Raw genomic sequence first — 1,153,433 nt, forward strand, 5'->3', positions numbered from 1 at the left:
GCCTTGCCCTGCTGGCCCTACACTCATAGACTTAGCCACTCTGCTCACACATGCAAACCCAGAAGAACAACCTGGTAGAAAAGCAAGAATATATCAACAGAAATAACTTGATACTGGAACCTTAACACCATGTTCCACCCAATGGTTCTTATGGATTGAGCCAAAAAGATCTGTGACCCATCTACACCACCAATTTCTACTTACTAAGGGAAAGATCTCAATGATGGAAGAAAGGTAAAGAGAAGCACGAAAAAATCAAAATGGTAATAATATCTCAGTAACACTAAGGTGAAACATTAAACAGACATACATCCATAAATTTTAAAATATACTCATTATGGAAGAAGAGCAGCAATTGAAAACTAAAACAAATCACTTCAAAACCTCACTGATAATGCACTGATAACAAGGCATCCTTTCCAAAAGCTGTGGAAATTTCAGCTCTTTGTGGGTAGGTCCAGTGGGAGTTTTGCAAAATGTCAAATATTCCATGGCAACAAAAATTCTTATATAATAGTGTTTTGAAGGAAATACCAGTAGCCCTTCATAGCTTGATTATTGTTTTATTTGTAAAGTAGACCTTAGACAAAGGTAAAAACCAAAGCATTCTTGGTATATAATGCTTGCCTGCAAGTTCAAAAGAAAGGAATTACATCTCTGTGTTAACCCATCAGGAGGAATGGCCTAAACTTGAACGCAACTTTAATCTGCCAAGGTAAAAGCCTCTGACAACAGCCTCCCATAGATCACACAACAGGACTTCTGTCCTCAAGGCTCTGAAAATTTCAGGGCAGTGTAACTACCTCTCAACACTTGGACTTCAGACCTGAGATGGGAAGGCCTTGGACTGATGGTCAGGGTACTCACTCTAAATCCTGCTCTATTTGGGCTTTATGTCCATACTGAACTCTCTACGGTTTTCCTCTGGCATCTTCCTCAAGAGATGGGCTATCCTGCACAAGTCTGCTGCTCTGAACTCACCAGACACAAAGTGAGTGGACATCAGACAGTCACCAAGAATCCTTTATGAGAAATGTGATGCTCAAACAGCCTTAAGAAACAAACTGATGCCTTTCTTTCTACATAAGTAAAGACTGAAACTCCTCAGAATCTTAAAAGGACTGCCTATTTTCTTGGTGATCATTTCAGTTGAGGGTGGAATCTGTTATATTATCTGATCATCAATCCCAAACAATATCTGATTTTTTTTTCTACTTATTTTTAAACCAACTGCTTTTAATGAAAAGTTCATCTAGATAGAAACTGTGATTCGTTATGCTATAGCCATGGAGAGAACACAAAAATAACCAGGAATGAAGACTGGGCTTCCTGAGAGACGGACAGAACAATGAACAACAATGTCAGTGCTGATGATAAAAAACACCAGCTACGCGTTTTTAGGCTCACTTCCAAGCTGTTAATTATTGCTACACCCATCCTCATGGTCTCAAAACAAAATCTGGAGCTTCTGAAATTAATTCATGCCACTTCCCATATGGGCTGGATGTGGCTGGGGCTCTGTGAACAGGATGGTGTGTAAGAGCATGGGCTCTTAATCCAAATCACCTGGGTTTACATTCTTCTCTCACTGTGTGATCAGATCCAAGGTATTTAACCCATCTGTGCCTCATCTACATTCTTAACCTCTAAAATAAAAATACACACCTGGGGTTCATGTGAGGATGAACCATAAGGTGAATGTTTAAAAGTCTTCAAACATAGCTGCCACATAGTGAGTGCTGGTTATACACTAATGAATGTGATGATGGTAATGGCCACACACTGGAAAAGGTCCCTGTCACCAAGTACTGCTACCTCATTAGCCTTTTCAGACCCAACCCACAGAAACAGGGTGTAAATAAGCAAATGAAGATGTGGGATCACTCAGACCACTACACTGAGCAGTTCAGTACAAAATGGATGAGGGTTGTCATTCTTTTATCTTTGTTGCCCTTTACCAAACAAAGAAGACTTAGAGACAGAAGTGGGGGTCAGAAAGCACCATACCCCATCATGGTGTGCTCGTGTGCTTTCTCTGTCTTCCTCTGATAACCCACTCACTTGATTTGCCACTCCTGTATCTCTACCTAATGGCTTCCCCCACAAAAATGGAGGTTTCCAAACTGTAGCCCTCAAGCTTGATCAGGAGAGAGATGGAGGGTTCTTTCTGCTCACACTTTGCCAAACCCAAAGGCAAAAGAGTAGATCTTGATCCAGGGATTGGCAGGATAGCAGGTACTCATTCCTGCCCAGCTTCCCACTGAAAAGAGTTACAGTGAACTGCTCACCAGTTACCTAAGATCCATGCTACCATGCTGTGATGGGAACTGTATTTTTTCTAGAGACACTCCTCACCACCATCTGCCATCTCATACCAGGAAAGGATGTACTTCCTGTGAATGTGGCTTTGACTCTGAACTACTCCTCATGAATATTAGTTAATGATGGCTTCCCCAACCCTTTCATAGGGTGGGTGGGTTTGTGTGTGCATAGGTGAGGCAACCTCATCTCTGATCTTCACAACGTTTTATCCAAGAGGAAGAAATGGTGACTCAGAGAAGGTAAGTAACTAGCACAAGATCACAAAGCCTGTTGTAACCCAAGTAAGCTTAAAGTTAAACCCTCTGTTTTCTCCACAATAACATGCTGCTTCCCCTACATGACATTTGAGAGTAAAAGCAGAGCCCATCAACTGTTACAAAACCACTTGTTAATAAAATCTGCTGCCTGATTTCCCCAAGAGTTAATTCCCTTTACAGACACAGACTTTACTCACTGAATTGCCAACAAAGAAGAAAGACATGGAGAAGGGTCCAAGTTTGGGAAGCCTCCCAGCAGCTTTTCAAATCTCTTAGCCAAACACAATGAGCCCTGACTTGCATTGTTCTTACCCAACAAGGGAATGCCAAAGTGTTTGTCCCTGACTTCATTCTGAGAAGACCAATTTGTCCTCCTAAACACATCTGTCATTTCCTGAGGTTTATCTCTATTTCTAGTTTTCAGTGTCAGACTTTAGGGCTTCTGCACCCTGAAAATGCCCATGTTCTTCCCACTGCCTGTCCACACCAAGAGTTTGGTTAAAGCCAATAGAATATGCAGTAGTGAGAGGAATGTCCCCTTGTGACCTCAAGCTCCCTTCTTGGCTCAGAAATAAGCTGTGCTCCAGCCAGGAGATACTTTCTTTTCTTTTTCTTTGCTTTTATAAATTTTTTTTAAGTTTGAATACAGTAAAAATCAGTTATTTTTGGCTTACAGCTCACTAAGTTTTGACAGAGTTGTGTAACCACTGAAATCAGGATACAAGGCCATTCCTTTGCAAAAAAAATCCCTGGTGATGCCCACTGGTTGTCAGATCCTCCTTTCACTCTTAACCCCTGGCAATGCCAACTATCCTCTGTCCCTGCAACTTTACCTGTTCCAGATATCACCTAAAGGGAACCATACACTATGGAGCCTTTGGAGTCTGGAAGTAGAGATTTAGCCAAGCCTTTTTCATATGAATAGTTTGCCTTTTCTTATTGCTGAGCACCACTCTGTTGGATGAACTCCCCACGGTTTGTCTATCCATTCCCAAACTGAAGAACATTTGGATGGTTTACACTTTCAGGTTGTTGTGAATAAACCTTCTCTTACATAATTTACAAATTTGCATACAGGTTTAATATAAACCTGTTTTCACTTCTCTGGTGCAAATACCTAAGTGCGCAATTGATAGCCATATAGTAAATGTATGTTCAATTTTATAAGAAATTGCCAAACTATTTTCTGAAGGGTTGCATAATTTTTATGTCTCTATCAGCAATGTATGAGAGTTCCAGTTGCTCTACATCTTCACCAGAACTTGGTTTTGTCAGGTTTTCTCTCTCTCTCTCCCTCCCCCCATCTCCCTCCTTCTCTCTTTCTCCTCTCCCAATAAGCCAATGGTGAAACTACTTATACAAAGATACTCTTGTGAAAAAGGTGAGTCTCCATGGACCTACATAGGCAGTCATAGGCTCGGATAGCCCAAAGCAGTTCACAGGGTCAGAAATAGCAGAGTTATCTATATAAGGTAAGTGAAGTCACTCAGTCGTGTCTGACTCTTTGCGACCCCGTGGACTGCAGCCCACCAGGCTCCTCCATCCATGGGATTCTCCAGGCAAGAATACTGGAGTGGATTGCCATTTCCTTCAGGGGATCTTCCCGACCCAGGGATCAAACCCACATCTCCCGCATTGCAGGCAGATGCTTTAACCTCTGAGCCAAGTTATCTATATGGCCTCAGTCAAAAAAACCAGGACCCACAGGTTATACAATTCAAAAAGAGTTGCAATTTGAAACTCTCACAACATATGAAGTTAGGGATATTGCCTTATACATTTATTCACATAATACCATGCTTTATTCTTAACATACAACTAAACAAATGCATTCACTTCGCTTTATGAACTTTCAAATATTCCTCAGAGCATGTGGGCAGCCCCACTCATAAGGACTGTGTAAATGGACAACTTCACTGCAGAGATGGTCAAAAGCCTTAGGCACACTCCATGAATAGTTGGAGCCAAGGCAGAGTGGCTCAGAATGTACAAATTCCAAAATGCTGGTTACATATTTTAAGAAAGTTGTAAACCTATGAGCATCTTGCGGAATTTCTGGGCCCTACTGCTAGAAACAGACTTTATTTTTTGGGCTCCAAAATCACTGCAGATGGTGACTGAAGCCATGAAATTAAAAGACGCTTACTCCTTGGAAGGAAAGTTATGACCAACCTAGATAGCATATTCAAAAGCAGAGACATTACTTTGCCAACAAAGGTTTGTCTAGTCAAGGCTATGGTTTTTCCAGTGGTCATGTATGGATGTGAGAGTTGGACTGTGAAGAAGGCTGAGCCCCGAAGAATTGATGCTTTTGAACTGTGGTGTTGGAGAAGAGTCTTGAGAGTCCCTTGGACTGCAAGGAGATCCAACCAGTCCATGCTGAAGGAGATCAACCCTGGGATTTCTTTGGAAGGAATGATGCTAAAGCTGAAACTCCAGTACTTTGGCCACCTCATGTAAAGAGTTGACTCATTGGAAAAGACTCTGATGCTGGGAGGGATTGGGGGCAGGAGGAGAAGGCGACCACAGAGGATGAGATGGCTGGATGGCATCACTGACTCGATGGATGTGAGTCTGGGTGAACTCCGGGAGTTGGTGATGGACAGAGAGGCCTGGTGTGCTGCGATTCATGGGGTCACAAAGAGTCGGACACGACTGAGCGAGTGAACTGAACTGAACTGAACTGCTAGAAAAGTGAAAAAATAATATAAAAAGAATCCTTGAAGTCTGTCTATGACCTTACAGTGGTCTATGATCTTAAGTGGTTAAGAACCACTGTCCAAAAATGCCCATGGTTTTTACAGGTAGGAGGTCATTTCTATCAACATCCTCCTCTTCTGAGCTGAAGAAAGGAACCCAAGAATTGGTTACTAGTGAAACCATGGAGAAACAACAGCTGCATAGCTTTATCAATTGTATTAATTTTATAGGGCTGCCATAGCAAGGTACTACAGACTAAATGGCTTAAACAATAGAAAGTTATTTTCTCACAATTCTAGAAGCTTAAAGTCCAAGATCAAGATTTTGGCAGAATTGGTTTCTTCTAAAGAAAGAAAGATGGCTTACATATGGCCATCTTTCTCCACTGTCTTCACATAGTCTACCTTCTGTGAATTCATGAAACCTCACACATTATAAACACATGTATCATATTACAGTTGCTACAGAAAGCTCAGAATACATTTATGCATCACTAATTTGAAATTAACCACAGTTGCTAAACCCACTATCATATAATGCATTAATGAAGAAGCACATATATTGCTATATTACATTTTTTAACTATATTTCAATAAAAAAGTATTCTCCTTTGCAATCCTACATACTTTAAGTTTTTTTTTTTTAATTTTTTTTCTTAACTTTATTTTATTTTTAAACTTTACAGATGATCCAGCAATCCCACTGCTGGGCATACACACTGAGTTTTTTTTTTTTTTAATTTTTTCTGAGAAGGGTACTGTAGGCTCCTCCAACTGCTAAAGGGTCCACAGCATAAACAGTATGATTGCAGCAATACATGGAATATGGATTTATTTACCTCCAACCCTCACAACTGGGCCACTTAATCTTCACTGGTAAGGTCAGATCTATCCCAAACTCTCAGTTCAAACAGGCTCAAAAGAGAAAATGAGAAGGTCAAGAATTCATCAGTTCGGTACAAGTTGACTTTGTTGCAAGTTCCGTTTTTCCCTTGAATTATGTATTTCCTGTGACTACAGGCAGATCTCAGAGATATTGAGGGTTAAGTTTCAGACTAACATGATAAAGTGAACATCAATAAAGGAAGTCACACAAAAACTTTGGTTTCCTGAAAGAGGAGAGTGAAAAAGTTGGCTTAAAGCTCAACATTCAGAAAACTAAGATCATGGCATCTGGTCCCATCACTTCATGGGAAATAGATGGGGAAACAGTGGAAACGGTGTCAGACTTTATTTTGGGGGGCTCCAAAATCACTGCAGATGGTGACTGCAGCCATGAAATTAAAAGACGCTTACTCCTTGGAAGGAAAGTTATGACCAGTGTAGACAGCATATTGAAAAGCAGAGACATTACTTTGCCAACAAAGGTCCATCTAGTCAAGGCTATGGTTTTTCCAGTGGTCATGTATGGATGTGAGAGTTGGACTGTGAAGAAAGCTGAGTGCCAAAGAATTGATGCTTTTGAACTGTGGTGTTGGAGAAGACTCTTGGACTGCAAGGAGATCCAACCAGTCCCTTCTAAAGGAGATCAATCCTGGGTGTTCATTAGAAGGAATGATGCTAAAGCTGAAACTCCAGTACTTTGGCCACCTCATGCGAAGAGTTGACTCATTGGAAAAGACTCTGATGCTGGGAGGGATTGGGGGCAGGAGGAGAAGGCGACCACAGAGGATGAGATGGCTGGATGGCATCACCGACTCGATGGACATGAGTTTGAGTGAACTCCGGGAGTTGGTGATGGACAGGGAGGCCTGGTGTGCTGCAATTCATGGGGTCACAAAGAGTCGGACATGACTGAGCAACTGAACTGAACTGAGTGCACATAAGAGTTACATTAACACTACATCAGTTTATTCAGTGTGCAATAGCATTATGTCTAAAAAACCAATGTATATACCTTAATCTAAAAATCTTCTGGCTAAAAATATGCTAACCATTATCTGAACCTTCAGCAAGTTATATTTTTTGCTGTTTGAGAGTCATACCCCGTGCTGATGGCTGTCCACAGATCAGGGTGGTGGTTGCTGAAGGCTGGGGTGGCTGCAGCAATTCTAAAAATAAGACAACAATGAAGTATAGCTCATCAATTCATGACCAATTTCTCTGTAGCATGCAATGCTTCTTGATAACATTTTACTCACAGTAGAACTTTTTTTTTAAATGAGGGACAGTCCTCTGAAACCCTGCCACTACTCTATCAACTAAGTTTAAGTCATATCCAAAATCCTTTGGTGTCATCTCAACAATATTCACAGCACCTTCACCAGGGGTAGATTCCATCTCAAGACACCAGTTTCATTGCTTATCTGTAGTAACACTCCTTACCTGCTCAAGTTTGATGATGAGATAACAGCAATTCAATCATACCTTCAGGCCCCACTTCTAGTTCTCAGGCTATTTCCCCCACACCTGCAGGTACTTCCTCCACTGAAGCCTTGAACTCCTCGAAGTCACGCAGGATGGCTGGAATCAACTTCTTTAAAACTCCAGTTAATGTTGATATTTTGACCTCTTCCCATGAATCACAGTGTTTTTAGTGATGTCTAGAGTAACTAATTCTTTCCATAGGGTTTTTCAATTGACTTTGCCCAGAACCATCAGAGAAATGACTATCTATGGCAGGTATAACTTTACAAAATGTATTTCTCAAATAACAAGACTTGAAAATCAAAATTACTCTTTGATGCATGGGCTACAGAATGGATGCTGTGTTAACAGGCATGAAAACAATCTTAATCTTGTTTTACATCTTCATCAGAGCTCTTGAGTGACCGGGTGCATTGTCAATGAAAAGTTATCTTTTGCAAGGAATCTTTTTTTCCAAAGCAACACATCTCAATAGTGGGCATAAAATGACCAGTAAACAATGTTGTAAACAGATGTGCTGCTATCCCAGCTTTGTCGTTCTATTTATAGAGCACAGGCAGAATAGATTTAAGATAATTCTTAAGGGTCTTGGGACTTGGGGAATGGTAATTAAGAATGGCTTTAAGTCAGCAGCTTCATTAGGCCTAATAAGAGAGTCAGCCTGTCCTTTGATGTTTTGAAGTCAGACATCAACTTCTCCTCTCTACCGGTGAAAGTCATAGATGGTATCTTCTTCTAATAGAAGGCTCTTCTGTCTACATTGAAAATCTGTTCCTTAGTGTAGCCACCTTCATTCATTATATTAGCTAGATCTGGATAACTTGCTGCAGCTTCTACATCAGCATTTGCTGTTTTATTCTGTACTTTTGTGTTATGGAGATGATTTCTTTCTTTAAACCCCATGAATCAACCCCTGCCTGTTTCAATTTTTCTTCTGCGGCTTCCTCACCTGTCTCAGCCTTCAAAGAATTGAAGGGAGTTAGGGCTTTGCTCTGGACTAGGCTTTGGCTTAAGAGAATGTTGTGGCTGACTTCATCTTCTATACAGACCACTACAAATTTCTCAGTGTCAGCAATAAGGCTGTTTTACTTTATCATTCATATGTTCATTGTAGCAGCACTTTAAATTTCCTTCAAAAACTTTTCCTTTGAGCAGAAAAGGCGATGGCACCCCACTCCAGTACTCTTACCTGGAAAATCCCATGGATGGAGGAGCCTGGTAGGCTGCAGTCCATGGGGTCGCAAAGAGTCGGACACGACTGAGCGACTTCACTTTCACGAATTGGAGAAGGAAATGGCAACCCACTCCAGTGTTCTTGCCTGGAGAATCCCAGGGTCGGGGGAGCCTGGTGGGCTGCCGTCTATGGGGTCACACAGAGTCGGACACGACTGAAGTGACTTAGCAACACAGCTTGCCTGACTGCTTGGTTCAGGAGGCCTCATTTCTGGCCTATACCAGCTTCCAACATGCCTTCCTTGCTAAACTTGGACGTTTATAGATTTGATTTAAAGCAAGTGATATGCAGCTCTTCCTTTCCTTTGAACACTAAGAAGCCACTATAGTGCTGTTAATTGACCTAATTTCAATATTGTTTGCTGTGTTTCAGGAAATAGAGAGGCTCAAGAAGAGGGAAAGGCCAGCCAGTGAGCAGTCAGAACACACACATTTATCATTAAGTTCATGGTGTTATATGTGTTTTGCGACACCCCAAAAACAATTACAATAGTCACATCAAAGATCATGGACCACAGATCACCATAACAAACAGAATAATAATGAAAAAGTGTGAAATATTGCAAAATGTGACATAGAGATATAGAGTGAGAAAATGCTGAGAAAACTGGCACCAACAGACTTGCTCGATGCAGGGTTGTCACAAACCTTCAGTTTGTGCAAAATGCATGATCTGTGAAGCACAATGAAGTGAAGCACAATTAAGATGAGGTGTGCCTGTAGACTGCTGCCTGGTTCCACAGTTTTTCTGAGACTGAAACCCAGAAACCTCGAACCCCAATCATTGAGCCTGTCACAAAAAATGTAAAAGGTCTCCTGTAAACTGTAATAGCTAATGTTTCTAGCTTAATGAATTAAGAGACTAGTGTTCTGCTCATGTTTTCTTCTATAGAAAGTTCTGAGGTTGAATGGCTGCCAGGAGACAGTTCATGAGGCACCGTGGGTTAGATTATTAAATGACACCCAAATTTCCTATGTGAAATTTCCTTCTCCTTTACATCAGGAAGGTGTTTTTTTATTGACCACGTTCACAAAGAGGACTGGTCCTTATCATGTTTAGTACTAGACTCCCAAAGGAATCGAAGTTGTGTGAAGGAGAAGTTCTAATGCACTAATATGTCTTCCTTCTCCAAGAGTATCTGAGGGATCAGTTCAGTTTAGTTCAGTCACTCAGTCATGTCCGATTCTTTTCGACCCCTTGAATTGCAGCACAGCAGGCCTCCCTGTCCGCCACTAACTCCCGGAGTTCACGCAGACTCACGTCTATCACGTGAGATAGATTAGTGTAATTCCTAGAAGAAAGGCTGGGAAGAGCTGTAAAATGACCTCAAAACTTCTAAAAACTGCTAATATGGGTCTGAAGAATTAAGGCAAAGAAAATGACAATCATAAACATAACAAAGTAGAAAGGGAAAATAACTTAGTTACCTCAGAAACAATCTGGAACTTAAAGCAATGAAAGAAGTTGTCCACTGAGGAGAAGTTCTTATTTTCCATAGAGACTTTCTTCTGAAGAAACCACCAGTTCTGAAGTTGTTCTTAATGATAAAACTCTAAGACTTTCTCAATAGCATTTTAGTAAATCTTTGAAGGAATCAAAGAAAATTCAGGAGTGGGATAAAGCTAAAAGGAGAGAAGTTAGGTGTCATGTTCGTGACCAGATTTGTTCAGTTCACAAAGAAGCCTTCTCAGACTTTCAGTCCTCTCTGGTACTCTCTCCAAGAGCCACACTGCTGCTGGATTAACCTCTTAGAGTATGGAAACTTAAGCAGATGTGTTTTGGTTTTACTTATTTCACCAAAAAAGAAAAAAAAAAAAAAATCACATTTGGCTCCAATAGAGGTAACTACAATTTTCTTTCCTGTAGAGTTTATACAGATTTTAAGAGTAAGAGTCATGCTACCAAGTAAAATCTGGGCTATTGCACAGTTGCTTGGCTCATTTCTCCAGGCAGGCTAGAATTAGGAAGTAGAGAATCTGAACATATCACACTCCATGTTCTGGGGTACATATGGGGTCCTGCTCTCACCCCCATTTCCTCAGGAACTCTGATCCTGCAAATAAACCATTTCTAAATTCGCCTTTAAGCAATGTTTTATTTATTTATTTAATTGGTTTTATTTTATTTATTCACTTGATTTGGCTGCATCTCACAGCATGTGGAATCTTAGTTCTCTGACCAGGGATTGAATACACGCCCCCTGCAGGGGAAGCAGAGTTCTAACCACTGGACTGCCAGAACAAGCCCCACTGAAATGAGATTCAGACCCTCGAAGGTACATTTCCTTAGTTTCCATCTTCTCCACACACAGAGGCCACTTACATGGAAAACAAATCGCTTCCCCTAGAGATAGTCCTTTTTTGTTTTGTCCCAACTGCCACATTAGTGAATAAGCCTGCAATGTAGGATAGTAATCGCAGGCAATTATAGTAATGAATGAACCCTTCACCCTAAAGGGTGTCCAGGAAATAAACATGAATGCACTCCTGAAACACATATGTATAGGAGTCCATTCTGCAATAACTTGCCAACAGTAGAATGTATTTTTAAGAACTCATCAGTTATCTGTGGTCCTCTTGGAATCTGTGATCTGGAGCCTAACCAATTTCTGAAAAGCCCCAGTGGTTTAGAGCTGTGGTTCTTAAATTTAGCTGCATATCAGAATCATTTAGAAAGATTTTTTTTTAATTTTTTAATCACTGTCCCCTGAACACAGCCTAGACCAAATAAACCAGAATATGTGAGTGTCTGGGCATCACAGACAACAGCCAAAAATAATCTCCCCTGGTTACAGATTCCCAGGGCTGAGTGCCTCAAGGTCTGGAGAGTCCTTGTCTGGGCCGGATGTTTTAGGTGAAGCCCAAATCACACAACAGGGGGATGGAGAGACAGAGGCGAATCTGCCTGCTGAGGATGAAAAGACACCTGAGGTTTAGTATTTATCCTTCACAATCGGTTCAGGACACTAACCAAGGTCGCACCATGGCACCTTTTTTCCCCTCAGCATTGCCCTTAATACGCATTGTTGCCCAATTTCACACATATAAGCATATACATATAGAGACAGAAGCTAATCATTTGCCCCAGTGCACTGCCCTGGAATAGTCCTACCCTAAGACATAAATCTGCTTAGATTCAAGCCAACCAGATAACTTTAAAGGAAACCACTCCTCAAACGACAAGTCTTATATTTCACATGCTTTCAAATTGCTCGAGCAATGAAAAAGTAAGCAAAACTAACCTAGACTCCCTTCCCTTCGTGAGCTGAAAATAGCTCAAAGTATTTTTCAAGAATGAAGGATGAAGCACCAACCCACACAAACTGCTGACTGGTGTCTGTGGCTGATTTGCACAGCCATTTAGAACACTAGATGAATGAGGGTCAGGTCCTAATCTCATTTTTGTTCTGTTTTGAGGCCTCGGATTTTATACTAAGCCCTAGCTACTGGTTCAGCAAAGATAAGATACTCCCTTCATGACCAAGTGAGCCAACACATGCCCAGCCCTCTAGAACATACAGTTAAGTCATTAAAGACACTAGCTGAGGACCTAAAATGCAAGGGGAATTGCCCAGGTAAATAAATCCTTGTTCTTTTAAAGCATATATAAATACAAGGATAAAGCTGAGAGTAAGAATCCATGATCTAGAGGAGGGGGAGGTGAGGACAGAAAAAATTACATTTTCAGTCACCAGTACCAGCTCGTATAATCCTCTTTTCCCTTTTAAAATAGTAGAAAACTCCCCTCGGGACTTCCCTGGTGGTTCAGTTGTTCAGACTCCAAAGCAGGGGACACAGGTTCAATCCCTGGTTGGGGAGCTAAGATTCCATGTGCCTTGCCAGCCAAACAACTAAAAGGTAAAACAGAACCAATATTGTAACAAGTTCAACAAAGACTTTGAAAAACGTTCCACGTTAAAAAAAAAAAAAAAGTGCCCCCTTATGAGGTTAATTCTTCCACAGGTGGTCTGGGACCTCCCCTCTCCCTCTCAACCCAAATCCCCCCATCAGGTAGCCCTCTCACAGTTTAACTTCTCCCCAGGAGCTCCTTCTGGGTAACATATAGATTCTCTCAAGTCTCCCCTAACTAGAAAAAATAAGCAGAAAGAATAAAGAGAAGGAGAAGCCTGCTCTCTTCCCTTGCCCTTCTAACTACTGCCCTGGCTTACCACCCTCACATCCTCCTCTACCTATTCACCTCCCACCAGCCCACAGAATCGGGCTTCCCTCAGCACTCTTCACTTATTGTCAAGATAAACCACCCCTTTCGTAAAACCCAAAGGAAATTTTCAATCTCTATCTCTTTCCCTTGACCCCCAACTTGCACTAGACACTTTTGACCACTACCTCCCTGAAACCTTCCCTTCCCCACCCTCTTGCATTCCACTTCCCCATCCTTCTCCTGCTTCTCTGGCTTCTCATTCCTGTTTCCTTTGGCTGTTTCTCTGCCCTTGCCCATCTGACCTGTTATATTCCTCAGAGATCTGCCCTTGGTCTGCTTCTCACTCCACTCCTTCTTAGTAGGTGAATCCTCATGGCTTAAGTGACCACCTATTTGTTGATAAACTTCCAAATCTATATTTATAGGCTTGATACGTCTGCAGAGTTTCAGATTTGAATAGCCCTCTGTGTATTCAACATCTCCCTTTGAGGAACTTCCCTGGTGGTTCAGTGGTTTGGACTCTGTGTTTCTGTTGCAGGGGGCAAGGGTTTGACCCCTGGTCAGGGAACTAAGATCCTACAAGCCAAGTGGCAAAAAAAAAATATGAAAGAGAGAATCAATATAACACCTCCCCTTGATCTCAGAGACATTTCAAGCTCAATACATCCAATTACATACAACGCAATTCACTCTCTCCACTAAACCTGCTCTTCTTCTGCTCCCTGTGCCAGTCAACAGCAGCACCATACAACTGGTTGCTTAAGTAAAAAAACTTAGCATCTTCCCTGTTCTTTCTTTTCTTCAGTCTGTCCGTCCAATAAATTACTAAGTCCTGTTCATCAGAGGAGCCTGGCAGGCTACCATCTATAGGGTTGCAAAGAATCCTACACGACTGAAGTGACTTAGCACGCACAAGCATGCATTGATTCTATCTGCTAAATAATCTTTTCAGTCTATTACTCCTTTCTATTTCCACTGCCAAAGTTGAGGCCACTATCCCCTTTTAAACTGATCACAGCAACAAATCCCAAATGTCCTCCCAGCTTCCAGACTTACACTCTTCCAACCTATATTCTTTGTTGTCACCAGATTGATCCTTCTAAGATGAAATGCTGACCTCCCTCCCCGATTACAAGCATTAAAAATCCTTAGTACATTCCCCAGTACATCAGAATAGAATCCAAACTCTCCACAATGGCATCAGGTCCTAGGAGATGTGGTGATCTGGCCTTGCCTCCCCTCTATAGCCTCACCTCATGGCCACAATTCATGGACTATAGTTTCCCTAAAAAGCAATTTTCTTTATCATGTCCATCATTGTATTCCCAGCCTTTCAACAGTGTCTGCAATATAGCAAATTATTAATAGATATTTTGCTTAATCACTTTGCTAATACTTAAAGTTTAACATATTAAAGCTAAAAGAAATGACAAGTCAAATTTGCAAAGTTTCTTCCTGGCAGGAGTTATCAGTATATTGCCTGGGGCTCCACTGCATAATTATGAGGCATCAGGGCCTTCACTAAATATGCTAAGGAGCTGGTGACCACTATTTGGCAAGGAGGCTTCATAATGAAAGGGACTGTATCTTTTTCCACTATGCCAAAGAAGACCCATCATAAATTCTATTTGGACATAACATATGCTGCAATGAGAGGGAAGTATTCTAAGAAATGAAAAAAAATATTTCCCAGATGTCTCAAACTGGGTTCAGAATTTCTGTCTTCAGATCTTAGACAACAGGGAGAGAGGTAGAGGCAATTGGTCATCTTTAATTGTACCTGCTACCAGTTGATGGCTGAAAGGAAAAGTCTAAGACTGCTTCTGTGAATATCAGCATGGAACCCAGTTCAGATATTTCTAGACAGTATGGAGGTTTGGGGAATAACTCACAGACATGTAGCCTTGGACCAACCTCAGAAGCAAACTGTTTATCATGAGTAATGTAGAGATTCCCAAGGAATGTGTGCATTCATATGCGCATGTGGTGTGTCTAAGTGTGCATGTAAGAATGTGTGAGTATGTGTATGTGATTTATTGAAGATCAAAAAGTGAGCTGAGATTCCTAACATATCCAATTGGCTTATAGCCACTCCCATCTCTACACTAGGACCATCACCATATACACACACACATCACATATTTATATTAAATTGGCCAAAAAGTTAGTTCAAATTTTTCGTATGCTTTGGCAAAACCCAAACGATTTGCATTGGCCAATCCAATGCAAAACTTACTGAGTCCATTTATATCCTTAACTCTTTGGTTTTCCGGAGAAGGCAATGGCAACCCACTCCAGTACTCTTGCCTGGAAAATCCCTTGGACAGAGGAGCCTGGTGGGCTGCTGTCTATGGGGTCGCACAGAGTCGGACACGACTGAAGCAACTTAGCAGCAGCAGCAGCGGTAGCTTTGGTTTTCATTGTATCTAGTCCTCACAATGGAGAAGGCAATGGCACCCCACTCCAGTACTCTTGCCTGGAAAATCCCATGGACGGAGAAGCCTGGTGGGCTACAGTTCGTGGGATTGCTAAGAGTCAGACGAGACTGAGCGACTTCACTTTCACTTTTCACTTTCATGCATTGGAGAAGGAAATGGCAACCCACTCATTGTTCTTGCCTGGAGAATCCCAGGGATGGGGGAGCCTGGTGGGCTGCCGTCCATGGGGTCGCACAGAGTCAGATACGACTGAAGCAACTTAGCAACAGCAGCAGCAGCAGCAATCCTCACAAAGGCCCTGCAAGTTTGAGGTTTTTTTATCCATTTTACAGACATTTAAGCTGAGCACCTGAAGATCTAAGATCCTTCAACAAGTTAAAAAAATAAAAAAGAAAGAAATCAGAACTTGAACCTTGGTCCATCCAATTCCAAAGCCAGCCACCCTGTCATTAACACTTTTCTCCTTTGAATTGTCACTCTCCTTGTACTGGTTATAAGAAATGCCAGTGGGAGTGGCACTGCTTTACGATAAACCACCCAAATAAAAATGCTTCAGTGATTATTTTTGAGATGTCAAGTTGAAAATGTACAGATTTCCCAGGACAAACAACCTGCCAAGTTTGATTGCACAATCAAAGGGCTGCAAGAAACCAAGGAAGCCAAATGTGTGTTGGAAAGGCTACAGATGTCATTTGGGAATGCTCAGCACTTCGAATTTTCAGGCTGAGACAGCCTCACTTCCACCGGAACCACAGCCTTATAAGGCTAAGCCCAGGCCAATGACTTCCTCAGCTGAAACAACCTGACACATACCGCCTGTTTTCTTAGCTCACTGGGATTCCACTGGCAGAGCATCAGCCCCATCATGGAAAAAACACCATCGCCGGGAGGACTGAGTGAACTGGATCACAAACACCCACCTTGTCATATGGCTGCTATGAGACTTGCAGTGGGAAGATGGAGGATGCAACAAGCTGGGGTCAGGAGTGGAGATATTTACCCTCCCAAGAGAAATTAGTCACAAGTCATTCCTTCATCTCCACTTACAGCCATTTTGGGGAGCAACAAACTCTAAAAGCATGAAAAACAAAGTCCGCCTCCCACCCACATCCAGCATGTGCTCTGAAGTTCACAGGAAGGCTTCTCCTCATTTGTTCTGGGGCACACAGGCTGCCTGTGAACAGCTTTGCCTTCCGATGGACAAATTAGACAGTCAGTGTTCCAGAAAAATAGTGGGCTCTGGGGAATTAAATTAGCTATTCATTTGATTCTTTTCCATTAAACCTAGTCCCATTGTACCAAAACTCTAGGAAAATAAAAGGAACTTAGCAGAAATCAGCTCCACAAATATTCACAAGGAGAACTGCCTGGTTCTGAGAAGCCACCTCGACCAGAGGTTGGGAAAGAGTGAAAAGGTTTGAGGCTTCAAAGTTGAGCACATGAGCATGCTTCCAAAAATGGAAAACTAGTGCCATCGCCAAGTAACTTCCCTTCCAGTTATCATTACTCTCTACAGATTATGGAAAATATTTGTCTGAGATGTTATTTCAACTGCTCTCATTCTCAGTAAGTATAGTAGGACTATCATGAAGCATGTGTTCATCATTTCCCCCCAGAAGTAAACTGTTGATCTTGAAATGTCAGGTTCTAGGGAAAGGATGAGGAAATTTCCAGAAGAAACCCAAAGGTCCTTCTAAGGGGAAAGACACTGCAAGTCCAAGTCTTTGAGATTCTCCTTAGTGGAACATCATCAGGGTGGACTTTGGTGACTACCTCCCCAACCAAAGCCCAGGACAAGAAAAGGCTACCAGCCCCTTTAAGAGGAAACATCGTGGTAGAAAGATATTGGGCCAGTGGGAAGACTTATACACCAAGATTCATCTCTGAGACAGAGTAGTGCTTCTGGGTCTTTAAGGCTATAACCATCAGGACTAGTACTGACCCAGCCCCATTGAGCAGAAGCTTGTGTTCTAGGGAAAAGACATAGGGGAATCAAAAAGACATGGACGAGCTTTTGAGTGACTCATTCTTGGGTCAGGAAATACTGGAGAATCACTGTTGCCAGGGTTGCTGCTGGAAGGAGTAGTACCCTCCATTATCATGTCTGTGTATCCACTTTATTTGCATTTTCCTGAGTGAGAGGCCTGATACCAGCTCTCCCACCTGGCAGCCTGGTACCACACTGCAAAGCTACCAGCTTAAGGGGTGGTTGTAGCACGATCTAGCCTCACGGAGTACAGCAGCCATGAGAAGGTGTCTTGCAGACCTTCTTCTACTGGGGATGGAATCGACCCAGGGCCTCAACTACAACACTTTTAAGTCTCTTGCTGTGTTCGCACCATAAGTCCTCTTTCTGAGAGCTGCTCCCTGCCACTGATGGGGACTCCATTCTGGGTGACAATATACCCTTTTGTCGGTTAACTTGGGCACAAGAACTTCCCAGGTGCCTCCTCAGACTACAGAGCAGTGTAGCCAGCTTCTACCTATCCTTCTCTGCTGATCCCTTTCACCAACTCAGGGTCACATTGTGACCTGACTGCTAACCCCAGCTTTTCCCTCCCTAAGTCCTTTCACACAAGCAATCCCCCAGGAAAATCTTTGCAATGTGTAACATTATCTTGGCGTCTGCTTCTCAAGTACCCTAACATAAAAAGAAACATTTGAATTGTGTCTACAGGAACGAAGTGGAAGAGGCAAGGATTATTGCTCGGATATAAATTAAAATAGCATCCTGAATATAAAACAGCACCCTGAAGACTTGTTGAGGTTATCATAAGTACGGAAGCCAGGGAACACTATGCTATGCTATGCTAAGTCACTTTAGTCGTGTCCGACTCTGTGTGACCCCATAGACGGCAGCCACCAGGCTCCCCCGTCCCTGGGATTCTCCATGCAAGAACACTGGAGTGGGTTGCCATCTCCTTCTCCAATAGACAGGTTCAAATTGATCAATTGTATTTGTGACTTAACTTGTAGCCAACACTTTAAATAAATATCTGCTATGCAAGTTTAGGCACAAAGGGAAGCATCAAAGCAAAAGGCCGTTCCCTACTCCGTAACGGAAGGGAAAGCAAGAAGAGATGACATGTACCAGGGAGAAGGCCAAGGTTGCTTGGCCATGGTGCCCTCCCAAATGAGCACTCCTAATATCCCATTGTAACCTGCAAGCACAGCCTGGCTTCCATGTGTGGAGAGTAAGGGAATTTCTCCAGATCCCATTTATTGAACCCAACACCATCAAAGCCTAATAACACTCTCTAAATGATGATACATCCATCATCAGCCCTGGGACCCTTCATGTTCTGTCTGGTTCATCCAGAAGTAGAAATGATAACCCTCCCCAGAGAAGATCTTTCTACTCAGTGCCAATTCACATGTAATTGATAGCTGGAACTTCAATCCATCAAGCGCTCATTTTGTACCAGTCATTGCACAAAGCATTTTACATTCAGTCATGTTATCCAGCCATTTATTCATTCAACACATCTGTTGATGGTCCCCAGCCCATCGCTTTAAGGTCCCCAGCCCCAAGACTAAAAAGTCCCAGCCCTCATAAAACTAGTGCTCTAGTGGGAAAGACAGAAATAATTTTTTAAAAGAAAGAAAACATAGATATATGTTTTAAGTAATGATAAATACCATAAAGACAACTAAAGCAGAGTAAGGTGCCAGGAAGTTAATAGATAGAAGGATAGACTGCATTTTACAAGGAGTAACAAAGAACTCATGTAAGGAAGCAATATAATGGTAGAGATCTATAAGAACTGGGAGAGCTAGCTGGGTAATCAAGGGATCAGTGAACAGTCCACTTAATCTCCTTTAATCCACACCTCAAACGTGTGAAGTAGATGGTGTGCATGCATGCTAAGTCACTTCAGTCATGTCCAACTCTTTGCAACCCCATGGACTATAGCTTACCAGGCTCCTCTGTCCATGGAATTCTCCAGGCAAGAGTACTGGAGTGGGTTGCCATGCCCTCCTCCAGGGGATCGTCCCAACCCAGGAATTGAACCCATGTCTGTTATATCTTCTGCATTGGCAGGCAGGTTCTTAACCACTAGCACCTCTGGGGAAGCTCCAAAGTAGAAGGCATTATCCCCCTATTATGCAAGAACCTTAGAGAGGTTACATACTCAAATAAGTTTCATTCTAAAGTCAGTGTTAGCATTACACCTCAGCCATCAAAGTGGGCTCTAAAATATTCCCACTTATATTCTAAAGTCAAAGAGAAAGCCCAGGCTTTATGCACAGCCTATTCCTGCTGACACACTTGTTGGGTTACAGAGAAGACACTTATGAGACGACAAAGAGCTGGCTGTGCTTGGGAAGTTCCTAGCCCAGTGCTCTCCATCACACACAGACACACGCACAGACACACACACACATACAGTCTGCCAGGTCTGTAGCAATGCCAGGGCATCCTTGGAAGCATCGTAAGGTCTCTCTGCCTCTGCCTAGCAGAAGGCTGGCACTGCCTGGGGACCTTAAAGCCTGAGCAGTGGACACTCAGTGGGAACAGAACCACAGGAAAACTGGCCAGGTCCTGTTTTCTCACAAATGTGTTCACTACACAAATGAACAAGGAAATGTTCAGGTCGAGCAAATGGTGGTTTTACTTGAGCTTAAACATGGAATTTTATGAAGTTATCAGCATCGTGTGTGAAATAACAATCTTATTAAAGCTTATAATAGAAAGATATGTCATCAGTAGCTGCCACCGTCATAAGATATGAACACAAAGTTCACACTCAGAACTCTGTTTCACAAACTTTTTCTTCAACAGCCCTTGACACATAGTAAATCCTCAAAACGGAAGCTATTATTATTATATTCATTAAACAAAATCATTATTATAACTCTTTATCCTATCCCACAGTCCTGGCAGCTGGGAAAGGAGGTGTTAACAAGGATCCCAAGAAGCTGTACTTCCCCACATGGGTTCACCAGTTGGGGTGGAGGTCCCTGTGGGAGATTCTAAAATCAGCCTTCAGCAGGGAAAACAATGACTCAACAAACTCATAGATATTTATGTTGCTCCTGCTTTAAAGAGCATCTTTTCCTCCTGGGTAATAACTGAGTCCCATAAATAGATTCTAACCTTCTACCCATTCACCAAAAATAAACTTGGAGGACTTTCACGACATGCCAGCATGACACACTATTAGCTCTACTGGCTCATTTGATTTCTGCCTTCTTCTCAACACCTGCTTCATTTGAATCCCAATCTAACCCAGAGGTCCATGTAATAATAAAAGATCCAAGCCTATGCATTCATGGTTTCCTGAGCCCTGAATAACCAGGATTCTCTTCCTGTGTTACCAGTTTATTAGAGGTTAGGAGTTTTTTATTTTGTTTTTTCATGAGCAGACACTCTTTTACCACCTTCATTTATGGCACATGACCTAAACATCTGCTTCACTGAGTTTTTTCATAACAACCTGGGTGTCTCTAGGGTGTTGTCTATGGGGTGATGGACATTTTTATGTAAATCTTCTAAGCTGAGACCTAACATAACCCCAAGGACAGGGATCCTCTTCTTCAGTCCATACAGAAATCCACATAACGTCATCCTTAATAAAAGGTAACTATAATTTCTTTGACAGTGTGTAATTACTAGCTCAAAATGTTTTGGGAGTAATATTTATACACATTTATTTTCATTCAATCTATGAGACAACTGTTGATGTACAAGTTGGGGTTCACATCTGATAAAGACTATATATAAAAAGTATACCTTGGAAATTTCATTCTCTTCTTGATTCTCTGGTGCTCATAGTCAAGCGAGTAATCAAGTTCAATGCCTGAGAAACATTGTGTATTACCTCATGTAAATGTGGGCACTTTGAGAATGGAAACTCTCTTTGAACTCTCAGTCTCTCTGTAGCCAAATAAATCTGGTAAGCTCTAAGAAAAATTTGAGGGAGCTGCAACACACTTCCTGCAAATAGATCTACTCCTCTTGGTTTCCCAGGCGTGGGTTTTGATAGAATGCATCTTCTTAGGTATGCACTATATGTTTGATAAGGGCTAAACGAGAGGCCAGGCACTGATCAGAAATCCTCCTAGAGTTTAAGAGATGGACTATATCTAACGAATAAAGTAGTGATTTATCAGGCCAGATATAATAAACTATTTTCAGAATGTGCTTCATTGTGGTTTTACTCCTTTTTGTGAAAAAAAAAAGAACTGGACATGCAGGAATTAACCTGTGAACCAGAGCCAGGAGAAGAAATCTGCATAAAACAGCCAGTCAGTAAGACCTCAAGATCCTTTTTTCTTTGTGGTCTCCTGCCATTCTTATTAACCCAAACAATGGTGTTTCCCTTTTTCCTCCTGACTCTAATGTCTGCTATCTCTGACCTTGGCTTAGAAATCTCTGTTAGAATTGTAATCTCTCATGGTTGTATGCATGCTTAAGTTGCTCAGTCGTGTCCGACTCCTTGAGACCCACGGACAGTAGGCCACCAGTCTCCTGTCAGTGGGATTCTCCAGGCAAGAATACTGGAGTGGATGTCCATTTCCTTTTCCAGGGAATCTTCTGGACCCAGGAATCAAACCGAGGTCTCCTGCATTGCAGGTGGCCTCCTGCATCGCAGGCAGATTCTTTACCATCTGAGCCACCACAGAAGCCCCAATCTCTCATGGTTGGAAGGTAAATAAAGATGGTGTAGTTCAAGCCTCTACCACTTCCCCCATCACCCTTCCAGGGCAGGAAATCTCCCTCCAATGTCTGAGCAATGGTCACAGACCCTCCATGATGGAGACTGCTGATTATTAAGAATGTCCTCCTTAGACTGGGTCAATTTTCCCTCTCTGAAAATTTCATCCTTTTATGTTCATCCTGCCTTCTCTTCGCTTTTCTACACACTTGACACTTCCTCTGTCTGGACACATGCTCTGAATTCTTCCCAAGGGCCCACTGCTGTGTGGAGTTTGCAGATGTACAAGGCTCTGAGTGCACCTCTCTGGGTGCTCTCAAGTGTCAATAACTTAAGTGATGCCCATGACAAGGGATGATTCTGGTTATGGTCTTAAAGCATGGTGAGACTGTTTTGTGACTGAGACAATATCACTTTGTCTATTTATCCATAGCTCAGAAAAGGAGTGATAACATACAAGCTGAGTTTCAACACTAACTGGTGTTGGGAAATGTAATGAATTCCCGTCTTTTTCACAAGAATTCCTCTCAAGCAAGCTCACCCCCGTGTATTGACGGCTGTTTACAATTGGCTGATGATAAATGATGATTTCATGAGAATAATATACTTTTTAAAGGGAAGTAACAATTAATAGTAAAAAAAAAAAAAGTATAGCAAGTCTTATGCAGAGGAAGTTCACTGTGTCTCTTTTATCATTTCAGTTATGTAGACAGAAAAATGTTTGTTCTTAAGAGCTTTCCAGAATATCACCTTAGTTCCTGGTCTCTTTTGCCACTTCCAGGTATATTTCCTGGCTGTGCTGAGATGTGAAAGTAAGGAAGCAGGATATGGGAGAGTCACTGCCCAGAGAATAAAGCAACCTAGATTTTCATCTCAGCTCTGCTATTAATGCTGGAAGATGAGATTAATTAACCATTTTGAGCATTAGTTTTCCAACTTATAAAAGGAGGAGCCAGGTTTAGATAATCAGCTTTGTTGCATACCAGTGAGAATCTGTTTGGAACACGTCACCATTAAAACACTGCTAATCTTTCTGGGAGGGCCCACTGAGTCCCCACAGGGGAGCCAGCATAGCTCTGCCCACTGGATGGGGGATGAGGAGTCAGGGAACCCCGCTCCAAAGCAAAGACTCGCAGCTCAGAGACATTCCTACACCTGGCTGGAGGGAAGAAGCCATCCTCGCTTCTTGATAAGGCCTGTTATTCAAAGCAGATGGCACACACCTGCAGCGACATGAAGGGACCTAGAGATAATCACACTAAGTGGAGTAAGTCAGACAGAGAAAGACAAACACCATGTGATATCACTTACACGTGGAATCTAAAGCATGATACAAATGAGCTTACTTACAAAACAGAAACAGACTCAGGGACATAAAAAACAAACTGTGGTTACTAAGAAGGAAAGGGGTGGGGGAGGGATAAATTGGGAGTTTGGGATTAGCAGATACAAACTACCATACATAAAATAGATAAACAACAAGGGCCTATTGTATAGCACAGAAAAATATATTCAATAACCTGTAACAAACCACATGAAAAAATATATTCTATATATATAACTGAATCACTTTGCTATACACCAGAAATGAAAATATTGTAAATCAACTGTACATCGATTCTTTTAAAAAAATCAGATGGCTCACGTAGGCAGTCTATTCCTACACCTGCTCTACCCTTCAAGTGCTCTGCAAATATTAAAGGCTTTTCCTTACACTTCTCAGATCAATATAGTACTCAAACTCATGTGGACACTAAAGCAGGAACATTAACCCAAAACTACTTTTTACTACTTCTCATATTAAAAAATAATTTTGTTATCCTTAACATGTGACATATGTACATTTCTTGTTAAAATATAGGTAGAAAAAATGAAAACGTTCCTTTAACCACCATTCAGAGATAATCAGATTGTGCCCACTATTTCAGATTATATATATACACACATTTATTAAAGTAGGCAACACCAATAATGTTTTGTGATCTACTTTTTCACTTGATAAGATGTCATGGACATTTTTCCATTCCCTCATATAGTCTTCCACAGTTCAACATTCTATTATATGAATTAGCCACTGTGGTTTTAACTAATTCTATGCTGCTGGACATTGAGGCTGCTTTTCTGGAGGCTGCTCTTGGACTGGTCAGTGCACCTTGCCGTGGGTCTTGGCAGCTTTTCACATTATGATTGTTGATGCCAAGCGATAGAAAAAGGGGTTGTACCTTAGTGATTGCCTGGTTCAGCCCCTCTCTTTTTGCACAGATGACACTGTAGTTCATAGAGGGTAAGGAATGAAACCAAGGAAATACATCTTACAGACGGAAGTGCCAAACTAAAATCCAGATCACATCTAACCATGGCCAGTACTTTCTCACTACTTCTTTCTTTAAAAATTTTTATTGGAGTACAGCTGCTTTACTATGCTGTATTTGTTTCTGCTGTATGGCAAAGTGAAGGTCACCATCGTCACTACTTCCTACATAAATATATCCTTAAATATTATCCATTTCTATTTAACTCTAAACTGTCTTTGAAAGTTCTGACTATAAAAGCCAGAGCAGACATTAAGAATCTTAATTTCTGTAATCAAGTTATTTGATTTCTGGTTTTCCTGACAGACTGATTCCTTCATGCACTGTTAGTGGGGAGACTTTGGGGAAGACAAAAGTCTTCCTTAATAATGGAGGCTAGGTATCCAACATAACTGTGGGGTGGGAAAATTAGGATTCCAGGCCCACTTCTCTGCTTTTTATTGTTGTTCTGTTTGGGGATGGTTACCATTGCAAATTATTAATTGCTCAGTTGTGTCCAACTCTGTTCGACCCCATAGACAGCAGCCAACCAGGCTCCCCCATCCCTGGGATTCTCCAGGCAAGAACACTGGAGTGGGTTGCCATTTCCTTCTCCAATGCATGAAAGTGAAAAGTGAAAGTGAAGTAGCTCAGTTGTGCCCGACTCTTAGCGACCCCATGGACTGCAGCCTACCAGGCTCCTCTGTCCATGGGATTTTCCAGGCAAGAGTACTGGAGTGGGTTGCTATTCCCTTCACCAGAGGATCTTCCCGACCCAGGGGTTGAAACCAGTCTCCCTCATTGTAGGCAGATTCTTTACCATCTGAGCCACAAAGGAAGCCCATTGCAAAAGAGTCTAAATTACTTCTACAAAAAGTGATTCATAAATTATTTCAAACTAGATATCATTGACTAACAACTGAATAGTGACTCAGATATGGAAGGCACTCTGGAGATAACCAACTCAAGCTCCTCATTACATAGAGGGGAAAGAAGATCTGGAAAAGGGATACAACTTGTTCAGCTAGATATTGATGAAGCTAGAACACTGCTAGGACAGGACATCCTCTGTCTCTTAATTCAGTATGTTCTTACACTATACCTGAGACCAATTGTGTGGCTGAGATGTGTGAGGATGTGGGGGTAACAAGGACACTCCAAGTTCCCCATGTCATCCATCCTCCCCCAAGCTCTAAGAGCTGCCCTCATGATTTAGATCAAAGTCAGGAAGGATACAGGCTTCCCAGGTGGCTCAGTGGTAAAGAATTCACCTGCCAATGCAGGAGATGTGGGTTTGATCCCTGGGTCAGGAAGACCTCCTGGAGAGGGAAATGTCAACCCACTCCAGTATTCTTGCCTGGAGAATATCATGGACAGAGGAGCCTGGTGGGCTATAGTCCAGGGGGTCACAAAGAGTCAGACACAACTGAGCACGCACAGTAAGGAAAGAACTAAAGCTCTTGAAGTTTCCTCAGTGTCTCATCCGAAGTGGAGAAAACATGATCAGCTCCTCTGGAGAGGGCAAATCTGGAGCTGCATTAAGTTATATTTATTTAAGGGTATATAACTCAGCAATAAAAAGGAATAAACTACTGACACACACAGCAACGTGGATGACTCTTAAAAATACTGTGTGGAGAGAAAGAAGCCAGACATGAGAGAATACATTCTGCATGGTTACATTCATTATAAAATCTAGAACAAGCCAAAAATCTATTGTGATCAGAATAAGAAATACATAGGTGCCAATGTTTGTAATTATTATATATTCCTAATGGAGAAAACTATTATCATTTTTAAATGTCTCTATTTCAAATAATAGTTTTGTCTTATAATCTTTTCATGATATTACTATAGTCAATTCTCTTATGGCCACTATTTGCATGATACGCTTTTTCTATCCTTTTACCTTTTACTTTTCTCTTTCTTTTTAAGTAAGTTTTTCAATTGAGGTAAATTTACTTAAAACAAAATGCAGAGATTTTAAGTGCTCAGTTCAATGACTGTCAACAATTATACCGAGCAATGTGTCCAGCTCCCAAAACAAGATATAAAATCCCATACAATTCTCTCCTTGCACTTTTCCAGTGAATTTTCATCCTCTCCTTTGGGATAGGCAGAATCCCCAAAACACATGAAGCCAAAGCTTCAGGGAGATTTGCAGGGAGATTTAGAAAACTCAACAATTATAACTGAGGACCTTTCAGTAGAGAAGAGAAAAATGGAGCAGAAAATGAACAAAGACAGAGAAGGCTTCAACAACACTATAAATCAAGTAGACCTAACACATCTATAGACCACTCCATGCAACAGAAAAATGCACATTCTTTTGAAGTGAAGATAGAACATTCTACAGAAATAAGTGTGCTAGGTCGTGAAACAATCCTTGATAGATTTTAAAAGTTTGAAATCATGTAAATTATATCTCTAATCACAGAAATTCAATTAAAAATCAATGACAAAAAGAAACTTGGGTAATAAGTGGAAATAAAACATACTCCTAAATAACCAACAGGTCAAGGGAAAAAAATCACAAGGAAAATTGGAAAGCACTTGAGTGAAAATAAAAACCAAAAATACCAAAATTTATGGGATGTGGTTAAAGTCATGCTTAGCAGGAAATTTATAGCTCTTAATGATTATGTTTAAAAAAAAAAATCAATCTACTATCTAACCTTCCACCCTAGGAAACTAGAAGAACAAATGAAACACAGCAAAGAAAAGGAGAAAAAATAAAAACTTCAAGTGTAAACAAATGGGATGAAGAATAAAAACAATACAGAAAATTAATTAAAATCAAAAGTTTTTTTTTTTAAAGATAAACAAAATTAACAAACTGTTAGCTGGACTGACCACAAAAAAAGAGAGAGAAGACTCAAATTACTAACATTAGGTATGTAATGATAAACTTTACAGAAATAAATCTTATAGAATCTTATAATCTTACAGAAATAAAAAGTGATATAAGGGAATAATATGAAAAACTTCAGTGCTAACAAATTAGATAACTTAGCTGAAGTGAACAAGTTCCTAGAAAGACACAAATTATCTGAACTCAAGAAATAGAAAAATCTGAATAAACTTGTAACAAATAAAAAGATTGAGTTAAGTAAACAAGAAATTTCCCACAAAGAAAAGTGGAGGTCTTTACCAAAGCAGGCTTCACCAGAAGTGCAGCTTTTATCAGTAAAGTCTGCCAAACATTTAAAGAATTAACATGAATCCTTCACAAAATGTGAATAAGAAGAAAATAGAATCAAAGGGAAAACTTCTCAACTCGTTCCATGAGGCCAGTTTTAGCCTGATATCAAAGCCAGGTGAAGATATTACAAGGACAGAACTGCACGTGAATATCCTTTATGAATATAGATGCAAGCTTCCTTTTAAAAAATATTAACTAACTGCATCCTGCAACAGATAAAAATTATTATATACTACAACAAAGTGGGATTTATCCTAGGTATGCAAGGTTTAACATCGTAAAATCAGTTTATGTAATATACCACATCCAATAGAATAAAAATCACATGATTATTTTAATAGACTCATAAAAAGCATTTGATAAAATCCAACACTTTTATGACTAAAACACACACACACACTTAGACACAAAGACTGGGAACAGAAAGATACTTCCTCAACCTAACAACCTGCTAAGTCGCTTCAGTCGTGTCCAACTCTGCGACCCCATAGATGGCAGCCCACCAGGCTCCCCCATCCCTGGGATTCTCCAGGAAAGAACACTGGAGTAGGTTACCATTTCCTTCTCCACAACCTAACAAAAGACAGCTATAAAAACGTCTATAGCTATCATGCTAAGCTGTAAAAAACCAAATGCTTTCCTTTCAAGATAAGGAATAAGACGAGGATGTCTACTCTTACCACTTCTATTCAACTCTGTACTATAGACTCTAACCAAGTCAATCACACAAGAAAAACAAAAATCATCCAGGCAGGAAAGGAAGATGTACATCTATATCCAGATGACATAATCTTGAATATAGAAAATCCCAAGTAACACACTAAAAAACTATTACAATTAAGAAATGAGTTTAGCACCACTGCTGGATACAAGATCAAAACACAAAATCAACTGTATATCTATACACTAGCAATGAAAAAATCTAAAATATTTCTATTACAATTAGCATCAAAAAGAATAAAATTCTTAGAAATTTTATTTAACAAGATTCCTTAAATTTAACAAAGTATGGACAAAATTTATATACTGAAAACTACAAAACACTGTTAACAGACTAAATAAGATTGAAATAAATAGAAAGACATCCTATGTTCATGCATCAGAAGATTCAATATCGGTAAGATGGGAAAAATTCCCAAATTGATCTACACATTCAATGTAGTCCTTACCAAATTTCCAGCTGACTTTTCTCACAGAAATCCATAAGCTAATTCTAAAATTCATATGGAAATGCAGTGAACCTACAATAGCTGTAACAATCTTGAAAAAGAATAACAAAGTTGATGGGCTCACACTTTCCAATTTCACACCTTACTATAAAGCTACAGTAAGCATAACAATATGGTACTGGCATAAGGATAGATACATAAATCAGTGGAATAGAATTAAGTATCCAGTAAACTCTCACATTTATGTTCACTTGATTTTCAACAAAAGGACCAAGATAATTCAAAAGGCAAAGAATAATCTTTAACAAATAGTTCTGGATAACTAGAAATTCACATGCAAAAGACTGCATTTGTCCCCCTACCCCACATCTTACATGCAAATTTACAGAGACAGAAATTGCAGATGTATGAAATATTCTCCCACCCTCTTCTGGCCTAACTGTCCTACTCAATCCACCTCAAAAGCCACCTCCTCAGTGAAGCCTCCCCTGATTCCTGCCATATGTCAAGTCTAAGTGATAAGTTCCTCTTTTACGCCTTCACTGTGCGTGCGTGTGTGCATGCTTAGTCACTCAGTCGTGTCCGACTCTTTGTGACCCCCATGGACTGTAGCCCACCAGGCTCCTCTGTCCATGGGATTCTCCAGACAAGAAAACTGGAGTGAGTTGCCATTCCCTTCTCCAATGCCTTCATTGTAGCTTGAACCTATTGAAAAATTCCCTTATAGCAATTACCTCACTGGTTTAAATTTAAGATGGAAATATTTCCTGAGAGTTGGCCCAGAATTCCTGCCACATACAGCATTTCCTTCACATAAAAAGTCATACATTTGCAGGGGACTATGTTTACCCCATGGATTGGGGCCGACAGAATTTTCCAGGCAAGAATACTGGAGTGGGTTGCCATTTCCTTCTCCAGGGATCTTCCTGACCCAGGGATCAAACCCCAGTCTCCCTCACTGCAGGCAGAGGCTTTACCTCTGAGCCACCAGGGAAAGCCTATGTTTACTTCATTCCTTTTCCCATCTGCTTACCACAATAGAACCTTTCACTGACCCTGGTGACACCATTCAGTCTTCTCAAGACCCTGCAGCAAATACTCACTTCACCACCACTTCACAATAGCCAGACCAATGGTCCTTTCCTTTCTTTTACACAGAACAATATTATTTCTCTATCAGTTAGCTCTGACTGGCATCATGGTTATCACTACTTTTATTCTCTGGGCCTGATAGAGTACCAGCTGTGTTCAACCAATCTAAGAAAAGGGGTTTCCTGCCAAATGCACAACTAAGATTATTGCTGAGAATAGATATCCCATGGAGCCCAATGACAAAAGAACATAAATGAGGAGTAACATTCTGGCTGCTACAAATAGAAGATCTTCTGACTTCAACGAATATCAAAGGCTCACACAGAGAAAACTAAGTGCTCAGTTGTACTATCTGGGTCAAGGGACCCCAAGAAGATAGCACACTGCCCTCAGAAAGGTGGCGGGGCCCTGACCACCAAGGGCTTTGATACCCGACACCAGAGATCCTCAGGACCTCTGCAGCCTCTGCCTTGGGACTTCTCAGCCACCACAATACAACCAGATAATCAGCCGGTTATTACTTACTCTCTCAGACATTCTCTCACTACTCCCACACACACACTCACTGGACTTGCCTTGTAGCAGAAGCGTTAGTGGTGTTTTATTAAAAACAGACATGAGAAGCAATCATGTCTCATCTCTTAACAGGACTAGAGAGAATGCCATCTTCCTCCCTCGCCTCCAGACCCAACCCTTCCAATTCACCTCAGTGCTGCTGCCAAGAGCAAAGTGCAAATGGGATCATGTGACCTATCTCATTTAATACTGAGGCTAGAGCATTCCTGGCAGTTGATTGAAGTCCAAACTCCTGCTCAAAGCGTTCAAGGACTTTCACAATCTAGTGCCAATCTACCTTTGCAGCAGTATCCTCAATAGTGTCTCCTCATACACTGGGGGCTCTGACCTCCCCAGACAGCTCACTGTCCTCTTGAGATGCTGCATATCTTCATCATATATGATTTTCCGTTCACTATTCTATTTACCTAGAATCTATCCCCTCCTCACTTTGTCCACCTGATGAACTCTCAGTGATTCTTGGAGAAGAGACTCAAATGTAATTCATCCTTCTGATCCTTTCCCCAGCCATCCCAGGCCAAATTAACCACTACTTCTGCACCCCTATGAGCTACACTCATAATGGTTTTCTAAGGTAATAGGTGGCAAAACCAAGACCCAAATCAGGTCTTCTGACTCTAAATCCTAAGGTCTTTCTGCCATGCCACACTGCCAAAGGAATCATGCTTCAATTTGGAATCCGTAGATAGCTGACCAAAGGTGGGTACCCAGTAAACATGCCTTGAGTGAATGAATGATACCCTACAGGTACTTTCCAGCATCTACCCACATTCTATCCTCCAAAGTAGAATGTACAAAGGAAACTTAGCTTTTCAGATGCAACCAACTCCTGAGGTACTATGAGTCATTAATCATGCCCCAATTTAGTGACACCACAAATATATGCCATGTAATCATATAGGTCCTCCAATGAAGCTCATGGTGCTTGTTTAGCCGGGGAAAAGGGAGAGAAGAAAAAGATAGCAATGTATAATGTTTAGGGAGAGCCCTGGCCCAAAGAAGCATTTCCCTTTCAACTGCCTAATACACCTCTTTATATAGCCACTGAGCATTTGAGCTCTCCAGGGGCCAGGGGCCAAGTCTGAACTGAAAGTATCACATGCTATTTGGAAGAATGAAGCCAGGGTGTCCACGATAATATAAACACAGAGACAAATAGGACAAGCAAGCCCTAAGAAGAGAGGCCAAGCCCAAGACTGTCAAAGGATTTTGGACTGTGAATCTACTCTCTTGTCAAAGGGGGAAAAAAATAGAACATTTAATAAAATAATCAACTCCTTGATTTTACCTTTTCACACCAAAAATCTCTCTTTAAGAAGTGGCAAATAAATTCATCCCAACTAATTGGGTGCTTAGTAGAATGTTGAGATACCAGCCCTTAAAGGAAGAAAGAACAAGCAATTCAAAACGGGCTTTCCTGCCCTAGGCTGAGAGTCTGAAATTGTCTATTTTGCCAGTGTATTCTGTCTGCCAACCTATCTGCAAAGAAAGACACGATTTAAAATTTCACATCCACCCAAGACAGCTGTCATACAAAACCTATACTCACAGGCTCCCCTCAAAGCCTGGTAAGGAATAAAGAAAGAAGAAAAACTAAGGAAATACTCTGGCAGGTCTTCTGGACTTTACAAATTCCATAAGCAAAGACTTTGTCAAGATCTACTTGACGGGATTATAGATAGTTAATAAAGCAAGGGTTTGAAGAAATTCCAATTTGTAAGAACCATTCCGTGGTTTTTTTTAATTAGTGTAATTTAAATGTAGGTATGATCATGATCTATTAGAGATGTGATATTATGGGCTATTCTCACACATGCACATCTGGAGACTTCCCGGGTGGAGCTAGCAGGAAAGAATCCACCTGCCAATGCAAGAGATCCAAGAGATGTGGGTTCAAGCCCTGGGTCAGGAAGATCCCCTGGAATAGGAAATGGCAACCCACTCCAGTATTCTTGCCTAGAAAATTCTTTCCTGAAAATGGAAAATTCCATGCACAGAGCAGCCTGGCAGGCTACAATCCATGTGGCTGCAAAGAGTCTGAGGCGACAGAGCATATTTCTAGAAAAATCACTATGTCCAGAAGGTTTTCAAATTAACGTACTTTGACTGTAGGTATGATTATGATCTATTGGAGATGTGATATTATGGTTTATTCTCGCATGTGCACATTTGGAATGGCCACAACTAAGGGCCATGAATTAAAAGGCTGATTTAATGCAATATTGTCACTCCACAGTGGAAAAAAGATGCCAGCCAACGAGACACAAATGGTGCAGCCTGAGGAATGGGGTTGGAGCTGGTTTTCAAAGACCCTATTACTACTTAGATTCTAATCTTGGACAGGAGGACTGAGTTTCTTTAGGGCCCACCCAACACCTAGCATGCTGTAAATCCTTAATAAGTTTGCTGTTGAGTTTGTTTCTTTTTGTTGTTTAAGAAAAAAAATGACAGTGTTTAACTTCTCTTTTATATCCAAAACACAGTACAAATCAGAGATTTGCTAACGTCTTGTTTATTCTTTTTCACTTAGTAAAAAAAAGTGGCACATGGAGGAGAGATCAAATGGATCCTCGAAGCTGTTAAAAAGAAAATTGCGTCCTCTGCTTTAAACTTGATCACAGCCTCGGTGAGGACTTCAGACACGGGTCCTGCTGAGTTTCTCAGATTGCCATGGATTAATACAGCATAGGTAGGAATTGCACTCTTTTAGCAAATAGTTACTGAGCACTCCCACTCTTAGCCAGTCATGGTACTTTGTGCTGGGGATGCAAAGATTAGTAGGAAATGCACCCTACTCTCAAGGGAGCCACTAGGTGAATTTCATCCAGGCTGACCAGCCATTGCCCTTAGGCTAATGCCTAGGATCCCTGACTTCTGCTCTTCTCCCTCCACCCTTACATGTCTTGATCTGTCACCACCACATTGATGCCCCTTGGATCTATAAACTTGACCCGGACTTCCAACTTCTGTCAGGTTATATCGATTGACCAAAAGGTACATTTAAATTTTTCTATAAGATGCTGGAAAATCCCAAGTAAATGTTTTGGCCAACCCAATATATACCCAACCATTGCATATGTATATCCTGCCACTGCTCCAGGCATGAACTGATCCAGGCACCTTTCTTTCCCAAATTGCTCATCTATGCAAAATAGCTCCTCTTTCTAATTGTCCCCTTCCCTTTAATATAATACTAACCCCACTCTTTTAGTTTCCCAGACTTTACTTTCCACTTCTTTTTTCAACCCTTTAATTTTTCTCACTAGGTCCTAGCATCTGCCCTTTAGGATGGCTTTGAGGTATATTTCAGCTTTCATCACCTAGGTCCCTGCCTCACTAGCCCACAAATGAAGCAAATGTCCTCTTTGATCCTTCCAACTCACTTTTGTATAAACTGCAAGATATTTTTCCTAAAAGTATTCATTATTATTTTCCTGTTCAGAAACTCTTGGCTCTCTTTGCCTGTCTTGATATACACTCTTTAAAAAAAAAAAAAAAAAAAACCTGTCTATCGTCTGATCTTTCCCTAACGATGCAATGTTACTTTTAACCACCCCTGTAATCCCCATCATCTCTTCTAATCAAGCTAAGCCATCTTGGTATCTTTGTTCAAACTGGCCCCCATATCACCACATCACAGCCACTGTCCACATGGACACAATTCATTTAATCAAGTATTCACCAAGTACCTACTGGGTAATACACACTGTGCTGGCCCTTAGGGAACAGCAGAGAACATGACAGGCTCATGTCTTGTCTTCACAAATCTTGTATTTCGTTACAACAATTTAACCTCCTGAGAAAAAGTTGGATCATTTTCTCATACTCCATACCTTTAAAAATCTTGGTAGAGAAAATATTTTCAGGTATTTTTAAATGAAAGTATTATAAATTTAATGTGTACTTTCCTGATTAAAAAGATATCCAACAATAGGTTTCATATAAATGAGAGTGTGTGAAACTTCTTTATAATCTCATCACTCCCTCAAGAAACCTTGTGAATCTATTTGTCCATTACAGAATTTTCCTTCTTTAAATATCTATGTTCCTTAATGTACTCCAAACAAGGACCCAGAGTTTTGCCTTATGTTTCTTTCATAACCCTCATGACAGTAAGAAACTAGTAAACTTCACAAGCATACCAGAGTGATTGACAAAGTATCCAGATTCAAATATCCACATTTAAAAACAGATCTATATAATTTAAAACCTCAGAAATCCAAAAATTCATTATAGTGAGCTTTAACCACAACAGCCAACCATACCTTCAACTAGAAGAAAATCCATCTCTTTTGAGATGGACCTCCTTTTCAAGCCTCTTCAGTCCAGAGGTATGAGGACATGAAAAAGGAAAGGGCAGAAAATAAAGAGTAATTAGAATGTGAATGATAATATAAAGAGTCACTTCTTTCTCCCTCTAAATGATATTTTTATCTTTGGGGACTGAAATGAACTTGTCACCAGACGTCACTTGAGCTACTGGAGCCAAAACCTCCAAAAGTGTTTGACAAAACTCTTAGTTTCTGACACAGCTATTTTTAGTGAGAGAACATTGTCTTAGCTTCTGCAACATTTCCCAGAACAATGGTAAGTCTGAGATCAGACAGAAGAGAAGTTTATTTTGATTTAAACATTTACTCAGTGAGAGATTGAGCTGACAGCCATATTACGTGCATGAAAGCCACTCCCTCCACCCCCACCAAAAAAGCAGAAGTGTTTCAAAGGGAGTCATATTGCACTAAGTTCTTCCTTGGGAAAGCAGTCCATCTGGACTGGAAAATTGGGACCAAAAGAGATAAGTTGGCTTGATTCTGAATTTCTAACTTGGTCTTTAAGAACTAGAGTGCTGGAACTTCACTTGTGGTCCAAGGGTTTATAATCTGCCTTGCAATTTGGGGGGTGTGGGTTCAATCCCTGGTCAGGGAACTAAGATTCAACATGCCACAGAGAAACTAAGCCTACACACTGCACCTACTGGGCCCACACACCCCAGGGAAAGATCCCACATGGCACAGTAGAGACCCTGAGTGCAGCAACCAAGACCAGAAGCAGGTGAATACATTAATTAGTTAAAAAAAGAGCTACAAAGCCTTCTGATCCACTCTAAAGATCAGAGAACATTATGAAAAGCAAGTCTCACCTGGACTATTGCCTTTATGTCTCTGATCTTTCTCATAACTTCCAGGTACATTCTGGAAGGGCCCTTTAAACCCCCCAAGCTGAAGTCAAACTGGAGTGGAAACTGTAAACTCTGTAACTACACAAAATCTTATTACCATTCAAATTTTTCTCATATTGTTTTCATTACATGCAGCTATCTATTTGCATACCTCTAGTTTCACAACTCCAAAGAGTATTTGTCTACAACTGAATAAGCCATAGTGCAAACTGGTTTCAAACTTCTCCCGAATAGTGCAAAATTAAATCCATGAGGTTTTTCAACAAATGTTATCTACAACCTAGAAATACATTTCCAATGTCATATAAATCAAATATCAAAATTACCATATTTTGCCCTTCCCCAACCATATCTGCAGTGTTATTTTTAAATGCATCCATGGATTGCCTGCAACACTATCTCCGATAACCGGGCTCAGAACTCTGAGCTTAGCCTGTAAGTGATCTCTCAGAAATATTGAACTGGGAAAAAGAAACACTGAACCATCGGACCCTGGGCACAGATCTGAGGGTGTGGTGACTCAGGGTCAAGGGGGTATTAAGGACCATGGATAAGCTGAAGTCATGGGAAGTCTGGCCAATGGGAAAAGAAAAATGGACTTGATGCACAGAGAAAATCGAGGGCATCATAAATGAAAGACCATAGAGCCTTCATTCTCTGAGAACTGGCTGTACTTCATTGCCTACTCCTGGATTCCCAAAAGTATGTTCTGTGTCCTTATAATAAACCCATCTATCCATAGATTAAAATGAGTTGGTCTCTCTTAAAGGCAAAGAGATGAAACAGGAATCACTGTTGATACTGTGGAAGAAACTTTTATACTCTTTGTAATAGTGGAGAAAATCAGTTTCCTCAACCTGTGTAGTAACAAAAATCACTTGGCATGTTCAAAATACAGATGATCAGGCAGCTTCCCTGGAGATTCTGACTCCAAAGTTCTGACTCAGGCCCAAGAATATGCAGAGAATTCTGGGACCAACCAAGTTTGAGTCACGCTAGATTAGGTAAATTCCAAGATACTTTCCATTGCAAGGTCAACAAGTATTAATATGAACCAACCACTTCTCTATACACATTAGTTGTTCAAGTGTACAGATTTGGAATCGAAGTCATAGTGCTTGTCCTTAGGGAAAGCACTCAGAACACACTCAGTTCAGTTCAGTCACTCAGTTGTGTCCGACTCTTTGCGACCCCATGAATCGCAGCACTCCAGGCCTCCCTAGGTCAATCAATAGAGGAAAGCCTTAGAGACAGAGAAACAAAGCCAAGCCATGTGAGTATATGCATTTGTGCCTGCGTGCACTTTGATCTAATTTTAGAGATTAGAACAAATTCCTTCAAGAAACATTTGCACTATGTCTGCATTACATAATTAAACCCATATAATTTGGTAAATACATGGATTCTATCTCTTCAACACACAGAGCTAAACATTACATACTGACATGTTGCAGGGAGGAGCATGATTTCCTTGAAGACCAAGAAGAAAACAGTGAAAATACGGTCAGTGAAAGGATTTGAAAGTCAAGATTCTAAAAGATGGTGCAGACCTTCGTTCATTCATTAGAATTCTACAAAGGGGCTGTGAAAGTACTATATCCAAATTCTAGGGAAAGTGTATGCAAATCCATAAGAAATGCCCTGTGTGGCTTTGGGAGAATAAACAAAAACTTCAGGTTGAGTTGAGCCTTTACTTTGAGCTCAGCCTCTAGTTCTAATAGGAACTACAAATAATTCTATGACTTTTTTAGAGACATAAGTCTCTTTTGAAAGTAATCTAACCTCCTACTTAGAACATAGTCCTTCAATTCCTGGAGGCCCTGAGATAGGCAGTGTTCCAACATGGTTAGGACCTTAATACTTGAATCAAATGCTTATAGATGGACTAAATCTTAGTACTTGTGTGACTTTGGTGGGCAAGATATGCTTTCTCTGAGTATCTGTTTTCTAATCTATAACATTGGGCAAGTGATAGTCACTCAGCTTCATCATGTCCAACTCTTTGTGACCCCATGGACTGTAGCCCTCCAGGCTCCTCTGTCCATGGAATTCTCCAGCCAAGAATACGGGAGTGGGTAGCCACTCCCTTCTCCAGGGGGTCTTCCCAATCCAGGGATTGAACTCAGGTCTCCTGCATTACAGGCAGGTTCTTTACCATCTGAGCCACCAGGGAAGCCCATAAGATGGGGAAGCCAACACTCAAAGACATGAAAATAATTCACCTGAAATGATGTAACTGGTAGATGATGAGGCAGCACCTTAAGGTGAGGCCTCTGTTCTGCTCTGCATCTGTGCCTGAAAGCCAATCATGGAGCCAATGGAGAGGCTCCTAATACACCAGCCTCCTGCCTGTCAAGGGGTAGGATTCTCACCTAGGAGCCTGCTGCCAGAGCCCCGACAGTGAGAGGGAAGCGTCTGCCCCTCCCTGCATGCTTGAAAGACAAGCCCAGCATTCTCAGAATGCACATTACACGGTGAAAGTATTTTTAATGACTTCAGCCCTACAATGCTTCAAGGTTCCCCCTTCCTCTCCAGGAAAACACAGACACTGAGCTTCCAAATGTCTCCCTAGAGAGAAAATAAACCTCATGCTCTTGTTTCTTCCAAAAGAGACTCAATTTCTTCTTGGAAAAAAAATTAATCTCTTTCATCAAAAGATTAGATTTAACCCATATCCTTTCCCTGTCCAGGTTTCCTTTCAGTTTGTTTCCCTCTTAAGCAAAAGCCAGGGAACATGCCCCTTCCAGCCCCCACTGAGGGCCATCAGTGGACCTTAATCCTACCCTTCCTTCCTCCGTACCGGGGCTGTGCAGCCCCATCGGCCAGTCTACTCAGGCACAGGTGGGCCAGGGGTCTCTCACCCAACAGAAGGGGCAAAGCAGCAGCTCTGAGAATTTCACTTAAGGCCAGATGCAAAGAGAGACGCGGTGACACAAGGGTGAAGAGTGGTGGGAGACACCAGGACTCCAAGATTACAGCCCGAGGCTCCTACTCAAGAGTCCCTCTCAGAGCTTCAAATGTCCATTTGGCCGGAGGTTGTGGCCACTAAAGGGGACCCCGAAGGCTCACTCAGACCCACTGGGGTGGGAAACTCGAACAAAGACATGCTGAGCCAGGTGCAGCCTCGTATCTCGGCTCAGAAGTTTTTATTTTCACTCATTCTCTTGAACAGGATTATAAATACCATTTGCAACTCTTCTCCTCCAAGGTTTTGCAGAGGCCCTTGGTGTGGTCTGAGGCAAATATTGTGCCAGTTTTATAAGTAACGAAGAAGAGGCTGACAGGACAATGACAGGCTCAGGACTTCTTGTGGATTTTCTCAAAAAATTATGAAAAGAATTTGTGTTGAACCAGGTCATTCACTGTGGAATCAGGAGTTTAGGTTGGAATCTGAAAACTACCATTTGGGCATTAGTTTACTCCCTGGTGAAACAGGACTCTTGAGAACACTTGCCTTAGAAAGACATTGTTAGGATTCAATGAGGTGATCTGGTAAAAGGATGGAGCAGTCAGAGTCCCATCAGGAGACAGAAACCCCATGGTAATATGACAGAGAAGGCTAATATAAACCATCATTAACTATCTACAGGGCATTAGCTATGAAAAGAGGATAAAAGAGAACTGTAAACCACACCCCAGGTGTAAGTGAGAGGACCTAAAGGGATTCTGAGGCTCAGTCCCAATGTGGGGCAAAGCGGTTTCCTCCATACCAGCAAGCAAGTAATTCTCAGACACCAGTTGGTGGTCCTACCGTTCCACTCAATTCTGACACTCTCTACATGGAGATATAATCAGAGTTCAGAGGTTAAGGCTTAGTCCTACAGGACTGTTCCCCACCCCTACCACTTCAGACCCCAATCACAAGTCCAGGTTATCACTTGTGCTTCTGACCTACCAGCTATAACTCAGAGGCCCCCACAGCCCTCTCCTTAGGTTCAAATAATTTGCTTGAGTGGCTCAGAGAACTCACAGAAGCATTTTACTTACTAGATTACCAGTTTATCATAAAAGGATATAACTCAAGAACAGCCAGATGGAAGAGACATGCAGGGCAAAGTGTGGGGAAAGATTGTGGAGCCTCTGAGCCCTCTCCAGGTGCCCCACATCTCCATGTGTTTACCGATGCCGAAATTTTCCTAATACTGTCCTTCCGGGTTTTTACGGAGACTTCATTACACAGGATTGACTGATCGAGTCATGGCCATTGGCAATCAATTCAACTTTCAGTCGCCCTCCCCTGCTGGAAATCAGGGGATGGGACTGAAAATTCCAACCTTCTAGCCAATGTGCGTTCCCCTGGCAAACAGCCTCCATCCTTAGGTGCTTTCTGAAAGTCACCTTATTAACAAAAACCCAGTTATTGAAATGGGCCTGTCATGCATAACAAGACTCCCATATTACCTTTACGACTCTGAAGCATTTCAGGAATTGAGGACAAGAAATCAGGGTTTGGGGAGCTGTGAGTCAGGAATGATGGGTGAAGACCAAATATATATGAGAAATATATTTTGATCCCTGGAATGGCCAAATATCTACTTCTTATAAGTCACAATATTGCAGAACCAAAGGAAAGAAGGATTTTGAAGGAGCAGACCCTTCCCCAAAGTTGAGGTTCAGACCTCACTGGAGAGGGCATGGCTGCCGACCATGGATGGGGTGGAAGCTATTGACCACAACTGCCAATGGTCAACAGGCAGCAGGGCAGCAAACCACGAGAAGGCAACCTCACTCCTGATGAGATGCTGTCAGCTGGGGAACCACGAGCTGGAAGCTAGGTACGTGTGGGTTTCTAGATGCTGTCTTAGGAGCAGTCCAAAAATAGCACGCCAAAAAGAGAGAAGAAAGCCAGTGCTCTCTGGCAGCTAGAAAGGAAGAAATGTTCCAATAGGACAAGCAGGACCATGAACAATGGATTTGGAACTGAGTGGTAATAAAGTGATAACCGGCCAAGAGGGCTCATTATCATCATCATCATTATCCCCAATGCCATCATTCCGTCATCACTTCTCTCGTGGACTCGTTTGTCAAAGTGAAGTGAAAGTGGAGATGGAGGGATGGAGGCCTTGATGGGTGCCCCACCTCAAGTCTCTGTGAACCGAGCTCATTGGCTAAGCTTGGAGACAAGAGCAGAGGGTTTGGAAAATGGCACCAAGAACTACCGAAAGTCTGGACCTTTGTGCTCGCCACACCAGGACCTGTGAGGCTCTCTCTCCTTGCTAAGCTCACCCACACTCAGGGAAAGCTTCCCTAACTATTAGAGTCACTAATTGCCCTTCCAACAGGATTCACCCAACTCCAAGAGCTATGTAAGCAACACAGAGACCCAGAAAAGCACTGGTGAAAAAAAAGAAACCTATTCTCTGATGTCTGTCTTCCCACCAGAGGGTCCCTGGTAGCCTTTGTAAGCAACATGAGAAGACAGCCCTACATCATCAATCCCGAACACGAAGGAATATGACGCTGACCCACCTCGAAACAAGGAGATCTGAATTACTCATAAAGGAAAATGTTCACAATTGTATGAAGATCATATTTGGTTTGATATCATCTTGGAACAGCTACAAAGACTCCTTTTTAAAATAAGATACATTCTGATGGCTTCAGCATCACCCTGCTTGTAACCCCTGAAGGTATTTTCTGCTCCCAGCTCCTACAGGGAGGTGACAGCATGTGCCACAGTTTGGATAAAATTGAAGGCAACTTTAGAGGGAAGGCCCTGAGGGCCTCAATCATAATTCCCTTACCAGCATGTGCCAAGGACAGGCCTGGGAGGCCACAGCACTGGGGGCCCTGAGTGGGAAGCCATTGGAGGCCACACAGGAGGCAGTAATAACCCATCAACATTCAATAAACAATCCCAGGACCAAAATAACTGGGAAATGATGACATTCAGAAATAAAGTAACAGGCCTGGTGTTCAGAAATTTCCCTTTGAGGAAGAGAATGAGGGGCCTCCTATCTGACTGTGGGATTGGCAGGGAAGGAGGTGTGTGTTTCAGCACAGCATGTACAGCTGTGCTGCAGGCCAGGCTCAGCGGCAGGTTTCCATCTACATTTTTGGGGCACTTTCAATTTCTTCCAAAAGGACATTTCTCAAATAACCTGCCTGCAAACCCCATTGCCACTCAGGACATGCTTTTCTTTCTCAAGGAGGTGCCACCAGCAAGCTGCCAAGGGCCGTGGTACTCAGCCAACCTGGGAGAGCCTGGCTGAAACCTTCATTGGAGATTTTCAGAATCACAAGGCTCGTAGGGCAAGGTGGGCTGGGTTCATGTTACAAAGGAATACCTTTAATTCAACAGCTTATCTTCACCCCCAGGGCTCTGTGTGATGACAGGACTGTCTGAAAACACACTGTGGGTTAACAATAAGAAGTGGATCTGGCATCACCTTCTCCCTCACCTCAGGCCCAGCTTCCTCCCTATCCCACACTGCATGCAGATACCTAAGAAAACACTCAGAGCTTAGTATCCAGATAATCTTGTGTTTTGCCTGTCTGCTCTGTGTCCAACCAGTCATGAAAAATTGCTTCAGTTGAATAGGGTAGGGGAGGAGTTGTGTTAGAATGATGGCCAGGGTTAGGGCAAGGGGGAGAGTCTAAATCAGGATGACGGTCAACAAAGTAGTCCAGGAAAATAAATGGACACCTTTCCCCAATGCATCTCAATTGTCATTTTCACCTGGCCTGTCCTAAAACTATTACTCCTTGCATATTAATGATATGAACAAAATTAGTAGATTGGAACATAAATTGACAAGCTCCAAAAGAAGAGCATGTATCTTAGTCACTTTGCAGTCTCAAAGTACCAAAGCCAGTGGCCAGTGTGCATCTGTCATGCATGGCTGTGTCACAAACCACCCCAAAATGCTTAAAGGAATACCCATTTGCTTGCATGCAAATGCAATTCAATTCATCCCACCCACTCCTTCCCACCCTTTCCTTCCCTGCTTATGTCCACAAGTCCATTTTCTACATCTGCGTCTCTGCTTGTTGCTGTTATTCAGTCACTAAGTCGTGTCCAACTCTTTGTGACCCCATGTACTAGAGCACGCCAGGCTCCTCTGTCCATGGGATTTCCCAGGCAAGAATACTGGAGTGGATTGCCATTTCCTTCTTCCTGCATCTCTATTCCTGCCTTACAAATAGGCTCATCAGTACCATTTTTCTAGATTCCATATATATATATATATATATATATATATATATATATATATATACAGTAATAAATGATATTTGTTTTTCTCCTTCTGACTTACTTCACTCTATATGACAGACTCTAGGTTCTGAAGGACAGGGAAGCCTGGCATGTAGCAGTTCATGGGGTCACAAAGAGCTGGAATTGACCTAGCGACTGAACAACAAGGTTCACCCACATCACTACAAGTATGACCCAATTTCCTTCCACTTCTTAATGAAGAGCAGCAAAATGGAATTGTAAAGAGTGTGGACCAAGGGAGGCGGGGTCCCTTGTTGGTCAATTTCTACAATTTGCTCCATGGTGCTTATCACAGGGAAGGACAGTTTGGTATAATGGAGGGGGAAGTAGACCCAAGAGCTGGTGGTGAGATGTGAGTGTATTCTCTGCCTCTTGAGTGTGGCCTCAGGCAAGTCACCTCTTGAGCTTCTAATAATAAGGAACTTTCCTCTTCTCTATGCCAGCAAATTTGGAAAACTCAGCAGTGGCCACAGGACTTGAAAAGGTCAGTTTTCATTCCAATCCCAAAGAAAGGCAATGCCAAAGAATGCTCTAACTACCACACAATTGCACTCATCTCACATGCTAGTAAAGTAATGCTCAAAATTCTCCAAGCCAGGCTTCAGCAATATGTGAACCGTGAACTTCCCGACGTTCAAGCTAGTTTTAGAAAAGGCAGAGGAACCAGAGATCAAATTGCCAACATCCGCTGGATCATGGAAAAAGCAAGAGAGTTCCAGAAAAACATCTATTTCTGCTTTATTGAGTATGCCAAAGCCTTTGACTGTGTGGATCACGATAAACTGTGGAAAATTCTGAAAGAGATGGGAATACCAGACCACCTGATCTGCCTCTTGAGAAATTTGTATGCAGGTCAGGCAGCAACAGTTAGAACTGGACATGGAAAAACAGACTGGTTCCAAATAGGAAAAGGAGTTCGTCAAGGCTGTATATTGTCACCCTGTTTATTTAACTTATATGCAGAGTACATCATGAGAAACGCTGGGCTGGAAGAAACACAAGCTGGAATCAAGATTGCCGGGAGAAATATCAATAACCTCAGATATGCAGATGACACCACCCTTATAGCAGAAAGTGAAGAGGAACTCAAAAGCCTCTTGATGAAAGTGAAAGTGGAGAGTGGAAAAGTTGGCTTAAAGCTCAACATTCAGAAAACTAAGATCATGGCATCCAGTCCCATCACTTCATGGGAAACAGAGGGGGAAACAGTGTAAACAGTGTCAGATTTTATTTTTCTGGGCTCCAAAATCACTGCAGATGGTGACTGCAGCCATGAAATTAAGAGACGCTTACTCCTTGGAAGGAAAGTTATGACCAACCTAGATAGCATATTCAAAAGCAGAGACGTTACTTTGCCAACAAAGGTTCGTCTGGTTAAGGCTATGGTTTTTCCTGTGGTCTTGTATGGATGTGAGAGTTGGACTGTGAAGAAGGCTGAGCACCAAAGAATTGATGCTTTTGAACTGTGGTGTTGGAGAAGACTCTTGAGAGTCCCTTGGACGGCAAGGAGATCCAACCAGTCCATTCTGAAGGAGATCAGCCCTGGGATTTCTTTGGAAGGAATGATGCTAAAGCTGAAACTCCAGTTTCAGCTTTTTCAAACTTTGGCCACCTCATGCGAAGAGTTGACTCATTGGAAAAGACTCTGATGCTGGGAGGGATTGGGGGCAGGAGGAGAAGGGGACGACAGAGGATGAGATGGCTGGATGGCATCACTGACTCGATGGACGTAAGTCTGAGTGAACTCTGGGAGTTGGTGATGGACAGGGAGGCCTGGCGTGCTGCGATTCATGGGGTCACAAAGAGTCGGACACGACTGAGTGACTGATCTGGTCTGATCCTCTTCTCTAGCATAGGAATAGGATAGAGTGACTTGGTTAGAAAAGACAAATGAGATAACTAAATTAAAAACACATTGAGACTGCAGGGTATGATGTAATTCTAACCATTCTGAATCCAAATACTAACGTTGTGTGAGTTTATTGATGCCCCCCTTCCTCTTAAACATTCAAGGCAAACAGTGGGTGGCTGCCAGGGGGCATTTTAAGAGTCCTAAGAATAGCTGTCTTGTCTAACAAGCTGAGGCTTCAAGCCTAGCTTGGCCACTTTCTCATGAGGAATCATTTGATCTTTCTGACTTTGAGTATTTCAAAATAAAATTACATTTTTGTGAGGATATGGGCTGTTTTTCTTGATTTTTGTCAAGATTATCATAAAATGCGCTAGCACAATCAACACTACCATTATTATTATTATTCAAACATTTAGATTATGACCAAAAATAAAATCTGAAACTCATAACTTGAGCAGCCAAAATTTCTAGAAAAACAGAAGTTTAGTCTGTGCCTGAGCAGCTTTTTAGACCTAGTTTTTTGGTTTTTGAAACAAAATCAAAACTAAAACTTGTTTTTTAAGTTGGAGTCATTTCTTCTTTAAAGACAAAATGCTATTACCTACATCAGTTTCTGTGCCTGGAAACCCTAGCTGCAGGCAGAGAAATCCCATCCCAAGGATGAGAGCTCCTGGGCCTTCGTGGTGGCCTTGCCTGGGGCTCTCTTCTACCCCCAAGAACTTGGCCATCTGGCCTCCACCCTCCAACCAGTTGCCAGGGCATCACAGCTGGGTACTTAAGCCCAGGTCTTTAGCAACACTGTCTGACAGCTCACTCAGGAAAGATGCAGTTGGGGCTGGGGGTGTCCTGCCGCTCCCAGCACTTGACCTGGGTGTAGCTGCTCTGTTATGCTTTGCTACAGTTTTCTGGAGCTTGGATAGCTTGAAGCAGTCTTCCCAGTTAACACTGAGTGCAAACCCCCACTTTCCCTCTAGCCAAGTTCTCTTCTGCCTCTGCCTGGACCTGGGCTTGTAACCAGCACTGAAGTCAGCTGGACCCGGCTGATCCCATAGATCCATATGGCTGGCTCTGAGGACCAGGGTCCTGGGAAAGGGAGTGAGGTCGAGAGGAGTGACTAGTGAAAAAGGAAAGATCAGGACAAGCTCAGCTTCCTTTAGCCAAGAAGAACCTAATCTTGATTAGAACTGAAGGGATGGGCTCCTGAATAAAACTTGCACCAGATGTAGATGGTTTCTATCTGATCTCTGTATCCCAGGGTACTTTAGAGCAGTTAATGATAATAGAGCCACATGGAGGGTAGATGGGGGTGCTGACCTGCCTGAGCAAGTGCTGGTGGAAAGGAAGAATATATCACAATGAGACTCTAATTCTGGCTCTGACACTTATTGACTGTGTAAATACATCAATTCCCCTCAGTTTCTTTATCTGTAAAATAAGCATCTGACAGATCAGAGGTTTTTAATCTTGTGGATCAACAAGATATTGTTGACGTGGATCAACAATATGAGCCCATGAGCCTGCTGAAATGGGGTTCCAAACTCCCCCTAATTATCATTCTCCATGTAAATAAATGTAATCCAAATGGTCTAGCTGAATCCAATGTATAACCATTTGGGACATTTTCCCATCCCACTCAAACATACATCTCAGTATTTCTTAATCTAGGTGGGGCCTTCTCCACTTACAAACTTTCATTCTATATTGTTCAGCCAGCTTGAGCATCTCTTGTCAGCATCCAAGCTCCAAGAGGAGACTGTAGGGTATCATCAAGGAAAGAAACCTAACGTCAGTATTAAGTTACCGTAGGAACTGCAGAAAATTCCAATAAAATTACACAGTTTGAGAAGAATCTGGTTTGTGTCGTCACAAATATATGGTTCCTGCTGAGATAAGTGGTGGCCGTGGAATTCCTATTTGGGAAACAAAATGTTCTTTGCAGACAATTTAGCCATTCCTGCCTCAGAGAAAGTCTAAACTAAATAATCACCCACGAGAAAGCAATATAAATAAGATAGTAATATCACTTGCTTAATCCAGTGAAGGACCCTTCTAAACCCAGGCCAGTTAGCACTTGCTTTAAGCAAGCACCATTTCTCAAGAAAAAATGAGTCATGGTGATGTAACAGGATAGAATGAAGGCAGTCAGTCATTTCGGTCATGGGGTGACACTAGATGGGGGGCAGGGGGAGAGACAGCCCCAGAGGCTGCCTGGTAAAAATATCCACACTGAGGTCAAGAGGTAAAGAAGGCAGGTACCCTGGACTAACCCACTGGGCTTCTTTCAGAAGTTACTGGCAATGAACTGAGGAAACTGTGAGACTGGGAGTTCTTGATATTCCTCCATTGTCAAAATCCTTGCTTTTGGTGATGAAACAAATTGCCAAGAAAGCACCGAACCTCTCTCTGCTCTGGACCAGAGAAATTTGTGCCCCCCTGAGGAGAAGGCAATGGCATCCCACTCCAGTACTGTTGCCTGGAAAATCCCATGGACAGAGGAGGCTGGTAGGCTGCAGTCTATAGGGTTGCTAAGAGTCAGACACAACTGAGGGACTTCACTTTGACTTGTCACTTTCATGCATTGGAGAAGGAAATGGCAACCCACTCCCGTGTTCTTGCCTGGAGAATCCCATGGACGGAGAAGCCTGGTGGGCTGCAGTCCATGGGGTCGCACAGAGTGGGACAGGACTGAAGCAACTTAGCAGCAGCAGGAGAAACAGGCTTGGGATGCCCTGAATGTGGGTTCCTTTCCTTCCTTCCTTCATTCCAGAAAGACCCCATGAGTGCCCACTACCTGCCCAGACAGTCCAGGCAGGGAGATTACAGAGACAAGAAACTCAGAGTCCAGGAACCTGAAGAGAGCACAGACCCCTCTGTAGCCCTGGGATAAATGCAGATCATCTCCTGAAAAGTCAGTGAAGAAGCTGAAAAGTAGCCACTGGCTTTTGTGAAATGGAGATTTTAAAAATAAACAAGAGGCTGGCCCTCGGTCTGCCTGGCAGTCATCAACCCTGATCATCAGCTGGCAACAATGAAGAAAAGCAAACTAGTTTTGCCTTTTTTTTTTTTATTGCCAACATGAAACACAAGCAGGAAAAAAATTTACCACAAAAACACTCAAAAATCCTGCCTTCAAAACACAACGGGTCTGTGCTGTGATAAACTAGGCCACAGCTCCCTTGAAAGTTGAATGTACCAAAGAACAAAATGTTTCTCATGTGCTCTCACCCCAGAGACACAGGCCTGCTGTAGTTGAAGAGTGAGAGCTCAGAGGAAGTGGGCAAAGAACTGTAGGTCATAAATAGCTAACATGTACTGGGGGCGATTATGTGTCTGGTGCTGTTCTATACAGTTTATATATATTTAAGCCTCACAATAACCCTATAAAATGGGTTCTGTTATTTGACAGTTTGCAGCAGACACCTAAAGGTTAGGTAAGATGTCCAAGGTCACACAGTTAGTCAAAGGCAGAACGTTGAATTGAACTGAGCCTGTGCAGGGAGCCCTAGGAGCCTAGCTTTCCCTGAACCTCCAACTGTGTTCATGCAAGAGGGTATTTGTATTTCTCAGCAGTCTAACCTATTAATAAGACAGGAGCTTTGGACCATATTTGGGGGGGGGGGGGGTGAGGCTCCAAAATCACTGCAGATGGTGACTACAGCCATGAAATTAAAAGATGCTTGCTCCTTGGAAGAAAAGCTATGACCAACCTAGACAGAATATTAAAAACCAGAGACATTTGCTGACAATGGTCCATCTAGTCAAACTATGGTTATCCCAGTAGCCATGTATGGATGTGAGTTCAGTTCAGTTCAGTGTCCGACTCTTTGTGACCCCATGAATCGCAGCATGCCAGGCCTCCCTGTCCATCACCAACTCCCGGAGTTCACCCAACCCATGTCCATCGAGTCAGTGATGCAATCCAACCATCTCATCTTCTGTCATCCCCTTCACCTCCTGCCCTCAATCTTTCCCATCAGGGTCTTTTCCAATGAGTTAGCTCTTCACATCAGGTGGCCAAAGTATTGGAATTTCAGCTTCAACATCAGTCCTTCCAGTGAACATCCAGGACTGATCTCCTTTAGGATTGACTGGTTGTACATCGTTGCAGTCCAAGGGACTCTCAAGAGTCTTCTCCAACACCACAGTTCAAAAGCATCAATTCTTCAGCGCTCAGCTTTCTTCACAGTCCAACTCTCACATCCATACATGACCACTGGAAAAACCATAGCCTTGACTAGATGGACCTTTGTTGGCAAAGTAATGTCTCTGCTTTTTAATATGCTATCTAGGTTGGTCATAACTTTCCTTGCAAGGAGTAAGAGTCTTAATTTCATGGCTGCAATCACCATCTACAGTGTTTTGGAGCCCAGAAAAATAAAATCAGCTACTGTTTCCACTGTTTCTCCATCTATTTGCCATGAAATGATGGGACCAGATGCCATGATCTTAATTTTCCGAGTGTTGAGCGTTAAGCCAGTTTTTTCACTCTCCTCTTTCACTTTCATCAAGAGGCTTTTTAGTTCCTCTTCACTTTCTGCCATAAGAGTGGTGTCATCTGCATATTTGAGGTTATTGATATTTCTCCCAGTAATCTTGATTCCAGCTTGTGCTTCCTCCAGCCCAGCATTTCTCAAGATGCACTATTCGTATAAGTTAAATAAGCAGGGTGACAATATACAGCCTTGACGTACTCCTTTTCCTATTTGGAACCAGTCTGTTGTTCCATGTCCAGTTCTAACTGTTACTTCCTGATCTTTTTGATGATCCAGCAGATGTTGGCAATTTGATCTCTGGTTCTTCTGCCTTTTCTAAAACCAGCTTGAACATCTGGAAGTTCACAGTTCATGTACGGCTGAAGCCTGGTTTGGAGAATTTTAAGCATTACTTTACTAGCATGTGAGATGAGTGCAATTGTGTGGCAGTTTGAGCATTCTTTGGCGTTGCCTTTCTTTGGGATTGGAATGAAAACTGACCTTTTCCAGGCCTTTGCTGAGTTTTCCAGATTTGCTGGCATATTGAGTGCAGCACTTTCACAGCATCATCTTTCAGGATTTGGAATAGCTCAACTGGCATTCCATCACCTCCACTAGCTTTGTTCATAGTGATGTTTCCTAAGGCCCACTTGACTTCACATTCCAGGATGTCTGGCTCTAAGTCAGTGATCACACCATCGTGATTATCTGGGTCGTGAAGATCTTTTTTGTACAGTTCTTCTGTATATTCTTGCCACCTCTTCTTAATATCTTCTGCTTCTGTTAGGTCCTTATCATTTCTGTCCTTTATTGTGCCCATCTTTGCATGAAATGTTCCCTTGGTATCTCTGATTTTTTTGAAGAGATCTCTAGTCTTTCCCATTCTATTGTTTTCCTCTATTTCTTTGCATTGATCACTGAGGAAGGCTTTCTTATGTCTCCTTGTTATTCTTTGGAACTCTGCATTCAGATGGGTATATCTTTCCTTTCCTCCTTTGCTTTTTGCTTCTCTTCTTTTCACAGCTATTTGTAAGGCTTCCTCAGACAGCCATTTTGTTTTTGTATTTCTTTTTCTTGGGGATGGTCTCGATCCCTGTCTCCTGTACAATGTCATGAACCTCCATCCATAGTTCATCAGGCACTCTATCAGATCTAGTCCCTTAAATCTATTTCTCACTTCCACTGTATAGTCATAAGGGATTTGATTTAGGTCATACCTGAATGGTCTAGTGGTTTTCCTCCACTTCCTTCAATTTCAGTCTGAATTTGGCAATAAGGAGTTTATGATCTGAGCCACAGTCAGCTCCCAGTCTTGTTTTTGCTGACTGTATAGAGCTTCTCCATCTTTGGCTGCAAAGAATATAATCAATCTGATTTCGGTGTTGACCATCTGGTGATGCCCATGTGTAGTCTTTTCTTGTGTTATTGAAAGAGGCTGTTTGCTATGATCAGTGTGTTCTCTTGGCAGAACTCTATTAGCCTTTGCCCTGCTTCATTCTATACTCCAAGAACAAATGTGCCTGTTACTCCAGATGTTTCTTGACTTCCTACTTTTGCATTCCAGTCCCCTATAATGAAAAGGACATCTTTTTTGGGTGTTAGTTCTAGAAGGTCTTGTAGGTCTTCATAGAACTGTTCAGCTTCAGCTTCTTCAGCATTACCAGTCAGGGCATAGACTTGGATTACCATGATATTGAATGGTTTGCCTTGGAAACGAACAGAGATCATTCTGTCATTTTTGAGATTGCATCCAAGTACTGCATTTCGGACTCTCTTGTTGACTATGATGGCTGCACCATTTCTTCTAAGGGATTCCTGCCCACAGTAGTAGATATAATGGTCATCTGAGTTAAATTTACCCATTCCAGTCCATTGGACTATAAAGAAAGCTGAGTGCCAAAGAATTGATGCTTTTGAACTGTGGTGCTGGAGAAGACTCTTGAGAGTCCCTTGGACTACAAGGACATCCAATCAGTCCATCCTAAAGGAAATCAGTCCTGAATATTCATTGGATGCTGAAGCTGAAACTCCAATAGTCTGGCCAGCTGATTCGAAGAACTGACTCATTGGAAAAGCCACTGGTGCTGGGAAAGATCGAAAGCAGGAGGAGAAGGGGGTGCAAAGGATAAGATGGTTGGACAGCATCACTGACTTAATGGATATGAGTTTGAGTAAGCTCTGGGAGTTGGTAACAGACAGGGAAGCCTGGCGTGCTGCAGTCCATGGGCTCACAAAGAGTCAGACACAATTGAGCAACTGAACTGAACTCTGGACCAGATTTCAGTTCATCTTCCCTGATGGCTCAGATGATGAAGAATCTGCCTGCAATGCAGGAGACTCAGATTCAATCCCTGGGTTTGGAAGATCCCTTGGTGAAGGGAATGGTAACCCACTCCAGTATTCTTGCCCGAAGAATCCCATGGACAGAGGAGCCTGGTGGGCTACAGTCCAACAAGTCACAAAGATTCGGACAGGAATGAGTGACCAACGACACTTTGGACCAGAAAGCCTGAGCTTGAATCCAAATTCTGCCATTCAGTGGTATGCGATTTAGGGTAAATTAGTTCTTAGGTCACAGGATCCTCATTTGTCAAAAGGCATTAATATCTCCTTAAAGTCTATTGTGAGGATGTGAGGATTAGGTGAAATAAAAATAAAACCCACACAGAATTCCATGCTTAAAAGAGAGCAATTCTGCCTGACTATGGTGTAAGTTCCATACGCATGAATTTCCATCAAGCTCATCTAAGAAGTTGCAGGTTGTCCAGGGATGTGTCAATGCAGTGAATAATCACACATTAGTGGGTCTGATATGTCCACACTTTAGTAAAAGTCAGGCAGTTTTGTTTTGTTTTTTTTTTCCCAGAGCATCTGCTTAATTTGTAATAATTTATTTTTAAATACTAGAAAGTACAGTCATTCATTTCAACCAAGGAAACTAGCAAACTGTGTGACTACAATTGTACAGTGATTTGAGGAGCTGTTGCCTGTAATATGGCCAAGAACACTTCTAGGAACATAAGTCTCACCAGTGTCCAAACAATGGCTAAACCCCATGGTGGGGTATAAGAGTTCACACTGGACTGAGCATATGTATAGTACACAAAGCAGAAAATTGTATTACTTAGCATTTTCACAAATGCTTTAGAACTGGGAACAACTGTTTAGAACAATTTACAAGCCCTAAATACCTCCGAATCCAACTACTCACTTCATGCTTGAGATGGTTCAATGAAATAAGAGCTGAGGATCCTTTCACCTTAATATTCTATGATTCACTAATAAAATATGTTCTTTTTTTACAGATATTTTCAGCACTCAATCATCTACACTGCTATCTGCTTGATACTCAGTTAAAATCTAATCAGTCAATTCTGAGACTTTCCTCAACATTCAAAAAATTAAGATTATGGCATCTGGTTCCATCACTTCATGACAAATAGATGGGGGGAAAAATGGAAACAGTGACAGAGTTTGTTTCCTTGGGCTCCAAAATCACTGTGGATGGTGACTGCAGTCATGAAATTAAAAGATGCTTGCTCCTTGGATGGAAGGAGCAACCACTCCTAGGTTGTCTATGAGCAACCTGCTGCTGTTGCTGCTAAGTCACTTCAGTCGTGTCCGACTCTGTGCAACCCCATAGATGGCAGCCCACCAGGCTCCCCAATCCCTGGGATTCTCCAGGCAAGAACATTGGAGTGGGTTTCCATTTCCTTCTCCAATGCATGGAAGTGAAAAGTCAAAGTGAAGTCCCTCAGTAGTGTCCAACTCCTAGCGACCCCATGGACTGCAGCCTAACAGGCTACTCCATCCATGGGATTTTCCAAGCAAGAGTACTGGAGTGGGGTGCCACTGCCTAGACAGTGTATTAAAAAGCAGAGACATCACTTTGCCAACAAAGGTCTGTAGAGTCAAAGCTATGGTTTTTCCAGTAGTCATGTATGGATGTGAGAGCTGGACCATAGAGAAGGCTGAGCACCAAAGGACTGATGCTTTCAAATTGTGCTGGAGAAGACTTGGACAGCAAGGAGATCAAATCAGTCAATCCTAAAGGAAAACAACCCTGAATATTCATTGGAAGGACTGATGCTGAAGCTGAAACTCCAATACTTTGGCCACCTGATGTGAAGAGCTGATTCATTGGAAAAGACCCTGATGTTGAGAAAGACTGAAGGCAGAAGGAGAAGGGGATGACAGAGGATGAGATAGTTGGATCTATCTTATAGATAGATCTTATAGATATAGAAATATCTATCTTATAGACTGGAGAAGGCAATGGCAGCCCACTCCAGTACTCTTGCTTGGAAAATCCCAGGGATGGAGGAGCCTGTTAGGCTGCAATCCATGGGGTCGCTAAGAGTCAGACACGACTGAGCGACTTCACTTTCACTTTTCACTCTCATGCATTGGAGAAGGAAATGGCAGCCCACTCCAGTGTTCTTGCCTGGAGAATCCCAGGAACGGTGGGCTGCCGTCTATGGGGTCGCACAGAGTCGGACATGACTGAAGTGACTTAGCATAGCATATCTTATAGATAGTTGGCATCACTGACTCAATGCACACAAGTTTGAGCAAACTCTGGGAGACAATGATGGACAGGAAAGCCTGGTATGCTGCAGTTCATGGGATCACAAAGAGTCAGACATGACTGAGTGACTGAACAACAACAGCAAAACCTGATGCAGAAAAATCAGGAGTTCAACTCTGAGTCAACGGCTTGAACACAGATGGGCAGCATTCACCCTCCAACATGAAAAAGAGTTCTCCTGGACATTCCTTGGGTTTTGTGTTTCAAAGATGAGAATCAGTAGTTCACTTTATGGTTACCTCTTACATCTGTTCATAGCACATTATTTCATCCCTAACTATAGACATATGAAATACTAGTAGTAGAGTAATAAAAATACAACAGATTTGGTGTCAGACAAACCTGGGGGCAAATTCAAATTTATAATTTCTTACTCGAATGCCTTGGACAAGTCATTTAACCTCTCTAAGCTTCAGCTTCCTCACCTGTAAAGTAAGGTGTTAATGCCAACCATATAGGGTTGCTCTGAAGACCAATGAAATAAACGTACAGATCATAACCCTAAATTTGGCCGAGGATGTAATACATACTCAACAAACGCTGAAATGAAGCTAGAAAAGAAGTGTTCTTATCTTACGGAAAGCCACTGAGAGTAGATTAGGACTTACAAAGGTTATTCAGCAGCAACTACAAGGGTCTCTTGAAGTCTGAGGGGAAGGATTTCAACAGATATCACAGTCTGGTGGGTAATACAGACATCCATTCATTCCAGAAATATTTGTCGAGCACCACTACTTGCCAGCAATACAGCGATGAGTAGGCAAACACTAATCAAATAACCATACAAAGGTCAGACTGAAACTGTGATAAGCACTCAAAAGAAAGGTTACTGACACCTGGAGGTTTTATAATAGTGAGGAGTCACAGAGGCATGGAGGAAGGGATGCTTGGCCTGAGATCTGAGGGCTGAATGAGTGGGTGCCCATTAGGAGAAGGTGAAGGAAGGGAATTCCAGGCTGATGATTTTGGTTGAGTTGGAGATTTTGATTCCTGAAGGTTCTGAATGAAGTACTGAGGCAAGGGATAGAATATACTCCAAACATAATGCAAAATGATCAAAGGAGGTATTCTGAAACTAGTTGCATAATCCTTTTTTTTAACCCTTCACCCTCTCTGAAAATATAAACAGGTCAGGGTTATTGGAGATGAAGTGAGAGATTTTGGAGATAGTTGTGGCATGCCATGAGCCCTGCCTCACTCCATGTGGGTGGGGGGTCCCTCCCCTCAAACCTAAGAAAGGAGGTTTCCCAAGGCAACTTGGAAAGCTTCATCTGAGTCCCTGTAGGGTTCAGGAAAGAGTGAGGACTGAGGTCTAATCCAGCTGAGTTGTCAGCTAGCTGCTCTGACAACTAGAGGTTGCCACTGCAGGGGGGTCAGCCCATACTCCTGGAAAGATCCTGAGAAGCAGAGCCCAGACCAACCTAAGACCCCCAAGCTCAGGGACTGGACTGCCTGGCTCCAGGAGGAAGACAAAGGCACAACTGGGCCCCACTGAGTACAAGAGCCTTACTAGTCTCTCAGAACTTGCCAGAACCAGAAAAGATGTCATTTCATCAATTCTATCTAAAGCTGTCTCATATAAGCCCAGCTATCTGAATATTCAGGAGGGTAAAATTGCAACAAAGCACGCAGTCATCCCTGGGCAATGAGACAGGACTATGATGATACAGCTAGAGATGCTAGAGATATTTTAAGGTTTGGGGTGGGTTTGGGGGCAGTATTATTGTAGTTTTGGTTTGCTTTTAAAACATCTACCAAGGAAGGGGTCTTATTTATCAACACTACTAATTTCTACACAGCAACCAAGTCAAAGGAGACGGGGAAGGTTACACTGCGAGGAAGATTCACAAATTACTCCTGCTTTTGCAAAAACATCCAAATTGAATTTGCATGCCACCTCTGTCCCCAAGAAAGATGTCTACACCTCAAGAACAGCTAATATGGATCTCTTTAATACTATGATGATAATATAGTATTAATTTGTCATTTGCCATATGCCCAGCATTGTTAAGCTTTGGTGTGTGGTTCTTCAAAATGGTTTTTGTTAGGGAAAGATGGATGACTCTCCTGTCTGCTGCCTTTTTACCCAGTGCTATTTTCGGTTTATGTCACACTTGTTACATTTTGGTACCCTCATGAGTCCTGCCTTCAAAGACAAATTCTCTTGGCTCCTCTTCCTCCCCATTCTCCCCTGGAGCTCACCCCCAAGGCTGTGACCAAGAGCTCCATGCATCCACAGAGCAGACCCAGCTTTGCAGCCTCTCTGGTCAGGGTGTTCAGTTAGCTACTGCCCTGTGTTCTGGTGCAGACTTCAATATATTTGTTTATATTTGTAAGTAGAAATATCCTCCAGATTACCTCTCATTAACTATACCACCTTACACACACACACACAACCACACACCACCAACTATCCTCCATGTTTTCCCTGCCCAGGGAGATAATCCAACGCCCCATCCCATTGCTCAGAGCCCAGACTTGCTCGAATGGTAAGGAGGCTGCCTTCCACCCTCTGTCTCCTGCGTGTTTCACAAATTCTTCTTCCTTTATCCACCCCTGGGATTCCATCTTTGTCCCAATCTTCTTCCCATCTACATGTTTTCCTCCCTCTCCATGGTTTTGATCACATCTCTTTGCTCACACCACCCAGACCTATGGCTCCAGGCAAGATCTCTCTCCTGAGCACCAGGTTCTACACCATTGACTACTTCATCTCCAATGGTTCCCCTGATTTCTTAACTGGATCATGAGGTCCTCAGAGATAAGAACCAAGCCTCGTTCACCAGCATGCATGCTTCAAGGCTTGCACTTCAGGAAACACTTAGTGTATTTTCCCTATGATGCAGAAGTGAGTGAAGAAATACATGGATCCTATGAATGTCTATGTAATGAATATGAAATTAAGGTAAAAAGAGAAAAAAATGCCTCCAAAGGAATATCCATGTGCAGCTTTGTCTTCTCACCAAGACAGAATGTCCTGGAGAAGAGACTGTGGAATGCTGTATTCCATAAGCTGAAACATATGTGCCAGAAAGTGGCATGGTCAAATACATCAGATAAACACTAGACTTTTAAAATGTCAGCAGGATTCTCTGATCCTCTAATATGCTGATGTGCAGTTCAAATGTCCAAAAGGCGGTGCTTTTCAGCCTTTGTCAAATATGTTTGAGTGTACTTCTATTTTGGTTTGTGTGTTTAATGTAAACTAGGTGTTCTGCACACTGAGATTCTGTCAATAATCAACTGGGGAAAATGAAGTCCTAGAACATCAGACCTTTAATTTGTACACTATTTATAAGATCGTAATTTTAAAAAACAACTTGAGTTCAGTGGTAGTATTGAGGAATATTGGATTTTTTTGGTAAGAACAACTCAGCAGATCATGTAGACCACTTGGATTCAAAAGAGACTTTGGGCTCGGCCTGGTGTGGACTGCATCCCAGAGGGTTAGGGTGGAGACGTGGACATGCTTCAGGGTCACATTGATTCTCTATCACTCAGGCTACCCCTGTTCACCCATTTGATATGCTGAAAGCCACTTTTGTCCTGCCTCCCCAAGCAGAGTCATCTTCGGGTTGCGAAGCCCACACACACTGGCTCTCAATGGCTGTTCCTCTCTAGGGCCTTGGGGCGGACTCCTCACGCTATAGCAGCTGCAGGAAGTGCTGAGTGATATCACCTCCCACTAAGCCAAGAAGCCTCCACAAGGTCAGGCCTGGAGCAGCCATGTATAGACAGAAAACACACAAATAACCCACCTCTTTCCGCCCTTGGGAATGAGCTCACAGCTCAGGGGATCCCAGCTCTACATGTGCCAGGTGATGTCAGGATTAGTGTCCTAGCGATTCTGACATGCTGCAGGTGCTTCATTCACGGGACACTACCCAGTCTGTACCAGATGGCAGCGTGGGAGATGGAAGTCCAGCTCCAGACTTTCCCTTACTCTAAGTTATAAGGCCTTTGGGGGACAGACTCACCCATTTTCTTGGACTGGGTTCCATGGATGTTGGGCCAATCAGAATGGGAATAGGGTGGAGATGGAGAAGAGGTTCTCTAGAGATTTCTCTACAAATAAAAATTCCTGGCAATTGCCTCCCAATTCTATCGCCAACTGTTATTCTCTGGGTCGTGGAAAATCCTGAATTGTTGTTCATATAGGGGATATAGTAGGAAGAGTTCAAGGAAAGCTGATTGGCTCACAGACAGGTAAGCAGAGTCAGAGAACAAGAGAAATGTTCCTGCAATGAGTTGGACATCCTGAAACACCTAACCTGGGCTTCCCTCTTCCCTACCCTGCCAAAGCCAAGAGGCAAAGAGAATTCAACATCAGCCTACCTTTTAGTTCCATGGGAGAAAAAAAAAAGTTTCTCTACTGTTGTTTATGTTCAACTACTGTTCTGCTTGTCCTGGTTATACCCTGCTTTCTCATCACAGGTAGAAAATGGGCATAAATAAAACCAAAAAAAAAAAAAAAAAGAGGTCCTAGTTTGATGTCCACGTCTCAGTTCCCTATAACTTCCTCATCTTTTCAGTGCTAAGCCTTTTCCATTTAAGGGGGTGGTATTTACTTGCCTGATGGGATGAAGTCCCAGGGACCCCACAGGGTACTGTGGAAAGATGTCCCCTTCAAAGGAAGAAATCCCTTCGCACCTTGAATGTCTACACCTAATCTAATGATTAAAGCAGATGGAGGGAGCTTATCAAGGAAATGAAGGAAACAGGAAGGGAGACAAAGAAATAGGTGTAAAGAGGAGGGAGGGGGAAGAAAGGAAAAGAGGGGCAAAAGGAGTAGGAAAGGAGAGGAAGAAAACGGGGGCTGATCAGAAGCCCATAAGATTTTATAAATAAGTCAGCAATAAATAAAGGAAGCAATGAAACCTGACTCTTCTGAAAATGGGAGAGTGAAAAATCCTCCCTGCCTTCCCCGTGATCTGTGTCCTGGTTCAGGAAGCCTAAACACTGAGGAGAGCTGGGCGGCCATCCAAGCTCCAGCCCGCAGTCCTGACGGTCTGCATGTTGGAGGCTGCACTCCAAGTGGGGCTGCTTGAAGGACCCTCTCCCCTGGAGAGTCCACCACTGCTGGTCACGAATGGCCCTCAGGAAGCTGAGTGAGCTTTTTGGCCCTGCTCACTCCATACCACAGCATGGCACTGGATCCAGGGCACCCGTGACTAAGGAAGAGACTCAAGTGGGGGGTGCAGAGATGACCCAGCCCTGAGGGAAAGCCTGGGTGGGGCAGTGATGGCCACTGCTGGTGCTTTGTCAGACAGTGCCTCAGAAGCCATCCAGATCTCTGATGGTGGCCTCTGTGCCATAGCTGGTCTCCTGACACAGGCTGAGTGTCCATGCAGGCCCCCGCCAGCCCCGAGGGCAGTTCCACAACAAGGCAGAGGAGGCAGGGGCATGATCTGCTGTGAGGGTTAAAGGAGACTTGTACCAGAGGCTGTGTCTCAGTGCCATGGACACCAACATGGGTAGCTCATCAGGTCTCTGTCTACATGTGGGCCCTATTTGCATCAGCACTCCATTCCTCTGAGGCAAAGATCCTGGTGCAAGGAAAGGGAAAACACACACTTAGAGGGAACAGAGCCAGCCTGGACTCAACCCTCAGCAACTCTGCTCAAGCAACTTGGAGTCAGACCGCCCCAATCCCTAATAGGGCAGGACAGCCACAGAGCATAATGGAGGTCTCACCTCACACCTGGTGCTGCTCTAGCCTCTCCATCTCCAGCCTGACCCCCTTCCAAGGCAATAGGTAAAAGTGCACACCAAAGGCAGTGGACATAGGCAGTCCATCAGGGGCATTGCCACATGAGAACATACCTTTAAGACCACAATAGATAACTAAATTCATATGAGAGGAGAAAGTTAAGCAAAACAAAATGGCAAAATACTACTCTCAACTGAAAAAGAGGAAACTTTTGGGAAAAAAAATAGAAATAAACAATTTACCAGATAAAAAATTCAAAACATTGCTAAAATAATAAAAATGTTAACTGAATTAGGGAAAAGGATTGCTATAAACTGAATATTTTAACAAGTAATTAGAAAATATAAGAAAAGATCAATCAGCAATGAATGATGCAATAGCTGAAATAAAAAACACATCAGAAAGAATAAATAGCAGACTAAGTGATACAGAAGAATGATAAGTGATCTGGAAGATAGAATAATGGAAATCACGCAATCAGAACAGCAAAAAGAAAAACCAAAAAAGTAAAAGCAATTTAAGAGACATCTAGAATAATATTAACATACCAACATACCCAGGCATACCAACATTCGTATTGTGGGGATCCCAGAAGGAAAGAGAAAGAGGAGATTACAAATGTATCTGAGAAAATGATGGCTGAAAAATTCCCCACCCTAGAGAAGGAAACAGATATCCAGCAACAGGAAGTACACAAGCTCTTAAACAAGACAAACCCAGACAGACCCACACCAAGACATATTATAATTAAAATGGCAAAAGTTAACTACTAAGCGAAAATTCTAAAGACAGCAAGAGAAAAACGAAGAGTTGGAGTCCCCATGAGGTTATCTGCTGATTTCTCTGCAGAAACTTTGCAGGCCACAAGAGAATAGCACGACATAGTCAAAGTGCTGAAAGAAAAACCCTGTAACCTAGGACACTCCTCAGACAAGCAAAATCTAAAGTCGTCACTTTCTCAAAACTAAACTTGCTCTTAAAGAAATGTTGAAGGGTCTCCTCTAAGTGGCAAAGAAGGCAGAAGCTATAAGAAAGGGAAAATCCTACTAGGAAAGGCAAATATATAGTGAGGACTGAGGACAAACCATTTAATAAACCAGTACATAGATTAAAAGAAAACACTGTAAAAGCAACTATAAGAGTTAAGAGAGAAGCATGAAAATGTAAAATATGACATCAAAAACACAAAATGCGTGGAGTAAAAAATGTAGATCTTTTAGAATGTGTTTGAACTTAAATGACTACTAGTTTAAAACAAATAGATATAATTATAGGTCAACACATATAAACCCCATGGTAACCACAGATGAAAAGTGGTACAATAAATACACAAAAAATAAAACTAAAAAGAAAGAAACAAGCACACTAATAAGGAAAATCATCAAACCACAAAGAAAGAATCAAAAGGAAGAAGAAATGAACCCAGAAGAACTATAAAAATGACTGGAAAACAATTAATAAAATGTAATTATTTTAAATGTCAAGGAACAAAACACTCTGATCAAAAGACATGGAGGGGGCGCTGATTGGATAAGCAAATAGACTCTTCAATAGGCTACCTATCAGAGCCTCACTTCAGGGCTAAAGACACATACAGACTGAAAGTGAAGAAATAAAAGATATTTCATGTAAATGGAAATAACAAGAAATCAGGGTAGCAATACTCATATCAGACAAAACGGACTTTAAAACAAAGCCTATAACAAAAGACAAAGAACAGCATTATATAATGACAAACGGGAAAAATATAGCACCTTAGTTTGCTCTTCCTCATATAGCAACCTCTGGGCTTAACACAGCAGTTCAGAGTCACTGTTCCAGGCAGTTTCTTTTATGATTCATCTCATATTCAACTCAAGAAACCATGACCCATCCTGAAGATGGGAAATATACTGTGTCAGAATCTCCTTAGTCATAAGGATAAACTGTGCTATATTTGGTTTTCATCATAGGTACTGACTTCAGAATCCTCATGTAAGATGAAATTCCACTATATCTTTTCTAATTTTCAGAACAAATCCATGAAATGGTTGAGGCACGTATTATTATCTACACTTGACAGATGAGGAAACAGAGCCTGAGTGATGTTGTGACTTGCTAATAAGGAACAGCTTCATTCCAAGAACCCATGCCTTCAGACAGCAAGTCTAGGATTCCTTGAACTGTATCACCACCTCAACGTGCTGCCATTTTGCTCACAGACAAAAGCATTACTTATGGCCTAGATTTGCCTCACAACAACTCTTAAGTTATTTTCACAGCGCAAGCAGAAGTCCCTGCTAGTTAAGTCCTAACTCCTCCTCAATATTGTCTATCCTCCTAGTTAAAAAGAAAATGTTCAACCAAACATGGTAGCCTTGTGACTCCTACCTGCCAACCACAATCAAAATTTACTTTAATTCACCACAAAGATGTCAGTTAGCCAACCTTTTGGGGAGAAGGGAACTGATGAAGCAGCTAAATTATGATGACATCATTCTACAAACAGAGGAACCAACATCCTGGGAGAGTTCTTCAATGCCTAGAGGCAAAGAGAAGGGTCTAAAACACATCTTAACCTATCATGTTATGGCACTCCTTGGACATCAATATACATTCTGCCATATGGACACATTCTAGCTGAAGCCCCTAATAAGGGCTGATGGATTTCAAATAGAAGATACCCTTTCTTTTAGGGTATCTAAATACCCTAAAAGAATATCTAAATACTCTAAATAGAGATTACCCTTTCTTTTAGGCCTCTTAAAGAAAACATTTCTGCATAGGGAGGTGGAGAAATTGGATACAATCACCTCCAAGGATAATTTTCACTCTAAAACTCTAAAAAACTGTCCCCAATCCATTTACCAATGCATGAATTGCCTCCAAAACTCATGTTGCAAACGGGGGTAAAAGTGAGAGGGACTCTGGCTACTGTCCATATCTCCACTGATGAGGCTTCAGCCTCAAACAGATTCAAATTTAACAAGTGCCACTATCTCAAGTGTAACAGCTAGGATGGAAACCATTCCCTCTCTGACACAGATGAGAAGCCCAGAGACCACTACCCCAGAAGTTAGGAAATATGCTCTGAGAGTCATATTTTCTATAGGGACCTATTTCCTATCTTAAATGAGTTTTCATCCTATAAGAAAACACAGGAGTTCAGCAGGATCTGTTCACACGCAGCTTCACAAATGTCATAGCAATCTCAGTTACTCTGAACTGAGGCCGGAAAGTTCCATGAGCTCCAATGTTTGGGGCTGCAATGCTTATGCTCGTCCATCCTTTCACTGAACTCAGCTGCAACATAGAAAGAGGCTTTAAGAATTAGGGGAAATCAGAATACCTGAGCTCACCTAGGTCATCGGTCAGAAATGTGATAAGATGTGCTGATTAAGAGAACATGGAATGCTAATTTCCCTTGTTGGCTCAGTAACACTATGCCACAGACAATTTGTGCGCTCAATCACTCAGTCGTGTCTGACTCTGCAACCCCATGGACTGTAGTCCACCAGGCTCCTCTGTCCTTGGGATTTCCCAGGCAAGAATACTGGAGTGGGTTGTTATTTCCTCCTCCAGGGGATCTTTCCAATCCAGAGATTGAATATGCATCTCCTGCATTGGTAGGCGAGTTCTTTACCACTGAGCCACGTGGGAAGCCCAGACTCTTGTCCAATAGGTGCCAGGCCTGATTATGTGGCTTTTATTTGGCTCAATTATTGTCTTTTAAAATCCTTCCACCTATACCTCCAATTTCCTCCCTTCTGTCTGGCAGTGAACCAGGAGCATAACAAACAGGCCACTAACACTCTACAGATGGAAGAACCTCAGGAAAGTAAACAAATTTGCTTTTCCAGTTGCATTGCTTTCCTGAAGGGAGGAACATAAGAAAGGAAGACTCAAAACTAAACTCAGAAATTTCCCAACAATACTTAATCTCAGCAGTTCCTGCCAAAGATGACTGGCTTTAAAAATGCTTTTCGGGCCTGAGCGTGGGATAGCTCGAAGGCAATCCCGCTCCATGCAGAGCTGCTATTGCATTTTTTCAGCTGTTTTCCAGCTGCCTGAAAGGGGTAGGGAGTAAAACACAGAGCACTCACTCGCCTGGGCCAGGTGGGAGGAGCAGAGAGAATGAGCAGTATTGTTCCTTACTCAAATGTGCTTTAAGAAAAAGAAGAAAACCTTTCCCTAGGGCCTAGGCTGCTGCTAGATTTCTCACAGAGCCTTGGATGCAGACACTTTGTGGATGGGTCTCTGAATAGGGGTGATTAGCAGCAGGTTTCAACTACTGGAGGCCCTGCATCACTAAGAACTCCAATCACTGGCAAAAGCAGTTCAAGCTCAGCTACATTTGACCAAATGCGCTGCCTTCTCCAAAGCCAAACACATTCTGTACATGGAGAAAGTGAGGTCCAGACAGCACAGTGACTACCCGAAGCGTTGCTTTCAACATGAGTCCTAGAGCCAAGACAAGACCCCCTGCCTTCTAGACCACCAAGACAAACCGACTCTTGAGCATCTCATCCCAGAAACAAATTGAGGGGGAAAATATTCTATGCAGGACTTCTTGGTATTTGAGAGGTAAACTGGCTCATGATCCATTCCTATGATCCATTGTTAAATCATCTGTCATTTGCTAAGGCACAAATGTGAATGTGCCCCCTGCACAGGGGGATAGCAAAATGGGGTCTAGGTGGAGAATGAACGGATCCCACCAGAACAGCCTCCCTAAGAGCAGTTTTATTCATCTCCATCTCTCCTCACCTGTTAAATTGACCTGTAAATGCAGCAGTCAGGGGCTCATAGCTGTTCAAGAGCTACTGGGTGAAACACTTTGAATTTCATTATATTCTACCTAAAAGTTCACTTCTTCCAAATGTCTGGATCTGGACTAGACTGACTTGCCACCCAGAATGCAGGAGAGCTGGCAGGTATTTTTCTGCAGTGTATCCTGCAAGCCAACCAGCAGCTGAATTCCTATCTGGGCATCCACCTATTGCCAGTGGGCAGCAGTGATGGGCAGCTACCTCTTCTGGGGCTATGCTGTTCTTTGTCTAACTTCATCTATCAGGTATCTCACAATACTATTTAAAATAAGGTATAGCTGGCAGCATTATCAAATAAAGACTGGCAAATGAACTCAAGAATCGCATATGATTCTTCCATTTAATTTAGATCCCAAAGGTCTTGAGAAAAAAGAAAATTTTTTGTAATAGAAGGTGCATTTGGATTGTGAAAGGACAATTTATAAGTTCATGCCATCAGTATACTTATTTCTGATTCCCTGAGCCTCAAATACCTGGAAAACTTGGGCTCCCTTAGAAAATTCAGCATAGCATGGCCTAAGTGCTTAGACTTTGTCTCATAAGAAAATTCCTGGGACTTCCCTTATGGTCCAGTGGCTAAGCTTCTGCACTCCCAGGGCAGGGTCCCGAGTTCAATTCCAGCTCAGGGAACTAGATCCCATATGCTGCAACTAAAGATCCTTCACATCTCAAGGAAGATCAAAGACCCCGTGTCCACAAGGAAGACTTGGTGCAGCCAAATAAATACATAAAAATAATAAATGTTAAAAAAAGAAAATTCCTCATTGGATAATAGTATTCAAATATGATTCTGGTCACAATGGTGGAAAACAAACAATAAAAGACCACTTACAAATTCTCTTTGTGAGAGACATGTTTACTACCTTGGAAGACATAACATTTTTGCTGGGTTAAAAACAGGTTTTCAGAAAAATATCTGCTGTTTCAAGCTCTTTTAAATGGGTCCAATATTCTCCTCTAGGTCTGTTTCTAATGCCTAAGTGAAAAGATATTTCAAATTCATGGGCCAGTGAATGTGACAACTTGAATGCTGCGTTAGGAAGAAAGAAATTTTATTATTAAAGAGGAGGGGCACATGATTTTTTAATGTTTTTGATTAATGCTTACACATGTTTGGAAGCAAAAGAAAATGGTCTTACAATTGGATTCCAGGGCCCACACACACAACCCTTCCACCTAGCTCATCTGGTCACATATCAGGTTGCTCTCTAGAAGTTATCTAGAGATAGCAACTGTCTATCCCTCATTACTCTTTCTTATCAAAGGAGACTATTAGTTCAGACTTTTTATCAACAGTAATAAATAATGACTGTGCTCCTGACATGTGTGCAGGACCTGTGCCAGACCCTGTGGTACACAGGTAAGAAGACAGTTCTAAGGGCCATGTAGTCTATGGAAATGTGAAAGGGAAAGTGTTAGTTGCTCAGCCATGTCTGATTCTGTGCAACCCCATGGACTGTAGCCCACTAGGCTCCTCTGTTCATGAGATTCTCCAGGCAAGAATACTGGATTTGGTAGCCATTCCCTTCTCCAGGGGATCTTCCCTATCCAGGGGTTGAACCTGGGTCTTCTCACATTGCAGGCAGATTCTTTACAATTTGAGCCTAACAGCTGTTCAAATAGACAACTTACAGCACAGCACGAGGCAGTCTAAGCTAAAGGCACGTGCAGGATACAGGCAGAGATCCTCCAAAGAGGCCTGAGGCCCCTGGAAGGGGGTCTGGAGGAAGCCTTTGTGACCTTAAAAAGAAAGAGACACTGATGAAACCCACCACAGCAGAGGGGGTCTCGGGTTGAGGTGGTGGTTTGATGATTTGAACAAAGGTGGTGGTTAGAATACACAGTGTAATTTGAGGAAATAATGCAGACCATTCCACAGGATTAATGGATTTGCAGAGGACAGACCTGGAAGGTGAAGATACAGAGGCCAGAGAAGGCACAAACTGTAGAAGTTGTCAAAGCCAGGCTTGTGTGCACCAAGTCTAAACCAGAGGCTACCTTGTTAAATTTCCATCAACCTTCTAAAAGATAACATTGTTGCAAAATCTTGGTGGACTGTTTCACTTCTTTGGTTTTATGCTTACTGCTAATATTTTTTTTTGGCCATGTGACAGGCGGGATATTTGTTCCCCAAACAGGGATTGAACCCACGTCCCCCCGCATTGAAAGCACAGAGTCTTAACCACTGGACTGCCTGTAGGTTTTACCTTAAGTTCCTACTGTGTGAGCTTGATATGGTCAGCAACAACAGAAAAATAGATTACAAGTTGTATAGCTGCTACTGAAGAACAGAAGAGGAATTAGAAAGGCTTAATCACATGACAAAGCAAGAACACAACTCCCACAAACAGGTAAATCAAAGAAACAGTAACTGAATACTTTTCTAGACCACATGAGGCACAGATCCCATACTGGCTCTATTTCAAGTTGATATTTTTTCCTGATAATCTGCTCTTTTAACTGGTCATTTTATGCTGATCCTGAGAGAAATATCTAGTGGATTAGGCACCTGCCTTTTGGGTGTGGAAATAGCTTGCTTATATTCGCAGAGAATTTTATAATTCGCAAGATGCTTAGCTGTGTTCCTTTGACCAGCTCTACAGGCTCATGGGGTAGTCAGGACAGAGGCATTGTTATCACCCCCGTTTTACAGACAGAACATACTTTACTTAGTGACCTACTCTGTGACACAGGGCTAATCACCTGACATCTGGAACTTCATCCCAGCATCAGTAAAATCAAGGTGGGGGGGGGGGGGGGGGGCACATGATTGCTTAGATGTCATCTGACACCAAATTTGCTTTTCTGAGTTTCCACCCTTTCTTTCTTTTGAATCAAGAGTCTCTATCTACTCTTTTAGTGTTACTTCCTCCATCAGCAAGATTCAGGAGAAATACTCAGAAAACTCAAGAAGCCACAGAAGCACTGGGAAGAGAAACAGCTTAAGCTCAGCTCTTGTGGAAGCAGATGGCCAAGCAGAATGAGCTCCATCTTGGATATACCTGGAAGTGGCCCAGTCATCACACCAGCATCAAGCAGGCATCCCTGGGCAGAGAGTTTCCAAAGTTCACATTTCAATATTTCCCTGGCTTTCATAATGGCCTGAGCACCCTTTATGATGGGGAGGGTGATGTGGGTCACATTTTCACTTAGTATCCCTCTGGTTAGCTGCCAAAACCTGGAGAAGCATTGCTTTGGACCTGAGATCAAACTACTGAGGCCTGTGGTCCTGCCAGCCTGGTTAAGAAATATAAGAGCACGGATCTGATTAAGGCAGAACTTGGATTAAGTGGAAATCATTCTAAGCCAAAACAATGATAAATAAATTTTTTCATAGAGAAGCCTGGTCCTTCCTAGTCCATCCTAAATTACTTTGCTCAACACATATGAATAGCATCAATCTCTAGCTCATCCCAGCCCTCAAAGTTTCCAAGGAGCTCTACCAGTGAGTGTCAACAACCAATACTGACAGAGAATTGACGACTAGAATTTGGAGGACTGCTTAACTCACTAGGGATGAAAACAAAACAAAACCAAAAAAAGAAGTCAATTCCTCCTATATTAGTTTTCCAGGGCTGCGGTAACAAAGTACCACCCGCTGGGCAGTTTAAACAACAGGAATGCATCATCTCACAGTTCTGGAAGCTACAAGCTCAAGGTCAAGGTGTCGGCAGTGTTGGTGCCTCCTGAGCACTGTGAGGGAAGGCAGTTCCAGACCCCTCTCCTTGACTCGTAGACGCCGCCTTCTCCCTGTATCTTCACGTCCTCTTCCCTCTTTCTGTGTCTCTGTGTTTAGATTTCCAACTTTTTCATCCCATTTCATAAGGATACCAGTCATACTGAATTAGGGCCTATGCTAATGACCTCAATTTAACTTAATTACCTCTGTAAAGACCCAAAGGCCAAATAAGGTCACATTCTGAGGTGCTGGGGGTTAGGATTCCAACATGTCTTTCTGGGTGGGGGCAGTGGGAGCAGGGACACAGCTGAACCCATTACACCTCCCTTTTCACAAAAGATAGCTCCGAAGTGGGAGAACACCAGGATTAATGACAGCTCATGGACGTAGCACATGGGGGCTAAGGAAGGGATGAAGTCAGAGAGAGCAGGATAAGCTCTGGAGAAAATCCCATCTGCTGAGAAGGTCCTAGGCAAGCCTCTGAGGGAAAGGAAGGTGCTAGACTCTCAACAGAATATGACGTAGCAAAGAGCCAGACCCGGGCTTCATCAGCTGCTGGTTCCACGATACTGGAAGGCCACCAGCAGTAACAGGCCCTGCACAGGGACCCAGGACCAGACCATCTCGTACTTGGCTGCAGAGGGCCAAAAGGACCAGGGTCACGGCAAGTCCACTGGCATGCATCTGAAGCCCTCCCCTCACCCATGAGCCCCCACCACTACCTTGTTGGACAAGGAAAAAAAAAGTAGGAGTAGAGATCTAAAAGTCTGAGAATTTGCTTCAAAGAACCGTTCCACTAAAGGGCACTGATTTAAACTGAAAGACACCGTTCAACCAAAATGGTCTCAGGTACTTTAACTGGCAAGTTAAACACTAGGAAAATAGGTTTTTTTCCACCTAACTAGGCAAGGGTGCTGGAGCAAGATTAGATCCATCGTGCATGCATGCATGATCAGTCGCTAAGTCATGTCCGACTCTTTGCAGCCCCATGGATTGTAGCCAGCCAGACTCCTTGGTCCATGGCATTTCCCAGGCAAGAATACTGGGTGGGTTGCCATTTCATTCTCCAGGGGATCTTCCTGACCCAGGGATCAAATCCATGTTTCCTGCATTGGTAGGTGGGTCCTTTACGTCTCAGCCGCTGGGGAAATCCCTTAGACCCATCATGGAATGTTAAAAATTACACTGTCATTGCACATACAATTAAAAAGATAAAATCATCAACCGCCATTCCTATGACAGGAGGAGGAGGAGTTACAGAGATCAAGTGAGGAAATGTTCGGGGAAACAGTTGAAAATCCAACCCCTGAACAGAGGAGGGGATGAAATCGAGCATGAGATGCACACCCATGATAGGTGGATGAGTGTTTGGGGACTGAGAACATCTGCACAGACGTGAGGCTGTGTTTCCATGTGCATGAGAAGATACCTTCACTATGACCCAAACCCTGTGTAACATCTCAACTATGTGGCCGTGGCAAGACTGGCCAATTTCCCCCTCCCTGTCACTTTCACAAGTACTCTCTTATGAAACCCAAGTCCACTGTGGTTTTCCTCCTCAACCTCTCCCCCTGCCTCCAGATTTTCCTCACTCATCTGTGCACTCACTCTTTTAAGAGCACGATCTTAATGCACTCAAAACCACCACATAGTTAAAGCTTTCTCTGAATGATAGTCCATTGCTCGGGAAGGGAGCTTTCTATTAGCACAAGAACTAGGTGGCCTCAGCTTTGGGGAAAGTGATAACATCACAGTTTGATGGTGGAGCTCATGCCAAATTTCAGCAGAGAGCCCCAGGGAGCAGAGTCACTGAAGTGACTATGTCCTTGCCTTGGCCTGAGTGTCTTCACACCACAGAACACTGTTTATGGAAAAGCAAATGGAAGTCATCAGACGAGTAAGACAGGACAGCAAGGGGACAGCTGCAGGTCTCAGCTCAGCTGTGAAGGCAGTGCCCAAGAGCACTCACCTCCATGAACGCATACCTCCAAGGGCGCTTACCTCTAAGGGCACTCCCCTCCATGAACACTCACCTCCATAAACGCTCACCTCCAAGGAAGTGCAGTATAGCAAGCACTAACCTTCTACCATTTTCATACCTAATATTCTTCCTCCCACTCTAACAGGGGGCTGAAAACAACCCTTGAGTAGTTCAGTGTCTTGCCTTGGCTTACATCTTGAGTGTCCCGGCCTCCCCATTTGCCCATGTGGAGCCTGTGGACTGAGAGGTCTGTGGTCCCTGCCTCCCACTCCTGCCTTCTCCAGGGCACACACCCTTTGCCCTTCAGACAAGGTCCTGCTCCTGGGCCCTGTGTCAGTCCAGCAGGGATCCCTGCGGCAATGACTGGAGGGTCTGCAGCTGCAGAAGCTTTCACTCCCTGCCAAAGCCCACCTGGCCTCTCTGGTGAACAGCACTGGGGCATGGAGGCAGGGGTATGTCTCTGTGGAGTCTGCACACCTGCTTCTGAGTGTGAATGTCTAACGTTCACCTCTACTGCCTCACTAGGAAGGGAAACAGAGAAAGAGAAGGGAGGAACAGGAGCACCAGGGAACCAGAATACCAGTGGCCAGGAACCCAAAAAGAAAGGGACCTGATGACAGTTTGCAGACTTCATACTTGTGCCCAGGGACAGCCTGGCCTCTATCACTGCATCTCAGCATAAATTTTGTTGTGTGCGTCTGGCTCCCCTATGGCCCAGAAGAGCAACTCAAAGACAAAGAGGGCACTTGTTTTTCTCTGGATGTCCAAAGTCAAGCATTGTGTGGTCATGGAACATACATTGACCACCCTGAGAGCTGATGCATCACAGGCACCTTTATATGACAACTAGCTCTCAGGGTCCAGCCAGCCTGCTCAGATGCCCCTGCTATTAGATGACAGGCAGGACCCTTCCCAACCTCTCCACCCCAACACCTGTCACAGATGGCACCTCGACTACAAGTGAAAGGGCAGAGGCTCTGAGACACTATCCCAGGACCTCTGTGCAAAGAGAAGTGTGGAGGTGACAGCTGCTTTCTGCTTAATAAGGGGATCTCCTTCCATAGCTTGCATCTCCTGTTCATTAGCAAGGGGAATGTTAGGAATCAAAAATGTAAAGAACAGTTAGGCTACTTCAGGATGATAAATGAAACTCATTAAGAGGAAACAGAGTCATCCTTAAAAAACTAAAAATAGTTATCATATATCCTGCAATCCCACTCCTGGGCTTATATCCAGAGAAAACTCTAATTCAAAAAGAAACATGCACCCCAATGTTCACTGCAGAATGATTTACAATAGCCAAGACATGGAAATGTCCATCAACAGATAAATGGATAAAGAAGATGTGAGATATGTATCTACTTACCCATAAAAAAGAATGAAATAATGCCATTTGCAGCAACATGGACAGACCTAGAGATTATCATACTAAGTGAATTCAGACAAATACCATATGATATCACTTATATGTAGAATCTAAAATAGGATACATATGAATTTATTTACAAAATAGCAACAGACACATAGACAAAGAAAACAAACTTATGGTTACCAAAGGGAGAAGGGGGTAAGGGAGGGATAAATAAGGGATTTAGGAGTAACACCTACGTATTACTATATACAAAGTATATAAAGAGCAAAGGCCTACTGTATAGCACAGGGAACTATACCCAATATCTTGTAATAACCTATAATGGAAATGAATCTAATGAAAAAATGGAAAAAGAGAGAAGACAGAGTTAGACCATGGCAGGGAGCAGGTTCCTACAAAAAAGTGACTCCTGACTCTCAGTTAGAGAATTCTAGGCCCCCAGAAATATCCCCCCTGGCCCAGGGCCACTCTCTGCTGAGCTCTACCCAAGGGGCAGCTGTGCCAGGACACCATGACCCAGGGATGCAGGTGCAGCCATGCAGGGAGTCCCCCGGCTCCCAGCAATTCTGGGCCTGCTGCTGGCAGCTCTGTGACTGAGGCCACAAAACAGCTGAGCCATCCCAGCGTCCTCATCTGCAGAGAATGGACTGGGCTGACCCAAGTCATCATTCCAGGGCTTTCTGACACTGAAGTCCTAAGATTGTAATGCTAAAGTATAGCAAGTCATCAGCCATCAGCTGTCTTTGGCGTTTCTACTGCAAAGGCCATTGTTTTATGTTCTAGGGCCTCAAAGACCCAGGCCTGAGCAGAGGAGTCCCTCTCCCTCCTTCCCTCTCCCCCTCTCCATCACCCTCTCCCCCTCCACCATTGAAGGCAGCCCAGCAGAGGGACCAGTCCTCCCTGAAACTCTCCCTGCCCACACAGCTCTTCCCCAACTGCCCACCCTTCAGCACTCGGCAGCCAGGCCTCAGCTTACCGTTCATCATCCTTTCAGTTCAGTTTAGTTCAGTCACTCAGTCGTGTCCGACTCTTTGCGACCCCATGAATTGCAGCATGCCAGGCCTCCCTGTCCATCACCAACTCCCGGAGTTCACCCAGACTCACGTCCATCGAGTCAGTGATGCCATCCAGCCATCTCATCCTCTGTTGTCCCCTTCTCCTCTTGCCCCCAATCCCTCCCAGCATCAGAGTCCTTTCCAATGAGTCAACTCTTCGCATGAGGTGGCCAAAGTACTGGAGCTTCAGCTTTAGCATCATTCCTTCCAAAGAAATCCCAGGGCTGATCTCCTGAAGGCTCATTATTGTACTCAGTTAAGAATCTATGAAATAAATCAACGACAAATATCGTATGATTTCACTTCAATGTGGAATTTAAAAACAAAACAAATGAACAAAAAAAGCAAATCTATAGATGCAGAGAACATATTGGTGGTTTTCAGAGCAATGTGGGTTGTGGGGTGGACAAAATGAGTAAAAGGGGTTAAGAGGTACAAATTCCCAGTCATAAAATAAGTAAGTTATGGGGACGTAATGTACAGTACGGTGACTATAGTTAGTAAAATCATATTGCATTTTTGAGAGTTGCTAAGAGAGTACATCTTAAAAGTTCTCAACACAAGAAAAGTGTAACAAACAGTTTATAACAGATTTGGTAATTAGCCCTATTGTGGTGGTCATTTTGCAATGTTTACAAATATAAAATCACTATGTTGTACACCCAAAACTACTACAGCTATATGTCAATTACACCTCAATTTAAAAGAAAAAGCATCTGTAACTCTGCACGGGAGGAGGCAAGTTCTTTTGCTCCCTTTGGATCAGAGCCCAGTAGGTGATGCACGTTGAATGCACACCCTTAACACCAGGCAGCTCTAATCACATGAAATAGTCCAACCTGGGCCCCCTCCAAGGATGACAGCACCAACTGGCAAGAGGCAGATAGCCAGCTGCCATCTCTGGAGGAAGAAACCCAGGGAAGCTGGCCGAAGGACTCCGCTGACATCACAGAAAAGCTCAAGAAGGAAGACGGGAAGACTGAGCTCAGGGTTTTCTGAATAGGAGCCCATTGTAGGCCACAGGATTTCCCTCATTTCTTAAGGAATGGGCTGTCAGATGAAGGTCTTCCCAGATTTTTGAAACTTGGTAGGCATAATCCTTTACATGGAAAACTGGTCTACACTGCAATCTGAGTAGCTTAATTTATTTATGAAGAGAATTTGACAGCTTCAAAAGGTATGCCCAAAGGAAATGGTAAAAATAAAAACTTTATCACCAGTAACCTTTTCTAAAAGCTCAGATATTCACCAGCCAGGTGCGCTCGGGTGGAAGAAGAGAGGCAAAGCAGTTGTGTGACCTTAGATGTGTTACCTCCCCAGTCTGGGCCTCAGTCTCCTCTATGTGAAATACAGGGACTCAATTTGGATGATTTCTAACGTCCTATGTTAGCATGTTGTATCCTTCTAAAGGCTGAGTCTTTCTTTTCAAAGCCTTGCAATAACTGCTGCTGCTGCTGCTGCTAAGTCGCTTCAGTCGTGTCTGACTATGTGCGACCCCATAGAGGCAGCCCACCAGGCTCCCCCATCCCTGAGATTCTCCAGGCAAGAACACTGGAGTGGGTTGCCATTTTCTTCTCCAATGCATGAAAGTGAAAAGTGAAAGTGAAGTCGCTCAGTCGTGTCCGACTCTTAGCGACCCCATGTACTGTAGCCCACCAGGCTCCTCCGTCCATGGGATTTTCCAGGCAAGAGTACTGGAGTGGGGTGCCATTGTCTTCTCCAGCAATAACTGCTACAATCCCAAAATTTGATGGCAAGCTTTCTCAAGGAGCTGGATCCATAGTCCCATCAACTAGAAATGTATAGAAAATTTCAGAGAAAACATAAGAGAAGGTAATACAAGCAGGATGGAGAACTCTGCCCTGCAGGAGGTCCTTGAAGTTGCTTTCTTCCATTTTATTAATGAACTCTTTGAGCCTACTCCCATCAAGCTGTCACCTCCAGTTCTCCACCCAAAATGGTCTTCCCAAGGTCACCAAGAAGTTAGCTTGGTTAGAACCATGGCATCTTCATCTTTCTACATCTCTCAGCAGCATACTCTGCAGATGGCCACTTGCTCATCCTTGAAATACTTTCTTCCTCTGGCTTCCAGAACACACAGAGGTCTGGTTTTCTTCCTACCTCTCTGGCCATTCGTACTTGGTCTCCTTTGCTTGGTTCTCCCTGTCTCCCCAACCACGTAATGTTACAGAGTCCCTGGTCTGTTGATCTCTTTTCTCTTCTTCCTCTGTCATTCCCCTAGTGATCTCACCAGTCTAGTGACTTTACCCTCACTACAAACCCCCAACCATACATCTCTAGCCCTGACCTTTCTCTGCTACAGTAACCTTTGGGGTTACTTGGGGTGCCAAGTAACCCCAAACAGCTGGAAATGCTCTAGATGGAGGGGTTTGTTCTCTTAGTACAGTAGGGATAAAAACCATCTTGAGGCTAGTTGTTTTTTAAAGCTTTCTTTACAGAGAAAGATGGATACTTGCTGCTTATAAAACAGGCAGCATGTTTGGCAAAGGTCACAAAAACATGAGGAATAAGGCAATACTCTACAGAGAACTAGTTCTGTGTCAGGCATATCCATTCACGCACATATTCGATCATTCTGTGCACAGGAACAATAGCCCACAAACCTGAAGGAACCACCCCCTTGGGAAAAGGCCAGGAGACCTTGTCCTTGGGGTACTTCTGACTCATCACTGCAAGGAGGGAAGACGAGGGAAGCCTATCAACCAATATGTCATGTTTGCCAAATGAGTGAATGAATGAAACAAAGAAGGCATAGTTCTGAGCTGGTTAATGAACCCCAAAGCCCATTAAAAGGCAATAGGAAGTATTCAGCAATTATATTTTGAGGACCAGCCATATGCATGAATCATGGTAGGTTTCTGCATGGTATACAAAGCTAAAGTCACAGCCTTCCCCAGGCTACTTGTCATATGGGTAGAAAAGACCCAAATGCTCAAGGACAAGCGGGCCAGGCTTTCACACTCTGAAAAGCCAGAGCTGGCCCTCATCATGGGCCGCCGTCCCCATCCTGCGAGCTCCTTCACGACCAGTGGCCCTCCGATCTCACAGGTTTATTTGTCCCCATTTGTCTCTATTGTTCTGAATATGTATGTTTTCCCCTTTCCATTTGCAGCCTTTGATAAGCGAGTTTGTAAACAAGCAGGGAGCAAAGAGTCTCATCTGGAAACTTTCTCAGAAGCCCTTTTTGGAAACGAGTTTCTAGCTCTGCACTGCTTTCACAGGCTGGAGGAAGACAGGCAGAGACACAAAAGAGAGACCACGCTCCCAAGAGCATTAACCTCGGATTTGACAACACCGCAATAAAGCACCAAAGCTATCCTCTTTGGGGAGGCTTCTGAAACATGGAGTTCCACCGGGATTTCAGCTGACAGACCTCCTAATGCCCTCTTGCCTCCCAGGCCACACGACACAGAGATGACGAGCACCCCAGGCGCGGAGGCACACGTTCCCCCACCACCCCAGCCAGTGAAGAGCCTGGCTGCACCATCAGCAGCAGCAGGAACTGACCGGGGTCCATTCTCCCACCTCTGACCTGGGGGCTGAACCGGAAATCCCCAGAGAGGCCCAGGCCCCCCTTGCCTCCTGCTTCCTGTGTTGAGATCCCATCAGAATTAAAGACTGAAAAGGCCTTTTCATGGAAGCACTGGCAAAACTTGCCTTTATATTTTTAAAATCTCTATATTTCCTCATCCTTTTACAAGCAGAAAACCAAGCAGGAAAAAGCCCATGATAGTTTTATCTGCTCTCCTGTTCAACAACGGGGCCATGCCTTCCCAGCTCCCTCACTCCTGTTTTGGAAATGGACACTAGAAATTTTTCCTGTTCGTGACTGAGGCTGTGGTCTGTTTCCAATTACCTTGTTGGAGGTCACATGGTCAACATCCCTTTTCTAGTGGAAGGAAAACAAGCTAATGCATTCCCACTCCAGTCCAGCACTGGCCCCTCCGAGAGCAGCTGACATACATTCCAGCCTGAGGTGGGTTCCCCCAGAGGGTGACTGAGGATAGAGTGCGACCAGAGATGCGAAGCAAGCTAAAGCGGTATCCACAGGATTAGGAGCCTTCTTACAGGTGGGGAGCAGGCTGTCTGACACACCAACAGAAGGGCACTCCAAGGCCAGGTCCTGGGCAGCTGAAGAACAGGGTAAGCCAGAGGGGCAAAACCTAGGAGTCATCCCGAAGTAGCAGGACTGACCAAAGGATGAGTGAAATCTTTAGCAGCATGAAAACCCACCTGGAGGCTTGCTAAAATGCAGATTTCTGGGCTCAACCCCAGAGATTCCACTGGTCTAGGGTGGGAACCAGGCAGGAACATGCATTTCTCCAGTTTCTCAGTTAGTTCTAGTAGAGATTACCATTTGAGAAACACTGATGAAGAGTGACTGCCGTCAGACTGCAAAGACTGGCCGAAGGAAACTACGTGGAGAAGATGTACTTACTCAAAGTCCTGAAGACAAATCCAAAGTCAGAGGCTGAAGAGATGGAGAGGAATGCACTCCCAGCTCAGAGGTCAGGCCTAGAGGCCCAAAGAGAGCACAAGTCCAAAGGTCTAAGGCAATCACTGGGGTGAACAAGCCTCAGAGGAGCTTCTGGAAGCCAGTGGTATGGCAGGTGGCACATAGCAAGTAAACCCTACATGCACAGCATTCAAGGCACATCCTAGAAAATAAGGTGAGTCCTGAGTAAGTGGCCTGGCTCCTCCACATCCAGAATTTCTCCACAGTTCTTCATAAGTGTGGGTACCATGGTATGTGTGATGGGGGGAGGGTAACTTCCCTCAGCAAAAATAAGCACAGGGAACCACAGGCTGATGTAATGAAGCCATAGTTCAACTGTTCTGCTATCTGTTATTTGAGCATGGAGGATGCTAGGTTCCGCTAGAGATTCTAAAGAAGATAACATAACTCCATTGCCACCATTAGGGAAATACAACTAACACATAAAGCACTTAAGAAAAAGCTGGCTGCTTAAGCAGTCCACGGTATTAGATAAAATTGAAGTCACTGACCACAATCTAGAGTCCAAAGGGCAAAGGGGGTCCACTGCATCCAGGAAGAAGTTCCCAGATCAAGCAAAGGCTCAGGACTAAGCATTGAAGTCATAATCCTGTCTGCTGGGCCCCCTTTCCAATAGGCCTGACTCTGTTATCTACAGTCCAGGTTATGTGAAATTAGACCTCAGAGCATCAGTTCTTCCCTACTTGCACCTTTGGGGACCTACATTTGATTTCTCATCCTAATCCTTTTGACAATTCATCTTCACTGTGAGGTCTTGCCATACCCGTGAACCTGACATTAGATATCACTCCAGTTTTGACTTTTGCTATCCTTTCTCCTCATGCTCAGATTTGCAAAGTCCCTCTAGCCACTCTGCTATTGACCATCCTGGTTATAAATATGTACGCTGACCCAACCCAGCCCCAGATCCTTGCCTGCTTTTACACTGGCATAGGCTACAGTAGCTCTACAGGCAACAGTTCCTCTACAGAGTTTTTCCAACTTCAGAAGAGAATTTACACACTCATGAAACAAGAGAACAAGTGGGCTGAGTATGTAGGGACAAAGGAGAGATGGCAGTTAAGAAGCAATAATCAGAGAGGAGAGTCCACATTTTGAGATCAGTGACAACATTTTCTCCTTCAATTAGAATATTTCCTAACCTCAGCTACTCAGTTGAGAAGGGAGAGATCGATTTTTTTCTAGAGTCAAATAAAGATAATGTTTGCCTTGAAGCATCAGCCAACCCTAATCTTCTCCATCTTGCTGGAACCCACATGGAAAGGTGGAGTCAGAAGCACAACTGAGATACAAAGGAAATCTGATAAAATTGTCCATTAATAGAAGAACTTCAGTTCTCTGGCCTGATCTGGGCCAAAGCTGGGCTGTAGGAGTCTTGTTCTTGCTGAGTTTCACCTGCAGCCTCAAAACCTTTGGGAATTTAGAATCAATGAGGTCTAAATATATCAACTGGCAGTTACTGGGCATGGTCCAATCCATGGAGGTTTAGGGATTTGTAGCCTAGAACTATACCTTGATCAGATAGGATGCAGTAGTTAGGCAAATAAGGATCGGTGAGGATTATCTGTTATACTCACTCTAAAACTAGAAAAGACATTCTTCCCTTCCCCAAGAACTTCTCATTGGTAAAGATTTGCAGAGAGTGTTGGTTTGGGGTCCTCCATTGTTTCCTTCACTTTTCATAATGAATCAGCTACAGCAGGACCCTTCCTCACTCAATATCAGCAAAGCTCTTGGGAGAAAACTCATAGGTCTATGGCTCTGCATCCTTTACATGATTATTACAGGTCCCTAGAGACATTTTTCACTGGGGCTTGCTGAGGATTTGGGCTGATTCCACTGCATTCCAGCTAAGGCTTAACTGAAAATCTTATGGGAATAGAAAGCCCTCTAAACAAGAGAGAACCAACATCCTCATTCTAAAATGGAATGGCCTTTTCTGGTCAAATAGTCTCTGATATGTCTTTTGTGAACAGGACATGTTACTTCTCCCAGAAAATATTGATTCAAAGTGTTGCTCGGATAAAAAGAATTGTAGAGTAAAGCTGGCCTTCAGATTTCCTAATTTTTTTGTCCCGTCAACAATTTGAGGGAACCAAATACCACCTCTTCCCAAAGAGAATAGAGTCTGCCATTCTGGTAAACCAGGTGTGATACAATCTCAGAAATAGGAGAAATTTGCCTTGTCTTGGGTTAAGGGCAACAGGGTCAAATATAAAGGAAAAGAAAGAAAGATACTGCATTGTTGAACTGAGTAGCCACCCAAATATCCCAGAGAATGAACTTTAACTTTCTCAACAGAAAGGCAACCGCATCTTGGCAGCGCATGGAGAAAGTTCCTTCATTAATGTGTGACCTTTACAGCATTTAATCTTCACATAGAATTAACACAGGGCTGAAAGATGTGTGTCTTTTCCTGTTTTGTTTTAACGGCAGACCCGGAACACAGGGTACAGTTTTGCTTCTGTCTTGAGAGCTGTCCTCGCCTTGCCCTCCACGGCCTGCAGCCAGTTCAGTATTTTTGGCCAGACAGAAACATTCTCCGGTCCCAAGAATGCCCAAGAACCAACAGAGTTAGGTGGTTCCTAAGCTTATTTCCTGTGTTCAGATTCTGGCATAGAGTCCCAGGCTGGCCTTGCTACAGACACTGGAAGGTAGAAAAGGTGAGAAATTCTCTAAAATGTTTCCAAGTTTTCTATTTACTGGATAGACAACAAACCAATAACTGTTTGGAGCAGCCAGCCTGCTGGCAGCGATTTTCCAAGAATTTCCAAATAGCTGTGCATACCCTAAGGGAGGGAGGTACCAGGAATGGAGTAAGAAGGGAGGAAGGTTAAAAAAATGATTTATTGATGCCCTTGGCTATTTAAGGTTAGAGTGGAAGGCACAGCTAAAATGTAGCTTGCTACTGCAGAAGGGAAATTAGCAAAGGGTGGTACCCTTGGAGTTACAAAGGATGCTAATTGCACAGATGAAAAAGAAAACTTTACTTTCCTGGAGATACACAATTGACCTGATACACAATCCCTGTGAAAAACTAACATCCTTCTCTTACTTGAAAAAAATACAAGGGTCTCCATCTGGCAAAGTGACATGGTGTCCCTCAGGATCTAGGCACATCTCTTTAGTTCTGGCTACCAGGAAGTCACATTGAAACTAGCCAGGAAACCGCTAGGCCTCCAAGGAGAGGAAAGAGACCATACCCCAAAAGGGCCACAGGTCCCAGACAACATTCAACAAGGGGAGTGGAAGATAAGTGTGAATAAGAGAGAGAGATCATTGCATATGAAAGCACTCTGTCTTATGAGCACCCACGCAGATGCTATTAACATTCTGCTAGAATGGCTCTTGGAAACTAGAAAAAAGTAATGGTTCACATGTGTGCATGCTAAGTTGCTTCAGTCATGTCTGACTCTTTGCAACCCTATGGACTCTAGTCCACCAGGCTCCTCTCTTCATGGCATTCTCCAGGCAAGAATACTGGAGTAGGTTGCCATGCCCTCCTCCAGGGGATCTTCCCAACCCAGAGATCAAATCCCCATCTCTTAAGTCTCCTGCACTGGCAGGCAGGGTCTTTACCACTAGTACCACCTGGGAAGCACGGTTCACAGTAAGTAAAACTAGAAAGCCAGACCACGAGGATATATTATGGAAGAAGAAATCAAAGGCTCAAAGGGGTAGACAAGAGGTGGGGCAGACAATGGAAGCTGGAAACAACCAGCAGATTATATACTGCAGGAGGCAGGCTGGGACCACACTGCATCTGCCAGTGATGAGGGATGTGCTGGGAGGAGCAGCAGTAGCAAGAAGCAGCTCAGTGGTGCTGTTGTCTAGGCTGGGCCATATCAGTGCTATTACAGGGCTGGGCCCCCAGAGACCAATGGAGATCAAAGGAAATAATAAACACAATCGAGGCTAAGTGACAGCGCTTAAGTGTCAGAAACAAAATGAATGCAATAATTGTACTGGGCAGAAAAACTGGAGTGGGAGCCAGGGACATCAGACATGCAGGGAGCAATGGAATGGTTAATAGAACATAGCATCCCTAAGAGCAGGAAAGATGGGCTGTCAACAAGAGTGTTTCTCAATCTGGATAGTCCAAGACTGAATGATCAGGAGGCTAAGGGCAATCACCCAATAAAAAGTTGTGATCCCTTGCCCAGTTTCCAGAACTAAACCAGCTATCAGATGCCTCACCTTCTGACTGAAGGAGAGGCCAAAGTACTCAGAAGGAGCAAGCCTGCAATGGCTCAGCAGGTGTGTAAGGTAGTGATGGCCTTAGTCTTCTCCAAAGGGTCCGTGGCTATCTATTCCAATAATCATAAACTGAGGAAAAGGAAATGTCCCAGTACTTTGAAGACTGGTGGATACAGAGCCATTCACCTCTGGTGCACCACATTTAGCTGCACAGAGGTTCCTGATGTCCAGCTGATGGAGGAGAAAAAATGTCAAATGTTGTTAACAAATGAGTCAGCTTGATGTATAGATGCAAACCGGAAATGGACTTCAGTGTTCTCAGTCCTACTCAAGAATGACCCTGAGAGAGAGAAGAGAGGGGATTTTCTCCCAGTGAGCTTCCGGTGATGCACAGAATCACTCACTTTGTGAAATACATACAGACTTATGGTCAGTGGTCAGTAACTCGGCTGATTGGTTAGTGGCCTGAAAGGAGAGAGATTAAAAGATGAGGGACAAGAGGTTTAGGAGAGAGCATGGAACTGGACGTTAAATGTGAGATCTCTGGACCCCATGTTAATGTCCACCAAAGAGCACTCATCATGAAGAGGCACTTTACAGTCAAGTGGATGGAATAACTTGGCCAGTTGATGTCAACAGCCTCTCTCATTTGCCATACCCGCGCTGGTCTTACAGACATTTGAACAAAGAGGTCACGATGGCAGGGATGGAGGATAAGCAAGAATCCTGTTTATGAAAATGTTGACCCATCTCCTGCTGCTGCTAAGTAACCAGATTGGCACAAACAAAGATTACTGCCAAGCCCCTGGTACAGAACCATTCTTCAAGAAGATCAACCAGCTACTCTGTGGTGCGCTAATTAATTTGAACCACTTTCTCTATGGAAGGGCCAACAATCCATCTTGAATGAAATCAACACATACTCATTGTATGGATTTTCCTTTCTTGCTCATAGAGTCTTGTCTGGCACCACTGTGTAAGGGCTTACCTCATGTTTAGTTCACAAACACAGAATCCCACATAGTATCTCATCATACTAAGGAACCTAAAACAAGGGAGAAATAGTATTAAACACAGGACCATGGGCTCCACTATCTTGTCTCATACTGCACCACAGTATGAGAAGCTCTTGACTTTACAGAGTGAAAGAATAGTCATTTGAAGAAGCTACTGAAGGCAAAAGGAGAAGAGGGTGGCATAGGATGAGATGGTTAGATAGCATCACAGGCTCAATGGACAGGAATTTAAGCAAATAGGAAGAACAGGGAAGCCTGGCATGCTACAGTCCATGGAGTTGCAAAGAATTGGACATGACTTAGCAACTGAACAACAAATCACTGAAGCACCACATTAGAGGTAATACTTAAGGATATGGTGTCATGCTGCAGAATGCAGTGAACCCCCTAATCAATGTGAATTGTATAGAACTGTGTCCTCTCTATATAGAACACATGATGTGGATAGCAGTAGGGGTAATCCCACTTACCATCCCATCCAGTGAGTTACTGAGGGAATTTCTTTCTTTCAACTCCAAAACTCTGGGCTCTACAGAGCTAGAGATTCTGATTCCAAGAACAGAAATACTCCCACCATGGTCACTGCAAGAATCCATTAAACTTTAAGCTACAGTCGCACTTTGGACCTCGTGTAACAAGAGTTCAACAAGCAGAAAAATGCATCAGCATCATCCTTGCAGGGGTAATTGACTCTGGCCATCAGAAGAAGGTTGGGCTGTTGCCACACACTGGGAAGGAGAGGAGTACGCATGGCACCAAGAAAGACCTATGTGGCATCTCTTGCTAACCTCCTAACCAACTGTAATGATAAATAAGTAAGAGCGGTAGTCATGCTTGAGAAAAGAGCACAACGACCAGGGGCTCAGCTCCTTCAAAGATGAGTATCTGGGTCGCCCACACGGTATGTGCCCTGAGCCAGCAGACCTGCTAGCGAGGGAGGAAGAGAATCAGCAGTGGGTTGTAGAGAAAGGATTCGATGAACCTCAGGTGTGCTGAGAACAGCTCTATGGTTAAGAGCTGTAGTTTGACCCATTAAAATTTCTCTTGTACATTTCCCAAGGAAAAGAGGCTAACCAGAATCCTATGGGCTCTATTCCCAGGTAGGATGAATTTTTTTTAGAAGAAACCAGGTGTGCAGAAAGTGCAAGGGATAACTTCGGTGGATGCTGTGTTGCACCACCAGATTCTCCCCTTCAGTTCTGAGGACTCATCCCCCAGCTGCCAAGACTGCTAGCTACCCTCAGCCTGCAATTGAGTCCTTCTCTAGGAATTGCCCTTGGCTAAAGGGAGAGACCTCACCTAAGAACAACCCTACCCACAAGAGTCAACCTGTAGCCAATAAGTGGTCAACATAATGGCACAAAGGCTTGGCCCACTCGCCTCAATCTGAGACAATTCTAAAGGGATCCCCAAGTTCCAGAGCTCCCCAGGATGAGCTGAGGTCATTATCAAAGTGCACTACAGCCCCACTGCTTCCTCTGCCTTTCCTCTTCCTTCTGCTGGCCCTCTCACAAATGTTGAGGGTACTCAACTAAACTTTCTGCACACAAACCTCTATGTCCTTGAAGCAGCATGTGAAACACAATATACCTTAAAATCCTAAATGTTTTAGGCTGTTAGGATTTCTCATTTTCACACACTTTGATGCAGTAGTCTCAAGTCTAAAATAACCTAAGGAAATAACAAGAGATGAAATCAGAATTTGCTGTTGTGACAGTATAATTTTAAAAACTAAGAGGGCAATACAAATAATAATAATATGGAACTCTCTGCAGTCATTACAATGCACATTTCTGAAAAATATATTGTGACATAGGCAAGTGTTCACAAATACATTTAGTAAAAGCATCAGAATACAGAATGATAAAAATATACATGGTTCACAAACATGTTACTTACAGAACTGTCAAGCCCGAAAGAAATTAGATGATCAATTGGTAAATTTGTGAGGAAAAGCCAGGAAAACAGTCAAACTTTGATTTATTGAGTAAAAATTCTATCTCATGGTCATACTGATTTTTAGATAAAAGATGGTGAGTTTCCCAGCACTGGATATTTCGAGAATAAAGTGACCACTTGGCAAGCTTGATGTAGAGTGGAATTTAGTATTAGTTTACATTTTAAGGTACTGTGTGGCCCTCTGGAATTCCATTCCACAGTGAGTAAGTATCAGAGCTGTGCTTTGGGTCTGCTTGCCTTTGCTTTCCCTTGGTTTGCTTTGCTCTGCTTGGTTTTTCTGAGCTAACAACTTAACTCTTGAAGACTTCTGATTTCTTTGGCTGTCTTTGACAACTCAGTGAGAAGGAATTCACTTAATAATGCCCACCTCAAAACCCTATAGTCTTTTATCACAAGCATTAGATTAAAAGAATTCCAATAAAAGAAACTCACTTCAGAGGATACCACTCAGAATCTCTAGGCAATAGGAAAGAGTAACCTAGCCCTAATACTGAGGAAGGGGTGTGCTCTTTAAATATAAGGCTTTACCTTATAAACTAATTGTGAGGCCAAATTATGTTTCGTGGTTAAGTAATCCCCTGTGCATTTTCTCTCACTTTCAACACAGCCCAAGTGCACCAAAGAAGTTCAGAGGCTCTGACCCCCTTCCACCGCCAAGCCCCATTTTCTAGGTCTAAATAAAGATCAAACATTCTCATTTTCCCAGGTTTTGACCCCCACTCCCCAAATAGTTCAAACACCTGGAATGAATAATTTGAAGGTTTTAAAGAGCAAATGGCAACACACCATCCCTACCACTACTCCACACTCCCCAGACTACAGCCTGTCTGTAGGAGACACTTGAACTCCAAGGAGAGATAAGCTCTGTCTTCATCTTCTTTATGCCCAGCCTTCAGTGAGGGGGATTCTGCCCCTGCCCTGCCCTTTCCAACCAAGGGTGCCCTAGCCTGGCCACAGGTGAGGAGTTCCTCAAAGCAGATAGGGCCTGAGATTTTTTGTTCTCAAAAGTCACCAAGGGATGCTGACCACCCCTCCTTCCTTTTTACCTCACTTTTTTCTATCGCATGATTAAAATGCAAGAATATACCAAAGGAATTGGTTTGAGAACTCAAAGTGACAAAGGGACCCTCAAGTGATCATGTGGTAAAATAAGAAAGCTAACAGTGGAAAAGAAGAGCGGTATAATGCATTTGAAAGTGAAAGTGTTAGTCTCTCAGTTGTGTCTAACCCGTCAGTCTCCTCTGTTCATGGGACTCTCCAAGCAAGAATACTGGAGTGGGTTACCATTCCCTTCTCCAGGGGATCTTCCTGACCCAGGGATCGAACCCAGGTCCCCTGAATTGCAGGTGGATTCCCTACTGTCTGAGCCACGAGGGAAGCCCATAATGGATCTAGATCCTCTCTATTCTGCCTGTAGAACTAGAGATAGCTCTCAGATGTAGAACCATTGAAGAAAAGCCCATGTGGAGCTAGAACACTTGTGTTTATTCAACAAATATTTCAAAAGCATTCTCTCTGTGTCAGGCACTATATTAGGTCCACCCCACCTGCATGGAGATCCTATTCCAGCAGCTCGGAGATTTATTAGAAGACTGTTTCACAACACCTGGTAGGCCAGACAACACTGTCAGACACAACACTGCTCTGAGCTCATCCATCCCTTTGTTGTTCTCAGAAGTGCTGAGAAAGGGAAGTACTAGCCAGAAATATCCCGAGAGAAGGATTACCTGGGACAACTCAAAAACATCTCCAGAGCTGCAACTGCCTCCCTCTCCTCCTCTGCCAAGCACGAAGATGAGATTGGAGAGAGCAGATGCTAGGAACTCCAAGGAAGTGCTGCTATTTCAGCTTGAACAACAGCCCCAGGTGCTACCGCAGCTCTGGGCAAAAATGCAAAGCAGGCGAAGTTGGTCTTACAACCGCCCCAATTCTTCTTGCCTCATTATCAACCTCCCAGACACTACTTGCACTTACGCTGCTTGAAATCTGCCCCCAATCCTCCAATAAGCCTAGACATGCCATTAGACTCCTGTCTGATTAAAAATGCAAATAAAGTTTAACCTCACCAGGCGTGCCTCCACAGCCCCTGGCCAAGACTCCAACCAAGACCGAGACCGGCTGAAGTGGTGTAATGGGAAAAGCATGGGTCTGGGGCCAGAGAGACTTGGTTTCTCCACCCTCGTTCCACCACTTACTATTTTGTGACTGCAGGCAAGTAACTTAACCTCTTTCAAGTTTCAGTGTTCTTGGCCATAAAATGTAGATAGTAATGTCTGTCCAAGTACATTTGGGGAAAGATTAAAATACAAATGAGCTCCTCATTTCTTATCCTGTCCTTCCTCATCTTATAAAGGGAACCTATAAACTCAACAAAAATAAACTAGGCAGTGGCTGAGACCCTGTGCTGCACAGGGACCTTTGCCTGCAGTTTGCCATCGTTGGTTGCCTTGGCCGGAAGGTAAGAAAGGGGTCCTGGGGCAAAGTTCAGTGGCCCAGGGGATCACAGTAACAGGAGCCAGGCCACTGGGCAAAATGGCTGAAAGAAGTCGTCAGTATTATAATCCCCTTAAGAAAGGGCATGAAAAGCAAAGTGCATTCTTAATGGCTTCAGAAAGTTCTGGGTGTTATAATATGTCCTGGAAATAATGACAAGAATAAAGACTGGGCTTTATTTCTGCAGGTGACATCATTAGATTTGCAGCCTCTTTCCTGGCAATAGCACAGGCCTGGCCTCCATTGCTGCTTCCGACATGAAGTCAAGGCCCTGACCTACATCCAGCCTGGACGGCCACTGCTCCCCATCAGGCAGCCCCCACTCAGGTCCATCTCGGCCAGCTCCTCCCTCACCACCAGCCAGCTCCTGCTTCCCAGCCTTCATGTCATTCATCCTGTTCTTCTCTCCACCTAGAAAGCCGTCCTTTCCTATCTGCCCTTCACCTTCCCCCCACACCCACTCACATGGACTCACACCCATGTTCCGGCTCACAGGGACCCTCCTCCAGTGATAGAAGGCAGAGTCCAGGATCCGGGTCCAAGGACCAGGGCCTCATCTAGACCCTACAGAACTGGGCCTCACTCTGGAATGTGGATCTCAACCAGGGGCCCTTAAAATTCAACTAAGGAGCTTTTAAAAACATGCAGACACCCAAAGTCCACCCCAAACCTACCCACTCAGAAGACCTTGTGAGGAGTATAGCTGGGCACCTGTGTTTTTAAGTTTCCACCCTGGAGTCTCATGTGCAGCCCTAGCTCAAAACCACTGCTCTCGGATAAAGACTTTTCTAAATAAAAGAAATTGGATACCATGGTATTACTTCAAAGACTCTACAAATAGAGCTGACGGAAAATAACACAAAAAGCAGTGGTTGGACAACCTGAACATTTACAAATCAAAGGGCGCAGGTAATAAGTAGTTTGGGATGTTCAAAGACCTGGGTAAGAAACCAGTGAAAGGTTTCATTATTTCTCTGAATTTATAGAGGGGTGGAAGGAGTCAGAACTGAAAGATCTGAACATTTATCCTGAAATTAAGCAGCACTTGTAGGTCTGTAATTAATGAAGTAAGGGTAGTGATGGTTTAAAATATGATTTGTAGATACATCCAGGGCAGTGGAATTCTCAAGAAATAACCAAAAAAACTTGCTTAAGGACAAAGAATGCAAAACAACATGATATCTTGTTTTTTTTGTTTTAGAAAGGGTAACCATATGATAGGAGAAAAGAAACACAGCAGATGTTGCATTTTTGGACCCAAGTTGCAGTATTTCATATAGCAACTCATGAAATTTTAATTGCTAACATGGTTCAGTTGGCAGGGAAAGCAAGTTACATGGCTTGAATATGAACAAAAGATTATGAAGGAAAGGTGAATTTGTCAGACAAGTCTTCAGTAAGAGGTGCTCAGCAGGGTGTCCCAAGGTCAGTGCTTGCTCACTTTAGATTTCCTTGTGCATTTTAATTAGCAATGTGGGAGAGACAAGAGACCCCTGAAAGTGATCTGAAGAAGACTTGCAAAGGGGGATGTTGCCAAACCCCAGGAAGAAGTCCAAATTGAGATAGATAAGCCCACAAGGTTTAACCTATGGATGAAATAACTGAGGGCTGAGATTATTTATAAAGAGGCAAACAAGCTCATTGGAGGGACATTAATCAGAGCTCCTTATACTACAGAAGCAAAAGGACTCATATCCCAAAAAGGTTTCAACTAATAGAGTAAGAGCAGACACCACCATGAGGAGGTCAGGCTGTACTGGATCCAGTAAGCCTGCCCCATCCACCTCATCCTACTCTGCCTACCTATCAATATCAGCCAGAACATGGGCAGAGGCAAAGCCTGTCAGTATATTGATGACCAGCATATTGATGGTTTCTGTCTAGAAAAATAAAATGTTTAAAGAAAATGCAGCCATTGTTAGGCACTAGCCATTATTAGGCACTAGCACACAGACCCTTTCACTGTGGCCCAGCCAACAAGCAAGACTCTCCATAACATAGATATTTATGATTTCCACTAATCCCCATGCCCCTCTCTCACTACTCAGCCAGGGAAGGCAAAGATCGCCTTCTCCTGGGAGTCCCCCTGCTCCTTGGGAATGTTTCCTGCAGAATTCTGTGGTTCTGACTTTTAGAAGATGTAGAGGTTTTTATGGCTCAGTTTTATTAAGAGGACAGAGTCAATCTCCTCAATATAAAGTATAGGTAAATTGAGAGCTGAGTATCCCTCAAAACATCATAAAAATTAAATTTTATGTTATTGCTAGCTAAATTCTAATTGTTAAGTTTTAGGAAGAACAATTTGACAGAGAAAGAGAAGGGGCTTTGAAATTGAGGGATGTTCCATCGAAAAGCCAACTAATTTTGGGAGGGATGTGTCCTTGAAGGATCAAATCTGAGACACATACCCAGAGTTCAGGCAGCAGCCCATCCCTGGATCAGGAGTTCAATGTCTCAATGTGCGCTGTGAGAGAAACCAAACAGGACTAAGGGGAAACTGGAGAGTTGAGCTCCCCGCCTTTCTCCATGGAAGCGAAATGCAATCTGCTTGTTGGATCCAGGTGAAGGGACCAGAAAGACAATGCCCGGCCCTCACCTGGAAACTGCTGGAATGTAACCTGTCAGCATGGGCTCTCCTCTCTGCAGCTACCTGATGCTCTACCTGCCTCCAAACCAAGAGTCTTTTCCAGTTTGTTCTACTGGCATTTGTTGACTGCCTAGTGCATACTCTAGGAAGGGCAGGGAATGATCCATTTGTCTAGCATGTGTACACTTGTCCCTCCAGGGCAGTGTCCAGTCTCATACTGAAGACAAGAAGACACCTTCAAAGTCACCTGTAGAATTTTAAAGAACAATAAAGGAACAGAAATTCAAAGTACAGGAACTGGAAGCACCAGCTACTCACCCATGGGTTGTATCCCAAAAGTTTCTTTTTAAATTCATTGCTGAGAGGTCCAAACATATTTGTTCAAAGGACAGGGGCCCAGTCTGAACTAAAGAATTCATAATGCAGCTAAAACCATGCTGCACAATAAAAACAGGGGAAATACTTCTGTTCCATTATTATAACTAATTGCAAAATAATTTAAAATAAATACTAATTTTAAAAACTAAAAATCATTTAAACAAAAATATTTAAGAGTTTTCTTTAGTGAGGACAGCCCCAGGAAATAAAGTTTAATTTGAATTTTATGAAGAGGAGGAGGTATGAGAGTATGAGGAAATCCGGACTCAGGGGAAGTTAGATTCTTATCTCACATTATTATTTAATGACATTTTCTGTTTATAAAAATAGTACATGTTTGTCATGGAAATTTTGAAAAATACATTAAAATTAAAAGCAAAAAATATAAATTATTCATGGCCAACAGGATATAACTATTATTGACATCCTAATATATTTCTGTACAGGTGTTTTGTTCCAAATATATAGGCATGTATTTTTTATTGCAAAATAGAAACATTTTTGTCATTGGCTTTTTCACTGTTTACTATAAAATCATCCTTCTTATTACAATACCATCACTGTGTGTTATCTTTCTTCTTAATCCTTGCCAAATTGATAAACCGATTTCTATTTATTCTGTCACTAGTGAGATTGGTCTTTGATTTTTCCTTTGATTAAATGGTCATTTGTATTATTTTATATGTAAATTATCTTTTGTGTCTTGTGTCTACTTTTCTGCTGGATTACGCACAGTTTTCTTTGAGTTGAAAAGATTATGAATATATATTAATATCTCCTTGGTCATATATACATTACAAATATTTTCATTTAATTTTTACTTAATTCATAGCATCATTTAACACTTGGAATCTTTTTGTATATAGTCAAATCTAAAACATGTCTTCCTCTTCAGATGGCATATTACTGAATTTTTATCTTTTGTAAAGATGATGCATTTACATGATTACAAGACCAAATCTGTACAGATAGATATACACAGAGAGGTCTTGCCTCTATCCCCACCTTCCTCATTCAATCATACTGTCTTGTCCTAGTGCTTTTTATTGCAAACTTTAAAACAATGGTTTATTGATCCTTCTGAATTTGTACAGACTATTGCATTTTGAAAAGGATTGTTTTTTCCCACTATGCTAAGTCACTTCAGTCGTGTCTGACTCTGTGCGACCCCATAGACGGTAGCCCACCAGGCTCCCCCGTCCCTGGGATTCTCCAGGCAAGAACACTGGAGTGGGTTGCCATTTCCTTCTCCAATGCATAAAAGTGAAAAGTGAAAGTGAAGTTGCTCAGTCGTGTCCGACTCTTAGGGACCCCATAGATTGCAGCCTACCAGGCTCCTCCGTCCATGGGATTTTCCAGGCAAGAGTACTGGAGTGGGGTGCCATTGCCTTCTCCGTTTTTCCCACTAAATTTTCTAATTGGCAATGGTTGATAGAAAAGAAAAACTGTTGACCCCTGAACATTTATTTTGAACACATTCATCTTGTTGAACTAATATTTTTCCAGTTGATTGTCTTGGATTTTTAGATTGACACATAATCTTTCCTATTTATACTCATAATTTAATCCTCTACTTTCAAGTAGTATACTTATTCTATTCAATAGTATACTATTCAATAGTATACTACTATTCTTATTCTATTTTATTTTATCTAAGTAAGCCACCATTTTTCTTTGTGATATAATTGTACTACTTAGGCTTTTTAATCATATGAATCTTTTCCAGCTCTTAATGTGAATGAGCAATGCAACATCTGGGGTTGCTGTCATCATTTATATTAACTAGGATGGGCTAAGTTTTATGGCTTTAGAAAACAACCATAAAATCTTAAAACTGTGGAACAATGAAGACTGAATTTTTCACTTAGGCTCTAAGTTTTTTGTCTCAAGGGCCCATTTCACAATCCAGTGTCGTCCGTTATTGTTGCTTGGCTTAGGGGCAGGAAAGCTGGAAATTTATGCATGGGTTCTTACAGCCTCTGACTGCAAGGGACACACATCATTTCCCATCACAGTTTATGGGTCACATCAAGTCATACAACCATGCCTGCCTTCAAAAGGACAAAGAAACTCTATCCTACATTTGCCTAAAAGGAAAACGACTTGGAAGTATGGGTGGACAGCACTAACTACCATATCAGTCTAAACACACTGTACACACACCGACAGTATGTGCGAATAGATTTTCCACTGTTGATGATAGCTTTTCAAATTTATCTTGGTTTTCTGGAGGGTACAGAAGTGATTCAAGTTAATTAGATGATTCAAGTTAACTAGATGATTTTCAAATAGATTCTCTAAATCCAATAATGCTCACCTTCCAGTAAGATTGGAATCCATGCAAAGATCAATTTTTTAATTTATAAATTATTAGGGCTTATAGTTACTTATTCCCTTCCCCTTGTGTGTGTACTTAGTTGCTCAGTCATGTCCAACTCTTTGCAACTCCAGGGACTGTAGGCCACCAGGTTCCTCTGTCCATGGAATTTTCCAGGCAAGGATACTGGAGTGGGTTGCCATTTCCTACTCCAGAGGATCTTCTCGACCCAGGGATTGAAACCGTGTCTCTTGCATCTCCTGCATTGGCAAGCAGATTCTTCACCACTGCACCACCTGGGAAGCCTCTCTTCCCCTTAGAGAGTCTAAATTAATTAGAAGTTACTATAATTTATTGGTGGTTGATTTCTAGATTTAGATCCATAGTCATATACAGCACAGCTAGTAATTACAAATTCAAGTAGTTCCTAGGAGGCCATAGTTTACTTTCAAATCTTACACATTTCAGAAATTTTGGGTAGTCCAAGGAAGGACTACTATTGAAAAATTACCACCAACTGGGAGGCTTAAGCAACAGAAATTTATTTCTCCCAGTTCTGAAGGCTGGAAGTCAAAGCTCAAGGTGTCAGCAGGGTTGGTTTCTCCTAAGGACTTGCTCCTTGGTGTGCAGACAGCTGCCTTCCCATCTCACCCTGCTCACATGGTCTCTCCTCTGTGCCTGTGCATCCCTGGCTCTGGCTGTATATCCAAACATCCTCTTCTTACAAAGACACCAGTCATATTGGCTTAGGGCCAGCCCTAATGGCCTAATTTTAACTTAATCATCTGTTTAAGGCCCTATCTCTAAACACAACCATTTTCTGACGTTCAAGAGTAAAGTCCAACATACGAATTTGGGGGGAACACAATTCAGTCTTTAATAATATCCTAATTTTACCCAATATTTATCTTGCTAATTCATGCCATGATTTTCATATTAAAAATCCATCTCTCATTTTTATTATGCTTATTAATAAAGTCTTACCTCTTTCTTTGTATTACTAACTTCATAGTCAGTCAGGTACAAGGGCATCCAGTTGACAGCCTAGTAGCAAGGGTGACTGGTGTGGTGAGTTTCTGTCTTTTATCCTGGGAAGTGGGGACTCCTGTAACTGGGTTCTTTTTTTTGGCAGTATCTGTATTCCTCTCCATATTTCAGCATGCATGGTGTAATATGTGTATGCCAGCTTCAACTCTAGGGGCAGTCAGTTACCTCAATAGAAAATCTACACTCAAGGGTTAGCTATTTGGCAATATTCAGGAGATAAAAACAAATGTTCCAGCTATCCATAATCTGAGCAGAGTCCTTACCAAAGCAACCTTGGGTGGGCTTTGGCAACACTACATTATTTCAAATAGTTCTCAGCCTTCCAGAGAGTCTGTGGGTTGCCTTATAGATCATTTTTGTGACAAGTCCCTTTTCTGCTTAAACTAGCCAGAATCCATTTCCTTGCTGTCAAGTCATCTTATACTCTTTTTATAGTATACAGTATATAGTACATAGTATTTCTAGAAACCATATGTAGTTTATCTCCTCTCACACAACTAAGTCACACGTTGATCAGCTTACCTGTCTACATTTGAGCATAGTAGACCTAAAGCAGCAAGGGGAAGAATTAGAGAAAGATATCATGTCAGAGGGGCTTCTCTGGTGGCTCAGCAGTAAAGAATCTGCCTGCAATGCAGGAGACTTGGATTTGATCCCCAGAGCAGGGCATGGAAACCCACTCCAGTATTTTTGTCTGGCAAATCCCATGGACAGAGGAGCCTGGTGGGCTACAGTCCATGGAGTCATAAAGAGTCAGACACGACTGAAGCAACTTAGCATACACACACACACACACACACACACACACACACACACACACACACATCATGTCAGAACTAGAAGAGACTGTAGCAATTATCTAAATGCAGATCAAGAGACAGAGCCCTAGAGAGAAATGATTGTTCAACGCCACACCTGTTCTTGTCCTTACTGCCAAAAGAATTGTTTAACTCCTGTAACTCATTCCATAATTCTCAGCCTAAGGATTCTTTTCATTTAGATCTAATCTCTAAATCTATCTGTGTAAGCCTGAAAATATGAATACAGTAAGTGTTCCTAGTTGTTGGGGCTGTAACCTAGAGAACAATTTTCTATTTCAATTTAGACCCATAACCCAAGGTGACAGACAAAGACACGGAGAAAAGGAAACACAGCTGGGTCTTTACTAGATACACACCCGAGCGAGGAGTGTTACCTGTGTCGCCCTTCACCTTGGCAGGCTTCAGGTCAGATTCTATTAGGTGGCCATGGACACTTCCCTGACGGGCGCTGAGAGGGGAACAAGGTCCTGGTACCTGAACCTGGCCTTCGTACGTTCCTTAACCAGGCCAGGCTAGCCAGAGGGAGCACTGCTCTTTTTATGGATGTCATCCGGGGCCATTCACTTCTCTGTGTTGGTCATTCAGCTGTATCTATGGTTGAAGGGTTTTTGTTTTTTCCTTTGAGTTTTGTGTGTGTGTTTTAAACCTATACTGTTCAAAGAAAATACATTTTTCTTGGACCACAACAAAGCATGTTCTCTGAATTAGATGACTTTTCACAAAGGATTAGTCTTTAAACCCTTATGAGCTTAAAAATAGACTGAAAACTACTTCCTAAATCTCTTTTTGAAATGTATAGTGTTTCTGTGAGTGTGTATAGTTTTTGTGAGGGGAGAGAGAGGGGAGGAAGGTTAGCATAATTAAGCAGATTCACACACACACAAAAAATTATTTCCCACATTACTCCATGCTCTGAGACTTATTCCTATTTTGTTTTGTTTTGTTTTTTTCTAAGATATTTTAAATGAATACTTTTATCTAAATGAAGGTATTTTAAAAATGAAAGAAAATAGAGCTTATTATCTACTTTCCTTCTGGGAAAGGGTTTTCTAGGCAATTTTAAAAATTCTATAGCATTTTCTTATTTTGTTTTTTTTTAATTTTTTTATTTTTGGTGTACACATTACTAAATGAACCATGAGTCAAAGAGAAAAGTTCAAGGAAAATGAGGAAATATTTTGAATTGGCATTTGTAATTTCCCCTTCTTGTATTTTCCCTACTCAGTTTTGTAGAGTTTTATTAATTTTTGAGACTCAGTCCTGTTGATACTAAAACTTATCCTGGATATGCATTCCTACATTCATTCCTCTTTTATTCTTAAGAGTTGACTGTGTACCTTCCGATTCAAGGCTCTGTGCTAAGAGAAATACACAGGAAGGAACCTGGAGTATTTAAGAGAAGGATGTTGATACACATACAAATTGAAAGTACCATGATTTGAGCTTCTGAGATTTTGGACTAATTAAACCTCAGGAAATGCAGCGTCTATGTTGCTGGCAAAGCTGCCAACAAAGGAGATATTAAACAGAACAATCCACAGTCGATTTCATCAGCCAAGAAACCTCAATTCATTATGTCCATGGAAGGAGAAAGTTAATTACTGGCTTTGGTTAATTGCTTTCCTGGCTCTGTAGTATTATCTTACCACACAAGGCAAGAGAAGCCAAGAAAGAGTTGAAAGAATTGCTCTTCCAAAATACACCGGGGAGAATAAAAAACACAGATGTTCCTCTCCAGGGCCCTTGGTCAGAGCCTCCTGCCCAGATTCTAAAACAGTTTAGTGAAAGCAAAAGTGGTGGCTGTGAATGCCAACACATTAATTGGCCTTTCCTCTTTATCCAAAGACCCAAGTCTTTCTGAACAGTCTTCTGAGACTAAGCTTAGATACCATTTCTTCATGAAAAGCTTCTGTGACCTCTCCACCCGCTACCCCACTCACACAGCAGGCCAGGAGAGGCCCCTTCTCACTCCCATGCCTCCTTGCTTTCCCCTCACAGCTCATCCCTCAACGTCAGGGTTGTGGGTCTGTGGGTCCCCTCCCTCACAGGCCTGGTGGCCAAATGGCAGGTCTTTGCCACAAAATAGGCACTTAAAAATGACACATACTTACATAAATGATGAAATTTTCAGAGCATGCATTTACAGGAAAACATAAAAGAAAATACTCATTGTGTACATTTAAATACTACACTAAGGCAGTTTGCATTTGTAAACAGAACAAAATCTGGCACATAGAAGATAAAAGAATGACCTATCCAACAGGGTATATGTAACTCACACCATCTTCCAAAATGCCTAAAAGGAGAAGTTAGCCTAAAGGCAACTCTAATCACTGAAGACGTAGGGTCCATTATTTTTAATAGTGGAAAGCATTTCAGAACAGGATGTTGACACATAGGCACACTGAAGGCATCATGAGTTCAGCTACAGAAATCTTACACCAAGGAAAGCTTTAGCTGTTGGAGTTCACTCATCAAACTTTACAAGATTACTGCACGTAGAGAATATGTGAGGTTACAATCAAATAAAGAAGTTACATGGAAATGTGAGTTGGTATATGTAATTATTATTCTGCTCCACAATAGTTATGTATCAGTGGTAAGTAATTCATGTAATTATTATAATAATTAGCACGGCTAAATTGTACTTTCCTTTCCCCCTCTGGCTTAATTCGTTCGCTGTGTGGAGAAGCGCCAGTGTCTGCAGTGGTCCTGAGTGTCTGCAAGTGGTCCTGAGTGTCCACAGTGCCTACCACACTGCACACGGGCGCAGACACCAAAACACAGACACCTGTGCACCCAGCCCTGAGTGTCTTTCACAAACTGGCCTGATATTGTTCAGTGTGGTGGTCCTCATTTTTCTCCCTATCTAGTCTCCTTCTTATGCCCCTCAACCAGGGAGGACTCAACTTAGGTTGGGCCTGAAAAGTATACAGTTTAGATGATTTTACTTAGTTAAATAATATAAAATTTCAAATTCAAAGGTAAAAATGAATAATTACTTAAAATGAGAAAAGTCACAACAAATTAGAAAATACTTCAAGTAACAAATGCCACAAAACATCACAAAATAAAAAAAATTGTATGATACATTCCTATAACACTTTTCCATACTGACTCCATACATGTCAACATTTGTTTCTTCTTCACACACATCCACATCAGACACTACATATGCCATGATACTACCTTTAAGCCTACACCTTCCTGTTAGATACCAGGTGGGCAATAGGAATACTCACGGAAGCCATCAAAGGGCAAGGACAGCTAGTCATTACTTCACTGTATGTAGAAAGGACTGCAAACCATATAAATAGATCCCTCTTCTATGTCCCTCTTTATTAGATCCAGAAAATTCCTGCAGTCACCCTAACTCTTCAACATGAGAGGGAGAGTGAATGAAACAAATTAGAATGGAAAATTCAGTGGACTTAACCAATTGCAGTTAAAATATCTTACTTTAATAAATGCTACCAAGCATATGACCATGTGAACATATCAGTAGGGCCCCTCTATGGCCTTGGAAGGAACCCAGGCACATGAGGAGCCCTGAAACTTAAGTTCCATTAATTTGTTTGTAAAAACACCTCTGCCCTCCTCCCATGCCCCATCCCCCATGGAATCCAATTCCCAACCTACCTACAAGGCCATGAGGCTCAAGACACCCAGTACCATTCTTAGAGAAGGACAGACAGACCAATAAGGGAATCAGGAAGGGTGAAGCCACATAGGTGCCCTCTGCCTTGAAGTCTTGGAACAATGAGGGACAGAGGGAGTGGTCATAGAGTTCCAGGGCATTGAATAATGGTGAACTAAGTGCTTGCCTGGTGGCTCAGATGGTAAAGAATCCACACGCAATGCAGGAGACCCGGGTCTGAACCCTGGGTCAGGAAGATCTGGAATGGCAACCTACTCCAGTATTCTTGTCTGGAGAATTCCAAGGACAGAGGAGCCTGGTGGGCTACAGTTCATGGGGTTGCAAAGTCTTGGACACGACTGAGCCACTAACACTTACACTTGCAAGTGCTTTCCGTGTGTTACTGCAGTTCGTCCTCACTAAATGCCTAAGGAGAAGTGGAAGAAAAAAGGAAGAGGAGGAGAAGAGGAGGAGGAGATAAAATAGGAAAATGGAAAGGGAAAGAAAAGAGAAGAAAGGAGGCTGGGGAGGGGGGTGGAGAAAGAGAAAGATATCCTCCCTGTACACCTCTTTCCTGGGAAGCAATAGTGCTTATCTTTGGTGTCATAATAAAATTAAAAGCTTTTTCCAGACTACACACTCATCCTCTTAAATTAGAAAGAGTGACAATTCCCTTGGCTCAGTTCTACAAAATGCAAATTGTCATGATCTCACTATTAACAAAGGGACCGGGGAAAAAACAACCTCCCAAGAGATGGATATCACTTAAAACAAATGCCTGGGTAACCCAGCCATTTGGGTGCTGGCCACATTTCCCAGTGCCGTGTGAGTCTTTCATCCAGACTGAAATTGGATGCCAATCTCCATGTCACATTTAATCTTCAAAACTCTTCACACAATAGTTGGGGTTTTCTTTATTTGTGCCTGTCTTACCCTTTTAACTGACACTCATAATTTTCTTCCAGAGGGCGAAAAAATAACAATAGAAAATTTGGAAATATCACTTAATCTTGACTGCACATGGGATAACTGTTCAGAAAATTTGAAAAATTATCATTAATAAATGGGTGGTGTGAAATAGAACCTCAGAAAAGTTAAATTCTTTAGGAGGAATGTGTTTCATTAGCGTCAGAAGCCAACTCCCTCATAGCAGTCCTGGAAACTCCATTGTGTCAGAGCCTGGCAGACTCGCAGACTTCCTCAGTGACAGGGACCTCTGGAGGTCATTCCATTCCAGATTAACTACCAAATCCATACTATGGGTGAAGACAACCAGAAAACATTTCACAATCTATCTCAGGAACATTCTGATGCATTATCATTCTCACTTTTAGGAAATCCTTCACCATTTCCAAAGAAGCTGGTATTGCTCCACATCCTTCGTGAAAGTAACAGGATCAATACCTTTACAATTTCAGTACCAAAAAAGGCACAGAACTCAAGCACATTCTACTCTTCTGCAAGCTAACTTGCCTATTTTTTTTTTTTAATCTTTAACCATCTCTATGGGTCTAATACACAACCAAGGTGCTCCCTGGGCCTTGCATTTGTGGTCAGAACGACTAAACATCTCACCCTACAAAAGATTAGGTTGGTACTGGGCAGAAGGATTATTTGACAATTCCTAGAAACCCCGGAAGACCAGATGCCTCAGGTTCCATAAAACTTGCTTGAGAATCAAAGTGATTCTTCATTGTGTCCTAGGCTGGGTAAATCTGAGGTGATATCATGTTTCTAAACACGCGTTCTGTTTCTAAGGCAATTGACAATCCTGACTTCAAGCCAAAGTGTAACACTCTCCTGGGAGCAGCAGTAAGCATTTCAGTCAACTCAGGAGTGGGGTCCAGGAGGATTGGGACTCCACTTGAAGGGAAGAGAAGGGAATACGTAGTGCAGGTGGGCCTTTGGTTAACAAACTAACATCAGTTTCTTCTGCTGTCTTTCCTTCCTCTCTCTTGCCTAGCCCTCTTTAGCCTCCCACCTCTCCCAACTGTGGGCACATACCTTGCTGTTAACTGGAAAATTGGGAAGCATTTCTGATTTACTACTAAAACATTTTTGAAATCATATGAAATGAATTTCAAAGGGTGAAGCCCTATGAAGGTCAAGACTTTAAGCTGGAGGTACGAGCACTTGAATTGTTTTCTGGACTTCCCCCCAATCAACACGCTCAAAAGTCACTTCACGTCCTTGAACCAACCTCTTCATCTGTTAACTGAGAAGTTGGACCAGAAGGCTCTTTCTGGCTTAAAAAAGTTCCAAGGTTTTATTTTGGAGGAACTTGAAGTCCTGGTGGAAAGAGAAGAAACTGGGATGCAGGAGGTATGCTTTGTACGCATTAAATCAAGTCTGTGGTACATATACACAATGGAGTATTACTCAGCCATTAAAAAGAATACATTTGAATCAGTTCTAATGAGGTGGATGAAACTGGAGCCTATTATACAGAGTGAAGTAAGCCAGAAGGAAAAACACCAATACAGTATACTAACGCATATATATGGAATTTAGAAAGATGGTAACAATAACCCTGTGAACGAGACAGCAAAAGAGACAGTGATGTATAGAACAGTTTTATGGACTCTGTGGGAGAGGGAGAGGGTGGGAAGATTTGGGAGAATGGCATTGAAAGATGTAAAATATCATGTATGAAACGAGATGCCAGTCCAGGTTCGATGCATGATACTGGACGCTTGGGGCTAGTGCACTGGGACGACCCAGAGGGATGGTATGAGGAGGGAGGAGGGAGGAGGGTTCAGGATGGGGAACACATGTATACCTGTGGTGGATTCATTTTGATATTTGGCAAAACTAATACAATTATGTAAAGTTTAAAAATTAAATAAAATTTTTTTTAAAAAGTGAAAAAAAAAACCCACTAAAAAAAAACAAAAAAATCAAGTCCCAAAGATGACTATGCTTTCCCAGCTCCCTTCCCTATTAGTAAGTACCTATGGATGTGTAGTCTTCTTGCAGGGTGACAAACAATGAAAACAAGTTTCTACAATGAAACTCAAACCAGCCCATCCTTATTGATGCCCTGAGGGGCATTAAGATGATAAAACATAAAAAGTTGAATAGAGAATAAAGTTTGAGGATCTAGTGGATAAGACAGTGACTGTAGTTGATAACACCATATTGTATCATTGAAATCTGCTATGAATAGAATTAAACATTTTCTCTCACACACAAAAAAAGGTAGCTATGTGAGGTGATAGACGTGTTAATTAACCCATGGATGGAATACTTTCACAATGTATCATATCATCACATTGTATGCTTTAAGTATTTTCCAAGTTTATTGGTCAATTACACCTCAAGGAAGCTGGAAAAAAGTTGAATAGAGAGAAGAGTATGAATGGGGAGTCAGAGAGACTGGTCTCAAATGCAGGGCTTTCCATCACCCACCCTGGCTAGCCCTGCACCCCTAGGCTCGGGTCAAAATCTCATCATTTTCTTTCTCCATCCTCTTGCCCCATATCCTCAATTTCCCAATAGATCAATTTCCCAACTCCTTCCCTCTGATAAGCTTATTCTGGATACTCTTTCCTGAACGCACTGGACTATACCTCCCAGTTCCCCAAAGAAGGGATGCAAAGACACAATAACATCAGAAGTCATGCTCTGTCTCTCCAGTCAGCTGTGAGTCATGCTTGGGGCTAGCAGGGCCTGCTGGCAAAAGGACAGGGAGAGAGAGAACAATGCAACCTTTCTGGAAAGCACCTTAATAATATACGTGAAGAGTCTTTGAAAATATTTTTATCCTATGACCTGTTCTTATTTCTCTTACTCTAAAAAATTCAGAGGAGGTTAAAGCAAAGTGTGTGAAAAGACAACCTAAGCAGAGGGAATTTAAAAGCCTCATGAGTTACAATATTTGCGGCTCTAAGTAACAGAAAAACAACAACTTGGCCTAACTAATAAGCTTCCCTAGTAGCTCTGACAGTAAAGCATCCGCCTGCAATGCAGGATACCTGGGTTCGATCCCTGGGTCAGGAAGATCCCCTGGAGAAGGGCACAGAAACCCACTCCAATATTCTTGCCAGGAGAACTCCATGGACAGAGGAGCCTGTCTGGCTACAGTCCATCGGGTCGCAAAGAGTTGGACACAACTGAGTCTCACACAATCACACACATAATAAGCACATATCCAGAGAAATCTGGAGGTATCATGGCTTTTAAGGTTGGCAGCTCAAAAATGTGCTCTGACTTACAGTTCTGTTCATCTCCCTGCTCCTCCTTCTCCAGCATTGGTGTCACATTAAGTCTGGTTCCCCTAGCAGCACCCAACACGGCTTGCCAGCATTCACACTTAAGTGGAGATGGAGAGAACCTGACTTCACGTGGCTCTTTCTTTCAAGTAAGAATGTTTTCCCAGAAGCCTTCAGCAAAACTCTCATTGGCCAGAAGTGGGTCTCATGCTAATCTCCAAATCAATCTCTGGCTGGGAAGAGGGAGACGGAAGCAGGAAACATAATTACCATTAAAGTGATAGTCCTACCTCTTCCCACTAAGATCAATTCCCCAAGAGTATTGCTTCAATTCTGTGGGGAAGGGGTGCAATGTTTTGGGGGGTCTGTCACCTCATCTACCCCAGGAACTCAGGCATAACTGCAGGAAATGCTGGAGCTGGTCTGAGAGCTGGTGAGTTTCCAGTCTTTCTGGGCCATAAGCTGAGTATAAAGGGATTTGGAAATTCCCAAATATTGGAGCTCTTTCCAAGCCCAAACCTTTGGATACTTACATTCTAGTCCTTACACATTTGGAAATAAAATCGATTTTGAAAAACTAAAGAATGGAGGGCGATGAGTAGTGTGGTAGAGAGAACACATGTTTCCAAAGAAGAAACAAGTCAATTTAAAACTGCAGGAGAACATCTCCTGAAGGAGAGGGAAGCCTGAGTTGATGTTTGATTGAAAGATAAGAAACACCTGTTGCTAACTCCCCTCTGGCTCGGACCATCCAGGTGGCTGAATTAAAGCAAATTCTGAACCGTGATCTAGGGAAAATACACAGAAGGAATGAATACCTGATGTCTTCATTTCAGAGATGCTAGGATTTTGGTCCATTCTAGAATACAATAGTTGGCTGCTGTTCACTTCTAGGAAATTACTAATAAAAAGGCTGAACATTTCTAGCATTTTTTAAATTCCTACAAAATCACAGCACATCTTGCTTCTCTTTGCTACATAAGCAATTTTTTCCTCAATTATCCTGCTCTTTTTAATCACGTGTAGTTTTTAAGATAGATATTACTGACAGTCCTGTTCCTCCTATTCATGGGCAATGGTTTTAGATCAATTCCATATCCAATTAGGAGGAACTTATAAAAAATAAAATCCTATAGAAAAATGTCATATACTTAACAACTTTATTTTAAATATGTAATCCTCAATGATAACAACTTAGCAAAGCAAGAACCAGATCCTGTCCCTGAAAGGCCCGTCCCTTGAGTCCATGTCAGATTATTGGCCTGAAATCCCAGAACTTCCAGGTCGAGGATACACACACACAAGAGGGAAATATCATCCATATTAAAGGTATAATTTTTCTTTCCCCTTTTGCCATCCTGCTTCTCCAAGAAGTATTTAGGTTTCTGAGGAATATTTTCAGCACACATTGACTAGCAGAAATGTGGATGTGCTCCTATCAGTGACCCAGCCACCCTTTTCCCTGTGATCCTTCCTTTCCACCAGAAAAACTGGAGTACCACAGCTTGGGCAAGGCCTCTGTTGGACGGCCTCCATGAGCTTTGTCTGGCAGGAAAGCTCTTCCCTGCTACCGTACAGATCACCTTGCTATTTGCAGGGTATATAACAGGTTGTAGATTTCTTCTTTTGTTGGAAGAAGCCACGTTCCAAGAGAAGTCCAGAGGAATGCCTACAGTCCTTCAGTCCTGGAAGTGGCCCCCCTGAAGGGTCCTTCCAGTAAGCTTCTGCTCTGTCCCTTCAGCTAAGCCTATAGGAGGAGATGATCTAAAAGGGGCAATGTATTCTGCTTTTGTGCGCCTCTTGTGGCCCCCAAACCCTCCATTCATCTATATAAAATTAACAAGTAGGCCAGAGGAGCAGGAGACCATCAGGCCATCTTATGAAACTGTTCCTAAGTACCTGGTATTATCAGTAGCAAGTGAAAAAAAAAGAAAAAAAAGAAAGAAAAATCACCTTTCAAGGAGCTAACAGGATGCTAGGAAGGAGAAGGAAGGGGAGGGGAGTGTATGGCTGCTGACTCTGGAATTGTCAGATCTGTTTGATGAATCATTACCTATGACTTTCACGACAGGAATCTGATTTGACTAATCATCCAATAGAGGTTTTTATTTCTGTCTCCCAGCATGTGAAATCTATCTGTCAGGTTTAGCAACTACTTAAGCAACAAACAACTGTCTTAAGAACATACTTGTCATCTTCTAGAGGTGTTTGCTGTGTACTGAGTAACTAGTAAATACTCCATCACCCACATGCCCCTTGTCACACAACACTCCCACACAAGAAAAGTGAATTGCCAGTTGGATGAATGTTTACACACGTGTGGGTGTTGGGAATCTGGCCAGGTGTGAATGCTAAGGAGGGAAGTGAACCCTAGGGATTCCCCTGTCCGGTGGCTGAGATCCTTATTTGGTGAAGCTACTACCTGCGCCCTGGGTCCCAGGGCCAGCCTGATAGTCTGGGATCACAGCAGGGGAAGTGCGGCTGCTGACGTCCCAGCCGAAGAGATGAATGGAATTCCAGGCAGCTGGAGTCATGCTGGCTTGGGACGGTGGCTTGGACACCAAACTTCCAATGACAGAAGCATTAAGCAAGCGGCAGCACTCATGGCAGTTGGTGCACCCACAGAAATGTAACCCACACCTCGGTTTCGGGAGCCTAAAAATGAAAAGAACGTTCAGGGAGGGGGGAAAAAAAGGAAATAAAACGATAGGAAGAAGGTAATTTATTACTCCATGAGTCCATTCTGTAAATAGTTCAAGACTCTGGAGCCAGATGGTGCTGCAAATCCTCCAACCAGAAGTCACGTTAAGCAGCACGAGTGGGCACAAAAAACTGTTTTTCAAGACACAATTTCCAATTTGGCTTTAGGAAAGTCGGTAAGAATAAGTACGTTTCCTTAACATTCCTGACTAGAAAGAAGCTGTCCGCTCGCATCCCCTTGATCAGAATTCGCACATCGCCCCCAAGCGGCCAGCCGTGGAAGCGCCGCAGCACTTGGGGGAATGGCACTTTCCCGGGAACTCGGGCGGCAAGCCCCTGCGGAAAGGCTGCCCTGACACGCGTGGGAAGCCGAGCCGGTACCCGCACTGCTGGCCAGTGCGACACCCACTCACGTCCATGGAGGACAGGCGGAGGGCAGGCGTGGGGCGAGGGCAGGGGCGCGGCGCTAAGCGGGTCGCGTGGTCCCCACCCCACCTGGATGGATGGACAAGGATCAACAAGTACCCAAAAGGGAACTCCTTCAACTACTGATTCCCTCTTGGTCCCATTTACCCCGTTGGGCTTATTTTTTTCTGTACAAACGGGTTCGCTCCCCAAGTGTCCACCCTTCAGCCGTCGCGCAGGCATTCAAGGGGACGAGTTTGCCTGAAAGCCTCTCTTAAGGGTCTTGGGTTGGGTGGCTTAGGGCCTGTCGGCTCGGGATGCGCGCACAGGGCTTGGGGCCGCTCGGCGCCAGAGCCAAAGTGCTGAGCCCGTGAGCGCCAAGGCCGCGTGGGCGGGCACCTATTTTTCTGAGAAGTTCCAGTGCTCCTAGGCCCCGACCCCCGCCGCCCCCCTTCCACCTTCTAGCTGGAAAGTTGTGCGCCAGGCAGCGGGGGGCGGAGAGAGGAACCCAGACTGGCCCCCCTCCCGCTTCCTGCCCCGCGGCCTCTCATTGGTCAGAGGAAACCCCAGGAATGTGAGCGCCCCTTTAAAAGAGCGCGGCTCCTCCGCTTCGCCAGCCACTCCACTCGGGCCGGCCGCTGAGAGCCCACCCTGGCGAGCTCTCCCAGCCGCAGCCTCCGAATCCACGGCCTCCACCCCGCGCCTCTACAGCGCTCTATCCCGTCGCTGCGCCCTTGTCGCCAGCCCCGGCCGCTGCATCCGCGTCCGCACAGGTAAGGACTCCCGGACGGTCGCCGAGGACGAGTGCTGCCCTGGCCAGCCACCTGGAGCTCCCAGGCTTCAGCGCCTCCGGAACCCCGGATCTCAATACTTTCTGCCTTCCCCATACTATCGCTCCCAGCCTCTGGGGGACTCTTCTTGTGGAAGGGCTCCAGAGCCATTCTCTCCAGCCTTGGGGTTCACAGACTAACCCACCAGGACACCCCAAGATTTTCTTCTTTTCCCCGAGTCCTATCAGTCCTCTAGAAAAGGACTGTGCCTCCCTGCGCCCCTAAACTACATCTCCTGGTCCAGTGTTTACCCTTAACTCTCAAGGAAAAACACCTCCTCAGTGGTTGGTCTTGCCCCCAACACCTGTTTAAAGCGGTAATCTCCCCTCAACTCTTACTTTCTTCCTGATGCTCTCTCCAAAGTAAATACGGTTGCCCCTCCTTCCAGCAAATGTGGGCCCAAAGGGGGATCCCCAGGGATCCCCAGCTCCAAGGCCAGCCGGATTTTGCCCACACTCCCTGCTTGGCAGCCTCTGACCCTGGGCTCTGTGCTCCTTGCTGCAGGCTCCTTGCTGGGCACAAATAGCTCCACCATGGGGCTGGCCTGGGGACTCGGTGTCCTGCTCCTGTTGCATGCCTGCGGCTCCAACCGCATTCCAGGTGAGTCTGTATAATATCTTGTGTGGGGGGAGGGAAGAGGAGGAGGTCGGGTTACCCCAGGTGCGCTTCCCTCCCTGTGCACTCCTCTCTCAGCTGCTTCTCCCCTGAGCCCTGACCAAACCTCAGGATGCCGGTTGCCTCTGACCGTGCCCTTTATTTAGCTCTTCCAGTGGCTGTCAAGAGCTTTCATTCCAGCCCTCTGCCTCACCTCCACCCCCCAGAGCTGAGCCTCCACCCCACCCCCAACCCAGAGCGCTCACCACGTGTCCTGCTCTTGTCTAACAGAGTCTGGGGGAGACAACAGTGTGTTTGACATCTTTGAACTCACCGGAGCTGCCCGCAAGGGCTCTGGGCGCCGACTGGTGAAGGGCCCTGACCCTTCTAGCCCAGCTTTCCGCATCGAGGATGCCAACCTGATCCCCCCTGTGCCTGACAAGAAGTTCCAAGACCTAGTGGATGCTGTGCGGGCGGAGAAAGGTTTCCTCCTCCTGGCCTCCCTGAGGCAAATGAAGAAGACCCGGGGTACCCTGCTGGCTGTGGAGCGGAAAGACCACTCTGGCCAGGTCTTCAGCGTGGTCTCCAATGGCAAGGCGGGCACCCTGGACCTGAGCCTGACCGTGCAGGGGAAGCAGCATGTGGTGTCGGTGGAAGAAGCACTCCTGGCGACTGGCCAGTGGAAGAGCATCACCCTGTTTGTGCAGGAGGACAGGGCCCAGCTGTACATCGACTGTGAGAAGATGGAGAATGCGGAGCTGGATGTCCCCATCCAGAGCATCTTCACCAGGGACCTGGCCAGCATCGCCAGGCTCCGCATTGCCAAAGGAGGTGTCAACGACAATTTCCAGGTGAGGCCGCTTTGATTCCTGATCCACGGGGTCAACTGCTAGGCAGCTTATGACCAGGAGTGTGATAACAAGAGAGGCAGGGGTTCCAGTATAGGAAATATTGCCTATGCACTAAAGCAGTAGTTCTCACACAGTAGGGAGCATCAGAATCACCTGGAGAGCTTACTAAAATGTATACTGCTGCATCCCACCCCTAGAGTTTTGGATTCAATAGGTCTGGGATGGGGCCTGATAATTTACATTTCTAACCAGTTCCAAGGTGAGGTTGGTGCTGGTGTTCTAGGGGTCAGACATTGAAAACCTCTAAAGGAAACAAGAAATGGTTTTCCTGTAACTGCCTATTCAAACCTTAAATACTCTTTATGCTCTTCTCAAGAAAATAATTTCAAATGCATTGCACCAATTATAATATTGCTTGAAGTGGATACTTTTTATGAGCAGGATAAATACCACTTGGCTATTTGCTTCCTCATGGGGATGTAACCGATCCCAAAGAAAAGATTAAAATAGTGGCTATTTGCTGCTGCAGTGTCTTCCTTGCTTAAACCTCTAGATCTTTCCGTCTGTGGCTTTGAAACTCCCACATTTAACTGTTTGACACTGGAGAGTGTCATTGTATCCTCTGGTCTCAATATCAGATTCCATTTCCTGTATCCCCAAGTAGGCCGATAACTGAATTCTTTGTAAAAGACTGCAGACTTGGCAGAAGAGACAATTAAGATTTTTGAAGTTATTTTGCAATTCCCGTGAATTTGGCAATTCACCAACAGTTACTTGGTGTGTTATTTTGACACGGTGATCTTGAAAGGGAGTTCTTTTCAAATGTTAGAACATCTGTTGTGTGCTCCTTCTAGCGTAAACAGTCCCCCCTCCCACCGACCCCCCCGGCCCCCACCAACACTCTACAAACACTGTATATCCTCTGCTCACAGGGGGTGCTGCAGAATGTAAGGTTTGTCTTTGGAACCACACCAGAAGACATCCTCAGGAACAAAGGCTGCTCCAGCTGTAAGTATCCCTCTGTTTTTAGGGCATATGGGGAACTGAGGGCATTCCACCCAAAACAAGCTGAGAAACTTAAGCAATGGTGATTGTGCAAAAATTACCCCAGGTAACATAGTTACCTTTATATAAAGGTGACCTCAAACAGTTTTCCACACTCAACGGTCCCCTCCTTTTGCCTCCCTCACCCAAAATGAAATGTCTTTTACACTTAGGATGCCCAGGGGATGGCTGGTGGGAGCATCTACTTGAAGATACTCTCCTACTTTCCTCACTGTCTTCCTTTGTTCCTTGGCAGCTACCAGTGTCTTTGTCACCCTTGACAACAACGTGGTGAATGGGTCCAGCCCTGCCATCCGCACCGACTACATTGGCCACAAGACAAAGGACCTGCAAGCCATCTGTGGCATCTCATGTGACGAGCTGTCCAGCATGGTCCTGGAGCTCAGGGGTCTACGCACCATCGTGACCACGCTGCAGGACAGTATCCGCAAAGTGGTCAGTGGCCTCCACCCGCCCCCTGTTAGCAGGAGCCCCTGCATGTGTATCCCTGATGATGCTGAGGGACTGAAAGTGAGGCTCGATGCTAATAACCTTTCTCCCCCTTTTAGACCGAAGAGAACAAAGAGCTGGCCAACGAGCTGAGGAGGCCCCCACTCTGCTACCACAACGGAGTGCAGTACAGGACTGGCGACGAGTGGACGGTGGACAGCTGCACTGAGTGTCGCTGCCAGGTAAGGCTCTCGACGGACTGCGACACGAACGGATGGCGCACTCTCTGAAGAGACAGCCAGATGGCTGCAGAGGCTCTGTTCATGTTCCATGGCTGGATACCCAAGTGGTGTCTCTTTCTTAAGATGCAGTTATGACATCTATAAAATCGTTTAAATGCTCAGAGGTTTTCAAAGTCTTAATTATACCATAGGCTAAGAGTAATATCTAAAAGAATATATCTATTTAAATATCTCGGTAACTTACCTGCTTTAGTTCAAAAGCTAAGTGTTGAATATCAGGTAAGTAAAACCGAGTTGAACTTTTCTCCCCCAAACCTGATTCATATTCAGCTATGACATGGAGATTCTTTAATACGGTACTGACTGCTGTTCAAATCACTTAGCCCAACGTCGTTAGAACTATCCACTTACCTCAGATGGTACTGCCTGCAGCGTATGTGTCCTTCTGGCTCACCCGCTACCTAACGCCAGGGGCAGAGGGATTTGGGGGGTGTTACTGGCTCATTGAGCAAAGTCAAGCTTAACTACAAATCATGGATTGCTGGATTTGGGAGTCACCTTTACTAAATTCCCATTCTTGTCCAATATTATATAAAGCCATATTTATATATGAGAAAGTAAGATGCTCATTGATCTTCTTTTCCCCATAAAGATGTAATTAAAAAATTTTTAAGTCCTGGCTGAGTTTCAGGAGTTTGACTTTAGACACAGAGTAACAGATCTGACTCATGATATTAGGTGGTTCCAATTGCATAAATTCATGCTGTTCTGTGCATGAAGAAGTGACTAAGTGGCAATTAAGAAGAATTCTAGAGGGATGGAGTGACAAGTAAGCAGCACTAGAACTGTCTCCACAGTACTGGTGGCTGCCAAAGACAGGCAGATCTTCTATTAAAATCATTCCACTAGAGCGTTTATAGCCCAGACAACATTTCAGCTTGTAATTGAAATGTTGCAGTATGTAAGCTTCTGCTTGCAATATGCTTAGTACCCATTTCTCCTTCACTGTTGCCCTGCAGAACTCGGTTACCATCTGCAAAAAAGTGTCCTGTCCCATCATGCCCTGCTCCAATGCCACAGTTCCGGATGGAGAATGCTGCCCACGGTGCTGGCGTAAGTTCCTAAGATTGCATAACCATGCTTCAGCGACTGGATCAATTGTGCATAATGCTGGAATCCCAGTCCCATCTCTGTCACGTTTTCATTCAGTTTCTTGCTGCAGCATCTGGTTAGCTGATGGCTTGTCTGCTGTATAGAGCCAAAAAAATGCCATTATGACTAAACTTAATTACCCCCCTGGATTATGGTGTAGACAATAACCTTAGTATAGTTTATTGAGTATGATTCTGTGCTTTGAGAAAAGAAGAGATGAATTGGTAGCAGCAATAGCTTTAAGTTAACTGGATTTAGAATCTGACCTTATGGCCTAGAGTCAAGAAAAATCTGCTCACTGGAGAAATTGATGGACTTAACTGGGCCTGAAAGTTCTACCCATTTTATCTACAGGCATAGGAGACCTAAGAAAAAATAGTAGTTTGAGTCTCAGGGCTCTGTAAGAAATTGTATTGTTTCATGGTACCCAATCTGGTACTGGTTTTGCTGACAGTATAATTAATCACTTTGCTGAGACACTGTAGTAAGTACAAGTCATAGAAATGATTTATCACAACTAAGATGCATAAAACAGGAAAGTAGCACTCACCCTTCACATCCACACCCCCCACACTCCCCGTTTCCTACACACACGGATCACAGCTCAGAAGAACCAATTCCCTTCAGAGATATCAGTGACATTGGAACTGTCATAATCATTTGTACATTGCTTTCTGTTCAGCATTCACTTCAGATGTGGGTTAAAGGGAACAAGGCTAGCTAGGGGCTAGCAGAGCACTGAATTTTGAGTCAGGAATTACTAGGAAAACTTCCAACTGATGGCAAGAGAAAACAAGTTCTATCTCCTGTCAGATACAGAACGTGATTGTAGTCATGGCGCCTGGGCAGATGGTAAACAAACACACTTCCCTCTTATGAAAATATGTGCAGAAAAGGCCCCAAATGCTAGGGTGAGAGGAGCCACCCGCTGACTGACCTTATGACTGATCCAGGGCCAGAGCCAACAGCGGCTCCGCTGCCTTCAGATTCATCTGCCAAACACATGGGCTCTCCTGAAAGTCAGAAGTGACTCCTATAAGTTGCCTAAAACCCAAGTATTCTTGGAAGCCTGGGGCTAGAAATGCCTACCAAGACATCTTAAGTCAAAAAAGGGAAACTCATTTTAAATCCAGACTGGAAGAAGGAGGCGAGGATGACTAGAAACATGTGGGGGAAAGGTTCAGCTATACCAACCCAGGCAAAGCATGCAATTACCCCAAAGCTGTGCACAGAATGACCACTTGGCCATTGGCCTAACAAATATATTGCTTTTCACTCTCTGGAATGGGAAGAAAGTCCTGAGCAGAGCAGTCCAAAGAATAGCTTGTTTTCATGATAACACACTAAATGCACCCATTTGCTCAGCAGCCAGCGACTCTGCAGACGACGGCTGGTCCCCGTGGTCTGAGTGGACCTCTTGCTCTGTGACCTGTGGCAATGGAATCCAGCAGCGTGGCCGCTCCTGCGACAGCCTCAACAACAGATGCGAGGGCTCCTCTGTGCAGACGCGGACCTGCCACATCCAGGAGTGTGACAAGAGATGTAAGTGTTTGGCCACTTGGGGATGTAGAGACCTGACTTGTCCCTGTTGTCACCAATAGCAACTCCAGAGCACAGAGGTTGAGGGCACAGGTTCTAGGCTCTGATCTAATCCCAGTTCTCTGCCTTATCTGTGAGCCCCTGAGCACAGCTTGTCCTCTCTGAGGCTCTTTCCTTATCTGTAAATTGGGGGTAAAAATAGTTTAAAGATTTTTAGTTTGGCGAGTTTGAAGATTTGGTTTAGAGGATGCATTTAAAGAGTTAACATAGAGCTTGGCTTGTGGGAAGCACCATATAACCATCAGGTTTGTCCTTTAGTTAAACAGGATGGCGGCTGGAGCCACTGGTCCCCATGGTCATCTTGCTCCGTAACATGTGGAGACGGTGTGATCACAAGGATCCGGCTCTGCAACTCCCCCAGCCCCCAGATGAATGGGAAGCCATGTGAGGGCAAAGCCCGGGAGACCAAAGCCTGCCAGAAAGACTCCTGCCCCAGTAAGTGCATGCATCCCCCGGCATGATGCTGGCAGCTCCATCCTGCTGGCTGCCTGGCATCCATGAGTCACGGATGGGGGGAGGTTGCCTCCTAGAGAAACAAACAGAAGCACAGCCCTGCAGGGCACAGCAGCTTCTTCTAACGACAAATAGAACCATTTCAGACTCACCCTCTTCCCAGACATCCTTACCATGTGTCAGGGTCATGGAGGTTTCTTGAACACACTCAGGAGAGTCTCCTATGAAGGTAAAGTGTTTGAAAATTGGTCTTAGCTTTGGCCTGTGGTTCATTTTCTTACAGTCAATGGAGGCTGGGGACCTTGGTCACCATGGGACATCTGTTCTGTCACCTGTGGAGGAGGGGTACAGAAACGTAGCCGGCTCTGCAACAACCCCACACCCCAGTTTGGAGGCAAGGACTGCATTGGTGATGTGACAGAAAACCAGATCTGCAACAAGCAGGACTGTCCCATTGGTAAGCCACACAGCCCAGGCAGCCCAGGACAAAACCACTTAATGGCATGGTCAGCTTTCATGGGGGTTCAGTTTGGATGGTCCTGAGTGGTTTGATTAAAATGCCAGATGGACAACATAATCTCAAAAGTTAGCAGTTACACAGACCTTACAATATTATACCCCCATTTAAAGTGACCAGAATGGCAGTAACAGCAGCTGAGACCCACATTTGCCTGTCACTCTTATCTCAGACGGATGCCTGTCCAATCCCTGCTTTGCTGGTGTCCAGTGTACCAGCTACCCTGATGGCAGCTGGAAGTGTGGTGCCTGTCCCCCAGGCTATAGTGGAGATGGAGTCGAGTGCAAAGACGTTGATGAGGTGAGGAGCTGGGAGCTACCAGACCTAGGAAAGCATCTCATCTGCCTTGGTCACTTCTTGTGGCAGTATTCTCTAAACATGAACAAACCTGTTTCTTCCACAGTGCAAAGAAGTCCCTGATGCCTGCTTCAACCACAATGGAGAGCACAGGTGTGAGAACACAGACCCCGGCTACAACTGCCTGCCCTGCCCACCGCGCTTCACTGGCTCGCAGCCCTTTGGCCGGGGCGTGGAACATGCCGCCGCCAACAAGCAGGTAGAGCAGAGGGGACTAGTAGATGGGAGTTGGGGGGGGGGGCATGAATGCAGGGAATGTCCTCTCACACCCTTCAGGGAAAGTAGGGAAGGGGGTGAGTGTCAATCTGGCTTTTAGAAACAGGACTAGAAAATGAATTGTTCATCCAGCAGAGAAAATTGGTCCATCACATTTGACCATGCTGCTCTGGAGTGAGTTGTGAGTGGATGGATTTGTAAGTGCCAGGGTGATGTGCAAGTTCAAGGAAAACACACATAAAGCCATGTCAGCCTATAACCTGGCATCGACATTCCCAGGGGAGGATGGGGAGGACTCGCACTCTTCCCATGGATCTCTGTCCAGAGGCAGTGGGGAGCTGGGGACCCTCCAAGGCTCTGCCTTAACTTGAGAATGTTGTGCCTTCAGGTATGCAAGCCCCGAAACCCCTGCACAGACGGGACACACGACTGCAACAAGAACGCCAAGTGCAACTACCTGGGCCACTACAGCGACCCCATGTACCGCTGCGAGTGCAAGCCTGGCTACGCCGGCAACGGCATCATCTGCGGGGAGGACACAGACCTGGACGGCTGGCCCAATGAGGACCTGCTGTGCGTGGCCAACGCAACTTACCACTGCAGAAAGGTAGCCCGCCCTCACCCGCCTCCAGAAACCACATCAAGGGGATGAGCTGAGGAATTGCTTAAACTTGGGGAATGGAACTGAAAGATCAAATCATCCAAAGGCAGAGGAACACTAATTCTTATTAAGTCACTTCATGCCAAGAACATGAATGGGACAGGCCCTTTGGGCAATTGTGTTCCACAGTCGATTATGTTGTCCAAAAAAAGTTCATTTCTCTACCAAATGCCAGCAGAGCATGACCCATGTTCCCAGCATATATAAAGTTTAGAACATTTATACAAAGTATTTGTGTGTGTGTGTGTGCGTGTGTGTGTGCGTGTGTGTGTGTGTGTGTGTGTGTGTGTGTGTGTGTGTGTGTATAGCTCCTCCAAGCAAACTTTTTTGTCTTCCCATTGAAAATACTTGCTGTCACAAAGTAGTATTCAGTTCTGTCTGCAGTGTTTCGGTGCACGCTTTAGTGCATGAGCTGAGCAAAAGGCTTGCAAACTGCAGCTGCAATGTGTCTTCTCTTTCCAGGATAATTGCCCCAACCTTCCCAACTCAGGGCAGGAAGACTATGACAAGGATGGAATCGGCGATGCCTGCGATGATGACGATGACAATGATAAGATTCCAGATGACAGGGTAAAATTGTTTTCCATTCCTCTTTCAGCTTTTGTGTTCAGCAACAGCCTGTAACCCTTAAGATTCAACAAAATTACTGATATCTAGTCATCAGAAATTATTCATTGTGATTCTGTAGTTTTAAGATATAAATGTTGCCAAGAGAATTTTTAAATGAGGGTTTTATTTTTCATCATAGCTTGCCTTTCCCCTAGTTGGAGCAAAAAGTTACTATGTGTGAGCAAATGACACTTTGCTCCCCATATTGGTTTCAAATGTCTTTAGGTCACAGTAAGGTTTTCTCTGCTTGCACCGGAGAATGGAGATGTTGAGTTTCTATTTACATCTCACTGACTCATAACCAACAGAAATTCATTTTTCATTCATTATGTCCTGGCTTTTAACTTTTGCAGTGATCATTTTACAGGGGACTTAGTATATCCACCAAGTAGAAAATGATTGTTGCAGATTTTCACGGTTTTATATATATTATGCATGTGATTTGAGGCTAGTTTCATGGACCAAGTTGTACAATGCTCTGCTTCTTCTCTTGTCAGGACAACTGTCCATTCCATTACAACCCAGCCCAGTACGACTATGACAGAGATGACGTGGGAGACCGCTGTGACAACTGCCCCTACAACCACAACCCAGACCAGGCTGACACAGATAACAATGGGGAAGGAGACGCCTGTGCAGCTGACATTGATGGGGACGGTAAGGCGCTACCTGATTCCAGCCAGCCCGTAGGCAGCTGTGACGGCATTCAGCTCTCAGCCTTGAACAGCGCTGGCTGTTAGTGTGCAGTCTGGTTGAAACAGCTGAGGCTAAAGATTCCAGCTCTTATCTGTCCCGTGTTCTCTGCAGGTATCCTCAATGAACGGGACAACTGCCAGTATGTCTACAATGTGGACCAGAAAGACACTGACATGGACGGGGTTGGTGATCAGTGTGACAACTGCCCCCTGGAACACAATCCAGACCAGGTACGTAGACTCCTTTCAGAATCTTTCAGTAAACTGTTAGAATATCCCTTTCTAAACCACTTTTAAAAATAGAAGAGTTTAAGTTCAAAAACTTTCACTACCACGGCTGTCAGTGATCTCATAGCCAATTACAGCATTTTCATGTGAACAGTTTGCCTGACCTAAGCTCTTTGCAGAGTTCCATAGGTCTTTAGCATGACAGTCTTGTAACTTCAATCTTATCCTCTATAAGAAGCCCACATGATTTGCTCAGTGGAATCTACCATTGTTAAGATAAATTATACAAAGCAGAAATCTGTGACTGACAACTGTACAGAAATATTAATCATGTCTGAAACTAAGAGATGGAAGAAAATATCCCTAAGCAAGATACACAGCCATTTTCATGGCTCATGATATAATCTGACTGCAAGAAAATAAATCCAGGGATTTCTTTGTCATTCTTCAAGTGTTTTGGCATTGCAAACACATAATTCTGTACCGGTGCTACGGAGTGCTGCAAACAGACATAGCCAGAACAAGTTCCATGTCTGAAGGTGTTTCTTTTCTGGTATAATCGCTCATCATTATTTTCTCGGTGTGAAACTTAGGGCTTTTTTTTTCCCCTAAAAGCCATTATTCTGGAAATTTAGAAACCACCTTTTTATAAATGCAAATATTTTTTAAAAGATTCAAGAAATGATAAAGCCAGCTAATTTCTGGAGGAATCCAGAAACTCTCCTACTATTTGCTCTACGACTTTCTCTAAAACAAAAAGCACCAGGATGAACTGCTTTGGGGAAATAGAGGAAAGCATGAATGATTTGGGATAGCATTCTTGATCAAAAGGCATTGAGGGTCATCTGTTTTGAATTTGAGTCTTACTGTAAATTAAACCTCAGTGCCATTTAACCTCCCTGGATAAGGTGTTGGTTCTTCAGATGATAATAAAATTTATAACAATTCATCATGTACAAATCTTAATGGCAAAGAGCATAAATACTGGCAAGCAAAATTGTAATTTCTGTATAAATAATCTGTAAGCATTCCATATGTAATGAATAAGGTAAAAAAGGTACTCTGAGAAATATGGTTTTGAAAAAAATTAGAATTTTGACTTTACCTGAGCCAACACTGGACAATCCTTTTGGACTAGATGTGTAAAACCAAATACCGAAAAGAGAACAAAATGATTTATCCCACCATACAGGTTACCCAGTATGTATGAAAAGCAGCGCATGTTGCCATGATTTAATGACCTGGAGTAGAAGTTGACGTGTCAACAATTTCCTAACTGAAAATTTGAATAGAACATAAATTGTACCCAGAGCATTCAATTCATCTATTAAGATATAAGTAGTTAATATGGCATTCTATCCTTAGTGATGAAATGATGCTTTCTATTTAATTTTATTTAGAAAGTTTTCTATTTTAAAAGAACTTTCAAATATCCCTTTAAAAACTGTCTAATACATACAAGGATCAAGAATAAAACATTTAAGATTTGTTGATATAGATGTGAAACCTCACTGGTCTTATCAGACACTGGAGAATCTCCGTAAGTTTTCTTGAGCATCAGCGATTCACGTTCCAACTCACCCTCTGGCTCTTTCAGCTCGACTCTGACTCGGACCGCATTGGAGACACCTGTGACAACAATCAGGATATTGATGAAGACGGCCACCAGAACAATCTGGACAACTGTCCCTACGTGCCCAACGCCAACCAGGCTGACCATGACAAGGATGGCAAAGGCGATGCCTGTGACCATGATGACGACAATGATGGCATTCCTGATGACCGGGACAACTGCAGGCTGGTGCCCAATCCTGACCAGAAGGACTCTGATGGTGAGTCACTGGAGCCACCTTTAAAGCGAGTAACTGAAACCATGGCTGTCTGGATTGAGGAAATAAAAACAAAGCTGAATACATTTGAGGATGAAGAGACTGAATGTTAACTTTGACAAGACAGGGAATTTCTAGCACCAGTAATGGTATTTTGGAATTTCACTGAACTCTTGCCTTTCTGCCTTTAGGTGATGGTCGAGGTGATGCTTGCAAAGATGATTTTGACCAGGACAAGGTGCCAGACATTGATGACATCTGTCCCGAAAATGTTGATATCAGTGAGACTGATTTCCGCCGATTCCAGATGATTCCTCTAGATCCCAAAGGGACATCCCAGAATGACCCTAACTGGGTTGTACGCCATCAGGGTAAAGAACTCGTCCAGACTGTCAACTGTGACCCTGGACTTGCTGTAGGTGAGTAGAGAGTTCTTCAAACGAAAGGCCAGTGTGTACAGGGGAAAGAAGCCAATGTAAAAGCAGGCAGTTGCATGTGTCCCCATGCGTGCTAAAAATGGCTGGGAATGTGACAGAGAACCTCCTGAAGGCTGCAGGTTTTAACCTGGGTGTGGCCTCCTCTTCCAGGTTATGACGAATTTAACGCCGTGGACTTCAGTGGCACCTTCTTCATCAACACCGAGAGGGACGACGACTATGCCGGCTTTGTGTTTGGCTACCAGTCCAGCAGCCGCTTCTATGTTGTGATGTGGAAGCAAGTCACTCAGTCCTACTGGGACACCAACCCCACGAGGGCTCAGGGGTACTCTGGACTTTCCGTGAAGGTTGTAAACTCCACCACGGGGCCTGGCGAGCACCTGCGGAATGCCCTGTGGCACACAGGAAACACCTCTGGCCAGGTGAGAACAGCACCCTGCAGGAGGGGAAGGGAGGCTGTGTTTGGCCAAGCCTCCCACCAGGGAGTCTTAGACATCACGTTCCCAGCATCACCAACTGTAGCATTAAGCTCTGCATTGCAAAAACCATCCTAGCGTCTGAGAGGGTAGCTCACTTGAAATCAAAAGGCTCAAACTGTTTGTTTTAGCCTCTTCAAACAAACAAAAATGTCAACGTCCCTTCTCTTTGCTGATATGCACATTCAAGGTTACATAGCCAATAAAGCCCTTGGGGAAAAAAATCCTACATTGCAGCCCTCTAGTTTAGGTCAACTCAGTACCTTTTCAAGTACCATTTCAAGTACCATTCCATTTCATGGAATCTACCATAAATCTTATAATGAAGCTGTTTCAACCTTTGCTTTTCCTTTTCCTCCAGGTGCGCACACTGTGGCATGACCCTCGTCACATTGGCTGGAAAGATTTCACTGCCTACAGATGGCATCTGAGCCACAGGCCAAAGACAGGTTTCATCAGGTAGGATTGCTCTGATTAAATATCCCTTAAGTCATACTGACAGGCAGGGAGGAGGGGACCAAAGGTAAGGGGTGGCACTAAGGTGATTTCCTTTTTTCCCGCAGAGTGGTAATGTATGAAGGGAAGAAAATCATGGCTGACTCAGGACCCATCTATGACAAAACCTATGCTGGTGGGAGGCTAGGCTTGTTCGTCTTCTCTCAAGAAATGGTGTTCTTCTCCGACCTGAAATATGAATGCAGAGGTAGGAGCAAAATGACAGTGAATATGTAGGTGAAATCCCTAGTTCAGACCAGTATCAAGAACGTCGGTCATGCAAGAGGCTGATATAAAGGCTGTGTAAGACACGGGGTTGTTTCTATCTTGCTGTTGAAGACACAGTGATAAAAAATGAAATAATGAAAGCCCTAGAAAGCAGAGCATAAGTTCTGGAAGGTTATGCTATATCAAACACCTCGCAATGGTGTTCAAACACATTAATGTGTAATTTTATAAACTACCAATCTCAAAATATACCTTTGCCATTATAAAAGTAGAGCTGTGCCAAGGTTGTTAATGTATTAGTGGATATTAAGATGACAGTGCCTCAGTGAATTAGTTGATATATTTATGTGTTTATATATTTATTTCACAGACTCCTAATCATCAAACTGTTGATCAAAAGACTGATCATAACCAATGCTGGTATTGCACCTTCTGGAACCATGGGCTTTAGAAAACCCCCAGGATCGCGCCTCGCTGCCTGCCTTTGCTCTCTGCTTGCATGAGTGTGGACTCCTAGAACATGTGACTTGCCTCAAGAAAATGCAATTTTCCAAATCAGACCCTGCATTCAGCCTCTGACTGAGAAGAATCTTCCAAGGAGACAAACAATGACTTTGGTTGGCTTTTGCAAAAGCAAAAGCATCCACATGCTTTGGTTGGAAGGTGCCTGTCCCACTCTGCTTTTGTCAGAGCAGAATGCGACTGTGAGGCCAGCTCTGAGCAGTGGACTCCAAAATGTTTTCAGGCATGTGAGAGAAGGGAGGACTCACTAGAATTGACAAACAAAACCAGCCCTGACCTACTCCCTCTGGAATGGGGGCGGGCGGGGGGGCCAAAGCCCAAAGGGGAGGATGCATACCCAAGAGATGATTGTATGAAGAAAATATGGAGGAACTGTTACATTTTTGGTACTAAATCATTTTCAGGGGATTGAAAGACTATTGCTGGATTTCATGATGCTGACCGGTGTTAGCTGATTAACCCACATAAATAGGCACTTAAATAGGAGCAGGGAAGGAAGGAAAAGACTGGCTTCTGGACTTCCTCCCAGATTTCCACCCCTTAACACATCACCTGTAGTGACCAGAACAGGGAGTCGGAGTTAAACCGACACAAGGCAGGGCCAGCTGCTGCAGCTTGGTTCTATTGAAATTGTCAGTTGTATTCCAGACGTAGCTTCTGCAGATGTAGCAGCAAAATAAGAATACCCACCATCTCAGCGAGCACCAGGCTGTCTCCCAAGGGACGGGCAGCCATGCTTGTATTTTTATGGTTAGAAAGGCACAAAATTATCAACTAAGACATTCCTTCTTTCTCTTTTTTTCCTGAACATCATGGAGTTTTCCAGTTGTCTCTTTTGGACTGTAGTTTTTAGTGTTTTAAACAAACACTTTACAATGTAAACTATTTATTTTTTACTTATTCTGGGGGATCTGTCTGAAAGACTATTCATGGAACAGGAAGAAGCGTAAGGACTATCCATATCATCTTTGCTACAAGTCATTATGACTGTAAGATTGTAAATACAGATTATTTATTAACTCTGTTCTACCTGGAATCTAGTTTCATATGGAAAGTGTTTGAGAGCAGGTAGTTGAGATCGATCAGCAAATCTTTCACAGGAATGGCACAAGGAAGCCAGCATAGCCAGCTGCTCTTCACCTTGTGCTTAGACTGGATGATTTGGAATTCTTTTTTCCTTTTTTTTTCCCAAGTGGAATTACTTGGTTGTCCATTTGCAAGTGTTTTTAGTTTGCAAAGAAAGCCAAGAGGCCATTAATACTGTCTTATCCCATCCCTTGTGCCTATTTCCAGGGAGATGAAAAGCATCTACATTTATTATTTTTGCCTTTTTCCAAAAGAAAAAAATGACAAAGGTGAAACTTGTATACAAATATTACCTCATTTGTTGTGTGACTGAGTAAAGAATTTTGGGATCAAACAGAAAGAGTTTAAGTGTCTAACAAACTTAAAGCTACTGTAGTACCTAAAAAAAAAAAAAAAAAATCAATGTTGTACATAGTATAAAAATTCTTTGCAGAAAAGTATTCCCAGTAAGGAAATAGCATTGAAATGTTATATACGTTTTCTGAAAGTTGTTTTTTTTCTATCATCTTGTATACTGTTGCTTTATTTTTATAAATTATTTTCTCAATGCCTTTGGAATAGATATCTCAGATTGTGTAGATATGCTATTTAAATAATTTATCAGGAAATACTGCCTGTAGAGTTAGTATTTCTATTTTTATAAAATGTTTGCACACTGAATTGAAGAATTGTTCGTTTTTTGTTTTGTTGATTTGTTTTTTGCTTGTTACCCTCCTCCCTGTTTTTACTATTTGCCAATATTTTCTAGGAATGTGCTTTTTTGTACACATTTTTATCCATTTTACATTCTAAAGCAGTGTAAGTTGTATATTACTGTTTCTTATGTACAAGGAACAACAATAAATCATATGGAAATTTATATTTATACTTACTGTATCCGTGTTTATTTGATTTCTGGCCTTATGTTATGAGGTATGGGTAAACTGTATCCTTAAGCCAATAGAGCATACACAAAAAGAAATCACAGTTAACAGTAACGTTCACAGTTCCTTTACAATTTAAGACGCAGTTGCTTAGATGACGTATTTGCTGGATTTGTGGAATAAAAGAACAAAATAAATTAGCCTATCATACTAAAAACAAGCAATGAGAAATGACCACCCCCACAAGATGTGAGACTCAAAAGGATATAAGTTTATATTTTACTAATGTCACTAAATGTCATTTATCGAATCCTTTTCAAAGCCCAGTTCTGTTCCTGAAAATAAAAAGGAAAACAGGAGTGAAGCACATACTCACAGCTACATCTTCCGACCCATGAATGAGGACACCAGGCTGTGAAGAAGCTTTAGAAATGTTAGTGAAAGACAAAGTGTCCTTGAAAAGCTGGGTCAAATTCTATAGATACCACATTTTGGAGAGTGACTATGCCTTTGGTCAGAAAGACGACTTAAGAGAGGGAGAATTGGGAATAAATCCTAATATATATATACACATACACACACACACACATATATGTACACACACACACATAAAATATCAACTTATTTTGTGAAGAGAAAGCCAAAGCCTTACAAAAAGCAGAACCTGAGCTTCAGGTGCACTAACCATGAATGTAGAATACCATCCAATTTTTAGTTTTAAAAAGAATTTTTAAAAATTTTAGAATAAAAATTTTTATGACTAAAGATCTCCCTTTGAGGTCCATTACACAAAAAGGACAGGCTGAGTGAGACAGAATCTTTTTTCCCCTTATTGACTTTTCTCTCTCGTTCTAGAAACATAAATAAGTATAAATTGTATAGTCATATATAAGTATAAATTGCCAAATCACTTTATGGTATCTAGGTGAAGAATCAGGAACTGGAAGGTGTTGGTTATAAACTTTGGAAAACTGATTTGAAAGAAATATTCTTTGAAACATGACACCATTCATTCTCAGAGCAGCTCAGCAGGTGAAGTCTTGGGAGAGAATTTGAATTCACTTTTAAGTAACGAAACAAAAGTAACTGATAGTATCAGGATGGGACAGAAGACACTGGGACCTGGAGCTTTCTGACCAGGAATGCTCCATATGCACTCCAAGACTGACCTTCGAATCATGTTGTACTGAAATAAAGGACTTGTTAAAAATTTAAACTATGCCATCAGGGTGATAGCTCTCTCCTTCTGTAGGAGTTTATTGTCATGCGTTTCAGAGTTGGACTGAAGGGCAATAAACTCTAGGTCCTATGGGAATTTACAATAAAGGTGGTGCCAGTAGTTTTCTTGAGGAATCATAAGTAAAAAAAAAAAAAAAAAAAAAAACTCAAATTTTAAGATCCTAAATTTATTCCTGAAATGAGTTAGCTCTTGCTCTTTCATACTTTTTCTCTACCATTTCTGGGGGCAAACACTCAGGTCTAGAGGGAAATTTAAAATAAAAACACTGCTTTTTAAAGAACATTTTCTTTCTTATCAAGGTAATCTTTCATTTAATTCGGAGCCTATTGAGTATATTATACAAATTCAGCTTGCCAGCTCTTTGTTAGAGGTAGGTACCTTCAGTTTACATGCTATGGAAGGGTCTCATTCCTTTCAAGGGTAAAATTAATTACGTAATCATTCTGCTTTCCTACCCTCTGTTGAACTTTTGTAACATAAAGGTCCACTATGCCCCAAATACCATTTGGAGAAATATACTATAAAGCCATAAACTATCTCCTCGCCATCTATCTCCCTCTCCTCTTTTCTCCCTCCCTCTCCCTCTCTTTTTCTCTCTCTCACACACACACATACTTATCAATCAAATATCAGAAGCACATCGTTTGGAAAAGACATAAAATGTTCTCATAAATTCAGGTTACTGACTTGTAACTAACAAACCCTCTCTCTTAAAATAGTAATACAGCTTTTTTAAAACCAGCTGATCTTTATTTGCTGAATTCTAAAAGGTAAACTCTGAAAGACGATAACAAACTAAACGTCATATATTAAATAATTCAGTCAAACTTCTGCTTATGAAAAGTACCACTACTAATAAGATAGTAAGGATAGCCTAACATTGTTTTGTTGGGAAAAATCATTTCTCTTCACAGCAAGCTATACTTATTTAACAGGCATAGAGAGAAGGAAAGAAGGGAAATCAGGGCAAAACTACAAGTCATGGTCAACAAACCTGTCTAAACCCCAACAAAGTAGTAATGTGTAATATCAAATACAAAACAATCATAAAATTTCAACTAGTTTTACCATAGCACACATACATAAAATGTTGGTTTCTATAATGCAATAAAAAAACAATTTTCCTGGGAATTTCAATGAGGAAAAACCAGTGAGCAATTTACCACAAGTCTCAAAAAATACCACAAAATATGATCCAGAAAGAGAGAATCTAAACATTAAAATCGTCATTTGAGGAATAGTCTCTATAATGCATTCACTGAATTAAAAGAATTTGGAAAAAAATGTGGTTTAACTTAATTTACCAACTCTCTTAAAAGCACAACCCAGCAAGTCAGTGCTTAAGATTCTTTACATTCTTCTGTCACATCTTCAGTCTCCTGTTCATCTGCACATTAAAAAGAATAACCAAATTTGTCAGATACCTGCGCATAATTAAGAAAAATTATCAGCCTATGTTTTATAAACATTAAACCCTTTTACACATAAGACGAGTCACATTCTCATTTAATATTTATTGTACAAGCACCACTGTAGAGCAAATATTAAATTTATTTTAATATTTATTGAATATTAAAATCAATATTCAAAATATCCAAAATCACTGCAGACAGTGATTGCGGTCATGAAATTAAAAGATACTTGCTGACCAACCTAGTCAGCATATTAAAAACCAGAGACATTACTTTGCCAACAAAGGTCCATCTAGTCAAAGCCATGGTTTTTCCAGTAGTCATGTGTGGATGTGAAATCTGGACCATAAAGAAGGCTGAGTGCCAAAGAATGATGCTTTTGAACTGTGGTGCTGGAGAAGAATCTTGAGGAGCAAGATTCTTCAGCAAGGAGATCAAACCAGTCCATCCTAAAGGAAACCAGCCCTGACTATTCATTGCAAGGACGGATGCTGAAGCTGAAGCTCCAATACTTTGGCCACCTGGTATGAAGAGCTGACTCACTGGAAAAGACCCTGATGTTAGGAAAGACTGAAGGCAGGAGAAGGGGACAACAGAGGACGAGATGGTTGGATGGTATCACTGACTCAGAGAACATGAAGGACCAGGAAGTCTGGTGTGCTGCAGTCCATGGGGTCACAAAGAGTTGGACACGACTGAGTGACTGAACTGAACTGCACAGTCACCACAAGCTGTACACAAAATTTATAAGAAAAAGTGAAAGATAAGGGGCTTGCCTTCACTGAGCTTAAGCTATGGGATAGTTTTTTGGGTTTTGAACTAAAATGGTTATGAATTTGGAGACATACATCAAAATGATTATTATCATTATTATTTGATTTGTACTAAGATTCCAGGAAGCTGGGTGAAACAAGAAGTAAACGTGACAGTTACGGTAGATAAGAACTGATCGCCCTTCATTTCTTCAATGTTAGAAACAAATTGAGACACTAACTGCAGTGGAATGTAAAAATTCTTCTAATCTTAGTAAGAAGCTTTTCATATAAGGCAGAATTGACAACAGCACCAAATAAAAGACAATAAAAGAGAATCAGGAGAAACTGGGACCCTCAAATACTGCAGGTGGGAATGTAAAGGAGGCAGCTGACTTGGGGAACATCTGACAGCTGCTCGAAAGGTTACCATAGACCCAGCAATTCTACTCCTAGGTATGTCCCCTAGAGAAACATGTTTGAGCTCAATCCCTCAGTCATGTCTGACTCTTTGTGACCCCATGGACTATAACCCACCAGGTTCCTCTGTCCATGGGATTCTTCAAGCAAGAATACTAAAGTGGGTTGCCATTCCCTCCTCCAGGGGATCTTCCTGACCCAGGGATTGAACCCACAATCTCCTGCATCTCCTGCACTGCAGGCAGACTTTTTTTTTTTTTAACTGATGGCTGAGCCATCACAGAAGCCCCAAATGAAAATATGTATCTACCCAAAAACCTGCACACCATGATTAATAGCAGAATTACATATAACAGCCAAAAAGTTAGAAACAACTCAAATGTCCATCAGCTAATGAATGGATAAGGAGAATGTGGTAAATTCACACAAAAGAATATTATTCAATAATAAAAGAGTAAAGTACTGATACAAGCCACAACACGAATGAATCTTAAAAACATTATAATAAGTAAGGGGTCAGACACAAAAGGCCACATATTATATGATCCCATTGATATGAAGTGTCCAGACTAGGCAAATTCATAGAGTCATAAAGTAGGTTAGTGATCACCTAGGGCTGGGGGTTGGGGGAAAATGGGCACTGACTGTGAGTGGGTATGGTATTTTTCTCTAGGATAAGGAAAATATTGTAAAATTGATAGTGGTGATGAATGCAAAATTCTGTGAACATTCTAAAACCCACTGAATTGTATGGTATTGTTAAAATGTTACCCCAAAAAGGTTATATCCACATCCTAATCCCTGATACCTATGAAAGTCATCTCACTTGGGAAAAGCATCTTTACAGATATAATTAAGGATCTTGAGATAAGAGCATCCTGGATTATACAAGTGGGACCTATATTAATGAACAAATGTCCTTATAAGAGACAAGCAGAGGGAGATTTGAGACACGTGCAGAGAGAGAATGACAATGTGAAGACAGAGTCAGAGACTGGAGTGATATGGCCACAAAGCGAAGAAGCCAAAGAATGTCAACAGCCTGAGACAGTGGGAGAAGCGAGGAAGCATCCTTCCATAGAGCCTCCAGGCAGAGTGTGGCCTTGCTGACATCTTGACTTCAGACTTCGGCCTCCAGAACTCTGAGACGATAAATTTTTGTTGTGATCATGTGCTGTGGCAACTGTAGGAAATTAATGCAGGTGTTTTGGAGAAGGCAATGGCACCCCACTCCAGTACTCTTGCCTGGAAAATCCCATGGATGGAGGAGCCTGGTAGGCTGCAGTCCATGGGGTCGCTAAGAGTCATGACTGAGCAACTTCACTTTCACTTTTCACTTTCATGCATTGGAGAAGGAAATGGCAACCCACTCCAGTGTTCTTGCCTGGAGAACCCCAGGGACGGGGGAGCCTGGTGGGCTGCCGTCTATGGGGTCGCACAGAGTCAGACACGACTGAAGTGACTTAGCAGCAGCAGCAACGCAGGTGTTTAGGGTAGATGTCGATAAAGCGATTACTTTAAAAATCAATCTAATATTTAACAACAAATTATTTGGAGTTTCAGAGTACAATGAGAAATGTAGTGACACTGTCAATGCATGGAGAAGAAATATTAGCATGGACAAGAAGGTGGGATGTATGAGAAGTGCACCTCCGTGTCTCACGTGTGAGGTGAGGATTGATAAGCCCTCGGCACCACATCTTCATAAGTGCTAGTCCTTCCATCTGGAGTGCTCTCCTTCTCACCCAGTAAGTGACCACTCATCCTCAGAAGCTCAATTCAAACGCCACCTCCCCATCTCTCCAATCGTTCGTCATTCCCTCTAGTGTTGCCAAATACTTTGTCCAGAAGCTCTTATACTTAGCCCCATATGCTGAGATTGTCTACTTTAAGTGCCTGCCTTCATCAATATCCTATGAAATAATTCAGAGCAGTGATCATGTCCTACTCACCTGATAACCTAGGAGCAGCATCCTTAATGAATGAATACGATGGAACCCTGGAGCAGGTTTTAGTCATAACTAAACAACAGAATCACCCAGACCCCATCCTCAGAAACTGGCTTTAAAAAACACAGATGCCCAGAGCCAACCCCTAGAAATTTATTTAATTCTGGAATGGAAACAAGGTATTAACCTGTTGTTAAATATTACCTGATGATTCTAATGTGCAGAGATAAGAAGCACTGTCTAAGGGATAGACTCAGTATAGCTTTACATGCCAGGCAGACCTGAGGCAGATGCCAAAGAGAGAGGTCTGAAAATCAAAAGTACACAAAGTACAGATGATCCCATACCAGCTAGGTATGTCTCCAAATAAAATACTAGCCATGAAAAAGTAGTAGAGAGCTAAAGAGTAGGACTAGCTTGCTCTCAAGGAGAAGACAATGGCAGCCCACTCCAGTCCTCTTGCCTGGAAAATCCCATGGATGGAGGAGTCTGGAAGGCTGCAGTCCATGGGGTCGCTAAGAGTTGGACACGACTGAGCATCTTCACTTTCACTTTTCACTTTCATGCATTGGAGAAGGAAATGGCAACCCACTCCAGTGTTCTTGCCTGGAGAATCCCAGGGACGGGGGAGCTTGGTGGGCTGCGGACTATGGGGTCGCACAGAGTCAGACACGACTGAAGCAACTTAGCAGCAGCAGCAGCAGCAACAGCTTGCTCTCAGTGGTGAAGAAGAAGGTTATACACAAGAAGGAAAAGTGGGATGGGTAGGGAGGTAAAAGGACAGTCTGGAGAAGGCAGTGTCTTCATTAAAATGAAATTCAAGAGGATAAAGCAGGGCTAGAGCAGGCAGGAAAAGAAGATACTTTCTGATATTATTTTCACCATCACCACATAGGCTATTTTTTTTATAATCCTAAAATAGAGAGACTAGTAAACCATCTAATTCAGATCTCAAACTTCAGTAATGGAGAAGGCAATGGCAACCCACTCCAGTGTTCTTGCCTAGAAAATCCCAGGGATGGGGGAGCCTGGTGGGCTGCCACCCATGGGGTTGCACAGAGTCAGACACGACTGAAGCGACTTAGCAGCAGCAGCAGCACACTTCAGAGTGCATACACCTACTGCAGGGCATCTTGTTAAAATGCAGAACCTGATATAGTAGGTCTGGGACTCTGCAGCTCTAACAAGCTCCTGAGGGATGCCAATACTGCTGGTTCATAAATCTAGTCTACAGTCATGATCTTCAGTAACTCATGTTTTCATTTTATTCAATTTGAATGATGCAGTGGAATCAGAAGTTCCCAATACTTGACAAAGTGATAAGTTCATTACAATTAAATATCAAAACTCTCCAACATACCATTGTTCACTTTATACTACTAAATAAAACAGTAGAGAAAGTGTTATTTTATGATAGAGAAAATAACCAGGGGGAAAATATTTCTATGAAGTCTACCCCAAGAAGAACTGAATTAGGGAGCTACAGTCAATAATTTTTTAATAAACTATAATGAAAAATAATTTCAAAAATAATATATGTGTATATGTATAAATGAATCATTTTGCTATTTATTTATTACCTTGCTAACCTGAAACACTGTAAATCAACTATACTTCAACAAAATATATATTAAGAAAAAAAAGAAAATTAGTTGAGAGTAACTTGAAAAAATAAATTCATCAGATACGAATTTACTATATACTAAGGTCTTACATAAAACGGGAATTAACACTGAGAATTCCTAATATGCCAACTGTGATATTTTGATTAAAGAAACTTTGGAGGGTTGGCTTACTAAGAGCATCTGAGAAGCAATTAGTAGACTTGGAAAAGTAATTTTACATGATAACTAGGAGGCCTGAAGGCACACACTATTTGAGAGAAAGAGAACTCCATCAAAGCAATGATGAGTTGAACATTACCCTACGAGCAGGACAAAATATTTTTATTGGAAAAAAATCAGCTAGGAGTGGTAGTAATTTTCAGAATCTCACTGTTCTGCTGCAAACCAGTAAGACTATAGTACAAAAATATACATATACATTGTTGTATATATAGCACAACTCTCTCAAAACAATCTAATTCCCTTCAGACTGTTCAGGTGGTAGGAGCAAGGATATACACTCACTCACACCTCCTTCAAACCAACGAAACATCTTCCCCAAACCCAGTTTACCTGCACCCAGGCCCAACTGAGCAAGTTGCAATCAGATCCTTTGATGGGGAGAATTTTGAGATGAAATGTATTTGGACTATAAAGTTGTCATTATTTATCTTCATTACCTCCACCATAGTTTGGCCCCAGGTAAATAACAGAGAGGGAACACAGCTCCACCCATCAACAGAAAATTGCATTAAAGATTTACTGAGCATGGCCCCGCCCATCAGAACAAGATCCAGTTTCCCCTTCAGTCAGTCTCTTCCATTAGGAAGCTTCCATAAGCCTCTTATCCTTCTTCATCAGAGGGTAGACAGACTGAAAACCACAATCACAGAAAACTAACCAATCTGATCACATGGACCACAGCCTTGTCCAATTCTGTGAAACTATGAGCCATGCCATGTAAGGACATCCAAGACTGATGGGTGGGTCACGGTGGAGAGTTCTGACAAAACATGGTCCACTGGAGAAGAGAATGGCAAACCACTTCAGTTTTCTTGCCTTGAGAACCCTATGAACAGTATGAAAAGGTAAAAAGATAGGACACTGAAAGATGAACTCCCCAGGTTGGTAGGTGCCAATATGCTACTGGAGATCAGTGGAGATATAACTGCATAAAGAATGAAGAGAGGGAGCCAAAGCAAAACACCCAGTTGTAGATGTGACTGGTGATAGAAGTAAAGTCAAATGCTGTAAAGAACAATATTGCATAAGAACTTGGAATGTTAGGTGCACTTGGAATGAAACAAGACAAATTGGAAGTGATCAAACAAGATATGGCAAGAGTGAACATCAACATTTTAGGAATCAGTGAACTAAAATGGACTGGAAAACTCAATGACCACTATATCTACTACTGTGGGCAAGAATCCCTTAGAAGAAATGGAGTAGCCCTCATAATCAATAAAAGAGTCTGAAATGCAGTACTTGGATGCAATCTCAAAAACAACAGAATGATCTCTGTTCAATTCCAAAGCAAACCATTCAATATCACAGTAATCTAAGTCTATGCCCAGACCAGTAAGGCTGAAGAAGCTGAAGTTGAATGGTTCTATGAATACCTACAAGACCTTCTAGAATTAACACCCAAAAAAGATGTCCTTTTCATTATAGGGGACTAGAATGCAAAAGTAGGAAGTCAAGAAATACCTGGAGTAACTGGCAAATTTGGCCTTGGAGTACAAAATGAAGCAGGGCAAAGGCTAACAGAGTTTTGCCAAGAGAACACCCCGGTCATAGCAAACACCCTCTTTCCACAAAACAAGAGAAGACTCTACACATGGACATCACCAGATGGTCAACACTGAAATCAGATTGATTATATTCTTTTCAAGAAGCTCCATACAGTTAGAAAGAACAAACTGGGAGCTGACTGTGGCTCAGATCATGAACCCCTTATTGCCAAATTCAGACTTAAACTGAAGAAAGTAGGGAAAACCACTAGACCATTCAGGTATTACCTTCATCAAATTCCTTATGATTATACAGTGGAAGGTAGAAATAGATTCAAGGGATTAGATCTGATAGAGTGCCTGAAGAACTATGGACCAAGGTTTGTGATACTAAACAGGAGACAGGGATCAAGACCATCCGCAAGAAAAAGAAACCCAAAAAGGCAAAATGGTTGTCTGAGGAGGCCTTACAAATAGCTGTGAAAAGAAGAGAAGTAAAAGGCAAAGGAGAAAAGGAAAGATATATCCATTTGAATGCAGAGTTCCAAAGAATAGCAAGGAGAGATAAGAAAGCTTTCCACAGTGATTAGTGCAAAGAAATAGAAGAAAACTATAGAATGGGGAAGACTAGAAATCTCTTCAAGAAAATTAGAGATACCAAGGGAACATTTCATGCAAAGAAGGGCTCCATAAAGGACAGAAATAGTATGGACCTAACAGAAGCAGAAGATGTTAAGAAGAGGTGGCAAGAATACATGGAAGAACTATACAAAAAAGATCTTCACGACCCAGATGATCACGATGGTGTGATCACTCACCTAGAGCCAGACATACTGGAATGAAAAGTCAAGTGGGCCTTAGAAAGCATCACTACGAACAAAGCTAGTGGAGGTGATCGAATTCCAGTTGAGCTATTGCAAATCCTAAAAGATGATGCTGTGAAGTGCTGCACTCAGTATGCCAGCAAATTTGGAAAACTCAGCAGTGGCCACAGGACTGGAAAAGGTCAGTTTTCATTCCAATCCCAAAGAAAGGCAATGCCAAAGAATGCTCAAACTACTGCACAATTGCACTCATCTTACACACTAGCAAAGTAATGCTCAAAATCCTCCAAGCCAGGCTTCAACACTACATGAACTATCAACTTCCAGAGCAAGATGGATTTAGAAAAGGCAGAGGAACCAGAGATCAAATTGCCAACATCCACTAGATTATCAAAAAAGCAAGAGAGTTCCAGAAAAACATCTATTTCTGCTTTATTGACTATGCCAAAGCCTTTGACTATGTGGATCACAACAAACTGGAAAATTCTGAAAGAGATGGAAATACCAGACCACTTGACCTGCCTCTTGAGAAATCTGTATGCAAGTCAGGAAGCAACAGTTAGAACTGGACATGGAACAACAGACTGGTTCCAAATAGGAAAAGGAGTACATCAAGGCTGTATATTGTCACCCTGCTTATTTAACATATATGCAGAGTACATCATAAGAAACGCTGGGCTGGAAAAAGCACAAGCTGGAATCAAGATTGCCAGGACAAATATCAATAACCTCAGATATGCAGATGACACCACCCTTATGGCAGAAAGTGAAGAGGAACTAAAAAACCTCTTGATGAAAGTGAAAGAGGAGAGTGAAAAAGTTGGCTTGAAGCTCAACATTCGGAAAGCTAAGATCATGGCATCTGGTCCCATTACTTCATGGGAAGTAGATGGGGAAACAGTGGAAACAGTGTCAGACTTTATTTTTTTGGGCTCCAAAATCACTGCAGGTGGTGACTGCAGCCATGAAATTAAAAGACACTTGCTCCTTGGCAGAAAAGTTATGACCAACCTAGACAGTATATTAAAAAGCAGAGACATTACTTTGCCAACAAAGGTTCATCTAGTCAAAGCTGTGGTTTTTCCAGTAGTCATGTATGGACGTGAGAGTTGGACTATAAAGAAAGCTGAGTGCCGAACAATTGATGCTTTTGAACTGTGGTGTTGCAGAAGACTCCTGAGCGTCACTTGGACTGCAAGGAGATCCGACCAGTCCATTCTGAAGGAGATCAGCCCTGGGATTTCTTTGGAAGGAATGATGCTAAAGCTGAAACTCCAATACTTTGACCACCTGATGTGAAGAACTGACTCATTGGAAAAGACCCTGATGCTGGGAAAGATTGAAGGCAGAAGGAGAAGGGGATGTCAGAGGATGAGATGGTTGGATGGCATCACTGATTCAATGGGCATGAGTTTTAATAAACTCCAGGAGTTGGTGATGGACAGGGAGGCCTGGCATGCTGTAGTCCATGGGGTCACAAAGAGTTGGATGTGACTGAGTGATTGAACTGAACTGAACTGAGAACTTGTTCTATCTGAGGACCCTAATAGGATAATGTAATTAGTTTTCTTATATATAAACTGAATGCCATATTTCTCAATATGCAGGGCAAAATCGGTCACTTGCATTAATTTGACAGATTGAGCACTCCACACCAGGGAGCCTGATTTTAATAAGTCTGGCTAGTACCTTGGCTGCTGCTGCTGCTGCTAAGTTGCTTCAGTCATGTCCGACTCCGTGCGACCCCATAGGTGGCAGCCCACCAGGCTCCCCTGTCCCTGGGACTCTCCAGGCAAGAACACTGGAGTCGGTTGTGTAAAACAGACAAGTAAAAAAATTCCCAGATGATCTCTACATTCATCCTGGTTAGGAATAATGTTCTAGTGGTTTGTAACAGAGCTTCTCAAACTTCACTGTAATTATCACAGGGGAGCTTATTAAAGTGCAAATTTTGTTTCAGTAGGCTTGGGGTGGGGCCTTAGGCCCTGAACTTCTAACAACGCTCCAGTAATTGGACAATATTCTAAGCAACAAAGGCTTATAACATGGGATGGATATCATATGGCCCCAAAGGGTCAAGCACATGAAGTAGAGAGGGCCAAATGCGGCCACGTTTTCTAGCAGAGTACATGCTCCTAAGGGGAATATTTGCTATCCGGCTCTCCTCCCCAAGTGTAAGACCTGCTGATTTGCTAGAAAAGTCAGAAATCTAGGCTTTTATGAGAAATCTGATGAAATGTTAAGTACTATGTAGGCCAGCCAAGTCCAATCACTGCACTAATCATTTTATGTGAATTTTCTCATTTGATTCTTATTACAATCCTAGAGGATAAGTACTAAAGCCATTTATCTTATAGATAAGGGAACCAAGGTAGAGAGGAGAGAGAGATTAAGTAACTTGCACAAGATCATCTGTTAAAAGTCAAGCAAAGATTCAAAAGGAGGTCTGTCTCACTCACAGCCCATATTCCTAACCCCTAAACCAATCATGCTGGTGGGTGGTTGAGCCAGACATCTCTGCTCATCCTGATACTTAGCTGGACTCTGTTAACTTTATCCTTTGAGTAATTAATTTTCTCCTTGATTTTATGTTCTCAGTTTTAATTTAGAGTGACCAACCTTCCCAGTTTGCCAGAGATTGAGGGTTACCCAAGACAAGGGACATTCAGTGTAAAATCAGGACACTCCTGAGCAAACCAAGACAGTTGGTCTCCTTAGTTTTCATTTAATGGTGTTATGTTAAAAATAACCCTATCTGATTCACTGTTACATTTGTTATAGAAATTTTAAAAAACATTATTCAATAAATGGGTCCGTCCTATGGGAAATTTCAGTTTCCCTTGAAAAATTAGTGTAGTCTTGTCCCCCTTTTTTACTATGTGATTGACTTTGTGTCCTTTTATGCCTTACTCTATCTTTGTTATTTGCCAATCATATTTTCCTCTTAGTTACATGAATTTGTTCATAAGCAGCTCAAGCGCTTGATTAGAAAAAAAAAAAACTGTACATGCACAGATGCCTTTTTGATTATCTAGAAGTCAATTCAGCATAAGAAGCTTTGATTAAGTACTAGACTAACCACAGACCTGCAGCACTAGCGTACCTGGCAGTGTCTCCATGGTTGATGTGATCAAAGACCACTTACTCCTCTCACACTTCCATGTGGGGGAACTTTCAGTGGGGATGCATCCAGCTTCACCCCCACCATGGGAAAGAACAGCCAGTTATCTGACTGGTGAGTCTAGTGGAAGAAACAGTATGCTCAACTCATTCCTCTCTCCAAGGGGGTCACCATTCTCTGCCAGGGTGCCCTTTGCTCCTCTGTACTACTGATCCACATGGACAGGTCTCCATAGGTGAGGCTTGATGATTTTCACCTTTGCCAGAGTGAGTATGTAGGTTTATCTTGAGGGCATAACATCCAAAAGACCATTTGGCTACCTACCCAGGTGGCATCAATCCCCTACTTTTCATCAGCAATAAAGCCAACCTCCTAATCTTCATTTGTCAGAATCTATACATCTCTCAGTTGGTTTGATAGGAGTGGGGAAGAGAAGACGCTATTTATCGGTCTTCTGAAACCCCAACAGTAGGTGAGTGTAACACTGAATTTATTAGACATTATATCCAAAAAGTCAAATAACAGTAGTTACCACTAAGCTTAAAGCGCAGAATGAAAAATGAAGTATTTCAGGAGGGGGCAAGCAAGTGAAAGGACAGAAAGGCAGAGTGAAAGGACATGAAGCTCACAAACACGTCAAAAACACATCTAATGTGAAACAGTTCTCTCTGAAAACAAACTGGCAGGACTCATACAGCCAAGGCTATAAGAAAGATACACACAGAATTAGGAAGGGAAGAAAAGCAATCGGGACAGGACCTGGGCCCCTGGGAGAGGATTCAGATGAAAATGGAGATTACTCAAGCAGACACCTGCCCTGGAGAGTGAGCAATTCAAGCAATAGGTCGGGTGCTCCAGTCTGGGGTCTTACAGAGGGGAGATAAGCCCCTTGGCTTGTTGGAGGACCTCTGGAACAATTAGAAGGGTTGTGGGAAGCTTAGACTGTTCATATAAGGAGTGCATACACACTGGCTAGGCCTAAGGCAGGACAGAGAGACATTTGCTCTAGGAGCAGCTGGTTTTCCACACCTCCCTCGCCATGTGCCCCAGCCGAAGCTCCAGCCTGCTCACCCCATGCCACACCATGGCACTGAATCTGAGGTGCCCATGACCAAGAAACAACTCAACTGTAGGACACAGAGGTAACCCAGTCCTGAGGTGGAGTCTGGGTGGGACGGCAGTTGCCACTGTTGGCATTTACTCAAATGGAATCTCAGAAACTGCTCAGATCTCTGACAGCAATTGCTCCACCACAACTCACCTCCTGATACACATCAAGACTCCACATGGGCCCCAGTCAGCCCTGGAGAATGGTTCCACCACAGGGCAGGGGTGGTAGAAGCTGGGGGCAGTGATCAGTTGTGAGGTACAAAGGTTACTAGCACTCGAGCCTGCATCTGAGCAAAGACACGGTTGCCTCCATAAGTAGCACATCAGACTTCTGTCTGTGCATGGACCTTACTTATTTCAGCAGCCCCCTTCTCTGGGGCAAGAGTTTTGAACAGGGAGAGGGAAAAACAGACACTTAAAAGTAGCAGAGTCAGCTCAGAAAGGAGGAGATAATAAAAATCAAAGAAGAAATAAATAGGGGCAAAAAATTAGAAAAGATCAATGAAACCAAGAGCTGTTTTTTTATAAAGATAACAAAAGGGAAGGGAAGAAGTAAAAGTCATATTTGTAGATGACATGATACTTTATATAGAAAACTCTAAATTCTCTACCTAAAACCCATTAGAACTAATAAATAGATTCAACAAGAGAACAGGATATAAGGTTAATACACAGAAGTCTATTGTTTTTCCATATACCAATAATACTATCAGAAAAAGAAAATTTTCCCTTTTAAAACCAATCTCTTTTAAAATCACATCAAAAAGAATAAAATATGTAGGAATTAACTTAACCAAGGAGGTAGAAGACCTATACTCTGAAAACTATAAAACATTTATATAAGAAATTGAAGAAGATACACAGAAATGGAAAATTATCCTGTGCTCTTGGATTGGAAGAATTAATATTGTTAAAATGGCCATACTACCCTATGCAATCTACAGATTTAATGCAATACTTATCAAAATGCTGCTGCTGCTGCTGTTGCTGCTGCTAAGTCGCTTCAGTCGTGTCCGAGTCTGTGTGACCCCATAGACCGCAGCCCACCAGGCTCCCCCGTCCCTGGGATTCTCCAGGCAAGAACACTGGAGTGGGTTGCCATTTCCTTCTCCAATGCATGAAAGTGAAAAGTGAAAGTGAAGTCACTCAGTCGTGTCTGACTCCTAGCGACCCCATGGACTGCAGCCTACCAGGCTCCTCCATCCATGGGATTTTCCAGGCAAGAGTACTGGAGTGGGGTGCCATTGCCTTCTCTGACTTACCAAAATACCCATGACATTTTCCATTTTCCACAGAACTAGAACAAATAATCCTAAAATTTATATGGAACCACAAAAGACCCCAAATTGCCAAAGCAATCTTGAGAAAAAATAAGAACAAAGCTGGATGTATAACCCTTTTAGACTTTAAACTATACCACAGAGCTACAGAAATCAAAACAGCATGGTACTGGCAGAAAAACAGGCATGTAGATCAGTGGAATGAACAGAGAGCCCAGAAATAAACCAATGCACCTATGGTCGATTCATCTATGACAAAGAAGGCAAGAATATGCAATGGAGAGAAAAATCTCTCTTTAATAAGTGGTGCTGGGAAAACTGGGCAACTACATGTAAAAGAATGAGGTTACAACATTTCCTCACAACATATACAAAAATAAACTCAAAACAGATTAAAGGCATAAATGCAACAACTGAAACCATAAAACTCTTAGAAGACAAAATAGGCATAACATTTTTTGACATAAGTTGTAGTAACTTTTTTTAGTCTGTAGCCTAAGGCAAAAGAAATAAAAGCAAAAATAAACAAACAGAATCTAACTTAACTCCAAAGCTTTTGTGCAACAATAGAAGCCATCAGTGAAACAAAAAAACAACCTGCAGAATAGGAGAAAATATTTGCAAATGATATGACTAACAAGGGTTTAATATCTAAAATATATAAACAGTTAATATAACTCAATATCAAAAAAACAACCCAATCAAAAAATGAACAGAAGATCTTGATAGACATTTTTCCAAAGAGGACATGCAGATGACTAACAGGCACATAAAAAAGATATTCAACACTGTAATTGTCAGAGAAATGCAAATCAAAACAAAATGTGATATCACCTCACAACTGTCAGAATGGCTATCATCCAAAAGTCTACAAATAACACATGTTAGAGAGGATGTGGAATAAAGGGGCCCTTGTACACTGTCTGTGGGAATGTAAATTGGTACATTTACTGTGGAAAACCATATGTAGTTTCCTCAAAAAACTAAAAAGAGAACTACCATATGATCCAGGAATTCCACTCCTGGTTCTATACTCAGGAAAAAAAAAAAAAAATATGAAAAGGCTAATTCAAAAAAACACATGGATCCCAAAGTTCTTAACAGTACTATTTACAATAGTCAAAATATGGATGCAATCCAAGTGACCATCAACAGAAAAATGCATAAAAAGTGACACATCTATCTACCTACCTACCTACAATGGAATATTGCTGCTGCTGCTGCTGCTGCTGCTAAGTTACTTCAATTGTGTCCAACCTTGTGCGACCCCATAGATGGCAGCCCACCAGGCTCCCCCGTCCCTGGGATTCTCAAGGCAAGAACACTGGAGTGGGGTGTCAGTTCCTTCTCCAATGCATGAAAGTGAAAAGTGAAAGTGAAGTTGCTCAGTCGTGTCCAACTCTTCGCAAGCCCGTGGACTGTAGCCTACCAGGCTCCTCCATCCATGGGATTTTCCAGGCAAGAGTACTGGAGTGGGGTGCCATTGCCTTCTCCAATAATGGAATATTATTCAGCCATAAAAAGAATGAAATTCTACCATTTACAGCAATACAAATGAACTTGGAGTATATTATACTTAAGTCAGAGAAAGAAAGACAAATATTGTATAATATCAATTCCATGTGGAATCTAAAAGATAATACAAATCAATGTATACAGCAAAACAGAAACTGACTCACACACGGAGAAAACAAATTAATGGTTCCCAGAGGGGAGAGGGAAGGGGAAGGGGTAAGTTAGTGATATGTGATGAAGAGATACAAACTACTACATGTAAAATAGATAAGCAACAAAAATATATTATATAGCACAGGGAATTCTAGACATTATCTTGTAATAACCACTAATAGAGTATAATATGCAAAAATATTGACTCACCATGCTACACACCTGAAACCAATATTGTAAATCAACCACACTTCCCCCAAAATGAGGTACTTCACACTGGAAACCTCTAATACATCTGTGAAGCAAATCCTTATCTTCAATACCACAACTGAAATCGGTCCTCAGTGTCACTAGATGTGGACCCCAATGCGTTTGAACTGTGGTGTTGGAGAAGACTCTTGAGAGTCCCTTGGACTGCAAGGAGATCCAACCAGTCCATCCTGAAGGAGATCAGTCCTGGGTGTTCACTGGAAGGACTGACGCTGAAGCTGAAACTCCAGTACTTTGGCCACCTGATGCAAAGAGCTGACTCATTTAAAAAGACCATGATGCTGGGAAAGATTGAGGGCAGGAGAAGAAGGGGACAACAGAGGATGAGATGATTGGATGGCATCACCGACTCAATGGACATGGGTTTGGGTAAACTCCGGGAGTTGGTGATAGACAGGGAGGCCTGGCATGCTGCAGGTCATGGGGTCACAAAGAGTCAGACATGACTGAGTACTGAACTGAAGTTTTATCTGACTCTATCTTTTAGAAGCAGAATTTTAAAATTCATAACAGACCTCAGTTCATGTAGGAAAATAAAACAATATATTTGCTACTTAAAGAGAAAATGATGAATGATTCTTCTTATTTTCTTCCTGTCTGCTTACAGAAATCTCATCTGAATCATGTATTCACACATATCTATTTCCTGAGAAAGAGAGGGAATATAACATAACAGCTGAATACACTGTAATTTCTCATTATAATTACATCTTTAAAAAACTTTTTCCCAGGAAAACTGGTTTTAGCATTTACTTTTGGGGTTCACTTTTGCATAAATCACATAATGTCCAATTTGGTATTTTAGAATAAATTGATTAGCAAGTTATTTTAATAATTGTAAATATTGAGGTCAGTAAAAGAAAAATTCCCAGGTTCCGATAGGCTGACAAGCATCCAAAATAATAATGTAGGATTTATTCCTTAAAGTTTATCATGTAATAAACAGAAAGTAAAATATGGTTCATATATTCACATCTATTCTATCTTAAACCTCCATAATCACAAGGTTGTTTTAGTAAAATACTAGGAATATCTAGAGCCATCAGAGGCATGTTTTCAGAAGTTAAAGGTAAATCACCATAACTTCTTTCCATTATGTCACATTAAATTCTGCTGCTGCTGCTGCTAAGTCACTTCAGTCGTGTCCGACTCTGTGCGACCCCATAGACGGCAGCCCATCAGGCTCCACCGTCCCTCGGATTCTCCAGGCAAGAACACTGGAGTGGGTTGCCAGTTCCTTCTCCAATGCATGAAAGTGAAAAGGGAAAGTGAAGTCGCTCAGTCGTGTCCGACTCTTAGCGACCCCATGGAATGCAGCCTACCAGGCTCTTAAATTCTAGTTCATTCCATATTTTCATGCTCCACTTGGCGACAGATGTACATCAGTGTGACTGACATTCACATGGAAGTAGTGTCATATCCCAGTAAAATACTCTTCTCAACCCCCACATACTGATTCCATGAGAATGAGACCCCATACACAATAAATCATCATACCCACCTGAATAAGTTTTGATTACAGTTGACAAAAAAGAAATCCCAATACTTTCTTCCTAATAAAACCTTTTTGTCCAAAGAGAAAAATACACTGCAATTTTAGAGTAGAACAAAGTTTTTACAGTCTATTTGTTAAGTGAAGAAGGTTAGTGGGAGAAGACAGCCCACACTCATTTAACTGAATTATCTGTTGTAAGTAAACTCTGTTGCTAGGTAAAAAGAGTATAGTTTGTGGAATTTCACTAAAAAAAGAAAAAAGAAAAAAGTTCCAAATCTTTATATAGAATATCAGGCTTGCATAATTCTTAAGCAATACCACGTGCTTTCATTCATAATGCGAAGAATAAATTTGAACTGCATTTTCAGTGTATTATACTAAAACTAGGGATTCCCAGATGGTGCTAATGGTAAAGAACCTGCCTGTCAACGCAGGAGATGTAAGAGAGGTGAGTTTGATCCCTGGGTTGGGAAGATCACCTGGAGGAGGATACAGCAACCTACTCCAGTATTCTTGCCTGGAGAATTCCTGGAGCCAGATGGGCTACAGTCCACAGTGTCTCAAAGAGTCGGACATGACTGAAGCAACCTAGCACGCACTCACACGTCTAAACCTGGATAATTTAAATTCCTTTATTTATTAAACAGGCACTTGATTTAGACTCTTAAGAGTCCCTTGGACTGCAAGGAGATCCAACCAGTCCATTCTGAAGGAGATCAGCCTTGGGATTTCTTTGGAAGGAATGATGCTAAAGCTGAAACTCCAGGACTTTGGCCACCTCATTCGAAGAGTTGACTCATTGGAAAAGACTCTGATGCTGGGAGGGATTGGGGGCAGGAGGAGAAGGGGACGACAGAGGATGAGATGGCTGGATGGCATCACTGACTCCATGGACGTGAGTCTGAGTGAACTCTGGGAGGTGGTGATGGACAGGGAGGCCTGGCGTGCTGCGATTCATGGGGTCGCAAACAGTCGGATACGACTGAGCAACTCAACTGAACTGAACTGATGTAAGGCAGCACGTTGGACATCAGAGAAGATTTAACAATGAATCAGAAGATAGGACCTCTGTCCTCAAAAAGGTTACATAGTTCTAAGGAAGAGTATATGGGTGTGTGTGCCTAACAATGTGAGACTGTGTATAAAATGATGTGATAGGGGACTGATACCCTTGGACATTCAGAAGAGAAGTAAAACTTTTAAAAGAGAGGAGCAGGGAAGGTTACATTGACAGGCTGGGGTTAGAATTCAACTACCATTGAAGGTACACCTGCACATTCCTGAGAAGAAATAGACTTGAGCAACATAGAGAGCACTGTACCTCCTGAGCCCAAATTAGCTATATAACCTGAATAACATTTAAGGCACTACATAGAGACTGGTTATGAAGACAACTTCAGGTCAGATTCTGAAGGCCTTGAACAGCAAGTAAAGGAATGCAAATTTCATTAACAGACAGAGGAGAGCCATGGAAGCTTTTTGAGCTGGAGAGTATGTTCATCAAAGTTGTACTTTGGGGGAATAAGTTTAGGTGGCTGACAATGGCAGGAGAAGAGACAGCAGAGCAGGCATACCTGATCAGGTTCCTGCACTGATCCAGCTGAGAGGGCAGGAACAGCAAGGGAGTGATGGACATGGGAGACAGTGCAGAAGCAGAACAAACAAGATTTGAAGACTGGAAGTGGGAAGCGAGGCAAAGGGAAGAATCAATGATGACTCACATTTTAAGCCTGGGTGATTGAGGAAATGGAAGTCAAGAGCAAAATCTGAGTTGAGAGGGAAGGATGAGGAAATTAGTTTGAGTTCATATCCAGATGGCAGTTAGAAATACAGGGCTAAGGAGTTAGTTCAGAATTAATAGATTATAGATTTAATAGGTAATAGGAAATATATTTTAACCTACATGAGAGCAAAAGTTGAAGCTATTTAACTTCAAAGTTTGAGTTTATAAACTCAACAAATATAACACAGACCATGTTAGACCTGTAACATAAGTAATTGAATATTTGTTTATATCCAAAAAACTGCCCGTAGTATTGGTATTTTGTACCATTGGTAAGATGCAACACTCGATCAAAAAAAAAAAAAAAAACCCTGACAATATACAAGTAGCTGGGAGGGGAAGTTTGTATACCAAAACTAACAAAACCACAATGATACACAGCATTCCACGAATTCATTCCTCGGAACAAATATTCACCACTGATATCTGGAAGCTAAAATACTAAGCAAATCTACTCAAATTATTTGTAGCCATTCAAACTAATTTCTCTTTTCTTCTGAAATCAACACTGCTTTCTGGATAACCATAACTACCATAACTAATAATGGCATTAGTTATTAAAAATAACGTATTTTGTAAAAGTACTAATCCCAACAATGATCTGATAGAAACATTAAAAAATATGTTCTTATGTTAGCATGCTCTTAATTGACCCATCTGTGACATTCAAGGATACCTCCTTATCCTACTATATTTTGAACTGTATTACCTTTATATTGAGGTTTTAGTAAAGATTATTTTCAGCATATTCTCCAAGCCTCACCTGGTTTGAGTTTCTCTGGAGGGCTGAGTTTCACATGTTGGTCTTCAGATGAAAGGCTCACACTGATGCCATACAGCGAATCGTCCAAGAAAGAGGGCCTTTTCAGTCTCCCGATGCCCAGAGTCTTAGACATAAAGTAGTCTTCTGCATCACTAATAACCTTGTCCTCAGAAAACTGAAGGCATTTCACATTCTCTGCTTCAAGGAGAAGAGCTGGTGACATGTGATGCCCAGTCAAGGCTTTGGTGAGAAAGTAGCCTCTGGATGTTGCACATTCTACATTCCTGGGCACATTTATGTCCTCCACTTCAGTGCTTCTAACCTTTGTTTTTGACCTGTTTAATGACTCAGAGAGACTAGATCCAGAAAGTTGGGGGAACTCAGGTATCACATCCTCAATGTCTTTCTCTTCTTGTTCTGGAGACAGTCTAACTGTGGATTTTTGTTTGAACGAGCATTCATCCAGAAGACACCTTAACTGTTCCTCAGAGAGAAGTGATGTTGAATCTAACTGATAAGACAAACCAAAAGTTTTCAGTTAGTTGAATGAGTAAACACATTTATCTTTGGTAAGCTTTCAGTAATACAATATAAATGCAAGTAACAGAAAATCCTTTACACAAAACACCCAAATAGTACAATCATTCATTTTAAGCCATTCAAAATTGCAGGGGAAATGTACAACACACTTAGAGAAGAAGCTTAGAATCAATCACACATACTAAAATCCAGGAAAAGTCCCATGACACTGATGGAAACAAATTACTGCACCAAACTAACCACTAACACTTCACATATAGTAATAACCTTGGGCTGAAATGAAGATATTAGAAAAACCCTTCAATTTTTTAAGTCTTGGGGCATCAAGCAGGGTTAGTAAGTAACCACTTCTTTGATAGAAAGCAAGAAATTCTGCCACAATATCTAGTTGGTGTTTCTCTGTTTCCTCCATTTCTGGGTATGAACCCTATCACCACCCAATTCCTTAACTCAGGCAAACAGGGTGGATTAACCTGCCCCTGGGGATTCACCACTCCTATGTCTGTCTACAGCTTTCAGTGGACAATACTACGGAAGACAGAGAAGGAAGGGAGAGGGGGTGATGCATCCTGAGATGTGCAGTGGCTTCAGTGCTACAGGTCTAGACAGAGGCCAGGGGCATCCCAACAGCAGTGCACTCTGGGAGGAGGATTTGATCATTTATCTCTGTTTGTAAACATTATCAGGATTGATTGTTTCAAACAAGATAGTAAAGATTTCAAAACATTTTTTTTCTCTTCCAGTAATGTTCTCAGGAAACAAAATTAATCAAACAAAATTATAGAGCTATGTGTTCTACAAGAATTCAACTGAACAGCATGCCACCTGAATTGCAACAACGATTGGAAAGGAACATGATTGAAATATATTGAAAGACACTGAAAAAAATTCTCCTTCTTTAAAGAATTAGCACTGTACCTGATTTACATAGTGATTATCTATGATAACATTAATCCTCCTTTACAGGGGAGTGAATTATCTGACAACAAGAAGTCCCCATAAGAAAACCTAATCATGACTTGTAACGACTTTAACTTTTACTTCAATAAAGTAAAACAATGTTATTGGTCTAATCTGTAGTACACAGTAAGAATTAACCGAATATTCTGCATTTACAAAGTATTGGTGGGGAGCTATCATGGAACTAGTATAGTTAATTCCCCATAACTGTGTAATGCCTCTAATGTAGCTAACAAAAAGTAGCATGTAAAAAGAACTTCATATCGTTCTTTTAAAATATATCATGTTTTAAAATTATATTTAACTTCCATATATTAAAAACCAAGTTTCATACTGGCAAGTACCATTAAGAGTTTAAAAGTAACAAGAAATTATCTGGGAATATATTCTTAATAATCATCTGGGATTCAAAATTCAGGTATTTCACCTTAAGGCTAATGTGCATGACAAAAAAAAATAGGAGTTGTAGCTTTTCTAAAGAAAAAAAAGAGTTGTATCATATATTAGCAAATCCTACTTTTAATCACTAGACATTTCAGGTATCCAGATGTAGTACTTTATCCATTACTAGCAGCATTTCCTTCACCCAACTATGTGAAGCTAGACAGCTAGAAAATGAAAGCAGTCCTTATATGATACCAGATAACTAAAATACACCTTCAAAAACTGCTTATATAAAATTCCTTGCAATGCATAAACAATTCGCTAGGATTTAGAAATGGTCCACTGATTGTTATCCTCAGCAAACATCAAACCAAAGGCTTAACATATGAAATTTCCAGACCTTAGAATAAAATCAGTCCATCCTGGAGCAAGAGGGTGAAGGAATATGGAAGGAGGTCTCTGGGAGGAAATAAAAAAGGGGGCGGTGGAAAATTCGTAGATTATCTGATATGTTTGACCACGTCCCAAAATAATATTGATAGGATAAATGCTTAGAAGTTCCAAAGATTTATTTAGCTAGATACACAGAAAATTAAGTCAAAGGAAAAATAATTGTGAACTCTGAAAAAACAAGAAGCTATATGAAAAGAAAGGAAAGGTAGTTTTTCAGAGAGATTACAGAAAAATAAGCAAAAGAAAATAATATATTTATTAACTCTATGACAAACAAAAAAAGTTGTACAAGAAAGGATACTATACAATACTACTTACAAGCACTGAAATTGGAGCTGTGATCAAAAATCTCCCAAAAAACAAAAGCCTAGAACTAGATGGCTTCACAGGATAATTCTATCAAACATTTAGAGAAGAGCTAATGCCTCTCCTTCTAAAGCTGTTTCAAAAAACTGCAGAAGAAAGGAACACTTCCAAACTTATTCTATGAGGCCACCATTACCCTGATACCAAAACCAGACAAAGACAACACAAAAAAAGAAAACTACAGCCCAATATCACTGATGAACATAGATGCAAAAATCCTCAACAAAATTTTAGCAAACAAAATTCAGCAACACATCAAAAAGCTCATACACCATGATCAAATTGGGTTTATTCCAGGAATGCAAGGTTTCTTCAATCTACACAAATCAATCAATGTGATATACTACCTTAACAAATCAAAAGGTTAGAAACCATACCATAATCTCAACAGATGCAGAAAAAGCCTTTGACAAAATTCAGCACCCATTTATGATTAAAACTCTTCAAAAAATGGGCATAGAAGGAACCTACCTCACCATAGTAAAGGCCATATATGATAAGGCTACAGCAAACATTATTCTCAATTATGACATACTGAAAGCATTCCCCCTAAGATCAGGAACAAGACAAGGGTGTCCACTTTCACCACTATTATTCAACATAGTTCTGGAAGTCCTAGCTACAGCATTCAGAGAAGAAAAAGAAATAAAAGGAATCCAGATCAGAAAAGAAGAAGTAAAGCTCTCACTGTTTGCAGATGACATGATACTGTACATAGAAAAGCCTAAAGAAAGTATCAGAAAATTACTAGAGCTAATCAGTGAATTTAGCAAAGTTGCAGGATACAAAGTCAACAGACAGAAATCACTTGCATTTCTATATAGTAACAATGAAAAATCAGAAAGAGACATTAAAGAATCAATCCCATTCAACAAAAAGAATTAAATATCTAGGAATAAATTTACCTAAGGAGACAAAAGAACTGTACACAGAAAATTATAAGATACTGTTGGAAGAAATCAAAGATGACATAAACGGAGAGATATTCCAAGTTCCTGGGTAGGAGAATCAATATTGTGAAAATGACTATACTACCAAATGTAATCTACAGATTCAATGAGATAGATCCCTATCCAATTACCAATGACATTTTTCACAGAACTAGAACAAAAAATTTCACAATTCATATGGAAACACAAAAGACCCCATATAGCCAAAGCAGTCTTGAGAATAAAGAATGGAGCTGGAGGAATCAACATTCCTGACTTCAGATTATACTACAAAGCTACAGTCCTCAAGACACTATGGTATTGGCACAAAAACAGAAATATAGACCAATGGAATGAGATAGAAAGCCCAGAAATAAACCCATGCACCTATGGGTAGCTTATATTTGACAAAGGAGGCAAGAATACACAATGGGGCAAACACAGCCTCGTCAATAAATGGTGCTGGAAAAACTGGACAACTACATGTAAAAGAATGAAATTAGAACACTTCCTAACACCATACACAAAGATAAACTCAAAATGGATTAAAGACCTAAATACAAGACCAGAAACTATAAAACTCTTAGAGGAAACACAGGCAGAACACTCAATGACATAAATCAAAGCAAGATCCTCTATGACCCACCTCCTAGAGTAAAGGAAATAAAAACAGAAGTAAACAAGTGGAACCTGATTAATGTAAAAGCTTTTGCACAGCAAAGGAAACTATAAGCAAGGTTAAAAGACAACCCTCAGAATGGGAGAAAATAATAGCAAATGAAACATCTGACAAAGGATTAATTTCCAAAATATACAAGCAGCTCATGCAACTCAATGCCAGAAAAACAAACAACCCAATCAAAAAGTGGGAAAAAGACCTAAACAGACATTTCTGCAAAGAAGACATACAGATGGCTAACACATGAAATGATGCTCAACATCGCTCATTATTCAGTTCAGTTCAGTTCAGACGCTCAGTCGTGTTTGACTCTTTGTGACCCCATGAATCGCAGCACGCCAGGCCTCCCTGTCCATCACCAACTCCTGGAGTTCACTCAGACTCATGCCCCTCGAGTCAGTGATGCCATCCAGCCATCTCATCCTCTTTCGTCCCCTTCTCCTCCTGCCCCCAATCCCTTATGCAAATCAAAACCACAATGAGATATCACCTCACACCAGTCAGAATGGCCATCATCAAAGAGTCTACAAAGAATAAATGCTGGAGAGGGTGTGGAGAAAAAGGAATGCTCTTGCACTGTTGGTGGGAATGTAAATTAATAGAGAGAGCCCTTATGGAAGATGGTATGGAGATTCCTTAAAAAACTAGGAATAAAACCACCATATGACCCAGCAATCCCACTCATAGGCATATACCCTGAGGAAACCAAAATTGAAAAAGACACATGTATCCCATTGTTCACTGCAGCACTTTTTACAATAGCTAGAACATGGAAGCAACCTAGATGTCCATTGACAGATGAATGGATAAAGAAATTGTGGTACATATACACAATGGAATATAACTCAGCCATAAAAAGGAATGCATTTGAGTCAGTTCTAACGGGGTGGATGAACCTAGAACCTATTATACAGAGTGAAGTGAGTCAGAAAGACAAATATCATATTCTAACGCACATATATGGAATCTAGAAAAATAGTACTGAAGAATTTATTTACAGGGCAGCAGTGGAGAAACAGACATAGAGAATATGGACATGAAGAGAGGGGAGGAGAGGGTGAGATGTATGGAAAGAGTAACATGGAAACTTACATTATCATATGTAAAATAGATAGCCAACGGGAATTTGCTGTATGGCTCAGGAAACTCAAACAGGGGCTCTGTATCAACAGAGAGGGGTGGGATGGGGAGGGAGATGGCAGGGCATTTCAAAACATAGGGAATATATGTATACCTGTGGCTGATTCATGTTGAGGTCTGACAGAAAATAGCAAAATTCTGTAAAGCAATTATCCTTTAATAAAATATTTAAAATAAAATTAAAAATATTATACAAGGAAAAAAAGAGCTGGTTGGAATTTCATTTTAATATTTCAAATTATTATTTTTAATTTTATTTAAAATTTTGAATAGCACTTTTATTTTTATGTTTTAAGTTACTTTAAATTTTCTCAAAGTAATAAAATGCTAAAGAAATAACTGTTTAAATGTTTAAGCAAATATGGTAGCTCCTTGTCCCCTGTGTCCCCACTCTTTAGTTTTGTTTTTCAGAGTCAACCCCTTTTAATTCCTTAGAAGTTTTCTCCTGCCATTGACTTCATACTGTTTCTTAATAGTTTTCTTTCCTAATTGATCAGTTTTGTGTCAATACCTCACATTTCATATCAATCATACAATGCTACTGTATTATTACAGTAGCATCGTATTATTACATCAATTATAATTGTAATAATTGTAATAATTATTACATCAATTATATGCTGACTTATTTTAACAGTAGCCAAAGATTGAACTTTGTTACTTCAAATATCCCTTCTCTTTCCTACCATTTTACCAAAACAGTCAAATCACAATTTTTGGTTACCCTGGTCATCACTATTTATATTAAGACTTGTGTTTCCTATTAATTTTCTGTTTTGATGATCTGTCTCTTGGTGCGAGTGGGGTGTGAAAGTCTCCTACTATTATTGTGTTACTGTCAATTTCTCATTTTATGTCTGTTGGTGTTTGTCTTATGTCAACCAGCTATATCTTTGGGTATCAGAAGCCTATCCAGATTTCAAGGAGCCTGAAATTTATATAATCTTGTAGCAGGGGAAAGGTACTTCTTTAAGAAAAACAATACAAAAATACAAATAGAAAATAGGTACAAGAGTGAGTTTCTTTTTCTTTAGAATGTGAAAAGATCACAGCAACTTAATGGAGGCTTGGAAAATCAAGTTCATCTCTTATGTTATCTCTTTAGATCATTTACCAAAAATGCTCATATAGAAATGTTTCCTGATTACAACCTAGCTTCCTCTCCCCACTCAAGGTTCATACAAGAAAGGGGCTCTGGAGCTTAAGCCTCACTGGGTCCATAGTACATTTACTCCTGAGTGCTCCAAGATAAAGCACAGAAATGTGGAGGAGGGCATGGCTATCCACTCCAGTATTCTTGCCTGGAGAATCCCATGGACAGAGAAGCTTGACAGGCTACAGTCAACAGGGTTGCAAAGAGTTGGACATGACTGAAGTAACTAAGCACGTGCATATACAAATACACACACACACACACACACACAAATACACACACACACACAAATACACACAGATAAATAAGCTCAACTACAATCACCCTGATCCTCTGGGAGAAGCAGTTTGATGGGAAAGAAAACCTAGAAGACTAGAACTTGGGCTTTAGTCAAAGCTTTCCCACCTTGTTCATGTCACTTAAGGACCCATTTCATGCAGCTATGAAATAGGGAACTGAAGAACTCTGCATTAACTTTCAGCTACAAAAGTGCTTTCTGTGAATAACTACTCCAAAATTAAAAACAAATATGAGATGTTCAATTGTACCTCAGAATATGACCTGGATAGAATTTATGAAGACAAAATATCACAAAAAGAGAACTTGTATTTCTTGAATTTCTTCACAATACCAATCTTGAACTCAAAAAATAATGAAAAATCCTCTAGTCTCAAAACATTATAAGTAAAAGTGAACCAAGTATATTAAGCCTGCAGATTAAATTAAATTCATCACAGTGTTTCGTAGTGGTAATTATATCAGACACAACACAAGCCATCACAAGCCATCTTTCTCATCTTTTGATTCTCTGCAGAACCTTGCCCACGATCTAAGCTCAGTAAATCAGTATTGTGGGAATCAAATGAATTAAGGCTGCTGAGTTTTTGAAATGGCTAAGTACTACATTAATATAAGTTATTTACAAATGCTGAATGGGACTAAACTGGGTCTTATAACAAATATCCCTGATGACCCTTGATAGTGCAGGGGCCATAATCCATATCCTTCATCCAGTTTGCTTTGAAACTCTGACCTAAAGAGCTCCATTAGCTGAATGACTCACTGTGCAAGCACAGTCAAGTAACCATCTGTTCAAGTCCTCACCTCAAAGTATTCATCTTTCATGCCAGCTCTAATTTTCCAGTATTTCATAAACAAGTTATTTATTCATGCTATTCCTGTCCTTTATGAAATTCACCATAGAGCATTTCAGTCTTCATTTTTCCAGACCAGAGCCCAATCTATTTTCTCTCCTTCTATGAAAGCCCCTCTTTTCCCATCCTCATTTTAGTAACCTTTTTATGGATCTTCTTTCTTGTTTTAGTCAAAACAGACACACTCCAGAGTCAATGAGTAAATGTATTCGATTTTCTCCTTAGAAAAAAAATACTACAGACCACTTGTGGTCTTAGTTCTCACGCATCTTGCTGGTCTTGTTGGCACCCCAGGTGATGTCTTACAGAATAATAACCAGCATTCACTAAGCACCTACTTTGGGCCAATACTGCCCTATGCACCTTACATGTATCAATTCCTTAAATCTTCATAACAAATCTATGTAGATACTATTGCTATTCCCATTTTATAGATGAAGAACTAAAGCAATAAGAAATTAAGAAAACTGTCCTTGGGCATACAACTAGTAAGTAGTGGAACTTGAATCCAAGTAGTTTGGGTCCACCTACATATTTAACTACCAGGCTACACAGCCTCTCACTATAAATGAGTTCTCCCTCTACCATTCTCTACATGTCCTTTTCCAAACTGAGCTTCATTCTTCAGTCCATTCCCTCAGATATTAAAAACTCTTCCTGTAGATTATTTCACTTAACTTTGGACTTTATTACCCACACTAGCTTAGTATCTTTCCCAGATTTATACAGTGTCCTCTCCTTCAGTTCATTTCAGGGAGGAAAAAAAAAAAGACAACCTCAGCTCCATTCCCAGGGTGCCCACTGTTTACACTTCTCCACCCATACAAACACCAGTTTGATGTAGGAGCTCAATCTGATGGGGAGTGCAACTTGTAATTGCTGGAGAGGGATCACAGACTGTGGATTACCTCACCCTCATCCCTGCCTCCCATACTATGCTCTGTAACTGGATTTCCCCAGCCATAAAAATCTCTACTCATTTCACACTGGATTTATTGACAAGGCAATCAAGATTACATCTCTGGTGCAGATAACCAGAAAGTCAAGCATTATAAACTAGCAAAGGCAATTTTGTCCTTTGATGTAAGCTTATGTCTGATGTGCATTTTCCCGCCCACAATGTTAAGTTCCTGAAGACACACCCTATAAAGCCAATACAATGATCACAAATGAGAAAAGGGTGGAAAACTGGAACATCCTAAATGATTAACAGCAAGAGTATGGATGTAAACAGCTTTAAATGACATCAAGTTCTACTTTAAAAGAAGCAACTAGAAAACATTCCACCTTTTGCTTAATTACCAATATATAAGTTTACAACTCTTTGTTGCAGCCATTGCTGGCAACACCTAAGTAGTGGTGTAATCAAAGGTTTTTAGCCACAAGGAACAGAAATCCTTATCTCAAAAAAACAAGGTAGGGAATGATGAACTAATCCTTTAGCTTTTGCTTGCCTGGAAAACTCTTTATTCAGGCAGTAGAGGTGAGTATTGATGAAAGATCTAAGAAGTCATCTCATGGATGGTTTGCTGAAGTCATCAACAAGCAGGAAATGAACTATCAACAGGCCTCTTGGGGTCTGGAGCTGAGAAGCCCCCAGGAACCAAAGTCATCTTCTTCATCTTGTTCTCTTACTAAGTCCCTGTGGTCTCAACTGCTTGTTCGATCCAACCTCCTCTCTCCAAATGAGCTTTCTCTGTTTATTAATGGTTTCTGCTCTCTCACAACCTCAGTTTGACCAGGTAGCATGAATTAACTCTTGCCTGCACTCGACATGATGTTGAGTCTAACACCCACCAATGACTGACCATGGTCTTTATGTCCATTAGCTCAAATTTTTAAGCAAGATAACTGAGTTGGTCATTGACCAGGTGACAGACTGACCCATGTCAGTTTCAAGTGTTCAACCACTCGTCCAATCACCTGTGGTGAGGGTCACATGGTATGAACTTGGCCATTCAAGTCCATGTTTTGGGGTAAGGGGTATTTCCCAAAGAAGAAGGCATGAGCAGAGAGGGATCTATTGATCATTGTGCAACTTTTGAAATTGCTATTAAGTAAATAAACAATAGAAGGGACCTGACATTTAATAAAGTGTAAAGGATTAAGAATCAAGGTGTTGCTGAACTTCACCAATCTCATTCAGTCTGAGCATTCATTGAATAGCTCACTGAGATATAAAAGCAGAATTACTTGTCAGAAAATAATCACTTGGGATAGAATAGTAAGACTTATAGTTGGACTACAGAACAGCATTTGCAAGTTGACATACCACCAATCTGCTCACATAGGCTCAATAGAGTCATATCACTAGTTGAGGCTCTTAAGAGTAAAGTCTAAAAAAATGGTGAGGGTAAGTGATTAGTATTCTGTTTAATGTCTGCATCAACCAGGATGCACTGCCAAGGAATTCACAGAAGGAGTGAACTTATTCATCACCCCATTCCAGTACTCTTGCCTGGAAAATCCCATGGACAGAGGAGCCTGGTAGGCTGCAGTCCACGGGGTCGCAGAGTCACACATGACTGAGCGACTTCCCTTTCCCTTTCCCCTTAGCTCCTTTCCTCTTTATCCTATTCCTCCCTCTTTCTCTCTTACACTGAGACTGCCCCAACTGCATAGAGGCAAGTCTGGCAGGTACAACACTCTTCAGGAGGTCACAAAGGTCCTGGGGACCAAGCAAGATCTGGCATATTTTCACCCAGAATACTCAGAAGTAGTCCGGCCAGAGGAGAATCTGAACTCTAGTTAAAAGGAAAGCAAAGGTCATTGCCAGAGAAACTATGTAAAACATTAGGAATGAGGGCTGAGGCAAGGTTGTAAACAGGAAAATGAGTCAGCCCTCAGGTCAGAAGCCGGAGAATCTGTGGACAGAATAACAGAGTGTGAAACAGGTCAAGACAAGTGGTTCCGAAGTGAGTTCACGAATGTTGCAGTGGTGTTGGAAGCCTGATTTGACGCAAGGCCTGCATGTCAAAGGAACTATGTAGCACAGGACACTGCCCTTGCCCAGGCCACCTATCTTCCCCAAATGGCTGGGCGAGGCAGGGCCTGGGAGGGTTTGCCTGATGCGTTTGCTCAATGAAAGGCTGCTGTGCCCCTGAGCGCTCAGTGATGGTTTTTTCCCAGCCTCGGTACCAGAGCTGCTCTCCATGAAATCAGGCTTTCTGTTTCTAAGAGGATGAGAAGGGTGGGATGCCAGCAGAATCCCAGTGTATAAAGGAAGGGTGGGCATGGATGGGAGGAGCTAGAACCAAGGTATGGGATTCTCCATTCATCCAATTTGAAAAGGGGCCAAGAACTGAGCTTTAGTTGGGGACATAGTCAGAAGGGTGCAGATGGAGAGCTAGATCGACTTCACAACTTTGGTTCATAAAACAATGATGGGGAAAGGGAGCTCTCATCTTTCCATTCTGGGGGAAAACTATCATTTTAGGATTGTCAGCAGTTGCTATTTTCTAGGATAGAAACAGTAGGTCCACTTCAATCAGATTCCCTTTGCACTGAGCAACACATTGGAATGGCCCCTCTTTAACACATCTGTCACTTTCTTTGAAGAAACAAGGCTTGGGATACAACTCCACAGCTGGAAAGAGCCTGGCACTCCTGCCCTACATTTTCCCAACAAAACAAAGCTTAACCAGGACATTGTTGGCAATGAGGTGGACAAGCCTGCACACAACGCATTTTTTTCTGGTCACAGGGGGCTGGACCACCCACCCACCCCCCACTCCCTGGAGAAATAAATCCTGCATGTCACTTTTGAAACAACCACGTCTCACTGCTAGGCAAGATTGCTGATTTATTGCACAGTAACAGTTGTGAAAATCATTTGCATGGTTTTCTCTACTCTCAGTTTGAAGTTTATCTTTACTATGTAGAGATAAGTTGGGTCAGAGGAAGTCATGATGGGGTCAGAAGTCAAGACGGCCACTACCTACTTAAATGCTTAAATGCGGGCCAGAGTCCAGATCAAGCCTCACCCTTTTGTCAGAGGTCAGCCGGGACTTGAGTCAAGTTAGAGAAATTTGGTATCATCAAAATAGATAACCAATAAGGACCTACTATATAGCACAGGGAACTCTGCTCAATACTCTGTAATAACCTAAATGGAAAAAGAATAGATGCATGCATAACTGAATTACTTTGATGAAACCTGTACATGTGAAACTAACATTGTTAATCAACTCTGCTGCTGCTAAGTCGCTTCAGTCGTGTCCGACTCTGTGCGACCCCATAGACGGCAGCCCACCAGGCTTCCCTGTCCCTGGGATTCTCCAGGCAAGAACACTGGAGTGGGTTGCCATTTCCTTCTCCAATGCATGAAAGTGAAAAGTGAAAGTGAATTCGCTCAGTCGTGTCTGACTCTTAGCGACCCCATGGACTGCAGCCTACCAGGCTCCTCCGTCCATGGATTTTCCAGGCAAGAGTACTGGAGTGGGGTGCCATAACTCCAATGAAAAAAAAAAAAAAAAGCCCAAAAAACAAGAACCTAAAGAACCTTTGTATGCCCACAGGGCTGCCTCCCTAAAACTTTAAATACTTCTCTTGACATCATCTAAACTTCCCATTAAGGAGAAGGTGATCTTAGAACCCTGTCTCTGGGATCTTCAATATGCACTCTCTAGGCTAGCCTGCAGGCAGAAGTGCTGCGGTCAGTACAGGACCATCCCCAACAAGCGCTCCTATAAGGTCAGGGGGGTATATCCAACAGGTGTTGAGGAGGATAACTGACCACCACTCACGCCCAGCCCACAAGACCACAAAGGAGGCTATCTCTAGGGGTGCTGAAATAAGTGGAGATACAGCATGGCCCTAAACGTAGCACCTGGCCGCCTCACACGGCCTGTCAATGGGTTGAACAAAGCCTACAGGCTCTGACCAAGAGGACTTTTGCTTTCCAGAGAGAGCGGCCATCAGTGCCACATTCATCAGCTGCTCCGAGAACAGCTCTTCTGCCTTTTGCTGTGAAGGATCTCATTATGGCAGTATTATTTAGAAAGCCCCAAGCAAAGAGAACACTCAGTTGGACCCCACCGGTCACCAAGCAGGACCCTATGCAGCCTTCCCAGACAGCCTTCCCTCCCCCATGTCCTCTGCAGGTCTTCTGTCTGTAGAAAAACTTTAGTCAAAGATTAAGTTTAATCAGAGAAGTGGAAAAAAAATGCAAAGGCAAAAGAAAACAGTCAAACAGGACCAAACAGTAATAGTTTAGCCATTAAACAAAGTCAATCTAATATTCTGAGCCACGTCCTTAGAGCAGTTTTGCAGGTGCCGACGCCCCCACCAGGTAGAAGACGTGAACTGTACTTTGACACAAGCAAAGATCTCAGACTGACTAATCAGAAGACTGATGATGGTGACTTCCTATTACCTCCCCTCCAACCAGTCAGAAGAAGGTCCACGAGCGGATCACATACCCCACAAACCCCCTCCCTCACTCTGCCTTTAAAAAACCTTTCCCTGAAAGTCTGTGGGGAGTTCAGGTCTTCTAAGCACAAGTTGCCCCAGACTGCTTGATGCCGTATAGTGAACACTTCACTTTCCTTTATCACAACCTGCTGTCAATCAGTGGCTTTACTGTGCCCCAGAGAGCAGACTCGAGTTTGGTTCCATAACACAACCCACACGTGTGACATCCCTCAGAGAGATGCCCCAACCCTGGGAACTGGAAAGGAAAACTATTTCCTTGAATATACAAGAAGTTTCCTAGCAGCACGGACAAGCCCAGGGACCAAGTTGCACTGGCATTAAAATGCTCCAGTATGACTGTATTCAGTTTATCCATCATTGGGAGCTGTGCACCTGCCTGAAGCGGGGCGGAGCGGATCTAACAAGGCTTGTGTGCCCCCACAGCTACAGATTCAGGCATGCTATTGATGCCACTGCCACACCCCTCCTGTCACCCTCAGGCACACCGTGCCCCTCTAGCCACTCATCCAAGGCTGTCCTCCTGAGGCTGAGTTGTGACTTGCTAATAAGGCGGGAGATGCTCAGCTGGCCACTTCCACACTTGTGCAGATTGGTTGGCCCTTTGAGTAGATTTTGACCAAGAGTGGAGAACCAGTGAATAAAATCCTTTCCCTTCCTTCCTCTGGGAGGACTGCCCTAATATGTAGCCCCCATATGGATCCCCTCTGAAGACATCCCTCAAGATGAAACAATCAACTAACTATACTTGCTGTGGCCAGCTTTATTGCCTCCACCCACTTCCGCTTTTCTGGTGCTACTATAGTCAATTAAGTGACAGCTTGTAAATTTCAGGCTCTGCTTCTCCAGACTGAGACAGTCACAATAAGCCACAGCTTCCAAGTCTGGGCAGGGCTCTGGAAGTGGCAGCTTGAGCTGCTCAGGATCAGCCTGGGAGCAGTGGGGCAGCAGCTCCGCCCCAATCTCTACAAACTGGTCAGAGGCTTGCAAGGCAGAGCTGGCTGGGGACAGACATTGCCGAACTATGGCCAGCACTGTCAAGGTCACAGGAGGCAAAGTAATGCTTTGGGATCCTTGGGGTTTATGGCTTAAAGCTGGTTCCTACTGCCACAGTACAGCACTGCCTGAGGGATCAGCTCAAAGGAGAAAAGCCCTTGGAGTCCTGGGAGGACATTTGCCCGGGGCAGTCAGAGATAGCGAAGCTGGAGGGAGAATATGAACTGGAGCCAAGGCGAGACAGCTGAGGTTTGAGTGTCAAGATAAACAGAAAATGACCAACACAAGCTGTAAAAGTGGCCATGGAATGGTGTTCCGTACAAAGTCACATTCACTGCCAAGACAAGGGAGATCTGCCTTCATTCTGGGTGGGCAGAGTTCAAGACCAGGCTCGAAAGAGAGTTAAGCAGAAGCAAACCCTTTCTTGTCAGCAGTTACTGATGGATCAACACAAAGTGCTGGGCAAGTTGTGCAAATACGTGGCATTTGTCCTCTTCTTAAATGCATCTCCAGCATCCTTTCTCCGTGTTGTTTTCCCACAGCTGTTGACATTCCATTTGGTAAAGTGCCCCCAAGTGAAGTGTTCTTAGGCTGCATGCTATCTTTCTGCTGGGGGTGGGTGGGGATGGGGGGAAGCAACAGAAATCCCCAGGAGGAGAAAAAACACCTTTAACAGCAAGAGTAGGAGCCTGAGGCTGCTGTTTCTGAGTTTAAACCCCAGATCTCTCATTCCCAGTTGTTCCATTTCATATTGGGCAGAGTACTCGATTTCTCAAAGCCTCACATGTCTAAACTGTAAAAGTGAAACACTATCAACTCACTGACTCCGAACATCTGGTTGTGAGGAGTACTAACAACCAATAATAGGCAATGAGAAGGAGATACAGGTGTGAGGCTGCTGGCATTGTGCCTGACGCAAAGTAGGACGGATTTCAATCAATGTCGAAACACCGGGAGAAACACTAAACTTGACTTGAAAAGCAGGGGCTAGATGACCCACTTATGAAGTTGCCTACTGAAATCTGCACATCCCAACTTTCAGTGGCCCCTACCCACTGATAGTCTGTCTGGAGTACCAGGAGTAGAGCTTTTCAGATTGTGTCACGGTAGTTTGCAAAGAGTGAACTGTCCTCTAATGTCTTCATATGGGGCTACGGCAACCATCAGATGTCAGGAGAGGACACACGCAAGCAAGAGGTTGAAAGTGAATCTCCATCACCCCTGCCAAAGCTGACACTTCAAGAAGATGCTCTAAAGTCCTCAGTACCAGAAAGCACCGCAGTAACCAAAAAGGACCAGAGAGGGGATGGTTTCATGACACTTATATCAGTACTCAAAATAATCAATGACTCAAGATGACTTTTGTGAAGTATAGGAATGTAGGTGAAATAGGCTTTTTCCTGCAGAGGACATGTTTCCCTCTCACCAATGTCCCCTCCTTGCTCTGCTCCCTGCCCTAAGACATCTAGAGACCCTATGGCTATCTCCTCAGCCCTCTCCCCTGAGCACATGCTTCTCAAAAAGTACATCAATTCCAAACCTTTTTAAATGTCTCACCGCCCTCCCATCAAAACTTACCTGTGCTGAGATGTTTCCTCATTACTCCCCCTCAGACAAAGCAATCTAGGTCTATGGATAATCTTCGCAAGGAGCAAGCTCTTCAAATAGAATGACTTAGTCTGAAGGGGCAATTTTAGGAATGGGAATCCAGGCCCCACAACTGCACAGTAGCAGATATTTGGGAGATCCCAGTTTTAGCAGCCTCAAAGAAGTCACACAGTGAGGCCTAGTCTAGCTATGAAGTGGTCAGTCCTGTCTAATCTCATCAGATCTGATTTTCCTCTTATGTGTTAAGTCTAGGGCCAGAGAGTTAACTCCATGTTTAACTTGATAATCAAGGAGAGTTTTTTTCTGGTCACAAATGGGTGGCCTGTAGCTTTTCCCAGGGTTTCAACAGTGCTCCTCAAGCTTTACCCTGTCTAGACATGTATCTGAAACATCTAATTACCCCATACATTCTGCATGGCACACAAAGCCCGACATCATTACATAAACATGAAGCTCCCTATTAATATTGCTGCTCAGTGAACTGTCCTTTTACATTTGCCAATCTGAAAGTGAAGTCATGCTACCACTGAGACTTAGGATAATGTGCTGGGAACAATAACTGCTAAGTTTTGCTATGACCCAAATTGTGGGAGCTAAATTCTCCAGAAAGTAAACAAAAAAATCCATGTAGTAAACTGGATCCAAATTCATAAGAATCTAAACTGTTTGATGCATATTCTCTCTTAAATGATGAATTTAATTGTCCCTTCTACACAGAGCAAGAAGCCATATTAAAGGGATAACTCTTTCCACCTCTCTGGCCATTGAGTCCTACGTTAGGCAGGTAACTGTTCCAGCTCTGGTCATTAGTTAGTTGCACTAGGGTTGGGGTGTGGAGTTGGGGTGTGGATAGAGTTTATATGAAGTCAAATACTACTGTTGGTATGTACCAAGAATGCTGACATAATTATTCCATTCCATTCTCCCAAATACCCAATGAGGGAACTGGGAAATCATTCTTCACATTGAACAGATAAGGAAATTAAGGCTCAGAGAAATTAAGCATCTTGGTCCAAGGTCCAGATGTAATAAAAAATGAAGTCAGAATATAAACCCAGAAATTTTCATAATCTTACTGGGCTTCCCTTGTGGCTCAGCTGGTAAAGAATCTGCCTGCCATGCAGGAGACCTGGGTTCGATCCCTGGGTTGGGAAGATCCCCTGGAGAAGGGAAAGGCTACCCACTCCAGTATTCTGGCCTGGAGAATTCCATGGACTGTATAGTCCATGGGGTCGCAAAGAGTCTGACATAACTGAGTGACTTTCACTTTCACTGTCTTCACACAGATGCTCAGAAGAGTTGGTGAAGCTCCATTTTCCAGGGGAAGCACTCGGGCAGTAGTATGGTACCATGACATGTCCCCTCCACACTCTACATCTGAAAACATTATACAACAAAACAGCCTAGTAGAGCCCCTTCCACTTCACAAACCTGAAACACAAGTATGATCAAGAACCTCCTTCCAGTGTCTGGCAGTTGCTCCCTTCTTCCCCCAAACCTGCAGTGCCAGGTTATATCAGCACAGCACCCCCTTCATCTGCCCTTCCTGATAGATGTTAAGTTTCTCAAGACTGGGACTAGATTCTTCCCATCTCTGTGTTCCCACGTCTGTGGCACAAAACAGACACACGGCAAAGTTTTATAGGTTACCTGAGACCTTCTCTGGGTGCTCCTTCACCTTCCACAGTAGCACTCACTCTAAACTCAACTCAGTGGCTTAGCCTGTCCCCCCAGGCCTTTCTCACCCCTATGTCCCGCTCCCTCTGGACCCTGCTCACTCCACTTGACTTTGGAAGGTAAGGTTTTAATGGATTAATGAAGCTTCACTTAACTATTTGAGAAGACCAGATAACAAAGCTTTAACTCCTAAAGAATCCCCAACATTTCAGATGTCGCCAACAGCAGACAGGCAGACAAGTTGGCTGAAGGGAGAAGATACTTCTGGTATTCTCTATATCACCCATCACAGGCAATGACTCCCCCCATCTATGGATGCCCCCTCATCCCCACCATCTCCATACCCACTGACCAAGAAAAAATGTTTCAGATTCACAAAAATTTTCAAGTGCAATAAAAAGCCTATATTCCAGGCCTATCTCTGTGATATTCACTACATGTTTGACATAGAGGTTTAATTCGGTCTGCCATGAAAATAGAACTGAATAATAATCACAGTCTTTGTGGTTAGGTTTAATTATGGAAATCTGCTCATGTATTTATATAGAAAGCCTCACACGCACAGCAGAAAACCATTTCTTTTCATAAGTATTTATAGGAAAAGAGCCTTCTAAAAAGGTTGTTTATTAGGAAGTAAATACTTTAAATAAACAAGGCAAAATAGAGTCCCCACTTTTCACAGGATATATTTTCTAATCATGTCATGTTAACATTCTCTCTTTTGATTTCCAGGGGTGAGCAAGGATTAGCTACAGCCCCAGCTCCAGGTGGGGGTGCTGAGTCACTTATTTAGAATGAAATATGCAAGGTATCAAGACAAATAAGTACAATCCATGTTCAACATGGTGGTGTTGGAAACATCATCTAATTGAATGTGTTAAAATTATCTTCCAGAAAAAAATAGGGAAAAAAAGAATAAAAGCTTTAAATCTTTGTATTTTCTGATTTTATGATACAGAAAATACTGTCAAATCAGACAAAATAATGAACAGCCTTTATCTCCTTTTAATAAAATTTCAAATTAATGTTTTAACTTCAAGTATGTGTGGTAAAAACACAAGTTGCCCTAAAGCAGCTAATAATAATTAATTTTAGGGTGACAGGCTAAATACAAAATGCATTTGGAAAAAAATGGAAATAAAGGGAAGTTTCACTAGAAAAATGGTCCTGAAGAATTTACTTACCGGGTAGCAATGGAGAAACAGACATAGAGAATAGACTTATAGACATGGGGAGAGGGGAGGAGAGAGTGAAATGTATGAAAAGAGTAACATGGAAACTTACATTACCATATGTAAAACAGATAGCCAACGGGAATTTGCTGTATGGCTCAGGAAACTCAAACAGGGACTCTGTATCAACCTAGAGGGGTGGGATGGGGAGGGAGATGGGAGGGAGGTTCAAAAGGGAGGAGATATATGTATACCTGTGGCTGATTCATTTTGAGGTTTGACAGAAAACAACAAAATTCTGTAAAGCAATTATCCTTCAATTAAAAAAATAAAAAAAAATTTTAAGTAAATTTTTTTTTAAAAAGGGAAGTATATTCAAATAAGCACTTCCGTTTGTTGGGTGTAAATTCTCTTACTATAATTATCATTTTTTAATGTCCAAAATTTTTCCCACATAGACCATCCTTATAAAATGCCAAAACTATTAACTTAATAAGTCCAGTTTTTTAATTATTAAAATGCATTTTTATCTGAATTCACTAGTTAATTTGACTAACTTGTTAAAATTAATTTTGTATTTATAAATTATAACTCTATCAACCTATAGTATAATTATCATGTCGTAACTAACATACCATATTAAAATTAATAATATATAACTATAAAGCCAGTGGAAATGAAAATCTTTAGATTGTAGTAAATTATTTTAATAAATACATGATATTGAAGATTCATCTGGGATTTTAATGCTCTGTTTCTAACCTGAAACCACTGCACATTATCAATCTAATTTATTTCAAATATATTTCATATTTAAGAGCTAGATATTAAAAGATTAGATGCCAGCTGCACCATCTCCAACTACATGTAATCTGAAACACTACAGTTGGTCACCATGTATACTGTACAAAAAGTGGAAAAAAAAAAAAGTAACAGCAAAGTAGACTATCGTCATTCTGAAATGATCTGAGACTCTCACGCATGTATGCTCAATCACCTCAGCTGCGTCTGACTCTGCAACCCTATGAACTACAGCCCCCAAGTTCTTCTGTCTATGGAATTCTCCTGGCAAGAATATTGGAGTGAGCTGCCATTTCCTCCTCCAGGGGATCTTCCCAACCCAGGGATCGAACTCGTCTCTCCTGCATTGCAGCCAGATTCTTTGCTGCTGAGCCACCAGAGAAGGCCCAACCTGAGACTCTCATGACCCCCAAATCTGCAAATACATAAACACATGTATGAGTTCCTGGCTTTCCCCTCAGTTTATCTACAAGCTCCACCACCCCATCTACCAGAATCTCTACCTCTTGCCCTGCTGGCCCTCGTCATCACTGGATGAACTCTCCATGCTTTTCTCTGTAGCTAACCCCTTCACTTGTACAAAGAGATGACCCCTTCTTGCCTACTCAAAGTCATTGTTTTGACAATTCTCCCCATCCTCTTCTGCATCACCATGTTCCCTTCTCCCTCCTGAATTATTCCTATGAGCATACAAAAAGTCTGTTGCTCTTCACCTTAAGAAAACACCCATCTTTGACCCTGTATCTGTCTCCACCCACCACTCCATTTCTCTCATTTTCTTTACAATGAAATTTCTTTAAATGCTCTTACTGTCATCAAATCCCTCTCCCTCTAATGTCTCTTAAGCCCATTCCTAATAGGATTTAGTCCACCACTCCACCTAAATTGCTCTTGCCCATGGACCAATGTCCTCCACATTGGTTATGGAGGACATAACCAATAGGTCTGTCCCTATCTAACCAGACCTCTCAGCATGTAAGACAGCTGATGACTCTTCACTTGGCTTCCAGATCACTGCTCTCTCCCAATTTTCCACCTTCTTCACTGGTTGCTCCTCCTCATTGGCCCCTTGGCCAGTTTTTCCTGATTTCCCCAATCTCTTTACCTTGGCGAATGCCCCAAGGCTCAGCCCTTGGATCAATCCTCTTTTCTACTAATCTCACCACCTTGGTGATCCTGTGCATCTGTACAAGGCTGACTCTCAAATCTCTACCTCTTGGTTGGAGCAGTCCTCGAACTTTAAATTCTTCTGTCCCACTTCCTACTGAATATCTCCACTTAGATATGCAATAGATCACAACAAACTGTGGAAAATTCTTAAAGAGATGGGACTACCAGACCACCCTACCTGCCTCCTGAGAAATCTGTATGCAGGTCAAGAAGCAACAGTTAGAACCAGACATGGAAAGAGAGACTGGTTCCATATTGGGAAAGGAGTACATCAAGGCTGTATATTATCACCCTGCTTATTTAACTTATATGCAGAGTACATCAGGCAAAATGCTGGGCTGGGTAGAGTACAAGCTGGAATCAAGATTGCCAGGAGAAATATTAATAATCTCAGATACACAGATGACACCACCCTTATGGAAGAAAGTGAAAAGGAACTGAAAAGCCTCTTGATGAAAGTGAAAGAGGACAGTGAAAAAGTTGGCTTAAAACTCAACATTCAGATACTAAGATCATGGCATCCAGTCCCATCACTTCATGGCAAATAGATGGGGAAACAATGGAAACAGTGACAGGCTCTTTTTGGGCTCCAAAATCATTGCAGATGGTGACTTCAGCCATGAAATTAAAAGACGCTTGCTCCTTGGAAGAAAAGTTATGACCAACCTAGACAGCATATTAAAAAGCAGAGACATTACTTTGCTGACAAAGGTCCATGTAGTCAAGGCTATGGTTTTTCCAGTGGTCATGTATGGGTATGAGAATTGGACTATAAAGAAAGCTGAATGGTGAAGAATTGATGCTTTTGAACTGTGGTGTTGGAGAAGACTCTTGAGAGTCCCTTGGACTGCAAGGAGATCAAACCACTCAATCCTAAAGGAAATCAGTCCTGAATATTGATTGGAAGGACTGATGCTAAAGCTGAAACTCCAACACTTTGGCCATCTGATGCAAAGAACTGACTCCTTGGAAAGGACCCTGATGCTGGGAAAGATTGAAGGTGGGAGGAGAAGAGGATGACAGAGGATGAGATGGTTGGATGGCATCACCGACTCAATGGACATGTGTTTGAGTAAGCTCCGGGAGTTGGTGATGGACAGGGAAGCCTGGCGTGCTGCAGTCCATGGGGTTACAAAGAGTCGGTCACGACTGAGAAACTGAACTGAATTGATGCACCTGAAGTTTAACATGTCCAAAGCCAAATTCCTGATCTTGCCCTTAACCCTGCTCCTCCCACAGTCTTCATGTCAGTTAATAGCAACTCCAGCTTTCCAGCTGCTCAAGTGAGAAACCATGGAGCCATCCCTGGTTCCATTCTTTCTCTCGCACCATGTCTACAATGTATCTGGAAATATTGGTTCTACCTCAAAATATATCCAGAATCTAGCTTATTCTCACTTTTCCATGCTATCACGCTAACATATCATCATTTCCCACCAGATTGCTGCTTGTCCTCCAGACTGCGCTGCTTCCCTTGGCTGCCCTATTGAGCATTCTCAACCCTGAGAGTCCTATCAGAAATGTACGTTAAACCACTGAGTGCTTTTCTACTTAGAACCTTCCAATGGTCCACAGCTACCTGAACATAAAAGTCAAACTCCTAGGAGTTTGGTTCCCTTATCACCGTTGTGTTTTAATCTCCTACTTTCCTTTCAGTTCAATTCCTCCAGTCACACTAACTACCCTTCTGTTTCTTGAACATGAAGGGCATGCTCCTGTCATAGGAATGTTGCTCTTGCTGTCCATCTTCCTGAAACGGCCACCTCCCAGATATCTTCACAACTTCTTCTTCCATGTCTTTCAAGCATTTGTTCAAATGTCACCTTCTCATGGAACCCCTCCCTGACCACTCTACATAAAAGTACAAGAGCGTCCTCTGTACTTCCACTCCTGGTGTCCCTTCCCTGCCTTATTTCTCTCCATACACAGGACTTCCCCTTCTTATATCTTCTATAATTTTTTGTTGTTGTTTCCTGCCTCCTTCCATTGGAATGCAAGCTCAAAGGGGACAGAGATGTTCACTGATCATTTCATGACTCTATCCCCAGAAAAATATTTTGACGTAGTAGGAGCTTAACGAAACTTGGCTAATGAATGAAATATTTTTTCTTAGAAAGGGACGTGCTACACCTGGATGTTCTCATATCATGACTTGAGCATCCTTTTTTTATTCTCCAGTAAAATTTGACCTCCTACTTGATGAATGATACTGGCATTATTTGTAATCTTTGCTCGAATAATTTGATAAATCACTTTTTCTTACTTCTGTAACCAATATGTTTCTTTTGGATGGTCTAGTGTTTTTAATCTTTTTTAAAATTTAAATGTCTTCAAGAAGAATGTAAGAATGTGTATATTCTCTAGTCTGCCAGAACAACTCTTCTCTGTACTGTCCTACCCTCATCTATACATTTAAGTAACCTTCTCACTCTTGGAAGGAAGAACACTTAGCAGTACCTGCATAGAGCATATTATAGATTTCATAAGCTAGTGCCATTTCTACTTTAATTTAACCAACAATTCCATTTTTTGGCCAAGAACCATAACTTTCTCAAACTACTTTTTCCTTTATTCATTTCCATCACCACACCAGTATATGATCTTTTCAGGATTATTTCTCACAGCAAAATAAAGTATCCATAACATGGTGAGAATTACTCTGTCAATGGTCAGGGACAGAGAAAGGAGGTTCACTGTTGTATGGATGGCAGCCCGCTGCCTGGACTGTCTCCTTTATGCTACTACACATGTGTCTTATACCAAGATATCAGTGGTACCTGCTTTATCCTACTCTCCAGATCCTATTAGCAAGTCAAAATACACTGGACTAACATGATGTCCTGTGTGATGGTCAACAACTTTGTGGACAAAATGGTGACAGTGCCAAAGGAGATATCACTCACTCTGAGGCAAGGCAGTGAAATTATTCTGCTTCTCTCACTAGATAAAAGCAAATTATTTCTAGAGAATGCTCTGCTTATTTGCCCAGAGGAAAAAGCATTTGCCAGGTAAATAAATGCACAGCAAATATCAAGGAATGAGTTGGTTGCTTCAATAAAGAGATTCTAATAAATATGCTCAGGTCTCTTTTGTAGGAAGTTCTTGACCTTGCTTCCACTGAAAGGATGTTGGGCTTATGAACAGATATCTGTCTAGGAATTAGGTGAGAGCCCAAACCATCCTCCTATAAAAATAAAAGTCAAACAAGCCTCTGTTTGCCCAAGATGCTGAGATTTTGGTTGCAAGAACCAAGGAGCACAGCTAAGTATCTATTTCAGTCACAGGGATCCATCATCAATAGCTATTCCCAAAGATCCCTGATTGTCATTACATTCAAAACGCCCATCCTGCTGCCTGTTATGGTAGCCATGTTTCCCATCTTGGCTTCTAGTGGTAAAGTGCTGCTACTTAAGCCCCATTATGTGTGTGTGTTCGTTGCTCAGTCGTGTCCGACCATTTGCGACCCCATGGACTGTAGCCCACCAGGCTCCTCTGTCCATATTATTCTCCAGGCAAGACTACTGGAGTGGGTTGCCATTCCTTTCTCCAGAAGCTCCATTATATCACGATCTTAATATCCCTAGTAACATCAGGGAGCCCCATTTCAGCTTGAGCATATTCTACTAGCACCACTGGCCTACACAGAATGACCACTAATTTTTCTCCCAAAGATGTGAGTAGGCCCTTTATCACTGTATCTCTCAAGCTTTCACTGAGGAGTTTCATCAGGACACCCTCAAGGGATTCAATACCAATGACATATCCCCACTGTTGATCTTATCTCCCTAAGTGTTTAGATTCCTTACTTCTACATTCCATAAAGGAATTTCTAGCATCTCAGTGGAGTCACATCCCAGTTTTTGTCAACCAATCCAGGAAACAATTAGAATCAATGCTGCCTATTCAGACTAGCACATTGAATCCAGAACCTCTGATTAAGTGCTCCCACAGAGTTTTCTCTCTTGGACATAGAACCTTCAAAATCCATTTTAACATTTCCTATTTTTTTCAATATTAACTGGAAAAATTTTACAATTTTTTAGCACCCTAACCTATTTCCTCCTAACATTGACTTTATTATTGGCATTCTGAGGTATGCTGGGATCCAGGTTTAGCTGTACATCTGTGAATTGGTCATAGGCACACAGGGAGAACTGACTTGGTAATGCAACTCCTTCAGGTGTCAGAAAATTCAATCAAAAGAGGAACAGACTCATCAAACAGGAAAACAGGTGGTACTTCAGCTGGGAAGGGTGGCTTGACGACTCTAAGGATTCAAGGTACCCCAAGTTCACCAAATCCTGCCATATCCCCTGTTCTAATTCTCAGAGTCCCACCCTTTCTCTCTCAAAGCCCCAGCTTTAACATAAGAGACCTAGCTGTGAATTCAACTGACACTAATTTGGCAACCTGCATGGTTGCATTTGGCTTTTGACCTTTGCAACCAAGAATTACAAAAGAAAAGAGATTCTTTTACCGTAGTCATGGAAAGTGCCTAGTTTTTAATCCATGCTTAGAGAAAAACATTTTGGAATTTGAGCTCAAATTCTCTTTCTTTAAGCTGTCCAGCACTGTTAGAAGCAGCTACCACACCACCCCAGTCCTTGAAATCCTCATCCCATCACATTATTTTATGGAAGTTCCTGCTTCCATAAAGGTTCCCAAAGACCTTTTCTTTCAATGACTACTTAATTTTAGTAGTTCACAAATGCTCTATCTGCTGACTTGCCCCTGAATGTTATTGTATGCCAGGGTTTCAATCCTTATGCAGCTGGACTTTTATATTACCTTTAGCTCCAACTAAACCAGACAACCAATCCCAGAGCCCCCACCACCATCCAATTTCTCTGCAGTTCCATTTTTTGCAACCGTTTCTGTTACCAAATTTCATACCTCCGGGTTCTTAGTTGCAAACAATAGAAATAGCAAAACTGAGACTGGCTGTTTTAAGTAGAAACAATTGATGGAAATGATGTTGGATACTCTCACATAATCACTGAGAAGGTTTAAGAAGGGTTTTGGGAAACAATCAGGACCAATAGAAGGCTAACCACCACCACCAGAATCACGCCAAAGAGTTCAAGGCTGCCGCTCCACTGGGCCATTCAGCAGGTTATCACACCACCGGTGCTGCACTTTGCCTCAGGAAACTGACATTTCTATCCCCAGTGGTGACGTGGAGTGGATTCTCCACTCTTTCTGCCCCAACCATTAGTTCAGAGTTGGATGGATGGATAGGCTAGGTCTTATGTATGTCCTGTGGCAAAGGCCACTACGAAACTAAATAGTGAGACTTCCCAGATGCTATAATAAGAGGGGCAGATCTGAATCCTACGATTCATAAAGTGGGGACTTTCTCAAACAAGGGAAGAGGAATCATATGCTAGGCAGTCAGAAAAAAGAAAATGAAAGGAAAGGAGGGAAGGGAAGGGAAGGACATCTCATACAGGTATCCCCTTTATATTATTGGGAAGCATCATTACAGCAGAAAAAGACAGGAAGATAAGATCTTTATGCGAACCAAAGTTGGAAATTTTCAATGCTAAGGGGAAAACAAAGTGTTGCAAAAGTTTCACTTATCTGTGGGTATTTGGCATCTGTGAAGGAGAGGAATATCTTTTTTTAAAACTTCTTATTTTATATTGGAGTATAGCCAATTAACAATGTTGTGATAGTCTCAGGCGGGCAACAAAGGGACTCAGCCATCCATATACATGTATCTATTCCTCCCCAAACTTGTATCTTATAATGAAAAAAAGGAAGCTGGTAAATAGTAAAAGTTCCCTTGAGTTTGTCCATGTAAATTAGAGAATCTGGAAATAATACTCTTCCCTCATCCTTTTTTCAGTTCTCACTTAAACCCAATTCATGAAAAGGTATTTAAAATATCTGCTAATATTTTCTCAAGAATGTTTTAAAATTCCACAAGGACCTACGGGAGAACATTTGCTACCAATCTGAATGGATACAAGCATCAAAGAAGAGAAAAAATTCTTCTAACTTTATTCCATTCTTTTCCTTAAGTGTGCTTAAAGCACATTATGGAACAGCATGTTAAAGACATCTGCTTTCCAACAAGAACTAAGAAGAGAAACAAAAGAAGAAACAGAGCAACAATGGAGAACCAGAAGTCTAACTGGATGGAGAAGGGGAGGCAATATGTGACTTGGCAAAGGAATTAGTGAGTACATGGCGATCTTAGAAATTTTGCCATTGGCAAAGAGCAGGGCATTTTTTCTCCATATTAAGAAAACGGAAAATATAGAAGCTACAGAAGTACACAGTGATCTCTTATCTTAAGCAAGGATCTGTCCCTCCCTCTAGCTATAAATCTCCTGACCATTATTTAAGTAATTTAGCCTCTTGTTAGCATGAGTGGTTACACAGATCTCACTATGTGTATTTTCATTATGGACATCAAGAAGACAAAATACTTCATAAAAATGTAGCTAGGTGGACCACAGGAAGAGTGAAAGAGAGAAAAGAGGGAAAGGGAAACAGCGAGGAGGAGACAAAGGTAAAAGTGACTACTCTACTATTCCCTATGTGTGTTTATATCTGTGTGTATGTGTGTGGCTTTGACTAGCAAATTTGCTCCATTTTAATGGAAACTTTAAACTTCACAATTCTGTTTTTATTATTTCTAAGTATAAGGGCTTCCCTTGTGGCTCAGCTGGTAAAGAATCCACCTTCAATGTGGGAGACCTGGGTTCCATCCCTGGGTTGGGAAGATCCCCCTCGAGAAGGGAAAGGCTACCCACACCAGTATTCTGGTCTGGAGAATTCAATGAACTGTATAGTCCATGGGGTTGTAAAGAGTCAGACACGACTGAGCGACTTTCACTTCACTTCACTTTTCAACTTCACAATTCTGTATTTATTATTTCTAAGTATAAAACTAGTGCCAGCTATTAACAAAAGTCAAGACATGGAAAGGAAGCTAAGTGTCACTGGATAGATAAGTGGATAAATATACACATACCACCACCACTACCACCAATGGAGTATTATTCAGCCTGAGAAAGAAATCCTGCAACTTGTTACAAGATGGATGGACCTTGAAGGCATTATGCTAAGTGAAATAAGTCAGACAGAAAAAATAAATACTCTATGACCTCATTTTCACGTGAAATCTAAAAGATCTAAACTCAGAAACAGAGGAGAATGGTGGCTGCCAAGGATTGGGGAGGGTGGGGAAAATGGGGAGATGTTGGTCAATAGGTATAAACTTCCAGTTGTAAGATGAATAAGTTCTGGGATCTAATGTACAGCCTGGTGACTGTATTTAAAATACCATATTATATACCTTAAACTTGCTAAGAAAGAGGATCTTAAATTTCTCACCACCAAAAAAAGTAATTAAGTGAGGTGATGGAGATATTAACTGACCTTATAAGTCATAGTAATCATCATACAATACAGACCTATATCAAATCTTCTCACCGTACATCTTAAACTTATACCTGTTATATGTCAACTATATTTCAATAAAGCTAGGGGAAGAAAGTTCAGGTCAGGTCAAGACCCAATGCTATATGCTGGGGAAAATTTAAAGGTGTATCCTCAGATTTTAAAAGTAGTTTATGAAGTCAGAGGGATATTGTGAAATCACAAGTAATACTGGGGAAAGAAAAAAAGAAAAAAAAAAAAAAAAGAGCAGATAGCTTCAAAATATGAGGTTAAAAATTTACCAAATTCTCTTAGTCCCCAAGAGACACCTAAGGCCAAAGTTCACCACTTTACTTTCTTCTGAAGCTAAAGCCATAGCAGTCACGGCCAAAGTTGGAAGGTCTGTGGGGGATCCAGAGACATTTAAGAGGAATGACTGAGCCCTGGAGGTGATGAGGCAGGGAAAGTATTTTTTCTTATTTCTCTGGCAACATTTAAGTGTTTTTAACATAGCTCTCCTAGGTCTCCTTGAAAGTCCTTGTGAAAGTTTGTGAAAAAAAAGCTAGGAAACCACAAACTTGGTCTGTAATTAAATAAACAATCTCAGTTAAAGGCAATAAAAGCTGTCAGAACAAAAAAGAATTATAAGTTAGTATACAAGACTCTACAATTATGTTCTTGAAAAGGCTGTAGTCAGGAAATGGATAAACTCTATTTTATATTGGAACTTTGTGATACAACTGAGCATGTGAAGTTTTTTTCATGAGTCCTATGATTGTCAGATTTTTTTTTTACTCCAAGTAATCCTTTGACTCTCTAAACCCACAAAATACAGCAACGTATGGAGAGCACCTTTCCTGTTTGAATCACAAATGCAAACAAGAACACACTATAAAAGTTCAGTGAATATTCAGTTGAATCCTCAGGATACCCAAGAGTGTGATATAGAAGAGATAGAATTATTATTTCATATAAATTCTCACTAATCCATGAAAGGAAAAGAAAAGGTTCACAAATAAGTAACAAGCAATTTAATCTAGTTATAAAACAGTAGTTTCAAATTCCTCTCAAAATTGAAACAAGAAATTGTATTTTATTTCCACTGGACTCTAAGTACCATTTGGCAAGCGTAAATTTCCTCTTTTCACTGTTGTAATGCTGGCATTTAACAGGGTACCTGACATAGAGAAGATGCTCAAAACATATATCTTGAAATATGTATAATATCATATATGAAACGAGTTGCCAGTCCAGGTTCGATGCACGATACTGGATGCTTGGGGCTGGTGCACTGGGACGACCCAGAGGGATGGTATGGGGAGGGAGGAGGAAGGAGGGTTCAGGATGGGGAACACATGTATACCTGTGGAGGATTCATTTTGATATATGGCAAAACCAATACAATAAAGTTAAAATAAAATAAAATGAAAAAAACATATATCTGAATAAATGAATATTCAATATATAGAAGAATAATTCAATGAATATTTGTGTTAACTTCATGTATCTACTAAAATATACTTAGTCCCCAAATAATGTCAACTAAGAAATAAGCAAAGGAGGGTCTTGCCTGGCAGGCCAGTATGCTCCCAGTGCAGGGGCCCAGATTTGGCCTTGGTCAGGGAGCTAGATCCCACATGCTGCAACTAACAGTTTGCATGCTGCAATGAGGAACCAGCACAGACAAATATATATTTATGTATATAAATAAGAAATAAGCAGAAGTGGAAAAGGTGAGAAAATGAAAGAATGAGAAGCAAAAACAAATAGAGAAAAATATCACCTGCCTTTGTAAAATCCTATTGGCAGTCAATGGCACCTTGAAAACGCTCATCCTTCAACTAATAGAGCTCTTCAAATGGAATAGCTCAAGGAGCCACCAAAGAGATAATACTGTTCCGGGCATAATTAATGATCCCCCCACACCATTACACCTAATAACGTAAAATGAAGTCTCGTCTGGCTGTACAATTACTCTGGGGATCTGTTGTCATGTCATAGAATCAAGGAACCCTAGAGCTGGGAGGAAACACATGAACCATCTAATTCAACCTCAGTAATTCACAGATGAAGAACTTCCCAGAGGCTCTAGGTACCCTGGCCCAGGGCCCTGGCAGCAGTGTGAAAACCTGAACCTCCGTCCTTCAGAGTCCTAAAGTTTGACACAATCAAGATATTTATTAGCTTGTATTCACCGGAGTTTTAACCATTCATTAAGAATTCAAGACCTTTCAAGCCACTTCTAGGTTTGAACTTCTTCTCAGTTCAGTTCAGTCGCTCAGTCATGTCTGACTCTTTGCGACCCCATGAATCGAAACACGCCAGGCCTCCCTGTCCATCACCAACTCCTGGAGTTCACTCAGACTCACGTCCATCGAGTCAGTGATGCCATCCAGCCATCTCATCCTCTGTCATCCCCTTCTCCTCCTGCTCCCAATCCCTCCCAGCATCAGAGTCTTTTCCAATGAGTCAACTCTTCACATGAGGTGGCCAAAGTACTGGAGTTTCAGCTTTAGCATCATTCCTTCCAAAGAAATTCCAGGGCTGATCTCCTTCAGAATGGACTGGTTGGATCTCCTTGCAGTCCAAGGGACTCTCAAGAGTCTTCTCCAACACCACAGTTCAAAAGCATCAATTCTTCGGGGCTCAGCCTTCTTCACAGTCCAACTGTTCTACTTCCATTCTAATAGCAATGTGACACAGTCATTCTCTACAAAACTCACGGGCTGACTGAGTTCCAATGTGGCATCAGGATGCATACAGGATGGGTGAAAACAGCTCTAGAGCAAATGTTTAGATTTCTAGGCTCTCATTTCCCACTCATGAGTTAGGCCTTTTCCCACCGTACCTCTGGCTTTTAACCTACAGTTAGGGAAAATGTAAATAGGCAAATGTATTAAATTGTCTTGATAATGACACCAGGACCTCTAAATCCAACTGGTAGTAACAGGACTCAAATGCTTCAAAAAAGGAGAGGTGCTTAACAACCTCACTGGATCCTCAGGGGAAGTCTCAAAAAGTGGTCCAAATGAAGGGTGTGTGTGTGTGTGTGCTCTGTCACTTTGGTCGTGTCCGACTTGTGACTGCATGGACTGTAGCCTGCCTGGCTCCTCTGTCCATGGGATTCTCCAGTCAAGAATACTGGAGTGGGTTGCCATGCCCTCCTCCAGGGGATCTTCCCAACCCACGGATCCAACCCATGTCTCTTAAGTCTCCTGCATTGGCAGGCGGTTCTTTGTCACCAAGCCACGAGGGGAGCCCCCCAAATGAAGGCTACACGAGAACAATAAAGGTGGGAGAGCCTATGTGTAAAACACAATTCTCCCACATTCCTCTTCTCACCTGGTACAACAGAGAACTACGAGGGATGGCATCCACCAAGGTGCTGCAAAAAAGACTAAATGGTTCAGATGTTTATTCAAACTTTTTAATCCCAAAAAGGCTCAAACAGAAACGATTCATTACTACATGTAGGATCTATTAGATGCTTGAAAATCTTTGGAGACAAAGATGTCTCATATAGCCACAGAAGGATATGAGTAAGGAAGATATACACGTTATATATACAAATTTTTTCCATTTCTAATTCAGACTGAAATAATTTTTTTTTTTTAATTCCCATTACTCTCAAGAGAGAGGGAAGCAGTTTCTCTCTACAGTACACATCTCTTCAGTCTAAGAGATGTGGTACCACCACATTACCTACCACTGGGGCATAAGAACAAATTTAGGCCCTCATTTTTATAATCAGCATGGGTGGCTGGCAACGCTCAATTGCACCAATGGGTAAATACATGCATACAACTCCCCTGGATGCCTGTCGTTTTTCCTCTTTTCACATTACATGTAGTAACCAGTTTTTATGCTAATGCTAATGCTAAGTCGCTTCAGTCGTGTCCGACTCTGTGTAACCCCATAGACGGCAGCCCACCAGGCTCCGCCGTCCCAGGGATTCTCCAGGCAAGAATACTGGAGTGGGTTGCCATTTCCTTCTCCAATGCATGAAAGAGAAAAGTGAAAGTGAAGTCGCTCAGTCGTGTCCGACTCTTAGCGACCCCATGGACTGCAGCCTACCAGGCTCCTCTGTCCATGGATTTTCCAGGCAAGAGTACTGGAGTGGGGTGCCATTGCCTTCTCCGACCAGTTTTTATAAGCAGGCAAAAAATCCTCAAAACTGTTTATTGACTATAATTAACAGGATTTATGGTATTTGAAATCAAATAAGCACTATGACTAATACTATAAAATATGACATATAAAAATGAGATTAAGCCAATGTGGTGTTCTATTTGACTTTCCAGTGAATGTAATTTTTCTGGTTTCCCTGATGAAATGTTGTTTGGAGGTACAGTGGAAGAACTATGAGTCATGCCCCCAGTCTCTATTATCCACTTTGCCATTTACATGATTTAAAGCCAAAATCTGCTCTCCTTCCTATGTTATAACAAAATTACACAGCATTAAAACGCAAGTCCACCACCCATGTTCTAGGACATTTGCATCAACAATCAGATGTAAAATAGGAAAAAATTCAGAAGTCTGAATAGATCACCTAGATGCGAGTATAAATGCATAGCAGCTTGTAAGCCTTAATAATGTTCACAAAATTATTGAGCAGTCCTTGATTAAAAGGTGCTATAAAAATGCAAATTGTAATCATAAGAATAGGATGTGGATTGGGACCTTTGAAATCAACCTTCATTTTTTTTTACCTCACATGTAATATTCTGCTACAAAGCCTCCAATTTTAATGTTATACTTGTCAGAGTTAGTGAAACTGAAATGAATCACAGACAATATCTATCCCTGATCCCATTATCACAGTTATTATTATATCAGTCAATACTATAATATCATCATTAAATAATACTATAAGTATTCATGGTACAGAAGCAGAATACTACAGGATAAAATACCTTATCTGCTGATCCTTTATTATAATGAATAAAGCACTGAGCATTCTTGCTAATTTTGATAAGACAGAAAAGTTTCAATGTAAGCTCCCTTCCCCCACCCTTATATTTTATTTATTTTTAACCTGCTTGGGGTCCAAGAAACCACTGGCGTGATAGACATTTACTAATGACCTTTCCAGCAGGGCTCACATATATGAGTAGCTTTCTCCAGCTCCCTCGCAGACTCAGAGACTCAGGGTGGCTCTCAACAACCCATTTCTACCTGAGGGTCTTTGTATTTAACTGAATTCTTTAGTGACAGTGATCTATGGAAGAAAGAATGCTGCTTTGGGTAGGAATGCACACACGTGTTTTCAGCTATTTTATATTCAGGCCTGCTGTGACTCAGCTGGCAAGTTCAAAGTTATAAAGTCATTTTTCATTTCTTGGAGGAAACCGTCTCAGTAAAAATAAGAAAATTTAAGAAAATCCAGAGCTTTTCTTTTGAAGGGAGATGTAGGATAAACTTTCAAAATGATTTCAGTTTGTCTCAGTAATGGTACAGATCATGAAATGACAACCATGAAGGTCCATTTAACGAAATCTAAGATAAATAAATATGATTAAATAAAATTTAAAATAACATGCAAATTAATTCCTTTGGGAAAGTGAATAATTTTGATGTTTATTATCATTGTACTTGTCGACCTTCATGGAACGTATCTCTAAAATAACTTTGTACTATGATTTTCTCCCAGGAGTTGTAGTGAGAAAATAAAATTTCTCTAATGGAGAAATTCTTTACACAATTGATTTCATCCTTGAAAGCAGTTCATTTTTAGGATGTACTACTGAATCAACAAGTTCATATTCAGACTTGGCCTTGGAGAGAATCCTGTGGCTATGTTATTAGTCCTTTGCACCTGAGGTCAGAAGTGTGGCAGAAAAATGGCACCATTTTAGGTATTGGTAGAGGAAAGTTTGATTACACAGTGGGAAAGAGAAAAGAAGAAGAAGAAGAAGAAGAAAAAAAAAAACAGGTCCAATACATGAAGTGACTGTTATTTTATTAGAACAGTAATTACAGGTATGAGAAAATATTTAAAAGACAAGCAATAACAGTGAAAATCACAAAATTTTTGTTTTCTTTTTATGGATTTCAAACTGAAGGCATTAGAGAAAGTTAAAACTGAGTTCTTAAGTGTTGAGAGTAATTCTGGAAAATATTTGCCCATACAAATCCTATGCTCCTATGTGGAACTGCCCAAGTAGGCTAATTTGGGTCTTATCAAATCCTGAGGCACCTGGAAGGAAAGATCTGAGAAACACTGATTTAAAAAAAAAAAAAAAAAAGATGTGGAAAAAGATGAAAAGATGAACAACATAGCCTGTTTTCTGATCTGAAACAAGCTTGCCCACACCCATGAGAAAATACTTAACGCTTGTAGGTCTCAAATTTGTTTGTATTTATTCTGGGACTTCTGGATATATTTGGAAAAATCTAGATGATGTGCTTCAACTTTAGTAATAAACAACGATTGTTACCTACAACAAGTGGGATTATTAAGTCTGGTCCTTATTTCTGGATGTGCCTGCAATTTGGTGCATACTTTACAAACTGCCTCTGCAAATATTCTTTCACAAGCAAGTTCTTTAAATTGGATCTAAGCTTCAACAATCAATGTCATATTTGTCAACCTTCCAGTGAGGTATGATTGGAAAATTCTGCAAGTGTGCCAACCATAAATTGAAATAAGGTCTGAAGGGGTGACCATGTGGCTACATGATTTACAAGCCTGCCGTGCCATGCTAAGTCGCTTCAGTCGTGTCCAACTCTTTGTGACCCTAATGGGCTGTAGCCCGCCAGGCTCCTCTGGCCATGGAATTCTCCAGGCAAGAATACTTAAGTGGGTTGCCATGCCCTCCTCCAGGGGATCTTCCTGACCCAGGGATCGAACCCACGACTCCTGTGGCTCCTGGGTTGTAGGCAGATTCTTTACTGCTGAGCCACCAGGGCAGCCCAGCTTACAAGCCTACAAAAGATCTAATGTCATGAAGTGTATGAATAACAAACCTTGGTGACAGTCATTTTCCTCAGCTGAAACTATTAGTCAAAATAATCTGTGAGACGTCCTTCTCCATCTTTAGATGTTTCATAAGGCTTTTGTTACTTTAAAAACTCAATTTCTGAAACTCCCTCCATACACTTGACCTCTCCAAGTGCACCTTCTCCTGGAATTTCATGCCCATCACAGCTGACTGCCTGTGAGTATCCAAACACTTCCCCTGCCTACAGGAAAGTACATTAACCTCCAGCCGTCTGGCTGTGCCACGTTCCTATCAGTTAGGTTTGAACATTTAAAACAGCTGTTCCAGAGGTGATTAATGACTGGAACTTTGCAACCCTTTTGTGTCCCTGTGGACAGGTCACCCCAGACCCTCTGTCATTGCCACCTGTCAAGATGTCCTGACTGCACACCATGCATCCCCCACCAGTGCTCATTTATCAGTCAAATCTGCCAAAATGATTCTTTTCTGGTGTGCATCTGAGACACAAACAAGAGAGACCTGTTTAATTGCTCATGACTTGCTTTATAGCCTCTAAGAACTCAAGAGAATTTTGCAAGCAGTTTCAAATTTAGAAGCTGAGAACAGTATTTCCACTAGAGCTGAAAACCAGCATCTGGATGCATGATGTTCAAAACCTCTCTGGAATGCACTGTGATTTATAAGTACTGAAAAACTAAACTTAGCAGAAAGGATGATTTAAACACCTAACTAAAGGTACAACTATTTTATAGTTAGTTTCTATTTGTTCAAGAAACTCCTTTCTCAAGATGTGCTGCTCTCAAAAACTGAAAAAATTATTTAATTCAAGCTTTCAAATTGCTTGTGTAAAATTGTATAATTCCATTTCTCATCCAGGCATTGGTGAGATGAATAATCATCAGGCAGTTATACGAAAAAAGGTTTTCAGAACAAAGTGGCCAGGAAGAGGGATGAGAACAAAAGCCCTGAGGATGCATAATTTGGGGTTTATTCCCTAACGTTGAATATGTGGCTTTGTCTACTGGTAAGTGGGCCTCAGGTATTGATCCCACCCCTTCCTGCCCCGGGCACACCACACCTTTGCTCTTTCCACACCTTCCTACCACACCCCCAGGCCTCTCACAGGGTGTTGTTACACACTGGTTTGGGTGTTCTCTAACACACGTGGGCCATGGGACGATAATTTATGGGTAAAATTTAAGAACAATCATTCCAAAAATTATCCCTCAAAGGCTGAAAACACACACACACCAAGGATGGGGGGATGATGGGAAGGACTGAGGGTAAAGGGAGAAGCGGGCAGCAGAGGATGGGATGGGAAGATAGTGTCACTGACTCAGTGGACAGAAATTTGAGCAAAACTCTGGGAGATAGTAGAGGACACAGGAGCCTGGCATGCTGCAGTCCAGGGGTCACAGAGTCTGACACGACTTAGCAACCAAACAACTACAACAAAATATTTCTTAAAAGACTTCTTTTTTTAATTTCTAATTTCCAAAAGAAAATGCGTGTTTAAGTGTTCCAACAATATCTGCTAAATAGGACATACAGTATATTGCACTAGTAGGCTGAATTTTTTAAAACCAGGATGATAAAGTCGGAATCCAAAAGTGAATTTATCATCACTAGATTTTACCCTTGAGTTAATTAAAAGATGGTCACCAGTGATCTTTCGGAGAAGGCAATGGCACCCCACTCCAGTACTCTTGCCTGCAAAATCCCATGGACGGAGGAGCCTGGTAGGCTGCAGTCCATGGGGTCGCTAAGAGTCGGACACAACTGAGCGACTTCATTTTCACTTTTCACTTTTCATGCATTGGAGAAGGAAATGGCAACCCACTCCAGTGTTCTTGCCTGGAGAATCCCAGGGACGGTGGAGCCTGATGGGCTGCCATCTATGGGGTCGCACAGAGTCGAACATGACTGAAGCAACTTAGCAGTAACAGTAGCAACAGTGATCTTTAGAAAATTGTTACCAAAAAATAATAATAATAAATTTGTCATTGTACTGGCAGCTTGAAATTTCCTAAACAATTTTCATTACCTTAATATAAAGCATTTACCATATGTTAATAGATTTTCCTAGCACCTACTCAATACAACATAGTTTTATGATTTGGGTTTGGTATAAACAGGGGGTTCTACAAATTATTCATGATCTTAGAGGGTGAGACCTAAGCATCAGAATGCTTAGAAAGCTCTCCAGGTGAATCTTATCTTTAGTGATTGAGAACCACTGGGGCAGAGCAGTGATCTCCAAGACCTGACTCCTTAGGAAAAGACAGATGCAATGATTAAGAACCTGGAAGAAATAAGCACACAAATAGAACATGCTAATTATGTAAATAAAATACTAGCTCTGTGCACAAAAGTAAAAGTAGATTGGAAAGCATAGATGTAGGATGTGGTAGGTGGTTTAGGGTCAATGGTGCAGGGTTGGGGGTACTTCTTACAAAAGGCACACTATAAATAAAAGTATAACAGCCAATAGAGTCACTGAACGTGGAATAAATGAGTAGGCGTTTCAAGACCACCCCTTAAAACTATCTGAGCATTCAAGCCACCAAGCAATAATGGCTGTGATGTAACTTATCTTTATGTAACTGTTTAGAAAGGAATGCTATTTAAGACCAGGGGGTGTGTGTGTCTGTGTAAAGTTTTTTATTTTGGTTGATTCTGGAAAATATTTCACCCGAAAGAGAACTGAACTCTTTGTCTAGCCTAAGAGCAAATGAAAGAGAATTAAGCAAAGCAAACAGAAAATAACAGCAAAATGAAGACAAACAGGCACATAAGCATTTCACTGAACACTTTTAGTTTTCTTTCTTTAAGAAAGGGAAAAGGAATTGTGTTGAGAGTCCTAAGAGTTTTCATAAGATGCATAAAAAGAAATTACTGGCCTCTTCATATACACAATTTTGCAAAATGAGGACACAAAAAACCCTTGGAAAGCCAGTGTCTAACCCACTTCAGGAACTCTGGCTGGTGACATTTTCTGATGGAATATTTTATCCTGAATTTTGCACCTTGCTAGCATAATAAGGACAAATATGCATTAGTAATAGATATACAGATATTATATCATATATACATACCACAAGTTTCCTGTCTCCAGGGACATTTTTCCTACCTATTATGATAATACTTCACTATCCCTGTGTTCGTCAAGATATCAAAGATGGTTGTGATGGAATAGTCTAGCTTACTTCTTATATTTAAAAAGGTCTCCTGTTTTTGCTATTACTTGGGTATGTATAAAAACCAGTATGTGACCTACTTTTTAACCACAGAGCTTAGATCACTTTCTAAGGCTCCTTGCTCTTCACTGTGGCTTTGGTCTCTTCGCCCCTACCTGGCCCCACACCACCCTGGGGTGTTCTTCCCAAACACTGCTTTAGTGTTGTCACCCTCTGCTTAGGAACCAACAAGTGTTCCCTGTTGGATCAAGTCCTGAACGTTCAGCCTGACCCTCAAGAATCTGATGCTGCTGCCTCTTCCCTTTGGGTCCACCTCTCAATTGTTTATGCCAATCCAGCTGATATTCAAACTGCCTTCCATGGAAATCAGATTTTCACTCATACACTCACTCAGTTAACATTCATTGAGCACCAGCTGAGTGCTGGGTCTGGTAGTCATTCCTGGCCCCACACTTTTGCTCATGCTTGTTCCTCTCTGTATATTCACACCTCACCCATTCTTTAAAGCCTGGTTCATACACCCTGCCCTCCACAAAGCTCTCAATTCTGCTCACCTGCCACCTGCCTCCCTTATCCTCAGAATCCCTAAATCACACATTTCTCAATCTGGGTTTATAAAACATTGGCCTAGAACACTAAAAAATTCCATCCCTCGGGCTTCCCTAGTGGTCCAGTGGTTAAGAATCTACCTGCCAATGCAGGGAACACAGGTTTGATCTCTGGTCCAGTAAGATCCCTCTGCTAGTTTAAATGTCAGTTGGGCTTTCCTGATAGCTCAGTTGGTGAAGAATCCGCCTGCAATGCAGGAAAGCTGGTTTCAATCCCTGGATTGGGAAGATCCCCTGGAGAAGGGAAAGGCAACCCACTCCAGTATTCTGGCCTGCAAAATAGTCCATGGAGTCACAAAGTGTTGGACAGGATTGAGCGACTTTCACTTTTCAGGAAGATCCCACATGCTGCAAGGCAACCAGGCCCCTGTGCCTTAACTATTACTGAGCCAGAGCTCTGGAGCCCATGCTCTGCAACGGGAGAGGCCATCACAATGAGAGATCTGCATACTACAAGGAAGGGCAGCCCTCACTCCGCAACTAGAGAAAGCCCATATGCAGCAACGAAGACCCAGCACAGCCAAAAATAAGTAAGAACACTCCAAACTACCAAAAGATGCCATTAAAAACTCCATTCCTCAAATAAAATTGAAAATTCTGGTTTAAACAAGGTTGAATATGTTTCTCTACTATAGGAATTCTCAGAGCCTTTATAAAAAGTTAACATCAGTTGTGAATTCCTAAGAAGGTATAAAGGAGTCAGCATTTCACAAACTTACTTGGACAAGGAGGATAACTTCTTTATATTTCTACCGATATTCCAGGGAAATCCTGCTTGGGAAGTGTTGTTCATTGGTATTTAAAATTGGTACCAATTTAAAACTGCTACATGACTTACCACTTAATTGTTCTGGCTCTCTGGTATTATCCTATTATTCCTCTGTCTTTCTATGCATCTTAACACTTTTCCAATATCCAAACTATTAAGTCCTTCCACCCTTATGACTAAAAGCAAAAATAGTGTTTACTCAATCCTTGGTAAAAGTTTTTTAAGACACATGAATCTATATCTATGCCTTAGTAAGCAGCATAATGAACAAATCTCTGATGGCCAAGGCAGGATGAAATAATAAAATAGCACCACTCTTAAAAGTGACCTCTTGTAGACCACCTCCCTGGGCCTCAGTGTCCTCATCTAAATAATAACAGGAACCTCCCAGTTCTGATGGTCTGTCTTCCAGCATCTCAGTATTCAGTTCAGTTCAGTTTAGTCTCTCAGTCGTGTCCGACTCTTTGTGACCCCATGAATCGCAGCACGCCAGGCCTCCCTGTCCATCACCAACTCCCAGAGTTCACTCAGACTCACGTCCATCGAATCAGTGATGCCATCCAGCCATCCCATCCTCTGTTGTCCCCTTCTCCTCCTGCCCCCAATCCCTCCCAGCAGCAGAGTCTTTTCCAATGAGTCAACTCTTCACATGAGGTGGCCAAAGTAGTGGAGTTTCAGCTTTAGTATCATTCCTTCTGAAGAAATCCCAGGGATGATCTCCTTCAGAATGGACTGGTTGGATCTCCTTACAGTCCCAGGAACTCTCAAGAGTCTTCTCCAACACCACAGTTCAAAAGCATCAATTTTTTGGTGCTCAGCCTTCTTCACAGTCCAACTCTCACATCCATACATGACCACAGGAAAAACCATAGCCTTGACTAGATGGACCTTGTTGGCAAAGTAATGTCTCTGCTTTTCAACATGCTATCTAGGTTGGTCATAACTTTTCTTCCAAGGAGTAAGCGTCTTTTAATTATTATCCCTTAAATGAGTATTCACTGTATGGCCCCATAAAGGAAAGGACAAAACAATCATATAGTAGACTGAACTCATCATTCCCAGAACATTCTTAAGAAGTCTTTGTGCTTTGTGCTCTGCTTTATCATTATTCTAATGTTATTTTATTTTCTTATTATTTGCCTCCTTTAAATAAAAAACATCCCTGTTAACTGAGGCTTCTTGTGATTTGAATTTGAGTTAACCAAGGTTTCATGAGACAGAGAATGGGATGCCTCTCAGCTATAATAGTGACAGCAACACCCCAAATGCTCTTTAATTCACGATATACATCTCTGGTCAGTCAGACAGAGTCCCAAAGGGCACTGTCTATGATAAGGAAAACTTGTTTAAAGAGGAGGGTGGCATAAACCTCTGAAAAACAACTGAAGCAAGTCCCCATGTCTAGTGATAGCTCTAGTTCTATGGTTTAACAACTAAACAAACAATGCATTTCAAAATTTAGGAATTTCTAAGTTAACAAATCGGAGAAGGTGATGGCACCCCACTCCAGTACTCTCGCCTGGAGAATCCCACGGACGGAGGAGCCTGGTAGGCTGCAGTCCATGGGGTCGCTAAGAGTCGGACACGACTGAGCGACTTCACTTTCACTTTTCACTTTCATGCACTGGAGAAGGAAATGGCAACCCGCTCCAGTATTCTTGCCTGGAGAATCCCAGGGACAGGGGAGCCTGGTGGGCTGCCATCTATGGTGTTGCACAGAGTCGGACACAACTAATGCGACTTAGCAGCAGCAGCAGCAAGTTAACAAATACAAAATTTCTTATGCTTCAAGAATCCATTTGAAAAAAAAAACAATCATCATAAATCCAAGATTCCAGAAATGGTGACTGTTAATCTCTATTCCATTTTTCTAATGAATTTTGCAACATTAATTGATTTTCTCCTAATATACTGCAAAATGATAAGCAACTCAAATTTTCATATTTTTTCTTCTAACCATCTATAAAAAAGGATGTTTAGTTCAAGCTATGGGAACTGCATTATTTTTTTCAAGAAGCTTTAAAGTATGTGACTTGGGGCAAGTTAACTTCTCATGCCTCCTCATTTCTTCATTCACCCCTCCTCAAAGCAGAGATTACATTATAATAATATCTACTTCTAGGGTTGTCATAAGTGTTCAAGAAAATAACATATTAAAACACTTGACACATCATTGTTGCTATTGTTATTACTGTTGTTTTACTACGGTTGTTGTCATTGTTTGTTATTATTAGTAGTAGTAGTGTTCTTTCTTAAATGACAGAAAGGATTCTATGAAGCCTCTTGAGGAGATTACATCACTTTGATCTGAAAGCCAAAATTTTTTTTGCACTCCTCTAAATCAACCTATAAAAATAGCCAGATCCCAAGTGGGAAAAAACCCAGAAAATCTTTTTCATGTGATTTCTTTTGCCTTTAACAGTTCCCCAATCTCAACCACTAAGCATCTGTCTCCCCCAATTCATGTCATCCAAGAAGCTTAAAGCAATTAACTGGGGGAAAGAAGTAAAATGAAATTGGATGAAATTAGACTGAAACAGCTCAATGCTTGACGCACAGATTGGAGGATGAATTAAGGAGCAAAAAGAAGAGATTGTTCCTCCCCAGGCAGAAGGCACAACTTGTGCCCCCATAGCCGACTCATGTCAATAGACAGCTGCATCACTGTGAGTAGGTGGGGAAATCACTGGATTAGATGACCTCGGTGGTTCCCTTCCAACTCGAAGGCAGCCTCAAAGGCCACACTGTTGCTTTCTGGAAAGTCAAGTCTGAAGGGGAGGATCAGTCTAAATATTATCATTTTAAAAAGAAGCTCAGTGCTATTCAAGAATGAAGCATAACTCCGTTTTGACGAGTACAACCTCAACTCATTTACTTAAATTCTTACAGTGCAGATTAAGACAACATGAAGTGATGTTTGGGTTAAAAGTTAATTTCTAAATATTTGCTACATTCAGAGTTAGTATCAATACATACTTAGTCATATATGAGTTTAACAGAAGCAAATGCTACTTGTATAGGACTAAGCGATGCTGAAAAAAAGAAATTGTCGTCGATTTTCCACATGCAGATTAGCAGCGAAAAGATTTCATTTACTTAAACCTTTCCTTCTATTTTTCCCCTCTTAATCTTGGATCCTACTTATCTAAGGGTTCCTTTCTGCTGGAAGAAACCAAAGGAAAAGTAAACTTACTCTATGATATTGCTCAAACATTTTTTTCTAAGACTTCAGCACATTTTATTTGTTATAACATTTAATAATTATTAACTAATGGAAGTTCTTTAAGCAGACAGTACCTTCCTTTGGACTGAGTCAAACACCACGAACTAAGAATATATTAATCATTAACTATATGTTGTGCTAGCTATTTTGGGGAGAACAAGGCTACTTAGAGTCCCCACCCACAGCAATTTACAATAATTAACCTGGATGATGTAGATGAGAAATGCAGTGAAGTTCAAAATATTCCATTCTCTTTAACTTGACATGAAAAGAAGCATCCTAGAGGTTACTAAGGACATTACAGAATCAAAAGTACAGTTTCTGGTCTCTGGAAGCTCACCAAATAGAGGGTTATAAATGTCAGATTCTAGATACAAAGACTTGTACTTTTTTAATAGTGTATTTTCATTTCTCTGTGTATAGTGTGTGGGCTTCCCTGTGGCTCAGGTGGTAAAGGATCTGCCTGCAACGCAGGAGACCTGGGTTCAATCCTTGGGTTGGGAAGATCCCCTGGAGAAGGGAATGGCTACCTACTCCAGTATTCTGGCCTGGAGAATTCCATAGATAAGAGGAGCCTGGAGGGCTATATAATCCATGGGATCACACATGAAGAGCAAACACAGACCAGAGACTAACACTTTTACTTTCATAGCATGTAACAATTTCCATTTTCCCAATTGTTCTACTCTAATTCCAAATTGAGTTTGGATATATAGATTAGCAAGATCTCATGTGTAAAACACGTCAAGTTTCTTGAAAAACTCTGTAGAAGTCCAAGTATACCTTTGGGAATGTGAAAAATGAATGTGCCTAATGACCAATAAATAAAGGTATGTGTTTCTCATTGCTTTTTCCCCTCTTTCCTCTGGGTTCCACAAACTACTTTCATATGCATAAGAGGTTGAAAGTGTTAGGCACTCAGTCATATCTGACTCTTTGCCACCCCATGGACCGTAGCCTGCTAGGCTCCTCTGTCCATGGAATTCTCCAGGCAAGAGAACTGGAGTGGGTAGCCATTCCCTTCTCCAGGGAATCTTCTTGACCCAGGGATTGAACCCAGGTCTCCTGCATTGCAGGCAGATCCTTTGCCACTTGAACCACCAGGGAAGCCCAGAGATTGTCTTGCTAATTACAAAGGTTTCTATCACTAGAGGAGAGATTGTATAAATCACTAAATTAAACAGTGCAATAGATAACAAGACCATCTGTTCTACACCAGTTGTTTAAGCAAACCTTCTAGGGTGCCTAATAATGGAGGAGAAGCTGTCCTCTCATGTGTCCATGCGTCCAGGAAATGTTCTCAAAGTCACATAAATTGCAAGAAAGACATGTTTCTTAAAGTTAGTCAGAAGAACTGGTCTTGTCATTTATTAGATTAGAAAATTATGACCTCATATTTATCACCATAAAGGCAGAAAATTTCAAAAGAACAATAGATGAGAATACTGGATGCCTGAAATACTACAACTGAAGAGAAATTTTAAAGAGAGCATCTACAGAGAAAAATTGCTAGAGCCCTTTGAGAGAAAATCATCCAACTCAGTCTGCGCAGTAGAAAAAGACAGCCCTTTGGAAGTTTCAAAAGAGGAGGCAAGAGCGAATGTTCTCTCAGACATAGCAAGTGTATCCATGTTTCACCAGTCTCAAGGCCTGCAGGCTCACAAAGACACATCAGTCAGGAAGACCTGTGTGACCAATGGCTCTCATGACTAATGGGCTAAACAGGGGACAAAATTCCACAGCCCCCAAGTCTGGTGAATGATGAATGACAATGAAAATAGTTGCCTGTTCCAACCATGTAAATTCCTTTCCTTTACAGGAAGGCTGTTTGCCTAAAGGCTTAAAGGTGAATCATGGAACTGCACATGTTCTGGAAAAAGACACACTAGCTGATAAAAAGATGGCTTCTCCAGTAATACACGAAAAACATCAAAACCTTGATAATGACGTGCTATTGCTTAAGCTGGCATTCTCTCTGTCTTATCAGTTTCACCAATCAAAATGTATCAGGGTATGAGCGTTTATATAACAAGTACAGAAAGATCCCAAGGAAATTCCCTGTCATCTGGGTTCCCCAAACTACAGTTTTCCCAGCACCTGTTTTCTCCTTGTTAGCAATGTGAGAAGGTATACTGTCTATAAAGAGATTTAAGACAGGTCATGAACTAAGTTACATGAGAACCTGTCCTTATGGAAAAGAAATTTAAACATATAGGGAATCTTTTTCTAAGGGTCTTCATGGATATAGATGATCCCCCAACCCCCCGCCCCACCAACAGTTGCCATTTAGGCTCAAAAATATTGAACTAGAGATCTGTTATATTAAAACAATGTCTCCATTCTAGAATTTTTTTCAGAGAAACAAGCCTAAGAATGGATATCTTCTGTTCAGTTGCAATCATCAACCAATTCTTCTGCTGATCTGACATTTCAGCTGACATTAACAGACTGACCATCTATTAATTCATCCATTCATGTAACAAACATTTATTGAATGCCTATCACAAAACCCATGTTGTAATGTGTGTCTATGTGTGTGCGTGTGCGTGTGTGTGCTTAGTCACTCAGTCATCTCTGGCTCTTTGCAACCCCTTGGACTGTAGCCCACCAGGCTCCAATATCCATGGGATTCCCTGGGCAAGAATACTGGAGTGTGCTGCCATTTCATTTTCCAGGGGATCTTTCTGACCCAGGAAGCAAACTCACATCTCTTGCATCTCCTGCATTGGCAGGTGGATTCTTTACCATGGCACCAGCTGAGAAGCCCCCATGTTGGAATAATGCTCTAGAAATCTTGGCTCGGAAACCCAAAATCTGTGTAATCTTGAGTAAATTTCTTGAACTCTCAGTGTCAGTGTCTTGTCTCTAAAATACTGGTTGCTAGTGTGTAACTACTTTTTAAAAGCCAAGCTAGAGAAACACCATCCTCCTTACTCAGATGCCATCCAATCCCCTGGGAGGGGAAGTACATGGACCAACCTAAAGGGAGACTACGATATATTTTATTTGGGGATTCAATTCACAATCTTGGGCAGGTTGCTCTGGATCCTTCCACCAGTCCAAGAACAGGATCAGTCACTGAGACACTGAGTGTCCCATTCCCGTTGCATATGGATATATGTAGGTCTATATATATACATATACATACATACATACATATATGTATGCATATATATATGCATACATACAAGCAGCTGAGATGAAGAGATGCTGAAGGCATCAATCACAGCCAGTGTTCAGATGAACCCCCACTTTGTTTCTGGAAGTTAGTCAAGAAGGCACTAAGATGCAGAAATTGAGTGTAATATGACAGGAGTGCCCCTAAATCCCAGAAACCTCTGAAAACAGTAGCTGATTGTGGGAGTGAATGGAAGGCAGGGTTATGTCACCCTTGGCCTGTTGCTACCAGCATACTCCAAACTGGAAATGCCTTGTGCAAGGACTTCTGTGATTTTAAAGACAGAACTGCTCTTATTGGCTTGGAAAAAAACAGTTGACTCAAAACTTTCCTGATAGTCTTGAAGTATGTCAGGTCATTTCAAATCTTCTTTTGTGCTGCTACAATGATAGCAAACAAATGGCTAATAAGCACATGAGAAGATGCACAGCATCACTAACCACTGGGGAAGTGCAAATCAAAGCCACAAAGAGATACCAATTTGCATATCCATTAGGATGATTATTATTAAGAAAGAAAAGAAAAGAAGTTTTGGTGAGGATGCAGAGATTGCAACCTTTGGGTACTGGTTGTGGAAATGTAAAATACTGCAACCACTACAGAAAACATCAGTTCCTCAAAAAACTGAACATACAATCTGGTAATTCCATTTCTAAGGTATATACCCAAAAGAACTGAAAGCACTTGAACAGACATTTATATACCCATATTGATAGTGGGATTATTTATAATAGCTGAAAAGTAGAAGTAAACCAAGTGTCCACCAAAGGATGGATGGATTAACAAAATGTGGTATATTTATATACACACACGCAATGGAATGTGATTTAGGCTTAAAAAGAAAGGAAATTCTGACACATGCTACAACATGGATCACCCTGAGCACATGATGGTAAGTGAAACAAGTTAGACACAGAAGAACAAGCAGGAACAAACACTGTATGTTTCCACCTACATGGGGCACCTAGAGTAGTCATATTTATAGAGACAGGAAGTAGAATGGCAGCTTCCAGGGTCTGGGAGGAAGGAGAACTGGGGAGTCATTGTTTAATGAGTACTCAGGTGTCAGTTTGGGAAAACGAAAAAGTCTTGAAGATAGATGGAGATGATGGTTACAAGAAAACATGAATGTGCTTAACACCACCGAACTGTGCACTTAAAATGGTTAAAATGTAAGATATTGAAAGGGTACATCATGGTGATTTGATATATAGATAAATTTTGAAAGGATTCCCACCATCTAGCAAATTACTATATACCTCATATATCTTACAATTTTATTTGTCAATTATATCTCATCAAAGCTGAAAAATGGTTAAAATGATCAGTTTTATGTTACATGTGTTTCATCACCATTAAAAAAAATAGGGGAAAAAGATTGCTTCTGCTTGGAGTCTTATGGAAAGGCTTGACATTGGGGTTCACTGACCTTGGACTACAAGGAGATCCAACCAGTCCATCCTAAAGGAGATCAGTCCTGGGTGTTCATTGGAGGGACTGATGTTGAAGCTGAAACTCCAATACTTTGGCCACCTAATGCGAAGAGCTGACTCATTTGAAAAGACCCTGATGCTGGGGAAGATTGAGGGCAAGAGGAGAAGGGGAGGACAGAAGATGAGATGGTTGCATGGTATCACCAACTCAATGGACATAGGTTTGAGTGAACTCCGGGAGATGGTGATGGACGGGGAGGCCTGGTGTGCGGCAGTTCATGGGATCGCAAAGAGTCGGACACAACTGAGCAACTGAACTGAACAAACAGAAGTAGGAAATGGGGGATAGGGGATGTCACCAAAGGCACTGAGTAATTATCTGAGGATATTGGGAGAAATTCAGTAGAGAACTCCATGTCTAGAATAAAACTTAAGAGATCTGATGAGGCTGAAAGGACAGTTGTGTGTAGTTGAAGGACTTTGAATGTCAGGCAAGAACATCTGTACATAGAGGAAGGCAGGATATGAATAAGTTTGAACTCTTAAAAAGATGCCTTTGTTAGACCAGACTGGAGCAAGAAGTGTGTGGAGGCTGGGGAGCCAGTGAAGTCTGCTATAACAGCTCAGAAGAGAATGTAAAAATGAAAGAGGCTTCAAAAGCACAGTGCCTTACCACAACACTTCTCATGCCTGAATATAGTACACAGCCTGCTTGTGATGATTTTTCAAGTTAAATTATCATTATTATAATGTTACTTCAATGTGTACAACACAGAATTAGATATAAATTCCTTATACCTATAGCTCCATGGACTGTGAAGACAGCTGAGCGCCGAAGAATTGATGCTTTTGAACTGTGGTGTTGGAGAAGACTCTTGAGAGTTCCTGGGACTGCAAGGAGATCCAACCAGTCCATTCTGAAGGAGATCAGCCCTGGGATTTCTTTGGAAGGAATGATGCTAAAGCTGAAACTCCAGTACTTTGGCCATCTCATGGGAAGAGTTGACTCATTGGAAAAGACCCTGATGCTAGGAGGGATTGGGGGCAGGAGGAGAAGGGGATGACAGAGGATGATATGGCTGGATGGCATCACCAACTCGATGGACGTGAGTTTGAGTGAATTCTGGGAGTCGGTGATGAGCAGGGAGGCCTGGCGTGCTGTAATTCATGGGGTTGCAGGGAGTCAGACACGACTGAGCGACTGAACTGAACTGATAGCTCCTATGAAATTAAAAACCAAAACAAAGTTACCAATAGACAGTCTTGTTCTAAAGCTCATCCTTTCCTGCTACTGGACACATGTCAAGGATGTCCAGCATCCTTCCTGGGGAATGAACAATTGTCTGAGGGTGTGAGCCTGAAGCAGAAGACCTGAGTTCAAGTCCTGACTCTGCTACCTGCTGGAGACCTGGGCAAATTCTTAATGTGAACATGAATTTTTACATCTATCAAGTGAGCAAAATAACCTACCTCACATGGTTTTTTGAAAATCAAGAGATAAGTGGAAAGTACCCTACTATCTATAATGTATTTTCTAAGAAGTTCTCACTGTCACAATCTTGTGGATTTGTATTAATATCCAATAGATAACTGAAATTTGCTGAATTAAGTGACATTTTTGGAAATTCTGAACCATTTTGAGAGAATCATCAAAGTTTACATTTTTTTGAGAAAGAGGTAATCACTTATTTTTTTTACTAATTATACTCAGGAGATCGTGTGTTCCTCCATCTAGCACCCTCATTTACAGAGGAGAAAAGGCAGACAGGTTGAGGGCCCTCTTGTGTTGGTAACAAAGGCAAATGAGCTCAGGCTTCTTGGATCCCAGATCCTTTCCCCAGTGATAAGCCAGAAGGCTCATCATTAATGCCAAGAAAAAGCAAAAAGTAACACCTTCTGTGGAAAGCATACCTGGGCACCCTTCCATGACTCCCTCTTCCATACATGGGCTAAAGTGGGTCTCAGAGAAGATTCAACCGTTCCCAAGGAGGATTGAGGGTCATCACTCCTCAGGACCCTCACCAGTGCTCAGGGTAAGAGCTAATCCTTCACCCCACACATCACGCAGAGGAAGGGCACTATCCTAACCACCAATATCTCTGAATGTCAACCCATGTCTTTCCTCCTGATCTGACAGGCAGCATGACACTATATGTGCCCCTGTGCGTGCATGCTAAGTCCCTTCAGTCATGCCTGAGTCTTTGCACCCCGATGGTCTGTAGCCTGATAGGCTCCTCTGTCCATGGAATTCTCCAGGCAAGAATACTAGAGTGGGTTGCCATGCCCTCCTCCAAGGGATCTTCCCAACCCAGGGATCAAACCTGTGTCTCATGTCTCTTGCATTGGCAGGTAGATTCTTTACTACCAGTGCCACCTGGGAAGCCCATAATGCCCCCAAGTCCGTGTAATTCCCTTTTCCAGAACAATTTCTCTGAGTCATATTTATAACTCCTTAAACACAGGCTTACCAGACCACCTGACCTGCCTCTTGAGAAACCTATATGCAGGTCAGGAAGCAACAGTTAGAACTGGACATGGAACAACAGACTGGTTCCAAATAGGAAAAGGAGTACATCAAGGCTGTATATTGTCACCCTGCTTATTTCACTTATATGCAGAGTACATCATGAGAAACGCTGGGCTGGAAGAAGCACAAGCTGGAATCAAGATTGCCGGGAGAAATCTCAATAACCTCAGATATGCAGATGACACCACCCTTATGGCAGAAAGTGAAGAGGAACTAAAAAGCCTCTTGATGAAAGTGAAAGTGGAAAGTGAAAAAGTTGGCTTAAAGCTCAACATTCAGAAAACGAAGATCATGGCATCTGGTCCCATCACTTCATGGGAAATAGATGGGGAAACAGTGCAAACAGCGTCAGACTTTATTTTTAGAGGCTCCAAAATCACTGCAGATGGTGACTGCAGCCATGAAGTTAAAAGACGCTTACTCCTTGGAAGGAAAGTTATGACCAACCTAGATAGCATGTTGAAAAGCAGAGACATTACTTTACCAACAAAGGTCCGTCTAGTCAAGGCTATGGTTTTTCCAGTGGTCATGTATGGATGTGAGAGTTGGACTGTGAAGAAAGCTGAACGCCGAAGAATTGATGTTTTTGAACTGTGGTGTTGGAGAAGACTCTTGAGAGTCCCTTGGACTGCAAGGAGATCCAACCAGTCCATTCTGAAGGAGATCAGCCCTGGGATTTCTTTGGAAGGAATGATGCTAAAGCTGAAACTCCAGTACTTTGGTCACCTCATGCGAAGAGTTGACTCATTGGAAAAGACTCTGATGCTGGGAGGGACTGGGGGCAGGAGGAGAAGGGGACGACAGAGGATGGGATGGCTGGATGGCATCACTGACTCGATGGACGTGAGTCTGAGTGAACTCCGGGAGTTGGTGATGGACAGGGAGGCCTGGAGTGATGCGATTCATGGGGTTGCAAACAGTTGGACACGACTGAGTGACTGAACTGAACTGAAACACAGGCTTTATCCTACTCTTTTTCAAAGAGAAGTCCTTTAAGAGCAGAGTTATTAGCACCAATGAAACTGTGTACTTTCCAGAATCATATGAATTATTAGATTGTATAGGTTTTGTTTTTCAAAACATTGACCTTTTTTAAGTTTTGCACTTGTAAGTCAACTTTGAAGAACTGTTGTTTTTTGTTTTTTGTTTTTTTTTAAAAAAGGCTAAACACAAATATTGCTGTCTTTTTTTTTTTTTTTTTAATGACTCCCTAAGAGAAGTCAGCAGAGCCAAATCTGCTTTCTGAGGTTTGGGCTTTGCGCTTTGCTGGCTGCACTCCGACAGACCACACAGATGCAGGACCAAATGTATCTGGCACTTCCTGAAAAAAGCCATCAGCACCGATCCTCAGAATACTGGTTGTGCACCTAAAAACATGCACTACAGCTCTCACATCCTGGATCTCAGTACTTTGAGCCAAGATGGCTTGAGTTTTGAACAGTAACAGTTAGGATTAGTCACGCTATTCCTCTTCACCAGTGACTCCATTCTCTTCTTCAACAAGCACTGTGGCTGTTATAGTAATTTCTCAGATCTACTCAGGGGAAGATCATGTAACAAACTCTAACAACTCAGTGAACCTCAATAACTGACAAAGTTGTTAAATCCAAGAATGGGTTCTCTGCAATCCTGTATGAAGATCACAGGGGGCATCTGCTAAACAAAAAATGTAGTTTCTGTGACTGCTGAAATCAGACAAGTGTGAAATTGGAGGAACTTAACACAAAATGCATTATCTTGACTTTCTTAGCACAAGGAAAAAGTAGAATAAATGGAAAGCTATCAAGTACAAATAGCAAATATCAGAAAAATCAGCATCCTTTAGAAAGGATGAATGTTGTGCATGAAAATAATTCTATAAACCTCTAGTAGCCCTCATTATATATTTAAAGAATTCTCCTACTCTGTGTTTGTGTGTGTGTGTGTGTGTATACTCAGTTGCTTGGTCATGTCCAACTCTTTGCAACCCCATGGACTGTAGCCCCTCAGGCTCCTCTGTCCATGGAATTTTGTTAGAAATAACTGGGAGAACAAAACCATTACTGTAGGTCCCCCTGTGATGAAAAGTAACAAAAGAGAACTAGAGTAATGAAATCATCAAGAAGTAAGAAATGTGGATTTTCAAATGCAGATTTGGCCCAAAATTTCACAAAATGTTTATGATATGCAAAACTTCCTCTTAAATGGAGAGAAGGGGAGCAGTAACCTGAATCGGGATCAATGAAAAGAATTACCGAAAAGCATCAACCAACAGGTACTTCCTTGGTGGTCCAGTGGCTAAGACTACATGCTCCCAATGCAGGGGGCCGGGGTTCGATCCTTCGTCAGGGAACTAGATCCCACATGCCCCAACTAAGGTCCTGCAAAGATCCTGCAATGCTACAGTGAAGATCAAGATCCCATATACTGCAACTAAGATCTGGCATGGCCAAATAAATAAATTTATTTTAAAGAAAAAAGAATCAACCAGAAGCCTTCTATGTAAATCAGTTTCATACTCAGAATTTTATGTCTTCAATGTGGAGAAGAGTTTATACATAAACACAGGGACAAAGTTGCACAACTTATAAAAGTGGATCATAACTGATCCACATCACCACTATGTTCAATCGATATAATGAGAAAAAAGTACTGGCAAACAAAAAATGACATGTTTCTTTCTGCTGTATTAACCTTAAACAAAAAAGCTTTATTCTGCCTTTTCTGTTCTTGGAGAAAAATTGAAACACCTTTAATTTAGTAGTGAACGTCCTGTGTTTTGGGAGGTTCAAATTATGCTTATAAATAGAGCAAATAAGCTTCTAACATATCCAAGATGGCAGAGTAGAAGGACATGCGCTCATCTTCTCCTGCGGAACTCCAAAATTACAACCCGCTGCTGAATAACCATCAACAGGAGAATGTTGGATCCCACCAAAAAAAGATACCCCACATTGAAGGGCAAAGAAGAAACCCCAACAAGATGGTAGGAAGAGCAAAATAGCATTTAGAATCAAACCCCATACCCACCAGAGACTCTCAGAGGGCTCAAACAAAACATTGTGTGCACAAGGAGAACCCACAGAGACTGGGTTTGAGCTTCTCCCACAGAGGTACGGGTCAGCAGTGGCCTGCTGCAGGGGCAGGGGCTCTGGGTACAGCAGACCTGGGTATGGCACAAGCCCTCTTGGAGGAGGTCGCCATTAACCCCACCATTAGGAGCCGCCAGAACTTACACAGGACTGGGGAAACAGACACTTGGAGGACACAAACAAAACCCTATGTGCACCAGGACCCAGGAGAAAGGAGCAGTGACCCCAAGGAGACTGACCCAGACTTGCCCATGAGTGTCCAGGAGTCTCTGGCGGAGGCGTGGGTCAGCACTGGCCTGCTGCAGGGCTGGGGGCACTGAGCACGGCAGTGCCTGCACAGGACCTTTTGAAAGAGGTCCTTCATTATCTTCATAGTTTGGCCTCAAGTCAAACAACAGGGAGGGAACACAGCTGCATGCATAACAGAAAAGATTTACTGAGCATCAGAACAAAACCCAGTTTCCCCCTCAGTCAGAGGCTTCCATAAGCCTCTTATCCTTATCCATCAGAGGGAAGACAGAATGAAAACCACAATCACAGAAAAATAATCAAACTGATCACATGGACCACAGCCTTGTCTAACTCAATGAAACTATGAGCCATGCCGTGTAGGGCCACCCAAGACGGATCATGGTGGAGAGTTCTGACAAAACGCGGTCCACTGGAGAAGGGAATGGCAAACCACTTCAGTATTCTTGCCTTGAGAACCCCATGAACAACAGCATGAAAAAGCAAAAGATATGACCCTGAAGATGAACTCCCCAGGTGGTAGGTGCCCAATATGCTACTGGAGATCAGTGGAGAAACAACTCCAGAAAGAATGAAGGGACAGAGCCAAAGCAAAAACAACAGCCAATTGTGGATGTGACTGCTGATGGAAGTTAAGTCTGACGCTGTAAAGAACAATACTGCATAGGAACCTGGAATGTTAGGCCCATAAAGCAAGGCAAATTAGAAGTGGTCAAAGAGTGAACATCGAAATTTTAGGAATCAGTGAATTAAAATGGACTGGAATGGGTGAACTTAACTCAGATGACCATTATATCTACTACTGTGGGCAAGAATCCCTTAGAAGAAATGAAGTAGCCCTCATAGTCAACAAAAGAGTCTGAAATGCAGTACTTGGACACAACCTCAAAAACGACAGAATGATCTCTGTTCATTTCCAGAGCAAACCATTCAATATCACAGTAATCCAAGTCTATGCTCTGACAAGTAATGCTGAAGAAGCTGAAGTTGAAAGATTCTTTGAAAACCTACAAGACCTTCTAGAACTAACACCCAAAAAAAGATGTTCTTTTCATTATACGGGACTGGAATCCAAAGGTAGGAAGTCAAGAAATACGGGGAGTAACAGGCAAATTTGGCCTTGGAGTACAGAATGAAGCAGGGCAAAGACTAGAGTTCTGTCAAGAGAACGCACTGGTCATAGCAAACACCCTCTTCCAACAACACAAGAGAAGACTACACGTGGACATCAACAGATGGTCAATACTGAAATCAGACCGATTATATTCTTTGCAGCCAAATATGGAGAAGCTCTATACAGTCAGCAAAAACAAGACCAGGAGCTGACTGTGGCTCAGATCACGACTTCCTTATTGCAAAATTCAGACTTAAATTGAAGAAAGTAGGGAAAACCACTAGACCATTCAGGTATGACCTAAATCAAGTCCCTTACAGTTATACAGTGGAAATGATGAATAGATTCAAGGGATTAGATCTGATAAACAGACTGCCTGAAGAACTATGGACAGAGATTCCTGACATTGTACAGAAGGCAGTGATCAAGACCATCCCCAAGAAAAAGAAATGCAAAAGGGCAAAATGGTTGTCTGAAGAGGCCTCACAAATAGCTGAGAAAAGAAGACAAGTGAAAGGCAAAGGAGAAAAAGACATATACCCATCTGAATGCAGAGTTCCAAAGAATAGCAAGGAGAGATAAGAAAGCCTTCCTCAGTGATCAATGCAAAGAAATAGAGGAAAATATTGGAATGTGAAAGACGAGAGATCTCTTCAAAAAAATTAGAGATACCAAGGGAATATTTCAGCAAAGATGGGCTCAGTAAAGGACAGAAATGGTATGGACCTAACAGAAGCAGAAGATATTAAGAAGAGGTGGCAAAAATACACAGAACTATACAAAAAAAAAAAAATCTTCATGACCAAATAACCACGATGGTGTGATCACACACCTAGAGCCAGACATCCTGGAATGCAAAGTCAAGTGGGCCTTAGGAAGCATCACTATGAACAAAGCTAGAGGAGGTGATAGAATTCCAGTTAAGCTATTTCAAATCCTAAAAGATGATGCTGTGAAAGTGCTGCACTCAATATCCCAACAAATTTGGAAAACTCAGCAGTGGCCACAGGACTGGGAAAGGTCAGTTTTCATTCCAATCTTAAAGAAAGGCAATGCCAAATAATGTTCAAACTACCACACAATTGCATTTATCTCACACGCTAGTAAAGTAATGATCAAAATTCTCCAAGTCAGGCTTCACCAATACATGAACCATGAACTTCCACATGTTCAAGCTGGAGTAACCAAAGATCAAATTGCCAACATCCATTGGATCATTGAAAAAGCAAGAGAGTTCCAGAAAAACATCTGCTTTATTGACTCTGCCAAAGCCTTTGTGTGGATCACAACAAACTGGAAAATTCTTCAAGAGATGGGAATATCAGACCACCTTACCTACCTCCTGAGAAATCTGTATGCAGGTGAGGAAGCAACAGTTAGAACTGGACATGGAAAAATGGACTAGTTCAAATCTGGAATGGAGTACATCAAGGCTATGTGTTGTCACCCTGCTTATTTAACTTTTATGCAGAGTACATCATGCAAAATGCTGGGCTGGAAGAAGCACAAGCTGGAATCAAGATTGCTGGGAGAAATATCAATAACCTCAGATATGCAGATGGCACCACCCTTATGGCAGAAAGTGAAGAACTAAAGAGCCTATTGATGAAAGTGAAAGAGGAGAGTGAAAAAGTTGGCTTAAAGCTCAACATTCAGAAAACTAAGATCATGGCATCCAGTCTCTTCACTTCATGGCAAATAGATGGGGGAACAATGGAAACAGTGACAGACTTTATTTTGGGGGGCTCTAAAATCAAGGCTATGGTTTTTCCAGTGGTTATGTATAGATGTGAGAGTTGGACTGTGAAGAAAGCTGAGCGCTGAAGAATTGATGTTTTTGAACTGTGGTGTTGGAGAAGACTCTTGAGAGTCCCTTGGACTGCAAGGAGATCCAACCAGTCCATCCTAAAGGAGATCAGTCCTGGGTGTTCATTGGAAGGACTAATGCTGAAGCTGAAACTCCAATACTTTGGCCACCTCATGCAAAGAGTTGACTCATTGGAAAAGACTCTGATGCTGGGAGGGATTGGGGGCAGGAGGAGAAGGGGACGACAGAGGATGAGATGGCTGGATGGCATCACCGACTTGATGGACATGAGTTTGAGTGAACTCCGGGAGTTGGTGATGGACAGGGAGGCCTGGCATGCTGTGATTCATGGGGTTGCAAAGAGTCGGACACGTCTAAGCGACTGAACTGAACTGAACTGAAGCTCTTACTTTGCTATTCCTCCTTCTTGAAAATAAAAAGTTCAGTGTCAAATTCTACTCATTCTTTCTTTTACTGATAAAACAGACACTTTGGGGTCACCCACAATGTGCCAGTACTATGTCAATCCTAGGGGACATAAAAATGAAGACAACCAAAGTCTCTACCTTCTGACCACGAAATTAATATTAATACAAAATCGTAGCCAGCAGACATTCAGTGAAGCAATTTCATCCAAGAGTAAAAGGAGATACAAAAAATTACTATTTGTGGGTAAAAGGGAATTTATCACAAAAAGAGATGACTGTAAAAGTTCATAGGAAAGATTTTAGCAACAAAAAATTCTGAAATGCCTAATTAGGATTTTGGCCATTCATTCAAGAACAGTGTATTTAGTAGAACCAGTGATGGTTAGCACAAAATCATTGGGACATTGATTAATTTGAAATTTAGCAAAAGAGTATTGGCTATGTACTTTGACATAAAACTACTTATTTCATGCTATTTTACTCCATCCTTTTTTAAAAAATGAGGACTCTGTTAACATTAGTTATCAGGTTACCATTTTAAACAATGAAATATCAAGGCAAATTAGCCAATATTCTACAAGGAAATTTGATTCTTCTTTTAGCTTCAGCAGACATGATAATCTATTCCTTCAATCAACGTAACTCATATAGTCAAACAAGTCTCCCTAAATTATCTATAATTACAAAATAATTCAGTGCATTAAAGTATGATTTTAAGTTAGATTTTGCAATACAAGTTTATCCCAAATAGATAATCTAATTCCAAAATCTTGCTTATATCTGACTGCTTCCTATTCAGAAGTTGCATTAAAAGCCATAGATTCCTCGAAAAGCCAAGCATAGAGTTGCCCTATGACCTAGAAATTCCATCTCTAAATATACATCCTAGAGAATTGAAAGTAAATCTGAACAAAAACTTATATACGAATGTTCACAACATCATTACTCATAATAGCCAAAAAATGGAAACAATCCAAATGTCCATCAACTGATGAAAAAAATATTCCATGCACTGAAATATTATTTGGCCATAAATAGAAATGAACTGATACATGATACAGAATGGATGAACCACAAAAACTATGCAAATGAAAGAAGCCAGACATAAAAGACCACATAAGATTCCATTTATATGAGATATCCAGACTATGCAAATATAAACAAAGAGTATTGGTTTGGAGTGGTAAGAGATTGGTGATGGTTAATGTGTACAGGGTTAGAGAAATCTTCTGGTATTAGATAATAATGAATGATGCACAAGTCAGTGAATATACTAAAAACTACTGAATTTTCACTTTAAAAGAGTGAACTTTATACTATGTGAATTACAACTCAATAAAGCTGTTAATGAAAAAAGAAAAACTAATGGCCTTTCAATGCTCTCTAAAATTTGTCACTTTTTACTCTTTCTTGTTACTGGTTTATTTCCTTGTATATAATAAACAAAAGTCCATTACGTGAATAAATCTGAACACTTTGTCAGTGCATGCAACATTATAGTATTCTGATTCTGGAATTTTTACTGCAATTTTTACATCTAAAATTGAAATGCTATAATGTAAAAAATTCAGTGTCATTGGGTCCTCTTATGATAGCAAGAGTTTAGTCATAATTCTAAAATCTTTTCTAAATATACAGTATCTGAGACCAAAAAATATTTCAAAACATGAAATAACACAAACCTGTTTGTGACTTCCTCCTCCCATCCCTCCCCACAATTCCCACAGAATCTGTACCTACCTATGGGGAAAAGAAAAATGGCCAACTCTGAACTGCAAGAGCAAGAATGGCCAGCCTTCCCCAGGATCAAGAGAGGAAGAGAGAAAGAGGAGCCCACATCTGCCTTGACAGCATCAGTTCAGTTCAGTTCAGTCACTCAGTCATGTCCAACTCTTTGTGACCCCATGGACTGCAGCTCGCCAGACCTCCCTGTCCATCATCAACTCCCGGAGTTTACCCAAATTCATGTCCATTGAGTCGGTGATGCCATCCAACCATCTCATCCTCTGTCGTCCCCTTCTCTTCCCACCTTCAATCTTTGCCAGCATCAGGGTCTTTTCCAATGAGTCAGTTCGTCACATCAGGTAGCAGCAAGTAAAAACCAGCAACACTTCTATCCTCAGCTTGAGCCAATCAGTTGAGCAGCCCCACCTTCCTCAGGGGAAACCGGAGAGAGTGAAAAGAAGGACAGAGTGTCCTTGGCTTCCCTCCCCCTTGCTAAGCATGGAACACAGGAAGGGCAATCTGCTCCCATACAGAAGGAAGAGCTCATAAATGTCAACCATTTTTATATTTTCTTCACCCCAGACACTGTGCAAATGGAGCTTATTGTGGTCTTTTTAATAACTTTCAAGAAATGTTAGTTGAACTCATTGAAAAAGTTTAATCAGAAAAAAAGGAGTGAGAGAAGAGATCATTGGGTATGTATGACATTATTAATATAATAGTTTACATGGAATATAAACCAGTGTATTGATTCCTCGATTCTAAATCCTAAAGTTAGATTTCTTCCATCAGAAAGTAACTTTGGGCATATTTTAACAAATAACTAATCTAAACAAAAAATGGCTAAGAAAAGTCTTTAAAACATACAGTATGTAACAACTTACTGGTTTATAACAAAAGATTATTTGCTTAACTTAGAGAAAAACTTTATTTATAAGAAAGTTGAAATTAATCTTATATAAATTTTTAACATCTGCATTCTAAATCTTAGTGAATTTTCCTGTGTGAAATAGAAACCTTATTTCAAAAGCAATCACTGAGAAACTGAAGACTTCTCTGGTGAAAAACATTCAAGACTGTTGGTATGCAAACCAGGAACTTCAAAATACTAAGGAACTAAGTATCCCCCGTGGAATTTTTTCTCCCATTTATTTTCAAAACCAACTCTCTTTCAACATATAGAACAAGGATAAACTTCTAGTTAGGTTACATCAAAGTCATGAGATGGCTAAATAATAGGGAAGCTGAGCTGCTGCTACTAATTTTGACACTTCTGAGCCTGTTTTTGCAAATGCAAAAGTTTCACACTTAAATCAATCCCAGATTATTTTGTACAATCTAACTACTCGGATATTTTTCATACTCAGGTCTAATTACATGATTATCCTGAGAAAAATCTGAATAATATGAAGATGAGAAGACAATTCCAAATAGATTTTGCTTACTCACAAGCTTCAAGATGGTATATTTTTTTCTAAGCACTGTTGGTAAAAATTCACTGGGCCCCAGTTGCTGAAAATGTGACAATCTAGACTCAGAGTGCTATGGATTTGGTTACAGATGTCAGAACCAATTAACTTATTACCTTATTCCTTCCCTCAAGTCACACACCAGAGAAAATTTGACTCTGTAAGCAATGTAACTTTCTAACCTCAAATATTAATTTTTAGGTCATATCTAGTAGAGTTCTGCCCAGCTGGAAATCACTCTTTTTTTCCACTAAGATTGCCTGGTTTTAACATTATTTCAGGATATAAAAATATTACTTAATCAGGCATTCAGAAGCCTGCTCTCCTTCATTCCATTAACACCTTCTAATACAGTGTAAGCATTGTTAAGGTTATATTCTTAAGACAGGTCAGGATGTCTTTGAAAAATTATTAGATCGCCCCCTAAGGATACTGTAACCCAAATGAATGAGTAATAGGACTAACTGGAAGAAGGGCTGGTATCCAGTTTTCAGAAATACAGTTAATGATAACATTAAAAGACTGTCTTTGATTCCATGTGCAACTGCTCATCTCTCTGTCTAGCTGGAGTGTGGATTGGTGGGGGAAAATGGTTGTGAGGAGGGGTGAAGGTCATTATTCAAATACATTCAAGCAAATACTTAGGCAAGTTGCATTATTTTTTAACTTTAATAAAGTTATGTTGGTTAGCAAGAGTCTAGATGTGCTATGCCTAGAATAGATTTAACTGCCTTGAAATATCAGCTATAAATATAAAAGTCAATCAACTCTACTTCATTTTTTTTTAATTTAGAAAAGTTGAAAACCCAGGACCTAAAAGGCCCTTTAGAAGATGAATTATCGTGAGGGTCCCAGTACCTACTCAAAAAGGAAAGATTTAGCAGGTAAGATGTTCTGAAATAACAGATGCTGTGCAGATTAAAGATGTGTAGTCATACACTCTGTGAATCTTTCTCAGTTAACTTGCATAATATTACTGAAAGAAGAATAATGAAGAGGATACATTTATAGGCAGTCAGGTGTTCTCCAGTCTTTCATACTGAACAGTACAGGGAAATGAAATTGACTTCCTCAGTTAGATGGGGATAATTATCTTAACATTCAGCACTAGGCTGTAAGGTTAAGAAAAATCTATTATGCTGTAGGAAAAATAGAATACAATCAATGCTTTGTATTAATTGATTTCCTTAAAAAGCCTATTAATTGATAATATAATGCAACTGCTGTTAAATAGTGCTGAGGAAAGCTAAGCAATTCCCTGCTAATTGCAAATCTGGTTAATGGGACAAAAGAAGAGACCATAATTCAAAACACAGCCAAAGGATTACTGTTTCGTGTGCTCTATACATTTTCTCACTGGAAAAAACTTTATCCAGCAAAAATACAAAATGATATGTTTAAAACATAATCTTAGATAACATCCTTGCCAAACTCAACAAGTTCTTTTGTTAAAATTTGCTTTGATAAAATTAATTCTGCCAAAAACTTGAAACATTCATGATATGTAAAGATTCCTTACAAGTTTACACCAGTGTTCTCAAATCCCCTAGATGCCATATAATGGTGACTAAATTTAACACAACTCTTTACCACCTGAAAATAAGTAGATCACACTACTATGCCCATCTGTGCAGAGTTTTTCAACAAAACCTACATATATACACTACACAATGAATTTCTAAATACACCACAAATAATTGCTATTGCAACAGAAGTAATTTACTCCCCAGGGTATAAGTAAATATACATATACATTTGATTTTGTATCTCAATAGATACTAGTAATTTCTATATTTATCTGTTTATTTGTGCTCAAATCTAATATTACAATATCCAACTTAATATTCAGTCCAAATTAAATTCTAATGTAAAGTAAGGAGAGGATAATGAAAATTCACTCTTAGGTCTCTATAGTAGCAGTAGTTATATTCAAATTAAAATAAAAGGAACTGCACTTGGCACACTCATAATACATCCTTACAAGATTAGGAATGAAAATGGACTAAACCATTTTCATTGAAGGGAACTTGAGCAGAAGTAACAATGTGATGTATTGAGAGAAACAAGATATGAAACAAAAGGGGTTGCAGAATTAATTTCCACGATAAAACATTGTTCAGGGGCACAGAAAAAGGAAATAGAAGTCTTAAAGGGATAACTAGGTTTTAAGAATGTTTCTTAAGGCTTTTTTCAGTGATCCTACATTCTATTTAAACTCTACTTCACTGGCAAGAAAAGAATTTGATGGAGATAGATATTGTGCAATGGAATGTAACAAAGCATTGTTCAAAGGCATTGTTTATTAATTTCTGTCACTGATTTTGGATCCATTCCTAATGGTAACTAAAAGCTTTTTGAATTGAAAACATTAAAGGGCTGTTAGAAACAAAGGCAGAGAAGTGCAGCCATGAAATAACCTGCAAGGTTTGAGGCAGGGAAAAGGTCTTCACAATTAGAGAGCACTGGGGGAAGGCAAGGGTTTCTGTGCTACTAAAATTATGTTATTCTTCAAAAATTAAAAAACATTCCACAATAGCAGTTTCGCCTGACAAATTTACTCCCTCTAAAAAAGCAAGCTAATGAATTGACATGGCAACTGAAAAGGGTGGGCCATATTTAAATGTCAAGCTGTAAAAGTCTTTATGCTCAAAAAGAATTAGAATTAAGAAATCTGTTGCCATTTTGGCTAAATGAGCCCATTTTAAAGAATTTTTAAAATATGAAAATTGGTCAAGAATCCATCTAGTCATCAAATTTATTGCAGTCAGTCAACACCTCAGCCCTAGATGAACTCAGACATCAAGCTGTAGGCAAGGAGCTGAATATTAGTAGACTATTAAAAGAGGAAAATCAAGCAGATGGATTTTGTTTTCTATTTACGATTGCTCTCCTCAGCGCTGCCCAGAGTGCTGCTACATTTCTCTTAAGTGTGCACTCCCACCTCAGACAACTGTTCACACTGCTCCTCTCTCCTTCAACCACCTCAAAATGACACCTGACCCCAACTTCACCTGATGACCTCACTAAACTCTGTTGGCAAAACAAAAGCCTGTACAAAGAGTTCTTAAAAATACCACCATCAGGTACAAACCTCTGCCTCAATTCCCGTTTTCCCTTTCTCCGTCCTATTACCAAGTAGAGGTGCCCCTCCTTCAACCAAGGCTAAGCCCCCAACATGCACTCTTGACCTTCCACAAAGCATCTACGACCCATTCAAGGGGAGAAAATGCAGAAAAAACTTCCCTCCTCTCTACCTTTGAGAATACTATTTGTCAGAAATAGCTACTGATATGTCTTCCCACTAGAAGAGAAGTTCCTAAAAGCAGATGTCTTGTTCACAATGGCTCTCTAACATGTACAAGAGTGCCCATATATAGTGGGTGTGCAAAAAGGATTCCTTGAATATTTTTGGAAAATCACAACCTCTTCTACCACCACTCTCAATCAAGTAGCAACCAACTACTGGAGGTTTCCCAGGTGGCTCTGGTAGTAAAGAACCCGCCTGCCAATGCAGGAGACACAAGAGACCGGGTTTGATCCCTGGGTCAGAAAGACCCCCTGGAGGAGGAAACGGCAACCCACTCCAGTGTTCTTGCCTGGGAAATCCCATGGAGAGAGGAGCCTAACAGGCTACAAGTCCATGGGGCTGCAGAGAGTTGGATACGACTGAGTGACTAAGCATAAGCACACACAAACACAGCTACATCCAGGGAAAATTAATTGCTCCCATACATTTGTATGCCTCCTACAACAAAGGAGAAACTTTTTTTTTTAATCCGGTACTTTCCAGGAAGGACTAGCTGAATTGGTGGAAAAGCCCAAATTTGCTTTTTTAAATAATTTCCAAGTTCCAGCTCATAGTTATTCACAAAAAACATGTACCATAAAGTATTTTATGGATAACCAAAAAATTTCTTTATTTGCAAGTCATTTAGACATAAAGTTGACACACACAGAATCACTTTGATGAAAAGATAGTCTAAGTCTGTAATGAGAAAACTAAAAACTGATCATGTTTTTCCCCAAAGATTAACTCCATAGCAAAGTCAATTAACTACACTTTATCTCACCAACACTAAAAAGAGCTTTCATTTTCCATCAATCCACATCCTCAGACTTCAAGATTTCTATTCTTATGGAGGTAGTGGATAATTTTATCTTGCCTATGAACAAAGGCAGAGTAAAGTTTTAATTAATTAATTGTATTAAGTAAACCACATAATGGGAAGCAACGATTAAGAACAAACCAGAGTTTTTTCTGGGCCATTCCACACAGAGCTAAACAAAAGCCACTTTTAAAAAACTCCCTGAGAGCACAATAGCTATTTTTCTGTGTGGATTCCTACAAGATAATGATTATGCAAGAAAAACACACACAAAAAAAGAAAAACACACACAAAAAAAGAAAAACACCTAATTTCCTTTTTTCTTGAATTCTTGTGTTTCCCAAGAGAGTTTACATCCACAGTGTAGAAACTGATGCTCTTTGAAGAATCTCACATACTTATTAACTTCATTAAACTTAAAAATTAAATAATATATCAGCAGTTTGGAGCTTCTGGTTAATCATGAAAGGAATAAACAGTGAAACAAGAAACTCCATGCTTATCAACTCTATCGATCTATCAATTCCTATTTCCTCAAAGTGAAAATGGCAGACTGCACTGAAGAATAAAATAAGATAAAGCTATATCTGTGCAACTAAAAAATTCAGCCAGCCCTATTCCTGGTACAATTAATGTGTATGGTAGAATGACATGGCCAAGACTTAAAGAGACTAACATTAACTAACTATAAATCTGTAAGCTTACAATTTACAAGAAGTCATTTTAACAGTAATTTTAAAAAGACAAGAAAAAGTTCCAAATAGTTACTCTTGTTATGATTTCAATATTGTTATTTGCATGAATGATTCTGAACTATTTTTTAGTCCATTAGTTCTGGCATTCATATATAGGGACCACTGGAATGTCAAAGATGCGACAATTAAAATACCAGTTGCTTTAATTTATTCAAAGTGAAAATAAATATCCATATGGAAGGTTTTATAAAGAAAATGGTTTCAAAATAAAACATAAAGGCAAAATGGCCAGTTAAATTATACTATCAAAGTGAATGAAACACAGATTTTCAAATTTTTCAAACTAAATATACGTAGTCTCTCATTTTCAGCTGAAGACACAGTATTGGACATGAGTCAATCATGTGCGATTTTTAGGATGCCTTTAGAATTGAAGTCTGGGACCACAACTAACAAAAAGCAAGCACTTGGCAGCTTCACAGCAGGATGCAGATTCCTTTTTCTCAGCAGAATTCCAGACATTCCATGTGTTTCCTATGAAAATAGAAAATGTCCATCTTAAAGTAGGCCAGCCTGAACTCAGACCAGCATAAAATGGCCAAGAAATGCACTTATTAAGAGAAGGTTTACATTCCCTCTTGTAAGCAAACTACAGATTTCCACTCTTCACTTCCATCTTACTCTTCCTCCAGTTCTTCCTACAAAATACTTGATGCTGTAAAGAGGTAAGTTTGGGGTCCAAGAAAACACATTAGATTGGGAGGGCTTTTAGGAGAAAAAGTGAATACAGTGCTTGATCTTCTTCCCCCTCCAAAAAAGAGTCCTCTAAAAAAAACTGGTTTTAATAATAATATTTGAAGATTATGATTTCTCATAATTCAGTGACTTAAGAAAAATAATTTTTAAAATCAAAGTACCATATCTTTGAACCTGCCATAACAAGCATACACTAAAACATGAAGAGTACCAGGTTTAAGCAAAGATCAGAATTTTTTTAACTGCAGACATCACAGTAAAGGTTTGGCTCCTAGTCTTTGTGGTAGCAAATATACAACTTCATATGAGTGGGATTTACACTGGCACATGTCCATCCTTAGATGGCCCCAGCAGTGAAGTGTGAAGCACAGCTGGTTTGGAGAAGATTATGCGAGCCTTTTAAGTCCTTCATTCAAAAACACTCAATGAGTCCCTACTCTATGCCAGGACTATGCTTGCCAAATGTGAGCCAGAACAGACCTACTTTCTCATGGAGCTGTACTCCAAGGAGAAAAACAGACCATCTCACACACCTAAATAGATGTAACCCAGCAGGACCCCATAGAACCTCCCCAGTACAGGCCCTCCCCAATACCTGCTTTAGCTCTTCTCTGAAGAACCTAGATAATAATATCTGAATCACATTTCCTGAGTTGTTTTACAGATGCTCAGTTCAGTCCTGTCCAGCTCTTTGCGACCCCATGGACTGCAGCATGCCTGGCTTCCCTGTCCACCAACTCCCAGAGCTTGGTCAAACTTTTTAAATTGATTAAAAACCATCAATTCTTCGGTGCTCAACTTTCTTTATGGCCCAACTTTCACATCTGTACATGACTACTGGAGAAACCATAGCTTTGACTAGACGGACCTTAAGTCAGCAAAGTAATATCTCAGGTTTTTAATATGCTGTGTAGGTTGATTATAGTTTTTTTTTTTTTCCAAGGAGCAAGCATCTTTTAATTTCATGGCTGCAGGCACCATCTACGGTGATTTTGGAGTCCCGAAAAATAAAGTCTGTCACTGTTTCCATTGTTACCCCCATCTATTTGCCATGAAGTGAAGGCACCAGATGCCATGATCATAAATTTCTGAATGTTGAGTTTCAAGCCAACTTTTTCATTCTCCTCTTTCACTTTCATCAACAGGCTCTTTAGTTCTTCACTTTCTGCCATAAGAGTAGAGTCATCTGAATATCTGAGGTTATTGATATTTCTCCTGGCAATCTTGATTCCAACTTGTGCTTCATCCAGCCTAGCATTTTGCATATAAGTTAAATAAGCAGGGTGACAATATACAGCCTTGACGTACTCCTTTCCCAATTTGAAATCAGTCTATTGTTTCACGTCCAGTTCTAACTGTTGCTTCCTGACCTGCATACAGATTTCTCAGGAGGCAGGTAAGGTGGTCTGGTATTCCCATCTCTTGAAGAATTTTCCAGTTTGTTGTGATCCACACAGTCAAAGGATTTGGTGTAGTTAATAAAGCAGAAGTAGATGTTTTTCTGGAACTCTCTTGCTTTTTCAATGATCCAACGGATGTTGGAAATTTGATCTCTGGTTCCTCTGCCTTTTCTAAATCCAGCTTGAACATCTAGAAGTTCATGGTTCACATACTGGAGCCTGGCTTGGAGAATTTTGAGCATTACTTTGGTAGTGTGTGAGATGAGTACAATTGCACGGTAGTTTGAACATTCTTTGGCATTGCCTTTCTTTGAGATTGGAATGAAAACTGATCTTTTCCAGTCCTGTGGCCACTGCTGAGTTTTCCAAATGTGCTGGCATATTGAGTGCAGCACTTTCACAGCATCATCTTTTAGGACTTGAAATAACTCAACTGGAGTTCCATCACCTCCACTAGCTTTGTTTGTAGTGATGCTTCCTAAGGCCTACTTGACTTCCCATTCCAGGATGTCTGACTCTAGGTGAGTGATCACACCATCGTGGTTATTTGGTCATGAAGATTTTTTTTTTTTTTTTGTATAGTTCTTCTGTGTATTCTTGCCACTTCTTAATATCTTCTGCTTCTGTTAGGTCCATACCATTTCTGTCCTTTATTGCGCCCATCTTTGCTGAAATGTTCCCTTGGTATCTCTAATTTTCTTGAAGCGATCTCTAGACTTTCCCATTCTATTGTTTTCCTCTATTTCTTTGCATTGATCACTGAGGAAGGCTGTCTTATCTCTCCTTGCCATTCTTTGGAACTCTGCATTCAGATGGGTATATCTTTTTTTTTTCTCCTTTGCCTTTAGCTTCTCTTCTTTGTTACGTATGCTAAGTGAAAGAAAGTGAAAGTGAAGTCGCTCAGTCGTGCCCAACTCTGCGATCCCATGGACTGTAGCCCACCAGGCTCCTCCATCCATGGGATTCTCCAGGCAAGAGTACTGGAGTGGGTTGCCATTTCCTTCTCCAGGGGATCTTCCCGACCCAGGGATCAAATCCGGGTCTTCCCCATTGGAGGCAGACGCTTTACTATCTAAGCCACCAGGGAAATGCTAAAACCATCACCAAATGGAAGAAATAAACTACTTGATGATCATCAGCAGGTAGCCCCCAGACCTACTAGCGCTAGGATTGATGATGTTCACCCCAGTGACACCACCCTGTTACTTCACCATCAACCAATCAGAGAATTGTGCATGAGCTGATCACACACTCTGCGACACCCTACCACCACCACCTCACTTGGCCTTTAAAAATGCTTTGCCAAAACCTTCAAGGACTTTGCGTTGAGTTCAGGCTTTTGAGCACTAGCTGTCCTGAGCTCCTTACTTGGTGCCCTGCAATAAATGCTACACTTTCCTTCACCATAGTCTGGTTTCAGTAGATTGGCTTTACTGTGCTTGGGTGAGCAGACCCAAGTTTGGTTTGGTAACAAACATGTAACTATCTGCTATGGTCAGTGTTAACAGGGAGTAATAGAGGAGGAGGGGAGAGCCCAGTCTAGCCCAGGTATTAGCAAAAGTGTTCCCAAAGGAACTAATGTGTACATGAGAAGTTAGCCAGGTGGAGAGGGAAAGGGAAAAGAGCAGTCCAAGATTAGGAACCAGCATGGGCAAAAGGGGCAAAGCCCATTGGAGGAGTTAGTGAGGGAAGAGGGACGGGCAGAGGGAAGGGCATAGGTTGTGGATTTGGGTTTGGAAATGTAAATAGTGAGAGGTGAGGTTGATGAGCTCCAGGCAACAGTCAATGCCAAGTGTTTTTGGCTTTATGAAAGTAGGAAATGCTGTTCAGAATTCCTGTAGAGTGAAGAATGGGTTGTACGGGGGCCTACAATAGATAGGTGGACAACAGCTGCCAGCCTACTTCAGTAAACCAAGGATAATAATGGGAGACTAAACCCAGAGAGTGGCAGTGGGAAAGGGAGACGCAGGAAGTTTATAATGATCTCAGATCTGTTACTTTTATTAATATCCTAATGAACTATGTTATTCAAATTTTAAGAAGGCCTGGTACCCAGTAAGTGTCTCCACGAATATCTGCTGATTCAGCCAATCTTTTTCATTCCATGTTTCTTCTCCTTTTTTAAAAAAGTACCCTCTCGTATCTGTCCAAAACGACCCCACAGAGCAGCAGCAATTCTCCAGAAAAATAAGTCTGTTAATTCATTTCCTAATTCCTCAACACTGAAGGCGCAAGAGAGATACAAAAGAAAAAATTAGGGAGAAAAAGTTCTCTCTGCCTTCAGGTTCAAATCTTCATTTCTTTAACAACATTTTACATCTTGTTTTGGGTATTTAAGACCATAAGTGAGTACTGTATGTATTACCTCCTATAAGCACCAATACTATGTACTTTCATCTAGGCTATTTAGTTGATACATCAACTACATTCCTTTTATTAACGAACCAAAACCCAAAGGTGAGAGTGACTAGGGACGTGACTTTCACAGAGCCAGACAGAGCATGGACTAGGACAACAAGTCAGCTGGAATCTAAACCTGGGCCCTTCCTTGGTCACCACACCAGCTCTTGAATAGCTATACTTTCTTCCCCTCACTTTTTCCTCACTTACACTGACCACCCATTTAAAAATAATATGTCCATTGCAGCATGAGGTCAGTTTGCTGAAGGCTAAGAGAGTAGGACACACACAAGTTATTCTTTCTAGCTTTGTCTAGAATTATCCATAAGATCTTAAGCAAACTGTTTGGTTTATTTTTTTCACTGGTCAGATGAAGACAATAATATAAGTGTACAACAGATAAGTATTAATGCTAATAATAATGAGAGCCCCATATGGTAGAGCTAAGTCCTCCCTTAAGAAGGACCTTCTGCCCGGCTGTGGGGAGTGTGGTCAGCAGGCAGCCTCTAGCAAGCAGCTCTCTGAGTGGCCTCAGCTGCTGAAAGACTCCTGCCTGAGGCCATATATTTTCCTGGATGGCCTTCGTTCAGTGATGGAGTGAGGGGATAGGAAGGCCAGCCACTTCAGTCAACACAGGACACTGTGGATTGGCAACCCTCAGTGGGTGGAGGCTCTCCAGGTCTGTGGGCAGTTCAGCTTCTCCCTCTGCCCAAATATGCTTCCTCCTCCTCTCTTTTACAGGTGAGGCTCCTAATAAACATCTTGCACCTCAAACTCCATTGACACACCTTGGCTAAAGAATCCAAACGGCCACATTCTACTGACTGGAGACACTTTCTAGGCCAAGGTAAAACTTAACTATCAATACATATTTGAAATGCCAAGAACAGGCCTGTTGAGTAATTTGACTTGAAATTGTTCTATTCATTAACAGAGGATATTTTTATTTCTATTTTAAGTAAATTGAATCCTAGCTGATACTTAAAAAAAAAAAAAAACCCTCAAGTTAACTTAATCATAGGCCAAGTTTGAACATCTGATTTTTTATTTCAAAAAACTTTGGAAAAGAGTGATGAAGCTAAAAATAAAGGTGTAAAACTTCAGTAGCGTGTCTAACGGAATGACAGCATCACTGCACTGATGCTGCCATAGCACCGCTACACAGCAGAGATCTACTACATTAAAACTAGATGATATTCCTTCTGTAATAAGTATGGAAGAGAACTTTCGGCCTCTCTGCATACTTAATTAATATAATTAGGGGCTTCAGATTTCCCTTCAGATCATATGTGACATCAAAAAAATGTGTACTTCAAAAAAAGCATTAAAACGCGCATTCTCATTATAATACATTATTTCAGGTTATCATTCAAAGGACCTGTTGTTTTACCCTTACTGAACACAAACTTTCAACTATATCTCAGCAAGTAAATTCTGAAATATACGAAGTGAATTAGTAACATCAATAGGGTTATTTTTACATGTGCACATGCAATTCCACGATGCAAAAGAGAACAAAGACAAATATAATGACCCAAACGTGATACCCTTCAGTCTAGTTTTCAATGTGCTACAAAAAGCTGGTTCTATAACTGCTTGGCATCAGTAAATTAACAATCAGCATTTTTGTCAGCAAAACATGTATATAAAGCCAACAAGGGAGAGAAGATCCACTCACAAGTTACTGCCAAGGCTTAATACAACTAGAGCCATTTAATTTTAGTTCTCACTTACAGTGGAACCATGATTAATCTACAAAAGTCTTTTTTCCAACACTCTTGAAAGCCAGAATTTAATATATTTCCCTGCTTAATTATAGCCAATGCCTCAATTTTACTTTTATCTAAATTTGAAGGTGATGTTTAAAGACTGGGGTTTTAAACTATTCAGGTAAGGATAATTTATATTACACAGATAGCAGTGATATAGAAAGAAATGTTCACTCTAAACCGTTAAATATATGACCACTGAATTAGACATGCAGAGAAGCCCAAAGGTCCCTGCATTCAGTGTCCCGTATTTATTCATTCAAACATTCCTTACTGAGTACCTACAATGTGTCAATCAATATTTGGACAGGTAAATCTATTCCAGTAGTGATCATTTCTTTTGGTGAACAGAAATAGGAATTCAGGAAACAAATTTGGCTCCAAAACACATGAAAAGGGCAGAAAACATACTTCCACATATTAGGAGTAAATTAAAGAGCCATGTATTAGATGAAAACTAAAGAGTATTGATTATTACACTTTCTTTTTTTTAAGTAAGCATATTTTAGAAGCCCAGAGAGTTTTATTTATTACTGTGTGGCATGCAGGATCTTAGTTTCCCAGCCAAGAATGGAACACATGCCCCCTGCGGTGGAAGCATGTATTTTCAACCACTGGACCGCCAGGGAAATCCAGCTCTCTTGCTATGCTATGCTAAATCACTTCAGTTGTGTCTGACTCTGTGCAACCCCATAGACGGCAGCCCACCCAATGATGTACAAAAGAATACTGAAGAAAGGTCAATTGATCAATTGCTTGTATGTTGCACCTAACTTCTATCATAGGCAGAAATAGCTGCTATCTTAGTAAGGCTATTCAAACAGAAATCCTAATAGGATTGACATGTTATACTGCCTGCTAATCAATGCTACCAATAACTTAAATACACTAAAAATGCTGAATATTGAGGGATGCCATAGAAATTCTTGGGAGTCACAAACTTCTAAATGTATTGTAAGCATGTTTGAAACATTTTTACAAACAGAATCTGAGTGTTATTTTTCATTTTAGAATCCAATCCTATTCTTTGAATTCAAAAACCAAGCCAAATATACACTACTTAAGCAAAAGGGAGGCTGCAAAAATAGCACTTTGACAAACTGACAGAAAAATGTCACCTCCTGCAGAGAAACAGAGGTGTTGAAACAAATCAGGTTGATTCTAGTTTTTATTAATGTTTAATTATTTACAGGACATATTTCATTAGCAATGAAAATACTTGTTGATCAAGTTGAAAGATGAATGATGACTGCTTTCTGAGCATTTTAATATTAACTGGGTCAAGGCACAGAACTAGCAAAAGAGCAAAACATAAAAATTTAACAATTCTTCCTAAAACTTGGTGTCAGTTTTTTGGTGTGCTGGAGAAGAAAAGGCTTTAAATGGAAATTTTTTTTCTTTTATGCTTTGGTTAATTACAATTAATTAAACACTTGGTAAAAGTAGAAGAGTAACTAATGTTTTAAGTTGAATTTCTTTTTCAAAAAATCAGCTGTCTGATGGAATGAAGGAATCAGGAATTCATTCTGTAAAGACTGTGTTAATGTTTAACTTGGTTGTGTTTTAAAGAACTCCAAGGCTCCTGCAGACTGTTTTCCCTCTACGCCCCTACCTAGTGCTGGACACAACCACCAAATTTTAGTGCTACCGCCATAAAAGCCAAGGGAGTAAGTTTATTTTTCCCAAGGTCCAACAGAGATCTCTTGTGCTTAGTGTGAGGGCAGTGGATTCCTGCATTAATGCATATTTTTATTAAACTCTCACTTTATTTCAGCATGCTACAGATATTTTCCAAAGACTTTTATAAACCCTCTAGTTTTCTGACTTAAAAATTCAAAATATAGCTATGAAGTTCACATATCTAAATATTCATACCCAAAGTGAATAATGCAAAGTCTCTCAAACCCACCAGCCTCACCATTGAACGTTTTAGATTGAATTTTTAGTAGAAAATGGCCAGCTAGCCTCCAAAGATTCCAAAGCCTCTTTTGCCTCAGGTAGGGGCTGGCTTCCCAAAACAGCACAGAGAATCCAACTATCACCTACTCAGCAAATCCCACTGAGTTCTGGGCTCCACATACTTGCAAGTCAGTATCCAAAAAAATGGAATATAAAAATTCTCCAGGAAATAGCATCTGGATAGGCAGTGGTTACGAGTGTGGGCTTCGGAGTCATGAAGACCAGGGGTGCCTCCTGGTTTTGAAAATTACTAATTGCATGACACTGGGCTAGTTACTGAACCTCTCCAAGCCCAACTGCCTCATGTTTAAAATGAAGTGAAAAATCTGCTTTGGGGAATTGGGTAAGAATCTAGTGAGATGCTAAGAGTAAGGCATTCAGTACAGGGGCTGTTGAAGAGATGCTCCCAGGAGCATTAATTGCTGTTAATATTGTTCCCAGCATTGAGATCAGCCCAAACACCTCCATACATGAGCTCAGCTTAGAAAAGGCCTGTCTCCACAGACACAATAGAAAACAATCACTGGTTGAAAAGTAAAGATGAGGATATTTTGGCACTGCAGTTCTTTTCAGAATTTAGGGAATAAAACAACTGGCACTTTTAGCACACGTGAGGGAAAAACCAGACCAATAACTTGAATCTGCATCCAGTATACTTGGAGATACAAAAATTAGTTATATATGATGGTGATATGACAATAATAATAATAGATGCAGTTTAACACTCACAAAGACCTTGATGAAGATGTCATGCAAAATTTTCAGATAACTGATGCTCAGAGTGGTTATTAAATTTTCTAAAGACCACACAGCTGGTAAAAGAAGAGCCAAGGTTCAAATTTAAACCCATCTCATTCCAAATGCTCATAATCACTTTGCTGCTGCTGCTAAGTTGCTTCAGTCGTGTCCAACTCTGTGCGACCCCATAGACGGCAGCCCACCAGGCCCCGCCATCCCTGGGATTCTCCAGGCAAGAACACTGGAGTGGGTTGCCATTTCCTTCTCCAGTGAGTGAAAGTGAAATCGCTCAGTCGTGTTCGACTCTTAGCAACCCCATGGACTGCAGCCCACCAGGCTCCTCCATCCATGGGATTTTCCAGGCAAGAGTACTGGTGGGGTGCCATTGTCTTCTCCATAATCACTATAATATATCCCAAGTATCCACCCCATGGCCTTTAAAATCAAGAACAAGAAAAAGAATGCCCATCATCATGACTTCTATTCAACACTGTCTTGGAACTCCTAAACAGTATGAGGAAAAAAGGCAAAAAGAATGGAAAAGAGGAGATAACAATGTCAACTATGACTGTATACATATAAATGCCCAAAAAAATCTACAAATAACATTATTTTTTTAAGAAGCAAGTTTAGCAAGATGACTGGATATAAGATCAATATAAGACCAACATAAGATCAAAAGCTAACTACATTTTTATAAACCACCAATAAACTGCTTAAATACAAAATTTTAAAAACATGGTTTACAATTAGCATTAAAAATATCAATTCAGTTCAGTTCCGTCGCGCAGTCATGTCTGACTGTTTGCAACTCCATGAATCACAGCACGCCAGGCCTCCCTGACCATCACCAACTCCCGGAGTTCACTCAAACTCATGTCCATCGAGTCGGTGATGCAATCCAGCCATCTCATCCTCTGTCGTCCCCTTCTCCTCCTGCCCCCAATCCCTCCCAGCATCAGAGTCTTTTCCAATGAGTCAACTCTTTGCATCAGGTTGCCAAAGTATTGGAGTTTCAGCTTCAGCATCAGTCCTTCCAATGAACACCCAGGACTGATCTCCTTTAGGATGGACTGGTTGGATCTTCTTGCAGTCCAAGGGACTCTCAAGAGTCTTCTCCAACACCACAGTTCAAAAGCATCAATTCTTCAGCGCTCAGCTTTCTTCACAGTCCAACTCTCACATCCATGCATGACCACTGGAAAAACTGTAGCCTTGACTAGACAGACTTTGGTGGCAAAGTAGTATCTTTGCTTTTTAATATGCTATCTAGGTTGGTCATAACTTTCCTTCCAAAGAGTAAGCATCTTTTAATTTCATGGCTGCAATCACCATCTGCAGTGATTTTGGAGACCCCAAAAATAAAGTCAGTCACTGTTTCCACTGTTCTCCCATCTATTTGCCATGAAGTGATGGTACCAGATGCCATGATCTTACTTTTCTGAATGTTGAGCTTTAAGCCAACTTTTTCACTCTCCACTTTCACTTTCATCAAGAGGCTTTTTAGTTCCTCTTTACTTTCTGCCATAAGAGTGGTATCATCTGCATATCTGAGGTTATTGATTTATCCCAGCAATCTTGATTCCAGCTTGTGCTTCCTCCAGCCCAGCGTTTCTCATGATGTACTCTGCATATAAGTTAAATAAGCAGGGTGACAATATACAGCCTTGACGTACTCCTTTTCCTATTTGGAACCAGTCTGTTGTTCCATCCAGTTTAACTAGGAATAAATATATTTTAAAATAGATGCCAGATTCAAACAGGGGAATGTTTTAAACTTTATTGGGAAACATTAAAGAATACCTAAATAGACTGTGAGATATATCAGGTTCATAATTAGGAAAACCTAACATCATAAATATGACATTCTTTCCAAATTAACTTAAAAATCCAATACAATGCTAATTAAAATCCTAAGAAGGTTCTTCATGAATCTTTAGAAGCTAATTTAAAGATTTGTGTGGAACACTAAGTCTAGAACAGCCAAGACACTTTTGAAACAGAAGAGCACAGAGGGGAGTTGTGCCCGATCCAATATTAGAACTTCTTAAGAACCAATTAAGAGACCATGACTCCAGGCAAGGATAAACATATTGACCTATGGACTAGAAGAGAGCTCAGAAGAAAAGTCCCAAATACATCTGTAACTTTAATATATGACCAAGATGGTGAATTATGCAATAAAAATGAAAGCTGAACCTCTGTTTCACATCATACGAAAACTAATTCCAGATGATCTGGACTAAACATATCAGATGCAAAAATTTTTTAATTTTAGTGGAAAATATTTTTTAGTTCTTTCTGACCTTGAAAGGAAAGTCTTTCTTTAAAAGACAGAGGGTGACACATGTACACCTGTGGCTGATTCATGTCGATGTAAGGCAAAAACCACCACAATATTGTAATCAGTCTCCAATTAAAATCAATAAATTAATTTTTTTAAAAAGAGAAGTATTCATTATAACACATTAACAAGTTTGACTATTAAAAATAAGGATGTCTCACCATTAAAAGTCACCTTAGGGAAAGTGAAAAAACAAGTTACAAACTGGGAGAAGATATCTCCCACCTACAAAATCATCAAAGAATTAGTATCAAGAATATATTAAAAATTCATATAACAATATAAGAAAAAATGAATCAATCCAATTTTTAAAACTAGGCAGAAGACATGGACAGGCATTTTTCAAAAGAAGAAATACATATGACAATAAGTATTTGAATAAATATTTAACCTTAATAGTGATCAAAGAAATGCAAATGACCATTATAAACTCACATACTGACCACAAATTTTAAAGTCTGATAATACCAAGTGTTCAGAGAGAATATGAATAAATATTTCCTAAGTATTGCTGGTAGGAATGTAAACTGGTACAACTAGTTTGGAAGGCATTTGGATTATCTTGTAAAGTTGAATATTCAGATACCCTAAAATAGGAATTCCACTCCAAAGTAGTAAAAACTAGAGGAACTTTTACACATGTAAGGCAGATAACACAGACAAGAATGTTCATGACAAGAGCTTTCATAGTTTAAAAAAAAAGGTCTGGAAATAGCCCAAATGTCTACTTATAAGTCATCGTTGTTGTCCAGTCACTAAGTCGTGTCTGACTCTGAGACCTCATGGACTGCAGCACGCCAGGCTCCCCTGCCCTTCACTATCTCTCGGGGTTTGCTAAAATTCATGTCCGTTGAGTCCATGATGCTATCTAGCCATTTCATCCTCTGCCATCCCCTTCTCCACCTGCCCTCAATCTTTCCCAGCATCAGGGTCTTTTCCAATGAGTTGGCCCTTCGCATCAGGTGGCCAAAGTACTGAAGCTTCAGCTTCAGCATCAGTTCTTCCAATGAATATTCAGGGCTGATTTTCTTTAGGGTTCAATGGTTTGATCTTGCAGTCCAAGAGACCCTCAAGAGTCTTCTCCAGCACCACAATTTGAAAGCTTTTAAGAATATGTATAAAAAAATTTAAGTACGTTCCCACCATGTAATGTTACACAGCCCTCAGAAAGAGTGCTTTACTGATGCATGCAAAAATATAGATAGATCTTGGCAACATAGTAAAGCCTGGAAAATTTAAGTCCCCAAAGATTACCAGATACCTTTTATCAAATATAAACCCAAATATAAAACTTGAGGGTATATTAAACCAGGAATCCAAATAATAATCAAACTGAAATACCTACCTCTCTAAAAATGTATCCTAAAAGAACAAATCTTCAGAAGTTTCATGGTGTATTATGCAATCTACTTCACGTACTTCATTTGCTAAATAAAAATATGTGCTTCATCAAGATCAGATGAAATACAAATGGATGAAACTAAGAGTGTGCAGTGATAGATGTGATGCCAGCCCTCATTATTTATTAAAAACAGCATATTTACTCATTTTAGGATGGAGATCATTCACCCAGTCATAAAGACAGCCTCAAAGAATTCCAGTGCACCAGAAAAATATTTTTCTAGTCAAAGCTATGGTTTTTCAAACCCATCTTCAACCATCTAGCCAAAGCTATGGTTCCTCCAGTTGTCATGTATGGATGTGAGAGTTGGACCATAAAGAAAGCTGAGTATCAAAGAAGTGATGCTTTTGAACTGTGGTGTTGGAGAAGACTTGTGAGAGTCCCTTGGACTGCCAGGAGATCCAAACAGTCCATCCTAAAGGAAACCAGTCCTGAATATTCATTGAAAGGACTGATGCTGAAGCTGAAACTCCAATACTTTGGCCACCTGACTCATTTGAAAAGACCCTGATGGTAGGAAAGACTGAAGGCAGAAGGAGAAGGGACAATAGAGGATGAAATGGTTGGATGGCATCACTGACTCGATGAACATGAGTTTGAGTAAGCTCTGGGAATTGGTGATGGACAGGGAAGCCTGGTATGCTGCAGCCCATGGGGTTGCAAAGAGTCAGGCAAGACTGAGCCACTGAATTGAACTGAGAAAAACATTTTTAGGTATATTATTATGAAAAGATATGTTTTGGAAAACGGCTCAGTCACATAATTTTTCTTGCCACACTTGGTATAGTATCCATCTGCAGCCATTTTTGAGTGAATGGGGAAAGCCATACATTTGCTCAAAGATCAGTCTTGAGCCCAGTAAGGAAATCTCTTTAGCTCCTAAATTAGAAGCCAGAGGAGCTTGGCAGCCTTCACATGTGGGAAACCTATCGAGCAGTGAATAGGATCATTATTCCTGAGGACTGCGTGTTCTGAGCATGGGACTGCAGCCCAGTGCTCCAAGAAAACCACACTTAGACTCCCAACTCTCAGATAACATTAAAACCATGTGACTTTTCCCTCCTTAATGTCACTAGTCTATTCTGATGACAAATAATTGCCTTTGACTGCCAGATAGTTAACATACTAGTTATATGAATACAACCAGTAAACCTATTGTCCTGAAAACTGGAAAATCTGCCATTTTTGTGCTAAATTATTAAAGCAGTGCTTAATAGGTATCAGAGACCCTAAGGGTAAATACAATAGCATTATCATGAGTTTACACTGCTAGAGTCATTTAGATTTCACTCTTACATGCTTTGTCCATATTTATAAAGAATACACATAAAATAAGGGTCTTTCTTCATTAAAAAGGAGAACACAATTGTGGTAAGATAGTTTTAAGCAAATGGGTTCATTATCAACCATTTCAAGTGTCAGAGCAGTGTTCTACTCCTCTGTGGCAGTGGCAGAAAGTTGCCAGGACACTGGGAGAAGGTAGGAAAGACCTCATAGAGCTATGGAAATGAGAACACAGCACAAATGTAGGCAAATACTTGCACAGAAATGAGGATATTGAAATGGATTAGGTTTTCTAACTCACTAATGTCAAAAATTATTAGGTATGTGATTCATGATATGCACTAATCAAAACACAAATATTTCCTACGATGTATTCCATGATGTCCTAATTTCAACAGAACACATCAACACATTCCAAAACTACTTGCATATATCAGTATGTAAACTTCTGGAGAGCATGGACTTAAGCTTAATCATACACATGTCTAACCCCCAACTAGACTGTGAACTGATAGTTGGGACTGCCTCATTCATTGCTGTATCCTAATAACACAACATATTATTGGTGCTCAGGAAATATTTTTTGATTGAATGAGGGAACTCAGAATTATGTATAAAGAGTTTAAATTTTTTTCCATATTTCATTAAGCCTGTTAAATTCTTAAATCTAATAGAACTAACTTCTTTAATTCTATTCCTAGGAATTTATCCTAAGGAAATCATCAGAGCTACAAAAATAAATATATGGGGCTGTTGGTTGCAGAATTTTCTCTAATAGAACAAAATCTAAATGTTCAACAACAAGAAACTGGTAAAATGTGGTATATCACAAAATGTGATGTGGTACTAGGCGGTTATTTAAAAGTGATTCACAAAGCATAATTATTAAAAGGGGGATTTTTACTACATAACATTATTGATATACTATATATTGTATATTTATATATTATATACATATACACAAACACACATATACACATACACTTAGATTCTAATTTACTATATGGGTATGGATGAGTAATTTATATACATAGAAAAAGGAGTTGTGGAAAGGGAATACACTGAAATGTTAAAAGTAGTTAATACATTTTACTAATAAAATTTAGTAATTAATATATTTAAAAACATAAAAATGACAAAAAATAATTCTTTATAAATGAAATATAAATATATTTAGTTAACAATAACCATTCTTTTTGTGTGTGCGTTCTGTGAGCTACCCAACAACTACACAAAAAAAGCAGTTGGTATTTAGTCTTATAAGTCAGAAACGAGACATTCATAAGGAAGAGGAAAATATGTAAATACAGTTTAAACACCACAAGAGCAACTCCACCAAAATGAGCACATGCTTTAAAAATAGTTATGCAAATAAAATATCTCATTGGAAAGGTAAATATCAGAGAATATTTTATTTAAAATATAGAAGCATTCATATGTAGAGTAATGATAACACTGAAACACACCTTACAAAAATACTCTAAAAACTTTTAAAATAATAAATAGTTATTTTCAAATTTTGCTTTCTAAAAATAAAATTCTGCTACCAATTATTATCAAGGGTATGATTGTATATTGATCATATGATTTAATATCAAGGGTATTACCAAGGGTATGATTTTCTTTCTTTAATGTCATTTTATGTCATCACTACATAAAATCAATGACGATAACAGATTTCTGGTTCCATCCACTGGAAACCCTGCATCCCTGCAGGAAGGCAACATGGATCACAGAGGCTGAGTCTGCCTCCCAGAAAAAACTGCCCACACCAAGCCCCCAAAGCTGTAAAAATTTTACACTAGAAACCAGATTCACTGCTGACTGATCAAAAGACTGTTAGGCTTTTCAGTTCTTTGGGTATTCTGTTGTTGTTGTCTTTTGTTTTTTCAATCCAAGAGAAGTCCGCTCAGTAAAAATCTCAAAACAGAATTCAAAGGCAAAGGTGGATCTTATCTGAGTGTTGGGCTATTCATACTCAGTTTCCTTCTTCAGCCAAGTTTGCTAAGCTATTTAATGTCTCTGAATTGGTTTTTCTCATTGTTAATTAAAACAAGCTAAATTGATTTTCATGAAATTTTAGGAAGTTCTACACTCAAATAACTGACATTAGGTTTTTAAGAAAGATGGAGAATAGTTCACTATAATCACTGCAGTAGCCCAAAAGTCCAAAGTAGGGTAAAAGCTAAGCAACTAAAAACCCTGAATATCTTAAATCAAGCTTTAGAAATCAAACAGATCTGGACAAATAGTGCAAGTCCATGTACATCTTTCTGAACTGTGGCCCTGGAAAATTGGTCTGGGAAAAGAAGGTCTGCCCCAAGTAACACCCAAATTTTGGTCATAGTCTCAGCTACTATTCTGCTCAGACAAGGCTGAAGTCTGATTTAAAAGTAAGAGTTCTGCTATATCTGAAATGACAGATGGAAGTTACAAGGGCCCTCCCTATTTGTAGGTTCTACATCCATGGATTCAACCCTTGAGGAACCCATGGATCTGCAGGGCTGACTGTATTACTGCCATTTCATATAAGGGACTTGAGTATCCACAGATTTTGGTATCCATGGGGGATCCTGGAACCAATCCCCCGTGGATACCAAGGACTAGGAGCAACAGAGAACAAAGAACCTGGATCTTTGTAACTGTGGAACCTGGACCTTCTATCCAGACATAAATATGGGAGAGGAAAAAAAGTTCTCACTGCCACCCCAATAGAATAAAACTTAAAGTCATGCCATAGTCACACCAAACAGTCGGCAGTTTGTGGTCTTGGTTTTTGAGTTTTGCTTTTGTTTTGGAAGGAGGTTATGGAGGACTTTTATTTGTTACTTTTGAAGATTTTGTAACCAGTTAGCACTACTTTTATTATCTGAAAAAAAGAGTAAAAATTTCCCTTAAAATATGTCCCAGGAATTTTTCTGTTTGGAATTTTATCATTTAAGAATATGTAATTGTCTAAATTACCAAAAGAAAAAGCAAAACAAAAAGGCAAAGTGCTAGGAAAATGCAATGATGCAGATAAAGTGGTCAAAGAGATCAGATTTATAAAAGTCTATTTCCAACTATATTTTTCCAATATGGATATTCAGCAACTTATAACACTACAGTTTATCAAGGGAAGAGAGTTAAGTGAAAAAACTTCAGCAAAACTAAAGATGAAAGAAATAAGATGAAAATGATAGTGTGCCAAATGCATAGGCTAAAGTCCCACAGCCTTGTTAGAATGGGCTGAAAAATCTTTTTCTGAGCTTCCTAGCAGACAGGGCAAAAGGAGCTCAGTGTGTTGATCAGATGATAGAAATGAACATATGAGAAGGAAACACGACTAATTTGGGGACCAGAACCTACTGAGATGCCTTCTGTGGTGAGACCATGGAAGGAAGGTACTTTTTCACATTAACACTATGTCTCCAAACACAGATGGGATTTTTGAAACTTTGGGGCCCAGTTTCAAGCACAAAAGTTTAATAATTTTAAGGCCAAAATTTAAATATAACTTGAAGCTGTGAAAGACGTGCATATTATATAGAAGCTGAAACAGAATGGTCTCAATATGGTTGCTGAGCTAGTTTCTAACCACCTTCTCCTTTGTATAAATGATACACTGTCATTTACTTTCCATACTTTACTTTCTTTGCAGATACTAATATCTTAAGTATTAATGACCCATTTTTTAAATATGCAGCACTAAAATCATTATGGCCTGACATTTTTATATACTTATAAAACATATTTTGTTCCAACTGTTTTTATTAGAAGAAATGTGGCTTGCTGAAAACCAAAACCTACATATTTTACTTTGAAAAAAAATAGGCAGCTGGAAATATAAAACCCCACACATTTGCTTTTAACACTGCTTGGGAACTAAAACCTATAATGTGAACTTGACATCTATTAATGGTTTGCTCAAAGAAACTGAGACTATGTTTTAACAGAAAGCAGAATTCTGAGCTCATGCCACAATCCATGGCATCCTCACCGCTCCCCAGGAAGGGGCAGGAGGGGAGGCCCTGTGCTCCAAGGCTCTGCGGATGAGGGCTTGCTTTCACAGGGATCTCTGCATTGCTGTACTGTCTCCAGACTCGAGAATACAGAAACAAATTCTTTGGAATTTAGCCCCTGGGGAGGCAAGCAAATTATGTTAACCACATGCAAACATTTATATTACTCTCTGGTTTGTTTCCAGGACCTTCCAAAATAAACTACAATCTAAAATCAAATCTTAGAGGACTATATATGACAAGACATCCATATTGTTTTCTTGTCTCATGAAAGGATGCTAAATAATTGTGAAAGCAATTCTTTAATATCATGTAAATTTTAATGCTCTAATCACAGATGTGTTTAAAGTAGATTTTTGTTTCTTAAAATATCATTTATCCCCAAACTCTTCTGCTATAAACTAATTATGCCAAGCACAGATGGAGGAAGTAGATGCCTAGAAGTGGTCAACAGATAAAAGATCCTGGTCTACTAAAGGCAAAGAAAGAGAACAAAACCAAATATATGTACATAGACGCGGGTAGAGGCAAAGTACGTAAGCAGCAGAGGCAGGGATGCTTTCTGGGTGGGTTCTTGGCAAACAGGTCAGCAGAATAGCAGCAGAATAACAACACAAATAGCCAAATGATTTCCAATGTATCAGTCCAAACACAAGTCTACATGTTCTCTGCTAGTTGTTCCCTTATCAAACATCTTCAGCTGGAACTTCAAAACCTGACATGAACCTCAACCAAGTAGATTCATCATGGGAATGCAACTCTAGCTCAATATGCAAAAACCAACCAATGTAATCTACCAGAGTAGCGGTCTACCAGAAAAAAATTATAATAATAATCACATCAATTGATGCTGTAAAGCATTTGACAAAATTTAATATCCATTCTTGACTTTAAAATTTGCAGAAAAGTAGGAATAGAAGAGAACTTCAACTGAATAAAACCTGCAACTAAAACCATACTAAACAGTAAAAGATTGAATGCTTTCATCCCAAAATTAAAAACAAAGCAGAAAAGTTCACTTTCACCATCCCTATTTAAATTGTACTGGAAACTCTCACCAGTAAGACAAAAAGGCAAGGAAAAGAAATAAAAGGTATATAAGACTGGAAATTAAAAATAAAACTATTCCCATCCCAGACAAGATGATTGGCTATGGAGAAAACCCCACCGTATTAGGAAGGAAAAAAAAACCCTCTTGGAACTAATAAGGGATTTTAGCAAGTTCACCAGATACAAGTCAACACACAAAAATTCATCATATTTTTATATATACTAGCATGGTATAAGTAGAACTCAAAAACCATACCATTTAGAATAGTTCTAAAAAACAAAATACAATACTTTGATATGAGTCTAAAAATGCATGTATAGGATCTATATTGGAGAAGGGAATGGCTACCCACTCCAGTATTGTTGCCTGGAGAATTCCATGGACAGGGGAGTCTGGCAGTCCATTGGGTCTCAAAGAGTCGGACATGTTGTATTATATTGGGGTGGCAGTGAGAACTTTTTTTCCTCTCCTTTCACTTCCACTTCCAGGATCTATACACTGAAACTTCATTTATCTCAGAGAAATGAAAATTGACATTCGCACAAAAACTTGGATACGAAGTTTATAATAGTTCTACTTATAACTGCCAAAGATTGGAAATAGACCAAATATCCTTCAATGGATAAAAGGATAAACTATGCCACATCCATACAATGAAAAACCACTCACTGTATTTCATAATTCACAATGGAATATACACAAAAGGGAAAGAACTTTAGTTATATGCAACTTGAATGGACTGCAAAGGCATTATGCTGAGTGAAAGAAACCAGATACAAGACTGCATGCTGCCTTACTCCATTTATGTGGTGTTCTCTTGCAGATGTGGGAAGAGGGTAACTATAAAAGGACAGTATGGAGAGTTTGGAGAAGCAATGGAGTTGTTCTGTATTCTTACATATGTTAAAATTCATAGGACTGTACACAAAAAAATGTCCATTTTCTGCATGTTTAACTAACTTTCTGTATGTTAATTTAAATTTTTTCAATTTTAAATATCCTTGAGATTATTTAATATTAAGGAATTATTATTAATTTTGTTAGGTGAAGAATGACACAGTGGCTATATTTCTTAAAAACACCCTATCAATTAGAGACTCATACTGAGTATTTATGGATGAAATGACATGATGTATTGGATTTGCCTGAAAATAACTCCAATGGGCATAGGGTCAGGATAAGGGTCATAGACCTGATAAATGTTGAAGCTGAGGATGGGTACCTGAATTTTCATTAGACTCCTCTGAATACATTGTGTTTGCAATTTCTCACAATCATTGGCTTTTTAACATAAACATTTTTTAAAGTTGAACATGAGGAATCCAGACAGGACACTTAGGCACATGGGGAACATCACTGAAAAGGTTAGAGAACAAAAACTGCAGTGATGATTCTTATCTGCCTCACTCCCCATTGGATCCCCAGTACCAAGCACAGTGCCTGGCACAGGAGACACAATCCATAAATTGTTGCTGAATGAATGAAAAACAAATGGTGAACAGACATGAGGAGAGGGTGATTTTGTCCTTAGCAGTATAAAAGGAAACAGCATCAAGAATCATAATTCTCCTCATTTGAAACAGGAATGGAGAAAATGGCTTAAGATCATTTTTTAATGTTCAAAACTCAGTTCTTTCATTATTCCTTCCTTTCCAAAATATCCTAGCCGATACCGGTATTTCTTCTGTGAATCATTCTAATAAGTGGTCCTAACAATTTCCTACCTGATAAAACACAAGGTTGAAGTGTCCTCTCGTCTATGGTGCCTACGCTTTGGCTTCCTCACCAGACGGTAAGAGGAGAACACCCAGTGTTTGAGTTTCCCCATCATATGCGGAGGCACTGTCCTAGGCACTTTCCCTTCAATCCTTTGAGGTCAGTTCCTACTATCTCCACTCACAGAGGGAGAAACTGAGGCAAAGAGAGGTCGAGTAACTTTTCAAAAGTCACACTACTAGCAAGGGTAGAGCAGGGACGCAAACACAGGCAATCTGGCTCCACACTTGTCTCAACAGTGCCTCTCATCAGAACCTTGAGAACACACTCCATCATACATACTTCCGTAGTCTTCTCAGACATGACCCCGACACAGTGCTGGGCAGGCAGTAGACACTTTACAACCTAAGTAACTGGTGTATTATATGGGTTGTCTTTGCAAATTCAGAGGGCATCTTTAGGAGAAGTGTTTAGCTAAAGGCTATGTTGTTTTGAAACGCTCTCCTGTTTCTTTATCTTATTTAATTCCACCATGAGAATTCCTTTGACAAAAAAAAAAATTATTCAGTATGCTAATAATAAAGACAAAATGTTAGTACCTAATCAGATGTTAAGATTCTTTGTGCAAATACTGCCCAAAATGGATACCAAACCAATACTAATAAAGTAAAAATCATCCTGAGGAAATGTATTTTATATCCCAATGAAAGTCAGTTATGATAAATGCATCCCCTCCTCCCATCTGTCCAGCCTGTAACTCCCTCCCACATCAAACACACACATAGAGGAACCTTCAGAGATCATCTGTCACTGAGAACAGAAGCTATACCTCTGGGAATCTGATCACTCTTAAGATCTCTATCACCAAGTTTGTTTTGAAAAACTTCAATATTTGACACTTCTGGAGTACACGGATTTAAGGGTAAAGAAAAGAAATTAGTATAGTCAGCTGTCCCTGGCTATCTTTCTAATGAGCTATGTACTTGCTGAATTAACATAGCTAATCTGAAAAAGTATTCTAAAAGGTGAGTTCTCCCATTGATCTTTTTCTTCTATGGCATTCTTCTAAAGAGAGATTAATCCTAAAAGAACAAGAAAGACTTTTAATGAAATCTCACTGCACCTGGCCATCATCCAGAAGTCAGTTAGGTCTTGCAATGCACTCCAGACACTCTACATGCCTTCTGCATATTCAAATATGAGATCATTTCAATGAAATGGTAAACAACCATGAGCTGTGATTTTCAAGTAGAACTCAAATCTTGCTGATATAATTAGCTAACATTAGAGAAAAGAATAACAAAAGCCATCCAGCTAATAAAACTAATTTTAAATAATGAATTTGGAGCAGAACAACTTTAGTGACCATAACACAGAGGTAAAAACATTATCCTACCAAGGACAACAGTATGCTAGTAGATTCACCACTTATATCTTAAAATGACTCTCCAGGAAACAACTCTACCAGGCAACCCAGCAATGACACCCAATCAGGGCTGGCAAGAAAGAGAATTCAGACATGATGATGTGACCACTAGGTGGCACCTCCACACCGTTTCTCATCTCAAAACATTATTTCCTCCTTTACTATGGCCCGAAATACCAGCAAAGCAGAATACAAACACAGGTGCCTCATTTCAACAAAGGAAACAGACAAAGACTCACAGAGGAGTGAGTCTTTGTTTAGAAAACATAACTTTGTCTGTTTAGAAAACGTAATTTAGAAAACATAACTTTCTACATATAATGCTTTGGTTTATAGTCATCAAAGAATATCTCACCAAACTGTTGATTATGAATTAGTATTCTGTATCCTTCTCTCTTTGGTAATATATCATTCCAATATCACAGCATACAACTGGAACATATTTTTTTTTTTTTTTGTCACAAATATCATATAAATACACATACCAGGAATCTTTTCTGCTCCTCCCTGTATAAGATGGTTAACATTAAACATTATGTCTAACTGGGGGGAGGGGTAAAGAGTGACTTCTGCTGCTGCTGCTGCTAAGTCACTTCAGTTGTGTCCAACTCTGTGCAACCTCAGAGACGGCAGCCCACCAGGCTCCCCCGTCCCTGGGATTCTCCAGGCAAGAACACTGGAGTGGGTTGCCATTTCCTTCTCCAATGCATGAAAGGGAAAAGTGAAAGTGAAGTCGCTCAGTCACGTCCGACTCTTAGCAACCCCACTGACTGTAGCCCACCAGGCTCCTCCGTCCATGGGATTTTCCAGGCAAGAATACTGGAGTGGGGTGCCATTGCCTTCTCCAAGAGCGGCTTCTAATACTTCTCAAATCTCACTTATAAGATAAAGAAGTCCTAGAGATGTAAAAATGTGATAAATATAATTAACACTCCTGTATATTATCTCTGGAGGAGGGCATGGCAACCCACTCCAGTATTATTGCATGGAAAATCCCCATGGACAGGGGAGCCTGGCAGGCTGCAGTCCACATGGTTGCAAAGAATCCGATACAACTGAGCAACTAAGCACACAGCTGTATATTATATATGCAAGTTTTTAAGTGGGTAAATCCTAAGAGTTCTCATCACAAGGAAAAAGTACTTTTCATTTTGCATCTATATGATATGATGGATGTTCACTAAACTTACTATGGCAATCATTTCTTGATGTATGTAAACCAAGTCCTGTCAATGGACAGGACTTACCAAATGAAGCCCAAGGGAATTCACCCTTAGCCGGTGACCTCTGGGCAGCGCCTAGTGACTAAGAACCTCTGCTTCAGATTTCCATGCTGAATGCTCTCCTTTAAGAAGTTAAGTTTCAGATGAGTCTCTGACCTTGACAAGTCAAGGTTCTTTCTACCCAGTCTCATCTATTAAAATCTAAATATTAAAGAGGAGAAATCCCAATGAGGTAAGTCAAGACAGCACAGAGGATTAATGGGTATACAGTTTTTTTCATAGCAGAAAGGGGACAGTGGACAGGAAACTGATATATCTCTCAACTGATATGGTTCTTACCCAGCCCTTTTCTGAAAAGAGAAAGTCTCTGTAGTTCTCTTACCCACTCTGAATAGACAGTTCTCAAGGGAAAAATCATCAGACTACCTTCTTTATAATTTTCTAAAGATGCTTAAAACCAATTAAACATATTTTTAAAGCATAATTGTTCAAAGAAACCAGAATAGCTAAAGAGTAAAAAATATGGTTTCTTATTTTATGTGAAAAGTGTAAGTGTTAGTCACTCACTCATGTCTGACTCTTTGCAACCCTTTGGATTGTAGCCTTCCAGGCTCCTTGGTCCATGGAATTCTTTAGGCAAGAGTACTGGAGTGGGTAGCCATTCCTTTTTCCAGGGGATCTTCCTAACCCAGGGGTCAAATCGAGGTCTCCTGAGTTGCAGGTAAATTCTTTACCATCTGAGCCACCAGAGAAGCCCCTTCTTATTTTATGGTATGAGTAAAATGTAAAATTTTGCACAATACTCACAAGTGGTTCTCTTGAAACTACAAACTGTGATGATTTTCCACCAAGCCTAATAAAAAACAAATAAATAATGCTGGTAGGAAGGATCATTTCATCAGGAATTTTGTAAGTCTGTTAGCTTAACATTGGGGGAATCTTCCAGTAAATAAGCAGCATAAGGTGGGAGGAAAGAGCCCCCCAAAGCCAGATAAGTCTTCTAACACCAGCTATGCTACCAATTAACTATGTGGCCTGCAGCAGTCACCTCATATGAATTCCTAAATTACCCATGTTGAGGGTTATTACATACCAACAAGATAATTTACAGGGGAAATACTTTGCAACTATAAACCGTTATTCATCTGTGTTATAATTATGTCCCAACAAATTGTGGTTATTAGTTCACATCCCAAATGTACCTAAACATCAAATACCATTTTACAAATTGTAAAAGGACATTGCAAAGTTTGAATTACACTCTGGCTAGAAGAAAACATAGAGTTCTTCAGGAAAAAAAAAAATAATGCATCATCCACATCTTCAACTCCAAGTCCTAAAGGATTTAATCCCATCACATAACACAGCAAAGCCTGTTATCCCATAAAAGGAAAGTACTAAACCCTCAATTTAAGGACTAGTTACAACTGATTATAGTAAGGATACTTATAATTTAGTGTGTAAGAATGTATGCTGAAATATAATTAGTGCCTCTGAATTAAAGCAGGATGGATTAGGCTAATTCATGGAATGCTGTTGGAGAGAAGACACTGGGTTAAAAAAAAAAAAGAGAGAGAGAGAGTGAGTGCGAAAGAATGATCCTTGTGTTTGCACAGCAGCTAAGCAGCTTAATCAATCTGAATGGAAAGAAAGGGGAGGTGGAACCCTCTCCATCGCCGGGGCCCCCATTCTGCCTGCTTGGCACAGCAGCCCTCTCAGTGTGGGTATGAGCAGAAGGGGCCAGGCTTTGTGCCCTCCGCTCATTTCCCAGCTTAATTTATATGGTAATTAGAGCTCTGCTGCCAGAAGGGAGAGCATCTGCCAAAAGTAAAGTCCTCACAATCACAAAACTGACATCTGCTGTGATATGGCCAAAGTGCTGAATAAGAAATTCTTTTATCTCCTTTTGAAGCCATAAAGTACTCTTCGTGTTATTATTAGCTGGGAATTTTTAACAGTCTTGCATTGACAGCAATTATTTAACACATGCACAAAACAATAGAGTTTCACACCACTTAATAAACCTTTGAGCTCTGGGACTTCCAATGCTCTCACTGGCTGGATTTTATGGTCTAGTGGCTCCTGAACAGTCAAGTATACGAGCCACAAAAAACAGTATGAAAATTATTTAAAAAAACCTCTCTTTGTGCCCCTACAGATCCAGGGAATGAATGAGGTAAGCTCCATGATCACGGGCTAATTAAAAGATTTGTCTGGCCACTTGATTCTCCACTCTTAACCGCTGCAATAAATCTTTGCAAAGGAATCAAGCTGAGTGCGTGGCTACTGACCTATTCCTATATCTAATTTTTTCAAAACATCTGCCAGAGTGGAGCAGGTTTTAACAATCTATTTAAAGTAGAGCTGTATTATTACCTTTCTTGGGAAAAAGAATTCATTCAAATATTTGAATACCAAATCCACTAAACCTGAAACAGTATGGCCCCTACAAAGAAGAAAATTAAAAGCATTGCTTTCCGATACCATCTAATTAGGGAGTTATGATCAAATAATGATGACAGAGGCTATGTATGTTTCAAGAATTCTTCCAGAAGTCAGGAGATATGGATTACAAGCAGGTCACCTAAACCCCATGTCTTGATGTCTCACCTGTAACAACAGAGGTAGTGATGACTATACCTACCTCCAAGGTTGTTGTGAAGATCAAGTCACACTGCAGGGACAAGTACTTTCCAAACTATAATGCACTATAAAAACAAAGGCAATGATGATGCTCTGCAAATGTCACTGAGTAGTCTTTATGTTTTTCATGCTAATTCAAAGATTTTAGTATGTAGCCATCTTGGCCTCTGAGGCCTTGTGATCTCATTCAACTTACTATGAGTTATCACTGGGACTTTCTGAACCCAGTCAAGAATATGGAAGTCAGAATATCAAAGTTTTAAGAATTATGAAATTTGTGGAAATGGAATATTCCCTCATAGCTCAGTTGGTAAGGAATCCGCCTTCAATGCAGGAGACCCCAGTTCGATTACTGGGTCGGGAAGATCCACTGGAGAAGGGATAGGCTACCCACTCCAGTATTCTTGGGCTTCCCTTATGGCTCAGCTGGCAAAGAATCCACCTGCGATGTGGGACACCTGGTTCAATCCCTGGGTTGGGAAGACCCCCTGGAGAAGGGAAATGCTACCCACTCCAGTATTCTGGCCTGAAGAATTCCATGGATTATACAGTCACAACTGAACGAACTTCATTTTCACACTTTCTTTCTGGCTAAAACCCAGAAAGCATTATAAAACAAAGTCAACTTTTAAAAGATCCAAATTATATACACAAAATTCTTTAAAACTGTATCAGTTCATGTCTTTATATATTATAAACAAGGTGTCAATTACAATGATGCAGTTTTCAAAGGTATTTTTAGTCAATTAATTAAATAATTTAAAATGTACATAATGTGAGTTAGGTTCCATTGAAAAATCATAATGAATTACACAGTCTCTCTTTCTTAGCCCATTTACTTTTTTTTAATTTTATTTTATTTTTTAACTTTACAATATTGGTTTTGCCATATATCAAAATGAATCCGGCACAGGTATACAAATTTGTAGCAGAGATGCATTGTCAGTGAGGTTTACCTTTGCCCAGGATACAGACTCAAGCCACAGGGTTTTAGAGTGCTCTGTCTTGCTTTCACATACATTGTGCTTCTCTCGTGTGTGCATCTCATTTTACCCGTTTTCTTAGATTGCCTGCAATAGTCATGTCAAGACCAGTATTTTGACAAAGTTCTAGCTGACTATCTGGGGATAGTGCTTGACCCCTACATCAGGATCCATTGTTAGTCGCTGCCCTTGTTATTCTCTGCCATGTCGCCCTCCACAGTTGCCACTCCCATCCATATCCTTGTGGCATCCAGCTATGACTCCTCTGCTTGTCCCATTCCCCTCCTTCTCTGTGAATAACTCAAACTCTGCGGAGGTTTCTCTAACACTTGCCAAAGCATCAAATACCACCTTCTATACTTCATCCTTCAAAATCTTTATTGTTTACATTCTCCCACTAGTTATGTATTTATTTGTCTCATGTCCTCTATTTAATCTTAAATTCTTAGAGACACAAATTTAATACATATTATTAGCTTTCATCATCAAATTTAATATTACCATGTTATTTTCACACTCAAAAGTGTAATAGTAGCTAAACACATCAATTAGTGGGTAAACTTTCCAAACCATGAAAAGCTCTGTGCTTTCCTAAGTGTTTCAAAACTTTTGTGTTCTCTAGCTTTACTGAGATATAATTAACATATATTAACAACATTGTATATGTTTAAGGCATACAAACATATTGATAGATATATGTTGCAAAAAATGGTTCCAGCAATGGCATAATCTACTATCTCCATTCTGTTCCTAATTATTACTTCATTTTTGCATGGGACTATTCAACATTCAAGTATATAATACTGTATCAGTTAACAGATATTTCAAATCTTAATACATTTTTTTAAAATTTACTAACTGCTGCATGTTGCTTGAATAATCAGCTCATAAAATATTCTGAAGGGTAATATCAGATCATTGATGTTGACTGTGTGTGTTTTCATATAATGTAGAGGTAGAATAAAAATAAAAACCGTGTTGGCTAATTCTGTTTATAACGTTAAACTAAAATATTAAAAGTAGACTCCCTGAAGACAAGAACTTACATTCTTCCATGTTTCTACTTGCCACTGCTTATCTAAAACTTAGATCCAAAGAACTGTAGCTAAGAAAAGATTAGCAGCAGACTTCAAAGTCAGTAACAGACTTTTTAGCAGGAACATAATTTAGATGGTGATTCCATGGCACAATTTACTCAAAACATATTCCAGAAAAGATATAGGGCTTAGGCATGAAAGGATATAAATATTTTTGATATACCATTTCAAGAAACATAAAGCAAGTTGCAACAACCCACATATACTTCTCACAAATGACACCACATGATAATAAGCTAGAAAAACAGCCCCTTGTAAACTTCTTTAATACTGGAAAATAGTCAGTATAATTTAACACTCTGGAAAAAGTTGGGTCTATAATATGTAACAAAGAGAATGTACTCTAAATATATAAAGATAGCTATATATTAAAAAGAAAAACACCTTAATTTTTAATATATATAAATAGAAAATTTACCAAATAAAAAATACAAACTGCCAAAAAACATTTGAAAACATGTCCAAATTCACTAGTAACCAAAAGATGCAAACTAAAGCAGTGATACCATTTTAAACTATCAGAGTGGCAACAAATTTTTTAATGGTAACACAACTGACATAGATCTAGCACTCTGGAACACTTGGTGCATATAAAAATTAAACATCATCTTTGGAGGGTACATTGACAACATACAGCCAAACTCTTTCTACATATACTCTGACTCAGCAATTCCACTTAGGAACTTATCCTAAGAAAATAACTCAACAAATGCATAGAAGAAAGATGCTCACTCCATCATGGTTTATAACAACAAAAATACTGACCATAACTAGAGATGAACAGTTACAGGACTCGCACAACAGAAACACTCATAAACTCATCATAATAGCATATTACTGAAAATGATGAGATTAGTATATACTTTATTAACATAGGAATGTGCCTATTAATGGATGTTAAAGGAAAGAACAGGCTATGAAATATCTGTAGAATATGAATCCACTCTTGTACAAAAACAAAGAAACCCAGAAGGAAAGCAAAGAGAGAAAAGGGGAGGGGGTTGTGTGTGGTGGAGAGCAGCATGTGAATAGGAAAAATGTCTGGTAGGGTACCAGCCACGGGTTAACTATGGCTGTGTTATTGGTCATCTTTTCAGGAGGTGACATTATGGGTGATTTTTCCTTTCTTCTATATATCTTCTGGATTGCTTGAAAAGCCATTTTTGCTAACCAGGTTTACATAATTACTTTATTATTAGAGAAATCTTTCAACAAAATCTCCTTCATTGTCTTTAGAAGCAATTCTCTCTCACAGACATAGAGAACATCCTATGGTTGCCAAGCAGGTTGTGGATGAAGGAGGGGTGGATTGGGAGTTTGGGACTACCAGATGCAACGTTTCATATAGAATAGATAAACAATAAAGTCTTACTGTATACCATAGGGAACTACATTCAATATACTGTGATAAACCATAATGAAAAAAATTTTTTTAAGAATGTATTTATGTGTATGCTGAAGCTGCGATGGGCGCGCCAAAGCGCAGGCGGCAGCGACGGGCGCGCTAAGTGCGGCCAAGAGGAGCCACCCTACGTTTGAGGTCAGGGGCAGAAGCCAGGAGGACCCCATGCCCGAAGGGCGGCGGCCAAGAGGAGTTACCCCACGTCCGAGGTCAGGGGCAGCGGCCAGGAGTACCAGACTGCGATGGTGCAGGAACGGCGGAGAGGAGCTACCCCACGTCCGAGGTCAGCGGGGGCAGCCGAAGGAGATACCCAGCATCCGAGATCAGGGGCAGCGACCAGAAGAGTTACCCCATGTCCGAGGTCAGGGGCGGCGACGAGAGGAGTTACCCTGCATCTGAGGTCAGGGGCAGAGGGCGGGAGGAGCTACCCAATGCCCCAAGCCCAAGGGCGGCGGCTGGCAGGAGCAACCCCACGCCCGAGGCCGGGGCGGTGGCTGGGAGGACCAACCCCACGTCCAAGGAGCCGTGGCTGAGCGGGTGCAGGAGGGCCTAGAGCTATCCCACGTTGAAGGTTAGGAAGGGCGGCGGTGAGGAGATACCCTACATCCAAGGTAAGGAGCAATGGCTGCGCTTTGCTGGAGCAGCCGTGAAGAGATACCCCACGCCCAAGGTAAGAGAAACCCAAGTAAGACGGTAGGTGTTGCAAGAGGGCATCAGAGGGCAAACACACTGAAACCATACTCACAGAAAACTAGTCAATCTAATCACACTAGGACCACAGCCTTGTCTAACTCAATGAAACTAAGCCATGCCCATGGGGCAACCCAAGACGGGCAGGTCATGGTGGAGAGATCTGACAGAATGTGGTCCACTGGAGAAAGGAATGGAAAACCACTTCAGTATTCTTGCCTTGAGAACCCCATGAACAGTATGAAAATCCAAAATGATAGGATACTGAAAGAGAAACTCCCCAGGTAAGTAAGTGCCCAATATGCTACTGGAGATCAGTGGAGAAATAACTCCAGAAAGAATGAAGGGATGGAGTCAAAGCAAAAAGAATACCCAGCTGTGGATGTGACTGGTGATAGAAGCAAGGTTCCATGCTGTAAAGAGCAATATTGCATAGGAACCTGGAATGTCAGGTCCATGAATCAAGGCAAATTGGAAGTGATCAAACAAGAGATGGTGACTGAATGTCAACATTCTAGGAATCAGCGAACTGAAATGGACTGGAATGGGTGAATTTAACTCAGATGACCGTTATATCTACTACTGCGGGCAGGAATCCCTCAGAAGAAATGGAGTGGCCACCATGGTCAACAAAAGAGTCCGAAATGCAGTACTTGGATTCAGTCTCAAAAATGACAGAATGATCTCTGTCCATTTCCAAGGCAAACCATTCAATATCACAGTAATCCAAGTCTATGCCCCAACCAGTAACGCTGAAGAAACTGAAGTGGAATGGTTCTATGAAGACCTACAAGACCTTTTACAACTAACACCCCCAAAAGATGTCCTTTTCATTATAGGGGACTGGAATGCAAAATTAGGAAGTTAAGAAACACCTGGAGTAATAGGCACATTTGGCCTTGGAACATGGAATGAAGCAGGGAAAAGACTATTAGAGTTTTGCCAAGAAAATGCACTGGTCATAACAAACACCCTCTTCCAACAACACAAGAGAAGACTCTATACATGGACATCACCAGATGGTCAACACCAAAATCAGACTGATTATATTCTTTGCAGCCAAAGATGGAGAAGCTCTATACAGTCAGCAAAAACAAAACCAGGAGCTGACTGTGGCTCAGACCATGAACTCCTTATTGCCAAATTCAGACTGAAATTGAAGAAAGTAGGGAAAACCACTAGACCATTCAGGTATGACCTAAATCAAATCCCTTATGATTATACAGTGGAAGTGAGAAATAGATTTAAAGGCCTAGATCTGATAGATAGAGTGCCTGATGAACTATGGACAGAAGTTCGTGACATTGTACAGGAGACAGGGATCAAGACCATCCCCATGGAAAAGAAATGCAAAAAAGCAAAATGGCTGTCTGGGGAGGCCTTACAAATAGCTGTGAAAAGAAGAGAAGCAAAAAGCAAAGGAGAAAAGGAAAGATATAAACATCTGAATGCAGAGTTCCAAAGAATAGCAAGGAGAGATAAGAAAGCCTTCTTCAGTGATCAATGCAAAGAAATAGAGGAAAACAACAAAATGGGAAAGACTAGGGATCTCTTCAAGAAAATCAGAGATACCAAAGGAACATTTCATGCAAAGATGGGCACAATAAAGGACAGAAATGGTATGGACCTAACAGAAGCAGAAGATATTAAGAAGAGATGGCAAGAATACACAGAAGAACTGTACAAAAAAGATCTTTACAACCAAGATAATCACTATGGTGTGATCACTGACCTAGAGCCAGACATCCTGGAATGTGAAGTCAAGTGGGCCTTAGAAAGCATCACTACGAACAAAGCTAGTGGAGGTGATGGAATTCCAGTTGAGCTATTCCAAATCCTGAAAGATGATGCTGTGAAAGTGCTGCACTCAATATGCCAGCAAATTTGGAAAACTCAGCAGTGGCCACAGAACTGGAAAAGGTCAGTTTTCATTCCAATCCCAAAGAAAGGCAATGCCAAAGAATGCTCAAACTACCTCACAGCTGCACTCATCTCACACCCTAGTAAAGTAATGCTCAAAATTCTCCAAGCCAGGCTTCAGCAATATATGAAACGTGAACTTCCTGATGTTCAAGCTGGTTTTAGAAAAGGCAGAGGAACCAGAGATCAAATTGCCAACATCCGCTGGATCATGGAAAAAGCAAGAGAGTTCCAGAAAAACATCTATTTCTGCTTTATTGACTATGCCAAAGCCTTTCACTGTGTGGATCACAGTAAACTGTGGAAAATTTTTCAAGAGATGGGAATACCAGACCACCTGATCCGCCTCTTGAGAAATCTGTATGCAGGTCAGGAAGCAACAGTTAGAACTGGACATGGAACAACAGACTGGTGCCAAATAGGAAAAGGAGTTCGTCAAGGCTGTATATTGTCACCCTGTTTATTTAACTTATATGCAGAGTACATCATGAGAAACGCTGGACTGGAAGAAACACAAGCTGGAATCAAGATTGCCTGGAGAAATATCAACAACCTCAGATATGCAGATGACACCACCCTTATGGCAGAAAGTGAAGAGGAACTCAAAAGCCTCTTGATGAAAGTGAAAGTGGAGAGTGAAAAAGTTGGCTTAAAGCTCAACACTCAGAAAACAAGGATCATGGCATCCGGTCCCATCACTTCATGGCAAATAGATAGAGAAACAGTGGAAACAGTGTCAGACTTTATTTTTTTTTGGGCTCCAAAATCACTACAGATGGTGACTGCAGCCAGGAAATTAAAAGACGCTTACTCCTTGGAAGGAAAGTTATGACCAACCTAGATAGCATATTCAAAAGCAGAGACATTACTTTGCCAACAAAGGTCTGTCTAGTCAAGGCTATGGTTTTTCCTGTGGTCGTGTATGGATGTGAGAGTTGGACTGTGAAGAAGGCTGAGCACCGAAGAATTGATGCTTTTGAACTGTGGTGTTGGAGAAGACTCTTGAGAGTCCCTTGGACTGCAAGGAGATCCAACCAGTCCATTCTGAAGGAGATCAGCCCTGGGATTTCTTTGGAAGGAATGATGCTAAAGCTGAAAGTCCAGTACTTTGGCCACCTCATGCGAAGAGTTGACTCATTGGAAAAGACTCTGATGCTGGGAGGGATTGGGGGCAAGAGGAGAAGGGGACAACAGAGAATGAGATGGCTGGATGGCATCACTGACTCGATGGACGTGAGTCTGAGTTAACTCCAGGAGTTGGTAATGGACAGGGAGGCCTGGCCTGCTGCGATTCATAGGATTGCAAAGAGTCAGACACGACTGAGTGACTGATCTGATACATGTGTATAACTGAATCTCTTTGCTGTATAGCAAAAACTAACACAATATTATAAATCAACTATATGCCAATTTAAAAAATAAAAATAATAGAAACAAAACAGAAACAGTCATCTATTATTTCTAATTGGGCACAAGAGAATCCCTTGTCTTCATAAAGTGTGTCTCTCGTCATATCAAAACAAAACAAACTAAAAAACTTCTTGTATGTCTAAAAAAACCTTTTTAAATGTTGTCTAGTACTTCCAGCAGGAGGAACTTCATTGGAGCTGGGCCCTACTGAAACATCAGACTCTTTGCTACTGGTGAACAGAGTATCTGATGCTGGTTGATCAAAAAGAGAGTAAGGAGTTAAATACTCCTTGGAATATTTGATTCATTAAATGAACTGAGATAAATAACAATTACATTAGCAAATATTATGCCCAAATAAAGATTGTTGAGATATTCTAACTTTAGGAATGAAATTGAGTTGATATGAAGTTCAATGACTATAATAATGAAATAATAAAAGCCTTTCCTGTGTTCCCCAAATTCATCTTCTCTCATCCCTTCCAATTTAAGAAGGAAAAGGCTGTAATAACAGAATGGTAAAACAGGCTAAATAAATTCCCAACATTTTAGCTAGACATTGTGAATAATTGCAAAAAGACACGAATAAGTTTCCTACTTCTTAATATATCCTAGAGGTGAAACTGAGAGTATTTTTTCTACTTCCAAGATTACACACGTGGTTTCAATAAATCTTTTAATTTTCATTTCTTGGTCATCTTTTTTTTAGATCATATCTAACAACCAAGGTCAGACTCACTTTAAAAAGATGGTTGGACAATTTCAATAGGACTTTTTCCTCACTATTGTTAGATTCTCCTAGAAATTAATTTATGCATATTTCTTTCTACCCTAGACAATTAGAATTTTGGTGAAAAAAATTTTTAGAATAAACCAATGTATTTCTATAGCATACAAATCACTTTGTTCTACTCTAAAACTGCCATGTCCAATACAGTAGTCACTAGCCATATGTGGATACTGAGTTCCTAAAATGTGACAGGTTCAGATCAAGACATGAAATGTTAAACATTTTGTATCTAACTGGAAGTAGGATACCATATCAGTCAGTATTGCGTTCATTAAAAAAGAAAAAAAAGACCTGCCCAAAGTAGCCAAGGCTGGCTAGTTCTTCTAATTCAAGAGATATGTCAGAAGTGAACAGACGAGGGCTGATAAAGTGGCTTCATGATGGTATAACTGTCGCATGTTCCTTTATCTTTCTGCTCTGCCCCCTTGTGGCTCAGACGGTAAAGAGTCTGCCTGCAATGCAGGAGACCCAGGTTCGATTCCTGGGTTGGGAAGATCCCCTGGAGAAGGAAATGGCAACCCACCCCAGTAATCTTGCCTGGAAAATCCCATGGATAGAGGAGCCTGGCAGGTACAGTCCATGGGGTCACAAAGAGTCAGACACAACTGAGCGACTTCACTTTCTGCCCTCATGGTCTCAAGATGCCTCCTGATGGCTCAAGAAATATTTTTATGCTTCAACCAAGAAAAAGAGAGAGGATGAAGAGCAAAGGGCATATGTCAGCTGAGTCTTTCTCTTTTTATTTAGGGCATGCCTGCTTCTATCCCATTGCCCAGAATTGGCACACAAGGACACCCATCGATATTAAGGAAATCTGAGACTGTGAGGTGTGCTTAACTAGGTATATGGCTGTCCCAGAGTTTTATCAGTTAGGAAGAAGGGTAAATGGACTTGGGATAGGCAACTCATGATGTCTACCAAAGACATCATGTTATAATCCTAACACCATGTTATAATCCTAACAAATATGATTGCAATTGTTCCAGAGAGATAGAAAAACTACCGAAAGAGATGGAGATTACAGAAAAATCCAACATAACCTACAATCTTAATGTAGGGTACAAAATTAGGAGACTAGAAGCCTTGAGAGTATAACAAATATTATGGGAAACTTGCCTGTTACTCCATGTATCTCTTGACTTCCTACATTTGAATTCCGATCCCCTAAGATGAAAAGGACATCTTTTTTGGTGTAAGTTCTAGAAGGTCTTGTAGGTCTTCATACAACTGTTCAACTTCAGCTTCTTCAGCATTAATGGTTGGGACATAGACTTGGATTACTGTGATGTTGAATGGTTTGCCTTGAAAACAAACCAAAATCATTCTGTTGTTTCTGAGACTGTACCCAAGTATGCTTTTTGGACTCTTTAATCGACTATGATGGCTACTCCTCTTCTTCTAAGGGATTCTTGCCCAGAGTAGTAGATACAAAGGTCACCCGAACTAAACTCACCTATTCGCATCCGTTTTAGTTGATTCCTAAAATGTTGACGTTCACTTTTGCCATCTCCTGCTTGACTACATCCATTTACCTTGATTCATGGACCTAACATTCCAGCTTCTTATGCAATACTTTTCTTTACAGCATCAAACTTTACTTTCACTACAAGACACACCCACAACCGAAGGTCGTTTCTGCTTTAGCCCAGCCTCTGCATTCTTCTGGAGCTATTTCTCCACTCTTCTCCAGTAGCATACTGGGTACCTACCAACCTGGGGGGCTCATCTTCTGCTCTCATACTTTTTTGCCTTTTCATACTGTTCATGGGGTTCTTGAGGAAAGAATACTGGAGTGGTTTGCCATTCCCTTCTCCAGTGGACAACATTTGTCAGAACTCTCCATAGGAAGTCAGGAGATACCTAGAGTAACAGGCAAATTTGGACTTGGAGTAAAAAATGAAGCAGGGCAAAGACTAACAGAGTTTTGTCAGAGTTTCGACCAGTGTTATGACATTGGTCATACCAAACACCCTCTTCCAACAACACAAGAGATGACTCTACACATGGACATCACCAGATGGTCAACACCAAAATCAGATTGATTACATTCTTTGCAGCCAAAGATGGAGAAGCTCTATACAGTCAGCAAATACAAGACCAGGAGCTGACCGTGATTCAGATCATGAGCTCCTTATTGAAAAATTCAGACTTAAATTGAAGAAAGTAGGAAAAACCACTAGGCCATTCAGATATGCCCTAAATCAGATCCCTTGTGACTATACAGTATAGGTGATGAATAGATTCAAGGGACTAGATCTGGTAGACTAAGAAGAACTATGAACGGAGGTTCGTAACATTGCACAGGATGAATTGACCAAACCATCCCAAAGAAAAAGAAATGCAAGAAGGCAAAGTGATTATCTGAGGAGGCTTTACAAATGACTGAGAAAAGAAGTGAAAAGCAAAGGAGAAAGGGAAAGATATACCCAACTGACTGCACAGTTCCAGAGAATAGCAAGGAGAGATAAGGCAGCCTTCTTAAGTGAACAATGCAAAGAAATAAAGGAAAACAAAATTGGAAAGACTAGAGATTTCTTTAAGAAAACTGGAGACACCAAGGGAACATTTCACACAAAGATGGGCACAATAAAGGATAGAAACGGCAAGGACCTAACAGAAGCAGAAGATATTAAGAAAAGGTGGCAAGAATACACAGAAGAACTATGCAAAACAGATATTAATGATCCAGACAACCATGATGGCGTGGTCACGCACCTAAAGCCAGACACCCTGGAGTGTGAAGTCAAATGCGCCTTAGGAAGCATTATTATGAACAAAGCTAGTGGAGGTGATGGAATTCCAGCTGAGCTACTTCGAATCCTAAAAGATGGTTCTGTGAAAGTGTTGCATTCAATACGCCAGCAAATCTGGAAAACTCAGCAACACTCATAGGACTGGAAAAGGTCAGTTTTCATCCCAATCCCAAAGATGGGCAATGCCTAAGAAAGTTCAAACTACCATACAACTGTGCTTATTTCACATCCTAGCAAGATTATGCTCAAAATTCTTCAAGCTAGGCCTCAGCAGAACATGAACCAAAAACAGATGTCAAGCTGTATTTAGAAAAGGCAGAGGAACCAGAGATCAAATTGCCAACATCTATTGGATCACAGAAAAACCACAGGAATTTAGAAAAACATCTACTTTTGCTTCATTTAGTACGTTAAAGCCTTTGACTGTGTGGATCACAACAAACTGGAAAATTCTTAAAGAGACAGAAATACCAGACCACCTTACCTATCTTCTGAGAAATTTGTATGCAGGTCAATAAGCAACAGTTAGAACCAGGCATGGAACAACAAGCTGGTTCAAAATTGGGAAAGGAGTATGTCAATGCTGTATATTGTCACCATGCTTATTTAACTTACATGCAGAGTACATCACATGACATGCCAGACTGCATGAAGCACAAGCTGAAATCAAGATTGCTGGGAGAAATATTAACAACCTCAGATATGCAGACGATACCACCCAAATGGCAGAAAGCAGAAAGGAAATAAAGAGCCTCTTGATGAAGGTGAAAGAGGAGAGTGAAAGAGCTGAATTAAAACTCAACATTCAGGGGGAGGAGCCAAGATGGCGGAGGAGTAGGATGGGGAGAACACTTTCTCCCCCACAAATTCATCAAAAGAGCATTTAAACGTCGAGTAAATTCCACAAAACAACTTCTGAATGCCGGCAGAGGACATCAGGCACCCAGAAAAGCAACCCAACTCTTCGAAAGGAGGTAGGAAAAAATATTAAAGACAAAAAAAGAGACAAAAGAGGGAGGGACGGAGTTCCATCCCGGGAAGGGAATCTTAAAAAGAGAGAAGTTTCCAAACACCAGGAAACCTTCTCACTGCCGAATCTGTGCCGAGCTTTGGAAGCACAGAGGGCAACATAACAGGGAGAAAAAATAAATAAACAATTAAAACTCGCAGATTGAGAGCCCTACGGTAACTCCCCCAGCGGAGAAGCAGCGCAGACGCCTGCATCCTCCATTAGCAAGCGGGGGCTGGGCAGGGAGGCGCGGCGCGGGCTGCATCGCTGAGAGTAAGAATCTGGCCTGAATACCCTGAGCGCTATCTGAGCGAAATAATTTGGGCTAGCAAACCAGACTGTGGGATATCTACCACGCGAAAAGCCAGCCCTAACCTAAGACCGCCAGGCCTGCGCACGGAACAAAGGACTGAACAGAGATAGCCGGCTGCAGACCTTCCCCCTCCGGTGACAGGCAGCCAGAGCCGGAAGGGGGCAATCGCAGCCCCAGAGAGACATTATCTATAAAACTGTAAGCAGGCTTCTTTGCTAACTAAAACTTCTTGGGGGTCGGGACGGTCAACATCTGCCTGAGAAGGTGCGCCGGTTTTACACCCAGATAACCGAGTGGCGGGGAGGCGATAAGTCACAGCATTGGTGCTCGCCAAACACCTCATCACCTGAGCTGCTCAGACCTGGGAAGAGCACAAAACGCAGGCCCAACTGAGTCTGCGCCTCTGAGGACTACCCGAGTGCCTGAACCTCAGCGGCTTGGACCTGGGAGGTGCATGCAACCCAGGGCCAGCCTCGGATTGTTCCCAGCGGAACAACCTAGAGCCCGAGCAGTGTGGGCAGGGTGGCTACACGCGCCGTGAGCGGGGGCAGACCCAGGGTGGCTGAGGCACTGCGAGCCCACGCCAGTGTTATTTGTTTGCAGCATTCCTCCCTCCCTCCCCTCAGCACGACTGAACAAGTAAGCCTAAAAAAAAAAAAAAGTGTCCTCCACCGTCCCCTTTGTGTCAGGGCGGAAACCAGATACTGAAGAGACTAGCAAACAGAAGAAGATATAACAGAGGGAAACGCCTTGGAAGCTACAGGCAATAGACCAAAACCCTGTGGTTACTCACCACACAAGGGCCAATAAGTTCCAGGGCAAGACATACCAAGCAAATTCTCCAGCAACAAAGGAACACAGCCCTGAGCTTCAAGATACAGGCTGCCCAAAGTCACCCCAAAACTATAGACATCTCATAACTCATTACTGGACATTTCATTGCACTCCAGAGAGAAGAAATACAGCTCCACCCACCAGAACACCGACACAAGCTTCCCTAACCAGGAAACCTTGACAAGCCACCTGTACAAACCCACACACAGTGAGGAAAAGCCACAATAAAGAGAACTCCACAAACTGCCAGAATACAGAAAGGACACCCCAAACTCAGCAATTTAAACAAGATGAAGAGACAGAGGAATACTCAGCAGATAAAGGAACAGGATAAATGCCCACCAAACCAAACAAAAGAGGAAGAGAGAGGGAATCTACCTGATAAAGAATTCCAAATAATGATAGTGAAATTGATCCAAAATCTTGAAACTAAAATGGAATCACAGATAAATAGCCTGGAGACAAGGATTGAGAAGATGCAAGAAAGGTTTAACAAGGACCTAGAAGAAATAAAAAAGAGTCAATATATAATGAATAATGCAATAAATGAAATTAAAAACACTCTGGAGGCAACAAATAGTAGAATAACAGAGGCAGAAGATAGGATTAGTGAATTAGAAGATAGAATGGTAGAAATAAATGAATCAGAGAGGATAAAAGAAAAACGAATTAAAAGAAATGAGGACAATCTCAGAGACCTCCAGGACAATATTAAACGCTACAACATTCGAATAATAGGGGTTCCAGAAGAAGAAGACAGAAAGAAAGACCATGAGAAAATACTTGAGGAGATAATAGTGGAAAACTTCCCTAAAATGGGGAAGGAAATAATCACCCAAGTCCAAGAAACCCAGAGAGTCCCAAACAGGATAAACCCAAGGATAAACACCCCAAGACACATATTAATCAAATTAACAAAGATCAAACACAAAGAACAAATATTAAAAGCAGCAAGGGAAAAACAACAAATAACACACAAGGGAATTCCCATAAGGATAACAGCTGATCTTTCAATAGAAACTCTTCAATCCAGGAGGGAATGGCAAGACATACTTAAAATGATGAAAGAAAATAACCTACAGCCCAGATTATTGTACCCAGCAAGGATCTCATTCAAGTATGAAGGAGAAATCAAAAGCTTTTCAGACAAGCAAAAGCTGAGAGAATTCTGCACCACCAAACCAGCTCTCCAACAAATACTAAAGGATATTCTCTAGACAGGAAACACAAAAACAGTGTATAAACTCGAACCCAAAACAATAAAGTAAATGGCAATGGGATCATACTTATCAGTAATTACCTTAAACGTAAATGGGTTGAATGCCCCAACCAAAAGACAAAGACTGGCTGATGGATACAAAAACAAGACCCCTACATATGTTGTCTACAAGAGACCCACCTCAAAACAGGGGACACATACAGACTGAAAGTGAAAGGCTGGAAAAAGATTTTCCATGCAAATAGGGACCAAAAGAAAGCAGGAGTAGCAATACTCATATCAGATAAAATAGACTTTAAAACAAAGGCTGTGAAAAGAGACAAAGAAGGTCACTACATAATGATCAAAGGATCAATCCAAGAAGAAGATATAACAATTATAAATATATATGCACCCAACACGGGAGCACCACAGTACGTAAGACAAATGCTAACAAGTATGAAAGGAGAAATTAACAATAACACAATAATAGTGGGAGACTTTAATACCCCACTTACACCTATGGATAGATCAACTAAACAGAAAATTAACAAGGAAACACAAACTTTAAATGATACAATAGACCAGTTAGACCTAATTGATGTCTATAGGACATTTCATCCCAAAACAATGAATTTCACCTTTTTCTCAAGCGCACATGGAACCTTCTCCAGGATAGATCACATCCTGGGCCATAAAGCTAGCCTTGGTAAATTCAAAAAAATAGAAATCATTCCAAGCATCTTTTCTGACCACAATGCAGGAAGATTAGATCTCAATTACAGGAGAAAAACTATTAAAAATTCCAACATATGGAGGCTGAACAACACGCTGCTGAATAACCAACAAATCACAGAAGAAATCAAAAAAGAAATCAAAATTTGCATAGAAACGAATGAAAATGAAAACACAACAACCCAAAACCTGTGGGAAACGGTAAAAGCAGTCCTAAGGGGAAAGTTCATAGCAATACAGGCACACCTCAAGAAACAAGAAAAAAGTCAAATAAATAACCTAACTCTACACCTAAAGCAACTAGAAAAGGAAGAAATGAAGAACCCCAGGGTTAGTAGAAGGAAAGAAATCTTAAAAATTAGAGCAGAAATAAATGCAAAAGAAACAAAAGAGACCATAGCAAAAATCAACAAAACCAAAAGCTGGTTCTTTGAAAGGATAAATAAAATTGACAAACCATTAGCCAGACTCATCAAGAAACAAAGGGAGAAAAATCAAACCAACAAAATTAGAAATGAAAATGGAGAGATCACAACAGACAACACAGAAATACAAAGGATCATAAGAGACTACTATCAACAATTATATGCCAATAAAATGGACAACGTGGAAGAAATGGACAAATTCTTAGAAAAGTACAACTTTCCAAAACTCGACCAGGAAGAAATAGAAAATCTTAACACACCCATCACAAGCATGGAAATTGAAACTGTAATCAAAAATCTTCCAGCAAACAAAAGCCCTGGTCCATACGGCTTCACAGCTGAATTCTACCAAAAATTTAGAGAAGAGCTGACACCTATCCTGCTCAAACTCTTCCAAAAAATTGCAGAGGAAGGTAAACTTCCAAACTCATTCTATGAGGCCACCGTCACCCTAATACCAAAACCTGACAAAGATGCCACAAAAAAAGAAAACTACAGGCCAATATCACTGATGAACATAGATGCAAAAATCCTTAACAAAATTCTAGCAATCAGAATCCAACAACACATTAAAAAGATCATACACCATGATCAAGTGGGCTTTATCCCAGGGATGCAAGGATTCTTCAATATCTGCAAATCAATCAATGTAATACACCACATTAACAAATTGAAAAATAAAAACCATATGATTATCTCAATAGATGCAGAGAAAGCCTTTGACAAAATTCAACATCCATTTACGATAAAAACTCTCCATAAAGCAGGAATAGAAGGAACATACCTCAACATAATAAAAGCTATATATGACAAACCCACAGCAAACATTATCCTCAATGGTGAAAAATTGAAAGCATTTCCTCTAAAGTCAGGAACAAGACAAGGGTGCCCACTTTCACCATTACTATTCAACATAGTTTTGGAAGTTTTGGCCACAGCAATCAGAGCAGAAAAAGAAATAAAAGGAATCCAAATTGGAAAAGAAGAAGTAAAACTCTCACTATTTGCAGATGACATGATCCTCTACATAGAAAACCCTAAAGATTCCACCAGAAAATTACTAGAAATAATCAATGACTATAGTAAAGTTGCAGGATATAAAATCAACACACAGAAATCCCTTGCATTCCTATACACTAATAATGAGAAAACAGAGAGAGAAATTAAGGAAACAATTCCATTCACCATTGCAACAGAAAGAATAAAATACTTAGGAATATATCTACCTAAAGAAACTAAAGACCTATATATAAAAAACTATAAAACACTGGTGAAAGAAATCAAAGAGGACACTAATAGATGGAGAAATATACCATGTTCATGGATTGGAAGAATCAATATAGTGAAAATGAGTATACTACCCAAAGCAATTTATAGATTCAACGCAATCCCTATCAAGCTACCAACAGTATTCTTCACAGAGCTAGAACAAATAATTTCACAATTTGTATGAAAAACAAAAAACCTCGAATAGCCAAAGCGATCTTGAGAAAGAAGAATGGAACTGAAGGAATCAACCTACCTGACTTCAGGCTCTACTACAAAGCCACAGTTATCAAGACAGTATGGTACTGGCACAAAGACAGAAATATAGATCAATGGAATAAAATAGAAAGCCCAGAGATAAATCCACGCACATATGGACACCTTATCTTTGACAAAGGAGGCAAGAATATACAATGGATTAAAGACAATCTCTTTAACAAGTGGTGCTGGGAAAACTGGTCAACCACTTGTAAAAGAATGAAACTAGAACACTTTCTAACACCATACACAAAAATAAACTCAAAATGGATTAAAGACCTAAACGTAAGACCAGAAACTATAAAACTCCTAGAGGAGAACATAGGCAAAACACTCTCTGACATACATCACAGCAGGATCCTCTATGACCCACCTCCCAGAATATTGGAAATAAAAGCAAAAATAAACAAATGGGACCTAATTAACCTTAAAAGCTTCTGCACATCAAAGGAAACTATTAGCAAGGTGAAAAGACAGCCTTCAGAATGGGAGAAAATAATAGCAAATGAAGCAACTGACAAACAACTAATCTCAAAAATATACAAGCAACTCCTACAGCTCAACTCCAGAAAAATAAACGACCCAATCAAAAAATGGGCCAAAGAACTAAATAGACATTTCTCCAAAGAAGACATACAGATGGCTAACAAACACATGAAAAGATGCTCAACATCACTCATTATCAGAGAAATGCAAATCAAAACCACTATGAGGTACCATTTCACACCAGTCAGAATGGCTGCGATCCAAAAGTCTACAAATAATAAATGCTGGAGAGGGTGTGGAGAAAAGGGAACCCTCTTACACTGTTGGTGGGAATGCAAACTAGTACAGCCACTATGCAGAACAGTGTGGAGATTCCTTAAAAAACTGGAAATAGAACTGCCTTATGATCCAGCAATCCCACTGCTGGGCATACACACTGAGGAAACCAGAAGGGAAAGAGACACGTGTACCCCAATGTTCATCGCAGCACTGTTTATAATAGCCAGGACATGGAAGCAACCTAGATGTCCATCAGCAGATGAATGGATAAGAAAGCAGTGGTACATATACACAGTGGAGTATTACTCAGCCATTAAAAAGAATACATTTGAATCAGTTCTAATGAGGTGGATGAAACTGGAGCCTATTATACAGAGTGAAGTAAGCCAGAAGGAAAAACAAATACAGTATACTAACGCATATATATGGAATTTAGGAAGATGGTAACAATAACCCGGTGTACGAGACAGCAAAAGAGACACTGATGTATAGAACAGTCTTATGGACTCTGTGGGAGAGGGAGAGGGTGGGAAGATTTGGGAGAATGACATTGAAACATGTAAAATATCATGTAAGAAACGAGATGCCAGTCCAGGTTCGATACACGATACTGGATGCTTGGGGCTAGTGCACTGGGACGACCCAGAGTGATGGTATGGGGAGGGAGGAGGGAGGAGGGTTCAGGATGGGGAACACATGTATACCTGTGGCGGATTCATTTTGATATTTGGCAAAACTAATACAATTATGTAAAGTTTAAAAATAAAATTAAATTTAAAAAATAAATAAAAATAAATAAATAAATAATAAAAATAAATAAATAAATAAAACTCAACATTCAAAAAACAAAGATCATGGCATCCAGTCCCATAACTTCATGGCAAATAGATGGGGAAACAATGGAAACAATGACAGACTTTATTTTATTGGGCTCCAAAATCACTGCAGACGGTGACTGCAGCTATGAAATTAAAAGATGCTTGCTGCTTGGAAGAAAAGCTATAACAAACCTAGACAGCATCTTAAAAAGCAGAGACATCTCTTGGCCAACAAAGGTCTGTATAGTCAAAGCTGTGGCTTTTCCAGTAGTCATGTATGGATGTGAGTTGGACCATAAAGAAGGTTGCGTGTCAAAGAATTGATGCTTTTGAGTTGGGTGCTGGAGAAGACTCTTGCAAGTCCCTTGGACAGCAAGGAAATCAAACCAGTCAGTCCTAAAGGAAATCAACCCTGAACATTCATTGGAAGGACTAATGCTGAAGCTGAAGCTCCAATACTTTGCCACCTAAATGCCAAGAGCTGATTCACTGGAAAAGACCCTGTTGCTGGAAAAGATTGAAGGCAGAAAGAGAAGGGGGTGACAGAGGATGAGATGGTTGAATGGCATCACCATCTCAATGGACATGAGCTTGAAAACACTCTGGGAGATAGCAAAGGACAGGAAAGCCTGGAGTGCTGCAGTTCACAGGGTCACAAAGAGTCAGACAAACTTAATGACTGAACAACAACAAATGTGAAAGGTTTTATTTTACTGAACTTATTGTTTGAATAGTCCTTACAGTTACTTTCAGCATCAACTTTGTTGGTCATGAAAGTTCAATTAACACACCAATGAAAACTTTCCTATAAGTTCAATTCAGGTCATAGGAAAGAGCTGATCATACAATTTTATCATAGCCTGCCATTAAATATCACCCTATTCTATTTTTACAATTTTCCTCTGTTCCCTTCCAGTCAAGCTAGATACAAGTAGACCCTTGATCACAGAAAGGGTTTTGTCCCAAGTCATTTGCAAAATTTCAAGCTCCTGTCCCAATCCAAACCAACAGCAAACTCAGAATTCCACCTCCACATTTATCTGAAGCAACCAGTGTCTTTGCCCTCTTTGCAAATCTCAATAACCACCACTAGAAGAGCTTTTAAAATTACACAAAACATAGAAACATTACTTTTAATATCCACAAGCTTTAAGGTCCATAGGAGCAACCCCATGTCCAAGGAGCAGTGTCTGCTCAGGCACAGGAGGGCCGAGAGGAGCTACTCCATGTTCAAGGTCAGGAGGGGTGGCAGCAAGGAGATACCCCTCATCCAAGGTAAAAGAAACCCAAGTAAGACGGTAGGTGTTGCGAGAGGGCATCAGAGGGCAGACACACTGAAACCATAATCACAGAAAACTAGTCAATCTAATCACACTAGGACCACAGCCTTGTCTAACTCAATGAAACTAAGCCATGCCGTGTGGGGCCACCCAAGATGGGCAGGTCATGGTGGAGAGGTCTGACAGAATGTGGTCCACTGGAGAAGGGAATGGCAAACCACTTCAGTATTCTTGCCTTGAGAACCCCATGAACAGTATGAAAATCCAAAATGATGGGATACTGAAAGAGGAACTCCTCAGGTTGGTACATGCCCAATATGCTACTGGAGATCAGTGGAGAAATAACTCCAGAAAGAATGAAGGGATGGAGCCAAAGCAAAAACAATACCCAGTTGTGGAGGTGACTGGTGACAGAAGCAAGGTCCGATGTTGTAAAGAGCAATATTGCATAGGAACCTGGAATGTCAGGTCCATGAATCAAGGCAAATTGGAAGTGATCAAACAAGAGATGGCAAGAGTGAACGTCAACATTCTAGGAATCAGCAAACTAAAATGGACTGGAATGGGTGAATTTAACTCAGATGACCATTATATCTACTACTGCGGGCAGGAATCCCTTAGAAGAAATGGAGCAGCCATCATGGTCAACAAAAGAGTCCGAAATGCAGTACTTGGATGCAATCTCAAAAATGACAGAATGATCTCTGTTCGTTTCCAAGGCAAACCATTCAATATCACAGTAATCCAAGTCTATCCCCAAACCAGTAACACTGAAGAAGCTGAAGTGGAACAGTTCTATGAAGACCTACAAGACCTTTTAGAACTAATACCCAAAAAAGATGTCCTTTTCATTATAGGGGACTGGAATGCAAAATTAGGAAGTTAAGAAACACCTGGAGTAACAGGCAAATTTGGCCTTGGAATACAGAATGAAGCAAGGCAAAGGCTAATAGAGTTTTGCCAAGAGAATGCACTGGTCATAACAAACACCCTCTTCCAACAACACAAGAGAAGACTCTATACATGGACATCACCAGATGGTCAACACCAAAATCAGACTGATTATATTCTTTGCAGCCAAAGATGGAGAAGCTCTATACAGTCAGCAAAAACAAAACTGGGAGCTGACTGTGGCTCAGACCATGAACTCCTTATTGCCAAATTCAGACTGAAATTGAAGAAAGTAGGGAAAACCACTAGACCATTCAGGTATGACCTAAATCAAATCCCTTATGATTATACAGTGGAAGTGAGAAATAGATTTAAGGGACTAAATCTGATAGAGTGCCTGATGAACTATGGACAGAGGTTCATGACATTGTACAGGAGACAGAGATCAAGACCATCCCCATGGAAAACAAATGCAAAAAAGCAAAATGGCTATCTGAGGAAGCCTTAAAAATATCTGTGAAAAGAAGAGAAATGAAAAGCAAAGGAGAAAAGGAAAGATATAATCTGAATGCAGAGTTCCAAAGAATAGCAAGGAGAGATAAGAAAGCCTTCTTCAGCAATCAATGCAAAGAAATAGAGGAAAACAACCGAATGGGAAAGACTAGAGATCTCTTCAAGAAAATTAGAGATACCAAGGGAACATTTCATGCAAAGATGGGCTCAATAAAGGACAGAAATGGTATGGACCTAACAGAAGCAGAAGATATTAAGAAGAGATGGCAAGAATACACAGAAGAACTGTACAAAAAAGATCTTTACAACCAAGATAATCACGATGGTGTGATCACTGACCTAGAGCCAGACATCCTGGAATGTGAAGTCAAGTGGGCCTTAGAAAGCATCACTACGAACAAAGCTAGTGGAGGTGATGGAATTCCAGTGGAGCTATTTCAAATCCTGAAAGATGATGCTGTGAAAGTGCTGCACTCAATACGCCAGCAAATTTGGAAATCTCAGCAGTGGCCACAGGACTGGAAAAGGTCAGTTTTCATTCCAATCCCAAAGAAAGGCAATGCCAAAGAATGCTCAAACTACTGTACAGTGGCACTCATCTCACACGCTAGTAAAGTAATGCTCAAAATTCTGCAAGCCAGGCTTCAATAATACATGAACTTCCAGATGTTCAAGCTGGTTTTAGAAAAGGCAGAGGAACCAGAGATCAAATTGCCAACATCCGCTGGATCATGGAAAAAGCAAGAGAGTTCCAGAAAAACATCTATTTCTGCTTTATTGACTATGCCAAAGCCTTTCACTGTGTGGATCACAATAAAACTGTGGAAAATTCTGAAAGAGATGGGAATACCAGACCACCTTACCTGCCTCCTGAGAAATCTGTATGCAGGTCAAGAAGCAACTGTTAGAATGGGACATGGAACTATGGACTGGTCCCAAATTGGGAAAGGAGTACATCAAGGCTGTATATTGTCACCCTGTTTATTTAACTTATATGCAGAGTACATCATGAGAAACGCTGGACTGGAAGAAACAAGCTGGAATCAAGATTGCCTGGAGAAATATCAACAACCTCAGATATGCAGATGACACCACCCTTATGGCAGAAAGTGAAGAGGAACTAAAAAGCCTCTTGATGAAAGTGAAAGAGGAGAGTGAAAAAGTTGGCTTAAAGCTCAACATTCAGAAAATGAAGATCATGGCATCTGGTCCCATCACTTCATGGCAAATAGATGGGGAAACAGTGGAAATGGTGTCAGACTTTATTTTTCTGGGCTCCAAAATCACTGCAGATGGTGACTGCAGCCAGGAAATTAAAAGACGCTGCTCTTTGGAAGGAAAGTTATGACAAACCTAGACAGCATATTCAAAAGCAGAGACATTATTTTGTCAACAAAGGTCCGTCTAGTCAAGGCTATGGTTTTTCCAGTAGTCATGTATGGATGTGAGAGTTGGACTATGAAGAAAGCTGAGCGCCGAAGAATTGATGCTTTTGAACTGTGGTGCTGGAGAAGACTCTTGAGAGTCCCTTGGACTGCAAGGAGATCCAATTAGTCCATTCTGAAGGAGATCAGTCGTGGGCGTTCTCTGGAAGGAATGATGCTAAAGCTGAAATTCCAGTACTTTGGCCACCTCATGTGAAGCGTTGACTCATTGGAAAAGACTCTGATGCTGGGAGGGATTGGGGGCAGGAGGAAAAGGGGACGACAGAGGATGAGATGGCTAGATGGCATCACCGACTCGATGGACATGAGTCTGAGTGAACTCCGGGAGTTGGTGATGGACAGGGAGGCCTGCCTGGCGTGCTGCAATTCATGGGGTTGCAAAGAGTCGGACACAACTGAGCAACTGAACTGAACTGAACTGAACTGATTCTTACAAATGTAGGTTGTGTCTAATTATACCTTTTTCTTTCTTCTGCCCTAGATTTCAAAGACTGATGTACTGTTCTAGAAAAGTTACATGATAACTTTTCTTTGGCTGGTTGGAAAACACTGGTGGTGTTCTCAGTAGAGGGATGATGCAAAACTTTAGAGAAGTTACAGAAAAATGAGGGGGAAAATAAGTGTAAGTGCCAGGATTCTGAGAAAAGATCAAGGAAGGTCTCATTCCAAGAATTTCCACTTTCACTATATTTTCATTTCTATGAGTTCTTATTGGTTCCATTTCAAATCTTCCTTTGCCATACTCTCAAAAGTCTCTTTGATTTCTTTAAATATATTAAGCAGACTTACTTTACACTCTGAAATAAACTATTCCAAACTGCAGTTTATGTGGAACTGATTCTTCAGTATGTTTTTTCTATTAATTCATCCTTATGGTGGCTTATTTCCTTATGGTTTTTTGAGGGGAGAAGGGGGTCTTTATTGTGAATTCATGGAAATTCGGCAAGAATTTAAACTGTATTCTTCTAGATGAGATTTCCCTTTCCTTCTATCAGGACTCAGGAGTACTGCCAACCTAAGACCACTTTCAACTGAACATTTAACTTGGGCTTTCTCAGGCCCTACAAGTAGTGTGAACTCAAACCCAAAACCTACCTTCATGCAGGCTAGTAGTTGGAAACTCATGGAAGACTTTTTCTCCATTCCACCCACAACCAAAGCAGAGATAGATATAGACAGATAGATAGATAGATAGAGAAGGGCAGATACATACATACACACACACATACACATACATACATGAGAATGCAAGGTCTCTACCACTCCCCCTCCAGAGCAAGTTTTTCCTCCTTCACGAGTTATTAATCATAAGGTTGCCAGTTCCTCAGCCTCAGGCTCTACGTCCTGAGCCCCCTACACATGGCCTGCTAAAACGCAGGCTTTGGGTCACTGGAGATCATTAGAGACCTCAAGGACAAAAGTGGGCTCCAGTGGCTACTTCCCCCTGCTGATTCATACCGCCCTTTCATCTCTGTCCTCCAAGACAGTTCCTTACGTTTCTGCCAGCTCAGCAATGCTTTTAAATTTACTTTTCAAACAACACATCTTATCCAGCATACTTAGGTTTTCCCTACTGAGCAGATGTTCTCTAAACTCTAGTCTGCCCTATAACTAGAAGTCAAATCCACCTACTTGGAGACCTGGCACAGGGACTGACTGACTGCAAAGCTATTGTTTTCCCCTGTTTCTAAGGTTAAAACTTTATATGATTCCAGTCAATATTTCTCACTTTGCTTCAGCTTTTTCAGCGTCCTTCCATGGCTGTCTTCCACATGGCCCAACTGGTTCTGCTCTAGCCCCAGCTGCACAGAATGAACATGGTTCTGTCCCCAACCTCACGTGGGTCCCTCTGGCCTCACCAGAAGAGGTCAAGAATGGCCCTGCAGTCACTGTTCCTCCGAGAATGGTCTGCTGGCAATGCCAGGCCTCAAACTCATTGTTAACGTCCTGCTAGGGGAGAAAGAGATACACCAGAATTTCAATCAGCCATGTCACTAAGCGAGCTTTTCTTGATGAAGTAAAAAAAAGTATACAGATTTATGTTTTGGTCACATTTCCTTATCCCACCAGTAGCAAACAGTTCTCTGACCATCTACACTGAGATCACTGCTTTAGATAGTCCCTGCTTTGGCCAGAGGGAGTCTGAGATGGTAACCAGAAGCAGGGCTAGGATCTGAAGGTCAAGTGAAAAACTGTACCAGCTGTAGCTGGTTGAAGAAATAATAAAAGGACTAAAGACTATCTGTGAATGCTAATAGGGGCTACCCTGCTGATTCAATGGTAAAGTATCGGCCTGCGAATGCAGGAGACCCAAGAGATGAGGATTTGATCCCTAGGTCAGAAAGATCCCCGGAGAAGGAAATGGCAACCTACTCCAGTATCCTTGCCTGGAGAATCCCATGGACAGAGGAGCCTGGCAGGCTACAGTCCATGGGGTCACAAAGAGTTGAACACAACTTAGCAGCTAAACAACAACAACAACAGTGAATACTAATAACATTTTCATTAGGAAAGAATCATTCATTCACTTAGAATTTAATATACTAAAAGAATGATACTAAAAATTACCTTAGGTGTTGAAAAATAAACAGTATTCCTACTCCAAGTTAACATTCAAGTAATAGGCTTAGTTTTAACGTATAAAATTGTCATAATTTTTATCTATGCATTCTAATTTTATATTGACAAATGCTATACTGGTTAACGAAGATCATGGCATCCGGTCCCATCACTTCATGGGAAATAGTTGGGGAAACAGTGGAAACAGTATCAGACTTTATTTTTCTGGGCTCCAAAATCACTGCAGATGGTGACTGCAGCCATGAAATTAAAAGACCCTTACTCCTTGGAAGGAAAGTTATGACCAGTGTAGACAGCATATTGAAAAGCAGACACATTACTTTGCCAACAAAAGTCCATCTAGTCAAAGCTATGGTTTTTCCTGTGGTCGTGTATGGATGTGAGAGTTGGACTCTGAAGAAGGCTGAGTGCCGAAAAATTGATGCTTTTGAACTGTGGTGTTGGAGAAGACTCTTGAGAGTCCCTTGGACTGCAAGGAGATCCAACCAGTCCATTCTGAAGGAGATCAGTCATGGGATTTCTTTGGAAGGAATGATGCTAAAGCTGAAAGTCCAGTACTTTGGCCACCTCATGCGAAGAGTTGACTCATTGGAAAAGACTCTGATGCTGGGAGGGATTGGGGGCAAGAGGAGAAGGGGATGACAGAGGATGAGATGGCTGGATGGTATCACTGACTCAATGGATGTGAGTCTGAGTGAACTCCGGGAGTTGGTGATGGACAGGGAGGCCTGGCATGCTGCGATTCATGGGGTTGCAAAGAGTCGGACACAACTGAGCGACTGATCTGATCTGATCTGATACTGGTTAAATGTATTTTGTGAGTATACATTACAATTTTAATAATATTTATTTTACTTTATAGCTCTCCCTTTAGTTGCTAAATCATGTCCAACTCTTGCAATCCCATGGACTGTAGCCTGTCATGCTCCTCTATGCATGGGATTCTCTAGGCAAGAGTACTGGAGTGGGTTGCCATTGCCTTCTTCATTTACTTTATATAATTATATTTAATTATATCCTTCAATGTGTTATTGTTTGCTTATTCCTTGAAGTATGTCCATGCATTGGTCCCATCCATGATACATGGCCTCAACCAGTGAATTCTGAAAATCAATTCAGAAAGCAAAATGTGTTATGCTAAAATCTAACTAGCTTTATTATCTATTCCTAGAGCCTCTCTCAATAGTAAAGCTTTAAGGAAAAACAAAGTTTTTCAGTATTATGAAACAAAGCTGCCATCAAAATTTTCATTTTGAAAATGACTTTCAAGATATGACACATTATCATTCAAAAAAGGCACCATACCACACCCAATAATAATATCAAGTCCGCATTATCATAATACATGTGAACAGTCAAAAACCAGAAGAAAATATCCTTCATACTTATAAAAATACTTTTGTTATACAAACAGAATACAAGATATATTTACAACTCTTCTTGTTCCAAAATGGATTTAAAACTGAAATTACTAATGTATTTTATAAATGGATTAAAAATGATAACTGAAACAAAGTAAGTCAATGAAAAAACATCTAAGTATCCTTAACATTCTATTTCCAAAGCACTACCACTAACTGTTTTCAATTCATCCTACACTATAGTCAAATATCACATGTAACCAATATCTTTTCAAAGGTTACTGGCTCATTTATTCACTCCACAATAATTTCTGAATATCAGCCATGTACCTATAATTGATACATGCTATTTCTCAACCATTAGATGATACTATTCAGTTGCAAGAAGTTTTGTCAAATTTCTGCATTGTTATTTATATATATATATATATTTGTTCATGCACACACACAAATATATATGCCAAAATTTTATGTTCTACTTATTTGTTTCAAAATATGTTTCTCTGTCTATGATTATGAGAACAAACTTTTTATGTTCCACTTGTCTCAAAATGTGTTTCTTGGCCTATGATTAAGAGAAGAAAATTTTTAAGATTTAACTATCAATGTGTAAATCTCACTCTCAAAATTTCTCAACTAAATATTTTGCATCATCATTGCACATACCTGCCATCACCTACAGAAGAAAAACAAAGGTTACATATGCTATAAAAAAATACCAGTTTTAATGTGTCAATGTTATTTTATCCATCTTCCTAAAAGCTATTACAAATGAAAATATAAAGATTAAATGAACCCTACAGTTCTGAACAATGACACCAAAGAAAGAATGTAATTACTTTTCCAACTCGGGCCTTAATTAGTTAATGTATAAATACTATACATTAAGCTTACTAGTTAGTCTTCTAGTTTAACCACAAACATGTTAGGTTTGTTTGGAGTTCTGTTGAACTCAGAAAAGATGTATAAACAATGACTGCTTAATAGTTTAAGAATAAAGCCCACATTTGTGAGTAGCCCCAAACCTTAGCTGAAAATTGACTGAACTATACAGGAGTGACCTAGAGAGGTTGGGTTTAATGAAATGTCCACAGGTTTAAGTGTCAAAAGAATTGGGGATTGGCCCAAGTCTATCAATAACTAATTGTGAGTCTTTGAAAAATCCTTTAGCTGTTCAAGGCACTGGTTTCTGATCCATGGAACTGGCCCACGTGACCTCTTAGGCCCCTTCAGCTCTCACATTCTATAATTCCGATTCTATGGCATGTTTATAGCAATTGAAGGTAGATCCTCCATCCATTCACTGAGCAGAAGAAACCCTCCAGTCTTCTGATTGGGGTCTGTGTATTCTTGTACTAGGTTAAGTGGCAAGAGCATGTCGAAATAAGAATCAGAACACAAGGATTTATCACCCTTTGTGAACTGCATTCTTATCTTCAATGCTCAGCAACAAGACTTCAAGTACTAAACATTTTGATGCAATCATGACAATGCAGTTCACCAGACAAGGTCAGGCTCAGTGGTTTCCAGGAAACCAAAAAGCAAAAGAATGCAGAAAGAAATAGTAGAGACTTCCAAATGATGAAAAAAATGAATTCAGTTCAAACTGAGATTTGAAAAGAGACACAATAAAGACGTAAAAAGTACGGTCAGTGTATTTAGAATGAATGGAACCGTGGAAAGCAGTTCCTGACAATAGTAACAAAACATCTTTGAGAAAATTTTATCATTAAAGGAGTAAATGAGATAGATTATATTGACTACTCTTTCTTAGAAAATGCAAAAACTAAAATTGAATTCTTTTGTGAAAGCTAGAATTATTATGCAACTTCATTAAAGGAATTTTTATCTTATCCTAGAAATTAAAGATGTTCTTTATTTTTTAAAACATCCTCTTAGTTTTATTATCACAATGGAACACTCAATACCTCAGAAAAATAAGACCAAACATGAATTATTTCTTTAAATTACCCAAAAAGTTCATCATTACGTTAAAGGATTAAAATGTATATAAATAAAACAAGAAAATTAGAAATTGCCTCAATTATGACTCTTTCTTTAGGAGTAAAGAAATTTTAATACAAAGTGGAAAAATAAAGCTAAGCTATTAATACATGTATTTCCCTTCAGACAACTGTCAGTATATATACATATCTACATTACATAGTTATAGCTGATACTTAGAATCCATCTAGAACTTCTTTTAATAATTTCATTCTCTCCATTTATTTAATTTTTGACTGTGCTATGCAGCATGTGGGATCTTAGTTTCTTGATTAAGGAACTAAAACTCTGCACGTTGGAAGCGCAGAGTCTTAACCTCTGGACCATCAGGGAAGTCCCTAGAATTTTTATGTTTTATAGCACTCATTTCCAATCAAAAGTCCTTTACTGAAAAAATCTACATACTTGTTATTTTATTAGTCCCATGATAGTATTAAATGGGTTAAGGTTGTATAAATGCTTTAACATTCTATTTGATAGCATTTAAGTTATTTCTTGTTTGGTTTGGTTTGGGTGTTATTTCTTCAGAAATATTTCTAAAACATTCTTTAGAATTATGTAGGTCAAAAATATAAAAAGTATATTAGTTGTTGCTACAACAATTGAACAATTGCTTTCCAAAAGGAAAAGCAACCAATTTAAAAAACTACTTATGAAGTTCAAGGGCTTCCCAGATGGCACTATTGGTAAAAAAAAAATCTGCCTGCCAATGCAGGAGACATAAGAGACAAGAAGATGTGGGTTCAATCCCTGGGCAGGGAAAATCCCCTGGAGTAGGAAATGGCAACCCACTCCAGTACTCTTGCCTGGAAAATTCCACGGACAGAGGAAACTGGTGGGCTACAATCATGGGGTGCCAAAGAGTTGGACACAACTGAGTGACGGAGCAATGACGTTCAACAGACGTTCACACCAATGACATTCAAATATTCCTGTACCCACCTCCACACCTCTCTATAGTAACATGATCATATCACATTTACCACTGTTTTTTCTGGTCTGATAAATGTAGATAGTGCCTAATGGTTGCTGAAATATGAACTTTAATCACTAGTGAAGCTGAACATTATTACTTGTGATGACCCATTCTATTTTTCTAAATGTATAAATACCACCTATTGAGGGACAGTAAGTAGCAATCTTTCATATGCATCAATGTGTTCCATATTTTTAGACATTTATTCTGTTTACAATTGCAATAAGCATATAAGTTAGAACATAAAAGTATGAGAAATAATATAAAAATCACTCAGAAACCCAACAAACTTTTCCCTTTCAATAGCTTATGCTATAGAAAGTGAATTTCCTTTTTTACCTCCCCATCTGTCCCATCCACACTAAAAGAAAAAAACACTCTTAAGCACTTGATATATACCATCCTAGGATTTTTCCATGGCTTGGCTTTGTTTATAAAAATGGAATAATACTCATCATTGTCTTATGCAACAGGCTCTTTTTCCTTCATATGGTATCATAGACATCTTTCCAAGATATATAGATCTACCTCATTCTTTTGACGGCAGTATAGGATTCTCTTACACTAAAGATAACTTATTGAAACCAGGTTGAAGAAGGCAAAGGGAGGCCAGCTGCTATCCATGGTGTGTGTGTGTGTATACATATATATATTTGTTCCTTTATTTATTTTTAAAGTTTTTATTGAATGTGTTACAATATTGCTTCTGTTCCATGCTTTGGCTTTTTGGCCTTGAGGCATATGGGAGCTTAGCTCCCCAACCAGGGTCTGAACCTGTACCCCCTGTGTTGGAAGGTGAAGTCCCAACCACTAGACTGCCAAGGAAGTCCCATGTTTATTTTTTTTTAATTTTAGTTGTGGTCTCATCAGATCAGATCAGATCAGTCGCTCAGTCGTGTCCCACTCTTTGCAACCCCATGAATCACAGCACACCAGGCCTCCCTGTCCATCACCAACTCCCAGAGTTCGCTCAGACTCACATCCATCAAGTCAGTGATGCCATCCAGCCATCTCATCCTCTGTCATCCCCTTCTCCTCCTGCCCCCAATCCCTCCCAGCATCAGAGTCTTTTCCAATGAGTCAACTCTTCGCATGAGGTGGCCAAAGTACTGGACTTTCAGCTTTAGCATCATTCCTTCCAAAGAAATCCCAGGGCTGATCTCCTTCAGAATGGACTAATTGGATCTCCTTGCAGTCCAAGGGACTCTCAAGAGTCTTCTCCAACACCACAGTTCAAAAGCATCAATTCTTCGGTGCTCAGCCTTCTTCACAGTCCAACTCTCACATCCATACACGACCACAGGAAAAACCATAGCCTTGACTAGACGGACCTTTGTTGGCAAAGTAATGTCTCTGCTTTTGAATATGCTATCTAGGTTGGTCATAACTTTCCTTCCAAGGAGTAAGCGTCTTTTAATTTCATGGCTGCAGTCACCATCTGCAGTGATTTGGGAGCCCAGAAAAATAAAGTCTGACACTGTTTCCACTGTTTCCCCATCTATTTCCCATGAAGTGATGGGACCGGATGCCATGATCTTCGTTTTCTGAATGTTGACCTTTAAGCCAACTTTTTCACTCTCCACTTTCACTTTCATCAAGAGGCTTTTGAGTTCCTCTTCACTTTCTGCCATAAGGGTGGTGTCATCAGCATATCTGAGGTCTCATGGGTACCTCCAATTCCCTTGGCCTCCTTGATCTTCCAATGTAATCACCCAACCTCTCCTCAACCCTGCTCAATTCACAACCTATTTTCTCCATTTCTGGTGGACTACAGAGGGCCATCAGAGAAGATTCAAAGTCTTACTAGCAGGTACCATTTCATAGCTAGGGTTTCCAATCTCAGCTGGGCGGTCATCATTATTCACTATTGCTTCCTTCTCAACCTCACAAGGTCTATTCCCATCCTTTCCTACCCTACTTCAAGGCCCTATACCCATTCTACCTCTTATCCTGACCATATGGCTTGAACTCTAATTTACAGAGAACATTCGGGCATGATCACTCTCATCTTCTCTTCATCTCTGAACCTCCTCTTCTAGGCCATCCTTCCCTGGTTTCATCCTAAGTCAGGAAAAGGGTATCTTGATTCTTCTCCAAGGCTTCTCTCTCCATCTTCAATTTCATCCTCTATACTATATCTGCCTCATCCTTATCATAGAAACAAACTTATGTAAATGCCATATTAATAATGTTAATAATAACAATAATAATAACAACATTTACATAGCACTTGAAATGTATCAGACCCTGTTTGAAGCATTTTACATGTGTTAACTAATTTAATCTTCCTATCAGCCTATAAGTTAAGTATTAACTAACACTATCCCCATCTCACACATCTAGGAACTGAAGTGCTGAGAGGTCAAGAGACCTGTCCAGGGTCACACAGATACTAAGTACAGAGTTGAGATTCAAACCCAAGTAGTCTGGCTTTTAACCACTATGTCCCACATATAGAAGTTTATTTACTGTGACTATAACCCAGGTAGGTAATGTAAAGCAAAGTTGGGTTAGAAGGCAGTGTGGGCAGAGAAGCCTGCAGAGCACCAAAACAAGGGAAAGGGACTCTCAGAGCTAGATGGGAAAGTCAGAGATGAAAGGTACCAGAGGGCACCATATGAAAAATGATGGAGAGGGTACTTTTGGCATTTGTTGCCTATTCTATGAATATGGCTAGTTCCATTTCCTCCTGATTGCATCATCTTAAATTATCTTCACACAAGTAGTCTGCCTGACAGATCACGGCCAAAGCCAGTGGGAATCCACTAGATGAGAGGTGAATGGCTCAGCACAAATCTTCCCCGACATGTGAAAAAGAGCCCAAAGCACAGCACCTTCACATACTCACCATATACAAGCCGCTTGCTTGTACTGGAAAAACTGCCTACACCATCCACATCCAGCCATCTTTTTATTTCACTGAAGTATAGTTGATTTACAATGTTGTGTTAGTTTCAGGTGTACAGCAAAGTGATTCAGGTAAGATATATACTCTTTTTCAGGTTCTTTTCCATCACATACTATCACACAATATTGAATATAGCTCCTGTGCTATACAGTATGTCTTTGTTGTTTATATATTTTATATATAGTAGCATGTTTCTGTTAATCCCAAACACTTAACTCATACCTCCCTTCCCGCCTTTCTCCTTCGATAACCACAATTTCATTTTCTTTGTCTGTGAGTCTATTTCTGTTTTGTAAATAAGTTCATTTGTATCACGGTTTAACGTTCCACATGTAAGTGATATTATATGATATTTTTCTTCCTCTAACTTACTTCATTTAGTGTGATAACCTTCAGGTTCATCCATGCTGCTGCAAACGGCAGTATTTCATTCTTCTTCAGATCAGATCAGTTCAGTCACTCAGTCGTGTCCGACTCTTTGCAACCCCATGAATTGCAGCACGCCAGGCCTCCCTGTCCATCACCAACTCCCGGAGTTCACTCAGACTCACGTCCATCAAGTCAATGATGCCATCCAGCCATCTCATCCTCTGTCATCCCCTTCTCCTTCTGCCCCCAATCCCTCCCAGCATCAGAGTCTTTTCCAATGAGTCAACTCTTCGCATGAGGTGGCCAAAGTACTGGAGTTTCGGCTTTAGCATCATTCCTTCCAAAGAAATCCCAGGGCCGATCTCCTTCAGAATGGACTGGTTGGATCTCCTTGCAGTCCAAGGGACCCTCAAGAGTCTTCTCCAACACCAAAGTTCAAAAGTATCAATTCTTCGGCGCTCAGCCTTCTTCACAGTCCAACTCTCACATCCACACATGACCACAGGAAAAACCATAGCCTTGACTAGATGAACCTTTGTTGGCAAAGTAATGTCTCTGCTTTTGAATATGCTATCTAGGTTGGTCATAACTTTCCTTCCAAGGAGTAAGCATCTTTTAATTCCATGGTGGCAGTCACCATCTGTAGTGATTTTGGAGCCCAGAAAAATAAAGTCTGACACTGTTTCCACTGTTTCCCCATCTATTTCCCATGAAGTGGTGGGACCGGATGCCATGATCTTCATTTTCTGAATGTTGAGCTTTAAGCCAACTTTTTCACTCTCCACTTTCACTTTCATCAAGAGGCTTTTGAGTTCCTCTTCACCTTCTGCCATAAGGGTGGTGTCATCTGCATATCTGAGGTTCTTGATATTTCTCCCGGCAATCTTGATTCCAGCTTGTGTTTCTTCCAGTCCAGCGTTCTCATGATGTACTCTGCATATAAGTTAAATAAACAGGGTGACAATATACAGCCTTGACGAACTCCTTTTCCTATTTGGAACCAGTATGTTGTTCCCTGTCTAGTTCTAACTGTTGCTTCCTGACCTGCAAACAAATTTCTCAAGAGGCAGATCAGGTGGTCTGGTATTCCCATCTCTTTCAGAATTTTCCACAGTTTATTGTGATCCACACAGTCAAAAGTGGATGAGTAATATTCCGGTGTATCTCATCTCCTTTATCCATTCATCTGTCAAGGGCCATTTAGGTTGTTTCCAAGTGGGATGCATGTATCTTTTCAAATTAGAGCTTTCATCTTTTCCAAATATATACCCAGGTGCTGTGCTCAGTTGGTCTGACTTTTTGCAACTCCATGGATTGTAGCCCACCAGGCTCCTCTGTCCATGGGAATTCTCCAAGCAAGAATACTGGAGTGGGCTTCCATGCCCTCCTCCTCCAGGGGATCTTACCACCCTGGGTGTCAAACCCAGGTCTCCCTCATTGCAGGTGAATTCTTTACTGTCTGAGCCACCAGGGAAGCCCCATATGCCCAGGAATGGGACTTAATACTAAACCCTCTGTACAGCTACCCAGCAAGTGTTACTCAAGCCTAATTTGAAAACCTTGCCCCAGATAGACCACTCCCACTGAGATCACTCTGACTTTCTTCCCTAGTATTTACCAGGAATCTGTGGCATTATGGCTTCCCAACTACCGTGTTTTCTTTTTCCTACACTACAAAGAAGAAAACTAATACTTCTAATGTCAGTCCTTCAAATCTCTTTAGGAAGTTATCATGTGTGATTTTTCTACCAAACCATTCCTCCCCTCCTTCCCACAACACACACACATGAATACATACATACATGAATACACACACACGTGCATGCATATCTTTCCTTCACCAGGCTAAATAAATACATCCAGCTTCTTCGACAATCATAATATGACCTGGTTTTAATATCTTCCTTATCTTTGTCACTCTACTATCCAAATGTGATCCATTTTGCTTACCTCTTCTTTGATGTGTAAAACAGAAGCAACAGTATACTGCTAACCTATACTGCTAAGGCTGCTGCTGCTAAGTCACTTCAGTCGTGTCCGACTCTGTGCGACCCCATAGACGGCAGCCCACCAGGCTCCCCCGTCCCTGGGACTCTCCAGGCAAGAACACTGGAGTGGGTTGCCATTTCCTTCTCCACTGCATGAAAATGAAAAGTGGAAGTGAAGTCGCTCAGTCGTGTCCGACTCTTAGTGACCCCATGGAGTGAAGCCCACCAGGCTCCTCTGTCCATGGGATTTTCCAGGCAAGAGTACTGGAGTGGGGTGCCATTGCCTTCTCCCTGACTCTTATTAGGCAGACCTAGATACCCTTTAAGTCTGAGCCAGTGCTGCTGTCCATGGCGGCAAATAAGAAGAGCAGTTCAGCTGGACATGACCGTGAGGGGTGAAGAACCTTGGTCAGTATTGGTGGACAGTCTTGAAGAGCTCTGAGGAGATCAGAATCTAATCAAAGTCACTTACCTGATACTTACTCTCATGGAACAGCTTATGAAATGGAATACGAGAGAAGAAAGTGACAAGATTATAAGAGGTTAGACAGGAGGTAAGGATGCTGAGAGAAGGATGATACAAGTAGGGACAAAAAAGAAAAGATTTTCAAAAACTCAAAAGGAACAGTGGTAAGACAGAGCCACAAATAGAAGTACTGGTTAACACTTAAAGAGGCCTGAAGTTCACTCAAGACAGTAGGATTTAGTAGGAAACAGAAAGTAAATACGGCTGACAATTATGATTGACCAGCCCTGGGAGACGATGCAGGTAGACTTGTAAGTTCAGCCTTGCCATGATTCATTTTAGGTTAAAAAAAAAATTAAACATGCAGCCAAAATTCAGAAACATCCAATGGGTAGCTGGAAAAATCACAGTATTACAAAGCATTTCTAACAGTCTTAAAATTAAGTTGATTTAAGAGTTTCCTCTCATCAGCAAAAATGCATCTTTAAGTGGCAAGCAATTAAAACATGAAATAGGCTCAAGATGGATTTAGGATGTATTAATATTAATGAGTATTAATATTAACTAAGATCATGCATCCGGCCCCATCACTTCATGGCAAATAGATAGGGAAACAATGGAAACAGTGACAGACTTTATTTTGGGGAGCTCCAAAATTACTGCAGATGGTGACTGCAGCCACAAAATTAAAAGACGCTGCTCCTTGGAAGGAAAGTTATGACAAACCTAGACAGCATATTCAAAAGCAGAGACATTACTTTGCCAACAAAAGTCCATCTAGTCAAGGCTATGGTTTTTCCAGTAGTCATGTATGGATGTGAGAGTTGGACTATAAAGAAAGTTGAGCACCAAAGAATTGATGGTTTTGAACTGTCATGTTGGAAAAGACTCTTGAGAGTCCCTTGGACTGCAAGGAGATCCAACCAGTCCATCCTAAAGGAGATCAGTCCTGAATATTCATTGGAAGGACTGATCCTGAAGCTGAAACTCCAATACTTTGGCCACCTGATGTGAAGAACTGACTCATTGGAAAAGACCCTGATGCTGGGAAAGATTGAAGGCAGGAGAAGGGGACGACAGAGGATGAGATGGTTGGACGGCATCACCGACTCAATAGACATGAGTTTGAGTAAACTCTGGGAGCTGGTGATGGACAGCTCAGCCTGGTGTGCTGTAGTCCATGGGGTCACAAAGAGTCAGATATGACAGAGCGATTGAACTGAACTGAATATTAATGATTAATAATATATTTTTATGAACCAAAAGTGGGAGTTATTTGAGCTTTAAGTTCAATATGTAAAGATGATCTTATACAGAATAACTACCAAATTTTTCCACACAAAAAAAGAACAAGTATGTCTCTTAAGACACAGAATATAGGCATATGGATCCTTATTCTGACTTCAGATAATATTTCACAGGTTTATTTTGTCATATTAATTAATTATAACACTACTTTATGTTCTATGAATTACAGTTTTAGCTTTTATTCAAATCCTTACTGACAAATCCCCATGTTTTCCTGACTGATGTAACACATAAAAACAATCATGAATTAGTCAAAGGAAATTGGGACATTTTAATACAATCAAATTGTTACTTTAAATAAAAAAAGACTTACCACATTTTCCTTCATCTTTCTTAGCTTTTCATCTATCTCTCTCAACCGATTCTGTTGATCCCGTTGTTCTTTGGTGTTTTGAAGAACCTTTTCTCCTGGAGCTACTTCTGTATTTCTATCATCACCATTAAGGTCAGGTTTCTAATTAAAAAAAAAGAAAATTCATACACAGGCTGAAACTGTACCATCACACATTTTTCCAGAGTAACTTAGCCTTGAAGGTTGGCTTTGCTTCTCATACAATATTTCTACTCTTCAAAATAATACTTAGAAATAATTTTCTAATGTCTTCCTATTTTGGGGGGAAAGGTCCAACTGTACATCAAACAAGAGGTGGTTGTGCAACAATGAGAAGAGAATTGGGCTTCTCAAAGTCAGGAGTTTTGAACTCTGGCTTTTCCTGGTTCCTGACTAAGATGGCCTTAGGGGAATCAAAAAACCTCTCTGAGCTTTAATTTCATCATCTGCAAAATGATAATAACTTTAAGATCTAGCCCCAAAGTTATCACAGTACATCACATGCATGCAGAAATCTTAATAACTAACAAATACAGGCTGAAGATATCCTTTGAAAAGAATAAACATTATGTAATGGAAGTATGGCAACCCACTCCAGTACTCTTGCCTGGAAAATTCCATAGACTGAGGAGCCTGGTAGGCTACAGTCCTTGGGGTCGCAAACAGTCGGACACGACTGAGCTACTTCACTTAATGGAAGTATCTCATTAGGCTTCAGTACTATCAGTAATATTTGAATTGACAGAACCATATTCTCCCAAAGTTAGTATTATTTCTAGATCATTAAAATGGATATTTCTTGACAGAAATCTGGTCTTGTATCTATAACTAAACTTCCTACATTTCCCCCACAGATTTCCTACTCTGTATTGTCATGAGGTAACAGGCAAAAATGACATTTTTTAAGTTGCCTTAGGCAGAATCTGCCCACATTCTCACTCCTTAAACAAGAGTTGGTCACCATTTCACTTTCAATGCCTTTTTCAATGCCTTTTTCATCAAGGTCTTTCTCTCTTCCTCACTGCCTCCTCATCATTCACTTGAACTAGTAGTTTTCAGACTCCGGTGTGCTTCAGGGTCGCCTCCAGAGCCCATGAAAACATTCAAAGGCTCAGGCTCCACCCTGGAGACTCTGACTCAATAGATAAGAACTAGGGACACCTGAAGAAAAAACTGCTCAAAAATTTGAGAACTACTGACTTAAAGGACAAAGTCCTCACTCCTTCATGGCTCTTTAGGCTCATCTCTTGTTGCTTGGGTCTCAGACTCAAAACTTCAGGGATATTGCCCACTGCTAGTTCTCCACTCTCAATGCCTCTTCCTTCCAACTCCTCATAGAGACTCCTAATTTTCTGAGCTCAGCACAAACATATTTCCCTAAAAAATATCTCCTGACACACACAGTAAAGGCAATTTCTTCCCCACTCATGCCACATGTTCCCTCACTGCACTCACTACACTGTCCCTGCCCAGACAGGGATCGTGACTGGTCCCACCCTGTGTCCCTGAACCCAACACAAACCTGAAGCTGATCAGCACTGCCAATAGACTGTAATTTCGGTTCTCAGAACTCTGATCACACCAATGTCTTAATGAAATTCATATTGCATAAAGCTCTAATGAAGAGACTATTAAAAGAGTATCTCAATTTCACGAAGTGACTCTCTTACATCTTATTTCCCCCAAAGGGGACTCACTTCTGGTAGCTCTAGAAGCATCCACTGAGTAAATTACAAGCGACAAGATCTTTAAGAAGGAAACCTAATGTTAAGGAGGAGTTTGTAATAGCTGGTACCAAGGTCTCCCTGCAGCTCTATGCATCCAGCATTTTATGGCCCACTTTGAAGTTAAGATACACAATGTCTCCATCTGTTTGAGCTGCTATTATAGAATACCACAGATAGGGTGGCTTATAAACAACAGACATGTATTTCTGACAGTTTTGGAGGTGTGGAAGTCTAAGATCAAGGTGTTGGCAAATTTCATATCTAGAGAAGGCCTGCTTCCTACTTCCTAAATGGCCATCTTCTGGCTACATCCTCGCATAATAAAAGGGACACAGAAGCTCTTTGGGTCTCTTTTATAAAGGCACTAACCCTATTCACCCCATGACCAAATTACTCCCAAGGCCTCCCCTCAAAATACAGTCACACTAGGGATTAGATTTCAACATATGGATTTGGTGTGTACATAGTCAGTCTATAGAATATAATGACCTGAAAAACACCCAAACTGGATTTCATTTTTAAATAGAAAAAATATCTTTTAAAGGACATTATTTTAAAAAAAATCTACAACCGTGATTTTCTAAAAATCATTGGATAGGCTAAAAAAGAAAAACAGAAAAAAAACTGTAAAGCAGACTTCATCAATATTTTTAAACTTTACTTATCCAAAGCCACCACTAAGAAAATAGACAAACCACAGGCTGAGAGAAAAATATGACACATAAATATGACACAGGATTTGCATCCAATATATACAAGGAATTCACACAATTCAATAAAAACAAGAATCAATTATTTTTTAGAATCTAGTTTTAAAATGACTTGAACAGATACTTCATAAAAAAAGATAACATAAATGACAAATAAGCACATGAAAAAATCCTCAACATCATTAAGTCATCAGAGAAATGCAAATTAAAGTCCCAATGAGGTCATTACATAGCCACTGCTGCTGCTGCTGCTGCTAAGTTGCTTCAGTCGTGTCCGACTCTGCGTGACCCCATAGACGGCACCCACCAGGCTCCGCTGTCCCTGGGATTCTCCAGGAAAGAACACTGGAGTGGGTTGCCATTTCCTTCTCCAATGCATGAAAGTGAAAAGTGAAAGTGAAGTCACTCAGTTGTGTCCGACTCTTAGCGATCCCATGGACTGCAGCCTACCAGGCTCCTCCATCCATGGGATTTTCCAGGCAAGAGTACTGGAGTGGGTTGCCATTGCCTTCTCTGACATAGCCACTAGAACAGGACAAAAGAAAAAGTTTGTTAAAATTAAACATTGGAGAGGTATGGAGCAAGCAAACTCTCACACGTTGTTGGTATCAGTATATAATGACACAAACATTTTAAGAACTGCTTGACAGTTTCTTAAAAAATTAAAATTAAAAAAAAATTTAAATGCTTGTCTAATCCTATGACTCAACAATTCTACTCCTGTGTCTCCATCTAAGAGAAATGAAAATGATGACTAAAACTTTGAACATGAATATTCAGAGAAGCTTCATGCACTTAGTCAAATGCCTACTAATAAGACCAGAATGATAAACCATAATGAACATTTGATGTAAGCTGGGACACTCACTCTTTCTCCCTGACCTCTGTCTTGTGGTTAGGTTTAGTCAATGTTGAGAAGGAGTGTTAGAAGGTTGGAGGGCAGCAAGAAAAAGAGTTTGGGGTATTCTCCCCTTCCACTCCCTGCTTTGCCACTATGATTTGGGCAGTAATATATCCCTGACATGCCCATTAAGGGGATTTTCTTAGATTCAACTGAATATTCATGTTCAAAAGCAAACAGAGGGCACACTTGGAGCCAGTCAGTTCAGAAAGATGAGCATGCGTGCTCAGCTGCTTAGTCATGTCCAACTCTTTTCAACCCTATGGACTATAGCCCACCAGGCTCCTCTATCCACGAGATTCTCCAGGCAAGAATACTGGAGTAGGTTGCCATTTGTTCCTCCAGGGGATCTTTCCAACCCAGGAATTGAATCCATGTCTCTAGCATCTCCTGCATTGGCGGCCAGATTCTTTACACTGAGCCACCTGGGAAGCCCCAGCTCAGAAGGCTATAGGACAGGAAACACAGTGTCAGGTATCCCTGGCCAATGGGAGTTTTTGCTGCAGTCCACATCATAACAATATAGGTACAAGGGGCAAGGAAGCCACCCTGGCTTAAATATTTCATATCCAATAGAAGCCTCATCTGTTGAAATGACTCCACAGGTACATTATCTGGGTCTCAGCAAGGGACATTCCCAGCCACAAGAATCACTGCATTTATGGCTTCCCCTTCAGGTCTCTATAATTCTTCCAATCCAGAGGTCATTTTTAGCATAAGCAAAGTTGCCCCCTATCATTGTTGACATTCCAACTTTCATCAGATTGCCACAGAAACAGCTCAAATTGTCATGCTGAAGAGGGAGGAGTTGGTTAATCCTCTGCTCATGCCCAATATGCTTACAATTTTGGATGGCAGATTCTTCTACCACAACTCTAGCCTCCCCAAGTTCCAGTACAATTTTTCTTTTCCCTAACCCCTGGTGCTAGTCTCTGAGTATCCCAGCATCCCTTATTGACTCCTTTCTTTTAATCTATGAATAGTTCTTTCATTTCATTATCTTCAAAATCCAACCTGGGTCAATTTCTGTTCCTTGCCCAGAACTCTGTGTATGTATGTGTGTATGTGCACACACTTGTTGAGAAATAGACTGGAAGGAAATTTAGCTTGATGGTAAATGGTAAGGTAAGGTAAAAATCTTGATTTTACCTTGTTTTTCTTAGACGCTTCTGTATTTCCTGAATTTTCTACAGTAAACCTATAGTGATTTCATATGCATAAAAATTATTTTTTATTTTTAAGAAAACAAAACATTACCAAGCCTATCTTCATTCTGCCTTGACAACATGACTCTCTTTACCAAAACATACTGGTCTTAAGGTTAGATTTTAGCTGAGTTCTGCAAGTCACTTTTTCTTTCCTGGTCTCAACTTCTTCTGAGAAAGTTTCTTCCAGTTCTGAAAGCTGAGTCTGCAATTCACCACAGTTAAAGCCAAGGATATATAATATCTTTCCTCAGTCTTTGTCTCTGATAGCAAAACCATATAGTACAAATATTTGAAAGACAGCATGTGATGAAAGCAGAGGCCAAGAAAAGGTAATCATCTGTTCTGGCAAAGATTGCATACTGGTATATTCAAGAAGCTCTGTGGTGCCAGGAGAGGTTCTGTTGTCACATCCAAGTGCCAATCAGTACCGTCTGTTTTCCTGATCATCAGAAAGATCTTGATTTCCTCTGGGTGAAAGTTTTTAGCAGATTTTCTGACCATGCATATTGTTTCTCTATTTCTTGAGTCATACAGAAATGCCTTTATTCAGTTAAAGTAAAATTCAGTTCCATAAAAATTCAGCTCTCTATAATATGCACAGAACATCTAAGGAGCCACAAGAATAGAACAGATCATGAGGTCAAGATATTTGCCGATTTGACTAATTGATTGCCTAGGGATTGTAAGTTCATGCTTAGAAAAATATCTGTGATGTTGACTGAGCCAACAGGGGTCTTTGAAGCTAAGTAAACCCATTTCTAAAAGCCAAATACAGAGGAAATTACTCACGCCTTCATAAGTTATCTGATATGAAAATAAGGCATTGAGTTAAGGGCCAGAAAAATACAAACCTGCCTAAACAAAGCCATCTTGCCCTGTGTTTTCAAGCTAATGGTATGCTTTTCCACAGGCTACTGCTATTTCCTGTCATCAGATGGATCTTTTGCCTGGCAGTACTAAAACTAAAGAAAAAAATCTTTTAGCCAGATTGTTTTTATCATTTTAAAATACTTCCATGAAATGAAAGAAATCTTGAGGCTTAGCATAGAAAAACCAAGAAATATAAATATAAACTTCAAAGTAATCTGTAAAACACAGGTAGCAAGAATTCCACAGATTTAATTGGGAATGTTTGCCACGTGGCGCAGTGGTAAAGAATCTGCCTGCCAATACAGGAGACACAAGAGATGCGGGTTCGATCCCTGGGTCGGGAAGATCCCCTGGAGGAGGGACCAAAAGGAGCCTGGCAGACTATGGTCCGTGGGGGTCACAAAGAGTCTGAATGACCAAGCTTGCACATGCACATGTTTGCCAGGTTAGAGGCAAGGATGTCTGAATTAACTTCCTGTTTATTCCTCAATCCACAAACCCATGCTCTCTTGGCATACTTCTATATTATTTTTTAATGAACAGATGGTCAATAAGATTTCTGTGCTTGTGACTAACATACCTAAAAAAACTCCTCAGTTCCTGACCTTGATCAGCATGTTAAGTAATTTGAGGTCAAGTGAACAGGATGGCCATTATTGGAACTCTGCAAATTCCTGGACTCAATAATAAAACATCTTTTAAGATTACACATCAAACCATGTTTTATATTTCCTCAAGGTTAGCTAACATTGAAACAGAAAGAGATCGAAAAACAGTTAAATGCTGGTCAAAATTTTCTTGGCAATAGAAGAGGTAAATACAGCTACAATTTTCCTCAATCAAATGTTTGTTAATATTTGTTGGTCTTATCAAAATCATATACAACTGAATCAACAGTTTAAGAACAAGAAAATAAATCGAGTTGAGGAAAACCTTTATAGTCAATTAAACTAGCTGACTTAAGAACAAAGAAATTCCTCATACGTCAATGAGAGCCATTTCTGAACATTCTCTCCCAACCAGGAAAACAAAATCTAATGATGAACTGGAATGCTAGATTTAATAAGACTGATTGCATGAGAGATGAATAAATTACACTTCTTTACAAGAGCCAAACTGAATAGAATTTATTATTGAATCCAGTTGCTAAGGACTTAAACTGAGTGCTTACATAACGCCTATATCTTGGATATTTCCGGAGAAAGCTGGAATGTAACACAGCTGCAAATAAGAAATACAGTAACTAAATTATAGAACATCACTCAATTTTATGGTGGGATTTACAGTACGTGGAAAGAAATAACTGATTTGTTGGAGGTTAGGGGATGGATACAAAAAGGTATGCACAGTTAAACCGCAGATCCTAAGGAAAAAAATTGCTTCAATTAGTTCTCTTTTGCTATGATGAATGAAAATAAAAAGCAGATGTAAAACTGCAACCACATGATATTACTCACATTACAGCAACAGCAGCCATTCTTTCTTCTGAAAGTGACCACAAGCTTTGTTTTACACTAAAGAAATCAGACATGTGAAAGCCAAATGCTGCTTTTAAAACATCTCCATGAAGCTAACAGCAAGGGCACCTACATGAGAACATTGTAATCCATAAGGAAGAGATTCCTCATCTGCCCCTTTCACAACAACCAATACTTCCTTCATCTCAGAGTCACCTCTCTGCTGCTGCTAAGTCACTTCAGTCGTGTCCAACTCTGTGTGACCCCATAGACAGCAGCCCACCAGGCTCCCCCGTCCCTGGGACTCTCCAGGCAAGAACACTGGAGTGGGTTGCCATTTCCTTCTCCAATGCATGAAAGTGAAAAGTGAAAGTGAAGTCGCTCAGTCGTGTCCGACTCTTCGAGACCCCAGGGACTGCAGCCCACCAGGCTCCTCCATCCATGAGATTTTTCAGGCAAGAGTACTGGAGTGGGGTGCCATCGCCTTCTCCAACTCTCTGGAGCCCCTCAAATTATTGATTCATCCTGGGCTTATGTGCCTACCAGTTTAGCATCTTATTGTTTCCACAGTCAGGTAAGTCAGAAACCCTGCGTGTTTCAACTTGTTTGGGAACTTATTTTCTTGATCAAAATTTTAAAACTTTCAAATGAATTTTTAAAATATCACTCCTTATTAAAATACCACTCCTTCATCAAACTTTCCTTTCCCTGTGTTCCCCAAGCATATGTTTTCCATACTTCTCATAAGATAAGTTCCCATACTGTGGTACTTCTTTCACTGAATGGTCGGCCCACTGCACAAATTGGTCTATGTTTATATGTCCTATCCTCTAGTACCCTACAAGCTGCTTTAAGGTCAGAAGTAAAGCCACATACTAATCTGGATACTCAACTTCCACCACCACGTCATCTCTCATGAAATAACAGGCATTCAAAGACGTTTTGATGGCCTGGGCAGGGGCTGGGCAAGTTACTTAAATGCAAGAAGTAGGCCCATGTTTTGTAGGCAACACAATATGGCGTGATGGATGGTGTAGCAAATTGGAGAACTTGTGCTTCATGGAAAGCAGCAGTTGCTACTCAGCTCAGTCCTATACTTTGTCAATCAGTGCTTCAAGCCTAATGTTGCCAGATTTTCTAATCTTTCAAAAGAAACTAGAAATCTGGACTTTTTATATGAGTTCACCCATTTTCACCAGTTTTCAACCTCATGCTATGTGATGGTGGCCTTCTCCAGGGACTCTGACCTCCTCTACCTCACTCACTGGTTTCTCTTCCTCCTCCTATCCCTCACTTGAAATGAACTCTCTTGATATTCCTTACGGATGAGCTTTCTCCCTCTCCTCTGAACCAGCAAAGCACTTTGCTCATAGCCTTCTATTGTTCTTACCTATGATGTCTTGTACCACAGTTATCTATATATATTCTGTGCCTCTCACAAGGCAATAAGTTTCTTAAGTCACTTATTATATTAATAATAACATCTTTTGGGGTCAAACACTGTGCTAAGTATTTTACACATATTAACTTATAACTCACCTACACTTTAAAAGAACCCTCAGGAATAATATTATCATGACTATTTTACAGATGAAGAAACTGAGGTTTAAAGTGCTTCTAATTAACACCCAAGTCCTCAGAGCCAGTAAGTGGAAAAGCCAGAACCTGAAACAAGGCTTTCTCACCCCACAGTTCTATATGTGCCTGACTCATCTTTAAACGCTCTACAATTCCTTGCATACAGTGAGCACTTGATTAACATTTGTTTAATTGATTGTTGAAAATAGAAATTTATATTCCACTTAAAAGACATTTTTTTCTTAAGGAACATGGAGAAAAATTACTGATGAGTTAATGGTTTGCAGAAAGCTTAAAAAACCATGACTGTGCGTTATGAATATTTGTGTTCAGCAATAGATTGGAGGCCATTCATCAACTGAATAGATATGCAGGGTTTATCCTGAGATACTTTTCAGTGTATTATTCAAAGAGAATTCCAATCCAAAAATAATATCCGTAAAGTAATCTGCCATGCTAGCATTTCTAGCCTGAAAATTCAATGTGCAATACTGGTTTTAGTTAGAAATGAGGAAATGCCAACAGGAGATTTAATAAAAGCTCAAAAGATTTTTTTTTTTTTTTTTGCATACAAGGAGCATTAATTACCTCCTTTCAATAACTAGGATGTTACATTTCTGTTTCTGCATCCAGTAGGAGTCCCAAAATGCAGTTTTATCTTTTCTCTAAATATAGTTTGTTTCACATAAAAATATATAATATCAGTATGTTACAACTAAGTAATGTACTGGTTTTCCCTTTTATTATTTTTTAAATATTTTGTTTAAATCATAAATGCTAACTTTGAAATGTGATTTAGATGACAATGACAGCATCTGATCATTGTCATCTAACAAATTTCTAAATTCTAAGTTTCTCTTTCAAGAATAACATTTGATGATTGTGAAAAAGACATTTTCTGTATTTTGGACCATTATCCAGCTTTGAGATCTCAGCAGCCTTTGAAATCTAACAACAATAACAACAACAAAAATCAGCTATAACAGAGAAAGAACAAAGAATATCCCTGAACAATTTTATTCCCCTGTCCTGGCTTCCTCCTTTTGGGAATGGGTACCCAGTAAACATAAATAAACTAGCAGCAAAAATGCTGATGTGTCAAAGTCCTGGGGTATATTTGGGTGAGGACAGAGATTCTATAGTTCTTAGAACTCTGCCCCTAGTCCAGAAAACAGTGGTTCCCACTACCACCACCGAGCTGTGTAAAGGGCTCAGAGGCAGCTGTGCCTGGTCCTTAGGAATGTAATTTAAGGAAGCTGTGATGACTCCATAAAGGTTCCCTCACAACCAAACTTTCTTGGGAGCATATTAACACTGCTCCCTTCCCTTAAGGTAGTTCAACTGACCCAAATCCAGATCCCTAACCTTCAACTGACAGCTTGAAGAAAAGATTCACTATAAATAAGAATTATTACCTATAGACTACTGATATTATTTACATTTTTAAAAAAACAAGTAAAATCACATGCATCTAATATCGTAAGAAAATGATTTGGCGATATGTTTACAAAATTGATGGAGGATTAGTAGACTAACAAATGACCAGCCATTTTCTCTTCAGGCAAAATTACCACCCAACTGCAAACTAGATCCCACAAAATACTGACACCTAGGGCAGGAAAAGAATTTACTTTTCCAAAGATGCTGCCATTCTTCTGCTCTTCTTCACCTTCCACGAGCTACATAAAAGAATATCTGGGGGAACTATCAAGTGAAGAATCCTCACAGGATAGAGGTCATCAGCATGGCGAGCTTCGTTGTTTAGTCACTCAGTTGAGTCTGGCTCTTTGAGACCCCGTGGACTGTAGCCCAGCAGGCTCCTCTGTCCATGGGATTCTCCAGGCAAGAATACTGGAGTGGGTTGCCATTTCCTTCTCCAGGGGATCTTCCTGACCCAAGGATTGAACCCACATCTCCTACAAGTCTCCTGTACTGCAGGCAGCTTTCTTTACCACTGAGCCACAGGGAAACCCATATGGTGAGCTTCACTGCTTGTTAAATTAAAGGAGCTAGAAGAATGTGGCAGAGTAAGGGACAGGTGACTATCATTGCTAACTCCTAGAACCAAGGAACAGACAGAAATAAAGCTCTCAAAGGAATGAGTACTGCATTGATTCTCTTCCCTCTCCTCTCCTCTGTTCATGATCAAGAATTAGCTTAAGTCATAAAGATATTAAAATAAATATTTCCTCAGTAACCCCATCCTAGCAAATTATCAACTGAAAGAACAATGAACAGAAAGTCAGCCAGGGAAAATACACACTGCTGTGGAAATCACTATCACTACAATTATAGTCATGGGAAAAGCAACTGGGAAGAAATCTCTTTAGTTAACAAGAAGATTGTCAAACGATGTGAACTAGCGTAGGTACATACAAACCTGAAATCTATAGGCTCTTGAATCAAATATACCTTATCATTCTGATGTTCTGGTCTTGGAGAAGAGCTGAAAATTGTTGGGTAGGTGGCAGAAAGTTCTTGGAGTTTTGTATCAATTTCAGCAAGCTGCTGATGCTGGGTGACTGCAAGCGTGTATCCTTCTCCTGGGACCAGCCAGCCACACTGACCTCCCTAAAAGGAAACAAGGGTCACCAGGTCATTCTCACACTACATTTTTCCCAAAATATACCTTTCAAACAGCCACATCAATGCTCCTCACAAAAACAAATAAAAATTTTAAATTAAAAAAATAGAATTAACTTGGGATAGTACAAGAAAAAATTAAATAGTTTAAGGTTTCATTATCTGCCAACTCTGCATATTCTTATATTTTGCAGGGTTTTCCCACTATGGAATAAATCTCTTAGCCTCAAAGTCTGAGTCTCATAATATCCATATTTCTCCACTCTGGAAAAGTGGTTTGTTGAATAGGAAGAAATCATGTTTACACTATAGTGGACATGTTATTTTCAAAATTTGTCCCTGAAAAGTAATTGAGTCTATAAACTCAGTTGTTTGGGTTTCAAGATCACAACTGGCCATTCAACCAACATTAGTTTCTCTTTTTTATTTTTAGTTTTATAAATTAATTTTTATCAGAGTATCGTTGCTTTACAATGTTGTATTGTTTTCCACTGTACAGCAAAATGAATATATGTATATGTGTACTTTGGCCACCTCATGCAAAGAGTTGACTCATTGGAAAAGACGCTGATGCTGGGAGGGATTGGGGGCAGGAGGAGAAGGGGATGACAGAGGATGAGATGGCTGGATGGCATCACCAACTCGATGGACATGAGATTGAGTGAACTCCGGGAGTTGGTGATGGACAGAGAGGCCTGGTGTGCTGTGATTCATGGGGTCGCAAAGAGTTGGACACGACTGAGCAACTGAACTGAACTGAACTGATACCTATATCCCCCCCTTTGGATTTCCTTCCCATTCAGGTCACAACCGAGCATTAAGTAGAGTTCTTTGCTCTATATGGTATGTTCTCATTAGTTATCTATTTTATACATAGTATCAACAATGTATATGTGTCAATCTCAATTTTAGTTTCTTCATAGGTTAAAAGCCATTCATAATATTTCATTCAAAAATCCCCTACTGGACATATGTATACCTATGGTTGATTCATGTTGATGTTTGGCAGAAAATAACAAAATTCTGTAAAGCAATTATCCTTCAATTAAAAAATAGATTAAAAAAATTTTTTAAATCCCCTACTGTGGGGAGGCCTTATACTGGGCACTAGTGATTCAATATGAATCTCACACATTCCTGCCTTTAGGAGTTCTCAGTCCCTTGACAGCAAAGATTTTAACAAGGTGTGAAAAGTATTGGTAAATCCAGGGCTCCACGGGGATCAGGGAGGGTCAACTAGCCTCTCTGAACAGGAAAGAGCAAGGATAAAAAGTGTTTGGAGAAGGCTTCCTAAAGGAAATAATCAATCTTAGTAACATCTTAGAGAAACAACACAATTAGCTGTGCACTTTAAAACTGGAGCTGGTGAGGGTGAGATGGTAGGCAGAAAATCCAGTTAAGAAGAAAAAGCCACAATCTAAAAGAAAAGTGATGAGTGTCTGAACTTGGAATGTTTCCTAGGAATGCAGAACACAGAACCAATTCCAGAGATACTTAGGAAGCAGAATGTACAGAATCTGGAAATAATTTGATGGAAGAATGAGGGAGGAGTATGAATCAAGAATAAAAACCAAATTTCTGATTTTTATCAACTAGGGGGATAGTGGTCATATGGATCAAAATAAGGAATATCCAGACACACAGTAGGTTTAAGGAGGCAAATGATAATGAATTCTGTTCGGGGCCTTTCAATATTCACAGATATCCCTAGGATATCCACAGATTATGTCAGATAGTTAAATATGTTTGTCTGAAGTTCAAGATAGAGACTTGGAAATAAGTATTTTGGACTCACCCATAATTCTATAGTGATTCAAACCCTCAGAGCATGGGAATGGGTGAGGTCACAAAGAGAAGCGTGAAGACAGAAGACCCATGAAGAACACTAACAACAAAGGGGCAGATGGAGGGCAAGGAAGCATGAGAATTTCATGCCCTTTGGTTTCATGACTCTAAAACCAGGGATCAATCCCTAAGTGGTAACCAGAAAAAGTACATGCAAAAACTTATGCAGAAAGACTTAACATGTGTCTCTCCCTGGCCCCAGCATCCTATCTCCGTTCCTGCTTCAGTGACACTAATACTGCATAAGCCTCTCTAGGGAACAGGTCCCCACCAGACACTCCTTCTCCCTACCCACTGACATCAAGAAGACAAGCAAATGAACTAGATTCAGTCAATTGGAAGTAAACACCCTGCCTGGACTTAGACTGTTGAGGGAGAGAGAGATTCAAAGATGCCAGGAAGGTGGGAAGAGATTAACCGTGACAGCAACAGCAGCGAGGAGCCAGTGTTGGAGCAGGGAAGGCGGCGGCAGTGCTCGCTAGCATGGGTGTCTGGCGGCTGGCGGCTGCAGTGCAACCCTGAACCAGCCTGCTTCTGAGGAGTTTCTAGGGCCATTTTTCTGTCTATTTTTTCTGGCCATTTGCTTGATTTCTGCCTGGTTTACAAACTTGGTCCTTCAAACTTTCCACTGTACCTTTGAGGTACCCAAGTCTCCCAAAAAATTCATTTTCTCCCTTTTTTAACCAAAATTTGCCTCCATTTCTGGCAACCCAAAACACTGAATTTTTTTGCCATGTTACTTATAATAAAGGATAATTTCAAAAAGTCTGAAAATAGGGAGAAAGTGAGATTATACTATATCCATATAAGATATACTATAGCAATAAACATTTAAAATATACTTGCAAGTTGGCATATGAAAATTATACATAATTATAAAAAATCTAATTAGTCATAAATAAATTCTGATCTTTTTTCCTAAGTAAAAGTGATATAAATACTGTATGACCTAAGAGAAATAAGAATCTGACACACACACAAAGTAAAAACTATGGAATCAATGATTAAATATTGGTTAATAAATTTTAAATTCTTGTTTGAATGGAATTCTTTTTAAATGACTGAAGTAAAAGAAACTGTTCAACTAAGTGCAGCAGAAATTGAAATGTTTCATGTTTTATACTGTAACAGAAGGAAATTGTGTGTTGTTGTTTAGTCGCTCTGTCATGTCTGACTCTTTGCAACCCCATGGACTGCAGCACGCCAGACTTCCCTGTCCTTTACCATCTCCCAAAGTTTGATCAAAGATATGTCCATTGACTTGGTGATGCCCTCCAACCATTTCATCCTCTGTTGTCCCCTTCTCCTCCTGCCTTCAATCTTTCCCAGCATCAGGGTCTTTTCTAATGAGTTGGCTCCTCTCATTAGCTGGCCAAAGTACTGCACCTTCAGCTTCAGCATCAGTCCTTCCAATGAATATTCAGTGTTGATTTCCTTCAAGATTGACTGGTTTGATCTCTGTGCTGTCCAAGGGGCCCTGAAGAGTCTTCTCCAGCACCACAGTCCAAAAGCATCAATTCTTCAGCGCTCAGCCTTTTTTATCATCCAGCACTTACACTGTACACGACTACTGGAAAAACCATAACTTTGACTATACGGACCTTTGTCAGCAAAGTAATGTCTCTGCTTTTCTAATTCACTGTCTAGGTTGGTCATAGCTTTTCTTTCAAGGAGCAAGCATCTTTTAATTTGATGGCTGCAGTCACCATCCACAGTGATTTTAGAGCCCAAGAAAATAAAGTTTGTCACTGTTTCCATTGTTTCCCCATCTATTTGTCATGAAGTGATGTGATGCCATAATCTTCATTTTTTGAACATTGAGTTTTAAGCCAGCTTTTTCACTCTCCTCTTTCACCTTCATCAAGAGACTCTTTAGTTCCTCTTTGCTTTCTGCCTTAAGGGTGGTATCATCTGGGTATCTGTGGTTATTGATATTTCCCCTGGCAATCTTGATTCCAGCTTGCGCTTCATCCAGCCCAGCATTTCGAATGATGTACTCTGCAAATAAATTAAATAAGCAGGGTGACAATATACAGCCTTGATGTACTCCTTTCCCAATTTGGAACCAGTCCATTGTTCCACATCTGGTTCTAACTGTTGCTTCTTGACCTGCATACAGGTATTTAACATGTAGTAGATGATGTTGGAGAAGGCAATGGCACCCCACTGCAGTACTCTTGCCTGGAAAATCCCATGGACGGAGGAGCCTGGTAGGCTGCAGTCCATGGGGTCGCTAAGAGTCGGACACGCCTGAGCAAGTTCACTTTGACTTTTCACTTTCATGCACTGGAGGAGGAAATGGCAACCCACTCCAGTGTTCTTGCCTGGAGAATCCCAGGGACAGAGGAGCCTGGTGGGCTGCCGTCTATGGGGTCGAACAGAGTCGGACATGACTGAAGTGACTTAGCAGCAGCAGCAGCAGATGATGTACGTGTTTCTGCCTACACTTGCAATGTGTAGGAATCTCGCCTCCCTAAGACAGAACCCAGAAAATGCTTTTCACCACCTGCTTTACAGCTAGGATTCAGGCCAGAATGAGGGTCTACAATCAGATTCACCCGTCTAGTATTGATTTAGATGTGAGGAATTTAAGATCTGATGCAAAACCCATTTTGCTGGGAAGGGTGACAGCAGAGGCTTCCGGCTTTGGGGAAAGTCATTAGTAGTTGTGAGTTCCCAACACAGGGAAAAATCTTTAACAAATTCAAAGTATCCTAGACAAATTGAAGAGAACATTACATCCATGGAATGAAACATGCCACTGTAAGGAACAACCAGCAGGCATGAGTTCTGAGGAATTCAAACATAATTACCATGTTAGTCATCTTTATGTTGGATTTGTCAGAGGTGAAGTGGCAGAGCACTCCAAAAGGACATACAGATACTTGAAAGAATACAGCAAATCCGAAGCATGGCAACAAGTCTGGTACCGTTTCAGGAAACAATAGATAGATCAGTCCCTTCCTCAAAATGGCAGTCCCTTCCTGCCACATTCACGTCTTCCTCCTCTGATCTCTATTCCATCATGTGTCACCACCTATCCGGCGTCATAGAATCTCCATATAAAATATCTCCCACATCAGATAATGAAAAAGGACACCTTCTCCTCAGAGGACTTGCAGAAAGAACTTTCAGCAAATATTAGTTTAAAAAATAATAATAACTGTAAAAATAGCAACAATCTCAAAAGAGGGCTGCACAAGCAAAGTAAGCAAAATAGAGATGTTTGAAATTCAACTCAGAAAACTGTAAAATGAATGTAGATGAGCAAAAGGACAAAAAGGATAAAGATTATGAGAAAAATACTTGAAGGCCTGGAGGAGAGATCCTGGAGGAGATTCTATACCCATGTATGGGCTTGGTACATAGACTGACCTGGTCCCCTTTTCCAATGTCCTCCTCCTTCACCTTTCTCTGCTAAAATAACAAGAAGTAAAATCCTTGGATCCCCGGTCTTGACTGCACAGCTGTATGAAATGAATGACCATGTGCAGTCTTAGCTTGGCCGGTGAGGTGCAGGTGGAAGTCATGGGGAGACCACAGCTTCCCAAGCGAAAAGGCAAAGCTTCAGAGGTATCTCTTTTACCCTTTCCTTTCCCCCTTTCTTTCTGCCTGGAAAATTTACACATTATCTACAGATATAGCAGTCATCTTGCATGCTGAAAAACAAAACACATTAAGACCATGAGTCAAGAAGATCAAAAGACACTAGCTACTTACACTTGGATTTCTTGTCACAAAAAAAAAAAAAAAGTAGGTTTCTTATTTAAGTCATGGTTTTTAAAGTTTTCTGTGACTTGCAGTTAATCCCATTCCCACCTGATACCCACTTTATAGGAATCCCAAAAGGAAAGAAAAAGAGATGACAGAAGAGAAGAAATAACAGAAGATAATTTTCTGAACAGATGAAAAAATTGAACCTTCATGTAAAAAGTGCCTACATAGAAGATGCCATGCAAGACAAAAATATTTTTAAAGATGTACACAAATAAGTTCTGACAAAATTGGTGAACTCAAAAATAAAGAGAAAAATCCTACAAGCTTCCAGAAAGGATTTTACATCTAGAATTTAGTTAACACCATTTAAAGCTACCATTTGAAGCCATCATTCAAGGGGGAGATATGGGCTTCCCTGGTAGCTCAGCAGTTAAAGCATCTGCCAGCAATGCAGGAGACCCGGGTTGGATCCCTGGGTTGGGAAGATCCCCTGGAGAAGGAAATGGCAACCCACTCCAGTATTCTTGCCTGGAGAATCCCATGGACAGAGGAGCCTGGTGGGCTACAGTCCACGGGGTCACAAAGAGTTGGACACGACTGAGAGACTTCACTTTCACTTTCACTTTTCAAGTGGGAGAAGAATTAATTTTTGAATATGCAAACACTCAAAAATTATCTACACACCATCATATTTAGGGGAATTCTTTTAATTCCAGAAAAATAACTCAGGAAAAATGATTTTGACCCCATGGACTATAGCCCACCAGGCTCCTCTTTCCATGGGATTTTCCAGGCAAGAATATTGCAATGGGTTGCCATTTCCTCCTCCAGGGGATCTTCCTGACCCAGGGATCAAACTCACAACTCCTGCCTCTCCTCCATTGCAGCCAATTCTTTACCACTGAGCCATCAGAGAAGCCCCAATAAACAATTAGTTGAGTTTAAATACACAGGTAATAAGGCGGTTTTAAAATTTGGCTACTGTTGAGAAAGATTCCTGAAATATAAGAAGCATACTATTTTTAAAAGGAAAACTTATAACATCCTGAAAAGGAAAACTTATAACATCCTGGAACTAAAATTCCAAGTGATTTCAATGCATTCTAGAGAAATGGGAGAAGAGGGAAATCAAAGCATACCAAAGATCCTGCCCTGTTAAGACGTAAGATTTTAGAAATTAATTAATTATTGAAGAACCTCTAGAAAGGAAAGCAGCCCACTGCCAACACTCTGATCCTAGTCCAGTGAGACCATTTTAGATTTCTGTCCAGGAGAAACTGAGCTGAGAAGACCTAACTTTCTAAGGTGACAGAACTGGGAAGTGACAGATCCTGCTTTCTAGCCAGTCTGCCAAAGCCAGCACTCAACCACTCTCCTAAACCACCTCCAGTGTCTGCAGATCCATTTTCCATTTCGCCAGAACACAGTGTCAGCTGTGAATACATAACCTGGAGGAATATACACCAGCCTTTCTTGGAGTGGGAATTATAGAGAATTGGTTTTTTTTTAATCTGAATTTCTAGTTTCTCTTGACAAATTGGAGGATCCAGGCAGCCCTGGGCAGGGATTTCTAGGCAGCAGCAGCCACTGACTGGCATACTGGCCCAGGTATTGCTGCACATGCACTGCTTTTTAGCCAGAGCTAAAACTGCCCTCTGAACCTACATGTCTTAGGCTGGGTTCCCTAGACCCAGAACCTGAGGCAGAGATTCCTGTTTAAGTGACTTAGCGGAAGAGTGCTTTCAGGATTAGAGGTGTGAGGAAAGCAGGCTAGGAACAAGGGAACAAAGCCAGACAAGGGTGTTGTCTCAGCTGAAGACCGACTGACCCCTGGGGAAGCTCTGGAGGACAAACTGCAGCACACAGCTCATCCTATTTCAAGGTGAGGAAACAAAGGGGCCGGGCGGGGTCGGGGGGGCGGGTGCCATCCTTTCCTGGACTGGTCAGCTCCCATTTGGCCCAGGACAATTCTCCAGAGAAGGAGTCACAGCAGGGGATGGATGCACAGATGTGCTAGGTAAAAGGCTGCTCCAGGGTGTCAGCAGCAGTCACCGTATTATCTCTATTAAACACAGGAGAATAAAAATTAGATGACAGCGCTAAGAGTTTCAAGGAACACAGGACAATGTATTTCTTTGTGGAAGTAAGAACAGAGCTAGAAGTTTAGTATGCAAACAAGTGCAAATGTTGAGCCTGCGTTACTCACGTGACCTGCCCAGGCCCTGTAAATACTCACATTCACACCATGGATTCACTCCTCAGACTCAGCCTGTGCTTGCCCCAGACTCTTCAGGGAACTGAATACCCAACATTACCTGGACAGGAGCTGGATGGTGCTCTTAAGGATTACTAAAGATTACACTGAAATTATGTGGAATTGGTTTAGGGATAATAAGAAATGTCCAAAAAAAAGGATCCAGAGAAACATATCTCTATGTCATCAATGAGCAAGCCCGTCACATCACAGGCAGAGGGTATTATTGTGAAAACCAACGTGTAGGCCACTCTTATAATGCCATAAGAGAGTCAATAATGAATCAACAAGAATAAATTGGAAAATTTTGATAAAAATAAAATTGTAAAACAGGATTTTTTTAAGTTAAAAATATTGCCTCATAATTTGAAAAATTACTGCAATTTTTGCTATTTGATCAACAATATGATTTTAAAAATAAAAATTAAGACATGTGGAGCCTGTAGAATATCAGAGTTTACTTACCTCAGAACTGGACAGCCCTGAATCACTATCGTCTAAGTCCTTCAAAAGTTCAACCAGCTTTTCCTTTTCTCTGTCAATCATAACCACAGGTTTTCCTGAATTCTTGGCCAACTACAGAATGTATCAAAAGAAAATATTAAATACTCAAAGCAACTCATAGTTCAGGAAAAATTAAAATGGAATCTGAGGCTTCTACAATACAGATTCACTAAGGCAAAATTTGTTATATTAGGCATTTTCATTTGCTGGGTAATTTTGTTTTATTCTAAATTTTGGAAGAGCTCCATTATCCAAGCAAAGATATTCAACCATCTCAACAAACATTTTATATAAAAAATAAAACATGGGCAGTTTGCAAACCTCTCTTTATATTAAATGTATCAAATGCAACATACTTGCTGAGACATTTGGGAGGAATCTTACCACTTTCTATGTGATATATATCCACTAAATGAAACGGCTTTTAAGTTTCAAGACTATCACATCAGGAGTTTAAATAGGATTCAGTTACTATTGATAAAAGGAAAAAGGAAAATCTATGGTGGAACTGCTATCTGTGTCAGCAAGAACTTGGATGTGGGGAAAACCCTACTGCTCTTGGAAAATTATACATTAAGTCAACAAACAATGAGCCAGTGCAAAAAGAGCAAGCTGGCAAAGGTTTCTTTCAGATCATAGGAACATGGAGCACATAAAAGTCAAGAGTCCCAGAGGCCAGTCCTGGCAGTGGCAGGCTGACCCATGAATCCAGTCTCCCTGGAAAAGACATGCTAATTGTGGAAAACATCAGGCTTGAACTATGAAGAATTACTTAACTCTCTCCTCTTAAAACGTCACACTTATCAATGTAGCTTTCTAGTGACTTAACTGCCTGAGTGGCTTGCCATGAACCTTCTGTTCACCATACTTTTATTTCTTGCTATAAATTATTTCACATTCTGGTCGAATACAGGAGTCCTTGTGCCCTTGGTTAGTCTAAGTCTGCCTGGAGGACAAACCAAGTCAGACTGCACAGCCTTTAAAACCAAGTTAAGCCTCTATATCAGTGAGCTAATCAAAGCAAGAGACAAACAACAGGCTGCTCCAGGAGCTGGGAGAGGAGAGGCAGGGCCAGTAGGCAGACAACCAGTTGACCTCTCCACCTCTGCCGAGAGCATTTTCCACTCAAATTTCTAAATGCACCAACCATAAAATCAGTCCCATTACTTTAAAGAAAACCAATTTTATTAATATGCAATTTAAAATCTGGGAAACAGTACATAAAACTATTATTTAAATAAATGTTTTTCAAATTGCAGGAACCAGATTCATTTCTGGGCAATGAAACAAATGTATTAAGTTGCAGCTAGCAATTTTTAAGAGGGTAGGATGAGATAGAATAGGCTAGGATGGAGTGAAAATAGTGAAATTAAGCATTGGTTCATAAAACTTCTCTTACAGTTATATAAATTGCTTCAATTACATATACATGTATCATGGTCAAAAAAAATTTTTTTTAAGACAACGAACATAGCTATCTCCATTTTTGCAACTCATTTAGTCCCACATTCTGGCTTCTAAATTTCTAGGTACATACCTCAATGTTTCGCTTAATAAAATCCTGGCTGTGTTTACCCCTGAGTTCAATCTTTTCTGTATTTGAGAAAGGTTTATTTTCTGCTTTGATCATTGACTCATTTCTTTCCACATCATAGGTAGAATCTAATAATAAAAAAGTTCAAAATTTTTTCAGAATTATAATTGTCCATTATGCCAGAATTTACCTTAAGCATATATTGAAACATATAAGAAATAAACACACGCAGAAAAGGTCCTAAATTTCAGATCAGAAACTTAAGACACACAAACATTTATTCTTAAAAAGATAAATGTGCTACCATAATTTACAATGAAGTTCTCATAAAACTTTTGTTATTATCATGTGTCAAACTTCTTGCTGTTGATTTCTTTGGAATCATGGGAGATATGAAAAGAACTTCAAGCAATATACATGAAGGAGAAATCGCTGATGTCATGAGAATTTTAACATGTATTTTATTTTAGTATTTATATGACATAAAACTTACTCTAAAGACCAGAACCATTACCTACTACTCACTGATTCGCTATTATCTTAGAAAAATAAACTTCTTGTTCAAACCTGTTTTTTAAGCCAGGTCGGGGCATAAGTGTTCTGGATGTCCCTCGTCCTATCTGCACAAACCCCTAAAGCCCATCTCAGTTTGTCAGTTTTTCTCAACCTTTGAAGAGCTTTGCATCAGCGTCAATTGTTCAGACCCTGAGTGCTCAAGACAAGAGCAAGAAAAATACTTGTGGCCTCTTATCCCCTTTATAAAATATCTTGGTTTCACTGTAGTCACATTTAAAGCATTTTTTAAAAGACCATGCGAATCCTTCATTAAAGCTCTAAAAATATGCATAAAAAGAGTCTTCCTAAATGACAAATAGAGTCCACCTTACAAAACAGGATAAACTGCCGTATTAAAGTACTAGAGAAAAAAAAAAAAACACTAGCCAGTAGCTCAGTGCAGACAGGCTTACTTAAAAGTTATCTTTGTTTTATGAGAGGTAACCTCAATAAAAAGGATTCAGGGAGCTAGTCAATTGGTGTTTTGTGGCTCATTAGCAAAGATTCAGTACAAATTTAATAGTTAAAGAATAAATTTTAATTACACTAGTTGGAAAGACCAATAAAAAGTGTTAGATCTCTGAATTTAATTTCTTTTCAGACTAAAATAAATTTGAGTAAAAAAACAACAACAACAAAGTTTTACTCAAATTTAAGTTACACATTTCTAAGCAAAAAAAAAAAAAAATCTACGCTTTATAACTGAGATTTCATTCTTTAATCAATCTGGTGTCTCAGATGGTAAAGAATCTGCCTGCAATGTGGGAGACCTGGGTTCGATCCCTGGGTCAGGAAGATCCCTTGGAGAAGGAAATGGCAACCCATTCCAGTATTCTTGCCTGGAAAACCCCAGTGACAGAGGAGCCTGGAGGCAGTCCATGGGGTCGTATAGAGTTGGACATGACTGAGTGACTTACAAACACCAATAGTTAAAGTATGAGTTATTTTTTTGGTGAGTGGCCTTCTTAGATATAAAATATATAACTCTTTCCCATAATCCAAGTTGTATATAGTCTTTTTAACTGAAATCTGAAGTTTATTCATTCAGCTGAAGTTTCATATTCTCTTAAACAACACATTAAAATAAATCAAATTATACAAAGTGTTATATACTGTTACATTATACATATAAAACTTTTATTCATGTTGATGTATGACAAAAACCATCACAATATTGTAATTATCATCCAATTAAACTAATTTTTAAAAATAAAAAAATAAAATAAATCAAATTAAATGCATCTTTGTCTACATTTATAATAGTTTCTTTAAAATACACTTTTAATACATTGTAGGAAAAAATCTTAGATAGTCTGGTAAAAACTATCTGCCTAGAAATGTCCTCTTCTCCTCTCCATCCTGGGAGTGATCCAGGGTAGAAGTTGCCATGTCCCGGTAGTAACCCCAGCTTTTGCTAGGTTGGATGAATTGGTTGGACCAAGGGTGGGCACCTAACCCAAGATGGATCAGTTGGTCTCTTCTCTAGGATTATGGAATTGAATCACCCTCTCAATGACTAGCGAAAGGATATGATCTTAGGAATCAAAGAAGCTATCTACCAGGAGGATTCTTTTCATAAATTTTCTTTTTCACTTAAACTAGATTTCCATCACTAGCAGCCAGATTTAACTGTTTATTATACAAAATTTCAAATGTTCTAAAGACGACTATTATAATGAACCCTCAACAACTAACTTCAATAATGATTAACTCGTGACTAATCCTGTTTCATCTAGAACCTCACCTACTTCCCCTCACCACTGAATTAAATCACATCAAATCATTTCATCTGTGAATATTTGTATATATAGCTAGTATCTTCTTGTGACAATATATAAAATCACATACCTTGTTTGACATTCTGTATATGATTTTCATAGTTTTCTGGTGGAACTTGAGTGTGAAACACGGAGAAAAAGGTATCTTCATGCTTGTTACAAGAAGGATCTAGTGATTTAAACATCATTTGTTCAATATCATATGTTAACATATATATATGGAATCTAGAAAGACGGTACTGATGAATGCAATTGTAGGGCAGCAATGGAGATGCAGATATGGAGAACAGACTTATGGACATGGGGCAGCAGTAGGGGGAGAAGAAGGTGGGACAAATGGAGAGAGTAACATGGAAAAAATATATACACTGCCATATGTAAGACAGCCAGCCAGTGGGAATTTGCTGTATGACTCAGGGAACTCAAACTGGGGCTCTATAACAACCTAGAGGGGTGGGATGGGGTGGGAGGTCAGAGGGAGGTTCAAGAGGAAGGGAACCTATGGCTGCTTCATGCTATTATATGGCAGAAACCAACATAATATTGTAAAGCAATTACCCTTCAATTAAAAACAAATGAATTTTTAAAAAGCATTTGTTCAATACATACAAAATAAATAAGGAATCGTTTATGTGGACAGTTGTTTTTAAAAAACAGATAAGATCTAATAATGTCCTCTGCAATATTCCTCAACTTCCTCTACACGTTTCTTAAGACAATGTCACTTTCAGATAGAAATGATATTCATCTTTGTACACATGAGCCACTGAAACCGAGAAATCAAAGCCAGTCAACAGTTTCCGTAGAACTTCTGTGCAAGAAGTATGCACCAGGGTGTGCTAAAATATCACATGAATTACCTGGATATAATATACCAAATTCTAACATTCATAAAACAGAGAACATGCACACTGAATAACTTTGTGTTTCTACTCCTTATTTTAGATCCACAAGGTGAGATTTCAGATATATGAGCTGTTATTAAAATAACAGAATGTGTTTGAGAGAAAACTGGAGAGACACTTGGCAGTTAGCTTTCCTTTTTTTGATTCTCTTGGGATACTACACATAAAAATTTAAGAAACTGTGTTTAACTCTTTTTGTTTAATTTAATTTGTCTTATGTTCCATTAAGCTAATTTAGACAATGTATATTTACAAGAAACAGCTAACATAAATAAATATCACTTTGCCTTAACATGAAAGAATCTGTCAGGCTGTGGCCCAGAAATGTTTTTGCTTAAGAAAACATGGCATGTCTTGAAGATATTAGAGGATTCACCACCTACCTCTGAAACAAACCTGATTCAAGCACCTGCTTGGAGATGATATGGGCAAGATACATTCACCATGACACAAACACCAACAAATTCAAAACATACAACTTCTGATAGTAAAAACAAATTCATCAATTCAAATTCCCTAATTTGGAATTCATAATAATGTAGCGTCGCATCACCAGGACTGACAGTACAACCATAATCCTTGTTCATTGTTTGATGGGTTAATCTAGCAAATTAGTGGTATAAGCCTTACAAGAAGACAGGTAAGCTACTTAGCAGGCAAAAAGTTTTGAAGTTCTTTTCAAACTTTAATTTTTTTGCAACCATTGTTATTAGGGTTCTTAAATATTCATTGAAGCATACAGCAAGTCAGCAATTTGGCAACATTCTGTTATTGGTTTAAGTTGCATCATATATCCAAAGTGGTAATATATTTTTGATCACATAATTCCTCTTTAATAGCAGTTTCACTTAATTTTATACTAAAGTACCTATAGACATAAAAATATGAAAACCTGCAAATCAAAAAACTATTATAGCAAGGTGATACTGAAGGTTTTAAACCAAGGAGTTTTTCTTAGCTGAAATCATTCATGTGACCCTATGGCTCTTCATGCATAGTCTCAGGATATAATTGCCTCAGACAGAATTGGTACAGCTAGGGTACAGCCCTCAGAGAAGGCAATGGCAACCCACTCCAGTGTTCTTGCCTGGAGAATCCCAGGATTGGCAGGGCCTGGTGGGCTGCCATCTATGGGGTCTCACAGAGTCGGACACGACTGAAGCGACTTAGCAGCAGCAGCAGCAGCAGGGTACAGCCCTAACACAAAGGTCTCATAGCTTAGCCTTGAGTTTAAAAGACAACAGTTGTAAAAGAAAGATATTCAACTGTAGAAACTCAACTTCTTAAGAGGAAAAAAGCATTTTCTAAATTACAAAAGTCCTTCATTAGAAAGCTCTTCCTTATAGTAAAAAGCAAACCAAAAAATCTAATTCATGTAGAAAAAATGATGGAATTAGAAAATAATGATTTGATAAACACCATAATAATAACTGACTCAGGTAGAAATTAATGAATAACAGGATAACAGCCCCAAAGTATCCTCCCACAAGATAATTTAGCCAGTGCAAAAAGGAAAACTGTAACTTTACAGTGGAGAAACCTAGCAGACACCACCTTAACCAAATGATCAAAGTTAACATCACCAGCGATGGAACAATCGACATCACACACTTCCTGTTATGATTCATTGAGAATACAGTACCACTTCTATGGGGTTTCTGCCAAAAATACATAACCTGAACCCAATATGTGGAAACATAAACAAACCCAAACTGAGCAACTATCTACAAAATAACAGACCTATAGCCTTCAAAAATGCCAATGTCATAAAATACAAAAAATGACTACAGAGACATGACAATTAAATGCAATGAAAGGGCTTGAATTTTCTTTTGGTAGAAGGATTTAAGTGGGACAACCGGTGAACCATGAATAAAGCCTGTTGATTGGATCATATTATTGTATCAATACTAATTTCCTGATTTGTGTGTGTGTCCATCTGTAGAGAAGACGACAGAAGATATGGTAAGATGCTAGTACATGGAAAATCTGAGTAAAGGGTATTTGCGAATTCTTCATACTTTTGAGACTTTCAATCTGAAATTATATCAAAATTAAAAGTTAATAGGTAGTTTTTCAAATGTCCTCACTACAAACATTTAGCTAAAGGGAAAAAAGAAATCTTCCTTCAGAGATCAAGGGTTGAGCACAATTTTTTTATTAATTTTTTATTGAATGAAAGATTCATTAAATTCTACAGTGTTTTACAAATTTCAATACGAGTCTTGAAAGAGGAAGATTGGAGGGTTGATTTAAGTTGCTTCCTGTCACCTAGGGAAGAAAGCCCATCCCAGACAATGGGAAAGACCTAGAAGAACATCACTGGGATGAGTTTAGAGTAGACACAAGTGACTCACAAGTGAGACTGCTCCCTGGAACTCACCCTTTTGGAGGTGAAATCCTGGAGTTAGGTTGAGATCATCAAAGAAAATGGGGAAACCAGAGCACAGGGGGCTCTGCCTCACTGAACACCTGGAATTCTAGGAGACTCCACTCACAGGGCTCACACCTACTCCTGATGCTCCAAAGCACCAATGGCAGTGGGGCACGTTTTAAGGGAGGCAGGGCATGATATAGTCACCCTTTCTTTTTCCCTATCTCTTTTTCATTCTCTCCCCAACTCCTAATACACACACACATGCACAGAAACATATGACATACAATTGCATGGCTGGCCTGGAGCATGGACGAGAACCAGGAGGGCTTGCTTTCCCCTAAGAATTAGAAACAGACCCCTTCCCAGCGCACATCATGACACCAGCCAAAAATGCACACAGCCAGGGACTTCGCTGCGGTCCAGTGGCCGGGGCTGCGTGCCCCCAGTGCAGGGGGCCTGGGTTCAATCCCCAGATGGGGAGCTGGAGCCCATATGCTGCAACTAAAACTTGGCACAGTCAAATAAATAAAATTAAATAAATAAAAACAAATATTTTTTTTAAATGCACACATCCAAATGTCCCATGCAATTAAGAACCACCCTGTTAGACTACAGAGAAAAGTTCAATAAACTCAAAATATCAAAACAATGCCCACAGTATTACAGATTTCTATATTGGCTTTTAAAGCAGAGGGCTTATAAAAGATTCTGGAGAACAAAGGAAAAGCACCATTTTCTAATTAACTATAAGGTCAATGAGGAAATAAGAGTACAGTAACAACATGTAGAGAATAATGATAATGACACATAAGAAAGAATGCAGTATAGAGCTAAGTCTATATTTAGAAACAAATTCATAGCAATGATGCCTTTATCACATTGTTAGGGACTGAACTCTATGCCCCCAAAATTCATATGTTGAAGCCCTAACCCCTAGTGTGGCTGTACTTTAAGGAGATTAAAGTTAAATGAGATTATTAGGTAGGGTTCTAACCCAGTAGAACTGGTGTCCTTACAAGGAGAGGAACAGGTACCAGAGGTGTCTTCACCCTCACCTCTTCTCCCCCTGGGCCCCAAGAACAGGCCACATGAGGACACAGTGAGAAGGTCCATAAGCCAGGAAGCGAGCTCACCAAAAATGAGTTTTCCAGTACCTTGACCTTAAACGTATAGTCTCCAAAACTGTAAGAAAATTAACTTCTGCTCTTTAAGCCACTCAGTCTGTGGTATTTCTTTAATGGCAGCCCTAGCAGACACAGATTTTAAGAGAAAATAAAAAGAACTTAACTAATTTAAATGAAGAAATTAATTTAACTGAAGAGAAAACAAGTTCAAGAAAAGAAATAATCAAGATAATCACTAGAGTTAACAAAGAAATTCAAAATTGATTTACAAAAGTATAAAAAGACATATCCTCGAGTATAATTTTAAAAAGAGAAAACACTCACTGCTATCAAAGTGGCATGGTACTGGTAAAAGAGCAGCCACAAAGACCACTGCAACAGAACGGAGGGTTCAGAAACAGACCCAGAAAAGCCTACTCAACTTATCTTTATTTATTTATTATTTAGTGACTGTCTCCTTTACATCCATTATTTTGCTGAACATTCATAGCATTACCACAATACAGAGTAGCATTACCTCCATTTACAGATGAGGTAAATCAGGCTCAGAGAGGCAAAGTAATTTACTCAGAGTCATACAGATAAATGGAGCTCGATTTTTGTGGCTTAATACTCCTCCTTGAGAACTATTCTGAGCCTAGCATTATTCTGAGCCTATAACTGTGATTTGTTGTTGTTCAGTTGCTCAGTCTTGCCTGACTCTTTGCAACCCCATGGACTGCAGCACGCTAGGCTTTCCTGTCCATCACCAACTCCCGGAGCTTACTCAAACACATGTCCATTGGTCAGTGATGCCATCCAACCCTCTCGTCCTCTGTTGTACCATTCTCCTCCTGCCTTCAATCTTTCCCAGTATCAGGGTCTTTTCTAATGAGTAGGCTTTTCACATTAGGTGACCAAAGTATTGGAGCTTCAGCCTCAGCATCAGTCCTTCCAATGAATATTCTGAGTTGATTTCCTTTACTGACTAGTTGGATCTCTTTGCAGTCCAAGAGACTCTCAAGAGTCTTCTTCATCACCACAGTTTGAAAACATCAGTTCTTCAGCACTGAGCTTTCTTTACAGTCCAACTCTCACAGCCATACATGACTACTGGAAAAACCATAGCTTTGACTAGACAGACCTTTGTTGGCAAAATAATGCCTGCTTTTTATTTTTTTATTTTTTTAATTTATTTATTTTAATTGGAGGCTAATTACTTTACAATATTGTAGTGGTTTTTGCCATACATTGACATGAATCAGCCATGGGTGTACATGTGTTCCCCATCCTGAACCCCCCTCCCACCTCCCTCCCCATTCCATCCCTCTGGGTCATCCCAGTGCACCAGCCCTGAGCACCCTGTCTCATGCATCAAACCTGGACTGGCGATCTGTTTCACATATAATAATATACATGTTTCAATCCTATTCTCTCAGATCATCCCACCCTTGCCTTCTCCCACAGAGTCCAAAAGACTGTTCTATACATCTGTGTCTCTTCTGCTGTCTCACATATAGGGTCATCCTTTCAACTTATCTTAAAAGAGCAAGACTTCCGAATAGCAAGAGGATAATCTCTTTAACAAATGGTGCTGGAACAACTGAATGTTCACATGCAAAAAAAAAAAAAAAAAGGAGCCAGACATAGACCTTACATTTTTCACAAAAATGAAATCAAACTGGATTATAACCCAAATGTAAAATGCAAAAGTATAAAAATAGGATAAAAATCTATGTGAATTTCAGTTTAGTGATGAGTTTTTATAAACACCACCACAAGTATGATCCATGAAAGTAAAAATTGATAATTTAAACTTTATTAATATTAAAAACTTCTGCCCTGCAGAAAAGACAAGCCACAGGCTGACAGAAAATACTTGCAGAACACATATCACATAAAGGACCTGCATCCAAAATAGACAAAGAACTCTGAAAACTCAACCATAAGAAAACAGACAACTCACTAAAGAAAATATAGATATGGCAAATAAACACCTGAAAAGATGCTGAACATAGTTTGCCATTACAGAAATATAAATGCAAATTAAAACAATGAGATACCAATAAACACCTATAAGAATGGATAAAATCCAAAAACGTGACAATACCAATTCCTGGCAAGGATGCAAAACAACAGGAACTTTCATTTTTGCTGGTGGGAATGCAAATGGTACAGTCAATATGGAAGACAGGCAGTTTCTTTCAAAGCTAGACATTTATCATATGATTTAACAGTCCTGCTCCTAGATATTTAACCCACAAAATGGAAATTTTATGTCCACACAAAAACCTGCACACAAATGTTTAAGAAGCTTTATTTATAATCATCAAAAACTGGACACAATCAAGATATCATTCAATAGATGAAGAGAAAAACAGTGATACTGTCCATAGAATGAAATGCTATTTAGTGACAAAAAGAAATTAGCTATCAAATCACAAAAAGATATGGATGAATCTTAACTGTATACTGCTAAATCAAAGAACCCAATCTGAAAAGGCTACTTACAGAGTGATTCCAACTTTACAACATTTGGAAAAGGTAAAACTAGAAAGACAGTAAAAAGATCAGTGGTGGCTAGGGGTTTGGAGGAAGATGGGCAGGTTGAATGGGGATTCACCCAGGGGATCTTTAAGGGTGGTAAACCTATTCTGTATGATACCGTAACAGTGATTACATGACACTGCACATTCTTGGAAACCTGTAGCTTCACAGCACAGAGAGTGAACCTTAATGTATGCAAATTATCAAAAGATTATTTAGGATGTAATAAAATCCCAGGACAAAATACAGAATTTGGTTAAAAAAAAAAAAAAACAATCTGTGTTACTAATGTACAAATTAATTTCACTGAAGAGGATGGAGGGAAGAATGTTCACTTTTTAAGTAAACTGGAAATGAATAGAGTCTGCAAGACTAGAGGCAATAGAAATTGCATCTGAGCTTTTTACTCCAGTTGATTAGGTTATGTCCTCAAAAATTCTGATATCACTACACACGTACAGTAGAATTGAACAATTAACTAAATAGATGGCCGATGGTGAGAACCAGGTTTTTCACTGTTGGAATGTAGGTTATACACGAGCAAGAGGAAAAGTCAAGAATGATCCATGTGGTAATAAAGTCAGAGACATCAGTATGAACCTATATTTAGCTTAATATAGAGAGAGATGGTTATACATAGAAATATTTACAGATATGTGTATAACAGGTTAGCATACACACAAATACTTTCTTTCTCAGAAGCAACAACTCCCCAGTAGCAACAAGTTGATCAAGCATCTAGATCTGGTTTCTAATATCATTCTCCAATGGGAGGAACCAGGGCTTCTTGGAGAAACAGCTGATTTTCTAGGACTTACGTAGGAAATATAGAAGACAAATCTGAAGCATCTTACAGTGGCAGAGAGTAAGGGAGTGTACACAACAACAACAAAACTCACATGGAGGAAATACGACAAAGGGGCACAAAAGCCAACTGAACGAGCGCCCAATGGCCAAACGCGGGAAACACTGGAGCAATAAAACAAAGCAGTATTGGATTATAACCCAAAGTAGAAAACAAATACCCACATCTATAGTGATATAAGAAGAAGGCAATGGCACCCCACTCCAGTACTCTTGCCTGGAAAATCCCATGGACGGAGGAGCCTGGTAGGCTGCAGTCCAAGGGGTCGCTAAGAGTCGGATACAACTGAGCGTCTTCACTTTCACTTTTTACTTTCATGCATTGGAGAAGGAAATGGCAACCCACTCCAGTGTTCTTGCCTGGAGAATCCCAGGGACGGGGGAGCCTCGTGGGCTGCCGTCTATGGGGTCGCACACAGTCGGACATGACTGAAGCGACTAAGCAGCAGCATAGTGATATAAATAAATAGGGAGACTAGATGAATGGGAGAATGAATCTGTATTCCCACACTGAATAATTCACAATAATTTATGTGAATTCTCTGCCATCAAAGAAGTGACACATAACATCCACACTCCTTAAGTATGAGATGTGCATAGTAACTTTCTTCCAAAGAAGATAGTAAGGAAAAAGGGAAATATTGGGAAAATTTACAGTAGAGAAATCTGACAAATATCAATACTTCCTTAGCCAGGTGACCAAAGTTAATATCAACAGTAATGTTATACTGGTAATACAATGTGATGTGATGAAAATGGCACTTTAACTCTGTGGTCTTCCTCCCAAGAACATACAACACAAATATAATCATGTGAAAACCATGACATAAGTCACAACTGCCAGAAATTCTACAAAATACCTGACCAGTATTCCTCAAAACGGCCAAGGTCAACAAAAACAAGAAAGTTTGAGAAAGTGCATAGCCCAGAGTAGCTTAAGGAGACATGAGGACTAAATGTAATGTGGTATCCTGAATGGGATCTTGGAATAGGAAAAGGACATTAGGTAAAAACTAAACATCTGAATAAAGTATGGACTTTAGTTAATAATAACCAGAGATCAAATTGCCAACATCCACTGGATCATCGAAAAAGCAAGAGTTCCAGAAAAACATCTATTTCTGCTTTATTGACTATGCCAAAGCCTTTGACTGTGTGGATCACAATAAACTGTGGAAAATTCTGAAAGAGATGGGAATACCAGACCACCTGACCTGCCTCTTGAGAAACCTATGTGCAGATCAGGAAGCAACAGTTAGAACTGGACATGGAACAACAGACTGGTTCCAGATAGGAAAAGGAGTACGTCAAGGTTGTATATTGTCACCCTGCTTATTTAACTTATATGCAGAGTACATCATGAGAAACGCTGGGCTGGAGGAAGCACAAGCTGGAATCAAGATTGCCGGGAGAAATATCAATAATCTCAGGTATGCAGATGACACCACCCTTATGGCAGAAAGTGAAGAGGAACTAAAAAGCGTCTTGATGAAAGTGAAAGAGGAGAGTGAAAAAGTCGGCTTAAAGCTCAACATTCAGAAAATGAAGATCATGACATCTGTTCCCATCACTTCATGGGAAATAGATGGGGAAACAGTGGAAACAGTGTGAGACTTTATTTTGGGGGGCTCCAAAATCACTGCAGATGGTGATTGCAGGCATGAAATTAAAAGACTTACTTTTAATTTCCTTCCAAGGCTTACTCCTTGGAAGGAAAGTTATGACCAACCTAGATAGCATATTCAAAAGTAGAGATATTACTTTGCCAACAAAGGTCCATCTAGTCAAGGCTATGATTTTTCCAGTGGTCAAGTATGGATGTGAGAGTTGGACTGTGAAGAAAGCTGAGCGCTGAAGAATTGATGCTTTTGAACTGTGGTGTTGGAGAAGACTCTTGAGAGTCCCTTGGACTGCAAGGAGATCCAACCAGTCCATTCTAAAGGAGATCAGTCCTGGATGTTCTTTGGAAGGACTGATGCTAAAGCTGAAACTCCAGTGTTTTGGCCACCTCATGCGAAAAGTTGACTCATTGGAAAAGACTCTGATGCTGGGAGGGATTGGGGGCAGGAGGAGAAGGGGACAATAGAGGATGAGATGGCTGGATGGCATCACCGACTCGATGGACGTGAGTTTGAGTGAACTCCGGGAGATGGTGATCGACAGGGAGGCCTGGCATGCTGTGATTCATGGGGTCGCAAAGAGTCGGACACAACTGAGTGACTGAACTGAACTGAACTGAATGTATCAATATCAGTTCATTAATTTTAACAAATGTACCATACTAATCTTAATAAAAGGGAAACTGGTTATGGGTATATGGAAAATCTCTATACTTTCTATATTTCTAAAATATATTCTATATTTTTCCTATAAATCCAAAACTGCTAAAATTAAAAATTAACTTTAAGAAAACTCTAGATTAAAAAGAGAAACAAACACTTAACAAAATTAGAAGAAATGGGGCATGTAAACAATAAGAAGGAGAATTATCATTTTTAAACACTAATGGAAACTTTAAAATCTCAGTGACATGGACATATTGCCAAAATTGACTCCAGAAGACTAGTAAACTGAAATACAATAGTAAATATGAAAGACACTGAAAAGAGTCGGAGAATCGCCTCCAAGAAATTATTTGAACCAGATGGTTTTTTCCAGTGAAATCTTTCAAACTTTTAGGGAACAGAAAATCCCCATGTTATACAAACTGTTTCAAAGCATGGAAATAAGTAGACAGCTAGTTCCATTCATTTTATGAAGTTAACATAGCCTGAAAAAGCATAGACACAACCATTACTAACGCCCCCACTACCTGCTACCCCATGACATACATACACGTGGGCACACACACACATACACACACACAGAGCGAATCTCACTCACCAATATAGTTGTGAAAATTCTGAATAAATTCAACCATTCATAGCTGGTACTAAATTAAAAGAATAATCCTCCATAATCAAGAAATTCATTGATCTAGTAACAGAGTAATTTAGTAATTAAATCTATTGATTTTGAAACATTGGTTTGTCAAGAAGAAAAAAGTTTACAATAATTTAAATAGATATTGAAATACATTGCATAAATCCCAACACTTAAGTCTTTACAAGGTTCTCAGAATAGGAATAATTATTGAAAGGACAAAAAAAAATATGTATTATTTCCAGGTGATTATAAACTAACAAAACTCAAAGCAAACAACTAAAGATAATTAGGATAAATAAAATAATTATCACTGAGGGCCTGAGAAAATCAAACAGTAAGGCAGAGAGGGCAAATCTTCCTTTCCTCTACATTTTAGTTCCACTCAAGCTTTCAACTAACTGGATGATGACCACCCACAATCTGGAGAGTAATACACTCCACTCAGTCTACTAATTCAAATGCTAGTCTCGTCTAGAAACACCCTCACAGACACACCCAGAAATAATGTTTAAACAGACATCTGGGCATCTTGTGATCCAGTCAAGTTGACACATACAATTAGCCATCACAGACACTGGGGGATGATGAAACCATCAGTCAAGACAGAGAAAATATACAAAAGAAGGAATGGGATGTAAGGAGAGGGAGAGGAGAGCCAGCAGGGAATGATGAATCCAGTAAAAATGTTACTATCTGATGAGTGGTCAACTGTGTCAGATGCTACAGAGATATCAAATAGGATAAAAATCAGGAGTAAGTCACTAGATTTAGAAGTTAGGAGGACCACTGATAAAGTAGTTCCTGTAGTGTGATAAAAGAAAATACAGTTGGGAAGTAAATGGAAGTTGACCAGGTAGCACCAGTAGGTGCAGACTATTCGCTCAAGAAATCTGACCCTAAGAGAGGAGGGAAACAGAGTGGTACCTGTTCGGGAGTATCATGAAGAACCGACGGAGGAGGTTTTACACGCATGTTTAGTTGATTTGGGGCTTCCCTCATGGCTCAGCTGGTAAAAGAATCCGCTTGCAATGCAGGAGACTTGGGTTCAGTCCCTGAGTTGGGAAGATTCCCTGGAGAAGGGAAAGGCTACCCACTTTAGTATTCTGGCCTGGAGAATTCCATGGACTATATAGTCCATGGGGTCGCAAAGAGTCAGACACGACTGAGAGACTTTCACTTAGTAGATTTGAGGGCTCTTTGATTCTGTTTTATGGTCAAAAGATTTAAATGTGGTTAACTGAAGGGAAGGACCCAGAGGAGATGAAAGAGATGAAGGTGGTAAGAGACAGAAAAACTGATGGGTCAGGAGCTAGGGGCACAGTGAAAAGCACAGGATATTATTGACTTCGGCCTTGGAGAAAAAGAGCACGCATCCTCATTTAAGGGAAGAGGGAAGAGGGTGGAGAAGCACAGTCAGAGTGCAGTTTAAAGGCAGAAAGTAAGAGTGGACCCACCCAGTTGATCCATTTTCTCTGAACACTAAGACTGCCTGGGCTAAGGACTTACAGAAGAAGACTGGAGGTTAAGCACACAGTAGTAATTCAGAAGAGCCATACTGGAGAATATAAGAGAAACCGCTAAGCTATACTGAGAATCCAGCAGAGGTTAAAAAAGAAAACACTCCTTAGCTATACCAGTGAGCACAATTATGTGATTTTCTCCCCCAGTCCTCTGCAAATCAGAGCAGAAAGAGAATACCAAATTTTCTTGGAATATTTCATCTTAACATCCGAGAGTAGAAGCAACAATTTCCTGAATTTCACAGAAAAGCACTCTAAAAGAGGTATTTGCAAATTTTGAGAAACCTAATTGATTAAAATGTCACTGTTTTGTATTTACACAAACTTGTACATTTGGAGCTGGAAACACAAGTCACAAATGTAACAGAGGCAAAAAAGAATAACCTTTGTCCAAAACACCGGTAACAAACAATCCCATCACTAGATATATTTGTCTCAGAGAGTAGTGAATTTTATCTCTATCTGTCAGATAAATGCTATAAACTAAGGGAAAACTCCTAGTTCAGTAATTTCATATTTCTCTAGAAAAACTTTAAAGTGATCCTTCAAAAACATGGTGAGACAGACTTTTAAAATATTTCTGAGACGTCTAGAAAGTACAATACTGTCCCTTTCAAAACCTCAGTATGGGTTATTATCTCACTTATAAAGCTAAAATATGGTTTTAAAAAATTAATGTGGTTTTTATCTTTCTGTTAGACCCAAGTCCTCATTTGTGTTCAGTACCTATAAAAAATACACAAGTAACTTTTCTTTTTACTGTTGGTTATTTGTGATGTTAGAAAGGGACTACAGTGAATTTTACGTTTGGGGGGCTTGAAAGCAGGTTGGAAATTGCCATTCTGCCACTAGCCTGAAGTCCTTTGAGTTACTCTTAAGTAAGAAGTTCAGGAAATGACCAGGGAAAATAAAGAATACTCATTCTAAGATTTTTCCTTTAGTTTAAAGGGGAAAAATTAAAAGAATGGTAAATAGTAGGTCTGGATAATTGTAAATGTGTGTTTAAAGTTCAAGTCTAAATAAGCCTGGCTCTAAATTCAAGAGGTACTCTTAAAGCACTATTCTAACTAGATGCCGCCACCTACTGGACAGTTTACAAGGGTTTGCGCTTTCCTGGTAACAGGAAAAAATGACCGTGGAGGAAAACAGAGCAAACGGTTTCCTGTTTTCATAATAAGCTTTACAGGAACACTTTACATTTTATGGCTATACATAGGTTTGATGAAAATAATTGCTTAAGTTTTAAATTTTTTTACATTTTTAATTAAGAGGGGATAGCTGAAGTTCAGAGAATTATCTGGGAAAGAAACTACCCTCAGGATGGAACAGATACAAGTAGTGTCACACCATTTCATGATATGAGACTATGTTGTAATAGTAGAAATATGAGACTGTCAAAATTAGTGTCATGTGGTCAAATCGGACTCTTGCTTTTCTGTTCATTTCTTTCACATGTGCTAATAATACATTTCATAAACTGAAGATTCCAAAAGTTACCTCTTTTGGAATAAGCTAATAATTTATGTTATGTAAAGTGTTTCAAAATGTATAATTAGGCTAATAACATAATCTATAGTAAATGCTGGTTTCCCAGGTGGCGCTAGTGGTAAAGAATTCGACTGCTAATGCAGGAGATGTAAGAGACGTGGGTTCAATCCCTGAGTCAGGAAGATCCCCAGAGAAGGGAATAGCTACCCACTCCAGTATTCTTGCCTGGAGAATTCCATGGACAGAGGAGCCTGGTGGGCTATAGTCCATGGGGTCACAAAAAGTCGGACACTTAGCACATACTAAATGTCATCTCTTCTGGGTTTTAAGATTTTTAAAAATCAGATATGTGTGACTACTGAATACATGTCTATGATGAAAAGAGCCAGCAAGAAGCTACAAAGACAGGAATATAGATCAATGGAACAAAATAGAAAGCCCAGAGATAAATCCACACACCTATGGACACCTTATCTTTGACAAAGGAGGCAAGAATATACAATGGAAAAAGACAATCTCTTTAACACTGGTCAACCACTTGTAAAAGAATGAAACTAGAACACTCTCTAACACCATACACAAAAATAAACTCAAAATGGATTAAAGATCTAAACATAAGACCAGAAACTATTAAACTCCTAGAGGAGAACATAGGCAAAACACTCTCTGACATACATCACAGCAGGATCCTCTATGACCCACCTCCCAGAATATTGGAAATAAAAGCAAAAATAAACAAATGGGGCCTAATTAAAATTAAAAGCTTCTGCACAACAAAGGAAACTATTAGCAAGGTGGAAAGACAGCCTTCAGAATGGGAGAAAATAATAGCAAATGAAGCAACTGACAAAGAATTAATCTAAAAAATATACAAGCAACTCCTGCAGCTCAATTTCAAAAAAATAAACGACCCAATCAAAAAGTGGGCCAAAGAACTAAACAGACATTTCTCCAAAGAAGACATACAGATGGCTAACAAACAAACACATGAAAAGACGCTCAACATCACTTATTATCAGAGAAATGCAAATCAAAGCCACAATGAGGTACCATTTCATGCCAGTCAGAATGGCTGTGATCTAAAAGTCTACAAGCAATAAATGCTGGAGAGGATGTGGAGAAAAGGGAACCCTCTTACACTGTTGGTGGGAATGCAAACTAGTACAGCCACTATGCAGAACAGTGTGGAGATTCCTTAAAAAACTGGAAATAGAACTGCCATATGACCCAGCAATCCCACTGCTGGGCATACACACTGAGGAAACCAGAAGGGAAAGAGACACGTGTACCCCAATGTTCATCGCAGCACTGTTTATAATAGCCAGGACATGGAAGCAACCTAGATGTCCATCAGCAGATGAATGGATAAGAAAGCAGTGGTACATATACACAATGGAGCATTACTCCGCCATTAAAAAGAATACATTTGAATCAGTTCTAATGAGGTGGATGAAACTGGAGCCTATTATACAGAGTGAAGCCAGAAAGAAAAACACCAATACAGTATACTAACGCATATATATGGAACTTAGAATGATGATAACGATAACCCTGTATGTGAGATAGCAAAAGAGACACAGATGTATAGAACAGTCTTCTGGACTCTATGGGAGAGGGCGAGGGTGGGATGGTTTGGGAGAATGGCATTGAAACATGTATATTATCATATGTGAAACGAATCGCCTGTCCAGGTTCGATGCATGATACAGGATGCTGGTGCACTGAGATGACCCAGAGGGATGGGGAGGGAGGTGGGAGGGGGGTGCAGGATGGGGAACACATGTACACCCGTGGCGGATTCATGTCAATGTATGGCAAAATCAATACAATATTGTAAAGTAAAAAAAAAGAAATTCGCCTCCTATAGAAGACTAGGCATCAAAAAAATCTAATAAATCTGAAGAACAAGGAATACAATAATAACGTCTCTTCGTTCTGGTGAACTGGTCAAGTGTGAACTAATCAAGACAGACGACATCAAGAATGAAGAACAACAGACACTTGCTTACCCAAAAGTGTCTTTGATCCCATTTCCTTTTTTTTTTTTATTTTATTTTATTTTTAAACTTTACAATATTGTATTAGTTTTGCCAAATATCGAAATGAATCCGCCACAGGTATACACGTGTTCCCCATCCTGAACCCTCCTCCCTCCTCCCTCCCCATACCATGAAGCAACTGACAAACAACTAATCTCAAATTAAACAAGCTGGTGCACTGGGACAACCCAGAGGGAGGGTATGGGGAGTGAGGAGGGAGGAAGGTTCAGGATGGGGAACACAGGTATACCTGTGGCGGATTCATTTCGATATTTGGCAAAACTAATACAATATTGTAAAGTTTTAAAATAAAATAAAATTTAAAAAAATATATACAAGCAACTCCTACAGCTCAACTCCAGAAAAATAAATGACCCAATCAAAACATGGGCCAAAGAACTAAATAGACATTTCTCCAAAGAAGACATACAGATCCCATTTCCTTTTATACTGACCCTACTTTTACATCTTATCTGCTCTGCACACAACAAACACTGCCAATACATAATAATCAACTAAGAATTCAAAATCTAAAAACTGAAACTTTGAAATAATAATATTTAAGCAATGACTTTCTCTGGCTGTAGCTTCTAAGCCTCTAGTAACTCCAGCTTTCAGCCCATGAAGGCTAAAAAGATTCCATGTTAGAAATGTAAATGTCTAAGGGTCTACAGTAGTCACGTAACTCCAGAGGTACAACTGTGAACTCCATGTTGTTGTTGCTGTTCAGTCGCTCAGTCATGTTTGACTCTCTGTAAACCACACGGACTGCAGTACACCGGGCCTCCCTGTACCTCACCATCTCCTGGAGCTTGCTCAAACTCATGTCCATTGAGTCTGTGATGCCATCCAACCATCTCATCCTCTGTCATCCCCTTCTCCCCCTGCCTTCAATCTTTCCCAGCCTCAGGGTCTTGTCTAATGAGTCAGGTCTTCACATTAGGTGACCAATGTATTGGAGCCTCAGCTTCAGCAGCAGTCCTTCCAATGAATATTCAGGGTTGATTTCCTTTAGGATTGACTTAACCATATAGACCTTTCATGGGCTTTAAAAATTAAATATATTTGATAGCTCAAATTTGTGAAGAAAGGCCAGATAAAAACAAAAGTCTTGCCCTCCAGGGCCAAAAGCTCACTCAGTAGTGAACCCTGTGACCAAAAAGGCTGATGTTAAAAGGCTACAACCATGGATTCCCTTATGGAGTGGCCTGACTTAAAGTCCTTGCTCCAGAGTCAAGCACAGCAAGTGTGACCTCTTAGAATGCGTTAGTGGATAAATCAGCATTTAACTCCTGCATTCTAGAATACAGATTTTGATCATTGTTGTTCAGTCACTAAGTCATGTCCAACTCTGTAACCCCATTGACTGCAGCACACCAGGGTCCTCCGTTCTCCACTATCTCCTGAAGTTTGCTCAAATTCATGTCCATTGAGTCAGCGATGCTATTTAACCATCTCATCTTCTGCTGCCCCCTCCTCCTTTTGTCTTCAATCTTTCCCTACTGAACAACAAAGGAAACCATCAACAAAACGAAAAGACAACCTACAGACCGGGAGAACATATTTGCCAACAATGTGACCAACATTTCCAAAATGTACAAACAGCTCATACAATCCAACAGCAGAAAACCAAACAACCCAATAAAAAAATGAACAGAAGACCTAAACAGACATGTCTCCGGAGAAGACATACAGATGGCCAATAGGCACATGAAAAGATGTTCCATTACATCACTAATTACTAGAGAAATGCAATTGAAAACCATAATGAGGTATCACCTCACACCATTCAGAATGGCCATCATCAGATAGTCTACAAATAATGAATGCAGGAGAAGGTGTGGAGAAAAAGGAACTCTCCTCCACTGTTGGTGGGGATGCAAATTGGGGCAGCCACTATGGAGAACATTAGGGAGCTTCCTTTAAAAACTAAAAATAGAACTAACATATGACCCTGCAATCCCACTCCTGGAAGCCCTACTCAGAGCCAGTCTAATGCCCAAGCAATACTATATGACCAATTTAGATGATGTAGCTTAAAGGATTTAAAAAGTGTTCTGCCAAAAAACACCAACTCTTCCCAATCACTAAAACATTCATTACTAAGAAGGTTAAAATAAGTTATATGATTCACAGCACTTCTGCAGAAGAAGAAAAAGAAAAGAAGGAAGAGGAGGAGGCAGATCACAATATACAGTTGATTCCTGAACACTGTAAGTTTAAATTGCACAAGTTCACTTATACACAAATTTTTCTCAATAAATGTGTACTACAGTACCACACAATCCTTGACTGGTTCAATCCACAGACTTAAATTGAAGAAAGTAGGGAAACCACTAGACCATTCAGGTATGACCTAAATCAAATCCCTTATGATTATATACTGGAAGTGAGAAATAGATTTAAGGGACTAGATCTGATAGATAGAGTGCCTGATGAACTATGGATGGAGGTTTGTGACATTGTACAGGAGACTGGGATTAAGACCATCCCCAAGAAAAAGAAATGCAAAAAGGCAAAATGGCTGTCTGAGGAGGCCTTACAAATAGCTGTGAAAAGAAGAGAAGCGAAAAGCAAAGGAGAAAAGGAAAGATATAAGCATCTGAAAGTTCCAAAGAATAGCAAAGAGAGATAAGAAAGCCTTCCTCAGTGATCAATGCAAAGAAATAGTGGAAAACATTAGAATGGGAAAGACTAGAGATCTCTTCAAGAAAATTAGAGATACCAAGGGAACATTTCATGCAAAGAAGAGCTCGATAAAGGACAGAAATGCTATGGACCTAACAGAAGCAGAAGATATTAAGAAGAGGTGGCAAGAATACACAGAAGAACTGTACAAAAAAAAAAGATCTTCACAACCCAGATAATCACAATGGTGTGATCACTGACCTAGAGCCAGACATCCTGGAATGTGAAGTCAAGTGGGCCTTAGGAAGCATCACTACGAACAAAGATAGTGGAGATGATGGAATTCCAGTGGAGCTATTTCAAATCCTAAAAGATGCTGCTGTGAAAGTGCTGCACTCAATATGCCAGCAAATTTGGAAAACTCAGCAGTGGCCACAGGACTGGAAAAGGTCAGTTTTCATTCCAATCCCAAAGAAAGGCAATGCCAAAGAATGCTCAAACAACCATGCAATTGTACTCATCTCACATGCTAGTAAAGTAATGCTCAAAATTCTCCAAGCCAGGCTTCAGCAATACATAAACTGTGAACTTCCAGATGTTCAAGCTGGATTTAGAAAAGGCAGAGGAACCAGAGATCAAATTGCCAACATCCACTGGATCATCAGAATAGCAAGAGAGTTCCAGAAAAACATCTATTTCTGCTTTCTTGACTATGCCAAAGCCTTTGACTGTGTGCATCACAATAAACTGTGGAAAATTCTGAAAGAGATGGGAATACCAGACCACTTGACCTGCCTCTTGAGAAACATGTATGCAGGTCAGGAAGCAACAGTTAGAACTGGACATGGAACAACAGACTGGTTCCAAATAGGAAAAGGAGTACGTCAAGGTTGTATATTGTCACCCTGCTTATTTAACTTATATGCAGAGTACATCATGAGAAACGCTGGGCTGGAGGAAGCACAAGCTGGAATCAAGATTGCCGGGAGAAACATCAAGAACCTCAGATATGCAGATGACACCACCCTTACGGCAGAAAGTGAAGAACTAAAGAGCCTCTTGATGAAAGTGAAAGAGGAGAGTGAAAAAGTTGGCTTAAAGCTCAACATTCAGAAAACTAAGATCATGGCATCCGGTCCCATCACTTCATGGGAAATATATGGGGAAACAGTGGAAACAGTGACCGACTTTATTTTTGGGGGCTCCAAAATCACTGTAGATGGTGACTGCAGCCATGAAATTAAAAGACGCTTACTCCTTGGAAGGAAAGTTATGACCAACCTAGACAGCATATTAAAAAGCAGAGACATTATTTTGCCAACAAAGGTCCATCTAGTCAAGGCTATGGTTTTTCCAGTGATCATGTATGGATGTGAGAGTTGGATTGTGAAGATAGCTGAGCACCAAAGAATTGATGCTTTTGAACTGTGGTGTTGGAGAAGACTCTTGAGAGTCCCTTGGACTGCAAGGAGATCCAACCAGTCCATTCTAAAGGAAATCAGTCCTGGGTGTTCATTGGAAGGACTGATGTTGAAGCTGAAACTCCAATACTTTGGCCACCTGATGGGAAGAAGAGACTGACTCATTTGAAAAACACCCTGATACTGGGAAAGATTGACGGCAGGAGGAGAAAGGGACAACAGAGGATGAGATAATTGGATGGCATCACCGACTCAATGGACATGAGTTTGGGTAAACTCCAGGAGTTGGTGATGGACAGGGAGGCCTGGCGTGCTGCATTTCATGGGGTTGCAAAGAGTCGAACACGACTGAGCGACTGAACTGACTCGTGGATGTAGAACCACAGAGACAGGTGGCCAATACACTTATACTTGGATTTTCAACTGCACGGGGGCCAGTGCTCCTAAATACCATGTGTTCAAGGATCAACTGCTACATACACACAAGGGGAGTAGAAACACGTGCACAGAAGTAACTAGCTGGTCTCATAAAGCAGGACTATGAGAGAACAGGAAAAGGACAAATCAGTAACAGATTTTTATAAAAGGTTGCAGAGGCCTGAGTGAGAAACCCCATGGGATGTCGTCACACAACTAGGGGACTGTGAACATAAACTAGGTGTCTAGAGGCATCCAAGAGGTACAGCAATTACCGGCAAAGACATGCTTGGTCTACTTCCTGATTTTTCACTCCTTGTTTCCTCATCTCTGAGCAGACACAAACCCTAGAACACAAACCCTAGAAGACTCTGAAATGTACTCAAATTCACCATAGTTTCATATTGTGCTACCTAACATGATGGTTTCTCCTAAAGAAAAATTAAACTCACAAAGAAAAAGAAAACTGAATTGAGAATTTTACTTTAATCCAAATATTCTATGACTCTGAGATAAAAATAAAGATGAATCAATTTTACTCACCAACAGTTTCTTCTGATGCAGCAGTCAAAGCTAGAAACTTTTTTGTATTTTCCATCTCCTCATTACTTTGCAAAACTTCATCATTTTTTGCAGACTAATAAAAGAGAATAAAAGCTTAAACATGGGGAAAGAAGGCAACTGTATTCACTGATATATTTTTTTAAATTCTAAGATGGTTTCCAATTCTGTTCATAAATACAGGTCATTTTTACTCCTTCAATTAGGAAATCTGTTCATGTTTCCTATACCCTCAAAATTCTGTCAATGAGCATTCCCAGTTAAGAGTTGGAATATGTCTATCTCTATATGATAATTACCTTGCTTTAAGTTTCTGTTTAATAATAAGCAAGTTTCATACATTTCAAAATTGGTATTATTTTATTATGATTCCAGTTATAATTCATATTTCCAAGCAAGTAAAAATTTGCTTTGAAATTCAACAGAGGTAAGTGATAGACTAACTTTTCCTGCTAAAATGTATTTTTCTAGCTTAAAGCACTGCATTTTATATACTTACTTTTCCTTCCCATTGGTCTTCCTGGGAACCCTGTAAAAATGTATTCTTAACTACTTTACTGTTAATTCACATCATTGCCTGGGAAATTTCCTAGGAAGTCAGTCAACTAATCAAGGTAGAATTTATAAAAAACAATCCATCTGTTGTTATAATGGTCCTTATCTTAAAAGTGCAATAGCTATACACAAGTCAGTGCCAACATCTGGTCAACTTCCACCCCTCAATACTACAGAGAATAAAAGGTGCAAGAAGGCTAAGGAGAGTTAATCAAGCATTAGAAATTCACTAAGACAGAAGTATATAGAGCATGGTCACAGACCACAGGCATTTTACAGCTTCCCAAAGAGATCTTGACCAGCATGTGAAATAGTCAACTCCTCGCTTGCTTGTCACAAAAGTTTACTCAAGTAATAATGGTAACCAGGGGGTTAGATTTTTTTGTTTTTGTGTACTGATCTCCAAACTGTAAGCTTGCTGAAGAAAAAGCTGACATACATAGCTGATGAACGTAGGCACCAAATTCCTTTCTATTCCAGATATGGAGGAACCCAGGCGCCCAGGCCAGACACTGGAGAGAGAAGCCTATTGTGCTGTCTGTCCACTGGTGAGAGAAGCCTATTTTGTTGTCTGGGGAATGAAGACGCTCAGGGCAGTGCCCGAAATCTGGAATCCTGCAAAATCACCTTCTCCAGTTCCAGAAAACTCTCTCTCTCACTGCTCCCTCACCCCATACACACATATAAACACTACTGCCCTATCTCCACAAAATAAATTAAGGCAGACCACACTAGCACTACCAGAGGCCATGCTATTTCTACTTATTAGAGGAAGTTGCTTCTCACATGTCAGCATAAGATTATACAATTCTTACCTTAAGTTCCTCCCACAGCTTTATTCTCATTTCTAGACCTTGCTTTTTAATTTCTTTTTCTTTGTATTGTCTCTTCACCAATATCTTGTCAAGCCTCTTCATCTTCTGAATTGCATCCTGAAGTTGAAAATCTAATTCTTTTAATTCAAATTCATCTGTATTATGTTGAAAGTAGGAATGAGCATGAAGTTTATTAAAATCATAAAGCTTTTTTTTTTCTTGTTTTACTTTTACTATTTGTTCTTTCATTCAACAAATGTTTATGGTTGGTGTAATAACTAACATTGGTGTCATGTATCTTAGTTTGGAAAAAAGTGAAAGTGTTAGTCACTCAGTCGTGTCCAACACTTTGCCATCCTATGGACTGTGGCCTTCCAGGCTCCTCTGTGCATGACATTTTCCAGGTAAGAATACTGGAATGAGTAGCCATTCCATTCTCCAGGGGTTCTTTCCAACCCAGGGATCAAATCTGGGCCTTCTGCTTTGCAGGTGGACTCTACCATCTGAGCCACCAGGGAAGCCTGCTTTCGCTTTTTTTTTTTTCATATAATTATCTAACAACCTTGTGAAACAGACATTTAGTTCTCTCTTACAGTTGAGATAACTTAATCCTTTCAAATAACTAATAAATTATAGCACTGAATTCAGAAGTGGGTCTCATATGATTTTAACCCCAAATTCTTTCTCCTTCATTCTGCTATACTTTCTATATTCATAATTAACAAAGAATAAGACAAAGACCCTATCCTGCAATTGCTTCAGACTAACTGAAAGAGAAGTCACTTACACAAATAGCTATAGTAAAATATAGCATGTCAGAGACACAGAGTAATTCCACCATGTCAGAAACAAATTCAGAAAAGTACACCATGTAACTAAACACCTTTCATCTACACTCCTTCCTGTTATCCCATTTTCCTGAAACACCTTAAAGTAAAAGTGAAAGTTGCTCAGTCATGTCTGACTCTTTGCAAACCCATGGACTATACAGTCCATGGAATTCTACAGGCCAGAATACTGAAGTTGGTAGCCTTTCCCTTCTCCAGGGGATCTTCCGAACCCAGGTCTCCCGCATTGCAGGCAGATTCTTTACCAGCTGAGCCACCAGGGAAGCCCAAAACACTCTAAAATGTTCTTGAATTATGGATAATTGATAGTTAGGAACTATTTAGAACTCCTGTTATTTAAGTTTTCACTTATGACTATGATTAATAATAATTATAAATGATTAATAATAATTATCATTATGATTAATGGTCATATTAATAATAGCAGCCAACACCTCAGACAGTAAAGAATCCTTCTGCAAAGCAGGAGACCCCAGTTCAATCCCTGGGTCAGGGAGATACCCTGGAGAAAGGAATGCCTATCCACTTAGTATTCTTGCCTGGAAAATCCCATGGACAGAGGAGCCTGGCAGGCTACAGTCCATGGGGTCACAAAGAGTCAGACGTGACTGAGAGACTAAAACTATCACTACTACTAACATTTATACATTTACCTGATAGGCACAGTGTTAAATGCTTTATTTACATTCATTATCTTGTGTAATCCTCACCATAAACCAGTGAGACGGAATAATTATTGCCCCTATTTTACAAATTAGTAAACTGAGGCTAATTTGTAACTGAGTTAAATACATGTCCAAGATCTATCATCTTATAACTAGTAAAAGGCAGAGTCAGTCTCTGCCCAGATCTGTGTTGACTCCAGAACTAAAGCTCTTTACCATCAGGAGATAATTCCTCTGTAAAGTCTGATGAAAGATGATAACCTGGCAATAAGCATAGGTGTTCAAGTCCTAAAGTCTCAGCTACGCCAGCTTAGATCATCAGAAATGTCATATTATGCAAAGAAAAGCCAAGTTTTGCAACTTTTGAAAATACAGAGTCCAATGGTGTTTCCCTATAATGTATATCACTTTCTCTTAAAGGAAAAGGAGATATGTTTAGAGGGAAGAAGCTTACCCAAAAAGAATACTGATCTTACTAATAAGGAGACTCTACAAATTGTATTGCTCACATACGTCAAACGCAAAAGCCTCTAGTTCTAATTCCAACTGGCAGCCCTAGCATTCTCAAGCTCCATGTATACAGGTGGTTTATCCAGCAGGCATTTTTGAAGTTAACTCTTGCTACACGGAAACAATATAATGTAATATAATATAAACATTACAATGTTTACATTGTAATGTAAATATAATGTAATATAAACAATACAACGTAAATGGGGCCACTAGCTAGTCTCAACTCTAATACCTCATTTCCTGATAACTGTAATCCTGAGTCACCTGGTCTGAGAGCTGATCTCATGCCAAACACAATTTAAATCAGTTCTCAAAGTTTATGAGCTTGTTACTGAACCCAAACTCATTCTGCTCACCGCATGACAGGCCAATAAATCAGAAAACAAGCTGTTGGAACAAGAAATGACAACTTGAGTCAAAAAACTAGCCGACTGAGAAGATGTCAGACTAGCATCTCAAAAAAACATCCATCTCCCCGTCAGTCCAAATCTGGACTCTTTTTAAATATACAACAGGGGGAGGAGGAAGAACCCACTGTGGCACCAACCAATGGCTGAGCAGGGCTACTAATGGTTACTGATTGACAGTTGATCATTAACAGTCACTTGCTTGGGGGAGGGGCCCACTGTGGCACCAACCAATGACTGAGTAGGGCAACTATGGCTGGTGTCTGCCTCGCTGCTACTGCACCCCAAGCTGAAACGTACAACTGCAGAAAGCAGCCAGGTCTGAACTAGCACCCGGCCGCTCCAGCAACATCATTCTTCAACCCATAGTGCATTAGTGGCCATGTGGAGATGGCTGACACACCCATCAACCAGAACCATTGTCTGAGGCAGTGGGCACTGTGAGCACAGCCCTCTGCTGGCCATACCAGCCAGCCTGTGACCCTCAAGACAGCCTCAAAGTTGGTGCCCCCGGAGTGGAGCTCCGAGCTGGCTGTTTGTGCAGTGGGAGCCAGCCAGCCCAGTGAGCTGGTCAAGGCCTGAGTGGAGAGGGGCAGCTGAGCAGCCCCTGCCTCAATGGAGCCCACAGGCCTGTGCCAGAGAGGGAAGAGCCCATCACGCCTCAGGTTCAGGCTGGGGAGGCCACCACTACAAGCTCAGCTTTCCTTTATAGTTCATAAATTATGGAAAACCCAAAGTAACTTTTGTTTATGTGAGTTATGTCTGTGGATAATTATCATATTAGAAATCAAAATTGAAGAATATTATAAATATATATTTATTCATTTTTAAATAATAAACATGGCATTACTTATTACATTTTAACACAAATATAACACTTTTATGACAAATAGCTATATTTTCCAAAAAAATTGTTGAGAAGAATAGTGATATTTTCAATCTTTTGTACCTGGATTAATAGAAGACAGCTGGATTCACGTACCTGCTTCAAAGTCAATCTACTGTAATCTGTTGCCTCAGTTAAAGTATATGAAGAAAATTTGGCCTTACACAGTAGTTGGAAAGGGGAGGAGAAATATCCTTTTCAGATAATGGTGGATATTCTTCTTTAATACTAATATTAAAACTGGACAAGAGGTAGTTTCTTAAAGTTTAGTTATAATGTGAAATCTGTAACCCTAGTTATTCCATAAATCCATGGATCTATTTTTCATGTTAAATGGATCTTTTATCCTGCATTGGTTATTTGGAAGCCAGTGGTTCACTGAAGTAGGCAAACCTTCAAAATATTAACACATTTCAATATACAATATCAACAAATCACATTTGTTAATATTGCCACTGATTTTTATCAGAAAAGTCTAAGTACTAGGAAGTTGTAAAGCTCATATTGACATACACAAATTTTCTAAGATTCTAAGTTTTTACTTGAAAGCTCAAATTTTATCATTGACAAAAAATACTTTCAGTTGTTTTCCCGAATTAACAGGTCCCTTTCAATTTTTACAAAAATGTCTGCCAAATACTTAAGTCCGAACAACAGTAGTTTGTCTGCCACTTATTCTTTCAAGTGAAAATGGAGTCCCATTAAAAAAGGACCAGTTCAACTCTCAAATTACCTCACAAACACTTTTCCTCAACACAACCTTCACATCTTGGCATACAGCAGAATTTCTTTATATGTACCTCCCAATTTACCACATAGGTTATAAAAAAGATGTGTACTCAAAGGTCAAGATTAATTAGAATTTTAAAATTTTACTGCTCCATCAAGAACATTCTTGAGTGACATCGGCTATTTCTTTCTTCTGCCTATGCCAGGCCTTAAAGAACACAATGACTATTAGTACAGTTTGATGCCATTCATTGTCCTGATTCATGTCAAAGCACCAGCAATTTTACCCACCATTGCTTTTGTACCATCACTGAAACCACTCAGTGGGCAAAAAAGCAAACAGAATCATTTCAGTATTATAATGAATTATATTACTGATATATCAGTATTACAATGAGACTAGTTTTTACTCTGCAGAGTTCCTAAAAGGGCCTCAGAGCCCAGGGCTTTGCAGTCCATGTTTTGAGAACTGCTGTTCTAATTCACTTTGACCAGTATTAATAACCATGGGAAAAGAAGGAGTTTTTTGAAATCCAGAAGGTATTAAAATCAAATGAGATTATCCCTTAAAAGGCATTTATATATTACAGGATACATTTTATCATATAATTTTCAAAAAGATCAATAAATCATGTCATAAAATACAGAAATACTTCCTACTTGATTAAAATGATCACAGTAACAATTTTATTATATGACATATTATATTTCTACATGTACTTAAGAACTCTTAATATTCTTGTAAATAAAAACTTGGTGATTTGCTTTCTCACAAAAAAAATGTATCATTATTTCTACATAATAAAAAATAAATAATAAAAAACTATGTAATTCTAATATTTTAACTATAGCATCTGTAATTATCATTAGCTAATTACCAAGTAATTATCCTACCTGAACATTCAGGGACTATCTGATGTTGACCCAAGTTCGAATCATCATCTGACCCCTCTTCAGGCAATTTTATTTTCTCAGAGTAGCTTTCCCCTTTATTATCATTACTGTTTCTACTTTCCTCTGTATTATTGCTTTCTGAGTAGCCTTCTTTACCAGAGTTCAAATTGATTGCAGTATCAACCTAAAAATTATTTCCAAAAAAATAGTTTTCAAAAATAATGTTTTTTATTTTAAATTTCTAGACTAGTTTAACTCAAATATAAGTATATGTAAGGACATGCATCATACAGTAGTGTTAAATTATTCTAATAATATAACACTTGATAAAATACAATTTACATACACAATTGAATTTAATAACATTTGCACCAAAGTAATATGCACCACTCTCCAGCAATTTCTAGCAATAATAGAGAAGAATCTGTCCCAAAGAGAATCTCTCTCTGTCAAGCTCTGAGGATGAGGCACAATGGTCCCTGCTGCCTGAGCTTACTTTCAGATGGAGAGTCAAGGGTCTAGGGCAAGCTAATCAACACAGTAGTCACTGCTCACATGTGGCTACTGAACAGCTGCAAAGTGAATAGTCTGAATCACAGTGTACTTCTAATGGAGGTCTTCAAATCAGAACCATGTGCTTTGGTTAATCATTTACTCTTATACTAGTCACAGCTTTTCTATCTCATTTTGGTTTCTCTTTCCATTTTAGCAAAGTTCATTTGCTAAAAACTGGTGAAAACATCAGTTTGGTGCAGCTGTGTTTTCCTGAGAGAGGACAGGAAAAGACATCCATGGCTGCACGAAGCAAAAACAGGGATCACAGGGCTTGAAGGCTCTGCTTGGCAGTAAAAGTCACCTTGGAAATTCACACAGCCCACAAGAGGGCAAAACCTCAGGGAGAGTGGAGACATACCTTTCCCCTCCAACGGAGGGAATGTCTGCTCCAGCCCTGCAGGACCCAGCCCTTGGAGGCTTTTATGCTCCTGGTCTACACTCCATCATTGCCATCTGGGTCCCCTTGTGAATCTCCAGGACAGAAGGCAGGTGGTGCTGAGAATTAAACTGCCAGGGTTTAATTGCTTACATGACTGCACAAGCTTACACGAGTGCACAAGCATCTCTCTTCACCTGAACTAGGACATAAGCCCCAGGAGAACTGAGCTGAGTCCGTAGTATAAAAATCATAACTGACATTTACTGAGAATTACTACTGGCCAGGTCCTGTGCTGAGTGCTTTACACACACTGCCTCAGTCACGTCTCACAATGACCCTCTGGGATAGGTATTACTACCCCAATTTAACAGAGAAGAAAACAGGTACATTATGGACTGAAACTAGTAGAGACCTAATTTATAATAAGCAAAACAATGCTTACTTTATGTGATCTTGGAAGTGTTAAAGAGGGTTTCCTGTTCAAAAATATTCTTCTGTGAAAGGCCAGGTTAAAGCCTAAAATTCCATAATATCCAGTAAATTCTTAAGGCTGCATAGTTTCGTGAGAATGCTGAAATTGCTAGAAGTCACACAAGCCCTGTCAGTAATTTAGATCTTGGCATAAATGAATCAAGCTGATCTTTCCCTGAGAACGGGTTTTTATACAGGGGTAACATAACTAGATATTAGCAACTACTCAGATACCACATTTCAGTATACACAAAGATCTTTCACACGTGTTACCTCATATGATCCTGACGCTCAGAATGAGCAGGAAAAATGAGACAAAAGACATGAAACACAACAAAAGGCAAATACTGCCCATTTCACAATTTTACCCACAGTTTCCCATCCCAGTAGCACCAACCATCTCCCCATCCCACTGCCCATGGGCCTCTCTCTTCCCAACCCCTCTGATCGTCTACCTTGTGGCCTGTTTGCTTTTTTTACTTCTTCATTCTCAAAGCCACATTCAGCCTCCACTTTTCATTGCTCCATGTACCCTACTTCATCTCCACGTTAGTCCCAAGAAAGGTAGATAGTCTATAAAAACACTTCCAAACAATTAGATACCTACCTGAAAGCCATGAGATTTTTACACCAGTTGCAACAATTGGCTCCTTCAAGAAAAATATTCAGAAGCAACAATAAACCAAAATTCTAAGACTGAGAACTATACCATTACTACAGAAATTTCATTAAAATTCTAGCATTTTAGGGACTTCCTGGCAGTCCAATAGTTAAGAATCCGTGCTTCCACTGCAGGGGACACGGCTTCAATCCCTGATCAGGAAACTAGATCCCACAAGCTATACAGCATGTGGCAAAAAAAAAAACAAAAAAAACCTCTAGCATTTTAAATTCATTTTCTGCCACTCAGAAATTTTTGCAAGAAATTAATAAAAGACAAATGAGCAATAAAACTAATCAAAATACTAAGATTTATTATTCTGACAATGTAAAAGGGCTTACAGACACTTAATCATTTGCAGTCAGCAGTCAACATGCAGCATACCTGTGGATTTTCTACCCCAACCCCAGATGAACCTTACTAATTTTCCACGTAAATCACAACTTTTACAAAGTCTTGCCTTTGCTATAAGTATCAAAGTCCTCATTGGTTAATAAATATGCTAGAGTTTGTTTTGACCTATAGCTTAGTGGGTTCAAATAAAATATGCCTGGAATTAATTGCTGATATATTTCTTTTAAATAAATTTGAATGAGGTAATATTAAGCTATGTTTTAAAACATGCGCATCAATATTGTGAAGTTGCTGCTTTAGAAAAAAATCATCACCTAGGAATATGTAAGCAGAAATACTAATCCTTTGCTACTCTAAAATTTGTCAGGTCTTTGTAAATATATTATCCTACCTACATAAAATGGTAAATTTTTCATTCTAAATTTGTTAAACACAGTTATGTGACAGCTACTATGTGTCTGACTTTACACTGAATTTCATGAAAAATAACATAGGAAGGACTGACCAATTAGGTTAAAGAATTAAGGCCAATTAGCTAAGATGTACTGAGTACTTACTATATGCTGCTACTAAGTCGCTTCAGTCATGTCCAACTCTGTGTGACCCCATAGACGGCAGCCCACCAGGCTCCACCATCCCTGGGATTCTCCAGGCAAGAACACTGGAGTGGGTTGCCACTTCCTTCTCCAATGCATAAAAGTGAAAGTGAAGTCGCTCAGTCGTGTCAGACTCTTAGCGACCCCATGGACTGCAGCCTACCAGGCTCCTCCGCCCATGGGATTTTCTAGGCAAGAGTACTGGAGTAGGGCGCCACTGCCTTCTCTGTACTAGGTGCTGCTGCTGCTGCTAAGTCGCTTCAGTCGTGTCCGACTCTGTGCGACCCCATAGACGGCAGCCCACCAGGCTCCCCCGTCCCTGGGATTCTCCAGGCAAGAACACTGGAGTGGGTTGCCATTTCCCTCCCCAATGCATGAACGTGAGAAGTGAAAGTGAAGTCGCTCAGTCGTGTCCAACTCCTAGCGACCCCTTGGACTGCAGCCCACCAGGCTCCTCCATCCATGGGATTTTCCAGGCAAGAGTACTGGAGTGGGGTGCCATTGCTAGTCACTTCTAAAAATTGTAGATATTTCACTCATTTTATCCCCAAAATGCCGGGAGCCGGCATATTGCATATTGAGTGCAGCACTTTCCACAGCATCATCTTTCAGGATCTGGAATAGCTCAACTGGAATTCTATCACTGCCGGGAGCCAGCGTGAGGAACTCCGCCCATGACAAAGGTCATGAGGAAGGAGGCTCGGCATACGCAAACGCGGGATCGAGTCTCAGGAGTCCCCCATCTACCCCCAAAACCAGAGTCTGCCTACTTTCTGCTTTGTGCTTTCACCTACACCTCTGACTTTACAGGGGGCTGTCCCCCACTACCTCTCTCTGAAAGAAGAGTTAGCTTACAGCTCCAGTTAATAATTCCTGGGTGTGACAGTGTTTCAACCTACAAACTCCTTTGGAAATCCTCTAGCCTGCCTGAATAGGTTTTTCTGGCCACATGTGATTGTTCAGAGCCTCCCAACTGTGAGAGGCAGGAGATGTTCTAAACCGTGTAAACACAGATTCTTTTGAATAGTTAAAAGATTGATTAGAAATTGTATTGGTGAAGGGATTTTCACTTGTTGGGCCAATGTTTGCTGCTAAGTTTCCATATCCCTTACCTGCTGTGTCCCTGGCAATGTATTGATTAATATAATTGGTGTAAGTAGCTTTAATGTTTGTAACCTGGGACCCTTGAGTTAATTCTTTTTCTTGTTATAGCCCACCACACCTTTGCTCTGTAGGAATGCAACTTTATCTAATGCTTTTGGAGGGTGGCTCCTGACCAATCACCTTTAGAGAAAAATAAGTTTTCTGAAGAAAGGGTCTTAAAATGTTAACAGGCCTCCGGGCCAGAAGATGATGCAAATCACCTAAGCTTTTGCATATGATAAGTTTGCAGGAAGAAAGCCTGGCTTGCTGCATGACTCTACCCCTTCCCCCATTATCCTCTATGCATAACTTAAGGTATAAAAACTACTTTGGAAAATAAAGTGCGGGCCTTGTTCACCGAAACTTGGTCTCACCATGTCGTTCTTTCTCTTACCTTCTGGCTGAATCATTCAGCCTCTTTTCTCCACTGAATTTCCTCACTGAGCTATCCTTATTTCAGCCTCTTTTCTTCACTGAAATTTCCTTACTGAGCTATCCTCATTCTATTACTCTTTATATCCTTAATTAACGTTTAATTAAGCAATTGTTTCCTGATCCTCGCCGACGCCATCCCTGCTTCGAATTCCCTGGATCCACTGGGGCTGGACCCCGGCACCAAAACATGCCTAAGAGGTGGACAGTATTGAACAGATTAGGAAACTGACACAGAGAGTCGAAGTATTAATAATTTTCCCAAAATCACATAAAATGTGGTCAGCAAAGCCTATTTTGAACCCATAACTCCAGAGTTTAGGTTTATAATCAGTAAGTTTGAGACTAAAGAGTCTAAAATTGTTTTGGGCTATTGGAATCTAAAATTGTTTTAGATTCCACTTTAGGCTATAGGGAAAACCGAATAAACTGAAACTTTCCATCTACTTAGAAATGAATAGTTCTAAGCTCACAAGAATACTGGGGAAATTGCCAGTCAACAGAAATTAAAAGGAAACTAAAAGCTGAGAAACCTGTATGCAGGTCAAGAAGCAACAGTCAGAACCAGATATGGGACAATGGACTGATTCAAAATTGGGAAAGGATTACATCAAGGCTGTATATTGTCACCCTGATTATTTAACTTATAGGCAGAGTACATCATGCAAAATGCCAGGCTAGATGAATCACAAGCTGGAATCAAGATTGCCAGGAGAAAATATCAGCAACCCCAGATATGAAGATGACACCACCCTGATGGCAGAAAGCAGAGAGGAACTAATGAGACTTTTGATGAAGGTGAAAGAGGAGAGTGAACAATCTGGCTTAAAACTCAACACTCAAAAAGATAAGTTCATGGCATCGGGTCTCATCACTTCATGGTAAATAAATGGGGAAAAGATGGAAACAGTGACAGACTTTTATTTTCTTGGGCTCCAAAATCACTGCTCCAATGCAGACAGTAACTGCAGCCACGAAATTAAAAGACACTTGCTCATTGGGAAAAAAGCTATGACAAACTTAGATAGCATATTAAAAAGCAGAGACATCACTTCCCCAACAAAGGTCCATATAGTCAAAGCTACACTTTTCTCAGTAATCATGTACAGATATGAGAGTTAGACCATAAAGAAGGCTGAGCACCAAATAATTAATGCTTTCAAACTGTGATGCTGGATAAGACTCTTGAGGGTCCCTTGGACAGCAAGAAGATCAAAACAGTCAATCCTAAAAGGTATCAACCTTAAATATTCATTGGAAGGACTGGTGCTGAAGCTGGAGCTCCAACACTTTAACCACTGATGCAGAGCTGACACATTGGAAAAGACAATGATGCTGGGAAAGATTGAAGGCATGAGGAGAAGGGGATGACAGAGGATGAGATAGTTGGATGGCATCACCAACTCAATGAATGTGAGTTTGAGCAAACTCTGGGAGATGGTGAAGGACAGGGAAGCCTAGTGTACTGCAGTCTATGAGGTTCCAAAGAGTCAGACACAACTTAAGAGACTGAACAAGAACAACAACAAAAACTGAAATAGGAACCTTTATAAATCCTTAAAGCAGATGACCTGGTGGGGGCTGGGTGGGAGCAGAGTATGTGTGTGTTAAGTTGCTTCAGTCATGTCTGATTCTTTGCAACCCTATGGACTGAAGCCCACCAGGCTCCTCTGTCCATGGGATTCTCCAGGCAAGAATACTGGAGTGCACTGCCATGCCCTTCTCCAGGGGATCTTCCCAACTCAGGGACTGAACCTGCATCTCTTATGTCTCCTGCATTGGCAGGCAGGACTCTTTACCACCAGTACCAGGACAGGTAAAAGAAAAATATGCTGGCCTCAGAAAGCCATAGCCTTGGGCTTTACCACCTACACAGAGCTAGGAGACTAGGACTTGGGCTCATGCAAGACAGGATGGAGAAGACCCTTCCCTCTCCTGCTTCATGAAGCTGGATCCCTTAAAAAGGTGCCTCCTCAGTGACAGTGCAGACTAGAAAAATATATCTATCCAAAAGCACAGGATACAAACAAAAAATGTGTCTGTGTCCCTGGAGGAGGAAATGGCAACCCACTCCAGTGTTCTTGCCTGGAGAATCCCAGGGACGGGGGAGCCTCGTGGGCCACTGTCTATGGGGTCACACAGAGTCAGACACAACTGAAGCGACTTAGCAGCAGCAACAGCAGTTCCAAGTGGGAAACAGTCTTCCCTGAGAATGTGCAACCATGGGGTCATGCTTTATGTGGGTTTGAATTCCAATTAATATTATTCATGAGCTCTGGAATGCTTCAAGATGAAAAATTAGCCAAAAAAAAAAAAAAAAAGATTCATGCCAGTGGTATCTCTGAGCCATTTGGTAGAAGCAAACAGAAACTTGCTCTGGAAGGTACAGCTTCAAATCAGGCTCCATAAATTTTCCAAAATTAAAACTTACAATCCCAAAGTTCAAAAGCCATGAACACATGACCAACAGTAAGCAAGAGTCACAATAAACAAAAGAACTTAAGATATTACTATAAAAATCTGATAAAGATTTATGAGTATTAAGATTTAATGAGTATTAAGAAAGAATCCAAATAATACAAAAAGAAAAAGATATTCTTTTTAAGAATTCTCCAGGCCAGAATACTGAAGTAGGTAGCCTTTTCCTTCTCCAGGGGATCTTCCCAACCCTGGGATCAAACCCAGGTCTCCCACATTGCAGGTGGATTCTTTATCAGCTGAGCCACAAGGGAAACCCAGAAATATTGGAGTGAGTAGCCTAACCCGCTCCAGTAGATCTTCCCAACCCAGGAATCGAACCAGGGTCTCCTGCACTGCAGGCAGATACTTTACCAACTGAGCTACCAAGGAAGCCCTAATAATAAGCAAGATTCAGAATAAATAAAAGAACTTAAGATATTATTATAAAAAGCTGATAAATAGTTCTAATGAGTCTGAAGAAAGAATCCAAATAACACAAAAAGATTAAGATAAATTTGAAAATAAATGACAAAGAACTTCAAGAAATTAAAAATATATCATTAAGATTAAAAATTCAATGGATAGATTAAAGAACAGATTTGACATAGTATTAGAAAGAATTCCAAGAAATATATATTAAAAATTCCCCAGCATGATGCACAGAGAAATAAATGAATTTTTTTTTAAATTTTAAGAGACATAAAGAATAGAAGAGAAAGGTTCAAAAGAAATTTTACTGGACTTCCAGGATGTTAAAATAGAAAAAAAAAAATGCAGGCAATATTTGAAACATATGAAAATACAGTGGCTAAGAAGTTTTAAAAATAAAAATAAAAAACACATATCCTTACATTGAAGTAGTACTAGTCTTCGGAAACACAAATTAAATAAGTCCATACCTAGGGGAGTAATAATAGATATCAAAAACAAAGGGAAAAAAAAAAAGTGGCCAGAGAAAAATATCTAAAATAGACAACCCACACTGGAATGAATAGTGGGCTTACAAAAGCCTTCTCACTGGCAACAAAAGAGGCAAGTATCTAAATGCAAAATACAGAACTATAAAACTTTCAGAAGAAAAAACAGGAAAAAAATATTTGGGAACTTGGGTTAAACAAAGGATTCTTAGATACAACCAAAAAATACAATTCTCAAAAGAAAAAAAGCATGATGAATTGCACTTAAAATGTTAAATGTTCTTTAAAAGACACAGTTAAAAGAAAGAAAAACCAAGCTACAGACTAGGAGAAAATATTTGCAAATAATATATCTGACAAAAGACTATTTACTTACTATTGACTTTTCAGAGTTCTTTATGTATTCCAGATAGAGTCTTTTGAACATAAACTTTCCAAAAAAAATATGTGAATTGTAAATAAGCACATAAAAACACAACATTATTAGTCATCAGGGAAATTTCATTTGCACCCTCAGTGAGATATTACTTTATACTTATTGTATATATGCAAATATTTACAGCAGCTTTATTCATAATCACCAAAATCTGCAAACTACCCAAATGCTCCTCACCTGGGGAATGAATAAGCAAACTGTGGTTTACCCACACAATGGAACGCTGCTAAGCGATAAAAAGATGTGAGTGAACAAGCATCAACATGGATGAGTCTCAGACTCAGTGTGCCAGCAAACAAAAGCCAGATTCAAAAGCTACATTTTTTTTTTTAACTTCATTCATTTGACCTTCTGGAAAAGGAAAAACTAAAGGGACAGAAATCAGATCCAGAGTTTCCAGGGATTAAGAGTAGGAGAGACTATTTATGACAGGCTAGCATGAGGGCATTTTTGAGAGGTAATGATGGAACTGTTCTATATTGTGATTGTGATAAGATCACTCCACACATGTGCCAAACTCAAAATTAAACACCAAAAGAGACTGAATTTCACAGTATGTAAAATGTTTAAATTAGAAGCAAAGAAGTCAATGAGATGCTATGTAAATAGATGGGAAGATTTACTATCATAAAGTTAGAAATTCTCTCCAAATTAATCTATAAATTCAAAGCGATTTCAATCAAAACCTCAACAGTATTTTTCATAGAACTTGAAAACTGTTCTAAAATATAAAAACAACAAAAAGCCAAGTACAGCTAGGACAGTCCTAGAGGAAAATATGATGGGGAGACCGATCTCATCAGATATCAAGAACTATTACAATGCTGTAAGAGTTAACACACAGTAATGATGCAGGATTAGATGAAAAAAACATAAGAGTTAAGCTAGAAACTGTATTTTACAAAGCTGCTTGCAGGCTGGATTCTGGATATGTGTTAGTTTCATCCAATTAGGTGCATCTGCACAAAATTTATACCACAGAAATGAGGTAGAAGCCATCTTGCTAAGCTCCTGATATGCAGCTGGTCTCTTTACTGACTGAGCCACCAAGGAAGCCCTATATTATTGACAAGAAATATCAAAGGCAGTCACCTCTGCATGTCTAGTCACCAGTTTTATGGTTCTGAGAGAAGTGTAGAATATCAGAGGCAGCAACAGCAGCAGCTTTCAGATCTCTGGATTTTGGATACGGTGGTGTGACTGGGCTTCCCTCGTAGCTCAGCAGTACGGAACCTGCCTGCAATGCAGAAGACACAGGAGACCGGGATTTGATCCTTGAGTAGGGAAGATCCCCTGGAGGAGGAAATGGAAAATCCCACGGACAGAGGAGCCTGACAGGCTACGGCCCATGGGGTCACAAAACAGTTGCACGTGACTGAGCATGCACACACAGTGTGATCTGGGAACCAATGATCCAAGAAAAGTCCCCTCTGTGATTTCCTTTTCAGCTGGCCCTCAATTGATTTAGGAACTGAATTTCTTGTATTCAATCTGGAATACATTCTAGGCTGGAAATGCCTAGAATGTTTTCTATTTCCAGCATTAAATCATGATAGACACTCCTCTAAGAGTTTTGTAATGCAGTCTAACCCATAAGTCAAAAGAATACGTGAGAAGGGAGTCATAAAACTGCAAAGAAAATTTTCACCATAAGCTTCAAAATTTTTGTTTCCCACAACCTTAAGACAAATAAACTGCCCCACATCACAGAGAGAAAAAGATTCTTTAAAAAAAAAAAAATATTGAATTAGATATTTTGAGAAAAGATAGAAAGACTAATAAAGACAATAAAGGGAGTCACAGCCGGGTAATGTACCTACTAAATATACACCATGTGGTCTTGATCCAGACTCTGTTTTTTAAATTAATGAATCTTTTTCATAGTTAAGAGTCAATGGTGGCATAGTAGATATTGGAATACAAAGCTTTTTTATGAAAGAAGAAAAGTTAACAAATGAGCATTATCAAAGTACAACTATGGAAAATTAAGCCATACTCTATCCCCCCTACCCCCAAAAGAGGGGAAAGTAAAGAAGGAAAGAGTATTTTCACATAAAAAGATCTAAAGTAACAAACAAGAAATCTATGAGTGCTCCCAGAACACACCTTTTAAAGAGGAACCTTAGAAGGGGATGTTAACAACAGCTCTGGTTCACCAATTGCTAGAGATTGAAAGAAGTCGTTTATATCATTTCTAAACAGCAAAGTACCTTGAAGGATGCTGGTTCTGGTGAGAGCACCTCCAAAGAAGCATTTGAACTTCGGCTCCCAGGACGTGTTCTTGAATTTGAGGCTGGTTTTGAAATTTCATCCAAGTTTCCCTTTATAATATCCATTGATATCCTGAAACAAAATTTTAAGCAAGCTGTGACTTGTATGTTTAAATGTTTCATCACTGTTAACATTCAGTTAACTCAGAGCCTTTGTTACAAGGATTATGTTGCTACCAAACTCACAGGACCCTAACTTCATCAAAAGATGTCTATGTCCACGGATCATTACATTTTACATCACTGTAAGTGGAAAAAACATGCTGCCCAGGATGTTAGATTCTGAAAGTGGCTAAAAAAGTGCAGAAGTGAATGCCATTCAGTGGCTTTCTGCATCTCCAAGAGAAACACTTACTGTGTCCTAGGCCTTAGAAGACACTTTCGGAGAACCACACCTCTCAGCCAAGACTCATGCTTCATTGTAATAACTTCCCAAAGCCTCTACTTGCTTTTGGTTTTACTTTCCTTATTCTAGCTCAGCCTTCAGCCTGGGCTCCCTCTCAGCTCTGATTTCTCCTCTCTTCCTTGGTACCGAATCTTCATGGAGTACCTGCTGCTGCTGCTGCTGGTAATCACTCTTCTATCAACCCTGCCCTTCTAAGACCCACAACTCTACTTCTGCCCTGAAGCAACAGAGAACTGAACCTACTCTATCTAGCAGAGGACAGACTTTCATTATCTGGATACACATTGCCAATCTCCTTAACTATTTTTCAGGTGACACCATCCAAAGGCCTTATACCAGTCTGGCTGCTCTATTCCCAGGACTGCTTCCTAAAGCAGGAGATATTAGGCAGGGTGGTTTAATCTAATGAGAAAACTTGAGTATTGCCAGCACCTTGATCCTGCCAAACTGTGCCCTTGATCAGGACCATTCCAGATTTGTTCAGTAATGCTGGGGTGGCATACATGCCAAATAAAATGGAAGAAACAGAGAGAATTTCAGAGTTTGCCTTCTCAATACTTAGCTTTACATATGTGTGACTGGATATCTTCCAACAAATCCTTTCCTAAATTCCTACTGGTTATGAATCAAACCATTTCTCTCATAAGAGAATAAAGGCAACTGCCTCTGGCCCAGCAAGTGAAACAATGTCCTTTTCTTACCCTACAAAATGACTCATCTATCTTTCTCTTTTTGAACAGGGAAGGCAGAGTCCAAGAAAGTTCCGGACACAGGAGGAAGCCCAAACATGAACAACCCCATGCTCCTCCAAGGCACACAGAGGGATAATATGATTTAGCTCCCAACCATTCAATGTACCGAGGCGTCAAGGACCAGTAGGTCAACTCTTTCCATCTCACCAAATGAAAAAGGCATTGATCTCAACATTATTCAACTCTGTAAAAGGGTTTTTGGCTCACTCAGGAAGGCACTGACATTATTATTGTGGGATGACGGATCACCCTGGCCCGTCACATCACAATCAAAAAGCGTAAGTCACTGAAAGGCCAAATGTCTTGTAATGCCCTAAGCAGCCTGTCAAGGGAGACTTATTGCAGTGCACAGAGGGAGCAATGAGATGGAAGCCTGTGCAGAGCCCGTATAATACACGTCAATAAGGGGAGGGGCACAGGGAACCACCAATGGCATGGACCAGCTAAGAGGCTCCAGAAATCTCTCCATTTGCTTTAGAAATAGGTCTGTTCTTTTATGTTTGCTCCTGAAAATCATAAATAAAACACACTTCCCAGGATGGGTAGGGATATAACTAACAATCTTATGATTTGGCCATCTAGAAAAAAGTACGGGTAAAGGGCAGTGAATTAGGAACTTAGAGATGTATCTGAGTGTATTAGAAAACAATCTCAGTAGCCACAGAGAAATCCCACAAGAAAAATAAAGCATTGTGCAAGAAAGCAAACAATCAAATGATAATTAAATACTTTTAATTATATAAGCACTGAATATTGATTTAACCAAATACTGTGCCTTAATTATATTGAGTGTATGTGAGAAGGAGTATGTAAAAGGAAATGTATAAAAAATCTAACCTGTCAAAATAGGAAATCAAAGAGAATATCCAAAACTTGATAAATCTAAACAATAGTTAAACAAGCATAATGTTTACAAGTTCAAGATATTTGTCCCTGAAGGATGTGACATTTTTTTCCACTGTAAATATTATACTGTATTTTGACATATTTTACTATATTACTTTATTAAAAGTTTTTTTGCCTTCTCCTTTAAATTGCTTAATAATAAATAAATATAAAATATGAAATCTCCAAGGGACTGGAAGGAAACATACATCTAATTTACATAATAATGAGGTTTTTTGTTGTTTAGTTGCTAAGTCCTGTCCGACTCTTTTGAAACCCCATGGACTACAGGTGCCAGGTTCCTCTGTCCATGGGATTTCCCAGGCAAGAATCATGGGGTGGGTTGCTATTTTCTTCTCCAGGGGATCTTCCCCACCCAGGGATCAAACCCACATCTCCTACTCAGCAGGACCTGGGAAGGCACTTTACCACAGGTTCAGTAGTAAAGAATCCGCCTGCCAATGCAGGAGACACAGGTTCCATCCCTGGGCTGGGAAGATCCTCTGGAGGAGGAAACAGCAACCCACGCCAGTATTCTTGGCTGGAGAATCCCATGGACAGAGGAGACTGGTGGGCTATCAGACTCAACTGAGCATGCACGAACACACCTGGGAAGCCCAAAAATGAGGTTAGAGACTTACCAAGCAGGACATCAAGAGCATAAGTCAAAAAATAAGAGACTAATAGATGTGATCACATAACACTGACTGCTCTTGAGTATCAAACCAAAAAGAAAAAAAAAAAACTCTAAATTAAAAGATAGATGAGAAACTGGAGGAAATATATGCAATATAGATAATATACAAAAGATTAATACATTTACATATTTAAAGAGCTCTTATCAACAAGGAAAAGAAGCATTCCAATAGAAAACTGGCAAAGGGCATAGACAAGAAAGGAAGGCAGGAAGCAGGAAGGAAGCAAATCAATATCCTGTTTAAAAAACAAGACCAATTTCTCTAATTAAAGAAATATACAGAGAGGGACCTGAAGGATGATCACAAATCAAAGAAGTAACAATGGTGGGTTCTGGACTAGCAGGTTCATGGGTGTTCTTGTGTCTTCTTTTACCTTTTGCTTATCTCTACTTGCTGGTTTTCTAGTATTTTAAATTCATAATTAAAGAATTTATTTATTGTAGTAAATTTTCTGGAATACATTAAAGTCTATTCAAAAATAAATAAAAATCACCCAGTATTCATCACCCTGAGCTAAACACTGCTGGCACATTTCTTTTCCATTTTTGCTTTTCATATTTTTTCAACAAAATTGAATCCATGTATTTCTCACTTAACATTAAGTGATCAGCATTTTCTTATTACATTAAAGATAGTTCTAAAATAGAATACTATTCAGTTCTTGATATTCCATTAAACAAAAGGATATATGACCAGATTCTAACTTGCAATAAATCACTGTTAAGAGGTACAAAGTTTTCCTAACATTCATTTCAAGTGAGATTAAACTTTTTCATATAGGCTTGTGAGAAATGCAACCACCATGAATGATTTAAAACCAAAATGGGGACACTGGGCCAATGTAATTTGATGTTTTGGGATGAATGAAAGAATAAAAAGAAAATTAATCCTCCTCTGTTTAGTTACAATGAATAGCCAGCCTTTTTAAAAAGTTGAATTACATTTATTTTCATGATTTTAATGTTTAAAAACTATTTGTGGTGTTTTTTCTTAACTTTCTATATTTGTTTATTATGTAAGAAATATTTGCCTATGAGAGGGGAAAAAAGGCAAATAATATAGAACAATATAAAAGTTTTTCAAGTTCAACTTACCCTCATCCCAAGAAACACAGTTGATAGATTTTTGTAGGTCTTACTTTTTTAGGCATATGCAAACTTTCTATCCTGTAACTACCTACTCCTACCCAACACAAACACACACAAATGGCATGGTACTTCACAACTTGCTTTTTCATACTTTATGCATTTCAGAGACTTTTCTGTAGCACCACACACAAATACATTTCATGCTTTCAAATCATGGCATAGTACTCTATTGCATAGATGTAGCATTTTAAAAATCAGTTTCATTTAGCTTATATGGAAGATTTGCTATAAAAAGCAAAACAAAAATTTACTCAAAATTGATCACAAGCCTAAAAGAAAAACTCAAAACTATAAACTTTCTATAAAATATGTGTGATCGTGGGCTAGGCAAAGATGTCTTAGATACAACATCAGAAAGTGAAAAGAAAGTGAAGTCTCTCAGTCGTGTCCGACTCTGCGACCCCATGGACTGTAGCCTACCAGGCTTCTCCATCCATGGAATTTTCCAGGCATGAGTACTGGAGTGGGTTGCCATTTCTTTCTCCAAAGGATCTTCCTGACCCAGGGATTAAACCCAGGTCTCCCGCGTGGCAGGCAGACGCTTTACCATCAGCCACCAGGGAATCCCTTGGCAGACAACATCAGAAGTATGATTCATAAAAGAAAACACTGATAAATTGGAATGTATCAAAGTTTAAAACTTCCACTCTTCAAACAACACTACTGAAAAGGAAAACAAAAGTCAAATATTGGAAGAAAATATTTGCAAAACACATAGCTGACAAAGGACTTACATCTTGAATATATAAAGAAGTATCAAGACTCAATAATAAGAAAGATTTGAGCAGACACATCACCAAAGATGTATAGATAGCAAGCTAGCATAAGAAGATGGTCAATATCATTAAGCCATGGGAAAAATTCAAATTAAAACCATAATGAGATACTGCTACACATTCAAATGGTGAAAATTACTTTTTTAAGAAACTAACAATACCAAGTGTTGACAAAGTTGAAGCAATTGGAACTTTCATATATTGCTGATGAGAATACAAAAATACAAAATGGGATAGCAGCGTTGCAGAACCACTTGCCACTTTCTTACAGTGTTTAACATACACTTACCTTACGACTCCACAATCTCACACTTGGATATTCACCCAAGAAATGAACATTTGTAATCACACAGAAATCTGCACATAAAGGTTTATAGCAACTCCATTAACAACTGCCCCAAACTAGGAACAATCCAAATGTCCCTCAACTAGACAATGAATAAGCAACTGTGGTACAGCCATACAATGGAACATTGCTCAGCAGTATAAGAAAACAAACTACTGACATAAAACTTAGGCAAATCTCAACTATATACCGCTAAGTTGAAAGAGGCCAGATTCAAAAGTCTCCATAGTATTTGTTTCCAATTATATGACTTCTAGAATAGAGAAAACTATAGGGACAGACGGAGAAGGCAATGGCACCCCACTCCAGTACTCCTGCCTGGAAATCCCATGGACCGAGGAGCCTGGTGGGCTGCAGTCCATGGGGTTGCTAAGAGTCGGACACGACTGAGCGACTTCACTTTCACTTTTCACTTTCATGCATTGGGGAGGGAAATGGCAACCCACTCCAGTGTTCTTGCCTGGAGAATCCCAGGGACGGGGGAGCCTAGTGGGCTGCTGTCTATGGGGTCACACAGAGTCGGACATGACTGAAGTGACTTAGCAGCAGCAGCAGCAGCAGCATAGGGACAGAAAATGGATGACTGGGCATAAGGAAGGGTTAACTACATAAACCGGTATAAGGGGATTTCTGGGAGAATGACGAAAGTGTTTTGTATCTTGACTGTGATGGTAATTACATAAACACAAATTGTATGCGTTTGTCAAAGCTCACAGAACTGCAATATTAAAAGGGTAAATTTTACGGTATGTAAAGAATACCTCAATTTTAAGTTAACCTCTTTGTACAAATTTTTGCTTAGTTATGTTTATATGTCCAGAATATAAAATTGAATTGCTAAGTCAAAACAAAATTGCAATACAACCCAGAAATCCCACTCCTGGGCATATACCCAGACAAAATTATAATTCAAAAGGATACACGCACCGCTATGCTCATAGCAGCACTATTTACAATAGCCAAGACATGGAAACAACCTAAATCTGTCCATCAACAGATGGACATCAACAGATGTCCATCAACAGAAGAGGCAAGGAAAAAGTGAAAATGAAGTCGCTCAGTCGTGTCTGACTCTTTGTGACCCCACGGACTGTAGCCTACCAGGCTTTTCCGTCCATGGGATTTTCCAGGCAAGAGTACTGGAGTAGGTTACCATTTCCTTCTCCAGGGGATATTCCCGACCCAGGGATTGAACCCAGGTCTCCTGCACTGCAGGCAGATGCTTTACCCTCTGAGCCACCAGGGAAGCCCAAAGACGTGGTACATATATACATTTAGCCCATTAAATACATTATTCAGCCGTTAAAAAGAATGAAATAGCACCATTTGCAGCAACATGGATAGACTTAGAGATTATCATACTAAGCAAAGTCAGTCAGAAAGAGAAAGACAAATACCGTATCACTTATATGAGGAATTTAGTACAACACAAATGAATATACATAAAACAGAAACAGACTCACAGATACAGAGAACAGACTTGTGGTTGCCAAGGGGGAGGGGAGAGAGGTGAGGGGAGGAATGGGAGTTTGGGATTAGCAGAGGCAACATATTAAAAATAGGATGAATAAATAACGTCCTACTGTATAGCCAGGAAACTATATTCAATATCCTGTGACAAACCATAATGGAAAAGAATATGAAAAAGAATATACATATATATATATGTATGTATAACTGAGTCACTGCTATACAGAAGATATTAACATTGTATATCAACTACACTTCAATAAATTTTTTTAAATTGTTGAGTCAAAGAACACTTGGATTTCAAATTTTGGTAAACTACCAAATTGTCCTACAACAAAACTGTACCAGATTACATTACTACCAACAGGGTATGCTGAGATGAAGGCGTCTGTTTCCCCATCAGGGCCGATCTGATTATGTCAAAGCTTTTCACCTTTGTCAATCTGGTACATGTCAAGAAGTATCTATGAGTTACATTTCTTTAATTACCAAAGAAGTTGTCTCTAGTCAAATGTTTACTGCCCACCTTTTTGTTTATTCCTGTGAAATACCTATTTGCATCCTTTGTCACTTATAGACTATTTTAAATGGCTGGTAATTAATTTGTAACACAAGTTCTAGATCTTATGGGCTACGACAGTGGGAGTCCTTGGTACTAGGTCTTACGGTCAGGAACTTTTGCTACAGTGTCCAGGAAATCCTGGCACAGCCTTCGAGGAGACTGAAGCTTCTCCGAGGTCAGACCCACCGCTCCCTCCCAGGACTCCGGGCCGGCCCCCCGCTGACACCGTCCGCCCATCCCCAGCCCAGCAGCCAGATGGGACTCCGCTCCACTCTGACTGGATTGTAGTCCGGCGACAGAGCTCCGCTGCTAATCTGTGCGGTCCCTCACCTTCTGGGCGAAAACCAGTGTCCAGTCGTCAGAGCATTGACACTCAGCGTCACCCACTGTCCCCCGAAAGGGAGGGGTCTTTTCCCGCCACCGCAGTTTCTCTTTCTCTACAGGTGGAAGAAGCGACGGGTCCTAAGCCCTCTAGCCTCTCAGAACGCCGTTCCCTTGGCAACCAAAAGCGGACGCTTCCAGTCTCGCGATAGGAGAAAAGGACAGTACCATCTAGAAACAAGACATGGGAGCCCAAGAACGGCTGGGGCACAACCTGACGAAACCCTGAGACCTGAGGAACCTCTACTGTCTCCTCTGTCTTTTGGGTGGACGGCGGAGGGTGTGGAATGGTTTGTTCGTATTTAGGTTGAACTCGGAACGAGGATGTATGAATGTTTGTATGCCTCTGTCCTCACTATTAATATGATGCTCTACAGGTCAGCTTATCCTCTCCGAGTTCAGTTTGCTTCTCCGTAAAATGGGGTAATAATGATTGCTTCCTCACAACATTGTTGTGCGCTCAAAAACATAATGTTCTGTGAAGTTCTTAGTAAATGTTGGATGGCATGTAAATAAAAAATATTAATTTTGCCCAGATTGGACCACAATCCAAAGAAGGTAATAATTGCTATTTGCACTTTCTTTCTTTTGTGATTCTAAATTCTCAGCACATGAAGACTATTTCCCTGGGTCCTCAAATTGACTTTTCTTCATCCTCAGTGCCATCAAATATCTGCTTCTTCCAATATAAGCAGCATTTTACAGTTTACAAGACATTTTCAATACATGGACCTTTTAGCCTCATTGTTAGGTGGTGAGGTATGTATTCTGTAAGTATTTTTCAGAAGATCAAATAGATAAAAGTGATGTGTGCAGAACTAGGGCAGTGGTGGGTGTAAAAACCTGACTGTAAATGTCATCCATATACTTCTACATTCTGCATTTCTATCTCCAGCTCTGAAATCCACATGCTTATCTGACTAAATGACGTCGATGTAAGAAGGACCTCAAACTTAAGATGTCAAAAAACTGAACTTCTCCACAGTCCCTCCTCCACCTCACCTTCTTACCTATCTTACCTAATCAATAACTGCATCCTGCCAGTCTCAGGCCCTCCTTGGGGCCTGAGATAATAATTGCTTCCTCAAGGTCCTCCTTGTTAGTGTTTCTACTCAAGAATTTCTTCCCAGCATTTCTCAGAATCTTTATATGTTTTTCCAAATTAAAAGAAAGTCAGTTGAGAAATCAGGAAAATTGGACAGAGAGTTCTAATTCTCCTGCAAGAATTAAACCTTAGCAATCAACATAGAGATCGACTGATGTCAAGATAAATCAAAAGCAAGGGCAGGAAACACTGTGAGTCAGAAGCTGAGATAAACATTTCAGGAACCAGGACAGGAGCACCTAGGAAGGACGCGATCACAACTCAACCAGTCAATTTTGCTTGCAATTAGTGTGGTAAGTGTGTGTTTCTGCACATTAACTGTCTTCTAATAGTCATTCTTGCAAGTAAAATAAATGTTAATAAGTTGATACTTATTGTATACTTTACACAAATTCTATGAGTGATAGTCCAAGGAACAAGTTTTTATTCGAAATAAGTTCTTAACTGGGCAATTTCCAACCCATGATGATGTGAAGCACTGTTAGCCTTGCTTGGAGATTTGTGTGTTACATTATTCAAATGGTACCCACCCAATAATGTTCTCTGTGTACTCCAATATTTGAATATTTGCTACAGGCTACGTCTCATAAATGCTTTTAATAGTTCTTATTTTTTAAACAAGTGCTTCATATAGCATGATAATGAGTAAATAATATGAAGAAGGTTGGAAGTATTTTAAGAATAACTTAAAATTTGGAGAGCTCCTAGCAGTTCTGATTTCTTGTTTATGCATGCCAAATATTAATATCTGTTGGGAATTTGGAAATACTACTCCTTCTCCTTGTTGTTCTTCCAATATGAATAAACACACATACAGACATACACACTCACACGCATTGCCAGACACACACACTCACACACATTGCCTGGAACACAGTTCCCCAGCCTTCCATATGGTTGTTTCTTCTCTTCCTTCAGGTGTCTGCTTCCTCAGGTGGGTTTTTCCTGACCACTCTATATTAAATAATAATTCCCATCTCTGCCGTTCTATTTGGCAGGGAGCTAAGTGGTGTCCAGCTCTTTGTGACTTTGTGACCATGGACTGTAACCTGCCAGATACTGTCCATGGGATACCCCTGGCAAGAACACTGGAGTTGGTTGCTATTTCCTTCTCCAGGGGATCTTCCTGACTCAGGGGTCCATCCTGGGTCTCCTGCCTAGCAGGTGGATTCTTTACCTCTGAACCACCATGGAAGGCCTACTCTGTTCCCTTGACACTCTTACTTTTATATAAAGGGGAGCGATGCCACTGTTTGGATTCTGATACTAAATGGGCTCCCCTGGTGGCTCAGATGGTAAAGAATCTGCCTGCAATGCAGGAGACCTGGGTTGAGATCCCTGGGTTGGAAGATTCCCTGGAGGAGGACATGACAACTCACTCCAGTACTCTTTCCTGGAGAAACCCCATGGGCAGAGTCAGACACTGAGTGATGAAGCACAGCACAGCACTAAATAGCTGGGTGACCTTGGGTAAATCCATAAGTTTTTATGGGCTATAATTTCCTCATTCTGTGCTAATTCTGTCAGGTGGAAGCCAAGACTCCAACAGGCTCCCAGGTGATGCCAATACTTCTGGTCCACAGATCACTCTCTGAGTAGCTACAGACTAATCTCCAAATGCCCGCACAATGCTGGTATTTCATGAATAAAGGCTATTCTTTCCATTTTTATTTTTGGTAATCAATGGTGCTTCTTCAGAAAACAACACATTTCAGATTTCTTGGGGATGTGAGGGGAAAAAACAACTAAGAAAAACCAGGATTGTGTCCAGTGCTCATGATTAACTTATCATTTTTTTAAAAACTGTTGCTTACACAGCATAAAATACATATAAAGCAAGTGAATAGAAAGTTCAAATTCAGTAGAAATGTAGTGTCCATTTACTGTTTGTAACCTTTCAAAATAAGTCCCCACTGATAACATTTTGCATAAAACTCACCTCATCTTGAATTGCTTTCTATCATTCTCATTCCCTTTATTTACCTTCTGCTGCTTCCCTTGTATAGATTGTTGAGAGACAGTATGTGCCTTGAGGGCAAACTTTAATAAATTGTATTTGTTGTGTATTAGTACACAATAAATTGTGTCTTTGTTTTTAATTTCCTGAATTACTTCTATGCCAACCATTGCAATTATACCCTCAAAACAATTCACAGTCAAATATGTTAGAGCACCAAATATGTTAGAGCTGTGTTCATACCCCACCCCCAAAATATTCTAGAAAGAATTATGCCTTTCAAAATAATTCATAAAGATTTCATCTACAGTCAAGATATTTTAAGCTAAAATTTCCCTGGTCTCATTCCAGGTTGGTGACATATGGCAGCGTTGGTTTCAAAGCTGGTTTTTGTTTTTTGTTTTCAGTCTCTCTCTGTTCCTGACATTCTCCTTCTGAGTGGAGTCAGATTTGAATGAATGAATGAGCCCACGTTGTATTCCATCTGGACTCCAACTATCATTCCGGCCTTGTTGTCCCAATTTCCTTTTTCTCACCATGAGCTTCAGCCAAATGTAACACGGTACTAGGAGAGAAACCTCACTAAGAATTGTATCATAGATTCTACAAACTAGATTTAACAGTCATTTCTTTGATGGGCAATTTAAAATGTGTGCTACTGGACAGTTCCCATGACGTGTGAATCTATCTATGGCTTAGTTATTAAAAAGTAACATTTACTGAGGGTTTAGAACATGCCTCAGATACGTCATTCCATGTCACTTCATAACACCTATGCAACAGCACTGTTATTACCCAGATGGGTACTTGAGAAGCAGAGCACGGCGGTTAAGTGGTTTTGCCAAGTTCATTTGGTAACTAAATGGTACTTGGATTCCAGCCCAATTCCGAAGCCTGTTTGTTCTCTTCACCTTCTCACTGGACTGAATTCAAGAAGAAAGTTTACTTGTGTCCACTAGATGGTGCTGATTGCCTTCCGTTAAAAACAAAACTCCAAATCCGCTTTCAGAAACTTAATTTCCTTGGATTTTTAGGTGTGATCCAAGAGGCTACTGAACTGAAATATTCTGTTTGTTTGAACTGTGCTTGGGTACGTCTTTAAGTGGGGCTTCTCAGGTGGCTCAGTGGTAAAGAACCTACCTGCAGTGCAAGAGACATGGGTTCTATCCCTGGGTTGGAAAGATCCCCTGCAGAAGGAAATGACAACGCACTCCAGTATTCTTGCCTGGGAAATCCCATGGACAGAGGAGCCTAGTGGGCTATAGTCCATGGGGTCACAAAGAGTTGGACATGACTTAGTGACTGAGCATGCACATATATAATAGCCATCCAAATAAGCGTGAATTAGATACCAAAAAAATCAGAGCAGATTATTTTTTTAAATCTTAGTACATATTATAAATATATAAATATATGTATGTGCTCAGTTGTGTCCACTCTTTGCAACCCCATGGACTGGAGCCTGATGAGAGCCTTAACGGATTTCCCGGGCAAGAATACTGGAGCGGGCTGCAATTTCTGCCTCCAGGGTATCTTCCCCACCCAATGATGGAAGCAGCATCTCCTGCATCTCCTACATTACAGGCAGATTCTTTACTGCTGAGTTACCTCAGAAGCTCTCCATATTATAAAATTGTTATTGGTCAGTCACCAAGTCGTGTCCGACTCTTCGGGACCCCATGGACTGCAGCGTGCCAGGCTCCTATTATTTGATACCTAATATCAAATAACCACTGATAATTTTGAAAGACTAAAGTTCTCACCTATTTGTATTCCTGTAAAACCTGCAGACTTTCTATAAAAGTCCATGTTTTATTTCATATACCCTTTTACCCAAACTCCACTCTCTCCTGTTCCTCCTGGTCCTGCTTGGCCACAGCGCTACCCATGTAATCAAGAGGCAAGACCAGGGAGTAAATCAAGGCTTAAACAGCAAAAAGCAAGTTCTGGAACAAGTAATCCTATTTTTATTCACAGTAAAAATGCATTTAGTACGTGTTTAGTTCTTTTTTCAGTACTTAAAAGCTATGAAATAAATCTGCTAAAAATGGGTTCTCAGATTTTGTTGTTCATAAGGATCATTTCAGATGTTATTTAAAATGTTGATTTTTGCCATTTGCAGCAACATGAATGGAACTAGAGAGTGTCATACTGAGTGAAGTAAGTCAGACAGAGAAGGAAAAATATCATATGTAATCCCTTATATGTGAAATATAAAAAGAAATGATACAAATGAACTTACTTACAAAACAGAAAGAGACTCATAGAAAATGAACTTGCCGGTAGGCGAAGGGATGTTTAAGGAGTTTGGGAAGGTCATTTACACACTACTATATTCAAAATGGATAACCAACAAAGACCTACTATATAGCACATGGAACTCAACTCAAAGTTACGTGCCAGCCTGGATGGGAGAAGAGTGTGGGGGAGAATGGATAAACGTATGTGTACAGCTTAGTCCCTTCACTATTCACCTGAAACTACCATAACATTGGTAGTTTAACATTGTAAACTGGCTATACCCCAATGCAAAATAAAAAGTTTAAAGTTTGAAAACTAAATAAATAAATACAATGTTGATTTTAGTCCCTATTCTCTGAGTTAGGAGGTCCAGGAATCTTCATTTTAACAAACACTGGTGATTTTGGTGCAGTATGACGATGAGCATGCTTTGAACAACACTGACTTCAAGTTTGCATTTTAAAGGATAAATAGTGATGAGGTTGCTGCTCTGAAAGGAACCAGAGAGACCCCTGGATCTGGGCAATCCAGGGGCTCTGAACACAGACATTCAGTACTCCCTTTGTAAAGAGTAAGCTAGAAAATGAGAATGTTCTCGCCTCCAGCTTCCTGGATTCTGAACCCTTTCCTTACTCTGTCTATTACGCAATTGTGTAGAGAATCAGGGGCTTCCCCAGTGGCTCAGTGGTAAAGAACCCACCTGCAATGCAGGAGACACACAAGACATGGGTTCTATCCCCGGATCAAGAAGATCCCCTTGAGCAGGAAATGGCAACCCACTGCAGTATTCTTGCCTGGAGAATGCCATGGACAGAGGAGCCTGGCAGACTACAGTCCATGGGGTCGCAAAGAGTCAGACACGACTGAGCAACTGAGCGCACACACATACAGAATCAAGTGCCAGTCAGAGGATGGCCCCATTTTAAAAGTCCCTATGGGTTCGAGGGAAGCTTGCTACTTCACAGTAGCTGGTAGCCCCAGTACATAATGATACCCTTTGATTTTTTAAGTGAAAAGAGTAAACCCAGCACTGTCATGTGATCATGTTTAACTTGTTCAAGTGATATGAGTGTCAGTGTGTGCTGGGAAACTGTGCCAGGATGCTGTGGAGATGCATAAAGATCAACACACACAGTGCAGCTATACATTTATGGCCCAGAAAGCCAATTTGATGTCGTGTCCTCAAGTCCTCCTCTGTCCATGGAATTTCTCAGGCAAAAATACTGCAGTGGGTTGCCAGTTCCTTCTTCAAGGGATCCTCCCTCCTCAGGGACCGAATTCTCATCTCCTGCATTGCAGATGGATTCTTTACCACTGAGCCTCCTGGGAAGCCCCCAGAAAGCTAACAGGTGTTTGTATGGTAAAATAGGGACTCCCCCAGCGACCCAGTGGTTGAGATTCTGACTTTCAATGCAGAAGGCGCAGGTCCAATGCAGGGTGTGTGGCTTTGATCCCTGGTCAGGGAAGTAAGATCCCACAATGCCACAGGGAGTGACCAAAACTTTTTTTTAATTATTTAAAAGGTAGTAAAATAAAGAGAATAAAGATACATTCTAAAATCCAAAAAAAAATTTTTTTGGCCAGTGGGGTTGGGTCATCTCAGTTCTGCCCTCAAGAAATCAGCTCTGCTAAGTGAGTCATTCTCACCAGAAAGGGAAAATTTCTCTTCTTGGAGAATCCCCTCACAGTAACAGACTATTTTACTCTCTGGTTTATACTGCTGGCTCCACAGTTTGCTCACCTCAGGCAATTCTGTACCTGTAAAGATTTAAAGAGTTGCCAGAAGTTTCCCAAGGCTAGCTGCAGTCTCCTTTGCTGGATGCCAGTTGAGATTACACAGTTCTGCTTCTGGCATTTGGCCCCCGCCAGGAATATGGACGCGAGACGCTGCCAGTGGATAATGGCTGGAGAGAAATTTAGTAATTTCGATGTAACAATTAATCCTGGGCAGAAACTCATGATTTCAGAACACAGTCCAAGGACTGGGTGTCATGCTTCATGCTTGTCTGATTCCAAATCACTTCTGAACTGAGCTAGGTCTCTGACCCCATAGGGTATTCTGTTTGTTCATTTTTTGTGTTAAATTGGGTCTCTGTATAGTAAAGTGTATTCTCAAATTAAAATTTTATAAACTTTATTATTATAGAAACCTTTTGATTTATTTTTTGGGGCTCCAAAATCACTGTAGATGGTGACTGCAGCCATGAAATTAAAAGACACTTACTCCTTGGAAGAAAAGTTATGACCAACCTAGATAGCATATTGAAAAGCAGAGACATTACTTTGCCAACAAAGGTCCGTCTAGTCAAGGCTATGGTTTTTCCAGTGGTCATGTATGGATGTGAGTTGGACTATGAAGAAAGCTGAGCACCGAAGAATTGATGCTTTTGAACTGTGGTGTTGGAGAAGACTCTTGAGAGTCCCTTGGACTGCAAGGAGATCCAACCAGTCCATTCTGAAGATCAGCCCTGGGATTTCTTTGGAAGGACTGATGCTAAAGCTGAAACTCCAGTACTTTGGCCACCTCATGCAAAGAGTTGACTCATTGGAAAAGACTCTGATGCTGGGAGGGATTGGGGGCAGGAGGAGAAGGGGACGACAGAGGGTGAGATGGCTGGTTGGCATCACTGACTTGATGGACGTGAGTCTGAGTGAACTCCGGGAGTTGGTGATGGCAGGGAGGCCTGGCGTGTTGCAATTCATGGGGTTGCAAAGAGTCAGACACGACTGAGCAACTGAACTGAACTGAACTGAAAGAAAGTTAAACAAATTTACATCACACATTTGAAATGTATTCAGATCAAACTTCAAAGGTCTTCAGTAACAGCAAAGAAAATTTTTTCTTCTCTGAGTTAACATCTCAGAGATAAAGAAGACAAAGGTGAACAATCACAAGGGGTGTTCATTAGTCAGCTCTCAGGCTGCCATCCTGATGTTCTTAGGGTCTCACTTAATCCTCACACATATTTTCTCTCAGTTCAAAGTAATGTTTCTATCTGAACAGATAATAAGTTTATTAGACTAGGAACCAGTCACCATTTTGATGACTATTGGCTTTCTTGTTTAAATCCTTTTTATTATTTGATTATTCAATTACTTATTTAACTGAGATTGGTTTATTTTCTCTTCATTTTATCATCACAAACAAACTGGAATTAATATACTAATTTGGATCAAAATTTATTATATAACTCCAACACTGGCACACAAAACCATTTTAAATTACACATCTCTGCTTTCTCAGCCAGAATCTTCAACAAGCTGACCTGGTCTCTTAATTTCTTTCAATCTGTTTCTCCATCTAGTAAAATAAGGGGCAGGATAAAGATTTCTAAGCTTACTTTCAGCTCCAAGATTCTGTGAATATCTGACATAAGCAGACTTGGCTCTCTTTGGAAACCACCTGCTCATGTGTTCCAGTCTGAACTTCCACAGTATTCATACCGGTATAAAAAAAAATATGTTCATCAAGCAGATAAGCAAGAATTGCCATCTGGACAGTGGTAACAGCCATCGGTCTTCTCATCTGTGATCTACAAAGTATTAAACAGAGCAAACCACAATCAGCATGCCCTATTTTTACAGCACAATGCAATAGAATGAATTGAAAAATGGTTTAGGTTTATGAGATTTGCGTTTACATCTCCCTCTATTGTTGATTTAGGACAAGCCTCTTCACTTTTCCAGGCTCCAATTTACACCCATCTATTAAATAATGGGAAGGCAACTTCTGAATACTTTTCCTTACTTTGTAGAAATAGAGAAATTAAAATGTTCTTGTGATTCTGTATTGAATGTTTTCTTGCAACTGTTAATAAAATGAGTACTTGTGCTTCAAACAAAAGCAACCTTCTAATCTATGTTGAAGAATGAAAAAGGTGAATTATCAGGTTCAATTCATACCTGTCATCCATTAAATGCTCACTTATCTTGTATATTTTGATACAGGTAACTTGGTATTTTTGTGGAAACTGCGAACTATTTTTTGTTATGTATCTACAGGTCATTCAGTTCAGTTCAGTTCAGTCACTCAGTCGTGTCTGACTCTTTGCGACCCCATGAGTCACAGCACACCAGGCCTCCCTGTCCATCACCAACTCCCAGAGTTCACTCAAACTCATGTCCATCGAGTCGATGATGCCATCCAGCCAACTCATCCTCTGTCGTCCCCTTCTCCTCCTGTCCCCAATCCCTCCCAGCATCAGAGTCTTTTCCAATGAGTCAACTCTTCGCATGAGGTGGCCAAAGTACTGGACTTTCAGCTTTAGCATCATTCCTTCCAAAGAAATCCCAGGGCTGATCTCCTTCAGAATGGACTGGTTGGATCTCCTTGCAGTCCAAGGGACTCTCAAGAGTCTTCTCCACCACAGTTCAAAAGCATCAATTCTTCAGCGCTCATTAACTTGGCCCAAATTTATGGGAATTTTGTATTCAGGTGGCACACTTGCGTTCCTGCATTCATTTGTCTACCTTTATGTTGGTCATAAAGGTAGTCTTTATGACCTTACCTGAGTCAAATCCTCTAGCAAGCTATTTCTGAGCAAGTGAGCTTTTCAGCCTTTCTCCAGTCATACCTAGTTGGTTGGAGAGCCTGTCAGAGGCAGGTACTAGATGGTCATATTAATCCCCTCCAACTCCTCCCCACCACTCATTTTAGACAGCAAGCATCAGAAGTAAGGGGGATTTCTGAGTGCCAATATGTAGTAGTTACCTATCTATTCATGGTAAGAGCAGGAAGAAAATGGAAGGCATTAGTTAGAGAAATATTTCATCTTCTTGGTGTCATGGAAAAGACATTTTAAAGCACTGGTTTCCCCTCCACACATCTTGCTTATGGATTAGGCATTTTTGAAACTCACGAGTTCTGGTCCACGGCCTTGAAAAAAATTGCTTAATCTCCTGGGCATCCATTTCTTCATATTAAATTACAGAGGTGGTATATAACTAGGCTAAGATCTTCCAAATTCTAAGTGCTATGAATATATGAAGTAAATGGGCATTTTATGGAGGAAGAAATTTCCTGGATTTAAAGAAAAATTTGCCGTCCGTGAAAACAAGATCCCTGCGGAAGATGCACACTCTCGGTGAAGGATAATTTTTATTGTTCCTCCCTCTGCACTTTTGTCAGCATTTGATCATTTACTGCTCTGTCTCTTGTGGGGTTTTTTTCTCCCTTAAACTGCGCAGAGGGCAGGGACCATGTCTCAAACACATATTCCATTACAATAATGTGTGTTAAATGCAACAACAGTTACTGTTATGAATGAAAGAATCTTGTTAACATTTTATATGCCTGCATGGAAGAGTATGGTTGAGCATTGGGTGAGAGTGATGTGAAGGCAATGACTCTCAAATTAAACTAAGGGTAGAGACTAAAGGTAGACTCAGAGCTTCCCTGATAGCTCAGTTGGTAAAGAATCCGCCTGTAATGCAGAAGACCCCTGTTCAACCCCTGGGTTGGGAAGAGCCCCTGAAGAAGGGAACAGCTACCCACTCCAGTATTCTGGCCTGGAGAATTCCGTGGACTGTATAGCCCCTGGAGCCTCAGAGTCAGACACAACTGAATGACTTTCACTTTCACTTCTTTCAGACTCAAAATTAACAAGGAGGACCTGAGGCAGAAGATGACAACTCTGAGTACTCTCAGCTGAGTGATCTCAGTTTTGGCATTCCAGTAAGTTTCTTAACATTTATTTGAACTGAATGACTCTATCACGAAACAGGAAATCATGAAGCGGAAGGAACTTTGGGGAATAACATTGAGAAAAACAGCTGTCAGGCATTAAGACTTTTAATACAGTCTCCAGCATAGTTTAATAATATGTGCCAAGTGGGTATTCAAAAAATAGTCATAATAATGAGAGATGATAATGATCATCCGTGCTTTGGAGGATGCAGTGGAAGAGCTGGTTCTTAGTACCTTCTGTACTGTTTTTAGCTCTGTCTCTAATTTGCTTCATCTCCTAGGGCCATCTGTGCATCTAGTTTTCCCATCTGCAAAATAGAGATCATATCATTTCCTACAGAAGTCTGTGGACTGTGCTTTAATATCCTACAGTGAATCATATATAAATACAAACCAGGCAAAGAGAAGCCAAATGCTACCACAGGAATAAACTTTGAGGCAGAGAGAATTATAAATTAAAATTAATTAAGATCTTCTAATACTCTAATGATCTGAAGTAGTTATTGCAAAGAAATTTATATTACCTTCACTTTAGCTTCTTAAAGTATATGGTTAATGATAAATAAATACAATTCTAGAATAGTTTAATCTATTACATTTTATATTTTATACCTATTTATCTATAATATGATGGGGGTTTTTAATTAATTTCTGAAGCAAACTAGATTATTCTGAAGCCTGAAGCAAACTTACTCTTAAAAAGCAGTAATTCTTAAAAGTACTTTAATAAATACACCTTCAACTATACTCCAATAAAAACTAAAAGCTAGGGTAAGTGAAAGTGTCGCTTAGTCATGTCCAGCTCTTTGCAATCCTATGGACCGTAGTCCGCCAGGCTCCTCTGTCCATTGGATTTTCCCGACAAGAATACTGGAGTGGGTTGCCATTTCCTACTCCAGGGGATCTTCCCAACCCAGGGATCAAACCGGTGTCTCCTGCATTGCAGGCATATTCTTTACTGTCTGAGCCACCAGGGAAGCCCCTAAAAGCCAGGGAACTCTTCTCAGTACTTTGTAATGACCCATACAGGAAAAGAATCTTAGAAAGAGTGGATATATGTATAAGTAATTCTCTTTGATGTACAGCAGAACCTAACACAACATTGTAAATCAACTATACTCCAATAAAAATTGTTTTGAAAAAGAAATATTTCTTCTTTGTTATTGAGAAGATATGGGGGGGGGGGGTGGGGAATGTAATTCAGAACAGCCTACAATTGCCTAGCTTATACAGCCAAACCAAAGGAATTAACTGAGTAAATTGACATCATTTGACATATCAGCAAAAAGCCATGGGTCACTCTCACCCTGAAGGCCTAAATGTCCTTATTTTCTCAATTCTCCTTAAGGATACATATGGTTTCTTGTTTCTTTGTTCAGTCTGATGGTGCATGGCAAAATTCAGAAGCTTTTTAAATAGACTTTTGTAGGTCTCACTTTATAAAGTTAATTTGTATTTTTATATTTATACATGGATTAGTCTTAAATATAGCAAGAAGTCTCCTCTAATCATAATCTCCCCTGGAGATGGGATAGAGTAGACATTATGAAGAAGGAAGGAAAGTGGATGTTTAGGAAATGGATGAAGGCATCTGCTCCAACTTATGATGTGTTCACGTAAATGCACTCTTACATGTTCAAACAGTCTTCACAAGGACAGAATGTATTAGTCTTTCTCAAAGTCAACTTCCAGTTAACCATTGAAAAACTTGAACAAAGTTTTAGGTACATTTTCTTTTTCAATGCAGTTCCAATTTTCTCATTTCTCTAGACCTGTAGTCATTATTTCATCTATATTTAAAATCAGGTAAAGTCCTAGTATTATCTTTCAAAAGCTGTGTTTGAGAAGAAAATTATCCCTTGTATCATTTGCCTTTTAAATGATCATGAACTTAGATTAAATGTTTCTCACAGAGAAACAGCCCAGAGGCAGAAGGTTTGAGTCCAATTCTTCATGGACTTTAGGGTAGTAGTATATAAATAAAACCTGTTTACACCAAATTTCCTCCATAAAAACCACAACGAAGAAAATGCAAACAAGAATGAGAATTTTGATAGAGGGAAGTCAAAATAAACTAGAAAAGATTTTTATAACCATGTATTTCTGCCGGGAGCCATCTCCCGGCATATATCATATTGAGTGCAGCACTTTCACAGCATCATCTTTCAGGATCTGGAATAGCTCAACTGGAATTCTATCACTGCCAGGAGCCAGCGTGAGGAACTCCCCCGTGGCAAAGGTCATGAGGAAGGAGGCTCGAGCCTCAGGAGTCCCCCTGGAAATTCTCGAGCATCTACCCCCAAAACCAGAGTCTGCCTACTTTCGGCTTTGTGCTCTCACCTACACCTCTGACTTTACAGAGGGGCTGTCCCCCACTACCTCTCTCTGAAAAAAAGTTAACTTACAGCTCCAGTTAATGCAGTTCCTGGGTGTGATAGTGTTTCAACCTACAAACTCCTTTGGAAGTCCTCTAGCCTGCCTAAATAGGTTTTTCCGGCCACATGTGATTGCTCAGAGCCTCCCAACTGTGAGAGGCAGGAGATGTTCTAAACTGTCTAAACACAGATTCTTTTGAGTAGTTAAAAGATTGATTAGAAATTGTATTGGTGAAGGGTTTTTCACTTGTTGGGCCAATGTTTGCTGCTAAGTCTCCATATCCCTTACCTGCTGTGTCCCTGGCAGTGTATTGATTAATATGATTGGTGTAAATAGTAGCTTTAATGTTTGTAACCTGGGACCCTTGAGTTAATCCTTTTTCTTGTTATAGCCCACTACACCTTTGCCCTACAGGAATGCAACTTTAATGCTTTTGGAGGGTGGCGCTTGACTAATCACCTTTAGAGAAAAATAAGTTTTCTGAAGAAAGGGTCTTAAAATGTTAGCAGGCCTCCAGGCCAGAAGATGATGCAAATCACCTAAACTTTTGCATATGCTAAGTTTGCAGGAAGAAAGCCTGGCTTACTGCATGACTCTACCCCTTCCCCCATTATCCTCTATGCATAACTTAAGGTATAAAAACTACTTTGGAAAATAAAGTGCGGGCCTTGTTCACGGAAACTTGGTCTCATGTCGTTCTTTCTCTCACCTTCTGGCTGAATTATTCAGCCTCTTTTCTCCCCTGAATTTCCTCACTGAGCTATCCTTATTTAACCACTCTTTATATCCTTAATTAATGTTTAATTAAGCAGTTGTTTCCTGATCCTCACCGAAGCCGTCCCCGCTTCAAATTCCCTGGATCCACCAGGGCTGGACCCCGGCATATTTCTATGTCAAATAATATACTCAGATCAGATCAGATCAGTCGCTCAGTCGTGTCCAACTCTTTGTGACCCCATGAATCGCAGCACGCCAGGCCTCCCTGTCCATCACCAACCCCCAGAGTTCACTCAGACTCACGTCCATCGAGTCAGTGATGCCATCCAACCATCTCACCCTCTGTCGTCCCCTTTTCCTCCTGCCCCCAATCCCTCCCAGCATCAGAGTCTTTTCCAATGAGTCAACTCTTCGCATGAGGTGGCCAAAGTACTGGAGTTTCAGCTTTAGCATCATTCCTTCCAAAGAAATCCCAGGGCTGATCTCCTTCAAAATGGACTGGTTGGATCTCCTTGCAGTCCAAGGGACTCTCAAGAGTCTTCTCCAACACCACAGTTCAAAAGCATCAATTCTTTGGCACTCAGCCTTCTTCACAGTCCAACTCTCACATCCATACATGACCACTCGAAAAACCATAGCCTTGACTAGACGAACTTTGTTGGCAAAGTAATGTCTCAGCTTTTGAATATGCTATCTAGGTTGGTCATAACTTTCCTTCCAAGGAGTAAGCGTCTTTTAATTCCATGGCTGCAGTCACCATCTGTAGTGATTTTGGAGCCCAGGAAAATAAAGTCTGACACTGTTTCCACTGTTTCCCCATCTATTTCCCATGAAGTGGTGGGACCAGATGCCATGATCTTCGTTTTCTGAATGTTGAGCTTTAAGCCAACTTTTTCACTCTCCTCTTTCACTTTCATCAAGAGGCTTTTGAGTTCCTCTTCACTTTCTGCCATAAGGGTGGTGTCATCTGCATATCTGAGGTTATTGATATTTCTCCTAGCAATCTCGATTCCAGTTTGTGTTTCTTCCAGTCCAGCGTTTCTCATGATGTACTCTGCATATAAGTTAAATAAACAGGGTGACAATATACAGCCTTGACGAACTCCTTTTCCTATTTGGAACCAGTCTGTTGTTCCATGTCCAGTTCTAACTGCTGCTTCCTGACCTGCATACAAATTTCTCAAGAGGCAGGTCAGGTGGTCTGGTATTCCCATCTCTTTCAGAATTTTCCACAGTTTATTGTGATCCACACAGTCAAAGGCTTTGGCATAGTCAAGAAAGCAGAAATAGATGTTTTTCTGGAACTCTCTTGCTTTTTCCATGATCCAGCGGATGTTGGCAATTTGATCTCTGGTTCCTCTGCCTTTTCTAAAACCAGCTTGAACATCAGGAAGTTCACGGTTCACACATTGCTGAAGCCTGGCTTAGAGAATTTTGAGCATTACTTTACTAGGGTGTGAGATGAGTGCAATTGTGCGGTAGTTTGAGCATTCTTTGGCATTGCCTTTCTTTGGAATTGGAATGAAAATTGACCTTTTCCAGTTCTGTGGCCACTGCTGAGTTTTCCAAATTTGCTGGCATATTGAGTGCAGCACTTTCACAGCATCATCTTTCAGGATTTGGAATAGCTCAACTGGAATTCCATCACCTCCACTAGCTTTGTTCATAATGATGCTTTCTAAGGCCCACTTGATTTCACATTCCAGGATATCTGGCTCTAGGTCAGTGATCACACCATCGTGATTATCTGGGTCGTGATCTTTTTTGTACCGTTCTGTGTATTCTTGCCATCTCTTCTTAATATCTTCTGCTTCTGTTAGGTCCATACCATTTCTGTCCTTTATTGTGCCCATCTTTGCATGAAATGTTCCTTTGGTATCTCTGATTTTCTTGAAGAGATCTCTAGTCTTTCCCATTCTATTGTTTTCCTCTATTTTTTTGCACTGATCGCTGAAGAAGGCTTTCTTATCTCTTCTTGCTATTCTTTGGAACTCTGCATTCAGATGTTTATATCTTTCCTTTTCTCCTTTGCTTTTTGCTTCTCTTCTTTTCACAGCTATTTGTAATATACTACAGAAGCATAAAATCTCAGAGTTGAAAAGAAACTTAAAACCTCATTCTCTCTTCAGGATTTAAATACAAATTGTTTCAGTCCCCCACCCCAGCCCCCAAAGTGTGAGAAAATATATAGTCTTATTATTTTGCTACAGCTTACTTTTCCTCTTGAGACCCTGGGATAATAGACTCCGACATGCAAGGTTTCCTTCCCTCTCACATGACACCGTGGGTGCCGTGGAGCATGCGAGTGGAGACAACCTCTGTCCTCTGTGCCATTGCCTGCGTGGTCATTCCTTGCCCCATTTGATGCAGCAGTCCATCGCTTCCATCCCTCTGCACCTTTGGGCTTCCAGCTTTCTCTTTCAGACTTGTATGTAAATACCTGAGTGAAGCCCTGGCTCCTGGACTCACTACCACTCTGCACAGGGATGCAGGACCTGGAGAGCAAGGCATACACAGGTCCCCTTGCAACTGCGCAAATCTTTCTTTGTTTTGCTATATTCTTGGGGTGTTGTCTGGGAGGCAGCAAAAGGACCCCTTTATCCAGAAGGAACAGATGTCTGTATCTTATCACTTACCACTGACTTCTCTTCTGTACTATCCTTAATTCCAGGGAAGCTTTTTTTTCTACTGAGGGGAGATGGTTTTCCCTCCTCAAACTGTCTCAAACCTTTGGCTAATCCAAGCTTTCCCAATGTTTGGCTCATTCAAGGCTTCTCAGTGTTTGGCTAACCGAAAGTTCCTCAATCACAGTGTTATTGATATTTTGGACGAGATAAGTCTTTGGAGTGGTGGGCTGTCCTGTGCATGACAGGGTATTTAGCAGCATCCCTGGCCTTTACTCACTAAATGCCAGGAGCACCCACCAACTTTTGAAAATCATGACCAAATATCCATTAGGCTAATCCCAAGAGTTCCCTCTGCTTTTCTAAGACCTTGGCTTTGATACACAAAAACTGGAAAGGGGCTCACGGGCTATTTCCTTTACTTTGAGGTAATGAAGGCCTTCACCCCACCTTCCCTGAGACAATACATGTGAAGGAGCTGAGCAAGGGAAGGAGGGAAGAGGAATTAGATGCACTGCTGTGATATGGTTAATATCCCATCTGTGATGTTCTTTCTCACCTGTTGCCTTAAAAGGTACACCACTGGTCATTCTAGCACCTCCTTTGTGTGGATATTACCTTCCTTCTGTATGTGGGTTGAAGTGAATACACATATAGAAAGAAATTTAAAAGGGAGCAAAAAGGGATTTAACCACTAAGTTCTGATCAATACAGAGGACAAAAGGATTACTGTTTATGCCCAACACACGTGCCTAGAGCTGTATTTCTCAATATTGAACTTCCTTCCAAATTTAGAATTTACACTCACTCTAGTGAATATACAGAGAGGCTTAGGTGTTGAAGAGACAAATAGATCAAAAACCTTGCATTCAACGCCTTTAACCCTTGTATGAGTCATTTCAAGGAAATCGATGAGAACCAGCAATAACTCTGACAGAAAATCTTACTTCAGCTCATTGCCCAGAGAAATTTAGCTACTTCTCCAAGTGCTGTATCTCTTATTTATCCATTTATTATATCATTCACTGATTTAAGTTTGGAATTAAGTGGCTCCTACAAACTCAGGAGATAATTAGCCATTACAGATTCACATAACACCATGCTGGAGATTACAGTTTGAGTTCTATGAAGGCCAGTAGGCCTTTATTCTGCCTATTAACTAACTTATTGCCTTGGCATAAATGGGGATAAACACTAGTTAAGCCAGAAGCTAACTGGGAAGATATTTTAGCTTCTAAAACCTCATGCAGGCTACAGTCCAGGGGGCTGCAAAGAGTTGGACATGACTGAGTGACTAAGCACAACCGCCTCAAAGTATCATCATTATGAATACAAATAATTGTTGGGGTAACTGGTGAAAACATGAGGTTAGTATTATTTTCTGAATAACACTGCATAAAAACCTCAACCACTGTTTTTAATGTAGCAGGTAAGCACTACTATTGATACAGTTTTACTCTGTTTCAGGCTCTGTGTTGAACAGACCATGCCGTTTAATCCTCAGGACTACCCCATGAGGTATACTATTGGATTCCCCTGAAAACAGAGCTTGAGATAAGGGCTTTGGGTGGTTGGTTTTGGGGAGGTAATCCTTGAGGGCATGAATGAGGATAGAGAAAGCCACACAGAGAAAGAAGAGGAGTCAATAAAAGGCTGCATTAATCAGACACCATGGTGGACAATATGGACTCAAGCTGCTTGACCTCCTGAGAAGTAGAAAGATGCCTCCCACAGTTGTCCAGCAGAAAGACAGGAAGCAGGGGCATTTATCCACTGAAGCCCATGACCCCCTGGTCAAGGGTTAAGCCCCAGAGCTAGGGAGCTCTCCCAGGGCAGAAAGGAGAGGAGCAAGGCCTTATTGGCTCTCAGGGAGGTAAACAGATGCAGCCAACAATGGCCCACTGCAGACATGGTTAAATTAGAGGTGAAATATGTGAGTCAGGGCAACAGCAGCTTCTGACACAGTTATTACCTCCCCATTTTACAGAGGGGAAACCAAGATACACGGAGATTACCTTACCTGCTGAAGATCACAAGGTGGGTCAATGGTAGAGTCAGGATTCAAGTACTGACCATCAGACTTCAAGGCCATGGTCTCAACCATAGGGGGTAATGACAGCTGCACTATACTCTTCCCAGTGTAGCTCCACCTACGGGTTTAAGTAGTCCACCCACCAATTCTATTTGGAAACCAGGTTGGGGACATTATTCAAACACTGCACTTTCTTCTTTGGGAATTCATTTTTCAAGTTGCAACACCATACAAAAATGCTACTAGAATGCTATGTCTACATTTTGGGAAGAAAATAAATACCTTTCACTTGAGATCATGCAGAAAGAGAGAGGTTCAGATAGTACACCACTTGAAAGGGGGAAAAAAATCACTCATACAACTTTTTTTGAGTTTAGAAACTGTTTTTTTATTTTTTTATTAAAACATAATTCTTCAAAGAGTATAGAAATACACCTGGCCACGATCTGTTAGATGTCAACCAACCACTTCAAACATATATAAGAAGTATCTACCAAATTCTGGCTCACCAGAACTTATTAAGTTGTACATATACATTATCAGAACATCAATGTGGCTACATTTGACAGATTCTTCTCAAGTGGACACAATTTTCTGACAGATTATGTTCCTTCTTGATGAAAGCTGTTACAGTTGTGAATGTCTGAAAGATAAGCTTGAAGGGCCACAAGGTGAAGCATCAGGACGTGAGGAGTTACAGAGGGCATGCAGGGCCCTGAGAGAGCGGGTGGCAGGCAGGCCCCTGCTTCCACTGTGAGCACACGATGTACAGAAGAGACAAACACAAAGAGGAAGGCGCTCCCTCCTGGGGAGAAGGGGCTTTGGGCTCACAGTCAGGAATCACAAGACAGCACGCCCAGGAAAGGACAGGAAAAGAAATCCCTGCACACAGTCTGACCTTCCTCCAAGGGACAAGAGCCAGTGCGGTTCAGGGAGATCTGCGAGGACCACTGCCTTTGGGATGCGCTGCTTGCCACTGAGTATGCCCCCTCCCTTCAAGCTTGCTCAAGGCACTGGATTGGCCCCTTTAGGTACAATGAACAAGAACAAAACACCCATCAGAAAAGAGCAGAGCTGGTGCTTGATTTGCTCTCATTAAGAGAGAAGTGTCACCTGTACTTTGAATTCAGTGGTCTCGAATCACTTGTGAGAGCCCCCAGGCGACATTGTCCCCCTTCTCCTATCCTGTCTGGTGCCTGCTATAACTTCGTTGGGAAACAGGAAGCCAAGAGCTTACCTGGGCTAGGTGTTGCCTTGGCATTTTACAACGATGAATTCCTTCTGTTTTGTTCCTCCTTTATGCCCAAAATGAAGGGAGTCATACAGACTGAAAATAAAACTGGCAACACCTGGGGTCTGGAGTCTTCCTTGAAAGAGAACCAAACTATTCCCACTCTTTTGGGCAGAATCACCTCTCCTAATCAAGTATTTTTAGCTTGACATTTCCAGAGGCCCCCGTGTATACTAACTTTGCCTTTTGAAATGATTTTTAATTCCAGAAGTTGGCACAAGGCCATCATTTTCAATATCCTTTACCCCTGCTGATTGCTGCATAGGATCTTTCTCATGAGATCATCTGGGAAGATTAAAGACTAACAGAGTGTGGGTATTTCTCAGTCTTTCTTCTCCACTTCTTTCACATTTTAAAATCAATCTAATAGGCATTTTCTGTATGGTCACATGGCTCCATGATTATCTTGGGCTTCTCCTAGAGTCCTTGCTCCCTTTGGCACTCCATAGACACTCTCCTCTTTGTGTACTCTCTGCAGGGCCCCAAAACTGAGATATCCTCAGAAAATGCACACGAAGTTCCCACCCAAGAGCCATTCCCCACTACCCAGCTTTCGTCTCCACAGTGAGGAACATGGACTTTACTAAGGACTTGGATCACTGAGATAAACATATATATATAGATAGATAAATATACACATCCTCAATAAAGAGGACATTCAATTTTATATATAGATTTCCCTCTCATTCATAAGCACTTGGCCCACAGTGGAGGAGTCAGCCCATGCTGAGCTGCAATGAGATCATACAAATCACAGGCCCAGTGAAAGAAGAGCAGGAAAGGCCTGTGGCTTCCAAGCATTCACAAGCCATGCTAGGAATCCACCTTTGGGAAGATGCTCACTTTATTGTTTCTGCTCATCTTCCGCTCTACCCTGCCTACCTTGGGCATCTTTGTCTGGATCAGCTCTTCTGGGGTGTTACCCAAGGGAGGAAGCAGCCTCTTCTTGCTGTTTCGGGTCTCTGAGAGCCACTGGGGAGGCAACTCAAAAGGCCCAAAGCCAAACTGCAGGGAATACTTGTCGGGAAATGTCTCAGATTCCACAGACACTGCTGGTGCTACCTGGGAGATAGAGTCCACGGTGCCCGGGGGTGGTGTGGGAGTTGCAAACTGTGGTCCCAGCTCTGCCTCCAGGCAGGTGGGAAGTAGCTCCTTGGCCTGGAGAGCCCCTGAGCCTGGGTACTTGGCTTCGCTCTCTTCCTCATCCTCCGTGGGCTTGAAGATCTGCTGCTGCCCAATGTGGAACATCTCCAGGAGTTGGCTGCCTGAGCGCATGCTGGGCTCCAGGCTGGCATCAGCCATCCCACTCCCTGTGCCCACCACGTTTCGGCGGCTGTAGCGGTGGTGCAGTTGGACCAAGGTCCCTACCAAGCACTTGCGGACAGATTTGTTCACAGTAAGAAAAAGCACAGGGTTCGCCAGCAGAGACACTTTGGGCAGCCAAATGGCCGTAAGCAGCAAGAAGATGGAAGTGTTGGGGACATTAAGCACTGTCTGGTAGACGACCAGTGTGGCATAGGGCACGCTGCATAAGATGAAGACCATCACCATGGACAGCAGCATGGCATGCAGCTCAGCCTCCCGCTGGGAGGCATAGGGGATAGAGATGGTGTTCTGTGGGGTCCGCAGTGCTGCTATGATGACCTTCTTCTTCTGGCTGGCACTCAGGGCCCGGCGTATCAGTATTAAAAAGAAGAACACCACAGCCACAGGCACGATGACCGTGGTGATGTTGTAGACCAGAACGTAAACCAGGTGGCCCAAAGAGTTGCTCCAGACTTCCGTGCAGGTTGACATGGCGTAGATGTCGGCCACATTGGTCACTGCAAACACAGGGACACTGGCCACCACTGCATGGGCCCAGATGTATATCACTAGTTCTCGGGACTTGGCGTCAGATATTTTTCTCTCCAGTGGATAGAGGACTGAGTAGTACCTGCCAAATGCACAAGCAAAATTCATTTCACAGAAGAAGATACACTTTAAATTAGGGGAGTTTATATTACTAAAAGTAGGAGAGAGGAAAGAAAGGGTCGAGTTCTTTCATTCTGCCTAAGACAGAGGAGATCACTAGGGGAATTTGGAAGCTAGACCCTAAGTTTTGAGGACTTTGCCATGCAATTCATTGTTAGCTTTATAATTATTGCCACCAGCACTAAATCCCAAAGAGTGCCCTCGATATAAAGGATATCTCCATCTGCTGTGAAGACACTCTTTTTCAATTTAAGGGTAAAGGGTTATTTGTAAATAATTTTACATGGGCTAGAGGAGCTTAAGGGCAATTTTCAAAGCCATGGAGAGAGAGAAATTTGCACACAAATCCAAAGCAAACTCATGCTGCAGTATATATGCATGGGTATCATTAGCATTTACAGCTGCTGGGGCAGAAAAACCCAGTGTGAGGGATAGACTTTGACAAAGTCCTTCAAAATCAATTCCACTGAAAAAATTTTGTGGGCTCAGTAGCCATTTTTTACATGATAATCTCTCAGGATCCCTAAGAGCAATCAGTAGGTTTAAAACACCTGCACAGTTATATCTTTGTTAAAATCAGAGATTTTTTTCCTTCAAGCTTGACTTGATTATTCTACAACCACCGAATCAGAATTCCCAAAGCACCTTATTTCAATATCACCTATGACTTGGGGAAACTGAGTAATTTGTTTGTTTGGTTGGTTTGTTTTTTTTTTTTTTTTTTTGAGTAATTTGTTAAACCCCTAGAATCACATCTGTCTTGAATGGGCAGTCAGTAGCCTCAGAGATACAGCAAGTTTCTTCACCCTTAGCTCACCCCACGTCTGCGCAGTGAGCTAATGCTGGAGTCGACCTTCCAACCCTGTTAACATGTATTCCCTCACGGGCCACCTGAGCACGTGTGCTTTCCCGTCACAAGGATTTCTGAGCACCATCCGTGTGCTACATATTGTGCCTGGCACTGGGCTGCAAAGATGAAAGGATACACGAGAATGTTTCTAAACTACATGGGGAAGAAATGGCATGTAAGCAAACAATTATAACTGAGGAGAAGATGGCTCTACTGGAGGCATGCATAGAGGAGGCAGGGGAAGGGGAGCACCTGGGAAAATGTCAAGAGAAAGTGGTGCTGTGGTGGAGTCTGTCAGGGGACAAGCTGGGGGAGAGACGATGCAAACACACATGACCATGGAAGACCAGAGGTGGGTGGAGCACGGTAAAAGGTATTCTAGATCGCTTTCTGGGAGGGGAAAAAAAGAGAAAGAAACGTGTAAGTTATGCACACTCTCAATTTTTTCTCTCTGAATATAGATAAACTTTTCTATTCATCATTTAACAAATCCAATATGATGGTCCCATACCCACACATGAATACATGTCCACTATCTCTGATTCCCATTTGCTAAAAGACATGTAACGAACCCCAGTTTCCCATCATTTCTGATTCCATTATGTCGGGAAATAGATGCAACACGAGTGCACAGGTTCACTATACATCATTTTGTTGGAGTGTACATGTCTAGAGGATGATGCAGAAGTGCACGTGGCCTCCCAATTAACTTGCTGACTTGGTGCCATGAAACAAATATCTGAGAAAGAAGTGAGAGAAAGGACTGTTCTCCCTTTGTCTTCATGTACACCACACTTGTGCTTTTGAGTAATCACTAAACAATAAAATAGGGATCTACCAACCTTGCTTTTATACTAAAGGAACTTGCCTAACTTTTTTTAAAAATAGGAATTTGATATTAACAGATGTGCTAAGCCGTTTCAGTCATGTCTAATATTTTGCTACCCTATGGACTGTAGCCTGCCAGGCTCCTCTGTCCATGGGATTCTCCAGGCAAGAATATTAGAGTTGGTTGCCATTTCAGGGGATCTTCCTGACCCAGGGATCAAACCCAAGTCTCTTATGTCCCCTGCATTGGCAGGCAGGTTCTTTACTACTAGCACCACCCAGGGAACCCATCAATAGATGCACAATACTATATATAAAATAGATAAACAATACAAATAAAGACCTACTATACAGCACAGGGAACTATATTCAATATCTTGTAATAACCTATAATGGAAAAGAATCTGGCAAGATTTTATATATATATATATAACTGAATCACTTTGTTATACACCTGAAACATTGTAAATCAACTATACTTCAATTAAAAAATAAAGTAAAAGATACACTGGAAAAAAACTTTAAAATGATGGCAAAAATATAGTAGATTTTCTGCTGGAAAGATAATACGGATTTCTTATTATTTATGTATTTTCTTGCCTAAAACCAGAGGCTCAAAAATAACCCACAGAGATTATTTCACTGTTCTAGGTGAAACAGCAATCTGTCCTGAATGTTTCCACTCTTGTTGCATCCTATTCTTAAAAAACCTTCAGGATTCATAGCAGCATTATTCAAAAGATCCAAAAATTGGCAACAACCCAAATGTCCCTTAACTAGTAAACAGATAAATAAACTGTGGTATATGCATCCAATGGAAAATTATTCAGCAATAAAAAGGAATGAAGTAAGTTGCTAAAAGAGTAGGTCAAGGGGCTTCCCTCGTTGCTCAGTGGTAAAAATCTGCCTGCCAATGCAGAAGGCATGGGTTCAATCCCTGATCCGGAAAGATCCCACATGCCGTGGAGCAACCAAGCGTGTGTGCCACAACTATTGAGCCTATGCTCTGGAGACCAGGAACTGCAACAAGAGAAGCCACAGCCGTGAGAAGCCCACACACTGCACCTGGAGAGTAGTCTCTGCTCTCTGCAGCTGGAGAAAAGCCTGCACAGCAATGAAGACCCAACATAGCCAAAAATAAATAAAACTATTTTTAAAAGATAAAAGAGTTGATTGTAACAGTTCTCATCATAAGGTAAATGACATGTTTCTATATGAGATGATGGATGTTATCTCATTTTTTTAGAATTTTTTTTATGTGGACCATTTTTAAAGTCTTTATTGAATTTGTTACAGTATCACCTCTGTTTTATGTTTTGACTTTTCAACCATGAGGCATGTGGGATCTTAGCTCCCTGATTAGGGATCAGAACCCACACCCCCTGCATTGGAAGGTAAAGTCTTAACCACTTGACTGCCAGAGAAGTCTCTGGCTAAATTTCTAGTGAGCCATTTCACAATATGTGTAAGAAAATCCATTATGCCATATACCCTAAATTTATACAGTGCGGTAGTAAAGGGCCTATTGAGTGATGCTGCTGCTGCCGCTAAGTCGCTTCAGCCGTGTCCGACTCTATGCGACCCCAGAGACGGACCCCCATGTAAAAGAAGGCAGACACACAACTCCAAACTGGTCCGTGTCACTTGGTTTTGTCACCTGCCTCGTCTGCTCCTGTGGATGGTGAGTTTCTAAGGAGAAACTGTCAAAGAGCTGCAGCTCTCTAGTGGTAAAAGGACTGCTGACAATTTATCTGAGAAAGAATGTGCAAAACAGAAGAGAAAACTAGGAAAAAAAAAAAAAAAAAAAAAATATATATATATATATATATCGGTGCAGCCTATCTAAACACGGGCCTCAAATAGTTCATTTAGTTCTTTTTACCCCTGAGGAAACTGAGGCTCAGAGAGGTTTGCCCAAAGCCACCAGCAAGGCAACAGCACAGGTAAGGCTTAAAATCAGACTTCTGGCTCCAAGATCCCTCTTTTAAGTACAAAGTCAATGATTTCTGCCAGTATGCAGAAGGCTTTGTATGACTTTGTGTCCTGTCATGCAGCTGACACTGGCCAGCTAATGAGATCTGGGTTCCAAGTCAGATAGGGTGAAGTCACTCCAGAGATGGATTTTGCAGTCTATACCCTCAATAGGTCATTAAGGTTTAAGCATGTTTTAAATAGACAAAGAGTATTAAAATTCTAAATTCACCTAAAACATAGTTAAATTTATCACAGGATATAAAGTCAGAAGACTCAGCACATTTTGCATCAGCAACTTCTCCTTTTTGTAAATCTTGAAATCAAAAATTCTTGTGGACACAAAATATTTTTTAATTCTTGTGTGCTTATTTAATTCTGTTCTCTAAAATGTATTATTATCTCAACTGTATTCATGAAGTGCTAGCAACAACAAAAAAAAGGCAGGAAGTTGATTACTGAGATCTTTAAACTTCACTATGATAAATCTGATCAAATTATGTATGATAGCAAAACTAGGATGTAAGATTTATTTCAAATGACATCCATTAAAAAGTGATGGGAAGAGAAAGCAATCGCCATCACAGTATAAAACCTTGGAAATAAATCCTCCAAAGGAATTTCTGGTGCTATCTGGCCAGGTCCAACTGGACTGTCTAATCACTTGTTAAATAACTACTGAATTGTTTGTTCTCTTGTTCTTCCAGAAATGTTTTCATCCATCATCAAAAGGCCCTAATTGCAGAGTTAGCAATCTGATGAGCAATCTACTGCAAATTGCAAAGCAAATATGGCCAATTCCAACCAGACTGAAACTATATCATGCCCCAGCTCTGCCCTGGCATCCTCATGATGTAGCCTCCTAAACACCACATCTTTTCTCAACAGCTCCGTTTTCCGGGGCTGCTGGCTTTGCTGAGGCATCTGTTTCAGCAATTGATTCTCCACAAGCAATATTTGGAACATCAGCTATTCACTATTTGCTTCACAATGCTAATTTTTCAGTACTTAAAAAAAGTTACGCCGCTGGCTACCTAATCTTACCTGTCCAAGGCAATGGCAGGGAAGCTGAGGATAGTCACAGAGCAGAAGACTTTGTGCAAAAACTTGACGACCCTGCAGAAGAGCATGGTGTAGATCCACCAGCAACAGTGAGGACTGGTGCTGAGGATGATGTCGAAGGGCACGCAGACCAGGCTGGCACAAATCCCCGAGCAGGCCAGGTTTTTAATGAACCTGTTGGTGACAGATTTGAACACGGTTGTGCGGCAAGTCGACCATAACACCATGAAGTTTCCTGGCCAGATAGGCAAAAATAAGAACAAAAGAATATTTAGATAAAAAGAAAGAAGACAGAAAGGAAAGAAGGAAAATGCAGGTTAAAAAAAAAAGATTGAAAACCACATTTGAGAGTTCATTTCAAAGAACTTAAAGGCCATATTACATTATCAATTTATGTGAAATTATTAAATCACTTTCATACATATCAAAAAGTCTAGAAGAATTTTTAGTAGTGAGTTTTGTTATTTAATTTCAGGCATAATAAGTATTATCATGATGATCCTGTCTCACCTGAGTATAAACAATTGGCTAGGTATTACTAAATCTCAGCCAGTCTACTCTGTTAAAGCTTGCAAATGACCTCCAGTTACCAAACTCTGCCACAGAAACAGGACAAAAGACACACATGTGGCTTACAATTTTCTATTAGCCATATTTTTTAAAATTAAAAAGCAGGTGAAATTCTAGTAGCATATTTTATTGACCCCAATCTATGCTAAACAATATCATTTCAACATGTCATTACTACTTTAAAAAGTACTAATGAAATATTTCCATTCTTATTTTTGTACCACATCTTTGAAATTTGGCATGCATTTTTAAATTGAAATATAATTAATACATAACATTATATTCATTTTAGGTGTGCATGGTGTACATTTTATTTTACACTTAAACATATTTCAGTTCACATTAGTCACATTGCAAGTGCTCCATAGCCACATGCAGCTGGTGGTCACTGAAGAGGCCTGCACTGTTCTAGATCTTTAGCATCTATAACACACTTGCCTCTCTCTAAGCGTTCTCCTCCTGTGGCTTCCACAGGCCCACAGTCTCCTGGTGTTTCTCCCACCTCCCATCTCTCCCACCTCTCCCAGGTCCTAGAGGCTCCTAGTCTTCTTCACCAGGCCCTTTCCCATCTTCTTTCTGCAGCCTCTTACTAGGTTAAATTATCCATTGAGATGGCTTGCTTTTGAAACACTGACCCTCCCATTCACACCCCAGACTAGGCCTCTCCTCCTAATTCCAGCTCCTGTTTGCCACTAAATGTTGGATTCTCCATTCCCTCGCAGTCTGTTCTGCCTATCTACTGTCCTCCAGAGCCTACACAATCTGGGACCAACCTGCCTAATCTCACACCATGCTGCCCCTGGCTTGCTGGGCACAGTCACACTGCTCTTTTTTTCTGTCTTTGAAGCACATCGAGGCTGACTCGGTCTAAGTACCTGGGTACAAGCTTTTATACTGCCCAGCAAGGTTCTTGTATGTCTGACTGATTCCTTTTAATCCAGGTCTTAGTATAATTGCTGCCTCCTCAGAGAGGCCTTCTCTAACCATATTTTTATTTTAAACATTCACTGTTCCTTCCTCCACTATACTCTGTTATAATACTGTGGCCTTCTTAGCTTTCATAATTATTCATCTGTTTATTCATTTTCCCTTCATTTCATGAGGACAAAAAAAATGTCAATCTTGTTTACTATTATAATTCCACTGCCTAGTTCAGTACCTAGCACAGAATAGGTGCTCAACAAGTATTTAGATGAATGAATTTGCAAAAGGACAAATAACAACTGAAAGTCCCTGCAATAAAATAACCCTTTTGTATTTGGAATATCACAAGAGGCTGTTCTAAGTCAGTAGTTCCCAGACCTTACTATGCATCAGGATTACTGTATCAGACATCCTGACTCACAGTTACAGGTATAGAATTGGAAACTTGCATTTGTAACAAGCTGGCCCCAGACTGAAGTTTCAGAACTAACTGCCATGTCTAGCCCTTATCCCCAGGGTCTCACAGGGCCCAAGTGCTCAGGAATACCAGCAGCCTATTCTACTAGGGAGGCTTTCACCTGGTGAGAGACCCTGGTCCACATGGCCAATCAGTCATGACCCAAGAATACTGCTGCCTCTTGAGTACGGGCACAGAGAATGCCCTCTAATGAACTGAGCTGGCAGCTCAGCCTCACACAGATGCAGAGCCATGGTGCCAGGGGAGGGGGTAGCAGAGTTCAGGGCTGCAGCCAAAGTCACCCCAGGAGCTGCCTCAGTGCCTCAGATGTTGACATAACTTTCTGTCAAGAGTCTCTCTTCAAACACAATATTCTACAGCTACTTCTTATTTTCCAGGAAAAAAAAAAAAGGCACTGTCTCTAGGTAAGTAGGCCAGCTGCTTCCAGGAAATTCTCTAACAAACTTTGCTTACATAAGTTTGCTGCCTCAGTGAGATTAAATTTGCAGTGGGAATATATACACATGTGTTCAATACAAGAGCCGTTTATACTAATACCATTACCTCAGGCCCATCAAGCTCTCCTGTCACCAAGGTTATAAGCTGAGCAATAATGATGTATTTGAAGCTTCATCTACATGGGGAATTTTTTTTCCTGGCCTTTTCCCACTGAAACGCAGAATAGGATCTTGCTGAAGCATCTTTCCTCACTTAAGTTTTACAGATAGGACTTAAAATCTGGTAACCATCTAATAACAAAACTGCCCACTTAAAGAAATCTGCCATGAAGAGAGTGTCACAATATCATCAGTTGTTAATACTGAGGCTGCCTCCAGTCCACCGGGGGACTTTCTATAAAGACATAAATGAAGACCCTTAGCATTCTCTTTTTCTCTATCACTATTAATCTTTGTCACTTTGTAGATTACGCTGGAAAGCCTTTTCATAGGAAAAGGTCAGTTTTCATTCCAATCCCAAAGAAAGGCAATGCCAAAGAATACTCAAACTACCGCACAATTGCACTCATCTCACACGCTAGTAAAGTAATGCTCAAAATTCTCCAAGCCAGGCTTCAGCAATATGTGAACCGTGAACTTCCAGATAGATGTTCAAGCTGGATTTAGAAAAGGCAAAGGAACCAGAGATCAAATTGCCAACATCCATTGGACCATAGAAAAAGCCAGAGAGTTCCAGAAAAACATCTACTTCTGCTTTATTAACTACACCAAAGCCTTTGACTGTGTGGATCACAACAAACTATGGAAAATTCTGAAAGAGATGGGAATACCAGACCACCTTACCTGCCTCCTGAGAAATCTGTATGCAGGTCAAGAAGCAACTGTTAGAATGGGACATGGAACTATGGACTGGTCCCAAATTGGGAAAGGAGTACATCAAGGCTGTATATTGTCACCCTGCTTATTTAACTTATATGCAGAGTACATCATGAGAAACACTGGGCTGGCTGAAGCACAAGCTGAAATCAAGATTGCTGGGAGAAATATCAATAAGCTCAGATATGCAGATGACACCACCCTTATGGCAGAAAGCAAAGAAGAACTAAAGATCCTCTTGATGAAAGTGAAAGAGGAGATTGAAAAAGTTGGCTTAAAACTCAACATTCAGAAAACTAAGATCATGGCAGCTGGTCCCATCACTTCATGGCCAATAGATGGGGAAACAATGGAAACAGTAAGAGACTTCATTTTCTTGGGCTCCAAAATCACTGCAGATGGTGACTACAGCCATGAAATTATAAGACGCTTACTCCTTGGAAGAAAAGATATGACCAACCTAGACAACATATTTAAACTTAAAAGCTTCTGCACAACAAAGGAAACTATTAGCAAGGTGAAAAGACAGCCTTCAGAATGGGAGAAAATAATAGCAAATGAAGTAACTGACAAACAACTAATCTCAAAAATATACAAGCAACTACTACAGCTCAACTCCAGAAAAATAAATGACCCAATCAAAAAATGGGCCAAAGAACTAAATAGACATTTCTCCAAAGAAGACATACAGATGGCTAACAAACACATGAAAAGATGCTCAACATCACTCATTATCAGAGAAATGCAAATCAAAACCACTATGAGGTACCATTTCACGCCAGTCAGAATGGCTGCGATCCAAAAGTCTACAAGCAATAAATGCTGGAGAGGATGTGGAGAAAAGCGAATCCTCTTACACTGTTGGTGGGAATGCAAACTAGTACAGCCACTATGGAGAACAGTGTGGAGATTCCTTAAAAAACTGGAAATAGAACTGCCTTATGATCCAGCAATCCCACTGCTGGGCATACACACTGAGGAAACCAGAAGGGAAAGAGACACGTGTACCCCAATGTTCATCACAGCACTGTTTATAATAGCCAGGACATGGAAGCAACCTAGATGTCCATCAGCAGATGAATGGATAAGAAAGCAGTGGTACATATACACAGTGGAGTATTACTCAGCCATTAAAAAGAATACATTTGAATCAGTTCTACTGAGGTGGATGAAACTGGAACCTATTATACAGAGTGAAGTAAGCCAGAAAGAAAAACACCAATACAGTATACTAACGCATATATATGGAATTTAGAAAGATGGTAACACTAACCCTGTGTACGAGACAGCAAAAGAGACACTGATGTATGGAACAGTCTTATGGACTCTGTGGGAGAGGGAGAGGGTGGGGAGATTTGGGAGAATGGCATTGAAACATGTATAATATCATGTATGACACGAGTCGCCAGTCCAGGTTCGATGCACGATACTGGATGCTTGGGGCTGGTGCACTGGGACGACCCAGAGGGAGGGTATGGGGAGTGAGGAGGGAGGAGGGTTCAGGATGGGGAACACATGTATACCTGTGGTGGATTCATTTCGATATTTGGCAAAACTAATACAACATTGTAAAGTTTAAAAATAAAATAAAATTTTTTAAAAATAAATAAATAAATAAAAGCAGAAACATTACTTTGCAAGCAAACGTCTGTCTAGTCAAAGCTATGGTTTTTCCAGTAGTCATGTATGGATGTGAGAGTTGGACCATAAAGAAAGCTGAAAGCCAAAGAATTGATGCTTTTGAACTGTGGTGTTGGAGAAGACTCTTGAGAGTCCCTTGGACTGTAAGGAGATCCAACCAGTCCATCCTAAAGGAAATCAGTCCTGAATATTCACTGGAAGGACTGATGCTAAAGCTGAAATTCCAATACTTTGGCCACCTGATGCAAAGAATTGACTTTTTGAAAAAGCCCCTGATGCCGGGAAAGACTGAAGGCAGGAAGAGAAGGGGACAACAGATGATGAGATGATTGGATAGCATCACTGACTCAATGGACATGAGTTTGAGCAAGCTCTGGGAATTGGTGATGGACAGGGAAGCCTAGCATACTGCAGTCTACAGGGTCGCAAAGAGTCGGACATGCCTGAGTGACTGAACTGAACTGAGGCTACGCTGAATAAAATATTTTATGTAACAAGAAAATTCATTGCAAAGGAGAGGAGAGGGTGTGTGTAAACGTCTCTCATGTACACAGTAAATTGTTTACTTAAAAATTGCAACTTAACTGAAACTAATCTCAGATATCATTTCCTTCATATTCTAACTCTCTTATCTTTCTCTCTCCCAATTATGAAGGGCACACTTTTTATTGTTTTTTTAATCACACATCTTAGTATGTCTACACTTATGAATGAGAAAACTTGTTTTCATCCAGTTACTATTGAAAAATCTGAGATGGCTGTAGTCACATTTTATCTTCACTTATTTACAAAACTCTAGGTGGCATCTGAAGCCTAACCCCTTTTCCTATTAAGAACTACAGCTGAGCCTCTATGTTTTGCTCCTTCTCTAAACTACTTCTCTCTCTCCTCACTTAAAAACTGATGCATTTGGCTCCAAGAACCTGAATTAGAAGAAAGTATCAGGTGAGGGGCACCCATATTCAAGTTTGATCGGCCACACATTTTATAAAAAAGTGTGTGTGTGTGCACATGAGTACACACACACACGTATATGCACACAAATACATACATACAACAAAGCAAGAAAATTACATATTTCATCATTTAATCTCATGAGCACTTCAGATTCTTCTTAGCTTTACAAGGTACACCAAGGGATAATTCAGTATATATTTTAAACAGAGTATTCAACCTTGAGATACTTTTTATTTTAGACATCTTGTGTTTTAAATCACCCAATCCCTTTTAGAGATGATTCAAGTTTCTGTATCCATTCTTCCTCCCTACACATTCACATTATATTTTCTAATGCTGGAGTCCATGACAACATTCAGTGCCAGGGTTGTGGGCACATTACCAGTTAGTACACACTCAACACACACAACCAAAAGGGAAATGAGAGGTAGAACATGATGGCATTGGTTTAAATCTACTCTCCCTGGGAGTGCTATTACTCTATGATTTCCCTTTACAAAGTATAACTTGATATCAGACAATGCATAAAATGACCAAAAAAGAAAGTAAAAATTATCGATGCAGTGATAACTATCTGTAAACTTTAAAGTATTTATCTTTCTAAACTCCTGTTTAGATATACAGATATTTTTATTATGCCAATTGGACCAACTATTCACATGGTTTTTTAGATCTTTTTCCATATCAACCATCTTTCTATGACAATAAATAAAAATAGATGGATATCATCATTTTAACAACTCCATAAAAGCAACAATGCTTCTGTGGTTATACACTAGTGTATTTTGTCTATTGCATATTGATGAGCTTTTTAAAGCTGCTTTCAATACATCTCTAGTATACAATGTTGAGTTCAACATCCTTATATATTTAAATTTGGAGGAATTCGACTGATTAATTACTGAAGATAAATTTCTAGAAACAGTTTCTGGGTCAAAGAATTTGCACATTATATATATATATGTATACACATACATACATATATATACACACACACTGCAAAATGACCCTCCACAAAAGGCATATGAGAGCATTGTTTTTCCCACATGCTCATAAAAATTCTGTGGTCTCACTGAAATATTTGGAATTTTGCATGCTTCCTCAATCCTAGGATTCATGTTTTCCTTACTTCTAGAAAATTTTCATCCATGAAAATTTGAATTTTGAATTTTGTGAATTCTCTCTTTGAATTTTTGCCCTACCCTTTTTCTCCCTATTATTTTCTTCTGAAATTCTTAACAGACTTACATTAAACTTCATTCTAGTCTCTTAACCTCTCTTTCATGTTCTCTACTTTCCATCCATTTATTGTGTTCTGCAAACTGAAAGCTATTTCTCAGGTTTTCCTTCCATTTTATTAATTCTCAATTCATCTAGAAGTAGTAATACTATCTTTCTTGTAGCTTATTGGGCATTAAACTTTTTGAAATTTATATTTGGGTCTACTGCAAACTGCCTACTCTTTATTTCTAGTGTCTAGTCATCTTCCTATGGCTCTGTTCCTTCTTTAATCTATAACCATGCTTTTAAAGTGCTTATAATTTTCTTTTAGATTATTCTATTGTTTTCAGTTCTCAACATGTTCACTTTGCCATTTGTTTGCTATCTTGGCTCTCTTTTTATGGTTTTCCTCACACGGTTTTTAATGTTCAGCTATGAGCTCATAGTACATGGGGGCTGCTTTTCTGGGGCAGGCTATAGACCTGGTCATGGAAACGTTTCAAGTGGCTAGCCAAGCACACGTTAGTACGTTGTCGCACTTTCATGTGCAAATCAAAGAAAAGGCAGTTGAAGGACCATTCTGAGAAAAGTTTAATGTGTGGGGAAATTTTTCCCTAGGGAGATGCAGGATACTTTAAGAACACAAACCCTGAAGGCTTCCTCTCGTATTCACATCCCAGTTCTACCATTTACTATGTGATCACGGGTAAGTTAACTTCCCTGTGCCTCAATTTCACTGTCTGTAAAGTGGACATGATAACAATGCCTATGTCTCAGAGCCATTACAAGGATTAAATGAGCCCATACAAGTAACACACATATAGCACTTAGAACAGCTTCTTATGCCTAATAAGGTGCTATGTAAGGAGATATGTCACACATATCTCCTTAGTTGCACAGCAGTTCCCAAGAAAGGTCTGACAGAGAGAGAAAGAGAGGCTGGGCCAGAGGAAAAGAAACCTGGAGCGGTATACAGAGACAATAGAAGAGGACAGCACCCTGGAGGGACTAATAAGCAATCAGAAATGGGAGACAAGATAGGACAGACTGGCCTGCAGATTTCAAACGGAACACTAGGGTCCACCAAGGAAAAAAAATCCTTGGATGGTGCTGGTAAAATCACAGCAGACATCTCGTGGGTTCACAATACTTCCTGGGACTATGTGTTTGGGTATTTGTGACAACTGCTGAGTTCTGTTCTCAGGTGTGTGGGACACACACAGCCTGTCTCTCCTCTTTACTGTCTTCTGGATTCAGTGACTTCACTAAGGCCTTGTTTCCCTGGCAGGGAGGGCAGGGGCCACTGCAAGACCTGCTCCCTCCTAGGCTGTCCAGCCTCCATTTGAATCACAAATGACAGGTCTCAGATCAAGGACATCTCTTCTCCAGATGCAGTCCTGCTCCTAGAATCCATCAAGTCTATTATAAGACATTTCAAACAGCCTACAGAAATCTTGCAGGAGCACACAGACATGATATATCTTAATAAAGCCCCACAGTGAATTAAAAATCATAAGGAGTCAAGGAAACTGAAAACAGAATCAATGATCTTGACATGGTTTCATAAAGAAAAATGAAAAATCTCAACATAATGATGACTTCCTCATCATGCTTTCAATTCAACTATGTAAACAGTGGAAAACCATCAAGAGAGTATTTGTATCATTTATGGGGAAAGTTTTTTAAATGCTATCTGGCCAATAATAATGGTGCAAGTAATAAAACAATGGTTATAACTATACTTCATTATTTGCTTAAAAACTTTTAAAAACAGTAATTACCTACCATCTTCCCAATTAAGTGGACACTACTCTTGTGCATTTAGACACACAGGTTGAGTAATTAAGAATTTTAATCAGAATTTAAATTTTGAAAAAATTTTATTCAAAATTATTTGGGAAAAAAAAAACTACAGTTGATAAGGCAGAGGTTGACCTGCATGTTAACTTATAGTCAGCCCTCCACACCCACAGTTCCTCCATATCCGTGGATTCAACCAACTGCAGATTATGTAGCACTCTAATAATAACCATTGAAAAATACCCACAATATTGTAAAGTTTAAAAAAATGAATTAAAAAAAAAAAGAAAAATACCCACATTTAAGTGGGCCCATGCAGTTCAAACCCATGTTGTTCAAGGGTCAATTGTATTCAGTTTCTTACCACTTTATTAGAAAGTAAGACGCTTACTCCTTGGAAGAAAAGTTATGACCAACCTAGATAGCATTTGAAAAACAGAGACATTACTTTGCCAACAAAGGTCCATCTAGTCAAGGCCATGGTTTTTCCAGTGGTCATGTATGGATGTGAGAGTTGGACTGTGAAGAAGGCTGAGCGCCGAAGAATTGATACTTTTGAACTGTGGTGTTGGAGAAGACTCTTGAGAGTCCCTTAGACTGCAAGGAGATCCAACCAGTCCATTCTGAAGGAGATCAGCCCTGGGATTTCTTTGGAGGGAATGATGCTAAAGCTGAAACTCCAGTACTTTGGCCACCTCATGCAAAGAGTTGACTCATTGGAAAAGACTCTGATGCTGGGAGGGATTGGGGGCAGGAGGAGAAGGGGACGACAGAGGACGAGATGGCTGGATGGCATCACTGACTCGATGGACGTGAGTCTGAGTGAACTCTGGGAGTTGGTGATGGACAGGGAGGCCTGGCGTGCTGCAATTCATGGGGTTGCAAAGAGTCGGACACAACTGAGCGACTGAACTGAACTGAACTGAACTAAAGGTGTCTCTGAATATCTAAGGGCATTGCTACATTTTATTTAGGTATGATTCAGATGTAGTTTCATTATGAAACTGATTTTTGCAATGAGTTAGTTTTAAAAGAATGCAGGGTGTGATGAGGGGAGGGATGCAAACTTCTTAACATCATATAACCCTTTAAGACCCCTGGCTGCTCCCAGAATTACAATTCAAAGCTGCAGCATCATGATAGAATGAAATTAGCCTAGATATCTAAAGGGCAAATCCATGTTTTTCTCTGAACCCTTTAACCTGCTGCCCAAGCAAAACCCTCAAAGGGACCTCTTTTTCATTAGAAAGAGTGAGAGAGAGCGACGGTAAGACAAGATAGAAATAAAGAATTCCTCAGAATAAAGAAGGCAAATGGTACCTGGAAAGTTGAAAAAAAAAAAAAAGACACTGTTCAGCTCTGTGGACCTGGAAACACAAACATTAAAACTGAGTTACAAAGTTCACACTTCCAAAGGAAAGCTTAAATAGTTCACAAAAAGGATTCTAATTTATTCTGATTTTTAAAATATTTCTCCATTTAACATACATGGGTAAATTTTCCCAGCACTGGCAAGCTGATAAGTAGCTACTGATATTTTTAAGAATTATGGCTGCAGCAAGAATGTGGTAGAAACAAGCTTGTAGCCAGAGCTCTGTACCTGGTGGTTTTCAATACAATTTGTTCTTCTTCTGAGTCTAAAAGTTTGAGCCTCTCCCTCAGTAATGAAGTGTCAATTTGCTATAACTTGTGATTAAACTCTCTGATATCTGCCCAACTCTTTAAACTGCTCATTATTAGCATGAGAAAACTGTTACTTTAATTATCATTAATTTGATTTCAGAAGTTGTTCTAAAATTATACAGAAGGTTCAAATTAAGCAGAAATTGGATTAGCAGGAAGAAGCTATGAAATTAGTTTATTAAAATTCATGGTGAATTTTAAATAATTGCTTTGAATGAAAAGGCTCTTCAGTTCAGTTCAGTTCAGTTCAGTCCCTCAGTCATGTCTGACTCTTTGCGACCCCATGGACTGCAGCACGCTAGGCTTCCCTGTACATCACCAACTTCCAGAGTTTACACAAACTCATGTCCATTAGATGTCCATTAGAATTAGATGTTTTTCTGGAACTCTCTTGCTTTTTCTATGATCCAGGGGATGTTGGCAATTTGATCACTGGTTCCTCTGCCTTTTCTAAATCCAGCTTGAATATCTGGAAGTTCATGGTTCATGTACTGTTGAAGCCTGGCTTGGAGAATTTTGAGCATTACTTTGCTAGAGTGTGAGATGAGTGCAATTGTGCAATAGTTTGAATATTCTTTGGCATTGCCTTTGTTTGGGATTGGAATGAAAACTGACCTTTTCCAGTTCTGTGGCCACTGCTGAGTTTTCCAGATTTGCTGGCATATTGAGTGCAGCACTTTTACAGCATCATCGTTTAGGATTTGAAATAGCTCAACTGGAATTCCATCACCTCCAATAGCTTTGTTTGTAGTGATGCTTCCTAGAAGCTCTATACAGTCAGCAAAAACAAGACCAGGATCTGACTGTGGCCCAGATCATTAACTCCTTATTGCCAAATTCAGACTTAAATTGAAGAAAGTAGGGAAAACCACTAGATCATTCAGGTATGACCTAAATCAAATCCCTCGTGATTATACAGTGGAAGTGAGAAATAGATTCAAGGGATTAGATCTGATAGACAGAGTGCCTGAGGAACTATGGACAGAGGTTTGTGACATTGTATAGGAGATAGGGATCAAGACCGTCTCCAAGAAAAAGAAATGCAAAAAGGCAAAATGGTCCTGACGAGGCCTTACAAATAGTTGAGAAAAGAAGAGAAGCAAAAGGCAAAGGAAAAAAGGAAAGATATACCCATTTGAATGCAGAACTCCAAAGAATAGCAAGGAGAGATAAGAAATTCTTCCTCAGTGATCAATGGAAAGAAATAGAGGAAAACTACAGAATGGGAGAGACTAGAGATCTCTTCAAGAAAATTAGAGATACCAAGGGAACATTTCATGCAAAGATGGGCACAATAAAGGACAGAAATGGTATGGACCTAAAAGAAGCAAAGATATTAAGAAGAGATGGTAAGAATACACAGAAGAACTATACAAAAAGGATCTTCATGACTCGGATAACCACGATGTTGTGATCACTCACCTAGAGTCAGATGTCCTGGAATGAGAAGTCAAGTGGGCCTTAGGAAACATTAGCCTAGAGGGATTATTTCTCCAATAAAACGATGTAAGATTATGAAGCCTGAGAGGAACCTTATCTGGAAATTTTATTGACCCTCATTAGCACCAACAATGGTTTTATACCTAGATAAATACCCAGATAAATGAATGAATAAAAGCTTGAAGTTCTATATGTCTCTATCAGAATTTTTTTCTGTGTACTCAGTTTTGTAGGTACATCTATTGATGGCAACTGCCTTTAATCAACAAGCTGAATGCTTACTATCTCCCCAAAACCAGCACACAGTGTCAGAGCAGTTTGAGGGAGATGCATTCAAGGATACATCACGCAATACTGTAATTAGTCTAGCATATATACACAGAATATTCATGCATTCTATTCTCCTACTCCCTCTCTTCCAGTAACTACAATTGTGCGATCTGAAAGGGAAAATTATGTTGGAAATATTTCCAAAGGACACAAGAGTAAAATAATTAGAGGGCTAAGAAAGGAAAGTGAGCCCAATACTGCTTTAGTCCATGGGGACACAGCATGACTAATAAGAACTACAGGAGTGAGATTCTGGAAATGAGTCTCTTACTCCTCATGAACTGGCACAATCTGACTATGACACTAATGCAGAGTTGAAAATTCCATCCTTTTTTCTTTAGCTAAGTTTGGAAGGAGAAGCAGGAGAAGGGGAAAGCGTGGAAGATGAGGAGCAAGAAATGACATTCTAAAATTCTCATAACAGATTTCAGACCACTTCCTCACTGCTGAGGAGGTTCCATTTGTTCTAGAGTAGACTCTCCTTCACTTTCTCCAGTTCCTTCAGGAAATGAGGAGGCCAGCAGCAGAGCGGTGTTTGTAGAGTGAGGAGCTGGGACTGGGAGAGCCAGAGCAGCAGATGGTACAAAAGGTGGAGGCAGCCAGATCCAGTCCAGGGCCAGAGAAACATGGTCAAGGCAGGGAAGGTTCTGGAAGGAAGTGATGGATCTGAAAGTCAGAGGAAGGTGGAGAATAGAACATACACAAGAGATAATGAAAAGGTGAGTTACAGCACACAGCCCATCAAGGCCAACCAACGTGAGAAAATGGGATAAACTGTCAGATAAAATACCAGGAATCAAGAGCTCTGTAGGAAGCGGGGAAGTGGCATGTGGGTAACAAGGAAGGAACTTAATAGTTGAGACAGCCTCAATCTGGACTCTGAACTTGGATACCACTCCTTGTGAGACAAGAACTGAACGAACAAGATGTATTTAGGTGCAGTGCAGGTGTAATATGATTTTGGAAATACTTCTAATGAATATGCAGGAATAAAACCTTTCAGAAAGCATATTCTTAACACTTTTCTTTGTCTTTTTTCCTCTTTTGTCTCCTTCAAGTAGTGTCAGAGGATGGAGAAAGAGAAGAGGACAAAAACTGAGAGCAAAATAATGAGAACAATTTCAATTCTATTTATCTCCATGCCAAGTCCTGTTTTTATATGTGCGTTTCCCAGTAACTATTTAAAGCAACCTAGGCCTTTTCTTCAGAGAAGGCGATGGCACCCCACTCCAGTACTCTTGCCTGGAAAATCCCATGGATGGAGGAGACTGGTAGGCTGCAGTCCATGGGGTCGCGAAGAGTTGGACACGACTGAGCGACTTTCCTTTCACTTTTCACTTTAATGCATTGGAGAAGGAAATGGTAACCTACTCCAGTGTTCTTGCCTGGAGAATCCCAGGGACGGGGGAGCCTGGTAGGCTGCCGTCTCTGGGGTCGCACAGAGTCGGACACGACTGAAGCGACTTAGCAGCAGCAGCAGGCCTTCTCTTCCTGAATCTTCATTAGTCTCATTGCTGAAAACCGGCAAAAGGATTCTTTTCTTTGTATCATGTTCTAAGAATCCAGGATTCATGATTATGGTAATCACAGTGGTACAAATAAACAGAGAAGGAGAATTCTAATATTTTAGCATTTCATGAATAATCAGCTAGCTTCCAATTCCTGTTTTTTCCTCTAATATTAGTTGATTTGAATAATACTGAGTTATTTACCATGTAATTTTTGTGCTGGTTCAAAATAAAATCAGCGTGAAATACCACTACCTTGTTTAAAGTACTAAAATCAATGAAGAGATGTGACCTCTTATTTTCCCACTCTAAAACAAAAGGCAGGGGGAAGAATTTTTTATCTTGTGAGACATTGATTTTCCACTTTCTGGGTTAGTAAATTACTGGCTTTCAGAGTGCAGTCAGTGTCACCAATTCAATGTGATTGAAGAAAATAAGATAAAATATAAAATCTGTTCACTTTCAAAAAGCCCCACTTTCTATTAGTCTTGCTCCTAACATTTTTCTTATAAAGGTTTAAGCATGCAAACACCATGGATGAAGGCAGAACATTGGCTAATAAGTATTAGCCAACAAAATTTAATATTACCCCAAGTAAGGAAATAAAAGTGAGCATATATACAATGTTCAGGGAAACAGTGACATGCTACATTTATTTATTTAATTTTTTTTACCTCACCGCATAGCATGCAGGATCTTAGTTCCTCTACTAGGGATCAAACCCATGCCGCCTGCACTGGGAGCGTAGACTCTTAACCACTGGACTGCCAGGGAAGTTTCTACACTTTTAAATTGTCATTTTTCCAATTAGAAACTCTATAATTCTTTAGCAGGAATAAGAAGGTAATCCACAACACTAAATTGACTTTATATACTCACATGAATGGAAGGAACCTGGAAAAGTCATCTATACCTCTTTGCTTCCACACAAGACTATTTAAGTCTTATGCAGAGAAAAGCTATTTTTGCTAACTGTTAAGACTGCTGGAAAAAGCAATACCTTCAGGCTCCCTACGGTAATCAGCTTCCAAGATGGCCAGAGATCCCTCTGGCCTACAGCCCTCTGTAGGCTTCTCCTACAACTGAATAGGTAAATAATGGGATACAGCAAAATGACAGTGAGACTCCCAAGGTTAGGTCATAAAAGACATCACCACTCCTGTCTTAATCTCTTGAATCATGTGCCTTGGGAAAAACCAGAAGAGTCTGGCCACTCTTCACAAGTCTGGCATTTCTTTCCTCTGCTGCTGCTGCTGCTAAGTCGCTTCAGTTGTGTCCGACTCTGTGCGACCCCATAGACAGCAGCCCACTAGGCTCCTCTGTCCCTGGGATTCTCCAGGCAAGAATATTGGAGTGGGTTGCCATTTCCTTCCCCAATGAATGAAAGTGAAAAGTGAAAGGAAAGTCGCTCAGTCGTGTCCAACTCTTAGTGACCCCAAGGACTGCAGCCTACCAGGCTCCTCTGTCCATGGGATTTTCCAGGCAAGAGTACTGGAGTGGGGTTGCCATTGCCTTCTCCGTTCCTTCCTCTACCCCTCAGCTTTTTCACAATGAAAACAGCTTCAGTTTATTTCTGAGTGTTTTTTTTTTAATTAATACATGTTCACTATTATAAATTCAAATAGTTCAGAAAAGTATAAGAAAGAAAAATTACCTGGAATCCCACCACCTTATAAACATGATTAATATTCTGGTCATCATCTCTTAATATCTCTCTTTATGTGTATAAACATAGTTTTAAGTAAATGGTATATTACTTGTACATGCTGTCCTTCTTTGTGGATACCAGCATGATTTTCTCACTATATAATCATAAATAAATGTATACACTGTATTTACAGACTTATATGACTATATCACAATTTATAATTCACCCTTTGTGCTCCAAATGGGAATTCACTTGATTTATAGGTCTTGGCCATTATAAATAATATTACAATAAATATTGAACATAAATGCTATTTTCTGGTGTTTTTTTTTTTCTGTGACTTTGATTTCTCATTTCCACCAGCAATGTGTATAGAAACTTTTCCTCCAAAATTTTTGCCTGTGGCAGGTACCATCACTTTTCATTGATCCTTGCTAATCAGTGGCCGAGAAGTTATATAAAGACCCAGAAGGGGTAGTCCCTAAGAGCAGTGCCCTAGGCTTTGTGGACAAGACATCTTTGTAGGGCATATACTTTTCACAATGGATCACTGTAACATTTATGGAAACCCATCCAGCCAGTTTGGGACACTGCTGGAATCCACCATAAACTCTGCACCGTAACACTGCTCTGATGCTGCTAAGTCGCTTCAGTCGTGTCCGCCGCCTCTGTGCGACCCCATAGACGGAAGCCCACCAGGCTCCCCCGTTCCTGGGATTCTCCAGGCAAGAACACTGGAGTGGGTTGCCATTTCCTTCTCCATTGCATGAAAGTGAAAAGTGAAAGGGAAGTCGCTCAGTTGTGTCCGACTCTTCGAGACTCCATGGACTATAGCCTACCAGGCTCCTCCATCCATGGGATTTCCCAGGCAAGAGTATTGGAGTGGGGTGCCATTGCTCTAATCCACTGTAAGCTCAGTAACAGATCTACTTGAGTTAAGCAGGCCCTCCTATATCATCCTCTGTCTCCCAGATCATATACACTGCTTCTGTGGGGGTTAGCACCCACAAGAATGTTAGCATGCATTACACTTGGGTGCCTATTCCACTGCATGCCACATGAGGAAGACAGAGTGTCAGGAGAGGAAAAAAGAAAGAAATAGTATGCACCAGAGGAAAACTACAATCCACAACAAGCCAGTCCCCAGAACTGTAGTGTGACTCCAATCCAAGAAACATTCATTCTGAGAAAGTCAGAGTAGGATGAGAAATGAGGGAATTGGAGGTGCCAGCTAGAAGCAGAAATGAAAAATCACTCCTACAAAATTTTACTGGGAGGTGGGGGCGGGGACAGGTGCACCTGAAGAAGTCATGGAAATCCTGTTTCCATTCCCCGGGCCTTTTCCTCAGCTTCCCTTTCATCTGGCTGTGCCTGAGTTATATCATTTTATGATCAACTGAGGATCTTCGACTCCAGTAAGCATCCTCTGAGCTTGAAGACTGATCCAGAGGCAGAAGAGCCCATGACTGAGCCACCAGGAGCACCATTCCAGATGGACTTGGTGGGCAGACCAGGAAGCTAGCTCAGTTGCCATCATAAAGGCTTTCCTTCCAGCCAGTCAGTGTGTTCAAGAAGTCCTGGCACCTCGAACTAACCCTAGGGAGTATCAAATATTGAGAACTCACACAAAGGAATCACTTGAATATAAGACCCAGCATCACCAAACCACCAGTAAGCACCCTTAGATGAGTGCAGGACACCTCATCTAAACAACAAACAAAACAAAAATACAAACCCAGTCATTAGCAGGCAGGATTACCACCTCACTCAGCCCTGCCCATCAGAGGAAAAACAAACAAACAAAAACTCAGCACAAATCTCACCTTATATGAAGTTTACACAAACCACTGCACCAACCTTAGGAGGGCAGAAACCAAAAGGAAGAAAGAATTCAACCTTGAAGCCTGGGAAAAGGAGACCTCAAACACAATAAGCTAAAAAAAAATAATAATAATGAAAAGGCAGAGAAATACTACACAAATGAAGGAACAAATTAGAAACACAGAAGTCCAAATAAATGAAGAGGAAATAGGCAAACTAACTGAAAATGAATTCAGAATAATGATAGTAAAGGTGATCAAAAACCTTGAAAAATTTACTATTCAGCAAAGGACATTGAGAGGGCATACACTTCTGAAAAGTACATACAGCTGGAGTAAAGACAGGACCCAGGGATGCTTGAGAGTTAAAAAAAATTTCCGGAAAGGGGGACCACACAGGAAGATGGTCCTAGATTCCATTCAGCAGGGAATGTGGGAGAAAGGCTCAGAAGCTGATGGGCTCTGGGAGTCCTTACCTCTTCATGTTCTCCTCTCTCTAAGCCCAACATGCTAGCCACTGGAAGGTCCTCCCATAGTGCTGGGGGCTCCTCCAGGTTCTGCAGAGAGCAGAGTAGAGCAAGGCATGAGCACTGCAGAGCTGGGGCAAAGCCAGAATACCCATAACATCTGTTATGGCCTGTTTCCTTCTTGATCCTGTAACCTTTCCAAATGGCATTTACACGAAATTCATCTTGTCAATGGTTTTTAAATTATACAGAACACATCAGCATCTATGATCAAAATCCATCATTCTCATCAAAGCTGCTTCTTCAAAGCTCTTGCCTGGAGAAACTGAAGCCAATGAAGGCATTAAAGCAGCTGCAAATGTGCCAGAAAGGTCATCTCCAAGAAAGAACCTTGATTTACTGATACAGTGTATCCCCAGGGAATAGCAAAAGTGAGAATTCAAATAAAAAGGAGAAAACATTTCTCACCATTAATTAGCAAAAATATAAATTTATAAGAGCAAGTATAAAAGAGTATGGGGATATGAATATCTTTATATGTTTTTGGCAGATAAGTAGATTGCTATAGTGATGGAGAGTAACCTAGCAGTATCTACTAAGTGCGTGTATCTTCAGCAGTCCTACTTTTGTGAAACTATCCTACAAACAAAAGAATCAATATTTATTGATTCTTTCAGCTATATTTCATTCAGCTATATTTGTTGAAGGATTGTTAACCATGATCCCCAAATTTGAAAACAATCTGAATGCCCATCATTAGGATAAACTGTGGCATGTCCCTATAGGAAGATACAGAAATATATAGAAAGATACGTCTCAGGCTGTCAACAGTGATTACTTCAAGCAAAGTGGGATGGGGGGATGACATAATAAAAAAAAACTGGTAAAGAAACTGCCTGCCAACGCAGAGATGCAAGAGACACGAGTTTGATCCCTGTGTTGGGAAGACCCCCTGGAGAAGGGGATGGCAACCCAATCCAATATTTTTGCCTGGAGAATCGCATGAAAAGATGAGCCTGGCAGGCTGCAGTCCATAGGATTACAAAGAGTTGGACACAACTGAAGTGACTTAGCAAGCATGCACACATAATACATGTGTGTAACAATTTGTTTCTAAACTAAAAAACAAAAAGTGAAATACATTTAAAAACACACACACAACTTTTATTTCTAGCCAGCTTTAGTATGATGCTGAAAAATGTCAGCTTTAGAGGTTAATTTTTTTATTTCCAAAAGTCCACTGTTGAAATAGATATTTCTTAAGTTGTTTGTGGGCCCTTACCACCTGGAAAGATGATGTTTTGCTCACTTTTCAGCAGTGACAGCAGGCTGGGGGAACTTCCTCACCTAGGACAGGTAGGAGCCTGCATGGGGAATAAAGGGGCAAAGGTGCCCCCCAGCTCCTGGCTGACAGACCCGCATCTTGCTGACCCTGAGGGAGAGACATTGAATGGAGAGGTTGATAAGTCTGGTGTTTCCCATTTTTGCTTGAGGCCAGTATGATGCTGCTCAGGCTCCCTTGGTTCACTGGGGGTGAGCATCAGCACGGAGTTGGCCCTCTGCCAGCTAAAAGGGCAGCCCACAGGGACCTCAAGGGAGCCACAGACTTAGCACTGTCTGAGACAATAGCAGTGATCAAAGGTGCCAGACGTGGTTTCTTGCAATCAACTTGGGAAATAGGACAAGTAATCACAAAGGTGTGATTTTCCTCAGCTCCAATAAAATGAAAATGCCTGCCCTTGTTATAGAGAATCAGAAGAATCAATAAGGAGTTTGAGGAGACATCAACATGTCCTATGGGCATATTGTGAAACCACTGCTTTCACGCTGATGTGAACCTGAGGGCTGAGGCTCTTCAGCCTGGACAAGTACAGACAAAACTGCCCTCCTCCCACATCGCCTGTGGGCCTGTTGCTTCAGGCTGGAGTAACTAGAATGGAAGCAGAAGTGCAAACATTGGAAAGAATGACTGCTCACCAACTTCAGCAAGCACTTACTGCCTAAGGCTTTACACACGTCATGTGCACTTTATAAGGACCCTTTGAGATAGGTTCTATTTAACCCACTCCAGTATTCTTGGGCTTGCTTGGTGGCTCAGAGGGTAAAGAATCCACCTGCAATGCAGGAGACCTGGGTTCGATTCCTGGGTTGGGAAGATCCCCTGAAGAAGGGAACAGCTACCCACTCCAGTATTCTGGCGCGGAAAATCCCATGGACAAAGGAGCCTGGCAAGCTACAGTCCATGGGGTCACAAAGATTCGGACACATCTGAGCGACCTTCACTTTCATTTTCACAGATGAAGAAACTAAGGCACTAGCAGTTTATAGAAAATGGTTCAAGTTTATAGAAATAGGAAGTAGGGGACCTTGAATTCAGTCCCAAGCAGTCAGATTGCAAAGTCTAAGATAAAACCACTGCATCACATTGCCTCTGTAGGATGAGACAACACCTGAATGCAACCCTGGATACTGAGAACAAGGACCAAAGATGTGTTCTGGAAATGATCTTAACTCTGGTGGGATGGATCTTTGAAAAACCTTGGCTTAAATATGGAAGCCATGAGATGAGAAACAATGCCAAAGTTCCAGGTAAGGTGTGCATATAAGAAACAAGAAGTTTACAGGCATAACCAATACTCTGGGGCAGAATCTAGCAAAGCCCTGTAGAGTGAGGTTGCAGGTGCCTGCAGGGAAAGGTAACTCACCCTGGGATGGCAGGGCTTAGGACACACCCAGAGGACTTGAGAATATAACTGCTTGACAGACTCTGGTCAAAAATTAAAATAAGAATAGTTACTTAAGCCAAACCTATATAGTGGAATTTGTTAGACTACTCTCCCTGTTATATGTATTCACTTATTGCTTTGACTTTATCAGCACTGTTCCCACCTCACCTGAAAACTTGGCCACCTGGCTTTACAGAGAGTTTAAACATCTCCCTCAAGAACAAAGTTGGCACAGAGAGAAGTCTCCCTCTCTTCTCTTTGAGCAGGAACCACTCTGCTGCCCACTATATTGAACTACTCTACTCCTAAGCATATATTTCATTTCAAGAGAAATGAAAACACAGGTCCACAGAAGAACCTGTAAACAAGTATTCATAGCAGCACCATTCATAATAGCCAAAAAGTTTAAACAACCCGAATATTAATCAACTGATAAAGATAATGTATTATATCCACACATGAGTATTATTCAGTCATAAATAGGAATGAAATTCTGATACATGCTATAACATGCATGAACTCAAAAACATATACTAAGTGAAAAAGCCAGTCACAAAATATGACATATTATATGAGTCCATTTGTATGATATACCCAGAATAGGCAAATTCTTAAGGACAGAGAGTAGATTAGCAGTTGCCTAGGGCTGGGGGGCCTGGAGGAGGACATGGGAACCCACTCCTGTATTCTTGCCCGGAGAATCCCATGGATAGAGGAGCCTGGCCGGCTACAGTTCATAGAGTCACACAGAGTCAGACACGACTGAAGCGACTTAGCACACACGCACACACAGGGCTGAGGGGTAAGGAGGGAATGGGGACTGACTGCTAATGGGTGTGGGGTTCATTTTTGGAGTGAAGAAAATGTTCAAAAACTGATTGTGGTGCTGGTCGTACAACTCTGTGAATATGCTAAAAAACCATTGACTTGTACACTCTAAAAAGGTGAATTATCCGGTTAAGTGAAGTTTATCTCAATAAGGCTGTTATTGAAAAAGAGGAAAAAAAAAAAAGTTTCAGTGAGTGCCTGAAGGTTTGGGGCACAGAAAGAGAGAAGTCTTAATATGTATTTAATTACATTTCCTCTCTTAGACGTTGCTTTTAGTGACTATTGCAAGGAATGTGGTCTCCTGAATCAGACAGAATATAAAGACAGCTGATACAGAAGCATGTCTAGCATCTCACACAGGGTCCCCCATTTCATGCACCAGAGGAATTTGGCATTGCTCCCCCAATGGGGTGAGCCTCCTGCTCCCCAGGAAGCCACAGAACAGGGCAGCAAATAGATATACAACGTTTTGCTTTGAAGACATTCTCTCTCTTTTTCTCTGACCCACCCACTCACATGCACACACCAAAAACCCATTTTCTAATACTTCTCCCCAATGTTACAGTACCTCCTCTGTCTCTGTTTCCTCCTTTCATAGTTCAGCAAACAGCTTACTCATTTCATAAGAGCAAGTTTGTTGCAACCCACTAATAATAAATCACAGGCATAATTAGAACCACAAGCCTAGCATAGCTAATTCTCCTACTAAAAAAAGTCTGGTTATGAATATTTTTCATAAAATTAAAGAATAACTGCTTAAAAGTTCTAAATCCACTGATGGGCAAAAAGCTATACAATTAAGGTAAAAACAAAAATCTTACATTCCACAAAGATTTATTACAAGAAAGAAGTCAATCATTCTCCTTTTTTAGAGATTTGAACAAGAGAAAACAGGAATTGATTGTATCAAAGAAACTTTTTTAAAAATAAAAAAGGAATATTTTGTCCTTAAGGATAATTAAGCCCTTTAATAAACTTCCTGGAAAGGCTATGAAATCTCCTTCCCTTAAGGGTAGTATCATTGTTATCACTTGAGATCAGATTTGGCCTAACATGAAATAGTAGCTTAAGCAAGGCAAAAAAAAAAAGTGTTTGTCTCATCTAAGAATCTGGCGACTGTTCAGGGCTGCTTACAGTGGCTCTGCCCAACAAAATTCTCAACATCTTTCCAGCTCACCATCCCATCATCCCAAATAGGGAACCCCCATCCTCATAGTACAAGGTGACAACTAAAGCTCCATGAAACACAGCAGTATTTCAGGCAGCAGGGTGAGAGAAGGGATGAGCTAGGGAAGGGCAGCATGTGTCAACTGTCCTTAAGGAAAATTCCCAGAATCTATCATGTGATGTTTTGCATTGGTTACAGGACCACACTGGTTGCCATGGAGCCTGTCTTTATCTAAGCAGCCATGTGTCCATGCTCACTGGCTTCAGTCATGTCCGACTCTTTGTGACCTGATAGGCTATAACCCACCAGACTCCTCTGTCCATGGGATTCTCTAGGCAAGAATACTGGAGTGGGTTGCCATTCCCTCCTCCAAGGGATCTTCCTGACCCCAGGATCGAACCTACTTCTCCTGTATTACAGGCGAATTCTTTACCCACTGAGCCACCTGGGAAGCCCCTAAGCAGCCATGTACCAATCTAAAAATCAGGGTTTCTATTGTGATGGAAAGAGCAGGAAAAGCTACTGGAGACCATCCCACAGTCTCTGCCACTGTCTTCAATATTCATTTCTTTTACTTGGACAGACACTTCAAAAGGCGTTTCTTTTTACAAAAAGTGCACAGAAGCTGAGAGAGAAAGAGAAAGGAATTTTTCACACTTTGGGTACTCAGAGATATTTGAGTACCTCCCTATTATCCACAATCTGGGACAAATTTTTACCTTTGTTCTGCTTTAGGTTTGAGAAAGGATGCAATTATCCTAACCCCCAAATAGCCAGAATATTATCAAGTACAGGGTAAATAATCAATAAATAAAACTATAAAATTAAATAAATAAGCAAAAAGATGAATAAGCCAAAAAAAAAAAAATCCTTATTGTCAAGCTCTTGCACTTAATGCATCACCTGAGACAGTCCACATGTGACATCAAACAATCACTTAAATGGGCTACACTGCTGAATCTGGTAGAGTCCGCCTAAACTCCTATAGCAGAACCAGCTCTTGGAGAGGATATTTTTACCTGCAGTAACTCAAATAGTCCAAACTATCAGACTCCAGTACAGTGGAGAACACTGGACAGTTCATGACCTCCATAGATTTCAGATGAATAAACTCTGGTTTAAATTATGCTGCTTTAAATAATGTATAAAGTGCTTTTTATATATAATAAATAATCATAAATACAGATATATAATTATTTTTCAGATTTTATTAATAAAATTATTAATAACAATAATAAGGATGTAATAAATACTTGACCCTAGAGACAAATACAGATTTTCTTTTTAGAAACTGAGAATTGGAATATTTCTTGCCATATAAATAAACAAGGATGACATAGTCATCCAGGATTCCAGCCCTCCAATGTGAGTTCCTGAGCCAAAGGGCACTCAATGGGCTTCCCAGGTGGCTCAGTGGGTAAAGAATCTGCCTACAATGCAGGAAACAGGCAGAGGCTGCTTCGATCCGGGTCAGGAAGATCCCCTGTAGGAGGGCACGGCAACCCACTCCAATATTCTTGTCTGAAGACTCCCAGGGACAGAGAGGCCTGGAGGGCTACAGTCCAGAGGGTTACAAAGTGTCAGACACTACTGAAGTGGCTGAGCATGCACTCAAGGGCATTTAGGCCTTCCTAAGGTCAAAAACCTGTTATCTAACAGACATCAGGACTGCAGCTACTCCCTATCGTAAGCCCCAGGGGAGCTCAGGACGTGAAAAAATACAGTATGCTGACTTAGGATAGCTGAGATGCATATGCAAGGAATGATTTCAGTGAGCCCAGACTATTGCATCCTTCTGTATATAAAAAAGCACTAAATACCTTAGCTTGAGATATCTGGTTCTCTTTAATTAACAATCATCTTTTGATGTCCAGACTACCTGCCCTTATTGCAAAACTTCTTTATTACCTGGCTCCTCCCATTACCTACTTACAGCAGTTCTCTCGCGGTTACTTGACATGCTGTCTCCAGGGCTTGAAGTCCTAAAAATTCCCACTGAATAAACATAATTCTCAACTTTCAAGTTGTGACTATTTTATAAGAGAAAGACAGGTGAAGGACAGGGAAACCTGTGTGCTCCAGTTCACGGGGTTGCAGAGTCAGACACAACTGAGCACCTGAATAACAACATATTTTAAGTTGACAAAAGTACACAATTTTTTTCGTGTGTGTGTACAATTTTTTGTACACACACACAAAAAAAGTATATACATAAATGATTTATGTATACAAAAAATCATATACATAAAAAAGTATACAATGACAAAAGTATACAATTAAGTTGGCAAAAGTAATTTAAAAATTACTTTAAACAATGATATACCATCTAGTCAAGGCTATGGTTTTTCCAGTAGTCATGTATGGATGTGAGAGTTGGACTATAAAGAAAGCTGAGCGCCAAAGAATTGATGCTTTTGAACTGTGGTGTTGGAGAAGACTCTTGAGAGTCCCTTGGACTGCAAGGAGATCCAACCAGTCCATCCTGAAGGAGATCAGCCCTGGGTGTTCATTGGAAGGATTGATGCTGAAGCTGAATCTCTAATACTTTGGCCACCTCATGCGAAGAGCTAACTCATTTGAAAAGACCCTGATGCTGGGAAAGATTGAGGGCAGGAGGCGAAGGGGACGACAGAGGATGAGATGGTTGGATAGCCAACTCGATGGACATGGATTTGGGTGAACTCTGGGAGTTGGTGATGGACAAGGAGGCCTGGCGTGCTGCAGTTCATGGGGTTGCAAAGAGTCAGACACGACTGAGCGACTGAACTGAACTGAACATGATACCTAGACAGTCATTGTGGAATTATTTTTATATAAGAAGACTGTCATTTCATTTCCTACTAAAGTCAATTAAAACAAATATCTGTGAAGTTATCCTAATTGCCTAGGCTAACTATGACAATGTATGCATGTGTGCATACTCAGCCACTTTAGTCGTGTGTGACTCTTTGCGACCCTATAGACTGGGCCCACCAGGCTCCTCTGTCCATGGGATTCTCCAGGCAAGAATACTGGAGTGGGTTGCCATGCCCTCCTCCAGGGGATCTTCCTGACCCTAGGATCAATCCGGCAGGCATCTGCCTGCGTCTCCTCGGTCTCCTGAACTGCAGGTGGATCCTTTACCCACTGAGCCACCTGGGAAGCCCATGACAATGTATACATGTCTGTCATTCTGTGCTGAAAGGGTGTCCCCACAGATTACAATGCCTCCACAACATTTTAACCTCTGCATGGTTAAAATGTTAACCTCTCCCTTTGCTATGTGTAAATCTGCACTGTCATCTGAATGAAATGTGGTATTCCGGACTCACCATGTAATATAGGATCTTGAACCACTCTGTTTCAGGAGACTCTAGTCCCATAGCCCTTTCCCAACCCTCTTTGTACAAGAAAGAGAAATTCAGAGACTTTATAAGAAACTTTAGCCAGTGCTTTGAACACAGGGAGATAAAAAGAGACAACTTTCTGGGAGTTTGGGAGAAGGAGATAATCTCAGCTTAGCACAAAGTATAGAGAAGATGCAATTTAAATGAAGAAGACACAAGAAGACAATGTAGAATCAGAACCTGATGGTTGAAATGGAAAAGGAAATAAGTGTGACTGATACCCTGATGTCACAGGGCATCCAGACTTTGAAGAACATGTGTGAAATGTACCATTTGAATCTGAAGAGGGTTGGTGCCCTGTAAGTAGCACAAACCAGCACAAAAAGGCCTCACTTGTATGTATGTATAAGGGAAATTATAAAAAAAAAAATTATACTTCTAAATCGTTATTTTTATTATCCTTAGTTTAGTCCATCATTAGAATAACCTAGGCATTAAATGCAAATCAAAACTACAGTGAGATACTACTTCACACCAGCCAGAATGTCCATCTTCAAAAAATCTACAAACAATAAATGCTAGAGAGGGTGTAGAGAAAAGGGAACCCTCTTACTCTGTTGGTGGGAATGTAAATTGATACAGCCACAATGGAGAACAATAGGAGGTTGCTTAAAAAAAAACTAACAATAGAACTACCATGTGACCCAACAATCCCACTCCTGGGCATTTACCCAGTTCAGTTCAGTTCAGTCGCTCAGCCATGTCTGACTTTGCGACCCCATGGACTGCAGCACGCCAGGCTTCCCTGTCCTTCACCAACTCCCGGAGTTTACTCAAACTCATGTCCGTTTAGTCGGTGTGCTGCAGCCGCACGTTCCGGGAAACAAACTCACTCAGAAGGACAATGCAGATAATGGAGTGCAGTTTATTACACTAGCTGGGCCAAGGCAGAGTCTCCTCTTAGCCAAGGACCCCGACCAGTTTTTGTGGAAACCTTATATATCATAAGTGTACATGCCCAAACCCACCTCCCCAAATTCCCTGAAACTAGTCTGAACAAAGGAAAAGAAAGATACAATCAAAGTTAACCCGTGATTCATATGCCTTAAGCCTAGGTAGTTAACAGTGGACAATTATTAATAGGCCTGTGGTCATACCCCAATAAGCGTAATAGAATATATGATTCTATTTGGTTACACAGATAATTAGGGTATTCTTTTAGGCAATGGAGGGGCTCTTCCTTCCAGGGGCCTGGTTTTCCAATTGGTATGTCGTTTCCATAGATACTGGGCATATAGCTCAAAGTCCACAGTCCGGCCCAAGATGGAATCCTGCTTTCAAGATAAAGCCTGTTCTGTTTTCTCCTTCAGATGATGCCATCCAACCATCTCATCCTCTGTCGTCCCCTTCTCCTCCTGCCTTCAATCTTTCCCAGCATCAGGGACTTTTCCAATGAGTCAGCTTTTTGCATCAGGTGGCCAAACTATTGGAGTTTCAGCTTCAACATCAGTCCTTCCAATGAATATTCAGGACTGATTTCCTTTAGGATGGACTGGTTGGATCTCCTTGCAGTCCATGGACTCTCAAGGGTCTTCTCCAACACCACAGTTCAAAAGCATCAATTCTTTGGCACTCAGCTTTCTTTATAGTCCAGCTCTCAAATCCATACACGACTACTGTATGGATTTGACTATGGTCTAGTCAAACCATAGCCTTGACTAGACAGACCTTTGTTGGCAAAGTAATGTCTCTGCTTTTTAAAACGCTAAGTTGGTCATAACTTTCCTTTCAGGGAGTAAGCGTCTTTTAATTTCATGGCTACAGTTACAATCTGCAGTGATGCTGGAGCCCCAAAAAATAAAGTCTGCCACTGTTTCCACTGTTTTCCCATCTATTTGCCCAGAGAAAAACGTAATTCCAAAAGATACATGCACTCCAATGTTCATTTCAGCATTATTTACAATATCCAAGACATGGAAACAACCTAAAGGTCCATCAACAGAGGAATGGATAAAGAAGATGTGGTACGTATATGCAATGGAATATTGTGTGTATTCAGTTGCTCAGTTGTGTCTGACTCTTTGCTACCCTATGGACTATAGCCCACCAGGCTCCTCTGCTCATGGTATTTACCAGGCAAGAACACTAGAGTGTATTGCCATTTCCTACTCCAGGGGACCTTCCCAACTCAGGAACTGAACCCATGTCTCTTGTGTCTCCTGCATTGGCAGGCAGATTCTTTACTACTAGTGCCACCTGGGAAGCCCAGGTGGAATATTACTCAACCATAAAAATGGACAAAATTGTGCCATCTGCAGAGATACACCTGGACCTGGAGACTTTCATACAGAGTGAAGTAAGTCAGAAAGAGAAAAATAAATTTCGTATATTAACACATATATGTAGAATCTAGAAAATGGTACAGATGAACCTATTTGCAAAGCATAAACGGAGACACAGACATATGGACACCAAGAGGGGAAGAGGGTTGGGATAAATTGGGAGATTGGGATTGACATTGTATGTGCATGCATGTAGGCGTAGGTCGCTTCAGCCGTATCTGACTCTTTAAACCCTCTGGACTATAGCCCGCCAGACTCCTCTGTTCATGGAATTCTCCGAGCAAGAATACTGGAGTGGGTTGTCATGCCCTCCTCCAGGGGATCTTCCCAACCCAAGGACTGAACTCACATCTCCTATGGCTCCTGCACTGCAGGCAGATTCTTTACGGCTGAGCCACCAGGTAAGCCCTGACACATATATACTACTTACATATAAGGTGGATAACTAACAAGAACCTACTATATAGCACAGGAGGAGAAAAAAGAAGATACAATCTGTTTGTAGGACATATATAAGTTAACCTTAAAAACAGATTACAATATATATTAGGTGCAGACAAATACTGCTTGATTCCACTTATACGAGGTACCTAGAATAGTCAAATTCATATAGTCAGAAAGTACATTGGTAGATGTCAGGGGCCAAGGGGTGGTGGTGGAGGGGAATAAAGAGTTAGTGTTTAATGGGGACAGAGTTTCAGTTTAGGAAGGTAAAAAATTGGGGAGATGGATGATAGTGAGAGTCATACAACAATGTGAATGTATTTAGTGTCACTGAACTGTATAGTTAAATATGGTTAAAATAGTATGTTCTATATTATGTGACTTTTACCACAATTAAAAAAAAATTTTTTTATACCTGTGGCGGATTCATTTTGATATATGGCAAAACCAATACAATATTGTAAAGTTAAAAAATAAAATAAAATTTAAAAAAAATAAATAAAGATAAAAAATAAAAGAGGTTTACTATCTAGCCACTCCCACCCCACATACCACCACCACCATGAAAGCTACCATCAACTGAAGCAGAACTCCAGATCAGCCCCAGTGACAGTGAATCAAACAGCCACTCTCAAAAATATATTTTGCAAGTTAGCTTACATCTGGTGTTTGAACTTACCAGTTGATTGACAAAGCAATAACACACTCTGCTTGTGCAAAAGATTATTACATAAGCATAGCTCTACTGGAGGAGGGGAAAAAAGCCAAATTCCCAGCTAAGATGTCATCGGGATTTAAAATGCAATAAATCTCTTTCTAGAGTATGTATGATTTTTAAAATACCAGACATCCGATGGCAGCAGATGCAGTTAAAAAGGAAGAAAATGCTGACTTCAACAACAACAAAAAATAGTTTAAAGATCTGGGACTTTAGCCCAGTTTCAGAATATAGGGTAGCAAGTACTCTTTTCTATGTGATTTTGACTCACTTCTCTCATTTAATTTTCCCTTCAGTTCTAGGGGAGGCCTGTAAAGCTGAGAGAAAAAGCTATTAAACTGCTATGAAGATATTACTCTGTCACTTTCCACTCAAGTTCTCTTTCCACTGCTGAAAGTAGAAAGAATAGTTAATAAAGTGTCAGAGGGATTACTACCATTGCTCATCAAGTTTTACCCAAACCTTAATGCCACACAATTAACAGAATGATAATATATAATAAAGCCCTTCAAAATCCCCAGTATTTTTTTCATGGCCCTTCCAACAAGGAGTAAAATCAGGGGCAGATTTCCCCAATATCCTCTGGACATAATCTAAATAGTATAGAACAACAGAAAAGTGGTCCTCTAATGTCAGGACTTGTGAATACGACATGAGGTGCTTATAAAAATGTAGTTTTCTGCTCCTTTCCCCAAACCTGCTGATTCATAGTCTATGGCACTGGGTCAAGGAATCTGTATTTAATAAGCCCCTAGGTGATCTTGAAAAGGTAATTTCACATCACACTTTGGGAAACACTGCTATAGAAAGTGTATTTCACCTCAACCCACATTATATGCCTGGCAATTTAGCTTTTCACCTATCCCAGTATCCAAATCACAACCAGACAGTGTTAATGGCTCTACCAGAGACACAGGTCAGATGGAAGTGGGGGGAGGGGGAATGGTGAGCAATGAACAGAGATCAAGAAATCTTCTTTGAAACTGATCCTAGTCACCCAATGGGAGCCCCTCCACATCACCAACCTCTGACTGAAGAAAAATAAAAGATTAGGTGAGAATTTGGAGCAAGAACCAGTAGGACACATAGATCTTGGCCCAGGAAGTACCCATCTTTTCCCATGGTTTGCTGCCTTAAGGAGAACATACATTAGCTAGCCCTTAACTATACAAGGTTTTGAAAAATCGAACTGGACAGCACAGCAATGATCTCAAACCACTCCAGTGCCCTCTCAACCTCTTCCCTCCCCAGATCCAACCAGAAAACATGCTGAGATAACCCTCAGACTCTCCTAGGGTGACCGCCCATCCTAGTGTTCTCAGAACAAAGGGATTTTGTGAGATGCAGGACTTGCACTGATGAAACTAAGAGAATTCAGGGCAAACTGAGATGAGCTATCTGACTTCAGTAATAAACCGGGGTCACAACTTGTCACCAGTCATGGTGACTGGCTCCTACTAGACACAGATAACCTCTCCATCCTCACCTGGTTTGGAACTAGTTTAAACATTCCCCAAGGTCTAGTCCTCACACCACGTGAGTCACCAGCACCAGGGAGCAACTCCACCAGGATCTCAGACAGAGGGAGGCAGGGTCAGGTAGAATTCTACTTGAGAGGCCATTTCTAGACCAGGCCTATGATTTTTCCAGTAGTCATGTACAGATGTGAGAGTTGGACCATAAAGAAGGCTGAGCACCAAAGAACTGATACTTTCAAACTGTGGTGCTGGTGAAGACTGTTGAGAGTCCCTTGGATAACAAGGCAATCAAACCAGTCAATCCTAAAGAAAACCAACCCTGAATATTCACTGGAAGGACTGATGCTGAAGATGAAGCTCCAATAACTTGGCCACCTGATGCAAAGAGCCAACTCATTAGAAAAGGCCCTGATGCTGGGAAAAATTGAGGGCAGAAGAAGAGGGTATCAGAAGATGAGATGGCTGGATGGCATCACTGACTCAATGGATATGAGTTTCAGCAAGCTCCAGGAAATAGTGTAGGACAGGGAAGTCTGGCATGCTGCAGTTCATGGGGTCACAAAGAGTTCGATATGACTGAGGAACTAAACAACAACACCCAAAATTTCTGGTTCAAAGGTAGAAACTTCATAACTCTGAAGTCTAACCAGAGCACTCAGAGAGATCAAGTCACATCTAGTCCTTGCTCTCATATCCAGAATCTGCATGGAGTCTCAGCATCCAGAATCTTCAGCAGAAACCCAATAATTACAAGTAAGACAGTTTCCCATTCACCAGACTTTAAATTTACTTTTCCTACTAGATAAGACCTAAGTTAGAGAAAAACTAACAAATTAACAAAAGATAAATTTCTGACAGTACCTAGTAGTGATAAAGAAGTGAGGTACTTACTAGATAATCTTAAGTGACTTCAACCTTGGCTACAACCAGGACCCCCCTGAATGCTCTGGAAACTGATACCTGGGCCACTCTCAGAGGTCTGGATTTAGTCTGTGATGAATTCACCTGGGCTTAGAGATTTTATTTAACATTACCTTGCTGTTTCCAACATGCAGCCAAAATAGAAAACCCCTGCTTAAAGTAGAAATGGAGGGTCTCTCTGAGAAAGAGACCTGTGAATGGAGACCTTAATGAACAGGAGGGAGCTGAGGAAAGAACACTTGAGAAAGTGCAAGCCTTTTGAGCAGGAATGATAGAAACAATGTTAGCCCTAGGAGGCAGGAGCTTTGTGCCTAGACACTATGCCCACCCAGTGTCTGGAATATAAAAGAGGCTTCACGTATATTTGTTGAGAAAGTTAATTTTAAAAACGCCAAGATCCCTGGAGTGAAGTAACCAAAGAGGAGGGAGGCATATGGCGGACGAAGGAAAAGCAGGCACGGCAGGATTGTGTCCTTCTGAAGGTCATGCTGGAGCTGTTATTTTGTGTACAGTGGAAAACATTGGAGGATTTAAACAGGAAAGTGATGTGGATTACTTTTTTTTTAAAGATTATTCTGGACTTCTACTTCTGGGAAGATGAAACAGATGTACTTTTCCTTATTCTTCCCACCAAGTACAATTTAAAACCTTGAACATGATATGAAAAAAAAAGAAGAAAAAGACTATGGGAGAGAAGTCAGAAGCTTGGGACCCAGGAACCATTATGGTGATGAATTCTCTGAGTTTTCATTGTGCCTTCTGTTTCTCAGAGCTGAACATGTCAGTAAACTGGAAACACCAATGATCAAGATAAAAACAAAACAATCAAAAAGCCCGCTCCATTCTAGCAAAAGACTAGAAAAGGGGCAGCCTAACAAGATGGAAAACTTTTAGACAATTACTATCCTGGTGGCTCAGAAGGTAAACAATCTGCCTACAATGTGGGAGATCCAGGTTCAATCCCTGGGTTGGGAAGATCCTCTGGAGGAGGCCATGGCAACCCACTCCAGTATTCCTGCTTGGTGAATTCTATGGACCGAGGAGCCTAGTGGGCTCCAGTCCATGGGGTCACAGAGAGTCGGACACGATTGAGTGACTAACACTTTCACTTTCCAGCCAAATAGCACAGAAAACACTGTGACTCCAGCCACACGTGCCAAGAGAGGCCAAATGAGGAGCCCAGACTTCCAGCCTTGCCAGGTTGTAAGGGTACCCCATCACACCCACTAGAATGGTGTCAGAGAAGGCAGAGGAGAGAATGGGAACTTTCACCACTGACCAGTGGTGATGAGGCCAATAAGGTCTGTGAAGGCCATAAAGAGGACATGACATGATGCTTCTGCCCCTCACACCCAGGAAGGAGTTGGCGGGCGCCCAGTAGGGAGCCAGAGCTACTGTTGTGCGTAAGTGGGACCGAAGGGGGAACCTGGGCCTCTATCCTCATTTTACACTAACAAAGCAGTACTCTCACTTCCCCCATTATAGTGGAATTAGTGAAGTCGCTCAGTCGTGTCCGACTCTTTTCGACCCCATGGACTGTAGCCTATCAGGCTCCTCCGTCCATGGGATTTTCCAGGCAAGAGTGCTGGAGTGGATTGCCATTTCCTTCTCCGGGGGATCTTCCCAACCCAGGAATCGAACCCGGGTCTCCTGCATTGCAGGCAGACGCTTTACCATCTGAGCCACCAGGAAAGCCCCATAGTGGAATCAGAGAGCACCAACTAAAATAACAGGATAAATAAGATCCTCAGCCTCATAACATAATTCCCCAAATGCCCAGGTTTCAACTGAAAAATCAATCATCATATCAAGAACCATGAAAATCTCAAACTAAATGAAAAAAGATAATCAACATATGCTAATAGCAAGATGACATATGTTACAATTATTTAACAAGTATTTTAAAGCAAACATCGTGAAAAATGCCAGTAAGCAACTGTGAACATTCTTGAAACAAACAGTAATGTAGAAAGTGTCAGAAAACAGGTAAAAAACATAAAGAAGAACCAAACAGAAATTTTAGAACTGAAAAATACAATAACCAAAATTTTTAAAAATTCAATGAATTCAAGACTCAATAGCATAACAGGGCAGGGACAGAGGGGAGAAACAGTGAACTGGACTATAGAACAATAAAAATTACTTAATCTGAACATAAGACAGAAAGTAGATTGAAAAAAAAAAAAATGATCCAAGGCTCAGGGATCAGTGAAGCTATAACAAAAGATCTAACATTTATGTCACTGGGATTCTGGAAGCAAAAGAGAAAGATGGTGAGGCTGAGAAACATGGTGAGACTGATAAAGAACTCAAAAGAATAACGGCTAAATTAAATTTCCCAGATTTTCAAAAGACATAAATGTAAAGGTTCAAGTACAGTGAATCCCAAAAGAAGATAATCTCAAGGAAGTCCACACCAAGAAACAAAAAATAAGAGAAAAATGAAACTTCATTACCTATAGTGAAAAAACAATTTAAATGATGGTGGATTTTTTTCACCAGAAATCACAGAGGCCCGAAACAAGTGGTATGACACTTTCCAAGTGCTAAAAGCAAAGAACTGTCAAAACAGGATCATTTGTCTAGCAAAAATATCCTTCAAGAATGAAGGGCAGGGCTTCCCTGATGGCTCAGTGGTAAAGAATCTGCTTGCCAATGCAGGAGACATGGGTTGGATCTCTGATCTGGGGAAGATCCCACATGCCTTGGAGCAACTAAGTCTGCGGACCACAGCTACTGAGCCCATGCTCTAGAGCCCAGGAGCTGCAACTACTTAGCCCACAGGCCACAACTAGTGAAGCCCACAGGCCCTAGAGCCCATGGTCAGCAACAAGAGAAGCTACCACGATGAGAAGCCTGTGGACCCCATTTAGAGACTAGCTCCCACCTGCCACAATGAGAGAAAAGCTCACATAGCAATGAAGACCCAGCACAGCCATAAGTAAATAAGTTAATTAATTTTTTTAAAAAGAATGAAGGGCAGGCAGACCTACCCCAAAAAAATAATTAAAGAAATTTCTCTTAAAAAAAAATAAAGAAAGAAAGAAAAAATTTCTCTTAAATGTAAAAGAAACGATAAAGTGGAATCTTGGATTTTCAGGAAGAAAGAAAAAAAAACAGCAAAAATATAGGAAAATACAACATATTTCTTTCTCCTCTTAAGATTTCTAAATTATGTTTGATGGTTGAAATAAAAATTATAACACTGATGTGGTTTTAAATGTATATAGAGGAAATATTTATAAGGATTATACTATAAATGGGAAAGGCCAAAGGACATAAAATTTATATAGCATGAACAGGTAAAATGATGGCACCAGTAGACAGTAATAAGTTATATGTATATAATGTAACACCTAGAGCAACCACTAAAAAACTATCCAAAGAGATACAGTCAAAAATATTGTAGATAAATATAAATGGAACTCTAAAAAGTGACCAAGAAATCCACAGAAAACCAGGAGAAATAAAGAAACAAAAAACTGAGAGAACAAAAAGAAAACAACAACAACAACAAAAAAGTCAGACTTAAGCTCTGACATATCAGTAATTACATTAAATGCAAACGGTCCACATAAACCAATTAAAGACAGAAACTGGCAAACGGGATTAAAAAATTATGATCCAGCTATATACTGTCTTCAAGAAATTAATTTCACATATAACGATATACATGGGTTAAAAGTAAAAGGATGGGAAAATATGTACCATGCAAACATCAAAGAAAACACAAATGGCTATATCAATATCATATAGACTTCAGAACTACAACAACAAAAATCACCAGAGACGAGAGGAATGTCAACCATATAAGGATGAAAATGTAAATCCAACAAGAAGACATAGTAACCTTAAATGAATGTGAATCAAAGAACAAAAGACATGAATCAAAAACTTCTAGATCTGAAAGCAGAAATAGACAAATCCACAGTTACAGCTGGAGACTTCAATACCTCTCTTTCAAGCAACTGACAGAACAACTAGCAGAAAAATCTTGGATAATATAGAAAAACTTAATACTACCATCAACCAACAGGATCTAATCAACATTTATAGAGTACTCTGTCCAACAATAGCAGAATACATATTCTTTTCAAGTGTACATGGAACATATATACCATATATATGCCACAGCCATAGTCATTTAAAAAAAAAACCTTCAAAAAGTTTTTAAAATTTCAAATTATAGAATATGTTCTCTGACCACAATGGAATCAAACTTGAAATTGATAAGAAAAATAAAATTAAAATCTCCAAATACTTGCGAACTAAATAATACTTTTCTAAATAATCCCTGGGTCAAAGAGAGAGCCTCAAAGTAAATCAAAGGATATGTTGAACTAAGTGAAAACAAAAAACACAACATAGTTTAAAAATGAAAATACAACATAACAAAAGTTGTAGGACACAGCTAAAGTAGTGCTGAGAAAGAAACTTACAGCACTAAGTGCTTACATTAGAAAACAGGAAACATCTCAGGTTGGTAATCCTAGCTCTCAACTCAAGAATCTATAAAAAGAGAAGCAAAATAAACACAAAACAAGAAGAAGAAAGGACATAAAAATGAGTAGAAATCAATGACATTTAAAAGAGAAAAACAGCACAGAAAATCAATGAAATGAAGAGCTGGTTCTTTGAAAAAAAAATCAATAAAATTGACAAATCTCTAACAAAAATAACAAAGGAAACAGAGAAGATACACATTACCAATATCAGGTATTATCAATACAGGCAATAACAATACATTCTAAGGGAGATCAGTCCTGGGTGTTCATTGGAAGGACTGATGCTAAAGCTGAAACTCCAGTATTCTGGCCACCTCATGTGAAGAGTTGACTCATTGGAAAAGACCCTGATGCTGGGAGGGATTGGGGGCAGGAGGAGAAGGGGATGACAGAGGATGAGATGGTTGGATGGCATCACCGACTCGATGGACATGAGTTTGGGTAAACTCCGAGAGTTGGTGATGGACAGGGAGGCCTGGCATGCTGCAATTCATGGGGTCGCAGAGAGTCAGACATGACTGAGTGACTGAACTGAACTGAACTGAATATCAATACAAACTGTGCAGACATCAAATACATAACAAGCATAATAAATAAGGAAATTACTCCATACACATAAAATTGACAACTTAAATGGAATGGGCTAACTCCTCAAGAAACAAAAACACAGTAGTTCAAACAGATCATTTGAACAGTCATATAACTAATAAGGGGCTTACCAGGTGGCACTAGTGGTAAAGAACCCACCTGCCAATGTAGAAGATGTAAGAGACACAGGTTCGATTGCTGGGTTGGGAAAATCCCCTGGAAGAGGGCATGGCCCATTCCAGTATTCTTGCATGAAGAATCCCATGGACCTAGGAGCCTGGAGGGCTATGGGCCACAGGGCCGCTTAGCACGCTTGCACACAAGCACATAACTAACGAAGAAATTTAGTTTGTACTTTAAAAACTTCTCCAAAAAGAAACTTTCAAGCTCAGTAAGTATCACTGTAGAATTTTACCAAATGTTTAAAATTTAACATCAATTCTATATAATCTCTTACAGAATTTTCAATAGAAGAGGAAAGAACACTTCCCACTTCATTTCATGAAGCTAGTATTATCTTGATATCAAAAAACCAAAAAGGTACAAAAAGAAAGAAAGGAAGAGAGGGAGGAAAGGGGAGAGAGAGAATTATAAAACAATATCCCTTGTGAATATATATGCAAAAATCCTTAACAAATACTAGTAAACAGAATTTAGCAATACATAAAAATAAATATGCATCATTCCCAAGACCACTTGAACATTTGAAAATCAATCAATGTAATCTGCTATATTACCACACTAAAGAAGAAAGATGATTATATCAATCCAGGAAGAAAAGAACCCAATTAAAAATAATTTAGATGGAATGGGCTAACTCCTCCCTTAAGTTAGCCCATTCCATCTTTCAACACCCAATTAAAAATAATAAGTCTCAGAAAAATAAGAATAGAGAGGAACTTCCCCAACTTGATAAAGAACACATACCAAAAATCTACAGCTAACATTACAGATAATGGTGAAAGACTGAATGCTTTCCTCTTAAGACCAGAAGCAATTAAGGCACGTTCACTATCACCACTCTCCAAAATAATGCTGAAAGTTCTAGACATGCATACTAGTGTGATTCCACCTATACATCTCTGAAAAGATAAAAACTAAGGAAATGAAGATTAGATTAGTGGTTGCTAGGGGTTACGGTGAGGCTGGTGGTGAAAGGGAAGTAGTTGTCATTATAAAAGCCCTTGTGGTGATGAAAATGTTCTGTATCTTGATGGAGAGATGTCAATTTCTGAATTGTGATATTATACTATAATCATGCAAGATGTTACCATTTGGGAAAACTGGTACATGGAGTCTCTGTATTATTTCTTAGAGCTACATGCCAAACAACAACAATCTCAAAATAAGATGTTTAACTTCAAATATATATATATGATAATATATAAGGATATATTAATATACATATATTATTTTCTTGGGCTCCAAAATCACTGCAGATGGTGACTGCAGCCATGAAATTAAAAGATGCTTGTTCCTTGGGAGAAAAGCTATGACAAACCTAAACAGTATACTAAAAACCTGAGACGTTATCTTGCCAACAAAGGTCCGTCTAGTTAAAGCTATGGTTTTTCCAGCAGTCATGTATGGATATGAGAGTTGGACCATAAGGAAAGCTGAGCACCAAAGAACTGATGCTTTTGAACTGTGGTGCTGGAGAAGACTCTTGAGACTTGGACTTCAAGGAGATCCAACCAGTCCATCCTAAAGGAAATCAGTCCTGAATATTCATTGGAAGGACTTCCACTGAAGCTGAAACTCCAATACTTTGGCCACATGATGCGAAAAACTGACTCACTGGAAAAGACCCTGATGCTGGGAAAGACTGAAGGCAGGAGGAGAGGGGACAACAGAGGACGAGATGGTTGGATGGCATCACCAACTCAATGGACATGAGTTTGAGCAAGCTCTGGGAGCTTTTGATGGACAGGGAGGCCTGGCGTGCCTCTGGCGTCCATGAGGTCGCAAAGAGTCGAACACAACCGAGCGACTGAACTGAATTGATGATATATATGTATATAAAATCATCCTGTCAGCTGTGGGGAGGATGAACGGTAAAAAACAGGGATAGTGAGGGAGAAACCAGTTAGGAGAACATGAAGTCATCCAGGTAAGAGATGACTGTCCTACAACTACCACAGTGGGAAGTGAAGCAAAGAAGTGGGTAGACTGGGGATGCATTGTGCAGGTATAAGCAACAGGATTTGCTGATGGGTTATCTGCAGAGAGTGAAAGAAAGAGAAAAGTGAAAAGTGACTCTGAGGTTTCTTACCTGAACAACTAACTAGATAATGATGCCATTAACTGAAGTGAGGAACAGTCTGTTCTCCACAAATATTTGGGATTTAAGGTTATTGTTCAGTTAGCTTATCCTCTTCTTGAACAACATTCACAATTTGGATGTCAGTTGTTGCCCTGCACATTTAGAGCTGCCAAAGTTCTACACAGGTGACGTTACTTTCAAGAAAAGCAATAAAGAAAACATAAGCCTGAAACGACCAGAAGCAAGGAAGTACTGCTGAGTCAGAAACCCTTGCTTCCACCGTTTCTTCAAGAATTGGAATATCAAGAGTAAGAGAAAGCAGGACTTTGTTGCTTACTCTGAATTTGTAAATCAACTATTTCAGGTGAGTTGTCTACTGAAAAAAATTTTCCCACTCAAACTGATGTTCTAGTTGAGGGGTTTTCTTCCCAATGCTTCATACAATTAAAGATAATTGGAGGGCCTAACCCAAAAAAACAGATGACCATACAGCATCACAGAACTTATCTCCTCTGAGGTACAAGTTGAGGGCCCAGCACTTTAACAAATGCCAGGTTCACTCTTCTTCTAAGGCAGTGCTGGATTCTCAGCCATAAACATCAACTCTTATTTTCCTTAGGAACACAAGTCAGTGGGCTGCAGCCTCTGGTTGTCATAGCAACTGAAATTTCACACATGAAATGTTTTGCTCAGAACATAGACTTAGCGTAGCACTTTTTTTTTGAGCATATATTTTATTTTAGCACATGGAGGATTTTGTGCCATTTTCAGTCATTTCTTCCATCTCAAATATATTCTTTTCTAAAATGCCACAGTGACTAAAGACTAAGACCAAAAAAGGATTGCCAGATTTCTCTCTTAATTAGACTTTTGATTGTAATTGCTCCCTTGGTTGCTATCTACCCTTGAACAATCTCCTTTGGTATTGTGGTTCCAAGGTAACGTAAGGCCACATAATCAGATTCAGCCCACCAGGCCACCATAATCTACCGATATATTCTGAAAGAAAGGACCTACTTATTCCTTTTATATCATGCTGTCCTTACTCTTTTGGTCTATTATTTCCTGCTAACCCAAAAAAGAAAAAAGAATGATGCACTGGCTCAACTTTAATATTATGGGAAACAGGGAAAAGAATCCTGAAGGCAATGGTTTCTTGTTCAAGAACAGTTTCCAATGGCCCCAGAGCACATATAAAGCACATGTATTAATACTACCACTCCCAACTAGAGAAGGAAATGGCAACCTACTCCAGTTTTCTTGCCTGGGGAATCCCATGGACAGAGGAGCCTGCGGGCTACAGTCCACAGGGTTGCAAAGAGTCACACAAGACTTAGCAACTAAACAACCCCAACTTTCAACATAGCAAACACTGAAAAACTGCCACAGTTCTCTTTGCCTCAGAGCCCAGTGCAAGACCTCAGAATCTTTCTCAACACTGCACTACATGCAGCTGCTACCAATCAACTGGAGATGTAGGAACGCTGAAACCTATTTGCTATCTGGGATTAGAATCTTACCCAATGTTTCAAAAATCAAGTAGAGCACACTGTTTGACTATAGCAGTCAAAAAATAATCCTAAGATTTTGTAAAACAAGCTTAAAACTAGTCTGTTACTTGCTGGGTCACTCACTTTCAAAGTTAGCCAGTTATCAACTATCAAACATAGTCTTTGATTTACCTTGAGACTCCCATCTTTGCCCTATGGGTTATTTAGAAATGTGTTAGCTAATGCAAACAAGGTCATAGGGGAATCCCAGAGAGCCTGTTAGCTTTTCCTGTTGCCCAGAGATTATGTCCTTAACTCTAAATAGCTATGCTACACTAACATAACAGGAGAGTTAGATGGCCTCTTTGAAACACACACACAGGGTCAAGTACTCCCAATGTGGTGTGTTTTCCTATAGATTTCATCCTCTTTGTGATCTGTAATTTTGGAATGTCTGTTAGGAAATGACTTAATCTGCCATCATTTTCTAGTCATTGGCTACACCTCCTGTAGCCGGTTAAAGCTGGGCAATAAAGAAGATCATAAAGATCTGAGGGCTCAGAATGCAGGCTGGCCCTAGCATGGATGAGAGAAGCTAATTTCAACCTGCTTGCTCACAGGGATTTTAGGATGATGGTCCACCGTATCAGGAGAACCCTCACTGACTCTGCTCTTTTGTATATATCTACATTGCATGCATGCACGCTAAGTTGCTTCAGTCGTAGCCAACTCTGCAATCCTATGGACTATAGCCTGCCAGGCTCCTCTGTCCATGGGATTCTCCAGGCAAGAACACCTGGAGTGGGTTGCCATGCCCTCCTCATGTATTTACATTACCCAATAAATCACTGCAGATGGTGACTGCAGCCATGAAATTAAAAGACGCTTACTCCTTGGAAGGAAAGTTATTACCAACCTAGATAGCATATTGAAAAGCAGAGACATTACTTTGCCAACAAAGGTCCGTCTAGTCAAGGCTATGGTTTTTCCAGTGGTCATGTATGGATGTGAGAGTTGGACTGTGAAGAAAGCTGAGCACCGAAGAATTGATGCTTTTGAACTGTGGTGTTGGAGAAGACTCTTGAGAGTCCCTTGGACTGCAAGGAGATCCAACCAGTCCATTCTAAAGGAGATCAGCCCTGGGTGTTCTTTGGAAGGAATGATGTTAAAGCTGCAACTCCAGTACTTTGGCCATCTCATGGGAAGAGTTGACTCATTGGAAAAGACTCTGATGCTGGGAGGGATTGGGGGCAGGAGGAAAAGGGGACAACAGAGGATGAGATGGCTGGATGGCATCACTACTCAATGGACGTGGGTTTGGGTGAACTCCGCGAGTTGGTGATGGACAGGGAGGCTTGGCGTGCTGCAATTCATGGGGTCGCAAAGTGTCGGACAAGACTGAGCCACTGAACTGAACTGAAAAGCCCCGGAGAAGGCAATGGCAACCCACTCCAGTACTGTCGCCTGGAAAAATCCCATGGACAGAGGAGCCTGGTAGGCTGCAGTCCATGAGGTCACTAAGAGTTGGACACGACTGAGTGACTTCACTTTCACTTTTCACTTTCATGCATTGGAGAAGGAAATGGTAATCCACTCCAGTGTTCTTGCCTGGAGAATCCCAGGGATGGGGGAGCCTGGTGGGCTGCCATCTATGGGGTCGCACAGAGTTGGACATGACTGAAGAGACTTAGCAGCAGCAGCAGCAGCAATGCTAAAGGCCCACCTGAAAATGAAACATAAATTCTGTTCTTAATTATTACAATGCTTTGGAATATCCAGAAACTGGCTCCATTTAGAAAGCAGGAACCAGGTGGACCAACTAAGGAATTAGGACCAGTTAATTAACTAAAGAAGAGAACCTCTGAGATAGTCCTGATTGTGAACATTCTGTTCATCACGGCCTCAATAAATCTCTGAAATGTCCCAGAATTTCAATGTTTTAGTGAGCTATGACAGAATGAAGTCAATAATCTCTAGGTGGAAAGCCTCCAAACATTCTCCTTATGTAAGAAAAAAAAATTCACACAATTGTAAGAGCTTGCAAAGCTTATCAACTATGATGTGATGTAGTTCACTTCAATTGCTCAGTCATGTCCAACTCATTTCAACCCCATGGACTGCAAGGCTTCCCTGTCCTTCACTGTCTCCTGGAGCTTGCTGAAACTCATGTCCATCGAGTCGGTGATGCCATCCAACCATCTCATCCTCTGTCGTCCCCTTCTCCTCCTGCCTTCAATCTTGCCCAGCATCAGGCTCTTTTCCAATGAGTCGGCTCTTCTCATCAGGTGGCCAAAGTATTGGAGTTTCAGCTTCAGAAGCAGTCCTTCCAATGAATAATCAGGGTTGATTTCCTTTAGGATTGATATATTACAGTCATGGCAGCAAATATTTTCAGGAATTACTAATATATAGTATAAGTTATTTTACCTATAGTATGAAAAGTGTTTGAATAATTATAAAACTATATTTCAGTATCAACATGACTAAGAAACTGTACCTTTATCATGGCTTTGAAAAGCAAATCATTTTTTAAAGATGTGACAATCCCCATTTAACATTCTACGCCCTTTATGAGTGGGATAAACCATGCCACAGCAGGAAACCTGACATCAGTTCACATCACAGAAACATCAGTTAGCAGTCAGCTGGAGAGCTTTTAGTATTTCAATTCAAATTATTTTCATAAAAAATGTTGAGTCGTGTTTCACAAAAGAAGCAGTGACTTGATGTCAAATCTTAACAAGATGACTGTTTCAGACCTTCATACTCAGTGTTGAACTATCAACCCAAACCCTGTGCATTTTACCGTGTTTACTCAAGTACCCTTGGGGGTTTGAGATGGGGCCCTTGGGCATGCTCCCTCTGTTCCAAGCAATTGTTTAGGACTCTTTTCTCCCTTGGGGCCTTTTATGAACTTCCATTCCAGTGGCAGTTCTATGGAATGAATGTTTGTGACCCCACCAAAATTCACATGTTGAAACCTAATCCCTACTGTGATGGTAACTGAAGGTGGGGCAGTTTGGAGGATGATTAGGTTAGTAGGATGAAGTGAAGTGAAAGTCACTCCATCGTGTCCGACTCTTTGCAACCTTGGACTGTAGCCTTCCAGGCTCCTCTGTCCATGGAATTCTCCAGGCAAGCATACTGGAGTGGGTAGCCGTTCCCTTCTCCAGGGGATCTTCCCAACCCAGGGATCAAACCTAGATCTCCCGAATTGCAAGTGGATTTTTACCATCTGAGTCACCAGGGAAGCCCACATGAACGGGATTAGGGCCCTTATAGAAGAGACTAGGAGAGTTACCTGGGCCCTTCAACCCTGTGTGAACACAGGAAGAAGATGCCCATCTGTGAACCAGGAAGTGGGCTCTGAGGGGACACCACATCTGCCAATCCATCCTAGCCTCCAGAACTGTAAGAAATACATTTCTGTCGTTTAGAAGTTCAGTGGTAAAGAATCTGCCTGCAATGCAGGAGACCTGGCTTTGATCCCTGGGTCAGGAAGATACCCTGGAGAAAGGAATGGCAACCCCCTCCAGTATCCTTGCCTGGAGAATTCCATTGACAGAGGAGCCTGGCAGGCTATAGTCCATGGGGTCACAGAGAGTCGAACATGATTGAGTAACTAACACTTTTACTTTTTTCACATCTATGGTATTCTGTTATAGTGGCCTAAATAGACTAAAACAGGCTATTTGCTTGACTTCTGATCCTTTTGGTTAGTCTGCCCTTGGAGTGAGAATTTACTTCTCCTGGTTTAACTTTCAGTGTTTGCACTGTCCTTGTCCCTTGGCTCCAGCATACGTTGTCCCTAGTTCTTTGGCTAACACATCTCCATTCTCAGAAGTAGAGTACCTAACCTACTCCAGACACACATACAATTTGAAACTAAACTGATTTCCAAATTTCCATACTGTTTTTTGTGTTTGGTTAGGAAGTTTTATTTCATATTGTTTGAACATAAATTTTCACTAGCACAATCTAAAACCAGAGCTCAAAATACTAAAAATAAAAAATTCAGAAATAGTCAAAATGTCATGTTTTATGAGTCATTTCACTAAAAGGTAAAAAGCTTTCCTATAGAAACAAAAGGTAAGAACTTTTAAACACGATATTCTACCTGATGAAATAAGAAAAGCAAGCTCACTGATGAGTTTGCTGGCATGTGATTCGGTTCATATAAATAAATTTTTAAAAAACAGAGCTGAAATTCATACACATTCTAAGATTCTTTCCAAAAGTCAGTGGCTCACTACAATTAGTTGCAAGTCACATATCTGCAACAATTCTATAAATAACATATCCGATCCTCAACTAGATGTAGCAGCTCATGTTAGAAAATCATTCACACTTGTTTATGTTTATTCAGTTCAAATGAAGGCTTTGAAATCATTTAGTGATCATCAAATGAGAAACGATGTCTTGCCATATTTTAATAAGATTTTTGATATCTATGTCTGCTCTTGAAATAATATGAATAAAGTCTCAACTGCCAAAATGTATTTTTAACCATTGAAAATGTTGCCACTATGTTTAAATTTCCAAAGATTCCTGAAAATTTTAAGCCAAAACTTGAGCAAATGAAGAGATACTACTTGATCTTACCTAAGCCTGTTCAAAAATTATAAAGATGTCAACTTTCTCAAGTTAACGTATAATTTTAACATGAATCCAGTAATAAAAACCAGTAAGTTTATTTTACTCTGGAATTTGATACATCAATTTTAAATTTCATATAAAAAATGATCAATCCAAAAAAATTAGGAAAACTGAAAAAGAAGATAAATGCGGAGGAAATAGTTCTATTGCTATTAAAAACAATCCAAGAAGCTTCTTTGATTAACGTAGAACAGATGGGGGAAAAAATAGAACAGTATAGAAAAAATACAAAAATTACATTTGGAAATTTAGATTATGATAAAGATGGCATCACAACTCACTGAGCAAAAAAAGAGAGTTTATAATAATAGGCCTGTGTCAATTAGATAACATTTAGAAAAAATCATTTTAGTTCCACACTTCGTAACATACACTAGAATAATTCTAAACGGATCAGATTTAAATGTAAAAAGTGAAAGCATGCAAGTACTAGAAGAAAAGATAGTGAGTTCTTTCATAAAATAGAAGTAGGAAACAAGGCAGCAGGCTCAAGCTGGGGTTCAGGCTCCAGATTTTGAGGATGAGAATGAGGCAGAGAAAGATGCCTCAAAGACAGCATGTGCCCAGACATGAAGGTCTAGAAATGCATGACCTTTCAGGAAACTGCTGATAATGAGGGTGGCAAGGGAGTGGGCCAGATGTGAAAGGAGCTGAGGAGTTGGAACTTCACTCTGAGGCTATGGAAGGCCATGGAAGGATTTCATACAGCTGAGTGAAATAAGCAGATATAGATTTTAGAACAACCAGAGGAGAGTGAGACAGACAGGAGGCACAGAAACATAGTTCTCAGCAGAGGGAGATAAGATTATAGAGAAGTAAGCATGAGTCAGACAGACAGAGGGTCAGAATAGAGAGTGGAAGCAGGGCTGAGGCAGAGGGAGGAGCCTGAAGTGTCCTGACCACCCTGACCTCCCATCTCATGAGTGAGAAGAACTGTAGCATCTTTGCTCAAGTAGTTCTGGAATAAGAGACAACCTGGGTACCTGGGAAGCAAGATTTTATATAAGCTTTGAAGTCTCTTCCAGTCTTAACTGGATTCTAGCTATTTGCTCAGGTTGATCCAACCAAGACAGAGGTCACAATGCCACCCTCAGCGTCAATAAATGACATCCCACTAGAAAAGTGGGTTGGGGCTGTAAGGACCTTTCACCATCACCTAGAAACTGCTAGGTGAGAAGGGAAGCAAAAATGAATTAATTAAGGTTTATGCTGGCCCAAGAAGAAAGCAGAAGACAGAAGATACAAACAGTAAATAAGTCTAGGAACATCAACAGCCATCCACCAACTGATTTCTTCAGACTCTTGGAGCCTTTATTACTTTTTTGACAAACCTGGTAGTTGGTTCAGAGTAAGTGATTGGTGAGGTGATCAGAACACAGTCTTCAGGAAAACACAGGCTTTACTCACCAAAACCAATCTGTAAATCTGGCTAAGAATAGGCCCCAGTGCCAACTGTGGGTTTAGAGGAGCTCCTAAATGAAAGCAATGCGGCAGGCAGAGTCAGAGGATTTTAGCAAAACATACAGTGAGCCACAACATAGGAACTAACAACTTGAGCACTTCTTCACCAGGACATGCACATTTAAGTATCACCTAAATCAAATCCCTTACGATTATACAGTGGAAGTGACAAATAGATTCAAGGGATAGATCTGATAGAGTGCCTGACAGATGTTCGTGACATTGTACAGAAACAGGGATCAAGACCATCCCCAAGAAAAAGAAATGCAAAAAGGCAAAATGGTTGTCTGAGGAGGCCTTACAAATAACCGAAAAGAAGAGAAGTGAAAGGCAAAGGAGAAAAGGAAAGATATACCCATTTGAATGCAGAGGTCCAAAGAATAGCAAGGAGAGATAAGAAAGCTTTCCTCAGTGATCAATGCAAAGAAATAGAGGAAAACAATAGAATGGGAAAGGCTAGAAATCTCTTCAAGAAAATCAGAGATACCAAGGGAACATTTCATGCAAACATGAGCTCGATAAAGGACAGAAATGGTATGGACTTAACAAGAAGAAGAAGATATTAAGAAGAGGTGGCAAGAATACACAGAAGAACTGTATAAAAAAGATCTTCATGACCCAGATAATCACGATGGTGTGATCACTGACCTAGAGCCAGATACCCTGGAATGTGAAGTCAAGTGGGCCTTAGGAAGCATCACTACGAACAAAGCTAGAGGAGGTGATAGAATTCCAGTTGAGCTATTTCAAATCCTAAAAGATGATGCTGTGAAAGTGCTGCACTCAATATGCCAGCAAATTTGGAAAACTCAGCAGTAGTCATAGGACTGGAAAAGATCAGTTTTCATCACAGTACTGTTAATAATAGCCAGGACATGGAAGCAACCTAGATGTCCATCAGCAGTTGAATGGATAAGAAAGCTGTGGTACATATACACAATGGAGTATTACTCAGCCATTAAAAAGAATACATTTGAATCAGTTCTAATGAGGTGGATGAAACTAGAACCTATTATACAGAGTGAAGTAAGCCAGAAAGAAAAACACCAATACAGTATACTAACGTATATATATGGAATTTAGAAAGATGGTAATGATAAGCCTGTAAGTGAGACAGCAAAAGAGACACAGATGTATAGAACAGTATTTTGGACTCTGTGGGAGAGGGAGAGGGTGGGATGATTTGGGAGAATGGCATTGAAACATGTATAATATCATATATGAAACGAATCGCCAGTCCAGGTTCGATGCATGATACTGGATGCTTGGGGCTGGTGCACTGGGATGACCCAGAGGAATGGTACAGGGAGGGAGGAGGGAGGGGGGTTCAGGCTGGGGAACACATGTATACCTGTGGCAGATTGATGTTGATGTATGGCAAAACCAATACAATATTGTAAAGTAATTAGCCTCCAATTAAAATAAAAAATTTATATTAAAAAAAAAACATCAGTTTTCATTCCCATCCCAAAGAAAGGCAACGCCAAAGAATGCTCAAACAACTATGCATTGCACTCATCTCACACGCTAGCTAAGTAATGCTCAAAATTCTTCAAGCCAGGCTTCAACAGTACATGAACCATGAACTTCCAGATGTTCAAGCTGGATTTAGAAAAGGCAGAGGAACCAGAGATCAAACTGTCAACATCCCCTGGATCATCAAAAAAGCAAGAGTTCCAGAAAAACATCTACTTCTGCTTTATTGACTATGCCAAAGCCTTTGACTATGTGGATCACAATAAACTGTGAAAAATTCTTAAAGAGATGGGAATACCAGACCACCTTACCTCCCTCCTGAGAAATCCGTATGCAGGTCAAGAAGCAATAGTTAGAATTGGACATGGAACAACAGATTGGTTCCAAACCAGGAAAGGATTACGTCAAGGCTGTATATTGTCACCCTGCTTATTTAACTTATATGCAGAGTTCACCATGAGAAATGCTGGACTGGATGAAGCACAAGCTGGAATAAAGATTGCCAGGAGAAATATCAATAACCTTAGATATGCAGATGACACCACACTTATGGCAGAAAGTGAAGAAGAACTAAAGAGCCTCGTGATGAAAGTGAAAGAGGAGAGTGAAAAAGTTGGCTTAAAACTCAACACTCAGAAAACTAAGATCATGGCATCTGGTCCCATCTCTTCATGGCAAATAGATGGAGAAACAATAGAAACATTGACAGACTTTATTTTGGGGTGCTCCAAAATCACTGCAGATGGTGATTGCAGCCATGAAATTAAAAGATGCTTGCTCCTTGGAAGAAAAGTTGTGACTAATCCAGACAGCATATTAAAAAGCAGAAATGTTACTTTGCAGACAAAGGTCTGTCCAGTCAAAGATATGGTTTTTCCAGTAGTCACGTATGGATGTGAGAGTTGGACTATAAAGAAAGCTGAGTGCCAAAGAATTGATGCTTTTGAACTGTGGTGTTCGAGAAGACTCTTGGGAGTCCCTTGGACTGCAAGGAGATCCAACCAGTCCATCCTAAAGGAAATCAGTCCTGAATATTCATTGGAAGGACTGCTGCTGAAGCTGAAACTCCAATACTTTGGCTACCTGATGCAAAGAATTGACTCATTGGAAAAGCCCCTGATGCTGGGGAAATTTGAAGGCGGACGGAGAAGGGGACGACAGAGGATGAGATGGTTGGATAGCATCACCGACTCAATGTACATGGGTTTGAGTAAGCTTCAGAAGTTGGTGATGGACAGGAAAGCCTGGCGTGCTGCAGTCCATGGGGTCACAGAGAGCTGGACATGCCTGAGTGACTGAACTGAACTGAAAGTGCCATGGACTGAATGTTTGTGTCCCCCCCAAATTCATATGTTGAAGTTCTAACGGCTATGTGGTGCTATTAAGAGGTGGGGCCTTTGGGAGAAATTAGGTTTAGATCAGATCATGAGGGTGGCTTCCCGGGCGGTGCAGTGCTTAAGAATCCACCTGCCAATACAAGAGACACAGGAGACATGGGTTTGATCCCCGGGTTGGGAAGATCCCCTGAAGAAAGAAATGGCAACCCACTGCAGTATTGTTCATGGAAAATACCATGGACAGAGGAGCCTGGAGGGCTACAGTCCATAGGATCTCAAAAAGTTGAACACTACTCAGCACATACACACACGCACACACGTAAGGGTAGGACCCTCGTGATGAGATTAGTGCCCTTATAAGAAGAAGAAGAGAAAGAGGTCTGTTTGCATGTGAACACACTGAGGAAAAGCCATGTGAGCACACAGCAGAAAAGTGGCCATCTGCAAGCCAGGAAGAAGGTCTTCACAGAGAGCTGCTGGCAGGCACCTTGATCTTGGAATTCTCAGTCTCCATAACTGTAAAGTATTTGTTGTTTAAGACACCCAGTATGTGGCATTTTGTTATTACAAATAAAAGCTGACAAAGTAAGCATCTTATGTAGAGCAGTCAAAGAGGTCACCCCAAGACAGAGTAATGCTTTATGTTTACAGCCAATTTTAAAAACTACTTTTCCAAAATGCTTGCTGTGCTTATATGGGCTCTCAAGACAGAGGCTTTATTAGGACACATATCTTTAATTAAGTGCTAGTATGAGTCCATTAATCATGTGATTACAATTAAATGTGGGACTAGACCAAAACTTTGGTAACAAGTTTGATCATTCACTACCTGAACAATGTTTGTGCCTACAGGAAGGAGCAAAGGGGCCAGCCCAGAGTCTCTCCCTTTGGACACTTAACCTTCACCTGAGTGACCTGTCTTCAGCAAGGTAGCAGGTTCAGTTTCATAACAGGGTCTGACTACAGAGAAGAAGGAATGAGCTTGCTACTGAAATAAGTGTTCCTCAAGTCAGCACCTTAGCCCTATAGAATGTTCTCTGAGACATTTAAGGTTCCAAAAACACTGTTCATACACTCCCCTCTTCATTGCATTCAAGTAGCAGCACTCCCCTTCACCTCATACATCTGTTTGTTTTTGCAAGTTAAAGGGCAGAGAACCCTTTGGTGAGCTTTCTGTTATGCATTTTTAGGGCCTATAATTTTAATTTACTTAGGATTCTGTTATGGGTATTTCAAAAATTCTTAGGCTTGGTGAAATTAAATAAAAGTACTCAATACCTTTTCCTCCATAAATCTGTTTAAAGGGAAAGTAGAGATTCTTAGATCTGGAGCCCCAGACACTTAGCAGGAGAAGCCATGACAGGCTGTAGCAAGCTGCTCCTGTGACATCCCCTCTAAGCTGTGGAGAAGCAAGGGCTCTGTTGTGCTCACCTCTGGCAGGTCTCTGGGCTCCCAGAGGTCCAACCTTGAGCCACCAACCCTCCAGATGGAGGCTACTTGTCACAAGCTATTTACAGAGCGAGTCTGTACAGCCAAACTGTACTTTTCAGTCGCTTCTTTCCTCTTTTCTCTCTTCCCCTATAAGCCCTTCTTGCTTTCATTTTCTTTTTAAAAAATATTTATTTGTTTGTTTATTTGGCTGTGCCAGGTCTTAGTTGCAGCATGCAGGATCTCTTAGTTGCAGATGTAGGATCTAGTTCCCTGACCTAGGGAAAAAATTAAATTTTTAAATTTATTTTTAATTGAAGGATAATTGCTTTACAGTACTGTGTTGATTTCTGCCAAACATCAACATGAATCAGTCATAGGTATACATATGTCCCCTCCCTCCTGAACCTCCCTCTCACCTCCTACCCCACTCCACCCCTCTAGGTTGTTACAGAACCCAGGTTTGAGTTCCCTGAGTCATACAGCAAATTCCCATTGGCTATGGTAATGCACGTTTCCATGTTACTCTCTCGACGAGTTCTTATTCAAAGGCTATCTGCCTCCCTGCAATAGCACAATATTAATCCTTCACCCCAATCACATTTTATTCTTAGAGATATCCCCCATCAACTCTTCCAACTTTGTCTCCAAATAATCTCAGTACATTCAGTGAAAAAGAAATGTAGACATCATAGCTGTCTCATTAACAAATATGTGGGGTGTTGACGTATCTAGAATTTTATGGAGTTAATAGGGGGTGTGTTAGTATCTTAGGACTGCTATAACAAATCACCACAAATTGAATGGCTTACAACAATATGAATTATTTTCTCAGTTTGGAGGTCAGAGGTCCAAAATCAGTTTCTCTGGGCTAGAGTTAAGGGGATGGGTCCTTCAGAAACTTGAGGGGAGGATCTGGGGACCTGCCTTTCCAGTTTCTGGAGGCTGCCTGTGTTCTGTGGCTCATGACCTGTACCTCTAATCCCTACAACCTCCTGCTTGTCAAATCTCCTCTGTAGTTAAACCTCCCTCTGCCTTAGAACTGGACATGGAACAACAGACTGGTTCCAAATAGGAAAAGGAGTATGTCAAGGCTGTATATTGTCACCCAGCTTATTTAATTTATATGCAGAGTACATCATGAGAAACATTGGGCTGGAAGAAGCACAAGCTGGAATCAAGATTGCCAGGAGAAATATCAATAACCTCAGATATGCAGATGACACCACCCTTATGGCAGAAAGTGAAGAGGAACTAAAAAGCCTCTTGATGAAAGTGAAAGAGGAGAGTGAAAAAGTTGGCTTAAAGCTCAACGTTCAGAAAACGAAGATCATGGCATCCGGTCCCATCACTTCATGGGAAATAGATGGGGAAACAGTGGAAACAGTGTCAGACTTTATTTTGGGGGGCTCCAAAATCACTGTAGATGGTGACTGCAGCCATGAAATTAAAAGACGCTTACTCCTTGGAAGGAAAGTTATGACCAACCTAGATAACATATTCAAAAGCAGAGACATTACTTTGCCAAAAAAGGTCCGTCTAATCAAGGCTATGGTTTTTCCAGTGGTCATGTATGGATGTGAGAGTTGGACTGTGAAGAAAGCTGAGCGCTGAAGAATTGATGCTTTTGAACTGTGGTGTTGGAGAAGACTCTTGGGAGTCCCTTGGACTGCAAGGAGATCCAACCAGTCCATTCTAAAGGAGATAAGTCCTGGGTGTTCTTTGGAAGAACTGATGCTGAGGCTGAAACTCCAATACTTTGGCCACCTCATGCAAGGAGTTGACTCATTGGAAAAGACTCTGATGCTGGGAGGGATTGGGGGCAGGAGGAGAAGGGGACGACAGAGGATGAGATGGCTGGATGGCATCAGTGACTCGATGGACGTGAGTTTGAGTGAACTCCGGGAGTTGATGATGGACGGGGAGGCCTGGCATGCTGCAATCATGGGGTCGCAAAGAGTCGGACATGACTGAGCAACTGAACTGAACTGAACTGCCTTCCTACATTGTGATTACACAACACTATAAAGCAACTATGTCTTCTCAGTTGCTCATTAATGTCTAACTCTTTTCAACCCCATGGACTATAGCCCACCAGGCTGCTCTTTCCACAGGATTTTCCAGGCAAGAGTATCAGAGTGGCTTGCCATTTCCTCCTCCAGGGGATCTTCAACTATACTCCCTCCAAAAAATAATTTAAAAGAAAAAAATTCACATCTGGAAAATCCCTTCTATTATATTAGGCAGTAGTCATAGGCTCCAAGGGTTAGGAGGTGGATATTTTGAGAGGTCATTATTCAGCCTAACACAGAGGACTTAAGAATCTCCATCCATTTTTGTTCCTTACAGGTGAGCCAGTGAAAGGGAGTGACCTCATTCAGGGATAACCATGAGTCTGCTCTCTTTAGGAGAAAATGGTAAATTCTAGTACTTTATTAATAGCGTACAATCTGTAACATCTTACAACTTATCATGTGTCCTAACACCATCATTAGAAAACTAATAAAATGGAGAATTGATGTGGTAGGCAGAATTCTAAAATGACCCCCACTCCCCACCTTGGTATATGCACCCTATATTATCTTCTGCCCTTGAGTACGGGTGGCACCTGTGAATGATGAAATGTCAGTCCCTTGATTGCATTTTATGATACATGAGACTTCATCACAGCTAACTAGATTGAGATTCTCCTGACAACCTTGAAGAAGCAACTTGCTATTTTGAAAGGGCCAAGTCATTACGACCTGAGAGTGACTCCCAGCAATACCAACAAGAAAATGGCTCTGAGCACTGTCCTAGAACTGCAAGAAAATAAAATTTTCCAACAACCTGAATGGGTTTGGATGAGGACTCCCACTTCAGAGGAGATCATAGCTGCAGTTGAACATCTTGATTTCAGCCTGGTGAGACTCTGAGCAGAGGACCCTAATAACCTGTGCCCAGACTCCTGACTCACAGAAAAACTGAGATTAAAAAAATGTGCTGTTTTAAAAAAATAAATTAAAAAATGTGCTGTTTTAAGCCACTATTTGCCTGCCAATGCAGGAGATGCAGGTTCAATCTTTGGGTCAGGAAGATCCTCTGGAGGAGGAAACAGCAACTCACCCCGGTATTCTTGCCTGGAAAATCCCATGGACAGAGGTGCCTGGCAGGTTGCAGTCCATGGGGTCACAAAGAGTTGGACACGGCTGAGTGATTGAACATACACACAAGCCACTAAGTTTGTGGCTATCTGTTATGTAGTAATGGAAAGTTAATACAGTTGGCAAATATGAAATTTGAACAGGGAGTTACATGGATAGACTTTGGGCAGGTCAGTGAACTATCTGAAATCACATTAAAATTTTAGAGGGTTCATACACATGTGTATTTAACTAAGGAATGGATCCACAACTTCCATCAGATTCTCAACAAACCAGTGACCCATACAAATGGAGAACACTAAATTAGGGGTCTAGTGGAGCAGTCAAAAAATACTTTTTTGAGATATTTCTTTTGAGATCTCCATCTGGCATGTATCAGAGAGTAGAGATATTCTATAAAGAACCATTCTTTGTTAATATCCTTCCATCTCTTACCACACAAAATGAAAGTGGAGAGTAGAGACACTGGAGTATATTTCATTGCAAAGTATTTCTGTAGAAAGAAATGTATAACCTCCCTCCCTCAAGGCAGGTCTCATGGGCTTTAAAGTACCTAGCAGTACCCAGTAGAGTGAAAAAGTTGGCTTAAAACTCAACATTCAGAAAACTAAGATCATGGCATCTGGTCCCATCACTTCATGACAAATAGATGGGGAAACAGTGGAAACAGTGGCTGACTTTATTTTTCTGGGCTCAAAAATCAATGCAAATGGTGATTGCAGCCATGAAATTAAAAGATGCTTACTCCTTGGAAGGAAAGTTATGACCAACCTAGACAGCATATTAAAAAGCAGAGACATAACTTTGTCCACAAAGGTCTGTCTAGTCAAGGCTATGGTTTTTCCAGTGGTCATGTATGGATGTGAGAGTTGGACTGTGAAGAAAGCTGAACATTGAAGAATTGATGCTTTTGAACTGGGTGTTGGAGAAGACTCTTGAGAGTCCCTTGAACTGCAAGGAGATCCAACCAGTCCATCCTAAAGGAGATCAGTCCTGGGTGTTTTTTGGAAGGACTGATGCTAAAGCTGAAACTCCAATACTTTGGCCACTTCGTGCGAAGAGTTGACTCATTGGAAAAGACTCTGATGCTGGGAGGGATTGGGGGCAGGAGGAGAAGGGGACAACAGAGGATGAGATGGCTGGATGGCATCAGTGACTCAATGGATGTGACTCTGAGTGAACTCCGGGAGTTGGTGATGGACAGGGAGGCCTGGCGTGCTGTGGTTCATGGGGTCGCAAAGAGTTGGACATGAATGTCCGACTGAACTGAACTGAACCCAGTACATGCTGAAGTTGCTGTTGCTGTTGCTGTTCGGTTGCTCAGTTGTGTCTGACTCTCTTCAACCCCAGGGACTGCAGCACGCCAGGCTTCCCTGTCCTTCACTATCTCCCGGAGTTTGTTCAAACTCATGTCCATTAAGTCAGTGATGCCATCCAACCACCTCATCCACTGTCTAGGTTTGTCATAGCTTTTCTTCTAAGTCTATTCATTAAGCATATCTTTATCACCAAGCAGAAATGTGCAAAGCCAGATAGTGAAATTCCAAGTGATACAATTTACCCACGTTAATGGTTCTGATTAAAGATTTTCCAGGCTAGATGTTAAAATTTCTGGGTAAAATGAAATTTGTGAAATCAACCAGCCATTTTTTTTTACTAAAACATAACATGAAAAACTCAAAATGTATTATATAAAAATTGGTATCTATTTTTAATACTGACCAATCCCTTCTTAAATAACAAACATCAAAGTTTTTCCACATCATCAATTGCTTTTTTTCCATTCCTGTTGTGTATTGTTAATTGCATAGGGATGGTAGTTTGCATGTATTACATGATTCCTTTAGAAACTTCCTGATGTTAGGGCTTCCCTGGTGCCTTAGTGGCAAAAACCCCACTGCCAGCCAGGCCTCCTAGCTGCTGTGGACTGCGCCCAGCCTCTCTAGTGGCCACAACCCCAGAACGTTAAGACTTGAAAAAGAAAGCACAATTGAAGTAGAAAGTGTACCCAGCAGCAGCCTGGGTGCGTGTCGTGGCCCTGGGTGACTGAGACCCCAGTTAGTCTTCCTGGGGGACTGATTCTCTCTCTTTTTTTTTATTATTGCACAACTCTGCCCCATGGGGGGACTTTTTTACACATCTGCCTGCCAATGCAGGAGACAGGTGTCCGATCCCTGATCTGGGAAGATCCCACATGGTTAGGAGCAACTAAGCTCATGCACCACAACTATTGAGCCTGTGCTCTAGAGCCCATGTGCCACGACTACTGAAGGCCACATGCACTGTAGCCCATGCTCTACAACAAAGAAGCCATGCAATAAGAAGCCAGCGCGCCACAACTAGAGAGTAGCCCCAACTCACTGCAAGCAGAGAAAACCCCAAGCAGCAACGAAGACCTAGTGCAACCAAAAATAGATAAATAAAATTATTTTTTTAAAAAGGAAACTTCCTGATATTAAATGAGTCATCTTGTACACTTGAAGAATTCAACATTGTCTCTTTACCTTTGATCATTTTTACTTTCTTTAGAGCCAATAAGAATTGGAGTAATAGAATACTCCTCATAACTTTCATATACATTATAAGAGCTTAATGATAAAACCGCTCAAAATTAGGTACAAGTCCAGCAAACATGAATCCAGCAAAGACTAATAGGAAAGGGAAGTTACTCCAAAACCAATACCGCATCTGTTGGTGGCAGGCATAGTTGATTCCCTTTTGTTAGGGAAGGTTGCTTTCTTTCTAACTGCCCAAGTTGTTTGTTTGTTTTTTTTAATTCCTAAATATAAGAGGCGCTATCTTATTTTTTGAGCACAGTAAAAGTAAAAGCAACCATTTCTGAAAACATCTTAGATTATTATGACAATAAGCATGTCAATGTCTACTTGTTTATTTAACTACAAAGGTATCATAATTTGGTAAGATTTGGTTTCAGAGGAATATTTGTCTTTGCGGAATTCATTCACTAGTTGCACAAACAGTGACATTTAAAAGGCATTCCTGGATAAATGCATATGTTTATACATAAGAAAAGTTGACTCATTCATAAACACTGAGATTGTCAATGCTACGTTTGTAGTTGGTGATAATGGTTTAGTTGCTAAGTTGTGTCCAACTTTTGTGACTCCATGGACTGTAGCCCGCCAGGCTCCTCTGTCCACGGGATTTCCCAGGCAAGAATACTAGAGTGGATTGCCATTTCCTTCTCCAGGGGATCTTCCCAACACGGGGATTGAACGTAGGTCCCCTGCATTGCATGCTGTCTCCTGCATTGCGGGTGGATTCATTACCAATAGTACTACCAGGGAAGCCCCAAGATAGTACAGAGCGTTAGAAAGATCACTAGATTGATAGCCAAGAACCAGACACCCATCCAATCTGCCACTCTAAGAGCTTGGTCAAATCTATGAGATTGGTTTTAGGGGCTTGCTCAAATCCTCTTTTTCTTCACGTATAAAATGGGTATTATAATGCCAATCCTCTTTACCTAATGGGTCTGTCAAAAAAATGAAATAAAATATGTGAAAATGTTTTGAAAACTGCAAAATATGATAAACATTTAAAATAGCCTCATTATCATTTTGCTTAACTCAAAGAAGTTTCTCATATATACACATACGCTCATCAACTGTCATCAACTGATTTATCTGGTGTGTACTTTTTGCAGATATATGAATATATTCTAAATTCATCCCCAAATTTACTGTTTTTAAAAGAAGAATAATATTGGGCAGTATTATTTTAAAAACTGCTTCAGCATTCATACACCTGTAACCCCTTTCAAGGTCCTAGTAACATGCATTTAAAATTGATGTTAAACAAATAAAATAAGTAACAGATGCAATACTCCATTAAGGGGAAATTTCAGGAATCTCTTTTCCTTTGCACTTGGGAAATCTCATTGCTAGCATCCAAGTGTACACAGGGAATTCAGGCCCAATAAGACTGGATTTCCCACACCTTCTCTCTCATCCTCTAGAATCCTAGATCTGTATGGGCTGCAGTTCTCAAACTGGTCTCCTACCAGTTTGCATATTCCAATACAAGACATATAATATTAACAGTTTTTGTTGTTGTTGTTGTTTAGTTGCTAAGTTGTGTCAGACTCTTTTGCAACCCCACGCACTGTAGCCAGTCAGGCTCCTCTGTCCATGGGATTTCCCAGGCAAGAATACTGAGTGCATTGCCATTTCCTTCTCCAGGGGAGCTTCTCAACCCAGGGATTGAACCCATGTCTCCTGAATTGGGAGGATTCTTTATCACTGAGCCACCAGGGAAGCTTGTTAATAATTTTGTTTAAAGATTTTTATACTTTAATTACTATTGCTGTTATTAGGGGATGCCCTATTCAATATCTCATGGAAACTAACATTTTTCTTAGCTTATATTCTGGTGGGAAATTTTCACAAAGGCGAAGTAGGTGATCCAAGAATACATGGTCTACAATATCTTTTGTTCCTTCAAAGTGGTCTTGGAATCAAGGGGGAAAATATGGTTGCTTATTCAACTTACAAATAGTGTCACCTCTCCATTTCCAGAGCTTGGCTGCTTTATCTATTTTATTCTATTTTTCTTAATAATTCAATTTAAAGTCTCTCTCTCACACACACACACACACACACACACACACACACACAAAACCCAACCAATTATTGAGTCTAGCAGCTCTGAAAACACCTAACAGAAATCCATGTTGGTCCCCAGTGTTTTTTATATTCTCTCTTCTTTCAATCTTTGGTTTGTTGTCTCATTAGCCTTGGAGAGATCTCTTTTAACAAAGTTACTGTTGCCAGGAAACATAAGAACAAGACGGAGAACAAAAGCTAAGAGCAGAATAGGTTCATCTTTCCCCCTCAGAATCCACACAGATATGTTCAAGTAAACATCCCTGAACACATAACCATTTATAATCATATTCACTCAGACCCATCCACATCCAAAGGTAGGCTGTAAACACAGCAGATGCCCCATCAAATTCAAGCAAATGCTGTTCTAAATATCACTGCCCTTTATCCAACTAGCATCCACCTCTAGGACTTCCCTGGCCGCTCAGGGGTTAAGACTTCAAGCTTCCACTGCAGGGGTCACAGGAACTAAGATCGCACATGCTGTGCAGCCAAAAATAAACAGCATCCACCTCTGAACTAGGTAACAGGTATATTAAACCCAGGTCTCCTGGGTCCTGACTCCATGCTCTTTTTACTATACTTGCAGTATTTCCTGATAGGAGTGTTCTAAAAACTGAGGCACATGCCTGTGACATTCAGGAAGGACTGGGCATTTTCCTTCACTACAAATATTTCTTGCCATTAGTTATGGAACCAATTTAAAGCTCTTTGGAAAATAAAGCTCATCGTTATACCAAAGAAGAAAAAGAGACCAAAAAAATGAACAGAATGACAGTGAGGGAGGGCTGGCTGGCTGAAGGTCTATCCTTTGCAGTCAGGTGAATGGAACACTCAAGAAACCCCTATGTGTTTAGGCTCTGAGGACACAGTCCTTCCTGAATGTCACAGGTGAAGTAAAATGAGAGTAGGCAGTACCTGACTTGCATGTGTGTGTCTATGTCTGGAAGGTGGCCCATCCTGGTGGAGATTACAATGATAGGTCAATGAGTGCTATAATGGTATCACAATGGTATCAAAAGCACCACACCTAGTAGAAGAATACCAGAGGACAAATGGGATCAACATATCATTCCACAGACTATCTGGTTTACCCCTTCACTTTAAATATGAAGACACTAAAAGGGTAAGTAATTTGCCCAAGACCATAAATGAGGTCAGAGGAAGAGCTCGGACTAAAACCCAATTTTTATCTTTCTGTCCAGTGCTGAATGTTGAGCAAGTATGGGGTTGCTCCATGGAAAAGCCCAGCTAACATTCTGTGATGTTGGAAGAATGTGGTAATGGGAGCTACACATTCCTGACTAGAACTAGACAGTGGTCATCAGTTGATTTTTAGATGCCTGTGGAACACCTAAAGCAACTTTATCCCAAAGATCTACTGAAATGTTAAGGCCAGTGAATTCTACCACACTTCACATCCTTGTCATATATCCAAAATTGTACTCTTTTGTACTCTCATCACCACATTGCTCAGGGATGCCTCTCTCTGCCCTAGCTCTCTTCTCCTTCTTCTCTTACCTCTCAGTGTACCTTCTGGAACTTTTATTCCCAGATTAAGACCAACACTTGACACTATCAAGTGCCTGCTTCACAGACTATTTCTTCTAGCCTTGGGCCTTAACTGAAATCCAAGAACCCTGCTTCCCCACTGGGCACTACTATTGACTCTACTATGCACAGGGCTGGGCATTGGATCATCAGATTCCTCACTCCCCATTCCACATCTAGAGCACTGTCCTTCCATATGCTTGTAAACCATGGGTCCTTTATGGCTCATGTCCTCTGACTATATTTCCTTCTGCTTCCTCTTCATTTCTGTAATCTGCAAAGTTCTAGGTTGTTCATTATTTGCTGAAGATTTTAGTGCCTAACTCATAGCCTCTGTCCTCTCCAGGCCTTACCATTATCTAGAATAATTTCAAAGTCCCATGTAAGTGACCAGACCCACAATTTCTGTACCTGTCAACTCAAGTGAACTTGACCTTCTCTTTCCTTCACTCACTCACATAGTGAATACCCTCAAAACCTTGTTATTGCTGAACTTCTCTGGCTAGGAAAACTAATATTGACCACAATGGGTTAAAGTGAAAGTGAAGTCGCTCAGTCGTGTCCGACTCTTTGCAACCCCATGGACTGTAGCCTACCAGGCTCCTCCGTCCATGGAATTTTCCAGGCAAGAGTCCTGGAGTGGGTTGCCATTTCCTTCTCCAGTGGATCTTCCTGATCCAGGGATAGAACCCAGGTCCCCTCATTGCAGGCAGACATTTTACCATCTGAGCCCAGGTGGCTTAAGGGAGAAGCTTACTCTCCCTCCACTTTTCCTGCTTTCACTTATTCCTTAAACCACAGTAATCTTCGCCCACCACTCTTTTGAAACTATTCTCTCAAGGTCATCATGCATTCCTCCTTGTCAATCAAATGGACATCACCTAGTCTTTCTCAACTGGGTTTGATGCCATTTGTCATTCTCTTCTGGAAACTCTCTGCTCCCTTCGTTTCTGGGACACTTCACAACCATGGTCCTCCTCCCACCTCTGTGACCATCCCTTCACTGTCTCCTTCACAGGATTCCTTTTAACTTGCTTTTTAAAATGCCTCCTCAACATCCTCTCATTAGATGAACTCATCCACACTCTCGTGGTTTGATCATCTACTATGACAACTTCTACATTTTTACCCTCAAGCTTTAGATTCTTATAACTCACTAGGTATTCCACAGGGACCTCAAACTCAACTTGTACCAAACTTAAAACCTTGTCCCTTCACACACTACTTTATCCCACCTGCTTCTCCCCTTGAACTCAGTCTCTCTCTTTATTAATGACACCACCACAAATATCCTATCCAGAAAATTAATCAACACCTTCAACTCTGCCTTAACCCAACCTTCACCCCCACATCTGCTCAATCATCAAGCCCTGACAATCTTATCTCCTATATTTTTTTTATTGAAGGATAATTGCTTTACAGAATTTTGTTGTTTTCTGTCAACCTGAATCAGTCATAGGTATACATATATTCCCTCTTTTTTGAACTTCCCTCCCAGTTCCCTCCCCATCCCACCCCTTTAGGTTTATACAGAACCCCTGTTTGACTTTCTTAGCCACATAGCAAATTCCCATTGGCTATCTATTTTGCATATGGTAATGTAAGTTTCCATGTCACTCTTTCCATACATTGCACCCTCTCCTCCCCTCTCCCCATGGCCACAAATCTATTCTCTATGTCTTTTTCTCCACTGCTGCCCTGGAAGTAAATTCTTCAGTATCATTTTTCTAGAGTCCATATACATGAGTTAGAATACGATATTTATCTTTCTCTTTCTGACTCACTTCAGTCTGTATAATAGATTATAGGTTCATCCACCTCATTAGAACTGACTCAAAGGCGTTCCTTTTTATGGCTGAGTAATATTCCATCATTTATATGTACCACAACTTCTTTATCCTTTCATCTGTCAATGGACATCTAGGTTGCTTCCATGTTCTAGCTATTGTAAATAGTGCTGCAATGAATAATGGGATACATGTGTCTTTTTCAATTTTCCTCAGGTTATATGCCTATGAGTGGGATTTCTGGGTCATATGCTAGTTTTATTACTAGTTTTTTAAGGAATCTCCATACCATCTTCCATAGTGGCTGTATCAATTTACATTCCCACCAACAGCGCAAGAGCGTTCCCTTTTTTCCACACCCTCTCCAGCATTTATTGTTTGTAGACTTTTTGATGATGGCCATTCTGACAGTGTGAGGTAGTATCTCATTGTCATTTTGATTTGCATTTCTCTAATAATAAGTGATGCTGAGCAGCTTTTCAAGTGTTTGTTAGCCATCTGTAGGTCTTCTTTGGAGAAATGTCTGTTTAGGTCTTTTTCCCACTTTTTGATTGGGTTACTTGTTTTTCCGGTATTGAGTTGTATGAACTGCTTGTATATTTTGGAAATTAATCCTTTGTCAGTTGTTTCACTTGCTATTATTTTCTCCCTTTCTGAAGGCTGCCTTTTCACCTTGCTTATAGTTTCCTTTGCTGTGCAGAAGCTTTTAAGTTTAATCAGGTCCCACTTGTTTACTTTTGTTTTTATTTCCATTACTCTAGGAGATGAGTCATAGAGGATCTTGCTTTGATTTACGTCACTGAGTGTTCTGCCTATGTTTTCCTCTAAGAGTTTTATAGTTTCTGGTCTTACAGTTAGGTCTTCAATCCATTTTGAGTTTATCTTTGTGTATGGTGTTAGGAAGTGTTCTAATTTCATTCTTTTATATGTAGCTGTCCAGCTTCCCCAGCACCATCTATTGAAAAGGCTGTGTTTGCCCCATTGTATATTCTCGCCTCCTTTGTCAAATATAAGGTACCCATGGGTGCATGGGTTTATTTCTGGTCTTTCTAACTTTTTCCATTGGTTTATGTTTCTGTTTTTGTGCCAGTACCATAGTGTCTTGAGGACTGTAGCTTTGTAGTATAATCTGAAATCAGGAAGGTTGATTCCTCCAGCTCCATTCTTCTTTCTCAAGACTGCTTTGGCTATTTAGGGTCTTTTATATTTCCATATGAATTATGAAATTTTTTGTTCTAGTTCTGTGAAAAATGTCACTGGTAATTGGATAGGGATCACATTGAATCTGTAGATTACATTTGGCAGTATAGTTATTTTCACAATATTGATTCTTCCTACCCAGGAACGTGGAATATCTCTCCATCTGTTTATGTCATCTTTGATTTCTTTCATTAGTGTTTTATAATTTTCTCTGTACAGTTCTTTTGTCTCCTTAGGTAAGTTTATTCCTAGATATTTAATTGTTTTGTTGCAATGGTGAATGGGATTGATTCCTTAATTTCTCTTTCTGATTTTTCATTGTTACTATATAGAAATGCAAGTGATTTCTGTGTATTGTTTTGTATCCTGCTGCTAAGTCACTTCAGTCGTGTCCGACTCTGTGCAACCCCATAGACAGAAGCCCACCGGGCTCCCCCATCTCTGGGATTCTCCAGGCAAGAACACTGGAGTGGGTTGCCATTTCCTTCTCCAACGCATGAAAGTGAAAAGTGAAAATGAAGTTGCTCAGTGGTGTCTGACTCTTAGCGACCCCATGGACTGCAGCCTACCAGGCTGCTCCATCCATGGGATTCTCCAGGCAAGAGTACTGGAGTGGGGTGCCATTGCCTTCTCCTGAAACTTTGCTAAATTCACTGATTCAGTTCAGTTCAGTTCAGTCACTCAGTCATGTCCAACTCTTTGTGACCCTATGAACCGCAGCACACCAGGCCACCCTGTCCATCACCAACTCCCAGAGTCCACCCAAACCCATGTCCACTGAGTCGGTGATGCCATCCAACCATTTCATCTTCTGTCGTCCCCTTCTCTTCCTGCCCTCAATCTTCCCCAGCATCAGGGTCTTTTCAAATGAGTCAGCTCTTCCCATTAGGTGGCCAAAGTATTGGAGTTTTAGCTTCGACATCAGTCCATCCAATGAATACCTAGGACTGATCTTCTTTAGGATGGACTGGTTGGATCTCCCTGCAGTCCAAGGGACTCTCAAGAGTCTTCTCCAACACCACAGTTCAAAAGCATCAATTCTTTGATGCTCAGCTTTCTTTTTAGTCGAATGCTCACATCCATACATGACCACTGGAAAAACCATAGCCTTGACTAGATGGACCTTTGTTGTCAAAGTAATGTCTCTGCTTTTTAATATGCTGTCTAAGTTGGTCATAACTTTCCTTCCAAGGAGTAAGCGTCTTTTAATTTCATGGCTGCAATCACTATCTGCAGTGATTTTGGGCCCAGAAAAATAAAGTCAGCCACTATTTCCACTGTTTCCCCATCTATTTTCCATGAAGTGATGGGACCGGATGCCATAATCTTAGTTTTCTGAATGTTGAGCTTTAAGCCAACTTTTGCACTCTCCTCTTTCACTTTCATCAATAAGTTCTTTAGTTCTTCTTTACTTACCAAGAGAAGACTCTACACATGGACATCACCAGATGGTCGACACCGAAATCAGACTGATTATATTCTTTACAGCCAAAGATGGAGAAGCTCTATACAGTCAGCAAAAACAAGACTGGGGCCTGACTGTGGCTCGGATCATGAATTCCTTATTGCCAAATTCAGACTGAAATTGAAGAAAATGGAGAAAACCACTAGACCATTCAGGTGTGATCTAAATCAAATCCCTTATGACTATACAGTGGAAGTGAGAAATAGATTTAAGGGACTAGATAGATCTGATAGACAGAGTGCCTGATGAATTATGGATGGAGGTTCATGACATTGTACAGGAGACAGGAACCAAGACCATCCCCAAGAAAAAGAAATGCAAAAAAGCAAAATGGCTGTCTCAGGAGGCATTACAAATAGCTGTGAAAAGAAGGGAAGTGAAAAGCAAAGGAGAAAAGGAAAGATATACCCATTTGAATGCAGAGTTCCAAAGAATAGCAAGGAGAGATAAGAAAGCCTTCCTCAATGATCAATGCAAAGAAATAGAGGAAAACAATAGAATGGGAAAGACTAGAGATCTCTTCAAGAAAATTAGAAATACCAAGGGAACATTTCATGCAAAGATTCACTGATTAGCTCTAGCAATTTTCTGATACTATCTTTTGGGTTTTCTATGTACCGTATGATGTCATCTGCAAACAGTGAGAGCTTTACTTCTTCTTTTCTGATCTGGATTCCTTTTCTTTCTTTTTCTTCTCTGATTGCTGTAGCTAAGACTTCCAGAATTATGTTGAATAATAGTGGGGACTTTGGCCAGACTTATCAAGAAAAAAAGAGAGAAGAATCAAATCAACAAAATTAGAAATGAAAAAGGAGAGGTTACAACAGACAATGAAGAAATACAAAGACTACTATGAACAACTACATGGCAATAAAATGGATAACCTGGAAGAAATGGACAGATTCTTAGAAAAGTTCAATCTTCCAAGACTGAACCAGGAAGAAATAGAAATTATGAATAACCCAATTACAAGAACTGAAATTGAAGCTGTCATCAAAAATCTCCTAAAAAACAAAAATACAGGACCAGATGGCTTCACAGGAGACTTGTATCAAACATTTAGAGAAGAGCTAATGCCTCTCCTTCTAAAACTCTTTCAAAAAATTGCAGAGGAAGGAACACTTCCAAACTCATTCTATGAGGCCACCATCACCCGGATACCAAAACCAGACAAAGACAACACACAAAAAAGAAAACTACAGGCCAATATCACTGATGAGCATAGATGCAAAAATCCTCAACAAAATTTTAGCAAACAGAATTCAGCAACCCATCAAAGAGCTCAGACACCATGATCAAGTTGGGTTTATTCCAGGGATGCAAGGATTCTTCAATATATGCAAATCAATCAATGTGATATACCATATTAACAAATTGAAAGATAAAAACCATATTATAATCTCAATAGATGCAGAAAAAGCCTGACAAAATTCAGCACCCATTTATGATTAAAACTTTTCACATATAAGGAACCTGCCTCAACATAGTAAAGACCATATATGATAAGCCTACAATAAACATTATTCTCACTGGGGAAAAACTGAAAGCATTCCCCCTAAGATCAGAAATAAGACAAGGGTGTTCTGTGTTTCTTAATATGTCACCAGTTCTTCATCCCTATTGCCATGCCATGGTCTAAGTCCTCATCATATCTTACCTAGAATTCAACAACATCCTCCTAATTGGTTTACTGCTTCTAAACTTGTTTCCATCAAATCTATCCTTAACACAGCTAACAGAATAATCTGACTAAAATATAAACCTGACCTTGTCCTGCCCTATTTAAAACCACACTGTGGCTCCCTGGAAAATACCCTGATGCTGGGAAAGACTGAAGGCAGGAGGAGAAGGGGATGACAGAATATGAGATGGTTGGATGGCATCACTGACTCGATGGACATGAGTTTGAGCAAGCTCTGGGAGTTGGGGATGGACAAGGAAGTCTGGCGTGCTGCAGTCCATGGCGTCACAAAGAGTTGGACATGACTAAGCAACTGAACTCAGGTTTCCTGAGACTCAAAGAATAATTTCTAAGCTTCCTCACAGTCAGGTTCAGCCTTGTGAGATCCAGTTGCTGCTCACTCATGAGTAGAACAGTAGAGACCTAGTAGACACTGAAGAAATCAAGAGGAAATGGAAATAATACATGGAAGAAATATACAAAAAAAGATCTTAATTAACTGGATTGCTGTGATGGTATAGTCAGTTACTCAGAGCCAGATATTCTGGAGTGTGAAGTCAAGTGGCCCTTAGGAAGCACTGCTGTTAACAAAGCTAGTGGGTGTGATGGAATTCCAGTAGAGCTTTTCAAAACCCTAAAGGATAATGCCATCAAGGTGTTCCATTCAACATATCAGCATATCTAGAAGACCCAGCAGTGGACACAGGACTGAAAAAGGTCAATCCTCATTCCAATTCCGAAGAAGGGTAGTACTAAAGAATGTTTTAAACATCAGACAATTGCACTCATCTCCCATGCTAGTAAGGTCATGCTTAAAATCTTGCATGCTAGGCTTCAACATTATGCAAACCAAGAACTTCCAGATGTCCAAGCTGGGTTTAGAAAAAGGAAGAGGAACCAGAGATAATTGCCAACATTCACTGGATCATAGAGAAATCAAGGTAATTCTAGAAAAACATGTACCTCTGTTTCATCAACTACGCTAAAGCCTTTGACTGTGTGAATCATAAAAAACTGTGGAAAGCTCTTAAAGAGATGGAAATACCAACCCATCTTACCTGTCTCCTGAGAAACCTATATGCAGGTCAAGAAGCAAAAGTTAGAACTCAGAATGGAAAAACTGATTGGTTCAAGATTGAGAAAGGAGTATAACCTGGCTGTCTGCTGTCATCCTGTTTGTTTAACCTATATGCTGAGCACATAATGAGAAATGCCAGGCTGGATGAGTAACAAGCTGGAATCAAGATAGGCAAGAGAAACATCAACAACATCAGATATGCAGATGGTACTCTAATGGCAGAACAGGAAGAACTAAAGAACCTCTTGATGAGGGTGAAAGAGGAGAGTGAAGGAGCCAACTTAAAACTGAATATTAAAAAAATTAAGATCATGGCATCAAGCCCCATTCAGTTCAAGTCAGTTCAGTCACTCAGTCGTGTCTGACTCTTTGAGACCCCATGGACTGCAGCACGCCAGGCCTCGCTGTCCATCACCAACTCCCAGAGTTTACTCAAACTCATGTCCATTGAGTCGGTGATACCATCTCATCCTCTGTCGTCCCCTTTTCCTCCTGCCTTCAATTGTTCCTAGCATCAGGGTCTTTTCAAATGAGTAAGTTCTTTACATCAGGTGGCCAAAGTATTAGAGTTTCAGTATCAGTCTTTCCAATGAATATTCAGGACTGATTTCCTTTAGGATGGACTGGTTGGATCTTCCTGCAGTCCAAGGGACTCTCAAGAGTCTTCTCCAGCACCACAGTTCAAAAGCATAATTCTTTGGTGCTCAGCTTTCTTTATAGTCCAACTCTCACATACATACATGACCACTGGAAAAACCATAGCTTTGACTAGACAGACCTTTGTTGACAAGGTTATGTCTCTGCTTTTTAATATGCTGTCTAGGTTCATCATAACTTTTCTTCCAAGGAGCAAGCATCTTTTAATTTCATGGCTGCAGTCACCATCTGCAGTGATTTTGGAGTCCCAAAAAATAAAGTTTGTCACTGTTTCCACTGTTTCCCCATCTATTTGCCATGATCTTAGTTTTCTGAATGTTGAGTTTTAAGCCAACTTTTTCACTCTCCTCTTTCACTTTCATCAAGAGGCTCTTTAGTTCTTCATTTTTTCCATAAGGGTGGTGTCATCTACATATCTGAGGTTATTGATATTTCTCCCAGCAATCTTGATATGGAGAACAGTGTGGAGATTCCTTTAAAAACTGGAAATAGAACTGCCATATGATCCAGCAATCCCACTGCTGGGCATACACACTGAGGAATTGAAAGAGACATGGGGTTGCTGGGTCATATGGCAGTTCTATTTCCAATTTTTTAAGGAATCTCCACACTGTTCTCCATAGTGGCTGTACTAGTTTTCATTCCCACCAACAGTGTAACAGGGTTCCCTTTTCTCCACATCCTCTCCAGCATTTGTTGTTTGTAGACTTTTTGATGGCAGCCATCAAAAATGTGAGATGGGATTTGCATCTCTCTGATAATGAGTGATGTTGAGCATCTTTTCATGTGTTTATTAGCCATCTGTATGTCTTCTTTGGAGAAACGTCTGTTTAGTTCTTTGCCCCACTTTTTTATTGTGTTGGTTATTTTTCTGGTATGGAACTGCATGAGCTGCTTTTATATTTTGGAGATTAATTGTCAGTTGTTTCATTTGCTATTATTTTCTCCCATTCTGAAGGCTGCCTTTTCACCTTGCTTATAGTGTCCTTTGTTGTGCAAAAGCTTTTAAGCTTAATCAGGTCCCATTTGTTTATTTTTGTTTTTATTTCCATTACTCTGGGAGGTGGGTCATAGAGGATCTTGCTGTGATTTATGTCAGAGAGTGTCCTGCTTATGTTTTCCTCTAAGAGTTTAATAGTATCTGGTCTTATATTTAGATCTTTAATCTATTTTGAGTTTATTTTTGTGTATGGTGTTAGAAAGCATTCTAGTTTCATTCTTTGACAGGTGGTTGACCAGTTTTCCCAGCACCACTTGTTAAAAATATTGTCTTTTCTCCATTGTATATTTTTGCCTCCTTTGTCAAAGAAAAGGTGTTCATAGGTATGTGGATTTACCTCTGGGCTTTCTATTTTGTTCTATTAATCTATATTTCTGTCTTTGTGCCAGTACCATACTGATGCTGGGAAAGATTGAGGGAAGAAGGAGAAGAGGGAGTCAGAAGATGAGATGGCTGGATGGCATCACCGATGCAATGGACATGAACTTGGGCAAACTTTGAGAGATGGTTAGGGACAGGGAGGCCTGGTGTGCTGCAGTCCATGGGGTCACAAAGAGTCTGACACAACTGGGCGACTGAACAACAACAGTACATATTTGAGGGAGAAGTACTTTAAAACTCTTGCTTCTGTCTCTCACCAAAAAAAGACATTTTTCATTGGAAAAGGTCCCTTAGGATCAATAATGATAGAATAACCAGCTATGTTTCCAGGGAAGGAGAAGCTGCTAAGTCGCTTCAGTCGTATCCAACTCTGTGCGACCCCATAGACGGCAGCCCACCAGGCTCTCCGTCCCTGGGATTCTCCAGGCAAGAACACTGGAGTGGGTTGCATTTCCTTCTCCAATGCATGAAAGTGAAAAGTGAAAGTGAAGTCACTCAGTCATGTCCGACTCCTAGCGACCCCATGGACTGCAGCCTACCAGGCCCCTCCATCCATGGGATTTTCCAGGCAAGAGGACTGGAGTGGGTTGCCATTGCCTTCTCCAGGAGGGAGGAGAGAGAGGAGAGTGCTACACAAATAAAAGAAGCTTTATCTTTATGCAAAACACCCACAGCTTTATTCACTACAATGGATAACACACAACAATATGCCTCCTGATCTTAAACTGGGGGTGTAGGAAATAGTTTAAAACTTGAGTATAATCAAATGACAGCCACTGTACATTTGTCTTCTCAGCATGCTCTGCAACAAAATAGACAGAGTCCTAGATTGGTTGTTCCCACCAGAAGTGCTCTGTCAAGGGCACTGATGCCACCTTTTGAACCAAGGGATGAGGCTAAAGCATTCCTGTTCTACACAGATAGCATCAGGAAGAAGCAGCTCCATGGTTTCAGGTGGCAAATGTCAGCAGTCCAGTTGGTCATTTGATTTTCCTGATCCTCTTATTCAGGAATACATGTTTATTCTGAATATTGAGAATAAACTATAGAGGTTCTTTGAGAAGACTGAAGGGCAAGTTTGAGGAAGATGTTCTTGCGGACTTACAGATTTATCATCTGATGAAACACTTACTACTCTTCATGTGAAAAATCACACTATCATTTCTGGACACAAGTTCAATTTGAATCATCCAATTTCTTAAACTGACAGAGTTATCATACGCTTGCTGCCACTCCTAACAAAAATTATCAAGTATTTTCTATTTTAGTAAAATAAGGAGAAAGAAAAATCACTGGGTATGAAATTGATCATCTTGCTAAACATTAGGTATTAAATTGCAAATAATAGCTTTCACTTGTATAAGGGAAGCATTTACTATTAATTTTTCAAGCATTTTTGCCAGCTTAATAGACATTTATTACCAATCTGCTGATAAACATGGAATTTTTTTATTGTTGCTCTTTTTTCTTTTTTTTTATTTGAAAGGAATTTATTTTTTTAATTGAAATATAGTTGATGTACAATATTATATGTTATAGGTGTATAAAATAGTGATTCAGAATTTTAAAAGATTATACTGTTTATAGTTATTATAAAATATTGTTTATATTCCCTATGTTGTACAATATACCCCCATGGCATATCTATTTTTTACATAACAGTTTGTACTTTTGAATCCCCTACTCTGCCTTGCCCCTCCTACCTTTGCTCTCCCCACTGGCAACCTCTAGTTTGTTCTTTAAATCTGTGAGCCTGTTTCTCTTTTGTTATGTACCTGTTGGTCATCTAAATGTCCTCTTTGGAAAATGTCTCTTCAGGTCTTCAGATCATTTTTTAATGGTCAAGGGGTGGCCATTATATGCTAGGCAGAAAACAGAAAAGGCCTAGGCTAAAGACAAAGGCATGTCCCAGCTTGACCTGATCCTTATCATCAGAAAAAAAAAAAAAGATATTTCCAGAGCCCCATCCAGTAAACTTCCACTTACTACTAACTGGCCAGATGCACCCCTATCTCCAAAGGAATCTGGAAGGTACTTCTATCTAGGCACTCTGTTACCCTAAACAAAATCAGAATCTTTTAAGAAAGGAATAAATAATAAGAGGATAGACACTGAATGGGGAACAAGCTGTGACAGCCACATGATAAAGAACACTGGGTTTTGCAAGTTTAACAGGTCAAAAGTCATTGACTCAGACCTTTACTAACTACAGGTTTTTTCCCCCCAAGAAATAGTTCTTGATCATTTTCTATCAAACTTACCATGCATGACTGATTTACCTTACCCTGCTCCCGCAAAAAGATTGACCAGACTCTAGAAAACATCATGTTAGTAACCAAGATTCACTGGCTCATCAGCACTATCTGAGGGAACTAAGCCAAACTCTCTAGCTTTGCTCTGCTTGTTGAATGTTTATTCTTGCTGATTCCACCTTCAGATGTGTCTGTGCCCCCCTGTAAAGCCAGAATGGTCTCCAAAGTAAGTCAGGTAAAGAAGGAGGAATGTGAAATGCAAAACAAAAGAAAGCTTCCCCACCTTCTTGCTCCAAGCAGCCTCTCCTGCCCATTTTCCAAATCACCTATCAGTCTCCAAAGTAAATTAGAGACAAGGCTTCTGATTCATTAACTATGGCACAACTATCAGCGGACTTGGTAATCACAGCATACTTGCCCTGCTAGGCACTGAAGACAGTCCCCTGGCCCATATAATCAGCCAAGCACTGCTCCTCCCTTCCAGAAAGCCAGTGCTCAGTGATGCGGAGCAAGACGCAGAGAGAAAGACACAATTTCTCCAAATCTTAGACTAAATCTATAATTCAACACAGTGTCCCTGCTTTCACAGGGGAATGCTAAATAATGTGTCTTTAGAAATGGGAATCTTGGATTTGTCTGCCAAGAACTGTGAGACTCAGCAGAGAACTTGTCAGGAACACTTCCCTCTTGCTGGGAAGCAGCCCAGGGAAGGAAAGAACGCTCACCTAGAAGAGGCGAGACCTGGGGCCTGCTGCACCCCCGCACACCCAGATAAGTCGCCTCCTCTCCCCCAACTTTGATTTCAACATCTATAAAATGATGGCATTGGAGACAACTAAAGATATCTATGCTGTTTCGCCTCAGCAGCAGGCCATGCGGTCAGAAGCATCAAAGTGTGGGACTGAATGATTTTTAAGATTTGAAAGACTTTAAGATTTTTACTGATTTGAAAGAAGCAACACTTGGTACACGAATACTAGAATGTCAGACAAGTAAAGGGCACAAAATGTATTTACTTACACTGATTTCTTTTTTGTCAACCATCATGCAAATGCCTATAACATGATAATAGCAGAATTAAATTTTAGCAGCTAAAAACAAAATAATTGATTATGTTCACCTTCAGCTGTAATGGTTAATTGACCTAGGCCTGTTAGCATCAGTGTGTCACATAATAGTGATCTTTGGGAAGGGGACTTGACCCTACTGGCCTAACAAATCATGTGGGTATCCTAATTTAAACAGAAAATAAGGCTCCAACCCTTTCCCAGGCTTACCTGCAGGGACAGGTAGGCAGCTTTTGTTCCAATGGGATTCAGGTTGGGCCCCAGGGAAACTCTGAGGCTATTTCCTAACAGTCTCTGAGTCTAAACCAGTGGTTATCAAACTTTAGTGCACCCATGAATCACCTGAGAAACTTATTAAAAATGCAAATTCCTAAACCCCACTCTAGAGACTCTGGTTCAGTAGGTTTGGGGCACATCATCACAGGAATGGGTATTTTAGAGATGTGCCAGAAGGCAACTGTGATATAGGTAATCCAAAACCCATAGCTGAAGACACACACTCTACATGGGTACTCAGTCAAGTCCAACTTTGTGACCCCACGCACTGTATCCCACCAGGCTCCTCTGTCCATGGGATTTCCCAGGTAAGAATACTGGAGTGGGTTGCCATTTCCTCCTCCAGGGGATATTCCCAACCCAGGGATCGAACCCTCGTCTCCTGCATCTCCTGCTTTCCAGGCAGATTCTTTTACTGCTGAATCATCCAGGAAGACACATTGGTCATTCCAAAATAGTTGAAAGGGGCCCTTGTACTAGAAAAGGGATTGGGTTTCCTTTGTTTGGCTAAAAATCTCATAGTCAAGGATTAAATTCCAAGCCAGCATGAAGAACCTTGCTTCTAAGGAAGATGGAGATGGCCTGGGCATGAATGAGCAATGCATATTCCAGATAAACAGACATGAATGGTCTACAATCTACATTCGCTGGAATGATGACACTGAGTAAGGCAGCAGTATCATTAGACACTATGTATGAATGAATCATTCATTTGACATTTGACAGGTGAAAAGCAGCATGGGCAGAGGTCCTAGAGAGCCCTGCAATCCAAGCAGGACTTACAAAGCATCAAACAGTTAATTTCCAACAAAGTTTGTTGTTGGAAATTAACTGTTTCTGCTTCTGCTTATCTAAAGCTTTTGAGTTTCCTAATGACCTACCTTCCTAGACAAAAATTTCACTTGATTTGATGTTCTTCACCAAGAATCCTAACTTCTCTTCCAAAGGAGCATGTATTGTTATCCTTCTCCCTGAGCTCTGACAGTAGCTTCTCCAATGCCTTTCTTACCCTTCTTGAAGATGTAGACCTTTGCAATTCTTTGATAAGATTTCAGTTGCCAGAATCTTGCCCACTTTGTAAACTTCCAGCTCATTAACTTTTAATGAGGAAGACTAATGGCTTGCAATTAAGTCACCTCCCCTGGATTAGTTAGAGAACTAAAACTCCAAGCAAGCAAACAAGACCCTTATCTTCTCTGCCATTGTAATTCCCACCCCTTGTGGCAACTGCTAATGCTCCTGGTGTTGCAAGGTTTGGGGTCTCTGCCACTTCAAGGTAGGGACAATTCAGAGAGCAATGCTACCTTCTCCCTCACAATCCCTGCTTTAAGCCCAGGAAAAATTAAATGAGCCCATTGTATTTTCCTTACTGAATAAAGTGTTATGGGACCTTGGCTCAAATTGTCCTCAAATACGAGAATGTTAGCATCTCAAAAACTTGAAACTGCAAAATTTCTGAAACCTCTTGCTGGGATATAAATGCCACATAGGCAGTGACTTCAGTTTGCTCATTCTTACACCCCCAGTACCTAGAGCAGTGCACGACATACAGCAGGTGGACAAATAACACTAGGAAGAGCCACACTCAGCATCGCCACAGACCTTCCATGGCTGGACCAAAGGCACATCCCCTCAGTCCTGTATTTAAAGTGGCAAGCAGGAACCTGCTCCTAGCTCAGGAGAGCTGAACGTACATATCTCTTCCCAGCTCCACTTCAGTGAGGTCACATCGGTAGCTTTAAATTCGTGGTGGGAATATCTACACCATCAAAATTGGCAAACACATCAAATTAAAGCTTTTTTCCAAGAGAGAGCTGGTTATTGAACATTTACCAACATACCATTTACCAACATACCACTGCCCTTAAGACCTACAACATCTCTTTTCGGTGAATACAAAGGCTGGAAAAATGAAGTTCAGTTTTTGGCAGCTCCAGTCTAGAAAACAAAGCAGTATTATTTAAAAGAATCTCTTATTTACTTTCAAAAGAATCAATTCACCCCAGTCCCTGATTTGGGTTCCCTGCACAACTCTATACAAGAAACTGCAATGAAATCTGAATGGGCTCCACTGTGAGGATGTTTCTCATCTGCAGAAGGTTGCAGTTATTAAGAGGTAACTGAGCAAAGACAAAAACCTGATAACAAGGATGAAGGAGAGCCTGAGGAGATGAGCCTCAGACCCAGGCCACTAAGAGCCTAGGGAGCCGCCAAATGTAAAGCTCTTCTGAGCTGCGCAGTATGGAATCATAGACAATGATTTTAACTATAAATCACACTTTCTATTGTATTTTCAAACATGTTTACAGTATTTACTATGTGACAAGCAATAGTCAATTTGCTTAGCAAATGTTTACTCGTTATTTTAGCTGCAAGTACCATGCAAGTGTCTAGTATTACCCAAACTAAAGAAACCTTTTTGAGTTTTACCCTTTGGCTCACGAAAAAGCAGAAACACAAATCTGCTCATCACCCACTTAATGACTCTAGACTTGGTGTGAAAACTGAAGCTGAGGTCCACCTGACCATGGATGAGCTGGACTTGACTAGATCTCCTTAGGGGCCACAGACTAAATTTAGCACCATGGTATATGTCTTCTGTGGAGTTTAATGGAAAAAGACAGAAGCCATGGAGAAGGAAGCAGTCAGTGTTGCAGAGGTCTTCTCCTTTTTGAAAAGGTAGAAGACTAGATTAGGAAGCCTCTTAAATCTTTTCCAGCTATGTAACAATGATGATAATAAAGACAAAACAGCTATAAAGCTGGTTCTATTTATCTGTTCACATATTATACCCCAATATGAAATCATCTCTCAGACCCAGAACAGTATTGACAATAAATAACAAAATCTCCTTAAAGAATAAATGATATGCCAGGAGAATCTGCTTATGCTATTTTTGAGCCTAAATAGACTAGAACCCCAGAATGAGATGAAAATGCAATACTGATACTCTCAATAGAAATTTTAAATCAAAGAGAAAACAATAGTCTACCTGAATAATTTAAGCTATCAAGATGGACCCATTCTCAAACAACTAGAATTTTGGAAATCAGATATGAGGATTCATTATTTCCTGATTTATTTATTTTCAGTTCAGTTCAGTTGCTCAGTCACGTCCGACTCTTTGCAACCCCATGAACCGCAGCACGCCAGGCCTCCCTGTCCATCACCAACTCCCAGAGTCCACCCAAACCCATGTCCATCAAGTCGGTGATGCCATCCAACCATCTCATCCTCTGTCATCCCCTTCTCCTGCCCTCAATCTTTCCCAGCATCAGAGTCTTTTCAAATGAGTCAGCTCTTCACATCAGGTGGCCAAAGTATTGGAGTTTTAGCTTCAACATCAGTCCTTCCAATGAACACCCAGGACTGATTTCCTTTAGGATGGACTTGTTGGATCTCCTTGCTGTCCAAGGGACTCTCAAGGGTCTTCTTCAACACCACAGTTCAAAAGCATCAATTCTTATGTGCTCAGCTTTCTTTATAATCCAACTCTCACATCCATACATGACCACTGGAAAAACCATAGCCCTGACTAGATAGACATTTTTTGGCAAAGTAATGTCTCTGCTTTTCAATATGCTGTCTAAGTTGGTCATAACTTTCCTTCCAAGGAGTAAGCGTCTTTTAATTTCATGGCTGCAATCACCATCTGCAGTGATTTTCAAGCCCCCCAAAATAAAGTCAGCCACCATTTCCACTGTTTCCCCATCTATTTGCCATGACATGATGGGACCAGATGCCATGATCTTCGTTTTCTGAATGTTGAGCTTTAAGCCAACTTTTTCACTCTCCACTTTCACTTTCATCAAGAGGCTTTTGAGTTCCTCTTCACTTTCTGCCATAAGGGTGGTGTCATCTGCTTATCTGAGGTTATTGATATTTCTCCCGGCAATCTTGATTCCAGCTTGTACTTCTTCCAGCCCAGCGTTTCTCATGCTGTACTCTGCATATAAGTTAAATAAGCTGGGTGACAATATACAGCCTTGACATACTCCTTTTCCTATTTGGAACCAGTCTGTTGTGCCATGTCCAGTTCTAACTGTTGCTTCCTGACCTGCATACAGGTTTCTCAAGAGGCAGGTCAGGCGGTCTGGTATTCCCATCTCTTTCAGAATTTTCCACAGTTTATTGTGATGCACACAGTCAAAGGCTTTGGCATAGTCGATAAAGCAGAAATAGAGTTCCTGTTTTTCTGGAACTCTCTTGCTTTTTCGATGATCCAGCAGATGTTGGCAATTTGATCTCTGGTTCCTCTGCCTTTTCTAAAACCAGCTTGAACATCTGGAAGTTCACAGTTCACGTATTGCTGAAGCCTGGCTTGGAGAATTTTAAGCATTACTTTACTAGCATGTGAGATGAGTGCAATTGTATGGTTGTTTGAGCATTCTTTGACATTGCCTTTCTTTGGGATTGGGACTGATCTTTTCCAGTCCCGTGACCACTGCTGAGTTTTCCAAATTTGCTGGCTATTGAATGCAGCACTTTCAGAGCATCATCTTTCAGGATTTGAAATAGCTCAACTGGCATTCCATCACCTCCACTAACTTTGTTCGTAGTGATGCTTCCTAAGGCCCACTTGACTTCACATTCCAGGATGTCTGGCTCTAGGTGAGTGATCACACCATCGTGATTATCTGGGTCATGAAGATCTTTTTTGTACAGTTCTTCTGTGTATTCTTGCCACCTCTTCTTAGTATCTTCTGCTTCTGTTGCTGCTGCTAAGTCGCTTCAGTCGTGTCCGACTCTATGCGACCCCATAGACAGCAGCCCACCAGGCTCCACCATCCCTGGGATTCTCTAGGCAAGAACACTGGAGTGGGTTGCCATTTCCTTCTCCAGTGCATAAAAGTGAAAAGTGAAAGTGAAGTTGCTCAGTCGTGTCCGACTCCTAGTGACCCCATGGACTGAAGCCCACCAGGCTCCTCCGTCCATGGGATTTGCCAGGCAAGAGTACTAGAGTGGGTTGCCATTGCAGGTCCCTACCATTTCTGTCCTTTATTGAGCCCATCTTTGCATGAAATGTTCCCTTGGTATCTCTAATTTTCTTGACGAGATCTCTAGTCTTTCCCATTCTATTGTTTTCTTCTATTTCTTTGCATTGATTGCTGAGGAAGGCTTTCTTATCTCTCCTTGCTATTCTTTGGAACTCTGCATTCAAATGGGTATATCGTTCCTTTTCTCCTTTGCTTTTCACTTCCCTTCTTTTCACAGCTATTTGTAAGGCCTCCTCAGACAACCATTTTGCTTTTTTGCATTTCTTTTTCTTGGGGATGGTCTTGATTCCTGTCTCCTGTACAATGTCACGAACCTCCATCCATAGTTCATCAGGCACTCTATCAGATCTAGTCCCTTAAATCTATTTCTCACTTCCACTGTATAATCATAAGGTATTTGATTTAGGTCATACCTGAATGGTCTAGTGGTTTTCTCCACTTTCTTCAATTTCAGTCTGAATTTGGCAATAAGGAGTTCATGATCTGAGCCACAGTCAGGTCCCGGTCTTGTTTTTGCTGACTGTATAGAGCTTCTCCATCTTTGGCTGCAAAGAATATAATCAATCTGATTTTGGTGTTGACCATCATTTATTATAATTACCATTTTATAACATCTTTTGAAGTGACTCAAGGCTCTCAAATTACATTAATTTACACTGGCAACTTGGGGTCTCAAGAACATTGATTCCCCTCTCTTGCTTTTCCCACTAGCCAACACACAAAACTGAAATGCACACTAAATTCACACAGTTGTGAACTACCAGCCTTGACATTATATTAAAACCAAGATAGATATAGAAGCAAGTTGTGCCAATATTTCAATGGATTGCAACAATTTTCTGTTTGTTTTTTAACTCAAAAGAAATACTTTAAATAAACCCAACACTGTGTTTCCCCTCAACCTTCCACCTTCACACACATTTTTAAAGGCAGTTTCCAAAAAAGAGCACTGGGATAGATAGTCACACAGACAAATTCTATATCACAACAAGACATACAATTCAGTTAGAGTTTATTTTCTTTTTTAAACAACAGATAACTGTGGTGGTTGAGCACTTACTGATTTGGTAGGGTGGAATTAAAGAATCTCAATTAAAACTGGAGTGAGGATAGGCCTGTAGGGGGAGCTCTCATGCCTCACGGAGATAGTCAATTACTTGGAAAAGGAGATGTACACCTACATCTGTAACAGAAAGGTGATGCTTACTTTACTATCCAGGCTTCCCTACTACCCTATTTCCTTTCCCAGATGGCTCAGCGGCTAAAAAAAAAAAAAAAAACCTGCCTGCCAATGCAGGAGACACAGGTTCAATCCCTGGGTCAGGAAGATCCCCTGGAGAAAGAAACTGGCAACCCACTCCAGTATTCCTGCCTGGGAAATCCCATTGGCAGAGAAGCCAAGTGGGCTTCAGTATATGGGGTTGAAAAGAATCCAACTCAACTTAAGAGTCTAAACAACAATAACTTTACTATCCAGCAGGAAGAAGAAAATCCTCCCTCCCACCTCCCACACACATACATACACTCTGATCAGAGACGGTAGCAATCCAACCAATGAACTGGTTGATTCTTCTATGGGGAGACCCTCCATACTTTGGACTCACAGCTTCCTTCAATGGATTCTTTGGTTATTACAGCCCTGCCCTGTTCCCTCCTCTTCCCTATAATAGCAAGTTCCCCTGCCTTGTCTCTGGATTTGCCTATAGTCTTCCATAGTTCATGTACCCTAAGTTGCAATTCCTCCAGCTATTCTTAAATAAGCTTTCTTTTACTGGTAAAATATCTGGCTGTTATATTACAGAAACTGACAGTATGGACAATAATGATATTAAAGCAAAGATGAGAAACACTGACAATATTTGAGTATTTGCCAGTCATCTTGCTAGTGCTCTGCAGATATTAGCATATAGCCTCCCAGCATTATGATACAGATAAATAAGAAAACTGGAGCTCAGCATAATTGTTTATCCTTTACTCTGCTTTCAGTTATCAAGAACTTCAAAAGCAAATATTAAAAATGTACAAATAAAACTCCGTAACACCCTTTCTAGGAAATCACGCCATTGAGAAAAAAACTTGGACAAATACCTTTTTTTAATTAAAAGATACTCATCACAGCACTACTCTTCATGGTTTAAAAAAAGAAACATCTTCCATGTCCAAAAATGTAAGAATGGTTAAATGATTAAATACCTGAATACCACACAAATGTATGAAATGGTGCTTTTAACAAATGTTTAATGATATAAGAAAATGTTCATGAATATTTACTCTTCTCTTCTTCACAACTTTCTGTGTTTTCTAAATTCTCTACTATTTTACAAGGAGACAAACATTACCTTAAAAATAATAACAGTTAGCACAAGGACAAAATGCTAACAAGTGCCAGAACCAGAACACCCAGAACTATCTAATTCTAGAGCCCTCTGGCCCATTACCCAACACTGATCCCATCTAAAGTGTTAGTCACTCAGTCATGTCTGACTCTTTGCAGACCCATGGACTGTAACCTGCCAGGTTCCTCTGTCCATGGAATTCTCCAGGCAAAAGTACTGGAGTCGGTTGCCATTTCCTTCAGGGGATCTTCCCAACCCAGGAATTGAACCTTGGTCTCCTGCACTGCAGGCAGATTCTTTACCATCTGAACCACCAGAGAAGCAAAACACACTACCACAAACAGTTCCTTAATAAAAACCCTTCATTTAATTTCAAATAGTTCACACATTTTATATTCACTCCACACACATTTATAGAATACCTATTGTGTACGAAGAATTAATATTTATCTCTGAAACACACACATTAAGACCATTTTGCAAATAAGGTTTTAAGTCTATTAGCCCTTCAACTTCCACCTTTTCCAATCCCTTCTCATATCTGCAAGTGCCATGGCAATAATGCATCTGATAGCAAATTGCATTTGTTGCCTGCGAGATCATGACCATAGCTGTGGAAAACATTTTAAAATTTTATTAAAAAATTTTATCTGGTCATAGCCTTGTTTGTTTTGGACTTAATTTATTTCAAGTTCAGAGCATCTAGTGCTTGAATAATCAGCTAATGACATTCATGACATTGTACAGGAGACAGGGATCAAGACCATCCCCATGGAAAAGAAATGCAAAAAAGCAAAATGGCTGTCTGGGGAGGCCTTACAAATAGCTGTGAAAAGAAGAGAAGTGAAAAGCAAAGGAGAAAAGGAAAGATATAAACATCTGAATGCAGAGTTCCAAAGAATAGCAAGAAGAGATAAGAAAGCCTTCTTCAGCGATCAATGCAAAGAAATAGAGTAAAACAACAGAATGGGAAAGAACACAGATCTCTTCAAGAAAATCAGAGATACCAAAGGAACATTTCATGCAAAGATGGGCTCGATAAAGATGGTATGGACCTAACAGAAGCAGAAGATATTAAGAAGAGGTGGCAAGAATACACAGAAGAACTGTACAAAAAAGATCTTCACGACCCAGATAATCATGATGGTGTGATCACTGACCTAGAGCCAGACATCCTTGAATGTGAAGTCAACTGGGCCTTAGAAAGCATCACTACGAACAAAGCTAGTGGAGGTGATAGAATTCCAGTTGAGCTATTCCAAATCCTGAAAGATGATGCTGTGAAAGTGCTGCACTCAATATGCCAGCAAATTTGGAAAACTCAGCAGTGACCACAGGACTGGAAAAAGTCAGTTTTCATTCCAATCCCAAAGAAAGGCAATGCCAAAGAATGCTCAAACTACCGCACAATTGCACTCATCTCACACCCTAGTAAAGTAATGCTCAAAATTCTCCAAGCCAGGCTTCAGCAATATGTGAACCGTGAACTTCCAGATGTTCAAGCTGGTTTTAGAAAAGGCAGAGGAACCAGAGATCAAATTGCCAACATCTGCTGGATCATCGAAAAAGCAAGAGAGTTCCAGAAAAACATCTATTTCTGTTTTATTGACTATGCCAAAGCCTTTGACTGTGTGCATCACAATAAACTGTGGAAAATTCTGAAAGAGATGGGAATACCAGACCACCTGATCTGCCTCTTGAGAAATTTGTATGCAGGTCAGGAAGCAGCAGTTAGAACTGAACATGGAACAACAGACTGGTTCCAAATAGGAAAAGGAATACATCAAGGCTGTATATTGTCACCCTGTTTATTTAACTTATATGCAGAGTACACCATGAGAAACGCTGGACTGGAAGAAACAAAAGCTGGAATCAAGATTGCCGGGAGAAACATCTATAACCTCAGATATGCAGATGACACCACCCTTATGGCAGAAAGTGAAGAGGAACTAAAAAGCCTCTTGATGAAAGTGAAAGTGGAGAGTGAAAAAGTTGGCTTAAAGCTCAACATTCAGAAAATGAAGATCATGGCATCCGGTCCCATCACTTCATGGGAAATAGATGGGGAAACAGTGGAAACAGTGTCAGACTTTGTTTTTCTGGGCTCCAAAATCACTGCAGATGGTGACTGCAGCTTACTCCTTGGAAGGAAAGTTATGACCAACCTAGATAGCATATTCAAAAGCAGAGACATTACTTTGCCAACAAAGGTTCATCTAGTCAAGGATATGGTTTTTCCTGTGGTCTTGTATGGATGTGAGAATTGGACTGTGAAGAAGGCTGAGTGCCGAAGAATTGATGCTTTTGAACTGTGGTGTTGGAGAAGACTCTTGAGAGTCCCTTGGACTGCAAGGAGATCCAACCAGCCCATTCTGAAGGAGATCAGCCCTGGGATTTCTTTGGAAGGAATGATGTTAAAGCTGAAACTCCAGTACTTTGGCCCCCTCATGCGAAGAGTTGACTCATTGGAAAAGACTCTGATGCTGGGAGGGATTGGGGGCAGGAGGAGAAGGGGACAACAGAGGATGAGATGGCTGGATGGCATCACTGACTCGATGGACGTGAGTCTGGGTGAACTCCGGGAGTTGGTGATGGACAGGGAGGCCTGGCGTGCTGCAATTTATGGGGTCGCAAAGAGTCAGACATGACTGAGCGACTGATCTGATCTAAATCAGCTAATAATCCATCCTCAGTGTCTGCATCTTTTCAGGCAGCTTTCCATCTCTATTCCCTGTTACTGTCAAGAAACCCCAATTCATCCTGTGATTTGCATAAGGCCACTCTAAGCCAGCAAGAGACTCTGTTACTCTGCTCCCAAGGGTGGCCAATGTAAGATGTTGTCAAAGTTCTGAATTATTATCTGAAAAACTTACCATTCATCACTGTCTCTGTGGACCACATTAGTGACAATATTTTAATCTGATAAAATATTTTTATTTTATTGCTTCATTCCTATGAAGTTATAATGTCAATATGGTCTTAATGGTCTTAACATCAATGGTCTTAATGTGTGTGTTTCAGAGATAAATCTTAATCCTTTGTACACAATAGGTATTCTGTAAATGTGTGTGGAGTGAATATAAAATATGTGAACTATTTGACATTATAACGTCAATAAATATTACATAGGTCAGGTAGACTAATTCACACAATGAAAACTAATTTAAAATATTCTTTTTCCTCTTCATTTATAGTTAAGTCTTCCCTTTTTAAAAAGATTATGGTGATTTTACCAAGTGACTTGCTATCCTTAAAATCTTTCAGTAAGAATGATCACCAACATGGCAATATAACACCTCCTTACACCAGTTCCACAGTTACAGGTCCAGGTCAGAATGGAAACGTACAAGTACCTCTCTTTTCAATCATTCTTGAATTATGTAAACAATAACTATAAGCAGAGATGAGAGCTTATGTTTCTAAGAGGAGACAGAGAGTGAAAGGGATATCTGAAGAATGAGAGCAGTTAGCCAAGGAAGAGCTTTTATAGATAAAGGAACAATAGAAGACAAGGCGAAGAGACTAGGAAGAAAATAATGTGCCCTGGGAACCATGGGTGGTTTGGAATTCCTGGAGTGGAAGAGGTGAGCTGGAGAGGGAAACAGGGGCCAAGTTGCAGAATGTCACTATCAGGAAACAGAGAGAATAGGAGGTCAGGGAAAGGTTCCAGATAGGACAGTGACATGATCAGAGTCGTTAACTGAAGGATAATCAGGACAGGTGAAATGGAAGTGTAAAACATGTTCTCCCAAGAAGCCTAACTGTGAACAGAAGAAGAAAGACACTAAAGGGGGAGAAATGCAAAAGGGATTGGCAAAAGAGCCAGGTAAAGTAAGAGACATTAAAGGTAAAGGCATGAGATAGATGACTGTTGGAGGATATGGATACTAATGAGTTTGTAAGTATTGAAATAAGAACTTGAAAGCTTTACTCACCAGAGACCTCCTTCCTGTTCTAAGTGAAAGTGAAAATGAAGTCGCTCAGTCCTGTCCAACTCTTAGCGACCCCATGGACTACAGCCCACCAGGCCCTCCATCCATGGAATTTTCCAGGCAAGAGTACTGGAGTGGGGTGCCATTGCCTTCTCCCGTTAACAGTGGCTAGGCATATTATACTTACTTGGAATATTATATTTCCTGTTCTAAAGGAACATTCAAATCTAGATTTCTCATCCAGAATGCCAAGTCTTCTGGTTTCGAGCTACACAGAGTGTAGTCTGAGGACCAATAGCATCAACAGTATCTAGAAGCTTGTTAGAAATGCAGAATCTCAGGCTCCACCCCAGACCTCCAGAATCAGAACCTTTATTGTAACCAGATCTCTGGCACATTCACTTACACACTGAAGTTTGAGAAGCACAACTACAGACTAACTCTGGAGACCTTTAAGGAATTATGAAGAATAGGAAAGGAACCAGAAGACTAGAGACAGGAAAAAGAGGAGAAAAAAATACAGCAAAATTTATACTGGTCAACCTGACACTAGTATGAATTAGTGACAGGATGACCAGAAGTAATCACTAGGGGCCAGCATGGATGCACTAAGTATGAATCATGCCCCAGAGAACAGATTTACGGTTGCCAAAAGGGGGTGAGTTGGGGGAGTGATAGAGTGGAAGGTTGGGGTTAGCAGATGTAAGCTATTATATATGGAATGGTCAAACAACAAGGTCCTACTATGTATCACAGGGAACTATACTCAATATCCTGTGATAAACTACCATGATGGAACAAAAATACCAAAAAAGAATATATAAAACTGAGTCACTGCTATACAGCAGATATTAACACAGAATTGTAAATCAACTATTACTTCAATTTGAAAAAAGAATAAAACATGCCAGATTCTCTTTATTTTCTATCAGCAAGCCCAAGAAATACAATAGACATATCTGGTTTTCAACAAAGCATCTGATAAAATGTCTCAAAATACTTTGGTAAGTAAGATATGTATGGACTGGGTAATAGTTCTATTCAATCCATTCATAATTGGTTTAATAATTATTTCAAAAGGGTTTTAACTAGTAAATTAAAAGTAGCCTAGATTTTACCAGATCTCTAATGACAAGACTTCCAACTTTCTCTCCCTAGATCATTCAACACTTTTTAAAAAATTTTCGATAATTTAGGAGACACCAAAGATACACTTCCCTGGTAGCTCAGTGGTAAAGAATCCACCTGCAATGCAGGAGACGCAGGATTGATCCCTAGGTCAGGAAGATCCCCTGGAGAAGGAAATGGCAACCCACTGCAGCATTCTTTCCTGGGAAATCCCAAGGACAGAGGGGTTTGGCAGGCTACAGTCCATGGGCTCATGAAGAGTCAAACACAACTTAGCAACTCAACAACAACAACCAAAGATACACAGCTGGTTATCACTGAAAGCAAAATGTTACTTGGCATCATCAAGATCCACTCCCCTCCCCCACAAAATTAACAGGTTGATACAAAGAATTAAAACATCTTAGTTATATTTAAATGAATTTAAATGATGATGAAACTAACCTGGGCTCCTAAACAATAAAGACAGGATAATGAAAAAGAAGCATAACAGCAGCGAAATAAAGGCTTGGGAGTTTGAGAGATGCTAAATTCAATATGAGACATTAACATGAAGTGAACAGGATGTGAGTTCAGTTCAACACACCTGCCAAACTCCCTAATACAAGACTTATATAAGATTAAAAGAGGGCAGCAAAAAAATAAATAAATAAAAATAAAAGAGGGCAGCAGAGATTTAAATTAGCTTTTGCATTCTGTAACTTGAGATAGTACACAAAGATCTGATAATAAAAATTAAAGATGCCTGATATTAACAACAAGAAGTCCTAATAAGCAGACCAAATTGAAGTGTACTTTAAAGATACCCACATACTCCCTTGTTGTTCATATTGTAACAAGAGATTTGCATGCTAAATCAGTCATAATTCTCTCCAAACTCAAATAGCCCTTAATGGTCCTTCTGATCACCTACTTACCCTCTCTGTTCTCCTTTGTGCCAAACTTAACATGACCCTTGTGTGTTCCCATAACTACACTGCTTGTGGCTTTTTTTATAAAGACTTACTTTCCCAGTCTGGGATCGTTGCTGCATACATATTGGATATTTAGAGGGCACATTTAGGCTTAAAGCATCTTAGGGATACTGTTGGCCTGGGAAATCCAGACTGGTGACAGATGGGTGGAACTTCAGGGCTTTAGTTACTGAAGTATTAAGAAGCCCCAGAAGAAGGTGGAGCCCAGCATGAATGAAAGGAATGAAGGCAAAAGAAGCCCAAAATCCTAGGGATGGCATATGACATGTACCATAAGATGATGGGTATTGTCTAAAATTTTATTTCAATCTCAAAGTTTTGTGAGTAAAAAATAAATTCTGCATAGTACAAATGGAAGGATGATTTAGTGTTTTCCGATTTAGGTAACTTCAGACAGTTCTATCATGTTTCTGACTGCTAACTATTCCAGCTGAAATTCCATATGGAGATATGAGGTTGCGAGACAGAGAAGGAGCACCTGAAAATAGGATGAAGTACTCACATTACCCCACCACTACTTCTATAAAGGATATACCTCAAAAGGCAACCAACCTCCTGTCTTTTGAATAAATAATTTAGTTATAACTTATAGGATATGGGCTGAGATGGAGATGGTTAGCAGAAGCAGAATTAGGAAATTAATCTCACTCATAAAATTTTGAGGTAAGTTTCATTATCTAAGTCAGATTTGAGGAGGGGTCCTGCTTATTGAAATACTGAGTATCTATCTTTCCCATATTACCTTCAGATATTAAGTAACACTGGCTATTAAAAGAGGGGTAGAACTGATGCCAATAACCCCAAACTTAAATTCCTACTTCTCCCCCATTCCAATCACTCTTTGCAAGAATGAGTTGACTAAAAGCAATTTCCCAGGTGGCTCAGACAGTAAAGCATCTGCCTACAATGCGGGAGACCTGGGTTCAATCCCTGGGTTGGGAAGATCTCCGGGAGAAGGAAATGGCAACCCACTCCAGTATGCTTGCCTGGAAAATCCCATGGATAGAGGAGCCTGGTAGGACAGTCCATGGGGTCGCAAAGAGTCGGACATAACCGAGCAATTTCACTTTCTTTAACTTAATGCTACTACTCCCGTAGGAGGAAAAAAACACATCTTCTAATGACCCAGACACTTAAGTAACCAGTCTTTCCTTTCACTCACCTAACATCTACCCTCACTGCTTGGCTCCTGGGGCTATAACTTGGGAGTTAACCTGCATGATGCCCACCTAAGAAGACACTAAGAAGGTGGCTGGGCATCCCTAGATGAATGTTAAAGTGTGAAGCACCTGCATCAAAATCACATAGAGCATTCATTAAAGATATGGGCTGCAAGATCCTAGGCCAGGGGTCTTGGAGCCTATGGTAGCTCAGTAGTAAAGAACCTGGTTGCCAATGGTCTGCCTACCAATACAGGAGACAGGGGTTTGATCCCAGGTCCAGGAAGATCCCACATGCCATGTGGCAACTAAGCCCACGCACCACAACTACTGAGCCTATGCCACAACTACCGAAGCCCACATGCTCTAGAGCCTGTGCTCTGCAACAAGAGAAGCCACCACAATGAGAAGCCCACCTACCCCAAGAGTATCCTCTGCTTGCCACTAGAGAAAGCTCATGTGAAGCAACAAAGACCCACCACAGTCAAAAATAAATAAATAAATAAAATTATATTTTAAAAAAGACCCCAGGCCAAACCCACGAAACAGAATTTCTGATGGTGGAACTCAGGAACCTGCACTTTTTAATGAGTGATTTTTATGCACACTACGTTTAAGAATCTATGCCTTTCAATGACAATCACAAAGAAAGATGAAGTGATTTACCACGTCAACCCATCACTCAACAGTAGGGCCAGGCTAGAATCCACTATTCCTCAGCACCTGGTGTGAACTTCACCAACTAGAGCCCAAGGGCTCGGTACCAAATAGAAAAAGGCGCTCTACAGAGAAAAGTCCCACCCAATCTTAACAATAATGGCATCCCACAGAGAAATAGCTGTCTAGTCCTTAATCCTGCCTTTCACGTGGCAGAGGCAGAAAGCTTCATTTTAGGGCTTCTGAAAATTTGTAGAATTGCCACTGCTAAAGATTCACAGCCTTGGGAGAAGGCCGTGGAAACAACAGGACAAACACAAAAGGTGCTATTTTCATCAATCAGTGAGAGGGTCTGGAAACCGCAATTTGATTATTTTGTCTCAGCTTGAGACTCGCTTGAACTTTATGTTCCTGGAAATTACATTCACACTCAGGTTGACTTCAGAGAGTTATTCTTTCTTTTCCATTTAGCAGCATTTGGAAGTGGTTTTTGTCCTAAGACACTGCACAGGAAGCCCCCACAAAAAGAAGCTGTAATTAAAGGTGTAAATGAGCACACACAGGGATGCTGAGGGAGCCAGGGAATAAACATCACAAACCCTCTAACATGAGGCAGAGGTATCCTCAAACATTCTTACTCAGAAAATACAAAGTCATTCTTAACACAAGACGCTCTCAACTACTTTATTCAGAACAAGTAATAAATTACTTAATTTGGAATTTTGTCTGCAGAAGGCATAATGACCTAAAATTATCACATTCAACATTATTTTAGCCTTCTTCTAAAGGTCATCTGATGAAATATCAGTAATTTTAATAGGAGGTAACAGTATCATTCATGTTTCATGGGCATGTGAACTCACAACTACAAGTTTTACCAGCTCTCATTAAAAGCCATACATGATAATGTCATAGTTTGTGAATGGCAACCAGACAAATATGGAGACCAAAAAATGTCCTAAAGGAATCAGAATGCTTACTTGTGGCTTAGGTTGAAATTTCAGTGTAAGTTTTAAAAAAATAAAATAAAAGCAGTGTCTCTCTTACCCAGCTTGGAAGTGATGATGGGCGCTAAAAACTGTATAAAATGTGAAAGTGTAGTCACGCGGTCTTGTCCAACTCTTTGAAACCCCATGAACTGTAGCCTGCCAGGCTCCTTTATCCACAGACTTCTCCAGGCAAGAATACTGGAGTGGATTTCCATTCCCTTCTCCAGAGGATCTTCCCAACCCAGGGACTGAATCCGGGTCTCCCACACTGCAGGCAGATTCTTTACTGTCTGAGCCACCAGGGAAACCAAAGAAAAACTCTATAAAAGTGGCTCTAAAATGCTTTCTCCAAAAGCAGTTGCTGATATGAAAGAGATGCGTATAAAATTTGAACAAAATCGCTTCATCAATTTTAAATAGGAAAAAAAACGCTGGATGAAGCACAAGCAGGAATCAAGATTTCTGGGAGAAATATCAATAACCTCAGATATGCAGATGATACCACCCAAATGGCAGAAAGCAGGGAGGAACTAAAGAACCTCTTGATGAAAGTGAAAGGGGAGAGTGAAAAAGCTAGCTTAAAACTCAACATTCGAAAAATGAAGATCATGGTCCCATAGGTTCACTTCAGTTCAGTTGCTGAGTCACGTCCAACACTTTGTGACCCCATGGACTGCAGCACACCAGGCCTCCCTGTCCATCACCAACTCCCGGAGTTTGCTCAAACTCATGTCCATTGAGTCGGTGATGCCACCCAACCATCTCATCCTCTGCCATCCCCTTCTGCTCCCACCCTCAATAGTTCCCAGGATCAGGGTCTTTTCAAATGAGTCAGTACTTCACATCGAGTGGCCAAAGTACTGGAGCTTCAGCTTCAGCATCAGTTCTTCCAATGAATATTCAGGACTGATTTCCTTTAGGATGGACTGGTCTTCTCCAGCATCACAGCTCAAAAGCATTAATTCTTCAGCACTCATCTTTCTTTATAGGCCAGCTCTCACATCCATACATGACTACTGGAAAAACCATAGCTTTGACTAGATGGATTTTGTTGGCAAAGTAATGTATCTGCTTTTTAATATGCTGTCCAGGTTGGTCATAACTTTTCATCCAAGGAATAAGAGTCTTTTAATTTCATGGCCACAGGCACCATCAGCAGTGATTTTGGAGCCCCCCCAAAAAAGGTCTGTCACTGTTTCCATTGTTTCCCCATCTATTCCCATGAAGTGATGGGACCAGATGCCATGATCTTAGTTTTCTGAATGTTGAGCTTTAAGCCAATTTTTTTACTCTCCTCTTTCACTTTCAACAAGAGGCTCTTTAGTTCTTCTTCACTTTCTGCCATAAGGGTGGTGTCATCTGTATATCTGAGGTTATTGATATTTCTCCCGGCAATCTTGATTCCAGCTTATGCTTCATCCAGCCCAGTATTTCACATGATGTACTCTGCATATAAGTTAAATAAGCAGGATGACCAATACAGCCTTGACATACTCCTGTCCCTATTTGGAACCAGTCTGTTTTTCCATGGCCAGTTCTAACTGCTGCTTCTTGACCTGCATACAGATTTCTCAGGAGGCAGGTCAGGTGGTCTGGTATGCCCATCTCTTTCAGAATTTTCCACAGTTTATTGTGATCCACACAGTCAAAGGCTTTGGCATAGTCAATAAAGCAGAAATAGATATTTTTCTGGAACTCTCTTGCTTTTTCAATGATCCAGCAGATGTTGGCAATTTGATCTCTGGTTCCTCTGCCTTTTCTAAATTCAGCTTGAACATCTGGAAGTTCATGGTTCATGTACTGCTGAAGGCTGGCTTAAAGAATCTTGAGCATTACTTTACTAGGGTGTGAGATGAGTGCAATTGTGCGGTAGTTTGAGCATTCTTTGGCATTGTCTTTCTTTGGGATCAGAATGAAAACTGACCTTTTCCAGTCCTGTGGCCACTGCTGAGTTTTCCAAATTTGCTGGCATATTGAGTGCAGCACTTTCACAGCATCATCTTGCAGGATTTCAAATAGCTCAACTGGAATTCCATCACCTCCACTAGCTTTGTTCATAGTGGTGCTTTCTAAGACCCACTTGACTTTGCATTCCAGGATGTCTGGCCCTAGGTGAGTGATCATACCATCGTGATTATTTGGGTCATGAAGATCTTTTTTTATAGTTCTTCTGTGTATTCTTGCCATCTCTTCTTAATATCTTCTGCTTTTGTTAGGTCCATACCATTTCTGTCCTTTATTGTGCCTATCTTTGCATGAAATATTCCCTTGGGATCTCTAATTTTCTTGAAGAGATCTCTAGTCTACCCCACTCTGTTGTTTTCCTCTATTTCTTTGCACTGATCACTGAGGAAGGCTTTCTTATCTTTCCTTGCTATTCTTTGGAACTCTGCATTCAGATGCTTATATCTTTCCTTCTCTCCTTTGCTTTTTGCTTCTCTTCTTAGTTATTTGTAAGGCCTCCTCAGACAGCCATTTTTCTTTTTTGCATTTCTTTTTCTTTGGGATGGTCTTGATCCCTGTCTCCTATGCAATGTCACGAACCTCCATCCATAGTTCTTCAGGCACTCTATCAGATCTAATCCCTTGAATCTATTTCTCTCTTCCACCGTATAATCATAAGGGATTTGATTTAGGTCATACCTGAATGGTCTAGTGGTTTTCCCTACTTTCTTCAATTTAAGTCTGAATTTGGCAATAAGGAGTTCATGATCTGAGCCACAGTCAGCTCCCGGTCTTGTTTTTACTGACTGTATAGAGCTTCTCCATCTTTGGCTGCAAAGAATATAATCAATCTGGCTTCCCTGGTGGCTCAGAGGATAAAGCGTCTGCCTGCAATGCAGGAGACCCGGATTCGATCCCTGGGTTGGGAAGATCCCCTGGAGAAGGAAATGGCAACCCACTCCAGTATTCTTGCCTGGAGAACCCCATGGACAGAGGAGCTTGGCGGGCTACAGTCCACGGGGTCACAAAGAGTCGGACACAACTAAGCGACTTCACTTTTCTTTCTATCTGGTGATGTCCATGTGTAGAGTCATCTCTTGTGTTGTTGGAAGAGTGTGTTTGCTATGACCAGTGCATTCTCTTGGCAAAACTCTATTCGCCTTTGCCAACTGCTTCATTCTGTATTCCAAGGCCAAATTTGCCTGCCCCATCACTTCGTGGCAAATAGATGGGGAAACAATGGAAACAGTGACAGACTTTATTTTGGGGGGCTCCAAAATCACTGCAGATGGTGACTGCAGCCATGATATTAAAAGACGCTTGCTCCTTGGAAGAAAAGCTATGACCAACCTAGTGAAAGTGAAAGCACTTGCTCGTGTCGGACTCTTAGTGACCCCATAGACTGTATCCCACCAGGCTCCTCCATCCATGGGATTTTTCAGGCAAGAGTACTGGAGTGGGTTGCCATTCCCTTCTCCAGGGGATCTTCCCAACCCAGGGATCAAACCCGGGTCTCCTACATTGCAGACAGACACTTTACCATCTGAGCCACCAGGAGAGCATATTAAAAACCTGAGACATTACTTTACCGACAAAGGTCCGTCTAGTGAATGCTATGGTTTTTCCAGTAGTCATGTATGGATGTGAGAGTTGGACCACAAAGAAAGATGAGTGCCAGAGAATTGATGCTTTTGAACTGTGGTATTGGACAAGACTCTTGAGAATCCCATGGACTGCAAGGAGATCAAACCAGTCAATCCTAAAGGAAATCAATCCTGGATATTCGTTGGAAGGACTGATGCTGAAGCTGAAGCTCCAATACTTTGGCCACCTGATGCAAAAAACTGACTCATTTGAAAAGACCCTGATGCTGGGAAAGATTGAAGGCAGGAGGAGAAGGGAACTACAGAAGATGAGATGGTTGGATGGCATCACTGACTCAGTGCACATGAGTTTGAGCAAGCTCAGGAGTTGATGATGGGCAGGGAAGCCTAGCATGCTGCAGTCCATGGGGTCACAAAGAGTCAGACACAACTGAACTGACTGACTGACCAAGGCATCAAGACACATTAAAGTATATCAAAGTAAGGAAGTCAGATCAAGAAACACATTTTTCAAAGTCATGTCCAAATGGTCTTAACACTTGATTCCTCACCCACCTGGAAGAATGGATGGAGAGCTATGCCCACGAGTGAGTCCCACCCACCCAGTTGAAAAGGGAGGGGCTGCCCATCTCTCCCCTCAAGCCTAGAAAGAAGCTTCAACAAGCCCATGCAGACAGCTTGGTGTGTGAAACGTTACAACTGAAGTTCACAGTGAATAGTGACTGGTTCCCATCTAAGAAACCTACAGGGCAAGAGATGGGTTGACAGGCTGCTTAAAGAAGAGGATAAAGTGGGCAGGCTGCACCCCCAGAATTTTGGGGGCCAAGGATTCATGTGTGTTCCCTTGGATCAGATGTGGGCTATGGTTTAAAAGCAATTGCATGGGGTCAGGTCATGACTTCTCCAAGAGGGTCACCTGCAGGGATAACCAGTCCTCAGCAGAAAGAAGCTGGAGACCCAGTAGCATTCACAGAAGCTGAGGACACAGTGGGCTACCAAACAAGAATATGAGAAGACATCACCACCATCAAGGGATAGGTGATAGTCCAGAAAGCATGATGCCAATTACAACAGGATGAGTCTTTCTGGTCTTTTCTGTCCCTCCCACAGTTCCCCCCTCCACCTCTATAATATCAGGCACAACTTCAGCTTCAGTCCAAAAGTCAAGAAAGGTTGGCCAGAGCTCAAGATAGGGAAGGAAGCCAACCAGACACCTTTACCCAACTTCAAGCTTCTCCCAGGCAACAGACCTGGACTGGGGGTTGTGGGGAAGGGAGAAGTTTTCATTTTCAATTAAGTTTGGTGTTTTGCCTCTTTCATCAGACTTGCACACACTATGTACTAAATTGGGAGTGTTTTAAGACTTAAGAATAACCAGAAAAGTTGCAGAGTTGCTCATCCTTTCATTTAAGAAGTCATACAAATGGAATTGAAATTAAAAGTAACAAAACACTGAAACACACAATTAGGATGAATCTTCAGGGAATTATACTGAGTGAAGAAACCAATCCCAAAAGGTTCCACACAATGTTATCCTATTTCTATAATCATCTTGAAATGACAAAATTATAGGAACTGAGGTCAAATTAGTGGTTGCAGAGTAAGAAAGGCTAGGAGCAAGAGGGAAGTGGATGTGGTTACAAAGGGGCAACAAGAGGCTTAAAACAACAGAAATTTATTGTCTCACAGTTATGGAAGCTAGAAGTCTGATATCAAGGTGTTGGCAGGGCCATGTTCCCTCTGAAACCTGTAGGGGAATCCTTCCTTGTCTATTCCTAGCTTCTGGTGGCTTGCCAGAAATCTTTGGTGTTCCTTGGCTTACAGTTGCATAACTCAATCTCTGTCTTTACTTCTTTCTCTGTTTCCCTGGGTTCTGTCTTTACTTAGACTTCTTATAAGGACATGTCCTTATGAGGATGTGTACTTTAATGTTGGATTAAAGGCCCACCCTACTCCAGTATGACCTCACTGAAAGTAACTACATCTACAATAACCTTACTGCCACATAAGGCCACATCCTGAGGTACTAGGGGTCAGGACTTCTACATATCTTTGGGGGGAGTAGGGATACACAACCTATAATACTTGGCTAGGGTAAAAATATTGTTGTTGTTTTTTTTCATATCTTATTCATATCCCCATTCCCACCACAGAGTTTCCCAGATAAGACAGGTAGAAGGATGAACAGGTAGTGGTTCCCTAACAAGTGACAGAAACTTCAGGGCACCACTCTGATCTCACATAGCTAGGAGCCACCTGTCTCAGTATAGACAGTCAAATGCCACCTGTAGCTCCATGATGACAACACTGCCTCTTAGCCACTCTCCCACAGGGAGCATCCTGTCCCTAGGCTGTTTCAGCAATCACTTTTGTCTAGGATCCAAAAGCCTGTAAAAGCTATAGTGACATCCTCATACACATTATGCTGCCAGGTTCAAAATGCTGCCTGTCTTATTTCTCAGGCTCCCTCTAAATTAAATCAGGCTTTAACTTCTCTCCTTGTGGATCTCCTATCAAGGGACCTGTTGTCCCTCATGATATCTGGCTTTTATGAGCACCACTCCAGGCTACTGTATGACTGTATCTGAGTCTTGGCTGTGGGCAAAATTCACGGTCACAATGCTCCTACTGCTGCTGTTAAGTCGCTTCAGTCATGTCCAACTCTGTGCAACCCCATAGACGGCAGCCCACCAGGCTCCCCTGTCCCTGGGATTCTCCAGAAAAGAATACTGGAGTGGGTTGCCATTTCCTTCTCCAATGCATGAAGGTGAAAAGTGAAAGTGAAGTCACTCAGTCCCGTCTGACTCTGAGTGACCCCATGGACTGCAGCCTACCGGGCTCCTCCGTCCATGGGATTTTCCAGGCAAGAGTACTGGAGTGGGGTGCCATCGCCTTCTCCGAGAATGCTCCTAAGCCTCATGCAAATCAGAATAGTGGCTATTTAATTAATTGTTCTGTTTAGTTTCCCCCAAGCATCTCATTCAATAAATACATACTGAGCATCAACTATATACCAGACACTGTTCCAGATGCTGGGGACACAGTGGTACATTAAATAAACTTTCTGTCCGTGTGGTTCTGCATCCCAGTGGAGAGAGACAGAAAGCTAAACAAACAAGACCATTTCAGGGATTGTAACTGCTATAGAGGAAATAAACAGGATGATGTGATAGAAGTGGAGAGGGGACATTTGAGCTGCAATTTAAAGGAGGAACACAAGTCAGCCACAGGATGTGTCTAGGGAAGAACATTCCAAAGCAAAGGAACAGCAAGGACAATGGCCTTTACAAGCATTAAACTTGACATGTTAAATTGAAAGGTGGTTCAGAAACTTACGTGGGACATCTCTGCTTTGCTCCTTTTGACTTTCTGCCACTTGCTGCATACCTTCTGCCTCTGTATGGCCTTTTTTTAAATTTTTATTTTATATTGAAGCATAGTTGATTAACAATGCTGTGTTAGTTTCAGCAAAGTGATTCAGTTACACATATATATGTATATATTCTTTTTCAAATTCTTTTCCCATTTAGCTTATTAGAGAATATTGAGTGGAGGTCCTTGTAATATACAGTAGGTCCTTGTTAGTTATGTATTTTAAATATAGTAGTGTGTATATGTCAATCCCAAATTCCCAGTGTATATCTCCCACATCCTTCCCCTTCAACTATGAAAAGATACTCAACATCACAAATTATTAGAAAAATGCAAACCAAAACTACAAAGTGATATCGCCTCACATATGTCAGAATGGCCATCATCAAAAAATCTGCAAACAATAAGTGCTGGAAAGAGCATGGACAAAAGAAAACCCTCCTACACTGTTGACAGGAATGTAAATTGGTACAGCTACTACAGAGAACAGGATGGAGTTCCTTAAAAAACTAAAAATAGAGCTACTATATGATCCTGCAATCCCAGTCCTGGGCATATATCTGGAGAAAAACATAGTTTGAAAGGATGCATGCACCCCAACGTTCACTGCAGCTCTATTTACAGCAGCTAAGACATAGAAGCAACCTAAATGTCCATCGACAGGTGAATGGATAAAGAAGATGTGGTACATATAAGCAAAGGAGTATTCAGTTCAGTTCAGTCGCTCAGTCATGTCCAACTCTTTGCAGCCCCATGAACTGCAGCACACCAGGCCTCCCTGTCCATCACCAACTCCCGGAGTTCACCCAAACCCATGTCCATTGAGTCAGTGATACCATCCAACCATCTCATCCTCTGTCTTCCCCTTCTCCTCCTGCCCTCAATCTTTCCCAGCATCAGAGTCTTTTCAAATGACTCAGCTGTTCCCATCAGGTGACCAAACTATTGGAGTTTCAGCTTCAACATCAGTCCTTCCAATAAACACCCAGGACTGATCTCCTTTAGGACAGACTGGTTGGATCTCCTTGCAGTCCAAGGGACTCTCAAGGGTCTTCTGCAACACCCAGTTCAAAAGCATCAATTCTCCGGCGCTCAGCTTTCTTCACAGTCCAACTCTCATATCCATACATGACCACTGGAAAAACCATAGCCTTGACTAGATGGACCTTTGTTGGCAAAGTAATGTCTCTGCTTTTTAAAATGCTGTCTAAGTTGGTCATAACTTTCCTTTCAAGGAGTAAGCATCTTTTAATTTCATGGCTGCAATCACCATCTGCAGTGATTTTGGAGCCCCCCAAAATAAAGTCTGACACTGTTTCCACTGTTTCCCCATCTATTTCCCATGAAGTGATGGGACCAGATACCATGATCTTAGCTTTCTGAATGTTAAGCTTTAAGCCAACTTTTTCACTCTCCTCTTTCACTTTCATCAAGAGGCTCTTTAGCTCTTCTTCACTTTCTGCCATAAGGTGGTGTCATCTGCATATCTGAGGTTATTGATATTTCTCCCAGCAATCTTGATTCCAGCTTGTGCTTCATCCAGCCCAGCATTTCTCATGGTGTATTCTGCATATAAGTTAAATAAACAGGGTGACAATATACAACCTTGACATACTCCTTTTCCTATTTGGAACCAGTCTGTTGTTTCATTTCCAGTTCTAACTGTTGCTTCCTGACCTGCATACAGGTATCTCAAGAGGCAGGTCAGGTGGTCTGGTATTCCCATCTCTTTCAGAATTTTCCACAGTTTTATTGTGATCCACACAGTCAAAGGCTTTGGCATAGTCAATAAAGCAGAAATGGATGTTTTTCTGGAACTCTCTTGCTTTTTTGATGATCCAGGGGATGTTGGCAATTTGATCTCTGGTTCCTCTGCCTTTTCTAAAACCAGCTTGAACATCTGGAAGTTCACAGTTCACGTATTGCTAAAGCCTGGCTTGGAGAATTTTAAGCATTACTTTACTAGCGTGTGAGATGAGTGCAATTGTGCGGTAGTTTGAGCATTCTTTGGCATTGCCTTTCCTTGGGATTGGAATGAAAACTGATATTTTCCAGTCCTGTGGCCAGTGCTGAGTTTTCCAAATTTGCTGGCATATTGAGTGCAGCACTTTCACAGCATCATCTTTTAGGATTTGAAATAGCTCAACTGGAATTCCATCACCTCCACTAGCTTTGTTCGTAGTGATGCTTCCTAAGGCCCACTTGACTTCACATTCCAGGATGTCTGGCTCTAGGTGAGTGTGAGTGATCACACCATCGTGATTATCTGGGTCATGAAGATCTTTTTTGTACAGTTCTGTGTATTCTTGCCACCTCTTTTTAATATCTTCTGCTTCTGTTAGGTCCATACCATTTCTGTCCTTTATCAAGCCCATCTTTGCATGAAATGTTCCCTTGGTATCTCTAATTTTCTTGAAGAGATCTCTAGTCTTCCCCATTCTATTGTTTTCCTCTATTTCTTTGCATTGATTGCTGAGGAAGGCTTTCTTATCTCTCCTTGCTATTCTTTGGAACTCTGCATTCAAATGGGTACATCTTTCCTTTTCTCTTTTGCTTTTCGCTTCTCTTCTTTTCACAGCTATTTGTAAGGCCTCCTCAAACAGCCATTTTGCTTTTTTGGATTTCTTTTACTCAACCATTAAAAAGAGTGAAATAATGCCATTTGTGGCAACATGGGTGGACCTGGCAATTATCATACTAAGTGAAGTAAGTCAGACAGAGAAAGACAAATATATGATATAGTTTATATACAGAGTCTTAAAAATGATACAAATGAGTTTATTCACAAAACAGAAACAGACTCACAGACTTAGAAAATGAACTTATGTATTATCTGTTTAGCTTGACAATGCCCACATGGATCTGGCCCAGGTTCTTCCCTGCACTTGAATGCCTGGACTTTGTGCTGACAAACCTCCCACTGTCCCACCCATGTCCTGGGCTTGGATCAATGGAGGACATTCATTTCACCCCTTACAGAAGTGATCTGCTTCAACAGTCGTGAGAGCAGGACACTGGCCATGTGAAATTTAAAGCAGAAAACATGGAGCAGCTCATTTCCCCAACCATATACCTGTCAAGTGTCCAGGACCCCAACTACACACCACAGCTAACTGTGGTGAGGGTGCTGTTTCCTGGGACTCAGCCATAGCCTTGCCCTCTGACCTCCCCAGAAGCTCTGTAAACACTCAGGAAGCAGAAGCCAGTTTATGACCCAGAACCTGGTGAGCTCATCATCTCCTGGGAGGCTCCATCTAACAATGGTAATTTTTCCTTCTTCTAACACAGATTTTTTTTTCCTAACTTCTAAATTTTTATATTAGGAATTAAATTTTGATGTTAACTAACTACTAACAGCTATTTATGTATAAGCAACTTGATTTTTAAAGCAATGTTTAACTGAGAGAGAAAAAGCAACAGAAGCTCTGTGCTGATTCAGAACCAATGTCACTGTATTTCCTGGTCCAATAGAATCTCCTCTGGGCTTCTGCCCCTGTACACGCACAGGCAGCTTTCAGCCTCTTTTACATTCCTGGGCTTATTTTCCACTCCTGACCTCTGGCACTGCTAGACTTAGAGTCACTCTCAATGTACGTGAGCATCTCTCCAGCTGCCAGCCTGTCTCTGGCTCTTATGCAACTCAGGGCTCTGGGTCTCAGCTGCTCTTCTTTCCTGGACTTCAGACGTTCATGGCATTAGGGCCTACCTGGTTGTGAGAATATGCTCACACGCATGTCACTCCCCCTCCGAACTTGTTTACACAAATGCAGGATATGAATGGTGATGGCAATACTACATGAATCAAGAAGGATGTTTCTGTCATGCATGACAAGAAGCCAACTCACAGACGTTGATGCAAAAAGGGAGATGCTGGGTGTTTTGGGTTCATGTAGTTGAAGAACACAATTTCTGAACCTCCAGGGACTCACACAGTATCACCAGGATAGCTTTTATGTCACCCTTCTCCTTCCTTTCACCCTTACCTCTACCCTCATTCTCTACAGCTAAGTTTGCTTTATCTCTGCTCAGCAGTCCCTTTGGAAAAGAGGGGTTCTCTACACCAATGGCATTGACCAAGCTTAGATCCCATGACCCATTCCTGGACTAATCACTGAAAACAGGGAAATAGGATCCCGGGACCAGCAAGGCCTGGGTCATGTGCCCTTCACTGTCTCCCAGACTGCATGGAGTCAAGCAGAGTACTGTTAGGGGCTATCATATAAGGAACCACACAAAGTAGAAAGTGGTAGATACTACAGTTTGGTTCATTTCATTTCATAATCTTCCAACCATCTGCTACCCTCTGCAACAAAGGCTGGAAAGCTAAAAATACTTTTTCAGACAGGCTTGCATTTAGAGCACAGGCTTATATCCAAGTTCTGGCCAGCAGATGTTACCAAGAAAAGCAGACATGATTAACGTGAGGTGGTGGCTGGTGCAGTCATCATATTTTCTCGTAAGTACAGGAGAATGACAGATGTCTTTGGTCCTTCACGGCCAGCTATGTCGTAGGGTTCTAGAGTCTAATCTCTACATCACTAACGGTACGCAACAACAGCTTCATTTCTGCTAGAATTAGTGGTATGCTTTGCATATTTCCTGATAAGGTCCCAGCCCTGTAGCATTCAGGCTTGGTTCCCTGAATCCCATAAATTTTATAAGCAGCTTAATATCCTGAAGGAAATTTCTTTCCTCATCATCAATAATAGGCTAGTTTCATGTAGAAGAAAAACTAACACCTTGCACTGTTGCATTATGCAAAAATGTGCATATTATATCACCTGGTCAGGAGTAAACAAACATACGTCTGCTCTCTGAGTCCCAACACTCCCCCAAAATAAAGACAATAAAAAGATCCAGGATCACACTGTCTAGCTCTGGTCCCCAAAATAACTGAAACTGTGAATCTTTCCTGTAAATTACCAACTCAGCAACAATAACTTTATTGTTTTGCAATTTTATTGACTTTTACAGTCACCTCTTTTACTTTCACCCTCACCTCTACCCTCATTCTCTACAGATCAGCTTCCTCTATCTCTGCTCAGCAGTCCCTTTGGAAAAGAGGGGTTCTCTACACCAGTGGCATTGACCAAGCTTAGATCCTATGACCCATTCCTTGACTAATCACTGAAGACAGGGAAATAGGATCCCAAGAAAATATGACACACATATGACATATCTGAAGATATGACATAATCTTTGAGGTTACAACACTCACGTGAGGTAACTGTGAGCAGAGTAACTGTAAACATGGTAATCTTGTGGTGGTTGTTTAGTTGCTAAGTCGTGTCTGACTGACTCTCCTGTGACCCCATGGACTGTACCTCGCCAGGCTCCTCTCTCCATGGGATTTCCCAGGCAAGAATACTGGAGTGGGTAGCCATTTCCTTCTCCAGGGTATCTCCCCAACCCAGGGAGAACCTGCATCTCCTGCATTGGCAGGTAGATTCTTAACCACTGAGCCACCAGGGAAGCCCAATCTTGTGGTTGCTTTTTTAAAAATAACTGTTTGCTGTGTATTTCATTTGGGAAGCCAGTCCTTCAAAAACCTGAACTCCCTTGCAATCCACCTTTGTAAATAAAATGTTTTTCTTTCTAGAACACCTTTATGGCTGTGTCTTCTTTTGACAATAAACTCTGTTATTTGCAGTTAAGAGCCCCTCATAAATACTAGAAGGAAAGTTCACCAGTGGGTGCTCATGCATTGTTAAGGGAGAGCAGTACTGTTAGAGGGAGAGGATGAGTTGAGAAAGTGAAAACAGAAAATTGTCCCTACATTGTTTCATAATTCATATTATGATTGGAATAATGTGGTATTGTTGTAAATTACAAAATCCAGTGTACATATAAGGCTAAAGCAGTATTCTTGATTGGCAGTTACGATTTGGCAGGTAAGTCAAGGGCACCTATATTGTATGGGTAGCATCCATCTCCCATTAGCTAAACCCTGCTTGTCTTTTGAAGACGCTTTAAGAAGTTTCTAAACTGACCATGTATATTGTCTTCCTAGATAATGTGACCATCCTATGGCAATTAACATTGCACACGGAGTCATCTATCCATGTAATAGCTATCGACTAAGCGTCAACTGACAAAAACATGATCACAGGCCAGCATCAAGCAGCACCACCAGGACAAAGAGAGGAAGATTATTCTGGACACCTGATTCAATGTAGCCATCAGCGCTAAAAAAGATGGGGAAGCAGGGGTAGTGGGCTAAGAAGAGGCACAAGGGGAGATTCATGTTATCTGTGACATTTTAATCAACAAAAAACAAGTATGACAAAATGTTACCATTTATTATTTCTGAATAGTGGGCTTATAATTTGTTAATATTTTTCTGTATTTTTAAAACTTCTCAAAGGAGAAAAAAGTGAGGCAGCCAAAAAGAGAAAGTGTATATATGTTTCATGCTTTGCCTCTATCTCTGTAATTTTGCTCCTCAAGAGAAACTTTCATCAGAAAAAATATTAATTAAAAAAAAAACTGAATTCTACAATTGAAGTTAAACCATTGTTAGAAATTTATTTTAAGTGGGAAGGTGCCTAGACATCAGTGGTTAAGATTAAACTGAAAGTTTTTCAGAGTGTCTCAGATTTGGTGAAGCAAATATACAGTGCAGGCCAAAAAAAAAGGTTCCCAACATTCTTCAGAATCAAGTGTGGCCACCAACTGAAATATTGCTTAAGACCATTTGAAGGCATTTCCCTGGGAATTGCTTATAAATGCAAAAGCAAAAGAAAACAACAAAATTCCTGAGTGTTTTTGTTTCTAGAAGCCTCCTGAAAGAAATCCTTTGTGTGTGTGTGTGAGTGTGAGTGTGCGTACATACTATGGGGAAGGAGATGTTAATTGACAGGGTTCAGGGCTACACTTTTGGCTTACTGAATCTTGGCCATGCCTTACAGTGTGTTAAAGGAAGCTTTATTTACACTTATTTTCCTTTTGTCAGTAATGCTTTATAATACCCTAGCTTTGTGGTAGAATTTGAGGAGAATTAAATGTGTTAACACAAATCAAGACCACATAATTAATTCCTGTAATATATTAATTGACCTAAGTCTAGGAAAAGGAGTTGGCTAGGAGATAGTTATACAATACGTATAGCACTGGTGGTGGTGGTTTAGTCACTAAGCCGTGTCCAACTTTTGTGACCCCATGGACTATAACCCACCAGGCTCCTCTGTCCAAGGGGTTTTCCAGGCAAGAATACTGGAATGAGTTGCCATTTCCTTCTCCAGAGGATCTTCCTGACCCAGGGATTGAACCCTGGTCTCCTGCACTGCAAGCAGTTTCTTTACCAACTGAGCAACCAGAGAAGCTATACTAGGTATAGCACTAGTTACAGTATAATAGCTAAAGTTGGGTTTAAAGCTATTTTGGCTAAAAATCCCAAGTGTGCCCCCAACCTCCATCCTATCAACCCCCAAAGTTGTAGGTTCTGCATCTGACCTAGGAGCTACATTCTCAGATACCCAGGAACTATGGGATTAGAAGGAAAGAGAAATTTTTATGTTTTATGAGTGTAAAGTAACTAGCATACAACTTTTACTCATTCATCTATTCAATAAAAACTTATTGAAGTCCCAATGGCTCAGTGGCAAATAATCTGCTTGCAATGCAAGAGACACAAGTTCCATCCCCAGGTCTAGAAGATCCCCTGTAGAAGGAAATGGTAATCCACTCCAGTACTCTTGCCTGGGAAATCCCATGGACAGAGGAACCTGGTGACTACAGTCCATGGGGTCACAGAGGAGTCAGACATGACTTAGCAACTAAACACACAACATATATACTCTTAATGTTCTTTAGACTAGATTCCTAAACCTTCTTAAGCTCTATTTCCTCATCCACTTTTTTATTTTCCCTATTCTGAGCTAATGCCATTTTATGGTAGCATGGGAAATAGATGGGGAAACAGTGGAAACAGTGTCAGACTTTATTTTTCTGGGCTCCAAAATCACTGCAGATGGTGACTGCAGCCATGAAATTAAAAGACACTTACTCCTTGGAAGGAAAGTTATGACCAACCTAGATAGCATATTCAAAAGCAGAGACATTATTTTGCCAACAAAGGTCCGTCTAATCAAGGCTATGGTTTTTCCTGTGGTCATGTATGGATGTGAGAGTTGGACTATGAAGAAGGCTGAGCACTAAAGAATTGATGCATTTGAACTGTGGTGTTGGAGAAGACTCTTGAGAGTCCCTTGGACTGCAAGGAGATCCAACCAGTCCATTCTGAAGGAGATCAGCCCTGGGATTTCTTTGGAAGGAATGATACTGAAGCTGAAACTCCACTACTTTGACCACCTGATGCAAAGAGTTGACTCATTGGAAAAGACTGATGCTGGGAGGGATTGGGGGCAGGAGGAGAAGGGGACGACAGAAGATGATATGGCTGGATGGCATCGCTGACTCGACGGACGTGAGTCTGAGTGAACTCCGGGAGTTGGTGATGGACAGGGAGGCCTGGCATGCTGCGATTCATGGGGTCGCAAAGAGTCGGACATGACTGAGCGACTGATCTGATCTGATCTCCTAAAATCAAATCTAGCAATCATTCCACCTTCTATTTTAATATGTTTTGCTTATTCTCCAACTAAGACACTTTCTTCTTGGAAGAAAAGCTATGACAAACGTATACAGCATATTAAAAAGCAGAGACATTACTTTGCCAACAAAGATCTCTATGGATTTTTCAGCAGTCATGTATGGATGTGAGAGGTAGACCATAAAGAACACTGAGTGCTGAAGAATTGATGCTTTTGAACTATGGTGTTAGAGAAGACTCTTGAGAATCCCTTGGACTGCAAGATCAAACCAGTCAATCCTAAAAGAAATCAATCCTGAACATTCATTGCAGGGACTGATGCTGAGGCTGAAGCTCCAATATTTTGGCCACCTAATCCAAAGAGCTGACTCACTGGAAAAGACCCTGAGGCTGCGAAAGATTGGAGGGAGGAAGAAAAGGGGACAACAGAGGATGAGATGGTTGGATAGCATCACTGACTCAATGGATATGAGTATGAGCAAGCTCTGGAGATGGTGAAGGACAGGGAAGCCTGGCGTGCTGCAGTCCATGGGTTCACAAAGAGTCAGACATGACTTGAGTTACTGAACAATACAACAATTCTCCAACTTCCAATTCTGGCTCCATGACAGAACTTAGAACACTGCTACAAACACCTAGAAGTATTGGATAAAACAAAAGAGATCTTTAAATTCATTGCAAACCTTATAAGAAATAAAAGGGAAATCGCCAGTTGCCTAAAAGAGAGACAGAAGAGCTTGCACTGAGGGGCGATTTTCAGATCAGGAAATAGGCTCTAACAGTTAACTTTGGGTTTCTACAGCTACACACAAACTGAATGAGGCTGGACACTCCTTGAAGCAGGTAGTTGGAATGAAATCCTTGCATGAAGCCAGAATCCTCCAAGAGTGGCCACCTCAGTGAAAGAGAGGGTGAAAAACTGCATCCTCTACCTCAAAGAGATGACAAAGAAATGAACCTTTTCCTGCAGTTGAGGTCTTGGGCTAGTGATGGCCCTATGATACCTGGCAGAAACAAATGTGAAACTGAAGGTCACTTGTACAGCCAAGACCTCACAGAATCCTTCAGAAAAAGGAGATGGACTCACAATTAAAAACTTACAAGCATTCAAGGAAATGATCCACCACAAGAAAGAATCAGCAGACACAATAAGACATCCCAGGATAACAATCTGAAACAATACGTCTGAAATTATACAAGAGGGAAGTAAAACCATGAAAAAGAGAGCAAGACACTAGTATAAACTGATACCCTCCTGCCCCTTTACATGCCAGGTGTGTGCTTATACCCTCAACTTTTCTAAATGCCCTACATGCAGTCACAGTCTTGCCTATATGATGATGTCACTAGAAGTTGCAAAAAGATCCACTCCATCCATTTCTTCTCAACACATGTCAATACATGAAATGCTCAATGTAGTCACACTTTTTGCTTAAGATAGTGATTTTTTTTAATAGTACTCTTAAGGTCAATATATTAATGCAATAATATCTGTAAACATCGATGTCTGAAGTGGTTTATTTATTTAGCACACCACCATGAGGGAATGGAATTCAGTTCCCTTTAAGTTTGAAAGAGGGAAGACAAGTAAGCAATTCAGACCAAGGTCACTGGGCATCCAAAAGGACAAGAAGAAAATAAGAGGTGTCTGAAAGAGATGGAGTGAATATGAGAACAGAAAAACTCTGAAAACAGGTGTTGATTTTTCAAAGACAGTTTTCTTACTCTTCAGTTTTGCCTAGGGTAAATCCTTACTTTTTAGGTTTCACCTAGAGTTACTCATGCCTTTCAGCCTAGTCAAAAACTCCTCTCAGATTTTATACTTTATTGCTAACAAAGATTTTCCATCCAGCCAATCTGGAAGTTCCTTGACAATAAAACGGTTTTCACAACAGCTTCCAGTCACAACCAATCTAAATGACTTATTCAGAATAATGACATGTAGAGAAACTCTTGAGCAAACTCGATGGAAGAGATAATTTCAGAGACTTGGACACCCCAGAGAAAAACAAAGCCATATCTGTTTGTTCTCATTTTGAGACAAATTTCCTCCCTTTCTACAAAATTCCAATAAAGTAAAAGGATATTTCTTGCAGAACCATGACTATTTGGAGTTGAGACTCTGGGATCAAAAATAATAATTAAAGGTGAAATTTTCAGACAATAAATTAGTTAGTTGCTTTGTCTACCAGCATTAAAACGTTCTGTGCTGTGCTGTGCTAAGTCACTTAAGTCATGTCCCACTCTGTGCAACCCTATGAACTGTGGCCCGCCAGTCTTCTCTGTCCATGGGATTTTTCCAGGCAAGAATACTGGTGTGGGTTGTCATGCCCTTCTCCAGGGGATCTTCCAAACCCAGGGATCAAACCCTCTTATGTCTCCTGCATTGACAGGCAGGTTCTTTTACAACTAGCACCACCTAAGAAGCCCTACTATACCTTAACTCTCAACATATGCAGGCATACCCCCAAAATACTGTGGGTTCAGTTCTAGACCAATGCAAACAAGGGAATACTGCAGTAAAGCGAGTCACATGAATTTTTAGTTTCCTAGTGGATATGAAAGTTATGTTTATACTATATTGTAAGTCTATTAAATGTGCAATAGCATGTCTAAAAGCACAATGTACATACCTCAATTAAAAAATACTTTATTGCCATATTTCAAACTTTTTATCTATATAATTTACTCCAAACTTTTTTTTAATGTCTACAAACTTCATAGGTCACACTACTTTAATACTACTACTTATACCTATTGTTATTTATAAAATAAAGTATCTACAAGAGAAAACCTATTTAATAATGTTCAAATACACCAAAAAAAAAACTTCATTGCTAAAAAATGCTAACCATCATCTGAATCTTCAACAAGCCATATTTTTGCCGATGAGGGATCTTGCCTCCATGTTGATGGCTGCCGACTGATCAGGGTGGTGGCTGCTGAAGGTTGAGGTGGCTTTGGCAATTTCTAAAAATAAGACAATGAAGTTTGCCTCATTGATTGACTTTTCATTTCACAAATGACTTCTCTGTAGCATGCAATACTGTTTGATAGGATTTTACCCACAGTAGAACTTCTTTCGAAGTTGTAGTCAATCCTCTCAAACCCTGCCACTGCTTTATCAACTATATTTATGTCATATTCTAAATCCTTTACTATCATTTCAGCAGTCTTCACAGCATCTTTAACAGGAATAGATTTCATCTCAAGAAAACTACTTTCCCTGCTCATTCATAAGATGTAAGTTCTCATCTGTTCAAGTTTTATCATAAGATAGCCACAATTTAGTCACATCTTCAGGCTCCATTTCTAATTCTTAGCTCTCTAGCTGTTTCTACCACATCTGCAATTACTTCCTCCACTGAAGTCTTGAACCCTTCAAAGTCATCCATGAGGCTTGCAATCAACTCCTTCTAAACCTCTGTTGTTGATATTTTGACCTCTTCTCATGAATCACAAGTGTTCTTAATGGCGTCTAGAATGGTGTATCCTTTCCAGAAGGTTTTCAATTTATTTCACCCAGATCTATCAAAGGAATCATTATCCTGGCAGCTATAGCCTTACAAAATATATTTCTTAAAGAATAAGACCTGAAAGTCTAAAGTACATCTTGATATACGGGCTGCAGAATGGGTATTGTGTTAGCAAGCATGAAACCAACATGAATTTCATTGCACATCTTCATCAGAGCTCTTGGGTGACTAGGTGCCCAAGAGCTCATTGTTAATGACCAGTAATATTTTAAAAGGAATCTTTTCCTCTGAGCAGTAGGTCTCAACAGTAAGCTTAAAGTATTCAGTAAACCATGTAAATAGATGTGCAGTGATTTCGGTTTTGGGTTCCATTTACAGAGCACAGGCAGAGTACATCTGGAATAATTCTTAAGGGCTCTAGGATTTTCAGAATGGTGAGTATCAGCTTCAACTTCAAGTCACCAGCTACATTAAACCCTAATAAGTGTCAGCCTATTTGAAGCTTGAAGCCCAGCTCTGACTTCTCCTTTCTAGTTATGAAAGTCCTAGATGGCATCTTCTTCCAATACAAAGTTGTTTTGTCTACACTGAAAGTCTATAGGTTAGTGGCCACTTTTATTCATTATCTTAGCCAGATCTTCTGGATAACTTACTGCAGTTTCTATATTAGCACTTGTTGGTACACCTTGCACTTTTATGTTATGAAGATGTCTTCTTTCCTTAAACCTTATCAATCAACCTCTGCTAACTTCAAACTTTTCTTCTGAAGCTACCTTACCTCTCTCAGCCTTTACAAAATTGAATAAAGTTAGGGCTTTGCTCTGGATTAGGCTTTGGCGTAAGAGAATGTAGTGGCTGGTTTGATCTTCTACCCAAACCACTAAACTTTCTCCATATCAGCAATAAGGCTGTTTTACTTTCTATTTATGTATTCACTGGAGTAGCATTTTTAATTTCCTTCAAAAAATTTTCTTGCATTTACAACTTGGCTAACTGTTTAGCACAAGAAGCCTTACTTTCACCCTATTTTAGCTTTCAGCATGTCTTCCTCACTAACCTTAATCATTCTAGCTTTTGATGTAAAGTGAGATACATGCAATTCTTCCTTTCACTTGAACACTTAGAGGCCAGTGCAGGATTATTAACTGGCTTAATTTCAATACTGTTGTGTCTCAGAGAATACAGAGATGAAAGGAGAAGGAAACAGATAGGAATGGCTGTGCAGTACAGTGCATAGCTAGGGCTCAGGATATTTGGAGGAAATAAGAAGCAACTACTATGGATATGTGATTTCTTTGGGGGGCAGGTATTAAAAAGTTTCCTGAAATTAAATAGTGGTGATGGCTGCATAATTCCATGAATATACTAAAAACCATTGAACCGTATACTATAATTGGGTGAAATGTGTAATACATAAATTTTAATTTTAATGGGTTTTTTTTACATTTTCACAGTAGAATTTCCAGAAGAATTGGTAAATTCAAGGCCTAGAAAGGAAAAACAAAGGATTATCAAAAGCATTTCATTCAGATGGAAGTCAGACTGCTTTCCTGCATATTACAGATAACATTATAAAAGAATGGGGTGGTGAAATGCATATAGCACATGGAAATCAAAGGCAACATGAGGCAGCTTGAGTCAGTATATTAGGAGTTCATCTACCCAGACTGATAACTATTGACCTCACCACTTTAAACTCCTTAGGTCAATTCAGGACACCATATTCTTGAAGTAGTCTACTAGGCTTCTAGACATACCAAAAACAGAAAAAAACAGGTATAATAAGGCTGATGATATCACATTATTACTGGCTATAATTATGGTAAAGATATTTATCATGATATATATATTTATATCATGCAAAGAACATTTTATGCAAAGATGGGCAGAATAAAGGACAGAAACAGTATAGACCTAACAGAAGCAGAAGATATTAAGAAGAGGTGGCAAGAATAGGCAGAACTATACAGAAAAGATCTTAATGAGTCAGATAACCACAACGGTGTGGTCACTTACCTAGAGTAAGACATCTTGGAGTGCGAAGTCAAATGGGCCTTAGGGAGCATCACTACAAACAAAGCTAGTAGAAGTGATGGAATTCCAGCTGAGCTATTTCAAATCCTAAAAGATGATGCTGTCAAAGTGCTGCACTCAATATGCTATCAAATCTGGAAATCTCAGCAGTAGCCACAGGACTGGAAAAGGTCAGTTTTCATTCCAATCCCAAAGAAAGGCAATGGCAAAGAATGTTCAAACTACCACGCAATTGGCACTCATTTCACGCACTAGCAAAGTAATGCTCAAAATTCTCCAAACAAGGCTTCAACAGTATGTGAATCAAGAACTTCCAGATGTTCAAGATGGATTCAGAAAAAGCAGAAGAACCAGAGATCAAATTGCTAACATCCACTGGATCATAGAAAAAGCAAGAGAGTTTCAGAAAAACATCTACTTCTGCTTTATTGACTATGCCAAAGACTTTGACAGCGTGGATCACAACAAACTGCGGAAAATTCTTCAAGAGATGGGAATTCCAGACCACTTTACCTGCCTCCTGAGAAATCTGTATGCAGGTCAAGAAGCAACAGTTAGAACCAGACATAAAATAATGGACTGGTTCCAAATCGCGAGAGGAGTACATCAAGGATGTATACTGTCACCCTGCTTATTTAACTTACATGCTGTACATGTAAGTATATCATGAGAAATGTTGGGCTGGATGAAGCTCAGAATGGAATCAAGACTGCTGGGAGAAATATCAATAACCTCAGATATACAGATGATACCACCTTAAAAGCAGAAAATGAAGAGTAACTAAAGAGCCTCTTGATGAAAGTGAAAGAGGAGAGTGAAAAAGTTGGCTTAAAACTCAATATTCAAGTAACTATAAATCATGGCACCCAGTCCCATCACTCCATGGAAAATAGATGGGGAAACAATGAAAACACTGACAAACTTTATTTTTCTGGGCTCCGAAACCACTTCAGACAGTGACTACAGCCATGAAATTAAAAGATGTTTGCTCTTTGGAAAAAAAGATATGACCAACCTAGACAGCATATTTAAAAGCAGAGACATTACTTTGCCAACAAAGGTCCATCTAGTCAAAGCTATGGCTTTTTCAGCAGTCATGTATGGATGTGAGAGTTGGACCATAAAGAAAGCTAAGTGCTTAAGGACTGATGCTTTTGAACTGTGGGGTTGGAGAAGACTTTTGAGAGTCCCTTGGACTGCAAGGAAATCAAACCAGTCAATCCTAAAGGAAATCAGTCCTGAATATTCATTGGAAGGACTGATGCTGAAGCTGAAGCTCCAATACTTTGGCCACCTGATGCAAAAAACTGACTTATTAGAAAATACCCTGATGCTGGCAAAGATTGAAGGCAGGAAGAGAAGGGGATGACAGAAAACAAGACGATTGGATGGCACAGCAACTCAATGGAAATGAGTTTGAGCAAGCTCTGGAGATGGTGAAGGACAGGGAAGTTTGGCATGCTGCAGTTCATGGAGTTGCCAAGAGTTGGACACTACTGAGCAACTGAACAACAACAACAATATATTTATTATATTATAGTATCATATATATTATCATATTTACTATCATATATAGTGTGTGTGTGTGTGTGTATGCATGCTCAGTTGTGTCTGACTCTTGGTGGCCTCATGGACTGTGGATTGCCAGGCTTCTCCATCCAGGGAACTTTCCAGGCAAGGATACTGAAGTAGGTTGCCATTTCCTACTCCAAGAGATCTTCCTGACCTAGGGATTGAACCCACGTCTCTTGCATCTCCTGCACTGGCAAGCGAATTCTTTACCACTGAGTCACCAGGGAAGCCACATATGTATGTATGTATGTATACAGACTTAATATTACATTGTTATTGGCTATAATTATGGCCAACATACTATATTGTATATAATTATGAAAAATCATCCTTGTATGAATGAACACATCCTTGCCTTATGAACACAAACTAGCAGTAACATTGTTTCTCTCAAAAATTTAACTAAGGAGCTCCAAGAACTATCCAGCTATTAACTGGTTAATTTCAACTAGTATCAAAAGCACAAATATATTTCTCTGTCAAATAAGTGCCATGAACACTGCTGGTACTCAATATAATTTTGCTGAATGATTACAGACAATCATGAACAAAAATAGTGTTCTCCATATCATTGGTCAAATCAATTCAACATATAATTTCCCTCCCTCTTTCCTTTGAAATTATTACTTCCATGACCATCTCAAGAAATCACACAACAGACAACTTGAACCTTTATTTGAGGTCATCAACTTCACATAGGTATAGTCTGTTTACAGTAGACTATTGCTAAAGAAAAGGGAGATAGGTTAAAATTAAGAACAGCACATATGGTGGTTTGGCAAGAGGATGGCAGGCTGATTTTTTCTATTTTAAAATAAATTTCAGGGTAGGATACACACTTGTTGGCTATTGTCTACAGTGCTAATTTTCTTTAAATAAGAGCAAATTCATTTATAAAAATCTAAATGCCTCCAATGATGATAATAACAGGTAAGAGGCAATCTGTCCAGAAGCAGCTGAGAGGTAATACACTAGGTCACAGCCACTGACCTTTTTCAAGTCAAAGCACCAGAATGGGTCCAGCTCTCCAGGTCCTTGGACTGTGAATCCAAAGAGAATAAGGGAAAAGAAAAAGATCAACTCTGAGGAGTTAGATCCAAGACATTTATTGGAAATGATGGTTCCAATTCTTTTTTTGTCTTTGATTTCACATTGCTCACTACTAATGCTATATATTTATCAAAGGGCAAACTAAACTATTTGATTCTCTTTCAACATCTACAGTATATCTGAAGACATCCCAAGATGTTGCACAAAAAGGCTGAGAGACACTCACATAAACCTTCAAAAGGCATTATTTGAATAATATTATATACAATTCTCGAGTTCATTTTCAACAGAGCAAATACTGTTCTCTAGAGTTGAAATATTATAGCTATTCCTTGACGTTATTTTTTCTCATACAAGGCACTAAAACAGTTTTCAAAAGAAGCTGTAAGATGTCAACAGTACAAAGAAATTTTCACATATAGCAGGTTTCTGGAAATCCCAACAAAAAAATCTATGTTGACAATATGGAAAGTATATTTGAATTTACTTAAAGGGAAAAATTCATTCTCCCATGTTTAGAGGCAAGGGAAACAAGCAGATTAAATCAGTGTCATATGCTATTCCAAATACTGTTCACTCTTCTGTTTACTTTTTATCCTAGATTCTTCTGGGATAATTTTTCTCTGTTTTGGGGCTTCATGAAACTAGGCTTCCCAAGTTTACTTGCCATGCAACTGACTACACGTGGCTCTGGAACTTAAGCTCTGAGAGCCTCAACTGGCATTTACCAGGATTTAATGACATAGACATGTCTGTATGGGTCAAATCCTCAGAGAACAATGAACCAATAATACCAGTAACAAGTGCACAGGGCAATGCTACGTAGCTAAGCTTTTATGAAAACCAGAAATGCCTTTCACGTTTGCACAAGTTCTCTGACTTTCGATTTCTACAAATAACCATATTTATACTTCTTATAAAAAATAAAAAGGAGCAAATGGAATTCTCTCTCAGAAGGGCTTAAGTCATGTGTAAGGGAGAATTCTGACTAGGTCAAGTCAAGTATAAACCAAAGATCAGGAGCAAAATCAGTCTTCTCTTTGAAGATATCCATAAAAGCAGTTTTTGCATGTCAATTAAAGTGCTGTGTGGAAAAAGTTCAATTAAGGGCATATTTACCTAGGAATTCCTGAATCCAATGCAAGTTACCAGAACTGAAAGTACATGGGAAGCAAAGCATTAGTTAACTGTGCATTGTTGGTTCTGTCCTTTATATACATGCTGTTTTCTATTTCAATAGTACTAAAGTTTTTAGATTCAACCTCTTGAGAAAATTTCTCTAGGCACCATCTTTCTTCAGGGTTAAAGCTACCAATGAAAAAAACAAAACATTCTCTCCTCTCTCTTTTATTTATATATATATATACATATATATATATATACATGCAGATATATGCAGAATAAATGCAGAAATAAAAATGCAGCCACTTCTACTGCCTCCCCAATAATAATCTACTCTTTAAGTAAATGTGGCAATACTAGAATTTAACTCTCAAAAATCTGTAGTGCATTGTGCCTGATACCCAGTTGGCGTTCAGTGTTTACTGTTTGTTAAGCGAATACTGAAAATATTTGGGACACAAGCTTTTGCTTTGTTATTGTGCATATGTATTCCACTCATAAAAACACACAACATACACACATAAATCTATATATAGCCCATTAGTGTCACCTCCTGAAAACGTCCTCATGACAAAAAGTGAAAGATAAATGGACAGGATGATGACAATTACAGAAGTTACATAAGGAAATTAAAAACAATTCTTTCATAGTCTGTTTTTTTATTTACTACGGTGTGTTATTCTTTCTTTTTCTTTTAAATTGGGGTATAGTTGATGTTTCATGGTCTTTTTGATGTCAATGATCTTGGTTTCCATGGAAATTCACAGGTGTCTACAAAAAAGTAATCCATTCCTACTTTGAAACTTTAAGACTGCTCTTGGCCATAATATCACACATAATTACAATCTTTTCACAACCTTTAAATGCCATTATCAGAGAATTTATATTTGAAAGGAAGCCACATATTTACAAGTAATATGCAACATGAACAACAAAAAGGAAGAAAAGCTTTGACAAACGTAGACAGCATATTAAAAAGCAGAGACAAAAATGAATATTCATTGTATCATTTATCATTGAAAGAATAGCTACCAGAAGTTCAGGTAATTCTCACATTAGTGCACTAATATTTTTACTAACCACCCATTTCATTTCGTTGGTCTTTTCCTCCCCCAACAAGTATTCCTAAATTTGTTGTGTGTAGTGTTTTGTGTTTTTTCTCCTGCCTTTATCCTGTACTTTAAAAACAAAAAAAACCTAGGGAGAAAAGTATATTGGGATTTTTTTCGTTTCGGGGTTTAAAAATATCTGAAGGCAACACAGAGCTTAACTCCACAAGGTTGTTTACCAGGAGGTTGGTGTTCAGAAGAAGCAAGCCATTTTTTTTAAAAGCGTGCAAAATAAGGTTCTTGGGGGGGAAAACAAAAATGTATACAAAGAATAGATAGGAGCGCAAAACACATCAGTCATCAGCAACAAAACTGAAGCTTTGTGGCTCTGTATTTGTAAACAAGAGGTCGGGGCCAGCGCCCCGCCATGGTACCCAGGATGTTAAGTATGATGGGCACAACCCCGTGCCCATCCCAAAGCGGTCCTCAAAAAGCCTCCTGGAGAGGTTGACCTCGGCCGGGACCAGGCAACTGGTCCTCCACTCTGGACCAAACCCTACCGGAACTCTTGTTTCCAGCTTGGGCGCTGCAGTCGACCATCCCTGCTTAACTTCCCTTCAGTTACCCTGGCATTCTTAAACTGCCTTCAACTATTTGCACTTTTTCCAGGCATCCCGAAACCCAAGGAGGCTCCAGCGACCCCCGATCCCGGCTCTCCGAGCCTGAGCTCTCGGGGAAGCCCACCCGGGAGGCGCCCCGGCGGGCGGCTTACCGAGCAGCGAGCCTATGAAGATGACGACTTGCACGGTGGTGGTGAACTGGCGGTACAGCTGCGCCTCGCCAAACTCCCCGAGCGCGCTGCGGTTGGCGCCCGCCACCTCGGCGCTGGACGCGTTGCGCGGCTCGCTGGCATTTCGGGAAATCCAGCTACCGTTATGGCCCATGGCGAGGCTGGGGCTCCCGCTCAGTCGTCGCCCGCCCGTGCGCTCGCCTGGGACCCCGGCGCCACCTTCTCCAGCCCCGGGCGTGGAGGAACGCTCGGGTGCCTGGTGGAGTCCTGGAGAACCCCGGGCAGCCGCGGGTCCCCTCAGGTCTCCACATCGCCAGCCCCGACTCCTGGGAGGCGGGGAGCTGAGAGGGCGAGGCTTCGCCCCATGCCCGCTCCCTCCCGGGTCCCCGTCAGCAGCCACATGAAGGCGGCACGGTCAGAGCCCGCCAAGCGTCGTCCGTCCCTCCTGGGTGGTCAGCTCCGCCAAGACCACTTAGCAGAGAGGGAAACACAGGTTTCTGATAGTCAAGGAGGGCGCTCTTTGTTCCCGCCGCCCTCTTCAACCTCAGCTCCTACCACCGAAGGTCCTCTCGAGTCTCCTCAGACTGACATACTCAGGCCCTCACCTCAGAGGGAAGAAAACATTTGGCTGAAGCCCTTTTTCAGTTCTGCTGGCTTCGAGGCTAGATGGCCATGGGAAACCCGGAAAATGGCCAAGTCAAATGCTTGGAGTCCCGAGAGGACCCTGGAGCCCCTCACAGCGCTCATGGTCAGGGTGAAAAGCTCTGAACCTCTCCAACAGCCTCGCCCTCAACGCCCGGCCCAGTTGTCCCTCAGAATGCCCGCGAGGTCTCCTGCCCAGCCCCTCGCTGAGTGCTCAGACCTCCTGCCTCAGAGCGAGCTGCAGGGATCTTGTTCTGCAGCCCCTTTGCTTCTGCACGGCCCAGTGCCCCGTTTCCTGGACCCGCTCCGGCTCTCAGCTGCAGCGAGAGAGACTCCAGACTTTGCGGGGACACGAGAAGACACCCCTAGAAGTGCAGAGCCACCGTTCGCGAAGGCACCGGACTCCTGCCGTGCGCCTGGGGCAATGGGGAGCGCGCCGCTCGCGAGTGCGGTCACGTGACGCGCGCGGCCCCGCCCTCACGCTCAGCCTAGGAGAGGGGAAGGACGGCGCCATCTTGCCCCCCCTCCCACCAACCATCCTGATAGCCTAGGCGGGGAATGGCAGGCACTGAGGAGCCGGGTCTGGCTCCGGTGGACAAGCCCGGTTCTCCTCCGGGGCTTCGCATGTTTTAATGCTGTCGTTAACTACTCCTTATCTCTTCAGCTGGGGCTGCCTGAGGTGATAATTCCATGTCGTCGTTGCCACCTGGGCACGGAGCCCAGTCTCGTCCATCAGGCCTTGGGTGTAGCTGAAGTTATTTAAGAAAGATGGGATTTAGAAATCCAGTGCACTAGTTTCCTGGGCCTTTTCATTTAGTCCCATTTCGTGGTGCAGTGGTAAAGAATCCATTTGCCAATGCAAGAGGCATAAGAGACTAGAGTTCCATCTCTGGGTGGGGAAGATTCTGTGTAGTTGGAAATGGCAACCCGCTCCAGTATTCTTGCCTGGAAAATTCCATGGGCAGAGGAGCCTGGAGGTCTACAGTCCACGGGTCACACACGTATAGGGTACAACCCATAGGGACACACACACACACTCACACATAGGATGCAGTCCCTAGGGACACACACACACACACACACACACACACACACACACACACACCCCACCCCACCCCCCATAGGGACTCACACACACACTCACACATAGGATGCAGTCCATAGGGACACACACACACACACATTCACACATAGGATGCACTCCGTAGGGACACACACACACACACCCCCAACCCCAACAGGGTGGATTCTGGGATTGAGGAGTGAGCAAGCTGGGATGACCAAGTAAACGAGAAAAAAATGGCACAGAGAAGCCTAATGGGAAAAGGAACAGGTATGGCATCCAAGCAGATGATCGGGGGAAAAGAGAAAAGGAGAAATGAGATGAAAAGACAACTAAAAATTTGCCTGTTTGACCTTTTTTTTTTTTTTTTTTAATAAGTGAAGGACACAGTAGAGGGCTTTGACATAGTGCTGGGTAGGACTAGGTCCCAGGACAATAACTTACGAATTGATTAAAATTACAGTTATTTTTTGGTTGTCTCAAGACTAATCATGCCACCATAGGGCTACTTCTCTTTCCCTGGTAACCCTAATTACTTTTCTTTTTTTTCTTATTTAAATCAGAGGATAATTACTTTACAATATTGTGATGGGTTTTGCCATACATCAACATGAATCAGCCTCAGGCATACATGTGTCTGCTCCCTCTTGAACCCCCCTCCCACCTCCCTCTGCACCTAATTACTTTTCTTGAAAGGGCTCTCGGAAGACCTACCTTCTTCAGTCTTCCCAGTGTTAGCATATGGGTGCTGATAAGTATTTCCATACCTATAGAAAGATATAGGATCCATTTATGTTCAAAAGAATTCCTGGATTCCAACTTTCTTGGCTATGTATCAAAGAGCAGGAAGGGACTTGGGTAAGGGAAAGAAGAGATGGAATAGGACTGGAGATAACTGCAAAGACCAAGGGGAAGGTTGGGGGGAAGTAAGGAGGAGCCTATGAGTTTTATTGCCCCCTTCCTTCTTCCCTTTCATCATTGATTGTCTCTTCCTCCTCCCTCGTGTCCCCAACACTGCACTGTCACATGTCCCTGCATGGCCTTGCACTAAAGGTGGAAAGAAGAAAAAAGCTGGGAGTGTTTTGCATTAGTAAACCCAAGCAGCAGTGTGCTAAGAAAAGAGGTATCCTTATGGCTGCTGGCTACTCATCTGGACTAAGTAGTTCTATTTCCAAATGGCTATTACTATACTTATACAACAGACATAGACAATTCAGGTTATTATGCAAACATCACTAGTGTTCAGTGGTATCTCATTCTCCTTCTTTTCGGCATTTGTAGTTATTGTTTAGTCACTAAGTCATGTCCAACTCTTTTGTGACCCCGTGGACTGCAGCCCACCAGGTTCCTCTGTACATGGAATTTCCCAGGCAAGAATAGTGGAGCAGTTTGCCATTTCCTTCTCCAGGGGATCTTCCTGACTCAGGCATAGAACCCAGGTCTCCTGCATTGCAGGCAGATTCTAGACTGTCTAAGCCTTATCGGCATACAGAAAACTATTTTTCTTATCTGCCCCTGCAGATGGGCAAGGTCATGTGACGACAATAACTAATGATATGTAAGCAGAAGTGACAAATCATTTCTGGGCAGTGGTAGTGAAAAGCTGGTTGTGATTCTCAAGTCTCTCTGCTGCCTTCCATTGTGATTGTGGAAGGGGACTTGTGTTGAACTGGAAGAGCTGAAATACTGAAGCAGCCTGTGCTTCTGAGTCACCATATTGGGAGGGTGGGTATTGCAGATGCCCTCAAGATCCACCCAGACATAATATAAAATTTTATATAAGCAAGAAATAAATATTTATTATACTAAACAACCAAGATTTTTGGAGCTGCTCATTATCAGGGCATAAACCAGGCTATCCTGGCAGATAGAATCCTGAAAACTGGGGCCTGCATATTTAAGAGAGCATAGACTTTATTTCTGGAGAATAGAAGGTGAGTCAGGACTTAAAAAAAAAATCTGTGTATATTGGTAGCAATAAGGATATCCTAGGTGCTTGTAAAATGAAAGTGGTAGCTCATAATAAAGCCCCTGGGCATCTCTGAATTAAATTATTGGATTTTTCATGTCCAAAAACCTACCGGTCTCCAATAAATTTGTCATTTAAATAGCTTCTTTGGGGAGTATTTAAGCTTAGCATACTCAGATTGTCTCTTTACACAGACAAACCTACCAACTCCCTCAAGGGAAAGAGTATAATATGGGGGAGGGGGCAAGGAGGAGAGACATGATGGTGTCAGTTGGACCTGGGTTTTAATGCCTATCGCCCCATTTCTACTTGTGACACTGGGCAGTTACATGACCTCTCTAAGCACAGTTTCCTCCTCCATCAAATAGGGATAAAGAATGCCTATTTTGCAAGGCTGTTTAGAGGACAATAAAATACTAGTTCAGTTCAGTTCAGTTCAGTTGCTCAGTCATGTGCGACTCTTTGCGACCCCATGAATTGCAGCACGCCAGGCCTCCCTGTCCATCACCAACTCCTGGAGTTCACCCAAACTCTTGTCCATCGAGTCGGTGATGCCATCCAGCCATCTCATCCTCTGTCATCCCCTTCTCCTCCTGCCCCCAGTCCCTCCCAGCATCAGAGTCTTTTCCAATGAGTCAACTCTTCGCATGAGGTGGCCAAAGTACTGGAGTTTCAGCTTTAGCATCATTCCTTCCAAAGAACAATAAAATACTAAATTAATGAAAATCTCTAACAGTACCTGGCACATCATAGGAAATCAATAAAGCATAACTATGTAAGATTGAATCCTGTTTACTGATGTTTAAAGATGACAAATATAAAAAAAAGCATTATCTGTCAAAATTTTAAACAATTCTATCTTTGTAGACATGAATAAAATACTGCTGAACAAGTCCTGTATTTTTAAAAAATGGAAGAACCACTTATTTTGCTACTAACAAAGGACACAATTGGCTTTCAGAGAAACTTTGTTTGAAGATTTAGAAGTTCAGGATTTAGCTTTTACACTATTGGGTTAAATACATTTACTTTATAGTTTTTAGTCTGGTGTAAGTTAAATTATCATTAAAGCAATTATTTGTTTAAAAGATCCTAAGACAGTCCTTTTCATATTCCAAATTATCTCAATATGTGGACTAGGAAATGGTTTTCTACTGATACGCATCTATAATTCTTAATGCAGTTTCTCAATCTGTAATAGTCATTGTACCTATAGATTGCCATTAAATTCATCCAGAATACCTAGAAAGTAAAAGACTGAATACCTCTTCCCCCAGAAAGCCTCAGTAATTTCACACACACATATACACTTAGTGATTATAAAGCAACCTGATTAATTTTTAATAGCAAGTATGCCAAAAATAAAATATCCATAACAAGGAGATCCAACCAGTCCATTCTGAAGGAGATCAGCCCTGGGATTTCTTTGGAAGGAATGATGCTAAAGCTGAAACTCCAATATTTTGGCCACCTCATGCGAAGAGTTGACTCATTAGAAAAGACTCTGATGCTGGGAGGGATTGGAGGCAGGAGGAGAAGGGGACGACAGAGGATGAGTTGGCTGGATGGCATCACTGACTCGATGGACGTGAGTCTCAGTGAACTCCGGGAGTTGATGATGGACAGGGAGGCCTGGCGTGCTGCAGTTCATGGGGTCACAAAGAGTCGGACACGACTGAGCGACTGATCTGATCTGATCTGATTATCACCTTTAAAAAAGTCACCTTGGGAAATTGTTTAACTGTTGAAGAACAGTATGATTTCTCAATACTTTGGGGGGGACTCTCTTTTATACTTTATTTTTATAATTACCATCACTTCATGGCAAGTAGATGGGGAAACAGTGGAAACAGTGGAAACAGTGGCTGACTTTATTTTTCTGGGCTCCAAAATCACTGCAGATGGTGACTGCAGCCATGAAATTAAAAGACACTTGCTCCTTGGAAGGAAAGTCATGACCAACCTAGACAGCATATTAAAAAGCAGAGACATTACTTTGCCAACAAAGGTCCATCTAGTCAAGGCTATGGTTTTTCCAGTGGTCATGTATAGATGTGAGAGTTGGACTATAAAGAAAGCTGAACACAGAAGAATTGATGTTTTTGAACTGTGGTGTTGGAGAAGACCCTTGAGAGTCCCTTGGACTGCAAGGAGATCCAACCAGTCCATCCTAAAGGAGATCAGTCCTGGGTGTTCATTGAAAGGACTGATGTTGAAGCTGAAACTCCAATAGTTTGGCCACCTGATGCAAAGAGCTGACTCATTTGAAAAGACCCTGATGCTGGGAAAGATTGAAAGCAGGAGGAGAAGGGGATGACAGAGGATGAGATGGTTGGATGGTATCACTGATTCAATGGACATGGGTTTGGGTGGACTCTGGGAGTTGGTGATGGACAGGGAGGCCCGGCATGCTGCAGTTCATGGGGTGGCAAAGAGTCGGACACGACTGAGTGACTGAACTGAACTGAATTGTACTGACTGAACTTATATAATTAACTTCAGAAGCTGGACTATTCTTTTCTGTATCATAAAAGGAAACATTGTTTCACTGATGGTAACAAATATGTTCTTTAAGAATAAATTTGAAATTTTTTGAAAGAGCCAAAAGTTATCAAAGATCAATTCTGGTGAATTAAGAGAGCAAGACAGTATCTTCTTTGCTAAAAGAGGAGATATAGTATGACTGGGAAGTAGTGGCACAGTTTTGGATTAAAAATACATACTTATTCCATAATTTAAAGGACAAGATTCATTTGGGTATATAAATATGTAGCTACATACAAATACCCACAAAGTGATGCCAAAAAAGGGCAGTTTTTATTTCACACTTTCTTGAGCAGCAGGAGCCACATTGCCTTTCCTACTCCTGCCAGGCCAGAGAGAGCTATAACAACAAGTAAATGCTTTTACTTCCTATAAGGAGAACCTAAACAGAGCAGGGCAGAAAAAGTATTCAAAGAGGTGATTTGAATATGAAGATTTCCCATATTTGGAAAAAATCATATGCCTACAGATTCAAGAAGCTAAGTGAGCTCTAAGCAGGATAAACTGAAAGAAATCTATACCAAGACACATTATAATCAAACTTCTGGACATTAAAACAAAGAAAAAAATCTTTAAAAGTAGCCATAGTGAAATGCCACTTTATCTATAGAGAAAAACAATGTGAATGATAGTAGAGATGCTGACTTTATTTTTCTGGGCTCCAAAATCACTGCAGATGTTGACTGCAGCCATGAAATTAAAAGATGCTCACTCTTTGGAAGAAAGGTTATGACCAACCTAGACAGCATACTAAAAAGCAGAGACATTACTTTGTCAACAAAGGTCCATCTGGTCAAGGCTATGGTTTTTCCAGTGGTCATCTACGGATGTGAGAGTTGGACTATAAAGAAAGCTGAGCGCCGAAGAATCGATGCTTTTGAACTGTGGTGTTGGAGAAGACTCTTGAGAGTCCCTTGGACTGCAAGGAGCTCCAACCAGTCTATCCTAAAGGAAATCAGTCCTGAATATTCATTGAAAGGACTGATGTTGAAGCTAAAACTCCAATACTTTGGCCACCTGATGCAAAGAGCTGACTCATTTGAAAAGACCCTGATGCTGGGAAAGATTGAAAGCAGGAGAAGAAGGGGATGACAGAGGATGAGATGGTTGGATGGCATTACCGACTCAATGGACATTGGTTTGGGTGGATTCAGGGAGTTGGTACTGAGCGACGGAACTGAACTGAATTCAAACTACATAGGCCAGAAAGAGTGGCATAACATTTTCAAGGGCTGAAACAAAAGAACCACTGACCCCAAATTCTATATATTTCCAGTGAAAATATCCTTTAGGAATGAATGAGATTATAATTTTAAAATTTGGGGACAATGACCAACAATCTGGGAGTTTTCCCTTGGAAAATTGAGGGTAAACAGCAAGTCCAGGAGATGTACTGATACTTTGGAAAAACAAGGAGGGCACAGGTAAATAGAGACTCTTCCTTGGAGAACTGATTTAAGGATTTAAGGAAGGGTTAGAGAATAAGGAAATCTTGGGTATCCTGAAAATTGTACGTGAAGCCCATTTATAAACACACTTAGCAGTCTCAATGCTCCAAGAGTTTAGAGGCTATTTGCTGGAAGCCAGGCAAAGGGGCAGTCTTTACTTTCGAATGATCCGAAGCCTACTGTTATTTCACGCAAGGCAAGCAAATACAACGTGTGGACCTTGTTTGGATCCTAATACAAAGCACTATAAAACAAAACAAAACAAATCTCTTCCTTTTAACAGACTATTAGGGTATAACTGACATACAATAGTATTAGTTGCTCAGTTGTGTCTGACTCTTTGTGACCCCATGGACTGTACCCCATCAGGTTCCTCTGTCCATGGGAATCTCCAGGCATGAATACTGGAGTGGGTTGCCATTTCTTTCTTCAGGGGATCTTCCCAACCCAGGGATTGAACCCAAGTCTCTTGCATCTCCTGAACTAGCAGGTGGGTTCTTTACCACTAACACTCCTGGGAAGGGTATAACTGACATAACAATAAATTGCATATATTGTACAGTTTGATCAGTTTTGATATATGCAAACACCTGTGAAGCTATCATCATAAATAAGATAATGAATATATCCATCACTCCATTCTTCTGGAATCCCTTCCTATGGCTCACTTCTGTCATCTAACCCCGGGCAATCACTTACCTTCTATCACTAAGTTTGTTTGTTCTTAGAATTTTTTATAAGTGGAATCATACAGTATGTACTCTTTTGTCTGGATTCTCTCAGAAAAATTATTTTGAGATTCATCCATGTTATTACTATACATAGCATATTTCTTTTTATTGCTGAATAGTGTTCTGTTGATTTTATTGATACATCTCAGTTTGTTTTTACCTCAATTTGTCCATCACTTTTTGTTTTCAGTTTGGTGATTAAGGGTTATGAACATTCAATTGCAAGTCTTTATATGGACATATGCTCTCATTTCTCTTTGATAAATAAATACCTAGTCATATGGTTGGTATATTTTAACACTTTAACTAAAACTCATGATAGGCCTAAATGTAAAACCAAAAACAACAAAAGTTCTAGATGAATACATGGAGGAAAATCTTTGTGACTTTGAGTTAGGCAAAAATGTCTTGGATAGGACAATAAAACATTATTCATGAACGATAAAAACTGATAAACTGAACTCCCTCAAAAGTAAGAACTATTCTCTTTGTAAAACATTGTTCATATAATAAAAAGGCAAGCCACAGACTAAGAGAAAATCTTTGCAAGTTACATATCTGATAATGGACTTACTTCAGAATATATAAAGGATTCTCAAAACTGAGTAATAAGAAAACAAAAAACCTCATTCGTAAAATGAGCAAAAGGTGTCAACAAACAAGATATATGAATGACAAATAAGCACATGAAAAGCTGACAAACATCATCAGGAAAATGTAAATTAAGGCACAATGAGATACTACTACACACCAATTACAATTTTTTTAATTTAACAATTATTGGCAAAGATGTTGACTAACAAGAATTCTCATTAACTGGTGGGAATGCCCACTTTGGAAAACAGCTTGCCAAGTTTTTTGTTGTTACTGTTGTTGTGAAATTTTGACTTTGAAATAATTTCAAACTTACATAAAAGATAAGGCTTATTCAAAGAATTCTCATATATCCTCCACCTAAATCCCCCAGTGGTCGACATCTACGCTTGATTTATCATGCCTCTATTTTCTATCACTTGGGAGATAATAACCGATTACCCCTTAAGGTTTGAGTGTAAATTTCCTAAAAACAAGGACATCTTATATTTGATCACAGGACAACCATTCAAGTCAGGAAATTAACACTGATATAACACTGCTGTCTAATCCGCAAGACCCTCTTCAAATTTTGCTGATTGTTCTGATAATATCTTTATAGGTCCAGCATCCAGTACAGATTCTAATTTTAGACAGATGGAGAATTTTAAACATAAATTGGATATTAAATTATGCTAAACAATTTTTATTTTTTAGGGTATAAGGATAGTATTATGTTATTTTTATAAAATATCCTTATCTGTTAGCAATATGTACCTAAAGTGTTTATAGAAAGAATGATATGATATCTGAAATTTTCTTTGAGATTCATTCCTAGGGAGGTATGTGTGTGTGTGTGTATTGGGGGCTGAGGCGAGGGGAGAAATTAAATAAGATTGGCAAGATATCTAAATTTGTTGAAACTGGGTGATGAGTATGGGCAGGTGATAATATTTCCTCTGCTTTTAATGTATGTGTGAAAATTTCCATAATTAGAGTATTGTAATTTTTTTAAGTGGAGAAAATGGAAGGATTTTAGGGATTGGAGTGATATGACCATATTTTTTACTTAGAAACAGTACTTTGGCTGCAATAGGAAGAATGGCTTAAAGTGGGGCAAGAACGAAAGCACTGACTAGTTTCCCAACTGCTGAAGTCATCCAGGGAAGAGATTATGGTGACTGAACCAAGTTAGTGTCATTGGGATAGAGTGAAGTGGATGAATGAAAAAAATGGTAACTCTCTCGATGTGCAGGATTACTCTTACTCGGGTTGGGTTGAGGAGGCGATGGTGCTATTTACCTAGACAGGCATCAATGGAAGAAAAACAAACAGGTCCCCCAGGGAGGGAAGATTTGAAGGGGCCTTTGGTCAGACTAGTGAGTATATAGATGACAACAAGAAAATTAAATAATGATTATTTAGCAAACAGTATATGGAGAAAGAAATGGCAACCCACTCCAGTATCCTTGCTTGGAAAATCCATCGACAGAGGAGCCTGGTGGGCTTCAGTCCATGGGGTCGCAAAGGGTCGGCACAACTGAGTGACTTAACAACAACAGCAACATAGGGGTAAGCCCAGATAGTGCTATCGTTAAAAAACCTGCCTGCCAATGCAAGAGACATAAAAGACATGGGTTCAATCCCTGGGTAGGGAAGATTCCCTGGAGGAGTAAATGGCCACCCACTTCAATATTCTTGCCTGGAGATTCCCATGGACAGAGGAGCCTGGTGGGCTATAGGGTCACAAAGACTCGGACACTACCGAAGCGACTTAACACAACACACATATGGGTAAGCAAGGTAGACAGAAGGAAATGTCACTTAAATCTAACTTGAGGTAATATGATATGATTATTCTAAATCAACATGCAGCATCAGTAGCCAACTGAAGATGAAATGCAATGACAAGGTCCAGGTTGACAGGTTATTTTATAAACTTGAAAAAATATGATTGGAGACAGGACACAACAGAGAGACCTCTTAAATTTACATCAAGCAAACTGGGCAAGCAATATAATTCTCTTCCTGGGAACGTTGCTCATAAGATGTCTGGGTAGAACAATATTTTTCAGTTGAAACTGCATGGTGGTACAGGGTGGGCAGATAGGGACTAATAACATGCACTACGATGTTGAATCTATGATTAAGGGGACGAGTGTGAGGGTATAAAACAGGGGCGAAGGAGTATTGGTCACAATTTTTACTCCTGGTCGTATTCTGGGAAGGCTTAAGGTGAGTCAAAGCGGCTGGAAAATCCATCAAAGTCTGACTCTTGTTTCGTCTCTTACCCTTGCAAGGGTAAAGGAGTTCCAACAGCCACTTCTGTTAGAGACTTATTTCGTGAAAACCATACCCTTTGGCATTATCATTCCATTCTGATTAATCTGATCTCTTGTTCCTGCAAGTTCCTCCGCTCAGGTTCTCCCGGGAAAATGTAGGCCAAACTCCTGCAGGTTCGCTCACACACCACAGCTGTTAGCACGCTAACAGTACTAGCTTGGAGAAGGAAATGGCAACCCACTCCAGTATTTTTGTCTGGAGAATCCCACGGACAGAGGAGCCTGGTGTCAGTCCATGGGGTCCATGGGGTCGCAAAGAGTCGGACACGACTGTGAGCACACAGCACACAGCAGTACTAGATTAGTCTTCCTGCCAGAGGGACTCACCCCAACTCTGACCGGGCCCCCGACTCAGGGCCCGGCCCACATGCCCACTCCGGGCGTGGAGCTCCTGCTCCGATCTTTCTCGCTAGCGTAGAGCCCCTAACCTCATCCCTGACCCCGCCTCCGGTTCGGAGCCTCGCCCCAGGCCCGCCCCGGCTAGAAGCCCCGCCCACGATCCCGCCCCCGGAGTGGAGCCTGGGGCCCACCCGCTACCGCAAGGCCGTTCTTCCTGGCTCACCGCACTGCTATGGCCGGGGGCCGCGGGGCCCCCGGACGTGGCCGGGACGAGCCACCGGAGAGCTACCCGCAACGACAAGACCACGAGCTGCAGGCCCTGGAGGCCATCTATGGCGCCGACTTCCAGGACCTGCGGCCGGACGCGCGCGGACGGGTAGGAACTTGGCATGTCTGGTCGGGGCTGGCGTGCTGCGGCCCAGCCTCCCTTGGCGCGGCCTTGCCGGAAGCGAACACCAGACCCCAACTTCGGGTTCTGGAGTCCTTTCATCCCTCACAGTCCACCCGCGCTCACTTTTTGTCCTTGCACCCGCAGCCGCAAGGCGGGTCTTCAGAACCCCTGCCTGGGACAAGTTCTCTTACAGCCTTTCCCCTAAATCGGCTCTGGTCTTACCTGGCCTTGCTTCTTATTCCCCCTGACGTTCCATAACATACCTGCCTCCTTACTGTCTTGTCTCCTTGGGTTTGATACAACAGCGCATTCATGCGGACCCATTGCAACTTTGGGAACGCTTTGAGGGCTCTTGCACAGATCTTATTGCTGTCCTTACTCAGAAGTCTCACCCTCCGGTATGTCTTCAGAACTGATAGCCGTGTAATTACCCTGTACTCCTCTGGCATCCTCACTGTGTTGTGCGGTGTGGAGGAACTTTCCTCTGTGCCTTTCCTTCAAGAGTATGGAATATATTCTTCTTAGCTGTAATGAAGAGGGAGTGTGCTGAGTCCAAACCTTTTAAAATGGCATTCGGCTTCTTTTCTTTCTTTCTTTTTCTTTTGTCTGGAAATAAGTTAAGGAACATTTCAAGCTGCTGATACAGTTTTTTCCCTCATCCTTGAAGCATTATCTACCAAACTATTGTTATCTATAGTATTTTTTAAAAAGTAGTACCTTTCTTCATCTGCCTTTAAGTCTTGGCATTTTACAACATGCACTTTATCAGCACATGCAGGATTTGCTCAAGATCTAGGATCTTCTGGAGCTGTCAGGGCAAAACATTCCCCCTCTCACCCAATGTGTTCCTTCCAGGTGTTCAGAGTACAGTCCAGCACAAACCAAACCAAACCCTCATCCTTCAGGGAGCTTACTTTCCTAGTACTTAATTTCAAGAATTAAGACTGAAAGAGTAGAAATGTTAATATTCCCCTTATATATACTTAAAATAATAAGGTAACTTTCTGGTGATCTGGTAACTTCTCAGTTCCCTTGAGAACCAGGAAGTGTAACTAAAATATGTATCACAAAGTATACATTGGGACTCAATACAAAGCTCCTAAGACTTCATTCAGAGACAGTGTATTTAGTTTACACAGCTTAATTATATGGTCCTAAGACTGCAAGAAAACAGAAAAGGACAAGGAACTGCTTGTGGGGATACCGATAATCTCAATTTATGGCTGGTGGCCTTTGTAACAGGATAGTGTAGTAAATAAAACCAAGACTGTAATAGGCAGGTAGAAGAATTCAGATAGCTGTACCCTGAGGTACATGGGCAGATATGCTTAACACTTTGCTAGGCCCCACAAGCAGCTAATTGGTAGTCATAAGGATGAATCAGAAGGTAGTCATTCAACATGAAGAACAGACTTGTGGTTGCCAAGAGGGAGGGGATGGGGAAGGGGTAAACTAGGAGTTTGGGGTTAGTAGATGCAAACTATTACATACAGAATGGATAAACAACAAACTCCTCCTGTATAGCACCTCCTGTATATTCAGTATCCTGGGATAAAACATAATGAAAAAGAATATAAAGAGTATATATATGTGTATAACTGAGTCACTCGGCTGTACAGCAGAAATTAACACAACATTGTAAATCAACTATACTTCAGTTAAAAAAAGTTTAAAAAAGTTAAAAGAAAAGAATGTAATCATTCAACAGTTACTTTTTACTTGCCAGTCTTTAGGGGAAGATTATTCAAGTCCACAATCCTTTATCCAAACCCTGAGGCTTGATAGGTTTCAGAATTCAGAAGTGTTTGTGTTCATGTCCATGTGTGCACATTCCATACTTATCTGGTACCTCCCTCAATGGCTTCCCTGGTGGCTCAGATGGTAAAGCGTCTGCCTGCAGTGTGGAAGACCGGGTTCGATCCTTGGGTCGGGAAGATCCCCTGGAGAAGGAAATGGCAACCCACTCCAGTACTCTTGCCTGGAAAATTCCATGGACGGAGGAGCGGGCTAGGCTACAGTCCATGGGGTTGCAAAAAGTGGGACACGACTGAGCAGCTTCACTTCCTTTCCCTCAATGTCTGGAGCGGCATCCAGAATTAAGCACAGTGAAACGTGTGAATATTCAAGTGTTCACCCTCAATGGGATGTATAAAGACTATTAATAGCCTCATGTCAGTTCAGGCCAAATTTGCTGCCAGTAAATTCAGCTCAAGATTATTTACCTGTGTAAACTTTAATTTCTTAAACATCTGAAGTTTTTTAAACTTCTTTTTGGGAGATGTATTATAAGGTAGAATTTGGTTTAGTAGCATATATATATTATTAATAAAGAAACATTTTGGGAATACATGCTAAAAATTGTTTTACATACTAAAGTTTGGACACTCATTGCTAGTTTAAAATAGAATTTCCTCTGAAGTTATAAAAGTATTGTTAACTTAATTATCTTGGCTACTTTTCTGTCAGCCAAAGGCCTGCTCATTTATAATTTGATAGCTAATACCCCCCTCCTAAAACCGTTTTTCTGTTTCTGGGCCCACCAGTAGTGTATAAGTACTTCTTTACCTACATATTCACCAACATTGTAGACGTCCGACTTTTTCATCTTTGCCAATAAATAGATGAAACATGTTTACTTCTTTAGTTATATGTTATTAGGACCACCTTTGTCTGTAAGCCATGGTTTTTTTTTCTGTGAACTTTTTGATGTTGTTTATTTTTATACTCTGTTGTCTATTTTCTCATTCATTTGTCAGAGCTATTTATATCTTGAGGCATACCATTTATATGTTAATTTATGTGTTAAGAAAATTAGCATTTTAGGTTATTATATTGAAAATATTTTTCCCTAACAATTATGCATTTTGATATTTAGGTAATTTATGCAATTTTTAAAAACTTACAGTCAGTATAGTCAAAATGATCTTTTTTTCTTTATTGTTGTTACATGGTCCCCGTGGTTTGTTTTTTCCCTGCTCCAGTGTTACCAAAAATGAATTCTTCAAGGCTTTCTTTTAAATCTTTCATGACATTTTTAAAAGCTTCCTTCAACTTTTTTAAGTTCTTACCTCTGAGTATGAATCTTTTCCACTAATGTGAAATGCCACCTTTGCATTGCATAAGAGTAGACTGGCTTCATAAGGATCAGTTTAGTTCAGTTCAGTCACTCAGTCGTGTCCGACTCTTTGTGACCCTGCGGACTGCAACACGCCAGGCTTCCCTGTCCATCACCAACTCCTGGAGCCTACTCAAATTCATGTCCATCACGTCAGTGATGCTATCCAACCATCTCATCCTCTGTCGTCCCCTTCTCCTCCTGCTTTCAATCTTTCCCAGGATCAGGGTCTTTTCCAATGAGTTGGTTCTTTGCATCAGTTGGCCACAGATTTGGAGTTTCAGCTTCAGCATTAGTCCTTCCAGTGAATATTCAGGACTGATTTCCTTTAGGATGGACTGGCTGGATCTCCTTGCAGTCCAAGGGACTCTCAAGAGTCTTCTCCAACACCACAGTTCAAAAGCATCAGTTCCTCGGCACTCAGCTTTCTTTATAGTCCAGCTCTCACATACATATATGACTACTGGAAATACCATAGCTTTGACTAGACAGACCTGTGTTGGCAAAGTAATGTCTCTGATTTTTAATATGCTATCTAGTTTGGTCATAGTTTTTCTTTCAAGGAGCAAGCATCTTTTAATTTCATGGCTGCAGTCACCATCTGCAGTGATTTTTTGGAGCCCCAAAAAATAGTCTCTCACTGTTGTTCACACCTACATGCCTACTGCCTGGTAAACAGCTCTCAATTTTTGTTTGGTTGTTTGCTTAATATACGCTTCCCTAGTTGCTCAGCTGGTAAAGAATCTGCCTGCAATGCAGAAGACCCCGCTTCCATTCCCAACTGTATTTGGGTGTATTTCTTGACACTGTATCCCAGAAATCTATTTAGGTTCTGTCACCATATTGCTTTCATTACTGTAGATTTATAATCAGCTTTAGTATTTAATGTAGTCATGATTTACAGAATATTCCTGACTAATTTTACTTTGGTTTTTCATTACGAACTTTAGAGTCAACTTGCCTGGTTAAAAAAATTACACTGGCATTTTTACTGTAATAATGTTGTTATTGTTGTGCAGTCACTAAGTCCTGTCTGACTCTTTGTGACTCCGTGAACTGCAGCATGCCAGGCTTCTCTGTCCTTCACTGTTACCCTGAGTTTGCTCAAACTCGTGTCCATTGAGTCAGTGATGTCATCCAACGATCTCATCCTCTGTTACCCCCTTCTCCTCCCACCTTCATTCTTTCCCAGCATCAGGGTCTTTTCCAGTTAGTCAGTTCTTCGCATCAGGTGGCCAAAGTATTGGAGCTTCAGTTTCAGCATCAGTCTTTTCAATGAATATTCAGGATTGATTTCCTTAAGGATTGACTGGTTTAATCTTGTGGTTCAAGGGACTCTCAAGAGTCTTCTCCAGCACCACAGTTAGAAAGCAACAATTCTTAGGTGATCAGCCTTTTTTATTATCTAGCACTCACATCCATACGTGACCGCTGGAAAAACCATAGTTTTGACTAGACGGAACTTTGTTGGCAAAGTGATGTCTCTGCTTTTTAATACACTGTCTAGGTTTGTCATAGCTATTCTTCCAAGGAGCAAGCATCTTTTAATTTCATGGCTTCAGTCACCATCAGCAGTGATTTTGGAGCCCAAAAAAATGAAATCTGACACTGTTTTCACAGTTTCCTCATCTATTTGACCTGAAGACATTGGACCAAATGGCATGATCTTGGTTTTGTGGATGTTGAGTTTTAAGCCAGATTTTTCAGTCTCCTTTTTCACCTTCATCAAGAGGCTCTGTAGTTCCTCTTCACTTTCTGCCATTAAAGTGGTGTCATCTGCATATCTGAGGTTGTTGGTATTTCTGCCTCTGCCGGCAGTCTTGATTCCAGCTTGTGCTTCATCCAGCCTGGCATTTTGCATGATGTACTCTGCATATAAGTTAAATAAGCAGGGTAACAATATAGAAGCCTTGACATTCTTCTTTCCCAATTTTGAACCAGTCCTTTGTTCCATGTCCAGTTCTAACTATTGCTTTTTGTCCTACAGACAGGTTTCTCAGGGATATTCCCATCTCATTAAGAATATTCCACGGTTTGTTGTGATCCACACAGTCAAAGGCTTTAGCATAGTCAGTCAAGCAGAAGTAGATGTTTATTTGGAATTCTCTTGCTTCTTCTGTGTCCAGCATATGTTGACAATTTGATCTCTGGTTCTTCTGTTTCCAAATCCACTTGTACATCTAGAAGTTCCCGGTTCATGTACTACTGAAGCCTAGCTTGAAGGATTTTGAGCATGATCTTGCTGGGATGTGAAATGAGTGCAGTTGTATGGTAATTTGAACATTCTTCAGCAGTCCCTTTCTTTGGAATTGGAATGAAAACTGACCTTTTCCTGTCCTGTGGCCACTGCTGAATTTCCCAAGTTTCCTGGTGTAATGAGTGCAGCACTTTAACAGCATCATCTTTTAGGATTTGAAATAGCTCAGCTGGAATTCTGTCACTTCCACTAGCTTTGTTTAGTAATGTTTCCTAAGGCCCACTTAACTTCACACTCTGGGATGTCTGGCTCTAGGTGAGAGAACACACCATCATGGTTATCTGGGTCATTAAGACCTTTTTTTGTACAGTTCTTCTGTGTATTCTTGCCACCTCTTCTTAATCTCTTCTGCTTCTGTTAACGTTCTTGCCGTTTTTGTCCTTTGTTGTGCCTATCTTTGCGTGAAATGTTCCCTTGGTATCTCCAATTTTCTCATAGATCTCTAGTCTTTCCCATTCTATTGTTTTCCTCTATTTCTTTGCATTAGTCAGTTAAGAAGGCTTTCTTATCTCTCTCTCCTTGCTGTTCTCTGGAACTCTGCTTCAGTTGGGCGTATCTTTCCCTTTCTCCTTTGCCTTTCATTTCTCTTCTTTTCTCAGCAACTTGTAAGGCCTTCTCAGACAACCACTTTGGCTTCTTGCATTTCTTTATCTTGGGGATGGTTTTGGTCATCATCTCCTAAACAACTTTACAAACCTCTGTCCGTAGTTCTTCAGGCATTCTGTCTACCAGATCTAGTCCCTTGAATCTATTCATCACCTCCACTTATATTACCTGTATTTAATTTGGGGAGAACTCAGATTTGAATATTTTAGTGTTTGTTTAAAATGGAGTCAGAGTTATTGAACTTTAAGGAATCTAGCAGTTTGTTGTTTTTTTGTGCTTGGCCATTTGACAAATAGGCAAATGCTTGAGAACAGAAGATGAATGAATGAGCTTGGTGATTTTTATAAGGTCGGTTACAGAAAGTGACTGAGAGCTTTTACTATCATTATTATTTTGTTTTTGGCATCTTTACAGACTTAAAACTAAAGACTTGCCCAGCTTATCTAGCTTTCACATGTTACTTTATTTCTAGATTTGTTGGTTTTTTTACGCAGACTAATTTCTTTCCTACATTACAGGATATGAGAACAGAAGCAAGTAATAAACATGGGGCCATGCTGAACCAAGTCTTGTCATCAAAATTTAAGGGGGATTTGACTAGCAGGGTCTAGATAACAATTCTAGACCAAACACCTGAAAGTGGTTTGAATTGTGTAGCTTGTTTAATATGCTTGTGGAATAAAATACATAACATAAATGTACTAACTTAATTTTTAAGTGTATGGTTCACTGTATTTACGTGGTTAATTGAAAATTGTGTTAGTTTTTCTTTTTTTTAAGTATAGTTGATTTATAATGTTGTGCCAGTCTCTGCTGTGCACCAGAGTGACTCAGTTTTACACATAGATACAGTCTTTTTTCAATATTCTTTTCCATTATGGTTTATCCTAGGAAGTTGGATATAGTTCATTGTTCTAAGTAGGACCTTGTTGTTTATGTAATAGTTTGTATCTACTAACCCCAAATTCCCAGTCCATCCGTCTCCCTCTTGTGTTAGTATTTTTAATTAATTTCCCAAACCTTGTCCTCACTCTGCTGCTCATCTTGTAAACCAGTGAATTTTAATCACAGGCTGTCACTAACCCTCATGCCTTGGAACCAAAAGTTGTGCTCCTATGTGGAATGGCCAATAAAATTCTTTTTAATAGTCTTGTGGCTCAGCAGGTAAAGAATCTACCAGCAATGCAGGAGACCCAGAAAACGAGGGTTTGATCCCTGGGTCTGGAAGATCCCCTACAGGAAGAAATGGCAACCCACTCCAGTATTCTTGCTTTAAAAATCCCATGGACAGAGGAGCCTGGTGGGCTATAGTCCATGGGGTCGCCAAGACTCAGACACGACTGAGTACATGCACATCCTTCATTACGGTACTTTTAGCAGAAATAGACACACGCTTATACCAGTTTATTTTGGGGTGAGTGTGAGGAGGTACCCAAGAAAAGCATATTGAGACTGAGAAACTGGGGTTTCTGCTGGCTGGGCACTTCTCCAGGTGGTGTGCACTGTGCTGAAAAGAGGGTCCCCCAGGTCAGTGTTGCTAGTCCTGTGGATGTAGTAATATACTTGAGGTTTATTTCTTGAAGAGCTAATGTCTTTTTTTTAACTCTGGTGGTAATTAGTCTAGAGTATTACCTTTCATATTTTAGGACTGAGTTTGTATTACTCATTCACATTTTATACCTTGAGGATTTTTTTGACTATTTTGTAGTATTAAAGGGCTTCCCATGTGGCCCAGTGGTAAAGAATCTGCCTGCCAGTGCAGGAGATATGTGTTCGATCCCGGGGTCAAGAAGAACCCCTGGAGAAGGAAATGGCAACCCACTCAAGTATTCTTGCCTGGAAAATTCCATCAACAGAAGAGCCTGGTGGACTATAGTACCAGGAGTTGCAAAGAGTCAGACACAGCTGAGCAACTGAGTACGTGTATAGTGTTATACTTCAGATGAGTATCCAACTTCTTGATCTCATTGAAAAGTGTTTTACTCATGTTTTATTATAATGTGGCCTTCTTTCCATGACTGCTTCCTGTCACTTATATTTTCAATCTTCAAAACAAATCTTTTTCCTCATGTAGAATTTTGTATATTTTGTAGCAATACATTCTGCATTGCTTTCCTCTCATTCCATGCTCTCAAAACAATTTATTTACCCTTTACTATGTATTTTTCTGTCTACAGATTTTTTTTCCAGGAATTCATTATTTCTTTGTGCAGGTTAAGTCAAAGATTTTATCAACATTAAATTCTAATGACAGTTTGTCTTCTAAAGGCATGGAAGATGCCCTACCCAGTCTTAATCTTTAATATATCTTGGTTGTTGAACTTTTTAATGAAATCCTGTTCAGTTTCAGGAATCCTTGAATATCCTAATATGAGCTAATGCTTGGTATCCTAAACATGTTTTGCATAAGAGCCTCTTTACAAGTAGGGGAGCCTCTCAGTTTGCTTGAGAAAAGCCTGGTGAATTTTCTGTTCTTACCTCTGAAAGCACTGTTCCCTGACTGTCATTTTTTTTTCCCAGTGAGCCTATGCTGGTTAAAATTAAGTTTAGCTACATATGACAGAAAACTTTAAATAACGAAGTCTGTTTTTATATGTAAAAGTCTGGAGCTGTGGGCTTTTTCTGAATTACTGTTCTACCAACCTTACTGCCCCCTGCATGGTCTGAAATGGCTGTCTGGCCTCCAGTCAGCACGTCTGCATTCCAGCCAGCTGGAAGGAGAAAGGGATGAAAAAGCTTCATCCCTTTCTTTTAATAAAGGTCACTTCCTGGAAATTGCATCTTACAGTTCTTTCATACTCAGTTCAGTTCAGTTCAGTCTCTCAGTTGTATCTGACTCTTTGTGACCCCATGGACTGCAGCACGCCATGCCTCCCTGTCCATCACCAACTCTTGGAGTTTACTCAAACTCATGTCCATTGAGTCGGCGATGCCATCCAACCATCGCATCCTCTGTCATCCCCTTCTCCTCCCGCTTTCAATCTTTCCCAGCATCAGGGTCTTTTCAAATGAGTCTTTCATATTATTGGCTTTCAATTAATCCAGTAGCTACACTGAGCTGCAGATGAGTTGGGGAAATGTATTCAGCTAAAAAAAATTGAGGATTCTTTTACAAAGAAATAAAAGGAGAGTGGATATTGGGGAAACGGTACTCCAGAGTCTATGCTTCGTGAAGAGAAATATCATTCTGGTCCAGTCAAGCTGTCAGCCAAAGACAAAAGCTTTAGAAGTAGCTAGTCACCTGGTAGCTTCAATGTCCTGCTCTTTGGGTTGGTCTCACTTGGTACTCAGAACCAGACAAATTGTCATATTTTTGTCCCGCATACGTCGTTCATCAGCATCCACAGGTCTGTTCCTTCATCCAAACCACCATAACTGGACTCATGCATTTCCTAAAACTGAAACCTTTATGCGTCCAGGAGTGTCTTCACTTCACTGAACTCTTTCCTCAGAGTTTGCTTTGGCATTATCTGGACTCACCACTGTTATCACCGTTGTCCTGCTAGTGTTGCTGTGTGATGGAAGTAACTAGAACACTAGACCTGCATTTGTTCTAAGGCTGGGTCAGCCCAGGAATGTTTGCAGGATCCTAACCACTTTTTTAGGCCATTGTTTTATATACTGATGTTCTGCCTGGTGGTCCCCTTGTGACTGAGAGAGACCTCCTTCCCTGATTACTGTCAGGTGTCTTTACCTTGATTCATTGTTCCTTCTTAAGCATCACCTTAAGCATCCCCTTTAGTAAAGAATGGTATGGGCTTCCCTGATAGCTCAGTTGGTAAAGAATCCGCCTGCAATGCAGGATGACCCTGGTTCGATTCCTGGGTCGGGAAGATCCACTGGAAAGGGATAGGCTACCCACCCCAGTATTCTTGGGCTTCCCTTGTGGCTCAGCTGGTTAAGAATCGACCCGAAATGTGGGAGACCTGGGTTGGGAATGATCCTCTGGAGAAGGGAAAGGCTACCCACTCTAGTATTCTGGCCTGGAGAATTCTGTAGACTGTATAGTCCATGGGATCACAAAGAGTCAGACACAACTGAGCGACTTTTACTTTCACTTCTTAATATCTTCAAAATGTGTAGTCTCCCAATGGCCTCTCTTTTCTGAAGCTGGCTTCTGTTCTAGTGACTCCAGACATGAACTGTGGGCTTTCCTGTACCGTTTCCTGAGAAGGTCAGTTACATTCAGATACATGCTGCACTTCCTACAGAAAGAGAAAAGGGAATGCTAAACCAAATTTGTTATCATATGTGTGCAGAGATAACCCCCTTCATGTGGCATATGTTGTCTATTTGTTACAAGTTTATCTGTATACCAAGCCCAGGAAAGTTCACCCCTTGGTTTGCATTCGTAGTTTCCACTTACACAACTTGCTTATACATTAGTAGTTAGGTGACTCTTGCTCCTTTCATTTATAGATGACTACTGCAATGTCGTTGCTGCAAAACAGAAAATCTGCTATTGCTTCTAGATAATCTGCTTCTGTTTTAACACCTTGGCTTCCACCTCTTTACCTTGGGCCTGCAGGGTCTTGGATATTTTACTTTAAGAAGATTATCTGTATGGCATTTTCCATTTTTTTTTTAATTTATTAAAGTATAGTTGATTAGCAATGTTGTGTTAATTTCTGCCTTACAACAAAGTGACTCAGTTACAGATATGTATATATGTGTATAAATATATATTCTTATTTTCATATTTATTTTGACTCTTTAAGCTATGTGAGTCAGTATGGATTTACAGCAGTTTCCCCATCTGCATTCTAAAATATAGTTTTCGTTGGTCTTCAGCCAAATTAGAAAATGAAAGGCAGAATAATGTATATGTAAAGATATAGTAATATAAGCTAAATTGACTACACTTTATTCTGTTTTTGTACTTTTCTCCTACTTTTGGTACTAAAATATTCTCTATTTTCTAAAGTGGTATCTACAGTAGAGAGGGAGCAAAAAAGTATTTTCTTGGGCGACATAGTATCTCTCTAAAATTTGTGGCCTATGAGATGAAAAATTTCTTAAGATTCGACCTGGTGGAGGAAGCATTGGTAAAATTTTGAGTCTGTCTAATTAGCCTTTCTCTTTAGTTTTTACATCTCTAAAATGGAGATATATACCTTTTTCTACTTCATTGGATTGATGTTGGGAAGAGAATAATAACACAGGCAAAGACTGGTTGATAGGATTTACTTCAAAACGATCCAGTGTGGCACTTGGGGATAGGGCACATATAGATACACAAGATTGGCCGTAAATGGGTCATTATTGAAACTGGCTGGTAAGTACATGGAGTTCATTCTATCATTATCAGCTTTGTTTGAAAATTTCCGTACTGAAAAGCTTTTCCAGAAGTGAGGCTATTTAGGAGACTGGTCAGGGTAATAGTTTGTCCTTTCCTTCTTAGCAAGTGAGAATTGGTGTTTTTGCTGCTTTTAGCAAATCAATGCTTGCCCTGTTAAATTCTGTCTGATATGATCTGTATCTGCTTTACAGCAGATAACAGCCAGCGTGTCTTGATTGAAGAGGAAACAGGAAACTGGGAATCTAACAGGTTCAGTTTCATTCTCGCTCCTGTGAGGATCCTCAGAGGAAAGCCTCCTCTACTTGCTTTTTTTTTTCCCCCCTCACATCTTCCTGTCATTCTAGAAGGAAAGCCCCTCCTCCAATCAGTCTAGCCTGTTTCTGTTCTGCCCAGGATCCATCAACTTCAGATCCTAATTTGGTCTCCTTCCTGCTCTTCCATAATATTTCCATCAACATCCTCACACTCTGTAGTATCTCCCATCTTTAAACAGAACAAAATAAAATTATCCCTTGATTTCACCCCCCACCCCGTCTGTGGCCCCACTCTCTGTCCCTTTAATTTAACCCGAACCCACACCTCCTTGAAAGAGTTGTCATAGACCTGCTGTGGCCTCATCCTCACCCAGCACCACTCCTCTCATGCCAGGGTCTGCTCCTGGCAAGGCCACCTGCAGTCCTCGTGTCTCCTCTCAGTGGAGGTCCTCTTTCCTCATCCTGCTCTGCATCAAGGAGCTAGAGATCTACCGGACACTAGCCTTCTGGTTTCCTCTCTCAGGGCCCAGTCTCTCTGTCAGCTTTATCTCAAATCCACCTTCTTCTCTGTCCTTTGCCACCAACACAGACTGAATTTTTACAGTAGCTTTTTTAAAAAAATCAAGGATTATTATAAATGAAAACCGAGCTTATGTATTTTATATACACAGCTGATTGTATACTTCAGAGTGCCACATGTAAAGTTCATGTTCTGTCAGAATTTAATGTTCCTCAATACTTTGTCACCCTTGGAAGACTTTTTATGCTTTCTCTTTTCTGATAATGCCACATTTCTCTTTTTGCCCTGGCTGCCTTGACATTCCAAGGCAAAGGCAAGCTTCAACTCCTTGCAACTCCTTACTCTAGCAATCCGACAACTGAGGATTGGCGTTAACAAGGGAGGGCTGATGGGGAGACACAGGTTTGGGTGTCTTAGTTGGATTTGAAGTCCAGCCTTGCCACTGTCTGTGGGGAAGAAACTTGGAGCCTGAACCGCCTTGTCTGTACAGTGGAGATGACACCTACCTCACAGAGTTGGTAGGTTTATGTTTATAAATTATATAAACTGCCTCAAATCCTTTTTGGGAAGAGCATATATAAATAAAGGATAATGGAATATTTAGTTATTTGGGGGAAAACAGTTGGTTGAAAGCATACACAGTTTTAGAAGAGCTGTCAGATTTCTCCTTGTCAAGATTTTCACGCGTTGTCTGAGTATTTGAAGTGTCAGTAGGCCTTCTCTGACCCATCTGTCTGAATACCTTCTCCTCCTCCACCACTCTGTTCCATGGCTCAGCTTTGCTTTCTTTACAGCGCTGGTCACTATTTGGAAATACTTACACGTCCTCTGTTTTGTGTCAGCTAGTTGGCTTCCTGTCTGTCCAGATTTGCCCCTGCACTCTCAATCTCTAGGGCAGCAGCCGCTTACTTGAGTAAATGAAGGCTGCGTGGGACATTTCAGGTCACTCCTTAGAAAACTGAAAAGGAAAATGTACTCTCCCTGGCACAAGTTTTGTTTTTAAACCATGCTTTAGGAAAATGTGACCAAAGCACAGTTTAAACTGTGTGTAATATTTAAAAAGTAGAACTTTTGAGCTGAAATAATTATCTTAATCGTTAATGACTGGCTCTCTAGAGAAAAAAAAAAAGATTTTCTTTTTCTCTTTTAGGTCAAAGAGCCTCCTGAAATCAATTTAGTTCTGTACCCTCAAGGCCTGACTGGTGAAGAAGTGTACGTGAAAGTGGATTTGAGAGTGAAATGCCCACCCACCTATCCAGATGTGTGAGTTCATTTATAAATGTGTGTTTTAGTCTCTCAGTCAAGCCTACCAGGCTCTTCTGTTCATGGAATTACCGAGTCAAGAATACTGGAGTGGCTTGCCATTCCCTTCTCTAGGGGATCTTCCCAACCCAGGGATCAAACCCAGGACTCCTGCATTGTTGGCAGATTCTTTACCGTCTGAGTCACCAGGGAAGTCTGTTTATAAATAGCTTTGATGTGATTTCAGTTCTCTGTTTTGAAAACAAAGGAACAGGTTGAAGTCAATGGTATTTTTTCCTTCTGGCCCCCATTCCATTTAAAATTTTATTTCCTATCACTTGCAGTTCATCAGAACTACATCAGCAATGGATGTTTTCATGAAGCCTGTCTCCTGTTAGGTTGGCTTCTAGTTAATAGTCTCTATGGGTGGTAGTGTTTGCTCCATGACTAATGTTTGCTTCTTCTGTTAGGTTAACTTTTGTTTGTTTAATTTTTCACAGACTAGGAAGAGGAACAATTTAGGGGAAAAAAGATAAAGGTGCAGTGACTATAAAAGCCTTGTGTACTTAGTTTTAAAGTACAGTTTACATCAGGACTTAGAGTAGCCTTCCGAGCCTAGTGGGACCTGGACTTCCAAGCAGAAAATGATTTAGTCGCCCTCTTTCAGGTTCGGGAAGATGGCAGGGCGTGTAACATCACTGGCCTCTACCCGTTAAATGCCTAAAGAGTTTTCCAGTCAGTGAGACAGCCAAAAGCCTCATGTATTTCTAAACTCCCCCTGAAGGTAATACCCCCTTGGGTTCAGATCCAGTAGTAAAACAAAAGCATTACCTGTCAAGGCTCAAGTATTCTTCATTTCAAGTACCATGCATATTCCATGTAATCTTTTCCCAGACATTCCATGCAGAAAAGCAGATTTGGCCTGGATGATGTTTTTTTAATTGAGCTTGTTGTGCAGGAAGCCAGTGAAGGAAAGTGACAAGTAAAAGGATGTACTGCCTTACCCAGTGGGTGGTAAATGTATGGAATTTGTTACCTTAAGAGGTGATGGAGTTTATGAAAATACAGGTAGGTCAAGATGAGCTCCCTGAAGTTAGTAACCCAATTTTAGCCCAGCCTCTGTGCCTCGAGTAGAATAGTAGATATTCAGAAAGTTAATTTATGCATTAATTGAAAGGTAATTAATTTTACAAAAGAAAAATAAGACAGTGCCTCTCTAGGTCTTATCTTTCCTGACACCAAATAGGTGGTATCTTTTCTGACACCAACTGGGTATCTGAACAATTCAGTTCACTAACTGTCCATAGTTCTTGATAGCTGAGTTGGGGGCTTACTCCCATGATGAGACGTGGATGCCAGTTGCAAGTCCCAGTACTTCTGATCAACTGGCTATAAATTTGCACGTTCCTGTGACACCCTCCCCCCACCCCGCCCCAGGTTTGATAATTTGCTAGAACAGTTTACAGAACTCAGGAGGGCACTTCACTTACTGTTACTGGTTTGTTATCAAAGATACAACTCAGGACTGGCCAGATGGAAGAGATGCTTAGGCAAGAAATATGTAGAGGGGCACAGAGCTTCTTTGCCTACTTGACATTGACTGATATCACATTGGAGGGAGAACATAATTACCCCTGGTTGAGAGCCACTATGTTAGAGAACTCATCAGGTAAATCTTGATGTGTCCATTTGGTAAGAATATCATTTGAGAAACAGCATGCAAGTGTTTACAAAAGTTAAAAAGTAAACATTGTAATATCAGCTACATAAACTTATGAATTATGTCCCAAGGGCATGAAGAGAACACTGGAAATTTTACAGTGTTTAATTAGTGTTGCAGATGAATTTTTCGCTATTCTGTTAATATTGCTATATAGTGACTGCTTGATTTTTTTTTTAATTATCTAAGTCTTGACTTGGGGAAACATTCCTATCTTTTGAAATAATATCATGCAGGAGAACTTACCTTTTCTGCAAAATAGTCCTTTATACCACTGTGAGAAAGAGAATCCTGTTAAATGGACCTGACGTAGACTTTCGCTAAGATTTCCATCTATCCAGGTAGATGATGGCTGTAGTAATCTGTCATAATGAAGCACTGAGAGAATGCATAGATAAGTGAATAGTAAAGGCTTCACCAAGGTAAAATGCCATGAATTACTCAGAAATGCTTGGTGGGAAGGGATGAATCGTTTTCTCATCTGTAAAATTAAATAAAGCCTACTTAATCTCAGGAGTTGTTATTGGATGTGTTGTGGTTGGAAATAAGAGGAACCCCAAGGGAGGGCTGATTGTATTTTCCTTGGGTAGAAGGTGTTGACTGTTAGTTGTGCCCTATAGAGATCAAGAAGAGCATGTGGTAGGCATCCTTGGAATAGCAGAGTTTGCAGAGTGTGCATGACATGAGTGAGTGAGCTCATTTATAGCAGAATGAGTTCCTGGGACACAGCCTGTTGTAGGAGTACTAGATAGAACACTGTGCCTCCACCTCACACATAGTTATTCTTATTCTGCTTTATGCTAGGAGCAGACAGATGATCACAGAGTGCTTAGACCCTTGTGGGTGAGCTGTCAGAGTTCACTGATGTTAGGGGGCAAGCCAGGATCGAGCATTATCATGAAAGGGAGTGCATGGTGAAGTTACTAGGCTAGAATCACACACAGAGCTGGAGTGATTTTTTAAAGGGTAGTAAATAGTAGTTGATGTTAGAAATTTGAATCGGATTGTAAAGCTGAAATCAGAGACAGAGGAGTTGGAGAGACACCTGATTGAGCCCCAGTAAGTCTGGTCCTCTTGGGGAGCAGGGCACTCGAAAGCCCACGCTGACACCTGGCCAGCCCATTTCTGCCCTACAGGCTGCAGGTGACTTCATGTTGAGTGCTGTGTCAACAGAGTTGCTGGGGTAAAGTTGAAATCCTTTTAAGATGAAAGGAAATGTTCCTAGCGGTACAAAGAAGTTCACAAGTGAGGCCCTTACAGAAACCCCAGGCTCCAAGCTTGAAAATTAGCAAATATTAATGCAAACAATCTGTACTTTTTAGAGTAATTCTTTTTTTTTTCTTTTCCAGAGTCCCTGAAATAGAATTAAAGAATGCCAAAGGTCTGTCAAATGAAAGTGTTAATTTGTTAAAGTCCCGCCTAGAAGAAGTGGCCAAAAAACACTGTGGTGAGGTATGATTTGTAAAACTAGAATTATGACAGAATGATAAAAATCTCATCATGTTCACTAGTGTTTGCCTTCCAGCCTTTTCTTTGGCTTAAAGGCTTTCCCATTGCACCTCAGATCTAACTTTCACTAGAATGTTCTGTTTTTTATTGGTATCTACAAAGGGGAATATTGCTGTTTGGATTGCTTTAATTAACAGTACTTATGAATTACGAATTGTAGAGCTTGTATAGACAGTACTGTTGATGCTTAATTCTTCTGGAAACACTCCATATGAAACTGACCAGAATTTTTGCACACTTTGAGCCTGACATCATGACCTCATCTTGACTTGAACATTTACGTTGGAAAATGTTGACAAACAAGTGATTTCTGACCACACTTTGCCACATCTCCCCTTTTCATATCAGAAGAACTAATTGTTTACTTCTCAATAATTAGGGACTCACTGTCCTCCATCAATGTCCCTTTTATACCTGAGCATTTATACCTAGTTCAGTACTGATGCTTTTTTAATCCTCTGACATCAGGGTCTGCATGAGCTCCCCCTTAGGTGAGAACTCTCTCTGGAGGGACAGGCTGGGTGACCTCTTAGGGCGAGTATTACGGTCTGTTCCTTAAGCCCACTGAGTATCCTAGGTATAATCCATCTTCTCCTCACTTTTGTGTAAGATTATGCAGTGTTTTTGCCTGTGCACATCACTTTTAACTTATCCTATCCTACAAAGACTAAGAAGAGTTAAGTAAGGACTAGCCCTAGGCCTCTATGTCACTAGGAAAGTGACTGGACCGTTTTTCACTTGCATTCCATAACACAGTGAGTTACCGTGTGCTCTCTGGGGTGCTTTTTGCCCCTATAATCTTTGCCCACCTAAGTTGTGTTTCCAAGAACTTCAGTGATTGTTGTGGTACATAAAGTGATTGTAGAACAGCTTGGACAAAAAAATTGGCCTTGGGAATTACTACAGAGTTCTTTCTAGTTTAAGTTCTTTCTAATGTAGTGTAATGTCTTAACTGAAAAATAATATGGAGTTACATTGAAAATTCAGCTACAGAATCCTCTGGTTTCTTGGATTCATGATTTGTCATTTTTTTGTAAAATTCTTTGTTGTGTTTGATTTTTATAGTGCAGCATTATATAATATAACTGTTACATAATCATCATGCAAACTCCAGGAGATAGTGAAGGACAGGGAACCCTGGTGTGCTACAGTCCATGGGGTTGTAAAGAGTTGGACATGACTTAGTGACTGAACAACAGCAATATAATCATCATGCTATACATTAGATCCCCAGAACTTACTTATTTTATAACTGAAAGTATGTATACTCGGACCTACATATCTCCCCTTTACTCTCACCACCAATCCCTAGGTAACCACCATTCTAGTCCCTGTTTCAGTTTTTTTAGATTCTACATGTAAATGATATCATGCAGCATTTGTCTTTGATTTATTTCACTTAATATAATGCCTCAAGTTCCATTTGTGTTTCTGCAAGCAGGAGGATGTTCTTTTTCATGGTTGAATATTTCACTGTGTATGTATATTTATATCACATCTTTATTCACTTTTTCATTGACACTTACCTTGGCTATTGTGAATAATGCTCCAACAACATGGGAGTATAGATATCTCTTCAAGATCCTTTTTTTTCATTCCCTTTGAATATATACTCAGATGTAGGATTGCTAGATCATATGTAGTTCTGTTTTTAATTTTTTGAGGAACCTCCATACTGTTTTTCAGACTGGCTGCAACAATTTACATTCTCACCAAAAGTGTATCAGGGTTTCCTTTTCTCCACATCCTGACCAATACTTGTTGTTCACTGTCTTTTTGATGTGTGAGGTGATAGCTCATTGTGGTTTTGATCTGTATTTCTCTGATGATCAGCGATGTTATATATCTTTTCATGTGCCTGTTGGCCATTTGTATGTCTTCTTTTGAAAAATGTCTATTGTGTTCCTCTGTCCATTTTTTAATTGGATTGTTTGGGTTTTCTTTTTTATTTTTGCTGCTGAGTTATATTAGTTCTTTATATATTTAAATACTGACCCCTTATCAGATATATGATTTGTAGGTATCTTCTCCCATTCTGTAGTTTGCCTTTTCATTTTCTTGATGGTTTCCTTTGCTGTGCAGAAATATTTGATTTAGTCCCACTTGTTTATTTCTGCTTTTATTGTCCCACTCACCCCAGCCCCACCTTTTTTTGACTTTATTTTATTTATTTATTCAAATTTGTATTACAGTATAGTTGATTTATTTACAATGTTGTACTGATTTCCACTATATAGCTACATACACAGTATCCACTATTTTTTGGATTCGTTTTCCCTACAGGTCATTACTGACTTTTGAGAAGAGTTTCCTGTGCTATACAGTTAGTCCTTATTAGTTATCTATGTTATATGGAATAGTGTGTACATGTCAATCTCAGTCTCTCCATTTATCCCTCCTTCCCCCATCCCTTTCTCCCTTGGTAACCAAAAAAACATGGAATGCTTCACAGATTTACATGTCATCCTTGCACAGGGGCCATACTAATCTTCTCTGTATCTCTCCAGTTTTAGCATATGTTCTGCTGAAGAGAGCACATTGTCTTTATTTTAGATTATACTTTTTAATGGCCAACAAACACACGGAAAGATGCTCAACATCACTAATTATTAGTGAAGTGCAAATCAAAACTACAATGAGGTATCACCTCATACAGGTCAGAAGGGCCATCATCAAAAAATCTATGAACAATAAATGCTGGAGGAGGGTGTGGAGAAAAGGGAACCCTCCTATACTATTGGTGGGAATGTAAATTGGTACAGCCACTATGGAGACCAGTGTGGAAGTTCCTTAAAAAACTAAAAATAGAACTACCATATGACACAACAGTCCCACTCCTGGGCATATACCTGGAGAAAACCAAAATTTCAAAAGGTACATGCATCCCAGTGTTCATTGTAGAACTACTTCCAATAGCCTTCACATGGAAGCAACCTAAATGTCCATCAACTGAGGAATGGATAAAGATATGGTACGTATATAGAATGGACTATTACTCATCCATAAAAGGAATAAATTGTGCCATTTGCAGAGATGTGGATGGACCTAGGGACTGGCATACAGAGTTAAGTCAGAAAGAGAAAAACAAATATAGTAGATGAATGAATATATATGAAATCTAGAAAAATGTTACAGATGAACTCAGTTGCAAAGCAAAAATAGAGACACAGATGCAGAGAATAAACATGGATACCAGGAGGGGAAGGGGAGTGGTGGGATGAACTGTGAGATTGAAGTTGGCATATACACTACTGTGGATAAATGGATAACTAATGAGAACCTGTTGCTGCTAAGTCACTTCAGTCGTGTCCGACTCTGTGCAACCCCGTAGGCGTCAGCCCACGAGGCTCCCCCCTCCCTGGGATTCTCCAGGCAAGAACACTAGAGTGGGTTGCCATTTCCTTCTCCAATGCATGAAAGTGAAGTGAAAGTGAAGTCGCTCAGTCGTGTCCGACTCTTAGCGACCTCATGTACTGCAGCCTACCAGGCTCCTCCACCCATGGGATTTTCCAGGCAAGAGTACTGGAGTGGGGTGCCATTGCCTTCTCCATATAGAAAAATATTTTAGAAGATTTATTATATAGAAAATGCCAATAAATTGAATAGGACTACAAAAGTGATGCTTTTTACTTATTTAGATAGTGATTTGTCTTGATAGCAACACAATGAGATGAGTGCTGAAAAGCTTTTTCCTGCTGTGGTTACCTCCTATAACTAATTTAGAATGTGTCGCATCAAAATGAATATCATCATTGTGAATGGTCTCGGATGGTCTGCATGATTTTCTGTAGTCTCGCCATTGGACCCTGTCTTCCCATCACTTGACCATTTGTGGTTGATTTCCATCCGTGTGTTTAGGTGATGATATTTGAACTGGCTTACTATGTGCAGTCATTTCTCTGCGAGCACAACAAGCCCCCTCCCAAGTCTTTTCATGAAGAAATGCTGGAAAGGCGAGCTCAGGAGGAGCAGCGGAGGCAGTTAGAGGCCAAGCGGAAAGAGGAAGAGGAGGTGAGACCCATGTCACCACGGTGGCCAGCCAGAGGACTGAGAGCCCTATAGGTTTTTAATCTCTGTCTCTGCCTACATACTTATCCATATTTATTAAGTTTTGCTCTGGATTTGATCCAAGAACCATGAATTCATGTGAAAGGAGGCCCTAGGAGTAACCAAGAAATAAATACTATGAGTGATTCCCTCCCAACAGGTATCAGTGCTGCCCCTAGAACCCTTCCTTAGTCCTAGTCTTTAAATGAAAGAAAAAGTCAATTTAAGCAAACTTCTTTGTGTGCCTGTAAAGCTGTGCAGGAGTTCAGAGGCTATTACCTTCTTCCCTCTGTGGGACAAGTATCTCATGCCTAAACGAGTAGCCAAAGCCAGAGACTGAACGTATTTTTTAGTTCACTCACCATTTGTATTTTTTCTTTAGTCTTAGTCTGCATAAGAATATACACTCCTGTGTTATTTTAAAAATCCTTTAATCAAACATAATACCTATATCTAAATTTCCTTCTTGATTTTTGTTCTTTTTCTTCTATTTAGTCTTTTAATACACTTACTTATCTAGAACTTATTTTGGTGTAGGTTGTTAAAATAAGGGTCTGAGTCCCCCCACCCCATTTTCCTAACACATTTATTAAATAATCATTCATTCTTAGGTGATTTGTAATACTTCCTTTAAAGGGTATTTTACCTACTTATTTGTACTAAGTTCTATTTGTGAATTATCTCTTTTGTTCAATTCATCTGTTTTTTTCTTAGGTCTATACCACAATCTTTGAATTACTGTCTTTGTAACATTTGACTATCTGAGGAGTCAGGACCCCTGTCCCTTCCTCTTTCATTGTTCTTTTTTTTTCTCTCAGCTATCCTCACACATTTATTCTTACAGAGAAATTATAGGATTGCTTTCTCAAGATCAAAACAAAGCCTCTGGAATTTTGAGTAAAATTGTACTTATATATCCATTTGGGCAGAATTTACGTCATGACAAAGTTCAGACTTCCTATCCAGAAATAGTTTTTCCATATATTTTTATCTCTTAGTGAGGCTTTTTAGTTTTCTCCCCTTAGATGTTACAGTTACTTCTAGGATTTTGTTATTCCTACTTTTCTTAGGTTCTTATTCCTTGCTCTTTTTTTCCTACTTCATTTTGTTCATCCTTTGCTTATGTTAGCATTGTCTTTGTGAGTTCCATTCATTTTGTTACTGTTTATCTCCTATTCAATTGCATAGCCTAGTTATCATTTAAAGTTCCTTAGCTCTTAGGCAGACACATTTTAATTAGAAGATAAAGATATTTAATTAACAGTCTTGTTTCAATGTACTGCTGTAACTACCTGTAAGTTTTGGATATGTTTTTACATTTTCTATTATTGCTGCAATTGTTTTTGGTTAGTCTCTCGATGGTTTTGATAGTTATAACCTGGAATTTTAGGAGGCTTATAAAAACGCTACTGATAGTTATAACCTGGAATTTTAGGAGGCTTATAAAAACGCTACTTTATGTAAACTCAGAATCATTTGAGTAATAGGTACATGGGCCAAATGAATAGATCAAAATGCCACTTTTAACAATGAGAAAGCTGGTTGGGGAGTGCAGCTGAAGGTCTGTATTATGGGTGTGGTGCTGGCTCAGTCCACCTCCACCTGGGCAAAGAGTAGGTGCAAATGCATGTTCTCTGCAGACAGGCAGATACCAAAAAGGAGGGGCTCAGTCAAGAGTGGGGAGAAGTGAGAGGCCAGTGGTGTTGCCACAGTGAAAGTCCCTCCACTTTGGGGATCTCCTGGTGGTCCAATAGTTAGGACTCTGAGCTTCCACAACAAGTCCCTCCACGTAAAAGTGGGGAGGAAGTGTCCCTCCCCCACAGTCTACTGCATTTAAGTGGGAGGTCTACTGCATAAGAACTCTGATAAACTGATGAAACTGTAGTATGTACTAAGGTTCTACATACTCTTAGGACTGAAATTCAGAAGGTTTTTTGTGATTTCAGAATTTGTGTGTTGTATGGGTTTCAGAGATCAGCATTTGATGGCTGTATGATTTATTTCAGCAACGTGAAATCCTTCATGAGATTCAGAAAAGGAAAGAAGAGATAAAAGAGGAGAAAAAAAGGAAAGAAATGGCTAAGCAGGTACTCTAGAATTTCTGCCATAGTCAAATAGTTTACATTTTCTAAATACACAATCTTTTCCTTTCCATTGATGGTATTTGAATTACTGTATCTTCATAATGTTTGAATATCTCAGAAGTCAGGACCTCTGTCCTTCATTCTTCATTATTCCTTTTTCCCTCGTTTGTTGCTATCAGTAGTAAAGTTTAAAATGAGGCACTTAAAAGTCTCCCAGATATCATTCATTGTATATTTTATATTCTCCAGATAGTTACCAAACTTTGAGTTGTATATTATCTGTAGAAGACTTAGGTTTATGTAACTAGAGTAGTTTATCAACAGAGTTGAAGGAGAGGGGAGATTGAAGCTTTGATAATCAACTCAGACTGGAATTCTTAATACTTGGAAAACAAAACTATTTGTTCATACTGAAGAGTGAACAGAAACCAGATGGATCTGCCTGAGATTTCATTCAGTGATGGAAAACAGATTTAAAAAGCAGTGGTGGAAAAAGGATATACTCCTTTGTCCTGTATTTTTCCTGAGTCCAACTCAATCAGAAAACCAGTTACACATGTTTGGAGAAATCCAGAGAGAATTTTGCTCCTTCTCCTTTAAAGAAATGGCATATCACCTAAGGGAAACAGTGAGGTGCAGTGGGAGGAGGTACTGATTTACGAGTAAACAGAACCTGGCTGAAAGCTTTGGCTTTTTTACTGCCTTGGCTTGGTGACCTTGACAGGTGACACTCTACGCTTATTTTCTTCACCCCTTAATGTGGCACAGATAATGCTTTCCTGTCTGTCTTATGTAACCATTCCTACAGAAAAATGTACTGCCCTTTGTGAATGTACAAAGCTGTATACAAATTTAAGGTGATACAACTGTTCGCCTGTTTTCCATCTAATGTGCCTTCCTGACAGCCACTCTGCTCTCTGTTTTTTCTTTTTTAAACAGTGTTCAAAATAGTTTAATATTGGAGTCAAGATAGATAATAAAACAATACTAGTTCTGTCAATAGAAGAGATAATCTAAATATAGACCCCCCGCACCCCATATATGTATATATAACTGATTTTTTTGAGCAAGATACAAAGATAATTCTAGAGAAAGGATAGCCCTTTTTGCAAATGGTACTATAACATTTTTTTTCTTTTCCATTATGGTTTATTACAGGATATTGAGTATGCTCTGTTTGAATGCCTTCTTCTGTTTATCTCTTGCTCTTGTCCCTAACTTTTCATGCATATTCCACATTTCTAAGTATTTATAAAGTTCACATTCTCTTAAAACTGTAACCTTGACCTTCAGTTCTTGAAACAGTACATATTTGGACACTAAATTTTAAAAAGTTGAGTTCAACTTTATTACACTTGAAAATCTTCAGCTTAAATGAAATGTGCATGCTCTACATATTTATGATTACTTACCATGATTGTCTTCCATTATGACTTAGGTCTAAAGTAGGTTTTACTTTTCTTTTTTTAAGGAACGTTTAGAAATAGCTAGTTTGTCAAATCAAGATCATACCTCTAGAAAAGACCCAGGAGGACACAGAACAGCTGCCATTCTACATGGAGGCTCTCCTGACTTCGTAGGAAATGGTAAACATCGGACCAACTCCTCTGGAAGGTCTAAGTAAGTCCCTGAGATTTCCAGTCCCTTAAAACAACTTGTAGTGAAATTTGGTTGAGTTGTCACATGAGAGTTTTAATAACTTTTTCAAAGCCTGTGTATCTTAGTATATTAGTAATATAAAATTTTCCATTTGTTTTAATACTTTCCAAGTATCTTTCACAAAGCCAGTTTTATTTCCCTTTACATAACAGTTGTTAACCTTAACATTGCCTCCAGTGCAGTTTGATCTGCCTTTTGATGATCTAACTTTTCAACGTTAGTTGGTCAGTTGTGTCCAACCCTTTGTGACCCCGTGAACTGTAGCCCACCAGGCTTCTTTGTCCATGGAATCCTGCAGGCAAGAATACTAGAGTGGGTTGCCATTTCCTTCTCCAGGGGATCTTCCCAACCCAGGGATTGAACCTAGGTCTCCAGCACAGCAGGCAGATCTTTTACTGTCTGAGCCATCAGGGAAGCCCAATTATTCAGTAAGTGATTTAAAAACTTTTCTTCCATCAGAATCATCATCCAGTCAGATTCACACTGTTTTCAGTCTGTAACACCTTAGGTCTCACCACAGATGTGGGGAGAGTCCCACAATGGGCACAGGTGTAGGAGATCCTTTACGTGAGGACAGGAGCCCCAGTTTGCTGCCAGGGCTCCCCTCCCCTTGCTACTGAGGACACTGGGCTTCCCTGTCACGGCAGGTGGGCTCCTCGGTCACATGTCACCAAAGGTCACATGAAAGATACTTTCTCTTCCTCCATATCCTTTTCCACTAAAGAATTGAGACTTCCCCGTGAAGTAGGTCCCCTACATACAAACCTACAAGTTTCGAACTTTGAAAGATGCAGACGTGCACTCCATCACTGTCAGGTGTGAGCGAAACTGCAGCTTGCCCTCCCTCTCCTAGTGCTGAGCCTAGTGCTGACGGTCCTTCAGCTCTCCCACCTCCCGTCTCTACTCCTTCCTCCAGTCAGTGTCGCCTCTTGACTGTTCATTCAGTGCCAGCCCCTGTATGCCAGCTGTTGTACTTGCTTTTCAAGGTACTGTACTATAAGATTAAAAATGGGTTTTTTTTGTATTTGATTTTTATATATTACTTGTGTGAAAGGTATTATAAACCTATTATAGTACAGCACTGTATAGCCAGTTTTGTTAGTTGGATACCCAGGCTAATTTTATAGGACTTATGAACAAACTGGACTTATGAACACTGTCAGAATGGAACTTGTTTGTATGAAGGTGACTTTGTATGTTTGCTGTGACTGCCACTGTTGACCAGAAAGGAATTTTAGTACAGAATTCCTTTCTGTGATTAGGTGGGTGATTAAATAGCACAGGTATTATCATTCAGGTTCTATATGTATTTAAGCTATCTTTTGTGATAATCTAAGCACCACTTAAAACCAGCATTTTAGGTACCAAACTAAAAGCTTATATAATCTTTTGGATTACAGTTTGTTTATAAGGAGGAGTCATTTCACTTTTTTCCCTAATTATCTGCTTTGAAAAAAATCAGCTCAGAAATCATTTTGATATTAACATTTAACCACCTACTGTTAAGGTGAACTAAATGTTTTCTTGAATGCAGTTTCTGGTAATGATTTCTTTTTAAGATTATAATTCCTTAAAGCAATTGAGATTATTTTTGCAACTGAGCTTCCATTAGGCAACATAGTTTGAAGCTGTCAGAGTATTCCACTAGGAAATATCTAACAAATTCCTACTGTGTTAGAAATGGTGGAAATAAATCAATGCCGTGAATAAGGCTGTATAAAAAGCAATCTTTTTTAGTTTAATTATTTCCATTTTTTTGGCTAACTGTAATCAGTAGGTCCAAGATTAGACTTGCTTTTGAGATCAGTAATTATTAGCAAGTCTATTCAAGGAAGGGTGGGAAATTCTCTGTTTCCTTGACACAGGTAGAACAGATTTTTATGTAGCACTTATAAAGGGACATTAGTATGTCTTGGATAGAATGACATTTCCACAAGCATCCAAGAAGTCATTTTCATGAATTGTTTGCCAAGATTGTTGTACAAACCTGTATAGAACTCTGGCACTCTGTCCCCTACAGACTAGAGAATAATGAATCTTTCTTATAGTTTACATGCTTCTTTGGTTAAGAAATAAAAAGTCCTTGATATACTGAAGTATCTCATACATACTCTTTATTCTTTTTCTTCCTTGCTATTCACTAGTCTTTAAGTTGGAAAGCCAAAGGAAATGACCAGAGTGTTCCATTTTATTCTTTCAACTAGAAGATACGTTCAGTAGAGGTAGTAGACATGACCTTGTTGTGAACATTGTCAGCACTCAGTATTCGAATTGGCTGTGACTAAAAGCAATACAATCTAGAATGAGATACTTGATGAGGACTTACTTGCTAAAGTCCAGACACTATTCTCAGTCCTAGGGATTCAGTAAATAAGATCAAGATGGACTCTGGTTTCATGGAGCTTGTATTCTAGTTGAAAGAGACTGTCCACCAGCAAACCAGAAGTTGTCAGATAATGACTGGTGCTCTGCAGAGAATTTAATTGGCTATCTTGAAGAAAGACTGAATTGTTACTTTAGATTGGGTGTTTGGAGGAAAGAGTCCAAGGATTGGATCCTGAGTGACTAAGGGACAGTGGCTTTAAACTGAGGGGCACATATCCTGGATCTGGATGAAGGGAATGAGCCAGCTGCTCAGCTGAAAAGAACAGCCGGTATAGAAGACCCCAGGCTGGCCTAGGCTGGTCCTGCCCAGAGCTCATCAACCAGGGCAGCATGGCTAGAATGACCAGTTGTGGAGACAGTGGTTCAAGGGGGCAGCAGGGGCAGATCACAAATGAGGTCTTTGTTGGTCGAATCAGGAGTTCAGGTGTACTGAGAAGCCGTTTGAGGTTTTAAAAAGGAACATGGTATCATCTGACCCATGCTGAGTGAAATTCTTCCTGGCTGCTAGTGGAGAACAGAGAGCGGGGGCGAACAGAGAGTGGGGGCGAACAGTGGAGGAACAGCTCATGCATCTCGTGTCATACCACTCTCCCTCGCCCTCACCCTCTGCACGGTGGCCGCACTCACCATCCAGTCCTCCACGCACACCGAGCTCCTTCCTGTCTCATGGCCTCTGCCAGTTACTCTACCTGCGATGCTCTACTTCAGTTTACTTTGCGTGGCCGACTCCTCATCACTCAGTTCTCCCCTCACACGTGATCTCCGATGCCTTCCCTGAGCACCCCACACCTTAGCTACTTGTTCTCCGATTTCCTGCTTTATTAAATTTCTCCATAGCAGTTACTGCTAGCTAAACTTCATATTCATTTGTTTGCTTTTGAATTGTCTTCTCCTTTTGTGAAAGTATGAGGTTCTTGCCTCTGTGTTTTCTTCAGGGCCTGGCACAGTGCCTGGCAGGGGCAGGGTGATGAAGGGAGGGAGGGAGGATGATAAAAAGGGACAGACTGTCTTTTTGGCCCTGGTAGGGTCTGCAGTCTGTTTAACCAGGGCAGCTCAGCTTTTCTTTTTTGTGTGGGATACATCAAAAACCAGTACGGCTTTATGTAATGAAAGGTTTCCACTGTGTAAAACAAGAGAAAGAAAACAGAAAACCCCTGACCGTTCTAGTGGAAGGAGCTTAAAGGCTTGATTCTCAAGTACCTGGCCCCTTGGCCCAGCTTTTCACGGATGCACTTTAGCCTTTGTTGAGCAACTTCACTTTCTATGTCCTTAATCGTTCCATGGCCTTAAGAATTTGTGGACGCACATGTAGTACAAGAGACTCAAATCATAATAGGTTTTCTCAGCAGTGTGGGAGGGTGTTAGGGGAGGGAATTGAAAATGGCAAGACCAGTTAATAATGGGGTATCTTTTGTGTCCAGGAGAAATTTGGTGATGACATGAACAAGGCAGGGAAATTGGAGAAGAGAGGCTCATACTTAGGAATCAGTTAGTTGCAGGAGATCTAGGAGCTCAGGGAGACGTGCACATTTTGACTAGTGAGACAGAATGGATGACTATGCCACCAACCAAAAAAAGAGCCCAGGAGAAGAATCCAGTTGAGAATGATAGGGGTAGGTGGCAGTTTCACTGACTTTGCAGTAGCATGAAGAGTGAATGGAAGGGACAGTCATGGATAGCAAGTGTAGAAGTTTGAAAATGAAAAACAAGATGGTGCAAGAGATTGAGGGAGAGGAGAATGGACATGGGAGAGATTTATGGGCTGAAGGTAAGAAGCCAATGGAGAGGGATAGATTGAACATAAAGAAGAGGGGGACTAACTGATGGACCAGGGTCCCAGAGGAGACTTCAGGGGTGGAACTGAGGCCAGGGTAGCTGTCCTTCCTCTGAGTCTGAGAAAAAGAAAAAATGGCTCAGGTGCCAAGTAACTTTCTAGGTGGGCCCACAGAAAGTGTGGGCTTCACTGCTCATTGCTTCATGTTCTCAGTGAAAGTGGAGGTCAGGATCACACTCACAGTGAGAGGACTGCTTCCTAGAGATCTGTGCCTGATCATAGCATTTCTAACAAGTGTCCAATCCTGACCATCAAGGGCACTCTTCCTGGCCTCGTCCCTGCAGAGCTCTCCCAAGTTAGTTGTAATTTTTGCATTGTAATCTGGCTTTCCACTCAGAAAAAAAGAGAAAGAAAGAAGGGTTAGGCTTTGAGTGTGGGGGTTGGGCATTCTGTAGCGTGGGGCCCAGTTAGTGACTAGGAATTTGTAGTGCTCTTAAGCCCCGATTTTGCAGCTTTCTCCAGATGTGCATGTACACAGGATGTGGGGTCAACATGGACTTGAGCTAAATCACTTCCATAGAACTTCTGTGAGGATGGAAATGTTCTCTATCAGTGCTGTCCACTGTGGTAGCCACTGGTCACTTGGGGCTGTTGAGTACGACATACCTCAGAGATATTCCAGGAGCAGACCACCGCAATGAAATGAGTATCCCTGTATAGTGAGTCACTTGCACGTTTGGATTCCCAGTGCATGTAAAAGTCATGCTTACACTATGCTGGAGTGTGTTAAGTATGTGATAGCATTGTATCTTAAAAAAAAAAAAAAAACAGTTTGCATATCTTAATTTAAAAATTACTAAAAAAACACTAAACATCTGAGCCTTCAGTGAGTCATAGTAGTAACTGAGCACAGATCACCACAACAAATACATAATAATAATGAAAAAGTTTTAACTGTTGCAAAAATTACAAAAGTGTGACAGAGACACATAAAGTGAGCAAATGCTATTGGAAAAATGGTGCTGATAGACTTGCTTATTAACACAAGGTTGACACAAACCTTCAATTTGTTTAAAAAAAAAAAAAAAAGCAGCCATGGTATCTGTGAAGTTCAGTAAAGTAGAGCACAATATGATGAGGAATCCCTGTACTTGTGCCTACTCAAGTTGAAGAACGGAATTTTTAATTTAATTTAGTTGTGATTGAATTTAAGTAGCCACATGTGGCCACCATACAAGGCAGCACCCATCTGGAACAGGGTTTGTAGAGTTCACGTGGGGAAGACTCCGTGGCGAGTGGGGGGTTGGACAGCTTTCCCATTAGCACCTTCAGCTCAGTTCCCAGCAGAGACTGCTGTTGGACAGTGAATTGACTGGTAAGCAGGAGAAAATGGAGGGGCACAAATTTCCTGTGTTAATCTTAAAGAAAAAAAATCATTGTCCAAATTTATTTTTAAGGCGAGAACGTCAGTATTCTATGTGTAATAGCGAAGATTCTCCTGGCTCTTGTGAAATCCTGTATTTCTCTGTGGGTAGTCCTGATCAGCTCATGGTGCACAAAGGGAAATGTATTGGTGAGTAAACTAGCTAAACTCGTTTAAATTATTCTAATTACCCAAGTTAATCATGAAGGAACAGGGGAGAATAGACACTACATCGTCTAGACCAGCATAGTTGCAGGAAAACTCTGTAAGCTGACAATCATTCTAGCTCCTGTTCCTGATGATCAAAAGAAGTCACTCAGCTTTCCACTTCTGTAAGATGCAAATAAAGCCCCAGGCTGTTGGAAATATTGTTAGCAGAAAGACAAAATTTGTCATCATTAGAATTAGCCAAAATTTTCAAAACCAAATTGGTTGAAATATTATGAATATGGAATTTTGCATCATGTACATTTGTAACCGAGGAAATATGTATAGCAAAATGAGTTTTGATGCCTGTAATCTTTGAGGATTAAGTCTCATTTTCTTAATTTGCTGTCCACCTGCTTAGCATTTTCTTGCTTGGCGTCCTGTACCAGACCAGGAAATTCACTTTATTTTCAATGTGTTTTATTTAGCAGTTTAGCCATCTTATTTAGCAGATGGCTATTTGTAGTGAATATTGTTCAAAATTTTATTTGAATTGTTTATATTAAAATCAAGTTTTCCGTGTCTACTTCCTTTGCTCTAAATGTACATCATCTTTTATCAGTCATACAGATACAGCCACTAATTGGTGTAGGGATCACTTGCATATGGTGAATTTGACAATTAAGTTTCATTTCCAATCCCATGAGTATTCTTAGCAGAGCTAATAGGCAGCTAAATTACCTAAATCAAGTTTGCTTTCTTTTAAAGGGATCTTTTTTCCCTTCCTCTTTGAGGAGATGTACACAGAAAGGGAAGTTGCCAGGGAGAGGACAATAGGTAGAGGGAAAGAAACCAAGCATCTGAAGAGTCATGATCTGAACACGTAACCTTGGGTGATGGAGGCGGTGTGGACCATGCGGGATTCTGTACATACACAGAGCCTGCCCTCTTCAGACACAGCCACCATTTGGGAAGGTTTAAGACCTTGGTAGAGATGATTTGCTTTGGTCTTGAGGCTGTCCTTGACTCTAAGGCATTTCTGACTCATGAATTGGCAACATAAAACTCACTACTTTTAATGATCTGAGGAAATCAGGAAGGCAAATCAATCCAACTGTGTATTACCTTACCCTGGACTCCTAGTCTCCTTGGTACTCATTAGACAAATTCACCTGTGTTAATACCCTCATTAGGAGACACGTTTGCAATCTGAACTTTTTTTAATGTAAAACCACCAAGTAAATTATTTATTTTGTTTTCTCACAATGGGTTTAATTTTTTAAATGGGTCCTAATTTTTTAAGGACCCATTTTTTTTTTTTTGATCTTTTGTGAAAGATCAACTAATTAACATTTGCTTTTCAGTGTGAAGCTGTTGGAACTAGAGGGAATCAAGAGTTTCCCCAGATATTATTCCCTATATATTAATATTAAAGCACTGGAGAGGCTTCTATATAAATGATCACACAGTGGAGTATAAGTCTGAGCTCTTATGGTAACATTTTCCTTCAGCCTTGTTTCAGTATGTTCTTTTGTTCTTTTTATTATCCCCACAACGCAGAAGTGACAAAAGGTGGGTGGCAATAATGGAATTATAATGCCAAAAAAAAAAGAATTATAATACAAAAAAAAATGCAGCAGCAATTACGAAATACTCACTTAGTCCCAGCTGGGGGTATATATATTGTAAGACATTGTGCCATATAATTCACAAATTTAATTAGGCTTTATGTACATCACCTCACATTCCATCCCATTAATATTTACTGTCCTGTATCTCCAACATGTGCTGCATAGATCCTACATTCCACAGGTTGCTTACTTTGGTTGACAGATTTTCAAACACTAGGGGCTTTTATTTTTATTTTCCCTTAGCTAAGAATGTCCAGAGTTATTTATAACTAGTATAACAGATCATTTCAATTTTTTGGCTGACAGATTTTCAAACACTAGGGGTTTTTATTTTTATTTTCCCTTAGCTAAGAATGTCCAGAATTATTTATAACTAGTATAACAGATCATTTCAATTAAAATTAAAAATCTCTTAAATTGTCAGCATATCTGTGAAGGAACACTGCCTCTCTCAGTGAGTTAGTTCAGCCACATTTCCCTAGACTGTTTTTGCAAAAACTACTTTGCCTTATGTATACAGGTTACTTTACTTTTCATTATGAAGATAATGTCGCATCATGGAAAACTATTATTATTTATATAGTAAGAGAAAAAGAATAGATCAATTGTTTTCATTTGGAGTAATTTTGTTCCCTAGGGGACATTGGTTGACATTTGGATATTTTGATGATTAACTCTAGGGTGAGGGTGCTGCTGGCATCTCATGGATAGAGGGGAGGGCTGCTGCTAAACATCTTACAGTACACAAGACAACCCCCTTCAACGAGGGATTTTCCAGTCCCAAATGTCAGTAGTGTTGAGAGTGAGAAACCTTGTTACATATGCTACAATTCGGTAAATTAGGGGAAAAAAAGGGTAGAAGGTTCTAGAAGAGAAAGACAAATTGGTGATATTGTGGGTGATATTTTTCTCCACTTCCAATTTTTTGGTGATTTTCTATTACAGTCTTTAATAAAAATTTAGATTTTCATAAAAAAATTTGGGGGCATTACAAAAATTTAGCTCCCCCAGGCATAGGTGGACACCATATGCCTATCACTAAATAAATGTGTCTTCTCTCAAGCACTTCAGATTTAAACTGTCATGACTTGTTCCTTCCTTCAAAGCCATTGGCCACTTTGTATTTACTGAGCATATTCAGATTTTGTGTTTAAAAGATCATTGATGTTTTCAAATTTCTGAGGTACTAAAACCTGTTCTTACTATGCACACTAATCTTCATTGATGGAGCGTTCCTGGTTCCAAACTCCTTCTATCAATGTTAGTTGGTATTTAGCTATATGAAGGTTACACTACCACACCAGTAGGCACAGTTGTCAGAGGTCGTTATGAAAATAGCATTATAAATACCAGCTAGTGGAAGAAAACATTGATCTGATACTAAGATCTCACTGTTGAGTATTGTCCCTTTGTAAAATTTAATATTTTAAAGTTCAGAGTATATTGTTAAAACACCAAAAATTGGTTACAAAAGAGCATGTATTACATGAAATTACATTTTTCATAGTACATGGTATCCATTGTTGAACAAATGACTGCTCCCTGTGTTTTTTTTTATGCCCACAGAAAATGTACCAGTGATACTTAATTATATTTCCTTTCAATATGCAGGCAGTGATGAGCAGCTTGGAAAATTAGTTTACAATGCTTTGGAAACAGCTACTGGCAGCTTTGTCTTGTTGCATGAGTGGGTCCTTCAATGGCACAAAAAAATGGGTCCATTCCTTACCAGTCAAGAAAAAGAGAAGATTGATAAGTGCAAAAAGCAGGTAGGTATCCAAGATGGCTCACTGAGCAAAAGGACTAACCTGGAGTTTAAGGCGATGATAAAACAAAGTAACTCAGCATTTGACTGGCCAGCAAAAAAGACCCAGAACGCAATGAGATCTGTTCAACCAGAGGGGATGGTGGAGGATCATAAGTGTTCCCAGACCCTGCTGCCTCTTTCAGAACTTTCAGAGCGTGGTCCAAACTCTTGCAGCTGCTTCTCAACCTCCTGTCTTAGCTCTTATTATTCCATTAATAGCTCTCTCTCCAACAGGAACTAAAGAGTACTTCATAACTGTGCTATTTGCAATCATTTGCATTTTCTCAGTCTCTTGAAATATTCACAACTGCATTTTAGGGGACTGGAGAATTGTATAATTGATTCATAATACTTAGCTTAAGGAGAACATTTAATATTGCAGTGGTACATAATAAATAAAGAGGTTATAAAACAGTAGGTGAAGCATCGTGTTTGGAAATGTATGTGTATTTATTACAAAAGAAAAACTGAACGTAAATACACTAAAGTCATAACAGTTGTCTTTGAGTGGTGACCATAAAGATAAATTGTGGGATTTTTCTTTTGTATTAGTACCTATTAAAATTTTGAGAGTGAATCTTTATAATCAGAAAAACTTATTTTAAAATTGTTTCTTTTTTCTGGTGGCCATATTGCAAAAGAAGCTGCTTTTGAAACGTGTCCATCTTTAAGAACTAGTAAGTTGACCATGTGGTTTGGGGAGGACTCAGTTCAGGGCTTGTTCCTTCTCCTTGCTGTCTAAAGTACATTTTCTATTCAAATATTTCACTTTTGTGGTGAAACACTAGTAAATGCTGACCAACTCAGCTATCATCATATTATTGGGTTTTTTTTTCCATTCCAGATTCAAGGGGCAGAAACAGAATTCAGCTCACTGGTGAAACTGAGCCATCCAAACATAGTACGCTACTTTGCGATGAACCTCAAAGAGCAAGACGACTCCATCGTGGTGGATATTTTAGTGGAGCACACTAATGGGATCTCCCTCGCAGCCCACCTGGGCCACTCAGGCCCCATCCCGGTACATCAGCTTCGCAAGTATGCAGCTCAGCTCTTGTCAGGCCTTGATTACTTGCACAGCAATTCCGTGGTGCACAAGGTTCTGAGCGCATCAAATGTCCTGGTGGATGCAGAGGGCACCGTCAAGATTACAGACTACAGCATTTCTAAGCGCCTGGCAGACATTTGCAAGGAGGACGTGTTTGAGCAGACCCGGGTTCGTTTCAGTGACAGCGCCCTACCTTATAAAACCGGGAAGAAAGGGGATATTTGGCGTCTCGGCCTTCTGCTGCTCTCCCTCAGCCAAGGACAAGAGTGTGAAGAGTATCCCGTGACCATCCCTAGTGACTTACCAGCTGATTTTCAAGATTTTCTAAAGAAGTGAGTGTCGTTGAGATTTTTCTCTATCTGCATTTTACTCCTTTACTTTTGATTGTGCTTGAATGTGCTTAACATCTCAGTCATGTGTATAATCTGAAAAGTGAAGAACAGGTTTCGACTTACTTCTTTGTTCTCCCAGTCCTTTCCCAGCCACATATGTTCTATTTTCTTACTTAGGTTTATTGTTCTCATAACTCCTACATTCTTCTAAATTCACTTGGGCTTAATAATAGACTTTCAAACTACTTTTTGGGGACTGCCTGGTATACGCTAAGAAATCAGTAGGGACTGCTGCTAGGGGGAAAAATGCCCCAGGTATTCCAAATGGTAAAGGCCACTTTCACTGCTGGTTCCTAAGGGGTCAAAGATGACACCTCCCATTTAGAAAACAGCTTTAGGAGTACGATTCTGCCCCTGGTTTTTCTTAACCATTCTTCTTCATTAGTAGTGTCCCATTCAGCCAAGTTATAGAAAGCAAATGACTTCCTTGCCCTAGTCAGAGGAGTCTCAACATCTGTAAATTACAGTTACAGATTTAATTACAGAGCCAAGTGTTTTTGTTTTTTTTAATTAAGATATAGTTGATTTACAATGTTGTGTTAATTTCAGGTATGGTGAGTGAAAATCACTCAGTTGTGTCTGACTCTTTGTGACCTCACGGACTATACAGTCCATGGAATTCTCCAGGCCAGAATACTGGAGTGGGTAGCCTTTCCCTTTTCCAGGGGATCTTCCAAACCCAGGGATCGAGCCCAGGTCTCCTGTATTGTAGGCAGATTCTTTACCAGCTGAGCCACCAGGGAAGCTCAAGAATACTGGAGTGGGTAGCCTATCCCTTCTCCAGCAGATCTTCCCGACCCAGGAATCAAACCCAGATCTCCAACACTGCAAGGCGGATTCTTTACCAACTGAGCCACAAGGGAAGCCCAGTTTCAGGTCTACAGCAGAGCAATTCAGGATGTTTGCAGATTATACTCCATGGTAGGTTATTCCAAGATAATGGCTATAATCCCCTGTGGTATACAGTATGTCCTTGTTCATTATCTGTTTTGTTTATCTGTTGCAAATCTGTTGCCTATCTGTTTTATGTATAGTAGTTTGTATCTTTTAAAACCATACCTCTAATTTGTCTGTTTTATCTTACTTTGAGATAGTCCTTACTGAGGTTTTCCTCTGGCCAAAAGTCTTTGCCCAGGTCCTTCAATTCAGTGATTCCTTATTTTGCCCTGCCTCTGTCTAAGCTACACCTTGGTTCTCTCAGTTTCTCTACAAAATAAGATCCCTTATTTTTCTAGACATCCCCCTGGTCCTGCAGAAGTGAACCTGGACTGGTTTCTTCCCTTTCTGACACTGTCGTATTTCCCACCTTTTTTTTCCCCCAACCATTCACTTTTACTCACTTCATCACTCCCTACATTTCTTTTATGCTTTACGTTTCTTCTGTTCCCATCTATTCCAGCTGCCATTTGGCCTGATCCATAATATTACTATTTCTTGTCACTCGGTTGTTCTTACCTATTACAGAAGTGAAAGTCGCTGCACTTATGTTTAAATAGATAGTTTGTGTATACCATTAAATAGAAGTAGATGTGCCTCACAGACACAGAGATCAGACTGTGATAGCCAGGGTCAGGGATGGAGTGGGAGTTTGGGGTTGGCAGATGCAAACTATTATGTATAGAATGGATAAAACCAAGGTCCTACTGTGTAGCACAGGGAACAATATCTAATCTCCTAGGATAAACCATAGTGGAAAAGAATATTTTTTAAAAAGATGTATGTGTGTGTGAAACTGAATTACTTTGCTATATAGCTGAGATTGGCACAACATTGTAAATCACTTATAATTTAATTAAGAAATAAATAAATAGAAGAGATGCAATATGCAAAGTTGTAGAAAGGGGCTAACGATTCTTGACGCTGTGTCCTCTCAAAGTATATAAACATCTAAAATTTCTAAAGAAACCTTTTATGATTTCTCTTTAATGCAGCAGAACTTTTTTAAACTATTTATAAAAGCACCCTGATGATGAAGTTGACTAAAATGACATCAGAGGGCAAATGGGGATAGAACCACTGATGTAAAGATTCATTTCCTCCTTCAGAATGTCACCTTTAGCTTTCTGCCCTTCCTCCTTGGTCAAGAATAATTTAGTAAAGGTTCATAATATAAACTGGAGAAGGCAATGGCACCCCACTCCAGTACTCTTGCCTGGAAAATCCCATGGACAGAGGAGCCTGGAAGGCTGCAGTCCATGGGGTCGCTGAGGGTCGGACACGACTGAGCGACTTCACTTTCACTTTTCACTTTCATGCATTGGAGAAGGAAATGACAACCCACTCCAGTGTTCTTGCCTGGAGAATCCCAGGGATGGGGGAGCCTGGTGGGCTGCCATCTCTGGGGTCGCACAGAGTCGGACACGACTGAAGTGACTTAGCAGTAATATAAACAAACAACACTGGGAAGTTTAAGTAGAACATATCTTTCATATTTAATAGTAAAATGAAGGACTCAGTAGCCAAAACCTTCATAGTTCTCCTCTTAGAGAACAGTTCTATGCTGTCAGTTTTGAACTTGAGATCAGCACCATTTCTTATTCTGTTAATAATATGGTTGTCCTTTAGATTGAGTCATATATTTCTCTGTCTTCCTAGAGTGGTTTGATAGACCTCTTATTTAAGAAGCAGACGTACAGTATTGTTTTACTACGTTTGCTGTCTAACCCCAGTTAACAACAACAAAAAACCATTCCCAGACAAGCGTAGAAGCATTTCATTTGTAGTTACATTTTTACTTATTGGTGAACACCCTTTGAAGAAAGGTTTTGTTTCACATCAATCTCTGTGATAGGATAGAGCCCAGAGTCAAAGCCAGACAGCTCAGTTCATATTCTACTTTTATTCCTCACTGGTTGAGTGACTTGAACTCCCTACTCTGAGTCTTTTCCTCCAAAAGACAGGGATAATAGCAAATAATATAACAAGACACCTAAGGATGGAAAGCACCTAAGGATGGGGACTGGTTGCCAGGAGAACCAACCACTTGATTTAGGGTTTGAAAGTTTCAGTCCTACCCCCAACCTCTGTGGAGAGGGGAGGGGCTAGAGGTTGAATGGATCACCAATGGCCAGTGATTTAATTGTTCATGGCTACGTAGTGATGCCTTCATTAAAAACCAAAAAGACAGGATTCAGAGAGCTTCCAGGCTGGTGAACACACAGAGGTGATGGGTGGGTGGTGGCCCGGGGAGGGCAAGAAGTTCCAAGCCCCTTGCCCTCTGCGTCTCTTCCAGCTGACTGTTCCTGAGTTATATATAGCCTTTTACGTTAAGCTGATAAACTAGTAACTAAAATGTTTCTGAGTTCTGTGAGCTGCTCTAGCAAGTTAGTTGAACCCAAGGAGGAGGTCATTGGAATCTCCATTCCATTGGTAGCCCATTGGTCAGAAGCACAGGTGACAACATGGACTTGTTACCGGTGTCTCAAGTCAGGGTAGGGAGGGAAGTCGCATTAGACTGAGCCCCTAACCCCTGGGATCTGATGCTCTCTCCAGGTAGATAGTGTCAGAATTGAGTTGAGCTGTGTGACACCCAACTGATATTGGGAAATTGCTTCTTGGTGTGGGGATACACCCTCGCCTCAGTAAAATCGGGTGCAAAATCTTTTATGTAATCAAATGAAGAAAGCAGTTGATGAAAAATATGTACAGGATGATGTCATTTTTTTAAACTCTGTTCACAAATTAAAACTATATCTTTTGTTTGAATGGTTGTCCAAGACTTTATCCTTATCAGTAATTTTTAATATTTGCAAGGAGAAAGTATTCACATGTTAATGATGTAATTAAAAGTTAATTTTTAATTTAGGGGACAATACAGTATCTTTTACATGCTTTTATTGCAATCTTTTCTTCCCTCTCAAGAATGAAATTAGGAGTGCTGTACTTTTCAGTACTGTGCCATGAGAAAATTAAATATTACCTTTTATAGTAGTTGCTGTCACCACTTCATATGTGTAGATTTAAGTCCATAATTCACAATGATGATTGATTGTTTTAAATACCTTTTTATAATTAGGGCCACGTGCTACCAAGCAGTGCTACTTGGGTCATTGTTATGAAAGCCAAGCAGCTTATTGGATTAGTTAGAACAGTGATTCTCAGACTTTCTCTTGGATTGAATCCACCTGGAGAGCTTGTTAAAGCACAGATTACAGCCCAACCCCCTGTAGTTGCTGGTTTACTAGGACTGGGATAGAAAATGTGTAGTTCTAACAAATTTCCCAGGTGATACTGACACTGCTGTTCGAGGGGCCCCACTTTGAAAAACACTAGCTTAAAGGTATGGTTTGTTTTCATTATTAAACAAATTGTTTGTTAGAACATTAAACATTAAACAGAAAGGCTCAAGGAATGATAATTAAAAGAAACCAGGTGGTTATATGGGCTTCCCAGGCGGCTCAGTAGGTAAAGAATCTGCCTGCAATGTGAGACATAGGAGACACAGTGTAGGGAAGATCCCCTGGAGGAGGGCCACTCACTCCAGCATTCTTGCCTGGAGAATCCCATGGACAGGGGAGCCTGGCGGGCTAGAGTCAATAGGATCGAAAAGAGTCAGCCACAACTGAAGTGACTGGGCACATACACAGGTGATAGAGTGTGGGACTTTTGAAAAGTTGTTCTTAATTGTTACCAGCATACTTCAAACTGTGATGAATGGGCCGCATCTGAAGTTTGTCATATTGGGCCCCAAGCCTGCATCAGCTAGCGTCTGATTTGCTTTTCCTTTGGGAACTCTTATGACTGGTCCCCAGAAAGGCTTAGTGTAGCATGGCAGGTCATTAAGCTATTAGTGGGAGTGAAAGTTCATAACCTACTTGTGCTATCTTATCCTAGACTTTTAAAAATATTAAAAAATGAGTCAGTCTCCTGGCCTCTAGAGACTACTTTTTTTTATTCTCCCACTTATGCAGCCTGGTGCTTAGCATATAAATCCTGCAAGAATGTTTATTAAATTAAATTCACTTAGGGACACATTTTGGTCTGCAAGTAATGTGATTTCTCTAATGTGTATCTTTGAAAGATAAACCCATAATTAAAAGCCTTGGATTACTTTATTTAGCATTTATTTTGTGCATTGCTGAGATTCTTTTTTCCCTCTCATTGAGGTGTGTCTGCTTAGATGACAAGGAAAGATGGAGTCCTCAGCAGTTGTTAAAACACAGCTTTATAAATCCTCAGTCTAAAATACCTTTACTGGAACAAAGTCCCGAAGGTGAGTCTGTTACCATTCTTTTCTGATAGCCTATTTAACATAAATTATTTTGAAAGGCTACATAAACCTAAGACTGGAAAGGACTGCATGGATCATTTATTTTATCTATTTTATGCTGAGTTATACGTAGATCCATTCATTGGTTGTGTCTTGTGTACATGGAGGTATTTGGCCATCCTGGTTTTTCACATCCCCTCTGATGGAATGTCTGGCAGCACAGCCTCTTCATGTGGATTCTCCCTTATCATGTCAGCCTCACTGCCGTGGAACTGGATTTCCCTGCTGTTACTCGAGTAGCAGATGAAAGAGCCTCAGTGGAGACTGGGATGATCAAGACACCTGGGTTTGACTCCTGGCTCTGTTGCTCGGTCATTTCTTTACCCTCAGTTACCCCTCCCTGTAGACTTGGGCTAATTAAATATTTCTACCTACTTTAAGGAATACGAGGTGAGGAAAGTACTAAAGGGTCAGCCAGGTAAGAGGTACTTTTAAAAGCTCCTCGGCCGGGGCCCCTTCCCCCCATGCTTGCATCGTGGTTGGATATTGCAGCTCTTCCTCTATTTTCGTTGCCTCTCTTGTTTTATCTCAGATTCTGGAGGACAAGATTATGTGGAGACTGTCATTCCTAGCAACCAGCTACCCAGTGCTGCATTCTTCAGTGAGACCCAGAGACAGTTTTCCCGCTATTTCATTGAGTTTGAAGAATTACAGCTTCTCGGCAAAGGAGCTTTTGGAGCCGTCATCAAGGTGTGATATAGAGTTGTCCCCAGCCCCTTTTAAAGCCCTTTCCCTGATCCATCTCTGTAGAGGTAAGGATTTCTATTTTGAGGGTAGGGAGGAAAGTGAATACAACTATTTGAAACAATGATCATCTTCCCCTTAATGTAGTTAAAGGCTTTATTTAAAGTTACACTAGACACATTAAGAATGCATGTTCCTCTTCCCTTGCTCGATGCAGTGCATTAACATGATAAATACATAATTGTAACAGCCCCTCAAGTGGAATCAAGACATCTGCGTGAAGAATGTTGTTGTGTGCTTTGCTTCAGAAAGAAGATTGTTCTCTTTTTCTCCCATTTGCTTTTAGAGTCGCTGTAGCTAAGAGAGTTACAAGGTTAGAACTGAGATGGAATTCAAACTGGGAAATGGCCCAGATGGTCTTGATGGCTTTTATTTTCCAGCTCTTACCGAGATGGAAAACTAGTGATAGGTTATTAAGGTATGCTGCTCTTAGGTCTTGCCTTCCTCATTCCAGGCTATTTGGGCAACTTTTATTATCAGCTTCCCCTTTAGAGAGAGATTTCAATTCTTTTTTGTGTAATTTAGCTATTTTGTTAGAATTTAACAGACCCAGATTACTGTTATCAAATCCATATGAGAAATACGTCATCTTACCCATAAGAAGGTAGCCCACCATCAGTAGAGCAGATGTCTGTTTAGGATTCTGAGAGTATTATTAAGAAGCTTTGCCTGTCTCACTGTGGAAGGCCTTTTACACTGAAAAAAGAAGCAAACGAGTTTTTCTGTAGTAATCGGGGACAGAAAGACAAACTTCAGCAAGTTTTCCAAAAAACAAAGTCATAATATCATGGAAATTTTTCAGCTTTTTTCTTGAAAGTATAGATATTAGATGACTAAATAAATCTGCTTTGGGCAGATTTATTCTGATCAGGTAATCACAGTTATTTTTAAGAGGAGTGGATGATTGAAATATATATTACCCTTTTAACTCACATCATAATTTTGATCTGCTTCTTTAACTTCTTAATATTTAGATACTTCAATGCAAAACATGATCAAACTTCATTTCCTTATAAGTACTTAAAAATGATTATTGTTGTTGTTGTTCAGTTGGTAAATTGTGTCCGACTCTTTGCAGCCCCATGGACTGTAGCACGCCAGGCTTTCCTATCCTTCACTACCTTCTGGAGTGATTAGTAAACTCATATAACAAAAACATTTTAGTAATTTAAGCCCCGTGTTTTTCCTATGGTTTCTCACTATGAGAACCTCACAGCCCTCACACCCCATCCCTATTTTCAGGTTAAGGTAGGGCTTTCTGCTCGGAAGTCTAGAATTTCATTAGCAATTGGAGCCGTTACTGTTCATGCACCTCAGCATTTTAATAAATGAATTCCTAAGAGTTCCAGTGTACCGGGCCCCACACCACAGCCAGTGACTCACAGTGTTACCAGACCAAACTTGGGTCAACTCACCCACTCTCAGTAGAGCCAATCTACTAACACCAGGATTTAGTGAGGAAAAGTGCAGGCACCGAGCAAAGAGTAAGGGTAGCTAATGCCCAAGAGACCCAAACTGCTCAATGGATTCCAGGGAAGCAGCTTTCTATTGGCAAGGTGAAAGAACAGTAGGGTGAGTGATCAGTTCATGGACAGATCTCTGATTGACATGGTAACAGGGTGGTGTCACAGGACTTAACATCTGAAGTCCTTGGACTCCACCTGGTCTGGGGGGCGACATGCTCATGCTCATCAGGCAGTTAGTTTCTTCCATCTGGTGGGGGTTTTATTATCTGTAAAACAATTCAAGAATGTGCTTCAGACACTGTTATCTATGTCCTTCAGGAAAGAACTAAAGATTCTGTGACTGCTCTATGGCTGATTCACTTTTTAAATCGTTCCAGTTCCCCTGGCCCAACTACTATTTTTTGGTCACTCTGCGTTCACATTCTTTCAGTCATTATTGAGCAGCCTTTTGTGACTCAGGAGAGACCTGGGAGACTAAAGCTTTTCTACAAACAAGAGGCAGGCTGGGCACATCGTGGCTGATTTATCCCGGGAAGGCCCTATGGAGCCCTGCTTGGTTACATAGGTGGTATGTGTGATATATACTGAGACATAAGGTTGAAAGTGCCAAAACTTCCCACCATCCTCCTCTCTATTAACATGGCAGTAAAAGGGCTGTCATTTTTGGAGTGCACATTCCCTACGTGAGGCTTGTGGTAGGTGGCTCACAAACCTTGTCTTTTAATCTTGTGATGTTCTTATAGAATAGATATTATCCCATTTCCCAGATGAGGGAACTGAGGCTCAGAGAAGTTATTTCATTTGCCTGAGGTTACATGCATCACTAAGAGATATCAACCAGCATTCAGACTGACCTATTTTACTAAAAAACATCTTTTGTACCACTGTTTTCATACCCCCAAAAAAGATAATCTGAAACTCATTTTTATAGTGTTCCTTTCTCATTCCTAAAAGTAGTTTTGGTATAGAAAATTGAAGCCCATGAGCCAAGCAAGAGAATGATGCTATCTTTTGTAACCAACTAGTTTTTCCTTCTGCTATGGGCAAGTTGTTAGTTTTTATCACTTTAGTTGACCTGCATGGTTGGGATTGGAATGTTCAGAAACAAAATTTTGAATAAAATTCTTCAGTCAATTCAATTGCATAGTGAAACTGCCCAGAGTAAGGATGCCTCTATGTAATATATGGAGATTTGCCTTTGAAATGTTTTCTTGTATTTTTCTTTTATTCTTAATTGTATTGTTCTAGTCCCTACATAACATCAATTGTAAATCTTCAATCTAGTAATAAAAATCAATGGGCAGTAAATGTGTTATTGCCAGTTACTTTTATTAATATTTACTGAACACTTTTCTCTGTGAGGCCTTGATACAGGCGCTTCACTCACATCACTTCATTTAATCTTCAGTCACCTTTGAGGTAAGGACAGTGGTATAAGTTCCATTTTATAGTTTAAAAAAATGAGTTTCAAGGCAGTTGTCATTTGCCCAAATTCTTTATAAGCTGATGTTTAGAATTTGCATGCAGGTCTGTTAAAACTATTGGAGTTTACTTTGTTTTTAGTGACTTTAAGTGTAAAAAAAAACATTGGAAAGAAACTAAAATCAACTTCTAAAACTTTATACTGAGTTTATAAAATAGTTTTTTAAAAACAAAGTTGGAAAAGCAACAAGGCTTATTTGGAAATGTAGATAGCAGATGTGATATTGGCAAGGCAGGGATGTAATTGTGAATAAATTAAAATGAAGATTATGAATTCCCGAGTAGTCCAGTGGTTAGGACTCCATGCTTCTACTGCAGGGAGTATATATTCCATCCCCGGTGCCAAGAATCCTGCCTGCCATGGTGTGCGCCAGCCCCTTCCCCCGCCAAAAAAAGGCTAATACGGTAAAATGGATATTATGTTTTTCCTCAGAGTCTCCTAGCAAGCTAAATATATCTAGCTTGGGGTGAGATATTTTCTAAGTTTTTGGCAGTCACAACTTTGTTCAGCCTAAGAGCTTCAGATGTGTGGTCCTCGACTGTAGCTGTGGATTCTGGCTAAGGGGTTCCCCTTGCGAGGGGCGGGCTGGTGCAGTAGGAATGCCAATCCATGTGCGGTTCCGAGTGGCTGACCTGCTGGACCCCTCTTCCTTCCGTTCCGCGCGGCAGGTGCAGAACAAGCTGGACGGCTGCTGCTATGCGGTGAAGCGCATCCCCATCAACCCGGCCAGCAGGCACTTCCGCAGGATCAAGGGCGAGGTGACGCTGCTGTCGCGCCTCCACCATGAGAACATCGTGCGTTACTACAATGCCTGGATCGAGAGACATGAGCGGCCGGCGTGCCCGGCGACTCCACCCCCGAACTCGGGGCCCCAGGCCCAGGACGGGCAAGCCTTAGCCCAGCCAGCGGGCGACAGCGACCCGGACGGCCCGGGCAGTGTGGAGGCGGCCGCGCCGCCGCCCATCCTCAGCAGCTCGGTGGAATGGAGCACGTCAGGCGAGCGCTCGGCCAGCACCCGCTTCCCCGCCGCCGGCCCAGACTCCAGCAGCGACGAGGACGACGACGAGGAGCAGGGCGTCTTCTCACAGTCCTTCCTGTAAGAGCTCCCTGCGCATCCTGCCTCCCTGCCAGGCCCAGGCAGGGGAAGGGGGACTAGGTGGGAAATACAGTCCTGTAGACCATGTGGGGATACATGTACATGGAACTTATTTTAGAGAGGAACCAAATTAGGTCCTAAGATTTTTTTTATACCACCTGCTATCTTCAAGAGATCTCCAGAACTCAAGTCCTGAAAGAAGGAAAAGTAGAAACGTCTTCCAATTCTTTTTAATACATTTAATAGGATTTTTAAGAGTATTCTTTTTAGCTTCTAACTCTGGAAATAAAGGAACTAATTTGGAGTCTTGATATGGGGCCTACTGCAGTTCTAAAAACGGTTGCTGCTGCTGCTGCTGCTGCTAAGTCTCTCCAGTCGTGTCTGACTCTGTGTGATCCCATAGACGGCAGCCCACTAGGCTCCTCTGTCCCTGGGATTCTCCAGGCAAGAATACTGGAGTAGGTTGCCATTTCCTTCTCCAATTCAGAACCAATAATTAATGGTCCTAAAATAAAGTTTAATTCATCTCAGAATCCATCCTAGTTATTTACATTCCTAGTTTTATTTCATTGTATCTGATTGGATGCAGTTTATTATGACCTCTAGCTATTGAATTATATATAACAGGGAATTTGGTTTCTTTAGTCTTTCTCTAATTCTCTTTTTAAGACCTGCTTCAGATTCTGACAGTGATATCATCTTTGACAATGAAGATGAGAACAGTAAAAGCCAGAATCAGGTAAATATATAAATGGAAGTGATACTATTTTATTCTTCATGGGATGGGGACATAGCAAATGTTTGACATTATACACCTCAAGTAAAATAGTAAAGCCTTAATCTGACATGCAAATATAGAAACTGTCAATTTAAAAAGCACGATTATTTAAAATATGCTACCCATGTGATTACTTATATGTCTTAATTAATCCACAAAATAAAACATGCCTGCTTTTAGAAGAAGGGAATAAATTGACATGCTGAGTTTTTTGTTTTGCTTTGCTTTTAGTGAAAACCATTTCCTAGAGGACTTGGGGAAACATTATGTGGTTGGGAATGAGGGTTGAATGCAAATTATTTGGGGAAATAAACAGCCTAATTGTGGAGTTATGTGGGTCTCTCTCACATCAGTTAATCTTGATGATTTACTCTCATCCTCTAGAGCAGTGTTTTAACACTGTAGGTCATGATCCTGTAACAGGTTATAAAATCAGTTTCAAGGATTACAACCAGGTTCATTTTATTTTCAGTGCTATATAGAGGAGTATAGAATGCCAAATGCATACCACTACTAAAAGTAAACTGTTCACAGAACTTGTCTCTTATGGTATCGTAAAATACAACATGGTCTGAAAGATTTGAAAACACTGCTTTAAGCCTTGGACCCCACTCAGTTTTGTGTCTTCCTCCACCCAGGCCATCAGAGGCCCTCGGTGCTGATGACTTGGAGTTCAGGGTGAGGCTTTGTGATCTCTAGAGCTGTCAGTAGTTGCTAGAGAAAGCTTCTGTAGCTGGGGACTGGATACAGTGACTTTATTACCAAAAATAAAAATTGTTACAAGCAGGATGCATTCACAGTAGATAAAGGGAAGTCTACACATAGACTCTCTTAGATAAGCAGTTAAATTGGTCTGAATGAAGTTTGAATGCATTAGCCAGCATTTTTTGTAAGTACTTCTCTTTTCTATTAAAATCCCCCTTAAACCCCTGAGGAAGTTTAAGGAATAACAGCATAAGTAGTCTAAGCTAACTGCTTTGGTTTTAGTATTAGTTATGCATTTAATTATTATGGGGGCACCAAATTTACAATTCTGGCTTTGCTCAAGTAAGTGAGATATCCCATGGGGCACTCTAATTGATGGGTAGAGGCCTCTAAGAGATTAACAATTTTCTACAGATAATCCCTAGAATAAATAAATAATTGAAGAGTAGAATTTGGAGAATTCCCTGGTGATTCAGTGGTTAGGACTCTGAGCTTTTACTGCTGAGGGGCGTATTCAATCCCTGGTCAAGAAACTAAGATCCACCTCCACCCACTCCCCCCCACAAAAAAAAAGAGTAGAACTTCATTGTTTCCATAACAGGTTATTTTTCCTTTAATAAATAAAACATTGAAAAATGTTTCCACACAAAAAAATGCAAATCAGAACCAGTCAAATCCTACCTAATATTTTTTCATACTTGGGGGTAGGAAAGAGTACTATGTCTTTTAGAAGAAGAAAGACTTTTTTTTTGAAGGGACATGAGTTAGAAAAATAGCTGTAGGGGACAACCATGTGAAAAAGTGGTGTGGGGGATTGGTCACCCTTAGTGGCAGCTGGGTGGTGGTTCTTTAGTGCTATAGCCAAGGGCAGTGTCCCATTTGGTAACATGATCATATTTAAATTGTTTTAGCTAAAGATGGATTTCTCATCTTCTGTTTCCAAAGTAAGCCTACCATCAAAAGTGACATTCCAGTAAAACTGTAGCCTTAAAATATAAACCTGTATACATTCTACCCCTTCTTACCCGTAGGAAGATATCAGTGGTAAGAAGAAATTGACTTCGAATCTTTCTTTGGATTGTGCACCTTTAATACCTATTTCCTGTTGTCCCTTTCATTGTCCTGTACAGTAACAGACCTATAAACTATGCGTTAGATTCTGGTATTGGCAAAGTTGCCTGTTAAGTGCAGTGAGCATCAAAAAGGACAGTGGTTGTTCTGCTCACTGACCTACCCTCCAGGGCAGCATGATGGCCGGGTATGTGGTAGGGTGAGCATAGACGACTTGGTGACAGTAATGACCTTGTTTCATTTCAGCCTCGTTTTGAGCTCTCTCGTGTTCCTCTTGTGTTAGGATGAAGACTGCAATGGAAAGAACAGTTGTCATGAAAGTGAGCCACCAGCAACCACCGAGGCTGTGCACTACCTCTACATCCAGGTGAGGCCCTGGCACACAGCTCAGTGACTCAGCAACTCCCAGCAGTTGCTGGTGAGTAGGTTTTGGGAGATGAGAGTAAGAGAGCGAGCAGAAGAGGGCTCAGCAGCACTGCCAGGGATGAACTGGCCAGAGAGGATTGCAGAATGGAGGCCCTTTCCATCAGCCTTGAACCCGAGCTCTCTGGTACCAGAGCAACAGACAGCATAAGGCAGTGGTTTCCAGTTCTAAGCTCACCTGGATTGTGGAAGTTCACATCCTGGATCCACCAGTCACAGCTATGTGAGCTCAGGCAAAGTTCTTCAGCATCCCGTGTCCCAGGACGCTGGGACATTTAATCACCTGTAATTTAATTGAATCACTTATAAATTAAATAATAGCAGGTACCTTAATGATTTGGCTTCCCTGGTAGCTCAGAGGTTAAAGCGTCTGCCTGCAGTGCGGGAGACCTGGGTTCAATCCCTGGGTTGGGAAGATTCCCCTGGAGAAGGAAATGGCAACCCACTCCAGTATTCTTGCCTGGAGAATCCCATGGACGGAGGAGCCTGGCGGGCTACAGTCCATGGGGTCACAAAGAGTCGGACACAACTGAACTGAACTGAACTAATGACTTGTGAGGAATAAACATAGTAATGTGTGTAAAGTAATTAGAACCATACCCGAGGCCACAGGCGCTTGACTGCACACGTACAGAAATTCTGTTTTGTCTAACAAGTTAAATCTGGGCAAGTAAGTTACGAGGCATATAACATCCTCGTGTGCACAGAAGACACACCAGCCTGGCTTTAGGAAAGTGGCTTGTCCTGGAACCCCTGAGGGATAGGAGAACCAGCTCCAGTGAGGCATTGCTAAAGGTAAGCCTATAGGCTTTGTCCTGCTCCCTCTCCCAAGGGCCACATTCTGGACAGTGGGAGCCTGCCAGCAGAGGGACAGCCACAAACCAAAGAGGAAAACGTGCCTCTGGCCCAAGAGAACAGGGCTGTGGGTCATTATTAGTGTTTTCAATCACATCTGCAAGAGGCAGATCTTTAAATGTGAGATTCAGTACTATGCCAAAGAAGGAACCCTCAGACAGTGTAATGTTTCAAAAGAGGTTAGTTAGGTGGCTACTTTACAGAAGTTGCAGCTGGTTTTAGGTTTTTCCTAACATAAATCACTCACACTCATGGTAAAATGTTTGTTTCCCAAACTGCTAACTATTGAGTAGCTTCTCCATTCCAGGTACTCTCTAAAGAGTTACAGTGAGGCGAAAGTGTGTAAGGGAGGTGTGTGAAGTGCAGGTACCAGCATGGTGTGGGAGGCAGAGGCCCTCTGGAAGACAAGTCAGAATTTGTAGATATCATTCTGAGCCTGGGAGGGTATTTCTCTCTTTTAAAATGACATGTTCCTCTCTTTAAAAGCAACAACAAAAAAATCCTTCATGAGAAATCTCAACTTTGATGCTAGTTTGAAACATACAGTCTAGTTTCATAAATCAAATGCTATATGTTGATCTAGGACTTAAATGACATTGCCTTGTTTTCTGACAGATTAATACAGTCAAGCAGGATGAGATAGAGCCCTTTCTTGAATATTTGGATATTTACAGAGTTTTACTCTAGACTTGAAGGCCGTTGTCATTAATTTAATGTACAGATGAGAGAAGCTAGTGACATCATTGAATTACTAATTAGCCCTTCTTGAAAATGTGGGCTTGGAAATGATCTTGTAAAACTAAATAAAATTTTATATAATTCTAACTGTTTTCGTATTACTTGTGACAAGGCTTTTAAAGTCTTTATTTTTTAATAAACAATAATATGAAAAATAAGAATGATTTTGTTGGCGTGCTAAGAGTATGCTTCTTCCCCCCAGTTTGTTTTTTTTTTTAACACTGTTGGTTTCTTTTTTAATTAAAAAAAGATAAGCCTTTCCTATAAGTACTTAAAATCTGTGGTACGTGTTTTAAAATACAGGATTACACTAATTGCCATTGTTCTCCTTGACTGAAACTGTCATCAAATCCTGCCTGGTTCGTTCTTATCTATAGATGGAGTACTGTGAGAAGAGCACTTTACGAGACACCATTGACCAGGGACTGTATCGAGACACCGTCAGGCTCTGGAGGCTTTTCCGAGAGATTCTGGATGGATTGGCTTATATCCATGAGAAAGTAAGCTTGGCACCATTTCACATCTGAAATACTTCACATAAAATTTATAACAAAAGTAAATATGAAACTTGAGAAAAACTGAAATAGAGGGAAAATTATGGGTATTTTGAAATAAATCTATTTTTACAGGAAATAGAACATACCAAAAGGTAAGAAAATAGCATAAAACCTCTCAGTTCAGAGAAAACACTGAAGGATAGGACAGGGGTCAGCAAATTATGGCGCAGGAGCCCTCGCCACTTGTGTTCATCCTGTGAGCTAAGGACGGCTTTTACAGTTTTAAGTGGTTGTAAAAAAGATCGAAAGAAGGGTAATATCTCATGACACCTGAAAATCCTGTGAAGTTCAAGCGTGTGTCCCTTAGTCACGTTATGCTGCATCCTGGCCGCGACAGCTTATGTGATGCCTGTGGCTGTGCTTGTGCTGCTGCTGTACAGTAGGTAGTTGTAGCAGAGCCTGTGTGGCCCATAAAACCTGAAAGATTTATTATCTGACCCTTTACAGAAAAAGTCTGCCAGCCTCTGGGTTAGGTGGAAATATTCAAACAAATATGGAAGGTGAGGAGGCTTCCCTGAGTGGTTTAGAGAAAGTGAGAGTATGATTGATTCATGCCAAGGTGTGTGATTCTGACTCAGTGCTGCCCTTCCAGAAAGTCATCTAGCAAGAGCAGAGAGGAGACTGAGAACATAGCTTGCCAGGTGTATAAAATGTCACTTTAAAACTAGAAATTGTCATCATGATGTAAATGCTAATGGACCTAGCTTCAGGATGAAACGCAGCTTACATTTTAAACATGAGATTCTCTAATGCATTAGCATAAATGTTTTTTTTTCCCTGTGCCTCAAGTTTCTTTAACCCTAAAATGTTTATACTGTACTATATTTATACTGAAAGACCAGGACTCTAATTTACAGACCCACTCCAGTACTCTTGCCTGGAAACTCCCATGGACGGAGGAGCCTGGTGGGCTGCAGTCCATGGGGTCTCTAAGAGTCGGACACGAGTGAGCGACTTCCCTTTCACTTTCCACTTTCATGCATTGGAGAAGGAAATGGCAACCCACTCCAGTGTTCTTGCCTGGAGAATCCCAGGGACGGAGGAGCCTAGTGGGCTGCGGTCTATGGGGTCGCACAGAGTCGGACACGACTGAAGTGACTTAGCAGCAGCAGCAGCAGCAGCAGTTTATAAATAGAGGAAGAAATGAACATGGTGTTTTTCTCCCTGACCAGAACAGGGAGACATGATGCAGCAGAGAGAAAGATCATTGAAAGTCTGACAGAGGGATGCCGAAGGGAACCGTTTGGATCAGACCTGATCAGGACCACCAGCAGGTTGACTGGGAGAGGGTGGCAAAGGCAGTTGGGAGACATTACAGAGGCCAGACAGCCTAGACTAGCATGGTCTGCAGAAGACGGCCTCATCCGATTTTTATCACTAGGTTGTCCTTTAAAACAAGGAAACAGGAATGATATAAGCTGTTCTTAGGAAAAAATATTGTTGGTTTCTTTACTCTCTTCCATCAGGGAATGATTCACCGAGATTTGAAGCCTGTCAACATTTTTTTGGATTCTGATGACCATGTCAAAATAGGTGATTTTGGTTTGGCCACCGACCATCTAGCCTTTGCTGTGAGTATTTTTTTATTCAAGTGTGCCTAAAAACGAATGCATGTGCCTTGATTATCCTGTCTTCTAACATTCTCATGAGTTCCCTGAACTCTGCTGTGTGATGCCCAGGACGTATACAAGCCTGAAGGGGTGGCTGCAAATTATCTTGCAGACTTTGAGATTGTGAATATGTTTTACTGAGTGCATTCCACTTGAGAGACATACAATTATGAGTTTGTGGGTGATGTTTAGGGCAAAGGCATATAATACTTTATGAAATGATTTGGTATTTTGGTCTACCATGCCAGACACTGGGCAAGATGTTTTACACTCCAGGGACTTTTAACTTAAGGAAATAAGACTCAAAACCCATGAAACATCAGGAGAATGAGTTCTAGACAGCATAAGTCAGAAAGTATTAATGTTATTCACAACATTGTAGTTTAACAAACAAAGCTAAAACAATGTGAGCGAAATAGTCATATAAGATTAAAAGACTGAAAATTTACATATGTTTTTGAGAATAAAGAAACACTGTATAGAGAAAAGAGCATTTCAGATGGGCCTGAAAGGACAGGTGGGAGTCCAGTAGGCTGGGATCGAGGGCAGGGCCTAGTGACACCAGAGTCAGGGGTTCCAGAGAAAAAGAACGGCGTAAGCAAAGGCCCTAGGGTGAGCAGACATGACTGTCGAAGGCCAGCCTGTTGTCTGGTTTGTTGAAACTATGAGGGTGTAGGGGAGCCATGAAAGAAGATGGCTTAAGGTTGGGGATTCTTGGAGGTGATTGAATACTAGGGGAAGAATTTTACTTAACATCATGAGCCAGAGCTTAAGGCACCAAAGTCTGTGGTAAACACAGTTAATTCTAAGGGTGGTCAGAGGAAGAAATTAATGGTGAGAAGGACCAAAGGGCCCAAATTAGAAGGTGATGTTAGAAGGTACAGAGAGGGAGGGAGTGGAAGGGGGACAGTAAGGACTGGGTCCTGACCAGAATGGCAGCGAATTCAGAGTGCTAAGACCAAACGAACGAATTTAATTTGAGGTCTCAGCTTTCGTCTACAGACGGTCTATGTCTGTCGGCTTTAGTCTATAGACAGACATTTAGTCTATGTGTGTCGGCCTTTAGTATATAAGGGCCTCCCCTATAAGGGGGCCTTCCCAGGTGGCACAGTGGTAAAGAATCTGCCTGCCAATGCAGAAAACGAGGGAGATGCAAGTTTGATCCCTGGGTGGGGAAGATCCCCTGGAGAAGGAAATGGCAATTCACTCCAGTATCTTGCCTGGGAAATTCCATGGACAAAGGAGCCTGGCAGGCTACAGTCCATGGGGTCGCAAAGAGTCCAACACAACTGAGCAACTGAGCACATGCACGTGAAGTAGATAAGAGCTCAAGCTCTGGATGCCCGCTGCCCTGGGCTAGAAACCTTGGGTAAGTTGTTTAACTTCCTAGTATCTTTTCTAAAACATGTGCCTAATGTAAGTACCGAATTCAAAGTTGTCACCACAATTAAAATAAGAATTTAGGTGAGCCCTGGAACAGTCCCCAGCTCTGAGAATGTTACAGCTGTTGTTATCCGTGGCAGTGCTTATACCAGGAATCCATGGAGTGATGACAGAAAACTAGTGATTCGGGTTAATGCAAGACAGCACTGTCACAGATGTAGTGGAGGAGGTGAGGCTCCCTAAGAGGTATTAGCAGCTCTGGAGGGATACATTTGGTGACCAGCCTCTGGGACAGAAGAGTGAAAATTGATCCAGATAAAGTAATAGCAGTGGGAAAGTTAGAAAGTGAGTTTATTGTTATTAGTCTTCTTTTACTCTTTCCAGTAAATAGATTCTGTTTTGAAATATGAAAATAAATTAGTTTTGGTAAACTTTAAGGGGTTCTGCCATGAAGGAGGTCTTCATGGCAAGGTGGTGAATTGCCCCTCTCCTTGACCTCGTTGGGTTTCCAGTGAGCCCTACATTAGTAGGCTAACTGAACTAAAAAAATTTATAGCTTAGAAAAGCATTATTACAGTTGTCCTGGATTCTTTGTAGTATCTTTTATTCAGTCTTCATTTAGAAATGATAATCCATTCCTGTGGAATAAACATTTTAATTTGATATTTGGCTTACTTATATTTTTAGGCTGACGGCAAACAAGATGACACATCAGGAGATCACTTGATTAAATCAGACCCTTCAGGTAAATCCAGAAACTTGTATTTAATTCATGTGTTAATAAGCAGTCCACAAAATTTCCTTTTTTCCCTTTTTTTTTTTAATATACAAAAAGCTGTACATATGTAATGTATACAACTTTGAGGCCTTTCGAGGTACATGCACACTTAGAAAACATCACCATAATCATATCCATCACCTCCAAGTTTCTCCCTGCCCTCTTACTTATTATTACTATCATTACCAATTTTGTGATAAGAATACTTAACAGGACAGTTTTAAATATGCAATACAATATAAAATTTCTCAATTTGAAGCCTGTTTTTCACTTGTTAAGATTTTATTCTAAAGCAAATTATAATTATTCATTAAGTTAACAAAATTATGAACATTCTTTTTTTCCCCTCTTCACTTTATTGATTGTTTTTAAGGACTCTTAAGAAATTAGAGCTTCAATTAGAATAATTTGGTTCTGTGGGCAAGCAGTTATACTGTGACCCCAGGTGGTAATGGGAGATTACCTCATGACCTGGCCTGTCTGAGATCCTCCTGCCTGACACTGCCCCTTTACCACAGCAGAGCCAAGGTATGTGGCCGGCCATCCACGATTTAGGGTTAACAGCTTGGTGAAATGTATGCTGCTTCTTCCTGTGAATAGTGTCAACAGACTGTGTCTCACTCTTAAGAAACTTTTTTTTTAATAAAAATTTGCCTTATCTCTAAGTGCTGTTATTAGACACCTTTTCCCTGCCTTCTTCCATGCAGGTCATTTGACTGGGATGGTTGGCACTGCTTTATATGTAAGCCCTGAGGTCCAAGGAAGCACCAAATCTGCATACAACCAGGTAAAAAAAGAAGCTTTGGGGGGAAAAGGAAAGATCGAGAGAGAGAGAGAAAGAGGAAAGAAAGAGTATGAAGATCACAGCACTGGGGGTTCAGTTACCAGCTGAGATAGCAGGAAACATTCAGTCAGTTCAGTTCAGTCACTCAGTCATGTCCGACTATTTGCAACCCCATGGACTGCAGCATGCCAGGCTTCCCTGTCTATCACCAGCTCCTGGAGCTTGCTCAAACTCATGTCTATCGAGTCGGTTATACAGTCCAGCCATCTCATCCTCTGTTGTCCCCTTCTTCTCCTGCCTTCAATCTTTCCCAGCATCAGGGTCTTTTCCAGTGAGTCAGTTCTTCGCATCAGGTGGCCAAAGTATTGGAGTTTCAGCTTCAGCATCAGTCTTTCCAATGAACACCCAGGACTGGTTTCCTTTAGGATGGACTGGTTGGATCTCCTTGCTGTCCAAGTCTGTATCATGTATCTGTTGAGTGCCTGTTCCAGGTAGGACACGTGATGCCCAAAGACAGCGACTGAAGCTGGCACTCTTGCTGCCAAGGAGCTTACAGTCCTTCTGTCCATCTAAAGAAGATTTGAACTAACTGGCCTTGGGCCAGGCCCTGGGAACACAGGGAACAAGGCCATCAACTAATAAGACATCTTATTCCAGCCTTGAGGGGACTTGTCCACTGATGGATGAACCAAACAAGTAAAAATTCTTAAATCACAAGCTACGTAAGAACTAAGAAGAAAAGAAATGGGATCCAGTGACCAGAAGACAATAAGGAGCATCGTCTTTAGGTTGACTGATTACAGAAAGCCTCCCCAAGAGGATGGCTATCCTGACAAAAGAGGAAAAGAGGGAGAAATCACAAGAGTTGGGGCCTGGAGCTTGGCTCGGAGGGGAGAGGGATAAGCAGAGGAAACAGCACCTCAGAGAGAAGTGTGTTAGCGTGGGTGAGAGCTGGCATGGCGTGGTGCACTTAGGAAGATCACAAAGAAGGTCAGACTGGCTACAGCAAGGTGAGCCACGGGGGCAAGAGGCGCGAAGCAAAGCTGGGGGGATCGCCAGGGTCAGGTGATGCAGGCCCGCGTGGCCATGATAAGGAGTGAGCAGAGGCAGCCCTGAAGGATCTTGAGCGAGAGAGTTCATTCCACCTGCTGCCGGACACCTTACAGAAATCCAAATGGGGCGGCTGAGCTAGGACTGGAGTGGTGGCAGTAGAGACCAGGTTTGCTGTTTAGTCGCTCAGTCGTGTCTGACTTTTGCAACGCCATGCACTGCAGCACGCCAGGCTTCCCTGTCCTTCACTATCTCCAGAGTTTGCTCAAACTCATGTCGATCGAGTCAGTGATGCCATCCAACACTCTCATCCTCTCTCACCCCCTTTTCCTCCTGCCCTCAGTCTTTCTCAGCATCATTATCTTTTCCAATGAATCAACTCTTCACATCAGGTGGCCAAAGTATTAGAACTTCAGCTTCAGCATCCAATGAATATTCAGGGTTGATTTCCTTTAGGATTGACTGGTTTGATCTCCTTGCTGTCCACGGGACTCTCAAGAGTCTATTCGAGCACCACAATTTGAAAGCATCAACTCTTTGGCACTCAGCCGTCTTTCTGGTCCAACTCTCACATCCGTACATGACTACAGGAAAAACCATAGCTTTGACTAGATGGGCCTTTGTCGCCAAAGTGATGTCTCTGAAGTGTGCAGATATGAGATACATGTTGGAGGGAACGTGACAGGTTTTCCTAATGGAGTGGGTGTTAGGTGAGGAAAAGGAAGGGAAACAGGACAATACTCAGCTTTCTACCTGGAGCGGCTAGGGGAAAGGTAGTTGACTGAGCCTAGGAACCCTGACGAAAGACGTGGGAGGTAGAGGAGAGGATGGCAAAGAAAACTGCCTGGGGCACGTTAAGAAGGAAATGCCAGATGAGAAATCCGATTGGAGAGGTCCAGTCTGCTGCTGAAGACTCAAGACTCAAGTTCAGAAGAAAGGTCAAAGTCAGAGGTATAAATTTGAGAGTCACCAGCACACAGATGGGATTTAAAAGCTTGAGCCCAGCTGAGATCACTTAGGGCAAGACCCATAGAGGTAAATTTTTAAAATACATGAGGCAGGCAGTCTGCATCAAAGCGTATTTTCAAGCTTGTGGTGGCAACTCTAGTGTGGGTTTTGATTCTGACAGGGGAGCACCAGGCAGTGACAGAGTGGAGGCAAGGTGAGGGCGTGTAGAGATGGACATGCCCACCCTGAGCGGGGGAGGCACCTTCAGTGTCACCATTCCAGTTTAGCTTGCAAGAGGATAATGGAATCCTTGAAAGGATTTTGGCCTAGCACTTTTCCACCTTTTGAAATGTATCCTAAGGAAACAACCAGGGACAGCCAAAATGATTGGTGTGAAAGAGGCTTGTCACAGCATTGTTTATAACAGGGCGGAATTGTAAGTGTTTAAAAGTAGAGAACTGGTTAAATTATGGGGCTTCCATGTAATTGAATATGTCATTAAAATCACGTTTTAGAAGAATGATATTATAGTATTAAAATATTCTTTTGTGTTAGGAGAATAAAAGTTACAGATGACACTGTGGTTCTAGTTTTAGTGCGTGCGTGCGTGTGTGTGTAGATATTTTTTTAAAAGGCACAAAATGGGTATATCTTAGCCATCAACTGTAAATTTCTTTAGGCAGTGGGGTTATGGATGGTTTCTATTTTATTCTTGGTGCTTTTGTGTATATTCCACGTTTTTCTACAGCTAACGTGTAGGAAATGACAGGATGAATGTTTGTTTTTAAGACTTTGGAGGTCACTGGTTGGAGAGGCTCTCCTACTAATCCTTGAGTCCAACTGCATTCAAGTTTTCCTTGGAAACTGCTTCTGTGCCTGCGTGCAGTGTACCATGAGCAGTCTCACCCTTGGCCTCTTTGTGCTCGGCTGTCACAGGCACAGGACCTTCTGAACATCCTCTTCCCCTTGGCAGCTGCCTACCTGAGACTCTGCACTGACTTGCCTTACCTTTTTTCCTTGTATTTCCATATTTTGTGGGGATTTGTCACACGATCTTTCTGTTGTGCTATGCTTCTGTCCTCATCAGTATGGCTTTGCAATCAGTGGCTGATATTTGCTATCAGATGCAGATTGTGCTGTGTTTTCCTTTTGAGATGATCAGTAAAAATGCAGTTTTGTTGTCATGTTGTTTAGTTGCTCAGTCGTAACTCTTTGTGTCCCCATAGATTGCAGCCCACCAGGCTTCTCTGTCCATGGGATTTTACAGGCAAGAATACTGCAGTGGGTTGCCATTTCCTATTCCAGGGAATCTTCCCAACCCAGGGAACGCATCTGTGTCTCCATATCTGCAGCATTGCAGGTGGATTCTTTATCACTGAACCACCGCAGAAGCCCTGTAAAGATACAAAGCTAACTCTTTTCAAGATGTCGGTTCTCCTTGCTCTGTAATAATTATTCTCAGTGTGTGGCCAGGGGTTATCTATGTCTGTGGGTAGGGCTGAACCAGTTACAATCAACTTTTAAGAAAAATGTTGAAGTCATGCCAAATATTTTATCATCTAAATATAAAAATATCATCTATATTTTATACTTACAAGTTTGTTTTTTTATAGGACAGAGTGAATTTTTTCTCGTATGGTTTATTTTTCACTTAGGTGAACATTATCCCATCTAACAGTGCTCATCCTCTAATTCCCTATTGGATTATGCTTTCATATCTAGGCTCTAAATGTAATTCTTTTTCCTCCTCAGAAAGTGGATCTCTTCAGCCTGGGGATTATCTTCTTTGAGATGTCCTATCATCCCATGGTCACAGCCTCAGAAAGAATCTTTGTTCTCAACCAGCTCAGAGATGTATGTATCAGATGTTTTATTTAGTGCCTCTGTTTCCAGTAACCTGAATCTTAGCATGGACATTAGAATTCAGTGCCGGGTATTTATCTGTTATTTATAATATAGAAAGAGGTTGTCCTGCTATAATTTTCTGTGTTTTCTAATAAATGGAAATTCATCTCGGCTTATGCACTTACAATGATAAGAAACTTACCCCAAATTGATTTATTTGGGGAGATATTGCTAGGTAATCCTTTTTAAAAATATTTTGAGATTTCCTCTTGATTTTAAAACAAAGGAATTTTAAAATTTTGCATAATATCAATATAGTTACAGCAGTGGGAAGGGGTTATAAGGATAGCAAATATTTAGATCTAGAAATTAAAAAGTTCCAGCTGAATGTACCAGATATAATAATGCCTAAAGAATACCACTATGACCAGAAGGTAAGTGGGGTCTGGGGTGAAAATCAGCCACTTGAATTTTTTTCTCAATGAGATCTCCCTCAGTCTTCTTGGGTTTGATCCCTGCCTCTTCCCAAACTAAAAGGGACTAATGTTGGAGTGTGTGAAGTCAAGGGTGCCCATGGGCATCAGCATTAAGATGAGGGGAGAATAGAGTGAGGAAGATTTAGATTCACATATTCCTGTGTAAGAGAGATGAAGACTCTTCCTCTTCCTTCCTAGAGCAGAACCAAGTATGCATGTCTGTTGGTATTAATCACATACAGTGTGACTAAGAATACCCTGTGAGGTATCTCAGGAAGGAGTTTGATAGTTTAACTGCCAGGACAGCGTGGGCAGCTGTGTTCATCATGTATCAGAGGAAACAAAGAGATTACTGTGTCCTTGCCTTGACTTGGAATGCTCTTCATTGGTGAAGTGCCTTTCTTTAGTCTAAAATTCATGTTTGTTGCCTCATTTCAAGAATATCTCAACTGCCAGGTTAATGTTACGATTGAGGTCTTATTTACCAGAAAGGTGAGAAGTTTGAGGGGGTGGGTAGAGATTTTCACGTTGGTTTTTTCTTACTCTGTGTTGACCATTTTGTATTTTTACCTTTGTTTGTTTAATAAGGTTACTCTTGTCTTTCTCTGAAGCCATTAGATGGTAAAATACTTTGTTCTCAAACGAGGTGCTTTCTGTCACCTAGGCTGTCATTTGGGTGAAGTTAGTGTTAAAATAATACGTATGTCCTTGGAAGGATGGACATTGGATTTCAAGATGAGTGTCTTGTCCATCTCCCCTTGTTGGCAAACTTTCATTTCTCTATTTGATTTTCTTACCTCTGGTGAATAAAATGCTTTCACGTTTTATTGTGAAAATGTGGCAGCTTGCCAAGCACTTGCTGATTTGAATACAATATTTTTTTTAGCCCACTTCGCCTAAGTTTCCAGAAGACTTCGATGATGGGGAGCATACAAAGCAGGTAATTTTCTGATACTTTAATTACTGTGTTCTCACTCTGGAGTTTTAATTACTATTTTTCTTCTTCAATTAGTAATCTTCTGCCACTCATTCTCTTGTGTCGTGGGAACAACGTGGGGGAAAGTATCAAAAGATGGAGTACTTAAAATGTATTTAGACTTGAAAAACACTGTAAAAATGCCAAGGGCTGGCATAAAAAATTAACAAACTACAGGGTTCTTTTTTGTGATTCCTCATGCTTTTGAAGTACTGTTTGGACCTTTGGCTTAGCTATTGAAGAAAGAGAACACTCTTACAGCTCATTGTTTGAGATAAAGCTTGAAACTTTAAGAAAAAGAAAATACATTTTGAAACTGTAATTTTGTCCTGTCTTATATTGGTTAAAGTAGCTTATATTGTAAAGGGGAAGACTAGACAGTTAGATGGTACAGTAATTTAAACAAAATAATTTTCCCCCGTACTGTAAATATATGTGTGTGTGTGTACACGCGCGTGCCTGCTGAGTTGGCTTTAGTTGTGTCTGACTCTTTGCTACCCTATAGACTGTAGCCCGCCAGGCTTCTCTGTGGGTTTTCCAGGCAAGAGCACTGGAGTGGATTGCCATGCCCTCCTCCAAGGAATCTTCCCTACCCAGGGATCGAACCCATATCTCTTAAATCTCTTGCATTGGCAGGCAGGTTATTTACCACTAGCGCAACCTGGGAAGCCCCTATAGTATATGTATGTCAGAGTAAATTATTAGCATCTGGCTAATATGAAGGAATAATCATTAGTGAATTTATTATAGTGCTTCTGGTGTGCCTTTCTTCTTAGTGCTGGCTGTTTGTCTTAGAGGAACCTTCCATGGTTAATACTCTTGTCATGTAGAAGTTTACTCCTTAAACTGATTTCTTAACAATTATAATCAAGGCAGAATCCCTTATTTAAATTTTAATGTTGAGAACAGAAACCTAGCTAGAATATTGCATTAATTTGCTACTTTTTGATTATTGGTTTTGTATCTGGATGGACTTAACTTTTTTAGACTAATTTTCCTCCCCTGTAAAATAGAGATATTAAATATCCTTTATTTTATATTGGTACAAACATCCTATAATTTGGTAGCATTTAACATATGACATTTGTTTATGGTTCGAGGGACCCATTCTGCCTCAAATGTTGAATTAGTGAAGAACCATTAGAAAGTGGCTTCCCAGGTGTCTCAGTGGTAAAGAAACTGCCTGCCAGTGTAGAAGACACAAGTTTTGATTCCTGCATCAGGAAGATCCCCTAGAGGAGGAAGCAGCCACTCACTCCAGTTTTCTTGCCTGGGAAGTCCAATGGACAGAGGAGCCTGGTAGGCTATAGTCCATGGGGTTGCAAAGAATCAGACATGACTGAGTGACTGAGCATACATTAAAAAATACATTGAGTCGTGTTTCTCCTTTTACTAGCTATTATCATTGATCTGAACTGAGTTGTTCCCTGTATTTTTTAGGGTGTCATAAATAAATACTCAAATCATAGCATTTCCCTGTAATGAGGTCAGTCTTATACAGTATTCCCACATGGTGGCTCCTGTGGTGTTGTAGTTAAACTGCAGACATAAGCACAACTATACATACCATTTCTCAAGACAGTGATTGTCCTCCTAGCACAAGGACTTACTGGGCACCCTGGAGCATTTGCACTTGGGCTGTACAAACTTAACCAGATAAAACCATATATAAACTTAACCTTATATAAACTGTGTAAACTTAACCACCACAGCCACTGCCGCTGCTGCCTTCCATATCACATTGTTGCTTTTTATCTGCAAGAAGGCAGCATAGAAAATGCTTATTGACTGAGTATAACAGTTACTGCCACATACAGAAATTAAGTATTACTATCGATTTTGCTGAATAGGATATTATTTTTACCAGTTTAATTTAACATATATATTCATAAAGTTATATCACATCAGTTCCATTCTTTATATGAAAAATAATTATCTGTGTTTTTAATTCTAGCCTCAACCAGGGTTAAGGATTATGGGGGAGGATATTTTAAAGATATGTAATTAAAGATGCTTAATGAGATTCATCTATATTGAGGTTTTCTGATCTCAAGTATTCCTCTAACTCCTTATAAACAAGAGAATTACAGAATCATTCTGGGGCCTTTCAAAGGTTTAAACAGGGAACTATAGTTTATTCAAATAGTTCCCTGCTTAATTAGGTAGTAGCTATGAAGGTATAATAAATGAGTAACAGAAGAGAATTCAAGGGAATGGTATGAATACAGATAACATAAAAACAAGATGTTTTCTACTGATTTAGGGATTCCAGCAGCTCTTAAGCATTATATTTTCTACTAAAATTGGGCACCTAAAATAACTTGTTTTATGTTCTTGTATCTTGTGTGGTTCAAGAACTGTACCAAAAAAGCTGTATTTTAGATACAGTGTGTTTAGAAGGCCTAACTTTTGCTTCTATGTCTTTGTTGAAGGTTTTTTGGTCCTTTATAACAGTGAAGTACAAAAAGGGCCTCTACCTTTTAGGAAAGATACTATATTAATATTACCTAGTTGCACAATCCTGTGACCATAATGAACTATTGGGGGGAAATGACAAATTCAGAAATTTAAGAAATACCAACTAAAATGGACCATCTAAGGGGAAGAGGTGTGTCCTTTGGGACCTGAACCAAACACCAGCTTGCTGGGAGAATTCCCGAGCACCATCCATCGCATCCCATCCCCAGTATTGCATTGTAGAAATCTGTCATCTCCTGGCTGTTGAACCACGATCCGGCAAAGCGGCCCACGGCCACAGAACTGCTCAAGAGCGAGCTGCTGCCCCCGCCCCAGATGGAGGAATCGGAGCTGCACGAGGTGCTGCACCACACCCTGGCCAACGTGGACGGGAAGGCCTACCGCACCATGATGGGCCAGATCTTCGCCCAGCGCATCTCCCCTGCCATCGACTACACCTACGACAGTGACATACTGAAGGTGGGGTAAGCCATGGCTTGAAAGAGCTTTACCCGCTCTACAAAAGGATCAAGTCCATTCCTGAATTTTCCTGGGTTTCTTTAATGCCTCCAACATAAATTCTCTCTTTTTTTTAAATTAAAGCATCGTTGATTTATAGTATTGTAATAGTTTCAGGTATACAACAAAGTGATTCGGTTATATATATATATTCTTTTTCAGATTCTTTTTTATTATAGGTTATTATAGGTTTTATTATAGGTTGTTTCCTAAAGGAAATCAACCCTGAATATTCACTGGAAGGACTGTTGCTGAAGCTGAAGCTCCAGTTCTTTGGCCACCTGATATGCAGAGCCGACTCATTGGAAAAGACCCTGATGCTGGGAAAAGATTGAAAGTAAAAGGAGAAGGTTATGGCAGAGGATGAGATGGTTAAATAGCATCACCAACTTAATGAACATGAATTTGAGTAAACTCCAGGAGATGGCACAGGACAAAGGAGCCTGGTGTGCTAGTCCGTGGGGTCACAAAGAGTCACACAGAACTTAGCCACTGACAACAATTATAAGATACTGACTGTAGTTCCCTGTGCTATACCGTAGGTCCTGGTCCAACATAAGCTCTTAGTTTGAGGTCTGTATATGCAAAATGTGTGTGTGTGCATTATTCTAGGAAGAGCCACACTTTTAATCACTTACTTGTAGGAGTTCCTGATCCACCCCCTAACCAAAGAGGGTAAGAAGTGGTGCTTTTAGAGACCAAGCCCTGGCCCAGATGGCCAGGTCAAATAGCCAGCTCCCAATACTGGCTACACATTAAAGTCACCTGTGAGGCCCTTGGACAACACAGAGGCTCAGGCCCTACATCCAGTACAGTGACTTGGAGTATAAGTGTGAAGCACTTCAAGAATCTCTGTTCAGGGACTTCCCTGGTGGTCAGTGTTTAAGACTCCATGGTCCCAATGCAGGGGGTCTAGGTTCAGTCCCTGGTCAGGGAACTAAGATCCTGAGTGCTGCAACTAAGACCCACTGCAGCCAAATAAATAAATAAACAAAAAGAATCTCAGTTTAAAAGCTCGTCAGGTGGCTTCTGAAGCACAAGCAGGTTTGGGAGACTTCAACATTTTCTTTCTTAAAAGCAAAAACAGTCTGAAACGGTATAGCAAAATGTTAAAATTGTATACAGTTGGGTGAGTTAATAATAGATATTTTTGTATTCTGTATACATTTCCATATGCTTAAAGTAGAATTTGAAGAGTAGCAGAGAAAGTCCTGGTAAGGTTTGTGGAAGATCAGTATAGATTTCAGGGGCTAAGTGGTTTTTCTTCACTGGTATATTAGATATCTACAGGATTATGGTTGACTTTTTAATTGTTGGTTTTTTGCTTCTCTATTGTCTTTAATAAATTTTCTGTAGTGAAATAATGCTACTTTTATTATAAGAAAAAATGAAAAAGAAAGTTATTTACAAAATATATAAATGCCATGTAGCTTTCAAGAGGCCCACTATGAAATATTGTAGTCTGTGGGAGGGGGTTTGATGCTGTTAGATGTTTGACTGCCACAGTATCTCTGAAAGTTCTTTTGGAGAGTTGTGTGTAGGACTAGCTGTCTCTGAAAGGCACACATGACCATTGCTGAGAGCTTGGACTTTGAACTGAGGAAGCCCTCCCAAAATAGGACATGTTGCAAGACATGTGGTTTGCTCCTTTCCTGAATATGTTCAAAAGAGGAGTGACTCATTGAGATCTGTTTTGTGATCTTGGGAATAAGTAATATAATGCATATGACAAGCCACAGAAAGATATTTTGGGCGATCCCTTTGATCAGGCTTCAATGACACTTGAATTGGTCATATTCTAGGGCAGCTTCTCCATCCGCACAGCCAAGATACAGCAGCACGTGTGTGAAACCATCATCCGCATCTTCAAAAGACACGGTATGTCCTCTTTTAAAAACATGGGCCTTCTCAAAAGACATTTTGTTTCCTCTTCAGAAAGTCATGTTAATGGACTTGGGTGCAGCCATGCTTTACTTTCAAATTCAGTTACACTCACTTGACACCCATGACGTTTAAGCTTATTTTTATAATTCAGCTTGTGGAGGGGAAACAGATTTGAGTATTATAACCTCGTTGGTAAAATACAGTTGGTTTGTGGAGTCAGAAATGTGACTAGGGAATTTCCTGGCAGTCCAGTGATTAGGACTGAGTGCCTTCACTGCCATGGGCCTGGGTTCGATCCCTGGTCAGGGAACTAAGATTCGGCAAGCTGTGTGGTGCAGCCAAAAAAAAAAAAAGGAAATGTGACTAAATTAACAAACCTAACCTTAGATGAGCTTTCCATTAGTAAACTTAGAGAATTGAAGATAAAGTGATTTCAGTAGTCCCAGTGGCAGATTCTTAACTGTCACGTTTGTGTTTGTTTTAATTTGTGTCTGGAAAGCATGAGAAACAGTGACCAGTTATTCTTTCTCATTTGGTGTAGGAGCTGTCCAGTTGTGTACCCCACTGCTGCTTCCCCGAAACAGACAAATATATGAGCACAACGAAGCTGCCTTATTCATGGACCACAGCGGGATGCTGGTGATGCTGCCTTTCGACCTGCGGGTGAGGCTGGGAGGCTTTGCTGACAGTGTGGGTGCCATGCCTGGTCCCAGGGCTGGTATCATGTTAAAGGAACACCCCCACCAATCATTCTTGCCCCCAGGCTTATTTTCTTAATGTCACCTCTAGGAAACATAATCTTAAGAGAGTTATCAGGGTGACAGCATCATGGTAAACCTTTGACCGTGTGTGCATCCACCTTAGTGCTTACGTAGAAGCAGGTGCCACCTCTGCACGTCAGTGTTGAGCTCCTCCAGGTGATCATAGCAGGCTAACTTGGCCAACCCAGACATTTCCCATACGCTAATGTCCAGAACAGTTGAATTCTTATAACAGCAAGTGTCCCTGCTAAGTGTGTGTGCTGAAGTCTGCTCATGCTTGCTTTCTTATCCCCAGGGTTCCCTTTGACAGCAGCACGCTTACTGGTTGATCACTCACATGGTGCTGGCTGCTAACAAGCCCATCTGTACTGTAAATGCATGTGACAGACAAGAGGTTAATATTCCTCTTGTACAGAAAGCACTTAGAAGTAGAGAGATGAGTAAAGGCTATAACCAGGCAGTTCTCTGAAGAGAAGATACATGGGGATAATAATCTTCTCACAGATATTCAACCTCACTAATAAGGAAACACAAAGCAAAGGTATCTGAACTTCACCTCTCAGACTGGCAAAAATCTTTAATGCCCACAGATGACTAGAGTTTAGGAAAATAGGTACTTTAATATATTGCTGATGAGAATGTAAGTTGTTGAACCTTTAGAAAAGTAATCTGAACATATTTAATAAAGTAAATGCATGTACTACACCCTTTGAGCTAGCAATCCCACTTTGAGGGATTTATTTAAAGAAATAACACATTGGCATACAAATATTAAAAAGACATCCATTTCCAATTTATCATGGTGGTCAAAAACTGAAAACTGCTACTGCATCAGTAGCAAAATGGCTGAATAATTTATTATGGAATATTAAAGAGGTAAAATATCAAAATGCATATATATTTAGATAGATCCATATCTATATTTGATCTGTAGGAATATCCATGGTATCCTATTAGCTGGAAAAAAAAGTATGTTTCAAAAGAACTGTAATATGATTCTTTCAGGGGAGGTTGTGATTTCCTCAGTTCTGTCTCTCCGCAGCAAAAATTTGAAGTGATGGATGGACCAGTGTTACAGCTCCATGTTACAGCTCAGTTTATGTCGGGAGAGTGTGTAATTTCCTTGGTTCTGTCTCACCACAGCAAAAATTTGAAGTGATGGACAGATCAGTTACCAGTGTTACAGCTTGGTGTTACAGCTCAGTTTTATTTGGCAAGGAAAGGAAAATACACCCTCAAGGCATGAGGGCGGGCCGACCCAAAAGACACAAAGAGAAGAGAAGCCAGAGGCTCAATTTTGGCTCCTCTCTTTATATGTTTTTTCTCCTCCCCCTGAGCCTGCCCTGTGTAAACTGGGCTAGCCAGGAGGGCTGTTTGTTTCACCTGAGGTTCTCACTCCAGTCCTCAGACCTTCCTTTGTTCTATTTCACGGGCTTTTCCCTTCTTTGTGTTTTAGCCACTTCATTCTGGACTCCTTTTTCCTAATCTAACTACCTAACAATTCCTTATGGCAGAAAGTGAAGAACTAAAGAGCCTCTTGATGAAAGTGAAAGAGCAGAGTGAAAAAGTTGTCTTAAAGCTCTACATGCAGAAAACTAAGATCATGGCATCCAGTCCCATCACTTCATGGCAAATAGATGGGGAAACAGTGGCTGAGTTTATTTTTCTGGGCTCCAGAATCACTGCAGATGGTGATTGCAGCCATGAAATTAAAAGATGCTTACTCCTTGGAAGGAAAGTTATGACCAACCTAGACAGCATATTAAAAAGCAGAGACATTACTTTGCCAATACAGGTCCGTCTAGTCAAGGCTATGGTTTTTCCAGTGGTCATGTATGGATGTGAGAGTTGGACTATAAAGAAAGCTGAACACCGAAGAATTGATGCTTTTGAACTGTGGTGTTGGAGAAGACTCTTGAGAGTCCCTTGGACTGCAAGGAGATCCAACCAGTCCATCCTAAAGGAGATCAGTCCCGGGTATTCATTGGAAGGACTGATGTTGAAGCTGAAACTCCAATACTTTGGCCACCTGTGAAGAGCTGAGTAATTTGAAAAGACCCTGATGCTGGGAAAGATTGAGGGCAGGAGGAGAAGGGGATGACAGAGTAGATGGTTGGGTGGCATCACCGACTCAATGGACATGGGTTTGAGTGGACACCAGGAGTCGGTGATGGACAGGGAGGCCTGGCATGCTGCGGTTCATGGGGTCACAGAGTCAGACACAACTGAGCAACTGAACTGAACTGAATTGAACAATTCCATTTTTATTATACAGAGAAAGAAAAAAGTTTAAAAAAAAAAAAAAAACAGCTGAGCATGTTTACAAAGATGGGTATTTGAATGCACCTGGTATGTTTGAGATATATATAGTGCTCCCACATGCGTGTGAATAATGACACATATCAGCTTGTTTGTATCCCCAGACTGAAGTGTCAAAAACTTGAACTTTTGACTGTATTTTTCTGGAGGGAGGTCTGGAATCAGGACATTGTCTTTCTTTCATATCTGTGTTTTGCAGCATATTGCAAGAACATGTTTTGCTTTTATGGTTCAAGAGGAAATTCCTTCTATGCCCTTGGATTTAGTTTTTCTTTTGCAGTAAGTTAGGTGGTTTGGGATTATTTTGAGTGAGAGGTGAGTAGGTAGCATACCAGATTTGGGCTCTGCAATGGCAACCCACTCCAGTACTCTTGCCTGGAAAATCCCATGGACAGAGGAGCCTGGTAGACTGCAGTCCATGGGGTCGCTAAGAGTCGGGCACGACTGAGCAACTTCACTTTCACTTTTCACTTTGATGCATTAGAGAAGGAAATGGCAACCCACTCCAGTATTCTTGCCTGAAGAATCCCAGGGGCAGAGGAGCCTAGTGGGCTGCCGTCTATGAGGTCGCACAGAGTCAGACAGGACATGACTGAAGAGACTTAGCAGCAGCAGCAGAGAAAGTACAGAGGGCAAACATTTACATAACTATACTTAAAACTGGCTCCTTATTGTCTAGACATTAGGGCACTAAAATGCAGATTGTTAAACATAAGCTTTCTTTCTGTGAGCAAATATATTAAATCCCTCCAAATAAAAAATAATTGCCCTTTCAGAATTTGACCTATTAGTTAATGATACCACGTCAGATCTCTTGAAGCAATCTGGTAATGGTTTTATAAGCTGTGGTGATTATTACTGGGTGGTTATTAAGAATTTCCTCTGTAAGATCTATGAGAAAGTCAGGAAATTTGTAAGAGGTAATACCCATTTTGACTGCAGTATTATGTGACACTTAAAAAAAAATTCACAGGTCATCATATAACTTGCACAGAATAAAATTTGGCAGAGTATATTTTACTAAAAGTGATTTTTTTCTCAAACTTAAGAACCTAAGAAATGCCACAGCGAATAAGGTTGGTGTTACATCCAGCAGTGAGATAAGCTGCTGACTGACCAACTCAGAAACATTCCAAGGAGTGTGAGTGACGAGCATTGCACAGCTTTGTGAACATTCTCAAAACCACTGAATTGTAAACTTTAAAAGGGTGAACTCTATGGTATGTGACTTACAACTCAAAGGTTAAAAAAACAAAAGGAGTAGTGGTTGGCACCTCTTGATACTGACCTTTGAAACTTTATTTTTCAGGTTCCTTTTGCAAGATATGTGGCGAGAAATAATATATTGAATTTAAAGCGGTAAGAAAAAATGGGGGTTCATTTGGTGCATGTGGGGAAGAAACCCAAAAAGAGTATTTCATCTACAGTGATCGTTACACAGTCAAGTATTTGGAGTTTAAAGTACTGAGCTTGGAAAATGGTCACAAAGCCATTTTGTCACAAAGCGCCAGTACCCCTTTCTATGATCAAGACTGGCATCCTCCTGTTTGTAGGAATGTTGCATTTGGGTGGCAGCCTGAGACTCCCAGTCTTTTCTCTGCCTTCTAAATGTCCCCAAGCCACTTGACCAAGTACTTTCACAAATGGTTGCTTGGAAAAACATCTGGCTGTTCTTGATCACAGATGGCCTCTTTTAAAATTTAATTGAAAAGACAAGTGGCCAGTGGTCTCTGTGTGAAAACTGCCTGCACAGGTAACTGAATAAAAACAGCTTGTGGAGAAGTGGAGGAAACCCAGCAGGAGTGCTGAACCTCCAGGCACTTACCGCTGGGGAAAGGTTTTCATTCACATACCACAGGGGCAAACACCAAGATCTGCATAAATTGGAGCGATGTTGTTGTCAGCAAGGCACCTGACTTTGCAGCTCCTTTCCTGAACAAAGTCAAAGCTCTTTACATGCCTTTATTCTCAATTCCAAGTAAACAGTTACTAATCATAAAGTGTGGGCATCACTGTGTAGAAAGCAAACACTCATGATAAAATTATTTTTCTATGTTATTTCATGTCTATTTCAGACTTAAAAAAATAAATAAACCCCATTGCTTAATAGTGGCAACACTGGGAATTGGAACCTAGATACAAAGCATGACTATTCTGGGCAAATCTATCTTTACGTTCTCTTAATCATACCACTAATTGATTTTTCCATATTATTTCTTTTATTCAACAATCTCTTATACATATGTAATTCCAGCAAGCAATGACCTTAGAAATGCGGGCTTCTCTCCGCAGATATTGCATAGAACGTGTGTTCAGACCTCGAAAATTAGACCGATTTCATCCCAAAGAACTTCTGGAGTGTGCATTTGATATTGTTACCTCTACTACCAACGGCTCGCTGCCCACCGCTGAAATCATCTACACCATCTACGAAATCATCCAGGAGTTTCCAGCACTTCAGGTTCCTTCCCATACCCTAACATCCCAAGGTTATCCCACTAGACAGAGTCCTTCACCAGATTCCATGGGACCACAGAACTGCTCCTCAGATAGTGCTGGCCATGAATCACATTGTTACTCAAGCCCCTGGGAAAGTTTGATGTAGCTTTTGAGACAGTCTCATGCTCTTACCTCCACCTAGAAAGAAATGAATTTGTTTTTGTTTCTTTGATTGGGGGGAAGCTGTAGTTTCTCCATGCATTCCAAAATTTGAGGAATTCAGCTAAGAATCCTAGGATACTTTGAGCATGTTGGGAACCCTCAGCTCCCTCCTACGCCCAGGCTCTTTTTCAAAAAATATGTACTAATTATTTTATTGCTTTAGGTTACATGGAATGCATTCTCTCTTTTTTTTTTAATCAAAGTGTAGTTGATTTGCAACAGTTTTTAATTTTTAAAATTTTTAGCCACACTGCATGGCATATGGGACCTTAGTTCCCCAACCAGGGATCAAACCCATGCCCCCACCATTAGAAGCCCAGAGTCTTAACCACTGGACTACCAGGGACGTCCCCGCCCAGACTCTTAACAACTGGCCTCACTTTGTGTGGTCTCTGTGGACTCCCCAGCCAGTGGAGTGCACTGTGCGCTCAGTGGTTGCTCTCCTTGGCCTTCCCTCCCCATCCCCGCTACACGCCCCTCTTACCCTCTCCACAGTGACCTCCCATCAGTCACTGTGCACCCCTGTCCAGATAGACCTCTCTACCCAGCTGCAGTGGGGGCCCGGGAGCCTGCCTGCAACCTCCCTGATTGGCCAGCCACCTTTTCTTCTCAGCTCTCACAGCACGTGAGACGAGAACCCACGTGCTAGTTGCCAGCTGTTTCCTCCAGGCAGAGATGCTCCTTCAGGGCCACTGTCTGTGCAGCCCACTGCACCTGGCTCAGCGCACAGCTCACCGCCCTGTGAATGCTCCTGACTGTGTGCTTATACTCCACCAGCTGGGCGTATAGGTCACTTAGTACTGACCCAGGTCTTCTCCCACTTTGAAATCTGTGTCACCTTGCTCAGGCTTTTGAACGTAGCTGGAGATGAAAGTATTTCTGATGTGTATGATAAAGATTAAATTATTAATATATTATACTCTGACCACAACAGTGTAAGAAGAATATATATATGAAAAAGTAAACTAAAAGGCAATATGCTAGAATTCATTCCTTCCATTGTGTCAGTTTGGTAAATTGGGGATAAGATTCTAGATTTCGTCAGGTGCCTGTGTTGCTTTTATAATGAAAATAATAATTTCTCTGTCCTAGGAAAGAAATTACAGTATTTACTTGAACCATACCATGTTACTGAAAGCAATACTCTTACACTGTGGGATCCCAGAAGATAAACTCAGCCAAGTCTATGTTATTCTGTATGATGCTGTGGTAAGCACTTAATTCCTTTGAGTTGATATTGAAGGATAATAATAATAGCTTGAGAATTTTCTTAGTCATGTAACCATAAAACTGAATTGGGAATTTTATCTCCTTCCCCTCTTTGCTCTAAGGTAAAAGAAGCAATGGCTCTGATTCTACCAGCAGTTTTGTTTTTGTTTTTCCATCAGTAGTTAACAAGTATTGGTTGAGCTTTTGTTCTGTTCTGAGCCTTGTGCTACTAGTCACTAGTAGCACACCTCCATGGTGTGTTTGCAAGGGTAACTTCTGAAGATTGAATTATCGTATTTAATTTATAAGATAATAAACTTCTTCACTCACTTGCTTCTTAAGGCAAAAGCATCACTAAGTAATTGGTCCTGATACTTGCCTGTAATAAGTTTAAAAATAGTCAGCCTTTACTAAGCATGCACTGTGCTCAGAATATATGTGCCAAGCATTGTTCTAAACCCTTTATGAAGATTAACTTGCCTAAGTTAATCTCACAAGCACTGTTATTGTCCTTTAGAGAGGCCAAGAAAGGGAGTATTAGTTTTGATAGTAAAAGACTTATGTCCTGCCCTTAATTCTTCCAGCCTGTCTGAGCTTATCAGTGAAGTCATTTATAGACTGGGGGAGACTGGTTTAGACTTCTCTTGGGGCCTCGTTTATCACCTCATTTATGTGAGACTGGGGCAGCATCACCTCCCATTGCCCTTCCGAATTCAGCCACATCGTTGTATTTATTACCTTCCGGTATTTGTGCAAAGCCTGAAGGGAGGACAGTGAAGATCTTAATTATTACGGTGCTGGGGTGAAGGTGAATCCTTCCTTATCTTTTCTAATTTCTTTTCATTTTAAATATTATTTTTATAATAAATAAGAACATCAAGAAGATACAGTCACTAGCAGTGCCAGACAGCCTATGATTAAGACAGGATAAGCTGGGGAAGTTCGTAATGGTTGACTGGTTTTTGTACACTAAAAAGCTGAACCAGCTTTTATTTCATCTGCCTGGGACACATCAAGGGTCCTAACTTTAGTGTTTGCTTCTTCACATTTCTTTTCTCCTCCCAAAGTGCTGCTGCTGTTTGGCAGGGACAGATAGAACAGAGTGTCAGTGAGAGGCTGGCAGAAAGCCCAGGGATGGTGCAGAGGCTTCCCATCACTCTTGTTCATATTCTGTAGGCTGCCTGGCAGCATGGGGTGGCACTCGGAGCCTGTCCACACATGACTTTCATTAGGGGATATGGATCAGTTGACTCTAGCATAAGCAGCCCTGGGTAAGCCTCTCTTCCTCTGGGTCACCTCACCATTCAGCAAGTACAGCTCTCCCCTTGTTAATTCTTTTATGTCAGGAATTGTTGTTCAGTCGCTTAGTCGTGTCCAACTCTTTGCGACCCCATGGACTACAATACACCAGGCTTCCCTGTCCTTCACTATCTCCCAAAGTTTGCTCAGACTCATGTCCATTGAGTCAGTGATGCCGTCCAACCATCTCATCATCTTTGCCCCCTCTTCTCTTGCCCTCAATCTTTCCCACATTTTAAAGCAATGTTAGTTATATAGCTCATATGAATTGTGGAGGGAAAAAGTCTTTTAATCAGTTAATCCATTTTTCATGATGAGGAGCAGTTTGTCCAAAATGAAGGCTACACCTGTCAGAATTAGCCTGGAAACTGTATCTTGTTCTCATTGTTACCTTCTTCTCCATTAGACAGAAAAGCTGACGAGGAGAGAAGTGGAAGCTAAATTTTGTAATCTATCCTTGTCATCAAGTAGTGTAAGTATCTTTCAATGGTGTGATTACAGCTCTCTCTGTAATGCTGTGATTCCAGAAAACGCCAAATTCTCACTGCAGTCAGGCAGCGGCGCTTCCCGCCACCTCAGACAGTTTTTCCCTCAAGTAGGTACCATGGCAACGTCTGGAATTAGGGGAAGAGAAATCAGGGCCATGATCAAAGAATGCGTCTCCATGCTGTTTTCCTGACACCATATCCTTCTCTTCATACTCCTTGCCAAGGCTGTGCTCAGTGGAGCCTCCTGCCAAGCATACCTCAGGCTGCTCGGCCTCTGTGGAAGTAGATTCTTCAGGATCGTTTGCGACCCAGAGCTCCACCTCACAGGCCTCCCCCACCTCCTGGTCTTCCAGCACCTCAGAGCTGCATTATAGCTCTGGCTTTTCTGGGGAATTACCTACTCCTAAAATCTCACTGGCAGTGAGGAAAATCTCACCGGGTAAATAGGTTTGTCCTTTCTCTCTTCAAGCATGAGATTGGACCCAGATCTTTGCCAGTCACCCTGACCTAACTGAGTCCCTGAAAAGAAAAAGACAACAGGGATTTCTGGTACGCTGGCCAGGCGGAGTTACTCAGATTCTAGGACACCTACCATGTGTCAGGCACAGTGCTAGGGATGCAGAGAGATGTCAGTGGAAGAGTCCACAGACTGCTTTCAACTTCTTCTTTCATACTGGCCTTTAAAAGCCATGAGGGGATTCATCCAGTATGTGTCTACCCTCAGCTCACAACTTTCACGGGGTGTCACAGTTTAAAGAACTCACTCAAATATTAATAGTTTGCAGGTTGGGAAAGTAAACCAGATACATAGCGCTAGGAACTCTGGAAATTAGACCAGATTACATTTTAAATGTTAACTATTATAGGAGGTATTAATAATTACAGAGTGACTCAATGGCATAATAAATATTCTAGTACAAAGGACAGTACTTATGCAATACCCTAGATATGTACACAGCACATAGCCATGTGCAGAAATAGTCCCGTATGTAAATGACACAAAGAATCTGTCCAAGAAACTGCCCAGTTCAGCGACTCCTTAAAAGGGTTCAAGCCTAAAAGGTTCTCTGAACTAATAGCACATTTCAAAATACTTCACGCTTGCACAAGATAGCCACATTGGTTGCTAAAATGTCAGCTTCTTTGCTTTTTGCTGAATTTCTATCCATTGTCAGCTTCTTTGCTTTTTGCTGAATTTCTATCCATTAGTCATGTGATGTGCATGTATGCTCAGTCGCTTCAGTCGTGTCCGACTCTGCAAGCCCATGGACCCTAGCCCACCAGGCTCCTCTGTCCATGGGATTTTCCAGGCAAGAGTACTGGAGTGTCTTGCTGTGCCCTCCTCCAGGGGATCTTCCAACCCAGGGATTGAACCTGTGCCTCTTACGTGCCTTCATTAGCAGGTGGATTCTTTACTGCTAGCGCCACCTGAGAAACCCAGTCATTTGATATTAAGCATTAATTCAAAGTTGTGTGTTTGATTAGTGCAAAATGGAAAAATTAGTATCTAATATAGGCATTGGTGGGCTTTCTAGGTGGCTCAGTGGTAAAGAACCCACGTGCCAACACAGGAAACATAAGAGATACGGGTTCAGTCCCTAAGTCAGGAAGATCCCCTGGAGGAGGGCATGGTCACCCACTCCAGTATTGCCTAAAGAATTCCCATGGACAGAGGAGCCTGATGGGCTATAGGGTTGCAAAAAGTCGGACACAACTGAAGTGACTTAACATGCATAGGCATTTGGTACTCTCTTATTTTAAAAGGAAACCCTAAGAGTATTAGAAGAGGGAGTAGAAATACTGCAGGTAAGTTTCAAATATCTGGCCCAGTCTTCATAGTTTACAGATGAGGCACCTAAAGCCCAAAGAGATGCGTGACTTATCCCAGGTTACATGGAGTTAGTTGGTGATAGGTTGAGTACCAGAATCTGGGGGTGTAAATTCTGATGCTTCTGGTAGTTTATTAATGGGGTGGTGGTGGTGGTTTAGTCACTAAGTCGTGTCTGCCTCCTGTGACCCCATGGACTGGGGCCTGCCAGGCTCCTCTGTCCATAGGATTCTCCAGGCAAGAACACTGAAGAGGGTTGCCATTTCCTTCTCCAATTAATGGGATAATGTTTAAAAAAAATTTATTAAGAAAAAAATAAAATCAAAGACATAAAATTTTTTAATGTCTTTAAGATACTAAAGAAATATATTAACACTTTGGGATTTTTTAAAAATACAAGTGATTTATGATTATGGAACTACCTTAAGTTTCATTCATAAGTCTTCATTCAGCTCTTCAATTCCATGTACCTGTTTATAGATGAACCAGGTTCTATCTGCCTATAGTCTCAAAGTAGCTATAGTTTTGCCTCTTAGTTTCCACGTTAGCCCCTGGAGTCTTTTTTTCTGGTTTTATGATCATAGTTACTTCCTCTTTAACTGCACTGGGCCAGGGCCTGTGCCTGGTCCACAGATGGATCACTGCTAGCTGCTGCCCCCTCCTGGCGAAGACAACGAGTACAACTGCGGAGAGCTGGGATCTGGGCCAAGGTCTGAGCCGGAAGAGAAGGCAGCAGGGGCTGCCTGTAGGAGGTGGTATCCAAACTGCATCTCAAGTCTACAAGTAGGAATTATTCAAGGGAGGACAGGGAATTCCCATCCTAATTCAGTGTAGTGTTAGAAGGAGTCAGACTTTGCCTTCCTGTCCCTCATTGACGTGCCTGTAGCCATGGAATTTCACGAGCATGAGGAAGGCAAAGAGGAACAATACTGGCCTGAAAATATATATAATGGAGGCTCTGCTAGTGTCAGGGTCTGCTCTGCTGGGGTGAGCATTCACTGTGTGTAGGACTAAAAATGAACTGTGAGTAGGGACCTAGAGCACTTCTGCGAGGTGCCTTAGAGTTGTTGGAAAACAATAATCCTTAGTGGGGACTGTGGAAAAGACTAAAATTAGCCTTGACCACAAAGTCTACCCTTTTGGAGGTGCAAAAGCTCTGCCACTCCCCCCTGTGTTTAGGAAACATGCAGCAAAGTGAGTCTTTCTTGCCATGGATTTTGGAAGCTAACTGCCTCCTTGCTTTCCAGCTGTGTCGACTCTACAAATTTATTGAGCAGAAGGGAGAGCTGCAAGATCTAACCCCAACCATAAATTCATTAATAAAACAGAAAACAGGTGTTGCCCAGTTGGTGAAGTACGGCTTAAAAGATCTGGAGGAGGTCGTTGGACTGTTGAAGAAATTTGGCATAAAGTTACAGGTTTGGCAATTGTTTGATTCTGGCAGTGCCAATTTGTAGCATTAATAATAGCACAAGGAGGAAATGGGTTTTATTTTATTAATGCTAGTTTAGTGTTTTATTTTTCCAGTAGAACGCTGCTTTCCACATTTTGGAACATTTGACACCTAGTAATAATTTTGGCTTATATCAGAATTTCTTTGCGAGCATCACAATTCCTGTTGTGTGGGAATTCTTACTATGTCAGCCTCAAGAAAGGTGGTTATTCTTGAAGAGAACAGAGCTCCTCTTACTTGATAGGCTATAGTCCAACAGATTGTGTACCAAATATTTTGTTTATACTAAATAGATTGTTCTGGTGTTCATGATGGAAAATGGGGTCTTCAGCATTGCACACTCTTTAAATCTAGAGCCCTTGACACATCCGTGTGGCATTTCCCTTGGCAGGTCCTGATCAATCTGGGCTTGGTTTACAAGGTGCAGCAGCACAGCGGAATCATCTTCCAGTTTGTGGCATTCATCAGACGGAGGCAAAGGGCTATATCTGAAATCCTCGCAGCTGGTGGTAGATACGACCTGCTGGTGAGGGCATTTCTTCCTCAGCTTGTTATTGTAATATTTACTTATTTGGCTGCACCGGGTCTTAGCTGCCACACGTGGGAGCTTTGATCTTCGTTGTGGCATGCAAACTTAGTTGTGGCGTATGGAATCTAGTTCCCAAACCAGGGATCGAACTCAGACCCTGTGCCTTGGCAGCACTGAATCTTAGCCACTGGACCACCAGGGAAGAAATTTTTTGAAACTACAGAAAAATTGAATCACTGGTATTATTGAACACCTATATATATTTCAACTAGGAATAGAAATGTCTTATGAAATGCATTTGTACTATTTTTAACTTTTGTGTAAATAGCTAATAGGTTTACAGGATATTGCAAAGATAGTACAGAGAGGTCTTGTGTACTTTTTATCCAGTTTCTTCCAATGGTTAAAGCTGGTATAACCATAATAAAATACCAAACCCAGGACACAGACCTCCACATACTGTATGTGTCTAATTCTGGGCTATTTTTATCACATGTGTAGATTCCTGTAATTACCACCACAGTTGAGATACAGTGGAATATATTAATAGAACTGTAACTCCTTTATGTCCTTTACCCCATGCCCTATATATGATTGTCTTAAATATTTCCTCAGTAGACACTGAGGTCCGCATTAGACAGTGTTGTGCTTTTTGCTTCCAGTGTCAAACTCTGAAAAACTCAAGAAAAGAAGCAAGTTTACTGTATTTACCCATCTGATGAGAAATCTGGGTTATTTGAATTATTTTTCGCCTATATGAAAGATGACTCTCGATGCTTTTAAGATTTTTTTTGTTTTTTGGTTTTAGTTTGAAGTTCAGTTATGTGTCTTGGAAGGACTTTCTTTGGATTTGTCCTGTTATTTGATTTTTCCCAGCTTCTTGAATCTATAGGTTTGTCTTTTGCTAATGAGCCTCCTCCCAAGCGCCAGCAGTCCTCAGAGAAGGTTCAGTGGGGAGCCAGGACTTCCATATCTGCCTCAGGGTAGTGCGCCCCCCATCAGCAGAGTCAGTGGAGGCCAGGGTCCCTGACTTCCACCCTCACCCAAGCAGTAACAAGGCCCTCCTCCCCTCTGGGGTGTGCCAGAGGAAGCTGAATGGGAAGCTGGAACTTTGACCACTATCCAGCATAGTATGAGGCATTATTTTTTCCACAATTTTTTCAGCTTTACTTTCTTTTTTCTCTCTTTCTAGAACTCTGGTAACACAAATTTACATCTTTTGTTATGCTCCTATGGTTCTGGGACATCTTTCTTTACAGTCTCTTTTCTCTGTTGTTTAGTGATTTTATCTTCAGTTTCTCTGATTGTTTTTCCTGTTATCTCCATTTATGCTGTTGGGCCCATCCAGTGAGTTTTTTGTCTCCCACTTCTTTGCTGAGACTTTACCTTCTTTTATTTGTTTCAAGCCCATTTATGATTCCTATTGTAGCATTTTTATGCTAGTTGCCTTAAAATCTTTGTCTGATAATTCTCACATCTGTTTCATTTTGTTGGTGTCTGTCGATTTGCCTTTCCTCATTCACTTTGAGATCCTGGCTTTTGTTACGATGCCTGATTTTCAGTTGTATCCTGGACATTTTGAGTCTTACGTGACTAGACTCTAGAACTTACCTAGACCTTCCAGTTTAGGCCTCCTCTGACACTGCATAGTGGAGGCGGGGTGGAGGAGGCAGGGCCCCTTCCTGCTGTCAGTGGGAGTGAAGATCAGGTTCCTCGCTCGGCCTCCTTCTACACCCCCAGGGTGGGAGGGGTGCTGTGTTACTGCTTCCCACAGGCCTCCACTGATATGTAGTGGAGGGTTGGGGGGTGGGGGAGTTGGCAGGTGGCCTTGTTACTGCTGGAAAGTGGTGAAAGTTCCAGCTTCCATTCAGCGTCCTCTGGCACCACCCAAGAGGGGAGAGGTACCTTGTTACCACTTGGGTGGGGTGGAAGCTGGGGATCCTGGTCTCCACTGACACCACTGGGGGAAGCGTTACTCCCAGACAGGAAAGTCCCGGCTCCCCTCAGTGTTCTCAGCTACCACCCTCCTGGGACTTGGTGGGGCCTCTCTGGGTAAGGGGGAATGTCTTGACCCCACTCAGCCATCATGAGTGGGAGTGTCTGTGCTGCTTCTGTGACACTTGGCCAACCAGAGCCAGTATTGTCTACAGATTTTTTATCTTGCTGGGTTGCCCCTTTCTTGATTTTTTTGACCAGAGAGATCAGATTTTCTTTGGGGCTTTTTTGTTTGTTCTTCTTGGCATTTCTGGGATGACAGTTTCTCCAGCACTCAGACCTGGGTACAAGAGGCAAAAACCAAACCCAGGGAACTCACCACATGTGGTTCCTCGGACCCCATGGTCCCTGGTCAGCCTGCCATCTTCTCTCCACTCTCAGAGTCATCTTATGTTTGCTTTATCTGTAGTGTTCAGGGGTTTTAGCTGTACTTAGAGGAACAGGGAGAAGTATATCTACCCATCTTGGTCCAGAACCTATGTATCCAACTTTAAATTATCTAGTAACATTAAGTAAAAAGAAAAAGGTGGCATTAATTTTAATAATGTATTTTATTTAATACAGTATATCTAAAATAATATGTAAGCATGTAATCAAAATTTTTTTAATTATTAAGGAGCTATTTACATTTTTTCTAAGTCTTCACAGTTAGCATTTGTTTAACCCAGTATACCCAAATACTATTTCAACATGTAATCAAGTATCTAAAAATTATTAAGAAGCTATTTCACATTCTTTTCCATTCTGAGTCTTTGCAACCAGCGTGTTTTACATATACAGCAAACGTCAATTCGGATTAGACATTTCACATGCTCAAGCCCCATGTGGCTAGTGGCTGCCAAATTGAACAGTGCAGAGCTCGGTGCAGCATTCATTAACATTTCCTGAATCTGCAGGTATGCTTGCTTCTCTCTCTTGCTACACACACACACGCACACACACACTCTTACACACTTTATTTTGTTGAACCCTTTGATAAGTTGCTATTAGAGTGCATGCCCCCAAATCATCGCTTTTCCTATCATCACACTTTCTTCTCCATTTCATAACCAGAGCTGCCTGTCTCTCCCCAGATTCCCCAGTTTAGAGGACCACAGGCTCTGGGGCCAGTTCCTACTGCCATCGGGGTCAGCATAGCCATAGACAAGATAACCACTGCTGTCCTCAACATGGAAGAGCCTGTAAGTACTAGCTCTGCTTTCCAGCATGCTCTGAGATGGCTCTCCTTTTGCAGTCATTCACATGGAGCCCCAGATGTAGTAGCTATAGACTGAGGTTTAGGGAGACTGTCTTTGCTGTGAGGGGCAAGCCTAAATCTTGGTGTCGATACTTAGCCTCTGCTTTCTACCTGGGGGACCTTAGTCCAGTAGCCAGACTCTCCTTACTGGAATATGCTATGTAAATGTGAGAGATTACACTTGTTAACAGACTCATATCAAAGCCTTCTGATCATAATTCTACAAAGAAATGGTTTTTTCCTCTGTGTTTCAGGCAAGATTAGTTTTTCCAGAGAAAAAGAATATCTTCCTAATGACTTAGAAATAATTTCAAGTCCTTTATTTTAAAAGACTAATATAAAAATTTTCTGACTGTGTCATTTTTTTTACCATGTCATTTTGAAGCAAAGACTTGTGCATTTATGTTGCTGTATGTGATTTTAAGGTGCCTGTTTCCATATGAGTGCTGCCTGCATGGTCCCACCTACATGCCCGGAATCTCCCTCCTCTAAATGTAATCAATGTTTCTGATCCAGGTTACAGTAAGCTCTTGTGACCTCCTGGTTGTAAGTGTTGGTCAGATGTCCATGTCCAGGGCCATCAACCTAACCCAGAAACTCTGGTCAGCTGGAATCACAGCAGAAATCATGTATGACTGGTCACAGGTAAGGAGACAAAAAGCGCCTGTAAGTGGAGGGCGCCTAGTCATGGCTTCAACAGCAAATCAGCATCTATGGCTTTAGTTTCTGCCAAACTATCTCTATGATTTCATTTGCTTCCTGTAGGAGTTTCTGATTGTTGGAGTAACAAATTACCAAACTAAATGGTTTAAAACAACACTTATTTATTATCTTACACTTCTGGAATTCAGAAGCCTGAAATCAGTTTCACTGGGCTAAAATCATGGTGTCTGGTGAGGCTGGTTCCTTCTGAAGGCTTTAGGAGGAGAATCCACTTCCTTGCCTTTTCTAGCGCCTAGAAGCCTCCTGCATGCCTGCTTGTGGTCCTTTCCTCCCCGTCTTCAGACTCAGTAGGGTAGCATCTTCTTTCCTCTGCACTACATTTCTGTCCTTCCATCTCGAATTAACCCTCCTGTCCCTTTTTACCAGGACTGTTGTGATTATGCTGGGCCCATCCTGATAACCCAGGATAATCTCCCCATCTCAAGAATCAATCTGCAAAATCCCTTTTACCATATAAGATACCATAGTCACAGGTTCCCAGGGGTGAGGATGTGGACATCTTTGCAGGGCCATCATCCAGCCTAGCACACTTCCCAGAGGCATTCTGTGTCTAGTGTTTTTAGCTTTGTCTCCTTAGGCCTCTCACTGCTGGCCTAACTCCTGCTCTGGGGGTGGAGATGAGAAGAATGGCGCCACCGAGCACGTGGCCTACCCGTTAGAGTGGGGGGCCTTCAGATGGCTGACTTCTCTGCAAGCAGATCACAGAAGGGGCTGCATTACCAGGTGGTCCTCCAAGCTGTACACACATTCACCCTCACTCATGGTGCCCCAGAGCATGAAGAGACGCCTAGGGAACAGAACCCTACCCTTCCACATGTTTATTCCACATTACCTGCCAGCAGCTGCTGCTGGCCATTTTTGTTGTATTATATAAAAATTCACGTCAGAAGTATGCTGAGCAATAAATTATAATCCTTTAACAGAGCAGTATCCTATTCCATTTACTTGTTTCATAAATTGTTAGAGAAGTGTTCTGTCTTAAAGTAAAATTATAAGCTCAGTAATGGTGATTTCAGCCCAGCACAGGGGTGTCCCCTGCAGGCTTCTCTGCTCTGATACTTCTTTGCTTTACGCTTCAGTTCTGCTTTTCACCTTCTACTGTTTCTTTTGTTGCCTTTGTTTTCCCCAAAGGCCTTTTCCATGTGTGTGTGTGTGTGTGTGTGTGTGTGTGTGTGTATTAATATTTAGCAACAATCAAGATGTGAAGCTTTTGAAAACCTCTCACTATGTCCTGACCACACTGAGTGATATGGCCCCTTAGAACAATAGTGAAAGCACAGAAAACAAAAGAAATCTTATTCCTCCTTTGAATTCTATACTCTTCTTGCTTAATATTTATTTATATAAACCGTAAGAGCAACATGTTTAGTTATTCACTTTGAGAACACACTGACCATAGTGTTTTCGTTCTCCTTAACTACGTGAAGCTGTTCCAAGTGCTTTGTGTCTATTTGTTCCAGTCCCAAGAGGAATTACAAGAGTACTGCAGACATCATGAAATCACCTATGTGGCCCTTGTCTCGGATAAAGAAGGAAGCCACGTCAAGGTAAAGACCAGAGGAAATCTTTCACAATTCAACAATCAGATTTCCCAAACTGTATTAACCATGGAACGCCCAACCTTCCCACTGAGGTTCTGGCCTTGGCCATGGGTGGAAACCCATTATTTCATTCTCCTTTTGAATTGCTAGGCCTGTGTTTTGGAGAAAGTGTATGAAATAAGGAAGAGAGAATCTGAATTTGAACACTTTTCTTTGAACTTAAAAAAAAATTACAAAGCTATGACTAGGTTTTTTCTCTACTATTTTCCTCCTTGTTCCCTTTCTCCATCTAAGGAGATAAAAATAATAACTATTGCTAATACTCCTGGCAGACATATCTCTACTTAACTTCCTAACCAATTTTACTATGTTGTATTTAACCCAAAAGGTTCATAAATAGATTACCTCATAACCTTTATTTCTATTTTTAAAGGGAGACAAATCAATATATTTTCCCTGTTTTTTCCTTTTAATGTCTTTGTCTGGTTTTGGTAGCAGAGGGATTTCGGCTTCATAAATGAGTTGGATCCTCTGTTCTCTGGATAATGTTGTTGTAGAATTGGTATTATTTCATTCTTAAATATTTGCTAAAATTCACCAGTAAAAATACTGGGACCTAGATACAGGGCTATCAGATTGCCTCATTCTCCTTGAGTTTTGGTAGTTTATATTCCATTTCACCTAAGTATTCAAATATTCCTCTTACTATCTGCAGGATCTATAGTAATATTCCCTTTCATTCCTGATATGGTAATTTATATCTCCCCCCACCCCCGCTCTTTTTTCCTGATCACCCTAGCTAGAGGTTTATCAATTTTGTCTTCAGAAAGCCAGCTTTTTATGTCATTGATTTTTCTATTTTTTGTTCATTTGTGTTCTATTTTATTCTTTCTTCATTCTGCTAAATTTGGATTTAGAGACAGTCATTAGTTGAGGTTTGCTTTTCTTATCCACTCTTTGACATTCCCTGCCTTTTATTGAAATGGTTAAATAATTTATGTGTTATGCAGTTATTGAAATGGGCTTAAATCTACCATTTTACTATTTGTTTTGTTTGTTCCATCTGTTCCTTTTTCTCCCATTTTTTATTCTCTTTTCATGCTTTGTTTTTAGATCAAATAGTTTTTGTTCCATTTTATCTCTATCACTGGTTTACTGACTATAACTCTTATTTTTAGTGGTATTTTTTAATGACTTCTCTAGGGTTTGTAGTATACAACTTGCACATTCTGCCTTCAGAAACTACTGTATGCCTTCACATGTAGTATAAGAACCTTACAACCAAATTCTTGCATGTCCCCCACCATCCTTTGTGCTATTGCTGCCAATCTGTTTTCTAAATATGTTACTAACTTCATAATACATTGTATTTTGGTTTTAATTAATCAATTACCTTTTACAGAGGTTTTTGAAATAAAGAGGGAATGTCCTTTTATAGGGCTTCCTCTATAGCTAAGCAGTAAAAAAAATTCACCTGCAATGCAGGAGATGTGGGTTCAGTCTCTAGGTCAGGAAGATTCCCTGGAGGAGGAAATAGCAGCCCACTCCAGTACTCTTGCCTGGAAAACCCATGGACCAAGGAGCCTGGGAGGCTATAGTTCATAGGTCACAAAGAGTCAGACACGACTGAGCACGCGTGCGCGTCCTTTATATTTACCCATATATTTACCATTCCTGGAACTGTTTATTCCTTTGTGTTCAGCCAGATAGTATTCTGATTTTATATTCCTTCTGCCTGAAGAATTTCTTATTTCTGATTAGTGCAGGTCTGCAAGTGATGAATTCTCTCAACTGTTCCTAGTCTGAGAAAGTCTTCACTTCACCTTCATTTTTGAGGGATATTTTTGCTGGATATATGATTCATGGTTTATGTTTTTCCTTTTGCTCTTGGAACATTGTCTTGTCTTGTCTTCTGACCTGATAGTTTCTGTTTAAAATTCTGCTTTGATCCTGTCTGTAATTTATCTTTTTATCTTCTGGCACCTTTTTAAGATTTTCCTCTGTCACTAGTTTTCTGCAATTTGAATATGATGTGCTTTGGTGTCATGCTTTATGTTCTAACGGTTGGTATTCACAGAGCTTCTTTGAACTGTAGACTTACAGTTTTCATAAAGTTTGGAAATTATTTAGACATTATTTCCTCAAATGTTTTTCTGTCCCTTTTCCTTCTGGGACTCTGATTACAGAAGGTTAATCATTTGATACTGTCCCACAGCTCATTGGGAGAAGGCAATGGCAACCCACTACAGTACTCTTGCCTGGAAAATCCCATTGACGGAGGAGTCTGGAGGGGCTGCAGTCCGTGGGGTCGCTAAGAGTCGGACACGACTGAGCATCTTCACTTTCATGCATTGGAGAAGGAAATGGCAACCCACTCCAGTGTTCTTGCCTGGAGAATCCCAGGGATGGGGGAGCTTGGTGGGCTGCCATCTATGGGGTCGCACAGAGTCAGACACAACTGAAGCGATTTAGCAGCAGCAGCAGCCACGACTGAAGCGACTTAGCAGCAGCAGCAGCACAGCTCATTGAGGCTGTTCTTTTGTGGGTTTTGTTTGCTTTTTCTCTCTGTATGTGCTTTATTCTGGATCGTTCACTGATCTTTTCTGCAATATCTTATCTGCTATTAATCCCATCCAGTGCATTTCCTATTTCAGGTATTGAAGTTTTTTCATCTGTGTAAGTTATATTTGTGTCATTTTTTAAAAATGTCTTCCATTTCTTCCCTCATCATAGTTCTTATTTCCTTTATATTCTTTATAATAGTCATTTTTAATTCCATCATCTTGACATTTTGGTCTGAATTTCTCCTGGTTATGAATCATATTTTCCTTCCTCTTTTTATGCCTGTTAACTTGTGAGTAGTTATTAGACATTATGAAGTTTACATTTTCTTGAACTGTGTTTTATTATGTCCCCCCGCCACCACCCCCCCCACCCCTGCTTTTTTTGTTGTTGTTCTGCACAGCTTTCAGGATCTTAGTTCCTGAATAGGGATTGAACCCCGGGCTACAGCAGTGAAAGCTCCCAATCCTAACCTCTAGAGAGCCAGGGAATTACCCTTATGTTCCTTTACACACCACTGGACTTTGTTCAGGGATGTAAATATCCTTGACTTTTGCTTCATCCTTTCCAGCCTTTAAGTTTTGTTAGGACAGCCTTTAGTCTAGATCTAATTTAGCCCTACTCCTAAGGCAATGTCCTTTGGAGAATTCTGCCTTAGGTTCCATGTATTATGAGGGCTGTCCACTCTGTAAGAACAAGAACTATTCCCATCCCTGTGGATTTCAGGAATTATTATGCCTACTCATTTCTGCTGGTTGTTTCCCCAGCCTTGGATAGTTCCCTCTCTCCCATGCACAGATCAGTTCTCTGCCAAAGATGTGAGTGGACTTCTATGCAGAGCTTCAGAAATCTTTCTTTCTCTGGGTGTAACTCTCTCCTCTTCAGTCCTCTGCCCCACAGTTCCTAGGCATCCTGGCCTACCTAAGCTCTAGTCTGTCTCCCCAGCTCAGCAAGACTCCTGGCCTCTGGTTTGGCTCCTTCTCCCTGCACTGCAGTCTCAGACTTCCTCAGCACAGTTATCTGGGGGCACTCAAAGACTCACTTCATTCCCCTCCTCTCAGGATAACAGTCCTCCACTGCTTGTTGTCCAGTCTCTGAAAAACAGTATTTATATATTTTGTCTGGTTTTCTAGTCATTTAAGGCAGGAAGGTAGTTCTTAACAATAGTTAATTCTTCATGGGAATGTTTGTAAGTCTCCACTGCCTGCCTGCTTGATAAGTCACAAAATCATAAATGACCCTAGTCCTACTGATCACACCTCTTCCAGAGCAGTGACTGCTCCTGTAATATTACCAAGACATGACTGACTAGCCTCTGCTGGATAATTACAGCATCATAACCCACTGCTATAATGATCAGCAAATTTTAAAATCTTGAATCAAAATCTGCTTCCCCAAATTTACATTCATTGGTCCTAGTTCTGCCTCTAGAATGGTCAAAATAACAAGTCTAATTCTTCCTCTTTCTCTTAACTACCTTCGCATGAATTTTAGGAGACCACTGCCATGCAGTGGACCACTTTAAGTGTCCTCTTTCCTGGTTTAAACATTCCAGTTACTTAAGCCATTCCTCATAAAGTGATTTTCCAAATCCTTCACCTCCTAGTTAACCTCCTCTAGACACATTTAACTTTGTCAGTGTCTGTCCTTAAATGTGATACTAGAATTCTACAAGTGCTCTAAGCATATTCTGACTAAACAAGAAGGGTCTGTAAACTCCTTCAATCCAGATAACATATTTCTCCTAATACAGCCTATAAGTAAACTAACTTTATCTACCATGTAGTTCTTTTGGTCGTCTTGAATTCATCATCAGCTGAAACCCATTGGCCTTCCCACAGTTGTCACCATATCTGACCAGTCTTCTGCAGTGAGGGCTTGATGATAGGACCTCATATTTGTCTCTGTTAAATGTGATCTTGTTCACTTCAGTACATTGTTCCAGCTCATCCAGCTCTTTTGACTCTTCTGCCTCTGTTAGTGGCAGCATATATATAAATACATGTATATTTATAAATATAAAATAGCAACATCTTTATATTTGAAGGGCAAAACATCACTATGTTCACCCATTCAGCAAGTGCATGTTAAGCATTCACAGTGTGGAAGGGATTGAATTTAGGGCCATGAGGGATCCAGGGACATATAAGCCACAGGTCCTGCTGTCAAGGATCCTATAATCTGGTGGAGAACAGAAGACATTCATGCATGATTATGAGCTAGAAAATGCTCAATGCCATGAGAGTCCTACAAGAAAATTCTTTGAGGATTCCTCAACCTGAGAGATTACTACAGAGGTAGAAGGGAAGTCTTCAGAGTGGAGGTGCAGTTAATGCTGAACCCCAATGGATGGGCAGGATACTAAAAAGGCTTTTTAAGCAAAGGAATAACAACGGTAATGGCAGTTCTTTCAGTAGGTGGTCCCAAAGATGGAGGCAGCCCAGCTGAGAACTATTCCGATATTACCCCAAATAGTCCATTTGGAGTGAAGCAGAATTGTGCAGAGGGGCACTTGAGCAGGAGAATATGGTTCTAGCTGGATCGTAGAGAGCCAAAATGCCCAACCAGGGAATTCAGACTTGATTTAGCAGCTAGTAGGAAGCCGGTGGATGTTTTTGGACAGTAGGGAACATCAGAGTATATAAGAAAAATTAACCTGCAAGGAGATGTAACATGGAAGGGAGTGAGGGATAACTGAAGCTGGGGACGGCTGAGGGCAGCGTATCAGACTACCCCAAGCCAATGCAGGGCACTGGCCATGGGAGTGAAGATGAACAGACGGGCGCCATAAAAGTGGGATGACAGGACTGGGGTTTGGAAAGGAGGGGGAGGAGTTGTAGAAATCTTGGTGACTGACCCAAGGATGTTTAAGGGGGAAAACATGTAAAGAATCAAATGAAATGGGAGCTGGTTTGTCTTGGCCTTTTTTTTTTGTTTTTAATTCTGTCTATAATAAGCTGTTTGAATCTGGACAGGGTTTCTCAGCAGCCACATTTTGACATTTTTGGCCAGATGCTTCTTTGTGGGGCTGTTGTCCTGTCCGTTGTAGGATGTTGAGCTGCATCCCTAGCATCTACCCACCAGATGCCAGCAGCACCCCCCATAACTGTCACAACCACAGATGTCTCTAATTATTGCCAGATGCTCTGTGGGGAGCAAAATCACCCCTGGTTAAGAGCCACCAACCTAAACTGTTGACTGAAGAGTCTTACTATGGTACTCTTCAGCCTGTTGGCTTCAGAAATAATGGGTCTGTTTCATTCTTTTTAAGGTAAAGTCTTTTGAGAAGGACAGGCAAACAGAGAAACGTGTGCCGGAGTCTGATCTCGTGGACCACGTTGTACAGAAACTGAGGACTAAAGTCAGTGATGAGAGGACTACCAGGTAACGTAGTAAACAAAAGACCAGAAAACCAGCTGCAGCTGCCTACATAGAATTTTCATTCATTTACTCTAAGTGTCAGTTTGATCCTTTGGGGAGATAAAGACAGGTCAGGATAACTTTTTTTTTCCCCAAGGTAACTTTTAATGAACCATAGTACAGCTTCTGAATAACTCAATTATATAACTCCGTGTAAAACTAGTCATAACTTACTCTCAGCATTTGTCCTTCATAACACGTCAAAGATTATTTTATCATTTTGAAAAGCCTGAGGAACCACAGTCTAGCTGCCATTTATCTCATTTGGTCTGTTAATCAGTGAACTGCAGTAGTGTTTTGTCACTGGTTTCGAAAGATCTAATATTCTGGAAAATAATAATGTTCTGGGAAAAGTTCTCACTCATCATAGCAATGCAAATTGGTTCAACTGTCTGCATAGGAATTTAACAAAGTTAAAAGCCTTAAATCTAAAAAAAAAAAAAAAAAAATCACCCAGCAATTCCACTTCAGGAATTTACAGTAAAATTATTCCAAAGGGATAGTACCAAGATGTCTATCAACACACATTGTTTATAACAGCAGTTCTCAAATATTTTGGTTTCAGAACCACTTCATACCCTTAAAAATATTTGAGGACCCCCTAAGAACTTCGTTTATGTGGTTTATATCGATCAATATTTCTATGTTGGAAACTAAAATGTAAACATTTTAAAAATACTTATTCTAAAATAACAATAATAAACTCATTACATGCAAACCTAAATAACGGTTTTAATGGAAATAACTATTTTCCAAAACAAAATAAATTAAGAAAGGTAGCATTGTTTTACATATTTGCAGATATTATTGTTTTAATTTTTGTAATCTCTAATGCATAAATAGAAAAAACTACATTGTTTTATTCTTATTATTACTATTAGTCTTACATTGTCTATTTCTGCATTCAGTCTCTTATGATATACACCATGTAGTCTATGGAAAATTCCATTACACATTAATGAAAGGATACAAATAAAAGGATAATTAACATTAGGATTATTGTGAAAATACTTTTGACCTTGCAAATACCCTGTGAGAGGATCTCAGGGACCTCCAGGGTCTCTGGGAACCACACTTTGGGAACCTCACATATATCACAGTAATTCAATGATAGAAGATTGCTCAAATTACAGTAAATACAGTGAAATACTGTGCAGCCTTTAAAAATTATTTTTCTAATAAAGCTGTTTATTATAAGGAAGGATGTCCACAAATAAGATATGATCCCATTTTTGTTGCAACCAAAATATACAGTTCATACACAGAAAAATGTCTGGAATGATGAACCAAATTTTTCATTTTTACAGTTATTTCTGATTAGTGGGATTACAAAGGATCATTTCCCTTGCTTTCTAAATTTTGTAAGTCTTTTATTTATGCTTAGGAAAAAAGTACTCTACTGAGGGACTTCCCTGGTGGTCCAGTGGTTGAGAATCCTCCTTGCAGTGCAGGGGACACTGGTTCAGTCCCTGGTCAGGGAACTAAGAGCCTTCATGCCACAGGGCAACTAAGTCCATGTGCCACAACTACAGAGCCCACGTGCTCTGGAGCCTGCATGCTGCAACTAAGATCTAACACAGCCATAAATAAATAAAAATGTTTTAATACTTTTTTTGACTTACAGCAGTAATTCTTAATCCAGAGTTTTGCCCTTCAGGGGACATTTGGCAGTATTTGCAGACATTTTTGGTTGTGGTCTACTACTGTTATCTAGTAAACACCAGGATGGTGGTGGTTTAGTCACTAAGTCATGTTTGACTTGTGTGACCCCATGGACTGTAGCCAGGCTCCTATATCCATGGGATTTGCCAGGCAAGATATATTGGAGTGAGTTGCCATTTTCTTCTCCAGGCGATCTCTTCCCAACCCAGGGATTGAACCTGGTCTCCTGCATTGCAGGTGGATACTTTACCAACTGAGCCACCAGGGAAGCCCAGTAAACACCAGGGCTGCTATTAAACATCCTATAGTGAAGAGGACTGACTCCCCACCTCCGCCCCAGCAAAGAATTATCTGACCCAAATGTCAGGCTGAGAAATCCTGGCTTATATAAAATAATGTTCTTGCTTGGATGCCTTCCCTGAACCTGGCCCCGCCCCCGCCCTTCTCCACCTGGCTTGAATAAATTCACTGTCAGGCTTTTTCTAAGGGTATATATGTGTGTATTATATATATATAATGTTCTTGAAGCCTCTAGATATTAGGATTAAAAATCCAAATCAAAGGCAGAGCTTTAGAAAACAAAAAATAGTCAACAAATTAATAGCGACTATTAGTAATAGTACAGGCAGACATTATTAAGACACTTAACTGGCCAGATGGGATTTAGTTTTAGCAGGGAAGGGCTTAAAATCTTTCTTCCATGTGAATGATTATTTCCCTGTTTTCCCAAGATAGAGTGCTATTATGTCTCTCAAAGGCTATAAATTAATTCAGTCTTTGAAAGAACATCCATTCACAGCTTCTGAAAGAATCTCATTTACTAAGTGTTCTCTTGTGGGTGATCAGCAAGGTTGCATCCATAATGAAGGTGGGGCATTGCTAATGTTTCCTTGTATTGTGAGGAGAGCAGAAAGAACACCCATTGTATTTCATTGAAATTAGTTTCTTACGTTGAGCCAGTATTCCAAACCCAGCTGAATAAATCAGAATGCTGTCTCTAAGAATGTTAATTTGAAGTGACATCCTTTATGATTTTTATTTGCTCTTAATCAAAAGCATAATTAAGTGAAAATTTTGTTTTCCTCCACTAATAACCAATATTTATTAAATATCAGTATATTTAATAGAAAGCCTCTAAGTGTAGCTCACTATAAATTATGTGTTGCTTTTGTCTTAGTGACTGTTTATTCTAATTGTTTTTGTTTGCTTGTTTTTAGAGAAGCTTCCGATAATCTTACAGTACAAAATCTGAAGGGATCATTTTCTAATGCTTCAGGTATAATTACTAATTGTAACTTAAACATAATAATGCTTGTGTGTGTGTACATGTTTGCTCTAAATACTTAGAACTGTGGCTAACTCACTGCATCAGTAATATCCTCTTAAAGTAACATATGTACAATTAGTTATACCAAAAAGAATTAATCCCTATGAAACTTACATTCTAGAAAATGATAAAAACCACTGGGAGTTTGGTGACCCTTCTGGTCCTGATATGTCTCTTATTTTTACAAGTGGTTTAATCTTTCTTTGATTCAGTTTATTATGTAGATCAAATGTGGATAAATTCTCCCCATATAGAAGATTGAAGAAAAGTATTTTGAAATGCCCTGGAGACACGCTGTACATTTGTTTTCATGAAAGCTAAGAGGAAACAGTGGTGATAGTTACACCTTTAGTTTTACTACATTTGTCAACCCAAGTGAAAAGGAAATGTCCCAGTGAAGTCCACGAGAAGACATTACTTGACTTTTAAGAGAATTAAGTCTTTTGGGTTCATTTCTGTTAGCAGGCTTTCTGCCACCATCAGATTTCAAATACTTAGAGGAATTTAAAGAATTATAGTTTGGGAAATGTTAAGCTTGCCTTTTTTTTCCTTAGGTTCATGAGGGTTGACTCATATTGCCTCCCTATGCCTTTGTCACCTCCCACTGAAGGAGGGAAGGCCGGTGATCCTGACAGAAGTGTCAGAACTACTAGGGGATAATTGGGGTTCTGGGTTTATGGGCCAGTGCAGACAGTTGCAGAGACAAAAAACAAGGCTTAGACATAATCCAGTCCATAGACCCACCCCGAAGTGGATTCTAATCATCTCTGCCAGCTCTGTGGTGTGTAATAGAAAGTGGGACCAGATAAGGCCATAACTGCTAAAACTCTGTTTCAGGTTTGTTTGAAATCCATGGAGCAACGGTTGTTCCCATTGTGAGTGTGGTCGCCCCAGAAAAGCTGTCAGCCAGCACCCGACGGCGGTATGAGACTCAGGTACATGGTCAGTGTCCTCGGCTTTCTAACATGAGCCGCAAAGGAGAAAAAAATAAGAAAGGGAATGACGGAACAGTTTCCTGGAAATGTTTTTCTTCCCAATTCCTGAACTTGGTGACTTCTGAAAATTTCACCAACACAAAGCGTCTCAGGTGCCAAGATTCTGCCCCGTTTGTCCTCCAAAGAGCCCTCAGTATACACTGTGGGCACCCGGAAGCAGCTGTTGTCAGAATTACTGAGTCCAAACAAAAAGTTCCTGATCCCATTTGGTTTTGTTGTACATAACAAAGCAGAAGAGATCCTCCACAAGACGTGTAGCAGGTTTCTCTCTGCATACATGTTTTTGGTATCTGTTATTTGCCTGATTCTGTGCTAAGTGCCAGGTAAAATGGAAAACACGTGACATGGCCACAGTCCTCAAAGACTTTATAACCTTAGAAGCATATATATAGTTGGAGAATAGAAAAAAATCAGTACTAGGATGCTGAATTAAGTATACTGAATGAGTGTTAGAGTATGCTACAGACATGGGGGAGAGAGAAAGATCAGTGTCTGTATGGATGACCAAGAAAGGCTTCGTGGAGGGGATCCCTGAAGGATTTCAGCAGGCAGAGAGGGAAGATGAGGGTGTTCCAAATAGAAGGGACAGAGGGAAGGACAGCGTAGAAAAGCTACTGAGCAGAGTTGGGACACTGGCCTTACTTGGGAGTAGGGTATGAGAGGGTAGCCATTACTTAGGAACATAATTAGACTAAGACACAAAAGATCAAGTTACCTCATTTTGTTAGCTTTCCTGGCTGTTTCTCAGTGTTGGGTGGAAACTCACTTTTCATATCTACCATATTTCAGTTCCATGTTCTCAATGCTGTCACTGTCCCCTTCTTAAATTTAGCTTAATACTAAAATCTCCCTGCTTCCGCATGTGCTGTTTTACAGTACTGAGCTTTTATTACATGTCAGTTCAAAAGTATACAGAAATAAGTGGATTAGCAAACAAATGATCAAGGTAGGCTATAAAATCTCATTTTCCCTGAGGTCATAATACACTAGATACTCATCTTACTGAGGTGGATGAAGAGCAAGTCCTTATATAATATTTGGGATCCCTTTTAAAGGCTTTGGTTTGTCCTCTGTGATTGTTTCCTAGAATAAGAACTGAAATGGCAAGAAAGATGGCTTGATTGGACAGGTTCTGAATTCTAACACACTTTCCTTCTTGTTAGGTACAAACCCGACTTCAGACCTCCCTTGCCAACTTACATCAGAAAAGCAGTGAAATTGAAATTTTGGCTGTAAGTCACTTTCTTTAACTTTCTGAGGATGGCTTTTGTCCACACTGTCAAATTTTTGCTCATTGTCAACAGAATTGGGATACAGGCCTGTTTCTCCTAGTTTCTTCCTCTGAAAGATTGGGAGGAGGGGGACTGAAAATGAAAATCATTTTTCTACATGTTTCAGGCTTCCCGGATAGTTCAGTTGGTAAAGACTTTGCCTGCAATGAAGACCCTGGTTTGATTCCTGGGTCTGGAAGATGCACTGGAGAAGGGATAGGCTACACACTCCAGTATTCTTGGGGTTCCCTCGTGGCTCAGCTGATAAAGAATCCGCCCGCAATGTAGGAGACCTGGGTTTGATCCTTGGGTTGGGAAGATCCCCTGGAGAAGGGGATGGCTACCCACTCCAATATCCTGGTCTGGAGAATTCCATGGACTGTACAGTCCCATGGGGTCGCAGAGTCGGACACGACTGAGCGACTTTCACTCTTTCACTTTGCAGGCCTTTGCAGGTAGTGCTGCCAAAGCTTTGCAGTGTGATGTGTTAGTTCCAAGTGCTGAGATCACATCACTGCCAAATTCAATAAGCAGCATAGAAGCATCCCATTCATGCTGCTCCATCCAAAGTGACTCCACAGTCACAAGTCAGTATGTGCTGCTTAGGATCCCTCACATGATGTACATTTTTGTGTATCAACAGGTGGATCTACCCAAAGAAACAATCTTACAGTTCCTGTCATTAGAGGTAAGCAAGATGAACTCTTCTGCACTAGTCTTTAAAATCCCAAAGTTTGCTGTTGATTTGCCAAAAGAAAGTTGAAAGTGGCATTATTTTCTTTATGATATGAGGTATTTTTCTAGCAGTCCCAGGAATTTAGGAGCATTGTTTCTTTTATGTGATATGTATTACTAAATCATACTTTGAGGGAATCACACTTTTTTTTTTTTTTTTTTACATTTCAGAGATGTTTTTAACAAACACGTAGGGTTTTTACTGTGTGTCGAGCTCTAGCAGGCCTTGTTCTAAGCACTTTAGGAATATTAACTCGTTTAATCATAACAACCCCAAGGGATACATACCGTTACCTTTTTACAGATCCTTATTTTACATTTTATGGAGAATAGAAGCAGAGAGGTTAAACATCTTACTCAAAGTCACCCAACTAGGGAGTTGCAGAGCCAGGATTTGAACCTAGGCAGAGCAGTGGAATCTACATTCTCGCCCACTATACTATGCTGCTTCAAACAAACCTTCATTCCAAATAGGGAAGCTCATTTGCAGAACTAAAACTATATGGAAGATCTTTCTGTAAAAATTGAATGTAGGTCCTTTTTTATATGCTTTTTTTCAAAATAGGTACATACCTTTATTATCAAATAGCCTAACTGAACTTTTTTAAAAATTTAATATATACCTTTGCTATAAGAATATTTAACTGTAAGAATAACTACATGTGATTTTTGCAGCATATCTAACCAAAGAATACTGTTGTCTATCCAGAGTATTTAGTCAGATTAAGTTAGATGAAAAATGAACTTTGCCCCAGAACTGACATTTCATGCTATATTTTAAGGTTATTCTCCATTTATATAAAATATTGATTATATTCCTTGTGCTGTACAATATATCCTGTAGCTTCTAAGCTAACTTCCCCCTTCCCTGTCCTCCATCCCCACTGGTATTCTCCTGTCTGGTAAATAAGCATATAGCACAATACTGGTGATTTACTGCTTCATGCGCCACTCAAACGGGTGCACATCATCTCACCTAAAGTCAACAGTTGGCAGAAATAACTGGGGTAGTCACGTTAACACACTGGGGCTGCAGCATTCTTAGGCAGGATCTAGTAAGCTGGTTTTATAAAGAAATTCAGTTCTTCAGAGGAAGAACCCTCACAGTCTCCCCACTAGTTCTTTCCCCCTGTAACTGATCTCTTCAGTGTTACTTAGAGAGGGGATGGCATTGACACCTCATTAGTGACCCAGGAAAAGCCAATTAATAAACCCTAGTACCTGTTGTGTTAAGTCTTATCTATATTTTTTCCTAGTGGGATGCTGATGAACAGGCATTTAACACAACTGTGAAGCAGCTGCTGTCACGCCTGCCAAAGCAAAGATACCTCAAATTAGTCTGTGATGAGATTTATAACATCAAAGTAGAAAAAAAGTAAGTTATCACTAAGGCATTGCAGGTTTCAGTATAGGTTAAAAGTCAAGCTGGGGGGGATCGGGGGCGGGCATTGTTTGTTTTTAGGAGTTTTTCCCCCAAGAAGGGGTTTTAGAGTGACAAATATGTTATTGTCTTGTTGAGGTTAGATGACTAATAAATTGCTATGTTAGAACTGCAGTTAGTGACCAGTAAATACATGTCAGGACTGTGAATCACAGTCATGCTGTTATCAATAACACGGTGATCTCAGTAGCAGCTATCCCAGTTATCATTTTAATCACCCAGGTAACTCCTATGTTTTATGTCCCCTTGTCAGAATGCCAGTTGTTCATCAAACACTAAAATGTTTTTAGTGACTAGCCTTCCATCTTGTTTTTGATTACACAGAACTCCTACAGTTAAGTGTTCTAAAAATAAAGTATCAGCCGCGTTCTTTACCCATTATACTGATCCTGTCTTCTCCCTCCTCTTGCAGGGTGTCTGTGCTCTTCCTGTACAGCTACAGAGATGACTACTACAGAATCTTATTTTAATCCTAAAGAGCTATCATTGCATTGTTCAAACAGACAGGAGCTTATACTACAAAACATTGTATATTCATTGTAATTTTAAATTAGCTTTACATTCTAAGCTGTCCTACAAAGCTGAGCTTTGTAGGTTTTTCATGTGTAATATATTATAAATTTATCTTTTGAATAAATGTTTTCATATATCTGTTGCTTTTTAATTGCAAATCTATTAACACTACAGGGTTTATGGAGCTAGAACACAAGAAAACAGCTTTGTTCTTCTCTTAGCCCTGTATACTAAGCACATGAAAATGTCCCAAGTAAAGGGCATAAAGAAATCAAATATCATCATTAACTTGGAATCTTTATTCTTGATGATTCTCTAATAAGCTTATCCTTAGTCTGGTTAAGCAAACTCTTATTTGGTTATGAAACTCATTCAGATTTGCTAAAGGAACTAAGATGATAAAATTATACAGCCAGCTGGGAAACCCATGAAATAATACAACTTTTAATAAAATTGTCAGGTTTCAGTTCCAGTAAACCAAAAGACAGGGCCTCAAGCCTATTCATAATCACATCATTCCAGAACGAGAAGCTGTGGCCAGAAACTTTTTATGGGGTAGGAAAAAGAATAAAAGTTGGTCAGTGCTGATAAATACAGGTTAAATAATACACTGCTCTTTACAGATGGCTACAGAGTCTGTAAACTATTATCCAGGAATATACAACCGTCCAACACAAACCACTTAGCCAGATCTAAGATAAACTGGCTCCTTGGAACTACCCTGTAAACACTGCAGCCCTTCTTCCATCCAAAAATGACCCTAAACTCACATGAAAACAGTCATTATAAGGGAATCAGAAACTCAGCTTTGTGGCCAAAAATAAAAACCAAAGGAAAAACAGCAATTCAGTGGTTAGTTGGTGAAAGCGGGAAAGCTGGTGCCCTTCACTGCGCTGCTTTGCTCTTCTTACTCTTGCTCTTTTTGTCCCTCTTCTTCAGCCCATCCATGTTAGCTCGCAATAGGTTTGAATAAGCCTAAAAGACACAGAGCGTGACCTTAGTGCGAAGAGTTGCAAATTGGTGGAACATCTGCCCTATTTCCGTAATGGATTTAGGGTTGTCAAAATCAGAAAGCCTAACTGATAAAGTATAGAATACTATGGGACACCTGTGTCCTAAGGAATCTGGTGTAAGGCAAACAACTTCTACAACACCCACTAGTGAGTTGCACGTTTTTTACTTTTTTTTTAAGCAAAAATGGAAGACTGCAGGTAACTTACATAACTGTACTGTAAGTACAGCATATATGAAGCCTAAGACAACAAAATTTAGCTAAAAAGACAATGTCAGTGTTGAAGTAAAATTCGTAGCTTGGCAGCTTTTACTTGTAAACTATTGGTAAAACACAGCATCACAGGACAGCAGTGAACTTAAATCACAATCTTAACCCAACCCAGTGTTAAACATTAGGCTGACTCTTGCCTCAAGAAATGGGACACAAAGAACACCAGAAACTCACCATCTGAAACTTATTCACTTCTTTGGAGCTCACCTGGAAAATAAGGGGGAAAAGATCACCCCTGTTACCACAAAAAAAATCATCTGCCTCACCCAGTAAAACTCAAAAGCCTCACGAAGACATCCTAATCTTTAAAAATATTTCCTCCCTACTGCATGAATGAGAAACCTATTTTTCTACTAAAAGCTATTTTTCTACTCCACTTTCCTCTGCCTGAGGAACAAGTAAAGTAGCTCTGCACTTTGAGAATTGTACCAAGATGGGAAACATGGGCTGCTTAAGAAGCTATGCTTCTCGCCTCTGTTGAAATCTCTTAAAACACATTGTACTGACTTTTTCTAAGGAGTCTAAGAGATGTCAAAGAACTTAATCTTTTGTGCAAGATACATTTAAATTACACCCTCCCCATCTTATTTTAAACCTACCTTCCATTAATTCAGGCCCATGTAAGCAAACTGCAAGCTACCACAAGAGAAATTTTATGTCTACAGATTCCTTAGTTTTCCATACTTCATGACACCCAACTTTATTTTTTTTAAGCCACATAAATGCTTTACTGTAAAAATCTCAAGATAACTGGTAATAGAAGATTAATCAACTAATTATCGCCCACATTTTCGTGAATATCCTATACTGATAGGGTAGGATAGAGGGCACCCTGGTTCTGCCCCAGTAGAATAAATAAGTATTCATTTGATCCAAGGAGCCTTCTTGCTTTGCCATATTCAACTTCCACTTTGAAAGGGAAAGCTAGAACTATTACTCAATGAGCCATATGCTCAGTAGTGTCTGACTCTTTGCAAACCCCATGGACTGTAGCATGCCAGGCGACATACTCAAATTCAAAGCCTGATATAATACATGCTTGCTACCTGAACCACAACGATAAAGGAATAATCAGCTTAAAAGTAAAAAGCATCTGGTACCGAGAAACTGTTCACTGAAGCCCAAGCACAGTAAGGGAATAAGGAATCAAATATGCCAGCTGCTCCTTATAGTACTACTCTGAGTAAGGACCGATAAGCTAATATTTTTTTCTAACAAGTGTTTGACTTCTACCGCCTTCATTTTAATTTTGCTCTTGGGCTTTCTACTACCAAGGTAATAAAAGAAGATCTTGATTTCAAAACAGCTGGGGAACTACACACTAGGCTTTATTTAGTAACTTACAAAGAAAAAAAACCCCACAAAACCTGGTACAGATATAACCCATCCTCAGTTAAGTTCAAGTCTTTAAACTCCAAAACAGGAGTATTAGGAATCCAACTTACCACAGTGCTGATCTTCTTTTTCCCATCAGTAGCTCTTAACAGACATTTGTTGTCTGAGGGCTCAAAGCCCTCCACAGAACCCTTCCTTGGAATGGGTTTAGTTCGGCCATCATCTGCATGAAAAATATATCCTGGTGAACACAGTCACAGACTTAACAGGTTGACAAAAAGTTAATAAATCGGGAAGGGATACAAAGAGGATACCTGATCCACCTCCACTGATCTAGTTCTGTTAGCCACATTATCTGCTATCATAGATGGCTTGGCCACATCTTGGGAACCTACCTCCTACTCCCAAGATGGTAACATTGTAATATCAAAGCACATTAAATCTCAGTAATCATGGCGCGGCTTGGAATCCTTGACAACAAGGACAGCCCTGACATGACTGGGGCCCACTAGAACCGGAACTGACTTAGGTGGCTAAGTGCTGGGGGCCGCACCAGCCCCAATCCCTAATACTCTGGCCCCTCAGCTCTGAATGGGCCCAGTATAAAGTGGAGGAAGGTAGGGGAAGCAGAGGATGCGCAGCAGTAAGATTTTGCCTGAGGCTCCCAGTCTCTGGGCACCCGGGCCGGGGTCTCGCTCGGCCTCCCAGCCCCCTTCCGAAGGCCTTGCCGCGTCCACAGCTGCTTACACTTCTTCAGGGTGATGAACACGCTGCCCGACAACCGGCACTTCTGGAAGAGCCTAGTCAGCTCCGTCAGGAACTGGAACACAACAAGCCCGGCCCCGTTAGGCAACCACAAACCCCCTTCCCGCCTCGTCAAGTCCCTGTCCCTCCCGAAGAACGAGACAGAGGTCCCGAGCTAAGCCCCAAACAGCATCGGTCCCTCAGCCGGCCAGCTCTGGCTATACCTGTTCACTCTCCAGCAGCACCATCCTGGCGCTGCTGGCTCCGCTCCGTCAGCACAAGCCCCAAGCCGCTGGAGCCGGAAGTTTCTCCCAGCCTGGGCGGGACTTCCGCTGTTAGGTTTCTTGTCTCTTTCACCCAATCCCTGCTTCTACCGTTTCTCCGCCCCACCCACCTCTCGCCCGCGCTCAGGGACGCCCCCTTCTGTTCCGGGAGAGCGACGACCCAGAGGGCGTTTGGAGTGTGCCAGATTTCACAGACAAGCAATACCCTCATCCAAGCAGCGGATGGGAGTAACAGCGCGGAAGGATTTGATGGAAACCTATAGTTGTGGCTTAGCTGGTAGAGAATCCGCCTGCATTGCGTGAGACCTGGATTCGATCCCTGGGTTGGGAAGATCCCATGGCGAAGGGAAAGCTACCCACTCCAGTATTCTAGCCTGGAGAATTCCATGGGCAAGTCCATGGGGTCGCAAAGGGTCGGACACCACAGAGCGACTTTCACTTTATAGCTGTGTACATTCAGCTGTGTGTTAGGCAAGTTACCTAACAGTTCGGTGCTTCAGTTTCCTCAACCTATAATAATAGCACCCACTTCACAGTGTGGCTTTGAAGAGTAAATGAGCTAATATTAAACACAACAGTGCGCGGCTCATAGAGCCTGCTCAATAAATGTTAGCTCTTGTCGTTTTTATCATTGCCATTGTATTACGTTCCCAAGGGGGTCCTCTGAACTTTTCCTCTTCTTTGACCAGGCTCGGTGGCCCCAGCTCTAGCAGGAAGGCCCGGAGCCAGGTCTTAGTTTCGCCTCAGTTCAGTCAGGAGACCTGGGGTCTATGTCCAGCCCTGCTGTTGCCAACTTGAACCTTCAGTTCAGTTCAGTCGCTCAGTCGTGTCCGACTCTTTGCGACCCTATGAATTGCAGCACGCCAGGCCTCCCTGTCCATCACCAACTCCTGGAGTTCACTCAGACTCAGGTCCATCGAGTCAGTGATGCCATCCAGTCATCTCATCCTCTGTCGTCCCCTTCTCCTCCTGCCCCCAATCCCTCCCAGCATCAGAGTCTTTTCCAATGAGTCAACTCTTTGCATTAGGTGGCGAAAGTATTGAAGTTTCAGCTTTAGCATCATTCCTTCCAAAGAAATCCCAGAGCTGATCTCCCTCAGAATGGACTGGTTGGATCTCCTTGCAGTCCAAGGCACTCTCAACAGTCTTCTCCAATACCACAGTTCAAAAGCATCAGTTCTTCGGCGCTCAGCCTTCTTCACAGTCCAACTCTCACATCCATACATGACCACAGGAAAAACCATAGCCTTGACTAGACGGAGCTTTGTTGGCAAAGTAATGTCTCTGCTTTTGAATATGCTATCTAGGTTGGACATCTTTCCTTCCAAGGAGTAAGCGTCTTTTAATTTCATGGCTGCAGTCACCATCTGCAGTGATTTTGGAGCCCCCAAAAATAGTCTGACACTGTTTCCACTGTTTCCTCATCTATTTCCCATGAAGTGATGGGACCAGATGCCATGATCTTAGTTTCCTGAATGTTGAGCTTTAAGCCAACTTTTTCACTCTCCACTTTCACTTTCATCAAGAGGCTTTTGAGTTCCTCTTCACTTTCTGCCATAAGGGTGGTGTCATCTGCATATGAGATAATTGATATTTCTCCCAGCAATCTTGATTCCAGCTTGTGTTTCTTCCAGTCCACCGTTTCTCATGATGTACTCTGCATAGAAGTTAAGTAAGCAGGGTGACAATATACAGTCTTAACGTACTCCTTTTCCTATTTGGAACCAGTCTGTTGGTCCATGTCCAGTTCTAACTGTTGCTTCCTGACCTGGATATAGATTTCTGAAGAGGCAGGTCAGGTGGTCTGGTATTCCCATCTCTTTCAGAATTTCCCACAGTTTATTGTGATCCACACAGTCAAAGGCTTTGGCATAGTCAAGAAAGCAGAAATAGATGCTTTTCTGGAACTCTCTTGCTTACTTGAACCTTAAGCCCTTGATAAAGTCAAGTATGAAATCATGCAGTGGGTTTTCACTGAGGGTATCTTAGCCTGTACCAAGCACTGTGGTTGGAGTTGGAGCTACTGCAGGATAAAAGACAAATTCCTGGTTTCCTGAAACTTGGGTTAAAGGAGAAGGAAGGAAATAAACAATAAAAAAGAAGTATAGCTTCAGATAATGACGCCTATGAAGACAACTAAACAGGATGATTCAATACTGATGAAGGTTGGAGTCAGGGAAATCTCTCTGAGGAGAATTTTGAGCTTAAAACTAAAGGGACCAGCCATTCAAAAAATCTACAAAGACCCCAAAGGGGAAACAAGTTGCCATGTGTTCATAAGGCTTGGAGTGTGGGGGTGGAGTGGATGTGGAAGGAGGGGTGAAGGAATATGGAGAACTGGGAGAGGTAGCCACTGACCAACTCATATAGGGCCTGTGGTTACGACAAATTTGGATTTTGTTCCAAATACAAAGAAAAGTTTCTTGTTAAGGTAGTTTTAAACAGAACAGTGATAGTCTGTTTTACATTTTTTAAAGATCTTTCGTCTGTGGTGTAGAGAAGCTACTGTGGAGACAAAGCAGGAAATAGGAAGACCAATTAGACAGTTGCATTAGCTTCCTATTGCTGCATAACAAATCTGCGCAAACTTAGTGTTTTACAGGTCTGGAGGTCAGAAGTTTAAAATCAATGTGTCTGCAGGACTACCATTCCATCTGGAAGCTTCAGGGGGAAAATCTCTTTCCTTGCCCTTCTAGAAGCCACTTGCATTCCTTGGCGCATGGCATCCCTTCATCATTTCATTATAACCCCTTATTTCCATTGTCACATCTCCTACTACTGACTTTGATCCTTTGCCTCCCTTTTATAAAGACCCTGTGGTTATATTAGGCCGTCCCAGATAACCCAGGATAATCTCCCCATGTCAAGAGATCTTTAATTTAATCACAAAGTCCTTTAAACATGTAGGATAACATATTCACAAGTTCCAGGTATTGGGACATAAATAACTTGGGGGAGCGATGGGCGTGACCCCAGAGGTTATTACAAAACTCTAGGTGCTTGCAACATTTGCAATCAGATTAGTGTATACTTCAAAAGTAGAATCAATAGGACTCATACACAATTGGCTGTGAACATTAAGAAGAAAAGAAGAATCAAGGATGACATAGGCTTTTGATTTGAGCAACTGGGTGATGGTGATGCCATTTACTAAGACAGGAAAAACTTGAGAGGTAAAAAGTTTTGTGAGCAGAAGAAAGGGGTTATTTTGGTCTCGTAATATCTGAGATTCCTATTACATATCCAAGTGGAACTATTAAGTAAGCAGCTACATACACAAGTTTCAAGTTCAGTGAAAAGGTAAAAGTTATAACTGAAAACTGGGAAGGCATCTTCATAGGCCCATGGTATTAGAACAGTTTGGTGAAAACCCCTCCTATAAAGCTGCCAGCACAAGACCAGTCTGCAATGACCACCACTATAAATAGCCTCTAAAGATCCCTGGGCCTTGCTGTCACTAGCTCAGAAATCAGAGTCCTGATTATAAGCACCAGATTGGCCAATTATAGATTATATGCTTGAGCCCAGGCTTCCCTGCTGGCTCAGTGGTAAAGAACCCACCTGCCAATGCAGGGGACTTGGGTTCAACCCCTGTGTCTGGAAGATCCCCAAGAGAAGGAGATGGCAACTTACTCAAAGTATTTTTGCCTGGGAAATCCCATGGACACAAGAGCTTGGCACCCTACAGTCCTTGGGGTCACAAAAGAGCTGGACATGACCTAGCAACTAAACAACAACCATGCTTGAGCCCTAGTTCTGGGGTGGATGAGGGAGTGACTCTCTGACCCTTTTATCTTCCTTGTCTTTCACCAAGACCCACACAATGGAGGATTACAAATAGGTTCAGATCCTGCAGAACTGAAAGCCAGCATATATCTGCTACACAAGGTCTTCACGGTGCTGGACATTTGGAAGAAACTGTGAAATCATCAGAGACTGAACGTATTTAAGATGTGTTGTAGACTGCCAGGGAATGTGAGGGCTGACTTGATATTTATGGTCATGAATTTAAGTGAAACTAGTTACAGACTTGTGTGATCCAAAGGTTGGCCTAAGTGCTGACCCTTGTGCTCTGACCCTCTATTATTTATTGAACACTGAGAAATGTTTTTAGAGGTACGGGCTTCGTGTTGGTGACACCAGGGTGAAGGAAAGAGCCTAGAGGCCATGATTCATCCGGGGTCTTGTCGGGATTAGCCATCAAGGTGGAACATCTCACTGCTTCCCAACTCTTTGTGACCCCATGGACCACAGCATGCCAGGCCTCCCTGTCCATCACCAACTCCCAGAGTTTACTCAAACTCATGTCCATTGACCCTTCAGCTTGCTCTAAAATAGTAAACATGGATACTTACATTTAAATTAATATCAGGCATTGGCAGTCCAATGGTTAGGACTGAGTGCTTTCACTGCTGTGGGCCCAGGTTCAATCCCTGGTCAGGAATCTAAGATCCCACAAGCTCATGTGGTTCAGCCAAAAAAAAATATCTTAATGAAAGAAAAAATTCAGTTCTTTAGTTTCACTAGCCACATTTCAAGGACTCAATATCCCCATGTAGCTTGGATAGTGCAGGTATACATTAGCATTTCCATTAGCACAGATTCTATCAGACAGCACTGCTGTGGATAACACTGAGGCTGGCATGCAATGAATGCTCAGTGAAGAGTAATAAGCAGTGCTATGATTTATAGCCCAGCCACCTTCCTATCCAGGCTTCCTAGGTGGCACAGTGGTAAAGGATCTGCCTGCCAATGCAGGAGATACAGGAGACTAGGGTTCAATCCCTGGGTTGGGAATATTCCCTGGAGGAGGAAATGGCAACCCACTCCAGGATTGTTGCCTGGAAAATTCCATGGACAGGGAAGTTGGCAGGCTGTAGTCCATGGGGTCACAAAGAGTCAGACATGACTGAGCACACACACACAGGCACCTTCCATCATTTGGATACCACCATCTTGATTTCTGCCATTATCCAATTACCACCTGCATTATTAGTTAACACTTTTAAGTTGACTCGTTCTATGCATATTATTTAATATCACTATCATAAAACTACCATGCGGTCCAACAGTCCCTCTACTGGGCAAATACTCTGAGAGAACCATAATGTATGACTCAGGAATATACACATACCACAGTGTACACTGCAGCACTATTTACAATAGCTAGGACACTATTTACAACAGCTAGATGTCCATCAACAAATGAATGGGTTAAAAAATCAGTGGTACATACATATGATGGAATACTACTCAGTCATTAAAAGGGATGCATTTGAGTCCATTCTAAAGAGGTGGATGAACCTAGAGCCTATTATACAGAGTGAAGTAAGTCAGAAAGAGAAAAACAAAATTGAATATTAATGAATATATATGGAATCTAGAAACATGATACTGATGAACCTATTTTCAGGGGAGCAATGGAGACGCAGACATAGAGAACAGACTTGTGGACACAGTCGGGGAAGGAGAGGGTGGGGTGAATTGAGAGAGCAGCGTGGAAACATATATATTACCATATGTAAACTAAATAGCCAGTGGGAATCTGATGTATGACTCAGGAAGCTCAACTCGGTGCTGTGTTGAGGGGTGGGATGGGGTGGGAGGTGGGAGGGGGGTACAAGAGGGAGGGGACATATGTATACCTATGGCTGATCCATGTTGATGCATGGCAGAAACCAACACAATATTGTAAAGCAATTGTCCTCCAATTAAAAATAAATAAAAAAGAAAAGCAAAAAAAAAATCATTATCGTAAACGGAAAACCCGTATTTTTGCCATAAATAAAAGATGATAAAAACAAGTACTATGAAACAAGATAATGTGGCTAAATTTTAAAACTTTAGATTTAAAAAGTAAAAATAACGGATAAAAACAAGAAGGAAATGAATCAATTTATAAAAACAAACACCTGAAAATAAATTCTGCAATGAGAAAAAATGGAATCGTTTACGATCCAGTTAGGAGTAAAGATTGCTCAGTGAACAAAAATACTGAAAGTCTCTGTCAATAAGACATGGTTAAATTCTAATGTTGTCAAGCACCTGAAATCCTACCTTACAATCAGGTCTATGGCTTTTGGCTTTTGGAGCATATGTGGCAGGAAGCTGGGTCACTGTCTCCCAGCTGTACAACCCAGACAGCTTCTGGCCCCTTCTCCCTCACCCAAGGAGACCTGGGGAATGAAAACTTGTTCCCAAATCCCCTCCCACATCCTGGTCTTCAAAAAAGGCCTGCACAGCACCAAGGGCAACATAGATCAGCCTGGAACTCCACCATCTACTTGAGGTCAAGTGCAAGGCCACTACCAGAAAACCTGGGAAGAAAGACCCAGTGCTCCTCAGCCGTAGGACCTGGAAGAGTGTCCTGCTTATACCACCTAAGGTCATCTCTCACGAATGCTAGGGTCACACGTGTCCACCATTTATTTTATTAGCTTTTAATCAGAGCTAGGGTTTGAATTAGGATCAAGGGTCTTATTTAGGCAAGGGTTGATTAATTTACAACTGCAGCCACTCTAATGCAATCAAGGTACCTGGAACATAGAGTGACAGTTATAAACACAGATGCTGCATCCTAGCTGTCTGGTTTTGAACCCCAGGTCTTCCTCTCCTTGTCTACATGACCAGAGACAAATTACATTTTATCCCTATCAAAAGACAATTTAAAAAATTAAAAGGTAAAATCATGACTCTCATACACATATTTAAGAGCTATTTACCTTAGCATTATAATGAGGAAACCAGGTAGGTGTCACAATCCATTCAAAGGAGACTCCAAGGGAACAAACACACATATAGAACAGGAATATTGAAATCAATGTACACGGAAGCAAATTGACTTTTCCACAAGAGGAGAGTATCGTCCCTCAAACAAACAGAATTTGAGTAACCAAGGATAGGAATCATTGCGTTGCCATCATTTCTCTGCCATTTAGAATAGCAAACAAGCTCAGAAGCAATGAAAGGCTCTAATCAGCCCAGAGGATGAGCTCTAAACACTGCAAAGTTTTCCAGTGGACACCCACTAATCTTTTTTGCTTATTCCAAATGTACTTAAATCCTCTATGCCTCAGTTTCCTCACTGGTAAAATGGAAATGAAGTTCAAGGTTCAAGTGCCGTGGGAGGGAGGAAATGAGCTAAGGTGGGCACTCTCACATCCTACTCACCTGGATGGGAGTTGGCTGTTCCTGTTTGTCGAGGTAGGTTCATTCTACAGAAACAGATCATGACAGCAAGCATAAATCAGCATCCATCTTGACAGATACTGTGCCAGTTTGACTATTTCCAGTTTATGAGGGAGACCACACCTCGGGTTTTGACCTGCCTCACTCTAACCCCAATGTGCTGACGTTAAGATCAGTTTAAGAGAAGAAAGGAGGGAAGGTAGCAGCAAAACACAACAGGAAGTGATTTTGGGTAGGCTTGGGTTCAGGGTGATGTGAGTGAGGTCCTAAGTGAGGTGATGGGAGCCCTCCTGAGTCTGTGAGAGGTGGTCAGGTCTGGTGGTAGCATCTGACAGAAGGCGTGGGGGCATCTGAGAGAGAGGTGACCAGAGGGAGATGGCCAAACAACCCCCAGAAGTGTTCTAGAAGTCTGGGTCCCCAGAGTGAGAGGAGACCCTCCTGATCACCATGCCCTGGGCTGAATCCAACCACACACCTGGAGCTGCCATTTCCTTTATTCTTTGTCAGTCAGTCAACAAGTATTCACTGTGTGTCTTCTTGGGAGACTCAAGCCTCCAGAGACTTCTGCCCGACTGTGTCCCCAGGATGTAGTCCTGGGTTTAGTGTCCTGGAAAGACAGCTGAGAGCACTGGACTGGGAGTCAGGGGACCTGGGTTTGTCGTTGGCCCCTTTCTTTGTGTGGGACCTTGAGCAAGGTACCTATCTATAGTTTCCTCTGTGTAGTACATACCTCAAAATGTTGTTTTCAGGTTTCAATGAGATAATCCACTTGAGAGCTCACAGTAAGTGTCCAACAGATGTATTTATTAATAATTTGTTTTGTCATCATTACGTTAAGGACTTAGACTAAATTGCTGAAGTCACTTTCATTGCCAAACGTACGAGCTAATGCTTCTCTCCCCCAGCCCCACCTGAGAGCCCTAGGGAAGTTTCCAGAGGCCATGAGTGCCTGTGGTTAGCATTGGCCTTCCCCCTTGCACGTGGCAAGGTAAGGGAAGTAGGCGCTGCCACCAGGGCCCCCCTCCAGGCAAGAGTGTCAGGGGCCGTAGTGGCCCTCCCTGGGCCCTGCCTGCAGTGCTCCTTGGGGACCGGTAGGGGACGCCCCAACCTCACTGGACAGGTGCGGCCACAGGCAACCCTAACCTTCCCAGATCTTGTCGCATGACCTTAGAACTTAAGAAAATCCAAGAGCGTTCCCATTGTTTTTCAAAATAATGAAAACTCAGCCTTCTGCTGAGGCTAGGAGTTTCTCTGTAATGGATATCATTCATTCAATCATTGAATGTGAACTGAACAAGCATCCACTCAGGCCCGCACCATTCTAGGTGCTGGGGTCATGGGAAGTGGACCAAATTCTCCGTGAGAGGAGGAACTCCTTTTTTCTCACACCATACCTGGCTCATATTTATTAAGAAATTATTAGTGCCAGGCTCATTGCTGGTTGCTTCAAATATTGCATATGTACTCAGTCACTCAGTGTGTCCAACTCCTTATGACCTCATGGACTGTAGCCCACGAAGCTCCTCTGTCCATGGAATTTTTCAGGCAAGAGTATTAGAGTGGGTTGCCATGCCCTCCTCCAGGGGATCTTCCCAACCCAGGGATCGAACCTGGGTCTCCTGCATCTCCTGCATTGCAGGCAGATTCTTTACCACTTTGTCCAACCCAATGTATTATCTCTTGAACTCTCATAGTAGCCTTGTGAGGTGAGTGTTGTTTGACATCCAGCTTCTGGAGGACACTGAGGCACCGGCAAGTAGAAAGATGTGACTTGGTCACACCGTTAGTAAGAGGTGGAGTGGAGGTTTGAACCTGGGCTCACTGACTTCAGAGCCAGCCACCTCGCTGCCCTGCCCCTGACAGGGTGAAGAACAGGTGAATGGTACAGCCTGAGGGCAGCCCAGACCAGAGACAGTGGTGGGAAAGGGGTAGGAGATGGTGAGAAGGGAGGGAAGTCAGCAAAGTGGCCAGCACTGGGCACAGTAGTAAAACCCAGGACTCTGCTCTCCATCTCTCATCTCTCCCCACCGCCCTCCCATGCTCCATCCCCTTTCCCACCCTGCTCCCACCCCCAACACAGACAAAATCATGCCTCCTGGGTTCTCAATTTTTGGACTCGAGGCCCAACTCAGCACTTTCTGGCTGTGTTTCTGAAGAAAAGTCACTTCTTTCATCTATATGAGCCTCCGTTTCCTCAATTGTAAAATGGGAATATTCTGCTTACACTGCTTTAGTGGAGTAGGACATGAGAAAGCCCGGCAGGAAGGCCAGGTTTCAGATATTCTCCCCTCCTGCTCAAGCAGTACCCCAGTACAAGCCCTCAGTCCTCTGAAACACCTTCCCCTCCACTCACCAAAACCCCAGTCTCTGACTAACCTCAGCTAGTGGTGCACAGGCCACCCATCTGGCAGCTAAATCATGCTAACGTGTTCACGACAGATGGTTAGATACATCACACACACACACACACACACACACTCCATTTTTGGAGGCAGTTTGGGCAATGTTAGACAAAGAAAATACTCTAATGGTAGGATTTCAGGTGCTGTGGCTTTGGGGAGACTCAAAGCGATTCCCAGTACCCCACAGATGACACCCCATGGGCATCTTGCCACATGCTCCTGGAAGGTCAGAAGTATGCAGAATTGGGTAATGTCACTCATGAAATACATGTGCGCTTTAACAGAGTTATCCCCTCTTGTTGATGCTTTCCTTCCTTGCTGAACCTTAGGAAGGGGAGGCCACCACACCCCAGGTTGTATGAGGGGAAACTGAGACCCAGAAAAGCGGGTGTGGTTATAGTTCAAATCATCCCAGGCAGGCTGGAGGTCTGGGGTATGGAGAACCCTGTGTTCTTCCTGCCTTCCTCCTCCCCCTACTTTTAAGAGTTTAGTGAGTGGGACAAGGAGCCCCTTCATTCATGACGATTAGGGATCCTAAATTTTTAAATTTCCTGCCGGGAAGTGAAGGACAGGAAATTATGTAGCCAGAGTTTCTGCAAATTACCCAGGTGTCCTAACTCCCCAGAGTAGCAGATGCTCTTCATCTCTTGTCTTCCATCATCATTCATCCTTGATTGTCCAGGGAAGCCGACTCCAGTGCTCTGAGAGACCAGCAGATGCAGATTTATTGGCAAAACCTAGACAGGCACAACGAACCGACCCCTTGCCAGATCAGAGCCAGGTCCTGGTAATAACATCACTAAACCACCAACTTAGTGAGTCACAACATGAAGCTGTTAAGAGGCCTCCAAGATCGTTCTAGTCCAACGCTTACCCTTCTGGTTGCTCAAAGATAAGAAACCTGAGTGAGGCCCAGATAGGGAAAGTGACTTGCCCAAGATCATGAAGCTCATCATGGCAGAGGAGAGGCTGGAGACCCGGAGCCCCAGCCCCATGCACTTTCCACTGCCTTCCACACCCCTCTGAATGTCCCATATAGGTGGTAGGGAGGCATGGGCCCTCTTGCTTAGCCAAGGGCAGATCAGGCTGTCTCCTAGCAGGTGGGCTCAATGTCAAGCTCAGCCCTCCCTTGGGGACAGAAGAGCCTGGGGCCCACCCTTACATCCCAAGCGCCAGGCACTGGGTTAAAGGCTATAGGAGATGGCTTCCTGCTTGGCCCTCATCCAAGGCCATTTCACAATGTGGGGAAGAGCGCTGGGCTGAGAGTCTGGGCTTAGTGCTCCCTCCACCTCCACCCCAGCCCCTCTCAGAGCCCCTGGGTACAATGAGCCAGGCCCTACCTGAGACTGGAGATGAAGTAGGATAAAGCAGAGAGCTCACCCTGGCAGTGTTCTGAGTGGTGCCCTGAGGTGAGCAGTGGCTGCCTTGCAGGCACCAACCATTCTCCCTTTTCCCTGGCTGTCCACCTGCCAGCGTTCACACTGGGAGAACCCTGTGTAGACCGGAGATGGTCCACTCGGTCAGCCCCGTAGTACTCTCATTATGAGTCAGAGGGGAATCTGGAAGCAAGCTTGGAGAGGGGCAAGGCCGTGGGCAGCTTCCTGTAATGAGGCATGGTGACGATCAAACAGAAAATTCCGGGCAGGGAAGCTGAAATCATGGTCCTCTCCCCTCACACACACATACACACACACACACACACACACACCCCAGGCTGGGGTGACTGCAGTTCACATGGGAACCAGGGCAGAGACATTGGGACATTCAATGAGAATTCATCATGTCCCTCCAATTGGGTCAGCATGAGCTCAGCTCTGTGAGGGATCTTGTCTGAAGTAGGAGGCAGTGGTCAGGAACCCATATTCTCCTGTCTTTGAGTCTTAAAGAGGAGACAAAACAAACCCGGGGGAAAAAAACCACAAAACGAGGCAGTGTGAAGTTGGGGCCCACACACTCATAGTGCATACTGGACAGTCCAGTACGGCCAGTGAGGGGTGAGGGGGACAGGGGAGTCACTGTGGGCCAGGCCCAGGGGACCCCGCTGGGGAGAATTTGGCTCAGCAGGAATGATGAAAAAGGTCTTCTACTGGGGAAGGGGAGACAAGGCAGGAGGGAGCATGCGTATTCTCAGGACAGATTCTCTTTGCACAGAATGAGACTGGAAGTGTGCCTGGCCCCAGGCCTCTTCCTTCCTCTGAGCTCTCACTCCTTGAACTTGGTCTTCCTCTGAATCCATGGGATGTCAGTGGCCTAGGGAGGGAGGTAGCCACGTGGAGAGCTAGGCAGGGGCGAGGGGGTGCCAGGGAGTTCACCCCCTCAGCCGGGGAGCATCTGACAACAGGAAGCAGCTGCAGCAGCTCCAGGGCTGTGTGCTGGTGTCTGTCGCTCTCCCTCTCCCCCGGCAGCAGCCCCCGCAGAACAAACTGTTCTTCGAGAAGCTCTGGGGACAGAGGGCCCACACCTGCTCCCCAGGTCGGTTTGGACAAGTCAGCAGAGGCGTGCCATGGCCCAGCAGCCCCCTCACCCCCTCTCTTGCATGATGCAATGTAACACAAAAACAAGAGCTTTGGGGAGGGAAACGAGCACTGTCTCTTCACAAAGGCCTCACCCTTGAATTTCTAAGGATGTCTCTAAAAATAGGACCTAAGCTCCAGGTCCCAAACTCCAAACTGAGTGGAGATGCTGAGTGGCGTGGCTTTTCAGAAAGAGCACAAAATCAAAATGCAGGATTCTTCTATCTTAATCCTGCCAGGGAAAAGCTGTGTGACCCTGGACAAGTCACTTCCCCTAGGCAGACTTCAGTCTCCTTCTTTGTAACACGAAGAGTTGGGATGGGTGAGGTCTGGGTGACTTCCAGTTTAAAATGTGAGAGACCCATGCTCAGAGGACACTTTGGGGCTGCTGTGAAAACTAGAGCTTGAGTAACAGAGAGAAATTAGGATGAGACTCTGATTGAGGGCTAGATAAAATAGAATGGAACTCGGGATTTCTCTGGAGGTCCAGTGGTTGAGATCAATGCAAAGAAGGTGGGTTTGATCCCTGGTCTGGGAACTAAGATCCCACATGCTAGACGGCATGGCCAAGAAAATTAATTTTAAAAAGAAAAGGAATGGGATTTAATTTAGGACCTGAGATGGTAGAGTTTTGTTTCCCCCAGATCCCCACGATAAAGAGAAGTGGATCTGTTGGACTGAGAACACCTCAAGAGAAGCTCATTTCATAGAAGGCTCCCAACACTTGGTGAAGAGCTAGACTCCTTCTGGATAGTTTAAGGTCGTCCATCAGTCACAGCTGCCCACCCCCAATTTACAATGAGCTGGGAGGAGGAACACACCTGAGAGCAGAGCAAGGGGTGCAGTAACACAAAGAAGGAAAAAGCCCAGCCTTCCTAACGCTCTTCTTCATGGAAGCTGCTCCTTAAAATTCCTTCAACTGGGGATCGAGCCTTTCAGACCACAGTCAAGCTAAAAATAAATGGCTAACATTCTGCCTTTCTAGGACCCAAGGTATCCTTGGAGAGACTTTCAGCAGAGTGGGGGCTGGAAAAGGGAGAGAAGCGGGCAGTCCAGATATCACAGGAGACCTGCTTTTTCTGAAGCCAGACCAAAGTCTGGTAGCTCAGTCCTGTTCCCTGTGGGCAGTGATGAGGCAGAAGGCCTTGGGGTTCTGGGTCACTTTCTGAAACCCTCCCTGTTTGCTTCCCAGGCCTCAGCAACCCCTAAGAGAAGAGTCCAGTTTAGCTCTTATCCATCGACTACCTGTTCATTACCCAGGGTGGGGGCCAGGAGACTGAATGACACCGCTCTCCAGCCTCCCACCAGATCACCCACGTGGCTTCGACACTGTCTGAGCTGTTTTGGAGCCACAACCCTAGGCTCTTGGAGGCAGCTTCAGCCCAGGGTGGAGAGTGTAGGATAGGAGGAAGGCTAGAGGGTTGGGGGGAGGGGAGCATGCTGATGTCCACTGGCCTTTAGCCTGTGGGGCCATGCTCTGCCAAGACCAATGTTGGCAAAAAAGCCAAGGGGGAGAGGAACAGGGCCAGACCAAGCTGACATGTGGCGCTTCCCAGCTGTAGCCCAGAGCAGTGCAGACACGGGCTTGGCATGCTCCTCTGTGTGTCTATGTTTGTGTGTGTGTATGCACACACACCCTAGTGAACATGCACGAGAAGGTGTGTGTTTGTTGACCTGGGTGAGTGCTGCCCATCACTATAGCGTGTGTGTGCTAAGTCACTTTAGCCATGTCCAACTCTGTGTGATCCTATGGACTGTAGCACACCAGGCTCCTCTGTCCATGGGATTCTCCAGTCAAGAATACAGGGGTGGGTAGCCATTCCCTTCTCCAGGGGATCTTCCCCAGCCAGGGATCGAACCTGCGTCTCTTACATTTCCTGCATCAGCAGGCAGTTTCTTTTCCACTAGCGCCACCATGGAGAAGGTGACAAAACTCTGTATTTACCATCAGGCCTAGTGGTGCTGGGGATGCAGAGCCAGAATTCCCAGCCCCTGCCTACCCCAAGACACTGCTTCTCCCAGAATCAGAGGAAGGTGGACAGGGCTGCATAGAGGCTGCATCTTCAAGGAGAGCTCAGCTAGGCCAGCACCGCACCTCACTCTGACTCAGCCCTCTCCTTCTATTTGACCAGGAGCATTTAAAGAGCAGCTTCTTGGGCTTCCCTTGTGACTCAGCTGGTAAAAAATCCACCTGCAATGCAAGAGACCTGGATATGATCCCTCCTGGGTTGGGAAGATCCCTTGCAGAAGGGAAAGGCTACCCACTCCAGTATTCTAGCTTGGAGAATTCCATAGACTGTATAGTCCATGGGATCGCAAAGAGCTGGACACGACTGAGCAACTTTCACTCACTCCTTGACCTGAAGTACTCCGCAGCACCAGATCCCTCTCCCTAGACCTGCCAGGAGGGTCAGACTTCTGCCTACAAGGAAGGCTTCAGGACAGCACCTCTAGTGCCAAAAAGTTGTGAAGGAGATGGGCTTTGAAGGATGGGAACGATTTGGAAAAAACTGAGGCTAGTGGACTAGTGAACATGGGGGCCAAGAGAGACATTTCAGAGAGGAGGATGGGTTAGGAATGCATGTGACTTAGAGGGAGGGCTATAAGCAGGCCTCTTCAGTTGTACATTCTGACACCAACCGGGAATCCTGCAATTGAATTCAGGATCAATTCTGACACTAACTACTCAGGCTTAGCTTCAGATCCCATAAGTTAAATGGCAGAGTCCCCAAGAAGACTGCCCTTACTTCCTTTGACAGATGCAAATAGGGTCCCCAGGCCACCCACACTTCTGTCTGATTTGGCTATAATAGTTCCTACTACCTCCCTTCAGCTTCAACAATTTGCTAGAATCACTCATAGAACTTACTAAGTGTACTAAACTTAGAGTTTTATTATAAAGTACAATTAATTCTAGAAGAGCCAGACTGAAGCAACATACAGGGAAGGTCTGGGGGCAAAGTCTCTGTGTCCTGTCTTCACGGGTCAGGTGCCACCTCACCTGGTGAACATCCATGTGTTCACCAAGCAGGAAGGTCCTCCAAATTTCAGTCTCCAGGGTTTTTAGGTGGGGTTTCATGTCACAGGCATGGTTAATTAAACCACTGACCACATGACTGAACTCCATCTCCAGTTGCCCTCTTCTCTCCAGAGGTTGGGAGTGGGGTGGGGATGAAATTTCCCACCTTCTTTCTGGCAGGACCAGTCCCCCCGACTTCAGACTATCTAAGGACCCACCACCAATCACCTCATTAGCAAAAACTCAGTTGTGACCAAAAGGACAGGTTGTCAACTCCAAAAATAATTCCCATTACTGAGGAAATAGCATGCTTTTATTTAAAGTTCTGTTCCAGGTAGTATCAAGACCAAATACATTTTTGTATTATATTGCAATTGTAATGGATGTTCCCTGTCAGGCAAAGAGGAGGAAGCTGAGGTTAGAAAGGTAGGATGGGGCAAATTGATAAAGTCAGAAATTGATGGCAATCACCCCCTCCCTCCCAAGGAGGTGACGGTAGAGGATAAGTAGTGGAGACAACATTTTGTATAACAGTTGTGAGCTCTCTGCAGACATCTGTTGTCACCATCAGCCTCTCCTCTGATCCTCCTCTGACCTTGAAGAATGGGGTGCCTTCCCTTGAAGAATCTTCTCTCTCTGAATAGAGTGTGAACATCTATCCTGCCAGACTGTGAGCTCTTGCAAAGCAAAGACGTATCTCTATACTCCAAGATTTAGCACAGCCTGCCAAGCAGTGGGCGTTCAGACAGGTGTGTAGAATGAACTTGGTTCCTTCTAGAAAATGTCACCTTTCTCACATTTAGGAATGATCAAGAGAGTAGGGGGATGAGTGATGACTTAACACTGGGGAGAATGAGAAGGGGAGTGGCGCTTAAACAAGAGCAAGACTGTCTTTTCCCACAGGGTCCTGCACCTCCTGGGCCCCCTGCAGGAAGACTGCCCTTGATGGGTGCTCCAAGGCAGGCAGTTGGACGGGCAGGATGAGAAGTCAGACTGACGTGGGCAGGCAGGCAGGCAGGCAGATGGGCAGCTTTAAGCACCATATGAAGCTCTGGGGGCAGATCCAGCAGAAAGGAGCCCTTCTGGGGACTGTGTGAAAGCTTTCCCCTTGACTGGCTTCCAGCCCCTGGAAACCCCAACCAGCGTCCAAGCCACAGTTTACTCAATAGTAAGAGTTGCCACCCCAAGACCTGGGCTGGGTGTGAGCAGACCTGCTTGGCCATCCATCCCTCCTCTGAGACTAGGCCCTTTGCCCCCTTAGGTAGCCCCCTGAGGGGTCCTCAGTGGGCAGGCTGGTGTGTCGGGGCGGGGGGGGGGGCGGGCAGTGAGTGCCATCCCTGAGGAGGAAGCTCCAGTCCAGCCCCCCAGGCAGTGTCCCATGACATGGAATTGCTCCAAGGAAACAGACAGGAAAAGGGACATGACACCAAGGCTTCTCAGTGGCCCCCAAAGCTAGCTGAGAGTCAGTGACAGTCCCCTGGCCTTGCTCTGCAGGGTTCTGGATGTCTCGGGTGGGGGCTTGTCTCTTGCATCCCTGCATCAGAGGTCTTTTGATTTTTCTTTGGCCATGGACCCACCTTACACCACCGAGCATGGTACCTGGCATCTTAGGGAAGCCACAGTTTGGGAATGGAAGGAATGGAGAAGGCCTGCTTCCAAGAAATAGTTAATGAATCCTCTCCCCTTCCCCCAGGCCCCTTGCACCTGCAGGCTGCGGTGTGTGGTTTCCCACAGCTGCAGCTGGCTCTGCGGCAGCCCCCTCCCTCCCTCTGAGGGAACCTGAGAGGCCCCAGGCCTGAGGCCCCTGGGAGGGGTGCCTCAGCCTTGGTCCAGCTGCTGGGGGTGGCAGAGCGGAGTCTGGCAGCCCTTTGACCTGGACCCGCCACAGGGAGCACTCTGGCTGAGTGACCAAACCTGGGAGGGGTCTGCCGGGCTTCCCTAAAGCCAAAGGCAGAGACTCCCGTTTCAGAGACAACCGCAGACCCTCTCCACAGGGCCTCTCAACTCTTCCCTGGCTCCAGACCACTGACTTCTGGAAGAAGCTGGTGGCCTCTTTAGTGCTGGCTTGGCATCCTCTGGGTGGGGAGGGGAGGAGGGGAGGGATGGGGGCTCCTGAAGCTGAGGGTGAGTTGAGTGTGAGAGGTGAGTGGGATGGACAGGAAGGAAGAGGAGGAAGTGAGATTTGGCAGGGCCAGGTCTCTGCTGGTCAAGGCAGCCTTGAACCCACAACACTAGACTCTGGCAGGCACTGCTCTCTGTCTCGCCTAGAAAAGGGCAGGTTGCCCCAGTTGCCTTCTGGGGCAGACCAGTGTGCTCAAGGGACCTCAGAGCACTACTCACTCTGAGGCAATGAAGCAAAAAATGTGGAAGCTTCCCTGCAGAGACACTCCCGCCCCCCACTTTCCCAGGATGAGTGAATGAGGTCCAGAGGCTCAGCCCATGCTAATAGCCTGCCCGCTGCCCTGCCCTCGGCTGCTGGGCACACACCCACATCCCAGGGGGACATGTGGCTGGTGCCACATGAGGTGCTCCGCCCAGGTCCCAGTGGAGCAACGTTCGCTTGGGTCCAGAGGCTTGGGAGATAGAGCGATGGGGAGGCTGGGGTCTGACAGGCACAGGTGGTGACAAGGCCCAGGGCTCTGGCTTATCTCAAGTCCAGCTCCAGGAAAATTGCTTCAGCTCAACACTTTGCCTCTGAGGCCTTATGGCCTTGGGCTCAGGGCTATGGTGGCCTCCAGTCTGCAGAAAAAGCCCAGCTCCCCCTCAGAAACAGCTCCCTCACCCAGGATAATAAGCAGCGGGGCAGGCGATTTGGCAAAGAAGGCCTGAGAGAAAGCAGATCTACCCATCTGCAGAAACTCCTGAGTCATAAGTGGGGAGGAGGAAGACAGAGGGCCCAGCACCAGCCGCAAGTTCGGTCCTCACTCCTTTGCCTCAGGAAGGGGCCAGCTGCAGGGAGGCGGCCAGGCCGGAGGAGGTAAGGGTGTGTGCTGGGCGGGTACTGGGCAAGCTTCAGTTTTGGCTCTTGTGTAAACTGACACCCCTAAGTGGGTAGGGCTGATGCCAACCACCCAGGCCAGTGCCAAGAGTGCACTGTGAGCTCCAGACTTGCGCTTGGCTGGTTTGCAGCAGTGCCACGTGGCCACAAGCACGGAGCTCTGGCTGGGAGTCACCGCTGAGCCGGGTTTGCCCTCAGGGGTACGCAGGCAAAGCCCCGTGAAAAGCACTTTGAGCTCCTGAGATGAGGGACCTTGATGAGGAGGCCCTCGAGGAGGTGGTCCTGCCTCACTGGGCCACTGATTTATGTGTTTTTGCTTTATTGCTCTTATTACACTAGCATGGGCATTTACTCACTGTGGTTGTCCAGACCCCATATGTCAAGAAAATTCCAGTAAATCCGTGGCTGGGAGAGCTGCAACCCATGTCTGAATGCCACCTTCTGATTTCTGACTTAAATAGCATTGCCCTTTTCCTTCTTGCTCAGATTCATCCATTTTGACAATTTTTTATCAGTATGGACAGTTTACCAAGACTGAAATTCTCCATTACTGAGTTAAGAATCTTTCTATTCATGCTTTTATCTGTATTTCAGTCAATAAATATTTAGTGAGAGCCTGCTCTGTATGATTCCCTGTGCTGGTGTTGGGAACATGTGATGAATAAAACAAGGCCTTTCCTTGATGAGCTGACAGGCTGCACCCCAGATGTCACAGCCAGCATCACAGGGGAGTTCTCTCTGTACCCAGCCATGACTGCTGAACACTTTCAATTTCTCGAAAGAAAAATCTTAGAGTCCTTAGAAGACAAGAACACCCCAAATAAGATTGTGATCTTTCAATATATTTTGTCACTTTATCTTTAAACATGTAATTACAGTCACATGGTTCAAATACAAAAACAACATTAAAAATCTCAGTGGGAAATCTTCCTTCTAATTTTTTCTAACAGTTCTCATCCCCTGATATAAAAAAAATGCTTCTCCTTCTAGTATTTCTTTATGTAAATATATTTCCTTGGTTTTCCTCATTATTATTCAAGAGGTAGTTTATTACAATCACAGTTTTTCTTGACACTACATGTTAGGGATTGTTCCATATCCACACATGGAAGGTTCTCCGTTTTCTCTCACACTTAGCAAAGTGTTCTTTGTTCTAAGCCAGTCCTCCATTATGGAGAAGGCAATGGCACCCCACTCCAGTACTCTTGCCTGGAAAATCCCATGGATGGAAGAGCGTGGTAGGCTGCAGTCCGTGGGGTCGCTAAGAGTCGGACACGACTGAGCGACTTCACTTTCAGTTTTCACTTTCATGCATTGGAGAAGGAGATGGCAGCCCACTCCAGGGTTCTTGCCTGGAGAATCCCAGGGATGGGGGAGCTTGGTGGGCTGCCATCTATGGGGTCGAACAGAGTCGGACACAACTGAAGCGACTTAGCAGCAGCAGCAGCAGCAGTCCTCCATTGACAGCACTAGATAGTCTCTAATCTCTTGCTGTCAGATAGTGCAGTATCTGTCCTTTCCCATATGCACAGGTACACAGGGTCCAAGGGTTGGGACATTTGTAATTTAGAGAGACTTGCAAACTGTCCTCTAAAGATTGTGCCACATTCATTCCCACCAGCAATATGTGAAAAGGCCTATTTTCCCACCAGGCTGAGATTTTGAAAGAGAAAAGAAGGAGGCAATGTCTAGGCTCTGAAGAAGCAAGGGAAGAAGAAGGCCAAGTCCGGAGCACAAGCCCAGAGCACTCAGCTTGGCAGATGAGGTGCACAGATAGCAGAGGACTGTGTGGTCCAGGCCATGGTGTTTCATTTGTGCTTAAGCCTCAGGACTGATAATTGGAGTGCTGTTCCCTAGGAGAGCAAGGGACTCCAGGAAGAGAATCTGTGAAGGGAGCCCAAGGGAAGAGAGCTCAGCTGGTATATGGAGTGCATGGTACATGAACAAGGATCACGAGACCCAGCAGAAAAAGAAAACGAATGACAACTCTATTATTGTGGGTTTTCATTTTCTAGTAGTCATGTATGGATGTGAGAGTTGGACTATAAAGAAAGCTGAGCACCGAAGAATTGATGCTTTTAAACTGTGGTGTTGGAGAAGACTCTTGAAAGTCCCTTGGACTGCAAGGAGATCCAACTAGTCTATCCTAAAGGAAATCAGTCCTGAATATTCATTGGAAGGACTGATGCTGAGCTGAAACTCCAAAACTTTGGCCACCTGATGCGAAGAACCGATTCATTGGAAAAGACCGTGATGCTGGGAAAGATTGAAGGCAGGAGAAGGGGATGACAGAGGATGAGAAGGTTGGATGGAATCACCAACGCAATGGACATGAGTTTAAGTAAGCTCCAGGAGTTGGTGATGGACAGGGAGGCCTGAAGTGCTGCAGTCCATGGGGTCGCAAAGAGTAGGACACGACTGAGCGACTGAACTGAACTGAGGGAAGAACTTGTAACTTTGAAGGTGTCTCATCCTGTTTAAGGAGGTGGAAGGAATTGTGGAAATTCCTCAGTGGGATTTCCCAGAAGCACCACCCAATCATTCGTGCAGCAAATGTCAAGCCCTAACTTGGCACCCAGAACCACCCTGTGTGCTGAAGATACAAACGTTAATCAGACAAAAATCTCCGCTCTAGGGGACTACCCAGGTGGTCCAGTGGTTAAGATCCCATGCTTCCACTGCAGGGGTGCGGGTTTGACCCTAATCAGGGAAGTAAGATCCCACATGCTGCACAGCGTGTCCAAAAAAAACTCAGAGTTGGACAATTCAATAAAGGATGAAATTAAAAACAAAAAACAGCTCTGTGCTACAGAGGTCTACAGGGACTAAAGAGGTAAACAAATAAATACTTCAGATTGTAAGGGGAAGGGCTAGAGATTGCAGATGAGATGGAAAAGAGGGAAATCCACTCTGAGGAAGTGACATTAGGACAGACAAGTCCAGAGAAGTGGCCCATTCACAGGTCAGAGAAAGCAAGTCCAGGACGGGTGAAGGGGAGAGCAAGGTGGGGGTCCTGAGCGTGAAGGCGTGAGACTGCTCACAGCACAGAGGCATCGAGTGAGGCTGGAGGAGGCAGCCAACGAGACAGGCGGCAAGCTGGGGAGCCTCCGGTGGGTGCTGGACCGTGGCAAGAAGTTCGGGTCTTATTTTAAGAATAACAGGAAACAGAAACTGGTCACAAAGACATATAGACATGGCTCTCTTTATGGGAAATATCTAAAATAGGCAAATCCATAGACAGAAAAAGTAGATTAGTCTCTAAAGTAGATTCACCCAGGGCTGGGAGAGTTGGGAGGAAATGGGTCAGTGACTACTAATGGATACAATGCAGGGGGTGGGGGCAGTTGATGAAAATGTTCTAATACTGATTACAGCTGTGGTCATTCACACGATCCTGTGAATATACTAAAAAAAAACCCCACTAAATTGTATACTTTAAATGGGTGAATTACATAGTATACAGATTATATCTCAATAAAGCTGTTATACAATAAAGCTATTATAAAAAATGATAATGGGAAGTTATTGGAGGCCTGCATTAATCAGGGAATAACATCATGCAGTGAGCTGCGGGAGGATAAACTGTAAGGGAGCACAAGCAGAAGTGGAGATAGCTGGGAGGCTACTGCCCTGGTGGAGAAGGTAATGTACTCTTGCCTGGAAAATCCCATGGATAGAGGAGCCTGGTAGGCTGCAGTCCATGGGGTTGCGAAGAGTCAGGCACAACTGAGCGACTTTCCTTTCACTTTTCACTTTCATGCATTGGAGAAGGAAATGGCAACCCACTCCAGTGTTCTTGCCTGGAGAATCCCAGGGATGGAGGAGCCTGGTTGGTTGCTGTCTATGGGGTCGCACAGAGTCAGACACAACTGAAGCGACAGCAGCAGCAGCAGCAGCAGCAGCTACTGCCCTGGGCCAGGCTCAGGGGTGAGGGGTACGTGGGGGAATGGTGACTTGGCCTGGGCTGGTTGCTTTGTGATAGAAATTAATGAAGAAGTCAGACTAGGGTATTTAGAAACTAGAATTTGATAATGGATTGGATGCAAAGGGAGGGGAAGAGAGATGAATCCAGGCTCTTAAACTACAATGGGGAAGACTGGAGGAAGAGTTGGGTTGGGGGAGGGACAGGCCTCAGAGCTCAGTTTTGAACATGACAGGCCTCTGAGATGTCCACTAGGTAAGGGAGATGTCAGAATCAGAGTCACCACCATGCCAACTGTCACAAGCTGAGGGTTAGCAGTCCAATGAGGACAGCTCTACAATTACCCCATCTGTACTGGACACAAGGGCTTCCTAGGTGGCTCAGTGGTAAAGAATCCACCTGTCAATGCAGGAGACACTGGAGATGTCGGTTTGATCCCTGGGTCAGGAAGATTCCCTGGAGGAGGAAATGGCAACCCATTCCAACATTCTTGCTGGGATAATCCCAAGGACAGAAGAGTCTGGTGGGCTGCAGTCCAGGGGTTGCAAAGAGCTGGACATGACTAAGCAACTGAGCACACACTGAGCACGTGCCAGCACACTGTGTGCACTGCTTCAGATTCCCTCGGCCTCCCTGCGGAAGAGTTGATCCCACTGTGGTAATCAGCTTTGCACAGGCCTTGACCAGCATCAAGGCACAAAAGCACCAACAGCATCCTTCTGCTTTCGTCTTAAAGCCTCCTGACACCCATGGAGGAGGGGGACACCCATGGAATCCATTTGGTGTTGACCCATGAGCCACCCAGCAGGGCAGGTAGTTAATATCCCTAGGGTAACTTCATAGGAGCCGATGTACAAGTGATACCCCCCCACCCCGCCTTTCTTCTGGGAGGTTCTGAAGTACATTTCATAAAGCTTCTCAGAAGATCCTGCAGGATGGAGCAGCAATCACACATAGAGACAGCCAACTACTTTCATGTCTAGACCAGCAACTCTCTATATGTGTTTCTCGCTTCCTCTCCCTCACTCCTGTTCCCTGGGTCATGTTCCCAAATACACTGAAGCCTCTGTCTCAGACTCTGTTTGGGGGAGATCCCATTTAAGATACCATCTACTGAGACACAGAAGATTAAGGTCACATGGTTCATCGGGGTGGAACAGGACTCATATCTAGACAGGGGGTCCTGAGCTGGAGCTGCTGTTTCATCCTCTACTCTGTTCCTCATGGCTTCTTCTTCTTCTTCTTTTTTTTTTTTTTAAGTATTATTGATTTATTTCTTTGGCTGTGCCTGGTCTTAGTTGCAGCACATGGGATTTTCGATCTTTGTTGTAGCATGTAAGATGGAGTTTCCCAACCAGGGACCCCGCACTGGGAGAACAGAGTCTTAGCCACTGGACCACCAGGCAAGTCCTTCCCCTGTCATTGCTTCTTAAAGACTCCAACTTCTAGATGGCATTGAAAGTCACAAGCCAAGATGGGATCTAAGCAGGAGAGACTATAAGTAGGAGAGAAGTCCCCACACCATGCTAACAATTAAAGGTCAAGAAGAGTAAGAGCCAGTGAAGACACTCAGGAAAGAGCTGCTATGCAGGTAGGAGGAAAACAGAGCCATTTGTCTACTAAGCAAATGCAGTTGAGAGGTGGGATAAAATGACAGGAAACTGATCTTTGGCTATGCCAAAAAGGAAATCATTGGTGACTTGAACAAGTGCAGCTTCAGTGGAGTGGTAGAAATAAATCTTGGCTGGAGTGGGCCAAGAGGGCATAGGGGTGAGAATGCGGGGTGGGAGGAGACAGGGCAGAGTTGGAGAGAACATAGGGTCAAGCGGGGGTTTGCTTTTAGGATGAGAGTGATGACAGCACATTTATCTGCTGAAGAGAAAGATCTGGTGGAGAAAGTGCAGAGAAGAGAAGGATGATGTGGGGCGAAGTCCTGGAGGGAGCGAAGGGATTGGAATCTGGTGAACAAGAAGAGGGGCTGGCTGGGAATTAGAGAGGAGGCCATTCATTGGAAGAAAAGAAGGCAGTGACTAGAATATAGTTGCAGGCACCTTGGGAGAGCTGATGGTGAGAAGAGAAATACTTTTCATATGACTGCATCTATTTTCTTAGCAAAATAAGGAGCAAGGCTGTTAGCTAACAAGGCTGTTGTTTGTTAGGAACAAACAGGAGGTGTTGAGGACTGGAGAAGAAAGGAGATGTGAAACACTCATCTGGAAAGTGGGGCAGTGAATCTAAAAGAGAAACACAATAGGATTACTGGGCAAGCTGAGTGCCCACTTGAGGTTTGTGGTCAGAGACGTAGAGTGTAGCTAGTTGGCATGGCTGTGAATTCTTCCCCACGATGTTCAGCTACTCAGCACAGGTGCAGAGTAGGTAGGGTGTTGGGGTTAAGTAGGGTCAAGGTGTGTCAGGAGATTCCAACTGAAGGGAGAGGGCCAAGAGAGTGGAGGGCTTATGCAAAAAGGTGATTACTGTCAGACCACAGACTCAAGCTGGAGAAGGAGGCTAATGGGAGATCAAGGGACTAACGGACAGCAAAAGAGGGTGAGTTCAGTGGAATGGTGGTCCCAAAGGGGACAAAGAATAGAACAGAGGTGATGGAGTAGATGAGCTAAAAACACAGGAAGTGGTGATCAGGGAGTGGGGCCTTCAGAAGTGTAGAGTTCAGGCTATGGGCATGGGAGTGTGTGGCAGAGGTGGGAAGAGGACGTCAACGACCATCAAGGCTAGGTGTTGGGTCGGTTATCTATGTAGAAGTCCTCCCCTGCCCATTGCGTCTAAGACAACTCCTCATCACCTGCATTAACCCTCTACCTGCCTTTTTCCCCTTCATCGTACCTCTGCCTAACATTATTTTGCGTGCTCAGCCGCTCAGTCACATCCAGCTCTTTGCAACCCCATGGACTGCAGCCCACCAGGCTCCTCTGTCAATGGGACTTTCCTGATAAGAATATTGGAGTGGGTTGCCATTTTCTCCTCCAAGAGATCTTCCCAACCCAGGGAGTGAACTTGACGGCTCCTGCGGCTCCTGCATTGCAGATAGTTTCTTTGCCACTGAGCCACCGGGGACATTATTTTATGTAGTACTTATTTGTTAATTATCCTTACTCCCATGGGAATGTAAAAAACCTTGAAAGCTGGGACATTTTCTCTCTAGTTTACTTCTATATCCTCAATTCTAAGAATGCTTCCTGGGCACATAGGAAATGGTCAAAAATATTTGTTGAATGAAAGGATGATTGTTAAGGTCTCAAAAAATAATGAAGGAGTGGTGGTGGAGGGGAAGATCATGAGCCAGGCACTAAAATATTCCAGGATTGAGTAGAATGGCCTAGAGTGTGGTAAACTTCCTCAAAGCAAAGGGGAGGTGGCTGATTTGATCTGATGGCACTATCTTGCCCTCCTGAAATTCACGTGGAGGAGACAGCGTTTCTGATGCCTTCAAAGGAGATGAAGTTTTAGAGTGAGGAGGAAGGAGAAGAATCCTAGAAATCCCCAACAGGAGCAAGGAGGACAACTCCCCACCTCCAGACTCATTGGTATGAGGGATGTAGAAGAAAGAGCAACCACAAGAGGTGGCTACAAGGGAGTTGTGTTTTGGGGATTAGGGAGGTTTCCATTAAGAGCAGGGAGGTGAAGAAATGCTCAAAGAGAAGGTTGAGTATATGGGGAGATTTTGCTGATGATAAGCCATGAGTTCCAGAGAGTAAAGTGAAAGGATTTGGAGGATTGATCATATTAGAATGATTACAGAGATTTATGAAAGTAAAAGTCTTGGGGAAGAGGATGACCAAGATTCTCAGACTTAAGGAGGTGACTGGGCAAGGGAGCAAGGCATGAATGGGACTATCCTGATGGTCTTTCAGGGGGAGATGCGTAAGAGGTCTCATCCCAGCCTGGTCCCTTGGGTGGTATGTGACCCTGAGGTAGCAATGCTGGGGTTGGGGAAGGGGAAGTCTTCCCAGACACCAGCTGTTCAGAATGGAAAACGAGGGCAGCTTTGGTTCCGGAAGGGAAACTGAGTGGGCACTCAAGAGGCTAGAATATCAATATCGTCCCAACCTTTCTCACAAACAGTTGTGTAACTGGACAAAATGGACATCATTTTCCTTACCTATAAAATGCAGAAGCGACAAGGTGAGTCCCAGCTCTGTAAGTCTTGGTCTCTCTCTCTTTCTCCTTTCCCTGACCGCCTGTCTTCTCAGACTCCCCACCATTTAGCCCAGGCTTTATTTTCCTTGGGGCCCTTGCTTTATGTTAACCGCATTCCCACTGTCAGGAGAGCTCTCTTTCTCCTCCCTGGCTCTAAAATGCCCCTTGCACTATCCCATGCCACTCTGATCCTGAGCAACCAAGAAGGTAGGCATGCCTTCCCTTGGGCACTGGAGGGAACTTCAGGCATGAGTGAGGAGCCAGAACTTCCGAAAGGCTGCGGGGAAGATGAGCAGGGACAAGTGACAAAGCCACAGACTGACATGGAGACTCCCCAGACCCTCTGGAAGGGAGCGGAGCCAGTAGCCCTGGCTCAGGGATGGGCTGCTCACTATCCAGCAACTCTGGGCACCTGGGGCCCAGCCCAGGGAAGGGGGCTTGATTTGAAGCTGGGATGTGAGGGAGCCATATTCTCATCCAGGCTTCCCCAAAAGCAAGTGTGATCTTCCCTGACCCACCGGGCAGAGAGAGTTATATCCACCTTGCTTACCTCGCTTGTAGGAAAAGTCAAACACTAAAGGCCAACATGCATGAAGCACTCTCTGTGCATCAGGCATCAAGGACTCCTCATAGCGCCCTGTCTGATTCCCCCTTTAGGGATGGAGTCAAAGGGACTCAGAATATCTATGTTACTCATCTGAGGTCCAACAGCCAATAAGTGGCAGAGTGAGAATTTCAACCTCTAAAACACACATAGTTTAGTTCCCTAGGAAGCAGGTATCATTGTCCATTTTACAAATCTGGAAATGGACGTGGAGGGGTTGAGTTATTTGCCCAGGGCTACTGGGCTTGCTGATGGCAGAAGCAGGACTTGAACCCAGGCCTGACTCCACAGCTCATTCTCTTCTCACTGGTCTATACAGCATTCCCAGCATTAGCATGGGGGGCTGCCCTGCCCAAGGCGTCATCTGTGTAAACAAAGAAATTATACTTTCACTCAGGCAGGTTCTGCAGGGTGGAGGAAGTAGCTAGCCAGATGCTGGCAGGAAGCGTTTTGCTAGGATATATCTCCATCATTCAGAGAAGGAAATGGCAACCCACTCCACTATTCTTGCCTGGGAAGTCCCATGAACAGAGGAGCCTGGTGGGCTACAGTCCATGGGGTTGCAAAGAGTTGGACACAACTTAGTGACTAAACAATAACAACAAAATCTCCATCACTTCAGAACTCAGGCAGCTATACCGATCCCTTTTTTTTGGGTGGGGGGCGGTGCTGCACTGGGTCTCGTTCATTGCTGCAAGGGTTTCTCTTGTTGTGGAGCATAGGCTCTCAAGTGTGCAGGCTCAGTAGTCGTAGCTTGTGGGCTTAGTTGCTCCATGGCATGTGGGATCACAGTTCCCTAACCAGGGATTGAACCCACATCCCCTGCACTGAAAGGCTGAGTCTTAGCTACTGGACCACCAGGGAAGTCCAATGCCTATTCCTCTTGAAACTCACCAGGAGGAGGTAGATTTTCTGATGCATAGGAAGAGTCAGACTGGCCCCCATCTCAGTCTTCTCTGAGGATTTCTTTGAGAATCTCTGGAGACTTTGGAGTCATGGTCAGCTGGTAAAGATTCACCTCACCATCTCTCAGGTTGGATAATTGAGGCATGAAAGGGCAGACTCCTTCACCGAGTCCTTTTCTGGTGTATTTTATGTGTAACCTGAGGCAGGAAGTGGAGACAGGATGTGTCGGTATGCTCTTCAGAATCCACAGGTTAGGGGCGGGACGAGGGATTATTGAGCTGTACGCTACAGGCCTGCAAGCCTTTGACTAGTTGCCCAGCTTTGAGACCAAAGAAAGGGTCTAGAGACAGTGACAGAAGCATTAATGGATTATTGGATAGGGGGAGCCTACACAAAGGTTCCTGGAGCAACACCCCTCCATGTGTGGCAGATAGCAAGACATGGCAGTAGACTTCATTGCTGGAGAGAAGGAGGCTACCATTTCTAGAGGGAATTGACATCAGATGAACTCATCAGTTACCAGAGACAAATTAAGCTCTACAATTAAGAAGATTGGATAGCCACATGAGGAAAACAGGCACTGGCCAGGCAGGGGATGTACAGAGAGCAAGAGAACAGCCATCTTGAGTGGCCTAACCATACAGGGGGATCTACAGCATCTGTTGCACAGCATCTGTTTCTGAGGAACACGTGCTGATGATGGTGAAGACACCATTGCCAGCCACATGGTTCAGAGACCTTAAACCACTCACACTGAAAATCTGAGGGCTCCTGTTTCATCTTGTGGCCACAGGACCACATTCCACCTTCCATGCCCACCTATCACACACACAGTATGTGCTCAATAAATATTAATCAGCTTAATACAGGGCTCAAGAAAGGCTGTGGGGAGAAAGGAGGTGGTGTTTCACCTCGGCCTTGAAGAGTGCAGAGGACCAAGGCTGACAAAACAGCACAGCAAGGTCACGTGATACACTGAGGGACGAGTGCAGTGTGAGAGGAGATGAGGCCATAGCTCAGAGCTCCCGAGTGGGAACCTGGCTACTGCACGGTGATTTATATTTCTTGTTCTGGAGATGTGGACTTGGGCCCAAAACCATATTATCACCCAGCATAGAGCTGCACCTCCTTACACAGAAAATCTTACAAATTGCCCCTGAGTCACTGGATCAGCTGATAAGGATCCTACTTGATAATCTGGCTCATCTCATTCATTGCAGTGACCATACTTCATGCTTTAGAGTCGTCTGCAATGATGGGAAAGTTCTCTCTCTGCACTTCCAATATGACAGTACCAGTCACCTGTGGCTATCAAGCCCTTGAAATGTAGCTAGTGACACTGAAGTCTGCATTTTACATGTATTTAATTTTAATTAATTTAAACAGCCATATGTGACTAGTAGTTACTGTATTGGGCTATGCAGGTATATGTTGCTGCCTGGTCATGGACCGTGAGCTCCATAAGACACAAAGGTGCCCCGTTTTACTTACAGGCTTCTCCCCAGCACCTCCTCAGGGCCTGGAATGTGACTGGCATTCCTTAATGAAGGGTTGCCACATAAACTAAGGAGCAAATTCTGTTCCCCCTCACTACTCTATAATCTCTATAAGAATAGATACCACCTTTTTTGTGTACAGAAAAACCCATATAACATAACATTTTCCATCTTCATCATTTTTAAGTGTACAGTGCAGTACTGTTACTATACTCACACTGTGGTACAACAAAAGGGGGTATCACTTTGTGTTCTCAGACACCAGCACAGCACCTGGCAGGTGCTCTTAGGAAACACTGGCTGAAGGACTGAAAAACACCAGGTTTTTGAGAAGCCAGAGCAGAATTCCAGTGCCACCTCCTACCCCAGCCCCACACGCTCCCTGGGGCTTCGAGGATACCCCAGTGTGAAAGCTCTAGAGCACTGGGTTACAAAGAAGGGTGGGGACAAAAACAAATTTCATGTTTTTAATTTCTAAAATAAAATGTAATCCACATAACGTAGGGACTGACAGCCGTATACGTACATAACTTGTACATCTAGGAATGCTGCCTCTCAGTTTTTGCCGATTGTTTGGAAACCGCTTCTCTAGGACCCTGAGATAGACTGATGCTTCTAATTGATGAACCAGGTCTCTCTCAGCCTCCAGCCACTTTATTCCCTCAGTTCAGGGGACCCTTGATAAATAATGCTGATAAACAGCAGGTTTCAGGTGGAAGCCTGAGGAAGGCTGGACTAGAGGGAGATGAGCGCTCAAACTCCAGTACTTTGGCCACCTCATGCGAAGAGTTGACTCATTGGACAAGACTCTGATGCTGGGAGGGATTGGGGGCAGGAGGAGAAGGGGACGACAGAGGATGAGATGGCTGGATGGCATCACTGACTCGATGGACGTGGGTCTGAGTGAACTCCGGGGGTTGGTGGTGGACAGGGAGGCCTGGCGTGCTACAATTCATGGGGTCTCAAAGAGTCGGACACAACTGAGCGACTGAACTGAACTGAACTGAAGGGCAGTCTGAGGGCTGTGAATATAACAGGGAAGAATCTTTGTATTCTATTTAGGAGTCAGTTACTAAGGGTATGTTGCCCATCAGTTTAAATTGTACAGACTGGCCCATTTCTGGGAACCCTGTCTCCCACGTAATGAGTGTTAAGCTAAAATACCATTGTTTAACTCACAGGAAACGTCTTAACCAGACCCACCTGTGAATGGCTGTAGGAAGGAAGAAATTAACACATCCCCTACCAAATATGGGGAACCTGGACTTTAACCCCTCCCCTTTTAGTATAAAAGAAGCCTAAATTCTAACTTCAGAGAAGATGCTTTTTCAGGACTTAAGTCTGCCTTCTTCTCAGTCTGCTATTCCTTGCCCCAATACCTCATCTCTCAATGAGTGGCCTATAGTGAGGTGAGCAGTAGGAGCTTGGACTCGGTAACATGAATTACAGCTTTGGCCACAAGTATCTGTGTGTTTAAATCATGTCTGGGGCTTACTCCTAGCAGAAGAGTCAGATATTAAGCATATAACTTGGAAGAAGTTCAAAGAATTGAATGTCATTCCTGTTACAAAACTCATTGGTTTCCATTTATTTACTTACTTATGTGAACAATGTTTAAATCCATAAAAATAAAACATGGAATGAAATAGACGCTGAACTTTCAGTTTAGCAGTAAATTATAGTCATTTACATATAGATGCACTAATTGGGAAGAAAACTTGCCCCTGCCACCTCATTAAGAGATATATTTCCTCCAAAATTTTACTTTTTATGTTTAATAGTTTATCAAATTGTATAATTATTTACATGGCTATGATCAATCAATTAGTAAATCACTGTGACAACTAAAAACATAACAAAAATTGTTAGCTAAGGAAGTTGTAACTTAAAACCTTTTATTGATATTATTACTCAAAAGAAGATTTTCAATCATAAAAAATATATTAGGATAAAATGTATAACAGGAGTAGAATGGAAATAAAAGCTCATGGAGAGAAAGAACAATGTAAATTTCCTACTGTTGAAAAATTTGTCTATTTCTCTATTTCTTAATGAATAATGGAGGATATCAAATTGCTATGATATTTAGATTCCATTGAACATTTAAAAGAGATTTTAAATTTTTTATTTTGAAGTGTCAACATTCATTTTTCTTTGACTTTTCATGACTATAATATATAATCAAATAAAGGCACATGTTAAGTGAAAAAAAATCAATGCTCATAGGATGCGAGAAAGGATATCCTTTGGAATTATTTAAACTTGCGATGAAAAATTTTAAATGTGAACTTAAAAAATACAAGCCGGTACGTAATGTTAAAAATTCTTTTAGAGGATTTGGAGGCCACTGTCTGGGAGTTAAGAATTCGGTGTCTACAGCGCCTGCTCCCACCCTACGGTACCGATCAACCTCTGGAAATGCATCTGTACTGCTCCGCCTTTACAGGGAATCTTTGATGTGGCCAAAAAAAAAAAAAAAAAGACTAAAAAATAAACCAAACCCTCCCCCGCGTGCCCTGCCCTGGGGCTCTGGACGCCGGGCCAACAGGGCTCAGCCAGCCCTCCGCCCCTCCCCGCGAGCAGCCACCGAGCCCCACTCTCCCCCCCTGCCCTGCCCGGCCCGCCAGCCCGGGCCACCTCCTCCCCGCCCCCGCCGTCCAGCCCCGGAGTAAATAAACCGCCGGGCAGGGACCCAGACAATGGGCTTTGGCGAGGAGTTAATGGGCTGGGCCTCTGGCGTTAGCCGAGTGTGACCGGAGCTGGCAGGGGGCCTGGCCTGGCGCCAGCATCGATTACGACTAGACGGAGCCAGGGCAGACTTGGCACGGGCGGGCCCCACAGCTGGCAGATTCAGTCACCCTGGCCACGAGGGCATGAGGCCTTCCCCGGGGGCTGCTGCCACCCGCTGGCCGGGCCCCAGCCAGCTGCAGGCGTCACTGTCAGTGGGGAAGGGCCGCCTGTTGAGGCTCCAGACCCCCGGCTCTGACCTTTGGTCCTCCCCAGGGGACTGCCCTGATAGAGCCTCTTCCTGTCCCTGGCTGCCTCCGAGGCTGCTCTGCGGCCCCGCTGATGGGGGTGGAGGTGGGGGTGGGGTGGGGAGTCGGGGATGGGACGGTGAGAGCAGGAGGACCACAGGAGGTTTCTAAGCTTGGCTGGTGTCTGTCAGCAGGAAGAGCAGGTGAAGCAGCCCTCCCTTCTGCTCTCCAGATTGAGGCTTGCTTTTCCTGTCCCTCGAAAACCTTGCAGGGCTACTTGGCTCAGCTCCACCTCAGCTCCCCTATCCTGAAGAGGGAGTGGGAGGGGTGGCAGGGAAGCCAACCTGAGGGCTCTCTCTCAAGCCTGGTTGCTATGAAGCTGTTCGCATTGCAGTTTATGAGTGGGGGCTTGGCTGAGTGGAAGGGAGATTCTTTGCTTTCTTAAGTTTACTTCTAGCTCCCAGACTTTCCTGGAGGCTCTCCCCTGGGCAGTGAAGTATAGTATCACCCTTCACCACCACACATGTCTCCATCTCAAGTTGACTCTTTAGTCTGTTCAGAGGAGATCTGTGGTCTCACAGTCTTGCTGATTGGGTCTGACATCAGGGAGATCATCCTGCCGGGCAGAGTCTCTAAATTTTAGGGAGTGGTCAGTCCATCTCTACCCTGAGGTGTTCAGAAAAATAAACCAGGGAGAGAGAAAATGCCTGGCTATGTGCCCAGAGTGACAGTCCCTGCTCCCTGAGGCCTGGGGTGGAAAGCAGGGAGGTCAGGTCCTGCAACAGTGTGATGGTCCCACATCCTCAGAGATGCAGGCCCACAAGTGCATCCCAGCCCAGGAGGCAGTGACCCCACTGTGACCCAGAGAGGGAGGTTGAAACAGGGAGTGAGAGAGGCATTTGAAACAGCCCTCTGAGAGCAGAGGAAGAACAGCGAGCTCTCACGCCATCTTGAGTTCTCTTTCTAACCCTCAGTTTCCCTAGCTTCGCTCTTCAAGCTCTGGGACCGGATCCTCTACTTTTCTGTGACCTGTTCTCAGAGGGATCTGATGGTGGAATGACTGACTAGCTGAGGGTGGGTGGGTTGGGATGGGGTGGGAATGGGGGGTGGGGGATCGGGAGGGGGATGTGCTATTCACCCAGTGACACGAGCTCTCACAACACTGGGGACTTGCAGCCTCTGGACTGTGAAAAACAGATGCGGTGACAAGTAAGAGACACACTGGTCTGCACTCAGGATAAGTGTCCAGGCATTTTGGACGAAGGGAGGAGTAGTGAGTGGGAGAGATGACTTTCCTTTAAAACAAGTTTGGACATTTGATGGAGAAATAGAAATACATACAATTCATCCCCCCCTCAACCACTGCACTTACTTTTTTAGTGTCCTATGAGGACCTACAAAAATCACTTAGGTCATTTAGGAACATAAAATGTGCTGTGTATAACTTGGCTCATAAAATTGTCACCTTTGTTATATGGTTTTAGAGATGAGAAGGCCTGTTAAAAAGTTAAAAACGTGTTGTTAATGGAGAGTCTTTATTTTTCCCCAGTATTTTTTAAAAACCAAAAGACTCCTCAGGGAGTCTGATTTTTTTTTGTTCCACTCTGCCCTTCACTTCTACAGTCTGGACTCATCCTTTTGGCCCAGGGGCTTACAGGCCTTTCACACTGCATAACCTCCACATCCAGGGCCGGTTTCACAGATCTGTGACCTGAACAGCCACACAGGGCCCCATGTGTGCTTAGAAGGGCCTGCACTGGGTTTAATAGTCTGCTGTCGCCATCTTAAAATTTTTCATCACATTTTAACAATGGGCCTGCATTTTTATTTTGCACTGGCTCCCACAAATCACAGAGTAAGTTCTGCTCACATCCTGCCCGTCCTCCAGCCTGAGGCCAGTGCTGACCATCCCAATCCTTCACGGCTGGGCCTCATCAGCACAGTATCTCCCCAGGGGCCTGGATGACCTTGCCCTTGCTTAACTCTCCTTCTTCTGTGCCGGCCCCAGCATTCCTCGCCAGATCCTCTGCTGTCCCTGGCCAACTCTTTGGCATCTACATCTTACACCCCCCTTTCCTCTGGCTCTGGTGATGCCAGGAACCCGACAGCCCCATGCGCCTGTTTCCAGCCTGGGGTCAGTCTGAGCAGCCAGGCTTGCTTACCGCACCAGCTGGGATTCCCCTCCAGAAGCATGCTTCGCGCAGAGCGGGCAACCTTCAAAGGAGCCACGTCTTCCTGGTTGCTGCCTCTGCATCCTGATCCAGTCTGATGGTGTTTTTGCAGTTTTCCTGTCAGCTTGGAGGGGAGAAGTTCAAAGAGACTCTGTCTTCCTTTCTGGCTTCCTTTGCAGACAGAGCAGCTTTCTCTCTGCAGCTCCCCTGCCCCACCTCTCTCAAGGAAATTGATGTCTTTCCCACTCCTTCCCTCCCCTACAAAAGGTTCATTCCTAAGGGTTATACTGAAAACAGGTATGTTGGCAGGGGGTCTGAAGCACAAGGCAGCTCAGAGTTCAGTCCATACTCTGGCTTGGGGGTCTCTTTGCCAATACTCTCCTATAGAGTTAGACACTCAGAGGCCTGGAGAGAAAGAAGGAGGGAAAGAGAGAGCTCCTGGGGCTAGGAGAGCATTAGCTCCTCTCACTAGAGCTCTTGCATCGCCAGTTCTGAAAGCAGGTAATGGATTGTTTATAACTTGCTTCTCCTGTTCACACTTCATAGGGACCAGTGACAAACAGGAGTTTGCCCCACCTGCCTCCTTCCTGTGGGAGAAGCTTTGCAAAGAAGTTATTCACTGGGAAGAACCTTGGATCCCAGGGGTCTTGGAAGGGGCTTCTGGGCCCAGAATGTGTGGCAGGCACTCCCAGCCCAGATTGGGAGTTCCCTGGTTCTCTCAAGGCATATGTGCTGCTCGGCACTGAACTTGGCCAGTCTAACTCAGAAGACCTAGCACAGTGCTCAGGACCTGCACAAGCGCAGTTAACACCCTGCCTCTTCCCCTGCTCTCCCTCCCTCCTCCTCTATCTATTAAGATGGTCAGCAGGACCCCGGGGGTAGAAGTGCCTTGCCTGCTGTTCCCATGCCAGCCATAACCACTCATCAAAGGAGAGCCTGCCAGGCCCAGGGACGAGCCCAGGGCTTCAAGTCTACCCTTCCAGATCAGCACTGAAGCCAGCCAGGCACAAACTGTGTGCTGTCCCTGGAGACAGGAACAGGACCAAATAAGTAGGACTGCAAGCAGGCCAGGAGATGAGGTGAACAGTAGGCCCACATCAGCAGGAACACTCTCTGAAAATCAAAATCCTAAGAGTTGAGGAAACTGGTTTCCAGAGAGCTTCCAAAGGAGAAGCCTCGTGGAGGAGACTCAAACGGTAGAGGAATATCTGCTGGGGCTCCAGGGAAAGAGGGACAGCACCAAGGGTAAGAGAAGGACAGAGGAGCAAACCAGGGCATTCAGCAAGTTACTTGCCTGAAAGGGAAGAAGAGTAAGGTGGGAACTTCCCTCTAAGCCAGACTGTCAAGCTGCCGGGTAAAAGAGGAAGAGGAAGGAGGTCCAGAGGAAAGGAAAATCACACCATGGAATCAAAGAGATTCACTTTGAGCCCAATGAGGAGAGGAGGGGAATAGAGTATTGGGGAAGGGGCGGGGGAGAATTTTAGCCACTTTAGTCAATCATGTGACCCAGCAGTGCTGGGGACTTTCCTCACTGAATTAATGCAGATTGACTTGGAATACCCTTTGTGGCCAGAAATGGTTAGCTGTGCACAAATTATGTCCCCTTCCATATCATGTAGGCTAAGACCGTAAAGAATCTGCCTGCATCACCGGAGACCTGGGTTCGATCCCTGGGTCAGGAAGATCCTCTGCAGAAGGGAATGGCTACCCACTCCAGTATTCTTGCCTGGAGAATTCCATGGACAGCAGAGCCTGGCGGGCTACAGTCCATAGGGTCACACAGAGTGGGACACAACGGAGCAACTAACCCTTTCACTTTCACTTTCCGTGGCATGCAGGTGATGCTGGGAGGTGCCCATCCAGCCCGGAGCTCTATCCCTCAGTTTTCCTGGCATAAGTACAGTACGATGTGACTAGAGCTCACTAATGGAAAATGAACGGAGCTGGTGTGTAGCATTGCCAAGCTGATGCGGTGAAGAAGCAGACGTGCCTTCTTCACCCTCTCTTTACCCATCAGTAGGGGATTTTAAAGGTACATGCTGAAGCTAGATGAGTAACAAGCTAGAAGGAGTCTGGATCCCTGAAGCACCCATCGAGTACCCACATTAGACAGCTGTATATGAGAAATAAACTTTTGTGTGTTAAGCCCTTGAGATTTGGCCAAGGGGTTGCTATATAATATAGCAGTTAGCATTCCTAATATCTCTGACCTAGATATTACACTTACAGAAATCATCAGAGATGCAAAGATTTAGAGAGCCAAAGAAGAATGAGCAGAACCTTAAATGGTTATGATCTCAGTGAACACTGCATTGGACTTGGAGATATGGGAATGGGAAGTGGGCAGCTGAGAGAAAAAATCAGATTGGGAAATTGCACTGTAGTACAAATCCTAATAGCTCTGGTGGGAAGAAGGAAGAATAGTAGCTGAGAAGAAAATAAGAAAACTGATCAACAAGGCTGGTGGTTATTAATAACAAGTGCATAAACTGAACCATCTGTGGAAACATTTTGGAAGAGGTTGGTGAACAGATCTTGGCATGGGAATACTTTGTTAATTGTGATTGGCGATAATCAGCATTTTTTCCTAAGAAATCCTTTGGCATATAATTAAATTACCTTTTATATCCTTTACCTTTTATATCTAGAGTTTTCCAGCCCAAGTACCCCAACATTAGTGTTTTCAGGAATCTGAAATCTTTTCTTCTCCTTCCACAAGTGATCCTTCTCACCATCCTCTCTGGCCCCAGGCAGTGATGGTAGTATTGGTAGAGTAAGCACTAGTCCTGGAAGTTATGTCTAAAATATACTTTATTTGTATATTGCTTATATTAGGTTGGCCAAAAAAAGTTCATTTGGGTTTCTGTGTCACATCTTATGGGGAAAACCCTGATGAACTTCTGGCCAACCCAGTACTTTCAAATTACTTTCAAATGCATTTTCACTATTTTGTAGAATTGTAATCCCTACTGCAGACAGTATCTTCCAGATTGGTGACACTCATATACACCAGAGTTGATATTCAAAGTTCTATCATTTCATCTTTTTGAAATAGTAACTTCAAATATGGGCAGACAATGAAAAAAAATAATAAAAAATTGTTCCCCCTTGTTAACTCTGTTAGTCAGGATACGCTAGGGTATGCTGCAGCAATAAAGTAACTCTGAATACAGTGGACACAACAAGTCTTCTTTCTTATGTGTTCATTCCAGGGCGGCCAGGGGCTTTGCTCCACATAGTTCTCAGGCACCCAGGATAACAAAGGTTATACCATGTGGTAGTGGAACTTCTGAATAAGAGTCCTCCTCAGTCACTGGAACAAGGCAAGAGAGTTAAAAAATGGCTCACAGATATTTTCTGCTCCAACCTGGGGGTGACGCGCAGCATTTCTGCTCCTATTTCACTGCTTAGACCTTGTGACATGGCCTGCCTACAATGCAGGACTAAATACAGTGTTAGTGAGCACCAGTGTCTTTGCCATAATTACTATGTCTTCTCCCATCTCGTCTGCCGTTTCCTCTCTGGGACTGCCTGTTTTCTATTCATCTTTCTGTGCGTACAGTACTCTTAACTTTCTGAGATTGCACTAGGACAGAGACAGCAAACATGGCTGTCATTTCCTCCTCGCTGCTTAATCGAGGCACTCTTTTCTGCTACGTCTAGATACACCATCAGAATCCGTCCCAACACAGGTGGCTGCCAGTTTGTCAGTATTATCACTTGAGATGAGACTTATTTGCCATTCCCTATCTATGGAATTTCACTGACTCCTTGAACACAGAACTGGTTTTCTTGGCTCCGCCCCCACTACTTTCTTTGAAGATGGACATGAGACCAACAGACACTCATTTCTGATTTCTATACTGTTTACAGATATCTAATCTGGGGCCTCCTATGTTACCAGTGATCTCAGGCTCTGGTATTTTTCTCTTCAACTTCTACCACTTTGATCAGAGTAAAAAACAATCAAAGGAAATTTGACTTCCTTCACAGCTAACATGGGCTAACACAAAGACAGAAAGAAAAGAAATCTTTAGGGAAAAAACAGAAACTCAGGTCCTTCTGACCCAGAACTTTGAAATGGATCGGTCCAGACCTTCTCTCCAACAGCCTCTGAAGTTTCACAAATCATTCCCTTAGACCAAGAAAGGGAATTTTCTTTCCTATTTTCAGCAGCATGGAGTGAAGAGAACATCTTTTGTTTAAAAAAAATTATAAATTTAAAAATAAAGATAATATTCCTTTCCTTAAGAGTTAAAAAAAAAAAAAGCAGGATCACAATAAGAAAATTCAGAATGTCCTTCCCCTCAACCATTAAAACTCGGCTCACCATTTTCTATTTCTTGCAAGCTTTGTCCTGAGCCCCTGGGGTCTCTGGTAAGAGACACTTCAGAAAATAGAGAAGTTGGGGCAGGCTGCCGGCTTGCTTGTGTTTTGTTTTGGGTTTTTTTTTTTCTCCCTCTAAGCTGTTTCCCAAAACTTCTTGAAGTCCTCACACTGTACAAAGTGAAGATTTGCTCTCTTACACCAAGTAGTCGAGAAGTCTCTCCCGACCGAAGTTTCACTACCGTTGCTGTTTGGAATTGGCTCAGCAGACGTAAACAGGGTCATCCGGGGCCAAAGAGGGTGGGTGTTTAGTTTTAAAGCTCTGGGGTTAAGAGTGAAAGCATGTGACTCCAGCCTGGCCAGAAACAGAGAAGCCTTTGTGTGCAAGGAGCGAGCAATAGGCAGTCCTGAGGCTAAACACAGGGGGAACGGGAAAGAGAGCGCTGACACAGGTTTCAGGGGTCTGACAGGATGCCACTGGAGGGAGATTAACTCTTTGTGTCAGGCTCCAAGGCTTCTGTGGGGGAGAGCTTCTATTTGTGGCTCATGGTAGAGCAGAGACCTCCAAAATAAATAAATAAATAGAGCTTCCTTGGCTTGCAAAGGGACACAAGTACTCCTATAGCCAGTATGGGGAAGAGGCAGGCTAAAGCAACTGAAAGCTAGAGCAATGTCCAGGGGGAGAGTTTTTGATAAATTAGGCACCAGGACTTCCTTGGAATCCTAACATCTAAACACTGCAGGCTGTTCCTGAGCCAGTGCTTCCCCCAACTCCTCCCCATCCTTGTTGTGGATGGCTGGGACGAACCAGAGAAGATGACGGGGCAGCCTGGACCACATCTCCCCCTCAATGCCCCCCTCCAGGGGAGGAGAGTTGGCACTGCCAGAGGAAGGCTGGCAGGTTGCTGATTCAGCCCACCCTGGTTGTACCCTCTGGCACTTGCAGCCCATGGCAGCATCATTCACCATGGACTTGGGTGAGCTTCGGTTCTGCTCACAGCCAGTACTGAGCCTGACCCACCATCCTATACTGCTCGTAGCCCATCTGCCCCAGTGCCAGCATGCCCTTTCCCTGACCCCACCTCTGCCCAGAAATCACTGCATCCAATCTCACTAAAGTGAGCAAGTCAAGTTTCCTGAAAGTCTGCAAAAATTTGACTTCTAGACTTCGGCAGGGGAGGGAAAGGAAACAAGATTCATTTTGCCACTTAACGCCTGGACCCACGGGATTCAGGAGGAGTTCAGAAATAAATATGGCGGAGAATGGCCTATCTCACTGAATATCACGCTGGTACTCATTACATTCCTCCCATTCTTATTCATCACTCCTTCCTTCCACAAAGGTTTCTGAGCATCGTGCAAGTGACAGGGGATAGAGTAGTGAATGAGACAGACCAGTTCCTGCCACCAGGAGTCTATCTACACAGGCACACAGTCATTCACATGCTAATCAAGGAAATGCTGGTTCTCATTCTGGGTAAATGGTGGCTGCCAGTGGCGAGAGGCGGTCCTGATGGTATGACAGCCATTCTTACAGGTGAATTTCAGTTTCCTCAGTAGATGAAATATCACCAGTTCTTCTCTACATTTCAGAAGGGAATCACTGTTAGGTGTACAGCAACAGCAGCAGCACATTGAGCAGTATCCAGCCTCAGTGCTCCAGCAAAAGGCTCACTGATTGCAGGTTTGATCTACCAGACTCAGGGCTGATCTATCAGACTGTTGTCACTGTTTAAACCAGTACTCAGCCCACTTGAGTGTGTGTGTGTGTGTGTGTGTGTGTACATGTACAGTCCCTGTAAAGTTTGTACCTGGCGTTCAAGGGCACTCTGGGCAAATGTAATGATGTGTTAGAAATGAGGTTGCTGCCAGGCACTGAACCCTCTCCACTTCAAAGGCAGAATCACCAGGCAGAACCCTGGACTCACTCAGGTGTAAAGCAAGAACCTTTTATCAAGGGTGCCCAGAGTTCCCAGGCCTTTCACCTTGGCAGCTCCTGGGTCTCCCATGGCCATGGGCCATGCTCTCCTTCATCGTCAGCGTCCAGTTGCTTCCTGCCAGCTCCTTCAGCACAACCCTCCAAGACACCTTCATCAGAAGCCCCTTTACTCCCTGAGTTTATAGGAAGGTGCCCAGATCTCACTGCCCCGCTTCAAGATGGATGAGATCAAAGAGCTACAGCACTGTCACAGCTTCAGGCCCCTGTTCACTGATGGAGAAGTGGGTGTCTCTGAAATCAAGAATGCAGTAAACACAGTCCCTCCAGAGATAACGCCACTCTCCCTCACAGTGGACACGAGGGTGAAGTGTCTGGGAGAGAAGATCACTTCCTGTGGAATAAGCAAAGGCAGGGGAAGAATGAGGAAAGAGCTTGCTTTGGTTTCTGAGTTTTTGCATTACTCGTCCTTTTGCTTTTGTCCTTAGAGTCCTTAAATCTGGAAACCAAGCGACCAAATAACCTGCCTGGGATCTGATACAAAAATCCTTGAGTCTGTGCCTTCTCCTGAGGAAAGGATTGGTATACAGTTCCAGCAGAATCTCTTTTAAAAGAGCTTAAGATCCAACAAAGAAACTGCAGAAGAAAATGCTGGGCAGGTCAGATAGGCAGTGCGGTTCCACCCTAATGTCCAGATGAGGACACCAAGGACCAGAGAGGTGAAGTCACTTCCCTGCTCGAAGTCATTCAGCTAGTTAGTGACGGAGTCAGCTTAAAAGCCCGTCTCCCTAATCCCAGCCAAGTGAACTTCTCATTGCTTCTGAGTAACTGGTTTTCTTCGGGACTTAATGTTGAGGACAGGGATCACGCGTTTCTTTGAAATCTACGCATGAACTTTCAGGGGCATCATGATGAAGGACTCCTGGCAAAGGGCTCAGCCAGGGCCATCAACTTGTTCAGTGAACCTTGTTGTCTCACAGGCAGCGCTCGGCATTAGTTCAAATGCTGGTGAGAGATCTGCCTGCAGGGTAGCATGGAGCCAGGGCACCTCTGAATGGTAGCAAAGCCACAGCCAGACTGGATACCACTTACATCACGTACTCTCTACCCTCCCTTCAAGGCACTTCCAATTCTAACTCCATTCAGACCCTTCCCACTTAGGGCAAAAACTTCTCCAGGAAAGCAGAGGATTAAGGGCCGAATGACTGGTTTCAGGGTCCAATGGAGTCTCAATTCCCACAGGGACTGCTTCTAAGGCTTCCTGTAAGACCAAAATCACAGGAAGTGAAAATTGCCCTTGAAAATCCTGTCAGACACCCATGAAGAACAACAGGATCACTGCTCAGGAAACCCCAGACAGCCAGCTTTCCTTCAAGTTGGAAGAGAGTCCTCTTGCCTTGGTTGAGCAGCTGAGGAAACCACTGACGTTTAGGGCCAGACTGGACCAGAAAAAAAGCATCTTTGAGGGATAAGATGCTGGTGCGATAAGAGGTCATTGCATGTTCCTATGTTACATACTATGTTCCTATGTTACACTCACTCCAGGTACCACATGTTCCCTGAGTGCAGGGCCAGAGACCCATCTGCTGTACTACCTTGGTGAATGTATTTCTCTCTCCCCATTCCCCCTGTCTCACTGAACTTGTATAGTATAAACTGAATGGGTGCTCCAGGAATCTCCATCTTCATACTAGCCTCTCAACATACTGCCTCCTTGGGATGCCACTTCTGACCCATAGAAACTGTGAGGTGATAATAAATAACTGTGAGATGACTGGTGGTTTTAAGAGGTTTATGTGCATGGTGCTCAGTCACTCAGTTGTGTCTGACTCTCTGTGATCCCATGGACTGTAGCCCACCAGGCTCCTCTGTCCGTGGGATTTCCCAGGCAAGAACACTGGAGTAGGGTGCCCTTTCCTCTTCCAGGGGATCTTCCCGACCTAGGGATTAAACCCACGTCTCCTGCATTGGCAGCTGGACTCTTTACGACCTGAGCCACCTGGGAAACCCTTTAATCAGTTACATTTAGGGGTAATTTATCATGCATAATACACATATAAGAATACACATACAGTGGAGAAGGAAATGGCAATTCATTCTATTCTGATCCATAGAAACACAAGTTTCTATGGGTCAGAATACTCATACAAGGGGGACTGGAGAGGCAGGCTAAGAAATGAATGTGGACCGGATAGAGTAGAACAAGTTTTCCAGTGGAGAGGGGTGGAATGGAGTCTGTCTTTGAGAAAGGTCCCCTGGCAGCGGAGAAGGCACTGGGGGTGTGGCAAGGCAGGGAAAGAGACCAGGTAGGGGCTTGCAGTTGTCCAGGGGAAAAACTGACCCTGAAACAGTGTAGCAGAGAGAGAAGACAGGTGCAGGGGCTATTTCCAGATAACAATGGTCAGAGCTTATTGGTCATCTGCCTACAAACCATAATAATAAAAGCAATAATATTAACAGCTAATATATATTTTAAAATGAACATGTAATAAGCACTATTCTAAGTCCCTTACACATAGTCACACATTTAATGCTCACAACAAACTTATGAGATTATTGTCATCTCATTTTACAGATGAGGAAACCGAGGCACAGAGAGACTATGTGCCCTGCCCAGTGTGGCTCCGCTGACAAACAGCAGGGCCTGGGTCAAGCTTGGGCAGCTGAGCCTTTAACTTCTCACTGGACTTCTGGAGGGATCAGAGAGAGAATGGACAACCTGGCTGGGACAAGTGAGCCATCAGGTTTCTAGCTGGGCACCTGAGTGCAGCCTCACCTGAAGCAGGCATAGACGACTTACAAGAAAGTCATTTCTGTCACAATCACCTAATACCCCACGAACCTCAGAGGAGCTGCTTTAAGGGCTCAACTGCCACCCCGCATGTGAAATGTAGAATAACATCCGGATATGGCACCAGGCCCCACTTCTACCACACTCCAGTAAAAATAAACCTTGCTGTCCAAATATAGAGTGGTTAGAAGTGCCATGTTTTACAGGAGAAGAGGCAGTTATTTGGCATTAAAAATAGATGAGTTTTGGCTTCCCTGCAGATCTGGGCAAGAGCACTGCAATTTCCAAATGGAAACCAAGATGGATGGGGTGAGCCCCACTCCGACTGACTCAGCTGTTTAAAAAGTCCCAAGAGAAAACTGCATCCCTTTTCTGGGCCTCAGTTTTCTCCCCCTTAAAATGAAGAGGTTAGATAAGACAACTGACGTCACTTCAAGCGCCCACTTTCTACCAGGCTAGGAGCCCAAGTCCAAGGCTGATCCTCAGGGAGCCAACAGCTTCCCAGGTCATGGGGACCCAGCACAGGCCAAGTGAGTTGGCCCTTCGTTTCATAGCTTACTGCTGTGGGTGGTTTTCCCCAAGGATTTTTAGAACTCTGTCAAGCGCTTTAAACTACCCTTTTGAGTCAAACACATTGTTAATCCTCAAAGACAAGCCAGGAAGTCCTCCTACAGCTAGCCTACCTTGTGAGATGCTACCTTGATAAAAGGAAAGCCAGGCCTAGGATGACAGGGGTGAGCGGTTGTGCGGAGGGTGCTTCTGATCACTAAGGCTGCCATTGCCAAGGGCTGGCCCCAGGACAGGTCCTTGGTCCACACTCCCTTTAATCCTGCAGGGCAGGCACACCAGTAATTTACACACAGAAAAACTGAAGGCTCAGAGAGGTTATTCGACTTGCCTATGATCATTCAGCTGGTGGAGGCTGGAACCGAATCCAAATCCAGGTCTGGATCCACACTTTGTGTTTTTCCACTTCACGGGGCCTCTGCTGTGCTTCTCCTGTGATCAGAATGTCTCTTCACTACCCCCAAGAGGGAAAAGAAGTCCTGACAAAAGCTGGGGTCCCGGGCGGGGGTGGGGTGGTGGGGGTGGGGTGTCACTCATGAGGGCAGCGAGAAGCAAGTTAGGAATCTCTAATCCGTTAACAGACCCCCTTGCATTTTTATTACACCTTGGGAAAGACCAGCTTTGCTTTAAATGGTTTTATTAAAAACTGTACCAATTGATGGAGGCAAAGATATATACACATATATGCACGGGAAGAACACACAGCCAAATATTCTGTACAGGTTTAGAAACAATGAGTTCCCATCCCCTCCCTCTCTTCTCTTGTCTCTCTCCCAGAGGCAGAGCACAGTGAACCCAGGTCAGCTAACCTGGGAGGGACAAAATGCTACATTCTCACTAGGTCTCCCCCCACAGCCCTTGTGGACCCAGGGATGGAGCAACCTGCTGGGCGATGCTCACAAAGCAGGGAGAGGTGCTGGTCTGCTGTGCAGAGAGAAGGGCAGCACGGACTAGGAGCCTGCAGAGCTCCAAGCACCTTCAGCCCAAGAGGCTGACACATCTATGAAGCATATGGCTTGCTCTGCTGTTCCCTCAAGGCTCAAAGTGCCCACCAGCCTTGGACACCCACTGCTCAGTGTTCCCAGGAGGCTTCACAGGCTAATGAGTTAAGGAGTCAGCCTGAGTAGTCTATCACTAAGGTGTCCCCACCCACACACAGAGGGACCCTGCAGCACCAATGTGCAGAAGCCCCCACAGAGCCGATGTGCCTGCTTCTGCTATCCCTCACTTGCCCCACTCCACTTCATCAGAACTCTCTGCGTGCTAACCAGGACACTCACAGTGGCTCCCCAGCCCCCAAGTGGAGGAGGCCCTGGCTGGACTATGTCCCTCCTTGCCATGTCCAGCCCATCCTTGGCTGAGGCTGGGCCACTGGAGACAGACAGACAAGTCAGCTGGGCCCCTCTGAGCCTTCAGGACATGCCTATCACATAAGCCCCTTGCTCTGGGGGCTTGAGGGAGGTGATCCTTGGACTGAGCAAGAAAAGGCCCCAGGGGCAGCCTCTTCAAAACCGGTCCAGGCTTTGAAGCAGGCAAAGATAGAGGAGGCCCAGCTGAGTCCTGCAACTGTCTGAGTGAGTGAGACAGCTGGCCTGAGGGGGTTCCCTCCCTAGTTCTACCACCTTCCAGAAGCCCCTACTCTGGGGTTCTTAATGAGAAGAGTTGTTTTGACCCTGAACATCAGGCTTCCCTTCCCTCCAGGGCAATTCCTACCAGGGAAGAGTTTCCAGTCCCTCTCCCGAACCCTACCCTCAGCTAACCACAAAAGCTCCACAAGTCTTCTGTTGGTTACAGGTCAGGAGCCAGGTCAGACTCTCCCTCCCTCTAACTGATTCTCCACCCCCTAACTGGAGACAGCCAAGCTCCTGGGGGTCATGGCTGGGGAGAGGGAGCCCAGGGGAGGGACGGGTCTCCTGAGGTTGAACTTGAGGAATGTTCAGACCAAGTCACCAGGCAGAGGGGGAAGAGGCCAGTCTAGATCACTACACCAATTAAAAACAGCCAGCCAGGAGGAACCTCTTCCTCCTGGGACTATTCTACCTGCTGGGTTCTGGCGGGAGGGGAAGGAGGGGAGTTTCACATTTGGTCCTGGCTTGCTTAGGATAGTGAATTAGTTCCTGGCTTCATAGAATATGGAGACAGTGCAGTCAGACCGACCCTCTACCCAGCCCCAGGTGCAATGTTCAACTGAGCTTCTCAGACTGCGGGCTCAGTTCTCAGGAAAGGCCACTAGACATCCTGCTCAGCCCAGCAAGGTCTCTGAGGCTGATGACTTTGCCTAGGCACCAAGGCCTGGACCATTTATTTGCACTCTCACTCAGCTCACACGGAAAGTCTGCTAAGAGGGGGTAAAAGTGGCTGGTAAAAATAATCCTGTTTTCTTATGCATGCCACTTGAGGTATACCAGCACCCTGCCAGTCACAGCCTTGGTCCAGGAGAGGGAAAAATAACACATGTCCCATGCAATTCAAAAAAATGGTGCGAAGACCCACAGGGAAGGCTGGACTTCACAATGGTCAGCCTATCCCAGCACCAGTCTCCATGCCTGTTCCCAAGAAGGAACCTATCTTCTTAGCAGACAAACCATGGTACACACCCTGAGAATACAATTCTGACCAAGAATAGGTAGGTAATACCTCTAGAATATCCAAGCAGAACAAAACCAAGGCTGATGCACAGTTTGAAGTCCTTCTTCAAGCTATTGATAGCTCATAGGGTACCTCTGTGCAAATTAGGAAAGGCATCCTTCCTGTAAGTGGACACAGCCCAACACTAGGGCATACGACTTAGTGAGCAGAGGGTGGGCTGGAGTCTAGCTTCCATCACCTTCCTCTGCCGGTGCCCTTGTGCAGTGAACAACCTGCCTGACCGTACATCCAGATCAGTGTGTCCTTCAATGGGAATGAAGACTTGCTCTCTGCACAATCAGAGGAGCTGGGACTTTTTCAGATATGAGAGTCTGCTCTGGACTCCTCCAGTTTCCTTGGGTAGCCCTGGGGCCTTCTCAGCCCAGGGAAGCCATCTTTTCTTCGGGCCTTGCTTCACCGTTAGCACCAATGTTAACCTCTCACATATGCAGAAATGATAATTTAATTTCTAGGTGTCTGGTTAACAGATTCCCTGCATCTTTTTCAGATTCCCCGTGTCTGGTCTCAGAGCTGCCAGGCAGGCTGCTTTAAATTCTCTCCATTAGTGCCACAGCAGGGAGAGAAAAGAAAGAGTTCAGAGGCAGCGGTGATCCTGCTGAGTTCCAGAGCTTGCCTTTCTGGCCTGGCTGGAAGCTGAAGGAAGACGGGAAATGTGCACCCAGCTTTGACAGTTCCTCACTCTAATCACTGTCTGTTACTTTAAAAGACACATTTCAGCTGACAAAGCCACTGTGCTGGCTTCTTCCTGGATCCCACTAGGTGTGAGAAAGGAATGGGGATAAAAAGGAGGAGGTAACTGGTTTCCAAGGAAACCAAGGGGTCTGGGTTCCTCTAGGGCTTACTCTTATGGGTGGGATGGCCGCCTGGTTTCCCGGCACCTCCACAGTCCGGTCCTGTCTCTTCCGGCCCTAGAGTGCTGCTGTTGGGGGTGGGACGCAGTCTGTTGGCTGGCTCTTTCAAAAGAAAACCTGACAAAGGCACAAGCTGCTGGCTACACCACGTTGACTGGCTATTTGGCTCCTCCATGGTTGACACCCAGCCAGTCCCGGGCAGCCAGAGTGGGCAGTGGTTCTGCACCTCAGGACCAATCCTGGGCTTCCAAGTGGGACAAAGGCAGATGTGAGGCCTACCCAGAAGTTTGGTTCATTTTTGCGGCACTTTTTGAGGGTCCATGGAGAAACCCAACCCTCCCTGAGGTCTGCTGGAGATGACAGGGGCTGGGCAAGAATCCCTGAGCCCATGGGGTGGGCGATGGCTGGGCCCAGTGAGAGCCCAGACATGGAGCTGGCTGACCGACCTAGTGAAGTTGCCATGCACAGCTGGAAAGCCCCTGGCTGAGGCCCTGGGCGGGGGTTAAAGCAGTGTGACTCGTCGGATAGGGGCTCCATTCACGGTGGAAGGCTGATAGCTTTGGTGGAACCACAAGTCTAATCCAGCCTCCTATTTCTTAAGTTCCTGTGGGAAAACTACAGTCCTCTCATGGGAGATCACTACCTGGTCGTCTTCAACAACCGATGACAGAGGATCTACTCATCCGAGCCCTTAGGAGGTTCCACGTCACAGACACACCAGCCTCTACTTCAACAGTGTTTGACAAAGGCCCCCACTCCTGGTCGAGGCCCTGAACGGGGAAAGAGGTCCTGCTTGGGTATGTCTTATGTACACAGAGAAATTTTTAAAATAAAAACACAAAACAACAACTTCACAAGACGCAGTGTCAGTCCTCGCCGGTGTCCTTCCATGGTGCCCGTGCGAAGGGGGCAGCCCAGCCTCACCTGGGGCCTGCCCCGTTCCTGTTCTCATCTCCATTCAAAGCCACGTTGTGTAGGAAGAGGAGGATCTGCCACCACATGCGATTTCGGTTCTGCTGGTACTAAAAGAAAAAAAAAAAAAGACAATGTAACTCTTAAATGCAACCTTAGACAACAGCTTATCATTTCCAATGCAAAAGTTCAGATCCACATGTCCCAGGGCAGCACCTTAATCCCATCAGGACAACAAACTCGGGGGCATGGGGGATTTGGGGGAGTGATGAGAGAAGTGGCGACGAGGGGGAGATAGCAGCGTTCTCCATATACAATTGCAGTGTGAACATTAAAAAGAAAAGACCAGGCTCTTTATGCACTGTGCACAAGAGGATTAAACTTTTTCCCCTGCTTGCAGGATTTTCCAGAGTTTAGCCAAGTGCTGCTTTTAATCAGATTGGCTCCTGAGCCCCTCAAACCTCAGCTGCACCAACAACAAACTTTCTTCAGAAAGAAAGAGAAGAAGTGCCCCCCTCTCTCCCCCAACTCCAAAGTAACACAGAGAACAAGGGGGAAAGGGGTGGGGGAGCCTCCATCTGCAAGTGATTTGACACTGTGAAGGTCAAAGGGTTAATCTTCCATTTAAACCACACTGCTGAGGCAGCAAAAATCTGATTTCATCCAGTGCAAACACGCACACACACAGACACACACACAGACACACACACAGACACACACACACACACACTTGGGCGCCTGCCCTCTCTCCCTTCCCAGCATCTTCAGCTCCGCGCTGCCCTTTTTATAGCCGCTCTTGACAGTAAGCCATAAATAATCCCTCTTGGAGCGCTTTCCTACTGACTGGAGCCAATTAAACGTTAAGCAAGAACATACTTGAAAACAAAACAAAAACAAAGAATGCACACTACTCTCTGGAGGTTATCCCAGGTCCTACTGTCAGGCAGGGAAGCTTGGGGCAAAGGTCAGGGGTCAGTGACTCACGGGACTGTGGCTGGTGCCCCACCCACACAGGTATTGGCAGAGGCCCGGAGGGGACTAAGGGGTGCTGGGAGAGGCGGTCTTTGTTCTCTCTTTATCTGCCAGGGCAGGAGGACGAGGCTGGGGCCCTCTCCACGGGGTTCTCAGTGGACAGGGGAATAAAAATCTAGTGTGCAAAAAAAAGAGCCAACACAGAGGCTGGACTTGGACTGCTGCAGCGGCCTGGGCAGCAATCACATTTATGTGAGGTGTGCGAGTGTAGGGGGAGCTGGAGCCCCTGCAGTCTTTAACCACAGCCCCGGCCCCCACCAGGCAACTCCCAGTCAGCTGAGCAGAGGCTAGAGTAAGTCAGTGGCAGAGTTGGAAAGTGAGCCCCCAGAGCTCCTGGATTCCCAGAGCTTCCCAGGAAGGTCAGGCCCTGACCCCCTGACCTGTCCCCAGGCAACTGGGCAGGTTGCTGGGTTCCCTGTCATCCTGCCTGAGGCCACAGAGAGAGAGGAGAGGTGAGATGTCAACTGAGGCTGACTTCAGGGCCCTGTCCTGTATCTGTGTCCCCACATCTGTAGCAATAGCATTGCTCTTTTCCCTGCAGAAGGGGAGACTGGAAAACCCAGAAAGCTGGAGGCACGGATCCTGCTAGGAAGGGGAGGGAAGTCAGGGTGTGCCACAGAGGAGGCCTGGCAGACTGCGACTGGAGAGACTGATGGCTTCCTTGTGTTTTGTAAACAAAGACGAGTAAAAAGAGGAAACACACCAGGCTTAACAAAATCTGGTTAGAGTAAAGCAGCGTGAAAACGGACTCAGCTGCAAACCTGAAGACTCAGGCCTGCCTGCAGCAGCTGGACAGAGCACCCCCTCCTCCTGTCTCCCCTCTCCAGCTGCTACCCAGGACAGGTGCAAAGGTCATGGGTGGAATAGGAGGAAAATCCAGGAAAAGACTGGTCTCTAGGGAGGCCAGTCTGCTGGAATTTAGAGGCTCCTCAGGTGCCTCTTTGAAAAAGCCAAGTAACAATAACAACCACGATCCAAACAGTCATGGTAAACTGAGTGTGTCAGGTTCTGGTTTATGTCCTTGGTTCTCAAAGTGTGGTCCACAGACGAGCAGCTTCAGCATCAGCTGGGAGCTTATAAGAAACGTAGACACACTGAATCACAATGCTTTTTTTTTAAGATTTTTTTTTTTATATGGGCTATTTTTAAAGTCTATTGAATTTGTTACAAGATCTCCAGGTGACTTTAAGACATATTAGAGTATAAGAAGAACTGCTCTACACACATTAAGCTCCTTTGATCCTCTCAACAACCCTATGACACATGTATATATTATCATGCCCATTTTACAGATGAGATCATTCAAAGAGTTAGGAAACTTGGCCACAGAGCTAGTAAGTAGCAGGGATGGCCACATAGCTAGTAAGGAGCAGGGTCTGGGTAAAATCCAGATCACCTGGCCCTAGAGCAATGTCCTTACTCATTACCACTGTGCTCCAAGTGCCACCACATACCCTTCTTTATACCAGAGCAGGCCCTCCATCTTCCTTTTCTCTAAATCATCTCAAAACAGCTCAAGGGCCAAGGAAGGAGATCACAGCTCTACAATTTGGGGCCTGAACCAATCCCATCTCTGTAGGCCTCAATCTCTCCCCACATTCCCCTAATGGGGGCCACTTACCACTCTGGGTAACTCTCTGGGCCCGCAATCTTTGTGGATAGGCAAGAAAGAATCCTCACTCTAATCATGGCGGGTTCTGCTGCTGCTAAGTCACTTCAGTCATGTCCGACTCTGTGTAACCCCATAGATGGCAGCCCACCAGGCTCCCCCGTCCCTGGGATTCTCCAGGCAAGAAAACTGGAGTGGGTTGCCATGTCCTTCTCCAATGCATGAAAGTGAAAAGTGAAAGTAAAGTCGCTCAGTCGTGTCCAACCCTCAGCGACCCCACGGACTGAAGCCTTCCAAGCTCCTCTGTCCGTGGGATTTTCCAGGCAGGAGTACTGGAGTGGGGTGCCATTGCCTTCTCTGACGGCAGGTTCTAGGACCCAAAAGACAGTGGTATTAGACTGGAAGGTGGAGACGTTGCTGGGAGACACAGACTGGCCTAGGTCCACAAGGGACCAGCCTTAGGAAGGACCTAGGTTCTGTGCCTCTGCCTGGGACAGGCCTCGGGGCTCCTGAATCAGGAAGGAGGCGCTCTAGGCAGTGGGTAGCATCCCGGGGCCAGGAATCAGAGGACCTGGGAGGCTGGGGTCTCTCACCAGCCAGCCTGAGTCTTCCCTCTCCTCATAGGTGAAGTGGAGGTATGGTATTAGTGGTTCCCATACCTGCTGTGTCACAGAATCCACTGAGGTGCTATTGTAAATACAGAGTCCTCAAGTCCCACCCAGAACAACTGGGGCAGAATCTTCAGGGAAGGGCCCAAGAATTTGTATATTGAAATGCTCCCCTGAGTGACATTTTTTGAAATCAGAAGTAACATCTATTGTCTATTTTAGTTATAAAAATAATACATCTTAAAAAATAATAATAATAATACATCTTAACTGTAGAAAAACTGGAATACAAGAAATTAGAAAGGAAAAAATAAAATCACTCATGATCCTATAGCCTAGAAGAAAACATTTCATGATTTGGTATTTTCTTTAGTCTCTTTCAATCTCCTCCCACCAAAGTAATGACTTGGCGAAGCTGGAGGTTAATCCTGCCCAGGTGCTTCTAAGGCAGCCAGGCCACACAGGCATTTAGAAACCACTGAGGTGATTTCCAACTGTAAAGCTTGGTGATTCGGAGTTTGTCACCCACAATCACCTTCAGGATTATAACTCAGAGCTCCAACAACTAAATCCAGCCTGGTGGAGGGTCTAGGTAGGCTTGGAGAACAAGCTGCCTAGTATAGGGTCAAGCTGGCTGCCTCGGCAGCCATAAGACACAGCAAGACCAGGGCCTGGGAAACCATCTACTGCCCCAGCAACCCTTTCTGTGAGCATGAACAATGCCACACATACCCCACCCAGCCTTCTCCTGCCACAGGGTAAGTTCCAGAAGGCCCTTTTCTGAAAGGACATCAAATTGCCACACAGTAAGAGAACCAGAATGCCTTGATTATGAAGAACAATGATAAACAAAATGTTTTTTTTTAATTTTTTAAAAAGGACATTACTAGAAAGGAAAGAAAAAGGACTTGAAGGGAGGCCAGGGAGAGAAAGAGTAAGAAAAAAGGCAATCAACATTCACTGAACCGGATGAGGTACACAAGACACTGAACATCAGAGCACATGGATGCTTCCAGGAGAGGGTGTCCAGGAGAAAGGGAGAAGGAAAGGGGAACCAGGAAAAAGTGCGCTTGGCCCCTGACTCATCACCTGAGATCAGAGAGTGCTGACCCCTGGCACAAGGCTCAGCTCTCCCAAGCTGCTTGGGACCCCTCAAGTTTGGGAATCTACAAAGAATGGGGGTTCCCAGAATGCACAGCCAGGGTATCCTCAGGGGTAGAAGACGGGCTCAGAAGATGAGAAGCTGATGGGAATTTAACTGTACACCAGAGCTCTCAAATTTGGTCCAAAAGGTAGGACCAAGGCGCGGAAGGCAAGAATCGAGGTGAATGCCCCAAAGAAAGGGGTCCTCACATGGTGGATAAAAATGCTCTCTTCAGTTAAGAAAGCACAACCAGGATGACAGACCCGCGGTTCTCTTTTCAGCCCCGCTTTCCTTCTGTGGTCGGGGGATGAAGGCAGTCAGCTGACAAGTGTTGGAGTCATTCCCACTGTGTGCAAGGCACTGTGACTGAATACCCAGTCATTCCTCCTGGATGATGGGGAACACGTAGGGCACACAGTAGGTATTCAACAAGCACACTGCCCTGACTACAGAAAAGCCAGCATTCCAAGATAACCTGCTTGTCTGAAGCCAGGAACAACTGATGTCTGGCCAGGTCTGAAGATGTACCTGAAGTGATAGGATCAGCCTCTTGCCTAGAGAGAGGCCCAACTATTAAAGGCTTTTTTATTTTTTTTAAGAGCTGGCTGCAGTGTCTGACAAGGTTGTATTACACATATCGAACTCAGTTTCATCCCACATCGCCTCTGCTCTAAGCACAAAGAGTGTTCCCTGCTCTCCCCTGATAAGAATCTCCCTCTGTCTCTCCCGTATCCAGTTCACACCCTCTGGGGACTCCGTGTGTCACCGGTATACCAGATGCTCCAGCAAGAGCTAGTTCACCCTCAGAGAATTTGGGTAAAGAGCAAAGCTACATTGTAGCCCTGATTTCGAAGAACCAAACACACAAAATGCAAATTGACCAAACAGATCAGTTTATAACAATCTCATACCTAGGATGCTTTCTTATCGTCTCTTTTGCTCCTCACAAAAATCTGGGCCATAGGAAGGGCAGATATTATTTTCAATCCCATTTTACAGATGGGAAAGCAAAGGCTTAGAAAAGTTATCCCTAAAGTTAGTTGGGAGGGGGTGATTCAGATCCCTGACTCCAGAGCTGTGTTCTTTCAGTAAAATATTACAGTGTATTTATTCACATTATGAAAATGATATTAACTGTTCAAAGAGAATCACCACCTAACTGCCCCCCGCCCCAGTATGTTTAAAGAAATTGTTTCCAGATCATTAACTATTCAGTAAGGATGCTGTGGACTAGAAAGACGATAAACCTTTCAGAGGCAGAGCTAACTGAAGATCAAACAGAAATAAAGCTAAAACTGGTCTGAAATGTTAACTTCAGATGTTTCTCTGAAACCATGCTCAGTTTCTTTTAAAATATAGGGCAATACACTCTCTATAAAATGTCGTTTTCCTACTGCACCTCTTTCCTTTCCCCATCAACTCTAAACTGACCATGGTGAGGCTGAACCACAAAGCCTTGCTGTTGACAATGGGAATACAGAGCTAAGGAAGACTTCAGGAAAATTCCACATACAAGAAGTCGGGAAGATGTTTCTGTTTGATTCAGCAAACTTTTATCAGGTACCCAACTGAGCTAAGAGTTACGAAGGACACAAAGATAAGCAAGCTGTAAGCCTTGTCTTCAATTATTTTACAGTCTGAAGGGGAGAAAAGCAAGAACTCAGTTTCACAGGAGGCAAAGCTGAGCCAGGGTGGAGAGTGGGACCTCCATCAGATTCTCACCTTCTGGGCTGCACCTGCTGAGGAGCAGGGATGGGTGATGGGAAGACCGTGGTTTTAGGATCAACAGTGTCACATGGGCATGTTACCCCACTTCTCGGAGCCCTGGCTTCCAATAAAATGGGGGTAATGAGGTGTTGAAGTACAAGGTTGCTGTGATGCTTAAATGAGAAAAATATCTGTAAAGCATTGGGCCAGTGGCTACCTGGAGCAGCTCCCCAATCTCTGGTGAGGACAAGGGAAACCTGGTCCAGACTCGACTTTGTGGAGCAATTCCCTCGACACCCTCAGCTCAGAGCACCTGCCCCAGGAGCACTATCTTCTAGGCAGGCTCATGAAGTCCTGGGGGAATCCCTGACTTCTCACTCTGAGATGGGCCATGGCAGCCGGAGGCAGCTGGGTTCAGAATTCCAGGCTGCCAAGCTGGGCAAGGAATTCTGAGACCCCCGGGGCAGCCCAATGGGCCCTGTGGGCCTACTGTCCCAAATTGCTTTTGACCCAGATACCAAGGAACAAGCAACGTGGCAAAACGGAAAAGGAAAAATATTCTCGCCAAGAGCTTCCTCAGCCGAGCCAGCAGCACTAACGGACGTTGGAGCTATCAGTCACCACCATGGCAACATCAGTTGCTTCTCCCAGAAGGGCAGCCTGGGCCCAGCTCAGTCCAAGATAGGAGGGCTTCCTCTAACATAAGTGGAGGCCACCGGCTTCAGTCCCTGGGGGTGGGGGATCGGGCTGTGCTTGCCACCCATGCCCCAGAGCCTTGGGTTGCCCCTCTGTGGCCTGGAGACAGGAAGTACTGAGGCCCTGACCCAGCTGCCCCTAGGGATGGCTCTGTCTCCCCCAGTCTGAGAACAGCTCCTTCAAACTACTGAGCAGCTTCTTAGGAACTCAGAGAGGAAGAGGGGTATGTGTGCTCTGGTCACAAGAGAGGGAGACACATATGGCTGATTCACATTGTTATACAGCAGAACTAACACCACGTTGTAAAGCAACTATACTCCAGTTAAAAAATAAATAATTATTTTTAAAAAGTGAGGGAGAGAGAGGAGTGAGGAGGGAGCAGGTCCGTTGTGGATCTACAAGGAGGGGGAGAAGGAACCCCCAAGGCTCTACCTCCCGACCTGAGGCCTTTGCAGCTGACTGTTCTCATCCCGCCCGGGGCCACTCCCTGGACAGGACGGTCAAGCCAAGCACCGAAGGCCAGACTTTTCTCCTCACCCCACACACTGGCTGTTTCTGTACTGGTCATAGAACATGCCCTCTTGGTTGCTAGACACAGATCAAAAGGCAAACCAGACTTTTTTCTTTGTCCTTCTTTTCTAATGCCTCCTCCAAATCCCTCCCTCTCATCACCCTCCCTGCCCCAGGGCGGGAAGAAAAAAAAAAAACCCAAAGCCAACCCCATCCCCATGGCTTGCCTTGGTGGGGAGGGAATGGACTGTCCGGAACTACAAGGCCCTTCTCCTGGAAGAGAGAGTAGTCAGGTGCAGAGTTGTGTGGGGAACTCGGCTCTAGTCAGCCACGCTGATGACTCAGAAGCTAAATATAGCGAGCGATATAAACAGAGCCAGCCACAGAGCAAACACAGGGCCCCCAAGCCCCAGCACTGGCTCTCACGCACAGCACTCTCCACAGCTCCTCCCCCAGGCTCACTCTTCCCCAGGCACTGTCCGAGGGGCACCTCCCACTCTGGGGCTGGCTCCTAGGGACCCTTCTTACCCTAGAGAGAATCTCTGGGGCTCCTGCCCCGGGCTTCCCCATCTAGAGCCTGAACAACTTTATTAGGCATAGTCTGAACTCCAGAAAACTACTCACCAACAAGGACAGCATCCTAAAGGGTCAGGAAGCAGTGAGGGGCTCCCTGAACAAAAGATCCAGGCTGCTGGCAGAGAAGCCACTAGTTAATAAACCAAGAAAACACCAGCTCAGGTACAACTTCCAAAAGAGCTCCCCAAGAACTCCAAAACCAGGTCGAAACAAAATCCTAAAACCCATTTTCGAAAGTGTTAAATTGTCTAGGCATTAATAGTTATTGTGTGTTAGTCGCTCAGTCGTGGCTGACTCTTTGCGACCCCCTGGACTGTAGCTCACCAAGCTCCTCTGTCCATGGGATTCTCCAGGCAAGAATACTGGAGTGGGTTGCCATTCCCTTCTCCAGAGGACCTTCCCGACCCAGGGATCGAACCCGGGTCTTCTGCATTGTGGAAAGATTCTTTACTACTGAGCCACCAGGGAATTAATAGTTAAACATATTACAATTTCCAAAGGGCTTTCACAACTCTGCAAGGTGTGTATGAGAAACTGAGGCTCAGATAAGTCAGTTACATGATTTGCCTATGAACACAGGACTCATAAGGGACAGAGCTGGGATTTGAACCAGACTTTGCGTCTAATTCCAGGATCCTTTCTCTGACCTTACAACTAAAGATGGTTTCCACTGAGTGGCTGAAATTTTTCTCAGATCTCATTTTCCATAAAGTCTAATTACTATTCAGGGAATTTCCAAATCTGACTCTTCTGAATGGAGCCACTCCTGATCCAAGTGAAAAAGCCATTTCCAACAAGAATTTCAATTCTCCTGTAGCTTTACTCACTCAATGGTCTCCAGAAGCCACTTTTTTTTTTTTTTAATGATTCTTGGCTTCTTAACACTGCCCAGAAATATACTACAAAGTTCAAGATGGTGCCATTGGGACAGGAGACTTTCCTAAGGGGAGAGGACACCAGGTTTTTTCCATTCTTTGACTCATGTTGGAGGAGACCACGGCAAGGGGAATGGAAAGAAGCTGGGACTCACCTCTGGGCCAGAGCAGCCCCTGAGCACAGGGAGGAAGCAAACCTGTACTGCCATGTTCCCTGAAGAAGCTGGACAGACAAGAAACACCAAGGCACCATTACAGAGCCAAGGTCAAGGTAGGCTAAGGTCACCAGACCACCACAGAGCACGTGTTGCAGCTAAGCTAAGCTCACAAAGGAGCAAAGAGGGGAATCTTGCACTCCTGACCCAGCCAGAGGAAGTTAAGGGTGTGTGACCAGGTTTGGAAAGGCTTTTTATCTCCACTCACTCTGCCACCAACTCTCTTGCTGCTTTGGAGACCCAAAGCATTGACAGCAAGCACAGCTTCTGTCTCCAATCCTTGCCCATTGGTCCAGAGAAGCCATCCGGAAGAGATCACCTGGGTAGCCAAGCTAGACCTCCATCCAGCAAGCTCCTCGAGAAACATGCTGGGAGGGTTTACAGCCCGCAATAACCAGCACCAGGGGGAATTTGGAGCATGTTGCCTTTAGGGTCATGCTGACACACTCACTTTGCCATAATGCCATCCTATAAGGCACTACCATCATCACACCCTTCCCTGTGCTCCACATCTCCTAGGGCTTCCCCTCAAATAGAAAAAGTATAACTGGAAATGACTGACTGTCCAGTGATTAAGACTCCATGCTTTCACTGCTGAGGGCATGGGTTCAATCCATGGTTAGGGAACTAAGATCCCACAAGCCTGATGTAGCCAAAAAAAAGAATAACTGAGGTCCCTAACCAGGGACAAAAGGCAGAAGCTTCACCTTCCCTACAGGATTCGGGGACCAAGGGCCATTGTCTGGCCCTGGGACACCATCCCAGACCTGAGAAGAAAGGAGATGGCCGGGCTCCTTCAACCTTCTTACTGTGTCTTGAGTTGTCTTTCCTGGTTATCTAAACTCAACCGATAATGATGGAGACTGATCATCATTCCCCCAGGAGAAATGTACAAGGACAAGGCCCATAAGTGAATAGCTTAGAAGCCAATTTCTCTGAACAGGGCGGGTGGAAGGGAGCCCACAGGAGGCAGCTCTGCTTAGGGACTAGCTGGACAGGTGGGCTGGAAGATGCACTGTGAACTGACAAGAACAAATGTGGGGGATGATCGGGATTATAGAGACAAAGGAAACAAGCATTAAAGAATACCTGCTGTGTGCCTGGAGCTCAGATAGGTATTTTCTCACTGAATCTTCATGATCAAATTCTGTGATATTAGGTCTAATTTACAGAAGAGGAAATAGGCTCTGCCAGATCAAGTGTCTTCCCAGTAGCTGGTAGCTGGCATTCAAACCTGGGCCTTCAGACTTTGTATCTGAAGCCTCAACACTTAACCTAAATTACTTCCACCCCTGTGCCTCAGTGTCCTGCTTGCAGAGATGAGGGGAAGGAATAGGGAAAGAAGGTGAATTATAAGAATGTAAGAGTGACAACAGTTTTGTGTGGATATGAAATATCTAGACGTTAGTTTATATTGTAATCAAGTTCAGAAAATGACTCACTTCTTAAAACTAGCTGCTAAAAGGTCCTACACATGCCAGCACTCCATCTGCCCATGGCCATGATCCCAGTCCTTCCCACAGGATGGGCTCCCAGGGAAGTGAGCAGGGTGAGTGGGGAGGAGGGGGATAAAAGTAAGAAGACTCCCACGGACAAAAAGCCTAGCTCTTTGCGATGGAAAATTTGGGAAAACCAGCTCTCGGCCTCATTGGCCGGCCTCCTGCCACTGCACGGTAGGAGAAGGTAGCTGGCAGGATGGTGAGGGGCACAAGGAAGTCAGGAACCAGCAGTGGAGGAGGTGCAGAGCTGAGGAGACTCTCCTCTAGTTCTCCTCCCACTCTGTGGCTCTGCCCCTTCTCCTCCCAAGCTGAACCAGGCCCTCCAAGAGACAGCTCTGCACTGGGGTCAGTGATGCCAAACAGCAAAGGGCAGGGTCAGACCTTGGCATCAGGGCCAGCTTCTCCTGTGCGGGACTGAGTTGGGAAGAAATGGCCCTGGGCTGAGTTCTAGTCCTGTGCCAGGGCTCGACTGGGCAAAGGAGGCCTCCCAGCCTGCTCCCAAGCCTAGAAGGGCTTACCAGTGGATGGTGGAACATTCTGGGAAACAGCTGTTTCCCAGAGAGATCAGGTCTAATGGGAATCCAGAACACTGCCTTCCAGGTAGGCCCCCAGGTGAGTCCAGGAGACCCAGAGCCACTGTGTCCTCTATCAGTTGCAGCACTGGGGCTAGGAGCTGCGAGCTCAGGCCAACCACAGGCCTACACAGCCAGCGTAAAGTGAATGGGTAGGAAGAAGGCCAAGAGGCAGAAATCAAGAACCAGAGTGGACTGAAGGGAAAACCCTAAGCCAAGTTTCCACAGAACAATCAAAGGAGGGAATAGGGGCTGGAGCTTGGAGCCAGAGGAGGCAGCCAGGCTGCCTTATTATCTAAGCACAGGGCCACCCTCTCTTCCTGAGGGACTGGGGAACCCACCAGGACCAGGTCTAACCCCACGTTTCCCTCAGAACCCCTTGGCAGAGACGCTCACCTTGGCAGAGACTAACCCCTTATGGCTGGATCTCAGGAAACCTAAACTCAATTTCTGTCTCCCCACCCCACCTCCTACCAGGTGCTGGCCATGTTTTGGTCCTCAAGTCAAACCTATTATCAATAGCTCTCCTCTGGTCACCTGAATTTCCCCGTCTAACCTCAGGGTCTGCCCAATCATGGTGGATTAATTATTTTCTTGATTTCCTGATATACAATCAGATATAGACACGCATACACACACACACACACACACACACACACACACATACACATACACAGCCGACTAGGCAAGGACACTGTCCCAGAGGCAGGGAATGTGTTCATTTCCAGGTGGCATGACTTTGCTTCAGTGGTGGTTGTACTAGCAGGGATCCAGCCTCAGGCTCCTCTCCCCGCCTTGGCAGCCATCCAGAAAGTCAGCCCAGGAAGGAAGAGTTAAGTGCCCAGGGGCCGGGCCAGACTGCCGCTGCAGAGCCAGGCAGCCTCCAGCCCAAGGCACAGAGGGCTCCTCCACACGAGCCCGCCAGCCGCCGCCTTTGTTGATGGGCTCTGCCACAAGCTCCACTGACACGCGATGCCCCGCCCTGGCGGGCTGGTGCCAGGCTGCCCGCCGAGCACCCGGTCACTGGTCTGGAGAGACTCTGAGGTACACAGTCTCCAGAGTCCCAACCCTGGTTTCCAGACAGAGACAATGAGGAGCGGCCTCCCCAGCTGGAAAGTGTCGGGTTACAACCGGTTCCACCACTTTTCCCAACTCAGACCCTCCAGGCCTTGGTTACCCATTTCCCACTGCACCGCAGCCAGGTACCTCCGACTGTCCAGTTTTCCTCAGCACCATGAAAATCTTCCCCTTAGGTCTGCAAGGGACCATCTCCCACTGATGAACTCAATAAGATATAGTGTGTCAGTCAAGGCTGCAAGAAGCTATGCCATTCTCCGCAAGAGATTGGAGCATTTCCCAGGGGCCTGAGCTGAAAGTAGGCAGATGAACAACTTGGATCTCAGAGGTGAGAGCAAGAGCACTCATCCAGCCAGGCCCATTCTCGATTTCCAGTTCAAGAGAATCACGGTAACATGGGGCCTTAAACGTGGGGCCTGGCAGAAAGAGTTGCTGAGGCAGGCCCCAGCCCCACAGCCCCAGCAGATGCACACCACCTCCCCCCACCAAGACCCGGTGCCTACTTGCTGCATATGAAGCCGATGGAACTGGTCTGCAATGCACTGGAGTTTTCGGGCAATCTGTATCTCTGCTCGATGTTGCCACTGCCCTTCAGGGGGCTGCTCACCAAGGGGCAAGCCTGCAGGGAAACTGGCAGGAAGGGGGAGCCGGTAGCCAGCATTGCCTGCAAAGACAGAGGGCCCACATCTCAGCAAGCTCCACCACTGCCCCATCTTCCCCATGCCTGCCACCCCTGGTCAAGACCCAGGGTCAAGGGTAGACTCTAGTATAGGAAGGGAGAGGAACTGAGCCTGCCTTTCTCAGGGCACTCTGCCAAATGTGGACAGCCTGACTTGCCTGCTGCCCAAGAGTATGAAAACTGATGCCAGGCTTTCCTTCAGCCCTCCCTTCACTGGCAGTGCCACGGCAAAGGTAATAAGTGTGGCTGAACTTGCCAACCTTCTGTCCTTATTTACCCAGCTACGCTTGACCACAGTTCATTATTCATTATTCATATAGTAGTAGCAGGCTGAAGCTCTTCTCTAGAAAAACATTGGAGGCAGCTCTCCAGAGATCCTGAGTTGAGCAGAGCAAGGGACAGAGAAAGAAAATCAGAAAGTAACCTCACTTTTTTAGTGTAGCAGAGAAAGGCTAGTTTCAGGCCCTGAAGCTCTGGGCAGTGGCACAAAAACATAGGGAGAGAAGACGCCTCTGAGCCACAGATTAGCCAAGTTCCTCTCTGGAGCCAGCCCCAGGCCAGACACCTAGACCTGCTCTCCTTACTGACCAAGTGCTGGTCACCGAGCTGCCACTAGGGGCGCCCGCTTGCTCCCTTCTTTCCCTCCTCCCTGCCCGCCTGCCTTATCCATCTTCTCAGACTCCTGCCAGAACTACTTTGCCTGAATTGTCCTACAGTGCAGCTCCTTCTGGGAATAACTGCAGCGTCTCCTCAATCCGCTCCATCAGACCCAGCAAGATAGCCTCTGAACCACCCTTCCCTCCATAAGCTTTGTGCTAAATGAAGAACACTGGCTATCTAACCCTGCCCTTTTGCCAAGGAGGGCAAACTGCTAATAAAACCAACCACTGAAGCCCACAAATGAAAGGGTCTTATCTGACTGGGCCTTGGAAACAGCCCCTTTGCTGGCAATGAGCCTAGGCAGGCCCAACCTCTTTCTCCAGTTCCCCTTCCAAACACAGAAAGTCCCAAGTGACAACTGGGCTGGGGGACCTTCTGCCTCCAGGAAACTTCTCTCCCAGAACAAGCTGGGTTTTCCCCTTCAGTGTCAACAGCGAGTCACAGATCCCCCAGCCTTCTCCAGGGCAACACTAGCCACTTTACGGAAGGTACATCACTATTACGACACAAAAGGCTGGGCCACTCAACAGGCCATAATATGTAAAAGCCAAGACCCAGGTACCCTTCTTCCAACCCAAGGAGACACCATGGACCCAAGGATCCCTCCAGAAAGGGACAAATGAGCAGAAAAGAATGGCAAGGCCAAAATCTGTCCTGCTTGTGGCCTGAGGAGCACAGGCAAGCAGCAGTATATGAGCAGAAAGACAGCAGGTGAAGAGTTGAGGGATCAATAGCCCCTGCTGCTCAATTTGGGGAAGGAAATAGCAAAGAGCAGGTTTGGGGAGGGAAAGTCCCCTCTTTTCCCCCATCTCTAAGGGAGGAGTCCTGAGGCTAAGAGCACTCACCATAAAAGAGTCGCTGGGGCTCCTCAGTCACCCCACAAGGCAGCATGACACCCTGGCTCGGGGAAGCTGGGCTGAGAGTCTGGGTAGCCTTGTCTTCCTGGCTGGTGGGTCGAAGCCCAGGGCCACAGCAGTGCGTGAGAGGGAAGAGCTGCAGACGGCTGAGGGGGCAGTCCAGCTGGCTCTGGGCAAACAGGTCAGCAGAGAGCAAGCTCCTGGGCTGGGTCCCCGGCTCCCCATCCTCGGGCTGGAATACGTCATCCTCCAGCTCCTCCACACACTGGGGTGGCTCCATCTCCCCTGTGAGGGTGCAATGCAGGCATCCGGGAGGCTGCCCCCACCCAGGCTCTACCTAGAAGGACTTCCCTCCCTTTCCTTCTTTCCTGCTCCCCCTTCTTATGTGGAGAAGTGGGCTCAGGCACTGATGACAGTCAACCCTACAGATAAAGCATTGCCAAGGGTGACAACCCATCCCCAAATGTGGGCTGCCTTGCAGTTTCAGGATTCTCCATGTTTCTTCCCTGTGCCCACTTGGAGCCACCTTCCCCTCAGCCTCCTCTTCTGACCCAGGCTGGTCACAGTCACACAGTTGGACTGCTACTGACTCTCAGCCATAGCAGGAGTATGGTCAGCTGCTACGAGCACAGAGGGTACCTGGAGAAATGTCAACAAGACTAGACTCTGTGAGTGGCTGTGGGAGGGCAGAGGGCGCTGTGACTGGCTGTACCCACAGTGCTCACCACACACACACCCCTTTGCTGGCCTGAGGAGTAACCATCAAGTTCTCATCTCAGTCTGAGCAGAGCTCCAGGCTGGGCAGAAAAAACAAAAGCCAGCGATCCTAGCCCGGCCAGGTTCCCTCCAAACCTGCTAAGCCCCGCCCAAGACTCTAGTCTCCACCCGCTGCTTGCTCAACACAACAAACAGGCTCAACGATGTGGTAAGAGTGTGTCCTGGGAGAGAGAGGGGGAGAAAAACCCAAGTTAGTCATTGCAGCTGCCCTCTCAGCAGAGTAGAGCTATCTGTCTACCACAGCTTAGCCGAGAGGAGAGGTCCAGCAACCAGCAAAGTGCCCAGAGTCCCCCAGCTCAGTGTGGAGTCACTAATCTCCACAACTTCAAATCCTTCCCCACAGCCTACCATTCCTGCCAGCACCGAACCTGAGATGGGTACAACCTGCCTCATAGAAGGAAGTGAAATTCAGCCCTCTCTCTGTGACCTCACTTGCTGCCTGAACTCAGGTTGTTGATATGAGTTTCTTGGTGATAAAGAAGTTCCACTTGCTCCATTTGATGGCTCTTGGAAGTATGAGCTTGCAGTCACCCAGCTTCTTGTGCTCAAAGTCAGTCCCCTATACATACACCAGGAACCCCCCAGGGTCCCTGGGGCAGTCAGAAAAGCAACCACCTGAGTGGTTAAGGATACAGAGAGATGGTGTTTGTCACTGCCAGAGTCAATTAGAGGTCCCCTGGGAATTCTGTCTTCCAGTCTCTTGCCCTTGAAGAACAAGCCAAATGGTCTGTGGGTTGGTAAAGTACTTAGAGGAAACTCAGTTAATTCAAGAATCTTGGCTTTCTCAAATGCAAGCTTTCTTTAAGGCGCCTGCTTTAACTCTCCCTCCATCCCATCCTGTCCTTGAGCTATCTATGGTCCCTATTCTGCCTGCCCTCTTCCCTGCCCACTTGGATGGCAAAAAAAGGCACGTGGTGCTCTTGGGACAGTGTTTTCCTAAAAGGTGTGAGAGAACTAGTTTATCAGTGCCAGGAAACAAGGCATCCTGCAGAAAGGACCAAGCGCTGTCCTACCAGTCACCTGGCAGGAGCTCCCCTCCTGCCCTTCCACCTCCTCTATGCAAGCTGGCAATCCCAACCTAAGATGGGGCCCTCCAAAGCCAATAGCAAGCAGCAGTCATTGTCTTGGCTTTTCCTTTGAAGCTTATCACCTCTCCCACCCCCTCCCAGCAAAGCCCCAAAGTTCAGCCCTTGCCTTCACTGGAGGTGCAGCCAGAGGTGTGGGTCTGCCAGCCTAGGGGGACCCTTCCCACTCTCCACAGGAACTACAGATGGCTCTTCTGCAAGTGGGAGCCTTCAGAGGGGTGCTGGGCAAGATCAAGCGCAAACTGGGATACAGTAAAGAGACTTCTCCCCTTCCCCTGAACTGAAGAGGTGGTGTCCAAACAGGCAACAGGAGGGCACTTCCTAAATGCACTACCAGAGAAGCAGTCCTATCAAGGAGACCTAAAACCTGCTGGAGCCATCCCAGCCCTTAAGGACTCTAACAGGGATGCTGAACTCAGACTCCTCCTCCTCCTCCTAGGAGAAGGCAGTAGCCAGACATTCTGAACCTCTTCGAGGGCTAAAATCTGGGAACGCACACATACACACACACACACACACACACACGCACACACACACACGCACACACACACACGCACTCACACAACACACAGCAGACCTGGGTGGCTCCAGGGGAGAATCTCGGCCTCCGAGTCGTGATGCCAGGGTTCCGTGCCAGGGTCCAGCGTGACGAGCACTCGGGGGCTTGGCGCCCAAACTCAATTGGGAAGGAGGGGGGAAAGCCCAGCTGTTAAGGAGAGGAGCCTTCAGACTCCGCAGGGATGTAGGACGTCCCACAACTCCCTGCCCTACCCCTATGTCAGATCCAGAGCGCCCAGATCTGCTCAGCGGGGAAGCGCAGGTTCCCCTGCCCACCTGGACCCAAGTCATTAGAGACTCAAATGCTACTAGTCCCGCACTCCTTTGTGGAGCAGCGCACCTACATGTGGGTTCGGTACCCCGTTCCCACACCCCAGTGCCCCAGTCCGTGGTCACTCCAGACGCCCGCAGCCCAACCCTTCCCGGGCCCCCACGCGCAGCGCGATCCTCTCCCCACTTCCCCAAGGAGGTGAGATCCAACTCCGCCCGGCCCTTGGCCGCCCAGGCGCTCACCCGGCAGCTGCGGGCGGCGGGAGGCGCGGGCAGGGGCGGCGGCGGCAGGAGGCGGGCAGGCTCGGGTGGAGGCCACTCTGCACCTCGCGGTATTGTTTCCAAAATACGCCCGCTCGGGGCATCCCGCAAACAGCTGATGAGGCCCCGCCTCCGGAGCGTCACACGGATGGCTGGCCAATGGAGAGTGGAGCCCGAAGTCCCGGGCTGGGCGGCTGCCAGGGACTGTCACGATTGTACTAACCTTCCCTTGGAAACATTGCAAGGGACCGAGCCAAATTCCGACCTCCGCCAGAAACGCAATTGGAGCGCCGTCGCCCAAGCAAACTCTGTTCCTAACACGGACTTTGGAAGCACTCGAGAGCCTTTTAGTCCTCCCTGTTAGGCGGGAGATAGGGGGCGCCAAAGTGATTTTTGTCTTCTCTTTCATGCGTATGGTCTGAATAATTTCGGCGCGTCCAGAAAGGGAGAGGAAGAGAAGGAAGCGGGGAGAATTTAGATGATGAGGCTGGCAGCATCCAGAGGGCCCAAGATACGGGTGCCGGTGGATCCCGGCCACCTGGTGGCAAAGCATCTTCCCGGCTGCTGGGCAGGTCAGAAGCAAACTCCAGCCCTCAAAGCTATAGGAAGCTTGAAAACATGTGTGACTGACACTGTTATCTCGAGTGACATTCAGATCAAACATATCCAAAGGGACCCACAGGCTCTCTTCTTGACTGGGAATGGACAGTCAAACAAAATTAACATCTGGCTGAGGAGAGGAGAGATCAGGAATGCAAGGGCTGCTCGGGCAGTTGATACGCATCCTGCTTATGGCAGCACTGAGAGATGGTGCTAGGGCTGCAAGGAAAGCAACGTGTCCTGCAGACCACCTACTATCGGCAGGGGGATCTATGGGCTAGTTCACAAACATTTCTTAAACACCCTCATTGTGCCGGGTACTGGGCTAGGTACCAAAAACCTGGTGCCTGCCCTCAGGGAGTTTACAACCTACTTAGAGAAGTAGACCAGAAGATAATGGAAAGCAACATGAAATATGGTAATGCCAGGGATAATGACTGCTGGGAATGCAGAAACATTTAGAATGCTAAGGCTGGGGAAGGCTTTAGGGAGGTGGCTTTTGAATTGGACCTTGAAGGATGGGGCAATTTTTCAATCAGGAATACCAGATAAAATAGCCAAGACCTAGCTTTAATACAATCAAGCGCTGAACTGGAGAATTTGTCAAGGGACCAAGGGCAGGGGGACGTATAGGATCATTGGGTGCACATCTGGACTGAGGAAGGGTGAGCATGGGTAGGAAGGTTCAGATCAAATTACAGAGGTGTCCCTGGAATGGCAGCTGAGGAATCTGCACTTTATTCCAGAGGCATAGGTCAGCCAGCAAAGATTTCACAGAAGATGACTGACTTGACCAAGCCTGGATTTTAGGGAAGATAAATGAAGAGGCCAGAAATCAGTGAAAGAGAGCCAGTCCCTGCAACAGGTTAGGTGAGGGATGATGGGGCTTGACCCTGGGGACAGTGGGGACTGGCAGTGGGGACCACCAAGCTGCTCTCTCTGAGTTTGTAAACTCAAATGTAAGCTAAATGGGGCTGGGACTCTTAGCACAGTGGAGCCTAAAGTCTCCTTGTCTCTTTTTCCTGCTCATTCTGTCCCTAACTCCTTCAAAGGGTACCTAAGAAAGTGGACCAGGCATAATGAGGGCTGTGGTTGCTAGAGTAGGAAAATGCTATCCCCAAAAGATGGAGAAGAGGGAAAAGGGAAAGGGGCAAGAGTCAAGCTTGGCCATCAGCCTGGTCCCCATATAAGTTGACAGATGTCCAGAAAGAGGTGCTGGAGCCAAATGGAGGTATATTATTTTACCAGGAGGCTTGGCCAAGAGGAGTGTCAGAGCTGGTCAGGGTGACCTAGCAATCCTGCCATATGTGAGCAGATGAGAAGGCCAAGACCAGCCTCCGTGCGGGGCACTGAGGAGCCCTCACCACATTGCTTAGGTCTACACACACCTTCTTAGGTCCATCCTTCTCTTCTGACTGGCTCTCCTCCTGGGCCATATCTCAGGTGGGCCAGCTGGGCCTAAGGGCATGATTTAGGGTCAAGAGTAGAACTGAAGGGCAAACCAGGTCTGAGTCTGTCCTCTGGGGCAACACAGGTCCCAGGGTACATTGGTCATCCTGACCCACTTGAGCTGCTAAAGCTCTGTCTGCCTTACCACAGCTCTGCAAGGTAGAATTGGGTCCACAAAGCAAGGAATCTGGTAGAGAAAGCTTATAACCTAGGGTCCATGTATTCACCAGGCTCACCAGGGGCTCCTCAGCATTAGGAGAGAAACTTGCTAGATTGTATTTGTGGGTTCACACAAGCATTTTTGTGTAGGGGTGGTGGTTCTGTAGCTTAGAACAGTTTCCCAAAGGGGTCTGTGACCCTGTAAAAGCTTTAAATTTGCCATTGTACGGGAGTGGAGCTAAGGAGCAGAGGGGATCATTTTAGTGGATCTGAGCAGGTTGGAAGATAGAAGGGTCATAGCCTGTAGTGACATTTCTTCACAGGCCTCTCTACCAGGCCTTTCCAGCTTGCCCCCTTGGGCTCCCTGTGAAGGACACCCATAACTTGGCCTCCTTTGCTCTCAGCCTCTAAGGTCAAGCAGCAGGGGCCCAGCCTTATGAGCTAGAGGAACCAAAAAAAGACTGTCAGGGATAAAGGGGTCAGGGAGGTCAGAAGCCTCACTCCCCACTTCTCATCACTGTCAAAGCAGACCCTTCCCCATGCCCTTTCTCCCTTCCAGCACAGGATAGACTCTGCAGCCCAAAGCGTCAGGACCTGCTGGGCTGGAGGTCTTGGCTCCAAGTCTCCTACCAACAGCAGTACCCTGGGAACAGAAGAATCCTGGACTTGTGGTTCAGAGCACATGCATCTTGCATCCGCAGCAGAATCTCTTTTCCCTCTTTCTCTGTTGAAACCATTCTTTGCCCCAGTTTTTTGTTTCTTATTTTTTCCTCTGCTAACTGATGCTAGCTCTGGGAAGCAAAATTTTGCCCCAAAAAAGGCCAAGTTACTCCGAAAGGCATCAGCTGGGCGCCTGAGAGGGAGGCACAGAAGACTGGGGAGGGAATGCAAAGAGTTAAGGGGAGGCTGCTTTCAGCAGAAGAGAAAACCCAGCTCCCCGTAGAAAGCTGCCGAGCTCTCTCCATTGTTTCACCTGGCTATAGGGTTTCTCTCTGAGACAAGGAATGGGCTCTAAAACTCTAGTAACTGGATCACTGGGAAGGGAGGTTTTTAAAAAACACCAGCTGACAGCTGAATAATAGGAATTACCAGGCAGGCCGCCCTGGGGTTACTGAGGTTTGTAACTCAACCCCTAGGGAGGGGTTAGATTGGAAACTGATTTATGTGTAAGGTGGGGGTCTTGGTGGAGAAGCCCATACTGCTTGACTCTCTTGCCTCTTAACTCCCTCTGGGAGGGATCGTGTGTGCAAGAAAGGCCAGGAACCTGGAAGGCGTGGTGTCCTTCCTTGGTGGACTTGCTCTAACAGAGTGAATTTATCTCTCTGTGCATTATTCCATCTGTGTGCAAAGCAATAGTCTCTTCTGAGTTGCAGAGAGGTGTTTGTGTGTGTGTGTGTGTATGCGTGTGTATGTGTGCACGTGGCACAGAGGAGGGGCAAGGGGTTGGGGAGGGAGGAGAACCTACCAGAGCTGACAGAGTGGCTTCTTCTAATTGAGTAAGCAAGAGGAGAGACTTGATTCCCTAGTCACTGAACTCTCTCCTTACCAATCACTGGAGAGTGGGGTTCAAATCAAAAAAGCGTTGCTAAAGAGAAAATATTTAGGAATTCCAAGACCTGGATGTAAAGGGAAATGCAGAGACTGAGGCTACCATGGGAAAGCCAAACGGAACCTAAAAGATTAGGTGAAGTTTGGGATCACATGCGTTATGACAGTCAGTACACAGTTCTGTTTTGGGGAATACTCAAAAAATATTTGCTGAATGAGTGAATGAATGTGCCTCTCCACATTTAGAAAATAGAAATAGTCCTGTGTTTGAAGAGTGGGGAAAAAAGCTGCAGTGGAAGATCTTCCATGAATGCCCTATCTATATTGTCTTGGCTTACATGTTTCTTCTCACCAGCAGAGCCGCCCCCTAAGAGGCACAGCTGATGCCATCAGCATCTTGATACCCTCAGACTACCCTCTTCCAGGTCTGGCACATGACAGAATTTACTAAGCTTATGGAGACAAATTTACAGAAAAACTATAAGCATGACCCTCAGGAAGTGTTCTCGCCTCTTGCCCAGTCCAGCACTCAGCCTGCTCAGCCCATGGAAAAGAAGTTGGCTTTATCCTGCCAAGGAATGAAGAAATCCAATCAAAATACTCTGGCTTTTACTCTACTCCTCCCACCATGCATCCTCTTTCCTGGGCAAAGTTACATCAGTACATTAGTCTCCTTGGGACTGGCACGAACATCTCAGAAATTTCCAGCTGAGGCCAGAGTACAATCAGTTGCTATCAAGGAAACCTGCCACCAGAAGCGCTGGGGACCTGTGCTTTCCAAGCTCAGAGCCTCTCAGTTTTTGAATCTGGTGTTCAAGAGGCGCTGGGCCAAGAAATGAGTTGGATCAGCTGTTTCCCAGCCAAACGCTCAACCCCCCGCTGTCCTGGAGTGGGAGAGGGCCACTATCTGAAAACGAGCCTGGTGTTCACTTACCCACGTGTGAGTTCACCAGACATTTGCTGAGCACTTGCCACGTGCTAGGCTCCACGCCAAGAGCTGGAGGTGCAGATAAATCCCTGCGGGGATCACTGAATATATCCGCACCCTTTCATCCCAAACATGAACTCTCATCTGCACACCTACACACAAGCTCAAACAGAAACTGGGGGTAGGAGGAGGGTATGGCAGGAAGAACTGCAATAGCACGAGGTAAGGGAAACCGGCCTTTCCAGGAAGGCTGAGCATCCCCAGAAGTGGTCTTGCCTTTCCTTGCACAGAGCATCTGGGAAATGCCTGATGCCCCGCTATCATCAGGCCAAGTAGAAAGAATTCAGTTCCCAGCTCTGCCATCAACAAGTGACCTTCCAGCACTCACATTTACATCTTTGCTCCTACAGATTCAGAGGTGGCATAATTTAGGTAAACAGGCAGGCTGGGTAGGGGTTAGGACTTTGGGGCAGCACCAGCCTCTTATCCCAATCCTGCCTGAGGTCCCTGGGCTATAATCAAAACAATTCTCACCTGTTGAGCACCTACTGAATGCCAGGCACAGTTCATTTAATCCTAAACAATCCTAAACAAGAGGGATCTATCAACATCAGTGCCATTTTACATTCAAGGAAGCTAAGGTCACTTCTCCAAAGACAGGCAACAGAACCCTGATTTAAGGTCACATCTGTCTGGCATGAAAGCCAGTGCTTACATCCCCTACATCTACTGCCCAAAAGACACGCCCAGCCCCTCCCGACAGGCAGGATTCATCCCTCTTCCCCCTCAATAACACACTGTCCCCAGTGCCCCCAAAACTGGAAGGCCAAGCCAGAGGCAGCCTAGCGAGGTAAATTCCAGCCTCTCTCAGTTGCAGACACTCCCACCACCGCCGCCACCTGCGGCAGAAGCGATTGCATCACCCGCAGGAAGCGGTCCAGCAGCCCAGCCTCAGCTCTGGGGCACATTTTCAGTTCCTGCTTCTATCCTTGCTTACATTGAGCACACTACCTTATCTTTACTACCTTATCTTTTACCCCTGCGCTGCCCCTGTGGGTTCAGGCTGATGTGCATGTCTGGACAAGGGACTGTGGTTTGTTATTCGAATGGGTTTGTAGGGACCTACTGGGGCCATTCACCCTTTTCTGAATGCTGCTGGATGGGGGAGAGTAAGTCAGGCTGAAGGGGCTTTCCCAGCCAAGAAACAATCAGAGATCCTGTAAGCTCAAAGAAAAAGTCCTCTTGGATGCAGGAGACTAGTCCCAGGAGCCACCATTACCATTACTTTCTGTCTGGTCCGCGTGGGCTTCTCAGGTGGGCCAGAGAGGAAGGGGCTGTAGAGCCTGCCAACACAGCTAGGATGTCTCAGGCCCATTAAACAGGCAGACACATGGCTCTGGGCTTTGCTGCGCTCTCCAAATGGTTATGGAATTTTCTGGAACTAAGGATAGCTCTTTGCCCCCAGAGTTCCTCTTCTGCCCATCCTGGAGTTCTTTCCCTCTCTGCCAACTTCCTTTTCTCTCTCTGCCATGCAGATTCTGTCTCCTTCCTCTCGCTTCCTACCCTGCTTTCCTTTTGCATTTGTCACCTCTCTTGGCCCCACCTTGGGCCACAGCCACAGCAGTCAGCCTTCATGAGCTCATAAAATGCTCAGCATTTTAGTGCAGTCATCCTGTGTGGAGGTTGTGTACTGCTTTTTTTAAATGTATTTTTACTTTATGTTGTTTTACTTTTAATCGTATATTATTTAATTATGTTCATAACCAGTCATTAAAGACAAAAAAGCAGAAAATACAGCAATGTTGAAATAAAAATTAATGAAAATCAATCTGTTGTTTCACTTTAAGATACTCTTTACCATATGTATAAGCTGCATTCTTCCAAAGTCCTCATGTAGACCAATGAGTTGTCTCCAGTTCTAAGATGCTGGTCTGTCTCAGAGAAGGAATGGAAAAGGCTGCTTCTTTTAATGTTATCATCCCCATTTGAAAATGATTGGCCTCCGTCTGGGTGACATTGTAAACAGCTCTACAAGTGGGGTTATTACTGTCTCTTTACCCAGAGAGGTAGCTATGCTAAACCAGTGACCACTATATGGATCTCTCCCAGCTTTCAGATGTTCTCTGCACACAGACCTGACTTACTCCTTGGCAGGTGTCAGGACACAGAAATCAGTGATTTGAGTAAATAGCAGGTTGTTATTTTAAGACCAGCCCAGCCTTAAATTACTAACACTGGCTAACTTTGTTCAAAGAAATGTCAAACTGCGACATTAGGTAACGATAGGGCCATTTCAGTCTCTTTCCTAAGGATTCAGGGTCATTGAACCTGTTCTAGATGTGATGACCTCTAAGGGATAAAGGGGGAAGCCAAAGACCCTCAACTCTTTCCCCAGATCAGACCAGATTATGGAGCCTGTTCCAGGTTTGACAAACTTCTAAGCATTATTATCTGAGACTATGTAAACTTGTGATGAAGAAACTTAAGTATTGGGGTCAATCCTGGTTTTCACAACTGGAGAAAAATATCAAAAATTCCCAGATGCTTCAGAGTAGAATTATTTTTTCCATCCTGATTGCTCTCACAATGAGGATATATAATATACAAAACTGACCTCTATATAAAGCCCCAGGCATAAATTCTTACTGACTTTAGAAACTACTTCGCAGCCTAATTCAGCTCCAAGACAGGATCACGGGGTATGACCTTTACTGGGCCTTTGGACTAGGTAAGCTCCCAGAAGAGGAGAATAAAACAATGTTGGGTTTAGAATATAGTTCCTCTAAAAGGATCCCTGGAGCTTACCAGTTTCCTTGTCTGCAGGAAGGAAGTTTTTGCTTGAATGTTTGTTGTTCAAATATTCCCTGTAGGCAGAGGCTTCTATATTCCATTTCTTTGTACTTGAAATAAAGTTTGTGTCATTATCTTTGAAATATCATTTTAAAAAATTAGTCTTATGTTTTGGAGCTCTTGTTTTATTTGATCTCTTTTGATACTTTGTTAATGAAAAGAGGTCTCTTCCTATTTCTACACATCCCCAACAGGTTTAATGGAAATCATTATTCTCTGCAAAGAAATTATCTGCTTTACATTGAATATTTATTGAACACAGGCTGTGTGCCTCTAACTATATGAGTGTTAAAGAGGCTATGAGGAATAAGACACATTTCCTGCCTGCCTTCTCATTGCCTGTGCTAAATAGTCTTTATTGAGATATAATTGAGTTATAATCACCTACCTCAAAATTCATCCACGTAAAGCAGCAGTTCCCAACCTTTTTGGCACCAGGGACTGGTTTCACGGAAGAAAATTTTTCCACGAACAAGGCGGTGGGGCAGATGGTTTCGAGATGATTCAAACACATTACATTTTCTGTGCACTTTATTTCTATTATTATTACATCAGCTCCACCTCAGATCATCAGGCGTTAGATCCCAGAAGTTGGGGATCCCTGATTTAAAGTATACAATCTAATGTTTTTTTTAAATACTCACAATTTTAGAACATTTTCATTACCCTCAAAATAAACCCTGTACCCTGATACCCTCTATCAGTCACTCCCCAGCCCAAGTAACCAAGTAACCACTGATCTACTTTCTGTCCCTATAAATTGGCCTATTCCTGACATTTTTACAATGGAATCATATACTGTGTTGTCTTTTGTAACTGGCCTATTTCACTTACAGTCGTCTCAAGATTTATCCATGCTGTAGCATGTATCAGTACTTCATTATTTTTGATGGCTGAATACTATTCCATTGCATGAACTTATCACATTTTGTTTATCTGTTCATTAGTTGATGTACATTTGAGTTGTATCCACCATTTGATATTATTAACATTCATGTAGAAGTTTTTGTTTAAATACCTGTTTTCCATCCTTTTGAGTGTATACCTGAAGTGTGCAATTGCTGAGTCAAGTGGTAAATTTATGTTTAATCTTTTGAAGAATCACTGGGGGTTTAATTTGCATTTAAGTAATAACTAAAGCTGACCGCCGAAGAATTGATGCTTTTGAACTGTGGTGTTGGACAAGACTCTTGAGAGTCCTTTGGACTACATGGAGATCCAACCAGTCCATCCTAAAGGAGATCAGTCCTGGGTGTTCATTGGAAGGACTGATGCTAAAGCTGAAACTCCAGTACTTTGGCCGCCTCATGTGAAGAGTTGACTCATTGGAAAAGACCCTGATGCTGGGAGGGATTGGGGGCAGGAGGAGAAGGGGACGACAGAGGATGAGATGGCTGGATGGCATCACCAACTCGATGGACATGAGTTTGAGTGAACTCTGGGAGTTGGTGATGGACAGGGAAGCCTGGCGTGCTGTGATACATGGGGTCGCAAAGAGCCGAACACGACTGAGCAACTGAACTGAACTGAACTGAACTGAATGCTTCATTGGAAGGTCTGATGCTGAAGCTGAAACTCCAATATTTTGATCACCTGATGTGAAGAACTGAATCACTGGAAAAGACCCTGATGCTGGGAAAGATTGAAGGGAGGAGGAGAAGGGGATGAGGATGAGATGGTTGGATGGCATCACGGACCTGATGGCCTTGAATTTAAGCAAGCTCCGGGAGTTGGTGATGGACAGGGAAGCCTGCCATGCTGCAGTTCATGGGGTCACAAAGAGTCAGACACGACTGAATGACTGAACTGAACTGAAGTGAATGCTGTTAAATATGTTTTCATGGGCTTTGGGCTTATTGGCCATTTGCATATCTTCCTTAAAGAAATGTCTGTTCAAATCTTTTGCCCATTTTGAAACTGGGTTATGTGTCTTTTTATTGGCTGGCTTCCCTGGTAGCTCAGACAGTAAAGAATTCGCCTGTAACGTAGGAGCCCAGGTTTGATCTCTGGATCGGGAAGATCCTCTCGAGAAGGAAATGACAACCCACTCTGGTATTCTTGCTTGGAAAATCCCATGGACTGAGCAGCCTGGTGGGCTACAGTGCATGGGGTCGCAAACAGTCTTGCACGACTGAGCAACTAACTCTTAACTTTCTGTAAGAATTCTTTATATATTTTGGATACAACTCCCTTATCAGATATATGATTTGCATATGTTTTCTCCTGTTCTGTTATCTTTTTACTTCTTGTTTTGATGATGTCATTTACAGCACAAACATTTTTAATTTTGATGTAGTTCAATTTGCCTATTCTTTCTATATTGCTTATGCTTTTGGTGTCATATCTAAGAAACCATTACCTAACCCAAGGCCACAATGATTTACTCATATGTTTTCTTCCAAGAGTTTTATAAGTTTTAGCTCTTACATTTAGGCCTATTTTCCATTTTTACTAACTTTGTATACAGTGTTAAAAAGGGGATTTAAGTTCATTTTTTTATGCATGGATATCCAGTGGTCCCAGCATTATTTGTTGAAAAGAGTATTCTTTCTCCCATTGAATGGTGTTGGTCACTAAGTTGTATTTCTCTTCCTTTCATGTATGTGTCTATCCTTTATTCCCTTACCAAACTATCTGAATTACTGTTGCTGTATAGTAACTTTTAAAATTGGGAGGTGTGAATCTTCCAACTTTTCTCCTATTTTTCAAGATCATTTGGATATTCTTAGTCCCTTGTATTTCCATGTGAATTTCAGGATACACTTGTCAATTTCTGCAAAAGAGCCCTCTGGGATTTTGATTGGAGATTGCATTGATCTGTAAATCAGTTAGGAAGTATGGCCGTTTTAACAATATTAAGTCTTCTGATCGATTCATGACAATGGGTATCTTTCCTTTCATCTAGATCTTCTTAAATTTCTTTCAACAATGTCTAATAGCTTTCAGTGTACACTTTTGCACATTAAATTACTCCTGAGTATTTTACTTTTTTGCTGCTGCTATAAATACAATTGTTTTCTTAATTTTATTTTTATATTGCTCATTTCTAATGTATTGAAATACAATTAATATTTCTATATTGATCTTGTATTCTACAATCTTACTGAATTCACTTATTTAGTCCAATAGCTTTTTTTTTTTTTAAATTTTTTGAGGAATCAGGCTTTTCTATGTACAATATTAGGTCATCTGTAAGTAAAGATAGTCTTACTTTTTCAAGGTCTGTATGTCTTTTATTTCTTTTTCTTGCCTAACTTCCCTGGCTAGAACTTCCAGTAAAATGTTGCACAGAAGTGACAAGAGTGAACATCTTTGTCATGTCCCTGATCTTAGGGCAAAAGCTCTCAGTCTTTCACTAGTATATGTGATGTTAGCTGTGGGGTTTTTGTAGGTGCCCTTTATCAGGTTGAGGGAGTTCCCTTTCATCCCTAGTTTATTGAGTGTCTTTATCATGAAAATTTTTTAGATTTTACCAAATGCTTTTTTGTTTCTACTGAGATGTTCATGTGATTTTGTTCTTTATTTTATTGATATTGAGTTAGTTATTGATTGATTTTATGTATTAAACCAACTTTGCAACCTTACAAATTCCACTTCATGTATAATCATTTCTATATGTCACTAATATTAGTTTGCCTGTCTTTTGCTCTATTATAGGCTTTTGAGGAGATAAAATTTATACAGAAGAAGAAATAGAGGACATTAACACCAATAGTATGTAACCAAGTACTATAAGGTAGAGAGCATCAGTGCTATTCTAGTGAGTATTTATTGTGTACCAACTATGTGGCAGGTACTGTGATTTGGGGAGATAAAAGCTACAGGGGCCGAGGGGCCTTGGTGAGTGTGCCTCCCTGCCATTCTAGCCAGCATCTTCGAAGTCATCAAGACCCTCACTCCCACCCCTTCTCCACTCCAGTCATTCCCGCAGTCCATTAAAAAGAGGACCAGGACTCCTTGGGAATTTAATTAGGTGGCCAGAGATAATGCTGTGACTCAGTTAAGAAGCCAAAATAACAGGGTAAGAACAAAGCTTTGGAGTCAGACAAATGGGAATTCAAATTCCAGCAAAGGCACCTACTGGTGATTTGGAACGAGTATATTAATCTCTCTGAACTTAGTTCCACCATCTGTCAGATGGAGATAATTATACCTCATCCTCAGGTAGTTGTTGGGAAGTAGAAATTGTAATAAATTACATGAAACACCTAGCAGAGAGCTTTTGGTACATGTTAGATGCTCAACAAATCATAGCTATTACTATGCATTCAGTACTGTGTGACAACCATAGACCAGGAAAAAAAAGTCCAGAAGAAAAATGAAAAAGTCATCAACTCTATTTTCAGAAGGTGCATGTTCCAGTTAGGGAGTCCAACCTAGCACATATAAAATAACTGTAGCATTATAATAACAGCATATAAGGTACCTAAAAAAATCATTGTATAGAATATGACTACTGTAGGAATAAATGAGGCGATAATATGTAAAATGCTTAATACTAAAGTGTTAAGTGACATATAATAAGTACTCAATACATGGTAGTAACTATTATTATACAGTTGCCTTTACCTAATCTCTCTAGAACAGTGATTTTTCAAAGTGTGGTCTCTGGTTCAGCAGCATCAGCATCACCTGGAACTTGTTAGAAATGCTACTAATTCTTCTTTTTTTTTTTTTTTAATTATTTATTTTTTTTTCTAATTTTATTTTATTTTTAAACTTTACATAATTGTATTAGTTTTGCCAAATATCAAAATGAATCTGCCACAGGTATACATGTGTTCCCCATCCTGAACCCTCCTCCCTCCTCCCTCCCCATACCATCCCTCTGGGTCGTCCCAGTGCACTAGCCCCAAGCATCCAGTATCGTGCATCGAACCTGGACTGGCAACTCGTTTCCTACATGATATTTTACATGTTTCAATGCCATTCTCCCAAATCTTCCCACCCTCTCCCTCTCCCACAGAGTCCATAAGACTGTTCTATATATATCAGTGTCTCTTTTGCTGTCTCGTACACCGGGTTATTGTTACCATCTTTCTAAATTCCATATATATGCGTTAGTATACTGTATTTATGTTTTTCCTTCTGGCTTACTTCACTCTGTATAATAGGCTCCAGTTTCATCCACCTCATTAGAACTGATTCAAATGTATTCTTTTTAATGGCTGAGTAATACTCCATTGTGTATATGTACCACAGCTTTCTTATCCATTCATCTGCTGATGGACATCGAGGTTGCTTCCATATCCTGGCTATTATAAACAGTGCTGCGATGAACATTGGGGTACACGTGTCTCTTTCCCTTCTGGTTTCCTCAGTGTGTATGCCCAGCAGTGGGATTGCTTGATCATAAGGCAGTTCTATTTCCAGTTTTTTAAGGAATCTCCACACTGTTCTCCATAGTGGCTATACTAGTTTGCATTCCCACCAACAGTGTAAGAGGGTTCCCTTTTCTCCACATCCTCTCCAGCATTTATTATTTGTAGACTTTTGGATCACAGCCATTCTGACTGGTGTGAAATGGTACTTCATAGTGGTTTTGATTTGCATTTCTCTGATAATGAGTGATGTTGAGCATCTTTTCATGTGTTTGTTAGCCATCTGTATGTCTTCTTTGGAGAAATGTCTATTTAGTTCTTTGGCCCATTTTTTGATTGGGTCGTTTATTTTTCTGGAGTTGAGCTGTAGGAGTTGCTTGTATATTTTTGAGATTAGTTGTTTGTCAGTTGCTTCATTTGCTATTATTTTTTCCCATTCTGAAGGCTGTCTTTTCACCTTGCTAATAGTTTCCTTTGATGTGCAGAAGCTTTTAAGGTTAATTAGGTCCCATTTGTTTATTTTTGCTTTTATTTCCAATATTCTGGGAGGTGGGTCATAGAGGATCCTGCTGTGATATATGTCGGAGAGTGTTTTGCCTATGTTCTCCTCTAGGAGTTTTATAGTTTCTGGTCTTACGTTTAGATCTTTAATCCATTTTGAGTTTATTTTTGTGTACGGTGTTAGAAAGTGGTCTAGTTTCATTCTTTTACAAGTGGTTGACCAGATTTCCCAGCACCACTTGTTAAAGAGATTGTCTTTAATCCATTGTATATTCTTGCCTCCTTTGTCAAAGATAAGGTGTCCATATGTGCGTGGATTTATCTCTGGGCTTTCTATTTTATTCCATTGATCAATATTTCTGTCTTTGTGCCAGTATACTAATTCTTTTTTAAAAAATATTTATTTATTTACTTTTTGATCGTGCTGGGTCTTCGTTGCTGCACAGGCTTTTCTCCAGTTGTGGCAAGTGGGGACCACTCTATAGTTGCGGTGCATGGACTTCTCATTGCAGTGGCTTCACTTGTTATGGGTCACAGGCTGTAGGACACATGGGCTTCAATAGTTGCAGCTTCTGGGCTCTAGACACAGGCTCAATAATTGTGATGCATGGGCTCAGCTGCTCTGAGGCATGTTGGATCTTTCCAGATCAGGGATCGAATCTGTGTCTCCTGCATTGGCAGGTGGATTCTTTACCACTGAGCCACCTGAGAAGCCCAGCTAATAATCCTTGATCTTCTCAGATTCACTGACTCAGAAACTCAGAGTGTGGGCCCAGCAGTCTGTGGTTTAATAAAGCCTCCAAGTGATTTGGATGCAGTGGTTTTAAATGTTAGGATTACCTGGGGAGCTTGAAAAAATCCCTATGCCTCTGCTCACCTGGGCATCCCAGATAGGGCATCCCAGATAGTGCTCGTGGTAAAGAACCTGCCTGCCAATGCAGGAGATGCAGGTCAGATCCCTGGGTCAGGAAGATCCCCTGGAGGAGGGCATGGCAACCCACTCCAGTATCCTCGCCTCGGAAATCCCATGGACAGAGGAACTTGGCGGGCTACAGTTCATGGGATCACAAAGAGTCAGACACAACTAAAGTAACTTAGCACACATGCATACTCCCCTCAGACCATCCCCCCTAGGGAGGGGATCCAGGCCTTGGAATTTTGTAAAACTCTCTGGGTTATTCAAACAAACATCTGAAATTTAGGGCTACAACTCTAGATAGAGACTTACATTAAAAAGGAAAAAAGAAGATTCAGCCTTTAAAATTAATAAATTTACTAATGCAGGTTGTAGATAAAGTCCTAAAATGCCCCTTTTCCATCGATGCCCCCTCCTCCCAAATATGCCCTACAAGAAGGGAAAAACGAGAAAACAGAGCCACTTCTCTAACCTGAGGTTGAGCTAGTGGGTGTGGAACAGTGTGTCCTGCCCCTTTCCCTTAGGGTGACTGCCATCCCAGGGAACAGACACTGCAAGTTTGAGCCTGATGTTCATTTTTAATCACCTATGTTAATTCCCTCTGGAGGACTAGCAGGCGTCTGCCTTGAACACAGAGGGTCTCACGTCATTCAAATCCTTACCTTATTCATGAAACCAGAAAAATCCTTCATCAGCCCCAATCGTGCACCACAGAAGCCTGATCCAGGTTGTTCCAGCATGTAGCCTGTTCGCTGCATGTACGCTGCATGTACACCTTGCCTGATCTGGTGTATCTTTGATGCCTCCAAAGTCCAAGACTACTTCTCAGACAGAAAGAGAACTTGGTATGGAGGTCAGCCTCTCAGAGTGAAATGGAAGCCAGGGTGGCCTAGAGCTCATTTATCAACCTGTATAAGTGGTTGTGCAAGATATGGCCTCTGGAGGCAGCAGATATTTGCCCCTAGCCTTGCCAGCGATTACGAGGATAGCCACCAGTCTTGGTCGGGCTTGCCAGTAAAGCAGAAGCTTCCTCTGCTATGGGCAGTTTTAGGGAAGTAGCTAGTTAGTAAAAGAAGGGTGGAGTTTGGAATCTCAGACAGGAAGAAATCCTGCTGTGTCCCTTATAAGTTACTTAACATTTTTGCATCCTAGTTTCTTCATCTGTTTTTAAAAACTGGGGATTAAAAATGAGATGACGCACAAGCTCATCCTTAGCTTGGTGCTGATCACATAGATGCTCAGGAAATGTTAGTTTCCCTTCCCTTTCCCAGAAAAGGGAAGGAGCAGCAGGGGTATGATAGGCCAGTCGCCTGAGTCTCCTCTGTGACCTCCCAGAACCACCAGTGTCCCTGTATCTCAGCATCTGTGTCTTTCAGAGCTGCTGCTCATTAAAAACAGGATAAGATTTACATGTTAAATACCTCTTCAGTAACTACCCAACCAGGGCTGCAGCAAACCTGTGGTTTAATCCACTTTCATTTACAATCTACACTCTCAGCACATAATTTAGAGACTCAAATAGCTGAGTATAAACTTTGTTTTAATTCCAAAATGATTATGACATTATTCAAAAAATAATATGACAATCTTATGACCCTGTTTCTTTAGTGGAGAGACAGTGCTTCCAGGCTGTACCCATTCCCATGAAAACTTGGGCTTTTTTTTTCTGGACTTTCAATTTTGGTTTTGGGTTCACATTTCTCCTTTCCCTCACTGAGTCTAAGGCTGAATTTCTACTAGAAAGAAGAAAAGGAAGTAGAGGGAGAAAGGACTGTTTTAAAAAGGAAACAGTTCTGTCCTTTAAATGCCCCCAACCCACATGAACCCCACGTGAACCCTGCATTTCCAGCCCAGGAACCTGAACAAAAATAACACTAAGATTCTTGGGATAGTCCAGATGTTGTTCTTATTTGCATATATTTGCATACACTTATAAGCAACCATGCACAGTGAATTAATTAGGGCGCCCAGTGATGACTGCAATCAACCCTAATATTACAAGCTGGCCTGTGAAACAGGTGGCATGACCACAGGCCAGGGCGGAACAGTGCCACAGCCCAGAAGCTCCTACTGCTCTGGGGGGAGCTCCCTGAAGTGAGGCCAGAAACCCAGTGCCACAGAAACTGAGTGTTCTCTGTTAACCTCTCTACCCTCTTTACTTCCCCCTTTGCTTTGTTCCAGATCCAGATCCATCTGCCCTTCCCTTCTCTCCCTCCAGATCCAGGGAAGGCCATGGCTCAGTGACTCCCTCCTGAAAGCACTGAGTAAAGGCAGGCCTGAGCCCCCATGAAGCCTCAGACTGCAGGGAGTGCCCCAGTCTGGGAAGAGAGAACCTGCCAAGCACACATCCCTTTGGCAGTGCCTACTTCCCCCCAAGAGAATACACACAGCAGTTAGAGTAGGGCAGACATGTAGCAGCACGACAGTAGCGTGGAGCCTTGTAGGAAAATCTCCTGGAAGGCAGGCAGAGGAGCAGACCCTGGGGGGCTGGAGGGTGGGGGGATGGGGCAGGATTTGGCCCTGATCCATTACACCTGCCTTTAAAGTACACCATTAAAGTGGCATGCTGTTTTCTCCTGCAGAGCCCTTTGTTCTCTGGCCATTGCTGACCAGCCTGGCTCCAGACAAACCCAGACAGATTGTTCTAAAGTTTGAACTTTCAGGCTCTCTGCATCTAATGAGCTGTCACTCAGAACTCTGTCCTAGAAGCCTGGCGGTGCCTGGAGGAAGTAGGAGGGGATAGCATGTGTGGTGCACCCACAGCTGGGACTGAGCCTCCCCCGGTGAGGAGGAAGTCTGAACTCTGGCCCCAGATTTCACTCTCAAGGAGCTCTGTGCCCTTAAGCTGTTGAGTTACCTGGTTTCCTGAGGGCAGAGCCCAACCGTGACTCATGTCTCTAGATCCTACATGACCCTCAGGCCAGAGCCACCCACACAGCATTGCGAAAGTTACCTTCTCTCGTCACAGGATTGTCCATACTTAGGCCAAGAAGGTAGGTGTTCATGCGGAATGACCTGAGAAGTGTCCCCAAAGCTCTCAGTTTCCACAGCCTGCTCTGAGGCCTGCAAATCCCACAGTTGGAATCCTTTTGGAGTATCGCAAGATCTTATTAAGATGCAGCAGTTGCTAGAAGAAAGGCTTGGAGAAAGAAGCCGAGGCCTCCCCTATAGAAGGTGCTTCAGTTTATCTGGGGTAAAGTTCAGCCACAACCTCCTCCTGAGGGCTAAGGGGTTTGTTCCCTCCTTTGACAAAAGCCACAGACCCAAATTTCCCATTTTACTTCCCTCCACTTCCACATGGGGCTTCACACCCCATGTGTTCAGTTGGCCATCCTTGGACAAACTGCTTTAGTGCAGTGTGCCTCGTAAGTGATTAAGAGGAATCAGCCAATGGGGTATGAAGCCTGCTAAGAAGGATGGTCCATTCTAAAGGAGATCAGTCCTGGGTGTTCATTGGAAGGACTGATGCTAAAGCTGAAGCTCCAATACTTTGGCCACCTCATGCGAAGAGTTGACTCATTGGAAAAGACTCTGATGCTAGGAGGGATTGGGAGCAGGAGGAGAAGGGGACAACAGAGGATGAGATGGCTGGATGGCATCACCGACTCAATGCACATGAGTTTGGGTGAACTCTGAGAGTTGGTGATGGACAGAGAGGCCTGGCGTGCTGCGATTCATGGGGTCGCAAAGAGTCGGACACGACTGAGCGACTGAACTGAACTGAATAAGGGTGGTTGTTACAGCCACAAGGAGGAAAATGACAGGTGCATGTTCACAACCCCTCATCCAAAACTCTGAAATGCTCCAAAATCTTAAAGAAACAAGCAAAAACCCACTTGGCATCAAAGCCTATTAAAATGAGGTGAAGCTATTCATAATTTCTATTCCACTTAGGGTAATTAATACTATATTTTTTCTGCCAAATTAGCAAAGTATTTACAAATGCAGTGCTGGCGCAGACCCTGCTGGAGGTGGTAGAAAAACCCCATGGTATATGCACCATATTATCTGGCCCCAAGGGTACATATAAGAGATTGTAAACACATATAGAAAGCTATTACAGGTGGAGTAGAAACAGGAGCCTATATAGACTATGTTAAGAAAGTAGGCTTTACATTACATTACAAAAGAAAAGAAAGAAAGCAGACTGTGACTCTGACCTGCTGAATTCAAATTTCTAGCACGGAAAGTACAGAGTCCTAACCACTGGACGTGGGGGCATTCCTGATTTCATTGGTTTCAATCAAAAAGTGCAATATATCAAACCTCAAGCTACTGGACAGATTTAATGCCTAAGAACATTTGACAAGAGAGACAGCTGGGAGGCACAAAAACATGGAGAAATATGGACGAAACTGACATCTGTGTGATCCAGAGGAATATGCTGCTCGGGTCCTCACTTTTCTTCTCTCCCTTCTAATGGAATTTGCTGGAGAGGAAGAAACCACCACTGTGTCACGGCCAGTGTGGATGTTTTCCCATAGTCAAAGAGGGCCCAGGATGGGCCTTGGGGAGGCTTGGAGAAATAAGCTAGAAGAAGGGGACTAGAGGGTGGTGTGCGAAGACTCAGATGTGGACCCTTCTTGGAAAGGGAGATGCAAGCAGAGAGGACGCAGAGAGGCACCACGTGTAACTCATTATGTGTTAGTTTTGGATTTTCTCCATTTCTAAACATTGAGCCCTGCTTACTTCTTTCAGATCAGACCTACTCCAAGGGGTACAGATTTTGGTACAATCTTAAATCTCACCCATACCCTGATGATGCAAGGGTAAGACCATCAGTCTCGTCACTCAGTATCTGTGCAGGGTGGGAACCACCATAGAATCGTGGGCTTTTAGATATGGAAGTTCCTTCCTTGGACCCAACACCTTCCCTTTAAGGTAAGCAAATACCAAACTCAAATCCAGTCCCAGTGTTCTCTAGAAGAGTCCATGGTGCTTCTCTTTCCCATGGAGGAGACAGCCTGAACAAGGACAGCTGCACAGTCCTCACAGAATCATCCCTGTACCCCCTCTGCAGGGCACGAAGGACAAAGAGAAGAAAAGCAAATCCTCTGCCTGGGGTGGAGGGTGGAGGGCGAGAGGATTGGTTTATCAGCTTTTGGGCCACCCTTAGAGGCCAGCAGGCTGAATTGTATTCCTGGTGATTCAGTCTCAAGCATGATTCTCAAGAGGACTCTCAAAAGGACTCTCAGGAGGGCCTGCAGGAGGGGGGTCCAAAAGGTACCACCCCAGAGTCAGGAAGGACATGTGTCCAGATTTGCCTAGGATAGTCCAAACACGTAATATGTAACTGCTGCCCAGGCATAACTATTAAAAATGCCCCCTTTCACTACCTTGGGGCTTCCCTAGTGGCTCAAAAGTTAAAGCGTCTCCCTGCAATGCGGGAGACCTGGGTTCGATCCCTGGGTCGGGAAGATCCCCTGAAGAAGGAAATGGCAAACCAATCCAGTATTCTTGCCTGGAGAATCCCATGGACAGAGGAGCCTGGTAGGCTACAGTCCACAGGGTCGCAAAAAGTTGAACACGACTGAGCAACTTCACTTTCACTACCTATCACTGTTATTATTTTAGACAATCATTTCTCTGGTCATCCTGGAGTAGCTCTGAGTTTCTGTCTGGTGTCTAGGTCTCCACTTTGGTGAGAGTTATGGAGAGACACCCTTGGTGTGGTCAGAAAATTGCTCTGCCAAGTTTTCCTCAGAATTTCTCTCTTTCTCCTCCACATGTCCAAGCTGCATATGCTACCTCTCCTGAATCACTGACCCCACTGTACTGCAATTTTCTTTCCCACTAGGCTGGGGGTGACTTGGGACAAAGATCCCACCTTATTTGTGACCCTCTTGCCCAGTTAGTGCCTGGGATGTAATAGTAAATGCCCAATAAGGATTTGCTGACTGAGTGACTGAATGAGGAAATAGGAGTTGGACTGTGCCCTCAAATTTGCCCCCATTACATACTATGTGACCTTCTAGTAGATAACTTCTCTGAACCTTGGTCTCCTCATCTGTCATTTGAGAGAGTTGCTTTAGAAGACCTCCAAAATCTCTTCTCATTCTGACATTTGGTGATTTTTTTAACTCCCACCACAGACCAAAAAACTCCCGCCTTGGCAGGTGTTTCTTTGGTTTGAAATGTTAGCTCCTCACACGCATGCGTGCGTGCTAAGTCACCTTAGTCGTGTCCAAGTCTTTGCTATTCCATGGACTGTAGCCTGCTAGGCTCCTCGGTCCATGGGATTTTCCAGGCAAGAATACTGTAGTGGGTTGCCATGTCCTCCTCCAGGGGATCTTCTCAACCCAGGGATTGAACCTGTGTCTCTTATGTCTCCTGCATTGGCAGGTGGGTTCTTTATCACTAGCATCACATGGGAAGCCAGCTATTCAGATATCCCCTGTTAAAATGCACAACCACCACATGAGGAAGTTATAATAAAAAGTGCATCAACGTCACTGAGGAAAATTCTCTGGTGTTTATAATTAGATGGTCTCAGAGACAGGTGTCTGGAGGGAGGGGCCATAGGAGAGGTCTTTGTTGACGTGGATAGGAAAGAAAGTCTGAAGCAAGGTGAACTGTGTATTCTGGGGCTAACTGAGATTCTGCAAGAACAGGAGGCTAGGACCCTGGGTAACTGGAACATAGGGACATAAAGACATTGGAGAATTATAGGCACACGGAAAGTTGCCAGAGAAAACACCAACTGCCTGTGTCTGTCTATCAGAACAGCTGAACACGAGTCAGGCGTGGAACAGACAGGCTGTGGATCTCAGAGCAGGCAGGGGCTGATAGCTTGCTCCCGGAAGGCAGACCAGGGAACTTGATGGGAGGCATCTCTGGGCGGCAGGCTGTCAGGATACAGGCTGGAGCCATTGACCTTCCACTGCGACACTTCATGGGACAGTCCTGGCATGGCTAAAACTGAGCAGAAGATAAAAAAGCCTGTCTTCCTCACCTTCCAGATTCCCCTCCACTCTGCAAATACGAGGAAAGAGTCAGACCCGAGGGTGCCTACTTTTGTCATTTGCATAACCTGTCACGTTCTCTCCCCCTCGCAGATAATTTTGCCATCAATATAATGGTATCACTTTATTATTAGTCACTTGCCCTGTGTAAATCACCTTTTTTTTAACCCCAGGTACACTGGATTAATCATAGTCCTTGGTCTATAGCCCCCTTTCTTCACTGATCCTTGCATGGTCCATCTTTGTGTTTATTTATGTTTAACTGTTTATTTCAAAATAATATAAGAAACTGTCATGAACACTCAGTGCTAGAACCAAAATACGGACTCCAGCCACCTCTACCTATGTGCTCCTCCTTCAACCTGTCCCCCTCCTTGCCACCCACTACCCTCCACAGTTGTGGTTGCTTTCTTTTTTATTTGCTCTCCAAGGCTGATGAAGTGTAACACCCACTACCAAGCTTACTCATCAGGACCACGACCCAGTGCTTCTGATGTCTAACTGGCTGGGTGCGATCATGCTGAGAGGAGCCCCAGTCTCAGCGGATGACGTGTTCACAGCATCGTGGCTGGAGTCACTAATGCAATGAAGTGGCAATGAAGTCAGATTCCCCACAAATATAGTTCCCATTGTTTAAAAATTTTATCCAAGCCAGGGTTTCTCAGCCTTGGCAATACTGACATTTGGGGCTGGGTCATTCTTTGTTGTAAAGGGCTGTCCTATCCATTGGTGGATGTTCAGCAGTATACCTGGCCTCCACCTGCTATAGATGTCAGTAGCACCCAAGCCCCTCTCCCCCAACACTCCCAACTCCCCTAGTTGTGACAGTCAAAGTCAAAAATGTCCCCTGAAGGAGGAGGCAAAATCACTACCATGGAAAACCACCAACCTAAGCAAATATTTGGCAATATTCAGTTTAACAAATTTGGCAGGTAAAATGTCCTTCCCTAAAAGAAAAGACATGCACATTTGTGCTGTAAAGCCTTGCTTTGAAAAGTGTTTGTGGTCTTGAACCAGCAGCTCGAACACCTGGGAGTTCATTAGAAATGCAGATGCTCAGGCCCCTCCCCAGACCCTACTGAGTCAAGATCTGCATTTTAACAAGATCCCCAGGTGACTTGTGTGCAGTGAAGTGTGAGGAGGAACACTGCTGCAGAGATTACACAAACTGCACCCTGTGAATAAAGTGGGCTCCGATGCAGTGTTTCCCAACTAGGGAAGTTACTGCCATTTGAGGGGACAATTCATTGTTCTATTTGGTTGTCCCGTGCTTTGCAGGACTTCCCTGCCCCATCCCCAGTAAATGCACACAAGGAGCTCAGTCTCCTAGGTGATCACAGTTACCCTCACCCTCTGGATGCCCTCTGGGGACCAGAACTACCCTGTGGTACAAACCCCCCGAGTGGAATGTTTCTTGAAGTATAGACAATTTGTCCAACAGCAGGCTGCCTCAGTCTACAGTTGAATCCAGGAGGCAAGGAAAGGCAGAAGTTAAAACATCACAACTCTCCACCACAGCCCCAGTTGGGGGAGGGTACCAGCTGCCGAGCACTGGCCTGGAGGAGCCACTCCAGCCAATGGGAACTCGTCAGAGCTGGGGGTGGAGGGAGGAGCTGGAGGAGGGGAAGCAGGGGAGACATAGGAGCCCTCTGGGAAAGACAGAGCTGCAACTGCAGCCCAACCAGTCAGACCAGCTGGGGCAGTCTCCCCTGGTCCTGGCAGCCTCGGCAACCTAGTCGGGATAAAGCAAATAAATGACAACAGTTTGGCATCCGAGAGCTGTGTCTGAGGTGAGGAAGGGAATGCATCCAGGTAGGCGAGGCGCCCATTCTGTGCCCTGCGCTGCCCCCTTCTCACCTGGGATGGAGGAGAGGGATCATCAGGCCCTTCCCAGAGCCAGCTGGAATACGTGGTTCCATAGCTGGGAAACCTGAGAGCTCCATGGAAGAGCTCCAGCTTCTAGACTACAGCTGGACGCCTGCCCTAAACGGGAGGTGAGAGGGCTGGGTTTGCCCTCCAACCTTGCAGTTTGCCAGGCGTAGGGGGCGGGGGCATCCATAGCCAGGTCTCCACGTCTCCTCTAAGCGCCTACCTTTGTAACACCCAGCGCACTCTCTGTTGCCTAGGATGACACATTAGCTATGCTGTTCCTTCTGCCTTGAAGTCACTTCCTCCTCTTCCAGTATCTCCTACTCATTTTCTAGGACCCCTCTTCTGACTTCCCCTTCCCTCAGCTCCCAGGAAGGGAAGAAACTGCATTCTCTTTTGAGTTCCCCTAACTCCAGGCTCATAAGCTGCCATATTATAGAATTTTTTTTAAGCACAGGACTTATGCAATTTTTCATATTTATATGAAAATGTGTCCATACCTGTCAGGTTTGGCACCTGACATGAAATACTTATGCAGTGTTTGTTGCGTGAATTAAGGACATCCCGCAGTGCTTGGTCTACCAAGGTCATGTTTTTGTGCTCATGCTGAGTCGCTCAGTCGTGTCCCACTCTTTGCAACCCCATGGACTGTAGCCCACCAGGCTCTTCTGACCATGGAATTCTCCAGGCAAGAATACTGGAGCGGGTACCCATTCCCTTCTCCAGGGGATCTTCTCAACCCAGGGATCAAAGCTGAGTCTCCTGCATTGCAGGCAGGTTCTTTACCATCTGAGCCATGTTCACTTCCATCAATCTGGGAATTCAATGAAGAGCCAGAACCGTGATACCCCACATCATGGTTCTCTTTTAAAAAATATTTATTGTATTATTATATTTGGCTGCATTGGTTAGTCGCAGCATTCAGGATCTTTCACTGTGGCAAGTGGGCTTCTCGTGAGTTGAGGCACATGGGCTCAGTAGTGGTGGTGCATGCACTTAGTTGCCCCGCAGCCAGCGGGATCTTAATTCCCCTACCAGGGATCAAACTCATGTCCCCTGCATTGGAAGGCAGATTCTCAACCACTGGACCAGGGAAGCCCCACCTCATGGCTTTTACACCCCACTGAGGGACACACTGTAGAATGTAGAGCCTCTGACTGCTCAGAGGAGCCAGCTGGTCCAATTTCTTTGTTTGCTGTTGAGGAAGAAACTGTCTCCCACAGGTGGGAGGGCTGAACCTCTTTCACACCTGTCTGTGAGGCGTCATCTTCCCCATGAGAGCCGCCATAAGTAATACGCATCCAGGGTCTGTCTGTCCCAGACACAAGGCTCTCAGTTGGTAGAAGCCAGCCTCTCAAATACCACAGCTCCCCTGGTGAAGTTACAAGGACCACAGCCGGCAGATGTCCCTGGGTCACTTTTCTTGGAATGCTCATTGCCTTCTCTAACTCCTTACAAAGGGTCTGGATGGAAAAATCAGAAACAAGATCAGATTGATCTACTCTTGTCTTTAGCTGTTAGGAGATGGTATTTTTCTAACTCTGCCTGTTTCTGGATTCTTTCTCCTTCCTTCAGTTTGGGAACCTGCATTGAAAGAAAGACATGGAAACTTCCCAGAGGCAACATGTCCTGAAGACCTCCAAGGAGAGAGGAAGTTTGTATGGTTCTGATCCAGCTCAAGAGCTTAGGGTTCTCATCACTGGCATGTTCAAGCCCAGGAGTGAGCCTGGGACTCTGAAATGTGAAGAATTTCCCTAATGTTGCTCTAGAAGTGGCCCAAGTTCAGGTCTTTCACTGGCTCTCAGTCTCAGAATTGACTTAAGAAAGGAACAATGTTGACCAGTCCTGTGAGGACCCACCCTTCCAAGCAATGATCAGAAAAGGACAGCCTGTAGAGGAGCAGGAGGAGGTGGGAGCAGAGGTCAAGTAACTTGTCACATCACTTAATTCTCTGAATCATCTCCCATCTAGCCACGGCCAGCTTTTACTGTGCAATCCAAATATTTCCATGCTTGGCTCCCACATTCAGCCAAACTAAGTTGTTTCCAATCATCTCATCCTGTCCCAGCCTGGGGGCCTCTGACCTCTAGTCATTTCTTGGAAAAGCATCACATAACCCAGATCCACAGAATGTCTCCCACAGCTGGGCCCCTCAGAATGTCAGAAGCAAACTTTCCAGTCTGCACCATACCCCAGGAGGCAATAACTGAGAAAGGGAGTCAGGAAGCCTTCCAGGTAGAGAAGTAATGGGAGGTGGGGTATCCATGCCCTACACACTCCATCCTCCTGTCAGTCTTCCCACACTGGTTGGCTCTGCCAAGAGCTATCCCAGTTGTCATCCACCTAGCATGTTATCACTACCTCCTTGAATGAGGACAGACCAGTATGAAATTCATTCTTAGCTCAATGCTATGGAGCCACCTGAACATGAATAATGAAAATTCCACTGGCTCTTCCATAGGCTCTCCAGACCCAAGGTCTTGGTTAACACATACATTGCTTTGTGTGAATTAGAGAAAGGAGGTCCCTCTGGGCATATTCCTTTTTAAAGTGCCTACTCTGAGTGAATGAAGCAGGAAAAAGCTTCTCCATTCGTGCCTCTGGCCAGGCATTCTTGGGCATAGCATAATTTGGACAATTATACATGAAGGCCTGACTCACCCTCCCTTTCAAAGCCTCCCCCAGGTCATCTGAGTGTTTCCCAGAGATCTGGCACTCAGCAACCAGTCCATTCCCCGCTGAAGCCACCCAGTATTTGCCATGCTTTTCCCTCTCTGCTCTAGCTCCCTGGTTGAAGGCCTCTACCTCTGAGACCACTGGAGGATATTTCCCCTCTGCTGGAGCCTGCAGCAAGGGTGCTGATGTGGCACTAGCACAGGGTCCAGGAATGGCCTCTCAGTGCTCTCACGATGGCCAGAAATTGAGATGTTGGAGCTGGGTTGTGCCCTTGGCAATTGGGCCTGAAGACAGTGCTGCTGGAGGCCAGCATTACACAGTATCAGTTTCTAAAGCCTCTGCCTGTCAGTCCTTTCTCTACAAAGCCAGAGTCCTTGGGGCCAGGTCAAGAAGGGTCACTGCCCAAGACAGATATCAAGTGGCCCTCCCCATTCCAGTTCTCCCCAGGCCTATGGTTCCACCATTTTTCTTCCTCAAAACAAACAAAACTGCCTGCCAGGCACCCCATCCTTTTTTTTTTTTTTTAATATCCAACATGTTGGAATAAGTGGAGGTTCCAACTCTTCATGATACTAGTTTCCTCCCCAAGAATTTGGCACCCAGAAGCTGAAGTTAATTAAACATAAACTTACGTTGAAAGAATTCAACGTAAATTAAGATTGAATCCCTTAATTTACAACTGAAATTTGTGGCACCCAGATCAGTGGTCTAGAAGTAAGAAGCTGGCAGCATTCAGATCCTGTTCTGTTCTTCCTAAAATGGGTGACTCTCATTGCTACTCACTTCCTTGAGGTTGGATCACCTCCTGTATAAATTGAGTACAATGATGAGTATTTGGCAACTCTCTAAATTCTCCAAGACCTTCCTATAGGGTGAAACTCTGGTCGGGCTAATTCCAGATCAAAACAGCTTACTTTTGCACTTCTTATTGATGACATAGCTTGTATCTTACCTGGTATCTTAATGGCCCTGCCATATGAATGCTTCTGTTCTTAGCTTGTGATCCATTCTGACCTTTTGGCTCTTTTCTGCCAGATGCAGAAAAGTTGATAACTGGTATCTTCTTGTTCAGTATGTGTATTTTTTGCATATATCAGTGTGGAAATTCAGGGTCAGGCAATCTCCAGTGATTTGAGAAGACCCATGAAAAGTAGGGTAGTTCTTTCGAAGAGCAGAAGTAGAGTCCAGAAAGAAGTTTTCATAGAATTGGAGGGAAACCCAGCTCCTAGGACAGTTCCCTAATACCTTGGCACAACAGCTACTGTGAGATGCAACTAGGCAGCAGCCAGTAGCTGCCAGCCCTGGGGTTAATGCATCTTCTCACCCTTCCTCCCGGCAACACAAAGATGGTTTGGATTATTATGCCTCCTCCTCATTGGTTCTTCTACCTCAGGACAACTCATCACTGGTAAACACAAGATGCAACCACTGCCCTGATTGGCTGATCTGTTGCTGGGGTAAAGGGCAGCATGGTGATGCTGCTTTGCCAGATGTGGTTTCCTTCAGGTCCTGAACACACATACCCTCATTCAGTCTCTCTTGACCTTCCTCCCATCCTCAGAAAGTCCCTCTCTCCTTCTGTGGTTGCACAGTAAACAAGCAGTTTGTCCAGGGTTCCCTGGAGACCCAGAGGTTTTCATCTTTGCAGTGTTTAGCCTGCTAAAGTAGGGTTTTGTATAATTCAAGAAGGCAAAGTTGGGGAAAATCAGCCTTTGACAATCAAGAACACACACATCCCTCCATGACCAAGCAAGAGATCGTATATTTTCTGACAACTAAACTAAACTACCACTGATGCAGATAGGTATGGTTTTGCACGTAAATGGGTGAAAATGAGAGGCTTGCTAGTCCCCAACTCCTACCAGTTGCCACTGAACCTGAAATTCCATCATTAAGATTTATTCTGCTATAAATTTTCTTCCCCTGGGACCTACTGTTAGACTACAAAGAGCCAAAATCTGTTCTGAAAGATGTGTGAAAAGGCTTCTTTATGGTCAAATAAGTCTAGAGATGCCAACATATTTTGGCATCCCCTGTGGTAGGCAGAATAACGGTCCCCAAAGATGAGTAAGTCCTAATCCATGGAACCTGTGAATATGTCACCTTATGTGGCAAAAGAAACTTGGCAGATGTTTTTAAGGTTTAGGACCTTGAGACGGAAAGGTCATCCTGGATAATGTGAATGGGTCTGATATAATTACATGAGTCCTTCAAAACAGAGAGGTTTTCCTGACTATGATCAGAGAAAGAGATGTGGTGACAGATACTGGGTCCGGGAGAGTGATGCTACTGGCTTGGAAGGTGGAGGAAGGGGGCCACAAGCTAGGGAATACTGGCGAATGTCTCTAAAAACTAGAAAACAGGAAACAAATTCTCCTGAAGGGCCTCCAGAAACACAGTCCTGCCAACATCTTGTTTAGTGTGAGACCTGAGTCAAATTTCTGACTTAGCAAATTGTAAGGTAATAAATTTGTGATGTTTTAAGCTGCTAAGTTTATGGAAGTTTGTTAGCATTAGAAGACAGAATATACTCCCTCCCTCAGAGATTCATGAGTGTAGTGAATCGGTCAGGACTGCTGTGCAGCTAGGCTTGTTCAAAAACCCTGCTCCCCAGCCACATCTGAGCTTACCATGGTTTCTTCCTCAAGAAATCAGAACTGGGACTAAAGAATGTCAGTAGAGGCTGGTCTTCTGAAGGGGAAAAGAGGCAAAACCTCCGGAGCTGTAGCATAGCTGTATTTTCTGCCTGGGACTGCAGCAGAGAAGCAAGGTGGTGTCATTACCACATTACAGATGAGTTAAAACTGAAGGTCAGAGAGAATATGTCGCTTGCCTAAGGTTGCACATTTGGTATGATTTCGACAGAATTAGATTCTAGTTTTCTTCAGTTCAAGTGCGGGGCAGGAAACAACTGGGTCAGAGCCGCCTAAGAACTCTGGACACTTGTGACACTTGGGGCAGACAGCAGGGGGTGGTCATAGCCTGGCCAGCCAGTCCAGAAATCAGGTCAAGAGCAAGCACTCAGAGACATCTCACTATGCTCATTATATCAGAGAATTCTGATGCTTAAAATGTTCCTCGCTTGCCTCAAAGATTAGCTCTAGAGCCTGGACGCAGAAAGCACCTGTTGAGAATTTACACCTCCTGAATTTACACCCGCTAAGCTTGCAGCACCTGGACAGCCACAATCCCCGGAAACTACCACTCCCACTATGCACCGCGACAGCGTTGACTAAACCCGGGATAAACTACAAGTCCCAGGATTCCTTGGGCACGAGCGCAGAGGAGCGGAGGGGCGTAGCACGTTGTCCGCGCGGGACCGTTAAATTTGAAACTTGGCGGCTGGGCGTGAGAGCTTGGGGTGGCTGGTTCGTGAGGGAATTAGGTGCGTGCTTTTTCGGGGAGCACCCTCCGGTCGCTTCAGTGCCTCGAAGGGTAGGTTGCAGAAGGAGGCCCAGGCGATCTGAGGCTCTGAAGAAAGGCCCGCGGGAGGACGAGGCCCTGAGCCGGGAATGCAGGATGGCGGCGATGCAGAAGGAAAGGGGTGCTCCGAGGTAGGTACCGGAGAAGGGCGGCCGGGAGCTGGGCCTGCGAGCTCCTAGGGTGCCTGGCAGTGACAGAGGCTCCGCTGAGAGCAGTCCAGGAGAAGAGCAGGCCCAACCGAATCGTCCTCCCTGCTGGAATTGGACGCGAGGAGTGGAGGTGAAGGCACAGGGTTAGCACTGACCTCAGTGCGCTGAGGGCGCGTGAGAATCCTGCTGCGTCCAGCTGCAAAGCCAAGGAGGCTGTGGGACCCCGGGGGTCCAAAGGGCTTGGAATTTGTGGTCTGTGTTTGTATCTCAGCCCAGCCATTCGCTAACTCTGTGACTTTGGATACGTCTTTAAATGGAAGATGCTGCTGTTAACGCTACCTACCATTCCGAGTTCTGGGAGAATTCAGAGTATTTGTAAAGTAACTGCCTCCAAATAAGTGCTTAGTACATGGTAGGTGCTGTCTTTAAGTTAGTAGCATAGTTAGAAATCTGAAAAGCCCTTCTCCTCATGCTTGCTGCTCTTCCTTATTTATCCATAAAGAAATGGCAACCCACTCCAGTGTTCTTGCCTGGAGAATCCCAGGGACGGGGGAGCCTGGTGGGCTGCCGTCTATGGGGTCGCACAGAGTCGGACACGACTGAAGCGACTTAGCAGCTTAGCAGCAAGCTCTTCTGGATTGAAATTCTATGTGCGTTTTCATTAGGGGCTACACGGTACTTATGGGCTTCCTAGGTGGCGCAGTGGTATAGGATCTGCCTGCCAATACAAGAGACACAAGAGAGACTCGGGTTCGATCCCTGGGTTGGGAAGATCCTCTGAAGCAATAAATGGCAGCTCCAGTATTCTTGCCTGGAAAATTCCATGGACAGAGGAGCCTGGTAGGCTACACTCCATAGGGTCACAGAGAATCAGACACCACTGAGCACTACCACCACCACACAGTACTTAGATAAATGTCATTTTACGAGCTCTTTAATTCATGCAAAAGATATATATACTTTTTATTTTATATTGGAGTATAGCCGATTAACACTATTGTAATAGTTTCAGGTGGACAGCAAAAGGACTCAGCCATACATGTATCCATTCTCCCCTAAACTCCCCTCCTATCCGGAGTGCCACCTAACATTAAGCAGAGTTCCCTATGCAATAGGATAGGACCTTATTGGTTATCCATTTAAAATATAGTGATGTCATGCGAGATATATTTATTAACCACCTACAAAGTACTAGGTGTAACAAAAACACAAAAATCCCTATCCTTATGAAGCTTAAGTTCTGGGTGGGATGAGGGTAGGGAAAACAGGATAAATAAACTAAAAGGTAGATAGTGGTTGGTACAAAACAAACAAAACTGGGGAGGAGGAGGGTTGGTGCAATTTTTGATAGTTTTGAACAGAGGGCCTCACTGAAAAGGTGTTATTTGGATCAAGACTGGAAGGAAACTCAAGAGTTAGTCATGCATTGATCTGGGGGGAGAAGTACAAAGACTGAAGGTGAGAGTTGGGTGAGGCAGGGGCACTGGCTGAGTAATTGGAGCAGAATGAACCAGAGAATAAAAGGAAGTAAAAATGGTGAAGATGCAGGCATTGGAAGGACTTGGCTTTTACTCTGTAGTTGAAAGTTATTGGAGGGTTTTGAGCAAAAGAAAGACATGATCTGACATGGGTTTAAACAGGATCACTTTGGCTGCAGTATCGAAAAGACTAAAGGTAGAAAAGGATGGAAGCAGAGAAACCAGTTTAGACATTATTTAAATAGTCCAGGCAAGAGAAGATGGTGGCTTGAGTCAGGCTGAAAACAGTGGAGATGCTGAGAAGAAGGCTTATTTCTGGATATGTTCTGGAGGTGGAACCAACAGGACTTGCTGGATGACTGGGGGCTGTGAGAGGGGTGTCTAGGTTGGCATTAAGATTTTTTACTTGAGAGCTGGATAAATGAAATTGCCATTTATTTGAGATGAGGGAAAAAGCAGGTCTTTGAGGAGGCAAGAGGAGAAGGGAGGGAGGAAGCAATCCCAGCTCAATTTTGGACATTTAACAGATATTTTAATTGCTATTGTAAGAGAAGAAATCTAGAAACCTCAATATTTATTCACTGCTTACTACTGTTAGATCCTGTGTTAGATCATGAGAATAGAAAAATAAATGACATGGCCCTTATATTTACACAAAATAGTTAAAAAGATAAGAGTAGTTACAACTTACATTATTAATCACTTACAGTTTGTTTTCCTGAAGGGAGTTTTTAGCTCTTGTCTAGACTGAGGTCACACAAAACTTTCACTTTATTTTTGAAAAATAGTGCCTGTCTGTCTCTGTTTTAAACACAGAAATAGCATCTCTTGGCCAGAAGTAAACTTCTCTTCGAGGATTGTAGAGCTCTGAAGTTCAGAGTATATACCCTTTGTGGTGATTACCTCCAAAAAGCTTTTGCAGATTCCCCCCCATAGAATTGACATAATTGGAGGAGCCATTTATGACCAGTAAACTGTATTTTTGTCTGCTTCTACTCTGGGCAACCTATATATATAAACTTCAGCTTTAAGTAATCAGTTGAAACATGGGGTTAGTCTGATAAACACTTTGCTAATTTTAAATTAAACAAGGTGATGTATTCAGTGATAGGCATCAATCTGACTTTTGTCTACTTTGCCAAATTTATAATATTTTTTTCCCTTCTTTCTTCCTGTCATAAACTTTCTTCTTAGGATATTGCTCACAATACTGTAGCCATGTTCTCTCTTCCATTAGGTAATACTGCAGCCTTGAACTTGGAAACCAGGTCACAGATAGAAGGTTAGGAGTATAACATTAATAACACTACTAATCTGCTGGCCCACTGTATTTAACCCAAAGATCATGAATTATCACTTTTCTGAAAACATTTACAATAATCCAGTGTTGTAACAATTCAGTGTTAGTATGAGATTTACTTTTGTTTCTCTCTTCACAGTGACATCATGTCCTTGGAGGGAGATGAATGGGAGCTGAGTAAAGAAAATGTCCAACCTTTAAGGCAGGGGCGGATCATGTCCACACTTCAGGGAGCTCTGGCACAGCAAGAATCTGCCTGTAACACTACTCTTCAACAACAAAAACGGTATGTAGGATGGTTGGGGCTCCAACCAGTCATCATTCACCCCCAGCTGTGGTAGTTAATGTGGCCGTGGACCCATGCAGGATGGCATAAGGAGTGGAGTACTAAACTACTCTTCAAAAATTGGTAGTCTGAGAATCTGTTCCCCTCCTGCTTTCTTATCACACAACAGCTATCTAAAGATCCCCTCAAGCGCACTTAAGAAAAAGAGCTATAGGATTCCATTTCACTGGAGCAGCCAAACTCTTTATCAATAGAAATATTTCTCATACAGGGGTAACTGATAAGCAAAGCAGTATCATATTATAGTATTTACCAAAAGAATTATGTCATTCTGAATCCTGAAACAGAATTAACTCTTTGAGACTAATCAATTAATGAAATTGCTTCTTTGTGTTCTGAATACTGAGGGAGAGTGCATCTGTTTATCCTTTGTCTGTACTCAATTATAATGTTCTAGGAAACTATTTTTGAGAATGTGTGCAAAAGAAATAGTGGTCTCCAAAGAAAATGTAAGCCTTGGAGAAACTGAATTTAAGGAACTCAGGGTGATGAAAAGCTGAAAAATACCACTGTATTGTTCAATATAGTGAATGATAAAACTTGCTCTCCTTTGACAAATGTTTTGATAAATACACTTCTTTTCAAAAAGGTAAACTAAAGTATTGGTTTCTACCTGCAGTCTCGTGACCAAAAAATTCTTGTATTATCAGAAAATTATCATAATTTTGATCTAATGTAATGATTACCCTTGATCATCTCTTTGAATCTTTAAAAGCATTGGATTTTATGTTTTTGTTTCACAGATGGTGTTCTATTCTTAAATCTTTTTGATGACATTCTGTGACATTGTACTAGTTTTTCCACTTCACTAACTACTGTTCCTTTTTGCTTGTTGGCTTCCTACTTCATTTTACCTAAGTTTGTGTTCTTTGCCCTCTGTTCTCATTCCATATTCAAATTTTCCAGCATTATTTAACTACTGTCTACATCTCTTACTTGCCTTCTAAATATCTTTTTATCTTCCTGTAACATATGATGAGATAAATATTTCACTAGTGTATTAAATACTGAATCTCTTCTCTCATGTAGGACCTTCCTTTTTCTACTCCATTTTGATTAATGGTATGAATTAATCTGAATGATTAATTAATTCAGATTAATTAACCTGAATTACCTCACTGCTCTCTCATACTCATTGATTTAGTTGATTGCTAGGAATTGGTGATTTTTTTTTTAAAGATCTAATTATTATTATTATTTTAAACTTTTGACTGTGCTGGGTCTTTGTTGCTGTGTGCAGGCTTTCTCTAGTTGTGGTGAGCAGGGAGTACTTTTTGTTGCAGTGCGCAGGCTTCTCATTGAGGTGGCTTCTCTTGGCCACCTAGGCACATGGGCTTCAGTAGTTGTGACTCTCAGTCTAGTAGTTGTGGCGCACGGGTTTAGTTGCTCCAAGGCATGTAGGATCTTCTCAGAGCAGGGATCGAACTTGTGTCCCCTGCGTTGGCAAGAAGATTCTTAACCACTGGACTACCAGGGAAGCCCCTGATTTTTTTAAGTATAATTTGCATGCAGTGAAAGGCTCAAATTTTTAAGTATGCTTAGGTGATTTTGATACACATTTCAAGACAGAACATTTTTATTACCTCCGAAGATTCTCTCCTGCACCTTCCCAATCAATCTTCCCCTCCTCCATGAAGAAACCAGTGATCACATTTTTATCACCATAGGTTAGTTTTGTTTATTTTACTATATATAAATGGAATTATGCAGTACTTTCAATATATTTTTTAGGCATTTTCACGTTGCATGTATTTAGTAGATTGTTCCTTTTTTTTAACTGAGTAGTATTTCATTTGTTTATCCATTTATCAGTTGATGGACAAATGGATTCTTTCCAGTTATGTGTTTTGTGGGTAAAGCTGCTATTTACATTCTAGAGTAAGACTTTTTGTGGACATAGATTGTCATTTCTCTTGGAATAGCATTGCTAGGTCATAGAATAAGTGTTTGTTTTCCAAAAAGGTTGTAATATTTTACACTCCTATCAGACACGTATTAGAATCAACTTTCTCCAGATCCATTCCCATATTTAGTGTGGTGGTTTTTTTTTGTTTTTTTGTTTTTTTCATTTTAGCCATTCTGGTGGATGTGTAATAGTATCTCATGATGGTTTTACTTCCCATCTCCCAGGTGACTACTGAAGTGAGCACTTATTTATTTGTTTATTGGCCATTTATATATCTTCTTTTGTGATGCGTTTGTTCAGATATTTTGCCTTATTTTACAATTGGAAGATCCCCTGGAGGAGGGCATGACATCCCACTCCAGTATTCTTGCCTGAAGAATCCCCATGGACAGAGGAGCTTGGTGGTCTACAGTTCATGGGGTCGAAAAGAGTTGGACATGACTGAGCATCTAAGAATAGGACTGAAAGAGTTCTTTATGTAGTCTGTATACAAGTCCCTTATCAAATATATGTGTTAAAATATTTTCTCCCAGTTCATGGCTATCTATTTTCTTGGTATTTTTTGACAAGCCGAAGTTTTTAATTTTGATGTCTGATTAATTAGTGTTTTTCTTTTAGTACCTTTTGTGTCTCCTCTAGGAAATCTTTGCCTGCCTAAAAGGTCCTTTTTTCTGAAAAAAGGAAAATATCCTGTCATTTTTTTTTCTCCTAGTAGCTATGTTTTAGCTTTTATGTTTAAGTCTGTGATTCATCTTAAATTTGTCCTTGTGCATGGCGTGAGGTTAGAATAAAAGGTCTTATGCTTCCGTCCCTACCCTCATATGCCTATCTGCCTTCAGTTGTTGAAGAGAGTTTTTTGTCTTTCCCCATTAAATTGCTTTGGGGCTTTTGTCAAAAATCATTTGGTTGTGTATGTGTGGATCATTTCTAGACTCTATTCTGTTCCATTGATCTAACTGTCTACCTTTTCATCAGTTGTATGTTGTCTTGATTAGCTTTATATAATAAGACTTGAAGTCAGAATAAGTTCTCCACTTGTTCTTTTTCAAAATTCTTTCAGCTATTATTGGTCCTTTGCTTTTCCAAATTTTAAAATCATTGTGTCAGTTTCTAGAAAAGAGACTGCTAGGATTTGAATTGGATTGCATTGAATCCATAGATAAATTTGGAGGTTTGTTGATTTTTATCAATAGTGTCTTGAATTTTTTTTTTCATTATTTCATTATCTTATACTTAAATCACCATTTTAGTCACACAATTGTGGCCCCTTTTCTAATTTCTCCTATTCTTATACTGTTGTTATCAAACAGGGTTCTTGGATTCTTTAATCAATAGAAATTGGTGAGAGGCCAGACAAGACATTCAAGCAAGGCTTTACTGGGACTAGAGCTGCAGGGAGCAAAAACAAGTAACAGGTTCCCTTGCTTGCTTCCTGAACATGGGCCAACTGGTGCCCTAAAGGGAATGAGGGTAGCGGTGGGTCCAAGGTTTGGGCTGGAGGGGTGGCTCGGGTGATCTGCCCACCCCCTTGGTTTTGCTGTATGCAGGGATCATACTGCAGTACCCTGCTTTTGCTCTGGACACCTTAGAAGCAGCAGTTGAGTTTTTGGACTTTTTGTATCTTGTTCAAAATTTGTTCCAGCTGTGTTCATGTACACAGTTATTTTTAACTCCCTTATAGTTTCTTTATATTCTCTTGCTCCAGAAAACATTTCTCCAGGTACAAGCACTGTAGCCAAGGGTCCCAGGTCTCAGCCTTTTTCAGTGTTACCTGATTAATCTTCTTGAAATCTTTACTTACCATATTCAAGATACTCTCCAACTGAAGAACCAGTACTGGCTTGAACAGGCAGAATCCAAGCTCTTTAAATTTGCATTTAAAGCATTCTCTTACCTCTCTAGATATCTCCATTTATTCCCAATACTGACTCTATGTTATAGCTGGATAAGCTCTCTGATTTTGACAACTGTATTCAATACTGATTTCTCTCTCTCTTGGAAAACTCTCTTTTTCTTTGAAATCTTATGTTTCCTTCAGAGTCCCACCTTCTACGACTGCTTCTATAACGCCTCCTTTTGACATCATGAAGCCTTTACTATCAATTCTTGGCAGTTGTAATATACTGCTCTGTATTGTTAATTTTTCATTTATGTACTGTCTTTCTTATTAGAGTTTAAGGGTCTTTTGTGTCAGGGACTACTCTTATTCTTTATGTTAAACATAATCCCTTATACAGTTATTATTGATAAATTGTTTATTTAAATTGTGGTTTATTACATAATACTTCCCCTCTATTCTGACTGGTCAATCTTTAACTTCATCTTAGCCCTCTGCCTTTGTAAGCACTTTATAAAGTCGTATTTCACACTTTCTCTGAAACATTCCTCCAATTTTTATATGGTCTAATTCTTCTTTGACTAATGTTATCCATGGAATTTCTCTGTAAGAGTCTTATTTCTGGGTATATATTTATGTGTGTGTATATATTTAGCTTCTTCAGTACTATCATATGCATATAAAGGTAGTGGGTGTCATTTATTGAGTACTTAACTACTTACTTTGTTAAACACTTTACACTTAAGACTAATCAACCTAATAAGATAGATCATATTATTATCCCCATTTTACAGATGAGGTAACTGAAAGCAGAGTTTAAGTAGCTTTTCTAATGTCAGTTAGTGATTAGTGGAGCTGCACTGGAACCTTGGGAGTCTTGTTCCAGAGCTTTAAATGCTGTGTAATAGTGCTTTTCTATAAGTTGTCTTGAAATTTCTCTAATTTCTTCATATTTTGTCTCTCCAGTTATGTTATCAAACAGAATCCTGATTATTTCTATTCTTTTTCTTTCTGTTTAACAAGCTCTCAAACTCCAATACATTTATCTAGATTGATATTAAATACTTAATAATGAATAAAAATAAAGGTGACACTTGTTCATTTGGCTGTTATCACTATTGCTTATGCTAACATTTTCTGTTTAAATTTCAGAGCATTTGAATCTGAAATTCGATTTTATGCTGGAAATGACCCTCTGGATGTTTGGGATAGGTGAGTCTTTTTTATTTAACAGGGCAATAGAAACTCAATAGATGGAGTTCTTTTAGCTATGCTTCTCAAACTGGGTTGTGTGAAGCAGTGTGTTAGAGTAGAGAGTAGTGTTTTTGAGACACAAAGAAGCAGAATAATCATAGTGTATCTTCCTGAGGTGTGACTGTGAGCTATACCCGTCTGCCACCATCCTCATTTTTTCCCACAGGTACATATTAGCAATATTTAGAAAAGTTTGAGAGATACAGGTTTAGGACATGTCACTGAAAAACTCTAAATAAACATTGTCAACATATTAGATATTTCTACTTTGAAAAGTCCAGAATGGATCTTGGAACAAGACATGTTAAACTTGAAAAATAATTCATTTCCTCTCTTCCTATTCAGATATATTAACTGGACAGAGCAAAACTATCCTCAGGGCGGGAAGGAAAGCAATATGTCAACATTACTAGAAAGAGCTGTAGAAGCACTACAAGGAGAAAAACGATATTATAATGATCCTCGATTTCTTAGTCTCTGGCTTAAGCTGGTAAGTCTTTCTGAAGTGCCATCTGAGTTTAAAATATTAAATTAAGAGATTTTTCTCTATAGGTATCTTATACATCCAAAAACTGAGCTGTTCAGTAGATACTAAACATTCCATAAATACTCAATATTTGTTAAATTGTTTCCATCTAGAGATGCATTTTACTATATTTTTTTTAACCCATTAAAAGTGATCATAAGGCCAGATAAGATCATCTCTCTCTGTAGGAATGGGTTATTTATCGATTTTAATCATCATTAGTCCATGCAGCTGTACTTGGGGAGGACATATAGGAACCAGCAGGTGGTAGGTAGTAGTACAGTTGTTTGGGAAAAGCTTTTGTAGGTGATTCTGCTGTTCCTTTCTTCCATTTTTTGAATCATCACCATAAAAAAAAGTGTTGTTTATATTTTATCTATCTTTCATTTTTTTTCATTTAGTATGTTGCTATAATTAAAACTATTGACCTGACCACTTTGTACTGTCTTACTTGACATGTAGTTCTTTTAAGAACACTTTTGAGGATTTTTTATGAAAACATCTTTATAAAAATGATGACCAGAGTTTCTTAGACATTAACTCTTCTCTTTTATTCTAAAAGAGATTAGAGAAAAGCAACTGGGGACTTCCTGGTGGTCCAGTGGTTAAGAATCTACCTTCCAATGCAGGGGACACAGTTTCAATCCCTGGTTGGAGAACTGAGATCCCACAGGCCATGGGGCAACAAAGCCCACACACGACAACTACTGAGCCTGCACACCACAACTCGAGAGAAGCCCACACGTCTCAAAAAAAGACCACCTAACCCAACTAAGACCTGATGCAGCCAAAAATAAATAAATAAATAATTCTTTTAAAAAAAGGAAAAATGCCAAGTGGTAAATATTTAGAATAGAATTTTAAGTGATAGAATTAGATATTGGATAAAAACTTTAAATAAAATATATAAAAAATTAAAAATAAGTAGTCAAGTAATTCTAAATAATAGACTATTTTCAACAATCATTGTAATATGATGAAATACCAACATTGGAAATTAATAAGTTTTCTGGCTAAAATATATCTCCATATTTCTGGCTAAAATATAATAAAATAATTATTAATATAGTTAAATGAATCTTGAAGACATAATTATCTTGATTTCTGCAGGTCATTTGACATATCTTGGCATCCTTATGTAAGTTGGTGACATTACCTTAGGGATAGTAGTTATGGGAATTTATAAGAAAGGGTGGCACACAAAGAATGCTAAACAGATTTGTTAGTATGGAGACTGTGGTTCCTGATGGTGTACCAATAGATTTTGTTGTTCATTCTATATATAATATTCTTATATGTGACTTATTAGAAGGTTGAACTAAATAAACCTCTAAAGTGACATTTAATCCCAGGTTTCTATGATTATATTTAGTTGGGGCTATTAAAAGTAGTAATTGGAATAATTTCTCTGTTCACTTGTGTTAACCCAATGTTTATAGTGAAGAGTAATGATTATCATAGAGTAAAAAGCATAATCTAAACCAGTGCTCCTGAAAGAATGATCTGTAGACTGTTCAAGGTAAATACAAAAATTGAGAGTAAGCGTTTAGAAATTTTATTAACAATTTAATGTTGTGCATCTATGCACATCATTTTTCTTGTAACTTCTATTTTTATTGTCTTTTTAAAAAATATCAGTCAACAATGCAATGAAAACTTTTAAACACACACGCCTAAAACTGTCCCCTTCACCGCAGGTAATTGGAAAAGCACTGGTCTAGATAACCCTCAAGTTCAACATTTAAAAAAAAAAAAAACTGCCCCCTTCACCACAGGTAATTGGAAAACACTGGTCTAGATAACCCTCAAATTCAACATTAAAAAAAAATAAAAACCCTCAAATTCAAATTATTAGTCCTAGAGTGATCAGCAGTAATCTCTAAACTTTATACCTGGGAAACAAGGTGCATATTAAATTATTTTGCTCTCTTTCTTAGTCTAAAGGAATAAAGATGGGTTCCTCAAACTACTCTTTTGCTTTGCAGAAAGTTTTTTCCAGTCATTTTTATAAAGGATAACTAAAATCTAGCTAAGGAAAAATTTGTTCTTAGAAAATATCCAGTATTTTTAGTTAAAAGTTTAAAATGGTTTTAATTTGGCTTTTTAAGAGTTACCAGAAAGATATGTTTAATAATTTTTGAATCGATTAATCTAACCATCTTATCCTTTTATTTATTTCTTAAGTGATCTTATTCAGCACTCTAGAATAACCCAAACTGTATTCAGTGCCCCATGCTGCACCACAGCTATTCAGAAAACCATTACTGAAGTGCAGTCAATTTTAAACTTTATTTATGTAGTAATAGATATCAAGGACTTGCTCTTACAGTGATAAACATTGAGAATTATTACTTTGCTTGAAATATCATCACATGTGGGAAAACATCTCTAATTTGAATAAGCAGAAAAACTCCATTACTGAATTACTGTGAAATTAAACTATAAGATACTAATGGATTTTGTTAAAGATATAAATGGAACATTTCATTTTTTTCTACTAGACCGTGGGTAGGGACTGGAATGTAGTAGAGAGCAATGTTTTCTGCCTTTGTGGAACTTACTTTATTGAGAAAGACAGATGGGTTAAGTCTAACAGGAGAGAAAGAGGGAAAGTGTTGAGATGTATGGTAAAACATACGAGGCAGACTAAACCAAGGCTACGCAATCAGGAACAGAAAGATATGAATGAAAATACATGTAGTAAATGAACAGGAGAAAATATTATCCTCTGCAGTAGTAAAAGAACTCTTAATGAGAACACTGAAATGTTATTTTTATATGAAAGTAGAAACTTTTAAAAATAAATATTAGCTATGAAATTATGTTTGGAAATAACTACTAACATTTTAAATTTGTATAACCATCTTAGAAAGCAATTTACTTTTTAACATAGTTCCACTTATAGGAATTTATCTTAAGGGAATAATGTAAAATGTGAAAGGCAATATGCTTAAAGGTATTCATTACACAGTTATTTACAATTGGGAAAAATTAGAAGTGGTTTGTCCAAAAAATAAGGGAATAGTTAAATGATGAAAGATCTACTAGATGGAACATTGTTCACCTGTTCAAAAATATTAATTAAGTAGCAGCATGGAAAAATGAATGATGCACAGTTAAATGGAATAAAAATATTTAATTATGATTAAAACTATAAAATGACAAAAATCTTTTTATCCTGTGGAAAAATGATATATGTTCCTTTTTTTCCTCAAGAGAAAAATAAAGACTGAAAAAATATATCAAACTTGTGAGTGGTGTGGGATTTTACTGATCCCTTCCCTTTCCCTTTTTGCTGCTCGAATTATCTGTATTGTAGCTGGTCTTAATAAGGTCCCTTTTAAAATACAGATTTGACCGTGTCATTTCTTAGCTCTCCTACCCCAACACATATAACATTGACTATCAGGTATATTTACAATTGATGAGCTTGACTTTCAAGCCTGGTCACACCTTTTTTCCTCAAACTTCTATCTAGCCTACACCTCCACAAATTTAGTCTTCAGTGTCTTTGCTTATGCTTTTTCCTCTGCCTAGAGTGCACTTCATTTCCCACTCTTTACCTTATATAAGTCTATTTCTCCTTAAGGGCCACACTCAAATGTCATGCATTCTTGAAAGCTTTCTTCCCCATTTCTTTTTCTTACAAATTAATTCCTTACTTTTGTCAGGTAAGGGATTAGTGTAAATGTGTTTTAGGTCCTCCCAATATATTCCTTATAATCTTGTGTTATAATAATAGATAATATTTTTTTCAGTGCAGAAACTACATATTGTATCTCCAGTGACTGGCACATAACAGACAAAATGTGAAGAAAAATTGGTTAACTGCTAATGCTTTTAATTTGTTACAGGGGCATTTATGCAATGAACCTTTGGATATGTACAGTTATTTACATAACCAAGGAATTGGCATTTCACTTGCTCAGTTTTATATCTCATGGGCTGAAGAATATGAAGCTAGAGAAAACTTTAAGAAAGCAGATCTGATATTTCAAGAAGGTATTGAACAGAAGGCTGAACCACTGGAAAGACTGCAGTCCCAGCACAGGTAAACTTCCTCTCTGCAGCTTTTTGTAACTCTTTAATAGATACAAAAAGTTGTTTTGCATCTGAATAAAGTGCTCTCTGTGGATTGGCAAGTTAATTTCATTACTATTTGGTTTTTTAAAAGACAATATTTCAATATTTTCTATTTAATATACAGTAAAATATAGTCTTTGATGTACAGTTCTGTATGTTTTCACAAGTAAATAGAAACATGTAACCATTATCATCATTAAGATATAGTTGAATTATTTCATCACTCCATAGAATTCCCATATTCTGTCCCTTTGTGGTCAACACCTACTCACAGTCCCAACCTCTGGCAACCACTGATCTATTCTCCAGCCCTATAGTTTAGACTTTTCCATAATATCATGTCAGTGGAATCATATAGTATATAGTCTTTTGATTCGGGTTGCTTTCATTTAGCATAATGCATTTGAGTTGTAAGAGTTCTTTATTCTGAATACAAGTCTTTTGTCAGATGAATGATTCATAAACCTTTCTCCCAGCTTAATTCTGGAAGTGACTTTTACAGTACAGAAGTTTTTAATTTTGAAGAAGTTTAATTTATCAATTATTTCTTGTATGGGTTGTGCTTTTGGTATATCTAAGAATTTCATCTAGCTGAAGGTCACAAAGATTTTTCTCCTGTGTTTTTATCCTGAAATGTTATAGTTTTACTTTTTGTTTTTAAATTTGTGATCCATTTTGAGTTAATTTTTGTAGAAGGTATTAAGGTTCTTTTTTTTTTTACCTATGAGCCTTATTTATTCACGTGCCTTTTGTTGAAAAGGTTTTCTCCATTGAAGTACCTTTGCATTTTTGTCAAAAATCAGGTGATCATATTTGTGTAGGTTTATTTGTTACTCTGTTTTCTCTTTTGATCTTAATGTCTATCATTGGTATATATTACCCTTATCTGGATTGCTGAAGAGTTATAGTAAGTCTGGAAATCAGTTAATTGTTCTTTTTAACTCTTCTACTTCATTTGACTTTCTGTATAAATTCTAGAATCACCTTTCTAGGATTTTGATTAGTATTATGCATGAACAAGATGTATTTCTCCATTTATTTAGATCTTTTATTTCTTTGAATAGGCTTTGGTAGTTTTTGTCTTTCAAGGACTTGGTCCGCTTCATCTAAGTGATGAGTTAGTAGGCATAGAGGTGTTCATAGTATTCCTTTATTATCTTTTTAATGTCTATAGGTTAGGTAGTGACCTTCCTTCTTTGTTTTTTCATATTGATAATCCTGATACTGGTCCTCTGGTTTATCAGTTTCTATTGATCTTTTTAGGAAATCAGCTTTTGCTTCCATTGATTTTTTAATCTTAATTGATACTCTGCTCCTGATTTTATTAATTTCTGCTCTTTATTATTTCCTTCTTTGTGCTTACTTTGGGTTTAACTTGCCCCTTTTCTAATTTAAGGTGACACTTAGAGCACTGTTTTCTAGAGCTTTTTTTCCTAATATAAAAGATTTCTGTCTAAGCACTGCTTTAGCTGTATCCCACAGATTTTGATAATAATACTATATTTTCATTTTCATTCAGTTCAAAATATTTTCTAATTTTCCTTATGTCTTCCTTTTGATCCATGGGATATATAGAAGTGTGTTATTAGGAAATGTTTGGAGATTTTTCAGACATCTCCCTGCTACTGATTTCTAGTTTAATTCCATTATGGTTAGAGAACATAACTTGTATGGTTTCAAGTCTTTCTAATTTATTAAGGTTCACTCTATGGCCCAGAATATGTGAATGTTTTGTGTACACCTGAAAAATGTGTTTTCTGCTATTTTGGAATAAAATATTTTATAAATGTCACTCTTAGGTCAAGTAGATTGGTAGTCAGTTCTGGTCTTCTTTATCCTTGCTGACTTTCTGTTTACTTATTCTGTCAATTACTGAGAAAGGAATCTTGAAGTCTCTTTTATTGTGGGTTTTTTTTTGTGGGATTTTCTTTTTCTTTTTTTTCCCACACAGCCTGTGGGATCTTTGTTCCCCTTCCAGGAACTGAACCTGGGCCCTCGAAAATGAGAGTTCAGAGTCCTAACCACTGGACCACCAGGGAATTCCCTCTTTTATTGTGAATTTATCTCTTCTTTGAGCTCCTATCAGCCTTGCTACATATATTTTGAAGTTCTATTAAGTAAATACACATTTAGAATTGATCCCTTTATCATCATATAATGTTCATCTTTATCCCTGATCATACTTTTTCTGAAGTCAGCTTGATCTGATATTAATATAGTCAGTCCAGCTTTCTTTAGTTTTCATGATATGTCTTTTCCTTTCTTTACTTTTTTTCCTAACAGTTTTAAAGGTATGCAACCATTGCCACAATCTAATTTTAAACATTTTTAACATCCCAAAATGAATTCCATACTTACTATTATTCCACAGAACTGGAAAAGGTCAGTTTTCATTCCAATCCCAAAGAAAGGCAATGCCAAAGAATGTTCAAACTACCACACAATTGCACTCTTCTCACATGCTAGCAAAGTAATACTCAAATTTCTCCAAGCTAGGCAGTTGCGACCCACTCCAATACTCTTGCCTGGAAAATCCCGTGGACGGAGGAGCCTGGTAGGCTGCAGTCCATGGGGTCGCTAAGAGTCGGGCATGACTGAGCGACTTCACTTTCATGCATCGGAGACGGAAATGGCAACCCACTCCAGTGTTCTTGCCTAGGGAATCCCAGGGACAGGGGTGCCTAGTGGGCTGCTGTCTATGGGGTCGCACAGAGTTGGACACGACTGAAGCGACTTAGCAGCAGCAGCAGCAGGCTTCAACAGTACGTGAACCAAGAACTTCCAGATGTTCAAGCTGGATTTAGAAAAGGCAGAGGAACCAGACATCAAATTGCCAACATTTGTTGGATCATAGAAAAAGCAAGAGAATTCCAGAAAAACATCTACTTACGCTTCACTGACTATGCTAAAGCCTTTGACTCTGTGGATCACAACAAACTGGAAAATTCTGAAAAAGATGGGAATACCAGACCACCTTACCTGCCTCCTGAGAAATCTGTATGCAGGTCAAGAAGCAACAGTTAGAACCAGACATAGAACAACAGACTGGTTCCAAATTGGGAAAGGAGTACGTCAAGGCTGTATATTGTCACCGTGCTTATTTAACTTATATGCAGAGTACATCATGTGAAATGCCGGGCTGGATGAAGCACAAGCTGGAATCAAGATGGTCAGGAGAAATAGCAATAACGTGAAATATGCAAAAGACACTACGCTTATGGCAGAAAGTGAAGAAGAACTAAAGAGGCTTTTGATGAAAGTGAAAGAGGAGAGTGAAAAAGCTGGCTTAAAACTCAACATTCAGAAAACTAAGATCACGGCACCCAGTCCCATCACTTCATGGCAAATAGATGGAGAAACAATGGAAACAGTGACAGACTTTATTTTCTTGGGCTCCAGAATCACTGCAGATGGTGACTGCAGCCATGAAATTAAAAGACACTTGCCCTGAAGATAAGCTATGACCAACCTAGACAGTATATTAAAAAGCAGAGACATTACTTTGCCAACAAAGATCCATATAGTAAAAGCTATGGTTTTTCCAGTAGTCATGTATATGGATGTGAGAGTTGGACTATAAAGAAAGCTGAGCACCGAAAAATTGATGCTTTTGAACTGTGGTGTGGGAGAAGACTCTTGAAAGTCTCTTGGACTGCAAGGAGATCAAACCAGTCAATCCTAAAGGAAATCAGTCCTGAATATTAATTGGAAGAACTGATGCTGAAGCTCCAATACTCAGGCCACCTGATACAAAGAAGTGACTCGTTGGAAAAGACCTGATGCTGGGAAAGATTGAAGGTAGAAGAAGGGGATGACAGTGGATGAAATGGTTGGATGGCATCACCAACTTAATGGACATGAGTTTGAGCACGCTCCCGGAGTTGGTGATGGACAGGGAAGCCTGGCCTGGTGCAGTCCATGGGGTTCCAAAGAGTCAGCTACAATTGAGCAACTGAACTGAACTGAACTGATTAGCAGTGACTCTCCATTCCCTCTCAATCCAGTTCCAGGCAACCATTAATCTGCTTTCTCTCTCTGGGTTTCCCTATTCTGGACATTGCACATAAATGGAATCCTACGTTATGTGGTCTTTTGTGACTGGCTTCTTTCACTTACCGTATAGATGAACATAGTTGTGGCATATATCAGTATTTCGTTTTTATTGCGGAATAATATGTCATTCTATAGATACAGTGCATGACTTATCCATTCATCAGTTATTGGGCATTAGGTTGTTTTCATTTTTTGGCAATTATGAAATAATGCTGCTACAAACATTCATATTACAGGATTTTGTGTGGATTTCCTTTTATTAACAAAGGGGGTTCTTTTTATTGAAGGGTAGTCGATGTACAGTACTGTAGAAGTTAAAGGTATACAATGTAGTAATCCACAATATTTAAAGGTTATACTCCGGGTGGTGCTAATGGTAAAGAACCCACCTGCCATTGCAGTAGGCATAAGAAATGTGGATTTGGTCCCTAGATCAGGAAGACCCTGCATGGCAACCACTAAAGTATTCTTGCCTGGAGAATCCAGTTGGCAGAGGAGCCTGGCTGGCCACAATCCATAGGGTCACAGAGTTGGGCACGACTGAAGTGACTTAGTGTGTGCACACACTCCATCTATAGTTATTATAAAATATCAACTATATTCCCTGTGTTGTACAATATGTCCTCGTAGCTTAGTTTGTACCTAATAGTTTGTACGTTCCTATCCCCTACCCCTATTTTGCCTCTCCCCACTAGTAATGACTAATTTGTTCTCTATATCTGTAAGTTTCTTTTTTGTTTATTCACTAGTTTGTTGTATTTCTTAGATTCCACATTTAAGTGATATTATGCAGTATTTGTCTCTTTGTCTGACTTATTTTGAGTCCCTGGTGGCTCAGAGGTTAAAGCATCTGCCTAGAATGCGGGAGACCCAGGTTCGATCCCTGGGTTGGGAAGATCCCCTGGAGAAGGAAAATGGCAACCCACTCCAGTACTCTTGCCTGGAGAATCCCATGGAGGGAGGAGCCTGGTAGGCTACAGTCCATGGGGTCGCAAAGAGTCGGACACGACTGAGCAACTTCACTTCTCACTTCTTCTGACTTATTTCACTTAACATAATCCCCTCCAAGTCCATCCATGTTGTTGCAAATGGCAAAATTTCATTCTTTTCTGTGACTGAATAGTATTCTACTATATATGTATACCACATCTTGTTTTTCCATTCATCTGTTGGTGACAATTAGGTTGCTTCCATATCTTGGCAGTTGTAAATAATGCTGCTCTGAACACTGGGGTGCATGTGTCTTCATATTAGTGTTTTTGTTTTTTTCAGATACATACCCAGGAATGGAATTGCTGGGTCATATGGTAGTTCTATTTTTAGTTTTTTGAGAAACCTCCATGCTCTTTTCCACATTGGCTGTAGCAGTTTACATTCCCACTAACACTGTACAAGGATTCTCCACATCCTCGACAACGTTTGTGATTTGTGTTCTTTCTGATGATGGTCATTCTGACAGGTGTGAGGTGATACCTCGTTGTGGTTTTGACTTGCATTTCCCTGAAGATTACTGATGTCAAGCATCTTTTCATGTGCCTTTTAGCTATCTGCCTTTCCTCTTTGGAAAAAGTCTGTTAAGGTCTTCTCTCCATTTTTAAATCAGGTTTCTCTTTTCCCTTTTAACTTGACAGTGTCTTTTTATTAAAAGTGGTTCTTATACACAGCAACGAGTTGGATGTTGTGTTTTTCTCAACTCTCACAATGTTTTTTATGTGGTTTATTTAGAACATTTTGATGGAATTACCAACTTTGTGGGATTTAGATATGTTATTTTAATATTTGTTTTCAGTTTCTCTGTCTTTTGTTCCTTTGTTGCCCCTTTACTGTCTTCTTTTGGATTGTTGTTTTTTGGGTTTTTTTTAGTATTTCACTTTATTGACTGTTATTTTTTTAGTGGTTCCTCTAGGGTATATAATACATATACCTAACCTTTCACAGTCTACTTAGAGTTAATATTTTACCACTTCAAGTAAAATAATAGAAGCTTTATAATCATATAGGTTCTATATCTTCCCTACTTTCTTGATATACTGGTGTTAAGTATTACATTTACATACATTGAGAATCTCATCAGACAATGTTATAATTTTTGCTTTCAAAAGCCATATGTATTTTAAAGAACTTAGGAGAAAAATAGTCTGTTATATTTACCATTTTTGTTCTCCTTATTCCTGAAGTTCCAGGTTTTCCTCTGATATCATTTCCTGTCAGACAAAAGAAGTTTTTTCCTAGTCATTCATTTAGAGTGAATCTTTTCCAATAAATTCTCTTAGTTTTTCTTCATCTGAGAATGTCTCTCCCTCCCCCCCCACCTCCAGCCTTACAGCATGCAGAATCTTGATTTCCTAACCAGGGATCAAACCCGTGCCTCCTGTTTTGGAAGCGTGGTATTTTAACAACTGGACCCCCAGGGAATCCCCTGAGAGTGTCTTTATTCATCTTTATTTCTGAAGGATATTTTCATTGGATGTAGACTTTTGGTCCAACAATTCTTGTAGCATGTTTCTGTCTTCTAGACTCTCTGATATCTGATGGGACATCTATAGTCATTTGAATGGTTCTTCCCCCTTTTTGTAATGAGTTGATTTTCTCTAAGTTTTTTTTTTCTTTAACATTGCTTTTCAGCAATTTGATCATGATGTATCTGGGTATGATTGCCTTTATATTTAATCCATTTGGGGTTTACTGGGCTTTTTGAATTTGTAAAGACATGCCTTTCACAAAATTTGAAAAGTTTTCAGCCATTATTTTTAAAATACTTTTCTATACCTTTTTTTCTGGAACTTCAGTTCCACATATATTAGACTCTCTGATACTGTCCCGCAGGTCCATGAAGCTCTGTTCATTTAAAACAAAATTTTAACTTAATTCTTTCTATTCTTTAGGGTGGGCAGTTTTTATTGATTTGTCTTCAGGTTCATTTACTCTTTTTTTCAGTCTTTTCCATTCTGATATTGAGTATATCCAGTAAATTGTTTACTTCAGATATTGTGTTTTTCAGGTCTAAAATTTCCATTTGATTCTTTTTCATAGTTTCTGTGTGTCAGTTGAGAATTTCTGTCTTTCCATTCATTTAAAATATTTTTACCTTTATATTATGGAGCATCATTGAGTTAGCTGCTTTAAAATCTGTCTGAAAACTCAACACCTGGGTCATTTGATGTTTTTATTTTTTTTTTTTATTAATTAGTTTATTTTAATTGGAGGATAATTACTTTACAATATTGTGATTTTTTTAAATATTATTCTTTAAACTATATATAAAATTTCTACATAAATACCAATCATGGTTGTGCTGTGATTTCTATATTTATATTTTTGGTCACTGTGCTGTAATGTGCTTCGTCACTCAGTTGTGTCCAACTCTTTGCAACCCCACAGACTGTAGCCCTCCAGACTCTTCTGTCCTTGGGGATTTTCCAGGCAAGAATACTGAGGTGGGTTTTTATGCCCTTCTCCAGGGGATCTTCCCAACCCAGGAATCGAACCCAGTTCTCCCACATTGCAGGCAGATTCTTTACTGTCTGAGCCACCAGGAAGCTGTCATTTGATTTGTATTTCTGTTTTTCCTTTGAGAATTGGTCACATTTTCCTAGTTCTTTATATGTCAGGTGATTTTGGATTATATACTAGACATGTATACTGGTATTATTAGACTCTAGGTCCTGTTAGTTAATGTTGATGCTTTTGTCTTATTAGGTAACCAGCCTTCAGATATAATTTCTTTTTCAACTTATGTGAGTAGTGGTTCTAATGTCAGTTCAATTTTCAGAGACCTTTAGGTGTATCCCATTTGTCTGTTACTCCAGGGTTAGTCTAGTGCTTGGACAGTGGTTTATATTATAGTTCAGTTCTCAAAGCCTTTTCTGTGCTGCTTTGGGTCTGCTTTGTGTATGCATAGCTCAAGGGTGGCCCAGGGCTTGTGCCAATTCATGTACAGAATCAGGTGATTCTCTTCTTTAGCTCATCCCCTCCAGTATTTCTCCCATACTCATTGGCCCTCACAGTCCACTTTTTCCTTTCCTCTGGAAAAAAAGATGAGATTTCTTTAGGAGTTTTAGCTTCCTGCACTGCTAATGTAACAATTCAAAACCAAATGGAAAAGAGAAGGGGGGGAAAAAAAAACAGGAAACAGCCTTGAGTGGGTTGTTTCTTTGACTCCTCTCCACAGTCTACTTGCTTTTGTTTACTTTTTAGAGACCTCGGTTGCTTTTTTTGTATTTTGTCTGGAGTTTTTAATTCTTTTTTTTTTTTTTTTTAAGTTTTTTTTTTAGAGTTTTTAATTCTAATCGGTGAGAAAGAGAGAAGCTAATATGGGCTTATTGCATCTTGGCCAGCATTTGCAGTTTATTCAATTTCTTTACCCTTTTGATAATACTTAATACTTTGGCAACTGCACAGAAGTTTAGTCTTCAAACTTCTACCAGTTTTACTAAAATGTCATGTTTAATGCAACTTCATTCATCTGATTCAGGGAAAATGTTGGGGTAGGGAATCCGATGGGGATTCTATGTAGCAAGAGAGACAAGAAAATAGATGTGTCAAGATGTTAACAATTAGTTAATCTAAGTAAAGAATATATGGGTGCTCACTCTTTCAACTATTTTGTGAGTTTAAAAAGTCATAATAAAAAGTTGATGGGAAACTCTGATCTTAATATATTCTATAATCTTAATCTAAGACACTGATCTAATCCCGAGGTCAACCTGCTGGTGCTCTTCAGAGTATTTTTGATTGGTCAAATTTGGACATACAAATTTGGACCTTCTCTGATTTCAAGGTGGCTTTCTTTGTTTCTGAGAGAATAAACACTTTCTTTTGGCTATTTTTATATATTTCTTCCCTTACATCCCACTCTTTTCCCCTGTTTAGCAAATTAGGAAATTGAATTTGGACAGTAGTGTTCATCTCACCAACTGTTAATGGTCCCTTCTCTTATTTTAGACAATTCCAAGCTCGAGTGTCTCGGCAAACTCTGTTGGCACTTGAGAAAGAAGAGGAGGAGGAAGTTGTGGGATCTTCTGTACCACAGCGAAGCACACTGGCTGAACTAAAAAGCAAAGGGAAAAAGACAGCAAGAGCTCCAATCAGCCGTGTAGGGGGTGCTCTCAAGGGTAAGTTTGTTAAGTGTTATTATGGGAAGCTTTTAGTTTCGGGTGGTAGGCAAATTATGTAAGGAAATCATGTATAAATATATATATGAACATTGTCCTACTGTTCTGACTACTAGGAAGCAAAAAAGAAGTCTAAGGAGAAGCTGAGATCACAGTGTACAGTAACACTAAAACATGTCAGCATTTTGTGTCATTAATTAAGAAACACCTACTCTGGGACTCTTATAATGCAAAGAAAGAGGGAAAGACAGACAGAAGGAAAAGAAAAAAGAATAACTTAATCTAATATTTATCTAGAGTAATAAGCAACTAGAGTTTCTGAGTTTCAGTTATTAGTTGAAAGATATGCAGTAATATAGCAAGTATTATCAAAGTAAAGCTTACATGTACCAAATTCACAAAGAATGTATTAATTTGATCTTCAGTTTTGGAGGGTGAGAAATTGGGCTCTCTTTGTATACTTAAAGATGATCAGCAATAGCTGTTTTTTAAATCTACTATTTTTTTAGGTAAATTTTAGGTTCCCAGCAAAATTGACCAGAAGATACAGAGAGCAGTAAGCTTTTATTAACCACATTTATAGCAGTTAGACACGTAGACCAGATATTTAGATCTCTTATCCCTATCCTGATATATCAACTTTGTAATACTCAGAATGTTCCTTGGAGATCTGAGAATTAGAGTACAGAGAATATAGTCCTAAAAAATATTTTATCCAGATCATGATGAAGCTTGAGTCTAATAAGCAGCCCCACTAAAGAGAATACCAATAATAAGTGAGCTAACTTGGTTTTTTTTTAGATTCAGTACATTTCAGCTGAGAGAAAAATTTTACCAGAAAAATGAATATTAAGATTTCAGTTAATCCTGATAAAATTAAACAATGTTAGAATGATGACTGAAGGAAGATACAGAATTTGTTTTTTGGATATCTATATGTAAAAGATTACAGGTGAGGGAAAAGGGGAGGGTATAAGTAACAAATGCAGAATAGACTTAAAAATTAATTATTTGATGCATTAAGGTTTTTAAAAATTATTATTTAAAAAAATCTCTGATTCTATGGTAGTAGAAGTAATCTTGATTTGGGAAAGGTTCAGGTGTACCTTATTGGGCATCTAAATTGGTGAAGATTTTTAAATTTAGATTTTGAAAGTTTAATATTTTTCTCTTAGCTCCAAGCCAGAACAGAGGTCTCCAAAATCCAGTTCCTCAACAGATGCAAAGTAATACTAGAATTATTGTTTTTGATGAAAATACTGATGAGGCTTCTAGAGCAGAGCCATCTAAGCCTACAGTCCAGCCATGGATAGCACCTCCTGTGTCCAGGGGCAAAGAGAATGAGCTGCAAGCCGGCCCTTGGAACACAGGCAGGCCTTTGGAATACAGGGTAAGGACTCTAATCCAGTTTATTTGTTAACATAACAAAGTTCAAATAGAGGAGTATTTTTAGCATCTCTTTTAATTCCTCTTGAATAATTAGGCATGGTCTGCATATGGTGCATCAGAATGTAAAACCATGGTAATTTTAGTTTTCTTCTTCATCGCCAGCCTCGAGGCAATACAGCGTCTATGACAGCTGTACCCTCTATGCTTCCAAGTTTTACTCCATATGTGGAAGAGACTGCACAACAGCCAGTTATGTGAGTTTGATTTCCAGATATTTTGTGGTGGAAATTACTAAGTTTGGCAGGGGCACCTATCTAATTCCTAAAGCCTTTTCTTCTTTGTGGAAATGAAAGTAAACAAAAGTTTTATTTCCTTTATGTCTTTTTTTTTTTTTTTAGTGTGTTAGGGCTAAAAGACCACTTGTTATTCTTATTAAGGAATAAACTCAATAGGTTTATATTTAAATTGGTGTAGTCAAAGATAGTCACTGTTATTTAAGGGAGATGTTCTACCTTTATTATTAACAGTAGTGAGGAATTATGGCAGTTTTTGCTCATAACCTGCTTTTTCTTTCTGAATGTCTTTTTCTTGGCATTTCTATGAGATATAATAGATGATTAAATAATCAGGCAGTCTGAGATTCAGTCTAATATATAACATTGTGGAGTGGTAATATTAGGTCATATTTTGTGTCCCATTGCAAGAGTTTCTTCATATATAATTTGTAACCCCTCATTATATGCTAGGTATATGATGTTTGTGTAGGTTTTTTCATAAAGTCTTTTTATCAGTTGAGCAAATTGAGGACGCTTTTTAAGCATGTAGATGCTTGGACCATTAAAAGTTCTGATCCAGTGTATCTGAGTTGAGGACCAGATACAACTAAAGAACAATCTTTAGTTGTAAAAAGATACACAAAAAAATAAAAGATATATAAGTGATTCTGATCCTGACTGAGGTATGCTCCATTTTCAAACCTGTATTACCACTCTCTACTCTTCCCCTTCAGCTGATAATGTTGAATTTTACATCATCAGTTCTCTAAATGCTGTATTTCTAATTCTTCTGGGTTCAGAACAGTGAGAAATGGGCATAAGTTAGCTTCATTTTGTACACTGGATTCTATTTAGATTTGGTTATTCACCACAGTCATAGAAAACAAATTTATGGTTACCAAAGGGCAAAGTGTTAGTGTTAGTCGCTCAGTCATGTCCGACTCTTTGCGACCCATGGACTGTAACCCACCGGGCTCCTCTGTGCATGGAATTCTCCAGGCAAGAATACTGGAGTTGGTAGCCTTTCCCTTCTCCAGGGGATCTTCCCAATTCCGGAATAGAACCCAGTTCTCCCTAATTGCAGCCGGATTCTTTACCGTCTGAGCCACTAGGGAAGCCCACCAGAGGGGAAAGGTATGGGATAAATTAGGGGATTGGGATTAACATATACACATAACTATATATAAAATAGATAACCAACAAGGACCTACTGTATAGCACAGAGAACTATATTCAATATTTTGTAATAACCTATAAGGGAAAAAAATCTGAAAAGGAATATATATATACATATAATATATATAACTGAATCACTGCTGTACATGTGAAACTAACACATTATAAATCAACTATATATACTTCAATAAAAATATTACCTCCTTTGAAAAAAAGATATGTTATTCAGATTTATTTTTACCTATAAGTAATATAAGCTATTTGATGACTCTTAACTTATAGCTAATTCCTTCCTCATCCTAGTAGTACTCAGAACATAATTGTTGATGGACTATGTAAATTATTTTTAGCCTCTTAATCATTTTTGTTTTTTGGAATCCATCATATATAATCTTACAACTGACATCATCCCTGTGTTTTGTCAAAACGTAAGAAACAGCTCATTTGATCTATATGATAAATAATAATTATCTTGCTTCTTTTAGGACACCATGTAAAATTGAACCCAGTATAAACCACATTCTAAGCACAAGAAAGCCTGGAAAGGAAGAAGGAGATCTCCTGCAGAGAGTTCAAAGTCTTCAGCAAGAGTCTGAGAAGAAGGAGAAGATGATGTATTGTAAGGAGAAGATTTATGCAGGAGTGGGGGAGTTCTCCTTTGAAGAGATCCGGGCTGAGGTTTTCCGGAAGAAATTAAAAGAGCGAAGAGAAGGTATGTGTATTTATCTAGCTCAAGTTTGTAAAAATAACTTAGTTGTAGGAAGACTGGGTTGCTATTTTAAGCCTGAGGAAAGTTACTGCTGTTGTGTGTAACTTTGTGTGATGCTTCTGTGGTTTCTATGTTTCTCTATTTAAGCTGAACTTCCATTGCTGCTTTCTATGAAACCCATAAGGGAAAATTTTAAACAACTAAGTTTGTGTTCAAAAGTAAAGAAACTGCATGACCAGTTCATCTTTCCCTGCAATAGGCAGACAGAAAAGTGCTTTTTCCTAATATTTCCTAAATATTTCACTTTACTTTTGATACTGTGCCTGAAATTTCTCCCAGGGCTAATTTAGATTAACGGACTCTGTCATTTAGATGATAGTAGTATGTCCTGTTTATTAAACAATTCTTTCTGAGTTAAGGGAGGCTTATACATTGAAAACGGAGAAGGCAATGGCACCCCACTTCAGTACTTTTGCCTGGCAAATCCCATGGACAGAGGAGCCTGGTAGGCTGTAGTCCATGGGGTCGCTAAGAGTCGGACATGACTGAGCAACTTCACTTTCACTTTTCACTTTCATGCATTGGAGAAGGAAATGGCCACTCCAGTGTTCTTGCCTGGAGAATCCCAGGGACGGGGCAGCCTGGTGGGCTGCTGTCTATGAGGTCGCACAGAGTCGGACACGACTAAAGTGACTTAACAGTATACGTTGAAAAACTGGAAATTTGGAAAAAGTAGGAAGTGGTTCTGATTCTAAAGCCTAGAGATGCTTGGGGGCAAAAGGTGCCCAAAGCAGGCTGAAAGTAGGGAAGTTTAGCATTTGGAATTTAAAGCATTAGAAGATGAGTGAGAATACAGAAAAGGAGGTTGGGGGTGGGAGGAGTACAAAAATAAATTTTATCCATTTAGGCATTTTGACTAGGATATACCAAGAATGAAGAAATGTTTATTATTATTATTTTTTTTAACACAATCATCCAGAGTAACCTGCAGCTCAGCTCACTTAAAGAGATGTGACATTCATAGAGCTAGCTGGGAAACTTAGCCGTCACTTATAATTTGTTTGAGAAAAAAAATCATTTCAGAGTTTCAGGTGTCAAGTTAGAAGCAAAGGTCTGTAAAGCAGCCTGTTAGTAAGTTTGGAATTGCCTTATTTGTTACATCAACTAGTGCCTTCCAAGACTGACAGAAGTGCTCTGGCCTCAAATAATATATGGAAAAATGGAATCTATGTGTCTAGGTAGGAGAGAGGGAATGCGTAAAAGTTAAGGAACTAGTTGTGTGAAGCTTTTTAAAAGTGGAAACCACCACAGCAAAGAAATAGGCTAGCAGAATAGCCACATATGAGCTGGGAAAGGAGCAAGGCACTTAGGTGAAACTACTGCTTCCTGAAGGGAAGGCTCTAGCGACACCAAGTATATTAAAGTAAAATAGTACATTTTATTCTCAACTAGCTAAAGAAGAAGCTGAGCTAGGGTTAGTTGGGATTTGAGTACTGAAAGAAGTATTGACCTCTGAGGATATTGTAATACTCTTTTCCTAATCTTGTCTCTGAATCTAGTTTGTACTCTTAAGAAATCCTCATGCCTATAAGAAAGTGGTTTCTTGTTATATTTAAAACTAGCTTCAAAGATTATTGCTGACATTCAACTCTCAGGTAGGGACATGAGAAATGAGGAAGCCACAGGTTGGGTCTAAAGACAAGGCTGTTATCCTTTCTTCCCATTACTACTTCTAAAGCATTTTCCCCCTTCTTCAAAAAGTTTCTTTCCAATTCATGTCTTCCAGTTTTTTTCCTACCCATCAAACCTCCTTAGTATTCTACATACCTGCCTCATTTCTTATTTCTACCCCTACACCATCCACTCTATTGTATTCACCTGGCAAAACCTCAACCCTAGTTAAATCCAGCTATCTCCTCACACTCTGTACCTGCATCCAAGTATAATAGTTTAAATGTAGCTGGAGAAAAATGCAACTATGAATTGGTCTCATTTTAAATCCTTTTTATTTTTTATTTTAGCTATGCTGGATCTTCGTTGCTGTGCGTGGGCTTTCTCTAGTTGTGTTGCACCAGCTTCTCATTGTGGTGGCTTCTCTTGTTGCAGAGCGTTAGCTCTAGGGCACATGAGCTTTGCTGGACCAGGGATCGAACTTGTGTCCCCTGCATTGGCAGGCGGATTCTTAACCACTGGACCACCTAGGAATTCCTCATTTTAAATTCTTGACCACGACATTTACCAGTGCCTAACAATCTTACTAGTTATCTGATAGGTGAATTTCTTCTTTCTGCTAAACAACTAATTTAATTTTCTTTCATTTTCAAATATACATCCCTGTACCTCCTGACCTATCTCCTTTGTAACCTCATTGAGAAAATAGAAGGAATGTGATGGTAACTCCATTTTCTTCCACCAAATCTGCCATCTCTGCTATCTGTACACTCATTCTTTTTGTTAAAATTTAACATTTCTCTGTTCCTATCAAAGGAATGGTCCTTATTTCTTCCCCCTCTAGCATTTTCCCTTTTTACTAAACCATTCTTAGTAATTTAGGCAAATATAATGTCTCCATTTTTTAAAAAGAAAGAAAATCTTCATTATCCTTATTCATCTCCAACTACAACCCCATTTTTATACTCCCTTTCACAGCAAGATTTGGGGGCAATTGTAATCTTTTGCTGCCTACTATTTCCTCAACTGAAAAAGCTGGCTTAAAACTCAACATTAAAAAACAAAGATACGTCATCTGGTTCCATCACTTCATGTCAAATAGATGGGGGAAAAGTGAAAACAGTGGCAGATTTTATTTTCTTGAGCTCAAAAATCACTGCAGATTGCTGCCACAAAATTAAAAGATGTTTGCTCCTTGGAAGAAAAGCTATGACAAACCTAGACAACGTATTAAAAAGCAGAGACATTACTTTGCCAACAATGGTCCATATAGTCAAAATTATGGTTTTTCCGGTAGTCATCTACAGAAGTGAATTGAACCATACAGAAACCTGAGTACCAAAGAATTGATCCTTTCGAACTGTGGTATTGGAGAAGACTCTTGAGAGTCCCTTGGACAGCAAGAAGATCAAACCAGTCCATCCTAAAGGAAATCAACTCTGAATATTCATTGGAAGGACTGATACTGAAGCTCTAATACTTTGGCCACCTGACTTGAGGAGTCAACTCTTTGGAAAGACCCTGATGCTTGTAAAGATTGAGGGCAGGAGGAGAACGGGGTGACAGAGGATGAAATGGTTGGATAACATCATCAACTCAGTGGACATGAGTTTGAGCAAACTTGGGAAAATAGTGAAGGACAGGGAAGCCTGGCATGCTGCAACCCATGAGGTCGCCAGGAGTCAGACATGACCTACCTATTGAACATTTCCTCAAGCATCATTTCTATTCCATTGATCACAGTGACCAGAAACCTCCTTTTTGCCGAATCCAATGGCTGTTTCTGAGTCCTGATCTTTATTGACTTCTTAGCTTCATTGAGTACAGTTGATGAAATGCTTTATGAAATGCTTGTCTTTGGCTTCTTCCTTGATGGTGTATTCTTGCTCCATTTCCTTTACTGTTCTCATCCAGGACCTCTTCCTGAGGCCCAGGAGAGTTCTGAAATATCCCAATTATCTCTTCTTTCCACAGCCATCTTTAAGTAATGGATTAAATACTGTTTACAAGCTATCAACTCTCAAATTCATATCCCCATCCCTGACATTTCACCTGATCCCCAGACTGATATTTAGTTGCCTGCGTTTATTGGCTGTCCTAATAGGCATCTTTTAAAATTTATATGTATTTGGCTGTGCTGGGTCTTAGTTGCAGCACACAGTATCTTCAATCTTCATTGAGCATTATGGGGGTCTTTAGTTGAGGCATATGGAATCTAGTTCCCTGACCAAGGATTGAACTCAGGCCCCCTGCATTGGGAGTTCAGAGTCTTAGCCACTGGACCACCAGGGAAATCTCTCCAATAGACATTTTAAGCTCTACATAACCAAAAACAGTTGCTGATTTATATCACAAACCACACCCCAATATACAAATGTACCACAGGCTTCCCTATTTCAACAAAAGGCATCACCATGCACCAAGTTGGTTCAGTTCAGTTCAGTTGCTCAGTCGTGTCCGACTCTTTGCAACCCCATGAAATGCAGCATGCCAGGCCTTCCTGTCCATTACCAACTCCCGGAGTCCACCCAAACCCATGTCCATTGAGTCGGCAATGCCATCCAACCATCTCATCCTCTGTCATCCCCTTCTCCTCCTGCCCTCAATCTTTCCCAGCATCGGGGTCTTTTCCAATGAGTCAGCTCTTCACATCACGTGGCCAAAGTATTGGAGTTTTAGCTTCAACATCAATCCTTCCAATGAACACCCAGGAATGATCTCCTTTAGGATGGACTGGTTGGATCTCCTTGCAGTCCAAGGGACTCTCAAGAATCTTCTCCAACACCACAGTTCAAAAGCATCAATTCTTTGGTGCTCAGCTTTCTTTATAGTCCAACTGTCACATCCATACATGACCACTGGAAAAACCATAGCCTTGACTAGACGGACCTTTGTGGACAAAGTAATGTCTGCTTTTTAATATGCTGTCTAGGTTGGTCATAACTTTCCTTCCAAGGAGTAAGCATCTTTTAATTTCATGGCTGTAATCACCATCTGCAGTGATTTTGGAGCCCAGAAAAATAAAGTCAGCCACTGTTTCCACTGTTTCCCCATCTATTTGCCATGAAGTGATGGGACTGGATTCCATAATCTTCGTTTTCTGAATGTTGAGCTTTAAGCCAACTTTTTCACTCTCCTCTTTCACTTTCATCAAGAGGCTCTTTAGTTCTTCTTCACTTTCTGCCATAAGCGTGGTGTCATCGTCATATCTGTGGTTATTGATATCTCTCCCGGCAATCTTGATTCCAGCTTGTGCTTCCTCCAGCCCAGCGTTTCTCATGCTGTACTCTGCATATAAGTTAAATAAGCAGGGTGACAATATACAGCCTTGACATACTCCTTTTCCTGTTTGGAACCAGTCTGTTGTTCCATGTCCAGTTCTAACTGTTGCTTCCTGACCTGTATACAGGTTTCTCAGGAGGCAGATCAGGTGGTCTGGTATTCCCATTTCTTTCAGAATTTTCCACAATTTATTGTGATCCAAACAGTCAAAGGCTTTGGCATAGTCAATAAAGCAGAAATAGATGTTTTTCTGGAACTCTCTTGCTTTTTCCATGATCCAGCGGATGTTGGCAATTTGATCTCTGGTTTCTCTGCCTTTTCTAAAACCAGCTTGAACATCTAGAAGTTCATGGTTCACATATTGCTGAAGCCTGGCTTGGAGAATTTAAGCATTACTTTACTAGCGTGTGAGATGAGTGCAATTGTGCGGTAGTTTGAGCATTCTTTGGCATTACCTTTCTTTGGGATCGGAATGAAAACTTACCTTTTCCAGTCCTGTGGCCACTGCTGAGTTTTCCAAATTTGCTGGCATATTGAATGCAGCACTTTCATAGCGTCATCTTTCAGGATTTGAAAGAGCTCAACTGGAATTCCATCACCTCCACTAGCTTTGTTCGTAGTGATGCTTCCTAAGGCCCACTTGACTTCACATTCCAGGATGTCTGGCTCTAGGTGAGTGATCACACCATCATGGTTATCTTGGTCATGAAGATCTTTTTTGTATAGTTCTTCTGTGTATTCTTGCTACCTCTTCTTAATATCTTCTGCTCCCCCCAAAAAACTCTGAAAGGCATCTTTTATCCCTCTTTCCTTACCATTCCCCCACATCTAACGAATAAACCAACTTTGCCACCAAAAAGTTTCATACATCTTTCATTTATCACCAGTCCCATTATTACCTCAGTCCAAACCACAGTCTTTTAGCTGGACTACTACAGTTAAGACTTTCTGCCCTCTTTCTGGCCTTCCCAAAATTCATTGTGTTCACAGCACATTATCATTTTTGGAAAATCAGGTCATGTCCCTCCTTTATTTAAAATTCTCCCGTGTTGTTTCATTGTCTTAGAATGCAGTACAAACTCTTATAAACCCTACATGATTTGGCCCTTGCCTAACTTTCCAATCTCATCTTTTACTTTGCTCCCTATTTCTATGCTACAATCATGTTGGTGTTCTTTTGAGTCCTTGTACCAGTGATCTTGTTCCTCCATTAGGGCCTTTATGCCATCTAGTCCCTTGCTCTAGAAACTTTCCTCAGATCTTTATATGACCAGCCTCTTGTTATCCAGGTTACAGCTTCATAATGTAACTGACTTAGATGATCTCCCCTGATCACTGGTTTAGTAGCTCCTGACCTCCATTCCCCTACCCAATAACACATTTTCACATCACCTAATTTTTATTTTTAGCACTGATTATCTTGTTAATTTCTGTGTGTTTGTCTCTGCCAAATTGAACATTAGCATCACATGACCAAGGACTTTGTATTATGTGCCACTAAAACCTAAATACCTTGTTGTGCTTGGCATGTAATAGATTTCTATTTCTTATTGACTGAATAAATAATAGAGACCGAGACCTCAAGTTGAGGACTTTGCTCCATTTGTGTCATTCTTATCTGTAATATTGACTGTCCCAAAGACAATCTTTGACAGGATAAATTGCTATGAGGAGTAATGCCTCAGCCAACTTTACTGTTTCTAGCTGAGCTACTGACCAGTGCAGAGAAGAGAGCAGAAATGCAGAAACAGATTGAAGAGATGGAGAAGAAGCTAAAAGAAATCCAAACTACTCAGCAAGAAAGAGCGAATGAACAGGTCATTTTCTCTTTTCAGTACATAACAACTAATGCTTATTGAAACAAATTTAAAAATATGAAAATATAGAAGGTAAAAGTCCTGCCAGTGCCCACTCAGTTTTTGGTAGTTTCTTAGCTACTAGTATCAGCAAAGTTGAGCAGAAAAGTAATTTTAACAGGTGACTTCAAATGGAATTTGTGGCATATAAGTGATATAATTTATTGACATCTTAGTTATACTCTAAATCACTATTCTGTTACTTCTGACTTTAATTTTTTATTCTAGTTATGTTCAATTAAAATGAGATTAGCTAAAGAAATTTAGTGTGTATTTGCTTGCCACTACTTAGTTAAGTACAGCAGTATCAGTTTATACTGGTAACATAAATTTAAGAACTTCTGTGGGACAGACATTCTATATGGTTAGTAAATATCTTGGGAAAGTGTATAGTAAAGCTAATTTTGGCACTAAAACTTGAAAATAGGTAGCATTTTCTAGATAAGAGGGACATACTAATTTTGTTTATTTAATGCAAATAGCAAGAAGAAAAGATGCCTACAAAGGAGACAGCTGAACTGCCAATTGCTTCAGAGTCTCAGGAAATATCAGGAATGGCTCTGTCCAATTTTGTTTGCCCAGTAAACTCTTGTGCCAGGTAGGACCACATTGGTGGAAGAAATGATACTTATAGGAAGGAGGGCATTTAGAACCAGCCTTTGACTCTCTAGACTTGAAGTCTCCTTAACTTTTATAGTATTGAGACATGATTTTTGCAACTCTTTGTCACAACATCAGCTTTGATACTAATGAAGGAGGTCTAGGTGCTGGCTTTTTTCCATTAAAAAAAAATAACGTATTTCTTATAATAACAACCAAATAATTTTTTAAATGGTAAAACCACTCATTTCTACCACTAAAAGATGACTAGTATTAACATTGCTTTATTTCTTCTTTATGTGTTGTTTTGGATTTGTTTATAAAAATGAAGGTTTATCATTTTGTAATCTGCTTATATTGTTAATGTAACTTGATGTCTGCTATCAAATATATTTCTGTAACAATTCTAATGACTGAAGGTTCTATCTTAAAGAATTTGGTTTAATGGTACTAGAATATTTTCTTTATCTTAGAATGAAGATTGTATTTAATTTTTTAAAAAGTCTCTTGGACTTCTGAAAATTAAATAATTTGTTCCGTGGGTCGTAAGCCACATGTTTAAAATCGAGTTTCTTCACAGGGAAACATCACTTGCAGAAAACGTTTGGCAAGAACAACCTCATTCTAAAAGTGAGTTGTATTTGACAATCTCATGAAGACCTTACTGATAACAAATGCATTATGTAACAAGTATAAATGATTTTATTGATTGTAGTAAAAGGAGGTGAAAGAAAGCAAAGAGAGGGACTCAGGTTTGTAATCTTTGAATCATGGAGTTCAATTTATTAGCATATAATTCAAGATAGGATAGACATTTGAAAGAATATTTTTGTAAAATAACTCATTGCTTAAAAATATTTTATTTTAAATGTAATTTAAATTTATACTAACTATAAAATAATATTTCACTTTAGTTAGTGCACTCTAGCTAATGGCACCCCACTCCAGTACTCTTGCCTGGAAAATCCCATGGACGGAGGAGCCTGGTGGGCTGCAGTCCATGGGGTCGCTAAGAGTCGAACATGACTGAGCGACTTCACTTTCACTTTTCACTTTCATGCATTGGAGAAGGAAATGGCAACCCACTCCAGTGTTCTTGCCTGGAAAATCTCATGGACGGAGGAGCCTGGTGGGCTGCAGTCCACGGGATCGCTAAGAGTTGGACACGACTGAGCGGCTTCACTTTCACGCGTTGGAGAAGGAAATGGCAACCCACTCCAGTCTTCTTGCCTGGAGAATCCCAGGGACGGGGGAGCCTGGTGGGCTGCCATCTGTGGGGTCTCATAGAGTTGGACACAACTGAAGCGACTTAGCAGCAGCAGCAGCAGCTAAGCATAGCAGTAGCACCCAGGAGCCAAGACTGGAAAGTGGTTTTTTGATAGGAAGAGGGGGGAGAAGCTTAAAATTAAAGCTATTTTATATTCAAATTTGGTCTTTTCAGAAACATGTTAAAAGTGGTAGAAACATGAATATCCACCTAGTAGTTTAAAAAATTCAGTAGAATCTGATTAAATGTTTAAGTCTAACCATCAGTTTATAGGAAATGCAAGGCATAGAAGAACATTTGAAACAAAAATATAATTGGCCAAAAATCCAGCATTATGGGGTGTACAACCCAGTTTCTAAAACAAAAAATTAATAGCAAAAACAAAAACCCTATAAAATAAAAGCAATTAAAGAGACAATTTCAACTGGTCACAGTGTTTGAATCTACTTTGCATTCCTAATTCAAACTTTTTAAAAAGTTTTGATAAAATGTGATACTTCTGATTGTATGTGTGAATTCAGAAATGGTTAATTCTGTAGATATGATCATGTTTTGAGATTATGTTTTTTAAAAAGACGCTATTTCTAAGAAATGTGTACTGAAATATTTACATATGCAATGATATGGTGTTTTGTATTTGCTTCAAAAATAATTCAGAGTTGGGTTAGATTTGGGGAGCAGTGATGGGGAATAAAGATGAAACAAGATCATCCATGTTTAGATCATTGTTATTAAGTGATCTTTACTTTTGTACTTTGGAAATTATTTATTATAAAAGATAAAATTGTTTTTCTGCTTTCAGACAGCAAAAATGTTAATTGACCTAATTGTCTTGAAGAGTAGGGCATTTACTCTAAAGAGTGTAAATTTAGTCTCTCTTTCTATAGGTTCCAGTGTACCTTTCTCCATTTTTGATGAATCTCTTCTTTCAGAAAAAAAGCCTGTCAGGTTTGAGGGTTTTTTTTAATTTATTTTGTTTCAACAATTAAAAGTTTTCTATTATTATATATAAGGGTGAAATAGGAGGTTACTGTTATCTGTGTTAAGAGAAAAATTGCTAAATGGGATGTCTTTTTCTAGTCCTTCTGCAGCTCCCTCACGTGTTTTAGCCCAACGAAGACCTCTTGCAATTCTCAAAACTTCAGAAAGCATCACCTCAAATGAGGATGTATCTCCAGATGTTTGTGTAAGAAACAGTATCCCTAAGTTTATATAAATGGGCTAGTGTATAGTTTCATTCATTTCTCACAGAAGTTTAGAGTTAAAGTAAAAATCATTGGCTTGAAATAAGCACATGAAAAGATGCTCAACACTGTTATCAGAGAATGCAAATCAAAATCATGGTGAAATACTATACACATGCACTTGGATGGCTATAATCAAAAAGACAAAATAACAGCTGTTGGTGAGGATGTTAAGTAACTAGAACCTTCATACGTTGCTGATGAGGATGTACAGTGGTACAACCTGTTTGGAAAACAATCTGTCAGTTCCTCAAAATGTTGACAATAGGGTTACCATATGGTCCAGCAGTTCCCTCCTAGGTAAATATATCCCAAAGAATTTTTTAATTTAATTAATTTTTAATTGAAGGATAACTAAAAGAATTTAAAACATATCATCACACAAAAACTACATAAATGTTCATAGCAGCATTGTTCGTAAGAGCCAATAACAGGAAACAACCAAACATTCATCACCTGATGCTTGGATAAACAAAATGTGTATCTGTAAAGTGGAATAGTGTTCAGCCATAAGAAGGAATGGAATATTGACATATCCTACAACATGGGTGAATCTTTAAAACACTGCTAAAATGAAAGCACGCCTAAAAGAACACATACTGTATTATTCTGTTTATGTGAAATAAACAGCTGTCTTTCATAAAGGCAGAAAATAGATTAGGATTTCCAGGGGATTAGGGAGAGAGTGGATTGGAAAGTGACCACAAATTGATATAGTGTTTCTTTTTAAGGTGATGAAAGTGTTCTGAAGTTAGATAGTGGTGATGGTTGCAAGTGAGATAGTGGTGAAGGTTGCAAAGCCTTATGAATGTGTGATACTAAAAACCACTGAAATGCACATTATAAAAGAGTGTATTTTTTGGTATGTTAATTATATCTCAATTTTTTTAAGTAGGGAAAGATCACTGTCTTCAAAGCCCAGGATCTTTTTTCTTTATAAAAAAAATTTTGTAGCAATGAAAGTTATGTGAACCAACCTTTTTTTTTTTGTAGTAATGTTCTGTTTTAACCACTGTGAACTAGTGACCCTGCACACATTCAAGTCAAAGTAAATAAACTTTATCAATGACATTTTATTGAAGGTTTAAACCAGCATCTGGAAACTTGTCTTAATATTTAAAGAGAACTGAGTATGTTTAATCTGAAGCTTATAAGGGGAGACATTATCAGTATCTATAATGATTTAAAACAGTGTTAAATCAGTGTATTCCAATGAATCAAACATGTTTTTCTTTTTGTTTACCCATTTATTGAGGTATATCTTATATCCATGGACCTCCCTCAGTAGCTCAGTTGGTGTAAAGAATCAGCCTGCAATGCAGGAGACTCAGGTTTGATCCCTAGGTTGGGAAGATCCCCTGGAGAAGGAAATGGCAACTCACTCCAGTATGCTTGCCTGGAGAATCCCATGGTCAGAGGAGCCTGGCAGGCTACAGTCCATGGGGTCACAAGAGTTGGACACGACTTAGCAACTAAAGAGAGAGAGAGAGCTCTTATATAGATACATTGCACAAATATTAATTGTACAGCTAGGTAAAAATTTAAATATGTGAATATCCATGTAGTCTTCACATATATCAAGATACAGAAAATTTGCAGCAACCCAGAAGAACCTCAGGAGCCATGTATGACTGAAGGTGCTGAGGCCCCATTCCAACTATACTGAATTGGAATTTCCAGAGATAAAATCCAAGTATGTATTTTTGTCTGTTTTAAATACTTGCCCAGGTAATTCTAATGTAGATAATAAAGATGATGATGTAGAAGAGTAATTTTTACATACTGGATTCTGGAGAATACCACCAGAGAATAGGCTGGATTTGGAGGTAGTGGTTCTAAGTTCAGATGTTCAAGGATGGACTAAATTATTAAGAGGATATCTTAGGTTTTTTTGTCTTAAACCTTTTACTTGAATTTTGTTAATAGGTACCTACCAGCATTTTTTTCCCTAAAAAAAAAATCATATTTAAAGTGTCTAAACTAATAGGGCCATAAATAGTATTTGCATAAAATGTATCCATAGACTACAGACATCTATTTTACTCTAATCTTACGATTCTTCAGTTTCATCTATTGTTTCTTCTAGATGTATCTCTCACCTCTACTTAATTATGTTGAACCAGAAATTCGGAGTATATGTCATATTGGTAATCTAGAAAATTAATATCTAGTATCTATGAGGGTTAAATGAAATAGGCACTTTTGTGTACTTCAGGTAAATGTATAAAGTGGTACAATATTTCTGAGGGAAGTTGGGCAGTATGAATAAATACCCTTAATGTCCCATTACCTTTTTGACCTGGTAGTTCTATTTTTATGAATTATTCCTAAGAAAACTAACATATTCCTAAAGATTTAAATCTATAAGAATATTTAAAATAGTTTCATGATAGTAAAATACGGGGAATAGCCTAAAACAGTTGGTCAACTTCTGATAGACCCACAGTGTTACCAATATGTTTTTAAAGAATTTTTAATAGCACAGAAAATAAACTAAAAAATATAATGATAATGAATAATATGGACTAGCATATATGCTGTAATTTCACTTGTTTTAAAACCTCTTTTTAAAATGCTTAAAATATGCATGTATCCTACCAGATGTATATGGTCATAGCAGTTGTCTCTGGATAGTGGAAACTGGGGACTTCCCAGGTGGCACGAGCGGTAAAGAACCTGTCTGCCAATTCAGGAGATACAAGAGATGCAGGTTTGATCCCTGGGTTCAGAAGACCCCCTGGAAGAGGGCATGGCAACCCACTCCAGTATTCTTGCCTGGTAAATCCCATGGACAGAGAAGCCTGGTGGGCTACAGTTCATAGGGTTGCAAAGAGTCAACACAACTGAAGTGGCTTAGCATGCACATACCAATAGTAACTGGGGTGGAGAAATAGGAGGATCAAGTGTGGGAGGGAGACTTTTTTACTACAGATTCTTTTAAAATAGTTGACTTTTTAAAACTATATACTTGTATTACTTTTAAAGACAAAGGCATATTTTAAGTGTTTTCCATTATTTTATATTTTTTCCCCCATATCTTCTATCATCCTGAATTGTTGTTTAGTCGCTAATTCATGTCTGACTGTTTGTGACTCCATGGACTGTAGCCCACCAGGCGCCTCTGTCCATGAGATTTTCCTGGCAAGAACACTGGAGTGGGTTGCCATTTCTTTTTCTAGGGGATCTTTCTGGCCCAGGGATTGAACCAATATTTCCTGCATTGGCAGGCAGATTCCTTACCATTGAGCCACCAGGGAAGCCCATGATCATGAGTTACCTTTTAGAAATAAAATAAAAATTGTCATAGAATAAGACCTAAAAGCTAGGAGGATAGTTGATTACCAGAGGGTATTCTAGGCCAACGCCAGAAGAAAAATGGTATTGGTTCTTTGGTTCCTAGGTGAAATTGATTGAGGAGAAAACATTGTCCAGTATTTTTCTTTGTGTGGAGAATCTTCAGTGTATTTTTGATGAAATATAGTTTGCTGTTTTCATAATACAGAACCTTTTTCCTCAGATGTAAAGATGTACTTTTAAAAATTGTCTTTCTCTAGAGATTCTGTGTTAAAAATCACTTATCTAACGCCTCTTTCAGTAAAAAATATAGGCCATTCATATGCTCATTGAAATGTTTCAGCTAAATTTTATGTGGTTTTTATTTCAGGATGAATTTACAGGAATTGAGCCCTTGAGTGAGGATGCTATTATCACAGGTTTCAGGAATGTAACTATTTGTCCTAACCCAGAAGACACTTGTGACTTCGCTAGAGCAGCTCGTTTTGCATCCACTCCTTTTCATGAAATAATATCCTTGAAGGATCTCCCTTCTGATCCTGAGAGACTGTTGCAGGAAGAGGATATAGATATGAAGACCTCTGAGGACCAGCAAACTGCTTGTGGCACTATCTACAATCCACCTCTCAGCATCAAGAAGCTGAGGTAAGTGGTGATTATAGGTTGCACAAACCAAATTGTTTGAGAGCTCTTATTCTGTGTATGCCTGTCAATTATAGCCATCAATTATCAAGCTTTTACTACCTGCCAAGTATTGTGCTAAGTGCTTTACATGACAATTAAGCTCCTTCAGATAAAATGTTAATGGGATTTAGTAATTTATTTGAATATGAGAGTTAGAAGTAAATTTTTAAAAAATATTTATTTATTTATTTAGCTGCTCTAGGTCTTAGTTGCATCATGTAGGATCTTCCATCTTTGTTGCAGCATGTGGGACCTAGTTCCCTGACCAGGGATCAAACCCAGGCCCCCTACATTGGGACCATGGAATCTTAGCAACTAGACCACCAGGGAAGTCCCATGGAAGAAGTAACTTGGGGTGATTATGGTATCTTTGAGGAAACTCAGAAAGGGTCCCTGATTGGTAGAGAAGAGGCATGTATTTTTCCTTTAATATTGAATTTTAAATAATGGTAGAGTAGCTTGATGCTAATTTTAAATAGGCTGTTAGAGATATACTTTTCAAAAGTATCTTGTGATAGAGAGAAATGAATAAAGTAATAGCAGGAATGGCATCGAGAGCCAGGGACTAATAAACCTTGTGATCTATCCGTATTTAAAAGTCACCTAATTTAAACAAGTTCCAGTTTTAGGAATATTCTTTAATTTGCCAGTTTGTGCTTTTAAAGCTGTATTTTCAAACTTTGTCCCCAACAAACTTTTCTCAGTTTCTAGCACATAGTCACCTTGATTAATTTCCTGTTTTCTTTCTTGACCTTTGCTTATTGAAGAGTTAAAAAGTCCAAAGAAGAGATAAAGAGGAAGAAAACTAGTGTCTTAATCAGTTTTTCTCGGTCTAGTTTAGGATAGATGGAGAATAAGGCATTTGCTATAGATTAGGTTGTTGTTTAGTTGCTAAGTTATGTCCAACTCTCTTGCGATCCCATGGACTCTAGCCCTCCAGGTACCTCTGTCCATAGGATTTCCCTGGCAAAAATACTGGAATGGGTTGCCATTTCCTTCTCCATGATAGATTAGTTTGACAAAGCACAAATTTAATAGCTGGCGTTGCTCATCAACCATGGTAGATAAAGTTACCTAGATTCTGATTATGAATCTTTTTTTTTTTTTTTTTCAGGAAAATAATAGACTTTAAAGTGAGATTGAATAGTGGATACTTTTTTTTTTTTTTTTACTTTTGTTTACATTTATTTTTTGCAGCATTTATTCCCAGGCCATAAGTTTTTATTTCTTTGGTTTCTTCTAGGGTATCTTCTATGCAACTTCCTCTTCTGGTTTAGGACCTATTTGTTCTTTTTCAGTGAGAATTGATCATCTCAGTGTGGCAAGGAGAGTTCATATATAGGTTGATCTGACCATGAACTCTCTTAAGTTCTGTGCCACATCTTGGGGACTTTGTTCACCTGGAATGTGCTCAGTAACTAGAGAATCTATATCTAAGCCCTTAAGTTCAGAATTACTCTCTGCATTTTTGAGCATGTGCAGTAAACATTCAGCACTCTTTTTGGGCCACTGACCCTGCATCCACTGCATCCCTGACCCACTGTTTAGCCTGTGCCCACATTACCAACTCTACCATTGTAATGACAGAATGGCACACATTGCTTCTTAAAGGTGACATCCGTTAGATACTTGGTTGCCTTTCGGATATGCATACCCTTAATGGCCTGGGCAGTTTCACGAATGTTCTTAAAGTGAACTGGAAGATTTGAGCCTCTTGATTTACATGATTTTGTGGGGTTTTCTGGGTCAAATAAATAGCACACAATTTTTAGAGGTCACCTCGGGCCACTTATGGTTCCCAGGTGGCTCAGTGGTAAAGAATCTGCCTGCCAGTGCAAGAGACCCAAGAGACTTGGGTTTGATCCCTGGGTCAGGAAGATTACCTGGAATAGGAAATGGCAACCCACTCCAGTAGTCTTGCCTGGAAAATTCCATGGACTGAGGAGCCTGGCGGGATACAGGGGTCGCGAAGAACTGAACTTGACTGAGCATGCTACTGGAGATCAGTGGAGAAATAACTCCAGAAAGAATGAAGGGATGGAGCCAAAACAAAAAGAATACCCTGCTGTGGATGTGACTGGTGATAGAAGCAAGGTCCAATGCTGTAAAGAGCAATATTGCATAGGAACCTGGAATGTCGGGTCCATGAATCAAGGCAAATTGGAAGTGGTCAAACAAGAGATGGCAAGAGTGAATGTCGACATTCTAGGAATCAGCGAACTGAAATGGACTGGAATGGGTGAATTTAACTCAGATGACCATTACATCTACTACTGCGGGCAGGAATCCCTCAGAAGAAATGGAGTGGCCATCATGGTCAACAAAAGAGTCCAAAATGCAGTACTTGGATGCAATCTCAAAAATGACAGAATGATCTCTGTTCGTTTCCAAGGCAAACCATTCAATATCACAGTAATCCAAGTCTATGCCCCAACCAGTAACGCTGAAGAAGCTGAAGTTGAACGGTTCTATGAAGACCTACAAGACCTTTTCGAACTAACACCCAAAAAAGATGTGCTTTTCATTATAGGGGACTGGAATGCAAAAGTAGGAAGTCAAGAAACACCTAGAGTAACAGGCAAATTTGGCCTTGGAATACGGAATGAAGCAGGGCAAAGACTAATAGAGTTTTGCCAAGAAAATGCACTGGTCATAACAAACACCCTCTTCCAACAACACAAGAGAAGACTCTATACATGGACATCACCAGATGGTCAACACCGAAATCAGGTTGATTATATTCTTTGCAGCCAAAGATGGAGAAGCTCTATACAGTCAGCAAAAACAAGACCAGGAGCTGACTGTGGCTCAGACCATGAACTCCTTATTGCCAAATTCAGACTGAAATTGAAGAAAGTAGGGAAAACCACTAGACCATTCAGGTATGACCTAAATCAAATCCCTAATGATTATACAGTGGAAGTGAGGAATAGATTTAAGGGCCTAGATCTGATAGATAGAGTGCCTGATGAACTATGGACTGAGGTTCGTGACATTGTAGAGGAGACAGGGATCAAGACCATCCCCATGGAAAAGAAATGCAAAAAAGTAAAATGGCTGTCTGGGGAAGCCTTACAAATAGCTGTGAAAAGAAGAGAAGCAAAAAGCAAAGGAGAAAAGGAAAGATATAAACATCTGAATGCAGAGTTCCAAAGACTAGCAAGAAGAGATAAGAAAGCCTTCTTCAGCGATCAATGCAAAGAAATAGAGGAAAACAACAGAATGGGAAAGACTAGGGATCTCTTCAAGAAAATCAGAGATACCAAAGGAATATTTCATGCAAAGATGGGCTCGATAATGGACAGAAATGGTATGGACCTAACAGAAGCAGAAGATATTAAGAAGAGATGGCAAGAATACACAGAAGAACTATACAAAAAAGATCTTCACGACCTAGATAATCACGATGGTGTGATCACTGACCTAGAGCCAGACATCCTGGAATGTGAAGTCCAGTGGGCCTTAGAAAGCATCACTACGAACAAAGCTAGTGGAGGTGATGGAATTCCAGTTGAGCTCTTTCAAATCCTGAAAGATGATGCTGTGAAAGTGCTGCACTCAATATGCCAGCAAATTTGGAAAACTCAGCAGTGGGCACAGGACTGGAAAAGGTCAGTTTTCATTCCAATCCCAAAGAAAGGCAATGCCAAAGAATGCTCAAACTACCACACAATTGCACTCATCTCTCACTCTAGTAAAGTATGCTCAAAATTCTCCAAGCCAGGCTTCAGCAATATGTGAACCGTGAACTTCCTGATGTTCAAGCTGGTTTTAGAAAAGGCAGAGGAACCAGAGATCAAATTGCCAACATCCGCTGGATCATGGAAAAAGCAAGAGAGTTCCAGAAAAGCATCTATTTCTGCTTTATTGACTATGCCAAAGCCTTTGACTGTGTGGATCACAATAAACTGTGGAAAATTCTGAAAGAGATGGGTGTACCAGACCACCTGATCTGCCTCTTGAGAAATTTGTATGCAGGTCAGGAAGCAACAGTTAGAACTGGACATGGAACAACAGACTGGTTCCAAATAGGAAAAGGAGTTCATCAAGGCTGTATATTGTCACCCTGTTTATTTAACTTATATGCAGAGTACATCATGAGAAACGCTGGACTGGAAGAAACACAAGCTGGAATCAAGATTGCCAAGAGAAATATCAATAACCTCAGATATGCAGATGACACCACCCTTATGGCAGAAAGTGAAGAGGAACTCAGAAGCCTCTTGATGAAAGTGAAAGTGGAGAGTGAAAAAGTTGGCTTAAAGCTCAACATTCAGGAAACGAAGATCATGGCATCTGGTCCCATCACTTCATGGGAAATGGATGGGGAAACAGTGGAAACAGTGTCAGACTTTATTTTTCTGGGCTCCGAAATCACTACAGATGGTGACTGCAGCCATGAAATTAAAAGACGCTTACTCCTTGGAAGGAAAGTTATGACCAACCTAGATAGCATATTCAAAAGCAGAGACATTACTTTGCCAACAAAGGTTCGTCTAGTCAAGGCTCTGGTTTTTCCTGTGGTCATGTATGGATGTGAGAGTTGGACTGTGAAGAAGGCTGAGTGCCAAAGAATTGATGCTTTTGAACTGTGGTGTTGGAGAAGACTTTTGAGAGTCCCTTGGACTGCAAGGAGATCCAACCAGTCCATTCTGAAGATCAGCCATCTGAAGATCAGGGATTTCTTTGGAAGGAATGATGCTAAAGCTGAAACTCCAGTACTTTGGCCCCCTCACGCGAAGAGTTGACTCATTGGAAAAGACTCTGATGCTGGGAGTGATTGGGGGCAGGAGGAGAAGGGGACGACAGAGGATGAGATGGCTGGATGGCATCACTGACTCGATGGACGTGAGTCTGAGTGAACTCCGGGAGTTGGTGATGGACAGGGAGGCCTGGCGTGCTGCGATTCATGGGGTCGCAAAGAGTCCGACATGACAGAGCGACTGATCTGATCTGAGCATGCATGCAGGTCACTTACTAGAAAAGAGCAAATAAAATTAGAACAAAGATAAGTTGATATAAATTATCCTTTGGAAGACTGATTCATTTGTGGTTCTTTCAGCCCAATTATTGAAGACAGCCGTGAAGCCACACATTCCTCTGGGTTCTCCGGATCTTCTGCCTCAGTTACAAGCACCTCCTCCATCAAAAGTCTTCAAATTCCTGAGAAACTGGAGCTCACTAGTGATACTGCAGGTAGGTTCATATATACCATTTGTGAGGAAATATCTACATCTGCATCCAGTGAGCAGTTGTTTATCAGAGCAAACTGAGGTATATGTATTTCTTCTCTGGAAAAGTTGCCATAAATTGTGAAATCACTAGACTAAATGAGTACAAACTGAATTCAGTATCATAAAGACCTGAGATAGATGAGTGTTGTTAGATTAACAGTTTTGATCATGCAGTCTTGGGGGTTTTTTGCCCTCCTCTATTAAAATACCCATTTTGGTTTTAAGGTAATTTTTTTCTCAACTTTTTTCACCCAGACAGCCCTACTCAGTCACCCTGGTGTCCACAGTATCGCAGACAACTGGTAAAATCCCTACCAGAGCTGAGTGTCTCTACAGAGTTTTTTGTAGAAGATAGACCAATGCCTAATTTGGAAATAGAGAAGGAAATTGAATTAGGTAAGTATCATTGAATGCATGGCCTTTTGTGTGTGACAGAATATAAATAAGTGACTATTTATACTTGAACTTGATGCTTAAGCACAATCAATATTTCTAGAATGTAAGAAACAGCATTATAGAAGTTGACACATTCATAAGTTTATGTCCCAGTAACAATAGGAATTCTGTCTTCCCCTCTTTCAATTTTTAACAAATGATTTTCAAAAGTATTTTAGATGCTACTAACTGGCAAATATAAAGTTCCTTTAGCCCTTAAACCAGGAAATAAAACCTAGGGGGCTGTACATATTCACAGTGACTTTTAAATGGAATCAAACCTTCTCAACAGATAATGAGGAATATTGCATTAGACAAGAATACCTGGTATGTGAAGACTACAAATTATTCTGGGTGACACCAAGAAACACTGCCGAGTTAACCATAATAAAGGTAGGACTGATTCTTTGTCATTTCATTTACTTCATAAATAATGTCAGTTGAAGCAGTAATTGTAACTCCATAGCACCATCAAAATCCCTCTGTTAGTCTAGGAGCTGCCTTATATGAAAGTCAGTGATGCATCAAGAAATCGCTCACCATTATATACCAAGGTCTGATGTGAAAAATGACAGGGTATTGTGTAAATCTCTTAATGTGTTCAAACATGTTAGGTATTCTGTCAGTTTTATCTTCTTGAGGACATCCGAAATTTCCTGGCTTCCTTCAATCTGGACAAGTTACATTCTAGGATACACACACACACACACACACTATATTACTTTGAAATTTCCATTCACCATCATCTCAGGGATTCATATTACTTTTTTTATATTGACTGCCTAGTTACCTTGGATCCCTGTTTTTTTCCTTCTTTCTTGATTTAAATCCTCATATTTCAGTAGCTCCTTGAGAAAGGATGTATAGGATATAAAATTTTTGAAACCTTGGATGTCAGAAAATTTCTTATTCCACATCTTTATTTGATCGGTAGTTTAGCTCGATATCAGAATTCTTGGTTTAAGACTTTTTCCTTAGAATTTTGAAGATGAGCTTCACTAGCTTTTGGCTTGTAACCTTGCTTTTAAAATCTTTTGCCATTCTCTGATTTCCACCTGCCCCACCCCTGCCCCCCAGATCCTTATAGGATCTTATGTTTGTCCCCAGGATTCTAAAATTTCACAATTATGTGCTTTGGTAAAAGTCTATTTTCACTCATAATCTTAGGCACTTGATGGCCATTTCAACCTGGAAACTTCTTCAGTTCTGAGAACTTATCTTCAAAGAAAAAATTATTTCTTCTCTCAGTCTTTGCTGTTCTTATATCCTAGAATTCCTTTTGTTAGGATTAAGGGTTTCCTGAACAGATTTCTTTAAAAATCTTACCTTTTTTTCCCCTGTTTCTCTTTATATTTTTGCTTTACTTTCTGGAATGTTTTATCAACTTTATTTTCAGCCTTTTTACTGGGTTTTTAATTTCTTTTATCATGTATTAAATTTGTAAACTTTCTTGTTTGCACTCAAATTTTTTCTTCTTTGTAGAATTCTGTTCTTCATTTCAAAGATGAAATATTCCTTACCTCTCTGACTATATTAACAGTGCTTTAATTTTGCTTTCTCCCTGCTTCATCTATTTTCTTTTGTCTGTTTTGATCTCCATCTTTCATATTCTTCAAGTCTTTGGCTCTCTCTTCATATTTAAGCATGGGCCTCTAGAAAACCAGTTAAAACTATGTATATGGAGGGACCTTGACAGCTGTAGGCCTCACAGTACAATGATCTCATTTGACCTTGATGTTGGAAAAACCTCCAGTCTTTAGGTCTTTTCTCTTGAGCTTATCAGATACCTCAGAGAAAACTTCTGGTTTCTTACCTAAGGTATATAATCCTGGCTGCTAGTCTCCTAAAAGTTTCATGGGGAAATAAGTTTGGAAAGTAGAAGGGCAGGAAGGTACATCTTAACATTTGACATGTAATAAACTTTTTCTTCTTTTCCTTATGGCCTTCCCACTTTCAACAGTGCATAAGTGTCCTTTAGTCTAGAGCCCTTCTGTTTTATATTCTCTAGGGAAAAAAAATGGTCTTCAAGAATGAAAGAGAGGCTGGGCTACAGGAGCTGGAAGGGTAGTCAGGGGTCTAACTTTCTCTTTAACAGAGTTCAACCCCTCCAGTTATAGCTCCACATTCACTCTTACCTCTATAGATAATTAGTGCTACCAGTTTCATATTACAGAAAGGTGGTCTTGTAATATAAATTTGGTTGCTGTCAGCTTTCTCCACTGCTAGAATCAGCTTTCTTGGGTCTGTTAAGTGGATTGTTACCTCTTAATATTCTGTTTCCAGCTTCCAGAATATCCTGCTGCTCTGTTCTTTCCTAAAGGTTTATGCCTTTTCAAATATCCCTTTTCTACTATTATTTCTGATCAGAAGGGCTGGAGGGAATGTTTTCAATCTGCCAACCATTACCATAGATTCTAATGGCTTTTATTTTTAAAATATATTTTCTTACAGGTATCTTCTCAACCTGTCCCATGGGACTTCTATATCAACTTCAAGTTAAAGGAACGTTTAAATGAGGAGTGTGATAATTTGTGTAGCTGTTATCAATACCAAGATGGCTGTATCGTTTGGCATCAATGTATAAACTGCTTCACCCTTCAGGTTTGCAATAATATGAAAACATACCATTTAAAATCCTCAAGTAGAAAGATTTGTATGCCATTTGGCAAAGGAATTTAGTATACAATTCCTATTAATCTTCTAGAAATAGACTAATTAATTTATTTTCCGAAGTTATTTTGACCAAGAACACATTTTAACTCTTTATTATGTCAATTTTCAAACATATAAAAGGAGACAGAATTGTGTAATGATCCGGTCATTTATGATCATCACCAGCTCATGGCCACTTTTGTTTTAAATTCCTGGTCTGATAATTCCAATATCCCTGCCATGTCTGGCTTTGATGCTTATTAAAATTGTGTTTTTTGCCTCTTAGTATGCTTTGTAATTTTTTCTTGATAGCCAGACATGATGTACTAGGTAAAAGGAATTCCCTTTAGTAATGTGATGATAACGTGTGAGGGGAAGGAAAGTGTCGTACAGTGCTATTATTTATCATCTTTTGTAATGCGCATATGCCTTTGGACTGTGAACTTCACAACTTTCTCAGTTTCCTAAACCGGCCCCCATAAACTCCCACCTGCCCAGCTTAGGTGGGACAAAATAGCTGGAGTGGGCTGGAATTGGATATTTCTCTTATCCAAGGTCAAGTAGACTCTTGATAATATCCCAGTATGTTAGGCTCTGGTTAATTAGTTTCCCCTGAAGGCAGGCCTTGTTAAAAAGAACAGCGTGCTCTGGCCTGTTTCAAATGTTTCTTTTTCCCCTCCCCCTGCTGAAAACAGTAGGGAGATTTTTCTATGATATTTACTGTGAAAACCTGATCTGCTCCTAGAGGTGAAATTCACAAAAATGTAGGTGCTTCCCCTATACTTACAGATACTAGAAGAGTTGTTGATTTTTTAGTTTGTTCAGCTTTTTACATGTTCGGACAGAGTAGCAACTTCCAAGTTCCCTACATGAGGAATGGAAACCAGAGTCTATTTTTGCCACTCTTGTTTTATCTATACTACCCCTCTGGATTATTTTTAGAACCCAAACACAATATGTCTTTTTTTTGACCATGCTGCAGGGCTTGTGGGAATCTCAGTTCCCCAGCCAGGGATTGAACCAGGACCCTTGGGAGTGAAAGCCTGGAATCCTAACCACTAGGCCACCAGAGAACTCCTTATAATATGTGATTTTATTCTTTGGACTATTCTTAAGACAATTTTATGGCTTTTTTTTTTTTTTTTTTTGAGATTATTTCTCCTATCATTTTTATTTTTTTTAATGTTTCTGAGATTATTTCATTTCTCATTTCTTTTTTTAAATTGAAGTATAGTTGATATACAATGTTATATTAGTTTTAGGTATACAACATAATGATGGTTTTGCTGCAATTTTGATGGTAATATGAATTCTCCAAAATTGTTGGCATGAGGATAATTTTAAACTACCATTTATATAGAGATCCTACTATGGGCCAGCCTCACCCTGTATGAACGATCTTACTGGAGAGCAGCATTGTTAAAAATGGGACAACAACCAATCTGCAAAGGAACCCACATTCTAACAGAGAACCAGGAAGAGTACAGAGCAGCAGTAAGCAAGGTATTGAATATGTCACCCCAATTTAAATACTTTTCTGTCCTTCTATTTCCAGGATCTTCTTCAACACAGTGAATTTATTACCCATGAAATGACGGTATTGATTATTTATAACCTTTTGACAATGGTGGAGAAACTACACAAAGCAGAAATAGTCCATGGTGACTTGAGTCCAAGGAGCCTGATTCTTAGAAACAGGTTGGTCCTTTTCATTCTCTTATAATTCTATCAGCTTTGGCTTAAAACATGGGTAGTTTCCATTTTCTTTTGCCTTTTGATAAATACCATATTAAAAGAATACTGTATGTTAAGAGGATATTTGCTTCCTAAAAGTCAGTAGTCACTGAGAATAGTTTAAAAGTATTCAAAGGAAAAAAAACACACACACATTGAGGAAATAATCCAGAAAAAAAGAATTAACTCTATTGTGATGATTCCTGTTTAGAGAGATGTACAAGATAAATATTTGGGGAATGTGAAGTAGATTGTCTAGTGTTTCTTTGTGTGGGGCCAGCGCAGAGGTAGATTGCTAGCAAAGTTGAGGCACTGTTCAGTTTCAAAGACCAAAGTTTAAATCATACCAAGCTGAGGTAATTGCTGAGAGAAGTAAGTAAAACCAGAGAGCGAATGCAAACCATGCCAAGAAAAGGGGCTTAGTGTTGAAATCCAGTTTAGCCGTCAAGTTCAAGGAAGGAAATTTCAGAGCATGAAATAAGAGATGAAACCCAGATACTCAATTAAGAAAATATAGAAAACATTGAGGCATAAACAAGGCAAAAATGGTCAACAATTTTTGTTTTATGGAAAGGACTAGAGGACCAGCACACCTAGTCTAGTGGTCATTGATCTCATGGTGTTTGAGTAAGTAGTGTAGTTTAAAGATGCTTTTTCTGTCCCAAGCTTGTGACTTGGGTAAGCAGTTAACTTTTTCTTTGAGGTCTTTGGTGTACACAAAAAGCTGGAATCATCCTCTACATTTCTCCTGACTACTTATTCTGTAAGAAGAAACTGAATTAGACTCCAGATCATAGTTGGCATGGAAATTAAATAAAAGAATCTGCAGTGTATTCTTGCAATCATAACCTTTTGGTTATGAGCATCCTGCCTTCTTTCCTGAGATGGTGGAGTCTTAAAGGCTTCCCCAAGCATAATACAGCAGCATTTCTCATCCAGAGTACCATAGGTACTTAGTGCAAGTCTGGTCCAAGCATTTCAGGATTTTTATATCTATTCCCCTATAATTACCTCCCACCAAATTAAATACAAGTTACAGTCAACCAGTCATTGTGATCACCAAAAAAATCTCCCCATATGTTTCTAAATGTGAAAAACCCTGGTATAGTTTTTATTTTGACACTGTTTCACAGCACTGAAATTTCAGAGGGATAGTACTAGAGTTCACAGGGCTTTTCTCAGGACTTGTAGGCAAAGAGATTTTCTAAGCCTTTTTAGGATTGGGCATTTGTATTCTGTATATTTAGATATCCTCTCAGTCCCCAGAGGACTCCAGAAAACCACATAACGTTCAAGGGACATTGCCTTTTAATATATCACAACTTTTCAAATTTGATAGGAAATTTTGTGTAGATTCACAAGGAGTTGAAAGAGCCTTTTGAATGATTTAATGCAGTTTCTATATTGTGTGTGTGTAAAATGAGATCCAAGAAAGTGGAATGTCTTTCCCAGGGTAACAGTGAATGGAAGATTAGAGAGTTAGGAGACCTTTCTGCTTTTCATTATTCTAAGAAACATTTTCCTACCTTTCCCAAGTTTTGAAAATATTTGGGGATTACAGTTTTATGGCCAAAATAAAATTGTAAAGCAAAATGGGAACAGTTGTAAATTTTAAAGTAAAATAGATAAGCTGGTGCTGTGGAGGTATATGTGATAGGATTAATCAAAGCCTCTATTTAGAAATATAGGACCTGCCATTGATATCAGGAACTGAGAAAGCAGGGAAAGAAAAGGAACACATAAAAAATAATCCATTTTTTCCTCATATAAATAATTCCTTTATCTCTTTGGAGAACAGCTTTATTACATGGAATAGGTAATTCCAAGGAAAATCAGTAGTGAATTAGTGCTGTAAAGTTGTTTATGTGTGTATTTTTTAAGGAAATAAGGGTTGGAATTACAGATAAGTGTAAGATAGAGTATGGTATTAGTTTAATGTAAACAGGATAGTTTACAGTATTTTGTAAAGGTGTCACTTTACCAAAAAACAGTCTTATGTTGTTTTTAATTAAACTCAGTGAAGGAGTCTGAATGATTCTCAGAAAGCCTAATCTATAATAGTAAACAAGAAAGGCTATGCCACCTATAAAAGCTTAATTTCCTCCATCATAATCCTTGTTAGTGTTTATATAGTACAAGGTCAAGGCCTGCATTCTGCTTCTAGTACTTAGTTTATGTAATATGGAAACTTGGTAAATGTTCTGTTGTGACCATGCACTTTGGCTTCTATAGCTTATGCCAGTAAACTACTCTTGACATTGCGCAGTTGGGTGGATACAGGCACTTCTCTTATAGGTGCATTTTCATAACTAACCACTTGAGGGAGCTATTGGCATAGCTAAAAGCACACCTGCGATACCTCCTTTTTTTTCTTTGCCTTTTTTTTTTTTTAAAAGACCAGCTATGCAGCTTCTTTCATGGCCTGTTTTTTAAATCTCCTTCTCTTAAATTTGGGCTTAGAATCCACGATCCCTATGATTTTAATAAGAACAATCAAGCTTTGAAGATAGTGGACTTTTCCTACAGTGTTGACCTTAGGGCACAGCTAGACGTTTTTAACCTCAGTGGCTTTCGGACTGTACAAACCCTGGAAGGACAAAAGATCCTGGCTAACTGTTCTTCTCCATACCAGGTAAGTGTAAAACAAGCCAGAGCAAATATGGTGAGGGTTTCTTCATCTCTTTCTTACCTAAATAAGCCATGAAAGCTAATGTTTACTGATACTATCTCTCCTGAAACAGATGACCTAGTTTTCCTATATCACCAAGTCAAGCAAAATGTACCATTTTTCTGTCACAACACTGAAGAATATACACATACACGTGCAGACACATGACTAACTCAGTAACTGTCAGGGCCGTTTCTACCACTTATCTGTGGTGTATTTTGTAAATCATTATCTGTGATCCTCTGTAAAATAAAGAGTTTGCTATATGTACATTAGAATTCTTGTGAAGAATAAATGAAATGATGTATATAAAAAGAACATTAGGACAAATGTAAAGTGTTTTATATGGTGGCATTATATGCAAAAATCCCTTCTGACTCAGCTCTGGATATACGGCATTTGCTGATTGAATATACAGCATAACCCTGAACTAGTCATGTGCAACACACTTAGATCACAGCTGGAGTCCATGCATATTTAGTAGGTATACAAATTTGAATTTGACAGTCCAGATATTTTTGTCATCTTTTGTTCTTAAGGATAATTCCTAGAGTTGGCTCTGCTGCTCACTTCTTTGGGGAGTTTCTCCCTTTACTGTAAGGATAAGAACAGTCTACTGAAATGTATGTCATAAAATAAACTTAGCTAAGCACTATAATGCCTGTCAACTTCCTATATAAATAAATTGTCATCATAGTAGCAGAGAATGATTTTAGCTGATAGTGCTTTTTGTGATTTCAGGTAGATCTGTTTGGTATAGCAGATTTAGCACATTTATTATTGTTCAAGGAGCACCTACAGGTCTTCTGGGATGGTTCCCTCTGGAAACTTAGCCAAAATATTTCTGAGTAAGTATTGGTGATTTCAGGGTCTTTGCCTGTCCAAATGATCTTCTCTTTATCTCCGGTGCTCTCTCTGCATTGACAGCTTGGTTTCTTAATCCAAATGCCATGATTTCATTAATTTTAACCAGTTTTCATTAGATCTTCAGTGGAGTACCTTGTTCAGGACAAAGGAATTATTAATAAAAAGGGAATCAAACTATTCAGCTTCAGGACATTATTTTGAACCTAGATATATAAATATGACATATAGGTTGACTAGAGTATGGAAGTCTCTCAGTTTAGAAGTCTTAATAGAAACATTTGTGAGAATAATTTTCTAACCAATTGGTGTTAGTCTTATACCCCTTTTTAATTGCTTTTATGAAAAGGTAATAAGCATCTCTTGAAGAGAGTTAAATTTCTAAATTACATAATAATTTTAGGCTATTATTTAGTTAATGAATGGATAAAACCAAAGCAGAGAATTGAATCTCCTTGGTGAGGAAGTAAATGCTCTCTTAATAAGAGTTGCTTGGTCTCAGAACCTTAGTATTCCCTCAAGCCTGCTCATACTACTAAATATCCCATCTTCCATCTTACCTTATCATAGCTGTTAACTTCCCAGAATAAGTATAACAATCTATCACCTACTAATAGATTCTTTAGTTAAAAGAAGAATCAGTATTGATACTTTAACACCACTTTACTTCCATTTTCCCCTCCCAACAATTGAATTGTTGTTTTTCTTTACTCAGAATTTGGCCAGTCTTATTTGTCTCTAACATATACTTTCAAAATGGGTTTGAAATATAATTAAGGCATAATATAGGATAGAGTTAGGTATCTCCAGTTGGTTATGGTCCTAGATGAGTCTTACATAAGCAGAAGCAGGTAGGGGCAGGTGGGATTTTCTAACAACCTTGCCTTATACAATAATAGAAGCTTATCTGATTTTTAAAAAAAAAAAATTTAATACAAACATCATAGACTTAAGCAGTAGTTACTTCAGTCGAGCTTAAGATTCTGAGAAGGTTGTAAAGATAATAAAATACTGGGCAAGGGGAGAGAGGAAGCTGTCATCTTTCTAATGACCTAGACGTTAGGAAAGTTAGAGGAGAGGAGACAAATTTTGTTTTTCTTCTAGTCGTAGAAGAGAAGTGCTGCATCTCAGTACATGGAGGAAATTTATAGATTCAAATGAAAGATCTTTCCCTTTAGGTGCGTTCATTGTATTATAACTTTTCCCACTGTGGTAGTCTTTTTTTTTTTTTTTTTTTTTGTAGTTTCACCTTGCGGTTTCAAAGGACACTGCTTGAGTGATCTCTAACCCTAGAGTTAGGTATTACCTTAAACCATGTTGGTGCATAAATATACCATTGAGTTAAACACAGAAAGAATTCAAACTCCTATATGCCTAATCTTGATGAAAATGGTTTTATATATTTTTAGGCTAAAAGATGGTGAATTGTGGAATAAATTCTTTTTGCGGATTCTGAATGCCAGTGATGAGTCCACAGTGTCTGTTCTGGGGGAACTTGCAGCAGAAATGAATGGGGTGTTTGACACCACATTCCAAAGTCACCTGAACAAAGCTTTTTGGAAAGTGGGGAAGTTAATCAGTCCTGGGGCTTTCCTCTTCCAGCAAGATAGGCAGTCAAGCCTCTCACAGATTCCTGCCTAAAATCAATGGTTGTACTATGGAACACTGGATCTGTATATGCTGTGATTTAATTTAGGTACACTACTAATACTTTTCTAGTTTTTGATAGAAGTATATTTCTACGTAACTGGCATTTTCTTCTCAACAATGTACCTACTCTTGGCCTTGACTAAGTTTAACAAAGAACAGTTTTATTCTAAATAGATTCAATATTAATGGGTACCTTGCTGTCATTTAACACATTTGCCTCAACTTTTCCTTGTACTTTTCCCATTTGTAATTTGTTACATGTATCCTTGTGATCACTATGTATTTTGTAAATAATAAAATAGTGTTTGTTAAATTTGTGCTTCTAACATCTCATCTACTTTTTGCCAACTAAGATAATAAATAGCCTTATTTTGCAGACAGGAGCTACTTTACCATGGAATTTTGTGTATTCTAGACTTGTAACTGTTATTATAGGATCATAATAATACAGAATAGCCAACCATTCCTGTAGGTGTTCCTGACTTTCCACTAGATGGTCTAGATTGAAAAGTAGATAAAATGGTTTATACAAGGCCAAATTTTCTTAAGTTTCAAGTGGTAAAGTTTTTTTTATTATGTCTTAATGTTTTCATTTTTTTATCCACCACGACCCTTGGTCTTCTTATATAATCTAGTGGTGCTGTTGCTGCTGGGCCTCTTGATAAGGGCTGTGTGAGTTAGGGGAAAAAGGATTTTGAATGGACTTTAGCAACCTTTCAGAAACGGAATGATCATCATTCTGTTACATATAAAATGACTTGTTAGGGGCAAGGTTAATGAAGGATTAGAAGAAGGTTTTTCATTTGAAAAATTTGAAGAGGCAGAATATTAGAATAAAAAGATGACTTGACACAAGGAATCATTTGGGAGTGCATAGGTCTAGATGAAGTATTAGACCACTAAACAAGCTTGAATTATATCAGGTTTGGAGATAGGGAAGAAAATCCGTAGAAAGGGCAGTGAAAACTATTTCATATCATAATATCAAAATTATCAAATGTGCCTCTTATGTTGGTGCCTGTGTTTTTTTTTTTTTTTTAACTCTAGTTGTCACTGTTACTGCTCTAAAATTGCTGGAAAGCAGAAGGTTCTAAGTATATCTTAACTAAAAATATTTAAGCATATATACTTGAAGCACTGAAACATGACTTGCATCTGAAGGATAATCAACTTAGAAATTTTTGCTCTTAACCAAAATATGACTTTTGATACATTTTCATGTTTGTTTCTTGTACAACTAAAGATATAAAATTATATACTGTACCTTTTATGTAACTGAACCCATCTATCCCTCTGCTGTTCTCTCATTTCTCAACCCACCACTTTGACATGTAAAGTCATTACTCTGAGGCTAGATGGTAAATTTAGATTCTTTCTTAACATAGGCTTAGCTTCCATCTAGTGAATTTTTCAGCAGCCTTGACAGCATGACTGACAAAGCACTGCTTTATGGATACAGCTTTATTTCTGAAAGTCTGCTCTGAGGAGAGGGAGGGAACTCTGAGGAAGTTAATTTATTAGGGAACTTGAACTGTTTTGCCGCCTCTTCCTGCATTCCCCATCCCTTCCAATCCTTTCTTTGTAGAGGGAAGAAAATAGTACCTGATCAGTTAGGACCTATGATGTCTTCGTTTTCTCTTAGCCTGAGCATAAAACTATAAAGTGGGTGTGTTTGCCTCTTCCTTATAGTTTATGTTGTTTGTCTTGGGAGAAGGAAGCCTCTATTTGACTTCCTTCAAATGGTTATTTCTTGTCTCACTAAGGCAGTGATAGTGTAACGATGGACCTGAGGGGAAAAGAACACAGTTGAAAAGAGGATTTTCACTTTTGTTTGAAAAGAAACCATGGAAATACAGTGACTCACCATTCACAAAGTGTACATCCACTAATTTTCTACTACTGTTAGCATCTTCACCCCCTGTGACAGTTGCACAAGAAAGCTTCCACCCAAGTCATGGTGCTCTGCTGCCAAACCTGAATCTGGAAATGAAAAGAGCTCCTGGAGCATTAGGACTTTTGACTGTTAGTTGGGCTGTTATCTCAAGATAGATAAGAAAGCCTTTCAGAGGGTTAGCAGAAAACTCTTTGAAATGACTCTTGTATTTAGGCTAAAATCTTTAAGCAAAGACAGCAAAGAAATGCTTCTTTTCTATTGCTTTGGAAAAAGAGGAATTCTTCCTCCAGCCTCACCAACTCTTACACCAAATTTGCTTCCAATCTGGCTTCTAAAATTAAGACTTCCCTAGTGAGGAAAATGCATTAAAAAAAAAAATTTAGTATGGCAAACTTCAATCTTAATGAGGTTCTTGGTTCCACCAAAGATATAAGAAGCTACAAATATTTAATAGGATAAAGGTGGCAGTCCAGGTAACTGGTATTGAAGCATGGATTAGAGTTTGAACTTAGAGGATGAACCAGTACCAGCACTAGTTCATAAAGCATGCATGCAAGCTCAGCTGTGTCCTACTCTTTGCGACTCCACAGACTGTAGCCCGCAGGCTTCTCTGTCCCTGGTATTTCCCAAATAAGAATACCAGAGTGGGTTGCCATTTCCTCCTCCAGGAAATCTTCCTGACCCCGGGATAGAACCCAGATCTCCTTCGCAGGTGGATTCTTTACCACTGAGTCACCTGGGAATCCCTAACTCATACAGCATGCTTGTGCACATTAGAAAAAGGCTCCTCCTCCTGGTGCATTCAGTCCCTTCCTATGCACCATAGCTTGGCTGGATTTCAGTCCCCACTTACCCTCTCAACCTGGTACCCTTGTGCAATGAATACATTGCACTGCTATATGCGGTAGTCTTTCCTGTTTCACAGCTACCTACAAAAAAAAAAGATCAAAAGCATTAATGTAAGAAGCTGAAAATATACTAGATGACTTTGTAATTTTTTGTCTGTGACATAAAACCAAGAATAAACCAAGAAGATTGCTATTTATTACTATAATAGATAAAAAACAAAACCTAATGTAGTCACCGATCTCCCCTTGCCCCCGCGAAAAAAAGAAACTCTAAGCTCAAACTAGGAATAATCACTGGCCACATGTTTGCATCATTTTTCACTTGCATTATCGCAAGGTCTTATAACTAGTCTCTCTGCTCCCCCCACCCACCTCCAGTCAAAGCAGAACCCTCCAGTGGCTTCTAGTCTCACACAGCTCAAAATGGGAAGACTTCTCACAGCCTGCAAGACCCTACCAGGTCTAACCTGGCCATTCCCTCACCTCTTCCCTGACTCCTTTTCCTTCCTCACTCCACTGTGGCATGCCCACCTCCTTACTCTTCCTTAAACATGCCAACTAGTTTCCTTCTTTATGAACGTTTAGCTTTCCATTTCTACTGCCTGGAATATTCTCTCCCATAACTTCACATGCATTACTCCTCTACTCCCCTTCAGGTGTCTTCTCAGATTGCCACCTTATCAGAGGCCTTCCCTGGCTGTTCTGTACAAAACACCACACCCGCCCTTATACACACTGCTGTTCTGCTGTCACTCTCTGTCTTTCTTTACCCTGCTTTATTTTTTCCATAGCATATACAGAAATATATTTTATCCTTTCCCCCTGTATCCCACTACTAGAATTTAAGCTCCTTAAGGGCAGGGATTTACTTTGTTTTAACCCCAGTGCTTAGAGCACAGTCAAAGCACTATTTTATACCTAAGGTACAAATAATTTTTTTAAAAATGAAAACCAGTTGAAATAGACAAAGGGCATGAACAATTCACTAAAAACATTTCAATGACCAACATGTGAGTTGTTCACTCTCATTCCTAATTAAATAAAATGCAAAATAAATGTGAAATGTCCATCATTCACATAGTAAATGGTTGAATGTTGTATTTGTGAGGATGAGTGGAAATAAACACTCAGATGTTATTAGTGGGAGTGCAGATTGGTACACTACTAGGAGGTGATTTGGCAATATTTATTTAATTTAAATCTGAGAAATTTTCCCTAAGATTTTACTTTAAGCATTGGCACAGATGCTCAAAGATGAAGCACTGCATGTGATAGCTGTCCTTCTGCCTCCAAATCTCATGAGTCCCACTGGGGTAATAGTGCAGCCAAGCCTGGCAGAAGAGGCGCCCGAAACCAATGCAGAGGTAAAACCAGACCATTTCTGTAGATGGCGGTGGTGCTTGGGCATTGGTGCCGAAGCCCAAATCTTCCAATTTGGCACGAGCCTGTAGAGATGGCAGAACCTGAGTTAGACTTTGAAAGTATAATTCCACACATTTCAGCTTATGTTAAAAAAAAAAAAACTGAGGGGGAAAAAGTGGTTGTCTTTGAGGAGAGGGGCAGTGAGAGGAATGAATAAAGGCTTTTACTTCTGAGCACTTTGAACATTCTCATCACTTCTTTTATGTCTGTGGGATAATCTAGGCTAAGAAATTATGGGCTATGGTTTTGTCATCTTTTCCCTTCTGTACATTAAAAAAACAAAAAGCCCTAATAAATGTTGGGTTTCTGTTTTTTAAGCAGGAAATTTAGGAGACTGCATCATCCATATATAAAAACAAGATTAATTTGGAATTAAAAAGAGAGTAAAAGCAATTTTACATTACTGAAGATAATATATCTAAATTTTCATCTTTGGTATGTTAAAAATCCATACATGTTCAAATATTTTATAATGTTTCTATTCAAAATACTCTTTCTAAAATTATCATCTTCCTACTATTGCAACTTCCTATGTCTGAACTGGGGTTTGAATGACAAAATTTGACTTTTCAAAACAAAAATCATTTTATAGGTTTTGTATAAAAGCTCATTGAGTTTCCACAAACTGACATAGTATGATTAAGAAAAGAACAAACTAATAAATTCAGGCTAAATGTCTGTAAACATACTTTTTTCCATCAAAGCATACTACTTCCAATAGTCTTGCTCTTTAGAGGTTCCTACAGCAAAGTCTCGGCTCCCTAGCAGTGTTGTCCCCTAATTCAAATTGACTTCTCCATGACTTAAGTTCAGTCAGTTCAGTCGCTCAGTCGTGTCCGACTCTTTGCAACCCCATGAATCGCAGGACGCCAGGCCTCCCTGTCCATCACCAACTCCCGGAGTTCACTCAGACTCACGTCCATCGAGTCAGTGATGCCATCCAGCCATCTCATCCTCTGTCGTCCCTTCTTCTGCCCCCAATCCCTCCCAGTATCAGAATCTTTTCCAATGAGTCAACTCTTCGCATGACGTGGCCAAAGTACTGGAGTTTCAGCTTTAGCATCATTCCTTCCAAAGAAATCCCAGGGCTGATCTCCTTCAGAAAGGACTGGTTGGATCTCCTTGCAGTCCAAGGGACTCTCAAGAGTCTTCTCCAACACCACAGTTCAAAAGCATCAATTCTTCGGCGCTCAGCTTTCTTCACAGTCCAACTCTCACATCCATTCATGACCACAGGAAAAACCATAGCCTTGACTAGACGAACCTTTGTTGGCAAAGTAATGTCTCTGCTTTTGAATATGCTATCTAGGTTGGTCACAACTTTCCTTCCAAGGAGTAAGCGTCTTTTAATTTCATGGCTGCAGTCACCATCTGTAGTGATTTTGGAGCCCCAAAAAATAAAGTCTGACACTGTTTCCACTGTTTCCCCATCTATTTCCCATGAAGTGATGGGATCAGATGCCATGATCTTCGTTTTCTGAATGTTGAGCTTTAAGCCAACTTTTTCACTCTCCTCTTTCACTTTCATCAAGAGGCTTTTTAGTTCCTCTTCACTTTCTGCCATAAGGATGGTGTCATCTGCATATCTGAGATTATTGATATTTCTTCCGGCAATCTTGATTCCAGCTTGCGTTTCTTCCAGTCCAGCATTTCTCATGATGTACTTCATGGGAAGTAGTGGTTGCCCAATCACACTGCTAGTTCTCAAACCCCTTGTGAGCAAAGGACTGTCTATTAATTTTATATAGTCCTAGAAATTAGGAGTGAATTAAATATGTAGTGAGTTAAAAAAAATAGTGAATTTAAATGTGAAAAATGTGGCCACAAGTTCAAAAACTAGTTATATCAGAGTCTTGGTGAAGAGGAAAAATCTCTCCTAGGCTGCAGATGTGTCTGGAATCATCTCACTTTCATTTCTAGTGTCTCATTTTGTGTATGTTTCTTTAATCTTACCGTCCTGGTCATGTGATACATTTAATTGCTTCAGTCCTACAATTAGCAAAGTGAGGATGGCATTTCATAAAAACAAATACCCATTAAAATCTGTGAACAGAAAGATGAATATACATTTGCCTTTGTATTTTTAAAACAGAATTGAAAAAAACGTGGTAATTCTAGAATGAAGTGATAAAAATACTGAAAAGGGTGACACATGAAGCTTCAATGAGACTGGCTCATTCCAGGAAATGAGACAGCTAAAGGTGAGTGAGTGTGTGGTACAGCAAGTCAGGGAGTCCCAGAGAATTGAAAGAATCAGGCAGGCAGAAATATGAGCTAGGCAGAACAGACAAGTTAACTGGCATTGCTAGGAGAGACCTTCCAGATCACCTACCCTGTCACTGAACAGATAAGAAAGCCACTCGATCAGAACTCACCCAAGCAGGCACATGCAGTACCCGACCTAGCATGTGGACAAGTGGGGTAGGCCCCTGGGGTGGCCCCTTAGCTCCCGGCTGCATCACACCATTGGTTACCTTGCATAGGTGCTTGTACATGTGTCTTTTTATAGTAGAGTTACAGCTTACATGTGGTGCTCACGTTATAGGGGTCAGCTTCACAGGCATAAGGCCTACCAGAATCTCCTCAATATTGAGGTGGTCCCCTGCCTGTGGTGCCACTGCTTGGAGGTTAGAGATGCTGCCTCTATGGCCAGAATGCCTGGGTTTTAATCCTGGCTGTGTGGCAATGAACAAGTTACTTACTCTCTCTGAGCCAGTGTTGTCCTCTATAAAGTAAAGATGCCTGAATGCCTACTTTACGGAGTATTTAGAACTAAATAAAGCTTTTAGTACAGTTGCTTGTAGATGTTTATATTGGTTTAGTTCTAACATGGTCTAAAGTCCTCTGGAAACTTCTCGAGTAAATTGGAACCTCAGCTAGATTAGGACCTTACTATAATTTACTGTACAGAGTACAGCTAAATCTGTAATATAATAAAGGCAGTTGAAAGAAACATGATATTCTGTATTCTAAAGGGGAAATAGTTATTTCTATTGGGAGTGACCTTCAGGAAACCAAATACAACAAATAATTGTACTTAAAACAGTCTCAAGATCAGCCAAGTTCTAAGCTATCAGGAAGGTCCATCTAGTCCCATCTTCACCCCACAGGGCTGTTTCAGTTCTGGCTTGCAGCTCTCTGCTGCTCCTCAGCCATGTTCAGAGCACAGGAATCGTAAAAGTTGCCTCGGGTCCTGTTTGCCCTGATGATACATATCAGGCAGGGTCTTGCTGCCCACACTGGTGGGAAGCATGATGAGATTCCCTCTCCTCTGGCCATCTGTAGATGTATCTCGCTCTTCTGCCGTCTCTTCTCTCCTTCACCAGGGGAAACCCCTCTAGCTTAGGCACAGGGCCTGCTCACGCCATTTAAGGCTAAGATATTTAGTCTCTTCCTGAGACTTTTGCTGCTAGAGCTTAGGCTTTCAGAACCATTTCTATATTACCTTCTGCTGCATCCCTCCCATGAGCCAGTGGATGAAAAGTGACCACTTGCTTGATAGGAAAAAGGAAAGATAGAACGCAAGAAGTCCTATGAGTTCGATTCATGAACTGGAAAACCTGGGCTGCATCCCCAGGTCTGCTCCACACTGGCTGCTTGATCAGGGCAGGTCAGTCTGCCATCTATAAACTAGTGCTAAGGGCTGTTGTAAGAATTAACACAATATGGTTGCTAAACTTGAAAGTCCCATGGTTCCTGGCAAGCAGTGGATTCATCTCTGTCTGCCCAGCAGTCAGCCCAGAGCTGGGTACGGGAGGCAGCCAGAGCCAGTGTAACCCATTGTGGAATCTACAGCACAGTGGAGATACCTGACATTCCTATTCACTCAGGCTTCTAGCTGCAACCTGTTGACTCCTGTTCTACTCTTTGTTGGAACATGTTCATTTACCCCCTTCAGGACAGCAAATACTCTCTCGGAATGTGGCAAAAATGATTAGCCAATAAATGTAAACTCTACTGAGGATACACTTTTAATGTCAGGCACCATGAAGGATATAAAGAAATATGAGGCATGCTCTCTCCCTTCAGAGAGTTTATAATTTAGTTAGTGGAACAGGATATTATAGGTTAAAGGCTAAGAGAATATAGAGGGGAATATGTCAAAGGACATCTGAAGGTAAGGCTTGACCAAGAGCTAAGGAGTTGTGCAGATGTGTTGGGACACTTTGAAGAAGTGAGGGCCAGCATGGGTTATGGTGTCCTGGGGGTCATCAAGGCATGGCAGGAATCGGAGCTTGTCTGTATCAGGTAGTTTGCAGCTGCGAAAATCAGAAAATCTAAACTAGCATACGCGGTAAGAATATCTGTTATCTCACATAACCAGCCTGAAGCCCAGCAATTCACAGAAGACCCACGCTTCTTCCTATTTCTCCATTCTCAGCATGTTGGCTTTTGTCCTCAGGCTGGTCCCCTTCTGGAACCAAGTTGGCTCCCGCAGCAAGCCAAACAGCTTGGAGCAGCACAAGGAAATTCTTCCCAAAAACTCTTCGGCAAACTTGTACTCCTGTCTGGATTGTCACATGCCTAGGGTCTAAACCTGGCAAAAAGTCCCTGGCAAAAAGAAGGGAATTACCAAGATTGGTTCAAACTAATTGAGATTACCCCCAGAGCTGGTGCCAGGGAGGAGCCCTTCCCTGAGCACACAGGAAGGGGAAGAGGATACATGCAAATAAGCTGGGCTTCTTCCAGCAAGTCAGAAGGGGGATATGAGACAGATTGAGAGAGGCGACCAGTAGTGTCTTGCGCACGGGTGGTGTTGGGAAGGGAAAAAAAGCAGAATTTGGTAGGAAAACACCACCCTGGACTCTGAAACGTTGCCTGGGTTCAAACCCCTGCCCTGTCACTTAGTGACCTGAGCAAGAACTTCAGGAGGCCTGATTTATCACCTCTAAAATGAGGTAGATAATAGTTCCCACCTAGATTGTGAATTTCATGAGGACAGGGACTTCTCCACAAAGTTATCCCTAGCGCCTAGCACAGAGCTTAGCACCTAGCAAGTACTCAATAGCTATTTATTGAATGGACTCATTAATTGGATTGTTAGGAGGATTTAATGAGTTAATGTGTGGTAAGGGCTTAGCACTGTGCATAGTCTCTAACGTGTGCTCAAGAAAATGAGTTTTTTGGCAGTCATTGATGCAGTAGGAACCCTCCATGTATGTGCTTCTGCTGCTGTGCTTTCTCCTGTGCTGCCAGGCTTATCACTAGCCCTTGCTCATTGAGCAGAAGCTCAGGTGTGTCTGGAAGGCTGTCCTGGGGCAATGGGCCTGGGATGGCAGAGGCCATCACTGTGCACTTGGGACTCGGCAGTTTGCAACTTTGCTCTGACCAGTTTCTGAGCCAGCCCCCATGTTACCGTTAACGCCTCAGGGTTAATCCCCTAAAGCTTCCGGAGCCCAGCCTTACTCCCTCTAAAGCTGTATGTGCCAGAGTGGAGAAGGGGTGCCCATGTCACCAACAGAAGACTTTTCTTTTTAGCTGTGTCTCAAGTGAAGTTTCTTCTAGTCCCTCCTTTTCCCTGCTCTGACAGAGGGCGTCCAGCCCCTCCCATCGAAGCTGCTCCCAGGAAGTCTCATTTCTGGGAAATACCACTGCTGGACCTGCTGCCAGCCACTAAACTGGGGACTGGGGGCTGACCCTCTCCTGAATTCTCAGTTAAAGTCTGTGTCCTTGTCACATAGCAGTGAAAGTCAGCCAGAGGCAGCACTCAGCCCAGTCAGAGCAGGCTGTGGCCAGACCTTGACTGAGTGGCTCCCTTCAGCCAAAGGGTGCAGTGTCCCCCAGAAACAGTCACGCCAAAGCTTCCTGCCTCAGCACAGGGCGTTACAGCAGGAGCCAGGGCTTGCACGCCGACCCTGGCTTTGCCACCTCCTAGCTGATTCAGGGAAAGTTATTGAAACACTGAGCTGCAGACTCCTCGTCTGTATGAACTGGGATAATAATACCTCCCCCTTGGTGTTTTAAGGATTCAGTGATCGAACAAGCAGGTTAGAGCCAAGCCTTCCTATCCTGGAACATGGTATATACTTGATTAACATGTTTTCTTCTGTGGCCACCTCCATCTCACGAAACCAGGAATTTTCACAAACTTGATTCTGGAAAAAGAATTCCATTCCCTATTCACTTACTTGAAAAATCCTATTTCTCCTGGAAACCTCTCCTGGAGGTCAAGATCAGGCACCCTCGCCAGACTCGCTCCAAATCCTCCCTTGTGACCCCAGCAGCACTGTGACAGGCGGGGCCAGAAGGCAAGGCCATACACAGTGACGTCCGCCTTCTGCTTTCCCAGGCCATCTGCTAACACTGCCGTCTGCTCTGGGCCCGTATCCCGACTGGCCACGATCCTGTCACCCTTTCTTCTTGCTTTCCCCAGAAGCAGAGGGGCTGGGAGGGGTGGGGCGGTGGCAGAGGCATGTGTGCTTGGTCACTCAGTCGTGTCTGACTCTGCGACCCCACGGACTGTAGCTACAGCTTCTCAGGGAATGATACCTGTCTCCCTCAGTCTGCACCGTGGCCCCTCAGCCTCCTCCCCATCTGCCCTGCCCATCGGTGTCCAGGCAGGTTCTGCAGCCCAAACTGGGCTTCCGGAAGGCCTCATCATCCCTTCTTTACTTCTAGTCAGAGGGCCAGTGCAGGGCCTTCTGTCAAGGCCAGAAGGGGAGTGGCCAGGCAGCAAGGCCGTCGGCCAGCAGCGATAGTAATTCCTGCTGCTGCTGCTGCTAAGTCGCTTCAGTCATGTCTGACTCTGTGCGACCTCATAGACGGCAGCCCACCAGGCTCCCCCGTCCCTGGGATTCTCCAGGCAAGAACACTGGAGTGGGTTGTCATTTCCTTTTTGAATGCATGAAAGTGAAAAGTGAAAGTGAAGTCGCTCAGTTGTGTCCAACTCTTCACGACCCCATGGACTGCAGCCCACCAGGCTCCTCCATCCATGGGATTTTCCAGGCAAGAGTACTGGAGTGGGGTGCCATTGCCTTCTCCGGATAGTAATTCCTATTGGAGTCAAATTGAGTTTTTCCAATTTGCTTTTGTTGAAGAAGCATTCCTAGAGAAAATCCTTAACAGCAGCCCAGCAGGCACTCCTACTCCAGGAGCACGGTGGAGAGTCCCACCAGTCACACTCACAGCCCTTGGTCAGGGATTCTCTACACATCTTGCTGCACCACCAGGGCGTGCCCATTACCCTGGGGTTCTCACCCCACTCCACCCCCACAGGAGGGAAACAGGGCGGAGCGGGAGGAGAGGCACAGAAGGGGCCCAAGCACCCTTATATGACAAGGCCTTCTAGGCTCCATTCCACACAGGACCCCCAGGACTTGGCTGGCCCTTCTCCCTTTTGCTACCAGCACCTTGGAGGGTGAGTGGGGGCTCTGGAGGCATCTGCTATGGGAACCCCACCTCCCCTGTGGGAAGCCATTTGGGAAAATCTCTTGAAGGTGGGGCCCCTACCTCTGACCTGGAGGCTTGTGGGCTGAGGGCCACCTCTGAGGCAACACCAGCCCTGGAATGCAGGACACGGACCTCCAATGACGACAGCTGCTCGTTAGTCCCAGCCCTTCCTTTCCGGAGCCTGCCCCGGCTTGGGACGGCAGTGGGGGCAGGCAGATCTGTTCCTCCTTCCTGGCCCTTTGGCAAGAGGTGCTGACGAGTGTAGGCAGGTGGAGACAGGCCCGCACAGCACAAAGGAGGCGGGAAGTGTAGGAAAGAAGCTAAAGATCTAGAAAAAGCTGGCAGTAAAAGGGCATTTTTCCCACACGTTAGAACCCTAGACTTTGTTTCTGAAACTTGTTATTCTTAAGGAAAGCCTGGGAAGCATTCGTCTATGAAAATGTGAGGACTTCGCTATTACAGTGCCTTTCCAAACCAATCCCCAGATGATTTGTTTAAAGCCATTCGGTGGGATATTTCGGTGTCAGCTTTCAATCCAGTGGAACCTGACTCACCAAAATGGTGCCGACCAGACAAGTTGCTTTTGAGGCTTTAAGAACATCACCATTTTCAACAGTAAAATTGAGAAAAGTGAAAGACTGTATTAATTAGTTGTAAGGACACCATCTAGGCCGATTCACACGCTGCCACTCCCTGGGAACCAAGAGTAAAAGGCAGAAAAACCCACAGTGACAGCACCGCTGCTGCCTTGGACTAAACGACAGATACCTCACTCTTGGGGCTTCAGCAGAACGGGCCTGCGTGGGCAGCAAAGGGAGCATCACCGGCCTGTGAGAAGGAAGGCTGAGTTCCAATCCTGACTGCCTCTAATTTCCTGTGTGGCTTTGCTGAGTCACTTCATCTCTGGGGGCTGCAGTTTCCTCACCTGAGGAAGGTGGGGCGGGGCTGATGATTTTAGAGTCCCCTGCAACTCCATGACTCACTGTGTTCCAAGTATACGGGGGGCCAGAGCACAGAGAAGGCAATGGCACCCCACTCCAGTACTCTTGCCTGGAAAATCCCATGGACGGAGGAGCCTGGTGGGTTGCAGTCCACAAGAGTCGGACACAACTGAGCGACTTCACTTTCACTTTCCACTTTCATGCACTGGAGAAGGAAATGGCAACCCACTCCAGTTTTCTTGCCTGGAGAATCCCAGGGACGGGGGAGCCTTTGTGGGCTGCCATCTATGGAGTCACACAGAGTTGGACACGACTGAAGCGACTTAGCAGTAGCAGAGCAAAGAACCTCCTCATGCTTTCATTCACTCAACCAAGTATGTATGAGCATCTACTGTGTGCCGGGCACCATGCTGAGGTTCCTGCCCCCGAGAGCTCAGCCTGCTGGGATCAGCAGAGGTGACCCGCTGGGGTGACGAAGGGTGCAGAGCACCCAAGCAATGGCCCAAGAATGCAGGCATCTGTCCGGCTGCCCCCTACAAGAGGCAGCCAAGCCTTTGAAGGGTTTCTTCCAATGGCTGACAGATTTCCCCTTTTCTACAACCTGTGAGGAAAGGGGTCTCAGTTGGCAGCAATTCTCACCAAATCAAGAAACCCTGTCAAAAAAAAATAAAAAGAATCCATGCAACATTACGTAGAGGAATGAATGAGTTCTACTTTGTGCAGGCGTCAGCTTCCCAAAGTCCCTGAAGACAGAATCAACAATGTCTGATTATCACTCTCAGGAATTTGGAAGGATGAGCGAAAGTGGCCAAGACCCATGGTGACCCTTGACTGGTTTCTGAACTCCAGCACCCTTTCCTTTGGGGCTTCCCAGGTAGCTCAGTGGTAAAGAATCCACCTGCCAATGCAGGAGCCACAGGAGATGTGGGTTTGATCCCTGGGTCAGGAAGACTCCCTGGAGAAGAAAATGCCAGCCCGCTCCAGTATTCTTTCCTGGAGAATCCCAGAGGAGCCTGGTGGGCTACAGTCCATGGGGTTGCAGAGAGTCGGACACAACTGAGTAGCTGAGCACTCACGCACATACAGTTTCCTTCAGCGCCTCCACCCTAATCTTCTTTCCCGCCTCATGTGGGTAATGGGAACCCTTGACAAGGCTACCCTCTGCTCCACCAGACCAGAGGCACACCAGGTGGAGCACGTGGTGGGAGCACCTTCCATCCAGGTGGGGGAGGCATGGAATCTGCAGAGTCAGGTCTGATGCCTAAAGACCTCTGTACTGCCTGGCTTCTGTCCCGGACTTGATTCTCCAGATTTCTCATCAGTGCTGGGAGCTAGTTACCTGATGGCTGTCCAAAAAAATCCCTTTTCTGCTCAAGATGACTAGTAATTAGAAACCCTAATTGAGTTTTTATGACTAAACAGGCCACGTGGTCCCATACTGCACAGCTCAATCAAAATGTCTATGTGCGCAGCCTGAGACCGTCACTCGGGAGGTGACTGAGGTCATCTTTCTATAGATTAATCTGCCGCTGTTTGGTGGGTGGATAAGAGTGAGCCCCAAACAGCCCAGTCATGAAGCGGAAAGCTGAGAAGATTCATGTTTTCTGAGCTCTCAGGGTGAGCAGTTCCTGGGCCAGGAGTTTGTTCACTTATTTCCCACAACCCTGTAGGCAGGTGAAATCATCCCCATTTTACAGACGAGGAAATCAAGGTCCAGGTGGTTATATAACATGCCAAAATTCACTCAGCTGATGAACGGTAAAGCTGGGATGTGAACTCGGGACAGAAAGCTCGGAACCTGGGCTTTTAACCAAACACCACGCTGTTTATTTATGGAAGAAAATTCATGAAGGAGTTTTCAAAAATAACATGAGCAGCCTAGTGCCACCTTGGATGTAAGGGGCGGGGGTGGGGAAGCATCGAGGGGAATGGTGGGTTTCCATCTGGCCATCAGCAGCAGTGGGCACTAGGGTGGGAACTGGCTGGTGAAGGTGGTGCCCGTGTTGGCAGCTGTGACTTGGGCTCTGGAGTGAGCATTTCCAGGTTGATGGTCAAAACCACGGATAGGATGGTTTTCCAACAGGACCGTGGGCGAGTATGGGAGAGAGGAGCAGGGGGCCGAGATTGGGCTTGGGCACTGGGAGAAGATAAAGAACCAGTGAGGGGATGGATGGATTCAGGGACCTGGAGGGCACTGTGCAAGGCTGAGCTCTCCCTGGCCCCGGGGAGCTCAAGCACCCACTTGCAAAGGCCGATACTTCAGATCAGGGGCTGGGAAACAAAGGGTCCCTGCCAAGCCCTGAAGCTGATGCCCACGCTGCCCAGCACCCTCTATGTGCCGCTTTCTCACTCTTCACAGCAAAACCAACCGAGACCCCAAAAGCGGGGCTCAGCCAGCTGTGGCCTGGCAGCCAGGTCTTGCAGCCCTGGGGGTGGGGAGCCCGGGAGGTCCAGGGCTGCAGGGGGGAGGCTCGCCCTGAGAGCACAGGCAGCCCTTCCCCCCGCCTCCCCCTCAGTAAAGGAAGGCAGGGAAAAACGTGTTTTTATAAATAGCTCCAGCCCCAGCTGATTTGTAAATTCAGTGGGGTTTTTTTGTGTCAATGACATCACCCTCCTCCCCATGGCAACCCCCGACGATATCAAAATTGCCAAGCAACGTTGGAGCAGCTCGGAGCCCCAAACGAGCAGGTCGCTGCCTGAGGATTTAATGGAGAAATCCCAAAGTGAGCCGGGGTTCTCGGTGGAGGAGGGACAGGCGGCTGGGGAGGAAACCGGTGCCCGCCTGCCGGGAGCCCTGGGCCAGCTGGGGCTCTGTGGCCGCACTCCCTTTGACAGCCTGCTGCTGCCGGCTGCAGGGGGCAGGGCATCACTCCCAGCCTGAGGTGCTGGGAGCCAGGAGCAGCTATCCAGGTGACTAAGCCGGCCCACAGGCACTGAGTCACCCACTGGCCTGGAGATTTCTTCCTTCCCTTTTGCATCTGATTATTTTGGGAGCTGGAAACTTGGAGCTGCACCTGGGTCCCGCCCCTTCCAGCTCTCCCCTCCCTACCTGGGGCTCCACAGAAGATGGGACCTGCCACAAGCCTGCCGCCACCCCCTAAGGATATGGAAGATGCCGTGGGGGCCCGAGGTACCCGGGAGAGACGTCAGTCGGCAAAGTGCAATAGCAGATAAGGTGATGAGGCGGCCTATCCTCTGGAGGTGTCGGGAGAGAAGGGGAGTCTGGTCCAGCCGACCGGAGTCCTCCTGCCCGGCTTTGAACACACCTCCTACGAGATATTTCTATAAATGAGTGGCTCCTAGGGTCAGAGTGGCACTTGGAGATCAAGGCTGGATTGGCTTAGGCTGGCCTGGGTAAGGTAGGTGGCTCTGCTGGGTGTGGCCCCACGTGTGTGTGTGTGTGTGTGTGTGTGTGTGTGAGAGAGAGAGAGAGAGAGAGAGAGCGCGCACGAGAGAGAGGAGCAAATGTGTGAGCAGACCACGGGGGGCCAGTGAGAGTTGGGGGTGGGGGATCCAGCATCCATTCACCCTGACCGATACTGGGCCTGCCCAAGATGGGTGCTGTTGAAAAGGATGCCAGGCACCCGGCCTGAGCAGGTGAGGTGCAGTTCCAGCTCAGATGGGCCCAGGACCCACTGAGTCCACAGGACAGAGACACACAGGATGCCAGGGTAGGGAGTGGGCCAAGGTTGGAAACCAACCCCCCAGAGTGCCGGACAGTGCTTGGGCTGCCCCGTCTTCTGGCAGCCCTGGGCACTCAGCTTCCTACAGGAATTCAGTCCCTCTCCAGTGTGTCTCCCACCGAGCTCGTTTGGGGACATCCCTGGGGATGATGTTGCCCAGGGCTCCGGTCCCCCATACTCAGGACCCAGAGGGCCAGCCCCTCGGGCCCTCGACCCCACACGGCACGCTCCGGTGTGTGTCAGGCCGAGGGGCGTGGGCCCCCCACCTCCCCCACATAGCTGGCAGCCTCACAAGCACACCGGTGAGTAAGCCGCCGGGAGGGAGGAGGCTGTGTGCCCACAGAGGCAGGACGACACCAACCAGGAGCCTTCGGGAGAAGCAGCTGAGTGAGAAAAGCACTGAGGTTTTCTTTTTCTTTTCCTGAAGGGAGTGCCGCTTCCTGAGCTAGAGACAAGTGGAGGCCTGCAGTGGGGAGCTCGGGGCCCAGCTGCCAAGGACAGCTCAGGTAAGGTCCCTGCGGCTCCCGGGCAGGGTGGGGTACCGAGGTGTTCAGGTTGCCCACCATCTGGAACAGGAGCAGCAGTTGTGGGTTTCTGGGCTCAGGAGCCCCATGCCCACACCCCACCCCATCTGCCCCCCTTCCAAGATGGATTTGGAAGCAACCCTGTCCAAGCTGGCCTCTGGCTCCCCAGCCAGAGAGAGAAATGCTTGTTTCCGCTGCTCCTGCCTTCACCTCCCCTTCCTGCTGGGTGGTGCACGCACTGCCATCAGGACGCCCCTCCGGGAGGCCCCACCACCTCTGGGACACTCCCCTCATGTGTTCATCCCACAAATATTTATGGAGCATCCACTGGGGCCTGGGATCCAAGTCACACCCTCATGCTGAGCTTGACTTGGCACAGATTCTGACTCTGAAACTTGGCATCAGCCCAGTTCAGGGGACTGCTGGGCTGAGAGCAGGCCCCAGGGTTAATGACCTAGTCAGAGCTTCAGGGACACCAGGCCCATTGAGCTCCAGTTTATAAAGCACTAGGGACCCCCTACATCCCGCCCCCACCCCACCCCACAAGAAGCAAGGCTCATATGGTGTAGTTTGCTTTTTCCCTGATATCACACACCAAGGTCGGAGGGTCCTGCTTCGGGTCTCTCCTTAAGTGATTTTGGTGGGAACCAGGTTTCTGAAGTCGAGGATGAGCTCTGGACTGCATGGTCCCCAGGCCTGGTGGGCCTGGGACTCAGCCTCACAGAAGCTCACCTAGCCAAGAATAAGGCCTCTGGGCTAAGCAAGGGGTCCTCTTTGCAGCTCAGGAGTGACAAACCTGGGAGCCCTGGTGACCAGGGTGCCTTGTGAAGAGGAGTTGGCCCCAGGAGCAGGCCTGGGAGCCCCTGATTTGGGTGGAAAGCTCCATGCACCCTCCAGTGGCTACAAGGGAGGAAGATGGGGGCTGCATGGACCTTTCAGTCCCCCAAGGACAGACATTCTTGGTGAGCTGAGCAATCTGGAACATGCCAGGCACAGGGAAAGGTGCAGTCAGGTCAGCGGCCTCCAGCCAGGGCAAACCCACTCTGCACAGAATCCCCCAAAATGACCAGGAATGCTCCTATCCTGGAGGAGCTCAAGGGACCAGAGTCAGGATGAACACAAGTGTCTCCCACTCATTTAATCCCCATACCTGGTTCCAGGGCAAGGAAAAAGGGAGTCTTTACTAGCTGTGGCATTACCATCTGAGGGGTATTCCCACTGCCTGGGAAAAGGCCACTCCACGCCTGGCAGTGCCCTATGTATGCAGAGCTGAGCAGCATCTGGTGTCTGGCTAGGGGCAGAGAGGCAGCAGCTGGGGAGCACCAGATAAACAGCAGGCCAGCAGGGTGGTAGCTGGCTGGGCTGGGTGGGAGGCCCGGACAGGGAGGAGGCACAGACCCTGAGAGACCACACTGCTCACCCAAATGGCCCCAGAGGTCCTCTGTGCACTCTGTCCTGGGTTCAGAAGGCCAGAAGGACTTGGGGGAAGCTGACCTGTGGCCGGAAGCAGAGTCCTTCCTGCTGGATGCCCCCCACACCTGAGTGGGAAGGAGACTCAGCTGGTGCGAAGCTTGCTAGCAAACCTCATAACGGGCCCTCTGCAGCCTGTCCCTAAAAGAACTAGCCGACAGGTTGGACTAGATCATGGAAAATGGAAGCTTCGGAATCCGGAAGAGCTCTGACTTCCTCAAGGCGGGCTGGCCCTCCTGTCTGGGATTAACAGGCCCACTGGTCCTGGAAGCTGCCCTTTCCAAGCTCAGTCCGAGGGCCCATGAGGAGCTAAGGTGAGAGGTGTGAGGGGTGGGATAAAGGAGGGGACTTGTCTTTTCTGGGTGAGGTGTGGGCTGTAGGTGGCACTGGAGGATGGCCACTGGCCCCTTGTGCTGGCTCACTGGCTCGCAGGCAGTGAGGAGAGATGGCCTGACTGCAGGGAGCCAACTCTGGTGGCAGGACAGGGTGAGGGATGGGAGTGCTGAAGAGTGAGCAGGACAGAACCCTTGCCCTGGGGAGCTTACAGCCCTTCAACAGACAGGGGAGAGGAAAGCTGAACAGGATGGATTTTCATACCCTGGGGGTAGTTAGCACAGGAAGGGGTGGGGCAGGGGACAGGTTCCCTTACAGCTCCATGACAACATACCCACCCCAACAAAGGGACACTCACGCTGGCCAGCATTTTCTATAAAACCTCATCACGACTCACCACGCAGGGCAGAGACTTTACAGAGGGACAATGATGGCTTTTTGTACACCCATGGGCTCTCTGTGGTGACCTTTCACCCTTGAAGTGCTTGGTCAGCGATGCTGACACCTTTCTGCATGGCTCTGGTTTTCCCAAGTTCACCAAGACTTGGGGGGCCTCAGGCCTCTGGCTAATGGGCAGGGGGGAGGGAGGCAAGGCTGTGTTCTCTTGCACACTCAGGCTGCCCAGGACTGGGGACGGGGAGGGGCTCCACGTGCTCAGAGAAGCCTGACCAGGAAGCTCAGGTCTGCTGGTTCCCAATTCTGGTCTCTGAATCCCATGCAGCAGGAGCCCAGCCCGCTCACCCACCGCAGGGCAAATAGCAAGGAACCAGTCACCTTGCTCAAGGCCCCCACTGCCTGCTCGCCACCCCGCCCCTGAGTGCTGCTGCTGTGGCAGGGTTAAAACCTTAAAACCGGGAGGACTAGTTCTCTGGTTCAGTCCTGGCCTGGCGCCTCCAACCTCCATTTCCTTTCGGCTTCGAATGAGGTTCCCTAGGGAGTTGTGCAAGAAGACCCAGAGGGTGCAGAGAGACAGGGACCAGCTGTGCATGCAGAGCACAATCCCAGGCCAGTGGGCAGGAGTGCAGAGGAGGGAAGGGCTGCCCCAGATAGGAGCTGGCCACCCTGGATGGATCGCTGTAGAGCATCAAGCCAAAGGGAAGCCCCAAAACTGTGTAACGTAGCCCTTATCATTTCACAGAGTGAAACAGAACCCAGAGAAGGAAAGCGGGGTCCTGAGATCACAGAACTGACTGGCAGCAGAGTCAGTTTCGGGCCTGGGGGTCCCAGCCTTTCCATTAGGAGCATTGGTAAAGGCGCCCCCAAGCAGGGCCAGATGAGAGCTGCCAGGTAACTCAATGGTTGGGAGAGGCAGCCAGCCTGACACAGTAGGAGGCCGGACAGGTTCCCTTGCTCCTCTGTGCATCCTGCCCTAACAGGGTTGGGCCCTGCACTTCCCCAGCCCCTACTTCTTACTTGACCTGGAGCCCCAGCTCAGCCTGTGCTCTTTTGCCAGCTCCCCACAAGGAGACAGGCTTGACCCCCTCCTTGGACCAAGCCACTCTCTGATAAACAGATTCAGCTAATTTGTAAATAGATAGACTCAGCTCTACTTGTCCCAGGAAGCATTTTCTATTTTGAACATAAGCCTGTTAATGTCTGAAGCCAAAGGACAGGGTAATGGTGATAGCATCTAGGAAGGAAAGAGATTCTGGAGCTGACTCTGTGACCGGGAGGCACACAGGAGATCCTCTGCCTCAGGTGGTCTTTTCCCCAGTTATATGCCATGACCCTGGGCAGGAATTTAAGCGTCCACCATCAAAGGTCAGATTCCAGGAGCAGGCGGCCTGTCATCTGTCATTTGTCTCCCTGACACCAGGCCCAAGCTGGCTTTTATATCCCATGATAGTGGGTTTTTCTGGGAGATGGCATGTCAGGGATCAGGAAAGGTGGAGATCTCAGACCCAGGGACATGAATGCAAGGCCAGGAGTTAACAAGCATGCAGGCCTCCTATAGAGGAGAGGTTGGTCAGACAGGAGGTGGAGCTGTCTCTTAGCAAGAACCGCTGGGAGGAGAGACGAGTAGGGCAGTGCACACCAGGACCCTTCATGTCAGTGTTCACATAAAGGTCCCACAGGCCCTCCCAGGGCGGTTGAGGTGTGGTCCGGAGACTAAAGAATGAAACACCCTGAGAACAGATGATGGTAGCTGTCTGCCCACACCCCATCCTAGCACCCTCTAAGCATAGCCCAGCCCAGCCAAGTGGCAAGTCATGTTCTCACACTGACCCAAGGCGGATGCAGAAGGTGGAGTGCCCCAAGCTTTATAGCAAGATGGTTAATGCTCCCAAGAGGCCACATGGGCCAGAGTCTGTGACCTTCGTGCATTTAGAGCTAAGGTGTCCCCCAGAAGGTTGTAGATGTGGCTTAGGCAGCCAACATCATGCTTCCTCACTCTTTCCTTCCCTGGATCTGGCCGGAGTTCATACCTACTTGGAGCACAAGCCTTCTGCTGCTCCAACTCACTTGTCCTTCCTGAAAGTCAGGCCCTTGGCTCCAGGACATGGGTGCCCATCAGAACCCTGCCCTGACCTTAGACTGGGGGCAGCTCCTGGAGGTTCCTGGGAGAAAGGAAATGACAATGAAGGGTTTCCATTCAGGAAGCTTCCAGCTGTTAGTTCTGCCAGCAAAAATGCCAGCTAGAGAACTAAACTGCCAACAACAGACATTTGGATGGAACTTTGGAGCCCATTAAGAGCAGGGGCTGCAAAGTGATCATAGTGAGAAGATATTAAAGGAATTCATCATGTCTCTAAAATGAGTGTCCTTAGCACAGAGGTGGCTCTTTCTGGTGCCACCCGCTCCAGGGTAGCTCATGCCCCCATGTACCCAGGAAGGGTGCTGCAGTCTACCCTGACCCTGCTCCAGCCCCTTGAGGTGGGTGGACAGTGGCCCCTGCATCTGGGTGATTCGTCCAGGTCACCAGGTCCCTTTGGGACTTTCAGGAAGCTCAGCCTCAGTGTCAACTTTCATTTAGAGAAGATGGGCCTATGTATTCTAGTTGGCAAAGGAAGCCCAGTACAGATGCATGCTTGAGGAAAGGCAGGGTGTGGTCATTTCCTTCAGCTGAGGTGCAGAGTGGCAGTGACCAGGCAGGGGAGTCCTATGGACTTTCCCCAAACCTAACTGGGCCCCGGTGGTGCTGCCAGATGGGGCTGGGGTTCTCTCTCTGGGATTTGGAGTGATTTAGTATCTAGGTCTCCTGGAAGAACCCTGGGATTCTGCCCTGGTGGTGCACTAAACTGGGCTCCATTGCTCCCAGTGGCAGCTTGTGCATACATGATGTGTGGGAGGGGTGTTTTCTCCTTGGACCCTTCAGCAGCTGTGAGGGCCAAGAGCCAAGAACTCTCACCCTGTTTGGGGATGCTGGTCCTTTGAGGCCCCTGTACCCCAATGCTCTAGACCTCATTATTCTACCATCTTCCCGAGGAAGAAGGGTACATGTATGCATGCTCAGTTGCTCAGCTATGTCAGACTCTTTGCTCCCCTATGGACTGTAGGCCTCCAGAGTTCTCTGTCCATGGCATTTCCCAGGCAAGAATACTGGAGTGGGTGGCCATTTCCTACTTCAGGGGGTCTTCCGGACCTAGGGATCAAACCCATGTCTCCTGTGTCTCCTGCATTGCAAGCATATTCTTTACCCACTGAGCCATCAGGGAATCCCCCTAAGAAGGGAACCCTCTCCCCCCTTATACACATCAAGAAACTAATGCTGAGACAAGCTGGAAGTCTAGAAAGGCAGAAGGGCTCCGATCCTGTCGGAACTCATGGTCTCTGTGGCTAGATTCAACCTCCCTCCTGCCTGAAGACCCCAAGGGTTTGGCAACCTCAGCTTTCTCAATTCATTCTCCCAAACCCTCAGAGGTTGCCTCCCAGGTCCATCAGGAGAGAGATGGATAGTTTTATCAGGGTGAGGGGCACTGATCCAGACCACCCCAAGAGCAGGAAGGGACAGGCGCAGGCAGCCTACACGAGAAGGGGAGGAAGAGATCTTCTCCAAAGAATGCCTCCTCTCCTCAGACTAGGGGCTCAGGGTGAATGGGCTGCTACTCCTCCTAGAGGCCGGCCCCAAGGGGTTTCTCCAGCCAGGTAGCAAGCAGGTGCAAGGCCCCACCTCCCCATGTGGCCTGAGGGTACCTGGCACATTCTGGGTCTGTGAAGGACAGATGGCTTGATGCAGGGATTTCAAGCAGAGTGCTGGCTCATGACTCAGTAAGAGATGGCAGAAACTGAGGCCCTCTCTGCCCCTCGTACCCAGGGCCATGTGGGGTTCCTCATCCCCTCACCAGAAATGGAGGAGAGATTACCCCACACACTTCTCTGTGTCACATGACTTGCCCTTCCTGGGTGGTAGTCAGGGCCAGCACCAAGAGGCAAATTACCAGTGCCTCTCCAACCGACTGCTGCCATGGACCTGACCCCGCATGGTCAATCATATCTGACAGTCTGCAACCAGAGAACTCTGAGCAGTACTGAGTTATAAGAATGGACTGGGGACAGATACTCTTGGGTTGAAATTCTGGCTCCACCACTCAGTAACTACAAGACCCTGAGCCGGCTGCTTAACCAGTCTGGGCCTCATCTGTTTCCTCATCCATAAAATGAGAATAACAACAGTACAGTCCTTCTGTCTCAGGGTTGTTGTGAAGACTTGAGTGATGATATGTGTAAATAGCTTAGCATGGGGCCTGGCCCATCAGAAGCATTCAATAATCGGTAGGCATTATTATTAGAGAAGGGCAGTCACCCAGAGAAAGGACCCTGAGGAAGCTTTTCGAGTCACGGAGCAGAAAGGTGCCCGGGAAAGATAATGTGTTTGTGTTTCCAAACCACAAGTTGATCTGTATCTCTCCTCCTTGGCCCTAACCCGGGTTCTCAGCTCAGATGTTTCAACAGGCCCTGACAGCCACAGGCTGAGAGCCAGGGAGTGCCTGCCCTGCCCATGTGCCCTCCCTGACACCCTCCCAGACCAGGCTGGTTGACCAGTGCCCCAGAGCTGGTAGGGCTCTGAGAACCACAGCCCATGGGGAAATGCCAGCTTTCAGTGCCCTAGTCCAGCACTCCTGCCCAATCTGTGGAATGGCAGTACATGGACAACTCCCTCGACCAGAAGGCCTATGCCAGCTGCCAAGGCTCTTCAAAGGAGGGTGTGCCTGGGCCCTCTCCCTGTGCTTGGGGTGGCAACCTGACAATAGGCCAGAAGGAGGCTTGTAGATGCTGGAGAAGAAGCTGTCCCTAGACTGTCCCCGCCACTTCCGGCACTGTTATTCTGCCTCCTCCTCCTGGGCAGGGCTGAGTTGGGAGTGGATGAGAGGAAGATGGGGAAGTGGAGAGAGTTGCACACAGAAGTTACTCACTCAGGATCCATTCTGTACCTCCCAGCCATCCAGATAAGCAGAGGGTCATCCAACCCACCGCAGAAGACCCATCTGTACCCCACCTGGAAGCGCAGAAATGTGGAGCTATGATGGGCCCAAGAGGCCCCCTAGTCTAGTCTGGTATTCACTATGGGAACCTTTACTCTAGCACATCTGACAGATTTTATCTGCTTCTTGAATACCTCCAGAGATGGGGGATTCATTACTTTCTCAGTCAGTCTTACTTAAGTAGGAGTCCTGTCTCTCTTAAGGCCCCAAAGATCTCAAAGATGAGAGGCCCCCCAAGTTTCCCTAGACTTTCTCCCTATGGGGTAAGGATGGGACTTGGCTTGTAGCCTTTCTGGGATACCCAAGCCTGGATCCAACCAAATTAAATACCAGTTCATTTCTGATAATACTATAATGTTCACACTTTAGTGTAGCTTAACAGTTCAAAAGTCCTGCTTAGAACTGTGGTTTTGGTATATAAGGTATTTTAATTAAAAGAAAATAATTCGTGTGTGTCAATTAAAAAAATAATTTAGGGTGTTGATTCTAGGTTCAATGGTGTAATGCATTTCATTCTAGCTTTGGTTCCTGCTTCATTTCAAATCCTCAACAACCATTTTCCCCTCTCCCTCCTTCTCCCACCCAGCACAACCAGCTTCCCATAGCCAGCCTGTCCACCTGGCATCACCATGCCTTCCCCAGGGAGGCTAAGGACGGACATGCAGCCAGACAGGGTGCAGGCCTGTTTGGAGTGATGAATTCCCACTGGCCATCTCAGCTGTGTTTGGTGGGAGCCTACAGTAAACTGTGCATAGCAACTGAGCCTAAAATGCAGATTCTTTATTCATAAATTGCACGATGTCTGAAGAATCAGTGAGCAAAACTGTACATGGCAACAGTGACCTCAATGATAAATTTTGAGGTGCTCAAAGTGATGAAAATCCCTGCATTGTCCCCAGTGCCTGCCACTGCTTTGGGGGGCAGCCATCTGGGGTCCAGATATACTGAATTTCTAAGCTAGAATCCCCTGGATATTCAGTTGGACACAGCCCTCTCTCTGGACCCAAGGACAGCAGGAGTCTTCTCACTTCCTTGTTTAGGGAAGAGACAGATGGCCCCTGCCCTTCTCCCACACATATAAACACAGGACAAACCATCCTCCAATCCAGGGGCAGGGCAAAGGGCAGCCCAGAGTGAGCCACTTGGGATAGCCATCCTAACCCCCCGCCAGGGCACTGCTGGGGACAACTAGGAGATACTGGCTCTAGAACCATATCTTCTCCTCTGTTTGGCGGGGGTGGGGCTGGGGGTGGGGTGGGGATCCAGGGCTCCCGGAAGCTTTCTTTCCACAGAGGTTCCCTACAATCCTGAGACCAGAGGGTTCTCAAAACTGAGCAAGATCTGACAAAGGCATTGGGATCTCTATAATTTCCGCTTTCCTGCCCACACAAGGGGGCTACCCCAAGGCAGTCGTGGGACCATGTCCCGATGGGACAGGACAGGCCAAGGTGGCAGGTTTCAGGGCGCTCCACGGTGTGCGGGTGGGGGGTGGGTACACGCCGCCTGGGCGTGCGTCTTCAATGCAAATCAGGGAGTTAATTACAGAGAGGCGTTCAGTGGACAGTCCAGGTCGGTCCTCTACGCGGCAGCCCAGGGTCCGAAGGGAAATGTATAGGTCACGGTAGGCAGCGGCCGGGACCAGTACAGGAAGGCAAAGGGCTGGCCGCCGCTGGAGCCGAGCGGCCAGGGAAAATGCGTTGAGCAGAAGGGCGCTCCTCGGGAGAAGAGGCCCCCTGGCCGCTGCCCCTGCACGCCTCGGCGACTTCTCCCGGGCTCTGCGTTCGCCGCGTCCTACCTGAGGCCACACCCCGAAATCAAACTCCGGGCAGGTGAAGCCGGCGCGGCACAAACATGTAAGCCCGGCCTCTCCTCGTCGTTCCCGGCGCCTCCCGGCGGAGGGTGGGCCGGACTGCCGCGGCCTTTCGGAGAGCTCTGGGGGCTTCCCGCTCGGCAGGTGGGTGTCCTGACCGCCAAGGGGCTGTGAGCCCCGCCGGGGCGGGGACCGGCCTCCCCGCGCGCGAGGCTTCGGGTCCCCGGGTTTTCCTTCCCCGAAGTGCGGGGCCGCCGGCGCGGGCAGAGGGGACTCGGCTGCGCCGGGAGCCGACCTCCCTCCGCTTGTGCGCCCGGCGCTCGCGCCCAGGCTGGCGGGGGCGGGCTTCGTCCAGAGAGCGCCTCGCTAGTGCTGGCGAGGCGGGGCCGGCGGCCGCGCTGGGTCGGAGCTAGGCGGCCAGAGGGAGCGCTGAGCCTACCGCCCCCCGTCCCCGTGCGCTCCGCGGGGAGCCCGCCGCCTGCCCTCGCACCTGAGAAGGTGGCTCAGTCGGAGGCCGGGCAGAGGGGGATGGGGGGCGGTTCCGAAGCCTTTGAATTCCGGCCAGTCGCAAAATCTGCGGGGATACTTACTACCTCGGTCACAATGAATTTCTGATCTGTTTACACCCAGGCCTCGGAGGACTGGCCCTGGAAGGTGTCAGGCCTTCCCCTTCCTCGGTGCCTGAAAGCTCTGCCCTCTAAAGAGTGAGGAGTTGGGAGAAAGAAGAGGCCGGGAAGGCGGCCCAGAGGTGAGTGAGCCCCGGAAGGGTGTCCAGGGGACTTCTCGGGATCTGCGGGAGGCAGAGGCTGGGACAGTGGGCAGGCAGGTGGCCCTCCTGTGCTGGCTCGTTTTCGGTACTGTTAGGCAGTGGTCCCTCCCAGTCCTTAGTGGGCGTGCATTGTTACTTCAACCGCCTGCACCCGCAGCAGGCACAGGGCTTCAAATGGCCCGCCCTTGTTCCTGGCCCAGGTCTGATGCCTGTCTGGGGAGAGGCAATGTCACCAAGGCCAGTGCACTGAATTCTCGTTTGGGAAAGAGGTTCCCAAACAGGAGGAGTGAAGCAGGCCCAGCCTTTGGGCTGAGTAGGTCAGGAAAGAGCCCCAGCCAGAGGTGCTTGTCCGCATATCCCAGCCTGCCAGATCACTCCCCAGCTCTCCAACCTGCTAAAATCTCTCCAACTTCACCCACACCCAGTGAGTGGATTCCAATTGGGAGGGAGATGCCGCTGAGGACACCAAGGGCCAAGACATGAAGATTTCCAGTGTGTAGGCTGCATTTTCTCTACCTTGCCTCATTCTGGTGTGTGTGGTTTTTTTTTTTTAAAGATATATTTATTTATTTGTTGACTTTGTTGCTGCACTCAGGCTTTTTCTACTTACAGAAAGCAGGGACTACCCTTCATCGTGGTGTGTGGGTTTCTCACTGCGGTGGCTTCTCTTGTCCAAGCACAGGCTCAAGGGGGTGTGGGCTTAAGTAGTTATGGCTTGAGGGCTCTAGAATATGGGTTTAATAGTTGTGACACATGGGCTTAGTTTCTCTGTGACATGCGGGGTCTTCCCAGATCAGGGATTGAACCTGTGTCTCCTGCATTGCAAGGTGGATTCCCAGCCACTGGACCACCAGGGAAGCCCATGGTGTGAGTTCTGCTGTGAGCTCTTCCCAGTCATATGTAGGACTGCAGTGGCGGGCACAGCATTTGGAACTCAGAAAGAGCTGGGTTCAAAGTCTGACTTGCCTTTGATTCCTTAGGCAAGTTACTTTGTTTCTCTCCTAACTTTAATGTAGTTATCTATAACATGGGGGTGATCATGTCTTCCTCACAAGGCAGCTGGTGAAGTGACAATAATAATTGATACAGGAGGACAGCCCCAGCAGGAGCCTACCTGCCTTGCCTCCAGTTTTGGAAAAGGTTAAGCCACCTGAGCCCTCTCTTGGAGAACTTGAAGAATGGTCTGGCTGTGTGGCAAGAGACTGTGGAGGATGTTAGAGCCAAGCAGTGGGAATAGAGTCAAGGCCGAGGGTCTGTGGAGGGTGGGTAGTGAGGCGCCCCTGGGCAGGGGCATTTCTGGAAGGGAATTGGCTTTGGAGGCAGAAACAACAGCATGCTCTGTGAAGCCTTGCAGGGCTTCACCTGTTCATAGGTGACTCTGGACATGCTGTTACCACCAGTGCAGACTGGGCCAGAGAGAGACTCTGGCTTGAGGCTTCTGGTCCTACCTCTGCCTAGAGGAGCTGTGTGATCTGGGGCAGGTCAGTTGGCTTTTCCGGGTGTATCAGGCATCGTGGAAGAGCTTGGGAGTTGGTCTTGAATCCTAGCTGCACACTCACCATCTCAGACAATGACTTCCCTCTAAGCCTCAGTTCCTCCACCTGTAGACTTAGCTCTTAAAATCTACCTTGTAAAATTGTCACTGTCATGATCACAGTGTCTGACACGTGCTGGGCATGTAATACACGTGTATGTGTAGATTCCCTTTCTCGGCTCTGCCTTCCTCTCCTTGGTCACCGGTCGTCCTAAAAAATATACTCAGTCAACAGGTTTGGCCCATCTCACTGCAGTTTTGTGAACTTGGAGTGAGGAAGGGAGCAACATAGAGATAAAGTTAAAACAATAACTGTAAAAACAGTCTTTTTGTGACTAGGGGACTCTGGAGGTTCTTTGGGCGAGGCATCACACTAGGCTTGTGATGACGATTTGGGCCTCTCTGTCTATGTGGAAGCTGATGAAAATCGAACAGCAAAGAGGGGCCAGGCCTGCAGCCCTGCCATGCTTCCCTCTGCCCTTGGAGACAATCCTGTGCCCAGGAAATCCCAGCACTGCCGACTGGGGAAGCGGTTGAGATTCTAAGTATGTGAACAGAGGTCAGATGGCTGCTCTGGCTTGAGCTGTGGCTGGACCGCAACACGGCACTTGCAGGCTGGAGCCGGGCCCAGGAGGCAGGCCTGAGTCAATATTGACCTTCCCTGGCTGACCAGCCTGACTCTTCGGCCTCTCATTTAGCTGGAGTGTTGACACAAGTGATTGAATGAGACTTATTATCATATTCTTTTCAACAGCAGCCCCATTATCTTTCCCTTGGGGATTCACTAAGACCTGTAGTGTGGGTAGGATGCCAGGGGTGGGGAACCCAGACATTCTGGCGCATTCTGTGCACAGGCCGTCTGTCCTGCACACTGGGCTTCTCTCTGGGCCACTCTGGTGGGGCAGAAGAACCTCAGAGTACTGCTTTGTATCCTGGGGATGCTCTGTCCACATTTCTGCACAGCGCCCTGGGCAGATCTTTCAGAGCCTGTGAGCAGGGGCAGTAAGGGGCACAGCCTGCGTCTAGGACTCACCTACACTGCAGGGGACAATTGGGCAGAAGAGCAAATGAAATTGTCTTCAGGCCCTTTGCCTGGTGCATTTCTAGGGACCAGAAAGGGTGCTGGGGTGCCACCTCTCTTGTCACATGCAGAGGGAAGTTTGAGGCCCAGACTCCTGGTAAGCTGAGGGGGGACAGAGCTCAGCCCTACACGAAGGACGACGAGCTCTGAGGGGACAGAGGGCAGGGGCCTTAGGAAGGGGGACATCCCCATCACTGAATGCATTGGCACAGGCCAGCAGAGTGTGGGCAAGCTCCTACAGAGAATGCCACCAAGGGATGGAAAATGAGGCAGGGGCTCAGGGGAAGCCAGACCCCAGCAAGTCCTACAGGCAGGCCGTGCAGGTCAGGGGACTAGCAACATCTATTTGGAAAAGCCAGCTAAACGCACAAGAGCAAGGATTCTGTTTTGTTCACCACGATCCCCAGAGCCTTGAGCAGAGCAGATGCCCAACAAATGAAATTTATTGAATAAATGAACGAATAATACAATTTTATAAAATTTTGAGAATAATCTTGCTGACGGATGAGAATACTCCAGTGAAAGACTGGCTTCTGTCCAGGGTATTCTCAACCAGGGGGCTGGTGAGGCACATTCCTTGTCATGGAAGGGTTGGGGGGGGTGACAGTTCCCACAGAGCATGATGAAGAGGCCGGGCAGCAGACCTCAGGGTGAAGGGCCCAGCTCTGGAGGTAACAAGGTCCCCCGTAGGCCCTTCTGTGGCTGGACGGAGGCAGCAGTGGGGCGCCTTTGTACATGCTCTAGGACTCAGGGCCTTACCTCTCCTCCAGGTCACAGAGCCTCTTGCGTGACTCTGAGAATGACACGGGTGGGGTGGTAGGAGGTGACAGCTGACTGCAGCTGCATTCACATCAGGGTCTGGGTCCAATTGACAGAGATCTTTCCCTTCTTGGCTGCTTCACTGGAGCAGATCAATCTCTGAGCAAGGGCTTCCTCATCTGCAGAATGGGTACAATAATAGGCCCATCTCACGGGCTTGTGGCGAGGATTCTGTGTGTGAAATGCTCAGCCCAGAGCCTGGTGCTTACACCAGGCACTCCCTGAGGGATGATTACTAAAAATACCCCAAACGGCCCCTCCAACTGGGACAGATGGTGTTTCTCGCCTCACTGTACCTAGAGAAGCTGGCAGAGGTGAATAAATCCATTCCCCTATCACCTCCAGAAATGCTGAGTCCTAGAATGGAAGAGGGGGTCAGGATCACAAGCAGAACTTAGGGACTGCACACCCCGGTCCACGCTGAGCCAGCACACAGCCCTGACAAAACCAGCCCCAGGCCTCCCTCACGGGGTCTAAGTGTGCACCCCACTCTCACTCCCTAGCCCTCGGAGGGAGTGGGGCCCCGGGGGCAGTTGCCATCTCTTTTCCCAGTCGTCTGTAGGTGGAGGGGAATCCCACCAGCCTCATCCTAACAGAGAGCTTACAACATCCCAAAGCTTATATAGCCAACTAAATCCTGTTCCCTACAAGTGGCTGCAAACTCCTTCAGGCTCGCTTTCTGGAAAGCACCTTCCCAGCCTGTAGTGTGCTCTTGTGAATCCCTTCAGTGGGAGTAGTATCCTTTCCTTGAAAAGAATTCAACATATGGGAACAACCAGAGCCCACTGGAAGCCAGGTCTGGGGGTGAGGCAGCCACATTGGACACCAGCTCTTCTGGTGAAAAGCAGAGACCAAGGGTTAAGAAAACAGTTGACACTGGCTCTAGACGGGCCCCAGAGTTACATCCCAAGAGGACTTCTGGCAGGAAGGCAGTCTTGGAGCACATCTGGAGCGGGCAGTTTCACTCCCCAGGGTCTGCCTCAAATGGCAGTGCTCACTGGGAAGCCTGTGCTCTGCTTTGTGGTTTAAGCGCAGACTCATGCCTTCGTGGCTCTGCCTTGGGTTGGTGGGTTGGTGGTGCTGGCACCCCAGGCCTGGCAGACGGATGTCTCCTCACTCAGAGGAAGAGCAGCTTGAGAGAGTGACCCACCCAGTGCAGCTGTCTGCCGTCCCTGTTATGGACCCCGGACCAGCTGAGCCACAGCCCCTAGTCCAGGGGCTCCACCACCCGACCGCCCCTCACACCCGTCACCATAGAACCCTAGTATCAGCCACAAAGCTCTGCCCACCCTCCTTGAGCCAGGCTTGCCAGTTGCCTGACTTTAGGCTGAGACCCTACTGAGGGGACGTGACCTGTGCTGGAGAAAATACTCTCCTGCTATTTCTGCAGTCTTTTCACATGTGCCAGGCCCTGCATCACAGCTGCCAAGGCGAGCTCTTTAGAACACCCGCACCGCCACCATTGCAAAGCAAAACAAAAACAAATCCTGGTTCCAAAGTAAGGGTCAGCTTACAAGTCAGGACAGCACCCATCTCCCTTGGCCTCTGACTCACAGATCAGAACAGGAAAGAACCCAGCAATCTTGGTTGAGGAAGCGGGCCCTGGCCCACCCCCTTCTACACAGGCTGTGCAGGCCCCTTCCTGTTCACAGAGACCTCTGGGAAGGAGACTAACAACAGCCCGAGTCCTTCCGGGTGGGCATGGTGGATGGAGCAGGACTTGGGAATCAGATCTGGGTTCAAACCCCAACTCGGTCATTTCCTGGTTCTGGGACCCTGGGCAAGTTATTCAGCCTCCCTGAACCCCATCTGGATTTGCAGATGATAATAATAATGCCTGCCTCCCAGGGTTGTTGTGAGGATTCAATTAGTTGGTGCTTGGAAAGTGCCTAACACATAGTAGGTGTTCAAGAAAAGTTACTTCCCTTTCTCTCTGCAGTCTCCTGCTCCTCTGACATGAGAGTCCCACCCCTCAGTGACCCGGGCCTGTGGCTCCCTGAACTCTCCCACCAACTCCACCCTCAGTGTTACTGGGTGTGGCAGCTCTTCCTCCAGAAGGCTCTGCCAGGAGCTGACCGGCTCCCCAAGTGCCAGGCTCGGCTTGCACTGGAGGGAGCAGCCGCCTCAGGAGGTGTGCCCAGAGCTTCCTTCTCAGACTGGTTGGGGCAGGGCTCTCCCCTCCTCTCCCTTCCCCTCCCCTTCCCTCCCCTCTCTGGCGATGGTCATTCTTCTCCCACCCAGTCATGGGCCAGCCTGCTGGCTGGATGGTGACTTCCTTGGCCATTCAGAAGAGGAATGTGCAAAGCATTCCTCGGGCTAGAAACGCATCCCAGCCTAAGGAAGACTCCTAACCCCTCCCTCCCCTGGTCTGGCGAGGTGTCAGACCAGAAGGGAGGGGCCGGGGCAGCGGAGTTCACCCTGAACCAGAGCGGGCGCCCTGCCTCTGCCCACTTTCTTCCGCCACTGAAGCCCACATAGTTTCTGTCAGGCTGGGCAGGAGGCAAGGCCGGGACTGGCTCTCTGAGGGGACAGTACCCTTCTTCCTGCGTCCCCCTCCAGAGTATCTTCTTTAAGGAGAGCTCTTCCACTGGGGTGTGGACTCAAAGCGCTGGAGCTGCTGGGTGACAGTTTTAAACGTGGGCGTGGCCTGGTTTGATTTAACCTCAAGGCTGACTCAGCACCCGCCCTCCCTCAGCCCAGGGACTCCTGGGCTTGTCAGAAGGTGGGAAACTTCGTGGAAGATGGAGACCTAGGAATGGCAAGGGAGGGCCCCTGTCTGGGCATTCGTGTGTGTGTCTAGGACACAGAACTGGAGAGAGGCACTCAGGTGATGGATACCCAGTGACCTGGCCACATCAGAAACTTAAGTGGGTGCTTATCTCTTAGGAACTCAGTCCTTAGGGATCACTCTTCTTTATTTAAAAATATGTTGTTTTCTTTCGGAGAAGGCAATGGCACCCCACTCCAGTACTCTTGCCTGGAAAATCCCATGGACGGAGGAGCACGGTAGGCTGCAGTCCATGAGGTCGCTAAGAGTCGGACACGACTGAGCAACATCACTTTGACTTTTCACTTTCATGCATTGGAGAAGGAAATGGCAACCCATTCCAGTGTTCTTGCCTGGAGATTCCCAGAGATGGGGGCGCCTGGTGGGCTGCCATCTATGGGGTCGCACAGAGTTGGACATGACTGAAGCGACTTAAAAAGCAGCCCATTGTCTTTACGGAAAATTCAGAAGAGTACAAAGATGGAGTAGGAGGAAATCACCTGGGGCCCCAGCAGTCAAATGCAACGATAATGAATATTTTGCTACATTTCCCTTCAGACAGTCATTGTGTTCATACTGCATTTACAAATTAATCTTTGTAAAATCTTTACAAAAATCCTTGTGAAATCTTTAGAAAGAAATTACTATTGCTAACCTAGGCCTGCTTTGGACAAAGAAAACCTTGGAGGTTTAATTTGTCCTTGGGACCCATGGGTAGGGACAGGTTTGGGCCCCAGCAGGTCAGGGCCTCCAGGAGAGGCCCCCATAGTCACTTACAGCAGACCTAGGGCAGGGGATGGCCAGACTATAGGTTTCCCCCTCCAACCCCCTACCATCACTTTATTATTTTACCTTTCACATTTAGAGCCAGTTAGTTTGGGGATATGATACGAATTCGTTTTTCCGGGTTCTTCTTTTTTCATATGAATATCTAATTGCTTCAGCTACATTTATGGAAAAGACCTTCAGTTCCCACCATATTGCACTGTCACCTCTGTCGTAAATTAAATGACCTTATGTGAGTGAGTCTATTTCTGGATGCTCTCTTCTGTTCCACTGGTCGACTCATCAATCTGTGTGCCAGTTCCACACTGCATTAATTATGGTAGCTTTATAATCAGTCTTGATATCTAGTAACGTAACTCTCTAACTTTGTTCTTGTTCAAGACTGTCTTGGCTATTCCTGATTCTTAATTTCTCTGTACATTTTAGAATCAGTTTGTCAATTTCTTTTTTTTTAATTGAAGGATAGTTGCTTTACAGAATTTTGTTGTTTTCTGTCAAACCTCAACCTGAATCAGCCATCAGATCAGATCAGATCAGATCAGTCACTCAGTCGTGTCCGACTCTTTGCGACCCCATGAATCGCAGCACGCCAGGCCTCCTTGTCCATCACCAACTCCCGGAGTTCACTCAGACTCACGTCCATTGAGTTACTGATGCCATCCAGCCATCTCATCCTCTGTCGTCCCCTTCTCCTCTTGCCCCCAATCCCTCCCAGCATCAGAGTCTTTTCCAATGAGTCAACTCTTCGCATGACGTGGCCAAAGTACTGGAGTTTCAGCTTTAGCATCATTCTTTCCAAAGAAATCCCAGGGCTGGTCTCCTTCAGAAAGGACTGGTTGGATCTCCTTGCAGTCCAAGGGACTCTCAAGAGTCTTCTCCAACACCACAGTTCAAAAGCATCAATTCTTTGGCACTCAGCCTTCTTCACAGTCCAACTCTCACATCCATACATGACCACAGGAAAAACCAGAGCCTTGACTAGACGAACCTTTGTTGGCAAAGTAATGTCTCTGCCTTTGAATATGCTATCTAGGTTGGTCATAACTTTCCTTCTAAGGAGTAAGCGTCTTTTAATTTCATGGCTGCAGTCACCATCTGTAGTGATTTTGGAGCCCAGAAAAATAAAGTCTGACACTGTTTCCACTGTTTCCCGATCCATTTCACATGAAGTGATGGGACCGGATGCCATGATCTTCATTTTCTGAATGTTGAGCTTTAAGCCAACTTTTTCACTCTCCACTTTCACTTTCATCAAGAGGCTTCTGAGTTCCTCTTCACTTTCTGCCATAAGGGTGGTGTCATCTGCATATCTGAGGTTATTGATATTTCTCCCGGCAATCTTGATTCCAGCTTGTGTTTCTTCCAGTCCAGCGTTTCTCATGATGTACTCTGCATATAAGTTAAATAAACAGGGTGACAATATACAGCCTTGACGTACTCCTTTTCCTATTTGGAACCAGTCTGTTGTTCCATGTCCAGTTCTAACTGTTGCTTCCTGACCTGCATACAGATTTCTCAAGAGGCAGGTCAGGTGGTCTGGTATTCCCATCTCTTTCAGAATTTTCCAGTTTACTGTGATCCACACAGTCAAAGGCTTTGGCATAGTCAATAAAGCAGAAACAGATGTTTTTCTGGAACTCTCTTGCTTTTTCCATGATCCAGTGGATATTGGCAATTTGATCTCTGGTTCCTCTTCCTTTTCTAAAACCAGCTTGAACATCAGGATGTTCACGGTTCACATATTGCTGAAGCCTGGCTTGGAGAATTTTGAGCATTACTTTACTAGTGTGTGAGATGAGTGCAATTGTGTGGTAGTTTGAGCATTCTTTGGCATTGCCTTTCTTTGGGATTGGAATGAAAACTGACCTTTTCCAGTCCTGTGGCCACTGCTGAGTTTTCCAAATTTGCTGGCATATTGAGTGCAGCACTTTCACAGTATCATCTTTCAGGATTTGAAAGAGCTCAACTGGAATTCCATCACCTCCACTAGCTTTGTTCGTAGTGATGCTTTCTAAGGCCCACTGGACTTCACATTCCAGGATGTCTGGCTCTAGGTCAGTGATCACACCATCGTGATTATCTGGGTCATGAAGATCTTTTTTGTACAGTTCTTCTGTGTATTCTTGCCATCTCTTCTTAATATCTTCTGCTTCTGTTAGGTCCATACCATTTCTGTCCTTTATCGAGCCCATCTTTGCATGAAATGTTTCTTTGGTATCTCTGATTTTCTTGAAGAAATCTCTAGTCTTTCCCATTCTGTTGTTTTCCTCTATTTCTTTTCATTGAACGCTGAAGAAGGCTTTCTTATCTCTTCTTGCTATTCTTTGAATCAGCCATAGGTATACATATATCCCCTCCCTTTGGACTTCCCTCCCATCTCCCTCCCCATCCCACCCCTCTACAGAGCCCCTGTTTGAGTTTGTTAGCCATACAGCAAATTCCCATCAGCTATCTATTTTACATGTGGTAATGTAAGTTTCCATGTTATTCTTTCCATACATCTCACCCCACCTCCCCTCTCCCCATGTCTATAAGTCTATTCTCTGTGTCTATTTCGGCATTGCTGCACTGTAAGTAAATTCTTCAGTACCACTTTTCTAGATTCCATATATATGCATTAGAATACAATATTTATCTTTCTGTTTCTGACTTACTTCACTGTTTAATAGGTTCTAGGTTCATCCACCCCATTTGAACTGACTCAAAGGTGTTCCTTATTATGGCTGAGTAATATTCCATTGTGTATACGTACCACAGCTTCTTTATCCATTCATCTGTCGATGGACACCTAGGTTGCTTCCATGTTCTAGCTATTGTAAATAGTGCTGCAGTGAACAATGGGATACGTGTGTCTTTTTCAATTTTGGTTTTCTCAGGGTATATGCCTAGGAGTGGGATTGCTGGGTCATATGGTGGTTTTATTCCTAGTTTTTTTAAGGAATCTCCATACCATCTTCCATAGTGGCTGTATCAATTTACATTCCTACCAACAGCGCAAGAACATTCCCTTTTCTCCACACCCTCTCCAGCATTTATTGTTTGTAGACTTTTTGATGATGGCCATTCTGACCAGTGGGGTGATATCTCATTGTCATTTTGATTTGCATTTCGCTAATAATGAGTGATGTTGAGCATCTTTTCATGTGTTTGTTAGCCATTTGTAGGTCTTCTTTGGAGAAATGTCTGTTTAGGCCTTTTCCCCACTTTTTGATTGGGTTGTTTGTTTTTCTGGTATTGAGTTGTATGAGCTGCTTGTGTATTTTGGAAATTAAACCTTTGTCAGATGTTTCATTTGCTATTATTTTCTCTCATTCTGAGAGTTGTCTTTTTACCTTGCTTATAGTTTCCTTTGCTGTGCAAAAGCTTTTAAGTTTAATCAGGTCCCACTTGTTTACTTTTGTTTTTATTTCCATTGCTCTAGGAGGTGGGTCATAGAGGATCTTGCTTTGATTTATGTCATTGAGTGTTCTGCCTATGTTTTCCTCTAAGGGTTTTATAGTTTCTGGTCTTACAGTTAGGTCTTTAATCCATTTTGAGTTTATCTTTGTGTATGGTGTTACTGCTACTGCTAAGTCACTTCAGTCGTGTCCGACTCTGTGTGACCCCATAGACGGCAGCCCACCAGGCTCCTCCGTCCCTGGGATTCTCCAGGCAAGAACACTGGAGTGGGTTGCCATTTCCTTCTCCAGTGCATGAAAGTGAAAAGTGAAAGTGAAGTCGCTCAGTCGTGTCCGACTCTTCGCGACCCCATGGACTGCAGCCTACCGTGCTCCTCCGTCCATGGGATTTTCCAGGCAAGAGTGCTGGAGTGGGGTGCCATTGCCTTCTCCGATATGGTGTTAGGAAGTGTTCTAATTTCATTCTTTTATATGTAGCTGTCCAGTTTTCCCAGCACCATCTATTGAAGAGGCTGTGTTTGCCCCATTGCATATTCTTGCCTCGTTTGTCAAATATAAGGTACCCATAGGTGCATGGGTTTATTTCTGGGCTTTCTTTCTTTTTCCATTGGTTTATGTTTCTATTTTTGTGCCAGTACCATAGTGTCTTGAGGACTGTAGCTTTGTAGTATAATCTGAAGTCAGGAAGGTTGATTCCTCCAGCTCCATCGTTCTTTCTCAAGACTGCTTTGGTTTCCTAGTGTGTGGCGGATTCATTTCGATATTTGGCAAAACTAATACAATATTGTAAAGTTTAAAAATAAAATAAAATTTAAAAATTGAAAAAAAAAAAGACTGCTTTGGCTATTCGGGGTCTTCTGCGTTTCCATATGAACTGTGAAATTTTTTGTTCTAGTTCTGTGAAAAACACCGTTGTTAATTTGATAGGGATCGCATTGAATCTGTAGATTGCATTTGGTAGTATAGTCATTTTCACAATATTGATTCTTTCTACCCAGGAACATAGAATATCTCTCCATCTATTTATATCATCTTTGATTTCTTTCATTAGTGTCTTATAATTTTCTGTGTACAGTTCTTTTGTCTCCTTAAGTAAGTTTATTCCTAGATACTTAATTGTTTTTGTTGCAGTGGTGAATGGGATTGATTCCTTAATTTCTCTTTCTGATTTTTCATTGATAGAATATAGAACAGTTTGTCAATTTCTATCAACAGAATTATGCTGTGATTTTGATTGATATTGCAATAACTCTGTACGTTAATTTGGGAATAATTGATAATTTTATAATATTGAGTTTTCTAACCTATGAACATTCTTTATTATCTTTAATGTTTGATATTTTTCCATGTAGAGACCTTGCACCTCTTCAATTAGATTTATTCATAAAAATCTGATATTTTTAATGTAAAATGGGAAAGGATGTCTGAAGGGTTTTACCTAACAACACCTCTGACATCAAATGAGAAGTTTTTTTTTTCTTCCTAAAATCACTTCTCCAACTCTCTGGGATCAACTGGGTGTTCCATAATGCAGTTTGATTCTGACATTAACTCCTGAAATAGCACAGACCCCTCAGGCTCAGCCCTACAAACTGCCCCCTATTTTGGACTCCCGCTCCAAAGCCAGTACTTCTGACCAGCTGGCTATAAATTAAGTTTCCCACAGCCCTCTTCTCACATTTGATAATTTGCTGAGATGGCTGGTGGAAGTCAAGAAATCACGTTACTATAACTAGTTCACTAGAAAAGAGACAGGAACAGCCAAAGGGAAGAAGAGATTCTGGACTGGAGAGGGGAAGGGCATAGAGCTTCCATGCACATCAGCCTTTCAGCACCTGGGTTCTTCAGCCCTGAAACCTATCCCGGAGGGGTTGAATGGCAGTTTCATTAAGTAGGCACAATCGATTAAATCGTTGGCTATTGATGACTTTGGAGGGGGGTGCTGTGCTAGGTCTTCCTTGCCGCATGCACACTTTCCAGTTGTGGCTAGTTGCCCTGTAGCATGTGGGATCTTGTTTTCCCTCCCAGGGATCAAACCCTCATCCCCTACATTGGAAGGCAGATTCTTTACCACTGGACCTAATGAATAACTTAGTCTCCAGGCCCCTCTTCCCTTTGCAGAAGTAGGAGAGGGTGAGGCTGAAAGTTACAACAGTTTTATCACTCTGGGGATTCCAGGAGTTTTAAGAGCTCTGTACCAGGTATGGGGGTGGGGGGTAGGGTTGGGGGACAAAGCACAAAGGTCTATTTCCCATTGTACCATAGAATTTTTTTTTTTATTTCCTTTTCTATTTGTTTGTTGCAGGTATGCAAAAATACAATTGATTTTTTTTATACCAATCTTGAATTAGGGACTTTTAAAATTCACATTTAATCCCAAAAGATTATATGTAGATTTTTCTCTGTGCAAAATCATGTTGTCTCAAGCAGTGTTGGCCTTACCATCATTTTGGATGAGTCCTGGAAGCCTCCCTTTAGGTGTGGATTTCCCACTCACTAAGTGACTGGCTCCGATTCCTAAATCTCTGCTTCCCCTCCCCTGAAGCCTGAGCTCAGTTCACTGCTTCTGTCAGCTCCTGACCTCCCACCCCAACTCCTGGGCCCTAGGACCCTGCACTGTCTTCCTTTCCTCAGGCCCTTCCTGATACCCGTGGGAAGAACTTTATTCTGGAGTAGTTGTTAGGGTGATTTCGGAGTCACACAGACCATTTACTAAAGATGCCATCTCTGCACATTCCTGCAGCAAATGCTGGGCCCTTGAGTGGGGCCAAGAAGTTAGGGTGTGGGGTGTTCTGGGTGGGGTTGGGGGGAGTATTGTTGTTAAGTCGTTGTCCGACTCTTTGTGACCCCATGGACTGCAGCACACCAGGCTTCCTGTCCTTCACTATCTCCCAGAGCTTGCTCAAACTCATGTCCATCAAGTCGGTGATACCCTCCAACCATCTCATCCTCTGTCGCCCCCTTCTCCTCCTGCCTTCAATCTTTCCCAGCATCAGGGCCTTTTCTAAAGAGTTGGCTCTTCCTATCAGGTGGCCAAAGTATTGGAGCTTCAGCTTCAGCATCAATCCTTCCAATAAATATTCAGTTAATTTCCTTTAGGATTGACTGATTTGATCTCCTTGCAGGAGGGAGTATTAGCCAGCTCTTTTTCAACTCTTGGCTGTTCCCTGCACCTCTAGAAGAGTTCACAGAGTAGGGAGGAGAGTGAAACTGTCAGCTGAGCTAATCCAGAGATGTCTGGACAGATCCAGAGGGTCTGAGACGCTCTGAGAACAGAATTGCAGAACTGAGATTCTTCTGTAGCCAAAGACCACCAGGAGGAGGTCAAGTTTTACCAAACCATGAAGAGTCTACATTGTGGAGAAGTAGCAAGGGCCCTAGTACCAGAAATCACGCATAACCCCTGCCAGGTGACTCCGAAGGATAGGGGTTGGGCATCACTTCCAGACTTGTATCTGCTCAAGTTCTGCTGTCTGCAGGGCCCTGAACTGAGAGGATGCTCAGAGAGGTAACAGAGCAAGAGAAAAAGCCCCTGTTTCATGGGAATCTGCTCACTTAACACTCCCTAAACCTGTGTTTTATCTTTTATTAACCCCACTTTAAAGATGAAGAGTGCTGAGGGTTACAGCATTTATGTAGCTTGCTCAGAATCTCCCCAAATTGGTGGCAGACTTCCTGCCTCTCTTCTATAACTCAAAGGTATATTTCATTCTAAAGTCCTTGGTTCTTGGAGCTTCTGCACATGTGGCTTTGCCTGGTGGGAATGTTTGATAGATTCCTGAATTTCAAGGTCCCCAAAGTGATGGCCATTCCAAGAGGTATGACCTGGATTCAGATTGATTCATTCTTGGTGAATGTGGAGAGGCTGTGGCTGTTTGAGCCCCCTTCCCTCCAAGTGGGCACCAGCTCCCTCCTAGATCTGTGACCTACTCCAGAACCTGTGAAAGTAACCAGGAAAATTCTGCTTCCAGAGCAGAAGCAAAAAAGAGAATGCCATGTTCTGATGCCATGACCATATTCAGTTCTGTGGATAGATGAATGATCCAAGCATTCAAGACACAAAACGTGTCTTGTTGAAAGTGACCTTTATAGCTGACACAAGAGCCTACTGAGTATCTTTTGCACACACACCCCCCACCCACATACACACACAAACCCATTGAGCTATTTTGAGTCACATCAGATATAAAAATATTTGAGTGTCTTCCATCACATGTGGTCCCAGCCTAGGGCTCCCTGAAGGCAAGGCCAGAGCAGCACTTGGAAGGGTCAGCGCTTTGCCTCTTGGGTCTCCAGTCTCTCTCACTCAGATCTGCATGCCCATGTCACTCAGAGCTGTTGATGGAGCTTAGTAGGGCTTTAGGTGGTGGTGGTTTAGTCGCTAAGTTGTGTCTGACTCTTGCGATCCCATGAACTGTAGCCTGCCAGGCTCCTCTGTCTATGGGATTCACCAGGTGAGAATACTGGAGTGGGTTGCCATTTCCTTCTCCAGAGCATCTTCCCAACCCAGGAATCGAACCCAGATCTCCTGCATTGCAGGCAGATTCTTTACTGACTGAGCTATGAGGGAAGCCCCTTAAGGCCTTAGGCAAACCCCCAACTGCAAAGTAAGGGATGGAGGTTTGACTGCAGGGGATGTTTTGTATAGTCAGAGTTCTGAGACCAGAGAGAAAGGAGCCCAGGTGGAGCTGGGCTGTCTTTTCCCCCTAAGATAGTGGCCCTCACCCTCCCCAGCAGTGCCCTTGGCTCAGGGCCTTTCCAGAATTAGGGCCAAGCACCTGGGGACCACGAGGGTCCTTTTAGCTTGGTCCCTGACTGGGCAGCGTGCCTGTGAATCAGCAGCTTGCCTTTCTGTGAAGGTGCATGTCACATTGACAGGTTTGTTTTAGAACCATCCTGGGACAAACCCGAGTTGACTGTGATATAAAAGAAAAAACAAACAAAAACCTTTAATGCACAGTTGGATTCAATTTGCTAATTTTATTTAGGATTTTCTTTTATGTTCATAAATGAAGTTGGTTCACATTTTCCTTTTCTTGTACTAGTCTTATCTGCTTTAAGAATCAAGATCATGCTTACTTCATAAATGCGTTTTGTGGGCTTTCCTCCCTCTTCCCCCACCCCGCTTTTAGCTCTTTGACGGTGGAATGATATTTGTCATGTCTTTGGATCTTATAAAAACACACCCCCAGAGTCTGCGTGCTCGGCAGGGGACTTGGCGCAGACAAGAAAACAGACACCTGTTTTCCATGTTTGTAGTCTGTGTTGGCTTATTTATGGGGCTCTTGCTACTTCTGGGACCTCTCTGTGGGGAGCTAGCCCATTCCCCCAAGGAAGAGGCCTGCGAGGTGGGGTAGGGGGAGCCTGGGCTGGTATGGGCGGGGGGTGTGTGCCCAGGAAGGGAGCCTTGGCTGGTAGGGGTGGGGGTGTGCCCGGGAAGGGAGCCTGGGCCCCCAGCACGCGCTGCAGCCCCCTGTGCTTCCCTGGGGCCAGGCCCCTGTGGAGCCGGAGCTCAGCCTGAGCCTCCCCATGCAGGCACCATGTTCCGCAAGAAAAAGAAGAAACGCCCCGAGATCTCGGCCCCACAGAACTTCCAGCACCGCGTGCACACCTCCTTCGACCCCAAAGAAGGCAAGTTCGTGGGCCTCCCCCCACAATGGCAGAACATCCTGGACACGCTGCGGCGACCCAAGCCCGTGGTGGACCCTTCACGCATCACCCGGGTGCAGCTCCAGCCCATGAAGGTGAGGCGGGCAGGAGGGTGGAGGGTGGGGTTCAGACCATCCCTCTCCAGGGAGGGCAGCTGGCAGGACCACCCAGGCACCTGAGGAAACGTGACAACCAGCTATCAGTTACCTTGTTTTCTTTCCCTGCTAATCAGCCTCTTCTCTTCTCCCTAGGGAGAAGGAGTCTGGTTTGAAGGGGGAGGGGTATCCCAACCCACAGGGTGGGAGGGTTGCCAGATTTAGCAAATAAAGATACAGGAGGCCCAATAAAATTTGAGTTTCAGATAACAATGAACAATCTTTAAGTATGTCCCAAAGCAATATTTGGACCTGGGGCTCTCACAGACCAGGGGGATTACATTGTGTAGGTCAGGACACAGTGTGATGAAGATCCTCACAGGGATTGGGGTCAGGGCCCTGGCGGGGTTTGGAGGGCACAAAGCCCATGTGTGTGGAGGAAAGCGTTGGCCTGGAGCCTTTCCCCACAGAGAACTCTGCATGCCCCCCAAGAAGACCACAGATAGAGCTGGAGAATGGCAGTGAGCTCCAGGCAGGGTCTGAAGTCCCACCAGCTCCCCAGGCTCAGCCACCCACACCATCAGGCATGCTGGATTAAACACTGTGGTTACTCACCTGTCTGCCCTGCCAGACTGTGGAGCTCTTGAGCCCATGAGAATGAAGCTTCTTCTTTTATGCCCACCCCAGCACAGACCTGGCCCTCTGTGAGCCCTGGTAAGGGACTGAAAAATTAAGGAACAGGTAGATGATGCAGCAAGCAAGGTCCTCAGGTGTTCCTCCTCCTCCAGGCCCCCCTCTCTGACCTGACCCCCACCCTCCACCATGAACAGGAGGCTCACCACACTCTTCCTCCACCCCTCCCGCAGACGGTGGTGCGGGGCAGCTCAGTGCCTACGGACGGCTACATCTCCGGGCTGCTCAACGACATCCAGAAGTTGTCAGTCATCAGTTCCAACACCCTGCGCGGCCGCAGCCCCACCAGCCGGCGGCGGGCACAGTCCCTGGGGCTGCTGGGGGATGAGCAGTGGGCCGCTGACCCGGACATGTACCTTCAGAGCCCCCAGTCTGAGCGCAGCGACCCCCACGGACTCTACCTCAGCTGCAACGGGGGCGCACCAGCAGGACGCAGGCAGGTGCCGTGGCCCGAGCTGCAGAGCCCACGGGTCCTTCCCAATGGACTGGCCGCCAAAGCACAGTCCCTGGGCCCTGCCGAGTTCCAGGGTGCCACACAGCGCTGCCTGCAGCTGGGCACCTGTTTGCAGAGTTCCCCAACTGGGACCTCACCCCCTACAGCCACGGGCAGGCGTGGGACCAAGACTGCCAGGCATGGCCCCGAGGAGGCCCGGCCACAGTCCTGCCTGGTGGGCTCGGCCGCGGGCAGGCCTGGCGGGGAGGGCAGCCCCAGCCCTAAGACCCAGGAGAGCAGCCTGAAGCGCAGGCTGTTCCGAAGCATGTTCCTGTCTGCTCCTGCCACGGCCCCTCCAAGCAGCAGCAAGCCAGGCCCTCCAGCACAGAGCAAGGTAGGTCAGGCCAGGGCCCCTACTCTCACCAGGGTAGGCAGCTGGGCCCACTGCATCCACTGGGGACACAGGCCCTGCCCGCCTTTCCTGCTTACATGGTCGGGTTGGGGGAAGGCAACAGATCATCAACTGAGGATTCTACACTGAACCAGCTGAGTGCTCCTTCTCCAAAGGCTTAGCACATGTGCGTCAGAGGTTGCAAGCCAGGTCACTTTGCAGGGGCTTCTGAGGGGCTCCAGTATGCCCCAGCTGATACTCCTGCTTTCTGGAATGTGTCTAGGCAGACCACACAGGGAGGCAGGTATGCCCCCTGAAAAAGCAGCACTTTTAACCACAAGCCCAGACCCTCCCCTGCCTCCAGTGACCAGCAACCCCTACCCAGGCCCCAGAAGAAGTAGGTGCTCTAGGACTTAGGGGGCAAGGTCTCTCTGGCTCTCTCTCTTCTCAGATCTTCTTTTGGCCTCAACCCCTGCTTCTCCCAGGGCTCTCCTGAGGTCAGGCACAGCCTCCCTGCACTACTTCTCCCATAGGCATTCAGAAATGCCCTTCTCTAGTGAGGATTTCTTCCTCCTCACTCCCTCCCTTCCTCCCCTCCTTCCTGCCTACCCTTTTTCTAGTGGTTGCTGCTCTGTTTAACATTTCTATAATTATTTTTTTCTCATATTGTGTGCCCTGTGAAAAGTTAGAGGATTGAATTTGCCTGGGTCTGGGAGCATCAGGAGAACCAGCGTTCAGCATGTGTGACAGTATCAAATGCACACATTTTTCTTGTTAAAAAGGAAACAGTGAATGGAGCCCTAATGGTGACATTTCTTGGCAGGCAGAGAAAGCTTTGGCTTCTTCCATACCGTATGACACGCCGTCCGTGGTGACAGTAACATCCTTTCCCATTTGGCAGATGAGAAGACTGACTCAAAGAGTCAGCTAGGGGTGGGGGGCCCTCTGGGCTCACACCTCCTGCTCATGAAGGCCTTTTCACAAAGGCATCTTTTAGCTTCTTCCTAAGGGACAGGCAGAAATGAGCTTAGGCCGCAGCATGAGCTTGTTGCTGTTTACTTGCTAAATCGTGTCCGACTCTTTGCGACCCTGTGGACTGCAGCCCACCAGGCTCCTCTGTCCATGGGATTTCAAACCAGGCAAGAATACTGGAGTGGGTTGCCATTTTCTTCTCCAGAGAATCTTCCAGACCCAGGGATCGACGTGTCTCCTGCTTGGCAGGCATGTTCTTTAGCACTGAGCCACTAGCGAAGCCCACGAGGGTTATAGGTCAGATCTAAGAAATAACCAGCACAGCAGCCTGAGTGACAGAGTCTCCCCTCCCAGATGGTGCCTCTGTGTCCCGCCTGAGTGTGGGGGACAGCGGGGTTGGGAGTGACCTGGACCCTCAACCCCTTCTAAGTTGCTGCCAGCCAGAGGAGGTCTGGGCTTTGTGCCCTCCAGCCCCCACTGGGACAAAGGACAGTGGGCTGGGATCCCCTACAGGGCTCGGTTTTGGGGAGGAATAGATGAGACGTGGCTTGATATGTCATGTGTGAAAACATGAGTGCCTGTGAGCGGGTGGAGGGGTTTGGAAGGCTGTGTCCCTGGGGAGACATTCCCCAGAAAACTAAGGAAGGAGCAGGACAGTGCATACCACCAGAAAGTGCACTTAGAGGGTCTTGATGGAGCAGGGAGGTGGTTTCAGGGATTTGGAAAAAAGGGGGTGTCAAAACTGGCATGCATGGCCCAGAGCTTCCTCCTGCACCCCACAGCAGGGGGCCAGGCCATCCCCCATCTCTGCACACTTCACCAGGCACCTACTGTGGGCTGCTGCTGCAAGGGGTGCAGCGTCTCCCCTGTACCTGTGGAGGCAGGTGGCACTTGTCTGGCACTCAGAGACACCACAGTTCGCAATCTGGCCCCCTGGGCACACCCTTCTGGACAGATGTTCTCAAGCCAGGCTCCTAAAAGGCAGGGCCAAGACTGCCCCTTAGCCACTCTGGGTCCAGGCTTCTCAACCTTGTACCGCTGACGTCTGTAGATAATCCTCTACGGTAAGGACTCTCCTGTGTATTGAAGGATATTCAAAAGCATCTCTGACTGCTACCCTCTAGATGCTAGTAGCACCCCTCAGATGGGACAACCCCAAATTCCTCCAGACATTGCCAAGTGTTCCTCAAGGGAAAAAATCATCCCCAGTTGAGAACTACTGCCCTCGGCTCTTGTGCCACTTGGTCTGCAGTCACTCACTTTGACCAAAGAGCAAAAGAGGACCCAAGGAGGGACAGGAAGGCCAAGGAGGTAAGACAGAGCTTGAGGGATTTAGAAATGGCCCCACTTAGTGGCAGAAAGGCTGAGTCAGAAAGACCTCAGCAATCTGCAAACCTGGGTTAAATACCTGCTGTGTATCATGTACTCCATTATATGCCAAGGACTCCCAGTCAGACCACTGCATAGAGGTGAGAGGTCAGGCTGACCTGACCGGGGCTGAAGTCTGCTTCCTACTGAGTGACTCTGAGCAAGTTACTTAACCTCTCCGAGCCTATTTCCTCATCTACAAACGTAGATAATAATATTACCCATGGCTTAATAAAACAATCCACAGGGCCATGAGCATTAAATGAGATAAGGCACTTAATGCCCTTGTTAAAGTGGTAAGCCCTCTGTAAATGGCTTTATTATTTCTTAAATATTATGAGATGGCCTCTGCCTGTGCAGCCCTGACAGAACAGCCTCCTGAGCCCACAGCTGGAGAGCTCGGCCCTGTTACCACAGCCCAGGAAGGGAACATGGGGCAGCGTTGTAACTCCACGAACGACTTTTCTTTCTAGTGGCTTCCTGCCCTGCAAGAGGCCTCAGTCACACAAGTAACTCCAGAATTAATCCAGAGTCCTTAATTAAGTCCACGTTTTGTTGCCCTTTCGCTTTCTTGGAGTGGTTTAACAAGCTTCACCCGGTCCTTTCTGGTGGCTCTGTGAGGTAGAAGCTCCCTCCTTGTGAAGACAGGCAGCAAAGCCCACAAAGGGACACTTGGGACCAGACCCTGCAGAGGTGAAGACCAAGCCTGGCCCACCACCCCCGTGTCCTAGACCACATGGGTGCTGGCCTCTCCACCGGGTCCACCCCCTGTAACCTCGGGCCCTGAGCTCAGGGTCTCCGTGGGGGCCTTGATGGCAGAGAGGAATGAAGCCCCCTCCTCAGCCCCTCTGCATGGCCTGTCCCCACCCTCCCCGTGTCCACACATCCTCAGAGCAGAGAGCTCATGCAAGAAGCTGAGAGGCCGGAAGGAATGGGAAATTGTCTGCCTTCCTTAGAGATCCAGGGTGGAGAGAGGTCAAGGGCCAAGAGGATAACGTTGAGGGCAACTTTAGGAGCTTTTCACGTCCTCAAGCTCCGCCCACACCAATGCTGCTCAGAGAGCACATTTTCTATATTAAATCCGCCTTGGCCAGCAGGCAGCCTTTTTACAGAGCCGTGGGCGCTGCTTCTGGGTGACAGGGCATGATGCTTCTGTTCCTGGTTGTGGCCCCACAGCCTCAGTGGTGGCCACGCTCCCTCTACCCCTAGACCCAGCCCTCCCATGGGCTCCCCGCAGCCATGGAATCACAGAGCAGCTCAAATTATGGTTCAAGCTCCTCCCACCTCAAAACCCAGTGCTAGTGTGTTAGCTGCTCAGTCACGTCTGACTCAATGCAACCCCAGGGACCAAGCTTCTCTGTTCATGGAATTCTCCAGGCAAGAATAGTGGCGTGGGTTGCCATTTCCTCCTCTAGGAGATCTTCCTTACCCAGGGATCGAACCCGGGTCTCCAGGGCCTTGTTAAAATGCAGAGTCCCTGCTCTCAGAACCTACTGAGGCCATTCCCAAGGCCCAGGACTCTGCATTTTATCCAGCTCCCCAGATCAGAGGAAACTGGGGCTCAGAGAGGGGGACTGGCATAGGATTCATGGCAAGACCAGAATCCAGGTCCTTTCCTGACCCTCAGCTGGAGGTCCCACTGCTTCACCACAACAGACTAGGGAAAGGCAGGTGAGGGTTGGGTACTGGCGGGAACATGGGACCGTCTACCTACTACACAGATGTGCTCCCCAGGCAGGGGTGGAGTGGTCTCAGCGGTCCCAGGAGGCGTTCCTGCTCTTTCACCTCGAGGACTGAGCTGAAGCCAGGCACGGCCTGCCTGAGGCTGGAGCACGCCCAGCGGGCACATGGGACTGGGGCTGGCAGAGCAGCCACGGCAGTGGCATCGTGCACTTGCTCAACTAGGCCAGGCCAGGCCAGGGATTGGGGTGGGGGCTCTGAAGTCCAGGGGGAAGGGATGCTGAAGAGGTTGAGAAGGCTCTGGCTGAGCCTGGTAGGACCCAAGGCCCAGACTGATGCAGCCCAGCCCAAGCTGAGTGCTTGAGCAGATTCTCTGGAAGCTGATTCAGTTGTGAGGGTGAGGGAGGGCCAGCACCCTCTAGGCACCTAAACAAACCATCTATGAAATGGGCTCTGAGATGTTCTCAGAAGGTCCCTGTGCAGCTCCTCAAGTGTCCCCCCAATAGGTCACTTTGGGGGATGGCCCTCTCCAGGTGCCCTTGGGTGATGTTGTGTGGTACTTTACCAGCTTCTTGAGGAAAACCCAAGGATGGGACCCTTTCTTGCTGTGGCTGCCAGGAGGGCTGGAGCTGTGTAGGGCTCACTGGGGGCCCAGTCTGCACTCAGTTCCACCTTCTCTCCCTCACTCCCTGCCAGAGATCAGAAACATGGGCCTGCTGCCCTCTCTTCCTTGTTGGGGGATACATGGGAGTTGCATGTATCACCCAGAGGGGCTGCTCCAGGGAGCCCTTAGGAAACCCTCTCACCCCAGCCCCAAGGCTTGTGTTTGGCCAGACCTACCCTCCTGACTCCACATCTCTCTAGTACCAAATCCTCAGTCCAGGGGACACCCAAGGACTGCCCCCCGCCCCCAGGTAACATGGCTGTGTAGCTCACAGCACAGACACACAGACTCCCCATTGTCAGGAATGAGCAGGACTATCAGACCTCGACTGGGGCCTTCCTTCCCTGCCCTGGGAGTCAGTCACAGCTGCGCTGCTGCATTTGCCGCCCTCCACCCCATGCCCAGGGTCTCTTCTGCCCACCTGAGCCCTTGGGTGAGAGAGACACAGCTGTGAATGGCTCTGACCCAGATTCCCTGTGCAGCCCCACAGCACAGAGTGGGGATCGCCTCCTGGTGGCCTCCCTGGGGTCTGACTGTCCATCACCCAGGGAAGAAATACCTAGCCCAGAACACTCCAGGGACCTGGCTTTGTCTTCCCAGGAGGGGCAGAGTGGATATAAACAGCTGTTATTTTTTCTGCTCACCTGGGAACACTGGGGGTTGGCTTCTCAAGCAGGACTGTGGTTTGACTTCAGTTCCATTTGAAAATCTTTGCTTAAGGCACCTCCCACATTCATCTGATGCCCTGCCTGACCCTACACTTGTCCAGAGGTCACAGCGGCCACCCCCTGCTTCTGGGAAGGGTGCTCCAAGTGCTCTCACAGCCAACCTTCCTTCTGTTTCTTTCTACAGCCCAGCTCCTCCTTCAGACCGGCACTGAAAGGCGGCCCCTCCAGCCTGGTGGCCAAGGCCCAGTCCTTGCCCTCAGACCAGCCTGTGGGGCCTTTCAGCCCTCTTACCGCCTCGGATACCAGCAGCCCCCAAAAGTCCCTCCGCGCGGCCCCAGCCGCCGGCGCTCCTCCAGGTCGGTCTTCCCCGGCGGGGTCGCCCCGCACCCGGCATGCCCAGATCAGCACCAGCAACCTGTACCTGCCCCAAGACCCCGCGGTGGCCAAGGGCGCCCTGGCTGGCGAGGACACGGGCGTCGTGACACACGAGCAGTTCAAGGCTGCGCTCAGGATGGTGGTGGACCAGGGTGATCCGCGGCTGCTGCTGGACAGCTACGTGAAGATTGGCGAGGGCTCCACGGGCATCGTCTGCCTGGCCCGGGAGAAGCACTCGGGCCGCCAGGTGGCCGTCAAGATGATGGACCTCAGGAAGCAGCAGCGCAGGGAGCTGCTCTTTAACGAGGTGGGATGAGAGGGTGTGGCGGGCATGTGGCGGGTCAGTGATGGACCTCCGGGAGCACGGACGCGCGGGGAGAGTGCCGGCACTCAGGCATCCCCTCCTGCCCCCAGGTGGTGATCATGCGGGACTACCAGCACCTCAACGTGGTGGAGATGTACAAGAGCTACCTGGTGGGCGAGGAGCTGTGGGTGCTTATGGAGTTCCTGCAGGGCGGGGCCCTCACAGACATCGTCTCCCAAGTCAGGTGGGCAGCTGGAAGGGCGGGGCCCCGGCACTGGCTGCCCCACTGCTCCCTGGGCTCAGATAGCCTGGGTCCCATATGATTGAGGTACCTGTCACATTGTCCTGAGCCATCCTCCCCACGCCCATCGGCTTGGGTAAACCAACCTGGGGGGTGTTAGGGGAGTGAGGAAGACACTGGGTCTCCAGCCTAGGCCCAGGCCTGTTTCCACCAGGGCTCTGACCTGACTCGGCTCCCCCACACATCGCCCAGGAGCTATGGGGCCCAGTATTGGGGCACCCACTCTGCTCAGCCCCTCTGCCCGGCCGCCCTGCCAAAGCTAACATTCTCTTTTGCTGGTGGCCATGCCTTCTACATCCAGGCTGAATGAGGAGCAGATCGCCACTGTGTGTGAGGCTGTGCTGCAGGCCCTGGCTTACCTGCATGCCCAGGGTGTCATCCACCGGGACATCAAGAGTGACTCCATCCTGCTGACTCTCGATGGCAGGGTAAGCCCTGCCCACCCTGGCACACCCACCATCCCCTTCCTGGCTCCCTCACCTCTCATTCCCTTTCCTCCCCCTCGCCCTAACTCCAGGTGAAACTCTCGGACTTCGGGTTCTGTGCACAGATCAGCAAAGATGTCCCTAAGAGGAAGTCCCTGGTGGGAACCCCATACTGGATGGCTCCAGAAGTGATCTCCAGGTCTCTGTATGCAACTGAGGTAACCACTCTCTCCAGCCCCCAGTCCTCCCAGAAGGGGCTTGGAGACACATGGTTCTTCTACTTGTGGTCCTCCCCAGAGCTTCCCACCAAAGATTGCCCCCAGTTCCTAGGTTCCCGCTTAGTCAGTCCTTTCCACTGGCCCCTTTTGGATGGTTCTTCTCTGGCCTATGACTTTGCTGCCACAAGCTGGCCCCCCAAATGCTCTCCCCCAAGCCCAAGGGCAGGTAGGGGTGTAGCCAGGCTTCCCTGTGTGTGATGGCCTTTCTAAGAGAGTGGCTGACAGCTGTGACCTTGCAGCCAGTGGTCACTTAAGCAGGGCACTGGGCAGGTGGCCAGGAAGGAAGCCAACTCACCAGGGAGACCTGGGACCCACTGCTCCTCTCTGCTTGTAGCCTGCTGCTCACTACCAAGGGGCCAGACTCCGGCCAGTGGAGTCAGGGACATTCTCCTCTTGCAGGTAGATATCTGGTCTCTGGGCATCATGGTGATTGAGATGGTGGATGGAGAACCACCTTACTTCAGTGACTCCCCTGTGCAAGCCATGAAGAGGCTTCGGGACAGCCCCCCACCCAAGCTGAAGAACTCCTACAAGGTCAGTCAGCACACAGGTGTGAGCCTGCAGGCCCCATTCTTCCTGAGGCTTTAAGGATCAGAGCCTGGCTCTCAGGCCCAGCTGCACCTGGGTGTGGAGCCTAGTCACAAACTCTTATGGTCACTCTGACAAGTTTCCACCTGCAGGCAATGACAGGAGCCGAAGAGAACAGAAGCAAGGTTGTGGCAAACCCTGATGTCCTGGAAAAGAATCTAGAGAAACTAACTGAGCAGGACCCCCCTCTACCCCATGTGTTGGGGAGCTATACCACAGCACATGTTCCCAGTCCATCACAGAGAACTGGCTTGCCCTCCCCGGCAGTGTATATCCTAACCACATCTAAACTAGTTTCCCCTTAAAGCCAATGTTCGTGTGTGTGTGTGTGTGTGTGTTGAACCTTTTCCTGCCAAATCCACCCAAACCCCCAGTCCTTACCTGTGGGTACCCCCTGCTGGTGGCCAGCTCAGCACAGAGCTGCAAAATGGCACTGCCATCTGGTGGCCAGAGTAAGAAATGTCCCAGAGGGTTGAAGCCGGGTGCCTAAATGGCAAAATAGACTGAAGCGACTTAGCAGCAGCAGCAGCAGCAGCCCAGCTGGATGAGAGGACAGACAGGAAACACTTTGAGACAAATGGTCCTTAGAGCCTGCACTCCTGACCCCTAGACTAGCAGATAGTTCTAATTGGCTAATTCCCCAGAGGATGCAGCTTTCTGTAACAGCCTAAGACTCATCCTTATCCTAAAATATTTCTCAGAATGAACCGAGGCAAGACTCCTTGACTTGTCAATGAACTAAGTCAATGAACCTTGACTTAGACTCCAAGGCATCGAGCAACAAAGGAATCTTCTTTTCAGGTCTCACTTTGTTCTTTTCTAGTTTTCAAAACACTTCTTCATCCCTGATCTTTTTTTTTTTAATCTTCACTAAAGCTCTATGTGAAAGACAAAGCAAGCAGATATTATCATTAGCCTATTCTACAGATGAGAAAACTGAGCTGTAGAGAAAAGTGCAACTTGTCAAGGGATCAGGGATAGACCCAGAACTGGATCACTGGCACCTTTCCACAGTCTGAACACTGAGAGCCCTGAGAAGCAGCGTAGTAGGTGGGCTGTATTGGGAGCCCAGCTCTCCAGGTACCCTAATGCCATCGCTCAACAGCACTCCTATAGGTGAACTGGCCACTTTTCCTGGACTGATGCTGATTTTCTTTGGTTGTTGTTTAGTCGCTAAGTCATGTCCCACTCTTTTGTGATCTCATGGACTGTAGCTTGCCAGGCTTACCTACCTGATAATCCAAAAAGTGCTAAGCCTGGGAGGAACCAGGAAGTAAGAAACAAGAGAACATAAGGCTTTCATATGATGGTGGAGCCAGGTAGATTGGGTCACCCCGAAGTGGCTACCAGCTGTGGCTTCCTCTCACTGCCCTGCCTCCACAGGTCTCCCCGGTGCTGCGAGACTTCCTGGACCGGATGCTGGTGCGGGACCCCCAGGAGAGAGCCACCGCCCAGGAGCTCCTGGACCACCCCTTCCTGCTGCAGACCGGGCTGCCTGAGTGCCTGGTGCCCTTGATCCAGCTCTACCGCAAGCAGACCTCCACCTGCTGAGCCCAACCCCAGAGTGCGCCTGCCACCTGTGCCCACAGGCAGGGGACACTGGGCTGCCAGCTTGCCAACAGGCCTGCCTGCCTGTCTGCCTCACTCTCTCAGTATTCTCTCCAAAGATTGAATGTGAAGCCCCCAACCTACCCTCCTGCCCCTTAGCCCACTGGGCCAGGCCGGACCTGCCCCTCGGTCAGTCGCCCTCCCAAGAGTCCCCAGTTGCCTTTGGGATGATGGAGACCCCTTCTGCGGGATGACCCTTTGTTATTTGCACAGGGATATTTCTATGAAACATGGAGACCAGCGCTTCTGGCCACGGCGGCCAACACAGCAGAAAAGGCTGCTGTGGTTCTTTTTTATATATATATAATGGTAGTTGTAAACGAGCATCCCAGGTCACCCAAGAGGCAGACTGCCTGTCTTCACTAGGATGCTTGCTGTTCTCAGCTCCAGCTCCAAACCCTGGGGTCTGAGAGGGCCACAGGGAAGGCGTTTATTGCCCGAATCCATCTTCCTCCCTTTGTGTCTGACTTCCTGAATTTGCAGTTCCTCCTACACTGGCTTCCTGACCCACCTGTGATGACAACAGGCCCCTAGCACAGCCAGCACCCGAGTGTGAACAGCCTGCTCGGAGGATATGGGTGAGGGAGGGGAATTTTCTGGGTGAAAGAGGAAGGAGGCAACTAGCAGTAAAGGTGGTCTCACTTTACAGGGGGTGTGTGTGGCGGGGCGGGGGGGAAGGTCACCCATGGCTGGCTTCAGTGAGGCTTCTCCATCTTTTCTCCCACTAAGTTCTGCTCTGAAGGTGACCTGCCTGGCTTCCTATCACTTAAGTCCCAGGTTTCTACCTGACCATGAAGAGGTCTCTATTGTCAAACATATCCCAGGTGCTTGGCAGTTTTCTCCTGTACCGTGGAGTCTGAGAGCCAGGGACCAGAATGGTGAGAGAACAGACTTTGTGAGCTTCATCTCAACAACCAGGTCATCAGGGACCCGCTCCTTTTTGTGTATGCGCGGGGGACCAGTTCATTTCAAAATCCTGGTCTGGGGGAGGTGAACCAACTCCCAGGGGCCATCATGTCACTGGAGTGGGCACCCCACCTGTGCAGACCACCCACCCCTAACTCCTCCTCATACACCTGTCTCCTTGTCCTTCCAGCCTTCAGGGCTGTTGTGAGACAGGGAATCCCAGGGAAGAACTCCAGGTGTCTGGACCCTATCTAGATAATATTTTTAGATTCCTCTGTCCCTAGAGCCCTGCTTTGGGGCAAAAAAAAAAACACAAGAACTTTTTTTTAAGGGTCAGAGTTTTAAAAAACAAAAGCATCTTCCCGTTTGTGAATTGTTTGCACTTGTGCCTGTTTTAAATTAAACTGAGTGTTCAAAACCTCTGGCCTCCCTGTTGTCTCTGTTGCCAGGCTATCTTCAAACTAGACACACTGTAGTGGGTGTCCAGGATGGTCCCCCTTCCTCCCTGACGTGAGTTCCCCAATGGCCATCCTGAGTCACAGAAAATCCAACTCTCTGGTGGCAATGAGGGCCGAGAAGGAGGGAAACAGGAAGTGAAAGGCCCTTGGGACTGAATGAGCTGAAAAATAGACAAAGCTCCTTCCCAGGGGAGAAGAACTCAACCCAGAAAGCCAGAGCCATGGGCCGTGCTTGCTGCCACCACGGGGGCTCTGGGGCAGCCACCAGGGATAGTGACCACTTTCTGGAGCAGCGTCTCCCATTCCCCGTTTGCTTCTCCCACCCCCGGAAAGTCAGCTGCGGCTCTCCTCAAGATGTCTACAGGAAGTGGCCTGGAAATGCCTCTAGTGAGAAAGCGGTCTCTGTTTTGGTTCTTAGAAAGGAAGGAGACCATGAGGAGCTGTGAAGAGCACAACTGGAAATCAAGAAACTTGGGTCTTTAAACTTCTAGCTCTGACACTGATTCCAGCACTTCCTTCCTGAGGTCTCATCCTACCCTCTCTCTGTAAGGGTCACTGAAACCTCTTACCTAGGAGGAGCAAGTCCCACAGACTTTCTCCCCACAGCTCCTTACCGCAACCCCACCTAGACAGCTGCCCTGGTCTGAGGGTCCCAGTCCCACCAGCTCAGCAGCACCTGATTCTTACCTCCAGGAGGCAGCCGCAGTGGGCTGGGCAGAGAAGGAGGCTGAGAGAAGGCGGGACCTTCCCCCTCCCAACGGGAGCCCACAGTCAGGAGTGGTTGGCAAGGCAAAAAGACACCAGTCCTCTTAACTGAAGAACACTGGATTTATTAACTGTTTCCTTTGAGTTCTAAGAGTCCTTCCACTGCAGTGTCATTCCCAAAGCATGTGCATTGTGTCATTAGCTTCACACACAGACCAGTTCTGAGCTTACATCAGCTCCAGTGGCACAGGTGACTTCACAACAATGAAAGCAACAAGAATTTGGAAAAGCAAAATGTTTCGAAAAGTCTCTGCTAGACCAGAGTGAGCTCAAGAGGACCCCAGCCTCAATGTTCTGGGGCTGACAATGAGAGGAAGTTCAGGAGAGCGAATTGTGGTGAAATGTCAAAGTTTTGCACAGAGCTGGGCCAGGTAAGTCTGCAAGAACAGCAAGGCAGTCAAAATACACAATTTAGTTCAGACAGGAAAGATCTGCTGTGGTTTTTTAGAAACAGCACTTTCAACCATCAAACCCTTGGCAACTCCACAGAGAGGAGCGCTTGAAGTTGTTTACCCAATAAAGATGGCCTAAGGTGACCTTCAACCAGAAATCCCCATGTCAGTGACACGTAAAACATGACAGCACCTTCAACACAACATGCAACCCAGACCCACGTCTTCAATGTGGTATTTTGAAGAAGCCAAAATACTTATATTCTTACACCATTAAAAACGTCATAAAAATTAAACACAGTTGGAAAAGGATAAGTGAGCAAGCAAGGATCAGGAAAAAAAGGAGTTTGCACTTGGCACATCCAATTACCACCCGCATCCCACCCCAGATCCTCTCCCTCTGGCTTTCCAGGTGCTTTTTCAGAACTTTTCAGTTCACCCGCCACTCAGACAGTGGGACTGAGGAGAGGCAGATATTTAGGGAGAGAAGAGTGGGGAAAGGGCAAAACACCCCAGAAACGAAAGCAAATCTCATCAGAAGAAAACAGTGCAGAATCAGTAGGCCCCACGGTTCAGAAATCACAAAGGACTGGTTGGAAGCTCCCAGTCTCTCAGAAGTCAGCAGGAGCTCTCCACATGCAGCCTTGGAAGATCTTGGGGTCCTAAGTGAAGGGTCTGGGCTCCTGCTACTCCTCATGCGAGTTTTTTGTTCATTGTCCCTCACTTCACTGCTGTGAAATGACTTCAAGTATCCGGATTTAACATACTACAAGAGGAAGAGGATTCCATGGGTAAGTGCACAGGAACGGAGAAGTACACAGCGGTGATTTCAAGCAAAACCAGAAGTCTGAACTCCGAGCCAGGGGCAACTAGAGCGCAGTGTTGCCACCAGGGGGCACCAGAGATCAAGTCCAGAGTCTGGGCCCTGGCGGCCTCGCAGACCCTGGAGGGGTGGAAGCCCTGCGCAAGCGTCTGACACCTACACGAGGCCGGCCTCTGATAACCCACCCCTCACCGCAGGCCCGATTTCTCGTCACAGGTTATTCTCGCGCTGGGCAGTTTCCTTAGAGTTACTGGCGAGAACCCCTCCGTTCTGCAAAGATGAACACATCGACGTCTTGAAAGGACCCCACTGCCGGCGGGTGAAGGGGCTGCAAACTCAACCTCTGGGGTTCACAAAAAACTCCCCCACGCACCGCTACCACGACCGCTGGGCGCGCGGGTGCGTGTGCTGGCGCTTCCGCAGGGCACGCGATTCGCCGGACCCTCCCGACCCCTCCCGCCCCCTCCCGCTTGGCTGACACAAAGAAGAGGGCGGGGGCGAGGAAGGAGGGGACCAAGGGCTAGGCCAGGAAAGGGCCTTTAACCACCTCTCCACAGTTGCCTCTGACTCACTAATCTGCCCAGTATTGAAGCTGGGCCGAGCCTGCGTCCCACGCGTTGGAGCAGAGGCAGGGGTCCTTGGTCTCGACCTCTAGCATCCATCATCTGCCCTGCCCTCCATTAACGGCCCAGCAAGAAGCAGGAACCGTTTAACAGCCCCCTTCTAGCTCTCGCCAGTTTGATATAATTTAAACCCGGACCTGAGGCTCGTGTGGGCTTCAGACTCCCTCGCGCCGCAGCCGTTTACCGTGGCAAACACTTCAGTCAATTATCCCCCTCGCGGAGCTTCTATTTAAAGAGACATTGTCAGGTTCTTAAGCCTCGGATCAGACCCGCTGCTTTCTGCTTCACATACAAAGACTCAAAACATGAGTTCTTTGAGGATTGGAAGAAATACAATTAAGCAAAGCCTTCGCAACCGTTCCACCCTGCCGGAGCACCCACGTGCGGGACGGGGGAGCTGGGAGGCGGTGGGGACGGGGGAAGGGCTGTGTTCTTTTCATTTCAGGTCTCCTAAAGTGAGAGGAAAAGTGAGAGGAAATCACTCAAGAGCCCAGAACTGGGCTGGGCAAGGGGAGAGGGGTGGGGCAGAAGACCCCACATTGTCAATGAAGTTGAATCTTTGGATCAGGCAGAGGGAGCTAGAATTACTCAGCTCCTGGTTCAAGGGACAACTGGCATTCCTCCCACCCCCAAAAGCTGCTTTCAGTGTCTTGAGGCAGGAGTTTCTCCCCAGAAAAACTAAACTTCCAGATTCCTTCCCTCCTGTCCAGAAGGGCTCCCCTTCTCCAATACTCCAGCGCTTAAGGGGAAGGGAGATTTAGGTGGTGTGGGGCGTTATTGTCAGCATCATTGGAGCTGGAGAGGGGAGACTAGGCCTTTGTTCTGCAGGTCAACTCATCTCTGCCTGGCTGATGAGGGTGTGAGAAAACCCTCCAAGGGGAAGGAAACCCTGCGGGAGCCGGACTGCACCTTAGCAAGGAAGGAAGTCCAGCTGGAAGGTTGTAGCCTATGGATCCAGTCTTCTACTCCTTGCTTTCACAACAGGAACAGCAAGCCTTCAGAGAATGTGAGACTTAGGAAGTATCAACAAGCACAAAAAAAGAAATGATAGGGGTCCCTTTCAGAGAGAGGGCTGAGGGAGTGAGGTCTCATCTCAGCAGTAGGGACGAGTTCTAGGCTCTGGGGGTGAGAAACTGCCAGGAAAGTGAGGGGCCTGGGAAAAAGAAATCCCAGTAGAGCAGAGATTGGAAGGTGGGGAGAGCAGGACTCAGCCTCGAGGCTATTTACCGCTGAGCGTGCAGCACCACGGCCTCCGTGCCCCCCTGCCAAGGCTGAGGCCCGGGCACCGAATGTGGCAGAGCATTGGGCTCTAATTCCTGGCCGCTCTCGGGCCCAGATGCCTCCCCGACCAGGCTGGGGATGTCTGGAGCTGTGGAGCGTCGGCGCAAACCCAAGCGGCCAGAGCCGGGATCGCCTTCGGGGTGGGGGCTAAGACCAATGGGGGCTTGCACTAAGGTTGGGGGTGCTCCCTCCAGCACCTCCTGCGACCGCCACCGCCCAGCCCCCGAGGACTGGGGCGAATGCGGTAGGGCCATCAGGGCTCCCGCTCGCAGTCGCGCTGCCTCCTCCTCGGTCACGGCGCCCAGCGCCAGGCTCATGCTCCGGCCCAGCTCCGGCCGCTCGCAGCCCTGTGGCCGGTGCCGACCGAAGCCCTTACCCCCTGAGCCAGCCTCGCCGCCGTGACCATGACCGCCCGCCGCTCGGGCAAAGCGCGCCAGGAGAGGCCGCGGTAGGCGGCGGGGGCTGGGTCGTCGGCGCTCCGGGCTGGGCGCGGGGACTGGACGGCCAGGGGGGCTGTCAGAGTTGGAGCCCCGGGCCGCGGCGGCGGCGGCTGCGCGGCCCCACGGCCCTGTGAGGGCCTGCACACAGGTCCCGTGGCCGCGGGCGGCCGCCAGCTGTAGGGCAGTGAGGCCCGCCCGATTAGTGCGGTCGAGGCGTAGGCCGAGGCGGCGGAAAGAGCGCACCAGGAACTCGAGCACCGCCCCGTGGCCGCACGCGGCCGCCCACATCACCGGGCTGTTGCCTGCTGAGTCGGCCGCCTCGGGGTCGCCGCTGAACTGCACCAGCAGTTGCACGGCGTCCAGGTGGCCGCGCTCGCACGCCAAGCTGAGCGCTGTGCGGCCGCGCTCGTCCCGCAGGTTCACTGCCGCACCCTGCTCCAGCAGTAGTCGCACAAAGCGCGCGCGCAGCGCAGGGTCTGGTAAGCCCACGGCCACCATTAGCGGCGTGCGGCCCTGCTCCGCCCGGCAGTCGATGATGCTACGATCCAGCGCATCCAGGACAAAGCGAGCCAGGTGCACTTTGCCCGCTTGCATGGCCTCCAGGAAGGTGCGCGTACCCGCTCGGGGGCACAGGTCCTTGGGCTTAAGCATGGCCTCGGCCGCCGCGCCCAGGCGGCCCGGCAGCTCCGCGCGGGGGCGCCCCTGTTCCCGCGCCCCGCCGGGCTCGGGAGTGCTCCGGTATAGCCCCCTCCTTGCGTGGGCGGCTGCAGCCGAGGGTCCTGAGGTTCCGGCTTGGTCCCCAGTTGCCCCGCCGCTCCTGGGCTGCACCCCTGGTGTCTCTCTGCTCCTTTCTTGAGCTTCCCGCCTGAAGGTGTAGATTGCTTTGCTACTCGGGGCTCCGCGCCTGGCCCGCCACGAGACGACGGGAACCGAAACTCAGGCCCCTCCTGACTCGCGCTGCTTTCCCGATGTCCGGCGCCTCTCAGTCCCTTGTGGCTGGGAGCCGCGCCACTCACCCGCACCCGGGGCAGCCCCGCTCCCCAGATGAGACGGTGGCGCCCGCCGTGCGCGGCTGCCTCTAGCCCTGGCGGGGCGCGCCGCTCCTCATCTGCTGGCGCCGCTCCTCCGCCTCCTCCCCTCTCGCGGGGGCCGGGCCACGCCAGGGCGCTTGCTCCTTACTTGGGGGGCTCGGTGGCGCGGGAGCTGCCACCCGCCTGGATACCTGGTTTTATAGACTCGGGGGTCTCCATGACAATGGCTGCCCTAGAAGCGGGCTGAGCTGTCTGGGCCGAAACGGACCCGGCGGGGGAGACCGCCTCTGACCGCCGCCCACCCCTTCGTGGGCCACGATGTCGGGGAGCAGCTCCTCCTCCGCGCTTCCCTGGGACTGCGGCAGCGGGGATGGGGCGGGGGCTGCTCGCCGAGGGCTCTGTGCACCCAACCCGGCCAATCCCCACCCTCCGCCCCCACCGGAGTTGGTTCCCTGGGCTCCTTAGAAACTGGCGGGACCCCGAGCCCGTCGGGGAAGAAGAGAGCTACCCCCAGCGGTGTGGGTGGAAGGAAATGGAACCCCATGAGGGCAGAACCCGACCATAAGCGAGCTAGGGGTGGCGGCGAAAGGCGGACTGGGAGTAAATCACTCCCCAAATCCGGGGAGGGGGTACCTGCGCTGCGCGGGGCTGGGGCCGCTCGGTCTGGCTGGGAACGGCCACTGGAAGTGTAGCGAATCACGCGCGCACGCACAATCGTTCCTCCCGCACACGCTCATTCGGCGCGGGGGTGGGAGGGGGAGTGCGCTCTCCAATCTCAGACATTTCAACCCCGACAAAGCGCCCGCCCGCCAGCTCCCGGCGGCTGAGACGCTGGTGGAGCAGAGACGCGGCGACCGGAGCGGGCGTCTTAAGATCCGAGAGTGCGGCAGCCGCGTTAGCAACTCCTCGGCACTGCCTCCCCGCTGCTTCAGGACCCGTCGCTACCCCGGAAAGAGCAAGGGACATGCAAGCCTCGCCCCAGGGTCCCCTTCTCCCTCTTGAGCACAAAACCACCCCCAGACCACAGGACTCTGACCTTTACCACTCGCCAACCTCTTCTGAGAGGAAGACAGCATTTCCTCTCTCCTTCTGGCCCGCTGCTCCACCCTGGGCAGCGAGAGAGGGTTGTGCAGGCCTTGGCGGAGGGGAGTCCGAGCGCCCAAGAGCTGCTGGGGGTGGCGGTGTGTAGGGTGGAATGAATATTTGTGAAGTAAGAAGTGAGTCAGGAATCCACTACAGAATTCACTGAGACTTTTAGTGAGCCAGGCATGGTGTGTTCCCAGGTGTGGGAAATACAGAGGCAGAAATTTGGTCCAGGATGGAAGAGACCTCCCTTCTCAAGATGGAAGACAAGACCAGGACATAAAAAGCCGAGTTTATGGCCTGGGGGCTGAATAGGTCTGTAAAACACAAAACCGAGACAGTCCCTGAAGGAGAAAAGGGAATTGTGGAGCGGGGGGCGGGCCCTAGGATCTTCCCAGGATAGGCCTTCCAAGATGGAATCTGGCTGCTAAGAAGCAAGGTAGACATCCCTATGGGGTTGCTGAGGCCAGGGAATGGAGACAGGAAAAACACCTTTAGGGGACAATGTTTAGGGCTGCTTTACGGGGTCCTTTTATATGAAAGACAGGAAAATAAAGGCAGAATGAAGTCCAGGCTGAGGACTGCACTGTCCTCAGCCTGGGCAAAGCAGTGACCAGAAGCTTTGCAGCAGAATCTACCTGGGGAAAGGTATGGGCAGGGAGATTTGTCTCTAGGAAAAGCCAGTGGGCTCAGATGGCAGAGAAGCAAAGTGGATGCCTGGCCCTGCACCCTAAGCATCTCACCTCTCTCCAGCTCCCAGGCGTCCAAGATGTCCACCTGGCATAAGGACCAGTCATGGAGCTGCTGCTGCTGCTAAATTGCTTCAGTCGTGTCCGACTCTATGCGACCCCATAGACGGCAGCATGGAGCAGGGGCTCCCAACTCCCCTCTTGCCTGGGGGGAGCATGTGATGTATGCCTGTGCACACCATGAAGCCTCCCCTTTTACTTTTTGCATTTTTTATCCCCCCTACTCTGGGATCTGCCGATTTTCTCTCAAGGTGTCACAGAAAGGGCACAGTATTTGACAGTAGAGTTAAATACCAGCTTGAAGGCATTCACTAGCAGTGTGGCTCCAGGCCGGAATACTCTCATCTGCAAAAGAAAGCCAATAACACCAGCCCTGCCTGCTGCAAGCAATAGCAGCAAGCTAGAGTGTCAAGGAAAGAGCTGCTCAGTTAGAGGACAGAAAGTCCAATCCCACCCCTAGACCGGGGCGGGGAGGAGGCATCCTGGGGTAGGAATAGACTCTCTAACCCTAGCAAGAAGGCAGGAATCATCTCCCTGTTTTCTCAGGCTTTAGAAGAAAGGCATTCCTCTCTTCATGACTCAATTTCCCTTTTCCCCAGCATGAAGGAAATTGCTGTCTTCTCTTCTTTCTCTGTTTCCAGGACTAAGGGAGGGGGTATCCCAGAAGTCTGTGTGGCAGGCCGGCCTGACAAGCCAGGCCCTGACACCCCCAGGTGGAGGAGAGAAGCAGCCAGAACACAGAAGGGGCACTGGTCCCAAAAAGCCATGCCCCTCCTCCCTGGGCCACCCAACCTCATTTATGTCCTTTTTCTCTGTGGTAGATGAAGAGAGTTCGAAGGAAGAAGGGGAGTTGAGGCAAGACCTCTCTCTGGCCTGTCAGGGTGTGCTGTGCTGTGTACGCTAAGGGAGGAGCAGCAGTTCCGTTGCTCCAGCCAGTGCTACCAGCCCAGCGAGGCCTATGGTGGGATGGTGTAGAGGTGGGGTAGGATGGGGTGGAGGGGGGTGGGATGGGGTGGCGAGGGCAATGCCAGATCTCATGCCCTAAAGCCTTTTTGCTCTGACTTCCCTGTGGGCTCAGTATGTTCTGAGCAGAAAAGAAATAGCAACGATGAAAAAAAGCCGAGACTTTGCTTTGGAGCACAGAGGCACCAACAGCCGGAATTAGAAGCTGTCGCTTAGGGAGCTGAAGGCTGACAGGCGATGGAGCTGAGGCAGGCAGGGGGCAGGCAGGCACGCCACACTCCCCTCCCCTCCCACCTGCTGAGCCTCCCCCACTGCAGGCCCCAGGCTGGCAAAGGGCTTCCTCCCAGAGGCGGCTGGGGTCTGCAGTCTGTCACTCTGTCTGCAGCTGCCCCCCTCGCAGGCTCCCTTCTTTCTTCCTCAAGTGTCACCAGCCCCCTCATCCAGTCACGTTGCACCAGCTCAGCAGGGTTGGGCCTGGTGGCACGTGGCTGGGAGATCCAAAGAGCTGGGGGGAGGGGGTTGTAGGGGACGGGGTGAGTCAGCAGGGGACTCTGGCAGTGAGTCAGCAGTGGGACTGGGAAGGGGGTAGGGACCTTTCTCTTTGTGAAAAAGGTGAAACTGAGGCATGTCGCTGCTGGGGCATCTGGCCCCAGCCCCCTAGATCTGCAACAGGAGTGGAACTCAGGTGCCCTTCCCTGGCCCAGATCCCTGAGAGAGAGCATCAGTTCTTCCTCTGCACATCCCTGGGGGCCAGAGATTAATGCACCCCCAGGGTCCAAGGACTATGGCATGTTCCCAGGGGCACCCTGCCGTTTTTCCAGAGGACAGAAAGCAGGAAGGTGGATATTTGCCCCATCTTTCTGGGAAGCCCCCAGCCTCTCCAGGAAGTAGGACTGCATCCTCTCCCCCATTCCTGGGCATCTTAGCCCCAGGCTGGAGGCCTAGGGATGCTGCCCTGAAGTGACTAAGAGGCAGAGAGCAGGAAGTCTACTTCCAGTGAGCGGCCATTGACCAAAGCTGGGAACTGCCCAGTGCTGGCTCTGGCTAGGTCAGTGAGTTCCTTTAGGCCTGGATGCTCATCCCTGTGAAGTTCTACCCCTGGGTTGAGGAGGAGAGGGGGCAGCTGAGTGCTCAGCTGGAGGGCTGAAGATGGGACACTGGCCTGGGATGTAGATGTCCCAGGCTTAGCTGCCTCCAGCGTGTATGCAGGTTGAGCAATGACAGGCCTTACTTCTGTGAATGAGCAGGGCCCCAGCCTCATCGCGCCACGAGAGACTGCTAGCATCCCAGAGATCGGCCCCCAGAGGGATGGGGGGAGGGGGCTCCTGTTTATTTACCAAAGGCACAGGTGCTCATAGCTAATGGCATTTGCTATAATTCTCTAATAAGAAAACAACCTCTTCCCAGAATCTACACCACCCCCACTTCCTTTCCCAAGCCAGGGCCTGTCTTCATGTGGGATTTGAGACTGTGTCCATAGGTGTTAGGCTTCCCCAGTGGCTCAGCAGTAAAGAATCTGCCTGCAATACAAGAGCCTCAGGAGCCGCAGAGACTCAGGTTCAATCCCTGGGTGTGGAAGATCCCCTGGAGAAGGGCATGGCAACTCACTCCAGTATTCTTGCGTGGAGAATCCCCATGAATCCCCACGGACAGAGGAGCCTGGCGAGCTACAGTCCATAGGGTCGCAAAGAGCCGGAGACAACTGAGCAACTTGGCAGATGCAAGCACAAAGCCTCCTACAGTACATGGTGGGGTCAACCCTAACTGCCACAGGCATATAAAAATCTGACCACTCTAAATCTGTCTCAAGGGGCCCAGTTGGCCTGAAATATTCTGATTCCCCAAGAGGGTGGGGGACACCTTTGCTCTTTTGCCCCAACCCTGAGGGCAGAGGCAAGGAGGCCACATTTGGATGGGGAGTGGAGCAGAAGGGTGATGTCATTTTCCAGTGGTTATGGCATCAGGGCTGGCAGAAGGGGAAGTGAATCCTCTTCAAACCCAGAGGCAGGGCTTTTCCACTGTGCTCTGGAAGGGACCTCGCACCCAGTTCAACTCTTAAGGGCTTTTCCCCCAGCACACTTCAGTTGAGGGGCACTCTACTCTGCTGCCTGCCCCCCATTTCTCAGCCAGAGAACAGAGGCCAGGCTTAGGCAGAAAATCTTGGGACAGGGTTCTTTAGTAGGAGTTAGAGAAAAATAAATAAACTTCATACAGGTGCTGACCTTGTCAGACAGTCTGAGTCGGGGGCACATGCTGGGAAATGCCCCCAGGTCTCAGAAAAGGGGCGATCGGCCTTTGGGTGGGAGAGAGCACAAAAGACCGTCTTTCTCCCCTCTCCCCCAGCCGTCTCAGTGGCCTGAGGGTCATACAGCTGAGGCAACTTTTCCACATCAGCCTCCCATCCCCCACAGGCATGAGGCTGGAAAGGCATCTCAGTCTGGGATCCTGGGAGCAGCCATCCGTCCCCAAAGAACTGGAAGGAAGTGCCAGACTCTGTATCCGGGAACTGACAATGAGGTCAACTCAGGGCAAGCCGGAGATGGGGGCTAGGAGCCAGGCTGAGCCTCCCGCCTTAGGGCAGGAGCTTTTGGAGTTTGGCCCTGCTTGAACTGCAGGGGCAGGAGTGGAGGTTCCAGGTAGCCAGGTCTAACCCTCCAGGAGAGGAAACTGAGTCCAGAGTGGCTCACTAGGAAAGGCAAGAGTGGGGGGCCAGGACCCCATTTCCTGCCTCCCAGGTCATATTTTTTCCCTCCACAAATATGTGACACTTATTCAGAGAGGAGGGGAGGAGGAGCAGGATGTTAGCTTGGAGAGGGCCTCAAGGCCCCAGAGAGGCCCCACATGGTTCCAGCCTCCACCTTAGCCTACAGCTGAGGGAGGGGCTCCAGTGTCCGAGGGAGCTCCAGCTTCCTGCACCTCAGAACGCAAGGGGCCCTCTCCTCCAGGGGTTGGAGCCATGTCCCAGAAAAGAGTGGATGTCCTTGCAGGATGTCCCCATGGGATGGGGGTATCAGAGGTGGCTCTCCTGGGTCTCTGCCTGCTCTGTGAATGTGTCCTGCTCACACAGCTCCCTGGAGACCACGCAGGGTCTCTCAGGCTTGTCCTCCTCCTCAGAGGGGAAGCAGGCCCGGAGGCAGGTCCTCACTGACTCCTTCACTTCCATCTCCAGGCCCTTCATCTTGGCCTCGTACTCTGCCATCGCCTCCTGCTGGAACTGTGGGGACAGTGAAGAGCACCCCCTGGCTCAGGATGGGCCACCTGCCCCCCTCTCCCTCCCCATGACAGTGAAACTGAACCAGAGATGCCTGGTTTGTTCAGACTGCCCAGGAGATCAGGGTGGGAAGTGGAGCCCATCAGGGGGTTTCTCAGAGGAGGGTCTGCCAACCAAGCGAAGAGATCTGCAGAGATGCCTCAGAGCACCTGACCCCCAGGAGAGGGGCCAGTCCCTCTCCTCCCACCTCCTGACTGGCAGCTCCCCCAAGCCCGGTCCCTTTACACCCTGGAGCCAGGCCAGCTCTGCTGTGGGCCTGGGTAGTGGTCCACGCCCCTCCACCCCCACCTGTTTTTCCATCTCCTGGATCTGTTCCAGGCAGGCTGCCTGCTTTTCCTCCAACTTCTCCTGGTGCCTCTCCAGGTTCTCCGTCATCTGGGCAGGAGTAAGTGGCAGATACAGACCCCTTTAGGCTGGTGTCCCAACCTCTGCACCAATACTAGAACCCCAGATGGCCAAGGGGCAGCCCCTCTCCCACTGCCTCCTGCCCCATCCCTAGCTGCCTGGGCCAACTGAGACAGTGCATCTCCTAAGGGCAGAGTAAAGGCCTGGGACCACCTCTTCCCTCAGAGAGAGAGTGTTTGGGAAGAACATAGCTCTCACACACCTGCTTGATCACCTGCACCACCTCCTGGATGTGGGAGTTGTTAATCTCTCTCTTCAACCTGTTGGGGTGATCAGAGTTTCAGGTGGGGTAAGAGGGCGCTGAGAAGAGCTGGGTGGGACAAAGTCTCCACAGGGTGTAGGCAAAATGAGAACTTCATTGTAGAATCATCTGTGGCTGGCACATCTATGTCTGGTCTGGGAACCAGCCAGAGGAATAAGCAGACGGACCCATGGAGGACCTGAGGAGCCTTTGGGAGCCCTGCGGGCCTTCTGAGGGAAGGGGCCTCCTCACTAAAATGCACTGTTCCTCAAGGCATGCATGGGCAAGTGTAGGTGGAAATCAGATGTCCCAAGGTTTCGCTTCCCTCTTGGCATGTTTAATTTTCCCTTAAATTCTCCTCTCTGCTCAAATAGTAGTGGCATCTGTGTTTTGCCTAAGGAGGACATTCTCTGATTCAGAGGTGACAGAAGTGGAATCACCTTTCAGGAACCAGCAGACTCTGGGAAGCAAGTCAGGATCCCCTTGTAGGGAGGCCCCTTCCCACTGGAGTGGTTCCTGCTCAGCACCAGGCCTGGAGTTAAGTCCTGTGCCTCCCCTCCAGGGCTCACCTCTCCTGAGCCATCTTGTCTGTGGTGACCTTCATCATGGCCTGGATCCGCTCCAGCCTCTTGGCCTCCAGCTTCTTCTTCATCTCTTTGGTGTCACTGCAGAAAAACAGGCATCAGGAAGACATTTCCTGCCGCCTGGGCCTTCCTGGGAGGTAAGAGTCAGGAGTAGAAGGGAGGCAGGCCTACATCTCCAAGGTCTCCTTGAGGGTCTTCCGTTCTGCAGCCTGTTTCTCCCTAGCCAGCTCCATCATCTTGGTCATTTGCTGAGGGAAAGGAAGAACCGGCTAAGCCAAGCAGATGAGAAGCCCTTCGATGTGCAATATGCGGAAGGTGTGGGGTCTGGCCGTGGCTTCCTCTCCTTCCCCTCCCCTCCTCTCCCCTCCCCGACTCTGGCACCTGGGCCGCGTGCTGCTCCTTGAGCTTCATGACACACTCGCATTGCTCCTCGCCCAGCTGCAGCAGCTCCAGCTCCAGCCTGTCCCTCAGCTCTCGCAGGCGCACGTCCTCGCCCTCGGGGCCTTCGGCCGACGCCGCCCCGGCGGTGTCCTCGCCCGGCAGGGTCCTGAGACGGCCACGTGGGAACAGGCCGCGAGTCCCAGGCCGCCCGCGCCGCCGAGGGCAGGATGCCGCCGCCGTCGCCACCGCCATCGCCCTTACCTCTTTTTTCGAGATCCCTTGCCCGGGCCGAGCTTGCGGCCCCGGCACCCGCCGCTGCCCCCGGCGCCTGGCGGCCCGAGCCCGGCCAGCTGCGCCGCGCCCCTCTGCAGCAGCTCCTCCCAGCGCCGCACGCCGCGCCGCCCCAGTTCCCGAAGCTCCTTCTCCTGGCGCCGCTGCAGCTTCACGACGCCCTTCAGCTCCCGCAGCTCCTCCAGGCTGGCGGTCTGCGGTTCTGTGGGGGCCAGGGTGAGGCGTGCGCCCCCTGGGAACCGCCCCCCGCCACAGAGTCCCCGACCCTCCCCAAACTCGACCCCAAAGTCTCCCTCGGACTCAGCAGACCTTACCCGCAGTTTCTTTCGTGGCCTCCTCCCTCTTGGCCCCGGCTGCTGCAAGAGCCAAAGACGAGGCTCTTGGGGTGTCCTGCGGGCCCCTGGGTTCGGCTGCTCCCCGCCCAGTCCCCTGACAGTGTGGGCCGCCTGCTGAGCACTGCCCAGCCCGAGGCTTCACACGCAGCTGTTCCCTTCCCAGGTGAAAGTCTTCGCTTTTTTATTTTTATTTTTTTATGAAAAGCTGCCGCCAGGCTGGGATGTGCCTATGCGTGCAGGGGAGGGGTCAAGACCCTTCAGATGGGTGGGAGGACACCGAGCGCCTACCTGCTGACCCGTTGCTTGTTGGAGCCGATGCCCCGTTGATCTGGCTGGCAGGGTGATTCCCAAGAGGGAAGGGACTCTGTAGGGAGAGCGGGTTGGGAAGGTGCCTCTCACCCTGAGCCCGAGAGTCGGCCCCCACCCTCATCATCCGGCAGATGGGGCAGGACTGTGGGGGGCTCTGGCAGGAGACCTGGCAACACAGACCTCGGACTGGCCTCCCATGGCTTCCTTGAGCTTCACAGCCTTCTTATCATGGGCACTGAAGAACTTGATAGGATTGGCGAGGGCCACAGTGAGATCTGGGTGCACAGGGATATAGGGGGCCTGGTAAGATATGCCTCGGAGCCTCTCCCGTCCTTGCCTGCCCCAGGATACCCTGTTCTGCCTTCCACTGGAGGCTGGCTTGAGGAGAAAGGAGAGAGGATGGACAGCCTGGGGCTCCCGGCATTCCATGGGCCTCCTACCTGCCCAGGTGTCAGGCACATAGTCCTTCATCTCCAGGAAGACGAAGAGCGCAGGCATTGTGAGTGGCATGTTGCTCTCGTTGTGCAGACAGAGATGGTGGTATCCTGTGGGACATGACCAGGTGGCCAGTGAGCCAGAGCCCACTGCTTCCAGCGCTGCTCACCAGCAGCCCAATACTCAACACTCCTGCCTTTAGTCTGGTTCCTGGCTGTGTGATCTTGAGTAGATTACTTTAAATCTCTGAGACTTTCCCCATCTGTGAAATGGGGGTAACAGTGTCTACCTCATGTGGTTGTGTGCATGCTAGGTGGAGTCAGTCGTGTCTGACTTTGCAACCCTATGGACAGTAGTCCATCAGGCTCCTCTGTCCATGGGATACTCCCAGGCAAGACTACTGGAGTGGATTGGGATGCCCTCCAGCTCCTGCATTGCAAACAGATTCTTTACCACTGAGCCACTGGGGAAGCCCACTTCATGTAGTTGTTCTCAAAATAAAGTGTGAATGTGTTATAAGCCATTAAAGCATTTTAAGTGCCCAGTGAGTGTCAGCTGCTTGGGAAATTGCCCCAGTAATTCCGGAAAATTAGAGACATTCTGTTGGGTGGGCAGAGGCCTCAACCTCTGTCAGTTTCCTGGAGAGGTACTATTCCTGCCCCACTTTCTTGGGCTGATAACATGACAGGGCTACCTTTCTGAAGCTGCCCCATCCTGTGGACGGGTTCCTGATGCTGGTCTTGGTCTCAGACCCACTGGGAACAGCAAAGAAGTAACCCTGTCCTTACCAGAATTCAGGGCACTGATGGGAATGATGCGGTGTCCAAGAAACTTGTTGCCTTCCTCCATCACAGCGACTCTCAGGGAAGCCAGCTCAGGCATCAAGATCTGGGGAGAGTTCAGGACAGGACAGGCTGGAGTTGGGGGGGGTGGCCAGGCTTTCCCCTTCCTGGCTCCAGAAATCTAGGGTCAGTGTGAGAACATGTTACCAGGTTTGCTGAGAACAAAAGGCCCACTCGAAGCCACGTACATAGCCATCCTAGCAGCTCCTGTCATGGCTGGTCCACACAGGGCAGAGAGCTGGATATGTGGCCTGGGCTCCAGGGGCCTGCTGCAGACAGCCCTTGGCAGCTTTGTCAACAAGTATCCAGTGGGGGCAAAAGACCCCCATGATTCCTTGGGCCCCTGCACCCTGGTCTGGGAGTGCACATTTCTGCCTCTAATCCTAACATGAACAAGCATGTGCATACACACCTATACACACACACAAAACCTGCCCACCAAGTAAATTTCTGTAAAACTTGGTTTTTGAACTCTTAAAACTCAGGAGGGCACAGGTGAGGGGTGGGGAGAGGAGGAGGTTCAAAGAACTCCCTTTATGTATTTCCTCTTCTACAAGTAGAGACCGAAGAGGAGGGGCACGTCCCAGCCCCTGCCTACCCTGGGCCTCGCCCCCACCTTCTCAAAGACAAAGGGCTCCTCCTTCCAGACCGGATTGATGGAGTTGGTACTGGGTGATAGCTTGGTGCGATAGCGCCTCTTGGGATCTCCCGGAAGGCCAAACAGCTCCACTTCCACATAGGTGCGCACACTGCGTTCTGACAGGAACTGCCCAGAAATCACCTGGAGGGGCAGGGAGTGGCACGGGAGATCAGTATCAGTTTCCTACTCAGGCCATGCTCTAAGTCCTCCAGCGCCCTGGCTGAAACATCCATTCTTGGGTACTGGGAAAAGCCCCATTCAATTCTGGCCACAGAGTAGAGGCTATCTGGCTCAAAGGTTATAGCTAAGCTCTGGCATCCAGGGTGTTTCCAGCATTCAGGGAAGAGGTGTGGGCTTCCCCACCTCCTTCCCCAGTGAGGAAGGAACAGGTCCCTCCCCCAGGGCCTGGGGCTCCTGCTGCCCCACTCTGCCCACTCTTCTCCCCTCCCCCAACCCAGCCTCAGCCCTTCCCCTTGGTTTCCATGGGGACCAAGAGGCAGCCTCCAGTGCAGAGGAGGAGGCAGTTTCCAAGGCAACTTGCTACTGCACGAAACTGGCTGGGGCTGAAGTTTTCAGGATATCAGGGGAGGGGGTTGGGAACGGAGGGGTGGGGCTCCTCAAGACCCCAGCCCTCCCGGCTACTTGTCCACCTCAGGGCCTTGCCGTAATGGAAAGGGTGGTGGCTACCACCACGTCGATGCGGTCCACTGAGAAGGGATTGAACTGCTTGTCCGACCGACGCATGAACTCATGCTTGAGGAGGTAGCCACTCTGCCCGTTGAACTCGAAAAGCGCCATGTTCTGCTGCATGGGCAGGTCTGGGGGGACAGGGGCAGTCAGGCAGGGAGCCCCAGCTCTGAGTCTGCACACAGCCTCTCTTTCCACATTTCCCCGCCTTTCCTGTCTCGTGAGCAGGGAGGTTGGGAGGGCTGTGAGGATGAGGGTTTCTCATATCCCATATTGGTTCCTGAGGGTCTCATCTCTCAGGAAGGGCCCCCAACCCGAAGTCAGCAGGAGCAAAGCCACGACCGGACCTCACACTCAGAGTGGGAGCTGAGACCAGTGGAGCAGGGGTTCCCACAGCCCCACTCAGGCTGAGCAGCCAGAACGCCAGAACCCTTGCCAGCACTCTGGCATCACCACACACACACTCATGTACCTGCAGTCACACAGGTATGAGCTGAGGCACTAAATGCTCCTACACCCGCACGTGCACCCACCTAACTGAACATCAGCTCCCCCAAGTCTGTTACAAAGACCTCCCCCTCCCCAGGGAAGGGGTAAAGGTGAGAGGGGCAGGGGAAGGTTCTTAAGGGCCTGATCATGCCCTTACCCATCGTCTGGAAGTTGAGGGCAACCATCTGACAACCAGCATTCCAGAACATCTGAGGCATGTAGTTGGAGGAGTCCATGCGGGTACCCTTGGGGTAGATGCGGCTCATCTGGCGCTTGTTGTAGCTGCCATGGAGTATAGGAACCGGGAGGACCACAGACCACAGAGCCTCGTCCCAGGCCCCCCGCCCCTCCACCCCACCAGGGACCCTGGCTACAGAGGTCTCAAGGATACTCCACAAACTGCACTGAGGACTTGGAGAGCAGGTCGTAAGCCTTGAGCTCCGTGAAGGAGGAGATAACATAACTTCGATTCTTTTCTGCATGGAGAATGACAGAGAGTCCACATCAGGCTGTCCCCTCCCACAGACCTGTCCTCCCCTTTGGTATGGCTTCCAGTGAGGCTTGAGGGTTGAGGGGCCAGCCCCGGGGTAGGAAATGTGCAGATCTCTGTGGGTAGCAGTGTGTCCTGGGATAAAGGGTATGTACAGTGGATACACACGGGGTGGACTGTGAGTGCCAGAGTCCTGGAGGCGGGGTGCATGCCCTGGGCATGCACAGGGGGTGTGGGGAACACACAGAGATGACCCCAGAGGTCAGGAACATGCCATGAAGTACAGGGCACAGAGGTTAAGGGCCCGCAGCAAGAGTGGTGCACAGGAAAGGGCACAGGCTGGGGGTTCAGGGATGAGAAGCATCGCAGAGTGGACACAGAAACAGGTGTTGGTGATGGGGACGTGCATAGAGGGTGAGAGGAACTCACTGTGAGCATGTCTGGAGAAGATAAAGGTAAACAGCACGGGTGCGCTCAGAAAGCGAAGGGGACAGGCTTCGCTTGTGTCTGGCTGGTGTCTTTGCCATCTACCCCCTCCCAGGAGTTCTCATGCCCCAGAGGCCACAGGAGCCCCCGGACGCCCAGCTGAGGTGGCCTGTTGTAAATGACCTGCCTGTCACCAACACATTCCAGAGCGTTCTGCTTGCTGCCAAGTTCCCAGTACAGGGACAGCATACTGGGAGCCACTGCCACTTAAACATGCCCTTTGCCTGGCTCCCCTGCCGGGTATTTATAGACAGGGCTCCCAGCCCAAGGGAAGGGAGGACCTGCCTGGCTCTCACCCCCACCCATCAGACTGCTCTGGTGTCAGGACACACTTCCAAAGGACCTTCTCCTGCACCGAATCTTGACTTCCAGCTTCCCACCACCCTGTGCTAACTCACGGGCAGAGAACTCGAAGGAGATGAACTTGGTGGGCTGGATGTAATTGACCAGGCTGGACATCTCCTTGTAGGCCGTCACCTCCAGGCCCGCTGTGCCCTAGGGAGGAGGGGGAGGATAGAGAAGAGGCCAGAACAGAGCTGGGCCCCACACCCGCCCCATCGGAGGACTCCCCACACACCTCATCTGACTGCATCTTCTTTATCTCTTCTTCATCCAGGTTTCCCGACTCCTCCTCTTCCTCTTCTACCTCCTCCTCCTCCAACTCAGCCCCTTCCTCACCAGCCCACACTGCCACATACAGCTCTGTCAGTACTGGGGGCACTGGGAGACCCCACACCAGGCTGGCTCTCCCCTTCAGGCCCAGCCCCTCTCTCCCATTCCAGATACTCCCCCATGCCCACGCCCACCCCAACTCCTCCCAGGCCAACTCACCTGTATCTTCACCCACAGGGGCATTGGGTGGGCTGCTACCCTCAGCCTCCCCGTCCAGCTCTTTGCTGGGGGATGCAGAGCCAGAAAACTGGTTCTTCTTGTTCTTGATTAGGATCTTGCCTCGGAGATCCTCAGGGCTGGGCAGGGGGATGCCAGGTTTCAGCTGTGGGAGAAGAGAGAGAGGCCTCAGCCATCTCCTCACCTTCAGGGTATAGCATAAACTCCTTCAGGCCAGGCTGCCCTTCATTGCCCCCTCCCTACTTCTCCAGCCTCGTGTCTCCTTACTCCACATAGTGCACCAGCCCTCTGTCTGACCCAACTTATCCCAGCTCCTCAGTGATGTTTCCTCACCTTATTCAGTCTGCCTGGAACACCCTTGCCCACTGTCATCAAGGTAAATCCATTATCTCCCTTAGGTTACAGCTTAATAATCTCCTTCTCCAGGAAGCCTTCCCTAATCCCCAGGACCAGATCTGGAGCCCCAAGTACTCCTAAAGCAGCCACTGGTTGTAATGGCATGGTTACTTGTCTGCCTCCCAACTAGAGGGTAAGCAGTCTGAGTGCTGAGACTGGCCCCTTTGCCACTGACATGTCCCTCAAGCCCAGAATGGTGTCTGACATGTGGTAGACAATAGGGCCCAACAATCCTCGAGGTGAGCCCCAGCATCCTGGCACCCTGCCCGGGGTCCCCAGCCCTCAGCCCCAGATGCCCCACAGTGAAGTCTTCTCACCGGGAACTTCTCCAGGGGTTCTGTGAGCAGCATATCCCCAAACATCGTCCGGCAGTACTCGGCCATCTTAGCCTGTTGGCGGGGTCTGCAGGGAGCAGACGTGGGTGGTGTTCAGCTGCTCCTCTCTACCCTCTTATCTATCTTTTTGTGCCCCCTGATGACCCAGATCAGAGGCTTAGGAATTTGGGGAGGCAGGGACACAGGCAGGAGAGCCCACAGTCCCAAGGAGATTGTGAGGAGACCTGGGAGGGAGCTTGAAGACATGGCTAAGAGGCTGGGAATGACTGTGGGGAGGGTAGCAGCAGGTGGGAGACGGGGCCAGGGTAGAGAACAAGGCTGGGTGGCCTGGATACACACGAGTCCACGTGGTTTTCAAATGACAGGATGACCGGATAAGGGGAGGTCTTAAAGGCACTTTCTGCAATGGCTTCGATTGCTTCCTGGAGGAGAAGGGGACCCCAGGAGGAAGAAGGAGATCAGTGCTATGCTACAGGCTTCCACTCCCCCAAAGGCACCATTGTCCACTCTCCAGTTTCAACACATACATAGAACTGGAGGGCAACTCTTGGCCCCTGTCCCTTCTGGTCCCCTCTAGTCCCCACACTGGTCCAAGGCCTCCCAGCCATCCCTCCTCTCCTGCTTCACCACCCCCAACCCCCAAAGGCTCTTGGCCCAGGGCCCTTCAATAGTGCCAGTGTCACCAGCCTCTGCATACCGAGTCTCACCTTGAAATAGATGTCTGTGGTCATGGTGAAACCGTGGGTGATGATGGGCTCTTCGTCGGGGGGCTTCCCCTTCCAGCAGTCCAGCTCCACGCAGCGGCAGCCTGCCAGCAGCACTTGGCGGTACATCTCAGCAGAGGAGAGGCCTGAGAACTGGCCGGCTGAGCCGGAGGAGGGGCGAGGGGCAGGGGCTTCACTCAAGGGCAGTCCTGCTCTGCCCCGCCCCTCTCCATCGTGGGACTGTCCTGTGCGCAACCCCTGCAGGGGATTCGGGGGACAGGAACAGGGCCCAGAAGAAGAGAGGTTGGCTGTGAGGTCACCAAGGCCCACCTGTCAGGTAGGTGTTGTGGGAGGAGTTGATGAAGTAATGGTTGAGCGGCTGGGTCATGTCGTGGTGCAGCAGCAGCTTGTCCTGGGCCAGCACACTGTTCTCCGGCCCGCAGAGAAACCACACCATGCCCTCGGGGGACAGCTGGCCTGGGGGACGGGGTGGTTGTCAGGGTTGCAGCCTAGCTGCGGGGCCGGGAAAGGTCCACGGAGGGCCCAAGTTTCCCTCAGTCCTCACCCCGCTGCACATTGATGCCGCTGGGCTCGTACTTGTCGATGAGGCCCTGCACCTGGTCAGGACGCGCTGGCGGGAACAGCAGGGAATTGAGCCTGGAGTCGCGCTGTTTCTGGTTGATGAATTTGGCCAGGTGCTCCTTAGTCATATAGGGTTTGGCCTTGGAGTGGCTGCAGGCCAGAGAGAAGATCTAGGTCCCCCTCTAGATCCCCTGGGCTAGGGTGAGAGGGGCCTCAGACAACCCCCTTCTCCAGCAACATCACCTAATTATCAGCATGGCAGGTGGGAATTTCAGCCACCACCCCTTCCCCAAGCCCAGCCCAGCCCAAGAAGCTCACTAGGAAGTGAAGATCTCATCTATTTCTGGCCGAGAACAGAGGCTCATGAGGAAGCTCTTGTACACGGACTCTGGGAAGTCCTCAGGATTGATGGCATCGTTCTGGGAGATAGAGAGTCACTGATGACTCCTGGGTCCATGGACCTCAGACTAGGCCCAGCCCTGTGCAAGGGGACCTGGGGAGAGGGACAGCTCAGGGCAGACAGAAGAGCATCAAGGGCACCTTGAGCCCCTACTTTTCAAGGCCCTTGTTGCTGAGCAGAGAGCATCTTAGCTGGTTTGCTTTGCCCCTGAATTGACCTCAGCTAGTCACCAATAAGCATATGAAGAGATGCCCAACATCATTAGCCTTGTGTGCTGTGCTTAGTTGCTCAGTCGTGTCCAACTCTTTGCGACCCCATGGACTGCAACCCTGCAGGCTCCTCTGTCCATGGGATTCTCCAGGCAAGAACACTGGAGTGGGTTGCTGGTTTCCTCCTCCAGGGGATCTTCCCCGCCCAGGGATCAAACTCAGGTCTCCTGCATTTGCCATCTGAGCCACCAGGGAAGGGGATTCTGCTGGGCCAAATTCTGAAACTCATCAGGACAAGGAACTTCTTTCTATGTCTGTTCCATTTTCTTCCTTCTGGAATAGGAATGCCTATAACTATTATCATACGCCTATCACACCACTGCATTTTGGAAGCAGGAGCCCTGTTGTCTTTTTCACTGATTCACAGATGTAATAGGGCTTCCATGGTGGCTCAGAGGTTAAAGCATCTGCCTTTAATGCGGGAGACCTGGGTTTGATCCCTGGGTCAGGAAGATCCCCTGGAGAAGGAAATGGCAACCCAGTATTCTTGCCTGGAGAATCCCTGGGACGGAGGAGCCTGGTGGGCTACAGTCCACGGGGTCGCAGAGAGTCGGACATGCCTGAGCGATGTAACTTTCACAGATGTAATGGAATTTTGCCCCAGGATTTTGACCTGTTGCTGATTTAGATGATCTAGATGAGATTTGCCTGGAAAATCCCATGGACGGAGGAGCCTCATAGGCTCCAGTCCATGGGTTCAGAAAGAGTCAGACAGGACTGAGCAACAACACACACAGATGAGATTTAGGACTTTCGAACTGATGATGTTTGGACGAGAGTTTAAACTTTAGGTTTGAGACTTTGGGGAATACTAGGGTAGGGTGAATATATTTTGTACAGGGGACAGACATAAATTTGGGGATCCAGAAGGCAGACTGTAGGGGGCTAAAGGTCACCTCCAAAATAGATATGTCCATATCTTAATCCCCAGAACCTTTGAATGTCTCCTTATTTGGAAAAAGGGTCTTACAGATGTAATTAAGTTTTGGCTTTTCATATGAAATTATCCTGGATTATCTCAGTGGACGTGAAATTACAACAAAAGTGTCCTTATAAGAGAGAGGCATAGGGAGATTAAGTACACAGAGCAGAAGGTAATGTGAAGACAGAGCAGACAGAGAGATGTGGCCATAATCCAAAGAATGCCAATAGCCAGCCAAAGCTGGAAGAGGCAAGGGAATATTTTCCTCTAGAGCCTCTGGAGGGAGCATGGCCCTTGATTTTGGACATCTGGCCACAACAACCATGAGAGAATAAATTTCTGATATGTCAGGTGACCTAGTTTGTGGTAATTTATTACAGCACCCAGGGAAACCAATACAACTAGTAAACATTTTAAAGGGTTTTGCACTTTTAAAAAACATTCTGAAGAAAATCTGGATAAACTTAGTTATTCAGTCATGCCTGACTCTCTGCGACCGCCATGGACTGGAGCCCACCAGGCTCCTCTGTCCATGGGATTTTCCCAGGTAAGAATACTGGAGTGGGTAGCCATTGCCTTCTCCAAGCTAATGCCTTCTCATTAGCCTTAGGTAATTGCAAATCAAAACCACAGTGAGGGGAATTCCCTGGAAGTCCAGTGGTTGAGACTCCACCCTTCCACTGCAGGGAGCACAGGTTCTATCCCTGGTCAGGGAACTAAGATCCCACAAGCCAGAGGGTGTAGCCAAATGGAAAAAGAGCATAAAACCACAATGAGATACTATATACACAGAATGACTAAAGTAAAAAATAAAAAAAGAGAGTAACAAGTGTTGGTGAAGACGTGGAGAAATTGGGACACTTGTACAATGCAAGTGGGATTGTAAAATGGTATGGTCATTTTGGAAAACAGTCTGGCATTTCCTCAAAATATTAAGTATAGAGTTACTATATGACCCCAAAATTCCACCCCTAGGTATGTACCCAAGTGACTTGAAAACATATGTCCAAACAAAATCGTTCATAGAAGCATTATTCAGAATTGCCAAAAAGTGGAGATGACCCAAATGTCCATCAACTGTTGAACAGATGGGTAAAATGTGGTATATCTACACCATGGAATATTATTCCACAGTAAAAAGGAATGAAGTACTGATAGATATTACAACATGGATGAAGCTTGAAAACATTGTGCTAAATGAATGAAGCTTGATATCAAAAATCACATATTGTATGATTCCATTTACATGAATTGTCCAGAAGAGACAAATCTACAGAAACAGAAATGGAAAGTAGCTTTGGTGGCATTCAAGAATTCTGTGCCTTTGCATTTCACTCCAGAAAAACCCATCAATTTTTTTCTAGGTTCACTCTGAAAAGCCAATATCGGTCTCAGTTTGGAGCAGAGGCTCCGAGCAGACGAGCTAGATTAAATCTTGGACCCATCAATTACAAGCACAGATGGCTCAGGGGCTCCTACTGCGGTGCTGGAGAACTGATCGATAAGGAGGACATGGCCGAGGTGGGAGCTCGGGAGGTAGGAGCACAGAAGCGTGGATGTTACTGGCAGCAGCCATGGTGCCCTGGCAGGAGCCCACTCGCACCTTCTCCCCAACCCCCAGCTTGCATCCTCTGCGACTCATGGCACCAAGGGGTCCCCAGCTCTGTAGAGCTGACCACAGGGAAGGATTCCTCCCGGGATTCATGCAGACAGGTGATCAATGAGGCTTCAGTTTTATTTATTTATAACATTCCAAATTCTTATCAGGAGAAAAGACTCCATGGATTCTGGGTGGTACTCTATATTGAGGCACTGGTCAAGGGAGGATGGGGGCCTGAGATCCACCCCCGCCAGGCAGGAACCCTGGCTCAGGGCTGTGTCTGCCCAGACAGCTCCTTTCTATAAGTCACGTAAGGTACCTCATGGGTCACCCCACATACGACTTGTAATTCAAAATTAATTACTTAAGTAAAAAGAAGGGGTTTCCCCGATGGCTCAAGTGGTAAAGCATCTGCCTGCAATGCAGGAGACACAGAGACCTGGGTTCAATCACTGGGTTGGAAAGATCCCCTGGAGAAGGAAATGGCAACTCACTCTAGTATTCTTGCCTGGAAAATCCCATGGACAGAGGAACGTGATAGGCTATAGTCCATGGGGTCGCAAAGAGTCAGACATGACTGAGCATGCAAGCACGCCAGTAGAAAGAAAGATGTTTTCATGTGTTGAGGTGAGGCCAACCTACTCTAAACTCAGGCATCTCAGCCCCCTGCCCTGGTTCTGTCACTGCTCCTGATGTCAGGAATCGGTGGCTCTGGAGTTACCTGGCTTTTCAGGCTGTTGGCCAGGATTGTACCATCATTTCTGCTCTCCCCACTCCCATGAGGCCTGCCTAAGTTGCCCTCCAGCCAGAGGCAACTCAGGTGAGAATGAGAATGCTGGGAGTGGGCTGGGGAAGGAGAACCACTCACCTTGCCTTTGGGGAGGTGGCAGGCACTGAGGGCAGCTTCTACCCGCTTGCGGTCAGCAGGGAACATCTGGAAGAAACTGAGAGCAGAGAAAGTGAAAGTTGCTCAGTTGTATCCGACTCTTTGCGACCCCATGGACTGTATAGTCCATGGAATTCTCCAGGCCAGAATACTGGAGTAGGTAGCCTTTCCCTTCTCCGGGGGATCTTCCCAACCCAGGGATCGAACCCAGGTCTCCTGCATTGCAGGCGGATTCTTTACCAGCTGAGAAAGGCATCAGGCAAAGAAGGGGTGTCGGGCCTGGAGAAGGAAGGCCTTGAAGAGCTTGGGGGAGGGGAGGGGAGGACACGTGGGGAGGGAATAGGGGAGACTCACTTCTTCACGGGAATCTTCCCCTCAGGGTTAAGCTGCATCTTGAGCTTCACAAGGCTGGTGGGCAGAAAGCAGCCTGTCAAGGCTCAGTCCCACACACTTAACCCTGCGTGCACTAAGGCCAGGAAGGTGGGCACTTACATCTTGTCCAGGAAGGTGCTGCGGGAGGCGTTGGCCGTCAGCGGGTGCTTGGCCAGAGCCAGTACGTCTTCAGCCCAGTCCTGCAGGACCCCAGAGCACAGCGGTCAGGTCCCTCACCCCAGAGGTGCCACCACACCCCACAGCCCAGGCCTGTCCCTTGATTTCCGGGCAGTCCCCAGGGCCCAGACCTGTGCCCCCCACACACCTTGCCCACGTTGTCCTTATAGGAGACGAAGTTATGGAAGGTGAGGTCCACCATGTCAGGGCCGGATACCACTGTGAGCGTCTTCAGCAGGAAGTTGTCGGGGATGTTCATGTTGAAGACTTCCCGGAGCTTCTGGCTCTGCAGCAGGTGGTGACGTGGTGGGGATCAGCAGTGCACCCCTGGCCCTCTGCACCATGGCTCCCCTGTCTCTCCTTCTCAGCCACATGAAGTCTAGCCCACTGGAGGGCATCTCATCTGTGCCCATCGTGGGAGCCACGGAAGGAGAGGCCCACAGGAAGAGACAAACCAAGGCTGTGGGGCTTGCAAGTTCTGTGTATTTTGTTTGCCATTTCTCATTTGAAGACAGATTCTTAGTCCCCAGTTTCAGGGAATCTTGCTTCCCACCAATCCCTTCCTCCAACTTCCTTACCAGCATTAGGCAAAAACAGGCAAAGTGTTTGGAGAGGAGGGGAGAGGGGGCTAGCCATACCTCCCAGCCTGGCATGCTCTAGGAGCAAGAGCTGACCATGCAACGTGTCCATTCACTGTGTCCTGATACCAAAGCCCCGGCAAGCCAGGGGGCAGCCACACCCCATCATGGCTTAGGGAGAGACCCTCGGCTCGCTCCAGATATCAGGCTCCCCGCCCCCACAGGGACCCCTACCCCATGGAGCTGGTGTCTGTGCTGAGCCTGGTCTCCTCTGGGCCCACTTACCTTGGGCATCTTGGCAAACTTCCCAAAGCGGGTGTCCCGAATGCTGGTGATATCCAGGAGCTCCATCTCCTGGTAGCAGCAAAGACGGGATGTGGACCAAGACATCAGATCGAGGATGAAGGGCAGGAAGCTTTACACCCCTTCACATCTTGGCCAACTACCTTTTCTAGATGCCAAGACTGTGGGGTCTCCCAGACTGCAAACTTCCCTTCTCAGCAAGTGGCTCGCCTTCCTCATGCGACCCTCCTCCCTTCCTCTGTAGCCACGCCTCTCCTGGCCACTCAAATTACTGGGGAGCTGTGACCTCATCTCCCCACCTCCATCCCAGATGTACTCTCTGCATACTCCTCCACCCTTCTTTCTGCCCAGGTGCTGAGACTTCTCTGATCTCTCTGGACCCTCAAGGTTACCCAGAACCATAGACAGGGAATCTGCCTTTGGCAGCAATTCTAATTCCATTCTCTCTCTCCAAGGGATGCTAAGGGTGGAGCATTGGGGCCCAAGGCAGTCATGGTCCTCACTGGGGTCCTCCCTCCCAAAGCAGCCAGACCCTGCCAACAGGAGGTCCCGTGGAGCTACCCTTTCAGATCACTCTACACTGCTGGCATCCACACCTTCACCCCTGTGTCATCAAGAGGCTGCTTGCATTCGATGGATCGGCAGGAGTTCGGGGCCGTGGTAGACAGAGGCTGCCTCACCTTACTCTGATATGTCCAGTACAAGTAGTAGCCCTTGGGATCCACACGGAGGATAACCGGAGAGGCTATCGTCGTTTCCTGCAGAGAGAAGGAGTCAGCCCCCTGCTCTGAAACTTCAGGCTGAGCACTCCTGGCCCCAGCCAGGGCTTTCAGAGCTCACCGTCTGCCTAGGAGGTGACTGTCCCAGGGGTTTGTGGGTATTTCTCTTTGTTCTCCAGAGCTAAGGGCAGGGTATAAGCCTTAAAAGCTCTGAACCAGGGGTGGGAAGGGGTAGAGGGTTGAAAATGACATTTCTGGAAGAGAAGAGGGTTTCCCCTCTAAATCCCAAATAGAAGTTCTCCCTCTAGACCCCAAGCAAGGGTCTTGGCCCCCACCTTACCCTGTTTTCAAGGCCCACAACTCAACCAAGGGGGTAGAATGTTCCTCACCAAGACTCCATGCTACCTCCAGGAGAACTAAACACAGTGAGAGCCGAGAACCCAATCCCTGCAAAGCAGCCTAGCTTCCTGCCTGCCCAGTCCTCCTATCCGTGGATCCCAACCACTTAACTGTCCCACAGGCCTTCCCACCTCCCAGCATAAGCACCCAAACTTTCTTGCCTAAAATATCACCAAAGACTAGCTTCTAGAAAGCATTTCCTGAGACACGCTGCAACAACAGGGTAAGAGCCGGTTCTCAGACCTAGAAGCCTATCTAAGACATCCCCAGGGGCTCACAGACTCCCAGGAAACAAGCCTCTACTAGACCGTGAGCTCTGTGCACCATGTTTGCTGAAGGAGTGAGTGAATGAAGAATGAACTCACTTCTGAACTCCTGTTCCACTCACAGAGCACACAGGCTACCTTTTATCTTAACGGTCTTTGTATGCACAAATAACAAGATACTAAAGTTGAAGTTTCCAACAAGGCATGGTGGTTGCTACACACCAAACCAGAACCAATGCAAAACTTACAAAGGAAATGGTCCAGAAAAATGTTCTCAAATCCGGGGTGGTTAGGATATGAGAGGGAAAAGAACACTGCTAATTCTGAAAAAAGCTGTGTTGTGAACTCCGTTCCCTTGCCTCCCCAAGGGAGGGTTGGGGTGCCTGACCCCTCACCTTAAACCTCCTGCACTTGGAACGCTTTTGTCACCCCTGAGGTTGTGGGGTCTGACACCTGCCTGGGAAAACGAATGGGTGACAGATGGGCTGATTATTGGAGAGAGAGAGTCATAGTGGTGTGACAGTGAGCCCAAACCCCCAGAGTCTGTAGGGCAATGAATCCGTGAGTATTTTCTGGGTCCAAAATGGGCCTGTGGGAGAGAGGGCAAAGCCAAAGTTGCAAGAAACCGAAAGTGGTAACTGGATTCTGAGGGGCTGAAGAAGTAATTTCAAGTGACCTCCTGAAATAGAAATGATAGGAGGACCCTGGGCTTCCCTGGTGGCTCAAGGGTAAAGAATCCATCTGCAATGCAGGAGCTGCAGGAGACATGGGTTCAATTCCTGGGTAGGGAAGATCCCCTACAGGAGGGTATGGTAACCCATTTCAGTATTCTTGCCTGGAGAATCCCATGGACAAAGAAGCCTGGTAGGCTACAGTCCGTGGGGTCACAAAGAGTCATTCATGACTGAAGTACTTAGCATAAACCCAGGAGGACCCTAAGTAAGAGATCCCCAGGGGCTTCCCTGGAAGGTCTGGTGATTAATATTCTGCACTTTCATTGCAAGGTCGGGGTGCAGAGGTTCCATCCTTGCTCAAGGAATTAAGACCCCCACATGCTGTATGGTGTGGGCCAAAAAAATTTTTTTTAATTAAGGAAAAAAAGAGATTTCCCAGTTCAGAGAAGGTGGTTGGTGGGTCTCCTAAGAATCCTCAAAAATATGCATGAGAAAAGAAAGAAGTGTTACCCTTTTGCCAGGCCCAGTCCATGATAGCAGCTGCTCAGTTAAGAGCATCAGTACCTCTTTGACCAATCCCTCCGTGCACCCCACTCCTAGTAGGCAGAGAGGAGGAGCAGGGGATCCCCCAACAGGCCTTCGCAGAGCGTCTGTAGCTCACCTGAAATTATTCTTGGAGGTGAGGTAGAAGATGTCATTCTAAGTCAGGTTGGAGTTTTGAGATAACTAGTCTCTGAAGTTAATATGCTGTCTAGGTTGGTCATAGGGAGAAGGCAGTGGCACCCCACTCCAGTACTCTTGCCTGGAAAATTCCATGAACGGAGGAGCCTGGTAGGCTGCAGTCCATGGGGTCGCTAAGAGTCGGACACAACTGAGCGACTTCACTTTCACTTTTTACTTTCATACATTGGAGAAGGAAATGGCAACCCACTCCATTGTTCTTTCCTGGAGAATCCCAGGGACGGGGAAGCCTGGTGGGCTGCCGTCTATGGGGTCCCACAGAGTCGGATATGACTGAAGCGACTTAGCAGCAGCAGCAGCAGCAGCAGTCTCTGAAGTTAGACTGGGCTTTGTGAGGAAAAGAGTCCATAGGCTTGTATGGACTCTATTCCCCAAGAGCAAATGGAATGTCTCATGACTGGCTGAGTGTCCTTCCGGGAGTTATAGGGGAGCTTCTCCCACAGAATACATTGTAAAGGAGCTCTGGGACACAAAATTAAGTTGGGAGCTCATGACATCCCATGCACGGTGCTTATCCAGTACCCAGGTCATCTGCCAACTGGACCAAAGGCAGTCTGCGAGCAGAGCCTCATCTGGCAGGTGCATGTGCCCTGAGACCCGGTGCTTCCTGCTCGTGGGAGGCAAGCTCCAGGACCTGCAGTGCCCTGCCTCAGGGCGGGCAGCGGGCCCGCTGGGTACCCGGAGGCTGGCTTGCAGAGCAGGGCACCTGGCACATCCCCATCCATAATGATGCTAAGGTTACACACATTTCCCAGAGGAACTGAGAGAGGCCACTTCACTTTTCATTCTGAGCCACTTCCCTCATCCTGCAGACTCTGGGACATACCTCCACCATGCCGTGGTGGCCATACAACTCCTGTCAAAGCAGAAGGCCCCTTTCCACAGGCCACTCCCCACAGTCATGGCAACCAGATTACTCAGCCGAGCCCAGTCCCAAAGGTCTGAGAGCCGTAACTCGTGGCCCCTGAGCCCCCTCATCCCGCCTGTGAGGAGGAGGAACCAGCCCTAAGGGCCCACCCCTCCTGCCCCACCACCCAGCCTTCAGGTTCCCTCCCTGGGAGCAGCCAGCTCTGACTCTCACACCAGGCCAGCCCAGAAGCCTCCCCTCCCTGAGGAGGACCCCAAATCCTTCCCCTTCCCCACCCCCCAGAGAACCCCTGGCCTGTGGCAACACACACATTTTCAGGGTCCAGGAGAACCAGAAGCTAGGAAGCAGGCCCAGTTTGAGAAGGAGCAGACACACTGGAGACAGAGGTGCAGGACAAAGCGTGGTTTCCCCATTCCCTGCAGACAGGCAGGCGTCAGGGAGCCAGGCAGAGAGCAGCCGGCAAAAGCAGAAGTCTATAAGTTCCCTCCCAGGCCCCGGGGAACAGAGCCTCCAGGTCTCACTCGCTCAGGCTCAGGGTCATCCCATAGCCGCTGGCAGGGAGCGGGACATCCCTGGGACAGGCCTGGGTGGGTGCGGAGGAGCAGGTGCTTATGCTGGGAGCAGAGGCCTGGCTCACCTCTGCTTCTGCTCCGGCCATGGCTCTGGGGCACCTTTCTTCTCTCCCTCAGGAGAAACCAGGAGAAACACACCCTGCTCTTCTTGCGAGTTAGGGGGAAAGGAAGACCCAGACCCAAAGAGGCTTCCTCCTGCGACCACCTGAGCAGCCATCCTCCTCTCACATCTACACACAGAACCTTAGCCCCTGGCTGCCAAGGGACACAGGCTTGGGCACACACCCTCACCCCCAGGTTTGTTTATCTGGGCAGCTGTATCAGCCGCCTGGCCAAGCCACACGGGCGCCTGAATCCTGGCAGACATAAACCAACCCAGTCCCCCTGGCAAAGCCCACAGCAGCCCATCCGCCACCCCATCACCGCATCAGCCCTCTCCAGCCCCACTCACATCATCCCATTTGATGAAGCGCTCCCCTTGGCTCAGATAGGCCTTCACCGTGGGGGGCAGCAGGACAGGGTTGAGAAGAGACATGGTGCCAAGCGTCCCTCTTTGGAGAGGCTGGGCAGGCAGAGCGCATGGGAGGAGGGGAGGAAAGAGGGCGGGCAGGAGGAGAGCCTAGCGGGGCTCACATGGCACCCGCCCCAGCTAGTCCGGAAGTCTGGGTGCTCTTACAGCCCACAGGGTGCAGGACGGAGTGCTTCGGCCAGAGGCCCATCTGCCTTTTAAATCAGCCTCCTCCCGCCAGCCTGCAGTGGGGGGCTGTGGTCACTGCTCCTGCCCATGGAGGCCGGGCTCCCTCCCCAAAGCCCCCGCCCTCACCCAGTGCCTCAGCACTTCCTGCTCAGGGCTTCCTTCTCTGTGCTGCTCGGCACTGAGAGGCAGGTCATGAGGTCTGGTAGCCTCAGAGCAGGGGCCTCTCAGTCCCAGGTCAGATGCGGCAGGGGCATGAGCTAGGGGTACTGTTCCCCTGGTGGACACTGAGGGGGAAAGGGCCCCCACAGACGTGGGGTCCTGAGCACCAGAGTCTGTCTCTCTCAGAGGCTGAGGGGGAGGCTGGGACCACCCTGAAGATGGGAGTTGAGGGTGGGACAGGGTCCAGCTGGGATTGAGTGCTTTGAATAAGCAAAGTTTGCTGAACACCCAGCTCCTCTTTCTCAACCCTTCCTCCCCATGAAAATGAGATGCAAGGGAGGCAACTGCACCCCTCATCTGTCACATGACTCCCTCCTCTCAGCCCTCCAGAGTGGCCGAGGCCTGGACCCTCACTGACTAGCCGCCACTCGGCACACAACTGCCCTGAGCTCAGCCATCACCCTCCACTGTGATCTCCTGCAGGCTCCCTCCTCTGCCCTGCGCTGGGGCCTGTCGGGGAGAACGCTTAGGGCAGGGGGGCTGTTCAGAGAGAGGCCTCTGCTCGGTCAGCTCAGGGCACATGACCCTAACTCTGCTCTAGCCCAGGGCCCAGGCCCCTCGAGCTCAGTCATAGCCCAGGGCAGTCCAGCCCACTTCCTCTTGCCCAACCTGCTCTTATCACCCTTCTTAACCCAGCTGGGGGAGCCAGAGCTCTGACCAGGACTTCCTTCCCCTCTCAGGGCCCCACTTTCTGCCCCAGGTCCCATCATGGACCCTGGTGCCACCCCCTGGCCACCACAGGACCCTTGCCCAGGCCCTAAAACTGCCTCCGATGGCCAGTCTGGCCCAGGGCAGGAGGAGAGGGGCCCTTTGCGGGCTGGAGCTGAGGGGATTCCTAGCACAAAAATAACTCCCAGAAGAACAATTCTAAGACCACTGGGGTGGAGTAAGGCCTGACAGCCTATGGAATCGGCTTGGGAATCCTCCATGCTGACCTGCCCTCTGCCGAAGCACTCAGTCAGGCTCCCCTCTCTCTAAGTCCTGCTGTCTCTCACCTCTCCTCCCCCATGCCTCCAGCCCGGGTCCATCTGTGGGCCCCTCTGGTGTCTCCTGTTCTTCCGATGAGTCCCTCCCTGGGATCAGGTTCCCTCTCTGTCTGTTTGAATGCATTTTGCAAGGGAAATCCTTGTCCCTTCCCAAAGCCCCTGCACCTGTCACCTGCAGCCACCCCATTCTTGCACCCAAGTCCCTCCCTCCTGTCCACCCTGAAGCCTTCTCTCCGGATCTGGAAAGACGACAATCCCCACCCTGTACAGACCCCCTCATTTCATGGGACTGGGGCAAGGATTTCAGGGCTCTTTACTCTCTTACCCTTTCTATCTCAGCCTCTGAATGTTGAAGCTCTGAATCCACAGAATAAAGTTTCACTCATCTTTACCCATTGATGACATTCACTACCTGGACCCAGTTCTTTTTTTTTTAATTGTAGGATAATTGCTTTACCATGTTGTGGTGGTCTCTGCTGTACATCAACTTGAATCAGTTATAATTATATATTTCCCCTCCCTCCTGACCCTCCCTCCCCCACACACACCCAGTTCTTGAGACCCCCAGCTATAGCTTCAACTGTCCTCTCCTGCCCACATCCTGCATAGGAAGCCCCCAGAATGCAGGAGACCCATGCAGCGAAGGGAGGGGGGAAGACATTCATCATAGAGGGTTTGAAAGTGAAAGTGTTAGATGCTCAGTCATATTTGACTCTTTGCAACCCCATGGACTGTAGCCCGCCAGGCCCTTCTGTCCATGGAATTTTCCAGGCAAGAATATTGCAGCAAGTTGCCATTTCCTTCTCCAGGGGATCTTCCTGACCCAGGGACTGAACCTGGGTATCCTGCGTTGCAGGCAGATTCTTTATTGTCTGCATCACCAGGGAAGCCCAAAGAGGGCTTATTTTCCTTCAAAACTACATTTAGGTATTTTAAAATATGAATGACAAAAAATATTGTGTAAACAATGGTAGAGTGGATATAGAGAAAATCAGAGAGGTCACATGAATACCCAGTTTGGGAAACTGACTCCTGGGCTGAGCTGAGTAGAGAGTGCCTCACCCTGGCTCCCAATCTCACCCCCAGGGCAGAAGTAGGAAGGGTGAGGATGCCCCCTGCTGGGCGCACTAGGAAGCACGGGCCTCCTGGGGAAAGGCTGGGAATCTGAGCAGGGCAGATCCTCAGGGAAGTCTCCTGAGGGTCTATATCAGTTGTGGCGATGGGTATGCTGGAGAGTTTGGCATGGCCGGGCTTTGGGTGGTAGAAGGCTGTGAGAAGTTAGCTGCAACAGAGTGCTATCTCCCAGGGAGATCCAGGTGGCCTGGAGCCCCATAGGCAGGTCCTGAGGTCACTTGCTCACCTGGCAGCTATGCGTGAGTACCCCATGCTTTTTGGGTTTTCAACCTGTTCATCAGAGAAGTTTAGTGGTGGAAGTTGAACTTAGATCTTTGGGTGGCCCCCTTACCAGACAAATGAGTCAGATTAGGTGGATTTCTCACCTGCTGCCATGACTTACCTGATGAAGCAGTGGGGTTCAGGAGTCCGGAGGCCTGTGGTGAGTCTTGGGCCAGTGGCCAGCTTACTTTTGAAATGAAAATGGCTCAGATGTTGCATCCTTGAAGATCGGTTTCCTAGTCAAGCACGGGGAGCCAGGCTGGGATCGCTGCTCTATGAACCCAGCCACCTACTAGCTGGTTTGCCTTGTGATATATTTATTCCTGTGCCTCAGCTGTCTCACCTGTAAAATGGGGATCGCTATGCCTCACAGGACTCTATAAGAATTAAATTATATAGTGGATGTAAAGTGCTTCATACAGGGCCTGCACATGAGCACAATAGTATTATCATTGTTGTTGTTAATATTATGACTTGTTAGCAGACACAGACAGGAGAAAATCAGTTTCTCATTAGTCTCTCCTCAGTATATATTGCTATCCTTTCCACAAGCATCTTCACTGACTTGCTCTTTGGATTCTTTTTCGGCAGTTTGTGTGGATTAGGGGCTGATTCCAAGGTATGACCCTACCCTTCCCAGGGCAGATTAAGTTAGGGGTGCTCCTGGTTGTAAACCTGAAGCAGACTGTCCCCCAAGCAGCCTGTGCTCCTGACGTCATAAGCACAAGGGCTCACATCATGGACAAGCAGCAACCTCCCACCACCTTAGCATCATCACAGCAGCCACAGTTGATGAGGCAGGCATGAGAGTAAGGACCAGGGGCTGTCCATTAGTCTGGCTGTACATCCAGCTGTGGCTCCAGACCCAGCCACCAAAGGCATGCTGAGAGCTGAGTATGAATGGAGGCAGGGACAAGGCTGGGTAGCAGGTGCTGAGCTTCTCATCCCTTAGGGAAGAAAGCAGGTGATCGAGAGTTCTCTGCAGAAACCCAGGAGGAAGATATTGCCTGTCCTCCCATGCCAATCCCTCCTGGAATCACAGAAGAAACCTGGGACTTCACAGTGGGAAAGAAGCAGTCCCATGTGTGTTTCCCTTTGAAGTGTCATTTTGGATCAGACTTACATGGAGGTATAGCTGGGGGAAGCCTGGATCGATCCTCAAGAAACGTTGATTTCAATCTCAACTGGAGAAAAGGTTTGCTCTGAGATCGTGGCAAGCTACCTGAGCTCTCTGATCTTTAAGCTTTTGATCATTTCCAAGATTCATTCCAGCTCCAAAAATCTTTCCATTCAGAAGGGCCAACCTTGTCACTTTTCTTTGACAGATGACAAACCTAGAGATGAGAGCTGAAGACAGCAGGAGAAGGATTGCCTCTTCCTCCTATAGGCTGTTCTTGGACACATTTCTCGTTTTCTCTGCCACAGTTTATCTGTCTGTGAAATGGACCTGTTTTCTTAAGTGTGATGGAGATAAGTTAGACACATTCTTCTCCAGGCAGGCATAGTGACTTGTGCATAAGGAATGCCCTCAGAACTGATTGATTGCTTCCATCCTTACTCCTGTCCTGATCCATCTTTTTATCAGGACCTGGGCAAAGCCACAGTGAACCAGCCCTTCAACTTTGCAAGTAGCAGGAAGCCAGTGAGGACAGGGAAGGTGTTGAGATACACACTCAGGATCCCCAAACATCCTAACCTGCTGGAGCAATAGCCTGAACCTCACAAGGTAAAATGAACAGGGCTTAACTGAGAGATCTGGGCTTGGCTCCAAGGCACCGACTGTACAAGGAGTGGTGGGGGGCGGGGGGGGCGGGAAGTAGCGGCTTAGCAGAAGCATGTGTGAATAAAACTGAGGGTTTTCGCTGACAGCCAGTTCCATATGAGTCAAATGAAAAGGCTGCCAAAAAAGCGGACAGACTCTTAGGCTGCTGAATTAAAGTGGAATACTGAGCCCAGTGACTCTCCATTTTGATATCAATCAGAATTGCCTGGAAAGCTCTGGAAACACTGCCTATTCCTCCTTGCTGTACCCAGGCCTTCTGAATCAGGACCTGGGATGTGTGGGTGGGGAAGGGGTAGTGAGAAGTTTGGATTTCTAAAGAGCTTCAGCCTTGGTTCCAAAGTGTAGCCAGGGCTCTAGAACCAAGGAAAACTCAATCCCATCCTCATTCTTGGCATGTCAGACCACATTGACTGTACTCCAGAACTTCAGTCTCTGTGGCTTTATCATGGGGGAAAGCAAGCTGGAGGACATTTGGTGGAAGGTGGCCAGGATGTAGGATGCACCCGACGCTGTGAGGGCTGGTGGAGGGAGCCATAGCACAGAAAATGATGGTGAGGTCCACCTTCAAACGGATGAGACCTGTTCACCTTTGGATCCCAAAGATTGGAATTTTAGGTGGTTTAGGTGAGTGTCTTAGATCAGGTTTCTCATGAAATATTATGAAATGAAGATTTGCTTGTAGGAAGTTTATTGGGAGTTATTTAGTTATTTAGTGCTCTCAGAAACAACATATCTGAGGGAGTGAAGGAATCAAGATTGAGCAGAGGAAGAAAATGATCAAGGATGCAGTCACAATCAAAGACTCCTCCACAGGGAGCTTGAAGGTGGGGAGGACCTTTCAGAGTTGGTCCCGACTGAGGTTGAACACCCTCCTGCAACACTGACCTGGTAGATGATCCTTCATGAAGTCAGGAAAGACAGCTCATTTTTGCAGATAAAGGAAATGCCTAGGGAGAGACTCAGCTGTGAGCCATCAGCAGCAACACTCCTACCAACTTGGGGATAAGCTTCTTGGTCCCAGAGGCAAGATCTGGGTGGTGCACCCTAACAACTAGGACAGTATTCCCCTTTGCACAGCTCAGAAATATTTGCATCATATGTTAAGCACCCTCTGCCTGGGAAGAGGCACTCCAGAATTCTGGTGATTGTTTCCTCTGGGGAACTTACAGGGAGGCAAGTAGGATGAACTATAGTCCTCACTACTGAAGCTTGTCTTGGTGTCAGGCTGATATTCAGCATCCCTCCATTACCCCATCTAGATTCTCTTTCCCTTCAGTTGGTATCTCTCATGATCTAAGTGGCCCACCTGGCTCAGGAGTCTGAGCTCCTAATCACCGTGCCCTTTTCAAGCCATGCTGCCAAACCTATCAAAATTGGGCAAAAGAGTATCAAGAGACACCCTAGAGGATCGCCTGGGTGCCAAACATATCCTTCCCTGGCCCCATGATAGAGCAGCAGCCATTGTCTTCCCAAGGATCAGGGTCAAATACCCCCAGCAGGAAGTGACACCTTTTTCTTGCCTGCCAGTCTCTTGACACAAGGAAACTAAGAGGCAGGAAGCAGCCACACTTAAAGTTCATGAGTTTTTTCTCCTGTGCCCTCATGGAAATGTTCCACCTCTAGGAACTAGGTTCTCTGAACCCAGAGATCCTAGAACTGTAGGAATGCTGCTGCTGCTAAGTCGCTTCAGTCGTGTCCAACTCTGTGCGACCCCATAGACGGCAGCCCACCAGGCTCCCTGGTCCCTGGGATTCTCCAGGCAAGAACACTGGAGTGGGTTGCCATTTCCTTCTCCAATGCATGAAAGTGAAAAGTGAAAGTGAAGTTGCTCAGTCGTGTCTGACTCTTAGCGACCCCATGGACTGCGGCCCACCAGGCTTCTCTGTCCGTGGGATTTTCCAGGCAAGAGTGCTGGAGTGGGGTGCCAGCTGTAGGAATAGGAACCATAAATTCTCCCAAAGTATCATTGGGAGTGATGGTGAGTGGGGCTGCTCCAACTTCAACCCCATGTTTATTAGGCTTCTGTATCCTACTGCTGGGCCATATTATAATTAGTAAACAGGGTGCATACTTCATCCTGGAGCATGATGTCCCACCATCTCTAAAATGGTGCTTCAGCTGCACCTTTGAAAGACTGTTCCTTCACTCTGTCAGCTCTTTTCACCAGTAGATAGGTAGCAAAGAATGTGATAAGACCAGAAGATTCTGTGACTATGTGCCCATTGTTTTGCTGTGAAGTAGGACTCTTGGTCTGATGTAATGTTGTGTGAAATCCCATGTCTACGAATCAAACACTCTTTAAGCTCTCAGAGAGCAGTGCTACTTGAGGCCTTTAGCAAGAAAGAGAAAACGATCCAGAATACATGCCGATTCAAGTCGGGTTAAATCACCAATGCTTCTACATTAAAACCGGTACAATGTAGTCAATTCATCACCAAGTAGCTGGTTGGCTGTCAAATGTTGGCAGGTTGGAGATTTGGCAGGAACAATAAAAAGTCAGCCTTGGTGAATGAGAGCCCATTCTGTTAGGCCTATCCCTGCCACCATACAATATGTGTAGCTTCCACCTATGCCAACATGGCCACTTTATCCGTGCACCCATTGGATCAGCACAAGCGGTCAGTGACAGAGACTGACTAATGTCAACTAGCCAAACCATTATATCTACTTGACTATTTAGCCTCTCCTCCATGGTGGGTCCCCTCTGGTGGCCATTAACATACAATGTGTGGGTCTTCACACTTGTGTCCACTCCTGTAGATACATCCACGTGCCTCTTCTCCTTCCCAGTTTTCCATTGTTTCTCTTTCTAGGCCTCTAACCAACTCATCAAGCCATTTGCTACAGCCTGTGGGCCTGCACATATTTTTATGTAGGGCTACTCTACCAGGCAGCCATGAAGATAATTCAGGTCTCCAGATATCAGTGTCAACTCAGACACTGACCTTAAAAAGTTTGGCTATTCCACTTTCCCCCTGTAAACGGCCACAGGTCCCTCTGGGGAAGGAGTAGAATAATCATTACTGTATTGCCATAGTATTACAGAAGCCTTCCTCCTGGGACCCAATCGCTCCTTCAGTCAAAGGGTTTTGGATCTGAAAACGGAGTCAGGTCTGGAAACCAGACAGGGTATTGTGCCTTTTTTTTTTTTTTTAAGTTGATATTTCTAATTCTTTTCTTGATTTATTTATTTAAGTTGCATTTATTTATTTTGGCTGTGCTGGCTCTTGGTTGCTGTGCAGGCTTTTCTCTAGTTGTGTAGAGCAGTGGCTACTCTCTCATTGTGATGTGTGGGCTTCTCTTTGCAGCCACTTCCCTTGGTGTGGAGCACAGGCTCTCAGGCATGGGCTTCTGTAGTTGAGGCCCATGGGCTCAGTAGTCACAGTTTCCCAGGCTCTAGAGCACAGGCTCAGTAGTTGCGGTTCATGGGTTTAGTTGCTCCACAGCATGTGGGATCCTCCAGGATCAGGGATTCAACCTGTGTCTCCTGCTTTGGCTGGTGGATTCTTTACCACTGAGCGACCAGGGAAACCTGGTATTGTGACTTTTTATTAGAGCAACTATCACCAGTCTCCTGGTCTTTCATTCTTGATTTCTTTTCATTGTACAACTCAGCAATTCTGTGTGTGGTCTGTAGATCCCTGGGAGTTCCTGAAACCATTTCAGGTATTTCACAAGGTCAAAATATTTGCATATAAGACATTATTTATCTTTTTAACTGTGTTGACATTTGCACTGATTGTACAAAAGCAATGTTGCATAAAATGTCTGGCACCTTATCAAACCAAGGCAGTGGAACTAAACTGATCTGGTCGTGGCCAGGAAGGGAGGAAAGGGAAGCAAGGAAGAGAAGGAAACAGTCAGTTTTAGTTAAGAATGTCCTTAATGAAGCAATGAAATTTGTTAAATTTTATTAAATCATAACCTTTAAATACATGTCTTTTTAATTTTCTCTGTAATTAAATAGGAAGTACTGTATTGCACACAGAAATAGGATGGTTCTCTCAAAAAAAGTACTTGCACAATTAAGAATAACCTAAACTAGCCATTTTTTTTCATGAAACATCACTTTCACTTGAAAAAATAACTGACGGATAAACTGTGGTCATTGGACTTGCTTATTTGGCAGATATTTTCTCAAATTCAAGCCAAGTAAGCCTGTAACTCTGAGGAAAACAACTGATAATATCTGTTGTCAATGATACAATTTGAGCTTTCAAATGAAAATCAGAATTTTAGGAGACTTGTATGCACTATCATCAAGTTGACAGATTCCCAATACTTCTGATGATAATAACAAATTTGATTTTTAGTATTATATAATGAATTGTATCAATACATGAAAGATCTGTATAATTCAATGACCTAATATTTTCCAAATGACCAAAGGATGTAACAAAATCTTGCACAGGTAGAAAAGTCATTCAGAATACAAGATATTTTTTTTACCAAGAGTATATATTACCTTCTAAAATAAAAATAAAGCTGGTGAATGCTGAAAAAAAATAAAAGAATACAAGATAGATCAATAGACTTTAATGCGATTGAGTACAAAAGTTCATTGAAAGAGTTTCATATTCTACATTATAACTACCATTTAAGAAAATACCACTTGTTGAGTTTTGGTGTAGTATCAAAGAAAAATACCCACAATTAGTTGAAAAGACTATTAAAATGCTCCTTTTCCAACTACATATCTTTGTGAGGCCAGATTTTCTTCACATATTTTAACCAAAATAACATATAGCCAACCACAGCTGTTATGAGAATCCAGCTGTTGCCTATAAAACCACATTTAAGAGACTTGCAAAATTGTTAAAAGGGAACTCTTTGCACTAATTTGCCCCAGTAATGTTACATCCTATTAACCATCTGCATGGCTCTACCATCAGGACCACCCCCCCCCCCCATTGCCAGTCCAACTTGCTGCTCCTTACAATGATGTGCCAATCTCCGGTTTCCATCATTTTGTGGTCCTGTCATCCCCACTGTTATTAGGGAGCCAGTTCTGTTTTGGTCTCTTGCTGTTGGCCCTGACCTGCAGAGGACAGCCAAAACTCAGCTTCTCAGTAAGTGCACTCCTCTGCTCTGATAACAAGAGTATCCTCTGGGCCCTCCTGCAGAACTGAAGTGGATTTCTGGCCTTACACAGAATATCTACTAAAGCATGACCACTTCTCTGGGTTTTTTGACCCCTCCTTCCACCTTCTGCCATGATACTTCTGACATTTCCATTTCAGTTGGTGGTCTGTCTCCCAGGATCCTTGTCAGGATATGAAATCTGTTTCACGGGAGAGTGCTCCTAAATCAATAAACTCCCCCTCATTCAACTTATTAATAGTATTCAGCTCCCCCTTGATTCAGCCTATACATTCTCTCCTGGCTCCTGTCAATACATACTGGCTACTTCTGCAGCATTTTGGAGATGGAGCCCTCCTCCTTCTCTTCCCAGGTTTGTTGCAACTTGGCTCTGTTTGTTGGTCTTGTGAGCCAAGATGAAGATGCAGCTTCCTTCAGTGCCTACGGGCAATGCCCAGAGACAGTGGCAGCTGTGAGCCATCAGAGGTCAACATCCCTAGCAGCTGGAGGAATGAGTGCCTTGATCCTGAGGGTGATGTGGGCGGTACTCCCAACGTCCATTACAGAGACAACTTTCAGCTCTACCAATGAGGCAGAGAGCAGAGATTAGGATCTAAGGTCCTAGAGTCAGAAAGACTCAGGTTTGATTTCTCTCTAGTTATGAGACTTTGGGTAAGTTGTTGAACTTTTTTGGAGGCAATTTATTCATCTCTAAAATGAAGATAAATAATAACTACCTGATAGATTATTGTGAGACAAATGAGACAAGGAATGTGAGTGCTTAGCATAGTGCCAGCTACATGCATGTCAGTTGTGTCCAACTCTTTGTGACCCCATGGACTGTAGCCCACCAGACTCCTCTGTCCACAGGATTTTCCAGGCAAAAATACTGGAGTGGGTTGCCATTTCCCCCTCCAAGGGATCTTCCTGACCCAGGGATAGAACCCGAGTCTCCTGAAGCTCTTACATTGGCAGGTGGGTTCTTTACCACTGAGCCACCTGGGAAGCCCTAGCATAATGCTGAGCGTATAATAAAGATGTACATGTCGCTGCTGCTACAATTGGTCAGAACTTTCCAAACCCTAAAAGGGCTGCCTTAGGGAGCAGACAATAAGGTACACCAACATGGAGGGTCTTTTAGTTGATGCTGGAGGGTGCTCCATAGAATGCTGTGGGCAAGGTTCTAGGGTATTTACAAAAGAGGACCTTTGGGGCCTATTCTGTCCCCACGCTGCTTTGATTCTCTGCTCTGACTCTGCCTACCCTTAGTCCAAGAGAGGCTCTTAAAGAAGCATATTCACTTTCAGGCCACTAGGGGGCCATTTAGTTGCCTGCAATAGGAATACACTAATGGTTTCTTAATGGCTCAGGCACCGCGGAGATCAGGCTCAATTATATCTGAAAGCATTTTGAGTTCCTAGGGTAAAAGACACTGTGTAAATCCAGATAATAAATAGAGCTTATTGATGACAGGTTAAAGAAGCTGGCACTGTTTAGTTTGGAGAAGAATAGGGTGAGAGGATTTGAATAGGGGCTGCAAGTATATTTATTCTTCGGTATGGAAAAAAGTGACAGGCTGTTTTCCTACTCCACTGGGAGCCAAGCAAGAAGAAAGAAGTTTAATTTGCAACAGAAGAAACTGAGTGCATTCAAGGAAGCAGTTGGAAGGAGGCTTTGGGTTGGATGGACTCACGTGGAATCTTTACTAATAATTCACCTTGGTATAGCTGATAGGAACAGTCCTACCAGGAAGGTCAGAGAGTAAGGGAGAGAAGAGAGTTCAACATCCAGAGACAATCCAGGGGTTTCGACTTAACAGGTCATCCTGCATGATGGGCTCTGGCCACCGTGGGAGCAGAATGGGGAAGGAGTGGTTGTCTTTTCCCCATCAGCCTGCAGAAGGCAATAAGCACTCCACACGTTCAATGTCCTTAAAATTTCTCAGAAAATAAGTCCGGCTGGCCATTGCTAGTGGCAGACTCGCACCTGAGCTTCAGGAATCACCTGGCTATGGTGCTGCAGTTCCAGACACTCAACAGCACACTCAACTCTGGCAGCCACTTGACTTCCGTGCTGCTGAGGAGGCAGGGAAGCAGCGTTGAGGTGGGACTTCTTCGTAAGGGGGCATGGTGTCTTGAAACTAAGAAGCTGGAGAAATGGAAAAGATAAAGATGGTTCAGCTCCACAGAATCTGAAGCCAGAAGCCAGGAGGAAAGATTCACCCACAGAACTGCATGAGAACTGTCTTCTCCCCACCCGACCCCCGCCACTCCAAGGCAGTTCCCCCATACCCATTGAGATATCCAGGCGGTCCATAGACACAGCTCTGGGAACTAAGGAAGCAGAACTCAAGGAGGAGAGAACCAGAAATTTTAGAAAATCTCACAAACAGGCAATGCAGGCGGGGGCGGAGAGAAGACAAAAGAGAAGTGGCTACCGAGAGTCCGAGCTTAGAGAGGGGTCCTCAGCACCTAAAGGAGGGATGACAAGCCCCACATGGGAAGGGTGGCAAGGGAACACCGCCCAGGCTGAGACCTGAATTGGGTCAGAGGAGGGGAAAGCCCTGTAAGCCGCTCCACCGGTTCAGTGGAGCCTCTTGAGTCCATGGATCAAGCCTAAACCCGGGAGCCAGAATCCCCCTAAAGCGGGATCTGGGACCTGTTGCAAACTTCAGGACTAAGGTGGGAGGAGAGTCTGGAGAACCAGCTCAGCACGTGTACTCTCCCGACTCCGGAATCTAAGAGGACAGAGAATCGGGAGAGCGCCTGAAGCCCAGGCGGGATGCGGCTGCAAGTGGGAGTGAGGGCTAGGAAAGGAACCGACCAGCTGCAACCTCAGTGCATTCTCCAGGTTCCTGGGCTGCCTACGCCAGACGTGGGCCAGGCTGCCTAGGAGTAAAGGGGTCTGAAAGACCCGCCCGGAGGGTACGTGGGACGGGGCGCGAGTCGAGAGCACCAACGTGAAATCACCCCCCGCCTCTGGAGGTAAACTGAGGCCTGGGAGCGGAAGCCGCTGCTGCTAAATAACCTGTCACTTCGGGCAGTCTGAACACAGAGGGGAGGCGCCAGAGTTGACAGCTCCGCGCTCCGACCGCCCCTCCCCGCCGGGCTCCCAGTTCACCACTCCGCCCTAAAAGACGCTGTTCCCCTTTTAAAGAAGCGCCGGAGGCTCCCACCCTCGCCGCGTCAGCCCGTGCGGGGCTGCGGCGCCGTTGCCCTTTTAAGAGACAGCCTCTGTTAACCCTCTCTTAACAGGGCGTCCCGGCGGGGGGGCTCCCGGCGCCCGCCAGCAGCCAGCCTCCTCCCCGCGCGGCACTTCCGGACCCCCGCCGTTGCCCTTTTAAGAGGCAGCCCCCAGCAGCGCTTTCCCCCGCCCCTTGTTGCCGGCGCGCGAGGCGGGGGAGCCCGGCTGGAGTGGAGAGCGCTGTCCGCGCGGCCACTGGAGACCGGGCGGCCGGCGGCCGGGCAGGCGGCGGCGGCGGCGGATGGGGACTTGGAGTCGGGCGACTGTGGCGGCTGTGGCTGTGGCAGCAGCGAGGAAGCAACTGACGGGCCGGCGGCGGCGGCGGCGCTGGCGGCGGTGACTGGTCCAGGCCCCGGCGGCGGCTGCAGCGACGCAGTGGCGGGCTGCGGGCTGGCGGCGTGAGGAGCGGCTGCGGAGAGCCGAGCGGCCGGGAACCGAGGGCGCCGGGCCGCCCCTTGCCCAGTCCTTGCAGGCCGCCAGGCCCCCTCCAACCGGGGCCGTGGAGCACCGGGGCAAAGGCCGGGGCCCCCCCATGAAGGAGCGCGACGCGACCCCGGCCGAGCGGGGCAAGCCGGCCACCTACACCGGGGACAAGAAGGCGAAGATGGCGGCCAAGACCAACAAGAAGTGGGTCCGGCTCGCCACCGTGTTCGCCTACGTGCTCTCCGTGTCGCTGGCCGCCATCGTGCTCGCCGTCTACTACAGCCTCATCTGGCAGCCGGTGGGCGCCGGGACCTCGGGGGGAGCCGCCGGCCCGCCCCCCGGCGGCTCCAACGCCACCGGCCCGTCCGGGACTTCGGGGGCGGCGGCGGGGCCCAACAGCACGGGATTGTCCCGCCGCGAGGCGCCGCGCGACGCGCCCCCGCTGCAGGCGGCGCGGCCCGTGTCTCCGGAGCCCTCTGCCGACAGCCCCCAGGCCGGGCCGCTGGAGCAGCCGCGGGGGGCCGAGGAGGACGAGGAGGAAGCGGCGGCAGCGCCGGGGAGTCGTTGAACCCCTCGGTGGCAGGGGCGGCCGGAAACCATCCTCCCCAAGCCCGGAGGCAGGACTTTGCAGCAGGACCGGGCGGGGAGCCCGCGGAAGTGACCCCCACGGGAGTGAACGCCTCTCTTCCTCCGATGATCGCCGGCTCGCCCCAGGGGTGAGGGCCCTGCAGCTCATCTTCAGCCAAGGGACCACTATTCCCCGGGGGCTCCGGGTTTGGTCTTCCTACGGACGGTGCTGCGCCAGGGCCCTGAGCCATAAGGGGGGTGGGGGAGGGGTGGGGAGATCCCAGCACTGAACCCTTCTGCGCCGCTAGCTCTTATGTATCCTACGTGGAGGGGTGACTTGGGCTTTCCCCCAAGACTTAAAGAAAGGAGGGAGCTGTAGGGGCTCTTCTTTAATAAGCCGAAGCTCTTGCAAGGAGGCAGGCACGGAAAGTAGTGGAGCTCAGGTACGTCAACCTAGTTGCAGTGGCCACAGATGCATTTAATTTATAGATCCCTGTATATAGTTGTTGACATATGCACTAGAAGCTATAATTACATAGAACTACATGTATCCTCCCACACCCTGGGTAGCTACTGACTGATGGGGTTAAGCAAGGGCTATTTGCTGGCCCCCAAAGTGCAGCTAGCCAGAAGGGCATAAACACTTTTTCATTACCCACTTTTTTACCTTTTCCCCCTCCTATTTCAGAAAGAGGTTTATGATACAAAAGAGTATAATCGTTCTCAAACCTGTTGAAAGGACAATGGAAAACCTTTGAAGAAGTAGAAGCAGTTTGGGGAGGGTGAGGAATGTACCCATCCCCTCCTCTTCCCACCCTAGTGCCCCCACCTAAGAGGCTTTCTATTCCAGCCCTAAGTATCTGGATACCCGCCAGGGAAGAAAGGAAGGGAAAGAGCAATGTCTCTGTGCTTCAACCCTTGGCCTTCTCACAGAGGTTAGGAAGAGCAAGCTTTTGTAAGTAGAATGGATCACAAATGTTTTATCTTTTTTTTTTTCCCTGTTCTTCAAGGTTAGGTCTTGTTCTGTAATCACCTTCACCTTCCCTCTTGCCCTGAGCCTGTGGTGACAGTGTAGCCCTGTGATTAGAATGAAATCTGTTGTAAATCCAGAGCTTTGAGCACATCCTCTGGTTTTGAGTTGTACTATGGAACTCGAAGGGCTGCAAGATGGGCTTCAAGCTCAGGATTGTGTTTTGATAGCCAGATAATAGACCACCCATGGAAAGTTAAACTGGCTAGTCTTTACCTCTCCTGATAAGCCCTACTTACACACAGCCTATACTTTCATTGAGATGAGAAGCAGTAGGTGAAATGACAGATTTGTAAAGCTAGCTCTGGGGCCACAAGAATTCTACATCCTCAATTTGGATTCCATTTCCTTCAGCCACTTGCTTTTAGGCAATTGAGTGTGGGTAGTGACAAGATATCAAACCCCTTCATGTTTCCTTTTTGGGAAATGAGGCACTTTAAAACAACGACAACAACTTATCCACCTGAGTCCTGAAACAATTTGTCTCTCCAGTTTTCTGGCCTATACTCCAGTTAGCTCTGATCCAGGTTTACAGGACCACAGCCTCGATTTCAGCCATGTCCTGCTGTGGGCAAGATAAAAGCAGCTGAGCTGTCATTGCCTAGGGGCAGGCTGGTAGCACCCCCAAGGTGTCTTGGCTGAAGGAGATTTCCGAGCACTTGACTTTGGTCATCAGGAAGCCTTTGAGACCTTTTTAAATTTTTGGTGAGGGCCTGGAGGAAGAAACATAGAATGCCACTTTATAACTTCAATAATAACCTGTAATTTATATTTATTGTGTGAATTTTTAGTCCTATATTTTAATAATTTGTAAATCGATCTCTTATTCCAAGAATCCTTTGAACTGGCAGGAGAACATCTGGGAGTCCAGTCCCCTGTCCCCATTCTGACCCCTGCATTCTGGACTGTTGAATCCACTTTGGGATGGATCGGCGTCTAGAGAGACCACTTGTGGGTTCAGCTGTTGGCCTCCAGACTCTTAACACCTTCACTGGAATTGGGACATCAGCTCCAGCCCCAGCTGTGAGCGTGACCAGAGACATTATTTATAATTCAGCCATTTAAGATATACCTGTACTCAAAAAGTCCTGTATATTTTTTAAAAGTTTTATTTTTCAGGTGAACAAAAATACATTCTAAGAACTCTACGTCAGCCCGTGTAAGTTGATCGTTTCTCTTTTCATACTTCTTGGGGAAGGAGTTAGAGGTTGAAAGAGGCAGTGGTCTAAGGTGTGGTGGATGGGTGATGATAAATAAGTGTAGGAGGGAAAAGAAATTGCTCTAATGTTCTCTGTGCCTGATGGTTTGACCAAATTGATCAGTGAAGGGTGGCAGGAATCCTCTTAGTCCGGAAGCAATCTCGGGGTGGGAAGAACAGTGATATCTAGTTCAGCTACCTTTGGCTAACCTCACACTGGTTGGAAAAAGTTCTTTTAAAGGACTCTGAGCAGATGCCTAACTGAGGAAGCTAAGGGACCAGTAAGCGTGCATTTAAGAATTATTATAAACACTGAGCTGGCTGAGACCTAGAAGATCAGCTGCCTGATAGAATCGCTGTTCTCACCTTTAGACCATTGGCCCCTAGAAAGCTCAAGAAGCGCTAATATTGGGGGAGACAAATGGATGCATCTGCAGTGGTTGGTCAGAGCGTTGTCTACAACGGAGGAGGAGGCGAGAGAGCCACAGGGCAGAGAGAAGGTGTGGGTTGCTTCAAAGGTGAGGCTTTTTCTTCCCTAGAGCAAACAATAAAAGACTTGTGGGTGAAAAGCACAAATATGAGGAATTAGTTGTGCTGCAAAATACACAGCAAGCAATTGAGCTCAGCTCATTATTAGACAATGCTGCCCTGCGCAAACCAGAGTGAGAAGCCAGTGTCGGTGGAGCCCCCTGAGGCCTGCACTTCTCCAGAGCTGTTGGGGGTGGCTGCTGTGCTTTTATATCACCTTGTAGTCCACAGGGGAGCCAGGAAAAGTCCGCCCTTCTTTTCTTTCTTTCTTGAACCTACACAATGGCTTTCTGTGAGAGGGCTTGGTAAGGCAGAGCAGAAGGGGAGTGAAAGAGTTTCCAAGGTTTAGCCAGCCCCTCCTTTCTGGAGCCAGGAACATGTGGCTTCTGCCATTGAACACGGCTTCACACATTGGGCGCGTATAGCAGTGTGTGCAGCGGGAACCTGCTGACCAAAGTGAAGGGCACTGCTCCACCAGAGCAGGGCCTGGTGGTGAGAGCAGCGGTCAGAATCGGTTTATTTTCAAGGGTTAGAAATTAGCTGCAAAATTGCCCATCAGGTTTTGAGCCAGGAAGAAGTCTGGGCAAGATTACTTTCCTTTTAACTGCTTTGCACCAGGACTACCTGGACCATTTCTAGGTATTTGCTTATATTACAAGTGACTGTATGATTTATTTCCTGACAGCCTGAATTTGATGAAATAACCACCTCTTATGAAAGTGTATTTTGGAGAATGAGGGGTTTGCCGAGCCGTTTAGACTGGGCTTGTGTGGGTATCATTTCTGTCCCCCATTGTGCTGAGGAAGGGTTTCTCTGAAGTTTCCAGTATAAGAAACATTTTTCTTCCTAACAGCTCTAGATTTCCACACATATGAGACCACAGCTTTGGAATTTTTTCTGTCTACCTTGTTTTTTGCTTTTCACTAGGGAGTCCTAAGATAGTGTGTTCTTGCATTGAGTATTTATATCCTGTTTTGAAATGCTGAGTGGAGAGCATCAGCTTGTTTCTACATGTTTCTTTAAGGGGAACTGAAAGGTCAGGTCCCAAGCTTTAGGGCTACCACAGCTATTTAAAAGAGGTAGTAACTGTCCCCCCCTTCCTGTGTGCAGAGAATGGAGGGATTTCTGGAATTGCAGTGCACTTACAGAAGGGCCACCACGGTACTCTTTGTTGATCTCCCTCGGCGGAGGGAGGGACCACAGTGGCCTTGTTCGTTTCAAAGACCAGCACAGGGCCTGCACACAGGAACAGGCACTCAGGGTTGTCGATCATCTGCTTGATGTGTGTTGGCTAGAGCCAGCCCTAGTGTCATTGTGGTGTCACCATCGTGATCCACTTGTGTACCTACATCCACAGTCGATAACCTGGGTTCAGGGGTGAATTGCTAGATGACAGCCTCACTGGCCACTCTGGTCAGAGTTTCTTCACTGCCAAGTTGAGGGGCTTGGGCTTGGCTGCCTCTTCTCGCCAGGTGCAGGAAGTCCACAGTTGGGTTCCATGTGGTGCTGTTAACAGAGCAGCATGAACTATGTAACCCCTCCATTGTCCCCTTTGTTCTGGCTCCGTGGCCTAATCGTGAGTTATAAAAATATCTGCTCTACAGACAGTTTTTTGGTCACATTATGTCCCATAGGACATAGCCTGTGGGTTTCTACTACCAGAAAACCGGTGTTATGCTCTTTTTTCCCTCCAGTAGCTAATTTTAAAAGACAAAGACAAAATTCTTTTTTTCAACCACACACCCAGACTCTACCAGGCCCTCTATCCTGAGTGCAGAAACAGCCATGGCTCCCAGCAGCACACTGAGCATGTGAACCACCAGAACCAAACCAGCTTCCCGTGCCAGTGCCATTCTGTAAACAGTTGATAGACTACTGTGGGGCCAGAAAATTACCATACAGTGTTTGCCCACAAGGGATGTATAGTCATTCCAACAAGAATCTAGTCTTGTTACTTCTCTGTTTTCTTAACTTATCTGTTTTTGCAATAGCCTATCCGTTAATCAATGACAAGATTCTTTTTTAAAAAAATATTGATTTGGCTTCACTGGGTCTTTAGTTGCAGCTTGCCGGATCTTTGGTCTTCATTGCAGCATAAGGGATCTTTAACTGTGGCATGTGGGACCTAGTTCCCTGACCAGAGATCAAACCTGGGCCCCCTGCATTGAAAGTATGGAGTTTTATGCATTGGACCACCAATAAGTGCCAGCAATAAGATTCTAATTTTTCTTAGAACATTTTCCATAAACTGCTACCATTATTTCAAGAACTCTTTATTTATCGCTTATAGTGTGCCAAGCGAGCCTCAGAAGTCCCCAAACCAACTTGTTCAAAAAATTGGTTGTTGGTCACCAAGGATTTCCTTTTAGCCATCCCTCTCTGCTAGCTCAGTGTTCAGAGGATGAATTGAGGCCTCCTCTCACTTCGTCCTGGAGGCCACCTGTCCCCTTAAGCTCCCTGCTAGTAGTCTGGGTGTCTGGGCAGTGTTGAGTCACAGCCAGTCTCTGAGCTGTAGGCAACTCACAATATCACCAGGACCCAGGCTGACCCGGCAGCGGGCTCTGGGGAGGGACCCCTGAACTGGAAGAGACACAACCTACAGACTCAACATTGCATTAGTTATCACCCTTGACCCCTCTCTTTCCTTCTCACCAAATGGGAATTCATGAGAGCAGATGGAGCTAATAGATATGACAGGGCTTGGAGATCTTGGGAATAAAAGTACAGTATATCCACATGGGGTAATTAATATATTTTTAAGGGAGTGTCTGTCCCTTTGGGCAAAAATGCTGCATAGAAAGAAATGTGAAGGAGCAAGGAGTAAACATTACACCAGAGCCCAGATCATCAACATCAGCATCACCTGGGAACTTACAAGAAATGCCATGGCTTAGCTCCCATCCCACAACTACTGAATGAGAAAGTCAGGAGATGGAGCTGGGCAGGGCGTTAACTAGGCTTCCAGGTGATTCGGATGCACACTAACATGTGAGAAGCACCAGCCCACTCTCCCTCTGATTCAGTAAGTTGGGGTTAGGGTATTACTGTTTGGACAGATGGTTATCAAAGGTGACTTTTGACCTTCCTTCTTGGTTGAAGCCAGCTGCCCTGCTGGGGGAAGAGGAAGCACTGTGTCCCTAGAGTTTTAAAAGGGAAAAAGCCTTCATTGTTGGTTCTTTTTGAAGGTTGCAGGAGAACTTGCCCTGGAAAGCTTGTTAAGAAGGAGGCAGGCCTGAAAGAGTCCTCTCTCCCTGTCCCACAAAGATACTGATGTGTTTGCCTGACCTCCTGCCTTGGGGCCTGCTGCTCCTCGAGCCAGTCCTTAAAAGGAGCAGTGGGTGCCACATTTGTTCCTTCTGGTGCCAGGTCTGTGCTATTTCACTTTGCTGGCGTCAAGTGGATGCTTAATGAGAGGCCATGACGCAGGCCGGCAGACTCGTTGAGAGAAAGCAGCCTCGGACTGTGCTTTCTGCAGCTTCTCTCACTGCCTTCCCCAGCCTCCCATTCTCCCCCCACCTCCTGTGGGGCTGTGGTCACCGTGTGTCTGCTCTTCCGCATAAGCCCTGATAGCCCTCGCTCAGGACAAGATGCTTGTAGGATCTGTGGACACTGATAAATGACTCAAGAGGCAGAAGTGAAGCGGTGCCTTTCGTTTCTCCTATTCCCTTGAACTCCCTGCCCGGGAGTTATCTTAATCCCCCAATTAAGAAGATATGGCCATATTGGGATTTGGGGCATTTCCCTTATTCTTTTCTGGGGCCAGTGCCATCTTTTCCTTTTATTCCTGTCCTTGAGGCTAGGATTTGGGGCTGGAACTGATTGGTGGTCAAACCTTCCAAACTTGGACCTTTTTAGATAGCTGGGGATCCTCCACTTCCAGGGATCCCCAGTTACCCATCCCTTGATTATATGAAAATACAGACATGCTACTCCTTCGGGTGGTAAAACTTGGGGAGGCATGAAGCCAACTCCACAAAGGAGTCTGTTTCTGGGGAATGAGTTTGTGAGATTGCGGCTGATGTAAACAGAAGAAAAAAGGAAATGCCTGAACTGCAAAAGCCAGTGTCAAAGTTAGGGGGAAAAGTTGAGGACATCCTTGTGATCCAGTGGGTGGATGAGGGCAAAGAACATTTCCTGTAAGAGGAGAGTCGCTTCGTGATGCTTTTAACTCACCCAGACCACCCCAGGGAAGTAAGGCAGCTTACTGTCCTAGAAGGGAGTGCCCTTTACAGACCGCCCCTTCTTTTGAGAGTGCGTTGACCCCAGTGAAGATGAGACTAGAAGAGGAGGCAATGGAAAAGATAGAAGACAAAGTAGACCAAGATCACACCAAATCACTACTTCATTTATTCAACAAACATGTACTGAGTGTCTTCTTCATGCCAGGCAATAGAGTGCCAGGGGTATTTTGCATATTTTCACCTTTAATTTTCTTAACAATCCTTCAACATAGGTATTACTAGCTCCATTTTGCAAACAAGAAAACTGAGGCTTTTAGACATTAAAATTGACCAGAGTCATCCAGCTAGCAGGTGACAGACCTAGAATTCAGATTCAGTCTCTTGGATTCCAAGGCCCGGGTTTGTTCCGCTCTACCATACTGCCTGTCATCCCCCAAATACTTCCCTCACAGTGTGGTCTCCGCTCCCCTCTGTGAGGTGATCGGCGCCAGGATAGAGATGCTTTCCACCTCTTCTGCCTTGTTTTGAGACCTTGGGTAAAGCTGTCATGTCCCTGCTGGCCCCCTACTGCCCTCTGCACTCTCATCAATTCCTCCAGCTCTGTGCCTGGGCTCCTGAAGCCATGTCCCATGAAGAACTTCCCACCTTTGAGAAGCAGTTTTGTCTGTTGGTTGGAGAGGAGAAGGACATCCAAGAAGGCTCCCAGCCAGGCCTTTAACCAAAGGATCCAGGAAGAAGCAGAGCAGCCTTCCATGGCCCCGAGCTTTGTGGAGGGATGTTTACCCTTCCCTCCTGCCCCTTAGCTGGTTTCATCCTGGAGCAGGGTTTGTGGCCACCAGAAGTGCTGGCTCATTGCTCCTGAAGGAGGGCTCCCCTTTTCTAAGGAAAACTCAATGATACTTGCCTTGTGCTACAGTTCTTCCTATAATGAAGATATCCTATGCCAGACTCCATTCTCTCCAACTGCTCCTGACTCACTCCCATGACATCCCTTTCTCCTAACACCCGGAAAGAGAGAAGCCCATTTTTCCTTAGCCCTTTAGCCCAGCTTCCTCTCCCACTTAGGTCTTGTCATGAGGCCTCAAGCAGACCTCTGCCCAAACTACATCTCCAGCCCACAGTAAAACATGACTTAGCACATACCCTTTAATGAAGGCACATCTGTATAGTTGGTAGCATTGGCAGTTGGGGGAAGTTTGTAATTCTTAGAATCCAAATTCTGGTTCACAATTTGGGAGACATCTGAATTCAAGGGCTCTGCTTGAACCTGCTCTACTCCAGCTCCGTCCTTGGGAGTCATGGGTTCCAGGGCCAGTTTCATGCTCTGAAGTCACAAATGTGTGACCAAATGGCAAGAGGAAAACTTAAGCTTGGAATTTTTCACCCTTGCCTTTTCATATCTCACAGGGGTCTTCTCCCTACATGCACAGAATGTTCCTAAGCCTTTCTGGAATTCCTCTGATTAATCCTCACCTCTTCCAACCACCTTCACCTCACCCCATTCCCAATCAACTTTCTCACTCCCCACTACAGGAAGTTGGCACCACCAGCTCTCAAGCCTCTAACCCAAAGCCTCAGCTTCCCACCCGACTCTGAGACCAGGAAGCTCCCACCTGGCAGGGGCAGCCTGCCACCACCCCATGTAGAGCCAGCAGCCAGCCCTTAAGAGTCTAGAGTCTGTCTCTGTCCTCAGCCCTCCATATATTCTAATCTAAATCCTTCCTCTCAAAGTGTGGTCCAGGAACCCGCAGTAAAGGCAGCACCTGGAGCCTATGAGAAATGCAGGTTCCCAGGCCCAGCCCAGAGTTAGAGTCTGCATTCATCTGCACCTTAATGTGTAAGAAGCACTACTCGAAACAATCTGATCTGCTGAAAAGTCATCCCCTCCACCCTCCTCCTCAATAGAGGGGGTGGCTCGTGGAGCAAGAGCCAGTGAGGAAGCCTGGCCTCACAGTTGAGCCACAATTCAGACCTCTTTTTCACAGTGGAGAGAAATGCTGGGGATGATCTGGACACTCCAGAGAGAACCCTGAGAAGCCAGTGAAGCCTGGGACCATCAGCAGAGAGGAACAGCCACGGCCGGGCTATGTGGGGAGATCCAAGCAGGGGTTTGGGGGCAAAGGGGACACCCGATGAGAAAGAAAGGCGTGCCCACCTTTGCACACAGCGGTGGGGTGGTTCCCTCTGGGCTCCTGCCACCATCTTCAGCCCCTGTCGGGCACCTACAGCCAAGAACAGCTCCTGCTGTGCAGCCTGGATCTGCCGGATGACGAGGCTTCTTCCCTCCCTCTTGCTGGCAAAGTTACCATCGCCCACTGGCTGCATTGCTGGTAGTGGGTGCTCAGGAAATGTTTGTTGAATTGAGAGGAAGCCACAGCTTGTGCGGAGTCTGGATAATTCACCAGACGTGGGTCTCAGTGGTTGGGGTGGGGGGCGGGGAACAGGGACTAAGTAGGAAAGACGAGTCCTGATGTCGTACTTAGCTAGAGTTGCTGTTTCTCTGCCTCTTGAGTCCCTTCCTGAGACCTTGCTTTGGCATGACACAGTGCAGGGAAGTGGTGGGAAGAGGAAGTTGGAGATGGCAGAAAACGACCCCAGGTGGCAGGCTCCCCCTCCCCCATTCAGGATGCACTCAGGTCTAACCTGGGGGTGGAGGAGGAGATCCCTGAAGATGAGCTCCCCAACCCTGCTGTGGGGAGAGACAGCCATCTGTCCCCTCTTCACCCCACCCTGCTTCAGAGACTTTCTCGAGATCCTTCCTTTCACAGAGGAGACCTGAGCTCTGCTCTTCTGTCCCCAGCTCCGTCCCTGCCGGCTGTGGCCTCCCTTCCTCTGGGCCTCAGCCTCCTTTTCCCGAAAGGTAGTAGGCAGCCAGGTGATTGTGAGGTTCCCCCAATGGTCATCCAGTGATTCTGGGACTGAGAGTCACATGGGTGCAAGGCAGGGGAAAGTGTAGGAAAGGGCCCCAGGCCTGGGCTAGCCATGCCAGCTGCTGCGGCTGGCATCAGTTGACAAGCTGGCAGTACCTGACGAGCCAGGAGCCAGCAGCTGGAGAGGGTGGCCAGGCCCTGGGGGTGACGGGTGCTAGGTGAGCCAGCTGCTGAGTGCTTCCAAGCCTCGTCCTCTTGTCATGGCAGGGAGCCTGTGGCCTGGGCAGCAGCAGGCTTGGGACAGAGTTCACCAGCCTCACAGACCAGGCGTGGCGCGGGCGTGCACCAGGGGCTGTACCTGCAGGTGAGAGCACATGCGTGCACAGGGGGCACCTGTGAGGGCGGGGGCTGGCTCCTGGCCTTCACGGTCTCACTCCCCTGGAGAGTTTGCCAAACTGCTCAGCCAGGCCGCCACAGCCACCAGCCACCACACACCCATGGCGCAGACTCTGGACAGCGCCTCCCCTCCTCTCCCCAGCCTGGTCCCCTGCTCCCATGAGCTTTTCTCAGCATCTTCCTGCAGGGCCAGGACCCCCTGTCCTGCTCCTCACACCTCCTGCACCCCTCGCCCTTTGGCTGCCTCCTCTAGGGGCCCTGCTCCGAGGTGTCAGGCCCTGCTGGGCCCCAGCCTTGCCAGGCCTGTCTTCTCTGGGCTCCAGGGGCTCTGCCCCTTTGGGAGGCCTGGAACAAGTCTGGGCTTCTGGCCCGGCCTGGGGCTCGGTCGACCCTAGGGGCTGCTCCTGGCCCTCCAGCCGGGACACAGCGCTCTCCTGGGCCCCAGGCTTTGAACTGAGCATACACGTGCTCTCCTGAGGCCCAGAGCTACTGGCACCTCCTAGGGAGAGATCGAGGGGAACCAAGTCTGAGTTTGGTGGAGAGCCCGGACTGGCTGGACTGGCTGGACTGGCTGCCAAATCTCCCAACTCCTCTTTCAGCCCCTCTGGTGATTCCGATGCTGGGGTGGGGGTGGTTCCGCCACCCGGGGCACTGGTGGGTCCTCCAGGCTCCATCCTGCTCTGAATCTGCTCATGTTCCTTCTCATTCGGAGTCTTTCTGGTGCTTTGGCTTCCCTGAAAACAAGAGGTTGGCTCTACTGGTTGGTGAATTTAGGGCTCATGTCCCTAGCCCACCCCATCCTAGGTCCGAGTACCCACCTCCTGGCTCTCTGGCTCCTGCCTGTCTTCCTTCATTTCCCACCTGCAGAAACACAGCACTTGGCAGGTCCCACTCCCAACCCACCCCACCTCATGTCACCTGCTCCATAGCCGGCAGCCCACATCCCCCAGGGGGAACCGAAAGCCCAGGGGTCTCAGAGGAGAGTCAGAGCCACAACGAGGCCCCAGGATGTTTCCCTTCCAGCCTGACCTTCCGCCCCAAACCCAGCCATTTCCTCTGAACACTGCCCACTATAGCGGGTCCCCAGCTGCTGTTTATGGCCAAGCCTGCAGCACCTTGAGTTCTGTGGGGACGATGGGCGTGTCCCAGCCTGTGCTGCCTGGGAAAGGCGCGCCTGACTTCCCCCGGGGAAAGGAACTGCTGTAATTACCGCCGGCCTCCCAGGGCACCAGGCTCTTGCTGCAGCTGCCTTTGCCGATGGCCTCTCCCAGCATCTCATTAACCCGCCACCAGGCAGCAGTCAGCCAAGAGGCAGAGGCCCTGGGGGCTGGAGCAAGCACCTGGGCCAGGCGGCCTGACCTCCCAGAGGTAAGGCAGGGCCAGAAAGTCCAGGAGCCCAGAACCTCCCCCGATTTTGCTCCCTGTCTCACGTTACCTGCGGGCCCTGCCAGTCAGCCTCTCTGTCCCTCGAGCCTTGCTGCGTGTGGCCAGCGCCACCACGGGTCTGCCCTGTTGCCCACCCCAAGTAGCACTGCCTGCAAGAGATGGTACACATCAAGAGAGAAGAGGGTCATGGCAGCCCGGTTCCTTCACCAGCTCCTGGGACCTGATCCTCCTCCTCTCTCAACTCACCTTTGCCTTCAGGGGGCAGTGGTGGGGGCTGTAGCTTTCGCTGACTCCTGGGACCTAAAGGGGAAGAGGAAATTGGGAAAGGGTAGGATCACAAAAGAGCCAAAGCAGCAACATCAGCTCTTTCAGGACCAGGAAGTTGTCAGTCCTTCTCTTGGTCCAGTTGTGAGTGTTCTGGTTCCCAGAAAGATGTCTGGCCTGGGTGCTGGGTTTGGGGGGTGCGGTTAGGGCAGTATCAGGGGAGCTGGGCCCCTGTGCTAGCTTTGCCACTCTGGCTAGGTGACCAGCAGAGCAGCCTCTCCAGCCTTGGCTTCCTCATGTGTAAAATGAGGGGCCAGCGATGCAGTGGAATTATCCCTATATTAGACAAGGAGCAGCTGCCACCCAGGAGGGTCCAACACCTCAAAACGACCCCAGTACTGACTTCCTAGTGAGCCTTCTCTCCAGACCTTCTGGGGGCAGAACCCAGGACAAGGCTTGTAGGTTTAGAGGATGCGAAGAAAGGTCATGGTGCCTCCTCTGATAGGGAGCAGAGGAAGGAAGATGTTCTTTCATGCTTCTTTCCAGCTCTGAAAATAGGTGGTAAGCCAAGAGACAGAGGACAGAGAGAAAGAGGGAGCAAGGGGTGAAAAACTCCAGGAGGCGTGGGGTTGTGGGGTTTTGGCTCACCCCTCGTGCTGCCCACCCTGGCTGGGCCCTCTTCCCGAGGCTTGCTGGAGCCCTGTCGCCTGCATTGCAGAGAGAGGGAGTCAGGCTGGCTGGTGGCGGGAAGGACAGAGGCTGCAGAGCTGCTGGTGGGCCAACACCCCCTCCCCCACCCTAGCCCCAGGCCTAAGGACAGCAGGGAGAGGGTGGGCCCAAGAAATATGGGAAACCCAGTGCCTGCACAGAGCCCTTAGCCCAGGGCCCAACCGGAGGGCCCAGGCAGATCCTCACCACCCTGGGAAGGGTCCCAGCCGCCCTCCAAGAGGCGCCCACAGTTAGCCTGACACAGCCCCACAGCATGTCAACCCAGCAGCTGCCGGGCCCTGCCACCCACGTGGGCTTGGCCTTGTCCAGGTCCCACGGGCGGCGCCAGTCACCCTGTGCGTCTCTGTGCCGGGCCAGGCGGGCCTGGTCGATCTGCTCCCGCTCCTGCTTCCACTGGACATAGTCCCAGCTCACCTCCAGGGGGCCCCCCAGTGCCCGGCGGGGAGCTGGGCCTGGGACCAGGGCTGGACTCCCAGGCTCCCGGACACCCTGCAGGGAGAAGACACTAAGCACCATAGGGTGGAAGCAGAAACAGCCCTGGGTTTGGGATGGGGATCCAGAGAGTCTGCTAACCCCTTCCTCTCTGAAGGTTTTGACGTCCCCACCCCAAAATTAGATCCATTCCATGTCGGTTAAATCCTGTTTGCCATAGGCATGGTTTCCATCCAGGGTTAGCTGTGTCTTTGGGGCAAGATGACGTCTCTGTTGGTCATTTCCTCATCTGTGAAATGGGGATAATAATAGTGCTATTCACGGGGTTGTTGCTGGGGTGTGTGGTCAGGCCGAGGGTGGAGAGACACCCAGCTGCTGGGAGCAAGAGCCAAGACTAGGGACTGCTGCCATCTAGAGGTCACACCTGGCACATGGCCAGTCTCTCACACCCTAGACCCACCTCCAGACCCCACCAGCTTGCCACCAGAGGTCCAGGAGGGGTTAGGGGCTGGGACACATCTCTCACTTGCACTGTCTCTGCATGACCCACCCAATGTGAAGACTGGTCAGAGAAGGGAAGAAGGAGTGGGAATTCTTGCCGGTGCTGCCTGGGCCACATCCCCCCAGATGGGGACATATGTGACTCAGCTTCCATGCCTCCCCCAAATGGGGACCACCACATTCATGTCCCCATCCCTTCTTGGGAAGGTACCTTCCGTACAGAATCTGAGCTGATGGCCGTCGGCATGGAGGGGCTCCGGCCCAAGCCCCCTCCAGGTGACCCTTCTGCTCCCTGGTTCCGTGCTCTGGTGGGCTTCTCACTTACGATCCGCTTGGCCTGGGGGAGATGAGGATGGGCAGTGTGGCACAGGCAGGGAAGAAGAGGAGGCTTCCTGGCTCATAGGCTTCCCCTACCCACCCTGCTCACCTCAGCTTTGTTTTCCATGGTCACGGCCAGATCCACCCGCTCCCCTAAGCAGAAGGTGCCAGTGTGGGCCTCTGCCTGCTCATCCTCAAGCATCTCACTGGCTGTTCCAGGTCCACGGGCACTCCTTGCCCAGTTCCGGCTGACCACCCGCTTCCCCTGCAGAATGAGGTGCCATGCCGTGAGACCACATGGGCAGCACTGGGCAGAAGTTGGGGGTTGGGTCCTTTGGGTGCTTCCCCAGGCTGGGTTCAAGCCCTGGCCCTCCCTGGAATGCCCACTGAGGAGCTGCCTCTGTGAGGCGTTCACATACCAGTGGCATTAGGTTATCCAGGCCTGGGGCCACCCAGGGGCCCAAGACGCCACAGTGGCCCATCTCTGAGCTGGGAAATCCAAAGCACTCAGACAACGAGGCTCTGTTCTCAGACGCTGTTCCTGGCATTCAGCCCCAACGTCTCTGTGCCCTGGGACTTGGGGTTTAGGGGCAGCCTATGCGTGGGGGCACAGGTGCAGAGCTCTGGGGCTGGAGAAGGGCATGGTCACCTTCCAACTGTGGCTCTTTGGGGTGGGGGCCAGCAGTGGCCTGGGCTGCATGAGGTTGGTAGGTGTGCCCCTGAAGAGAAGTGGGAGAAGCAGAGGAGCAGGGGCAGCTGTGCTCCCCTGGCACAAGCTGGGCCGCCACCTCCCTGCCACCCCACCCTGTCTCCCAGGTGGGTCCTCCTCCAGGAACCTGGCTGACGGTGACAGTGAGGCCATCAGGACGAAGGAGCTCCGGCGTGGTCACAGCCATGCCCCCCTGCTCTGCCTGCCGTCGGTCTTCCTGGATCTCCTGTGGGAGGGCCCGGGGGTCAGCACAGGCCACGGCCCCCCAGAGGCACAGATACACAGACGCTGACAGGCCTACACAGAGAGACACCAGTGGGACACCAGGGGGCAGGCGCACCACGTCACAGAGTCCCCAAGACCCCTGCAGAGCCTCTGAGATGGAACACACCCACCCTCACCCTGGTCCCAGACCCAAGCCGGCACGGGAGAGACCACCGTGCCGGAGTCTGCAGGCCAGCCCCGGAGTGCCAGCCCAGTCGGTCCTCCCACCTGGCACAGCCCACTCACCTGGTACCTGCGCAGCAGGGCCTGGTTCTTCTTGCGAAGGGCAACTATCCTCCGGTCCAGCTCTGCGTCCTTCTCCTCCTGCCTGCTCATCGGGGACTCAGCCCCATGAGGCCCCTGTGGAGGGCAGGGGCCCAAGCTCCTGACTGCTGGGCCCATCCCTTACCAGTTCCTCAACTTCTACATCCGCCCATTCTACCCTATTCTTACCACCCAAGGAACAGCCCCAGACCCAGAGCTAGGGTCGCGTGGGGAGTCGGCCCATGGAAGGCCGTAAGCCCCCACCCTGCTAGGCCCGTCTTGCCATCTCCCTGCGTCCTCTCTGGGGGCTCAGGTCAGAGCTTCATGCCCAGGCCCACAGCTCCCAGCAGTGGCTGCCCCTCCCCCCGGCTCTCCAGGGAGCTCAGCTGCGGAGCAGAGCCCGGAATGGGAGTTATAAATGGCTCTGGCAGCGGAACCTGCCGTGACTGGGAAGTTGCCAGGGGATTCAGGAGGTCGAGGGGGGAGCTGTTGGGCTCCCAGGCCGAGAACCACAGTGAAAAGAGAGGCCCCTGCTCTGTGCTGGGCTCCCAGGCCATGGACCCCACTTCTCAGGCCTGCGCCCAGCCTGTGGGAAAGAGCCGCTCCCACAGGCCCAGCCTTTCCAGGCCGAGAGCAAGAGCTGCTGGCAAGAGTCAGCTCCGTGGGTGGGCCCCGCCGAGGAGACCCCTGGGCACACTGTGATCCCTGGGACCCTCCTTATCTGGCTGCAGGGACTCCGTCGTGGCCCACACCCCTGCCCAGCGCCCTCCCCTCCCGCCTAGGCACAGCCCTCTTCCTCCTGGGCCCAGCTGTCCCCGGCTGCCCTCAGAATGTGGCCGCCTGGCGTCCCAGCCCCAAGAAGCCCCCCGCCAAAGGCAAGGTGCCACTCACAGCTGAGTGCATGGCAACAGCGGGCACGGAGAGAATTCCAGAGCAGTCCTGGGGGGAGCTAGAGCGGGAGGGAAGCCGGAGCCACCGGAGCCGGGCCTCCCTCCGCCGGCCTCTCCCTGCCGGCTTCGCTGCTCAGCACACGAGATCATGTTGTGATTACAAAAGACTCCTCTGGGCTCCCAGCCAGGAACGCCGCGGCCACCGCCCCCACCATCCACTCTCAGAGGGCGAGGACCAGGGCACCGGCAGCCAGCTGGCCCTGCCCAGCACCTCTCCCTGCCCTGCCCCATGTCCCCAGACAGACTGGCAGGGACTTCTGCCTGGCGGGGCGAGCCCACACAGGGGGCCCTATGCTTCACTAGGACCCCAACTTGGGCCTGCCTGCAGACAGATGGGCAGCGGAGTAGGTCTCTGTCCCTCCCATTAGTAAAGAGAGGCCTATAGTCCAGCCTGTTGCCCTCCCTGGTCCAAAAGCCTCCACTCAAATGAGCGTCCCCTGGCCCCTCACTCTCCTCATCAGTTCTGGTTTAAGTAATGCGAAGGGATCAAGGAGTTCACCTCCCCTAGGCCATCAAGTACTACTGCATACCTAAAATAACACCGTTAGTCATTCATTCCTTTGGGTTCAGCGTTGTCTTCCCTGTACTTTCAAGTACACTTGCTCCTGGGACACTCAACTGTCCAGGTCACCCCTTGGTGTGGGGCGCCTCCCTCAGGGCCCATGCCGCCACAGCTCAGGCCTGGCCAACAGCCTTCCCCCTTGGCTCCTACCTGGGAGCCCTTCCTGGCCTTGCTCCCCAGGGCTGGCCCTCTCAGCCTCTCTGACCCTGAGACTGGAAGCAGCCTTTTCTGGGAAATTCTCCCCCCAGATCTTGCTGGTACACCCGAGGCTGCTGTCTCTGCCCTGGACAGCAGCTTGCCTGGCACCCCTAGTGCCTCCGAGACCAGGAGTTTGGGGGTGCCAGGGGGAGAGGTGGTCTCTGTATCAGGAGCACCTGGGGTCTGGTTCTGTAGTAACAGGTCCCCGATCTCCAGGCCCTGAAGGACAGGTCAGAGGTTCCTGCATTCCCCCTCAGCCTTGACTGACCGGGGCCTATTTCCCTAATCCCGTGGACACCTTGTCCCCTCCTGTTTCCAAAGCAGAAAGCCCTGCTGCCCTCTCCTTCCTACCCAGACCAGCCCAGGCAGCCAGAGAGCCAACCCGTGCTCCCCTTGAACCACCCCTTCCTATCTGCCCACCCCTGCGCACCACACTGAGCCTCTTTCCAGGCCAGGCCTTGGAGCAGCACCGCTGACCCAGCAGCCGATCTCCGCCACCCTAGAGTTCCATCCTGCTTGGAAATGCCACTGAGCTCTCTCTTCCTTTCATGCCGGATGTTCCCACTGAGTCAGACTCCTCTACATTCCCAGCTACAGTGACGCACCCAGGCTACATACACGCGCGCACACACACACACACACACACACACTTCTTCTCCTACCCTCTCCACGTGCTGCCTACTGAGTTCCAGTCTAGTCTCTGACAGCCGGAGCAGGGCCCTGGTGGGGTGGCAGTCGGGCCTCCTGTCACTTGCCCCATGCCCTGTGGTTGGAGCTGGAAGGCCCTTAGAGCCTGGGAGTGAAGGATGCAGCTGAGACCCAATGTTCTCCATGATCTTTGGAACCCAGGTCTGGGGAGGAGGAGTGGAGATAGAGGAGACGAGGTCTGCTCTCCCCATTGCGCCCGTTCCCAGCCAGGGTGGGGGCCAGACAGCAGTGGGGAGCAGCAGGCTGGGTAGAAATCCAGCCATTCTGCAGGGTGGGCGACCCAGATCTCTAGAAGGGCCTACAGGAAAAGACGCCCCTAACCTCGTGGCAAAGACCTCTGTATCTAGCAGCCTGAAGGCCCATGTGACCAGGATGGACGAATAGTCAGACAGCCCCACGGCTGCAGGCCATGTGCTTCCCAAGTGCTACTCACACAATGTCAGCCTCAGAGCAGACCCCACATTGTCCTATCTTCTCCAGAGTCTGTGGTGTGCCTGTCTGCTCCCTACTGGAGAGAGGCTCTCTAAGGGCAGGAATGGTGTATTGCTGTTGCTGCTGCTGCTGCTGCTAAGTGACTTCAGTCGTGTCGGACTCTGTGTGACCCCACAGACGGCAGCCCACCAGGCTCCCCCGTCCCTGGGATTCTCCAGGCAAGAACACTGGAGTGGGTTGCCATTTCCTTCTCCAATGCATGAAAGTGAAAAGTGAAAGTGAAGTCGTTCAGTAGTTTCTGAGTCTTAGTGACCTCATGGACTGCAGCCTACCAGGCTCCTCCGTCCATGGGATTTTCCAGGCAAGAGTCCTGGAGTGGGTTGCCATTGCCTTCTCCGGAATGGTGTATCGAGGGCCTCTAAATCCCCAGGGCCTGGCACAGTGTCCCTGAAAACTACAGTGCCTTCCTGAGGGGGCTTGCAGAATGAATACATGAGTGAGTAACCCATGCTGTCCCGCACATGGCTCTGGGTACCTGTGCTTCAACTGGGGCTGCTGTTCCCTCTACCCAGAATACTCGCAGTGCTGAGGGAGGAGGTGGCCGGTAACGTCGCTAACTGTGCATTTCCTTTCCCTGTCTGGTGAAGGTAGGGCGTGACCAGCATAATGGTCCCCGGTGTAGGGGATTGGGGACCACGCCGCTATTAGTCTGTGTCACCACTAGGGGGCAGCAGGGCTTCAAAAAGCCTGGTTAGAGGTGGGGGATGGCTCTTCCCTCGCTTCTGCCGGCAGCTCCTCTCCAGCAAGTCTGAATCAACCCCACCTCCCAGCTCCATCAAACTAGAGAAGCCACACAGGCTGTAGAAGCCCTATTTTATCGGTGATGAGACCAGAGAGGTAGCACCCACTACCTGGGCTGTTCAGCCTGTTTGTGGCTCAGAAGAAACCAGCAGCTAGACATCTGCCTCCTGCCCATTACTCTTCCTGGCTGCTACAACAACACTGTTTCTGTTGACACTTCATGCTGTGCCCTCCCTTTCTTTGCCCAGGAACAGGCCCATTGTCCCAATACCTCAACCACAGGTCTAGGTCATGTTTCTTCTGTGGCTGGTTCACCACCCTCTCAGGCAGCCTGCCAACTGGGCCTGTAGCCATAACTACTCACCTCCAGCACCTTCTTGGATCAAGAAACTGCTGTTACAATTCCTACTGACTAGGGCTTTAGTTTAGGCCTCTCAGCTCAGGCCAGGCCTGGCCCTGGGTAAGGAGGACTCAGAGTGCGTGATGTAAGGGCAGACGGATGAGCTCTTGTCAGGCTCCAGCTGCCAGGGACAGTCGGGGCCCTATGGCTCCAAGAACACACATGCCAGAGAAGTTGTTGTTGTTGCTGTTTAGTTGTCCAGTTGTGTCCGATTCTTTGTGACCCCATGAACTGCAGTACACTAGGCTTCCCTATCCTTTACCATCTCCTGGAATTTGCCCAAACTCATGTCAATTGAGTCGGTGATGCCCTCCAACCATCTCATCCTCTGTCGCCCCCTTTTCCTCCTGCCTTCAATCTTTCCCAGCATCAGGGTCCTTTCCAATGAGTTGGCTCTTCTCATCAGGTGGCCAAAGTATTGGAGCTTCAGCTTCAGCATCAGTCCTTCCAATGAATATTCAGGGTTGATTTCCTTCAGGATTGACTGGTTTGATCTCCTTGCTGTCCAAGGGATCTGGAAAGTATTCTCCAACATCGCAGTTCAAAAGCATCCATTCTTTGGTGATCAGCCTTCTTTATGGTCCAACTCTCATATCCATACATGACTACTGGAAAAATTATAGCTTTGACTAGATGGCCCTTTGTCAGCAAAGTCATGTCTCTGCTTTTAAACATGCTGTCTAGGTTTGTCATAACTTTTCTTCCAAGGAGCAAGTGTCCCTTAATTTCATGGCTGCAGTCACTGTCCGCAGTGATTTTGGAGCCCAAGGAAATAAAGTCTGTCACTATTTGCATTTTTCTCCCATCTATTTGCTATGAAATGATGGGAACAGTAGCAATGATCTTAGGTTTTTGAATGTTGAGTTTGAAGCCAGCTTTTTCACTCTCCTCTTTCACCCTCATCTAAAGGCTCTTTAGTTCCTCTTCACTTTCTACCATAAGGGTGGTGTCATCTGCATATCTGAGGTTATTGATATTTCTCCCAGCAATGTTGGTGCCAGAGCAGGGTGGAGCCGAAATCCTTTGAAGCAGCGGGTGGCAGAAAGATGGTCCAGGGACCCCTCTTCCATTCTGCTCTCCAGGGCACACCCTGGGCTGGGGTATCCTGAGCTTTCCAGCTCCAGACCAGCAGTGGGAGGAGAGCTCTGATATGGACTGAACTCCTGATCTACTTCACTGGCCCCCTTCAGCACAGGGAACAAAAAGTGAAGATCCAGGCTCCACCTCAGAGGTGTTTGAGGATACCAGGCCGCCTTAGCCTGAGGCCAGGGTGACATGGGACCCAGACCAACTGAGGAGTTTTCCAGAAGATAAGCTTCCAGGGGGATGAGCAAGACTCAGCAAGGGGCTGGCAGTGAGAATGTTGCACAAATGCAGCCTGAGAAGTGGTAGTGGCTTCTTACCAGTGAGGGAACATCAGCTTAGGAGGGTGCAGTCCTAAAGGGGAGGTCACTGAAGGGTAGACCAAGGGGGCAGAGGAGTCCAGAGGGGCTCACCGAAGGTTTCACAGTGGGGGCCAAGGAGTGCATGCAGCGGTTTAGGAAGCCAGGGAGGAGGCTGAGTCCAGATCCTGGAGGGAAGGGTCTGCACCAGGCAGGGCAGGGGACTTTACAGGGAAGAGTGAGCAGAAGCACCTCAGAACATCAGTGTGTGCTGGGGTGGGGTGGGGGTGGGGTGCGTGCATTCAGTGAGAGATGGGGCAGGGCAGCCAAGACAGTGTCAAGGACTGGAGCCTGGGGCCCTCATGGCTGTAGGGAGCAGGCGGGCTTGCCTGCACATGCCCGGGTGCTCCTTCCTCCCAGCAGGCAGAGAGGCTGGAAGGCTCTCCCCACCTTGACACCACAGAGGGCTGACTCTCTGGGGGGTGAGATGTGGGTGGGTTCACACCCTCCAGGGATGGAGAAAAGATCTGGCACAGTTCGGAGAGCAGGCCGCCTGTCCCACTGAGAAGATGACAGGGCCTTTGGAATGGTGGGGCGTGGCATGGGTGGCGTCACCCAGCCTGGAGGCTTCAAGGCGGGAGAGGGTGACTGGGTGAGAGAGAACCTGGTCACCACGGGGAAGAAAAAGCAGCCTGGGGGTGGGAGGGCAGTAGGTGACCTGTTGTCCAGGTTTGCCTAGAATGGAACCCAACTCAGCACTGACAGTCCTGTGTCCAGAGCTCCCTTGGTCATAGGTGAGCCTGGCTGTTTGGTCACTTTCTGGGGAAGGAGGCTGCAGCAAGTGGCTGGAGCAAGGAGGGAACCTCTCAGGAGCCTGTGAGTGAAATATTCTGAGTGAAGCTGGAGGCCAAAGGTAGGGATGTGTCCTGAAGAAAGATCCCAGTGTGAGCAAGGGGAAGAACAGTGAGGCCAGGAAGACACCTGGGTCATCAGTGCTGATACTACCAATCATCACAATAACACCTTGCACTTACACCCAGCACTGCCAAAGCCCTCACACACACTGTGTCATTTGATCTCATCAGGCTTTGAAATCTGTGAATTAGTCAGTGCTGGTGTTTTTCACTTTTTGGAGATCAGGGTCAGTGACCTGCCCAGAGGTCTCTGTAGTGAGGTGGAGGTCTCCCACCAAACCTGCCTGGTCCCCACGGCACTCTCTCCAGCCCAAGCCAGAGCCAGCCACCTGTGCCCTCCTGCCATGGGAAACTTGTCCACCCTCCCACCCCAAACCCTGCAAATGTGCCTGGCTCTCCTGTCTCCCTCTCCACCCTATAGGACAGTCCAGGAGCAGGGGCCTTGCTGGCTCTGCTGAAAGTGATTAGGGAGTCACAAAAAGGGCCGATATCCTGCCTTTTGGCCTTCACATGCTCCCTAGGACCGCCACCCTTGGCCTCTCAGCTTCTCTTCTCCCTGAGCCCAGAAATGTTTCTTCTTGTCCCCTGAGTGCCTTTATTCTCCATTTGGTGCCTTTCTGGCAGGGAAGGGCCACCTCTCTCTGCCAGGCAATAAACCCAAGCACTTGGTGAGAACTTAGTATCTGTCAACTAAAAAGATGCACAACGTAAGAGTTGCAAGTTCAGTTTTATTAGGGGCAAAATGAAGGCTGCAGCCTGGGAGACAGCACCTCAGATAGCTCTGAGAAACTGTTCCAAAGAGTAAGTGGGGGAAGGTCAGTAAAATGATTTTGGTGAAGGTGGAAAAGTAAAAGTGTTAGTTACTCAGTCGTGTCCAACTCTTTGCGACCCCATGGACTGTAGGCTACCAGGCTCCTCTGTCCATGGAATTCTCCAAGCAAGACTACTAGGGTGGGTTGCATGTTCTTCTCCAGGGAATCTTCCAGACCCAGGGATCAAACCTGGGTCTTCTACATTGCAGGCCGATTCTTTACCATCTGAGCCACAAATGGCAGAGTTTAGTGCAGTCAAGGCTTACTTTACAAAAGGTTTTCTTAGCCATGAGGAGCTGATGTCACCATGAAGGGATTTAGTGATTTTCTAGATATGAGGAGATGCGAGGGTTGGGATCTTGACATCAGTTCCTGCAAATATCTAACTATGTAAAGACCTGTTCCACCAGTTTCTCTGCAGCACAGAGTGCCTCAGTCTCCACCCTGAATCGCCCTCAGGGGGTATTGAAGGTCAGCAGCTGCACAGGATTCAATCTCCTCCGAAGAACAGATGGCAAATGCCCTTGCTACTCTTGTTCAGTCACTGGCAAATGCTCTTGGCTAGTGCCAATTTGTAGCTGACCTATCTGTAGTGCACAGTGCCAGAGGGTGGGGGGACTCACACGTGGTCTAGGCTCTGCTCACCCACAATATCTTAGGACTGGGAAGGGGGATCCCATGAACAACGTGCATGCTCAGTTGCTCAGTCGTGTCCGACTCTTTGTGACCTTATGGACTGTAGCCCGCCAGGCTCCTCTGCCCATGGGATTCTCCAGGCAAGAATACTGGAGTGTTGCCACGCCCTCCTCCAGGAGATCTTCCCAACCCAGTGATCGAACCCATGTCTCTTACATCTGCATTGACAGAAAAGTTCTTTACCCCTAGCACCACCTGGGAAGCCCCACATCATGCTCTGCTATAAATTGACTACAGTGTGCCCACCACTGCTATGGGAACTCTCCTTGCTTCCCAAAGGCCTGTGTGCCACCTGTCTGAGGACCCACTCAGATGGTTCTCACTTCTCTGTCCACCCCGTCAAGATGGGTCTCCCTCCTCAGCCCAAGACCTTGGTACTGCCTACTACCTACCTGCCTGTCATGACCCAGACCCTGAACCCAGACCCTGACTCCAGAGACACAGAAAACTGGGGTACGGAACTTCTAGCCCAGAGCTGCTACTGCCCTCCTCAGCCCTGCAGCCCCTCTCCCCTTGGGGGTCCATGAAGTCATAGGCCTCTTTTTTCAGCTTCCAGCTAAAGGCTGGGGCTGGAGGTGACAGTTCATGTCATCAGGGTCCCGGAAGGGGAAAAGGACGGTTCCTGAAAGAGGGGGCTGGGAGGGCTAGGGAGGATGGGGTGTGGTGGCCACAGGTGGTGCCATTCAGGCAGCCCAGGCTGCAGGGTGGAGCATTTCAGTCCCCTGCCTTTGTGAGCCTCTGCCCGCCCTCCATGCCCTGGATCCCTGAAGGCTCACAGCAAATGTGTGCATGATGGATTAATAACTCCCCACCCAGCCATAAACCAAAGCCCTTTGTCCACAGTGTTACCAAAGCAGGCTGGAATTTTTCAGAAGAGCATTCCTGAAAAGAGAGACAACATAATGTGGGAAAGGGGTCCAGGCTCTAGACTCAGATGGTCCCCAACCGGGACCAACTACACACGGGCTAGGTGACCTCAGGCAAGTGTCTTAACTTCTCTGAATCCTGGCTTTTTCTAATCTAGAAAAGAAGATAATAACACATATCCCCAAGACCTGATGTGAGATAATTGGTATTTTAAAAGAAGCTGACACACAAAATACTTTCCATGCCTGCCCACCATGGAAATAAAGGAGAATCACTATTTTCCGCCTCTCTATTTTTCAAATTGTTTTCTGATGTGGTTATGTTGCTTCTGTTTTTATGGCTCTGATGGAAGCCAAAATGATATACCAGAAATGGCACAAATTGTACAGTTTAATAAGTTTACGCCATGAAAACATCACCACAATCAAGATAATGAACACATCCATGAAACCCAAAACTTTCCTTGTGTCCCTTCCTAATGGCTCCCTCCAGCCCCTCCCCTTCCCACCTCATTTTCCCTGAGCAACCACTGATCTGCCGTCATTATCAATTAGTTCACGTTTTCTGGAATTTTACACCATTCTAGAATTTTATAGACAATTATATAGTGTGGATTCTTTATGTCTTACCTTCTTCACCAGCAGTGATTTTGCGGTTCCGCCCTGTTCTCTTGTGTAGTTCATTCCTTTTTACTCTGGTGTTCCATGGCGTTCATGTATCATTATCCATTTATTCATTCATGTACTGATGGATGTTTGAGAAGTCCTGCCATTTTAATTATTCCAAACAAAGTTACTATGAACATTCAAGTATAAACTTTAGTGAGGCCCAGTTTTTCCCTTCTTACTTTTTTTAAATATTTTTTTGGCTGCATCAGGTCTCAGCTGCAGTACTCTGGATACTTGGGTCATATGGAATCTTTCACTATGACATGTGAGATCTTAGTGTCCTGACCAGGGATCAAACCCGTGTCCCCTGCATTGAAAGGTGGATACTTAACCCCTGGACCACCAGGGGAGTCCTAGGTTACTTTTTTAAAATGAATTTAATGCAGTTCAGGTCAGGCTTTTTCCAGGCCAACCTGGAGACCGCAGCTGCTTTAACCTCTCTGCTTCCTCCTGTGTGTTCTAGATTTCACATGATCATTGTTCTCCTGGATTGAAACAGGGCCCGACCGAGCCCCTTGGCCTGAGGGTGGGAGTGTCAGTGGGCCTGTTTCATCCAGCACAGGGAGCCCAAGTGTAGGCAGCCTGAACTCAGGTCAGCTGAGGAGCTGCCTTTCTGGGAGAGATCCTCCTGCTCCTTTCTCTAGGAAGAAAAAAAAAAAAACCTTAAATTTGTAGAAGAGAGAGAAAAATAAGCACAGAAATCGAGACCAGTTATAACCCAACAGTAACTACGTGAAACAGATTCAAGTGATGGGTGTGTATTGATAAACATAAAGATTGCTTCCAGGACTATAGAGTGGATACTTTTCCCTCATGTGTTAAGCTTTTAAATTATCAGCTGTATTGATTTAGTGGCTTCCCAGGTGAAAGTGGTAAAGAATCCACCTGCCAATGCAGGAAATTCAGGAGACGAAGGTTCCATCCCTGAGTCAGGAAGATCCCCAGGAGGAGAAAATAGCAACCCATTCCAGTATCCTTGCCTGGGAAATCCCGTGGACAGAGGAACCTGGCAGGCTACACAATCCAAGGGTCGCAAAGAGTCGGACGTGACTAAGCAACGGAGCAAACAGCACACAACTACACTTGAACCTTGCCTTCATTCACCAGATTGTTACTGGACACCTGCTGAGCGCCAGGAGATTCTGCTAAAGGCCAGTCCCTGGGAATACAAAGGTGAGCAGACAGTCCTGTGGAGCAGGAGACAGGAGAAGAAAGAACCCAGGGAGAGAGGGGAGCTTGTAACAGGGCACCTGGTCTGTCTGAAAGGGCCTAAGGGAGGTCAAGGGGTGTGGCTCACAGCAGAGGCCAGTGGCTCAGGGGGCCCAGGCCCCAGGGGCTTACAGAGCACAGACAGCTGGCCCGCTGCAGTGTGGACTGCAAAACCCCTTCCTGCTTGTCGATATTCCATCTCCAAAGTCCTGCCTTTGTTTTGGTTTTCTTTTTTTTTATATCCTGGCAAGTGATTAATCTCATCCCTAGTCCTGCTTGAAAACACTTTTTTAAATTGAAATGTAGTTGATTGACAATTATTTTCGTAGATTATATTCCATTAGAGGTTATTACAAGATGATGAGTATAGTTGCTTATCTTTGTTGCTTATCTATTTTATATATGGTACTTTGTATCTGTTACTCCCATGCCCCTGATGTGTCCCTCCCCTCTTTGACAACAAGCTTTGTTTTGTTTTTTTCCTGACTCATTCAGTTTCCACTCCCAGGCAGCTCCCTGACCTGGGGTGCACATGGGAGAGGTCAGGCCTGGGGTTTGCTATGCAGAGCAAAGGTTCCACAGGCCCCTCCACGAGGCGCATCGTTTCCGCCTCCACCCATGGGAACAGGCGATAATCTCACTATTCTGTATGACTCAGTGGGTTAACTAAAGAGTGTGAAGCACCTTGTGGCCTGACATTCAGTAGAAGCTTCGTAAATGTTCAGAGATGGCCCCTGGGTGCTAAACAGCCTTGCCATGGTGTGGGCCCCCGGCCTTGGTTCTGTGGCATCTTGTTACCAGACTGATGGGGTACTGGGTTCTTCCCTGCTCCCTCCCACCCAGCCTCCTTACACACACACACACACACACACACACACACACACACACACACCCTTGTTACCAGACTGATGGGGTACTGGGTTCTTCCCTGCTCCCTCCCACCCAGCCTCCTTACACACACACACACACACACACACACACACACCCCCCCCCACCCTGCTTCCAACCACTCTTTGCCCTGTTTAAGTTTAGCCCAGCCCTGTTCATTCCTCCACACCCTCTGCCCGGATCCTCCCTGTGGACCTGACCATGCTAGCCCCTCCCCATCCTTTACAAATACTCCTGAGGACAGCCAGCACCTTAGATCGCCTATTGCCCCCTGTTCTGCACTCCCAGGTAAGGGTCCAGCTCTGTGGGCTGTGGGAGGCGACAGGAGGGGCTCTGTGAGCTCGTGTTGTGGCCTTTGTGATCATGGTCCCCCTGGGTACGTGTGTCTGTGTACTGAACTGGCATCTGTGTCACTGTGTCGTATGTGGGTGTCGTGTGTGGGTGTCGGTCTGTTTCTCTCATAAATGCAATGTAGGCCTGTGTGCTGTGTCTAGGTGTCTGCCCCCTGCCCGGCCCTGCCCTGACTCCTGGGTCTGCTCTCTACTTGAGTTAGAAGTGAATTTACAGCCTCTAATGTGCCAGGCACAGGGGTTTAGCTGAGGTCGAAGGGATTGTATTAGTTCCCTTCCAGAGCCACCAACTCCTCTCCCTCAAGCACCTTAGTCTGAACTGGGGAGGGACAGTCTAAGGCCTGTCTTTTTTTTTTAATTGAGGTATAATTATCGATATCAATGTCTATATCAGGTGTCCAACAGCTTGTACCATTTGACTGCCTTCACCCACTCCACCCAAGCTCCACTCACCACCTCTGGCAACCACCAATCTGTTCTCTGATTCTATGAGCTCAAAGTTTTGTTTGTGGATTTTTTTAGATCCCACATGTTAGTGAGATTATATAGTACTTGTCTTTCTCCGACTTAACTTCATTCAGCATAATGCCCTCAAGATCCATCTATGCTGTCACAAATGGCAAGATTTCATTCTTTCTTATGGCTAAATAATATTCATTGTGTATAATTTACATTTTATTTATCCATTCCTCTGTTGATGGACACTTAGACTGTTTTCATATCTTGGCTGTTGTAAATAATGCTGCAATGAATATGTGAAGGTGCATAGATTTTTTCAAGTTAGGGTTTTTGTTTTCTTTGGATGAATACCCAACAGTGGAATTACTGGATCATATGGCAGTTCTATTTTTAATTTTTTGAGGAACCTCATAGTGTTTTCAGTAGTGGCTGTACCAATTTACATCCCCTTTTCTCCACATCCTTGCCAACATCTTTCTTATTTTTTGGATAACAGCCATTCTAACGAGTGTGAGGTGATATCTCATTGTGGTTTTGGCTTCCATTTCTCTGATGATTACTGATGTTGAGCACCTTTTCATGTACCTGCTGGCCATCTGTTTGTCTTCTCTGGGAAAAAAAATGTCAAGTTCTCTGCCCATTTCTTAATGGGATGGGGTTTTTTCCAAAGCCAGTCTTTTCTCTTTCTTCCAAGTCAGATCCTGGCTGGCCCTAACATTTTCTTTACCACTCCCTCCTCCAGAACTAGTCCCACGAATCTCTTCCAGACTCATCACTCATTAAGGGGAAGGAGGAGGGGGCAAGAAGGATCATAGCATAGCTCAGAGGCTGACCTCAGCTCAACATTTGTGGCCCAAGTAAAAGCCAACAAAATAGGTGACTCAAAAGGTGCCAGGGTCCTGTGTTGCAAGAGGCTTGGGCTGTTGTAGTACAGACGTGTGTGCGTGTATGTGGTATGTAAACATTTGTGCTTCTATGTTCAACAACCAGAGTAGCCTGGCATTTGGTCTGTATGTTACATATTATATTCTGAGTTGTGGGTCAGAAAAAAAAATGAATATACCGCATTCGCACTGGGTCCATTCTGGAATTGCCCATTATGACTTATGGACCAGCCCCATGCAAGACAATGCCAGCCTTGGCACCAGAGCACCTCAGAAGCCCAGAAGCTCCATCCTGTGGTAGCACACTTGTTGGCAGATGACAAATTGACTCAAACCACCAAGCCAGCTTCCACTCCTAGTGGGAAGAGGCAGGAACAAGCAGCTTGGATCAGGGAAGGTTTCCATTCATTTGTGGCTTGGAGGCACAGGTCTTAGGATCCCCTGCATCGCCCAGAAGCACCCACCCACTAACCCAGTCCTCCCAGCTTTGGGTGCACCGATCTCCAAGCTTCCCCCACTCCGACCCCACCACACATGCTGCCTTTATGCCAGACATCACACAGGGACAAAAGTCTCTAGGGACTGACTGAGTACTATGGCCTGACGCATGGCAGGCACGCTACACAAATAACTAACATGATTGAAACTGGCCCAAGTAGAAATGAGTTCATACATGATTGTGAGTCTGGGGGTGGATCTCGAGAGGTCACATGTAAGGGTATATGGTTCAGGGATACATAATGTTCTCATGTCTCTGTCTACATACCGGATGGATAAACCCACTGCATTCACTCAACACCCATGCCTGGCACCTACTCAGTGCCCAGCTCCATACGGAGTCCCAAGCTAAGCTAGAGGGAGCAGTTTATCCCTTTCATCTCTTAAGGGGCTATGTGTGTACATCCCTGGGAGGAAGAAGGAGAGATTGAGGTTTAGATTACAGTAAACTAAACTTTACCCTTTGACTCATAGGTGTTCCTTTTGTCATTCCCTGTGCCTGCTCCAAAAAGATGGAGCCACGTAAGTACTATGGTGGGAGGCCGTAGCGTGGAAGAAGGAATAAGAAGGAAGGGAGGGTCATGAAGTCAGGGGCAATCAGTCAGTCACATCTACTGCAAGCCGTGTGTGTGTGTGGTGGTAGGGTTCCAAAATGAAAACAAGCCCTATGTTTTTAATACACTCTACAGTTTAAGACACATGCCTACACATCCTTCATGTCACTAGGTCTTCAACTTCAGGAATGAAACAAACAGGGGCTCCCTCCATTGTACATGTGAGCTCCAGGGAAGTTATCGGTCTTTCTCAGGGTGAGGCCCTGGAGGTGTGGCAGGATCTGGGGCTCAGAACTCACCTCTCAGCAGCTATGACATTGGCTCCCCTCAAAAGGAACAAAAGACCATGATGGCCCTCAATATAAATCTCATCAAGTAGGTGATTCCCACCAACAGAGCACTACAAAATACTCAGGACCAGTCAGATAGGTTATGGCAAGAATGAGCCCACTGGACCCGAAGCTGGGCAGGCAAGGCAGGCAGGATGGTCCAACCCAAGCGAACTTCCTCCAGGAATGTAACACAGAGTGAAGCAAGAAAGATTTCCAAGTGGCAGGAGACAAGAGCAAAGTCTGAGAGCTGGAACCAGAAGGTTATAATCAGGAGCAAAGAAACAGCTGAGGATCTGAGCAGAGATCAGCCTGAGAAAAGTGGAATCTGGGGGGAGGGAGCAGAGGAGGAGGCTATGTGGGGCCCACCTGAAGATGTAAATAAAAGAACCAGGGCTCCTCCTTTAGCGTCATGGAGTTTGACATAGGTTGGGAGGGTACACTTTGTACAGTTTCTGTGTTGCAGAAATTAACACAACATTGTAAAACAATTATACTCCAATAATAAAATTAAATTATTTTTTTTAAAAAAAGGTTGAGGGACTTCCCTGATGGGCCAGGTGGCTAAGACTGTGCTCCCAGTGCAGGAAGTCAAGGTTTGATCCCTGTTCAGAGAACTAGATCCCACATGCCACAACTCAGAGTCCACACACTGCAACTATGACCTAATGCAGACAGATAAAAAAAAATTTAAAAAACAAAGGTCAAGGAGGCAGACAACTGACAGAGTGAGGACTAGAACCCACACTTTCTAACCAGCCCCACCCCACCCAGGAGAACTCAGCCAACTCTTAAGCAAACAGGGACACACCACTGAGCTTTGCATTTACACACACACACACACACACACATGTATGTATGTATTGAGTGAATGAATGAACGAAGGAATGATGGTCAAGCAACTGGTCAAGTCTGAGGAGCCTTGTTGGCGGAGGGCGGTGGAAGGTGGGCACACAATCAGCACCAGGAAGAAGACAGGATTCTCACTGCAGAACCAAATAACCAAAGCTCTTTGTTTTTTTTCTCCTTCCTCTCCCACAGGCCCACAGGTAGGAAAGTTTCCCAGCCATCTCCCTTTTCCCTCCCTGCTGTCAGTCCCCTTCCTAGACAGTCTGGCGGCCATGGCCACGGACATCCCCCAAATGTAGAGTAGGGAGGCCTCAGCCCCATGGGTTGGGGTGGGGTGGGGAGGGGAAGAGCATCACAATACAAGTCCAACCCCTGCTGGCGGCAGCCTTCTCCACTCCTCCCCAGTTTTCCCATCTGTCCCTCTTCTTTTCTCACATCCCCTCCCTGCCTCAGCAGCTCATTCTCTCTCCTGCTGCTTCCCCTCCTGTTCCATGCTTCTCTGCTTTCCTGGCTACCCACAGCCCTCTCAGATGGCTGGCTTGCTCCCAAATCCCAACCACACTGCAGGGCCCCCATGACCTGCCTCTGCCTGCCCTCCTCCCTGCTTCCCCTCCCCCAGCCCCCCACCACTAGCAGACCCAACTCCTAGGCCTGGAATGCCCCCACCACAAAAGAGTCATAGAAGAGGCAAGCAGGGTGGGAAGTGGCAATTTCCAGGCGTCACTGAGCCTGGATGGGGCAGCAGCTGCCTTGATATTGTCACAGAAAAGACTCCTAACCCTGGAGCCTGCCTCTTTCCCAGAGGTTATAGGCCATTATCAGGCCCTAGGAAGCAGAAGCAGACTGGGGAGTTATCCAACCCCTAGGGACTTCCCAGGTGGCGCTAGTGGTAAAGAATCTGCCTGCCCATGCAGGAGACTTAAGAGACATGGTTTGATCCCCGGGTCAGGAAGATCCCCTGGAGGAGGGCATGGCAACCCACTCCAGTATTCTTGGCAAAAGAAGAGTCAGGTCGCAGAGTCAGATACACCTGAAGCGACTTATGCACACACACAGAGTAGGGCCATAACCCTCCACTGCCTGCTCCCTTGGGGGGGCCCCAGGCCCCCAGTGCCCAGCACCAGAAGAAAAATTGTCTCCTCTCTCCCCTGGGCCTGTGCCAAGAGGCAAAGAAACTCCTCTGGCCTTGGGGCCTCAAGAGTGGTTCCAGCCAAGACAGAAGGTTAAACCACCCATTCCAGGACTCTTCTGTCTCAAGCAATAAAACCTTGATTTTACTCTCTGTTCTTCCTGATTTCATGAGTCTGGCACCTGCTCAGGGACAGGTATGGGCTCACATGTACTTCCGTTGACATGTACACACATCGCCAGGCACATGCACCCATAGGCATGTACCTGTGTACACAGAAGGCCTTTATAGGCTCATGTATATAGACATAACTATTTTTATGTAGAGGCAGTACAGATCTTTACCTGCACACATGTACTACCTACATAGAGAACAAGCACATCCTTACCTTTGTCTCCTCCCACCCTTCAGCTGACTCCTCCTTCCCCTTGGCTCCTGCATGTCTCCTCACTGTACCTCCTGTCTCTTCCATGCCCCTGGTTCTCACTGAGTTCCTCTGTAGCCTCCCCCAGCCCTACCTTCATTTCTAAGTAGTCAACATGGCAAAACCTCTAATCACTCTTCATGGGTTCTTGAGTGAAGGAAGGGAGAAGATGAGATACTTCAGCTTCTTAGTCACAGTTAAATAAACTGAGGTCCAGAGGATGGGAGTCATAGCTCAAGGAATAGAAACCAGTTGATCTGGTTTCCTCCCATTGTGTCTGCTCTGTGCTCTGGTTTCATCAAGGCAAAAGGCCTAAAACTAGGAGCAGTCACTTGCTATTTCTGCCTCCCAGACCTCTACCATGAGCCCCTACTAGTACCCAGGAATCCTGAGTCCTCTAGAGGAGGAGCAGCAGAGAGACAAGGGGAAGGGAGAGGAGGAGTTGATCTCAGGTAAGACTGGCACTGACCTCTGACTCTAATATTGTTCATCTGATTTTCCACAGGGGCACAGCCATGGCCATGGGCACCCCCCTGGCCCTGGGCACAGCCACGGAGGCAGCACCCCCCTGGCCCTGGGCACCACCCTGGCCCTGGGCACCCCCCTGGCCCTGGGCACCCTCACCCTCCATGTCCCCACCCTGGATCAGGGCACTGTCCTGGAGGGGGCCACCCACCTGGGCCCCCTGGGCATCCCCCCGGCCCACATCACTGAGGAAGCAGAAGAAACAAGACCCAAGAATGGGGAGCATGATCTAGCATGGGGCCTGAACCAGAATCTTCTGTTCCTAATAAACAGCCTCCTAGAGGCCATATTCTATTCTTAAAAGAGCCAATCTTCCTTCACATCCAACCTGACACTCAGGGAGCCCAGTGGTCTCTGAATTTCCTAGTTATGAAAATTGGTACCCAGTCAGGCATACTCAGTAGTTTGGTTCAGTGGTGTCCACAGCACATGGTTGAATAAGGTCACCCCTCCTTTGTTTTCACTTCTGCCCCATCCCCCATTAAAGGGTCTCAAGGATGGTCTCATCACCTCTACCACATCACATACACTCAGACACAGTGGGCTGTGCATGCCTCCTTCTAGAAGGATCCACAGACACCTTCAGTGGATCCTGAACTAACTATGCCCTGAAAATATATAGAACTTTCCAGACTCCTTAACTTTGCACAGTTTCTCCATCACTACCACCTCCACCTCAGCCCCGGTCAGGAATGCCTTCCTTCCAAGCCAACCAAAGCTCTACCATCAACATGAAGCCTTCCCTAAGGCCTTTAGGATGAGTGAGGTCCTTTCTGTCTTTGCACATTGCTCCTTTCTCTGTAGCTTATATCGACCATTGCATGGGCCCAACCACACCCTACCCAGTTGGCATCAACTAATGGGACAGCTTTTATCTCTCCAACCAAATTAAGCTACTCACCACTTCTACACCTCTAGACTCTCCCACCCTCATCCCCTACTGGTCTACATCTTGCATAGAGTGGCATTTGCACACAGTTTAGGGATACCCATAGTCCAGACACTACTGGGTTCTGACTCTTCCCAGCCCTATTCTTCGGCCAAGGCATCTCCCAAACATACAGACAGCCTACTTGCTGTAAAACCCCTTCTACCCAGTCAAATTCCACATTTGGGGGCCTCTCCACTTCCCAATTCCTAGGCTTCTCATAGGGACCCTACCTATTCTAGTGCTACCACAGCTCTCCAACCATGCCTCTCTACCTCCCAACACATTGCCCCTCTCTTACAGCCATTCCTTGATGGGGGAGACAGCAAGAACTCGGAAGTGAGTGGCTAATGATTACATTTCCAGGTTGAAGTGGGGTAGTTATAAGAAAAGGAGCTGGGGATTCTCTGAGTCGCTTCTCTCTCTTCCGGGTCATACTCGCACTTGAATAACAGAATCGAGGCTCCACATTTGAGGGGCACAGACCCAGGTCCAGACCAACTTGAAGAAAGACCCAACTTGAACAGGTGCCTAGCCTCACTGGGAAGTGGTGGGGGTCCGCTGAGGGAAGCTCAGAGAAATTTGGGAGTAAACGTAGCCCAAATTGTCAACCCCTCAGCATTCTGAGCAGTAAAGTGCCGGCATGGAACTGCTTGCTCTTCTGGGCTTGAAGAATCAGTTACAAGTTATGAGGCTCTCGACACGGAGCCCGGGGTCGGTTTTCCTGGTCCCTCACGGAAGACCGATCCCCCGCAGAAACGCCGGTGTGCGAGCTACAGCCAGATGGCCAGACTCCTAACAGCAGCTGTCAGACATGTCTTGGGTAGAGGGGCCCACAACAACGTTCGGGGGATATTTTAAAGACAGGGAGCCCCCAGCTCCTACAGCGCCGCGGCGGGAAGTCTCTGTCCCCGCCCCCCAGTGACGCGCCCATTGGCCAAGCTCTTCCTCGGCCCCGCCCAGCGACCGGCCCGCTTGGCGTCGACGCATGCGCAGAAACCCGCCGCCGCCGCCGCCGCCGCCGCCGCTTCAGCACCGGCGCCCGGACAGCGGCGCCGCCCACGGGCATGGACGGTGGTGGCGGCAGCAGCAGCAGCAGCGATCCGGTTCCCGGCCCGGGTCCGGAAGGGGAGCAGCGGCCCGAGGGGGAGCTTTTGGCCCCAGAAGGCAGCTCCCCGGACAGGTAGGGGCGGACTGTTCCGCAGACCCAGCTCTCTCTCAGTCCTTCCCAGAACCCGCGCCCCAGATATTCCCAGTAGCCGCCATATGTCGCCCCATTCATTCCCCAGACCCTCCCAGAGCCCGTTCTGGCGCCTCCAGACTCCTGGCCCCCTGGCCACGCCCTCTCTCTGCCGATTTTCATTCTCCCTGATACCCCCTAATATCAGCCCCCTTCGCCCTCGCTGCCCCCGGGACCTGCCCCACCCACTGTTTCTACCTTACCTCTAAGACCCCGAGTTCCCCCCACCCCTCCGGCCTCCAGAACCCCTCCCTCTAGGCCCTGCCCCCACGTCTTCTCTGTAAGCCCCAAGCCTGCAGCAACCTCAGTCCGGGTTCTAGCATGTCAATGTGCTCAAGGGTGCGTGTGTGTTGTAGATGGACTCGCCAAGGTGTATGTCCTAGGGAGACGCCAGACACTTGGCCGCCAAACTAGGGTCTGTCTTTGTCCATCACCATCAGTCTCCAGTCTGCCGCCCCGCATGGCCAGCTGCGCACGTGTGGGCTGGAGTCCCCACGTGTGGCAGCCACCTGCACTCTTTGGATGTGATGGGTTGGCAGGCTCTGAGACTCAGGTCACGGTCAGTACCTTCCCTGAAGGAGCACCCGGCTGGCAAGACAGAAGGAACACCTTCCTGCTGAGGGCCCAGATCTTGGTGCCTCTCCTCTCCCTTCCTCCACCATATGTGTGAGGGAACAGCCCAGCCAGGTAACAATATGGCGCAATTTCTGTGCCCTGCCTGTTCTGCCGCCCCCAGGATCCCTCACCTGACATGACGCTGCCTCTCTCTCCTGCCTGGACTGAAATAGGAAACATTCTTTGGGGGCAAAAGCAGAGGTGAACACATTATCTCCAGACTGCCCCAGTTAAATGTATAACCTGTACCTCAGAGTGAAGAAGAGATCCCACAAGCAGAGAGAAATGTTTCCTTCCCTCTACTGTCAAACCAGCCTGGATAGATTTAGCCACCTTTCAGACTGAAAGGCACAGAACTTTCTGCGATGGGATGAGAGACAGGATTAATGTGCTCCTTGGACCAGGGGACTGCCTGGCACTATGGCCTGACCAAAGAGCCAAGGATGGCCAAGGCAGAGATAGTGACAGGGCAGGGGCCAGGAGCATCCCTAGAAGGGGCTGGAGAGTCTTTTGCTGCCTCAGATATTTTGCCCAGGATCAGCCTTATCTTGGACTACTCACTTCCCCTGCACATAGGGCTCATACTTGAACACAGGAACTATTTGCTGTCTTCTAGTAACTCCCTGAGACCTCTGGCCCCTCTCTGCCCCTCCCCAGAGACCCTGGACAAATCAGGCAAAGGGACTCATTTCAGTCCAAGAAACAAAAATTCCTGCTGAACTAAGCAGCACCCTGGAGAATGAATAAGACAGCGCATGCATGCAGTCATGTGCGTGCATGTGTGCGCGTGTGCGCGCACACACACACACACACACACATTTACTAATGTAAAGACAACAGGGCAACTTGAAACAGTTAATTCTTTGCATCTTTAAAATTACTTTTTATTTTCCTAGTGGCATGAACTGGAACTCCCTCATCTGTCCTGACCATTCTGCCTGATCACATGGATGTTCATATAGCTATATGTCTGTGGCCTTGGGGCATGGTTAATACTCCTGTATATTTGCCCGTTATGGGGCTCCCAAGTGAGGGTCTGGGGCACTATTAGCCAGGCCCTGACTTCTATGGCCATGAGTCAGACCTGTGTCTTCCCTTTTCATTGACCTTCCTACCTGCCCCAGTCACTTGGCCAACAGGCCAATGTGCCCAGGCAAGCAGCCCAGGAAACTGCTCATCCCAGGCAGAGCCATGGAACTGAGGGTGAGAATGAAAGCCCCCAGGGGAAGCAAGGCAGACAGCTGATCCTAGGTTCCTGGAGAGGGATAAAAGGGATGGGGCTGGGCTAGGGAGATCCCAGTAGAAGCAAACCAATGGTGGAGACTTAATTTCCCCTTGAACAGGAGCCTGCTAAGCAAGGGGGGCGCTGATGAGATTTGGTAGGCTGGTTAAGGAGGACTGAGTTTCATTTCTCAGCCACTACCCCCTGGAGTGCTGGCTTCCCTTCATGAAAAAGAAACTGACACTCCAAGTGGGGACTTGACTCCTAAGACAAGCCCAAAGCTCAGTGATGCTTTAAGATCATGGGCAGCTGAAATAGGCACCCTGGCTGCCCCACCCTCCTGACTCTGGAAAGCAGGCCCTACTCTAAAGAGTGAGACCAAGACTAAAATGGGTCACCTTGTGCCTCCCTGGTGGTCCAGTGGTTAGGACTCCACCTTTCAAGGCAGGGGACATGGGTTCAATCCCTGATCTGGGAACTAAGGATCCACACCCCACAGGGTGCAACCAAAAATGTATACAAAATAAAATGGGTCACCTTCATGCCTTCAGGGTCCAACCCAGACCAAGCACAGTGCCCAGCATGTGGCAAGTGCTCAGAAAAGACCTGCAGAATAAAAATCTTAAAGAAATAGATATCCCCACTTATACATATGAAACCCAGGTCATTTTTCCAGCTTCCCTTTGGCCCATGGGGATGGATGTACAAGGGATTTATCTGCCAGGACACTGGTTGCTATATCATTAACTTTATGGGGTCATCTGAGGTCTTGCTTGAAAACAACTTCAGTCAAATTCCTATTTTTCTAAATGTAGAGTTAGTAAAAAAAAAAAAAAGAAGAAGAAGAAGAAGAAGTAGTGGTTTAAATCATGAGATAAATTCTAATGCAGCTGTTGATAACAAAAAGAAAAGTACTGAGACTTCCCTGATGGTCCAGTGATTAAGGCTCCATGCCCCTGATGTAGGGGGACTGGATTCTATCCCTGGTCAGGGAACTAGATCCCACATGCTGCAGCTAAGACCCAGCACAACCAGAAACAAATAAATATTTAAAAAAGAAAAGTAATTATAATTATATATGTAGAGAGATTCTTAAGGCGTGAGAAGTTCTCAAATGGAGACATATTATCTGAAGTGCCTAAAGAGTTCAAATTGTAAATATAAATATACTTCTTAATCTACACACTTCCTGCAGCACTGAGTGTGAAGAGGCAGGAAAGCAAATGTCTTCCACATGCCAGGCTCCATGCCAGGCACCTCACAGATCTTACCTCAGTTAATTCCCATACTAACTTGAGCTGCTGCTAAGCTGCTAAGTCACTTCAGTTGTGTCTGACTCTGTGCGACCCCATAGACGGCAGCCCACCAGGCTCCCCCATCCCTGGGATTCTCCAGGCAAGAACACTGGAGTGGGTTGCCATTTCCTTCTCCAATGCATGAAAGTGAAAAGTGAAAGTGAAGTCGCTCAGTCGTGTCCGACCCTCAGCGACCCCATGGACTGCAGCCTTCTAGGCTCGTCCGTCCATGGGATTTTCCAGGCAGGAGTACTGGAGTGGGTTGCCATTGCCTTCTCTGACTAACTTGAGAGGGGGGACCTTATTCTCATACCCCGACTCAGCAGACAAGGATGTCAATGTTCCAAGAACTGTGTATCTTTCCCAAGACCCCAGAGCTAAAGGATGATGAGGCCAGGATCCCACCTCCACTGCTCCCTCATTTTAGTTTCAGCACGAGGGTTATCCCCTCCCCCTCGACTGTCTGCCACCCAGCTTTCTGGCAGGAAGAGAAGGAGCTTATTTTTTTTCAGTTCCTCTACTTGATTTCTGGGCAGAACCCAGCCTCTTTGGGCAATGTCCACTTGCCATCACAGCCAGGACCCTGGCCCATGGCCCCTTCAGCAGTGCAGCAGGCAAGACTGGAAGCCAGGGTTGGATCAGCAGACACCTGGCTGTTCCATGGGAGCTATGCAAATTCTAGCAGGCCAGGTGAGCCAGGAGGATGGAAGGAAGGAGACTCACTGGTGGGCCCAGAACCCTCTGGGAATCACCCATGGCCCTCAGGCACTTGGTTCTGTGACCATCTTCTGTCCTAGGTCTAGCAATCCTGCCACTGGGGTAGGACTTCAACTCCTCCTGCACCCAAGGAGTGGGGCTGGGTCCATGCACAGAATACTGCCCCCATGAGTAATTTGGAAAGATGAATCTATTGCTGACTCCTTCCTGGCAAGTCCCTTGGGGGTCCTAACTCCCTTTCCCAACTGTGCACACTCTTGCAGAGCAAACCTCTTCCCAAAATCCTAGGGTTGGTAAAAAAAGGCAATAATTGCTTATGCCAAACTTTCCCTGGCTTTTAAGGTGGGAACAGAAGTGCAGCAGGTGCTTAATCAGCGTCTGACGAGAATGAAGAGACGATTGCAGCAGACAGAGCTGGGCTCAAGGCCCAGCTCTTCAGGGCTCACTGAACCTCAGTTCTCAAATCTATAAAAGGAAAGTACTTCCCCTGTACGGTTTTTAAAGGTGCAAATTAAGATCATATGTGTTTGGGGGTGCAGAGACCGATGAGGGAATGAGACAATGAACCCCAAGAAGTAGGCTGGAGGTGTAGACCCAGAACCCCCATCCTCGTCGCCTCCTGCCAGAACCAGTAACAGAAAAACCCAAGCCCCATCCATCTCAGCTCACTGAACACTGCTGGGGCATGGTATGGACCACCACTATCCCACCCCCATTTTCCCTGCCTCCTCCTCCCCCAGGTCCCAGAGCAAGGCTGTGGCCCCGGAGGCCAGCCCAGAGAGGAGCTGCTCCCTCCACAGCTGCCCCCTTGAGGACCCTTCCAGTTCTTCTGGACCACCACCAGCAACTTCCACCCTCCAGCCTGTGGGCCCGTCCAGCCCCTTGGCCCCTGCTCACTTTACCTATCCCCGAGTACAGCAGGAGTACCGGGGGGGAAGCTCCCTGCCAGGGCTTGGGGACCAGGCAGGACTGTGCTCCCATGGCTGCAGCCTCAGCCCTTCGCCAGCCCCCTCACAGCGTGATGGGACCTGGAAGCCAGCATCTGTGCAGCACCACGTGGTCAGCGTCAGGTAAGGAGGAGTCCAGTAGCTGGCCAGCTGCCCTGGAAGGTAGGGCAGGGCTTCAAAGTGGGGCCAACTCCCTGAGGTCTAGATTCCTTCCCTAGGAGGCAACCCAAGTGTCTCCTGTCTCTGATGGAGGAGGCAGCCTGGAGGGAAGAGGAAGGAAGGGTTGCAACTTGGGAGTGGGGAGGCTTGCAAGGGTCGATGCCAACTTCCTCTACCCTCTACCCCTACTCCAACCTCCCACCTTACAAGAGGACTCTAGCAAGCAAGTGTCTTTTCTTCTCTCCCATAGGCAGGAACGGGCCTTCCGGATGCCAAAGAGGTAGGCCTGGGCCTTCTCTGGACCCATGGGGTGACCAGGCCCAGTTTAGCTCCACCATCCCTTCTTGGTGGCTTCTAAGCTCACCCATTCCCTGCTGCCATGCCCAACGCCAACTCATGGGGGATCTCTTCCTCTTTCCCAGCTATTCCCAGCTGATTGCGGAGTGCCCAGTGGCCGTGCTGCTGCTGTGTCTGGCTTTCATCCTCCTCTGCACCCTGGCTGGACTGCTGGGGGGCCAGCTACCTGATTTCTCCAAGCCCTTACTGGTGAGGGGCCACAGGGAGGGACGGGGCCCCCATGCCTGACAACCTCAGCTCGATCTGGGGCAGAACTTTGGAGTGGTCCTGCTGGGAGTGGACTCTCCAGTGAGAGCTCAGAAAGGGTACAGAGGTGATCCTCGGGTCCAACCATACAGCCAGGCAGGCCAGCCCTCCCTGCTCCAGGGACCCAAAGGAGCAGAACTGAGAAGGAAGAACTCCCCCTCTTTCTGGTCTGATCTTCTCTGCCCTCCTCCCTCCAGGGCTTTGAGCCTCGGGACACGGACATTGGGCGCAAGCTAGTGGTCTGGAGAGCACTGCAGGCCCTCACAGGCCCCAGGAAGCTGCTTTCCCTTTCCCCAGACCTTGAGCTGAACAGGTAATGGCTTCCCATCTTTCCACTTTTGGGGGCAACCGGAAATAGAACGAGGTCTCCAGAGAGGAGCCAAAGACAGGTCAGGGGACTTCCCTGGCTATCCAGCAGTCGGGACTCTGCACTTCCACTGCAGGGGACACAGGTTTGATCCCTGGTCGGGGAACTAAGATTCCATATGCCATGTAGTGCAGGCAAAAAAAAGTAAAAAAAAAAAAAAAAAAGGCAGGTCAGAGGGCCTTGATGGAACCCCCTAGGCAATGGCATCTGGCCTCTTCTGAGCCCCTCACCTTCTGGAGAGTGCCTGGTAAAGATTTTTTCTCCACCTTAGCTCAAACCCCCACACCACCCTGAGCCCTGCCACACCCTGGAGCAGTGCCCAAGAGGGGATGGTCCGGCCTTGGAGGATGGTGGAGTCCTTGGAGGACAGAGGGCAGGACAGCTTCTTCTGTGGCCCCCCTGGTAAGCTGCAGCCTGGCCGGTTCCTGGCTTTAATGGTGGTTCTCCCTCTCCCCATCTACTAGAACTGGAGGGCCCAGGAGAACAAATCTGGGCAGACAGAAGGGGAAGGAGACTGGCCAGTCACATTCAAACCAAGGAAGTAGGGTTACAGATGGGAGGATGAGGCAGGTCTCAGTTGCTCCAGCCAGGAAGGGTCAAGCTGGACGGGGGTGTGGCACAGGGGAGGGATGTAGGCCCAGCATCAGGCAGCCAGGCACAGGTTTGAGGCTCCTGAGAATCTGAGCCTCATATGGTCCAGAGTAAGCATCTTCCCTTTGGTGGGCCCAGGATCTGGGGCCAAAGCACTAAGCTCTGGGCCGTGTGTTGCAGAGAAGAGCTACGCACAGCTGGTGTTCATGTCCACCTCAGCGGGCAGCCTGTGGAACCTGCACGCCATTCATTCTATGTGTCGCATGGAACATGACCAGGTGAGCCAGCTGAGGAGGTGCCGGGGCTTGGTGGGGTTGGGGAGAGCCAGGGACACCAGGGACCTGATCATAAGGAAATACAGTTGAACCAAGGTTGCCAGGCTGGGCTAGGAAAACACATTCCCTGCTTAGAAAATTATTGCAACCCTGCTAAGAGGCTCCAGGTTGTAGGGGAGAGGAAAGTGAAGAGTCAGCTGCTTCCAGAAGTGCCAAGACATAGCTGCTGGGAGACAGACCCTCAGAGCCCGGGGATTTTCAAAAGGTCCTGAGGCTCCTCCTTAAAGGAGTCAAGATGTAGCTGCTGGAACAGGGGCCTGACCAGTCAGGTCAAGATACCTCTCTGCCTCTGCCCTGCTGCCTCAAAAGAGGTGAGAGAGCCTGGGATAGTGCTTGGAAACCTGGGCTCCAGCAGTTCCCCTGAGCTCTCTCCTGCTGTGTGTGCCCTACAGATCCGCTCCCATCCCAGCTTTGGGGCTCTGTGCCAGCGTACAGCAGCCAACGAGTGCTGCCCAAGTTGGTCCCTGGGCAACTTTGTGGCTGTGCTCTCCAATCGCTCCTCCTGCCTAGACATTACTCAAGCCGATACAACGCGAACACTGGCCCTGCTGCGGGCCTGTGCCCTCTACTATCACCGTGGTGCCCTGGTGCCCTCCTGTCTGGGACCTGGAAATGACAAGCCCCCACGCTGTACCCAGGTTCCCACCAAGTGCTCCCAGAGCAGTGCTGTCTACCAACTCCTGCACTTCCTGCTGGACAGGGACTTTCTGAGTCCCCAGACTGCAGACTACCAGGTGCCCTCCCTCAAGTACAGCCTGCTCTTCCTGCCCACCCTGAAGGGTGCCTCCATGATGGGCATCTACCTGGACCGCCTCGCTATGCCCTGGGGGCTCTCCGACAACTACACGTCCGTCACCGGCATGGACCTGGGCCTCAAGCAGGAACTGCTGAGGCACTACCTGGCCCAGGACACGGTGTATCCCTTGCTGGCCCTGGCCGCCATTTTCCTCAGCATCGCCCTCTACCTGCGCTCGCTCTTCCTCACGCTCATGGTGCTGCTGGGGGTGCTGGGCTCTCTGCTGGTTGCCTTTTTTCTCTACCGAGTGGCCTTCCGGATGGCCTACTTCCCCTTCGTCAATCTGGCAGCCCTTGTCCTGCTGAGCAGCGTCTGCGCTAACCACACCCTCATCTTCTTCGACCTCTGGCGCCTCAGCAAGAGCCAGCTGCCCTCCGGGGGGCTGGCGCAGCGCGTGCGCCGCACCATGCACCACTTCGGCTACCTGCTGCTGGTCTCGGGCCTCACCACTGGCGCGGCCTTCTACGCCAGCTACCTGAGCCGCCTCCCGGCCGTGCGCTGCTTCGCGCTATACATGGGAACGGCTGTGCTGGCGCACCTGGCGCTCACGCTGGCCTGGCTGCCCTCCTCCGCGGTGCTGCACGAGCGCTACCTGGCGCGCGGCTGTGCGTCCCAGGCGCGTGGCCCGTGGGCCGGCAGCGCGCCCCGGCGACTGGCACTGGCACTCCACCGACGGCTCCGCGGCCTCCGGAGGGCGGCCGCCAGCACCTCGCGCCTGCTCTTCCAGCGCCTCCTGCCCTGCGGGGTCATCAAGTTCCGCTACATTTGGATCTGCTGGTTCGCCGCGCTGGCGGCTGGGGGCGCCTACATCGCAGGCGTCAGCCCCCGCCTGCGGCTGCCCACGCTGCCGCCGCCACGCGGCCAAGTCTTCCGGCCCAGCCACCCCTTCGAGCGCTTCGACGCCGAGTACCGTCAGCAGTTTCTGTTTGAGCGGCTGCCTCAGGGCGAGGGCGGCCACATGCCCGTGGTCTTGGTGTGGGGCATCCTGCCCGTGGACACGGGCGACCCCCTGGACCCTCGCAGCAACAGCTCGCTGGTGAGCGACCCTGCCTTCTCAGCCAGCGGTCCTGAGGCCCAGCGCTGGCTGCTAGCCCTCTGCCACGGAGCTCGGAATCAAAGCTTCTTCGGGGCCCAGCCGGAGGGCTGGCCCACATTGTGCTTCGTGGAGGCCCTCCAGCACTGGATGGAGAGCCCCGGCTGTGCCCGCCTGGGGCCGGGCCTCTGCTGTGGCCACTCGGGCTTCCCCTGGGCCCCGCAGCTTTTCCTGCACTGCCTCAAGATGATGGCTCTGGAGCAAGGCCCGGAGGGCCCCCGGGACCTGGGACCCCGCTTCAATACCCAGGGCGGCTTGGCTGCCCTGGTCCTGCAGTTCCAGACCAACTGCCCCTACAGTCCAGACTATAGCCAGGCTCACCACTTCTACACTGAGGTCAACCACTGGCTGGCAGCAGAGTTGGGGAGGGCACCCCCTGGCCTGCGCCGGGGTTGGTTCACCAGCCGTCTAGAGCTGTACAGCCTGCAGCACAGCCTAAGCACCGAGCCTGCAGTGGTGCTGGGCCTGGCGCTGGCGCTGGCCTTTGCCACACTGCTGCTGGGCACCTGGAATGTTCCACTTAGCCTGTTCTCAGTGGCAGCTGTGGCAGGCACCGTGCTGCTCACCGTGGGGCTCCTGGTTCTGCTTGAGTGGCAGCTCAACACTGCCGAGGCCCTCTTCCTCTCTGCCTCGGTGGGCCTCTCCGTGGACTTCACTGTCAACTACTGCATCTCCTACCACCTGTGCCCGCACCCTGACCGCCTGAGTCGAGTGGCCTTCTCACTGCGCCAGACCAGCTGCGCCACAGCAGTGGGGGCCGCAGCCCTGTTTGCAGCCGGCGTGCTCATGCTGCCTGCCACGGTGCTGCTCTATCGCAAGCTGGGCATCGTCCTCATGATGGTGAAGTGCGTCAGCTGCGGCTTCGCCAGCTTCTTCTTCCAATCTCTCTGCTGTTTCTTTGGACCAGAGAAGAACTGTGGGCAGATCCTCTGGCCTTGTGCACACCTGCCGTGGGATTCCGGAACAGGGGAGCCTGGTGGGGAGAAGGCAGGTCGACCACGACCGGGGCCGGTAGGAGGGGTACCCGGGTCCTGCTCAGAGCAGTACGAGCTACAGCCGCTGGCACGACGCCGGAGTCCCAGCTTTGACACCAGTACAGCCACCAGCAAGCTGTCTCACCGGCCCTCAGTGCTCTCTGAAGATCTACAGCTGCATGATGGCCCCTACTGCTCCCGGCCCCCGCCAGGCCCTGCATCCCCAAGAGAGCTGTTCCTGGACCACCAGGCAGTTTTCAGTCAGTGCCCGGCCCTGCAGACTTCCTCTCCCTACAAGCAAGCTGGACCCAGCCCCAAAACCCGGGCCAGGCAGAACTCCCCAGGGAAGAAGGCTGAGCTGGTGCAGGCCTCACTAGAAGCCCCAGCCCACCCTCCCAGGCCCAAGCCCCAGGTCGTAGAGCCCTCTGATTGCCTCTGCTCCTCAGCCAGCACCCTGGAGGGGCTCAGCGTCTCTGATGAGACCTGCTTAAGCACCTCTGAGCCCAGTGCCCGTGTGCCAGATTCCGTGGGTGCCTCCCCAGAGGACCTGGATGAAGCTGAGCAGACAGTACCTGAACGGGGCCAGCTCAATGAGAAGCGGGACACACTGTGGCTGGCGCTCAAGGAGACTGTTTACGACCCTTCTCTGCCCACCTCACACCAGAGTAGCTTGTCCTGGAAAGGCCGTGGGGGGCCGGGGGATGGCAGCCCTGTGGTGCTGCCCAACAGCCAACCAGATCTGCCAGATGTTTGGGTCCGCAGGCCCAGTACCCACACTTCAGGCTACAGTAGCTGAGGGAGGCCCAGGGAGGCCCGAATGGGGCACAGAGCCTGTCAGGGATGATGAGGCCAGAGCAGCACCAGGCTAGAGCCTGATAGTGTTTCCCCACATCAGCGTGGGGAGGTCTCGCTCTCCAGTTGTGGACTTTAAACCCTGCCAGGTGTTCTAGCCCCGGTCTGGGCTGCTGCTTACTCCCCACACCTGGAGGATTGATAAGGGGGGTGGTCTCTGGAGTGAAATGCCAAGCTCTCCTTGTGACCTGTGAAGGGCTCATCTGCTCCCACAGTGCCAACCAGGACCCACCCTCTAGAAGGGCAAAGGTCATGTGTGCAGCTCCATGTATCAGGGGAGGCTGACTTGGCCCCCATGCCAAGGGGCATGAAGGTCAGTGGGACTAAGGGACCCAGTCCTTGGGATCCTATGGGCCCCTTCATCAACCAAGAGCCCTGGGAAACCTCAGCAGCCTCCTGGGCCTCTCTCACTTTTCAGAGGCTTTTTTTTATCAGGACACTTCCTTTTCTTTGGGAGAGCCTCTTGGAGTCATAATTGGGCTGGGGTCTCTGTCCTGAATGGTCTACCCCCCTCACATTACCCAATCTGTCAAGAAATTGGTGCCAGCCAAGCAAAGATGGCTTCTGGGAGTAAAGTAGGTGGTGGAGAGATGGTGAGTCCCAGAGCATCCCTGAATTGCTAACGGTCCCTCATGGGAAGATGCTCTGGCATGGAAGTGTCCTCTCCCCTGTTAACACCAGTAAGAATCCTTTACATCCCGCCTATTTTGGTTTGCAGAACACTTCCATACCCATTGTGTCCTGGGAATCTCACCACTTCTGTGTGAGGTAGCCTGTAGTTGGTTAGGTCCTTTGGCCCCCAGGTTGCAAAACTAAGGTTATCTGTTTTCACAAAGTCCCATAGTGAGTGGGTGGCAGAGCAGGTTTCCTAACTGACTCCACAGCAGCTCCCACTGTCCTCCTGTTTACCTGCCCAAGGGACGTTGGCCTACAGCTGTCTTGATCTTTGCTCTGGCACCTTTTAACAACCTGTCTTCAGAGGTGCCTCTGGGTACCACTTTAGGCCTCCGTCTGCAGAAGAAGCTACACTCTGAGCAAGCCTGGAGTTCCTCCCCATAGCCCCTGGGCTTCCTTCCAGCTCCAGGTGAGATGCCTACCATCCATGAGGCACCTAAGCTGATCTGATTCCCAAGTTCAGGGTCAGGAGAAGGCCTTGTCCATGGCTTCAGTGTGCGGAGAGCCCCTGCCAGGAGAGGCACTGAGGGCAGTTGAGGCTGAGCAGAATCCAGTTAAGGCAGGAACTCAGGCCTGCCCTCTTTGGGGGTATGGCAGTCTGAAGGTGTTTCGCAGGTCAGGGTTCTGGTTCCCAAAGGACAGGTCTCTCTAGGGGCACTCAGCAGACAAAAGGCTGACTCTCCTTCCCCAAAGCAAAGGGTCTCTCTGGAAGGTTTTATCTCACATGAGAGCTCATGACACCTGGAACATCAACAAATTTACTGAGCACCACTCCACCTCTGGCACTATAAGAGGACAGAGGCATGGAGGGAAAATCAGACATCTGCCCTCAAGGATCTCACCCTCTAGCTGGGGAAACAGCCCCCCCACCCCATACATGTAGGCATCAGTGGGTCACTGATGGCACCATACAGCACTTGCTGAGGGCCATATGCCTGTCACCATGAGCATTGCTGGAGCTCAAGCACCCAGGACTGGTAACCAGGAAGGATTCCTGAGCTGGGCTTCAGTATCTCAGTCTGGAAGTGACCTTAACAATCATTTGTTTCAGCAGTTCTCAAACTTTGGAGGCTCAGGACCCTTTGTTCAAAGAATCCTTGTGTGGAAACACTGCATATAAAGCTGAGAAAAAGCAACTACACTGTTGGGTGCTGGGGGTGGGGAAGTCCAGAGCCAGGTCAGCCTCCTTTTTTACTGTGCCTCTCAGGGGACCCTGGGGAACCCTGAAAGCTCTTGGTGGCTCTGAAGAATGTGTTTTGAAAACCACTGATCCAGGTTATTTTACAGATGAGCATCACAGAGGGGAAGGATTTTTCTGGGGCCAAAGAGACAGAACTGGAGGCAAATTCGGGGCTTTGGGCTTTTTATATATATATATATACCTGAGACTTACCTCCCACGCCAACTTATAAGAAGTGGGATATGGCGATATCAATGAGATATGGGAGTTGTGGAAGTGCCAGAAGACCATGGGCAGGAATGACAGGTACATCGGCTTTGCAAGATAAAGATGCCCATCTGACTCCCGGTGTCAGGAAGGAGAGACAGTGACTAGCACTAACTTGGACCATCTCCCTGGAGTTCTGAGGGACCTCTCTTCACGTCAGAGAGGAATTCAGCCTCTCTGGCCTAGGGCTGCTCATCCGCCTCTGAGTCCTGGCTTCCCTGACTACAGACTGTCTCCTGTTATCACACAGCCAGGTCGGCAGAGCTCTGGTCATCTGGGATCATCACCCAGAGGGAGGACAAGCTGAGCCCTTCCTCCTGAACATGAGCGGAAGTCTGGCCTTGACTCCATCGTTGTAGCTGCCTCTCAGTGACTCACTGCAGCGCTTCTGCCCTGTGATGTAGGAGGACAGCAGGGCCCTGGACCAAAAGAACCTGCTCCCTGACACCCTCTTTTGTGTCTTATAGGGGGAGACATTGGTGTCTGGGACTGAGGCTTCAGAAACTAGGCCTGAACACAACCACTGACATGTTTGAGAGAGTATGAAGGGATGGATGGGGTGGGCATCATCTGAGCACAACGAAGAGCCCTCCTCGGGGACTTCTGGGTGCCCTTCTCACAGGCCAGGGCCACACAACCCTTCAGGAAGGCAGATGAGCTGGAGCAGCCAAAGTACTGACTGGATTTGTTCTTTATACCAGCGTGCCCAAAGGACTGGAAGAACTCAGTGTAATCCCAGTCAGCACCTCGAACCTGGAGTGGCCCAAACCAACAGCAGGCATCACAGCAGTGGGTAATCCCACCTGCATCTCTAGCTCCAACTTTGGTGTTTTTTTTTTATTTGACAGGGTCTTAGTTCCCCAACAAGGGATCAAACCTGTGTCCCCTGTAGGGGAAGTGCAGAGTCTTAACCACTGGACTCCCAGGAAAGTCCCCCTTGCCCCAGCTTTGGAAAGCAATTTGAAGTATTTTCAAAAGATTTACTATCATCATTATGGTGGTTACAGAGTGTATGGCCCTGGACACACATAGAGAGAAGCTTAGAAGCATGCTGTGAGGCTCTGGAAAATTCAAGAAATGGCTCCTTAGCACTGAGACACTGCATTAACACTGATTTGGGACTTGCAGTCATTTCTCCTATTTGTGCCACAGATCCTTGAACTCATACACAGAGCATGAGTATGTGTTATTGTATGTTTTAAAAATGTAACTTGGTATAGTTTGTTACTATGGGAAAACCCATCCTTCCATGGCTGTGGCACTTTGGTGACAATGTCAGAGATTGAGTTGACTGGTAAATCTTAGATTTTACAGGCACAGGGCCTACCCTATACCATGATATTTAGGCAGTATCTCAGCTTGAGCCTGATTCTGAAAGAGACATCTCACGAGAGATTTATAAGCCAAATGCCCTTAGCCCCCTCAAACTCATTCCTCTCCTTCCAGTCCATGACAAGGCAAGTGAGGGGATCAGGAAAGAAGATACATTGGAGAGTTTCTGATCTTTTCTTTTGTGGTGGCCTTATCTTGGCCTTTGATAATACATGTGGGCAATTATGAGCTCTCTGGCATCCATGACATGCATCAAGATTTGCTTGGGAATGGGAAAAAACAGACATTCCTTACCCTTTCTACCCTCACCCTTGTTCACAGGGATGACAGTAGCTCAAGGTGGTGTAGAGGTATTTATGCTTAGGAGAAGTTGTCACTCAATTCACTGGGAAGATGAGAAACAAAAGAAAGCCACCGCGTGCTATGTAAATGGTGGGCTGTCCCAAGCCACCTTGTGCTGAAGAGCCCTGGAAGGACCTTGATAAACTTATCGTGATCATCAGGCCTCTGTGTGGTTATTCATGTTATACCTCAACATAAGGGGATGATCAACAGTTTACCAAATTCACAGACAACAGATTAGAGCTTCAAAATCACTAAAGAGAATCCCTCAGCTGGGCAGACTGATGTGGATTTGAATTCATGATCCCAGCCTCACCTGTAACCTCAGCTCTGCCTAGCCTGCTTCCATTCTAGTTACTAGTTTCAGTTCTTTGCAGCAGTCATTTCATACTTTCTCCTCTTGCTTCCAACATCAGATGCCCTTTACCTCTCTGCACACCTACTTTCAGTAGTCAAAAAACTCATTATTCATAATGGAATCTGGAGGCATCAGATAGAAATTTCCTCACCTTCAAGGCACCAAGTCCCCAGCTTACCTACCCTGCTCCTACTGGCTTCTCGCCTCATCCTTTCTGTTACAAAGAAGGAAGCACTTAATGTCCCCACCAATGATTTATAGCAGATAGGTAGATATAGATAGCTTGGAAGTCAATTTCAAGAGCTTCCTTCTTCATAAGTTCCCTCTCCTCATATTGATCAGCCTAAGAAGGAGTCTTTGGCCAGAAATCTCTCCCCTCCAGCAGTGACCCTTCCTTCATTCTGACTCCTACTACTCTGGCACCATTTTCTGCACTATAAAAAAATAAATAAAAGGACTACTTGAGAATGTTTTGCTTGAGGAAGTCTTTGAGAGAGCAAAGCCAAGAACATATGAACATTATCATAACTGTATTCCATATGGTCACATAGCTTAAGTAGAGACTTGGAGAATATATATGTATAAAGAAAATGGGGCTTCCCTGATGGCTCAGCAGGTAAAGAATCTGCAGGAGTTACAGGAGATATGGGTTTGATTCCTGGGTCAGGAAGATCCCCTGGAGGAGGGCATGGCAACCCACTCCAGTATTCTTGCTGGGAAAATCCCATGGACAGAGGAGCCTGGTGGACTATGGTCCATGGAGTCACAAAGAGTCTGAAGCAACTGAGCACATATTTTAAATACCCACATTGAACTTGTAGAGATGAAAACTAAAATGTCTGTGATTTAAAAAAAAAAAATCCCTGGATGAAATCAACAGTTTAGAAGTTTTAGATCAAAAGGATTAGTGGACTTGAAGATATAGCAATAGAAATTACCTAAAATGAAACATCAAGGGAAAAAATAAGTTTAGAAATAAATACAGAGCATATACAACAGGCAGAAAAAGTGTCCTTTACAGTTATTCAAAATTATGAAATAATTTAGGCAATAACCAAAAATGAAGAGGGTACCTTTTAAAAATAAATATTTTGTGAAGGAATATGAACAAAGGAGTCTGAAGATGCTGCTCTAGGTACCATCTCCCTTGCCCCTTTCTCTCTGACTTTGCTCCTTTGATCATCCCATCTTCCTTCTGAAGCATCCTTTTCTTTCAGCTGGCTCATTCCCATAAGCACATGTATCCACCAGTATCTACATCTTTGAGAAAGTTCTACCTTGACCACCAAAACCCACCTCCAGTTACTGCCCAATTGATCTAGTCCATTTACAAACTCTCTTTGACACCTGCCGTCTCTGCCTCCTCATCTCTCATGTACTCTTCATTCTGCTCCAAGGTAGCTTCCACTCCAGCCTCTCCACCAGAATTCCTCTTCCTAATACTCACCAATGACTTCTGTGTGTGTGTATGAGAAAACATACGCATGAGTTTATTCATTGCAGGATTTTGTACTCACCAATGACTTCTTTGTTGCTAAATTAAATGGATCCATTTAAATTCTCATCTTGCTTGCCCTTTATTTTTTTAATAGCTATTTTATTTTTATTTAACTGCAGTAGGTCTTTTGTAGCATGCGAGATCTTTTTAGTTGAGGCATGTGAATTCTTAGTTGCAGCATGTAAGATATCTAGTTCCCCAACCAGGGATGGAACCCAGAGCCTCTGCATCTGGAGCTTGGAGTCTTAGCCACTGGACCACCTGGGAAGTCTTGAGTTATTTTCAATAGTTTATCACTTCCTTCCTCAGCAGTTTACCACTTCCTCCTTCTTAGCTTCTAGGACCCCACTCTTTCTTTGTTTTCCTCTCACCTCTCTGGCACCTCTTTATCAGATTTCTTGGCTTGGCACCTTCTTATTATTGCAACTTCTGAGTACTGGCATCAATGTCCTAGGTCCTAAGGCTCTCTGTACATTTCTTCCCTTGGTAATCTCATCCAACACTGCAGTTTTAAATACGTGTGTGTGTGTGTGTGTGTGTGTTAGTCCCTCAGTCATGCCCATAACCAATCCAGGCTCTCCTCTGGGCTCAAAGGGTATGTTTTCAACTGCCTACTTGACAACCCCGCTTGAATGTCTCAAAGGCATTTCAGGTCTGTCATGCTCAAAACTGAACTCTTAATCTCTCTCCAACACAAAATAATGACTCTGATAGCTTACAGTGATTGATGTCAGATTCATGATCTCTGAAGAAGAAGATTTAGTTTTGGGACCAGGAACCAGGCTTGATCACTCAGAGCTTTTGTGTGGCAGAAGTTCTATTGTGACATAGACATCAGGAGGGGGACAGAGAGTGTCCCACTCCTAGTCTTATCAAGGCCTTATATGCTTTTACCAGACCCACTCCTACAACATACATCTTAAATTAACAAAATTAGAACTAATCACTAGGGCTTCCCTGTGGCTCAGAGGTTAAAGCATCTGCCTGGAATGCGGGAGACCTGGGTTCGATCCCTGGGTCGGGAAGATCCCCTGGAGAAGGAAATGGCCACCCACTCCAGTAGTCTTGCCTGGAGAATCCCATGGAGGGAGGAGCCTGGTAGGCTACAGTCCATGGGGTCACAAAGAGTCGACTGAGCGACTTCACTTTCACTTTCAGAACAACAGAAAAGTATTACCACACACACTCTTACAACATACACTTTGGATTAAAAGATTAATAGAATGTTATTGTTAGGAAGGAGAAACATGACCTTGAGCAAGATACATAGTGTTTCATAATCATTCAGTTCAGTTCAGTTGCTCAGTCTGACTCTTTGCGATCCCATGGACTTGCAGCGCACCAGGCCTTCCTGTCCATCACCAACTCCCGGAATTTACTCAGACTCATGTCCATTGAGTCAGTGATGCCATCCAACCATCTCATCCTCTGTCGTCCCCTTCTGCCCTCAATCTTTCCCAGCATCGGGGTCTTTTCAAATGAATCAGCTCTTTACATCAGGTGGCCAAAGTATTGAAGTTTCAGCTTCAACATCAGTTCTTCCAATAAACACCCAGGACTGATCTCCTTTAGGATTGACTGGTTAGATCTCCTAGAAGTCCAAGGGACTCTCAAGAGCCTTCTCCAACACCATAGTTCAAAAGCATCAATTCTTCAGTGCTCAGCTTTCTTTACAGTCCAACTCTTACATTCATACATGACTACTGGAAAAGCCATAGCCTTGGCTAGACGGACCTTTGTTGGCAAAATAACATCTCTGCTTGTTAATATGTTGTCTAGGTTGGTCATAACTTTTCTCCCAAGGGGTAAGTATCTTTTAATTTCATGGCTGCGGTCACCATCTGTAGTGATTTTGGAGCCCAAAGAAATAAAATCTGCCACTGTTCCCACTGTTTCTCCATCTATTTACCATGAAGTGAAGGGACCGGATGCCATGATCTTTGTTTTCTGAATGTTGAGTTTTAAGCCAACGTTTTCACTCTCCTCTTTCACTTTCATCAAGAGGCTCTTTAGTTCTTCTTCACTTTCTGCCATAAGGGTGGTGTCATTTGTATATATGAGATTATTGATATTTCTCCCAGCAATCTTGAGTCCAGCTTGTGCTTCATCCAGCCCAGCATTTCTCATGATGTCCTCTGCATATAAGTTAAATAAGTAGGGTGACAACATACAGCCTTGACATACTCCTTTTCCAACTTGGAACCAGTCTGTTGTTCCATGTCCAGTTCTAACTGTTGCTTCCTGACCTGCATACAGATTTCTCAGGAGGCAGGTCAGGTGGTCAGATAGTCCCATCTCTTTCAGAATTTTCCATTTTTTTGTGCTCCACACAGTCAAAGGCTTTGGCATAGTCAATAAAGCAGAAATAGATGTTTTTCTGCAACTGTCTTGCTTTTTCAATGATCCAGCGGATGTTGGCAATTTGATCTCTGGTTCCTCTGTCTTTTCTAAATCATATAATCATTAGTATAGGGCTTAAGGAAAAACATACCTTTGAACAAGATGAGTTGTTTTGTTATTTAATCACTGAAGTGAAAGTGAAAGTCGTTCAGTCCTGTCCAACTCTTTGCGACCCCATGGACTATACAGTCCATGGAATTCTCCAGGCCAGAATACTGATATAGGTAGCCTTTCCCTTCTCTGACTTCCCTGGTGGCTCAGACGGTAAAGCGTCTGCCTACAACGCGGGAGACCTGGGTTCAATCCCTGGGTTGAGAAGATCTCCTGAAGGAAATGGCAACCCACTCCAGTATTCTTGCCTGAAAAATCCCACAGACAGAGGAGCCTGGTAGGCTACAGTCCATGGGGTTGCAAAGAGTTGGACATGACTGTGCTACTTCACTTTCACTTTCCCTTCTTCGGGGGATCTTCCCAACCCAGGGATCAAACTGTCGACTGAAAAAAGATGTACAACTTGAGAGTTGAAAGTTAAGTTTTACTTGGGGCAAAATGAGGACTGCAGCCTAGGAGGCAGCATCTCAGATAGCTCTGAGAGACTGCTCCAAAGTAGCAGAGGGGGAAGGTCAATATATAAGGTTTTGGTGAAGGAGGAGTTCAATACCATGAAGCACTCATTTTTACAAAAGGTTTTTTGTTATTCATGAGGATCTGATGTCACCATGACAGGATTTAGTTCGTTTCTAGATATGAAGAGATTGAGGATTGAGATCATAAAATCTGTTCCTAAAAATATGCAACTATCTAAAGACCTGTCCCAGCAGATTCCCTGGAGCACAGAGTGCCTCACTCCACCCTGAATTCCCTCAGGGTTTTTTGAAGGTCAACAGCTATAGCAGCATGGGGTTCACTCTCCATAGAGGCAGATGGCAAATGCCTTTGTTGTTCAGTCATTGGCAATGCTCTTGGTAAGTGCCAATTTGTAGGTGACAGAACCCAGGTCTCCAGCATTGCAGGTGGATTCCTTACCAGCTGAGCCACAAGGGAAGCCCAAGAATACTGGAGTGGCTAGCCTATTCCTTCTCCAGTGGATCTTCCTGACCCAGGAATCAAACCAGGGTTTCTTGCATTGCAGGCAAATTCTTTACTGAGTTATCAGGGAAGCTAATAACCATTAGCTTTAATCATAAGCTAATAATCATTAGCTCTGAGCTTCAAGAAAGTTAGTCTTAAAGATTGTTGTCATAACAACTCAGAGTTTAAGAAAAAAATGTATTATGTGACTAAGACAAAGCAATGTAGAAAAAAAAAGTTTGTGCCTTTCTCCTCCTCCAGAGCCCTGGACCCCTTTCTCCTCCTTGAGGGCCCCAGACCCCTTCCTCCTTGAGGACCTTGGACTCTTTATCAACCTACCTAAGAATTAACTCTCTCAACTCTACCCACAAGATTATTCAAGCCTGGGAGTCATCCTTAAGATCTCTCTGCCCCTCAGCCCTCCTTCTCCCACATGCAATCTAGCACTGAGTCCTGAGATTCTGCCTTCAAAAATGGTGTTAAATATGTCTGCCTCTCTCCATCCAAGCCACCATAATCTCTCACTTGAATGATTAGAGTAGCCTCCCAACTCTTTCCAATCCCTCTCTTGCTCCCCTTCAATCCATTGTCCATGGAGTAACCAGAGGAAACTTTAAAAAATATAAATATAAATATATTTAAAATATTATATTTTAAAATATAAATTGGGGGGGGTTCCCTGGCAGTCCAGTGGTTAGGACTCTGGGCTCCTACTGCCAGCAGCTCAGGTTTGACCCCTGGTTGGGGAACTAAAATCCTGCAATTCAGACAGTGTGCCAAAAATATTTATATATTGAATGACACTCTCCTCTAATATTTCAATGACTTCTAATTAGTCTTAGGAAATCTCTCTACTTTTGGTCTACAAAGACTTTGATTTCCATTTGATTTCCTATCTCTCCACCTTTATCCCCAAGAAAAATAAATGTAAAAAGGCAAAATGGTTTTCTGAGGAGGACTTACAAATATCTGAGAAAAGAAGAGAAGTTAAAGGCAAAGAAGAAAAGGAAAGATATACCCATTTGAATGCAGAGTTCCAAAGAATAGCAAGGAGAGATAAGAAACCCTTCTTCAATGATCAATGCAAAGAAATAGAGAAAACAATAGAATGGGAAAGACTAGAGATCTCTTCAAGAAAGTTAGAGATACCAAGGGAACATTTCATGCAAATATGGGCACAATAAAGGACAGAAATGGTATGGCCCTAACAGAAGCAGAAGCTATTAAGAAGAGGTGGCAAGAATACACAGAAGAACTATACAAAAGAGATCTTCATGACCCAGATAACCATAATGGTGTGATCACTTACCTAGAGCCAGACATCCTGGAATGTGGGCCTTAGGAAGCATCACTACGAACAAAGCTAGTAGAGGTAATGGAATTCCAGGTGAGCTATTTCAAATCCTAAAAGATGATGTTGTGAAATGCTGCACTCAATATGCCAGCAAACTTGGAAAACTCAGCAGTGGCCACAGGACTGGAAAAGATCAGTTTTCATTCCAATCCCAAAGAAAGGCAATGCCAAAGAATGCTCAAACTACCACACAATTGCACTCATCTCACATGCTAGCAAAGTAATGCTCAAAATTCTCCAAGCCAGGCTTCAACAGTATGGGAACTGAGAACTTCCAGATGTTCAAGCTGGATTTAGAAAAGGCAGAGGAACCAGAGATCAAATTGCCAACATCTGTTGGATCACAGAGAAAGTAAGAAAGTTCCAGAAAACATATACTTCTGCTTTATTGATTACACCAAAGCCTTTGACTATGTGGATCACAATAAACTGTGGAAAATTCTTCAAGAGATGGGAATTGCAGACCATCTTACCTGCCTCCTGAGAAATCTGTATGCAGGTCAAGACGCAACAGTTAGAATTGGACATGGAAAAAAATAAATAAATACATAAAAAATATTAAAAAAAAATAAAAAGAATTGGACACAGAACAACAGACTGGTTCCAAATCGGGAAAGGAGTACGTAAAGGCCGTATATTATGACTCTGTTTATTTAACTTATATATTAAAGTTATATATGTTCTTTACAGGCTGGCTGTAACGAAGCACAAGCTGGAATCAAGATTGCAGGGAGAAATATCAATAATCTCATATATGCAGATGACACCACCCTTATGGTAGAAAGTGAATTAGAACTAAAGAGCCTCTTGATGAAAGTGAAGAGGAGAGTGAAAAAGTTGGCTTAAAACTGTTAGGTAGTTAGAATAGGCAAAAGGAGTCCAAAATGGCGGTGGCTAAAACACAAGGAAGGGAAAAGCCCACGAAAATAGAACAAAGGAAGGTCAAAGGAAGGTCCGAGGACTGGAGTGAAGACCTCAGGTAGAACAAACAGCACTCCTGGCGAAGCCCAATTTGCATAGGGCAGGCCCAGGTGGAGAAAAAACATAAAAGGAGAAGCCAAAGAACTTTCTCTCCCCTCATCCACCCTGCGCCTGCGCTCTTTCTCTCTCTCTTACTCTCTCTCTCTCCCCCTCCCCTGCCCGCTGGCACGCTCCTCCACTCTCTTAGTGTCTTTGGGTTGGCATGCCCTCACGCTTCGAGTATGGATTCTCCTGCTATCTTCTAAATAAAATAGAGCTGTCACACTGATTTGTCTAAGAGCTATAAACACAGTTTGTCCAAGACCTAAGAGCTGTGACACGCCGAGGGCTTTAATGTCCATCACTCCAACTCTTTGTTTGTGACGAGACAGAACCGAGGAGCATACAACTCGCCTGACAAAACTAAACGTTCAGAAAACTAAGATCATGGCATCCGATCCCATCAGTTCAGTTCAGTCACTCAGGTGTGTCCAACGCTTTGCAACCCCATGGACTCCAGCACACCAGGCCTCCCTGTTGTAGGGAATAGGCTATGCACAGGCCTCTACTATAATTAACAGGGCTTCTTTGAAAAATAAGAATGATTTTCTCATCACCCCAGGTGAAGGGCTCGGAGAAGTAAAAAGTACATTGTGGAAAAATATCTTGAAAACAAACTATTGATGTACTGATGTGACTGATGGAAAACCGTTAGTGACTGTTTCCATAACCAGAGCCTTTAAGGGAGTTGCTGAGAAAGGGCGTCACTAGCTGAAGGGCTAAACAGAGTCATGAAAGGCCTGAAGGTTTGACATTGAGGACTATGCATTTTATATCTTTATCCCCAATCTGAGATTGTAAAGAACAGATATCTCTAGAGCATGTACAAGGAAGTAGATGTTAACAATAAAAGGCATGCAAGGATTAGGATCTGGGCTTTTGCCTGTGAATGGCATCAGCCCCCTGATCCCCACTTTATTTCTGAGTCTTATTTTTCCTTATTCTTCTGCGGTACTGCTCCCTCAGGTCGGTTCATTGTTCAGCTGGTTCTGACACCTCTCCATCACCAACTCCAAGAGTTTACTCAAACTCATGTCCATCAAGTTGGTGATGCCATCTAACCATCTCATCCTCTGTCGTCCCCTTCTCCTCCCGCCTTCAATATTTCCCAGCATCAGGGTCTATTCCAATGAGTCAGTTCTTCACCTCAGGTGGCCAAAGCATTGGAGTTTCAGCTTCAACATCAGTCCTTCCGACGAATATTCAGGACTGATTTCCTTTAGGATGAACTGATTGGATCTCCTTGCAGTCCAAGGGGCTCTCAAGAGTCTCCAACACCACATTTCAAAAGTGTCAATTCTTCGGCGCTCAGCTTTCTGAGCCGGTCCCATCACTTCATGGCAAATAGATGGGGAAACAATGGAAACAGTGACAGACTTTATTTTGGGGGGCTCCAAAATCACTGCATATGGTGACTGAAGCCATGAAATTAAAAGATACTTGTTCCTTGGAAGAAAAGCTATGACCAACCTAGACAGCATATTAAAAAGTAGAGACATTACTTTGCCAACAAAGGTCCATCTAGCCAAGGCTATGGTTTTCCCAGTAGTCATGTATATAGTCATGGACTATAGAGAAAGCTGAGCGCCCAAGAATTGATGCTTTTGAACTATGGTATTGGAGAAGACTCTTGAGAGTCCCTTGGACTGCAAGGAGATCCAACCAGTCAATCCTAAAGGAAATCAGTCCTGAATATTCATTGAAGGGCTGATGTTGAAGTTGAAACTCCAATACTTTGGCCACCTGATGCAAAGAACTGACTCATTTGAAAAGACCCTGATGCTGGGAAAGATTGAAGGCAGGAGGAGAAGGGGACGACAGGGGATGAGATGGTTGGATGGCATCACCAACTCGATGGACATGAGTTTGAGCAAGTTCTGGGAGTTGGTGATGGACAGGGAGGCCTGGTGTGCTGCAGTCCATGGGGTCACAAAGAGTCAGACATGAATGAGTGACTGAACTGAACTGAAGAAAAGCCCATTCTTACCTTGGGATTATGGATTTCTCATCAGGTTAACTCCTACTCCCCCTTTTAGTCAAACATCACTTAAGATACCTTCCCTGACTCTGCAATTTAAACTAGGTTTCCCTGCTTTTCTCTCATAGCACGTTGTACTCTCCTCTAATAGTTTTACTATAGTTGATAAATACATGTTTGTTTTTTTTCCTAGTTTAATTGAGATATAATTGACAGGTTTGTATGATTATTTGCTGGTCACTGTGTTGTAAACTCCAGGAGGGCACAGTCCAAGTTAGTTTTTGATATTTGTTGTCCTCATCCCACCCGCCCACTTAGAATTATGGTCTGACACAAAGCAGGTGCTCAATGAATATTTGTCGAATGAAATGAATTAGCGCACTAAATGTTAGAGAACTCTGCCCCATTGGCTAGGAGTAGCTTTGAATTTCGGCTTAAATTCTGGATAAGTGTTTTAAAAGTTAGGACTGAGGACAGGTGTCTCAGGTATTTCAGCTCACAAGCCCTCTCCAAATCTCACCTGCCACTCTTCTCCGTGTAGTTTTTTTCTACCAATCCCTCTCTGCGCTCCTGGCTTTCCGGCATCATGCACCATCCCTAACAATCACAGACCAAATAAAGAGGATTGTGACAAAGACACTAAACGTGACTGCGTTTCCGTCCCAAGGCCAGAATATGACGCCAGTCGCTCATAGCTCCATTAAAGACGGCAAAGTGCACCACTTCCCTTCCCCCGCCCAGACCTGGGGACTCCTATACCCAGCGCCAGGAAGCTCAAACTCTGGCATCGACTCAGATCTTCCGTACAGCATGGCAGCTGCCGAAGACGTCGCCCACGCCAGTGACTGCCGTACAACATGGCCTCCTACGGAGAGCGCACCACACCTCCTTCCGCCCGGTCGCCGGAAGTTTCCCTTTGAAACCCAGGCGGCAGACGCGGTCGGTGGTACGGCAGTTATTGCCGAGCATCTTTTGAACCAGAGCGACGAGGCGTGCGGGCAGGAGCAGCAGGCACCTGGGTTCGGCTCTCCCGGGGCAGGAAACTGGGCTGGATGTGGGAAGTCGATGGGATGGGATGGGAATGGTGGATTTTCGCTCTCCTGAGTCGCGCTCTCCTGGGGCCTCCGCCTGCTTGGTCGCCTTGGCCCAGCCCTGGGTAACCATTCACCTTGTAACTTCTAGGCCCCAGCCGTGCCGCCTCGTTACGATGACCAGCGTGGTTAAGACAGTGTACACCCTGCAGCCCTCCTGTGTGCTGAGCAGCGGTCTGCCTGCAGGTGGGTGTCCACGGGGCTCTTGCCCCCTGGCACTGCGAACCGGCCCTGGAGTGGTCAGGCCAGGAGTCTGGGGGCGTCAAATCTGTTGTTGGGGATGGGTGGCACCGGCAAGGAAGGGCATTCTACCGGCTTTGACAGCTTACTAACTTCCCTAGAACCGGGCTGTCTAGTTTATGATGGGAGTTAGGGAAAGGGCAGTAAGGTAGAAATTTAGACTTGCCCCACCCCCCTGCTTCTTCAAACCGACCTCTGCTGCACTCACCAATTAGATTCAAGTTGCTAACTATTCTACAATATTATTCGCAGTAAGCTAGGGATCCCTTTTATACGTATCTGTTTTATTTCCAGAATTGGGCTGTCCTGAGGGACTGGGTTTGTTGTCAGGGAGGAGAGAAGAGAGTCATTTAAAAAGCAGCGTAGTTAGGGAGAAGCACTAGAGTTCACACTGTGTCTGGTTCCCATTTGTAACTGCACAGTGTCCTTTATATAGTACATTCTCAGCAAACATTTGTTGAGTAAAGTGAGAGAGAGGGATCAGGCCTAACTAATGCTCCAAAACTTTGGGAGAGGAGGCATGATTAAAAGCAATGTTTGATTGCTTTGCCATTTTGCTTTGTGTGACTCAGCTTGGAGTTGAAATCATCTCCTAAATTCTGCAACTGTTGAGCTGCCTAATCTAGAGATTATTGCAGAGAATTGGTTTTAAACATGAGAACTGGGTGGTGGTGGAAGGTTTTGAAGCAGCTATTTAAGATCGTTTCCCAGGTGACTCCATGCAACTGATTGATGAGGCTAGTAGGATTGACCTATGAAGTAAATAGGCTTTTCTCCAAAGGCCTTCCAGGATTTTGTTTGTCTTATATTGCTTCAGAACACCTGAATGGCAATCCTGTCATCAGCAGGGCTTAGGAGTTGATGGAAGAACTAGAGTCAGTCTTAACACTGCCTTTCCCTTAGAAAGCGGCATCTTTAGTGCAGTGGGGAGTGACTGGCATCTCCCCACCCAAACTGGAGGTTTTCATCTCTTTGCTTCTTTCCCTGTCACAGCTTTACAGTCATATGTAACCTCAATATTTAAAAAATTTTAGGCTGCCTCCCAGGTTTTTTGATGTTAGGCAAGGGTTGGTTGTTTTTTAGTTTTTTTTAACAGATAACATATCAGATCAAATCAGATCAGATCAGTCGCTCAGTTGTGTCCGACTCTTTTCGACCCCATGAATCGCAGCACGCCAGGCCTCCCTGTCCAGATAACATATACACCTGTTAAAAAAAAAATTCCAAAGTTTGGAAACGATATACAGTGAAAAATTAGTCTTTCCATCCTTGGCACTAGCCATTCAGTTCCCTCCTTAGCATCTCTCATTTTAAGAAGATAGTCTTTGTTAAACACTGCTAAATTTTTCCTACAATACCATCCTTAGGTTCTAACAAATATGGGTTATTGGAACCAATTCCAGTCAATGAAGAGTGTTAATTTTGATCAGTTTGCTGTTGATACCTTTTTACATGAGATATTTCTTATCATATATGACTTATTAATACCTGAGAGAGGAGAAGGTAAATTCATTCACCCAAGGTTACCTTTTTTGACAGATCTCAGAAAGAACCCTTTTAATACTTGCTTTGTGTGAAAGAGTGTGGAAAATAGGATGTAAGTGCCCATTGAGTGTACCTATAAGTGAAATAATTTGTTAGCCTGAGAAATCATATTTATTCCAAACTGTTGTGCAGCTAAAGTCATCAAAATAAATCTTTATCAAACACAAAGTTTCCTAATGCCTGCAATTCAGTGCTTTGTACCTCATTTCTTCATCTTGATTTAATCGTTGATTTCTTCAACTTAAGATAGGTCAAGGTTTTTAAAACTATTTTTGGTTGCGCAGTCTTTCTATAGTTTTGGAGAGCGGGAGATTCTTATTGTGGTGGCTTTTCCTGTTGCAGAGCACAGGCTCTAGGCAGGCTCAGTGATTGTGGCACGCAGGCTTAGTTGCCTTGGGGCGTATGAAATCTCAAAAAGCAGAGTATGGGCCCAGGTTTTTAAAGGGGCCATTTTACAATGAACAAAATGAAAGTTGGTATAAAGTAGAAGAATCCTTTGCATGTATTAGATGGGGTAGGGTGAGGACTTAACTCCAGAACAGGTTACTTGGATTTGCTATGGAATGAAAGTGGTAGAAAGAGATGTGTGGCAGAGGGCAGCATAAGGGCTAGGAGGCAGATGCTCTCTTCTAGGGAAGAAGAGTGTCATGTCAGGGCCATTTCTCTGGTTATCTGGCAATAGCCTACCAGGATCAGAACAGAATGCCAAATAAGGAACCTAATATGAAACTCTAAACTTAAAGATGGATAAACAAAAATGGATGATGGTAAAGGCCAGCATGGAAGAGGGAAGACAACGAAAGGAGCTACTTTAGAGATGGTCTGTGAAACTGACATGTTCCGTTTACTCAGTAAGCAGGTTTTGAATTTTTGCTAATATGCCAGGTACTCTCCTAGATGCTGAGGTACAAAGACATCTCCAAAGCAGGGGGCCCCAGCCTCCGGAATCTAATGCCTGATGATCTGAGGTGGAGCTGATGTAATAATCATAGAAATAGAGTGCAGGATAAATGTAATGCACTTGAAGCATTCTGAAACCATCCCCACCCCACCCCTGGTCTGAGGAAAAATTGTCTTCCAGGAAACTGGTCCCTGGTGCCAAACAGTTTGGGGACCACTGTCTTAGAGAGCTAGTTAGTGAGCCAGTCTGGTCAAAATAACTAAGCAACAGCTGAAGCTTGAAACAGCTTGCGTGTAGCTTAGGGGAGCAGGCAAAGTGCTTAAGAGCAGAATGAGATAGTTCATTGAATTGCTGTGTGAGGCAGGGTTCAGCTGTGTTTTGCCTTGCTGGCAGCCACACCGCCTCTTGTGGTCTTTGCTTATATGAATCTCCACCTTCACAGCTACACCCTCTGGCCATTCGGTTTGCTATATCGTCAAGCTTCTGGCCACTCTCAAACACACTGCATTGTCACATTTAAAGAATTTTTGGTTTCTATTCCCAATTGGTCTACAAGTCTTATTCTTCAGGATTTATAGAATTGGCAGCTGTTGGTCATGATATGTGAGGTTTCACCCTCTTGTTTTCCTTTGCAGATGCACAAACTCGAGCCACTTTTAAGAGCCAGTTACCTGTTAAGTCCAAAGAAGTTGATGTTTCCAGACCTCATTCAGGAGCTTCAGAGAATGATGTTACAAAAATCATCAAACCGAGACGAGAGAATGGGTGAGAGTCAGAACATCAGTATCCAAATAGAACTTCTTGTTAGAAATTGCTCAGTACCAAGAATTAGTGTTTTGAAGAGCAAAAGGTGTCTCATGGATTGGCCTGTAGTCAGTGGCCCAGAGCATCACAGCATTGCTGAGCTGTTTTTCAGAACCCTCAGTATTGATAGCTCAGAAGAGGTGCAGGCAGGGTTATAATAGATACTTTTTTCCTCTCTCAGCATTTGCTCTGCATGTGCAAATAGCAGCACTGCAGCCAAACACCAGCCCTAAGTGGTAGTCATGGCAGGTGGGTGCTAGTTGTGAGCCTAAGTTGCTAGTGTGAGCACAGGCCAGCCTGGTGTAGTGTGTGTGTGTGTCCTTCCCCCAGTGCTCAGCTCCCACTGAGTCAGGTTGACATGTGGGAGCCACACCATTCTGAGCAGGAGCAGGTCTCTCAGGCTGTCAAAGCGATCAGGAAGGGAGCCCATTCCCTATTCATAAGCCTTTTTCAATAGTCTGGGCGGAAACAAAAGTGTGTGGTGCCTCAGAGCTTCTCAAGCTTGTACTGTCTGCACTGTATGTAACCTTGGGTTCTTGCCTTAGAAAATCAAGCTCTTTTTGTTCTGCCTTGTTCACAACATACGTAACAACAGTACCATGATTCTCTGTGATTGATTCCTTTGTTGTTATTATTTAATTGAGGTGTAGTTGACATATGACATTGTGTTAGTTTCAAGTATACAACATAGTGATTTGATATTTGTGTATACTGTTAAATGATCACCACAGTAAGGCTAGTTAACATCCTGATTTGTTTTTGCTTCTCTAGGCAGGTGAAGGCTACAGACACCTCCAGGAGGAACCTCAGGAAGAGGTGAGCAGCAGGGTAAACAAAACTTGGCCACCACTTTAGGGTAGTGGGGCTTAATACAGAGTGTGGCTCTGGTTGTACCTCAGAAACACTCATGGGACTTGTTTTATCATGTTGGAGTCTGGTGCCACCTCAGAAATTGGAATGGAATTTTCAGGGGTGAGACACAGCCAGGCCTAAGACCCAATGTCAGGGCAAGAGTCGGTGATGCAACAATCTTGAGTTACAGACAGGAGTTTGGAGGCTCCATGCCAGGACCACGGCTTAAACCCAGTGATGGCCTATTAACAAGGGCAGGAAGCCCTCAGGATGGGAGAAGCTGCATGTGTTAGTGATTTCAAAATGAGTGTTCTGCTAGTGGTAAAATCTTGGAGAAAACTACATCTTGCTATGCTTGAGGCTTGCTTGGCCATTGTAGTCCCGAAGGCAGAAATAATATAAGCTGGAAAGTTTGTAGAAATATGTTGTAACTCCACATCTATTATTTGAGCATGTCTTAAAAGTTCTAAAGACAAAATACTATTAAAACAGACTCAGTTCAGTTCAGATCAGTCGCTCAGTCGTGTCCGACTCTTTGCGACCCCATGAATCGCAGCACGCCAGGCCTCCCTGTCCATCACCAACTCCCGGAGTTCACTCAGACTCATGTCCATCAAGTCAGTGATGCCATCCAGCCATCTCATCCTCTGTCGTCCCCTTCTCCTCCTGCCCCCAATCCCTCCCAGCACCAGAGTCTTTTCCAATGAGTCAACTCCTCGCATGAGGTGGCCAAAGTACTGGAGTTTCAGCTTTAGCATTATTCCTTCCAAAGAAATCCCAGGGCTGATCGCCTTCAGAATGGACTGGTTGGATCTCCTTGCAGTCCAAGGGACTCTCAAGAGTCTTCTCCAACACCACAGTTCAAAAGCATCAATTCTTCGGCGCTCAGCCTTCTTCACAGTCCAACTCTCACATCCATACATGACCACAGGAAAAACCATTGCCTTGACTAGACAGACCTTTGTTGGCAAAGTGATGTCTCTGCTTTTGAATATGTTATCTAGGTTGGTCATAACTTTCCTTCCAAGGAGTAAGTGTCTTTTAATTTCATGGCTGCAGTCACCATCTGCAGTGATTTTGGAACCCAAAAAAATAAAGTCTGACACTGTTTCCACTGTTTCCCCATCTATTTCCCATGAAGTGATGGGACCGGATGCCATAAAAAGATTCAGTATTGATGATGATAATGGTTATTACTGATTAAAATTTACTATGGGTCAGTAGCTCTGTCACAAATTGCATGTATATTCTCCTTTACCCTTCACAATAATAATAATATGAGGTGAGGGTATTAATTCTACAAATGAGGAAACAACCTGAGAGGTTACAGAGCTCCCTGAAGGTCATATTCCACTATGTGGTGAGGCCAGGATTTGAACCAGCCTGTTTGTGTAACTCCATAGCCCATACTCTTAACCCCTCCACCTCTTCATCTAAGTACAATTATCATTACAGCTACAAACCATTGAGTAAACAGAAATCGGAAGAAGAGCTCAAGGATAAGAACCAGCTCTTAGAGGCTGTCAACAAGCAGTTGCACCAGAAGTTGATTGAAACTCAGGTAAGAGACCCACCAGACCTCTGCCATCAGCTGCCCTGGTGATGCATGTGGACTCCTGAGGGACCACACCAAGTGGTCCTGAGGGCAGGCAGAAAAGACACTGGGCTTGTGCTGTGGCTGTTCCCAAGGAATGAGATGGGCCTGACCTGTCTGCATGTTCACCCCAACAGGGAGAGCTGAAAGACCTGACTCAAAAAGTAGAGCTGCTGGAGAAGTTTCAGGACAACTGTTTGGCAATTTTAGAAAGCAAAGGCCTCAACCCAGGTAAGAACTGCCTTCGGAGGAGTCTGTGCATGTGCCCTTTCCTGAGTGATTCTGGGCTGTGTGGCAGGAGTTCAGCATGGTGTCAGCTGACCTGGTCAGGGCAGGGGTTGCCTAGTAAAGCCCCGAAGATTTCAGGGAGCTCCTCTCTGGTCTCTGGTGGTGTTGACTCTGCCTGCCCAAAAGCGTTTCAGATGTTATGGAGACAGGGTTATCTCTTTCCTACCTGAACACTTTATGCCATTCTTTTGATGCTGACAGGTATGATCTTGCAAATAGATCAGAAATATCTTCTTTGTTTCAAGGGATATGGCACACAAGGAATCTTCATGGGTGGAGAGAGAGAGATGATACTGTTGAAAAGGTTCTGAAGCTGGCTAGTAATCTCTGAGTCATGATGGTCAAAATGTGATTCTTGTTCTTACCCTGTCCCTAGAGGGTAGTCTGTAACAAAGAGGAGACAACGGAAGGCATTACCCAGAGACTGTCAGAGAGCCTGAGTTGAGGAACTTGAGAATAACCAGGGAAGGAGCCCATGCTTTTTTGAGTTAGAGTACTGATTTTGAATACTGCCATTAAAATAGTGCATTTTAGGATATATTTGTTATAGTCACCATGTACGTTTTTGCATGATTTTAATTGCCTATGTATGTGCATTGTTTTTACAATAAAAATGTTGAAGGCCTGTAGAGATTTTAGAAATAGTTTTATGTACTGTAAACAGACCCAAAACCTATACATTTCTTTTGGACAAATTTTCTGCTGAGCTGAGAAGAAAGTTTTGGCCATATCCATACCTGGAGAGGAAGGGGAAGTAAAATCCAGCTCTGGAGAGCAGGCATGGGGGACACTGCCGAGGTGAAAGCTTAGGAGAGAAAGTCCAGGCCCAGACCCTCAGAGAAGTTTCCCTCATGAATACTCCTGTGGAGGGCTTTTTATTTTCTTTTAAGTTGCAGTTCCCTAGGCAGGGCTGACTCTGTTGTATCTACTGGTTTTAGGCAGTGAGACCCTGGCGTCACAGCAAGACTCCACCGCAGATCACGTGGACTCCATGGTGAGGGGGCAGGTGTGAGGGGGTGAGGGCCCAGTGAGCGTGGGGCCTTGCCGATCTAAGCAGTTCTCTGCCATATTGTCGGCAAAGCCCACGAAGCAGCCTTTGGTTATCCAGGAAGAGGGTTGGTGGATGTGTACTCAAAATAGCATATTTTCCTTAAGGGTGACTTTGTGCTTACAAATAAGAGTGAGTCTAAGTTGAAAATGTACTACTTTAAAACCCATAGTAGGGTGGACTAGTGGAGACAGCTTTCTGGTTTCTCTGTTGTATGCTTTACCAAATTTTTCCCCTTATTCCTTTGCTAAGAACTGTGTCTTACAAAGGCCCAGCCTGAATTAAATTAGTCCTCTCTTTGGTTCCTTCCCCGAAGTAGGAAGGTAATTTTTGGGGATTAAAGCCTTTTGAGCTTCTGTGATCTCTTCCCCAGGAAGATCAGTTGTCATCTTAGAATACTAGGCATGGACACCTTCCTCAGCTCCTCAAGGCAACTTAGTCAGCCCTTCAGTGGCTCCTGCCTTTTGTTCATAGTGCCTGTGTAGCACGGAGCATGTGGAGGTGTAGTCCTCTGTCCCTCCTGTGGACTCCGTTTCTCAGAGGAGCCTGGCACGTGTGTGGACACTCAGTAAATGACCGAATGCAAGGGATGTTAGTGATCATCTAATTCAACTCCTGTGAGGAGAAGAGTTTATATGAAGAAAAGTTCTTACCTTTCAATAAAGATCTGTTACTATATTTGCTACTGCTTTTCTCTTAGCTGCTGTTACAAACTTTGCAAGATGAACTGAAGCTTTTTAACGAAACAGCCAAAAAGCAGATGAAGGAGTTACAGGTGAGAGGCAGACATCACCCCAAGGCAAAATTACCATTTCTTACCACAATAGGAGGGTCTTTGGAGGACTCTTTTATTTATCTATTTATTCATTTTTAATAAACTATTTTGCAACAATTTTAGATTGTGACAAAGTTGCAAAAATAATAGAGAATTCAATTCCCCTAATATTAACATCTTACATTGTCGTGGTATATTTGTCAGGACTAAGAAACCAATATTGATGCATTACTATTAACTAAATTCCAAGACTTTGATTTCACTATTTTTTTCAACTAATTTTTTTGTTCTAAAGATGCGTAGAAATGTTCACATCCACAGGGCACAAGACAGTGTGCACATGCCAGATTACTCCAGGTGAGAGTTGACACCTGTGCAAAACCTATGCTGTGGACACTTGATATCTCAGGGAAACCTGTAATAGGAAACCCAGATTCTTGGGTCTGGACTTCTTTGAATTGTTTGGATGAACCGTGGGATACTACATGGAATCCTAGAGGATTTCATTGCTCCAGCTGAGATAACAGATTCTGTATTAAAGACAGTTCTTAAAGCCAACACAGATAAATCTAAAAAGAGACAGTGTGTGTTAGTATTCCAGTGGTCTTCCTCAATGGAACAGAATGTTCTGGTTATTGTCTTTTCTGAGTCAATGTTTTGTGGGGTTTTTTGTTTATTAATGTCTTTCTGTGCAGGCCTTAAAGGTAAAGTTGAAAATGAAAGAAGAAGAGAGAGCCCAGTTCCTTGAACAACAGACCTTATGTAGCAATCAAGTAAATGATTTCACAACAGCCCTTGAGGAAATGGAGCAGCTATTAGAAATATGATAAAAGCAGGTGGCCACATGGCTCTGTCTTGGAGATAGACTCTCAGAGGAAGCTACCTAGGACATCTGCTTCTTGGCCATGATCTTCTAGGACTCACCATCCCCAGAATGAAAACAGTTTCTGCAGTAGGATTAAAGATAGTTGATGTTGGAATGGCAATTCCTCCCTTAAGCAAGCATTCGTTCCCAGCCTCCAGATTGTCCAGCTCTCCTGAACCTCACAGTTCATAATTAGGGCCTACAGGAGAGGAGGCCTGAAAGCTTGGATCAGCCTCCTAGGATCAAAAAGCAGCACATCATTAGCATCAGGAGACTCTAAACCAGCCACAACCAGAGAAGCCAAAAGATGTGCAGGAAGAAACAGTGAAGCATACATGCTCCATGGGAGACATAACTGAAGAGTCACGTGGTCCCTTCCTAACTTGGAACACATTCTGTCCCATCCTGACTGGGCTCTGTAACCTCACTGTAAATTTATGAACTGAAAGTTACCTGAAGTGGCTTAATAATGGGGTGAAGGTATAGATAGCAATAACAGGTATGAAACAATACACCTTGGAGCTTTTAATCTAAATCATTTCTGTGTTTTTTTTTTTTTTATAAAGTGTTACTTTAAATAAATATTTCTGTAACTATTCAGACTGCAGCATTGACAAATGAAAATAGCTTTTTAATCTAAATATGGCCACTGAATACTACTGAACTAATCTGTTAACAAGTTCAAGGTTACAGTTTCACCCAGAATGTTTTTCTTCTATTTAACCCAGAGTATTTTTCTTCTACTCATTTTAAGTGCTCTATGACTGGCCCCCTTCCCCACCCCCTCTTCTGTGAGCATTAGTCAGTCTTCTGTGGGTGTTCCCTGTTTGCAGCAGTGTGTGCCAGACTCCTTCCACCAGGTTTGTGTCACCAGCTGCCTGTATTCCTAAATATGCTTAATCTCTGCTGTTGCCTTGCATGGCCAATCCTGGACCTGGCCCGCTGGATTATTAGTCAACTGAAGTCCACAGCAGACCTTCTCTCCCCCTCCTTCCCCCATGGTTCACCAAAGGTGCAGCTATAATTCCTTTTTTTTTCTTACTGGATCCCAGTTCTCCAACCAGGGATTGAACCCGGGCCCTCAGCAGTGAAAGTGTGGAGCCCTGACCACTGGTGTGCTTGGTCATTCAGTCATGTCCAACTCTTTATGACCCCATGGACTGTAGTCTGCCAGGCTCCTCTGTCCATGGGATTCTCCAGGCAAGATCGCTGGAGTGGGTTACCATGCCCTCCTCCAGGGGACTTTCCAACCCAGGAATTGAATGCAGGTCTCCCACATTGCAAACAGATCCTTAACATCTGAGCCACCAGGGAAGCCGATAACCACTGGACCTCCTAGGAATTCCCCATATTTCATTTCTTAGTCAAACTAGGCAGACTTTGACTTTAGCCATCTCCCATTTTTCCCTGGACCTCCCAATTTCTTCACCAACTCCCCCTACTCTTTATTATTACTGGAACTGTCCAGAGGCACCCAATCAACTCAAGTAACATCCCACCCTAATATATAGGGTTAAAATTCTTTGCCTTCATGCCCATATTGCATTCACACAGTTGATTATGTCTCAAATATTTTGAGGGGGAAACCCAGTTAAATAATTCACAGAAGAGCTGGATATTCTAACCATTTTCAGAATGTTTAAAAGGTTATTTGAAAGAAAAAAAGTGAAAGTGTTAGTTGCTCAGTTGTGTTCAATTCTTTGTGACACCATGGGCTATAGCCCACCAGGTTCCTCTGTCCATGGAATTCTCCAGTCAAGCATACTGGAGTGGGTGGCCATTCCCTTCTCCAGGAGACCTTCCTGATGCCGGGAATCAAACCCAGGTCTCCTGTGTTGCAGATAGATTCTTTACCATCTGAGCCATCAGGGAAGCCCCAAAAGGTTATTTACCCAAGTGAATCTGTAATTGGCGTTTCTGGTCCCCTTAAGAGTTCTACTTGCTTCTTGAGAGAAAGGGTAGGAAACTCAGCTGTGAGATCCTCACCTCCTTGTCCTGCCTCCCTAGTTAACTCCTAAGAATGAACCTATGTCAGCTCCTCCATGACTCATTTTTCCCAATGTACACACCCTGTTAGCTCGAGGCCTGGCCTCACAGGGGCCTTTTGCCCCACAGTTCTGCTTTGCTCCACCAATCAGCATTTGTGCACTTTGCCTTTTCTCCTGTGCCCTCTAACCTCTGCTCCATCTCCCTTTTGTACATGTGGAGGTATGTGGGTGTTTAATCTGGTCTGGAGCCTGAATAAATTCATGCATTACCTGAACTCCTTGTGATTTGCAACCTCCACGTTGCTAGTTGCTATAGGAAACTTTAATGTCACGTGACATTCTTAACCTCAAAGATGCTTGCAGTACACGCAACGAAACATTGCACAGGTGACATAAAGGTAAATAACAAAAGCAATGATTTATTACACAGTGGGTCCTGTGATGTGGTTATGTGCTATGGTAGTTAACAGTTTGGTAAGGAAAGGCTTGATGGAGGAGGTAGCCTGGGAGTTCACGGAAAAGTAATACTTGGAGAGGTTAGCTAGAGGGTTGAGAACTTCCCAGGTTGATGAATGTGCGGAGATTAGGGGAGAGGAGCGCACACAGGACCTTGAAGCTTCATGCCTTTTCCGCCTGCCTTGCCCCGTGTGTCTCTCCCATCTGGTTGTTACTGAGTTATATCCTTTTATAATAAACCAGATCTGAGTCTGTGAGCATTCTAGCGAGTCAAACCCAAGGAAGGGATAATTGGAACTTCCAAGGAGAAAAAACTATGAGAGATAGAGGAAAAAAAAAAAAAAACACTTGAGGGAATATCCAGATGAGTCTTGAAGAACTGAGTAAGAACACTGATTGGGCTTGGTCAGAGGGTTGAATTTAAGAGATTAGTTCTGATGCTTAAGGGAACACTTGTAATATACTATATGTGATGTTTATTTGTACATGTTTATGGGTACATGGTGTTACTAGAAGTTTTGAAGAACCTTAAGTTCTTCAAAGGCAGGCCAGAGGTTTCCAAACTGTCTTAGTTCAGTGTTCCTAGTATCTCAATATTTTATGACATGCCAAAATAAACATGTAAAAGTTCTATTTTTTTAATATCAAAATGATAAGCACTTAATGTCTGAACAACTTAATAGATATTTGAAAAAAGAATACACAAAAATCTAAAGGTATTTTTATTTTTAAATAACTGCAGTTATTACTAACAAGATGTTGGGCACCTTAGCTTCTCAGACCTTGGAATCAAACTGGACACTACCACCTTTCTTTCCTGTTTGATACTGAGAGGAATATTGCATGATCTAACCTTGAAATTAGCCTTCTTCAAGCTAGTAGTTCACATGTTGTCTAATATGTATCACTACGATTTCCCCTAAAGTTTATTCTGTAGCATCCCAGGGAGCTTGCTGCCCAGTGGTGTCGTGGATCACAATCTGGGAACCATTAATCTAGGTAATAATGACTCACTAACACATTTTGATCAGGTAATCATCATAATGAATGTTTAGAAAAATTAATCTAGCACTGTATGAAAGATGGATGGCAGGATTAAGAGAATAGGGTCAAAGACATCGGGAAAACAGGAATCAAATATATTAGGACCATGACAGCAAAGGTATAAAGAAAGATTTGACCACTATGGGGAACAGCATGGAGGCTCCTTTAAAAACTGAAAATAGAGCTACCACATGATCCAGCAATCCCACTCTTGAAGCGATTTAGCAGCAGCAGCAGCCAGACTTTGGTGCTGGCCGTAGTTCACTTTTACAGCAATCCATTAAGACAGACATTATCTCTACTTAACAGGTAAGAAATTAGACTGAGAGAATTTGCAAAAGACCAGTTTTTAGTGAGTAGGCTGGGAATGGGCTGCAAGCTGGTTTTTATATCCTAATTTTATAACCAATTCTTATTCTGTCACCCTCGCTCAAAACCTTTATGTATGTAGATTCTTTCCCCCCACACCCATATGCCATCAACTAAGCCCACCAGGCTTCCCTGTCCCTGGGATTGCCATTTCCTTCTCCAATGCATGAAAGTGAAAAGTCAAAGTAAAGTCTCTCAGTCGTGTCTGACTCTTAGCAACCTCATGGACTGCAGCCTACCAGGCTCCTCCACCCATGGGATTTTCTAGGCAAGAGTACTGGAGTGGGGTGCCATTGCCTTCTCGTCTGGCAGAGGTACTCAAATCCTGATGATTATTGATAAAGCTCAAAATGTACCTTGGCAAATGATAATCTTCTTAATCTTGCCCTTTAACTTTCACTACTGTACACTATATCCTTCTTACTCTCTTCTCTCTTTGTCTCTGGCTCTCTCTCCTTAGTTCCCTGATTTTACCTTGTATTGGCAAGCCTCCAATACTCAATATCCCTCTCAACTGGGAACTCTCAACTTTAACTGGGGCTCAAATTACAACCACCTTAAAAAACAAAGCACCCACTGCCATTCCCTCCAAGTTACTACCTACCCTCGATTAACAGTCAAAAGTCTCAAAATTAATAAATGAATATTTTTTAATTAAATAAATTGTTTTATCATTCCAGGACTTTCTTGGCAGTCCAGTGCAAGACTTTGCCTTCCGATACAGTGGATTTGGGTTCCATCCCACATGCTTCGAGGCCAAAAAAACCTAAATAGAAAATAGAAACAGTATTATAATAATTTCAATAAAGACTTAAAAAAAATTCCACATTAAAAATGAATAAAGGGAATTCCCTGGCGGTCCAGTGTTTAAGACTCTGCTCTTCCACTGCAGGAGGCCCAGGTTCCATCCCTGATTAGCAAACTAGGATCCCACAAGCTGTGCCACACAGCCAAAACAAACAAACAATCTCAAGAACTCATTGTTCTCTTGCCTTCCAATTTGGCTTAAAAGCGAAAACGATTTTATAAGGTACCTAGAGTTGGCAAATTCAGAGGGACAGAAAGTATACAGGTTACAGGTTACCAGGGACAGAGAGGAAAAGTGAAGGGGGAGTTATTTTAACATCTGCAGTTTTTGTTTGGCATGATGAAAAAGTTCTGGGAATGGACAGTAGTGACGGCTGCACTGTATTGTGAACGTACTTAATGCCACTGAACCGAACACTTAAATACGGCAAATTTTATGTATATTTTACCCTGGCTCAGATGGTAAAGAATCTGCCTGCAGTGCAGATGACCCAGGTTTGATCCCTGGAGCAGGAAGATCCTCAGGAGAAAGGAATGGCTACCCACTCCAGTATTTTTGCCTGGAGAATCCCATCAGCTATAGATCAAAGAGTCAGACATGACTGAGTGACTAAGCACCACCACCACTAGAATTTTAAAATAAAATGTAATGAGGCTCAACAAAGTGTACCAACTTTAAGCATACAGGTCGATAAATTACTGCCCCCTCCAGAGATGAGCACTAATCTGACAGGAAATCACCCTCTATGAGTACTGTCTCTTCTCGAACTTCACATAAATTGATGTGTCCATTTCATCACTGTTAAATAGAACAGAACGAATTGCTCAACATATCGTTTTTTGAATCTATAAAGGATCTGAAGTCTGCCCTTTTATTCTCAATATTAGTAAATTGCAATTTATCTTTTTTCTTGATCTGTCTTGTTAGGGCTTATAATTTTTATGTTGATTTTCTTGGTTATCTATTTCATAATTCTATTGTTTATTATTCATTTCCATCTATATTTGGGGTTATAATTTACTGTTCTTTTTCTAGATTCTTAAAATAGAAGGATAGATAAATCCATTTCAACTCTTACCTTTTACAGTATATGCATTGACAACTATAAACTTCCCTCTAAGGGCCAGGTAGTTGAATCTCGAAAGTTTTGCTAAGTCCTATTTTCATTATTTGTCTTTCCTTTAAAAGCATATTCTAATTTCCATTGTGATTTCATCTTTCACCTATGGGTAATCTGGCTTCATGTCTCATTACTCTACCAAAGCAGCTTTTGATAAGGTTGTATGAAAGAAAATTTTATGGCAAGACAAGAAAAATTGTCTATTTGGCCGAATCACATAGGATGTGGGATCTTAGTTCCCTGGGGCCAGGGCAACCTGGCATTGGAAGCTCAAGAGTCAACCACTGGACTGCCAGAGAAGTCCCAAGATAAGAATAAACAATATTAAAAAAATGTTCTCTGCCCTTTAGCTTCCTGTCTCCCCTCTATTGTGCATTGTGTATTTGCATTTTGCATCAGCAAAACCTTCCCCATTGGCAGGAATGGGGCACCACAGAGGCTGATAACTTAGCACTCCAAGCACAGAAGACAGTCTAAAGAACGTCTTTAGACTATTGTCTCAGTCTAAAGAAACTGAGACACGCAACAGAAGACACACTGATGCAAGGGTAACTCCTGCTCGACCGCAAACAGCAACATTCCAGCATCAACAAGACGCCTTAAAATCAGATTCCTATGACAGTGCACTGATCTGGATTAAGTAAACTGCATAAACTGGATTGTGTAAACACATCATCTAATGATAATGATCTCCAAAGTTTTTGGCACCAGGGTCCAGTTTTGTGGAAGACCATTTTTCACAAGAGTAGGGCAGGGTGGGTGTGGTTTTTGGATGATTCAAGGGCATTACATTTATCATGTACTTTATTTCTATTGTAATTACATCAACTCCACCTCAGATCATCAGGCATTAGATCCCGGAGGTTGGGGACCCCAGATCTAATGTATGGCCCTCTGTCTCAGAAAGTTTATGTAACTGACTTCTCACAGGCAGAACAGTTCTCAGAACCCAAATTTGAGGGTTACAGTCCTCAAATTTGGCTCAAATTTCTTTCATAGATTGACTTGATTAATTTTTCATTGATATACGCTTGGTGTAGTGGGCAGAATACCAGAGACACCCACCAGAAGATACCTGGAAGACACCTCAAATTGGTACTCAGTACCAGCATGGGTATTTTGAGCCTCACTAGCTTCTCAGCATCTCTCACCAGGTGTTCTGGTGAGTTCTCCTCATACATCCAGAGCTCATGTATGCATCGTGATGATCCTGAAAGTTTTATTTGGACTAGTTTTTATTCATCTTAAGGGGCATCCATGCATTTCCTAGGCAGAGTCCCAAGGGGATCTGCAGAGTAAGTCCAGGGAAAACATATGTGGCTGATTTTTGTTAAGTTCAACTTAAACTAAAGAAAAAGGGTAAATTGATACATGGTCTGAACAAAATTTTTTGTTAGTGAAATGAGAGAGAGTTCTTCAGCTCTGAAGAATAAAGGGACATTTTGCTCCTATCGGCCACAGGCTACCCTCAGATGTGTCAATCCTTACCACATGCAGTGGTCCTACAAGGGAACCTGCTAGGAACCTGCTATGACCATTAAGTAAATACTGCCCCTCTGGGGGGCACCACAGAGGCTGATAACAGCGCTCCAAGCACGCATGACAGTCTAAAGACTGTCACCAGGAGAAACTGAGACACGTGACAGAGGCGCACTGACCCAAGGGTAACTCCTGGGGAAACTAGTGCACACCCAGTCCACCACACTGTCCTCAGAAAATTGTTCAGATGGTATCTCACACCTGAACCAGACTACCAAATCAATAATGGGAACCTGTGCCTCAAGGGCCCAGCAACTCTTGGATGAACAACTCTTGGATGAACCTATAGGAACTTCAGCTGGGTTTAAGAAACTGACACTTGCAAGTATGTAACTTAACGGCAAGGTCTGACCAAAAATCATTTGTTCCTGAGATGGCTAAAAGGGGGCACTTTTGATTTACCTAAGTTGGTTTATTTGCACACTAACTTAGAAAAAGTAGGCTTACGATCAAACAGCTAGAATGGAGACATTTTAATTGGCACCTGGAAGCCTCAAAGTAAGGGAAAGATAAAATGGCTTCACTGCAAGAGACAAATCAGAAATTATCAGAAACAGTGACTAGATTAGAAAAGACCTCATAAGTCATCACTGCTTCTCCTCCTTTCTCTTCTCCTACTTTGGCTCTTTTGTATCTTCTTTTTTCTGAGCATCCCTATCCTGATCTCTCTGCTCTTCCACCTGTAATCCCAAAGGAAGAACTTGTGGAATCTAAGGGAAAGGACAAAGATACCCCTTAGGTAATAGTCACCCTCTTTAAGGAGAAACCTACACGTAGAGGGGAGCCTGTTCTTACCTTTACACCCTTGGACTAGGACAGAATTTTAAGACCTTAACTAAGGAATTTCCAGATTGTTCACAGGATCCCTTGGGTTTTGCTAAATAATTTCATTTTATAGTAAGAATTTATAAGCCTGGATATTCAAACTTACACCAGCTTGTACTTACTAGTTCTTGACAGTGCAAGTAAAGCAAGGGAATGGCTCCAAGAGATAAACTGGAAGGCACCCATAGAAGATTTTCACAGTCATGAGTCTGCAGATCACCAGAAATGTAGAGAACTTGACCACAATCTATATCAGGTTATTCTGAAAATCTTCCCCACCTGTGGGGTAGGGGATAGGGCTTGATATGAAAGGCAGTGAGCTGAAGAAGAAAGCATTTTAGTCTAGACAAGCTGACAGAGCCTGGCTTCTGTCTTAGCTGTGTTTGAAACCTTGGACTAATGGGGTACTGTAAGAAGGATCAAAAAGCGTTGCTATTAAATATGTAATTTCCTTTATTCCTCTTTGCATTAGGTGGTATTATTTTCATTTAAAAATGATGAAAGGAGACACTTGCCTGGCAGTCCAGTGGTCAACATATTGAGCTTCCACTGCAGGGGGCACAGGTTCCTTCCCTGGATGGGGAACTAAAAGTTGCATGCAGCATTGCAGCCAAAAAATAGGGGAAAAATAAAAAATAAATAAATTTAAAAAATAAAGACAATGAAAGGGAATTCCCTGGCAGTCCAGTGGTTAGGATTCTGCACTCCCACTGCCAAAGGCACAGGTTCAACCCCTAAACTGTGAACTAAGATTCCACAAGTCATGTGGCACAGCCAAAAAAAAAATATATGTATATAATGAAGTAAAGTCTGAAAAGATCCAAGAAACTTGTCTAAATTCCATATCTAGACAGCAGGATTGCAACACTGTTCCTGGACTCAGGGCACTAAACTATCTGAGATGAATTGTTCAAGAGCATTGACATCATCCCCTACCCCTAAACACACACACACACGCACACACACACACGCACACGCACACACATGAACTCACAACAGAAGTGGAAAACTGCAAAGCAGGGAAAGGGACAGAAGCTGAATTCTATCTGCTCTCTTCTTTCCCCTCATACATGATTCTTCCTTTCTGCCTCCCTGAAATGGAGCGGTGTTGCAGCAAAAACAGAGGTGAGTGAACAGCCTTTGGCACATAACAGCCAAACAGGCCTACGAGAGTTAAACAATCTCCATTATTCTTTATCTGTTATTACTAGCAAACACTTGTAGCTGGACTTGTACTTCACAAAGCTAATGTCTCTCTGACTCTCTATAGATTGCCCTCTGGACTTGGCATTCTTTCCCCCTACACTCTCTTGTAGCATTCTGCATTTCAGAAAGAAGGTCATGGGCTGATAACCTCAGGGACACAGATCGGTTGCTAAGTTGTCTGATGCCAGCTGTGGCCATCAGAAACTCTGCAAGAGAAAAAAAATAAAGTAAGACCTCCAAGAGGATATAAAACCTCTCCCTATTCCCCAAAAGGGGAGCATAGTTCTTGAGGCACTAGTTTGCTGTTTCCCTTTTGCTTGGCAAAAATAATAAAGCTCCTCTCTTCTGTTTCCTCCAAACCCTGTCTCTATATACCTATTTGGCATTGGTGGACAGGGAGCCAAGATTAGGACCCTGTGATGGGTACAAATCCTTTCTATGTCCCTATGTCCCTGTTTCTTATTTGTAGTAAAGAGGCTTCAGCCTCCTAGACCTTCCCTGAGTGCCAAAGGGCAGGTTTAAACAGTTGCTAAACAGAAAAATCACAATAAACTGTGGAAAATTCTGAAAGAGATGAGAATACCAGATCACCTGACGTGCCTTTTGAGAAACCTATATGCAGGTCAGGAAGCAACTGTTAGAACTGGACATGGAACAACAGACTGGTTCCAAATAGGACAAGGAGTACGTCAAAGCTGTATATTGTCACCCTGCTTATTTAACTTCTTTGCAGAGTACATCATGAGAAACGCTGGGCTGGAAGAAGCACAAGCTGGAATCAAGATTGCTGGGAGAAATGTCAATAACCTCAGATATGCAGATGACACCACCCTTATGGCAGAAAGTGAAGAGGAACTAAAAAGCCTCTTGATGAAAGTGAAAGAGGAGAGTGAAAAAGTTGGCTTAAAGCTCAACATTCAGAAAACGAAGATCATGGCATCTGGTCCCATCACTTCATGGGAAATAGATGGGGAAACAGTGGAAACAGTGTCAGACTTTATTTTTTTGGGCTCCAAAATCACTGCAGATGGTGACTGCAGCCATGAAATTAAAAGACGCTTACTCCTTGGAAGGAAAGTTATGACCAACCTAGACAGCATATTCAAAAGCAGAGACATTACTTTGCCAACAAAGGTCAGTCTAGTCAAGGCTATGGTTTTTCCAGTGGTCATGTATGGATGTGAGAGTTGGACTGTGAAGAAAGCTGAGCGGCGAAGAATTGATGCTTTTGAACTGTGGTGTTGGAGAAGACTCTTGAGAGTCCCTTGAACTGCAAGGAGATCCAACCAGTCCATCCTAAAGGAGATCAGTCCTGGGTGTTCTTTGGAAGGAATGATATTAAAGCTGAAACTCCAGTACTTTGGCCACCTGATGCAAAGAGTTGACTCATTGGAAAAGACTCTGATGTTGATAGGGATTGGGGGCAGAAGGAGAAGGGGACAACAGAGGATGAGATGGCTGGATGGCATCACCGACTTGATGGACGTGAGTTTGAGTGAACTCCGGGAGTTGGTGATGGACAGGGAGGCCTGGCGTGCTGCAATTCATGGGGTCGCAAAGAGTCGGACACGACTGAGCAACTGAACTGAACTGAAACAGAAAAATGAGGGACGACAGAAACAAAGGAGCAGTCAAGAAATTATAGTACAATAACAAAGCAGGGGACTGGTTCCTCCTCAAGGAATATACCTAACAATATTTTTGAGTTCTTCTGCTGGAACTAAGGCCACCCCTGTGGAGAACAGTAACTTTAGGCTGAGCACCAGATTTCTGGAATAACCCTGTTACCTCACCACCAACCGTTGAGAAGAAAGTCTGCACATAGTGGAAGATCAGGAAGACTCTGACCCCCATCCCCTTACCCACCACCCCAAATGGTTAACTGCAGTTAGCTTTCCCGCTCTCTCCCTTTAAAAACATTCAGTTAGTGCAAAATCTTCACAGAGTTGGTTCTTGGACAAGAATCTGCCTTCAACCCAGGTTGCCCTCTGAATAAAGCAATCCTTTCTATCCAACCAACACAAGTCTTTCCAGTGGGGAGCAGCTCAACCTGAGTTGGGTCCACCTCTACCCCACCCCTGTTAAAAATAAGCCCTGACTTCTGTTCTTAGGTACATTAATTAGGAAAACAGCAACTCCTTAACAACCCCCTTCCCATAAAATTCTATCAAAGTCAAACTCTGCTACATAATAAAGCAAATTTCCTGAGTTATAACCAGCGTGCACCCTAGAGCAAGGGTTCTTCTCCTAGATTTACTCTGACAATGTATTGCCAAGCATGGGGCATTCCATGTTTTTCCGTTTGCAGATTTGTTGTGGTTGTTAGGGCAGAAAGTGAAGAAGAACTAAAGAGCCTCTTGATGAAAGTGAAAGAGGAGAGTGAAAAAGTTGGCTTAAAGCTCAACATTCAGAAAACTAAGATCATAGCATCCGATCCCATCACTTATTTCAGAGCAAACAGATGGGGAAACAGTGGCTGACTTTATTTTTCTGGGCTCCAAAATCACTGCAGATGGTGATTGCAGCCATGAAATTAAAAGACACTTACTCCTGGAAGGAAAGTTATGACCAACCTGCTGCTGCTGCTGCTGCTGCTAAGTCACTTCAATCGTGTCCGACTCTGTGCGACCCCATAGATGGCAGCCCACAAGGCTCCCCCGTCCCTGGGATTCTCCAGGCAAGAGCACTGGAGTGGGTTGCCATTTCCTTCTCCAATACATGAAAGTGAAAAGTGAAAGTGAAGTCGCTCAGTCGTGTCCAACTCTTAGCGACCCCATGGATTGCAGTCTACCAGGCTCCTCCGCCCATGGGATTTTCCAGGCAAGAGCACTGGAGTAGGGTGCCATTGCCTTCTCCCTATGACCAACCTAGATAGCATATTAAAAAGCAGAGACATTACTTTGTCAACAAAGGTTCGTTTAGTCAAGGCTATGGTTTTTCCAGTAGTCATGTATGGATGTGAGAGTTGGACTATAAAGAAAGCTGAGCAGCGAAGAATTGATGCTTTTGAACTGTGGTGTTGGAGAAGACTCTTGAGAGTCCCTTGGACTGCAAGGAGATCCAACCAGTCCATCCTAAAGGAGATCAGTCCTGGGTGTTCACTAGTAGGACTGATGTTGAAGCTGAAACTCCAGTACTTTGGCCACCTGATGCTAAGAGCTGACTCATTTGAAAAGACCCTGATGCTGGGAAAGATTGAGAGCAGGAGAAGGGGAGGACAAGATAGATAAGGACGTGTTTTTCCTTGGATAAGGACGACAGGAGAGGATAAGATGGTTGGATGGAATCACCGACTCAATGGACATGGGTTTGGGTGGACTTCGGGAGTTGGTGATGGACAGGGAGGCCTGGCGTGCTGCAATTCATGGGGTAGCAAAGAGTAGGACACGACTGAGGACTGAGCGACTGAACTGTGGTTGTTAACTATTTTGGCCCCGCCAGCGTCAAAAGTGAAAAAGTGAGTGTTAGTCGCTCAGTCTTCTCCGACTTTGCGACCCTATGAACTGTAGCCCGTCAGGCTCCTCTGTCCGTGGAATTCTCCAGGCAAGAATACTGGAGAGTGTTGCCATTTCCTTCTCCAGGGGACCTTCCCCACCCAGGGATCAAACCCGGGTCTCTGGCGGGTGAGATCCTATTTCTCCCACCAGGAATCGAACCTTCCTCGGTGAGTGGAAGCGTTGAGGGACGTTCAGCGAATTTCCTGATTATGGTTTTAACAGTTGTTTTCCCACAGATGTCTGCAATTAGGTACTGCTATTTTTAACGCCGCGGAGATACTGCATCCTCTACTCAAAAAGACTTTCTGCTCTTCCACTTTAAAAACAAAAACAAAAACAAAAACGCAACCCGGACAAGTCCCTGGCAGATCCAGCTTACTCGCCAAGCACACCCACCTCGCCGGGTTTGTGCCTGATTGGCTGGTGCCTGGATAGCTTGTCCTTCGGCGGTCAGCTGAGGATGATTGGCTGCTGGAGACCCACCCCCTCGCCGATTGGGTGGAGGCAGCAAAGCCGGGGATTGGTGGAGCTCGCAGGGCTGGCTCTCAGCTGCCTGGGCTTCAGCTCCAGGGGCAAGGCAGAAATGGCGACTGCGGCTTGGTTACTGGGTCGGCGCGTGGCGAGCTGGAGGATGCGACCGCCGCTGCAGTCTCTTGCTGGCCTGATTACCCAGCGGACCAACTCGCTGTTGCCTGTGGACGATGCAGTCAATGGGCTGAACGAGGAGCAGAAGCAGGTAGGGAGGCTCACCCTCCTGCCTCTTATCGGTGGTCTGTGGTCACCCGGGCGCTTTTCTGCCTGGCGCTCACACAGTAGCAATGAATGATCTGAGGACTCTGAGCTCGCCAGCGCAGGGGCGGCCGCGGGCCCGAGCATCCCGTTGTGGAGGCATCAAGGCCTGGTTACGGAAGTTAGGCGAGGAGTCGAGGACAGAAAATCTCCTGGGAGACAGGAGTCGGGGGAGCATGAGGGGATGTTTTGGTGAATCGGCAGAGGATTACCCTCGTTTGCCAAGAGGGCCCTCAATCTCTCTGAAGTCCTCTTACACCTCAATACTGTCTAAGGCTGTGGTTCTCAAACCTGGTTAATCATCACCATTAAATCTTTTTCAAATACACAACTTGGGGTTGAGGGTGGAGTTGAAATGCACAAGGGAGTTTGGCTATTTCTTCAACCTATGGGGTCAAAGCACAAAGCTGAAAAAAACTTTAAAGAGGTTGTTACAAATGAAGCGGAACCGGAGTTATTCCTGGCGGAAGGAGACTGTTCACTTGGACACTGGCTTGAATTTCCGAGAAATGTGGTTCTCCTGTGGGCCTAAGCTTGCTGAAAACTCCAAAAATCCAGTTGCAGTAGGCAGCAGACCGAGCTTTGTATCCTCTCAGGCAGGAAATGCTCAGTTCCAGTTCTCAAGATTTCCTGCCAGAAGGAGTTTCTAATTTCTTTTGTTCTTGTTATCCCTGTCCTTCAATATCTCCTAGAGCTTGCTCAAACTTGTATCCATTGAGTCGGTGATGCCATCCAACCATCTCATCCTCTGTCATCCCCTTCTCCCGCCTTCAATCTTTCCCAGCATCAGGGTCTTTTCTAATGAGTCAGTTCCTTGCATCAGGTGGCCAGAGTATTGGAGCTTCAGCTTCAGCATCAGTCCTTCCAATGAACATATGCTATCTAGGTTTGTCATAGCTTTCCTTCCAAGGAACAAGCTCTACTCTCTTTTTGAATTATTCCTTTTAGTCAAAAGTTAATGCGCAAAAAAAACCCCAAAAAACCTGACACGTGCCATGAACTGAAGGGAGCGTGTCTGGAGCACAGTGAATGGGAGATGAGAAGGGTACTGGGGAAGGCTAGAAGAGCTGCAGGGCTTACCTCACAGGGCCTTCTGGTCCTGGATAAGGAGTTTGTCTTTTTTTTTAACAATTAAAAATTGAAGTATAGTTAATTTACAACGTTGTGCTAGTTTCAGGTGTACGGCAAAGTGATTCAGTTATACATGTATAGGGAGTTTGTCTTTTAAAGACAATGGAAGCCCATGGAATGATATCCGTAGGGGAGTGACATTTAAAAAATAATCTTTAAAAAGAGAGGTGAGGATCACCTCTAAGGAAGCATAAACTAGTGGGTCCTCTCAGTTTGATGCTGTTTGGTGAGGCTATTTGTGTCCTGTTTCCCTGAAAGTGTCCTCAGTAGTGGAGACACTGTCCCCAGCGGCAATTATGTACTGTTTTGGCAACATCCATCCACCTCTCTCCTTCTAGCTTCGTCAGACCGTGGCTAAATTCCTTCAGGAGCATCTAGCCCCCCAGGCCCAGGAGATCGACCAAAGTAATGAGTTCAAGAACCTGCGAGTAAGTCGTGAGGCCCAGACTGAGAGGGACAGGGGTGGGGCAGTCTGGGAGCTGGACCAGGCTGGGCTGGGAATTGCACTGTTTCCTGGCAAGACTCACACAGTCTTCTGGTGAATAAAAGCCCCCTAAGAATGCAGCCCCTTTTTGGGAAGCCCTTGCATCTCATTGTTCCAGAGGTGCCTGGCACCTGTAACTGGTTGCCTTCTCACAACCCACTGTGCGTCTCTGTTGGCAGGAGTTTTGGAAGCAGCTGGGGAACCTAGGAGTCTTGGGCATCACAGCCCCTGGTGAGTGTGGTTTCTTTCCCAAAAGAGAGCTTTTTTTTTTTTGCATGCCCTTTAACACATTCCCCAAAGAAGAAGGAAAGGAGAGAAAAGATCTTACTCAAAGTAACCCAGAGTCTCCTCCTCCTTGGACCTGAGAAAGTACCCAATAAATCACCCAGACAAGAATGAGCTATTTCTTTAGGCGGTGATGTTAACAAGATAAAGGATTTAGGTCAGTGTGGTTCACTTGGGTCACCCAGACTCTTGAACTCTGCACACTTAAGAAGTTCCCCCAAATGATCTGGGGAGTTTAGAAAACTCCAGATTGAGCAGTGATCTTAACACCCCAGGCTTACTGCCTCCCCTAGTCCCTAAGTTCTGCCCTACCAGTAGTGTGAAGGCAGAACCACTCAGGGCAGTGTGTCCCTGTGGGGGATGCCTGTGTGTCCTCTGCCTACAGCTTGGCCCAAGAGCTCATTTGGAAGCAGACTGGGGGGTGGTTTGGGAGAGGGGCACCCATCTGAGCCTCCATGTGAGGTGGCCAGATGGTATATTTAATAGACTATCCCTCGGCCCGTCCAGAGTCCCCTGTAGGCCTTACTGCTTGTTTCCAGGAGATGAGGGCAAGGAGCTGGTGGGCTTTGTTTCAGATGTTAGCCTCTGGTGCAAAGGCCAGCCTGGCTTTCAGTACCCAGTAAAGAGATCAGCCTGCAGCTTCACCGGCCAAAACCTGGATGGCCCACCCTGCTCTGGCCTGTGTTCACTGGGCATTAGAGTAAAGGTGGACCACAAAATTCTCCTTACACCACCCCCCTCACCACTTGGAGCAGTTCTTGGGATTTTAAGCTGATTGTAGAAATTTTACATCATGAGTAATGATGTAACCACTTAAAAATTAATTTAGACTTATGCACTTCTTAAGCTCTCTGAGTAGTGGATGCTCAGGTCTTCTTGTCTTCATTAAGAGATCTGTCTGAAATATGGAATTCCCCGGTGATCCACAGGTTAGGACTCCACGCTTTTACTGCCAAGGGCCTGGGTTCAATCCCTGGTTGGGGAATTAAGATCCCCAAAACTGCATGGTGTGGCCAAATAAATAAATAAAATCATTTTTAAAAAGAGCTCTGTTTGGGATAAAGCAGGAGTTGCAATGACTGTTTTCTGAACCACACCTTAGTTGACCAAGTGAAAGTGAAAGTGAATTCGCTCAGTCCTGTCTGACTCTTTTCGACCCCATGGACTGTAGCCTAGCTGGCTCCTCCATCCGTCCATGGGATTTTCCAGGCAAGACTACTGGAGTGGGTTGCCATTTCCTTCTCCAGGGGATCTTCCCAGCCCAGGAATTGAACCTGGGTCTCCCTCATTGTAGGCAGACACTTTTACCATCTGAGCCACCAGGGAAGTCCTTAGTTGACCAGAGGCGGCAGAAAAAACTAAAACGAGTCCTGTGAGCTTGCAAGCAGGGTCCACAGCCATCCGCCTGTTGACTTTGCTAGAGGGAACTTGAAATAGGTGCTGTCACAGTATTCCTCTACAGCAGGTAAGACAGTGTCTTCATTTAACCTGGTCTGCCTTTTCCACTCCCCTGCACCCCCCACTCCCCACCCCCAGTTCAGTACGGTGGTTCTGGCCTGGGCTTCCTGGAAAACGTGCTGGTGATGGAGGAGATATCCCGAGTGTCTGGAGCAGTGGGGCTCAGTTATGGAGCCCACTCCAACCTCTGTATCAACCAAATTGTGCGGAATGGAAACGAGACCCAGAAGGAGAAGTACCTCCCCAAGGTGAGGAAATGGGGCTGGAGGAACACACCAGCATGAGGCTCCTCTCCCACTGGGGAGGGCTGGTCAGACTTGCTTCCTGTAGTGGGCTGCCCTGAATTTGCTAGGGCTAGGAAGGGGTCAGAGATTTGCTTTATGATACTTCAGTCAAAAAAATAATTAAACAGGGCCAGAACACCCAAGGCGTCACTGAATGTTTACTTGAGCACTTTAATAAACAGAAGCCTCAGACTAGCTTCCCTTGCAAAGGGAATGATGGGAAAAGGAGAAAGAACTTCAGCCTTGTGGATACAGAGCTTCTCTTCTAGGACTTTTCCTGTACCCGGATCTGAGAGGACTTGTAGGGGTGTGACATGACCAGGCAAGAAGTGGTCCCAGTGAGCCCCTACTGGGTACTTCAGGTCATAATGAGGCCCTTTGGGGTTTTTCTTGCAGCTGATAAGTGGTGAATACATTGGAGCCCTGGCCATGAGTGAGCCCAATGCTGGCTCTGATGTTGTCTCCATGAAGCTGAAAGCAGAAAAGAAAGGTGAGGCTGCTCTTGATTTGGGAGCTGGAATGGGCAGAGGGACAGACCTATGGGTTGATTGGAGGTGCCTCTGATGGGTTTCCAGAAGCATTTGCCAGCTGGACAGTTTCTTGTCAACAGAAGTGGTGGTGGACTGACTGGTTGAGACAGGCCCACACCGCTTGTACAAGTAGCCAACTTCCTCTTCTTCAGTTCAGTTCAGTTCAGTTGCTCAGTTATGTTTGACTCTTTGCAACCCTATGGACTGTAGGACGCCATGGTTCCCTGTTCATCACCAACTCCTGGAGCTTGCTTAAATTCATGTTCATCAAGTCGGTGATGCCATTCAACCATCTCATCCTCTGTTGTCCCCTTCTCTTCCTGCCTTTCCCAGCATCAGGGTCTTTCCCAATGAGTCAACTCTTCGCATCAGGTGGCCAAAGTATTAGAGTTTCAGCTTCAGCATCAGTCCTTCCAATGAATATTCAGGGCTGATTTCCTTTAGGATGGACTGGTTTGATCTCCTTGCTGTCCAAGGGACTCTCAAGAGTCTTCTCCTACACCACAGTTCAAAAGCATCAATTCTTTTGTGCTCAGCTTTCTTCATGGTCTAACTCTCACATCCATACATGACTGCTGGAAAAACCATAGCTTTGACTAGATGGACCTTTGTTAGCAAAGTAATGTCTCTGCTTTTTAATATGCTAAGTTGGTCATAGCTTTTCTTCCAAGGAGCAAGCGTCCCTTAATTTCATGGCTGCAGTCACCATTTGCAGTGGATTTTGGAGCCCCCCAAAATAAAGTCTCTCACTGTTTCCGTTTCCCCATCTATTTGCCATGAAGTGATGGGACCTGACGTCATGATCTTAGTTTTTTGAATGGTGAGTTTTAAGCCAACTTTTTCGCTCTCTTCTTTCACTCTCACCAAGAGGCTCTTTAGTTCTTTGCTTTCTGCCATAAGGGTGGTGTCATCTGCATACCTGAGGTTATTGATATTTCTCCCGGCAATCTCCTTAGGAGATCACTATGTCCTGAATGGCAACAAGTTCTGGATCACCAATGGTCCTGATGCAGATGTCCTTGTTGTCTATGCCAAGACTGATGTGACTGCTGTGCCAGCTTCTCGGGGCATCACAGCCTTCATTGTGGAGAAGGTGAATGTGGGGGAGTTATGGTGGGAGGCTGAGAATGGCACCAGAGATGACCTCCTTCAAGTGATCGTACAGACCATCAGTGTGGTGCGCTCTGCCAAGGCTCCCTCCTGGGATGGGGCTGGAGCAAGAGAGGAGGCTGAAGGGAGGGTAGCCGAAAAGTGGAGCCCGGGGAGGAGGGGTCAAATCCGAGGACAGTGGAACCGTCCACAGAGCCAGGTTGTCTGGACATCCTGGAAGATGAGGGCCATCAGGGTGTCGGGTGGACCTGGAGCAAGCCACCCACAGGGTGAGGGTGGGAGGATGCTGGTGGGGACCAGAGACTGCACCTTCCAAGAATTGTTAGTAGAGGCACAGGCCAGACGGCAGGAGTTAGAGTGAAAAGTTGGCAGTTTCAGTTGGCTTTTAGGAATGGGAGAGAACTGAACCATTTTTTTGGTAAAGAGAAAAACAAAATAGGAGAGAGAGAAAGTGAGATGTGTGAGAGCGAGTAAGCAAAGCACAATGGTGAACTGAGGGAGAGGAAGCAAGGCGGGGTCGGAGGAACCCCGACCTTGTTAGTTAGTGGAGGAACCAGCTGCTTAATGGTTCCTAAGGAGGAGGCCAGGGCCCCAGGGAGGGTGGGCAGGGGAGTGGACAGTGGGTGGGACACTCACCCAAGGATGAGTGTTGTAAAGGTTTCCAGTACCCTGTGTGGGGAGAGGGTGGAGATTGTCCTACAGGGACTGGAGGACACGGACGTGGCCGAGACGAGAACTCTCCTGGCTGAGCCGAGGTGTTTGCGTCTCCTAGAGGAAAGGGAAGTGCCCTCCTGGAGGGCATTGCTCCGCTGGGCACCTGCCTGACCGACCATTCTGCATCTGATGAGTGCAAAGCGCACAAGTGGTTGAGTTGACCCCAGGGGGAGCTCCATGAGGTGCAGGTCGCAGAGGGACAAGGAGGGCAAAGGAACTGAGTGGGCCGGGGCAGTGTCTTAGAAATGACTTCCCCAGAGGAAAGGAACCACAGCCAGGAAGAGTCAGGAGGGCCCCGGGGATCAGGTATTTAGCTGGGAAAAACACTGCTCCTGTGAGAACTGGGGGAAATGCAGCCAACGGCAGAGAGGCTGGGGTAAGGTGTTAGGGCTGGCTTCTCCAGGAATGGGGCAGTCACACACAGAGTAGGGGCCTGGTGAGTGGAACGCTGGTGTATCAGGCAAGGATGGGGACTGGATGGGAGGATGGATGCTTCCCAGGGGTCTTCCCTTTCCTTGGCCCCCTGGGGGGCTGCTCTGTAATTAGGACCTCCTTTTATTCCCATAAAGGGGATGCCGGGCTTCAGCACCTCCAAGAAGCTGGACAAGCTAGGGATGAGGGGCTCCAATACCTGTGAGCTGGTCTTCGAAGACTGCGAGGTTCCTGGTGAGTCTCTGAAAATGAGGGAGGCCCTGTCCTGACCCCGTCACACGCTAAGAAAGCCTGACTCTTGGTCAGAGAGCCTCACCAGTGTTAGCTCACCAACCACATGTGGCCAGACAGTAGGCCTGCCACTGTGCCCTGGCCCACTAGCCCAGAAGTGTGGGTCTCAGGCTGGACAGCTGTCCTTCCTGGCCAGAGCCCCTGCAGCTGCATGCCCGAATGTCGCTGCAGAGATGGGTGATGCTTCCTGTGTGGACACACACCGTGCCTGGGGCTGGCATTGCAGTCTCTGGGCTAGAAAAGTAAGCTCTGCCCTCCCCCACTCTCATCCTTTGGATTGCCTCATACGTACAGTTGCCTGTGGAGCCAGTGTGAGGTAATCATTAACGATGCTGAAAAGCTGTCTGAATAAATGGGTGGAACTGGACTCAGTGAAGGAAAGGCAGTTCAGTCTACGAGTATTTCTGCCCTGAAGTGAAAATGCTCCATGCTGTGGGAGAGCCAGCAGCCCCGTGATGCACTGAGGAGATGGAGGGCACAGACTTGATCAGTTAAGCTGGCTCTGTGCCTTAGCCAGAAACCATCCCTTCCCTGCTGCAATCCACCATCTGAGGTTATAAGGTGCATCTAGAGAAGGGTGATCGGTGCAGACTCTCCTCTGTCGGCAAGAAAAAACTCCACTAACGTTAAAGACGGGTCAGGGGTGTCAACCCTTTGCACTCAGCTTCTCACCCACAGCCCCCGAGGCCACCCGGTGTCCTTGCTTCCAGGGTGGGGATGTGCTCAGCAGTTTCCGTCACCAGCTCCAAAGGGCCCATCTCCTGGACAGCTTCGTCCATGGACCTCGCTAGGGAGGGAGGAGGGTTGTATTGACCAGAGCCATCTCACATAACCTGGCTTGTGAGAGAGCCCTGTTACTAAACCCAGCAGCTTTTCTAAAAATGAAGAGGCTGTGGACTGCCCGCTCCCCTCTGACCGGCACTTTTCCCCGTAGCTGCCAACATCCTGGGTCACCTAGGTAAGGGCGTCTATGTGCTGATGAGTGGGCTGGACCTGGAGCGGCTGGTGCTGGCCGGTGGGCCCCTTGGGTGAGTGCAAGGCTTGGGGGTGGGGGTGGGGGGGCTGTCACAGCTCTTTGGCAGGTGGCCCCACTGCAGCTTCCCCTTGGGGGCCCACGGGGGCCACCTCCCAGCTGCTACGCCTCCTCTCCCAGAGACAAAAAAGTTACCTTTCCTGTCACATTTGCTTTCTTCACACTGAAGACAAATATCATTAGGTGACAGACAAAACCCTGAGGAGCCATCCTGACTAGCTACTCAGAACTTGAAGCAGCAGGGTGCCTGGGTTACATCTCTTCAGGGTCCCACCACTCCACCTGGTCTCAGGGGAAGGGACACAAGTGCTGGGCCGTCAGTGCAGTGCCTGAGCAGGGGTGATGAGCGTCCTCAGGCTCCTTACTCCTGCCTCGGACGCCAGCTCCTTGTCTCCCCTGGCTGCCCCCACCTCAGGCCTTTCCACACTAGCATCCCCCCCGCACACACACAGCTGGCAGTGGGATAAGAGCGAAGCCCCTCCTCAGTGTTTCTCTCCTTCTCGCAGGATCATGCAGGCCGTCCTCGACCACACTATTCCCTACCTGCACATGAGGGAGGCCTTTGGCCAGAAGATTGGCCACTTCCAGGTGAGTGGCATGGTTTTGTGAAGATGTACTCATTCTCTGGTTTCAGGTTTTAACAAATGAGCAAATGGGGCATGTGCTGTGGGCATTTACTCTTCTTTGTCCAAAAATGAGCTTGAGGGACTTCCCTGAGCAAGCCTCAGCAAGATCCGGCAAGCCTTGAGATATGGCCAAAAAACAAACAAAAAATGCATTTGAATACTTGGGGCACTGGTTTCCTCAGCCTGCTACCTGGCTTTGGAAGCCGTCAGGCAGTCTGTCTCCTGTCACCTTCCTGCTTGTTTGAGGTGAATAACCTAGGAGGGTTGGAGGGTGAAGCCCAGTTGGTTGTGGGGAGGGAGTAACATTCCAAGGCATGCTTTCTGGTCTGTGAGTAGATGACCAGGTCTGCGATTCAGCGGCAGCTCTCTGGCCTGAACTCCAGGCCCGCTGCCGGGTCTGCCCTCCTAGGCAAGTCCCATCGCCTCTCTGTGCCTGAGGGCCCCCAGTCCTGGCTCTCAGGTTGCTACTGCGGACAAGGGAGCGATTCTGAGAGGAGCGTGTCTCCAGCACACTGACCTGTGGCCTACTTTTGGGCACAGTTGATGCAGGGGAAGATGGCAGATATGTACACCCGTCTCATGGCCTGTCGTCAGTACGTCTACAACGTTGCCAAGGCCTGTGATGAGGGCCACTGCACTACCAAGGTGAGGGCCGGCCCCAGGGGATGGCACACACCAGGGAAGGGGCGGGGTTGGGCCCCCTCCGCGCAGTCCCGGCTGACCCTGCTGACCCGGAGCCTCCGCCCGCAGGACTGTGCAGGGGTGATTCTTTACTCGGCCGAGTGTGCCACACAGGTAGCCCTGGACGGCATCCAGTGTTTGGGTGAGTGCCCCTCTCGCTCCCTATTCCCAGAGCCTGTGGCTGCCTCCGGGAAGAGGCTCCCCTCCACTCCTCACCCTGTGCTGTAGCTGACCTGTACTTTTAGTACAGTTACCGGGAGGACATGGAAAAGCAAATGGGAAACCACCAGAGACCACAAGTTGCTACTGTCTTCGGCAGTGCCCTCCTCTCATCTCCCCAGCCTGGTCCCGTCACTGGGAAATGGGGGAAAGGAGACACTTCAGAGGTAGAACAGCCTCAGTTCACTGCTGCACAGTGGTTAAGAGCGCAGGCTTGGGCCAGATGGCTGGGTTCAAATCCTGGCTCTACCACTGGCTGGCTTTGTGACTTGTGCAGCTCTGGGCCTGGCACCCAATAACTACTGTGCAGTTTCCTCCCGCCGCCTTCTCCATGTCTGCCAGTGGTTCCCCTGCCTCTGCCAGGCATCCTCAGCACTCTGAGTGGCCTTCCGGCCACCCCCCGACCCCCATCCACCCTCCCTCTCACCACCTTTTGCTGCTTCTCTTCAATCAGTCTCTCCTCCTGGCCCATTTCTAGATGTTTGATCTTGTTTGCTTCCCTTGCTTTGCCCACTGCCTATCACTTTTCCCACTGTCTTTCTTCTCTGCCCCATCCATGGCTGCAGGTGGCAATGGCTACATCAACGACTTTCCCATGGGCCGCTTCCTGAGAGATGCCAAGCTGTATGAGATCGGGGCTGGGACCAGCGAAGTGAGGCGGCTCGTCATCGGCAGAGCTTTCAATGCAGACTTCCACTAACCCCTAGACCCTTCACCCTGCTTCCCAGCACCTTGAGGCCTTTCTCTGGAAGGACAACTGCCACATCTCTCCTCCCAACAAGCCCCACCCACCGGCCCAGAAGTGTGCAGTGATTTAACATGGACTCCTCAGGAAACAGGCTAGCTTCTCTGGGGCTTTGGTGACTGTGCCCTTGCTCTGTAACTTCAGAGCCTGCTGCTCCCACTCCCAGGAGGGGCACCTTTTCCTCGGATGAGCCTGTGCCAGGGAACCCTCTGCTCAAGTACACCAGAAGTATTACCAAGTTCATTAATTTGAACTTGGTAGTCTCTTTTCTTTATGGGGAAAAATACCCACAAAACCCAGCCTTTGTTTCTGCCAGTTTCTGTGGGGCATTAGCTTTCATCAGTGTGTCAGTGCAGCCTCCTCCGTCCCTCATTTTTTAGAGCTGGAATTCCATCACTTGGGCAGAGCTCTAGGAACAGGCATTTCAGAACACCTGTGCCACCCAGAGTCCACAGTGGGCAGAGGTCTGCATGCTCGTGAAGGCCGGGCTCGATGCCTCCAGCACTACCCTGCCAGTGTCACTGTCCATTCCTGGCCATGTGACAGCCCCCAGCTGACTGGGCAGCAGGCCTGGGTTGGCTGGCTCGACTCCAGCCGAGGCTGCCTGCGCACATTTCTCTGGACACCCTATGGCTATTTGTTATCACTCCACAGTGGCTGCTGCCATTTTGTATTAAACATATCATGAAGCAAACCCATCTGCTTCTAAACTGGTGTTTTGGGAGAGAAGCAGTCTACTTGTTCCTGCCTTCTGTCTGGCTCCAGCCCTGTGTCCTTGGAGCGCAGCTGATCCAGGCCCTGCTTCCAGCCTGCTCACTGGTGATGGGAGACGCAGGGGTGGAATCAACCCACAGGATAGAGGAGTACTCAGTCCTCCTTTTCCAGATCTTGCAGTGATTTTTAAAGAAAGGAGGGAGCCCAGGGTGGAAAAAGTCTTGGAGCCAGAAGGAAACATAAATTGCCGGAAACCATCCCCATGTTTTTTTAAAAGGATCAAAACAATTTGGTTTTCCCCAAATCAGAACTGGAGCTAGAATCCAGATCAGCAGAAATAGGGGTTCTGAGAATGCCAGCGTGGAGCCCCACTGCATGGCTGCTTGGATGGAGCACAGTCAGGGTGTGACAGTTTTGGGTTGTCCCACTCCATCTGAGTTCCCTAAAAGAGACCTGGTTTTCTTGGTCCGCAGCCCAGCGGCGCCTGTTCTGACGTTTGGTCCTGGCCTGTAGCCAGGAGCTGTTCCCAGCCTGATGCTTGTGACAGGTGCTATCCGTTCCTTGCCAACCCCAGCCCAGTCCTATGCTGAGGGGCTTGTAGCCCTGTCCCTTCAGTTTCCCACCCTGCTCCCTACTGTGTTGGAGATGAATGTGGCTAAAATGGTGGTCTTGCTGGACTTAAAATGTAACTGGGGACTTCCATGGCAATCCAATGGTTAAGACTCTGTGCTTGCAATGCAGTAGGTGCAGGTTTGATCCCTGGTTGGAGAATTAAGATCCCACATGCTTTGGCACCAACTGAAATGTGTTCTGGAAAAAAAAATAAAAAAATAAAAAAAGATCCCACATGCTGCATGGTGCAGACAAAAAATAAATAATAATAAAGTTTTCAAAATAATAAAGTGTAGCTGGAAGCCCAAAAACATCAGAATGGGGTATTTCAGCCAGTCAGTGAGGATAATGTAGCTCTGCCTCCAGCGTGGGGAGAACAATGATTTTACAGATGCTATATGTGAAATAAAAATATTTAAAAGTAAAGCCAAAAAAGTGAAGTCTGAGTCGTGAACAATGGGAAAGCAGGGGCCACGGGGTTCTTGGAGTGTGGGGTTGATTACATGCATTGTGCAACTCTGCAGCACGAGCTGCCAGCACCGCTCCTTCCGGGGGGCTGCCTCCTTCCACTCCAGTTTTAGGCAGGTCACTATCAGCCCAGTTCCCCTGCTGACGACCATCCCGTTCTTTGTTTTCCTACTTGCCTGCCTGTCCTGACGGCAACAGAAGCTAAGGGAATGGTTTTCCAAGTGTGGTCTGGGCACACCCTTTATCAAAACTTGGCAACCCTGTGGGGAAAACACACACACACACACACACACACACACACACACACACACACAGGGATTCCTATATGGGCCCCAGACCTAATCACACCTCCAGGGATAATGAGGAGGTACAGGCAATCTTTTAGAACAGCTGAGCTGGGGCCTTGAGGACACGCCTCCAGCGGCCCGAGTCCCAAACTCATATAACCTGGTAACGACACTTCTTCCCCTATATAAATATTTCAACTCTCATTTTGCAATACTAACTCCTTGATCATGACAATCCGGTCCAAGACACAAAGTTGGCGCCGGGCCCGCTTCCGGAAGATGGGTGAGTTGCCCACCGTAGGCGAAAAAACCGTAGGTGAACCAGCCACGCCCAGACGTGGAGCCAAGGCTGGTGTCAGCCAAGCGTGGGGGACTGAGAAGGAGCGCCTCTTTTTGATTTGGGGACGGACGCCCAGTCCACGTCCGCCTGATGGAACCGAGACCCGGGACCCTCAGTCGAGAACCCCAGCCTAGGGCAGGTCCAGGGTCCAGAGGGTCCAGGGCCCTTCCTCTGCCAGACCGTCTCACCCGAGGCGTCGCGCGCACCGCGGAGCTCGGCTCTGGCTCTGGCTCTGGCTCGCGAGCTCGGGCTCGGGCGCGGCTCCGCCAGTCCTGCGTGGAGCTCTCCTGACCCCTGTCGGCCGCTCGCCACATCTGCAGGGTGCTTGCGACTGGCGGCTACCAAACTCGTATCTCAAGATGCATAGGGCTCAACAACAGCCGGCTATTCTCTATCTTATATCGCTTCATACAAGAAAGGCCACTTTTTATCAATTAAAAAAAAACATAAATTCAGAACAAAGGCCGGTTTGTGCGGGGGTGGGAGTTATTTGTTTTATGTGAATGGTTTTTGAACTATGTTAATTTAAAGAAACAAAAACTGCAAACCCTCCCCTCCATCCAGTTCCACGGTGAAACTCCTTTTGAATCTTTAAGAGCTTTCTGTTGGTAATTCACTTCATGCTTTTAAGCGATATGGCTACTTTACTGGTTTAATTGCAGATAGATCTTTAAAGTGCACACGTTTGATTTATAAGAAGTTCACTACATGACTCATGTCCACAGGCCAGCATGTGGGGCCCTAGGATCAGATGATTCAAAGCCCCATCCACATTTCTGGCTGTCCCTGCCTCTGCCCACACTAGTCCCAGAGGGGAGCCCTGTGTGACACACCTGGTCACTCTGGCAAGGATCTGTTCCTGAAAATGGCCTCTCCTGCACCCACCACCCACTCTCAGACACAGCTAGCCTGTCAGAATAGTTCTTTGATCCACAACAACCTGACAACTTGCCTGTCTTCTTCCAATCCATATACCTCAACCCTTCCTCTGTATTGAGCTAGGGTAACTATCAAGCCCCTCTAAAGCCTCCAGTGGCTCCCAGCACTTATAAGATCTAAAGTTTGCCAGGCAAATGTGACCCTGATCTGCCTTGGCCATCCCTTCCAGCTGCTCCTCTCCCATCCCTGCTGAGTACTTGTATTCTGGTTGGAAACAGTCCTCCTGAAACTGTTTCTTACCCTGTACCTTTGCTCCAGCTTATCCCTCTGCAGAGGATGTCCTAGCCCTTCATCTTGGTCTTGTTTCCTCATCCCTGAAAGCTTCAGTTCAGGAACTGCCTCCTTCAGGAAGGCCTCCCTTCTCCAACCTTTCCTAGTCCTCTGTCCCCATCTCACCCATCCTGAGTGGTGCCTCTTCCTGCTTCTCCTGGGCATCTCTACATCAGGGGCTTTCCCCACTGTCATAGTTATCTCGTCTGTGTCTGTTCCCATGCATTAGACTAAGAACTTAAGGGTCAGGGTTGTGATTGAACTGCCTTTTTATGTTCACTATCCAGCACAGTTTCTGGCACATAATAGGTGTTCAACAAACATTTACTGAAAGTGCAAATGAGAGGTCATGTGATACTAAGCTCACATTTTGCCTGTATTGATACCATAGTTATTTGTATATGTGATTACCTCTGTATACGGTACAGATCTTTGAGGTCAAAGACCATTTCTCACTTATCTGAACCCTCCTGACAGCACCCAGTACTCACAGTAAGTGCTCAGTGGCTATGTTCACGCTGAATGAGTGAAACAACAGGTGGGCCAGAGCCCTGGCCTAATCCCCAGAGTTGGCAGAGACAGCAGAGCCAGCCGGCCTCTCCTGGCCCTGCTTCCCCCAGGCCTTCCCACTCTGGAGTAGCAGGGCCCAGCTGCAGAGGGAAGGCCCTCACCTCCCATAGTCCTCTGACCCCCTCAGAAACAGAAAGGAACTGTGATAAGGGACCCCCGCCCCCTCTCTGCCAGCTGAAGACAAGCGTAGAGATTGGATGTGAAAAGAGGGCAGAGTCAGGGCACACACCATCCTTTTTTTTTTCCTTAAATAAAACATATAGTATTGAACATATACAGAAAAGTATATAACATGTATGTATGCAGTGTGAAAAACGACAACAAACTCCTTTGTACCCGGCACCCAGGCCAATGAAGAGAACATTCTAAGTATTTTAGGAGCCTGTGTGCCTCATGATTCTGAATTTAGTGACAGTCCTCTCCTCACTTTTATGATTTCCTGCCTCTGTGTGTTTCCCTTAATGGTATTATTTTGATTATCTGTTTAAGCTTTGTGCAATGGGACTCATACTAAATATATACTTCTGTCTTGCTTCTCTGGCTCATCATTGTGTAGTTTTTAAAGATTCATTCCCATTAATGAGTGGAGCTTTAATTTGGTCACTTTTGCCCTGTATCATATTCCATTGTGTGAAAATACTACAATTTAATTATCCATTCTTGTGTTGATGGACACTTGGGTGGGTTCCAGTTTGGGGCTATTCTAAAATATTCTGTATATGTCTCCCGGTTTATAAGTCTCCAGGTACATTCCCAGGAATGGGATTTCTATGTTGTAGGTATACATGATCACCTTTATTAGGTAATTCCAAATTGTTTTCCAAAGCTGTTGTATGCCTATATTTTTTACAGTGATGCCACCAGAAGTGACCCAAGGTAGAGGTGGCATACCAGCCCTGTGGCCAATACCATGAGCTTCTTCTCAGCAAAAGGAATAGTCAGATAACAAAAGAGTGTGCATCACTGCTTTCCTGCCCAGGCCTATAAGCCATAGTCAACAAACCTTTATGGACAAGCTGAGAACCATGCCCTGGACCAGCACTGAATTAGCACAGACCAGCCTCAGAGAGGGACAGTTTTATTTCCACTTACTCTGCCAGGCAGCCTGATACAGCTTTACCCTGGAAGACATGGAAGAGTACAGGCTAAACAGGTAAGTGGGAGTGGTCTTGGAGAGAGGAATGATATTCCCAGCCTAGGGATATCTCAGCACAGGCAATATCTTCCCTCTGCAGAGGATAGGGGCTCAATGGAGGAAGTACAGAGGGCTTCCCTCACCAGCAATAGACCGAGGGACGAAAGGAGAGAAAAGTAGGGCCATGCAGGGAGCCCCAGAGATAGGCCCATCTCCATCCAAACACACCCATGCCCTGTGCCCACTGGGCAAACACACATGCACACATACAGATGCTCACATGGCTGCACTCACCAAGAGACAGGCTGTTAGACATGCCACAGGAATGGAGGCAAGGAGCGTGAGCTGGCAGCTGCCCGAGGGAGATAAGCCCTGCAATGGAGGCCACCTGCCTGGCCTGCCTTGAGAGTCCCTGGGGTGCATCTGCCTGGGTTTCAGGAGGCAGCCTCTGCAAAGCTGAATATTTTCAGGGCAATCCAGGACCCATCCCAAATGCTGGTTCTATTTATGGGAACAGAGTAGCAAAGTTTCTGTCCATACCTGTGTACCTTGCCTGATGCTGCCATGTTGGGCAAGGTTGGCTATACAGTAGGTCCTTTTACTTGCTAAAGTAAAATGATTTACTTAAATGTATTGTAAGATGAATTAAGATCTAAAATCAGGGGAGGAGGACTCGGAAATGAGAAGAGGCTAGGGATGTGAGACCTTACATCCTTCCTAACTGGGCTGCAGCCTACCCAGCCCTTTCTTTCTTTCCAGACTCCTGCTGTTGGCCCAGAGTGAAAGGCTGGGGTTGGGGCCATTGCAAGGTTGTTCATGAAGACTGCAGGGATGTGAATTTTGTATGACTGCACTGGCTGGGGAGAGCGGGGATCTGCTCTGCAATGCTGAGGCTACTTCCAAGGTCCAGAGCTAGCAGTTAACAGTTTCCGTTAAAGAATCACCACCTAGATGTGTAGATCCAGCAAGAGCTGGCCCCTCTCACTACCTCTTCCTGCCCCCATCTCCTGGGTGCCTCTGGGCACAGTACACTTTGTGGTAGGTCCTGCAAGGCTGAGAAGAGGGCCGTTGGGATCTCCACCTGCCCGCACACCCTCCTTTCCTGGGAGGCTGCCTGGCTCCAGAGAGAAGGAAGATGAAGTCCTCACTGGAAAGCAACTGGGACCGCTCTTGTCTTCTCCTATGCAGGATGCCCCGGTGCTTGAAACCCTGCCACACATACCCCTAAGCCCCATTCACTGATTCGTAGGGTCCTTTCAGAGTTTCATGCTGCAATTTTTTGGCCCTCCCCACCTGATCATCCAAACTTCCAAGTGGACTAGAGACTCATATCCTGGACTCCTGTGCCCTGAAGATGCCCTGGAGGTGCCTCAGAGTATCCCATATTTGGGACTTCCCTGCTAGTTCAGTGGCTAAGACTGTGCTTGCAAGGCAGAGGGCCTGAGTTCAATCCCTGGTCAGGGAACTAGATCCCACATGCCACAACCAAGACTTTGCACACTACAACTCTAAAGATCCCATGTGCTGGAACTACGACGAGGCACAGCCAAATAAATAAATATTTTTTAAAAATAGTATCCCATATTCTGCATTCCTTAAACTTCCACGTTCCCCTCTGCTCTGAGGATGGGAGCCCCAAGTGGCTCAGCCATTTTTCTTCCTCACTAGATTCTCTGATCTGCCCCTTCCCACCACTCCTTGCCACCCCAGCCTGCCCAATCACCAGGAAAAGCCAGTCAACTCATTTCCCTGCAGCCTCATGGAAACTCCATCACTCTGCACCTCAGAGTCTTGCAAGGGTTTCCTGGGGTCCACCACCCAGTCTCAGCATCTGTTGGTGGATGGACCAGTTTATCCAGTCTCGTCCTGCCCCTCAGCCTGGCACCCCAGGCTCAGAACACTTGAGTGACCCACCTCTCCATCTCCCGAATCTCCAGGTCAATGAAAAACAACCTTCATTTAGGGGTGCCAGGATTCAAAGGCAAGGAACAGTTATGGGGCCAAAGGAGTTTGCAGTCTACTTGGGGAGATAGATGTGAAAACACTGATAAGCACTTAATCACCCCAATTATTTCTTTTTCAAAGTATATTTTATTTTATTTTTTATCATTATTATTTTTGGCAGCACTCTTCGTTGCTGCTTGCGGGCTTTCTCCAGTTGCGGCGAGCAGGTGCTATTCCCTAGCTGCACTGCTCAGGTTTCTCATTTCAGTGGCATCTCTTGTTGCAAAGCACAGGCTCTAGGCACGTTGGCTTCAGTAGTTACAGCACACTGGTTTAGTTGCTTCACAGCACGTGGGGTAGTCCCAGTCCAGGGATCAAACCTGTGTCCCCCAGACTGGCAGGCGGACTCTTAACCGCTGGACCACCAGGGAAGTCCCCCCAGTGGGTTCTACTGTTATCCATTCCTTAAGACCCAGCATGAGCACTGCTCATCCAAATATTAGTATCTGGTTTGCTGCTGAATCCCCAGCACTGAGCCTGGCTTAACAGAGGTACCCACCATTAAATACTTGCATAATGAATGCCTTCCTTGGGGGGCTGCAGGAGGGGACCACCTCTCTTCCTGTCAACCTCCACCAAGCTCATTTAAATGAAGTCACATTTAACTAAAACATCCAGAGTGGACTTGCAAGAGGAGGGGCAGAAGAGGGCAGAGGAATCCCAAGGCTTTGCCTTGAACTGAGTTCTCCAATCTTTTAAGTAGCAGCTAAAAGAGCAGGATTCTGGGGCCACAGATTCTAACTTCTCTGCGAAGCCATCTGGACTGCCAAAGCCAGCACCATAACGTTTTTGTCTCCAGATTTCGAAGAGTCTTCCCTGTGGAACCCACAGGTATTGTAACCCAAGCACTGAATTAATCATCAGAAAATTTTATAGGAAGAATACACACAAATTATAAAACCCACATACACTGGAAACTTAGAGGCCAAGGTAACATCACAATTACTCCCGCATACAGGAAACCAGGCTGGGAGGAGAGAGTGTAAGGCCAGGAGCAGGGCCTGGCACGCAGTGTGGCTACAGGAGAGAGTTTTCTAAGCTGAAATGAAAGTCCAGCACTGTGACCACCTGGCAAAGCAGGCAGACCGCAGAGCTGCTGCTGAAGCACAGGCAAAGGCTTGCTTTTTCTGCCATTCATTTATTCATTCATCATTCAGTAACTGCTACTGAGAACTAGTGTGTGCAGGTACCCTGCCAAGCTGAGGGGAAACAGTAAGACCCAGTGCAGGCATGGTCTTCACCCCAGGCCTTACCCTCAGTGGCCCAGCAAGGTTTGGTGTGAGGGGAGCATTGCCGGTTCAGGGGTACAGCTGGAAGAGGTATAGGGGTAGGGATCAGAGAGCTTCCCAGCTGGAGCAGCCTCACTTTTCTGTTCCAGATTCGGATTTTATCCTGACAGCTAGCAGGAACCATAGAAGGGTTTAAGCAGGAGAAGAAGGCGATGTGATCCGTTTGGAAAGATCCCTCCAGCTGCTGTGTGGAGAACAGGCTTCGGGATTGGGTGGGGGGATGGGGTTGGTCTGAGCAGATGCCATGGCTGCTGTCGCTGGGGTGGGGAGGAGGTGCAAGGAGTGGAGGTAAATGACAATCAGGTTGTGGTGACAGATTAGATATGGATGGTGGCTGAAAAGGGAGAGGGAGGTGCCAAGGATGACTCGAGGGTTCCTGAAACACAGAGAGTGCTGGGTTCGCCTGTAGTTGGAAGCTGGTTAAGGTGTATCTGATGTCCTTGAAAGAGAACATTATTTCAGTGTCAAAATGAGTGCAGAGGGCAAGGAAAGGGTATTTTTGCTAAGGCTTTGCAAAAGGAATATTCTTTTTATAAAGAAATATGATAATACACTCACAACATTTTGCCTCCCAGTCTAATAGTGAGATGAATGTTGCTCACAGCAACTTCATGTGTAAAATTCAAACTAGTTGCTAACAGACATTTGGAAAATACAAGAATAGGGAATTGTTTGGAAAACCTCTTTTAGGAACAAGAGATGAAGGAACAATTAAAAGTGACAAGGCTAGGATTTGACTCCTGACTCTGCTACTTATTAACTGTGTGATTCTGGGCAAGCTATCAAACCTCTCTGCCTCAGTTTCTTCATCAGTAAAATGGGAATAATATCTTCCTGTTTCATAAGACTGGCTGAAGATTGGAAGAGAGTATATAAAGAACTTAGCTCATGGAATCTCTCCGAAAATGTTATCTGTCACTACAGAACACCCTCCAACAGAGAGAAATAAATGAAAATGAAAGTTGTTGATTTCCCCATATGCATTTCAGTAAAGAAGAGTTGCCCATATAACCAATCATGATTTTTGCAAATCCCCTCATAAGATGTTTAAAATTTAGGATAATATTCCCAAATCAGGGGAAGTGCTTGTCAGACCTCATGCCTGAGTCTGTCACCTGCCTCACTACTTACTCTCTGGCTCACTCTTGCTTGGGTCATGTACTCAGCTGGATTCTCCCGTTTCAGAGGGACTCTTCTTTGCTGCGTGGAGGGGAGGCTGTCCAAGTCAGACGCGATATAATTGCCATCACGTTCCAGGTCCACTGGCGCCAAGTATCAGTGGTGCTGTGGTTGGTCAGCACTGCCCTTGTGGCCCAGACTTTAGTTTGGGGACCTCTCCAGGAGGTGTCTCTGCTGGGAGGAGCTGATTCTGGGCTCCCGTGCGTTCACTGAGGTTAAAGGAAGATGGCAATTAGCCACTAGTGATTCTGCCTCTGCTCTAGGTTTCAGAAGACTCGGTGGGGAGGGGTCCGTGGCTATGGCTAAGAGCCTATAGGAGAAGGAGGCTTGGGGGATGTGATCAGCAATGCCATGGAAAATCTTTCCAAATGCAGAAGATGGCTGTAATCATGGAGACTGCTCTGGTGTTGGGAGGGTAAAGTGGGAAAGCCACGGGGAAATCAGCTGGCTCCTCCCCCAGATGCAGCAGAGAGGCACCCAGCCACCTGAGACCAGAGTGGGGCGCGCTGCAGTAGGGCAGACAGAATACAGCCCTGAGCACCAAGTAGTAGGGGCTCCCCATGTGAGACCAGTGAGGGGGCGAGGCTGGGGGTGGGCGGGGGGCAAACAGAGGTTGCAGGACTGCATTCCAATACCAATACAGAAACAGGGCAGATGGCAGGATGGATGGGGGAATGATTCATAACTGCTAGTGTTTTGAGGGGATTCACTGAGGGTCAGGCACTGTTTTAAGCACTTCGCATGTTTTAAAAAGCTATAGAGCCAGGACTCCAACTCAAGGAGTCTGGCTAAAAAAGTCTGTATACTTTAATCGCTACACTATGTGAAATGTGGAAAGAGCAAAGGTTTTAGACCCACAAAGGGTGAGACCTCAGTTAACCCTTTATGCTAAGTGCCATCCTTAAAAAAGCAAAGGTTTGGAACCACTCCAAGCCTGTGTGCTCTTGAGCTGTTACTTAAGACTCTACAGGTCTCAGTGTCCTTATTTATTTGTAAATTTGAGAATAATATTAAACAAAAAGGTTAAAGAAAGAAATGCATGCTGAGTGTCTACCCACACCTTCAGTAAGTCTCCTGGCTTTGGAGCACATGGTCCATTCCAGATCTCTGTTTTCTCATGGTCCCAGGAGTCTGCAGGTCTGAGTTCAAGGAATCACAGTGGGTACATCCCTGGATTTCCAGTTCACAGTCTTCTGGTTCCTCATAAGTGGGGTCCCCTTAACATACTTGCATTTGACATCTGAGTGGATGAGGGTCCTGATCTGATAGCAGTGACCCTGAGGAAGCTGAGGTCCCAGGTGACCCAGATCGTCACAGACATTTCATGTTTCTTGGAACTATTCCATTAATTTATTCAGTTCCCATTTACTAACTCATCAAACATTATTAGGCACCTACTATTTGCCAAGCATTACACCATGTTCTTCAAAGTAGTCACCAGAAGAGTCCACACACTCTGGACTACGTTGAAATTATCTTTTCATCTGCAACCTGGGTCCATGGGTCTTAGAGTGTGCTCAGTAAACAGTAAAGGTATTATGAGAAACAGGCTGTCGGGATGTAATGAGGCTCTCCCAGCAGGGCCCAGGGAGGCAGATACTCCAAAGGCCTGGACCATGACACCCACCTGTGTCTCTGTAGTCACAATGCAAGGATCACAACCTGAAGACTTTCAAGGATCAGCCACACAGAAATGCTGGAAGAGGGCAAGGTGGGACCATGGCACACTGAAGCACACCTGCCCTGTAAAGATGGCATTTACTACTTGGGACCAGCCTATTGTTGCAAGTGGAAATAGGGGCCAAAGGTAGCCAGATCTTCTGATTTTCCAAGAGGAACTATAAATCTGGATTTTTATTTGAAATCTCCAAGCATTTCAGCATTCATTCCTAATTTTAATCTTTTTTAAAAGGCTTGTGAGAAAGAAAAAGCTTGTCAAAAGGAACTTTCCTGCCTGCTAAAATCTGCTCAAAGATTGCCAAATTGGGACCCCTGAGTGGATCTGTTCAAGGGGAGGGGTCAAGGGCTGTACTGGAGCTAGGTTCTGAGGGACCTAGAATGCCATCCTTCCTTGAATCCAAGGGTGTGCAAGACACACAGGATACCATAAAGAGGAAGTCAAAGCCACAGTCCTGCCTTCCAGGGGCTTACAGTCTCAACACTGAGACCCAGGCAAAGAGGCAGATGGTCAGGAAGGCATAGCAGGAGGCAATGTGGGGCCTCTAGGAGTCCAGGACATTAGGGAGCAAGGCATTCTTAAGCTTTGGGAGAACTTCACCTGAGCTTCAGAAGACACTCCCAGGAAGTCAGGCTTGAGACTCTGAGGATAAGGATTCGGGAGGTAGAGAGCCCGGGGAGATCTGGGAACAAACTTTTCTGGAGACTCCAAAGAAAAGCCCTGTAAAGTTTGATTCCAGATGTCATGGGGAAAGGCTGGCTACAAAGTGCAGGGCTATAGTATAAAGCTTCACGGATACCTCCCACCCTGTCATACTCTGTCTGGCAATACCAGCAATGGTCTTGGTCCAAAGGGGCACACAGCCCAGCATGGCTGTCCAGACTCATAGAAAGCAGTGCTGTGGTCTGCTGCCAGGGGATCCAACCCTGACCTGAAAGTCGGGCAAACTGGGGTGTAAGTCTCACCTGTGCCACATGAGACAGGCATTAACTGCTTTAAGCCTCAGTTTTCTAATCTGTGAAATGGTGCCAGTGATCATGCCTGTCTCCTGGGATTGGGATGAGGATGCAACCAGCTCAACAGGGTTTTTATCATCAATGTCCACTGCCTGAGAGTTCCAGTCCCTAGTGGCAAGCAGGAGGGTAAAGGCGGTCTCCCTGCTTGCCGACGTCTCATCGCTGCTCCAGGAAATGGCAGGACTGCTTTGAAGGGGTGAGGGAGGAGATGGAGGCATTGGACACTCCCCATCCCTTTGGGGGAACAAAGGTAGAACCCATGCTGGGCGGTGGGAGCCGCGTTGAGAGAGGACTCTTCCCCAAGGGCAGACCTTTTCCTCCCAGTGCTTCTGGAAGGGAGCGGGGAGATCCGAGGTAAAACATCCCTCTGAGAAGCCAGCGCTGGGGGGGGACAGAGGGACAACATCACACCACTCCCACCCCCACCCCGCTCTGCTACTCCAGATCTCTGGCATACTCAGATCTGACCAGGACCTTCCTTCCCTTTAAGAGCCTCCGGTACGCGATGCTTTGGAAGGAAGCCCACTGGCAGGACTTACAAACCCGCGTGGCTCTTGCCGCTTCTCTGGCCTCAACTTCCGACTCACCCCCTACTTCACAGCTCTGCGCCTTTGCTCAGGCCAGAACCCCTGCCCGAGGCGTCCTTAACTTTGCCTCTACAGAAGGCAGGTCTGCGTGGAGAATGCCTGCTCCTTCATAAAGACGTTGTTCATGGCTTAGCCCCTTCTCGAACGTTCTCGCACCTCACCCCAGCGCCACACCAGGGGAGACCTTGGCACCCCTCCTTTGGCTTCCTTAGCAGCCACTGCGTGTTCCAGTCAAGCCACTGCGTGTTCCAGACAAACAAATTGTTTGTCAAGCTGTTTTCTGTGTACTTGTCCTTCTACCCCGAACACATCTCAGCCCCCGACTGGAAGCTTCTCGAGAGCAGAAAATTTAAAAAAAAAAAAAAAAAATCGGTCTAGTTACTCGTGGTAACCCAAGGGCTAGCCCTTTGGGTGGGGGCATTTTGGCCCCTCAAGAATCCCTCAAGGGGTGGACGGCTGGGCGGAGGCGAGGGCGAGTGGGTGGCTAGATGGAAGAACTAGAACGACGGATGGGGCCGCTTTTGCAGAACCGGCGGGGTGGGGGTGGGTGAGGTGAGTCTTTGACCCTCTGCAGTCTGCGCCCGTAGAACCCAGCCCACCCAGCCCCGCTCCCTCTCCCGCTCCCGGGGCCGGTGCCCACTGGGCCAGGTGATCTCGAACCTTCTCCCTCTCACACCCCAACAACAAACAACCCTCGCGCTCTCCCTCCGGAGAAAGGAGGTGGAGCCTGACCTCAGCCGGAGGCTGCAGCAGCTGCGGGAGGTGCGGGAGGGGGGTAGGGCTCGCAGCTCCGGTCCTTGGGGAAGCCTCTCCTCTAGGGAGTGGCACGGGTGGGGGCCTAGGCGGGTCCTAGGAGCCCGGGAAGCCCTCAGGCGGCAGCCTCGACCCTCCGCGGGCGAAGGGAGGAGGGGCAGAGGGGTGGCTTCATTGGGAGCCTGCTTCCGACTCTCCCTCTCGGTCTGGAGTGCCCTCGGAACCCCCTCCCCCCTTCATATCCACCCTTCTCGAACCCCAAGGGACCGGTGGGACTTGGTGCCGAGTAAGCGGGGTGGGAAGAGGATGCCGCTCGGCTGGGCTCCGAAGAGCCGAGATCTGCCCATCCCCCACCCCCTTGGCTGGGAGGGGGGTTGGAGGGCGCACGGGGGAGACACGAACCCCCGGGACTCGGCGACAAGAACAGGAAAGAACCTGAAATGGGGTTTGATCTGCAATTGTTGGGGCTTTGGTGGAGGCAATTTGGATGAGGGGCAGAGAGGGCACCCCAAAGGGAAGGCCTGGGGCCCTAAAGAGGGTGGGAGTCGGGAGTTGTGAGAAGGAAGGAGAAAGAATAAACAGCTTTTTCGGGGGCGGGAGGGCAGCCTGCAAAGACCTCCCCTGGCCAGCAATCTGGAGACTAGCACTGGACAGATGGGGGTTTTGGACACCGCGCCATGGACGTGTTCCCCAAGGTCTGATGCAGGAAGCCCCCCCCTCCAGCCCCCCTTGTTCATTGTGCAGACACTGGGCCCACACGAGCCGCTGCCTCACCTTGACCTTCCCCTCATCCTGTGGCAGTGGGTGCCATTAGAGGAAACAGAGGTCCTCTTCCTAGCTAGGCACTCAACACCTGGCTCTTTGGCGGCGCGGGGGAGGCTTTGCCCCTCCAGCTCAGAGTCACAGGGAGAGCACTACAATCTCCCCTGTCCCTAGGGGAAAGGGCCCCAGCAGGTAAAGACCAAACAGACGGCAGCACGTGGATTTGCCTGGGGGCAAATAATTTCTGGAGATCCCTTTAAGGAGGGGGTTTCGATCCCTTTAAGAGGGAGTGGGTCAGATAAAAAGGACTATAAAAGTCCAGCTTCCTTTATTTCCCAACACCCCCCTCCATGATGGGGGAGGGGGGCAAGTGCTGCGGCCGCTTTTAAATGGTGTGCTGGTATCCCTGCCCCAAGGCACCTTGACCTCCAGTTTGTCCAGTGAGGCTGAGGGACTAGGTAGCTCAGTTAGTGATCCTGACTCCTAGAGTTCAGGCATTCTTGGGCGGGGGGAGGGAGAAGGGGGAATGCAAGGGAGCTGCTGCCCCACTCTCAGGAAAGATGGGACCGGGGCGTGGAATGGAGGGGAAAGTGGTTACCGCCACCACTGCAAAGACTGCGCTGCCTCGGTGGGGTGCCTTGCCCGGTGCCAGGTGGTTGGAACCGAGGGCAGGCGGTCTGCAGGGACTGCGGCGGGCAGTGGGGGAGGTGCCTGGCGGCTGGACTGGAGATGACGGAGCAGCCAGTCTGTCCCGGCTGTCAGTCTGGTCGTACGTGGTGGGGGAGGGGTGTGCAGCGTGTTTTCTCTCAGCCCTGGATGTTTTCCCTCTCCGCATCTCCCTCTCACTGCTCTCCCGTTCTGAGGCAGTTAACCCTTCATGATGGGTCTGAAGGGGCAGGGAGAGTCCCTGCCTCCAGGCTCCAGGCTCTGGAGACCAGATGAATCCAGTCCTCTCTCCAGATGAAGCAACAAATCCTTTTCAGTGGGGGACCCCCTGGGCTGCTGGGTGTGCCAGGGTGACGAAAGGTGAGGGTTCCCTCTGGCTTTGGCACAGCCTTGGTGGAATGGGGTGGAGGCAGCATTCATTCAGGAAAGGTTTAGAGGAAGAGGTGGAGCCCTTCCACACCTGGGACTGGAAAGGAAGGAAGCCCAGGTGAAGAGGTCCCTGAAGTGGGGTGAAGAAGGAAGACCAAAATGTCCCTTGGAGAACAGGCATGGTGCAGCCCCTGGCTTCTTGGCTGGCTTGTTGACCAGCACTGACAAAGGGGATGCAGAACAGAGGTACATTGGGGGCTGACATAGGAGGAACATCAAGTGCCTTTCGCCAGCCTGTCTCCAAACCATAGCTCACCCAGAGCCTCCTGGGGCAAAGAAGACAGCCACCCACATGGGGGAGGCTCTGAGAGTAGAATTCCTCCAGCTGCTGGGCAGGCTGGGCAGGCTAGGTAGGCTGGAATGGGCTCTCATGACCACTCTGCCTCCTCTCCAATCATTGGTCCCTTTTATTCCTCCCACCAGGGTCCCAAATAAAGACAACTCTTTACCCACTATCCCAGCCCAGGGCCATTAGATCTTCACTACTAGATACTGGGGAAAAGTCCAGTCCTCCATCTTCATCCTGCAACTACTTCTTAGGCCGAGCTCAGGCTTCCTGCCACTTGGGTCTCCTTCCCTTTGACTAGGTACATTTTTCTGAACCTCTTGGCCTCGATCTCTGCCCATTAGTGGGCATGAAGCCAAGGTCACCATAGGCTGAGCTGCTGACGGGGGTCCCTTCCCCTCTTCTGTCTTGGTTCTAGGCTGCCAGAATGGCGTGGCTTAGCTCCAGCGGTCACTTATGCCGTTACCCTCTACCACTGGGCTCTGATGAGAGGTGGGGGGTGTCATCCTAAGGGACAGACTGTGACAGGGGGAGGGGGTATTTTGTGATGTGGGGGTAGGGCTGGCCTGATGGTAATGGGGAGACCGCTAGGAATCTTTGTCCTGGGAGGCTCAGAGAGGGGGAAAATCCCTTAGTGTTGTTCTACTTTTATAGGTGTAGAGACATTGCTTTCCATAAGGGTGTGAGGTAGGAGAAGTAGGGGACTGTTGTCTGAGAAGGACCTGGCCCTTTGAAAAGAGGTTGTGCCACTGTCTTAGCTTTCAGCTTCCATTCACACCCTGTTCAATGGCCTCCTCCTTTAAACATGTCCCCCAACACAGCAAAGACAGTCTGGGCCCCATTGACAGCTCTACAGGCAGACAACAGAACCGTCTTTAGAGTTCTACTTCCCAGCCATAGGGGTTGGCCGCCCTGATCTTCATAGAGAGCTGAGTCTCAAGGTCTAGGAAAAGCTAGGCATAATGTGTGGTGCAGGAGGAGAAACACGCCAAGGCTGGGTTTCTCCTCTAGGAGCCCCAGCACTGGGGTCCTTCTCTCTGTCAGAGGTGTTCCTCCACCCAGTCTCTCCCTGGGCTACTCCCAGGCTCTAGTGACTCGATACTACCCTTTTTGCTGCGCCTCCTTTTACCTCCCAAAGCTCCCCTCCCCCACCTGAATTGGGAATGAGGCTTTGTTCTAGGGTGGACTCAGCATTTCTCAAGAACCTACTATGTGCGCATCCAGTGCTTGCTGAAGTGAGGCCCTTGGCCGGCTCTGGCACTACAAGGTGCCCAAGACACAGCCCCTTCCCGCACCTCCCAAGGACTCCCACACCTCCATGTGACCTCAGCCTGCTGTGCCCACCCACCCCGCTGACCCCGCGGAGCGTGCTCGGGCTTGGAAAGGCACGTCTGTGGGTGTGAGACGGAGCCACAGCATTCGGTGACTAGGGGGAAGCCAGGTAAGTGTCCACACTTGGTCCCATCCTCGCTTGGGGACGCGAGGGAGGGAGTCCAGCCTGGGCTGTCAGGCTGCCCGCCCCCACCTCCCTCCCCCGGAGAGCTCGGATGTTCCCGCGGTGGTGGAAGAGGGTGTGTGGGTGTCAAGGACTCACAGACCAGGCTCTGCTGTCGGCTGCAAATGGATGAGGGTTCCACACTCTGCTTCTAAGAAGGGTGAATTAGGAGCTGGAGTGGGGGGTGGTAGGTGAAGGGGAGAAAGAGGAAAAAGAGATGCGGGTGAGGGGTTACCAAGCCAGGACCGACCTTGCTTGAAAGGAAAGGAGACGTGGCAGGCAGGGAAGTCGGAAAGATGAGGCAAGGGCGGGAGGGGCTTCTCAGCAGTCGGGGCCCTTTCGTTGGAGTCTGGGGCCCTTTCTGCGGGAAAGGGGGGTTGTCCTCGCTTGATTTTCAGCTGATCTTCCCGAAGCTTTGCCCTGGGGGCAGCAGCCGCTGGCGAGCGTGGGGGTGGTCCTCGGCCCGCAGTTTTCTCCCGAGGGTGTTGGAGAGGAGAAGGGGGACGAGGGATGGAGAGAGGTGACCGCCAGGGGGGGTGAGATTAGATTTCGGGGTGGGGGGTATCAGCTAGGGGATTGGGGCTCCAGGGTCGGGTCACCATGGGATACTGGCTCATGTTCCGGAGATGAGAAAACCCAAGAAGCCGGCAAAGAAAACCACCTTCCTCCACCACCCTTGGCACCGTACCCCTCCCCCCAGGCCCCACCACTCCCCGCACCGCCTCCCCCGGCCGCCTCGTGCTGCCCCCTGCGTTGGGACGACCGACCCACGGTTCTGATTGGTTGGAGACCGGGAGGGGGAGCCGAGGGCCGGATTGGCTGGCGGGGCCAGCGCAGGGCGGGGCGGCTGATTGGCGGAGCTGGCAGAGGGGCGCGCTGCTGATTGGCTGGGGACGAGGAAGCAGGAAGGAGGGCGGCGGAGGCTCAGCTCTCGGGGAGTTTGTGGGGGAACCGCGAGCGGCGTAGCGGATCCCGGAGCCCGGCCCCCGCCGCCCGCCCGTCCGGCTGCCTGCCCCGCCCGTCCGGCCCCCGCCGTCCGCCCGCCCCGGCCAGGCGCGCCCGCCCCCCCGACGGCCCCGCCCGGCTGCGGCCCCCGCTCCGCCCGCCCGGCCCCGGCCCCCAGGAGGAGGCGCTGACGCAGCAGCGTGGAGCCCGGGAATTGAGCGCCCCCGGGGGGTTCCAGCCGCCGGATTCCAGCCCGGCCGGGGCCTGCGGGCGCCCAGAGCCGCGCCGTCCGCGCCGCCGTCCCGGTGAGATAGGGGCCTCGGTCGAGGAGGGGGGAAGGGGCGAGCGGGCGGGCGGGAGCAAACGAGGGAGGCAGACGAGTGAAGGGGAGAGGACCGGTCGCCCGTCAGCGCGCCCCACCGAGCGCGCAGCGCCGCCGCCCCCGCCAGCCCGGGAAGGGACGGACGGACGGACGACGCGAAGCAGGTGCGGCCGCCCGCTCGCTCGCGCCGCCTCTCTCCCCCGGGTCCGGCGCCACGGTCCCGCCATCGGGGAGCGCGGAGCGCCTCGAGGTGACAGCCCCCGGGGGCCGCCCGCTTCGCAGGCCGGGGGCGGGGTGGGTGGCGGCCGCCGGGTGGCAGCTTGGCCGGGTGGCGGCGGCGCGGGCGTCCCGGGCCGCGGAGGGCGGGAGGACGCCGGTCGTTTCTTGGCCTCGGCGGAGCCGGCTCGCCTCCGAGTGCGCGGGCGGCGAGGCCCCCGCCCCCCCGTGCCCCCTCCCCCCATCGCGGTCCCTGAGGCAAGGGGCCGCGGCCGGGGGCGGCGCCGCGGGATCTCCCGCACAGGGTGGGGGGCGCCCTCCCGCGCTGGGAGCTGACCGGTTATTGCTGGATGGGGGAGCAGGGGATGGGGGCCACGCCAGGGCGGGGGGTAGTATAGACTCGACCTGATCGGACTGGGAAGAAGGGAGGCGCCGAAGAAGGAAAGGAACCGGTTCGAGAAGCGAGTGTGGGCCGCGGGAGGCCCGGCGAGGACCGTGCGGAGCGGCGGCCGAGTCCGAGGTGGGGCGGGGGGATCGAAGTTGTCAGACCGCCTCCAAGTGACAGCGGGACCCAGTGCTCGCGGCCGGGCCTGGCCCTGCCCTGCCCGCCTCGCCGCCTCTTCTCCGGGGCCGGGGGCCGGGTCAGGTCGGGCCCGAGGGGCCCGCTTGGCGGCGAAGCGCCGGACAAAGGCGGCGCCGGAGCGGGCGCAGGTGGTGGCGTCGGGGAGGGGAGCGGGTCCGAGCCACCCACCCCGAGGGGCGGGCGACCGGGCCGGACTCTGCCCCGGGGATTGCGGGGGCCGGGGCGACCGCCGGGAGGAGCTGCGGCACTGGCTCACTATTCCAGTCTCGGATCGACTTGCTGTTTTGGAAAGAGTGGGGTCGAGCCAGTGGGGCAGAGGTGGGGGTGTGCACGCGGTGGGCTTGGCCAGTGGCGACCCGGTTGCTGGACTTGCCCAAGAAACAGTTCGGTGAGGAGCTCTCGAGCCTGCCAGGAATGAGGTGTTTCAGCGAGAGGAGTCTGCCCAAAAGGTTAATCCCACCTGGGACATCTCCTAGTGTCCTGTTGTCACTAGTCTTAAGAGGGCAGAAGACCAGTTGGACTGGGGACTAGGAGATACCTCCCAGAAGTGCTCCTGGACAACCGTCTTCAGCACTTTTCTTTAGCGAAAGAAGGTACTCACAGAGAGAAAGGAGAAGCTGAGTTGAGGCAGGAATTTAATGATTAAGTTTAAAAGGTTTCCTATCCCCTGAGAGACTTTCCTCCCACCCTTGCCACGCCCGTGCCTTCTGAAAAAGAGTGAAAAGGGCCCTAGAGAGACCGTGTGTTCTGGAGGAACACCACTGTCCTTGACCAACTAGAGGACATTTGGGAACCAGTGGCTTAAGCCGTGAGCCCCTTTTGTCCCACCAGTGACCAAGCTGGGTGCTGTTTTTCCAGTTGTAAAAACCCACTCAAGAGTTCCTGTGCTCTATCTTGTGATCCCATATTTAATGGAAGAGTTGGGACCACAAAAACAGACTCAGGGTGTTTAGAGTGTAGACTTTTGTTAAAAATCCGGGTCCCACCGGGGGAAGGTTTTGATGATGAGCTGCTCCCAGCTGTGGTTGAGTGTAATCCCTCTTTGGGAAAGCAGCCTGTCACCCCTGCTTAGTCTGAGCATGGAGTTAATTCATGGCCACCCTCTGTCCCTCTCCCCAGGAGGGTCTAGACCCCAGCCTGGGTGGAGTTGAGGCTTGTGGGAAAGAAAGGGAGGTATTACCTCATGCAGGAGACTTAAAGTTTTTTTCTGAGGGAATTTAATTGTATGTCTAAGATCCAGAGGATGATGAAGCATCTCAAGGTCTTTGTGTCTTCTGTGGGGCTACCCAGTGTGCATGTGATTCTTCTGGGGGCATCAGAAGGGGGTGACCTGCTCTGGCCACCAGAACAGAAAGGAGAATGGCCAAAACAATGGTTCCCTCTTTGGCTCTCTGGCAGGAGACTTACGCAAGTCAGATCAAGTAGTTAAGAGTTTGCTCTGTAGAATTTAGCCAGTGAAGAGTTTCTCTCCTTTCTATCTCCCTCTCTTTCTTCCTTTCTGTTGCTCTGCTGTTCCCATGTCAGGCCTATGTTGTTGTCATGGCCTTCCTTTCCCTCCTGTTTGCATTGGCCCTTCTGATCCATTTCCGTACACAGCTGCTAGATCATTCTTCATAAAGCACTCCTTCCCCCATGTCACTCCCCTACCCACAAACTTACAGTGACTCCCCGTTTCCTGCAGTCTCATCCTGGACAGTGTCCCTTAAGGCTTTCCCCTAGCCCTGATGTGCTGAGCAGGTTTATCACCGTGCATCTTTGCTCCTCTTGACTTCCCCAGTTGTCCCCAGTTAAGAGTCCCTTGCTGCCTCCTTCTCCTGCCTGAACCCTACTCATTCTTCATTTCAGACCACTCCAGGCTAGCGTTGCTTGCCTCTGAGATTGTGACCCTGGGTTTTATAACATGGCATCCTCTTGAGTGCTTTTGTCCGTTGGAAGTTTCTTAAGGATAAGGACAGTATGAGTATTAAACCTGTGTGTGTGTGAGTATTCCAGGATTTGTGATACAGTGCTGTGCATGTCATTTTTATTGAATGAATAAAAGCAGTTGACTGCTTAGTTGAGTGGGAGCAGAGGGGAAACCTTCCCTTCTGTTTCCCCAGAACTCCAGAGAGTATGGAGTCCTCGGTGGTTTCCGACCTTTTCTGCCTAAGGCACATACATAGGGTGTGTTTGGGGTGCTTTAGCATGGGGAGCAAATGATTGCTTCTGATTTTCCAGCTGGTGAAGAGTCTGTCCTGTGGATTGCTCACATGACACCATATAGACATGAATTGGAAAAGGGCTGTAATCCTGTTTTCCTCCTACCTCACCAGGCCATTCTCCCCACCCGGCTTTGCTGCTCTTATGCAATTTTCCTTGTTGTCCATGCTAAATGAATCCATATGTTTTATCTCTTCTCAATCCTGGGTGTAAATAGGGGAGAAAACGCGATGCTGAGAGCAGAAGAGAAAGATTCCTGGTCTGGCCTGTGAATGGGGCTTTGGGGACTGATGTTGGAGATGTTTATAGGGGCATCGCTAACATGGGAGGCATGATCGGCCCCACACTGGACCCATCAGAAAGGACAGCTATGATCCCAGCTCTCTTGGAACTTCCATTTTTTGTTTACTACCAACCCTGGACCATGGGGAGATGGGAGAGGGGACTGGTGACTGGTTTGAGTCTAAACAGTGGAAAAAATAAATTCTGCATCCACCCCCTTTCCCCCAAACCTCCCTTTTGTGCCCCAGTTTGATGATTAATGGACCAGCATTTCCCTTCTAAGCGGGAAAGCCACCCCTCACAGTTGCCATGGCAATGCAGACCGCTCCCCCGTCAATTAAAAAAAAAAAATCTGTACTAGTTCTCTCCTCCTTGCTTCTACAGTAGCAGGAGACAGGCTACCTCTGAATGAATCTCCTGGCCTCTCTTCTCAGCTGCTCAGGCTGTTTTCTCTGTGTGTCCTAAAACACAGCCCTTCCTCTTTTCTGAGGTTCGTCTGAGTTTCTTCACTCTGAGCAAATCTTGCCCCTCTTAAATCCAGCAGCCCATGGAACACTTTTACAAAGAAGCAGAGAAATTTTCTGCCTTTTTATTCATCCACAATGTAGATTAAAAACCAGAAAGAACCTTCTATCTTTTCCTTTGGGGTTAAAAAAAATCCCTCCACACCATCTCTGGTTTGTAGAGGCTTAAGTTCGGGAGCATTTTGACATCCTTAAAGGAAGTTTCAGTAAACCTGGAAGGGATTCAACCTTCAACATGAGTAGTTCACATTGGAGTTCTATGGGGATTTTCGATTTATTTTCATTTCTCTCCACCTCTCCGTCCCAGCACTCAGGAGGGCTTGTGTGTTTTCATTTTTATCTGTTCTTACTCCTCTTGGCCTTGCTCCGGCAACATCTGGCCTGAGCGCCCTGTCGCAAGGTGAGTCATTAAAGAGGGAAAAAAAAAATCTTAAGGGGAAAAAGTTGAGAGGCAGCCTGTGTCAAACTAAAGCTGCCAGTTGAAGCTGCCGGGTTTATGGAGCATTATACGAACAGCCCCAACATTAAAGGGCCTCCGTTTTATGAATGGGTTGTGAGGAATGTAAATAAGGCAGCATCTCTCAATGGGGAAGCATTTTACATAAGCAGTACTACCCTGGCCCAAGCATTTATGGGAATTTGCTAGCATAGTCTGGCAGGACTCACTTCCTTTGTGAACTTGCCATTGTGCTGGGGACTTTGTTAGGGACAAGAAGAGTGCGCTTGGACACGGAGGGCAGCCCCAGCACTCTGCTCTGCGGGTCCCCAGCCTTGATGGGCCACCTCACCCTGAGAAGATGGAGTCAACAGCCTGTAGTGATTAGAAGCGTAGGCTTCCGGGGCCTGGGGTCCTGAGATTCTGCAGGTTCCCACTTCATCTTCAGGCTGCTTCGACCTCCAAGGAACAAGGGACAGGGAGGTCCTGGGTGATGAAATCCTGCTCGGTTTTATGGGAGGCACCTAACTGGAGTAAAATAGACTGGTTTGAATTTCAGCTCCTTTATGTTTCCCCTGCCCACCTCCTGGTTCTGCCACTAATGAGCAGTAAACCAGCTAATAGGGAGAAGGGAGGAAGAGCAGCAGCAGTCGGGGGTGCTGCAGGCTGCCTGCTCAGGGCCAGGCAAGTGCCCTTCGCTCCACTGAGCTGGCTTTGCAGAGTGGCTGAGCACTAGCCTGGCCCTGGGGTTCCAATGGAGGGATTGCTGTCCTGCCCTAGGCAACTTGGTCTAGAAGCTGAGGGTCTGAGGATTGTGGGTTTGGTGAGCAGGCCTCAGGGCAAAGTCATGTCCAGGACTTTGTGTCATGTCCTGGGAAGGATTTTCATCCAGATTCCATTTTTCCCAGTGAGAAACACCTGCAAAGTTGGGTGGTTATTAACCTGACTCAGCCTCCCACCAAATAATAATAATAAAAATAACACTACCCTTGAGATAGATCCTCTGCAAGCATTAGGAGTAAAAGAATGGCTTTTTTCTCAGCCTCCCTGAGGTTTGAAACAGGAACTTATTTCTGAGGCACCATAATAACCAAGTTACCTGGACAAAAAAATGACAAGTAACTCGTCTTAGTTAACAGGATCAAGCCAGGCAGAAACTCAAGGTCTACATTTTTTGGTGTGTTGCTGCCTCTGTGATGCCCAGGTCTCATCTGGAGCGGTGCTGACCACCCTTAGTTCCTCCCATCTTCAAAGCCTGTTTAGGCCTTACCCTCCTTAGATGCAGCTCTCAGTTTCCTCCATGAAGAGGAGAGGGGTGGCCCACACTTAAGCCCTTCTCCAACTGCAGCTGAGTGTCTAAAAGTGTCTGGAGAAAATTCAGTTTGTTAATCACGTTTTCATCTGGTCAGATGGTTCAGAGGTGTATTATTATTGGCCATGCCATGTGACTTTAGTCCTCCAACCAGGATTTGAACCCCAGCCCGGCAGTGAAAGCATCATGTCCTAACTGCTGGACCGCCAGGGAATGCCCTAGAGTTGAATTCTTAGTTTTTAGAGGATCTTTGTAGATAACACAGGAAAGGTATTAGGGTGCTGCTTGATGCCAGGATATTGTGATGTGTATATCAGAATGGAAGATGGAGTCAGGTTTGGCAAGCCTGTCTCAATATTGGGGGCGGAGCTGTTCTCTGCCTGGAGGGTTTCACACAGTTTGGACAGAGTGTAGAAAAAATTGTAAAATAGATGAAATGACTGTAAGAGATGATCATCAGGGAGAATTGGAAGGACTTGAATTTATTCAGCCCAAAGAGGTAGCCAAGAGGTCAGGTAATATGTCTTTGAATATTAAGATGGCTGATTGGAGTGTGATGACCAAATTTCAGTCTTCATTGCAGTTCATGCTGGAGATTTCATTTGATTCAAGAGACGTGGTTAGGTGGGGGGGGGGGGGGGGGCGGACTCTAGATTCTTTTCCTAGATTTACTGTAAAATCAAGAAAACCTGTCTTTGCAGCCCCTACCCCTTTCAAGGATATAAAATGGGTTTGTTTTAGAAGTGCATCTAAGAACATACTGAGAACCTTGAGTAGACTTTTCTGTAATAACAGTCTGTAAAATTATGTATATGTTCCCTGACCAGTACATAGATGCCATTTAATTGTAGTACATCTTCAATTCCCTTGTTGTGAAAAATCAGGAAAAACTAATAATGTGTTAATGCCAATACTTAAAACAGCTCAGAAAAGCAAAATTGCACATGCAGGATTATTGGCCTGTGACTCAGCAGCCATCCTGTGTTGCGGTTCGGGGCGTGGACTTGGGGACTGACACCAGCCGCCCTGCCTCCACCCTTGATGGTGCGGGAGTGTGGGCAAGTTCTCTTACCTCTCTGTGCTTCTGTTTTCTCCTTGCTAGGATGAAATGATAACAGCCCCCAGGGGGTGGGGAGTGGCAAGGATGAATGAGAGTGATGGTGACTGTAAGATGTGGAATGAGAGAAATAGTCTCCCGAGATAGCTGGGCAGGTTGGGAGAGAGAAGGATGGTAGTGGAAGAAGGTTGTGCTGTGTAACATGAGAGAATTCCTAAAGTAGCCCATTGAACTGTGGATTACACTGAAGAGGCATGGTGGACTCCTGGGGATGAGGGAGAGCTTTGAGGTCAGAGTTTCTTGTCCTGGGCTCCAAGTGGTGCCATCAGTCTAGGGTAGAAATGTTATATGAAGGGAAGCAGGTGGGCAGCTAGATCTTCATTTGTTCAGCAAGCTCTTAATAAGCCCTATGGATGAGATTTACTGGTAAGGAAGGCAGACCCTGCCTGTCCTGGTAGAGCTTGCATAATGGGAGTGGCACTAAACACTTAGTTAATTAGTGAGATATTCAGGTTAGGTGCCTGTAACTCTAGTAGGGGCTGCCTGTGGTTCTGTTGGTGTTGGCGGAATGTTGGGAAGGCCTGGTCTTGGGTCTTGTTCCCCATGGCTGTTTCATTCAGGAGGTCAGCACTTCGCTGGGAAGCCCGAGGGCCGAACTCCCATGTTGGCCTGGTTGGCCAGTTTCTTCATTCAAGATACTAGATAGCACCTCTGGTCTTGGCAAGCCATCTTAGACATCTAAGTTATTGGTTCCTGGAGTGTCCTGGTGGTTGAACCAGCCACATATCCTTTGCCATTCCTGGGCAAGTGCCTGGAGCAAGCTAATGAGCTGTTGTGTTTTATGGAGAACAGGGCATCAGTTCTTGAGGCTTCCTCCTGGTGGGCCTGTTGCTGAGCCTTGAGGCTCTGTGGCCCTGTTCCTGCTGTATCTCTTCAGCACTTTCACCGCCAGGAACAAATAGGTCCTGCCCCAGCGGGAGATTTGCTTCTGGCAGGGGACTGAGTCTGAGAGGGGGAGGGTCTGCAGGAGACTTAGCCCAGAGCTCCACTGTCCCTCAGCCTGGAATAATCCTGTATGGAGCCAGTGGTGGGCAGTCTGGGGAAAGTTGCCTTTGTCTCCTGCCCTTTGCAAATGTTTGTGAAGCAAATTTTCTAGACTGCTACCCATTTCCCACTGGGCTTGGTACACCTGGCATGAAGTAGCCCCTCAGGAAGAAGCTGGAAGTCCTGGCTCGGGTGTGCCCTCTGGGAAGCTGCCTTGGAGCTGAGCTCTCTCCACTGAGCTCTGAGCACTCTGCCACAGCCCTCTCACACACTCTTGTCCTCTGTCTTCCTACCGGCTCAAGCTCCAGTTTCTCAGTTTTGCATTTTTTCATTTCATTTTTGCATTTCCAGTCTGTTTTGCATTTTTCTTCAGCTCTTTGCCTGATAACTTGACACGTAGGGGGCAAGAATGAGCTTGTGTTGATCGCCATTGTTGTATACCATTCTTATTTACCGGGTGCTCACAACTCTGCTGTGTCGATAAGGAAACCAGGGTTCGTGAAGTTCAAGCTGTTCGTTGATCAAGCCCACTTGGGATTAGTGGCGGCATAAAGTGGCTTCCAGCCCTGTGTGGGTCTCACCTCGCTGAGTTGTGGCGAGGGGCCAGCAAAATGTTGGCCGAATGAGCAAAGGTCACAAGAGGTGCCATGTGCCTGGGCATGAGTGGCGGGCGCTCTGGCTTAGCTAGACCGACACCTGCCCTGGGAGGTCTGCCTGGTGCACACTGGAGCAGGGCACCTGAAAGAAACTAGGGGAAGGCAAGTCGCCTTTGGCAAGGACTTGTGCCTTTAAAAGAAAGCCTCTAAAGACTAGTTTTGTATTGCATGTGATTACCTTCTAATTTGTCAGATTTGAGTTTCTTAGAGCAGAGCACTGAGATATGACTAAATACAATGCTCTCTGCCCACTGTCCGAGCTCAGGGGGCTGTGTGTATAGATTGACTTCTAGATCCAAGGGGTAGGTCTTGTCTGCCTTACTCTCAGCCCCCTCCCTGCAGGAGGGGCCTTGCCCTAAGACTAGGAACTGACTGTTTCCAGTGAGAAAGAGGAGATTCCACCTATTCTACTGTTCCTGTATTCCTGTGTGTGCATGCTAAGTCGCTCAGTCATGTCTGACTCTTTTGCAACCCTATGGACTGTAGCCTGCCAGGCTTCTCTGCCCATGGGATTCTCCAGACAAGAACACTGGAATGGGTTGCCATGGTCTCCTCCAGGGAAATCTTCCCAACCCATGGATTGAACCATCGTCTCTTACATATCCTGCATTGACAGGCGGGTTCTTTACCAGTCGGATACGGATCAACTTAGCACACACGTGCATGACATCTGACTTTGTGTCCAGAGCCAGAAGTTCTTGGAGGTTCTGGACACCTGTGTGTCTGGGCGCTCCTGTAGGGAGGGTCAGAGTGAACAGGAGTAGCCAACGCTAGGGCTGTGGGACTGGGCTGGTTGCCACACTGGACCCTGTGTCTGGTAGGGGTGGACCTTTCCTGTACCACTGCTCCCACCTCTCTGGGCTTTTGGGAGCCCCCAGTGTGAATTGTGAGGAGCAGGTGGTCTGACAGACCGGAGATAGGCTTGGTGCCTCCAGGCCAGGTGAACCCAGCTCCTCAGATGGTCGCCAGACCCCGGGGGCAGCCTATAAAACCAGCCGCATCCAGACGGGTCAGGCCAGTTCCCTTTGGTTGGCCGCAGCACTTCCTGCCCAGGTGTTTGTAGGAGCCCAGCCTGACTGCAGAGTGAATCGAGTACCCACAGCAAGTGAGGCTGAATGGGCACCAGGGAGGCCTTCTCTCCTCAGGGGCAGAACCCTGGGGCTTGAGCTCTGAGCTGCCAGAGCCAAGACTTCTGCTCTCTCTGGGTGCCTGTGCTGAAGCCACAGTCAGATGGTGGCAGCAGGCAGTGCATGCTCTCTGACCCCATCCCCTGGGTCTTTAGCATCTGAAGATCTCGCCTTTCTTGTTTCTTGGAGGCCTGGAGCAGTTGTTGAGGGTCTGTGGGATACAGTTTCTGCCCCTGCCGTCTCGCTGCATTGTAAACCGAGCCCCTCGCAGTTCACCTCACACTGGGTCTTTCTCGGGAAAGCAGTGGCACTGCCGTGTTCCCTGGGGTGGACTCTCAGGGGTTTTCAGTGGAACAGTTGCAGGGCAGGGTTCAGATGCAGGCTGCATTTTCAGATTTCTCACCACCCCCGCTGGCTCTGGACTCCTGGTGTGGGGATTTGAGGGCCACGGCTGGGCTGCCCTCCCCTGTCTGTGGGATCCCCAGGATGTTGGCCTGCCGGGTTCCTACTCTGCTTGGCTCCTGCGTGGTGACTAGTATCATTCTCACCAGCACTCTTAAGTAAGGTTCCTTCTGATGTGTCTCTTTGGGATGAGAAATCTGAAGTTCAGCAAATTTAAGTAAGTTATTCATGATGGGCAGACTTGGCATTTAAATCCAGGTCTACCTGACTTAAAGCTTTGGTTTTTTCCATTTTACCAGCTCTGGGGGATTCAAGAGAAATCAGCCGCATCTTTATCTGGCTTTATCACAAGAATTTCGGCAGCTTCACCTCTCTGTTTTTCTATGAAATAACATCAACTGAGTTTAAAAGAACAGTAGCTTGCCTTTGTGCTTTTGCTGCTTTTCTTTTCTGATAGAAGCTTCAAGAAACTCAGTGTCCATGAAAAAGTATTATTCCTTTGAGAGGTGGGGATTCTTCCAAAAGAGATTGCAGAGGTGGGCAGTGCTTAGCTCGGTGCCAGCTGCGTGGCTTTAGGTGTAATTGTAGGGAGGTGGCTTGGGACAGGGCCTTTCTTGACCCTCACCTAAGGGGCCACCTGGTCAGCTCTTGCCTAAGACCCCCCCCTCAAGTACTCCCTCCCGTTAAGAATAAACCAAAAAGACCGAAAGCCAAAATTTAAAGTGTAGTGGTAAGAGAAGTTTCAGGAAGAGCACTGGGGGGGACATGGGTCCTGAACCCCTAAGGGTGAGGTGGGGGTGTGGTCTAGAGCCGGGTAATTTAGGGAGACCTACTGGCAGGGTTGAGGGCCACTTTCCAACCCAGTGCAGTCTCTGCAGGAGTGAAGCAGACTTTATCTGCTCATTCAGGCCCCCACCTCCCTCCTCCTTTCCCCTCTGGTGCCCGTGGCCCATCTCCTCCAGGCCTTTGACCTGCTCTCAGACACAGTACCTTGGGGTGTGCGCCACCTGGCCTAGTGGGTGGTGGAGGCTGGGTATAAGGTGCTGCTACAGTTTGAGGGCAAACTCCCCTTTTTCTGTTTCTGTGGAGATAACTTCACCCAGCCAGGCAGACTTGTGATTTTGGATTCAACTTGTGATTCAATGTGTCTTCGGCTCTGAGGACCACCAGCCGGCCACTGTGCTTCATGGCAGCTGTCAGACTGGTTTTCTTCAGTGACAGCTTGCTTGACATGGTCTCGGCAAGCTGTAATATGCCCTAGGGAGTCTCTCCTAGGAACCTTCTCCCAAGGGGGCCCAGACTACCTGTCCCTGGGAGGACAGGGCTTCCCAAAGAAGAGGAAGGTAGTCCGAGAACCTAGGCACCCTGGTGGTGTGTTGGCAGTGGTAGGAAGTTCCTAGTCTGTAAGTGGGAGAGACAGACGGCAGGGGGCTTGGCAGGGCTGGAAGGGAAACCAAGCTTTCCTGGTTCAATGGGATCTTCCCCCATTGAGCTAGGCCCCCCTGCAGGTTAGAGGGGCCGTGGCAGGCTGGGCGCCCCCTCCAACCAGCCCCACCCAGGGAAAAGCTGCTGCCGAAGTTCTCACACGTCCATCTGGCTTCAAAGCATGACTCACTCTCTTCAGCCTGGAGTGAGTGTGGTAGGCAGCAGAGACCCCAGCCTCTCCTGGGGGGTTGTGGGGGAGTGCCGTGGCTGCCTTAGGCACCACATGAGAGCTGGGAGTTGTTCTGCGGGTGACAAGATTTGGCAGATTCAGGGGAGGCTTGCAGGAGGCCTTTATGCTTGATTTGGAAATGTGACTTGCACCCTGTGATTTAGAGGCTTCCCTGGAGCGTTAGCCTCAGGGACAGTGAGTGTCCCTGAGGGACTGGAGGGCTGAGAGGGAGATGTAAGAGTGAATCCTCTGCAGGAAACAAGTTCTCAGGTTCTGGGGACAGCTCCAGAAAGTGGAAGGCTCCTCTCCTAATCTTTCATGTTAGGAGGGAAAGACTGAGTGGGACCAAGTATCCCAGAATCCCTGGGCCATCCATGCATGTGGCCGGTCTACCAGCCAACTAGGGGTGGAGAACAGACCAAGTCCTTCCTCGGTCTGCTAAGAATTCTTCATTGACCAGACTTGAAAACACCTCCCTCTGTTCGCTTTCCATTTCTCATCTACCCCTCCTTATTCTGCACTTAGTGTCAATGTCCTTAAAGGCCAGGTGACCTCAGCCTTGGCCACCAGCCATTCCCAGGCTAATTGCTGTAGTAACCTGGGGCCTGTTGAGGGGCTTTGGCCCCTGCTCAGCTGTGTGATCTGTTCCCTGTTCTCCAGGCCTTTTGGGAGTGGAGGAGGCCTGGGTGCGGACTTGTCCAGGAAGTACAGATGTCTTTCTCCTTGTTCTTGCTCCTTCATCTCCGCACAGGGGTGCCCTGCCAGTGAGGGAAGGGCCTAGGGTTGTAAGCACCTGGGATGCTTTTGAAGGTGAAATGAGGCATTGCTAATAAGCGTGCTGAGCAATCAGGGATGGGTGGTCCCCCTGATGAGAAGCAAGAAAGAGTCTTAGGGAGCCTAGCAGATGCCTGGAATTTTTCAGGAGCACTGCAGTCTGTGCTTCAGGAATGAATGGATTTGCCTTCTGTGACTCTCTGTCCTGCCTGGGGCCTGGTCTCTGGATATGCAGGTCCCCGCACGTGGCCAGAGCAATGCCTGGCATGCTGCCTCCCTTTTCCAGTTTTCCAAGTTCGTTCTCAGGGGTGAGGGAAACCCACGCTGCCCTCAGCCTGGTTTTCGAAGCACTGTTTCTCGGCTAGCCTGGCTTATCTCTGGAGAGAAGAGACCCAGTGATCCCAGACACTGGCCCAAGGCCACAGGAGTTACTGGAAGGGCTCAGGACTTGGGATTTTCAGGGTTAAATCCTGGCCCTGCAGCGACTGCTCCCAGCTCCTCTTGTGGAGTGAGAGTGAATAACAATAGCAGTAGGGAAATTAAGCTGAAAAGCCGGAGTGGGGTCGCAGAATGCTGGCGAGGGCAGAGCCCAGTCTGACACCTTACTTGGCATCACCTTGCTTTGTTGGAGTATAGGTAGAGAGTGAACAGACCACCACCTGGGGAAGGGCCGGGGAGGCACCCGCCCACCCCGCCCCTCAGTTCTTCAGTGGCTATGCCATGCCAGCTTCCTGCACACAGCCTACTTTTTCATTTAGGAGGAGACTCAGGGGGGCCCAGGTATGTGGGAGGTGGGGGTGTCTGCCATGCACATTTAGGGGGTGATGCCTGGTCATGGGCATTGTCCTGGGGCTCTAGGTTTCCAGTGATTCTCTCCTCCATCCTGCCCCTTTCTGGCATCTTGCCTACCTGGAGGGAGTCCTGATAAAAAGGGCTGGACTAACATGGCTGAGCAGCTTTGTCCCCTGAGTCAGTTCTTCCCTTTGGTACTTTCTTTTCCCAGCTCTTGGTGGCTGGTGGGCTTTTAAGGTTGTACCACAGGTCTAGAGTGTGGTCCGTGGGTCTCCTACCTGGGAACCCTGGCCCCAACCTTACTGCCATCCCTCCCCCAGGTACTGGGCTGTTTGGAATCTGAACTAAGGTGGGGCTGGCTCCAGGGGCTGGGTGACAGGCCTTCATCCTTCAGGGGGCTTTGCAGCAATACCCAGGTTATGGCCATCCACTGTACTTGCCAGGCAGGTGTCCTCACAGACTAGACCTGGCGTTCTCCACAGCCCAGCAGGCAGGTTCCTCATCTCAGCTTCTCACTGTCCATCTCCTTATCCTCCTTGGACAATCTCCGAGGCCCCAGGAAGGGGGAGGGATTGATAGTATCTTTGAGGGACTAGATGGACTCCCACCACCCAAGCTCCTATCCTGCTTCAGTGTCTCAGAGTCTCTTCCTGTCCTGTGATGAATATCCAGTGGGAGAAAAACAGGTGGAAACAGCTGCATATTTTGTCCCCAGCCTTTTCTGTCTTCTGACTCTGGGTTTGCATCGCGCCATAGGCTCCCCAGGTGCTTGGTTCAGAGGAAAGTGGGGTAGCCAGTCCATGCACAGCTGCTGGTAGCCTGACCCCACTAGACTTTTGCACTCTGGAAGAGGGGTCCTAAGAAAATCCAGGCTGGAAATGCAGTGAGGGTAGGCCAGAGTTATTGCAGCGGATGCTGGAAGGGCTTCAGTGGGGAAGAAGGCAGACCAGGACAGGCTTCTCTCATTGCCTGTTTCTGTCCTGCAGGTTGGAGATACTCCATGACACACACTCGGAGGAAGTCTCTTCCCATGCTGAGTTCAGGCCCTACAGGCCGCCAGGAGCCCCTGCAAATGGAAGGCAGCAGTGTGGAGCAGCGGGCAGAGGGCGTGGAGCCAGGTCCTCCTGAGAGCTCGGAGCATCTTACAGGGCGCCGCAAGAACTACCCACTGCGGAAGCGCCCGTTAGTTCCCGAGAAGCCCAAGACCTGCAAAGTGCTGCTGACCCGCCTGGAGAATGTGGCTGGTCCACGGAGCGCAGATGAGGCTGATGAGCTGCCCCCCGACTTGCCCAAGCCCCCTAGCCCAACCCCATCCAGCGAGGACACTGCCCTCTCACAGCCCCGCAAGCGGCGCCTGGCCTCCCTCAATGCCGAGGCCCTCAATAACCTGCTGCTGGAGCGGGAGGAGACCAGCAGCCTGGTGGGCACTCGCCGCAGCCGAGGAGGAGACCCCCACCGCAGCCGGGACCGTGACCGGGCTACTGGAGGCTGGGCCTCCTCTAAGAAGCGGCCCCGGCTTGGGAACCTCGGAGAAGGAAGTCGGGACCTGTCTCCAGAGCCGGCACCGGATGAAGGGGCCCGCAGAGATGGTGATCCAACTCCCAAGAGGCTGGCCAGCCTGAATGCAGCTGCCTTCCTGAAGCTGAGCCAGGAGCGGGAGCTCCCCCTGCGGCCGCCTCGTGCCCACCCTGAAGCAGATGGGCACTCTGCGGAGCCATCAGCACCCAAGGGCCTGAGGCCTAAGTGGGCCAAGGTCAACAGCAAGAACTATCCCAAGGCCCGACAGGGAGCTGGCAGCTCTGGGGAGGCTGCAGGCCCACCCGGCTGGCAAGGGTGCCCCGAGGAGCCTTGGCCATCTTCCCCGCCTCGTGGGCCAGCCAGCCAGCCACTTTACCAGCCCCTGAGCAAGGCTCTGGAGAGCCCCTTAGGGCTGCGCCCACAGCTGCCCCTGCTGATGGGGGGCCAGGCAGCCCTGAAGCCGGAGCCTGGGCGCCCAGGCGAGGAGTCACCTGCCCCCAAGCAGGAACTGCACCAGCCCTCGTTCCCCACACCGCAACTCTCCCCGCTCCCGATGCCTGGCAACCCTGCTGACTACAATGGCCTGTATGGTCGGCCTGAGCTCACCGCATTGGGCAACTTCTATCTGTACTGCAGCCAAGACAGGTTGCAGTGTGGGGGCTACTCTTCCTGCCCTATGCTCCCTGAGGGCAAGCTGTCCCCAGTGGCTGCACCTAACGAGGGGCTTCTTTTGGCTCCAAGCTCAGTGCCTGCAGGCACCCCTTTCCAGCACCCTCCATGGGGTTCTCGCTATTGCCCCGACGAGGATACTGGAGCGAATGGCTACAGCATCTGTGAAATGTTGTCCACGTCTCTTACCCACATCGGCACTACCTGTGGCGGCTGCCCCTACAAAATGCCTTTTGCAGCAGGTATGCCTTCCCAGAGGTGGGGTATCTCAGGGCATCTCTGAGATGCGGTGTTCCAGGAGAGTGGGCCGTGGACTGGGGTGGGGTGTCTTGGCATCTACAACTGCATGGGAAGGCAAGGGGTTTTGAGAAGGGCGGATTCCCCTGATTTTGTGCGATCAGCCTAGGAAATTCCCAGGAAAGAGGCCCATGTTTAGTTCTCAGCAGCCCTGCTGTGTCCCCGCTGTCTGTAGAGGTTTCTCACCTTGGCAGTTGGCAGCGCTGTGGTGGTAGAAAGGGCGAGGACAGTCTCTCCTGCCTCCCCACTGGGATACCCATTCTTAGACTTTGAGTAGCAAGATAGATGTTGAAATTAGCACTTGTGCCATATTGTTCCCATGTCCCTTTTGCCTTTCTTGAGGAAAACTAGAATTCATTACTTCCCAGGAACCCAGACCATCTGCTTGCCAACCAAGTGCAGTATCCATGGGAGGGATGGTGGATACAGGCCTGGTAGGTGGTGCCAGCTGTATTAGGGTAGTTTCATCCTGGCCGTACAGGCCTTGAAAGAGAAGTAATGCTCAGACTTAGTATTACCTTGCTAGGTGTGGACCAGGTGGGTACACCCGGAGAACAGACAGGCTGCTGCTGGGGCCTCTGGCTTTGGTGTGTACCTTCTCAGCAAGATCAGACAACTGAGAGCTCATGCTGTAGCTGATGAGACAGCCCTAAGTGATCTCTCTGCCCCCAAACTGGCAGGAGTGTCTTCACATGCCTCTCCAGGCTCCCTTCTGGGTGGAAATGACATGACCAGAGCCATGCTGGCCAGGATGTCTGCTATGCTGCTGGTGAAGTGAGGGGCCATGCCTTCTCAGGGCTTTCTGCCTTCTCCTCCACAGCCCTTCTCGAAGGGGTCTATAAAACAACTTAATAGACCGCTTGACTCTCGCCAGACTGGTTGTTTCAGGTTCTGGCGTGAGTAGGAGCTCTGGAGAAATGAGAACAGGCTTCTTCTTAGGCTTTTATTTCTCTTCTGTACCACTCCCTAAGTTTAGTCACCTAACCCGTGGGACCCAAGACCCTTAGCCCTTTGCCCTGGGACACCGGTAAGTACCATGTGCCAGGTGCTTGTTCTTGGTGCTTTATATATTGGAGGCCATACAGCATGTTAATTGAGCACAGACTCTGTGGCCAGACTGAAATGTTCTCCCCAGCCACGTGATCGATCGTGTGACAAACCAGTAACTGCTCTGTGTCTCAGTTTCCTTAATTGTAAAAGGAGAGTAGTGGCACCCACCTCCTGGGCTTGTTGTGAGGATGAGATGAGTTGATAGAAAAATGCCTAGGACATACTACATGATACTTGAAATGACTGCTTTTGTGGCAAGGCACTGAGAGGTAAAGTGACTTGCCTGAGGTCACACAGCTGGCGAGTGGCAGATCAGGGACTCCCATCCTCATGTAGCTTCAGATCCCCTGTTCCCAATCACTGTGGAGGCCTTTAGAAAAGGAATATTAAGTCAGAGCTAGAGATGCTATTCCCATTCTACTTCTTTCAGGCTAGAAGCGGAGATGGAGATGGCTATGGGCCAGTCTCCCAAGGTCAAGGAAAACCATTGGCAGTCCCTGATCATCTACCTTAAGGGCCTCTGACCCCACCTGCCACTGCATTGGCCTTGGGTTCACACTTAGAATTAAGATGGAAGCAGGCTTCCCTGATAGCTCAGTTGGTAAAGAATCCGCCTGCAATGCGGGAGACCTGGGTTCAGTCCCTGGGTTGGGAAGATCCCCTGGAGAAGGGAAAGGCTATCCACTCCAGTATTCTGGCCTGGAGAATTCCACGGACTGTATAGTCCATGGGGTCGCAGAGTCAGACACAACTGAACAACTTTCACTTTCAGGCTGTGAAAGCAGAGGTGCTGGGGATTCACTGCTTGTCCTTACCTGCCTTGATTCCCTCTCTCATTTTCCCAGAAGGCTGCAGATCCCTGGGCCAGCTGGAATTTCCTCTCCCGGCAGCCGGCCACCCTGCCTCACCTGCCCACCCCCTCCTGGGGTGCCCTGTGCCCAGCGTGCCACCTGCAGCAGAGCCCGTCCCCCATCTTCAGACACCCACCTCGGAGCCCCAGACAGTAGCCCGTGCGTGCCCTCAGAGCGCCAAGCCTCCTAGTGGCTCCAAGTCAGGTCTGCGCACGGGCTCCAGCTGTAGGCACACTGCGCGGAGCAAGGCCGCCCGCAGGCCCAGCCACCCCAAGCAGCCTCGCGTCCAGCGCCCACGCCCCCGCCGCCGTCGCCGCCGCCGCACTAATGGCTGGGTGCCCGTCGGGGCTGCCTGCGAGAAGGCCGTCTATGTCTTGGTGAGCGCCAGCTCCCAGCCGATGGGGAGAAGGGAGGGTGGTGGCAGGGACACAGGACCTGCAGTGAGGTGGTTCCCAGCCACCCCTGTCTCTGGCCACTCTGAGAGGTGACAAGGGGTTCCAGCTCAGTTTTACCCTGGGGAAGTGATCACGCTGGCCCAGCCTGCTCCCCCAGCCCCTCCTGACCCGGTGCCCTGTGCCTTGGGGAGTCAGGGAATACACAGTCAGTCACAGCTGGTGGCTTCCATCTCCATCACTGACTCTCAGAGAGGCCTCCTGATGAGTCTTCACCTCTCTTCCTGGATTGTAAAGTAGAGGACTTCCCTGGAGACTTTTTGGATAAGTATGTACAGTGGAAATGGGGATAAGCATAGGAAATTAGTGACACAGGAATGTCTGGGATGATGAGAAGAATGTTGGCTAAAATGTATTGAGCACTTCTGAGGGGCCAGGACTGAGTGAAATTTTTGCATGCATTATCCGCTTTCATCCCCGCCACTGCCCTGTGAGGTACGCCGCACTCTGTGGTCCTGTAACTACCCTCATTTGAAGACAGGCTTAGCAGTAGATTAAATAATTTGCCCAAGGCTTCGCCACTTACCGTGGTGGTTTAAGAGTCAAAGTCAGACTGTCCATTAGGAAACTTGAGGACCGCCCGGTGCTGGGGGCTTGGAGCGCGAAAGCCGGCTGTCAGGGGTCAGGTGTTCAGACACAGCCCCAGAAGTTTCGAGTCACTCTCTTACCTCTGCTCTCATTTATCGCCCTTTCTCCCACTCTGCCCCGAAAGCCAGGCTCAGGGAGGAGGGGACAGAGCATTCACTGCTTTTGTAGTCTGCTGTCCTCAGTGGTTTGAGTGCTCTGAGGAGATCACAGAGGGAAACGATGTCATTCCCTCCCCGTGCTGAGTGTGGCCCCACAAGCCTTGTTTGTGTCACTGGGTTGTTGCTCAGGATGAACCGGAACCAGCCATCCGAAAGAGCTACCAGGCAGTGGAGCGGCATGGAGAGACGATCCGAGTCCGGGACACTGTCCTGCTCAAGTCAGGCCCTCGGAAGACGTCCACACCTTATGTGGCCAAGATCTCTGCCCTCTGGGAGAACCCCGAATCAGGTACCCCCTGCCTAGAGTTCAGCCGGGCACTAGTGTCCCGCATTCTTAGCAGAGTCTGCCTCCCTCTAAGCCAGCATCTGTCTGTTGCTCAGGGCTGCAGACAGCCTTGGGCTGGGCTTGGATCAGCTCATTAACCTTTGCAGCTATCAGGGACCGGGCACCCATCACCCTGCCTCACCTGTCAGTGCCTTTTTCTCCTTCCTCCACGCCTAACAGCATTCTCAGCCACTGAGTTACCAGACTTGGCCCAAGGCAGGGGATGGGGTGGCCAGAGCTCACAGGATTGGCCCAGGCTTTGAAGTTGGATGAGCCTCCAGGGCAGGTGGCCAGCCCGCCTGCCCATCTCAGCCATTCTGGAGTTGTCAGCTCAAGCCCTGATTGCTTCTGTTTCCCTCAGGAGAGCTGATGATGAGCCTCTTGTGGTATTACAGACCAGAGCACTTACAGGGTGGCCGTAGTCCCAGCATGCACGAGGTGAGCTACCTGGTGGCGGGGAGGCAGGGGCATGGAGAGTATGGTATGGGGCAGCAGCCTGGCTGGTCCGGTCCCTGGACTTGTCACCTTGGACACAGAGAACCTGGGGAAGGGCCTGAGTTGTAGCCTCTTTTGCTAACACTGCCTAGTTCATGTTTCAGTGGGTCTTTTGTCCTGAAAGGCGGGGCAGAAAGGGGCCCCCTAAGGCAGGGGGTGCCAGAATGGGAACAAGTATATACGTCCTCCTGGTGACAGGAAGGGGGAGTGCACACCTTTAGTGTCTGCAGCGTGAGAGGGAGGGGAGGGAACACTCTCCAGACACACCTGGGTATCTCCCAAGCCCTGCACTCGGAGAGGTGATGCCATCTGGGTGTCGTTGCTCCACCCCCAGACTGGACTCCCTTTTGCTCTTTTTCCCCTTGCTGGGACCTTTTTCCTCTAACCGGGAGGATGTGCACAGTTGTTGGGGGTCAGGAGGCTGATGTCAGTCAGGGGCCGGAGTAGGCACCTGGCTCCTCCTGAGAAGGACAGGACCTAGGAGGAATGCCCTGGGCTGTTTGATGAAAACGGTTAGGCTGAAATTCCAGGGAAGCTCCTTGGCTTCCTGGGCACTAGCTGGAGTTAATCTATTTCTGGTCAGGAGTCCCAGCAGAGTTCATGTCCATCTTGCTCTTGGAGTTAGGTGCTTCCCACCCTGGTAGCCAACCTCCTTCTGTCTCCCCTTGAGCCTTTGCAGAATGAAGTCTTTGCATCGCGACATCAAGACCAGAACAGTGTAGCCTGCATCGAAGAGAAGTGCTATGTGCTGACCTTTGCTGAGTACTGCAGGTGGGTGGCGCCCTGTACCTCTGGCTTGCCTCTCCCCTCAGACTCCCCAGACTATTCGTGGGTTGCCTGTGATCCCCAAGGGGATTTGACTCATTGGACCTGACCTCCTAGAACTTTTTTCCAGTCTGCTTCCATCATCTGATTTTTATAGGAAAAAAATAAAATTGTTCCCGTTTTGAGGCAGAGTGAATTGGGACAGAGTTTCAGGGGTGGGGATGGTCACAATACTGCTGTCAGAAGGAAATCAAGGAGAATTGGCAGGTGTTTGGTAGGGAGGTTCGGTAGGTGTGGGTCCCCAGTGACCAAGAAGATGGAGTGGTGGTTGGCAGAGAGGGCATAAACCCCAGGACAGGAATGGAGGCAGCAGCTGCCCTTGTGGAGGTGGGAGGGGATGTCCTGCTCTCTGGGCAGGGTAGGGAAGGAACTGGTTTTCCTGCTAAGACAGCTGTGAATGGTGTGTCACTGCAGATTCTGTGCCATGGCCAAGCGCCGGGGCGAGGGGCTCCCCAGCCGAAAGACAGCACTGGTGCCCCCATCTGTGGACTACTCCACCCCACCACACCGCACAGTGCCCGAGGACACGGACCCTGAGCTGGTGTTTCTTTGCCGCCATGTTTATGACTTCCGCCATGGCCGCATCCTCAAGAACCCCCAGTAGCCTCCTCACACCCATGCTGGGGCTGCCCACGGGCAAATGGGGCTCAGGGCAGGGGGCACTGCTTGAAGCACAGCACTTGGTTAAGGGGCCACAGGAGCTCAAGGTGGCTGGCCTGTGGTTCTCTTGTGGGGGAGGGCAGGGGCCCCTGTGGGATTGGGCCCCATGGGAGGGAAGGGGAGGCCAGGGTATAAGAAAAGCATCAGAACCTTCAGCTTGGCCCAGGGTGCCTCTCTGGGGTCCATGGGCAGAGGCTCCTAAAGAAGCAGTCTTCCCTGAGGCTGGGCCAAGCCTGAGGGGCATGGGCCCTGGAGGGACTGGGGGAAGGTCCTTCAGGAACCATGCCCTTCTTTATCCTCCCCTGGGCCCTTCAAGGGGGCATGGGAGCCAGCTTTACCTCACCCACTGTGACCCGCTGCCTCCCCATTAGCCTGGGACCAGGCTCTCCCAGATTCTAGCACAGCTCCGAGCCCATTCCTTTGAGACCTGGAGAGCCAGTGTCTGGCTCCCAGAGCGTTGACTTTCTCTTCCTGGACTTGGGGCCTTTCTCCGGCATTCCTCCTTTGCCCTTGCAGTAGCCCTTGGTGCTGGGACAAGTTACCAGCCCTCACAGTCATGGGTGTGGCCCCCTCGTGGGAGTCAGCTTCCTGTCCACCTCCTGGTGAAGGCCACCCAGCAGGTCTGGCTGCCCAGAAGTTAACTGATTAACGCGGGCTTTGTCATGTCTGGGAGAGCAGAAGGGAGCTGGGAGGGGGTGGGGGCAGGGGGCAAGGAAAATTGCTACCTGATTTATTGAAGACTTCTCCTCTTGCCTTACACTTGGAGGTTCTAGGAAACCTCTTGCAGAACTTCACACATGACTCTTCAAGCCACACCCACCTGAAATCAAACCAAAGGAGTGCTGTGGCTCCCTTTGCCTCTGACACCCCTTTCCCTAGTCTTTTGTAGATTGCACTAATTTACATCCCAGCAAGAATCAACACTGTATCAGTCCACAGACCTGCTGAGCTGCAGCCACTCACTCTAGGAGCTAAGGACCTGCATTTTTAGTTTGTTCCTGTTGCCAAGGGGCCCTGTTCTCACCTCATGCCGCTCCCCAGAGTAGATTAGGAGGCTCAGCCCCCTGCTGTCCTTGCCAGGACTAGGCCCTGGCCCTGGGGCACTTTGTGGGGGCTGGAGCAGCCTGGTTCTTTCCTATTTGTACCAAAGAGGAGCCTGACGGGGAGAGGGAGCGTGGCTTGGGCCTGGCGCTGGGCGCATGCTCAGCAGTTCTGCAGGGTACCACCTTGGGGACAGGAGCCAAGGAGGGCAGCACTGGGTCCCCCTCCCCTAGAGAGGGGCAGACACGGACCCCACAGGCTGAGGAGGTGGCACTGGGTGAGGACGGTTGGGCAGAAGCTGGAGAGGGAGGTGGAAGCAAACCCTGAGGGCACACCCAGCAGTCCCCAGCCCTGCCCTGTCCCTGAGCAGATGGCTCCTCCTGATTAGTCACCAGGCTCAGGTGAGGCCTGGACCATTCAGAGGTGAATTCACACATGGGAAACCCAATCTCAAACCCCAAGGGAAGAAACTTGGGTCCCTTCTTACTGAATAAGCTGTTTGGAGGAAAACATCAGTCAAGGAGGGTGGGGGAGTAAGAGAGGGTGGCAGAGTGGGAGCTGCTAAGGAGCCCAGCCTCACCCAGCGGGAGGTCAGGCCTCCTCCAGGGAGGCGGGGTCCACTGCCCAGAACTTAAATGCTTTTGAATCTCTTAGATGTGGAAATATTTTTCGAACCTGAAAATGCAGCTGGTAGAATTTCAGTGGAAGCATAATTCATGTAAAATATATTTTAGTTGATATTTTGTAAAATGCACTTTTTGTGTGTGTCGACCCTGGTTTCTCAGATCTGTATTTCAGTGTTTACAAGGGAGGGAGGACCTTTCCTCACCTCCCTTTTGACAGAGATTAGAAGTACTTCTTTAAGAAAAAAATAAATTTGAGAAATTGTATTAATTTAGAAAAGGACCATTTTCTGCGTGTCCTGTCATCTTTTTGTGTGTGGGCTCACACAGAGGGGCTCACTCCTCTTTATTTTGGTGGGGCTCCTTGCATTGCAGTGCAGGGACTCATTGAGGCCAATAAGCCAAGAGCACAGGAAAGGGGAGGGCGGGTGGAGAGCAGCATGAGGAGAGGACACAGGGACTGGCAACTTGGAGTTGACTTCTTCGCGTCGCAGTAGCTGAAGCCACCTGCCTGGGTGAGGGAAATCCTTGGGTCGCCAGTTCTCACCTGGCTGGTGACCTGGGAACTCGCCTCCAAGTGGTTGCATGGTGAAGATACTACTTCATCACCTTCGGTCATGCCCCTGGAGAACTGGTCAGCAGAAGCTGTTTGAGGGCCTTGGCATCTTGCAGCTATCACTCATGAGGAATTGAAGGCCACATCATGAGGCAAGGAGTCAAACCTGGACCATTGGTTCAGTCAATCCAGCCCTCGCCCCAAAGCCTCAGTGTTGACTGTGTCCAAGGTGGGCCATCGTCTAAGGCTGGGGGTGTTCCCTGGAGGCAGTTAATGCTGCTTAGCCGTCTGCTGCGTTTTGTAAGCACGTCTGGGTAGGTGCATTTCCATAAGGGTTATTGGTGACACAAACACCACCATGGACCTACTGTAGCACTGACATCAGTGTGCTGCCCACAGGAGTCCCGTGAGATGGGCGGTATCCTATCATTTTACAGACAGGAAACTGGTCTGGAGACAAGTATTTTGTCTAGGGACTCCTTTAGAGTAAGTGGCTATTCCTGTATTCAGACTGCCTTACTGTGACTCTTAACAGAAAACTGCTCAGAGAAGTGAACACATGTGACCCATTCAGCAAACACTTTCTCAAAGTTGTTTTTTCTTCTGGTATAAAAAATGTTGTTCAGTCACTTTAGTCGTATCTGACTTTTGCAACCGCATAGACTGTAGCCCACCAGGCTCCTCTGTCCATGGGATTTCCTAGACAAGACTGTCAGAGTGGGTTGCCATTTCCTTCTCCAGTGGATCTTCCCAACCCAGGGATTGAACCTGCGTCTCCTGCATTGGCAGGCGGATTCTTTACCACTGAGCCACCTGGAAAAGCCCATAAAAGATGTACTTTTATTCTTTTTTTAAAAAGACTTCAGTAGAAGTAATCCCACTACCATAAATCTACCTTCGGTTCTCTTGGAAACAAGGAGCAGTTTAGTGAGGAGTGAACCCTGATGCAAACTTCTAAATCAGTGAATGGTGCAGCCTTAGCATTCAGACTGGGAGTATGGAGTCTGCTCTGAGGAGCTGAAGGCCTCCAGGCTTCCCATTCCTGAGGACTCCTCATCCTCTGAATTCCGCTCATCACTCACTAAACTCAGAGCCTCTGGCATCTTCTTTGCCATTTCCCCCTCAGTACAGTGTGTTCTGGGGTCAGCTGCTTTCTCCCTCCACATTTGTGCTCCATTAATCTCAGAAGGATTGTGATTGGGAATTTAGGTTTTAGAATCAGACCAATCCATGTAGAGTCTCAGCTTCCCTGAGCCTCTCTTGTTTCTTGAGCTGCTCAGTGGGAATGCGCAGCGTGGCTGTGACAACTAGAGATAATGAATACAAAACACTGATGACACCTGCCTCAACAACTGTGGACACTACTCTGTTTCAGAGCCTCGCTGGCTGCCCACTTTTAACAGTGAAGTGTGGATACAGTTCAGATCAATAAAAACTGTCCCCTGACATCCAAGTCTTTCCCTGTCTGCCTCTATCTACATGGCTAGCCTGGTGGGGTTGAGCACACAGTTTGGCTCCAGGCAAGGAAGTTGCTACTCAATGGCCCCAGCTTCTCATCCTTCAAATGTGTGCTGATCACACCAGTAGTCATGAGGTACCAACTTGTCACCGGCCCCTCACCAGAGAGTGTCCCAGCTCTTCAGGCCTGGAGGAGGGAAGACAGGAGATTCCATTTCAAGACATCCATTGGGTAAATGGATAAACACTGTAACCACCAGCTGCTGTTTTAAATCCTAAGGGTCACCATAGAGCTGATCCATTGTCTCTGCCTGACAGTCTAGTTGCTTTTTATTGGAGTAGCCCGACACAGCACATAGGGGAGCACACTGGGACCTCCAGAAATTTGGGAGAAGGGTGCAGCGGCGCCTTGCCTCCAGACCTGTTGGAGTAAGGGCTCTGCCGGGTCAGAGAGTGCGGCGGCCGGGCATTGCGTGCAGGTTCTGTCCGTCCAGCTTCCTGAGCACGCGGTGCCTGGGAGAGGGAACCGCGGCCTCGGTCTTTTCTGCCTTTGGGGCCTCGGCAGCTTTTGTGCCCGAAGGCCGGAGGACCAGAGCGACTCTGGCTCAGGCGCCCTTTGCAGGGTAGGGGTCGGCACACGCCCTCCCAGCCCGCTCACTGCAGGGGGCCCGCCCCTCTCCCCGCCCCTGGCCTGGGCCCGCCCCTGCGCCTGTGTCACCGCGGGGCCGGGGGAGGAGAGCGGCCGGGCGGGACATCCGGCCCAGGTCCCTCGCCGCGCTCGCGCGCTGCCCGCTGCCCGCCGCCCGCTTCGGCGCCGCATCCCGGGAGTGGGCCACCCCGCGCGCGCCGGGGGCCTCCAGCCAGCGCTGCTCTCCCGGATCCCTTCCGGGCTCCGCGGGTCCAAGCCCTCGGGCCCGCCCCCAGCCCGAGCCCGCCTCCCGTACAGCCCTCGGATCAGCCTGGCCCACGCAGGCCCCCGCCCCGAGAGCACAATGTTCCCCCGCCCGCTGACCCCGCTGGCGGCCCCAGATGGCGCCGAGCCCCTGGGCCGGGCGCTGAGGCGGGCGCCCCTGGGCAGGGCCCGGCCTGGGCTGGGCGGGCCGCCCCTCCTGCTGCCGTCCATGCTGATGTTCGCGGTGATCGTGGCTTCCAGCGGGCTGCTGCTCATGATCGAGCGGGGCATCCTGGCCGAGATGAAGCCCCTTCCCCTGCACCCTCCCAATCGCGAGGACGCGGTCTGGCGCGGGACAGTCCCCAGGCCTGGGAGGCTGTCCCTGGATGCGGGGGACTCGGACCTGCAGGTGAGGCAGGACGTCCGGAACCGGACCTTGCGGGCAGTGTGCGGACAACCGGGCATGCCCCGGGACCCCTGGGACTTGCCGGTGGGGCAGCGGCGCACCCTGCTGCGCCACATCCTCGTGAGTGACCGCTACCGCTTCCTCTACTGCTATGTGCCCAAGGTGGCCTGCTCCAACTGGAAGCGGGTTCTGAAGGTGCTGGCGGGAGTCCTGGACAACGTGGACGTCCGCCTCAAGATGGACCACCGCAGCGACCTGGTGTTCCTGGCCGACCTGCGGCCTGACGAGATTCGCTACCGCCTCCAGCACTACTTCAAGTTCCTGTTTGTGCGGGACCCCTTGGAGCGTCTTCTCTCTGCTTACCGCAACAAGTTTGGTGAGATCCGAGAGTACCAGCAGCGCTACGGAGTTGAGATCGTGAAGCGGTACAGGGCTGGAGCGGGGCCCAGCCCTGCGGGGGACGATGTCACCTTCCCTGAGTTTCTGAGATACCTGGCGGATGAGGACCCCGAGCGCATGAACGAGCATTGGATGCCCGTGTACCACCTGTGCCAGCCTTGTGCGGTGCGCTATGACTTTGTGGGCTCCTATGAGCGGCTGGAGGCGGATGCCAACCAGGTGCTGGAGTGGGTGCGGGCACCGCCCCATGTCCGATTCCCAGCTCGCCAGGCCTGGTACAGGCCAGCCAGCCCCGAAAGCCTGCACTACCACCTGTGCAGTGCCCCACGGGCCCTGCTGCAGGACGTCCTGCCCAAGTATATCCTGGACTTCTCCCTCTTCGTCTACCCACTGCCTAATGTCACCAGGGAGGCCTGTCACCAGTGACCATGGGTGTGCGCCAGCAGTTTTGGGGGACTGGTTTTGACAATGCCAGCTTCTGTGTTGCCATACAGTGAAACCCTGGCTCCAGCGTGTCTCTTTGTCTAAATGCCTAGCTGGAAAGGACTGCCCTTGGAAATTCCTTGTCCAGGGCGGGTACCCACAGTGGCTCAGATGACAAGGTGGGACAGGTGGCCTGGTGCTCTCCATAGGGGCGTTTCTTGGGAGCCAATGTGATCCTTCTTGCCCTGGCAGGGCAAGATACCAGTTTTTCTAGTGAAGCAATACATCTCTTCTCAAGACCGGCTCCACGGCCCTGCCTGCAGGGATTTTACTGTCCACTTGATCAACCTTAATTTAACCTGTAGCCAAACCCAGAGGGGGTGCCAACCAGGAGCATGACCGGAACTGGGGGCCATGTGGCTGTGATCTCCTGTTCATCCACTTCATGTGCCTTAGGGCTGGAGTCAGTTGTGCCTTATAAATGACTTCTGTATCGTTCTGCTTCAGACTTAGAATTTCCTATGCTTGCCAGATTCTTTACATTTTTTCCAAGGAAAGGAAAACTGAAAGGGCCCCTGCCTGGTAGCTCTAGTACCTGGCCCTACAGCATCCAAAGACCCCTGTGCCCAGCCTCTTCTTGGGACTCTGGGCACTTCTCCCATCCCCCAGGGTTGTGACTGTGGCTGGTGTATGTGGCTGCCACTTTTCTGATGCATTTATTTAAAAATTGTACTTTTTTTATAGAACCTTTGAGAAGGCTTTGTTTTCCTAATTGCTGAATTTTTTAATAAAGCCATTTTGTATACAAGGTCAGTATCTCTGATTCTCCCTCTGAGCTCCTGTGTGTCCACCAAGTCCCCCTGATGTCCCTCTCCCCAGAACAGGGGAGAGAGCTTGCAGGTAGAGAAAGTTGTCACTTGCTAGGGCTAGTGCAGTGGGCCATCATCATACCACGGAGCCTTTGAGAGCTTCCCGTAAGCCATACCAATCACTGACTCAGCTTCTGGGGCACCACCATTAAGAAAGGCCCTAGGCCTAGAGCACATCTACACGATTATTCCCTGAAGGTAAGTAAAGATATTTCTCCTCTTAGGCAGGAATACTTCTTGACTGAGGAGGCCCTCAGTTGAAAAGGGGGATCATTGCATGAGCTGGGGGAGGTTATTCCTGGCATTGAGAATTATAAGGAAGGCAAGGAGGTTGAGTGGAGGGGCCAGCTTTTGCTGACTTAGATTCAGAGGAAGTTGTGAGCAATGTGGGAGGAGTAGGATCAGGGTAGTAGAGGACAGGCCTCAGTGTGACTCATTCAGCTTCTTCTCTCCAGAGACCCCCAGACCCACCAGGGGATGAAGAACAGGAGGCAGGGCCTGCCAAGCCCCTGGGAGAGAGTCACGGCCAGAGCTGGCTCTAGTCCTAGTTCATACGTCCCCCATGGGAACCGCTGTAGTTCAGGGACCTGGGGCTGTGCTGAGAGGTGATGCCTGAGGGAGGGAGGGAGGGAGGCAGGAAGGGCCTCCTTGCAGATGTCACTTTTACCTGGCATTGCTATTGGCCTGACTTTGGAGAAGTAAACTAACCACATTTGGGGGAAGGGGCTTCTTTGGGCACTCATGTTTCTTTGCCGTGACTCAGCAGGAGGCCTTAACTGATCCCCTGTGTGGGATCCTCAGTTCCTGGAGGTTCCACCTCAGATAGCTCCTACCATGCTTGCCATATCTGCCCAGTTACTTATCAGTCTCTCACGCAATTCACAGAATGTGAATTGTGTGAAGGTGAGACTGAATCTGTCCTGTTCATGTGACATTCCCAGGACCTAGCCCAAGGGACCGGCAGGAGGTAGATGGCCTGGCAGAACCAAGGTGGACATCTTGATGCAGGATGGAGAGTACTGTGCTTGGAGTCACCTAGACTGATTGAGTCCCACCTCTGCTCCTCGCCAGCTCCCCAAACATCTCTCTGACCCTCCATGTGCTCCTCTGTATCATGGGAATAATAATGCTTATCTTACATGTAGATCACTGTGAGGAGTAACGAAGAAAAAATGAGTCAAAGGGCCCAACCCAGCACCTGGTTTGATAGATGCTCTCTGAAATGCTAATTGAACACCTGATCCCTTGGAGGCCAATGGGGACAGGGAGAACCCAGGACACTGTGTCCACTCAGCGCTGGGGATCAGAGCTGCCTCTCGGCAGGGCCCTTTGGCCCTTCACTTCCTCTGCCAACTGGTCAGATCTTCTCTGGGCTTCTGGCCCTTCAGGACCTCCCACTCCTACCCCCACCCTCATCTCCACTCTGTCCCCAGTCTCTTGCTCCTTGGCTGGGAACTGCAGCCCCAGATCCACGCCAGCTCCTCAGTCTTCCTCCCAAGGCCCTGCAGCATCGAGCCCAGCTGCTGTGTTTGCCTCATCTCCTTTCAACCCCACAACAGCCGGGTGCTACAGGTTTTAGCCTGTTCTACAGATGCAGAACCTGGCACAGAGAGAGTTAAGTATCCTAAGTGAAGTCCCTCCCAGGGACCTCCCAAATTGTAGGGGCATGGGTGTGCAGAGTGACAGAGGGAGAGATGGTAGAAGGTGAGGGTGTAGAGAGAAGAGGGGATGGAAAGGTTAAGGAAGATGAAGGAGGGTGGGGGGGTGGATGTGGGTGGGTTTAGGGGCATTCACACGTTCTACCTCCGCAGTTCTTTCAGTCCTTCATTTGCAGAGAACCCAGTTCAGCCCAGTTCAGCTGACATTTGCCAGTCCCTGCCCTGGAGGAGATGCCGTCCTTGATGTGGTTAGCTTATTGGCTACTCTCTACTAAACAGAAAAGGGTGCCAGGCCACAGAGCATCCTGACAGCCAGAACCAGACACCTTGTGGTGTGGGAGGAGGGTTTGAGGTAAAAGAGGGCCTGCTTAGATGAACTGCCGCCTTCTGTCCTTTTTCTCCCTAGAATCAGCCCCTGAGGAACTTCACTGGGGATCTACCTTTCCTTTCAGAAAAATGGACTTCTTCAAAGAAGCTGCCACGGAGGTAGCAGAGAGTTGTGTGGGTGCGGCTAGTCCTAGTGGGGCTTGCCTTATACTGGGTACCCAGGCCAGAGCTGGAGGTGTGTGGTGAGCTGTGGGTCGTCAGGGATGGGCCGAGGGTATTCTCGGGACCAGACACCTGGCCTGTGTCTACTCAGGATTCCCCCTTTCACTGGGTCCACCCTCATCCCCACATGGAACCAAGCCCTACGCCACTGCCTGGTGACTCTGAAGACAAAGCCCCCTTTAAAACTCACTGCATCCCTACCACTGAGTCCTCTTGGGCACAGGAGCATGTTGCTGGCAGCTTAACTTCTCTCAGCTGAGGGTTATGAACAAAGGAAAGAAGAGGGACCCAAAGGGGCCTGGCCTTCTGGGTCTGGGTCCTGGCTTCACCTCCAGGATCCAGTTCTGATCCATCTTTCATCCGTCTGAAGCTACTGCCCAGAAACCATGTCACCTTAAATTCTAAGGTCCTTTCCCCTCCGCTTCCCATCTCTGTCCACCCACCACACGGATGCTCTGCAGGAAACACCAAAGTCCAAGTGGAACCACTGACCCTCCCCCTGGGTGAATACAGAGCCCTCCCCTTTCCCAGGGGCCAAAAGGAGAGCCCTCCCCCTCCCAGGGTGAACCCAGTGCTTTTATTTATTTATTGAACCAGTCCCTGCCTGGCCTCAAACAAGAGAAAAGACATTCTTTCTCTTCCTAAAGGGAAATAAGAATTCACAAGGGCCACTCTGATCTGAGAGTACCTGTGCCAGCCGCGCAGTGGAGTGCTTTAACTCATCATCCTCTCCCTTCTTACAACAACCCAACAAGGTAAGTAAAAGTATTCCCATTTTATAGATGAAGAAAGTAGGACTAAACGACTTACCCAAAGAGGTGGTGGGGCTGAGCTGAAAACCCAGCTCCATCGAGTGTTTGGTCCTCCATAGGTGAACATGTGTCACAAGTTACCCAGCTCATTGCGTTTGCTGCAAAGCATCATGTTCATTTTCTCTAATTTTTGAGCCCTTTTTCTCCAAATCTCCTTCCAACACTCCCCCAGCAATTCTGTTTGCAGGCCTCTCCAGCTATTATAAAACTGTCCAGAATTGCCCACCCTGAGAATCTACTTTCCAGTAGATCCAGACTGAATATAGTAGATTTTCAGTTTGGGTCTTCTGAGAAGCAGATACCAAGAATTAGATGTGCAAGAGATTAATAGGAGAAAACAGCTGTGAAGGGGGAAGGGGGCAGGAACAGGAGCAGAAATAGGCAGGCAGTGTCTCCTGACCCTTGAGAAAGGAGAGCAGGAAGGAAAAATTGGGTGGGAAGAGTCTTAGATTACAGTGCCCCTATAAGAAAGTCTCAGCAAGGCTAGTGGGGAGTCCCAGGCCAAGACTGCTTTTTGGAAGAGTCCTCCACTGAGCAGAAATGGGGGGACACGAACCTCATAGCAGACTGAGGTGCAGCAGCTGGGACCTATCAGCCAATTCTCTCCTCACAGCAGGTTCTCTTGAAAGGAGATGTGAGCCAGGCACTTTCACGGCTGCCACACAGACCTAGTTACTCCAATCTGTGGGCACTGGTCTCCATAGGTTCTGTTGACATAAAGACCTTTTTCACAAATAGAAAACAGCTGTTAGCCTAGCAAGAGCCTCTAGGTGTCGGGCATCTGTAAGTAAACTATTCCCCATGGTCATTCCTTGGCTTTATAGCAGGACTACTGCCCCTGCTCTTCGTCTGGGTGTTGGAAGACGTGTGCTATCACTGTTCCCAAGTGCCCGTACTGTAATTTTCATGATGTTTTCTCTGAAATTTACCCAACTCACTGCAGGTTTTGGTTATCTTTGTTCTGCATCATTGTCATTGATTGGGTGGATATTGATGATTATCTTTGCTTAGCTTCCATGTCTCATAGGCTCACCCTTTCAGCTGAGAGCAGAATCACCCAGAGATTGAGTCTGGGTGATGGAGCCCCAGATCCCCAGGGCATACAGTCTAGATTTTCTCCCAATAGGCTCATCCATATGGACTTAAGCCGCAGGACAGCCTGAGAGGGAAGCAAAATTCCCCTAAAGAGAGCTACTCTGTAGACTCCTCGACTGAGCTCTTTGTATTGCCTGGGCCCGGACCCCTCTGTAGAGGAGTCCCCATGGAAACAAAGAGAATCCTAGTGTTAGTCCTGATGGTGCCCTTGTGGGGAGATCAGGAGGACCAAGTTTGGGCCTGGTCTTCTGCTCCTCAACCCTCCAGCAGGAAAACTTTGCCGGTCTCAGCCTTTGGGTGGGGCTTGGGAGACAGAAACACTTGAGGAGCCTAGGAAGGAGGTGCCTGTTATGTTACTTTTTCCACTGGCCCTGCAGTGCCTGCCCCAGCTCTGCTGGGCCACCACTTCAGGGACAATTTGCAGATGGAGGGAGCCATCCATCTCACAGCAGCCTAGGAGGCAGGAAGTCATGAAGCCTCTACTGGACCATTTCTCTGTCCTTAGCCCTGGAGAGCTGAGTTGCATCTGAAACCCCCACCAGAGCCCTAGCAGAGTCCCAAGAGTCCAAGCACTGTGGTCAGAGGGACCATCAGGGCAGAAGAGTCTTTGGGAGCCAAGTTTCAGGCTGGCCCCGAGCACACTGCTGCCGAGGGCTGTGGGCTGCCTGGAGGAACGCACTAGAGGCAGGCCCAAGAACGTTGGTTTGGCTAGTTGAGGGGAATGGGGCAAAGCTTTCTGGATGAGGATTTAAGCCATACTGGGGGTCAACTGATCCCTGGAAACGCAGACATGCCTCCATCACACACACATACACACCCCACGTCCCCCCTCCTACCCCCTGCTTAGTGAGAACCCATAACGAACCTCTTCCCCAGAAACTGCTGGGAAAGCAGCAGTGGTAGGCTGGTTCTCTGAAGGTGGGGGTAACTCCTGCTGCCTGAGTGCAAGTGATTGCAAGGGTCCAGTGATAAAAAGAGAGCTCTTCTGATAGATGAAAGCGAAGGCTGGCCTAACTAAAGCAAGAAAGCCAGGAGGTAAGCCAGGAGGTAAAACCCAGCCCCTGTGCAACTTTTGGGGAGGAGTCTTTGCTTTCTGTCCAATGGGACTGCCCTCAGCCCAAGCACACAGATAACAGAATGAATGAATGGAGTACAGGGGGAACGATGGGCGCAGAGGAAGGATAGAACCAAGAAGACTCGGAGTCAAAGCTCAGATACCTGGCCCTCCCTGAAGGCCAGTCAGAAAACTGGTCAGTTTTCTCCTGACTAGTTAGCCCCTTCCTCCTCTGAAGTCCCATGGTCCCTAGTACATACTTCTAGGAGAGCTTTCTACCCATGTTGTTACTTGTCTGCCCCTGCCCTATAGCCTGGGAGTTTCTCAAAGGCAAGAGTCAGACTGTTTCTCTTTGTATTTGTAGCACATAGTAGGTGCTCAATAAAGGCTGAATAAGTGGAAGGTCAGCAGAATAGATGGAGGAATACATGAATAAATGGATGAATGGATAGATGGATGGATGGATAGGTGTGTGTGTGCAATTCTGAATGGGAGGATGAATGGCTAAATGGATAAGTAATTGGATGGAGGGCGGGATGAATGGATGGATGGGTACGTGGATGGATGGATGGATAAACAGCAGCAAGGAGAATAGAGGAAGAGGAACTTCTGTAGGAAGAGAAATCAGGAATCACAGTGAACATCTACCTGGTGGCTAGCATATTGCTTTTAAAAGGAGAGAACTAGAAGGAAGGAGAGATATTCCACTAAGGAAGCAATGGCAGAGGTTTATGAGATGGAGCAAGCAGCCCAGGATTCGGCCGTAGGCTTGCTGTGATGCAGGACAGAAAGTAGTGCTACCAGGATTGGCAGGAAAATAGATGAGAGACAGATGTCATGAAAAGTAAAACTGAGAGAAGCCTGGGAGTTGAAGTGTGACCATGTGAATTCCCCAAAGGGAGGAACTTTCAACAGTCGAATGGCTTCCCTAAAGCAGAGGTGAAAGGGGGCCCTATTCGTTTGTTCCTAATCCAGCCAAGCTTCCAGAAGAGGTGGGTAGGAGTCTCCAGGGGTTAATAGGGAGGGAGTACCTTGGAGTACCCCTGGAGGAGGAAATGGCAACCCACTTCAGTGTTCTTGCCTAGGGAATTGCATGGACAGAGGAGACTGACAAGCTACAGTCCATGGGGTTGCAAAGAGTCAGATATGACAGAGCATGCATGAGCACAGTTAGGGTATTAAGGACACAGAGTGACCCGATTCCTGAATTCCAGTCCGCACTCTGCCACACGCCTCTGATGATCTGGAGCAAGCCCTTCTCTAAGGTTCACTTTCCTCACTTGTCATCTTCTCTACTTTGTGGGGTTATGGGGACTTGCAGACCACACAAGGAAAGGAGTTTGATGCGGCATAAAACTCTGTACCAACAGAAGGCTGGAGAGTGGTCATCCATGGGATGAGAGCTCAGGAGTCAAGCAGTCCTGGCTTCAGATGCTTGGTCTCTTGCTCAGACACTCACTAGCTAGGTCAATCAAACCAGCCTCTGAACTGTTTCCCCCACAAGTGAAATGAGCAAAATGAGACCTGTCCCGGAGGGTTGTTGTGAGGTTTCAAAATAAGTCACAGAACATGCCTGGCATTCAATAAATGAAAGCTATCATTACATTGTCATTATTCAGTCGTTCAGTCGTGTCCGACTCTTTGCGACCCATGAACTGCAGCACATCAGGCTTCCCTGTCCTTCACCATCTCCTGGAGTTTTCTCAATGTCCACTGAGTCAGTGATGACATCCAACCATCTCATCCTCTGTCACCCCCTTCTCCTGCCCTCAATCTTTCCCAGCATCAGGGTCTTTTCCAACAAGTAGGCTCTTTGCATCAGGTGGCCAAAGCGTTGGAGCTTCAGCTTCAGCATCAGTCCTTTCAATGAATATTCAGGGTTATATAGAAGGGATTAATCAGGGCTGCTGTGTGCAATTACATGGCTGGTGCCTGGACACAGGCTGGATCTCCCAGAGGAAGAGCACCTGTTTTTCACACTCACAAAAGTATCATCCGCTCCACATCTAGGGGGCCGCAGCCGTCAAGCCTGGGATTAAGAGTGTTGTTTCCAGGTCTAATCTCTTATCCTGCCTAGAGGAGAAGTCTCAAGGCCAGGCTGTGAACAGGACCAATGGCCTGGGTTGGGCTGGCTGGGACGTCCTCCTCCCAGAGGTGAGAGAAGGAGCTCTTGCCTGTGTCATGGACACTGTCCTCACCCTCGGGGGCCGGCACAGCAGGAGCCCCAGCACTCCAAGTCCGGCCACCATCCAGCGTGAGAGCCTGTCATTCCATTTTCTATGGTCATTCTTTTGGTTTATGAAATCATCCCTTTGTAGATGCAAAGGTCAATCATAGTTTATTAATTACTTCCTTGTGCCAGGCCCTGTGTGAAGAGATTTCTGTACACCTCTTCTTCTTTTATTTTGAAAATGTACAAACCTACATAAAAGTTGTAAAATTAATACAGTTAACACCCATAGACCTGGATTCATCGGTTCACATTTTGCCACATTTATTTTATCTCTCTGTGTATGTTTTCCTGAACCATTTTAGGATGGATTTCAGACATCATAGTGCTTCACTCTCAAAGTATTTCAGCGAGTATCCTGAGGAAAAGGACATTCTGCTAGGTAACCCCATACTACGATCAAACCTGGGTCATTTTATATTTATACAGCAGTATTAAGTCCATATTCAAATTTTCCCATTAGACTGGATAACGTGTTTTGACTTTTTATTTCTTAAATCAAGGCTCACACCCTGTACTTAGTCATGTCATGACTTCTTAGTATGCTTTCATCTAAAACAGTCTCCCACTCCCCCACCCCACCCCCGGCCTTTTTTGGTCTTTCATGCTGTTGACATTTTGAAGCATTCAAATCAGTTGTTTGCAGAATGTCCCTTAACTTAGATTTTTGGATAGGCTCCTCCTGGTTAGATTCAGGTTGGCAGGTCTGATACTCCTGGTGACTCTCTGATGGAATTTACCTCTTTATGTTACAGAAATGGAGGCTGAGGGGTCAGAGAGGGCTGTCACACACTTACTGAGAGGCTGACCCGGGGTTGATGCAGAGAGCTCGTTTCTCAGCCTATGCTTGTTCTCCACACTGTTGGAAGCAGCTGGGAAGTCTTATCACTTGGATTCTTACAATGGATGTGTTTAGTAGTCACTTTTAGCCCCTTGACCATGAATAGAGAGCAGATTTTGATAGGATTTCAAAATAGTGTGGGAAGGAGAAGGACACCCCAAAGGGATAAGGGGAGGGGTGCCTTCAACATACTACGGTGAAGCCTAGCCTTCATTGTCAGCCTTGCTGGAACCCCAAATTCCCCTTTAAGTTCTTTTAGAAATTTCACTTTTTCTGCCCCTTTCTAGACCTCCAGGGAAGGGATGGGTCATATCATACACACACACCACGTGCCAGACTACCAAGGGTGTAACAGATTTCTGGGTACCATCATCAGTGAATTCTATCCTGTTGCCTAGCAATCCTAGGGCAATTCAGCCCTTCCTAGCCAGAGGGTGGGTAGAGAGGACAGTCAGGTGACTGGGGGTCTCTCGCTCTGGAGGTCTTCTGGGCCCCACTTCTTCATGACCTGTTGCCTAACAACCAGGGGGTCCCTGTACTCTATGTAATTACCCCCTCCCCCATAGGAAACGAGCAGAATCTCTTTAGGGCCTTTCTTCCTGACTTGGGATCCATACAAGTGCACTGTAAAATGCAGGGCTCCTCCCAGGGAGGAGTTTCTGAAGGCTAAGGGGAGGATACATACCTCACCCTGCAGTGAATCTTTGAAGAGAAAAATGTAAAGGAGAAGATGGAAGTAAGAGCCTTCTCATGCCAGGACAGTTCAGCTCTTCATGGTATGTTGCCACAGAGACTCAGAGATCTGCTGGCCAGAAGCGCTGGGTTTGGGTCCGGGCCAGGGCAGCTCCTTAATCATCCAAGCTTGCCTTTAATCTTGAATACATGTATATAATTTTAACCATTTTATTTGGGTAAGATTTAGACCACGCGTCCTTGTCTAGGGTCCTTGGGACCCCTTAGAGGTCTGAGGACAGTTTTCAAGAGGTTGCTAATCTTGGGAAAAGTTGTATCTTTATTTTCTCTAACCTCCTCTGAAATATGAGATATTATAAATTCATAGTTTTATGAAATATTAGTAAAATTGGTGACTTTGACATTTAGAGACATCACAGATATTTTTAATATCACTTTACCATCGTTGAAGATATCACAAACTATCAATTATACTCATTACTACTTAGAAATTATGTTATCAGACCTGCCACTAGATCCTGTGAATAATATATTCATAAAGAAGCATGTATTAATACCACATTTTCATTTCTTAATATACTGATAGCTAAATTTCAATATAATTGGTTTCCTTTGCAATCCTATGATTTGTTTACGCAACATGCAATTCTGAAGCTTCACCAGACCACCAAAGGGAGCTGTGGTACAGAAAAGGTACCTCAGGTTTGGGCTTTGGAAATTTTTGTCAGACTATGACCTACAGACATATTCTGGGGAGTCTTATAATTTTGAATGTTCTTTGGTGGTGACCTAAGCAAATTATCGTATAATATTCCTGATGGTTTGAAGCACTACCTTATAATCCGGTGCTTCTGTGTCATCTCCGCTTCCAAGTTTGCATTTACAACAGAGGTGGTGCAAGCAACTCTACCAGAGCTCTTCCCTGATGATAGTACCAAAAAATGGTGTGGAAATTGATAGAAGGAAGCAAGCTGAACTCAGAGAACCTGCATCTTTGCAGTTGGCACCATAGTCGGGTGGACAGAATTCAGTGCAGCAACAGCACCATTTATCACATAAAATGAATGATTTTAATTTGAATGATTTTTAGCTGTGATTTTCTTTGAACCTGTAATTTTGTGTTTTTTTTTACAGTAATATAATAAGTATTTCCATAAATCTACTTTGTTTTATACTTACTTGAGTAACAAGTGGATACCAGAGAACTGGGCAATTTTTTTTCTCTTTTAATGGGGTGTATGTTCCTCAATGGCCCCCCACTCCAGTACTCTTGCCTGGAAAATCCCATGGACAGAGGAGCCTGGTAGGCTGCAGTCCATGGGGTCGCTAGAGACACGACTGAGGGACTTCACTTTCACTTTTCACTTTCATGCATTGGAGAAGGAAATGGCAACCCACTCCAGTGTTCTTGCCTGGAGACTCCCAGGGACGGGGAAGCCTGGTGGGCTGCTGTCTATGGGGTCGCACAGAGTCGGACACGACTGAAGTGACTTAGCAGCATGTTCCTCAAGAGTGCAAAATGCTGGACCCTGGCACTTACTGGTAACTCTTCACATTTCCCTCTCTAACTCAACCCTTTTTCTTTTGAAGAATAACTGAGTTAGGGTCTCAAGCATTAGAGTGACTCGATTTCAAAGGCTTCCCAGATACAGGATTAAACAGCAAATTGCCTAGTAATTTCTGGAAACGTCAAATGTGTGATTCCTTGATTCGTCCAAAATGACTACATTGTGTGGACTGAAGTGTATAGGTACATTTATTCCGGGGAATGCTTTGGACTGTTATGACTTTCCCAGGATATGGCTTCCTTGTGATGTGAGCAGTAATCACTGTGGCGGGAGGTCAGGGGGGTGGGGGGATGGGGAGAGCACAGGAGGTGCCTTACTGTCATGAAGTCAAGGAGACAGGCCAGGCTGAGCATATGGTATATGTGAAATAGCCCTTCTTTCCTCATCTACTTTGCAAGGCATTTAAGTTATGTTTTCTATAGATCCATAGTTTAAAATTTTTATATATATATATAATATATATAATACATATTTTGGACTTCCATTATATTATATATAATATATATAATACATAATTGGACTTCCCAGGTGGCTCAGTGGTAAAGAATCCACCTGCCAAGCAGGAGACACTGGTTCAATACCCGGGTCAGAAAGATCCCCTGGAGAAGGAAATGACAACTCACTCAAGTATTCTTGCCTGGAGGATCACATCACAGAGGAGCCTGGTGGGCTACAGTCCTTGGAGTTGCAAGAGTTGGACACAACTTAGCAATTAAACAACAATATATATAATTATATATATGTGTGTGTGCTACAGAAAAAAGTATATATATAAAGTATAAATATATAAAAGTATATATATATTTTTTCTGTAGTAGGACCTAAAAACTTGAAAACCTAAAAAAGTATGAGTTCAACTTTAAAGTCTGTCTCAAAGGAATCAAAAATGGTGATTAACTTTGACCCTCTTGAGGATTAAATATCAAGCAATTTACCAGGATTGGCTTTTTGAAATAGTGCGTAGCCCTTGTTGGATTCTGAGTCTCATTCATTCTGGCAGTGTCATTCCCAGAACTAAAGGCTCCCTCTCTGAGAGTCTGAGTTGCTCACGTTGCCCTTCCACTGCTGGGGGCGCTTTTCCAGTTGTCCTGGTGACCTTCCTCTGTCTCCAGGCTGCACACCAGCCTGTAGAGTAGACCTTGGCCCCAGCTCTGCCCCTCCTCAGGGCAGCTTCCTCTGGCACCGCCTCCTGGCACCCACCCCACCAGTGTTACTCTGGGCTGTCGTGTCCTTACTTGCAAATACAGCTCCCTGTATTTGCCCTGAACTGCCCTGCCTGACTCCTTGAGGTCAGGATGGTTTCTCTTCCATCATTCTAGCTTTTGAAGTACCCGGAAAAGTCAGTTTTATATTTCTTTTCTAGAAGGAACTTGGAAAAGAAGTCTCCCAGGCTCTGACTGGAAGGTACTGCTTGAGGAACATTACTCAAAGCAGAATCTGAGGAGGTTACTGGACAAGGCATTTTTTTTGGCGTGTGGTAAAAAACATGTAACATAAACTTGCCCTCTTAATTTTTAGGTGTACAATATGATAGTGTCAACTAAACGCACATTGTTGCACAGTGATCTCTACAGCTGTTTCATCCTGCATGACTGAAATCTGCTCATTAAACTACTCGTTTCCCTTCCCCCCAGCCCCTGATAACCACCTTTCTACTTTCTGTTTCTATGAATTTGACTATGTTAGATACCTCATATAAGTAGAATCATGTAGCATTTGTGTTTTGTGGTTGGCTTATTTACATAACATAATATCCTCGAGGTTCTTCTGTGTTTTGGCAAATGACAGGACTTCCTTCTTTTTTAAATGGAATAGAATTCCATTGTATCTATATCCATTCATCTGTTGATGCGTGCAAATTTGCACTGGACATGGGTGTGCAAATAGCTCTTCAAGATGATTTTAAATTATTTTGGATATATACCTAGAAGTGGGATTGCTGAATCAGGTGGTAGTTCTGTTTTTATTATTTTGAGGAAACTCCATACTGTTTCCTAGTGCAGCTACACCATTTTGCAATCCTGTCAACAGTGTGCAAATGTTCTAATATCTCCAGATCCTTGCCAACACTTGCTATTTTCTGTTTGTTTGCTTGCCTTTTCTTTTTGATAGTGGCCATCCTAAAGGGTGTGAGGTGATATTGTGATTTTTATTTGCTTTCTCTGATGATTAGTGATGTTAAGCACCTCTTTATGTTTTCTTGGTCATTTTTACATCTTCTTTGGACAAATATCCATTAAAGTCCTTTCCTCATTTTAAAACTGGGTCTTTTGTGGGTGTTTTTGTTGTTACTGAGTTGTTTGAATTATTTATATATTCTAGATATTAATGCCTAATCAGATATATGCTTTGTAAATATTTTCTTGCATTTTGTATGTTGCCTTTTACTCTCCTGATTGCATCCTTTGCTGCACAGAGGTTTTTAAGTTTGGTGTAGTCCCGTTTGTCTATTTTTGCTTTCACTTTTGTTGCCTGTACTTTTGATACCATATTCAAAAAATCATTGCCCATTCCAATATCATGAAGGTTTCCTCTATGTTTTCTTCTAAGTTGTTTTATAGTTTCAGGTCTTACAGTTAGATCTTTAATCCATTTTGAGTTAATTTCTGTAGACGGTGTAAGAAAAGGGTCCGTGTTCAGATGCTGGGTGGGGGCAGCTTCACAGTGCATTGACACATGTTGCTTAGCAGCTTGTACTCTTAAACATAATAGGACTACAAAATTTTGTACAATAATTGTTAAGGCAATCATTGTTAATGAGACTGCTATGGACTGAATATTTATGCCCCCTCAAAATTCATATGTAGAAACCCTAATCCCCAGTGTAATAGTATTTGGAAGTGGGGCCTTTGGGAGGTAGTTAGGTTTAGATGAGTTCATTAGGATGATGTGACTAGTGTCCTTCCAAGAAGAGGGGGAGACTGGAGTTTTCTCTCTCTCTTCATGTGAGCGCACAGTGAGAAGGTGGCCATCTGCAAGCAAGGAAAAGAGCCCTCAGCAGATACCAAATCTGCCAGGACGTGGACTTCCTGGCCTCCAGAACTGTGAGCAATGAAAGTTTGTTGTTAAGCCTCCAGTCTGTGGCTCTCTGTTACAGTAGCCTGAACTAAGAGACTCCAACACAAACCAAGTAACAGGCTCTTATGCTTTATTTTTCATGGTCTCCTCCTGGAAACCACCAGCCAAGTTGCACAGCTGAAGGTAGTATTGCCCTGGACCAGCAGGGCAAACTTCTAATTTTGTGTTGGCTCTCACCTCTGCCCATGTCCTTGACTAGACTCCTCTGACTGTCCCCATTCCCCCAACCTCCTGAACCTCTACTTTTCTCAGGAGTCTAGAGGTTTGATCATTCATACTGTGCTCCGTCAGCATCACCGTCAGGAAAGCTTCCATTTATGCCCTAGTCACCAGCAGGCACCTGTGCTGGCATTTCCCCAGAGAAGACAAGTTGCACTCAGGTTGAAACAGGCCACATAAAAGTTTTTGATGGTCAAATATGTTGGGGAAATCCAGAGTTTCTCAGAATTTACAAGATTTTTAAAGAACTACAAAAATTTAAGATTCCTGCACATTTAAAACATTCCTGATATGTTAATATGTCCCTTCCAGATTTGAGTGGAAGGTGGAGATGGAATATGCACTGTTCTTCCAAACTTATTTGACAATAGAATCCCTTTTTTCACAGGTCTGGGGTTCCTCTGAATCTATTTTGGAAAAGACAAGACTCTAAGAGGCTCAAACCGGCTCTTAAATCAGCTTTGCACTTTTGACTCTCTCTTATAGATTCCTTGGTGGCTCAGACAGTAGTCTGCCTGCTATGTGTAAGTCCCAAGTTTGATCCCTGGCTTGGGAAGATCCCCTGGAGAAGGAAATGGCAACCCACTCCAGTATTCTTGCCTGGAAAATCCCATGGACGGAGGAGCCTGGGGGGCTACAGTCCATAGGCTCACAAAGAGTCAGATATAACTGAGCGACTTCACTTTCGCTTTCATAGATAAGCACATGTACAAAATGTTTCCATCTACTTCTAATTTCCAAAAGTAGTAGAAAGTAGTAGATACAATTCAGGTAGAAAGATGGGTCCATGTGTGTTTATTTTATTACTCTTTGAAATGTAGATATATTTTATGTATGCCGTTTTATATATATATATAGTCCAAAATTATTTTTCTCTTTTAATTCTAAGTATCATAGCTTTCATAACCCACATACCACTATTTGTGGACTCTAGAAATGGAGAAATGAGCTTCCTGAAGTTTTACATTACAGTAACCAAATCTAAAAATTGGTCATGTGGAACTCCCTGGTGGTCCAGCAGTTAGGACTTGTTTCACTGCCAAGGGCCTGGGTTCAATCCTTGGTAGGGAAACTAAGGTCCCACAAGCTGCACAGCATGGCTAAAAAAAATTTGGTGATGAAGAGGTTTATTGTTTTCTCACTTATCTACTATTTTAAATCTGTTTTTTTCAAAGTATACATAAAGAGACTGTGAGGCTTGGAGCACATGTAATTATCACTTAGTTAAACTGTGTACCACAGGATAGAAAGTGTCACCTTCTATCCTTATAAGCCCATGTTTTCTCCAGGATATCTAGCATAGTGGTTAAGAGCAAAGTGTTGGAAATCAAGGAGATCTTTATTCAAATCCCCACTTCATTACTTACCTCTATGACATTGGATAAATTGCTTTACTTCTCAAAGCCTCAGTTTCTGGATATATGGATTGTGGTTTGTTTGGAGATGGGATAATACATGTAATGCTCTTTAAATTGCAGCCTTTCATATAATACCAGCACCATTACTAGGTCTGGCCTTGTAAATGAGCCAGCAGAATGAATGACTTCTTGTTGATGTTAGGGGGAGCAAAAAGTATTCCTGACCTCTGCTTCTATGATGGGTAATTTTGTATATCAACTTACATGGGCCACAGATATTTGGTCAGACATGAGATTAACAGTTAAATCAGTAGACTGATTAAAGCAGATTGTGGTCCCTAATGTGGGTGGGCCACATCCAGTCAGTTGAAGGTCTGAATGAAAAAATGGCTGACCCTCCTGGGAGTAAGCTGGGACATGGTTTTTTTTTTCCCACCTTCAAACTCAAACAGAAACACTGATTTTTCTTGAGAATTGAGCCTGCTGGCTTTGGACTCTAACTAATACCATCAGCTCTCCTAGGTCTCCAGCTTGCTAACTGCAGATCTTAGGACTTTTCAGCTTTCATAATTGCTTGAATTAATTCCTTGTAATAAATATACATACACACACATAAACATGCACACACATGCACAACAGCCTATTGGTTTTGTTTCTTTGGAGAACCCTAATAATATAATTTTGAAGGATATTCTTAAAACGTCACAACTGAGGACTTCCCTGGTGGGCCAGTGGTTTGAGACTTCATCTTCCAAAGCAGGGGGTGAAGGTTTGATCCCTGGTTGGGGAGCTAGGATCCCACATGCCTCATGGCCAGAAAGCCAGAACATAGAACAGCAGTAATACTGTAACAAATTCAATAAAGACTTTTTTTAAAAGTCACACTTAAGGAAATTGGTTATGGGAATTTCCTGGTGGCCCAGTGGTTAGGACTCCACACTTTTATTGCCAAGGTTGTGGGTTTGATCCCTGGTCAGGGAACCAATGTCCCACAAGCTGCATGGTGCAGCAAAATTTTTTTTTTGAATTCACAATTAAGATAATCAAAATGACTAGAAAAATATCAACATAAGGACTGGTGTGAACATTAAATATAGGGTTACTCATAGGACTAAGATTGTGTGTGCATGCTAAGTTGCTTCAGTCGTGTCTGACTAGGACAGAGCAAGAGGTAAAACAGAAAATATAGGGCACCAAAGGCCATATTCTTGTATAATGTAGCTATGTTGTTGTTGTTTGGTTGGTAAGTTGTGTCAGACTCTGCGACCCCATGGACTGTAGGTCCCCCAGGCTCCTCTGTGCATGGGATTTCCCAGGCAAGAATACTAGAGTGGGTGCCCATTTCCTTCTCAGGGGGATCTTCCTGACCCAGGGATCAAACCTACGTCTCCTGCATTGGCAGGTGGATTCTCTACCACTGAGCCACCAGGGTAGCTATAGACAACTATAACAATGGGACAATGCAGAGAACATACGTAAAAACCAATTTTAATTGTTCTCAGTAATTACATTGATAGTGGTAGTATTAATGTTACTTTGAGACTATTGTGTGTGTGAAGTGGGATAAAGTAGATTATTAATTATGTGATATTCTAATTTTATCCTGCCCTGTGTCCTTGAGAACCAGGCTTCTTGGAGCAGAAGAATAAGATACAGATGTGATACGGAAAAGGTTAAGTGAAAACCCAGTAGTCCTACATTCTTTTCACAAGCTACGGCCACCTTCCCTTGTGCCCACAGCCTTTATGTTCTCATACCCCTCATGACATGGACTCCACGTGACTGAGATTCCCTCTTGCCTGGGAACAGCCCTTCCTTTTCCAGCCCCAGTCTCCACCCCCAATACCCATGTTTGTAACACAGGAAAATGCTTACTGCCTAGAAGTGTTTGGACACCTTTTACCAAGCATGTGGATGATGAAGTGGAGAAAGTAAATCTGATGAAAGAAAAGCAAGAAGCTTCCCATGGAGAAGGGCTGCCCTGATCTCTGATAGCTTTCTTGCCCCTGGTTCCACCACCTTCTCGAGGCCTGGCTGCATTTGCATCTTTGAGCTCTGGGTATCCTTATACTAAATTTCCCTTTTCTGCTTAAGCTTGCTTGAGAACTTATTCTCATCTTTCAGTTTGGGAAGGGTCTAGCTAATTCTTGAGGGTTTCCCTGATAGCTAAGTCCTTAAAGAATCTACCTGCAATGCAGGAGACCCCAGTTTGATTCCTGGAAGGAAAGATCCCCTGAAAAAGAGATAGGCTACCCACTCCAGTATTTTTGGTCTTTTTGGTCTTCCCTTGTTGCTCAACTGGTAAAGAATCTGCCTGCAGTGTGGGAGACCTGGGTTCGATCTCTGGGTTGGGAAGATCCCCTGGAGAAGGGAAAGGCTATCCACTCCAGTATTCTGGCCTGGAGAATTCCATGGACTGTTTAGTCCATGGGGTTGCAAAGAGTCAGACATGACTGAGAGATTTTCACTTTCACTAGCTAATTCTTACTGAAGTATACATGACTAATAAAACTTCCTAAGATGAAAAACACAAAAAGCAGGGGAGTTCTCTGGCTGCCTAGTGGTTAGGATTCTTGGCTTTCACTGCTTGGCCCAGATTCAATCCCTGGTCAGGGAACTGAGACCCTGCAAGCTGCAGCCAAAACAAAAACAAACAAACAAATAAACAGAAAATATTTTAGTCCTGAGTCTGAATGGGAAGTATTAGTAGGAATTCATGAGATAGTTTATATTTATCTATTGATCTATCACTTGATCTATCCATCCTAGCTCTATCAGCTGAAGAGGCCTAGGAACAATGACCCATCCAGGAGCAATAAATATCTATAGTACCCAGACTGTAGTCTTGAAATACCATTTTCTACTAAAAATAAAAACAACAAAAACAACACACCAAAAAAATAGAGTTTGTTGGAGAAACGGTTGGTTCCAGTTCTGGAATAGGAGATATAAAAGACCAGCCTGGACATCATGTTTTATCAGATAGCAAGGGAATGATTAAAGACTTGTCATGAAAGTCAACTTAGAAAGACTCCCACAGCCAAAGATGGGACAATTGTAACTTCAGAAAAGATCATTGTAACCAACTGAAACAATCAGCTATGTCCAAATTTGAGTTCATACTGGTATTTTAAAAGTCATCTTCAGAAAATGATATTTCTTACCTTTAAAAACTAGTAAATTTAAAAGAATCAAGCATTTATTTTGACTTTCTATTGAATTTTACCACTTGGCTACCAAACAGTAAGGGCCTTGCTGGAGAAGGAAATGGCAACCCACTCCAGTATTCTTGTCTGGAAAATCCCATAGGCAGAGGAGCCAGATCGGCTACAGTCCACGGGGTTGCAAAAGTCGGACACAACTTAGCAACTAAACAACAACCAAGTAGTGGACGAAAGGAAGCATTTTTAAGATAAAGTACCCTAATTAATAATAAAAAAGTAAGTGATAGAATATCACCATTTTGCAATCCCCAATGAATTAAAGAATCTAGGCACTCAGCAACAGCAGCCACTAACACCACAAAACCTTAGACAACCAGCTGCCGATTTGCAGGAAATACAGAAGACAGAGGAACGTCTTAACCTGTGGCTTAGGGAACTAGAAGGATATAGGAAGCAAAACCCTAAACCACCAACAGAAGTGGCTGACATTTATTAGGTGCTACTACATGCCAGATATTGGCCTGACTTTCTATGTATGATTTCACTGCATCTTCATAACAACCCTAGGAAGCAGGTACAATTGTCATGTCTAATTTACAGATAAGGAAAGTAAGGCACAGAGAGGTTTAGTAATTTTCTCAGGGTCACTCAGCTAGCAGACAGGTGAACTGGAATTTAAACTCTGGCCATCTGGCTCCAGGACCTACTCCCTTAAACACTAGGTTATATTGTCTCTCACACACAAAAAAAAGTGTTGTTTTTTTTTAAAAAGAAATAAAAGTTTTAAGCTAATCATCATGGTAAGTTCGTGTATACCCAGACACATACAAACTCTTAAGATCCAAATGTTATTTAAGAATATATGTGCAAATGCTGCTGCTGCTGCTGCTAAGTCACTTCAGTCGTGTCCGACTCTGTGCGACCCCATAGATGGCAGCCCACCAGGCTCCCTGTCCCCGGGATTCTCCAGGCAAGAACACTGGAGTGGGTTGCCATTTCCCTCTCCAATGCATAAAAGTGAAAAGTGAAAGTGAAGTTGCTCAGTCGTGTCCGACTCTTAGTGACCCCATGGACTGCAGCCCACCAGGCTCCTCCGTCCATGGGATTTTCCAGGCAAGAGTACTGGAGTGGGGTGCCATTGCCTTCCATATTATTAAACTAGAGATAGACGAATTCAGCAGGGTCCTTCCCCTAAATCTGGTTTGGTCCCCACCAACTATCACTTTGAGTTTCTCAGAAAGTGAAGGTGATGGACAGGATTGATTCTTCTAAGCATATCCGAAAACGGTGTCTTGCAACCAATTTTAAGGTCCTGTGCCGATGTGGCAGTTGTCAAGATGGATGAAAAGACATTGGAGGCATCCTTGTGAATGAAGTGCCTGAGGCTTGCAGAGAAGGCAGCCAAAGGGTGGTATCTTTTTGAAATGCCTGCTCTCTGACAAGCCCATCATCCTGCTCCCAAGAGTACAGAAAACCCACTCCCATCTCTCACACTTTCTTTCTCTCTGTGTCTGCCTCCCCGTCAGACCCAAAGTGAAGTTCACTTAGTCGTGTCTGACTTTTTGCGACCCCATGGACTATACATGGAATTCTCCAGGCCAGAATACTGGGGTGGGTAGCCTTTCCCTTCTCCAGGGGATCTTCCCAGCCCAGGGATCGAACCCAGGTCTCCCACATTGCAGACTGATTCTTTACCAGTCATACCCAGTTCTGAACCAAAGCCAGAATGTGGCTCCTGTCAGCCTTCCTTCACACCTCAGTCCTTGAAGCAGCCCTTGCCCTCCTGCCTGGTCTTTCTCCCACACTCCTTCCTTCAGGATCAACCGGTTTTCTGAAAGCATCATTTCCACCTGAGGGTGAATTTAAATCTCTGAATTATCTCCTGCAGAACCATAAGCATTTACATTTTATCTCTAGCTCCTGTTAGAGGGATTCCTGACTTACACAGTGGGGGAGTTTTATGGTTGTAATTCATCATCGTTCCCACCCACCTTCCTGAGGGTCCTTTCCAGGCACTCTAAAATCACCCCAGGCAAGAGGTTGTCTTCTCTTCCTGGTTATAAGGAGACCCCAGGGTCCTCTGACACCGCCCACACTGTCCTCAACCCACCTGCCTCGTTCTCCTCCTCCGAGGACTTGGAGACATCAGTATTTATTAAAGTGAATTGTGGTGTGAAAGAGATATTTTGGCAGTGTTGGCATCTTTCTTAAACCCAACGAGGAGCTCAGGCTTGAGAGACAAGCACCAGATGTCTGAACATAGATAACTGTCACTGTCAGATAACTGTTTCTGAAAACCCTTCCCTTTAATTTATGCATGCTCTATGAATAAATACGTTTCAAGTGTGCCCGAAGCCGTTTTTAAGTGAGTACCAGCGTTCTCACTGTATGGTATGTCTGCCGTCAATATGATGTGCTGTCAAGATACTTGCCTTAATGAACACCGATTTTAAGGTTTCAAACATTCTCTATTTTCCTGACATGTATTTCAACTTTCCAGGATCTGCTTCTTTCCAGGTAAAAAGGATAAAATATAAAAACAAGTATCTGCCTCTAAATCAGAGCCTTTGGTATCAGAATTTAGAGTTAGGAGTTTTGAGGCATATGTACACAGATCAAAAAAAAAAAAAAAAATGCTGATTTAGAACCAAGTGAGTGTTGTCAGTGTCTTCAAATGAGTCAAAATGTCTGAAGTATTGGGATCCAAAATGACTGAAATAATCCTCTGCCTTTGACTTTAGGCATCAAAGCTGTGGGTACTAGTAAATGTTTCAGTTTCCAAAAATCTGGTCCCACACTCTTGCTTGCCCTTGTAGTTCACATTCGTCAGAGTTGAATAAATGGCACATGCCTGCGTTTCCATAGCAGACCCCCACCACCTTGGTTTTGCTGCTGCTGCTGCTGCTAAGTCGCTTCAGTCGTGTCTGACTCTGTGCGACCCCATAGACGGCAGCCCACCAGGCTCCCCCATCCCTGGGATTCTCCAGGCAAGAACACTGGAGTGGGGTGCCATTGCCTTCTCCGACCTTGGCTTTAAGATGGCTTTAATGCTGTTTGAAGTGTCATAGGCAGTGGTGGTGAGACCTGGGTGCTGATGCATGCTGTGAGTCAGGAATTCTGATGCACACATCCATCACTATGATTAGTCTCTTTTCCTGTCACTTCCTGTTCCTGGTAGATCAATGGGCTAAAAACACCTCCCCTCATCAGTAATTGTTTACAAAACCATCTGCATGTACAGATCATGCTGTTGAGGTTTACAAGTGCATACCCCAAATGAAAACATTTGTCTTGATGCCACGTTATATGTAGCAATCCCACCAGAATCCATGCTCCGCAGATTCATTAAGGAGGGCACTGGTGCTGTTAGTATGTGGATTTCCCATTGACCAATGGGGGCTCTCTTTCCACTGAAATATGATACTCTCTTCAGTGAGTCCTGATGCACAGGATTCAAGTTCACATTTGCAAGTTCTAACAGAATAATCAAGCTTCTGGAAAGAGTTGTTTATACCTGTTGTCTCCATTTCCCAACTTACTATTTATTTCCAACCCCTAGCCCCCATCACTCCATAGAAACATCTTCCGCCAAAATAAAAAATGACCTATGACCCACTAGATCCAGTGGGCATCTTCAGGCTCCATTTTTTACTTCCTAGGAACATTCAACCCTGGGGAACCACACTCTCTTTCCTATAGCCTCCTTTAGCTTTCTGGACAACGTCCTCTCTGGGTGTCTCTCCTCACTGTCTGACCCTACTGCTCTGGCTGTCTTGTGGACTCATTTTCCTTCAGCTGTTGCATGTTGAGGCTCTTCAAGGTCTTTCCTGGACCCCTTTCTTTCTTCCTTTCTCCCCCAACCTTGCATTCATGCTTCAAGTGCTATGTATGTCAATGAGCTCACACACAGATCTCTAAGCCCTCTAAGGTTAGAGGTCTCCCCCTCTAAGTTGCAAACTAGTTACCTGTCCAGCCGCTAATTAACATCATTTGGATGTTTCAAAGGCACTTGCAACTTGACGTGTCCAAAACTACGGTTTTTCCCCAAGAAAAAGAAGGAGGAGGAAGAAACGAGAAGGGAAGGGAAAGGAAGAAAAGAGGAAGAGAGAAGGGGGAGAAGAGGGACGCAGCTCCCAAGTCTAGACATTCTTTTGATGGTGGGGGTGGGGGGGGGCGGTGGTGGGCCATGAAGCATGGCTTGTGGGATCTTAGTTCGCAGATCAGGGCTTGAACCTGGACACTCTGCACTGGAACTGTGGAGTCCCAACCACTGGACCACCAGGGAAGTCCCAAATCTGGACATTTTTTTTGAGCTTTATATTCTCACAACCTGACAACCTGGAGGCCAGACATGGGCATTAAAAAATGCAGTAATCTCTAGTGACAAGCCCCCAATACATTGAAGTCACTGGGTGAGACCCCAGCACCCCAATCCATCCTCTCCACTCCCTCAAACTCAGTGGAAGATGCCCTTGCTGTTCTTCCCTTTCCCACACCTACCACATTCCGTATCTGCTATTTCCTTATTGCTCCACCCACTTGTTGACAAAAGAGACCAGAGCCACCACCCTGCCCCTCATGACATTCAACTCTTGCTGCCATCAATGCAAGGGTGGGAAGATGGTTCCTCCACTGTTACCAGGTTCAGTTTTCTCAAGTCTGGACAAACCTGAAAGATCTGGCTTGTAAGCAGGACACCAGTCACTGCCCCCGGATGGTGCCCAAGTAGCCCAACCCTCTCCTACCTGGCCATCCAGCTTGCTTCTCTCAGAAGTTTGGGACAGCATTTTTCTCTTTCTTATTTAGGAGAGTTGATTTTTTTTTTTTTTTTTTTTTTTGCGTGGCCACGATAAACAGTTTGCAGGATCTTAGTTCCCTGACCAGGGATCGAATGGGATCCCCTACAGTGGAAGTGCTGAGTCCAGCCATTGAACTGCCAGGAATTCCCTTGGAGAGCTGATTTTGGAAACACCGTTTCTGTAGAACATACAGTGGACCTTTGTATAATAGAGAGTCTTGATATGCAGTCTATTATCCTAGACCTGAGATGACCCCAGCATAATCCTTGCTACACTTTCCCTTCTGCCAAGACACCTCTTCTATCCCTCCAGGCCCTCACTTACTCTAAGCCTCCTCAGCTCAGACCTTACTTTCTCAGGGCAACCTCCTCTGACCTGCACACCAGATCAGATCTCTCTGTGGTTTGCTCCCTCTCGTCTGTAGCTCTTACTACAGTTGGTAATTCTATATTTGATTTCTATCTACATCCTCCTCTAAAGATAAGGTCATTGAAGGCAGCAATTCTTTTCTGCCCTCCATAGCTTCCCCAGCACCCTGCACAACACCTGGTCCATGATAGGGGCTCAGTGAATATCTGTTGAATGGGTGAATGAACTATGATTCACTTCATTATGTGTCAATCTTTTGAGAGCCTGTGTTCAGTAAAGCCATTCCCTTTGATGACCAAGAAAACACTCTGTGGGGCAGCCATTAACCAGCATGCATTTCATGTGTGAGCACCACAATATTACTACTTGTGAGTTTAATACTCCAACTTCATATTTTATTAAAGTATTTCATTCAGGATGGTAAAAAAAAAACACTGTTACTGGCTTGTGGGCAGTTAAACCTGGCTCTGGGGGAAGGGGTCATGTTACAACACTGCAGATAAGTGGGGATACCAGTGCCAGGCGGGGAGGAGACTATGTGAACACCCCAGCTTCTGCTTGGGGACATTCTACCTCCTGCCTTCAGCCCTGCAGATTGCAAAGGGCATGAAGAAGGGATTGGACAGTCCCTAACCAAGTGACAGGTACTCCTGCAATCCCTGCAGTCATGAGGGGGTTCTTCAAAATGGTCTCAGAATGAGACTGTGTGGCTGGCTTCCAACATTGCTGGGTTCATTAAGTCATCTCACCCTGTGCTATTGGAAGATGACAACAGCAAAAATGACAGCAAAGCAGCTGTAATGTATTGGGATGAGGCTGGTAGTAGAGTCAGAACCATCATCCAGTTCCTTGGTTCCTGGTGGAAGTCACACATTGAGAATGAACCCTTGGTGAATGGAAGGTGAGGCTCCAGGAAGCAGTGTGGGAAGGAGAGAGGAGCACTGGGCTTGTTGTCAAGGTGATAACCACGAGCTTCCATGGAGCCCTTGCCATGGTTGGGTGCTGCATTGAGCATTTTGCAGGCATCGTCTTATTTAATCCCACAATAGCCTATAAGTGTTCTTATTATCACCAGGTTTCAGCTAATGAAATAAAATGTCAGAGTGAAAAAAGCGTGCCTGAGGTAACACAGCTGAGCAAATGTCAGAGCCAGGATCTGAAGCCAGTTCTTTTGACTCCATGTCGGCCTACTTAACCCAAGATATGTTGCCCATCAGGAAGTGGGTTCCAGCCCCGACTCTTCCATTATGTCTGGATGTCTTGGAGTAATTACTTAATTTCTGTGAAAGTTTTAAATCTGTAAAATGTGAATAATAATACCTTTGGCAGAAGGTTTCTATGAAGATTAAATGAGACAATGAACTCTTTAGAACTGTGCTCAGGCAGCAACCACTAGCCACGTGGGGCTACTAATACTTGGAACGTGTCTGGTGAACTGAGATGGGCTGCTAGTGTAACATATACACTCGATTTTGAATATTTGGTATGAAAAAAGGATAAAATATCTCATTAATAATTTTGCATATGGAATATATGTTGAGATGACCAGTCAAATAATATCTGTTACTTTTCCTGTGGTCATGTATGGATGTGAGAGTTGGACTGTGAAGAAGGCTGAGCGCCGAAGAATTGATGCTTTTGAACTGTGGTGTTGGAGAAGACTCTTGAGAGTCCCTTGGACTGCAAGGAGATCCAATCAGTCCATTCTGAAGGAGATTAGCCCTGGGATTTCTTTGGAAGGAATGATGCTTAAGCTGAAACTCCAGTACTTTGGCCACCTCATGTGAAGAGTTGACTCATTGGAAGAGACTCTGATGCTGGGAGCGATTGGGGGCAGGAGGAGAAGGGGACGACAGAGGATGAGATGGCTGGATGGCATCACTGACTCGATGGACGTGAGTCTCAGTAAACTCCGGGGGTTGGTGATGGACAGGGAGGCCTGGCGTGCTGCGATTCATGGGGTCGCAAAGAGTCGGACACGACTGAGCGACTGATCTGATCTGATCTGATTACTAAAATTAATTTCACCTGTTTCTTTTTCCTTTTTGATGTGGCTGCTAAAAAATTAAAAGTACATATGTGACTCACATTACATTTCCAGTGGACAGAACTGCTCTAGAGCACTATAAAGATGAGTGATTATTGTTATGGTAATTTCATACAGAACTCTATTTCCCCGCTGAGGTCAGCACCTAGAAGAGTCTGACATAGAATGAGTTCCCCTTTTTTCTGTAAACATGAGTTCTAATGAATTTTGGGGCTTCCCTTGTGGCTCAGCTGGTAAAGAATCCATCTGCAATGCGGGAGACCTGGGTTTGATCCCTGGGTTGGGAAGATGCCCTGGAGAAAGGAAAGGCTACCCACTCCAGTATTTTGGCCTGGGGAATTCCATGGACTGTTAGTTCAGTTGTTAAAGAATCTGCCTGCAATGCAGGAGACCTGGGTTCGATTCCTAGATCAGGAAGTTCCCCTGGAGAAGGAAATAGCAACTCACTCCAGTATTCTTGCCTGGAGAACCCCATAGACAGAGGAGCCTGACAGACACCTCTGTCAGAGTTGGACATGACTTAGAGACTGAACTACCACCACAGTGAATTTTTAAAACTGTGGGTTTTAATCTTTTAAATCCAGTCTTTCTGATGTGTGCTTTATTGTTGTTTTTCAAGTAAGGAAGGTTTTCCAAGTGAAAGGAACTCTCTATGTCTGAGCCGTATACACTTAAAGTATATAGATGACAATCTAACACATTCTGCCTCAGATTTTTTATTCAGATAACTGGAGAGTAAACTGCATCACTCAGAGCATTAGAATCACTTTTTCCTTACACATCCCTTTTTTCTTCCATTACTAATCAAACATTGCCTATCCCAGTTCATAATAATGTCTGAATCATTACAATTGTTTCAAACCACATCTATGAAAGTGTATCATTTTAATGCATGCCTAAATTTCATCTTGTTCCTTTTGACCAGTCTAGATAAATTTTGAATCTTGAGTCTCTCAAAGAACATCATGCTACCCCTTTCAGCTTTGTCTGCAAGTTTTTTTCTAGATGCTCTATTGTTCATTCAGGTCACTAAATGAGAACATGGCTAAAGACAGAACAGTTCACTAAATTATAACCTCCATAAGGACAGAGGGACCAAGCTTACACAGCTGAAACAGAGGAGTGAGCCACATTCCATCCTGGAATTATATTACAAAAAAATGAAATATAATGAAAGGTTTTTTTTTTTTTTTAATTAGGGTAACACTACCTGCTATAACACATAAACCCCAACATCTCAGAGATTCTGAGACAACAGAAGTGTATTTCTTCCTCATATAACAGCCTGGTGTTACTGTTCCTGCTCAGTGGGTATCTGTTTTCCCTCTGGTGATTCAGATCCAGGGGGTTCCTCCCCTCCCATGGCTCTGCCATCTCCCAAGCAAAGAGAGAACTTGGAGATGGCACTCACATTTCTTAAACCTGACCTGAAAGTGGTATACAACAGCTTCTGTTCATATTCCACCAATGCAAATTTAGCATGTGGTCCTCCCATAAGGGGAGCTGGAAATACAGATCCAGGATGGGAAGGCCCTTTCTAGAAATATATTACCCTATGAAAGAGGATCATGAAGTCAGGTCTACAGCTCCCTGTCTTTTATTTATTTGGCTGTATCAGGTCATAGTTGTGGCACGTGGGATATTTGTTGAATCATACAAGATCTTTCGTCATGGCTCACGGACTCTTTAGTTGCGGCATGTGGGCTTCAGAGTTGCTGTGCACGGGCTTAGTTTCTCTACAGCATGTGGGATCTTAGTTCCCCAACTGGGGATCCAAGCCTTGTCCCCTGCATTGCAAGGCTGACTCTTAACCACTGGACCACCAGGGAAGTACCCAATCTCTGCTATCTTCTAAATGGTACTTACTTCCATAAGGCTGCAAAAATGCATGCAAAATAATCTAGATGTATTTTCAGACTTCACAAACCTTTACATATTATCACTGTCCCCCAAACACATTAGATGTCACTTAAAATGCATGGCATAAAATAATAGAAATAACAAAAGACTGCAGAACCATTTACATTTTATAAGGATACTATTAATACACTAGTGCACCAAAGGCAATGATCATAAAACTGTATTCCTAAGATGGAAGGAGTTAGGCGTAGAGTGGCAAGATGACCAAACTTTACCTCTCTTCACCCCACTGTGGGAGCAGTTGCAGAGACAGCGCAAGATAAATCAATTTAAGGGAGGCTGCAGTTGGTCTCCTTCTTATGCCCTTCGAGTTTGTGAAGAAGTGAAATGTCAACTGTTTTCTTTCTTTAATTTTAGTAACAAAAATCTCATGGTTACTCATATTTGCTCTCTCTTGGCCAAACTTTCTAGATGACTTGCCAGCTAAATACCTTAGAAATATACCTTAATACCTAACTTATCACATAAATATGTGAAAAATAATATGAAATGTTGAAGAGTAAACATGAACAATGACCCCTCAATTTCTTTATATTCCCCATAGTGCCTAGCAGTGCCGTGCCACAGCAGGCACCTGCTAAATATGTATTGATTTTTGATGGATTAAGGTGGATCCAGAGTTTGTTATGACTGCCTTACCTGAATATTCAGTTCTGAAATATTTAATACTTATATATATATTATAGACATCAATCCCCTTCATGGAAATTCTTTCTTTGATGTGAAAATGTAACCCATTTAAATTTTTTTTAGTTTTTTTTTTTTTCCCCTTGCCACGCTGTGTGGCTTTTGGGATCTTAGTGCCCTGACCAGAGATTGAACTTGGGCCCTCAGCAGTGAGAGTGCAGAGTCCTAACCACTGGACCACTAGGGAATTCCCTTGCTGCTGCTGCTATGTCACTTCAGTCGTGTGCGACCCTATAGACGGCAGCCTACCAGGCTCCTCCGTCCATGGGATTTTCCAGGCAAGAGTACTGGAGTGGGGTGCCATTGCCTTCTCCGAGGGAATTCCCTTATTTGTGCTTTAATTTAATTTTTTTGAGGGGGGACTATATTCTAAATTGAGATCTTTTCATGTCTTTGGGCTTCCCTGATAGCTAGTTGGTAAAGAATCCGCCTGGGTTTGACCCCTGGGTTGGGAAGATCCCTGGAGAAGGGAAAGGCTACCCACTCCAGTATTCTGGCCTGGAAAAATCCACAGACTGTATAGTCCATGGGGTCGCAAAGAGCTGGACACGACTGAGTGACTTTCACTTTCACTTTCATGTCTTCAGTTTTGAACCTGCTATCTAGCTTTGAATGTGACAGTTAAGGTTTTCTGTTCTATATGTGGCTAGAATATAATAAATTAAAATGTCTAAAAATATCTGAATATGGGCATTTTTTCTGTTTAAAAGAGTAGTCACAGGACTTCCCTGGTGGTCCAGTGGCTAGGGCTGCATGCTCCCAATGCAGGGTGCCTGGGGTTCAATCCCCAGTCAGAGAACTAGATCCCACATGCTGCAACCAAGACTTGGCACAGTCAAATAAATAAATTAAGTAAGTAAATAAAAACAAATATTTTTTTAAAAAGAGTAGTCACTTTTGATCATACCATGCTTATCTAATGTACTGATGTGGGGCAAGGGAGGAGATCAATTTATGCAGTAAATGTCTTGTTGTAAATAATCATAAAAATATAATATGTTGAGCTGTTTTAATAAGCTCCTCTCTCAAAGTGGGAAAATATTTTTAACTATGAGTAAATTCCAACAGCCATACATACCAAAAAGACTGATATATTTAGCAACATTAAAAAGAAAATATTCCCACATGGCAAAAATACTATAAAGTCAAAAGACAATGTAAACTTTGAGGAAATATTTGTAACTTGTATAACTAGAAGCTAATTTTCCTATTATATAAAGAATCCATAAATAAAAACAAAAAGCAAAATCCACTAACAACCCAATGTAAAAATAAGCAAAGAAAAAAAACATAAAAATGAGCAAAGAGTATAAAAGACCACACAGAGAAAGGAAACACATGGGCCTTAAATATATGAAAAGATGTTCAACCTCATTCATAAAATAAGTGTAAATTAAAACTACACTGAAAACATATTTCACTAAGACTTTTCAACTTACAATAACACACTCTGTAGGCAAGGGCCTGGGGAAAATTAGGAGGATAATAGGGGACAACATCTGCAGAGAGCAGCTTGACAATATCTCTCAAAACTGAAGGTGCACTTACCTTCCCACCCAGCAATTCTACTTCTAGAAGTCTACCCGAAAGATATCATTCATGCATATAGTCACTTGTATACTGTCACTATGCATTCATTCCATTATTAGTTATGATAGCAAAAGTGTTGGAAGCAACCTAAATGTTCATAGACAAGAAGACTGGATAATTAATTTATGGCTCATTCATACAGTGAAACACTATCATATTTTGGGGAAAAATTTTTAATGAGGAAGCTCTCTGTGAGCAGATACAGAAAGATCCTCAAGCTATATATTAAGAGGAAAAAGTCAGATGTAGACCTATGAACAGTATGCTACACTGTGTAAAAGAAAGATTATTCCTGAATGCTTATTGGCACGTAAAGAAACTCAGACTAATAACAGTGGAGGAGAATCGATGGGAACCAAAGACTAAGAGAAGCCACAGAAGGGAGACTTTTGTGAAAACGCTTCAGATATCTTCTGATGTTTTAGCCTTGTTAATGTATTATCTATTCAAGAAGTTAAATTTTTAGAAGTAAAAGATCTCAGTGAACTTTTAATTCAGCTTTGGTGAGATGATGGTGGTCTAAGGAAAATGTGAATTTTCATGACTAGTGACATAACTGTATTATATAGATGGTCTTGTATGGCTCACTGACTTCTTCCGCCCAAGTCTCGTCTCCCCATTGAGATTGATGGCCCTCACCTCTTCTTGAGTGTCTACAGTATCTAACCTAGGTATCCCTTCAGGATCTGAGGAAATTTGCTGGTTGATTAGATCCCTGACTTTCATTTCTTTTCATCATGAGCATCTGTTGTGTGTCTCCATTTCTTCAAGTAAATCAAAATATTAGAGCAAAAGGACAAGTAGAGTAGAAAGTTGCCAGGTAAATTAGGCCTCCTGAGAGTACATCTTCAGGTTTAAAAAATGGCAGTCTCCATCTCACTGATGAAAATGTGTTTGCTTTCTATTCAGTCAATTACCTATTGTATGTTGGATGGTATTTTTCTGGTTCAAATGGCTGTCTGTATCAAATGCCAACATTTAAAAATCTTATTTCCTCACTATAATAAAAAGTCTATTTCCTCTGCTCCTGTTTCAATGTCGACAACTCTATTGTTAGAATCTGCAAGTTGGTGTCTTTCCAACCAGATGATAATTCAGCTGAGATGTTTGATTGTTACAATATAAATGTGATCTCACTTCTCCATGTGAGCTGCTTCCTGAAAAATCACTTAGTGGAACAAAGAGAAAAAGATGTAGAGAGTCCAGAGCATGCTGTGCTGACTGCTGGGGTTGGCGGCGGCAGGAGCAAACCAAGTTTGAAAGACTCCCGCCACCGGCTGAGGGGCCTCCTGGGATCCAGGTCCCACCCACAGGATCCACAGAGAATCGTCCTGGGCAAAGCATTCCAGCCTCATGCTTCCAAAGAGCTGAGAGAGCCGGGTGTAAAGAGCAGTTTACTGCCCTGCCTGCCCGCTGCTTCCTGGTCGGGGAGTCTGGCCAAGCAGTGGCACGCCAGCGGGGCTGAGACGCGCAGTGAGGAAGGTGTCATCTGACACCCCCCAGACTGGACCCCCAAGGCCCAGCCTGGACAGCACTGCCCCTGTACACGGCCCCTCCACCAGGCAGAGAGACAGTGCTTTGGGCTGGATCCCCAGGGTTTAGCATCCTCTTTCCTCCCAGCATCAGCGTTCCCTTTCTTCAATTCATTCCCCATGGGAGAAACTCTAGAACACATATGCTTGGGCAAGCTATTCCAGGACAATTAATTAATCTGGCTGGGTCTCAGTTTCCTCTTTTTTATAGTAATATCAAACTTTACACCCTTTAGAAAGCTATTCGGTAGTTTCCTATAAAGTTAAATATACACCCTGTATTTGACTCCTAAGTATTTGCTCAAGAGAAACTAAAATCTGCTTTCACTGAAACGCTTGTCCACAAATATTCATAGCAGCTTAATTCACAATAGCCAAAGACTAGAAACAACTCGAATGTCCATGGACAAGTAAACTGAAAACACACTGTAATGTATTCATAAAACAGAATACCACTCAGCAATAAAAGGAACAACTCCTGACACATGCTTCAGCATGAGCGAATTTCAGAAGGGTTACACTAAATAAGCCAGACTATGATTTATAGGAATCATAGAATCATTTATAGGAAGTTTCTCGAAAAAACAAAGTGGATTTATGGTCTCAGAAATCAGAACAGTGTTTTCTTTGGATGGTAAAGACTGAGAAGGGCAGAAGGAAGTTTCTGGAGTGATGGAAATGTTCTGTGTTTTGATTAAGGTGAAGGTTACATGAGTATATATATTAATCAAAAATCATATAATTGTACTTTAAATTTTGTATGTTTTATTTTATGTAAATTAAACTTCAATTTTAATATCTTTGAACAAATAATAGGATATACCTTACAAGATTGTTTTAATTATTAAATGAGTACGTAAAGTGTTTAGAGTAATGCCTGGTATATAGATATTGCCATATGAGTATTTATGTAGCATTTGTAGTAGTATATACACGTAGTATTTATATAACATTTACTTTGGCTGCCTGATGCAACGAGCTGACTCATTGGAAAAGACCCTGATGCTGGGAAAGATTGAGGGCAGGAGCAGAGGAGGGCGACAGAGGATGAGATGGTTAGATAGCATCATCAACTCAGTGAACATGAGTTTGAGCAAACTCCGGGAGATAGTGATGGACAGGGAAGCTTGGCATGCTGCAGTCCATGGGGTCACAAAGAGTTGAGTGACTGAACAACAACAAATAGTATTTATAATTAACCTGATATCTGTGGCATTATGGGGAAGACATTTTAAAGTACTATATGTCATATATATACTACTGTGTGTAAATAGATACCTAGTGGAAAGCTGTTATATAACACAAGGAGCCTAGCCGGGCACTCTGAAATGACCTACAGATGTGTAATTGGGGGCTGAAGGTGGGAGGGAAGTTCAAGAGGGAGGGACATATATACAGTTTTGACTGATTCGCTTTGTTATAGGACAGAAATCAGCACAACATTGTAAAGCAATTATACTCCAATTTAAAAAAGTAAGGTACTATATGTCAGAATTTTCTTTTTTTCTTTATTAATATATTTTATTTAACCCAACATATCCAAAACATCTTCATTTCAATATGTAATCAATATTAACTTATTAATGAGCTTTTTTTTTATTAATGAGCTTTTTATATTCTTTTTTTATGTCTTAAATTCTGTGTATATTTTGCCATTACATTATCTCAATTTGGATGATAAATTTTCATTACAAATATTTGATCTGTTTTTAGATTTTAAAAAACGTACAGCTGAAAAAGTAGATTCACATACCTAAATTTCTCCAAAGAAGCTTTAAAGTTTTCCAAGAGGGACTTCCAAGGTGGTAAAGTAGTTAAGAATCTGCCTGTTGGCATAGGGGACATCAGTTCAATCCCTGGTCTGGGAAGATCCCACATGTGACACAGCAAGTGTACCCATGCATCACAACTAACTGATCTGGTGCTCTAGAGCCTTCGAGCTGCAAGCAATGAAGCCTGAGTGCCTAAAGCCCGTTCTCTGCAAGCCACCGCAATGAAAAGCCCTTGCACTGGAATAAAGAGTAGCTCCTGCTCGCCGCAACCAGAGAAAGCCCAAGTGCAGCAAAGAAGACCCAGCACAGCAAAAATTTATAAATAAAACAAAACAAAACAAAAAACTCTTTGAAAAAAGTTTTCCAAGGAATGCATCCAAACTGCATTGCCTGTAAATTGAATAAGATAAAATGGAATTTAAAATGTGATTCTTCAGTCACACCAGCCATGTTACAAGGGCTGGACAGCCAAATGTAGGTAATGGCTACTGTATAGGACATCTAGTTTGTTTAGGTATTCATCCTTAGCACCAGAAGAGACTGCTGCATTTGGAGGCAACAGAATTCGCTATAAAGGAATTCACACTGGAGGAGGTAGAATCACTTTACCACTGTCCCTACCTTGTAGGGAGTTGTGAGGATTAAATGGGCCATGTTGCCCAGCTACATTTGTATGTGATTCATAATAATATAAATGTGGATAGTTAAGTCATCCAATTGAACTTTCTGACATAATTTCTATATCTGAGAAACGTTGCTTCAAGTCCTCATATCAAAGAACCACAGAATGATGCAAGGGACACCACATATGCAACAGTTCCATAACAAATACTTATGTGTGTGCATGCTAAATCACTTCAGTCATATCTGACTCTTTGCAACCCTGTGGACCATAGTTTACCAGGCTCCTCTGTCCATGGGATTCGCCAGGCAAGAATACTGGAGTGGGTTGCTATGCCCTCCTCTGGGGAAATCTTCCTGACCCAGGGATCAAATCCCTATGTCTTATATCTCCTGCATTGGCAGGCAGGTTCTTTACCACTAGTGCCACCTGAGATAGATGCCCCAAAAGATGTCACATCAGCTGTGGCTATTTAAACTGCCCCTTTAAGAGGCTGCTTGTGGCAAGAGAAAAAGCTTGACTGCCTAGGTTTGAATACTGGCTCAGCTCCTATTACATGTGATACTGAGGAAGTTACTTAATCTTCCTAAGCCTCGGTTTCCTTATCTGTAAAATGGGAAAAATACCAACCCCATGTGGATTTTTGGATGAAGAAGCCGTATGTTTCAGAAATAAAAATTGTTGCTGATCTCTGCAGAGAATGAATGCTGGTGATGAGAGGGTCTTTGTTGAGCAGGCTGTCTGGTCTGGGTGAGAGCATATGTTCCCATGAGCAGTTTAGGGAAGGCATGACCCAGCTGTTCTCTGCCTGAGGAAGGAGAAAAGATGCAGAAGCCCAGAGGAAGACCCTGGAGGGAGTGCCTGGGGCTGGGCAAGATTAAGAGGCCTCTCAGAGAAAGAGTGGTTGAGGAACAGTCAAAAAGGCAAATAAGGGAAGAGATGTCTAACAATGAAACTCTGCACCTATGCTGTATGTGCAAGGAAACCCCCTCTTTCCTTGGCCTGCCATATAAACCGTCAAACAACAACAGAAAAGCACTACAAGATTTACTAAAGGTCTTGTGTACGTGGATTTTTTTTTTTTTCTTTTTTGAGAGAACTGAGAGTAATTGCTAAGTCCTGCTTCAAGGGTGGCACAGGGAGGAAAGACAGTCTGCAAATACTCAAATCTGGGTTACCATGCGCTTTGCATAGTCCTGGGTTCAGGTTACCCGCTTAAAAAAAGATATTTTGTGCGCGTGTACTCATTTGGTGAAGAACGTGCCTGATTGAACGCGGTGAGCTCGCGTAACTGCTCCCGCCCAAATGTTTCCGTTAACAATAAAGGTGTCTTTGAGCCCTTGGGTGGGCGCGCGAATGTGGGGATGTGGCTACAGCGGGCACCTGTTTTGCTCGGCTAGTGGACAAGCAAAACCTCCCTCTTTGGGGTGCAAATTACTCTCTCCTGTTTAGCTTCAGGCTGGTGGGAGGCGCTAGGCAATGAACCCCGAGCAGTCTCCCAGCTGTCGCGCCCCGCGGCGGCCTGGTGTGACTCGCGTGCGTTCTCCCCGGCCCCGCGCAGCTCCAGGTCCCGCTCTGGGATCTGGCGAGTGGCCCGGACCCTGGGCGCTCCGCGAGCTTTCCGCGCTTCGGCCTCTTGCTCGTGACTCTGGCCTCACGCCCGCCAGCCGCCCAGACTCCGCACCGGGCGAGGCCCAGAGTGCGCCCAGACACGTTCCTCGGCCCCGCGCGCTTCTCCCCCGGGGCCGAGGCAGGGTCAAGGTCTCGGCCCTGTCCGCTCGCAGCGCCGCCTTCTGGCGCTGAGCCGGCGGGAACTTGCTGGCAGCTCCAGCGCGGATCTCGCACTGCCGGTTCCATCGCCGACAACAGGGCGGAGACTGGGCGCCCCTTTGGACCCCGAGGCCGGGAGGGGAGGGGCCACCTGCTGGGTGGTCACCCGGGTCTACCTTTGGGGCCTGCGCTTTGCCAGGTTGGAACAGAGTGTTTTAGACCGGAGGTTTGAGACGACGCTCCGGCTGTTGCTTGGATTGGACAGGAGTGTGTAAAATAGGGTCAGCAGCCGTAGTGAGCTCAGCTGGTGACGAGAGGCAAGACTTTTTGAGGGATGGTCCCAGGAAAGCAGCTCCCCACCCACCGAGGAGGTCAGGCGTTCTTGACCTGTCCCCATGGTCGCACCCCACCCGCCTTTGGCCCCGCCCCTCTACTCCCCAGACCTCCCCAGAGGTCCCCAGACCTCTATTTTGGGACTAAGTAAAGAACCTGCCTGCCGATGCAGGAGGCGTAAGAGACAAGGGTTCGATCCCTGGGAGGAGAAAATCCCCTGGAAGAGGGCATGGTAACCTACTCCAGTATTCTTGCCTGAAGAATCACATGGACAGAGGAGCCTGGCGGGTTACAGCCCATGGGGTCACAAAGAGTCGGACACGACTGAAACGGCTTAGCAATACACAGCACGTGAACTCTCCTGGCTCTGACACCCTCTCCTGTGGAGTGTGCATCTGTAGGGACCTGGGTTGCCCTCTTTGTCCTCCAACCCTGTCCTGCCCAACCCCCCATCACCTTGTCTTCCCCAGTGACCCAGTCTCCCCAAGATCCTTCCTCAGCCCCACCCCTGACCCTTATCACAGCTCAAGCTCACTCACTCAGCAGCTTCAGCAATAACCCTAGTAGGTAGTCAACTCCCATCCCCATTCTCATCCCTGTTTCCCAGTTTTTACAACCCTGTAGCTATTTCTGGCTCCCTATTCCCCTACCTCACTAATCTCCATCTTTAACATGTGCCCCAAACTGTGCCCTCCCCCAGCTGTCATCATGGTCCCTGACTCAGGCCTCCACCACACCTCCCTTGAATCTGGAATCACTGTCCAAGTTCAGCACAGGAACTTATGACCCAGCTTGATGGACTGTATGTGACCCATTGGTGTCCCCACGGGAGACGTCAGCTCTTGTGCTGCCCTGGGTTCCACTCCCAGCTGTACCCTCAGTTGTGCTCACAGAGCTATCAGTGGAGCCCAGAGGCCTGGCAGGATCCTCTCTTCTTGTCCAATAGGCCTACTACAGTCCACGGAGCACATTCAGGATCCTGCTTTTTCTATCCAAAAGTTTGAAACCCCATTTCTTTTCTTTCTTTCTTAATTTTATTTAAGTATAGTTTATTTACAATGTTGTGTTAATTTCTGCTGTACAACAAAGTGCCTCAGATATATATACATATATATACTTTTTTATATTCTTTTCCATTATTTATCACATATTGAATTTGATATTGAACATAGTCCCTGCTATACAGGAGGACCTTGTTTATCCTTCCTATATATACTAGTTTGCATCTGTTAATCCCCAATTCCCAATCCTTCCCTCCCCCCATCTGCCATCCGCCTCGGCAAGCACGAGTCTGTTCTCTATGTCTGTGAGTCTGTTTCTGCTTTGTAGAAGTGTTCATTTGTTTTGTATTTTGGTGGTGGTTTAGTCGCTAAGTCGTGTCCAACTCTTGTGACCCCATGGACTGTAGCCCATCAGGCTCCTCTGTCCATGGGATTTTCCATGCAAGAATACTGGAGTGGGTTGCCATTTCCTTCTCCAGGGATCTTCCCAATCCAGTAAAAACCCGGGTCTCCTGCATTGGCGGCTGAGTCTTTACCAATTGAGCTATGAGGGAAGCCCTTGTTTTGTATTTTAGACTCCACATGTAAGTGATATCATATGGTATATGTCTTACTCTGTCTGAGTTATTTCACTTAGTATGATAATCTCTTGGTCATCTGTGTTCCTGCAAATCAAATGACATTATTTCATTCTTTTTTATGGCTGGATAATATTCCATTATATGTATATATATATATATATATACATACATACATACATATATATCACATCTTTATTCAGTTATCTGTTGGACATTAAGGTTGCTTCCATGATTGTAAATAGTGCCATTTATATGAGCATAGGTATGTGTATTCTTTGAAATGCAAAAACTTATAATTTTGTTTGGTTGTGTGCTCAGGCGTAGGATTAGTGGATCATATGGCAACTCTATTTTTAGTTTTTTGAGGAACCTCCATACTGTTTTCCATAATGGCTGCACCAATTTACATTCCCACCAACAGTGTAAGAGGGTTCCTTTTTCTCCACACCCTCTCCAACATTTATTATTTGTATACTTTCTAAAAATTTGTTTATTTATTTTATTGGCTGCACCATGTGGCATTTGGGATCTTAGTTCCTCTACCAGGGATTAAATCTGCACCCCCTGCATAAGAAGCAGAATATTAACCACTGGGCTGCCAGGGAAAATCCATTTGTAGACTTTTTAATGATTACCATTCTGACTGGTGTGAGGTGGTACCTCATTGTAGTTTTGATTTGCATTTCTCTAATAATTAGCAATCCAGTGCTAAGTCACCTGAGTCATGACTCTTTGCAACCCCATGGACTACAGTTCACCAAGCTCCTCTGTTCATAGATTCTCCAGGCAAGAACACTGGAGTGGGTTGCCATGCCCTCCTCCAGGGGATCTTCCCAACCCAGAATCAAACCCAGGTCTCTTATGTCTCCTGCATTGGCAGGTGGGTTCTTTACCTCTAGCGCCACCTGCTAAGCATAATTAGCAATAATGAGCAGCTTTTCATGTACTTATTGGCCATCTGTATGTCTTCTTTGGAGAAATGTCTATTTAGGTCTGCTGCCTATTTTTTGATTGGGTTGTTTGTTTTTTTGTAATTGAGTTGTGAGTAGTTTGTATATTTTGAAAGTTAGACCCTTATTGGTTGCATCATTTGCAAATATTTTCTCCCAGTCCATAAGTTGTCTTTTAATTCTGTTTATGGTTTCCCTAGCTGTACAGAAACCTGTACGTTTGATTATGTCCCATTTGTTTATTTTTGTTTTTATTTCTATTGCCTTAGGAACTGAGCTAAGAAAACATTAGTATGATTTAGATCAGAGAATGTTCTGCCCATGTTCTCGTCTAGCAGTTTTATAGTGTCATGTCTTATATTTGTCTTTAAACTATTTTGAGTTTATTTTTGTGTATGGTGTGATTGTGTGTTCTAACTTTATTGATTTACATGAGGCTGTCCAGCTTTCCCAACACCACTTGGTAAAGAGACTGTCTTTTCTCCATTGTATGTTCTTGCCTCCTTTGTTGGATATTCGTTGTATATAGGTGTGTGGGTTTATTTCTGGGCTCTCTACTCTATTCCATTGATTCATATGTCTGCTTTTGTGCCAACATCACACTGTTTTGATTACTGTAGTTTTGTAGTATTGTCTGAAATCTGGGAGGGTTATGCCTCCTGTTTTGTTCTATTTCCTAAAGATTGCTTTGGCAATTCTGGATCTTTTATCAGATCAGTTCAGTCGCTCAGTCATGTCCGACTCTTTGCGACCCCATGAATCGCAGCACGCCAGGCCTCCCTGTCCATCACCAACTCCCGGAGTTCACTCAGACTCACATCCATCGAGTCAGTGATGCCATCCAGCCATCTCATCCTCTGTTGTCCCCTTCTCCTCTTGCCCCCAATCCCTCCCAGCATCAGAGTCTTTTCCAGTGAGTCAACTCTTTGCATCAGGTGGCCAAAGTACTGGAGTTTCCGCTTTAGCATCATTCTTTCCAAAGAAATCCCAGGGCTGATCTCCTTCAGAATGGACTGGTTGGATCTCCTTGCAGTCCAAGGGACTCTCAAGAGTCTTCTCCAACACCACAGTTCAAAAGCATCAATTCTTCGGTGCTCAGCCTTCTTCACAGTCCAATTCTCACATCCATACATGACCACAGGAAAAACCATAGCCTTGACTAGATGGAACTTTGTTGGCAAAGTAATGTCTCTGCTTTTGAATATGCTATCTAGGTTGGTCATAACTTTCCTTCCAAGAAGTAAGTGTCTTTTAATTTCATGGCTGCAGTCACCATCTGCAGTGATTTTGGAGCCCAGAAAAACAAAAGTCTGACAATGTTTCCACTGTTTCCCCAACTATTTCCCATGAAGTGATGGGACCAGATCCCATGATCTTTGTTTTCTGAATCTTGAGCTTTAAGCCAACTTTTTCACTCTCCACTTTCACTTTCATCAAGAGGCTTTTTAGTTCCTCTTCACTTTCTGCCATAAGGGTGGTGTCATCTGCATATCTGAGGTTATTGATATTTCTGCCGGCCATCTTGATTCCAGCTTGTGTTTCTTCCAGTCCAGCACTTCTCATGATGTACTCTGCATAGAAGTTAGATAAACAGGGTGACAATATACAGCCTTGACAAACTCCTTTTCCTATTTGGAACCAGTCTGTTTTTCCATGTCCAGTTCTAACTGTTGCTTCCTGACCTGCATACAAATTTCTCAAGAGGCAGATCAGGTGGTCTGGTATTCCCATCTCTTTCAGAATTTTCCACAGTTTATTGTGATCCACACAGTCAAAGGCTTTGGCATAGTCAATAAAGCAGAAAGAGCTGTTTTTCTGGAACTCTCTTGCTTTTTTCCATGATCCAGCGGATGTTGGCAATTTGATCTCTGGTTCCTCTGCCTTTTCTAAAACCAGCTTGAACATCAGGAAGTTCACGGTTCACATATTGCTGAAGCCTGTCTTGGAGAATTTTGAGCATTACTTTACTAGTGTGTGAGATGAGTGCAATTGTGCGGTAGTTTGAGCATTCTTTGGCATTGCCTTTCTTTGGGATTGGAATGAAAACTGACCTTTTCCAGTCCTGTGGCCACTGCTGAGTTTTCCAAATTTGCTGGCATATTCAGTGCAGCACTTTCACAGCATCATCTTTCAGGATTTGGAATAGCCCAATTGGAATTCCATCACCTCCACTAGCTTTGTTCGTAGTGATGCTTTCCAAGGCCCACTTGACTTCACATTCCAGGATGTCTGGCTCTGGGTCAGTGATCATACCATCGTGATTATCTGGGTCGTGAAGATCTTTTTTGTACAGTTCTTCTGTGTATTCTTGCCATCTCTTCTTAATATCTTCTGCTTCTGTTAGGTCCATACCATTTCTGTCCTTTATCGAGCCCATCTTTGCATGAAATGTTCCTTTGGTATCTCTGATTTTCTTGGATCCATATAAATTTTAGAATTATTTCTTCTAATTCTGTGAAAAATGTCGTGAGTAATTTGATAGGGATTACATTAAATTGCTTTGAGTAATATGGCCATTTTAGCAATATTAATTCTTCCAATCTAAGAGCATGGAATATCTTTCCATTTCTTTGAGTCATCTTCAATTTCACTTATTAATGTTTTGTAGTTCTCGGTATATAAGTCCTTCACATCCTTGGTGAGGTTTATTCCTAAGTGTTTTAATTTTTTGCTGCAATTTTAAAAGGGATTGTTTGCATTCCTTTTCTGATACTTCATTGTTGGTGTAAAGAAATGCAACTGATTTCTGTATGTTAATCTTGTATCCTGCTACCTTACTGAATTTGTTTATCAGTTCTAGTAGTTTTTGTGTGGAGTCTTTAGGGTTTTCTATATACAGTATCATGTCATCTGCATATAATGACAATTTGGAACGCTGTTTCTTAATCTCACCTGCCATTGAGGGTCCTGCATCCTTCAAGAATCTCCTGGGATGATGGAAGTGGAGGGGAGCTTGCTTACCATCCCAGCACATCCAGGGATCCTCTTTGGTCAGCTAAACATTTCCACTGAGAATTGGTAAAGGAAGCAAGTCTGGCTTGATCCGGAGTCTGAGCTGCCCCTGTTTCCTGAAGTTGATGATGGCAACATAGCCACTTTCTGAGCACCTACTGAGTGTAGTAAGGGAAGATCATCACCCTCTCCCCCAGCTTAGCTAAATCCTACCCTTTCCATCAAGGTCCAAGCTCCATGCAGCTGAGGGCTTAATTAGGAGCCCTTATAACTTGCCATGTTTTTCTCGTTCTGTCTTTGCTATCTCCAGAAAGAGCCAGTAATGTTAACTCTGTCCCTTTGGTCAACTCTGGAGCACCCCATCACACCTTAGGCTGGACATCCAGGGACATGCCAAGAGGGGCAGGACTTCCATTTCCAAAGACACTCAGGAGGTGTGCTGTGGATGAGTGCTCAAGACGTATGTGTGCAGGTCTCTTACGCCCCACGTGGCCTCCACAGAGCTCTTCTTGGCTCATCCTGAAGACACAGGGCATCCTGCCCCTGGATGAAGGCAGGAGTCCATTCTTTCAGGGATACACACTAAAATAGTGCTTCTCACATTTTACAACATTTTTTTTGTACCAGGAAAGACACTGGAGAAGGGGCCAACAGGAAGTGGCTAACTTTTTAGTGTTCCAAGAAGTTCACTGATAATAATCACTATCATTTCATTCATAAACTTTTTTTAATTCTAAAAATATGGAAATGACATCACTGAAGGATTACTAATAGATTTTGCTTTTTTTTTACTTTTTGTTTTGAAATTATTTCAAACTTACAAAAAGTTGCAAGAATAGCACAATGAGCTTTTCACTGAGATTTGCCAGTTACCAAATATTTCACCCTGTGGTTTGTCATTTTATACACACGCACACACAGACACAGAGAGAAAATAGTGTAGCTATTAATACATAAATTTCTTAACTGAACTGTTTGAGAATAAACTGTAGACACAGTATCTCTTAACCATGAAATACCACAATGCTCTTACCAAATCAGGAAGTCTGACATCTTTGGTGCAATGCTATTATCTAATCTGCATACCTTCTTCAGTTTTTGCCCGTTGTCCCAGTAATGTCTCCTCCCCTCCCTGCTACTGCTGCAGCTCCCCCTCCTCCTTCCTCTCCTCCTCCTCTCCCCTTCGTCTCATCCTTCCGTTCCTCCTCCTTCCAAGAGCTATTGTCTTTTCTGCTCTAGGGTCCAGCCCAGGATCACATGTTGCACTCAGTCGTCATGTCTGTTCAGTCCGCTACGGTCTGGAACAGCTCCTCAGCCTTTCTTTGTCTTTCATAACACTGATGGGGTTTTTTTTTTTAATATATGGGCCAGTCATTGTGTAGACTGTCCCTCAGTTGGAATTTGTCTGATGTTTCCTCATGATTCTATTCAGGTAATGCATTTTTGCCAAAAATACCACAGAAATGATGTGTCCCTCCTCCGTATATCACAGCAGGAAGTATGTGACATTGGTTTGTCCTATTTTGAGACAAGTTAACTTTAATCACATGGTTAGAATGGTGGCGACTACGTTTCTCCACTGTTACATTACTTTTTTCTCCTTTGGAATTGTTAAGTAATTTGTAAGGCGAATTAACAAGTTTTTTTAGAGGAAATATAATTGTCTTTTTGGAAATCTCTCTCTAGAGTCCTTCGTTTCCTCATTTGCTCTTGTCTAGTGAAAATATCTTCAAGATCATCAGCGATCCATATACTGGCTCTTGAAAATCACTGCAGAAGGATACAAGCAAATCATTCATTTATCAAACAAATACTTGAGTACTATATAGGCCCGGCACTTCAGAGGAAAGGATGGAATACAGTTGGAACCAATAAAGAATATAATCAAGTATAGTCCACCTCTTTTGTAGAGGGGTCTGGAAAACACAGGGAGTAGAGGAACAAGTTGAACAACACCTAGAGGAAACAATCATTAAATTCAGCGAGTGGAACATTCTGTAAGAAAGCTGGCCTGCAGTCTTCAAAAGAACAGTGTCTTCAAAAAGAAAGGAGTAGCTAACCTAGATCAAATGATACAACAGTTCAGAAGCTTTGATTCAATCTGATTTTTTTCCCTAAAGCTATAACTGGGGACAATTGGGGAAACTTCCATGTAGCCTTGTATTAGCTATATCATGGAATTATTCTTAGTTTTCTTAGATGTGACGGTGGTTTGTAGTTATGAAAGGAAATGCCCTTATTTTAGGAGATGCATGCTAATGTATTTAGGAGTGAAGTGGTGTGATGTTTGCAAAGTACTTTCAAAAAGTTCAGCAAAAAATGTGTTTATGTATAGTGAGAGAGAGAGCAAAATGATCAAATATTAACCTTTGTTAAAGCTTGGTAGAAAGTGTAAAAGGGTGCTCATAGTACTATCTTTTCAACTTTTCTGTGGTTTTGGATGTTTTAAAATAAAAAATTTGAAGGAAAACTCTGTGGGTGTGATTGTGATTAATACAAGTAAAATTCCCTTTTAAACACTGCTGAACTTATAGTAGATTTCTTTTATCATTGTAAATTTTCTCTACCAATTTCTCTTCACTATCATATGAGGGAAAATGTCCTCAATTTTTTTATCTTTAAAAAGGCTCCCAATTCAGCCTCTCTGGAAAGTATCTGGGTAATATAAGAAACATCTTAAAAACTTCATGTCATCTTTGACTTGGGACTTTAATCAAGAAAATAACCATGCATTTCTGTAAAGACTTAGCAATAAAGATGTTCATCCCAGTATAACAGTATGTCAGTGTAAAACTGGATATAATTTAAATGCTCACCAATAAAGAGTTGGTTAAATAAGTTATTATTTATTTAAACAGGGGCTTCCCTGGTGGCTCAGATGGTAAAGAATCTGCCACAATGTGGGAGACCCAGGTTCGATCTCCTGAAGAAAGGAATGGCTACCCACTCCAGTATTCTTGCCTGAAGAATTCCATGGACACAGGTAGGCTACATTCCATGGAATCAAAAAGAGTTGGACAAGACTGAGCAACTAACACTGTACTGTGCTGTGAATAAACTATGGCCCAGTCAGCCAAAGAAAGGAATATAATGCAGCCATCAAAAGTATTGTGGGGTCAGCTATGTGCAGATAGTAGTTGAAGCTGAGTAATTTGTATATAGAAGCCCATTATACTAGGCTCTCTGCTTTCCTACATTTTTGGAATTTTCCTTAATTGAAAAAAAAAAAAGTTCCCGAACAATGTTTAACAATGAGTGGAAAGATATTTGGACAATATATTTACTTCATGAAAAAAAAAATCTGTATGTACTGTATAATGCCATTTTTGCTTAAAAAAAAAAAATAATTAGAAGAAAAATGAAAAACATTCACTCAAGTGGTCTTACTTTGCTTATCTCTGGGAGTTGGGCTTACAGATAATTTTTATTGTTTTCTTTAACTTTATTTCTACTTTCTAAAATTTATAAGGTGAACATGAATTAACTTTATACTAAGAAAACAATAAAAATGAAATCTGAAGGAATGCTGCTGAGTTACTGAATGTGTTCCTTTGAGGAGTCTAAAGAAGCCGCACTGAGGGTCCCTGGGGCCGTATCCAGAAGTGGGACCATCCCCAGCCACGAGGTGGCAGTGCTGTTTGCTGAGGCCACCCTCCTTGCCTTGAGCACCCTGCCACACCCCTGAGCGAGCCTCCTAACCCTGAAAACCCAGGGACACGCCTGAAAGTAGAAAGACAAACTGGTGAGCACAGAGGTTCCTCCCCTCTCCGCACCTAGGTTAGGGATGCAAATGGTGTGAGCGAGTAGAGTAAATGTTCCTTTCCTTGGGGAAAATGGAAAGCCTTCGTCACTAGAGCTTGTCTAGTTATCTCTAGATGTGTCGGCAGCTGCCAGATTGAGTGTGTGTGTGTGTGTGTGTGTGTTTATGTTCTGCATGTTTTATTGATTGTGTCATTCTCCTTGTTTGTGTGTGTGTGTGTTTTAATGTTTAAGAACCTGTTCTTTATTTCAGAACAACATGGATAGAATGTTGACAAAACCACATTTACTTAGTACCCAATTCCATGTATATTTTCTTCTGTTTCAGTTCACATATTGTTCATCATAATGGAAATCTTTTCTATACCTGCCTCTGAAGCAGGATCATTTTACTATACTAATATAATTTCAGCAAATAACTTGACAACCAATATGCAATGTATTGAGTAATGGTATCATTTTGCATTATGCTCTGTGAACTTGGTCCATTGGTAAAGAATCTGCCTGCCATGCAAGAGACCCAGGTTTGATCCCTGGGTTGGAAAGATGCTCTGGAGGAGAGAATGGCAACCCACTCTAATACTCTTGCCTGAAGAATCCCATGGACAGAGGAGCCTGGCAGGCTATAGTCCATATTGTCGCACAGAGTTGGGCATGACTGAAGTAATTAAGAAGCAGCAGCTGTGAACTTATCTTAAAAGTACTTTATCTACACAACAACAAGGTAAGTATATAAAATCATTTCCCAATTAATAATTTATAAAAGTTGACATTTGCACAATGTTTTTTAAATACAACTCACCTAATTGTTTAAAGTTTAAAGTGAGTGTGAATGAATGCTCATTCATTCAGTCATGTCTGTCTCTTTGTGACCCTATGGACTATAGCCTGCCAGGCTCCTCTGTCCATTGGATCATCCTGGCAGCAATACTGGAGTGGGTTGCCATTTCCTACTCCAGGGGACCTTCCTGACCTAGGAATCAAACCTGTGGCTCCTGCAGCTCCTGCAATAATATGGGGATCCTTTACCCCTGAGCCACCTGGGAAGCCTAAAGTGTAAAATTTAATGTTTTTTTTAGTATATTCACAGAGTTCTTCACTCATCACTGCAATCAATTGTAGAATATTTTTGTCATCCCCAAAATAAATCTGTATCCATTCGTAGTCATTCCCCATTTCCCCCCAATACCTTCCCTAAACAAGCACTAACCTGCTGTCTCTACATATTTGCCTGTTCTGAACATTTCATATAAATGGAATCATGCAATATATGGTCTTTTGTGACTGATTTGGCATGTTTTCAACATTCATGTATGTTGTCACATGTATCAGTAATTAAGTCCTTTTTGTATGGAATTTTACTTATCCATTCATCAGTTCATAGATATTTGAGTTGTTTCCACTTTTTGGTTATTATGAATAAAGCTGTATAAACATTCTATACATTTTTTGTATGGATATATGTTTTCATTTCTCCTGGGTACATACCTTGGTAACTCTGTGTTCATCTTTTGAGGAAATAGCAGGCTGTTTTCCAATAGCAATGTATGTGGGTTCCAATTTCTCCACATCCTAGACAATGATTTGGAGAAGGAAATGGCAACCCACTCCAGTGTTCTTGCCTGGAGAACCCCAGGGTTGGGTGGGCTGCTGTCTCTGGGGTCGCACAGAGTCGGACACGACTGAAGCGACTTAGCAGTAGCAGCAGTAGCAGACAATGATTGTTATCTGTCTTTTTGTCATAGGCAGCCTGGTAGATATGAAGTGGTATCTCATTGTGGTTTTGATTTGCATTTCCCTGTTGGCTAGTGGTCATTTGCCACTAGACATATTCTTCTTTGTAGAAAAGTCTGTTTAGATCCTTTGCTCATTTTTTAGTTGGATTATTTATCATTTTATTATTGTAAGAGTTCTTTGTATATACTAGATACAAGCACCTTATAAGACATCTAATTTGCAAATATTTTTGCAAATACTTTATCTGATTTGCCTTTTTACTTTCCTGATGGTGTTTATTCTCTGAAGCACAAAAGTTTTTAATTTTAATGAAGTTCAGTTGATCTATTTTCTCTTCTGTCATTTGTGTTTTGCTCAGCCCAGGGTTACAAGGATGTATGCTTGCATTTTCTTCCTGTATTTCTTCTAAGAAATATATGGTGCTTATGGTCTCAGGTAGGAGGCCAACTTTGGATAGCCAGTTGTCCCAGCAGCCTTTGTTGAAAAGACTCTTCTCTCCCCCTTCATTGAATTGTCTTGGCACTCTTATTGAAAATGAGTTGATCATAAGTTAAAGGATTATTTCTAGACTCCTAATTATATCCTATTGCTCTATACCTATCCTTATACCAGTATTACACTGTCTTGATTACTGTGAATTTGTATTAAGTTTTGAAACTGGGAACCATGAGTCTTTCAACTTTGTTCTTTTTCAAGAATGTTTTGGTAACACTGGTTCCCTCTGATCTCCATATGAATCTTGAGTCAGCTTGTGAATTTCTACCAAAAAATCCAGTTAGGATTTTGTGGTGAATTATGTTGAATCTATAGATCAATTTTAGGATCATTGGCCTTAACCATATTAGGTCTTCTGATCCACGAATGTAGTATATCTGTTAATTAGGTGCACATATGACATTTTACTTTATTTTTACTAGACAGGAAGCTAAACTATCAGATGGTCCTGGTTCACTCTCAAACATCTGGGTACCTTGAACAAAGTCTACTAAGCAGGTAGGTGTCGTTCACAACAGCTTGAGGTTAACAGCCCCTTCTTTGCAGACAGTTGCTCAGAATAATTTAGACATACTGCCACAAATAGCTGGTTTTGTACTATAGGAAACTTTGGGTAAGTCTTATCTGGACTTACTTTCTTTGCCTGTAAAAAAAGCAAGGTAATCATGATTACCTCAATCACATCAGTAAAAATTTGCTAAATGAAAAACATTTTTAACATATTTATTTATTTATTGTTGGCTGCCCTGGGTCTTCACTGCTGTGTTCAGGCTTTCTCTAGTTGTGGTGAGTGGGGGCTCCCCGCTAGTTACGGTGCCCGGGCTTCTCACTGCAGTGGCTTCCCTTGTCGTGAACCACAGGCTCTAGGGCATGTGGGCTTCAGTAGTTGCGGCACATGGGCTTAGCTGTCCTGGAGCACGTGGAATCTTTCTGGACCAGGGAGTGAACCCATGTCCCGTGCATCGACAGGCAGATTCTTAAGCACCGGATCACCAGGGAAGTATGAAACAAATTTTTTTAATTATTAAAATTCGGTGGACAAAAGTTTGAACAGACATTTCATTAAAGAAGATATGCAAATGACCAATAAACAAATGAAAATATGCTCAGTATCTTTAGTTAACATTTGAATAAAGGCTGTGTTGAGATACATACCCACCAGAATGACTAAAATTTAAAAGACCAATAAGGCCATTTATTGGTGAGAATATAGAACAACTGGGACTCTCATTCACTGTTGGTGGGAGTGTTAAATGGTACGACCACTTTGGAAAACAGATTGGCCATTTTCTGTAATGTTAATATATGTAACAATATGTGATATTTACCCAAGAGAAATGAAAATATACATCTATAGAAAGATTTGTATATGAATAGTCAGAGCGGTTTTATTCACAGTAACCAAAAATCAGAAACAATCTAATACCTATTGACAGCTGAATGGATAAATAAATCATGATATATTTAATATAATTAAAGATAAGTCAGGGACTCCCGTGGTGATCCAGTGGTTAAGAGTTTCTCTTCCATCGCAGGGTTCAATCCCTGGTTGGGGAGCTAAGAACCAACATGCCTTGTGGTCAAAAAACCAAAACATAAAAACAACAGAAGCAATATTGTAGCAATACTATAATTATTGTCAAGACTTTAAAGATGGTCCATATTAAAAAAATCTTAAAAAAATAAAGACAAATCAGTAATTTAAAAGAACAAATTACAGATACACACACAGGCATGAATCTTAAAAATATGCTGAATGTGGAACCCAAACACAATGATTTTAGTTGTATGAAATTCTGGAGCAGACAAAACCAGGCTATAGTAACAGCAGGTCTGTGGTTTCCTGTGGACAATTTGGATGGGAGGAATGACTGAAGAGAAGTTTAAGGAAACTTTCTGAGGTGATGTAAGGGCTCTGTCTTCATTGGAGGGGTAGTTATATGAGTATATAGCCTTGGAAAAACTCATCAAGCTGCTTTTTGTGCACTTGATGTACGTTAAAATTAATATACCTAAAATGGATACATTCCTGATAAAATAAAATTAATATACTTAAAATGGAGTACATTTTATTGTATGTAAATTATACCTCAAAAAAGTTGATTTTAAAATGAGTCTATACTCCAGAATTAGCTATTACAAGTGCTCCAGCTATCTTTCTATCTTATCTGTATCAGGTGCTCACTAATTATCAGAATTAATGTTAGAAATGGGTTTTCCTTGGTGAAAATACTTAGTGATCTATAAATTAATAAATATCTCCCTCAGGAATTCCTTGGCAGTCCTGTGTTTAGAACTCTGAGCTTTCACTGCCAAGGGCCTGAGTTCAATCTCTGGTCAGAGAACTAAGATCCCACAAGCCATGCAGCGCAGCCAATAAGTAAATAAATAAATAGACGAATAAATAAATAAATGCCTCCCTCAGTATTATCGTGAGGATCAAATGTGATAACGTGCAAAAACATCTTTGATGGGCTTTACAAGCAAGTCTTGGCTTATAAATCAGAGATTCCCCCCAGAGTTTCAGCTTTTCCAGCCTCCCCACAGTCCTGACCTAAATGCTTGAGAGGTCCCCCTGGCGGTCCCCTGCCAGGGTCTGGGCTTGTTTACAGTCATCTCCAGGTCACACCAGTACCCAGGCCCCTGGGGGTTCTCTTTCTGGTGTCTCTCCTTAGGTATAAATAAAACAATGTCCTGAATAATTGGCTTTTTTCTCCCTGACCCTGCCAGTTACCCTGAGTGGTTGGAAGTAGTTGGGCTTTACTGTTCTTTCCCACTAAGAAAGCAGGACTGAAGACGCCTCCAACAAAGACTCCTCTGATGCTGGTGTACGGGTGGGCTGCCCACTGCAGCCTCACCTACCATGAGGTGGGCTCTGTAGATCAGAGCCAGGGAAAGTTAAAGTTGCTCATACCCCAGGGGTAAACATGGTTGACAGTGTTCACTGTCCTTCCAGAACTTTCTTTAGGCACATGAAGATATATGGGCTTGTTCATAAGTGTGTGTTGGGTAGTAATTTGAAGGAAAAAAAAAAACAAACAGACCGGGATCATAGTCTTTCAATTCAACAAGTATTTTGCTAACTATATGCTATATGCTAGGCATTTCTGAATTACTGAAAATAATTCTGCATCTTGCAGATTTTGTTTAAAAGTATAAAAATCTTTTATGCCAATACATAATGATCTGTCATTATTTTTTCATTATTGTAAAACACTACACTTATCACTTCAATGTATTTCATGCTCTGATAAATATGAAATTGATAGAGGTGCCCATAGCTATTTCTATCACCAGCATTGGATGGGATGCAATGAGCAGATTTCCTAAGATTAAAGAATCAGGCAATAGCATGGATGAAATGATCACCACAGTAAGTTTAGGTAACATCCATTACCTCATATAGTTATAATTTTTTTCTTGTGATGAGAGTTATTAAGATCTACTCTCTAAGCAACTTTCAAATGTACAATTCAGTTCTATTAATATAGTTACCATGCTGTGTATAACATCCCCAGAATTTATCTATCTTATAACTGGAAATTTGTACCTTTTGACAATCCTCACCCATTTCTCCCAATCCTACCCTCTATGCCCTGGCCCTGGCAACCAGCAGTCTGCTCTCTGTTTCTATGAATTGGGTTTTTGTTTGTTTTTAGTTAGTTTTGGCTGCGCCGGGTCTTTGTTGCGGCGCACGGACTTCCTGTAGTTCCGGAAAGTGAGGTCTCCTCTCTAGTTGCAGTGTTCTGGCTTCTCATTGCGATGGCTTCTCTTATTGAAGAGCACAGGCTCTGGGGCACAAGGGCTTCAACAGTTGTGGCTCGCAGGCCCTAGAGGGCGGGCTCAAAAGTTACGGTGCACAGGCTTAGTTGCCCCGTGGCATGTGGGATCTTCCAGGACCAAGGATGGAACCCATGTCTGCTGCATTGGCAGACAGATTCTTAACCACTGGACTACCAGGGAAGTCCAAGTTGGGTTTTTTAGGTTCAACATGTAAGTGAAATGATACAGCATTTGTCTTTCTCTGACTTATTTTGCTTAGCATAATGCCCTCAAGGCCCACCCATGTTTTTGCAAATGGCAGGATTTTCTTCTTTTTTGTGGCTGATTAATATACCATCATATATATATACACACACACATGTATATATATATACACACACACCATATTTTCTTTATCTATGCCATATTTTCTTTGTCCACTCATCCATCAGTGGACACTTAAGTTGTTTCCATGTCTTGAATATTGTAAATAATGCTGCAGTGAACATGGGCGTCTAGACATCTTTCTGAGATAGTGATTTCATTTCCTTTGGCTGTGTATCCAGAAGTGGAATTGCTGGATCACATGGCAGTTCTATTTTTAATTTTTTGAGGAACTGTTTCCCACATGGCTACACCCATTTATATTCCCACCAACAGTTCACAGGGGTTCTATTCTCTCCACATCCTCTTCAACACTTATTTCTTGTCTTTTTAATAATACTCATTCTGACAGGTATGAGAAGATATCTTATTGTGGTTTTGATTTGCCTTTCCCTGTGATGTTGAGCATCTTTTCATGTGCTTATTGGCTCTCTGTATGTCTTCTATTCAGATCCTCTACCTATTTTTATTTTTTTTCCTCTACCTATTTTTAAAACCAGATTTTTTTCTATTGAGTTGTATGAATTTTTATATATTTTGGATATTAACCATTTATTAGACATATGATTTGCAAATATCTTCTCCCAGTACATAGGTTGCTGTTTCATTTTGTGGATGGTTTTCTTTGCTGTGCAGAAGTTTTGGATGTAGTCCGGCTTGTTCTTTGCTTTTGTTCCTTTTGAAATCCCCACTTTTAATGCCAAGGAGCTTTTCTTCTATAAGTTTTATGGTTTCAGGTCTTATGTTCAAGTTTTAGTTCACTTTGAGTGGATTTTATGTATGGTATTAGTTAATGGCCCAGTTTCTTTTGCATGTGGCTCTCCAGTTTTCCCAACACTATTTTTTTTTCAGTTTTTAAAATGTAATTTTTAATCAGAGGATAATTGCTTTACAATGTTATGTTGGTTTCTGCCATACAACAGTGAAAATCAGCCATAATCCCCTCTCTCGTGAGCCTCCCTCCTGCCTCCCATTCCATCCCCAACATCATTTATTGAAGAGGCTATCTTTTCCCCATTTTATATTCTTGGCTCTTGTCATAAATCAGTTGACCATATATGCATGGGTTTATCTCTGGGCTCTCTATTCTGTTCCACTGATCTATATGCATGTTTTTATGCCAATACCATACTGCTTTGATCACTATAGTTTTGTAATAAAGTGTGAAATCAAGTTTATGCCTCCAGCTATGCTCTTTCTCAAGATTGCTTTGGCTCTTTGGGGTCTTTTGTGGTTCCACCCAAATTTTAGAAGTATTTTTCATATTTCTGTGAAAAATGCCATTTGAATTTTGATAGGGAATACTAGGCTACAGTCTATGGGGTCGTGAAGAGTCAGACACGACTGAGCAACTTCACTTTCACTTTTCACTTTCATGCATTGGAGAAGGAAATGGCAACCCACTCCAATGTTCTTGCCTGGAGAATCCCAGGGACGGTGGAGCCTGGTGGGCTGCCGTCTATGGGGTTGCACAGAGTCGGACACGACTGAAGCGACTTAGCAGCAGCAGACATTCAGATTGTCTCCATATATTTTTCTATTACAAATAAGGCTTCAGTGAGTGCCTGCATCATATGATATTGTGCACATTTATGAATATTTCTGATACGTCTATGAGGTGAACTCATTATGTCATTTATAGATGAATAAACAAGTCCAGAGAGGTTGATGCCTCCAAATCACAAAGTTAACAAGTAACAGAGCCAGGGAGGAAGGAGCATCTGTGGGTGAAGGCAAGAGTAGCAAGGGCAAAGCCATTATTAACCCTGGGGCCTGCTGGGGACTAGGCTTGGGCCTCAAGGCCAGACCAGTGGGGTGAGGGCTGGAAATGAGACTAAATTCCTTCCCAGACTGCAGCTTGTGGGATCTGTTCTGCCTGGGTTTGTCCTGGTGGGGCAGGAGGCAGAGGCTGTGAATATGAAAAGACGGCCCTGGGTCTCCTAACTCAGAAGGACCAAGGGAGGAGTGGGGAGGACTGTTGCCCTGATGATGGTGGAGGTGTGTACAAGTTGATTACCTGTGTGCAGGCCTTGTCTAGATGCTAATGGGAGACCTCACCCCTCTGCCCAGCTGGCTGCTGCTAAGTCGCTGCCCAGAGCCCTCTGTAGAGACCTCTTTCCTCCAAATAAAAGCATCTCCTTAAACAATCCCTGCATGACTATGGCTGTAAGCCTCGGATCGCAAGGACAGACTCCTCTTTGACCATTTCTGATTCTAGCACTTGTAGATTGGTCCCCAGAACTCAGTGCTCTGAAGAAACATTCTCAGAAGTTTCTGGTAGACAGCTGAGTGCCTTTCCCCTGAGAGTCCATTCATTCTCCAGGGAAGCTCAGCTCCAGTGGATAAGCTCACAGGATCACAGAAACTTCTATGGCTCTACACCTGCAGAGTTTCAGTATGAAAACAGGAGCCTCCCCAGAGGCAGTACCAAAACCTAGGGGAAGGCACAAGATACCTTCCCCTATGCCAGGTGTGTTAAGGGGGCCCTGCCCACTGGCAGCATGATTGACCTGGTAGTTTTCTGCTGTTTTCAGATCTGAGGGGCCCAAGGGCTATAGAGAAGAGCCTTGTGTCCTAACGAGAATGCGGCCTAGGATCTCAGGAAGGTACAGTCGACTTTCTTATTTGTAAAATTAGTAGAAAGTTCTCCATGGTGTGGTGATGCAAGGGAATGTCTTTATTCTTAGAAAATTCTATATTTATATAGGGAAGGTGGGAGTGGAGAAAGGAAATACGCAAATAATTAGTGAATCTGAGTAAAAGGTATTTGGAAATCCCTTGTACTGTGCAACTTTTCTGTTAGTTTGAAATGGCATCAAAATTAAATGGTGACAGAGAAATACAATTACAAAAGTCAAAGGTGTATATTTAGGTATATACCCGACTAGCCCAGGAAAAGTCCTAATTTTGTGTAAATTTTGATTTATTTTTATCCAATTGTAATCATGAACAATTTTATAGTCTTTTGTGCATGTGTGAACATAGGTCATAAACTGTTTTACGTGCTGGTACACATTCCTGGCAACCGTCATTTTAATGACTTACAATGTTCCATTAGATGTCATAACTTCTGCTCTCTTGCTGAGGGACATGCAAGAGGAAGAAGCGGATTGATATCAGTTCACCATGACTTGGCACCAGGTGCTAGCCACCACAGGCTATGCATTATCTTTTTTAAAAAATGTTGTTGAAATCTAGTTGATTTACAATATTGTGCTAATTTCTGCTGTACAGCAAAGTGACTATGTGATACACACATATATATATACTCTCTTTCACATTCTTTTCCATTGTGACTTATCACAGGATGTTGAGTATCGTTCCCTGTGCTGTACAGTAGGACCTTGTTATTTATCTGTCCTATATATATGCATTATCTTATTTGACCCTCACAATCCTACTATGGTAAATATTTTTTACCCATAATGTGTGGATGAGGCGCTTATAACAAGCCAATCTTATTCCACTGGGGCAGATTCCGGATTCAGCCCCAGTCCTTCTGACCCTTCAGCCCATCCTCTGCCCCTGCTCATGCCATCACTCTGTTTTTTTCATGACCGAAAGCTTTCTTTTCTTCCTCCTCTAACTGCCCAGCTCTTTTTCTGTACTTCAGTTTATGTCTTGTATTGTGATTAGCTCAGCGTCTCAACTCAAAGCTAGACTATGGGTTCTTTGAGTGTAGAGTCACAGCAGAGTCATCTCTGGAACAGACTCACCTCAACAGGCTTGGTCCAGCATCTTACACACAGCAGGAGTTCACATTGCTTATTCTCTCAACAAATTCTGTCTTTATGGAAGGCCCACCATGCCCTGGATAGTGTTCCAGATTCTTGGGATGTATCAGCAATTCAGTACACAATGGAGCTTACATTCTAGGGGAAGCAGATGTACAATAAAGAATATATATGACAAACAAGAAAAGTAATGTAGAAGGTGCCAAGTAATGTGGAAAAATAGAACCGAGTAAAGGGAATAAGCTGGTAAATAATCCATTTGCAGTGCAGGAGACCTGGGTTTGATCCCTGGGTCGGGAAGATCCCCTAGAGAAGGAAATAGCAACCCACTCCAGTACTCTTGCCTGGAGAATTCCATGGACAGAGGAGCGAGACAGTCTTCAGTCCATGGAAATGCAAAGAGTCGGACACAACTCTGGGACTAACTTTAATTTTCACTTTTCAAGGGGAATAAAGGAGGAGGGGATGCTTCAATTTTAAATAGAATAATCAGGGTAGGCCACATTGAGAAGGTAACATTTGAGCAAAGACTTAGAGGAGAAAAGAGTGACTCACGTATACCACGTGAATGAGCAAGTGAATGAATAAAATGACTCATGATACATTCTAACTATGCAATTAGAAAGCAGGCATTAGAAGCGCTAGGACTCTAAACTCGGAAAGATAAATTCCAAGGAGAGATAAGATCAAAGTTTAAAAGATCATACGAAGCACAGATGGGGTGGACAATGACTCACTCCCCAAATAAAGCACAAATTTGCTACTTCAAAATAATTTTGGAGCAAAGAAAATTGCTTTCCATAGCAGGGAATAAACACGTGAGACTCACTCCCTAAAGATGGTATAGGCTGAAAGCACAGGACAGTTTTCATTAAACCAATAGATGTGGGCCCTGAGGTCAGTGACTGAAAGAAGTTGGGGATATTTTCAGGGTATGGAAAACAATAGAATGGAAAGACTAGAGATCTCTTCAAGAAAATTAGAGATAACCAATGGAACACTGCATGCAAAGATGGGCTCAATAAAGGACAGAAATGGTAGTGACCTAACAGAAGCAGAAGATATTAAGAAGAGGTGGCAAGAATACACAGAAGAACTGTACAAAAAAGAGCTTCACAACCCAGATAGTCAAGATGGTGTGATCACTCACACTCACCTAGAGCCAGACATCCTGGAATGTGAAGTCAAGTGAGCCTTAGAAAGCATCACTACAAACAAAGCTAGTGGAGGTGATGGAATTCCAGTTGAGCTATTTCAAATCCTGAAAGATGATACTGTGAAAGTGTTGCACTCAGTATGCCAGCAAATTTGGAAAACTCAGCAGTGGCCACAGGACTGGAAAAGGTCAGTTTTCATTCCAATCCCAAAGAAAGGCAATGCCAAAGAATACTCAAACTACTGTACAATTGCACTCATCTCACACACTAGTTAAGTAATGCTCAAAATTCTCCAAGCCAGGCTTCAGCAATATGTGAACCATGAACTTCCAGATGTTCAAGCTGGTTTTAGAAAAGGCAGAGGAACCAGAGATCAAATTGCCAACATCCACTGGAACATGGAAAAAGCAAGAGAGTTCCAGAAAAACATCAATTTCTGCTTTATTGACTATGGCAAAGCCTTTGACTGTGTGGATCACAATAAACTGTGGAAAATTCTGAAAGAGATGGGAATCCCACACCACCTAACCTGCCTCTTGAGAAACCTATATGCAGGTCAGGAAGCAACAGTTAGAACTGGACATGGAACAACAGACTGGTTCCAAATAGGAAAAGGAGTACGTCAAGGCTGTATATTGTCACCCTGCTTAATTAACTTATATGCAGAGTATATCATGAGAAACACTGGGCTGGATGAAGCACAAGCTGGAATCAAGATTGCCGGGAGAAATATCAATAACCTCAGATATGCAGATGACACCACCCTTATGGCAGAAAGTGAAGAGGAACTAAAAAGCCTCTTGTTGAAAGTGAAAGAGGAGAGTGAAAAAGTTGGCTTAAAGCTCAACATTCAGAACACTAAGATCATGGCATCTGGTCCCACCACTTCATGGCAAATAGATGGGGAAACAGTGGAAACAGTGGCTGACTTTATTTTTCTGGGCTCCAAAATCACCACAGATGGTGATTGCAGCCATGAAATTAAAAGATGCTTACTCCTTGGAAGGAGAGTTATGACCAACCTGGACAGCATATTAAAAAGCAGAGACATTACTTTGTCAACAAAGGTCCGTCTAGTCGAGGCTATGGTTTTTCCAGTGGTTATGTATCAATGTGAGAGTTGGACTATAAAGAAAGCTGAGCACTGAAGAATTGATGCTTTTGAACTGTGCTGTTGGAGAAGACTCTTGAGAGTCCCTTGGACTGCAAGGAGATCCAACCAATCCATCATAAAGGAGATCAGTCCCGGGTATTCATTGGAAGGACTGATGTTGAAGCTGAAACTCCAATACTTTGGCCACCTGATGCGAAGAGCTGACTCATTTGAAAACACCCTGATGCTGGGAAAGATTGGGGGCAGGAGGAGAAGGGGACGACAGAGGATGAGATGGTTATATGGCATCACCAACTCAATGGACATGGGTTTAGGTGGACTCTGGGAGTTGGTGATGGACAGGGAGGCCTGGCCTGCTGCTGTTCACGGGGTTGCAAAGAGTCAGACATGATTGAGCAACTGAAATGAACTGAACTGAACTGATGCCCCAACTCTTTGTTGGGATCCTGGGTAAAAGTCTAGCCTCGTGCCATGTTAGAACGTAGAATCTTGGTAGATTGAGCCCTGGACTGTATATCCTACATCAACCAACATTGAAAGTCCTTTCTTTTACACTTCACAGCTTTGATGTTTGTTAAATTACAAATTGGACAGGCAGAACGATTACATTTGTGGCTTTTTTTAAAGTACAGGAATTACATAGCATCAATTTTTTCAAACATATGATCACACTTTCTGACCAGGTCAGGATATGTCACCTTGTATAATCCTTAACAATTGATTTGCTTAATTATTTCAAAATTAAATGGCTTTTGTTCTTTACAGAACAAATTTCTATTAGAAATTGTTGTAATTGTTTAGTCACTAAGTCATGTCTGACTCTTGTGCAACCCCATGGACTATAGCCCGCCGGACTCCTCTGTCTATGGGATTTCCCAGGCAAGTATCCTGGAGTAGTTAGCCATTTCCTTCTAGAGGGGATCTTCTTGACCCAGGGATTGAATTCACGTCTCCTGCTTGGCAGGTGGATTCATTATCAGTGAGCCACCAGAGAAGACCTTTTATAGAACTATATAAACTTAATTTTGATGAAATGAATCATAGCTGAAATGTATGAAGTTGGCTTAATAGATAATTTCTTTACAACAGAGGCTCACTTGTGAGGCAAGTACCTCCTGAAAATTTTCTCTGTGTATATACATTTTTGTTTATAGAGAACACCCATTTGACATTACAGTTTTTAAAAAAGACTTAAACTTTTTACATACTGATATGGAATGTTCTCAAAAGACTGGCATGTATTTGATGCTGTTATTTCTATTAAAAATATACACATACAGCCTCATATATGTATAGAATATCCTTGGAAAGATGCACCAGGAATTGGGGATAGCATCTGTCTCCAGGGTAAGGAACAAGGTGATTAGAAAACAGAGGAAAGTGGCAGAGGTGATTTTTAACTCTATATCCTTTTATATCTTTGACCTTAGTACCATGTGTATATATTATTTAGTAAAAAACTAAAATAGTTTTAAACACAACATAAAAATAAATCATTTCTGTTCTAGGGTAATTATATAGTCACCAAAATGACTCAGAAATTAAATAATGAATGTTAGTGTTATGACACATTGACAAGGTCAGGGAAAGTATTGTCTGAGTCCAGGAAATGCCTTTTCCTAATTCTCCCTTTAAATGTAGACTAGTATTTCAAGCTAGTTGATCTCAATTTTGATTTAACAATTTACTCAAAATACAACTTATTTCCATGCCTTTATCAGATAAGGACCTCTGCTCTGATTTCACAGCATCCACCATATCTGCTCTTCCAGACTGCCTTTTCTTTTTAAATTGCAGCTTCTGAAACATGAAGGCTTTAATAATTATATGAACAATAGATATAAACACACAACTTGCACAAGATAAAATACAAGTAGTAAACCTAAGCATGGAAAATAGTCCATCTCAAGGATCAAAGAAATTCAAACTAAAAAAAAGAAATCCTGTATTCAATAAGCAATTTATTCAAAGGTTTACCCCAGTGGAAAGAAGGGTCTGGTAGAATCTGTATATATTTATATCACTGGCTAAAATATAAATCAGCTCAACCCTTTTACAAAGTGTACGTCAATTCATGCAGCCATAAAAATATTAATGTTTTTTGACCTGGTAATCCCACTCCTGGGAATTTGTCCTGAGAAAATTTTTCAAAAGAAGAGAAAAAGCTCAGCGTAGAAAGCTCGTCATTGCAGTTCTATTCATCAAAGTGAAGAAGTTACGGGCTAAGAAAGAGCGTTGGTTTGGGAGTCAGGTGTCTGGTGTTAGAGGTCTTGAGTAGTCTTGGGTAAATGACCTGAGCCTGCATCTGCCAGGCTGGAAGGAGGGAAATCAGGCTGGAAAAGTTGGGTAGAACCAGATTATGGAGGATCCTGGCTGCTAAGCCAAAGTCTCCAGGCCCTATACTGTCAGCCAGAGGAAGCATAGCAAATGCTGGATTAGAGCTCTGCATCAGGAAAATTAACCCAGCAGTGAGTTATAAGATGAACAGAACAAGCAAGAAGGTGGAGTGGGAAGCCACTTAGAAGGCTTCTGCAGTAGTCTCTGAGAGGCAACGACTAATTAAATGAAACAGCCTAAGATGTGTGAGTACCTTGTGGGTGATGAGCCATTATCATAAATCTCCAGCCTCCCCAAGCATCTGGTTTACAGTCTGCCTGAGCAGAAATATTTCATAATAACACCTTATACTTCTATAGCCCTTTAAAGTTTTATTTTTTTTAAAGTGCTTTCATGTATATTATCTCATTTGATTTTCTAGGGTGTTTACAAGTTAATATTTGTAAAGTTTTCCCATGTAACAGACCTAGGTCTATGGGTTTATAATTTCCAGGGTCCACCCAACCTCTCCTCCTTCCTTCAAGCTTCCCTTTTTTGTTCAGTGTTCAGGCGCTCCATAGTTCTTTATTCCATTTCACTGCAAAAAAAAAAAAAAAAAGTGACTGAACAATGCATAGACTCCTGGCTTAAGTCCCCCGCCGCCCCACACACACCACCCCAACAAGGCAGGTAAGTCATCAGTGTGCTGGATTTGAGCGCATTTGGTTTATTTAATCATTTGTCCATCGTTCTTGAATTGCAGTGGCATTTCACATGTTCCACCGTATGTTGTCCCCCGATGCTCTGCATACACGAGTGAGCCCACAAGGGGACCTAGCCTTCACTCACCTCCCTCCAGCTCCAACCCTTCTCCCATCCCAGGGAGGAACATCTCCCACAGGAGGCCCTCAAAGGGAGCCCAAGTCAGACAGACCCAATCCACAAGAAGTGGGTCTAGCGATCACCCAGGAAACCTGGGGCCTGGGCCTGCACTGTGCTGGGGACTTCATAACTCGGGGCTTCTCTGGCTTTCAGAGGCACTAATGAGCAGGGCTGAGCAGTAATTAAGTCTGTGCTCAGCTCCACATCAGGCAACACAGCTGCAGCCAGCCAGGAGGCGGGAGAGGGAGGAAGACAGGAAGGAGGCCCCAGCCCTCTCTTCCCACTCCAGGCCCGCTCTCGGGGGCTCTTTCAAGAGGAGGCCGTAAAGCCATAGGTTGAGGGAACAGCTATAGGAAACAGCTGCTCAGGGCTAGAGGGAAGGCACCCGGATGCCAACCAGGTGTTGCTCTCCAGCCCATGGGCTGCCAGTAGGCCAAGCTGCAGGTGTGTCAGAGGTGACGTTTACTCTGTCTTGCAACCAGCTTGGCACTACAGGGCCTGCAGCAGGGTGGGGCTGAGGTCTGGCAGGAAAGAAGGATGACACATACCACCCAGTACTCATTGCCATGCAGGTACACCATTGTCTCTGGGGAGCCTGGGACCTTCTCCAGCCCACACCCCAGACCAAGCAGCTCTGGGTGAAAACCAACATCAATGTCCATTACTCAGGGAGTGATCCTCTGAAAGTCCCCGGGTCGATCGGACCCCCTCCACACCCTCCAGTGGGAAGGCTGATGTGAAAACAGAGACATGCCTTTATTTGGGTGTCTTTCTTTGGACGTTTGCATTTTTTATTTTCTATTTCTATTTTTGAAAGAATCATTTGGCGTTTCTTTATGTTTCAGCATATGTGTCTTGGAGCAATAAAGGCATTTGCAGTGTGGAAAAAGTGACATTTGATCTGAAGGAGTCTGGAGGGGATCTCTGAGTGTAGGGACCTGACCTTTTGTAACCACCCACCCAGAGCATGGGCTGCGAAGTGTGAGCTGAGCCTTCAGGAAGGTTGTCTGGTGCCCTCCACAGGTCAAGTCACCATGGGAGCCTTGGTGACACCGCAAGAGCGTGTGCGTGCTGTACTCCGGTGCCTCTCTCCCGTGGTTTCTCTAGATGGCTGTGGCTAACCTTTTGTCCCTCTCTCACTGTGTCACCAGCTGTCCCGGTTCTCCGTCTCTCCCTCTCTCCTTTCCGCCCAGCCCGGATGCCTGAGGGCTGGGCCAAAGGGAAGCAGTTGTTGCTGTTTTTCCCCAGCTCCCGCTCAAACCCGACACCCACAGAAAGGTCAAGCCCACGTGGTTCAGCACATCCCTGCCTGGCCCGCCCCAGCTGTTGCCATGACGACTGCTGGGCTGGAAATGTCCTTAGCCACCTCTACTCAGCACATTGGGTGGCTGTCCCAGGCTCCGTTCTCAGAAAAGCCATTCCTGCCAGGCATTCCGGAGTTACAGGGCTTCCGGGAATACGGACAGACAGAAAAACAGACCAAGTTAGAGGCACACACTCTGACCTAGACAAAGAGAAGCAAACAGACTTAGGGACCCAGAGACTATGAAGATGCAAGAGAGATGGTGACAGAACCTTGGCAGCGCAGGACAGCGGGGAAAATAAAGTGAAACAGAGTCGGAGATGGAAATAAGAAAAAGAAAGAAAGAGAGGCACAGGGACCCCTGATGACATAAGCAGAGAGAACCCCAGGCTAAAAGGACAAAGGAGAGGCTCTGAGGGAGGGAGGGGAGAGGAAGAGGGCAGAGGTGTGAGAGAAGTCAGTTTTCACACCCTTTTGCTCCCATCCCAGTCAATTACCTTGTTATATGCGGGGCTCGGATCCAATATTTCTCTTTGTCTCATCCTCTCCAAGGGCTCAGGTGGAGTCTGAAAGGATTTGCTGGCCAGGCTCTTCCTCTGGCTGGATAATATTTGCCACCTTAGGGGAGCGATCTTGTCCTAAGCTAATAATGGTAAACTTGAACCTCATTCTACACCAGCACATAAACACACACGCACACACACCCCTCTTCCTGCCCTAGGGAGGTCCTTGGTTCCATCTCACCCCTAACTCATCATAAATACTCACTCTCAGCCTCACCTCTCCAAGGTGGTAAAATGGACATCAGAACACTGAGCAGGGATGAAAAGAAAAGAGCGAAAATTAAAGACTTGTGGATGTGAACATCAGAGATGATGAAGCAGCCCTGGAAGGTAATTAACATGGAAGAGGAGAGAAGAGCTGAGTACCAGACAGGAGTGTGGGAGTAAGAAGATAAGAGGAACCAAGTGAGGAAGAGAGAGATGTGTTCAAGCTCTGACCAAAGCAGGCCAGAGAAGTTAGAGGAGTGGTGAGCCAACTTGGATTGGTCCTCTGGGTCTGGCCAGGAACCCTGCCTCCAATGTTAGTGCTCTGATTTCCCATCTTTGAAGTGTCTCTATGGCCTTGAGTGAGGTTTCTTGGGGCCTTTGAGTTCTTGGTTGTGCTTAGCCTTTTCTTTTTAAGATATAGTGAGAGGAAACTCAGAGCCCATCCAGCCTTCAGCCTTCCCTGGCCTTGAACACAGTGTAGGACGATGGAGCCAATGTCCCTGATGTCACTGTTTCCAGCTCACATGTGGATGGAGAAGAGAGCAGGTGCCAGCTTAGAGGGCCCAGCCCGGTGCCCCCAGCCCAGAGAGCCCAGAGAGGGAGTCAGGCCCAGAAGGGAGACTGGAGCCCAGTAGAGCTGTGGGTGGACACTCAGACAGGGCTGTGCTGAACTAGCCAACCGGCAATGTGCCGTCAAAGGTTCTACACTGGAATGTGCACCACGGAGGCTGGAATGTGCAAATCAAAGGTCCCACGCTGCCCTGGAAGATAGGTCTGGGCCTGGGTGGGAAAGGGGCTGTAGCAGATGTTGTTGTTAGTGCCCATGTCCTTCCAGCCCACTTTTGTGTCCAGCTGCAGCTGCAGTGGATGGTTCTGACACAGCCTCTCTTCTGTCAGAGGCTCTCCTCAGCCCCTGCCAGGCAGCCTGGGAGTCTCAGGAGCTTAACTCTCCCAAGGGCAAACCTCAATCAACAAGGGAAGGCACTGGTGGAATTACTTTATCACTCGGGAGGAATTCTGATCAGTGATCTGTATGGTTCCTCAGAGTGGTCCCAGGAGGACTGAGCTGTAAGTACCCAGAGTGGTCCCCTCAATTCAATTTCCCCATCTCATTGCTCCCTCACTCCTATTCAGCCCCTAAAATAATGCCTACATCCAAGTCCTTGTCTCATGATATGTATTCAGAGAGCATAAATAGCATGAGTGCTGTCTTTCTGTGACCTTCAGAGCCAGAGTCAAAGTCAGTTCCCTTAGGGCTGAGCTAAGATAAGAAGTGTTGGAAAGGGACTTCCCTGGTGGCCCAGTGGCTAAGACTCCCAATGCTGGGGGACCTGGGTTTGATCCCTGGTCAGGGAACTAGATCCTCGCATGCTGCAACTGAGAATTTGCATATTGCAACTTCAAAAATCCAGAGTGCCACAACTAAGACCCTGTGCAGCCAAATAAATAAATATTAATTTTTTTTTAAAAAGTGTTGGAAGGCTCTGTGCCTGACTGCTGGTTGGTAGGTGATCAGGTATTTGTTGGAAGGGGTCATTATCATCTAGGGAAGGAAAAGCACTCACCAGCTCTACCTCCCAGATGTTGGGAAGGCCAGGGCAGACTTGTTAGCAGCAAGCTTACATAGATCTCCAACAGACAGCCATGAACTGTTGTAACTGGGAAGGAACCTCAGGGGGGTTACCTGATCCAATTTTCCAGCAATTTGGGAATTCCCTTTACAACCTCTCTGACACTTGCTTAAACACCTCTAGTGACAGGGAACTCACTACCTTCATAAGTAAGCATTGTCCATTCTTGGATAGCTGTTAGAAAGTTTTTATGTTAAATGGTCATTGGCCTCCTTGAGACTTCTCCACACTGGACCTAGTTGTCCTCTATACTTCGATGTCTCATCTTTCTATCCAAGGCTGCTCTGGATATTCTAAGGCCAACCATGGCTACTACATCTTCTCTTCTCTAGGCCAAAACCTCTTATTGCCCTGGTTCTTCAAATGACTCAATCTTCTGAGCCTCCTCATCCTGGACCCCTCCTCCAGGGAGCACTGTGATTTGCTAACATTCCTCTTTCAGTGTGGTGCCCCAATGATGCTTTGGAGCAGTACGACCAGTACAGAATGTATTTTTCACTACTATGGCCCTAAGTACATTTCCACTATTGATTTCTAGAATTATAATTTTTTGGCAGGTACACAAGTGGGCTTCCCTCATAGCTCAGTTGGTAAAGAATCTTCCTGCAGTGCTGAAGACCTGAGTTCAATTCCTGGCTTGGGAAGATCCCCTGGAGAAGGAAGCGGCAATCCACTCCAGTATTCTTGCCTGGAAAATCTCATGGACAGAGGAGCCTGGTGGGCTACAGTCCATGGGGTCGCAAGAGTCAGACATGACTTAGCGACTAAACCACCACCAACACTGTTGACTCAACTGAACCGAAGGCACTGAATGTCTGTGCTTTTGGCTTCTCTGCATCCCTTTTGCTTTTTTTTTTTTTTTAAGATTTATGTGTTTATTTTTGGCTGTGCTGGGTCTTTGTTGATGTGTGGGGGCCTTCTCTAGTTGCAGGAGCAGGGGCTACTGTTCATTGCTGTGAGTGGCCTTCTCATTGTGGTGGCTTCTCTTGTTGCAGAGAACAGGCTCTAGGCATGCACGCTTCAGAAGCTGTGGCTCTAGAGCACTGGCTTGTTAACTGTGGCGCATAAGCTTAGTTGCTCTGCAGCATGTGGGATCTCCCCGGACCAAGACCGGATCTTCCTGGATTGCACTCATGTGCCCTGCATTGGTAGGCAGATTTTTTAACCCCTGGATCACCAGGGAAGCCCCTCTTGCTCTTTTTTTCAGGTAACAGCAACTCTTCCCCCACTTGCCATTCTCAAATGGGTCTGGTCTAATTGCCAACCCCCAAACTCTGTACCTATTACCCTGGGGTTGGACCTAGGCTCAGACAAGAAATGAGTATCCTTTCCCTGGTCACAGTAATTGTTTCAATAAGCATGTGACCCAAGCCAGGCCAATCAGATTCCTTCCCTGAGATTTATTATATAGAGCTAGAAGGGAGAGCTCTACCTTTGGATTTGCTAAACTGGGATGATGTGCAGAACTCTCTGTGCCACACCAACACACACATCAAAGTTTATAGTGAAAAAAAGACTGAAGATACTGTTTGAGTCCTTAGATCTAGCTGGCCTTGAGGCCAGCTCCACTTCTGTTTTTCCCCGTCAGTGTCCCTTTATAGCTTAATCTAGTTTGAGTCTAGCTTCTGTTAGTTCCTTTCTCAAATTCATGGATTCTTTCCTCAGCTGTGCTACCTATTGACAAGCCCATTGAAGGAATTTATCTTTGATATCACATGTGTTTTATTTCTAGCCTTTCCTTTCCGCTTTCTTTTTATTTCTTTGGCTGTGCCGGGTCTTAGTTGCAGCACACAGAATCTTCGATCTTCACTGTGGCAGCAGAATCTTCAGTTGCAGCATGTGGGATCTAGTTCCCTGACCAGAAATTGAACCCGGGCCCCCTGCATTGGGAGCATGGAGTCAGCCAGGGAAATCCCTCCACTTGGCTTTCTTACAGTTTCTGTGTTTGTGCCAAAATTACCCCTTTGTTCATGTAAGCTGCCAACTTTTTTTCCCAACAGGCTGTTTAACATACTAAGTTGTTTCTATTTTTAAAGTTCCTGTCTGATGGTTTCAGTATCTGTGTCATTTGCCAGTCTAGCTCTGTTGATGTATCTTTTGACAATGGATTGGATTTTTTTCTTTGTTGACTTTTTGTATGTTTTGTAAATTCTTATTGAGTGCCTATCCTTTGTAGAACAGCAGAGACTGAGGTAAACGGTATTTCTGCCCGGAAATGGTCACGCCTCTTCTGTCCGCCAGTTGGTCTGAGGGGTGGGCGCAAGATGGAATTAATCTAGTTAGGAGTCAGGCAGGGTTTGGATTTTGTTGCTGCTGTCATTATCTCAGTGTGTCACAGACACATCCTTCTAGTGATGCTGCTTAGAGTGGAGACCACGTGTCAGAGGGTTTTTCTGTATTCCTGTATTTTTCTGTATTCCTGCTCCACTCTCACCTTTTCAGCCATCCCAGCATGCCAGCCCCTCGACCCAGAGGATACTCCCATAGCTTGCTCTTTGGTGCTAGGCTCACGGGGGTTAGAGCAGGGTCTCTGACATCCTGCTTCTGCTTCAGTCTTGGGCAGGTCCTATGTGAGTTTCAGAAGTGGATCTTTCTCAGTATTTCTGCTCCTGCTCCCAAACTCCACCTCCTACCTGTGGTTGGTTTTGGGTCAATCTTTCTTCCCTTTCCCCTAACAGAACAGACCTTGGCTTGAATTTTCAGCCTGAGATAGTTCCCTGCTTCTCCCCTTGGAGTAGAGGTCTTTTGCTTCTGTTTTCCCCCAAAAATCAATGGGTTTTCAAGTGTCGAAGAAGGACAAGAAGGTTTTTTTACCCTTCACCTAGAAGTAGATGAGGGCTTCCCTGGTGGCTCAGTGGTAAAGAATCCACCTGCCAATGCAGGAGACGCGAGTTCGATCCCTGGGTCAGGAAGATCCCCTGGAGGAGGAAATGGCAACCCACTCCAGTATTCTTGCTTGGGAAATCTCATGGACAGAGCAGCTTGGTGGGCTACAGTCCACGGTTGCAAAGAGTTGGACATGACTTAGCAACTAAATGAAAACAATAACAACTTAAGCAAAACTCTGTTGCCCCTCCCTAACTTAAGGCTGTTGCTTATTGGAGAAAAGGATTGTGGGAGCAGCTGAGGCCTTTTGCCTTCCCCCAGCAGCTGCCTTAATCAATATATGCTTGCACCACCAAAGAGGAAAGCTCTCTCATTTCCTGCCCTGCTCTCACTTTTTCTCAGGAACCTCAGGGGGAGTCAGTAGAATAAAGCGTGCCTATGAGTATATAACACCTGCCGTGTCTGGAATGGTCTCCAGCTACCCTAAACTGACATGCTAGCCCATGACACCCTAGCTTTTAAACATTTGTTAAAATTTTTGTTGATTTCATCTTGCCCGCTTGTATGACAGCCACCCGTTTCCTGTGCTCTGCTAAAGTTGAAACAGTTCCTGTGTGTGTGTCTCTCTCTCTTGAAGGGGCTTTACTTAGTTGCCTGGTGACCTCAGCTTTCTGAGGACTCAAGAAAAGCTGTAATTTTGTCGATTATCTGGCTATTCCTCATTGTTAAGGTGGCAGTGATGTTTTCTTGCAGCATTGTTCACCCTCGGTAGAAATACAAGTCCTCAAGTCACTGTCACCTCTTAGGGAACTGCAACCACCTCACAGCTGGTGCCTGCACCCAATTTTGTTCCCCTCCGTGCTACATCCAGCATAACTATTAAAATTTTGTAACCATCGGAAACTAAAAGGGGCTGCAAATTAGCTATAAAATCTGAAACCTAGGTTATGGGGTACACACGCACTCAGTCGCGTCCAACTCTTTGTGACCCTTCATGCTGTGCCCGCCAGGCTCCTCTGCCCTTCAGATTTTTCAGGAAAGAATACTGGAGTGGGTGCCATTTCCTTCTCCAGGGGATTTTCCCAAGCCAGGGATCAAACCCGCATCTCCTGTGTCTCCTGCGTGGGCAGGCGGATTCTTTACCACTGAACCACCAGAGAAGCCCAGGTTATGGTGTATCTATCAGTTATCTATTGCTGAGTAACAATCCAACCCAAACCTTAGTGGCTTAAACCATGACATTTACTCTGTTCATGAATTTATAGGATTCACAGGGACAGCTTGTCTCTGTTCCACTTGGAGTCAGCTGGGGTAGTTTGAAGGCTGAGCCTGAACTTATTTGAATCACTGGGATGGGAAGACTCAAACAACTGGGGGCTAACCTGTGGGAGCCCCTCTGGCTCTCTGCCGGGCCTCTCTTATATGGAGGCTTCGAGGTTGCCAGACTTCTCACATGCTGGCTCAGAACTACCAAGGAACATTTTGAGAGACAAAGAGAGAGGTCCCAGGTGGAATGCTTTTATGACCTCACCTCAGAAGTCACATTATTTGTGCTGTGCTCTATTAGCGGGGCAGTTACATAGGTCTAACCAGGCTCCAGGGGAGGGAATATTGACCCCACATCTCAGCGGAAGAGTGTCCACACCACACTGTAAGATGAACGTGTGGGATGTGATATATTGATAATGGCCATCTTTGGAAAATACAAGCTGCAATACATGATTCTATTTGTTCTATAGCAGTGAAAAAAATAACTTCAAAGAAATCAAGCTAGAAAATAAAAACACAGAAAAACCAGAGCCATCTGATTGCATTATTTCGTGTCGACACATCATTGCCAAGTGTGAATTTGTGTTCCCCTCATCAATTTAAACACGTCAAACCCATGGCAGCTATAACCATCTTTCTAGATGCAATCCTGATCCTGTCACTGACCCTCTTAAAATGACCCTTTAGCTCCCTGTTGCTCCCCAAATAAATTCCAAACTTCTGAACGTGGCTTATAAGCCCTTCACACCTGGCCTTGCTTATTAACTTCCAACCTCACCTTTGATGCTGCCTCCCTTGTCCTTTATGCTCCAGCTACCCTGAACCTCTTGCCAGTATCCAAACTTTGTTTGGCCTTTTGTACTTGCTGTTTTCCTCTTCTGGGACTTTTCTCTGCCACCGGGCTCTTACACCTCTCGTCTCTCCAGCTGCTATTCTTTTTTCTGGACTTAGCTTCCCTAACTCGAGCTTCCTCCTACCTCCCACCTAACTGGCCTAGGGCTCTCATGTCTCCTTCCCATACGCTCTCAAAGCACTCTGTGCCTCTGCTGAGGCCTCCAGCACCAGTTAACCAGGCTGCGTCACCCCCTCCATCAACCCACGTGGGAAGATAGTTTTATTTTATTCCCCACTGTGCGCAGTGCTTGAAGCATGGCAGGGGCTCAACAAATATTGGTTACAGAAATGAATCTGTGCCTTAAATAGCCCACTAGGTTCAAGTAAACATCCCTCCCACAAGCCTGAGATAGCTTCGGCAGGGTCCCGTCTCGAATGTTATAACTGAGGTAGGACCAAAGCTGGTTGGGAGAGTTTGGAATTTTCAGGAAAATATCAGCTGCTTTATGTGGCTGGAGCTGTTCCTAGCTTTGGAGGACTCATTCCAAGGCAAGGCCAGGGAGTAGCTCCAGGACATTTTTCCTCTTCCCACAATAGTCCTGGTGGGCAGGCCTGCCTGACAGGGACACACCTCAGCAACAGCTGGTAGGATGTTTGTTTACTTGCTGTGCTCCATCCAGAGCCTATTTCTGGAGCAGGTACTGGACGCAAGCCTGTGCCGTTCCAGCACTGATCTTGCCAAGCCCTGAGCCAGGAGAGACAGTGGCAGTCACTTACCTTATCTCCCTGGCTCCAACCCAACCTTCTCTGGATATACCCAGTCATGACCTTTTTGCCCTGCTGGGAATTGCCCTTCTCTGCCGCTAAGGTTTAGCAGTAAATATTGCTCCATGTGCTCTTTCTGTTTCATTAAGGACAAGAGGAAGGAAGAAAGTTAAGGGTGATAAGAAAGGCTCTCTCAACTCATAAATTTTACTGATTTGAGGAAGTCTTAACTGGAGTTCCTTGGGAGTTCCCAGGGTCAAAGGAAACAGATCAGCATTTTTGACCAATAGAATTTTTCCTATGGTTAGTCTCATTTCTGAAACGGGACTAGAATACTAAGAGGTCATTTGACTAACTTAACGATCCCACAGTAAGCCACAGCATGGATAAAGATAGCACCCCAGACTCTTGGTTTCAAATTTAGGACTGATACATCCATTGCCTAAGTTAAATTTATATTAAAAAGCTAGCTTTGGAAACTAATACCAAATTTTTTTGGGGGGGTAAATAGTTTCACCTTGTTTTTAGACAAATCACTTAAGTTGTCAGCTCTAAACCAATTAAGAAACCACTGGACTCCAGTGGTTACAAACCACTGGACTCCCTTCTGTGGAAGCCTGTCTCTGCTAAGAGTGAAGTGAAAGAGCAGCCAGAGATCCAGGCCTTCCCCTCACCCCAGCCCCCAGTTTTCACCCTGGGCTAACCGCCTTTCAGCCCTCCAGTTCCTTCTCAGCTCCTCTAAATCAACTCCACCTTTATTCACACTAAGATTCCTGTTACTTAGGTCGAAAATAGGAGAAAGGGAAAAGGCAAAGTTGGAATCCTGCCTGAATGAGAGTAACGCTGTTTTCTGGTTCAGAAGCATTCTCTAACCATCGATGAGCAGCTGCTCTTTGGGAGAATATTTCAGACCTCACTGCTTTTCTTCTTAAATTGTTGTTACTGAGGAAAAATAATTTTGTTTATCATGCAAGGAGAAGGAAATCTTTTTTTTTCCTTTCCTTTTTAAACATATCCATTCATCTGAAAGCCATCAGATGGCTCTTTAGGAAGAGTGAGGGCTGGCACCTGAACCAGGCAGAATCCTTTGCAATTTTAGTCCAGGACCAGATGATTGTCAGTGTCTGGCTTCCTCCAAGTGTTTGGGAAACAGAGGGTCACTCACTTTATCAAAGACATCCTACTAATAAAAGGCAGTAGGAATAAAGTTAACACCAGTAGTCAATGGCAAAAAAAAAAGGGAAAATAAATCAGGAAATTATGACAAAAATATTCATATAACCTGATTGGTTCCCATCCTTTTGGACAAGGCAAAATTTCTGCTGCTGCTGCTGCTAAGTCGCTTCAGTCGTGTCTGACTCTTAGCGACCCCATGGACTGGAGCCTACCAGGCTCCTCCGTCCGTGGGATTTTCCAGGCAAGAGTACTGGAGTGGGGTGCCATCGCAAAATTTCTAAATCTACTTGAATTAGAAATGAGCAAATGTTCACTGGAGATTTTTATGGCTACCTGTTTATCACTAGGGATTTGGAACCTACTACCCAAAAAGAAGCTCCATTGGAGCCATAACCCCAGAGCTCCTACCCTCATAGCACTGAAGTTTGGCTTGTCAGAGGGCACGTGTTAAAAAAGGAATCTTCCCTGGTGGTCCAGTGGTTGAGAATCTGCCTGCCAATACAGGGGACCCCAGTTCGATCCCCACTGTGGGAAGATCCTACATGCCCAGGGGCAACTAAGCCCATGTGCCACAACTACTGAAGCCCATGTGACCTAGAGCCTGTGTTCCACAAGAGAAGCCACCGAAAAGAGAAGCCCACGCACTGAAACTAGAGAGTCAACCTCTTCTCTGCAACCAGAGAAAGCCTGCTCACAGCAACGAAGACCCAGCACAGCCATAAATAAATAAATAAACAAATATATATATATTTTTTAAAAAACAGTAATCTGGCAGAGGTTATCAGCTCTCCTGCACTGACATGTGTTTGTCTTTAACTCCTCACTGCCTGGAAGCACCTCCCTCGGAGGAATCGGGTTAATAACACCACACACACGGCTAGTTTGAGGAGAAGAGTTTTATGTGGGCGATACAAACTGAACAAGAACACCATAAACAAGGAAGGAAGCACAGGTTCAGCCAGGAAAGCAGCCACAAGGAGCAGGCGTGGAATTATCCAGGAGCGGTTTCAAATACCAACACCATATTTACATGTCTAATTTGGAACCTGGCTCTTTTTAAGCATCAGAGGAAGTTAGGGGAGAAACCATGCATGAGATTAAAAATATATATACATGTATACACAGAGACACCAACATTTTCACACTTCTTTCGTTCATTTTCCCCACAAGAAACAAATCAGACAAAGGAAAAGCCCAGCCTCTTTTCCCTAAAGTCCCTATATTTATTATGGAGTTGGCAGAAGCCCCAGCTGGGGCTTGGATTCAAGGAGGCAGACTTCACTCTCTTTCACTCTACACACCCCTGACAGTTTACCAATGGAACACTTGGAACATGGGTGGGAACGTTCAGAAGAGGCAAGAAAAAGTACAGCTCATTTAACTTATGCATTATATACAAGGGCATCAGTTTTTCCCAATACCTTCACACTTCGTCCTTTACTAGGTTCTTAGCAGACTTCTGACCTGCAGCAACAGAGCTCAGACAAGCTGTGAGACATAGAGTAAGGTGGTACTTTGATCCAGTGCACACTGGGTCAGTCACTTTACTCAAGACAGTCACACATGCCAGGCCCTGGCAAATCCTCAGGGGGCTGTGGCTTCGTGCTTGGTGGAGTAGAAGGCTGGGCTTTTTCCCTCCCTAGATACCTCCTTGCTGCCACCGTCACCACCAACGAGTGCTCCGCTTTTCCCTCCGGACCCAAGACAGCTGCTGGGCGTGTATGTGTGTAATTTATTGTTCTGCTGCTGTTGGCTCGTCCCCAGGCGCTGGCTTCTCAACCTGTGACTCTGGAGGAATCAGATACTGGACCTCCTCTGTACTGATGGCTACCTTATCTGGCTGGAGCCACCTCTTGAAATGTTCCAAGGTGCTAGGAAAGAAGAGGAGGACAGTGTGACTGCATCAGACTTCACTGACTAATTACTTAATGATTATCTCAGATACTCCAAGACTGCCTTCCCACCCACCACCGATTCCTTCCTACAGTGGTTTTTCACTGCTAACACAGAGTGCGGGGCACAACAGCTCCTCTGACAGCTGTGCATCCTAGCAGCTCCATGGTATAATTTACCCGCTAGGGGGCACTTGGGCAATAAGCAGCACTAGCCCCCCTTCAAAGGCAGTTTCTGAAGACTTAATGAGAACAGCTGAAGAGCCTATGCCTGTCTGGGCTTTTTTCCTCCAAACTGGAGAGAAGAGAAATTTTCAAGGGGCAGGAAACATTTCAAATAAATACCAAATTATTGCATGTTAAGTTGCTTCAGTTGTGTCCGACTCTTTGTGACCCCATGGACTGTAGCCCACCAGGCTCCTCTGTCCAATGGGGATTTTCCAGGCAAGACTACTAGAGTGGGTTGCCACGCCCTTCTCCAGGGCATCTTCCCAACCCAGGGATTGAGCCCACGTCTCTTATGTCTTCTGTATTAGTAAGGCAGAAACCTGAGCATCTTGGTATCTCTGATACCTGAAGTAGTCTGAGGCTCAATTATACTTACAGCACTTAGTTGCACTAAGTGTGGTTTGTTTGGGTGTTTTTGTTTATTTAGTTCATTCTATAGCAAGATGCCAAGCTGGAAACATCTGAGTAGCAATATCCCCCACAAAGGAATGGCCACTATGCCAGGGGGCTTTTTTTCATTTGGATCTGGGGGAAGGAGGAGGGCTTCCCTGGTAGCTCAGCTGGTAAAGAATCCACCTGCAATGTGGGAGACCCTGGTTCGACTCCTGGGTTGGGAAGATCCCCTGGAGAAGGGGTAGGCTATCCACTCCAGTATTCTTGGGCTTCTCTGGTGGCTCAGATGGTAAAAAATCCACCTGCAATGCAGGAGACGTGGGTTTGATCCCTGGGTTGCGAAGATGCCCTAGAGGAGGGGATGGCAACCCATTCCAGTATTCTTGGCTGGAGAATCAATCCCATGGACAGAGGAGCCTACCAGACTACAGTTCATGGGGTTGCAAAGAGTTGGCCATGATTGAGCGACCAAGCACAGCACAGTGGCGAGGGGGAAGTATCCCCGCCTACCCTCCTTGAGCATCCAGGATCCTCCTCTAAAGGTATTAGACATTCACAGTAAACTACAAATGACCAGAAATAGTGGAAAGCTCATTCTATGCTCTTTAACAGCAAAAAGTCATAAGCCAAGAAATAAAGCCGTAACCAGCAGATTTCAGATACCTACCATGGGGGAGTCATGTGGACAGTAAGAGTTCCCAGCCCATTGCTCCCTTGCCAAGAGCATTCGATGAGGAGGGGTCACCTATCTGGTCTTCACATACGTGAAGAAACACACAACTCCACTACAAAATGGCCTGTGCTTAAAACATACACTTTTAGGTTTAAAACCAAATGCATATCTGTTTCCTGTGCTTGTTCTGAACAGAAAGAAGCATTCCCACAGATGTAGGCTCAAGGCAACGCAATGTGGGTATTTAATCTTCATCTACCACACATTTCATAAAAGGGTTCCAGTTATTACTACAAGGAAGGGAAAACCACATTATTTTAGGTATTAATAAATACACAGAAACATGAACTTGAGTCTTGGTGCTGATCGTATTTCAGAGCAAAAGAATTCCTATTTAAGAATTATGCAAAAGAAAGTTGTCTTTGTTACTCAGAACTGGAAAGGAAGGAAATATTAATATTAGAGGGGAGAGAATATAATACCAAATTATTAGTGGCTCAGGAATCGGTGCGTCTTCATCTTTTGTGTTTGGGTCAGTTTACTGGGAAAAAAAAAAGAGTAAATTTTATATTATTTTCTGAACCCTTGGAGGGTAGCTGGCCTGACCTTAGATGCCATCCTGATTTCTGAAGGATCTGGGGCCACCTTGAGTATTTGAGATAATGTAAGTGAAAATACTTCGCAAGTTAAAAAATAAAATGTAACTATGAAGTTCTATTTACATACTGTCCATGATTTCAGCAGCAGTATTCATCTGATACCATGGGACTCTGAAAATCAATGTTAATGATAGGTTGTGAAAGTGAAGTCACTCAGTCATGTCCGGCTCTTTGCGACCCCATGGACTGTAGCCCACCAGGTTCCTCCGTCCATGGGAGTCTCCAGGCAAGAATACTGGAGTGGGTTGCCATTTCCTTCTCCAGGGGATTTTCCCGACCCAGGGATCGAACCCAGGTCTCCTGCATTGCAGGCAGACACTTTAACCTCTGAGCCACCAGGGAAAGTTAAATCATAGTCCCTAAAACCATATGTTAAAATTCAGGTTTTTATTTCCCTCATTGATTTTCATTTTGAATAATTTCTTAGTGAATTTTAAAATTCTGTTAGGAAGAATAATATTAGGAATAGCTAACACTTTGTACTGACCCTGTGCCAGGCACAAGTTCTAAGTGCTTTATACACAGTAACTCATTTAAGGCTCATAATAACCTTATGTGGTAAGAGCTACTACTCCTGCTTCACCTGGAGCATGTCTAGGAAGCTGAGGCACACATGGGTTACTCAGCCAGTAAGTGGCAGAGCTCCTGTGCCCAGTGTCAAGCATCATCCTGCTCTTTGTGACAGAATGCTCTCTCCTCCTTTCTGCATCTGGCCCACCTGCAGATACTGTTTCCCTTTGGTACAAAACTAGAGCCCAGAGGGAGCTCAACGGTCTTTCAACTCTTAAAGCACATTGTCACTTCTGCTCATCTGGCTCTTATGTGCCTCGTTTTGTTAGCTATGTCTTCATATATATTCTTCTCTCCCCAAACTAATTCTGATGACCAAAAGAAGGGTCTAGAATGTTGTTGCATCTCCCCCTTCATGCCCATGACATCAAGCACAGTCCCTTCACACCAGAGATGCTTAAGAAATTCATTCATTTGTGCTACACAAATTTGAGTGTCTACAATATGACAGAAACTCTGTAAGGCAGTGGAGATTCATAGGTAAGAAGACGGTTCCAGTTGTTGATTGATGACTAGCTTCTCAAGTGCAGTGTGTACTTAAAAATGAAGACGGTGGTTTATTCTCAACTCTGTTCAACCTGTGATCAAGATGTAGATGGGGTATTTGCTTTTTGGAAAAAATATCCTTTCGCAAAAATCTGCCACTGGACTAAAAGCAAATAAAACCACCTTAAAAAGAATGATATTTAGCTCAGAAAAGCTGCTGTTGATATCAACTTATATCTGGACTCAGATGTCACTCTCCCTGACTTCTTTAGAGGAAGAGAAATGCTTTTGGTGAAACATACTATCACCTGGAGCATGTCTAGGAATCAATTACCTCTCATCAGAATCAAGTCCATCCACAAAGAACTCAGATGCTAACTTCTCCTGGAGGAACCGGTCCCAGCATTCCTTCTTTGCTTGGGCCAGGGTTCGAAGCATGTCCTTCGAAGTCACTTCCTGATTTAAACCTTTGATTCTTCTCAGTTTCTTCTCTAAAGAGAGAGGAAGTTGAGCTTAACAAGGAAACTGAATATGAAACAAAAGTAATCTAAAATGCAAAATGCCAACTGAAAAATTCTTATTGATGAGTATAAGCACATTGCTCTCATTTTTTTAAGGACAAATGTACATTTTTCTTTTTCCTTCACAACATCTTCACTCTACATTGTATCAAACAAATGTTTAACTCCAGAAAAGGGAAAACTATAGATTCTCATAAATAAACTGATGGCATGTTTTCTTTGAAATCATAGAAGCCCAGCAGGTATCTCTCTAAAGAAAGCCTGTTTTCCCTGGCGTGTGATGTGTATACTGTCGTCTTTTTTCAACTCCTGAAAATAGTTTTTCTGAGGAGTAAATGGTTGCTGTTTTTTTTTTTTTTTTTATAAGTGTCATAAAGTGGTTTTCAAACCTCATGAGAAAGAATCAGAGAAAATGGAGAGAGATTCATTCAGTGGTTCATTAGACACTAAAATTAACTTGATGAGAACACAATAATAAGAGACCTTTAAGATCATGATGTGTGATTAAAGTCTTGATTAAAGAAAAGGAATCTCCTAACAGTTTTTTCTAAAAGTTGTTCTACTTGTGTCCTGAATGTTGGAGTCTTAATAAAAGCAAACATCCTATAATCCCTGTGAGAGCAGTCCATATGGCTTCCTGACGATGCATGTTTAGTTACTCTTTGCAGTTTAAGTAAGAACACAAGAAAGAGGGACTTCTCTGGTGGTCCAGTGGCTAAGGATCCAAGCTCCCAATGTAGGTGGCTCAGGCCAAATCTTTAGTCAGAGAACTAGATCCTACATGGTGCAACTAAGATCAAAGATCCTGGGTGCCTCACTTAGACCTGGTGCAGTCAAATAAATAACGATTTAAGAATAAAGAATCCAAGAAAGGGTATCACCATTTGTCTTCTGCCTTAATTTAGTCTTGCCTCCAACTATAATAAATGGGTAAATGATGCCATTTTGGAGGGGATAAGTGGACATCAAGCCCAGGACCAACAGAAGCTTTATGATTCGCAATCTGGTTTTCATTTCTAAGCAAGCCACATCAACTTGAACCCACTTATCAAAACAAACACCTTTGTTGCTACAAGTTACCACCAAAAGCTCACCATGTAAAAAAAAAAGAACAAACCTACAGTTGATAAATGTTAAATATTTGAGGAGTTTTTTCTCTCCAGGAGGATGTGAAAAGGATTATGTACATCTCACGCTGAATTGGTTAAAAGTTTTTAATTGTTGCTCTTAGTGGATTCTCTGACATAAGTTTATTTGGCAATAAAAACAATCTTTATATTGTTAGACCTTGTCAAGGTGGAAGTAGTCTTTGGGGCTGGAAGAAGTCTTCCCCTCTCTGTGTGCTGAGTCCCTAGTTAGGTGTGATCAGGCAGAAACAGGCACCCTTGCATCCTCCAAACCTGCCTGCCATTGTCACCCAGACTCTGCCATAGGCAACAGAAATGCCTCTTGCTTTCTTCAGGGAAGGACATTTTAATCATCATGTTAACTGATTTTAGAAAAGATGAGTGGAAATTTTAACTTCCTGAACCAGTCTTCACCAATCAAAGACATGACTGATTCCATGAAAGATTCTTCTTTTCCCAGGACACAGAGCACCAACAAGCCAGAGGATCTGGTTCTCCAGCTTCCTCAGACTGTTGCTTCTTCTCCTTACCATCACTGAAGACAGATTCTGACTGCCACAACAGAACTGTTAACCTCCTTGGCCATTACTGCATGGATGACTATCCTATTTCTGATGGCTTCCCAACAAATTTCACATTACACCCTCATCTTTTTCATTAGCCATCATTCCACATGTGTTTTTCTCATATTTTTTCTTGCACATCATTAACCAAATGCTTTTGTTTTTCCAAGACATTTCTTAGCAATATGTAAACCCTATTCTGACTCTTCTTTCTGTCCTTCCTCAAAAGCTTCTTCCAGAATTGTCTTTCCTTTTTCAAATAATTATTCCCAGGTTTGGCTTTGTGACATGTTGATGGGTCTCATGGATGTTTAATAAAACAGGATAACACAATTTTAAAGTTTGGCAATCCTGTCCAAGACTGATATTTGTCTTTCCCCTATCAAGGGACTATCTGCGTCTCTTTCCTGAGTTAGGAGTCTCTCTAAATACTTAAGGCCATAAAGATAAGTGAAGATGTGTCCAGGAAATATTTTAAAAGTGAAATGGCTAACAAGAGGAAGAATGAACTGTATGTCAATATGTTGTTGTTTAGTTGGGAAGTTGTATCCAACTCTTGCAACCCCATGGACTGTATCTCACCAGGCTCCTCTGTCCATGGATTTCCCAGGCCAGAATACTAGAGTGTTGTCATTTCCTTCTCCAGGGTATGTTCCCAATCCAGGGATCAAACCCAAGTCTCCTGCATTGGTAGGTGGATTCTTTACCACTGAGCCACCAGGGAAGCCCATTACGTCAATATACTCCCATCCCAACAATCATTCTATTAAATATAACAGTTTCTCAAACTGTAGCATCAGAAATCCAAATGGAGCTCTGGGGTCATGACCTTTTTCTTTCAGGAAGGTATAGGTTTGACACTTTTGGGTAACCTTAATACATGAGCCACTAAGAGTAGGTAAGAGTGTTCTGTAGAATGCCAACAAATAAAGCAAAATTTAGATGAAACAGAGGCCAGAGATGACAAAGATTGTTTTAAGGGATATACTGGGAAAAGGGGGCTCCTTCCCAACAACCAACCTGAAACCCCCTGTAGAATTACATCGGACAGATACATGTGGTGAGGACAAAAAGAAAAATTAAGAATAGAAAACCAGATTTGATGTAACAGAACTTCAACATGCTTCCTTAAAACCTCCAGCTTCAGATTTAAACAAACAAACAAAAAAGCCATCTAACTTACCTAAAGATGCTAAATACACTTCTGAATCCTGCAAGGGAGCCCAAGGCTTTACAGCTGGCTGTGCAGCAAAGTGTGGGGCCTCCCTCTGGCCTGTGCCTGCAGGGTAAGAATCCATAAAGGAGTCTGAGAAGGCATTGCTGGCACTGTCCTCTTGGTCAGGATGTGGCAGGCAGGAACAGATTTCAGCCCAAAGATCTGGGCCAGATCTTGTGGTTGTAGAGTCAATGCTTTCAAACATTTTCATTTGGAATCTGAGCTGAAAAACAAAATCTCAAGTGAATAAGAACTGACTTGGGAAGGAAAGTTACAGCCTTTTAATTAGTTTTTCCTAACAAAATTTAAAATGTCTTCTATTACATTCTTATGTTATAGATAAAAAGATGACAAAAGGGTAATTGGGTTTCTCTTCTGGCTTTGCACTTGGGTTGTTTTCATAATGAAGTCTGTCTTTTAAAATAGAATTTCTATAAGCCAGACACAAAAGACTGAATGATTGAATGATTCCATTTTCATGAGGTCTCTGCAGTCAAACTCACAGAGACAGAAAATAAAATTGTGGTTGGGATGGGGATGGGGTGGTTGGAATGGGAGTTATTGTTTAATGGATACAGAGTTTTAGTTTGGGAAGTTCTAGAAATGGATGGTGGTAATGGTTGTTTGATAATGTTAATACCATCGAACATTACATCTGCTGCTGCTGCTACTGCTGCTAAGTCGCTTCAGTCATGTCCGACTCTGTGCGACCCCGTAGACGGCAGCCCACCAGGCTCCCCCATCCCTGGGATTCTCCAGGCAAAAACACTGGAGTGGGTTGCCATTTCCTTCTCCAATGTATGAAAGTGAAAGATGAAAGTGAAGTCGCTTAGTCATATCCAACTCTTAGCGACCCCATGGAATGCAGCCTACCAGGCTCCTCCGTCCATGGGATTCTCCAGGCAAGAGTACTGGAGTGGGGTGCCATTGCCTTCTCCGAACATTACATCTAAAGATGGTTAAAATGGTAAATATATGTTATGGATGTTTTACACATACGCAAGCACACACATAGAGGTATTTCTAGGACATTTCCAGTGAGGACAACCGTCCTGCACTTTCCTCCAAAGATCTCCAAGATGTGACCACTCTGTCCTCAACCAATTAAATTCTGTTTTCAATAGGACACAGACTAAAAGTCCTGCACAGTTCCATATACAGTACACCAGGATAATAAAACTGCTGCTTGGTGAAACCTGTCTGTCAGAGTACTGGCTCATTGGCTCCTTACATGGAGAAGCTGAGCTTATGCCTCCTGTTCTTATTTAAAAACAAAACAAAACAGAAAGATAGACATTTTCATCATTTTACAGATGAAAAAACTGAGGATCAGAAGCATAACTTGCCAAAGACACATTATTGGTATAGAGTGAATCCTTGATTGGAAACCAGACCCCCGCCGCTCCAAAAGCCATGTTTTTACCCAATAAAACTCAGCCTGTTTGTGACTATACTGAAAATAGCACGAGCAGAGCTAAGAGGGAATAGCTACCCACAAAGCCCTGGGGGCTTTCATAACTATCTAGTCTAGTAGGATGAACTGACACCTCCTTTCAGGAGGGACCTTTGAGATTAGGAAGGCTGCTGAGGAAAAGATCTGAATAATTTCAGGAGCGAGAGCCCAGGAAGCGCAGGGCCCGGAAGTAAAAGGCCAGATGTGACGGAGGCCCAGTATGAACTGATGCCAAGGGTCACAATGAGGCTCCACTCCCATCCCGAAGTCGTTTGAACCCACCCACACCAAAACTTTGCTAGCATCAGAGCCCTGGTCCCCCGGTCCCCACTAGGAAGTACCGTCCAGAGCGGAGAAAGAACCCTCGTGTCCAGATCCAGGGCCTCAATCACTCCAGCCTCAAGGACTGGCTAGGCGGGACGACTCAGGCCCCCAGGCACCTCTGTGGTATCTCGGAATGCGACCGGAGCCAAGGATAGAAAACGCTGCGCAACCCTGCGCCTCTTCGCCTTACCACAACCGCCTGCCAGCAGCCCGCAAACGCTCGGCTCAGTTTCTTTGCAGGCAGCAGGGAAGAAATAAGGAGGCGGAGTCTCCAGGTGACGGATCCCGGGAGTCCTCCAACCACCGCCCAACTTGGCGATGTTCTGTGCTTCGATTGGTCGAGAGGAGTTCGGCTGGGTAAGGAAGTGAGCTGCATAGCGCTTCGGAAACGACGGGCGGGACTGTTGTTGCCTGGATACGGTAGAGCACACACCCTCCGTCCCTGTTTTCCAAGGGACCAGGTTGATTCCACCTACATCAGTGCGTTCCAGCCGCGCGTACACCGCTTTCCACATGATTCCCGCTCGGTTAGGGAAGGCCAGTTTCCAAGGCCTTGACTTTTCTTGGTTCCCTAAGCAAGTTAGTCTCCTCAGCAGTTCTCTGGACTGGTGTTGGTCCCCGAAAATTTCAGACCTTAGACACGCAAATTAGAGAATTTAATGCACTTTGAATGGGGGACGCAGGCGATTACTTTCCTTACTCCCACAGGAGATCCCTGTCCTTTTCACCAGTTATGACGCTTTCCCACATTAATTTAGTCAATAGGCATCAAGATCCTGCTGTGTTCCAGGCATTGTGTTAAGCGGGAATTCAAGACAGGTAAGACTTCGTATGGCTCCCAGCTTTATGGCTTAGGAGGAAGCTCCGTGGAGACAGACACGTTTACAAATCACAGCAAAGAGTTATAGAGATATGACGGAAATGTGGCCAGAGTACATAAAGGAGCCAGTGGTCATGGGAGGTGTGTGTCAGAAAGGCTTTGTGTGTCAGAAGATGACCTTTGATATCCTTCAGGGGTTCGCTGAGACATAACCCTCCCAACCTGATCTCCAATTTCCAGGGCCGATTACTCTCTCACAAAGCTATATGTGAGAAAAGACAGTAGCCACCCATCTGTAGAAGTAGATTGGCTGAGGGTATAGTCTCTAGATGTGTCTGAAGCTTCTCAGTGTGGCTATGGTGGTGATAACTACCACCATGTGAAAGGCAACTACAAGGCACTCTTTTACTTACATTTATGACCATTCTTAGAAAATGCACACAGAAGGAAGTGGAAAGCAAGAAAGTTAGAAAACAAAGGAGCAAATAATAGGCAAGATTTTTGCCAGTGCTTATTCATAGAGAATATATGAGGATGGGTGGTTTCCCAGAGTCCTCCAACTGCTGCCTGACCTGGTGACATGAATCTTGTAGCATCTGATTCATAGAAAGGATGACTATCATAGATTTATGGGTGCTTCATTGAACTGCTCCATAGCCTTTCAAGTCACTTACGAAGTTTTCTCTAATTTCCCACTCACCAAAAAAATACCCTCTTGATTTCAAATTTGGCCACCCATATCTTACATATCTTACATATCTTGATACCAGAATGAGGGTTCCTTTAATAGTAGGCACAAATAGTGGCTAATGTAAAATTGAATACACCTTTCAACTTAAAGTGACAGTTGTAAATTAACAAATGGTCCCCTTTTCTGATAGGGCTGCTCAGGTGGTGCAGTGGTAAACAGTCTACCTGCCAATGCAGGAGATGCAGTTTCCTGGCTTGGGAAGATCCCCTGGAGAAGGAAATAGTAACCCACTCCAGTATTCTTGCCTGGAAAATTCCATTGACAGAGGAACCTGGCAGTGTACAGTCCATGGGGTTGCAAAGAGTTGGACACCACTGAGCACAGCACACCCTTACTAATTCATCCATGTCATTTGAGTTTAATTAGTGTGTGTGCTGAATAAATCCAAACCAGATCCTGGACTTGCAAAAGTGAAACCATAAGCCCTGATGATCTCCGTCTTCCCAAGGACTGCTCACACTTGGAAGCCACATGACAGCAGTCAACATCCTTCTGTCTTAGACTCTGCTTTCCCACAGTGTGATTAGTACAAATACGTTTTTTATTTGTATTCTCAAGCAGCCTAGTCCTTCACTGAGGTCAGAAACCATGTCTTTCTTACCTTTGTATCTCTGAAGCCAAGTGATGCTTGGCAAATGTTCCAAATTTGTTTGGTGTCTGAATGTTTAAATTAGAAACCTTTTGGTCAAAGACTACACTGAACTGGAGCTAGAGCTTGTGATTCACTCTTCAGTCTCTTCTCCAAGTGGCAACCAGTTAATCTTTTTGGAATGAAAATTGGATCATCACACACACACACAAATTGGATCATCACACACACAAACACACACACACACACACACACACACACACACACACACCCCAGAAACTCTTTGATAATTCCCCATTGCTCTTAAAGGCTTAAATTCTTATCAGAGTAAGTTAGGTAGAGTTCTTAGTTCAAATAATAGAGCTCATTCTAGCCAGTTTAAGCGGTAAAAGGGATTAATTAAAGCTGCTCTGTACAATAAAATTTCTGTAATGATAGAAGTGTTCTGTATCTAAGTTGTCCAATAAGGTATCCACTAGTTTTATGTGATTCTTGAGCACATGAGATGCAGCTTCTGTAACTGAATAGCTGAATTTTAAATTTTCTTTCATTGTAAATAAATAGCCACATATGGCTAATGACTATTCTGTTGACCACAGGATTAAAATATATTAAACAGTTCACAGAACCTCAAGATGGGCCAGAGTCAGACTTGGGGTCTATATAGCCAGGAGTTTCTAAAACTCAGTGAAGGACTTCTCAGGGAGCACCCCAGTGCCACTCAATGTAGATACTGCAGCTGGGCACTGCTCACAGGAACTTCCCCCAGGTTAGTCCCCAATATAACTCCATATATAAATATATAAATCCCTCCAATGCTATCTTGTCAGACATGAATTCCACACTGCCTGCTTCCTCTGCTATTATGCCTCTTGAACCAAAGGCTCTGCCTGATCAAAGGAGCCCAGGTGATGGATGCCCAAGTTGCTAGGGAGTCTGAGAAGCCAGTTTCTAGATCCTACCTCTTGGAAACAGTACTTAATGTGGGAAATTCCCCCACACAAAGAAGAGTGTTGAGAAGATGCTGGATGTCCAAAGGTATGAGAACAGTCTACTTTGCATGGTTTATGTCAGTGCTTTCCAAACTTAAATATGCGGTCAGATCATCTGAGGATCTTGTTAAAACAGAGATTCTCACTCAGGGGGTCTGAAGGGAAGAGGGAAAAGATTCTGCAGTTCCAACAAGTTGCTAGATGTTTCCCACGTTGCTAATTCACAGACCACATTTTGAGCAGCAAGGCTTTATACAATTCCACAAGGACTCCCTCTCTAGACCTCTCTTATAGCTTTCTCCTTGTCTGTATTTCAGACACATTCTGAAACAAACAAACAAAAAAACACAAAAGACTTTATTGAAATACAATTCACACTCCATAAAATTCACCCTTTTGTCATGTGGTGGGTTCTCAGAAGTCTTGGCTTATCTTGATTTGGCTGTTTCTGAGCCTGTTCTCCAGCTCTCTTATGAATCCTATGAGGCACTAATATCCTTTCAATAATTCTGTCTCTTATGAAGTTAACTGGAGTTGGTTTCAGTATTTTGCATTTAAGAATTCTGACAAATACATCTTCTGATCCACTTGGAGTTTTAATCTCAGGACAGGAGCATATGGAAGGCAAGTGGGAGATCTCTAGTCCTCATGCTGTTAAGGAGAAGGACAAATGTAAAAATATTTTTCCTCGGGTGTGTGTGCTTAATTACATATATGACAGCTTTATTGAGTTACAAGAAGTGAAATTTAGTTGCTCATTAGTGTCTGACTCTTTGTGATCCCATGAACTGTAGCCTGCCAGGCTTCTCTGTCCATGGAATTCTCCAGGTAAGAGTACTGGAATGAGTTGCCAATTCCTTCTCCAAGGGATCTTCCCAACCCAGGGATCAAACCGCAGGCCAGGTCTCCCTGTCCATCACCAACTCCCAGAGTTTACTCAAACTCACGTCCATCGAGTCGGTGATGCCATCCAGCCATCTCATCCTCTGTCGTCCCCTTCTCCTCCTGCCCCCAATCCCTCCCAGCATCAGGGTCTTTTCCAATGAGTCAACTCTTCGCATGAGGTGGCCAAAGTACTGGAGTTTCAGCTTTAGCATCAGTCCTTCCAATGAACACCCAGGACTGATTTCCTTTAGAATGGACTGGTTGGATCTCCTTGCAGTCTAAGGGACTCTCAAGAGTCTTCTCCAACACCACAGTTCAAAAGCATCAATGTCTCTGCTTTTTAATATGCCATCTAGGTTGGTCATCTCTTCACGCAGCCTCTGCTTCTTACCTTGGAGGAGGGGTGTATCCTCACTGCCGCCCCTCCTGACCTTGAACGTTTAATGGGGAAACAGTGGAAACAGTGTCAGACTTTATTTTGGGGGGCTCCAAAATCACTGCAGATGGTGATTGCAGCCATGAAATTAAAAGACGCTTACTCCCTGGAAGGAAAGTAATGACCAACCTAGATGCATATTAAAAAGCAGAGTCATTACTTTGCCAACAAAGGTCCGTCTAGTCAAGGCTATGGTTTTTCCAGTAGTCATGTATGGATGTGAGAGTTGGACCGTGAAGAAAGCTGATCGCCGAAAAATTGATGCTTTTGAACCGTGGTGTTGGAGAAGACTCTTGAGAGTCCCTTGGACTGCAAGGAGATCCAACCAGTCCATTCTAAAGGAGATCAGTCCTGGGTGTTCTTTGGAAGGAATGATGCTAAAGCTGAAACTCCAGTACTTTGGCCACCTCATGTGAAGAGTTGACTCTTTGGAAAAGACTCTGATGCTGGGAGGGATTGGGGGCAGGAGGAGAAGGGGACGACAGAGGATGAGATGGCTGGATGGCATCACTGACTCGATGGACATGAGTTTGAGTGAACTCTGGGAGTTGGTGATGGACAGGGAGGCCTGGCATACAGCGATTCATGGGGTAGCAAAGAGTTGGACACGACTGAGCGACTGAACTGAACTGAACTGAGGTTGATCATAACTTTCCTTCCAAGGAGTAAGTGTCTTTTAATTTTATGGCTGCAATCACCATCTGCAGTGATTTTGGAGCCCCCCAAAATAAAATCTGACACTGTTTCCCCAACTATTTCCCATGAAGTGATGGGACCAGATCCCATGATTTTCGTTTTATGAATGTTGAGCTTTAAGCCAACTTTTTCAATCTCCTCTTTCACTTTCATCAAGAGGCTTTTTAGTTCCTCTTCATTTTCTGCCATGGAGTGGTATCATCTGCATATCTGAGGTTATTGCTATTTTCCCCAGTAATCTTGATTCCAGCTTGTGCTTCTTCCAGCCCACCATTTCTCATGATGTACTCTGCATATAAGTTAAATAAGCAGGGTGACAATATAGAGCCTTGATGTACTCCTTTTCCTATTTGGAACCAGTCTGTTGTTCCATATCCAGTTCTAACTGTTGCTTCCTGACCTGCATATAGGTTTCTCAAGATGCAGGTCAGGTGGTCTGGTATTCCCATCTCTTGAAGAATTTTCCACAGTTTATTGTGATCCACACAATCAAAGGCTTTGGCATAGTCAATAAAGCAGAAATAGCTGTTTTTCTGGAACTCTCTTGCTTTTTCCATGTTCCAGTGAATGTTGGCAATTTGATCTCTGGTTCCTCTGCCTTTTCTAAAACCAGCTTGAACACCTGGAAGTTCGCGGTTCACGTATTGGTGAAGCCTGGCTTGGAGAATTTTGAGCATTACTTTACTAGCGTGTGAGATGAGTGCAATTGTGCGGTAGTTTGAGCATTCTTTGGCATTGCCTTTCTTTGGGATTGGAATGAAAACTGACCTTTACCAGTCCTGTGGCCACTGCTGGGTTTTCCAAATTTGCTGGCATATTGAGTGCAGCACTTTCACAGCATCATCTTTTAGGATTTGAAATAGCTCAACTGGGATTCCATCACCTCCACTAGGTTTGTTCGTAATGATGCTTTCTAAGGCCCACTTGACTTCACATTCCAGGACGTCTGGCTCTAGGTGATTGATCACACCATTGTGATTATCTGGGTCATGAAGATCTTTTTTGCACAGTTCTTCTGTGTATTCTTGCCACCTCTTCTTAAGATCTTCTGCTCTGTTAGGTCCATACCATTTCTGTCCTTTATCAAGCCCATCTTTGCATGAAATGTTCCCTTGGTATCTCTAATTTTCTTGAAGAGATCTCTAGTCTTTCCCATTCTGTTGGTTTCCTCTATTTCTTTGCATTGATCGTTAATGAAGGCTTTCTTATCTCTCCTTGCTTATTCTTTGGAACTCTGCATTCAGATGGGAATATCTTTCCTTTTCTCCTTTGCTTTTCGCTTCTCTTCTTTTCACAGCTATTTGTAAGGCCTCCTCAGACAGCCATTTTGCTTTTGTGCATTTCTTTTTCTTGGGGATGGTCTTGATCCCTGTCTCCTGTACAATGTCATGAACCTCCGTCCATAGTTCATCAGGCACTCTATCAGATCTAGTCCCTTAAATCTATTTCTCACTTCCACTGTATAATCATAAGGGATTTGATTTAGAGTTATAAATCACAAAATATCCTCACCCTTTAAAGTATACAACGCAGTGTTTCTTAGTACATTCAGAGTTTAGCAATCTTCATTTTATTTTGTTTTGAAATATTAATAACTCTTTCAAGAGTTTTTCCAGAGTAAAGGAACTTCGAGCATATCTACATGGAATCTACACTTTTAATGAGTCATTCTTACAGCTTTCAACTCATTCAGCTACCTCCTTCACGCCTGTTCTCAACGCGGTCCCGCCTCGGCACTAGGTCTCACTGATTGGTTGGTGCCGAGTGACGCCCTCAGATCGCGACCCAGAGGCAGCGGCCGCTGGGTCATGTGGCTGGGAGGCCGGTTGTGGCTCCCGGTTCTTGGGCAAGTGTGCTCCAATCTCCGGTTCCTCGCAATTGCCAGGACTTGGAGTGCCTGTAGGGGACCCATGGCGGAAAGACTCTCGACCGGGGCTGAGGCAGCGAGCGGGCTGGGGGCTCCAGCTCAGCAAAACGGAGATGCGGGCGGCGCCGCGAGGGGTGAGCAGCCCCCTGGGCACCCGGAACCGGGGGGTCCAGGAGAGGAGCCGGTCTCGGGGGACGCGAAGCAGCCCTCAGGAAACGGGGAGCGGGCCCCGGCTGCAGCCCTGGGCCCTGGCAAGCGGAAGAAGCGGCGGGGCGCGGTTGGAGAGCGCGTTGTGCCGCCCCCGAAGAAGCGGCGGGCAGGGGTTAGCTTCGGCGATGAGCACTTTGCTGAGACCAGCTACTACTTTGAAGGCGGCTTGCGCAAAGTGCGGCCCTATTACTTTGACTTCCGAACTTATTGCAAAGGCCGCTGGGTGGGCCACAGCTTGCTGCACGTCTTCGGCACGGAGTTCAGAGCCCAGCCCCTGGCCTACTACGAGGCCGCTGTCCGGGCGGGACGCCTGCACCTCAACGAGGAGCCGGTACAGGACCTCAGCATTGTGCTCAAGGTGGAGTCCTGATGGGGCCTGCCCGAAAGGGGGCATGGTGTTTTCGGTTACTAGGGCATAGGTACCGGAGTAAATTCGGGGTCATTCTGAAGCGTTCTCGTTTTAACTTGTAACACTCTTTTACCGCTCCATTTCCTCAAGTAGACTGCCTGTATGTTTCAGACCTCAGCCGCCTTATCCCCTCCATCAAAGCGACTTTGGTGTTTCCAAGGCACAGAAGTTGGAATTCTTGTGAAAGTGAAAGTTGGTCGCTCAGTCGTGTCTAACCTTTTGCGATCCCATGAACTGCCAGGCCTCTCTGTCCATGGAATTCTCCAGGCAAGAGTACTGGTGTGGGTTGCCAATTCCTTTTCCAGGGGATCTTCCCAACTCAGGGATTGAACCCTGGTCTCCTGCATTGCAGGCAGATTCTTTACCGTTTGAGCCACCAGGGAAGCACCAGGGAATTCTTAACAGCTCCTTTTATGTAGTCTTCTGGCAGTGGCACTGATGATTTTCTGCCTTGCATTGTAGATCTCTGTACAAACGGTAATAATCGAGACTATCATTTGTATCTCCTGTGTGCTGGGCACAGCGTTAAGCATTTTATGTACTTTAACATTTAATTATAATGACAACCCTGTGGAGTAGATACTGTCACTTCATTTTGCCTGTGAGGAAGTTGAGGAAACCAAGATCAACCTCACAGAAGTAAGGCACAGTGCCACCTCCAACACCTGTGTTCTTGTAAGTGAAGTGAAAGTCAGTCAGTCGTGTCCAATTCTTTGCAACCCCATCTACTATACAATCCATGGAATTCTCCAGGCCATAATACTGGAGTGGATAGCCTTTCCCTTCTCCAGGGGATCTTCCCAACCCAGGGATTGAACCCAGGTCTCCCACATTGCAGGGGGATTCTTTACCAGCTGAGCCACAAGGGAAGCCCGTGTTCTTATAACTTCCACTTGAATTATTTATCCTAGAGCCTGATAGGATAGAACTGTGAAATGACAGAGATTGAGACCAGAATTGTGTAGCCCAGTGCTTTGACCCTTCTTTAAATTTCCATCACAGCTAAGAGGTACCAGACATTGTCATTAACAGTGTCTCACCATATTTGTGAGGGGATGGTAAGGCATTTGGAAAATGAGTGGTTTGAATCAGTCACAGTTTTGAAGCACAGATCTGGACTGACGCTCACATTTCACAGATAAGGGAACTGAGGCCTAGAGAAGTTAAGTGACTTCCCTAAGAGCATGCAGTAAGCCTGTAGCAAATCCAGGTCTAGAGCCCACATCTCTGGACTTACAGCTTGGTGTTTGTTCAAGGTCACAATAAGTGATGGTTTATGGAGGATTTTCCCCTTCATTTTAGAAAAATATATTGTTAAATATAACTTTATTGTAGAGAAAATACAAATAATCAGAACAGCAAAAACCATAATCACACCATCCAGAGATAGATAACATTTTGGGTATATCCTTCTAGCTCTTTTTCAATTCCTGCTTCTACCTGTGTGTCTGTGTGTTTACAAAATAAGAATACATGGTGTATACTGCTTTTTCTGCTTAAGGATGTACTATGCCCATTCTTTCATCCAGTAAGGAAGATGGGGGGAAGTTGTGTGTGAAGTTGACTGATCATAGGTGGCTGGACCCTGGGCTGACCAGTTGCCTGTGTCATTGGCAGGACAATGACTTCTTACGGAACACAGTGCACAGGCATGAGCCACCAGTTACCGCAGAGCCCATCCGCCTGCTAGCAGAGAACGAAGATGTGGTGGTTGTAGACAAGCCTTCTTCCATTCCTGTCCACCCCTGTGGCCGATTCCGACACAACACGGTCATCTTCATCCTGGGCAAGGAGCACCAACTAAAGGAGCTACACCCATTGCATCGGCTTGATCGCCTTACCTCTGGGGTCCTCATGTTTGCCAAGACAGCAGCCGTCTCAGAGAGAATTCATGAACAGGTTCGGGACCGGCAGGTGAGCCAAACTGACTTCTGGACTCACAAATGCTCTTCATCGAAAGGGTGTCACTGAGTTCTAGATCTGAAATGAGCCTTTGTGTTTATCTGCTCAAGCTTCCCATCTTTAGGAAGGTCAGCACCTAAGGAGCCAGAGACAAGTTCTTATCTCTTAAGTTTCAAAAGATCTTTAGAGATAACATATACTGCCTCTCTTGGTAATTTGCTGTTTTGAAAATTTTAAATGCTGACAGGCTGAGCAAGGTTTTTAAGACTGTGGAGAGAGTCTACTTGGTGGAAAGATTCTGGATAGAGTTGGAAGAGGTTTGGGTAGAAGAGTTAAATAGTGGTGATTGTGGTCTTGAGACTTGTAATTCTGGGTCTGATTATAATGTATTTATTGTTTACTGTTTACCAGGCTCAATACCAAGTATGTTAGAGCCCAGCTAACTAAATCCTCGGAATAGCCCTGTTGCGATAAATGCTTTTCTAAGCAAACATTTTATAGACAAGTTAATGGGTTTTAAAGAAGCTGAGTACTGTAATGTGCCTAGGATTGTGCAACTGGTAAATGGTGGAGCTGGGGTTTGAACCCTCTTCTGTCTGATACGGATGCATTTGTCATCACTGAAAAGGGTTTGGGCTTCATGCACTGACTTTCTCCCTCTTCCCTCCTGTGTAGCTGGAGAAGGAGTACGTGTGCCGGGTGGTGGGGGAGTTCCCTACCGAGGAAGTAACCTGCAAGGAACCCATCTTGGTGGTATCTTACAAGGTAGGGGTGTGCCGTGTGGATCCTCAGGGCAAGCCCTGTGAGTCAGTGTTCCAGAGACTGAGCTACAATGGCCACTCCAGTGTGGTACAGTGCCGGCCACTTACAGGCCGCACCCACCAGATCCGAGTCCACCTCCAGTTCCTGGGCCACCCCATCCTCAATGACCCCATCTACAACTCAGCCGCCTGGGGTCCCTCACGAGGCCGAGGCGGCCACATTCCAAAGACAGATGAGGAACTCCTGCGGGACCTTGTGGCAGAGCACCAGGCCAAACAGAGTCTGGATGTGCTAGATCTCTATGAGGGTGACCTGTGCCCAGGAGCCCCAGACTCTACAGCACCTTCCTCAGAGCTCAGCAAGGACTGCCTAGAAGAGATGGCTGCATCTTCCCAGAAGATAGATGGAGCAGTTGAGGCAGCCCCTCGGGATCTGGATGGAGTGCCTGTGACATCAGAGAAGGCAACCAAAATGGATGTTGTGAATCAAGAGACAGACCCACTCTGTTCAGAGTGCCGGAGAGTGCCACAGGATCCCTCGCCCCAGGATCTTGTGATGTTTCTGCATGCCCTGCGCTATAAAGGGCCAGACTTTGAGTACTGTTCACCAATGCCTGCCTGGGCACGAGATGACTGGCAAGAACACTGAGGACTATGGCCAACGGAGGGATTATTTATTGGATTGGAACAGGAATGGGCCATGAAGTAGGAGCTAACCACATGGGCTGGTACAGAGTTTCTTGGGGGTGAAGTTGGGCTCTTAAAGGATCTGCTCATACTTGCTAGACCTTCCTCTCCTTCCAGCTAGAGTTTGGGAACTTTCTGGTTTGTAAATAGAGCTCTTTTTCTAATACCTTGTATGTCTAATGTTTTCACTAGTTGTTTCTTTTTTCCTTTTTTTAAGTGAAGTAAAATTGACAACACAATTGCCATTCTAAAACATAGAATTTAGTGGCCTTTCTTACGTTCACAATGATGTGCAACCCTCACCTCTTAATTAGTTCCAAAACATTTCATCACTCAAAAGGAAACCCATATTCATTAAACAGGCAATCCCCATTTCCTCTTCCACCTAGCTCCTGATTCAATTAGCCAATCTTCTGTCTTTATGGTTTTTGCCTATTCTGGACATTTCATACAAACGGAATCATACAACATGTGACCTTTTGTGTCTGTCGTCTTTTGTTTAGCATGATGTTTTCAGGCTTCATCCAATTCATAGCATGCATCAGTACTTCATTCCTGTTTATGGCTGAATAATATTTCATTGCATGGATATACCACATTTTGTTATACCCATTCATTGGGCGTTTGGGTTGTTCCCACTTTTTGGCTATTGTGAATAGTGCTGCTGTGCACATTTGTGTACAGATTTTTGTTTGAATACATGTTTTCTGTTCTTTCAAGTATATACCAAGGAGTGGGATTGCCAGGTCATATGGTAACTCTTTGTTTAATTTTTAGGGGAATCACCAAACTTTTCCACAGTAGCTGAACCATTTTACATTCCCATAGGAAATGCACAAGTGTTCCAATTTCTCTCCATCCTCACCAACACTTGTTATTTCCCATTGTTTTGATTATAGTCATCTTAGTGAGATTGAAGTAGTATTGTGGTTTTGATTTGCATTTCCCTTGGGACTAATAATGTTAAACATCTTTTCATATGCTTGTTGGATATTTGTGTACCTTGTTTGGAAAAATGTCTATTCAAATTTATTGCCCTTTTTTAATTTGGATTGGCTTGTTGTTGAATTATAAGACTATATATTCTGGGTATAAGACCCTTAAGAGATATATAATTTGCAAATATTTTCTCCCATTCTGTAGGTTGTCTTTTCACTTTATTGGCAGTGTCCTGTGACTCACAAAAGTTTTATTTTTTTATTATGGTGAAAACACTTAATGTGAGATCAGCCCCTTAGCAAATCCGTGTGTACAATATGATACTGTTAACTATAGGCACAGTACAGCATCTCTGGAACTTAAAATCATCATGCATAACTGAAACCTTATACTTGCTGAATAGCAGTTCCTTATTTCCCCCTGCCCCCAACCCCTGACATCACCATTCTACTCTCTGCTTCTGTGTTTATTTTAAATACCAGAAAAGAAAAACTCACTTTTCTTTATTCACAGAATACTCTGTACTTTTAAAATATGTGGTGGTTTCCCCACATCAAGCAATTCTCTGACACAGGCTGGGTATCCTACAATCTGACTCACCTCTGACACCATCTACCCAGAGATAGGGTCAGATCCCACAAATTAAGGACTCAGTCCCACAAAACTTGTCCCCACTTCAAATGACAATGGCAGGTCTAGATTGTTACCTGTGAATCAAAATTTCCCACAACTCCCTCCTCGGGTTCAACCATTTATTAGAATAACTCACAGAATTCAGGAAAACAGTTTCCTTTCTTGATTTATGGTTTATTACAAATGATATTAAAGGCTAGAAAAGACCAGCAAGATGAAGAGATACATAGGGCAAGGTCTGGAAGGGTCTGAGCACAGGCGCTTCTGACTCCATAGAGTGCAGGTGGGTCACTCTCCATATGTGGATGCCTTCTTGTTCCCTGACTCAGAAGCTTTCTGAACCTAGTCATTAGGGGTTTTCAGGGCCAATGGCCTTTTATTTAGCCCAAAGAGAAATATGAAAAACTTTCTACTCCACAGTACCACAATCAGAAAAGGAATTACTGCTTCTGTTTCTAACTCCATGGATCACCAGTCATGTCCTCAGGTCTTGCCATCATCTGTTAATTTCACCCTATTGAAGTTGAGTTTGACCCAGTTTTACTTCATTCTGAAGATCTCAAAAGAAAATTTTGAAATTTGAAATCTCGGGCATTGCTCATTCTCACTATGATCAGGAAAAGTGTACTGTTGCTTGCTATCTATTCATAGCTATCTTTGCAGAAGTTACAAAGCATGGGCTATAGCAAGTGTTATTCCCCATTTCCCCAGTTCTATTGGCATTTATTCATTTTGTCTTCCCCAAGCAAGTTTACTATAAGCTAGATTTCAATTTTTGCTCTAATTGATCTTCAATATGACATATTATTTAGTTTTCAGCTTACTAGGCATTCCCAGAAGTTATTTTGGCAAAGTAGAGGTTTTCATATGATAGCATGAAGCTAAGGGAATGATTTGAGAAAAAAGTTTTGAGTTGGTGTTGCACCAACTCAACAGAGAATTCTTGCATTAATTCTTGAACCTCTTCAGGCCTTGGAGCTTCCCTCATAGCTCAGTCAGTAAAGAATTTGCCTGCAGTGCAGGAGACCCAGGTTCGATCCCTAGATCGGGAAGTATTCCTCTAGAGAAGGAAATGACAACCCACTCAAGTATCCTTGCCAGAAAATCCCATGGACAGAGGAGCCTGGTGGTCTATAGCCCATGGGGTTGCGAAGAGTCCGGCCTGACTGAGTGACTAATGCATCACATCACAGACCTTGTCATGACTGTTTTCCCAGAGATGTTTCCCAGTGGGACTACACTTCCTAATGGTAAGGAATAGAAGGATTTAACTTATATCATTGCCTACCTCTCAAAACCAACCTTTGCAAGTCTTACAGCCCTGGGTCTGGGTTTTTCTTATAAGAGTTTAAGAAACAACGGGAGGCCGCACACGCACACACACACACATTTCACTTCTTCCTTTAGAACTTTGTGAGGGCTCACACACACACACATTTCACTTCTTCAGAGCTTTGTCTGTGAGGGAGGCTGACACATAAGGGCCTGCCCAGGCAGCAGACCATCACCAACTATACACTGGACAATTTTTTCCAGAGCACCTCATTCTCCATTGAGAATTGGTCTTCTTGAAGTTGGACTCAGAATGGAGATTCATTCCCTGGCACTGAAATAATAAAGAGATCTGGAATATCTTGGTAATGCAATTTGGCTGTACAGTAGTTCTTTATTTCTGGTCTTCCAGAGGTTGAGGGGTCCTGCAACAGTTCAGGATAGGACTTATGAAGAACTGGTGTTGATGGAGAATGATTTCCTTGATCTGTGGCTTGTGACAAATTGGGGGTGGGGGTCAGTAATGGGAATCTTGCAAAATGTATTAGCAGATCAGGCAGAACTGTCTTGTCCAAATCTTCAGTTGTAGCTCCTCCAGTAGATGGCGCCTCTAACTCTTACTGCCTTCATTTATTATAAATTTCTTTTTCCATTACTAATCCAAGTCCCCACACCACCACCCCTAGGCTTTTAAATAATCTGGCATGTTGTTAATCCTTTTTTTTTTTTTTTTCCAGCTGTGACTCCAGACAGAATCCAAGAGGAGATTTACAATCTTTTCTCTGGATTTGAGATTTACTCTACCTTACTGTGTTAGCCTTAATCCTTTTGAGTCTCGTAGAAAGAGGTAAAATAAGCACAACTCTTATACATCAATAGATCACAGAAATGCAAAAAAACTGGGACCATCACAGCAAGACTTACTGCAATTTCATATGAAAGAAACCACAAATGAACTAAGCATGAAAACAGGTAAAGAAATGAGGAATAGAAAAGTGAGTTTCCACTCATGATTTCTTCTTTTTAACCTCAAGACACTTCCAGTGCTTTATAGTTTCAGAATTTTTACAACTGAAGATCTTCCTTTGAGAAAACAACCCACTCACTTTTTATTTATAGAGACTAGACACATTGATAGACCTTATCAATTTTCCATAGGAAGTCATCACTGTGAGAAGCAGGCAAAACTCAGAAAAATGATGTAGACTTGCCACTCTTTGGAGAGGTCAAAGCACCAATGGACAATTTAAATACCATCTGGCAAATGCTGAGGAAGACACACAGAGCTACAGGAACATCTAGGAGGGGTACAAAGACCCAGAAGCAGAAGAGCATGGGACCAGGCGAGAGAAATCTAAGAAGGAGCTGCAGGTTGCAGGGCTAGGAAAGTCTTCATGATAGCGATGACATCAAAGCTGAGATCTGAAGGAGGAGCAGGAGCCAGCCAGGAAGGGGTTGATGGGAAGGAGGTGTTGGGCAGCAGGAGCATGATCCAGGGAGAGGAGTAAGTAAAGCATCTGCAAAGGTTTTGGGGAGACAGAAAAAGGCCTAATTCAGGGGAGGGGTTTTAAGACTAATGTGTTGAGGACACTTCAGAAAATCCCTCAGGAGCTCTTAACCTTTTCTTGTGACACAGATCTTGGGCAGTCTGGTGAAGCCTATGGGTCCCTTCTCAGAATATTGGTTTTAAATGCATAAAATTAAGTTTGTTGTAATATAAAGTCAACCAATTATGTTGGAATACAGTTATCAAAATAGAACAGATAAGAACAGAAGAGAGTTTATTTGAGCCAAACTAAGAAGTTTCAATAGTATGTGAACCGAGAACTAGGTTTCAACAGTACATGAACATCTTGAACTTCCAGATGTTCAAGCTGGATTAGAGAAGGCAAAGCAACCAGAAATCAAATTACAAACATCCACTGTATCAGAGAAAAAGCTAGAGAATTCCAGAAAAACATCTACTTCTGCTTCATTGACTATGTTAAAGCCTTTGACTGTGTTCAGTTCAGTGCAGTCGCTCAGTTGTGTCCGACTCTTTGCAATCCCATAATTGCATCACACCAGGCCTCCCTGTCCATCATCAACTCCCTGAGTTCACTCAAACTCACGTCCATCGAGTCGGTGATGCCATCCAGCCATCTCATCCTCTGTCGTCCCCTTCTCCTCCTGCCCCCAATCCCTCCCAGCATCAGGGTCTTTTCCCATGAGTCAACCCTTCGCATGAGGTGACCAAAGTATTGGAGTTTCAGCTTCAGCATCAGTCCTTCCAGTGAACACCCAGGACTGATCTCCTTTAGGATGGACTGGTTGGATCTCCTTGCAGTCCAAGGGACTCTCAAGAGTCTTCTCCAACACCACAGTTCAAAAGCATCAATTTTTTGGCACTCAGCTTTCTTCACAGTCCAACTCTCACATCCATACATGACCACTGGAAAAACCATAGCCTTGACTAGATGGAGCTTTGTTGGCAAAGTAATATCTCTGCTTTTCAATATACTATCTAGGCTGGGATTAGCAAATGCAAACTATTACATATAGAATGGATAAACAAGGTCCTACTGTATAGCACAGGGAACTACATCAATATCCTGTAATAAACCATAATAGAAAAGAATATGAAAATGTATGTGTATATATATATATATGAATTATTTTGCTGTACAGCAGAAATTAATAATTATAAATCAACTATAATAAAATTAAAAATAAAAAAATTGGTGAACCAACAATACAATGCATATACTTCCTCATGAATGCTTAAGTTTACAAGATCTAATGATAGGTCCAATAACTACCAGTATATTGAAGTACTATAGCAGTAATGAGCATAAAACAATAGCAGTATTGCATATTGCTAATATGATACAACAATATCTGTTATTTCAGTTGGTGACAAAAATCACAGGTAAGGTTAATAGAACTGTATTTTGTTGCTTACCTTTATTAATAGAAGGAAGTGTTTTCAATTAGAGATTAATGAAGATAAAGCTGCAATTTTTTTCTCCCAACCAAATAACCAATTCAGGTCTATCCATGGACCCCTTGGGAGTGTGTGGAACCCAGGTTGAAATCCTTTCAAGCAACAGGGTGGTGAATGGATTAGAAAGCAAAGTGCTCGGGTGACCCTCAGCCCTCAGCTGTGGGAGGTATCTACATTCCTAAGGGGTTTGGATTGGTGTGGGAGGAGTCACTGGAGCCTGATTTCCACTCTCAGGGCTGAAGGTATCTGCCGAGTGTCAGGTTCTGGGGTACCATTCAGTGCGGAGAGAATGTGTAAACCATGACCGCAAAGGATTGAAGAGCGCTTTTTACTAATTTCCAGGAGAAGGCAATGGCACCCCACTCCAGTACTCTTGCCTGGAAAATCCCATGGACGGAGGAGCCTGGTAGGCTGCAGTCCATGGGGTCGCTTAGAGTCAGGCACGACTGAGCGACTTGGCAACCCATTCCAGTATTCTTGCCTGGAGAATCGCAGGGACAGAGGAGCCTAGTGGGCTGCCGTCTATGGGGTCGCACAGAGTCGGACACGACTGAATCGACAGCAGCAGCAGCAGCAGCACCATATAGGGTGGCGGATAAGGGCCACCAGAGTTTGATAGACTTAAATAAATGCCTTTTCTGGAATTACAAAAGCTGTATAACCTTGGACAAGTTTATCTTTTAGTGTCCTCATCTGTAAAACGGAATAATAAACATGTCTGTCGTGATCACAGGATTATTGTGAATTAAAGTGCTGTAATTCATTGTGGTGCCTGTAGATAAATACCGGATAAATGACGGTGGTTAAATGTAGTTGAAAGACTGCCTGATGACCCTTCAGGAGGAGAATCTCTATTCTTTTTCTACTCCCTCTCTGCTTAAATCCAAGAGAAGAATTAAAACTTTCTCCTCTGGGAAGGCAGCTATGTCTTCACCTCTCTGACTTATAGATAACTACCAAGTTTCAAGTGCTGTCAACATCTTTTTTTAACGTTGAGTACTTTTCTTGAAGCACCTGCAGCCTTCTGGGGACTGAAAGAGAACCCTGAACACTGAGTCTCACGGTAGCTTTTGAAGTAAAATCTGATTTTTCATAGTAACGACAGGTATGAAAAACGCTGGGGTTAGAGTCCACAATAACCGAAGTTCCTCAATCAGGAGCTCGGTTAATTACTACTGAGCAGACCACCACTAGAACATATGTAAATAGCGATAATCGTGGGATTCTATGCACTGTTTTTTGCTACATTAGAAATACACTAAACGCATTATTTAACTCTGATTCCCAGAAAATGTCTCTTTCCCTTTTTCTTTATACGTGAGATCAGAATGCTCCAAAAGCTGTCTTTCAAGAGTCAAACCGGAGGTTTCGAAGTCGACTAGTAAATCATACTTGCAATGAATAAGCAACTCTTTCCATTCCGCAAGGAAATTTACCGTCATCGGTTCAAATCAGTGGCGAAAAAATAAAACCTATGTTCGACGAGGATGGGATTCGAACCCACGCGTGCAGAGCACAATGGATTAGCAGTCCATCGCCTTAACCACTCGGCCACCTCGTCCCAGAAGCCTACTCCTTCCTGGTAGCTATAGGGAGTAAAACTAGGGGGATGTGACGCAATGGAATGGGAGCCGCCATTTTGTACGGAAGCAAAGCTCCGATCTTTTTTACAGCAAGAAATAAAAAGAAGATGGCCGCTCCCATGCAGTGAGGAATCTGCAGTGGGGAGGAATAATGGAAAATTCCGTAGAAAATGAGATAACCTTGAAAGAAATAAAATTGGCATACAAACTGGGAAAAATTTTTCATTGAAGTAATCTTAGGGAGGGTCTGCCGCCTAAGGGGCGGGGCTGACGCGTTGAGCGGCTTTGCGCCTGCGCTTCCGCTAGGCGGTTAGATTTGAATGCTTTACAGAGGTCCTCTGGGCGTTGTGAGGAGACGTGTGAAGGGGTGGGGGTGAGCTATGTGAGGAGTGTGCGGACCACAAACAAGTCTGAGGAGAATTTGTGAAGCCGTTGGGTCGCGGCGAGTAACTTTCGTCCTGGTCTTCGCCCGCGGGATTTAGGTTTTGTTAAAGCGGACTCAAGGCCCCACGCTGGGAGGAGAGGGACGCGCCTACAGCCAGGCTGCCTCAGCACTCGCTGGGCTCAGGTACGGACGCCCTCCCCCGGTGCAGGACTCGCTCTTCTCTCACCTCGGCCTGCACTTGGGCCACCTTTCGCCCCGCTAGCAGTCTCCATCCACACCTGGGCCCCACGAGCGGCCCTGGGTCGCTGGCCCGCGGCTCTCTCCGCGTCCCGCCCCGCCATCTTCTGTCAGGGCTCCAGGACTCCCTAGCACCTACCTCCTTTTCCCTTCTTTGGGGAACTCACGGGTGTTTGCATTTCTTACTCAGTCTTTTCTTAGCTATAAATGAAGTGACAGAAATGTGATTTTAAACTCTCGGTTTATGGTTTATTTACAGTGTCTGATCTGAGTGCTAGCGGCACTGAGCAGATTTTGAGTCTTCTGCGGATGTAATAACATAAATAAAGCCAGTATTAGTACGCCACAAATAAGTTTTTTAAAAATCCTCGGTGCATTATTAAGCCAGAGTTAAGGAGTCTTTTCTTGCTGTTTGTCTCAATAGTAGAGTTTCAGAAAAAAGTTCTAAAAATATATGTTTTGTCGATTGGAATTTTAAAGATAGGTTTATAGAGGTATGACAGAGAAGACCAAAGCAGAGCTTACTTTAGGTATGAAGATTGAAGTTTTCAGTTGAATTGGATCAGTCTAATTCCTCAGATCTGTATTGGATTCCTTGTCTTGTGCTCGGGCAGGGAGCAGATGATTCAGTCCCTCATCTAGAATTTACAGTCCAGAACGGGAAGGAATTGATATACACAGATAACTATAAAGCAAGACTGTAAAGGATTACAGGACATTCTAAAGGAATGTGGGAACACAGACCAGCTTATTTAATGCTTTTTGGCAATGGAGACTAGAGGAGGCTTCTTGGAGAAAGTGGTATTTGAGGTGGAACTTGAAGGAAAGAATGATTTGAAATGTGAATTTAACGTACTGTAAAGGTTGCGTTCCAAGTGATATGATTTTTCTTGACAACGTGAAATGGCTGGAAATTTTTACAAGGTGACAAGTAGATGTAAACTGAATGAAAAATACTTGGAGTGGTAATATTAATGATGTGTTTGATGCTAAGTAAGAGACAGTAAAAGATACCCTAGATATTGGTAGTAGGACAGTGCTGACCAATAAAACTTCCAGTGTTAATGGTAATGTTTAATTTCTGCATTGCTCAGCACGGTACTCATTAATCTCATATGACTGTTGAGCACCTACAGTGTGGCTAATTGTGACAAGAATGGTATTTTAAATTTTATTGCATTTTAATTAAATTTAAATTATCTGATATAGCACAGGTCTAGAGTCTATATCACTGGACACTATGAAATATATTAACTGTTGTTCAGTGGCTCAGTCGTGTCTGACTCTTTGAGAGCCCATGGACTGCAGCAAGCCAGCCTTCCCTGTCTTTCACCATTTCCCAGAGCTTGCTCAAAGTCATGTCCATTGAATCGGTGATGCCATCCAATCATCTTTCTCAGCGTCAGGGTCTTTTCCAATGAGTGGGCTCTTTGCATCAGGTGGCCAAAGTATTGGAACTTCAGCCTCAGCACCAATCCTTCCAATGAATATTCAAGGTTGATTTCCTTTAGGATGGACTGGTTTGATCTCCTTGCTTTCCAAAGGACTCTCAAGAGTCTTCTCCAACACCACAGTTCAGAAGCATCAATTCTTTGGCGCTCAGCTTTCTTTATAGTCCAACTCTCACATCCATACATGACTACTGGAAAAACCATAGCTTTGACTATGTGGACCTTTGTCGGCAAAGTAATGTCTCTGCTTTTTATTACACTGTCTAGGTTTGTCATAGCTTTTCTTGCAAAGAGCAAGCGTCTTAATTTCATGGCTGCAGTCACTGTCTGCAGTGATTTTGGAGCCCAAGGAAATAAAATCTGTCACTATTTCCATTGTTTCCCCATCTATTTGCCATGAAGTGATGGGATCGGGTGCCATAATCTTAGTTTTTTGGATGTTGAGTTTTAAGCCAGCTTTTTCACTCTCCTCTTTCACTTTCATCCAGAGGCTCTTTAGCTCCTCTTCACTTTCTGCCATAAGGGTGGTGTCATCTGAATATCTGAGATTATCGATATATACATAAACTGAATGAAAAGATATTTTATTTTGTTCTTAAATAATCGCAATTATTTGATTGGATATGTGCACCTGTTATAGCTGAAAATGGGGTCCAACTGCTTACCGCTCAAAAGTCAATAAAGAGGCAAGGTTGGTGGAAAGCAAAGTTTGCTTCTTTTTGGATGCTGGCAACAGGCTAGGAGGGCAGACTTCTGTTCAAAGCCCAACTCTCCCCCACTGATGATCAGTGGGCAACAGATTTTAAAGGGAGAGGCTACATGCAGAAACAGCACAGTCAGCTCTGACAGTCATCTTGAAATTGATCATGTGGTGGTCTGACCAACATCATCTTGATTGTTTTAAATACAGTTGATCTTCAGTTCTAGGATGGGCTTGTTCCCGTTTCTTTGAGACTAATTCTCTGAACAGTGGCAGCTTATGTCATGGCTACAGTCTAGTCATCGTGTAGTTCACTTCTTCCACCTGGTGGGGGTTTCAGTATCTTTAAGAGCTCACAGGATATGGCCCAGAATAATATCTATAGCCCTTGAGAAGGAACTAAAGGTCCTTTACTATGCTTGATGACTAAACTATTATTATGTGGTCTCTTTGGCTGTTTTCCTTTGTATCTGCATTTTCTCACTTCTCTGATTATGCTTATTCTTTGGGTAAAGTTTTTCCATAGACAAAAGGCAGGTGGAGAACATGAGGAACAAGGTTCATAGTGTCCTTCTCCATTTCATGTTGAACACTATGCAACTTTCAGATCTTGGAATCAGATACTGCCATGCTCATTTCTGGGGCCACATTGATCAAAAGTACTTGCTTTATATCACAGCAACTGCCAAAAATCCAGCTTTGCAATAATATGTAACCAAAACTAGTGTAAGGTCAATGGGTACTCTTTTGAACTAGCAGTAGATAGATGTTGAGAATTGTTTCTCTCAGAAATTTAAAATATTCCAGAACCCCTTTGTGAGTATGCTGTAGCACCCCTCCTTACGTGCCTGGTGCACAGTTTTGGAACCAATTAATAATCAATGAATGTGATGATGATCAAAAGTTCAACCATAACAGCATTTTACACATGAGGCTTAATGTGAGAATCTGCAGTCTATTTCTGTTGGAAGTGGAACTTACAGATATGTAATAAATAGACTATTTTTAAAAGAGGACATCAGTAAGCTTCAACTCTTTATCACTTAAGTGCTAACTAAGTCTGGCAGAGAGACAGGGCTTATGCACAATGACTGTTTCAAACAATGAATATGTTTAGATGACTCAAGGCTATGGTTTTTCCAGTAGTCATGTACAGATGTAGAAAGTGAAAGTGAAGTCACTCAGTTGTGTCTGACTCTTTGTGACCCCATAGACTGTAGCCTACCAGGCTCCTCTGTCCATGGGATTTTCCAGGCAATAGTACTTGAGTGGATTGCCATTTCCTTCTCCAGGGGATCTTCCTAACCCAGGGCTCGAACCCAGGTCTCCCACATTATAGACAAACGCTTTACCGTCTGAGCCACCAGGGAAGTCCAGATGTAGAACTGCACAATAAAGAAGGCAGAGTGCCATACAATTGATGATTTTGAACCGTGGCACTCTTGACAGTCCCTTGGAAAGCAAAGAGATCAAACCAGTCGATTTTTAAGGAAATCAACCCTGAATACTCTTCGGAAGGACTGATGCTGAAGCTCTGATACTTTGACTACCTGATGTGAAGAGGTGATTCATTGGAAAAGACCCTGATGCTGGGAAAGATTGAAGGCAGAAGGGGAAGAGGCTGACAAAGGATGAGATGGTTGAATGACATCACTGATTCACTGGACATGAACTTGGGCAAACTCTGGGAGGTGGTGAGGGACAGGGAAGCCTTGTGTGCTGCAGTCCATGGTGTTGTGAAGAGTTGGACACAACTTGGTGACTGAGCAACAAGTTTGATAGTACTTTAAGTTTTATCTGTGAATTTTGAATATGGACTTGAAAATATTTCTAAAAGGAGAAAAAAATATGGAAGGCATTGAGTTTATTGAGCTCATATTATTTACTAAGCACTGTGCCAAATTCTTAAAATGTGACAGTAAACGTAAGAGACACCAGCCCTATTCTCATGGAGTTTACTGTTTAGGCAAGGATATGTTGATGCAAATACTAATCAATCTATAAATAAGAACAGAAGAGAGTTTATTTGAGCCAAACTAAGAAGTATAGCCTGGGAGACAGCCTTTCAGTTCTGAAGAACTATTCCGGAGAAGCATGATTTTCAGTGCAGCTTTATATCTTGTCAGAACAAAGAACATCAAATATAACAAGGGTACCTTCCTTCAATGTTTCTTAAAGAAAGATTAACACATACACAGCCGGTCATTATGTTTTTGGAGCTTGGGAATGGAGCCTTATCATCAAAGGAGTACTAGCACTGACATCCCAGAAAGGGAGGCTTTTATGTCTATCTTCAAAACAGACATTCTTTACTTCTGGACAGTGTACCCTCTTCTTTAATGGCTAAAGCACATGTATAGTGTATTTTAGATAAGCTTTAATACTGGCTGTTCTAATTAGAATAAAGTTCAAGCCAAATCATGTGTAATCTGGCTTGATGACAATGGCTTCACCATACTTCAATATGTCAAAATTTCTTCCATCAGTTAGTTTGGGAAGATAAAAGGGATAATTAATTTACATAACAGACTTAAATTACAGTTGTGGTAATGCTACAAAGGAGACATACACAGTGATACAAATTGTACTTTTCTTGACTTTCTTGCCAAGAAATAATAGCAAATAAAAATTTGAAGACTTGGGAAAGAGCTTTGTTTGTGCAGGAATAGAAATGCAAATGTGTCTAGCACAGAGAGAGAAACAGTGGTATGAGATTTAAGTATGAAGTCTGAGAGGCAAGCAGGATCCAGATCTTGTAAAGCTTTGTAGGTCCTGGTAAAGAGTTTATTTTCAGTACAATGGTAAGCTTTTAAGGGGTTTTACATAGGGAATGTCTTAAAGATGATTTATGTTTAAGAACATAACTGCCTACTATGTGGAGAAAGGACTTCAGGGGGATAAGAGTGGAAGTAGGGAGACCAATGAGATGGAAATTGTAATATTCTACTTGAGAGATGAGGGCAGCTTGAATTATGGTGGTGAAGATAGAAGGGAATGAATTTGGGATATATATTGGATATAGAATCACTAAGACTTAGTGCTAGATTGAATAGAAGTGCAAACAGCTATCATACTTGGTTGATCTTGAAAAGTTTTCAGTTTTGCTGTTAAGTTGATGTTTGCTGCTTTTAAAATAGATACTGTTTGTTAGATTAAGGAATTTACTTTCTATTCCTAGTTTGCTAATTTTTTTAATTTGAAAGGATGTTAAAAATCATCAAACTTTCTTTAATCTGTTGAGATAATTTATGATTTTTCCCTTTTAATCTGTTAGGATAGTAAATTGTAAAAATGATTTTCTAATGTTGAACCAATTTTGCATTTCTGGAATATAAGCAATGTGACCATAACACATTCTTCTTTTCACAAATTGCTCCTTTTTGCTATTTTTTTTTTAGGATCTTATATTTTTTGTAGTAAAATTAGCATGTAATATTTACTTTGTTGTACTGTATATATCTGGATATAGAGTGTCTGTGTATGAGATGGAGATGATTGCAGTTAAGAGAGTTTTCTTTAAAACAAAATAATTAAAGTAGTGGAGGTAGTTGCTTTTGGGAAAGAGGATAGTATGTACTATCTTAAAACTTTAAATTAAAAATATTATTTTAAGTAGATATGGCTATAATCTGTGAACAAGAGATAAGTAAAACCAGAAAAATGGATAAACAGGCTGAGAAAGTGATGGAGGACAAAAGGAGAGTCAGAGATCAAATTCTAGGTGATTCCCATTGCCTTATATATCTATGCTGCTGCTGCTTCTGCTAAGTCGCTTCAGTCGTGTCTGACTCTGTGTGACCCAATGGACAGCAGCCCACCAGGCTCCCCTGTCCCTGGGATTCTCCAGGCAAAAACACTGGAGTGGGTTGCCATTGCCTTCTCCAATGCATGAAAGTGAAAAGTGAAAGTGAAGTCGCTCAGTCATGTCCGACTTTGTGTGACTGCGTGGACTGCAGCCCACCAGGCTCCTCCGTCCATGGGATTTTCCAGGCAAGAGTACTGGAGTGGGTTGCCATTGCCTTCTCCGAGGTAGGAGCTAAGACCAACTAAAGAAACTTCAGGTTATGCTTCTTTTGCACACTCTTTCCAAGACAGATAGATACTCACTGAGTGGGATTGTAAGCATAATCAAATACATTTTTTTTTTATATATAATTTTTCGATTGATTTTTTGGCTGCACTGGTCTTAGTTGCTTTGCGAGGTGAATGGGAGCTTTTCTTCATTACGATGCATGGGCTTCCCATTGCGATGGCTTCTCTTGTTGCAGAGCACAGGCTCTAAGCTCACGGGCTTTAGTAGTTGCAGCTTGCAGGCCCTAGAGTGCCTGGGCTTCAGTGGTTGTGGCGCATGGGCTTAGTTGCTCAGTGGCATGTGCAGTTTTCCTGGACCAGAGATTAAACCCGTGACCCTTGCATTGGCAGACAGATCTTATTCACCCACCACCAGGGTAGTCCCAATTACAGTGTTTACAGGGTTATTTTTATGTCTTAATTTTTTTTTTTTTCTGAGTAAAGTTAAATTTTCATGAGATAAATATTCATTTTGTGCAGATTTTATTAAGCTGTATTTTGATGGCTGATTGACTACATTTTGAGATTGAATTATTATGTAATCCATAAACTTCTATAAACTAGGACAGTTTTTTATTTGAAGCAATAAAGTCCATATCATCCCAATCAGTATTGGTCACTGATTTCATCTTGAATATGAGAATTTTCCAAGAGTGGTAATTAGAGCAGTGTAAAGTCCTCAAAATTTTTCATATTTCATATTCCTGTAATGAAAATTTTTCCTTCTTTCCTCCCTTTTTTGGCCCTCTCACAGAAAGTAATCCTAAAATCACAATTCTGTTCTTAATCTCTTCATTCATTACAGTTTCTCCTCCTTTTTTCTCACCTTTTCTCTTATTGTATATTTGTTACAGAAAAGTTTTTCTTCAAAAATGGATGGGATATCTTCAGAGGCTAATGACGAAAAGTAAGTTCTTGAAATGCAGCTAAAAACATTAACTCCTTATCAGAGAAAGATATTTTTCTAATCAGTAAGACATATGGATAACTTCTGAAATGTTTTCCCAATCTGTTCCAGGGAAAAGAAGTAAATGTTACAGAATCACGGCACTTCTTGTCATATCTTTGTATAAACTCATCTAGAATCAAAATTGAGACGGATTTAGAGACTGCCTCCCATCTCTTCAATTTAAGGATGAGAAAATTGAGGCCCAAGGAAATGATTTGTCTAAAGTTGGCATCACAAACTAGCAACTGTTTACAGCCTATAGGCATATGTATATATGACAAAGAAAAATATTGTTTAAACGTTGTTTTTTAATTTTTGAACTAGTTGCCAAAGTTTCATACAACAGTTAGATTTTCAGTTTTTTCTGAAAAATCAAGTGTTACGACACTGGGCTCATATTCTTGCTTGGCAACAACTAGCCTAGTGAAGTACATAGTAGCTGTAATGATCAAACCAGGCAGGAAGGAATTCTCTGTAGTCTCAACACCACCTATTTTTCTTAACATCTGCTAAATTATCTGTTTGGCTTTTTCAGTATTCAAAGCCTGGTCTAAAAAATCACACAGTAGTAAAACCAGAGCTAGAGGCTTTTGATTTATGATCCATTTATCTTTTGGGTTTTTTTTAGCCCATACTGCTGCTTATAGAATCTTAGTTCCCTGACCAGGGATTGAACCCATGCCCCCTACCCTGGAAGCTCAGAGCCCTGACCACTGGACCACCAGGGAATTACCTTTCTTATTGGTTTTTTTTTTTTTTAGTCCATTTATCTTATAATCGTACTTATATCAATATGGTAAACTATGTTGTACTGATTGTTTTTCAGGAAATAGTTGTATGATATACCGTATGTATTTTAAAATGCTGACTTCCTAAATACTGAATTTAAGTCTTGTACTATAAAGTTTATTAAGTGAAAATGATGACTGATTTATAAGCATGGAAGAGATATTATAATGATGGGTTTTAGAATTCAGTCTTTTACCACTGTGTATGTAAAATTTTTTCCCTTTTTCAGTGGCAATGCGGAGAGACCTGTTGGAAGACGACATTCTTCAGTAAGAAACACTTATTTGAGCTATTGTTACCTTTTATTGATTGATGACTATATACCACAGTAATTTTGAATAGCATCATCATCCCAACCCTGCTGGCTTCTATTACTCTCTGGATAAAGACTCAAGTATTTAACCTGATTACACAATTCTGTAGATATACTAAAATTCCTATTTTATGGATTTCACGGTAATTTAATTCGTTGTGTTCTGTGTAAATTATTCTTTAATAAATCTGTTTAAAAATATATAAAAACTATTGTACAGAGCTGCAGCAAAACACAAAATAATCCAGCTAAAATCTATTTAAGCACAAAACTTTTTGAGTTATGAAATTGAAAAAAATCCAAAGATAGGGATGATATTAGGCACAAGTTAACTGACAAGGGGTTCCAGCAATAGCACCAGTGGTTCTGTGATGCTTTCGCCGTAAGAATCTTTGCCGCAAGCACTTTTGCCCCATTACTAATTGGCAGCAGTATTATCATTGTGGAAGGGTTTTATAACGCAATACAAAACTCAATTACAAATATGTATCCTAGTGTTTGAAAACTGATAACCTATCTTAGTAGAAGAAATTTTAGTGAAAAACTACGATGCCAAATGAAAAGTATGAATCAATAAATTTTTTTTAATGTATTAAATGTACTATGAGCGAAAGATAAAAGGCAAGTGCTTAGGTACAACCCGCAAAATAAAATCAGTTATTTATGCAGTATTGCCATGAATTTACACACATTTTAAATGTATTCAAGTATTCTGTATTTTGCAATAAAGTCTTTAACTTTGTTATTCATTTTTCATGTTTCATTATGTCCTTTTTAATGTCCCTCTTTTATCTTTTATAGCAAAATTGTTTTCTGGTCAATTAGTTATGCAGCAGAAGTGTTTGTAGGACAGATGTCTGTGCAAGGACACTTATGGTGAAAGTACTGGACCCAATTAGTACTTGATTTCCTTTCATTTTTATACTCTAATCTCTTCCTCTGGGTAGTGAACAGCTCTCTCTCTCTATTATTATTATTACTACTGTACAGCTAGCTCACCCAACTTCCAGGTTCCAGTTCTACATAAAAAATAGTGTCTGTTTCCCCAGGATTAAAAAATAAATAAATAAACCCAGAATACTCAGGGTTGAATCATGTTGGCTCTGTTATTTTGATATGGGTCAAGTCCTCATTCCCAAACCAGTCACTATTGATGAAAGAATGTTTGTGCAGATTGATCTTGGCCCCAGGTTACCTGTTGAACCCTAGAGCTGAAGCAGAGTTTTACCCAGACCACGTGGGATGCGAGTAAGCACATAACTGGAAATTGGAGGCAAGGAGAAGGGAATGGAGCCAAATATTTAAAACCGCCACAGAGTACAAAGCAGTATGAATTTGTGGTGTTTTAGAGGTTTCTACAGGAATTTTAGCATCTCTACCTTTCTGATCATGATATAACTTGAAGTGATTTCAAGTTATATCATGAAATAATAATAGATAATAGCAGACTTTCTTGAATATTTCTCTTCTAGATATTGAAACCCCCAAGGAGTCCTCTTCAGGACCTCAGAGGTGGAAATGGGAATGAAACTATTCAGGTAAGTCTCTGGTACAAATGCATCATAGATGACTATTTTCAGTGATACTTTCAATAAGTAGAAAATTTGCTAGCTATTGAAGGGAGAGCACCATAAATGATTCTCAGTTGAATATGTATAAGTAAGCATTCCATGGCCCTCAGGTTATAATCCAAACATTTGAGCAAGCTGGCACTCTTGATTTTTAACCCCTATTTACTTTTCCAGACTTCTTGCCACTCTCATACATGTATCTCACCATTTAGAATTGCTTACCATTCCCCAAACAGACATGAACTGTCAAGGCTGCGGGTATTTATATGTGATATTACCTCTGTTAAGATGGCTTGTCCCTCATCCTTCATTTACCTGCCAGTATTTTATTAAAAATTTTTTGAAACACACTGAAAAGTAGAAAGAATTTTGTAGTGAATGTTCATATAGTCATTACCTAGATTCTACAGTTAATATTTTATCATACTTGGTTTATCACATATTTGTAGTCCTCTTTACCGCATAATTCCCGTTTGATCTCTAAGACTCAGCTTTGGTGTCACTTCTCTCAGAAAATCATCCCTTAACATATTCTGTTGTAGTTGTTTACTAATGTCCATTGTAAATTAAGAACTCTCTTGAGATTAACTTTGTTGTGTGTGTTTTTAGTGTATTATACGTGGTATATAATTCACTTTCAGTACATTTTGTTGAATGATGAAATGTGTATAGCTTTGGAGACCATTTAATTCTGAGTGCTTACCCTACTTTAGCCTCTATAAATAAATTTTTCTGTTTCTCAAATACATCAAGCCTTTGCACATGATCTGAATCAAATGCTTTCCTTCTGTTCAACTCTTCATCTGACTACTAATTAATCCTTCAGATCTCAAATGTACTTCTTCACAGAAATCTTCCATAATTCTCAGGCCAAATTATTATTTTTTAATGTAGTTTTTATTCATATCACTACATTTTGAATTTTATATTTGTGTAGATTTTTGTTTTAATGTCTGTGTTACCATTAATCCCCAGTAGAGTAGGGACTGTACTGTTTGCTTTACCATTCTTCTGTTGTCACTCAGCGTGAGATTTAGTATGTGTGGTTTTTTTTTTAGTTTAATGAATGTTTGAATGAGTAAATAATGTATTCAAAGATTCATAGAGCTTTAAAACTAACAGGACCTCAATAGTAATCTTGAATCTTATTCCTTAATTTTATAAATAAGAAATAGGAGGTCCAGAGAGGTTAAATGTTTGTCTAACCCCACACAATTAGTGGCAGACTTCAGATTGGAGCTGTAATCTCCTTAGTGCTCTTTCTAATATACCACACAAATTTCAGGGTTTTTTAAAAGGTAAGAAGTATAGTAGTATTTATTATGTCCATATTATTGTCATTATTAAGCTCAAGGCCACCTGTAGTGTCTGCCAGGATCTTAACAGAGAGTATGAACATTCCTGATTCTTTGTAACAAAATTTATGCTCAGGTATCCAGAATTAGGAAAGCAAAATTCTCTATGGATTTCATTTGGTTTTGTGTTTGGTATCGATATGAGTAAAAATGTTCGTCCTTGTTAAGGAAGATGAAGGAAAATAAAAATAGTATAATGAAAATATGTTCAGCATCACTAATCATTAGGGAAATGCAAGTCAAAACCACAGTAAGATATGAATTCATATCTGTTAGGATGGCTACTGTTAAAAAAAAAAACAAAAAATAGCAACAGTTGGCTAGGATGTAGAGTAATTGGAACCACCTGACTCTTGAGAAACCTATATGCAGGTCAGGAAGCAACAGTTAGAACTGGACATGGAACAACAGACTGGTTCCAAATAGGAAAAGGAAGTATGTCAAGGCTGTATATTGTCACCCTGCTTATTTAACTTCTATGCAAAGTACATCATGAGAAACGTTGGGCTGGAAGAAGCACAAGCTGGAATCAAGATTGCCGGGAGAAATATCAATAACCTCAGATATGCAGATGACACCACCCTAATGGCAGAAAGTGAAGAGGAACTCAAAAGCCTCTTGATGAAGGTGAAAGAGGAGAGTGAAAAAGTTGGCTTAAAGCTCAACATTCAGAAAACTAAGATCATGGCATCTGGTCCCATCACTTCATGGGAAATAGATGGGGAAAGAGTGGAAACAATGTCAGACTTTATTTTTCTGGGCTCCAAAATCACTACAGATGGTGATTGCAGCCATGAAATTTAAAGACGCTTACTCCTTGGAACGAAAGTTATGACCAACCTGGATAGCATATTGAAAGGCAGAGACATTATTTTGCTAACAAAGGTCCGTCTAGTCAAGGCTATGGTTTTTCCAGTAGTCATGTATGGATGTGAGAATTGGACTGTGAAGAAAGCTGAGCGCTGAAGAATTGATGCTTTTGAAATGTGGTGTGGGAGAAGACTCTTGAGTCCCATGGACTGCAAGGAGATCCAACCAGTTCATTGTAAAGGAGATCAGTCCTGGGTGTTCTTTGGAAGGAATGATGCTAAAGCTGAAACTCCAGTACTTTGGCCACCTCATGCGAAGAGTTGACTCATTGGAAAAGACTCTGATGCTCTGAGGGATTGGGGGCAGGAGGAGAAGGGGACGACAGAGGATGAAATGGCTGGATGGCATCACTGACTCGATGGACGTGAGTTTGAGTGAACTCCGAGAGGTGATGATGGACAGGGAGGCCTGGTGTGCTGTGATTCACGGGGTCGCAAAGAGTCGGACACGACTGAGCGACTGAACTGAACTGACTGTGTACTATTGGTGGGAATGTAAAATGGGTACAGCTGCTATAGAAAATAATGATTCCTCCAGAAACTAAAATAGATTTACCATATGATTCAGCAATTCCACTTCTGGGTATATACCCCAAAGAATTAAAAGCAGAGTCTTGAAGAGATGTACACCACTGTTCATAGCATGGTTATTCACAGTAGCCAAAAGGTGGCAGCAACCCAGAATCCATTGACAGATGAATGGATAAACAAAAGGTGGTATTAATGGAATATTATTCAGCCTTAAGAAGGTAATTCTGATACATACTACAATGTGAATGAACCTTGAGAACATGATGTTAAAAGAAAGAAAAAAGCCACAAAAGACAAATACTTTTATGAATTACCTGGACTAGTCAGATTCATAGAAACAGAAAGTAAAATTGTGGTTGTGGGGAAGTTGAGGCATATGAGGGAGTTGTTTGTTGAGTATAGTTTCAGTTTTGAAAGATGAAAAGATTTCTGGGGATTGGTTACACAACCATATATATGTATGTAACAGTACTGAAGCGTACACTTAAAAACAGTTAAAAGAGGCTTGAGTATGTTAAGTAAAATAGTCACAGAAGAACAAAAACTCCATGATTCCACTTATGTGCAATGTCCAAAAGAGCCAAATTCATAGAATCAGAAAGCGGGGGAGTGGTTATCAGAGACTGAAAGGAGAGGGAAATGGAGAGTTGCCAATCAATGGGTATAAAGTTTCGGTTATACATGGTGAATGAATTCTAGAGATGCACTGTATAACACTATGTCTATAGTTAACAACATTGTATTGTACACTTAAAAATCTGTTAAGAGAGTAGATCGCATCAAGTTCTTACCATAATAAAATTAGAAAAATTGTAAGTGATTTTATGTTAATTGTACTTTACCACAATTTAAAAAATTCTTTTAATCTTAAAAATAGCATAGTAAGGTTACCATGATAGGTAATATATCACTTGTTTTGTTTCCAGTCTTTCTTCTACTGGATAGCAAAATTACCATTTATTTAAAGGAGAGAGAAAAGGTTAAGGACAATAATCACCTTCCTTAAATATATGTTGTTTGTGTCAGTGAGCTTATCATCATTCACATTGAAAATCATATTCATGTTAAGTGCTTCTGTATTGGAATTTTTGAAGGATCAAATTATCAAAATTAATAATATCACATTAATTTAAAATAAGACCTGGTGTCTGTCATATCATACTCTTGGAAACATACTTCTTAGTGGTTTCATTAAGAATCTTACCATATATTCTCTACCCTTAGGAACCCAATGCTTTGAGAAATAAGAAAAACTCTCGTCGAGTGAGCTTTGCAGATACTATAAAGTAAGTTGAAAAAAATAATTTAAATGTTACTGGTAATACTTTTTTGTGTGTTACACCAAATATGTTGGTACTAACTGATTTGGATAATTGGTGTGTCAATTAGATAAACGTTAGAAAATTGTTATTTAAAAGTCTGTTATGCTTAAAAGACGGAGAAGGCAATGGCACCCCACTCCAGTATTCTTGCCTGGAAAATCCCATGGACGGAGGAGCCTGGAAGGCTCCAGTCCATGGGCTCACAAAGAGTCCGACACGACTGAGGGACTTCACTTTCACTTTTCACTTTCATGCATTGGAGAAGGAAATGGCAACCCACTCCAGTGTTCTTGCCTGGAGAATCCCAGGGATGGGGGAGCCTGGTGGGCTGCCATCTATGGGGTTGCACAGAGTCGGACACGACTGAAGCGACTTAGCAGCAAGCAGGAGCAGCATGCTTAAAAGAAACACTGAAAGCATCCCCTCTAAAGTCCAGAAGAAAAACAACTATGTTTTACTGCTGTTATTTAACATTTTTTTGAGGTGCTAAACAACAAAAATAGAGAAAAAAAACGGAGTTATAAAAATTTGAATATATTTCCTACATAATAATAATCAGAAGATAAATGTCTTTTTTTCTTTATATTTTGTTGCTATAAATTTAATAATAATAGCATATGAAGAATAAAACATTACTGAAGGATACTAAGTTAAGAATTGTACAGGGAATTCCCTGGTGTGGCCAAAAAAAAAAAAAAAGAATTGTACAAATGAAGACAAGTACCTAAATAAAAAGATTTAATATCATAAAGACGTCACTTCTCCCTGTTATTAATTTAATGTAATTCTTATATGTAGTATTTTTATGATTATTTTCTTGATGCTCATCAATATATTTGTATTTCCTCACTGAAGAGTTATTTGAGAATTTTAAAATTCATATCTAGTAAAGGCATTTTGTGGTCATTTTCAGTTATATTGTAGTGAGAAAATGCTAATCTGTATTATTTTGATTTTTATTGACATTTTCTGTGTGATCTTATGTATGATCAATTATTGTGAATTATCCATAAGTACTTGGAAAAGAAGATAATATTTTGACTATTGGAGTGTAGAATTTGGCATATCAATTCTATCCATTTTCTACCTTTTATTATTTGGGTCTTCTGTAATCTTATATAGTTTCAGTCACTCTAATTTCCATGAATTATGAGAGGTAAATTAGTCTCTAATTGATACTGCATCCCACTCTAACTCTTTATCCAATAGTTTTTCCTGTGAATGTTTATTCTATGTTCATTGGTGCATATTATCATTGTTGATCTTTATTCAAGATTGTACTTTCTGGCATTACAAACTAATCATCTTTGCTTTGTTTATTGCTTTTTGATTCAGATTCTACCTAGACTGCTGTTAAGGTTTCTGTCTCTGCTAGATTTTTGCTTTCATATTTGTGGTACACCTTTTTGTATTGTTTGACCATGTATGAACAATTGTAAAGTTAGTCTGTTCCCTCCCTTACTTGTACTATTTAATATGCTTAAACTTCAGTTAAAACTTCATTGTTTTATATGATATCCTTTGGTATTTATAAAGGATGAGGTAGTTAGCCTACTTCTTCCTTTTATTTTTCCCCCATCCTCATTCCTTTCTTAATTTTTTTTTTTTTGAAATGTTTATCATGTCTCTTTTTCCCTCTCTCTTTCTCTCTCGTATCTCTCTCTCTCTCTCTGGGAATTTGACGTTAGGGAATCTGTCACATTTGTGTATCAGTTCTATTATATATATTTAATTGTTCATATCAGTTCTGTCACAATAGTTGCCCTAATTATCTCTTGGTTGGTTGAAGCTTTTTCCCTTATATTTGAGGGCTCATTTGAACAATACTCTCTGAGTTCTTGGGTACTCAAACTGTTAGTTACAGGCTTTATACTTGACGATTTAGCTGAATATAAAATCTTCAGTTCACTTTCTCTTTAAAGAACTTGTTAATGTGGTTCTGTTCTTTTAGCATTGAATGCTTCCATGAACAAGTCAGAGGAGAGTCTTTTCATTTCCTATCTTTGAAGTTTATTGACTTTACTAGAATGCATCTTCATTTTGACTGCTTTGGGTCTTGAATCTTGAATCAACCTTTTAATATTTTTTCTATTCCATTATGTAAATTTCATTCAGTTCACTTCAGTCGCTCAGTCGTGTACGATCTTTTGTGACGCCATGGACTGCAGCACGCCATGCTTCCCTGTCCATCACCAACTCCTGGAGCTTGCTCAAACTCATGTCCATCCAGTTGGTGATGCCATCCAACCATCTCATCCTCTGTTGTCCCCTTCTCCTTTTGCCTTCAATCTTTCCCAGCATCAGGGTCTTTTCAAATGAGTCAGTTCTTCGAATCAGGTGGCCAAAGTGTCGGAGGTTCAGTTTCAGCATCAGTCATTTCAATGAATATTCAGGACTGATTTCCTTTAGGATGGACTGGTTGGATCTCCTTGCAGTCCAAAGGGCTCTCAAGAGTCCTCTCCAACACCACAGTTCAAAAGCATCAATTCTTCAGCATTCAGCTTTCTCTATAGTCTAACTCTCACATCCATATATGACTACTGGAAAAACCACAGCTTTGACTAGACAGACCTTTGTTGGCAATGTAATGTCTCTGCTTTTTAATATACTGTCTAGCTTGGTCATAGCTTTTCTTTCAAGGAGCAAGTGTCTTTTAATTTCACGGCTGCAATCACCATCTGCAGTGATTTTGGAGCCCCCCAACATAAAGTCTGTCACTGTTTCCAGTGTTTCCCTATCTATTTGCCATGAAGTGATGGGACCAGATGCCATGATCTTCTTTTTCTGAGTGTTGAGTTTTCAGCCAACTTTTTCCCTCTCCTGTTTCACTTTCATCAAGAGGCTCTTTATCTTCTTTACATTCTGCCACAAGGGTGGTGTCATCTGTATATCTGAGGTTATTGATGTTTCTCCCTGCAATTTTGATTCCAGCTTGTACTTCATCCAGCCTGGCATTTCTCATGATGTACTCTACATATAAGTTAAATAAGTAGGGTAACAATATACAGCCTTGACGTACTTCCTTTTCCTATTTGGAACCAGTCTATTGTTCCATGTCCAGTTCTAACTGTTGCTTCCTGACCTGCATACAGATTGCTCAAGAGGCAGGTAAGGTGGTCTGGTGTTTCCATCTCTTTAAGAATTTTACAGTTTGTTTTGGTCCACACAGTCAAAGGCTTTGGTGTAGTCAATAAAGCAGAAGTAGATGTTTTCCTGGAACTCTCTTGCTTTTTTTATGATTCAACAGATGTTGACAATTTGATCTCTGGTTTCTCTGCCTTTTTCAAATATAGCTTGAACATATGGAAGTTCTCGTTCATGTACTGTTGAAGCCTCTCTTGGAGAATTTTGAGCTAGCATGTGAGATGAGTGCAGTTGTGTAGTAGTTTGAACATTCTTTGGCATTGCCTTTCTTTGGGATTGGAATGAAAACTGATCTTTTCCAGTCCTGTGGCCACTGCTGAGTTTTCCAAATTTGCTGGCACATTGAATGCAGCACTTTCACAGCATCATCTTTTAGGACTTGAAATAGCTCACCTGGAATTCCATCACCTCCACTAGCCTTGTTCATAGTGATGCTCCTAAGGCCCACTTGACTTCGCATTTCAGGATGTCTGGCTCTAGGTGAGTGATCACACCATCGTGGTTATCTGGGTCATGAAGATCTTTTTTGCATAGTTCTTCTGTGTATTCTTGCCACCTCTTCTTAAGATCTTCTGCTTCTGTTAGGTCCATACCATTTCTGTCCTTTATTGAGCCCATCTTTGCATGAAATATTCCCTTGGTATCTCTAATTTTCTTGAAGAGATCTTTACGATCACTGAGGAATGCTTTCTTATCTCTCTTTGCTATTCTTTGAAACTCTGCATTCAGATGGATATATCTTTCCTTTTCTCTTTTGCCGTTCGCTTCTCTTCTTTTCTCAGCTATTTGTAAGGCCTCCTCAGTCAAACATTTTGCCTTTTTGCATTTCTTTTTCTTGGGGATGGTCTTGATCACCGCCTCCTATACAATGTCACGAACTTCCTTCCATAGTTCTTCAGGTGCTCTATCAAATCTAATTCCTTGAATCTGTTTGTCACTTCCACTGTATAATCATAAAGGATTTGATTTAGGTCATACCTGAATAGCCTAGTGGTTTTCCCTACTTTCTTCAGTTTAAGTCTGAATTTTGCAAGGAGTTCATGATCTGAGCCACAGTCAGCTCCCGGTCTTATTTTTTTGACTCTATGGAGCTTCTCCATTTTCTGCCACAAAGAATGTAATCGATCTGATTTTGGTATTGACCATCTGGTGATGTCCATGTGTAGAGTCTTTTCTTGTGTTGTTGGAAGAGGGTGTTTGCTATGACCAGTGCATTCTCTTGGCAAAACTCTGTTAGCCTTTGCCCTGATTCATTTTGTATTCCAAGCCCAAACTTTCTTATTACTCCAAGTATCTCTTGACTTCCTACTTTTGCATTCCAGTCCCCTATGATGAAAAGGACATCTTTTTTAGGTGTTAGTTCTAGAAGGTCTTGTAGGTCATCGTAGAACTGTTCAAATTCAGCTTCTTCGGCATTAGTGGTTAGGGCATAGACTTGGATTACTGTGATATTGAATGGTTTGCCTTCAAACAGAGATGACTCTATCATTTTTGAGATTGCACCCAAGTACCACATTTTGGACTCTTGTTAACTATGATGGCTACTCCATTTCTTCTAAGGGATTCTTGCCCACAGTAGTAGATATAATGGTCATCTGAATTAAACTCACCCCTTCCAGTGAATTTTAGTTCACTGATTCCTAAAACGTTGATGTTCACACTTGCCATCTCCTGTTTGACCACTTCCAATTTACCTTGATTCATGGACCTAACATTCCAGGTTCCTATGCAATATTGTTCTTTATAGCATCAGACTTTACGTCCATCACCAGTCATATCCACAACTGGGCATTGTTTTCGCTTTGGCTCCATGTCTTCTTTCTTTCTGGAGTGATTTCTCCATTCTTCTCCAGTAGCATATTGGGCACCTGTCAACCTGGGGAGTTCATCTTTCAGTGTCATATCTTTTTGCCTTTTCACTAGGGACTCAATACTTTATAAATACAATGTTTATAATCTTTGCTTTTCTGTGTTATAGTCTCTCTTAATTCCTTTTATTTTCTTTTACTTTGTTTAGTTAAATTTTTCTGTTCTTTATCATATTTTCCAAAGTACTTACTCACTCTGACTCTTCCAGTTTCACCTTCTTTCTGTTGATGATTATATTTTTTCTTCTGCTTCTTTCATTAATTTCATCTATTTGTGTGTCATTTTCTGTCTTCTTATCTTTTCCTTGAGTTCTTGCATTTCTGCCTTTCAGAGAGATGATTGCTTTGTTATGCTTTTTAAATCCATAGCAAACTGTGCATACAGTTTTCATCATCTTTGGGACATTTTTCTCAGTATTTTTTTTATGTTAATAAAGTATATTATGCTTTGCTTTCTTTTAATCTTTGGTGTCTTTCTGGATTGTATGCTTTTTCCTCATCATTGAATATGTTGGGTGTTCCTGAACCAGTTATTTTCAAGACATTTCTGTGGAGGAGGAGGGGATGTGGTGGTATTCCAGGGTAGCTGTTTTTCTATAAATAGGCTTTCTTTTTAGCTATTGTAAAGACAGACTGTCTATTTAATATCACCACCTTCAAATTTTATTTTCTGTATAACTTAGACTGCTTTGACTTGGCCTATAGTGAGATGAGTTCCTAGATCAATTTAACCTTGGATTTGAACAGTTTTGGATGAGACTTGATTGTTTTCATGTCCAGAAATCTTCTAGGCAAGTCTTGGGCTTTAATCTCCATTATTTCCCATTCCTCATTTGTTCCTCTGTCTCCTCCAAATTCTTTACCTTAATAAACCTTTAGGATCAGACAGATTAAAGAAATTCAGTTCTGCAGTTGCCACATAAAACATGATTTTGCACTAGGATGCCCAGGATTTCAGTTGTAGGGCTGCTGGGAAAATGTTTTCTTCTTTTCCTTAGAGGAAGAGTAAGTAGATGTTGGTAAGGGGTGAAGTAGGGAGTTCCCTCTTAGCAGACACTGTGTGACATCTTTCTGTTAACTGAGTAGTTCCAAACAGTAGGTGTCTTCTGAAATATAAATTTGTTGTTGTTGACTCACAGTAATTGTAATTGTTTTATTGCTCTTTTCTGTTTATCTTTTATCTGTAAGTCAATTAATGCCTTTATGGATAAACATGAGTTGTCAATGTTTTATATGTATTGAATTCCAAGGGTGGGGGGTGGGAGAGACATAAGATTTGGTATTACCGGGGAAGGCTAGCTATTGCCTGCCAGTAGGCTTCCCTTGGTGGTATATTCCTTGGTGAAGTTGCCACTATCTTCCTAAATCCTGAACTTGGTTTTGCAGACTACTATTTTTTTTCCCCTGTACCAAACTGGGTGGATCTTTTAGAAATGGGCTTGTATTAAAGAGATTCACTAGAGATTTGTTTGTAAATAAGAATGCTACTACTAAATATGGGCTTCCTTGGTGGCTCAGATGGTAAAGAATCTGCCTGCATTACAGGAGACCTGGGTTCAATCCCTGGGTCAGGAATATCCCCTGGAGAAGGGAATGGCTACCCACTCCAGTATTCTTGCCTAGAGAATTCTGTGAATAGAGAAGCCTGGCAGGCTACAGTCCATGGGATTGCAAAGAGTCAGACACGAGTGAGTGACTAACCATTTCTTCACTTCACTACTAAATATATCATGAGAAACAAATGAATCAGAACCCTTATATGAGTACATCAATACATTCCTCAAAGGCATTCTACCTAAGAAAATAAATTATACTGTAAATATGGCTTGCTGATCATGGAATCTGAACTATTAGTTATGAATCTGAACTATTAGTTATAATTCAGAATGTTTAAAGGCACCAGGCTATGAAACCTAATGAATCTACCTCCACAGTAAATATATACACACCTATTATTGAATGTCTTAAAAGATTCTATTTGTACTCTCTGTATACTCCCTGAATAACTGTGGCCTGCTGCTGCTGCTGCTGCTAAGTCGCTTCAGTCTTGTCCGACTGTGCGACCACATAGACAGCAGCCCACCAGGCTCCCCTGTCCCTGGGATTCTCCAGGCAAGAACACTGGAGTGGGTTGCCATTTCCTTCTCCAATGCATGAAAATGAAAAGTCAAAGTGAAGTCGCTCAGTCATGTCCGACTCTTAGCGACCCCATGGACTGCAGCCCACCAGGCTCCTCCATCCATGGGATTTTCCAGGCAAGAGTACTGGAGTAGGGTGCCATTGCCTTCTCCGAACTGTGGCCTAGGTTTGATTTAATAACTCACTTTCTCCACTTTGTTTCAGACTGACTTTTCCTTCACATGTTGTTGCTGCTGCTGTTGTTGTTGTTTTGTTGGCTTGCAAAATCTTAGTTCTCTGAGGAGAGATCGGACATGGATAATTTTACTTAATTGCGTGCTAAGTCACTTCAGTTGTGTCCAGCTTTTTGCAACCCTATGGACTATAGCTCACCAGGCTCCCCTGTCCATAGGATTCTTCAGTCAAGAATACTGGAGTGGGTTGCTATGCCCTTCTCCAGGGTATCTTCCTGACTCAGAGATCGAACCCTCATCTTTTAACATCTCCTGAATTGGCAGGGGGGTTCTTTACCACTAGTGCTGAATATTAATGTACAAATTACTATTTCAAGTTTTCTGTTAAGCATTTGTACTGTGTTAGATATTTTTATGTAAATTAACCTTTTTTCTTTTGAGTTACTTCGTTGGGATTATATTCCTCAAAGTAGAATTCCCAGGTTTAAAAGAAGGAGCAGTTACATAGTCATTACATTTTTGTTACTGGTTTTAGTAACTTTAGTAATGTACCTGTTTTTCCTCAGGGTATATTTTAACACTTAATTTTAGCTGATTTGATTGATTTTATTATCTTAGTTATTTTAATTTGGATTTTATTTGTCATTACTATTTTTTCTATATTTTGCTCATTTGTGCTTTTTTTCGTCTCATTTTGAAACGTTTTATTTTTCATTTCCTCATCTACCTAGACAATATTAAAGAAAATATTTTAAAGTTTTTGTGTGATTGAACTCTTTGTTATTAAAGCATGTGTCTTTCTTGGTTCATAAATATTTGCAACAGATTGTACCTTTGAAAGCTTTCCCTATATCATAGATACTGTATAGGTTGAAAAAAAATGAGAGAGCAAGGGATAACATAATTAAGATAAATTTACAGGAAAATGGAGGAAAGAACTATTTTGCCATTTCAGTTAAGTATCTCCATATGTTTGCTAAATATGCTTTAGTAAATATGTTTTATACATTTACAACTTACTATTTGCCTACTTAATGTGTGGTGTTCCAAAATTTGGATCTTATATATAAAATAGATAACTAATAATAACATGCTATATAGCACAAGGAACTCTACTCAGTACTCTATAATGGCCTATATGGGAAAAGAATCTTAAAAAAAAGAAGTAGATATATATATACATTATATTTTAAAAAAGTAGATATATATATATACACATATATATATATATATGATCCACTTTGCTGTGCACTTGAAACTAACACAGCGTTATAAATCAACTATACTTCAGTAAAAATAAAAATTTGGATCTTGAGGCATCTAAATATATTTCGGCATTTTCTTGTTTGTATTTCTTTCATTTTTTTTTTCTCTGACTTTTTACATGTAAACTGGGTTATTCATTGTTAGTTTTCATTGATAACTTTCCTCTTAGTATATAATAGCAACCTTGTTTAGTTCTAATTCTTTTTTGCTATGAAACATAATGTGTTTAATTACTTCATAGTTATCTTCACTTTTCTGTTGTTTGTTAAAATATTTTTTTAAATATTTTTAATTTGTAACTTGCAGGTTGTAGATTGAGTTTAAAATTTTTAAAAATTTAGTCAATAGCCATTTTTAATAGGGTACTTCAACCTGTTTACATTTGTTAAAATCAGTACGCCTATTCTCTCTGTATTATTGGGTAAATTTAACTTCATTGTTGCAGATTTTTGGTTTTATTTTTAAATTTTTATTGGAATATAGTTGATTCACAATGTTGGGGGTTTTGTTTTGTTTTTAAACAAGAATGGGTTTTGTAAATGCTTTTAGAGCAATTATTAAAATAACTGAGTTTTTAGTAGTTTAATCTTTAATATGATAAAATAAATTTTTGGATGTTGTGTTATCTCTGCATTCCTGGGATAAATCCAATTTAATCATAAAATAACTTTGCTAGCGTTAGTTTCGGAGAAGGCAGTGGCACCCCACTCCAGTACTCTTGCCTGGAAAATCCCATGGACGGAGGAGCCTGGTGGGCTGCAGTCCATGGGGTCTCGAAGAGTCAGAAACGACTGAGCGACTTCACTTTCACTTTTTACTTTCATGCATTGGAGAAGGAAATGGCAACCCACTCCAGTGTTCTTGCCTGGAGAATCCCAGGGACAGGGCACCCTGGTGGGCTGCCGTCTATGGGGTCGCACAGAGTCAGGCACGACTGAAGCGACTTAGCAGCAGAAGCATTAGTTTGCTAATATTTTGGGTTTTCTGCACTAATATTCATATATGAGATTGGCCTATAGATTTTGTTATGTGGTATTCTTACTTGGTTTTACTACTGAGGTTCTATGAAGTTTTATAAATCAATCAGAAAGCTTTATCTTACTTATCTCAAAACATCATAGTGTTCTAATTAAAACTTGAAGATTTGGGGGAGTTCCCTGGTTGCCTAGGGATTAGGATTCCAGGCTGTCACTTCTGTGGCCTGACTTCAACCCCTGGTGGGCGAACTGAGATCCCACAAGCCATGCAGTTCAGTCAAAAAAAAAAAAAAAAGCTTGCAGATTTTCAGTAATCTTTATTTTCTTTTCTAGAGTATTCCAGACAGAGTCTCATATGAAAATAGTGAAAAAGTCAGAAATTTCAGGTAAATTTGTTCTGTAACCCCTACTAAATCTGTTTTCTATATGATTATGCTGTGGTTATCTAACCAGATAACTGGTATAACTTAATATCTATCTTATTGCTTAAAAAGTGTAACTTGAGCTGTGAGGGGCAGAAGGTAATGTGCGGCATTAGTATTTTTTATTGTTGTTAACATCCTTATGTAATTTTTCTAATACTTTATTACTGTATTTTTGAAAAACTTTAATAACCCTTTCTCTATTTATAGAAACAGAAGCAGGAGAAAATGTCCTGTTTATACAGTAAGTAAGAAAAGTGTGATGCAAATTATACTTTAAATGTTGTTTATTCCTATTATTTAAGTGTTTTTAAAGTTAATATTCTTTTTGTTTTTTATTTTAATTCCCTTTTGTGTAATACTTAGGATTAATTCTTAAAACACATTATTTGCATAATAATATGCTGCTATGGCTGTTAAATATAGCTTATCCTCTTAAGAGGGATGAAACATTCTACTTTCATATGTAAATCTTTAAAATACGTTCGCTAGTGGAAAACAATAAATACCAGGTCTTCAGATTTTTTTCATTAAATGTTTTTATTATAATATTAATTCAAAAATTAAATAATCATAGAGCTTGAACAGATGGAAAGATGCTTATCTTCCTCATAAAAGAAATATAACTTAGGCTATATTGAGATATAATGTTTATCTAATCAATTAAGAATCTAGATAAAAAGTCACTCATTGGTAGTAGGTAAATATTATAGAGGGCTTCCCAGGTGGCACTACTGGTAAAGAATCTGCTTGCCAGTGCAGGAGACACAAGAGACTTGAGTTTGATCCCTGGGTTGGGAAGATCCTCTGGAGGATGAAGTGGTACCCCACTTCAGTATTCTTGCCTGTAGAATCCCTGTTGGGCTACAGTCCATGGAGTCACAAAGAGTCAGACATGACTGAGCATCTGAGCATATACTGTAGAAGACAATTGCCAATGTCATTCCAGATTTTAACTTCACTTGCTCTTTGGCACAGAGATTTCATGTAAGATGCAAAAGATTCTAAAGGTCTATCACTAAGAGGTTGGTTAAATAAATATCAGTTTTTCCATGTAATTGACTAGAGCTGAGCTGGAAGGAAAAGATTCTCTGTATATACTTATACAGAAGAATCTCTAGGTCATATTACTCAGGCTTCTCACAGATAAACACTATTGATAATTTTGGATGTCCTTGGAGAAATTTTATATATATATATATATATATATATATGTATGTATGTATATGTATATATATATATGGAGAAGGCAATGGCAACCCACTCCAGTACTCTTGCCTGGAAAATCCCATGGACGGAGGAGCCTGGTAGGCTGCAGTCCATGGGGTCGAGAAGAGTCGGACACGACTGAGCGACTTCACTTTATTTTTTCACTTTCATGCATTGGAGAAGGCATTGGCAACCCACTCCAGTGTTCTTGCCTGAAGAATCCCAGGGACGGGGGAGCCTGGTGGGCTGCCGTCTATTTGGGTCGCACAGAGTTGGACACGACTGAATCGACTTAGCAGCAGCGTATATGTGTGTGTGTGTGTATATATATGTATATATATCTAACTACATGTTAATCTTTAGCTTTAAAAAAAAGACAAAAATGGGATCACTTAATGTCTTGTAGCACTTCCCATGTTGTTACATATAGATCTACCTCAGTCTATTATAATATGCTGTATGTTAGCACCAATGTTTAGTCAGCTCCCCATTGATGGACATTTGGGTTGTTTCATTTTACTTACCTTTTTTTCCTAGAAAATGAGCTGCTTTAAAGATCATTCTTTTCCCAAAAATTAGGGAATTCCCTGATGTTCAATGGTTAGGACCCTGTGCTTCCTAACCACTGCAGGGGGCATGAGTTCAATCCTTTGTTGAGGAGCTAAGATCCTGCAAGCCACAAGGCACAGCCAAAAAAATTTAAGAAAAAAAAAGAAAAGAAAAAGCAAGCAGCATATGTTAAGCATATTTTTATAGTGTTCTTGATATTTAAATTTCTGAAAAAATTTAATGGTAAGTTCCTTTAATTGCCTTGTAATTTTTTCTTCCAGATTAGATGTGGTCAGTTGCTAAGTCATGTCCAATTCTTTGCGTCCCTGTGGACTGTAGCCTGCCAGGCTTCTCTGTCCATAGGTGTTTTCAGGCAAGAATACTGAAGTGGGTTGCAATTTCCTTCTTCAGGGGATCTTCCTGACCCAGGGATCAAACCCACTTCTCCAGGGGTGTCTCCTGCATTGGCAGGCATATTCTTTACCACTGATCTGTGTGGCAAGCCCACTTATTAGATGCTGCTGCTAAGTCACTTCAGTCATGTCTGACTCTGTGCGACCCCATAGACGGCAGCCCACCAGGTTCCCCTGTCCCTGGGATTCTTACTAGATGAGTCTTTTTTAAAAGATATCTTTGGGTCGTCCCAGTGCACTAGCCCAGAGGGATGGTATGGGGAGGGAGGAGGGAGGAGGGTTCAGGATGGGGAACACATGTATACCTGTGGCGGATTCATTTTGATATTTGGCAAAACTAATACAATTATGTAAAGTTTAAAAATAAAATAAAATTAGAAAAAAAAAAAAAGAGTTGAAATAAAAAATAAATAAATAAATAAAAGATATCTTTGGAGTTTTCTGCCAGTTATCCTGTGAAAACATTTCACCTTCCCTCCTCTTTCAACTGTTGGAATTCTTGGTAATTGTCTGGAGTATAGATTTTTTAATTACTTATTAATTTTTAGGAATAAGAATCCAGAAGATAATTACTGTGAGATAACTGGTGAGTATGATCAGAATACTTTTCTTATTATCATGTGTTTTTCTCTTCATCTAGATTCCTTAAAAAGTAATATTTAAGAGTACCGTGAACAAAAAATATAGAGAAAGTGTTGATCTTTACACAAGCTCTTTAAAATTTAACAAACTTACTAATATTTCTCTCAAACCTGCTATTCCTCATTTCTATGTTGAACTCCCATTCACAGTCACTCACTCAAGTCAGGAATTGAGTCGTTTTTAAACTTTTCCTTCTTTCCATATATCCTTTTGGCCCTATTCTCTTTCAGTTCTGTCTTTGAAATATCTTGCCTATCTGTTACTTATTCTCTGTACCTTCTGCCAGTATTTGAATTCAAATCCTCACTTGAATTCTTTTTTGGACTATTGTATTTAGGTTCTTATCCTTCTAATTCATTCTATGTATTTTGAAATCTTATTGTATTACTCTCCATCCTAAAATTGTTCAAAAGACACTATTTTGCTTACAGGATAAAACCCATACTCCTTAGCATAAACTTAGAAAGCCTTTTATAATTTCACTTGTCTTTTTCTCCAACTTTATCTCAGGCCCTTTACAGGCATATTTTGCTCTGGCCCATGAATAACTACTTGCATTTTCCCATATGGTCTTTTTTCTGACTGTGTCCATTTGTAAATGCTGTTTCCTTTACCTAAAGAGATCTTCCTAATCCAGTTTGTCTAACAGTCTTCTCATCTTTCACTTAACTTAGGTTTTCCCTTAGCTTAACTTAAGTGCCATTCAAAGTAGCCAGTCCACAACTGTTATAGTCCATAATAAGAAAGGAACTTGCACTATGGTAGTAAGCTACTGTTTAGTTAGTGACTTTTTTTTTCTTAGTAAAGCTTTACTAACGAATTTTACAGTGGCTGCAAGCTCCTTATATTAAATTAATTGATATTAAGCAGTTCACAGACTGACACCATACATTAAGTGGTCCTGGCTTAAATTGAGCCTTCTCTATCAAAACCAAGCAGTTAGTTACTCTGATGTGTGCTCTCAAAATACCCTTTTTATTTTTCAGTCTATTGTAGAATTTATCATATTGTATTTTAGGTATTTATTTTTGGCTCTTTTATTAATCTAGAAATTCTTTGAGTCCAGAAACTTTGTCTTGTTTTTTTGTGCTTTGGCATATAGTTGAGTTTTGGGGCATATATATGTTCTGAATCAATATTTGTTAAATAAATGACAAGAATGCAAGCTTGATATGTAAATAAGGCTTTAATAAAAAGCCCATCATCACTTCATTATATTCAGTCAGGGTTGCCATAACTATTGAAAATATTCTAAAGATTTGTCTTAAACCTAAGTATTTTTAGATACATTTCTTGTTTTATTATAGCATCTTCAGTCACTTCCTTGTTTCCAAAGTCCAGTTTGTCCCCAAAACTTTATATTTCAGTTCTAAAGTGTCTTAAATCTAATCTCTTATTTCTGTTCTTACTGTCTGTTGCCCTAACACAAGTTCAACTCTCTACAGTGCTACATCTGAACTATTAGAGGAGCTTCCTCATTGGTTCATCTTCTCTTGAATCTATTTTCTAGCTTCCTCATTGGTTCATCTTCTCTTGAATCTATTTTCTTCTCTTGAATTATTTTTATAAAGTGCACATCTCATCTGGGAACATCTAGATTCCTTAGCATAGAATAAAAGATGCTCAAAATCTTACCCTAACAGGGACTTCCTTGGTGCTCCAGGGGCTAAGACTCCATGTTTGCAATGCAGGAGGCCTATGTTTCATCTCTAGTCAGGAAATCAGGTCCCACATGCTGCAACGAAGATCATGTGTGCCATAACTAAGACCCAGTGTAGCCAAATAAATACATTTTTTTAAATAAAAATGTTACCCTAACATTTCAGTCTTAGCAGTTGGTACTCTTTAGTGTGTAACTTCTACTATCCAGAAAATAAAAATGGAGACTTGAAGGAGGAAAAAAATTAATCCATACTTTCCATCTTTAGAATCCAACCTTTAAAAATTTCTACCACATTCTAAAATTTCAGTATGCAGAGAATACAGTAATCACTGATCTGTCTGTTTCTAAAGTGGGACAATTTGAAAGTCTCAGTAAAATTTAATACCTAAGTCTTTACAAAAGACTTAGTAACCGAAAAAACTTAGTAAATACTTGTAACTAATGAAACTCCTATGAATAGAAAAATCAGGCTCTTTGTGATATATACATTTGTCATGACTATAGTTTTTCTTTTTACTCAATAGGAATGAACACATTGCTTTGTGCTCCCATTCAGACCCAGATGCCCCAGAGAGAGGTATGAGTTCATTCAAATGCCTTCATATTTTAATTTTGTTTGATAGTTTAAAACACAAAAAATTTAGTGTTAATGACATGATTTAGAAATTACTTACCAGAATGAACCAACATAGACTGGAAAAGCTACCTACCTTTCCAGTTAACTTGTTGTTCAGTCGCTACATCGTGTCCAACACTTTGCGACCCCATGAACTGCAGCACACCAGGCTTCCCTGTCCTTCACTATCTCCCAATTAACTAAGTATAGTTAAATCACTTCCAGTTTAAATAATACAGAAATATGTTAATTATATCAGAAATTCTCAAACTTTATGAGACATATGAATAATCTAAGAATTTGGTTAAAATATAGATTCTTATCCCCTAGATCTGGGATAGGTCCTGAACTTCTATACATCTCTCCCAGGTGACAGTAATGCACTGGTCCACAGACCATACTTTGAGTAGCAGTGTTAGACCATGTCTTTACAAGTAAAACCACTGCATTCAAAGAAAACTCAACCCCCAAGAACTTAGAGTGTACTATAATTTAGCCATCATGCGCTTATTCCTTCTAATTTTTTTTTTTACTTAGAATGAGAATGACCTATCTAATATAATTTTCATTTCAGTTACATTTGGTATTGTCAGTCTTTTCATTTTTTAGTTAATGGTTAATTATAATTAACCTTCAAAAACTGCAAGTATTCATAGACTTTAGAAAAACATTTTAATAATAAATTACATGCTACTCACCACACCATTGATTCACACAAACCAATGTATCATGAAACCATCATTTAGGATTGCCTATATAATCTTTCTATATAGCACATGTTATAAAATACCCTTTTAGAAGTTTGCACTTTATTTGATCCCTTACATTTTGCTTTTGCTGTAGATTTCAATGACAGAATACAGCCATGAAAGGAAACATGCAAATGACCAAACAGTCATCTTTTCAGATGAAAACCAGATGGACCTGACAGCAAGTCATACTGTGATGATCACCAAAGGCCTTTTAGATTGTACCAAAAGTGAAAAGTCCACCAAGATAGATACTACATCGTTTCTGGCTAACTTAAAACTCCACACTGAAGATTCAAGAATGAAGAAAGAATTAAATTTTTCCGTAGATCAAAACACTTCTTCAGAAAAGAAGATAAATTTTAATGACTTCATAAAAAGATTGAAAATAGGAAAATCAAATGCTTTTCCTTTTACAGGACCTGATAAAGAAAATTCTGAGATGCCTATTCATTCCAAAGAAGCAAATAAGACCACTTCTGTACATCAAATGCATGTATCTCTTGGTGTAGATGAAAATACCAGGAATATGACTAGACTCTTTAGAGAACAAGATGATGGAATGAATTTTACCCAGTGTCATACAACCAATATTCAGACTTTTGTTCCCACATCCAGTGAGGCCAGCTTAAGGGAATTTAAAGGTGATGATATTACAGTTTATGGCAATGACTTCATGGACTTGACAATTAGCCACACTGTACAGAAGTTACCTTCAGCAGATAATCTGCCTGAAATAGAAAATCAAACTCAGGATGTCATGATGGATGTTTCAACCTGTTATGAAACTAAAGCACTAGAACAGAAGACAGTCTTTAAGGATAAACCGAATGATGCTTTTCAAGACCTTTCCTTAAACCCTGAAGGTAACATACATATGATCAGAAGTCATATTACAGGGACAGAAATTCAAACAGGCACACAGGCTACCAACCAGAATATCAGACCATTGGCCACGATCCCAGAATCTAAATATTCTGGTCCAGTTATGCAAGATGATAAGACATTTTTCTATTCTAGTTGTAATGATGTCATGGAACTGACCAAGTGTCACTCAAGTATGAGAGAGGAGAAAAATTTGGTAAAGCATGACAATAATTATTCTAAAATGTATCCCAATCCAGATGGCAGCTCTCTTCTCGGAGAGAAAACTGTTTATTCAGGAGAAGATAGCATGGACATTACCAAGAGTCACACAGTTAAAATCGATAATCAAATTTTTAAACAAGTTCAGACAAATGTACAGAAAGCAACTGCACCAGTATCTGAAAAAGAAATGATGATCCAAAATCACATAATTGTGTCAGAGAATTGGGACATAAATGTAAATTGTCACTCCGTTCCTCTTGTATCTAAGGAAAGATTACAGCAGAGCCCGGAAAATCCTTTATTTGTTTCATTGACTGACAAAAGGACTGAAATCTTCATGGATGAAGATATGGATTTGACTAAAAGTCACACAGTTAATTTAGGAAGTCAGTTTCCTCTTCCATCTTATGATCTGACATCTGAAAATACCAGTAAATCTCACTCTCACAGCAAAAGCCTTTCAGATGAATGGGAAAAAATGACGAAAGATCATATTGACCTATCCCAACAACAAAACATAATATCTAAGAACATCCCAGCTAATACCTGGGACAAAGAAAAAAGTCAAGTTTTGAAGATTTCACCCTTTCTTGATAAAGATTCTCCTCAGTCACCTGATACTAACCAGGACGTAGCAACAAAACATAATATAGTATACTCTCGTGAAGATCTTGACAAACAGGTACCACTGGGAAATAACAGAAATACAATTTCATGTGAGCAAGCTTTGTTTCCTACTTCAAAGCCATTATTTTCATCAAGAGGATGGCCTGCCATGAGAAATCATAATGTTGTTAACAGTCAAACAGTAAAATCTGTACTAGGCCAGAATTCTAAACTGCCTGAGCCACTAAGGAAATGTTTAGGTAATCCCATTCCTGACTGTTCTGACAAGAAAGTTATTTGTTCAGAGAAGGAAGAAGATATGGATCTAACCAACAGTCACACTGTCATTACTGGATTTGGTCCTTCTGAAGTACTAGAACTAAGTAAGACTAATTTAGAAAACACTAATAGCCAGTTATCAACAGTAAACAGACAGAAAGCTGTAAAAGTTAAAAAATGTAATGAAAGTCCTATAGAAAAAATGGGAGTGTTTATTTCTAATGGTATCATGGATGTGTTGGAAGACAAAAATGTACAGAAATCTGGAATTCTGAATGAAAAACAAGACGTCAAAATTTGTGGAAGAAAAAGTCTTGGCAGGCTAAAAGTTGATAAGACTGTTGTATTTTCAGAGGGAAATGAGAATGATATGGATATCACCAAGAGTTGTACAGTGGAAATAAATCATAGACCTTTACTAGATGAACATGATTCCCATTTGGTGCCTTTGGCAGGAAATTCTAACACTGTTTTGTATGCATGTGGGCAAGATGACATGGAGGTCACCAGAAGTCACACAACTGCAATAGAATGTAAAACTGTCTCACCAGATAAAACAACTACTAGGCCTGTGGACAAAACTGTAGTGTTTGTAGATAATCATGATGAACTAGAAATGACAAAGTCCCATACTGTTTTCATTGACTGCCAAACAAAGGAGAGAACTGTGCTTCCAGATAGACCTGACTTTGAACTATCCAAAAGAAAAAGCCTAGAAAAATCAAAAGTTTCCCCTACTTCTACTGAAGAGAGTGTTTTTTTCCAGCAAAATGTCAAAAGGGATCATTCAGTCGCAAAAGTCAGCCAGCTGACACTACCAGGGAAATGGTCTAATCATGGTCCTTTAGAGAAAGCTGAAGCATTTATAGCTGATAACACGGAAGTGTCTAAATCAACCATTTGGAAAAATGACAGAAATGTACAAAAGCCTATATTGCTGAATGAACCTCTGTCAGGCAAAAATCAGAGAAGGAAAAGCCTTAGACTCAAAAATGACACGACCATTGCATTTTCAAAGAATGATAAAAATGATATGGATGTCCTCCAGTGTTGTACAGTGGAAATAAATAACAAAAGTGTCCTGGAAGATAGAGAGGACTCCCATTTGGTGCCTTTGGAAGGAACTTCTAATACGGTTTTGTATACCTGTGGACAGGATGACATGGAGATCACCAGAAGTCACACGACTGCCTTAGAATATAAACCTCTCTCACCAGATAAAATAACCACTAGGACTACAGACAAAACTGTTATGTTTGTAGATAATCACAGTGATCTGGAAGTTACTAAGTCACACACTGTTCTCATTGATTGTCAAGCCACAGAGAAAATACTTCAAGAGTGCCCTGCATTTGGAATAGCAAAAAGAAAAACCTTGGGTGTTTCTTTTCCACAAGATGGTAATTCTATTCAAGAAGTCACTAAAAAACAAGCACTGGCTGTAGAAAACAAAATCGTTCTTCACAGTGAGCAAAAGCATAATGTGATACCCTTTGTTCCTACTAATACATTGTCTGGGGGTCAAGGTGAGACAGATGTCAAATTCCATAGCACTTCTGTGGAGGAAGAAGTCATGAAAGTTGTAGGCCAGGCCTATACATTGGAAAAAGCCAAAATTGAAAGCTGTCAGTTAAATAGTACAGATAGAAGAAATGTGGATTTTACAGGTAGTCCTGCAACTGCTATTTGTGGATGTGGTGATAATTATTCCTGTTTACCTAATGTTACTTCCTTTTTTGGTAATTTGGAAAAGAATGTCTTGTCCTTACATGATAAAGATGAAGATTTAAAAGCCAGTCATTGCCCAGTGCAAAATGATCTTCCTTATGCAAACAATTCAGCCAGTGATGATGATTTGAAATCTGAGGGACTGTCTCATTCTGTTCCTTGCTTGTTAGAGAAGGAAAAAGTCGTTCAAACCAATACCCAAGGACAGTTACATTGTGCCCCAAAAGTGCTAAAAGATCAAGGTCTAATTAAGGAGCCCCCAAGTCTAATATCAAATGAAACTTTAGTATATGGTGAAGATTCAGGGAAGATGGCTAAACTTAACTCAAAGCCAGTGTCTTTTAAGCTTCCAAGGGATCAAGTGGAGCCCTCTGTTGATAAGGCAGAACACAGTTTAAAGAAGACCTTTGTTGATGATGTTTCTCAGCATCATCTGTTAACCCAACTACCTCCATTACCTCAACAAGGACAGAATAGTGTCAATAAAGATGAAGCAATATTGTCTAAAGCTGGAAATAATTTAAATATTGTTGGAGGAAATTCCTCTGAACCCACATGTGAAAACAATTCCACAATGCTCTATAATGGGAAACAGTTTACTATGGCCTATAAAAAAGAACCAAAGAAAAATATTCAAACAGCTAAATGTAATACAGCTATAGATTTCCACAATAACTCAGCCTTGACTAAGCAAGTTATTCAAACTCTTATCAATCCTCGAGAAGCGTCAGATCCTGTGATTGCATCCAGTGTTGCAACTTGTAGTAGTGTCAAACCAAATCTGAATAACTTAAATGGAAAAACTGAAGAATTTTTAGATTTCCAACCAGTTCATTTACCACCTTCTCCAGAACAGTTGCTTGAATTAGTAAATAAGGCACACCGTGATATGAGTATAGTGCAAGCTACAGAAGCACATAATGTTAACACAGTGTCTAGCAGTGCTAAAGATGATAAAGATGAAGAAAATAACATTCCACATAATGGAGCTGAAGCCACCTCTGTACCATTAATGACAACTGTAAAAGATAAAATGAGGAGATGTTCTTTGGGAATATTTTTGCCCAGATTGCCAAACAAAAGAAATTGTAGTGTCACTGGTATTGATGATCTGAAGCAGGTTCCAGCAGACACAACTGATTTAAATCACTTAGAAACTCAGCCGGTTTCCAATAAGGATTCAGGCATTGGAATTGTTAGAGCTAAACTGAACTTAAGTCCATCTCAATATATAAATGAGGAAAATCTCCCTATATATCCTGGTGAGATTAATTCCTCAGACTCTATCAGCATAGATACTGAGGAAAAGGCTTTGACTGAGACATACCAAAAAGAGACTTCACCCTCTGAAAATAAAATGGAAGAAACCTGCAATAGCCAAAAAAGAACCTGGGTACAAGATGATGATGATATTCAGAATGAGAAAAAAATCAGAAAAAATGAAATTGTGTTTAGTGATACTGCACAAGATCAGGAGGTAAGCCCTGTCTTGAACTAAGAAATGTTCTTGATTGTCTTCTTTTAAATTATGAGTATTCTTGAATTTTAATTTTAGTGTTAGGTAAGCAGGAATTATTTCCAGTTATAGGCCTGGAGAAATATTCCTGTATAAAATCTTAAAGAAATTAATTGACTAGCAGGTAGACTTAAACACAGTTTGAAGTGACAAATGGTCACAAAAAATGAAATGGGAAGTAGAAAAAATTAATATTGATTGTGTAATTCTAAATATTCTGTCACTTCTAATGATTTGTCATTGTGACTTTGCATATAAAAATCTCTAGGCAGGGTACATGGAGTTTGATAAGTCATCTTCAGTGTTAAAATGTTTGGAGGGTAAAAAGATTTATTATGCAGACTGCATAAAGAAAAGATGGACTGAATTTTCTTGACGAATGAAAATATGTAGAAGCTGAGAGTCCATTTCTTTTGAGGATGGGAGAATGCCTAGATCAAACCCAGTACCTCAAAGTGAAGTAAGATTTTATGTTTATTTAAAAACACTGATTTGGATAACTTGGGGAGAATACAGGCTTCCCTGGTGGCTCAGCTGGTAAAGAATCCTCCTGCAATGCAGGAGACTCCAATTCGATTCCTGAGTCAGGAATATTCCCTGGAGGAGGGATAGGCTACCCACTCCAGTATTCATGGGCTTGTCATTTAGACTGAGTTTTGTAAGTGGAGAAATAAAGATTAGAAAGTATAGGTTCATAGAAACAAAGTTTAAATTCTGTTCAGAAGTTTGTAAGTAAGCTTAGAAGATGATTTCAGTTAGATGAAAATGGCAGATAGAAAATGGTTTCAGATAGATGAAAATGACACTTAAGTCTGTAAAGTAAAATAGTTAAAATGGTAAAACCAGGACCATGTGACTTATTTGACTTCAACCAAAGGAGTCTTGGTCATCTGGGGAAGGAAATACTAAAGCCTAGAAATAAATTTTTTCTCTGTACTCCAGACAGGGCTATTTTGTATAGTCAGTATTCTCTTCTGTTTTCTACAGTGTAGTAGCCCTGACCCTGGTGTCTAGTAGATGAATAACTGGATAGGTCAACATTTGGTAGCTCATAGGATCTGGTTATAACCTGGATACTGCTGAGAAACAATTTTCTCATATAGTATAATACATAATGTTATTTCATTATATTTTTAAATAAAATTACTTTGAACTTCTAAAAGCCTACTAAGCTGCTTGTTACTTATTCTAATTCTTTACTAAAGTATTTTATATGATTACAGATAAATTTTATGTTAGAAGTATTTCTCCTGGCATTCAGCATTTAGTCATTATAATTAATAGTGTAATAACTTTACTCTTATGATGTTCCTTTATTGATGATTTCAGATTTCTGATCTCCGTGCTGAAGGAGAGATGGATAAAAATGCTAACAGTGTATTGATAAAAAGCCTGAGCAGAACTCCGTCTAGTTGTAGCAGTTCTCTGGATTCAGTCAAGGTTGATGGGACCTCTCTGGACTTAAGCAGTAAGATTTTAATGAAGGCTAAATAAGAGAAATCATCTGTTACTTGACTAATAATACATGTATTTCAGTTTAGGAGATATTTGAAGTTTGTATAAGATTTTTGGGAGTTATAAATAGTTGATAAGTAAAATAATATTTAGTTTATTTTTAATTCTTAGTTGTTTTAACAAATTGAGAAGTGTTATATTACAAGAGTGATTTTCTTAAGAAGCTTAAAATTAGTAGAAAAATAATATGGAGCCCTTAAAACTAATATACTTTACCCTACAAATGACTGTCTTCCCAGAAGGATCCTAGCAGATAGCTTCAAGAGCATGAACCACACATAAACCTGAACAATAATTAAAACTAAGTTTATAATTTAATTTAACTTGTTCATCACTTGAATTTGCTTTACTTTTAGCACACCTTGGTAGTCAAATAGAATCACAGTTTCTCAGAGATACCGTTTGTGAAGAGAGCTTAAAGGAGGTATGAAAGTATTTCTCATTTTTAAAAATAATTTTATTTATATATTTTTTTGGCTGTGCTGGGTCATCTTTGCTTTGTGCAGGCTTTTTTCTAGTTGTAGCAAGCAGGGGCTACTCTCTGGTTGTGGTGCACGGGCTTCTCACTGTGGCTGTCTCTTGTTGAGGAGCACAAGCTCTAGGATGTGCAGGCTTCCGTAGTTGTGGCACGTGGACTCAGTAGTTGCGGTTTGTGGGCTGTGGAGCACAGGCTCATTAGTTGTGGAACATGGGCTTAGTTGCTTTGCAGCATGTGGGATAGTCTCGGATTGGGGATCGAACCTGTATCTCCTGCATTAGTAGGATTCTTTACCACTGAGCCACAAGGGAAGCCACTATTTCTCAAATGCACCTGATTTCCTCATTTTGTTTTCTCTTGTTTAATTTTTTTGAATTATGAACTATTTCAAATATACAGAAGGCTAGTTCTCTTTTTTTTTTGTAAAGGACAGGACATGTCAATTATGTGGAGTAGAATCACAATTGGAAGGCCTACGTTTTGTTGTTTTTTCCCCCCAATTTTACTATTACTGAATAAACTTAAGAAATAATATTAGATGAAATCTACTTGTGTATAGCCTACATCAGAATAATATTTACACATATGCAAAGTACTTTAAGCAATATAGAAACAAAAGAGGTGGTTCTAGTCAAAATTGCTCATAAAAACAAACTTTGAGCAATGGTCAAAGTTTGAGCAATGGTCAAGTTTTACCTTGAATGGTCATGCAAACTTTTTTTCTTCCTCAGAAACTCAAAGATGGAAGAATAACAATAAAGGAGTTCTTTATACTTCTTCAGGTACACATTCTGATACAGAAACCCAGACAGAGCAATCTTCCAGCCAAAGTAAGTACAATTTCTTGGCAAAATAGTCATCTCAGTTAAAATATATGTTTACTAAACTGTATCGAAGCAAGTGTTTATTAGAAAAACAAAAAAAAGAATCTAAGGAAGCAAATTTTCCTACAGAAAATTTTGCTATAGAAGGTACATTTGGGGTTAGCTTAAAAATTTATTTTTAAAAAATATGAATTTTGAAAAGGTGGAGTTTTTTTTTCATTTCTTGCCATCTGTTTTGTTTTTTATACTTTTTCCTGAACATATGCTTTCCCCTATTATTATAAAAAGCCAAGTATAGCAGAGGTTTTAATAAACATTTTTCAATATAAAAAATATTTAAAATCATAGAATATTTAAATAATGCAACCAAGAAGCTTAGTTTAAAAGATTAATAGAAAACTCATATCATTTACATATAAAATTACATAGTATTTTTTTTAACTTAAGTCTGTTGAACATTTACAAAAATTAGGTATACCCTTGATCACAAAGAAAAACATGAGAAATTGAAAAACGGAGACTTCATAGATATCTGATCTTAATCCAATAAAATTAGAACTATTAAAAACACAAACATCTTGGAAATTAAGAAACATGTTTCTAGATAATTCACATCAAAGAGGAAAGCAAAACTATTTAGAAAGTAAAGGAGAACAGTCTATGGGATATACAACAGAACATACACTTAGCAGGAAATTAAAAGCCTCATATCACTGTTATAGAAGAGAATCTAAAACTAAAGGACTTTTTAATACTTTAAGAAATTGGAAAATGAACAATAAAATGACATCTGTAAAAAAGGTAGGAAGACAGAATTCAGGTAAATAGAAAATTAATAAAATAGAAAACAAAAACTAGTAGAAAAGATAACAGATCTAAAAATTGGTACTTTGGGGGAATTCCCTGATAGTCCAGTGGTTAGGATTCTGTGTGCTCTCTGCCAAGGGTTTGGGTTCCACCTCTTGTCAGAGAGCTAAAATGAAGCATTTAGTGCTTCATTTATTAGTGCAATGCAGCTAATAAAATAAAAACTGGTACTTTGAAAACACAATTAAAAAAACTCTTAAAGAGCTTAATTAAGTCAAAGGAAGGCTTCTCCCTGTGATCCAGTATATAAGAATCCCCCTTGCAATGCAATGGACACCGGTTCAATCCCTGGTCTGGGAAGATCCCATGTGCCTCAGGACAACGGAGCCCCTGCGATGCAACTACTCTGCCATGCACTACTCTAGCCAGTACTCTAGAGCCCATGAACCATAACTGCTGAGCCCATGTACTACAGCTACTGAAGCCCATTAACCTTGAGCCTGTGCTTCCCAACAAGAGAAGGAAGCCAGTGCAATGAGAAGCCCATACTCGACATCTAGAGAAAGCCTGTGTGCAGCAGCAAAAACACAACACAGCCAAAAATAAATCTAAAAAAAAGGGGGGAGAGAGAAAGCTAAAATACATATAATTGAGAAAGACACATCCACAGATTAAAAGAAAGATAAAAAGAATTTTTTTTAATCCTTCAACTGTGATGACAACTTTTAAGACCTAGATGATTTTTTAGAAAAATACCAAATTTACAAAAATACCAAATACAAATTTTGTCATAATACAAAAATTACCAAAATTAACCCAAGAACTGGATAACTCTGATTAACTACCATTGACTATTTGTTTTGGGTACACCACCTGACTTGCAGGATCTTAGTTCCCTGACCAGGGATTGAACTCACACCCTTTGCCATGAAAGTGAGGAGTCCTAACCACTGGACAACCAGGAAATTCCCACCATTGAAATTTTTAGTTTGCAATTTACCATTAAAATTGTCACTAGGACCAGATGACTTCTAACTTTCAAAGAAGAGACCCACACATTTATGACTATTTGGTTTATGACAAAGATGCCCCTGTAGAATAGTGGCCTTTCCTATAAATGGTGTTGAATCAGTTGGCTATCTACAGGAAAAAAAATGAACCTTGATCCATACTTCACATTGTACATTAAAAAAATCAATCCTATACAACACCAAGGCACAAGTGCCAAAATTAAAAATTGGACTTCATCAAAATTTAAAACTTGTGTGCTGCAAATGATACCATCAAGAAAGGGCAAACACAACCCACAGAACAGGAGAAAACATTTGAAAATCATACAACTTAGCCTTGTATCCAGAATATTTAAAGCACTCTTACAACTCAAAAAAATAACCCAATTGGGGACTTCCCTGGTGGTCCAGTGGCTACAGCTCAGCGCTCCCAACTCAGGGGGCCTGGGTTAAATCCCTGGTCAGGGAACTGAAACCCATGTGCTGCAACTAAGACCCAGTGCAGCCAAATAAATAAAAAGAATTAAAAAAAAAAAAGATAACCCAATTAAAAATATCAAAGGATCAAAATAGACGTTTCTCCAAAGAAGATATATGAATGGCCAATTAGCAAAATAGTGATAAAGGAAGTACAAATTAAAATAAGTTACCACTTCACACCCACTAGGATGCCTGTAGCCAAAATGACAAAATAACAACTGCTGGCAAGGATGTGAAGAGGCTGGAATTTTCATACATTGCTGGTAGACTTGTAAAATGGTGTAGCCTATTTCCTCAAAAAGTTAAACAGAACTATTATATGATCCACCAATTCCAATTCTAGGTATTTACCTAAGAGAATTGAATATGTACCTCTACACAAAAACTGGTACATGAACATTATTCATAATAGCCAAAAAGTGAACTGATTAGTGGTTACCTGAGGCTAAGGTAGGGGTGGAGGAGGAAGGAATGACAGCTAATGGGTACAAGGTTTCTTTTAGAGGAAAGTGCTCTAAAATTAGCTGGTGATGATGTTGCACAACCTTGTGAATATATTTTATAAATCATTTAATTGCATACTTAGTGAACTATATGGTGTGTAAATTAAATCTCAATAAAGCTGTTTAGAAAGAAATCAATTACAGGAGCATTGATATCTAAAGGTGAAAAGTAAATCAAAGATAGAAAGGAGAAAGATACTCATGCATCTTTTGGGTCCCCAACCTCATTATTCTCATCACCATAGTAGTGTCCCTTCCCTGTAGAATCCCCTTGCCTCAGCTGCAGATGGGAGATAGAAAAGTGTCTAGGTATGTTATGTAGAGTCTTGGGAAATGCAGAAACAGTGCCAGGGGCCAGAGAAAGCAAAGGGGAAGCGTAGGAACAGAAAGGTTGCTGGCAGGGTAGAACAGTGGAGGATATCTGGGAAGCTAATCTTTGAGGGATGAATCAAGGGAATATTAGTATGAATTAGTATGACTCTTCCCCTTTGGTCTTAGGCTTTGTAGAGGTCAGGAAAGGCAGTGTTAGGGAAATGTATCTGGGAAAGAACCATCAAGAGGGTAAGACAAATCAACTATACTTCAGTTAAAAAAAAAAAAGATGGTAAGAAGAGTTCATGCTATCGCGGGAAAGAAATTTAAAAATCCCAAAGTAGGGACTTCCCTGGCAGTCCAGTATTTAAGACTCCATGCTTCCAGTGCAGGAGGCACAAGTTCCATGTCTGGTTGGGGAACTAAGATCACACATGCTATGTGGTGCAGCCAAAAAAAGTATTTAAAAAAAAAATCCCAAAGTAGAGAAGGGCCAAAGAAATGGGTAATGTATGGGCTGTGGAAAAGGAGGTTCACAACTATGGGCATCTGTTACAGGAGTTAGATGACCATGAGTCTCCTCTAGGGTGGAACTGGGGAGGCATTCTTGAGGCAGACAGGGAGATGTATGTTTGGCACTCATGTGTGTGTGCAATTGTAGGAGTTCAGCTGGTAGGACCAGCTAAAGATACTATGTACAGATGCCATATTGCTATATTGTGTAAGAAGAACTAATAACATAGTATTGTAGGTCAGTTATATTTCAAAAACAAACAAACTCATAAAAAATGAGATCAGATTTGTGGTTTACCAATGGGATGAGGAGAGGGGGAATTGGATCAAGGCAGTTAAAAGGTACAAACTTCCAATTATAAGATAAATAAGCACTAGGGATGTAAAGTACAACATGATAAATACAATTAATACAGTAGTATGTTTTATATGAAAGTTGTTAAGAGAGTAAATACTAAGAGTTCTCATCACAAGGAAAATTTTTTTCTATTTCTTCAATTTTGTATCTGTATGAGGTGATCATTCAGTCAGTTCAGTCACTCAGTCATGTCCGACTCTTTGCAACCCAGGGACTGCAGCACACCAGACTTCCCTGTCCATCACCAACTCCTGGAGCTTACTCAAACTCATGTCCATCCAGTTGGTGATGCCATTCAACTATCTCATCCTCTGTCATCCCCTTCTCCTCCTGCCTTCAGTCTTTCACAGCATCAGGGTCTTTTCCAATGAGTCAGTTCTTCGCCTCAGGTGGCCAAAGTATTGGAGTTTCAGCTTCAGCATCAGTCCTTCCAATTAATATTCAGGACTGATTTTCTTTAGGATGGACTGGTTGGATCTGGTTACAGTCCAAGTGATTCTCAAGAGTATTCTCCAACACCATAGTTCAAAAGCATCAATTCTTCTGGTTGCAGCTTTCTTTATAGTCCAACTCTTATATCCATACATGACTACTGGAAAAGCCATAGCTTTGACTAAACAAAGCTATTGGCAAGGTAATGTCTTTGCTTTTTAATATGCTGTCTGGGTTGGTCATAGCTTTTCTTCCAAGAAACAAGCATCTTTTAATTTCATGGCTGTAGTCACTATCTACGGTGATTTTGGAGCCCACCCCCCCAAAAAAATCTCTCACTGTTTCCATTATTTCCCCATCTATTTGCCATGAAGTGATGGGCCCAGATGCCGTGATCTTAGTTTTCTGAATGTTGAGTTTTCAGCTAACTTTTTCACTCTCCTCTTTCACCTTCATCAAGAGTCTCTTTAGTTCTTCTTCACTTTCTGCCATAAGGGTGGTCATCTGCATAAATGAGGTTATTGATATTTCTCCCTGCAATCTTAATTCCAGCTTGTGCTTCATCCAGCCCGGCATTTCACATGATGTACTCTGCATATATGTTAAATAAGCCGGGCAACAGTATACAGCCTTGATGTACTGGTTCCCGATTTGGATGGTTCCATGTCTGTTGTTCCATGTGATAGATATTCATTAAACTTGTGATAATCATTTCATGATGTATGTAAGTCAAATCATTATGCTGTAAAGCTTAAACTGATACAGTGCTGTATGTCAATTATATCTCAATAAAACTGAGAGGGGAAAAAAAGGTTCTATGTTAGTGCCCCATGACCTCCTGCATGCCCAAGGAGTGTTTCATACCAAAATACTCCCTTTCAGTGCAGTTGTGGAACTATTGCAGGTACCCTTAGTTCAGTTCAGTTGCTCAGTCGTGTCCGACTCTTTGAGACCCCATGAATCGCAGCACACCAGGCCTCCCTGTCTATCACCAACTCCTGGAGTTCACCCAGACTCACGTCCTTCGAGTTGGTGATGCCATCCAGCCATCTCATCCTCTGTCATCCCCTTCTCCTCCTGCCCCAATCCCTCCCAGCATCAGAGTCTTTTCCAGTGAGTCAACTCTTCGCATGAGATGGCCAAAGTACTGGAGTTTCAGCTTTAGCATCATTCCTTCCAAAGAACACCCAGGGCTGATCTCCTTCAGAATGGACTAGTTGGATCTCCTTGCAGTCCATGGGACTCTCAAGAGTCTTCTCCAACACCACATTTCAAAAGCATCAATTCTTCGGTGCTCAGCTTTCTTCACAGTCCAACTCTCACATACATACATGACCACTGGAAAAACCATAGCCTTGATTAGACCTTTGTTGGCAAAGTAATGTCTCTGCTTTTCAATATGCTATCTAGGTTGGTCATAACTTTTCTTCCAAGGGGTAAGTGTCTTTTAATTTCATGGCTGCAGTCACCATCTGCAGTGATTTTGGAGCCCCAAAAAATAAAGTCTGACACTGTTTCCACTGTTTCCCCATCTATTTCCCATGAAGTGCTGGGACCAGATCCCATGATCTTCGTTTTCTGAATGTTGAGCTTTAAGCCAACGATTTCACTCTCCTCTTTCACTTTCATCAAGAGGCTTTGTAGTTCCTCTTCACTTTCTGCCATAAGGGTAGTGTCATCTGCATATCTGAGGTTATTGATATTTCTCCCGGCATTCGTGATTCCAGCTTGTGCTTCTTCCAGCCCACCGTTTCTCATGATGTACTCTGCATTTAAGTTACCCTTACCAGGCCTGAAATATCTAAGAGCTGATAGTGCATAAACTGGACACTTAATCAAAATAGATAAAGCAAGGGAAGGGAGTGACTTGTGCATGTAGTCCTGGAATCAAGGAGCAGCAGTTTAACCCATGTATTGCATTACAGCATAGGCAATTGCATTCAGTTGTATGCACAGTGCATAAGCCTGATATCCTTTGCATTTGGCATTCCTGGTGAATCTCTGGGAACTTAGTCCTGTGTTTCACTTTGTGGTTATGAAGGTTCAAGAGAAACCTTACTCTTTAAAGAAAGAAAACTTAGATGTTATAGGAATTTTCAAACATATACAAAAGTAAATAATAGTTTAATGAACTTCTCATGTATCTATCACCAAACTTCAAAAATTATCAACTTCTGGGACTTCCCTGGTAGTCCAGTGGTTAAGACTTCGCCTTCCAATGCAGGGAGTACAAGTTTGTTCCCTCATTGGGGAGCTAAGATCCCACGTGCCTCAGGGCCAAAAAACAAAAACATAGAACAGAAGCAATGTTGTAACAAATTCAATAAAGACTTGAAGAAAAATTATCAATCCTTGTCTCTATATTTCCCTACCTCCCCATCCTGTTATTTTGAAGGAAATCCCAGGTATCATCAATTTATCTGTATTTCAGTATGTATCCCTGAAAAGATGAGGACTCTTTAAACTATGTCCAAATATGATAATCTTATCTTTAAGTGATTAATTATTCAGTCAGTATTATATTTCCCTGATTGTCTGCATTATTTTCCAGTTTGTTAAATTGCAACCCAAATGAGATTGATAGCTCTTTCTTAATTATATTTTAAAGTATAAGGTCCCCTTCAATAACCCTCTGTCCCCCGATCTCCCTTCTCTCTCCCTCTTTTTTTTTTGGAGGAAACCAGGTTTTTCCATACTCTGCTAAGTATGTGTTTTGCCCATTTTTCATACCCTAACTTTAGTTTTAACGTGTCCTCCTGTCCTTTGTATTTTCTGTAAATCAGCAGAGGCTTTATCAGATGACATGTTTTTGTTTTGCAAGTTTACTTTATACTTGTCCTTCCATCAGGAGTTAATGTCTGGTGATGATCACCATTAAGTTATCATTATCTAGATCTAGCAATTTATTAAGAGTTGTAAAGTAGTGATATCATGATTTTCTTCATTTTTTCATATTATGTCCAAATACTTATGTAAAAAAAAAAATCTTTTATTAAGTATTTGGCTCCTATATGAAAGACAGTCAGCCATGTTCCCAAGGAGGCCTGATTTCTTTGAGAAGTATAGAGCTTTGATTTTTCTTTATAAATTTAGCCTTAAAACTACTTTTTAAGAAAGAGAGTCATCATCAGTAATCATTGCCTTTAGCACCTTTTTGCACTTTAACAACATGTTAGAAAACTAGTTACAGATGGAGAAATGAAATTAAAACCTCATTTGTATTTCCTTTTAATTTATCAACTGAAAGGAGAGCATGAGAGGAAACTAAAGTTTGTTAGATTATTTAGCAGGCCCTGAGCTTTGGTACCTTTTTTAAAAACTTTTACTTTGATCTTAAGAGGTTGGTCAATATTGTGCCCATTTTATAGATGAGGCCAAAACCTAGAATACTAAAATGACTTATTCTGTGCCACACGGCCTATGAATAACGGACATTTGTAGTGTTTTCTTTGGATTTTATATGTAATAGGCTAACTTGGTTTTTCCAACACTGCATTAGGGACATCAGAAAGTCATTGGGTTAGAGCTATAAGACGTTTTTAAAAATGTCCAAAAGACATTATAAGACATTTAAAAAAATAACCAGATTTTTACTGCTTCATTTTATGTATGCCAGAAACGTCTGAGTTCAACCTGGGATAGAAGTAAGGATCAGGGCTAGTGAATGAGAATAGAAAAGAATAATCTTAGAAACTGGCATCTTTTTTTTTTTCTTTCAATAAAGAGGTTTTTTATAAGTTTTAATTTTCAGATATTGATAGTTTTAAAACAATGTGTAAAATTCAAACAGGGTCTCTGTATCAATCTAGAGGGGTGGGATAGGGCGGGAGATGAAAGAGAGGTTCAAAAGGGAGGGATATATGTATACCCATGGCTGATTCATGTTGAGGTTTGACAAAAAACAACAAAATTCTGCAAAGCAGTTATCCTTCAAACACAATGTATAACCATTTCTCTCTCCCACCCAAGTTTATTGAGGTGTTTGTGCAAATAATGCATAAACATTTTCAAATCATTTTTAAGCCTATGTGTGGAACTTCCACAGTTCCTCTAAATATCAGTGGGAAATGGACTTTGATGTCAGAGACTTTATTTCAAATTCCAACTGTAGCTTACTAGGTATATGAATTTAAAGTTTTCCATTTTTCCTTTGTAGAACTTGTAAAAGTAAGCACTCACGTCTCAAGCACTGTTTTGAGACTCTTAACAGTCCTTGCACGTGGTTTGGTCCTCAAAATACCAGTTTTAAGGGATTTTTTTTTTTCCAGTTTGCTGTAAACACATCACCTACTCTGGAAGACCTGATGTTAAGTCAATATGTTTACCGACCCAAGATACAGATTTATAAAGAAGATTGTGAAGTTCTTTGCCGGAAGATTGAAGAGTATGAAAGTTTCCATTTTTTGTGTGTTTTGTTGGATGGGTGAATAATCTGTGTGACAAGATTTTGATTAGAATAACACTGGCATAAGAAAAGCTGACCGCATTAATTGGCAGTATATATAGTATATGGGAAAGAATTTCAGGTTTGTAGTCAGATGGAAGTTCAACTCTTGGCTACTTATGTAAGTTATTTAACCTTCATTTCCACATTCATCAATTGAGGTTAATAATACCTACTTAGTAGTGTAGAAGTAGTGTATATAATGAGCAGTAGAAGTAGTATATATAAGTTTGCATGCCATTCTTAGCAAAGAGTATGTCCTTAATAGGGATTCCCAGGTGGCTCAGTTGTAAAGAATCCACCTACCAAGCAGGAGATTCAGGTTTAATCCCTGGGTGGGGAAGATCCCCTGGAGAAGGAAATAGCAACCTGCTCCAGTATTCTTTCCTGGAAAATTCCATGGACAAAGGAGCCTGGCAGGCTATAGCCTTGGGGTCACAAAAGAGTTGAACATGACTTGGTGATTAAACAACAACAACAGAGGTCCTTATAAGCAATAATTATTAGATTATGATATCATAAATTCCAAAAGAACATGTTTAAAAGAAGATAGTACCCTTTAGAGATTTATATAGTGCCTAAAAGTAAGATTGCCTTTGGGTTTATAGTTTTATCACACTTGCTCTTAGTTTGCTTTATAAAAGAACATGGTTTTAATCAAGACTGTAGCTCAGTGGTTTGGTGTAAGTAGATGCAGCAGACTAATTTACAAATTAGGTATATCTAGATTTTCACAGGTAAACCAAAACTTACAACTCAAGGCAGTGTTTATATCATACTTATCTAGAACTGTCAAACTGAATTTGAACCAATCTAACAAACAGAAAAGAAATGAAGTAATCTTTTAAGCATCATGTAGTTTTAAAACTTTTGGTGGTAAACACACTGTAGTGTACATAGATGTCAAAAGATAATGTACACATGAAACATATAACCAGTGTTTTAAACCAGTGTCTTAAACCAGTGTTACCTCAGTAAATAAAAATAAATTAAAGGGAATTATAGTTTTAAAGGGCTTCCCTTGTGGCTCAGCTGGTAAAGAACTACAACTTTCCAACAATTATGCATTCACAAGCCCTTAAAGGATTCTTTATAAGCAACATATTGAGTTGACCAAAAAGTTTGTTTGGTTTTAAGTAAAAATAAAAGACATATTTTTCATTTCACCAAGAACTTTATTGAACAGTGTATTCATTAACCGAATAAGCTTCTTGACCAAAACAGTATTTTCATTTTGAAACAAGTTGATGCCTTGAGATGAGAATTCTATTTGGGAGGGAAATCTTTTTGAATCATAACATTCTTGAACTGTTCTACAAGTGTTGAAATAGTCAGACGGGCCACTATTCCTGAGTGAATTCCCCTCTTTATGTAGAAAAGACCTAGGAAAAATTAAGTATGCCTGTAGATCTAAATTGAATCATTCGGGTTGACTTCTGAACTCTGTGCTAATTAACTTTTCTCTATTTAGATTAAAGCTTTCTGCACTAAACCAAGATAAACTGTTGACTGATATAAATAGGAACCTGTGGGAAAAAATGAAACACTGCTCTGATGAGGAGGTACTTTTGTCTTATTTTCTGAATGGGAATCACTATAGACATTACAGTGTTTATTGTGAAATTAGTACCTGTTACTTGATAATTGGACTTCACTGGTAGCTCAGCTGGTAAAGAATCTATCTGCCATGCAGGAGACCTCACTTCAGTTCCTGGGTCGGGAAGATCCCCTGGAGGAGGGCATGGCAACCCATTCTTGTATTCTTGTCTGGAGAATCTCCATGGGCAGTAGAGCCTGGAGGGCTACAGTCCATGGGGTCACAAAGAGTAGGACACAACTGAGCGACTAAGCACTCACACACAAATACATACACATACTCACACTTGATAATTAGTGGTGAGTTCTTTAGTTTACTTCTCAGATATAATATGTCAGTAGGATTTTATTATACATGAATGATTGTTAGTATAGAATCTTACATTTCTTACATGATCAATTTAATATATGAAATACGTTTGAAATTTAGAGTTCCCTTCTTGTTTGCTTTTCACTTAGATTTAGATAGGGAAGAGATAGACTTTAATTGATTAAATAAGCAACTCATTTTATATTTGCCCTGATTGAAGTTTTATTAACTAAGAACCTGTCATTTTCTAATTTGTAATATAAATTAATTTTGTACTGGAATTATTCAACTGGAATCAAAGTTGAAATCTTTGGTTCTGGACTTAAGCTATTAAGTGAAATTAAATTTGCAAATAAGAAGCCTTAGGAATCATAGTCTAGGATGGGCAAATCTTAGCACATAGCAGCTGAACCAGCCTTCCCAGACCTTTTGCCTTTTCTAACTCGTTTGTTTTAATGCAGTGTAATCTTTGACTTTACAGCTGAAGGCCTTTGGAATTTACTTGAACAAAATAAAATCACGTTTTACCAAGATGACTAAAGTCTTCACTCACCAAGGAAAAGTGGCTTTATACAGCAAGCTGGTGCAGTCAGCTCAGGTAATTTGAGACTGTTAAGAGCTTAGAAAGATCTATTAAAATTACTTTATAGTGATTGTAGAATATGAAGAATGTTCCTTAGGAGACATGTGAATGAGAGTTGGGCAAAAACTTAAAATTGTTCATAAGAAGTGAGGTTCAGTTTAACAAAAGTAGTAAATCCTGGCATATGTCTCGTCTCAAATTATATATATTGAAATAAAACAATATAGAATTATGATCTTCCTTTGCTAAGGAAGATCTGTGCTCTGGTATTATCTTCCTCATAGTCCATACTCAGCTATGCATGTGTATGTGTATTTTAAAAAAATAGATTTTCCGAAATTATCATCCTTGAAGAAAGGTCCTACATAAAAAAATTTTCATTGGCAAATAAGTCTGAAAAGTGTTACATACAGTGTCCCCCTTTTGGAGAAATATAATAGCTAACATATTAAAGTCTAAGGTCAGAATTTTTTTTTTTTTTTTTGGTCTAAAAAGAAAAAATGCTATAATTCTATTTGAACAGTGTTTCCCAAATTTATTTGACCATAGATCATTTTTATAAACTCTAAGTTATATATATTAATAGAAATCTAAAATAAAGTATAAAATATGAATTAATATTAATCTGTTATGTATGCTTAAAAAACTTTTTTTAAGACAAGACTAGAAGTTTTGATCTTTTAGATTTGCCTGTTCATGGGACTTCCCTGGTGATCCAGTGGTTAAGACTCTGCACTTCCACTGCACGGGGCCAAAACAAAAATAACAACAAGCAAACAAAAAGATTTGCTTGATCATAAATTAGATGTAGCAGTTATGTTAGCAGTTTGAACTGTTTATAATGTTATAATGTTTTGTTTTGAGGTTTAACTTGACAGTCTATGATATTGTGTGTTTAGAGTGAGAGAGAGAAACTTCATAAAAGGATAAATGAGATGGACAACACACTTAAGAAGATTGATAACTATCTTACCGAGGTGGAAATAGGTAAAATATCTTGAATACTTTTCCAAAAGATAATTTAATTGTATCTAAATCCTTCCCTACTTTGCTAGTAGCACTATGCTGAAGCCTGGTTAGCAGCTTGAGACATTAAATTGGAGCAACTCCTTTACTGTGGTCATTCATAACATAATCAAGAAATACCCAAAATAATAAGTCTCTTTGGAAAACTCTTCATAACCTAGACCGTAATCTTGTGTTTTTTTTTTTAATAAATGAACTTATTTATCCTTTCAGTTTGGTCTCTCAGTATCCCAACTTGTTAGTTTTGTCTTGAAACTGCTTTTTCAAAGATCGCAAAATTTCACATAATCATCAAATTTGGTCGCTCTCAGTCCTTAGCCATCTAGACCTCTTTCAGTATTTGACACTGCTGATTATTCTTTTCTTCCTGTAACGTTCTTCTCCCTGAACTCTATGATATTGCTCTATCTTGATACTGTTCTTTTCTCCTGACTCTTCCTTTTAGCTCCTCTCTTGTCCCTTTTCTAACTAACCCCTTGTGTAACATTCATCTATTCATTTCTATATTTTCTCCCCTAATACTTTCATCTGCCTTAACAATTATGTTTATATGAATGATTCCCAAATTCAGTTAAATTCATCCAGCATTTGTTCAGCACCTACTACCTGCCAGATATTGCACTTAGTGTCAGAAAAAATATATACACAGATTTTTGCCCATTTTTAAATGTTTATTTATTTAGGCTGCTGTGGGTCTTCACTGTGGTGTGCAGGCTTCTCTAGTTGTGGCATGTGGGCTTAGGTACAGTATGTGGCATCTTGGTTCCCCAACCAGGGATGGAACCTGAACCCCATGCATTGGAAGCTTGGAGTCTTATCCACTGGACCACCCGGGATGTCCCAGATTTTTGCCTTCAAGTGACTTGTAATCATTTTGCATGAGGGCATCTTTCTCTTCTCTTGAGTTCCAGACTTAACATTTCCAGCTTCTTGCTGAACCTTTCAACAAAAGTGTCCTTTAAGCACCTTAAACATTATGTGAAAAAATGAAAGTTATTGTCTTCCATTTTCAAAATAATATCTGAAAATTTGTTGTCTATGATGCTTCTCATTTGTATTAAGTGTCACCATTCTTATAAATTGTAAAAGGCTCATAACTTTTATTGTCTTTGAGTTTTATTGTCTTTTATCAAATCCTGTTATATCCGCTTCAGTATCTTCTGTATTCTTCCCCATTCCCATTAACACTATCATTAATTCTGACATGTGCCATTTCAGATCTTCTAACTAATCTTTCTACACTCTTAATTTCATTCTCTCTCTTTCCAGTCCAACCTGTACATTGCTGCAGGATTAATAATTATAAAGGACAGTATTCATTATGTTCAGTTCAGTTCAGTCACTGTCGTGTCCGACTCTTTGCAACCCAGGGACTGCAGCACACCAGGCTTCCCTGTCCATCCCCAGCTCCTGGAGCCTGCTCAAATTCATGTCCATTGAGTTGGTGATGCCATCTAAACATCTCCTCTGTCGTCCCCTTCTCCTCCTGCCTTCCGTCTTTCCCAGCATCAGGGTCTTTTCCAATGTGTCAGTTCTAATCAGGTATCCAAAGTATTGGAGCTTCAGCATCAGTCCTTCCAATGAATATTCAGGGTTGATTTCCTTTAGGATTGACTGGTTGGATCTCCTTGCAATCCAAGGGACTCTCAAGAGTCTTCTCCAACACCACAGTTCAGAAGCATCAATTCTTTGGTGCTCAGTTTTCTTTATGGTCCAGCTCTCCCATCCATACATGACTACTGGAAAAACCATAGCTTTGACTAGATGGATCTTTGTTGGCAAAGTAATGTCTCTGCTTTTTAATATGCTGTCTAGGTCAGTTGTAGCTTTTCTTCCAAGGAACAAGCATATTTTAATTTCATGCCTGCAATCATCATCTGCAGTGATTTTGGAGCCCTCAAAATAAAGTCTGTCACTGTTTCCATTGTTTCCCCATCTATTTGCCATGAGGTGATGGGACTGGAGGGGACCCATGATAGGACTGGATGCCATGATCTTCATTTTCTGACTATTGAGTTCTAAGCCAGCTTTTTCACTCTTCTCTTTCACTTTCATCAAGAGGCTCCTCAGTTCCTCTTCAATTTCTGCCATAAGGATGGTATCATATGCATATCTGAGGTTATTGATATTTTTCCTGGCAATCTTGATTCCAGCTTGTGCTTCATCTAGCCCGGCATTTCGCATAATGTACTCTGCATATAAGTTAAATAAGTAGGGTGACAATATACAGCCTTGACGTACTCCTTTCTCAATTTGGAGCCAGTCTGTTGTTCCATGTCCAGTTCTAACTGTTGCTTCTTGACCTGCCTACAGATTTCTCAGGAGGCAGGTCAAGTGGTCTGGTATTTCCATCTCTTTAAGGATTTTCCACAGTGTGTTGTGATCCACACAGTCAAAGGCTTTGGTGTAGTCAATAAAGCAGAGTTCCTGGAACTCTCTTTTTCTACGATCCAGCAGATGTTGGCAATTTGATCTCTGGTTCCTCTGCCTTTTCTAAATCCAGTTTGAACTTCTGGAAGTTCTCGTTCACATACTGTTGAAGCCTCACTTGGAGAATTTTGAGCATTACTTTGCTAGTGTGTGAGATGAGTGCAATTGTGCCGTAGTTTAAACATTCTGTGACATTGCCTTTCTTTGGGATTGGAATGAAAACTGACCTTTTCCAGTCCTGTGGCCACTGCTGAATTTTCCAAATTTGCTGGCATATTGAGTGCAGCACTTTAACAATATCATCTTCTAGGACTTGAAATAGCTCACCTGGAATTCTACCACCTCCACTAGCTTTGTTCGTAGTGATGCTTCCTTAGGCCCACTTGACTTCAGACTCAGGGTGTCTGGCTCTAGGTGAGTGATCACACCATTGTGGTTGTCTGGATCATGAAGATCTGTTCTGTATAGTTCTTCCATGAATTCTTGCCACCTTTTTTGTGTTCCTACCCTGAGAAACTTCTGGCTTTCCATGTATTACAAAATAAAGTCCAAACTCCTGAGTTTGACATTTAGCGTTCTCAACCATCGTTTTCAGATATTCCCTTCTTACATGATTTTTACTATTACTCCCTTACACATTCTAAATTCCAACCAAATCTTGTCATTTCTATGCAGTTCTGCCACTTTGTGTTTGCCTAATACATTCTCCTTTTATTTTTTACCAAGGGATAGTGTTCTTTCTCTTGAGCTGCTATGGCTATTTTATTGTACCTATCATATCTAATTGTAATTATAGTTACTTCTTTATAGTTTACTTTCCTATCTAATTTGTAAGCTCCATTGAAGACAAAGATCAGCTTTTATTTTTCTTCATATCCTTCAAAATTCTTAGCACTATGCTTTACACAGAAAAAGTGCCTGGTGCATATTTTCTGCATTGAACTGGTAATAAATATATGAAGTCCATAATCTTAGACTGTCACACCCCTTTGTTCATTACCTTGCTTTTTCACTTCATGAAAAAAAATAGAAGCCAGAATTTCTAAACTTCCTGCTACAAAACAAACCAAACTTTTATATATCTGTATCCATTCTTTCATCCTTCCTTTCTTTTCCCTAAGATCAATCTCTCCACCTAAACTTTGAATTGCAGCCTCTCTTGTCTTCTCAGGAATCTTATCACACTGACTTTCCCTTATCTCTTGTATTTACAACCTCTCTGCCTCCTCCACTGAATATATTCACTTCTTACCTTTAAAAGTACCAACAATCACACTCTTTCTCTAGTTGCCACTGAATGGCTCTCTATTTCTGTCTTCTTTCTTCATTATTCCTTGAGCAAATTACGAAGTACCTATCATGTGCTTTGTATAGTGCTTGGTGCTAAGACTACTGTAGTGATTAAAAACAAAACTTTATGCCCTTGTGGAGTATTTTTTTTTTTTTGTCAACTCTCCCATTACTATCTTTTAATTCAAACATTCATATATTAAGAAAGGCTTCCATACTTTAAGTTTTTACATTACTATACAGAGCTCCAATGCTATTTTAGTTTCATATTACAGGAGATCACATTCAAATATGTTTGGATTTGACAATTTGCTTTTACAATATTGAGGAAAGATTATAAGCATTAAATAGTGGAAGAGTGGTTCCAGGGTGCCGTAAGTTCCTGAAGTAGAAATCTGTCAGGTCAGGAGAGGCTTCCCTTTGAGGAAGTGGCATTTAAGCCAAGGTCTGAAGAATAAGTTGGGGCTAAAGTGAGAAGGGAGGGAAAAGCAGACTGCTCAATATGAATAACACAGGCAGAAGCCTTTCTATGGAAAAGAATATACCAAGTAAAAGGATCTGAAATAAGGCAAATGTGGCTAGAATAGAGAGAACAAAAGGGAACATAGTCTAAGATAAAGCTGGAGATGCCAGCTTTAGGGACCAGGTCAAGGAGGGCCTCTTAAGGAATTTTGACTTTTTCTGAGAACAGTGAATAGCCATTTGAAGGGTGTTAAGCATTGGCTGTAAATTAAGAAGTTAAGCAGTTATTGGATGGTATGGTTAATAAAGGACAATAGTTTATATAAAGGGAACTTAGTAGTGGTGAAGGAAAAAAGTAGATTCACAAAATATTTCTGAGGTAAAAGTCTAAAGTTGATTTGGATGTGGGGAGAGAGAAGGCTTTTAGGGATGATTCCAAAGTATCAGAAATAAATTTAAATATGTGTGTGTGCATTTATATATGTGTATGTGTTCCTGCTTAGTCCATGGGGTTGCCTAACAATAATTTTGATGTATGCAAATTATATATGAACAATTTCCATCTGCCACTAGAAGCAAGTCTTACGAAATTATTATTTTATCTCAATGCTTTTTTGTCAAGGAAGAGGTGGGTTAGCATAAATGCTTGTGAAATATTCTTAACACGACATTTTGGGACCATCTCTTCTTTTCATCTCTGGTTGTTTAGTTATTTTTGACTGAGTTATTTTAATCCATGGTCTACTTTAGAAACTAAGAGTTTGGAGGATGAACAGAAAGACAGTCCTGTGGAAGAACTGAATTCTGAAGTGAGAGCTGCAGAGAAAGGTAACTGATTTAATTAGGGAGGTAAATGGGGAAAAAATCCTCTGTTCTGAGTTTTTTATTTAAATGAGATTAATGAGATAGACTTTTCAATAAAACAGATGATTTGTATACCAGTATTTTAATGTGTACATTCTGATAGATTTGTTTTTGTTTTTCTTTTCAAAGAACTGGAACAGCTGAAAACTGAGGAAGAAAAGCTTCAAAGGTTAGCCTTCAGTTTGAGTGTTAGAAAATATGCTAACCTCTACATGGTTAAGTGATTTCCTACCTCCAGCAACTGACAAGATTGAGAACATGAATATTGACTAAGGTTGAGCCAGGGCTTCTACTCCACTTTGAACTTGACCTTGGAGGCCATCTTAGCAGTATTCTCTAAGCATTTATTGCTTACAAAGCATTAATCCAAGGCAGTAGTTCTCAAGCTTGTGTAATATCAGGATCCTGTTAAAGAAAATCTAGCATTAAACTACTTTTATATGACACTTAACTGTAAATAAATATAAAATGAGGTGTGTTTCTTATACTCTGGATCTTAATTTAACTGTAAGACTCAAAGAAATCAAATACAAATAATGACAAAACCAGTAAAATTCCAACTGGAAACATTAACTTGATAGGTGATAATAATTTAGCTAAAATTAAATTGATGCTAGCAAAATGACTAACAAAATATAAATTCTGTTTAGCTCTAATAAGCTAAACAAAACCAAATGCATGCACCAAAATTATGGCATGTTTAATTTTTAAGGTGGGCATTCTTATGGTCTATATTATGCTTATATTTTTAACATCAAAATGAAAATTAAATTTTTTTGAGGTTAGTTTTTGTTAATTTATTTTTAATTGGAGGATAATTGCTTTACAATATCGTGTTAGCTTCTGCCATACAACAATGTGAATCAGCCATAAGGATACATATTCTAGTGTGGTGGATGAACCTAGAGCTTGTTAGAAAGAGTGAATTAAGTCAGAAAGAGAAAAACAAATACCATATATTAATGCATGTATATGGGACCTAGAAAAATGGTACTGACGAACCTATTTGTAGTGCGGGAATAGAGACATAGACATAGAGAATGGACTTTAGACATAGCAGAAAGAGAGGATAGGATGAATTGTGAGACCAGCATTGAAACGTATGTATTACCACATGTAAAATAGATCAGTAATGGGAAGTGTTGTATAACACAGGGAGCTCGGTGTTTTTTAGCAACCTAGGAGGGTGGGATGGGGTGGAGGGGGGAATGTAAATTTTAATAATAATAGACCCAAACTTCTAGTTTAATGTTTATTTAAAAAAAACCTAAAAATGCAAAAATATACGTCATTCACCTCACTGGGGGAGCCATTTAGCACATGGCTTTTAGTCATAAACTTTTATTTTAATGATGTCTGAATTCTCTAGCAGTGACCTTATCTTTCTGTGAATACCTGGTTTGATTTGCAGAAATTTCTTAGAGCTGGAGATACAGAAAGAGCAGATCCTTGCTCAATTAGACTTTGTGCAAAAACAAACAAAGAGAACTGAAGAGCTACTGGATCAGTTGAGGTAAGGGAAAACAGGTAGCATTAATTTGTGTTTTATCCTGTACCTTTGTGGTTGTCTCAGTCCACTAGTGCAGTTGACATGTGTTTGTAATGTGTATCACTGTTTTTAAGCTATAATGCAATGTATTCTCAAAAAGAATAATTTTTGAAGCTGAAAGTATACAAGGTGGGAGAGCTATGAAATTTGTAATGTTAAAATATTTAATATTTTATATTGCCTAGACTTGGCTTTTCTCTGACATATAACTCAAAATTGAGTCAGTTCTTATTTCTTTCAAAAGCATAAGTTTGTACATTCACAGTCTTGGAATTAAAATAATGACTGTCTCCCAAGCCAGTAGAAAACTCCAGTAGCTGCTGATGGTACTATTCAGGTGGTAGAAGAAATTAACTCTCTTCTTTTATCTTAAAAATGTTTTTTTGTCTTTTCTCTTTCTTCAGCTTGTCTGAATGGGATGTCATTGAGTGGAGTGATGATCAAGCTGTATTCACCTTTCTTTATGACACAATAGAACTCATCATTACCTTTGGAGAGCCAGTAGGTAAGTAGCAATAATAAGATAATTCCTCTGCAGATAAATGTATGCTTAAACTTACTAAAGATTCATATCTTTGTTTTAATGTAATATTAACATGTATTGACATGATGAAAGTACTGCTGAAAATCTTAAAAGAGGCAATCACTTTAATTAGTGATAATAGAATTTTATTTTATTAAATAAAAAGTAAAAACCTTCAGCTGGTGAAAAGTTGCCCTTTGTTGAATTACATTAGATAATAGAATTTTTGCCTATCCAGAAAAATGGATCAACATGCTCTTCACATCTATTTAGTCTGACTTCTTTTTTTTCATCAGTCTGTCTGTTGTGATAGAGTATTTGCTCTAATGCTGATGATTCTTGACTGGGTTTTTGATGTACATAAGTTAACCCAAAAAGCTAATTGGAAATTCTCTGTATATTGATTGGTAGGTTTATCAAAATAGGTAAACATCACTAGATGGTAAGTTGATAGAGTCCTAGCTATTTTGTTATAATCTCCTGTCAGTATCTTTAGGTCTCTTCTCTTGAAACAACTTCAGCATGGCCAGCCCTGGGTGAACATGGCCAAACTGAAACTTTGAATCTTTATAATTTCTCAGCCTTGTCCAAGCCCAATTCTCCTTAACAGTTCCTGGGAACTCCTTGTCTGTTCAGTGATTAGGACTTGCGCTTTTACTACCATGGCCCCAGGTTCAGTCTCTGGTTGAGAAACTAAAATCCTGTAAATCGTGTGGAACAACCCCCCCACCACCACCGCCACCATAAAAAAGTTCCTTTTCTAAATGAATAGCATCAACTTCTGTTCAGGTCCGAAATTAAAAGTTAGGAATCACTCTGTACCGCTTTCTTCTTTACCTGGCATATCTAAATTATGACTTACTGATTCATATTTAACATTCTTCTACTTTTTTGTGTCTCTTCTGCCAAGAGACACCTTCAGTCTGTACAATAACATATAGATAGTCTTTCTGGAACTTTTTCTTTTCCCCTCTATTTCTTTCTCCTTCCTGTAGCTGTAGTAATTGTTGAAAATTTTATCATGTACCTCCTACTCTTAAACTGATGATCAAAATGCTTATAACCTGTAAAGCCTTGAATGAATTGAATTTTTCCTCCTTTTCCTGCCTCATCTGACACTGTTCTCTGCACATCGGCCACAGTGAATTTCTTTCATTTCTTTAAAAGATCATGGTCATTCATGCTCAGTCATATTCCATCCTACCTCAGGACATTCATCCTGATGTTTCTTATGCCTGGAAACTTTTGCCCTATCTTAGTCCTTCTGGGTTGCCATTTTAAAAATACCATAAACTGGGACTTCCCTGGTGGTCCAGTGGTATAGAATCCGCCTTCCAGTGCAAGGGACATGGGTTCAATCCCTGGATGGGGAACTAAGATCCCACACGTCTTGGGACAGCTAAGTCCATGCACTGAAACTATGGAGCCACCGGCACGTTCTAGAACCCATGTTCCACAACAAGAGAGGCCTGCATGCTGCAACTAGAGAAAATTTAAAAATATAAAATTTTACATACCATACACCAAGTAGCTTATAAACAACAGAAATTTATTTCTCACAGTTCTGGAGGCTGGAAGCTCAAGATACAGATGCCAGTATGGTCAGGCAAGGGCCCTCTTCCAGGCTGCAGACTCCATTGTATCCTCACATAACTAGCTAGCTCTTCAAGGTCTCTGTTTTAAGAGCACTAATCCCATTCATAAGGGCTCCATCCTTATGATCTAAGCACCTCCCAAAGGTCCCACCTCCTACAACTATCACAGGGGGCATTAAGTTTTCAGCCTATGAATTTTCAGACCATAGCACCTCCTCTTCACCAAGTAAATGTCTACTAATAGTCCTTAAGAGCTCAACTAAATTATCACTTTCTCAGGAAAGTTTTCCTTGACTCTTCTTTTACTCACTCCCTCTGCTATTTGCCCTCCTGGTATATGTTCTAATTGCTTCATGCAGTTTTCTTAATTGTGCTTATTACAGTTTGTAGTTCTTGGTGTGTTTATTAGTGCAATTATCTGTGTGTCCCCCTGAGCTGTAATTCCTTAGAGCATAGGTTGATCATGTTTGTTTGTCTCACTAGCATATCCTCAGTGCCTAACACGTAGAAAATATTCAATAGAGTGAAAAGAATCAGAATCTTAGAGACAAGAGATAACTCTGGTGTATGGAAGAACAATCAGCTCTCCTAGCTACCTAAAATTCATTGCTGTTATTTAGTCACTAAGTCACATCCAACTCTTATGTGACCCTATTCACTATAGCCCGCCAGACTCCTCTGTCTATGGGATTTCCCAGGCAAGAATACTGGAGTGGCTAAAATTACTGTGATGCTAAAAGCATAAATTGTTTTCACTGTATTTGTACAAAGATAATAGGTGTGGGGAGGTTGTAGTCATCTTCTTTATATGATTCCTAAAAAGAATATTATTTTTTCACAGACGTTAGTGTTCAAAGGAGGAGGCCCTGATAAATTTACAAAAATGTCCCACACCTTAAATTTCCTTAAAGGCCTGCCAGTTAATATAGTTCAGTGTTCTCAGGGGAAACTTTACATACACAGAGAATAGTATGATTCAGGGATAAAGCTTCAACTGTCTATGAAAAAACCCTGCTACCCAGAAGGAATAGGATTCTAAAGTACTGAGTTGTATGTGGCTTTAAATCAGATGATAAAAAGAAATACTGTTTTTGTGCTGGTTTTTCCCTAGTTGGTCTCCCTTTCCTGGGCAAGGCTTATAGGAAGATTGTTGATCTGAATTTTCAGTCTCTGTTAGATGGTAAGTTCAGAACATTTAATCCAACAAAACTTTGTTGGAAATTTATTTAATATTGATTAAATTATTTAATAAGTGTATATTGCTCCTTGAGAACTCTTTTATATACTAAATTAAATATAAACAACAATAGTAATTAGAAATGTGTATTAGACCAAAAACTGCTTGAGAATTGTTCTAAATATTGTGTGGGCTTTAAAAGAAATTTTAAAAAATTATTACTAAATCTTGAGTAATAGCTATTTCCATAATTTAAAAATTACCATTATGGGTACTTACTCTGTATCAGACATGTGTATTACTCACATCAACACTATTCTCCATTTTGTGATTAGAGAACTATAGCTCAAAAGCAATTTTGTGCTTAGAATCACTCAGGTAGTAAGGAAAGCCAGAATTTAAACTCAGGGTTATGTTACATTTAAACCTACACATTTATCTCAGTTTTATTCTGTATGTGATAAAGGCTTGAGTTTATATCACAGTGACTTATGTTCACTATATATGATGATTTATGTGTTTGAAAATAAAATGGAGATGATAGTTAGATACCTAGTTGTTTGAAGGTATTTCTAGTTAATATTTCTAGTGTGTATGTGTGTGTGTGTGTGTGTGTATGTGTGTGTGTGTGTGTGTGTGTATATATAATACATGAATGATAAGTAATAGCCTGCTTTTGATTTCTTTTTTTTTTTTTTTTTGCTTCCTCAGAGGATAAAGCTCCTCCTTCCTCCCTTTTAGTTCATAACCTTATTTTCCAGTACATTGAGCAACAGGAATCCTGGAAGAAGACATGTACAACACAACATCAGGTACCCAAGGTAAATTCCCACTGAAATATTTAAAGGAAATCACGTCAACTGTCCCAAAAAGCAGAACTGAAATTTTATATATGTAATAGTGAATCCTGAAATGATAAATATACTAAAGATATACTAAACTGTTTAACTTCGGGCCATTCTTTATAAAAGAGTCACTAAACCCTGAAATGTTTTTATACTTCCATCTTTTCTTTTTCTATTTTTCCCAGATGCTTCAAGAAATCTCACTGGTAGTGAGCCATTGCAAACTCCTTGGAGAGGAGATTGAGTTTTTAAAGCGATGGGGACCAAATTATAACCTAATAAGCATAGATGTGAATAATACTGAGTAAGTGTATTAGTTTCTGTAGAGCTGCCATGACAGAGTACTACAGACTGGGTGGCTTACACAATGGAAATTCATAGTCTCACAGTTCTGGAGGCTGGAAGTCTGAGGTCAGAGTGTCAGCAGGATCAGTTCCTTCTGATGGCTATGAAAGAGAATCTATTTCATGCCTCTCTCCTAATTTCTGGTGATTTGCTGGCAGTCTTTTGGCATTCCTTGTTTGTAAATATGTAATCCCGGTAGCTTCTTTTATCTTCACATGACATTCTTGCTGTGTGTATGTCTGTGTCCAAATGTTCCCTCTTTGTTAGGACACCAGTTATTTTGGATTAGGGGCCTACCCTACTCTGAAATGATCTCATCTTAACTAATTAATTCTTCAATGATCCTCTTTACAAATTAGGTCACATTCTGTTGTACTAGGGGTTAGGACTTTAATACATGAATTTTAGGAGACACAACCCATGACAGTAAGTAGTTAGTCGAAAACTTATTAAAATAATTAATAGTTTGATGACTAATGATGAAAATACAACCATAAGCATGCTTTGTTCCAGATGTTTTACCCTCTGTTCTTTTGGTAAGCAATGATGTATACCATAGTTTCAGTATAAAAAGAAAATGTATTTGTGTTTCATTCCATTTTTTTTTTTGTATTTTTAATTGAGGACCTTGTCTTTTACAGATTGAAGCTTTTATTCTCCAGCTCAGCAGCATTTGCAAAGTTTGAGATAACTTTGTCTCTCTCAGCCCACTACCCATCAGTCCCATTACCTTTCTCTATTCAAAATCACCTTGGAAACATTGGGTGAGTAAAAAGCAAGCAAGAAAGGGCTCCCAACTACTTTTTTACCTTTGTTCTTTCCTTTGAAAGATTTCTCAAAGTGGTCAGAAAATGGATAGACCATAGTGAAAGCCAGAAGTCACCTCTCTCTCTCATTTCATTGTGAAGAATTTGTTCTTTTAAAGTCAGTGACCTTCATTGCTATCTCCAGTGAATACTGGAGACCATTGGTCTATTTTTTTATATTTGCTCCATTTTATGGTCACTCCTTCGTAAAACAGGAATCAAAAAGAAAAAAATCCTGCTTAAGTTTAGCCCAGATCACATCTGAACAACTTTTATGGCCTTAAAAACAGAGTAATCACTTTAAGAACTGTGTAGTCATAGTGCTTTTCTCAGTTTGTGGAACAGACTTAAAAGTACTTCATTTCTACTGTATGTTTTGTGACTTTTTGTATACACTGCTGACGGATTGCAAGGTGATAGAGTGTAGAATATGCCCACCCCAAATCCATCAGCAAACACCAATAGTTTAGATTTTTATTGCGAGAGAAAGCAGCTAAGTCACAGTACCTCACAATTACATACATAACTGGTTCTTAGACCTTATTTTTAGAATCTCAGTTCAGATTGGACAGTCTAATTATTTCCAGACATGCCTGTTTGTGCTTCCTAGTAGATAGAGAAACCCTACTCAAAAATATGAATTTCATTGAAATGAAGACAAGTTTCCAGAAAAATTAATTAGCCTTTTGTTCTTTCCAGCCAAGATGAAGTCACTGCCATTCTATCTAAAGTGCCACTGGAAGACAACTACCTAAAGAATGTAGTCAGACAAATTTACCGAGATCTGCTTCAGGACTGACTGCCATTTCTACCACTAGAATCATGGATTTCAGTTATAAAAATCAAACACAGTACACTTAATAATAATACTTCCAGCGTTTCAATTACTGTTTAATATTCATCTTTAGGTCATAGAAGCCTAGTAAAGTTTCTTCTGATGGAAATTTCTCCCACTAAAGTTATGCTCTCTGCTTTAGTACAAACCCTTTAAGAATTAACTTTTAAGTATAAGAGGAGGGGTCACCACAGACAAAAATATTAGCCATTTTCCCATATCTAGGGCTGTGATTTTTAGGTTTCTGCCTTCTGCCTACCAAATATTTCCAGGGTAGTCAGGTCTATCTACAAACCATTCATCCTCCTTTTTTCTCCATTCCAGAGATGTTATTAAGAGAAAGCAGTAGCACTCAGCTATTGGAGTGGTTGCCATCTTCTCTTAAACACCTTGTGTTCTTTTATATAGTGTCTACTAGTATTTTCCTAATAAATATAATTTTGTAGGGAAAAATTAATTTTTGGTCTGATACATATATGTAAATATATTAATACTGTTTTTGTGTTTGTGATATAGTAAAGAGATGTATATAGAAATACATAGAGATAAAACATCTTTCTGAAGGATGCTTTACAACAAGATTCTCAGTCTCTTTCATTTAATAATAGCTTCAAACAATATCACACCCAAAACACAGATTTGTCAAGTTTTGGTAATGGTAATGAACTTTTAAGTATTGTTTTCTGAAGCCAAACACTTTCTTATACACAAAAATAGGCATGTCCATTGATAACTGCATAATCAGTATTATCTGTAAGATAGACAAATGTGAAAAAACTTCATCTACTCTTTAGTCAAATCCTAATCATGATAATTTTTGTTTCCCTTATATATTTCTCAAATATATTTACATTTTTAAACTAATTTGTCTTAATATTTTGCTTTATATTTTGGGATCAGGTTAAAGTTCTATGGGTCCCATGAATGTTATCTGCCCTCTTGATTGGCTTTTACTCCTGAACTACTAGTCAAAATAGTAAATGGTCTTTTAAGCTTCAAAAGTCAACATAAAACTCATTTGCCATAAAAATCAATATTTAAATGCTCCCTGTTTCTGTAAACTCCTTGAAAAAATTTTAAGGTCATCAATATGATGTGTTTCCCTCAAACTGCCCATGAAATTTGTTTTCTTACTGGAGTTGTTTTCTTTCTTTCTGTAAACCTAAAAAAGTAGAAGTTTTGTTTTATGCATTTTGGCAACCTGGAATGACCAGTTCCAAGGATGATTTGGCTTGTAATGATAATCTCTGCTTTCTTGGGTTTGGTGAACATAATTGTATTATTTATCTAGTTATTTGCTTTTCTAGTTGTTCAAAGTATTGGCTATTTTTATAAAATTCTTTAGAAGTTTCTTCAGTAGTGATTGGAAATAGATTTTTTTGCACTATTAAAGTACGTTTATTATGTAAAATATGTTTAAAGTGGTATCTCTTTATGAAGTTTTTTTTTTTTTTTACCCTGTATCCAGTATATCCTTGAAGATATGCCTAAGCAAGCTCACTTTAGGAATAATCACCTGTTTGAAAACTCAGATAAAATTAAAGTATGTCAGGACCTTAATAAAAGAACCAGGTACAAACCGTAGTTATTCCTTTGTCTCTAAGGCACAGTAAAAGAAAACTATTTTGAAGTCCCTTAGGAAACTATCATTTCTTAAGAATTAATGTAGTGGTTCTTAAAGTATAGTCCCTAGACTAGTGGTCCCCAACCTTTTTGGCACCAGGGACCAGTTTCATGGAAGAAAATTTTTCGACAGATTGGGGGCCAGGGGAGGGGTATGGTTCAGGCAGTAATATGAGCTATGGGGAGCAGCAGATGAAGCTTGCCCACCACTCACCTCCTGCTGTGCAACCTAGTTCCTAACATGTTGCAGACTGATACCAGTCTGTGGCCTGGGGGTTGGTGACCCCTGTTCCAGACAATCTTCCTTAGCTCTTCAAAAGTATCCATGTTGTTGACCTAAAGTCTAGACTGCCAGATATTTCTCCAACAAAAATGGATTTGGGATCAGAAGAAAACTGCAATTCACGGTCTGCAACCATGGTGGGCCACATGTAATTTCCCTCTCTACAAGGAAAGGGAAACACTTTATACAGAGGAAAGGAAAGCTAGGAGGCTACAGTAAACAAAGGCTTTTCATTGGCTCAACGCTTCCCAGAAAAGGAATCTTTCTTCTTTTTGTTGGACTCTGCCAACAATGCAAGCCATGAGAATTCCCCTTTCTGCTCTTCTTCTACTTAATTGAGGTTTTTGATTATTAATTTTTTAAAATGTCATGAAATCAAAACAGAAAGGCAGGGGAATGCTCCTAGATTACAGGAGACTAAAGAACTTTTGAAAGGCATTGCTTGATCCTTGATTGAAACAGTATTAAAAAAATTCATAAAGGATATTTTGGGGAGGTGGAAATTTGAATATTAAACTATATATTAGATAATAGTTTTGTATCAGTGTTAAATTTCTTGTGTGATAATGGTATTATGTAGGAGAATGCTCTTATTAGGAAACACATGTCTGCACTTTACTTTCAAATGATTTTTTGATCAGATCAGATCAGATCAGTCGCTCAGTCATGTCCGACTCTTTGCGACCCCATGAATTGCAGCACACCAGACTTCCCTGTCCATCACCAACTCCCGGAGTTCACTGAGACTCACATCCATCGAGTCAGTGATGCCATCCAGCCATCTCATCCTCCATTGTCCCCTTCTCTTCTTGCCCCCAATCCCTCCCCGCATCAGAGTCTTTTCCAATGAGTCAACTCTTCACATGAGGTGGCCAAAGTACTGGAGTTTCAGCTTTAGCATCATTCCTTCCAAAGAACACCCAGGACTGATCTCCTTCAGAACGGACTGGTTGGATCTCCTTGCAGTCCAAGGGACTCTCAAGAGTCTTCTCCAACACCACAGTTCAAAAGCATCAATTCTTCGGCGCTCAGCCTTCTTCACAGTCCAACTCTCACATACATACATGACCACTGGAAAAACCATAGCCTTGACTAGACGGACCTTTGTTGGCAAAGTAATGTCTCTGCTTTTCAATATGCTATCTAGGTTGGTCATAACTTTCCTTCCAAGGAGTAAGCGTCTTTTAATTTCATGGCTGCAGTCACCATCTGTAGTGATTTTGGAGCCCAGAAAAATAAAGTCTGACACTGTTTCCACTGTTTCCCCATCTATTTCCCATGAAGTGATGGGACCAGATGCCATGATCTTAGTTTTCTGAATGTTGAGCTTTAAGCTAACTTTTTCACTCTCCACTTTTACTTTCATCAAGAGGCCTTTTAAGTTCCTCTTCACTTTCTGCCATTAGGGTGGTGTCATCTGCATATCTGAGGTTATTGATATTTCCCCCGGCAATCTTGATTCCAGCTTGTGCTTCTTCCAGCCCAGCGTTTCTCATGATGTACTCTGCATATAAGTTAAATAAACAGGGTGACAATATACAGCCTTGACATACTCCTTTTCCTGTTTGGAACCAGTCTGTTGTTCCATGTCCAGTTCTAACTGTTGCTTCCTGACCTGCATACAGATTTCTCAAGAGGCAGGTCAGGTGGTCTGGGATTCCCATCTCTTTCAGAATTTTCCACAGTTTCTTGTGATCCACACAGTCAAAGGCTTTGGCATAGTCAATAAAGCAGAAATAGATGTTTTTCTGAAACTCTCTTGCTTTTTCCATGATCCAGCGGATGTTGGCAATTTGATCTCTGGTTCCTCTGCCTTTTCTAAAACCAGCTTGAACATCAGGAAGTTCACGGTTCACATATTGCTGAAGCCTGGCTTGGAGAATTTTGAGCATTACTTTACTAGCGTGTGAGATGAGTGCAATTGTGCAGTAGTTTGAGCATTCTTTGGCATTGCCTTTCTTTAATTTTATTTATTTTTGGCTGTGCTGGGTCTTCGTTGCTGAACAGGCTTTTCTCCAGTTGCAGCAAGTGGAGACTACTCTAGTTGCAGTGCATTGGCTTCTCGTGGTGGTGGCTTCTCTTGTTGTGCAGCACAGCTCTAGGGTGTTTGGGCTTCAGTAGTTGCAGTGTATAGACTCAGTAGTTGTGGCTCGGGGTTCTAGAACACAGGCTCAGTAGCTATGGTGCATGGGCTTAGTTGTTCCATGGCACATGGGATCTTCCCAGATCAGGGATCAAATGTGTGTATCCTCCATTGGCAAGAGGATTCTTTACCACTGAGCCATCAGGGAAACCCTCAAATGTTTTTTTTAAAAATATATGTGGGTATGTGCATATATGCATGTGTGTGAGAGACACAGAAAAAGTGAGAGAAAACAAATACAGCAATATGTACATAGGTGCTTAAATGCACTGTTCTTTCAACATTTCTTTAGGCTTCAATTTTTTCAAAATGAAAAATTGGAGATGAAGAGAGGTTTGCTTGCGGACTTCCCTGGTGGTCCAGTGGTTAAGGCTCTGCATTCCCATTGCAGGGGGCACAAATTCTATCCCTAGTCAGGAAACTAAGATCCCACATGCTGCACAGCGTGGCCAAAAAAGAGAGAGAGAGAGAAGAAAAAAAAGGTTTTCTTGGTGGCCAGGCACGAGAGGTAGTACAATTCTAAGATTTCATCGAGGCTCTAGGAAACACTGATGAATTGCTTTTGTTCCATAAGGAAGTATATCTTCCTGCAGCTGTTTCTGATGCAAATTTTAATCCTTCCTAGACTATGCCAAATTCTTTCTGGTGATGTTTCCCCATCCTTTAAAAATTTTTCCAAAATGAAAAATTGTATTGTGTTCTTTTTAAAAAATCGTGCTTAAATCACAAGGAAAGTAAACATTTCTCTTTTATTTTGCCCCTAGACACTCAGTTTCCCTTTTTAGAGACAACCAGTATTACCTGTTTCTTACCTGTTGTTCCAAACCTGTCTGTATACAAAAGTAAACATGTATGCAAGTAGGTATGAGTGTGTGAATATATATTTCTTCTCTCCTTTTTTACACAAATAGCCCATCAATACACACTGTCCTTTACTTTACTGTTTTCACTTAAGGACATATCTTGATAGGTTCAGATCAATACATAATGGACTTCCAACACATATTTTTGCTTTTAGTTAAATCATAGACCACTGGATAGATGTGCTATATCTATTGATAAGCATGTAGGTTGTTTATCACCTTCTGCTACTGTAAATTATGCTGAAATTTTGCATATGTGTAAGTTTATAGGAAAGCTTCCTAGAAATGGAGCTGTTAAGTCAAAGGCTAGTTGCATTTGTAACTTTAATAGATGTCAGCAAACTGCCCATTAAAATAGTCATATCAATCCTGCTAGGAATGAGTACCACAAACTTGCTAATACAGTGTGTCCCAAGCTTTTTGATGGTTATCTCAGTATGGTTTTGATTTATATTCTTCTCATGTGTGAGATTGTGCTTCTTCACATGTGCTTTAGAGCAATTTGTATGTCCTTTTCTGTGAACTATCTGTTGATAATCTTTGCCCATTTTTCTGAGTTATCTTTCTCATTGACTTGTAGGATGTGTTTATAAAAGAACTCTTTTTGATATAGGTTGCCAAATGTCCCCCATTTGTTGGTTTACTTGACATTATTTACGATGGGTTTTGCCATTTAGAATATTAAAGATATATATATAATGATGAAATAAAATTAACATTTTAAGGCAAGACAAGAAAAAATTTTTCACTGCCCTTTCAGGCCTCCTCCCTTCCCTCTAGTGTGCATTGCACATCTGCATTATGCATTAACCAAACCTCCCCAACAGCAGAAATACCTGTTCAAACATAGAGACCAGTTTTTCTTCTGGCACCAGCCGTGTAGTCCTTAGAAAAAAAATTCTTTTCTCAATCCTGTAAGAGGTCTCAATGAACTACCACCTACCTTGTATATGTGGACATCTTTGGTGAACTTATGTTTAAAGATTATGACTGGTACAGAACAGACTGGGTCAGGTGACCTGGACAACACCTAATGGAAGAAAGTTCTTATCTTAACTACTTAACGACTCTATTAATGTTGCTAGCCATATTACTTGTATTCTGCCTATTTCATAAGATTACTGGGTTGTTTAGTTGGTTTGTTTGTGTGTGTGTGTGTTTACATTACAGAATGTGTGACTGAGCCTCTAGTAAAATAATAATGACTAGGGAACTTGAAATGATTGACCAAATATATAGTTGGTGGCTCAGGTAGTAAAGAATCTGCCTCTAATGCAGGAAACCCAGGTTTGATGCCTGGGATGGGAAGATCCCCTGGAGAAGGGAGCGGCAACCCACTCTAGTATTCTTGCCTGGATAATTCCATGGACAGAGGAGCCTGGCAGTCTACAACCCATGGAGTTGCAAAGAGTTGGACATGACTGAGCGACTAACACTTTCACTTTTTTGGGGACTTGAAATGATTGACCAAATGTATAGTTCAATAAGATCAATGTTTATAATAGTGTAGGTATGGGAATAAGCCATTTCCTGGACCATAAGAGACAAGTAAGACAGGCAATCCAGAGGCTTTGGGCAACTATTAATAGGCCCAAGTCCAGTAATAGCACAGTGAGTGGCATATCAATGAAATCCTCACCTGACCTGGGAATGAGTATTCCTAATGCTGTGGGACAAATTGGTCATGAAATGCCTCCCAAATCTTTGTCAAAATTGAGACACAAAAGGAGGGTTTTGTAAACAAAAAAATGTTGGCCACCATCCAGTTCTATAAGATTTGAGTCATTAGCAGTGTACATACAGTACATCCTAGAAAGGAATTCAGGGCAAAGACCAGGATGAGGCATTTCATGCTCTGGCAGAACTGGCCCTCAGATATTTTCTGGAGAAAATTTTATGAACCCAGTTTCTTACATCTTCCCATACTTAGAAAAGTACTAACACCATTAACTAAGATATCTATTCTTTTTGAATAGTAGTCACCTACCAAGATGTGTGCTTGGTTGCACATACGCCTTTGTCAAAAGTCACGTATATACCTGGCTTCCCCCTTTATTTCTTTGGAACCTGTAAAGCCCATGGTTTCTCTTAGAACTTTTATGGTTTAACACTTTACATTTATATCTTTGATCCATTTAGAAATTTATCCTAAAACAGATATAAGAATCAAAATTAATTTTTTCCAGATGGCTATGTGGTTATCTCAGCACCATTTAATGAACACCCTTTTTTCCCAGTGATTCATAATTTCTCTCTTCTCATATACAAATTTCTCTATATATTCATATCTATAGCTGAGCATGGTAGACAGAATAATGACTAGGGGACTTGAAATGATTGACCAAATATATAGTTGGTGGCTCAGACAGTCCAGAGATGGCCCACAGATGTCCACATCTTAACTCCTGAAACCTATGAATGTAACCTTACATCACAGTAGGGACTTTGCAAATGTGCTGAAACATCTTGACATGTGGAACTATCCTGGATTAGCTGGGTGGATCCAATGTAATCACAAGGGTCCTTATAAGAGGGAGTCAGGATGTCAAGAGTCAGAGAAGGAGATGTGATGATGGAAGCTGAAATCAGAATGATTGTTGGCTTTGAAGATGGAGAAAGGGACCTCAAACCAGAGAAGGCAAATGCCTCTGAAAATTGGAAAAGACAAGGAAACAGACTCTCTTCTAGGACCTCCAGAAGGAACACAATCCTGCCAACACCTTGATTTTAGTTCATTGAGACTCAGAATTTAGGAATTCTGACTTCTAGAATTGTAAGACAATACATCTCTGTTGTTTTAAGCCACTAAATTTATGGTAATTTGTTACCAGCAGCAATAGGGAACTACAACACTGGGAAAACTAGTCTGTGCCATTGACCTACTTTTGTGTACAAGTACATTTTAATTATTACAGTTTTATAATTTAGTTTACTGGCTGGTTGGTTCAGACCCTTTTATTTCAGAATGTCCCTGACTCTTCCTGCTTTTTATTTTACCATATAAAGGTGAGAATTAGCTGGGTCAGTTGCAACAAATCCTTGTTGACATTTTTACTGAGATCATGTTGTATTAAATTTAAAGATCAACTAATGGAGGACTGCTATCTTAAAGATGCTGAATCTTCCATTACAAGTAGATAGTATGCTTTTCTGTTTTGTGTCCTTTATTATCTTAAAGTTCCTTTTAATGTGTACTTTTGTTGTTAAGTTTATTCCAAGACATTTTATATTTTGTTACAATTTAAAACTATCATTGTAAAGTCAAATTTGTACAAAAAATTCAAACAACACACAAAAGAATATGGATGAAGACAAATTCATTCATATCTTACTAGAGAGCATCCTTCCACATACTAAGTTTTTTTAGCCATACTATTGGATAGGCAACTGCCAGTGATTGACACAAATCCCACTGGGATTTCTATTGGAAA

At 43.5% G+C, this 1,153,433-nt stretch overlaps 21 protein-coding genes, 2 long non-coding RNA genes and 4 other non-coding genes across 57 annotated transcripts; 13 read left to right on the plus strand and 14 right to left on the minus strand.

Moving 5' to 3' along the window:
- The first annotated feature begins 105,295 nt into the window (after nucleotides 1–105,295).
- THBS1 (thrombospondin 1) lies at nucleotides 105,296–121,122 on the plus strand. Of its 2 annotated transcripts, none has more exons than XM_027553497.1 (22): nucleotides 105,296–105,457; nucleotides 106,019–106,114; nucleotides 106,400–106,959; nucleotides 107,892–107,967; nucleotides 108,260–108,459; nucleotides 108,573–108,695; nucleotides 109,715–109,808; nucleotides 111,213–111,389; nucleotides 111,705–111,881; nucleotides 112,183–112,356; nucleotides 112,589–112,716; nucleotides 112,820–112,972; nucleotides 113,378–113,596; nucleotides 114,113–114,220; nucleotides 114,757–114,916; nucleotides 115,067–115,185; nucleotides 116,780–117,014; nucleotides 117,203–117,430; nucleotides 117,599–117,870; nucleotides 118,286–118,383; nucleotides 118,488–118,627; nucleotides 119,018–121,122. In XM_027553497.1, exons 2-22 carry the CDS (start codon nucleotides 106,048–106,050, stop codon nucleotides 119,023–119,025), a joined length of 3,516 nt encoding a protein of 1,171 aa, XP_027409298.1. In that variant the 5' UTR covers nucleotides 105,296–105,457; nucleotides 106,019–106,047; the 3' UTR covers nucleotides 119,026–121,122. The 2 variants fall into 2 exon arrangements, with proteins under 2 accessions (XP_027409298.1, XP_027409299.1); XM_027553498.1 differs by having other exon boundaries at nucleotides 111,216–111,389.
- On the minus strand, nucleotides 120,613–338,840 carry FSIP1 (fibrous sheath interacting protein 1). The gene is made up of 12 exons (XM_027553499.1): nucleotides 338,657–338,840; nucleotides 331,224–331,356; nucleotides 320,610–320,793; nucleotides 315,668–315,822; nucleotides 314,280–314,373; nucleotides 293,573–293,671; nucleotides 291,173–291,297; nucleotides 289,597–289,707; nucleotides 281,145–281,303; nucleotides 270,264–270,404; nucleotides 142,540–143,050; nucleotides 120,613–123,745 (listed from the first exon to the last, which is right to left on the minus strand). Exons 2-12 carry the CDS (start codon nucleotides 331,347–331,349, stop codon nucleotides 123,699–123,701), a joined length of 1,752 nt encoding a protein of 583 aa, XP_027409300.1. The 5' UTR covers nucleotides 331,350–331,356; nucleotides 338,657–338,840; the 3' UTR covers nucleotides 120,613–123,698.
- On the minus strand, nucleotides 327,979–328,050 carry TRNAC-GCA. Its single transcript has one exon. It is a non-coding gene; the product is annotated as a tRNA-Cys (tRNA).
- Nucleotides 338,841–357,807: 18,967 nt separating the features above from the next.
- On the minus strand, nucleotides 357,808–482,351 carry GPR176 (G protein-coupled receptor 176). 3 transcript variants are annotated; one of them, XM_027553501.1, is made up of 5 exons: nucleotides 481,259–481,334; nucleotides 479,435–479,469; nucleotides 478,256–478,305; nucleotides 365,404–365,656; nucleotides 357,808–360,672 (listed from the first exon to the last, which is right to left on the minus strand). In XM_027553501.1, the coding sequence occupies exons 4-5, from the start codon at nucleotides 365,646–365,648 to the stop codon at nucleotides 359,550–359,552; spliced, it is 1,368 nt and encodes a 455-aa protein (XP_027409302.1). In that variant the 5' UTR covers nucleotides 365,649–365,656; nucleotides 478,256–478,305; nucleotides 479,435–479,469; nucleotides 481,259–481,334; the 3' UTR covers nucleotides 357,808–359,549. The 3 variants fall into 3 exon arrangements, with proteins under 3 accessions (XP_027409302.1, XP_027409303.1, XP_027409301.1); XM_027553502.1 differs by lacking the exon at nucleotides 479,435–479,469 and having other exon boundaries at nucleotides 481,259–481,312; XM_027553500.1 differs by lacking the exons at nucleotides 478,256–478,305; nucleotides 479,435–479,469 and having other exon boundaries at nucleotides 481,259–482,351.
- A 10,730-nt stretch (nucleotides 482,352–493,081) lies between these two features.
- Nucleotides 493,082–590,237, plus strand: EIF2AK4 (eukaryotic translation initiation factor 2 alpha kinase 4). 2 transcript variants are annotated; one of them, XM_027553503.1, is made up of 39 exons: nucleotides 493,082–493,303; nucleotides 506,520–506,632; nucleotides 509,681–509,783; nucleotides 513,699–513,851; nucleotides 515,894–515,974; nucleotides 517,443–517,591; nucleotides 523,247–523,362; nucleotides 526,602–526,759; nucleotides 527,642–528,177; nucleotides 533,343–533,449; nucleotides 534,039–534,196; nucleotides 537,868–538,295; nucleotides 538,965–539,034; nucleotides 541,133–541,216; nucleotides 543,243–543,365; nucleotides 544,889–544,993; nucleotides 547,103–547,160; nucleotides 547,901–547,980; nucleotides 551,728–551,829; nucleotides 553,183–553,236; nucleotides 555,973–556,209; nucleotides 558,051–558,126; nucleotides 558,674–558,795; nucleotides 562,522–562,571; nucleotides 563,505–563,673; nucleotides 564,966–565,082; nucleotides 566,788–566,853; nucleotides 569,945–570,115; nucleotides 570,542–570,676; nucleotides 573,748–573,855; nucleotides 574,428–574,556; nucleotides 576,095–576,181; nucleotides 582,009–582,121; nucleotides 585,037–585,095; nucleotides 585,984–586,081; nucleotides 587,305–587,373; nucleotides 588,056–588,100; nucleotides 589,404–589,522; nucleotides 590,001–590,237. In XM_027553503.1, the coding sequence occupies exons 1-39, from the start codon at nucleotides 493,160–493,162 to the stop codon at nucleotides 590,056–590,058; spliced, it is 4,950 nt and encodes a 1,649-aa protein (XP_027409304.1). In that variant the 5' UTR covers nucleotides 493,082–493,159; the 3' UTR covers nucleotides 590,059–590,237. The 2 variants fall into 2 exon arrangements, with proteins under 2 accessions (XP_027409304.1, XP_027409305.1); XM_027553504.1 differs by lacking the exons at nucleotides 585,037–585,095; nucleotides 587,305–587,373; nucleotides 588,056–588,100; nucleotides 589,404–589,522; nucleotides 590,001–590,237 and having other exon boundaries at nucleotides 585,984–586,077.
- LOC113900581 lies at nucleotides 512,271–512,375 on the minus strand. Its single transcript, XR_003513211.1, has one exon. It is a non-coding gene; the product is annotated as a U6 spliceosomal RNA (small nuclear RNA).
- Nucleotides 590,238–590,379: 142 nt separating the features above from the next.
- SRP14 (signal recognition particle 14) lies at nucleotides 590,380–593,806 on the minus strand. Its single transcript, XM_027553505.1, has 5 exons — nucleotides 593,690–593,806; nucleotides 593,469–593,541; nucleotides 592,832–592,944; nucleotides 591,561–591,593; nucleotides 590,380–591,076 (listed from the first exon to the last, which is right to left on the minus strand). Exons 1-5 carry the CDS (start codon nucleotides 593,711–593,713, stop codon nucleotides 590,987–590,989), a joined length of 333 nt encoding a protein of 110 aa, XP_027409306.1. The 5' UTR covers nucleotides 593,714–593,806; the 3' UTR covers nucleotides 590,380–590,986.
- Nucleotides 593,807–638,338: 44,532 nt separating this feature from the next.
- BMF (Bcl2 modifying factor) lies at nucleotides 638,339–659,501 on the minus strand. Of its 3 annotated transcripts, XM_027553508.1 has the most exons (6): nucleotides 659,380–659,501; nucleotides 658,886–659,014; nucleotides 657,299–657,384; nucleotides 656,435–656,731; nucleotides 654,754–654,914; nucleotides 638,339–642,240 (listed from the first exon to the last, which is right to left on the minus strand). In XM_027553508.1, exons 4-6 carry the CDS (start codon nucleotides 656,724–656,726, stop codon nucleotides 642,139–642,141), a joined length of 555 nt encoding a protein of 184 aa, XP_027409309.1. In that variant the 5' UTR covers nucleotides 656,727–656,731; nucleotides 657,299–657,384; nucleotides 658,886–659,014; nucleotides 659,380–659,501; the 3' UTR covers nucleotides 638,339–642,138. The 3 variants fall into 3 exon arrangements, with proteins under 3 accessions (XP_027409309.1, XP_027409307.1, XP_027409308.1); XM_027553506.1 differs by lacking the exon at nucleotides 657,299–657,384 and having other exon boundaries at nucleotides 659,380–659,500; XM_027553507.1 differs by lacking the exons at nucleotides 657,299–657,384; nucleotides 659,380–659,501 and having other exon boundaries at nucleotides 658,886–659,336.
- A 28,952-nt stretch (nucleotides 659,502–688,453) lies between these two features.
- On the plus strand, nucleotides 688,454–743,642 carry BUB1B (BUB1 mitotic checkpoint serine/threonine kinase B). 2 transcript variants are annotated; one of them, XM_027553510.1, is made up of 23 exons: nucleotides 688,454–688,730; nucleotides 691,666–691,812; nucleotides 696,768–696,827; nucleotides 697,215–697,359; nucleotides 701,250–701,446; nucleotides 710,476–710,645; nucleotides 711,821–712,035; nucleotides 712,197–712,288; nucleotides 713,971–714,197; nucleotides 720,852–720,964; nucleotides 721,486–721,601; nucleotides 722,184–722,233; nucleotides 723,758–723,818; nucleotides 723,951–724,056; nucleotides 727,779–728,053; nucleotides 733,155–733,288; nucleotides 733,582–733,722; nucleotides 734,054–734,154; nucleotides 736,213–736,362; nucleotides 737,969–738,111; nucleotides 740,608–740,779; nucleotides 741,557–741,663; nucleotides 743,089–743,642. In XM_027553510.1, exons 1-23 carry the CDS (start codon nucleotides 688,696–688,698, stop codon nucleotides 743,318–743,320), a joined length of 3,189 nt encoding a protein of 1,062 aa, XP_027409311.1. In that variant the 5' UTR covers nucleotides 688,454–688,695; the 3' UTR covers nucleotides 743,321–743,642. The 2 variants fall into 2 exon arrangements, with proteins under 2 accessions (XP_027409311.1, XP_027409310.1); XM_027553509.1 differs by having other exon boundaries at nucleotides 688,477–688,730; nucleotides 723,743–723,818.
- Nucleotides 741,566–755,880, minus strand: LOC113900080. The gene is made up of 4 exons (XR_003513065.1): nucleotides 754,943–755,880; nucleotides 746,077–746,152; nucleotides 745,194–745,309; nucleotides 741,566–741,814 (listed from the first exon to the last, which is right to left on the minus strand). It is a non-coding gene; the product is annotated as an uncharacterized LOC113900080 (long non-coding RNA).
- A 2,501-nt stretch (nucleotides 755,881–758,381) lies between these two features.
- On the plus strand, nucleotides 758,382–798,036 carry PAK6 (p21 (RAC1) activated kinase 6). Of its 3 annotated transcripts, none has more exons than XM_027553511.1 (11): nucleotides 758,382–759,182; nucleotides 759,934–760,012; nucleotides 769,697–769,814; nucleotides 785,756–785,964; nucleotides 786,831–787,484; nucleotides 793,018–793,515; nucleotides 793,623–793,756; nucleotides 794,115–794,241; nucleotides 794,331–794,456; nucleotides 794,916–795,050; nucleotides 796,488–798,036. In XM_027553511.1, exons 4-11 carry the CDS (start codon nucleotides 785,761–785,763, stop codon nucleotides 796,653–796,655), a joined length of 2,046 nt encoding a protein of 681 aa, XP_027409312.1. In that variant the 5' UTR covers nucleotides 758,382–759,182; nucleotides 759,934–760,012; nucleotides 769,697–769,814; nucleotides 785,756–785,760; the 3' UTR covers nucleotides 796,656–798,036. The 3 variants fall into 3 exon arrangements, with proteins under 3 accessions (XP_027409312.1, XP_027409313.1, XP_027409314.1); XM_027553512.1 differs by having other exon boundaries at nucleotides 758,382–758,998; XM_027553513.1 differs by lacking the exons at nucleotides 758,382–759,182; nucleotides 759,934–760,012 and adding an exon at nucleotides 768,792–769,210.
- An 849-nt stretch (nucleotides 798,037–798,885) lies between these two features.
- ANKRD63 (ankyrin repeat domain 63) lies at nucleotides 798,886–807,782 on the minus strand. The gene has a single exon (XM_027553514.1). It carries the CDS (start codon nucleotides 803,049–803,051, stop codon nucleotides 801,903–801,905), a length of 1,149 nt encoding a protein of 382 aa, XP_027409315.1. The 5' UTR covers nucleotides 803,052–807,782; the 3' UTR covers nucleotides 798,886–801,902.
- Nucleotides 807,783–808,383: 601 nt separating this feature from the next.
- On the minus strand, nucleotides 808,384–829,489 carry PLCB2 (phospholipase C beta 2). Of its 2 annotated transcripts, XM_027553515.1 has the most exons (32): nucleotides 829,176–829,259; nucleotides 825,166–825,243; nucleotides 824,468–824,536; nucleotides 823,753–823,890; nucleotides 823,548–823,627; nucleotides 823,410–823,463; nucleotides 823,038–823,113; nucleotides 819,297–819,397; nucleotides 818,962–819,128; nucleotides 818,727–818,873; nucleotides 818,400–818,557; nucleotides 818,032–818,114; nucleotides 817,675–817,759; nucleotides 816,944–817,106; nucleotides 816,690–816,799; nucleotides 816,511–816,607; nucleotides 815,528–815,612; nucleotides 815,294–815,418; nucleotides 814,624–814,778; nucleotides 813,937–814,101; nucleotides 813,267–813,366; nucleotides 812,484–812,588; nucleotides 812,224–812,318; nucleotides 812,023–812,098; nucleotides 811,714–811,755; nucleotides 811,370–811,601; nucleotides 811,109–811,274; nucleotides 810,899–810,975; nucleotides 810,713–810,808; nucleotides 810,105–810,162; nucleotides 809,786–809,872; nucleotides 808,384–809,440 (listed from the first exon to the last, which is right to left on the minus strand). In XM_027553515.1, the coding sequence occupies exons 1-32, from the start codon at nucleotides 829,257–829,259 to the stop codon at nucleotides 809,237–809,239; spliced, it is 3,558 nt and encodes a 1,185-aa protein (XP_027409316.1). In that variant the 3' UTR covers nucleotides 808,384–809,236. The 2 variants fall into 2 exon arrangements, with proteins under 2 accessions (XP_027409316.1, XP_027409317.1); XM_027553516.1 differs by lacking the exons at nucleotides 808,384–809,440; nucleotides 809,786–809,872; nucleotides 810,105–810,162; nucleotides 810,899–810,975 and having other exon boundaries at nucleotides 810,719–810,808; nucleotides 829,176–829,489.
- An 11,688-nt stretch (nucleotides 829,490–841,177) lies between these two features.
- On the plus strand, nucleotides 841,178–845,299 carry INAFM2 (InaF motif containing 2). The gene has a single exon (XM_027553517.1). It carries the CDS (start codon nucleotides 842,659–842,661, stop codon nucleotides 843,115–843,117), a length of 459 nt encoding a protein of 152 aa, XP_027409318.1. The 5' UTR covers nucleotides 841,178–842,658; the 3' UTR covers nucleotides 843,118–845,299.
- Nucleotides 845,300–850,196: 4,897 nt separating this feature from the next.
- On the minus strand, nucleotides 850,197–859,225 carry CCDC9B (coiled-coil domain containing 9B). Of its 6 annotated transcripts, none has more exons than XM_027553518.1 (11): nucleotides 859,078–859,225; nucleotides 858,169–858,282; nucleotides 857,786–857,884; nucleotides 857,059–857,214; nucleotides 856,843–856,968; nucleotides 855,988–856,187; nucleotides 855,618–855,676; nucleotides 854,952–855,005; nucleotides 854,755–854,854; nucleotides 854,138–854,180; nucleotides 850,197–854,053 (listed from the first exon to the last, which is right to left on the minus strand). In XM_027553518.1, exons 1-11 carry the CDS (start codon nucleotides 859,087–859,089, stop codon nucleotides 853,490–853,492), a joined length of 1,527 nt encoding a protein of 508 aa, XP_027409319.1. In that variant the 5' UTR covers nucleotides 859,090–859,225; the 3' UTR covers nucleotides 850,197–853,489. The 6 variants fall into 6 exon arrangements, with proteins under 6 accessions (XP_027409319.1, XP_027409321.1, XP_027409324.1 ...); XM_027553520.1 differs by lacking the exon at nucleotides 859,078–859,225 and adding an exon at nucleotides 858,376–858,870; XM_027553523.1 differs by lacking the exon at nucleotides 859,078–859,225 and having other exon boundaries at nucleotides 857,786–857,955; nucleotides 858,169–858,871.
- Nucleotides 859,226–868,621: 9,396 nt separating this feature from the next.
- Nucleotides 868,622–875,977, plus strand: LOC113900088. 3 transcript variants are annotated; one of them, XM_027553525.1, is made up of 4 exons: nucleotides 868,622–868,749; nucleotides 872,339–872,386; nucleotides 873,789–873,796; nucleotides 875,655–875,977. In XM_027553525.1, the coding sequence occupies exons 2-4, from the start codon at nucleotides 872,377–872,379 to the stop codon at nucleotides 875,973–875,975; spliced, it is 339 nt and encodes a 112-aa protein (XP_027409326.1). In that variant the 5' UTR covers nucleotides 868,622–868,749; nucleotides 872,339–872,376; the 3' UTR covers nucleotides 875,976–875,977. The 3 variants fall into 3 exon arrangements, with proteins under 3 accessions (XP_027409326.1, XP_027409325.1, XP_027409327.1); XM_027553526.1 differs by lacking the exon at nucleotides 868,622–868,749 and adding an exon at nucleotides 869,932–869,961; XM_027553524.1 differs by lacking the exons at nucleotides 868,622–868,749; nucleotides 873,789–873,796 and adding an exon at nucleotides 869,804–869,961.
- A 1,639-nt stretch (nucleotides 875,978–877,616) lies between these two features.
- On the plus strand, nucleotides 877,617–892,364 carry DISP2 (dispatched RND transporter family member 2). The gene is made up of 8 exons (XM_027553527.1): nucleotides 877,617–877,785; nucleotides 882,432–882,761; nucleotides 883,048–883,077; nucleotides 883,220–883,343; nucleotides 883,598–883,713; nucleotides 884,039–884,169; nucleotides 884,539–884,636; nucleotides 885,086–892,364. Exons 1-8 carry the CDS (start codon nucleotides 877,670–877,672, stop codon nucleotides 888,350–888,352), a joined length of 4,212 nt encoding a protein of 1,403 aa, XP_027409328.1. The 5' UTR covers nucleotides 877,617–877,669; the 3' UTR covers nucleotides 888,353–892,364.
- A 10,194-nt stretch (nucleotides 892,365–902,558) lies between these two features.
- Nucleotides 902,559–912,486, plus strand: KNSTRN (kinetochore localized astrin (SPAG5) binding protein). Its single transcript, XM_027552876.1, has 9 exons — nucleotides 902,559–902,902; nucleotides 903,066–903,160; nucleotides 906,296–906,425; nucleotides 907,236–907,280; nucleotides 908,772–908,877; nucleotides 909,048–909,141; nucleotides 910,137–910,192; nucleotides 910,947–911,021; nucleotides 911,717–912,486. Exons 1-9 carry the CDS (start codon nucleotides 902,559–902,561, stop codon nucleotides 911,846–911,848), a joined length of 1,077 nt encoding a protein of 358 aa, XP_027408677.1. The 3' UTR covers nucleotides 911,849–912,486.
- A 12,779-nt stretch (nucleotides 912,487–925,265) lies between these two features.
- On the plus strand, nucleotides 925,266–937,302 carry IVD (isovaleryl-CoA dehydrogenase). Of its 3 annotated transcripts, XM_027553529.1 has the most exons (12): nucleotides 925,266–925,474; nucleotides 926,997–927,086; nucleotides 927,322–927,373; nucleotides 928,964–929,133; nucleotides 929,566–929,659; nucleotides 930,656–930,792; nucleotides 932,093–932,189; nucleotides 933,181–933,274; nucleotides 933,786–933,867; nucleotides 934,446–934,550; nucleotides 934,656–934,728; nucleotides 935,372–937,302. In XM_027553529.1, exons 1-12 carry the CDS (start codon nucleotides 925,322–925,324, stop codon nucleotides 935,503–935,505), a joined length of 1,281 nt encoding a protein of 426 aa, XP_027409330.1. In that variant the 5' UTR covers nucleotides 925,266–925,321; the 3' UTR covers nucleotides 935,506–937,302. The 3 variants fall into 3 exon arrangements, with proteins under 3 accessions (XP_027409330.1, XP_027409329.1, XP_027409331.1); XM_027553528.1 differs by having other exon boundaries at nucleotides 934,446–934,728; XM_027553530.1 differs by having other exon boundaries at nucleotides 925,282–925,474; nucleotides 928,722–929,133; nucleotides 934,446–934,728.
- A 16,814-nt stretch (nucleotides 937,303–954,116) lies between these two features.
- On the plus strand, nucleotides 954,117–977,192 carry BAHD1 (bromo adjacent homology domain containing 1). Of its 7 annotated transcripts, none has more exons than XM_027553532.1 (7): nucleotides 954,117–954,279; nucleotides 968,341–969,783; nucleotides 971,734–972,116; nucleotides 973,067–973,226; nucleotides 973,624–973,700; nucleotides 974,428–974,528; nucleotides 974,997–977,192. In XM_027553532.1, exons 2-7 carry the CDS (start codon nucleotides 968,355–968,357, stop codon nucleotides 975,184–975,186), a joined length of 2,340 nt encoding a protein of 779 aa, XP_027409333.1. In that variant the 5' UTR covers nucleotides 954,117–954,279; nucleotides 968,341–968,354; the 3' UTR covers nucleotides 975,187–977,192. The 7 variants fall into 7 exon arrangements, with proteins under 7 accessions (XP_027409333.1, XP_027409337.1, XP_027409334.1 ...); XM_027553536.1 differs by having other exon boundaries at nucleotides 954,118–954,279; nucleotides 974,437–974,528; XM_027553533.1 differs by lacking the exon at nucleotides 954,117–954,279 and adding an exon at nucleotides 954,377–954,460.
- Nucleotides 977,193–979,666: 2,474 nt separating this feature from the next.
- On the plus strand, nucleotides 979,667–981,853 carry CHST14 (carbohydrate sulfotransferase 14). Its single transcript, XM_027553538.1, has one exon. The coding sequence runs from the start codon at nucleotides 979,913–979,915 to the stop codon at nucleotides 981,041–981,043; it is 1,131 nt and encodes a 376-aa protein (XP_027409339.1). The 5' UTR covers nucleotides 979,667–979,912; the 3' UTR covers nucleotides 981,044–981,853.
- Nucleotides 981,854–1,041,236: 59,383 nt separating this feature from the next.
- LOC113900096 lies at nucleotides 1,041,237–1,046,826 on the minus strand. Its single transcript, XR_003513067.1, has 2 exons — nucleotides 1,044,294–1,046,826; nucleotides 1,041,237–1,042,209 (listed from the first exon to the last, which is right to left on the minus strand). It is a non-coding gene; the product is annotated as an uncharacterized LOC113900096 (long non-coding RNA).
- Nucleotides 1,046,827–1,053,945: 7,119 nt separating this feature from the next.
- Nucleotides 1,053,946–1,063,484, minus strand: CCDC32 (coiled-coil domain containing 32). Of its 6 annotated transcripts, none has more exons than XM_027553539.1 (4): nucleotides 1,063,363–1,063,484; nucleotides 1,061,363–1,061,618; nucleotides 1,058,303–1,058,459; nucleotides 1,053,946–1,054,938 (listed from the first exon to the last, which is right to left on the minus strand). In XM_027553539.1, exons 2-4 carry the CDS (start codon nucleotides 1,061,604–1,061,606, stop codon nucleotides 1,054,800–1,054,802), a joined length of 540 nt encoding a protein of 179 aa, XP_027409340.1. In that variant the 5' UTR covers nucleotides 1,061,607–1,061,618; nucleotides 1,063,363–1,063,484; the 3' UTR covers nucleotides 1,053,946–1,054,799. The 6 variants fall into 6 exon arrangements, 5 of the variants coding, with proteins under 5 accessions (XP_027409340.1, XP_027409344.1, XP_027409343.1 ...); XM_027553543.1 differs by having other exon boundaries at nucleotides 1,063,190–1,063,430; XM_027553542.1 differs by having other exon boundaries at nucleotides 1,061,363–1,061,613; nucleotides 1,063,190–1,063,429.
- Nucleotides 1,063,485–1,070,119: 6,635 nt separating this feature from the next.
- On the plus strand, nucleotides 1,070,120–1,075,312 carry RPUSD2 (RNA pseudouridine synthase domain containing 2). Its single transcript, XM_027553544.1, has 3 exons — nucleotides 1,070,120–1,070,776; nucleotides 1,072,445–1,072,741; nucleotides 1,073,405–1,075,312. The coding sequence occupies exons 1-3, from the start codon at nucleotides 1,070,150–1,070,152 to the stop codon at nucleotides 1,074,137–1,074,139; spliced, it is 1,659 nt and encodes a 552-aa protein (XP_027409345.1). The 5' UTR covers nucleotides 1,070,120–1,070,149; the 3' UTR covers nucleotides 1,074,140–1,075,312.
- A 2,444-nt stretch (nucleotides 1,075,313–1,077,756) lies between these two features.
- On the minus strand, nucleotides 1,077,757–1,077,872 carry LOC113900544. The gene has a single exon (XR_003513182.1). It is a non-coding gene; the product is annotated as a small nucleolar RNA SNORA26 (small nucleolar RNA).
- A 3,611-nt stretch (nucleotides 1,077,873–1,081,483) lies between these two features.
- On the minus strand, nucleotides 1,081,484–1,081,565 carry TRNAS-GCU. The gene has a single exon. It is a non-coding gene; the product is annotated as a tRNA-Ser (tRNA).
- Nucleotides 1,081,566–1,081,684: 119 nt separating this feature from the next.
- On the plus strand, nucleotides 1,081,685–1,146,503 carry KNL1 (kinetochore scaffold 1). Its single transcript, XM_027553545.1, is given in 27 exon segments — nucleotides 1,081,685–1,082,155; nucleotides 1,089,286–1,089,338; nucleotides 1,090,399–1,090,438; nucleotides 1,091,955–1,092,020; nucleotides 1,096,033–1,096,094; nucleotides 1,106,031–1,106,083; nucleotides 1,106,330–1,106,363; nucleotides 1,108,839–1,108,876; nucleotides 1,111,120–1,111,172; nucleotides 1,112,055–1,117,139; nucleotides 1,118,508–1,118,646; nucleotides 1,119,050–1,119,117; nucleotides 1,119,903–1,120,001; nucleotides 1,128,679–1,128,794; nucleotides 1,130,326–1,130,416; nucleotides 1,131,242–1,131,358; nucleotides 1,132,243–1,132,330; nucleotides 1,137,302–1,137,379; nucleotides 1,137,545–1,137,584; nucleotides 1,138,827–1,138,928; nucleotides 1,139,369–1,139,469; nucleotides 1,142,194–1,142,262; nucleotides 1,142,971–1,143,080; nucleotides 1,143,290–1,143,408; nucleotides 1,144,091–1,144,213; nucleotides 1,144,955–1,145,048; nucleotides 1,145,050–1,146,503. Coding segments are annotated over 26 exon segments (7,044 nt in total). The 5' UTR covers nucleotides 1,081,685–1,082,155; nucleotides 1,089,286–1,089,303; the 3' UTR covers nucleotides 1,145,074–1,146,503.
- The last annotated feature ends 6,930 nt before the right edge of the window (nucleotides 1,146,504–1,153,433 follow it).

Source organism: Bos indicus x Bos taurus, chromosome 10 (assembly GCF_003369695.1).
Source record: "Bos indicus x Bos taurus breed Angus x Brahman F1 hybrid chromosome 10, Bos_hybrid_MaternalHap_v2.0, whole genome shotgun sequence".
NCBI lineage: Eukaryota > Metazoa > Chordata > Mammalia > Artiodactyla > Bovidae > Bos > Bos indicus x Bos taurus.

Coding starts and splice junctions, on each gene's coding strand:
- EIF2AK4 (XM_027553503.1), top strand. CDS start 493,160: ATGGCCGGGGGCCGCGGGGCCCCCGGACGTGGCCGGGACGAGCCACCG. Junction 551,830..553,182: donor TTCTCAACCAGCTCAGAGAT/GTATGTATCAGA, acceptor TATTTTTTTTAG/CCCACTTCGCCTAAGTTTCC. Junction 556,210..558,050: donor ACGACAGTGACATACTGAAG/GTGGGGTAAGCC, acceptor GTCATATTCTAG/GGCAGCTTCTCCATCCGCAC.
- GPR176 (XM_027553500.1), bottom strand. CDS start 481,430: ATGGGCCATAACGGTAGCTGGATTTCCCGAAATGCCAGCGAGCCGCGC. Junction 365,657..481,258: donor CTTCATAGGCTCGCTGCTCG/GTAAGCCGCCCG, acceptor CTATCTGGCCAG/GAAACTTCATGGTGTTATGG. Junction 360,673..365,403: donor CCTGCCATTGCCTTGGACAG/GTAAGATTAGGT, acceptor TGCATTTGGCAG/GTACTACTCAGTCCTCTATC.
- FSIP1 (XM_027553499.1), bottom strand. CDS start 331,349: ATGGATATTATAAAGGGAAACTTGGATGAAATTTCAAAACCAGCCTCA. Junction 289,708..291,172: donor TTATTAAGCGAAACATTGAG/GTATGTACCTAG, acceptor TACATTCTGTAG/TTGGCCAAGAATTCAGGAAA. Junction 143,051..270,263: donor GAAAGATGAAGGAAAATGTG/GTAAGTCTTTTT, acceptor TTGTCTTATCAG/TTAGATTCAACATCACTTCT.
- ANKRD63 (XM_027553514.1), bottom strand. CDS start 803,051: ATGCTTAAGCCCAAGGACCTGTGCCCCCGAGCGGGTACGCGCACCTTC.
- PAK6 (XM_027553511.1), top strand. CDS start 785,761: ATGTTCCGCAAGAAAAAGAAGAAACGCCCCGAGATCTCGGCCCCACAG. Junction 785,965..786,830: donor TGCAGCTCCAGCCCATGAAG/GTGAGGCGGGCA, acceptor CCCCTCCCGCAG/ACGGTGGTGCGGGGCAGCTC. Junction 795,051..796,487: donor AGCTGAAGAACTCCTACAAG/GTCAGTCAGCAC, acceptor CTGCCTCCACAG/GTCTCCCCGGTGCTGCGAGA.
- LOC113900088 (XM_027553524.1), top strand. CDS start 869,875: ATGCTAGCCCCTCCCCATCCTTTACAAATACTCCTGAGGACAGCCAGC. Junction 869,962..872,338: donor CCCCTGTTCTGCACTCCCAG/GTAAGGGTCCAG, acceptor TTTGACTCATAG/GTGTTCCTTTTGTCATTCCC. Junction 872,387..875,654: donor CTCCAAAAAGATGGAGCCAC/GTAAGTACTATG, acceptor GATTTTCCACAG/GGGCACAGCCATGGCCATGG.
- RPUSD2 (XM_027553544.1), top strand. CDS start 1,070,150: ATGTGGCTGGGAGGCCGGTTGTGGCTCCCGGTTCTTGGGCAAGTGTGC. Junction 1,070,777..1,072,444: donor ACCTCAGCATTGTGCTCAAG/GTGGAGTCCTGA, acceptor TGTCATTGGCAG/GACAATGACTTCTTACGGAA. Junction 1,072,742..1,073,404: donor AACAGGTTCGGGACCGGCAG/GTGAGCCAAACT, acceptor CCTCCTGTGTAG/CTGGAGAAGGAGTACGTGTG.
- KNSTRN (XM_027552876.1), top strand. CDS start 902,559: ATGACGCCAGTCGCTCATAGCTCCATTAAAGACGGCAAAGTGCACCAC. Junction 902,903..903,065: donor CAGGAGCAGCAGGCACCTGG/GTTCGGCTCTCC, acceptor TGTAACTTCTAG/GCCCCAGCCGTGCCGCCTCG. Junction 910,193..910,946: donor CAGATCACGTGGACTCCATG/GTGAGGGGGCAG, acceptor CTTTTCTCTTAG/CTGCTGTTACAAACTTTGCA.
- CHST14 (XM_027553538.1), top strand. CDS start 979,913: ATGTTCCCCCGCCCGCTGACCCCGCTGGCGGCCCCAGATGGCGCCGAG.
- INAFM2 (XM_027553517.1), top strand. CDS start 842,659: ATGAAGGAGCGCGACGCGACCCCGGCCGAGCGGGGCAAGCCGGCCACC.
- CCDC9B (XM_027553519.1), bottom strand. CDS start 858,324: ATGGGCCCAGCAGTCAGGAGCTTGGGCCCCTGCCCTCCACAGGGGCCT. Junction 854,855..854,951: donor ACTGCCCCCTGAAGGCAAAG/GTGAGTTGAGAG, acceptor CATCTCTTGCAG/GCAGTGCTACTTGGGGTGGG. Junction 854,181..854,754: donor CTGACTGGCAGGGCCCGCAG/GTAACGTGAGAC, acceptor GTGTTTCTGCAG/GTGGGAAATGAAGGAAGACA.
- BAHD1 (XM_027553532.1), top strand. CDS start 968,355: ATGACACACACTCGGAGGAAGTCTCTTCCCATGCTGAGTTCAGGCCCT. Junction 973,701..974,427: donor GTAGTCCCAGCATGCACGAG/GTGAGCTACCTG, acceptor TCTCCCCTTGAG/CCTTTGCAGAATGAAGTCTT. Junction 974,529..974,996: donor ACCTTTGCTGAGTACTGCAG/GTGGGTGGCGCC, acceptor GTGTCACTGCAG/ATTCTGTGCCATGGCCAAGC.
- IVD (XM_027553528.1), top strand. CDS start 925,322: ATGGCGACTGCGGCTTGGTTACTGGGTCGGCGCGTGGCGAGCTGGAGG. Junction 927,374..928,963: donor CTTGGGCATCACAGCCCCTG/GTGAGTGTGGTT, acceptor CCCCACCCCCAG/TTCAGTACGGTGGTTCTGGC. Junction 933,868..934,445: donor AGAAGATTGGCCACTTCCAG/GTGAGTGGCATG, acceptor TTTTGGGCACAG/TTGATGCAGGGGAAGATGGC.
- BMF (XM_027553508.1), bottom strand. CDS start 656,726: ATGGAGCCACCCCAGTGTGTGGAGGAGCTGGAGGATGACGTATTCCAG. Junction 654,915..656,434: donor GCCCCAGCGACTCTTTTATG/GTGAGTGCTCTT, acceptor CTGTCTTTGCAG/GCAATGCTGGCTACCGGCTC. Junction 642,241..654,753: donor ATCGGCTTCATATGCAGCAA/GTAGGCACCGGG, acceptor TTTTTCTTTTAG/TACCAGCAGAACCGAAATCG.
- THBS1 (XM_027553497.1), top strand. CDS start 106,048: ATGGGGCTGGCCTGGGGACTCGGTGTCCTGCTCCTGTTGCATGCCTGC. Junction 111,390..111,704: donor CCAGGAGTGTGACAAGAGAT/GTAAGTGTTTGG, acceptor TTTGTCCTTTAG/TTAAACAGGATGGCGGCTGG. Junction 112,717..112,819: donor AGTGCAAAGACGTTGATGAG/GTGAGGAGCTGG, acceptor TTTCTTCCACAG/TGCAAAGAAGTCCCTGATGC.
- SRP14 (XM_027553505.1), bottom strand. CDS start 593,713: ATGGTGCTGCTGGAGAGTGAACAG. Junction 593,542..593,689: donor TGCTGCTGGAGAGTGAACAG/GTATAGCCAGAG, acceptor GTTGTGTTCCAG/TTCCTGACGGAGCTGACTAG. Junction 591,077..591,560: donor AAGTGAATAAGTTTCAGATG/GTGAGTTTCTGG, acceptor TGTGTCTTTTAG/GCTTATTCAAACCTATTGCG.
- CCDC32 (XM_027553539.1), bottom strand. CDS start 1,061,606: ATGAAAATGTTTGAAAGCATTGACTCTACAACCACAAGATCTGGCCCA. Junction 1,058,460..1,061,362: donor AGTGTATTTAGCATCTTTAG/GTAAGTTAGATG, acceptor CTCTCTCTTTAG/AGAAGAAACTGAGAAGAATC. Junction 1,054,939..1,058,302: donor GGACTTGATTCTGATGAGAG/GTAATTGATTCC, acceptor CTTCTTTCCTAG/CACCTTGGAACATTTCAAGA.
- PLCB2 (XM_027553515.1), bottom strand. CDS start 829,259: ATGTCTCTTCTCAACCCTGTCCTGCTGCCCCCCACGGTGAAGGCCTAT. Junction 818,874..818,961: donor CGGCATCAATGTGCAGCGGG/GTGAGGACTGAG, acceptor CCCGTCCCCCAG/GCCAGCTGTCCCCCGAGGGC. Junction 811,756..812,022: donor AACAAGCAACGGGTCAGCAG/GTAGGCGCTCGG, acceptor TGGCTCTTGCAG/CAGCCGGGGCCAAGAGGGAG.
- DISP2 (XM_027553527.1), top strand. CDS start 877,670: ATGGACGGTGGTGGCGGCAGCAGCAGCAGCAGCGATCCGGTTCCCGGC. Junction 883,078..883,219: donor GCCTTCCGGATGCCAAAGAG/GTAGGCCTGGGC, acceptor CCTCTTTCCCAG/CTATTCCCAGCTGATTGCGG. Junction 884,637..885,085: donor GTCGCATGGAACATGACCAG/GTGAGCCAGCTG, acceptor TGTGCCCTACAG/ATCCGCTCCCATCCCAGCTT.
- BUB1B (XM_027553509.1), top strand. CDS start 688,696: ATGGCGGCGATGCAGAAGGAAAGGGGTGCTCCGAG. Junction 710,646..711,820: donor TGTAGGGGGTGCTCTCAAGG/GTAAGTTTGTTA, acceptor TTTTTCTCTTAG/CTCCAAGCCAGAACAGAGGT. Junction 740,780..741,556: donor ACTGTTCTTCTCCATACCAG/GTAAGTGTAAAA, acceptor TTGTGATTTCAG/GTAGATCTGTTTGGTATAGC.